The 1,147,078-nt window shown below is 51.1% G+C and overlaps 10 protein-coding genes and 2 long non-coding RNA genes across 20 annotated transcripts in view; 4 read left to right on the top strand and 8 right to left on the bottom strand.

The window, feature by feature from the left end:
- EGFR (epidermal growth factor receptor) overlaps window positions 1-72,675 on the top strand; it is a 133,335-nt gene extending 60,660 nt beyond the window's left edge. For both annotated transcript variants that reach the window (XM_080663943.1, XM_080663944.1), the window contains exons 2-28: window positions 21,950-22,101; window positions 23,454-23,637; window positions 25,617-25,751; window positions 27,715-27,783; window positions 29,448-29,566; window positions 31,507-31,648; window positions 33,896-34,012; window positions 34,941-35,067; window positions 35,556-35,629; window positions 35,848-35,938; window positions 38,415-38,614; window positions 39,608-39,740; window positions 42,554-42,644; window positions 44,078-44,235; window positions 46,750-46,788; window positions 49,203-49,344; window positions 50,391-50,513; window positions 51,137-51,235; window positions 57,995-58,180; window positions 62,413-62,568; window positions 63,302-63,377; window positions 65,575-65,721; window positions 67,119-67,216; window positions 68,380-68,547; window positions 68,919-68,966; window positions 69,594-69,696; window positions 70,995-72,675. In XM_080663943.1, the coding sequence (XP_080520069.1) occupies window positions 21,950-22,101; window positions 23,454-23,637; window positions 25,617-25,751; window positions 27,715-27,783; window positions 29,448-29,566; window positions 31,507-31,648; window positions 33,896-34,012; window positions 34,941-35,067; window positions 35,556-35,629; window positions 35,848-35,938; window positions 38,415-38,614; window positions 39,608-39,740; window positions 42,554-42,644; window positions 44,078-44,235; window positions 46,750-46,788; window positions 49,203-49,344; window positions 50,391-50,513; window positions 51,137-51,235; window positions 57,995-58,180; window positions 62,413-62,568; window positions 63,302-63,377; window positions 65,575-65,721; window positions 67,119-67,216; window positions 68,380-68,547; window positions 68,919-68,966; window positions 69,594-69,696; window positions 70,995-71,356 (3,539 nt within the window). In that variant the 3' untranslated portion in view covers window positions 71,357-72,675. The remainder of the gene's footprint in view (window positions 1-21,949; window positions 22,102-23,453; window positions 23,638-25,616; window positions 25,752-27,714; window positions 27,784-29,447; window positions 29,567-31,506; window positions 31,649-33,895; window positions 34,013-34,940; window positions 35,068-35,555; window positions 35,630-35,847; window positions 35,939-38,414; window positions 38,615-39,607; window positions 39,741-42,553; window positions 42,645-44,077; window positions 44,236-46,749; window positions 46,789-49,202; window positions 49,345-50,390; window positions 50,514-51,136; window positions 51,236-57,994; window positions 58,181-62,412; window positions 62,569-63,301; window positions 63,378-65,574; window positions 65,722-67,118; window positions 67,217-68,379; window positions 68,548-68,918; window positions 68,967-69,593; window positions 69,697-70,994) is intronic.
- Window positions 72,676-99,896: 27,221 nt separating this feature from the next.
- Window positions 99,897-115,281, top strand: LANCL2 (LanC like glutathione S-transferase 2). Its single transcript, XM_080666700.1, has 9 exons — window positions 99,897-100,686; window positions 104,120-104,237; window positions 104,694-104,901; window positions 105,708-105,855; window positions 108,118-108,264; window positions 109,207-109,389; window positions 110,099-110,275; window positions 111,376-111,448; window positions 113,813-115,281. The coding sequence occupies exons 1-9, from the start codon at window positions 100,042-100,044 to the stop codon at window positions 113,914-113,916; spliced, it is 1,803 nt and encodes a 600-aa protein (XP_080522826.1). The 5' UTR covers window positions 99,897-100,041; the 3' UTR covers window positions 113,917-115,281.
- A 3,899-nt stretch (window positions 115,282-119,180) lies between these two features.
- On the bottom strand, window positions 119,181-154,385 carry VOPP1 (VOPP1 WW domain binding protein). Of its 2 annotated transcripts, XM_080663942.1 has the most exons (6): window positions 154,231-154,377; window positions 128,441-128,499; window positions 124,831-124,908; window positions 123,669-123,805; window positions 121,445-121,533; window positions 121,150-121,360 (listed from the first exon to the last, which is right to left on the bottom strand). In XM_080663942.1, the coding sequence occupies exons 1-6, from the start codon at window positions 154,282-154,284 to the stop codon at window positions 121,343-121,345; spliced, it is 435 nt and encodes a 144-aa protein (XP_080520068.1). In that variant the 5' UTR covers window positions 154,285-154,377; the 3' UTR covers window positions 121,150-121,342. The 2 variants fall into 2 exon arrangements, with proteins under 2 accessions (XP_080520067.1, XP_080520068.1); XM_080663941.1 differs by having other exon boundaries at window positions 119,181-121,533; window positions 154,231-154,385.
- On the bottom strand, window positions 146,136-149,431 carry LOC308246060. The gene is made up of 3 exons (XR_013960364.1): window positions 148,606-149,431; window positions 148,247-148,371; window positions 146,136-146,558 (listed from the first exon to the last, which is right to left on the bottom strand). It is a non-coding gene; the product is annotated as an uncharacterized lncRNA (long non-coding RNA).
- Window positions 154,386-158,745: 4,360 nt separating the features above from the next.
- LSMEM1 (leucine rich single-pass membrane protein 1) lies at window positions 158,746-166,785 on the bottom strand. Of its 2 annotated transcripts, none has more exons than XM_080663938.1 (4): window positions 166,487-166,785; window positions 162,002-162,130; window positions 160,484-160,612; window positions 158,746-159,239 (listed from the first exon to the last, which is right to left on the bottom strand). In XM_080663938.1, the coding sequence occupies exons 1-4, from the start codon at window positions 166,572-166,574 to the stop codon at window positions 159,109-159,111; spliced, it is 477 nt and encodes a 158-aa protein (XP_080520064.1). In that variant the 5' UTR covers window positions 166,575-166,785; the 3' UTR covers window positions 158,746-159,108. The 2 variants fall into 2 exon arrangements, with proteins under 2 accessions (XP_080520064.1, XP_080520065.1); XM_080663939.1 differs by having other exon boundaries at window positions 158,753-159,234; window positions 166,487-166,717.
- Window positions 166,786-167,914: 1,129 nt separating this feature from the next.
- IFRD1 (interferon related developmental regulator 1) lies at window positions 167,915-186,465 on the bottom strand. Its single transcript, XM_080666422.1, has 12 exons — window positions 186,086-186,465; window positions 181,615-181,719; window positions 181,425-181,509; window positions 179,054-179,178; window positions 177,462-177,619; window positions 176,059-176,109; window positions 175,796-175,974; window positions 175,604-175,712; window positions 172,792-172,926; window positions 170,944-171,072; window positions 170,478-170,573; window positions 167,915-168,582 (listed from the first exon to the last, which is right to left on the bottom strand). The coding sequence occupies exons 1-12, from the start codon at window positions 186,177-186,179 to the stop codon at window positions 168,493-168,495; spliced, it is 1,356 nt and encodes a 451-aa protein (XP_080522548.1). The 5' UTR covers window positions 186,180-186,465; the 3' UTR covers window positions 167,915-168,492.
- LOC308247396 (uncharacterized protein) lies at window positions 186,223-186,378 on the bottom strand (the record flags this gene model as incomplete). The annotated part of the gene is made up of 1 exon (XM_080666423.1): window positions 186,223-186,378. One exon carries the CDS (start codon window positions 186,376-186,378, stop codon window positions 186,223-186,225), a length of 156 nt encoding a protein of 51 aa, XP_080522549.1.
- A 34,813-nt stretch (window positions 186,466-221,278) lies between the features above and the next one.
- ZNF277 (zinc finger protein 277) lies at window positions 221,279-266,443 on the bottom strand. Its single transcript, XM_080666130.1, has 12 exons — window positions 266,331-266,443; window positions 239,759-239,960; window positions 238,149-238,237; window positions 236,883-236,965; window positions 231,319-231,410; window positions 230,630-230,740; window positions 229,467-229,599; window positions 226,771-226,838; window positions 225,636-225,732; window positions 223,928-223,970; window positions 223,053-223,227; window positions 221,279-221,919 (listed from the first exon to the last, which is right to left on the bottom strand). Exons 1-12 carry the CDS (start codon window positions 266,419-266,421, stop codon window positions 221,736-221,738), a joined length of 1,368 nt encoding a protein of 455 aa, XP_080522256.1. The 5' UTR covers window positions 266,422-266,443; the 3' UTR covers window positions 221,279-221,735.
- A 294-nt stretch (window positions 266,444-266,737) lies between these two features.
- On the top strand, window positions 266,738-483,744 carry DOCK4 (dedicator of cytokinesis 4). 3 transcript variants are annotated; one of them, XM_080666769.1, is made up of 53 exons: window positions 266,738-267,024; window positions 371,304-371,387; window positions 373,971-374,011; window positions 376,395-376,450; window positions 380,939-381,035; window positions 383,365-383,513; window positions 385,058-385,142; window positions 390,563-390,714; window positions 395,048-395,129; window positions 396,441-396,501; window positions 397,309-397,441; window positions 398,896-398,984; window positions 409,679-409,804; window positions 413,337-413,461; window positions 414,188-414,350; window positions 417,019-417,125; window positions 418,394-418,550; window positions 419,939-420,036; window positions 420,142-420,225; window positions 420,621-420,721; window positions 420,808-420,889; window positions 422,355-422,525; window positions 423,082-423,274; window positions 426,481-426,608; window positions 428,852-428,986; window positions 429,934-430,032; window positions 432,916-433,010; window positions 433,852-433,927; window positions 435,982-436,082; window positions 436,509-436,567; window positions 441,985-442,133; window positions 443,742-443,827; window positions 448,542-448,568; window positions 448,713-448,808; window positions 449,536-449,596; window positions 453,012-453,105; window positions 455,571-455,719; window positions 456,298-456,384; window positions 458,056-458,160; window positions 459,019-459,160; window positions 460,089-460,255; window positions 461,256-461,342; window positions 466,911-467,087; window positions 469,490-469,573; window positions 470,327-470,446; window positions 471,011-471,132; window positions 471,683-471,803; window positions 472,901-472,982; window positions 473,139-473,248; window positions 474,033-474,105; window positions 475,799-475,912; window positions 478,444-478,505; window positions 481,204-483,744. In XM_080666769.1, exons 1-53 carry the CDS (start codon window positions 266,988-266,990, stop codon window positions 481,639-481,641), a joined length of 5,919 nt encoding a protein of 1,972 aa, XP_080522895.1. In that variant the 5' UTR covers window positions 266,738-266,987; the 3' UTR covers window positions 481,642-483,744. The 3 variants fall into 3 exon arrangements, with proteins under 3 accessions (XP_080522895.1, XP_080522896.1, XP_080522897.1); XM_080666770.1 differs by lacking the exon at window positions 448,542-448,568; XM_080666771.1 differs by lacking the exon at window positions 475,799-475,912.
- Window positions 483,745-514,568: 30,824 nt separating this feature from the next.
- On the bottom strand, window positions 514,569-519,430 carry LOC308246961. The gene is made up of 3 exons (XR_013960445.1): window positions 518,733-519,430; window positions 517,408-517,530; window positions 514,569-516,489 (listed from the first exon to the last, which is right to left on the bottom strand). It is a non-coding gene; the product is annotated as an uncharacterized lncRNA (long non-coding RNA).
- IMMP2L (inner mitochondrial membrane peptidase subunit 2) lies at window positions 518,749-1,034,411 on the top strand. Of its 3 annotated transcripts, XM_080665428.1 has the most exons (7): window positions 519,556-519,625; window positions 520,020-520,086; window positions 552,848-552,984; window positions 565,737-565,840; window positions 871,918-871,983; window positions 922,256-922,358; window positions 1,033,793-1,034,411. In XM_080665428.1, exons 3-7 carry the CDS (start codon window positions 552,850-552,852, stop codon window positions 1,033,910-1,033,912), a joined length of 528 nt encoding a protein of 175 aa, XP_080521554.1. In that variant the 5' UTR covers window positions 519,556-519,625; window positions 520,020-520,086; window positions 552,848-552,849; the 3' UTR covers window positions 1,033,913-1,034,411. The 3 variants fall into 3 exon arrangements, with proteins under 3 accessions (XP_080521555.1, XP_080521554.1, XP_080521556.1); XM_080665429.1 differs by lacking the exons at window positions 519,556-519,625; window positions 520,020-520,086 and adding an exon at window positions 518,749-519,116; XM_080665430.1 differs by lacking the exon at window positions 871,918-871,983 and having other exon boundaries at window positions 1,033,793-1,034,405.
- On the bottom strand, window positions 758,056-793,187 carry LRRN3 (leucine rich repeat neuronal 3). Of its 2 annotated transcripts, none has more exons than XM_080665427.1 (2): window positions 792,997-793,187; window positions 758,056-761,059 (listed from the first exon to the last, which is right to left on the bottom strand). In XM_080665427.1, the coding sequence occupies exon 2, from the start codon at window positions 760,717-760,719 to the stop codon at window positions 758,593-758,595; it is 2,127 nt and encodes a 708-aa protein (XP_080521553.1). In that variant the 5' UTR covers window positions 760,720-761,059; window positions 792,997-793,187; the 3' UTR covers window positions 758,056-758,592. The 2 variants fall into 2 exon arrangements, with proteins under 2 accessions (XP_080521553.1, XP_080521552.1); XM_080665426.1 differs by having other exon boundaries at window positions 792,679-793,181.
- Window positions 1,034,412-1,147,078: the final 112,667 nt, after the last annotated feature.

Below are 1,147,078 nucleotides of genomic sequence, written 5' to 3'. Positions count from 1 at the left end.
TTACTTTGAATTTATATTAGTTCACACAAACACTCCATCCATGCTTTTGTTCCAGCCCTCCGGTCCAGTTTAAGAACCCATGGTGGCCCTTGAGTCAAAAAGTTTGCCCACCCCTGTTCTAGGTCCTGAAATGTGTGTGAAGGCATCGGTCGCCTGTTTCATCTCAGCTGCTCTGATGCGTGTGCTCCCTGGAAACCTAATGGAGAAAATTAACAGCCCGGCCGGCGGGGCTCAGTGGTTGAGCGTCAACCTATGAACCAGGAGGCCGCGGTTCGATTCCCGGTCAGGGCACAGGCCCGGGTATCGGGCTCCATCCCCAGGAGGGGGCGTGCAGGAGGCGGGTGGCCCGGAGCCAGGGCTCAGAATGAGGGCTGGACTGTGGCTCTGCCCCTGGTCAAATGAGTAGCTTATCCCCGGACCTCGGTTTCTCCTTTTGTAAAGTGGGAAGGAGGCCAGGGTTGGGTGAAGACTAAATGGCACGCTGTCTGAAGACAGCAAGGCCCGGAGGTGTACGGGGTTCGGGCGTGGTTTGTTGTTTGTTTTCCTAGTTCGACACAAATCCACATTTTACGGAAGAGCTTGCCTCCTCCAGTGAAGTGTGGGGCCTGGGCGTGGCGCCTGGGCGTGGCCGTGGGCTGGACATAGAGCCTGGACATAGCTGTGGCTGTGGGCATGGCCGTGGGCCTGGGCGTGGCCGTGGGCACAGAGACCCAATGCAGTGTCTGCCTGCCCCCTGCCTGGGCGGCCAGCTCCATGCAGCCCAGGCCCGCCTCCCTCCCTCCCTCCTTCCCTCCCTCATCCCTCCATCCCTCCCTCCCTCCCTCCCTCCCTCCCTCCTTCCTTCCTCCTTCCTCCCTCCCTCCCTCCCTCCCTCCTTCCTGGGCGGCCAGCTCCATATGACCCAGACCCTCCTCCCTCCCTCCTTTCCTTCCTTCCTGACTTCCTTCCTCCCTCCCTTCTTCCTTCCTGACTTCCTCCCTCTCTCCTTCCTGGGCGGCCAGCTCCATGAGGCCCAGACCCTCTTCCCTCCCTCCCTTCTTCCCTCCCTCCTTCCCTCCCTCCTCCCTTTCTTCCCTCTCTCCTGCCTGGGCAGCCAGCTCCATGAGGCCCAGACCCTCCTCCCTCCCTCCCTCCCTCCCTCCTTCCCTCTCTCCTCTCTTCCTCCCTCCCTCCTCCCTTCCTTCCTTCCTTTCTTCCCTCCCTCCTTCCTGGGCGGCCAGCTCCATGAGGCCCAGACCTGCCTCGACCCTCAGCACTCAGCTCGGGCCCAGTGACGAGTGGACGAAGCGGGAACCCCCTCGCTCTCCTTGGGTTGCTGGCACACCCTCAGACACGCCCTGGACCAGAGGCCGCTGCCCGGGCTGCGTTTTATTAGTTTATTTTCCCCGGTCCCGGCGCCTTCGGGCCTAGAAGGCCTATTTACCCTGCTGGGAGGGAGCAGCGTGGCGGGGAGTGAGTCCAGCGGCATCGGGGGGCCTGCCAGGTGTGGTTGCCGGGAGATGAGCTAACTGTTTGCTGGGCTGTGAATCGCCTGTTTGTTGCAAGTTGGGGCTTTGCTGGACGGGTTGCGGGGCCGGGGGGAGTGATAACGAGTCTCTAGGGAGAGGTCATGTGTGTTGAAAGCGGGAAGATTCCATGAACGAGATCCAAGTGTTACAACACGGAGTGGGCGGTGTCCGCGGCGGGCGGGGCAAGCGTGGAGACAGACATTCTCCTCGCCGTCCTCTTGGCAAACCCTCCAACCCCAGCCTCCGAGCGCTGGGACGGACGCAGCCGGGAGGAGATTTGGGGATAGCCGTGTGAGAGCCGGGGGGCCTTGTCCAGCAGGGTCTGCAGCGAAGGCTGCTCCCTCCTGGTGCTCCTGCCCCGGGAGGAGGCGTCCCGGCGGAGGGGGTGCCAGCAGGGCCTGCCCTTCCCGGACCACGCAGGTCAGAGGGGCGCCACTCGACGGCTGCGCCATGGCCTCCTCCCTCCGCTCATGGCTTGGCCGTTTGGAAAACGTCTCGGGCATCTTCGCGTCTTGCTTGACGGGAAGAAGTAAGAAGTCCCCCCGGTTCTAGAGATTTCACTTGTCCTCATAACCCGCCTGCTGGAGCCGTGCCTTCTCCGACGGTCCTCGCCTCCCCGCCCCACCGCCAGCCCATCACTTCCGTTCTCCCCGTTCCGACAATTCCCACGAAAAACAGGACAGAGACACAGCGCTCTGCCCTGCGATGGCGGGTTGCCTTCCGTGTTAGATCGCCACGCTCTCCTGGAAAGCTTCCGTTCCCGGGCTCCATGGGAGATGCAGCTCCCCTCGGGGGAACGGGGGAACGGAGCGCATGGAGGCGGCGTGGTCGACCGCTTGCTGTCAGTGACTGAGTTCTCTGACAGGTGGAGGCGCTCCTGGGCGGACGGACAGGCGACCTTGGCTGGGGGCGGGCGCATCCGGCCAAGATGGGCCTGTGCCTGTGGCTCTTGGCTGTCCCACTCCCTGGAGTCGTGCTGGATGCTGCGCTGAAAAACGGTTGGGAGTACAGATCTCACGGCAGTGTCTACGCACAGGGAGAGTTAGTTTTAAGATTCAGTAGACACCTGTCTATTGGAAGTTTTACACCCCGTCTATTGGAAGTTTTACACCCCGTCTATTGGAAGTTTTACACCCCGTCTATTGGAAGTTTTACACCCCGTCTATTGGAAGTTTTACACCCCGTCTATTGGAAGTTTTACACCCCGTCTATTGGAAGTTTTGCACCCCGTCTATTGGAAGTTTTGCACCCCGTCTATTGGAAGTTTTGCACCCCGTCTATTGGAAGTTTTACACCCCGTCTATTGGAAGTTTTACACCCCGTCTATTGGAAGTTTTACACCCCGTCTATTGGAAGTTTTACACCCCGTCTATTGGAAGTTTTACACCCCGTCTATTGGAAGTTTTACACCCCGTCTATTGGAAGTTTTACACCCCGTCTATTGGAAGTTTTGCACCCCGTCTATTGGAAGTTTTACACCCCGTCTATTGGAAGTTTTACACCCCGTCTATTGGAAGTTTTACACCCCGTCTATTGGAAGTTTTACACCCCGTCTATTGGAAGTTTTACACCCCGTCTATTGGAAGTTTTACACCCCGTCTATTGGAAGTTTTACACCCCGTCTATTGGAAGTTTTACACCCCGTCTATTGGAAGTTTTACACCCCGTCTATTGGAAGTTTTACACCCCGTCTATTGGAAGTTTTACACCCCGTCTATTGGAAGTTTTACACCCCGTCTATTGGAAGTTTTACACCCCGTCTATTGGAAGTTTTACACCCCGTCTATTGGAAGTTGTTTCGTCTCAGTGCAGGCCATGAGAGTCCCTTTACTTCACACGAGAGGCCCCTTCCCACCCAAGAAACACTTCGAGGGTGGATCTGAGCCCGCGTTCCGGAGGGATGATACCAGGTTAGGTGTTCTGTGTGGAGCAAGCCTGCAACCCACAAAGGGGGCTCCTCCTTAGAGCTGCCCGTAAACCAGGAGGCTTCTCATCTAAACCCTCAAACACCCGCATGGCTCCCCATCTCCCCATCCCACCCCGTCCTTTCCTCTGGCTCTCAGCCTCCCTCCTGGCGGGCCCGGACCTCAGCCATCCCTGCCCTTGGATAACCTGAACTCTCACCTGTCTCCTCTCCCCCAGCCTGCATGCCACCGCCTCCCAGCACCGGCCCCTCCCCGCCCCTCACCGCCCCGCCCTACGGAGCCTCCTGCCCCAGCTGGCGGCAGTCCCAGCCCTCGGTGCGGCCCCTCCCTCGAATCGGTGCCCGGTGAGCAGCCATTCCAACTGGCACCTGGCATCGGTCCCGACTCGCTCAGCCAATGTACCCGCGTCCCCCTGCTGCCTGCACTCGTGTCGTCTCGCCGTCTGGCCCTTTCTACCCCTTTCTCCTCTCCAACTTCCTCACCGACCAGCTCGGATCAGATCCTTTAGGAGGCGTTTCGGGGGGGGGGGGTGTTTTAGGTGCCTCTCGTCTCTCTGGAATGAGCAGCGTGCGCCGTGGCCGTCGCTGCTTTTCAGCATGCCCTCCTGCCTCTGCCGCCACCTGCGTTCCCTCGGGACATGTCCGGAAGTGGTGACGGATGGGTGCGCGGTTGCCAGCCCGGAGCTCGCGGCAGCTCACCGGCGAGGCAGGGGTCTCGTTACGGTAATCCGCGAGCCGGGTAGTTTGGAACAGTGAGGCCAGGCTGCTCCGTGCTCAGCGGATCTCACACGACTAGGTCCCGAACCCCGTTGACCGGCTTCCTGTAGAAGATCCTGAAAGTGACCCCCTGGTTTCTCCATGCCACCAGGTTGTGTCTTAAATGTGTTACCGGGAAAAAATAGGGGTGACGTGTGGCTCTCGACGCTGACCGGTGGGACCTCGTAAGTTTCATGGAATGAGGGTGACGTGCTGGTGAACGCCAGGGGATGAAAGAGGCTTTCTTTGGCACGAAGGTATCCGCTGAAGCAACTAAAATGATCATGTTTACCGTTCACTTATAGTCATCAGCATAATCATTCCTTTACATACAATATACGTAAAGAACACGGGAAACACTGCATGTTTCTGCTCAGGATGAGCGTTGGGCCTTCACTTCCCCTTCGGTAGCGCGTCCGTGGAAATGCCCGTCGCACCCTGAAGGACCTCCCTGTCCGGTGCTGCAGAGTCTGCGTGTGACCCTGGCCACGCGGCGCCCCCGGGCTTCCTCTGGCCTCCACCCGGGCTGCGTTCCACGAGGCTTCGTCGGGGGAACTCCGGAGCTGCACGCCTCACCAGCACGCATGTCAGCGCAGGCCCGAGCTGCAGCCCCGGGGAAGGAGGCCCGCCGGGGAAGACACAGGCAGGAGCAGAACGAGAGGAAACATCACGAAAGGCAGGAGCAGCCGGCCTCTCCCAGCTCAAGCATGCGTGTGCACGTGTGTGTGCGTGTGTGGTTGTGCAAAGCCTCGTTCGGGAGCGAGAGCACGTGAAGAAATAGAGCTGGGAACGAGAACGCTGTAATTTAAGGGACAGGAAAGGCTTCTGCCGTGTAGATCAGTGACGGTTTTAAAAGTCCAGGCTTGTAGCTGTTCCCCCTGTGCCATTGGCAGTGTTCCTGCGCCATCCGGGCCACGTCCATCGCACCGAAAGCTTCGTTTCGACATGTTTTCTTGGTGTCGGTATGTTCCGGATGCCCGCGAGGCTTGATGTGGATGGAATCTTCAATGCGGAGGCTGTGCAGGGCACAGGTGTGGACCAGGAAGGCTCTGAAAGGTCACTTGGCTCTTGTTAAGTTTTCAGATTTTTCAAAATCGCACATTCAAGCTCTACAGTTACGGTGTTGTTTAAGATCTTTGGGTACAGCCCTGGCCTGTTTGGCTCAGTGGATAGAGCGTCGGCCTGCGGACTGAAAGGTCCCAGGTTCGATTCCGGTCAAGGGCATGTACCTTGGTTGCGGGCACATCCCCAGTGGTGGGGTGTGCAGGAGGCGGCTGATGGATGTTTCTCTCTCATCAATGTTTCTGGCTCACTCTCCCTCTCCCTTCCTCTCTGTAAAAAATCAATAAAAAATATATTTTTTTAAAAAAGAAGATCTTTGGGTACAACCTACAGTTGGAAACTGGAGGGGACCCTGTGTGGATGCCGTGGATCTTGGGGTTTTTATGAAATCTCCATCATCGTTATACACTGGTTTGGGCCGGAGATAACCAGCTCAAAGGATGGACCCCTTGTGAGCAGTGCAGTTGGTTGACTCATGCCCACATGGAGACATGGACTGTAAGCTTCATGAGGCAGGAATAGTGTGAGTCCCATCCGTGCCATGTCCCTGGACCCTGGACACCAAAATGACACCAGTAATGATGATGGTGATGATCATGGTGATGATGATGGAGATGGAGAAGGTGATGATGATCATGATGGTAGTGATGGTGATGGTGGTCATGATGATGGAGATGATGATGGTGGTGATGGTGATGATGGTGGTGATGATGAAGATGATCATGGTGATGATGATAGTGATGGAGATGATGATGGTGATGATGATGGTGATAATCATGATGGTGGTGATGGTGGTGATGATGGAGAAGATGATGATGATGATGGAGATGATGATGATCATGATGGTGGTGATGGTGATGATGGTCATGATGATGGAGATGATCATGGTGGTGATGGTGATGATGGAGATGATCATGGTGATGATGATAGTGATGGAGATGGTGATGGTGATGATGATAGTGATGGAGATGGTGATAATCATGATGGTGATGATGATGATCTACAGGTGGTGATGATGATGCTGATGGAGATGAGGATGATCATGGTGGTGGTGGTAATGATGATAGCAATAGCTTACATGATCCTGACACTCCTGTACAGATATTAACCATTGTAGTCCTTACAATGAGCCTTTGTGGGGTCCTTTTTAGCCTCATCTTACAGATGGGGACAGGGAGGCTCGGGAGGAGGGGCGCTTTGCCCAGGTGACACCGCCCGTACCAGTGAGGCCGGTGCAGAGGTGAGCCTCCGGAGCTGGAACCCTTGAGCTTACACAAGCAGCGCCCTGCTCCAGCGACCCACCTCCACCCGCCCCTGCGCACTTGGCCACCGCGCACCCTGGGAAGGTGCTCCACAAGAAGGACAGAGGGACATGTTCCCTGGGCTGGCTCCGATGAACCGCCAGCACGGAGCCACATGTGTGCAAATTGACAGAGGGCTGCATTCCAATGGGCCTCATCCCCAGGAGGTTCCCGGTCAGGTTGATTTTTGTAAACAGCTGAAGCAATAGGGCGACACGAATTAGAAAGCCTAGATTACCAGCGAGTCTACACCATAAAGCCTTTTGTCAGCATCGTTGTGTTTGTAAGTGGATGGGTGTGTCATGAATACAGCATTCATTATGTGAAAACTATTGTGGTATTTGGGGCTTAAAATTTACTTTTGAAATTGTCCTATGAAACAGCCACAAACATTCAGCCAAGCCCAAACACCCCCATTTAACCTCAAATCAATACTGAATGCTGAGTGAGAAGACTTGGGAAGGGAGGGCAAGTGTATTTCTAATGGTAACAACCACTCCCCAGTGAAAACTAATGTATTATCTAGTTCATCGGAGCTCCCTCAGTCCTTGGCTGGTACTTATAATACTTACTCCTCATTGTTCCTTAATCTTTGGGGTTTTGTGTTTGTTTGGAAAATTGAGCTAGCATTTGGGCGAATGGCCTGGTTCTGCTCCCCGGCTTTCGGACTATTTTCGAGCATAAAATTCCAATTCCAGGGGCTCTGTCACAAGGACCTGGGAAGGAGATGGTCCAGTCTGGCCTCCCTGCGCCCAGCAGCCATGGCGCTCTCTCCCTCCCTCTCTCTCTCTCTCTCTCTCTTCCACAAACGATGTCCATGTTTTAGTAATCCTTCACGTCGACGTGCTTTTTCCATGAAAGAAAGTGTTACCACATTTTCCGAAGGAGGAGACATCTCTAAACTTACTCCACTCGATCCTCCCCTCCCCTCCCCACCCCCTCGCCCTCGCCACCACCCACACAACATCTGTATTTCTTAAACTCAAAGCACTAGTTATTGTAAAAGTCAATTGAGCTTACAAAGACGTGCTTGTGTAGAAAACTTTCTCAGCTTCCGGTGGGCGGGGGGGGGGGGGGCGGCTGGTTTGAGGGGTCGTTCAACTGAGTATGAATCCGCTCACTGGGAGGCACCCCTCTGCTCCCACCCCACGCTTCTAAGACCTGGCCGCGGGCCAGAGTAAACAGCTTAAGGATGAGTTCAGTTAAGGCATTAAGCGCACATTACCGCGTTTTCACTCCTCTCCTTCCTGGCCTCCATAACCAGCTCATCAGCTTAAAAAGCCCGAAGACAAACAAGAAGAGTGCTTTAGATGACAGATTACCAGCCCATTGAAATATGCCCATGGCCCAGGGCCCCGGCCCCCCAGCCGTCGGAAGGCCTTTGGACAGCACCCGCGCAGCCCTGGCCTGCAGGGGCACGCAGGGCCCGGGCTGCCAGGAATGACTTTATCTCCCTCGACATGTTCGGTCAGATCGAGGGGCAGCGGCGGAGCCAGGGCAGGCTCAGGGGCAAAGGCAAACCGTTCCCCCCTCCGGAGCACGGCTGAGCCTGGGATTGGTCCTCAGGCGTGGGGTGGGGTCAGGAGCTCTCGTGGGGAGCGGTGTTCTAGACCCAGTGACGCAGCTCCAGCCCCATCACTTCACCCCTCGCCTGAACACCGGAGTCTCTAGACATCGAGATTGGCCTCGCGGTAGAGCATCTTGGGGAAGGCACTGGAGGTTCATGTAGCGGTACCTGTGTGTGTGTTTTTATCTTTATTGTTGAAAGTATTATATAGGTCCTCATTGACTTCTTCCAGCCCGCTCCCCTCCCCCAACCCCCAGGCCCTCACTACCCCATTGTCTGTGTCCATGGCTGATGCATATATGTAGACAAGTTCATCGGCTGATCTCTTCCCCACCACCCACCCTCCCCGCCTTCCCTCTGAGGTTCCGCAGTCTGTCCATGCGTCTGTGTCTCTGGGTCTAATTTTGATCATCAGTTCATGTGGTCCACGAGACTCACAGATGAGCGAGACCATGGGATCCTTGTCTTTCTCTGACTGGCTTATTTCACTCCACATAATGCTCTCCAGGTCCCTCCATGCTGTTGCAAATGGTAAGAGGTCTTTCTTTTTTATTGCCGCGTAGTATTCCATGGTGTAAATGTACCATGGTTTGACCCAGTCGTCCCACTTCTAGGAATATATCCTAAGAAATCAGAAACATCAACCAGAATATATGCACCCCTATGTTCATAGCAGCACAATCTACAATAGCTGAGATCTGGAAACAGCCTAGGTGCCCGTCAGCAGACGAGTGGATTAAAAAAACTACGGAGCACCTACACAATGGAGCATCTACACAACGGAGCACCTGTGTTTTGAAAGACACTTCTGACCACCCAAAGCAGCCCAGGCGGTTTCTGGGGATTAATTATCTCTAAGTGTCTCCAGCAGTAGGGGGTGTGGCGGCGGTGGGGGTGGGCCACGGAGCTTTTTGCTAAGTGATGAGGGAATCCACTCCCGGAGTCTTTGGCCTCGAATTGCTGTGATGATGGAGCCGGTCCCTGTCACTGTCGCACTTCAACATGAAGGCTATAACAGAAAGGTCGGCAAAGCAGAGAGACCCGGTCCTTTCGGAAGCAGGATAAACACGTAAGGAGAAAAGCGGGGGGTTGCCGTTTTTAAAGGAAGAGAGGAAGATAGGACACATGTTGTGCGAGTCACCGTGTGACTTATCTTTGCGTGTGCCCTTGGATAGTGAGTCAGAACCAAGCCAGGATGGTTGCGCTACATCGTCTCGTCCGTTCTCATGGGTCCATGGCTGGGAGGAGGCCTCGCGGTGTTTGAATCCCAGACACGTTCCGTCGGAAAATGGACTGCCAGCACCAGTTCTGCCTGTGCAGCCGTTCCGAACCAGCTCGATTCCGCGGGGTCAGTAGGGTGCCATAGAAACTGAAGCCCGAGCAAGGAAAAATACTTTCTCATCCAGCTGGGGAGGAATTTACCGGCAGCCCGACTATTAATAGACGCCGTGGGGATTCCATTTCCATTGCTCAACTGGTGTGTGAGTTATTAAACCTTGAAAAAAGAAAGTGGTGAGCCAAGGCCGCTGCAAACTTATACATGATGTTTATGCAAGGACTTCGCTGATACTTATTCATCTTTTATTGCTTGCCGACCGTCTCAGGGTCATAAACGAAAGGGACCTCAGAGGAAAACAAAATGTTTGCTGCTGTTCTCAGGATGACATCGTGTTTGCGAAAGAGACAGAAAGTGCTGTGAGACGACAGAACGCTTTTATCGCCCCAGCGGGAGCAAGGCGAACCCGGAGGGGCAGCTGCGGGCGAGGAAGCTGGGGAGAGGAGCTGCACAGGGTCTTCCTGGGGGGCATGGCTGGGAGGGGAGGAGGACAGCCCTGGGGTGACAGGGGCCTGCAGGGCTGTGAGGGGGAGGAGACGTGGGACGCCTCTGTGCTAAGCCAGAGGGACACAAGCCGTGGGCCGGCTTCAGATCAAGGCAAGGAAGGGTTCCGTGACGGAGCTGTCAACACAGCGTGGACCGTGCCAGACACTCTGAGCAAGATCAAAACCCTCAGCCACTCGAGACGAGCCGGCCTGGCAGCCATCTCCCGGGCGTGGGAAGCCAGGATGTGGTGGGACACGGGGGGAGCTGTGTGTTCCATCCTAACGGTACAGATGCCTAGCACGGAGGGACAGCACCCCGCACACAAGGCCCTACCGAACCGGGAATGGAACTCGGGACCCTGTGGTGCCTGGGACAGTGCTCCACCCACTGAGCCGCACCGGCCAGGGCTAGTCCCTGCTCTTTTCAGAAGTTTGCCAGGCCTGCTGGGCCGTCGAAAATGAGACTGTGGGCTCTGTTTCCTGGACGGAGACCTGTGGTGCTGAGAGGCCGCGCTGGCTGGCAGCACCGTCTCTTCTTTCTCCAGGCAGGGGACCCGCCTGATAGCAAGTGGCTGCCTGTGAGAACTGTTGCTTTTAGAGAGAGAGAGAGGCCCGATGCACGAAATTCGTGCAAGAGCCGGCCTTCCTTCCCCCGGCTGCCGGCACCGGCTTCCCTCTGGCACCCGGGACCCGGGCTTCCCTCGCAGCCCCGGCTTCGTCCTCCGGAAGGTTGTCGGGTCTCATTAGCATATTACTCTTTTATTATTATTACTAGAGGCCCGGTGCACGAAATTCGTGCATGGGAAGGGGGTCCCCTCAACTCAGCCTGCACTCTCTCCAATCTGGGACCCCCTCAGGACCCCTGGCTCCTAACTGCTCACCTGCCTGCCAGCCTGATCCCCCTAACTGCTCTCCCCTGCCAGCCTGATCCCCCTAAGTGCTCTCCCCTGCCAGCCTGATCCCCCTAACTGCTCTCCCCTGCCAGCCTGATCCCCCTAACTGCTCTCCCCTGCCAGCCTGATCCCCCTAAGTGCTCTCCCCTGACAGCCTGATCTAACCTCCTCTGCCTTGGCCCTGTCAACATGGCTTTGTCGGGAAGGACGTCCAAAAGGACATCTGGAAGGTCATCCGGAAGATGTTCAGTCTAATTAGCATATTACCCTTTTATTAGTATAGATCATTGATTTAAGAGGAAGGAACAGGGAGAGGGAGAGAGAGAGAGAAACATTGATGTGAGAGTGCAACATGGATCGGCTGCCTCCTGCACGCCCCACACTGGGCATCAAGCCTGCAACCCTTGCACGTACCGGGAATCGAACTGTGACCTCCTGGTTCGTAGGTCGACTCTCAGCCCCTGGGCCACGCCGGCCGGCCGGGGAGAGCTGTTGTTTCAGTGGCTGGCGCTCCCTGTGTGGGGCTCGTGTGCTCTGGAGACAGTGGTGTCTGAGTCTAAATGAAGTGTCCCGGGCGCAGGGCTTGGCTTGGGCGCCCCGCACCCCCCCCACCCCCCCGCCCCCGCCCCGGCGGCCGCTGGTGGTTTCCCGGTCCCTGCTTCCTGCTCGGTGAGCCCAGGAGGCGGTCGCTGGTTGCAGAGCTGACCCGGGAGAGAGGGTCGGGGTCCCGCCTCGCCCAGGCCAGGAGGACCGGGAGTGGCCGCTTCCTTTGCCCTGTGAAAGGCGGCTTGAGAAGGCGGTTAACTTAAGGAGGAACCAAAACGTTCATTTCAAAACGAGCATTCAACAAAAACACGTGGGGACACACAGCCCACAGATCGGGCTCCGCTGAGGAAACCACCGCGGGGGTCAGGGTCAAGGGGGCCTGCTCTGCCGGGGATGTTCCCAGGGTCAAGGGGGCCCGAGAGCAGCTTCTGCCGGGGACGCTCCCGAAAGGCCCCTGGTGGGTGCGGCTCCCCCTCCCGTGCCCAGCGGCTGCCCCGAGGACACGGCCCGCGCGCCTTCCCCGGAGCCCCGGGCCGTGCCCGTGACCGAGGCGGGCCAGGTGGCTGTGGCCGGCGCCAGCTGCCCTCCCGCAGGGCCCTCCGGCAGGGCCGCCCGCCAGGCCGCACACGGGGCGGGAGTGCAGGGCAGGGGGTGGCTCGGCGCCTGGGGGAGGGCAGCGGCTCCTCCCGCCGGGAACCCGCCAGGCTCAGCGCACACTGGAGTCACGTGGCACTTACTGGGGGTCGGCCACGTGCCAGCTGCCTTAACCAGAGTCTCCATCGCCCGGGTCCCCCCTAGGACCCGCGAGCCCCCGCGCCATGGACAGAGCAGGAAGAGACCCCCGTGGGGGAGACCGTGCAGTGATGGCGGTGGAGCCAAGTTCTCCTCCAGCGCCTGAGCCCAGGGCCCCTGGGCACCAGCAGGTGCCACTCAGCGTTTGAAGATTGTTCTAGAGCAGCCGTGGGCAAACTACGGCCCGTGGGCCGGATCCGGCCCGTTCGGCTGTTCCATCCGGCCCGCGGAGCCGAAAGAGCGGAGGGTTCTCTTGCTCTCCCCTCCGCTCCTTTACTTTGAATTTATATTAGTTCACACAAACACTCCATCCATGCTTTTGTTCCGGCCCTCCGGTCCAGTTTAAGAACCCATGGTGGCCCTCGAGTCAAAAAGTTTGCCCACCCCTGTTCGAGAGTCAGAAAAGCCGGGGTGCCCAGCAGTGTGCTCAGTGGTTAGAGCATGGGCCCTCGGACTGAAGGGTCGCGGGTTCGATTCCGGTCGAGGGCACGTACCTTGCGTGCAGGCTCCATCCCCAGCCCGGGTCGGGGCGCATGACGTCTCTCTCCCATCGACGTGTCTTTCTCCGTCTCTCCCCGTCCCTTCCACTCTCTCTCAAACTCAATGGGGAAAAACTCCTTGGGTGAGAAATAACAACAAAAAAAGGAGCAAGCACAAGGGTGCATTAGAGAGAGACTTTCTAAAAGATGGGTAAGCACAGAAGAAGACGCGTGAAGAACACGTCAGCCGTGTCGGGAGGGGGCGGAACCCGGGCCGCGTCTGCCGCAGAGGAGCCGGCAGCGAGCCCTCTTCCCGGCCCTGCAAGGCCTCGCCTCTTCGCACCCGACTCGTCCCCTCCCGCGTGCTCAGCGGGACGCGGGCTGGGGAAGGGGCTCCTGCGGGCACCTGCCACCAGGCCAGGAGGGGTCTCCTGTACCCCACATCAGGGCACAGCGGTGGCCCAGAGGAGGGGAGCGCAGACATGGAAGGCAGCTGCTCCGGGGGGGCTGCAGGAGCCGGTGCTAACCTCTCCCGGCCCGGCCCGGCCTTCCAGGCAGCGTGGCCTCACTCGGCGGGAGCTGCCGCCCGTCCGTTGCCAGGTAACCAGTGCTGGAGTCCCCATCCCAGGCGGCTGGGGCCGGTGGCTCCTGCTCTTTCTGACCCGTGTCCCTTGAGCACGGCTCCTGCGTGGCTGTGGGGCTTCTTCCTGGATAAAGTCATCTCCCAGGGGGCCAGTGCACCCCTTCCGGGCAGGGCTGCTTCCCTGGCCCCGGGCCCGTGCTGCGGTCCCACTGTCTCCGCGGATGAGCGAGTGGGCAGCAGCCCAGAAGCCCTCTGGTGGCCCCGGCGCAGGCCACAGCGCGGGCGGGACGCACCTGCCTCGTGGCCGGCCACACCCGACGCCTCCCCGGCCTGTGCTCCCAGCCCCACGAGGCGGCAGGCCGGCTGGAGAAGGACAGCTCGGGCCGTACGGCCGCAGCCACCACAGGCGTCTCATTCAGCCTGGTCCTCGGGGAGCGACGCGCATGAGCCCGAGGGAACAGGAGGCAGAGGAGTGAGGGGCGGGCCACGCCCGGGAGGGAGTCTCCAAGGTGCTGCCTCCTCACGTCCACGTCGCCTGCTGGGAACGACAGAGTGGGGGACGCATCTAGCGGGAGCTGAGCTGCCCCCCCCACACCCCGACACCGCGACCCACTGCCCTTGAGAAGCCGGGAGAAACAGCAGCGGCCGGCCCAGCGAGAGCGAGCCGAGGCGAAGGGGATGGGCGGGCACGTGGGCTCACTCCGCCACCCGCCCCGCTCATGCCACTCTGCTCGCCGCTCCCCCTGCACAGCGCCCTGGAGCCCGAGCTGAGGGGGGTCCGCGGGACGGCCGAGCCCCTTGCGCCAGGATTGGCACCTGGTGGTCCAGCAGGGTCTTTGCCACCAGCCCCGCTTTTCACTTTGCTGTTCCCCACTCTTTGCCAACCCCTCCCCACCCGTGCTGCCCCGTCTGTCAGGGCTCCTGGCGGCCCCTGGTGCCAGCCAGCCAGCGAGATGGGCCAACCCGCCCTCTCTCGAGGTGGGTCTGCTGGGGCCACCTCGTGCACATCGGGGGACAGGCAGGTTTCAGCCGTGGCCCCTGAAGGGAGAGCTTTGCACACGGGGCTCCGGGAATGGGGGGGCAGGTGCGATCCCTGACTGCACCCCGCCCTGCCCTGCGCTGGGGAGGATGGCGGGCCGGGGTGCTCGTCAGAGAAAGTAGCTCGGAGGCCGCAGAGCGGAAGCCCGGGCCTCGCAGGGAGCAGAGGCCAGCGTGGAAGGGAAGCGGTGCCGTTCCTCGCAGGCAGGAGTACACGCGTGTGCGGGGGCCCTGAGCGCGCGTGAGCAGCAGTCCCAGCGCGGGGATGGGGGAGACGGAGCCGGCCAGAGAGGAGGTGCTCCCTCGTGCCTCTGAAGGGGTAAGCCGGCACACTAGCCTCACGGTTGTCCAGCCCGGCCGGCGTGGCTCCGTGGTTGAGCGTCAGCCTATGACCCAGGAGCTCACGGTTGGATTCCCAGTCAGGGCACATGCCCTGGTTGTGGGCTCGATCCCCAGTGCGGGGCGTGAAGGAGGCAGCCGATCGGTGATTCTCTCTCATCGATATTTCTGTCTCTCTCTCTCTCTCCCTCTCCCTTACTCTCTCTGAAATCAATAAAAATATTTTTTAAAAGAAGAAACATAATGCACAGTCCCTCATGGGACTTGCCTTTCTTGGCACACAAACACCAGTCAACACCCAAGAGCGTGGACACAGGATGCCAAGGTGCCTTTCTCTGCTTGGCATATACTATATATATATATTTTTTTAAATCTTGAACTTGGCTTGGGACTATTTTTATACTTCTTTTATTGATTTCAGAGAAGAAGGGAGAGGGAGAGAGAGATAGAAACATCGATGATGAGAGAGAACCATGGATCGGCCGCCTCCTGCACGCCCCACACTGGGGATGGAGCCCACACCCCGGGCATGTGCCCTGACCGGGGATCCAACCGTGACCTCCTGGTTCATAGGTCGACGCTCAACCACGGAGCCACACCGGTCAGGCGTCTTGGGGTTCATTTAATGGCTCTGGAGAGAATCCTGGGGGTGGATATCTACAAGTGTTGGTGTTCTCTTCGTGACATCAACAATGAAAGAGATGTTATTTTAAAGTCTTCTGCTCGCTGACTCAATGAGGGTCCCTTAGTGGGCAGCGTGCTGGCCGAGCCACGGCGTGGCAGGTGCGGCCCCGTGGGCGGGTGCCCAGGGCGGGTGACCGAACGTTGAGGAGGACTTCTGAGTGTCCCCTGAGCATTTCCCGGTTGTCAGGCAGATTCAAAGTCAACTCTCTTCGGATGCCTACAAGCCGAGAGTTATTCATGCGTTAGGAACTCACGTGTGACCAGTCAGGGACTGTGGACAAAGTAGAAAGTTTGGGGAAATGAAGAAAAATCGCCACCACTCTACTGAGACTCTCCCCACATGCCCGAGCGTTTGGTTCCGCTCCCCGTGAAAATGTCGATGCTGCTTTGTACTTGCTTTTATTGTTTTCCTAATTATTATTGCATTGTGAGTCAGCCATCATTTCTCTGCTTCCCCATTATTGCACATCTCGTGTGGGTTTTACGGGCCGGTCTGGTCCTGTAATCACGCTTTATAACATTTCTCTGTGGGTAGATGTACTCCGTGTTTGCCAAAGTTTAAAAATACATTTATGGATGTGGAAGGCGTCGCTGGGCAATGCCGGTGTCTCCCAAGAGCCACCCACCCCATGCGACGCTTCGGAACCAGAACGCGTCACGGCACCAGCACTTGCCTTCGCACGCGGTCTGCGTGCGGCGCCGCACTGTTCGCCGGTCATTTCTCATTGTAAAAGCAAGTTCACAACGCCTCCTCTCGTGATCGTGAAAACTTGGAGGATCTCAACAGGTGTGCGTGTGTGTGGTGGCTTCTCCGGGTTTTGTTTTTTATTTATTTAAAAAAAATGTATTTTATTAACATACCCATCTTCTTCCCTTGTACACCACAGATTTCTGTAAATTGTATCCTCAGTTACTTGTTATTATAAAGTCATATCTGGTCACTCTAGAAAACTTGGGAAATGAAGAAAATGTGGAAGAAATAAGAAAAACGTGCCCTGACCGGTTTGGCTCAGCGGATAGAGCGTCGGCCTGCGGACGGAAGGGTCCCAGGTTCGATTCCGGTCAAGGGCATGTACCTTGGTTGTGGGCACATCCCCAGTAGGAGGTGTGCAGGAGGCAGCTGATCGATGTTTCTCTCTCATTGATGTTTCTAACTCTCTATCCCTTTCCCTTCCTCTTTGTAAAAATCAATAAAATATATTTTAAAAAAGAAAGAAAGAAAGACGTGGTTTCCACGCCTTCAGAATGAGGCGCTCCGTGGAAAACGGGCCGAGACAGCTCTGGAGGCCAAGGGAGAGATTTACGAGGGCTCAGCCGCCCGGGCAGCCGTTAATGTGGAGCCGAGAAAACAACCAATTAAAACAATTACACAGTTACTCAGGCACTTCCAAGCGTCTCAGGGGGTTGGGGGGAACTTGGAGGAACTGGTTTGAATGTTTTGCCCGGGCTTGTGGGCAAAGAAGGGTGCCGACCCTCTAATGACAGGGGAGGGACAGGCCCTGCCCCCCCACCCCCCCACACACACACACAGACACACACACACAGACACACACACACACACACACACACACAGACACACACACACACAGACACACACACACACACACAGAAAGGGGCATTTTGAGACTTCAGGGAGGCTGCTTGTTTAATTCTCAGTTAAGATAAAGTGTAGGGCTCAAGAAAAACATGGCAGGCTGTGGGCCAGCCCTAGGATAATAGGAACATCGATGATGAGAGAGAATCATGGATCGGCTAATAGTACGCAGATCTTTCCCACCAGCCCTTGCCTGAGCCTGTCACTCAGAGCCGAGCAGATGCCAGTCCCCTCCGTGGGGACTCCCAGACGCCCGGGTTCGGAGGCGCCTCGCCCACGGGGACAGCGTGGCGCCATCCCGCTAGCGCGGAGCCCGAAGCCCACAAGCTGTGGGGGCCGGGGGCCGCGGGAGGGGTGTGCTGGCTCACCAGGGTGATGGTGGTGTCCTCTCGTGTGGGAGGAGTGTGGGTTACACGTGCGTGCGCACATGTGCGTTTGTGGAAGCTCGCCGGGTGCCCCACGGCAGAGGGATTAGGTCACACTGTCCCCTGCGTGTTCCGTCAGCAGCAGAGGACACCGACATTGAACCAGAGCGGTGGCATGCGGGTGACGCGTACTGACACCTGCCCCTTCCTTTAAAATGCATCCAAAGTAAGACAGCCCCGGCCGGCGTGGTCAGTTGGTGAGCATCGACCTGTGAACCAGGAGGTCAGGGTTCGATTCCCCGTCCAGGCCCATGCCCGGGTTGTGGGCTCCATCCCCAGGGCGGGGCGTGCAGGAGGCAGCCGATCCGTGATTCTCTCTCATCATGGATGTTTCTATCTCTCTCTCCCCCTCCCTTTGTCTCTCTCTAAAATCAGTAAAAACTTTTTTTTTTTAAGTAAGATGAGTAGATACGTGACGAGGGGAACATAGCAACCTGCTAGTGGACGCATGTTCGCAGGACGGTCCTTCCAGCTTTTCTCTGCGGCTCCGAATCGTCACTGGATTTGAGGAAGGAAAGCCAAGTGCTGCCCTTGACTCGGTGGAATCTGCCCCCGGATTGGCAAGGGGTAAAGCCAGGCATGGCGCACACGGGGCTGAGCACACACTTGTAGTCGTCAAACACACAGCACTGAAGTCCCATTGAATCTCTCTTCGAATAAATTGCTTAAACACCTAATCCTAAATGCATATTTTAAGGACATTCTTAAAGTATAACCCGCCCCCCCCCCCCTCTCTCTCTCTCTTCCTTTATGAAGGTTCTACAAAGTAACTCTGCTTAACACTCCATGTTTGACTCAGCCTATCTGCAGATCCAGTCGCTCCCAATAAAACAGACAACACCTGGGCAGGCACACGTCCGTCCGACGCACCTGTGTCACATCCCGCACGTTTCCCAGTGGTCACCTCTGACGGAGGAAGCTCCACGCTTCCCTGCCGTTCGCCCCCCCCCCCGCCCCCCCGGCAGCCTGGCAGCAGGTGTTCCCTGGGTCGTACTGGAGGAAAGCACCTCCCGAGCTGCCGGCGGTAGCGCGAGGGCGCACCAGGAGGAAGTGGCGAACAAGAACATTCTCCTGGCCCTAGCCGGTTTGGCTCGGTGGATAGAGCGTCGGCCTGCGGACTGAAGGGTCCCAGGTTCGATTCCGGTCAAGGGCATGTACCTTGGTTGCGGGCACATCCCCAGTGGGAGGTGTGCAGGAGGCAGCTGATCGATGTTTCTCTCTCATTGATGTTTCCATCTCTCTATCCCTCTCCCTTCCTCTCTGTAAAAAATCAATAAAATATATTTAAAAAAAAAAAAAAAAAAGAACGTTCTCCTGGATGAATTAAAGGCGCTCACGCTCTGCGGTTTTGTCGTAAATCCGCCAGCCAGCCTGTGATTTTTATTTTTTTTATATATATTTACTGGCTCTTTGGCCTCACATTTAAATGATCCCATTGCTTTATTTTGTAACATGAGATATTTGGTGTAAAAGATGGACCAAGACTATACTTTGTTCCATCAAGAGACCCAGGCCGGGTCATTCTGGTCCTGCGAGGTTCGTGTGGGTGCCGCTGTGTCCTGTGGGCACGTGGGCGAGGTGGGGGCGCCGCTGGAGAAGCGGCCTGGCCATGATTGCTTTGGGCGGGGACTTCAGTCCACACCGGGGAACAGGGTTCCAGGTGGGCCTGCCTTAAACCGAGTCAAATAAACGTCGGCAGCCTTCTTCTCCCCCAGGACAGACATGTTGGACAGTTGGCTTCTTGGGTTCTTTGCTTTGGGGGGGGTGGGGGGACATTATCCTATATAATAAAGAGGTAATAATGCAAATTGACCATCACGCCCTCACACAAGATGGCTGGCAGGGGAGGGCAGTTGGGGGGAAACAGGCCAGCAGGGGAGGGCAGTTAGGGGCGACCAGGCTGATAGGGGAGCAGTTAGGTGTCGATCAGGCTGGCAGGCAGAAGTGGTTAGGGGCGATCAGACAGGCAGGCAGGTGAGCGGTTGGGAGCCAGCAGTCCCGGATTGTGAGAGGGATATCCGACTGCCGGTTTAGGCCCGATCAACAGGGATTGGGCCTAAACCGGCAGTCAGACATCCTCCGAGGGGTCCCAGATTGGAGAGGGTGCAGGCTGGGCTCAGGGGAACCCCCCTCCCAGTGCACAAATTTTGTGCACCAGGCCTCTAGTTAAAAAAATAAATCAATAATGGTCAACATTTTGCATGAAGCTTTTCTTTTATATATATATATATTTGGGTATTTGGGTCTCTTTCCCCCAATACATTTTCCAAAGCAGGATCCTCATGACGTGGGATTTAAGCACATGGTTCTTTCACACAAGCTGCCCAGTGGCTCCCAGCACGTCCATGGATTCACGTTCACATCAGCAATGAGCAGCGTTGCTGTTCTCTCCCAAACAGAGGGGCTTGTTTCTGACGATCAACGTGACTCACACGAAACCACGAAGCCGCGTGAGGGGGACGCATCGCGCAGACGCTCAGGTGCCCGCTGGTCGCTTTCCACACGCGCGAGTGGAGGAGGGAATGAAGGCCCGAGTGAGTGCCGTCTTCGGGGAACGGTCCGTTTCTAGAATGAAACCGGCTGAACTTCCGTGGCACGTGGTCCTTTTCTGCCGGTCACAGGGCCCGTCGATGTGACGGTAAACCCCTGTGGTTCCGAGCAGAGACGCTTACACGCGCATGTCCTTCCTCCTTGACGGTGGCCGCAGCCACGTGCCCCCCTCTGTGGCTGAGAAACCCCTGAGAGGTGCCCCCCCAAGTTCCCGCCGACGCCGCTCACCTGGCTGTCACGAGGGCACGACCAACAGCTGTGGCCCCCTAGCCCGCCGCCAGTCAGGTCGGCTGAAAGGTGGAGGGCCGGCCTGTCGCCAGGGAGCAGCGTCGGCCTCCCGGTGAGCCGGCGGGGAGCCCCCGTCGCCACCACAACCCTGCGCCTACGTCGCGGTGGCGCCCGCACGTAGGACCGGGCGTTGGGAAGCAGGTCGGGCGCTGTCCGCGTGCCTCGCAGCCAACCGTGCGCCAGGGTTCCAGCTCGAGGCCGAAAGCGAGCGGCCATGTCGGGCCCACCCAACGCTGTGGTTGGAAGCCAGTCGCTGGGGCTCCATCCGCGTTCCCGTGTGACTTCCCCTCTGCCGCGGAGTGTGGACGAGACACGGCGGGGAGCGGAGGGAAACCCCCACAGGATGAACCGGGGAGGGAGGGTGCTTGCCCGGCGCTGGCGTCTGAACTTGAGCCCTCTGCCCTGACCCTGAGGAGCAAGGGCAGGCGTCCGGTGATGCTGGGCGGGCGGTACCCGCGGGCAGCGGGCAGAGGCCTAGGAAGAGCAGCTCGGGTTTCGGAGGTGACCTCGAGGAAGTGCCGCCTGGGGACTGGCCTCGTCTGGGGACTGGCCTCGTCTCAGCCACCGGTTGCTGATGGGGGTGCCGCCTCTGCGGACCCGGGCGACCCCGGCTGGTCCTGGTCTCCCCTCCGAGGCCAGGGGCCCTGTGTCTTCGCTCTCAGAGGGGTTGTGGTTCAAAGCTCCCAGCTTCAAACGCGCGAACCCCTTCGTTCCGTTACGCTTGCCTGAACGTGTCCGTTAAAGAGCCGGGATTGTAAATAGGACGTCATTACCATCCTCTCTTTGCTTTGAAATGCAGACTGCTGAGTGGGTCTCCCCCTGATTGGAAATGTCTTCTCGTATGAAGTCACCTTCGCACACGGAGCTGAGGGCGCCCAGGCCGTGCCGGCCGGCCGGGGAGCGCACCGGTGCGGGCTGGGCTCCCGGGGAGCGGGCTAACAGCGGCGGTTGGTTTCTTCTTGGCTGTTTCTGATGTGTGTTTCCGTTTTGTTATTCACGAACTCGTTTCTCACCAGGGGTGGGCAAACTTTTTGACTCGAGGGCCACCATGGGTTCTTAAACTGGACCGGAGGGCCGGAACCAAAGCATGGATGGAGTGTTTGTGTGAACTGATATAAATTCAAAGTAAAGGAGCGGAGGGGAGAGCAAGAGAACCCTCCGCTCTTTCGGCTCCGCGGGCCGGATAGAACAGCCGAACGGGCCGGATCCGGCCCGCGGGCCGTAGTTTGCCCACGGCTGCATTAGACCGTGGGTTGAGTCTCCGCGGCATTCGCCTAGAAGACGGTCTTAAATCTCCCGCCTTGGGTTTCATGGACACGCTCGTCACGGACTCTCGCCGTGCCCCGCGGTGGCCGCACGCGTCGCCTGGCGTGCGTGGTGTTTGTAAATACCCTTTGGACACACAGGAGGCAGCGTGCTCTCTTTTGGCCAAGTTCACGATGCGGTTACTCAGTCGACGTTGTGATTACATCATTCGTGTGCGTTCTGATGTGCATTGTTTGACCTGCTGAGGTCCTTACCGACGGTCTCATCCAAAGGCTTTCCCAGAACCTTCCGTGTCCCCACGACTTGTGAACGCGTGTAAGCGCGTCCCTGCGCAGTAGGGGTGAGCTCTGCCTTCCGCGGACCTGCGCCTGGTAACGCTTACCCCTGTGCCGTCACGCCGGCCTCGGTCAGAATGAACACCCGAGTCGCCGGAGCACAGAGTCCGCTGGTGGTTGTGAATGCGGTGTTATTTCAGTCCCGCGCCTTCCTGGGCATTTCACGAGGTGCCTTTTATTTTTTTTTTTTTTCCCCAGTTTGCCAGGGCACCAGCAACAGGCTCACCCAGCTGGGCACGTTCGACGACCACTTCCTGAGCCTCCAGCGGATGCTCAACAACTGCCAGGTGGTCCTGGGGAACTTGGAGATCACCTACATGCAGAGGGGCTACGACCTGTCCTTCCTGAAGGTTGGTGCCAGGCGCTCGGGGCCTCGCGCACACGTAACAGGAGTAAAGAGAGGCAGGTGCAGGCCTGGGTGGAATTCTCCTGGGCGCGTGCTGGCTTCGGCCACGGCAGTTGCGGGTCCTAGAGAACATGAGGGGCGTGCCTCCTGAGGAGGCCCCTCTCCCAGCTGGTGCCAGGTCAGAGAAGGACGGCCCAGAGGAGCAGGCCGGCCGGCGCCCCGCGGTCAGCGTGGACACCGAGAGGTATCTTGTCGCTGTGGCTTCCGCCGTGGCACCCTGGTAACTGGCTCTTAATTTTAATTTTTTTTTATTTATTTTTTTTTTAGAAAAGTTTTTTTTTAAATATATATATTTTATTGATTTTTTACAGACGGGAAGGGAGAGGGATAGAGAGTTAGAAACATCAGCTGCCTCCTGCACACCCCCCACTAGGGATGTGCCCGCAACCAAGGTACATGCCCTTGACCGGAATCAAACCCGGGACCCTTGAGTCCGCAGGCCGATGCTCTATCCACTGAGCCAAACCAGTTAGGGCTGGCTCTTAATTTTTTTTTTAATATATTTTATTGATTTTTTTACAGAGAGGAAGGGAGAGGGATAGAGAGTTAGAAACATCGATGAGAGAGAAACATCGATGAGAGAGAAACATCGATCAGCTGCCTCCTGCACACCCCCCACTAGGGATGTGCCCGCAACCAAGGTACATGCCCTTGACCGGAATCGAACCTGGGACCCTTCAGTCCGCAGGCCGATGCTCTATCCACTGAGCCACACCGGGCAGGGCTGGCTCTTAATTTTTGAAAAGCCTTGCTTCGTAGCATCTGCCCATTGCCTGGGTGTACATACTCCCACCACGGTTGCTTTCCAGCCGCCAAGAGTTTAGCCGCCATTTCACAAGGGTCCCCCTATTTCTCAGTCGGCTCCCGAGAGCCAGCGGGAGCCAGCAGTTGAGCTTTGGATGTGATGGGCCTCCTTCTGGGTGTTGTTTTCTTCTTTCCACGAGAAAGCAGGCAGGATAGATGGAAGATAAATTAATAAATTAATAAATTAATAAAACCGTTCCCATCTTCACCTGAGCGTGTCGAAGGCCAAGGGAAGCCAGGCACCGTTTTGCTGAGCAATCAGGTTGCCCTTGACTGCCGCCAGCGGGCTCGGGGGGGGGGGGGGGCACGGCGTGGGAATGACTGCACCCCGTCACCTGCCACACCCTCCGCGTAGTCACCCACATGCTCTACGGCTGTCCCCACGCGTGTGCGTCGTTCAGAGAGGTGCCCTGCTTCCCTGGGCCCGTGTTGGCCCTCACGTACTTGAGCTCCTCGGAGGAGAAAGGCCAGCTTCACGCTTTGTCTCCTCAGACCATCCAGGAGGTGGCCGGCTACGTGCTCATCGCCCTCAACGTGGTGGAGAAGATCCCCCTGGAGAACCTGCAGATCATCCGGGGGAACGTGCTCTTCGAGAACACCCACGCCCTGTCCGTCCTGTCCAACTACGGCGGCAACAGGACCGGCCTGCAGGAGCTGCCCATGCGGAACCTGCAGGGTGAGAGGCGGCCCGCGGGCCCTGGGGCAGGAAGGGGACACAGCCCACCTAGCCCGTTCTTAATTTCATACAGGGAAGACTTTATCCGTCCAAACAAATGTGTGTGTTTAATCTTTGTTATTGAGAGTATTACAGATGTCTCCCCCGCCCCCATTGCCTCTCCCCACCTGGTCCTGCCCCACCCCAGACTTTTGCCACCCTATTGTCTGTGTCCATAGCTAAGGCCCATGTGCATATAATTTCTTTGGTTAATCTCTTCACACACACCTCCCCCCTTCCCTCTGAGATTCGTCAGGCTGTTCCATGCTTCCATGCCTCTGATTCTTTTATTCATCAGTTCACTTTGTTTATTAGATTTCTTGTTCGTTTATTTTGATTTTTAGATTCAGTTGTTGATAGATACGTATTTATTGCCATTTTATTGTTCAAATATTTATCTTCCTCCTTCTTCTTCTTCCTCTTCTTCTCTTTCTCTTCCTCCTCCTCCTCCTCCTCCTCCTCCTCCTCCTCCTCCTCCTCCTCCTTCTCCTTCTTCTTCTTTCTCCTCTTAAAGAATACCTTTCAGCATTTCATATAATACTGGTTTGGTGGTGATAAGCTCCTTTAGCTTTTTCTTGTCTGGGAAGCTCTTTATCTGACCTTCAATTCTAAATCATAGCTTTGCTGGGTAGAGTAATCTTGGTTGTAGATTCTTGCCATTTATCACTTTGAGTATTTCTTGCCACTCCCTTCTGGCCTGCATAGTTTCTGTTGAGAAATCAGCTGACAATTGTATGGGTGCTCCCTTGTAGGTAACTAACTGCTTTTCTCTTGTATCCCATGCCACTCATGGGCGAGATACAGCTGGTGGAGGTCACTGAAAAGGTGCTACACAGTGCCATGGGAAGGGGAGCTGTAAGCCAGGTTATCCCGTGCTCGCGGAAAAGCATCCGAGAGTTAGTGAGAAACGGTAAAGGCTCTGGGAGAAGGAGAGTGTGGCAGACTTTGTGCCTAGGGAGTGAATAAGCTGCCGGTCTTGTGACCTGGGCCTCAGGTGTAAGGGAATGCCTTAAAAATCAACGCCTAGTGCCTGGCTGGTGTGCACAGAGGTCAGAGCGTGGACCCACACACAGAGGGGTCACAGGTGTGATTCCCGGTCAAGGGAATGTACCTGGATTGTGGGTTCAATCCCCACCCCAGTCGGGATGTGTGCAGGAGGCAACCAATCAATGTGTCTCTCTCACATCAGTGTTTCTCTCTCTCTCTCTTTCTCTCTCCCCTCCCTCCCCTCTTCCACTCTCTCTAAAAATCAATGGAAAAAAAGTATCCTCGGAAGAGGATTAACAACAACAAAATCAGCGTGTATTTGAGACAGTTTTCTGGGTCACGTTGCCTAAGTCAAGCTGAGGAATGAAGGTGTTACAGGGGAAGATGAGTTTCTGTGGCTGGGTCACGCCCGAGGGTCCTCTGACAGGAAGCTGGAAGGTGATAGGCGATGGGAAGTTGATTTTTTTTAAACCTGAAGATAACAGTGATCGTGCCCTCACTCTGTGGCAGGGACATGAAATGTAGCCTTTACGGAACGACAGATCTAACCACTGAGCCACACGGACAGGGCCTCAACTCATTCTCCACCCGCTGCCATGGAATTCTGCGGGGAGTCTCCTTGGCTTGCTGGCGTCTGTCCAGCAGGATGCAGCGTGGAAAGAGCATCGGCTTGTGGACCAAACGGTCCCGGGTTCGATTCGGTCAAGGGCATGTACCTTGGTTGCAGGCTCCTCCCCAGCCCAGGCCCTGATCGGGGCACGTGCAGGAGGCAACCCCTCGATGTGTTTCTCTCACATCGGTGTTTCTCTCTGTCTTTCCTCTCCTCTCTCTTCCACTCTCCCTAAAAACCAGTGGAAAAATATCCTTGGATGAGGATTAAAAAAAAGAGAAAGAAATGTGTGCGCACTCCGCGCGCTCAGGTGCGTGTGGCTCAGCGGTCCTCTCTCCCGCAGAAATCCTGCAGGGCGCCGTGCGCTTCAACAACAACCCCGCCCTCTGCAACATGGAGACCATCCAGTGGCGCGACATCGTGGACAGCAGCTTCCTGAGCAACATGTCGCTGGACTTTCAGAGCCCGCACAGCACCTGTGAGTGTGCCGGGCGCGTGGGCCTCCGCCCTGGGCCGGGCAGGGCTGCGGGGCCGGGTGGGGACAGGGGAGGCCGGCTAAGGCGCAGCTCCCTTCGCCTTAAAGTGGCAGTTAGCCAAGGACGGGCCGTCGGGGAGGCTGCTCGGGCAGACGACACTGCAGGCGGGCGGTGAGCTCACCGGTCGGCAGTCTCCTCCGTCGCAGGAAGATGCCTTCAGCCCCGGCCGGTGTGGCTCAGTGGATAGAGCGCTGGCCTGCGGACTGAAGGGTCCTGGGTTCGATTCCGGTCAAGGGCACGTCCCTCGGTTGCAGGCTCCTCCCCAGCCCTGGTCCTTGCCAGGGCGCGTGCAGGAGGCAACCCATCGATGTGTCTCTCTCACATGGATGTCTCTCTCTGTCTTTCCCTCTCTCTCCCACTCGCTCTAAAAATCAAGGGGAAATATCCCCAGGTAAGGGTTAACAAAGAGAAAGAAAGAAAGATGCCTTTAAGTATTTTCAACATCAGTATTTTTCTTTCATAAACCTGCTGCGTGCTCCTCATAGAAACTTGAAAAATGAGGTAAAGTAGAGATAAAAGTGAAAATACCGTGAGAGTTCTACACCCACGATCACCCTTGACATTGATGTGTGTTCCTTTGGCTCTTTCTTTCCTCTGGTTCCCTCTCTCTCGGGCTCTCTGCCTCCGTCTGTCTGTCCGGGTCTCTCTGCCTCCATCTGTCTGTCCGGGTCTCTCTGCCTCAGTCTGTCTGTCCGGGTCTCTCTGCCTCCATCTGTCTGTCTGGGTCTCTCTGCCTCAGTCTGTCTGTCCGGGTCTCTCTGCCTCCGTCTGTCTGTCCGGGTCTCTCTGCCTCCATCTGTCTGTCTCTCTCGGGCTCTCTGCCTCCGTCTGTCTGTCTGGGTCTCGGCCTCCGTCTGTCTGACCGGGTCTCTTGGCCTCCGTCTGGCTGTCTCGGTCCCTCTCTCCTCCGTGTGCAGCCTGTGCGTTCAGGTGCAGCCTCGCCGTCTCTCCTGACTGTAAGCAGCACGTGCACCGCGTTCACGCCTCTGGGGGCGGCTGTGAAAACTCAGTCACAGGAGCGGGGTCCTGGGCCGGCGGTCACGTGGTGATCTGAGTTCTTCCAGAGACAAAGCTGCTGCTGACTGCGGGGGACATGGGCACCCTTGAGCCCTCGGCGGGGGCAGGGGCAGGGGGTGGGGGGGTTTGCAGGGACAGACGGCAGCAGGACCGACCTCCTATGACCAGAACCGGTGGGCAGCCTGCTCTCGCCCCAGCTGGAACGCGGGGTCCTCGGAGCCCTGGGTGCTGACCCACACCCGGCGCAGCTGACGGGAGCCGGCCTCTCGCTGGGGGTGTGCTTGGCCATCGCGGGTGAAAACCGCAGGCACTGACTGATCAGCTGGAAGGTTTCCAGCCTGTAGCGGGCAAGTGAGCAGCTGAGGGTGCAGATGTGAACAGAGCGATGCACCGTGGACACGTCGCCTGTGAGAGGACTCTGTGCGCCTCTCTGGCTAAGAGTCCGGAGCTTCTACTCACCAATCCAGCTCCCGGCAGCTGACCACCCGTCACTCACGGGGGCAGGGCGAGGCTGTAGCCAGCGCCTGCCGACCCCCACCCCCCACCCCGGTGGGGGGCCAGATGACCCTAACCTAGCGGGGAGCTGGGGCTTCTCCGGGCCTGAGCCGAGGGAAACGGGGCCCGGAGCTCACTGAGCCCAGGGTCTGGGGCCCGCGTGCGATGTCGGTGGCCACGGACGCCCCGTGCCCAAGGCTGGGGTGCGCATGGAGGCCGCGGCGGTCTTGTTTTCCTGTGAGTGGCCTGCGCACAGACCAGCCGCAGCGCATCGGGAGGCCGCTCCTCGCTGAGGTCAGGCCGCTGCTTTGCTCCGGCCCGGAAGGCGCCACCGCTCTCTTCTCACCGCTCCCCCGGCTGAAACGGCGTTTAACTCCCACGTTTGTGTCGCAGGCCGGACGTGCGACCCGAGCTGCCCCAACGGAAGCTGCTGGGCTGCGGGCAAGGAGAACTGCCAGCAACGTGAGTCCCGAGCGAGCGGAGGGTCGGCCCGTGTGCGGCCGCCGCCTCCCCGACGGGTGTGCAGGTCCCAGAGTCCCTGGTGCATTTTTAATAACGCCTCTGGCAGTGCTGATACGCTTTCATTGAGCTCAGAGAGGGAGGGAGAGGGAGAGGGAGAAACATCCGTGATGAGAGAGCATCACGGACCGGCTGCCTCCTGCACGCCCCGCACTGGACATCGAGCCCGCAACCCGGGCCTGTGCCCTGACCGGGAATCGAACCCTGACCTCCCGGTGCACGGGTTGGTATTCAACCCCTGAGCCCACCGGCCGGGCCTAAAAGTCACTCTTGGTCGAAAGGCCAGGCGGGAGCAGCCCCGGGAACGCCCGCGCTGCCAGCCTCCGGCGGGGAATCCGGTGCCGCCGGCTACTGTGGGCACGGGAGCCCGGCGGCCACGAGCCAAAGTCAGCCGCGGGCGCCAGTCATCCCCGGAGCCGTGCCCGTGGAGCTTCCTGGGCACCGGAGGTTGCTCGGCCCGCCCCCACCCCCCACCTCACCCCCCCCCCCCCGGCTCTGGGACCACCTGCCGAGAAGTCCAAGCGACGCTTTCAGGGGGGTTTCTGGGGGACCGAGTGTAGGAGCGCCGGCGGCCAGGGACTGGGGACCTTTCGCCTACCAGCTGGCCGTCCATCCATAACGGAGCATCTGACCGTCACGTGACTCTTACGTGTTCCAGCCACGGCTCCCTGGCTGTCCTTTGGGTCGTTTCTATGTGCTCTCCCACCGCCGGGAGCCCCGTCCTAACGGGCAGCTAATGGCTGGCTTAGCGGGTCTGGAGGACTGGGCTTTACCTGGTCAGTCCTCCTGGGTGAGTACAGCCCACAGGAGGCCCTGGCTGGAGTAGCTCAGTGGATAGAGCTTCAGTCCGTGCACTGAAGGGTCCTGGGTTCGATTCCAGTCAAGGGCACGTCGTACCTCCGTTGCAGGCTCGCTCCCAGCCGTGGTCAGGGGCGTGCAGAGGGCCACCAATCGCTGTGTCTCTCTCACATCGATGTTTCTCTGTCTCTCCACTCGCTCTAAAAGGCAGTGGGAAACTCTCCTGGGTGAGGAGTAACAGAAAATAGTAAGGGAGATCGGGGCGCGTCAGAACGGTCACGACTGGATTTAGTCTGGCAGGACGGGAGAGCCTGCGAGCTGGAACTAGGCCCCTCCCTGATCACACCCCCCCCCCCCGTGTGCCAGTGCTCCGGGGTCCCTGGGAGGCAACACCCCCACCTCACCACCATGTGCCAGTGCTCCGGGGTCGCTGGGAGGCGACCCCCCCCCCACCACACCCCCATGTTGGGAGTGCTCCGGGGGTCCCTGGGAGGCAACACCCCCAACTCACCCCCATGTGGGAGTGCTCCGGGGTCCCTGGGTGGTGACCCCCCCCACCTCACCCCCATGTGCGAGTGCTCCGGGGGGGGTCCCTGGCAGGCGACACCCCCACCTCACCCCCATGTGCGAGTGCTCCGGGGTCCCTGGGAGGCGACCCCCCCACCTCACCCCCATGTGCGAGTGCTCCGGGGGGGGGGGTCCCTGGGAGGCAACACCCCCACCTCACCCCCATGTGGGAGTGCTCCGGGGTCCCTGGGAGGCGACACCCCCCCCCCCCCCGGCTCACCATGGCCTGTGCTCCTTCTCAGTGACCAAGACCATCTGCGCCCAGCAGTGCTCCGGCCGCTGCCGGGGCAAGTCCCCGAGCGACTGCTGCCACAACCAGTGTGCCGCCGGCTGCACGGGGCCCCGCGAGAGTGACTGCCTGGTAAGTAAGACCCCCGCCCTCCCGCCCCCGGGGTCCTGCCGCGGCTGCCGGGCACGGCCCCCGCCCAGCCCCCCACCCAGCACCCGTGGGCGCGTCCGTGGCTGCGGAGTGCGGAGGACCGTCTGGGGTAGTGGGCGGGGTAGTGGGCAGGACGCCGCCCTTCCCAGGACCAGGGCCTCTGTCAGCGTCCTGCCTCCCGCTCCCTCGGGACCTTGGGCAGCTGCTGTGACCCCTGCGCTCCGGCTCCTCGTCGGACGGCGGTGGATGAAGAGCGCCTCTCTGCTAACTGGCCCACATGACCTAGAGCAGTGGTCGGCAAACTCATTAGCCAGCAGAGCCAAATATCAACAGGACAATGATGGAAATTCCTTTTGAGAGCCAAATTTGTTAAACTTAAACTTCTTCTAACGCCACTTCTTCAAAATAGACTCGCCCAGGCCGTGGTATTTTGTGGAAGAGCCACACTCAAGGGGCCAAAGAGCCGCATGTGGCTCGCGAGTCGCGGTTTGCCGACCACGGACCTAGAGCGTGCGGCGTGCGTGCTCGGCCCCGGGCGTGGACGGAGCACCGGATGCTGAACGCGTGTTATTTACCGCTGAGGGGAGTGAGCCGCAGACTCGGAGTGGCCTGAGGGCCCCCAGGGCTCTGCTCCTCCCCCCACGGCTCAGAGGTTGCCCGCACCCCCACGCAGGGGGTCTTGGGGTGCTCACGTCTGTCCCTGGGACTGCAGGAAGCTCTAGCGAAATCCGTGCTGCCCAGGGGGGTGAGGGGGCCCGTGCAGCTGCCCCCGATGGTGAGCACCTCAGAAGTCCTGAGACCCGGGGTGGCCGGTGTGAGCCCCGCAGTCGGCGACGGTGCGCGGGGCTTCGAGGCAGCGCCCTGTTTGGCCTGGTCCTTGCAGGCAGCACGCTTTCCAGGCGAGGGCCCCTGCCGCGGGCAGCACCCCCTGAACCGCACCCCCCAGTGCCCTCTGTGAAGGCAGCGGTGTGAATGGAGTGTGAGCAGAACACCCTCGTGGTTCCCGCCCTGTGTGCCAGCTCTTCGTCGTTCCGTCCATTGATGGAGAGAGAGATGTGTTTTCCTCTCGCCACAGTTCGTACAGGGTCCTAGTCGGGGCGTGTGCTGAAGAAAAGCCATGCTTCTAGAAAGGTCTTTCCGGCTGTGCCGCCAGCACGCGGCTGGATCGTCCTGCTCTAATCGAGCTCCTGGACAGAACTCGAGGCTTCTGCCAGAACCCAAATGGTCCCTGCTCAGCTCACCTGCGCAGGTCGGCAGAAATGAAAGGTTTCAAAGTGAGAGGCAACGAGAGAGAGAGAGAGAGAGAGAGAGAGAGAGAGAGAGAGAGGGAGAGAGAGATTTGGGAAGCACTGATTCAGGCAGGAGCCCAAACAGTGTCCCAGGAGAGCAGGCCATGGGTTTTACGAGAAGGAAAACAGCTACATCCGAGCAGGAGGGCTTCTATTGGCTAACATAGTGACACAAACTCGAAACAATGTTTCTAATTGTCACTTCTACTTCCTCATTGTCTCCGCTCACAGCGCTCTGAGAAACAATGTTGCTTTAGGTCAGCCGTGGGCAAACTACGGCCGGATCCGGCCCGTTCGGCTGTTCTATCCGGCCCGCAGAGCCGAAAGAGCGGAGGGTTCTCTTGCTCTCCCCTCCGCTCCTTTACTTTGAATTTATATTAGTTCACACAAACACTCCATCCATGCCTTTGTTCCGGCCCTCCGGTCCAGTTTAAGAACCCATGGTGGCCCTCGAGTCAAAAAGTTTGCCCACCCCTGCTTTAGGCCCAAAGGCTGTTGCGCCCATTTAACATTTCCGAGGTCCGGTCCGAGGTCCGGTCTGAGGTCCGAGGTTCAGGACAGCGAGGCGGCTGCTCCGGGAGGCAGCTCCGGCCCCATTTCACCCGATTCCCGTCTTCATTGCTCCCCGCGCAGGTCTGCCGCCGGTTCCGGGACGGCGCCACCTGCAAGGACACCTGCCCGCCGCTCATGCTGTACAACCCCACCACCTACCAGATGGACGTCAACCCGGACGGCAAATACAGCTTCGGCGCCACCTGCGTGAAGAAATGTCCCCGTGAGTCCTCGCCCGCGACGCCCTTTCCGTTCAGCATCAGTTTCCCCTGGGCCTCCTACGGGAACCCCGAGTCCCCAGCTCAGGCAGTCCCTGGTCGGGGTGTGCCTCATGGTCAGGCATGTGACCAGGGCCCATCCAAATGCAGGTGATGGGGTAGGTCGCTGCCGCGGGTGACGGGGTAGGTCGCTGCCGCAGGTGACGGGGTAGGTCACAGCCGCAGGTGACGGGGTAGGTCGCTGCCACAGGTGACGGGGTAGGTCACAGCTGCAGGTGACCCACAGGTGACGGGGTAGGTCGCTGCCGCAGGTGACGGGGTAGGTCACAGCCGCAGGTGACCCACAGGTGACGGGGTAGGTCACAGCCGCAGGTGACCCACAGGTGACGGGGTAGGTCGCTGCCACAGGTGACGGGGTAGGTCACAGCTGCAGGTGACGGGGTAGGTCACAGCCGCAGGTGACGGGGTAGGTCACAGCCGCAGGTGACGGGGTAGGTCACAGCCGCAGGTGACGGGGTAGGTCACAGCCACAGGTGACAGGGTAGGTCGCAGCCACAGGTGACAGGCAGCACCTGGAACAGGTCCAGGGTGGGCAGCGGTCTGGTGGCCTAAACCCGCAGCCACCGGGCCGTTTTGCTGTTCGGCCCCTGCGCCCAGGAGGTCGGTGTGCAATAGGCCCACGGCGGGGGGGGGGGGGGGGAGGGGGGGGGGAGGGTCAGAACCTGCCTATGCTCCGTGGGGAGAGCGGCGGCTGGGCCCTGGGGAGGACGGTGGTGTGTGTTTCGTTGCCATCGCTGGGTTTTGCTCATTTGCAAAGGCAGCGGCCGGTGGCTGCAGCGTCTCCGGGAGTGGTGACATCAGCCCCGGCCGCATAGAGAAAGCACAGGGCTGTCTAACGCGCTTAGGACAGGACAGGACCGACCTTGACTTCTCAGAGGGGAGGCGGTGAGGAGAAGGTCTAAAGCAGCGGCAGAGGGAGAGCGCTCTGCAGGGGGCGGCGGTGCAAGTGTTTACCTTCTGGGCAGAAGAAAACGACCCGGGGAGGGTGCTGGCCGTGGTCAGGGAACGGCGACGAGGAGGACGTGTTCGTCCCGATGGGACAGGCACGGTCCTGAGAGCGGGCTGACGAGGGGTGACAATCCAGAGGACGCACACGGAGCCCAGGATGCAGCAGACGCGCCCCAGGGAGATGGTCGATGCCAGGAAGCGTGGGAGTCTGCCTGGGGCCCGCAGGCGGAGGGTCCTGGAGAGAATTGATGTCTGTGTGGCTACGCACCCCATAAAGCAGTGAGGGCGGGGGGGGGGGAGGAGAGGACAGAGGTGCCTGGCCGGCTGCCCGAGGCCCCTCCAGGCACAGGGGCCGCCAGGCAGGCCACAGCCCGGAGGGCACCCGGCCTCGGGGCAGCGCATTGAAGGGAGAGGAGTCCTTGTTCAGGAACGCATATTTTTTTAAATATATTTTTCTTGATGTCAGAGAGGAAGGGAGAGGGAGAGAGGGACAGAAACATCCATGAGGAGAGAGAATCACGGATCGGCTGCCTCCTGCACGCCCCCTATTGGGGATGGAGCCCACAACCCGGGCATGGGCCCTGATGGGGAATCGAACCCTGACCTGATTCCTAGGTCCGCGCTCAACCTCTGAGCCACGCCAGCTGGGCTCACATAGTTTCAATAAAGATTCAAGCTTCGCCCTAAACGGTTTGGCTCAGTGGATAGAGCGTCAGCCTGCGGACTGAAGGGTCCCAGGTTCGATTCCGGCCAAGGGCATGTACCTTGGTTGAGGGCACATCCCCAGTGGGGGGTGTGCAGGAGGCAGCTGATCGATGTCTCTCTCTCATCGATGTTTCTAATTCTCTCTCCCTCTCCCTTCCTCTCTGTAAAAAATCAATAAAATATATTTAAAAAAAAAAAAAAAGATTCAAGCTTCGATCATAAGTCCTGGCGGTAAAACCTAAAAAAGGAAAGAAAAGAGCGGAAGAGTGCTCTGAGGCGGGCGGGGGAGGGGCGGGGGGGTGTTGCTCCCGCACGCCCGCTGCCTGGGATGAGGGTCTGTTTGCCATCCGGTCCCGGAAGCGATGGGAGCTCTTGAGCGCGATCCCTGTTCAAGCTGCAGCCTGCCCTTCTTTGTCCTTAAAATAAACAACACGAGAGGGTGACGGGCCCTTTCATCGGCCGCGATTCGAGAGGACAGGACCCCAGAGACACCTGGCGCCGCGTTCACACCTGCCTCTCCCCCCCCCCCACCCCCGCAGGGAACTACGTGGTGACCGACCACGGCTCCTGCGTGCGGGCCTGCAGCTCCGACAGCCGCGAGGTGGAGGAAGACGGCGTCCGCAAGTGCAAGAAGTGCGAAGGGCCGTGTCGCAAAGGTGGGCGCCCGCGTGGACGCCGTGTGGGGACACGGCGTCCCCGGTCCTGGGCTGGTGCTCCGGCCCCGCCAGGCTCCTGGCGGCCCTGGGAGAGATCCCAGTGCCTTTCTCCTCTCTCCCCGCTCAGCAGGCCCTTCCTTCCTTCATCCCGTGCCCTGTCCCTGGAGCACCCTCCAGGCCAGTCTGACCCTGCCGGCCCCCTCCTTGATCTTTTATTCTGTCCATGTCCACGCAACCCCCCCCCCCCGCCCCCGAAACAGTGCGATCATTGGGCCCTGCACACTAATGCACTGATCTTTTATTAGTTTTTAAATGGATTCCAGAGAGGAAGGGAGAGAGAGAGAGAAGCATCCTTGATGAGAGAGAATCATGGATCGGCTGCCTCCTGCACACCCCACACTGGGGATGGAGCCCGCAACCCGGGCCGGTGCCCTGACCGGGGATCGAACCGTGACCTCCTGGTTTCATAGGTGGATGCTCGACCACTGAGCCACACCGGCTGGACTGCATCTCACTTTTTGATTAAAAATGACATGTGCGTGTTTTCACTAAGACGGGAGACAAGGCCACGGCCGTGCAGGGTGGTAGGAAGGTGGGAGGTGTGGTCAGGGTACCAGTAGGAGCCCCACACAGGTTGGCACTGACGAAGGAGGGCGGGGACCCCCCTGCCGTTAGTCCCTGGTCCCCGTGGGAGACAACGAGGAGGGGACACCCTCCAGTGAGAACAGCGGCCGCGTGGCCTTCTCTGACCTCTGTCCCTGGGACCCGCCGCGGCTCCGGGGCCTCCACCCGTGTTTGTGGAGTGAATGAGCGATGGTCGGGCAGTGACAGCCTCACGGCTTCGTTCCCGCCTCGCCCCTCCACCTGGGCCCCCCGCCCTGCTCAGGTGCTCAGGCATGAACGGGGTTACGTGTCCCTCTCTCCACAGTGTGTAACGGGATAGGGATCGGGGAGTTTAAAGACACCCTGTCCATCAACGCCACCAACATCAGGCACTTCCGCAACTGCACCACCATCAGCGGGGACCTGCACATCCTGCCCGTGGCCTTCAAGGGGTGAGTTGGGGGCGGGGGGCCGCCTTCAAGGGGTGAGTCAGGGACGGGGGGCCACCTTCAAGGGGTGAGTCAGGGACGGGGGGCCGCCTTCAAGGGGTGAGTCCCGGGCGGGGGGTCTCTGAGGGGTGAGTCCCGAGGGGGTAGGGGGTATCGCCTCTGAGGAGTGATTGGGGGGGCCTTCAAGGGGTGAGTCGGGGGTGGGGGTCTGCCTTCAAGGGGTGAGTCCCGGGGAGGGGCTGCCTCTGAGGGGTGAGTCGGGGGGGTCCTCTGAGGGGTGAGTCCCAGGGGGGTGGGGGGTATGGCCTCTGAGGGGTGACTGGGAGGGGGCCTCTGAGGGGTGAGTCAGGGGTGCCTCTGAGGGGTGAGTACCAGGGGTGTGGGGGGTATTGCCTCTGAGGGGTGAGTCCCGGGGGGAGCCGCTGGCCGTAGCCCCACTCCCGCCACAGGCAGCAAGCAGCGAGGAGTGACCTTTGTCCACCTCGTTTCAGGGACTCCTTCACCCACACGCCGCCGCTGGACCCGAGGGAGCTGGACATCCTGAAAACCGTGAAGGAGATAACAGGTGGGGCCGCACCCAGAGGCAGCGGGGGGCGGGGGAGGCCGCGGGGACTGGGGAGAGGCAGGCGCGCCTAGGCGGGCACCGCACGTGGGTGCAGCTCTGGGAGGACGGGAGGAGGGATCGGATCCAGCGCCCCGTGTCCTGCTCACGCCGCGGCTGAGCGCCCTGTCCTAGCGTCTGGGCCAGGAAGGCATTCTGAGCGCGCCTGCCCCCGCCCGCAGGGTTCCTGCTGATCCAGGCCTGGCCGGAGAACAGGACGGACCTGCACGCCTTCGAGAACCTGGAGATCATCCGGGGCAGGACCAAGCAGCAGTGAGTGCCGAGCCCGCAGGCCCGTGTGTGTTTGAAATAAGATGCGCGAAAGCATTGCCCTGGCCGTGCCCTGCACCCAGTCTCCTGGGCTGGCATGGAGCGGACGCTGTGCTGGTGCTGGTGCGCCGGGCCGGGCAGCGGAAGGACACCTTATTCAGGGCTCGCCGGCTGCTGCACGAACGCTTTCTCTGTCTCCTGTGTGAGCCGGGCTTCAGCCTGCCTACGCTGTTCATCCTCGCTGAGTGATGATGTTTCCTTTGATTTTTTTTTAAAGAGAGTGGAAGGGAAGGGGAGAGAGAGAGAGAGAGAGAGAGAGAGAGAGAGAGAGAGAAACATGAATGTGAGAGAGACACATCAACTGGCTACCTCTCATGCGTCCCCACCTGGTCCAGCGGTGGGACTACAACCTAGGCATGCGCCTTTGACCGGGAATCGAACCCATGACCCTTCGGTGCATGGGCCCATGCTCTAAGCCAGCCGTGGGCAAACTACGGCCCGCGGGCCGGACCCGGCTGTTCTATCCGGTTCTCTTGCTCTCCCCTCTGCTCCTTTACTTTGAATTTATATCAGTTCACACAAACACTCCATCCATGCTTTTGTTCCGGCCCTCCGGTCCAGTTTAAGAACCCATGGTGGCCCTCGAGTCAAAAAGTTTGCCCACCCCTGCTCTAAGCAGTGGGCATGCCAGCCAGGGCCCACCTTGCATTTGGTTGCCATGTCTCCTTAGTCCCTGCACGGTGTCGGTCACAGTCCCCGTCTCTCCTTACCGGTCACGGCCTTGGCACGCTGGAGAGGGACGCGCAGGCTGTGTGTAGAGGGCTGGCGTGTTCTCGTGATGGGAGAGACACGGGATGTAGCGTGCAGCACAGGGAACCTAGTGTGTTGTGGGAACGGTGGGTGGTGCCAGGCGGGTGCTGCAAATACCGGGGAGCGCTGTCATACGGTATGTGATTATCTAACCGCGTGCTGGGCACCAACACAGAGTGACACTGAATGTCAGCCGTCATTGGACACAATGACAGTGCAGAACCTCAGACCCCCTGCAGGAGCCGGGTTCACCGGGGATGGGGGGGGCAGAGGAAGGGTTGCGAGTTCAGGCCATCGCGACAGGGATCGCAGACCTACCTCCTTCCTTCCTGTGGTTCCCCATCATCACAGACACCCCGAGCTCCTCCGTGCATCAGGGGTTCTGTGCTCTAGCCCCGCCCCCTCCCCAGGCCCGTCTCCGGCCTCCCTGCCTCCACCTCTCTGCCCCCGTAGCACCGTGTGGCCCTCGTCACCTGCCACGCGCCTGCTTGCCTCCTGCTTGTCCAGCTGGCCCTGGGCTTCCCGCCCTTTCGCCTGCGTCACTTCACCAGCCCCCGGCTGACTGTCTTCATCGCCCTGAAGGACCAGCGCAGTGCTGGGTGCAGCTGCTCCCAGGTCCGCCGATCGGGCACAACTCTCCGGGAAGCCCCCTCCTGCGCAGCCTTCCCCGGGCGGTTAGATCCCCATCACCAGACTCCCGGAGCTGGCTAAAAGCGATCGCTCCTGTGACTGCAGCCCCACTGGGGGGAAGGGGGCTTCCGGAGAGTAGGAAATACACACACAGCCTACACAGGATTAGCCACACGCCACCTCACATGTTTGTTCGGCGGCTGGAGGGCTGGAGGGCTGGATAGATGGATGGGGAAACGGACCTGTGCTTTTGAACCCTATTTGGATGTGTGAGAGGTTAGAGCAGGGGTGGGCAAACTTTCTGACTCGAGGGCCACCATGGGTTCTTAAACTGGACCGGAGGGCCGGAACAAAAGCATGGATGGAGTGTTTGTGTGAACTAATATAAATTCAAAGTAAAGGAGCGGAGGGGAGAGCAAGAGAACCCTCCGCTCTTTCGGCTCCGCGGGCCGGATAGGACAGCCGAACGGGCCGGATCCGGCCCGCGGGCCGTCGTTTGCCCACGGCTGGGCTAGAGCACCTCAGTGCCCAGGCATAATAAACAGGCAGTGAGTGGATAATGCATCGAGACCTTCCTTCAGCCCCTGGCTCGCCCCTGGGATTGAGGAGACTCAGCGACCGGGAAACCAGCTTTTTCCCGGAGGGCCTCACAAGGAAACACCTGCAGATTTTTTCTATTAGTATGTTTTTATTGATTTCAGGGAGGAAGGGAGAGGGAGAGGGAGAGAAACATCCATGATGAGAGAGAATCACGGGTTGGCTGCCTCCTGCACGCCCCCCACTGGGGCCGGAGCCCGCAACCCCGGCGTGCGCCCTTGGCCGGGAATTGAACCGTGACCTCCTGGTTCCTAGGGTGACGCTCAGCCACTGCGCCCCGCGGCCGGGCCACTTGCAGGTTTCAAGTTACAATACGCACCCGGCGCGTGGACCGGCGGTCACGGGACGCAGTGAACCGGAAGGGCCCGGGAGCCCCGAGCACCGCGCGGCGACGCCCTGCTCGGTGGCGTTTCACGGGGTCCGTTTCCTCTCTCCGCCGCAGTGGCCGCTTCTCCCTCGCCGTCGTGGGGCTGGACATCGCGTCCCTGGGGCTGCGCTCCCTCAAGGAGATCAGTGACGGGGACGTGATCGTCTCCAACAACCGCAACCTGTGCTACGCGGACACCATCAACTGGAGGAAGCTCTTCGGGACCACGAGCCAGAAAACCAAGATCCAGAGCAACAAGGACGGGAGAGAGTGCCGTGAGTGGCCGCTGGTCGGAGGGCGGGTCCGGGGCTCCGTGTTTTGACGTAGAACACCCCGCGGGCCGTTCCCAAAGGCGGGATTCCTTTCCTCCCCCGGGAGCAGCCGGCGAGAAGCAGGCCACGCGCTCCTCGTTGGGGCGTCCAGGTGGCGTTGCGCAGGGTCGCTGGGAGCGTTCTCCTTTCACAGGATGAGGGGGCCTCGAGGGTCGGGCTACCCCGTTGTTCGCAATCACAGCGGTACGTTTAGTGTTGATTCGATTGCATTTCAGCTGTAGGTCCCCCTGCTCATTTCCCTCTCTGATGGCTCTAGCTCACACACACGCACATACACTCACACACACGCACACACACGCACATGCACACACACATACACACACGCACATGCACACACACGCACATGCACACACACACACATGCACGCGCCCGTGTGCACGCCAGGGACTGGGCCTGTCACCGTGGCGTCCCTCCCTGGGTCAGGGCCAGCACGCCTGTGAAGCTGGGCAGGTGGCAGCCCGGTGCCCAGACCCGGCCGCTGGCGGAAGCAGACCTGCCCCCACATCCTGGCCCGGTCCTTCCAGGCTTCAAGACGGTCGCCCATTTCCTCCCATCTCTGTGCTCTGGCCCCCCCATCCACGCCATGGAGACCGCTGCCATCCCCACACTGTCACGCTCTGGCGAGATCGAAGTGAAATCCCCGTGTAGACGCCGGGCGCGGGGCCTCCCTAGCACAAGGGGAGCGACCACGGCACCTTGCCACCGTCCCTGCGCTGTGACATGAATCCGCAAAGCCCCACCCAGGCCCAGGGTGGCGCCCTGGGCACCCCGAAGGGACAAGGCACCTCGCAGTCGGCCTCCGGGGGCTGTTGTGGGTCACGGCTTCTTTCGGGGGCCCCCGGTGTGTCCGTCAGCGGAAGACCCCGGCACCGCCCTGGGCGCCGTCCCCGTCGTCCCTCGGTCACTCGCCCCCTGACTGGTGCCCTGTCTCCCCAGAGGCCCAAGGCCGCGTCTGCCACCCGCTGTGCTCGCCGGAGGGCTGCTGGGGCCCCGCGCCCAGGGACTGCGTGGCCTGCCGGAACGTCAGCCGCGAGCGGGAGTGCGTGGAGCGGTGCCACCTGCTGGAGGGGTGAGCGCTGCGACCCCGTGAGGGCGCCGTCCAGAGGCAGCGCCATTCCCGGTGAACCTGTCTCTCCGTTATTCCCTTCCTTTGTTTTGTTGTTTGTTCGTTAGCAACTGTCCATCACGGACGGAAATGCACAAACCCCTTTCCTGGCTTAATCCAGCCTAATAATTTATAGAGTCTCTTTTTCCGGACACACCTTACATTTGTCCAGGGGTCCTCAAACTTTTTAAACAGGGGGCCAGTTCCCTGTCCCTCAGACCGTTGCAGGGCTGGACTATAGTTAAAAAAAAACAAACTATGAACAAATTCCTATGCGCACTGTGGGCCTGGGACGCGTCGGCTGCTAAGCAGGACAGGCAGCGGCACCCGGCGGGCCGGATCCATGTCCTCGGCGGGCCGCATGTGGCCCGCGGGCCGTAGTTTGAGGACCCCTGGAGCTGCACAAAGTTCCCAAGACAGATGGCTCATTAGTGGTTCATCTGGCCGAGACCGTGGCCATGCATTCTGTCCCTCAGGGCACCGTTCCTGGTGTGTCAGACTGTGTGAACGCAAATGCCGTCCCCTGGTTAATGTTGGTGTGATGTTCGAGAAACACTGAGCGGTGCAGGTAGCTTTAAATAGATCCAGGGCCAAGGAATAGACAGCTGTTGAACGGTTGCTGAGTTTCCCTACCCTCAGTACAGTCACAGCCTGTCGGATCTATGGGAATCTTGACATTGATGCGAATCTCTGAATGAGAAAGTAAAATTGAAGAATAGAGCTCAGCAGGGGCCATTTTTTAAATACATATTTTATTGATTTCAGAGAGGAAGGGAAAGGGAGAGAGAGAGAAACATCAATGATGAGAGAGAATCACGGATCAGCTGCCTCCTGCACGCCCGCTACGGGGGATCGAGCCCACAACCCAGGCATGTGCCCTGACCAGGAATCAAACCATGACCTCCTGGTTCATAGGTCAACACTCAACTCCTGAACCATGCTGGCTGGGTGGCAGGGCAATTTTTTAAAAATTTAAAGAAAAAGGGAAATTTTGTAAGCGGGAAATCATCCCTCTTATTTCACTGCCGGGGCCACAGCGTGGATCCAGAAATATTCCGGAGCAGGATGACAAGGTCAAGGTCATTTCTGTAGGAGCCATTGGCTGACAGTCCCTCGCCTAACGGAGTGATCGGCATGCTAAGTAGTAGGAACTGTTGGCACACTCCTTAATGCCACAGGTAGACAGACCCTCGGCTAGTGTTTTCAGTTTTCACTCCTCTTTAAAAAGACAGGGTCATCGCCCTGGCTGGTGTGGCTCAGTGGGTCGGGCATCGTCCCTTGCACAGAAAGGTCGCCGGTTCAATATCCGGTCCGGGCACATGTCTGGGTTGTGGGCTTGATCCCCAGTCCAGGGTGTGCAGGAGGCAGCCGATTCATGTTTTGCTCTCACATCCATGTTTCTCTCTTCCTCTCTCTCTAAAAATCAATAAAAATATAAAATAAAAAGTTTTAATCCTCTCTTGAAGAGTATATTTTTTCCATTGATTTTTAGGGAGAGAGGAGGGGAAAGAAAGAGAGAAAAACACATCCATGTGACAGACACTTAGGTTGGTTGCCTCCCGCATGTACCCAACTGGGCCGGGAATCAGAGGGGATCGGACCTGCAACCCAGGTACATGCCCTTGACCGGGAATCGAACCTGTGAGCCTCTGGTATACAGGCTGACGCTCTAACCACTGAGCAACACCAGCCAGGGCTAAGATTAAAAAATTTTAAGGCAAAGTAATGAAAACAAGCACGTGGGGGTGCCAGGGCTTTCCTGTACAGCACCTGGGGGCTGTGGCAGCCCCGGGCAGAAGCCCAGAAACCAGCGAAGGTGGCACATCTGGTTTAAGAGATGCCAAGTGCCTAAAGGGGGACTCGCGGGACGCATTTTCGGGTGTAACCACTCCTGTTCACCGCCCAGTAAGGCCGTAGGGCGTCACCAGGCAGATGTCAGTCTTCTCAGCGTCCCCCTGGGGTCTTCTCAATGGGGTGTCACCAGGCAGATGTCAGTCTTCTCAGCGTCCCCCTGGGGTCTTCTCGATGGGGTGTCACCAGGCAGATGTCAGTCTTCTCAGCTTCCCCCTGGGGTCTTCTCAATGGGGTGTCACCAGGCAGATGTCAGTCTTCTCAGCGTCCCCCTGGGGTCTTCTCGATGGGGCGTCACCAGGCAGATGTCAGTCTTCTCAGCATCCCCCCTGGGGTCTTCTCGATGGGGTGTTACCAGGCAGATGTCAGTCTTCTCAGCGTCCCGCCTTGGGGTCTTCTTGATGGGGCCCCAGCCTCTTGCTCCGCGTTGATGGCGCATCTTTGAGGAGTGGTGACGATATTACCAGCAAAATCCTCCCCCTGCCCCCCAGCTTTAATCTTGCTGTTTGGGGCCTAACCATGGCCGGTGGGAAGGAGTCGTCCTCTGTCCCCCGTGGTGGCTCTGCGGCCGTTTCTCTCCGGCTCCCCTCACACGGGGAGTCCTCGGGGCTCCTTCTCTTTCGCTTGCTGACCCCCGCGCGCACGGCGCCTCCAGGAGAAGCTCGGCAGATGTGTGGGTGCTGAGTGAGGGTCACGGGGCTTCGGCGGAAGAAGGCAGAGGGGGCGGTCAGAGTCCGGTCATTACATTACAGGTCGCCCCAGCCCCCGGCCGTGTGGCTTTTACCTAGAATCGCTGTGCATTGCCGAGAGAGGTGGTCCGTGTCACCGGCTTTTCAGACAGCCCGGCTCACAGCTGCAGCCACCAGCGTCCTGCCGCGGGTCCCCAGGGAAGCGCTGACCACTGTCCTTCCCCCCCACCCCCGCAGCGAGCCCAGGGAGTTCGTGGAGAACGCCGAGTGCATCCAGTGCCACCCGGAGTGCCTGCCCCAGCCCATGAACGTGACCTGCACGGGACGCGTAAGGAGCTCGCTTCATGCCCTTCACCCACACGCCACAGGGGCACGCCTCGCAGGGGTCGCCCCCACCACGGCCCCCTGTCGCATGGCCGCTGAGGACAGCACCCAGCCCACGCCCCAGACGAGAGGCTGTGCGACCTCGGGCTGGGGCGGGGCTCCGATGGAGCTGAATCCTCACACCAGGCGGCCCCCTCTCCTGCCCGGGCCCTCACACCCAACCGTGTCCCCACAAAGCAGGAAGCCTGCGGGGCCCGGTTAGGGGGTCAGCCCATGTCCCCCCGCTTCTGACGTCGGTCATCATTGCTTTAGTTTTACTCAGACATCATCAAGTTCTTACGCAATATTAGTGTATCATTTTTGGAGAATTCTTTTTTTTTTAAATATATTGTATTGATTGTTTACAGAGGGGAAGGGAGAAGGATAGAGCGTTAGAAACATCGATGAGAGAGAAACATCCATCAGCTGCCTCCTGCACACCTCCCACTGGGGATGTGCCCGCAACCAAGGTACATGCCCTTGACCGGAATGGAACCCGGGACCCTTCAGGCCGCAGGCCGACGCTCTATCCACTGAGCCAAACCGGTTAGGGCTTTGGAGAATTCGTAAAGAAAGCCCTAGAAAACTATTTAAAATCCAGTTTGGTGGCTAATGGTGGTGTAAAGAATACCGGGGAGAACTCGGCAGCCCGGAGCGGGGTTTAGCCCGTGGCTCAGTTAACGGGGCAGCGGCACTGCCCTCAGCCCGCCGCCTCCTGCTCAGGACCGGCTGGATGTGGGTTCCCGTCCACTTGCTGGGCGGGTCTGGCGGCCGCGAGCCTCCCTGAACCACAAACACTACGTGTGGTAAGGTCTGCCCAACGGGTCCGGGGGGGTGGGGGGGGGGGGGCGGTGTATGTGAGGGCCCATCAGGGCTGTGCTGACAAGGAGAGGCGCCCGCAGAGTGTTCGTGACGTGTAACGGAGTAAATAGCAGGTCTCTCCTGTTGTCTATGTACATGTGTGTACGGTCAGAAAGGCTTTGTGCTCAGCTGTGAACAGGGCCCAGGGCGCAAGCCCAGCCACAGAGGAACTCGCCTCCCACTCTAACCATTTCTACACGCCTGGACTTTTTTTCTCTTTTTTTCTTTTTTAATATATTTTATTGATATTTTACAGAGAGGAAGGGAGAGGGATAGAGAGCTAGAAACATGGATGAGAGAGAAACATCCATCAGCTGCCTCCTGCACGCCCGCCACTGGGGATGTGCCCGCAACCAAGGTGCATGCCCTTGACCGGAATCGAACCCGGGACCCTTCCGTCTGCAGGCCGACGCTCTATCCACTGAGCCACACCGGTTTCGGCTGGACTTTTTTTCAAGACGCGTGTTTAGTAAAAGGCGACTTCCATTTGGCAAAGGAGAGAGCCCCCTCGGTGACCGCCCGCTCCCCCCGCTGCAGGGACCCGACAGCTGCGTGCAGTGTGCCCACTACATCGATGGCCCTCACTGCGTCAACACCTGCCCGGCCGGGGTCATGGGCGAGAACAACACGCTGGTCTGGAAGTTCGCGGATGCCAGTCACGTCTGCCGCCTGTGCCACCCCAACTGCACCTACGGGTGAGTGCCCCGCGGGCCCGGGGAAAGGAAACGCCCAGAACAAAAGGTTTCCTATCTTGCAAGTTCGCAGGTTGGAAACATCTTCAGAATTTCCAGGCGGCACTCCGAGAGGCTTGTAGTGGAGTCAGGGGTTCAGGGGGTCCCCAAGGGCAAGGCAGCAGCGAGAACAGGGTGTTGGGCGAGTCACGGTGGGCGGGACATGGTGGGCGGAGCGCGGTGGGAGGGGTGCGTGGACGGGGCTTGGTGGGAGGGGCGTGGTGGGCAGGGCACGTGGGTGGGGCGTGGTGGGCGGGTCTTGGTGGGAGGAGCGCAGTGGGAGGGTGCAGTGGGCGGGGCTTGGTGGGAGGGCGCGGTGGGCGGGTCTTGGTGGGAGGAGCGCAGTGGGAGGACGTGGTGGGCGGGGCTTGGTGGGCAGGGCACGTGTGTGGGGCGTGGTGGGCGGGTCTTGGTGGGAGGAGCGCAGTGGGAGGGTGCGGTGGGCGGGGGCTTGGTGGGAGGAGCACGGTGGGAGGGTGCAGTGGGCGGGGCTTGGTGGGAGGGCGCGGTGGGCGGGGCTTGGTGGGAGGAGCGCAGTGGGAGGACGTGGTGGGCGGGGCTTGATGGGAGGAGCGCGGTGGGTGGGGCTTGGCGGGAGGAGCGCGGTGGGTGAGGCGTGTGGGCGGGGCTTGGTAGGAGGAGCGCAGTGGGAGGGCGCGGTGGGTGGGGCTTGGTGGGAGGAGCGCAGTGGGAGGACGTGGTGGGTGGGGCTTGGTGGGAGGAGCACAGTGGGAGGACGTGGTGGGCGGGGCTTGGTGGGAGGAGCGCAGTGGGAGGGCGCGGTGGGCGGGGCTTGGTGGGAGGAGCACAGTGGGAGGGCGCTGTGGGCGGGGCTTGGTGGGAGGAGCACAGTGGGAGGGCGCTGTGGGCGGGGCTTGGGGGGAGGAGCACAGTGGGAGGGCGCTGTGGGCGGGGCTTGGTGGGAGGAGCGCAGTGGGAGGGCGCTGTGGGCGGGGCTTGGTGGGAGGAGCACAGTGGGAGGGCGCTGTGGGCGGGGCTTGGGGGGAGGAGCACAGTGGGAGGGCGCTGTGGGCGGGGCTTGGTGGGAGGAGCGCAGTGGGAGGGCTCGGTGGGCGGGGCTTGGTGGGAGGAGCGCAGTGGGAGGGCGTGGTGGGCGGGGCAGGGCATTTGTGGGGGCGTTCGGTCTCCAGTGGTCCATCCTGAAGGATCTGTGCTGGGATACCCGCAGCTCCTAACCAGACAGAGACGTGACTGTGGAATGAGCACATAGTCCTGCCAGGTCCCCAGAGACCAGAGCCCTCAGAGGAGACAGAAAATGTCTGTCGGCAGCGGGGAGTGTCACACAAGCGCCCCCAGACCTCTTCCCACACTTGAAATGTACTTCCTCTCTCCCCAGGCCGTCAAGTGTCCGTCCTTCCCATTTAATGGGAGTGTTTTGTTTTCCTATTGACATTTACATTGCTGCCCGTTGCCCAGCTGCTCGAGTCACATGAAGGCAAACGCTGGCTCTGCTTCATGTCACACTCAGTCGTGTGGCCCTGGATGAAGCCAGCTCCTGCTCCCCGCTTTCGGGGTCTGCAGTCCTCATCGCCACCCATTCCCCTGCCTCTGAGGCCCGTGTCCTCCCTCACCTGCTTCCCCCCCACTCCCCCTCTGATCAGCACCGCCCAGGACCTGCTCCTGTCCTGCCCTCTTGGTACCCTAGAGCCAGCGGTGAGACAGCTGTGCCTGCACCAAAATAATATGTGGAAACACTTCAATAACAAGACCGGAAACTCCCTACTTTGTTCAGCGCTAGAACGGTCCCTGTTGCAGAGTAGACACTCATAAATATTTGCTGAGTGAATAAACGCTAAGAAATAAACGATTAACCGCCGCCCCCAAACTGAGGTGCATCGTGGTTTTAACGCTTTGAGAGAAGCTTAACCCTTCTCCACTTGGAACTGTTAGACAGTGAACGCTCATTGTGCTGAGTCGGGGGGTCGGGGTGGGGGGGCACGGAGGGCAGAGGTTATGAGTCCCAGACACTCAGTCTCTGCCACTTAAGCTATCAGGACCTTGGGCATCTTACTTAACCCCCTTGTGCCACGGTTTCCTAAGAGATAAGAGAGAGGATTGTCTTATCCTATATAATAAAAGCCTAATATGCAAATCAACTGGACAGGGAATGACTGGTGGAATGACCGGTCGCTATGACATACACTGACCACCAGGGGGCAGACGCTCAATGAAGGAGCTGCCCCCAGCCCTTAGGCCCCAGGCCAGCCAAGGCAGGTGCCAGCGGGCGGGCGGGGCGGGGGGGGGGGGGGCAGACCCTGATCGCCCTGCTGGTCACCCCACAGATTGGCCCTGATGGCTGGCCAGGCCTAGGGACCCTATCCATGCATGACGAATTTCGTGCACTGGGCCTCTAGTGATTCAATAAAAAAGAGGCTGGCTTATGATTTCATAACAGCTCTTCAAGAAAACAGGCTAAAGAAGAGAACAATCAAATGCATGTCTCCTTTGTCCCTACAGCTGTACAGGGCCAGGCCTTGAAGGCTGCACAACCGACAGGTGAGTGTGACGGCATGTGTCTAATGACACAAGCGCCATATGGGCAAGGACAGTGCATGGCTGCGTGGCTGGCTCCCCTCTGCCTGGCCAGGTTCTTACCTCCGGGCCAGCACCTGCCGGTCCCCCTGCCATCTCCAAGGCTCTGGTGGGGTGCTTCCGGGAGGGGACGCAGGCTGTGCGTGCTCGAGGCCCAGCACTCCTTTCTCCGTCCTTCCTCTGGTTTCTGTGGTCACACCTGTGTGGCTGGCTCCTTCTCTTCTCCTAGCTTCTCCTCCTTCCTCCCGGACCCTGTCCCAGCGGGCCCTGCCGCAGACCCGTGTTTGAATGGCCTTTCTGCTCAGTGACAGCTCCACCGTGGTATTTCTCCCCTGATCTTTCTCAACGCGGCCTCCTCCGCCTTTCGGTTCTGGTCCATTTGCCGTCGCGGCTGCCACGCGGCCCTGGGACAGGCAGAGCTGGGCCTCCGGTTAGGACTCAGCAGGAAAGAGCGGGTCTGGAGGGGAATCGCGTTTATACACCAGACACCTGTTGAAACGTCGTGAGAGAGAAACATCCGTCGGCTGCCTCCTGCATGCCCCCTGCTGGGGAGCAAGCTGCAACCCGGGCATGTGCCCTGACTGGGGGTCAAACAGGTGACGTCCTGGTCAACGCTCAGCCAGCGGAGCTACCCCAGCCGGCCTAGGATCCCTCTCGGTGCCGCTGACTCCTCCCCCAGGATCAGCTGTGGTAACAGACCCTTCCTCCTCTCCAGATCCCTTCGGCCCTACCTCTCCCCGAGCCGGGCACAGCCAGCTCCTGCTGTTGCTCGTCCCCAGTCAGCACCTCCACAGGCTCCCTCACGCCCACCCGGCACCAGCCAGTCACCATTCCTGGTTACATTTACTCTTCTCAGTTTTTCCCATCCACTCGCCCTCATTATGGCTCGACGTGGAACACATCCTCTGTAACAGATTAGTTCCCGTGTGTCTCATGTTTCCTCCAAAACAGTAAAAACCCATGAACTCCCACGGCAGTGGCTGGCAGATGGTCTGGCGCAGGAGATGGCTCTTGTACTCCTAAGCAGAACCTGAGTAACGATCGCTTTCATGAAGTGCGTTTGACCCACTTACGAGAAATTCGTAAGGACCATGTCCCATTACTGTACGTCCAAAGGCTGCCACTGGTTAATCTTCGCCATTTGTTGACATTTCTACCTGGAAAGATGAAGTTTGCCGGAAGCTCAAATGGCCAAGAATTCAGGGGTGGGCAAACTTTTTGACTCGAGGGCCACCATGGGTTCTTAAACTGGACCGGAGGGCCGGAACAAAAGCATGGATGGAGTGTTTGTGTGAACTAATATAAATTCAAAGTAAAGGAGCGGAGGGGAGAGCAAGAGAACCGGATAGAACAGCCGGATCCGGCCCGCGGGCCGTAGTTTGCCCACGGCTGGCCTAGATACTTAAGAATAACAACTTTATATTCTAAATTCAGAATCTGCTGCTTCAGGCGGTTCTCTGCCCAGTGAGCTCGCGAGCCTGAGTTTTGAGTTTCGCTCTCTCTGACATCAGGCACAGCCTCGCCCGGGAGGTTTGAGGCTGCGAGGTGCCACCTCTGGGCTAGGTCAGGGTGGCCTCTGGGTGAGGCCCCATCAGTGCGCAGCCCCCTCCGAGCTCACACAGAGCACTTCCGCGGCTGTGGTCCCGTCGTGAAAGCCAAGGGCCCTTCGAGGGGTCTTGGCATCGCTGACAGGGCCCTCCCCCAGCCAGGCCAGCAGACGGCGCGGGGCTCACGGACGGGGAGGCGTGGCTTCCGACGCACAGAGATACTCCAGAGAGACGTGCAAATTCACATGGAAACCAGAACTGAGTGACTTTTTGAATTGATGTCTTTTCTTAATCGACAGATGAAAACAGAACCGTTGCTCGGCCCGGTGTGGCTCCGTTGGCTGGGTGTTGTGCTATGCACCAAAGGTTGCCGGTTCAATTCCCGGTCAGGTCACATGCCCAGGTTGTGGGCTCAGTGCCCAGTGGGGATCATGCAGGAGGCAGCTGATCAGTGTTCCTCTCTCTCTCTCTCTCTCTCTCTCTCTCTCTCTCTCTCTCTCTCTCTCTCTCCTTTCTCTCTTTCCTCCCTCTCTCTAAAAAAAAAGATAAAATAAAATAATTATATGCTAGTGTAACCACTATCTGGAGAGATCCAGTTAACACCTCCTGAATTTGAAAAACGCAACGCAGCCAGGTGGCGGGCGGGTGGGGACCGAGGTGCGGACGCAGCCCTGACCCTCAGCTGCTCCCGCGCCTTCAGCGGCTGCAGCCAGGGCCTCTCTGGGCGCGTTCAGTGACGTCAGCATCCAGCACAGGCAGGAGATAGGTGAAACGCAACGGCCGTGACATCTGGCCGCCACCTGACCTTCCCCTTGTCTGCGCCTCGTCCAGGCCCAAGATCCCGTCCATCGCCACGGGGATCGTGGGCGGCCTCTTCCTGCTGCTGATGGTGGCGCTCGGGGTGGGCCTGTTTCTGCGCAGGCGCCACATCGTCCGCAAGCGCACGCTGCGCCGGCTGCTGCAGGAGCGGGAGGTGAGTGCGCCCCTGCGCCGCCCGCCCCGGGGGGGGGGGGGGGGCCCCACACCCAGGAGGGAGGCAGGGCCCTTCTGCGCAGGCCCCTGAGACCGTGTCTGAGTATGTCCCTGCGTCGTTCCGCTTCCCTCCCTGTGATGGCAAAGCCGTTACCGTTAGTTACCCGCGGGGCGTCTGCCCGGGAGCACACGTGTTCCTAGGGTCAGCGCACGGCACAGTGACAGCTGCCGGGCCTGCTCCCGGGACAGGACCTGTGGCCCCGCCGGGCTGGCTCGGCGCAGAGAGCGTCGGCCTGAAGGGTCCCCAGTTCGATTCAGGTCAAGGGCACGCACCTCGGTTGCAGGCTGATTCCCGGCCCTGGTGGGCACGTGTGGGAAGCAACCAATATATCAACGTTTCTCTCTGCGTGTCTTCCTCCTCCCTCCCACTCTCTCTAAAAATCCATGGGAAAATACCCTTGGATGATACATTTTTTTATTTTTTTAAAAAAGAGGACGGTACGTGTGTACATGTGCAGGAGCGAGCCTCTGAGCGGTGCCTGCTGAGTCCTGGGGAGGCCCCGGGGGCGGGGAGACGGGACTGGAAGGTGCCCCGGTCCACGCCCGTCCCTCTCTGAGCTCTGCTTCCCACGGTGTGCTCCTGGCACTGCCATTCCCCAGGACGGTCCGCGCCCGGCACCTGTGCCCAGCAGAGTCGGAAGCCAGAGTCCCCGGGAGGAGTCCCCACGGCAGCCGGTAGCATCGTGGCACTTGGGTGTCAGGGGGCCCGGCAGGCGACCTAAATGACCCCCCGTACAAAGGTTCCTCACCCCCACTTCCCAGGTCAGCTGAAGGGCCTGGAACAGAACCGGACGGGACATTTGTGGAGCTGGACCCGTTCCGGTCAGGGACACCCGTGTCCTCCCGCGGTCCCTCAGAGCGGGTGGCCGGGGCCGTCCGAGCGCGCGGCAGGGTCTCTGTGCCGAGGCAGGACCTCGCCTGGGCCACGTGGGGCGGGGGGGCCGAGCCAGCATCCCCGCCACGTGTCACTGCCCCTTGTCTCCACAGCTGGTGGAGCCCCTGACCCCCAGCGGGGAGGCGCCCAACCAGGCCCTCCTGCGGATCTTAAAGGAGACCGAGTTCAAAAAGATCAAGGTGCTGGGCTCCGGCGCGTTCGGCACCGTGTACAAGGTGAGACGCCAGACACGGCGCAGACGCTCCGGGGGCTCGGCCTGGCAGCCCCTCGCCTTCCGGGGGAGCGAGGCCAGAGTTCTGGGCTGTCGTCTGCGTGTGTCACTTATTCTTTGTGTTGCTGAGGGTTTGGGGAATTCCAGCGTTTTCCCCATTTGTCGAGGGGAAATCTTTTATAATCACAGCGCCGAATAAGTGGTCCCGTGAGACAGGTCCATAGACACATTTTATAGACGATGGCACTGACCTTCGAGGGGTCTCCGGGGCAGCTTCCGGACCAAGCCCCGGCACAGCAGCCTCCCCTCCATCATTTTTCTCTGTCCCCTTTGCATGAAGCCTGCTCTCCGTTAGACCTGGACGGGGCGCCTTAGAGCTGGGGGAGCAACGGCGCACCCTGGCTTTGTCGTGGGCACGAACGTAGGGTGTTCATCCGGCGACTCAGAGCCGTGGACTGTGATCGCTAAAGAGCCGCTGAGACTTGGGGACTTGCCGCACCGGTGGCCTGGCCGTGCAGGGCTGAGCTCCTCGTCCCTGGCCCTTCCGGACGGCGTCGCTCCTGAAGTCCCCCGCGGCACGGTGTAAGGCCTGCCGGCTCACGCCTGCCCTCTCTCTCTCGGTCGCAGGGACTCTGGATCCCGGAGGGCGAGAAGGTGAAAATCCCCGTGGCCATCAAGGAATTGCGGGAAGCCACGTCTCCGAAGGCCAACAAGGAAATCCTCGACGTAAGTCGCTGCTCTGTCCTCTCGCTGCCCACGGGCCTGGCGGTCAGGGGCCGCCTTTCCCGGGGCGGGCAGCACGCGGGCGTGTTACACTTTTCTTCATCTCCACATTCGAAGGGTCGCTTTCCATGTCTTCTTCCTTCTGCCTGTCGTTGGCATGCGTCCCTCCCAGGCCTTCTCCTTCGGGGAAGACTCAGCTCTGCCATTCTCCTCTCCCTCCGGGAGTGGGACTCACTCTCGCGAGGTTTACAAATGGGCGCCCCTCGCAAACTCGGGGGAAGGGATGGTGCTCAGCACTGTATGATGAAGAAAGGGAGGCCCAGCCCTAACCGGTTTGGCTCAGTGGATAGAGCATCGGCCTGCGGACTGAAGGGTCCCGGGTTCGATTCCGGTCAAGGGCATGTACCTTGGTTGCGGGCACATCCCCAGTAGGAGGTGTGCAGGAGGCAGCTGATCGATGTTTCTCTCTCATCGATGTTTCTAGCTCTCTATCCCTCTTCCTTCCTCTCTGTAAAATATCAATAAAACATATTAAAAAAAAGAAAAAAAGAAAAGAAATGGAGGCCCAAAGAGACGTGCTCCGGTTCCCGGGGGCGGGGTAGGGATCCAGCCCACTGTCCCTCTGACTCTGAAATTCACAGTCACTTAGCTCCATCGAGTTCTCTTCTCTTGGAAATGACGTTTGAAAGCTGCCTAGAAAGTACAATACGAGGCGCTAGCGACTTTAGAAACGGCCGTCCGCCTTCTGTGCTTGCTCCCCAAATAGCTGCAGTGTTCCTCGGCATCTCTGGATTGTTCCTTTATGGGGGAGTCTTCGGAATGTTCCACGGGTTATGATGTTTTTGCTTTGGTGGACGTAAGAAACGTTCAGACTCTCCTCCCCCCTTCCCACTCCCCGCTCCCCCGAGAATTGTTATGCGTTTATTTGAGCCAAACTGACGACAGTTGCCGGGAAGCAGAATCTCAAAGGCTTGGGGAGATGCTCCGGAGAGTGGCAGTTTTGCAGCTTATTTTATAGACGGGAATCGAAGAGGGTGGCGTGACATCCACGCGTGGTGGGCGCAGGGGGCGGGGAAGGCACAGCGGGAAATCTCTGGGAGTGGAGCCAAGAGCGGATGAGGAGACACATACCTCTTGTCTCCTGTGGGTTCGGGGTAGTCCATAATTAATGTTTACAGCCCGTGGGGATGGTATTCGGGGAACCACATAGCCATGAGGGCCCCTCTGAGCTCGTGTTCCGGGGGGGACGGTGCCCTGGGAGGCCCGGGAAAAAGGGTCGCTCTCCATCGCCAGGGCGCGTTATCTTAGACGCAGAGACGAGGGACAGCCCCGCCGTAGCGGAAGGTTGGCCTCTGCCAGGGAAGCCACAGGCCTGGGCCGTGACTGCCGCCATGGCCTGCTCTCGTGGGGATTTTTATGATCAGAGCATCCAGTGTGGTTACTTTGGTCTCCGAGTCCATAGGGCCCGCCACGCCGGCCTCTTGGAGCTCGTCAGGTTCCAGTCGTGGGCAAACTACGGCCCGCGGGCCGGATCCGGCCCGTTTGGCTATTCTATCCGGCCCGCGGAGCCGAAAGAGCAGAGGGTTCTCTTGCTCTCCCCTCCGCTCCTTTACTTTGAATTTATATTAGTTCACACAAACACTCCATCCATGCTTTTGTTCCGGCCCTCCGGTCCAGTTTAAGAACCCATGGTGGCCCTCAAGTCAAAAAGTTTGCCCACCCCTGGGTTAGCCTGTGGCCCCCTTTCGACAACCCTTTCGATCCTGTTGAACTTTCTCCACCGTCTCTGACCCCTGACTAGCCAGTGGAGGCTGCAGGGGGCGTCCCGGGGTGGGTCCGGCCTCCTCAGTAGAGGTACAGGTGGCCCCCGCACAGCCCTCGGGCCCGGGGCTCACAGCCTGCCGTGCGTCGCTGGCACCTCTGCTCTTGTCCCGCGGCGGAGCTGTGCCCACGGCGGAGGAGAGGCTTAGCCGCGGGTTAGGGACGCAGTTTACGGGAAGGGAAAGCGACTCAAAATCTCTGGGATGTAGCTCGCCTTTCAGCCAAGAAAGGCAACGGTCGGACGGGACGTTCCCACTCGGGCCTCTGACCCACAGACTATGCGCACAGTAAGCCAAGCCAACAGGGACCCTTTAAAATGGGCTTGGATGCCGCGACCCCCCCCCCCCCGGGGCAGCCCCTCCATGTCAGTTCTCCAGGGGTCCCCTGCCTCCACTGGTTCAGGCGCCCCCTGAGCTAAGACGCCGCATCCGTAAGCGCCGTGACCGCCCCACGTTGAGGACACACCCATCAAAGACAATTACCTCTCGCCGTCACGGTTCACAGATCAGCGTGAAGTCCCATTAGCAGGGTGTCGGCTCCTGTTAGCGGGACCAGGAGGTGTGGAGGGGACGAGGCGTTCGTGACGGTTCCCCCCGCCACCCGGCGCCTCTGCTGCCGAGGAGACCTCCCCGCAGCACCCCCTTCACTCATCACCTACTCCTTCGGGTCCTCATGGTTCCACAAAACGCCGCTGAAGCGCGAATTTCAGCCGTATCTACCAGGCAGAGGGAGGGCGCTGGGAAGCCAGCAGCGATGCTTTGGGGAGGAGGCAGTGTTCACTGGAAAGGGCCCCCAGAGCCCCTAAAATTGGAGGAAATGTGCTTTTGGGGGACAGAGAAATAGAAGATAGCGCCCCCTGGGGCTGAGCACCTCCTTGCGAACGCTCGTGGGAGTGTGTACATCAAGCATGTCAAACTCGCGGCTGGCGGGCCGCATGCAGGGCACCAACTCTTCGTTTTGTTGTTTTTAATATATTTTCATTGATTTCAGAGAGGACGGGAGAGGGAAAGAGAGAAATAAACATCCATGATGAGAGAGAATCACTGATTGGCTGCCTCCTGCACGCCCCACAGTGGGCATGGAGCCCACGACCCGGGCATATGCCCTGACCGGGAATTGAACCCTGACCTCCTGGTTCCTAGGTCGGCGCTCCACCCCTGCGCCACGCCGGCCGGGCGAGGGCACCTACTCCTTACTCTTAGGGGGAGACAGGCTCTGCTGGAGGAGTTTGAGAGGGGTGGACTCTTTTCCCAGGGCTGAGCATGACACAGTTCTCCGATGGGAACGCAAGCAAGGAGGGAGGATCCAAAAAAATCATTTTGGCAACTGGGACAAAGTAGCAGACTTTCAAGGTCCCCAGGCCTCAGAGACACCCCGGCCACATGACTGGGACCCCTGTCCTGGGGAATCTGGGTGCGGGCTCTGCCTGCGGGGCCGGGCAGGGCAGGGCGGAAACGGGGTGGCTGTGGAATGCCAGGCGTGCTCGCCGTGGGCCACCCTGTGCCGCTGAGACTCCAGAACAGCAGAGAACAAAGCTCATTCGCATGAGCAGGACACGTGACCGACAGCATCCCCATTGTGCCTGGGGGGGCGGTGCGGAGGGCGGAAGGGGTGACCTGGTTCTGTTGCTCCATCCGATTGTAATGGAACCGGAACCTGGCGGGGCTCCAGGCTCTGTGTGGCCTGACACCCCCGCCCAGCTGCTCCCCGATCCTCTCTCGGTCCGGTCAGGTCCTCCTGGCCCCGCCCCCGAGGGCCGCTCCGGGGCTGCTGGGATTTTTCTCCTCAACATGAGGCCATGTGTCCAGATCCCCACCCCCCCCCCACGAGCCTGAGTGCGGGGCCGCCGGGGGCCGGCCTGCCTGCCTGCCTGCCTCCGTGTTGTGGTTGTACCGATTCCCAGACGCGGGGGAGAGAGTGATCTGTGCTTTGGCAGCCGCGGGCCTGTTCATTTTTCCGTGGACTTTCCAGCTTAAGTGGAGGGCGGGCCCGGGAAGGGGAATGCAAAGCAGATCTGCAGACGCGTGGTGTGGTGAGTGCGCCGCGTCCCGAGCTCTCCGGTGGCCTGCAGCCGGCCCGGGCCGGAGACCCGCCCGCCCGCCGTGGGCCACTCCCGCCCGGGGACGGTGGTCTCGGGTGGGCTGTTCGCCTCCCGGCGCCTCGATTCCCTTTTAGACAAAAATGGCCTGGGAAGGAAGGAGCTCAGACCCCGCAGCTCTGACTCCCTGTGGCTGGCCTTCCCAGAGGTGCGGGCTGTGGAACGGGCAGGGTCTGCACGTGCACCCGGCCTGCCGGGCAGGAGGTGCGGAAGGCCTCCCCGCGAGAGTCCTTGTGGTTCAGAGACGTCGGGGGTCGCTGCTGTGCTTTGCACCTGGGCTTCGTGTGATTTCGGTGCGGTGCAGCCCTGGCATTTCCGAGGCAGCTCTGTGCCTGCGTGTAGGGCCGGCTGCGCTGGAACGAAGGGAGGAAGAAAGATCCGGGCACGCCCGCCAAGTGCTGACCACACTGCTGAGTCAGCAGGAGCACATGGGGCGGGGGAGGGGGGCAGGGGAGCAATAAATAATCAGCGCTTGGCAGTGGGTCCAGTGCGGGGAGCTCTGGGCGTGTATCAGGAGCTTTGGTGTGTACAGGGAACTCTGGGCGTGTACAGGGAGCTCTGGGCGTGTACAGGGAGCTCTGGGCGTGTATAGGGAGCTCTGGGCGTGTATCGGGAGCTCTGGGCGTGTATCAGGAGCTCTGGGCGTGTACTGGGAGCTCTGGGCGTGTACAGGGAGCTCTGGGCGTGTGCAGGAGCTCTGGGCCTGTACAGGGAGCTCTGGGGTGTACAGGGAGCTCTGGGGTGTACAGGGAGCTCTGGGCGTGTACAGGGAGCTCTGGGCGTGTACAGGGAGCTCTGGGTGTGTACAGGGAACTCTGGGCGTGTACAGGGAGCTCTGGGCATGTATCAGGAGCTCTGGCGTGTACAGGGAGCTCTGGGTGTGTACAGGGAGCTCTGGGCGTGTATCAGGAGCTCTGGGTATAGGGAGCTCTGGGCATGTACTGGGAGCTCTGAGGTGTACCGGGGGCTCTGGGGTATCCTGGGGGCTCTGGCATGTACCAGAGCTGACCTGCAGCCCTTTCCTCAGAGAGCCTGGTGGGGAAGATTTTTCAGAATCACACAAATACCCAAGTGCCTATCACCACGAGTGCCTGAAGCTCTTGTTCCGACAGACAGACAGACAGCTGGGCCCGCCTCCCTGCATCTCTCACATAAAGTTCCCAGGCTGTGCCCAGCCCGTCCCCACCCCCCCGGGAAAAGTGGTGAGATGCCAGGAGAAGCGAACTCAGATTGGGGGTCTGGGGAGGCTCCCCTGAAGAGTAGTCAGCCGGGGGACAGGAGGTGGAGGGCCTGGCGGGGCGGGGGGGGGGCCTGAGGGAGGGCTGACAGAACAGGGCAGGGGGACCAGAGGGGCGTGGGAAGCGGGGCTGGAAGGTGAGGCCAGGGCAGGGGCAGGCCCCCCACCTCTGTCTCCTGTCTCCACCTCCCATGCCCAGCGGCCCAGGTGCCTTCACTTCTGCAGGGAGCGTCCGGCTGCCCCTCCTCCCCCAGGAACAGCAGAGATGGACAAAGGCGCCTCTAGCTTCCTCCCACAGGCCCTGTGGTCCCCAGTGAAGAGCCCGCCGCCCGCCCCCCCCGCCCCGCCTTTGTATGTTAGAGGAAAAGAAGAAGGATTTATGGGTGGAAATCAAGGGTTCCCTCCTGCTCACGCAGACAGAAGAGAGGGCCCCGTTGTGTGCCAGGTCGTAAATAAACAGCCCCCTCCGTCCAAGGAAGCAGCAGTTCACAGAGTCTCTGCTCCCGTCTGTGCCCCACAAAGGCCCCTGCCTGGCACCCGGCAGCCGAGGGGGCACGGCCGCCGGGTGCAGAGCGGGTGCAGAGCGGGTGCAGAGCAGCGGGTTTCCCATCCGAGACTCCGGCGAGGGCAGCGCAGACCACCCCGCTTACAATGAGCCCCGCGGCCTCGCTGTAGACTTCACGCCCGCCGAGCCTTTCATAGCCTCAGACGGGCCCCCTGGCTGGGTCTCTGGCTCCCCTTTGCAGAGGTGGCCCCGGGACCACAGCGGGGACTCAGGGCCCCCTCCCCAGCCACCTGCTGGCTCAGGTGAGCTCAGCTGGCCCTGCGGCCTCACACCTGGCCGGCCACCTGCAGCGAGGGCTCAGCATCCCTGGGCGAGTCCCTGTCTGGGGTGGGAACCCTGATGACATTTTATTATCTTTTAATTTTTTATCTTTATTGTTGAAAGTATTACACATGGCCCCCTTTTCCCCACTGACCTCTCCCGGCCACTCCCATCACCCCCCAGGCCCTCCCCGCTCCCCACTGTCTGTGTCCCGGGTTACGCCTCTTTGCGCACAGAAGTTCATCGGCTGATCTCTTCCCCCGCACCCACCCTGCCCGCCTTCCCTCTGAGGTTCCGCAGTCTGTCCATGCGTCTGTGTCTCTGGGTCTATTTTGATCATCAGTTCATGTGGTCCATGAGACTCACAGACGAGCGAGACCATGGGATCCTTGTCTTTCTCCGACTGGCTTATTTCGCTCCGCATAATGCTCTCCAGGTCCCTCCACCCGCTGACATCGTAGACTGCAGCCTCCTTAGCTTCGAGGCAGAGGTCTTTCATGAAGAGCTTGGCAGTGCCAGGCTGGGGACATCAGGTCTCTGCCAGCTGGGGCACCCTGCAAAAGGGGGGTCCCTACATGCCCCCAGGGGGGCGCCAGCCTCGCGATGCGCCTAGTCATTCACAGCCCGATCCATCAAAGACCCTGCAGGAATGTCCCCCTCACGGGCTAGCCCGTCCCCTCCACATCATGTCTGCTCTTTGACCTGGGGAGGGGTCTGCCTGCCTCCCCTCAGCCCCCGCCGGGGCACGTCTGACGCCCTCCCGGCCTCTCGTCCACGCAGGAAGCCTACGTGATGGCCAGCGTGGACAACCCCCACGTGTGCCGCCTGCTGGGCATCTGCCTGACCTCCACGGTCCAGCTCGTGACGCAGCTCATGCCCTTCGGCTGCCTCTTGGACTACGTGCGCGAGCACAAGGACAGCATCGGCTCCCAGTACCTGCTCAACTGGTGTGTGCAGATCGCCAAGGTCAGTCGGAGGGCACGTGCCCGGGACGGGGCGCGGGGCGGGCGGGCGGGCGGCCCACAGTCCCGCTACCCGTCGCTCCTCTCCTGGGACGCGCGGCCATGAGTGGGAGCCCCACGTTCTTTGGGTCTTTCGCCTCCAGTTGTGCCTGTCCACTGCACGCTGGGCATCAGGTCATCCGGCTACATTTTCTTAAATACATTTCTATTGATTTCAGAGAGGAAGGGACGGCGGGGCGGGTGGGGGGGGGAGAGATAGAAACATCGATGATGAGAGGGAGTCATTGCCCGGCTGCCTCCTGCACGCCCCCTACTGGGGATCCAGCCCGCAACCCAGGCATGTGCCCTGACCGGGGATGGAACCCGGGACCCTTCAGTCCGCGGCTGACGCGCTCCCCACTGAGCCACACCAGCAGAGCATCAGCCGCATTTAAATCCGCCGTCCTGCCTCCTGCGCTGTTTGGCTGTACTGGGTGTGGACGGCCGTTCACAAGCGGCTGTGAGCTGTCCGCCTGTGACACATTCGCTTTCCAATTCACAAGGGACGCTGTGTTCCAGGAGCCGGCGGGACCCGAGTCTGTCGGGGGGGTGTGGCGGGGGAAGGGAGACGCGGGGGAGGGGGAAGAAATGGTTCCCTCGGCCGAGAAGAGAGACATTTGCTCGGGGTTAGGGACTATTTATCTAAGGATTAAACCATTTTCTTTGTACAAATCTGAAGCGAAACTACCCAGAAACACTTCGTGGCTGACCAGAACCCAAACTCGCAGCCTTGGCGCAGCGGGATTTGCAGAGCTGTGAACGCCGGGCTGGCACCGGGGCTGAGCCGTCTTGGGAAACTGTCTAAATATTGTCGGGAAGGCGGTTTATTGTCCCGGCTAAACTGCCAAGACGGCAGATAAAATTGTATCGCCCAGGCGAAAGGAAAAGCAATCATTTCACAATCATAGGAATGGCGAGGGAGGGAGGGGGTGGGAAGGAGTGCAGAAGGGAGCCCCCCCCCCCCGCACCCCTTGCTGCAGGCGTGGAAATGGCTTCTGTTCTCCAGACCAAAGTCTCGGGCTCAGGACTTGCAGCCCTCACCGGCCCACCCGTCAGGAGGCGAGCGTTTCCTGAACGCCTGGCGCATCAGGCCACGGGTGGCTGTCACTGACAGGCAGTAACGTGGTGGCTTCGGAGAGCGTGCCCACGCTTTCTGGTTCTGTGAGCCAGGTGGTGAACCCCGAAATGTACTGCGTGGCACAGTCACCTCTACAGCCTTCTCATCCAAATGAGTCCCATCCCTGCAGCCCGCAGGGCATCGCTGCTGCCCCTCGCTGCCCCTGGGGGCCCATCTCCTACTGCAGAGTCCAGCCGGGGAGGAAGCCGTCCGGGCTGTGGTGAAACTAGCATTTTCCCAAGCCTTTCATGTTTTTAAATACATTTTTATGGATTTCAGAGAGGAAGGGAGAGGGAGAGATAGGAACATCCATGATGAGAGAGAATCACTGATCGGCTGCCTCCTGCACAACCCCCACTGGGAATCGAGCCCCCAACCCGGGCCTGCGCCCTGACAGGGAATCGGACCGTGACCTCCTGGTTCCTAGGTCCACACTCAATCACTGAGCCGTGGGGGCTGGGCTCCTAAGCCTTTTAGACAACAGAGCGTTCTCATCACCTAACCCAGACTAAGACCTCACAGCCTGGCCGGGTGGCTCAGTCGGTTAGAGTGTCACCCCGATGCACCGAGGCTGCGGGTTTGATCCCTGGTCGGGGCACAGACGAGAATCAACTGATGAGTGCATCAGTTAGTGAACAGCAAAGCGATGTTTCTCTCTCTTTGTCTCTCTCTGAAAATCAATTTTTTTTTAATTTATTTTATTGATTTTTTACAGAGAGGAAGGGAGAGGGATAGAGAGCCAGAAACATCAACGAGAGAGAAACATCGATCAGTTGCCTCCTGCACACCTCCCACCGGGGATGTGCCCGCAACCAAGGTACATGCCCTTGACCGGAATCGAACCTGGGACCCTTTGGTCCGCAGGCCGACGCTCCATCCACTGAGCCAAACCGGTACCGGCTGAAAATCAATTTTTAAAGAAAGAGCTCACAGGTTTGAGTTTTCAGACAAATGAGAGAAGCGTGGGTCGCCGGGAGCAGCCTGAGACTGCGTGAGGAGAGCGCTCGGGAGGGCGAGGGCCAGGGCGAGGGCCAGGGCCTCAGGAAGAGGCTTCGGTCCGGCCGCCATCCTCGGGCCACAGCTCCGTACGCAGCAGCCTGCTTAGCTCCGGCTGTGAGATAATACTGAATCAGGACCAGCTTCCAGAAAATAATTAAGTTCAAAGGATTCACTTTCCACGCGCGCTTCACTGTGGGGAAACTGAGGCCTGGGGTGTTGAACTTGCCAAGGCCTCCAGCGAGCAGGTAGCAAACCGGGGATTGGACGCCAGGCGGCCTCGCTCCCCGATCCACGCTCATCGCCCACAGGCCAGCGAGCAAGCGTCCCCGTCCCCACAGTCGATGTCAGTGCCACACGATCTTGCTCTGCTGGAGTCAGACACCCTACACCGTCCCACCTCCTCCAAGGGCCGGGTCAGCGGCGGGGAGGCCGCACTATCGGCCCCACTCCCCCAGGGGCATCTGCTAAGCCGTCCACGTCCTGCTTCCCACCACATCCGTGTCCACATGTCAGTGCGTGCCCGGATTTTCCACGTGGGGGGTATCTCACTCCGGGCCCCTCCCCAGGGCTGTGGGACGCGGCAGTCGTGGGAAAACAGCCTGTACATGTCCCCCCCGCAGCCACCCCGCCAGGAAAACCTTCCCCTCGCGGGCCCTGGCCCTGGGCCCCTCCTGTGTGAGGTCTCGGCCGGCCCCGCAGATTCCCTGGCACCTCCGTATTTCAGAATGCAGCCCAGCCGGCCCGCAGTCATTCACAAAAATAAGCATGCTGACGGCATGGAAGCGAGGCTGTCGAGGCAGGAAGTGAGTTCCCCAGAGGCCCCGCGGCCCTGCGATGCCTCTGCGGCGTCTCCGCGGAGTTCTGAGCGCTCGCCAGCAAGACGGTGGCTGGTTGAAACGTAACCCTGCTGGGCGCTGAGTGGCCGCCCCCGTGCCTCAGAGTGTGGGACCCAGACCGAGGGACAGCGTGTGATCGAAGTTCAAACGGGTCTAATCTCCCCGTCCCAGAATTATCTCGCATTCAGACTCCTCCGCTGATGAGCCGCGGGCTCCAGAACATGGGACCTGCCCTTCCCTCCCTTCCCCAGGCGGCTCCCGAGAACACAGCACAGCTCACCCCAGTTGCTCTGGCCCTTTAAAGGCCGCGGCGTGGGGCGGGGTGGAGCGGGGCGGCCGAGCTCAGTTCATTTACTGGGTTTGCACAGTGACAGGGACCAGGTGCTCCTCAGCTGTTTCTTACTCACTTACAACAGGGATTCTGACCACCACAGGGTTTCAGAGGCAGCGGGGCGGGGGGGGGGGGGGGGGCCACAGAGGTGGGGGGAGAGAAGAGCTTTTAGAAGCAAATTCAATAGCCACGTGACTTTCATGTAAAACACGTGAGACCCCTAACCGGTTTGGCTCAGTGGATAGAGTGTCGGCCTGCGGACTGAGGGGTCCCGGATTCGATTCCGGTCAAGGGCATGTACCTTGGTTGCGGGCACATCCCCAGTAGGGGGAGTGCGGGAGGCGGCTGATTGATGTTTCTCTCTCATCGATGTTTCTAACTATCCCTCTCCCTTCCTCTCTGTAAAAAATCAATAAAATATATTTTTAAAAAAAACACACACACGTGAGAGAGCCCTGGCTGGTGTGGCTCAGCTGGTTGGGCGTCATCCGGTGCACCAGGAGGTTTGGGGTTCAACTCCCAGTTAGGGCACATGCCTGCATTGTGGGCTTGGTCCCCAGCAGGGGGCGTGCAGGAGATGGCCCATCCATGTTGGACTCTCACATCCATGTTTCTCTCTCCTCCCTTCCTCTCTCTCAACAAATAACTAAATAAGCTATTCTTTTTAAAAATAAATAAAATGACAGAGAGGGGACAGATGGACAGATCTGCATTGGCCGTGAGTCTGGGAGGTGCCCGGCTCTGGGAGCACATCCTGCTGGCCAGCCACCACCCAGCAGCCAGGTCTGGGCCAGATGCCCAGCTCCTGCTCCGTGGCTGTCCTCCGCGTGGTCCACGTGGGAATGAGACGCCAGCCGGGGGCGGGGAGGAGTCACGGAACCCCCCACGTCACACTCCCCGCGTGCCTGTCTCAGGGCATGAACTACCTGGAGGAGCGGCGCCTGGTGCACCGGGACCTGGCCGCCAGGAACGTGCTGGTGAAGACGCCGCAGCACGTCAAGATCACGGACTTCGGGCTGGCCAAGCTGCTGGGCGCCGAGGAGAAGGAGTACCACGCGGAGGGCGGCAAGGTGAGGAGCTGGCTGGGGGCCCGCGGCGATGGCCCTCCGTCCACTGACTGACGGACGCGGGGGGCGTTCTCGGGCCGTGCCAGGGGACGTCACAGCGGCTGCCGCCGACACCTGCGTCTGGCTGGGGTCTTCTGCCCGTGTAAGCCGGGGTCTCGGGGGCAGGATTTGCTGGGGGAGTGAGCAAGGATGTTTCCGGTGGAGAATGGAAAGCAGTCACGTGAGGTCGGCTCCATCTCCGGGTCCGCCGAGGTCAGGCCCCGGCCCCTGCAGGAGAAAGCTCCTTCGGCCGGCAGCTGGGAAGGGTCACCGCTGGGTTGGTGGCACGCGGCTGTGAGAACATGTCAGAGTCCCGAGGTCTCTGTGATGCATGCTGGGCGCCCTCCTCTGACAGGTTGGGGGGCTCTCCCCAGCAGGGAGCCTTCAGAATGCTCTGGGTCAGCGGGACCCTCTTAGTTTCTCTCCGGCCTGCATGGCCCCAGCAAACCCCATAAGCATGGGGTGGATAGGACCACGGGGCCCAGACCCAGGCCCTGGCCTCCGAGAGCAGCCCTCTTCTCAGCTGATGGGAAACCTGCCCCTCCTTCTGGCAGAGCCCTGGGCCTGGGGGTGGGGTGGGATGGGGGGCTGGCCCCCCCACGCGTGTCCCCTGTCACCTGTCCCAGCGGCGTGACGGCCCGGCTTCAGCAGGGGGAAGCCAGGGGTTGTCTCATCGCCTTACCTCTGGTGTCCCCAGGTGCCCATCAAGTGGATGGCCTTGGAATCCATCTTACACCGGATTTACACCCACCAGAGCGACGTCTGGAGCTACGGTGAGTGGAGCCGGAATCCCGAGGCCGTTGGCAACCTTGTCCTGGGGCTGAGCCCCTCCGATGGCTCGCTGAGCCGCACTGAGTGCTCGCCATCCAGGCGGGGGCTGACAGCAGTCCCGCTGCTGCTGTCAGTGACGCTAAGAAAGCGTGACGCGGGCAGTGGAGTCCACACCCACACTGAATGCCACCGCTGCCAGGGAGCTTGTCCAGGGGGTGGGGGGGGGAGGGGGGGGAGAGAACTTGAACTTGGGAAATGCCTGCATCTGCAAAATCAGACTGAGCTCGACCTCTTGCGTGAATTTGAAGTGAACTGAAGGGAGGTCGCAAGTGAGGTTTTCCCGGGGCAGTTTCCGTAAAGAAAGGAGGTTTCATCCAGGGGCTGGGGCTGGGGAGGGAATGGTGGTGAGCGTGGTCTCTGGCGGGTGTGGTCCCGGGGGCGTGGTCTCGTGGGCGTGGCCTCAGGGGTGGTCCCGGGGGCGTGGTCCCGGGGGCGTGGTCCCAGGGGCGTGGTCTCAGGGGCGTGGTCCTAGGGGCTTGGTCCCAGGGAGCGTGGTCCCAGGGGGCGTGGCTCGGCAGAAATGCACGGTGAGGAGGTGTCTTTGGGAGGCGGTAAGAAGAGGGGGCTCGCTTTTGCTTCCAGGGTCATCAGGACCCCAGGCTTGCTGGCCCCCTGGCAGTCCCATCTCGCCTTCCACCTTCTGGCTGCTTTGCCTTTGCACCAAGGGCTGCCTGAGCAGAGTGTCCCTCAGGCATTTTCCCAGAGGGCTGTGCTGCGGCGCTCACCGCGGTGACCACCCCCCTCCCCTGCCACCCAGCCAGCTGCTGAAGGGCTGCACGCTGCTGGGGGGACTTGTGACTTGTCACCTGTCCTCACTGTGGGAGCCGCGGGCAGCTCACCGTGCAGGCGAGGACTGGCTCCCTCAGGGGTCCGAGTGTACCTAGAGCAGAGACTTGCAGGCATGGAGGTGAGAAGACCTTCAGGGCCCGGCCGGTGTGGCTCAGGGGCTGAGCATCATCCCAGGCACCAAGGGCTTGCTGGTTCGATCCCCAGTGTGGGGCTTGCAGGAGGCAGCTGATCCATGATTCTCTCTCCTCCCTGATGTTTCTATCCCTCTCCCTCTCTCTCTAAAAATCAATTTTTTAAAAAAAGTCAGATGCTTTTAAAGAAAGAAAGACCATCAGAGAACTGGGGCATGGTCTGAAAAAAACACCCATTTGAAAATTACCGCTTTGATTTTTTTTTTTTTTAAATCATGATTGATTTTGAAAGAACAAAGTATAGGGTTTTTATGTTTATCAAGGGAACACAGGGGACTTTGTTTCTAATTTTTCATATATATATATATATATATATATATATATATATATATATATATATATATATTCTTTTTATTGTTTAAAGTATTACATGTCTCCTTTTTCCCCGATTGGCCCCCCTGCCACTCACTCCCGCGCCCCAGGTCAAGCCCCACCACCCAGTGTCTGTGTCCATTGGTTACCAGGGGTCCTCAAACTTTATAAACAGGGGGCCAGTTCACTGTCCCTCAGACTGTTGGAGGGCCGGACTATAGTTAAAAAAAAAAAACTATGAACAAATTCCTATGCGCACTGCGGGCCCGGGACGCGTCAGCTGCTAAGCAGGACAGGCAGCGGCACCCAGTGAGCCGGATACATGTCCTCGGCGGGCCGCATGTGGCCCACGGGCCGTAGTTTGAGGACGCCTGGCTATGCTAATATGCATGCTTACAAGTCCTTTGGTTGATCTCTTACCCTCTAATTTTTCTTTTATTAAAACTCCCAGCGTGCAATCTTGTTGCAAGCCCGCGTGTCCTCCTCCAAGCTGCTCGGGGCGCGGTCTGCGCGGTCCCTCCTGCCCGAGAACAGGCTCACATTTACTCACTCACATGGCCGGGGTGTCTCAGCGGTTGTCACTGAAGTTTACCATTTATCGGCCGCTTGCTATTGGCCTGGCGTTGTCTGAACATTTCAGTTATGTTATTGGCCCCTCCTAACATCCTAGACAGACACTGTCATCACCCCACTTTACAGAGAGGTACACTGAGGCTCCCAGCGCGAGCCCATTGCCCAGGACAACGGACACACGGGTTTTTAAGCATAAGAAACCGTATCGATAGTGATGACCAAGGACAAGGCGTCGGGGTCACCGACTCATAAAGCGGCAACTTCTTCCTCGCAGGGGTCACCGTGTGGGAGTTGATGACCTTTGGGTCCAAGCCCTACGACGGGATCCCGGCCAGTGAGATCTCGACCATCCTGGAGAAAGGGGAGCGCCTCCCGCAGCCGCCCATATGCACCATCGACGTCTACATGATCATGGTCAAGTGTGAGTGACTGCCAGGGCCCCGCCCTCGCACAGCTGCTCCTGGGAAGGCGTTGCCGCCGTAGCCAAACAGCGGAGCCCTCGGCTCCCCAGAGAAATGCCGCCCCGGTCTTTGCAGCAGGCAGTCAAGTCCAGGGACACCCGTCCATCAGCCCCTCGGACATTCCTCCGGAAGCCGAGCCTGACTCACGGAGCCCTGGGGCCCGGCATCTGCCCGTGGCCGTGAGCAAATCAACAAAATCAAAGTCCCCCGTGAGCCACGACACCCACCCACGCCCCCTGTCCTGAGTGGCTCCAGGGACGGGCCCGCCCCGTTTGGGAGTGAGTGACCGGAGAGACTAGTCATGAGTAACCGCACAAGGCTGGTAGAATCGGTAGAATCAGCATGCCTGCCTTGACTCCGATCTTTCCAGTCGTGGATTTACGTGCGGTCTGACGGCAAGTAAACATCTGAGGCCGGCCCAGGGTGCGAGTGCCCCGGTTCACGCTGTTACGGCAGCAGAATCCCAAGCTCAGCGGGTCCCCAGGGCGACATGGCCGTGTGCTGAGCATTGACCCAGAAGGAAACGGGGGGCGGGGGGAGCAGCGTCGATGTAAACATTGATGCCTCTCTGAACTCTCAGCCGCGGGGTCATCTATTTTTAACGTCCTTGTCTGGGGGCCGAGGAAGCTGGGAGCTGAGGTCACCCGGCAGTCTGGCCTAAAAATAGCCTGACGCCCCGCTGGTAGGAAGTAAATGTGAGGTCCAGAGGCAGGAGGGCAGCCAGTCCCAGCTGCTCCTGCAGCTCGTCGATCAGGATCAGCCGGGGTCATGTAAGCAAGGCCACCAGCCTGGTAACAGGGGAACAGGGGTGTCCTCTGCTCCTGCCTCCGCCCCCCCCCCCCAGCCCACGAGCACATGAGGACACCAGGGCGGAGACTTCCCAGACCCCCAGGTTCTTAAAGAAAGTCCCCAAGTTCCCCTACACGGGCTCTGGTTTCCAGTTGGCAAGACTGCTGAGTGGCTGTAGACGAGGGGCACGTGGAGTGAGGACCTGGGGGCTTGGCCACGGGGCACCCACAGTCAGGGCAGCTCCCAGGGGTCCCCCCAGGGTCACGCCGCGGTGCTGGCCTTGGAGGAGCAGGCGGGCCCATCAGAGATGTCACGTTGCTCCGATTCATACATGTCTGTTATCGGGGACACAATATACATACGTGTCTGAGGACACAATACACACACGTGTCTGACTTTGACCACGTCAGCACCAGTTTGCCAAGACCGGGAGGTCCATCAAGGGAGTAGGTTTCTGCGGCACTTACTTGTCGGGAGGGCCTCCCCGTGAGCCTTCCCCTGAGCAATGCTGTCCTGGGTGTTATTGTTGGGGCTCTCCCTGAACCCCGTTCTCTCCTCCCTCCTCCAGGCTGGATGATAGATGCAGACAGTCGCCCCAAGTTCCGCGAGTTGATCAATGAATTCTCCAAAATGGCCCGAGACCCCCAGCGCTACCTCGTCATCCAGGTACCAGACCTCAGTTTCTATAACACGCATCCGTGTCCGAGGCTCCACCCTGTGCCAGCCCCGTCCCCCAGGCCGGCAAGCAGGCAAAACGGCCGACCTCTCGGGCACCCCCCGCCCCTGCTGGCAGGCTTCGATGGTGAATGGGGAACTGGGGGTGGATGGCAGCAGGGGGCGGGGCTGGCTGCCAGCAGCCAGGGAAGATGGCCCTGATCGCAGGCTAGGCCTAAGGACCGTATCCGCTCACAAATTTCATGCACGAATTTCGGGCCTTTAGTATTATTATAAACAGTCCCTCAGCCACTAGTAGCAGAGTACACACTCCATAAACGCTGCTGCTTCATGCCTTTCTTCTTCCCCCTAAGCGTTGGCATTTCATTCAGGGGGCTTTTAAGCATCAAGGAATTTTTAATGTTTTTTCAATATATTAAAGGCCCATTGCACGAAGATTCATGCAATAGGCCTTCCTTGCCCTGGCTGCCAGCACCGGTTTTCCTCCGGCACCTGGGACCCACTCAGGCCTTCGCTCTGGCCGCTGCCTCCCGTCTTCGCTCCAGCCGGAGCACCACTCCTGTAGCTCCCTCCACCCCCCACCTTCCCCCTCATAGCAGGCATCCCGCCCCGCCCAGCCGCTCCCCGCCTGCATGCGTGCTGCCCAGAGGCCCGGAGAGCTGGGGAGCGGGGCCGCCACCATCTTTGTCGGGTTAATTTGCATACTCACGCCTGATTGGCTGGTGTGTGTCATGAAGTGACAGTCAATTTGCATGTTTCTCTTTTCTTAGTGTAGATTTTTAGTGATTTCAGAGAGGAAGGGAGAGAGAGAGAGATAGGGACATCAATGATGAGAATCATTGATCGGCTGCCTCCTGCACACTCCACACTGGGGATCGAGCCCGAAACCTAGGCATGTGCCCTGACTGGGAATTGAACTGTGACCTGGTTCACAGGTCGATGCTCAACCACTGAGCCACCACTGATGTTTTAATTCCCGGCCTAGGGAGGGAGAAAGCCGCCACACGGAAGAGAACCAGGGTGATTGTACTGTGACTCACCTGGCAAGCACATCGCCTGCCAGCAATGGACTCCTAGACCCCGGGAGCCAAGAAAGGGATGCCCTCCCCCTGGGCCTTCCTCACGGCCTCCAATCCCTCCCCCCCTCCCCCCAGGGCGATGAGAGGATGAACTTGCCCAGCCCCACGGACTCCAACTTCTACCGCGCGCTGATGGACGAAGAGGACATGGAGGACGTGGTGGACGCGGACGAGTACCTGATCCCCCAGCAGGGCTTCTTCCACAGCCCTGCCACCTCCCGCACGCCCCTGCTCAGCTCCCTGGTAAGAGCCGCCACTCCTCGCACTCGCTCCCGGTTGGAGTGACTGGAGTTTTAGAGAAAAGGACGCCCATCTGGTGGAACTCACTGAGAGACAAAGAAGTGCATTTAACCAAGGGACACAGCCAAAGTCAGAAAGAATGCATTCAGCGTGTTAACGCTTTTTATGGCGTCGGGACCCCCGGATGGTAGTTTTTTCAGGTTCGCTGGGGAACAGAACTAAGTCGGAAGCAGGCCTAGTGTTCCTACAGCTCAGGGGTCAAGAGGAGAGGACGCGCCTTTAAATACCGCCGCGTCGTGAGGCGCTCCGGGTGCATTCGGGGAGGTGGGGGAGAACGTAGAAGCGTCCCATAAACTCCTCCAATTCTCTTCCAGAGTGCCACCAGCAACAACTCCGCCGTGACTTGCATCGATAGAAATGGGGTACGTATGGAGGCCTAGTGGACCGGAGCTCAGTGGCACCCTGGGCACTGCGCTATGAAACCTGGGAAATGCCCAGGTTAACCCCGAGATCCCTGGTCCTCCTGCCCATGGCTTCTCCCCGAGGCCCTTTACCCCAAAGCCCGCGTGAGCTGTCACTCCCAGACCAGCAGCCTCAGCATCACCGGGCAGCTGGTGACAGATGCAGAGCGGGGGCCCTGCCCGGACCGAGGAAATGGATCCCTCGGGGAGCACCCAGCCCCCTGGGGGTGCCAAGGCTCGGTGGCATGCAGCCTGGATCTGGACCCCATTTGCCAAAGGGGAAGCCACTAGCCACGTGTGACTGCTTACATGTAAATGTTCATTAAGACCAAATGCAGTTCAAGGCCCAGTTGCTCACACACATGGCTAGAGGCTGCGCATGGAGAAGCGCAGGTCAGAGGCCGTGGCTGCCCGTGCAGACGGCCCGCTGGGTGGACGGCCTGCTGGACGGCGGTGCCGGGCCTGCCGCCCGCCCGGGTCTGGGCCAGCAGCCTGGGGACCCCGGAGCGTGTTAGGAACGCAGACCCTCAGGCCGCCCAGACCGGAGAGTGCGAGCCCGCCTCCTTCCCCTCCCCCCCCCCCCCGCAGAGCTGCCCCCTCAAGGAGGACAGCTTCCTGCAGCGGTACAGCTCGGACCCCACCGGCGCCCTGACCGAGGACACCCTCAGCGACGACTTCCTGCCCGCGCCAGGTGAGTGGCCGTCCTGGGCACGCACGCTTGGCAGCCTCAGCCCCAGACCCCAGCCCCGGCCGGGGCTTCCTTCGGGCGGACCCAGGGGTGGACACGGGGGCAAATTGGCAGGCACAGCGGGGGGAGTGAGAGGAGGTGCACACAGCCAGCCCAGCGTGGCCCGCCGTCTCCCCGAGCCCGGGACGGGGGCAGGGGTGTCGCAGCTCAGTGTTTAGAATGAATCTGCAGGTGCTCCAGGCTGTGGAGCAAACAGCTCACACGTACGTGTGTGAGAGAGTGCGAGGGTGTGTGTGTGTGTGTGTGTGTGTGTGTGAGTATGTGTGAGTGTGAGTATGTGAGAGAGTGTATGTGTGTGTATGTGAGAATGTGTTTGTGTGTGTATGTGAGTGTGTGAGAGTTTGTAAGGGGATGTGTGTGTGTGAGAGCATTGCGTGTGTGGAAGTATGTAAGAGAGAGTGAGCATTGTGTGTGTGAGTGTGAGTGTGTGTGCATGTGTAAGAGTATGAGCATTGTGTGTGAGTGTGTGTGCACATATGTGCATGTGTAAGAGAGCAAGCATTGTGTGTGAGTGTGTATGTGTGTGTGCACATGTGTGCATGTGTAAGAGTGCGAGCAGTGTGTGTGCACATATGTGTATGTGTAAGAGAGCGAGCATTGTGTGTGTATGTAAGTGTGTGCACATATGTGCATGTGTAAGAGTGTGAGCATTGTGTGTGTGTATGAGTGTGTATGTATGTGAGTGTGTGTGTGAGCATTGTGTGTTTCAGTGTGTATGCATGTGTAAGAGTGTGAGCATTGTGTGTGTGTTTCAGTGTGTATGCATGTGTAAGAGTGTGAGCATTGTGTGTGTGAGTGAGTGTGTATGTATGTGAGTGTGTGTATGAGCATTGTGTGTGTGAAAGTGTGTAAGAGAGAGTGTGAGCATTGCATGTGTGTGCATGTGTGTGTGCGCGTGAGTGTGGGGGTGACAGGTTCAGTCCCCTCTTTCTCTCCTGGCTCCATGCTCGGCCTGTGAACATGTGCTTTTCTGATCTAAACTTTACCCCCAAACACCCCCTACCTGCCTGCACCCCCGAGGCAGGCTGTCCTTCGAGAGCTCTAGGGGGCGGGAGGCAGGGGTGCCCGTTTCTCTGGGGCACAGAACGGGCACAGCCTGTTTGAGCGGCAGGAAGACCGCCATCTCCAGCTCCCTCCCCGTCACCCACCCCCTGGGAATGCTCACAGGGTCAGAGGAAGCCAGGGAGGCCGCCCGCCCTCCCGCACGGGCTGCTGACGGCCTCTGCTTTCTTCCCGTCCAGAATACATGAACCAGTCGGTCCCCAAGAGGCCGGCGGGCTCGGTGCAGAACCCCGTCTACCACAACCAGCCCCTGAACCCCGCTCCCGGCCGGGACCCGCACTACCAGAACCCCCCCAGCAGCGCCGTGGGCAACCCCGAGTATCTCAACACCACCCGCCCCTCTGGCGTCCACGGGGCCCCCGACGGCCCTGCCCGCTGGGCGCAGAACGGCAGCCACCAAATCAGCCTGGACAACCCCGACTACCAGCAGGACTTTCTGCCCAAGGAGGCCAAGGCCAACGGCCTCTTCCCGGGGCCCGCGGCCCAGAACGCAGACTCCCTGCGGGTGGGCCTGCCGAGCAGCGAGTCCATCGGCGCGTGACCGAGGAGGTGGCCACAGCCGCAAGGCCAGCCTGCCGCCCCCGGGACCGGCCACGCAGCTCCCGGGCCTGCCAGCCACCAGCCGTGCCCACCACTCCTGCCCCCGCCCCGGACTGGTTCGGCCGGGTCCAAGGATCTTAGATCGTCCGATCGGCCCCCCCTTCGGCCAGGCAGCGCCCCTGCTCGGATGTGCGCTGGCAAGTTGCGGGGCGTCCCTCCGTCCTCACACCCTGAGGCCCCTCTAAAGGCACCCAGGAAAGGACGCTGTCCCGGGGCAGACGCGCGCCTGGCAACGAGGTCTCTTAGGGAAGAACAGAAAGCTGCGTCCGCATGAGGCGTGTGCTGCTCGGGGACCCGGGCGGCGTCCAGGGTCGGTACTGGTTCGGTTCCGAATGGGCTTCTCTGATGAGGGAGAGGCCTGGCCGTCCGTAGCTCGCGCTGCCCTGAGTAGATGGGGCCCACCTGGGGCCACGAGCAAGGCCAGCCGACAGCGGGCACGGACCATCGGCTCTGCCCCGGCTCTCCCCCGCCCCAGGGTCACACGCGCCCTCCCTGACCCCCGCAGCTGACGGTACACGGCACGGCGTCCCGGCGTGGCAGGTACGAGAGGATGAGCCACTCTGAACCCTTCCCGGGCAGCAAGAACCCGAGGCGGGTTCCTCCTCGGACTCGCTGTTCTGCGTGTCTCCGTGGTCCTCCCTCGCCATCCCGTGACCTGTGTCTTCCCGTGACAAGCCTTAAGACTTCCTTGTTTGTTTCCATTCCATTCCTGTTGGAACCCGACACGGTTTCCCCGTCAGCAAGGGAGACGGTGCAGCCAACAGGCCAGACTGGCTCCCAGTCGAGTCAGCAGCATTCAGACCAGAAGCCTTTAATTAAGAAGCAAACTGTTCCTTCCTTCCGACAAGTGCATATCCCCCAGATCCGAGGCGCAGAGGAAGTCCATCCGGCCTTGGGGGGTCGGGGGAGAGCGCAGATCCGGAGGCTGCGGAGAGGAAGCTGTGCTGGGGACTCGCTGAGTCTTCCCCCAAAAAAGATTCGCTTAGGCTACTCGTGGAAAACCCTTCCTTCTTCTTTCCCTTTAAACGTTTTCTACTCGAAGGGTACTTTGCTCTTCTCTTTGGGGAAGCCCCCCGCCCCCCGTGAATAGAGGACCCAGCACCCACTCACAGCTTCGCACTGCCGCTTCCCAGCTGGGAGTGATGATGGGGGGGAGAGGGTGGGGTTCAGGTGGCAAATATGAAGGCGTGAGTTTGAAGCTGACGGTAATGCCTTCCCAGCATCTGCAGGTGTAGGAGAAGAAAAAATGTCTTCCTTCTTAAAAAAATGTCTCTATCATCGGAGGGCCCAGCTAGGTGGGGCGCCGACTATGTTTCTAATCTGGGTGCCCCTACGCCCCCACCTGTTCGAGGTGGGCCTCCCCAGTGCGTTACACACTCGCAGCCACACCCACCGCCCACCGAGCCCCCGGAAGAAGCACCCCCCCCACCTCTCTGGCCCCGGGCTGTGCTCAGCCACACACACACACACACACACACACACACACACACACACGTGCAAAATTGTCCTTTCGCTTTTGAAAGATTTAGTGACTCTCAGGTGGATCAGGGCCCCACCGTTTTGTTACCAAAAAAATATGTTTCCATGGAAATATAAGCTCTGTTCAAGTTAGTGCCATCACGCTGGCAAATACCCCTGAGGCCTAGGCCAGCAAAAAGCCATAAAACAGAATCCCTGGTTTCAAGAAATTCACAGCAGAGCAAAGGAGATGTCCCACAGACACTCACCTTAGAGCAAGGGGGCAAACGCTAGGTGAGACGCGGCACTGGGGGAGGAGGGGGGGAGGCTGAAGGTGAGAGGGTCGGAGGCCCGAGGCACCAGGTGGAAGGTGTGCTCCGGGCAGAGGGATCCCCACCTGCACCTGCCAGCGGACCCGCTGAGCCAGGCCCACCCGCTGCCCCTTTAAGCCTGGGAGTCCCCGGCATCGCCCCGGGCTCCCCGCTGGGGAGGTGGCGTCCCCCCAGAAACTAGAGAGTGCTTGGGGACACGGCCGCACCCCATCGCTAAGCATCTGAGTGTGAAGCCACTGCCAGGAAGCCACCTTGGTGGCTCCTTCACCTCAGACGTGACTCGGGGTCTTCAGTCCCCACTGGAAGCCAGTCCCGTGCCAGGGTCGCGGTGACGGGCGGGAGCGGAGGCGGCCGTCACGTGCAGCCATGGGACCCCAGTGTCTGTGTAACGGAAATAGTTGACGCGGTAACGTAACCACCTCCTCGAGGTTTCCACTCTCCGGCGGGAAACCTAGTTGCCCGGTTCGCTTAAGGTTGTGTTTTTTGGGAAGTGATTCTCCCGTCTGTCCCCTCGCCTGGGGCTGTCAACCTAACCCGTCAGGAAGCCTGCCTCCCCCCACACCTGCCTCCCCCCAATACCTGCCTCCCCCACACGCCTGCCTCCCCCCAATGCCTGCCTCCCCCCGACACCTGCCTCCCCCCCCACGCCTGCCTCCCCTCAATGCCTGCCTCCCCCCGACACCTGCCTCCCCCACACGCCTGCCTCCCCCCAACTCCTGCCTCCCCCCACGCCTGCCTCCCCCACATGCCTGCCTCCCTCCACGCCTGCCTCCCCCCAATGCCTGCCTCCCCCCCACGCCTGCCTCCCCCCCACGCCTGCCTCCCCCCACGCCTGCCTCCCCCACACGCCTGCCTCCCCCACACGCCTGCCTCCCCCCAATGCCTGCCTCCCCCACACGCCTGCCTCCCCCTAATGCCTGCCTCCCCCACACGCCTGCCTCCCCCACACGCCTGCCTCCCCCCCAACGCCTGCGGGGTCGGCGGGGGGGCATACACCTCTGTACTCAGACACACACAGACAGGACTTTCCATGAACGTCTATTTTTGTAACTTTTTTGAGGAATATTAGCCTCTTATGTAGCACTGAACTTTGTAAGGCATATTTTCTAAAATACATTGTTAATGATGTCAGAGAAGAAGGGAGAGAGAGAGAGAGAAACATCCATGATGAGAGAGAATCATGGCTCGGCTGCCTCCTGCACACCCCTCACTGGGGACGGAGCACACGGCCTGGGCACGTGCCCCAACCAGACTGCCAGGCCTTTCAGACAACACGCGTTCTCACCGCCTAACCCAGACTGCGCCCGCAGAGCCCCGGCGGTGGCTCCGTGGGTGAGAGTGCCGGACCCTACACCGGGGTTTCGGCGTGATCCCGGGTCAGGGCACATAGGAGACCCAACCATGAATGCAAAAATACGCGGAACAACAAGTGGCTGTCTCCCCCCTGCGGGGTAGCATAGAGACAGCGGGCTCTCCCGGGGCCTGGACCCGCCGGCATGCGGGAGGGGCGTGCGGGAGGCAGCCGCCCCCGGCCAGCCGCCCCGGCCACCGCACCACCTTCACGTCTGGGGCGAGAGGAAACGGACTGACAGTTACCCGCAGAGGGCGGGCGGCAGGAAGCCCGCCTGAGCCGTTGGATGGCTTTCATCGAAACGAGAGGGTCGGTGCGTTCAGGAACACGTGCATCCTGTCCACAAACTGTATCTGGGACAAAAACAAGCGATGCGCGTGGCTTCTCGCTCCCCGGCGGCAGGCACAGGGCACCAGGCTGTCCTCTCTGAAGGCCTCCAAGCCCCCCACCCCCCCCCCCCGCCGCCCATCGCCTGGCGGGTACATTTACATGCATTTACTTTCTTTTTAATGGAAAACCTTTCCACCTAATTTGGCTACGAAATAATCTTGCAGTGTAATAGACTCTCCGACAAACGGGGCCCTCGGGTTAGAGGGGAAGACTGAGGAGCTGGCCAGAGCGGGAACTTCCTCGCGAAGCCAGCGGCAGCCTCCGCGCGGGCTCATCGCTTTGCACTCGCGAGTGTGGCGCGAGGAAAGCAGTCTTGTCCGAGGGAGGCGCCAGCCTCCGTGGCCACGGTGTACACGTGCGAGCAGGACGCGTGGGCTGCGTGTCGCGTGTTCAGCGGTTCGGTGTGCGCCACTCATTGTCCTCTGTGCATACGCACCTATGCGAACGGAATGATCTGTATTCTTGGCTAACCATGTGGCTACTTGTTATTGATCCTATCTGACCTCCTGTAGATGTTCTTTCCTGATGACTTTTTAAAGTTCATTAATAAACTTTATTTTTAGAGCACTGTCGGGTTGAAACGCTGCAAAATGGGGCAGAAAGTAGGAAGTTCCCGACCCACCCTCCCCCCTCCCACACAACCCTGATCCTCCCTCCCTATTGCCGCCCACACGCCAGCAGCCTAGTCGCAGCTGAATGCCTGGAGCAGGGGTCCTCAAACTACGGCCCGCGGGCCACAGGCGGCCCGCCGAGGACATGGATCCGGCCCGCCGGGGGCCGCTGCCTGTCCTGCTTAGCAGCCGACGCGTCCCGGGCCCACAGTGCGCATAGGGATTTGTTCATCGTTTTTTTTTTTTTAAACTATAGTCCGGCCCTCCAACGGTCTGAGGGACAGGGAACTGGCCCCCTGTTTAAAAAGTTTGAGGACCCCTGGCCTGGAGGTTCCGGGTGGCAGTGGGATCAGGACCCGCGTCCCTCAGCTGGGGGTCCCTCCGGGTGCCGTGCGGTGGGCGGTACACTCTGACGCACGTGCTTGGATTCTACGGTGATTTCACGCCATTCGCACCTCCTGAAAGCTCTCCTTCCCAGATTCCCTTCGAGTGCTCCGGCTCCAGCTCCACAGAGCCCCGAGGGATTCTGTGGCCACGGGTCTGCTTCCGGAGACCCCCCAAGCGAGCGGCGTGTCGTTGAGATCCCCCCGGATGCTGCTCAGGGTGACTAATGCCCGCGGCCCTGTGCGCAGGTGCACAGACTCGCTGCGGCCCTGTCACCACCTCCCCCCTCACTTCTGGACGGCTCCCCCTCCCCCACCCCCACCAGGACTCCTGTCGGGTGGGAACTCTTCCGTAGCGGGTCTCATTTCAGACACTTCCCTACTGACCCACCAAAGTGCCGAAGGAGCCCTGGCTGGTGTGGCTCAGTGGACAGAGCACCGGCCTGCAGACGGAAGGGTCCCAGGTTCGATTCCGGCCAAGGGCACACGCCCGGGTTGCGGGCTCGATCCCCGGGGCGGGGGGGCAGGGGTGTGCAGGAGCCAGCCGATCCATGATTCTCTCTCATCATTGATGTTTCTCTCTCTCTCTCTCTCTCCCTTCCTCTCTGACATCAATAAAACTATGTTTTAAAAAAGAAAGGTCCCTGCCGAAACCGGTTTGGCTCAGTGGATACAGCGTCGGCCTGCGGACTGAAGGGTCCCGGGTTCGATTCCGGTCAGGGGCATGTACCTTGGCTGCGGGCACATCCCCAGTGGGGGGTGTGCAGGAGGCAGCTGATCGATGTTTCTCTCTCATCGATGTTTCTGGCTTTCTATCCCTCTCCCTTCCTCTCTGTAAAAATATCAATAAAATATATTAAAAAAAAAAAAAAAAGAAAGGTCCCAACCTCAAGGCAAACACACCAGCCCCACTCCCCTCCCTCTGCCCCATCGCTCCAGCTGCAGCTCCGTGCGAGGGGCCGAGGCCGGAAGAAATGTTGCTTTGAGGCCAAATCTCGTCCAAGTAACTCTAACTGTGAGGAGAGAGATTCCCGAGAGCGGAGGGTCTGGGACGGAGACGGGGTTCCTCCTGCCTGGGCCTGGGTTCCCCCAGTGCCCGGCTCAGGCAGTTCTCCAGGTTTCGTGGGGTCCCGGTTCCTTCCCCAGGCCACGGGTCCTCCCTCCACACCCCGAAAACGACGTTTAAACACTTGGGTAGAAAAGCCAAACAATCCCATCTGAATGGCGCCCTGGTCTCAGAATCAGTAAACAAAATATGGCCAAGAGCCTGTGGGCGTGCATTTATCATTATAAAGGGGTGCCTTGCGGGCCCTCACCCTCTGCTCCCATCAGTCGTGTGGGGCGGCGGGGGAGCGGGGGGGGGGGGGGGGGTTGGGTACAGCCACATCCACACACTGGCCTCCTGCAGGTTCTGCCTTGAACCTCTCCCTGCCCGGGACTGAGCCAGAAATCCTAAAAACTGGGTCCGAAAGGAAACAGCAATATGCCCTGTCCCCCATCCCTGGGTGCTAAGCCTTCTGCTCCCGAGCAAGGAGCTTCCGGGGCCCCCACCCACCCCGCTGGTCTCTCACCCGAGTCCCTGGTACCACTTCCTTCGGAGACAAGGAAACACATGTAATTTGTCCGTATCTGCAGCTTTAGCACATCGTCAGCAGACCCTGGCCCGTGCCCGTGTCACGCCCAGCCAGCAGCTGGCTTTGGGATCCTTTCCTGTGCGGGGAGGACGCTCTCACAGCCCAGTGGGGAGCCGAGTGGTTGCCGCAGGGATCCCGGGACCTGCAGAGCCAAAAACAGTCCCTCTCTGGCCCTTCTCAGGACGTTGCTGACTCTGAAACAGCTGGTTAAAAGGTATTGAAACAGAATTCGCCAGGGTGGCCGATGTCAGTGCAGTCAGTCGCTCTCCTACGTACCACCGACGGGTAACTGGACGGTGTCGTGAAAAAAGAACCCCATTTAAAATAGCAACTGAGCCGGAACCGGTTTGGCTCAGTGGATAGAGCGTCGGCCTGCGGACTGAGGGGTCCCGGGTTCGATTCCGGTCAAGGGCATGTACCTTGGTTGCGGGCACATCCTCAGTGGGAGGTGTGCAGGAGGCAGCTGATCGATGTTTCTCTCTCATCGATGTTTCTAGCTCTCTATCCTTCTCCCTTCCTCTCTGTGAAATATCAATAAAATATATTTAAAAAAATAACAATAAAAAATAAAATAAAATAAAATAGCAACTGAGACAACACAGCAGCGAGGGACCCGCTTAAATGAAAAGAAAGACTAACACTTGGCAGAGGCGTCAGAGCAGACTTAAGAGATAAACAGGTAGCAAGCCTGGGCCTGGTAAAAATACCAGTTCCCCCTTAATTACGACGTGACGTCACGGCGACTCCAATGAGGCCGTCAACTCATTATGTGAGGAGGCGGGAGGCTTGGAACTTGGAACGCAGGAGGTGCACAGCAGAAGGAGAGAGCACTGGCAGCAGCCGCCTTCCGCTCGGATGACGTCAAGGACGTGAAGCGCTCGGTGAAACGGGATGTAGTGAGAGCTGCGCAGCACGCGGTGGCCTGGAGAGTCGCGCACGCGAGAGCGGGGAAGGTGGGAACAGACACGTGTGTGCGTGGACATGCAGCGAACGGTAATGATAGCGTTTCCGGGAAGTGGGGGAGGCGAGGCTCTTCGATACATGATTTGGAGAAAACGTCTACGCATTTGCCGATGGGTGAGAGCTCTATCTCACACCTCACCCCAGAACAAACCCCAGGTGCGCTAAAGATCTCACTTAAAAACCAAAATCATCCAAGTCTTGGGGGAAATGGATGTGAACTTTTTTGGATCGTAGGATGGGAAGGCTACGCTAATGATGACAAAATTCCAGAGGCTCAGAGGAGAAGATTGGCAATGTGGCCACCAAAATTATTTTGGGGGGATTATAAGAAAAAATAACTAAACAGGTGTGTTGTTTTTTTTAAGTCCAAATTCATGTTAGGAGATAAACTTTGAGATACATCAAGGGCTAATGTCCTAAAATATGAAGAATTCCATTGGATCCATAAAAGAAGTTAAATACCTTATAAGCGTGTAAGTGGACAAATCGTGGAAAACGCAAATGACTAATCACACTTATGAACCTATGTGTTCAACCTCACTCACAATGGAGAAAAGGCCAGTGAACCTGAATGAGAATCCCTTTCCGCCACACATTCGGGGGGAATAGGAAGAGTCATAGACTTTTTGGATGACAATCAAAATGTTAAACATGTGTACCCTCTGACATGGCAATTCCCCTGGGACACATCTACACCAATAAAAGAGAAATATGCAAATTGGCTGTACCTCTGTGATGTCCACCAGCCAATCGGGAGTGAATATGCAAATTAACCCAACAAAGATGGTGGGTTAATTTGCATATTCAGGCGTGGAGCAGCTGGGCGGGGCGGGACCCCTGCTATGAGGGGGAAGGTGGGGGGGTGGAGGGAGCTACAGGGGTGGCGTTCGGCCGGAGCGAAGACTGAAGGTGGCAGCCAGAATGAAGGCCTGGGTCCCGGGTGCCAGAGGAAAACCAGCACCGGCAGCCAGGGGAAGGAAGGCCTAGTGCATGAATCTTCCTGCAACAGGCCTCTAGTCATAATAATAAAGAGCTAATATGCTAATGGTCAGGACGCCGTAACGCGTAAAGACCAATCGCAGGAGGCTGCCTGCATGTGTGCGGCGAGGCATTGCTCTGGAGACAGGGCTGAAGCAGAGGAGGTGGGACCATCTCATGCCAGGGAGGGCGGGGGTGAGAGCCCATAGCACCCCCCTCACCAGGCCTTCGCCACCCACCGCTCGCACTCAGAGCACCCTGACATCCACCTGCCAGGAGAAGGAGCACAGCACAGCAGGCAGAAGGCTTCCATGCTCTCCTCCAGCGCCATGGCAGGGCGGAGCCACCACGTTGCTTTGGAGATGGGGCGGAAGCGGGGAGGTGCCCGGAGAAGGCAGGACCAGCCCAAGGCAACTCAAGGGTCTGAGGGCAGGGCTTGAAGCAGCCAGGGAAGGCCAGAGGGGTTGGGGGCTGGGCCAGGCGCTCTGGAGCTCTGCGTGGAGAGGTTCGGGTGTCAAGGCAGGGTGGCAGGTGGGTGGGCGGGGCTGCACAATTTCACGCGCTGGGCTCCTAGTCACCTAATAAAATATTGTCATTGACCGAACGTGTCTCCCCTTAAATGTATTTGTCAAAGCCCGAACCCCCATGTGATGGTGTTAGGAGGTGGGGCTTTGGAAGGAATTAGGGTTCCATGCACTCCTGAGCTGGGACCACGGGGGGTTAGAGTCCTTATAAGAAGAGGAAGAGACCAGAGCCCCCTCTCTCTCCACGGGGAGGACACAGGCAGAGGGCAGCCCCCTGCCAGCCGGACGAGAGCTCTCGCCAGGACCCGACCGAGCTGGGCCTGGGACTCGGACTCCCAGCGCCCACATCTGTGGGAAGTCAGTGTTGCTGGGTAAGCCACCCCCTCTGTGCCGCTTTGTCTTGGCAGCCTGCGCTGACTAAGCCGATATTCAAACAACCAGACAAATACCTAGGAGTGAGGATGTTCGCCAAAGCATTATTTGTAATACAGAAACAAAGTGGGAAACGTGTCATGTCCATGCAAAGGGAAATTATTTCTTTAAATATATTTTTAATTGATTTCAGAGAGAAAGGGAGATGGAGAGAGAGCTGGAAACATCAATGAGAGAGAATCATTGATCGGCTGCCTCCTGCACGCCCCGTACTGGGAATCAAGCCCGCAACCCGGGCATGTGCCCTGACCGGGAATCGAACTGTGACCTCCTGGTTCCTAGGTCAAAGCTCAACCACCGAGCCATGCCGGCCAGGCCAAAGGGAAATCATTAAATAAATGTTGGAGCATCATGCTATGGAACTCGACGCCGTTGTTAGAAAGGATGGGAGAAATCCACGAGCAATATTGCAGAGATATGTCCCCATCGTGTAGTTTTAAATAAAATCAAGCAAGTTGCTGAATAACACTTTTGTTTTAAAAAAAAAAAAAAAAAAAAAAGCCTTGCAGAAACCGGTTTGGCTCTGTGGCTAGAGCATCGGCCTGTGGACTGAAAGGTCCCAGGTTCGATTCTGGTCACGGGCACGTACCTTGGTTGCAGGCACATCCCCAGTAGGGAGTGTGCAGGAGGCAGCTGATCGATATTTCTCTCTCATCGATGTTTCTAACTCTCTATCCCTCTCCCTTCCTCTCTGTAAAATATCAATAAAATATATTTTTTTTAAAAAAGCCTACATGTGTATATACCCATGTGTACACACACATATACAGCCTGACAAGGCTCTGGAGCTGGTCACGTTAGCTCCTCACTGCTGGAGACCTGTGGTGAGCAGAGTGAGGTGATGAAGTGGTAGGGGGCAGTTTTGCCTCTTATTCGTTTCCTTTCACTGCCCATGCTGTGTGGGTGTTTAGAACGAGTCCGTATCCCTCTGGTAATGACATTGGAATCAATTTCACGGAAGTCAGTGCAAAGCGTTTCCCTCTGGCCCCCCAGCCAAGCATTTTGCCATGTCCTGTTTAGTTTTCTCTTGCTCCTTTGGGGAAAGTGCCGGTGGCAGGAGGTTGTGGTCAGGCCCCCTGGGTGGCGGGAGGATGTGGTGGGCAGGGAACGTTCTGGGCTGAGGGCACAGGTTCTTGGGTGACGGACACACGGGCCTAGGATAACAGAGCCCTCGGAGGGAGACCGTCGTAGTCAGCTTGGGCTGCCGTGAGAAAATACCGCCGACTGCGTGGCTAAGACAACAGACCCTTATTTCCCACAGTTCTGGGGGCGGCGAGCTCCAAGGTCCAGGTGCGACTGCCTCGGGGTCTCGGACACCCTCCTGCCGGATGCCGAGAGCACCTCCCGGCGCGTCTGCCTCACAGGACGGAGAGGTGTCTCTTCTTCTAAGGGCGCCGATCCCACCGCCGGGGCCCCACCCTCGTGGCCCCACCCTGCTCTAATCCCTCCCAAAGCCCCCATCTATCTCCAAACACCACGGCGCTGGGGGTAGGGCTTCGGTATCCGAGCGGAGGGCACAGGTATTCAGAAAGGCTGCTTTACTTTAAGATGCGGGAGTCAGGAACTCCACCGTGCAGTGAGCGCCAGCTAGGGCCTGGCATTCCTGTCTGGATCTTGGTTCTTCAGAGGAGGGATTGGTCCAAGGCTTGGCCGTTATAGATGAAAGTTTCAGCACACAGCAGTGCGAAGGGTATGTCTCAGCGGACCGGCCGCCGGCACCAGCCACAGGAAGGTTTGCCGTGTGTCTGTGAAAGTGAGTTGGAGCCGGAGGGGACTGGGAAGAGTTTCCGTAGACTCGCTTCAAGCAGCACATCCCAGAGCCAGTCTCAGCCCAGGTGCAGAGAGAACGCCTCCCGGGCTCGCCCCAGGGGTAGAGGGGGGATTGAGGGGCAACGGCCCTGCAGGATCCAGCCGTCTGGGCAGGTGTGGGCGCCGTCGGACGCTCTGGGGGTGTGGGGATGGGAAGCAGTGCCTGTCCTGGTCCCGCCTGGCTGCATGCAGCTCGAGGTCTGGCAGCGTCACCTCAGGGCCCCTCTCTCCTCCACCCTCAGCACGTCTAGTATTGATTTATTATCTAACAGAGCCCAGGCCTCCTGGCAAGCCCAGGGCAGGCACCGCACACATCGGTGCTCAGGAGGAGTTCGGTAAAGGACCTAGCACAGTCCCGGCCTTCACGGAACCGCCCTGGCCACTTCCTCTCAGTCCCTCACGGAGACAGAGCGGCAGGCTCAGGGGTGGGCAAACTTTTGGACTCAAGGGCCACAATGGGTTCTTAAACTGGACCGGAGGGCCGGAACAAAAGCATGGATGGTGTGTTTGTGTGAACTAATATAAATTCAAAGTAAAGGAGCGGAGGGGAGAGCAAGAGAACCCTCCGCTCTTTCGGCTCCGCGGGCCGGATAGAACAGCCGAACGGGCCGGATCCGGCCCGCGGGCCGTAGTTTGCCCACGGCTGGCAGGCTCCTGCTCAGCCACACGGCGTCTCAGGAGCCACAGGCCACGGGAGGGAGTGACACGGGAGGGGAACCCCAGCATGAGCTGTCCCGTCACTCCTCTCTCAGCCCCTGCATCAGGGGCCCCTCGTCCCTCCCCCACTCCGCCCCACAGCAGGGACTCCTGTCTCTCCCCCCCCATCCTTTAATCAGGGTGCGGTACTTGTATGTAATACCCATGTCATTAACATGTAATATCCATGTGGTATGTTTATGAGGACTCGTCCTTCCTTGTAGAAACTGAAAATGGTGCGGACGGTAAGGGGTGTTGTGGGCGGGGAGGGCGGTTACTCTTTATGCTTCTGTGGCTGCTCTCCGCTCAGCAGTGGGTCAGGAGCCCGCCCTCTGCCATGACGGAGAAACAGAGCTCATTCTGCTTAAATATCCTCCACGGGCGACCGCAGAGTCTCTGTGAAGCAGCTGTCTCCTGCTGACAGGCCCCTTGCAATGGCCATGATGTGGCATGTGCCCTGCTGGGTCCCCTTGCAAGGCGTGCTCTCTCTCTCTCTCTCTCTCTCTCTCTCTCTCTCTCTCTCTCTCTCTCCCCTTCCCTCTCCCCCTCTCTCCCTCTCTCTCTCTGCAACAGGAAATTGCTTTGTCAAATGGGAAGACATTTCAATGTAAATGGATACCGTCCAATTGCCAGAACAACATGCGGGACCCATTTCTTCGCATCCCTGCCAATTCTTCGCGCTATCAACTCGCAGAACTTGTGTTCATTCCATGGAGCTTCAGCGGCTGCTTATGTTTGCTTTGGCTTTCTTTGTTTGGGGTTTTGGCGTTTTCTGCATGAAGATGGGCATCTTTTTCGTTTTTGCATTCGCCTATAAAATATGCTTATTTTACAGAGAACACACGGAGCATGGGCAAATGCAAAATCGGACAGGAAGCGTGTTTATTTTCCGTGTTTTATCTCCCACGCCAATTTTGTTTGACCTTTTCTGCTGGGACCTCTGCCTCCTCTGTGTTGACTTACAGAAGTTCACTCTGTATCTGGGACGCTCTTTCCCAATCTCCTCATCATATACATTAGATACTGTAAATGCTACCATCGGGGAAACGTAATTCTAACAGTTTTTATATTAAATGCATTTTCCGTGGAATTTGCTCAGGCATCTTGGCTTAGAAGGCCCGTCCCCTGAGGATGCAGCAGTGTTTGCCGTGTTCTCGGCCTCGGGGGCACCTCACGCTCATCTTCTTGCGCTCAGAGCCTCTGTGCTGGCCCACACACCCTGCTGACGGGAGTGGCTTCTGTCCCAGCTGGCGCCCCATCGGCCCTTCCCCGCCTCATCCCCCCCGCCCCCCCCCCCCCCGGCCCGGGCCCGCAGCCCTCACTCCATCTGCTCACATCCGCCCCACGGCCTCCTCGCGCTCCCACGTCCCAGCTCTTACATCCCGAGGGGCCCCCAGCTCTCAGCTTGCCAGTCCTGCCTCAGCCACCCACGGAGCCTGAGACCGGGGACCAGCCCCGGGGCCCCACCGGAAGGAGCCCCGTGGGACTCCTGGACAATCTGGGAATCGCTTCTCCAGTGTTCCCTGGCAGAGTCGTGGGCAGGAGGGGAAGCGGGAGGGGCTGGCCAGCCTGGCAGCCTCTGTCCCGGCCTGGACAGCCTTCCAAGAGGGCTCGTGGGCACTGTTGGCTGTGGGGAGGTAGTCAGCCACCTCCACCCTGAAGAGCCAACCCCACGACCAAGCCCCTCTTCCTCCCAGGGCCAGAGAGAAGCTCCCTCCCACTCCGGAAGGGCTGTGGGTTCCAGAGCCTGGCAAGCTTTCTTCTTTCTTTATATTAATATTTTCACCAGAGGCCTCCAGCACAAAATCCGTGCACCGGTAGGGTCCCTAGGCCTGGCCGGAGATCAGGGCCGATCAGGGCCTTCCAGCTGCTGGCTCGGGCCTCCCTTCCCCAGCTCTGGCTGCCAGCCAGGGCCTTCCTTTGTTCCTTCGTTCTGCACCGCCCCCTGGTGGTCAGCGCACGTAATAGCAAGCGATCGAACTCCTGGTCTCCCAGTGGAACTTGCAAGGGGACACTTTGCATATTAGGCTTTTATATATAGACTAGAGGCCTGGGGCACGAAATTCGTGCATGGGGGGGTGTCCCTCAGCCCAGCCTGCACCCTCTCCAATCTGGGACCCCTCGAGGGATGTCCGACTGCCCGTTTAGACCTGATCCCAGTAGGATTGGGCCTGAATGGACAGTCGGACATCCCTCTCACAATCCAGGACTGCTGGCTACCAACTGCTCGCCTGCCTGCCTTCCTGATTGTCCCTAACCACTTCTGCCTGCCAGCCTGATCACCCCCTAACCACTCTCCTGCCAGCCTGATTGATGTCTAACTGCTCCCCTGCCAGCTTGTTCGCCTCTATCAGCCTTCCCCTGCAGCCCTGGTCACTCCTAACTGCTATCCCCTGCCAGCTTGGTACCCCCAACTTCCCTCCCCTGCAGGCCTGGTCACCCCCAACTGCCCTCCCCTGCAGGCCTGGGTCCCCCCCAACTGCCCTTCCCTGCTGGCCATCTTGTGGCAGCCATCATTGACCACATGGGGGCAGCCATCTTGTGAGTTGGAGTGACAGTCAATTTGCATATTACTCTTTTATTAGATAGGATAGATTGATTTCAGAGAGGAAGGGAGAGGGAGAGAGAAACATCCATGATGAGAGAGAATGATGGATCGGCTGCCTCCTGCACGCCCCACACTGGGGATGGAGCCCGCACCCCGGCCTGTGCCCTGACCAGGAACCTAAGCGTGATCTCCTGGTTCATAGGTCGATGCTCAACCCCTGAGCCATGCCAGCGGGGCTGCTTTGCCATTTTTGAAGGCACATCTTGAGGAAACAGACCCTTTAACACGCAAGCACAGCGTTCTGTCCACTCAGAGTAAATATTTCGTAGCCGCCCACATGCCCGGCCTGGTCCCTACCATCGGGAGAGCCACGAGCCGTGCGGGGACCCCCAAGGGTGCAGGGACTCCCACAGCACACGGAGAAGCACACGTTCAAAGAGGAGACGGCCCCTCGGATTCAGTTTGGGAAAAGGGATGTCGGGGCCCCTGGGATTCCGGTGGAAAGTGAGAGCCCAGGGGTGTCAGCAGCACGGTGAGACGCGGAGGAAACCCACAGCACAGCTGCCTCCCCGCCCTCCCCGCCTTCTCCCTGCTCTGCCAGGAAAGAGAGGGGGCTGGAGCGGAGGGAGGGGCAGGCACCCCAGGCCCAGCTGGCCTCGGGCACGGGCTGAGCTGCTTTTCTGAAGGCTGAGCGTCTCAGTGAGGACCAGGAGAGCCAGGGGCTCTGTCCGCAGAGATGGGGCCTCGCTGGAGTCCCGCCCAGGCCAGGCGCACGGTGCCCTCAGGAACGCAACGTCCCCCGCAATGCCCGCGGCCCGGCAGGTCTGTGACCCGGCAGCCGGCGAGTCTGAGCGCCAGGCCCGGGCGCAGACTGGCGCTGGAGGCCCCACAGCCGCACCCCACGTCTGCGGTGGAGACGTCGTTTCGCGAGGAGGAGAGATGGACTCTGGCAGGATTTTGCCACCCACGTGCCTCCCAGGTTTCACCTTTCCTGCCCTCTCCCAGCTGCCCGCCCTGCGCCTGCCTCAGGCCGCCCAGCGCACCTGTCCGTGGTCTCTGCGTCAGAAACACCTGCCTTGGGGAGGGGACCAAGGGCCTGGACACAAACGGGGTTGAACCCCGACTCACCCACGCGAGCTGGTGACCGGGGGCCATTCAGGGCGCAGGCGGGGCCTAGCTTTCCCCGCGTAAGAGGAGAAGATGGTGCCAGGGTGGTCCATGCAGAGGCCTCTGGCCACGAATCGAACAGGAGCTCCTGAGTCCGTCCCAATACCAGGCGAATACGTAAAGCAGAGGGGCTCTTCATGACGCCCCTAAGGAACACAGAACAAGACGGGCCTTCCCAGGGCAGATACTCCCCTGATGGTCAAGGCAGCGCGCTGGGGCCGCCGCCCCACTGGGGAGCCGGTACCCGCAGGGCTGAGCGCGCAGCGGGACCAGGGAGGCTGCTCCGGGCCTCCCTCCGGGGCCGACCCCGCCAGGCCTCAAGGGTTTGGGATGCGGCCGGGTGGGGGACTCGGTGGCTTTTGTTAGTTCTGTTTATTCTGCTGGGGGAGCCATTGGTATTTTCTTTGGTCCCAATTTCACACGAAAGCGGCTCAGACAAGCCCTGGCTGGTGTGTTTCAGGCGGTTGGAGCACCATCCTGGGCGCCAAAAGGTTGTGGGTTCAATCCCAGTTGGGGTGCAGGCAGGAGGCAACCAATGGGTGTTTCTCTCTCACGTCAATGTCTCTCTCTCTCTCTCTCTCTCTCTCTCTCTCTCTCTCTCTCTCTCTCCTTCCTCCCTCCCTTCCTCCCTCCCTTCCTTTCTCTGTAAAAATCAATGAAAACATACCCTTGGGTGAGGATTTTTTAAAAAGTGGCTCAGAGGAGCCATTCAGCTCCCACTCTGCTGCCCCCTCCCTGGAGTCACCCCCACTCTCCTCCGGGAAGGCTCGCTCTGGTTTGACGCACATCCAGCCTGTGACAGATGGATTATAAATTCCTTCCTTAGGGAGTGTGCCTGAGACTGCCAAGTTCACTGACTCCCTGGTCCCCTCCCAGAAAACACAGCGAACAATGAGGCAGAAAGTGGGCTCCTGACCCCACCTTCCTGGGTCAGCACAGGCCTCCCTGACTCCCTGTACTCCCCTCCACGGCTCCCCTCACGTCCCCGACGTGGCGTGGGGCCTATCACTCCTCAGGGGTCTTCTGTTTTACGTCCTCTGCTGACACACCTGTGCCCCCACCCAGGGACAGCCCAGCTGGCCGCCACCTGCCCCTCAAACAGTGCCACCCTCAACAATCTCCTCCAGCGTCCGTCATGACACACAATCTCTGATCTCTTCCGCCAGAGGCTGAGCTCCTTGTGCCTTAATGAGACACACAACCCCAAACCTAACTTCCTAGTAACTTAACTCTAGACTAAATCTAACCCTAACCCTAGCCCTAACCTAGCCTTAGCCCTAGCCCTAACCCTAAACATAACCGAGCCCTAACCTAACCCTAACCCTAACCCTAACCCTAACCCAACCCCTAACCTAGCCTTAGCCCTAGCCTTAACCCTAAACATAACCGAGCCCTAACCCTAGCCCTAACCCTAAACATAACCGAGCCCTAACCCTAGCCCTAACCCTAACCCTAACCCAACCCCTAACCCAGCCTTAGCCCTAGCCCTAACCCTAAACATAACCGAGCCCTAACCCTAACCCTAACCCAAACCTAACTTCCTAGTAACCTAACCCTAGACTAGATCTAACCCTAACCCAACCCCTAACCTAGCCTTAGCCCTAGCCCTAACCCTAACCCTAACCCTAGCCCTAACCATACCCCTAACTCTAACCCTAACCCTAATGCTAACCCTAGCCCTAGCCCTAACTTTAACCCTAACCCTAGCCCTAGCCCTAGCCCTAACCCTAACCCTAGCCCTAACCATACCCCTAACTTTAACCTTAACCCTAACCCTAACCCTAGCCCTAGCCCTAGCCCTAACCCTAACCCTAGCCCTAGCCCTAACTTTAACCCTAACCCTAGCCCTAGACCTAGCCCTAGGCCTAGCCCTAGCCCTAACCCTAGCCCAAGCACTAGTCCTAGCCCTAACACTAACACTAACACTAACACTAACACTAAACGTAGCCCTAGACCTAGACCTAACCCTAACACTAACCCTGACCCTATCCCTAACCCTAACCCTAGCCCTAGCCCTAGCCCTAGCCCTAACCCTAGCCCTAACCCTAGCCCTAGCCCTAACCCTAGCCCTAACCCTAGCCCTAGCCCTAACCCTAACCCTAACTCTAACCCTAGCCCTAACCCTAAACCTAACCCTAACCCTAGCCCTAGCCCTAACCCTAGCACTAACCCTAGCCCTCCCCCACAGCCTCACTGACCTCTTCCAGAGCCACACTCCCACCGACTGCTGCTTGTGTCCCTTTGTCCCCGGGCCCCTCATGTCACCGTACATGACACAACACGGATCGTGTGACAATGGAGAGAGAGACTGTCCCGTGAATGGAACCTCCGCGGGGAAAAGGTCAGGAAGAGCCAGAACACCAGGCTCCCTCGTACTGTTTACAGCGGAGGCGTGGCTCCATTCGGAGTTTGCTGAGACTTGCATCTCTGAATCTCAGAGAACCGGAAGAGGGAAATCGAGAAGAACCAGACCCTCTTCACTCTGGTTTTACCATCAAGTGATGACAGCGCCACCTCCTTTCGGAACCAGATCCAAGTTTAAGGGGAACAGAGGAGGACGGGCAAGCGTCCTCTCCCCGTCCCGCTAAGATGGCAAAAGCAGGAGGCCGCCCGCACCGTCCAAGATCCTGGCCAGGGCTCCCAGGTTATTCCAAATGGCTGAGGCTCGGGACGCGGGGCCAGCGGGTAGGCAGGCTCCCAACCCACACCCACCCCGAGGGGAGGAGCGCCTGCCTGGGCGAGGAGCCACGTCCGGGCTGCGTCTGAGGATGAGAAGATGGCAAAGCATTTCACGCTCTCGCTGTTGTGGTCCAAGTTGGACGGGGAGTGAGTAAAAGACCCAGCAACCAACCACCTTCTCTCAACAAACTCATTTCACCAGCTTCCTGAAAAGCAGGAGTATTTTTCTCCCCCTACAGCCCTGCCTTTGCGTGCCCCCCAATCTGTGTCTCCTTTGTGCCTCAAAAGCTCTGTGCAAAGGGAATCTGGGTTCAGATATTTTTTAAAATATATTTTTATTGATTTCAGAGAGGAAGGGAGAGAGAGAGAGAGAGAAACATCAATGATGAGAGAGAATCATGGATCCGCCGCCTCGATCACAGAGCCACGCCGGCCGGGCAGAAAGGTGCCTTTCGATGCTGTAACCCTCTGGTGTCATTTGCCTTCCTCTGGGCCCGGCTAAGAGTTGGTACGTCAATCATGCAGCCCCGGAGGGGGCCCCGTTCGTGGGTGATGGTGAGGGCCAGAGCGGTTCCCAGGGACAGGTGGGGCATAGCGGGTGAGAGCAGGGGCGGCAGGCCTAAGGGCCCTGGAGGCTGAGAGAGCTGCGACCCTGTCCCTGTCCCTGTCCCCAGCCCACCTGGGGTAGGACGGAGCCCTGCCCACGCCATCGCCCGCACCCCTGGGGGCAGCCCGGGGTGTCCCGCAGGGCTTTGTTCCCCAGAACCAGCTGTCTGTGCGTCTCACCTCCACTGATGAGCATGCGCATTTAGAAGGCACACGGCCCGGCCACAGTGGCTCAGTGGTTGAGCCTCGAGCTATGAACTCACCAGTTCGATTTCCGGTCAGGGCACATGCCCGGGTTGCAGGCTCAATCCCCAGTGTGCCGTGTGCAGAAGGCAGCCGTACAATGATTCTCTCTCATCACTGATGTTTCTCTCTCTCCCTCTCCCTTCCTCTCTGACATCAATGAAAATATATATGTAAAAATAATAATAAAACAAACTGTCTAGGGCATCACCCCTGATCTTCTGGAGGTCAGCATAGAGCCCACCCGCCAGGTGGGGACCAGATCCCCAGGCCAAGCTCAGCCGATTCCAGTCCTGCGCTCCCTCAAAACAGTCATAGCTTTCACCCTCTTCACCAGCACCCCTCATGCTGGACCATCTTTGAGCTCCTCTGCTGAGAGACTGAGCTCCTTCTACCTTAACCGTATCGCTAATCCTAACCCTACCCAGCCATAACCCTAACCATAACCCTAGTCTTAAACCCTAGCCCTAGCCCTGCCCGAACACTAACCCTAACCCTAACCCTAACCCTAACTCTAACCCTAATTATCCAGGTGATTCCAATGTGCACCTAAGGACCCAGACTCCAACCCTAACCCTGACCCTAACCCTGACCCTAGCCCTAGCCCAAACCCTAACCCTAACCCTAACCCTGACCCTAGCCCTAGCCCTAGCCCAAACCCTAACCCTAACCCTAACCCTGACCCTAGCCCTAGCCCAAACCCTAACCCTAACCCTAACCCTCCCCCACCCGCTCCAGCCGTCCCTGGCCCCGGTGTTTTCAATGTTTCCAAGGAACCTCCTCCTCACCTACCTCAAAACCAGCAAGGCAGGTATTTAACACACTTCCTAATCTAGTGCACCACCCCGATCTTCCGGAGTACAGCTTGGAGCCAACCCCCCAAATGGGGACCAGATCCTTCTGCCCAGGCTCAGCAGGTCCCAACCCTTCGCCTCCTCAAAACAGTTACAGCCTTCACCCACTTCACCAACAACCCCAATGCCAGGCCATGTCTGAAATCTTCTGCCGAGAGGCTCAGCTCCTTGTGTCTCAAACATACACTGAATGCTAACCATACCCTAGCCCTAACACTAGAAATAGCCCTCTGCCCAAACCTAGCACTAACCCTAGTCCTAACCCTAACCCTAACCCTAGAAATAACCCTAACAATAGCCCTAGCCCTAAACCTAAACCTAAACCTAACCCTAACGCTAGCCGTAACCCTAACACTAATCCTAACCATAGCCCTAACCCCAAACCTAGCCCTAAACCTGACCCTAACCTGAACCCGAACCTTAACCCTAACCCTAACCCTAACTCTAGCTCTAGCCCTAACCCTAGCCCTAGCCTTAACCCTAGCCCTAACACTAACCCTAACACTAACACTAACCCTAACCCTAGCCCTAGCCCTAACCCTAACCCTAACCCTAACCCTAGCCCTAGCCCTAGCCCTAACACTAACCCTAGCCCTAACCCTAGCCCTAACACTAACCCTAACCCTAACCCTAACCCTAGCCCTGGCCCTAACCCAAGCCCTAACCCTAACCCTAACCCTAGCCATAGCCCTAACACTAACCCTAACCCTAACCCTAGCCCTAACCCTAACCCTAACTCTAGCCCTAACACTAACCCTAACCCTAACCCTAACCCTAACCCTAGCCCTAACCCTAACCCTAGCCCTAGCCCTAACCCTAACCCTAACCCTAACCCTAGCCCTAACCCTAACCCTAACTCTAGCCCTAACCCTAACCCTAACCCTAACCCTAGCCCTGGCCCTAACCCAAGCCAAGGGAAGGAGGAAGACAAAGGCGCTGGCACTAAACCAGAACGCAGGAGAGGCCGACCTCAGAGGAAGCAAGCTCAAAGCAGGGGACACGATCAGGGATGAAGGGGCATCCAGTCCTCACGTGGATGCGCCCAACAACAGCAACACAGGCCTGCAAGGGAAGTGATGGGCCCACAGTCACAGCTGGAGCGATGGACACCTGTCTGTCAAGACCGGGCGGGTCAGGCGGGCGGCTGAGGACGGGGACTGGCTCACTGAGAAAAGGTGGTGGGAACACCTGAGGCAGAGGGACAGCGTGGGGACGGACAGGTGCAGAGCCTGGGACCGGAGCCGTGCTGAGGACGGCCACGCCGCTGCGTTGGCTCAAGTGCCTGCGAGGGCCGGGCCACTGGGAGGCCCAGCGGGAGGTCAGGGGGAGCCCTGCCCCCCGCTCAGCAGGAACTCGGGAGGGAAGCAGGGAGGATCCCCAGGCAGAGGGGGCAGCGGGGCCCAGGAGGAGGGCGGAGATGGAGTGAGCATCCGTTCCAGTGGTGAAACCAGGGCCAGGGAAGCACAGTGACCTTTGCAGGGTCACAGAGAGAAAACTCTGCCACCATACCTTTTTTAAACCAAAACAGTGGACTCTTTTAAGAATTACATTATCAGTCATTTTATTTATTTTCTTTGATAGGAGAAAAGAATGGAAGTGTTACAAGAGAAGGTTAAATTTTAAATAGGCCTCAGCTGGTGGGATTTTATGGTGGTTGTTTTTTTAATTATTATAAAAACATTGCATGTCGCCCTGGCCAGTGTGGCTCCGTGGATAGAGCGTCGGCCTGCAAACCAAAGGGTCCCGGGTTGGATTCCGGTCAAGGGCACGTACTTCAGTGGCAGGCTCCTCCCCGGCCCGGGCCCCTCAATGTTTCTCTCACGTCGATGTTCCTCTCTGTCTTTCCCTCTCTCTTCCACTCTCTCTAAAAGTCAATGAAAAAATACCCTTGGGTGAGGATTTTTTAAAAATTGCATTACATTAAAAAATAAAACGCTGCTTGTAGAAAAAAAAAAAACACAATGAAGGAAGCACACAGCTTCTCTTGTCACGTAGAGAACGTTTAGCATCACCCACCAGGGGCCCTGCTTCTCCTCTGGGGGCGCCTGCCCTGCTCAGCACTCCGCTTCCACTCTGCATCCAGATGGGTGTGGCGGCCGCTCAGGCATCCACATTCCAGGAGGAGGGGAGACAAAGGCAGGAAAGGCGTGTGCCGCCGGCTCACAGAACATTTCTCGGAAGCCGAGTCCACGCTCGCTTCCCTCCCGTGGGCCCGGCTCACCCATGGCCACGCCTCGCCGTGACGGGCGCTGGGGAGTGACGTGAGTCTGGATGGCCACGCGACCGGCTAACATCCAGAGCTTGTTTGTGGCAGAGAAACGGGAGACCGGGCCTTTCTACTGCCCACAGCCTTGGGTCAGGGAGTCAGGGACACAGAGGACGCGTGTGGGGTCAGCAAAGGGCTGGAGGTGAAGATGCAAGTGGGAGATGGTTCGACAACAGCGAAGACATGGGGTGAGGAGGTCTGGGGAGACACGACTCAGCCACAGAGGCCTGGACCACGGACTTGCAGGGGGCGTTAGGAGTCTGCTGACTCCAGGAAGGAATTCAGGGACGGAGGGAAAATACTGAGGAGCTTGCAATGAGGAGTTTGCAATGGAAGCCCTGTCCACGAATACCCACCTGCTCCTGCATGCGTCTCCACGCCTTGTGACCGCGGTGGAGCTGGGCCCGCGGGGGTGTGGGCACTGGGGTTACTGCATCCGTCACGTGGGAGGCGCAGCTGCTGGAGTGCCTGCGTGTGTGTGTGTGTGTGTGTGTGTGTGTGTGTGTGTGTTTCCTTGCAGCGGGTAACTGACAGGTCCAGGAAAGGTCCATTCCTTTGCGCTCGCCGGGAGAGATGGGTCTAGCCAGGGGTGGGCAAACTTTTTGACTCGAGGGCCACAATGGGTTCTTAAACTGGACCGGAGGGCCGGAACAAAAGCATGGATGGTGTGTTTGTGTGAACTAATATAAATTCAAAGTAAAGGAGCGGAGGGGAGAGCAAGAGAACCCTCCGCTCTTTCAGCTCCGCGGGCCGGATAGAAAGCCGAACGGGCCGGATCCGGCCCGCAGGCCGTAGTTTGCCCACGGCTGGTAGGCCAAGCCACATGAGGCATGAACACAGGCGTGAGGACTGTCTCCAGCCCTCAGCGCCCCGTGGGTGTCGGGGATTCACTCTGGTTGGGTGTGCAGTTGTCAGGCCAGAAGCCCTGCCCAGAGCCGCCTGCAGAGGGCGGTGTCGGTCCCCCTGGCCTCCCTCCCACGGGATGAAGGCAAGCACAATTCTGAGCCCTCCTCGGTGGCTGCCGTCCCTGGAAATCGGGGGTGGTCTCTGGTGGGCACCCACAGCTGCTGTCCACTTTTGTCGTTCACGGACCCTCCCCGGCCTCCTGCGGGAAGGAAGTGGGCCGCGAGCTTTACGACACTGACCAGGGAGCACAGCGTGGGCACGCGTGTTTGTTTGAAGTCGTGATGCTGGAGTGCGGGATTGTTCTGAACGCGGGAACACTGTAGGTGTGCGGGTTGTTTACTTAGATCCTAAAGCGTGGGACTGACTGCTGGTGAGGGCCACGGCCGAGCTGTCCTGCGGACCCACGTGGGTGAGTCCCCGATGGGCCCTGGGCCACAGCCAGGTGCCAGCTCTGCTTCCGCCACATCCCAGCTGTGTCCCAAGTCCCCGTTCCCCTTAGCCGGTGTGGTTCAGTGGATAGAGCGGGGGCCCAGGTTCAAATCCGGTCCAGGGACTCGGTTGCAGGCTGGATCTCCAGCCTCAGGTCGGGGCTAATCGGTGTGTCTCTCTCCCTTCCACTCTCTCTAAGAATCAATGGAAAGGGCCGAAACCGGTTTGACTCAGTGGATAGAGCATCAGCCTGCGGACTGGGGGGCCCCGGGTTCGATTCCGGTCAAGGGCATATACCTTGGTTGCAGGCACAGCCCCAGTGGGAGGTGTGCAGGAGGCAGCTGGTCGATGCTTCTCTCTCATCGATGTTTCTAGCTCTCTATCCCTCTCCCTTCCTCTCTGTAAAATATCAATAAAATATATATTTTTTTAAAAAAGAATCAATGGAAAGGTACCCTCAGGGGAAGATTAACAAAACATTTTTAAAATAAAAGAGGATGAGTCCGATGTTTGCCACCTGATTGTCTCTCGGTGCTACCCAGGCGTTTCTGTGCCTGGAAGGAACACAGGGACGGAGACGGTCGGACGTTCCCTGCGCTCACCCAGCACCGACTGCGGCCTAAACCCGCTCCCCAGTTGCCCACTGTCTCCGGTGCATCGACCTCATGAAGCCAGCGCCGTCGAGCACTCCCTGTCCGTCCTTGTATTCCGTGGACGCAAGATCCCATAATGTATTTATCAGATATGAATGCCAGCCGACCGATGCCTGGGCCCGACCCCAGCGGCCCTGAAAACGCCAACAGGTCGATGGTGCCCCCTGCTGGTGGGCTGTGGCATGTACAACAAAGGATCAGGCCTTGTCTCCCGGTAGGTAGGTAGGACTGGGAAATGGCAGAGTGGGGAGTGAGCCTCACTCAGACATGAAGGGGCTAAATGCCAGCCCCAGCTCTCCCGCCAAGTGACTTCCCGACATCCTACAGGTGATCCGTCCCCCTTCCCCCCGCCTCCGTGGTGCGTTCCAGAATGCATCTGAGCAGAGGGTCCGCAGTGCTTGCCAGGGGTCTGTTCCCGAGAGCGTGGAAATCAACCGCACGTTCTTGCCAAGGTTTGGGACCGGGACCCCATCACACCCAGCGCAGAAGCAATGAAACCCCGGCCCGCCTACTTCATCCCGGCGTTCGACTTCCTAGGAGACTGGGAGACGCTGGGACGAAGGAGACAGAGCAGCTGGGATTTCCGAGCGCGTGTGACAGCCGTGACAGTCTTTCCCGTGGCCTGAATCCTTGGAGGCAACAAGCTGCAGACAGTAGAGCAACCCCCACCCCCCCCACACACACACACACACACACGCGCCCCCCCCCCCCCCCCGCTGTGGCTGTCCACTGACACGCTCTTTAATTTTGTCACTGTAGGTGTATAGGTTGTGTATTATCTAAACTTTGGATTTTAATATATATTTGTATTGATTTCAGAGAGGAAGGGAGAGAAAGAAAGAAACATCAATGGTGAGAGAGAATCCTGGATCGGCTGCCTCCTGCACACCCCTCACTGGGGATCAAGCCCACAATCTCAGCATGTGCCCTGACTGGGGATTGAACCGTGACCTCCTGGTTCATAGGTCGATGCTCAACACCTGAGCCACGCTGGCCGGACTAGAGCATGAGACTCTTACTGCTGGTGAGGGCCACGGTCAAGCTGTTCTGTGGACACACCTGGGTTAGTCTCCAGTGGGCCCTGGGCCACAGCCAGGTGCCTGCTCTGCTTCCGCCACATCCCAGCTGTGTCCTGGTCCCCGTCTCCATGTTGCTAAAAAATAAGGGGTCTCAGAGCGGAAGGAAGAGGGAGAGAATCATTGATCTACTGCCTCCTGCACGGCCTCTACTGGGGATGGAGCCCACAAACCAGGCACGTACCCTGACGGAATAAAACAGTGACCTCCTGGTTCATATGTGGACGCTCAACTACAGCCAGTCCGGCTGGCCAGGCAGGAAGATGTGTTTCAACAGCCGCTGAGGAACCTGCCTTGGGTCAGAGTGAAAGACCGCAGGAGAATAATCGAAGGGAATATGGCTGGGTTTTTTTTTTTGTTTTTTGTTTTTTTAATTTATATACACACACACATTGAGTGGCCAGATTATTATGATCTCTGAATGCATAGTAATCTGGCCACTCAGAGTATACCCTATATAATAAAAGGCTAATATGCAAATTGTCCCCTTGACCAGTTCGACCAGCAGGCAGGCCGGCCAACCACCCATGTCCCCTCCCCCTGGCCAGGCTGGCCGGACCCCACCCATGCACGAATTCATGCACCAGGCCTCTAATATATATATATATATATATATATATATATATATATATATATATATATACACACACATACATACACACACACACACACACACACACATTTTAAAATAAAAGAGGATGAGTCCGATGTTTGCCACCTGATTGTCTCTCGGTGCTACCCAGGCGTTTCTGTGCCTGGAAGGAACACAGGGACGGAGACGGTCGGACGTTCCCTGCACTCACCCAGCGCCCATACACACACACACACACACACACACACTGAGTGGCCAGATTATTATGCGTTCAGAGATCATAATAATCTGGCCACTCAGTGTGTGTGTATATATATATGTATGATTTCAGACACACATACACACACACACACACACACACACTGAGTGGCCAGATTATTATGCGTTCAGAGATCATAATAATCTGGCCACTCAGTGTGTGTGTATATATATATGTATGATTTCAGAGAGGAAGGGAGGAGAGATAGAAACATCAATGATGAGAATCATTGATTGGCTGCCTCCTGCACGCCCTCTACTGGGGATTGAGCCTGCAACCCAGGCATGTGCCCTTGACCCGAATCGAACCCGGGACCCTTCAGTCCGCAGGCTGACGCTCTATCCACTGAGCCAAACTGGCCAGGGCAACGGCTGTTTTTGCCAGCAGGTTTCCACCACGGTTTTGTCTTCGTGTGACCTGTTGTATGACCCTGTGAACGTCCTTTCACCGCCGTGGCCTCCGTTTCTTCATCTGGGAAAGGAGGAAGCGGACAAGATGGGACAAGTCAGAGACTGCTTTCAATCCCAGCCCTGCAGTGACCTCCTGCGTGTGGGCACAGCCTGTGCCGCTCTGAATGGCCATCACCCTCAGAGCCACACAAACATTAGCAACCGCTCACGTTTGCTCAAACGAGAATAGGAATGTTAAAGTCCTTTAAAAATGGAAAAGTCATGTACAAATGATAAGTCAGCTTAATCTCATTCTCCAAGGCCCTTTCAGACGAAATTATTTCATTCATTTCCTCATTCACCCATCCATCCATCCATCCATCCACCCATCCATCCATGCATGCATGCATTCATGAAATATTTTAAATGCCTATGACGTGCCCGCACTACGTGAGGCCATGGTAAAGTAATAACCGATACAAACACAACCCTGCCCTCCTGGAGCTGTGGGCTCAGGGAGGAGAAACACAACTAAATAAACAGGCAGCTATTTCTGTGATCCTGTAACACAGCCTCTTCCACATTCTTCCTGCCCCGTCCAGAGTAACCGGATGCTGCCATCGCCACAGTGTGAACGCCCAGGGTCCCGTGATAACAGAGGGACACCAGTCATTTTTATTAATGTTTGCCAATTCTCTTGGGACAGTACACCCCTCAGGGTCTGCGCCCAGAATGGACATGTCCCTACCCTCGTAGGTCCCCCCACGGTGTGGGTCTCCTCCGCGGCCCCCAGGTTGGCCCACACTTTCTCACGGGTTGGGAGGGTCTCTCTTTATTAGAGAGAAACCGGCAGTGCTCAAACCCTAGCTCCGCTCCATCCCCTCCTCACACAAGGCCTGCTGGCCACAGAGGTCCCTTTGGCAGCACGTGGCCCACGACCTGTGACTGCCTTCACCTACTAACTCTGCCTTCAGACGTTCTTCCTCTTGACGTGTCAAGTTAATTGTTTATATGAGATCTTTCTTTTTTCTGAACGTGAGCATTTATCACTATGAACGTCCCTCTAAACACTCTCGTGTTGTCCCCCTTAAGTTGTGATGTTATCTTTCCATTTTCATTTGTCTCAACGTATGTTTTTTTTTTTAATATATTTTATTGATATTTTACAGAGAGGAAGGGAGAGGGATAGAGAGCTAGAAACATCGATGAGAGAGAAACACCAATCAGCTGCCTCCTGCACACCTCCCACTGGGGATGTGCCCGCAACCAAGGTACATGCCCTTGACCGGAATCGAACCCGGGACCCTTGAGTCCGCAGGCCAACGCTCTATCCGCTGAGCCAAACCGGTTTTGGCTCAATGTATGTTTTCTTATTAATCCTCAACCCAGGACATGTTTTTACGGACTGTAGAAAGAGGGAGATAAAAAGAAAAGAAAAAAAAAGAAAGAAAGAGGGAGAGGCAGGAGAGTGGGCGGGCCCTCAAGGGTGCCTCCTTAGCGGATCCCCAGTGGTACCAGCGGCTCCCTTTAGCTCTGGGGACACGGTGCTCCGTAACCCCTTTAAGATGATCCCCGCCGGGTCAGCCTCCTGCGCGGGGAGGCGATCAGACAGGCGGCGTGGGAGCCAGGCCTGCGCCCGCCTTCCTTCCCGGTGCTTGGACCCGGTTTCCGCCATGCTGTCCCTGTTTAGGTCACTGTACCCCTGGCTGGGCTCCAGAAAAGGACCCTCATCGTGGGTTCCTGTAACCCTTCCCTCTCTCACCCACTCACATGGGAGCCCCAGGGCAAGGAACTTCCTTCTCATCCGTTTTGTCATCGCCTGGTACCAATTGGCGCTCGATCGTTGTTTAAATGGGGAAGAAAAAAAAAAAGTGAAATATTTCCCTCAAGGAGGAGAAATCACTGCATCGATGTGGTTCCAAACAATGAAAGAAACGCGAACCAAGAGAAGCAACACCGACTGCGAAAGGGGCCGTCCTGCAGGCTGTGTCCTTGGTGACACGAACGTCGGAGGAATCCTTGGCGCCTCTTGAATATTTGGATTAAATATGCGTTCTCGTTCTGTCTCGTTAACAAAGACATACGTTTATTCAAAACAAAGGGACTGAAAATAAAACAGATCCAAAAAATAAAAAATAAAAGAAGCCGGTGGCTCCTCCCCCCCAACCCCCCTCCCAACGGTGAGGAATAGGAGGGGCCGCGCCGCTCCCCCCGAGACAACACTGTCCGCGCGGCGTTTGGGGCTGTTTTGCCATTTTCTTAGAGGATATTTTTCCTGAATCGGAACCAAGAGCTGCTCCGGCGCCGGCGGGCGCTCCGGGGGCCGAGGCGGCGGCCCCGCCCGGCGGGAGAAAATGCAGGGGGGTGACGGCGCGCCCGGGGGCCGCGGGCGCCTTGGATGACGGCGAACCCGCTCCAGGTTTCCCTGCGGGATCGTGCCCTCGCGGCCGCCCGCTTCTCTCGAGAATCGTGGGAAGGGCTCGGCCGCGGGAGGCGCTTCCAGCCGGGGGCTCGGCCGGGCGGGCGGCGAAGGGACCGGGCCGGCGGCCGTGACCGGGCTCGGAGCCGCCCAGCGCTCCCGCGGGGCTCCGCTGCCTCGGCAGCGTCCGGCCGGGCGGGCACCACGTGGGGCGCGCCAGCTGTGGCCAGATGTGCCGGCCCGCGGCCCCGCGCAGAGGCTCCCGCGCGCTCCCCCGCCGCGCCCGCCCCCGCGGCCCGCCGCCCTCCTAAAGGAAGCCCGGCCCCCGCGGGGTTCCCGAGCGAACGCCGCGCCGGAGGTTTGTCCCCGCGCGCGCACCGTCCCGCGCGGCCCCGGCGCTGGGCCCGGCGCGCGGCGATGGGCGAGACCATGTCCAAGAGGCTCAGGTTGCACCTGGGCGCCGAGGCGGAGATGGAGGAGCGCGCGTTCCCCAACCCCTTCCCGGACTACGAGGCCGCCGCCTCCGCGGACGCCGCTGCCTCCGCCGCGGCCGAGGACACGGACGATGCTTGCCCCGCGCCCGGCCCCGACGAGCTCGGCCTCCCGTTTCACGGCGACGGGAAGGTGAGTGGCGGCCGACGTGGGCCGGGCCTTGGGCCGCGCCGGGTGGGGGGAGCCCGGGCGGTGGTAGCGTCCACCCGCCCCGCCCACAGCCGCGCTGACGCCACCTGCCCCGCCCATCTGCGTGATGATGTCGTCAGCCCCGCCCACCTGCGCGCCGCGCGCTGGACCCGCCCTGCGTCCCGCCCTGGCCGGGCTCGGGGAGCGGGCGCCTGTGTCTGCTCGCCTTTCGCTCCTGCTCTGCTGGGCCCTTCCTGGCGACGCAGCGCCGGGCGGGGTGGGCACTGCCCGTTTGGGGCCACCTTCCCCCGGGGCGCCTCTGCCCCTCAGCCTTGGAGGTGCCCTGACGGAGGGTCTGCTCGGGCGCCAGTGGTGGCGGAGGCTCAGATTTGATGGCAGCCGACGCCCTGCACTCCGCCTCTGCACGAGCCAAACGCGCGCGCTGCGAACTGGGTCCTGGTTTTCCCCGGGCCGACAGCATCTTCTATTTGCACGTTCGATGTGTCACCTGGGATTCGCGTTTTTTATAGTAAAAAGTTTATATTGACCGCTGGCAAGCGTTAAACAAACCCCTTCGTTCATGCTTGCCACCCGTTGCTCTCCGCCGCCCGCCCGTAGTAAGGCTGCCGCTGCGATGGTGAAAGGGGCGTGAAGGGAGCCCCCCGACGCGGCGGAGCCTCCGTGGCAGCAGTGAAGAGGCTGGAGCAGCTGTTTCATTTCCTGCCCCACAGAACGAGATAAAGGCTGACTATGAAAATGACTTTTTCTTTTTCTTTTTACCCTTTGTATGTAGTGAAGGTGATTGTTACCCCAGCTACAGGGGTGGGCAGAAGTGGGTTTACAGTTGTGAGTTCACAAAACAATGTTTATTCTTGTACTGTTACTCATTATTGTGTTATATATGTTTCTGTGTGAACCACTGTAAACCTACTTTTGCTCACTCCTGCATATGCCAAAGCGATTTGTATAAAAGAAAGTTAAAGCACAGATAATGCACTCGGCTTGTATTTTCTCTCTGAGCAGTTAGACAGTGGAATTGTCAGGGTGGGGGCCGATGTCAGTGGGTGCCAGTGCTTGCAGAAGGAAAGGGGAGGTGGGAATTGTGTTCTTAGACATGAAGGAGGGGGGCGGATTGTGATGTTAAAAGGGGGAAAAGTCACAAGATAAAATGAAGATGGATTAAGTCCCACTATCTTCCATATAGATACTTTATGATTGGCTGATTACTACATTTTTATTGTTAAAACCAGAGGCCCAGGGCACGAAATTCATGCACGGGGGCAGGGGGGGCGGGGCGGGGGGGGCTCCCCTTAGCCCAGCCTGCACCCTCTCCAATCCGGGATCGGGCCTAAACCAGCCGTCGGACATCCCTTTCACAATCCGGGACCGCTGGCTCCTAACTGCTCACCTGCCTGACAGCCTGATCACCTCTAACTGCCTCTGCCTGTCAGCCTGGTCGCCCCCAACTGCCCCCCCTGCTGGCCTGGTTGCCCCCAACTGCCCCCTGCTGGCCTGGTCACCCCTCACTGCCCCCCCCTGCCAGCTTGGTTGCCCCAAACTGCCCTCCCCCCCCACCTACCTGGTCGCCCCTCGCAGCCTGCTGTTCAGTCGTTTGGTCATCCCTCACTCAAACTCCCCCGCCTTCCCCATCCTTGTCGCCCCACACAGCCTGCAATTCGGTCGTCTGTCTGGTTGTTTCGGTCGTGACAGTCCCTGGCTTTTTATATATTAGGATATTATGTTAAGACTGTTAATTAAGATAGATAATATCAAAGTATGCATTTGGTTTAAGAGACATGGAATCTCATGAAAACAAGGATATTATGGGTTGAATTGTGTCTCCCAAGAAGGTATGTCCAGGTCCTAGCCACGGACACCTCCAAATGGGCCCTAGGTCCATACTAGGAAATGCAATTAGTTAGGGTAGGCTCTTTGTATGGAGGGGAGAGAGGCCAGGTGCCCCGCCCCTTCTGAGGAAGTGTCCTCTCTTGGAAGGTAAAGAGCCTTTCTGTGAAAAGGTCAGTCCATTCGTACTCAGTTCTAGGGCCTTACCCCCCTTTAAGAGGTAAACTAGTAGGTGCCTCCATGGGTAAGTGACCCTCCCTGGAGTCCTCACACTATACTCTGGCCACTTGATTTCTGAGGTTTGCTTTGACTCCACACCCACACATTCCAGTAAAATCTGCCCTGAAAGCACCAAGTGTGCAGTCACATAAAATCATTTTCTCTTTTTCTTTTTCTTCCTTGGACTTTTTATTGACATGGTGCAATGAGTCCTTTTTCAATTGCATAAAAGCATTTTCTCTCGGGGTCCACAGAAGGACATTTCATTGTGATAACAAGGCAGTTTGTGAGGAAGACACAATTGTACATTTGTCTGTACCTGATAACAGACTACAAAACACATGAAACAAACAAAAAATAAAAATGTAGAATTAGAGGAAGAAATAGACAGTAGACAAGTCTACCATCAGGGATTGTAATACACCTCAGCATTGGCACGGCAACTAAATTTTTCAAAAATCATCAAAGACACACATCTGAACAACTGCATGTTTAAGCATGTTGCTAAATTTCCCTTGAGGAAGACTACCGGCAGTGGGTCAGAATACCTCCTTCCTTAGCTGTTGACAGTGTTGGTACGTAATACTTCTTAAATATTTTATTGTCATCTGATAGCCACACCACAATATTTGTACTTATTTGCACTGCATTGATTGCTAAGTGATTGACCATTTTTGCATATGCTTGTCACTTGATTTTTTTATGAGGTGCATTGATAATTTTAGGTATATTTCTGTATTCTAGTTTTCTTTTTATTTGTAAGTATTTCTCCCTCATCATTAATTTTCTTTTTGTTTATAAGTATTTCTCCCTTGTCATTAACTTTCTGACTTAAATTTATCGGCGTGACGTTGGTTAATAAAATTGTATAGGTTTCATGTGTATACTTCCATAACATGTCACGTGCTCACCAGCCCAAGGGACGTCTCCTTCCATCACCATTTATCCCCCCCTTACCCTCTTCTACCTGCCCCCATCCCCTTTGCCCCCTCTGGTCACCACCATACTGTTGTCTGTGTCTGCACGTTTTTGTCACTAACTTTTGAACCATCTTTCTTAATTTTCTTTAAGTTATAGAAGTTAAAATATCTGTGTGGTCAAATCCACCACTTTTCAATGGTTTTGTTCCTATGGTTCTGCACCTTATTTTCTGTAATCCTACTTAAGATTTACAGTCTGTGTAGGGCATTATCTCCTTCAACAACTTACCTTAAAAAACCAAGGTACACTCTCCAACCAATGAAGCAGTGAAGTGGGCCAGGCAATGTAATGTCTGTCTGTTAACGTTCTTACGACTTAAAGACTGTTAAAGTATTTATCACAACATTGCCCTGTTCTTGTGCCGTTTATATTGATGTCCTTTGGTTCTCAGATCATTCACAGTTTCACAAGGCGGATCCAGACCAAAATCAAAGATCTGCTACAGCAAATGGAAGAAGGGCTGAAGACGGCGGACCCACATGACTGCTCTGCTTATACTGGCTGGACAGGTGAGAATTGGTGGGGGGCGGGGGGGGGGCGCGACTACTGTGTTCTATTCCTAGATTACGATATGTAAGACTTGGGTTTCAAACGTCTTTCTCTCGTAAAATGGTGAAGTTCTATACCCTTTCAACGAAGTTTTGAACTGTCTTCTTAAAGGAGACGCTTTGGAATTTTATTTCTAAAAAATTTTGCCTGGAAGTTGGAAGCTTGATATGTCGTCTGCCACATGTTTATAACGTTATTTGCCCTCACATACGGCGTCTACAGAAATGTGTGATAAGAGCAGACTTGCCCCAGGGTCAGTATTTGTGCTGCCTTTTTTCTGCCCTGAGGTTTTTTTTCAAGTCTGTCCTGTTGCCCTTCAGAAATACAGGTTTTCTGTAGGTTTTCACGTAAATATGAAACAATGTCCTGAAGGTGAAAGGGCAAGGGATTCATGCTCTTCTTGGGGAATTTCCCAGGCATAGCCCTGCTATACCTGCAGTTGTACCGGGTGACGTGTGACCAGACCCACCTGCTGCGGTCCCTGGATTACGTCAAGAGGACCCTTCGGAATCTGAATGGCCGCAGGGTCACGTTCCTCTGCGGAGACGCTGGGCCGCTGGCCGTGGGAGCGGTGGTGTACCACAAACTCAGAAGCGATGGCGAGTCCCAGGAGTGCATCGCAAAGTGAGTGCTCAACACTGAAGTCTTTTCCCCAGACCCTCAGTGCAAGGCCCTGCTGTCAAAAGGTACCAAAGAGGGAGTCATTTCTCACCTCCTCGGCTGCACATCTCTCCGAGAGGTGAAGAGTTGGTGTGTGAATTCTGAGCAGAGTGTGGGATCGTGTGCTCCCTTCCTACCCAAGCTGTGCTGGCCTTAACTCGGGAGGGGTGGGGGTGGGGGGCACATGTTCCTTTGTGTTACTTCCATCATTTTTCTGCGTAATTTTTGGCGCCTTCAGTGCACGGAAAGGAGCTTGTACGCCTCAGACTTACCGCGGTCGTTGTTCTCGGGTTCCGCTGCCGTGGGACAGTCAGTCCACTTTTTGTGCCTCTGTTGGCCTCTGTTCTCTCCTGGCGAAGCAGAAGCCAGCGCTCACCACTGTGGCTGTGGTCCCGGCTGGGCTGCTCTGTTCCTGTCATTGATTGACAGACAACTCAGGCTAATTCCCAAGCGTTGGCTACATTTTACTGCCTTTTTCATTGAGAGTTGAAGTCACTTTCTTCTAATTCTGGATTTCAAAATTGAGTATCTTCTCTTACATGGCTTAGGGGAGACGCACGGTAGACATTTTGACCATAAAGATGTTTTGTTACTCATTGTGATATCTGAGAGAGAGAGTGAAATGGAAAAGGTTTTCTGTTTTTTGGTACTTTTTTTAAACCATTTAAATTGAAAATAACTAACAGGCGGTTCCTGAAGGAATGGTTAATTACAGTTTCGGGACGGTATCCTAGACCTTCTCTGGGAAAAGGCACTTTCTTGTTGGGTAGACTTTTGCAGCTCCAGAGATCCATTGTCTGCCAAGATTCGGACCTTCCCGACGAGCTGCTTTACGGCCGGGCAGGCTATCTGTATGCCCTCCTCTACCTGAACACGGAGATCGGGCCAGGCACCGTGTGTGAGTCGGCTGTCAGAGAGGTAGGGTCACCCACAACTGCAGGCGTCCTCTCACCCCTCCCATTCGGACCTGCACTCTGCCCCTAAGGACAGTAACTTCTAAAAGCACCTCATAACTAATGAGTAGCTCCTACCTGCGTCTTCTAGGAATTGTGGGTTTTCTTAATCTGTACTCCTCTTAGGCCTGTGTCCATTCGGCTGTTTTTACTAGAATCAAACAACCCCAGCTTCAGGAAGATAGCGTGTTTCCCTTTCAGGAGATGTCTGAACTGGTGGGCGGCCCTGGGAAGCTGGCAAGGGACCCTTCTATCTTGTTCTCCCACATCCTAGGGCCGTGCCCTTGTCTGCATGGCCAAAGCTAGGTGAGCACCTGTGCCCGGGGACAAGTGAGTAAGTGGAAGATGAGCAGCTTCCTTGTAAGGCCAAGAACAAGAAGCTGCTCTTCTCACTTCTGCTCACATCCCACATACAGAACTCAGCCAAGCGACTGTGTCAAGTTCTCTGGGGCTAAGAGGCCAGGAGGCCCCGCTAAAACTTGTAACACAGTTACCAAAAGCATGAAGGGAGTCAGGATATTAGGAGCCAGTCAGTGTCTGTACTGCAGCCTCATTACAGCTATTCAGATCTTCTTTTGATTTAACTAAAGTTCTGCATGCCGCAGCGGACCTCATGTCACTAGCCTTTCCCACACACAGCAGTTCCCGCAGCCTTTCCCACACACGGCCGGTTCCCGCAGCCTTTCCCACGCACGGCCGGTTCCCGCAGCCTTTCCCACGCACGGCCGGTTCCCGCAGCCTTTCCCACGCACGGCCGGTTCCCGCAGCCTTTCCCAGAGAGCCGGTTCCCGCAGCCTTTCCCACGCACGGCCGGTTCCCGCAGCCTTTCCCACGCACGGCCGGTTCCCGCAGCCTTTCCCACGCACGGCCGGTTCCCGCAGCCTTTCCCACGCACAGCGGTTCCCGCAGCCTTTCCCACGCACAGCGGTTCCCGCAGCCTTTCCCACGCACGGCCGGTTCCCGCAGCCTTTCCCACGCACAGCGGTTCCCGCAGCCTTTCCCACGCACAGCCGGTTCCCGCAACCTTTCCCACGCACGGCCGGTTCCCGCAGCCTTTCCCACGCACGGCCGGTTCCCGCAGCCTTTCCCACGCACGGCCGGTTCCCGCAGCCTTTCCCACGCACGGCCGGTTCCCGCAGCCTTTCCCACGCACGGCCGGTTCCCGCAGCCTTTCCCACGCACGGCCGGTTCCCGCAGCCTTTCCCACGCACGGCCGGTTCCCGCAGCCTTTCCCACGCACGGCCGGTTCCCGCAGCCTTTCCCACGCACGGCCGGTTCCCGCAGCCTTTCCCACGCACGGCCGGTTCCCGCAGCCTTTCCCACGCACGGCCGGTTCCCGCAGCCTTTCCCACGCAGGGCCGGTTCCCGCAGCCTTTCCCACGCAGGGCCGGTTCCCGCAGCCTTTCCCACGCAGGGCCGGTTCCCGCAGCCTTTCCCACGCACGGCCGGTTCCCGCAGCCTTTCCCACGCAGGGCCGGTTCCCGCAGCCTTTCCCACGCACGGCCGGTTCCCGCAGCCTTTCCCACGCACGGCCGGTTCCCGCAGCCTTTCCCACGCACGGCCGGTTCCCGCAGCCTTTCCCACGCACGGCCGGTTCCCGCAGCCTTTCCCACGCACGGCCGGTTCCCGCAGCCTTTCCCACGCAGGGCCGGTTCCCGCAGCCTTTCCCACGCAGGGCCGGTTCCCGCAGCCTTTCCCACGCAGGGCCGGTTCCCGCAGCCTTTCCCACGCACGGCCGGTTCCCGCAGCCTTTCCCACGCACGGCCGGTTCCCGCAGCCTTTCCCACGCACGGCCGGTTCCCGCAGCCTTTCCCACACACAGCGGTTCCCGCAGCCTTTCCCACACGCAGCCGGTTCCCGCAGCCTTTCCCATACACGGCCAGTTCCTGCAGCATTTTATGGGAGATCACCAGTCTTTTGGGGAAAACATTGCAGCTACAAAGCAACTAAGTAGTCTAGAATATTTTTATAGGAAGTTTTTCTAGACTCTAGTAAACTTTTTATGCATAAAAGTTTTGGTTTGGTGGTTTGACTTTTTCTTCTCTGAGGTTGTCTACTGATTTCTCTCTGCCTATATTTATTAATTTAATAAAGAACAGTGCTGGTTGCTGAGAGTGTAGAGATTTATAGAAGAAGATATCTATCTAAGGACATGCTGTTAGTGGTATTAGACTAAAACAGGATACATGTAAGTTTTTCAGACATAAACTGTGTCTTATCTCTGCAGGTCGTCACTGCTATTATTGAGTCGGGCAAGGCTCTGTCAAGGGAGGAGCGGAAGGCTGAGCGCTGCCCCCTGCTGTACCAGTGGCACAGGAAGCAGTACGTGGGGGCCGCCCACGGCATGGCCGGCATTTACTACATGCTGATGCAGGTGGGAGAACGCTCTGAGATACTGACAGCAGTGACCGGACATAAAGCAGTAGATCAGATAGGAAAACGGAGCTAAACGTGGCTCACAAACCATGCGGGCTGCAATAACGGCCCTTTGAATCCTGACACCTAAGCTCTGCTGCACACGCCCAAGCAGTGAGCTCGGGAGTAGGTCCGCAGGTAGTCTGCGCGGATCAGGTGCCCCCGCCCACACGCCTGTCGGGGTCCTGCTGCTGTGGGCGGAGTTACTCTCCCAATTGGGCAAAGCTCCCACAAGCCCTTGGGCCTTGTGACCACCGGCCCTGGGTGAGAAACGGGCCTGGTCACTTACCGTTCTCCGTGAGACGCTGCAGTTCACAGCGGAGGGAAAGCCTGGCCACCACAAACACCCTGAACTCTGAGGGTGTGGAAGACATTTTTCAACTTTAGTTTCTGTAAGATAAGTTATTTATGTATATTCCTCACTTGTGCGTGTTTCATAGAATAAGCATTTTAAGCTTTATCATTACCAATATACAGAAAGAGAAAAAATATTTAAGTGTGTGAATGTAAAAAAAAATAAATAAATACACCAGACTGAGACAGACTTCTCTCTCCCTCTCCCTTCCTCTCTGAAATCAGTAAAAATATATATATTAAAAAACAGACAGGCCAGCTATCTGTGTTAACTTTATGCGTTAACTTGATATTTACTCACGGTGCCGAGAGATGTGGTCAGACGTTTTCCTGAATGTTTCTGTGAGGTATTTTGGGTGAGGTTTATATTTAATGGGTGGAAGGTCTGTCCTAGACTTAATTAACCCAATAATCGAATTGATTCTAATTTTATGTGCTTCTCAGTATTCCAGGTAATTGATATTTTATTAGCCATAAGATAGAGGTTTCCTAAAAGAAAAGAAGAAACTTTAGAAAAAGTAGGTTAAATGTTTTATTTTGTTTAAAGCCATCAGCAAAAGTGGACCAGGAAACCTTGGCGGAGATGGTGAAGCCTAGCATTGATTATGTCCGCCACAAGCGCTTCCGCTCCGGGAATTACCCGTCGTCTCTAAGCAACGAAACGGACCGACTGGTCCACTGGTGTCACGGGGCCCCAGGGGTCATCCACATGCTGATGCAAGCGTACAAGGTCAGTGCCCCGTCCCCACCACCCGCTCCTCGGTGGGCCTCGGTCAGCATTTCATTCGGTAAAGTGTACTTTACGATGACCTGCAGGGTCCTGAGGGGGACGGGGACACAGGGACAGACTGAGACTGTAGGAGCTGCTGCAGGAGGAACTGTCTGCCCCAGGGCTGTCTGGGGTGCTGTCTGCCCCAGGGCCGTCAGGAGGAGGGGGTGCTGTCTGCCCCAGGGCTATCTGTGGTGCTGTCTGCCCCAGGGCTGTCTGGGGTACTGTCTGCCCCAGGGCCGTCAGGAGGAGGGGGTGCTGTCTGCCCCAGGGCCGTCGGGAGGAGGGGGTGCTGTCTGCCCCTGGGCCATCGGGAGGAGGGGGTGCTGTCTGCCCCAGGGCCATCGGGAGAAGGGGGTGCTGTCTGCCCCTGGGCCATCGGGAGGAGGGGGTGCTGTCTGCCCCAGGGCCGTCGGGAGGAGGGGGTGCTGTCTGCCCCAGGGCCGTCGGGAGGAGGGGGTGCTGTCTGCCCCAGGGCCGTCGGGAGGAGGGGGTGCTGTCTGCCCCAAGGCTGTCTGGGGTGCTGTCTGCCCCAGGGCCGTCGGGAGGAGGGGGTGCTGTCTGCCTCAGGGCCGTCAGGCTGCCGAGTGTCCTGTGGCTTCCTAACCGGGAAGGGCAGGGTCTCACTGACTCGCTGAGAACCTTCCTACCTGCCTGCTCTCCTGCCCAGGTGTTCAAGGAGGACAAGTACCTGAAGGACGCCCTGGAGTGCAGCGACGTGATCTGGCAGCGCGGCCTGCTGCGCAAAGGCTACGGGCTCTGCCACGGGACGGCCGGCAATGGCTACTCCTTCCTGTCCCTGTACCACCTCACCCAGGACAGGAAGTACCTGTACCGCGCTTGCAAGGTGAGGCCTCTGTGCGAACACTCTGGACACTCCAGGCGGAGTCCACGCGCAGCTCCCTCCGCCTTTCCTCCGGCTCCTGTTTCCCAGGCACAGCGGGCCCCCATCGCTGCGGGTCCTGGCCGCCGGCCGCCACGCCACCGGGAGTAAGACCCCACTCCTGTTCCCGGAGCCCGGCCTCCCCTGTCCCTCCTCTCCTCTCCCTCGCTGTCACACGCTGCACCTCCAGCCTCTGCCCCTCTCCACGCAGGAGCGTGTCTGTGTTCCCTTTGAGCGGCTCAGCTGGTTCCCATCAGGGGTGCCGCCACTCCCCCTCCCCCCCCCCCCCGCCCTTTCCCACCCCCTCTCCCTGCAATCCCCAGTCTCAGCCTGGGTGGCATCTCTACAGCAGATGCCCCGCTAAGAGGAGGTGGCCAGGGCCCAGCGCACAGCCCACCCCCGCCCTCTGCACAGCCCGCACCCCGCCCTCTGCATAGCCCGCCCCCGCCCTCTGCATAGCCCGCTCCCACCCTCTGCACAGCCCACCCCCCCACCCCCCGCCCTCTGCACAGCCCGCCCCCGCCCTCTGCACAGCCCGCCCCCTGCCCTCTGCACAGCCCGCCCCCGCCCTCAGCACAGCCCGCCCCCTGCCCTCTGCACAGCCCGCCCCCTGCCCTCTGCACAGCCCGCCCCCTGCCCTCTGCACAGCCCGCCCCGCCCTCAGCACAGCCCGCCCCCGCCCTCTGCACAGCCCGCCCCGCCCTCAGCACAGCCCGCCCCCGCCCTCTGCACAGCCCGCCCCCTGCCCTCTGCACAGCCCGCCCCCTGCCCTCTGCACAGCCCGCCCCCGCCCTCTGCACAGCCCGCCCCCCGCCCTCTGCACAGCCCGCCCCCTGCCCTCTGCACAGCCCGCCCCGCCCTCAGCACAGCCCGCCCCCGCCCTCTGCACAGCCCGCCCCCCGCCCTCTGCACAGCCCGCCCCCGCCCCACCCTCTGCACAGCCCGCCCGCCCTCTGCACTGGGTGCAGCCTCCTGGCCGTGGCTCGTGGGGAGGTCATTGAGTGTCTGCTTTGCTGCCACCTCAAGTGAACTCTCAGCCTTGACAAGCAATGTCTTCTTCTTAGTTTGCAGAGTGGTGTCTGGACTATGGTGCCCACGGGTGCCGCATCCCTGACAGACCCTATTCCCTCTTTGAAGGTGAGGGGGCCCAGGGGGTGGGAGCGGGAAGCGGGCCCCCATCTCTGCGGGACTGGCACCAACGCCTCTGATCCTGCTTCAGCGATGACCCCACAGCCATAAGTACTCACACAGGAGTTCTGGCTGAAGTTACATTAGTCTCCCTGCCGCCTGCTGTGTGCTCCTGTGAATGTCCTCCCAGTGTTTTGATCTCTTGTGAAATAAATGCACACAACATAGGGCACGTGCTGCTTGGTAACAAGGACATGCTACATTCTTCCTGTGCACCCTGTGCAGTGTTGTGTGTGTGCCATGCTCTGCACCCTGTGCAGTGCTGTGTGTGTGCTCTGCGTCCTGTGCAGTGTTGTGTGTGTGCTCTGCGTCCTGTGCAGTGTTGTGTGTGTGTGCTCTGCGTCCTGTGCAGCGTTGTGTGTGTGTGCTCTGCGTCCTGTGCAGCGTTGTGTGTGTGTGCTCTGCGTCCTGTGCAGTGTTGTGTGCCATGCTCTGCGTCCTGTGCAGTGTTGTGTGTGTGCTCTGCGTCCTGTGCAGTGTTGTGTGCCTGCTCTGCGTCCTGTGCAGTGTTGTGTGCCTGCTCTGCGTCCTGTGCAGTGTTGTGTGCGTGCCTGCTCTGCGTCCTGTGCAGCGTTGTGTGTGCTCTGCGTCCTGTGCAGTGTTGTGTGCGTGCCTGCTCTGCGTCCTGTGCAGTGTTGTGTGTGCTCTGCGTCCTGTGCAGTGTTGTGTGTGTGCTCTGCGCCCTGTGCAGTGTTGTGTGTGTGCTCTGCGTCCTGTGCAGTGTTGTGTGTGTGCTCTGCGTCCTGTGCAGTGTTGTGTGTGTGCTCTGCGCCCTGTGCAGCGTTGTGTGTGTGCTCTGCGTCCTGTGCAGCGTTGTGTGTGTGCTCTGCGCCCTGTGCAGTGTTGTGTGTGTGCTCTGCGTCCTGTGCAGCGTTGTGTGTGTGCTCTGCGTCCTGTGCAGCGTTGTGTGTGTGCTCTGCGCCCTGTGCAGCGTTGTGTGTGTGCTCTGCGTCCTGTGCAGTGTTGTGTGTGTGCTCTGCGTCCTGTGCAGTGTTGTGTGTGTGCTCTGCGCCCTGTGCAGTGTTGTGTGTGCCTGCTCTGCGTCCTGTGCAGTGTTGTGTGTGTGCTCTGCGTCCTGTGCAGTGTTGTGTGTGTGCTCTGCGTCCTGTGCAGTGTTGTGTGTGTGCTCTGCGCCCTGTGCAGTGTTGTGTGTGTGCTCTGCGTCCTGTGCAGTGTTGTGTGTGTGCTCTGCGTCCTGTGCAGTGTTGTGTGTGTGCTCTGCGTCCTGTGCAGTGTTGTGTGTGTGCCTGCTCTGCGTCCTGTGCAGTGTTGTGTGTGTGCTCTGCGCCCTGTGCAGTGTTGTGTGTGCCTGCTCTGCGTCCTGTGCAGTGTTGTGTGTGTGCTCTGCATCCTGTGCAGTGTTGTGTGTGTGCTCTGCGTCCTGTGCAGTGTTGTGTGTGTGCTCTGCGCCCTGTGCAGTGTTGTGTGTGTGCTCTGCGCCCTGTGCAGTGTTGTGTGTGTGCTCTGCGTCCTGTGCAGTGTTGTGTGTGCTCTGCACCCTGTGCAGTGTTGTGTGCGTGCCTGCTCTGCGTCCTGTGCAGTGTTGTGTGTGTGCTCTGCACCCTGTGCAGTGTTGTGTGTGTGCTCTGCACCCTGTGCAGTGTTGTGTGTGTGCTCTGCACCCTGTGCAGTGTTGTGTGTGTGCTCTGCGCCCTGTGCAGTGTTGTGTGTGTGCTCTGCGTCCTGTGCAGTGTTGTGTGCGTGCCATGCTCTGCGTCCTGTGCAGTGTTGTGTGTGTGCCATGCTCTGCGTCCTGTGCAGTGTTGTGTGCGTGCCACTGCTCTGCGTCCTGTGCAGTGTTGTGTGCGTGCCACTGCTCTGCGTCCTGTGCAGTGTTGTGTGCGTGCCATGCTCTGCGTCCTGTGCAGTGTTGTGTGTGCCATGCTCTGCCACAGGACCTTGTTAGCTACTTACATGTATCTAATCACTTCAGTTACATAAACAAATGTGACTAATCAACATTAGTATTTAAAAAGCATTAGTACCTAGAAATAGTGGTAGTTGGGAAAAGTTATGAGAATATTGAAGAAAGTTCTGAAAAACAAGAGCAATGACAGGAAGTGAAAAAACAATGGTAAGTCTGCCGCAGGCACAGTATGTGACCATAACCCGGGAAAGCAAAATAGTTCTACAGAGCACCCTAGTGCGTGTGTGTGTGTGTGTGTGCATGTGTGGGTGTGCAAGCATGTGTGGGTGTGCATGTGTGGGTGTGTGCTGTTTTGTGACTGTTGCCTCGGGTGGCTCCTGACAAGGAGGGGTCAAGGGGCTGTGTCCCTCCCAGTGCCCTTCGTAAAGGACCCCCTTGACTTGCAGGCATGGCTGGTGCGATCCACTTTCTCTCCGACGTCCTGGCACCTGAGACATCGCGGTTCCCGGCGTTTGAACTTAGCTCTTCGCAGCCGGATAAAAAGATGTGAAAAGACTCCTAAGAGCCCCATTCGGACCAAAAGCCCGAGACTGCTCGGTGCCTGATGGGGACCAGCTGTGAACCCGAGGGGGAGGCGGAGAGCAGACACGCCAGGCCTGTGTGCAGTGACCCGGACCTGGAGCCCGAGTGGCAGCTCCCGTCACACCCGTCACAGCCCCCCGCGGCCACGCCCGTTCTCACACCCAGTTCTCGCAGCGTTTGCATGTCTCTTGGTGTTTGTTGTTGGTAGGTTTCAGCTGTGCGAAGCAGAAAGCCCTCCGTGCCCTCGAGCGGGGCTGGCCCGCAGGACACACAGCAGCCCCTCCCTGTACATCACTTCACGGCGAGAGCCTCAGGCAGAGGCCGTGACACCCAGTGCTCACACCTGTGCCGCATCGCTGCACCTCGCGCAGGGCAGGAGGGACGGGCTCCAGGACCGAGAAGCTGAGCCGATAAGGTTGAGGGCTGAGCCTTCCCACTAGGCAGTGGTCGGCAAACTCATTAGTCAACAGAGCGGCAAACCGCGGCTCGCGAGCCTCAATTTGCCCAACCACTGCACTAGGGTTCAGTGCTCACCTCAGTGTTTTTTGTTGTCTTTTAATTTTCTTTAAATCCTCACCCGAGGATCTGTTTTACCGGCTGAGAGAGAGAGGAGAGGAGAGAGATTGCCTCCCATACGTGCCCTGATGGGGACTCGAACCCACAGCCTTTGGATGTACAGGGATGACGCTCCAACCACTGAGCCACCGGCCCGGCTTGCCCTGGTGGTTTGAGCAGCCGGTGCCTCTCGCTCCCTGGGCCGTCCCAGCAGAGTGGCCTCAGACACGGGCGGCAGTCCAGGTGAACCTTCGTGACAGCTGTGCGTCAGGGCCCCGGGCGCCGGCAGTCCTAGGCTCCCGTCCATCCGCGTTAAGTGTGTGGCTTTAAGTGCAGTGAGTAAAGTTCCAGAAGCGACCGGCAGGCAGGTCTCTGTCCCATGTCCCTGCGATTAAACTATGTCAAACTTGGTCCATTATCAAAGCATCCGCTCGGGATCCATGCGTTCTGTACCTTGTCCACTATCTGGGTGATGACAGGCTCACATTGATGACACGTGTTAAGCAGGAAAGTGCTGGTCTTCACGTGTCCAGCCCGCGAGGCCGTGGCCCGTGCTGTCGCGTGCCCGGGGAGGCCCAGGGGCTGCACAGGACTCGCCCCCAGGCCCAGGATAGGGCATCCCAGCCAGAGGGCGCGTCCTGGCCACGTGTCCCCAAACAATGAGGGTGACGCTTGGTCACCTGCGCATCCTCCAGGTGTGACAGCGCTTGTTGGTCTTGTTTCGGGCTGACACGTGAGGGACAGGGAAACTGCCAGCAGAATAAATGGGAGCTTACACTTACAGGTTTGCCCTCTCCTCCTCCCCGCTGGGTGCCCACAGGTGTGCGACCCAGTGACCACTCCCCAGCCGCTGTGGCTCAGGCCCCCCGGTGGAGGGGATGTGGCGTGGGCCAGGGTCAGGTACAGTGAGGGTCAGGCATAGGGTCAGGCTCAGGCACAGGCACATGTCCTTTTGGAGTGGGTTGCCTGTTGATGTCTTTGAAGCGCTCTGGGCAGTGAGGGTGCAGAACAGGGAAGGGGCCACAGGCAGCCCAGCAGCATTAGGGGCTGGGAGGAGAGGAAGCAGCCCCTGGGGCCGGGCTGTGCTCTCCTGGAAGCCATGAGTGGGGGGAGAGGGAGGGAAGAAGAGTGAAAGAGTGGTCGGCTCTTCGGAGAGGAAAGAGTTGGCCATGAAAACTAACAGTATGTTTGTGAATCCGTGGGCAGGACCCAAAGGGCAGTGTTTGAAACGTGACGTGGCACAGAAAGGGGGAGGGGGGGGAGCTGGTGCCCAGGCCCAGACCAGCCGGGCGCGGAGCTGGGAGCCCGCATTCCACGTCTCTGGCTCACAGATGGGCGCAGACGCTGGTGGGCGCAGAGAGGTGGTGGGCGCGGCGGAAGTCTGATTTCTTCGGTGTTCTCAGCGGGGCAGCATCTGCTGAGTGAAGGTGGAGGAGGAGGTGTGAGGACTGGGAACGGGAGGAGAAAGTGTGACTATCGCCAGGAGACGGGAGGGGGATGAATAGGCGGCTCTCAAATGCCAGCACACTCGGCAGTCACTGGAGGCTTGTGGAAACGCGGGTTTCTGGGCCGGGTGGGATCCAGTAGGTCTAGGTGGGGCCTGAGGGCGTCTCCTGCCAAGTCCAGGGTGGCGCTGGTGGTGCTCACCCGGGGACCCCACATGTCAGGAAAACTTGCCATGGGTCCCCTGGTTCCTCTGGTCACCCCAGGAAGGCTGGCCTGGACACGGGGTGCCCGGCATGATGGCGTCCAGGGCCCATGTGGTTGTGGACATAAGGAGACCGGTGGGTGGCTGTGGTGTTTCTCCAGCCATGCTCAGCTCGCTGGTTAGCTGGCTTTATCTGAGTTGGTTTGCCCTGTTTGCTGGCTTTAGTCTCTCACGTCAGAGGGTCTGCTCGTTCGCTCTGGGCTGACGAAGCCTCGCAGAGCTGTGGGGTGGGGACTGAAGCTCATTGGAGATTCTTGCCCACAGGGTTGACGTGGCTGGATCTTTTCACTGGGGAAACGCTGGGGCTGTTTCTGGAGCCCACCAGCACCTGCCCAGCCGATGCCCAGCCTCCTGCTGCAGGTGGTAGAGGGGAAGAGGGAAGCGAGCCAGGGGCCATCTTCACCAGAGGGCACTCTGACCTTCACTGTGACCTCATGTCCTCTGGGCAAAGACCAACACTCTTTCCAGAACAGAAGCTCTAGGAAGGGGCGGGCCCTGACACTAATGGGTGGCAGGAAAGGCCTCCACAGAGCTGACTGGCAGCTAAACAGCCATTGGCCAAACCTCCTCCCTGCCACCCAGAGCCCCTGGGTGCTGCCCACCCCACAGCTCAGGGCTCCGAATCTAAGCATTAAATCATGCACGTGAGCTTTACATTCCTGTTTTATACCACATTCAAGCAATTATGGTTCTCAGTGCTTCCATCTGCTACTTATTTCATGGGACACTATAATGTAAATGTTACTGCTCAGACACAATCAGTGAGCCCCAGCAATAACCGTCAGCGGCTAGCTGGACACAGCAGACACTGTGTTCCTCTGGAAATACACCCACCATCTCCGAAGTATTCCTTCCAAAGAAAAGGAGGATCTGAGTCCAATCACACTTCCCTATAGAACTACCAATGCACACGAAATGCAAACGCTGTGGAGATGCCATCTGCAAATTCCACACTGTGGGTACAGGCAAAAGCCGTGGCCGAAACCGGTTTGGCTCAGTGGATAGAGCATCGGCCTGCGGACTGAAGGGTCCCGGGTTCGATTCCGGTCAAGGGCATGTACCTTGGTTGCGGGCACATCCCCAGTGGGAGGTGTGCAAGAGGCAGCTGATCGATGTTTCTCTCTCATTGATGTTTCTAACTCTCTATCCCTCTCCCTTCCTCTCTGTAAAAAATCAATAAAATATATTTTAAAAAAAATAAAAAAAAAAAAACAAAAGGCAAAGGGGTACGGAGAGATGTGTACCCTCAGAACCAGCTCAGAACGGCCTGTCCTGCTCATGGCGATACTGAACTGCTTTTCAGAGACAACAGAACAAACCCATGTCATGCAGCCAAAGCAGGTGCGGAGGAGAGCACTCTGACCCCCAGCCGCTGCCGGAACCAAAGTCTCGCCCTCCCCTCCCCATATGCACGGAACCAAAGGACGGGGACACAAGCGGAACTTGAACACAGGAGCCGGAAGCGAGGGGTCCGCTGTCCAGGAGGATGTGGTGCTGACGCCCCTTCCCCCCTTCTCCCAAGTTAAATAATGCCGCCAACAGCTCAGGTCTCGGCACCTCCCCACACAGAGTGCCCGGTCCCAGCTGCCGGGCTTCCGCGGGAGACTCGGGAGCAGGCGCCTCCACCCCGCTGGTCCCCAAGGCACCTGGTAGGCCGCCGCCGGGCACCTGCCCGCGCCACCCCCGCCCCGCGTGCCCGCTGGGCCTCAGCGTGGAAACTGACAGCGCGTCTCCCCGCCGTCAGCCTTCTCCGCAGACCCAGCTTCCATCTGCTCAGATGGGTCTTCTTCGAGTTCAGAAACTTCTCGAAATTCGTCTTCGTACTTTCATGCCTTGAGAGCCACTATGGGCTTTTTTTTAAAAAAAATCTTCACCCAAGGATATGTTTTCCATTGATTTTGAGAGAGTGGAAGGGAGGGAGGGAGGGGGAGAGAGAGAAACATGGGATATGAGAGACACATCGATTGTTTGCATCCTGCACAACTCCGCCAGGGCCAGGGATTGAACTTGCAACCCAGGCACATGCCCTTGACCAGGAATCGAACCCGAGACCCTTCGTTGTGCAGGCTCTACCCACGGAGCCACACCAGCCAGGGCCACTACGCACTTTTTGAAGTTCAATGTGAGAGGCAGATAAAAGCGAGCCTCGGTTTCCCGTCTCGTCCTGACCCGGGCCTTGTGAGGGACCCTGCGTCCATGTGCAGGGGAGCTGGTGGCCCGGCGGCTGCCCAGCGAGGCGTGAGCCAGTTCGGACTCAGCCACTGCAAGCAGCTGGCCCCGTCCGGCCCATTTCCTGTGCTGTCTTCAGAGAGCGCAATATAAGATGCTTCTTTTTCCGTGATCTCCACGCGGACCCATCTAAGTGCAGCCACCTGTGGCACATACACCCGCCAACAGGTGTGTGTGATGTACAAGCAGAGCTACAGGGTGAAATCCAGGCTCACCTGCCTGTGGGAAGCAGGTCCCGGCCAGGAGACCTGGTGTCGGTGAGTTTACCTAATTGCTGCTCCTCCCTTCCCACCTGCTTCAGATCGTTTTTCCTTAGATTTTTAAAATGTGTTGGTGAGCCTGGCCAGAGTGGCTCAGTGGTTGAGTGTCAACCTATGAACCAGGTCACGGTTTGATTCCAGGTCAGGGCACAGGCCCGGGTGTTGGCCTCGATCCCCAGTGTGGGGCATGTAGGAGGCAGCTGATCCATGATTCTCTCTCATTTCTCTCTCTCCCCGCCTCTCCCCTTCCTCTCAGAAATCATTAAAAATATTTTTTAAATAAAACGTGTTGATGAACCAAAACTTCCTTATATTCTCTGATAGCGTCTAACGTCCAGTTCTCCCGAGATTGGCTGTGTTACCCACCCCACCCCACCCCCACCCCCACCTGCCCAGGGAACCACCCCCTGCAGGTGCCTCCTCAGCAGGTGCTTCGCCCTGCCCTCCTTCCGGCTCCCCAGCAAAACATCACAGCACACGTCCAAAGGCGTTTTTATTCTGCGAACATAGGAAACAGGACCCTATCAAAGAGAACAGAAGAGAACGGAGCCAAGTGCTGCAGGCACGTGCACAGTCTGCTCCGAGTTTCCTCCTCGCCGCGGGCTCTCCGGGGCTTCCCCCGCCAGGAGCACCGCACGCTCGACCCTCGGCCCCAGGGACTCCCACCCCCGGGGCCGAGTCCTCTGGAGCAGCTTCTCACCCAGGTTCTAGGGGCAACAAAATGCATCTTACACCAACGTGGGGTATAAAACTGCGGGCGCCGCTGGAACCGCCCGGGCTCTTACTATCCGAAGGGCACACAAGACTTGGCAGGGAACGCGGGGCCTCTTCGCCCGCACCTGGTCCAGGCCGGGCCGCTCGAGTGTTGCTTCCGTTATTTCAGAAAAACGCAAAGGGACCAACTGAAGTGAAAAATGCAAAACCAAGGCCCTGGAGGAAGAGGAGCTTTTAGACCCATGTTGTCGTTGGTTGTAAACAGCAAAGGTTGTGCTTTGTCAACTCGTTTCCCTCGAGGCCCCGGGTGTGCGGAGGGCCTGCAGTCGGGGACGCGTCCACAGGTCGCAGGAGGGCGACCAAAGACACGGGCACCAGTCTGCGCTCACGAACTGCTTCCCAGGGCGGTGGCTTGGCTCCGGGCGTCTCCCCCGGAATTCCCTGGCAGGCTCCCAGAGTCCCCGTCCTCCCAGGAAGGTCCCTCTGAGCAGTGGCGATGGCCCCACCCTGACTCCTGGCCTGGGGAACGGAAACCACCCAGCACCCCCTGCAGGGACATGTCCCGATGCTCCAGTCCAACGAGTAACCATTTCTCAAGAGGCTCCAAGTTCATTTCCAAAGTAGGCTCTCTCCACCCCCCCCACCCCACCCCGCCGAGGAACCACCACACACAGGGATCTACCTACGGTCTTGGCTACAGTCTTGGCTACGCTGCTTCGCCCTTCCTATGCACTAGCCAGCAGGGCTCCGTCTGGCTTTACATACACCAGCGGCATCACTAACAACGCAGAGGAACCGGACTCCCACTCACTGCCCACAACCCCAGGGGCGACCATCGACCATCTTGGGGGCTGTCCACAACCCTGGGGAGGGCTTCTGAGCAGGGTTTGCATCTCCGACCACATCTTCTTGATTCACATGGTGATTAGGTTGTCAGTGAACCGACTGGGGACTCCCTCAGCCCCGTCCTTTGCTGAGCCAGCTCCTCTTCAGAGCCAGCACAGCTGCTGGATCACACAGGCCACACAGCCCTGCCGCCCGCCCGCCCGCCGGGGCCCAGCCGCCGGCCACCCTGCGAGGGGCTGTGCTTTGAAAGTGTCCTTTATCAAACCCAGGGCAGAGCTTCCCGGGGAGGCCGCTGGTCACGATCAAAGAGCAGGGACCTGCTGACATCCCGCGGAGACACTTATGACAGTCAGACTTCAAAGGACAGGGCTCGACACGAACTTCCATAAATGCACTAAAAAGGGGGGAACAGGACTTCTCCCCAAGTCAGAACAGCTCCTAAATGCAACGTCCCGGTTCGAGGCACGGAGCGATGTCGCACGCACGCAGAGAGCGTCCCTCCGTGACCTGCAGGCCACTGCAGACACCCACCCAGGCCGCACTCCCAGCCCTGGCTGAGCAGAGGGGTGTCTCCCATCTCTGGGGAGCAATGGAGACAGACAGTGCGGGAGGCTCCTTGTCCACCAAGCGTCTCTCTAGCAGCTTCTTCGAGAGGAAAACGGATGGGACGAGAGGCCCCCAAAGCTGGCCGTGTGGGGCCTCCGTCCAGCGGCCGCCTGTGCACAGGGCTCCAGCTGGGGAGGGATCTCCCCGTGCTCTCCCCACACCCCGGCCCTCGCTGGCACCTCCTCCTCGTCCTGCCTGCGGCTGTGGGCGCGCCACCCTCGGGTGTCAGCCCTCGGGGACGGTCCACCCTCTGCCGAAGCACAGACGACATCAGAAACAGGACGCGGGCGGATTCAAATATTGGTCATCTATAGAAAACGTGAGGGGGCTGTGCTTGCTCCGAAGGTATCAAAGGGGGACGTGTCCCTGTGGCTCCTAAGACCGTCCGGGAAGCAAGTGCCGATGGGACGTGGGCGGCCTGCGACGTCTCCTCCATGTCCACAGCGCCGTCCAGGCCGGCTCCGAGCAGCACCCCGCTACTTGGCCTTCACCACCTGTTCGTACGGGGGTGGGGGCGTGTTGCAGTAGGAAGGGGGCGGGGGGTAGGGCACGCTCCCCTGGGGCGAGTTGGGTTGAACCTGGAAAGCCATCGCCATGGGGTTCACGGCAGGATTCATGCCGGGTCCTCCGGGGTCGGTGTAATAGGGCAGCCCCGGCGGCTGGGCTCCTGAAAGACAGAGAGCAGGTGTGAGCCCAGCAGACACCCCACTGCCCGTCGCCCCGAGCTCCACCAGCAGCCAGACCTCCGGGGCCAGCACGCCGGACTCAGCGGCCCGACAAGGGGACGGGCACCAGCTCCCTGGCCTCCTGGAGCTTCTAACCTGCGGGGTGCGGACGACCAGTGACACCCCCCCGGGTGGCCAAGGGTCAGGAGGATAGGAGCAGCACCGGGCCCAGGAGGCTGAGGGCTCGGACCTCGCCAACCGGAGCCTGGATGGTGAGCCAAGGCCGCTCTGCGGGGACCTGGGGAGCCTGTGCCGAGAACACCAGCAGCAGAGGCGCCGGCACTGCGGTCAGAAAACCGGGCGGCAGGGAAGTCACTGCCCAGCCAATGCGGCCAGAGCCCGTTTCCGGACTCCCGGCCAGAACCCCCTGTCCCCCGCCCCCTGCAGCTCCAGGGCCCCTCGAGAACCATCTGCTGAGACTCACGTCAGAAGTACGGCCGCCATGCCCACCGGCCGGGAACATGTGATCAGGGAAGGGATCACCTGGCACAGGCGAGCCCAGCTCAGACAGGGAGGCAGCCTCGGGGACGCCAGCGGGCGGCCGGGCACCTGGGCACCGATGCTGGTGGGCGGCTCTTGTCCAAGGAGCCCCCTCAGCCTGACCTGAGCTGCTGTTTTGGAGCTATGTTCAGACCTGCTTACTCTGGTCATGTGATACCATGGACAGAACACTGAATATACACAGAGAACCGAGGAACGAGCGGGAGCTTTGGGCTCGCTGGGCGAAGCTGACCCTGTGAGTGGACACAGGTCTGTTTGAGAGAGGCCTCCTTTACCCCCGGAGATACCGGGAGCCTCAGAGGCGTCGTCCCAGTGTGCCTACGGCAGAGGGTCTCCCTGTGCTATAGTGAACTGCATGGAGGTCCGTTCCTGCAAAGACGCCCACCGGTGTGCGAGGGGCCTCACGCCTGCATACGTCAGATCTGGGGCCTCCACAAGGGCTGCAGGGAGAATGGAGAACAGGAACGCGAGGCAGACGTGCCTCTGAAGGAGTGGCAGGAGGGCATCCCGCCAGCCGGGCCTCCTCTCTCACCGCACGTCTAACCGGCGGCACCTGCTTCCCTGGTGCGGCCGCCCGCCGCCTTGGGCCGTGACCAAGCCCTTCACCTGCCATGACCATGAGTTTCCCAAAAGCAGAGGTTATGTTGTAGTTACCTCCGGACCCCTTTATATCTTTAAGATTAAAAAGAGGCTACTGTGATAGTCCAGGAAAGGCAATGGAAGCCGCCTATAGGAGAGATGAAATGGGGAGTTGAGAATAAGAGTATTCAGGGAGCATAACCTCAAGGACCTGGGGGTACACTCAATGTGGAATGCATGGGATAGAGAAGAGGTCTAGAAATGACTGGCTTCTGGTCTTGATAGAGGTCTCACGGAGCAAGAGCAAGGTTACAGGTGGGGGGCGGGGCTACAGGAAGGCAGGGCTATAGAAGTAGGGAGGTTCTACAGGAGGGCGGGGCTATATGAGGAGGGCGGTTCTACAGAAGAAGGGCGGGGCTACAGGATGAGGGCGGGGCTATAGAAGTAGGGAGGTTCTACAGGAGGGCGGGGCTACAGGGGGAGGGCGGGGCTATAGAAGGGCAGTTCTACGGGAGGGGGGCAGGGCTATAGAAGGGTGGGGCTATAGGAGAAGGGCAGTTCTATTGGGGAGGGCGGGGCTACAGGAGAAGGGCAGAGCTACCGGAGAAGGGTGGGGCTACAGGAGAAGGGCGGGGCTACAGGAGGGGTGGGGCTACAGGAGGAGGGCGGGGCTATTGAAGGGCAGAGCTACAGGAGGAGGGCGGAGCTACATGGGGGTGGTTCAACAGAAGGGCAGAGCTACAGGAGGAGGGTGGGGCCGGGGAACGGTCCATGGTGGTTACAGCCACCCATGCAGTTGAGGAGAGGGTGGTAGGGAAGCCTGACGTTCGCAACAGGAAAAGAACCCAGGTATCCAAGGAGGATGAGGAGAACGCCAAGGGGGCCGGGGAGGGACTAGGGATGGTGAAGTGGGCCATGTCCCGGCAGCAAAGGGAAAGCAGAATATTTAAGAAGACGCCTAAACGGCGGGATGGGCGAGGACGGAGGGCCGGCTGACCTGGCGCCGGGTCCGGGGGCTGCCTGGAGTAGGACACGTTGAAGGCGGGCTCCTCGATCAGCGGCGGCGGGTACATGCGCCTCCGGATGAAGAAGCCGGCTCCGCAGCAGAAGAGGACGCCCATCATGAGGAGGAACCTGGGGAGCAGGGCGCCCAGCGGTGAGGGCGGGCCAGGGCTGCCCGGGCTCCCCACTCCGCGGGTCAGAGGCCGCGCTGCTCCGGAGCCCTGGCCTCAACTCCCTGGCTAAGGGTCTGTGCAGACACCGCCCTTCAGGCCCGTCCGCTGGCTGGAGAGCCTCCTCCCTCAGGAGCGCTGGGCACGAGCAGGGCCCAGCGTCGGTCCTGTAAGTCGGGATTCAGTGACACTATGTGAGGGGCAGACTGCGAGGCAGCAGGAAGTTCATCGCACGTTTGCAGACTCTCTGGTTCTTGGGGGGCTGAGCCCTGGCCAGTGTGGCTGCGCTGGCTGGGCCTTGTCCCCTGCACAGAGAAGTCGCCTGCTGGATCCCCAGTCAGGGCACAGCCCCGGGCTGTGAGCTCCATCCCCGGTAGGGGGTGTGCAGGAGGTGGCTGATGGATGTTTCTCTCTCTCACCAGTGTTTCTCTCTCTCTCTCTAAAAAATCAATTAGCCCTAACCAGTTTGGCTCAGTGGATAGAGCATCGACCTGTGGACTGAAAGGTCCCGGGTTCGATTCTGGTCAAGGGCATGTACCTTGGTTGCGGGCACATCCCCAGCAGGAGGTGTGCAGGAGGCAGCTGATCGATGTTTCTCTCTCATCGATGTTTCTAACTCTCTATATCCCTCTCCCTTCCTCTCTGTAAAAAATCAATAAAATATATATTTTTAAAAAAAATCTTTAAAAAATAAAAGGACAGTTGACCTCAGTGTTGTTTTGGAAACTGGCCAGGAGCTGCTGGAGGATTCCGAAGGAATCAGCCTTCTCCCCCGGCCGCCACCGCCTGGGAACCGGGAGGGGCTCCCGGCAACTCTGGGACAGAAATGCTACCGTGGGGCCAAGCGGACACGCCTGCCTGCTGGAGGCGGCCCCGAGCCAGTGACCCGGGGAAGGCGAGGGAAGGTGGGGTCGCTGTGGTCCCGGCAGCGCTGCTGTGGGCAGGGCCCGGGCAGGGGAGCAGCATGGACAGGCGGGCGTGACCTACCAGAAGTACCACAGCCGCTGGATGGAGAGCGCCCGCACGCAGCACCGGGACCCGCAGCAGTCCTCGTAGGGGCGGCATCTGCGGGCGAGGCACAGGGGTCAGGGCGGGCCCGTCAGAGACCCGGGCAGAGTTCAGGGCAGGGGACGGACAGCCGCCGCCGCAGGCCACCCACGGCCACGCTGACCGCTGTCCGTCCCCCGGCCCAAACGGAAGGTGCGAGACGGACACGGCCAACGTGATGCACAGCACCACGCGTCCCACAGGCCCCGTGGCCCAACCACGACGGCTCCTCCGGGGAAGCGCCACGGCCAAGGAGCGTGTGAGCCCTGCGGTCCCTCCGCGGGCTGGCCTTGACGCGCTGTGGGTCCCGCTCGGCCCGATCCCGACGGTTCCAGACGGGAGTGCAGCCCTCCCAGGGGCAGGGGCTTGAAGACAGAGCCCACAGGGCCAGACCAGCGAGGGGGCCTGTCCTGGTCTTGCCACTAACCGGGACTTCCGGCCAGGTACTCAACCTCTGGGAGCCCCCGTTTCCTGGGCAAAATGGGCAGGACAGGACTCAGTCACGGTCACGGTGCCCTTGTCCTTACAGACGTGCCACAGGCACTGTGCACGCCCTCGCCACCCCTCCCCACCCCAGCCCCCTTGTGGACACACTCAGGGCTGTTCCTCCCCCAGAGAGGAGCCGGGAAAGGCCCTCGCCAGGGACAGGACCCCCTCAGGCCCCGAGGCATCATCGCAGTCTCCTTCACTATTAGTCCCCTGCCCCCCCCCTTTCCACTCCCCCCCCCCCGCCCTTTCCACTCTGCACACCCCAAGCAGGAGAGCTGACCTCCCCGCACAGAGGGACCGCCCATCAGGCCCAGGGCCCACAGAAGCCAGGAGGGTGGGCCCACCAGCGCCTCCTCGTGGCCACAGGCGACCTGTGTCTCAGGCCCCGCACCTGGTCTGGCCCTCCAGCGCCCACAGGCGGTGGGGCAGCCAGTGGGGCAGTCAGTGCACCTGCGAACAGCACCTCCCCAGGCACGCGTTCATGATTCACAGCGGAGGACGCGCCCAGAGACGTCAGCAGGGTGCGGGAGCACCGATGAAGGAGAGGCACACCCCCGGGAGGCGCGGGGACAGGGCCTGGGAATGACCTGGTCAAGGCCAGCAGAGCAGGCAGCGGAGGAGTGGCCTCTGCCCACCCCGGGCACACACTGAGGGTGCGGGGTCGGGGGTGCAGAGGGTACGCCAGGCCGGAGCTCCTGCAGGGCCTGCCGCTCCGTCCTCGGCCCCCCGGCGCCCACACGCTCGCTGCCGGCCCCTCCAGCCGTGGCGTGGAAGTGACCGGTCTCCACGGTCCCCGGAGGGATCGATGCGTGACCTGCCGGGGAGCTCGCTAATTCTGCCGGGAGTCTTTAATCCATGTCCCTCTCCTTTCTCACGCGAGCAGACGCCGTCCTCGCACCCGTTTCCCACCTCCTCGCCGCGGCCAGGCGAAGCGAATGGGCTCCCGCGAGTCTCAGTCTCCGTGCCACTGACTTCGGAGGTGCCCCCCGCACCCCCTCTCTCCTTCAGCAGCACTGAGATCCGAAACAAAAACTACAAGTGTGCACACAGAACACCCAGCGGCCAGCACCCTGGACCCCGCTGCATCCACGCGCCCGAGAGGGGACCCCCTGGCGCATGAGCCCCAGCGAAGGGCTTGACCCCTCCGCCATCGGCATGTCACCTAGAAACAGGGTCCCGCACCTCCACCTGTTCTCTAGGCTCTAAATTATTCCCTGCGGCCGCCGGAGGGTGTCCAGGAAGCAGGATGGGACCTTGGAGATTATCCAGCACAGCCGACTGGGGCCCAGAGAGGTTAGGAGGTTTGCCCAAGACCACACAGCAGCAGAGCAGGACTGGAGAAGGTCTCTGACTGCCAGCCCCCAACACTTCCCAGCCCCCCAAATACATCCCAGCCCCCCAAATACATCCCAGCCCCCCAAATACATCCCAGCCCCTAAATACTTCCCAGCCCCCCAAATACATCCCAGCCCCTAAATACTTCCCAGCCCCCCAAATACATCCCAGACCCCAAACACTTCCCAGCCCCCCAAATACATCCCAGCCCCCCAAATACATCCCAGCCCCCAAACACTCCCCAGCCCCCAAACACTTCTCAGCTCCCCAAATACATCCCAGCCCCCAAACACTTCCCAGCCCCCCAAACACTTCCCAGACCCCAAACACTTCCCAGCCCCCAAACACTTCCCAGCCCCCAAATACTCCCCAGCCCCCCAAATACATCCCAGCCCCCCAAATACATCCCAGCCCCCAAACACTTCCCAGCCCCCCAAACACTTCCCAGCCCCTAAACACTCCCCAGCCCCCCAAATACATCCCAGCCCCCCAAATACATCCCAGCCCCCAAACACTTCCCAGCCCCCCAAATACATCCCAGCCCCTAAACACTTCCCAGCCCCCCAAATACATCCCAGCCCCCAAACACTTCCCAGCCCCCAACACTTCCCAGCCCCCCAAATACATCCCAGCCCCCCAAATACATCCCAGCCCCCAAACACTCCCCAGCCCCCAAACACTTCTCAGCTCCCCAAATACATCCCAGCCCCCAAACACTTCCCAGCCCCCCAAACACTTCCCAGACCCCAAACACTTCCCAGCCCCCAAACACTTCCCAGCCCCCAAATACTCCCCAGCCCCCCAAATACATCCCAGCCCCCCAAATACATCCCAGCCCCCAAACACTTCCCAGCCCCCCAAACACTTCCCAGCCCCTAAACACTCCCCAGCCCCCAAATACATCCCAGCCCCCCAAATACATCCCAGCCCCCAAACACTTCCCAGCCCCCCAAATACATCCCAGCCCCTAAACACTTCCCAGCCCCCCAAATACATCCCAGCCCCCAAACACTTCCCAGCCCCCAACACTTCCCAGCCCCCCAAATACATCCCAGCCCCCCAAATACATCCCAGCCCCCAAACACTTCCCAGCCCCCCAAATACATCCCAGCCCCCAAACACTTCCCAGCCCCCAAATACATGCCAGCCCCCAAACACTTCCCAGCCCCCAAATACATGCCAGCCCCCAAACACTTCCCAGCCCCCAAACACTTCCCAGCACCAGGGCCAGCTGCCAGTCCTGGGTTCCTTCCCGCCCTTCCTGGGGCCTGCATGTGTAGGGGTGCCTTCCGGGCCACCAGAGATGTGGAAGTCACCGGCTCCAGCCTTCCACCAGCTCCCAGTCCAGGGAGGGGAAAGCCGAGCGTTTATTTCACGGCAGGGAATCCGACAGTGGAACATGGTCCTGGGGCACCGAGAGTTCAAAAGCCCACTCCCCCTGTCCGCACACCCTCGGCCTAGGAGAATCCACATAAACCAGCCTCACGCTGGCCTTGCCCACACATCTTGCCCCTTTTGACCAACCACGTGGGAGGAACCACAGCGCCAGTACCTCACGCTGTCCTCCACGCGACTGGCCCGAGCGGCTGGTGTCCTCGGGGGTCACTGCGCCGGCATGAGGGCCGGCGTGAGGGCCTCCCAAGACAGGGCTTTCCCCGTCCCATAACCAGTCCCGTTAAGGAACCGTAACCACAGAATCAAGCCAGCAGGGTGGGCAGATACTCACATGTAATATGTTGGGTAGAGTCCTTCGAAATACCAGCAGTGCTTTTTGGCCTCAGTGCACTGCAAAGAGAAAAGAAAGCCGGTCACTGGGGGCACCCTGCCCAGGGTGGGGGGGACCTCACAGAGGACACAGGCGGGACAGAGGGCGGGGCTGCAGGTGGGGAGCAGGGCACCGGGGAGAGACGGTGACAGGGAGACGACCCACCCAGACCTTTCCTTTAAGTTTCTTAAAAGGGAAAAGAAACATGGGAGAACAAATATTTCCCAACTAGAGGCCCGGTGCACGAAGTTTGTGCATGAGGTGCAGGGCGGGGGGGGGGGGGGGGGGGGGGAGGTTCCCTCAGCCCAGCCTGCACCCTCTTCAATCCAGGACCCCTCGGGGGATGTCCCTCTCACAATCCTGGACCACTGGCTCCTAATTGCTCACCTGCCTGCCTGCCTGGTCACCCCTAACTGCCCCCCCCCCCCCCGCAGCCTGATCACCCCTCACTGCCTCTGCGTGCCAGCCTGATCACCCCTAACTGCACCCCCTACCAGCCTGGTCGCTCCTCACGGCCCCCCCGCTGGCCTGGTCGCCCCATGCAGCCTACTTGTTCAGTTGTTTGGTCGTCCCTCACTAACCCCCCTGCCAGCCTGGCCGTAGGCAGCCATCTTGTGAGGGCATGACGGTCAATTTGCATATTAGCTCTTTATAATATAGGATTATTGTTCTAACCTGTCATCTCTCTAAATGCACTGGTAACCCATTTATGAGAAAAGCAAAGACAATCATGTTAAACGCACGTGGCATTCAGATACCTAAAGAATGCTAGAAACAAATATTACCAAGATTTCCACCCCTCCCCCATTTCCATTTTTTAAAGACATTTCCCATAGTTTTCACCTTCCTAGATCTTTATATTTCAGCATATTCTAAAAGCCACCATCTAAATCACAGGACCCCCAGTGCGGACCCAGGCCGGCCGGACTCTAAGTCAGGATTCACTGCCCGCCCCCCTCGTTTCCAGGGTGAGAAAAGGGGGGGGGGGCAGAAAAGACCACAGGAGTCCCCTGTGCTTCCCCAAGAAGTCAGACTCCTGACAATTCAGAGGGGCGGGCAGAGCCGGTGGGAAGCCACCTGGCGGGTGACTCACAGGGACAGCGGCCAAGGGCACCCACTGCGCGTGAGGACGCTGAGCAGGACCGCTCCGACCTCTCCAAACGGCAGTTTTCTAAAATCATTCCCCTCGGCCATCTTTGTTTTAATGCACAACCTCCTACCGCCAGGATCTGTCCACTGACCCCTGGTGGCTATATAGAGCCTTCGAAATAATACAGGACAGCCTGGCCGGCGTGGCTCAGTGGTTGGGCGTCCACCTATGAACCAGGAGGTCCCGGTTCGATTCCCAGTCGGGGCACATGCCTGGGTTGCAGGCTCGATCCCCAGTAGGGGGTGTGCAGGAGGCAGCCGATCCATAATTCCCTCTCATCATTGATGTTTCTCTCTCTCTCTCCCTCTCCCTTCCTCCCTGAAATCAATAAAAAATATGTATTTTAAAAAATACAGGACAAGTCTACCCGCAGCAGGCAAGCGGGAAGGCACCTGATAACAAAGCTTTCCAAGAACAAGTCAGGGGCCAATCGTCTTGCCCAAGCACCCCTCCCCCAATCTCACCTCCCCGCTTCACCTCCCCCCCACTCCCCCGCTCCTGCCCCGGCCAGGCCTGCTCCCTCCTCGGTCTCTCCAGCAGGTGTGTAAGAGGCCATCCTGTCCCAGGCCGCCTGACAGTGACGGGATCAGAAACAGACCCCAAATCTAGAGCTGACACCTGGGGAGAGGGGGATGCGAATGCCGTGCCATGCTGGCTAACTATGAGAGCAGTGAGCAACACTGGGGTTTTGTGGGGTTTTTGGGGGTTTTTTTGTGTGTGTGTGCTTTAAGACCTGCAGGACCACACACAGGCAGCCCAACGTGCCCCCGGTTTATGAACGAAAAGTGAGTTTCATTTAGACGCCGTTCGTTCCTGTCCACTTCAAGAAACGAAGCTCAGGCAGCCCAAGAAATCCGTTTCATTTTGGCAAGGAAGAGCAATCTCAGGTCCCTGCCCCAATCACACCTCATTGCGCCAGTCTCCCGTGAGAAACCGGGTCTCCCGTGCTCTCCCACCGCCTTCTCAACCCCAAAACCAAGCTCGGCGCCTCCGGACACGGCCCCCTCGACGCCAGCCCCGGAGCCCGGGGACACCAGGCTCAATCTGAAAGCCCTTCCCATCGCGCCAGGACTCAGGCCCACAGACCCGGGTGGGGGCCCTGACGCCCAGGCCTGCCCGCCAGCCCGCAGCCGCCTCAGCGGGGTCTCCCTTTATAAAGTACCCAGTTCCCTCACCGGAAGCAGCCACTCCTCTGAGACACCCACCCAACTCCCGCATCACATCTCGTAAGGTAACAACAAAAAGAACACGAACATCTCGCCTCTGAGGATTTCTCTCTTGGTTTGTGAATATCAGCATTACCGTTTTATACATAAAAACCTGGGCCCGAATGGGCTTTTTTTTTTTGCTTTATTGGTTGAGGTATTACATATGTGTCCTTATTCCCACCCCCCATTGTCTCCCAACCCCCCCCCCCCACTCATGCCCTCACCGCCCTGTTGTCTGTGTCCATTGGTTAGGCCTATATGCATGCATACAAGTCCTTTGGTTGATCTCTCCCCCTGACCCCCACCCTCCCCTGCCTTCCCTCTGAGGTTTGACAATCTGATCGATGCTTCTCTGTCTCTGGATCTGTTTTTGTTCATCAGTTTCCGTTGTTCATTATATTCCACAAATGAGTGAGATCATGTGATATTTATCTTTCTCTGACTGGCTTATTTCACTTAGCATAATGCTCTCCAGGTCCATCCATGCTGTTGCAAATGGTAAGAACTCCTTCCTTTTTACAGCAGCGTAGTATTCCATTGTGTAGATGTACCACAGTTTTTTAATCCACTCATCTGCTGATGGGCATTTGGGCTGTTTCCAAATCTTAGCTATGGTGAATTGTGCTGCTATGAACATAGGGGTGCATATGTCCTTTCTGATTGGTGTTTCTAGCTTCTTGGGATATATTCCTAGAAGTGGGATCACTGGGTCAAATGGGAGTTCCATGTTTAGTTTTTTGAGGAAACTCCATACTGTTCTCCACAGTGGCTGCACCAGTCTGCATTCCCACCAGCAATGCACGAGGGTTCCTTTTTCTCCGCATCCTCGCCAGCACTTGTCGTTTGTTGATTTGTTGATGATAGCCATTCTAACAGGTGTGAGATGATACCGCATTGTCGTTTTGATTTGCATCTCTCGGATAATTAGTGACTTTGAGCAGGTTTTCATGTGTCTCTTGGCCTTCCTTCTGTCCTCCTTCAAAAAGTGTCTATTTAGGTCTTTTGCCCATTTTTTGATTGGATTGTTTATCTTCCTTTTGTTGAGTTGTATGAGTTCCCTGTAAATGTTGGAGATTAAACCCTTACCGGATATAACATTGGCAAATATGTTCTCCCATGCAGTGGGCTTTCTTGTTGTTTTGTTGATGGTTTCTTTTGCTGTGCAGAAGCTTTTTATTTTGATGGAGTCCCATTTGTTTATTTTCTCTTTAGTTTCCATTGCCCTAGGAGCAGTATCAGAGAAGAAATTGCTTTGGCATAGGTCTGAGATTTCTCTGCCTGTGGATTCCTCTAGTATTTTTATGGTTTCCCGTCTTATATTTAAGTCCTTTATCCATTTTGAGTTTATTTTTGTGTATGGTGTAAGTTGGTGGTCTAGTTTCATTTTTTTGCCTGTATCTGTCCAATTTCTCTAGCACCATTTATTGAAGAGACTGTCTTGACTCCATTGTATGTTCTTGCCTCCTTTGTCGAATATTAATTGAGCGTAGTGGTTTGGGTCGATTTCTGGGTTCTCTATTCTACCGAGTGGGCTCTTGCTCAGAATCCCCGTTTCTGCTGAGAGCGGGAAGGACCCGCAGTGAGAGGGAGCCACAGCTGTCTGATGACCAGGCGCCTCACTGACTGCAGACCACAGGCCCCGGGGCGCTGGAGGCGGAGACGAGGCGGAAAGACAAGATGCCTCGGTGGGCCCAGGACTCAGAAGAGAAACACATCTGAGAGCAGACCAAGGGCAGGACACGCTTTGATTTGGTGGCTGTGCCGGACCCTGCCCCCTCCGGGAGTTTTCTCAGGAGCGCTGACCATTCTCCAGCCCCAGGAACGGGCTAATGTTTGCAACATCACAGATCAGCCACCTGGTGATCGGACTTGGAGCTCCTGAAGGCCGACGGCAGACCCTCCCTCCCTTCCCTGTTGCACTCGTAGCTCGCAGCTGTCTTCTCCCTCGTGGGTACATAACCAGCTGGCAAGGGGCTCAGAGAAGATGTCTGTGGGTGACCGGCTGCTCTCCACGCTGCTGGCAGGACTGGAATAAACGCTCATAGAGGAGTCACCCCCGTCTCTGCTGAACTGGCCCAAGTGGTGACCGGCGGCCGGACCCCTGGGTCGTCCAGTTACGCTTCCTGGTAGCAAAACGGGCCGCCTGGCGCCGCTTCTCCGAGGCTGATCAGCCCTGGGAGCCCACGGAGCCCCTCGGCGGCCCCCACGTCCTCTGGCTACAGGAGGCGGGAGAGAGCCGGACGGAGGCATTGGGCCCCGACTGAACCGACTCCGGGGAGGGTCCCAGCGTGGATCCGCTCTGCTGGCCGCCCAGGCGGGTGCGTGTGGGGCCTCCCTCCCTGGCAGGTGCGTGTGGGGCCTCCCTCCCAGGCGGGTGCGTGTGGGGCCTCCCTCCCTGGCAGGTGCGTGTGGGGCCTCCCTCCCAGGCGGGTGCGTGTGGGGCCTCCCTCCCTGGCAGGTGCGTGTGGGGCCTCCCTCCCAGGCGGGTGCATGTGGGGCCTCCCTCCCGGGCAGGTGCGTGTGGGGCCTCCCGGGCGGGTGCGTGTGGTCTGTGGGGGGCGGTGTGTGTGGGGCCTCCCAGGCGTGTTGTCTGTGGGGGGCGGCCCGGTGCCACGCTAGGGAAACGCAGCACTGACTGTCACTGGAGCCCAGACGCGCCAGCACTCTCCACCGCTGCGGGGAGGGGAACGGGGCAGCAACTGGGAAACTGCGATGCACTTCTCTTCCGCCTCCCTTCTCCTTCCGCAAGGTTACCATCCTGGCATTGTTCCCGATAGCAGAATCCCGGGAACGGGCCAAGCCCACCCCTCAGGCTGGCGAGGTAAACCACGGCAGAGGGCGGACGGCCAGCGAGGAGGAGCTCTTAGACCCGATGAGGTGGACCAAGGCGCGGTGCTGGCCGGGGAAACACAGCCATGCCCCCGAAAGCGGAGGCGTCTGACACGCACGGCAGGCGACCTCGTCGCTGGCGAACGGCAGAGAGGCATGTGCACGCACCCGATGCTGCCGCCCATGCAAACCTGTTGGGCGTGTGACTGTGCTGAACGCGGTGGGCAGCTGTGACACATGTATCTGTGTGTCTACACACCTGAACACAGAACGGCACAGCACACGGCTCATAAAAGGGAACGAGTGTGCGCCTGGACAGGGCTCGCCTGAAGGGAGCCCGCAGGACGGGACGCCACTCCGGGGAGTCAGGGAGGGAGTGTGGGGAGTGTGAAGGCCCAGGGCATGACTGACACGGCGGTGGACTCGATATCACTGCACCCTAGGGCGGCACTAACCCTAGAAAACCGCCGGAGCGGGAACCAAGCTCAACAGGCGCAGCTAACACGAGATGCCTGCGGCTGCCACTGGGGTGACGGCTCCTGGTTCACAGCAATTTTTCCCATTTTTTTACTGATTTCAGAGAGGAAGGTGGGCGGCGGGGGGGGGGGGGGGGGGGAGAGAAACATCAATGATGAGAGAGAATCATTGATCGGCTGCCTCCTACACACCCCTGACTGGGGATCGAGCCCACAACCCAGGCATGTGCCCTGACCAAGAATCGAACCTGGGACCCTCTAGTTCATACATAGGTCAACACTCAACCACTGAGCCACACCGGCCGGACTACGGCAATTTTTTTAATAAGCAGAAAGAGTACACTCTAAAACATCAGTGAGAAGGATAGCACAGTAAGTACCTAAGCCAAAACAGGCACTCATGTCCATTATCCCGGGAGGTACTGCACATAATTGTATGTGATCTACTTTCACGCGCCCGGCAGGGCGGTACGAGTGGACACCAGCATCACCGCAGACATGTCATCTGTTGCGTTAGGATGTTACCATGGCTACGTCGCTAGGCAACAGAAGCTGTTCAGCTCCAGTGGAGTCTTAGGGGACCACTGTGGTACAAATGGAACGTCGCTGACCGGAGCATCGTGGCCACGCACGGCCGTGCGGGCAGGCCTCGGGGACAGCGCAGGGGCGGGTCCAGACCACAGTGAGAGCGCCTCCCGAGCACGCAGCGCCGTGAGCGTCTTTGTTTTGGGGTGCATATAAACGTCACGTTTGCACTGCCCTGTAGTCTCTTAAGTGTGCAACAGCATTACGTCTAAAAGATCGTGTGCACACCTTCATTTAAAAAGCGCTTTACTGCTCGGACATGCTCACCACCCGAGCCTGCAGCCCTCCTCGCCACACCGTGGGTGGCTGCGGGCGGGGGGGTGGCTGCAGGCGGGGGTGGCTGCAGGCGGGGGTGGTTGCAGGCGGGGGTGGCTGCGGGCGGGGGGGTGGCTGCGGGCGGGGGTGGCTGCGGGCGGGGGTGGCTGCAGGCGGGGGTGGCTGCAGGCGGGGGTGGCTGCAGGCGGGGGTGGCTGCAGGCGGGGGGGGGGGTGGCAGCAGGTGGGGGTGGTTGCAGGCGGGGGTGGCTGCAGGCGGGGGTGGCTGCAGGTGGGGGTGGCTGCAGGCGGGGGTGGCTGCAGGTGGGGGGTGGCAGCAGGTGGGGGTGGCTGCAGGTGGGGGTGGCAGCAGGTGGGGGTGGCAGCAGGTGGGGGTGGCTGCGGGCGGGGGTGGCTGCGGCCATTTCTTAAAATAAGGCAGCAGGGGCGTCTGCCGCGGCGATGGGTCCTCCCTGCGGCAGGCGATGGGGCCGGACAGCGTTCACCCACAGCAGCGCTTCTTCCAAAAGCGGAGTCCGTCCTCACAGACCTGCCGCTGCTTCATGGCCCGGCCGTGCGTGATGCTCTCGGTCCCCGTTGTCCTCACAGCATCTCCACGGGAGGGGAGCCACCTCCGGAACCCACGTTCTCTGCCGGCCCTGGAAACAACTCCTCCAAGCATGTCCAACGCGCAACCGGCGGGCCGCAGGCCTCGTTGGCCGGCAGCGTGACCATGAGATGCAGCCGCGCAGTCCCTTCTCCCGGCCCCACGTCTCATCCTGGTTCTCGTGCCGCTTCCACCACGTCTTGAACCCTCTGAACCCTGACCCCTCGAAGTCAGCCTGAGGGTTGGCGTCGTCTCTCCTAAACTCCTGCCAGTGTGCCTATTTTGACCTCCTCCCGTGACCACAGGGGTCTCTGGTGGCACCGAGATGGTGGGTCCTTTCCAGAAGGAGCCGGTGGACTTTGCTCGGACCCCTCGGAGGAACCACCCCCTCCAGACCCAGCGACTTCCAGGGCCCGTGCTCCTGGGATCCTCGGTCATCTGAGCGGACGCAAGGCCGCCACGCCCCCGAGGACACTGGTGCTAGACGTGTAATACCTTCCATTTAGTCTGTAGTTTTCCAAACTCTCCCCAGAAAGAGCAAACCCACCTCCAAAAACATGTTTAAAAACTGAATAAACGAAGGAAAACAATCCATTTCAGGGTCTTCTGTCCACCCCGAAAAAGAGCTCTGCCCACTCTGCCAAGACTTCCTCGTGGTTTCTGAAGAATCGCCCGCCTGCGGAGAAAGGCAGTGTGTGTGCCAGGAGCGGTCAGGTCGGTGCTCGCTGTCCCTCCCAGCACCCGCCATAACCGGGGCACTGTCCACCCTCAGCAGGGACCACAGCCCCTCCCTGGGCTCATAATTAACACTCCTTCCAGGGCTATCACGGCAGCAGTAGCACAGCCATCTATTTTTTAAATTATTTTTTAATCTTTATTGTTGATAAAGATTGGCCCCTTCTAGCCTGCCCCTGCCCCCCATCCCAGGCCTGCACCGCCCCCATTGCCATGCATCTATGCTTACAAGTTCTTTAGTTGATCACTTCCCACCCACCCCCGCCTTCCCTCGGAGATTCCGCATCTGTCCCACGCTCTGTGTCTCTGCATCTATTCTGATCATCCATTTGTTCCGTTCATCCGGTTCCACCTGTGCGTGAGACCCTGTGGCACTTGTCTCTCTGACTGGAACATCGCTATCTACTTCTTGGTCATAAAGAGTAGACACCTAGCCCTAGCCGGGTTGGCTCAGTGGATCGAGCATCAGCCTGCGGAATACAGGGTCCAAGGTTCGATTCCCGGTCAGGGCACAGGCCCAGGTGGCGGGCTCGATCCCCCGGGCGGGGGCACGTGCAGGAGGCAGCCGATCCATGATTCTCTCTCATCACGGATGTTTCTGTCTCTCCCTCCCTCTTCCTTCCTCTCTGAAATTAATAAATAATATATATAAACGAGTAGACACCGACAATTTATAAACCATGAACAAGGCAGAGCACGCAGGCTCGTGAGAAAACGTCGCTGCAGGAGCCATCCCCGGAGACAGGCTAATGCTAAACCCCGAGGGCTTGGGAGACCCAGCACTCGGGGACGAACGGGCCGTTCTTCAAAGGCAGGGCTGCGCATCACTGCAGCTAAGCCCTCCTAAATATAGTTCCCCGAATTTAGCACCTAAATAAGCCCCAAAGAACAAATCCTCGCTAATCCCCAGCAGTGATCCTCACACTGGTGTGAATTCTTCTGCATCCAGCCCTGCTCAATTCAGGAGGCCCCGATGCCACCGCTGGATAAAATGGACACCCTTCTTCTGTTCCCGGTTTAAGGGGTAACCGGTTGCACCAGTTATTATGGAGGGGCTGCGGTCCCATGCAGAGGCGTGGACGGCGCCCCAGTTATGGCGGGTGCTCGGGGGTGACAGGGAGCGCTGACCATGCCTGGGTTGTGGGTTCAATCCCCAGTAGGAGGCATGCAGGAGGCAGCGGATCCAGGATTCTCTCTCATCATCGATGTTTCTATCTCCCTCTCCCTTCCTCTCTGAAATCAATAAAAATATATATATTTTTTTAAATGTTGGGGGATGGAGAGTTCGGCACACTCCCACACAAATAAACGTAAGGCATTGCCTGTCGGGCATCTTGGTCCTCAGGAGGGTGGTCACGTTGCTTCCCCAGACACCTGTGTCAGAGCCTCCACGACGCTGGGAGAACGTGAGGTGTCTGTGGCTTCGGGACACTGGGGAGCTGAGAGCTAGGGTCTCAGGTTCCAAACACGATGGATTTTACCTAAATTCCACCCCTTCTCCTTTTGTTCACCGGGCGTGAGGTAGGGTCTCTACACGGATTGCCAGCTGCCAAAGCAATGCTGCCCTCGCAGCACGGGACCCTCCGGCAGCGGGCAGGCAGCCTGTCCTGAGCCAGTGAGGCCATTATCTGCCTCCAAATGGCCAGACGGCCCCGGAGGACCCGCCGATGGCTCTTTGTCGAAGGGGAGGCGCAGTGCCCGCCTGCCCGGTGCTGCTTCCTCCTCCATCAGCTGAGCCCGACACGCACGCCGAGACCCCAGCTGCGACCAGGTCCCCACTCCACACAGCCTCCCAACAACGGGAGGCGCTGGATGCTGGCCGGTGGGTGCTCGGACCAGGGACACAGGGAGCGGGCTTGTCGCCATCACAGCAAAAAGCGCACGGAGGGGTGACAGCTCATGACCGCAGAGTCCCTGGATTTCAAAGGACAGGAGGATCCCGCTTTCCATTCCGGCGCTGGAATTTTAATCGACGCCCTACGTGCCAATCATTTCCTCCTCGGGCTCAGGACCATTCTGATTCAGGAGCATGTCATCTTCAAGGAACCTGGATGGTTTTTTATCCTTTTACAAACAAGCGTCTGAGGCATCTCACAAGCATCATTTATCAAAGGGAAGAGAGCAGAGAAACTCTTAGAAAGACAGACATAAAAGACCCTCCAGTGCCTATAGTGGCAGCAAGTAACCATCAGAGATGAAGCGCCATCTACTAACATCTGGAAGGTTCTAGGAGGCGTGATTAGCTTCAGCCGCAGGTCCCGGGGAAATCCCGTGAACGCTCGTAATTCCTCTGGGTAAGGTCGCGTTGTCTGCTTGACCTGCCTGAGTTCTTAACACACGGAAGGTGCGGAGGCCGATTTCCTCCAAGTCCCTCATCCCAGAAGGTAAACTCCTCATCGCCAGGCCCTGAAAGTGAACCCCTAACCAAAATTCAAAGGCAACACGAGAGCAGCGTATTGACACGTTATAAGGTTAATGTCTGTAAAGAATACGGAGTGTGTACAACTTAATGAGAAAAAGAGAAAAATCCCAACAGGGAAAAAATAAAACCGATGGGAGAATTCTTCCAAGAAGAAACACAAAAGGTCAATAACCCTATTTCGGGAGATAAAACTCATCAGCAGTGAAATACATGGAAAGTGCAATGGTGTGGTTTTGTCTGTCAGAACCCCAGCACCCCCTGCCGGCCAGGGCACGAGAGGAGAGACGTCGCACGACGTGTGTGGAATACAAACGTAATGTCTCAGCACGATGGTGCTTCCATACGGTCAAAAGCCCTTAAAATGCACATCACCTACACAGGGTTGTTACACGTATCCCGGGAAAGGAAGAGTGACAATCGTGACGACACGCCACTAATGACCAAAATTTTCAAAGCCCGTGTTTGGTTAACAAATTCATAATACATCCAGAACACATAGGAGTAGGCGTGTCCTATCGGATGGTAAGGAAACGTGTAACAGTATGAGAACATTTTGCTCAGAAAAGTAAAGCCAATGAAAGAGTGTATCTAGGAGCATATACACTGAGTGGCCAGATTATGATGATCTTGAACGCATAATAATCTGGCCACTCCGTGTATATCTTTACCTAATAATAGACGAACATGCAAATTGTCCCCTCGACCAGGAGTTCGACCAGCAGGCAGACCGGCCAACTGCCCATGTCCCCTCCCCCTGGCCAGGCTGGCAGGACCCCACCCATGCACAAATTCATGCACCGGGCCTCTAATATATATATATATACACACACACTTAGTGGCCAGATTATTATGCGTTCAGAGATCATAATCATCTGGCCACTCAGTGTATTATCCCTCACAGGAGAAGATAACATGGAAAGACAGGTACCAAAATACTGGCGATCAATGGTCTTTTTGGTGATATTAGAGATTATCTGTTTTTCATTGTACATGTTGGTGACTGGCCTCCAACTTTTCTGTATGGAACTCGTAACATTTTGTTTTAAAATTTCCATTAATGCACTGGCCGGTTTGGCTCAGTGGATTGAGCGTCGGCCTGGGGACTCAGGGGTCCCGGGTTCAATTCCGGTCAAGGGCATGTACCTTGGTTGCGGGCACATCCCCAGTGGGGGGTGTGCAGGAGGCAGGTGGTTGATGTTTCTCTCTCATAAATGTTTCTATCTCTCTCTCCCTCTCCCTTCCTCTCTGGGGAAAATCAATAAAATATATTTTTTTAAAAATAAAAATAAAATAAAATAAAATTCCCATTAAATTTTACTTTTAAAAAAGCAGATCACTTATGGTCCAATAAAGAAATGGAGAGTGACTATAAAGAGATATTTAAATTAAGGAAATATCATTGGGTCACAAAAGTGAGCATCACCCAGTTAGGATGTAAGTAAAAAGTAACAGATGAGCCGAGTTTGTGAAAACTCATACACAAGGAAAGGTACAGTCAGCAAGTGAAACTGTATTTATAAGAAGTTGACCATCAAGGACAATGCTCGTTGTATGCAATCCTTTACAACACTTTATATGTATTTTATGTTAACAACGTAAAAATAAATGTCTATCACAGGAGGAAGAATGGGACAGCATGGCCTCTGTCACCCATGACCCCGATCTTCGGGATGTCCGCCAGCCCCTCACAGGCAGCCAGACGCGGGTTTATCTTGGGCGTTATTTCACGGCCCAGAGGAAACGAAAATGAGGCTGGAGCCCCATGAACGACCTCCCCCATCATCCCCCCAACAACCCTGTATGAGCTGCTAGGACTGTGTGCCTACAGCACCCCTCGGCGCTTGCACCCTCCTTACGGGGTCTCCAAGAACAACATACGTGACAAGGGGCCGTAGCCGTTCTGCCAAGAAGACTGTCGTCTGCCCAGAAGGCTGCCCTGTCCGTTAAATCACACCTCCAGGAGCTCAGAGCCCCCCACCACCCGGGGCACACCGCCACCCCAACCTCTCGCTCCCTCCGAAGAGACTTAGAAGCTGCTAAAAATACTCGGAGTGCAACGTTAGGGCACAGAGCAACTCGAAAGGAAGGCGGGGACATTTGCCCCAGAGCATCCTCCCTCACAGGCCCGCGGCTGGGATGTAATTAGCGCGGCTGGAGCAGCGGTGACAGATGGGAACAGCAGCGCCGGGTTCTGCTGGCGCCACATGAAGGCACTCAGCCCCGCCGTGGGCCCACGTCCAGCGCAGCGCTGGGCAGAGACCGAACCTCGGACAGGCTCCCTAAGGGCGGGACCCAGGACAGTGGTGGCCCCGCTGTCACGGTACAGAGAGGAGAGCCAGAGCCACCCGTGACAGAGGTCACCAGCTGGGCACCCGGCTATGATGCCATCACAGGAAGGGACTGAGCACGGAAAGCTCAGGCGTGCTCAACCCCGTCACTCAGGGCCCGCACAGGGGAGAACAGACTTGTCTTTCAAACACCACTCCTTTAGCCCGGCGGCGTGGCTCAGTGGGTGAGCACCGACCTGTGAACCAGGAAGTCACAGTTCGGTTCCCGGTCCGGGCACATGCCTGGGTTGTGTGCTCGGTCCCCAGCAGGGGGACGTGCAGGAGGCAGCCGATCAGTGAGGCTCTCTCATCACTGACGTTTCTCTCTCTGCCTACCACTCCTTTCCAGCTGGGCCACACTCTTTGCCAGCAGGTCCACACTTAACCAGCAGACTCAGGAGGCAATACCAGCGTCTCGCCTTCGGCCGACAGAAACGCCCAGAGAGATCGGTAAGGACAGCGGCTTCGGGAGCAAAACCAAAAGGCACAGAGGGACTCCCCACCTCAGGTTGCCCGCTAGCCTCCCTGCGGAGTGACATTTTAGAAGGAACGTGGGCAAAGCACACAAAATAGAGGACTGCGCCCCTTTCCCAGGCCGTTAGGAACCAATCACCTCCCGACGGCTGCCACCTCTCCCCACGTCAACGCTTCCAACCATGTCATCGGAAAGCCAACTCGCAGGCAGCCGCACTGCGGACGGACGGCCAGCCTCCAGAATGCTACCTGGACCTGTCATCTCGGACCTAGCGGGCCCCTCCCGCCCTGTCCAAGCCCAAGCAAACGTTTAGCCAGGGCCTTCCATACATTTGGGCCTTTTTGTAACTTCATGCTCAAGTTTCTTCCCAAGGTACAATCCAAAGCCTGGCGGAGCCACAGCCCAGCCGAGAGGCACGGTCCACGGTGACCGTCCCTGGTTGGATGGCAAACGGAACAATCCCTCCGTGCGAACTTGCGACAGAGCGTAAGGCAGACGCTGGCCAAGAGTTTCACGGGGCACTGTGTTCAGCAGGAAAGAGCTAGAAAATGAACTCTGATGAGCTAGAAAGCCGATGAATGCTCGTTCGTACCAAAGAACACGCTGTGATTCTGAAGGGGATGCAGTGGGTGTGTGCATGCCGATATAGGAACACCTCCAAGAAATATCGCTCACCAAATAAAGGAGAAGAAAGATGCAGAACAGTGTGTATAATGTGATCCCATCTGTGTCCTTTTAACGAAGTATCTGAGTATATAATTTTTTTTAAAAAAATTCAGAGGACTGCAAGAGAAACTTAGCAGTCACTCCTGCTGCAGAGAAAGTCCAAGATCGGGAGGCAGTGGGAGGCAGAGGCGCTCACACCTTTTAAAACCATATTCACGCCTTACTTTGTTCAGAAAATTAAAACCATCTAATCCATTATCCGTTATCAATGAAAACAGGCAGCGAGGCCAGCACAGATGAAATCCTCGGGTAACTTAAGAGTGCCGTGTCACTGGGTATTCGCCCCTTTGCAACAAAGCTTCAGACAACCGAGTTCCATTTCTCCCTAGCCCTCTCCCCCGCTCCCCGCCCCCGCCTGTCCTTAAAGCAAAACGAATGAGCTGTGAAATGGCCAAATGCAGGCCCAAAGGAAGAGAAACCAGGCTCTGAAAATTCACCACGGGACACTCAGAATCCCAGGAGCAAGAGCCCCAGGCCCTGCCTTGGCTGGAGTTCGTGTGCTTCCCTGACGGACAGACGGACGGACGGTGAGGTCTTGAGGACACAATCCTGGGTATTCCGCCTTCCGGCCATGCTCCTGGGACAACGATGGCCATAGTGGGCCTCGAGAAATGGTTGCTGCCCTGGCAGGTGTGGCTCAGCTGGTTGGAGCATCGTCCCGTACACCAAAAGGTGGAGGGTTCGATTCCTGGTCAGGGCACATACCAGGGTTACAGGTTCAATCCTGGGTCAGGGCCCATGCGGGAGGCAACTGACCCATGTTTCTCTCACATCGATGTCTCTCTCTCTCTTTCTCTCTCCCTCCCTCTCTCTCTCTCTCCTTCCTTCCCTCTAAGATCAATAAAAAAAGTAAAACTAAATAAATAAATAAAAAATAAATAAATAAATAAATGGTTGCTAAACCAACTATACAAACAACTACACAGAACAATGGGGTGTCACCTAAAGGTTGCTGTCATCAGTTCAACACCAACAGAAATCTCCAATTTGGGGTGCAAGGAGGGGAGAGACTTTATTCAGTGAAAACAGCTCAGCTGTGGAACAGCAAGGAGGCCCTGGCGTTACAGCTCGGATGTTACAGCTCATGCTACAGCCGATGTTGCAGCCCCAGCTCCAGCCCCAGCCCAGGAAATGCAGCCTTCCGTGGAAACTAAAAGTGCACTCCCCTGAGGCAGAGGGGAAGCTGGCTATATAGGAACATGTACCCGCCCCCATTTCCTGATTGGTCCATTCTTATGCAAATGAGGACCACACATTATGATTGGTCCAAATAGCACCATACTGCTTGGCCAGTATAAAGCTGCTCTGATTAGTCGGTAAATATGCAAATGAGGCTATAGCTGCACAGCTCTGATTGGACGGGGAAAGTCTCAGTCCTATTGGTGGAATTTCTATCCTAGAGGCTCTCTTATCACGGTTGACACAGAGGGCAGGAGGCTGGCAGCCCAGTCTGAAATGCAGCCAGTGTGAGGGACCTCTGCCAACAATTTACGTCCAATTGACCACAAGGAGTCCTTTTTGGTAGGTCTATTCTTCCTGCGGTCAACAAGGGGCAAATGTTTTACACACATAGCACCTAAAAGTGGACACACACACAGGCCCCAAGAACACTGATGAATGAACACCGAAACATCCCAACTTAGAAACAGATCGTAGTTCCAAAGTCTGTATCTAAACTGGTGATCTAGAGTTTAGGACCCTTTTCTCACAGAAATAATGGTACAAAGGCCGGCTAAATTTCCCAGCGAGGCAACCCATTTCCGTTTAGCTCACAAAATAAATGAATCCCAGTCTGTCCTTGAGCTGCACTGGCCCAGAGCTGTTTGCTGCAGCGTCTGCCCTGCGCCCCAGCCCCCCACCAAGCGGGAAAGGACCGACCGTGTGCCAGGGATCTGGCCTGGTTAGACCACGGGAGCCATCAATGTCTCGTTGGTCCTGTCGCCCTCACCCTCAAGGACTGACCTACCTGCCCCCTCCCAGTGTCCCGCCACCAACACAGAGCAGCACACAGCCAACGCGTGTGAGGCTTGGGCACAACCCACAACCACCGGGTGTCTGGGCCGGAGAATGTGTCCCCTCCTCTCGCCCTTATCATCTCAGACACTGCATAGCCCCATGCACCCCGGAGGCAAGCGCAGGCGCGCTCCCACGCTGGTGTGACAGAAAAGTAAACAGACAGGGCCGCAGCTGCTGTCCCAGCTCGGGGTCACCGGTGACACCCCGACAGAGCCCAGGGAACTGTGTCTGAGAGCCACCACTCCGATCCTGTCCCTCGGCTCCTGGGGGGCCTCCGCTGGCACCTGTTTGAGGGCACACGCCTTCCAAGCCCGCAGACCCATCCCTGGGGAAGGAGCGGGGGAAGGCTCCGATGTTTAAAAATCAGTTCACAGACGAATACGTCACCCTTCCCAGGGAGTTCACAGTTGCGAGCGACTGTGCAGAGAGAACACCTTAAGAGAAGGGGGGGCGGCGACAGGAACAGGAAGTATTTGAAAACGGAGGCAAGCATGAATTCCTTCCATATGGCATCCGGGACTGGGTCCGGGAACAGAAGACGTGGAGGAAAACCAGTGAAACACAAATGAGGCCTGACGTTTACTTCATGGGACTATGTCAACGCAGGTGTCTCTCTTAGCAGATGGAGAAGGCAACGGAGGGGGTGAAGGTGGTGTAGTGAGCAGCATGCAGGACCTCCGCGTTAGCTCCGCAACTTCCTATCCATCTAACGCGGTTCCCAAATTAAACCTGGTGCCCAGAGCAGATCCACAGCAGAAGCCGGAAGGAGGGCCCCGGCTCTGAAGTGCAGAGAGCGGCCCTGGGTGATGGGGAGGCTGCGGCGGAGCCGGGAGGGTGCAGGGAGGGTGCAGGCCAGAGCCGGGAGGGTGCAGGCCGCCTGAAGGCTGCCTCAGGCCCCTCCCAGCAGGCCTCGGGCCTGGGGCGAGGGCAGCCTCTGGTTTGCAGATGCAGGAACCAGCAAAGCAGAGATTGATTACTCCGCATGGGAGCGAGTGAGGGGACCCGCATTATGCAAACTGCCCGCTGTGCCCCGGCAAGTAGGCACTCCCCAGGGGGGCAGTGTCCAATCCGATTCCGAGCACGCCTCCCAGCACGACCCCAGGTCCCTGTTCCCGTCCAAGCCCACGTCTAAATGCGCAAGAAAGAGGATGGAAGGTCCACTCCTTTCTCCTAAGCAATGCTGAGGGCGGGGGGGGGGGGGGGGGGGGGGAAGGGGGGAGGGGGAGGGGCCAACTGAAACCCACTGGAGGGGAAAATGAAAGCCGGGCTGGCTGCGGCTGCCGGGTCAGCTGTGAAGATGTGCACAGCTCCAGGAAGCAGTAGGGGCTTCGATATTATTCTTGGCCCCCACGTGAGGCCCGCTGACCGCCAGGCCAGGCCCTGTCCCATTCCGACGCTGGGGAGGAAGACAGGTGACGCCTTTTGACTGGTAACTATGATGCCACCTAGACACGGAGGCTTGGCAGGACACTGTGGCTGATTTTATTGTGGAGACCCGTTCTCTGACATTTCAGTACAGGGATCTATCATTGCAACTTGTCCCTTTAGACCGGTACGTCTCGCCAGCTTCGTGAGAGTCACAGGATCAGGTCAACCCCAGAAGCAGCAGGTAAAGACCTTCCCAGAGACCTCTGCGCACACAGACAGAGGGGTGCCGATCCTTCAGGGGCTCACTGGAAACGGAGTCAGACACCACGGTCCTCTCCGACCGGCCGCCCAGGCCCGTGAGTGTTTTGGCTCACAGTACTGGTAGCTTTACCGTCGAGAAGGGAACATTACAGGAAAATCCAGACGTCCAGCTTTTTGTGAAGCATCTTCCGACCAGCACTCATTTCAGATGGTCAGTAAGAATATAAAAGCATTTATTTGAGCAAAAGGAGCTGCAGCCCCGGAGGCTCGGATTTAGGCAGCCACCCAACAGCACTGGGGGGGGGGGGGGGGGGAAGGGAAGAAACCACACCACACGGTAATTCTTTCATGCAAATGAAGGATCAGGCTAGGTCCACAGGGATTGGTTGGTTCCATATGCAAATGAAGGGGCAAAAACTACACCGAGGAAGTCAAGTCCCTGTAACAGCCGGTCCGGGATGTTCATGGCTCAACCTTGAGCAGAGCTGGCAGCAGCTTTCGCAACTCAGGAGCAGCCCTGAGCGCGGAATTGTGAGGCCACGCCCTTGTTTCTTTGTCCCTCCTTCCGGCGACTCCACCGTCGGAACGCATTAGCTTTCTTCTTCTCACTCTAAATCAAGCTGCGTTCTAACTCCGGCATCTGCAAGTGAGAGATCCCGTTGGCTTGAGGGTTCAGAGCGGCCTCCTGGGAAAGGCCGGATGTGACAGGAGAACAGAAAGACAGGGAGACAGGCCATTCCCAGAGGAGGGAACAGCATGGCCGGAAGCAAAGGGGGTGATGACAGACGGGGGGGTGGCGGGTGGGGGCTCTAGCTCAGAAACACAGCGCTGCGGGGTTTGGCTGCCAAGTTAAGCCAGCGTAAAGCATGCACGCCCCCTCCCCACCCACAGCCCCCCGCCCGGCTCTCCGTCCCAGCAGCTTTCTCCCCGACTTCTTTCCCATCGAACACCGCCCTCAGGCTGCCATTCCTGGTAGCAGGTCACGGGAACCCGATCGGCCACACTTGCAGGAGTCTAATCGCTTCTAAAGTCAGTGGGTGTGCTCATTTAGATGCAGGCGACGCCCTGGATGCCAGGAGAGGCGACCCGGGACCCGGCGTGCAGGTAGGCACCCCCCGCCCTCCCCCGTGCCCCTGCGTGGGGAGCAGTCAGCACGCGGCACACTCAGTGTCCAGTCCAGGGGTGGGCAAACTTTTTGACTCGAGGGCCACAACGGGTTCTTAAACTGGACCGGAGGGCCGGAACAAAAGCATGGATGGAGTGTTTGTGTGAACTAATATAAATTCAAAGTAAAGGAGCGGAGGGGAGAGCAAGAGAACCGGATAGAACAGCCGAATGGGCCTGATCCGGCCTGCGGGCCGTAGTTTGCCCACGGCCCATCCAGTCCGACTCCACGCGCTCCTCCCAGCACGTCCCCCAGGTCCGTGTTCCCGTCCAAGCCCTCGCTCAGTGTCCAGTCCGACTCCACGCGCTCCTCCCAGCACGTCCCCCAGGTCCGTGTTCCCGTCTAAGCCCTCGCTCAGTGTCCAATCCGACTCTCATGCACAAGAAAGAGGAGGGAAGGTCGACTCCTTGCTCCTCAGAAACGCTGAGGGGGGAGGGGTCACTCGGCAGAGGCAGGGGGGCTGGTTCCCCTTTTCCATAGTAGGGCGGCAAACGGGATTCCACGGAAGGGGAAAGTGAGAGCTGAGCAAATACAACATGGATGCTGAGTTGAACAAGGGCGGGGAGAGGGAGGGCAGCGTGGGGACCAGGGACGTGGGAGGAGGGGAAGGCGTGGGGCTGTGCCCCTGGGGGGCTTTGGCAGGCACCCGGGGGGCAGGCGTCCACAGAGGGACAAATGACTCCACAAATACAAGCGCCTTCTGGATCTAGAAGCGGTGGCGAGAGGAGGGATGGGCGGTGGCGAGAGGAGGGATGGGCGTCGGCTGATTTCAGAAGCTCTGCACCAAACGCCTGCCTCCCTGCCTCCCTGCCTCCCTGCCTCCCTGCCTCCCTGCCTCCCAGAAGGATGGGCTCGCCTTCAGAGGCTGTTCCCGGCTAGAATGGGTGGCCAATGTGTTCCCATTCCCATCTTCCACGTCTGTCCCTATCAGATGCAAATGGCACATAGTAGGGCCAGCAGCCACTGTTGATAGACATTTACTTACTATTGGACAAACCTGCACACTCCTAGGATCCTTTTGTTGTTTTTAATCCTCACCCAAGGGTATTTGTTTCCATTGATTTTTAGAGAGAGTGGAAGGGAGGGAGGAAGGAGGGTGAGAGAGAGAGAGACACATCGACTGGTTGCCTCCCACGTGGCCCGACCGAGGCCGGGGATCGAACCTGCAACCGAGGTCCATGCTCTTGACCGGGAATGGAACCCATGACCCCTTGGTCTGCGGGCTGAGGCTCTAACCACGTAGCAAACTGGCCAGGGCTCACGCAGGGTCTCTGAGAGCACGGATCTCCTGCCAGGCAAGCATGAGAGCCGCGGTGTTAGACGTGCACTCGGGGAAGCCAAGTGGCGTGACAAACAAGAAAACGCTGGAGCCCGCTGGAAACGCAGGTCTGTCTGGCTCCAAAGCTGCCCGTTTTCCTACCCCATCACATCACCTCCAAAACCCGGGGAGACCCAGGTCGGACCCCACCTCCCTCCTAAGGCAGAGCTGGACCGACGGCCCCTGAATAAGGCCTTCACTTACAGGAGAGGAGGCGGCCGGGAGCCGGGTCCTCCCCAGGGGCCTCCGGCCTGAGCCGGTGCTAACCCAGGCAGGCGATGGGGCGCCATGGCGACAAGACAGGCTCCCGAGGTGCAGCTGCTGACAGAGCTCTGCACACGCTCCAGGAAAGGCAGGCTCGGGGCCAGGCCTGGCCCCGTGGCAAAGTCAGGGTGCGGCTTCCCGTCTGGGATTCCATGTTGTCGCTGCCGTGAGAATGACAAAGGCTGGACGACATAATTACAGCTGTCAGTCTTCCTAAAATAAATTCAACTTGGAAGCACGCGGGGAGGCAACGGCACAGACACGCGAGCCGATTGTGTCTCGCGAGCTCCCTCCCGGTGTCTGTGCTCCACGCCGGAGGCTGTTAGACACGAGGGACATCTGGCATACCAGCTATTTGTGTATTTGGGATTCAAGAATTTTTTTTCCCCAAAAAGGAGGGGTTTAGGGGGCAGTTCAGTGCAGTCCCAAGTCCCCAAGCCAGGAGGTGGAATTGGATTAGAGCCATCCCAACCAACCAAGACACCCTCCAGGCACGAAACTTAACGACCGTCCAGGGTCCCCTGCGCCTCAAGCCCTCAGCAGGGCCATCCCAAACCTGAGATACAGGATTCTCTCTCTGCTCTGGCCCGAGGCTGCCGTTCTGTCGTCATGAGGGTCGAAGTACACAGCTGTGCGCCCCGCAATGCTCTCTCTGCCTATAGAATAAATCCCATCAAATTGGGAGGTAACAGACACAGAGCAGGGAGGGAACTGGCAGAGCGAGGGGGCTGGGAAGAGAAAGGGGTGACATTTTACTTTTTTATTTATCTTTTATTTTTTTAATATATTTTTATTGGTTTCAGAGAGGAAGGAAGAGGGAGAGAGAGATAGAAACATCCATGATGAGAGAGAATCATGGATCGGCTGCCTCCTGCACGTCCCCCACTGGGGATCGAGCCCACAACCCGGGCATGTGCCCTTGACCGGAATCGAACCTGGGACCTTTCAGTTCGCAGGCCAATGCTCTATCCACTGAGCCAAACCAGCTAGGGCAGGGGTGGCATTTTATATAGGGTGGTCAAGACAGGCTCACTGAGAGGGTCACATTTGAGTGAGAGAAAATAACCAGGAAAATTAGCAGCCACCATGGCGAGAGAAATCGTGGCCTCATCCATGAAAGTCTAGGGTCACTTAAGCCAGAAGAAAGCAGAGCCTGTTACAGATCCAAGTCTGGGCACAAGGCCTGGCCCTCCTGGCCCCCAGGAGCCAGGGTTCCCCCCCAACCCCCCCCTCCCCCGGCACAGCAGAGTCCCGCCCACCTGTTCATGCATCACTGTCACCTCTCCGGCAGGCACCCAGCCTTCGGGGAGCTTCCAGAGAAAAACTCCCTCCACTCTTCTTTTTCATTCAAATTGCATGTTGCTCAGATTCTAAAAACTCTACAGAGTGGGCGGGTTGAAGAGGATTATTTCAGAAAATTGGCACCCGGGGCGGCCACATTCCCTGGATCCCAGGGCATGAAAATCATTTGGCATGAGACAAAAATCCCACAAAAACTCTGAAACCTAACTGGGTTCTGATTTCAAACTCCTGGACGTGAGCATACACAGGACTTTATAAAAATACACACCAATCCTCTCACCTGCCCCAGCGTTAGAAGGTAACGTTCACTGTCCCACCGCGCGAAGAGCAGCCGCCCCTTTTTCCAGACCAAGAAGGGCTGTTCCTTGGCCAGAACAACTCTGAGACACATGGCCGCCTCGCTTACAGGGTCCTAGTTCCAAGAAGATACTGAGCCCGGGCCTTGACTGAAATAACCTGGTAGGGGACACCCCCAGGGAACCATCGGTGAACCCCAGCCCTGCGTGCACTGGGGGATTTTACACGAAATGGCAGAGCACCCGTTTCTGGGCTCACTTCAGTAAGGATGGAGCCCTTAGAACAAAAATGACTACGTGGCCCGGCTGGTGTGGCTCAGTGGTTGAGCACTGACCTATGAACCAGGAGGTCAGGGTTCGATTCCTGATCAGGGCACATGCCCAGGTGGTGGGTTCGATTCCCAGTTGGGGGCGTGTGGGAGGCAGCTGATCCATGATCCTCTCTCATCATTGATGTTTCTCTCTCCCTCCCTCTCCCTTCCTCTCTGAAATCAATAAAAACATATTTATATATACAAAAAAGGAAAGGTCGCCCTAACCAGTTTTGCTCAGTAGATAGAGCATCGGCCTGTGGACTGAAGGGTCCCGGGTTCGATTCCGGTCAAGGGCATGTACCTTGGTTGCAGGCACATCCCCAGTAGGGGGTGTGCAGGAGGCAGCTGATCGATGTTTCTCTCTCATCGATGTTTCTAACTCTCTATCCCTCTCCCTTCCTCTCTGTAAAAAATCAATAAAATGTATTTTTTTAAAAAAGGAAAGGTCACCTCGGATGGGTCCTGAGAAGCCGCCTGGGGAGGAGGGTGCGGTCAGGGCTGCTCCTTAAAGCCCTGTCTGGGCTTCTGGGTGAGCCCGCCAGCAGGGCGACAGCCCTGGAGAGGCCGGCGGGCACCCCGGCTCACGGCCCCACATCACTCCCCCCTCCCCCACCCCCGTGTCAGGAGTTGGATGCTAAATGGCACGGCTCCCTGAGGACCTGTGCCTGAGTCCTAAAGGCCCAGCTGCTGGTGCCTGTGTCTGATGGGATGACTACCTCCCAGGTCGCCATCAGCCTGGACACCCTGTGCATCAACTCTCCGCATGAACGTGCCTGCAGCCAGGAGGCCTCGGCCGGACGGGCAGGTGGGCCCCTCGGCCTGGGGGGGGGGGGGGGGGGCCCACCCCACAGGTACCAGTGGGGACCCTCTGGACTTCTTTAGCACCTCCCTCCCGCAGGAAGTAAAAATGGGGAGAAAAGGAAAGGCGGAGAGAATGAAGAAGTTGATATTGCCTTTTTTTTTTGCTTTTTTTTTTAAAAATATATTTTATTGATATTTTACAGAGAGGAAGGGAGAGGGACAGAGAGCTAGAAACATCGATGAGAGAGAAACATCGATCAGCTGCCTCCTGCACACCTCCCACCCGGGATGTGCCTGCAACCAAAGTACATGCCCTTGACCGGAATCGAACCCGGGACCCTTCAGTCCGCAGGCCGACGCTCTATCCACTGAGCCAAACCGGTTTCGGCAAGAAGTTGATATTGCTTTTGTTTTGTTTCTTTTTAGGGAGCAGGTATTTGTCAAGTGCTCAGAACAACGGCTGACGGAGAATAAGCACTCTACCAAGGTGCTTGCTAAGTAAAAACACGAATACGCAGCCTTTATGTCTAACGGGTACATGGGTTTCTACAAAGGGGTGAAGTGTGGGGGGAATCATGAGGGTGGGGAGAGGCCTTCTCCAAACAGGTGTTAGGTCCCCTCAATTGTGACCCTGAGCAGTACCAGGAAGGAGCAGGGGGCCAGGGGGCCAGCGTGGATCCACCACTGTCGCCAGGGCCCGACATTCCAGGTGGTTTATGATCAACTAGCAACCACAATGCAAGCAGCTGGAGCGAGCGGAACGACGACGAACATCCCGGGTGGCTGTGGGAGCTGTCAGAGACCTCCCCCAACTGTTCTGCCCTCAGACGCAGGAGAGCCCACCGCGTCCCCACACGGCGCACCTGGGGGCTCTGCGTGCGGGACTCGGGACTGCAACTCATCCAAAGCGTTCCGATAACAACATGTTGGAGACGTAACCCCGGGCGACCAACTGAAGAGGCAAACGTCTCAGATCTAGATCTCCGGTATAAGATTCCAGGTGATGAATTACAACGAAACGCCCCGAGTTCCTCGGACACCTCAGGATAATCATCGCGGGAAATGGGCCGCACCCCGCAGCCCGTGGAAAACACAGTCACCGTCAGCGCAGTGGCCACACGTCTACTTTTAAGACCCGTCAACCTCTCCGACGTGACCCGAGCTCTCCATGCAGACGAGAAATGCCTACGCCACACACAGGCATTTTGTTGTTAATCCTCACCCGAGAGTATTTTCCCATTGATTTTTAGTGAGAGTGGAAGGGATGGAGGAGGGAGGAGGGGTGGGGGAGAGGAGAGAGAAACATGGATCGATGTGAGAAAGTCACATTGATTGGTTGACTCCCACAGGTGCCCTGACTGCCCTGACCAGGGCCAGGAATGGAGCCTGCAACCCAGGTACTGGCCCTGGACAGGGAATTGAACCTGGGACCCTCCCGGGCCGGCCAGCACTCTAACCACTGAGCTACACCAGCCAGGGCCCAAACAGCTCTTTTGCCAAGAACCCCGAGGCGGTCTGGTCAGGGCTACAGGGAGGGCATCGCGCCACACACAGCGATGACCGGCAGACAGACGATGACCAGGACGCTGGGGTTTCGGCCAGCGCTGACCCTAAAGGGGCGGGAGGTCCCGATGCCTGTGTTTTTGGATAAACAGTGGCCTGGAGCCATTGCTCCGCTGTGGCCAGTGACTCACCCAGGGGAAGTTGTTCCTAAGGTTTTACAATGCTGAGCCCTGGGAAGGATGCCAGTGGGAGGGATGCCAGTGGGAGGCACCCACAAAGGCATGAAGGCGCCCGGCCAGCGGGCAGCGAGACCACCACCACCACGTCTGGGCCACGGCGAGCCTGGGTCTAAACCTTCCCCATCCACCTCCCTCCCAGGGAGCGTCCCTCCCCACGGCCGGTGACCCCGACTTCCTGGCATTCAGAACAGTGAGCCGCGGCCCCAGCACTCGGGGGGCGGAGGTCCCTCCCCAGGAACTGTGACCCCGACTTCCTGGCACTCAGAACAGTGAGCCGCGGTCCCAGCGCGCACGGCGGCCCTGGAGTCGCACAGCCTCTACGCGGCCAAGGCAGGCAGAGGCGCAGCCATCCCCTCGGCTTCATGAACTGACAGCAAATGTCCTTCCAAAGGGGGAAGTCGAGCAGAGTTGAAGGAGCCCCAACTCCCACTCCTCGCCCGGCTCGGGGGCTTAAGTCCCCGCTGCATCTAGGGGGTGACCCCACCGCAGAGGGCGCCGCCTGGGACAGCCGGGTCCCCGAGAAGGAGGCGGCCCCCAGGCGCTCCCCACTCCATCCTCCCCCAGGTTCCCTCCGGGCTGCCCCGCACCCCACCCCAGCCCCGGGGGACGTGGTCCGCGCACCTGGAACGCCGCGCGCCTCGGTACCCGCAGGAGCGCTCCCTCCGGCCGCCCCGCTACCTCCCCGGCTCCCGGGACTTCCTCAAAACTCTCCCGCGCCCACCCACCCCGCCTCTGCGCCTGCGCCGCTCCAGCCCCCCTCATTCTGCCCCCTCCCCCCGCCACCCCCGGGATCCGGGTGCCCTCGGGGGAGGAGACCCGGCAGTGCTGCGCGGCAAGGTCTCTCCCGAGTCCCGGGCGGCGCTAGAAGCGGGAGAAATAAGCCGTCCCCGGGGTTGGGCGGGGCTGGGTGGGGACAGAAGGGGGCGCCGCGGAGAGACCCCCGACCTCCGGGTCCCTACGCGTCCCAGCGCGGGACACACGCAGGACCCGGGGCGGCCGCGCGGCCGCTCCACCGCTCGCTCCTCGCAGCGGGTCCCCCGAGCGCCTCCGCGCCGGCCCCGCTCGCCCGGCCCCGCATTGTTCGCGCCCCGGCGGCGCGCCCGGCCCTACCTCCGCCAGCAGCGCCAGCAGCAGCGCCGCCGCGCTCGGGGGCAGGCGGCTCATGGCTCCGTCCTCTCCCAGCGACACGTCCCCGCGCTGGGCCACAGGCCGGCAGCAGGCAGGAGCCGGGACCGGGCCGCCCTCGCCGCGCTCCGCCCCGCGCCCCGCCCTCGGCCGGAACGCGCCCGGGCGCGCGCCCGCGGACACCTGGAGCCCCGCCCTGGGCGCTCCGCTGCGGAGCCGGGCCCCCAAGATGGGCAGGGGAGCTGCCAGGGGTCTCCTCTGTCGGGGGGCCGTCCTGTCCCCCCGAATAGACCCTGTCCTCCCCGAATAGACCCGGGGAGGCTTTTCAAAGGCGCCAAGTCTCCGCGGGGTGTGGCTCGCTCCGGAGGGAGGTGGCTGTCCCCGGAGCCATTACTCCTTCTCGCACCGGTGCCTCTGGTTCTTCCCTCTCCCCCTGATTCCTGCGAACCGAGGGGCCGTGCACCCTCCCCACACGTGACGGCAAGGACAACCCAAGGACGCAGGAGGCCGACTGCCAACAGCAGGCTCCCGGCGCCGCGCCTCTCACTTGTCAGCGCTCTTTAAGCCGCCCCTTCCCGCCCGGCCCGGCCCGGCCCGGCCCGGCCTTCTCCTCCTGGGCCCCACGTGGAAGTCCACCCCCACCCCCCGCGGCTGCGTGTGCGGGTCCTTCCCTCCGCTGAGCCGGCCCTCCGCCCCCCCCCCACCTCGCCCCCACCATATGGTTTTCACACCGTGGCTCGGTTCCCATCTCCTTCCTGCGGTTATTCAACAAGCATTTATGGAACTTGTCCCGGAGCCTGAGCGGGAGAGCCCGTGTGCAGGGAACGGAGAAGCTATGAGGCAGAGTGCCGAGTGCACACCCCGCGGGGTGGGGGGGACACAGGCGCACAGAGGGCACGGTCCTACCCATGACTATCTGTCTCGTGGAGACAGCTGTCACCTAAGGCCAGTCCCAAACACTTTCCAACCTTCAGTGCGAGAACTCACCTGCTGACCATGCAACAGGCACCCGGACTCGACCTGCTGGAACCAGAACTGCAGGTAAAGTGGAGAAGGTGCCCGAGGCCTGTCCTAGAAGCCCCCCCCGCCCCGCCCCCCAGTCTTTGGGCTCCAGTAACTGGGACTGTTTACAAATCGGGCATCTCACTACACTTTTCAGGGCAAAAGTTAACTTGCAGGAAACTAAGCCGCAAGCCTTGATGTCCAATAGAGATGCAGATGTTTTAGCCCCCCCCCCCGCCCCCCGCTGGAGAGGGGAATTGTCTCCTGTGGCAATGCAAATGACCTCAGCTGGGGACAGAACCTTAACCAGCTTTCTACCTAATTGATCAGTTTCATCCCAAGAGTTCCCTCCAGCCCCTCCCTTTCCACTGGCTGTGTGCAGGGCAGGATCTGCCTTCCCCTCTGAATGGACTAAAACACCAGTGTGACAGGTGTTCATAGGAAACAGGTGTAGTGACACGGGTGCTGTCCACCGGGAAGACCCATGGCTAGGTATTCCCGTCCCAAAAGGCTTATTGGGGCAAAAGGAAGGATTGCGCTCCGGTGTGTACAGGCCTGGGAGCCCGTGGGGGTGGTTGGCCCGGCCCAGAGCTTTCTCTTTTATCACACCAGCGATGGTGACAGTCCCAACCCGGGTTTCTTCTTCTGGAGCCAGGGGTCGGGCTGCTCTGGCCAGTGTTTCTACATCACCAGCTGGGGAGTTGTCCCCGGACCACGACGGAGGCTGGACGGCCGCCAGGTCCTTTGAGGCTGCATTCCCTGGGGAGGCCTTCACAAGGCAATTCCCTTTCGCTTCCAGAGCGTCCAGCTCAGAACGTCCTGGGATCGTAACAGTAGCAAAGGCAGCAGGTAAAAGTCCAACCGGTTTGGCTCAGTGGATAGAGCGTCAGCCTGCGGACTGAAGGGTCCCAGGTTCGATTCCGGTCAAGGGCACGTAACTTGGTTGCGGGCACATCCCCAGTAGGAGGTGTGCAAGAGGCAGCTGATCAATGTTTCTCTCTCATCGATGTTTCTAACTCTCTATCCCTCTCCCTTCCTCTCTGTAAAAAATCAATAAAAATATTTAAAAAAAAAAGTCCATACGGCGTTTAATAATTCCCGTCCTAGCAGCGTGGCTCAGTGGATAGAGTGTCGGCCTTCGGACTGAAGGGTCCCGGGTTCAGTTTCAGTCAAGGTCACATGCCCGGGTTTTGGGCTTGATCCCCAGAGGGGGGCGTGCAGGAGGCAGCCGATCCATGATTCTCACCATTGATGTTTCTCTCTCTCCCTCTCCCTTCCTCTCTGAAATCAATAAAAGTATATTAAAAGAAGAAGGAAGAGGAGGAAGAAGAGGAGGAGAAGGAGGAGGACGAGAAAGGCCTGGTTAGGTGCCCAACTTGGTGGCCGGGAGAGTAGGAGCTGGGAAGGGTCAGGGGCGGGAAGGCACCTCGGTGAGCGGACAGCAGAGGGCCGGACTGCCCGGGCAAGCACTCTGTCCCCATGGTCTTCACCGTCTTCTGGGTGACCTTCCAGCCTGGTAGCCACTTGCCCCAGAGGTAGCCCCAGCCGTCCTAGGTCTGAAGCAACCACGTCCTCTCCCTCCGGCATCACACACGGCATGTTAGCCCCTGCCGCTTGCCTCCTTCTGAATCGACCTCCTTCCCCTGAAAGCACCTGGGCACCAGGTGTCCCTCCCTTATCAGCGAGCAGCTCTCATGGCAAATGGGAGGCAGTGCAGGGTGCCTGGAAATGCCTCCCCCCTACTTCAATCACACACATAGCCGGGAACTGGCCCCTGAGGGTGCCCGGAGGAGCAAGTCGAACAGCGTATACCCCACAAGTAACCCCACCAAGGCCAGCTCGGGGGACTCCAGTGAAGCCGGAGGCTCCAGCCGAGCAGGGAAGTAATTGCGAACGGTTCCTGGAGATGCCCACCAGTCATGTGGAAAGAACCTGAGCTTCCTATTGGCTGGACTGAACGAAGGTTTAAAAACGGGTCCTAGATTGCCCCTCCCAGGGGCCTCATCTCTGTCCCGTTGCTGTTTCTTCTGAGCCTCTAAGAAAGCGAGTCTGAGCGCCCCTCAGTGACCGTACAGCAATTCAGAAGTGGATGCCAACTCATCAATAAATATTAAAGAAGTTTGCTGGGCTGGGGGCCGGGGGAGGTGCAGAACAGAATTCTCATGTAGTCTGTTTATGGCGATATTTGCAGTCATGTTAGGGTGTAGGAAATCTGTCGTTTCTAGCATTTGAGAAGCCATAGGGAAAGCACTAGCTGTCTTCCAATTGTCCGCCTGCTGCATTTGTTCCTGAGACAGTAAGTGGCCCGTGGCAGGAGGTCTCCTCATTCAGGAAGAGTATCCCGAGGGAATGAGCTGGTCACAGTCCATTTCTCTGAGGATTCACGCTTGAGTACTAAGTCATGCTTCAGAATTTACATGGGGCAGGAGAGAGCTTGTGTCGGTGTTAGAAAATGCAGGACTCACAGCTTCCTACAACCAGGTCAGAATTACACCTAGACACACAACAACCATCATTCAGAACCACCTGAATTCTAGCTGAATGGAAGGCCTACAACTGGGGGTTTAACTGGTAGGAGGGGCCGATACGCTGAAAGGGCTGGTCCCACGCCCACGTGTGGTGGATAAAAACCAGGAGGGAGCCCAGCCGGCGTGGCTCAGGGGTTGAGCATTGACCTATTGACCAGGAGGTCACGGTTTGATTCCCGGTCAGGACATATGCCCGGGTTGCAGGCTCGATGTCCAGTGTGGGGCGTGCAGGAGGCAGCCAATCAATGATTCTCTCTCATCATTGATGTTTCTCTCTCTCTCTCCCTCTCCCTTCCTCTCTGTAATCAGTAAAAATATAGTTTAAAAAAATCGGGGGGATATCTTGGCTGTGGAGGGGTCCACCCCCCAACCCCAGGACCCTGAGTCCAGGGTCCCAGCGCCAGGAAGAAAATTCCCCATACATTCTGGCTGTAAAAAACCAGCAAGGATGTGGCTGAGTGATATGGAGGCTGCTGGAGTCCCAGGTAGTTCCTCTTAAAGGGCCCAGGCACGGACTTACTGGGATTCACTCCCTCTGAGCTCCAGCACTGGGGCCGCCGCTGGACAGGCACCAGGGACATTCGGGGAGGAACTGAATGGATTAAGTGCTCCAATCAAAAGACATACAGTAGCTGAATAGATAACAAGGCCCTTCCCTGTGCTGTCTACAAGAGACTGACTTCGGAGCCAAAGACACTTACGGACTGAAAGGAAAGGGGCGGAGAGAGAGGTTTCATAAAAATGAAAACAAACTAAAAAGCCGGGGTAGCAATGCTCATACCAGACCAAACAGACATGAAAACAAAGTTTGCAGAAAGAGCTCCACAAACATTGGCTGCACACCCTGGGCTCTCTCTTTGGACCCCGCCCCACCAACCCACGTGGCTACCAGCCAATGCCAGGAGGCAACCCGCTCGCTCACCCGCCCATCCCCCCGTCATCGGTCATCAGGGGAAATAAGAGTCCAGGTTCCATCCGAGCAGAATCTCTTTTATTGAAAGGATGATCTGTCATCATCCGGTTCCCTGGGACAGGAATGCTGTCGCTCATTGGGGGCGGGGGGGGGGGGGGGCGTACAAAGACATGGGAGGCACCGGAACCTCCCTGGGGCCGTGACCTTGCTCTGGTGAGGAAGAGACTCCCTGGTGGTTGTCCTTCATGCCAGCCACCCCTCACCCCTTTAAAGCGGAGGGACGGGCCGTGAAATGAGTCCCTGTGGCTGCCAGTCCCACCCCTTGCCCTGCGGCGGTTCCCATCCCGGGGCAGGGCTGGCCCCCCGGATGGGCTCACTGCCCGGATGGCGGGCGGCCTGCAGGATCGCTGGGCTCGGCTTCTAGTTCTGTGCCGACTCCAGTTGGTTGAGTCGCTTGACGATCATGCTGTTGAGTTTCTTGAGCTCGTCTATGTCCTTCCCCTCAGCTGCCAGTCTTCTGGACACGTTGTCCATCTTGCTTCCCGTCTGGACTTCAAGATGGAAAACAGAGTTACATGGGAGTCGGGGCCCGTGTCGGCGCTCGGCTGAGCCCTGACAAGCCCTCTGGGCGGACGCCCTACTCAACCCAGAGGCCGGGAGAGGACAGCCGAGGACTGATGTTACCCACCAGGTGACTGATTTGTACAACTTCTTGGGGCCAGCCTGCGTGACCTTGGGGTCAGCCTGTGCGGCCTTGGGGCCAGCCTGGGTGACCTTGGGGCCAGCCTGCGCGACCTTGGGGCCAGCCTGTGTGACCTTGGGCCCAGCCTGTGCGACCTTGGGCCCAGCCTGTGCGACCGTGGGCATGGAGTGTGTCTGGAGCCACTCGGCCCGGGTTGGAAGCCCAGTGCTGCTGGGAGAACATGGGGAGCTGAGCTCCCTGGACCATGGTCCTTCATCAGTGAAGGTTCAGTGCCCGGCACCACCTCGAGGGCAGAGCAAGGACTTCAGTTACTGAATTCGGTGTCTGGACAGAGTCGTTGCCCGATAAGAAGAGACACTTCTTCGAGTCTTCTTTCTGCTTCTTCATACGACTTTGCCCCCAAGAGAAAACACTAGAAGCGACTAGAAAATAAACCCTCTTCATACAAGAGGCGCATAATAATGGCCCTAAAGCGTGTGGTCTCTGATGCCTTTGAGTCCCGCTCCGGCACTGGTTAGCTGTGTGGCCTCGGGCACATTCGTTCCTCTCCCTAAGCCCGAGTTTCCACACTGAGCACACAGACACCGCGTGCTTAGGCCGCTGCCGGGACGGAGTGAGCACCCAGCACGCAGCAGCATCTTAGGGGCTTTATACTCCATCCTGCCGCCTCTCATCCCACCAGAGAGGGAGCCCTCGGGCTGCCCCAGGCCGTAGGCACACCTAACCGTTCCCGGCTGGACCTCGTCACCACCCCAATGGGTGCGGCTGGGTGGGAGGGGAGCATCCGCTTATGTGGGGGCAACCTCTTGGAAGAGCCGGAAACTGCCTGTGACTCTTCCCTACAGACCTGAATTCGTGGACAAATCTCTGCGCTGGGTTAGAAACCCTAGGATGAACTGGAGCCAACTGCCCACCACCTGCCAGCTGGGCCTCCCGTGAGGAACCAGAGGCTATAGAAACGTTTGGCTTCCGTGTCTGTGAACCTCCGGCCCCCGGGGGCTCGCTCGGCGCCTTCGCCGAGCAAATGAAACCACCAGCTACGAAGGAAGTGCAAGGACGTGCGCGCCAGCAATGAAATCGGGGTGTACTTACTGATGAGGAAGGTCACCAGGGCCACCAGCACCAGGCTGACCATCAGCGCCAGGACCAGCCCCAGGAAGAGCAGGCGGGAGCTCCCATCGCCGGAGCGAGAGCCAGCCTCCGGGGTTTTCTCCTCCGGAGCTAACGCAAAACAGCACCCATCACAGAGGGGCCCCCCCCCACCGCCCCCCCACACACACACAGTCAGAGGCACTGGACATCCCACTATCGGGGCCCTAATCACGCTGCAGAGGTGTGACCGGACAATCAGGGGCCCCTGCTGCTGTCGCCACTTGAGCCAATTAAGCAGAGACAGGGGTGGCTTACTCCTGTCCAGGGGTCCTCAAACTTTTTAAACAGGGGGCCAGTTCACTGTCCCTCAGACCGTTGGAGGGCCGGACTATAGTTTAAAAAAATAACTATGAACAAATTCCTATGTGCACTGTGGGCCCGGGACTCGTGGGCTGCTAAGCAGGACAGGCAGCGGCACCCGGCGGGCCGGATCCATGTCCTCGGCGGGCCGCATGTGGCCCGCGGGCCATAGTTTGAGGACGCCTGCTCCCGTCCCTCCTCTGTCACCTCAACAGCTTTGCTTCCTAATCAAAGCAGCAGCACCGCCTTTTCCTGAGACTGGAGTGTGTCTGGAGCCCGGTGAAACAGGTGGAAACTCTGACTGCTTTAAGGTAGAGAGAGAAGCGAGATCTAGATTCTAGAAGGAGCTCCAGCAGATATAGGTTGGTGCGGTAAGAGTTTAGAGCACGTATGAGACCAATGCCACGCGGCAACCAGGCCCGGGCGGGGCAGTCAGCGTTCACGCAGGACAAGGTGAGGCCCCGCGCCACCTGCTGGGGCACCTACGATGCACAGGCACGAGACGCGTCCTCGGCGGTCAGCAGATGGCTTTGCTTTGCTTCCTCGCCCCGCCCTTTCGTTCTAGCCCTTTCATGGGGGCAATTTGTCATTTGTAAGGAGAAAACTGATGTTTTTGCCCAACAACGTTTTACTGTTTTTAAAAACTAGATGGGCCCTAACCGGTTTGGCTCAGTGCATAGAGCGTCGGCCTGCGGACTCAAGGGTCCCAGGTTCGATTCCGGTCAAGGGCATGTACCTTGGTTGCGGGCACATCCCCAGGAGGGAGTGTGCAGGAGGCAGCTGATCGATGTTTCTCTCTCATCCATGTTTCTAACTTTCTATCCCTCTCCCTTCCTCTCTGTAAAAAATCAATAAAATATATTAAAAAAAAAAAAAAACTAGATGGGCCTGTGGAACGTTTTCTCAGCAAGTCACCATGAAGTGAGAGGTGTCGGGAAAGGGGGCACCCCGGGGACCTGCCGGTGTCGCCTCCTGGCCCAGCAGGGGCTTCTCAGACAAGAGCTCTCACTCAGAAGCGCGAGGGTGGCCCCGTTGTGCATGCATCTCTGAAGCAAGCGTTCGAGGCCCTGCCGCCCTCCGCACCCCCAGCCCAGGCGAGCAGCTGCTGTTCTTAGGGGCCTCGGAGCTGGGAGCCCGCGGGCCGGAGTGCACACGTACGGAGCAGGTGCTGGGACCCCGCGGGGCAGAAGTTGAGTCTGTGTAGGTCGTTTATGGAGTCCACGACGTAAAGCTTCCTGTCCTCGGGGACGGGGACGGGGATGCCGTGGGGGGAGCGCTGCATGGTCCCTGGAAGAAAGCGCCGCGTCAGACGCCCGCTGGAGGTGGCCTAGCGCGGCCGGAGCGTGACAGCCCGCGGGCAGCAGACAACCCCCCGCCCCCCCACCCCCCACCCCACACACACACACAGTATTTCCGGCAGCTTGTCCGGGGAAAATGCCTCCTTTGGGGACAGCTTTGTACTGACCCTGCACTTGGCTCACCGGGAGGCGGGGAGGCTGGTGGGCAGCACCTCCTGTTCGCTGCCCATCTGCTCGCGCTCGCCGCCTCCTCCTCCTCCTCCTCCTCCCGTTTCCCCATCCTGCCTGTATTTCTCCTGCCCCCCCCTTTCACTTTGTAATTGAGGATAAAACATTTCCCTTTTATCACATTGTGCATCTTCTGGTGAGAGGACTCAAATCCTTTGTGTACGAAGATTATGTCGAAACATCGGGGAAGATCAAAGGCAGCTCATCCGAAGAGGAGATTATGAGTGTCGACCTTTCTAAGCGGACGACGTTTCCACACGGGCCGCCGTGTCTGTGTCCTCCCTCAGGACAGCCTCAGAGTCTCTACCTAAAATGTGTTCCTTTTTTTCCTTCTTATTGAATGCATTGGGGTGACACTGGCTAACAAAATGACACAGGTTTCAGGTGCTCAGTTCCACGGCACATCACCTGGGCACTGTCCCGTGTGTGCGCCACCCCGACTCAAGTCTCCCTCCCTCACCGTTTATCTCCCTGTACCAGCCGTGGGCAAACTACGGCCCGCGGACTGGATCCGGCTGTTCTATCCGGTTCTCTTGCTCTCCCCTCTGCTCCTTTACTTTGAATTTATATCAGTTCACACAAACACTCCATCCATGCTTTTGTTCCGGCCCTCCGGTCCAGTTTAAGAACCCATTGTGGCCCTCGAGTCAAAAAGTTTGCCCACCCCTGCGTACCTTCCTCCACCTCCCCTCTCCCCCGCCCCCGCAGTCACCACACTGTTGTCCATGTCCTGAGTTTTTCCTTTTCTTTTTTGTTCAATCCCTCCACCCGCCTACCCCCTTCCCACCCCCCTATCTGTCAGCCTGCTCTCTACCTACTGTCTCTTTTAGGCTTATTGGTTTATTTGTCCATTGGATTCCACCTCTAAGTGAGATCACGTGGTACTAGTCTCTCTCTGAGTGGCTTATTTCACCTGCACAATGCTCTCCAGGTCCCTCCGGGCCGTCGCAAAGGGTGAGGTTTCCTTCTTTTAACAGCTGAGAACTGCTTCACGGTGTAAATGTCCGACAGCTTTTTTTTTTTTTTTTTTTTTTAATATATTTTATTGATTTTTTACAGAGAGGAAGGGAGAGGGAGAGAGAGATAGAAACATCGATCAGCTGCCTCCTGCACACCCCCTACTGGGAATGTGCCCGCAACCAAGGTACATGCCCTTGACTGGAATCGAACCTGGGACCCTTGAGTCCGCAAGCCGACGCTCTATCCACTGAGCCAAACTGGTCAGGGCTGTCCGACAGCTTTTTTATCTACCGATGGGCCCTTGGGCTGCTGCCTCATCTTCGCGGGAGGTGGCTGTGGTCCCCGGGACAAACCTGAGACGCTGAGGCCCACAGAGAGGAGCCCTGCGGCCGTGGGAAGTGAGCCAGGACCTCTGAGGTGCCCTCCCCAGTTTCCTCGGACAGAGGCCACTGACATCCTAAGTCCCGTTCAGGCTGAGGTACACACCACAGGTGGTATTCCCGAATGACAGCATGACTTCAGGCGACACTGAAGGCCCGAATGGGTTCAAGGTCTACTTTAAGGTTCTCTCTGGCAGACAGAGGCCTTGTGGCCTTTGAATTCATTATGTGGAAAGAAGGCCCCCTGCTGGTGTGGCTCAGTGGTTGAGGTTGACCTATGAACCAGGAGGTCCCGGTTCAATTCCTTCCTGGTCAGGGTACATGCTCGAATTGCATGCTCGATTCCCAGTAAGGGGCGTGCAGGAGGCAACCCACCGATGAGTCTCATTGGTGTTTTTATCTCATTATTGGTGTTTTTATCTCTCTCTCCCTCTCCCTTCTTCTCTCTGAAATCAATAAAAACATATTTAAAATGCCCTAGCTGCTTTGGCTCAGTGGATAGAGGATTGGCCTGCGGACTGAAGGGTCCCGAGTTCGATTCCAGTCAAGGGCACATGCCCGGATTGTGGGCTCGATCCCCAGAAGGGGACCTGCAGGAGGCAGCCAATCAATGATTCTCTTTCATCATTGATGTTTCTATCTCTCCTTCCCTCTCCCTTCCTCTCTGAAATCAATAAAAAAATAAATAAATAAAAACATATTTAAAATATCTCTGCTCTTTAAAAAAGTGAAAGTAGCATCATATAGAACAAAGGGACCTCAGAGCCACCGATTATTACCCTTTTAAGGATGAAACCCAAGTCCTGACTGATGTCAGGGTCACAGGTTTCTAAACGAAGCTCTAGGAAAGTTTTAGACTTGATTGCCTCCTTATACTTCATTCTCCCAGAGGCTAGTGTTGGGTGAGGAGGAGAGTTTGTGTGAGTCACATCGACGATCATCCCTCCACACGCGGCTTCTATTTTAGGCGTGTGCCTGAGTGAGATTCATTTGCTTCGCTTTGGGATCTGACTTCATATCCTTGACCCCGAGCTCCCCCTCTACGAGGGATGTCATTACTGTGCTTAAATCTCAGACGGGCTTAATCGACGTTTGCAAAGCAGAGGACTAGCTAGAAAACGGTGACCACAAAAACCGCCTGAACACCAGAACAGCTCATAACGTCTCCACATTCCTGGCCTTGCTACAGACTCCAAGGGTGACTCAGTACCACTCCAAACCCCCCCCCCCCCGCCACGCGCCAGGACACGGCGCAGAGCGAGCCCTGGAGAGCTCTGAGGGGAAGGGCCGCGAGTAGAAAGACGCTGTCTCCTGGCATTTTTAAGTGAACGGCAGCGAGCGAAGGACAAGTCAAGAATCAGCAGAGAAAGCTGTGTTGGGTGTGCGTGTGGCCGCCAAGATCCTGCATGGGACTCAGCCCATACACAGACACGGGGTCACATGCCCTAACCCGGCCCCGCAGCTGTCCGACCCCGGCTCCTGCTAGCTTTGGCTCCTCCACTGGAGCGCATCTGGGAGCCACCGGAGGGCCGGGGAAGCCGGCTACTGAATTCCGCATCGCTCCAGCTGGGCCCTCCTCCCGAGTCCCGGGCAAACTTGTTCTTTAAATAAAGGCTGGCCCATAGCAGCCTCCGCTGCACAGAGCCCTCTCTAACCCCTCGAGCTGAATGACACCTGTCAGGGATTCCCTCCGGGTAGGGCAGTGGTCGGCAAACTCATTAGTCAACAGAGCCAAATACCAACAGGACAACGATTGACATTTCTTTGGAGAGCCAAATATTTTAAACTTAAACTTCTTCTAACGCCACTTCTTCAAAATAGACTCGCCCAGGCCGTGGTATTTTGTGGAAGAGCCACACTCAAGGGGCCAAAGAGCCGCATGTGGCTCGCGAGCCGCGGTTTGCCGACCACGGGTTTAGGTCATGCTAACAGCTGACAGTTAACCAGCTTTGGGCAAACTACGGCCCGCGGGCCGGATCCGGCTGTTCTATCCGGTTCTCTTGCTCTCCCCTCCGCTCCTTTACTTTGAATTTATATTAGTTCACACAAACACTCCATCCATGCTTTTGTTCCGGCCCTCCGGTCCAGTTTAAGAACCCATTGTGGCCCTCGAGTCCAAAAGTTTGCCCACCCCTGGTTAAGGCTGTCATGTAGGAAAGCTGTGACTACCCCCAAATGGAGATTGTGACAAAGCTAGCTGTGGACGAAAAATGGTTTTGCCGCTGTGTTTTCCCACGGGGCCTCGGCATCCCAGCCGCAGACCAGCCGGCTGGCACTGGCCCGGTGTGGGGATGGCTGTGGCCGGAGGCAGAGCCCACGGGAAGCTCACGGAGGGCGGCGCGCTGACTCCTCCTGGGAGGCCTTTTCGGAGTCTCTGCCTGGGCACCTTCAGTCTGTCCTTTCCCTCCAAAGCCGGAAGCACGGAGCACAGGCAGCCAGAGGCACCCCCAGGAGGAGGCACAACTCCCTCTCGGATGTCATCGCACGCCAATCCCTTACTACACACAGCGCTGACTGCTAGGGCCGGGAGAGGAAGCCCGAGCTACTCAGAGGCACGAGAAATCTTTCTAGAAACGCGAGTCCTCAGACACCGCCCCCCCCCCCGCTCCCCCCGCCCCTGCCCGGCCGCACACCGGGCAGGAGCTGCATTTGGTGGTGACCCCTGAGCAGTGGGGGGCTCCAGGCCGACTCCCTCCTGGTGTCCCAGGGTTAGTAACTGCCCCCGAAACCAGCCCGAGAGAGCGCAGCGCGGGGCGCCGGCACAGACAGGCTCTTACTGAGGTTGACGTCCTTATTTGGCCGCTGTGACCGCGGGGGCCGGCCCGTCTCCAGCAGGGCCGCCGGCGTGCTCCCCGAGACAAACATCCGAGCAGGAGCAGGCTCGCACAGGCCTCAGCCCAGCAGTGCGCGGGCAGGGCAAGGTCATGACATTGGAACTAGTGATGGCAGGACTGCGGGCGCTGCTGGGAGCTACCGCGCCGGCGAGGGGAGGGGTGTGTGGCCGCAGACCCACTAGGGCAGGCAGTGGAAGCACTTGTCTCACCACCGTCCTTTGCAAAGGCTGAGCTCTGAGCTCACACACACACACACACACATACACACACACACACACACTCTCACATGCGCGCACGCCAAGCAGCTGTGCCCCCTGCTGGACAGGGAAGGAGCCGCAGTGAGAGACCAGCAAGCCCACAGCCTACCTACCCCAGCAGGTGCCAGGTGCTGGGAGGTAACAGGATGCAGTCTTTATAGTCCGACCTCCCGTTGCTGGGAGCAGACAGACACGGGCGTCCCTGGAACACACATCAGGAACATTTGCGTCCCAAAATTTGTTGCATCTACATTCAGTTTGGAGCCCTCTCTACCTTCGGGGTAAAGGAATGGCGCTTTCTTTTTAAAAATATATTTTTATTGATTTCAGAGAGGAAGGAAGAGGGAGAGATAGAAACTTCAATGAGAATCATTGATGGGCTGCCTCTTGAATGCCCCCTACTGGGATCGAGCCTGCAACCTGGGCATGTGCCCTTGACTGGAATCAAACCTGGGACCCTTGTCCGAAGGCCGATCCTCTATCCACTGAGCCAAACCGGCTAGGGCGGAATGGCATTTTCTTAAGTGTCATCTATACCTGAGGATCAATGCAAAAGCACATTTTATGTGAAAAAGTTATGTCCAATTTCGTAACAAGTGAAAATGCTTAACTACTGTGTTGTTTTAAAAACAATCTCCAAGCTCCCTGCTCTGCCTCAAGCCCTCGTCCTTGGACACTGGCTGTCGGCTCACTCCCGAACCTGACCACCCCACCCCCGGAGGCATTACCCGTCGGAGACCAAGCAGTTCGCAGCCCTCGTGGGGCTCCACCAGGCCCCCGACTGGGCGAGCCTCATAGGCTGCGACTGGTCAGACTTCTGGAGAGCTCGAGTCCAAAGCAAGAGACTGCCTCGTCCTCGGCACCTGCGGACCTAAGTGCAGAGGCTGCCGTGCAAGGTCCCTCAGGCAGCGTCACGCTGAAGCCCAGCTCGGCACCGCTCACTCCTTCCGTGAAGCGAAGACCCACCCCAGGGCACACCCAGCCGGCCCTCAGCCAGGAGCCAAATCCCGCGTTTCCACCTGTTCTCACGTCCCTTCCCTCCCTCCCCAACCTCGTCATTTTGAACTCGGTACAAAGTCCATAGCAATGTTCCCTCTAACAGAAAAGAAGCATGTTTGGTGTGAAAAGACCTTTATTTGGGGATGAAGAGCGCGGTGCCTCACAGCAGGAGCAGTCAGTGTCCCGGCCGCAGGGGGGTCAGCACCTCCCGCAGTGCTGGCCCCACAGCTGGATCCCAGGGACAAGTTAAAATCATCAGCGTCCACTTAGAGTTAAAAACACAGCAGCTTTTCCAGAAAAATTAGCTGCCAAAATTGTCTCCAGAACTCATCTAAGATCTTAAATGCCTTGCAATAGCTGCATCATTAAATCAATGTGTCTGACGACCACAGTATGTAGATTTCATCTTGGCCAATAGTGTTCTTATGAAATACCCTATTTCTGCTCTCCTCATAAATAGACAAAATGACCAAACATTACAAACACCTTCTTCATGGTTTACTGATATTTACAGAGGAAAGTCAATAATCAGAACTCACACTTGCAATCTATACATTAAATTATAAGTAATCGAACCCCTGCTACAAAAGCTATCTATGTTGACCTGCGATAAAAACTGTCTACAGAGTTTAAATACACGAGAAATTACAAAGGAAGAAACTGGGATTAGGGAGTGGTCTTCCCGTGTGGAATCTAGAAGAACTCTCCCACATCTGCTCTCTTGTCGCGACACTTGCTCCGAGCTTTCGTTCGTGCTTTGAAGGCTGCAGAATTATATAAATGCTGGAATGGAGACAGGAAAACACGGTGTGACCCACAGGCTTAGAATGTCTTACAAAATGTTAAAAAATAAGAGAGAAATGAACTAATTTGACCCTATAAATATTTTAGGTTTATAAAACACACACATACAAAAAGAACAAGGGGAAATGAACACATATGACAGTGGCTATCTATATTAAGAACATTCCAGTGAAAAGAGTAAAAAAAGAAGAAAGTGCATCAACACTGAATCTGATCAAGGAAAAGTCGAATCATGAACTAATGTGGAAAAAATTCCCACGATGCTGTCAGTCACAAAACCTAGGACGAAGCTCCATTTTAATACCCAGAGGACTGACGAGTCCCTGACACCACGCAAGCCCCTGCTGTGGAGTGTGCAGCTCCGTGCTCCCCCCGGCTGGACGCCACTCCACATGGCAGAGTAACTGGCAATGGGGTCAGAGCCATGCCCGGCCCTGAGCTCCCACGGAAGGACCTGCTCCAGGAAATAATGCAAAAGGAAAAAGTATGTAAAAATGTTAGCGTTTACTAAAAACCCAACCACCAATGACGTGGTCAGAAAAAGGACCATTTAAAATTCTAAAAGAGTATAATTAAGCACATCACACCTATTAGGATGGCTTATTTATTTATATATTTTCATTGATTTCAGAGAAGAAGGGAGTGGGAGTAGAATAGCTTACTTAAGAGAGAGAGAGAGAGAGAGAGAGAGAGAGAGAGAGAGAGAGAGAGAGAGCGCACGAGCACGGCTGGTGTGGCTCAGTGGTTGAGCGTCAACCTATGAACCAGGTGGTCATGGACACACGTCTGGGTTGTAGGCTCGATCCCCAGTGTGGGGCGTGCTGGAGGCAGCCAGTCAATGATTAGCTCTCATCATGGATGTTTCTATCTCTCTCCCCCTCTCCCTACCTCTCTGAAATCAGTAAAAATATATTTAAAAAAAAGTATTAAAAAATGCCACCAAGGGTGACATTATTTAACAAAAAGAGAGAATCACAGTGCTGGTCGGAGCAGAGACAGGAGACCGACCTCCTATGTCGCAGTGAGAGGGGGCAGCTGCTGTAAAAAGGTGGGGCCGTTTCTTAGGAAGTTAAACACAGATTACCATATGGCCCAGCACTCCCACTCCTGAGCATACACCTGAAAGCACGAAGAACAGGGCTCTACCCAAGACCTACACCATGTCCACAGCAGCCCACGCGGGGCAAGTGGGAACAGCCCCATGTCCATCCGCTGCGGGAGGACACACACGTGCCCGCCCATGGGAACGGAGGGCTGAGGCATGGGCCCTGCCACCCCTGTGAGGAAGCTGAGCGAAGGGCTGCTGGTGAGGAGCCAGCAGGGTGCCCTGGAGTCCTCGAGAACTGGGGGGCTTGGGGAGGGGTGGGAGGGAGTGGGGGCGAAGGCTTCACGGTTCTCCTGAGGAGATGAAATGTTCTGGGACTGGGCAGGGTGTGGCTGGGCAACACTGGGAACACACCAGATGCCACTGCATTCCCACTTTCAAACAGTCCGCGACGTAACGGGAATTTACCCGGGAAAAGGAACAAGGGCACTCGGGAATTCTGAACTGTGAGCAGGAGGAACGGATGGCTAGTTCCCGGGCGCTTCAGCTCCCTCATCTGTGAAACGAACCTGGTGCTTGCTCAGCTATCTGGCCCAAAGAAGCACTGTGTGATATTTATTCTTAAATAAAACATCTCCCCAGAAAAGAAGAAAGCAAAATGAAGGAACGCCTATGCCGGGATAACAGGATATGGGCGAGAAGCCTGCGTTCAGCGTCCCGCTCCCAGAGCCTGGTCTGCGTCAGCGAGGACCGCCCAGGCCCCGCCAAACCCGTCACCTGCAGAACCGGTGGGGCGGCACCGAGGCCTTGAACAGAGAATAAAACCTACCCTTTCAAAACGGGAGATCTTCATCGTTTTAAGCGTTGCAGCATCGAGCATCACGGGGGGTCCCAGTTCAAACACGTGGCGAAGGAATTCATTCGACTTTGGTAAAAGAAAAGGGCGACAGGCTGGATCAGCGTCAGCTGTTCTGCTACAGAAAGTGGGCTCCGACGACAGCAGGTGAGGGGTAACTCCGAACGGGGTCACGACTGCCCTCTCTCTCGGGGACCCTGTTCCCCAGGCCTTGAACCTGGTGCTACGCCCACTGTTTCCACAAAGATCTCACTGCTCTCCTGGGGACAGACGGGGCCGCGGGGACACTTTCCCTGCCGTTGCATGCATGTCACCCTCTGTATCCTGCTCTGTGTCATGTATGTACATGCCGAGAGCATTCTGCACTCACGAGCCGCACAGCCGTTAGCAGCCACCTTCCAAGCTCCCCAAGTGCAGGGCCCGCAGCAGCGCCGCTCACCTGCAGGTGGTACTGCATGCCGGAGCCCAGGACCTCCTTGAACGTGTCGTACGTGTGCTTTTTGACCCAGCAGTCGATGTACATGCGCTCAGGACCAAACTTCACCGTTTCTGTGGGAAAATCCCGATCCTGGCCAACAGGAAAACCGAACTTGTAAGAGGAGATAAAAGGCTGAAGAGACCCCACACAAACGCAGTTCGTGACGCACACACGTCGAGATCCGTGAACGGGACGGTTGGACTGAGCCCGGCCCCTGGGACGTGTGCAGACTCAGCAGCACCCCCTTCTCGCCCCCCACCCCAGGGCAGATTTCTTAGGGTGACAGGCCTGAAGGCACAACTCAGTGTTGGTGAACTTTAACAGCAAAACCACATTGTTGTGAAAGTTTCTCAACCTCAACGCCACTCAACAAACGTGAAGAGAAGTCAAGTATCTGTACTGGCAGAAGCGAGGACATCTCGTTTGCAGAGTTACAGACATTGCGGAGTGTCCACCAGTCCCACATCTGGGGCCTGTGGCTCCTCTGTGGCCACGTACTCAAATCCAGGAGGAGTCCTGATGCTCGGAGGTACCACCGCCCGATGAGAACAAGCCGAGCCCCCAGCTGGGTGTCTGCTCAAGCGAGCCTGGTTTTAGGTTAGAAAACCCAGAGTACGTTTCAGTAGCCCGAACTTTAGACCCTAGAGTAGGGGCCATGTGGGCATTTAGCACACCGTTCACTTCACATAATTCACGCCATATAAACGTGTGCTGCTAGGACAGAGCTCCCGGATTTACGGAACCCCCAGTCCCGCCTGCGGTGGCGTCGGCAGGGCCAGACCCAATGGTTTCACGGGCCTTAGACGGCCCCCGGGCCGGACACCCCAGCCCCGTCCTCGAGGAGCTCCATGCCACTTGCAGCCGAGGTTTTCCTGTTAGAGCACAGGTCACAGGGAGGAACCCGCCCCACCTGGGCCCGAGCCCGTTTCAGCGCCCATTCTAAACCTCACAGGCAGGTCGGGCTGAATGACGCTTTGGTGATGCACTTATTAAAGAACCACCTGCATATCCAAGACATACTTTTACCTGCACGCACACACACACACCCCCGTCAGTGGACTGTGGTCCACAGTAAGACGGCCTTTACCCGTCAGCATCCCTTCCCCAGCCATTCCAGCCCCGACCTTTCCAGGCCCCAGGCCTGCAGGGCGGACCGCAGAGGCCAGGGGCCAGAGCGGGCTGGAGCACGGACAATGGCTTCAGGGGCTTGTTAAAATGCTGGATTTTGTTGTTTCAGCTTTTAGCACCTTCAAGCTACTGAGGGGCAGGGATACTTTACCATTCACACAAAAACACACGACACTAAGTATGTTTGTGCTAAGTACCATTGTTAAGTCATGGCCAAGCACACCAAAGTGAAATAATTTCAATCACTGTGAAAATTTTTAACTGCTTAAACTTAATAAAAGAATACCTTTACACATCAGAATTAAATTTTTCTTTGTTGAAAAAGTAGAAGTCTTGCCTGGCTGGTGGTGCTCAGTGGTTCAGCATCGACCTATGAACCAGGAGGTCACGGTTTGATTCCCGGTCACAGCGCATGCCCAGGTTGCGGGCTCGACCCCCAGTGGGGGGCGTGCAGAAGGCAGCCGATCCATGATTCTCTCTCATCATTGATGTTTCTATCTCTCTCTCCCCTCCTCTCTGAAATCAATAAAAATATATTTTTAAAAAGAAAGAAAAAATAGAAGTCTTCATTTCTGTTGTTGAAAATCCGCTCAGTATTGAAATGAGAGAATTATTTTGGTCACAGGCGAGGTTCAATGACCCACTGCCCTCTGGCCGGAACTCTGCCGGCGCCCGGCTCACCTCCACGGCCCGCAGCACGTCCCTGAACACCGACCGCTGCTTCCGCTTGTCCACTTTGGCCCGGTGCTTATTGCCGTCGGTCGCCAAGGCCCTGAGCATCTCGGTCAGAGACTCCATGTCCTCGTAAAGGAAGTCCTGCGGAAACACACCGGTTTAGTGTGACCGGTTCCTCCCCGCGTCCTCCAGAGCTGGCCAGGCCACGTGGCTGACGCCCAGCAGTGCTGCCCAAACGAACCTCGCGCTGCTTTGTTGACACGGGCACACAAACATTTTCATTCTCATGCAGGATTTAAGCCAGAGTCCTGGCCACAAGATGGCAGATCCCACTCAACAACTAGAATCCCCTCCCAAGCACATCCGGGTGCACCCGGAATGGCTGCTCCTGCTGCATCAGACGGTGCTGGGGCGCGGGGCCCAGCGGGGTCAGGCTCACGCGCATCGATGCACCCTCTGTCCTTTCTCGTCCCCACATTCCCAGGAGTCCACATGTCCGTTCCCAAGCTAAGCAGCCGAGGAGCCTTGTAAAGCACCTAATTTATGCCTCACTGGCATGTTTAAACAAGCACGAAGCAGCTACTCGTGTGCACCCCGGTGACCACACTCACCACGGGGGCTGCTCCTGCGCCGACCGGGCCTGGGACAGGGTCCGTGGCTGCCCTTCAGCAAGCCTCTTTATTCCGGGGGTTCGTTTATTGTCGATCCTGTCCCACGTGTGCCCCCCTCGCCTCCTCTGCCACCCGCGCGGTGTTTTCACCCCTAACTCTATTTTACAACCACGTTAAACACCAAGAGAGGAGCGGAAGTCATCGAAGACCAAAACGAGAGCGGACACTAGGGAAGACGCAGGCGCGCCCCCAGTTATGGCTGTGAGGGCCGGGTTAGCACTTTCTCACGCGCGGTGATAACCATTTAATGTATCCCGTGAAATAAGCAGCTCTTTGCTGGGCATTCTTCAAACGGTGTATATAACTGTTCAATCTCGAAAGTATAAATGTGGCTTCTTTTAATATCCGGAATGAAAAAGCATATTACACTGCTGGAAATGAGGTTGAAACTAAATAACAGATATTCTAACTTGCAAGCACATAAATATTTTCTTATTGTCGATATTTTACAGATTGAATATCATCAACTGTTCTAACAAATGGTTTCTTCAAATGTTCCAATTCAGCCTCCTACGTCTGAGTTAGCTGAAGACAACACCCATTAAGACTCGCATCTAGAAAAGCAATTACAAAGCGGATGAGGCAGTAAAGCAGATCAAAGTTATATTGATCTGTTTTAAATCCCAATAAATCCCACTCCATCCTAACAAGACGGGAGCAGTCCTGCTTGCAAGAGAAAGTACATTCAGGCACCGGCAGTTTCCTGCGTAGGTTACTGACCACTTGCTCTTTTTATAGTATTCCCAAAATAAAAAAAATGTATGAAAGATTTCAAATACATGTGAAGAATAAGCAGCAACGAAGAAAACTACGCATCCCTGTTTGTCCTCAGAACTAGGGACCCAGCGGTGGGTCTCAGCACTCGCACCCCGCCCCGCGGATGACAGTCTCTCGGCTCCCAGGCGGTCATCACTGCTGGGTCCCTGGTTCAGCCGCGTCCACAGAAGGCTCTGGGTGACTCAGCGCCACACGCTTGCGAAGAAGCCCCTCACGTAAATCAACACACTCTTCATCAGCTCCTGGGCAGTTCTCGGACGCCCTCTAACACCCCCACTCATCCTTTCGAAAGCTTATTTCCTCACCACAAGGAGCAAACAGAACCCGGGGTTCCATTTCATAAGCCAGCTCACTCTGTCCCGGACAGGAACCGGCCCGATGAAACCCTCGGGGCTCCCGCACGTTCACGAGGCCAGGGACCCAGGATGTGCACGAGGTTCAACAAACAAACTCAACGTGTGCGCCTGACATGCATTAGTGGTTCACCTCAAGAAGCATTTGGAGAGGAAAGAGGGGAGCCCGTCTAGGCAGGAGAGGAGCCAAGGCCGAAAACGGACGCGGTTGCTGGGCCTGTGGTGAGGGAGTGCTCACTCGCTGGGCAACATCAGCCTGATCACTAAACCCCAGTCGTTTCTCACGGAGAATCCTTAGCCACTGACAGCACACCTCCTCCTCCTCCCACCTGCGCTCCTTCGAAAAGAGGGGGGAGGGGGGCGGGAAAGGGCACTTCCCCGACATAAACTTCAAGTCTAAACGTTTTTAACACAGGCCAGACGGCGTGTGAAGGACGAGGGCCGCCCAGAGCAGTGCCGGTCTCAGTGGGTTACTCACTGTTAGTGATTTAACCGCCCAAGTTTCATTCTGGAAACAGAGTCTTTCTCCTTAAATTAAAGGCCTAGTAAGCAACCCAAGATTCACACCGCGGTCAGAAGCAGGGGGGCCAGCTGACCCATCAGCCCGAGATGAGGTGTCCAAGAGCACAGGACCCTGAGAGCAGAACCGGGACATTCCGGGACGGTGGGCATGTCAGACTCCAACCCCCCTGGCCCCCAGAGCCGACCGTGGTGGTGGCACCCACAAAACGATGGGGGGCGGGGAACCGCACAGACGCGTGCTCCCCACGCAGGAGGAGCACCTGAGCCTCTGGCAGCAGAGAGCACAGTTGGGTGTAAGGGACTCCATCCCGAGGCTGCCCTGCCCGCCCTCTGGTTTCTGGGGTGCAAGCATCACGTGGCCGCTGCCGAGACGCAGGCGATGGGCCACCAGGGCTCCCTCCGCCGGGCCCCGGCCCCACCCCACACTGCCCCGGGGGGGGGGGGGGGGGGGGGGACGGGGACGGGAACTCGGCCCCGAGCTTGCCCGGCACTCACGCTCTCCATGCCCCGGGCCAGTTCCAACAGCAGCGCCAAGGTCTCCCCGGCCGCTATCCTCATGTTCACGTCGTCCGAAGACAGGAGGCTCGGCAGTTTATGGAAATGCCTAGAAAACAGGCAGTCATCACACGGTGAACACAAACGAGGTCGCCGACAAACGCTCATCAAACCGAGGCCAAGGACACGTACGTCTCCAGCTTCTTCTTCAGCTCGCTGGCAGGACAGATGGTGAGCAGCAGGGCCCACGCCAGGAGCGCGCTGATGGGGAGCCCGCTGCTGGGGCCGCTGCCGAGGACCAGGGCGTCCTTCTCCTTGGGGCAGGCCTTGGAGAAGAGGCTCTCCAGGCACTCCAGGGCCGCGTACAGCTCCTAGCGCGACAACAGGAGCCAGTGAGCCTCTCAAAGGACACTCGGGAAGGGAGCCGCAGCCCCGGGCCCAGGCCCTCTACTCACAGTGATGTCGTCCGTGGCGACGAAACAGCAAACGCCAAAGCACGTGGCACACTGAAACAAATAAACATGCAGGCCTCAATGTCTGCCGTTTTGGATTAATCCTGCATCTTCCTGCTGTTACAATTCAATGTGAACATTTTCTCAACTGCACGCCTGCATCAGGCCCAACACAGTGTTGGCGAGGAGACGCAGGACCAAGGCTAAGGGAAGCGGCGGGCGTGGCTCAAGCTGCGCTACCGAGCTCTGACGTCGGAACGTCACTGCTTTCGTTCCCCTAGCGCCGTGGTCAGCAAACTGCGGCTCGCGAGCCACATGCGGCTCTTTGGCCCCTTGAGTGCGGCTCTTCCACAAAATACCACGGCCTGGGCGAGTCTATTTTGAAGAAGTGGTGTTAGAAGAAGTTTAAGTTTAAAAAATGTGGCTCTCCAAAGAAATTTCAATCGTTGTCCTGTGGATATTTGTCTCTGTTGACCAATGAGTTTGCCGACCACTGCCCTAATGGATCTTTGCAAACTTCAATACCAATCCAAGACACATGAGGGCTGGACATCTGGGATAAAGAAAACTACTTTCCCTATTAAAAACCTTTAATTAATTGTTTTTTAAAGCCACCTGTATGTTTTCTATAGCTGCCGTACACGTTTAGTGGCTTGAAACAACACAAGTTTATTCTCTTATAGTTCTGGAAGGCAGCAGTCTGAAGTTGGGTTTTCTACAATCAGGGTGTGGGCAGGGCTGCGCTCCTTCTGGAGGCGCCAGGGGAGGACTTGGCCAGGAGGCTTGTCTGGCTCCGAGAGTGGCCTGCATCCCTTTGTCATGGCCCCGGGCATCAGCACTTCCCTTCCATCAGCACCTGCACTCTCTCTATTAAAACCGTTAAAGCACTAAGTTTGCTATAGGTCTTTAAAATCATTTACATGCATTTGTTTGAATGTGGAGTTTACTATGAAAACTTCCAAAAAATAAATCAGCTTTCAAAAAAATAAGCAACCAGCAGCAGAAATCTCATAAAACAAAGTAATTGTCCTCAAACTTCTCCCCTAAAGAAACATTTCATTAACTCCGATTTTTCTTGTTTTGGAACACGTTGAAAGAGGTTGGGAACCCTGTAAATGCCTTTTGCTGGAGGAAAAGGGGGCTAAAGTGAGTACGCGAGGAGACCCCACGGCCAACGTGACTCAGAACACAGTGTTTCTACACAAGCGACCTGCCTGCCACGCGGGCCGCCTCCCGAGGGCAGGGCAGCCCCACAGGCGGTGCTGCAAGGACTGAGACTTCTTCCCTCTCCGCCGGCTGGCACTAGACTCCCTCCTGCTGTGCCAGGATCGGAGGCTGGCCTCCCAGGTCACGCTCACACGCCCAGGTGTCGCCCACACCAACACGTTCAAAGCCCTCAGACTCACTGTTTGCCGCGCCTGGATGCTGGCTGCTCCGTCGCAAATGATTTTCTTCAGGACGGGTCCCAGGGTCTTCAAAACCTCCTCGCTCTCGATCCCGGGGCCCAGCTGGACGCAAAGGACAGACGCCAGGGCTGCGGCTGCACGCTGCTCGTCGCTCTTCCCTGCGGGGAGCCAGGAGACAACTGTGACGAGGAACTTCCAGGGACCAATGTGTGAAGGCGGCAACTTCCAAACACACCCACCCGGGAGGGGACCCGCAACGTTCAGGTCATGCTCCATCACACGCGGGCTTTGACACGAGCTTCCCGGGAAACCCCGTGTGAAGCCAGAGCTCAACTGTGGACACTGACTGCTCGAACCCTAGGCCCACTGCTTAGCCACGCGATCGCCACCTAGTCCCCCTTCGGCAGGCGGCAGACCTTGCCTCTGTGACCTGCAGATGGATGCTGACCCGAGGGGGTGCTGTCACAGTTCAGAAAACAAGGACCCTCCAGCCGGGTGACCTTCCAAACCCGCCCTGCACTCCCAGGCGAGGGCACCAGCCCCGACTCCCTCCTCAAGCATGGCAGGTGCGCCCAGCCCACGGGGCAAAGGAAGCTTCCAGGGCCCACAGCGGGATGATAACTAAGCACTCTTTCAGACCACAGGAACACATTCACATAAAGGTGTAGGTTATCACCTGATACACTGAAAATGGGTAAAATGCGCAGGCTGGAATTGAACTGTTAAAGGTCATCGAGCTCAGCTACCTTATAGGAGACAGTTTCCATGGAAACACTTTTAACAAAGCCATTGGCTCCATACGACAGCTCTAACCAAGTTCCATGAGCTTGGACGGTCTCCGCCGGGCCTTCTCTATTCTGCACTGAGTGGGTTAGACTACGCGCGCCCGCCCACCCCGGCAGACCACGCTCCCCGAGGCGGTGAGAGGAAGGAATGGAGCGCATCTCCTCCAATTCAGAGGAGCATGCGTGTTCCCCCGGGGTTTGTGCTAGAAATACTTGGTTCATCAAGTCAGAATAATGGAAGGTAATTATCGTCATAACATTTTTACTTGGCAAAATGGGTAAGGTGGCAGCCCCAAATCTTGTCAATTTTGGGGGTTCCTAAAATTGACCAGTCTGGTAATGCCAGACTTACCCTTCAAGGTCTTTCTTTATTCTTAAAGGCCCCATGGTTATGACAATATGAATTCCAGAATCTCTATCACAAAGTCCTCGAGTTCAAATACCCCACGGGGTAACCTGGAAATGCCATCAGCCACAGGCACGGCTGTTTTAAAAAGCACCAGGGAAAACGAGCTAGAAAATTATGGTCCTTTTTCAAGTTTAGGAAAATAAAAAATGGCCTTTTCAATGCTAGCTTTAGTTAGCATCTGACCCAGCTCCCCAGCCTTTCTGCCACCCGTGACAACAGCCACCGCTGGTCTGACAACAGGACGCCGACCCCAGCGCCCGAGCTCCAGGCTGTTACCGCACAGACAACACGGAGCTTCTAGGGAGGCCGGCTTCCAGCGCGTTCCTGACAACGGGGCCTCAGGGCTGTGACGGGCGCGGCGGAGGGGGCCGGCCGGCGCTCCAGCACCAGGACAGTACCTTTCTTCAGGCAGCGCTCGATGCTGTCGGTCAGAGTCATCCTTCTTTCCAGGAGGAACTCGGAGAGCAGCTTGGAAGCCAGGGCGCTCCGCAGGCCCTCGAGGGCCGCCTGCCTGGTCTTGGCGCTGTCGGAAACAAGCGGCCCCTCGTCAGTGACTTCATACTGGGCTCGTCTCCCCTCCTCAGTGTTTTGTTTATAGATTTTTACAATCTAATTGTCATCAGCTCTAAACAGCCTAGCTAATAAGAGTAATATGCAAATTAACCATCACTCTGCAACACCCACCAGCCATGCCCACCAGCCAATCAGGAGTGAGTATGCAAATTAACACAACCAAGATGGCTACAGCCACGGAGTGAGCAGGAGGCTTGGGTTTCCCCGGCGATGGAGGAAGCCAAGCTTTCCGCACACCCTGGCCGGCCCAGGCCTCCACTCAAGGCTACAAAGTGTCAATTATAGAAGATACATAAATCCCAATAGAAATGGCTGCCGCCACGGAGCAAGCAGAAGGCTTGGCTCTGCTCCAGGCTACAAAGTTTCAATTGTAGAAGATAAATAAACCCCAGATCCCAGGGACTCCGCTTGGGTCGCTGGGGGGCGTGGCTGGCCTGCAAACCAACACAGGCCCCTCGCCCAGGCCGCCTCACGCCCCAAGGGAACCCCCACCCTGATCTGGGACACCCTTCAGGGCAAACCAGCTGGCCCCCACCCATGCACCAGGCCTCTATCCTATCTAATAAAAGAGTAATATTCAGATTGACTATCACTCCAACACACAAGATGGCTGCCCCCATGTGGACACAAGATGGACACCACAAGATGGCCAGCAGGGGAGGGCAGTTGGGAGGGACCAGGCCTGCAAGGGAGGGCAGTTGTGGGCGATCAAGCCTGCAGGGAAGGGCAGTTAGGGGTGACTAAGCCGGCAGAGGAGGGAAGTTGGGGGCAATTGGGCCTGCAGGGAAGGGCAGCTGGGGGGGGACCCAGGCCTGCAGGGGAGAGCAGTTGGGGGGAACCAGGCCTGCAGGGGAAGGCAGTTAGGGGAGACCAGGCCTGCAGAGGAGAGCAGTTAGGGGCAAACAGGCTGTCAGGGGAGTGGTTAGGGGGTGATCAGGCTGGCAGGCAGAAGCGGTTAGGGGCAATCAGGAAGGCAGGCAGGCGAACAGTTGGGAGCCAGCAGTCCTGGATTGTGAGAGGGATCCCAGATTGGAGAGGGTGCAGGCTGGGCTGAGGGACACCCCCCCCCCCCTCCCCGCAGTGGTTCTCAACCTTTCTAATGCCGAGACCCTTTAATACAGTTCTTCATGTTGTGGTGACCCCCAACCATAAAATTATTTTCGTTGCTACTTCATAACTGTAATTTTGCTACTGTTATGAATTGTAATGTAAATATGTGTGTTTTCCGATGGTCTTAGGCGACCCTGCTAGTGGGTCGCGACCCACAGGTTGAGAACCGCTGCTGTAGAGCCTAAGACCATCGGAAAACACAGATATTTACATTACGATTCATTAACAGTAGCAAAATTACAGTTATGAAGTAGCAACGAAAATAATTTTATGGTTGGGGGGTCACCACAACATAAGGAACTGTATTAAAGGGTCGTCGCATTAGAGAGGTTGAGAACCACTGGTCTACACTCACCTTATTACACAAAACATTTTAAGCTGCTCCATATCTCAGCATTTTTCTGTTTATAGTTTAAAACCACAACTTTATTTTATTCTCTTTTTTTTTATTAAGGTATTATATGTGTACATATCTTACCATTGCTCCCCCACCCCACTCCCATACATGCCCTCACCCCCCAATGTTTTGCATCCGTTAAAACCACAACTTTAAATGACCACATAGTATTTTATCATTTCAATGGGCAGGACATGCTCTCCTTATTCCATATTCCACAAATACCCTCTACATTTAAAGTAAACGCACATTTTTTTAACACTACAAAAGTCTAGAGTTCCTGTCTCATCCCCTGGGCTCTTCAATTCCATTGGTTTTAAGCGCGTTCTAGAGCTACTGGGAAGTAAGAAAACGACTAGCTTTGGTATTTTTCATGTCCCTAACCAACTGTGAACAGGAGGCTTACAGGAAGCCCAGCTGTCCTTTCTAGAACATTAACTCTTGATGCAACGCATCCATCCAGGCTGCAGTCAGACACAGTGACTAATCAGAGTCAATCTAAATCCTAAGGCACGTTTCTACCCACATCAAAAGTCCAAAGAAACAAGAATCATTTAGATATCCAAAGTAAACAAATCAAGCTTAAAAAACACACAGACCACATTGTTGTTAAGCCAGAGGCCTGCCCACGTGGCACAGCGAGGGTGCTGGCGGAACAGCCCACGGGGAGTGTCTCCAATATGCTCTACCTCTTATCCAGGGTCAGGTCAATAAACCCCTTCAGCTTGTACTCCAAGTCTTCTTGTGTCCCTTCCTCGTCCAGGACTTCTGGTCCTAAGGAACAGCAGGAACCAATCAGCCGCTGTCGGTTAAGTGGCAGGAGAATTCCTCCACCAGAAGCATCGTTTTAAAGTTGCAAATGGAATGTAAAAGGCATACCATCTTCAGCAAAACTGGAAGGATCGCTGTAACCACTGCAGTGGCTCATCGTTTCAATCGATGCATCCTCGTCACTGAACGGCTGAATATTTCGATGCTGGCCACCTGGGAAGTCAACAAAGGTGGAGGTAAGAGACTTTGCAGCCACTGATGCAAATATGTTACTTGGGAATCTTAGTAGTTACTTAAGAGGAATCCAGTCATAAAAACCCAAAACTTATTTAAGAAAACACGATTATGCTATAAAAGAACACACAAATATTTCTAAAATAAGTGAATTCACCTAATAGGTACTTCTGAGCATGAACAATTTACAATATCCATCAACCTCAGAAATACATCAGTCATCTGACCGGCAGCTCCAGATTACAGATGAAAAAACTACTTCTAACCACCACCTCAAATCAGGAAGACAATGGAAACAGATCCAGAAATAAACTATGATGTCACAGGTCATCACAAGACTAAGACAAACATATTTTCCAACAAGCATGACTTGGGAAACAGTAACTGGTGAATGGCGTTTTGGGATACACATGTCCTACGTGAAGGAATTTAAGGAGTTACAGGACGGTAGTTTTATAGATAACTGAACTGCGAGGGAAAAGAGGCTTAAAATGGAAGTTTTGGTATTTGATATAGCCTGTTAGATAAACTACCTGTAAAAGAAAGGTTCTAACATAAGCAACGGTTTAAAAATATCAGTGCTGTTACTAAAAAATAAAATCTTTTTTATTTTATTTTATTTATTTTTTTTTTTTATATATATTTTTATTGATTTTTTACAGAGAGGAAGAGAGAGGGATAGAAAGTTAGAAACATCGATGAGAGAGAGACATCCATCAGCTGCCTCCTGCACGTCCACTGCTGGGGATGTGCCCGCAACCCAGGTACATGCCCTTGACCGGAATCGAACCTGGGACCCTTCAGTCCGCAGGCCGACGCTCTATCCACTGAGCCAAACCGGTTAGGGCAAAATAAAATCTTTTTTAAACTAGAATCTGTCAACTTCATTAATCTAAGTAATAAATCCATATCCCTAGTCATTGTGATTTGTAGGAATTTCATATTAATAACAGGATTGCCCAGTCATGAATTACATTGAGCAATGAGTTCAGATAAGTCCCAAGTTCTGCCCCAAAGTGACCTTGAGTCACCTGATTATCTTCGGAGCCCGTGTCCTTATCAGTATAATAGAAGGCTGCCAACTATCACTAGGCCCCTATTTTTAAAAAACATGTGGCATTTACTACCCTAAGGTAAGTCTTAAAGAAATCCTCTGCATGTACGACACTTGTTGTTGGGTTGTTTATTTATAATGGCGTTTTTCTTTTTGTAAAAATCAAAACAGAGAACTTGGCAGATTATTCGATCAGCAGAGGAAGCAAGCAGCCTTCAAAGGTGCTTGCTACCCTAAAGGGAATAAACTGCCAATCAAAACAGTAAGTCATAAAAAATAAGCAATGAAGCCAAGCCCCCAAACCTTCTTAATCAGAGTGCTTAGGGCAAGAATAAACAAATAAACAAAGCCCTATGACATCACTCTCTATTTCTGGATCTTCATTTGTTTCCAGGATGTGAAGTCATGGCAACAGCTGAGTCATCTGCTTAACTTTTACTAACATTCATTCACCAATTTACAATTTTCATATTCAGCCTATTTCTTATCCATCAAGAAGACTATTCCCAAGCAGGATTTACTGAGCTCCTGTCTCTAAGTTTCCCGCGACTTAAAGGGAATAGAGATTAAAAAAAAAAAAAAAAAAATCAAGGAAAAGAACCCTGTATGAATGCCTAATACAAAGTCAGACTCATCCACCTTGTGATCCTAAGTGCCATTAATGAGGTGCAACTATAGAACAAGGGCCTTCCTTCTTAGAGAGCTGACTCACGAACAAGGTCTTGTTTGCACCTAAAAAACGCTCTCTTCAAAGTAAGTGCTATCACAAGCATGCACACCTGTACAATAGATCAATTTTATTACCTTCCTTCAGCCCTCCACTAACTTTATTTATTTATTTTTTTAATATATTTTTTTTTATTGATTTTTTACAGAGAGGAAGGGAGAGGGATAGAGAGTTAGAAACATCGATGAGAGAGAGAAACATCGATCAGCTGCCTCCTGCACACCTCCCACTGGGGATGTGCCCGCAACCAAGGTACATGCCCTTGACCGGAATCGAACCTGGGACCCTTCAGTCTGCAGGCCGACGCTCTATCGACTGAGCAAAACCGGTTTCGGCCCTCCACTAACTTTAGAAAATCCATTAAAGTTACAGAAGTTGGTTATCTTTTAAAAAAATGTATTTTTATTCATCTCAGGAAGGGAGAGGGAAATGATGAGAGAGAATCATTGATGGGCTGCCCAATGCACAGCCCTTATTCGGGATTGAGCCTGCAACCTGGGCGTGTGCCCTGACCGTGAATTGAACTGTGCTCTCCTGGTTCGTCGGCTGACGCTCACCCACCAAGCAACACTGGCCGGGCAGAAGCTGGTTATCTTGAGTGTCCACGGAAAGGTCTCCAACGAACCCCACTTCTTCTAATGCCATTTAAAAAGACCAATCCAGTAAGTGGTTTGTACGTTCAAGTGTCTGACAATTTTCCATCTCTTCTATTAACCATTACTTGTTCATTTAACTACTGAATAAGAAGTACATTAACATGAAACCAAATTAAATTTTTTTAAAAGTCAATCTCACCTCACAACCCACTCTCCAGAGGCCGTGTCAAGTTGCAGATACTCAAAGCAAGCGTAGTCTTATAAGCTAACCAGTCTTTCCCCACTTACACTTGCGAACTTTTAAGCACCCTTTCCACTGAAAGTAATCGAAAAGGCAGCAGCATTACACTGGCCATTCTATTAGGTGCCCGGAAGGAAGGCGGTCCAACAGGAAGTCCCAAACAGGAATACAGGTTTGGTTATGATTCAGGCCATTAGCAACACCACCACCGTATCCGAATGGCTTCAGCGTGCTGCTTCCCCATTATTGGTTCCATCAACAAAAGGCAAACTTAAAGGATAAAATTAAGGAGCTTCAAGACGGAAGGGAAATGTTTCCTTCAGAGGAAAAGCTGAACCACAAAAGGGTCAGGGGGACCCTCAGTTCACAGGGAGCAACCAGATGCCACAACAAACTCAGTGTGTATTTTACACTTTGGTGATCGAGAATGAACTTGAGGAGCACCAAGAGCATCCAAACCCAATAAAGAGCGCGAGAAAGCAAAGGGGGGAGGCTGCATTTCGAGCAATCCGTTCCTAGCGTCAACTATGAAATGCTCAGTACATGATCACAAGCGTTCGTGCCAGAAATCCTCTAGGAAAGCCTTCAAGAAGCCAGTTTCCAATCACCCCTAAAAAGGAAACTCACTGATGAAAAGGATCATTCTGAGGATCGGAGCGGCAACTCCGTTGACAAATACCTACTGACCACAAGCCTCTCCCATGTGACACCCTGAGGGTATTCCAATACTTAACTCCCAAGTCATAAAACCAGAACTAAACGAGATTGGCTTGCCCAATGCGCTTTGAGTTTAGTGTGGTGTCTAAGTAGGGGCTTTCTGCTTGACGTCCTTTTGTTCTAACTGTGTAACTGGAGAATCAAAAATTCAGTTCGGCAGCGACCCATCCTGGAAAAGCTTCAACTCTGCAGCGAGGACACACAAGAAACTAAACTTTTGGCCAAGTGCAACCTGAGCTCCCCGCCACCTCCCCTCTGGGCCCAGAGCAGACGGCCTCCAGGACAAAGGAGAGCGTGGTTTCGGCCCCGGGGACGGGGAGGTCGCCGCCCCTGGTCGCCGTGGAGCGCGGTGGGGGAGGGGGATTTCTGCAGGTGGCACTCAGGGGTCGGGGCAAACCTGGGCTGGGACAGTGACCCCCCCCCACCTCCACCCCCAGGCGCCCCCGCCTCCGCCTGGCCGGGTGGGCACGCGGGAGGCGCGAGAGGGGAGCGGGAGGGGAGGCCACATGGGCGCCTCTGCGTCACCCCGGCTCCAGCGCCCGAGGTCGGGCCGCGTGACCCAAGGGCCCGTCCAAACCCGGCAGACGTTTGGCATTCCCAGCAGCTCCACGTTGGCGCAGGCGGTCAAAGGCGACCAGTGACAGCAGGGGCGCACCCCCAGCTCTGCCCCACCCCGAGGAGGGGCGCGCTGGAGCAGGCACTGGCCTCTGAGGACACTTCCCCCCTGGCTCAGCGCCAAGTCACCCGGACCCCAACCCGCCCTCGGACCCATGGCCCCCTCCCCGCCCCCACCGCCAGAGCCCAAGAGTTCGGATCGCTCTCCAGCTCCAAATCGCGCGAGGTGCGGCCCCCGGGGCACGCTGGGAGCTGTAGTTCGCCAGCCCGGCCAGGCGCCACGCCGACGCCTATCTCGAGAAAAAAAAGAACTACGACTCCCAGCGTGCCCCCGGCGAAAAGACGCGCCAGCCCGGCCGGCAACCGGGACACCGGCGGCGGGGAGACCCCCTTACCTGCCGTCGTCGCCGTCGCTGCATCTGCCCCAGAGCCGCCGCCACCACCACTGCCGCCGCGGTGGGCAGTGTTCCGCTTCTTATTCTTCGGCATCGTGGGACGCCCGGTGCCGCCCAGACTCGGAGCTCAGCGAGGATCAGCCGATGGAGCTGCACTTTTTACTTGTGCGTCTGTGCGGCGGGCGGCTGAGCGGCGAGGCTTCGGCTAACAGAGGCGAGGAGCGGCGTGGGTGAGAGCGGGCGCTGGCGGCTGCAGAAATCCCGGTGAAGAGCTGTGATCGGAAACGATACATGTTTCTCTCTAGCGCGGGAGCTAAGGCGGGGCGGACGCGGCCACGACGCCTTAAGTAGCAAGACGGCCGCCTGTTGTCACCGCATGTGGGTGGGGCTAGAACTCTCGCTAGCCAATCCCCGTGCCTCTCCCCACTAGCGCGGCCGCTGGACGCGGACTACCAATCCCAGGCCGCCCGTGCCCCATCGGCGCCCCAGGAGCCAGTCTTGTTGCCGCATTGGACTCTGGGAAATGTAGTACGCCCGGGGGACGTCCTCTCCCGGCTCCTCCCAAAGGCCTTTCCTGCGCCTTTGCTCCCTCCTGGGGGGCCCCCGCCCCTGCTTCCGGGCCGGCGGGGAATGGACCTGCGGTGGCAAAGGGTGGTGAGCCACGGGACGGGTACGCGTGATGACGACAGCCAGCCGCCCACTGGGAACTACGCCATTGGCGGCCCTTCCTCCAACAGCTCGCGTTCTCCTCCGCTTTTACCTTTCCCCCAATTGCCCTCGGCGGCCGTGGCCCTGGGACAGCCGGGCGCCGCCTTGGCCACATTTCCGTGGTTGTAGCTGTTGAATATTAGCTTAGCGATCGCCAGTAAACTATAGCTGAACTCCGGTTCAGGGCCGTGTGCCTTTCATTTCCAAAGAAAGGCCAGCTTCACCAGGTTAGTCGTGCGGTTCATGTACTTCCCTTACTCTAGACTGGAAAGACCTGGCGGTTCAGGGATCACACGTTTCACCTGCCAGGTAGGAGGTCAGGCTCAGGGTTAGTTTCTGGGAACGTGACAGCTGGGAAAACAGACAGGAGCTATAAATACCACTAATCGCAGTGTTTTGTCCCCCCCACCCCCACCCCAAGGTGATGCTAGAGCTGCCTTCCTTGTGGCCTGTGTCGTGTACTTAGGACCTCCTGTTCCATTCATGTTCCTAGGCTTAGACAAGCCAAACTCGCTGACTCACCTCCGTGCCGGTGACGCGCCCCGCTCCACCTCTCTCCTGAGTTCCTTCTTCTCTTCCTGGCTGCCTGTAGCACATTTGCATCCGAAGGTCCCCATGCCCCTCAACCCTCTTCCTGCCTTCCCTCTGTGTGTTCACACTCCTGCTGTTCTCCCACGGGTGCAAATTCAGAATCTCACGTTCCTGTGGTTTCCTCCTCCGTCGGGCATCACCCTCCCTCCAGGAATAATAGAACTCTTTGAGTCCTAGCCTTCAACCACACGTGGCCTCAGTTCGTGCCTGGACAGTCAAGGGATCTCCCAGTTATGCCACCAACGTTTCATGGGTGATGAAGTTGCCAAACGTATTTATTCACACGCTTTACTAGTTGCTCAAGGAACTCCCCCCTCCCCTCCCCACTCCTCCGGCTCCCTTCACCAGTATATTGAATGCCGATCCTCTGAGCCTGGCCTGGCCTTCCTCTCCCGCCCCATCTTTCACTGCCTCCCCAGACACCGCCTGTTCTTCAGCCACCTGCACGCTCTCATTCCCAGTCCGCAGCTCTGCTCCCCTCCCGGAGCGATCACTCACATTGTCCCATGTTCTCCATGCCCTAACTCCCATCCTCACCCTGCAAAAGGCCATCCGTCTCTCAGGGTCTAGCTCCAATGCCGCCTCCTTCCTGAAGCCTCGGACCAGGACGGTCTCCTCCTCCTCAGGCCTCTCCAGTCTCCCTGGAGTGCCCTCCTGGCACTCGTGCATCCGCACCGGCCACGCCGCACCGCCTGTTCAAACCCTGACGCAGCACGTACACCGCACCGAGCGAGTCAACCAGATAAGGATGCAGGCCGGTGGGCAGGGCTCCCACTGTGTCCCTGGGGCCCTCCCTTCAGAGGGCTGGGGACCCGAGCCCGTGGCCTTGGCTAACATCGAGGGAGAAGGCCCCAGGCTGAAGGAGTACAGGACTATTTTATAACTCCAGGCTCTTTCTCATCTAGAAACCACGTAGGCAACAATGTTGCTACTCTCCGAGCCCTATGGTCCAGGTTCCCAGACTCGAAACTTGTGCTTTGCCTGCATTTGGTACGCAGTCCTTGTATCTGCATTCACTCATGGCCGCTTAGGGGCTTTCCTGGGGCAACGAGCCATGGCCACCTCATCAGGTTCACCCTGGTTTTACATATATTTGTCAACACAACTGTCATTTCATGAAATTGTCAACTCCCTGCGAAGAACCTTGATTTCATCCTCTCTATCCCTCAAAGCACATAAAAGGATTATCTTTGTCCTTATAGATACTATATGTGCAGTGAATGTTAAGAAATACTTACTGACTAGATTTTTCTGGGTCCTGAAAAGGAGCGACAAGATACAAATAGAGTGTTGCTTTCAGTGGGATGAACTCTGAGAGCTCCTTTCCCCAAACTCAGCTTAGCTGTAGATTATGTCTACAGTTTAACTACAGGTCGGTGCAAACACAAAGATTTAGCCATAGACCTCATAAGACAGTGATCCAAAACCAACATAGTGGTTTTGCAACATATTTGCAGAAATTTGAAGACTCCCAGCAACACTGACAGCGTCACCAAATACCTGGAAATACGAGGAGAAAAGGGGACAGGGCAAAGGGCTTTCTCCCACCCAGGCTTTGCCTGTTTCTTCAGAAAGAACACCCTCCCCAGGGACTTCAGTCTGCATCGAGTTGGCCTGACGTGTCACGGGTCATCGAGAAGGCAAGTGTTTGTGGTTGGGCTCACGGATGATCCGATCTGAGGTTCTGTGGATAAGCATGAAGGGGAGATCGTGGATATAAGGCAGGCAACGGGCTGCGTTCACCTTGTGGACTGAGACAAAAATCTCCCAAATAAGCCCTAACCGGTGTGGCTCAGTGGATAGAGCGTCGGCCTGCGGACTGAAGGGTCCCAGGTTCGATTCCAGTCAAGGGCATGTACCTGGGTTGCGAGCACATCCCCAGTAGGGAGCGTGCAGGAGGCAGCTGATCGATGTCTCTCTCTCATTGATGTTTCTAACTCTCTATCCCTCTCTCTTCCTCTCTGTAAAAAATCAATAAAGTATATTTTAAAAAAATCTCCCAAATAAGAATCACGTTGGTTACCAACCTGACATTACGTGATGCCTCTTACCTCCTAAGAAGGTGACCCCCCCCCCCCGCCTACAAAACACAGCTGAATCAGTCTAACGTCCCATCTAACAGACATTACCATCGTGACATCTTCAGATGTTGCAAGAATAACTGTCACGTTAACCTGAGTGCGGACACACGTGAGGTGAACGCTGACCTCTCATGGGATGTGCATATCGAGGACTTTGGTTCAAGAACAAGAAACACAAATAAGCCTCGCTGGCGTGGCTCAGTGGTTGAACATCGGCCTACGAACCAGAAGGTCACAGTTCGGTTCCTGGTCAGGGCACCAGCCTGGGTTGCTGGCTTGGTCCCAGCGTGGGGTGTGCAGGAGGCAGCCAATCAGTGATTCTTATCATTGATGTTTCTATCTCTCCCTCTCCCTTCCTCTCTGAAATCAATGAAAGTATATTAAACCCACAAGACGTGGTATTGGAACCTCTCTCGATGCAGCAACGTGGAAGGATCTCTCAGAGACTGCAGTCGCGGCTTCGTGGGGTTCTTTGCGTGGCAGTGAGAGTAACTATGCTTCGGGTTCTCAGTCTAAGACTCACCGCTCACCAGCTGACGACGCAGCCCCTCCCTCTGCCACATGGAACTCCTCGAAGGTCTCCAAGTTCACTGTGCCTGAGAGGCCGGGCCTGGCACAGGGTGGGCACTGCCTCCCGCTCCATCTCCTCTGCACCTCTTCGGGCCGCTGCACCGCAGGCTCAGTAGTTGCCTTCGCCAACTCCCAATACCAAGTTCAGTCCCCTTGGACTTTCTGCAGCTGCTCCGTCTGCCTGATACGATGTCTCCTGAGCTTCCCACACTGCCACTCAGATCTCAGCTTAGATGACACCGCCCCGCGGCCTCCCCCACGCCCCATTCTTAGGGAGCCCCCTCCCCACGCACCACCAGGCCTGTGTTCTCCCAGAGCTCACCGTGCTGCCGGGCTTTCTCTGGTTCCGTTACATCGGCTCTGCTGGGATGGGGAGAAGGGAGGCTTTGTTCTAGTCACTGCTTATCTTCAGAGCCGCAACGTGGTGGATGTGCAGTCAGTTTACTGAGTGAACAAGCGGGTAAGTAATTCAGTGTCCCTCCTCTACTGGTACCTCCTCCACAGCCCCCTCCTGTAAGTCACAGATCCTCGCCCCCTCCGATATAAATCTCTCTCTTCTGTGTTCCCGGAGCACCTTCCCGAGAGGAGCATCGACTATGTGCGTTGTCATTCTTGATTGAGACCCAAAGTGGGCAAAGTCCAGGGTCATCAGCTCGGAATCGGACACCAGGGCTTTACTTAGTGCAGCTTCGTGCAAACTGGAGAGAGCCAGGGCACCCACTAGGTGAGCCGTCTCAGGCCGCCCCCCCTCCCTCCCTCCAGCAGGGAGCAGCTCGTGCACCCGGCGATAGTGGCCCAGCTGGACAACAACTGTTCCATCCAACAAGGAGTGAGTTTCCTGTGCATCTGAGCCATGTTCTTAAAGGCAAAGAAACTGCTTATGGGGGAAGAATGAGACTTAATTACTGAAAGTCTCCTCTGTCACGGCGTTGTTCCAGGTTATTTTGTTTGTTTTTAACCGCTGTATTGAGGTATGCTATACCAAAAGCCTTACACGTTTAATGTACACGAGTTTGGAGATAAGTACACACCCATAACACCATCACCACAACAATGCCATGGACACATCCATCACCTGCAAGCTTCCTCTCCCCTCGTGTGTGTGTGCGTGTGCGTGTGTGTGTGTGTGTGTGTGTGCGTGCATTAAGAACACACTTCTAGGCTCCTTCCACACGTCTCATGTACTTCTTACGACACCCGTGAAGGAAAGACGAGCCAGACCACTCTGGGGATGAAGAAATGGGCTCCGAGTGGGTGTGCAACTTCCCTGCCTGAGGTCGGACTGTTGGCCAACAGTGAGTCCGAGGTTAGGGCCAGGCCCAGCGACACCAGGGTCCTGGCTGGCCTTGGCTCTTGGAACACGACTGCTTGTCCCCGGAGCCGTGGGTTACGTTTTCAGTGTCCCCTGCCCCCTGGCGCTGGTGCCTGGTGATGGACTGGCCGACTCGGACTCCTCTGCTGTCCCTACGGCTGCAGACGGACGAGCTCGTGCCTCTGTCAGCGGTCCCCAGGTGGCTACTGCGGACGCCCGTGGCCCTGGAATGGCAGTTCTCCTAAATGGGCTGCCAGCGGGTGAGCCGTGGTCCCTCACGATGCCCCAGACACGGAATGAAACGTCCCCACTCACATGATAAAAGGGCTCATTTGGTCCTAAGCATATAGGTCACGACTGTTGTTTCTTTGAAGGCTATTGACTGGGTGGCTTGATCCCCATGGATCTCAAATTATTTCCCTTTATGCATCGTTGAAACGACTTTGCCTTTGTCTTCTGTTCTGGTTCTGAGGATGCACACCCTTGCACACGATGCTTCGTAAGTGTAAGCTATCGTCATCATCGTCACCATTCCATTGCACTCGCGGGTTTAGATCTCCCTTTCCTGGGCTTTGGGTTCTTTGCGTCAAGTTCATCTTCGCAGCTCAGCACCTGCCACTGGCCTGAAACCAGTGGACATCCTGTGAACGCCTGTGGACTGGGTGACCACGTGACTGCCTCCTGGCTGCCCGAATAAACCCACACCCTGTGGCCTGGCTTCCCTCCCCGGCCTCCGAAATCCGGTTTTGACCCACCCGTTGGCTTCATCTGCTCCTAAGCAGGCCCAGCAAGATCAGGCGCAGCTCCCCACACGGGCCTCCCCTCCACCAGGAGTGTCTTCAGGCCTCTCCTCCCCGCTGGTCTCTTCCATTTCAGGTGCCTTTTCCTGGGCCACCTCCTGACCTTTTACAGGGGCCCCCCAGGCTAGACACAGGCAAACTCCCAACAGTGGTCTGTTGATGTGAGATTACACTACAGGATGGGGAGTACGGCTACGTTGGCAGATTTCACGGCCAGAGCTCGTCCCCTCCCCCACTCAGCACCCCGGGAACCCTTTCCCTGGGCTGCCGGGCGCTGACTCCAGGACGCAGCCCTCAGATGCTCCGCCTCATTCGGTTCAAACGCCGATGGCTCCCTCAGCACGGATCTGCTCTGAGGAATCTCAACAAGTATGTGTGGATCGCCTGTGCCAGGCAGGGACGGCCGCCCCCTCTGAATGGCTGCTGTGACTGTCCCTCCCGGACATTTCATTCATCCGCTGCCCTGGGCCCTGGGGCAAGCGCTGGCCCGGGCGGAGCACGCTCCGCATGTGCCCGGGACCCGCCCTGCGTTCCTGCCCTCGCTGTCACTCATGAGCCAGCTGTGTCCCTGTGAGCACACGCTCCACCTCCTTTCCAAAGCAGACGCCTAAGGAAACGCTCTGATTCCACAGCTGACACCTTCCGAGAGGAAAGCCCCGGTGAAGGGGGTGAGGAGGCATGTGCAGTGATGACACATGCACGGCTGCGTGTCCGTGGCGATGACTCCTCTGCGGCTTCAGGACGCGCTGGGCCGGCGAGGGAATATCTGTGACGTCACCTTTCATTTACGTGGGCAGATGGCGTCATGCCTGTGGCTGCCAGCAGGTCCCGCGGCATTTTCACGCGGGGACCCCCTCCCCCGCAGCCGGTTCCACCTGCTCACCGTGAAAACCCCAGTGCCTCCTCTGGGCAAACCCTCCGCTGGAATGGTTCTCAAAGATGACATCTGCCGGAAAGCCAACTCGGGGCAGGGCCGCGGCAGAGCGTGGGGCGTGGGCCAGCCCAGGCCACAGTCGGGGCTTTGGAGCCTCAGAATGAATGAGCCTGAGAAGGAGGGCGAAGAACTGCCAGGCGCCGCCGTGGTTTCTGTGTGACCTCAGGACGAGCCAGCCCGGGCCGGGCCCCGAGGCCGCCGGCGACAGCACCCCTCCGACACTGGCTCGGCCCCCAGCACCAGCTGTGTGTTCAGCAAACGTCACTGAGCACTGGGGCTGCGAGGGCCCGCCGTGGGCAATGTTTACCAACAAGGACACCCACGGAGGGAAGGGGAGACACGTTCCTCTCTCAGCACCCGAGGGCTCCTGGACGGAGCTTCCTGGTGAAGGAGGTTTAAAGACACCTTCACACGTGGCAGGACACGTGTCTGCTCTGCCTGTCTCCGCTTCCCATACTCCTTCGGGACTGTCACCTTCTGCTCCCCCCGGGCAGTTGGGGGGCAGCCTGTGATCTTGCTCACACGTCCACCCAGCCCAGAAACACAGGTGACAAGGCAGGACCGGGGCTTCTCACTGCCCGGACTCGCCCGCCCATGCCCACAAGGGGAGGGGGGCCCACGTGGACATGAGGACGGGTGTGGGCGGGCACATGGCCCAGGGCGGGGGCTCCCACCTCGCTGCACCCTGCTGGCTGGTGACCTCGCCTGAAGCACCCACACAGGGACCGTCCTGCTCTCCAGACGGGACCCCCCCACCCCAGCACTGATCACTGCTGGCCCCCAGGATTCCTAGGACAGCGTTTCCCGGGAGGCACCGTCTGCAAGGGCAGAGGAAGGCGGGCGGCCCTGTCTGTGGCCCAACGACACGCTGACACCACGAGGCCCATGTTAGCGCGTCCGAGAGACGCTGCCGGCTACTTGGAACAGATGCAGCAGCTGGCGCCAGCCCGGAGCCTGCCCAGTTCAGGCTGTTGGCCCAAGTTTTAAAAAAGAAATGGAAGCCGAAACCGGTGTGGCTCAGTGGATAGAGCGTCGGCCTGCGGACTGAAGGGTCCCGGGTTCGATTCCGGTCAAGGGCATGTACCTTGGTTGCGGGCACATCCCCAGTGGGAGGTGTGCAGGAGGCAGCTGATCGATGTTTCTCTCTCATCGATGTTTCTAGCTCTCTATCCCTCTCCCTTCCTCTCTGTAAAAAATCAATAAAATATATTAAAAAAAAAAAAAGAAAAGAAATGGAAGACCATTAATCCTGGGGTGAACTGACACCCCTTGTACCACATACAGTGAACCGGGGGCCAGGAGGACAGCCTGTGTGAGCAGCCGGCAGCCTTGCTGGCGGGGCTCGGGGTTGGCCTTAGTCCTGAAGAGGAAGTGCTGAGCCCCCCTGCCCTGGCCCCCCCAAACCCCCCCCCACCGCCGGGTGGGGACTGAAGGCCTCCCGGGCAGGCCTCCAGCAGAGCAGGCCCAGCGGGTGCACCCCGTCCACCCGGCTCCTGACACACCAGCAGCCGACCTCTCTGCCACCTACTCACGCCCTCATCCCTCGCCACTGACCCGACTGGCCATTTCCCCTCTCTGGGCACCCGCCCCGGCCTCGGCTCCCCCCTGCGAACCGGGGCATTGCCCGCTCCTCTTCTCAGCTAAGTGAGGGCGTGGAGGGAGCCAGGGAGAGGGCAGGACACGGGGCAGTGAAGCAGAGCAAACTCTCAGGTGTGTTTCTTCTCTAAACATCTTACTGATTGCAGAGAGGAAGGGAGAGGGCCTGCCGTCTGCTCGCTGTTCCAAGTCCTCCCGGTAGCAACAGCCCGTCAGGGGGCCTGCGGTCCCTGCTCTGCGTGCGGGACGAAGGCTCCCCCCGGCTTCCCCGCACGCACGGCTGTGTGCGTGACTCGGAGCGGGCAGCACGCTGTGGGCGAAGCCTCAGGAAACGCCTGTCACCAGCTTGGCTTCCTGGGCACCTGTCTTGGCAACAAGACCGGAGGTCGGGTGCACACACCCCTGCAGCCCGCCACCCCCCCCGCCGTGCCCTGTAACCCCGCTTCCTGTATCCCCGGTTGTGAAATGCCCGCGGTCAGAAACGCCTCCCCTGTCCCCCCCTCCTCTGCCACCCTGACCACAGCCCCTGCAGCGACAGCAGGTGGCCTGGCTGCAGGTCTGCCGGCAGCCACGCCCTCCACTTCCTTCCCTCTGGGCTCCAATCTCGGGTGGCTCCCTTCACCTCCGGGTGTTGCCAGCCCCCCCTTGCCCTGGCGGGGTGTCATCCGTGCCCCTCGCACACGCAACCCTCCCGCAGGGCCGCTGAGGAGGGGCCTCCCCGGAGAGCGGGCCCCTGAGAGCGGACACTCGGCCCCGTGGGGTCACGCAGGGCAGGGTGCCCTGGGACCGCCCCGTCCCCAGGCGGCTCCTCTTGGCCAGCTCTTGAAGGGACTTGCCACCTGCTCCCCAGGTGCTGACGTCCGGCGTCAGCGTTGTGATAAGAGCGCGTCCGCAGTTTTCCTTCTTATCCACGTCGGTTTGCGGGTTTTTTCAGGCTGGTCTGTCTTCACGTTCATTCTCCTGGTGGTGAACGGAATGAATGGACACAGCTTCCTCTGGTTAGTGTGACCCCATTGTGAGTTGTTGTGGAGAAACAGGCGGGGTCCGGGAGGAGAGCGGACCATTGTTTTCTGATGGTGAAAGTACTGAACCGTCCTTTTACAAGACGGACGCGTCCAGGAGCGTCTGAATCACCGAGACAAAAAGCCCCGTGATCTTGCCATCCCACGGCATGACAACCATCCAGGTTTTCATACGTTTCCTTCCAGCCTTTCCCCTGCGCTTTTCCGTGGGCCTAGAGGTGTTATTTCCACCGAGGGCACCTTCGGCAAAGACCTGCTACAGGTGTGCACGCCTCTGAGCGGGCATTCCCAGCAACTTGGAAAGATCGGTGCTGCCGACATGGTGGGAACGGGTCCCACGAAGGTGAGCTCGTAACTAGTCTGAGCAAAGGTTGAAACCCACGTGTCACTCCCAGGCCTGGCCAGGTGGCTCAGCCAAGCTTCATCCGGATACACCAAGACTCAGGGTTCTCGCCCTGGTCAGGGCACATGCAAGAATCAACCAGTGACGGCGTAAATGAGTGGAACACACTGATGTTCCTCTTTCCCTCTCTCCCCCGCCCTTTCTCTCTCCAAAATCAATAAATAAAAACTTTAGAAAAGTGGTTTCCAAGCTGAGGCCTGGTAGTGGGTTTTATGGAGAAGTGAAATGAGAGAGGAACGTCAGAGACTCCGTGCTGTTTTTTAAAAATATTTTTATTGATTTCAGAGAGGAAGGGAGAGGAGAGAAATAGAATCACCAACTATGAGAGAGAACCATGAATCGGCTGCCTCCTGCATGCCCCTCACTGGGGATGGAGCCGCAACCCAGGCATGTGCCCTGACCGGGAATCAAACCTGACCTCCTGGTTCATAGGTCAACGCTCAACCACTGAGCCACACCTGCTGGGACTGGTCGATGCTATTGTTAGTGAGTCAGGTCTGTCCAGTTTATTGCTAAATCCGACCTACTGAAATTTCATCTGTGCAAAGCCATCCTTAAAGAGTTACTCCTCCATGAATCCAAAATACCACTGCTTGCTATGTAAGAAACAGGGATAGAGGGGGAGGGAGGGAGAGAGAGGGAGGGAGAGAGAGAGCGCACTCTGAACAGACACAGCGCAGCGGGGCTGGAAGTGCACTGGGGGGAGGCGAACGGATGTCCCAGAGTCGGACAGATGAAGAGCAGACTTTCCCGGGAGCGCACGGTGCGGGGTGGACGGAGGAGGCCAGGGTCCCTCAGGGGCTGCCACTCATCTGGAACGTATGTTCCAACGGGAACATTGCGTTTACTTGCCCCTCCATCACATTGGCATGTTAGCTTTTACATTTGTAAGACATTAACCTTGTTCAGTCTCTCTAGAGGAGGGTCACCTGCGTCTATGTCCCCAGGCCCCGTTTTGCCCCGTTTAAGAAAAATAATAATTTGTATAACCCTTAACAGTTAAGAAAAATGTGCTAATTTTGTAGTGGTGGTTAATCCTCACGCGAGGATATTTTTCCTTTGATTTTTAGAGAGAGTGGAAGGGAGGGGGAGAGACAGAGAGAGAAACACATCGATTGGTTGCCACACGATTAGTTGCTTTGTGCTCTTGACTAGAATCAAACCCAGGACCCTTCAGTCCACGGGCCGAGGCTCTGTCCACTGAGCCAAACCGGCCAGAGCAAAATGTACTAATTTTTGACTTAACCTCCAAGGCTTTTAGTTTTTGGCAGAAATAAGCAAACATTCTCCTGGTTCCTACTTTCTTACACAAGCGATAGTCTTCCACGCGTATCTTTTGTCTGTCTCTCTACCCAACCTTTGGTTTAAGTCTTATTTTTAGCGAGTTCCTCTTTTCCTTTATTTTTTTTAAACAACTGCTCTGTGTTCTATTTTATATAAGTCCCCGTTGATGTATATTTGAATTGTTTATAGACTTTTGCTCTTACAAATAATACCACAATAAATACTGTGCAGTGTTCTGAATTTCAAGAGATTCTTACACGTGGAATTGCTAAGTCAACAGGTGCGTGAAAGGTTTCTTTATTAGTTAACTAGATCAGGCTGGGCTGGCCGGGGGGAGGGGCCTTGGGTGGTTGGCGGGCCGGCCCCGCTCCCTGGTCGAACTCCCGGTCGAACTCCTGGTCGAGGGGACAATTTGCATATTAGCCTTTTATTATATAGGATTCCAAAGTACGCCCCCTAGAGGCTGCCCGCTCTGCTCTCTCACACTTAGGGCGACACCTGCTGATCCATGGCCTCCCCAACAGAAGACATTCCCAATCAGATGGGTGAGCAATCAGACTTTAAACTACGTTCTAGTTCACGTCTCTCTTCGTAGAAGCAGTATTGAGTGCCTCCTCAGGTGTGTAAGGCCATTTTAAATTCTTCGAAATGTTTACTTCTTTGTTCACTCTTTGCTCGTTCACTTTCCTTATGTACTTTGGAATCAACTTTGCTGGCTCCCGAAAAGTAAAAAAGTAAACGGCCACTTCTCTTGTGATCGCGATAAACACGCCCATCACCTTGGGGAGGACGGGCCTCCCCAGGGCTGAACTGAGCGCCGAGGACACGCATGCCTCCCCGTGTGTCCGGTTCCCCGGGGGCTGCACGGGCTGGCCGCTCCTCTCTGCTTGTGTGTTTCTTTGTGTCATTGGGAGAAACCACAACAGGATGCAGCTGAACGGGGTGGAGAGAAGCCCTGGTCACGCTGACTGTTCTTCTTTTAATTTATCACCCCAAACCCAGCCATGCCTTCCTGCTGCGGGGCGGTCACGCCGCCTGGCCCCCCGGCCCCGGCCCCGGCCCCACCCTGCGGAGCGCCCCGTGCCCTCCCTCCTCCCAGTCAGACAGTTTCTCTGCCTTGTGTGGAAAATAACCAAAACCAAGGCCCAGAAGAGAACTCCCGCCATTTCCCCCAGGAGACATCATGCCCGCAGCCTCAATCCAAACCTCAGCCGCCCTCCCTCTGGGAAAAAGTACAAAGCAATAGAGAGACGGCCCGGCCGGCGTGGCTCAGTGGCGGAGCGTTGTTGACCTAGGAACCAGGAGCTCCGTTCCAGTCCCAGTCAGGGCACATGCCTGGGCTGCAGGCTCGATCCCCAGTGTCGTGGGGTGAGCGTGAGTGAACGACCCCTGGAGTCCAGACCAAATTAAAACGTAGGGAGCCTTTATTAGCCGGCCGGCGACTGCTCCGCCTTTCTCCACGCAGGGAGTCCAGAGAGCAGCCCCGACCCTTTGTGCGGGACCACTTTTAAGCACATTAACCACATCCCATTTTTGCAGAGCAAGTAACCCAAGACAAAACAGTTTTTCCTAAGCAACGTCAGGATCATGCCATTGACGACCATGTTATTCACAGGGTCGTCCTGTTCTTCAGAAAGCTGACCGTGTTCTATGAAAGAAGGCCTACGTGCTGGGAAGGGGCCGTGAGACCATATCTCAAGGCCTGGCCTGGTGTCAGCACTGACAACTCTATCTGGGGCATAGTCCACGGCCTCAGTAGTGCTCAAAAATTCCCACTCTCCAACACCCAGTAGGGGGCATGCAAGAGGCAGCCGGTCAATGATTCTCATTGATGTTTCTCTCTCTCTCTCTCTCTCTCTCTCTCTTTCTCCCTCTCCCTTCCTCCCTGAAATCAATAAAAATATATTTAAAAAATAATATAAACTCATTAATTATTAAAAAAAATTAAAGAGGGAGGGGGGAGAGAGAAGTTTGTACCTTTAAAACAACTCTAAGACAATCACACCCATCTCACTTGAGACGTAAAAGGGAGCATGGAAATCTGAGAGCGCAGTCAGTCCCGAGCCGACCCCAGACCTCGGGAACGAGGAGAGCACGCGGGGTCTCAGCAGCAGGGCCTGACGACATCTGCTGGGGTCACCACCAGCAGGAGCAGGGGACACAGGGATAAGAGGATGAGCTGGTCCACTCTCCTCCACGGTCCCCAGGAAGGGGCTGACCTTACCCAGGGCGTGTGCTCCATCGTGGCCACTGCAAGGGCACGGGCGGGGGCCTGGGAACACCAGGGTCCCAGCCAGACGAGGCCCCCTCATCTGCCGTGAAGGTCTAGAGGGGTGCAAAGGCTGGATTCCATGCCTGAGGCCTCCGCTGGACCCAGTCGATGGGGTTGGAGGCCTACAGAATGGACAAGGGAGAACAAGGCAAACACCAACCAGTTACCCACGCAGAAGGCATTTATCAAACCACCTTGCATGTAGCTGCTGACACTCTACTAAAGTACGCAGTGGAGACACGGTCAGACATACAGTGTGTGAGGAGGTGCTGGTAGTGGGTGCCGGGGGGGAAACATGAGAGATGCGTGAGACAGGACAGGTCCCAGGAGCCGGCATCACCAGGTCACGGAACATTGATGGGAAGCAGGTCTAGAGCTGGATGGTCACCTGGGGCAGAAAGATAGTGGGGAACGGTCTCCCACCTGCCTCACAACACCTCCACCTGAGACAGAGCGAGGTACCCCTGCTGGTCCCACAACACCTCCACCTGAGACAGAGCGAGGGCCCCTGCTGCTCCCACAGTCACCTCCACCTGAGACAGAGCGAGGTCCCCTGCTGGTCCCACAGTCCCCTCCACCTGAGACAGAGCGAGGTGCCCTGCTGGTCCCACAATCCCCTCCACCTGAGACAGAGCGAGGTCCCCTGCTGCTCCCACCATCCCCTCCACCTGAGACAGAGCGAGGTCCCCTGCTGCTCCCACCATCCCCTCCACCTGAGACAGAGCGAGGTCCCCTGCTGCTCCCACAGTCCCCTCCACCTGAGACAGAGTGAGGTCCCCTGCTGCTCCCACAGTCCCCTCCACCTGAGACAGAGCGAGGTCCCCTGCTGCTCCCACAGTCCCCTCCACCTGAGACAGAGCGAGGTCCCCTGCTGCTCCCACAGTCCCCTCCACCTGAGACAGAGCGAGGTCCCCTGCTGCTCCCACAATCCCCTCCACCTGAGACAGAGCGAGGTGCCCTGCTGCTCCCACAGTCCCCTCCACCTGAGACAGAGCGAGGTCCCCTGCTGCTCCCACAATCCCCTCCACCTGAGACAGAGCGAGGTGCCCTGCTGCTCCCACAGTCCCCTCCACCTGAGACAGAGCGAGGTGCCCTGCTGCTCCCACAGTCCCCTCCACCTGAGACAGAGCGAGGTCCCCTGCTGGTCCCACCGTCCCCTCCACCTGAGACAGAGCGAGGTGCCCTGCTGGTCCCACCATCCCCTCCACCTGAGACAGAGCGAGGTCCCCTGCTGCTCCCACCATCCCCTCCACCTGAGACAGAGCGAGGTCCCCTGCTGCTCCCACAGTCCCCTCCACCTGAGACAGAGCGAGGTCCCCTGCTGGTCCCACAACCACCTCCACCTGAGACAGAGGAGGTGCCCTGCTGCTCCCACCATCCCCTCCACCTGAGACAGAGCGAGGTCCCCTGCTGCTCCCACCATCCCCTCCACCTGAGACAGAGCGAGGTCCCCTGCTGGTCCCACCATCCCCTCCACCTGAGACAGAGCGAGGTCCCCTGCTGCTCCCACCATCCCCTCCACCTGAGACAGAGCGAGGTCCCCTGCTGGTCCCACAATCCCCTCCACCTGAGACAGAGCAAGGGCCCCTGCTGGTCCCACCATCCCCTCCACCTGAGGCTCAGGAACAAGAGAAAACAACCAAATTCAATTACTGATGTGCGATGGGAGCCCCACACACCAGAGAGAGTCAGAGACCCCGCACACACCAGCGGTTCAGAGACACAAGAGGAAGATGAGGTCCCTATGGCCTTCTGAGCTGAGGACGAGGTAAGACCCTCGGGGTGCAGAGGGGAGGAGGTCCCTCTCAGAACGATGACAGAGCAGACTGTTCAGTAACTGGGTGTTGGCCCTGCCCAGAGAGAGGCGATGACGAGGGATTTCCGGTGATCCCTCTTAGGGCAAAGCCCCTGATTTAAACCCTTTTTAAGGGAGAGGCAAAACTCTCAGGGGTCTGCAGAGTCCCGATGGCCTTCAGCTCGGAATCGTTTGTACGCCAAAGTGGCACGTCTTGGGGAGGCCTGTCCTGAACCCCTTTAATTGTTAAGGAGGCCTTTGCCGAATGGCCCTAAAAATGAGTAGAACAGAGGCTGTGCATGGGTGACCATAGGTAAGCATCTGAGTGACATGTTTCTTAGGAAGGTCTCACTTAGCCAGCAGAGGGCAAGAGAACGCAGAGACCGGTGGAGGTCTAGGGTCCCAGGAAAGCTTGAGCTAGGCCAGCGGTCAGCAAACTCATTTGTCAACAGAGCCAAGTATCAACAGTACGACGATTGACATTTCTTTGGAGAGCCAAATTTTTTAAACTTAAACTTCTTCTAACGCCACTTCTTCAAAATAGACTCGCCCAGGCCGTGGTATTTTGTGGAAGAGCCACACTCAAGGGGCCAAAGAGCCGCATGTGGCTCGGGAGCCGCGGTTTGCCGACCACGGATGCTAGGCGGTCTGCAGAATGAACACTGAGAGCAATGACAAGTGTGGCTCTTTTGACAGAATTAATTTAAAACGGCACGTCCAAGCAGAGACTGAGGACTGTCAATATCGCAACCAATTCCTGCTTTTCTATAAAAAGTCAGAATTTCTTCAAATGGTACATGCATTTCTTTACAGATCCCTAAATACTTGACAGAAAAATTTGAAATATGGGGAAATGTTGGGATCTTGTAACCTAACATTTTCAGAAACACTTTTATTTGAAGATCCCACAGAAATAAAGTCCCTGGAACTTTAATAAGCGCATAGAGCCGTGATTCATTGTACACGTCTCAGAAACAGGTTTCGTTGGAGAAGGTGACATTATTGGAAATAGAACATGCAATGCCCTTTGACAAATGGACTCACAAACATCAAAACGTTGTTTATTAGAAACCGACATGTCCTCGGTCTGCGGGTCAGTGAGCGCGGAGGTGGGGAGGCTGGGAGAAGGAGCTGTCTTTTCGCACCGGTAGAGGCAAGAGCAGGCTCAGATGCCAGCAAAACCCTGTGGCCCCTGGCCGCGGTCTGCTTCCTCCAGGGTCCTGCCTTCATCTCTCCCCTCCCCGCCCCCACCCCGCAGTTGCAGACGGTATACCGTATTTTTTCGTGTTTAAGATGCTATTTTTTTTTTCTAAAATCGTTAGACTGAAAATCGAGGGGCACCTTATATATGGAAGTCAGCCAAGGAGGGAGTCGGGGCAGGAAGCCTTGGCAAATAGGCTTCCTCCAATCACGAGCCTTATTGTTACTGACGTCAGCTGATGCCATGACTGGAGGTGGAAGTGAAGAGTGCGCAGATGCAACAGGGACCGGAATGTTCTGAGCCCATAAAGATGTCAACAAATAAAAAGATAAATATCAATAAGAGATTCTCTTATTCTGCAAAATTCAAATGGAATGCAATCAGCTATGCAAAAGAGCATGGAAATCGAGCTGCAGGGAGACCACGTGGACCTCCTCCCGCTGAGTGTGTGATCGGACAGTGGAGAAAACAGGAAGAACAACTCCTTAAGATGCCTATAAAGAAGAGAGCCCTAAGAGGAAAACCAGCAAAATGTTTAAAATATTGATTTCTTAATTTTGGGTTGGAAAAGTGGGGAGCATCCTATACATGGGGGCATCTTATACACGGGAAGATATGGTACTTACTGGTCAGATGAAGCGTTAAGCCCGCAGCCTCCGGTCTGGATAGAGAAACTGCAGGATAGACTGTGCTGCTGTTCACACCTTCACTGGGGGGCGGGGTGGAGGTGGCACAGATACAAAGCCCGCTGGGAGGGAGGTCTGGAGAGCAGGGTCTCCTGTGGCTTCGGCTCTTCTCAGGGAAGAAACCATTTCCCCAGCTGATGTGCTCTCATGGTCACTGGTTGGCACTGGATCACGTTTATTTCTCACAGTTCTGGAGACTGGGACGCTGCAGAACAAGGTGCCAGCGGAAATCCTCAACAAAACACTCGCAAACCAAATTCAACAGCAGAGTAAAAGGATCATTTTATTTTTTTAAAAAAATATATTTTATTGGTTTTTTACAGAGAGGAAGGGAGAGGGAGAGAGAGCTAGAAACATCGATGAGAGAAATATCCATCAGCTGCCTCCTGCACACTCCCCACTGGATATGTGCCCGCAACCAAGGTACATGCCCTTGACCGGAATCGAACCTGGGACCCTTGAGTCCACAGGCCGACGCTCTATCCACCGAGCCAGACTGGTTAGGGCAAAAGGATCATTTTAAACATCATTCACCAAGCGGGATGGATCCTTGGGATGCAAGGATGGTTCAACTGCACAGATCAATCAGTGTGCGGCACCGCGTTGACACCGTTCAGGGTACAAATCACAGGACCATCTCAATGCATGCAGAAAAGCGTTTCTGCTCTAAGGGCACTAATCCCCTTCATGAGGGCTGCACCCCTGACCTAAGTACCTCTCAAGGCCCCACATTAAATACCATCACCCTGGGCACTAGGGCTTCAACATATGGGTTGGAGGGTGGGGCAGGGCATACAGACGTTCAGCACCTGCCCAGGAGTTTTCATGTATTCTGTGTTCTGCTCCACTGCTTAGCTTATTGTGTTCCTCTAGCTCAGGGGTCCTCAAACTACGGCCCGCGGGCCACATGCGGTCCGCTGGGGTGCTGCTGCCTGTCCTGCTTAGCAGCCGACTCATCCTGGGCCCGCAGTGCGCATAGGAATTTGTTCATAGTTTTTTTTTTTAAACTATAGTCCGGCCCTCCAACAGTCTGAGGGACAGCGAACTGGCCCCCTGTTTAAAAAGTTTGAGGACCCCTGCAGCTCTTCTGTTGGGAGAAGTCTCTGTGTTGAATATGCAGCCAGATTATTCCCAGGGAGGTGACTGGAGACGTTTCCTTGGGGACATTTTCTTGGCAGACAAGCAAAACGCACCCTGTGTTTCCGCAGCGGCCCGACAGGGGGCAGCCCTGTGCCGCTCCCTCCTTCCTGGGGCCAGAACGGTCCCCTTGGTCAAAGGCATCTCTTCCTTCTGAAACACATCAGACAGTTCATTCTGGGCTTCTCTCTGCTCAAGAGTTTGGAGCCACAAGCTCAGACAAAGGGATTTTATTTATTTATTTTTAAAATATATTTTATTGATTTTTTACAGAGAGGAAGGGAGTGGGATAGAGAGTTAGAAACATCGATGAGAGAGAAACATCGGTCAGCTGCCTCCTGCACACCCCCTACTGGGGATGTGCCCGCAACCAAGGTACATGCCCTTGACCGGAATCGAACCTGGGACCCTCCAGTCCACGGAGCCACATCGGTTAGGGCAGACAAAGGGATTTTAACTACATGCTGACCTAATGCCATCACTGTTGTGCATACAGCACCTGTGTGTGTGTTTTCCCAACGACGACTCCACGTGTACAAGAGAGATTTGGCCCTGGGAGTGAAGTCCATTCTGCAACTCACCCAGACCTCTAGCCTGCAAGCAACTCCTTCGATTCCCTCCGAAGCCACCCGTCTGTGGCCTCCTACCTTTCCCGAGAGCACCCGAGCGAGGGGTCTGCGCGTTGGGCGACCTATTTTTAGCTGTAGGTGGTGATTTTTACCTCCTTGTGAAAAGCTTGGTGATGAATAAGGGTTCTTGTTTTCAGAAGGTGCTTATCTCACAAAGCCCAGCTGTTACGCCTCCCGTCAGACCAGGCGGAGCTGTGTCAGGAGGTCACCTTCGCTAACGCAAAGCTTTAAAAAGAACACCCAGAGCCGACAAGGACGCGCTGGGCTTTCAAGGTCATGGAACGAGATGAAGAGAATGGCTCTGGGCTAAGGCAGCGACAGGTCACCCCGAGGGCTCGGGGCAGGGCTCGGCACACCTTGGGAACCCCGAGCAGCCAGGGCTGCGGCAGTGCGACAGACCCGCTGCTGAGACGCCCCTGATGTCTACAAATAAGGGTCCTCTCCCCCCGGGGGGGTTGTTTCTCTCGGGTAAGACAGTCCCCGAAGGAGGGACTCAGGAGCGGCCAGAGGCAGCAGGCGTGAGGGCCTGGTCACTGAGCTCAGGATGTAAGCAGTGAGGCAAAGTGTATGAATGCATCAGAGATGGTGGGGTGCCCCCATCACCCCGCTTCCTCCTCAGTCCCACCGGCTCTTCCTGATTTCAACAGGAGCTCATATGCACCTCAGTCTTCACAAACCTGTCCCACACGCCCAGAGTCACAGAGAAGCGGACACCCCGCCCCCCTCGTGATCAGAGGGCAGGTCAACCTGGGGTCCCCCGCTGGCCGCTCAGGCACACACACCTGTGGCCCTTGGCGTGGTTTATGCTGGGATTGAGCACCGACCCGCCGTCCCCACCTCCCTTGGTCCTCCGGGGCCGCGTTGCCCACCACCAGGTCCCAGGCCCTTCAGCTGTCCTGTGTTAATCATCTGTCATGGTGATGAGTTTAAACGAACCCACTCAGCGCTCGCCTACCGAGCACATTTTTTAAAAAAAATTTTTAAAAAATATATTTTATTGTTTTTTTACAGAGAGGAAGGGAGAGGAATAGAGAGTTAGAAACATCGATGGGAGAGAAACACCGATCAGCTGCCTCCTGCACACTCCCTACTGGGGATGTGCCCGCAACCAAGGCACATGCCCTTGACTGGAATCGAACCCGGGACCTTTCAGTCCGCAGGCCGACGCTCTATCCACTGAGCCAAACCGGTTAGGGCCTACCGAGCACATTTTGCAAGGCAGCAGGAGAGCCAAAATGGACTCCATCGCAGAGGGGAGCGAACGCACCGGGAGAGAGAAGCCACCGTCATACACAGTGTTTACTGAGTGCGTGGTATGTGCCAGGCCCCGGGCTAGCACTTAAATACAATGTTCTTATTGATTTCAGAGAGAGAGGAAGGGGGAGGGAGACAGAGGTAGAAACATCAATGATAAGAGAGAATCTTCGATGGGCTGCCTTCTGGGGGTCAGCCTGCACCCCAGGCATGTGCCCTGACCGGGAGTCCAACCCTGATCCACGCCCGCAGGGCTCCCTGCCAGCATTTTATTCACAGGCTTCACCTCGCTCATCAGCCCAGTGAGATGAGAACATGGCCCCTGAGGCACAGAGGGGTGACGGGACTGCTCCAAAGCCAAGCAGCCAGGAAGGGCTGCCCCCTGGATGTGGCCGCCTGGCCTGCTCCATCTGCACGATACCATCCCCGTCCCACGCCCCCCACCAGGGCACTTTCAGGACGCAACCCATTTGCTCTCTGTGCAATTCTAACATTTCCCCTCACACCTGCAGCTCCATGGAGCCAGGTGGGTCCGATTTCATGAAAATCCTGAGGATGAGTTTAAGGTTTGCTGTTAATATTTCTGCACATACACTGACCTCTTTTTTTTTTTTTTTTTTTGAGAGAGAGGGAGAGGGAGAGGGAGAGGGAGAGGGAGAGGGAGAGGGAGAGGGAGAGGGAGAGGGAGAGGGAGAGGGAGAGGGAGAGGGAGAGGGAGAAACATCCATGTGAGAGTTTGGGCTGCCTCCTGCACGCCCCTACTGTCCGGGGAATTTGCCCTGACCGAGAATCGAACCAGCAACCTTTCTGTGCACAGGACAATGCCCAGCCAATGGAGCCACACCAGCCAGGGCCTGCGTGACATCTCACAGCGACAGCTGAAACTGTGTCTTAGGAGTGGGTCATGCCATTTTCCCCTGGAGGACCAATGAAGTCCAGATGTGGCCGTTACGGGTGGGACGTGGTTAAGTTCATTGTTCGATCCCCTCTGAGGATAACTACATGCTTTTCCTGCCGATGACACCCACACTTGATGGCTGGTATCAACACTGGCTACAGTGACACCAGTACTGGCCCCGGCTCCTGGCTCTGCCCCCTGAGGCCGCAGCCCTCCCTCTGGCCCGTGACCCAGTGTGGGCGGGGGCAGGGGGACTGGCACTGTTTCAAGTCAATTGGGACAAGTCACAGTGAAGAATCACATTTCCCAAACACCAAACGGGGCCCACAGACCAGGCCTGGAGGTCAGAGTGCTGCACCGGGCAGAGGCAAGGTCAAGGTCGGAAAGAAACGGGCCCTTGGCTGACCTTGCGTTGGTGGGGCCAAGGCCAGAGAAGACGGACAAGGATTATTTTTGCCTCAAATGTTCCCTTACCACGAAAAGGCACAATATTAGTTACAATGAGTGATGATCAACATTTGTTTATTGTGGTTTAAAAAAGTAACTTAAACTTCACCTTCTAGGCATGAAGTGTACAATGTGTTGACTGTAGGCACTGTTGTGCAACCATCTCTAGAACTTTCCATCTTGCAAAACGGAAACTCTACACCCATTTAACCGCCCACCCCACTCCCCCAGGCCCTGTCAACCACCATGGCACTTGGTGCCTTAGAGTCTAACCCAGCCGTGGGCAAACTACGGCCCGTGGGCCGGATCCGGCCCGTTTGGCTGTTCTATCCGGCCCGCGGAGCCGAAAGAGCGGAGGGTTCTCTTGCTCTCCCCTCCGCTCCTTCACCAGCAGCAGTGTTAACATGGCAACGTCGGGAAACACGGCCGCAGCTCCTTCTTCTGAGTGGGCAGATTTATATCCCCATTCAGTAGAAGGAACAACCTCTCCGTCTTCCAGAGGCTCCTTGGAATGCCCGCGGACGCGGCCCCCGACATCACCCTGGGAATGCGGAGACACGTTATCGTGGTGATGTAGGGAGACACGCCCCTGGAGAGCACAGGATCAGAGCATTAGCTAAAAAGGAGACCAACAACACTGTTCCCACTGAAGTGGATGTTTTCAAGACCAAAAACCTTTCAACCCAGTCTACGTTGCCATCTACATCTACGTCCCGGGCATCATTTGGAAGTTGCACTAAAGAAAATGTTTAATTTACTGTTTACACATTTTGTTCTTTTCTATTTGTTTTAGTTTTAAATTATTTTATTATATTTAAGTTTAATTTGAAAGGCTTTTGTACCTTTCCTTGGTCAGGCAATTTTATTTTGCCTTTGCCATCTTCAATAGAAGGTATGTTATTGTGCTATGATTCCTCCATTTTTTGAAGTTTCAAATTATAATAATTAGTGTTTACATTCTTCTTGTTAAAATGATTGAAATGAATAAAACTATTGAAATAAAAAAAAAAAGACCGTACCCTTTTATGTAACGATGTTTACTTTGAATTTATATTAGTTCACACAAACACTCCATCCATGCTTTTGTTCCGGCCCTCCGGTCCAGTTTAAGAACCCACTGTGGCCCTCGAGTCAGAAAGTGTGCCCACCCCTGCCCTAACCCCTCCGGGGCCCCATGGAAGTAGAATCGTCCAGGACCTGTCTGTGTGCCTGGCTTACGTCACGTACGTGAGGCCCCCAAGGTGCATCCACGTTGCAGCCTCTCCTGCATTCCGGCCCCTGAGAGGCGGCGTTCAGCAGGGACTTAATTGGCCTTCTCTTCGCTGAACATCTCTGCCACGCACACCCTCCCCCAGAGCGGTGTCCTTCCCACCGCGGGCAGGACACCCACCAGACCTTCAGGGCGCTCCATGCCCGCCTGCCCGCTGTTTAGAAGGACTTCGAGGGGAAGCTGTGGCTCCTCCCTGGGCCCTGAGGGTAGGTGTGTGATGTCAGGGCCCTGCTACACCAGAGCCGTGCCCTGGGGCCCAGGGACAAGGGTCCTCGTGTTCTTTCAGAAACATGTTTTCCGCCCGGCCGGCCGGCGTGGCGCAGTGGTTGAGCATTGACCTATGAACCAGGAGGTCACGGTTCAATTCCCAGTCAGGGCACATGCCCGGGTTGTGGGCTCGATCCCCAGTAGGGGGCGTGCAGGAGGCAGCCAATCAGTGATTCTTTCTCATCATTGGTGTTTCTTTCTCTCTCTCGCGCCCTTCCTCTCTGAAATTAATTAAAAATATATACTAAAAAAAAGGAAGAAACTTCTGTTTTCTGTGTTTGTGAAACGCAGGTGTCGGAAGCACAGAGCTCCGGACAGGACACCACCCTGCCGGGACCCGAGGTCGGTGCTGACACCGGGAAACGGCGCAGGAGGACTGACCAAGGGAGGCGGCCGCAGCAGCTCCTGCGCGAGGGGAGCACCTGGTGGCCACAGGCTGCCTGCGGCTCTGGCTGCACCTGCCCGCAGCTGGCCCAGCCAGGGAGAGCCAGGAGAACAGGCACCTGGCGGAAATGGTGGTTAAAGGAATACTTGCTGAATGGATGAGCCCAGGTCACCCCTAACTGCCCTCCCCTGCTGGCCCGGTCACCCCTAACTGACCTCCCTTGCCAGCCTGTTCACCCCCAACTGCCCTCCCCTGCTGGCCTGGTCACCCCTAACTGTCCTCCCCTGCAGGCCTGGTCGCCCCTAACTGCCCTCCCCTGATGTCTCGGTGAGTTTGAAGGCAGGTATTGGCCAAGTCAAGAAGAATTTTCAAGACAAATAACCAGCGAGGAGGCGCTGCTGAGAGAGAGAAAGAGAGCGCTGAGATCGGCGGAGGAAGCGCTGAGTATTTGGCCGGGTGGGACGCTCCGTGTGTGGACGGGAACTAGCTCAGACCAGGAAAGGAGCCCTGGCAATGAGAGGGCACAGTCCCTGGAGAGCTCACACCGCGCCGGGAATGGTTTGTGTGGCGTAGGCCCAAGGGGCACGGTTTTGCAGTACGAGAGGTACTGGGCCGAATCCTCAGAGGTGTGCATCCTGATAACGGGGCCAAGTTATCCCTCGACCGAGGGCAGCTCTGGACCTGCCCCGAGAAAGCTTAAAGGCACGAGTGGGAAAGGTCCAACCGATTCCCCGTGACTGACCATGTGCCAGAAGAGAACCCAATGCCAAAGGACGGCAACGAAATCAAACCTTCAAAAACATAACACTCACAATATCCAACATCTGCTCATAAATGACCATGAACGCAAAGAGTCAAGAACAATCGTTTATAACCTGGAGAAATGCTGATTAAATAACCCAGAACCAGAAGTGGTGGAATTAGCAGAGATGTTGAAATGGTTATTATAAACTAGAGGCCCGGTGCATGAAATTCATGCACAGGGGTGGGGGTTGTGTCCCTCAGCCCAGACTGCACCCTTTCCAATCTGGGACCCCTTGTGGGATCGGGCCTAAATGGGCAGTCAGACATCCCTCTCACAATCCAGGACTGCTGGCTCCCAACCGCTTGCCTGCCTGCCTTCCTGATTGCCCCTAACCACTTCTGCCTGCCAGCCTGATCACCCCCTAACCACTCCCCTGCCAACCTGATTGACGCTTAACTGCTCCCCTGCCGGCCTGGTCACCCCTAACTATCCTCCCCTGCAGGCCTGGTTGCCCCCAACTGCCCTCCCCTGCTGGCCCAGTCACCCCTAACTGCCCTCCCTTGCCAGCCTGTTCAACCCTAACTGCCCTCTCCTGCAGGCCTGGTCACCCCTAACTGCCCTCTCCTGATGGCCTGGTCTCCCCTAACTGCCCTCCACTGATGGCCTGGTCACCCCCAACTGCCCTCCCCTGCAGGCCTTGTCCCCCCCAAATGCCCTCCCCTGCAGGCCTGGTCCTCCCCAACTGCCCTCCCCTGCAGGCCTGGTTGCCTCTAACTGCCCTCCCCTGCTGGCCTGGTCACCCCTAACTGCCCTCCCCTGCTGGCCTGGTCACCTTTAACTGCCCTCCCCTGTTGTACAACCATCTCTAGAACTTTCCATCTTGCAAAACAGATGGCCTGGTTTGTCCCAACTGCCTTCCCCTGCAGGCCTGGTTGCCCACAACTGCCCTCCCCTGCCGGCCATCTTGTGGCGGCCATCTTGTATGTTGGAGTGACAGTCAATTTGCATATTACCTCTTTCTTATATAGGATAGGTTATATATTCAGGAAGAAGAAGGAGACATAGCCGTGATGAGTAGAGAGATGGAAGGTATCCAAAGACCACGATATACTCAACTCCTGGGACCCAGGAGCAGTGCGGTCGGAGGACAGAGCTGACGGGAAGCAAAGGGGCGTGCCCGCTGTCAACGCCTGTTACCTTGTCATCATGTTAGAGAATTTCTCGTTTGGGTTTTCGAAAGGGTCCCAGGGAGGTGGCTTTCACTGCCTATGCCACGTTCAAGTTAAACAACTCTCTACCCCGCCAATGGGTTGGGTTACAGGACGAGTCACCGCTTCTCGCGCTGAACAGAGCTGCCACCCCGCGGCACCCTTTGGCTAAGATCACACCTCCGGGCCTAATAGCCGAGGGCCCCTGGGGCCGAGTAATTACATCAGGCGAATGGCACGTAGGACCCCTGCTGGCTGAGGCATCACGTCTGGGTGGAGGTTCGAGGAAAAGCGGTGACTGAAATCACACGGCAGGGCGGCTGCACGCTCCGCGCTGCTTGTCACTCACAGCTTCACTTGTTTCTCGGCAAATCGCGCTGCTCGATGCCGTTTTCATTAGACGCCCCTGCCCCTGCTCCGCTCTTTGCCGTGTGTCTAGGACAGGGTTCGGCAAGGGGAGTTGGCCCAGGGATAATCACTGATGCCTTAACCCAGTGGTCGGCAAACTCATCAGTCAACAGAGCCAAATATCAACAGGACAACGACTGAAATTTCTTTGGAGAGCCACATTTTTTAAACTTAAACTATATAGGTAGGTATATTGTTATTAACTTAATTAGGGTACTCCTAAGCTGGCCTTTGCTAAAAACTCAAGGGGCCAAAGAGCCGCATGTGGCTCGCGAGCCACAGTTTGCCGACCACTGCCTTAACCCACAAAATGCCTGCGTGAGAGGTAACTCCATCACCACGAGGAAATCCCGCTCCCACCGCCTTCCCAACCTACCCGTGCGGGACTGGGAGGGCTTCCAGGCCACACTGCTGAGTAATTTCTTTGGGTGCTTCGCTCTGGCTAATGAGCCAAATTCTCTGGGCCAAGGACTGCCTTGCCTACCAACCCCATAGACACATTGACGGTGTTTGTTCGGGGAGAGGTGGCTGGGGGGTGGGCTGGGTGCTGCGGTGGCGTTTCCATCTCCCGCAGAACCGCGTTTCCATCTCCCGCAGAACCGCGCGGCCCATTCAGCACCGCGTGTGGGCCTCCTAGGGACGGAGGCACCGGGGGCTCCTCCTGTCCGGAAGCGGACATGCAGCCGGGGTCACGGGCGCAGCCACATCTGCCTAAAGCAGCGTGTGAACTGCTCCTGGGAACCAGACACGCGGGGTTTTAAGTCGCGGAAGGCAGGGCTCGCTGCCAGACGCCGGCGCTCACGGCGAGGCCGCGCGGAGCTGCAATGTGTGCCCACGAGCTCTTCGGACTCGATGTGGGGAGATGTGTGCCCGCTGATCGAGGGGACCCTCCCAAGCCGAGCTAAGCACCTGCTGGATCCTCGCTGCCAGGTGCCGACTGGGAACCGAACTGGCGGCCTCCTGGTGCATGGCCCACGCACAGCCACCGAGCCGCCGAGCCACCGAGCCACCGAGCCACCGAGCCACCGAGCCACCGAGCCGCCGAGCCATCGGCAGGCAGCGCTCCGCTTCCGACGGTGCTCCCCGCAGAGGGACTGAGCATTCGTGCCAACCTCTGTGGTGTGCAGGATGCGAGCGGGGAGGTGCTCCCCATCATGGCCTCAAGCACACCACCCTCTGCAGTGGTCGGCAAACTGCGGCTCGCGAGCCACATGCGGCTCTTTGGCCCCTTGAGTGTGGCTCTTCCACAAAATACCACGGCCTGGGCGAGTCTATTTTGAAGAAGTGGCGTTAGAAGAAGTTTAAGTCTAAAAAATTTGGCTCTCCAAAGAAATGTCAATCGTTGTGCCGTTGATATTTGGCTCTGTTGACAAAGGAGTTTGCCGACCACTGTATTAGGAGGCCCGGGGGCCCCTACGCACCAAGTCTGTGCTGACTTCCTGTGATGTTGTTTAATCGGAAGAAGCTCCATTATCACGGGAAGGAGGAGGGCTGTCTGCTAGTTGGGGGTGTCCTGAGGTTCCTCCGTCTTCAGCGGCGCGCCGTGCACACGGAGTCACGTACCTGGCACCACACCCAGACCTGCGGCCAGAGGAGCCCTGGCCCTGGAGCCACAGACGAGGGCCGTTCCCCTCCCATCGGTTTCTCCAGAAGCACCTGCTGCTGCTGTGGTTCAGAACCTTAAAAACCCCACCCTTCTGGCCGGCTGGGGAGGCTCAGTGGCTGAGGGTCGACCTAGGAACCTGGAGGTCAGGGTCCAATCCCAGGCAGGGCACCTGCCCGGGTTGTGGGCTCCATCCCCAGTGGGGGGCATGCAGGAGGCGGCCGATCGATGATTCTCTCTCCTCATGGATGTTTCTATCACTTCCTCTCCCTTCCTGAAATCAATAAAAACCTATTTTTAAAAACCCCCATCCCATTCAGTATTGACTACAGTTTCAATCAATGCTTTAGTAAAAGTACATAAAATTAGCACCACTGACAAGAACAACAACGCCAGGGACTGGGAGTGAAGGAGGCAGGCCTTCCAGCTGGTGCGTCATTGGACCACAAACAGCTTCCAAAGGCGCGGCCCAGATGTGGGGTGCGGGGCCGGTGGCTCCCGAGGAGGACACAGCGCCTCCCGCCCCTGCGCCAGGAGTCCGGGCTCCGGGCGGCACCCGGCAGGTGGAGGACCAGTCCGCGCGGCCCTTTGGGGGCCACATAGCGAGGAAGACTTAGCACTCATCCGGGAGAATACCCCCGACGCTCGCAAACTGACACACAGATCGGCCTCCACGTGCTGTTGATAAAGACAGTGCCGAAGCGTGTACCTCCTCAGTCTCTGCATCTTCTTCTTCTTTTTTTAAAGTTTTTATTTTTGTTTTTTTTTTAAATTTTATTTTATTGTTTAAAGTATTACATGTAGTAGTACATATATCTCCTTTTTTCCCCCATTGACCTTCCCCCAGCCTCCCCTACCCCGTCGCATGCCCTCATCCCACCCCCCTTCTTTTTTTAAATTTTATTTTATTGTTTAAAGTATTACACATAGTAGTACACATATGTCTCTTTTTTTCCCCATTGCCCTCCACCCCCCTCCCCCCCCTGGCACATGCCCTCACCCCCCTGTTGTCTGTGTCCACTGGTTATGCTTATATGCATGCATACAAGTCCTTTGGTTGATCTCTTACCTCTCCCCCCACCCCCCGTACATCTTCTTTGTTCTGGTCTACATTCTCCGAGTCTTCCACGGTTCCTTTATGTAATTTAAACAATTCGAAATAACGTTACTTCTCAAAACCTTCACATAGTTCGCCCTCCTCACTCTCCCAGTCCCGTCTCCTCCTCCCCGCTTCCCCCCCTCTCCCCTTCACCCCCTCCCCCTTCATCCTCTCCTATCTCCCCCTCCCCCTTCACCTCCCTTCACCCCCTCCCCTCCGCACCCCCCTTCCCCATTGCAGATCCCAGGTGCCCCCAGCCTGGGGCGGAGGTGGCGGACCGAGGGGCTGTTCCCCAGACAGACGTCACCAGAGTGGCTGTTTAACCATCCCGACTAGTCGAGGAGCTGGCTATACTTCTCCTGCATATTCAGAGACATTTCTGAGGTGGCCAGGGATGAAAGCAATGTTTTTCTTTTCTCCAGTTAGGCTGAGGAGACGCACTCTTAACCTGCTTGCAAAGGACAAGTGCCTCCTAGGAGCACACCAGGGCAACACCCCCGGCGGCCTCCAGGGGGCGCTGCGGGCCCCTCCTGCGACTGAGGAGAGAGCCCTCAAAGGCGGTCTCAGTAGAGGCTCCCCTGCACGAGCTGATCAGATAATAACCACCTTGTCGTCAGGGTTACCCGGGAGCCAGCCGACTTCCAGAAGCTGCTCACGACCCCCAGGGCTCTGCAGCCTTCCCGGCCCCACGAGAGCTGCACTAACGAGCTTTCACTGGTAAGGCCGGCCTTGTCCTCACGCAGGGAGCAGTGTGTGTGTGTGTGTGTGTGTGTGTGTGTGTGTGTGTGTGTGTGTGTATGTGCACACATACATTCCTATAGAACTTGCGGGATCGTTCAGATTAAACTGTGTAGGCAGACAGCCAGAATGCTTTCTTTGGCCCTAATTAATAATAATATTAACAGGAAATTTTAAAAGCGTTCATTATGTTGAATTGTAATTCGTTATATCCAAGTGTAAGAATATTACATGATATATAAGGTGTCTCCCAAAATGTATATACCCTGTAACAGCTGATAGATTCCATCACATTTTGACAATGAAATGTAGTTTAATACACACCATCTTTATAATGTGTACACATTTTTGGGGGGACACCTTGTATTTTATGCACTTCAATTAGCGGCTTTCATTATAATTTTGGTTATCATTTCTACAGTAACAAAGGAAAATATCACATGAAACTAGTATATTACACCCACAGGCATAATAATGTTAAGAAGCAATGGACCCCTGAGTGTGAATCCATAAAGGAAATGTACGTAGACCATTGTCGGAGGACACTCTAGAACAGCAGTGGGCAAACTACGGCCCGTGGGCCAGATCCGGCTGTTCTATCCGGTTCTCTTGCTCTCCCCTCTGCTCCTTTACTTTGAATTTATATTCGTTCACACAAACACTCCATCCATGCTTTTGTTCTGGCCCTCCGGTCCAGTTTAAGAACCCATTGTGGCCCTCGAGTCAAAAAGTTTGCCCACCCCTGCTCTAGAACAATTCACATCAGTATATGTGAGGGGACTCATGATACCAGGCAAACAAGTACCAGCAAACAAACCAACGCTCTCCTACTTGATGAAAATAACAACGTCATGTCAATTAGCAAAGACCTTTGCGGCAGAGAGGGAAGGAGGAGAATGGAGAGAACCAGAAGACAGAATTCCAGCGGGAGGTCCTGGGGTGCAGTGGCCTCCCACACGCCTCCCGTCCTGGCTGTGCCTCCCGCTCGTGGTTACATCCATGTACAGCCACCCATGTTGCTCTCTTCCCACTCATTTCCGTGAGTAACTGGAATGATTAAACCGTTTTCTCTTCGCTGTGGCACCCATGAGCACGGTTAGTAAATGTTGGCGACCCCCGCCTTGGGAGGCGGCCTGCCCGGGAAAAGGCCTGTCTGGACACACACCGCCCCAGGCTGTCCGGCGACAAGGGATCGGAGGTCTCCTCTGACCCGCGGTGACCTGTGTGCTGTCTATCAGAGAGAGGCCCTGGGTCAGTGCAGATGGAGAACAACTGGGGGATTTGATGGGCTCCAGCACATGTGTGCGCAGACTCTCTCTCTCTCTCTCTCTCTCACACACACACACACACACACACACACACACACACACACACGGACACACACACACACACGGACAACTCGGATTTCCCAGAAATCAGTGCGTGTTTCTTCTCTTAAATGGACAGAGACAGGGACAGGACCCTCCCCTGTGAGTCCCTGTAGTCATCCAGATGCAGGGGTAGGTTCACCTTGGAACGGCTGCCTCTTCTGAACCGAGAACAGGTCTCCTAATAACCACGCCCTGCACACGGGACGAGCCCTGTACACTGTGATGAGCCCTGCACACGGGGCGAGCCCTGCACACTGTGAGGAGCCCTGCACACGGGCTGAGCCCTGCACACTGTGAGGAGCCCTGCACACTGTGACGAGCCCTGCACACGGGGCGAGCCCTGCACACGGGGCGAGCCCTGCACACGGGGCGAGCTCTGCACACGGGGCGAGCCCTGCACACGGGGCGAGCTCTGCACACGGGGCGAGCCCTGCACATGGGATGACACATGGGCTGAGCCCTGCACACGGGGCGAGCCCTGAGCCCCTGGAGGGGCCAGGACAGCTGACAGGTCACCACCTGAGGGGCCGTCACCCCTGCCCAGCGCCTCACACCTCCCTGTAACTGCAGGGCCTGTTGAGCAGATGGGTGGGGAAGAGCGCCTGGGAGACCGCCCGCTGCTCTGCTTGGAAGACCCCCCACCCAGGGTAGGCGTCACCCTAGGAAAGCCCCCGACCTCGGGCCTGGGCGTAGGGAAGGGCTGGTGGCTCCGCACGTCTCCCCTTGACGCGCTGCCCCCACAGTGGGCTCCTCCCTTAAGGGCTCAGGTGCCGAGGGGCTCAGTTCTGAGGGCGGTTTGAACGAAGGCCTCGTACAATCAGGGAAAGGGAGCAAGCTGCTTCCGTGGGTGAGACTTGGGGCCCATCAGTGGGCGCTCCCAGTGTTGGCATTGGGGCTTGGTGTCAGCCTGGGGCTGGCTGTGGGCCCTGGAGGCTCAGCGTCCTCGTGCAGCTGGACCACACGCTCTTGGGATGTGGCCCCAGGTGGGCTTTCTCGTGGGACCCGGGCAAGAGGACAGTGAAGGACACACACCGTGTCTAACCCTGTGAACAGTGAAGACCACACACCGTGTGTCTAACCTTGTGAACAGTGAAGGCCCACACACCGTGTGTCTAACCCTGTGAACAGTGAAGGCCACACACCGTGTCTAACCCTGTGAACAGTGAAGGCCACACACCGTGTGTCTAACCCTGTGAACAGTGAAGGCCCACACCGTGTCTAACCCTGTGAACAGTGAAGGCCACACACCGTGTGTCTATCCCTGTGAACAGTGAAGGCCCACACACCGTGTCTAACCCTGTGAACAGTGAAGGCCACACACCGTGTCTAACCTTGTGAACAGTGAAGGCCCCACACCGTGTCTAACCCTGTGAACAGTGAAGGCCACACACCGTGTCTAAACTTGTGAACAGTGAAGGCCCCACACCGTGTCTAACCCTGTGAACAGTGAAGGCCACACACCGTGTCTAACCTTGTGAACAGTGAAGGCCACACACCGTGTCTAACCCTGTGAACAGTGAAGGCCCACACACCGTGTGTCTAACCCTGTGAACAGTGAAGGCCACACACCGTGTCTAACCCTGTGAACAGTGAAGGCCACACACCGTGTCTAACCCTGTGAACAGTGAAGGCCACACACCGTGTCTAACCCTGTGAACAGTGAAGGCCCACACCGTGTCTAACCCTGTGAACAGTGAAGGCCACACACCGTGTCTAACCTTGTGAACAGTGAAGGCCCCACACCGTGTCTAACCCTGTGAACAGTGAAGGCCACACACCGTGTCTAACCTTGTGAACAGTGAAGGCCACACACCGTGTCTAACCCTGTGAACAGTGAAGGCCCACACACCGTGTGTCTAACCCTGTGAACAGTGAAGGCCACACACCGTGTCTAACCCTGTGAACAGTGAAGGACACACACCGTGTCTAACCCTATGAACAGTGAAGGCCACACACCGTGTCTAACCCTGTGAACAGTGAAGGCCACACACCGTGTCTAACCTTGTGAACAGTGAAGGCCCACACACCGTGTCTAACCCTGTGAACAGTGAAGGCCACACACCGTGTCTAACCCTGTGAACAGTGAAGGCCACACACCATGTGTCTAACCTTGTGAACAGTGAAGGCCACACACCGTGTCTAACCCTGTGAACAATGAAGGCCACACACCGTGTGTCTAACCTTGTGAACAGTGAAGGCCACACCGTGTGTCTAACCCTGTGAACAGTGAAGGCCACACACCGTGTCTAACCTTGTGAACAGTGAAGGCCACACACCGTGTCTAACCTTGTGAACAGTGAAGGCCACACACCGTGTGTCTAACCCTGTGAACAGTGAAGGCCACACACCGTATCTAACCCTGTGAACAGTGAAGGCCCACACACCGTGTGTCTAACCGTGTGAACAGTGAAGGCCCACACACCGTGTCTAACCCTGTGAACAGTGAAGGCCCACACCGTGTCTAACCCTGTGAACAGTGAAGGCCACACACCGTGTCTAACCCTGTGAACAGTGAAGGCCCACACCGTGTCTAACCCTGTGAAGTCGTCAAGGAAGCTAACGCCGATAAATAACACAGGCTCACGTCTACCTTGACAAGTAAACTTTCTTTTTAAAAACATATTTTTATTGATTTCAGGGAAGGGAGAGGGAGACTGAAATATTAATGATGAGAGAGCATCATGGATCGGCCGCCTCCTGCATGCTGCACGCTGGGATCAAGCCTACAACCTGGGCATGTGCCCTGACAGGGAATCGAACCGTGACCTCCTAGTTTATAGGTCAACGCTCAACCTCTGAGCCACATGGGCCAGGCTAAACGTTCTTTTTTTAAAAAAATTATTTATTGCTTTTAGAGAGAGAGAGAGGAAGGGACGGAGAGAAGCATTATTTGTCGTTCACTTGCTGATGCATTCATTGGTTGACTCTTTCTGGGCAGTGAGGCAGGTGTGGGAGGGATTGCCTTGCGGAAGGTAAGACATCAATTTATTTTTGCTTCTGCTGTTGACCACAGCACATTCTTCTGATCTCCCAATGTTTTCCAAATGATGGCAATACCCAAACCTCAGTTGACGGTGATTAGATTTTCATTTACTGCCCACCCTGTATCCAAGACAACTGAGTGAGAATATCTTCACACATCCGTGTGTTGTAGTCTAATTTTCCAAGCCCCAGAGGACACAGCTCCCCTGGAATCTTAGATGCTGAATGAATGCTGTACGAACTCACGGAGTGTTTTTCAGTTTCAATTAGCGCTCTTACAGCGCCATTCAGTCTTGCAAATTGCTGTCAGTGGGGACTGAGCCGCTGAGCTCTCCAACATACCAGTCTGAGGCCTGAGCGTTCCACTGGGTGGTGCTGCAGCTGCCGGCACCCGCAGCTCCCGAGTCGGGGAGACTTCAGGGGCAGGGGCGGCGCCTCTGCTGACCAAGCACACCACGCTGGGATGTGCTCCCTTTGGAGGAAGTGGATGGTGTATGAGCCCGGCATATAAATCACCGACATTTGGAAATTGACACCAACATCACATTTACTACAGACCTTACCAAGTTTTGCCAGCTGTCCCTCTAATACCTTTTACACAAAAGAAAAACCTTTAAACAAAAGGTTTTTTATTGATTGTTAGAGAGGAAGGGATGGGGTAGAGAGCTAGAACCATGGATGAGCTGTCTCCTGCACGCCCCCTGCTGGAGATTGTGCCTGCAACTAGGGCATGTGCCCTGACTGGGAATTGGACTGGTGACCTCTTGGTTCATGGGTCAAAATTTAACCACTGAGCCACATCAACCGGTTGAAAACCCTTTTTACTTGGTCCAGGATCCAATGCCAGGTCACAGGTTGTGGTGCCTCTGTAGTCGGAAACAGTAGTTCAGTTTCTGCTTTTTCCTGGCCTGGACTTAGAAGAATGAAGGCCAATTATTTTCTAGACTGTACCTTAGCCTGGCGTGGACTGCCGTTCCATTCTGTTCGCATTACACGTTCTTGGGAGGAAGCCCCAGAAGTGATGCTTCATCCTCCTCACTGCATCTTATCAGGAGGCATCTAGCAGGTCTCCTAACTGACAACCCTGCGAAAGGCACTCGGAGCAGGGGCAGCGGAAATCATGGGCTTGTTGGCTCTGAGGTCATGATGGGGTCTGTTAGCGATGTGGACAGACTGCAGGAACGTGGGCTCATTGGGCTCATGTCCATTTCTAGGGAGTCTGCACCTCCAGGCAGAAGGCGTAAAGGTGACAGGTCGCTCTTGACTGTTCCAAAACAGCGCCCATCTGCGCGCCACCCGGCTTGGCCCGGTTCCTTGCCTCCGTGGCTCCCGTCGGGCCACCACCCCACCAGGTTGCCCAGCGCAGGCATGAAGCATGTGTGGTGAAAATTGACTTCCTGGACGAAGGGAGCGGGGTGGGGGTGGAATTGGGGGGAAGGTACTGAAGACACTGGCTGAAACCTGGTTTATAAATAATCTGAACATTTCATTTATTTTTAAAATATATTTTTATTGATTTCAGAGAGGAAGGGAGAGGGAGAGATAGAAACATCAATGATGAGAATCATTGACCGGCTGCCTCCTGCACGCCCCCTACTGGGGAGCAAGCCCGCAGGCCCGCAAGCCAGGCATGTGCCCTGACCGGGAATCGAACCGTGAACTCCTGGTTCACAGGTCGAGGGTCAACCACTGAGCCACACGGCTGGGCGAACATTTTGTTTCTTTGTGATGTGCATGTCCTATCACAGACAATTGGTCTAATGAAATGAGACCAGATGCTCTGGTTACATAATAAAACTTTAGAGTAAAAAATACAAAAAGTCCTCATTTTATTTTGAAAAAAGTAAAGTCATTTTTTCAGTTTACTTTGGCCAGGACGCGTCCCTGGCGGGGGGCTGGGGCTCCATGCACACTCCTGGCTCGGTCTGTCTCTGGACAGGCGACGGCTCGCTCCCTCAGCCCTCCCAGCCCCGTGGCAGCAGCCGGTTCAGGACGCTGCTCTGCCTCAGCGCCTGGAGCTGGGACGTGTCCTCACTGATGACGGTGACGCCCCTGCTCTGGCCCGGAGCCGACAGGTCGCCCTCGCTGTCGGACAGTGTGCACAGCAGGCTGTCGTTCTCATAGGTGGGGAAGTAGTACCTGCAACACCACAGACAGGTCTCACCGACTGTGCCTCACCGAGGACGGCGGCTCCAAGGGTTTCCTTCGCCACAATTTCAACAGCGCGGCCGTGAGGGAGACCCTTCTGAGTGACCTCAGGGTGACCTCTCCTGCCCTCTTGCGAGTGTCCTCGCTGCTTTTCTACATGAAGATAAGCTCACTGGGTCAGAGCACCCCCGCGCCGGGGCAGCTGGCTGGGCAGCGCCCCCACTCCGAGGCTGAAGCTGACATCCTTCCTCCCTCCTCAAAGGCCCCGCTCTCCCCGACCGACGGGTAGCAGCCTTCAAATACAGCTCCTCCCTCACACTCCATCCGCTAAGATCTGCTGAGAACAATGGCTTTCCCTGTTTGTTTCCTGCCTAACCATCACTGGTTCCTTCATTCTAGGTGATAATCTACAATAAAAGTGTGATATGCTAATTAGACCGGACAGCCGGACGACCTTCTGGACGAAGCCGGGGCTGCACGGGCCGAGCCCCTTGCACAAATTTTGTGCCTTGGCCTCTAGTCCGTATATATAAAAGCCAAAGTGACCACCCAGCCGTTAGCAATGACGCACAATGACCACCAGGGGGCAGGCGCTCAAAACGCAGGAGCTGCTGAGCTGCAGTGACTTGGCAGCTGTGGTTCTCTGGGTGTGATGCTCCCAGAACCAGAGGAGGGAGCCCGATTCCAGGGTGTGTTACCCGCGAACCGCCCTCTCACAATCCAGGACCCCTTGTGATGTCAGAGAGCCGGTTTCGGCCCGATCCCCGCAGGCGAGGCAGAGGGATCCCACCGGTGCACAAATCCGGGCACCGGGCCTCTAATAATAATAACAACAAATCTCTATGGACATTTCCGAGTCATGCTGTGTCCTTGTCTGGACACACCTTGTGGTCGGTTCTGGGGCACCTTAGAATGAGAATTACAGGAACAAGGCACCCGGTGGTCAAGCCACACACCTGGGATTTGTGGAAAAACCAAAGCCGTCTGTTTTAAAGAGGAAAACCTGTCCTAGAGCTTCCTGGCTAGGGTTCTGGGGGGACTTGATGGGACATTCCCTGGAAATAGAGGGACCCCACACAGCCAGAACCCCACAGCCTCTCAGGCCACCCAACCACGCTACTCACTCGGGCTGGTCCCAGGTCCTCCTGTCGGGGAGCAGGGCCGCGTGGTTGGCCTCCGCCAGGTGGGCCCCCAGGTCGGCCCTGGATGGGAACCTGGCCCAGCAGCCGTAGCACCGGCCCTGGTGAACCTGCCGTCGGATGAAGTTGACCAGCTTCACTTGCTCATAGAAATTCAGTCCTGAGGGAGAGAAGTGCAGAGTCACTATGCATGTTTATCTACTGTTAACACAGGCACGTCTGTAACACACGCACGTGTCTGTAACACACACAAGTGTCTACAACACATGCACGTCTATAACACACGCACACGTCTATAACACATGCATGTGTCTATAACAACGGCACATGTCTATAACACTGGCACGTGTCTATAACACACACACACACACACGTGTCTACAGAAGCACCAAAGCAGTCAGACCCAGAGGCAAGAGGGAGGCTGCTGTGTGCGAGGCGAGCTTTTCATGGTCTGGACCCATCAGCAAGCCCTACTTTGTGTTCAATGCCTGAATCTTTCTGTCACCATGACCCTAAGAACCAGGCACAGGGTGCTTCTATGATGGCGAGTCCAGCTGCACCCCAGCAGCATGAGGGGTCTTGTGTACGCCGCCCACGCCCTGTCCCGTTCGCCCGAGGCCCCGGGTCCCAGCAGGCCGGGGACCTCTGCTCGGCCTCTGGTGGACAGTGACCAGGAACCTGGATTCCGTCAGAAGTCGCCACATACGTGGACAAGGGGAGAGGACCACCTGAGGCCAAACCCCGCTGTGAACACGGAGTTCCGGCAGCGGTGGGGACTGTCTGCGGGGACGAGGTGGCCGTGGCCCTCCCGTCACAACCACGGGATGGCCAGTAGCGGCGCAGCACTGAGTCCGACTCACCGAGCTCTGCCTTTGTTTTGAGGAGGTCAAATCCGTGCGCCTCCTGGAAGAAGGGATGGGTAGAGCTGTGAGCAGGTAGGTACTCGATCTTCCAGCCGATTCACAGGAGCCCGACACTGAGACCCCGTCTCAGCTCATCGTCCCCGGCGTGATATCTTGACATCTAGCTACTCCCTGACTCCACACAAGCCCACCAATCAGGTGAACCCCATCACCTGCCTGTCCCTGCAATCTCCACAGTTCATGTGGGACGCAGTGTGCAAGGGGTCCCCCCCGGGGAAACGTGGCCTCCCGGCCCTTGTCGGGACGGGAGCTGTGGACAGGGGCTCTTGCTCCACGCAGAGGTGGTTTCGCACTCTGCTTTTCCGTTTATGCTGTTGCCGACAAGCCGCCAGCTTCCTGTTATGCACACCTTCCCGTAAGTCACACCTAAAGCATCTTCTGGTGCAGAGGCTCATTTTATTCTAGTGCCCATCCCTGTCTTGTCCATCTGGGTAAACGGTTGAACGTACAAGCGCACAGAGTAAAGAACACCTCACCCCTGATCATTCAGGGGCCCCCAGGCAGGACGCTGGGGCTCCGTGACAGTCGTCACTGAAAGGGACTGAGCCGAGGGTGGGGGCTCCGGTCAAGGAGGCAGCAGAGGGGACTCCCACACAGGGCGGGACACAGCTGCTTCCAGTTCTAATGTGTAGGACACTGAATTACATGTGCACAAGGGAACCAGTGCACACGGGACCAGGGCACACGGGGATCTGTGCACACGGGGACCAGTGCACACGGGGACCAATGCACACGGGGACCAGTGCACACGGGGATCTGTGCACACGGGGACCAGTGCACACGGGGACCAGTGCACACGGGGATCTGTGCACACGGGGACCAGTGCACACGGGGACCAGTGCACACGGGGACCAGTGCACACGGGGATCTGTGCACACGGGGACCAGTGCACACGGGGACCAATGCACACGGGGATCTGTGCACACGGGGACCAGTGCACACGGGGACCAGTGCACACGGGGACCAGTGCACACGGGGACCAGTGCACTCGGGGACCAGTGCACACGGGGACCAGTGCACACTACTGGCGGCCAGTGTGGAGAAGCGGCCCTCAGCTGCATCTGTGTGTGCCTGTGGCCTTCCTGGACCCCCCTGTCCTTACTGCTCTGAGTAGTCTCTGACCAGGGTGCAGTTGGGGGGGGGGAGGGGGGGCGGGCAGGCAGTGGAGTCGCCCCTGTGGGCATAGGTGGGCGGGGGCATGTCCGAATCACACAGCCAGGCAGTCAGCCCTCAGCCCCGAGTCCAGCTGCAGTGCTGTCCCGAGGCACGGCTGCCCCTCTCCCAGGGGTGTAGGAAGGGTCCTCTCCAACATGTCCTGGGTGGAAACAGGCTCAGAACTGCTCACTCCGAGCTTCTTTATAAAGAAGGGAACGCAGACACTGGGGATCTCTGCTCTTCTCTCCAAATCCTTTCCCCGAGGAGCTGCAAGACCACACCTGGGCCCCGTCCCCTCCCTGCCCCACCCTCCATGCGCCCAGGGCTGTGGGCACGAGGGCCATGGGCAGGAGGTGTGGCCTGCCTTCCGCTTCCCCGCATGCTCCGCTCCGGAGCGGAAGGTGCTCCAGGAACGAAGGGCGTAACCTGGCGAGGCCGTGGTGTGGCTGCCTCCCCGCGGAGCAGGACAGGATGAAATGAGCCGTCTCACCTCCATGTGGGCGCACAGTTGCTCCGTCGTTTCCGCTTGCTTTTCACAGAACAGACACACGGCGGAGACGGGGTGCTCCTCCCAGTCCGACCAGTCCCTGCGCCCAGCAGAGAAGGCAGACAGACCCCTTCATTAGGGCCCCGTGGTGTATCTCCCCCGCCCCCCGGAAGCCGCCTGTCTCTCCCGCTCCGCAGTTTTGGGGAGACTGTCTACACATCACGGCGCTGATGCAGCCTCCGACATGCAGAGCAGCCCCAGGAAGCCAGCATGAGAGCCGGAGCGGCTCGTCTTCTGGCACCTGCTCCTCCGAGCAGCGACTTCCTAGGGGCCAGCGCCACGGCCTCCGGGAGGCCCCGTTTAATGGTTTCACGGCGGAGGACCCGTGTGGGGTGTGCTCATAAACACACCGCTAGGTGCACGCGCCCTGCTGGGTGGGTTTCCACATGACAAATGGTGTGCTTTGAAAAAGCAAACTGCACCTCATACAGGAGACAGTAATCGTTTGAAGGGGGGCAGGGGGTAGGTTGGTAGATGGAGAACTCAAAAAGCATATAACCCCTCCCCCCCTTTTATTGCCATTTCCTCCTCTCCTTGCATTTAGTTTTGAGACACTGCCAACCTCTGGTCATTCCTGAACCAGGACATCAAGCTCAGCCCTGAGAGGGAGGGCCATGGGCTGAAGGGCACTGACGGGAGGAGGGGGGTGTTCAGGACCCTTCCAGGCTGAGGGCCCGCAGCTCAGACTTCCCCCTGGAAGCCACGCGTGTCCTCAGTGTCACCACTGGGCTGAGCAGGCGACCGTGAGCCAGTCACCTCCCAGCCCGGAGCTCACAGCCCACGCCCTGCCCACCCCTGGCCAGGAGCTGGCCAGGCTCTCGGACAGCACCTCTCCGAGGGACCCTGGCCTGGTGTGCGGCCTGCGCATTGGCTCAGCAGCACTCGGGGCACACCCGCTTGGCGGGGACAGCAGCAGCTGCAGTGCTTTAGGGGGAGTGCTGCTGAACCCGTTCTTGCCGCACCACGTGCAAGGCTGCCTGCTGAGAGGTCCCCTTCTCCTGTCGTCCCAGGTGGCGTTAGACCTAGAGAGCCGCCCACTCCCCAAACACCAGCCCACCAACAGTGTCCCGAGTCTCACTCTTCCTGGGGCTCCAGCAGCTCCCGGTCATCTTCCGACTGAACCTCTTCCCATGATTTCCCAAGTTCCTTTGCAGGAGAAACAGGGATTAGAGGGGGAGGGTAGGGGAGGAGGAGAGAGCCGGCAGACTTGGCAGCGAGCCCCATGCAGTGGTTCACACACACTGGGGGGGTCGCACCGGCTCTGACACAGGGAGGGTGTGTCTCCCCAGCGCTTTCCATGTCCTTTCTCTCTGGAGAAGCAGTAGGACCCTCTCAAAGTCTCCTCTCTTAGCCGTGAGTGAGTCAGTGTTTCTCAGCCATGGACGCACGTGAGACCCCCCCTGTGGTCGGTTTCCCAGGCAGGACGGCCCTTACCAGTCAGTATAAACCCCCCCGTCCTTCCCGTCACTATAATAAACCCCTTGTCCTTCCGTCACTATAATAAACCCCCCGTCATCCCCACCACTATAATAAACCCCCCTTCCTTCCCGTCACTATAATAAACCCACCCTCCCTTCTTCCCATCACTATAATAAACCCACCCTCCCTCCTTCCCACCACTATAATAAACCCACCCTCCCTCCTTCCTGTCACTATAATAAACCCCCCGTCCTTCCTGTCACTATAATAACCCCCCCGTCCTCCCCTCCACTATAATAAACCCTCCGTCCTCCCCGCCACTTTAATAAACCCCCCGTCATCCCCGCCACTATAATAAACCCCCCGTCCTTCCCGTCACTATAATAAACCCACCCTCCCTCCTTCCCGTCACTATAATAAACCCACCCTCCCTCCTTCCCATCACTATAAATAAACCAACCCTCCCTCCTTCCCACCACTATAATAAACCCACCCTTCTCCTTCCCGTCACTATAATAAACCCCCCGTCGTTCCCGTCACTATAATAAACCCTCCCTCCTTCCCGTCACTATAATAAACCCCTCGTCCTTCCGTCACTATAATAAACCCCTCGTCCTTCCTGTCACTATAATATACCCTCCGTCCTTCCCGTCACTATAATAAATCCCCCGTCCTTCCTGTCACAATAATAAACCCCTCATCCTCCGTCACTATAATAAACCCCCCGTCCTTCCCGTCACTATAATAAACCCCTCGTCCTTCCATCACTATAATAAACCCCCCGTCCTTCCCGTCACTATAATAAACCCTCTGTCCTTCACTATCAGTATAAACCCTCCCGAGGTGTTGTGCACATGGAGGACGAAATCCCGATCCTCGCCATGGCCTCCAGGCTCCACGTGGCCCACCTCTTGCTCAGGTGCTCCAACCAGATGGCTCTCTACTGTCCCAGCTCCTTCCGCCCCGGTTGCGTCACCTCCTAAAACACCGCCGTTCACCTGTACGTTCTCCTAGCTTCACGGCTCAGTCTGGTATAAACAACAGCCCTCTTCCAAGTCACTTTTTATTTCTCGAGAGCAGGGGTGGGGACTGCCCTAACCTTAACCCTAACCCTTCGCCACGAGCTGGTGGTAAAACATCGGTAGCAAATCACGGCTCCTCTCAGTCGATCTTCAAACACGCTAAGCCCGCTTCCAGGGGAATGTATTCCAACACGGGTTATGCAGAACACACAGAAATTCCACCCCAGAGCAGACATTGCAACATAGTTCAGGACATGCTCCTCTGTCCATAGACCTCAGGGGCCCGTCCGTGGGTTTGCGAGCAGGCGAGCTCTCAGGGTGGAAAATCCTCTCCCTTGTAACCCCGTGAGTCCGTCCTAAAAGCCACACATGTTAACAGTCCTCTTGCCCGTGAAATGGCTGAAATGACTTGGTTTCTCTAAAACTCCCATTACAAATAGGCCTTGGATTGTGTGGCTCAGTGGTTGAGCATCGACCTATGAACCAGGAGGTCAGGGTTTGATTCCCAGTCAGGGCACATGCCCAGGTTATGGGCTCCATCCCCAGTGCGGGGTGTGCAGGAGGCAGCCAGTCAATGATTCTCTCTCATCATTGATGCTTCTCTCTCTCTTTCTCCCTCTCCCTTCCTCTCTGAAATCAATAAAAACATATTTAAAAAGATAAAATTCCCATTAAAAATAAACTGGCACAAGAGAATAATAAAGATAATTTTGGGGGTGGGGTCAGGAAGGGGAGGGTTTTTTAATGGGGAAGGAGGGAAGAGTGAAGAGATTGTTTTGTTTTCTTTTTTTAAAAAATATTTTTATTGATTTCAGAGAGGAAGGGAGAGGGAGAGAGAGATAGAAACATCAATGATGAGAGAGAATCATTGATCGGCTGCCTTCTGCATGCCCCTGTACTGGGGATCGAGCCCGAAACCCAGGCATGTGCCCTTGGCCAGAATCGAACCTGGGACCCTTCAGTCCGCAGGCCGACATCCTACCCACTGAACCAAACCAGCTAGGGCTGTTTTGTTTTCAAGAATTATCTAGCACAGCCCCGCACGGCCAGAAGCCAACACATACTCCTGACTAGAGCACAGCGGCTCTGGCCTCAGGCAGCAGACACGTTATAAACGGGGGAGCGCGTGGACACCCAAGTGCTTCCCGGGCACTCACTTTTCCAGGCGAGATCAGTGGTTCTGTTGTGTTTTGCACACTCCCCTCCCCAAGCCAGCGGCCGCTCGGCGTGCCCGGGGACAGCTGGCCTCGGCCCTGCAGCGGGCAGTCTCGGACGCCCCGGCCGGCGGCCGTCTGTGGGAGCAGTGGCGCGGCAGGCGAGGAGGAGGACTCACCAAGTAGTTGATGACGTAGAACTGGTCGTACTCGCGGTTCCGGGGGTTGATCCTGCGGTGCTGCTTCTTCCGCATGTGGTCCTTGAGCAGGCCCTTGTCCCGGAAGGTCCTCTCGCAGTACAGGCACTGCAGGCTGCAGGCACAGGCGGTCAGGGGCCCCGCAGGCGGGCAGCCACTGGCTCACTACCCGGTCATGCGCGTTCATTCCAGGCCACGCAGCACCTTCCAACGGGACGCGCCCCCTCGCCGACCCCGTTCCACGTGCCTGGCTGGCAGGATGCGTATGTATTTCTGAGTTTGCTAAGCTGGCAGTTTAGTTAAAACCAGAACAAAGAGAGCTAACCCCCACATTACTTAGGTGGTTTACTAATTAACCTGCCCGGCTGCACACGCAAACGGAGGCCTGTCCTTCAAACGACGACCATGGTAACGCGTGGCTGCGCTCCCCAAGGGCAGCAGCGAGGCCCGGTCAGGTGCCCAGAAAAGGCGGGAGGATGCACAGCCTCTGTAGCTCAATGAAGCTGAGAACATACCACATGTGCAGTATGTTTACTGCCACGCTGATAGGATATAGTGAAAAGTATAGAAATCACACATCCACAGTCAGAACTGTGGCTCGGGAAACGCTCCGAGGAGGGCGCGCGGGAGCCGGAACGCAGCCCCAGGCGCCCCATTTCCTAGGCCGGACGCGAGCGTGCGCCCCACAGCTCACTGCCCACACCGGAGGTGGAATGCAGTGCTGGGGACAGGTGCCATCTTCCCTTAAAAACCACCAAAGACAACGTGGTCTGCACAGATCGAGACTGTCGCACCCAGCCGCGGTCCTCCGCCGGAAAAAAGGAAGAGTCCGTTTCTGTAGTTACTTCAGTTAGGTTTTAAGCCAGCCGTGGGCAAACTACGGCCCGCGGGCCGGATCGTTCGGCTGTTCTACACAGCCCGCGGAGCCGAAAGAGCGGAGGGTTCTCTTGCTCTCCCCTCCGCTCCTTTACTTTGAATTTATATTAGTTCACACAAACACTCCATCCATGCTTTTGTTCCGGCCCTCCGGTCCAGTTTAAGAACCTATTGTGGCCCTCGAGTCAAAAAGTTGGCCCACCCCTGTTTTAAGCTGTCACACGAGTCCAGGACTAAGGGCTGCAGGCTGTGCTGCACGAAGTACTTACTTGTCCAGCTTCCTCTGCAACGTGCACAGGAATTCACCGCAGTTCACGATGTTGTCCGGCAGCCCGATGTTGAAGGCATGCTCTCTGGCCATGTGGTTCAAAAGCACAGATCTAGGAAGAGAGCTGAGCAGTCTGTATTCTGTACAAATCACTCAGGAACAAGTCAGGTCAGCAAGAGCGCATGGATAATGAGCGACAACCTAACGGAAGTACATGCAGGTGTCACCGAAACACACCAGGCCACGGAGAAGCTCCCAGGTATGTGAGCACCGTCCGGTTCCCTCTGCAGGTGAACTGGGTTCTGCCCTTAAACTACCGACTAAACAGCTTTACTTTTCCAGTTCACCATGGGGACGGGAGAGACAGCTGCCCGAGACGCAAGTGACCAGCCGGGAGCTGGGGTCACCGAGATCTAGTGATTCTTTTTCCAAAGTAAGACCCAACGTGCTCACAGTCAGAGTTAACACGTTAACGGGGACAGTGTGTCTGCAGCCGTTTGCTCCCGGTCTTCCTGTCGGCCAGTTAAGAAAGGCATTTCCCTACTCTGCTCACAGCAACTCCAGTTCACCTCCAATGTCGGCATGCTTTCAAAATCACTGCTGGCAACAGGAAAGGGTGCTGAGGGAACCCGTGTTCTGATGAGTTTTCACATGAAACAGTCACGTTTAAAGACACGCATGATGGCAAACCTGTTTCCGAGGAATTCCTCATTGCAAAACATACAAATGCCATGGAAACTGTTGTCATTTCGCTCCCGCTGCTGCTGCTCCAGAATTCCTTTCTGCAGAGAGAAGCAGATGCCGGGTGAGACCTGGTAAGCACACCGTGAGTGAAGGCAGCACCGCCAGCCTGGAGGGAGGACACCGGGTGGAAGCACAGGCGCAGCGTGTAGAGATGCGGACAGCATTTTAAATTTCTCCATTCCACTTGCATTTAACTTCCAACTCCATGCCTGGCCCATGAGGCTCAGTGGTTGAGCGTTGACCTATGAACCAGGAGGTCACAGTTTGATTCCTGGTCAGGGCACATGCCTGGGATATGGGCTTGGTCCTCAGTAGGGGGCATGCAGGAGGCAGCTGATCCATGATTCTCTCTCATCATTGATATTTCTATCTCTCTCCCTCTCCCTTCCTCCCTGAAATCAATTAAAAAATATTAAAAAAAAGAATCAATAGAAATATATTTAAAATAAATTCCAACCCCCACTGGCAAATGCCTGCAGACACTCCACTGAAGGCTGTGCAGAAACTCGGAGTCCAGGGCGCCTCACTGTCCTTCCCAACCTCGCCCTTCTCCCTCTTCACTAGTCATCTCTGCTCCTCACCGTCTTTCAGACAAAAACGGGGTGGATCTTCGACCTGCTCCTTCCTGCGATCCGTTTACTTTGGAGTCAAGTTCTGTTCACTTGCACTACCGTTCCTGCTGCTTCTCTCCACCGTTCCCAGCGCTGTCACCGAGACCCTTCCCGACCAGTCGCTGTGGGGTTACCGTGAGCCGTCTCCAGGGTCTCCCAACCTCACCGTCTTTCCATTGGCCCATCCTCCCCTTGGCCGCTGGGAAGACTTTCCCTAAACATTGTTTACACGCATAATTACCTGGTTATTCTCTGACTCAGATAATGTGAAATACGCTTTGGTGCCACCTGAAGTCGGGTAATTGATGGACAGGGTTCACTTGTGCCTGGGTTATTAAATGTGGGATATAATTGTTACCCAGGCAACAGCAATCTTCTGCTCACCCCCACCCTCTCTCTGGAGCGGTCGCCTGCCTTCTCTGCAGAAAGGATATGAAAAGTCTTTGAAGTTATAAAAGTCTCTACACTGCTCTTGTATTACACTGGCATCTACTCTCCAGCGTCTCTCATTGCACGGGGCTCAAATAGGAGCTTCGTGAAGTTACTGCTGATCCCGTCAGTATTTATGGAGCAGCTTAAACACGAACGGGTCCAGCGGCTTATCCCGGCCCATGGGGCCTTTCTGGAAATGTTTCACCAAACATCCGAAACAGGAACCCACTGAAGAAAAGATATAGAAGCGACCGTAACAGAGATCGACTCCTGCTCTCTGGCTCCCAGCCATAACGGGAGACAGGACGTCACACTCCCCTGTGAAGTGCACAGGCTGCCTCAGAGAGCTGCTGTGGTTTCTGACATCGGGTAGCGAACAGCACAGGCCGGGACCCTTCAGAGACAAGAAAATACATCGCCAGTTCTCTGCTGGGTGTGTTTTCCAAATTGCAACACAGAGAAATTAAACCCAATCGAACTACAGCTGCCTCCCTGGGTAGAGAGAAAAGAGACAGGAGTTCAAGATACTCAAGTGAGCCCGGATGATGTTGCTCAGTGGTTAGCGTCGACCTATGAACCAGGAGGTCACGGTTCAATTCCCTGTCAGGGCACATGCCTGGCTGTGGGCTCGATCCCCGGTGGGGAGTGATTTGTAGTGAGAAGTGTCTGTTTGGTCTCTCTCTCCCCCCATCCCTTCCTCTCTGAAATCAATAAAAAAAATACACATTAAAAAAAAAAAGATATTCAAGTGAGTGGAATCCGTGGGACAAGGTACCAGAAAGGAGGGAGCTGCAGAGGAGCTCAAGGAGGCCACCGGATGCTTGGATGTTTGTGCAAATCCTGAGCTGGACGTGTGCAGGTCGGACTCGGGAGCCGGCAGAGCAGGCCCCAGGAGAGCCCAGAAGTCGCAGCCGTAGATGCCGGAGCTCCGACCTGCAGGACGGGACCTCGCGCCACTCAGGGCACACAGCGCACAGAAAACCCCCATTTTAGACCTGGAAGGCGAGGGCTTCAGGGTAGCAAGCCATGCCGGTGAACACACTAGACTTTATTCATGGACTTGTAGGAGGACGGAGAGTGCCTCAGATGTTATGTGTTTGAACTTCTCCAAGCAGCTGATGAACCAGATAAATTGTCATTGCAAAGCAGGCTAGGTAAAAGCCACCGCTGTAAGAACACAGGACCAGCCTGTGGAGTAGGCAGAGGGTCGTCATAACAGGCTGTGCGCTTGTCTAATGGGATTAAAATGGCACGCTGGGCAGCAGAGGGCCCGCACAACGTCCATCCTGACTCAGGCGCTGAGGCAGGGCAGCGCGGATGAAACTGCAGACAGCGCAGGTGGCTCTCGGCACCGGCGCAGGGGACGGACACGGGAGCACGAACAAGAATGTGCGTCAGGTGGGAAATGACAGAAACCAGCCAATTCAGGAAAAAGCAATGAGAACACGTCAATAAGTATTTGTACAGAGGAAAGCAGAAACGGATGTTTGGAACGACAGATCCCACGGGAACAGCTTGCTCTGCCACAGGGAGGGGAAGCCAAGGCTGACGTCTACAATCACAGTGTCAGCAATGCTCACTAGAGTCTGTCACGCGCTGCACGTGGGGCAAGCTCCCGGGCAGGTGCACACTCTACAAGGAAGAGCGCTTCATGTTTTGACTGGTCACCGGCGACAGTCCTGAGTTTCCGCAGGTACCGTGCAGGGGCCCTGGTGGCCGCTCAGCTGCGGGAGGTGGAGGCAGAGTCACGGCTCCGACATACATTAAGGAATGGGAACGCCTTGTTAGCTGGCCCACAGCTGCTAACTGGCTAGCCACTCCCCTCTTTCCCTCACTCTCCGCCACTGTAATGTAATTTAGGACACCAGGATTTTTCTCTTGTCAATATGCATCCTCCCTCCCTTTTCCACAGCTCCCCGCTCCCCCGGCCTGCTCCCTGGTGAGATGCGGTATTATCGTTAGCTGCGTGATCAACAACACTTGCTGAGCGCTTTCCACGGGGCAGAGGCTGACCTAAGTGTGATGCGTGCCTGGTCTCCATCTTCACAAGCGCTACAGGTCATTCATTCTACCAGTGTCTCCGACGCAGAGAGAAGCACACGTAGTGGACGCCCTTCGGCTTTAGACCGCCCGCTTTTGCAACACGCCCGCCTTGAACTTCTCGGGGCGATCATCTGGTTAGGCAGGAATTCGGGGCGATCATCTGGTTAGGCAGGAATTCGGGGCGGTCATCTGGTTAGACTACGTGCGAGCCGCCTGCAATTCTGTGCCTGTGGCTTCTTTAGGCTGCCATGAGGCTCACTTTCACCACATCGACCCACCTTGGGGCTGTGAGGCTGGTGAAAGGTGTGATGTGATTTGTAGTAAGAAGTGGCTGTTTGGTCTTGGCTCTGTCCTGGCACCCGGCTCCTGAGATCCCTGGCATTTCCTAAGGTCGAGGCTGCACGGTGTCTCCTGCTGCGCACGGAAGCGACTTTGGGGGCACCTAGGGACTGTGACATGGAGTCAACGTGATCTGAGGGTCGGAACTTTCAGGCCCAACCCCACCCTATCTCCCTGCAGGGAGAGCGGCTGGAGGCCGAGTTCAATCGCCCATGGCCCATGGTTTGGTCCCGCAGGCCTAAGCCTCCACCTGACCCACAGGACAGGGTCGGAGCTCCTGGGCTGATGGACCACAATGGGTCCACGTGCTGTCCTCCGGCTGGGACCCACAGGGACAGAGGCCCCTGCATGGGCCTTCCCCGACGCTCCTACCAGCTGAGCTCTGTCACTCTCTCCCATCTGTGCGACACACCCGTAACCAGCCAGCAAACAGGCTTCCTGGGCTCTGCGAGCCGCTCTGGCAGATTCCCTGAACCCAAGGAGCACCTCGGCTCTCCAGCCGGTGGGTCAGAGCCGGGGGGCCTGGGCTTGTGGTTGGCATCCGAAGTAGGGGCCGTCCTGTGGGGCTGAGCCCTTAACCTCATGCTCTTGGGAAGACAGTGTCCAAAGTGAGTTGAATGGAGGACACCTCATGATGTTGGGGAACCGATGGATGTGGGGAAAACCCCCACGCAGGAACTGGGGTCAGAATTTTTAATTGTCATTTACAATTAATGGATGCAGCTATGTCTAGGGACATGAGTCTATCTGCAGACGTTCAGTAAAGACTCTGGGTACTGAGTGACACCTGGGAAGCAGTGGGGTTGGCAGTAGGAGGGTCTGTACTGAGTGACACAGGGCGGAAGCAGTGGGGTTGGTAGTAGGAGGGTCAATAGGGTCAGGGTTGAGTGACACAGGGCGGAAGTAGTGGGGTTGGTAGTAGGAAGGTCTGTACTGAGTGACACAGGGCGGAAGCAGTGGGGTTTGAGTTCTTACAAAGAGATCCTGTGGGTACCCGGATTATGACCGCTTGGTCATTCTCAAGACCACTGTGGGCAAGAGTGAAAAAACTAACGGAAATTAAAAATTATGAATAAGTATAAGCAAACAAAATCCGTAAAAGATGACAGCAAATTGACCCCTGCTTTGCAGATGTGAGGACGTGAGAACAGGAAAAGAAGAGAAACTCAGGAGCCCTGCTACTTCATTGGGTTTGCTGCTACAGAAAAAGCATGTTTTTCTTGCCTATACATCAATATCCAACAACACCATCGTCCTTACGGGAGAATCATCATTTGGGACGGTCACAATATGTAACGCGCCTCAGGGGCTTTCTCAGATCACGTGATAGGTCGATGGGGTTCTTTTCCTCTGCGCCCTCTTGAGGGTTTAGCAGAAACAGTGAACCCCTAGGTCCCTCATAACACATCTGGCCGAGTCCCAAGGTCCCAGGGGCACTAAGAAGTGGCCCCTGAAGGAAGGACGGGTCCGTTCCAAGTAATAATCGAGCGCAACCACAAACAGCAATGAAAAGCCACACTCTTAAACAAAGTAACTTAGAAATGACTCTGCTGGACTTAAGAAAACTTAGCACCCGTATACACTGTTACCTTTTTTAAAGACGACAGCTGCTGAGGTATTAAAATTAGCTCTCCGCGGCTCCGGCTGGAAAGGAGAAAGGCCACTGTGGGCACCGAGCACAGGCCTCTGGCCAGGATAAAAGCGGGGCCGGGCAGAGTGCATTCCAGTGAGGGGGGAGCGTTCAATTCCACTCCGTGTCAGCCGCCGGCATTTTTCCACGACGGCCGACCCCCAGCATGTGTCAGGCGGTTAAATGACACCTAAATGTGGAAGCTTTGCTGCTATTTTAGAGGTACCCCAGGAAGCAAAGCAGAGCCCAAGGCCCCCCTGCGTGTTTAGCAGGGAAGGCTTTCATCTTCAGTCACGGCCCGCTCTGCTGGTCTAAGGTCTGGATGTATGTAGTGCCTCCTCTTTGGTGTACGTTTGAAAGTTTCCAGAGTAAAAGGAAAACCAGCAGCACCGGGAGAACAGCAGCACAGTGACGGGGGTGTTCCAGCCACTGTGCCTCCCTCGCACAGGCCTTACCAGTCTCTGCGCCTGCAGCTCCTCCCGCAGCACCCGGTCCTCCGGCAGCACGTCACACAGCAGGAAGTAGCTGTCCTGCTCTTCTGTGAGATGAGAGAAGGCAGTGAGACCACATCTCTCCCTTTCCCCAGGCCTTACTCCTTAAAATGTGCATGTCTATGTCCCTATCTTTATCCACATCTAATCTATACCCATATCCTTATCCTTATCCACATTTAATCTATATCCATATCCTTATCCTTATCCACATCTAATCTATACCCATATCCTTATCCTTATCCACATTTAATCTATACCCATATCCTTATCCACATCTAATCTATACCCATATTCTTATCCACATCTAATCTATATCCTTATCCACATCTAATCTATACCCATATCCTTATCCACATCTAATCTATATCCATATCCTTATCCACATCAAATCTATACCCATATCCTTATCCTTATCCACATCTAATCTATACCCATATCCTTATCCACATTTAATCTATATCCATATCCTTATCCACATCTAATCTATACCCATATCCTTATCCACATTTAATCTATATCCACATCCTTATCTAATCTATATCCATACGCATGTCCATTCCTATATCCTCCATATCAATATCCATACGCATACCTATATCCATATTTACTCTATATCTATTTCCATATCTCTATCCTTATTCATATCTAATTTATATTTATATCCTTATACACAGCCATATCTATATCTAATCTATATCCATTACCTCTATCCATATCTATAACTATATCCATATCCATACCCATATCTAATCTATATCTATATCCATAACCATATCATTACCTATATCCATATCTATGTCTATATCCATGTATATCTATATCTATACCTATATTTATATCTATATCTATACCTATACCTATACCTATACCTATATCTATATCCATACCTATATCTATATCCATACCTATATCTATATCTATATCTATATCTATATCTATATCTATATATTTCTATATCCATATATCTATACCTATACCTATACCTATACCTATACCTATATCTATATCTATATCTATATCTATATCTATATCTATATCTATGTGTGTGTCTATTAAGAGCTCTCCTCTGGAGTATTGGTCTCTTAGCTTTATTGAAGTTAGTCAACAATAAGACAGCAGTTGAATGTTGGCTCTCGGGGAAGCGAGAGAATTCTGATTTGAGGAAGTGGGACTCCCCCTTTGAATTCTGGGTCCCGGGACAAGGCGGCAGCCCCGACGCGCACTGACCCAGCGGAGCGGTGGAGTTGATTCGGATCACGCTGCAGAAGTCGGTGACGGGCTGCTCCCTGAACCTCCTCCTCCAGTACAGGACGTACCTTGGCAGGCAAAGCGAAAAGGTGGCGACGAGACCCAATATGGCCCTTTCTTTAGAGTGACAGAATTTTACATAACATTTAATTATCCCAAAGCCACAAAGCGAATGTTGACTGAACACTGCTAGACAATTTATAAATAGAAAGGCAGCAGAACATTGTAGAAGTATAAAATAAGTATTTAATAAAGTGAAATTGCTCTGTAAAGGCATGGAAATGATTAAACTTGACTATCCCCAAATTCAATAAACAGCCATATGGGAAAGTTAAAAATCAATTATTTTATGTGATAATGAAGTTTTTCTGAAATCACAATTTATATGAATTAAAAATGTACACATTTTCCAATCAATGGAAAGTTGGGTGTCTATCTTAACACATCCAAGTAACAGACGTCATGATAATAATGGGACGAGAAGTCAGCCAATGTCTCCATAACAAGAGAGAAAAGCTCCAAAAAAGTTCCGTATGTGTCTGATGTGTGACAAACTTGGCCTTTGGAAAGATGGTCAGGCTTTAAAAAATATTTCTTAAAAATATATTTACTGATTTCACAGAGGAAAGGACATGGAGAGAGAGATAGAAACATCAGTGACGACAAAGAATCATTGACCGGCTGCCTTCTGCATGACCCACACTGGGGATCGAGCCCGCAACCAGGGCATGTGCCCTGACCGGGAATCGAACCGTGACCTCCTGGTCAATAGGTCGACTCAACCATGGAGCCACGCCGGCGGGCAAGACGGTCAAGTTGTGCATTCTCCTGTCTAAGGAGCAGAGCGGGAAGCACACAGGCTGATATAAAAGCAGGGCACCACCTACACCTGCATGTCTGATGGAGAGGGGGAGAGGACGAGGGAGGCAGCCCGCTGCCCATCTTCCCGGGCGTCTAACAAGGCGAATACTGGCAGCTGCCGTCCCACTCCGGGACGGGACCAGGAGAATGCGGTCTCCTTTGGGGGAGACAGGAGATGGAATGTTGGTTCCAGAGTCGACAGTGTCAAGTGATGGCCGTCGGTGCTAGTTCCACACCAACAGGATGCCGCTGTGGGTACGGTGACAGGAGACTTTACTCAGGGCAAAGGGCTCTGCCGTGAGAGCTCCTCGGGCACCACCCTCTGTGCTTAAAGGGGGCCAAGGATCCCTGTTCCGAACACGGCCCTTTGGGGCCTTTGCAAGTCTCTCCTGGGCTCCTGGGAGGCCTGACTCAGCGAGCGCGCACCTGTGGCCCACACAGAAAGTAAGACCAGCCTGGTGGAGGCCCAGGCCAGCAGCCTGGGGAGGGGAGGGGAGGACTCTGCTGGGGCAGCGGGTCTCTTCCAGAACCCGCAGGACTGCAACAGCGTGCGACGCCCCCTACCCCCGCACCTCCACACTCAGGGGGACAGCGTGTGAAGGTCCCTGAAAGTCCAGGGGAAGCCTGAAGACTATAGATGCGCATGTTGCATAGGGGTGATTTACACAGAAGGGAGGCCTTCCTCCAGGAATATCAACTCAGCTCATTTATGAACGAAACCAACTCACCTTCGGAAGTCAGCAACCAGCCGGACGTCGGCTATGACGAGCTTGTGCTCGAGAATCATGTGCTTCAGAAGCGGGTCCTGCTGAGCGGTGGGGAAGTGTTCTTCACAGAAGATACAGGGCATGGAGGGCGTGTCTTCGGGGGCGCCGCTGTGCCCCGCGCCCTCGGGCAGGGACAGCGGCTCCAGGATGCAGTCCCGAACATCTGGGAGAGCGAGAAGAGAGAGGGGCTGAAACCAGCCTCCGTGGGATTTCCCTCCTGCGTGAAAGGCCCTGAGGTACTTGCACGTCTCCAGGAAGAAGCGCACAGGTCAGACCCGCGGCACCATTTCAAATGGCTCCGCCACCTGGAGGGAGGAGGCTGCCACACTGCTCACACTCCCCATTGGCTGCTTGCATGGGGAGCCCGCTTGGCAGGGCAGCTGTTTAACCTTGGACACTGGCCCATGGCAACAATCCTGGGGGCCCCTGGAGGGGTCTAAGGCCGGGCGCTGACCTGGGGCTGAGTCATCGCTGGATGGGAGGTGAGCGCACACTGAGGCCTCAGGGACGCCAGCCCGTCTTCCCAGCTGCTTCCGGCGCCCCTGCAGCCTCTCCTGTTGCTGACTATTTGTCACGTGCACAGAGGAGCTCTCACACTGGGTCGGCGCTCCAGGAGCTGAGTGGCCAGGTGGCAGTGTTCAGTGTTGACTGACATCTACCACTTGCTTACACCCAATTATGTATCGTAGTTCAAGTTCCTGTGAACAGAGGTGAGCGCTCAGTTCCTAGGCGTACCTGGGAACCCTTGTCCCCTCTGCGCTATCCCAGGGGTCGGCAAACTCATTAGTCAACAGAGCCAAATATCAATAGTACAATGATTGAAATTGCTTTTGAGAGCCAAATTTTTTCAACTTAAACTTCTTCTAACGCCACTTCTTCAAAATAGACTCATCCAGGCCGTGGTATTTTGTGGAAGAGCCACACTCAAGGGGCCAAAGAGCCGCATGTGGCTCGCGAGCCGCAGCTTGCCGACCACGGCGCTATCCCTTTCCCTACCACCACCTACAGCATCTGTCCCAGCCGCGGTGTGGACAGCTCTGAACTCAGGGCCCCGGCTACAATCAGCTGTGCTAGGGACCCACTGCAGGCCCCTGGGGTGCAGCTGGCACCTCTGCAGGCTCCTGGGTAGCTCGTCACCAGGCAATGGGGTCAGGCCTCTGGCATCCAAGGAAGGGCAGGGAGCCTTCCTCAGAATAACAGCTATTCGCCAGCTAATCTCTTTGGAATTAGGTTACTATTAATTCCACTGTTAAATGTGATTTCTTCCTTTCTCTTATTGCACCTTATTTCTAAAGGGCCCTGTAGCTGAATAACTCACTGACTCGGTCACTCAGGAACTGGACAGGGATGTATGTGAGGGGACGCTCATCCCCTCACCAAACCGGCCGAGGGGACTGAGCGCTGGTCCTTCCCGCTCAATAGCAACCACGTGACCCTCGTCACCGAGGCCAAAGTACCCACGCTTTGTGGCAGGTAAAGATATAGAGCGTGCGCAGGGCTGTGGGAGCAGGAGTGCCCTCGCCGAGCGGGACATGGCGGTGACTCACACATGTCCTCTACTACATCGCTCGCTCGCAGGATTCACATTTGCTAGGTCAGACTGTTTATCTCAGTTCCGTAACATAATTCAATACCAGAAAAGGTAGACAGCGTACACATGGAAACTGGGAGATTATTAAAAATATACAAGCACTTTAGAAGAAGTAGCAACAGGATTGGTGTGTTACTGGTTGTCTATTAAATTAGGCAATGAAATCAAGGAGTTCTGGACCCTACAGGTCCCAGTTGCAGGTTAACTTCTGTAAAACACAGGGTGGGAGAAGTAATATACTTATGAAACTCGATAATAGTATTTTACATCCACTGGAACATGACAACAGGCAGTACACTCTAGGTAAAGGTAACATGAGCAAACATTACCTGCCACTGAGGATCATACCGGTTTAATGGCGCTCCGGGTCACTACAATGGTGCTTCGGGTCATCACACTCCGATAACCTAATTAATTGATAACCATCCTAAAAATGGGAGTATCAAGACTGGCAGGGTGTTTTGGTTTTTGCTGTTTTATTTGGAAGATGTTGTAAACAAACTCTTAGTTTTCTTTCTTTCTTTTTTTTTTTACACCCTAAGAGCAGAGCTTAGTCCTGAAGAGCCAAGCCCATTCCAGAGGGCGGGGCCTAGTCCTGAAGAGCCAAGCCCATTCCAGAGGGCGGGGCCTAGCCCTGAAGAGCCAAGCCCATTCCAGAGGGGCGGGGCCTAGCCCTGAAGAGCCAAGGGGCGGGGCCTAGTCCTGAAGAGCCAAGCCCATTCCAGAGGGCGGGGCCTAGCCCTGAAGAGCCAAGCCCATTCCAGAGGGGCGGGGCCTAGCCCTGAAGAGCCAAGCCCATTCCAGAGGGGCGGGGCCTAGTCCTGAAGAGCCAAGGGGCGGGGCCTAGTCCTGAAGAGCCAAGCCCATTCCAGAGGGCGGGGCCTAGCCCTGAAGAGCTGAACCCTGTCCTTATGGGACCTAGTTTTCCATGTGGACATTTCTTTCCGCTCCTTCTTTATTTCCATCGTGTACCTTATTTGAGCTGAGTGCTTCCCCAAGCCTGGACAATGTTTTCGAGCCTGTCCCTTACGCTTTCGATCGGGCAGACATGTATCTTTCCGAGGCGATCTCCTTTGCTGTCTTGGTTTTATCCTGATACTTAAACTCCAGGAAGGTAACTTGATCTCTACATTCGTCAGAGTTTTCGCTCTTACACTCCAGAACGGCCTCTACTTCCTACGCCAGCCAGTTCTCTGACGGCTAAGAGCAGGTCCCCTCCCCAGGCATCTGGAAGAGGGGAAAGGCTGGCTCTAGGCCTCTTAACCACAATCCATCTCCAAAGCTCCGAGGAAGACTGTGAGACCCTCTTTATTTCCCCTGGGCTGAGAATTCATTTTGTAAATCACCGAGGCCCGGTACGGAGAGTGATTTACTGTATGTACTCTTGCAGGGAGTGGGGAATGGGGGTGGACGCAAACACAGGGGCGCCCCCCTCCAGCACACGCCGAGCCCACCCAGGAGGCTGCGCAGGGTGGGCCCCCATCGGCACTGGGGCTGCCGCTTCCCCCGGGAAAGAAGCAGGGCGGACACACACTCACCCCTCACACCGACCCCAGCGGTGCTCGGAAGCAAGGAGCTAATCAACACCAGCGAAGAGCCACGAAGCCTTTATGACAGCATTACCGAGAAAGCGGAGTACGGCCACGGCGCGAGGTCTGCCAGCGAGCGCCCGCCTGTAAGTTGCGGCGCCTGCGCAGGGTGGTGCGCACTGGCCCACGCCAGATAGAAAGACACCGAGAAAGACGGAAAACCATGTTGGATATTAACTGAAAAGAGCCTAAAGCACAGTGAACTGCACACAGTACTTCACACACCCACATACACGCACATGCACGCACGTTCCGGTACAAGACTTGAAAAAAATATACAAAAGAAAAACAAGAGATTATGAATAGATGTACTTATCCAAACTTTTCTTTAACACTGAATTTTTTTAAGTAAAAAGCACGTTATCGGACGAGTTCCTCAATATGATGGTAACAGGCAGAAAATTAAGAAGTAAAGCAAGCAGTTATATCTGGTCACCTTCTAAGTCTTGACATTTAAGATGCAAAATTTGATTAAACTTACCATTTTATAACTGAATGCCTACTATGCAGAAAATGTATGCTAGGAACTCTCCAAAAATACAAAGCTTAACATAAAACATCCTGAAGTAGTTGCTCATCTAGAGGAAAAGATAAGACAACAGTACAAATAATTATAATGCAAGCCAATTCGCAAAGTTGGTCATATAGATCAAGGGCTAAGAGATTGGGAGGAAAAGATAAGTCAGGAGAAATGAAGGAAAGTCTTCACAGGAGATGAACCTCAGTATAGGTAGGGTTAACATTTACCCCCAGTTAATGGACATTTAATTGATCAGAATAGCGACAGGAGGGCCAGGGGACCCAAAGAGCCTGACACACAGAGGACCTTTGGGCGGGAATGGAAGCAGGCGGGCTGGTGAATGCTCTTAGTTACTGAACTCCAGGGGCAGGTGGAAAGGGAGGAGAGGGAGGAAATTCTGACTCCCAAAGATCTGGCTGCTGCTGGCCTGCGTATGCTTTCCAATCGAGTGGTGCACAGAGGCCGGCGTGACCGCATCCACTGATTGATTTGACAGGCAATTACTTCAGAGTTAGCATTCGAGTCAATATTTGCATGAAATGGGCTGGCAGCTAGAAAATTGTAAATGACCTATCTGATATCCCCTATTACGTGTAATTAGTGTTTTGGATAGAATCATAAATTTCTAAGCTGTGGGACTGATATTTCTCTATTTCCAAAATGAAATAGCTATGTCATGTTTTTAGCTTAGTGTTTGATGTTTTACTCCATCAGTATGAGTAATTTTTAGTACAACCGTTTTGTTGATATTTTGTAAATAGTAAGCAGACTAAAAATAGAAATGACTTTGTGTGAAATGTAACCAAATTAATCTTTAGTGATACAATGTGTTTCTTTAATGTGAGTTTGCTAATACATATTTAATAAACTAAAGAATAATGTTAGTATAAATATAAGTTGTATTGGTTAATAGTACTTTTTCCAGCAAAACAATGATCTGATGCAATCAGGGCAAGCTTTTGTATTATTTAAAGAAATGAGGAGCAAATTTATCAAAATCCCTGACTATCCCAGGTAAGTTCTTCCTTACAGTCACTAGAGGCTTCAAGCACGGCTGCCCTTCCCCTGATGTAAGCACATGGAGACGCCGGGGAGGCATTGCTTCCCGTACGGAACGAACATGGCATTAAGAAGGACAGTCTCTTCAGCGAGTGGTGCTAGAAGAACTGAACACCTACATACAAAACCCCAAACTAGACCCGGACCGAGCATTTCTTACAGAAATGAACTCAAAACGTGGAAGCAACCAAGGCGCCCTTTAGCCGGTGATGGATAAACTGGTCCATCCACACAGTGGAATGCTGCGAGTGCTAAAAAGCCAGAAATACACGGAGGAGTCTTAACCGCATCCGACTAAACCAGCAAACTGGTGAGCCGCGGTTTGCCGCTCTGTTGACTGATGAGTTTGCCGACCACTGGACTAAACGAAAGAAGCCAATCTGAAAAGGCTACATACTGCCTGATCCCGACTGCCCGACCTTCTGAAAAGGGTGAAACCATGGCGACAATAGAAAGATCAGTGGTGGCCAGGGAGAGGGGAGACAGATGTTAGGGGGGAACACAGGAATTTCAGGGCAATGAAAACACTCTGTATATAATACTGATGGACATATGTCATCACATATTGTCCAAACCCACAGAATGCACACCACCAAGAGTGAACCCTAAGGTAAACGGGGGCCTCTGGTGATTATGGGGTGTCACCGTAGGTCCATCCTTGGTTCTGGTGAGTGCTGCTGGCCATGGGGGGACCATGCACTGTGGGGTATGGGGTGTATGGGACATCTTTTTATCTCCCTCTCAATTTCGTTGTAAACCGAAAACTGCTCTAAAAATAAAAATCTGAACAACGAAACAGCGGATGGGTAGAGGTCTGTACCCTGAGCCCGTAGTTAACTGGGATGGAAGTGTCTCCCTGGGACCAAAGTCCCGGGGGGCTCTATCCTGCAGGAGGCAGCACGAGTGCAGAGCTCGGGGATGCCGGGTGCTGGGCTGAGCCGGGACCGAGGTCCAGCGTGCACGCCAGCTCGCTGCTCTCGGGGCCGGGCTGCTGTGGCTACATAGCCTTTGAGTAGCTTCCTTGCCCTGTCTCCCCGCAGACCTGTTATTGCCCTGTGACTGCAGGATGCAGTTTCCGGGAGTGTAACGGTCATGAGAGCAGGAGCACATGTATGTAACGCAGTATTTTCAGGGCACGGACACTGGGGCAGGTGACGCAGCCCCGGGCTAAGTCTGATACAGCTCAGCGCTTGCGCTCACAGCCCTTCGTGAAGAGGTGGGACCAGGGAGCCAGCTGCCCCACTGGAAAGTGCTCCTGGGACAGTGTCGTGCAGCGCTCAGCCAGGGCCTCACTGTAGACACGAGCGCTGGGACCTGCAGACGTGGGTCTCCGCCTGCGGCCTGCCCGGTAAAGTTACGGCAGCCCCGGGCACAGGCTCATCAGGCCCACCGACCAGATCTCAGCTGTCTGCGCCCAGTTACAGCCTCAGCAACTGGGGCGCCGCCCTTCCTCGGGGCAGCTACAGTTTTATTCCCCCAAACGGTGAGAAAACAGCACTTGTTTCACCAAAACAGCTTTATAAACAGTTTAACCGGAATGGGTTCATTCCAAAAAGTCCAAATATAAAGTTGCCGTCCAGGGAGCTAAAAATACTCCCTGGAAAGAGACAGACAGTATCACCCAAAGCTCCCAGGCAGCCATTTGGGCACTGACTTGGGGAATGAAACCCTGCGATCGAAGAGACGCCGAGTCTGAAAAGGGAGGAAACGCTGGAGAGCCCCAGGTCTGACGAGGGAGCCCCTGAGCCATTAGACGCTCCCTGAGCAAGCCTCTTAGTATTTAATTATGGTCGGGGACTAGGAGTCCTGCTCTTTCTTGCCTACAGCAATATTATTTAAATACAGTATAGAAGCATTTATTATTTCTGCTTTCTAATTTTATTACTTTTTTATGGACACTGTGAATGGTTAAATCCCTATAAAGCTATGCAGTATTATTCATCAACTTTTACAACCCAAAGTATCCATTTTTAAAAATGAATCAAATTGAAAACATAATGATCTCTTAAATGCTAATCTGTGAAGGTTCTAAATGTTTTGTACTAATAAGACAAAATGTATTTTAACAAATATATAACCCTCTATATTGTTTACAAAACATTCTCAGAGAGCCCTAGCCTAGCCGGTTTGGCTGAGTGGTTAAAGCGTCGGCCTGCGGACTGAAGGGTCTTGGGTTTGATTCCGGTCAAGGGCACGTACCTCGGTTGCAGGCTCAATCCCCAGCCCCAGTTGGGGTGCATGTGAGAGGCAACCAATCGATGTGTCTCTCTCCCATCGATGTTTCTCTCTGTGTCTCTCTCCCTTCCACTCTCTTTAAAAATCAGTGGAAAAGTGTCCTCGGATGAGGATTAAAAAAACCCCCAACATGCTCAGAGATAACTGCATGGAACAAAATGTTTGTCATTAAATGACCTTATTGATATAATTAACATTTTAGCTTTTAATGTGTTAATACAGAAAATGGCCACATGCAGTATATTTTCCATAAATACACAAGTAATTACGGCAAATAAACAGTAATCTAAGAAACGGAAACTAAAGATGAAAATTCTTGGCCAGCAGCTTGGCCATTTTAACCACCACAAATCTGGGCAAGCGGTCTATAACATGGCGCAATAATAATCTTTATTTTATTTTAAAAACATTTTTATTGATTTCAGAGTGAAAGGGAGAGGGAGAGAGAAACAGAAACATCAATGATGACAGAGAATTACAGATGGGCTGCCTCTTGCACACCCCCACTGGGGATCAAGCCTGCAACCCGGGCCTGTGCCCTGACAGGGAATCAAACCGTGACCTCCTGGTTCCTAGGTCGACGCTCAACCACTGAGTCATGCCAGCCGGGCTCAATAATAATCTTTTAAAAAATTTATTGTGTTTTAAAATGTCAGTGATTGGAAGACAGAACATGAAGGGGGATAGACTCTACTGGGACAGGCGTGAGGCAGGAGCAGGGCAGATGCAGGAGATGGCGCCGTGGATGCGGGCGCCCCCGTGGATGGGGGTAAGTCCCACGATGGACACGGAAAGGCGTGGGTCAGGGAACAGCACATTCTACGGAGAGCAAGCACATCGCTGGCACTCATATGCCACAGACGTTGAAGATGAAAGTTTAAAATAGAAGAATAAATGCTTATAGAGGATGAGACTAAACTTTTAGTACAGTGCTTTAAAAGACTAAGAATTCTAAGATGTTTATTGCCTTCAAGTAAGTCAAAGGATGCTACATGAAAAGAAAAAAGCTGACTTTATTGGGAACAAAGAGAAGTTCAGGTCACCTTGCTTTAAAAAAGTTTTCTATTAAAAATATGCACGTGGAGGCAAGCAAATCACAAAGCGCTCTGCCTAGAGGCTTTGCTGAGCAAGAGGATTAAACAAAGGAGCGTGGGCTCTTTCAGGGGAGAAATGATTATACCGACAGTGGTGAAGACAGGCCATTGCAGAGGGACTGTGAAGGTTAGAGAAGATAGGGATGTGGGGCGAAAGGTTACAGGTGGTAATACTCGGACAGGGAGCCTGGAAATAAGTGAGGGAGAGGTTTTGTTGTTCTCTTCCTAGGAAATGAGGTTTTGTTGTTCTCTTCAACACGAGTGTTCTCACTCTCTTCTCCCAGGGAAAGGCTAGGTGTAAGGGCCAAGGGAAGTGATCGCCTTTCTTATCTGAAAGTCGAAGACGCAACCAGAAAGACACGTAGGCATCCAAAACACCCACCATCAGCTCTTCACGGGACTTAGCAAATTCCTTTCGCATCCTCTTTTTTTTTAAGCCAGAAAAGCAAATGGCTGTCTGTGAGGTCAAGCAGACTTTACAGCTGGTCTCTAGGTACGTCGCTGCGAGTGTGGAAGGAGAACGTCAAAGCTTCAGTCCAGCCCCAGGCGCCTGGTCAAAGCTGAAGACAGCAGGTACCTGGGGCAGAGGGAGCGGGCGGGAGGCCAGGCTTGCACGCAGAGCCCAGAAAGGGCCTTTAAAACCGTGAAGCTGCCCGGCGGCGTGGCTCAGCGGCTGAGGGTCGACCTAAGAACCAGGAGGCTATGGTTCGATTCCCAGTCAAAGGCACAGGCCAGGGTTGAGGTTCGATCCCCAGTAGGGGGCGTGTAGGAGGCGGCCGATGGATGATTCTCTCCCATCACTGATGTTCCTCTCTCTCTCTCCCTCTCCCTTCCTCTCTGAAATCAATAAAAATATATTAAAAAAAAAAAAAAAACCCCACACAAATCAACCTGGGCAGCTGCTTCCTGCCTGGAGCGGCGGTTGGGGTCTCCCCCAGAGGCCTGAGCAGAGCCAGGCGCGGAGAACCCGGAGGCGAGTTCCACTGAGAGGCGGCCTTAGGGGCCAGTGACCGAGCATCCCAGGCTCGAACCTCGCGGTCCTGTGATGGGACATGAAATGACATGGGCAATTCTACCAAGTCCGGAAGGAACTGTTAAGAGAAAAGCAGTGCCCTGTGTCTCGCGGAAGTCGGAACAGCGCCACCAGGCGGCCGGCCTGCCGCTTCCACCCTGCCCTCTGCCAGCCTCCTCTGCAGCTCTCTGGCCCTGCATTCAGGAGGCGCACGCATTCCTCACATTCGTAAATGTAACCCAAATGCAGTGAAGCAGGAACTAGTCTAACCCCTTCCCAGAAATAACTGCCCTCGGCAAGCAAGAGCCAGGTTTACTCAGGCCTCCTCCCGCTGTTAATTACACGATGGGAAAATAGACATGACCTCCATCTCACCATGAGCGTGATTAAGTGATTCTAGACATTAAGCAAAGTATGCGAAATGTGTTTTGAGAGATTTAGTGGCACGGGAAAATATTCAGGAAAAATTATGCAAAACCGTATTTATACTATGATCCCTATATTTAAAAAATATGTAACATATTTTGAAACAAAAAGAAGTACCAATCAAAGAAAAGAGCGGAGCGAGGCTGAGGGGGAAGGGGGGACTTGCCTTCCTCCTTTCCGAGTTTAGCCACTCCGGAAGCGGAGGCCCACTTCTCCGGCGGCCTGCCCAAGGCACGAGCACCTACCCATGTGGTCATTTATTTTAAAGACAGTTTTCCCTAATGTACCTGTGTTTTGTTTGGAATCGCTGTGTTGCTTAGATCATGTTACCTGTTGACTTGGAATCGGGACACTGTCTAGCACTGTTTTTTCCTCTTTTCTAGGAAGAACATGCTGGAGGCTGAAGTTAAATCAGGGAGACTCAGTCTGTCCGAGCTATAACTTCTGTGCTTGCACTCACACCGTTTACACTGTCTCTTGGTTTCTCTAACGAAGCCCCCAACATTACACTCTCTCCTAAAACTTTGCCCGCCCGTCCTCCCTCCTTCCCTCCCTCCCTCCCTTCCTTTTCTTTTAAATAACAGTCCCTTTGGACACTGCAAACAAAACCATGAAAAGAAAACTGACAGAAAAAACTCACCGGCTATGTCTCTGGAATTATAATTCTTTTTTTTTTTTTTTTTTTTTTTATAGAGACAAGGCAGTGGCACTTAGGAGGTACTTAGTGTTTTCATTTTTATTTTATTTTATTTTTTAAAAATATATTTTATTGATATTTTACAGAGAGGAAGGGAGAGGGATAGAGAGCTAGAAACATCGATGAGAGAGAAACATCGATCAGCTGCCTTCTGCACTCCCTACTGGGGATGTGCCCGCAACCAAGGTACATGCCCTTGACCGGAATCGAACCTGGGACCCTTCAGTCGCAGGCCGACGCTCTATCCACTGAGCCAAACCGGTTTCGGCAAGGAATTACAATTCTTAAAGTAACTTTTTTAGCAGTTCATTAATTTTTACAAAATGCACCTTAAAAAGAAAATCTTTGGAAAGCTTCTGCGGCTCACTTTCCTTCCTGCACATTTGAGGGTGATGCCCTCACCCCCGAGTTCACCCTGTGCCGGGGAGTCAGCGCAGCCTGCACGCAGGAAGCAGATCTGCTGCTCATGTTTGGAACACCGGAGCAAGAACACTGTGCCACTCAGCCTTCTGGAACACAGGACAGAGGAACAAATCTTGATTTAGCTTAGTGCCTGCACAGGTAAAAAATTCACTGTGTCTTATTTTATTGTGTTTGGGGATAACGAAACAGATGCAGAGCATCTGCTGGTTTGTTAGATGTCTTTCCAATGACCTAGCAGTTGAATAAGTGACTTCATTAGCAACCAGCCTGGCTATTATCTCTTTAACACGGCAGCTAACATCAGGAAGGGAGAACAGGAGAATGTCACAGAGCACAAGAACAATGTGGGGTGCCGCGGGCCCCCGGAAAATACTATTAGAAGTAAAGGTGCTAAGAACTTGGATTCCGATTCGTCAACATGCTCACGTGGAAAGTGGACATTTATGATGATGTGTTTTCCCCAAATACCAAAAGGCCCGTGGCAGCACGGAATAAGTATGTACATGAAAATGTTCACTGACCCACAGAAAAAATACTTCTTGTGCCAAAATACAACCCAGGAAAAAGATTTTTAGGAGTTTCTACATAAAGGCTGATGTTTCCCCATAGATAGCCAGGTATTTTAAAAACTTCCTATTTGAAGTTTTCCCAACTTGAGAAACAGACAAGTTGGCACTCATCTATTTCACAGTATAAACAGATCAGGAGATATGAACACCACACAGTAAAATGAGTTAGCAGAATCCATCACACTGGCTGTGACTATGTTGTCCCTGTGGGTCTCTCCTGTGCGTAAGCATCGCGTCACCTGGCTGTGAGGGTGCTGTCCTGTGGGTCTCCCTCCTGTGCGTGACATCACGTCACTTGGCTGTGAGGGTGCTGTCCTGGGTCTCCCTCCTGTGCGTGACATCACGTCACCTGGATATGAGGGTGCTGTCCTGTGGGTCTCCCTCCTGTGCGTGACATCACGTCACCTGGCTGTGAGGGTGCTGTCCTGTGGGTCTCCCTCCTGTGCGTGACATCACGTCACCTGGCTGTGAGGGTGCTGTCCTGTGGGTCTCCCTCCTGTGCATCACCGGGTGGCCTGGTAAGCACAGAGCACTGGGCGCCCCCCGAGCCGCGGATGCAGCAGGGCTGGGGTGTGGCCTGTGACCCTGTATCTCTAACAAGCTCCCAGGTGAGGCTGCTGCTGCTGGGGAGCCGCCTCCTGAGGACAAGGAGTCCACTGACACAGGGTGTGGTGTGTGGGGGAGGAGGGCTGCTGTATCATCTTCAAAAAAGTGCCTGCAAAGTAGACTCCATTTCTAGTGACTGTGTAGGAAGTGAAGTCTGATCCCGGGGAAAATGCCCCAATACCGATTTCTCCTAAGGCAGTGGTCGGCAAACTCATTAGTCAACAGAGGGGCAAACCGAGGCTCGCGAGCCGCAGTTTGCTGACCACTGTCCTAAGGGAATGAGATAATAAATGCAAGGGCGGTTCGTGGCTAGTTAACAGAGAGGCTCTGTGGGAGAGCCCAGGATGCGGGCTTCATTAGCATTATCCAGCGTTGCTATGGGGACCAACCCAAGAGGAGTCAGCGGTACAGAGAAAATGAGGAGAGGGGAACTGATGAATTAAAAAAACAAAACACCTGAACAGTTCTGAGAATAGAAACATTGCCTACTTCCTGGCATTTCTATGGGTTAAGGTAAATATTCTCCTTGAACAAAGAGCTGTGGCCGCACACAGCTCTCCATCTTCAGAAGGTGAACACTCCCGTTGCAATCCGGGGAGGGAGGAGAGGGGAGGGCAGCTCGGCCCTTACTGCACACAGTGGGCAGAGGACCGGGCGGGGCTGTGTGGGGGTGCAGCGTGGGGAGGCAGGCTCAGGCGGCAGGTGTGACAGGGCCCTGGGGACGGAGGGGGGGAGAGGGAGGAGCACAGGTGGTGGCTGCCTCTCAGTGTTTCACTAAGAAGCTGGGAAGAGCCAGAGAAGAAGGGATGACTGGAGAGCGAGCGCCAGTCCTCTCCCTCCTCCAGTCAGACCCAGCACCTCAGTTCCTGATCCAACCCGGTGCTCCTGCCCTGCTTTCCCACTCCTCAACCGGCTGCCCGCCTGCCCAGCTCACTGTACTGTCTCCCCCGCCTCACCTCCTCCCCGCACTCAGACGGCCCGTGTTTCTCTGTACTTCTCGTCTCCTCCCGCCCCTCCAGCTACTCAAATCCCACCCCACACACCCGCGGGGCCTCCCCCTGAGCTGCCCCTCCTGGCCGGATCGGATCGCAGTGGACTTCCCTGCCCTCGCTCACTTGTGAGCTAAATGCAGGGCTGTTTTTTACCTGTGATCCCGAAGCCCCGGGTCCCAAGCAGACCCTGGGGCGAAGGGACAGCCACACGATGGCTCCTTTGGCCTCGCCTTCATCTTCAACCGGGAGGCCTAGCTTCGATGGGTTTAGATATCGAGACTCAGTGTAAGATGATCTGGAAAACAGTCCCATCACTGGAAAGGAAGATGGAGAAGTGCTGCTCTGACCTACCAAGTCACCTGTCCCTCAATGCAATGGCCGTACTGGCCCTTCTGCTTCCGCGCACACATTTTGCTCCGTAAATGACACTGGAGGCTCCTTAGAATTAGCTCCTCGCTCTTCTCCCGTTCTCGGCTCAGCGCTCAGGAAAGGAGTGCTCTGCTGACTGGCATCTTTAATCCATTTCGCAAATGACCTGGGCGGTTCACGCTGAGGGGCTGGGGCTGAGGGGCTGAGGGGCTGGGGCTGGGGCTGAGGGGCTGAGGGGCTGAGGCTGAGGGGCTGGGGCTGAGGGGCTGGGGCTGAGGGGCTGAGGGGCTGGGGCTGAGGGGCTGAGGGGCTGAGGGGCTGAGGGGCTGGGGCTGAGGGGCTGGGGCTGAGGGGCTGAGGGGCTGGGGCTGAGGGGCTGGGGCTGAGGGGCTGAGGGGCTGGGGCTGAGGGGCTGAGGCTGAGGGGCTGAGGGGCTGGGGCTGAGGGGCTGAGGGGCTGGGGCTGAGGGGCTGGGGCTGAGGGGCTGGGGCTGAGGGGCTGAGGGGCTGAGGGGCTGGGGCTGAGGGGCTGGGGCTGAGGGGCTGAGGGGCTGGGGCTGAGGGGCTGGGGCTGAGGGGCTGAGGGGCTGGGGCTGAGGCTGATCAGGGCTGAGGGGCTGGGGCTGAGGGGCTGGGGCTGAGGCTGAGGGGCCGGGGCTGAGGCTGATCAGGGCTGAGGGGCTGAGGGGCTGGGGCTGAGGCTGATCAGGGCTGAGGGGCCGGGGCTGGGGCTGATCAGGGCTGAGGGGCTGAGGGGCTGAGGGGCTGGGGCTGAGGCTGATCAGGGCTGAGGGGCTGAGGGGCTGGGGCTGAGGCTGATCAGGGCTGAGGGGCCGGGGCTGGGGCTGATCAGGGCTGAGGGGCTGAGGGGCTGGGGCTGGGGCTGATCAGGGCTGAGGGGCTGAGGGGCTGGGGCTGAGGCTGATCAGGGCTGAGGGGCTGGGGCTGAGGGGCTGGGGCTGAGGCTGAGGGGCCGGGGCTGAGGCTGATCAGGGCTGAGGGGCTGAGGGGCCGGGGCTGAGGCTGATCAGGGCTGAGGGGCTGGACACAGTGCTCCTCCCGAGTCGTCCTCGCATTCCAGGAGGCGTCCGAACACGGGGTGCGGAGCGAGCGGACGGGTAGGGACGGGGCTTCGGGAGAGCAGCACAGCAGAGGGCAGGCTCTGGGGAACGGAGGCGTCTCCAATGCCCCTCCACACGGCACCTACCCCGGCAGAGCACCGTGAGCCTGGGCCGCAGAGCTCACGTCTCCATCTGCCCACGCCTGCTGGTGTCCATAACGCTGCACCTCGATGCACACACACCCGGACGGTGCACTTTGCTGAACCACACGCACCGCAAGGACCGCACCTGTGCTTTCCTGACCTCCTCTCTCGGGAAACGCACAGGGAGTGAACGGCTCGCAAGGTGGCCGCTCCCTTTGGATGGCAACGGCATTGAGAGGCAGAGTGAGCTACTGCCATTAGGGGAGGACAGGCAAGGGGGTGCCCTGTCAGTGGAGGGGAAGGCAGCTTGGACAGACTCTCCTGGAGGAGGGGCCCGGACCTCGACGTCTGTAGGAGGAGGCGACTCTGGAGGCTCTACGCCAGCCATTCGACACCCATTTCAGGCAGAATAAGCCTTGGTCCCTTGTTGTGCAAATATAATGAAGGGCTTTCTTCTAAAATCAAATAATTAGAATCTGAAGTGGGAAATGTGGCGGGCTTTCGCCGAGACGGCGTTCTTGTTGGCTAGAGTCGGCGGAGCCTGCATTTCTAACGCCTCCTGCCGCACCGGAAGCAAACCGTGACGCCGAGTCCGCGCCACACGGCGATGCCCAAGTCCTCGCCCCGACTCCCTTCAGTCGTGCGAACGCGCTTCTCCAGGGAAGGCGAGGGTCTCGGGTTTGGGTGCTCACGTGGCTGCTGTGAGCTGGCCAATGCCAGGGGTTGCATTGTGTCCCCCCGAAAGACACACTGTGGACCTGACCCCTAGGACCTCAGAATGGGGCCTGATTTGGAAACAGGGTCTTTACAGAGTGAATCAGGTTAACATGCGGTCAAGTGCGATCGCAATCCAGCGTGTCTGCTGTCTGTCCTTACCCACCGGGGACCGACATGCAGAAACACTGTGCTAGGGGACAGTGGAGGTCGGAATGTCTTTACCCCCAATCATGCCGACTCCTAACCCCTATCCCAATCCCAGGGCTCATTATTCGCTTATAAAATCATCTGTCCGTCTTTCATGTGTGACCCGATGGCACAGAGGCTTTGAAATGGCTTCAGTGAAGAGGGAGACAAAGACATTCTTGGTGGCAGGCCCTGGACACCGCTGCCTCTCGCCACGGGAGGAAGCAGCAGAATGCTGACGCGGACACTGCCCTTCCTTCCTCACGAGCTGGAAGCTACTGTCTGGTCTGTTTTCTGAAATAACAGACTGGATCCCCCACCCCACGCCGTTGCCTGTCTCAGGAACATACACTGGCTCTTAGGAAGGAGCACATAAGGTACATTGTACACTGACCAAATGAAAAATTCTTTGAATTAGAAAAGTTCTATGTTGTCTTGATCCCAATACACTATGTAAAATAGTACCTTACTGATGTTCACTTGTTTCAGAAATGAAAAATGTCACACATACTAAAGAAAATTTAAAAAAGAGTAAAAACATTCATAGACAATGAAGTAATCCTATCTAATAAAGAGGGAATATGCTAATTGACCATCACTCCGTCACAAAGATGGCTGCACCCACAGCTGAAGCTAAGTTCCCATAAGGAGCCTTAATGAGCAATCAGCAGGGACCTGAGGCTACGCCCTCCCCCACCCCCGTAGGGCTTGACAGGGGACCTCAGGCCATGCCCCCTGCCCAGCACTGGGCCAGGGGACCTGAGGCTGGGCCCCCCTGCCTGGCGGGACTTGACAGGGGACCTCAGGCCGTGCCCCCACCCAGCGGGCCTTGATGGGGCATCTCAAGGTGCACCCCCAGTGCTGTGTTGGGGGAACTCAGGCCGTGCCCCCTGCCAGTGGGGCTTGACGGGGGACCTGAGGCTAATCCCCCCTCCTGGTGCTGGGCGGGGGGACCCGAGGCTGCACCCCCCCGCCTGGCAGGGCTTGACGGGACCTCAGGCCATGCCCACCACCCAGCAGGGCTTGACAGGGAATCTCAGGCCGTGTCCCCCACCTGGTGGGGCTTGATGGGGGACCTCAAGGCATGCCCCCCTCCCCGGTCTGAGCTGAGGGACCTCAGGCCACGCCCCCCATCCTGGCACCGGGCCAGGGGGCCTGAGGCTACCCCCCTGCCTGGTGGGGCTTGACAAAGGTGGGACTGGCTGGGTCTGGATCTAGCCCAATTGGGGGGGGGGGGGGCTCAGGTCTGGGTCTCACGTGATTTTGAGGCACATGTGGGTTGGTGGGGACTTGACTCTGGGTCCCGTGGTGCGCCCCAGACTCTGACATGAGGAAGGTTTTCATATACATTTTACTAATTTTCTTTCATCTCTGACACTTCTATTACAGAGAAAGGGCAAATAGCAATATTAAATTATTTCCTCTAGTTAATCCCCTTTTAATGTGCATGGATTTCGTGCACCGGGCCACTAGTCTAATATAATAAACCATCAAAATGGAAGAAAGCACCCCCTCTGGGGTAATGGTGAGACAGGAAGGAACCAAAAAACATTCTGAAAAATTGCAGTTAGGAGCAGATGGCATTCATTGGAGACCTCAGAGTAAACCGAGCTAATCTGAAAAGAAAAAGGCAGCACATCATTAAAAAGACGTACTACACTAGAAAGGCAAAGAAAATGGGTGAAGCAGCACTTACAGTAGATACGTACACATGTCTTCAATAAGAGACAAATTATAGCAACATACCAGCATTTCCCCTTTCTGGTTTATCAGACTAAACTTCACCCCAATTAATACATCAACATTTTAAAATAGTTTATTGCGCGCGCGCACAGACCGTTTTAAAGACACACAATCATTCCTTCGAAAATGCTGCGGGGCGTGTCTGGACGTCCTTCAGGGGGATCTGCCGCACCTTTCTCCGCTCACTGGTCATGGGCACAGACTTCCCGTCCGGGCTCCTGTGAGTAACGCTGCGATGAACACAGGGCTGCGTGGATCTCTTTGAGTTAGTGTTTTATGTTCTTCAGGTACACGCCCCGAAGCGGAATCGCGGGGTCAGATGGTAGTTCCAGCCTTAATTTTTTGAGGAACCTCCAAGCCGTTTTCCACAGTGGCTGCACCCATTTACCATCCTCCCAGCAGTGCACAGGGGTTTCCTTTCTCCACATCCCCTCCAGCACTTGTTATTTCCTGCCTTTTTGATAATAATGATTCTAACAGTGAAACCACATTTACTGTGAGAATCCCAAAGAAATGGAGACCAGCCAGCTGCGAATACGGCTGCCTAGAATGGCTCACTAGAAGTTAGTAACAAAGTCCCATGAATCTCCTCTAAGCTGTTGGAATACACCGTCACGAAGAAGCTCGGCCACCCACAGCACTGTGGCTTCTGCCTGGGCCCACCACTTCAGCAGTAAACAGAGCCACAGAAACGACACTTCTGCCGCCGCCGCCACACACAGGCAATGAAGACCTACGGGAGCTGAGCGAAGAATGTGAATTGAACTTCCACAGCCTTAAATAATGCAGGAAACGGGTAGGGTTCCCTGATGAATAAGGAGCTCCGATCGAGGGCTCTGGAACCGCCGGGAGGGAGCGGTTCTTGGGGACACTGTCCCTGTCCATCGTTCAATTTCCAAACCTGAGTCAAGCCCACCATGGAAGGGACCCCAGAATAAAGAACAAAAGACACCGGTTGGAAGAGTAAAGCTGCTTGTGTTGTGCTAAGGTGGCAGGTTTTGTTGACACGAATACTGGCTGCAGCGTTACCTGGGACATCTGAAAGAGCTCTGGCTGCGGGAGGAACGGCCATGCTGCCTAGGCGATGTCACGCTCCCCGGCAGAGCAAACAGCTGCGCTCGTGGCTTCCACCGGGCGGGCGCTCTGCCGTGGCCGCGGGCCGCGAGGGCTTGCAGGGGTGGGCAAACTTTTTGACTCGAGGGCCACAATGGGTTCTTAAACTGGACCGGAGGGCCGGAACAAAAGCATGGATGGAGTGTTTGTGTGAACTAATATAAATTCAAAGTAAAGGAGCGGAAGGGAGAGCAAGAGAACCCTCCGCTCTTTCGGCTCCGCGGGCCGGATAGAACAGCCGAACGGGCCGAATCCGGCCCGCGGGCCGTAGTTTGCCCACGGCTGGCTTAAAGGCATCAGGGCAGCAGGAGGGCTGGAAGGTGAGGCAGCGGCTGTGTGACAGCCAGGGGTGAACGGTGTGTGGGATGGAGCTGCTGGGACCCTCTCTGCTCTTAACCGACATGGTGTTTTCCCTGGAGCACTCACACCCCGGGAAGTTTTAATACGGGGGATCTGAGGAAAAGGGAGTGCAGTCAAATATTTGGGAAACTGCAGTTTAATGTGTCTCTTGGACATTCACAAAAATGGACACACTAAAGTCCTGAGGCAAGGACGTTATGCAACTTTATGGAACTCGGTGTTGGCAAATTACTTGATCATGAAAACACCTTTGTGAAAATTGTGTTAAATAACCACAATTATAGCACTTTGCTGCCTGTAAGTCTCTGAGTCCTGTCCTTGGAAGCACCAAGGCCTACTGCATTTCTACTAGCCACCCCCCCCCCCCCCCCACACACACTTCATCAGGAGGCGAACAAAACCAGTGAGAACACGGGCTCCTATGAAAACGTCCCCAGGCCACCGCCTAAAGGCTTCCTTCTTTACTCCTCACCCGGCTGGAGCATGTGAATGCGCATGGTCAGAGGCACGCTGGGTTCCATGGGGTGACAGCACTGCGCTCCACTCACTGAAAGCAGCGGAACCACTGATGCCTGCGAACAGCATGTTAATGGGGAAGTGTTAACGGTGCCGAAGCTCATCTGTCTGTCAGTACACGCTGAGACGTTCCTTTCACCAGGAGAAAGATCCAGAACAGGCCCCTTCCTCTGAGCATCGAATTCCACGTCGCCTAGGGGTCATGAAGAGAATGGGTGTTATCGCTTTCTGCTGGAGGATTGTGTTACAGCCGCTGATTACTCAGAAGAATGGGCAGTCTCTTCCTTCTCTTTCCTTCTTCACATTTTATTAGCTTCCCATTTAACTTCCTGCTCTAATTCCCCCTTCACTGAGGTTATTCTTAAGCTGCGCATGTCTGACGGTCACATATGTCTTGCTCTCTCCTGTTGAACTACATGGCATGGATGGAGTGATGAGTAGATGACCGACATCTAGCACTCCATTTGCTTCAGGGTACACGGAACCCTTACTTCGCTCTGTCTTTGTCATGTTGATGGTCCCGCACACTTTCTACCTGTCACAGAGCTAAGTGCGCAGTTCTTCTAGCTCCCTGTTAGGCCACGTGACCCCTGCCGGCAAGGCCTACCTTGTTTTCCACTTTGTATTCTTCTGCATCTACAACACAGACGCTGCGCAGAGCAGCCAGTTAATGCAAATTTCTGCAAAACCCTAGCTGGTTTGGCTCAGTGGATAGAGTGTCGACCTGTGGACTGAAGGGTCCCGGGTTCGATTCCAGTCAAGGGCACATGCCTGGGATGTGGGCCCGATCCATGATTCTCTCATCATTGATGTTTCTCTCCCTTCCTCTCTGAAATCAATAAAAATATGTTAAAAAAAATTCTGCATGAGCTAAGTCTCAGTTCTATCAATAGCTTTACAGATTTGCACTGTCTGTTAAAAATCGGAAAGGCGAGGGAATAGGGTCAGATGGGATCCATCCTGATGATCTATCCATACTCCCTCCCTTGGATTAAGAGACCCTACAAGTCGTCCATTGCTGTGGTTCTCCACCAGTTTCCTAACTCTACATGCCTGATCAGTATCACCCACAGGTGCAACTAAGTCTTAAGAGCATACCCGGATGTTATTGTTTCCTCATGAACCTAGGATGGGCATGCTGTGGGCTCCCTGGTGTCAACCCACCTTCACCTTCCTCTGTTGATATTTGGAAAATGCAGCCAAAAGGATGTTAATGTAAGTGAATTCTCTCGCAGACAAACCAGGAAATCACAAGTGCAGGGAACTCCTCTCACATCAGTCAGCCAGAAGCAGGAGTGAGATTTACACCCAACAAAGACTGTCTCTGAGCCGCGGCCCTGGAAAGGGGCCCGTGCCCAGGAGGTCGGTCGGGTCGCACCGCTTCCTTCACGTGGGCGTGTGCTTACAAAGCTTCCAGAAGTGGGTCATGAACTGGCTGCTACTAATTCCAACGCGCTCCCAGACTCCCCTCCCCCGCCCGTGGACATCAGCTGCAGGGCTGCCGCAGACTGAGGCTACCCTACCATGGGTAACGATTAGGCCACAGTCTCGGCTATTAATGGCTTTGTTATGGTAATTGCGATGAGCCGATACAAAGTGTTTTCTTTTCCAATTGGCTTTACTGGTGAATAGCAGCTTGTTACATAACAGAAAATTGTGTTAAGTAACCACAATTACAATTCTGAGGGCTTTCTTTAAAAACACACACAAAAAAACCCCCAACACACCACAAATCTAAGTGTTCGGATAAAAACACTAAGGAACTTAGAGCCTCCAGCATCGCTTGGGAAGGGTTTAGGTTTCAGTTAAGGAAAACAGGAACCGGGATGGCGTGAGGGAAGCCCGGGGACAGAGCAGGCTTTTCCTTCCCTTTAAAAACAAACACACTTAAAAGCTGGCTGTGCTGGCCCCAGGCAATGCCTACGGAGGACAGGCTCCAGTGGACCCATTCCCCCACAGTGTGAATGGGGACAGGCAAGGTTCTCCCAGCAGCTCTGACCCCACCCCCGCCCTGACGGGTCCGGGGCAGGCCTCAGCACAGAGCAGGTGCACAGTCGCCACCGAACCAACCCTAGCGCCACCACAACTGGCACTGTCCCAGGAGACGCGACGCGTAAAAGTATTTCAGACGGGACCCGGCATCAACGACCGCTCAAGGAATGAGAGCTCCCCCAGCGTCATCGTAAAGGTAACACCTCCTTTCGAATGTCTCCCCCGAAGGGCCTACAGCGTCCTGGTCACTTTCACAGGAAAACTGAAGGACGCCCGGGAGGAGGCCCCTCAGAACCGCACACCAAACCCACCCGGACTGGGTTTCTACGACTTTCTCTTCATGACACCCTCTGGCTGTACCCCGCAAGGCCCCCCAACGTGGACGACCCCCAGAGCTTCCTGCTGACTCAGCCTGCGGTGCATGCCTGCATGTGGGGAGCCGGGCAGCACAGGGTCGGGGAGGGGTAAGGGGACAGAGACATGTAAAGAGGCTTTCCCGGCACATAGTTGCAATTCTAGCGCCGGGCGCTCGGCAGACACTCTGACAACCCAGATTCCCCGGATGCCCGCAGCCCACGCAGTTATCCCCACACATTCCTGAGCCTCCCCTAGGCCACTCCACCCTTGACATTGCTCCCCACGTGCAGAGTCGAGAGCAGGCGGTCTTGGAGTTCAACCAGGTTATCTTCACATCGAAGGCAGCTAGTACTTATCGGGGCCCCGCTTTATGACAGGGACCACGCCGGGCTTTCTGTCAGTCACTCTGCAAAGTAGGCATTACATCTACGTTTCCACACGTTAGCAGCACGTGCACTACACTCATGTGACACAGCTACTCAATGTCAGAGCTGACATTTACATCGTTTCTCCAGGATGAGGGGCTGCGTCCTCTGTCCACTGTCCTGTCAAACAAACACGCTTAAAAGAGCTGCATTGTAAGTTCGGTGAATAAACTTCAAACAGACCTGACCCCTGAGCTGCTCCAGTTGACTATGCGCAGCTCTGATAAGCACCAGTGGATACAAGTAACACAAAGCTTGCCCCCAGCAAGTGCACCATCTACGGGGTGGCCACGCTGCCAACCAAACCTAGTCTGAGGATGCCAGTGTGATCAGGGAGATCTGGGCCGGCAGGCAGGGCAGCTGGAGGTGGGGCTGGGAAAGAAAGTTAGACCTTAAATGCCACATGCAGAGCCTGGCCCTCATCCTACAGCAGGACAGCCACCTGAAGATGGGAAGTGGAGCCACGGATACATGTTCATTTCAGAGCGTGGATTACAGGAGGGGGACTCAGTCAGGGAGAGCACGAGGAGGGCTTTGCACGGGTCCAGCAAGGCCAGTTCTGGCCAAACGTTTATTAAACAGTTACGAAGGGGCTTTGGTCTGGTGAGCACAGTTCGGGGCGGGGACACAGCAATTCGGCCGTGATGGTGAAGGTTATAGAGAGAACAGTGGCTAAAGGGAGGACAGAAAGAACAGATTGAAAAGGTCCTTGCAGGCAGAGAAACAAGACAAGGTAACTGATCAGAGCAAGCCGGAGGGCGAGACAGGGATCAAGGAGCTTCCAGGGTTTCCAGCGAAGGCCTCAAGCTCTTTAGTGAAACAGGGAACACAGACCTAGGTGCTGACGCCACCTGCGACCCCATTCCTTCCAGACACCGCGGATGGGCCAGCGAGGTCCCGGAGGAGAGGCGCTAGCAGTCCAGCGGCATCACCAGGGCATCGCTGCTGGGTGAGCATCTGCAGGGGAAGGTCACTGTCAGAGCACTGCACCAGGGAGACACGGCATCCCAGCCAAGGTGTCCTGAACGAGCTGTCAATTAAGAAGCTATAGACGCCCTACCTTATTAATTAGATGCGCATTCTAATTAAAAACAGCAAAAATATCAATAACACATCCCACACGTGAGAAATGTTGAGCCTATTTACTGCCTTTCTTTTTTTAAAAAAATATGTTCTTATTGATCTTTGAGAGAGAGGAACTGAGAGGGACAGAGATAGAAACATCGATGGCAGAGAAATATCAATTGACTGCCTCCTGCACACCCCTCCTGGGAATTGAGCCCGCCACCCCAGCATGTGTCCTGACGGGGAATCGAACCAGTGACCTCTTGGTTCATGGGTCAATGCTCAACCACTGAGCCACCCCGGCCGGGTATTTACTACCTTCCTTAATTTGGGGGACAATATGAAATCTTGGCTGCTGTTCCAATGGATGGAGAGCAGTGTCATGCAAGATTGGAGACTTTCCAGCAGAGGGAGGAGCCTCGGGAAGTGGGACAACATGTGACATTTTCGGCATGTGTAACCTTTGCGGCGCACCACCAGGGACTCACAGTGGGAGAGCCCTTGCTGAGCTGCAAGGGGTTCTATAAAAAGACTCCCCAGGCCCCTCTGTGCCAGGGTATTGAACACGCAGATTGCCATTTTAATTAAAGCTAGAGGAAAACCTCTTTAAAGAGGCCATTTTCAAAAAAGCAATGATTTTATGGGGGAAAGATGTAGTTGAAAACCTAAGTGGTTGCTTAACAAAAAAAATATGAATATACCTTCAAAATCATTATTTCCACCTCAAATTTGTATCACTTTGCATGCTTTGAAGAGAATTGGATAACGTCTCAGAATGATACATAGGTTATAAACTTTTCCTTATAAGAACAACATAAAAATCAACCAGTAAGCTCTCCCACCGACTGCTACAAACTAGTGTGAACTGGGAGCAGTTCTGAGCCAGGGTGAGGAATTTTTTTTATGTTACAGATGCTGCTCAATACTTTTGTTGCAAACAAATTAGAGCCTAAAATTAAGATTTCTATCAGTTTCTCAGTTCTATCTACTAGTCCAGTGGTCGGCAAACTCATTAGTCAACAGAGCCAAATATCAACAGTACAACGATTGAAATGTCTTTGGAGAGCCAAATTTTTTAAACTTAAACTTCTTCTAACGCCACTTCTTCAAAATAGACTCGCCCAGGCCGTGGTATTTTGTGGAAGAGCCACACTCAAGGGGCCAAAGAGCTGCATGTGGCTCGAGAGCCGCAGTTTGCCGACCACGGTACTAGTCATTTAAACATTGGTCATGGATCGATGAGGATACGGGGGAAATCTCATGTATTCCTGGTGGGAAGACACACTGATACCTTTCAAGAGAAAGATCTGACATCTACCAAAATTTTTAACATGTGTAACCTTTGACCCAGTAATTCCTTAAGAAATAGTCCCCTAGTGGCCAAGGATATGTATATAAGGCTATATCATTACCTAAATACTAAAGCCCCACTATATAAATGCACATGAGAACCGGATGGGCTCAGGTATGGCACACCAACTCTCTATGGAGTACAGTGGGTGTAGTCCTTTACAAGAAGCACTGAAATAACTGCAGGGCCAGGTACTTCCATCCATGGGCAGTAACTGCACTCTATCCCTGCATCGCTCAGAAAAAAACTTAGGATTAAATGTCAGTTAAATCAGGAAGACAGTAACAAATAAAGAACAAAAACCCTCAATAGGAGTTGAGAACAAAATTTAAGCCCAAAGCAGTCCTATCTAATGAAATAGTGATATGCAAATTGACTGTACCTCCGCTATACCCACAAGCCACGCTCACCGCCAATCAGGAGCGAGTATGCAAATTAACCCAACCAAGATGGCTACAGCCACGGAGAGAGCAGGAGGCTTGGGTTTCCCCGGCAATGGAGGAAGCCAAGCTTTCCGCACACCCTGGCCTGCCTTGGCCTCTGCTTAAGGCTACAAAGTTTCAATTATAGAAGATAAATAAATCCCAACAAAAATGGCTGCAGCCATGGAGCAAGCAGGAGGCTTGGCTCCGCTCAAGGCTACAACGTTTCAATTATAGAAGATAAACAAATCCCAGATACCAGGGCCTCTGCTTGGGTCGCCAGGGGGGTGTGGCCGGCCTGCAAACCACCACAGGCCCCTCACCCAGGCTGCCCCATGCCCCAAGGGAGCCCCCACCCTGATCCGGGACACCCTTCAGGGCAAACCAGTGGGCCCCCACCCACGCACCAGGCCTCTATCCTATCTAATCCTCCTATCTAATAAAAGAATAATATGCAAATTGACAGTCACTCCAACACACAAGATGGCTGCCACAAGATGGCCAGCAGGAGAGGGCAGTTGGGAGGGACTAGGTCTGCAAGGGAGGGCAGTTGTGGGCGATCAAGACGGCAGGGGAGGGCAGTTGGGAGGGACCAGGCCTGCAAGGGAGGGCAGTTGTGGGCGATCAAGCCTGCAGGGGAGGACAGTTAGTGGTGACCAGGCCAGCAGAGGAGGGAAGTTGGGGGCTGCAGGGAAGGGCAGTTGGAGGGGATCCAGGCCTGCAGGGGAGAGCAGTTGGGGGGCACCAGGCCTGCAGGGGAGGGCAGTTAGGCATCAATCAGGCTGGCAGGGGAGTGGTTAGGGGGTGATCAGGCTGGCAGGCAGAAGTAGTGAGGGGCAATCAGGATGGCAGGCAGGTGAGCAGTTGGGAGCTAGCAGTCCTGGATTGTGAGAGGGATGTCTGACTGCCCGTTTAGTAGGATTGGGCCTAAACGGGCAGTCGGACATCCCTTGAGGGGTCCCAGATTGGAGAGGGTGCAGGCTGGGCTGAGGGACACACACACCCGTGCATGAATTTCGTGCACGGGGCCTCTAGTTTCATTATAAAAAGATTACTTGCTGTGCTAAATTACCTATTAGGGCCAAGAAGATAATGGATAAAGATCTCCCCAACACCTGAGGGTGGGGTGGGGGAGGGGGCCAAGCCGGGTGGTGAGGGAGGGCAGGGGATGGACCAAAGGTAAAAGGACAGGCGGGGCTGGGAACCCTAAAAACAACCCCCTGCAGCTTTCCAAGTTTAGGCATTGATCTCTGCGGCGGGTCAGACAACTTGAAAGTCAGGCAGAGCCACAGTAGCTGGGATCTTCAGAACCACCTTCCGGCGTGCGGGTGCCCTCTTCCTTTCTTCTTCCCCTAAGGACCCCGCTGGCTCCACCTCGAATCCTATCCACCGGGGCCGTCCACGAGCGACCCGGGAGGCGGGAGGCACACCTGTACGCTTCCGAGGCCGCTCCCGCCAGCAACTGGGCACATCTGTAGACTGGACAGCAGTGACTAGTCTGCAACTGGAAATGAGCCGGAACCGCAAATCTCCCGAGGCCACACCAAGCAAACCGAGGCGGGGCCCGGGAACCGGCGAAGAAAAGGAGCTGCCAATCCCAGAGGGATGACTGCCCGCGAGCGAACCGAGTGGACCCACGCCCGCTCGGCAGAACGCGAGCCGGGAGCTCCACACGCCCCCGGCTGCCGAGGAGGCCGTGCCACCCCTTCTCCATTCCCTCCCTACACAGCCCGCACCACCGGCCGCCCGGCACCCACGCGCACCGCTGGGCCCCGCCCTCGGTCTCCTCCCGCCCATGTGGCTTCAGAGCCGGCCGGCTCCCGGGGTCCGTCCGGCGGCCAGCGGCATCCTGGTCCACGAGAAAGGCGCAGATCCCCCGCGCCTCGGGGCACCGGACTCACCCTCGTTACTGACAGCCCCGGCTCCGCCGCGACCGCCGTCACCGTCTTCCCCGCCTCCGTGTGCAGCCCCCAGGGCTCTGGGAGCCGCCATTACGCCGCCGACAGGGAAAGGGAGGGCCGCGGGGCGGGGCGGGACGGACGGGAACCAATGCCAGAGCGACTGGAAACGCACTCCCCATCAACGTGACGTTTTCTCCACGCCCACGTCGTGCCGTCACTCTCTGGACCAATAGAACGTGGCGAGCGGAACCTAATCCCCGCCCCTAATAGTTCAGACCACGCCCCCTTCCGGAATGGAGCGGTCCCGAACTACAATTCCCAGTGTGCCCCGGGGCGCAGGGCAGGGAGGGCAGGAGCAGGCGCCGGCGGGCGGGGGTGCGCCCGAGAGTGCCCCGGCGTGTTCGCTTAGTTCAGTGAATCAGAACAATGACTGCGCCGCCGGGTCGCCGCGAGCGCGTCCGACTGTGAGCGGCCGCCGCCGGCATAGCGGCAGGCGGCGCAGCCTGGGCCGCGCGGTGTCAACGCCGGGCTCGGGAGCCTGCAGCGCGCCCCGGCGCCCGCAGCGTACTACTCCTCGGCGGCTGTGCATTGTGAGCCGGAGCCGGAGCGGGGCCGCGGGGAGGACGCAGCCCGAGCGCCCGGGAGCCCTGTCCAGCCATGTGGATACCTACGGAGCACGAGAAATACGGCGTGGGTGAGTCTCCGCGGGGCCAGCTTGCATTCCCGCGGGCCGAGCGGGTGCGCATTCGGCGTCCTTGCCCCCGCGCCCCTCGCGCTCTGCCGGCTGCAAGTGCCTCTCCCCGGCTTGCATCGCGCTGCGGGCTCGTGCTTTGGGGAGCCGGCCTCGGGGCGTGGAGTGCGCGCCGGGGTCTCGCCCCCTACCGCCCTGGGGGGCTCGGACTCCCGGGAGGGACGGGGGCAGCGCGGGCTCTGCCTGCGGAGTTTGAGAGGCGACGCGGCGTGAGTGTCAAGTTGGAGGAGAAGGGTGGACGGCGTTCCGCTGCTTCCTTCCCCTTCTTGCCCGCCGCGGCTGTGGGCCGTGACCGTCTCCCAGATTGGAGAGAGAGACGAGAACCGCGGCGCCCGCCGAGAGGACACCCCCGAACAGCGGGGAGGCGCGAACCTCCGCTCTGGCTGCGGTCCACGTCCCGGGAGCGCGGAAGGTGGCCCCGCGCTCTGGAGCCCGGTGACAGCCCGAGCCGGGCCGGAGCCTTCTCCTCCTGTCCCTCCTCCCTCCCCGTCCTCCCTCCCGACCCCGGGTTCAGGGGAATGTGTCCTAGGGGCGGGGGCGCGGGGACTGTCAACATCTGCGCGGCCCGCCCTCTGCTCTTCGGAGGGGAACGGGTGTTTGGGAGATGTTTTTACTTCTGGGCACCCTCCGGCGGGGCGAGCGCGGCGGGGGCGGCGACGGAGGGCGGGCGGCTGGGGAGCGATGCTGGGGTCCCGGCTCGGGAAAGCCTGGCTCTCGGGAGCCCGGGTCCCGCTGGCAGGACGGGGCTGACCCAGACCCCGGGCGTTCGCTGGGCCAGGAGCCGGGTAGCGCGCGCGGTTCCGTGCGAAGGTGAACAACAAAGGACATCAGTGCTGACGGATGAACGCCGGCGCTCCCTGCCTTTCCCTCCTCCCATGGCGGGCCCAGCACAGTTCCCGTTTTTGTTGCTAGATTTCAGCGGGGTCGCCCCTTGGCAGTTAACTCCCTGTAAGATTGTAACGACTCGCGAGCCAGGCTCTCGGAGGAGCCTGCGGCAGCCCAGGGCGATGAGACCGGCTGGGAAGGTCTCCGGGGAGAAAGCGTGATGATGGATTTTATGGATTTCACCCACAATGTTTATCGCTTCGAATGCCCCCTCCTGCCGAGGGCCGGGCACACGTTTTCTTTTAAATTGGGGACCGATCTAGTGATGTAGAAGATGTGGCGGGATGTGCATGGGTCCTAAATCCATTCGCCTGTCATTGAAACAAATTTGGGAAGCCTTTCCAGGGAGTTCTATTTTTCTCCAACTTGCCTAGGAATAGGGGGTTTTGGAGTCCTGGGAGAGGACCGTCGGATGGAGCACAGTCATTTCCGATGTTTCCGTGAGCTCCCATCTGGACGGTGGCGGTTAGCAAGACAATAGTTTTTCTGGGCCCCACCTCTGGGAAGGGGTGCCCGCTTCCCCTCTCTTCAAAGTGGAAGGAGGAGGTGCTGGCGGGTCTTTCCCCCTCCCCACCTTTTTGGGGGTAGATTAACCCTTGCCAGGAGAAGACAATGCCTTCGCTGAGCTGGGGAGGAACCCAGCGCCCCCCCCCCCCCCCCCCCCCCCCCCCCGTCACTGGCTTTGACATCCCCCCACCCAGCAGCCTGGAGTCCGTCCCAGATACTGTTTCCTTCCAAGAGTTAAATTAGACTCCTGACAGCGGCTGGGGTTGATGCTCCTCCTTTCCTGACGGGCCAGGTCCCAGCTGGGGAGCTGGTGTTGATTAGTTCTGCCCTGGCCTTGCTCTGCGAGCTGTGGGCAGAGGCTGGACACGCACCCTGGGACGTCCTGGACCGCAAACCGGATGTTATCAGTCAGGCGTCTGGGCTGCAGCGGGCGCCTGGCTCCCGGGTGGCTGTGATTTGGTCTTGGAGCAGGAGGTGGAGGCGGAGGCGGAGTGAGGCGAGAGGGGAGAGCAGAGAGGAGTCGGCGCTCGTTTACACAGCGTCATGCTTTCATCATTAATTTTTGTGCATTTGGCCTATGGAATGTTTAGCTGCTCTTTGGAAACCATCTGTTAGGAGTGTGTGTGTGTGGGGGGGGGGCGGCGAGAATTTTGCTAGGATGCTTCTGCGTGGACTATTTCTCACCGTTCAGTCCTATTTGTAGCTGCCTACACTGCAGGTGGTTCAGTTTTTGTTTTGTTTTGTTTTTGAAACCTCGGTCGGTGCCTATGCTTTTCTCATCTAGTTTTTATACACATGAAAGAAAAAATATTTTCTGGGCACCGATCTTTGGCTGATATCAGGTGTAGTAGTAGTAAGTCAGTTTCCTCATTCTTTGAAATAAACCAGTCTTTGTAACCTGGAATACCTGACCTTTCAATGCACGTTGTATATTTCTACAATGATACTTTTTATTTGCCATCCATTATGCATGAGATCATTATGTGATAATTATGTGTCTTTATAGATTTATGTTTCAATTTAAAGCAACATACTATCAACATGGATAAAATTACTTACATCCTATCAGGGATTAAAATTACTTTTTTTTTTTTTTTTTAAATCCTCACCCAAGGATATGTTCTTACTGATTTCAGAGGAGGAAGAGAGAGGGAGAGAGAAACACTGATGTGAGAGATCGTCTGGTTGCGTTTCATACACTCCCAACCGGGGATTGAACCTGCAACCTGGACATGTTCCCTGACAGGGGATTGGACCCGCCACCCTTCCATGCACCAACTGAGCCACCCTGGCCAGGGTGAAATCCCTTGTCAAACCTGATGTGTGGGCTCTGTCTTCTCATTTAACTGATGAATGGCCTTTAAACAACGTACATTTAGTTATAGACTAAGTGTTCCGATGCCAGGGAATTAGAAAGGTACAGGATGAAGCTGCAGTCCTGAGGGGTAGGGGACCTTATCTCATTAAAAACAAGGTAGCAGACACAATGATAGGTGTGCTGCGCTCAGCACTGCCAGGGGTGAGCCTGAGGGGGCGGTGAAGGATCCAAGAAGACAGACAAGAGAATAAAGCTGGGGCTAGGTGGGACACTGCTCTTGGATGGAGACACAGCGCCACAGCCTGCAAGCCGAGTCTTTATTTTATAGTCAGATCCCACGAGGCAAAGCAAGGGCGTGGTCAAGAGGTTTACAGCGTTCTCGCTCAATTCCATGCACCTGAACTCTATCAAGCTTTGTTTTGGCAGCACTGGCCGCACCTACCGCAGCCCATATCCCTCAGCCACGTGGGACCACAGGTTCAGACCATCAGGTCAAGCTTACAACCATAGCCTTTGGCTATCATTGTGCTGGGAGGGCTTGGCCCTCCACGCTGGGGCTTGCACATGGCTTTGCCACAAGAGGACTGTGCCTTCTCATTCGTCCGAGGCTTGCACCTGTCCAAACGCTGTAGCTGCTCTCCACAGATAGGCCTATTTTATCTGGGGAGATTGTGGTTGGTCCTGGCCCTCGTCTAGACAATACGGTCCGCTGTGTGACCTTAGGTAAGTCACTTACCCTTTCTGGGTCCTAGGCTCTGGGTCCAGTGATATCCAAGGTCCTTCCCAGTCCTGATTCGGTAGCTCTCTTCCAAACAAATATGTGTTTTCCTCAGAAAAACACCCCTGTTGTGTAGGTTGTTATGGGAACGACACTTTGCTGGGACACACCCCGCCTGCTTTTACCTAAGATCAGAGATAAGCAAAAGCTACCTGGCCAGATGCCAAAATCCAGGTGCCGGCTGCCAGTTCCTGCAGGCTGGTTCTCTCCCGTCGGAACCCCATGTGCAGTGACTAAAGCGCGTTCGCCTGCCTGCCCGCCCGCCCCCTCACAGATTTCTGCAGGATCACTGTCTGCCTCATGCATGCCCGCATCTGTCACCCCCCTCTCCCCGCCCAGAGCCGGGTGGGCATTCGTCCCAGAGACAGTGAAGGCCACCACAGACGCCTTCGTTCCTGCGTTCGCTCGCTCAGCGGGCGTTGGTGCGCTTTGCCAGGTGAGCCAGCGCGTCTGCGGAGCGCGGGCCAGGTGCTGTCCACCTGCGCCTGGGAGAGCGTAGCAGGCAGGGCGTGGGCTGGGCCGGTCCGTGCCAAACGCCAGGAGCCTTCCACCGACCACAACTCACAACCAGCTGACCTGAAGGGGACAGGTGTCATCTTAAAACGAGTATTTCCGTCCTGGTACCACCGAGTCCTCCGAACTATGCCCGTGCTCCCAGGGGAGACCTCTCTGCTTCCAGAGCCCCTCCTGGTCCGGGAGGAGGTGTTTCTGCGGGATCTGTAGACTGTCTTCCCCTTTGAGGGCCACGGTGGTGGCGGCGGCGGCGTGTGTGGGAGAGGGATGAGGGCGTGTATCCTTTTCCTAGCTGTGTGCCATCTGTGTCGGAGAACACGTGTCCCTCAGCAGTGATGTGCTGCTGGGAGGGGGCACAGGCTTAGGGACGAGGAGGAGGGTGTGTATTTCTGAGTGAAGTGCCCTCGGAGGGCTGTGTGGACCGGGTGGCCCCTGACAGGCGTGGCCAGGCCTCCTGTGGCCATGGCCTCTACACAGGTTCCCTCTCCTCGTCCTTCTCCATGATGGTTCTTTCACGAGGTCCCCACAGCAACCCAGAAATGCCACCTCTCCAGTCCAGTCTCTCCCCCCCCCCCCCCCCAGGCTGTATCGCAGGCACCACAAAGGGGTGGCAAACACCTCAGGAAGCCTGAATGTTCCCTGTGTCTTGCTCCCTCCAGGAGACCACAGCGCAGACTGTCCAGGCCACTAGCAGGGCGCTCTCGGCTGTGGGCATCGGTGGCAGGGAAACCTTCAACCCTAAGGAAACGCAGCGCAGATGCCGTTCTGTGCGATGCGCATACAGGGTTCCGTGGCTGAGAACACGCTGTGGCCTTGCACCCGAGTCTGCCCGCTGCGGTGGAGCGACCACGTCTGTTTACAAGACGAGGAACAGCTTCGCCGGGCCAAGCGGCTCCTCTGATCATGGCTTTGGATCGTGTCTGGCTGCCACTCGTAACAGGAAATACAGTTAATTTCCTGATCTGCCCACCGACACCTCCAGGCCCCCCTGGCCCCCCACAAGGGAAACAGTATCTGTTCGCCCTCCCTGTGATGCGCTGCTCGCTTTTCATGAAAAAGATGCTCATCGTGAGCTTTCCTGCGTGGCTCACTCATGGGTCCTGACCCTCAGTTGGCAAAGCTGTGCTCCGGGTCCCACGTTTGTGGCGCAGGAGCGACTGGAACTCAGACCCTCTGGGTTTCGAGTCCGATTCGATCACAGCAACCGTTTTTTCCCCCAACAGTCCGATGGCGGCGTTTGCTGTGAGTTAGAATTTAATAAACACCCTTTTCCCGCTTCGGTGGGGCCACAGCCCATCTTTTCGCGAACTGTTTCTAATGAAAGACGCAGCAGGTATGCAAGGCCGTCATATACGCTGTCGCCGTCCCCTGAAGGGCACATGGGCTTCCTCCTGGGATTTAAAAAAAAATATGTTTTTGCCGAAACCGGTTTGGCTCAGTGGATAGAGCGTCGGCCTGCGGACTGAAGGGTCCCGGGTTCGATTCCGGTCAAGGGCATGTACCTTGGTTGCGGGCACATCCCCAGTAGGAGGTGTGCAGGAGGCAGCTGATCGATGTTTCTCTCTCATCGATGTTTCTAGCTCTCTATCCCTCTCCCTTCCTCTCTGTAAAATATCAATAAAATATATTAAAAAAATATATATATTGTTATTGATCGCGGAGAGGGAGGGAGAGAGAAACATCAATGATGAGAGAGAATCAATGATTGGCCGTCTCCCTCACGCCCCTTACTGGGGATGGAGCCAGCAACCCGGGCATGTGCCCTGACCGGGAGTCGAACCTCCACCTCCTGGTTCGTAGGTGGACACTCAACTACTGAGCCACACCGGCCGGGCCTCCCGGGATCTTGTGACAAGGAGGGGGAGGCAGGCACCAAGGCTGTCTTCTGGTTTCCGGCTTGGACAACAGGGTACCTACAGGTGCTGTTTTCCAGAAGGGGCCCTTTTGTAGACGGCGCCGGTTTGTGGTGTGACGTAAGAGTTCCGTGTGGTCACCTGGACCTGGCCCTGCCAGTCAGACCCCCAGGTGGCTGTACCCAGGCAGACTCAGCCCGAGCAAGGTTCTGGATTGAAGAGCATCATTCGGTTTATGTGCAGTGACCGAAGTGATCAACCTAGATGAGATTTCATTAATTGTATTGACGTCGATGATGTGGCCTGCTCGTGCATCCTAAGATTTAAAGTGACAAGCCCTAAATGCCCAAAGAGCAGGCATTGAAGCACTTCTGTAGGATGGGGGGCGGGGGCTCTGCGGTAAGAAAGGTGAGCTCCCGTGGGGAGTGGGCAGTGAACCCCGTGGGGTGGTCTTCCCCGGCTTCGCGTGGAGGCAGCGCCTGGCGGAGGCACGCGTCATTTCTGTTTCTGTGCCGGTCCTCACAGGCAGATCGCTGAGGCCAGGGGGTGCAGGCCGGTGAGGTTTCCCGGGCAGGGTGTTGGGAAATGCACAGGTAATGGCTCAATACGCAGGGTGTATTTATTCCTCGAGCAGCTTATACCAGCAGACGTGTCCACACATCCGCAAGCGGGGGAATGTTCAGATACACAACGCCGTGTATTTGTACATACAGACATGGTGTGTGTGTGTGTGTGTGTGTGTGTGTGTGTGTAAAACATGCAGTAACTCTTAGGAGCCACGGGGCCAGTTGTAGAATTCTTAAAGCTATAGCCTGCACGCCTGAGAAACATGTGACTTGGGATAGGGGGTTTCCCCTTAAGCTGGCCTGAGGGATAGCCTCCTGACCTTCTACTGAAGCTTCAGTGCAGGCGCACACAGAGGCAGACGCCGATCCTGTTAGAAATTAAGTTGGGCCCGGCTGCCGGGGCTCAGGGGTTGAGCGTTGACCTATGAACCAGGAGGTCACAGTTCGATTCCCCGTCAGGGCACAGGCCCCGGTTGCAGGCTCGATCCCCCCAGTAGCGGGCGTGCAGGAGGCAGCCGATCAATGATTCTCATCATTGATGTTTCTCTCTCCCTCTCCCTCTCCCTTCCTCTCTGAAATCAATAACAGTATATTGTGGGGGTCCCTCCCTGCGGCATCGGGGTCCCTCCCGTGCCACACCGGCTCTGCGTTTCCGTTGAGAGGTGACACTGCCAGGGACAACTGGGACAGGAAGCTGGGCGGGTGGGTGGAGGGGAGTCCAGCAGGATGTCACTTGGTCTGTGAGACGTGTCCTGTTGTCTCCGCAAGCAGAGCGAGGTTGTGGCTGCCGCGCCGTGCAGCAGTGACGGAGCGCCGTGGCCGTGGTCGCGTTGCGAGCCGTCTCTTGGTGACAGGGAGGAAGTGGTGGGGCAGGAGGTGATCTCATCTCCATGGCCAGGAACCAGGGCGCAGAACTGGGAACTGGGCTGGCGGCCCTGCCCTTCCCCCAGCCCGGGAAGGGAGACCGGTAGGTGGGACGCGCCACGCCCTTCCCTTCTCCTGTCCAGCACCAGCCGGCGGGGCGGTGGCCCAGGCTGCAGCAGCCGGCGCCCAGGGCGGCCCGCAGGAGGAGGTGCCTGAGTCCGGGAGGCACCTGAGCTCTCCCTGATCCACTCACTTTCTCCTGCTGCAGGGCCGCCCTGGCCATGCGGCTCAGTGGGTAGAGCGCTGGCCTGCGGACTGAAGGTCCCGGGTTTGATTCTGGTCAAGGGCCGGTACCTCGGTTGCAGACTCCCAGCCCTGGCCGGGGGCATGCGGGAGGCACCCAGTCAATGTTTCTCTCTGTCTCTCCCTGTCCCTTCCACTCTCGCTAAAAAAATAAATGGAAAAATGTCCTTGGGTGAGGGTTAAAGAGAAGAAGGGTGGCTGTTTTGTCTGCCGGGGGTGGGGGCGGGGAGTTATGACATTCACATGGAGGCTTCGGGGCACCCCAGTATCACAAGTGTGATTGTTCTCCACCCCCACTTCTGTCCCCGGGGAGCGTGTCAGAGAGAGAGTTCAGATATGACCTTTGCAGATCTTCCTTGAATTTGACAGCCAGTCCTTCCCCGTGTTGGGAACTGGTTTTTTTAAACCAAGCCATTATCGTTTCGTTTTATGAGAGCACTCCTTGGGCCTCCACCTAGACATGCCTCCCCGAAACCTTTAAGCAGAAACGTGGAGGTCTGGTTCCGTGTCTTTCCCTCCCTGTTGTGGGTGATGTGCGGGGAGCGTGTTTGGGGACACGGACACACAGGCGTGTGAGGCAGCTAGCCACGGCCTGAGCTGGATCCCGGGGGAAGCATGGCTGGCCGTCCCGGGTGCGGAGGGAGCCTGTGGCCCGTCCCCTGGGGGGTCCCCGTTGCCGGGAGCGTCTGGAGTGTCCTGATTAGCAACGGGAATGACTGCATTTTTGCCAAGTTGCTCACGTTGCCTTAAGTCAGCGGTTCTCCGCCCGGGCCGCGGGGGTCTGTAAGGCGAGGCACACCTGCCACGAGGCCGGAACGGCCCTCTCCCCAGACGGTCAGCTAAGAAGGTGCTCCAGCCAGCGCGGCTCCGCCGCCGTGGGAGTGAATCCAAGTCATGCCTGTGTTCATGCCGGGTCGGATCGGCCATGAAGAATGGACTTGGGGTGTGCGGCAGGATGTAGGCATCTGTGTCATCGCATCACGTGGGCGCCGTCAGAGCAGCCACCGCGCGGGCCCTGCGCTGCTCCCTGCCTCCCGCTGCCCTCGCCCAGCACCGACCTGGGGCGGCGTGGGCGTGGAGGTCACGCGTGCAGCAGGTGGATGCACTTTGCTGGATGGCAACTGGGTCGGAGGCCTCACCGGGGTGAACTTTGGCTTAGAGGTTGAAGGCCACGCCCCGAAGGTAAAAATAATATTTAGGGGAATGCCCCCACCCCCCATGTTCTGTCCTTATCCTGAGAGCGGGTGGTCCATCGTCTCAGTGTGTCACATTGATGCTCTCCTCAGCGGGAAGTGTGACAGCACATCCAGGAAACACGCGTGTGAGGTGGTCACGTATCGGGTACATCAGCTGTGAGGGTATGAAGCACCGGGCCAGCGTGGTGGGCACGCAGAGAGGCGTGGGACTGGTCCCTGGGCGAACGAAGTGAGAAATGGCTCCTCGCTGTATCTCATTTAATTTACATTTTCCCCAGAGACGTGTTTGCATTTTGTTAAAACAGACAGGGCGAGGCAGCGCATGAACCCGTACAGAGAAATCGTGTGGCAGGTCAGGCCGAGGGTCCCCCAGGCTGTAGGGGACGATGAGGGCTGGGGATGGACCTTGCCGGAGGAGGGACCAGCCCCGAGGACGTGTTCCCATCCTGAACAACTGGAGCGCGTGCAGAAGAGAGAAGCTTCGTTCTGAAGTCTCTCCCCCCCCCCCCCCCCCCCGCAGAAGTGATCGCAGCTGCCCGTGCCCAGTGTGATCGGAGCGGACCTGCGCTTTAAACAGCCGCCCTTCCTCTTCCCCCGGCCGTTTCCACTCCGCCTCCCGCCCCGGACCGTGTGGCGGGTCTGATGATGGTGTGTCTCCCTGTGGCTTCCTCCTAAGCTTGGGCAGAGCGGGGAGGCGGGTTCTGCAGTGGCCTTCTTCAGGAGAGGTTTGGAGCGACAGGTGACAGCCATCGTGTATGTGTGAGTGACCGCATCACTTGGGACCTCACTCCACATCCGGGGGTCGCACTGGCAGACCGCGCTGCTCTCCTGTCCTCCCTGCTGTTCCGCAGAAACAGCTGGGCCCTGGCTGGTGTGGCTCAGTGGATGGAGCGTCGGCCTGCGGATGGAGGGTCCCGGTTTCAGTTCCGGTCAAGCACCTGCCCGGGTTGTGGGCTCCATCCCCAGGGAGGGCTGTGTAGGAGGCAGCCGATCTGTGATTCTCTCATCGTTGGTGTTTCTATCTCTCTATTCCTCTCCCTTCCTCTCTGAAATCAACAACAACAAAAAGTATTTTTAAAAAAAGAGAAACAGAACTGCGGATACATGTCTTTCTTTTGACAGCCGCGGCCTCTCCTGGATGCCTCTGTCTAACAAATGAGCACCTTCTTCCATGCCCCCTGAAACTGCCACCTCCAGAGCTCTCCTCGCGCTAAGGGGGCACTGACACTTCCTGTGCGTTTCACATTTTCAAAAAGGAAAACTATTCTGACATATTTGGTGAGCACCCAGGCCAAACCCTGCAGTTTTGGGGGTTTCTCAGGGAGCACAGTGGGGCAATGGTTATGTTACATTTCTGCCTCAGTAACAACCATAACTACATGTTAAATTGTTAACACAACCACAGCCCAAGTGCCCCTCGGTAGCTGCGTGGATAAAAAGCTGTGGTACATCCACACAATGGAGTACTATGCAGCTGTGAAAAAGAAGGGTCTCTCACCTTTGGGACAGCATGGAGGGACCTGGAGAGTGTCATGCTAAGGGAAATAAGCCGAACGGAGAAAGACAAATATCACATGTTCTCACTTATTTGTGGAATCTAATGAACAGAATGAATTGACCCAACAGGTAAGATCCAAAACAGGGAGGCATGGAACGGACTGACATACCTTGGTGTGGGGTTCAGCGGAGGAGAAGAAAGAAACCAAAGAACTTACATACCTATATGCATAGCCCATGGACATGGGCGACAGGGTAGTGAAGACCTGGGGCGGGCAGTTAGGGGCTGGGAGGAGGGGGTAAAGGAGGAGAAAATGGGAGATATCTGTAATACTATCAACAATAAAAAAATATTTTTAAAAATTGTTAACACAGCCATATTTAGTGACGATATAGATCAGGGGTGGGGAATGTCCGGCCTGCAGGCCACATAGGCCCTCGAAATCATTTGGTCTGGCCCTGGCCCAGATGGGGCGGGGAGAGGGGGCCGCGATCGGGGGAGGGGCCAGAGGTGGTTGGCCGGCTGGTCCCGCCCCCTGGTCGAACTCCCAGTTGAACTCCTGGTCGAGGGGACAATTTGCATATTAGCCTTTTATTATATAGGATGATGAATATCCAATGGCCCTTGGCAGAAAGAAGGCCCCGCCCCTGACCTGGCCGCTGCAGGCGTACCTTGCTTTAGAATAATAGTAAGCATTGATGAACCGTCACTGTCGGCAGTGAAACGGCAGGCGTCTGACCGGTGGGGTCAGGCCTGACCTCAGCTCAGCGACCTCCGTATTGAGTTCTGGCTAAGAAAGAACTCAGAGGCGAGACTCACACGGTAAGAGAACGTTTATTTAGAAAGTCACAGAGGTAGGAGAAGTGAGCCGCAGAAGAAATGGGCTCAGGAAACAAGTCACGGAGGAGAAAGAAGGGCCCTTGTCGCTCAGGACAGAGAGAGCTGGACTATGGGACAGTGATGACTGGGGATGAGTATCCCGGCCACCTGCACCCAACCTCGCTATTCCCGTGACCCAGGGAGATCTAGGTCACGAAAGGGTCACCTTACCCAAGATCCTGATGGGAGATGGCATGTAAGGCCGCTCACACCTGGATGACCAACATCTGTGCAAGGACCTCATTGCATAACAAACCCAAACAGCCCGGCCGGCGTGGCTCAGTGGTTGCGTATCGATCTATGCACCAGCAGGTCATGGTTCGATCCCCGGTCAGGGCACAGGCCCGGGTTGTGGGCTCGATCTCCAGTGCGGGGCGTGCAGGAGGCAGCCGATCCATGATTCCCTCTCCTCATGGAGGTTTCTCTCTCTCTCTCCCTCTTCCTTCCTCTCTGAAATCAGCAAAAATATATTTAAAAACATAAAACCCCAAACAACCCCGCCACCAGCCTGGTGTTTATCGGATGTGCAGCCTCGCCCGGAACGCGGGGCCCTCGGCACAGAGGTGCTCGCTCGGGAGACAGCTGCCGAAGCCCGTGGTTCCCACAGCATCACCGAGCGGGACTCGTGGTTAGGAGACTCTGGGGGTGGCTGGAAATGGCTGTAATTAAAATGCAGTAATTGGCAGGTTTGCATAAAATACAGGTTTTTCTGTTTTGATTCCAGAAAAGCCAAATAAGGGTGTGCGTGCATGCATGAGGTTTTCCCAGCGCATTCTTCGGTGTCAACAAATGAGCCACTGTCAGGGTTGTCGGGGTCTTAGCGATGGGAGGGTGCGAGAGGTCAGGCTCCTGGCGCTGCGGTGGGAGGAGGACAGAGCTCCCACCCCAGGGATGTCTCAGACGCAGCCCCGAATAGGACATGGTAGGGTCAAGTGAGAATCCGATGGTGGTGGCGGGTGCGGGTGGAATCCAGGGAGTCTGTGTCCCGACCTGAACTGTGATACACATGCTTTTTTTAAAAAATTCTTTATTGTTTAAGTAAACATAAGTCTCCTTTTCTCTCATTGACCTCTCCCAGCTGCTCCCACCTCCCGGCACATACCCTCACCCTCTACTGTTTGTGTCCATTGTGATACACAGTCTTTAGTTTCTTTTTAAAGAAACAAAAAATATATTTTATTGATTTTTTTAGAGAAAGAGGAAGGGAGAGGGATAGAAACATTGATGATGAGAGAGAATCATCATCAATCAGCTGCCTCCTGCACGCCCCCCACAGGGGATCGAGCCCACAGCCCAGGCAGGTGCCCTGACTGGGAATCGAACCCGTGGCCTCCTGGTTCCCGACTCGATGCTCAACCACTGAGCACCACCGGCCACTTTAGCTTCTGTAGTCTCCTCTCCCACCTGCCGTTTCCCACTAGACCAGGGGTGGGGAACCTTGTTTTCTGCCAAGGGCCGTTTGAATATTTATAATATCATTCTCAGGCCATGCAGAATTACCAGCTTTAACATTATCCTGCCGTATTTGCTCAAACATTTAATTAACTCACCCTAATGCCTTGGCAGGGCCCGACCAAATGATTTCATGGGCCTTACATGGCCCGCGGGCCGGACATTCCCCACCCCTGCTCTGGGCCATCACCCACTGGACCCAGAGAAAGGCCCGTCTCCCATACCTCTCTCGTCCCACTGGGTGCTCTTCAGACCCTGGGGGGGGGGGGGGCACTCCTGGGCTCCACACAAAGGGGTGATGGAGACAGTGGGGTTGGTGTTGATGAAAATGAATGGGTCCGATGACAGGATAACAGATACCTCCGCAAATCAGGTGGCATCCAGTTCTTCATTTCCCGCGGATTGAAAGAGGACTTAATTGAGTTGTCAGTTGATCATTAAAAATAATTCTGATGATCGATCACCCTGGGATTGTTTCTGAACTGTGTCCCAGGAGGCATTTAAACGACTGAGGGAAGTTATTACAGCAAATTTGAATTTCCATGTAGTTATTTGTGTGAACAAGTTTTCTCCGCCTTTAGATTAACGTGGGGGGAGGGGCAGCTAGGAATAGAATTGAAGCTGACTTTTGTCTCTTTTCAGCTCTATTCATCTGCGAATTTAATGGGAAAAGAGGCTCATCTGTCTCCTTAAGTAAAGTATTTCTAAAGCAGCTGATTTTCATAATCACTTATAAAATACGTAATATTCATGTTTTTATCAATTGTATACAGTTGGTAACTACTGTAGATCAATCCAGATTAAACACTAGTGAGACTTATGGCCACAGGAAACTTAAAAGGACACATTTAATATTTTTATGTTTGTAAATTTATAAAGGTCCTGGGATCATAAAATACCTTGTTTTTGTGTAAATTTTTACTCTTCTGTGACCATATTTACATATATGTAACATTTTTCTATAAGTTACCCACGTATATTTTTATACTTAATTTGCGGAGATGTGTGATAGAATGATGAATAAAACTTTCAAACAGAATAACATTTTACAGTAAGATGAAATTCGGCGGGGATTCTGGAATGACGTTCAGAGAGAACCAGCAGCAGCATTAAACTCGTGTTATGCAAGCGCTTTTCCGTCCGTCCGTGTTTACGGGAGTCCTGGTAGATCGCCAGAGCGCTGCTGTTTCAGCTCAGGTGGAGACATTTTCGAGCATCGAGTTACCGTTTGCTTTTCCAGTGTCATTACATGATACCTTGGAAATTAGATCCTGCTTAACTGTCCGAACTGCAGATGAAAGGGAGGAACATAGTTGCTATGATTTTTCCAGTGGACGTGCACGCAGAAACACTGGAAAATACTGAGATAAGCGACCAGGAACCAGCTCTCCTGCCCTCCCCCCCCCCCCCCCGCCCCCAATACAGTGTGGGCATGACAGAGAGCCCTCCAGCCAGAGGTTTTTGCAGCTCTGTGGGGTCACATGGCGGAGGGGCTGGGAGGCCCGTCTTCTCTCCGAAGGTGGTGATGACTTTTAATTAAAATAGTAATGACTCCTCTTACTGTGGAAGGGCTGCCTTCATTCCCTATAACCGCGGTTCTTTTCCATGGGAGCTGGTCTGGTGTGGTGATCAAGGGGAGGTTAGGGGTCCTTGGCTGGACAGAGGTGACCGTCGGCGAGCTTGTGCTCTTGTACGAGGCGGCTCCCGCCTGCCCTTCCCTGGTGGGATGCGGGCAGCTGACCCCGAGGTGAGCAGGGGGTCGGCGAGCTTCTGAGCCGTGAGAGCCACTGGGAGAGAAAAGAGGAAGCCGGAAAAGACCGGGTGTTTCCAGGTCTGTGCGTAGCCACGGGGAGTGCTCTCAGGTTGTACGCTGACGTCTGCCCGTGGGGGGGGGGGCGGGGGCCGAGGCCGATGGTGTGGCCCTGGCATGGTTCCCACCATCCCTGGGGGGCCAGGCGGAGCGGAGCAGAGAATGAGGAGGGGGCTGGTGCGGAGTAGGGGAGGGAGGGAGGGAGGGAGGGAGGCCAGGAGGAGGGAGAAGCATCCGAGTGCGGCCCCAGTGGAGAGCAGGGTCCCTGCACACGTGGACATCAGGCTGCGAGGTCGCCTTTCTCAGGAGCCTTTCCCCTTGGCGTCGCCAGGAAGATGCCTTGCTGGGGGTTAGCCGGGCCAGGGCCTGCCGGGGCACTTCCCAGCTTGCCCTCCGTGCACAGGCCTCGGGCGAGCGGGCTCCGAGGTGCGTCCGGCGTGTGCGCGGGCCTCTGGGAGCAGGTGATTCTGAAATGCCGCCCCACGAGTAAGTGTTTGGAACGGCAGCCGCCATCCGAGGCACCTTGGGACGTGGCTGCCTCGGAAGCAGCGTGTGGCCCGGAGCCCCTCGGGGGCTGCCCCTCATGTCCTCAGGAAACGGGTCCTCGGGAACAGCTACGGGGGCCGCTGCCCCAGCACCGCTGCCGCCCGCCCCGCTGGTCTCCAGACACGACGGAGAGCCGTCTGGTGCCCCAGGGGTCGTCCGAAGTGGCAGGCCCTGCTTCGGAGTTGCATCATTGGGCGGAAACCTGCACGAGTCATTGTGAGTTGGGGTGGAGGGGGTCGCTCCTCGCGCTGTTTCTTTTTCACACGATGCACAAGGGCCGGCAGGCTCGGGGCCCTGGGTCCCCCCCCCCCGCCCCCCCGCCCCCGGCCGGCCTGTGGGAGGAGGAGATGCCTGGAAACCTGCCCGTCGGGCGGCGGCGTGCCAGAGGCGGGCAGTGGATGCTGGGTAGTCCTCGCCTGGCCTCCGGGCCGTGGACACACAGGTGTGTTTGGTGTCGGTGACGTCATGCATGTCCACGGGGCCAGGCTGCCCTGAGGGGCTGGCAGGAGCCGGCTCTTGGGCTCCAATCTGAACCTGTGTCTTTGGGGGCCCAGCCCACCCCCGGGCCCCTCAGGGCAACCGGCTGTCATGGCTGCCTGTCCAGCTACAGGGCCGAGAACAAGATGGAAGACTTCATGTGGAAATGTGGAAATGCCACCCTCGCCGGTGTGGCTCAGTGGGTGGAGCGTCAGCCTGCAGACTGAAGGGTCCCCGGTTCGATTCCCGGTCAGGGCACATGTCCAGGTTGTGGGCTCGATCCCCAGGGTGGGGAGTGCAGGAGGCAATGGATCCACGATTCTCTCTCATCATTGATGTTTCTCTCTCCCTCTCCCTCTCCCTTCCTCTCTGAAATAAACATAATATATATATTAGAAAAAGGAATGTGGAAATGCCAAACATGTAAAGAAAAAGGATCAATATCTATCTATCACCCCCGCCTGGAAGTAACCCTGCTGCTGTTTTTTTTTTTTTTTTTTTTTTTTAATATATTTTATTGATTTTTTTACAGAGAGGAAAGGAGAGGGATAGAGAGAAACATCGATCAGCTGCCTCCTGCACACCTCCTACTGGGGATGTGCCCGCAACCAAGGTACATGCCCTTGACCGGAATCGAACCCGGGACCCTTGAGTCCGCAGGCCGACGCTCTATCCACTGAGCCAAACCGGTTAGGGCCCCTGCCGCTGTTCTTGAATATTCCCTTAGTGTCTCTTCCCTATTGCTCACACATTTGGTGTGCTTTCCTGATAACACACCGGCGGTCACTCACCACTCGGGGCGGGGTTAACGGCAGCTCCGCGTGGATGGGTTTGTGTCTCCTGCAGAAGGTGAACCGGGGAACGACCGATTGGGTGGTTGGCGGAGCTGGCTCTGGAGGCCGCCCGCCTGCGGTCCGCCTCTGTTTCTGTCGCTGCGGGGGGTCTGGGTTACTGGCCCTGAGCTGAGAACAGGCTCGCTTTCCATGCGGGAGAGAGGGTGGGATTTGCCCAGAACTCGTGGCGAGACAGCGAAGGGCCCCGCGAGGGAGGAGACTGCCGCTGGGCAGTGAGCCCGCGTCGAGGAGGGAAGGCCTCTGGCTTTGCTTTTTTGGAAACGTTCTTCTCGTTTTTGGGGGCATTTCCTCTGAACAAATGCATGCCAGTCTTTCAGATGGAAGGCATGTCCTCAAATTGCTGCGGGGAAATCCAAAACGCACAGCACGGGACCCACTGGTATTGTTGCTTTCCGCTTCCTCTGGGCAGTGTTACCGGCGGAGCCGTGTCCGCCTGACATTCCCATGTGGCAGCCCTAACCTCCAGCACTTTAGGGGCCACGACATGGAAATGGGGCCTGTAGGTGGCCCTGCTCCATCTCACTGGTGTCCTTAGAACAGTGGTCGGCCAACTGCGGCTCGCGAGCCACATGCGGCTCTTTGGCCCCTTGAGTGTGGCTCTTCCACAAAATACCACGGCCTGGGCGAGTCTATTTTGAAGAAGTGGCGTTAGAAGAAGTTTCAGTTTAAAAAATTTGGCTCTCTAAAGAAATTTCAATCGTTGTCCTGTTGATACCTGGCTCTGTTGACTGATGAGTGCTGACCACTGCCTTAGAAGAAGGGGCAGTTTGGACACCGACGCCAGTGGTGTGTGCACAGAGAGACAGCCCTGTGAGGACACCAGGCCTGCCGACACCTTGACCTTGGACGTCCAGGCTGCAGACCTGAGAGAAGACATGTCCGTGGTGTGAGCCCCTCCCTCTGTGGGATTCTGTGTGGCTGCCCCAGCACACGACTGCGGCAGCGGGAACATCACTGCCACATCTCGGGACGTATTTTCCCCCTATAATATGAAGAACGTGTCCATGTGAATGGGAACACATCGCCTTGGGGGCGGGGGCTGGTGGGAGAGGGGAGTCCCTGGGTGGCTGCAGGGTGTTTTTTTTTTGGCAGGGGGGGGGTGCTGGCTCTTGCCTTTGGGGGGTCGGCATTGTGAGCATCCCATCCCTATGTGCTGTAACTTACATCTGTTTAACAGGATCTGGCCGTCCACTGGTCAGATACACGTTAAAGACCCGGGAAGAAAGCCCTCCGTGTGAAAAGGGAACACGCGCTTGTTTACGGGGTTGTATTTAGGGAACCGCAGTGTGACCTGCCAGGGCTCCTTCTGCCTGTTACCTGCACACCGCTCTTCTCTCCAGCGGCTGGTGTGTCTGTGAAGCAGGCTGCAGCGTGTTCCTCGGTCATTTTTTAAAAAAAATATATTTCTTTATTGATTTCAGAGAGGAAGGGAGAGGGAGAGAGAGAGAGAAACATCAATGATGAAAGAGAATCATGGATTGGCTGCCTCCTGCACGCCCCCCACTGGGGATCGAGCCCACAACCTGGGCATGTGCCCTTGGCCGGAATCGAACCTGGGACCCTTCGGTCCGCAGACTGAGGCTCTATCCACTGAGCCAAGCCGGCTAGGGCCCTCAGTCATTTTTTTACGGGGCCTAGGTGAACTATTTCTCCACTTACTGGGAACATTCATGTCAGAAGTGAGCCGTTGCGCCTTGCCAGCGTGGTGCGAAAAGGCAGAAGCGGGACCCCGAGAGATCGGTGCTTGGCGGAGGTCACGCTGGGGAGAGTTTCTCTGACCCTTAGAATCGGCAGTGTTCGCCGTTTCTGGAGAGCACGGCGTGGCTGGGCAGTGGAAGTGGGTCCGATCTGTGTTCATGTAACTTTAGGGCCCGCTCCCCCTTTTTTTAATTGAACGGCTGTGGTTGCAGCGTAGAAGGTGAGTGGGTCATTGTGCTGCAGAAAACACCCTTTGAAAGCTCAAATCCTACGGCTGCTGGGCGTGCGACCTCGGAGCGGCAGCTGACCCTGCTTCTGTGCAGCTCGGCGTCTCGCGATTATTTCCGGGGGGCGGGGGGCTGTGAAGTTCCGGCTCTGCATTGCTCATGTTACCTAGGCGCCTGGTCAGCTTGTCTGGGTACCTCAGCTTCCCCCTTCAGCACCCTGATCGAAAATACCTTTAAAGAAAACTTTGGTCAAATGTGTTAACTCGTCTCCCTCTCGGACTTTTCTGGAGGCAGCTTGACCTCTGGGGCAGTCACCAAGGTCGTCGCTAGGGAAGCCCTTCTCGTCCCGCAGTGGAGGGGCGTCTCTGGCGCTCCCGAGGGAAACATCGCCTGCTCCCACAGCACACAGCCCTGGATCTGCGATGGCTGAACGCTTCCCGCCTTGCGTACTTTCCTCTCCCCCGCCTTGTTATCAGACCGTCACTCCTCATCTTCTTCGCTGGCTTTTGGAGCCGCTCCCCTCGCTGAACTCACTGTCTGCCTTGCTCCCGGGCAGGGAGCTCACAGTGACTGAACTTGCGAGCCAGCGGCCTGAGAAGCTGCTTCAGGAGAGGGTGTGAGTGGAGTCGTGGTTCCCAGCCGCTCGCTCACCTGCTCAGGTGACAACCTCTCCTGGGTGCCTGTTGCAGGTGAGCCCCACCCAGCGCTGGTGCCGATCAGCTCCCTGCCTTGGGGCGGCGGAAGCACAGGGGTCCTTTGTTCCCCTCCTCTGATCGGCGGTGACATTTTTGCAGTCGAGAAATCCGTTTTCACTTCCCTCAGCCCCGGTCTCCACTTTGCACGGAGGCCAGAAGTCTCAGCAGAGGCCCCCAGAGAGGCAAGGACGGTTCCCGGACGCATCATCGAGACTCATGTCCCTCAGCTGCGGCACAAGCTTTTTCAAAATGGTTTTCGCCTGGCTGGTGTGGCGCAGTGGTTGAGCGTCGACCTGTGAACCAGGAGGTCAGGGTTGGGTTCCTGGCCAGGGCACATGCCCGGGGTGGTGGGAAGGGGAGGCAGAGAATGCTCAGGGTGCCTGGTTTTGTTCCCTCAAGAGCAACTCTTAGTTGTGACCCTGGGACTGTCGTTCTAGCCCAGGGGTGGGCAAACTTTTTGACTCGAGGGCCACAATGGGTTCTTAACCTGGACCGGAGGGCCGGAACAAAAGCATGGATGGAGTGTTTGTGTGAACTAATATAAATTCAAAGTAAAGGAGCGGAGGGGAGAGCAAGAGAACCGGATAGAACAGCGGGATCCGGCCCGCGGGCCGTAGTTTGCCCACGGCTGCTCTAGGCCATTTGGCTGACGGGAAGTTTATCCACGAATGAATTCTTCTGTAGTTGAGAACTGTTGGACCTGTGTCTGATAGGAACCTTGAAAACTATAAACCATTTCACCCAATTTTTCTCTACTCCCCCCTCCCCCACAAATACTCAGGGGGCTTCATTAATGCACTGAGATTTTCAAACAGCTGTAATTATCCGAACCTACCATTCCGTGTGGCTCTGAGGACCTAAGAGAAGTTACTTTGCACATTTAATCTGTTTTCAGTGATGTTGTCATTGTAGGAATTTACCGCAGCCCAAGAAGCTACACTTCTTCTTTTTCACTCGAAGGGTTTTAGCTGCACTGCCAACACCCCAGAGATTGAGATTTGAATGTGAAGTCAAACCAGTCTTCATGGATTAGGTTTGAAATCTCCTGTGCCGGCACCTTCGGTAACAAGATGTGGCCGATGTCATTGTGAGCGTATCCCCAAGGGGTTGTGTGTGTGTGTGTGTGTGTGTGTGTGTGTGTGTTAATTTGTTTGTTTTCTTTGGTGGCATCGTTTCCCCAGCTAGATTATCTGACGCGTAGACCATGCCTTTTGGTGCCCCACGGCCCCGGCTCAGATGGTCTAGTGCAGTGGTCAGCAAACCTTGGCTCACGAGCCACAGGCGGCTCTTTGGCCCCTTGAGTGTGGCTCTTCCACAAAATACCATGGCCTGGGCGAGTCTATTTTGAAGAAGTGGCGTTAGAAGAAGTTTAAGTTTAAAAAATTTGGCTCTCCAAAGCAATTTCAGTCGTTGTACTGTGGATATTTGGCTCTGAGTTTGCCCACCCCTGGTCTAGTGGACAGCGTGTTGAAGTCAAGCTCCTCGCGTTCTTGGCCTCTTCCCCGTGTGACAGCGAGAGAGAGCGCGGCCTCGCGTGAGATTTTCATCCTGGAAAGAGAGGAAGGATGTGGCAGAAATGGCTGTTTCCCACCTTCCCTCGGGGAGGGACGCTAGTGGGTGTGACAGTGCTCAGGGAACCAGCGGGGGCAGCCACGTCAAGGCGGGGTGGAAGGCTGGGAACAGGATGAGGAATGTGAAGGCGGCCTCTCCACTGCTTCTCCTCCTGTCACTTAAAGAAACGCGCGCTGTGCCCTGACCGGTTTGGCTCCGTGGATAGAGCGTCGGCCTGCGGACTGAAGGGTCCCGGGTTCGATTCCGGTCGAGGGCATGTACCTTGGTTGCGGGCACATCCCCAGTAGGAGGTGTGCAGGAGGCAGCTGATCGATGTTTCTCTCTCATCGATGTTTCTAACACTCTATCCCTCTCCCTTCCTCTCTGTAAAAAATCAATAAAATATATTTAAAAAAAAAAAAAAAAAGAAACGCGTGCTGTGCAAATACCCAGCTGAGCGAAGGGAGCAGCCCTTCTCAGATGAGCTGTCCCGGGGAGGAGTCTGCTCTGTCGGGATGGAGTGGACCCTTTCCATCTGCAGCCGCGGAACGAGCCGCGAGGAGGCCCTGCTCACGAGACCGCGAGTGACACCGGTTCTGCTGCTGCTGGCGCTTACGGAGGTGACGACGTCTTTCCTCTTGGGCGGATAGTTCTGGGCCGCGTTGCCCCGGGCGCGGGCGGCCTGCTTTGTATTCTGGCTCTGCCTCCTCCGAGCTGGCTGGGCCTTCGCTTCCGCCTCTGCGTGAAGCAACAGTTGGACCCCCCGGGTGGCCGTGAATGGCGGTGACCTGCAGCACGTAATGCGCTTCGCACAGCGAGAGGCACCCGGAATGCTCCGGAAGGCTTTCAAAATCCATGGCAACTACCAAGCGTGAGGCAGGCTCTCTGGACCCTTCTGGAGGATGAGGATGAGGACGAGGACGAGGACGAGGACGAGGATGATGTTACTCCTCACCCAAAGGATATTTTTCTATCGTTCTTTGGAGAGAGTGGAAGGAGGAGGAGAGACAGAGAGAGAGGAACGTTGACGTGAGCGAGACACGTTGATTGGTTGCCTCCTGCACACGCCCTGACCAGGGCCAGGGATTAAGCCTGCATCCGGGATACATGCCCTTGACCAGAATCGAACCCGGGACCCCTCCGTCCGTGGGCTGACACTCGACCCAGTGAGACAGACGGCGGGGGCTCTCTGGGCTGTTCGGATGGACCAGGTGACGTGGCTACCGCCTGCTGAAATTCAGGGGGGCGCGTTGCTTCGGCTGCACACAGGGCGCGGCAAGTAGGGTTACAGTTGTTCCTTTGGAAAATGCCACAGGGTTGATGGTAATAATACAAGAATTAGCTCTGGGTTTGGCGAACTCACACCCGGAGGCCTCCTGCCTGCCCGCTGGTACAAAGGCATCCGTGCGCACGGGGTGTGGGTGCCTGGCCCGCGTGGATGAGCGGCGAGGCAGAGGAGGGAAGGGTGAGGTTGTTACTTGCTCTCCCCCCCGCTTCCTCTCTAAAACCAATACACGTGTCGTCAGAAGAGGTTCGCTTGTGCGTGGTATTTAGTGTGGCTTTTTTTTTTTAACTAAAAAAATAGAAAGAAGACATTAGAGAAGCATGTGGTTCATTTGGGGCAGGTTCCTTTCCGCTCAGGTGAACTTCAGTCGGGTGAGGGTGGGACGGTGTGGGAGGCCCGGTTCCGTTCATCGCCAGTGGCACCAACCGCGTGGGCAGCGCCGACCGTGTGCGCGGTGGTTCCCGGCGGGGCCGGCTCGGGACAGAGCGGGACCGGGAGGCTCCGTGGGATTTCTCAGGGCGCCGAGCTTGGTTTCACTCCAAGGCTATGTGGCGGAGGCTTTTGGTAAAAAGGAAAGGGGCCGCCTCCTTCCCAAGGTTTACACACAATTAATGAAGGGAAAGAAGGCTGGTGCGCTGGGGTCCGGTGCCTGCTTCTCAATGCACCACCGCGTCCAGGGCTGTGGCTGGTCCCGCCTGAGTCACATGCTGCCTCGGGACGGGGGCTGCGCTCCCCTGAGTGACAGCCCGGCCCGCCCGGCCAGCAGGGTGGAGGAGGGACAGGGACCTAGGGGGAGGGGGGCTGGCAGAGGGACAGACAGTGCTTGTTATTCAGGAAGCCACTCCTCCGGCCTCCCCTCTCTGGACGCCTCAGGAATGAGGCTTCATGCTATTCGGAGTTACTCCTTTCGAAACACGCAAAATAAAAACGGATGCATTTTTAAGAAGGTACTTACACTACCGTTTTTTAATCCAATTTTTACACTCCCATGAGAGTGGAAATGGAGCCTTTTTCACAGCTTTTCACCCCACAATAGTAATGCTGACCTCCAAATCCAAGACCACGGGAGTGGAACTCGGTCAGATGAGGAGTAGCTGTGTGAACTGGGAGTCGTGTTCCATTGGGATGCCAGGATGAAGGCCAGGGTGAAGGCTCAGGGTGAAGGCCCAGGGTGAAGGCCAGGATGAAGGCTCAGGGTGGAGGCCCAGGGTGGAGGCCCAGGGTGGAGGCCCAGGGTGAAGGCCCAGGGTGAAGGCCCAGGATGGAGGCTCAGGATGAAGGCCCAGGGTGGAGGCCCAGGGTGAAGGCCCAGGATGGAGGCCCAGGGTGGAGGCCCAGGGTGAAGGCCCAGGGTGAAGGCCCAGGATGGAGGCTCAGGATGAAGGCCCAGGGTGGAGGCCCAGGGTGAAGGCTCAGGATGAAGGCCCAGGGTGAAGGCCCAGGGTGGAGGCCCAGGGTGAAGGCCCAGGGTGAAGGCCCAGGATGGAGGCTCAGGATGAAGGCCCAGGGTGAAGGCTCAGGATGAAGGCCCAGGGTGAAGGCCCAGGGTGGAGGCCCAGGGTGGAGGCTCAGGGTGGAGGCCCAGTGTGAAGGCCCAGGGTGGAGGCCCAGGGTGGAGGCCCAGGGTGAAGGCCCAGGGTGAAGGCCCAGGGTGGAGGCCCAGGGTGAAGGCTCAGGGTGGAGGCTCAGGGTGGAGGCTCAGGGTGAAGGCCCAGGGTGGAGGCTCAGGGTGAAGGCCCAGGATGGAGGCCCAGGGTGAAGGCTCAGGGTGGAGGCCCAGGGTGGAGGCCCAGGGTGGAGGCATTTGCCACCCTTCACTGGCATCGCTGTGGGAAAAGGTGACTTTGGCATCTGGGTCCCCAGCTGGTTACGCACATACACCAAGGAGTGACATGTCGTCCACGAACCACCGACACCTCTTGGTGGTCTAAGAGACTTAGCTGCGGGGGTTGTCTCCCCGGGGCAGCTCTGCCTCCCTCCCAGCAGCTCCCCCAGCAACCAGCATGGACTGTCCCCCCAGAGCCGCACGGACTGCGTTCTGTCCCCTCGCGGCCTCGCTGCGGGAACTGAGCGCCGTTATCGGGAACCTTGTCTGTCACTCCCAGGCTGACACTGCCCATCAAGGCAGACCTCTGACTGCCCGCCCGGCTGGTTGGAATTCGGGGAGAGGCACTCCCACGGTTCCGGTGCCAGGCACCAGGTACCTCTCCTTTCCTCCCTGGGGCGCGCCTGCCGGGTCCTGGGCGCTGCGGCTGCCGCCGCTGTGGAGGAGGGGAGGGCAGGTCTCACTTGGGCGCTGCGACCAGCCGCCTGCCCTTCAGGGTTGTCAGCAGGTGCCACAGCCGCCGGCCACGGTGTTTCCTCAGCCTGTCTTCTACCCGCGTGGACATCGCTCCGCTTCCCACAGCCGCTGCTGGGCTGTGCCCGAGACCCCCGCTCCCCCAGGGGGCGCCCTCGCAGGAGGGACCACGAGAGGAAACTTGCCGCCCCTCTGCCTTTCGGCACATGTCTGCCTCGGGGCTGATCTGTAATGATTAAATCACATGACTCACTTTCGTGTTAATTCCCTTAGTTGTAACCGCCCCTCCCTGCAGATACTAGTTACAAGCCTGGATGGGGGTGGGGTGGGGACAGGAGCGTGGGTCCCAGCTGGCTGGTGACGAGGGCGGTGGGTGGTGAGCTGTGTGACCACCTGCTACGCCTCCTTCCCTTCCCGGGGGGGGGGGGGGGAAGCTGTGTGTGGCCCCCGCAGCGAGGCGGCAGGTTCCCGAGTAGAGGCCGCGGCCAGCGAGGAGCAGGTGGTTTGGGAGGGAGTGCAGGCGCTGAGTGTGCCCGTGCGGCTGTTCCAGCGGCAGGAGCAGCCCGTCTCCCCCTGTGGGGACCGTGCCGTCTGGCCGGACAGGCCGGGGGCCTGTGTGGGGAGACCCCCACCCCCAGGGCTGTGCCGCAGGCTCTCCGACGCCTCCCTGCAGCTCAGGGCTCCACGCTCATCGGAGGTCAAGGTGCTTATCAGGGAGCCTCCTTCGTGCTGGCCGTGTGCTGATGGGGACCCCACCCCGGCCTGGGATCGCCACGGGGGCCTCGGCTCATCTCACATCCTCTCTCCAGGGGAGACTATCAGTGGGTGACCCCCAGCCTGCAGGCCTCTGCTGGCTGCGTCCCTGGGGCTCCTGATGGTGCGGGAGCCCGAGTCGGGCTGTCCGTCTGTCCTCCGTCCTCTGCAGTGCGAACGCACGTGCTGCCCCGGGTCACTGCCCCACCAAGTCCCTCAGCAGGGGGTTTTCACGGGGGAGTTGATGATCTCATTTGAAGGCCACAGACCCCGAGAGAGGCACGCGGAGCCCCGTTTGCATGGGCCTGAGGCCGAGCCTGGCTCCCGGGGTTGTTGTTTGTGGGGTGTCTGCTCTGACCGGGCGGGTGCTGTGGTGGGCGCGTGGTGTGGCCCAGTCGTGTTGTGGGGAAGCTCAGTGAGGCCGGGAAGGGGAGCTGTGTGCAGCCATCGACACCCGGGACAGGGGATTCTGTGGACAGTGGAGGGTTGCTTAGAGAAGCGGGGGTGGGGTGGGGGGGGCAGCTGGAAAGGTGAGGGTGAGGGGATGGAGGACCTTGCGGAGGGGATGATGCGATGGAGAAGGTCCGTGGGGCCTGGCTCGGTGGTTGAGCACCGCCCTATGAACCAGGAGGTCACGGTTGGATTCCCAGTTGGGGCCTATGCTTGGGGTGTGCAGGAGGCAGCCGATCAGTGATGCTCATCATTGATGTTCCTCTCGCTCCCTCTCCCTTCCTCTCTGAAATCAATAAAGATATAGTGAAAAGAGAGAGAGAGAGAGAGAGAGAGAGAGAGAGAGAAGGTGCCTGGGAGCCCCGGGGTATGAGGAGGGGCTGAGGGGCTGTGCAGGGTCTACCTGGCAGGTCCGTGAGCAGGGGTGCTGGGCGTGGGGAGGTGGGGGCGGGGCGGGGTGGCAGGCGCAGAGGGCTGGGTAGGAATGCCCATGTGAGGAGGACAGAAAGAAAGACCAGCCCCAGGCAGGAAGTGGGGAATGGCGGTGTGTGTGTGTGTGTGTGTGTGTGTGTGTATGTGTGTGTGGGATGTGTGTGTGTGTAGTGTGGTGTGTGTGGTGTGTGTGTGGTGTGTGTGTGTGTGTGTGTGTGTGTGGTGTGTGTGTGTGTGTGTGTGGTGTGTGTGTGTGTGTAGTGTGGTGTGTGTGGTGTGTGTGTGTGTGTGGTGTGTGTGGTGTGTGTGTGGTGTGTGTGTGTGTGTGTGTGTGTGTAGTGTGTGTGTGTGTGTGTGTAGTGTGGTGTGTGTGGTGTGTGTGTGTGTGGTGTGTGTGTGTGTGTGTGTAGTGTGTGTGTGTGTGTGTGGTGTGTGGTGTGTGTGTGTGTGTGGTGTGTGTGTGGTTGTGTGTGTGTGTGTGTGGTGTGTGTGTGTGTGTGTAGTGTGTGTGTGTGTGTGTGTGTGGTGTGTGTGTGTGTGTGTGGTGTGTGTGGTGTGTGTGTGTAGTGTGTGTGTGTATGTGTGTGGTGTGTGTGTGTGTGTGGTGTGTGTGGTTGTGTGTGTGTGTGGTGTGTGTGTGTGTGGTGTGTGTGTGGTGTGTGTGATGTGTGTGGTTGTGTGTGTGATGTGTGTGTGGTGTGTGGTGACTCGGACCAAGCGGAGTCTTGGCTTAAGTGTCAGCCTTACCACGGGTTATAGTCGGTGGACGGCGGGCTCTTCCAAGTACTTAGGGAACAAATGGCCTAAAGCTCTGCCAGGAGCCGAGAACTGCCCCTTTGTCACCAACAGGAGAGGCCAATTAAAACCGTTTGGGCCATTTATGGCGGAAGAGCCCCTGAGGCTTTTATGGGACGTGACTGAGTTCATAGAAGTGACAGTTTCTCTGAAATGCCCGGTGCGGACCCCACGGGAGAGGGATTGCTTATTTAGGATAGCGGTTCCGCACGTAACGGAGGCCCGGCATTATTTCGGGGTGTGCCTGCACGCTGCAGGTCTGTCCACACCAAGGGGTAAAACCGGTCACCTGAAGGTCATTTCTGAACCTACGGAGACGTGAACCTCAGACCCAAGCAGTGCAGTCTCTTTCTTTCGGAGCCGCAGGCTTTCCCCGAAAAGCACAAACACCGAAGGAGGGTGGGCCGTGCCAAGCGGAGCAGCGCTGACCACGGCTGTGTCTGTATTCCGCCTGCATTTGCTCCCGGAAACATGGCCCGGGGCCCAGAAAAGCCGAGTGAGGAACCTGCTGGCCTCAGGCCCCGTTCTCCCTCGTTCTTCTCTCATCCATCCTCTCGCCAAATCTGTGGGTCCCACCGTTGGGGTCTCCCTCACATTTGCCCGCCCCTCCCACCCCAGTGCTGCTCACCCAGCTGTGGGCTCGTGTCCTCCTCCAGCACCTCCCATCACAAGCCGAGTGTCCCCCCCGCAGGCTGCCCGCTCCAGCCCCTCCTCCCCGCGGAAGCCCGGGGCTCGTCTTGGTGTCAGTGCTGGGACTCCCTGGCATCATGGTCACAGTCAGCTGGGATGCACCCACGTTCCCTGAAAGGCTCTCGGGTCTAGACCTCGTTTGCGTTTCCCCGTCCCCCGGTGGGCTCCTCAGCACGTCCCTGGCAGGTCAGCCTCAGCAGCAGGTGCCCCGGTTCCTAGCCTGACCCCGATCTTCTCCACCTTAGCCCTGATGTCCCGCGCCTGGACCCCGCCCCCCCGCCCCCCCCCCAGCCCAGCTTTCTGCTTTCTTCCTTGTCCGGTCACTTCTCACACTCGGTCACTGGAGCCAGGGGCCCCCAGCAGCCGGGCGGGGGCTCCGTTCTCTGAGCTGCTGTGGTGTTGTTCCTCCGAACAATGATTCCAGAAGTGACTTGACCACAGACTGCATACTGTTGCAATGTGGGGGATCCAAGAGAGCCCTCCAAGCAGATGGTATAGGTGTGCATCGCGAGAGGAGAGTGCTTCATGGTCCTTAAAAAGTCCATGCCTCTGGGGAGCAAGCCAGCCCGGGGCGGAGCCTCGTCTGCGGCTTTGGGGCAGGGAGAGGCTTTGGGGGGAGAGAGGCTTTGGGGGGAGAGAGGCTTTGGGGCGGGGAGAGGCTTTGGGGAGGGAGAGGCTTTGGGGCGGGGAGAGGCTTTGGGGCAGGGAGAGGCTTTGGGGAGGGAGAGGCTTTGGGGAGGGAGAGGCTTTGGGGCAGGGAGAGGCTTTGGGGAGGGAGAGGCTTTGGGGCAGGGAGAGGCTTTGGGGCGGGGAGAGGCTTTGGGGCGGGGAGAGGCTTTGGGGAGGGAGAGGCTTTGGGGCAGGGAGAGGCTTTGGGGAGGGAGAGGCCGTGTCCAGGGGCCACTGGGAGGAGGGTGAGGAGGGTGAGGAGAGCCTGCCTGGCTGCCAGGCTGCGGGGACCACAGCACGTTGAGTTGCTGTGGTTTGAGCTCTGTCCTCCCACAGTGTTGCGATCTGCTTTCAAAGGAAGGAAAACCAACATGACTGGGCTCAGCCACAGTGAATACTACCTCGAGAAACCCGTGTGCCCCCTCCCAGCATAAAGTCAGACCTAGTCATCATGGAAATCCAGGAAGATGGAAAAGTGTGTGTGTGTGTGTGTGGGGGGCGGGGGGATTATATGTTGCATTACCTCCTAATGAAAATAGCTGTCTCTTATTTTTTAAAAACCATTTTTTTGTGTGTAAATTTTTAATTAAAAAACATACTGTATATAATTTCACAACCTTATTTCTTTTCTGTGCTGTAAACGTTCCATCATAACCTTTTAGTACGTGTTTGAATGTCGGCATGACCTTCCTTTGAATGAACGCCTTGGCTTACTTACCCAATTCCACTGTTAGGGAATGTTCAGGCTACTGTGCATTTTCTTTCCTTGTAAATAAAACTACATCAGGCATCTAGTAGAGCGCGTGCGCGCGCGTGTGTTTAATGATCTTGATGGCCAGGTTATAGCATTAAGGATGTCAGTAATTTTTCATGAACTTTATTTTGCAATCAATCGAACATTTATTGAGCTCTAGCCACAGCTGGAGAATTCATCTTTTCCACAGGCAGATAGGGAGTCTCCAGATCTGTACTTGTGAAGACTGCATCCTGTAAGTAGCATTTAAACAATGTTACCTCCTATAAGTAGCATTTAAACAATGTTACCTCCTATAAGTAGCATTTAAACAATGTTACCTCCTATAAGTAACATCTAAACAATGTTACATCCTATAAGTAGCATCTAAACAACATTACATCCTATAAGTAACATCTAAACAATGTTACATCCTATAAGTAACATCGAAACAATGTTACATCCTATAAGTAACATCTAAACAACGTTACATCCTGTCAATAACATTTAAGCAATGCTACCTCCTTCAGGTAACATTTAACCAATGTTACATCTTATAAGTAACATTTAAGCAATGTTAGGTGGTTTGTGTGGTCTCTTATGGAAAGTCATGCTTTGTGAGCTAAGAGCAGAGCATGCTTTCTGGCTCATTAATAAAGTGCAGTTGTAATTAAACAAACATAGAAAATGAATACCATTTCTAATCCTCTGGTGCCGTGTGTGTGTGTGTGTGTGTGTGTGTGTGTGTGTGTGTGTGTTTACCATGCGTAAAGCCCAGATGTGATTTATTTTCTCCATCTCCGTCTAAGAAACTCAGATATGTAGATGGTATAGATTTGTATGTCACGATTGCCTGGTATGTCCCCAGGTCAGCTCGTTTGACCTGAGAGGGAGGCAGGGGACAGGAGAGAAAGAACCGAGGTTTTACCGGTTGTCTGTGTGCTAGATGCAGCGAGGGGCCCCTTCCTCCCGGCCGTCCTGAGAAGTTGGCATTGAGATCCCCATTACAGAGGTGAAGAATCGGAGGCTGGGAAAGCCAGCTTTCAAGGTGGGGCAGCTTATACGAGATCTGAGTCTGTCGGGTTCCAGAGGCCAGGCTCTCCCTGTCACATCCGGGTGCCTGGGGTGCGTACGCGGGAGCTGGGCTGTCCACAGGTGGCTCTTTTCATGAAAATTTAAGTCAATTTAAAGAAAATGGAAAATGTTGCTTCTCTGCCACACTGACCACCTTTTAAGTGCTCAGGAGTCGCGTGTTGCTAGGGGTTACCAGCTGGCCGAGTGCGGATGGAGAGCGGTGTCATTACCACGGAGTTCCACGGGCACCTCGGGTCTGGAGGCTGGCCCGAGGAAGTCCTGTGGGCTTAACAGAATCCCCACTAATGAGCGTGTTCGCAACCCTGACTTCAACTCGTGCTCGGCCGCCCGGGCACCCACCCACCTCTGTGAGCCGCCGAATCCAGGTCCACAGCCTGGCGCCTCCGGCTGCGGTGTCCCCAGAATGCTCATTGTTGCGGGCTGCCCCCAGGAACACTTTTTGTTTTGAATTGGCCAGACCAGGAGAAGAGTAGCAATTTCTCTTCCTTTTTGCGGAATTGCTGCTAAACTGTCCTCTTCCAGGTGTGAATTATTCTCTTACGCTTGCCTGGTGTTGACTCCACACAGGGTCTTCGTTCACTTGGGAGGGACACACTGAAATGAAGAGGAGTTAATGAGACTGAACTCCAGAGCGGGCTCAGTGCATTTGGAGCAAATTAAGTCAAAACCCTGTGTATTCTTCTTGGCGAGTTTTTATGATCTAGGGCAGTGGTCGGCAAACTCATTAGTCCACAGAGCCAAATATCAACAGGACAACGATTGAAATTTCTTTTGAGAGCCAAATTTTTTAAACTTAAACTTCTTCTAACGCCACTTCTTCAAAATAGACTTGCTCAGGCCGTGGTATTTTGTGGAAGAGCCACACTCAAGGGGCCAAAGAGCCGCATGTGGCTCGCGAGCTGCAGTTTGCCGACCACGGATCTAGGGAATAAACATTTTAAAGGACCTTTTTTATTTGGGGCGGGGGGAGACATAAAAGGAGTTTGAACCTGCTGTGTATTTCTTGTTTTTATGGCATTTAAAAGTTGGGTAAAAGCGGTCATTTTGAGCAGGGAGACAGGGTCCTATGGGAGAAAAAGCACTTTATTGCGGATCCCCCTGACGCCATGTAACCTGTGAACTTTCTCAGTGCCCTTGTCCAGTTCTTCCCCGTCCGCCGCAGTGACCCCCTCGGCCTTGCTGTGGAGTCTGTGGAGGCTCGAACGCAGTCGCAGATAGGCTAGCGCTTGTGAAATGGCCCGCTGGGCCGTCAGAGGCGTTGTTTCAGGTCCTCTTGACGGAACCTTTCAGAAGTGTAGCAGCAAGGTGTCATGTCAGGCCCACCTCTCCCACAGCACCTGCCTCTCCGCTGGCTGTCTCTGGCCTGCACCTGCAGTGGGTCAGCAGCGATGTGATTGGCAGGACGAGACAGCAGCGATGTGATTGGCAGGACGAGACAGCAGCGATGTGATTGGCAGGACGCAGGACGAGACAGCAGGGATGTGATTGGCAGGACGAGACAGCAGGGATGTGATTGGCAGGACGAGACAGCAGCAATGTGATTGGCAGGACGCAGGACGAGACAGCAGGGATGTGATTGGCAGGACGAGACAGCAGGGATGTGATTGGCAGGACAAGACAGCAGGGATGTGATTGGCAGGACGAGACAGCAGCGATGTGATTGGCAGGATGAGTCAGCAGTGGTTCTGATTGATTGACATGAAAACTGTTTGGGGAGGAGGAGTCATGCCATGAGCTGTCTCCTGCGTGGACCCTTCCCTCTGCCCCAAGGTTCCTGGGAGACGAGACCTTGAGCTCGTGGAGGAGTCAATACCAGCCTCCAGCTCGGCTCTCCTGGAGCCGGAACGGGTGTCCCTTCCCATCTCGTGGCACATAGACTAACGACTAAGATTCCACAGCACACCAAGAAATATATTTTTGCCGATCTGACCAAAAAATAGGTATAATTTTGATTCATTCACACCAGCCGGCTATCGTGTTGGCTGTTGTCTTTTTTTTATTGGACAGTCTCAGGGGAAAGAGGTCAGTGCCCTTGACCGCATGGCCAGGTGTTGGGCGTTTTGGACACCCCGTGGCACCGGGGGATGGCTGCAGTGGACAGTAGCTCTGTGTCCACTGCCTTCTTTGCTCACGAAAGGGAGAGCTATCTAATAGTCCCACTCGAGTAGCCCTGAGGGACATGGCGACAAATGGAGGGCGTCGCAGAATTCACGCCATCCGCGCCTCAGAAAGCAAGTGCACAGAGACAAGTCGCTCGGACGCTCGGCAGCATGGCGGGGTCGCCTCGCTGGGAAAACGTGGTTAGGACTGTAGTTCTCCATCCTACACTGCCTGCAGGCGCCGTGGCATGGCGAGGGTACTTACTCTTTTCCCCTATAGACACGATTGGCCGCGCGCGTCCCTGGATGATTCTGAGGGACGTGCGCCATCCCAGTCGCCCTGGTTTATGCGATCGTGGCCAGCTCTTCCACCGGAGGCGGGCGCCTCCGAAATCGTGCTGCGCTCGGTCCTCCCGAGCCCCTCGGATGACGCTCTTCCAGAACACCCGCTCGCTGACTCAGTCGTGGGGTTGGCAGGAACCGGAGGGCGATCACGTTGTTTTGCCAGGACAGTGTGTCCTTCACACACATCCCACATTCCGTATCGGAATCGGCAATTAATTTTCCAGTTGGGATGATGTTGTAAAGGATGGGCTGGCTCCCAGAATGGTCCAGCAGTCTCCATTAACCCTCATGTGGCTTAGCTGACGGACAGGCATGTCTGCAAGAGCTGAAGCTGCTCTCGAAGACGGCCTCAAAGCTGGATGTCATGCAGCTCGCGACTTGACGTCGGCGCGTCAGACCTCTGTTTATGTTTATAGTGCGCATCCCAAGGAAGTAGCCTGTCTGTTCATTTAAAGGGGCTTCTGACTCTGGCGTGCGCGCCTTCTCCCTTCGTGGAGCTGTAACCGCAGGTCTGCAACAAAGCGAGCTGTAGCAGCTGGAGAAGCTGCACCGAACGCTGTCTGCCGACGCGCCAGCGTTTTGCTAAAAAATTACCCCTGTGGGTTTTTAGACTCTTCTCTTTATTTTGATTAAATGCAATTGTAAAGTGGCCTCATTTCATTGATTTACGCTTTGTTATTGTTGCAAAGAGAATTCTGTAAAAACTCAGCCACTTGGTACATAGTTGTGGTAACAAAGGCCTACGTCCAAGAATTTAGTGTGCTGCCTCCTGCAAAGGTCAGGACAGTTACTGTAAAGTATCGCTGAAGCAGAGCAACTGTCACACAGTAACGACCGGAGCACGATACTTCCCATTCGCCTTCCAGGCTCCGCCGTCTCGGGGTTACTGTTGCCACTGACACCGGTAGCCTTTGTGATCGCAAATCTCGCCTGAAAATACGTTTCAATTCTTATTACATCGTGGAGTCTCCATTTATCCTCACGGGATCTTAGCTGACACGAATGATGTGCTCACATTGCACTCCTTCAGGCATATCCTTTAGCTCGCTGGGTGTAAACTGTAAATGTGTTCTTCTTTTGTTTTTAGACCTTTTATAAGAGCTTATTTGAGCCAATCGGATGTCCTAGGCGGGGGCGAGAGAGCTCACATGCTCCTGAGAATAACGGTTTTTCAGCTTGGTGTTTGCATGTGGGATTAAGAAGGGATGTCAGTGTATTCTTTTAAAAAATACATATGTCTATTGATTTCAGAGAGGAAGGGAGAGGGAGAGAGAGATAGAAACATCCATGGTGAGAGAGAATCATTGATCGGTTGCCCCCCTGCATGCCCCCACACTGGGGATGGAGCCTGCAACCAGGCCTGTGCCCTGACTGGGAATCCAACCGTGACCTCCTGGTTCCTAGGTCGACGCTCAACCACGGAGCCAGGCCGGCTGGGCTGTCAATGTACCCTTAAGAGGCAGCCGTTGGTACGTGTTGGGTGGTGGATGCGTCTGTGTTTTGTGACTTGGCGTCTGTGCCGGGGCTGGTAGGAATGCATGCACCCCATTTGTTCATTTGCAGTTGAATCGAAACAGAACCTCCTCAATGCCGCATGCGAAGAATCGCCTACACACGGCCCCCCTCCGTCTCTGCGACTTGCACCTCGTCACACCACCACGCGGGTCTCCGGGGGGCCTGCTGCGAGGCACGGGGGCCCCATTATCATCGCCATGACTGTCGCCCTTGATGGAAAGCTGTAGCGAATCAAGAACATCAAGTCTGTGTGTTAGGACTGAAGCCTCAGGGGCCAGCTGGGCTGACCCCGGTTGTTGCTTCTGTTAGAGGAGAGTTTGTGAACTGCGGGGCGCGCTGCGTGGAATGGCCTCATTGTCCGGGCCCCGGGCTGGTGACGGACGCAGTGAATGGAAGTTCTTTTTCCCGTCGTTTCTCTAACATGAGAGCTGAGCTTGTGCTTGTGGGAATAGAGTGCTTGGGAAACAGCATTCCTCATTCGCTCCTCTGCCCTTCAGTGGGGTTTATTTTATGTTTGTCGCTTTCCCCTCCGTCTCAGAGGTGCGGGGCGCCCGGGGGCGGCCGGTTAGCTGGAGTCGGTGTTGAACTGCACGGCGGGGGGTGCTCTGGGTCGGGGCGCGTGGTCCTTGGTCCACGCCTCGTGGCTGCTCCCGTCCAGCCTGCCCCCTCCACAGCCTGACGTGGGTTCCTTCCGGGCGGTCTCATCCGTGGAGTTGGTCGGGCCACAGGACCCTCAGGTGGCATCTCGGCCTTTACCCACAACCTCTCCTGCCGGCTGAACTTGCCCCTTTATTGAGAAAAGACACAGGCCTGCTGAGAATCCCCGTGCTCCGTGAGACAGGCCGTCAGAGGCCCCGATAGCAAAGCGTGTGGTGGCTGATGGGAGTGACCCCCTCCCGGCTGTGACCCCCTCCCACGGCTGTGACCCCCTCCCACGGCTGTGACCCCCTCGGGCTGCCTCGCCTCTCCCTCCTCCCGCAGGCCTGGGGGAGCCCAGCAAGACCAGCCGTGGGGCATCGGCGGGGGCGGCCAGTGACCAGCCAGCCAGCCCCGGTGCCTCAGTTTCCTCAGCTGTAAAATGGGACGTTGGCCACCAGCTCGGAGGCGGCCTTGAAAAGGAACCGAGCCGCCGAAACCGGTTTGGCTCAGTGGATAGAGCGTCGGCCTGCGGACTGAAAGGTCCCGGGTTCGATTCCGGTCAGGGGCATGTGCCTTGGTTGCGGGCACATCCCCAGTGGGGGGTGTGCAGGAGGCAGCTGATCGATGTTTCTCTCTCATCGATGTTTCTAGCTCTCTATCCCTCTCCCTTCCTCTCTGTGAAATATCAATAAAATATATTTAAAAAAAAAAAAAAAAGAAAAGAAAAAAAAAAAAGAAAAAAAAAAAAGAAAAGGAACCGAGCTGACGTGGGCCAGCACTCAGCACGATGCCGGGCACCGTCCACGCTGGTTAAGGACCGTGTGCGGAGGCTGACGACGCGGATGCGCGCTGGGCGGCGGGGCGGGCTTCTCCGCGTGGGGCTGCGTGCAGTGCAGCAGGTGTCGTGGGTCCCGCGAAGGTGCAGCACCGGGGTCGCACTGTGAATGTTCTCATCGCCATTTCCCTGCTCACATAGCTCCGGCCTCAGCCCCACGTTGCACGTGCCCATCGCCGCAGGCAGTCCGTCCCGTTTTGATTCCACTGTGAGCCTGGGCATTCTGCCTTTCTCCACACACGTCACTGTCTGAACACCGTCCGTGTCTCACAGTCCATGGCTGTCGTTACTGTCGTGTCTGCCCCCATAAAGCTTTCACTCCATTAACGTCGCCGTCTTTAGAAAGTCCATGTGGGCTTTGAATAGGGGACGCAGTGATTCATGGGCCCACACCAGCGTGCTTGCGTGCCTGAGTGTGAGAAGTGGAGGGTCCATGTCTGGGGGTTAAGAAGGCCCAGCAAGTGGACCCCGAGGCCAGAGCCTCCCCTGTGGCCACGAGCCTCGACCTACGGCCCCCGAGCCCCACGGCACCCCAGCACTGGGTCCACGCCCCCCCGGGGCCGGGAGCTGAGCCCCATTACCACGGAGTTGCATTTGTATTGATGTGAACTTAGGGGTCATTTCCTTAAGAAACCAGAACCGTTCAGGATCCGGGAAGGTGGCCAGCCGGGTTCTTACACAGGGCCCCTGAGACAACTCCAGAGTCTCCAAACGGGGACAAAGAAAATCCCCTGGGCACGCAGCTTGACCGACCCCGGCGTCCCCTTCCGTCATGAAGGTGGCAGCAGCGCAGTGCGTAGCGTGTGACATCTCAGAGTCCTACGGAAGGCGCCCTAGAACCTGCTATTCTGCGTTCATAGACGAGCACACACCACTGCATCATTAAAAAAATATATTTTATTGATTTTTTACAGAGAGGAAGGGAGAGGGATAGAGAGTTAGAAACATCGATGAGAGAGAAACATCGATCAGCTGCCTCCTGCACACCCCCCACTGGGGATGTGCCCGCAACCAAGGTACATGCCCTTGACCGGAATCGAACCCGGGACCCTTCAGTCCACAGGCCGACTCTCTATGCACTGAGCCAAACAGTTAGGGCCACTGTATCATTTTTTAAAGTATTTTGATAACAACGTTTCAAGTTGTGTTCCTTTGTCACCCTCTGGTTTTGTGGGTGTGGTTTTCTGCTTGTTCTGTTTTTGTCTCTTGATTTTAAAAACATGGTCCCCGGTTCTGGGCTGAAACGGGGCAGAGCCCCGTCGTCTGCTACTTGCCCATCTGGGTCCTGGTCCACAGCCGCCCTCCGCCTGCGTGCTGGTCAGCCCCGGGCCGACTGAGGTCTGGCATCCGTCCTGTCACTGGGTTCTGTTCTATATCTCTGACTCCGGCTGTTTCTCTGTATGGTCTTCATGTCTTTTTAAAAAAATATATATTTTTATTGATTTCAGAGAGAAAGGGAGAGGGAGAGAGATGGAAACACCAATGAGGAGAGAGAATCACTGATTGGCTGCCTCGTGCATGCCCCACACTGGGGATGGAGCCCTCAACCCAGGCATGTGCCCTGACCGGGAATCGAACTGTGACCTCCTGGTCCCTAGGTCGACGCTCAACCACTGAGCCATGCTGGCGGGCTGGTCTTCATGGCTTGAAGGAGGAGACAGACTCTCCAGCTTGTTGCCTCTCCCAGTCTGCACAGACTCCAGGGGGAGGCGTGGACTCCTGACACCACCTGGGAAGCCGGATGCTGGGAAACAAGACGCAGAGGGCAGAGAGCAGGGGCCTGGAGTGTGGAGGCAGGAGGGCGGCGGGCACCTCAGATAGCGGGCCCGGGCGAGGCGGGGGGTGGGGGGAGGCCCTGAAATGAGCCGGGGAATGGTCCGTCGGGAATAGGATGGAGATGGAGCGGTAATTACACCGCGACTCCCGCCTGCTCCTGACGGAGACTCTTTCACTTCAGGATCCGCGTTCCCCCCGGAGCCTCCCGTGTGGTTAGGACGGCCCTCCGGGTCTTTAATTACTGGAATCCGGCCTGCAGCGTCTGACGCGGGCTGTCGGGCGGCTCCCTCACTCCCAGGGGCCTCCCTCGTTTCAGGTCCTGCTGCTGCAAGACTGTTCCCACGTGGTCCTCCCAGGTTTTATACCGAAAAGGGCGGGAATAGGCAAGCTGGTGGCTTGTGGGAAATGTCTCCTTTGGAGGGTGTGGGGAGGCATTGAGCAAAGGATAAAAACTCTGAGAGTCGCCCTGACCGGTGTGGCTCAGTGGATAGAGCGTCGGCCTGCGGACTGAAGGGTCCCAGGTTCGATTTCGGTCAAGGGCATGTACCTTGGTTGCGGGCACATCCCCAGTGGCGGGTGTGCAGGAGGCAGCTGATCGATGTTTCTCTCTCATCGATGTTTCTAACTCTCTATCCCTCTCCCTTCCTCTCTGAAAAATAATCAATAAAATATACTTAAAAACAAAACAAAACAAAACTCTGAGAGTCATTGTAGGGAATAAAACAATAGTTTATTTTGGGAATTGTAGGACCCAGGTTTGCATCTCCTTGAATTCAAACCTCCAAAACACGTTGTACTTCCCAGCTGGGGAAAAGAGTTGCGGTGAAAATCTAGATTTACGTGGGGTTCAGTCTCCAAGAAACAGAACTCGCCGCTTTGCTGAGCAGGTGGCTAGTGTCAGCACGCATTCCGAGGGAGGACTCTGCACTGGGGACAGGACCACACACCTACCCATCGTTAGGCAGGAGCCACGCGTCTGCCACCGTTGTCATGCCTGGGCCTCGGGGAACAAAGCGGGGCCGGGTATTTGTGGCCCAGGGTCCTGCTCGGATGCATACACGTGACATCTTAGTCACGTGCCATTGGCAGGGCGATGCATGTCTAAAATGCTCTGGGGCTTCTTGAGAAAGACTTGCAGACACTTAAAAACCGTTTCTATTTGTGTTCCTGGTTTCCCTGTCACATCCTTGCTTTGGAGAAAAGGTTAAGCTTATCTAAATGACCCCAAATTTTTAACCACAAAGTAACAAGAAAGTGAGCTGGGAGGGAGGGATGCCCGAGGCTGGCTGAGTGTGGGCTGTTAGATGCTCTCTCTGTGCGAAGTTCCTCCAGGTACAGCGGGAGGACGGCGGAGGCTCTGAAGCCCCGCCTGTTACGTGGCGCTCCTGAAATCGGGGTGACTGGGCAGGAGGGGGGGTCGCTCTGCAGGGTTACTGCGGATAGCCTGGGGCATCCCTGCGGGGTGACTGAGGCCCCAGGACGGGTGCAGTCTAGGCTCGGGGCCTGAAACCGCCCCCGGCGAGCCTTAGAAAGGCTGATTTCACACGTCTCGCTGGTGCGGCCCCAAGCCGAGTCCCTCTGCAGTCACCGTGGGCTCCGGCACACCCTGCCCTGGGAGAAACGCTGCCGTGCTGCGATTTTATTGTGTTTATTTCTTATTTTTTATTAATCCTCACCCGAGGATATGTCCCCCTTGATGTTTAGAGAGAGTGGAAGAGAGAGGGAAAGACAGAGAGAAACATCGATGCGAGAGAGATACATGGATGGGTTGCCTCCTCCACGGGTCCCGACCAGGACCCGGGCTGGGGAGGAGCGTGCAACCCAGATACGCATCCTTGACTGGAGTCGAACCCGGGACCCCTTGGTCTGCAGGCCGACGCTCTGTCCACTGAGCCAAGCTGGCCAGGGCCCATGCTGCGATTTCAGATGTCGGAGCTTGGGGCTGGCTGCAGAGCTCTCGGGCGTGGGAGGTACACTTGATCCTGTTAGAACGTTACAGATGCCCGTCTGTTTCTCTCCTGTTCCATATCAGAAATAAACATGTGAGCGCAGGCAGTGTGGGAGACGTTAGATGGCTTTGAGGAACAGCGTCATAAACATAGTCGTACATGCTTGCTGTTGGCCCGCCCGCCCGCCCCCTTTGTGGTTTCTCTCCCAGGGAACTGAGTCCTGTGACTTTAGAGGCGACGTCGGATGAAAGGAAGCATTTCCATGCAAACCACGTTTCTGAACCGCCCCTTCCGTGCAGCCGTGCATGGCGGAGCAGAGCTCACTGGAGAGGGTGAGATGGGGGCCTGACGGACGTATGACGATCCCACCCAGGGACCCTGTCAGGGTTCTGCGTAGATTACGTTACTGAGTGAGGGCTGGGAGGTCCGTCTGGGTTGCTCATCCCCTGAGTAGCCAGCCTGGGCAGCTAACCCCGGAAGAGGCCCGTGTGGTCTGGGAGCAGTCACATGGTGTATTGCAAGCCCCACGCTCCATTCCCGCACTGCACACGCGTGCCCGTTGCGTTTTACGTGAGACACACCAGTCTTAGGTTGAGCGTGGGAGTGTTGGCGTGCATGGGTGCATGGTCTGTGTTGCTTAAAAGAGATCGAAGGGCCCTGGCCAGGTTGCTACGTGGTTAGAGCCGACCCATGAACCAGGAGGTCAGGGTTCGATTCCTGGTCAGGGCACATGCCCAGGTTGCAGGCTTGATCCCCAGTGTGGGATGTGCAGGAGGCAGCTGATCAATGATTCTCTCTCATCATTGATGTCTCTATTTCCCTCTCCCTCTCCCTCTCCCTCCCCCTCTCCCTCTCCCCCTCTTCCTCCCCCTCCCCTCCCCCTCCCCCTTCCTCTCTGAGATCAATGAAAATATATTACAAAAAAAATCTAACGGTGACACTGAGACCTGTGGAAAGGGATCTGGGATGGGGTCTGTCTTTCACACCTTCCGCCTTATCCATCTGCCAGTCCGACAGGCTCCTGGTGGTCGTGAGCTTGGCACGGGCAGGCACGGAGCACGGGGGCTCCAGAGCCGTGGCATTCCCGGGAGGGCGTGATTCCAAAATCCCTCGCTGGAAAGACCGTGGCTTGCAAAACCCCCCGAGTGTTTTCTCAGCTGCGCCAGAAACCTGGCGGGGGAGCATTCGATGATTAGTTTTGGCACCGGGGCTCCGAGCTGCCCCGTCTGTGGCCGCTGCCCTAGCTACTGGCTGCCCTGGCCGCCCGGCCAGACCGCGGTCCTTCCAGGCCTGAGTCAGGTTGCAGCTGCGAGCCGGGTGCCCCGTGCCAGCCGCACAGGCAAATGCCAGGAGGCCTGGCAGGCTTCAGCATGGCCTTTGCATCCTCGCGGAGCCATATGGTGCTGAAATGTCAGCCTGTTCCTGAGTGGGGGCCACGCCTGAGAGGGAAAACAGACCTCCCATCACAGGTCCCCTGCGACCCCTCATTCCCAGGCCCCGGCTTTCCCCCCCGGGGGCTTGAACCAGCATCTGTTGAGCTGCTTAGACTGTGGGAGGCGGCCAAAATAAACGGAAACAGAGGTTTTGTGCCGGCATGGATCCTGCCTCCGGGGTTTGTGTATCTCACATGTAATAAACTGCCAGTGGAAGAAGGTGACATGAGTGGCTGAGTCACAGTAGAATTTCACGGGAGGAGACTGTCTTGGAACCCGAAGAGGGTGAGGCGACAGTCCCCCCGGGGAGGCAGCAGCCTGAGCGATGGTTGCAGGGACCGTAGGAGAGACCACGCCTTCGCCGGTGTCCATCCAGCTCCTTCCTGCCGTGTCCTCGCCCGTGGTCTTGGCGAGGGATTGACGTCGCGCCTGGAGAGGCTGACACTCTGGGTCGGAAGAGAAAACACGCCAGGGGCTTGAGCAGATGACCCCAATCTGAATGTGCACAAGTGCTAAGGGACGGAGGCCAGCAGGACTGCGGGAGGCCAGCGGGAGCGAGAGGGGAGGGCTGATGGGGTTCAGATGGGGTCGGTCCTGGCAGGCTTCCCCAGGAGGTGGCTGGGCTTGGGCGCGGCCCATGTGGCTGCTCTCAGTCTCACTCTCCCGGCCTTCACACACACACACACACACTCACACACACACACACACACACACACACACACCCCGTTTGCTCATAGCACAGGGTACCCGACTGGTCGGAAAGAACAGGAGGAGAAAGCAGAAGAGAGGTTTGAACTCAGAAACAGTTTCTTCCCACTCAGATTTTGAGATGGGCCCTTACATGCATAGCATCAAGTCGATCAGGTTCAATTTGAACCTAGGAAGAAGACGGGCAGCCGTTTCGTATTTGGATAGAAAGGTGTTACAGCTACAGAGAATTATTGGCTCCAGTGGGTCTTTGCTGTCTTTTTATTTGTTTATTTTTATTTATTTATTTTTAAGATATCTTTTTATTGCTTTCAGAGAGGGAGGAAGAAGGGAGAGAGAGATAGAATCATCAATGATGGGAGAGAATCATTGATCAGTTGCCTCCTGCACCGCCCCCATTGGGGATGGAGCCTGCAACCCCAACATGTGCCCTGCCTGACCCGGAATTGGACCATGGCCTCGGTTCGTGGGTCGACGCTCAGCCACTGAGCCACGCCGGCCGGGCTGCCGTCTTTTTAATGCAGGCGACTCCTTCCTGCCTTGGTTTATAACGATTCAGAGATTTGCTCCGATTTCACTGAACCACACTTGACCATATGTCAGCTCAGCTATTTGCAGCGTTCCCGGCAGCTGTGTGCGCGTGGCCGCGCGGTGACATTTCCGGGATCGGGCCCACAGGAGCCAGCCCGCCCTGTGGCACTGACTGGGGGGGGGGGCCTCGTCTGCGCCTGGGGAGCAGCCCTGAGCTCCGCAGCCCTAAGGGCCGAGTGGCCTTGAGTCTCAAAAGGGGTTCCTTTCCTCCTTAAAATACTTTTCAACTTTAAAGTAATTTCAAAATCACAGAAACATTGCAGAAATCATGCAGAATTCTCTTACCTCTCTCCCTCACCCGCTTCCCCAGTGAACCCCTACCTGACCACAGGAAAATGGTCGCCCGGCGCACCCACCCCAGAGGGAGCCTGGTGCCCTCGCTGCCCGCCTTGGCCCGCCCCCCTCTGCCGGGCACACTCCTGCTCACCCCCAGGGCACAATGGACATTTGGCCTCTGAAGCAGCGTTCGCCAGCCGGTGGTTGGGCCCCTGGTGGTCTGTGAGGTCCGAAAGGTTTGGCGACGGCTGCTCTAAAGGAACCGTGCCTGCCCACAGCCACGCGTGCACACGTCTGCCGGGAGCGCCTGGACTCGCCGAGCTGAGAGGGTGCTGCATTACAGGGCTGCCTCTTCTGCTCCTGGAGTACGGGGTTTGTGCCACTCGGATGATATTTACAGCTTTTTGTCGTCGTTACTCCTCACCCGAGGACATTTTCCCATTGATTTTCAGAGAGAGTGGAAGGGAGCGGGAGAGACAGAGAGAGAAACAGCCATGTGAGAGAGACACACTGACGAGGTGCCTCCCGAATGCACCCTGACCGGGGCCGGGGAGGAGCCTGCACCCGAGGAACATGCCCTTGCCTGTAATCGAACCCGCGACCCCTCGATCTGCAGGCCAGCACTCTATCGACTGAGCCAAACCGGCGAGGGTGATATTTACAGCAGTGACCTTGAACTCCAGTGATCTAGGTGAGGCCCGTGTCCTGCCCTGTTGGTGAACTCTGAGGAGGGAGACATGTCCCGCCGGCCTCATCGTTCTCCAGCCGAGGGCCCGACACCTGGCGGGGGCTGCAGACTCGGGAACACGCCCGTGAGCCGTGGCCCCGCAGAGCAGACCTGCCTTCTCCATCGCTCTGTGTCCCCGTGTGCATGCCCATGTCTGTGGGCGTCGGGGGGCGCGTGGCGCGGTTTTAGGCGGAAGGTTTCCCCGCCGGCCCGGACTGCAGGATTGGAGGACACCCCAGAGGGAGACAGCCACCAGCAGAGAGTGGCTTTTTGTGTGTTACAGGCCGTCCCAGTTTCTACACCATTTAAATTAAAACCTGTATATTAGGCCTAAAAGGAAGCAAGCTTCCTTCTTTTTTTTCACCCCCCCTTTTTCCCCTCTCTCTGTTTTTATTTTTCACAGCTTGGAAATTTTGCAGCCTTTGGATTTAGGTTTACACCACACAGAGGCAAAAGCTTCCGAGAGGGTGTTGAATTAGCAGGAAATGGGCCCAGAGACTTCCGCCGTCGCCCTGTGGCGATGGTGTGTGACGAGGGAAAAGCCGATGAGTTCGTGGTGGCCGCCTTGTGCCCGGCTCTCTGCCGCTGGCTGGAGTTCCAGGTGGTTCTCTCGGGCAGGGGACCTGGACTTGGGAGGGCCGTGGAAGGGCGTGGCCGTGGTGGTTGGTGCTTCTCGTTTGCTGAACTCCCCGGCCTTTTCCGTTGACCTTCCAGATAATACTGTAACAGCAACACATTGCAGTTTTGCATCATTGTGTTTGGGACGCTTTGGAGTGGTTTAAATTTTTTTGGAAAGAGGGATAGTGAGAACCCTTGGAAAAGAGAGTTGGGGAAAGCTGTGTGTGTGTGAGATGGTGAATTTTATTCTAGATGCTCTGTAATGCAGTCTGCATGCAGCTTCATCCAGGCAGCAAGCTGTCAGTTGAGTGATGTAATACTGAATGCTTGGATCGATGGCTTTCTTTTGATTGAAGAAGGTCATCGAGGTAATAAGAACTTGCTTTAGGGAATAAAATTTAATAAGTAAAGTGGCCTGTAATTGGGTCTTGGAATAAATTTATTGTTCTTATGTAATTTTTCCATTCAGAAAGTATTTTTTTCTCTCAAGTACTTGCTACAATATGGTACTGTGCCAGGGACTATGGACAGATGGGTGGATGGAGGGATGGATGGGTGGGTATCTGATTGATTGATTTTAATGTCCTAGTTTTGACAAAAGCATAAAGAAGGTGAGGAAGGTAAAGCCTATTGCCCAGTAAAGAGCCATTGACTTCCATGGTGGTGTTCAAGGCCCGCCCATCTTTATCGATAAGCTGGAGTCGTATTACTTGAAAAGGAAAGGCGTCAGTATGAAGAGCTCCAACCAGAATACTTATATCTAAGTTAAAACAAATTATGTCTTGGTTAAGGCAGAATTGATTGACCGAGGATGTAAATCACACAGAAAGGACTTCATTGATTAAGTAAATAAAGCTTGTATTTTTATTTAAAATTCATTTGTGTATATGTGTTTTAAGGGTGAAATACGTTTTTCAGAAAGCAAGGGTGAATCCTGATGAGAAAAATTCCCGAAGTGGACATTCTCTCATCATGGAGCATTCCTGCCACTCCGGGGAAAGGCCTGGGCCTCCCTCAGTCATCAGCCAGGCATTTTCTCATTAAAAAGGCGGAGGGATTGGGAAGTGCTACTTGGCAGTTACAAAACAGCCCCGGGATGTAAAGCACAGCACAGGGAGTGTAGTAAGCAACACTCCAATAGCTACGTGTGGGCAGGTGGCACTGCAAGCATCGGGGGGATCACTCTGGACAGTAGATGAGTGTCTAACTGCCGGGGAGCTTGTTCCGGCATTAAGAAGGGCTCAGCAATCTGGAGAAAGGCTGTAACTGAAGTAAGAGTCCAGAGACGAAAGATAATTTTGAAAGGCATTGGGGATCAGAGGAGGTTGGCTAAAGAAACCAAGTTCTCCTTGTCTCAGGACCCCTTGCTTTTTATTAACACAATTTGTCCTAAGGCAAGGTGGAGATATACACTTCCAAGGGTAGGGTTTCCTCTACAGAGTCCATTGTCAGATTGGGGAATAGCCTATGGCTGTTCAGGTGTTTGGCCAACAGGAGACAATAGCATGTAGATTAAGATGCCCTGAGCTGTCGGGCAGCAAACAATCAATTTAATGCATCCTTTTCAGGTTTGGGGAAATGCCTTTAGTTATTCCAGCAGGCGATGACATATGTGACTCAGTCCTTGTTGAGTCCCCAAGTTCCATCAGCCTTTTGATGAAACTCTCGCAATTATGACATGCTGGAACTGGCTTCCGGCATCTATCCACCGTGCTGTACACCTGAAACCAACACAAAATGATACTCAAGGAAAGTGAAATTGAAAAGTAAGTAAACCACATAAGGTAACACACATGAGGTTTTGGAAACTGCCTTGCTATACTTACCTTCTAGAATCCGCTTCTCTGTGTTCCTGGCCTGAGATCTGCTGGCTGTTACAAGTCGTAAAAGCCATTGGAAACCAGGAGGAACAGCACTCCTGCACTTCGTTGGGTCAGTTCCCGCAGGTCCGGAGGTGAGCCCGCCACGCCCAACGCTGCATGCATCCTTTGTGTCCGCTGCGTCTTCGCTGGAGGGCCTGGATGGCTTTGGATGAGGGCTTCCCCTCCCCCTCAGGCACTCGGTCCCGCTGCAGGCCGTCGGGAGGGGAACGTTGTCCTGTGGTCCAGGCTCAGGCCATGCTATTGGACTTCTTTCGCGTGCGACTGAATCGCAAAGGGACTCCGCCTGAGTGGCGTTGGAATGATTCCGAAGCATTGTAAGAAGGGAAGAATGAAAAGCGATAGGAATAGTCTGAATAGAGCACTTACATTTTTCAAAATGTCAAGTTGACATCATTCATAGCAGGAGCTTTTCAGTTTACAAAACCAAATCCTGGCCTCCCCTGTGGTCCCAGTTTCCCCACACAACAGTGAACCGACAGCACGTGATACACGGTCGCATTTCCTCCTCCATCCTAATCCATGCCATTCCATTTAATAAGGAAATTGGTTTCACAAGCCCTGTGAGGCACCGTTAGTGAGCTCTGACTCACATGGAGGGAAACACAGCCCCGAGCTACCCCGTACCTGCCGGCGTGGGTGCTCTTCCAGAGAAGCGACCTTGGTCCCCTGTCTGCCTCCGTCCAAGCAGCCTTTTCATACCGTGTTCTTCTCTGTCTAGTCGGGGGAGGGGGGGGGAGGGCTGTACAACCGAAAGACCTAATTATAAGAGGAGACAGGAAAGCGTGGGTTATTTATTTGCGGAAGTTGAAGGAGGCTCGTGACAAACACATGGATGCAACGGCGAGACAAGTGCTGCCTCCATCAGCCCCGGGTTCTGTGCTGGTTCCCGTCGAGCTAGAGGCACCTGCTTGGACAAGCTTCTGCCTGTGAGAGGCTCCGTGGCGCCCACGGGGACACATGGCCACGTCCTCCTCACCCATCCCCTCTCCCCTCCAACCCCGAGGACGGAGATGGCCTGGGTCCCTAGGCGGGGCGATAGGTTGGGATGAAGACCGAGGCATCTCAGGGGAACGTCGAGGTTAGAGAAGTAGGTAATTCTGGGATGCTAGAGGCATGTGGTGATTTTAAGTCCTAAGGACCCTGAATTCCAAGTGTCTGGGTTCATCACGTGCACAGCTACCCATTGTCAGATGGAGCTCGGGAGGGAGACGTGAGCTCCTAGCGGGGTGAGGGCCGGTTCGTGCCCTCCCAGCTTCATGAATTGAGTGAGGTGAGTGGGTCTCAGCCAGGGGGTGCCCAGAGGGAAGTGTAGACCAGGAGTCATTTCCCCGAGGCCAGGGAGTGTCCCTCTCACCCTTCATAACCTTTCTCCACGCTGCCTCCTATCTGATGACCAAGGACATGGAATGTAGGTGGGAGCAATGCTGAGGGCTTTTCTCTTTCTTTGTAGTATTTATACAAATGCCCCTGCCCTAGCCGGCTTGGCTTAGTGGATAGAGCAGGGGTGGGCAAACTTCTTGACTTGAGGGCCACCATGGGTTCTTAAACTGGACCGGAGGGCCGGAACAAAAGCATGGATGGAGTGTTTGTGTGAACTCATATAAATTCAAAGTAAAGGAGCGGAGGGGAGAGCAAGAGAACCGGATAGAACAGCCGGATCCGGCCCGCGGGCCGTAGTTTGCCCACGGCTGGGATAGAGTGTTGGCCTGCAGACTGAAGGGTCCCAGGTTCGAATCTGGTCAAGGGCACGTACCTCAGTTGCAGGCTCCTCCTGGGCCTGGTCGGGGCGCGTGCATGCGGAAGGCAGCTAATCAAAGTGTCTCCCTCACATCCATGTTTCCCTCTCTGTCTCCCCCCTCCCTTCCACTCTCTCTAAAAATCAGTGGAGAAATATCCTCGGGTGAGGAGTAACCAAACAGCAGCAACAGAAGGCCGTGCTGTGTGCCCACACTGCTTGCTTAGCTTCCTCCTTAAGGCCCTTCAGGGAGGAAGGCCATCGGCTCGGGGCTGCCTTCAGGTACCACCTCCCCCGGGACAGCTGTTGATGCTAATTTTAGCGTGGCATCCTCGTGTGGCTGCCACAGGCTGGGATGACCACACGTCCTGCTTCCTCCTGGCTTCCTCCTGGTTCAGCTCCATTCTTTTGTTGTCATTCCCAGAAATCGTTGTGGGATGGTAGTCTGTCCTGCCTTTGAAACTGTGTGGCTCAGACCTCTTCAGGGGCAGAACAGCCACAGAGAAATGACCTCTGCACCGGAATGGGGGGCTAACTCCCATGGGTTAAGGGATGCTATCAAAGTGATGTGTCGTCAGGCCTGACCTCGGCTCAGCGACCTCCGTATTGAGTTCTGGCTAAGAAAGAACCCAGAGGCGAGACGCACACGGTAAGAGAAGGTTTATTTAGAAAGTCACAGAGGTAGGAGAAGTGAGCCGCAGAAGAAATGGGCGCAGGAAACAAGTCACGAGGAGAAAGAAGGGCCTGGGTTGCTTAGTGGAGATAGAGATAGAGATAGAGATAGAGATAGAGATAGAGATAGAGATAGAGATAGGTCAGGGGAGGGTGGGGAGAGGCAAGGGTTGCTCCATAGAGAGAGCCCATTGGTCCCCAGTCGCTCAGGGGGGATCCCAGGTGAATATTCACCAGCTTTCCAGGCCTGTCCTTTCAGGGTTGTGATTTCAGGGTCTTGGTCTGATTGATGGGTGGGCACCAGGGCAGGGGTCATTAGTCAGTGCAGCTGGTCCTGAATCGGCCATGGAGTTGCTGGTCTGGTTTTACTGCTTTTCTGGGCTTGGAGCTGAAACACAGCTGAGGCCTGGATGTTGTGATGAGGTGTTCCCTGGAAGGAGGTCTAACTTGCCTGACGAGTGACATGTCAGGAGGGAAGGTCAGGGAGGGTTCAGACCCCATGACCAGCGATGTGAAAGGTCAGGGTCTAACTCTAACCCCATGACTAGCAATGTGAAAGGTCAGGGGTCTTACCCGCAGGACCAGCGATGTGAAAGGTCAGGGGTCTTACCCGCAGGACCAGTGATGTGAAAGGTCAGGGTCTAACCCGCAGGACCAACGATGTGAAAGGTCAGGGTCTAACCCGCAGGACCAGCGATGCGCTAGGGGAGGAAAGGTCACCCTGGAAGCGAGGTCCTTGTTTTCCCAGTTGCTAGTGACCTTCCGCACCTGCCTCACCGTCCTTGCTCTGCTCCTGTCTGCGGACCACAGTGAGGCTCCTAAGCTGACCCCAGGACAGTCCAGTGCTTCTGATGCTGCGAGGGGACTGCCAGCCCTCCCCCTCCACCTCTGTTATCTGAGCCCTCAACGCAGAGGTGAAGAACTCCTTCTGAAATGAGATTTTAAAAAATATATATATATTTCTATTGATTTCAGAGAGGAAAAGAGAGGGAGAGAGAGATAGATATATCAGTGAAGAGAGAGAATCATCGACTGGCTGTCTCCTGCAGGCTCGATCCTGGGGATCGAGCCCACAACCGGACATGTGCCCTGACTGGGAATTGACCTCCTGGTTTATAGGTTGACGCTCAACCACCGAGCCACACTGGCCGGGCTGAAACGAGATTTGTAAAGCCTCCAGGCCCACATGGTGAGCAGGCCCTGTGTCAGGTGGCCTCTGCCTCCAGACCCGGACGTCCTGCCCGCAGGGCATCGCCTCCTTTCAGGGACAGAGTGTAACAGCACCTCCTCCTCTCCCCTGGACCCGTCAGTCATCTTGAATCCATGGGGTCCATGGTGCCCGGACTTAGCCCTTGTCCCCCTCCTCTTCTGGGGTCATCGGGCCTTGTCTTTCTCTCCCATGACATCGGGGTCGCATGATGGTTGGGTCTTGTCCTCATTAGCTGCGCTGGTGCCTGGCTCACTAGGAGCAGAGAACAGTGAGTCCATAAGTAACGTATCGGCCCCATTTCCACGGTGTCTGGCATTGCACCAGGCAGGCATGCATCCTGCCGGCCTTCCACGTGGCCAAACGTTTATTGAGTGGCATCGTGCTAGCGACGGGGAGTGTGAAGAGGGACAAGGCGCCGTCATCCCCTCACGAAGCCCGTGGATGATGAGATGTGAAAGTGGTTGCTTCCTTTCTTGTCTTCGAAAGCTGTGGGCAGTGCCATACCTCATGGAGGTGAGCGGCCCAGCCTGCGGCGTGTCCAGGCAGTTGGTTTCCCTGTGTCCGGTAGAACCTCTCGCCTCCCCTGCCCTCCTCTGCCGGGGCCCCACTGCTGCGCACACTGTAGTCGTCGAAGAGGGACTGGTCAGTGACGCTGGGAAACCATGCCCAGCGCTGAGGTCTCCCCCAGCGCACGGCATACATCTCAACTTTAGATGAGTTCAAAGAGCATTGGAGCCTGGAAAAGTCCATGAAGTATAACCCCCTTCGTTAGTTCTGATATGTGTTTATGGAGTAGGCCGTGCCATTTTCTTCCTCCCACGGGGGTTCCCACTACTACAGCCTGTGTATTTCCAAGCTCACGTGACATTGGGAGCGGTGGCTCTATGTCCTGTCTAAAACGCCGCAAGTCAAATGGATGTATTTTTGGTAACTTTTTCCTGATGTAACGACTTGACCTAAATAAAGACTGCACAGAGACTGTGAGCTAACTGCCCGTGTGGACTCAGCTTTGCCGCGTCACGGGCGTTTCCCGGCCTCCGTGGACAGAGCTGCTCCGTGTAAACCCAGGACCCCTGGGCCCTGGCGCAGGAGCCGCGGTCGGTTTGCTCACCGCTCAGCATTCTACTTCCCCCACGTTTGCTAATTGCAGTGTGACTCGAGATGACTTCGAGACTATACTATACACCTGCTTTGAGAAGTGAAGCTTGCATGAAGACAGAAATGCTTGGAGTGTGTTGCTGAGGTTCCTTTCATTTCTGTGTGGCGTGGGGTCGGTGACTTCGGTATCACTCATCATTGGTCTAGTTTTACTTCCCCAGAAGGATCTCCTTGCTTTGCTTGGTCAGCAAACAAAAGCACGGCGCATCCGTGTCTCATGATTTCTGGGAAATGGTTAGAAGTATGATACCTCGTTTACATTAACTAGCAAGCCATATGCATGTGAGGAAGAGAAAGTGTGAGGGTCTCTTGAAGGAAATGTAGAGTCTCCAGAGATTCCGGTCATCAGTGGGGCGTGGCAGGAGTGTGTCCAGGCCGCACCTGGAACTTGCGCTGCACACCTTCAGGACCCGGTGCTGCCTCTGTCCCACGGGCGTGTGATGCCTTCCCTGCAGCTCTGTAGCCCTGGGGTCCTCTCTCCCCCTCCCCCCCATGACTTCCTAGAATACTCGTTACTTCCAGTTCTGCCAGGTGACGTCCTACTCAACCTTCAAGCCCGGCTCCGATGTCACTTCTTGCAGGAGCCTTGCCTGGCCTTCCCAGGCATCAGTGCGGCCAAGTCTAGCTGTTCTCTGGGCCTGTCAGCTGGGTGAGGGCTCCCGGGCGACCTTGACACTGTGACGCTGGCTGTCCTACCCCCCAGGCCATGGCCCTGTGAATCCCGTGCGTCGCCATCCTCTCCCATTGCAAAGGCGTGAGGGAGGATTGGACTGTGAGGTTGGTGACGTGAGTCCTGGTCTCCGGTCAGCTGCTCGTCTGAGGAACTTTGGGGAGATGACCACCTCATAAAAGGAGGGATGTCGCCCACGCTGTTTGTAGTATCTACATAAGGATGAGCTAAAACACTGGTTGGGATCTCTTTATTTTTTATGTTTCCTCTGGAAATAGCTATAATTACAGACTCCAAGAAGGTGACTCGCGTGTGGAGAGTCCCATGACCCTTCCCCCAGCGCCCCCAGTGATGGCATTGTATGAGGCTGGAAGAGTTTCAGAGCACGAACCTGGGTGCTGCCCATTACTGTTCACAGGACGTGCCAGGTACGCGGGCTGCATCCATCCGGTCCCGCCCACAGAGACCTGCATCCATCTGGTCCCACCCACGGACCTCCATCCATCCAGTCCCACCCACAGAGACCTACATCCATCTGGTCCTGCCCACAGAGACCTACATCCATCTGGTCCCACCCACGGACCTGCATCCATCTGGTCCCACCCACGTACCTCCATCCATCCAGTCCCACCCACGGAGACCTGCATCCATCCGGTCCCGCCCACAGAGACCTGCATCCATCTGGTCCCACCCACGGACCTGCATCCATCTGGTCCCACCCACGTACCTCCATCCATCCAGTCCCACCCACGGAGACCTACATCCATCAGGTCCCGCCTACGGAGACCTGCATCCATCCGGTCCCACCCACGGAGATCTGCATCCATCTGGTCCCACCCACGGACCTGCATCCATCTGGTCCCACCCACGTACCTCCATCCATCCAGTCCCACTCACGGAGACCTGCATCCATCCGGTCCCGCCCACAGAGACCTGCATCCATCTGGTCCTACCCACGTACCTCCATCCATCCAGTCCTACCCACAGAGACCTGCATCCATCCGGTCCCGCCCACAGAGACCTACATCCATCTGGTCCCACCCACGGACCTGCATCCATCTGGTCCCGCCCACAGAGACCTGCATCCATCTGGTCCCACCCACGGACCTGCATCCATCTGGTCCCACCCACATACCTCCATCCATCCAGTCCCACCCATGGAGACCTACATCCATCAGGTCCCGCCCATGGAGACCTGCATCCATCCGGTCCTACCCATGGAGATCTGCATCCATCGGTTCTCCCATGGAGACCTACATCCATCCGGTCCCACCCAAGGAGACCTGCATCCATCCGGTCCCAACCACGGAGACCTGCATCCATCCGGTCCCACCCACGGAGACCTGCATCCATCCGGTCCCACCCATGGAGACCTGCATCCATAGGGTCCCACCCATGGAGACCTGCATCCATCCGGTCCCACCCACGGAGACCTGCATCCATCCGGTCCCACCCATGGAGACGCTCTTCTGCACTTTGCCTGGAGGTCAGTGGAAGCACTGCCCACACAAGACCACCTCGCGTTTCAGAAGCAGGACTGATGAACGTTGGCATTTCATGTAAATAGCTGGTTTGGATTTTGGAGAGGCAAGATAATTACTCCAAATGACACGATGGAGGCGGCGTTGGGTCACCCCGATGGGGGGAGAGCGTTCTCTAGAACGTGTGATTTCCCCCACACGCTGTAATTTAATTCATAAAGATGTTGTAGAAAGCGGTAGATAGCACAGGCGCCGAGAGGGAGCCAGTCACCCCTGCTCCGGGCACAGCTCTTACCGGGTGGCATCCAGTCTCGTCCATGATGCCAGACTCGGTGGCGCTCTGGAACTCGGGTAGCTGCTTGCCCAGGGGCCCCCGTGAGGTGTCCTAAGGATGGGGTGCTTTCATACAGGAAAACCACACTCGTGCCTGCTGACGAATGCCTCATCGGAGTCTGTGTTTCTTACCCGTTTTCAGTACACGGATAGGTACAGACGCAGCCTGTGTTGGGAAAGCTGAAGCAGGTGATAGCTAGGAAAGCGATGGGAAAGCATGAAATGACATCATCCATAAATGATGTTGCTTTCATGACTCTCAGCTGGTTCTTTGAATTTAAAACAAGGAAGAGGACCAGATATTTTTTTAAAAATATATTTTATTGATTTTTTACAGAGAGCAGGGGAGAAGGACAGAGAGAAACATCGATGAGAGAAACATCAATCAGCTGCCTCCTGCACACTCCCTACTGGTATGTGCCCGCAACCAAGGTACATGTCCTTGACCGGAATCGAACCTGGCACCCTTGAGTCCGCAGGCCGACACTCTATCCACTGAGCCAAACCGGTTAGGGCCAGATGTTATTTTTAAACGTAGTATTTAATGGGCACCTACTACGGGCCAGGCGCTGTGCTAGGCAGTTGATCATACATTATTGTAGTTCATCCTTAAAGTGGTCGTCTGAAGTGGTTGGTGATAGCATCCTCATTGCACAAATGAGAACATGAGGCGTCCCAGGTCACGGGGCCAGCAGTGGGCTAGACCGCGGCGCATGCGTTGCCTTCCTGTTCCCGGGCCATGCTCGCCCTCTGTTATTCGGGAAGAAGGAGAAGCGGAGCTGGGGTTTGGTCCTTGGCTGATCGCGGGGCCGTGCTGGGGCGTGTCCCTGAACGTGGCCGTGAGGTCATGGGTGGAAACTTCAGTCCATTCACTTCTCATTTAAACGTGGACGACCCAGTGTGTCCACGCTCACCCTTCCCCACTTCCTGGTGTGTCACACCGAAGAACGTGGTGTAGAGAATGGCGGCTCAGGACGCCACATGAACCGTCTTCTCCGATGGGGAAACTGGTGTGCTGTCGCCATGCTCGGCCCCTGCTGTAAGTGATTGGTTCAGGACAGAGCAGCAGGGGCGCCCTGACAGGAGGCAGCCCTTCCGGGGCCTTTCGGTAGATTCCTCAAGCTGGGTGTTTCTTCCTCGGGGCTTTATTTTATTTTATTTTTTAAAATATATTTTATTGATTTTTTACAGAGAGGAAGGGAGAGGGATAGAGAGTTAGAAACATCGATGAGAGAGAAACATCGATCAGCTGCCTCCTGCACACCTCCTACTGGGGATGTGCCCGCAACCAAGGTACATGCCCTTGACCGGAATCAAACCTGGGACCCTTCAGTCCGCAGGCCGATGCTCTATCCACCGAGCCAAACTGGTTAGGGCTCCTCAGGGGCCTGAGGACACATTCCTCAGTCTCCAGGCAGATTTTCCTTCCTTGTTCCAGCTGACTTAGGAGGAGGGAAATTAGTTGGTCTGCCTTGAATTCTAACAGGAGGGCGTGGTAAGAAGATAGCTTGAGACCAAACTGGAGCCAGGCCGGCGTGGCTCAGTGGTTGAGCGTCGACCCATGAACTAGGAGGTCATGGTTTGATTCCCAGGCAGGGCACATGCTCGGGTTGTGAGCTCGATCCTCAGTGGGGGGTTTGCAGGAGGCAGCCCACCAATAACTCTCTCTTATCATTGATGTTTCTATCTCTCTCTCCCTTTCCCTTCCTCTCTGAAATAATAATAATAATATATATATATATATATATATATTTAAAAAAGACTATACTGGAACCAGAATGTAAGATTTGCCGTGAATATTCCTCGGGGAGGTAGTGGAAAAGTCGTCATTTTTAAAAAAATATATTTTATTGATTTTTTTTTACAGAGAAGAAAGGGGAGGGATAGAGAGTTAGAAACATTGATGAGAGAGAAACATCTATCAGCTGCCTCTTGCACACTCCCTACTAGGGATGTGCCCACAACCAAGGTACATGCCCTTGACCGGAATCGAACCTGGGACCCTTTAGTTTGCAGGCCAACGCTCTATCCACTGAGCCAAACCGGTCAGGGCTGGAAAAGTTATTGAGTAGATAGTGAATACAGAGGGTAGAATCACTTGGAAAATTGTTTTCTCATCTACACAGGGGTAAAGGCTCCCTATCTCGATAGCTAAAATGCCAGGTGCCGTTCCCTGCCTGAACTACAGAGCTGACGGATAGGAAAAGGGATTAGCTATCTAGACCTTTATTTTGACTTTGAGTCAAAGGTTCCTTCATGGCACTTTTTACAAAGACAACCAGCCGTCTGCACGTGACTCTTGCGAGAGATGCTCCGTTCCTTATCCCTGCACGTCAAAGAGTTCCAGGTGGTCTTGCTGTCTGAGTCAGGAGGGGTGTGTGGGATCTGGACTCAGGGTGACTTCCGTTCACATCCCGGCTTTGTTAGTTCCCACATACGTGACGTTGGCCAGTCAGTGAATCTTACAGTCCGACTATGAGGATATGACATACAAAATACCTAGCAAAGTGCCGGGATTCAGTAAATGAGAGCTACTCATTCTCAAATGCACCCTTGGTAAGGTGACTGCCCGAACCCCGGCCTCAGAGGGGTGCAGCCAGGACCTGTACCCAGATCGTCTGACTTGAGGGCCCCCTTTCATCACCACCCTGCAGAGCTTCCTTCTGGAAGGACCGTGTTTCCGGAGCGCGTCTCAGACGCCGTTGCTTGCATTTGGCACACAGTGCCGTGGACACTGTTGCGGGCTCTCAGGCCAGCCTCCAGCCTCCGCGTGCCTGAGGGCCCGAGAGCCAGCAGCACCGGGTGTCTGTCGGTCCCTCTGAGAGCCGGGAGCAGGCTGCTTCCTCACTGAGGAAGGCCAGGGACTCCCCCTCCTGCTCCGGCCCCCTGCAGCTGGCCTGGTGGCGGGCAGGGCTGTGGTGGGGGTGGGGTGGAGGCGCTGCAGACCCCCTGGGACTCCTCCTTCATTTCATTCCCTCCCTGCCTCTGCCCTGCCCGCCTTTGGGCTTCACACGCCCTGCCCCCCTTTGCGCTTCCTGCCCTGTGTCCACGTCTTGTCTTAGAGCGGAGTCCCGTCTCCTCTCCCTGGGTCTTTGATGGAGTGACATCACTCGTTGGCTGGGGTCTCAGGGTGTCTCCACTGCCAAGACTTGCTGCTGACGGGACGTGGACGGAGTGACCCGCCTGGCTTCCTCCCGTCCCCTTTCTGGTCAGCGCACGGCCTCCTTAGGAAAAGAGGAAGATCTGTGCGAGCCGCTGTGGGCACCACGCGTTCCGATGTCTAGGGGGACACAGCTCCGTGTGGGGGAAGTGGAGATTCGCTGTGTTCTCTGGGTCCTCGGGCAGCAGCTGGGCTCGGTTGCCGTGGAGACAGCAGATGGGAAGCGGGGAGAGAGGCAGCAGCGGGGTGGGGGGCTGATGATTTCCCCAGCTTTCTTCCCTCCTGGCCTGTTTGACCAGGCAGGACTGTTTGATTCATGGAGGAGGCCGGGCCCTGGAGTGAGCTCCTAGGACTTAGAAAAGCGATGATCTAGCCTCTCAGCCTGCATTCCGGAGGGCAGGGCAGCAGGAGGGGAGTTTCAAGTGAGAGAAGGCTTAGCGGCCACCCCGCGGGCAGGGTGCGGGAGGAAGGCATTGTGGCCATCATTTCTATAGATAATGTAGAGCAGCTGATTACTTATTACCCTATTTTTGCATGAAGCGTGGATTTTATTTCGATGGTACATATGGTTACGTGGAGAGGCCAAATGTTTCTCCTAAAGGCTTCTGAAATCTCCCGTTCTTCCTCTCGTCATCAGCGCATGCCTCTTTCTCTTCGAATGGTTTTCATCTGAAGCAACCCAGGGGCGTCTTGTTAAGTGAGGCAATGAATTACTTAATAATCCCCATAAATTCTCTCACGTGGAGGAAGGAGAACATTGAATGCAGCGTAAGTAAGCTCCAGGGACCGTGAGAGAAACGAATCCTTCGATCTTGGAATTCTGTGGGAGACACCGGGGTGGCAGGCTCCGCGGTCGCGCTGTGCCTGTGAAGGAAGTCCTTCCCGGGGTTTCTGACAGTGCGGGAGGAGGGGGCCCTCCTGCTTGCGATGATGGGAGAACACTTGGTAAAGGGCGTTGAGCAGAGAGAGGGTGGACACGTGCAGTGGCGTGTCTGTTCGGATGGCCGGGATTGACCGGGACTGACCGGGGAAAGCAAGGGGCAGGTCCTCGGGCTCGGGCCTTCGCTTCCTGCGGGAAGTAAGAGCCCGCATCACTGCTGCAAGGAGGAAACGTCCGTGTCCCCGAGACTCGCCGGGCTGCACAGAATTGCACAATGAAAACCACAGCTCTTACGGGAAAAGCTGGGTTAGGGACCCAACACTCAAGAATGCCATTAGTACCTTAGCCGGTGTGGCTCAGTGGACGGAGCCTTGGCCTGTGAACTGAAGGTCCTGGGTTCGATTCCCGGTCACGGGCATGCAACAAGATTGCAGGCTCGATCCCCTGGTTGGGTGTGTGCAGGAGGCAACCAATCGATGTGTCTCTCTCACATCGATGTTTCTCTCTCTCCGTCTCTCCCCTCCCTTCCACGCTCTCTACAAATCCATGGGAAAAGATCCTCGCGGGGCCGGGCGGGGGGAGGGAGGGGGGGGGGTAAAAAAACAAAATAAAATAAAAATCATCAACGACGCATTAAACAAAAATATGGGAACCGAATGCAAATCATAGCTTGGTGTTACCCATGTTAAATGGTGAGGAAACACGTAAATAGGACAACACACGTGGCACCTTCCCTCGGCTTGTGAAGGTGGGTGGGCTATGGGGCTGTGGCAGGTGAGGTGCCTGCTGTGAAGAGGCGGGCACAGGGGTGAGGGAACCGGAGGGGGGGCGTCATCCGAGCCTGTGGCTCACATGTCCGTGTATCTGTTGATTGGCTCACACGTCATATGGATATATGTGTAGTATATTATATCTAGGTATATAAGCCACACGTATTGACATGTATCTCGTGTGTATAGAGTCCATAGACACAGCGGATTAGTGGTGATGGGGCGCTGAGGGTTTGGGGTGTGGGCCGGGACTGTTACGAGATGACGGGGACAGTGGTAGCAACGTTGTGAGTGTGCTGCGTGCTACTCAAGGGTGCGCTTACAAATGGGGCCTTGGTGAACTTTTTGTGGTGTGTATTTTGCTACACACACGCATGCGCGCATACACACACACACACACACACACACACACACGTTGAATTGTGTCCCAGTTGGAGCCCGGCGTGGCACTTTGGGAGAGCAGCAGGAGCTGTCTCAAAGGGCTGTGCAGCTCAGCTGGGGGACGAGGTCTACGGAACAGCAGCTCGATTCCGGGGCCGTAGTGAAACGCCACAGGGAAGGTGAGGACAGGGCTGCGGGAGTCCCAGGTGAGCACCTGTCCCTCCAGAGTAGTCCACGTAAGTGGAGTCCACGTAAGAGGAGTCCACGTGAGAGGAGTCCACGTAAGAGGAGTCCACGTGAGAGGAGTCCACGTAAGATGAGACCACGCAAGAGGTGTCCACTAAGAGGGACTCATTGGGTCTCGGCTGGGCATCGCATACACCCCTCTAAGGAAGACCTGCTTCCAGGCCTGACCTGTGGGCCCGATCCCCAGACGGGGGCGTGTAGGAGGCAGCCGGTCAGTGCCTTCTCTCTCCTCCTTGATGTTTCTCTCTCTGTCTCCTTCCTGGTGAGATTCACAGGATGGTGCGACTGCATCATAAGATGCGTCAGTGCCCGGGAGCTGGCATGACTAAGTGAAGCAATATTTCTCAGTAACGGTCCTCGGTCCTCGGGAGTGAGCGCCTTGTGGGCTGGGGCCGCTGGCCTCCTGGCTCCCACCTTCATTCAGGGAGCCGGGAGCTGGCCCACGGCCCGCCTCTGGCTCCTGCCCGGGATGGTCCCACAGGAAGCCTGAACCCACAGGGTGTGTCGCCTGCTGCATTAGAAAGCAGTGGCGTTCACTCTTTAAAGGGACAGGGACGCGCAGGCCGGGGGCGGTGGGGAGGGGAAAGGGAAGCGACCTTTTGGGGCCGGGTGCTGATGTGAAAATTTCTCACTCCTTGATACAGTCTTCTGGAAAGAAGCTAAACGTGCTGTTGAAACTTTTCCGTTTGGGGAAGACGTATGGAGTCCGACACAGAGAAATCGGTTTTCAAAGATTCTGCACCCCCTCGGGGACATTTTCAGGAAACGAAATGGAGACATTTTCAGTTTCGCCAACTCACCCACGTCCCTGGGCAAAAATAAGTAGTTCTACCCCTGTTTGAGCCTCAAGTTCCCAATCATCCTTTTCTCACTCAGTCACCCCCATCTCCTCTTCCCTGGCCTTGTTCATCACCCCTGGCGCCCACCGCCGGCCCCCTCTGGACCGTGACCTGCTGTCGGACGCTGGCCTGGGGGTCACCCCCCCCCCCCAGCCCTGCCCCGTTCTCCTGTGGTCCTGCTCCGGCCAGGCTTCCCCTGCTGCCTCCTGACACTGGTCCTTGTACGTGAGAACCGGGAGCCGAGAGGTCCTGTGGCTTTGAACCTGCTGGACCCCCAGCGCCCGCTTCGCTCAGGCCTTCCCCAGTGGTGACAGCTCTCACCAGAGGCTCTGACCTAATTGATTATTGTTGGGTTTTACTTGCAAGCTCACTTTTTTTTTTTTTAAATCCTCACCCAAGGAAATGTTTCCATTGAGTTAAAGAGAGTAGAAGAGAGGGAAAGGCAGAGAGAAATATCGATGTGAGAGCGACACATGGATTGGTTGCCTCCTGCACGCCCCTGACCAGGGCCCTGGGCTGGGGAGGAGCCTGCAACCAAGGTACCTACCTGCCCTTGACTGGGATCGAACTGGGACCCTTCGGTCCAGGGGCCGGCACTCTGACCACCTTCTCTTTCCAATTGCTGACCTGCCCCTGGCTCCCGAGGGTCCCCCCCCAAGGAAGGTGGTTTGCTGAGTGCAAGGTCAGTTCTCACGGGGACAGCCCCTTCCCCCGGAGGACGGCACCAGTGCGTGGCGTCGGGTACGGAACACGAGGCCCACGCTGGGGAAGAACTACATTTTCTTGCATAGGGCCGTGGGTGAGTTTGAGACACGGGACATGTCCCCTGAAAATGTCTGTTTTGTTCCTGAAGCATCCCCGAGGGGGTGCAGGAGCCAGTGAGATGCAGAGGCTGCTCGTGAAAGGGGAATGGAGTGGAGATGGGGGTGGGGGGTGGGGGTGGGGTGGAGATTGGAGATGGAGAAGAAAAATCTCCGGAGAGCTGTGCCTGCGGGGCTTGGTGGGATTCTGTGGGCTCGCCACCCCTGTACCCCGTCCCCCTGGGAAGCCTTTAGTCACATCTACCTAGCTCACTCACCGTTGACTCTGAAGGAATGTTCATATGTTATTGATTTTTTAGCGATAGAGAAAGAGAGGGAGAGAAACATCGATGTGAGAGTGGAACATCCATCGCTGCCTCCTGCACGCCCCCTACTGGGGATCTAGCCCCAAACCCGGGCATGTGCCCTGACCCTGGGCAGGCCTAACGTCGAGGTGAGGATTCAGGGCTAAAGACAGGTAAATATTTCCTGTCCTATTGCGTTGAGTGTCTTGACCATGTGTTAGTCATGAGTTTGAAGACTAAGGCTGGGACATGAAGGGCAGGTAGGCCTGTCCCCCCGGACTCAATCCATAGAGTGAGGAGTGTGAGTGCTTATGCGTATGTCCCTGTGGTCACATGTGTGGGCTGTGTATGTCCCTGCGGTCACCTGTGTGGGCTGTGTATGTCCCTGCGGTCACCTGTGTGGGCTCTGTGTGTCCCTGCGGTCACCTGTGTGGGCTGTGTATGTCCCTGCGGTCACCTGTGTGGGCTGTGTATGTCCCTGCGGTCACCTGTGTGGACTGCGTATGTCCCTGAGGTCACCTGTGTGGACTGCGTATGTCCCTGCGGTCACATGTGTGGATGTGTATGTCCTTGCGGTCACCTGTGTGGACTGCGTGTGTCCCTGCGGTCACCTGTGTGGATGTGTATGTCCCTGCGGTCACCTGTGTGGGCTGCGTATGTCCCTGCGGTCACCTGTATGGCCTGTGTATGTCCCTGCGGTCACCTGTGTGGACTGCGTCTGTCCCTGCGGTCACCTGTGTGGGATACTTATTTCCTTGGACTTTTCTTCTCATAGTAATTCGGTTCCACAAATGTTGACAATGTTTTAGGACAAGGTGTCTTAAATTTAAAACATTTTTGCCTTTATTGAAAAGTTACCTTTTAATTTAACATATTCCCTTTTAATGAGAGAAACCACACCCCGAATCAGGAGACGTGGAGGCTGGTGTGGGGTGCCCTTCGGCTGCTCTGGGCGCGTCCCAGTGGCTTTGCCAGTGGACACGGTGCTGCGTTCAGAGGCGGTTTTTCCTGCAGCTCAACAGGACAAGGTGCCATAAATAGAAGCGCGCCCTGATCCCTCACAGCATTTCTTCAGTAGCCAGCTTTCCCCCAGACCTCCTTAAAACCCGAGGACCTTCCCTTTCTGCTGCGACTCCATTTCCCTGAAAATCAATACCTTCTTATTTTTAGCTCGGCGTCCGGCCGTGTGCGCGCAGGTGGCCCGGAGTGGCCGTCACGAAAGGCAGGGGTGCTTATGAGAGGTGGGCTCGGCTCTTCATAGCATCTTCCTCAGAAGAGCCTCTTGCTTTTGCCCTGGGAGCTGGCCGTCTCTTTCCCCCCTCTCCCTTTCCCTTTTGGGGCCGCGAGGAATGGGCTTGGCCACGTCGGCTCCCCGGGGCGGCCTCCTGCACAGCCCTCCCTGGAGGGAGGGGAGCGGGCTCATCAGCACGGATCTCCCCACTGGGAAACGTCTGAGTTTTGTTTGTGCTTTTTTGGGGGGGAAGGGGGGGTATAGCAGGAAGAGGGTTGTTGGGAGCCACTGTGTACCCCCCAATCGCTTCCATTAAATAAAAGCTCTCCCCGCGGGTGGCAGGTATCACTTCCCTGGAGTGGCTGCGTTTGTCTGCTAGGACTGTTGTAACAGAATGTCACAGACGGAGGAGGCGGGGGGGGGGGGTATAAACTATAGAAATCTATTTCCTCACCGTTCTGCAGCCTGGATGCCCATGGTCAGGGCTGGGCGGGTTTAGTTCTCCCAGGCCTCTCTCTGAAGGCAGACTTCTCTTTGTCTCCTGACGTGGCCTTTTCTCTGGGGACACACCTCCTGGCGTCTCTTCCTCTTCGAAGGAGGACACCAGTCAGATTGCGTTAGCACCCTCCCTCGCCCCTCTCGCCCCCCCCACCCCCCCATAGGAGCTCATTTAACCTTAATTCCTTTCTTGAAGGCATCTCTCCAAATGCAGCCACATTCTAAGGTGCTGGCGGTAGGACTCCAACATACAAATGAAGTTTTGGAGGGACACACCGTTCCTCCCAAAACTGCTCTTTGTGCAGCTCCGCGTCCCTCTCTTCCTTTCCCTGAACAGACTGTGAAGTATCTGAAGGCAGAGCCTTGTACTCACGGGCTTATGGGGCCCTCGGGTAGTGCCGCCTACATAATAAGTAGTCAGTAAAGATCCGTGGAATTGAATTTTCAGTAAACCAGCTCTTCAACACGTCCGTGTGGCTATTCGGCTTTTATGGAAATGATCTATGGCCCAAACATGGCACTGAAACATTTCTTTATGGACTTGGCCAAATGCGGCCAAGTCATTTACGAGACAAAACACTGCCCAGGATACTGTGCTTCTCCCCTTCCTTTTCCTCGCGGCTTCAGCGATGCCCCCTGTTCTTTGCAGATCTTTCCTCTCCTTCTCGTAAGCTCAAGGTGAAGACTGATGGCCAGACAGAACCTCACGCAGTCACCCTGACCCCACGCGGGGACCTTCACTGCCGGGCCCACATCGCTGCTTTCGGGGACAAGCATTGAAGAACAAGGTTTGGCAGGCTCTCAGGAAGCGTGCTCCTCGGAGCCCCCGTGACTCCCTGGAGTCATCATTGGCGAGGTTAGGGCACTGGTGACTCCCACTCTGAACACTTAGGAGTTGGACAGTGTCTTTGGTGTGTGGACTCCGGAGGCTCCATCGGATGCCTGCCTGGATGTCACAGCGGAACCTCAGCTGCCCCCAAGAAACGCCTGTGCAGGCCGCCTCGGCAGCGCCCACTGTGCGCACATGGCTGAAAGGGCTGGTTGAACATCTCAGCATTGCTGAGGCCCTGCCTGCTGTCTGCTCCTCTGAGCTTCTTGGCGCCCAGAGGGTCCTCCTCACACTTTGGGATTCCGGTCTCTGGGGGCCGATGAGTGTCCCTGCAACCACTGGGCCAAATAGCGCTGATCAGTAACCTGCCTAAGAGACAGGGACCTGCGGTGTGCCTGGGGGATCTGGATCGGTTCCCACCTGGAGCCCAGGTGCCCTCACTCTCCAGGGAGCCTTCCTGGAGCTGGGAGGGGCCTTCCTTGGAGCTGAGAGGAGCCTTCCTTGGAGCTGGGCGGAGCCTTCCTTGGAGCTGGGCGGAGCCTTCCTTAGAGCTGGGCGGAGCCTTCCTTGGAGCTGGGCGGAGCCTTCCTTAGAGCTGGGCGGAGCCTTCCTTGGAGCTGGGCGGAGCCTTCCTTAGAGCTGGGTGGAGCCTTCCTTGGAGCTGGGTGGAGCCTTCCTTGGAGCTGGGCGGAGCCTTCCTTGGAGCTGGGCGGAGCTTTACCCAGAGTTGGGCGGAGCCTTCCTTAGCTGGGCGGAGCCTTCCTTGGAGTTGGGCGGAGCTTTACCCAGAGTTGGGTGGAGCCTTCCCCTAGCTGGGCGGAGCCTTTCCTGGAGCTGGGTGTGAGTGCGGAGCCCTGCTCCTGCTGAAGGTCACCTGTGTCTCAGTCCCTCCGGGCAGCGGTAACAAGCGCAGGGACTGAGTGGCGCATTAACAACAGACACTCGTTGCTGACCGTTGTGGAGGTTGGGAGCCCCAGGTCTAGAAGACACTGGTAAATAAGGAAAAGAGGACAGGATTCTGTCGTCTCCGACTTAACCGACACCTGTTTCAGATCGCCTTCCGGGGTGACGGGGCGGGAGTTTTTCTCCTGGGAAAAAGCAGAATAATGCTCTCCCTGTGGTCTCCAACATGTTTCTGATCCTGGCTCTTCCTGCTCTGTAATGATCCCAGCCGCGTTTTAAGCTCTGGGGGATAATCTGAAATGATGCTTGAACCCAGCCCATGTGGCTCAGTGGTTGAGCACCAACCTCCGAACCAGGAGGTCCCAGTTCAATTCCCCGTCAGGGCACATGCCTAGGTTGTGGGCTCGATACCCAGCAGGAGGTGTGGGGGAGGCAGCCGATTCATGATTCTCTCTCATCATTGATGTTCTATCTCTCTTCCTTTCTCTCTGAAATCAATAAAAACATTAAAAAAATGCTTTTGTCCCTTTCTCGAGTCATAATAGTTATTCTTGAATCCCCCGTCCCTCAAAGTGACTGCTCTCCCCCTTCCTGCTTATGAAAGATTTCTCACCATGTGGCCGTGGGTTAGTGGTCCATTGCCTTATATTCCCATCTATTTTGTGGTCTCTGGTCCCCACCAATTGTAAGTGTTTTGAGACTCCTGCCTGACACTTTTTATATCCTTTCTGCATTCCTCAGCCCTCCTTTCAGACAAAGGCGGTCACTTGGCGCTTCTCCTGGACACCGGCAGTTACTCTTGTGCATTCTAAATGGCACTGTCCAGTGGGAGGGGGAGGATTCCGACTGGGGACTAGTTCTCCGAGTTCGCTTGCAGCCAAGGTGCATTTTGAGTTGGGGTGCTTCCATTGCAGCCGCCAGGTCTCCCCCATGTGGGCTGCGATGATGTGCAAGGAGTGTGAAGGTCTGAGTTGGTGGTGGGGGGGGGTGTTTCTCTTCATCTGAGGAACCTACTCCAGTGATGTCTGCTGATGGAGAGAGCGGGCCGGTTAATGAGCACGCTATTGCCGGATGTTGGGCTCCATTTAATGCCGGTGGTCTTGATCCGGCATCTAGAAGGGTTCAGCAATCTGGAGAAGGGGCTGTGCGTAAATTAAATAAGAGTCTGGAGACGAAATATAATTTTGAAAGGCATTGGGGGTCAGAGGAGCTTGGCTGAAGAAACCAAGTCCTCCTTGTCTCAGGACCCCTTGCTTTTTATTAACACAATTTGTCCTAAGGCAAGGTGGAGATATACACTTCAAAGGCCAGGGTTACAGAGTCCATTGTGAGATTGGGGAATTGCCTTTGGCTGTTCAGGTGTTTGGCCAAGAGGAGGCAATAACATGTAGATTAAAATGCCCTGAGCTGTCTGGCAGCAAGCAATCATTCTTTTCAGGTTTGGGGAAATGCCTTTAGCCATTCCCAACAGGTGATAATATATGTGACTCAGCCCTTGTTGAGTCCCCAAGTTCCATCAACCTTTTGATGAAACTCTTGCAATTATGACATGCTGGAACTGGCTTCCGGCAGCCGTCCCTGAGCGTTGTATTCAAGTACTTCTGCAGTGATGGCTGCATGGCACGATTCATGTTCCGGAACATGCAGCGGCAGTAGCACAGCTGTGCAGAGGTGCCATTATGAGACTGAAGGAACATCGACCCACCTAAGCCCTGGTCTCCAAGGACTGTGGTTCTGAGAAAGCAGCTAGGCCGAGTTTCTCTGCAGAGCCTGTCCCCCAATGCTGGCCCTGGGGGGAGAAAGGTGGGGGTGGGAGTGTGGGGGTGCTCTCCCTGCAGGGTGGTGCCCGGGCTGGTGGGGTGGTCCCCGTGGAGATGGCCGGGGGTGTTGTTCCGAAGGGCCTGGGTCAGGTCTCAGAGGTGGGAGGATTGCTTAGGGCTGCTCATAGGGTAGGAACAGTCATTGGTGTATCATTAAAAAAACCCCATACAGCCCTGGCCGGTTTGGCTCAGTGGGTAGAGCGTCGGCCTGCAGACTGAAAGGTTCCAGGTTCGATTCCAGTCAAGGGCACATGCCCAGGTTGCAGGTTCGATCCCCAGTAGGGGGTGTGCAGGATGCAGCCGATCAATGATTCTCTCTCATCATTGATGTTTCTCTCTCTCTCCCCCCCTCTCTTTCCCTCTCCCTTCCTCTCTGAAATCAATAAAAATATATATTTTTTAAAAAACTCATACAGATAATTTTTCATCAGTCTCCCCTCCCCCAAGACTGACCCTTGGTTTTAGGGAGCATGACCCATTTCTGCTGCTCTGACTGCCCTGAGTACCCAGGCCTCCCGCCCAGGCCAGGGGATGGCGCTGTGGCCTTTCCCGGGGGGCTCCCGGGAGCTGGGGCCACTGCAAAGGGAGAAGATTGGTGGATTTGTGGTTCTATCTTCTTTGGACAAGTTTCCCTTCATTTTTCAGTGTCTTGGCACCTACACTCTTGTGGTATTTTCCGATGATATCTTGGGGAAAAGGGGTATAATTCATACATTTAAAACATGGCACTGTTTCATGGAACTTGAGTGGACTTAGTAGCTCTCTTATGTGAGTTTGTTGCGATGGGCACATTCAGACGTGAGCGCAAGTCAGCGCTGTGGGCACAGAGGGCGAGGCCTCTGTCAGCTCCCGTTCAGTAAGAACATTCTCTTTCCTTTAAAGGAAAGTTAAACTTGGCAGGTGTGTGGCAGAGTCGGACTCAGCTACTCCTCACAGCACACTCAAGGTCGGTACATCCCCCAGGCCCCACGGCTAGAACATAGCAGGGCTGGGATTTGAACCCCGGCATTCTGCTCGGGAGTCCTTCCTCTGACCCCCTAGGCTACGCCTGCCTTCAGGCCCACAGTGTCTCTCGCTTTCTCTTTCTTCCTCACCCACTGAGGACTTTCTCCTTCACCAGCTCACTTGTCTCACGATGTCGGGGACCTGCTGTTCATTAGGGGCTGTGGTCCATCGCTTCTATTTCCTGTCCTCAAACACCTGGGCCTGGCAGTGGGAGACAGGTACCTAATCAGCTCCAGAGTGAGGCCCGCTGCGTCAGGAGACTCACAGAGCCCGTGGGGAGGTGGGGCGGGGGAAGGCAGAGACCCCCCTCTGCTGGGGGGGAGGGGCCTCTGGATCTCAGAGCCTTAACATCTAAAGGAAGGGCGAAGACAGGGCTGGCAAAGGAGCTTAGGAAAAAGTGGTCAGCGGGCATAGGATGGAGGAGGTTCGAGAGGAAGGACGCTCTATTGGAGGGGAAAGGAAGAACGAGTGTTTTTGCCAGTGTGGGAAAGGCAAAAAAAAAAAAAGAAAAAAAAAGAAAAGGTTGTGGTTGGAAAGTGAGGTGTTGGAGTTAAAGAATAACCAAGGAGAGGGGTTCTGAGCGATGTCATCGTGTAAAAAAGTCATAACAACAATAAATATCAAGTCCAGCCGAGGGAACGGCTCCGGGGAGTTGGCCGTGGGTCACGGCTTTCTGTGATGAGCTGTTTTATTGGTGCCATTTGTCTTCGGACATAAAAGTACTCGATGCTAAGCAACCGTGTGTAAAAGCCGAGCTTCTCTCCTCTCTGGCACATGCTGCGCCCCTCTGGGGACCGGAGCGGTGGCGTAGGAGGGTCGCCGTCCTGACTCCAAAGGCAGTGGAGGGACAGATGATGGGTGCGTTTCTTCACGCGCATGAGAAGCAGCCAGCGGATCAGCAGGGCTGTGCACTGGGAGATGCGGCTGAATCTACGCCCGGGGCTGTCTGCCTGCCCTAAACGGCTCGTTAATTCTGGGCGGCTGACATGCTTCGGGGCGGGTGGGCGACCCCACGGAGTCTGGTCTTTAGAAGGGGTGCCCGAGTGGAAGTCTCCTCACCGTGTGCCCCCGGCCTGTCCTTCGTGGTCACAGCCAGACCCAGGTCCTAGGAGGCGCTTACAGGAGAGCAGTGGCTTTCCCAGGACACTCTTCCGGGCTGGCTTGTTCCCTTGGTGCTGGAGTCAGAATTTAAAGCTCAGAGTTTGCAATGGAAACCGTTCTTTAAGGGTAGACGTTGTCTTGTGTTTCCTTAGCCCTGATAGCATTTTGATGATATGTATGTATGTATGTATGTATGTATGTATCATCTATCTATCTATCTATCTATCTATCTATCTATCATCTATCTATCATCTATCTGTGTATCTATCATCTATCTTTCTATCATCTATCTATCATCTATCTGTGTATCTATCATCTATCTTTCTATCATCTATCTATATATCTGTGTATCTATCATCTATCTTTCTATCATCTATCTATCATCTACCTACCTATCTATCTATCTATCTATCTATCTATCATCTATCTATCTATCATCTATCTATCATCTATCTGTGTATCTATCATCTATCTTTCTATCATCTATCTGTCATCTATCTGTGTATCTATCATCTATCTTTCTATCATCTATCTATCTATCTATCTATCTATCTATCATCTATCTTTGTATCTATCATCTATCTTTCTATCATCTATCTATCATCTATCTTTCTATCTATCTATCTATCATCTATCTTTGTATCTATCATCTATCTTTCTATCATCTATCTATCTATCTATCTTCTATCTGTGTATCTATCTATTATCTATCTATGTATCTCATCTATTTATCTATCATCTATCTATGTATCTATGTATCTGTCTATTATCTATATCTATCTATCTATCCATCCATCTATCCATCATCTATCTATCTACCATCAATCATCTCTGGAGATTGCTTTCACTAATCACAGTGTCTGACCTGTTTGCCTCTGACAGACATTTGAATGTCAAACATGTGCTGGGCCTGGGGGATGGGAAGTGATGATGGAATGTTCTTGAATTCACTGAACTCTGAGTCCACGGAGGGAGCTAGCTGTGGGCAGATACTTCCACGGCGCTTAGATATGGGGAATCTTGGGTGTAGAGAGGGGTCCAGAGGAGAGGGGGCTATCTCTATCTTTTTCGTGGAAAGACTTTCCTGATGGGTGGGAGTGAGGGTGGGGCCCTGGGCTGAATCCCGAGGAAGCAGCAGCTCTTGGGGGAGGCTCCGAGGGGAAGCTGGCGTCTTCTCGGGCTGGGGAGCCACGTGGCCCGTCCACGTCCACTGGCCGCTGCTGGAGAGCGAATGGGCTTTCCGCGGCTGCTCTGTCTTCTTCCTGAGGGAACAGATGGCCTGGGTACACGGTATGAGCTCGGCATCCGAACCCCAGTGCATGCCACATCGGCTCTCAGGGGCGTGCCAGGGATCTCAAAAGCGCCATCGCCAACTGACTTGTCTTTGGGCAGAATGGTGTGCAGTTTTTCCTGGAGACATCTAGTTTTAACTGATTTACATCGTTCCTAATACCCGAATTATAACTACAGCGGCTGTGTGAAACGCTGCCTGCATACTCTAATACTCCTTTGGCACATTGGAAAGAGGTGAGAGCTGGCATATGTAGGTTGGAAACACAGCTCCGTTTCATTGCCAGGGTTTATTTTTGTTCACATATTTCATGGAGTCTAAAAATAAAGGTATCACTGTGAAATTAGAATCACAGAGAATGAAGAAGATCAGATACTAATTGTGAGTCCTTGTTTAGCAAATATTTATCACTGTTTGATTTGTGCAATGAATCCACGAAAATGAAACCTGTGCAGTGGTTTTTTAATTGATTTGAAACGTATGTTATCTTACCTGAAGTCACGTCAGTAGTAATATACTAACGGCCTCAAGTGCCAGCAAATACACTTACAGATGTGAGCGAGGGGGTCGTTCTGTTTTCTGATATGTCCATCTAGCTAGTTTCTAGTTAATGGCATCTGTTACTTTTATTTCTATTAATTCATTAATCAAAATCTATCTTTATTGTTGAAAGTATTACAGATGTCCCCTTTTTCCCCTGTGACCCCTCCACCCAACTCCCACCCCCCCTTGCACTCCCCGCCCCCCAGGCATCTATGACTTTTCTCTCCTTATATGCATATACTGTGGGCTTTGGGGTCAGCTTTATACTTGGTGGATGTGGAAGGCAAGTGTTCCTGATCTGGGGAAGGTCTGTGCACCTAACAGAAAAAAAGAATCTATTCACGAATTCGGTCAGTCACCCATCAGCTTCCACAGTGCCATGGCCGTGGCTCCGGGGTGAGCGGGACTGTGGCCTCCCCTGACCTCCGGAGCCGACACTGCAGTCCGGGGGCCGGCACCGACGGGGACGCGAGCATGTGATGCACAGCTGTCAATTGTGCTGCGGAGAACAATGCATGGCTTTGTCCCGCTAAGGAGGCTAAGGGGTCCCTAGGAGAGGCTGTACGGAGGCTGCTGTCTGCCGACGTGTCTGTAGACTGTTAGGCATTCAGTGTCTTCGAAACTGTAAATGATGGTAGGAAGTTGCAGGAATTTAAATCTCTCCTGCACTTCTTTTTAGGTGTGAAAGTGTTTCTTGGACTATGTAAAGTTTGGTGTGAATTAATTTGGATCTAGTATTTATCCTTCTTCAAATTGTGTGATCTACATCTATGTCATCTATATCTATCTCTATCTCTATATATCTATATCTATACCTATAGCATCTGCACTAATAAAAGAGAAATATGCAAATTGACTGTCACTTTGCAACAACCCATCGGCCAATCAGGAGTGAGTATGCAAATTAACCCAACAAAGATGGTGGTGGTCCCACCCCCCAGCTGCTCTGGGCCTCTGGGCAGCATGCATGCAGGTGTGGAGTGGCAGGGTGGGGCAGGACGCCTGCTATGAGGGGGAGGGCGGGGGGCGGAGGGAGCTACAGGAGTGGCACTCTGGCTGGAGTGAAGATGGAAGGCGGCGGCCAGAGCGAAGGCCTGGGTCCCGGGTGCCGGAGGAAAACCGGTGCCGGCAGCCAGGGGAAGGAAGGCCTTTTGCACGAATCTTTGTGTAACAGGCCTTTAGTCTATATCTATCTCTACCTCTTCACTGTTAAAGGAAGTTGTATATATAAACTTAAATTATAAACCAGGTGTAATTTAAATGATCAACTATATGTGGTTTATGATTTATGGGGTAAAAACATACCATTTCCTTCAGCAGTGAATGCTTTGCTTTGGAGAATTTGATTAGAGGAATAAGGATTATCTTTGCATTTTTAGTGCTCATGACCTTCAGTTGGGCACTCACTTACATGTAGGCTGTTTCTGCTAGTTGTGTAGGATGAAAACATTGGAGACATGGGGTGGGAGAGGGGTGATCCCACTTGGAGAGCCACACAGTCCGTTGAAAGAACAAAATTAAACTAGTACGTGATACATGAGGGGTAAAAGGATGACCTGGCCCTCGCTGGTTTGGCTCAGTGGATAGTGTCGGCCTGCGGACTGAAGAGTCCCGGGTTCGATTCTGGTCAAGGGTGCATGCCCGGTTGCGGGCTAGATCCCCAGTGTGGGGCTTGCAGGAGGCAGCCGATCAACAATTCTCTCTCAATATTGATGTTACTATCTCTCTCTCTCCCTCTCTGTTCTGCTCTGAAATCAATAAAAACATATTGTTAAAAAATGACCTAAAAATTACACACACACACACACACACACACACACGGACGTGCGCACGCACACACGGTTTATGTAGTGGTGGCACTTGCTTCAGAGCCACCTGCTCACACTCGTGCCCTTTCACGTCTACATGCGCCCACATCCATGGAGCTCGCTCATCCCACCTTCTCAAGGGAATTGGGTGACATGTTTTTGTTTCATGGTTTGTTTCTTAGAGTTTCTGGGCTTTATTCCGTCCCTCTCCACGTCAGTGAAGGGCACGCCTGCTTCAGAAATAATGAAGCCATTCGTGGATGGAGTTATCACCGCGGCAATTAGAAAGCAAACTTCCGTGAAATGTGTGTGAATTCTCTAGCCAGAGTCCTGGGGGACCAATTTTTTTTTTTTTAATCTCAAAATTTTACTAGAATCTTTAAGGCAAACTTAACGAAGCTAACTCCATATTCGATGGGTAGAGGGCGTTCTGTTCCTTAAAAACTGGGATCAAGCATCCCTGCCTTGGTGCGCTGGCCTTTGAGGGGACATGTCCCAGGAGTGAGGGGTTCCCTCTGGAAGGTGGGTTGCTTACACAGCATTTCTTGTGTAAAAGAAACAGTGCCCTTGCTGACCACCAGCTCCCCAGCAGGAGCGTCTGGACAGGGATCAGCCTCGCTTCTTGGAATTCTTGGTCCCCAGGAACCAGTCGGGGGAGGGGGGTGTCACCGGTAAACTCCAGAGTAGCACGCAGACTCACATGACTACTTTTCCCTCTCTTCATTTCATCTGCAATTTTAAGTCCCAGCCGTTGTTTGTGACGCGTGTGTCAGGAAGATGGTGTGTGGACCAGCTGACACGGGACCTTGAACAACGGAGTTGCCCAGAGAGAATCACGTGGAGTGTTGATGAGGACACAGGTGTGTGGGAGGAGGAGGAGGAGGAGGAGGAGGAGGAGGAGGAGAGGCTCTGCGAGAGAGCACCCGGGACAGACCACGTAATGTTCTTGGTGATCAAGCGACCCTTTCGAGACACAGTGTAAGCCCCGGCTGGTGCGGCGCAGGTGGTTGGGCGTTGTCCTGTGCACCAAAGGTTGCCGGTTCGATGCCTGGTCAGGGCATGTGCCCGGATTGGGGGCTCTATCCCTGGGGGGGTTGAGGGGGGGTGCCAGCCAATCAGTGTTTCTCTCTCCCCCCGTTTCTCTGTGAAAAAGCAAAAGAAAAGAAAAACAGTGGCCTCCTGCCTGTCTAGGAATGCGGCCGCGCCGTCCCCAGGTTGACGGCACTTTCCTTGCTGCCCCCTGAGAGTTATCTCCACCTGTGCCCAACGCTGCCCGTGTAACGCCCCGATGCGACAGACAGAGGGACAGTCTTAGTCCTTCCACTGGGGCTGGCTCGCAGGCACTTCGATTCTGGGTGGGTAGGGGTTTCATCTCTGTCCCCCCTCTGCCAGGTGCCACCGAGCAAGCATCTCTGCCCCCGGGGTGTGCGGGGTCATCACCGCGGCCCAGAGCCGCTGCTGGGCATGTCACTCCTGCCTCTTGGGAAGGAGGATGGAGCGGCTGCCAGGCCGGCCCAGCGCGCGGGCGTCTCCGGTCCGTGCGGCCTGCCGGGCGTGCTCAGGAGGCAGAGGAAGGGCCGACGGGTGCCCATCGCCGTCTCTCTGAGGCTGGGTCGTCTGTCGCCGCTCACCGCCGTGGCCTTTGCAGAGAGCCCCTCCGCTGAGTGCTTCCCTTGTGGCTTTGAAGACACGCAGTGCTCAGGGCCGAGTCCTCGTGCAGGTTCAAGGACAAGCGGGGCCCAGGCCCCCTGCTCGGGGGAGCGGCTGCCGCTGCCTGGCCCGCTCTGATCTTTGACATCAAAGCCTGCCCCTGCCGGGCCTGCGGGAGCTGTTCTGTGAGCTTTAATTGCATTTCAACGTCTTCCTCTGTTGGGAAGTGTAGGTAAAATGGCTCACAGGATTGCCGGGGGGATTGCGAAATGAAGTGTGAAAACCCTAAAACAGGCTTCATCCATGGTAGGCTCCCCGTAAACGGTCATGTATTTCTCCCAGCTGCCCGAGCGCACGTCACCCAGGGCAGCTGTGCCCGAGGTGGGTGGGGTGTCTGCAGGGTGCTGGGCAAGGGGAGGCCCTGCCACCCCGGCATCTTCATGACCCAGCGAGTCGCTGCGGGCCAGCCTTGGTGAGGTGTGGGTCGGGAGCAGAGCGGAGGGGCCTGGCTGGGCCCCACACGAGCCCCCGTAGTTCGCCCCTGAGTGTCCACCTGGTTGTTGGTGAGTCCGAGCTCACCTGGGAGGGATGCAGGGGGGCTGCGAGGGGCCCCAGGGGGGTGGGGGTGGTGGGGGAGGGACAGGCTGATGGCCCTCGGAAAGAGACAGCAAGCTCCGGGAGGGCTGGACAGGTTTGAGGCGTTGCTGTTCTTGAAGGCGCAGGGAAGGCTCTGGTGTCGGTGGCAGCCCGCTGTTGGTTTGAGATCTCAGGAGCGTGTGTGGGTGCCCGAGTCCCCGATGGAGGAGCGCCCTCTCCATGTGGGGAGACCGAGGGCGCCTGGGCCTCCCCGCTGCCCTTCCGGGGCGGTGGGGCTGTGGGTGGTTGGAGCTCACCTCTCGATCGATCGTAGATTCAGTAACCTAACCCCAGCCCTGGGGAGGTGTGCGGGGTGATCGCCCACTTCCAGGCCCACCTCCGGGCAGGCCTGCCCCGTGGAAGCTAAAAGCCAGGCGCACGGGGCCTTTCGCAGGTCCTGGCCGCCCCGCCGGAAAGCTGGAGAAGGAGCGAGCTGGGGGTGCCCTTCCTGCTGATCATGTTTTACTTATCCCAGCGTGCCCCGAATAGTCTCACTCAATGTGCACCCCCATAACGTGCGGCGCGGTATTCTGTGATTGTTTCAGACTCACATCTCCCACACCCGGGGCGTCTCTTACACCCACCAGCTCCCCGACATCACCGGAGGCTCTAAAACGCGCTGGCTTCGTCCTCGCAGCCCAAGCGGCAGAGTGCGGTGTTGCTCCCATTTCGCAGACAAGAGACCGAGGCACAGAGAGGGGAGCACAGCAGCTCCGATCAGGACACACTCAGGCAGGCCCGCCCCAGCCTGGTGCTCGTCCCCCAGGCGGTCCTGCCTCAGAGAACAGGACCCTTCCAGGCGGGCCCCCCCCTCCCCACCCCCGGCGACCCGGCCAGACCAGCGGACACGCTGTGATGAGAGGGTCAGGTGCAGACCAGACGGCGCCGCAGGGCCTCTGGGAGCCGGACCCTGCATCCTGCCCGCGGCCTGGTGGCGGGCGGCCGTCTGCGCCGTGGAACGAGGAACCGAGAGTCTGAGTTTCCTCTTTGTTTCCCCTCCTTTCGCACGGGGTTCAGCTGGCACTGTCGCCCACTGCGTTCCGGGCTTTTTCTCGGGGGCGATGGTGGCGCAGGAGGCGGTCCCCACCTTCTGAGTGCTTTGCTCTCTCTATCCTCTCGGGTGCCGGCCTCGGGGACGGAGACAGACCGGTTCTACCCGGGACCCCGTGTCATGGCTGCACACGTGGCCTGGAGCCCCGCCGGGACCCGGGAGGGGTGTGCTGACATGTTACCCGGCAGCCAGATTTGGGAAGTTGCATCGATACCACATCCTTATTTCCGAGCCCCTGGGAAGCGCACAGTGGCCCGAGCCTCCGCAGCCCGCGTCCCCCACAGGGCGCCTCCCCGGGGTTCGCCTGGGAAGGAGAATTAGGCCTCGGCGAGCATTTCATGAGTGAGATTTCAGGTTCCCTCAGTTCTGCTTTTGAACAAAGTTCCGTTTCGTTGGCTGTCCTGTTACAGAAAACGCCGCGTCCCCCACGCGTGGTGACTTAATAGGAACCTATAACTTTAAAAATAAAGAAGAAAAGAGAGGGCAGGCACCACCCAGAACATTCCTAACTATCCCACATCTGAAAGAGCATCAGCTCTGCTGGTTAGTTCACCTTGATTCCATTTCTGCCTTATTCTATGTGGACATTTGAACACACACGTGTACAAAGGTGGTGAATGGCTGCAAGCACCCCAAGAATTACTCACATGTTGCCTCTCTTATGTATCCCACACCGTGCCTCCCAACCCCACTGTTTTTCCCGTTTCTGGAGTCTCTTAAGGCAAATCCTAGATATTATGTCGTTTTACCGCAGATTCTCCAGTACAAATCCCTCATTGAGGAGGACAGTGTAGAAAAACGAATTGTCATTCCGTCACCACGCCTAACGTGAGGACAATGTTAGGAGCGGACAGAACAGCCCCTGTGTCCGGCCATCTCCTGGGTGTGTTGAGGGCTCTCCCTGCCTCCACCCCACCCCGGGGTCTAAGCAGAGCTCGGCTCCCACCGTGGTTACTGGTGCCATCCTCCCCGCTCCTGCTGCCCGGGCTTCCCCCTCGGACCCTTGATTTGTTGTCGGTCCCCACGAGCACAGGGTGGGCTTGGCCGACGGCTTCCCCGCGGTGCGTGCTGCCGTCCCACTTGCCCCTTGATGGCCTGTATTTTCTGTAAATCGGATATGAGGTCTAGAGCCGTGATTAGATTCAGGTTTGTTTGTTTATTTACTTCTTTTTTTTTAATGTTTTCATTGATTGCAGAGAGGAAGGGAGAGGGAGAGAGAGATAGAAACATCAATGAGGAGAGAGAATCGTTGACTGGCTGCCTCCTGCACGTCCCCTACTGGGGGGTGAGCCCAAAACCTGGGCACGTGACCTCCTGGTTCATAGGTCGACGCTCAACCACTGAGCCACGCCAGCCGGGCTGTTTATTCGTTTCTTGGCAAACACATCTCGCAGGAGGCACGGGCACTTTCGCCTTCCTTCCACGAGGGTGTGTTGTTGGCTGCCCCGTCGGGGGCTTCCGCGGGTGCTGTGAGCTGACCCCACCGTGCGGTCCCCAGCTGCCCCCCCGGGGGATGGACTTCGTCCCCATGGGTGATCACCGCCTGGATCCACCCTTTCTCTTCGGAGTTAGGAAAAGGTGACTTTCCTAACGCTGCCATTTCTCCGGCATTTCTTGGCGGATCCTTCCAGCACGAGGACTTCTGATGACCTTGCCGTGCAGTGGGCACGAAGACGAGGTGAACGCTTGGCTCTCTCCCGTGTTGAACATTTTGGGAGGAGAATGTGTGTCCCTGCAACCTGCAGAGCGTGGAGTGAGCTTGCTCCATGAGTATGATTACAAACCCGTTCGTTGCTGTACATTGGGCCTCTTTCCATCCATTTGCCGTCATTTTCCTCTTTGCTTCAATTGTCCTATCTCGGGCCACGGTGACCCCTGTGTCCTTGCGCCGTGACCCCGGCAGCCTTAGCGCGGGGTGGATGTTGACTCCCTCATCTTGTTCGCCGGGGTCTGACGGCTGTTTGAACTGGCTCTGGGGGCATCCCGGCCGCTGGAGGGCAAGTAAGCGTGGGGGTTGGAGAGGGCGCAGTGAGTGTTTCCCACGTTCCCCTGTTGGCTCTCCTCCTCGTGTGGAGAGAAGGTGAGACGGTGGCTTTGCTGTGAGATCCACGTGGCAGGTCCTGATGTTCCCACGGAGACCCAGGGCGTGTCTCCTGGTGTGGGATGGAGTGGAGGGTGGAGTGGAGGGTGTGAGGAAGGCACGGACCGCTTCCCCGCCCCCCAGTGGTCCCCGGACCATGCTCTTCCCCTTCTGTGTTTTCCCTGCTCTAGAGCGCACGTGGTCACCGTGCTCACCTCTGAGCGTGCGCGGGACTTACCTGCGGCGCTCACATGTCAGCACGGGGGCGCGCACGGGTCAGCACGGGGGCGCGCACGGGTCAGCACGGGGGCGCTCACGGGCAAGCACTTGGGCGCTCACGGGTCAGCAGAGGGACCCTCACTGGTCAGCACGGGGGCGCACACGGGTCAGCACGGGGCGCTTACGGGTCAGCATGGGGGCGCTCACGGGTCAGCAGAGGGACCCTCACTGGTCAGCACGGGGGCGCGCACTGGTCAGCACGGGGGCGCGCACGGGTCAGCACGGGGGCGCGCACGGGTCAGCACGGGGGGGGGGGCGCGCACGGGTCAGCACGGGGGGGGGGGGCGCGTACGGGTCAGCACGGGGCGCTCACGGGGACGCGCACGGGTCAGCACGGGGGCGCTCACCGGTCAGCACGGGGGCGCTCACGGGTCAGCACGGGGGCGCTCACGGGCAGCAGAGGGATGCTCATGGGTCAGCATGGGGACGTGCTCAGGGAGTGGTGGCATCAGCGAGGCAGGCGGTCATGTCCCTGGGGTTTGGCACGAAGTCCGAACCTGCTATTTTACTCTGTGCAGAGGTGACGGAGGGGTTTTCTAAGAAAACGAGAATTTGTCCCATTTTCACGCTCTGGCCTTGACCTGCCCGCCCTGGTTTACTCTGGGAAGCGGAGGAACATTGTCTCAGCGCCGGCGTCACATGCCTGCCTGCTTCCCCTTGCGGCTCGGCAGCGGGAGGCCCCGTGGAAGTGTGTGAACTCCGTCTGGCCTGGCCGTCCCGCCGAGCTCAGCAGCCTTTATTTAAAGAACGCGCCTGTTCTTCCCTAGACTCGCGATTCCCACGACGGCACGTCCCGCTAAGTAGCGGCATCGGGATGCTTTCCAGATAGATGACTTTGCCAGCCAGTCGCACGTCACACGCTTCCAGTGCTAAACGCTAGAATATTTTAGTGGCCTCTGATGGAAATGTGGCTAAACAAGGACTGCCTGACGCAGAGGCAGCTGAGGACGGCCTCGCCTGCTCTTTAGGACTGCATCAGCCAGTGCCGCTGCGGAACAAGCAGTCCCACCCGGAGTGGCAGCACATAGCTGCCCTTCCTTCTCATTGCCCAGGGTGCTGGTTGTCTGGGGGAGCTCGGGGCCGGCGGCAGGCTGAGGGGCTCAGGTCCTCACTGTGGGCCAAGCCTAGGTCTGTCCCACCGGTGTCCATGCTGGGCCCCACCTGACAGGGCAGACATCCAGGGGGAGCTTTGCTTGTGGAGGTGGAGCGATGCAAGAGGCCTAGCCGCCTGTCAGAGCACGTGCCACGTCTCCACGGGCATCCCATCCGGGTCCACTCTATCCTCCACGCGAGTCAGTTGCCGAGCCTGGCCTCGGCGAAGGAGGGGAGTGTGCCTCGTCCGCGAAGGCGGGGAGCGAACGTTCGGCACGCACCTAGTTTACCGTGAGAACCGGGTCGTTGGCAGGTTATCGGACAGCTTCATGCCTTTGCGGTCCTTGGCCCTTGAACAGCCCCGCCCATCCATGCCACCTGCCCCCTTGCTCCTCCTGTGCCTCCGAGGCTGTGAAGAGCGTGCGCAGGGGGGACACGCACATTCTCTCTGGGGACTGAGGGCTCCTCCGGGAGCCGGAGCCTGTTGGTGGGCATTTTGGACACTTGGCAGCCGTTTCCTTTCCTTTCCCTACACAGTCTGCGCCCCGAAGATTCCCGGGTGTTGCCTGAAATTTGACGTCTGGGAGTGAGGGGTTGGCTCCGTCAGTGAAGGTGCAGCTCGGGGGAGCAGGCCGGTTCGTTTTGTTGCAGGAAGTGGGTCATGCCCTCACTGGTCACTCTAGGTCAGTGGTCGGCAAACTCATTCGTCAACAGATCGGCAAACCGCGGCTCGCGAGCCGCAGTTTGCCGACCACTGCTCTAGGTGTTCGGTTCCTAATCTCGCATCTTCCACCAGCTCCCGGAACAACAGGCAGATGGCCCAGCCGCTGGGAGCTTGTCAGGGAGGCCAGCGCTGATGGTGGGGAAGGGAGCCCGAGGCCGTGTGGGGGCCTTCACGTGCCCGTAACTTACCTTCGTCTGCGCTGGAATCACGTTAACGTGGAACTCTCCTCCCTCCTCGCTCGTCAGCGCGCTGCCACGCTTCTTGGAAGCGGACGTTGCCTTGGTCAATCATAGCTTACTTAAAAGACCAGTGTGAGAACCCACGGAGGGGAAAGCACACGATGAGACGGGGACACTTGGGTGGGGGGTGTAATCGGTGCTGATTATAATCCTGCTGGTTTCCAAGGTGCTCACCACATCCACAAAGCAGACCCCAGACTGACAGTCTCCGTAACGAATGGCGGGTGACGAAGCGGCTTCTATCGGCACGGGTTCCGCAGTAAATTCCTTCTTCATTCCAGTGCCTTCGTGACTCGGTGACCGGGGCAGGGTGTCGCCGTGTTCACAAAGTTGCACGTTTTCAGATGCATGGGGAGCACTGCCAGTGCCCAGCGGTGCCAGTTAGCATTGGCCTCTCCCTCCTCCCTTCATGTTTCATCTCATTTAATTCTCTCAGTGCTCCGTGCTGGGTGCTCCGTGCTGGGAGCTCCGTGCTGGGAGCTCCGTGCTGGGTGCTCCGTGCTGGGTGCTCCGTGCTGGGAGCTCCGTGCTGGGTGCTCCGTGCTGGGTGCTCCGTGCTGGGTGCTCCGTGCTGGGAGCTCCGTGCTGAGTGCTCCGTGCTGGGAGCTCCGTGCTGGGTGCTCCGTGCTGGGTGCTCCGTGCTGGGAGCTCCATGCTGAGTGCTCCATGCTGGGTGCTCCGTGCTGGGAGCTCCGTGCTGGGTGCTCCGTGCTGGGTGCTCCGTGCTGGGAGCTCCGTGATGGGTGCTCCGTGCTGGGTGCTCCGTGCTGGGTGCTCCGTGCTGGGAGCTCCGTGATGGGTGCTCCGTGCTGGGTGCTCCGTGCTGGGTGCTCCGTGCTGGGAGCTCCGTGCTGGGTGGCTCTGTGATGGGTGCTCCGTGCTGGGAGCTCCGTGCTGGGTGCTCCGTGCTGGGAGCTCCGTGCTAGGAGCTCCGTGCTGGGTGGCTCCGTGCTGGGTGCTCCGTGCTGGGAGCTCCGTGCTGAGTGCTCCGTGCTGGGTGCTCCGTGCTGGGTGCTCCGTGCTGGGAGCTCCGTGCTGGGTGCTCCGTGCTGGGTGCTCCGTGCTCGGAGCTCCGTGCCGGGTGCTCCATGCCGGGAGCTCCGTGCCGGGTGCTCCGTGCCGGGTGCTCCGTGCCGGGAGCTCCGTGCCGGGAGCTCCGTGCCGGGTGCTCCGTGCCGGGTACTCCGAGCTGGGAGCTCCGTGCTGGGTGCTCCGTGCTGGGTGCTCCATTGCATTGTGTGCCACACAGGATCCTCATCCAGGGAGGCTCGGCCATCGCCCGCTGCCACACGGCTGGGCTGGTGCCCTCTCTGCCCTACAGCGTTCTCCTCAGGAGCACCATGCTGCAGCTCCTCTGTGGCCGCCTCCTTGCCGTTGACCTTGAACTCTGGGACCTCGGCTGGCGCTCCCTCTTGTCACCCTCCAGCCCCGAGTTCAGGGACGGCTTTCTTTTCGGCCCCGTAGAGAACACAGCCATCACGTGTGTGTTTCACTGAATAGACACGTGGGGTCGTCAGAGGCGTGAGGGCCCTGCTGGCAACTGGAGCTGCAAAGGCCTGTTTGTTTCATCGCTGCCCGCAGAACGTCCCAGGTGGTCGATGAGGGGCATGAAGCGAGGAAAGTGTGGAAATACGTCCAAGACCATCAGGGCCCGTGGCCCCGGGGCCCGGAGAGTCCCCTGAGGGCTGTCCTCCGTGTCCTGTACGTGCCTGGTCCGTCCTGCGGCCATGAGGAGCACCGTGGGCACGCGCCACCGCCCCTCCCCGCCCGCCGCCCGCCCCGCCGCCTCCCAGCCCCTGACTCACGACCGACGACCAGCGCCTCCTAAGGCCGTGGTGCAGTGCAGATACTTCACACGGCCCCTCCCCCAGACGGCCCTGAGAAGTGGCCCTCACGTGGAAGCCGAGCCACGTATGACAACGGCTTGGCCCCGTGGCTCCGTGACCCGTCCATGGGACGTGCGCTCCTCTGGGACTCGGCTTCCTCCTTCCTGTTTCGGTTCTTCTTTCTGGGTTTTCTCCGTCGGCCACACCCACCGCGTCTCCGCTTCTCCGTCCTGGTCGGACCCGTCTCCCCGATGGCGCCCTCCCGTCCACGGGACCCTCCAGCCGTGGGCCTGGTGGTCCCTGGCGTCCTGTCCGTTTCTCCTCTGTGGGGTATTTTCAGTCTCCACGGTTAGGAGTCTCACGTCTCCGTTGAGCAGCCGCCGGACAGCGGCGTCCACCTGCTCCTCCGGGCTGACCCCACGTCACGCTGTGGATGTTGATGACGACGTGAATGCAGGCGCGTGGGAGCCCCTGAGTGTCCAGTGGCCGGTGGGCGTGCGGAGCCCGAGGGAGGGGCAGTCGGTGGCTGTCTGACAGCGGTCACCTGGGGGGGGGGCGTCGCCAGGGAAGTGTTCCTGCCCAGGGGAGCCGAGCTGTCGGTGCGAGTGGAGACCGTGTACCGCCGCTGCCCGGCTTCCCATGGCCGCAGGGGGAGGTGTGTCCGAGTCGCCACGTGGACACAAGCTCTTCCCGAGCAATTGGAGCGGGCCGGGCCGGGCCGGGGCTGACTCAGGCGCGTGTCGCGGGGCGGGGGGGGGAGGATTCCTGGTGCTGCTGAGCGGAGACCTGTAACTTTTCCTCTTGACGTTCGAGAACATTCTCAATGAACAACATCCCCCCAAATTTAAAAAAAAAACCACAACATTTTGGTTCCTTTGAGTTTTGTTAACATTCACGCTTGGAGTCGAGTGGCTGTATTTAGCAAACAAGTACAGGACAGCGGTCAAACTCTCATTTCACGCGAACAGTAGCAACACGGTGCGGTAGAGGCGTGTCCTGTACGCTGTCTGGGAGGAAAGGGCACTGAAACGCACTGACTGTGTGTCTGAGACATGTATGTAGTGGGGCGTCCTGCTTTCAGCTGGAAAGTGCACTTCGAAGAAAGTTTGATGGCCACGGTGAGTGACAGGTCAGTGGAGAGTGTTTGTGGCTCTGTCAGTGTAAGGAACGGGCACAGACTCGATGGTTGAAGCCGCAGCCAGCTCTCCTGGTAGAAATTAATCTTAATTAGCTCGGGAAGCGCGGGCTGAAGCTGACCCTGCTGATGTCCCCGCAGCTGGACGAGAAGTGACAAGGAGCCCCAGCGATGAGAAAGCAGGATTCTTTCTCATCCTGCTTTTTTTGGGGTTAGGATTCAGTCAGCACTGTTTCCCCCGGGGCTCCTAATCCTGCCCCCTGGAGGCTGCAGAGCGCAGTGGCGGTGATGCTGTTAAGGGCGGCCTGTCCCCTCCCCTCCCCGTGCTGGCGAGGGCCGTCCGGTGCCGGGCACTGCTCTGTCCGTTGGCACTGAGGTACTCTTCGCCAGGGCCGGTGAGCCAGGTGCCTCTCGGGTTGGTTTGACCCATCGGGACACGGCCGCTCAGCGGAGTTAGGTCGCTCCGCCAGGGCCACCGCTCCGCTCCACCGTGGTGTTTCCCTCCTGGACTCTGCCAGCTCCACTCCCGTCGGCCAGGCCCCTGGGCCACGTCCTGTCTTCGCTGCGCTCTGGGCCAGCGTGGCCCGTTCATGCCCTTGGAGAGAGAGGCTGGGGCTTACAAGTCCACTCCCTCGTAGCATCCTGCCTACGGGCCCAGTGGGGCCTGTGGCGGCCTTTCTCCTGGAAGCTTCCGTTTCAGTCGGGGCCCAAGGACGCCACAGGGTTTTATCTTTATTTTAGTGGCTGACTCTGAACGTTCCGTCAGGCGAAAAGTGCAGGTTCTCCGTCCACACAAAATGCGGGCAAAAGCCGGGCCGGTGTGGCTCCGCGGTTGAGCCTCGACCTATGAACCAGGAGGTCGCTAGTTCGATAACCCCTCTGGGCACAGGCCCAGGTTGCGGGTTTGATCCCCAGGAGGGGGCGTGCAGGAGGCAGCAAATCAATGCTTCTCTCTCATCATTGATGTTTCTCTCTCCCTCGCCCTTCCTCTCTCTTTAAAAGATCAATTAAAAAAAAACCCACATCTTAAAAACAAAGAAGAAAACATAAAAAAAAAAAAAACCTTAAGAAATGCAAACAAACCAAGCCTCCCTCAGTGTGTGCACATGCAGGCTGTTTTTGTGGTGAGTGTGTAGGAAGTCACGTGTGTGTGTGTGTGTGTGTGTGTGTGTGTGTGTGATTTTGGGAAGTGTTTGCTGTCTTCCTGCCTGGTGTCTATTACATAATGCCTCGTGATAGGTCCTGATGGCGTGTCGGGACGGAGGCCCGGGCTCTGCGGGAGGCGCACCTGGAGAGCCCAGCCCTGCTGCCCGCGTCCTCGCCGGGAACATCTGTAGCCAGGGCCTCCTCCCCGTGGGCCGGCGTAGACAGGCAGTGCCGGGACAGCGTGTGGGTGTGCCGTTTGGCCATCCTGTCTTCGGGGAAGGAGGTGGGAGCGGGGTGACAGCGTTTTCCGCCCTTACCGCCCGCCCGGCAGCCTCTCCAGCCACCTCTCCCTGGTCACCCACAGCCCTCTGACCCGGCAGGCCATGCCCTGTTCCCGAGTCCCCGTGCCATTCATGCCCTGCTCCCAGCCCCAGTGTCTCCCCAAACACTGAGGCTGCTGCTCATCGGACTCTGCTCCTGGCATCCAGGGAGGAGAGTTAACATCAGGAAGACGTATTCACCCGGTGAATTGCCGACTCTCTGTCTCGTGTAAGCAAATCTGACAGCGTGGTGGCGGCGTAGGCTCGAGCTGGGGGCACAGCTCCTGAGAGAGACGGGGCAGAATGTGAGGAAAGGACACGTTTGTGTCCACGGAGAACTCAGATTTAATGAAGCCTCTTCTAACATCTCTTAAAAAACTGGAGGAGAACCCTAACCGGTTTGGCTCAGTGGATAGAGCGTCGGCCTGCGGACTCAAGGGTCCCGGGTTCGATTCTGGTCAAGGGCATGTACCTTGGTTGCGGGCACATCCCCAGTAGGGGGCGTGCAGGAGGCAGCTGATCGATGTTTCTCTCTCATCCATGTTTCTAACTCTCTATCCCTCTCCCTTCCTTTCTGTAAAAATCAATAAAATATATTAAAAAAAAAACTGGAGGAGAGATGAAATTATCGTCATGCACCCGAGAGCCCTAACATTCTAAGAACTGGATAAATGTTCGTGTTTACATTTGAGTTGATCTATCAGTAACACCACTTAGTACAGAGCCGTTTTCTGCACTTGTCCGCATGACCAGTGATGTGTGCTGCCTCTCTGCCCGAGTGTTGAAAAACGCAGTGGTCAGAATTTCACTCAGGCGGTTTTTACCTGTCATGACCCCGGCCGCAGAGGGCTCCGTGTTTGCTGTTCACCTCTTTCGGGGACGGCTTTGCCGTGATGTAGCTACCCTTCATACCTGAAGTTTGCTGATGGTAGTTTTTATTTCCCACATGTGTTAAAATAAAACACATAAACATGTGAGCCCGGTAGGTTGCGTTTCTTTCTAGCAGGACATTGAGTGGCCCGTGCTGGGAGGGAGGCGATGCAGCCCGAAGGTTGCTTCCATGCGAAGAAGGTCCTGCTTTGGGGTTTCGAACTCCTGGCGATGGCAGACGTTAGCCTGCTCCTGGGCTGTGGGCTGGGGTTCAGCTGCTCTTTCCCTGCCCCGTCCTTTCCCCCGTTCCGGCTTCCCAGCAAATAGAATCAGAGACGTCTGATAACCTGCTCACGTGCTCACCTGGGCGTGTGCGTTTGCGCTTCGCTTGGAGAGAAGGTCCTCCGAACGCCACCCCGTGTTGTATGCTGTTGGAGGCAATGCTTGCACCTGTCGGTGTCTCAGAAATGGCACGTTCAGGTGCCTCTGGAGTAAACGTAGTACTTCTTCCTGAAGAAAAGAATTCCTGTGCCATGTTTTGTTTTTATCTATGTTATATACAGACAAAGTCGTGCGCGTCTCAGATTAATTTCAACGGTAAATAAAAAAAGGGATTTTTAAAATATCTCATTTTGTTTCGTGAAACCCTGAACACACTTTATCTACAGGTTAGGGCTTATTTGTAACCATGAAGGGATAAGCAGCCAACGTCCCGATAAAAATGAGTGTTTGGGGAAATGTGGCGGAAGCAGCCACCTGGAGAACGGCCAAGGGTTGCAACACAGGCTCTGAAAATGCCGAGGGGCCTGCGTGCGGAACCCCATCGGTAATCGCAGGCGCCAGCTGCCTTTGATCGCCGGGTGATCTGTGGAACTCTGCCACGGGTCCGAAGCTTTCCTCATCTGTTTTTTTTTTGTTTTTTTTTTTTTTTTAAATAACCTACTTAATATGAAAACGAGTTCCAAAAATGTAAACTGTTTTTGCCAAATCCAGTTTTCTTTATTAACTCCGATGGTCCGGATCCTCAGTTAATGAAGAATCTGATTTCAGAGTATTTGAAAGACGGTCCATTCTCTCCCTCCGTCAGCTGCAGCGAGGACTTCCTGTGCGGCGACCAGGAGCCACGGGTGACGCTTGTCTCCAGGGGATGCGAGAGGAATCAAGCTCGCTGCTCACCGCAGGGTCCTGGGAACTGTTCCAGCAGGCCGCTCCCAGGTGGCAGTCAGCTCAGGCTCCTTTCCGCGAATGTCTGAAAATACCGTGGATGTTGGCACACCCGTCCGCACGTTGTATGAGTTTTTCCTCACGGAGACAGTGAGATATCTGGGAGAATTCTAGGAGAATATAGAAAAAGGATCCCCTGGGATCCTTGCCCTTAGCAGAGTAGCCTTATGATCTAGCTCAGTGGTCGGCAAACTCATTCGTCAACAGAGCCAAATAACAACAGTACAACGATTGAAATTTCTTTGGAGAGCCACACTTTTTTAACTGAAACTTCTTCTAACGCCACTTCTTCAAAATAGACTCGCCCAGGCCGTGGTATTTTGTGCAAGAGCCACACTCGAGGGGCCAAAGAGCCACATAGGGCTCGCGAGCCGCGGTTTGCCGACCACTGATCTAGCTTCAGAGAGAAGACAGAATAACAGATGATGCAAGGGCATACGTGATAATTGTATCAAAATTCTGAGTGCTCCAGGAGTTAAAGAAAACCAGGCTAAGAAATCAGTGGTCACTGCCGTTACTTCTCTTCGACTACAAGAGTTTATTCTGTTATACTACTTACTTCCTTTTTAAAATCCCATTTTATTGATGTCAGAGAGGAACGGAGAGAGAGATGGAAACGTCAATGAGGAGAGAGAATCATGGATCGGCTACCTCCTGCACACCCCCTACTGGGGATGGAGCCCACCACCTGGGCATGTGCCCTGACTGGGAATCGAACCGTGACCTCCTGGTTCCTGGGTCGATGCTCAACCACTGAGCCACACACTGGCCAGGCAGGCACTGATTGATAAAGGCTCACTGACTGACTCAGAGGGATATGCAGTGTCTTCCTCCTGTTACAGGGGTCCTAAAACTTTTTAAACGGGGCCAGTTCACTGTCCCTCAGACCGTGGAGGGCCGGACTATAGTTTTAAAAAAACAAAACTATGAACAAATTCCTATGCGCACTGCGGGCCCGGGACGCGTCGGCTGCTAAGCAGGACCAGCAGCGGCCCTCGGCGGGCCGGATCCATGTCCTCGGCGGGCCGCATGTGGCCCGCGGGCCGTAGTTTGAGGACGCCTGGTAGGAGCTGCTGGGTATAGGGATTGCGCCTTACTTATCTGCCATCCCCCAGTTTCTAAAACCTAAATCTCTGCATGACTCACGGGACAGGAAAACCTAATCTCACCTGCTGAGGTGATATTTACACACGTGGATGCAAAAATACTCACCCTGACTGGGCACGGAGCCACACTTTCCTGGGAAGCTTGCATGCTATTGCAACCAGGTGACTTTTCCAAAATAAAAATGCGGGATGCTCCCGGGCTCGGGTTTCAGATGCGGGACTGGGAGCCCAGGCCTAGAGTCCGCGGGTCTGGTGCCGGTGCTCAGCAAGGATTCCGGGAAGGGAAGGGGTTGCTGACGGGCCCCAGTTGTCATGCTGTTTGCCAGCTGGTGATCTGGTCACGGATCGACGAGCTCCTTCACAGGAGAACTTCTAAAGGGGGGCTACGTCTCTGCTCATTGTAGTTCCGGAGGATGTAGACAGATTCGGGCTGATTACGGCTTTGCCAGTGGAGCTGGAAGGTCCTGTGCTCGTGCCTTGGAGAGAGAAGACAAGGCTTACAGTTCCCAGGAGCTGTGGTGTTGGACGGAGCAGGTTAGGACTCGGGGACCCGTTTCCACGCCCGTTTCCAGTAAATGAGTTGAGCGAGGGGCAGGGGAAGTCCCCTGAGATTGCACACACGTGCAAAGAGGAGTGAGCTGGGGTTTTGTCAGCCCCATCTTTGCAGCTAAAAAGATGAGGGGAGGCTCTAAGCTCCTTGGGCGAGGTTCGAGGGTAACCTCCGGACGAGCTTTATTTCGGAGCATCACATCGTGTGGGGCACCTTCTTCTAAAGCTCGTCCATCCCTCTGTCAGTTTCCCACCCTGAGGGCAAGGCCCGGCTGGTCAGGAGGCAAACACTTGGCAGGCAGTTGTGACTGAAAATGCATCCAAAGGTTAGAAGATATTCAAGATGGCCTGGTCAGCTTAGCTCAGAGGTTGAGCATCGACCTAGGAACCAGGAGGTCCCAGTTTGATTCCTGGTCAGGTTGTGGGCTCGATCCCCGGTAGGGGACGTGCAGGAGGCAGCTAATTAATGATTCTCTCGCATCATTGGTGTTTCTCTCTCTCTCCCTCCCTCTCCCTTCCTCCCTGAAATCAGTAAAAATTTATATATATAAAAAGAAAATATTCAAGATGATTATCCTTGCATTCCTTCGAGAAGACGGAAGACACTCCGAGAACGGAGTGCTTTTTGAATTTGTACAATATTCCTGTTGACATGGAGCCATTCTTGACTTCATTCCAGGTAGAGAAGTGAGAGAACTGGAAAAAACAGATGTTGACATGTTTGGTTTCCGGTGGGAGAATGATGAGATTGATCCTTTCAGTCTGCAGGGTCCGTTGAATGCCAAGCTCTCCTTCATAAGGACACCGAAGACTTCTTTTTCTCTCTGTAATCATTGCTTCTTGATCCTCTGACACGGTGCATGCACTCCGCCAGGCAGGAGGGGCGGGCAGACGCAGGGCCGGCCGCTCCTGACCTCAGAGGCCTGGGCACTGCCAGGTGGGAGGGAGATAAAGCGGAAGGAGAACTGCGTCACAGAGGTTCAGAGGGGGTAGCAAGCACTGTGGGAGGGCGATGGTCATTGCTGGGGTCAGGCAGCAACGGAAGGGTCAGATGTTTGTGACGGAGGGGACCCCGTGGTGGGCTGTGGTAAGGTCCTGTTTTACCCAGCGCTTTTGTTTAAAAAACCCGGTGGCTGCAGAGAATACGTTGCTTTTTTCCCTTCTGCCATGGGGCCCTGTTGATGTGGTGGCAAGAGATCCTGAGCATGAACCTGCTCTGGCTCAGGAACGCACTTGAGGGTCCTGTGGGCACAAGGTCAGAGGTCAGCAGTGACTGCCCCTCAGAGGTGGGGGCCGCCTCCAGCAGGTGCAGGCCATCCAGGGCCATCCCCTCCTCCCTTCACAGCCAGATGTACCCTTACATCTGAAAATGTAAGAGTATGTTCAGCGTGCCAGCGCTTGGAAGAGCCCTTTCTTCGTGACTCCGAGGTCCGTGACGGCTGGCACGGCAGCCGACGGCGCTTGCTGGGTGTGCTGGGTAGGGCGCTTCCCGGGGGCGGGGCAGGGGTCCTGCCTGGACTGTTGAGGATTAGGGGTGGGGTGGCGGGGAGAGTGGGATGGTGTGCTTTTCTTACAGGAAAATCCTGCCGAAGAGACGCACATGCACCAGCTCACACGTGTGAGAGGAGCAAGGATGCTCTTACCGGCCTGAGCTTGGTGTCATGGCCCCTCTGCGGCGCCCAAGTCTGACCGTGGCTCCAAGCATGTCCTTCCCTTGAACTCCAAACCCCTGAACCTGATCCGAGGGGCAGGCTGTCAATAGCGCCCTGGGGTGCTGCCGTGGCCAGAGATGGTGCTATAATTAGTAGTTTACGGCCTGCCTGGGCCGCCCCAGAATGATGGCCTGTCAGAGGAATCGGCGCTTTTATTAGCTCGAGGCTTTGAACGGTGAAGAGACCGGAGTCTCCTTACATAGGAGACCTTTGAAAGAACAATAATTGAGACAAGTGATCCCTGGGGGGCGTTGAACTGACGCTCCAGCTCCTTCCCGTTTGGTGCGGTGGGAAGCGGCACAAGAAACGGGACGCGCGTGGGCGAGCTCTGTCCGTGGCATCTCCGCAGGCGGACTTATAGGTGGTGCAGATCATGCGGCTCCCACGGGCCTGTGCTTGTAACCCTGTCAGAGGAGAAGGTTCAGAGGACGCGGGAAGAGCTCAGGAATAGCGTGGGGAGCGTGACGCCAGCGCCAGGGACAGGCCGAGGGGGGCGAGTGGTGGGCGCAGGTGGGTAGCCCCAAGGCTTTCTTTCTTATTGTTGACACTATTACAGATGCCCCCCCACCCCGCCCCGCCTTTATCCACCTCCTGTGTAGTCATTGAGGGGCACTGGGATGGACTGTGGAAGCAGATGCTACACCGGTGTGTGGGAAATAGGTCTGAGCCCGCATAGGTCTGGGGCTTTGTCAGTGAAACAACGTGAGCGTGGAAAGGACGTCGGAGAAACCCCGCTCAGGAATACGTCCCAAAGGGGAAGGAATGTTGAAGGCAAGTTCATGAGCTATTGATGCAACGTTGCTTGTCTTTGTAGCACTTTCTTTAAGAGCAGCATTGGGTCTGGCCGGTGTGGCTCAGTGGCTGAGCGTCGGCCCATGAACGAGGAGGTCATGGTTCGATTCCCGGTCAGGGCACATGCCTGGGTTGCAGGCTCCATCCCCAATGTGGGGTGTGCAGGAGGCAGCTGATCCATGATTCTCATCATTGATGCTTCTATCTCTCTCTCCCTCTCCCTTCCTCTCTCTGAAATCATTAAAAACGTATTTATTTTTTAAAAAAGAAGAGTATTGAGATTTGGATGTGAAAAGGTAGCTTAAAATAGACAAAACTAGTTGTCTGTATATACACATATGTAAATACTTATAGATCTAAAATAGACCTGTACATATCTATCTAGTTAGATCTCTTTTAGGTTTTAAATAAAAATAAGTCTTTTGAGAAATAAACTGGAATAGTCTTAGGAAAATGTAAGAGTATTTTTTTTTTTGCCTTTAAAAAAAATGCCTGAATATTTTTATTAGCGAAATCCTATCATCTCATATAATAACATCCTCTCTTTGGAGCCAGCCTCAGATGTTCTTTCCTTCATGTTCTCAAGCTTTTATTGAAAAAATATTTGCAGCCAGGTGTAAATTAAAATTTTTTAATTTGTAGAAAATGCCATTCTTTTCTCTGATCTTTTCCTGACCTATTAAGAGTTTCTCTAAAACGGATTGCAATCACTCTTAGATATCTTATTTCTGAAATTGCCACCCGAAGGTGTCCTGCATACACAGTCTTTTCCTCACTCCTTCTTCCCTCTGTGGCCTCTTCTGCTCGATAGAGGAGGTCATTTAAAAGCATCTGTCAGTCACTGTCATTGGTAATTCTCCATCTAAAAAGTTTAACTATCTCTGGGGTTAGGGCGCCAGCCCAAGAACCAAAGGGTCCCAGGTTCGATCCCCGGTCAAGGGCACGTACCTCAGTTGCGGGTTCTACCCTTGGCCCTGGTCAGGGCCTGTGTGGGAGACAACCAATCAATGTGTCTCTCTCACATCAATGTTTTTCTCTCAGTCTCTCTCCCCCTGTTCCTCCCTTCCACTCTGTCTGGAAATCGATGGAAAAAATGTCCTCGGGTGAGAATTAAAAATAACAAGAATAAAAAAAAAAATAAAAAGTGTAGCCGAAACTGGTTTGGCTCAGTGGATAGAGCGTCGGCCTACGGACTGAAGGGTCCCGGGTTCGATTCCGGTCAAGGGCATGTACCTTGGTTGCGGGCACATCCCCAGTAGAGGGTGTGCAGGAGGCAGCTGATCGATGTTTCTCTCTCATCGATGTTTCTAGCTCTCTATCTCTCTCCCTTCCTCTCTTTAAAATATCAATAAAATATATTTAAAAAAAAATAAAAAGTGTAACGAATAGGTATGAGGAAACTTCACGGCCTTTCGTGAGGGTGCCGCTGGGTTTACCCTCCATCCTAGGACTCATCCTGCTGCCCAAACGTCCCGCCTGCTCTTCTGGGGGATTTTGACCTCCCACCCCGAAGCTCTGAGGAATTTCCAACTCACTCATGAAACCTTTTGTGACAACTCCCAGCCACGCTGATTCTGCTATTCTATCGCCCTCCTTCCCAAACCTTAGAAAAAGGACACCTTCTTTGTCCTTACTGCACTAATAATTCTCGGCGTGAGCATCGTGCTGTGGAATGCGGTAGTGCGTGTCTACCTGATACTCTGTTTTTCTCTTTAAAAACTGTGGACAGTGGCCTTATTTTCCTCTTAGGATTGTCTGCCTGCGAGGCCATGGCACAGAGTGTTGTCACAGTTCATGGATCCACCTGTCTAATTCCATCCTCAGAAACGGTTAATTTTGAAATCCGAAGGAAACAAAAGCAGCCCAGGTGTTGTCACATCGAGTTTGGATCCTGGGGGGCGTGGCATTCTCAGTGTGTCTTGACAACAGGAGATCTTGGGTTGACTCTGAAGACAGCGCAGAATCAGAAGTGGCAGTTTCCTCACCGTGAGAGTGGAAGCTGCAGAGGCCGCCTGCCCTGGAAGCCAGAGTTCTCCGTTTTCAATGAGTGCCCAGTGGATCCCACCACGTGGCTTCTGGTTAACACAGGACCGTCAACTACTTTTACAGCCATTCGTAGCAATGACTGCCTTCCCTCTCCTGCAGAAACAGATGTTGGATGGTATGAAAGACCAATCAGTCTTTCTAAAATATTTCTTTCTGGAATGTTACAGAACTTATGTGCATTCAATAGAATGCTAAACATGTTTCCGGGCAAATAAACACCAAGGATTTTTTTTGATTTATGTAGTTTGTTTAAAGCCAAGGAATAAAGCCAATGAGTTGTCACCAAGCCAACCTCATAGTTCACTCTTCTTTTGTCTCAGTGGGAGGCCTCCCTTCACACATTCAAACAAAATCAAGCCTGTCCAAAGATGAGCAGTATTTTACAAACTTTTAGGAGAGGCTTCCTTAAATTCTGGGGGGAAATGGCAGATTTGATATTTTACCTTTTTGGGTGATGGGCGTTTTGAATTCCTGTCAATACTCTCCACCTTCACTCTGAGGTCACCTCGTTTGACCCTTTGGGTCTTGCTCTTAAGGGATGTTAGGACTGAGCCGAGGTTAGTCCAGGGCTTCTTCTGACCCATGACTTCGGCAAAACCATTCTCTACCCAATACCTGCAAGTGATGAGGTTTTCCACTCCGGCTGTGGGAATGGGCTTGGTGCAGGTCCTGCACACTATTCCTTCCAACCCTTTAGGGTGGTTCTCTCCTAGACCCGTACTTTTATGATGAGCGTGCATTCTTCTCAGTCCTCGGGGGAATCTCCGACAGGCCTTTGCTGTTCTTTTTGCGTGTAGCTCTCTCCTCTCTGCTTCCTTGATCTCCAAAGACTCCCAACTCTCTTCTCAACTCCAGGAGGCATGAGCGCTCCTCGGGGCTCCATGCACTGGCCCCTCGCTCCAGGCCGTGAGCAGGGGCAAATGTAGGGCTCTCCCCTCCTGCGTATGCCACATATCCACTGTCTTGCAACCCTTGTTACATACACTGAGTGGCCAGATTATTATGTGTTCAGAGAGCATAATAATCTGGCCACTCAGTGTATATCCTATATAATAAAAGGCTAATATGCCAATTGTCCCCTCGACCAGGAGTTCGACCAGCAGGCAGGCCGGCCAACCGCCCATGTCCCTTCCCCCTGGCCAGGCTGGCCGGACCCCACCCATGCACGAATTCATGCACCGGGCCTCTAATGTATACACACACACACACACACACTCTCTCTGAGTGGCCAGATTATTATGCGTTCAGAGATCATAATAATCTGGCCACTCAGTGTACACTTGACTCAGTTTTTTGGTTGTTTCAGGCCAGTTCCTCCCATCTCATCTTGGTTGGAAGCAGGAGTATTAGGTGTCAATTTCCCCTGGAGGCTGTTTTTCTTCTTTTCCAATCTGGAGACTCTTTCCTCTTATCTTGGATTTTGCTTTTTTTCCTGACCTTTATCCTTTGTTACAAGATACAATTTCCCTAAACGTATTTTTATTTAACTGTCTGAATTTCCTTCACTGTTTCAAGGGGGCACCAATGAGATAGACCTTTGGTCATGACTTGATTCTTGACTTGGATTCTTGATAGAGACCAGCCCCAGACTTGGACAGAAGCTAAATGGGCCTCAAAGCGCCCCCCCCCCCCCCCAGTAGACGCTGTGGTTATATTCATTCCAAAGCTGGATGGATGCAGGCTGCTGGCACGGGTGTTGGTGATTATCGTCTTTTATGTCGTCTTGTGCAGATTTTAAGGTGTGATGGGCCAGGGCTGCTTTTTTTCCCCACCAGGATTAATCAAAGCTCCAGAATCTAGCAAATAGCAAGTTATATCCCGCAGAGAAACAAGCCCTAATGGTTTTCAGTTGACAAGCTGTTCTAGTTAAGCACAGTTGTTATTCCACGGACAGAACAGTGATTTCCTGTTAAGTGGTAGTTCGTTCCATATGCCATGAATATCAACTCAGAAACGATAGTCAACGGGAGCTTGCTTGCTTTCTCTTCCGTGGAAAAAAGGACTGTGATTTTCTTGACTTCATATTGTGAGGCATGAATTTTAATACGCTTTCTAAAAGTGTTTGGCAAATGGCCATTGACATAGAATCCCTCGTCTTTTCCATGGTCACCTTGGCAGGGACCGTGCTTCTGAGGGGTCTGCGGGCTTGGTCATCCAGGGTGCTCTCAGGAACCCAATGGCCTGCTTTCACTGGCTGGGCGGGCCCAGAGCGGTAACTTCGGAAAAGTCCCTAACCTGCCACAGAAAGGAGTTTGTGTGTGGCCGGGGCGATGCCCTGGTGTGTTTGGTGAAGATTACTGAGCCGTTGTCATCTCTGAGGGAGGCTCTCGCACTGGGGTCTGATGGATGCAAAGACGGGAATCCTGGTCCTCAGCCTGGAGCCCCTGGTGTCAGAGGATCATTGTAATAGCGCGAAGTGATGAGGACTCGCTGTTGGTTTGTTCTTGGTTTACTAAGTATTCACCGGCAACCTGCTCTGTGGCAGGTCCTGTTCCAGGCTGTGTTCATAGCCGCGAGCAGTTCGGAGGGAACGTGAGGTGTTGTTATTGTTCTAATTAACTCCTGGGGGGATCTTGAGAAAGTCTGCCTCGGCTCCAGTGCCAAAAGCACAGAGCCTGCTACATGCTGTTTAAGGTTCTTAGAAGAAAGCAAGGGGGGGAAATACAGGAAGCGCGGAGCTTTGATTACACATTTTGGGGAGCCCAGAATGAGCTTGGTAATGGGAGCATTCACATACGCCGGGTAAGCCATGCTCCAGCAGCTTTTTCCCTCATCCCTCGGCCCAGGGTGGTCTGTTGTATCAGACATTTGGATCTACTGATGCTTGTAATTGGCTGGCAGCAAACTCCGCTCTTTTTCATTATTTTGTTCTTTAAATTGCCGGCACTCTGGGAGAAAGGCTGATCTGCCTTCCCAGTCAACATTCCTGGGATTCTTCAACACCTCATTGCCTCCTCGCTCCTCTCATGGGTGCCTTTGTAATAGAGATCTTGATCCTGCCTACCGCATTTTAGCATTTTAGGCGGCTGATGCTTGGCGATCTCCACTGGACCCTCTCCTGGGTGTGTTTCCAGGGATCAATGCCTCGCTGTGTATGGGTCCAAACAAGCACGCCCCTGTTTAAGACCCTGCCTTTGTGGCTGAGAGTTGATTTGTGGCCGTTTCTCGAGGGAAGAAGAATTGGATGTGAAACGGGTCCGTTTCTCAGAGGGAATAATGAGATGGTTGATTAGGGTCTTTTTCAGTAGAAAGGAGATCTGATGACATAGTTTTGGTGAAGACACGTGAACGTCTGTCTCATTGGGGAGGAGATGGGGTCTGCCTGCCTCGCCTGTGTTCACAGAGCTACTGTTGCCCACGGACGATGGGCTGCTCGTACAGCGAGCCGTTGGACAGCGAAGATCGAACGTTGTATGGAATGTGCATTATCAACTCAATTACCTCCCCGCACCCCCGATTTTTCGCTCTAATTTGTGTCACGTGGCATTCACGGAATTTTCACTCGGCGCGTACTGGTTCTCTAGCTCTCTCTTCGCTGTCCCGGATGTGAGATTTACCAGTAGTGTTCGGTAACTTCTGGATTCTTTCTTATCGCCCATCGTCCAGTGTCATCGTTCACATCAACAGGATCCTCCCGTCCTAAGGCAAACGAGGCGTGAGTGTGGAGCGCAGTGTCTCTCCCTCCCGGTCATCGTTCCTGGACCACAGGACGTCTGTCCCCCTGATGGGGGACCGTGAACACGGTCGATAAAAATCCGCAGCGACTATGACTGTGTGTCACCTTGCCCCTCATGGCGTTAGGGGCTGGAGAATCTTCATGTGGCAGCCCTGCTCCCCAAGGAGCCCACAGGCCGGCCCTCGGAACCCACTGGGGCAGCTTGGTCTCCGGAAGCAGGCCAGGTAATGCCAAAGGGGCTCAAGGCAGTGTCTTCTCTTTGCCATCGAAGCCGCAGGGTAGGGTGGGAGGACCATGGAGACCACGGAGGCTGGTTCTGCATTTCCCTGGGGAGGAGAGGGAGCTTACACGGGGCACTGGCTGCCGGCGCGGAAGTGAGAGCAGAGGAACCAGGACTGCGGTCCATCGTCTGTGTTGGCCGGTGGGGCCGGGGGCCAGGGCGCAGAGGCCAGGGGGAAGCAGGGGGGGTTGCAGTTCTGAGGTGGGGAGCTTTCTTCTCGGATCTGTTGTTACGGAGAGGTGGTGGTCTAGCTATTGTTCCTTCTCCATTGAGTGGTGGATTGGTCAGGGACCCACTTTCATCTAAAACTGTCCACTGGCTGTCTCTACACACGGAGTTACACCATAGTTCGGTGCTTACAAGTCGCTCATGGAGGTGGTTTGCTGAAAAATGTGGACTCTGTGGGAATATTCTTCTCTCCCCCATTTTCTTCTCTCCCCCATTTCCTTGAGGTCAGAGGAAACACATGTTTGAACTCTTATGATTGTCTATTCTTACCATCTCTGATAGCTGCACCCCTGGGGCTCACCTCTCCCAAGGAGACCAGGAATAATCGGGCATCAGGACCTCCCTGTCACAGTAGATGGGTGTCGGAGACCCCGAGAGGACTTCTATCGGCGTGCGCATCAGTGTTTCCCCGTACACCCGGGGAAAATCACTCGTAAGATGTCTCAACTAATGGTTCCAACTTGGGGCTGCCCCGCAGCCTGAGCTGATGTAATGTGATTCGCTTACCAAAAAATAATCTTCAGTTAAAAATGTGAAAAAGGAGAAAAATGATCATTACTTCTAAATCTTCCACCCAGAGATCACCACTTTAGACATGGTAAATACTAGCTCTTAAAAGGCATGATTATGGAATCTAATACATGCAAATGTACATACGTAATGCACATACGTGTGATAATACACATATTTTTAAAAGGAGTAATATTGCGTGTTCTGTGTTGGAAGGTGCTCCTTTCACTAGGTGATATATATGTGTGTGTGTGTACTAATATATGTTTGATTTTAGAGAGAGGAAGGGAGAGGGAGAGAAACATCAATGATGAGAGAGGATCAGAGGATCATGGATCAGCTGCCTCCTGCACGCCCCCCACTGGGGATGAGACCACAACTCTGGCATGTGCCCTGCCCAGGAATGGAACTATGACCTCCTGGTTCATGGCTTGATGCTCACCCACGGAGCCACGCCGGCCGGGCCTCAGTGATAGATACTCCTTGGTCAGTTTCTCATGTGCAGCCCTTCTTAAGGCTGGCGTCCCTCTGTGCGGGCTCCATGGTTTCGTTGTTGGACACTGAAAGCAAAGGCTGCCTGTGCTCTGGTTTCCCCTGTTGGTGTCACTGGAACACGAAGACCTTTCTGTTTAGACACCTAAGCAGTGAGGAGATAAGATCTGGACCAGAACCTGAAACCTGACCTGGATCGCTTGGGAGCCTGCTGGGGACTTCCCCGTGATCACGGACTGCTGCTTCATGTGGATGGCCCTACATGTTCTCTGTGCGGCATTTTGATCTCACGTTACATTGGCTCAGCACACATACGTGGGGCATTTCTTTTCCCGGGTAGTGGCTTAAGAGCGCGCCCAAGTCGCTCGCGTTTTATTCATGAGGACGGCGGGATGGAGAAGGGAGGCACAGTACCCGCGCCTGGTAAATGGGGGGAGTCCAGTGCTTGCGTGGTGCCGGGCAGAGAGGAAGGGCCGTGTCCGTAGCGGGAACCGGTCTTCTTCCTCTTGGGCCGCTGTTACTTCACTCAAACTAAGTTTGAAACATGCGGAAGAAGGGCCCAGGGCAACGGGGTTTCTGATTTCTCAAGGAAAGCTGGAAATGACATTTATTTAGGGAAACCTCCTAACTCCTCAGTGCTGGCAGTGACTGCCATCGTTCTAACACAGCGCAGGGGAAGCGGGAGGCGTTTCGGGCCTGTCTCGCCCTCGGGCCTCCATCGCGGGGGGTGGGCCCAGGGGCCAGCCTCCAGCTCTGGGAATGAGCAAACCCTTCAGAAAGCGAAGGCGTGGCCTCCCACATCTGTCTCTCCGGGGTTAGTGAACAGAGAGGTATAATATATGAAAGCCGGGAGATTTCCAGGAGGCGATTACTTAAGGGAAGAAAAGGATGCACCACAGGGTGTAACGACGATGTAGGGGTTTCTAAGGCCCCAGGAGACGTGGGCAAAACCTTCCGTTTTCTGCAGCGCAGCCAGCGAGGCGAGTTCCAGCTCGTGGCAGGCAGGGTGGCGGGGCCTACACCTACACAATCAGCAGCTACTTCCGTAGCTCCCGGCCGGGGCCGTCATCCGCATTTACTTAGGGTTTGCAGTTTAAGGGAAGCCGCGGTTCAGTCTGATGCGTTATCAAATCACGTGGTTGGAGATGGCCTAGGACCGCGTTTCGTTTCTCTGCTGGAGTAGATATTTTTGTACACCCTCTTCCCAAATATTTCATAATCCTGATGCAGCGGAGGTTCGGTCAGAATAACAAAACAGCAACTTTTCCTCCAAAATGATGTACACGTCGCCACCCATCCCACGTCCCCCGCTGCCTGACGTTTTGAGCCGGCTGTGACCTACTTACGGGTCTCCTGAGGAGAGGGGAATTCCTGGTGAGTTTTGCAGGGCCCTCGGCGGTGGATCCGCCCTTGGACTTGTGATCCCCGCCTCGTTCCCGGGCGGATGACGGCCAGCCCCGGCCTGCAAGCCCGCCGCCTTCTTGTTTGGGTGAACAGGCTTTTTGTTGTGGTTCTCAGGAGCAATCGCATTTGATGATTTGGCTTCCGAACACGCTCTGCATGTATCTGCTGGCATGTTAGCCGGAGACCTTGTAATTCTGTGTTCACCTCACTTCAGTTCTTGTTTGTTAGCGTTTCCCTTCCACGGCTCCTTCCGAAGGCTTCATCGATTAGTTTGGAGGGAGGCCGGAAATTGCCCCGTAGGATGCGATTCATTTGAAGAGGCAGACAGGGTGAAGCCCACACCGCAAGGCTCTTCCAAAGGAAGTGAGGCCGGGGTCACAGCCCAGGGAGGGAGGGAGGGGCGTGGCCTGAGGGCAGAGGCTCTGCCTGACTGAAGGTCAGAAAGCAGAACACACGACAGAAAGTTACAGAAACCCGGCCGGGCTTCCTTTCTGAGAGTTTGTAAGAAGGTGTAGCAAATCTTTAACAAAATAAAGCGTGTCTGAGCTCTCGCGCCAGCCCGCTCCTCCGTCTTGCCCTGTGTTCTCCTTCGGAGCAGGTGCCTCCTTCAGAACGCGCTGCTCCACCCCCGATGCAAGGCCCACCCTGGACGGGCGTCCCTCCTGCCCTCTGCACGGCCAGCTTCCCCCTCTGTGCTGGCCAGTGGGACTCTGAAGTCAGCATGGGAATCACTGACCTGGCATGCTGGGAGCAATGTGGGTGTGTGTGTGTGTGTGTGTGTGTGTGTGTGTGTTACTGATTTCAGGGAGGAAGGGAGAGGGAGAGAGAGACATCAATGAGGAGAGAGAATCATTGATCGACTGCCTCCTGCACACCTCCTACTGGGGATCGAGCCTGTAACCCGGGCATGTGCTCTGATCAGGAATTGAACTGTGACCTCCTGGTTCATAGGTCGACGCTCACCCACCGAGCCACACTGGCCGGGAGGTAGCAACATTCTTGACGCCCATACGGTTCTTCCTGCAGATGCACCCGCGTTGCTGATCCCAAGAAAGTGAATTCCGAAGCCACGCGGACGCAGGAAGGTGCCAGTGCGGTGCCACACGCAGGCCTTTTTTGAGATATCACAGCTGTTGGATTGTCACGGATGTTGAGAAAAGCCTTGCATTGTGACCTAGCTTAGTTTCGGCCATATTTCTCACAAGCTGCTTATTCCTGGGGTGCATGAGGAGTTACCCTGGTACTCCCACGGCTTAAACGGGATCAGATTGGCTTATAACAGTCTCTCCTCCTGTCCACGCAAACAATCACACCGCCCTGTGGGTGCAATTACTGCCTTCATTAACCCCGCTGCCTGCTGCAACGAGTGGATTTCCATGAGCCACTGCTGCTGACTGCAGATTATCCAGACCAGAGGGACGCGTCCCGTCCTGCCCGGCGAGGGAGTGGCAGGGTTAGGGACCGTCCTCGTCCGCTGCCACTCGACTTTGCAAAAGATGTGTCCTGTGCTGACAGTGAAGGGTGGCAGCTGGTCCATTATCCGTCCCCATTTTCTTTCGTCCCTTGAGGCTGCCTCGGATCTTTATTTTCAGGAAACAGATTCCGATGCAGGACCTACCGATGACGTCAGCGGTTCAGTGCCCATGGCGGAGGGGTTCACAATGCTCGTCTCCCCGCGGGGGGCGCCTGGTGAAGGGGTGCCGGGCTGGAGCGGGTGTGCGTGCTTCACACAGAGCACCATCCATCGTGGAAACGCTGCTCACGGACAGTGGCCACTCGCCTCCCTCTGTGGGCACAGCGATGGGTCCCTGGCCCCGCGACGGGTCCCAGAACCCTCAGGCACGGTTTTCATCTGGTGCCACGGCTCGGGGACACACTCCAGGCAGCGGGAGGGAGCTCAGCATGTGCCGTGCATCGCACTGTGGGACCCGACCTGCGGGGTGAGCGATGCCCATTGCAGGTGGTCAGGTGGAAATGCCAGCCCAGCGCCCTTATTTTTAAACAAGAGCGAAGGGTGTCGTCCAGGCAGAGAGAGAAAGGGCCAGGGGACCCAGGAGACACTCGGTCTCTGTGCCGGGGGATGGAGGGCCGCGGGACTGGTGTGTAGACTGGTGTGTAGACCGTGGTGGGAAATGTTCGTGCGTGGAAGTCAAGTATTTCTCTGCCTCCTGGTTTTGTCATCTGAATCGGGGGTGGGGAGCCTCTTTCCTGCCAAGGCCATTGAGTATTTATGACATCATTCTCAGGCCATACAAAATGATCGCTTAAACCAGGCGTCCTCAAACTACGGCCCGCAGGCCACATGCGGCCCGCCGAAGACATTTATCCGGCCCGCCGGGGGCCGCTGCCTGTCCTGCTTAGCAGCCGATGCGTCCCGGGCCCGCAGTGCGCATAGGAATTTGTTCATAGTTTTTTTTTTAAACTATAGTCTGGCCCTCCCACGGTCTGAGGGACAGTGAACTGGCCCCCTGTTTACAAAGTTTGAGGACCCCTGGTTAAACATTAGCCTGCTCTGTTGGGTCAAACATTTGATGAACTCACCCCAAATGCCTTGGCAGGGCCAGACCGAATGATTTCGCGGGCCGGACGTTCCCCGCCCCTGGTCTAGATGCTCAGTTCTGGGTCCAGATAGTCTGGACGAGAGCCCTTCGAACGGCTTTGGCCATCCGCTTTTGCCTCTGTGCGCCCTCTGGTGTTGGTTTGTGCCCCACATGGTAGGACGTGGTGGCCGCCGTCTCCCCTCCTCGCGTGGCCTCCACCCGAGGTCTCGCTGGCGGTGTTGGCCCTTCGAGACTCTGCGTTCACCCAGGACGGACTCGGTCGTCAGCCCCACAGCCTCAGTGGAGCTGGCGGGAGTGTGGCCTGTTCTCAGCTGCCTCCACTGCCCAGGGACAGACCAACCTGGGGGGCAGGGGGTGGCGGGGAGCAGGGGTCAGGAATTCGGACCCAGCTTTCCTGGTTGCCGTTTCTACTGGACTTTGTTGCTGATGCAGGCCCTCTCAGAGTACCTGTGAACCAGGAGGTCACGGTTCGATTCCCGGTCAGGGCCCATGCCGGGGTTGGAGGCTCGGTCCCCAGTAGGGGGAGTGCGGGAGGCAGCCGATCCATGATTCTCTCTCATCCCTGATGTTTCTCTCTCTCTCTCTCTCTCTCTCTCTCTCTCTCTCTCTCTCTCTCTCTCCCTCTCCCTCTCCCTTCCTCTCTGAAATCGATGAAAACCTAAAAATAATTTTAAAAGTTATAGTTACTAATAAAGGAAGCAGCAGTCACATCTCCTTACGCTCACATTGGCCGTGGTGTGACTTGCAGGGAGGCTCGGCAGTTTCAGCTCCCCGCTCTGCTTCTGGTGAAGTGGGGTCATAGCAAACGCCCTCACTCCTTCCATTTACATGTTATCTGTGGAGGTTATCTTGGGGAGTTTGAGATTCTCTCCCCAAAATAAAGTTTTCTGTGCTGCCTGAACCCGCTCTCTTTCTAATCCGGTTACTCCCCTCTGGGTTGCCGGGAATGTGGGGAATGCCGGAGGCACCCGCTTTGTGAATAAGCCCCAAAGGCATTCACATTATCAGATGGAATTCCTGGACAGACTGAGTCACCGCCTGCCCGTGATGCTCAGAAAAATAAAAACAAGTGCAAAATCTCATTCACACCAAACAGTGGCAGGGGGTGGCTTGTCCCTAATTACCATCTTGTGAAACCAAGTGGCTGGTCTGGGCAGAGCTGCTGTCTGTTTCTGAAGGTATTTTGGAAAACGTATCTGATTTGTTTGGCAAGTTTCCTTGTGTAAGAGGGGAGAGGATAAATATTTACAAAGATTTGTAACCCTGGTCAAGCACAGCGATGTTTAATCTCGATTTAAAAAATGAGGTGTGTTGCCGGGGGCGGGGGGGTAGCTTTTAAACAGTGGAGCAATTTGCTGACGAAGAACCCAGATGTCCATGATGGTGGACAGCGCCTGGGAGCAGCATTCGCTGGGATCCACAGCAAGGGGGGAGCCCAGGAAGCCCCCGCTTCGTTCGTTCATGAAAGGGGAAGTGGGGGGACAGGGGGCGTGGTCCCCAAGGAACTTGGTGCCCTGGGAAAGCCCGCGGAAGGGTTTGGAAGTTTATCCATAACAGACCAGTGCTGAGTCGGCCATGCGCGCTTTCACCGGGGGCGCTGATGGGCTGTTGCAGTGGCATATGTGTTCTGCCTGAACTTGCCGGTAGCATCTCAAAGATACACGGGCAGCATTTCCCCCCGAAATATCTTTCACTTAGAAATGGTCCCTGAGGGGAAGCAGAAAGCCTTCGGAGAGAATTTATAAAGTGGGAGTTTTGGGGTAGATGAATTTCTTGCAAAGTGTGGGCCCCGTGACCCCAGGTTTACAAATACCCCAGGGCCAGTCACAATGCGATGATGGCCATAAGGCCCTGCTCCGTCTCCTGGTCTCCCGCTGTGCAGAGCCTGAGGCCTGGCTCCGCTCCTCCCCGGCCCCACAGCTCCTGTGGGTCAGAGAGCTACTGCGTCTGCCCGAAGGTTGGGGCGGGAGAGGGGTGGGAAGAGAGAGATGAGCCTCACGGGAACAGGGAAGGATGGAAGACTAGCGAGATGTACCCCTAATTAGGCAGTCTGTGCTGGGGGCACGGCGCAGGTGGGCCACCTGGTCCTGGCGGTTGAGGTGTGGGGGCCTCCGTGGCCTGCGTTTCCCCAGAGACCAGGGCAAGAAGCATGGTGTCTGGAAGGCGTTGGCCTGATCCCATCATCTGGCCACACCTGCCAGTGTCTCCCCACCTGCCCCTGGGCGTCCCCCCTGTACTGGGAGTCCCTCCCGTCCTTCACTTGCACGTGAAGTTACTCTTTCAGCCGCTTCATTGATTAAGTGGGCCCTTCGGTGGGAGCTTGAGGACCCAGCCATCGATTCTGAGTTACCGTCTTGATGAGATGTCTAAACTGTCACCCCCTTGTAAGAAGGGGCGTCTGAAAGTTACGGGGAGTAATCTGCGAAGTATGCTCAGGTCTGGCACGTCGGAACTAGGTCGTTCGTGATGACAGTCCCACCGTGCTGCTGTGAATCGGTGCTTGTCCCACGTGTCCTGACGTGGTTACTGTGTGGTTGTTTTCACCGTCGCGTGGGCTCTGGGTTATGGTTTCTGCCCATGATTTGGTTGCTGCGGTTAATTTTGTTTACAGATCACCAAGGGGCTTCACGCTCATCTAAAAGCCCGTCACCTGGGCACGTCGGTATCTTTGACAGACCCGAGGGGCCGCCACAACAGCCCACAGCAGGGCCGTCCTGTACTGGGGCTGTGGGGGTGTATCTGAGTCTCCCTGTCCGAGACAGAATGCTCACGTTCACTTCCAAAACGGTGGTCTTTTAAGAGCCAGGCACTGAAAGCATTTCCTGTCGTTTTCTTTTGATGTGAATGGAGGTGGATTTCAGCGCACGTGGTATATAGTAGCGGCCTCTTGTCTTTCCTATGTTGGGGTGCAGTTTTGTTATTCCTCCCACGTCGCCTCCTTTCTGAGGCAAGCATCGGTGTCCCTCGGAGAGTCATTGTGTGCATCTCACTAAAATTCCCTCGAGTCTCCTGGCCTGGACTGAGCTACGCACACCTTCTTTCTGCCTTTCCACCCAGCCCTGTCCCACCTGCAAAAGGTTTCAGAAACTAGTCATTCAGTAACCAGCAGGTGGCGCTAAGGGCTGCCCCTCACCCACCCATTCCCAATGCAGTGCCGGCCCAGGGGTGCGGGCCTGGGATGGTGCCGGCCCAGGGGTGCGGGCCTGGGATGGTGCCGGCCCAGGGGTGCGGGCCTGGGATGGTGCAGGCCCAGGGGTGCGGGCCTGGGATGGTGCCGGCCCAGGGGTGCGGGCCCGGGATGGTGTCGGCCCAGGTGTGTGGGCCTGGGCGTGGTGGTCGTGTTTAGTCCTAGGGGAGGGCTCCAGTCATTACCAACTAAAACGTCCCCATTGGTCACTCCACGGAGACTGTGGCAAAGTCCTGGGGACACAGTGAGCCAGTGGACACAGTGCCTGCTCTTGAGGAGCTCACAGCCCGAGGACAAGGCATCTCCTCCCATCACTATGTTTAATAACAAGTGAGACATGCATTCCTCACGTATCACGGAACCTCTCTTTATTGAGTCACCACGGCGGGGTAGGCACCTGGATGGGGAGGGAGCGTCGCGGTGAGCATGCGGGGCGCAGTCCTTTAGTAACTTCCACACCCTTGACATTCATCTTGATTCGACCGAGAAGTTGGCGAAGTGTATAAACTTAAAGATCAACTCTTCAGAAATACGTAACATTAAAACCAGACCTCTCTACACAGCGCACTTCCTGTCCACAGTCAGGTCTCCTGCTCAGTCACGTTTAGTGGAGGGCAGTGTAGCTCCCGACCCGCCTGTGACGATCTTCATCTCTGCATCCCGTTTCTTGCAGTGATTGCCAGTTTTCGAGGCACCGTCCCGTACGGCCTGTCGCTGGAGATTGGAGACACGGTTCAGATCCTGGAGAAGTGCGATGGTACGTGGGCCGCTGGGGCCGAGGTGGTGCCACCAGGCCCGCCCTCCACCGTTCATGAAGTTCGTATGCCTGTCCACCCCTCTGTTCATCGGGATTTTCCCAGGAGTCACTGTGAACCACTTCTGACACGACTTGTGTCTTGTATTCAGCATTTGGTGGATGAGAAATCATCATTTGGTTTTGTGTGTTTTTTAAAAATTTTATTGATTTTTTACAGAGAGGAAGGGAGAGGGATAGAGAGTTAGAAACATCGATGAGAGAGAAACATCGATCAGCTGCCTCCTGCACACCCTCTACTGGGGATGTGCCCGCAACCAAGGTACATACCCTTGGCCGGAATCAAACCTGGGACCTTTCAGTCCACAGGCAGACACTCTATCCACTGAGCCAAACTGGCCAGGGCATCGTTTGGTATTTTTAAGCTGATGTTATTTCTCCCTAGTATTATTTCCTTATAGTCACCGGATGCCCAAAGAGAAAGCAGCCGAGACTCCTGTGTTGGTCCCCATGGAACCCTCGAAGGCCTGCCTTAGACTCTCGAGGGACGGGTTGATTCCCCAGGACAGAAATCCTTCCCCCGTGGGGTGACCAGGGCCTCGGGGAGGGCGCCCCCAGGGGAACTCTGTCCTCAAGCTGCAAGCGTGTCCCCCCTCCAGCCCTCCAAATTTGGACTAAAGTTACTTGATGCATTTGAAACGCTAGTGGAATATATTACATGAAATTGTATGATGATGATTAACTGATGCAGCAGGTAACATTAAGTCAGGATACCTAGTACATTCTCCAGTCTTTCCTTTCCTGTTGTGCAAAGCAGCCTTCAACTTTAGTCCCTGAAAAGATCCCGGATGAAGGGACTAGTCTTTGTTAATAGAATGAACACATTTTAAAGTCCCATCAGTTTATCCCAAAATATTCATTTTCCTCCAAGCCTGTTGTCCTTATTAGGAATCTACAATATGATGATATTCTATCATCGGAGGGTTCATTACTGGTTAAATTGTGTTCCCCCAAACAGCTATCCCATTTAGTTGGAGCCTGGCATTAGGTGGGGGTGATGCGTGGACATTTACGCTACCGTAATCGACACCTTAAAAGTGGTCACGTTTTCTGAGTCATTGCCAGATGCGTTTTGTCTGTTTCCACTTTGCATGCAGGTCAATATAAAGTTTGACAAAAAGAACTTAGGAGGAGCAAATACATTTAAACACAAAGCTCAAGTATTTCTTTTTGAAAATTCCATTAATCACAAAAATTCCGTTCAGGAGAACATTTGTTGCATGGTAAAATAATTTTCTACCAGTAAACGAAGTGGTTTGTGTCCTTGAAACTATACGTTGAAACTACTGTATTGATGGGGCCTGTATATTAGCCATATAGATTAGCCATATATATAACCTTACTCGTTTTATAGAACGAAGGTATGTTCCCCTTTAAAGGGAACGATCAGCGTGTGGCAGGTTAGGTGGCAGGCCGTCTGCGGGATGGAAGTGATGGTGAGCTCGGGGGCTGGACACCAAGCTGGTGAAAGAGTGACGGGGCATCCTCTTCGTGGATGAGACCTGGCTTCACGCTTACTGTTTTTCCCAGTTCTTTTTGTGCTGGTGTCAGGGCACAGCATAGCGGTGAGACAGTGCTGTCCTTTATGGAAGTACTAGAGGCCCGGTGCATGAAATTCATGCACGGGGGTGTGTGTTCCTCAGCCCAGCCTGCATCCTCTCCAATCTGGGACCCCTCGAGGGATGTCCGACTGCCCGTTTAGACCTGATCCCAGTAGGATTGGGCCTAAATGGGCAGTCGGACATCCCTCTCACAATCCAGGACTGCTGGCTCCCAACTGCTCGCCTGCCTGCCTTCCTGATTGTCCCTAACCACTTCTGCCTGCCAGCCTGATCACCCCCTAACCACTCCCTTGCCAGCCTGATTGATGCCTAACTGCTCCCCTGCCAGCCTGATTGCCCCTAACTGCCCTCCCCTGCAGGCCTGGTCACCCCTAACTGCCCTCCCCTGCGGGCCTGGGTCCCCCCCAACCACCTCTCCCTGCAGGCCCGGTCACCCCCAACTTCCCTCCTCTGCCAGCCTGGTCACCCCTACCTGCCCTTCCCTGCAGGCTTGATCGCCCCCAACTGCCCTCCCTTGCAGGCCTGGTCCCTCCCAACTGCCCTCCCCTGCTGGCCATCTTTGACCACATGGGGGCAGCCATCTTGTGTGTTGGAGTGATGGTCAATTTGCATATTACTCTTTTATTAGGTAGGATTTCCAGCACCCCTGGCCCCATACACAGTGACGGCAGGATCACTGGCTGGACTCCTGGTGCTGGGCTCACCCATCTGGTGCTGTAAGATGGACCCACCCCAGACCGTGGCCTGAGGACGTGCCAGCTCGCTCCCTGCTGTGGGCTGAGCACTGCTCTCCGGTGGCCCAGTGTGGGCTGTGTTGCCGGGCAGAGAGAATTTGGAAATCTGTTCATTCTTGTGCAGATCCTTGATTCCCTGAGATAGCAAAGAACAGATTGACTTGTAATCATTGCTTTAAAAAAATATCCCAGTGGTTTATTTAAATGTGACTCTGATTATTTCTCCACAGGCTGGTACAGAGGATTTGCCTTAAAAAATCCAAATATCAAGGTAAAAAAAATTATTACTTCTAACCACAATTATGGGCTTTAAAAAACTAGTTATTTTATTTTATTTCATGATCCGGTGGAAATTGCAGTTGGGGCTCTGCGTTGAAATGCCGGACGGCAATGCAGATTTCCATAAATTGGAAATTCCTTTGAACTCGGATTAAACTGCGCTACTCGGGAGATAATCCCTTGTAACGCTGGCGGTGTGTCCCTCGAAGACCTTAATAAGCTCGTTAGATAGAAACAAAGTCTTTTTGAAGTGTGGATTTTGCAGAGGGCAAAATTAAAATTCAAGGGGGAAGCACCTATTCCAAAAGAAATATCAAGGCGAGTATTTATTGTTAAGTTTTCGGCGGTGTCATCTGTAGAGTGTTGGTTGGGGAGACTGCTTTATCCGGGCCTCAAAGTGCTCATCTCCCTGCCACTCCAGACGGGAGCTGAGACACATTTCTCTCTTTGCAGAAATCTCCAGGAATTGTAGTTGGAAGTGATGATTTTTGTTTCACCTTTCATTAGCGCAGTTATGATTTTTTAAACGTATTTTTATTGATTTTAGAGAGGAAGGGAGAGAGAGGGAGATAGAAGCATCAATGATGAGAGAGAATCATTGATCGGCTGCCTCCTGCCCGACCTCTGCTGGGAATGGAGCCTGCAACCCGGGCATGTGCCCTGACCGGGAATCAATCCATGACCTCCTGGTTCCTAGGTCGACGCTCAACCAGTGAGCCATACCGGCCGGTCTAGTTTATGATTTTGCCACTAATCCTTACCTATATCTACATTTTTCTTCTTTATTCTAATCTCCCCAGCTTTCACCCACACTTCCCCCATTCTCTAGTATTTTTTTTTATATCTCTTGTTCTTTTTGTTGTTGTTGAATTCTGCCTTTATTAGGATTATAGATAAGAAATTGTGTAATTTCTCCTTTGACAGTCTTTCTGCCTTTTAACCTTTTTCTGTATGATGCAACTTGGTTTAATCCCTTTATTTCATTTACTTGAGGCCATTCAAAAGGAGATCCTGAGGGGCCAAAGAGCATACAATTTTAATTTTTTAAGACTTAGCCTCATTGAAAATTATTTTTGGACATCTGCTACTCACATGCAAATGTAGCTTCCTTATTTAATTATCCGTTCAGAACTTGTGTGAGGAAAGAAATTTATTTGGCTCCTGTTATTTCTGTCATTCTTCTAGTCTGATTCTGACTTTTTCCTTATTCATTATAATTCCTCTGTTAATCTTCCTATACGAAGGCAAGTTTAAATTCTGAAGGAAAAAGAAGTATTTTTAAGCCTATTTACCTCTGTCCTACTGTTGTATGTATAGAATTTGCTTATTAAGTTTTATGGGATCCTTGGAGCCACAGTGGTGATAATGTATTCAAATGACATTTGCTTTCCTAAATATTTAATTGAATTTGTCATTTGATTATACATCAACAAAATCATTCCGAGGATATTGTCATTTAATGGACAATAAAATTGATGCTCACTTTTTCCATGTTGTTCCGTTCGGTTTCCCATTGAGAACAAAGGAACAATGGGCTGGCCCTGTCGTTCCTACAATGAAAGCTCTGGGCCGGCGGGGCTCCCGGTGGTTAATTTGGTGCCACCGCAGCGGCCGCCGGGTGATTAATTGCTGCTGTTTGCATCAGGGGTCTCCCGGAGCGCTGACTACCCACGTGGTCTCCCAGCTCAAGTCAGCGCTTCCGTGGATATTTTTAAATACACACACGCGTGTTTTGGAGAGAAGAAAAAGAACATCCCAAACAAACCACAACCCCAAAAGCAACTGTTTTTTCAACCCATGCCATAGTTTTATAACGTTCAATAGAACGTGCTTTCTAGGCAGGATTCCTAATATTTTTTAAAATTTCTGTCTCATCAGGTATTTTTTTTTTTTGAGTGAGCTTTAACTTTTTGGTTATGTTTGTTTCAGATAATCTTTTTTTTAAATTTTTTAAAAAATATTTTATTGATTTTTTACAGAGAGGAAGAGAGAGGGATAGAGAGTTAGAAACATCGATGAGAGAGAAACATCGATCAGCTGCCTCCTGCACGCCCCCTACTGGGGATGTGCTCGCAACCCAGGTACATGCCCTTGACCGGAATCGAACCTGGGACCCTTCAGTCCGCAGGCCGACGCTCTATCCACTGAGCCAAACCGGTTAGGGCTGTTTCAGAGAATCTTGACTTTGCACGCCGGTGAGGAGTAGAAGGGAGTGGGTCTGAGGAATGGATAGCTTCAGCCTCTCAAACGGGGTAGCGACGTGGTTTCCCCATTCCACGTTGCCCGGGGTGTAGGCTGGGCGTGACCATGTGACGGTGAAGCCACCCCTGCCTTACAGACGGCTCGCACCCTAACCTTGGTGTTTTCTCTTCCAGGGTATCTTTCCCTCCAGCTACGTTCACTTGAAAAACGCCTGTGTGAAGAACAAAGGGTAAGCCGTGAGCTCTGCTCGCAGTCGCAGGATTTTCACAGAACCATTGCTTATTCGGAGATCGGAAAGGCGCAGTCGTTGTGTTGACCAAAGGCTTAGGCCAGCCGTGGGCAAACTACGGCCCGCGGGCCGGATCCGGCTGTTCTATCCGGTTCTCTTGCTCTCCCCTCCGCTCCTTTACTTTGAATTTATATTAGTTCACACAAACACTCCATCCATGCTTTTGTTCCGGCCCTCCGGTCCAGTTTAAGAACCCATTGTGGCCCTCGAGTCAAAAAGTTTGCCCACCCCTGGCTTAGGCTTTGTGAACGACAAGACGGTGCCTGCCCGTGCCGTGTGATGAAGATGGATCGCCCTCGGCAGTGGGTGGAGAAAGTGAAGGAGCCCGTGTGTATGTGCGGGATAGGGTGGGCGCTCGGGCACAGTGGGGTCCTCGTGTCCACAGGTGACGGCAGCAGCAGGGCTGGGTCTTGCTTGTTTCCTGCTGTGCTGGGAAGCATGGTGGTCAGACCACCAGATGCTGAGTCATGTCTCAAACCCCAGGAATGTCCTAGGTTCACCACCGATTGCGAGCTGCTAAGTCTGTCTTTCTGATCAGAGATAATATCATATCCTCGGGTGCCCGCTTCACAAAGCCGTTATTATACTTCAGAGAACATGATTTCTGGGCTATTTCTTTTCAGTCGAGTTCATCGGCCACCTAGGATTTTTCATACATTTAAAATGTTTTTTCCAGTCCCTCTTCAGAAGGACCCTGATCCGTCAGATAAAATAGCACAGGATTCAACTGGAGGACTTGCTCACGGAAGCGGCTAACGCGAGCAGATCCACATAAGGGGCCGTGGATTTGGACCCAAACATTAGCTGTCAGTGTCACAAAGAATATGCATTGCATCATTGGGAATATTTTTTATTTTATGACAAAAGAAAGAATACAGGGTCAGCTATAAAAATTACATTTTCCCTCCTAAAGCAAAAAAACCCAGCCATTTTTTTGCATCATGAAAGCACAGTTGGGAGTGTAGTAAATGATACCCTCAAACTTGAGGTTTACCAAAGGAATTCCAAGGATGCTACTGAAATGGACGATTCTTCCACACTCTCTGAAGGTACGGTGTTCATTCTCAGTTCAGTGAAATGCCTTCTGCACCTGGCTGAGTGTATGAATACTTTCAGTGTCCCTATACAGATAAAACTTAAAGACTAGGAGATGCTTCTACTCTATGTCTTAGCTACTTGAAGCAAGATTGTTATTAGTAGTAGTAATAGTAGTAATCACTGCAGACAGTGGTTGAAAACTATCATTATTCTAGTGCTCATAGGTACCACTCCTCCTCCTCTTGTAATTAAGGTGTGCCCTTCAGAAATGCCGTGTAGCCACGATCCACTGGAATGAGTCCGCAGAGTAACTGGTCCTTCGGGAGTTCTCCCGCCTGGCGAGGTTGGGCGCTGCCCAGCATTCAAGGCAACCAGGGACCATCCAGCTTCCTCTCTCTTCTGCCCTGGCTGCCCCACATCGGGGCTGGGCCGTGTTCAAACCCCAAGGTCTCTACCTGGTCCCAGACAGCATCCACCATGGCAGACCTGTGCAGCCAGGCCTCTGTGTGACCTTTGCTGACTCCCTCAGTTGTCCAGAGCTAAGGGCAGGGCCCCCAGCCCCATCTCACACTCTGAACGAGGGATAGAAAGGAGAGATGCCAGCAAAGACAATGACTGGCCCCGTGGGAGTCCTTTCTCTCAAAGCAGATGAGGGTGGGACATGGTTTTCATTCCAATATGTGCCTTCTTTCACTCATTATTCTTATTTTGGGTCCTGGTTTGTCACTGTCTCATATATGGCCCTGTTCCCTGAGCCCCGAGGAAGGTGACATGTAGGTAAAGGGACTCAAAGTTGGGTTCCGTTTAAGACATGGTTGGTGGTGGGTTCTCCCCTTGACATAGGCAAGATGGGCATTATCCAGGACAACGTTGAGGCAGAACCAAAATTTATTTTCTAAAACACATGGTTGGAATTGAAACCCTAGATGCTGGGACTGGTGACAGGAGGCGAAAGTTGAGCCTGAACACATAGCTGAACCCGTCTCCCCAGGTGATTGCGATCCCAGAGGGGGACCTCCTGGGGTTTGATGTCACCTGCCCCATCTTCCGGGCCCAGCAGCCTAAGGGGCCACCAGCATGGACCAGCTGCAAAGTCACCTCAGAACAACCGAACAGAGTGCACCTCCAGGGGCAACTACTCACGCAGGCCACTCGGATGTTGATTTTGGTGTAATTGACAGGAAACAGCTGTTTTTCCTAAAATGGCAATTTTGTGCTTTTTGAAAATTTACATTTTGGTTGAACAAACCCAAATCAACGTCCTGCAGACTGAATTGCCTTTACGTTCTTTCCCGGGCCGCCTAAGGCTTGCAGGACGGACGGGGGTCCTTACGCAGAATCGGTTTGTGAGCAGCGAGGCCACTCTGGGTGCTTCGTTCCTGCAAGGCCAGGCCACTTGCGAAAGGTCAAGTAGGTTGTCGAGTTTCCCTGGAGATAGGCTGCTCCCTCCTTCACCTCCCACCCCGTCATTGTATCATCTCTCTCTCTCAGTGTCCAGCGTGTCCATCGCAGCAGCTACTTCAAGAGCAGAACGAACGCCCCACTTTGGAAAATGTCACATAGAGACTCGATGAAGGGTCTGTGCATGTCACAGTGCATGTGCTATGGTTGACTTTATTTCTAGTGGCAAATCCCAGCGTCACCTGTTCAGCCGTGGCTAACCCCTAGCAGGGGGGAAGTGTTCCCAGGACTAGTACTTCAGCAACAGCATGGCACGTGGAGGTGAGGCCGTGCTGGGGCAGGAGGCAAGGCAAGATTTCAGTTACCATACTCACTGCCAAGAGGACTTGACGGAAGACAGTTGTCCATGGGACACAAGCTCTAGAGCACAGCCTCACGCTAAGAAGCCACGGTCTCTTGCTCCTCCAGACCACATGGTTCTGTGTCTGATACGCTGCTACCTTCTATGGATGAGATGCTGATCTTGGGAAAAAGCTCAAGTGAAGAAAATAAGCCCCATTACACTGACTGGCCAGATTATGATGATCTCTGAACACATAATAATCTGGCCACTCAGTGTATAGCCTATATAATAAAAGGCTAATATACAAATTGTCCCCTCGACCAGGAGTTCGACCAGCAGGCAGGCCGGCCGGCCAACCGCCCATGTCCCCTCCCCCTGGCCAGGCTGGCCGGACCCCACCCATGCATGAATTCATGCACTGGGCACCTCCCTTCTCTCTCTCTCTCTCTCTCTCTCTCTCTCTCTCTCTCTCTATATATATATATATATATATATATATATATATATGTATGTATATGTATATATATGTGTGTGTGTGTATATATATATATATATATGTATATATGTGTGTGTGTATATATATATGTATATATGTATATATATGTATATATATGTGTGTGTGTATATATATATGTATATATGTATATATATGTATATATTATATATATAGTATACACACACACACACACACACACACACACACACACACACACACACTGAGTGGCCAGATTATTATGCGTTCAGAGATCATAATCATCTGGCCACTCAGTGTATATACTCTGAAGCGTTCTTTTGAGAAGCAGTAGTAATGGCCACTTAACCATTTTAACCTGCATAAAAATGGAAAGAATCTGATAAAGAAACTTGAGGCAAAAAAAGAAAAAAAAGGTTATGTGTGTAGAGGGAACACATTAAGTCTTCTGGTTCCCCCCCCTCCTCTTTCTTATGCATCTACCCAATGCGGGACCACGGTCCTCGCCTTCCTAGATCTTGGGCTGAATCCTTTCCAGGCACAGTTTCTGTTTCTTAGAGACGGAATAGGAAGACTGTACCGCCCCGATCACAGAGAGGGACATTCCACAGTGCACATTCAGCTGGGTCTAATGGCTTAAGCCCTTCAGAAGTTTTACAGTGAACCATAACCTTTCTAATAGTTAAAACTAGTCCCTGTCATGGCCCCGGGTACAATGACGAGTGGTAGTGACATCAGGTGAGAGTTGGGTCGGTACCTATAACACTGACAGGGTTTGGACTTCGCAGCCTCACGTCCTGGGCATCAGGTGTGCCTGTTTCTCCCTCAGGGCCCTGTGCTGGGGCTCGGGAAGCAAAGCCACCTCCTGGGCGCAGGTGGGTCTGGCAACCTCACGGTGCAGGTGAGGGGTGCGGTCCTGCGGTCCAGCTGTGGCCGGAGCAGAGCCCCCCACGCTCCTCCCACTCCTTCCGGAAGCGTGGCTGGCCGCTCAGGGAGGCAGCGCCGTAACCCACGAGGCCTTCCTCGCGCCAGTTCAGCGTTTGATCCTGGTCACCGTCGGCACAACCAGGAGCGCCGGGCGGCTTCCTGGCCCGGTTTGCCTTCGGTGTTCTCCCGAGGAAACGCTGTCCGTGACCTTGCCTGTGTGCCGTGTTTTTCTTTTCGAATGTCACAGGCAGTTTGAAATGGTCATCCCCACCGAGGACTCCGTTATCACAGAAATGACCTCGACGCTGCGAGACTGGGGCGCCCTCTGGAAGCAGCTGTATGTGGTAGGTCGCTCTCCCAGGTCCGGGATGGTTTGAAGAAACACCTGAGCAAGGGGACCTGGGCTGGCATCGGGCACCCGCTGTCAGTCCCTCCGGGCGTCAGGGGCCAGAGCGTAGGAACACATGTTCTTGGGATCCGGAGAAGCCAAGTGGAGGTGACCGACCCCAAGGGCTCTGTGCCGGGTCTCGGCAAAGGAAGCGCAGGTCTCCTTGGGGGGTGAAAAGAACGTGTTGGGCAGAATCTAAAATTCAGTGTTATTTTACTTAAAACAGCGTTGTGCAGGACACTAGCACGGGAAATGGAACTATTCGAACGGCTGAGATCAGTGCCTCCTAAATATTCAGCAGGAGACTCACAGAAATGACAGTGTAGATCAGGCGTCCTCAAACTACGGCCCGCGGGCCACATGCGGCCCGCCGAGGACATGTATCCGGCCCGCCGGGTGCCGCTGCCTGTCCTGCTTAGCAGCTGACGCGTCCCGGGCCCGCAGTGCGCATAGGAATTTGTTCATAGTTTGTTTTTTTTAAACTATAGTCCGGCCCTCCAACGGTCTGAGGGACAGTGAACTGGCCCCCTGTTTAAAAAGTTTGAGGACCCCTGGGCCGTAGATGGTCCCAGTTCATTGACCCAGCCCCGCTTGCTGCCTCTTCTGTGGGGAACTGAGTTGAATTTCCTTTCGGTTCGGCCCTCCCTAGCGACTTTTACCTGCCTTTGAGGTTTCGAGCGTCTGTTCTGGGGACAGACCCGATGGGCCTGAGCATCCGTGTGTTGTAGGCTCTAGGGGCCGCCTCCTCACGGCCTGGTCTGCGGAGCGATGGAGACGGCGTTCGTGCACAGTGTCCTGGCCCCTGGGCTGGGCGTCAGTGGTACTGGGAGCGAATACCAGTTGGCCCTGGAGACCCCAGACGTCTGGCCTTGAGGATGAGGCTGGCGTGGCTGGGTTCGACCTCTGGGGTGTCCTGTCCGGATGCGAATTCTTGGGCGAGTGCGTTGGTGGAAGGTCCCCAGGCGTGGGTGCAGGGGCTGCTGTCCCTGCTGTTTTCGAACAGTTCAAGGCGCCGAGCTTCTCTGCGGTACGGGGTTTGAGGAGGGCGGTTGTGTCTCCTAAACCAGCGGTCGCCAACCTTTCGGGCCTCCCGGACCACCGGTTGGCAACCGCTGTCCTAAATGGTCGGCAGCACGCAAGAGCTGCTCCCTAGGCGGGCCCGGAGCACCTAGGCACGTGGCGAGTGCTTCCGAGCCGCTGGCTGCTCCACGTGACACCAGCGAGGCCTCCGTGACGGCCTTGAACATGCCACCTCACAGGAGTCAGGGATACAAGCACGGAAAGCCTCGGGAGGGATTCGGGCAGGCCTTGGCGGGTGGGCGTGTGCTCCGGGTAGGTCTCATTCTCAGATCTCTCCAGGGACCGGCTGTCCAGGGCCCTGTGCTCAGGGCTGGGGGCTGAGCCTAAACCAGCCGTGGGCAAACTACAGCCCGCGGGCCGGATCCGGCTGTTCTATCCGGTTCTCTTGCTCTCCCCTCCGCTCCTTTACTTTGAATTTATATCAGTTCACACAAACACTCCATCCATGCTTTTGTTCCGGCCCTCCGGTCCAGTTTAAGAACCCATTGTGGCCCTCGAGTCAAAAAGTTTGCCCACCCCTGCCGGTCTGCTGCTCCAGAACTCGGGCTGTGTTCATCGCAGGCGAATAAAAACTTCCCCATCTCTAAACCAGTCCAGTTCTCACAATTAAAGGCTTGCTACATTACCTTCTTGTTTTTTACAAACATTTTATGTATTGATTAATTTGAGAGAGAGAGAGGACGAGAGGGAGAAAGGGAGAGAAGGGGTGGGGGGGGGGGAGAGAGACATCAGTCGGTTGCCTCCAGTATTGTTAACTGGGAATCGATCTTGCATCCTTTTGATCGATCTTGCATCCTTTTGATCGATCTTGCATCCTTTTGGTGCACGGGACGACACTCCGGGCCACCAGCCAGGGAACAGTGTCTGCTGCCTCTCTGATGTGGTGCCGGGGTGTTTCGATCGGATGGACAGAGCTGAAGAAGGGAGGATTTGAGGGGCAAGGGAGGCAGAGGAGGGGTGGCAGGCACGTGGGTCCCAGACGCTGCGCCTGTGCTGGGCAGTCTGGGCGGTGACGTCGGACTCCTGGGGAGGGCAGCAGTCTCATGACATGGGGGGACGCGGGCACGAGGGCAGAGTCTGTTAGGAAGAACCTGTCTCCGAAGAGGCGAGCACATAGGACGTGCCCCCTCCTCTGTGGTCCCCCCCCCCCCCCCCCCGGCGCAGCCTGGGGACCCGACGGAGGCTGCTGTTTGTGTGTTTCCCAGAGAAACGAGGGCGACCTGTTCCACCGGCTGTGGCACATCATGAACGAGGTGCTGGACCTGCGGCGGCAGGTGCTGGTGGGCCACCTGACGCACGACCGCATGAGGGACGTGAAGCGCCACATCACCGCCCGCCTCGACTGGGGCAACGAGTGAGTGCAGGCGGCGGGCGACACCGACCCGGGCACAGCGAGGCGTGGGGCCCCCCCTTCCCGGGAACACACTCTGTGGGGCTCTCCTGGTTGTCTCCCTTTGAGAGCTGAGTACAAACAGCCTCGATGGAGCCCAGAGCCGCATCCCCAGGGCTGGGCTGGCGTGGGCACGGGCGCTGTCGGCTCGCTGCACCCGTGTGGCCGATGGTGCCCGAGCTCCCAGGCACGACACGTGGCAGGCGCATCAGCTGTGGCTTCTGCCCCACGGTGGCCTCAGGCGTGGCGCGGGCACTTCCCGTGAGCAGGCAGCTCTCCGCGCCACGGGCGTTGGCGCCCTGCGACCCCTGGGGAGACGCTGAGGTCGCAGCTCCCGAGTGGCACGGGAAGCCGGCGGGAGGTTGTTAGTCGGCTCTTCCCTCCTGGGCCATCCCTTCCCTCTCCCCGGGGGCCTCCAAGAGGTTAAGGAGGTCAAAGCGCACCCACACCTGCTCCCAGAGCGCCCCGATGTCCCGCCTGTCCCGCAAAGGCCACGTGGGGCCTTGTACCCTTCCCCCCGTCCGCTCCCCCCCTGGGTTCCTAGGCAGGTTAGGGGCTGAGTTGATACAGCCTTGACCCCCCTCCCCCAGGCTTCTCGAATCCTATGTGCACCCCTCCACCTGTCCCTTCCTGTCGCCTTATTTCTTCTTGTTTTGAAAGCACTGCTCTGATGCTCTTCTGTGAGCCCCGAAACCTCAATGGGGGGGAGGCCAGCCTAAGGAAAGCCCTAGGAATTAGCCACTGAGAAACCTAAAACTCTCTGCCACTCCCTTTCCCAGAACAACATTGTGTCCGGCTCTATCTCCACCCAGTCCGACGTGGGCGGGCTCTGTGGTGAGTCTGTGGGTGCCCACGGCTCCTGCTGTAGAAAGCCAAGACCCCCGCCCACTCACCCCCGTAGCAGGATCCCCCCACTCAGAGTGCCAGCCCCTCTCCCCTAATTTGCCTGCCCATGTCACCTGTTTCCCAGCCCCTGGCCAGAGCCCAGCCTCGTTAGGTTGGCTGCCGCAGCCACGGTAACAAGTCATACAAAGTGGAAAATTATGGGGGAGAAAAGTATGGTGGCTGAAATGTCCCATTTCCAAGCGATGTAGTAACAAGTAATGATTTTAAGTATTACGCCAAGTGAAATAAGCCAGTCAGAGAAAGGTAAGTATCCCGTGATCTCACTCATGTGGAATCTAATGAACAAAATAAACGGATGAGCACAACAGATCCCGAGACAGAGAAGCGGGGAACAGACTGTCAAACCTCAGAGAGAAGAGGGGGTGGGGGTGGGAAGAGATGAACCCACGAACTTGTGTGCGTAGTTGCTTAACCCGTGGACCCTGGCAATAGGGTGGTGAGGGCCTGGGGTCGGGGGAGCAGGGGCTGGCTAGATGGGGTTCATGGGGGAAAAGGGACGAGTAATACTTTCAACAATAAAGACTTAAAAATAAACTAATTAAAAAAACACCTCTCTTCTCTAAAGGTGTCTTTTCTCCCCAACGTTTGCCTCTGCTTTCTAGGCAGCTGGGCCTGGACCTGGTGCCCAGGAAGGAGTACGCGATGGTGGACCCGGAGGACATCAGCATCACCGAGCTCTACCGCCTGGTGGGTGCCGGGAGCGTGGGCGCAGCTCGCTCCTGATCTTGTGGTTTCCATGGCACTCGCTGTACTTAATTTTGCAAGAACAGGATGTTCCCGGTTTAATCCGGAGCGAGGAAGGAGAAGGAGAGCTGAGGTGACCGTGCCCTGAGCACACAACTCGGACGCTCACCTGTCCCAGAACGACGGGGCGTCCCGCCTCGGCCCTCCGCCCCCGGGACCAGGGCGTAAACCCAGACGCGTTTCTGATGCAGGTCTCTGCGTTTTTGCCTAGTCTAGTGAGATGCTTGCAAGCCGTGCGTGCGCATCTGTTGTGTGTCAGGACACGGCTGTGTCCAATCCTTCCTCACCCACGCGGTGCGCACCCCCCACCCCCATCATGGCGACATACAGACGCCTGCCAGCGTCTCCTTGGTCCCCACTGCTGGTCTGACCCGAGCCCTCCCACCCCCAGTCCGTGCCTAAGTGCTGAGCCATGGGGAAGACCCAAACAACTAGACTTGACTTCCCCTCTGCCCTGTACCAGCTCTGTGATCTGGGACTTGGTGCTTCCTCCCTCAGAGCCTCCGTGTCTTCCTCTGTTCATTGGGTGTGATCCTTCTCACGTGTTTATCCTGGAAGTCACATGAGAAACGCACGTAGAAAGCCTTTCCTTGGCAGACGATGTTTGCAAAGTGCCTAAGCATTCGTCCGATCTCCCATCTGTCCCCTCACCTTTAGTTTATCCTTATTAGACGGGCACGGTGGCCAGAAGAATCGATACCTCACGTGCTAAAACGTACGATTCGGTTTGGCTATGTTTAATGACGTAAATAATAAAAGCTTGGCCACCATGGACATGTACTTCTCTCTCACCATACGCAAGTCCAGCGGCAAGATGTTCTGGGCTTGGTGGTGGTTTCCTGGTGTCAGAAGGGGACGCGGGCTGTTTTCCTTCTGCTGTGCCGTGCATGGCTCCATCGTCGAGAGTACTGCCCAGCACAACGTAGCTGCCAGAGCCCCCGCCATTGCAGCTGCCCCCGCAGCAGGGACGAGAACGGTCCAGCTGTTTCAGGGGCCTTCTTGGCAATTCCACACAACACCTGCACTTACAGCTCACTGGCCAGAACATAGTCACACCCTCGTATCTAGGCTGGGGTGTCAGATACTGTATTTGATAAACAACCACCAATGCCTGATGCAAATACACGTGATCTTCCCTGGTTTGGTCATGCGTGCCCGCGATTTTATCTCCGTTCCTTTCATTTATGGTCGCATGTGGGATGGATGGCCAATAGATTCATCGCTCAGCGTTCCGGTTTGTTAGTGGTGGCTGCTGAGGGTGTCGTGTTGATAAGATTCGGGGGTCTCCTCTCGGCTGTGATTGATGGGCATTGACTGTGATTGGTGGGTAAGAACCACCACTCATTAGCCACGACTGCCTTGGATGGTTTGGGGTTTTATTTTGTTTTTAGGATTTGATAGCTCAAATCCTGGTGCACAGTCTTCACTCGACAGATGAGGAACACGGGATGCTGTGGTTTTGCATGAACGTGTAACTTCTCCTTTGGAGCGGTTGCGTTTTTCTGTTTCTAAACCAGCCGTGGGCAAACTACGGCCCGCGGGCCGGATCCGGCCCGTTCGGCTGTTCTATCTGGCCCGCGGAGCCGAAAGAGCGGAGGGTTCTCTTGCTCTCCCCTCCGCTCCTTTACTTTGAATTTATATTAGTTCACACAAACACTCCATCCATGCTTTGGTTCCGGCCCTCCGGTCCAGTTGAAGAACCCATGGTGGCCCTCGAGTCAAAAAGTTTGCCCACCCCTGGTCTAAACCCCAGTGATTCCATGTTGTCCTCCTGAAGGCAGACCCGGGGGCCTGCCTGGACCCGCCTGGGCACCCACGTTGTCTGTGACCCTCGGTCGTCTTCTCTGGGTGGCATCAGAGTGACTGACAACATCGACTTCCAGGGAGAGCTGGCAGCCCCACCACCCACCCCTGTTGTCCCGGTGGCTTATTGTCCCCCGTGGACCAAGGACCGTGGCGTGGAGCTGAGCGCCCCACAGAGGATGTGGCCACCTCTCTTTCCTACAGCATCTTCTCTGTCGCGTTCAGACACGGGCGTTCGCATCTCCCGGGTCCACCCTGAAGCATTAAAACCTCTTGCTTTAGGCTTCGGGCAGCCCTGTGCGCGGGTCTTTCTCACCAGCTGTGCTCATCTGAGCGGGGGAAAAAAAGCGCTGACCCCCTGCTGTTCACATCTGTGCTCTCGGAAGGTTGGGTGCTGCCGAGGGCAGAGCCCAGCTTTCTGGGACTAAAGGGGATCGTCGCCACCGGCTTCTCTAGTGACGTGAGCCGGCGAGAGGTCTGTGTAGGAACCTTTCTTGGTTTTATCAGGTCACCTTCCCTGCTTGTTGTGTGATCCTTCGTGGGTAGACCAGTCATCTCAGACCGAGGCAACCCCCACCCCCATCACCACCAAGATATTCGGCAATGTCTGGAGACATTTTCAGTGTCACAAGTGGGGATGGGGTGGGCCGAGGTGGGGAGAGGGGCTTTGGGCATCTGGGGGGTGGAGGCCAGAGAGAGAGAGCTGCTGACAATCCCACAAAGCCCAGGGCAGCCCACAACGGAAATATCCAGCCCTCCTCTTCCCCTACCCCCCAAAAAAAACAACACCCCAGAAATATCCAGCCCTCTTCTCCCTCCCCCTCCACAAAAAACAACAACACCCCAGAAATATGCAGCCCAGACTCCATAGAGCTGAAGTGAGAAGGCCCAGTGGTGAGGATTCACCCCGTAAGGAATGCACTGTGCGCAGCTTAGACATTTGCACCCCCTCAGTCTTGGGGTGAATCTGTTTTCCTAACCAGCGGTCTCCTGAACGGTGAGCACGTTTGTGTAGGGTCCCTGGCGCTGGGGCCGTGAGTTATTTCCGGGATGGGTTCTGTCTGTCTGTTGTGACTCCCGAGTCGCAGCTCGTCAAGCGTGAGCATGCCTCCGGGTCTGTGATTGCTGCCGTGTTTTCACCGGGATATTTTTAGCAGTTCCCCAAAGTAGTGAGTTACCAGGAGGCAAACAAGTGATCATCACCTGTTTCAGTCCGAACCCTCCCACATCACAGGCACAGAGGGTGGAGCCGGGCGGGCTTGTTACTGGCGGGCATGCCGAGACCAGCGGTGCCAAGGTGCCGATCACGCAAAGATACCGCAGCGCCTTCCGTCAGCTGGGATTTGATCTCTGCACATGACCTCAATCAGGGACCCTCAGCTCGCTGCACATTCAAGTCCCCCGGGGAGCGTTTGAAAGACCGCTGTCTGCAGCCCCGTCCCCTAGAAATTCTCACTTAACTATTCTGGGTAGGACCTGGGCGTACAGGCGATTTTTAAAAAATGTATTTTATTGATTTTTTACAGAGAGGAAGGGAGAGGGACAGAGAGTTAGAAACATCAATGAGAGAGAGACAGCGATCAGCTGCCTCCTGCACACCTCCTACTGGGGATGTGCCCGCAACCAAGGTACATGCCCTTGACTGGAATCGAACCTGGGACTCTTCGGTCCACAGGCTGACGCTCCATCTACTGAGCCAAACCGGTCAGGCGGATTTTTGAGCTCCCGTGGCGGATGTGTGTGCCCCCAAGGCTGAGGAGCATGAATCTACATGTGGTCCCTCCCACCGAGGGTCAGGTGGTCTAGTTCTTCCCTCCCTCTCCACACAGGCAGGCTTGTCTTCGGCCTGTGACAGCTCCGGTGATGGTGCGCCCTGGTAGGTAGCTCCGTGCAGGCGAGGCTGTTTCTGCGCCGGCCCATCTTGGCACAGTGCAGACACCCACAGCTGTGTGTGGGGTGAATGGTCGGTCCCCCGTCTCCTCACTGCTGGTCCTGCCCCCGGGGGGAGCCTCGGCTGGCTGTCCTGAGGACAGAAAGGACAGGTGGACGCAGGCGCTGTCCCCCGCAGACACCTGGCTGGCTTTTGCGGGTCTGCTGCCAGGGCCCACAGGTTAGACAGCCTTGGGCAAACTACGGCCCGCGGGCCGGATCCGGCTGTTCTATCCGGTTCTCTTGCTCTCCCCTCCGCTCCTTTACTTTGAATTTATATTAGTTCACACAAACACTCCATCCATGCTTTTGTTCCGGCCCTCCGGTCCAGTTTAAGAACCCATGGTGGCCCTCGAGTCAAAAAGTTTGCCCAACCCTGGGTTAGAAACTCGTGCTCTGGTGATGGAGTATCACTCACCACATCCTGCCCCAGAACACTACCGTGATTTTGCAGGTCAGTCACCTTCCAAAGAACTTGGAATTGTGAGGGATGTGCCGTCGTCACTGTACTCGTTAGCTCCCATCTGAGAAATGGTCGGTCAGCGGTACGTTCGGCTGATTTTTAAGGACGACTCGTCATTCCTTCTCGCCCAGGCTGGTGGTCCGGAAGCAGTCGGATCCTTTGAACGGCGGGCTTGAGTCGGCTCAGTGCCTTGGTATTTTTTTAACATGAATGATGAAAAAAAACACACACAAAAAAACAAGATTCCTCCATGGCTTGCCAACTTGGTAGTTTCTTACTTTAGAAGTTGGAAGAAAGTTTGGAATTTAATATCCGACTAGATTCCAAATCCAGAGCCAAAAAATAAAATAAATTGCAGCCGGTCCCCGGCTTACAAAGTTCAACTTAGGATTTTTCGACTTGACGGGGCGCACGTGCAAAAGCAACACGCATTCGGGAGGCACCGTGCCCGGGTTGGAACGTTGACCTTTCCGGGACTGCCCGCGGGCGGGAGGGTTCTCTCTCGTGACGCTGGGCGGTGGCGGCCCCCGATCTCGAGGGTCAGCACCTCTTCTGCACAGGGTTCTGTGTTGTCCGTGTTTTTGGATTTTGTGTTTGTGTGTTCACGCCCCACCCTGCCCATCTGTGCTCCTGCTCTGGTGAGAAGTAGAGGAATGTGATTAGTCTTGAGATGAAACTCAAAATAATGGCCCAACTGTAGGCCCATGTATATGTATTCTGAGCAGTTTAAGGCAGGCCAGGCTCAGCTGTGATGTCCGGTAGGTTAGGTGTATTCAGTGCATTTTTTAAAAATACATTTTTATTGACTTCAGAGAGGAAGGGAGAGGGAGAGAGAGAAAAATCAATGATGAGAGAGAACCATGGATCAATTGCCTCCTGCACGCCCCACACTGGGGATCGAGCCTGCAACCCAGGCACGTGCCCTGACCGGGAATCAAACCCTGACCTCCTGGTTCCTAGGTCGATGCTCAACCCCTGAGCCACCCGGCCGGGCATCAATGCAGTTTTGATGTGGGCTATTTTCAGCTTAGGACCAGTGTGTCGGGAGGTGACCCCGTTGTGGGTTGGGGACACCTGCATCGCACAGGACAGCAGGTCGCCCCGCAGCTCACTGGGTTGTCGCTCCCACCATTCCCTGGCTGATCCCGTGTTTGTGGGTGTCCTTCAGATGGAGCATCGGCACCGGAAGAAGGACGCGCCGGCGCAGGCCAGCAGCCACCACCTCTTCGTGCAGCTGAAGAGCCTCATGTGCTCCAACCTGGGCGAGGAGCTCGAGGTCGTCTTCTCACTCTTCGACAGCAGGGAGAACCGCCCCATCAGGTAACTGCGTCCCGGTGCCCCCAGGGCCGGTCTCGGGCAGGCGTGGACCAGGTGACCCGGGTCCCGGGCGGGCGTGGACCAGGTGACCCAGGTCATGGGCGGGCGTGGACCAGATGATCCGAGTCACGGGTGGGCGTGGACCAGGTGACCCAGGTCATGGGCGGGCGTGGACCAGGTGACCCGGGTCCCGGGCAGGCGTGGACCAGGTGACCCGGGTCCCGGGCAGGTGTGGACCAGGTGATCCGGGTCATGGGCGGGCGTGGACCAGATGACCCGGGTCACGGGTGGGCATGGACCACAGATGGCCGGGTCCCGGGCGGGCGTGGACCAGGTGACGCGGGTCACGGGTGGGCATGGACCACAGATGGCCCAGGTCCCGGGCGGGTGTGGACCAGGTGACCTGGTACACGTTCTTCTCTCAGCCCCACTTTCTCATTGGTAGGACCCTGTGGTGTCTACGCTTCCTCCGTTTGGAGGTTCCCCTGAAAGTTAGACGGGGTGATGTATGGGAAAGTTCTAGCAAAATGCAAAGGGGCTGTAGGACTGTAATCACCATTCTTACATGAAATAGGACTGGATATCGGAGCTGTGTTAGTTACTTTGTGTGGATAATTCAGGGAAGATAGAAGAGATCCAAGTCTGCTTGCTTATCAAAGTCAGGACATGGTAGTTTTCCTATTTTCAGTGAATAATTACCCTATTCTCATCCACCTGGATCAAATGATACCAGGAAATGGTCAATGTTCCTGGAAACCTTCCCATTAACGTTCCGGAGCTGAGGCCTGATGCACAGTCTCCATGTGTTCTATGTGTACATGTACTTTTTTCTTCTTTCCCGTGCTTGGAGTCTCACCTGTTGGGGCTCTCTTGGGGCAAGCTTTCAATATTTAGTAGAAACTTAGAGTGGATGTGTTTGTGTGCCTTAGGCTTTCTATACATTTGTTTTTTAAAGTTGAGCATAACGCACACCATGGTTTACGTTAAATTTCTTCCAGTTTAAATTTAGAATATATATTGTATCCTACAAATCACACATAAGGACCCAACTGTACCATGCTTTTAAAAAACACATCAAAGTATGTAAATTCTGACAGTTTTCAGGAACACCAGGCCACATATATTGTTTTACACACACAGAGGGATCCTGGAATATTTCTTTTCTGGTTAAAAAAAAAAAAAGGTTTAGGACATATGCACGAAGTTTATTTCTCATGCATTGATAGCCGTAAACTCTTTGGTGAGTTAATGAGTGTTCAGCAGGAGCTGTTAGTAACGCGCTTTCTATTTCTTGACGGTAGAATGTGTCCCCGGAATGAGGTGGTGTTTGCAGGAGGGACAGGGTTTCTGAGGCGTGGACATAACGTTGGTAGCAGGTTCAGGATCTATCGTCTCCGCTGCGGGAGGAGATGGATCAGTGACTTAGAAAACCTCTCCCCCTTCACAAATCAACACTACACTGCAGAGACAAAGGTGGGAAAACACATCCTGGGACCCGGGACCTGAGATGGTGTAACCCTCACATACCTAGGACCTGGGACATGAGACGGTGTAGGATTCACATACCTGGGACCTGGGACATGAGACGGTGTAGGATTCACATACCTGGGACCCAGGACCTGAGACGGTGTAACCCTCACATACCCGGGACCCGGGACATGAGACGGTGTAGGACTCACATACCCGGGACCTGGCACCTGAGACGGTGTAACCCTCACATACCCGGGACCTGGGACATGAGACAGTGTAGGATTCACATACCCGGGACCCGGGACCTGAGACGGTGTAACCCTCACATACCTAGGACCTGGGACATGAGACGGTGTAGGACTCACATACCCGGGACCTGGGACATGAGACGGTGTAGGACTCACATACTGGGACCCGGGACCTGAGACAGTATAGGACTCACATACCCGGGACCTGGGACATGAGACGGTGTAGGATTCACATACTTGGACCCGGGACCTGAGACGGTGTAGGATTCACATACCTGGGACCCGGGACCTGAGACGGTGTAGGAATCACTTACCTGGGACCCAGGACCTGAGATGGTATAGGATTCACATACCTAGGACCTGGGACATGAGACGGTGTAGGACTCACATACTGGGACCCGGGACCTGAGATGGTGTAGGACTCACATACCCGGGACCCGGGACATGAGACAAACGGTGTAGGACTCACATACTGGGACCCAGGACATGAGACAGTATAGGACTCACATACCCGGGACCCGGGACATGAGACGGATAGTGTAGGACTCACATACTGGGACCCGGGACCTAAGATAGTATAGGACTCACATACCTGGGACCCGGGACATGAGATGGACTATGTAGGACTCACATACTGGGACCCGGGACCTGAGACAGTATAGGACTCACATACCCGGGACCCGGGACATGAGACGGATAGTGTAGGACTCACATACTGGGACCCGGGACCTGAGACAGTATAGGACTCACATACCCGGGACCCGGGACATGAGATGGACTATGTAGGACTCACATACTGGGACTCGGGACCTGAGACAGTATAGGACTCGCAGACCCGGGACCTGAGACAGTATAGGACTCGCAGACCCGGGACCTGAGACAGTATAGGGCTCGCAGACCCGGGACATGAGACAGTATAGGACTCGCAGACCCGGGACATGAGACAGTGTAGGACTCGCAGACCCAGAACCCGGGACCTGAGGCGGTGTGGGACTCGCATCCTCGGGATTCCGTCTAGACTGGAGGGCTGAGAACAGTGCAGAGCCCTGGGGCTGCTGTCTGGGTTTGCTGGAATGTTGATGCCATTTGCGGATATGAGCTAGTATTTTACATCAGCATGGAAGCTCAGGTGCTGGTGAAGCATGCCCTGTGGACCTTCGTGTGTCAGCCTGACTGCTGTTTGTCATTTTAGACTCACCTGTCAGAGGATGTTCTAAAATGTGGTTCCAGTGTTTCAGTGGGGATTAAGAGGAACATGCAACACACACACACACACACACACACACACGCACGCACGCACGCACGCACCACAGAGTAGAGCATTCTGTGTGATGAGGGGAGGGGAAAGGTCCCTTGTGCTTGGGGTAAAATGTAACCCCTCAGTATCTCTGAGTAAGTGCTGATGATGAGGAAGCAAAACCAAATACCTGTCTTAGGCCAGGAGCTCCGACGGGCTGAGTGCAGGCTCTTAAACAGGTTTGGAGTCTTCCTTGGTTTAGTAAAATAACCGATTTTCCAAGTCAGTTCTCCGGGTGTGTTTCATTGAAGAAACCCCCAGGAACCTAAAACCACGGGCTGCTTTGAAACCTGCTCACTCACAATGCCCACTCCTTTCACTCTTCCTGGGCAGCTACCCTGGACTCCGGGACAGGCTTGATGGGGTCCCGGGCAGATGAGCGGCTTCTCCCTTATCTCAGTGTTCTGGAAATATTTGCTCAGTATTTCCATAGAGCAGAGAAAGAATTCACCTTAGAGCATTCAAATGAAGGGGAGGGTTTTGTATGAATGTATGGGATCGACTTCCCTACTCAGCCACGCAGCAGCTCTGTGATTTAGCACAAGACTAGTCAATAGCCTCGGTTCTTCTATCTGTGAAATGGGTATAATGTACCAATTTTATAAAGGCATCGTGAGGATAAAATGACTTAGTCCATGTAAAGCCCTTAGCAGAGTGCCCATCAAACGGTCAGTTCCCACCAAAATAGTATTACCAAATTATATGATTTCTAAAGTGCGATTCACTCGCCCCAAGATGAATTTTTGCGCATTTCCTTTTAGCATAGCTTAACCTTGAAAGAATAATGCGTTTTCTTTCGTGGTGAAAGAGCGCCAGGCCTTTCCCTGAGCTGCAGGAAAGGACAGCGGGGAGACCCATTCACCGCCCACCCCGGCTGTGCCCGCCACGCCCAGCCTCCGCGCTGCAGGCAGCAGCCATCTGTCCTCTGGGTCTGAACCTCCTCCCGATGACAGCAGCTGGCATGGAAACCTATTCTCCCCTTTCAAAAGTTTATTAAAATTTTTATTGAAGGAATTGGGGTGGCACCGGTCAATAAAATCATATCAGATTCAAGTGCACGCTTCTGTAACATTACAAGGCAGTTTAGTTCGCACGTATGTTTACGTGCTCGGCTCTGCGGGTGCTGCTTCGCCCGTTTTGTCCGAAGTGAAGCCCGTGATGGTTGTCTCGGGGGCGCTTCCGTTTTCTAGAAAAGCTTCGATGTCCCACGAGTGATCTAAGGGGTGTGGAGCCCGACTGGGGATGAGGAGCACCTGGGGGGAAAGCGCCCCGTCCGAGCTCCTAAACAGCCCCAAGACGCTCAACTTGTTGTCTCTTGCAGCGAGCGGTTCTTCCTGAGGCTCAACAGGAACGGGCTGCCCAAGGCCCCCGACAAGCCAGAGCGGCACTGCTCTCTCTTCGTGGTGAGTGGGCCGCGTCCCCCCGTGGCGCTGCGTGTTAGGAGGGGCCGTGAGTCCCTGTGAGCGAATGCAGGGGGTTTGCTTAAACTTTGTGAATGACACGCAAAGGCCGGGAGTGCCCGGGACTCGGACACGGTCGCCCCTGCGTTCCTCGGGGGCACTGGAGCTGCTCACGCTCGCGCCGGGTGCCGGGGTGGTAGCTCGCCTGGTGTTTGCTAGGCAACGTGACTCGATATGAGAATGAGTGAGGGAGAGGTTGGCACGAGAGCGGGCTTTCCCTTTAACTATCACGGGACGTCAGTAAACCTTCAGTAAAGTCCACGAATTATTGATGTCAGAGAGGAAGGGAGAAGGAGAGAGAGAGAGAGAGAGAGAGAAACATCAATGCCGAGAGAGAATCATGGACCGGCTGCCTCCTGCACGCCCCCTACTGGGGATCGAGAGCCTGCAACCCGGGCCTGTGCCCTGACTGGGAATCGAACCGTGACCTCCTGGTTCTTAGGTCAACGCTCAACCACTGAGCCACACCAGCTGGGCCACTGTAATATTTTTAGAACAGGATTTGAACTGTATGCTTCTGCTACAAAAATGCCATTAAAAATATCTCTGTTGATTTTTGGGGTGGGGAATAAACACCTAACTTCATTTCGAAAGGTACTACACAAAGTTCAGTAAATCCTTAAAAGTCACCGGCCACAACGCTGTGAAACACAGCTCTCGTTTCTTTATGCTGCCCTCTAAAAACTGTAAAGCTGTGTGTTTGTGGGTGCTAGTAGTCTTGTGAGCTAGTGATTGTTGGTTCGTTTTTATTTCCATCTCCCTGCCCCGCCCCCATTGACAGCCATCAGCTTCTTCTCTGTCTCTGTGGGTCTGTTTCTGCTTCGTTTTGTCTATTAAAGACAAAACGTTTAGCTTCTGCATGCACGTGAGGCCATGCAGCGTGTGCTTGCCTCTGACTTGTTTCGCTCAGCGTCATACTCTCCAGGTCCAGCTGTGCTGCCGCTGGCGCGATTTCCCTCTTTTCTCGTGCTGACCCCTTCCCGCTGTGTTCGTGAGCCACGCCTCCCCCTGTGCCCATCTGCTCACCACACCGAGGCTGCTTGGTTCTTCCTGCTGACCCTGCAGGGAGCACAGGGGCGCACACATCTTCTTAAGTTAGCGTTTTTATTCTCTTCGAAAAATACCCCGAAGTGAAATTGCTGGTCGTGCGGCAGCTCCGTTCCGTCCGTTATGTGCGGGAGTGATGTGCTGGGCCCTTGCACGGCTGCCCCCTCACGGACGAGTCCCACAGTAACCGGGCTTTGTGTTTGGCAGGATCTGGGCAGCGGCGAGCTACGCAGGGACATCTACATCACGGTGCACATCATCCGCATCGGTAGGTGTGGCCCTGTCGATGGGAGCACGCGGGGAAGGCGTGCCGCGAGGCCTCTGTCCTTGTGACTTGCCCGCTGCCTGAATCAGAAAGGCGTCAGAGCCGGAGCTGTGCCCGAGAATCCCAGAACAGCGCGGGGGGGGGGGGGGGCTTGCTCCCTGGCCTCCCCATGCCGGCGCGGTCCGCTCACCCGGCACACTCTTCTCGCCACAAGTGCTCGCGGAGTTTGTTGTTTCTGTTTCACGGGGCTCCCTGGCCATATTTGACTCAACAATGTCGTGTTCATCTTTTTTTTTATCCTCACTTAAGGAGTGAGGATGTTTTTCCATTGTTCTTCTTAAAGAGCGTGGAAGGGAGGAGGGAAGAGGAGAGAGAGAGAGAGAGAGAGAGAGAGAGAGAGAGAGAGAGAGGCATGGATGTGAGAGAGAATCATGGGTCAGTTGCCTCCTGCCTGCGCCCCAGCTGGGGCCGGGGATCGAACCCACAACCCAGACACGTGTCCTGGAAGAGGCACTTCGCTGCCTGACGGACCCGGGCCTCCTGGGCGCCTTCGCGGGACCTTGGGGAGGAGGCGTCCAGGTGGGGGACCGGCTCGGTCCTCAGGTTTCCTCGATGGCCGGGGCGCCCAGAGTGAGCGGCGTGCTTGAGGTCACGGCTAGGTCATTGCGGAGGAGGGTCCCGGGCTGAAGTGGCATCTCCTGTCGCCCCAAACCCGTGTCCTTCCTGTGGCCAATGACATGATGATAGTGTGTGTGCCTCGTGCGGCTCGGATCCGTGACTTCCTGGCCATGTCTGCTTCCCGTGGGCCAGGTCGGATGGGGGCAGGAGAGAAGAAGAACGCCTGCAGCGTCCAGTACCGGCGCCCCTTTGGCTGTGCGGTCCTCAGCATCGCTGACCTGCTGACCGGGGAGACCAAGGACGACCTCATCCTGAAAGTGTACATGTAAGAGGCTGCCCACAGGGGCGGGCGGGGGCAGGCACAGGGCAGAGCCCGGGAACCAGGACCTACCGGGACCCACCTAAGGACCTCACTTTACCTTGATTACTTGTGTAAAGACCATCTATAATAATAATCTATAATAATAAAAGCGTAATATGCTAATTAGACCTGACAGCCGGATGTCCTTCCGGACGAAGCTGCGGCGGCGGGGGCTGAGGCAGAGGCGGTTAGGGGCAATCAGGCAGGCAGGCGAGCAGTTAGGGGCAATCAGGCAGGCAGGCAGAGTGGTTAGGGGTGATCAGGCAGGCAGGCAACTGGTTAGGGGCAATCAGGCAGGCAGGTGAGCAGTTAGGGGCAATCAGGCAGGCAGAGTGGTTAGGGGTGATCAGGCAGGCAGGCGAGTGGTTAGGGGCGATCAGGCAGGCAGGCAGGTGAGCGGTTAGGAGCCAGTGGTCCCAGATTGCAAGAGGGATGTCTGATCCCGGGCCTAAACCGGCAGTCGGACGTCCCCCGAGGGGTCCCACATTGCGAGAGGGTGTAGGCCGGGCTGAGGGACCCCCCCGCCCTGCCGCCCCGCTTGAATTTCGTGCACTGGGCCTCTAGTTTCCAAATAAGGTTGCATTCTGAGATAGTAGGGGTTAGGACTCTAACATTATCTTACACAGCAGTAAGGAAGTCCGTGGCTATTCCACATCCTAAATTGATTTTTAAAATGCACCTGGTTTTGGATCTCCCCACTGTGAGCACCTCCCCATGGGCTCTGACATTGAGAGCTGACACACAGCGGGGTGCTCAGAGCAGACCCTGGGGAAGGGGTACACAGTGGGGTGCTCAGAGCAGACCCTGGGGGAGGGGGTACACAGTGGGGTGCTCAGAGCAGACCCTGGGGGAGGGGGTACACAGTGGGGTGCTCAGAGCAGACCCTGGAGAAGGGGGTACACAGCAGGGTGCTCAGAGCAGACCCTGGGGGAGGGGTACACAACGGGGTGCTCAGAGCAGACCCTGGGGGAGGGGTACACAGCGGGGTGCTCAGAGCAGACCCTGGGGGAGGGGTACACAGCGGGGTGCTCAGAGCAGACCCTGGGGGAGGGGTACACAGCGGGGTGCTCAGAGCAGACCCTGGGGGAGGTGGCACGCATTCCTGAGACCAGGGTGGAGCGGAGAAATCTGGCAGCTGAGCTCCTGGGTGAGCAGGTGGCGTGTGCCCAGTGGTGTGACCGTGAGAATCTGTGAGCTCCTCACCCAGTCGCTTGGGCATGAGGCCGGTGGGCACTCACAGGGATCGGCGTTCCTGCTGGTCTTGGGGTGCCTGCGCTGACGGACGCCACCTGCAGGAGGTTGCGGGAGCTGCAGGCAGGCGGGAGGGAGAACACTGGGTGGTGAGGACAGAGCAGCGGAATGGGCGTCACTGCTGCCGCTCACGGCCCCCACGCTGACAGAGGCAATGAATGTCCCAGGTGCAACACGGAGAGCGAGTGGCACCAGATCCACGAGAACATCATCAAGAAGCTGAACGCGCGCTACAACCTGACCGGCTCCAACGCGGGTGAGTGTGGGGGCTGACCGGCTCCAACGCGGGTGAGTGTGGGGGGCTGACCCGCTCCAGGCGGGTGAGTGTGGGGGGCTGACCCGCTCCAGGCGGGTGAGTGTGGGGGGCTGACCCGCTCCAGGCGGGTGAGTGTGGGGGGCTGACCCGCTCCAGGCGGGTGAGTGTGGGGGGCTGACCCGCTCCAGGCGGGTGAGTGTGGGGGGCTGACCCGCTCCAGGCGGGTGAGTGTGGGAGGCTGACCCGCTCCAACGCGGGTGAGTGTGGGGGGCTGACCCGCTCCAGGCGGGTGAGTGTGGGGGGCTGACCCGCTCCAGGCGGGTGAGTGTGGGGGGCTGACCCGCTCCAGGCGGGTGAGTGTGGGGGGCTGACCCGCTCCAGGCGGGTGAGTGTGGGGGGCTGACCCGCTCCAGGCGGGTGAGTGTGGGGGCTGACCCGCTCCAGGCGGGTGAGTGTGGGGGGCTGACCCGCTCCAGGCGGGTGAGTGTGGGGGGCTGACCCGCTCCAGGCGGGTGAGTGTGGGGGGCTGACCCGCTCCAGGCGGGTGAGTGTGGGGGCTGACCCGCTCCAGGCGGGTGAGTGTGGGGGGCTGACCCGCTCCAGGCGGGTGAGTGTGGGGGGCTGACCCGCTCCAGGCGGGTGAGTGTGGGGGGCTGACCCGCTCCAGGCGGGTGAGTGTGGGGGGCTGACCCGCTCCAGGCGGGTGAGTGTGGGGAGCTGACCTGCTCCAGGCGGGTGAGTGTGGGGGCTGGCTCCAGGCGGGTGAGTGTGGGGGGCTGACTGTCTCCAGGCGGGTGAGTGTGGGGGGCTGGCTGGCTCCAGGCGGGTGAGTGTGGGGGGCTGGCCGGCTCCAGGCGGATGAGTGTGGGGGGCTGGCTGGCTCTCCCGAGACCCCTCATTTCAGGAGCTCTCATTATTTGTCTGCATCAGAAGGAAACGGTCTGCCTGTTTTCCTCTCTACCCGCTCCCTAACTTTAAAACTGCGCCGTCAGCGTTCTCCTCCGAGCGGGCGTCTGTGTTGTGACGGGGAGGCGTGCACTGGACTCTCTAAAAAGGGTTCCGTTCGGGCTTGAAGCGAACAGAGTGCCTGCGTTTGCTCAGTAACGCCCAGCCGTGGCCTCTGCGTTGTGACTGGTCCCTGAAACCAGATGGCAATGCACTGTCCCTGGCCCTGTGGGGGAGGCCGGGCGAACCGGGAGCTGTGGGAGGGCGGGAAAGCAGCTTCCCTGCTGGGGCTGCGGCGGCGTCCTCTACCCGGAACGCACGCGGCCCAGGGCGGACACGGCTTGGGAGAGCGATACCGGGGAACATGCATGTGGCCCAGGGCAGACATGGCTTGGGAGAACCATGTTGGCTGCCGTGCCATGTAGATAACATGTGCATCTCGTTCAGAGGGACCTGACACGTGGCACTGCCTGGTAAGCTACATCCCACGGGTCCACAGCCTTGTCCCAGTCACACATGTAGACTAGACCACATGGCCATGATGCGGCACAGGCAGCCATGCCCTGAAGCCTGCTCAGCAGACAGAAGCTCGGTGAATAATGTTAGTGCCCTACCTGCCTTCACACCCATGTTGAAGCAAAAAACCAACACACACACACACACAAACACACATACATATACAGACACACACATACATACACACAAACACAGAGACACACACAAACATACATATACACGTACACATACAAACATACACATACAAACACATACACACAAACGCATACAGATACACACACAAACACACACATGCACACACAAACACACACACATACAAACACACACATAAACACACATACACAAACACATACACATACACACACAAACACACACACATGCACACACAAACATACACACAAACACACACAAACACATACAAACACACACACACACACACACACACACACGCAGCAAAGCGGGAAGCCCACAGGAAACTATGCAGTCGTGTGCTTGCTTTGCCACGAAGGGCCCTCCCGGGAAGCCTGTCATCGGGCCGAAGGCGTTGTTGTGAAGACGGCACAGGGTATTTGTGTGGCGGTCCAGCTTGCCTGGCCATCAGAAGAGCCAGATTTCATTCAGATCCCCTTCCTCTCGCACCCGCGCCCGCCCTGCTGGGCTAGACAGACCCCCCCCCAGAAACAGCAACTGCAGCGGGAACTCGGGGTCAGTCCGGCCGGAGCCGTCCGCCCCCCGAGCTCCCCGCCCGGCCCGTGCTGGGCTGCGATGCGCGGTGAGGTCAGCTTCTCCTCCCTCTCCCAGGAGGTGGGGCGGGACCGTGGTTCGTGTGACTCACACAGGGTCTGGCATTGCCACAGAATCCACCAGAGGCGAGGTGTGCTGCGGGTCGCGGGCAGGCTGCCTGCAGGACCAGGCGGGGACGGACGCAGCGTGAAGTCATGCGTGTGCTTAGAGACTGGATGGCGGTAGCATGAACTCCAGGAAGGAAGGGGCAGAGTCTGTTTCCTGGGCGGTTCCTCCCGGTGCTGAGTCTTTTTAAAAAAAAAAATATGTTTATGGATGTCAGAGAGGAGGGGAGAGGGGGAGAGAGAAACACAGATGAGGAGAGAGAATCATGGATCAGCCGCCTCCTGCACGCCCCTTTCGGGGGATGGAGCCCCCAGCCCAGGCATGTGCCCCGACCGGGACTCGAACCGTGACCTCCTGGTTCCTAGGTGGACGCTCCACCCCGGAGCCAGGCCGGCTGGGCGGAGCTCAGTCTGTTTTACGGACCAGCCGCCGCTTGTTCTTGCCGGAATGCCGGGTGAGAGCAGCGGGCGAGCTTCCCGCAGCTTTATTCCCTGGAGGTCCCTTTTCTGCTTGGAGCCATCGCACTACGATGAAAACCCCGGATGGCATCTTGGAAAGAGGGACAGAAACCCTGGTCCTGGGGGGTCCTGGATCAAGGGTGCCCCCCTTTGTCAGAGCCCCGCCCCTGTCCCTTCTGAAAAAGACTAGACTAAGCCGTTGCTGCTTCCGCTGGCATTGCATCCGTCCTGTCCCCACGGGGGCTTGTCCTGTGTCCCCCGGATGCGCTCCCCTCCTGGACGACTCGCAGCGCCGGCCCTCAGCGAGGTGTGCGGGCGCCGCTGGGCCTCGTTACTGAAAGGGCGGCTCGCTAATGAGTTACTTAGAAAGAGTGGGGGCGCAGCGCTCACGGAACTGCAGTGGGAAACGGGGTGCCGAATGTTCAGGCCACCCCCGCGGGGGGATGTGTTGCCCTGCGCTGTTTTCTCCGTGGACGTGGAATTGTTGATTGAAAAGAAACGGAGCCGTCAGACGCTTTCAAGGGAATTGCGTACATTCAGCGAAGCAGGGCTTTCCGCTGCGCTTCCCCTGCTGTTGTTTGGTCATTGGTGCTAAAACAAGAAGGAGAGTAACTGGAAATGAGTTTTGGAAGAAAGTTCTACCACTCAATTTCCTTTAAGCTTCGCTGACGCCCTCCTCCCTCTCGGAGTTGTGATCCGGTGTGTTTCAGACGTAAAGGGACTCGCTGAGTTAACTGGTTTCTCCCTCTAAACCGGAGATTCAAGTTGCAAAGGTACATTACCCACCGTCTTCGTTGTGTTTAGAAACTGGGAGGTAATGGCTAGTGGCCCACTGAACTCTTAAAGACCAAAATAAAAATCATTGAGTTAGCATACCTCTTTGATCAGATTTAGTTGAGTAACTTCGAATTTCCTAAGCTCTGCTCTGCCCCGTGGGAAATCCAAAGTACTGCCTGGCCGGTGTGGCTCAGTGGTGGAGCGTCAACCTATGAACCAGGAGGTCACGGTTCGATTCCTGGTCAGGGCACATGCCTGGGTTGCAGACTTGATCCCCAGTAGGGGGCGTGCAGGAGGCAGCCGATCCCTGATTCTTTTTTTTCTTTTTAAATATTTACTGATTTTTTACAGAGAGGAAGGGAGAGGGATAGAGAGTTAGAAACATCGATGAGAGAGAAACATCCATCAGCTGCCTCCTGCACACTCCCTACTGGGGATGTACATGCCCTTGACCGGAATCGAACCTGGGACCATTGAGTCCTCAGGCCGACGCTCTATCCACTGAGCCAAACTGGTCAGGGCTGCCGATCCCCGATTCTCTCTCATCACGGATGTTTCTCTCTCTCTCTTCCTCTCTGAAATCAATACAAACACATTTTTTTAAAAACCCAGGAGTACTATGGAAAGAATTGGAAACTAAAAATACCTGCGACGCTGACCCTGGTTTAGGCTTCGTGAGCAGGTGGTGGCTGTGAGTGTCACCTGGGATGGGCGTGCGCCGGGAATTGTAGGAATGCGCAGTGCAGCCGAGCCAGGGTGATTTCCCAAGGCAGCTCCAGCCCTGTGACAGGAAATAAGTCGTGTCAGAATCACTGGCTCTGGTTCAGTGTGTCCTGAGAGAAACTTCGAAATCTTTCCCTCTCGTCTCCGTGGTTATGAAACCCTGCTTCCTGTACTTGGCACACGTCGCTCACAACGAGAAGAGGCCACGTGTGCGCGTTCGGTCAGTGTCTAGCCTTCCTGTGCATGAGTGAGAGGATGTGCGTGGAGGCCGTCCTGCCAGCAGCGGCCCCCCCGACCCCCGAGGGCAGAGGGAGGCGCCGTGTCAGAGCCCATGTGCCCGCAGGGGAGGGTGCCTTCACTCCTTGCCCGGAGCTGTGGTGTGTGGAGTCGGCCGAGCTGAGAGCAGGCTTTGGGGAGACGTGGACTGTTGTGTGTGTGTGGCGGGGGGGGGGGGGGGGGGGGGTTGAGCAACCTCGCCTCACATGCCAGTGTCGTCATTTGAGTCAATGTGACTGACCGGTGTGATTCTGCGTCCGTGGCGGGGTCTGGAACATCCATGCCTTTAGAAAGGGCTTTCTAACCGTCGGAAGTGGTGCTTGTTGGCGCCACCTATCGGCTAGACGTGTAGCGCGTGTCCTTTCGGCTCACCTTCGGGATTTTCTGATTATGAAACTATGCTCCTTTAAAGTCTTTGTGTTCAGTTAATTTGACTTGCAGAAATGTTGCAAGAATAGTGCAGAGAATTTCTAATTGCTCAAAGGCGAACATTTTACTATATTTGTTTTATCCTTCTATTTCTGTTTTTTTTGTGTGTGTGTGCCCTTATATATATACATGTCTGTATTCATCCTTTGCATATATATAAATATACAAGGGTTTTAAAATAGTTTTTGTGTATATATGCATATTCTCTCTATATAGCCATTTAATGTTACGGAATTGTTACAATCTTTAAGAGTTGTATATACACACACGTATGTACAAATCACACATACACGCATATCACACATACGTACACACATTCTCCGCCCTCAGGCGTCAGGCGTGACTCCTCTGTACTCTGCTCACCCCGTCATGTAAGGAACACACCGCTCCGGTGGCCGCAGGGCTGACCCCTCCTGTCTCTTCGTGAGCCCGGCTCACGCCTGCCCTCGGCTCTCGGCCCCGTGCTTCTGGCTGTGGCTCCGTGGAGCCCCTTCCCAGCGGTGCCGTCTCCCTCAGCAGCACCCCGACCAGACGTCCGGCTTCCTGACCAGAGACCCTGTCCTGACCTCCCTGTGGGAACCCCGCACCTCAGCCCGGCTCTCTGCTTCCTGCAGCCAGGATGTAGCCCCCAGCGTTCTCTCTGGCCAGGAGTTGGACCCAAATAACATATATGCTTCTAGTGTATTCGCTTTATTTTTTAATTTAAAAAAAGGTCTTTATTGATTTTTAGAGAGAGGAGAAGGGAGAGGGAGAGAGACATAGACGTGAAAAAGAAACATCAGTTGGCTGCCTCCTCTGTTAGGCCCCCCAGCCAGGGACCGAGCCTGCACCCCGGGCATGTGCCCTGACCGGGAATCGAACCGCGACCTTCTGGAGGCAGCACTCAACCACCGAGCCACGCCGGCCGGGCACGAATGACGACGGAAGCTTGATAAGAACAGAGGGAGTTGGTGGCCCTGGTGCCACAGTCTGCTTCCTCCTGCCCCTGCCCCCGCTCAGCATGATGGGAATTCTGCTCCGGGCTGGGGGTGGGGGGAGGGGGGTGGCCAAGAGATGGCGCTCTTCTCCCCTCCACTGTCAGTCAGGGACGCAGCGTCTCACCAGCAGGTGAAGCCCGCCAGCCGTTCTCATCGCTCAGCGCCGCGTGGCTGAATTCCTGGGCCGGGTGGCTCAGCGGCCGGGGCTCCCTCCTGCCACCGCCCCCCACCCCGGGCAGGGATGGGCCTGGGGGCAGCCGGGCGCCTCTGCAGCTGTGGACAGCACGTTCACGGGGCCACGGGGCCACGCTGCTGTGTCATGTGCTCTGTACGCGGCACGCCTAACCATAACACGTGGTCAGTGTGTTTATGAGCATTTTCCATTTTTTGCATATCTGTCGCTATTCCCAGCTCTGTGTAATTTGGTTCGTTGGTGGCAAAATGGCTGATCTAGTCGGAAATTAATTTCGCCAGCTACTTATAAATCATGCTGTGCTTGCCATTTTTTATGTGAAAGTGCAGAATCTCATGAATTTCAAAGGACGCCTCTTGCAGAGCGGGTTAGCCTCGCTTCCTGTGAAATGAGAGCCACCATCTATGGACCCCTGTGGTGTACAGCCCCCACGCCTTCCTTCCCCGTGCTGCCTCAGGAGCGGAGCTTCGCCACGAAAATCGCGCCGTTCGTTACACGCTCTGGATTAATTGATGATGGGGCCTTGAATTAAAATTAGAGATCAGACCCTGACAGTTGGGTCTTAAACATCCAGGCTGATTGTTAAAAAGCCCAGTTTAATGAGTGTTTCTTCTAATGAAGGGGACCGGTCCCCCCCTAGCAGTTTTATTTTGGGTACTTAGGTTAACGGCCAGAAAAAAGGGGATTGTAAAACCCGACGGACCTGTTTTGTGAAATTAAAATTTTCACCTAATTCTTCAGCTTATGTTGTTGGAAATCCCTGTTTATCAAAAAATCCTCCCTGAACTTTCAACTCTCCTCAGTCAGTAACATGTCCCCCTATTTTAACATCCCTGTTCCACACTGATCCATGCTGCCTGATAGTCCATGTGTATGTGCACTTTCCGTGATTTTTACTGAGTTTATTGGGGTGACATTGGCTAATACACTTCTACAGGACTCAGGTGTACAGTGCTGTAGACTTCTACAGGATTCAGGTGTACAGTGCTATAGACTTCTACAGGATTCAGGTGTACAGTGCTATAGACCTCTACAGGATTCAGGTGTACAGTGCTATAGACCTCTACAGGATTCAGGTGTACAGTGCTATAGACCTCTACAGGATTCAGGTGTACAGTGCTATAGACTTCTACAGGATTCAGGTGTACAGTGCTATAGACTTCTACAGGATTCAGGTGTACAGTGCTGTAGACTTCTACAGGATTCAGGTGTACAGTGCCATAGACCTCTACAGGATTCAGGTGTACAGTGCCGTAGACCTCCACAGGATTCCGGTGTACAGTGCCGTAGACCTCTACAGGATTCAGGTGTACAGTGCTATAGACCTCTACAGGATTCAGGTGTACAGTGCTATAGACTTCTACAGGATTCAGGTGTACAGTGCTATAGACTTCTACAGGATTCAGGTGTACAGTGCTGTAGACTTCTACAGGATTCAGGTGTACAGTGCTATAGACCTCTACAGGATTCAGGTGTACAGTGCCGTAGACCTCCACAGGATTCCGGTGTACAGTGCCGTAGACCTCTACAGGATTCAGGTGTACAGTGCTATAGACCTCTACAGGATTCAGGTGTACAGTGCTGTAGACTTCTACAGGATTCAGGTGTACAGTGCTATAGACCTCTACAGGATTCAGGTGTACAGTGCTATAGACCTCTACAGGATTCAGGTGTACAGTGCTGTAGACTTCTACAGGATTCAGGTGTACAGTGCTATAGACTTCTACAGGATCCAGGTGTACAGTGCTGTAGACCTCTACAGGATTCAGGTGTACAGTGCTATAGACTTCTACAGGATTCAGGTGTACAGTGCTGTAGACCTCTACAGGATTCAGGTGTACAGTGCTATAGACTTCTACAGGATTCAGGTGTACAGTGCTATAGACTTCTACAGGATTCAGGTGGACAGTGCTATAGACTTCTACAGGATTCAGGTGTACAGTGCTATAGACTTCTACAGGATCCAGGTGTACAATGCTATAGACTTCTACAGGATTCAGGTGTACAGTGCTATAGCACATCACCTGGACATGGCAGTGCGTGTTTTGTCTGCTTTAATGGAAACAGAGATGATGATTTGGGAAGAGCCAGGTATGTGTGGGCGAGCCCTCGGTCCGGCTGACCTTCCCAGCCCTTGACTCCCTGTGAGTTCTTTATTCCGGAGAAACTGGGTCACTTCAACTGGCAATACCTTCTCCTGTCCTCCACACGCCTGTCACTGGCTGGACAAATGAGATCACGGCACCTGGCGCTTTGATCGCCTCCTTTCTAAACCTTCGGGGTGAAGCTAACACACTTTACCATCGGATTTTAGGGCCACTCGGCTCCGTGGCTTTCCTCTTCCCTCCGGTGGTGTCTGCGTCTCTATGTCCTCCCGCGTGCCGGCTGGCTTCTCTGTGTCCCGCTGGCTCCCCGTGTCTGTCTCCCACATGGGTCTCTCTATCCCCTTCACCCTCACCTCTATGGCTCTGGCTGGCTAGAACATTGATGTGTTTCGCTGTTCATGCTTCCACGTCTGTCTTTCCCTAGAACCGTGGTCGGCAAACTGCGGCTCGCAAGCCACATGTGGCTTTTTGGCCCCTTGAGTGTGGCTCTTCCACAAAATACCACGGCCTGGGCGAGTCTATTTTGAAGAAGTGGCGTTAGAAGAAGTTTAAGTTTAAAAAATTTGGCTCTCAGAAGAAATTTCAATCGTTGTCCTGTTGATATTTGGCTCTGTTGCCTAATGAGTTTGCCGACCACTGCCCTAGAACATACGTTTTCTGTTTCCCATCTTTAATTTTCTTCAGCATTCACATGGGCTCTGAATGCGTTTCTTCTCTCACGGTCTTATCCTCTGTAAAGTATTCTGCTTACATTAACGAAAAAAAAAAATCACAGATGGTTAGTTACATGAATTTTGGCTCCAAGAGAGCAGAATGCGAACCCTGACCCTTTTCTTTCCTCCAGCCCCTGCCCCGAGTAGCATGATCTCTTCGTGGTTGTTTTTTCATTATCCGTTGGGTCTTCTCTCTCCTTGCTTTACAATGCCACATCACGCTCCCCGTGTTCCTGGTCAGAGCCTGTGCTGAGAAGTCCTGGGAGAGGGACCTTCAAGTGCAGAAACTCACAGGACCCCAGGCTGCGGCCCAGCCCACCGGCCCCTCTGCCTGGAAGCGATCTCAGAGCGCCAGGCCGTGGGCACGTCCTGTGGGAGGGGCTGTCACTGTGCGCGTGTCGGGCGCACACGGGTCTGCCTTCCACGGAGGCCAGCCCCGGGATGCTGGCGATGGGGACGGTGCGGGTGAGGAACCTGAAGGCAAAAGGGCAGGAGTGGAGGAGAGGAGAACACCAGTGATGATGGGGAGGTCATGGGAGCGTGTGTGTCAGGGAGAAACCGCTCCTGGGACGGAGGGATGGGAACACATGAGTGAGTCTTCGTTCCCCCGCCCCTGGGTTTCCACGGGAACCCCGCTGTCGCCGGCAGATCATCTGGACCACTTTCCTCCCATCACCCAGCCCCTGCAGCTTTCAGAGGACAGATGGACAGATGGGCTAGTCACCCAACTCAAATGGGACGGCGAGGGAGAGGAAGGTGCTACGTAAACATGGGACGCGGTTTAATTAAAGTTCCAAGTACCGCCAGAGTTCATTCAATTCCCACAGCAACTCGGACACAGTGGGCTTGTTAGGTCCATGCCCAGGAGGCCTGGGGATGTGGGCGTGGCCTCCTGTCCGCTCCCGCCCCTCCTGTCACCAGGCTCCTCTAGGTGGGATCTGGGCCCGGGAAAGGCGCCTCTCAGAGCCTCACGCTTTCCTGTAAAACAAATTTCCTGATGTCTGCACTACTCCATTGACAAGCACACAGACCATCCAGGAGCCGCTGCTTCTCTGAGTTGTCTAATCCTACAGTAGAAGGAGGGCGAGAGGGAGGGCCCCGTCCAATGTATGGAAAGCCGTCTTGCTTCTCCATTTCAGTGTGACCGCCGCCACTCTTACGTCTGTGTGTGTTGATGGCGTGGTGGTCCCCTAAGCCGTGATGGGGCGGGATGACTGACACGTGGAATGAGTGTTTCCTCCGGGCGCTGGGAAGAGAAGCCGGGGCGAGGAGCCAGACCTCCCTTCTCAGGGTCCTGCTTACGGGTTTTCCGTCGCTATGAACCTCCTTCCAATGGGAACCCTCAGGGATTCAGGCTGGAAAGTCTGCCCTAGAAATCATCCCTATGGATCCTGGTGATTTTGTCTAAATAGTGACCCTTAGTTTGAAATACTGGTACCTTGCCCGGCCGGTGTGTCTCAGTGGTTGAGCGTCATCGACCTATGAACCAGGAGGTCAGGGTTTGATTCCTGGTCAGGGCACATGCCCTGGTTTTAGCTTGATCCCCAGCAGGGGTGTGCAGGAGGCAGTCGATGGATGATTCTCATCATTGATGTTTCTCTCTCCCTCTTTCTCTCCGTTCCTCTCTGACATCAATAAAAACCAGTAAGTGAAACCTGGTGCCCTGCTTTGGGCTTGGGAAGCACGTGGGTGTCTGGCCTCGGCCTGTGACCCTGCGCCCCCGTCTGTTTCAGGCTTGGCCGTGTCCCTGCAGCTGCTGCACGGAGACCTCGAGCAGATCCGCAGGGAGTACCCGTCGGTGTTCTCTCACGGCGTGTCCATCACCAGGAAGCTGGGCTTCTCCAACATCATCATGCCGGGTACGTGGCTTGAGCTGCACCACGTGATGCGTGGACGGATTGTGTCTGTGTTTGACCCTTGAGACAGTTTTCCGATTTTGAAGCGTTCAGGTGGCGATGCTAAGGAGGCACAGCAAGCCTTCAGTGGCTCGTCAGCAGGTTCTGCGACTCCAGGCAGAAGGACGCATAATGAAGCCAGTCTTACCGCAGGCAAACTAATGGATAGAAACAGGAGTTCAGTTTCTGCGGCATCTCATCAGTCTTACAACGAAAGGACGTGACTCGGGGACCTGCTGTGTGTGATAAGAAGCGACCGTGTTTTAAAAGTACCTACACTTTGATTATGTGAGGACAGGTGGCTTGGGAGGCGTGGCCGCGTGTCATCATGACTGTGATCAGAGGGAACATGGAGGTCGTGTCCAGAAAATGTTCCCCTCGGGTGGGAAGTGTCAGTGAGGTTGCTGAGAGGAAGCCCGGTAGGTTTAGAGAAGTTATTGAGCAACATTTAGCCTTTCTTGGAGGATATTGTCACCAGACATGCATGTGTGTGTGTGTGTGTGTGTGTGTGTAGCCAAAACACACTCCAAAAAAGTGTTTCTCGGTGGAAGAGATGGGGAGAAGGGGGTTTGTGCTCTTTTTAGTGGGGTGGTCACATTGTAAGGTTTCAAAAATGTCAAATCGCTGTATTGTGCACCTGAAACTAATATAACCCATATGATATTGTATACCAGCTATACTTAAATTATTTTTAAAATGTGGGGGAAAAGGAGATTCACACTCTTTTTTTATAAAATACTAGAGGCCTAGTGCACGAAATTCATGCACTCGGGGTCGGGGGGTCTCTGAGCCCAGCCCGCACTCTCTCGCAGTCCAGGAGCTCTTGGGGATGTCTGACTGACGGCTTAGGCCCACTCCTAGCTCAGTCACAATCGGCCAGACCCCAGCAGCAAGCTAACGTGCTGATTGGAGCATCTGCTCCCTGGTGGTCAGTGCACGTCATAGCGAGAGGTTAGCATATCATTAGTATATGACACTTTGATTGGCTGAACGGACGACCGAATGACTGGACACTTAGCATATTAGGCTTTTATTATATAGGATATTTTTATTGATTTCAGAGAGGAAGGGAGAGAGATAGCAATATCAATGATGAGAGAGAATCGTTGATTGGCTGCTTCCTGCATGCCCCCTACTGGGGATCGAGCCTGCAACCCAGGAATGTGCCCTTGACCGGAATCGAACCCAGGACCCTTCAGTCCACAAGCCGATGCTCTGTCCAGCCAGGGCGAGATTCACACTCTTAAAGCAAATGCCAAGTGGTAGCATTTTCTCAGAGCTCCACAGCCCCTCCACCACCAAGAAAAAGGTGGAGAGAGCAGATGAAGAGGCTGCAGGTGCCCACGGGGTTTGTAGAAAGCAGGTTGTCTCAGTCACAGTTGAAACCACGTGTCACAGCGTGAGGGGCAGTTGCTCTGAGCGGCCCAGGCACAGCCGAGAGTCGCTGTGAGCAGGGCCCTGACCTGGAGCCGAGACCGACCACACTGTGTGCCGTGTGGCCTCCTGGTGGAAATCACCCCCTGAGGCCGGGAGAACAGCCGGAGTCTCTGACCTGGCGCTGCGCCGGGCCCAGTCCCACATCCCCTGCATGTGGTCAAAAAACGCTGTGTACAGAACAGGTAACCTGGTGGCGGGTAATTCCGCTCCTTTTTCCTTCTGTGCTATAAATACCTGGTATTTCCTCTTTAACAAAAAGGAAATATGTCATCCCACTGGGAGGCAACTGGATGGGCAGATCTGATATAAAAAACACATTTTACCAGAGGATGCAGCCAGCTGCGGGTCTCTGGGCAGGATCGGTGAGCGGTGGGAAAATGTGAAGCCACGTGACACTCTGTGGCCTGAGTCACTGCTCAGGCGCTTGGGTCCGGCTCTAAGGATGGACAGGAACTTTCTGTGGAGGCAGGCTCGCTCCCGTCCCTCCCCACACCGATTAACTGGCGAGGTTCCCGCTGTCCCGGGGTCTGGCCTCCCAAGTCTGCAGAGCCCACAATGGGAGGGATTGTTTCTTTGTGTATTAATTCCCACCCGAGGGTATTTTTCCATTGGTTTTTAGAGAGAGTGGAGGGGAGGGGGCGAGAGAGAAAGAGAGAGAAGCATCGATGTGAGAGAGACACATCGATTGGCTGCCTCCTGCATGCCCCCCCACTGGGGATCGAGCCCACAACCCAGACATATGCCCTTGACCAGAATCGAACCTGGGACCCTTCAGTCTGCAGGCCGACACTCTATCCACTCAGCCAAACCAGCTAGGGCAGTATTTATTTTTTTTATAGTGAAATTGGTCAAAGAAATAGCAGTAAAAATGGTGGGTGGGTGTAGTGATACATATACATGGTAATTAAATGAACTGGGTTGCAAAAATCTCGCAAACTTGTAAAATTTACGAAACTTGTAAAAACAATGGAGTTGATTAAAAGCAGAAGCCTTTCGAAGGATTCTAATGTAATTTTAAAAGAGCTGAATGAAACAGGTTGCTTTTCTTCTGGAATTCCAAGCTCACCGCCTCCCCAAGCTGGTTTGTGTGAGAGCACCGCACACCTGCGAGACAGCCCCCGTACCCACCACCCCATGGGCGCCTGTCTGTGCACTCCTTGTGAAGGGGGGCTGGATTTCAGCCCTCTTGAGGAAATACGGCCATTTGTGACAACATGGATGAATCTTGAGAGTATTATGCCAACTGAACTACGTCAGGTCTCACTTATATATAGGATCTAACACAAAAAGCAACAGACTAACTCCCAGACGCAACAGAATGGTGTTATCAGGGGGAAGGAGGGTGGAGAGGATGAGGGTAAAGGGGGCAAGTATACGGTGACAGCCCTAGCCAGGGGGATCAGTGGTTAGAGCGCAGGCCCACAGACGGAAGGGCCTTGGGTTTGACCCTGGTCCAGGGCACGTACCTGGGTTGCACGTTCAATCCCCAGTCCAGGTCAGAGCGTGTGTGGAAGGCAGTCCATCAATGAGTCTCTCTCACGTCGATGTTTCTCTCCCTTCCATTCTCTCTCAAACTCTATGAAAAAATATCCTCCGTGGAGGGTTAACCAGCAAACAAACAAACAAAATACATATGTGGTGACCGAAGGAGACTGGACTTCCGGTGATGGGCGATGAGCCCATGTTGCAGTGTACGGGTGTATTGTCACGTGTCAGACGGGCTTCTTGGAGCCGCCCTGCGGGGCTGTCCTTTCGTGGCCGCACCCCATCAATGACACGAGGGAAATACTGGGAAATGGGGACATCAGACAACGCCTTTCTCCTCAACCCCAGGGGCGCCTCCGGGACGCACAACCTCATTGTTGCGCATGTGACCTGCGGCGGCGGCCTGACGGGGCGTGGAGACTGGCAGGGAGGGTGGCCGCCTTTTCTAAGAGAAGGAATAGAATATGTGCGTGTGGAACCCCGCACTTCATGAACGGGAGCGTTCCTCCAGAGTCCTTCATGACCCTTCCGAGCAGGTGTGAAACGGCTTTCCTTTGCCACCCCCCCCCCCCAGGTGAGATGAGGAACGACTTGTACATCACGGTGGAGCGGGGCGAGTTTGAGAAAGGGGGCAAGAGCGTGGCCAGGAACGTGGAGGTGACCATGTTCATCGTGGAGAGCGGCGGCCAGACCCTGAAGGTGAGCCGGTGGTTTGGGGCGAGACGGTTCCGTGTCATCGCTTTGGGCTCGTCCGGAGCGAGATCGGTTAATTTCTGACTTGCGGTATTTTCAATCTTCCTTTCCTCCTCTGCCCCTGGGGGTTTTTTAAATCATTAAAATGCCGTTCAGAAAGGAACATGGAAAAGCCAAAAGGCGTTTACAGCTTAATTGTTTAATTAACCGTGCCTGCAATTTCCTCCTAGCCGTCATTCTGTAAGTACAGTATTTTAAAGCCATTTCATATTTTCCCCGTCATCTGTCATAGTTTTGGAGACAAATACTTTCCTTCGGCCATTGGTAAACACACAAAAAATCACACCTCTCATCCTAGGATTTTCATTTTGACCAAAGGAAGGCGTGGCGCCTGGGGTGTGAGTGGTGGGGAGATGGTCCTGGGTTCCTCTGTGGAAGGGTGTTCTGTGTGAGCCCAGGGCCCACTGAGCTGTCCTCGTTGGGGGGAGGGGGGCATGAGCTCTCTGCCGTGGACTCGACCTTCACAGTGGCCGTGCCGTTGCCCACCTCGCCCACGTCACCGAGATCCACCCGTGCACGGGGCCTGGGAGACCAGCCTCGGAGCCTCGGAGTGAAGCAAGCGCAGAGGAGCCCAGCCCCATGACCCGAGTGTGTGTGGGGAGCAGGCAGATCCCCGGCTGCTTTCACCACAGTCTCCATGGAGCTGCCTTTAACCACCCTGTTCTCCACCAGGACTTCATCTCCTTCGGCTCCGGGGAGCCGCCGGCCAGCGAGTACCACTCCTTCGTGCTGTACCACAACAACAGCCCGCGCTGGGCCGAGCTGCTGAAGCTCCCCATCCCCGTGGACAAGTTCAGGGGCGCGCACGTCCGCTTTGAGTTCCGGCACTGCTCCAGTGAGTCCCTGGCTCGGCTCGGTCGTGTCGGGGGTCGTGTGGAGGAGGGGGTGAGGGCACTCGGAGTGCAGTGTCTAAGGGCTGCCGTGGGGTAGATCCTCCCACTGTGGCCACTTCGAGCCGCCAACGGGATGTCACCGACTTGCCCTTGGGGGGCGGGGTGCTCCGTGGGCCTCGTGCTCCGTGGTCCTCGTCCTCCGTGGGCCCCGTGCTCCGTGGGCCCCATCCTCTGTGGGCCTCATCCTCCGTGGGCCCCGTGCTCCGTGGGCCCCATCCTCCGTGGGCTTTGTCCTCCGTGGGCCTCGTCCTCTATGGGCTTCGTGCCCCGTCATCCTCGATCTCCATGGGCCTCGTCCTCCGTGGGCCCCGTGCTCCGTGGGCCCCATCCTCCGTGTGCCTCATCCTCCGTGGGCCTCGTCCTCCGTGGGCCCCGTGCCCAGGGGCAGCTGGCTCCCATGTGCCACTAGCATGTGGGTGATTGCAGAGCCGCGAGGCTGGGCGGGGTTTCTAAGTAGTCAGTCTAGAGAGCAAAGGAGAGTCCGGGGATGATCCCACGGAGGGAGATCTTGGGAGAGGGAGGGGGAGCCACGGCTGAGCTTAGGAAGGAGGAGTAGCCGGTGAGGCGGAAGGAGAATCGGGCTGAGTGAACAGACCCTTTCAAGAGGGGATGAGCAGACGTGTCAGGTGCCAGTGATCAGCCGAGGCAAAGACGGGGAATCACCACCATTGCTGCTCGCTTTGTAAAGGATACTGACATTTGCCCAGTTTCACTCTGGAGTTGAAACGAATGGTTAAAAAGGAAAATCCTGTGTGGTCATTCCATTTCCAGGGCCGGCCGCGTGCTGGGGGCCGGAGCCAGGCAGGCAGGACGGCGGGTCTCTGTGAGGGGTCCTCTCGGGGGTTAAATGCAGAGCAGCTGTGAGGGAAGGACGCTTTCCTGAAGCCTCGTGTCTGACTGTCAAGGTCACTGTGTCTAATCCCCCCTCGGGGCTCCGCGCTGGGCTTTCCCATCCCGGTCAGGCTCCACGTGCAGCCTGTGTGGGGAGGAGTAGCCGCCAGGCCCTGGGACGCCTCCCTGCCCATCTGCAGGCAGGAGGAGGCCCTGGCGGGGTGGCTCCTTGGTTAGAGTACCGTGTCCATTCACCAACCTTGTGGGTTCGATTCCCAGTCAGGGCACGTACAAAAATCAGCTAATGAATGCATCCATAATGGAGTAACACATTGATGTTTCTCTCTCTCACTCCCTCTTCCTTCTCTCTCTAAAATCAATCAATAAGCCGAAACCAGTGTGGCTCAGTGGATAGAGCGTCAGCCTGCGGACTGAAGGGTCCCGGGTTCGATTCCGGTCAAGGGCATGTACCTTGGTTGCGGGCACATCCCCAGTAGGAGGTGTGCAGGAGGCAGCTGATCGATGTTTCTCTCTCATCGATGTTTCTAGCTCTCTGTCCCTCTCCCTTCCTCTCTGTAAAATATCATTAAAATATATTTTTAAAAAAATAAGATCAATCGATAAAAAACTAAAATAAATAAATGCAGAAGGGAGTGGAGTTGAACACACAGGCTCTCCGAAAGCCTTCTCCAGGGTTTGGAGGGAAGGTAGTGGCGGACACCAGGAGGTCTAGACCACGTGCCTCGCATCATGTGATCTCAGTCTCCTTATCCACACGCGTTGCTGATGATCCTTGGCACCTCAGCCCTTGTGATTCTCAGTTAGGCCCCTTAAAGCCCAGGGCCCTGCTCCCAGCTTCCAGACCCGCCGGCAGTGAGCCCTGCTGTTGTCCACCGCCTTCCCGCCGCTTCCAGAGCGGCTGACAGGTCCCCAGGAGGCGGCAACCCGAGCCTGTGCCCTGACTGGGAATCAAACTGTGACCTCCTCGCTCATAGGTGGATGCTCAACCACCGAGCCACGCTGGCCGGTCTAGAGACCCCTTCCCATGAGCAGCAGGTGAAACACTGCATTTCACATGCCTTAGCTCATGCGTGCAGTCACATGTGTTCTTTGAGAACCTCCTGTGGTCTTGGCATTCACTCTCGGAGACACCAAGCTTAGAATGAAACAGAACAGAGAAGAAACCTGCCCTCCATGGAGCCTACATCCCCAAGTGGGGGGTGGGATGTGATAAGAAAGGGGCGAGCCCTAACCGGTGTGGCTCAATGGATAGAGCGTCAGCCTGTGGACTGAAGGGTCCCAGGTTCGATTCCGGTCAAGGGCATGTACCTTGGTTGCGGGCACATACCCAGTAGAGGGTGTGCAGGAGGCAGCTGATCGATGTTTCTCTCTCATCGATGTTTCTAACTCTCTGTCCCTCTCTCTTCCTCTCTGTGAAAAAAATCAATAAAATATATTTTAAAAAATCCTTTAAATTAAAAAACAAAAAGAAAGGGGCGATACACAAATTAAAAAAGAATACCCGTCATTTCAGGTCATGAGCCCCATGCAGCAAGTTCGTCAAGGAGTGGAAATTGCTGCCGAAGGGGCAGGAATGGGGGTGGAGGGGCCGCTGCAGACAGAGCTCCATTGATGCAAAGGGCGCCGCTGAGTGCGGGCTACATACCTTGATGAGCGCCTTCTCCACCACCTGTGTCTCTGACCCTTGTGTCACATGACCCTGTGTCAGCAGGTGCTCACATGAGCCAGTAAGTCGTCGCCATCTCTGTTTCCCCACAGCGAAGGAGAAAGGCGAGAAGAAGCTGTTTGGGTTCTCTTTCATCCCCCTGATGCAGGAGGACGGCAGGACGCTCCCCGACGGCACGCACGAGCTCATCGTGCACAAGGTAACGCGAGCAGGGGCTGGCGGGACAGGCCCCGGGGTCCCCCAGGATGCCGGGGGTCCACCTGGAACCACCGATGGTTTAGGGTGTAACTGGGTTTTCCTGGGGTGACAACACCGTCTGTCAACTCCATGCAGTGTCGTTCCCATGTGCTTTACGATGAGCTAGCTCAGCCCCGCTGGTGTGGCGCAGTGGTTGCACCAAGAGGTCGCCGGTGTGATTCCCGGTCAGGACACATGCCCAGGTTTTGCAGGTTCGATCCCCAGTAGGGGGCATGCAGGAGGCAGCCGATCCATGGTTCTCTCTCTTAGATGTTTCTGTCTCTCTCTCCTTCTCCCTTCCTCTCTGAAATCAATAAAAACATGTAAAAAAAAAAAAAAAATCCCGGTGCTGCGTGCTGAGTTAAGAGCATGCCGAAAGCCTCCGAGACTCGGAAGCACAGGCTGTGAGACAGATGGTCAGCGCCTGTGGGAGGCGCCCGCCGTGGAGGGGGGTCGCCCTGGGCACGCCCGCGTTGGTGTGATGGCAGCCCGTCCCCGCGCCCAGGGCCCTCGTCCTCACGCAGGAGGAGGGTGGTGGGCTGCTCGGCGGGCATCCCGATGTCCATTGCCTCTGTCCCGTTCCCGCTGGGTTTGGCACGGAATGACGGCCCTTGCCTAAAGAGAGAGCTACACGAGGAACGTGGAACTGTGTGTTTTTAGACCTGCAGTTCTTCTTACATTTGTCAGCGGCGTTTTCTGGGAGGGAGAGAGTCCCCTCAGGCATGGGACTGTCAGATCCCCCCGAAATACCGCCTCCTCCAGTGGCCGTTCTCAAAGGACGGAGTTGTTTAAAAGCTGCCTCCGATGAGCTGTTGAAAGAACTTGAGCGTTTTTTTCCCAAAATTCGGTGCTGGTCACCCATCCGATGTCTGGAGCACCTGCAAGGCCCAGGCACAGCGCACGCTCCCTCTGTTCTGCTTCTCGTGACCCCCCCAGGGGCTTAGAGACGGGCAGGGAAGTCCCACGGGGTAAGGAACGTGGACAGCCCCTCGTGGGGGAAGTGACAGAGCTGGGGTTCAAGCCCAGTCGGTCCCGGCCCGAACCCGAGCCTCGTTCCTTTTACACCCCTCTGCTGCCTTTCACTCCAAAGCCAGACCCTCTTCGTGAATCTGTTTGGAGTGTTTCCCGGGTCATAAACACTAGACCCGGAAACTGTGCTCAGTAATTCTCAGGAGACCCCCCCCCCCCCCCCGCCCGCCCACACACACACTTTATTTCTGTTTTGAACAGTGTGAAGAAAACACGAACCTTCAGGACCCTACCCGCTACCTCAAGCTCCCCTTCTCCAAGGGCCTGCTCCTTGGGACCAGCAACCCCGCCACCAAGACCACAAAGGAGTCTTTCTGGATCACGTCGTTCCTGTGTTCCACGAAACTCACCCAGAACGGTAGTGTCCCGCTCTCGGGCGAAGGGCTGTGTAAGGGCGGGGGTTTGGTGAGCATCGTCGGCCACCAGCCTGCAATTCAGATGCTGGAGGAGAGCGCCAGCCCTCTGTGGGGGTGCCCAGTAAATCGGAGACCGTTCCGACCCAGGGTCTGTACAATGCATGTCACGCGAGGGCCTCAGAATGACCCAGTGTTGGGACCCACGTACACAGTTCTCCCAATCAACCCTCGAAATCCACCTGCTTAAAAAAAAAAGAGAGAATGAGCCTGAGCAGTGTGGCTCAGTGACTGAGCATTGACCTAGGAACCAGGAGGTCACGGTTCTGTTCCTGGTCAGGGCGCGTGCGTGGGGCAGCCCATCAGTGATTCTCTCTCATGTTTCTCTCTCTCCCTCTCCCTTCCTCTCTGAAATCAATAAAAATACATGTTGAAAACACGAGAGAGAATAAAACGAGAGAGAGAGAGAGAGAGAATACCGCCGCCTTCCTCCCTCTGGTTGTCTGGCTCCACAAGCACCCCAGCTGCAGCCGTGGAATAAAGCCGGTTTGCGGTTGATCCGGCGGCTGTGGCTTCGTGGTGTGGGCTCCTGTCCTGTGGTCGGGATGCTTAGGAAGTGATGATGAAGAAAGCAAGACGGTCCGCCGGGAAAACTGTCCTGAAAGCCGCGTCTGTGACGCGGGGAGTAAAGAAACACGCCTGGGTTCTTCCTCGTCGCCACGTAACGCGTGTGGCGCGCGCCCCGAAGCCCGCGTGAACGAGTCCCGCCTTGTGTTGAGGGGAGTCACTCGCGGGAAGGCCTCTCGCCTCGAAACGCCTGTGCCTGCACCGTGCTCAGAGCCGCCGGTCTCTCTCGGAGGCGCAGAGCGGCGTCGGTGGCCGGGAGGATGTCTCCTCGTGGGCATCGGGCGGAATGTGCCCTGTCTACACGGACCCTTAGCAGACGCCTCTGGGTTCCTCGGGCCAGTCTCTGTTTCTCTGCGCAGGCCCTGGGGAACGGGTCTCTCGGGCTCATCTTCGTTTCGGCTTCTCCCCTTCCGGAGTATTGCTGGAGGTGTATTTTTAAAAAATCAGCAGCATCCTTTATTTTGGGGAAACTCGGTGGAAGGCTGTTAGCCCCAGGTTAAGAGATGCCACGCTGTCGCAGACTTCATCAGTCAGTGGGCCGTGATGTTCCCTAAATAAGCCGCATGGGCAGAGCTGTGTTGACCATCAAGCATTTACCAAACCTGGAGCACTTTCGGGGGCCCGTCTCCCGCCCTGGAGGCTGTGGGTGCTGGGCTGAGCCTGGCCTGGCTGGCTGCCTGGGGTTCACAGCCCGGCGGGGCACGGACAGCCACAGCCCTCGGACGCAGGCTCTCGGGTGAGACACGAATTTCTGTTCTGTTCGAAGGCGACATGCTCGACCTTCTGAAGTGGAGAACCCACCCCGACAAGATCCCAGGCTGCCTCTCGAAGTTAAAAGAGATCGACGGCTCCGAGATCGTCAAGGTACGCGCGGTCCCCGTCCCTCTCGTGGCCCTCGGGATGGGGCAGGTCGGAGGGGAAGGGCCGCCCCCATTTGACGGGGGGATTTCCTTCTTCTCTCCCTCACAGTTTCTGCAAGACACCCTGGACACCTTGTTCGGGATTTTAGATGAAAATTCCCAAAAGTATGGGTCGAAAGTGTTTGATTCTCTGGTGAGTCTACGTTCACTTTCATGACATCTTAACAGTGTGGCCTGTCCCTCTCGACTCGCCTAAGGCCGTTTCGGAAATGGACACTGAACCAGGGGTCCTCAAACTTTTTAAACAGGGGGCCAGTTCACTGTCCCTCAGACCGTTGGAGGGCCGGACTATAGTTTAAAAAAAAACTATGAACCAATTCCTATGTGCACTGCGGGCCCGGGATGAGTCGGCTGCTAAGCAGGACAGGCAGCGTCACCAGGCGGGCCGGATACATGTCCTCGGCGGACCGCATGTGGCTCGCGGGCCGTAGTTTGAGGACGCCTGCTTAAGAGCGTGAGAATTCACTTAAAAATGACAAAACCACCTGGGCTTGCCGATGGTTTCCTAAAACTCAGTTTTCTTCTCAGGTCCACATCATAAATTTGCTGCAAGACAGCAAATTCCATCACTTCAAGCCGGTGATGGACACGTACATCGAGAGCCACTTCGCCGGGGCCCTGGCGTACAGGTGAGCCCCTGCTCCCGGCGGCGTTGGCACCACGTCGTGGGCGCTTTCCTAAGCAGACCCTCCCGCCCGTTTCTCCCGCCCTTTAGAGACCTCATCAAGGTGCTCAAGTGGTACGTGGACCGGATCACGGAGGCGGAGCGGCAGGAGCACATCCAGGAGGTGCTGAAGGTAACCTCAGATGAGGCCTCTCGGGGCGCTGAGCGTGGCGATGCCTAGGGGAACAGGCCCCTCCATGCAGACGGGTGGGGGGTGGCGTTCACTGCACCCCAAGGATCTGACTCGCACCACGGCTGCTGCAGAGCTGGGGACACTGAGAGGGACCTGCCAGGCTCGCCCACTGCACCCGCTTGGGATGAGCCCTTCCCCCCCCTCTGGGCGCCTGAACCCCTGGGGTGCGGGCTGGCAGGAGGAGGTAGTGCGAGGACCACGGGTGGGCGGTCAAGCTTGGCCATTCCCGGCACTTGATTTTGTCGTCACCTGAGAGCGATGCCCTTACATTTTCAGAGAGAACGGGTGGCTTAGCAGGGACCACGGAAGGGAAACTGAGGTTTGCCGGGTTTCCTCCTTTAACACTGTCCACCTCCCGGTGCTGCGTGCTCAGGTGCACGTGGAGATGCCGAGCCCTCACCTGCACACATGTCCAAGAGAATACAGCTTCCCAACGGGATGATCCGGGAACTACTCCTGACGCCGCTGTGGGTGCCGCCCGTGTGATGTCGGTGGAGGAGAGTAGACAAGTGGACACTTAATAAAACAAGCATTTTATTCATGATAAATGGATCACAGGGTCTGCTTGGAGGAAGATACTAAGTGGCGAGAGTACACACTAGCAAAGCAAGATTACTTTCGAAAACAGACGCTTTTTGTTAATTTAAAAATCTCTGAGGATTAAAGCATATTGTTTTTGCCTTTGGAGAATTGCATAGAATTTTTATATTTATGTATTTAAAAATTTTTTTAGTTGTTCAACGATAGTGGACGTGCAATATTATACTAGGGTCAGGTGTGGAGCATGGCGGGTAGACGTGTGTATCACTTACAAAGGGATGCCCCGATGAGTCTAGGACAGCCGTGGGCAAACTACGGCCCGCGGGCCGGATCCGGCTGTTCTATCCGGTTCTCTTGCTCTCCCCTCCACTCCTTTCCTTTGAATTTATATTAGTTCACACAAACACTCCATCCATGCTTTTGTTCCGGCCCTCCGGTCCAGTTTAAGAACCCACGGTGGCCCTCGGGTCAAAAAGTTTGCCCACCCCTGGTAGGACCACCCGACCCTGTATGACAACATTACGCAGTTGTGACCGTGCTAAGACGCTCCTCCCTCTGCTGTGCTTCACCTCCTGTGACTGTTCTGTAACTGCCAGCTTATACTTCTCCCCCCCTCACCTCTCCCCGGCCCCTGCTCCCTCCCCTCTGGCCGCCGCCCAGAGAAATGTTCAATGATCCAGACGTTCTCCCTCATTAGGCCTCGGAGCAGAGGAGCTCTCCCCCACATGTAAAGGCCGTTCAGAACCTCCCGGGCCCTTTGCGTGTAAGGCGGGGACCCGAAGCCACACTGCACCGGCTCCCTGTCCGTCCTTGTGTGTCCGTGCGTTGCGCTCCCTGAGGGTCACTGTGTCGCCGTGTGCTGCAGGCCCAGGAGTACATCTTCAAGTACATAGTGCAGTCGCGCCGGCTCTTCTCGCTGGCCACGGGCGGGCAGCACGAGGAGGAGTTCCGCTGCTGCATCCGCGAGCTGCTCCTGTCCGTGCGCTTCTTCCTGTCGCAGGAGAGCAGAGGGGCCGGGCCGCTGTCGCAGTCCCAGGTGCGTCTCTTTTCCTTCCGATACGTTTCCATGGCCCCGGCTGGCGTGGCTCCGTGGATAGGGCATCGGCCTGCAGACCCACGGGTGCCGGGTTCGGTTCTGGTCAAGGGCATGGACCTCGGTTGCGGGCTGCTCCTCGGTCGGGGTGCGTGCAGGAGGCAGCCAACCGATGTGTTTCTTTCACGTCGATGTGTCTCTCTGTCCTTCCCTTTCTCTTCCACTCGCTCTAAAAACCGATGGAAAAATACCCTTGGGTGAGGACTAACCAACCAAACAAATAAATATATTTTTATTGATGTCAGAGAGGAAACGAGAGGGGAAGGGAGAGAGAAACATCCATGATGAGAGGGAATCACGGATCGGCTGCCTCCTGCACGCCCCACACTGGGGATTGAGCCCGCATCCCGGGCCTGTGCCCTGACCGGGAATCGAACCCTGACCTCCTGGTTCATAGGTCGATGCTCAGCCACTGAGCCATGGCGGCCAGGCCTCCCTGATGTTTCACAGCTTGTTGCTGAGGGCATGTCGGGAGTTCACCTGCGTTTCTCTCTTGAAGGCCGTATTCCTGAGCTCCTTCCCCGCCGTGTACTCCGAGCTGCTGAAGCTCTTCGACGTCCGGGAAGTGGCCAACCTGGTGCAGGACACGCTGGGCAGCCTGCCCACCCTCCTGCACGTGGACGAGACGCTGCAGGCGGTGAAGCTGCAGTGCATCGGCCAGACCGTGGAGAGCCAGCTCTACACCAACCCAGGTGGGCGTCCCGCAGGGCAGAGCGCGCAGGGCAGCTCCCCACGCCCGCCTCGCCTCCGTGGCCGCAGGGCAGCGAAGCCATTCGGATGGGAGACTGCCAACCTCCTTCTCCACGGCCCTGGGCCTCGGGTGGCGGGGTAAACCTGCTGAGGAGCCAGGTACACGTGTATGGCTGCTCACCCCTGTTTCTAGAAGGAAGGGAAGCCCTGCTGGTGAGGGACTGGCCACCCGCTGGGTGTAGGGTGCGCTTCCTTGTCCTGCGAGGCCTGTGTCTGTGCAGGCGCGGCTGAAGGCACCCTCCCGCTGTGAGTGCTTGGTTTGCGCCCTCTGATTTGTATTAGGAAGAGAGCCACGTACGCCTTTTCCCGTGAGACACCTCACTGCCTGGCGGGGGACCCAGGGTAATGCTGCACCAACAGGCGGCCGGGGCCGCCCTCGCTTGTCTGTGGCCTTAAGGAGACAGCACTGCTGTGCGGCGTTGTGTTCGCGGAAGGCGGGCACTTCACTAATGCCCTTCACTGCTCACCTGACGGGATGACCTTCCGTCCTTCGCTTCGTGACAGTTTTGATCACGAGCCGATGCTGATCTTGCCTGGTGTCTCTGCATCCACCGTTAGTGTTCTGAATTGCACTGATTGAGGGTTCGGCCTTAGCTTCGCAGGATAGACTGTTTAATCACAGTGAGATAGGTATCAAACCGCGTGGATGTTGGTGACATTTTATGGGGATGTTTGCCTCGGTGTTGAGGAGAGGCAGCCATCCGTAGTTCTTTAAGTCTTGTGATGGCGTTGGCCGCTGTGGGCCTCGGCGATGCTTGCCTCCTTCCGTGAGTCTGTGGTGGTTCCTTTTACTGGGTTTTCTGGGGGGACTCACACAGACTTGTTACGGTTTCTTATATAAAATGCTTCATAGAATTCACGGAAGCCACATGGGCCTGGGATTTTCCTTGTAGGTTTCTAACCAGTTTAATTCCTTTGATCAGCATAGAGGTACTTATGTTATCCATTTTCTCATGAACGAGTCAAGTGGAATTATAATTTATGCAAATATACGACGTATGGGTGGTCATAAACCAAGAGTAATTCCTCTGAGTTGTTGCCCAAGGAGTTTACTCCCTGGATGAAGTGAAGGAGATGGGCCTGGAGCAGAGAATCAGATGCTGCTACATGGGGGACGGGGCTCCCCACGACAGATAGGCCTCCCCATTAGACAGAGACGCAGCAGCCATGGCCGGGCCTGGCCTGACAGGTCACGGATAGGTGTGGGCTTGTCGGCCCAGGAGGAGCCTGGCAGGTTACCCCACAGGGAGACTGACCCGCGAGAGAAGAGGGCTCTGCTTCTGAAGTGGGGGTTCCCCTTGGTGCCCTGCAGCAAAGCCTCGCCCGCCCACAAGCCGAGTGCTCGCTGGTGATGAGCAGTGACCGTGGAAGGTCACCAGGTTCTGTGAAAACAGAGGCCAAAGGGAAGGAACAGACAAACAAAAAAGAACTTGAAAGGAAAAGGTACTTCAGGGTGAAAATAAAACAAAACATCAAGAAAATAGTCTCTGATTTCCCAAGAGACACATCGTGCAGGCATGAAGCAAGGATGGGCGGTCCTGGAAGAGACCATCCCAAGAAGCTAACGTGAGCGGCCACATCAGGGAATGCAAGCGTCTGGTCTGAAAATTACTCTGAGTCTCCTGGTGGCAGCGACGGCCTAGAGCAGGTGGGCCCCTCGGAGCCCAGGGCCTGTGTCCCTGTCCAGCGTGCAGGCCCATGACGCTGGCCTGGGAAGGAATAAGGGACCCTTGGAGAGGAAATACATCGTAGCATAAACAGGAAAACTTAATAGAAGGCTTGGGGGGTAAAGTAAGGAAATAGCCCAGAAAATTGGACCAAAAAAATAAGATTAAAAAAAAAAAAAAAGTCAGACAAAGTAGAAGATAGTTTAAGAGATCCAAAAAGAGGGATCTCTTACCCTTTGAGACAGCATGGAGGGACCTGGAGAGCATTATGCTAAGCAAAGTAAGCCAGTCAGAGAAAGACAGGTATCACAGGATCTCACTCATATGTGGAATCTAATGAACAAAATAAACTGATGAACAAAACAGATCCCGAGACATAGAAGCATGGAACAGACTGAGGAATGTCAGAGGGAAGGGGGAGGAGGAGGGAAGAGATTCACCAGAGAACTCGTATGCATGTGTGCATAGCCCATGGACAGAGACCATAGTGTGGCAAAGGCCTGGGCGGGGGTGGAGGGTCAACGGGGAAAAAAGGACATCTGTAATACTTTCAACAATAAAGATAAATTTAAAAGAGATTCATGATGTGAATATAGGCAAAGTTCCAGACACAGGATAGAAAAAAATAAAAGGGAAGGAAATCATCATAGCCATAATTCCAGGCAGGTTTCCCGAGCTGAGGGATATGCGTTTATGCATTGAAGAGACCAAAAGACAAGGAATAATCATGAAATTTTGAATTGCCAGGATTCATTTCCCAAAAGCTTTCAAAAAGAGATCAACAAAACCAAAGCCAAACAGAACTCCAACCACGTACGGAGGTTGGACATCAGGATGGCAGCAAACCCCAAGTGTTCATTTCTCTCTGTGCCCTGAGTCTTTGGCGGGGCTGGGGAGCCGAGAGGCGAGGGAAATAAACCACACCGTGGCCGCCCTTCTAGGAGGCCAGTAGGTGATCCATCTCAGTGGAAAGGCCCGAGAAGCATGCCTTTTTGATATTTGGAGGTAAAACAAGCAATTTTTTTAAAACCCTATTTAAAAAAAAAATATATATATATATATATATATATATATTGATTTCAGAGAAGAAGAAAGAAGGAGAGCGAGATAGAAACATCAATGATGAGAGAGAATCATGGATCGGCTGCCTCCTGCACGCCCCCTATTGGGGATGGAACTCGCAACCTGGGCATGTGCCCTTGACTGGAATCGAACCCGGGACCCTTCAGTCTACAGGCTGATGCTCTGTCCACTGAGCCAGACCAGCTCAGGCTAAAAACCCTATTTCAATTAAAGTGAAAACCCTGTGGAGTGCAGGAATCGTGGGTTGGGAAAGGAGCAACGGGCTTTGAGCTTGCATGGTGTGGGACTGGTGCCTTCTTAGCTACCTGTGCTAACAATGCATCCGTCGTCCCGCTCCTGCTGCTGCTGACGGGGGAGGAAGGGGCTGTGCAGGGGACGCTGACGGCTCCTCCCCGCAGATTCCAGGTGCATCCTGCTGCCCGTGGTCCTGCATCACCTGCACATGCACCTGCGGCAGCAGAAGGACCTGGTCGCCTGCGCGCGCATCCTCAGCAACGTGTTCTGCCTCAGCAAGAAGAACAGCTCGGTGAGTACACACCCGTCCCGTCCCGTCCCGTCCCGTCCTGTCCCGCGGCTCCTGCACCTAAAGCCTTGACTGTCTTCAAAGAGCCCCGTGGAGCCAGCCCTGACGCCCTCCCTTCCGTCTCCAGCTGGGTCGCACTTCATGTTTTTCCTCTGAAGGAATGTTTTTTAACCTTGCGGGGTGGCTGTTACCCCAAATAACCTGGGTTTCCGAAGCTTGTATTTCAAGAAAGAGCCATGTCCCCAGGTAGGAAGATGAGACTCCACGCCTCCCATGTGTCTTTTTATTTCTTTCAATGTATTTTTATTGATTTCAGGGAGGAAGGGAGAGGGAGAGCGAGATAGTAACATCAGTGATGAGAGAGAAACATTGATCGGCTGCCTCCTGCACGCCTCCCACTGGGGATGGAGCCTGCAACCCGGGCCTGTGCCCTGACCGGGAATCGAGCCATGACCTCCTGGTTCATAGGTCAGCGCTCAACCACTGAGCCATGCAGGCCGGACTGTCTTTCATCTCGATATGAGGGAGGCTCTGTGGGAGGTGAAGGGCCGCGCGGAGGGAAGTCGGCGGGGGCCAGTCTGGGACGGCTGTGGGACGGTGACGCTTGGCCATGGCCTGTGGACACTGTGGGGCCGAGGAAGGCCCTGGAGCCTGGGGTATCGTGCCCCACAACTGTTCCCCGTCCTCCCAGAACCCTGACTTGCTGTCACTTAGGGGATTCTGTCAATTCCTGACTCCGTGCGATGCCTTTGCATTTGAAGTTCCGTGCAGATGGGGGGAAATCGCACGCTTGCTTGTCAGTGGGGACAGCTCGGGGCATTCACGCCGTGGCTCGGGGCCTGATGTGACAGCCACATGGGAGGGTCCTGCTCCAGCTCCACCTGCAGCTGCGATTAAGCATCCTGCTCGTCGGTCACGTGACGGCGAGGGTGCGCCCTCCGTGGCTCTGCCCCCCCCCCCCCCCCCCCCCCCGACAGCTCTGCTGGTCTCCCGCTCCCGGCCCTCCCTGGTGGCCGTCTGAAGGGTGGGCTGGCAGGTGATGGGGGGCTCCAGGGGAGGGGGCGAGGGAAGGCCCCACCCCGCGGGAGTGGAGTGGGCACCTGAGAGAAGCTGTGTCTAAAGGAGACCTGGCTGGGCGGGGCAACGGGTCCTGGGCAGCCTCCATCCCAGGCCCGCGGGTGACCTGGGACTAGGTCCCCGCAGTGACAGGGAAGGCGTTCGTTTTGCCTTAAAACGCCCTCTGCCCGGTTCAGGAGCCCGCCCTGCGGAGCCTGGTGAGCTGGCGCCCGCAGACTGCAGCTGCTGGGCAGGAGGGCCGCGAGCTCGCTCACGCAGGAGCCTGCGGGCAGCCGCCCTGGGCGGCGGCTTCACCGTTCTCCTGGGCGCCGCATCAGCGATGGCTCAGCCACAAGGCGCTCGGGGCGGGGTCTCTGCTCTGGGAGGAAACCGGGGTAGTTTCTCACACGTGTAAGAGAGATCATCACGGAAACCCCGCCCAGAGCGCTTTCAGGCTCCCTCTTTCCATGTGTCCTCTTGGCGAAGGCGATCTCCCGGGGGAGCACTTGGCGGAGCCTCGTCTCGGGCGGGTGGGCAAGTCCAGATTCACTCCCCACGGGCAGCGCGGAGGTCGGGTCGCCCAGGACCTGGAGGCGTGCGGAGGGTTAACTTGCTTCAGGAAGGCAGTGCCACCTCGGTCACTGGCCTGAGGTCGAGGCGGCAGCTGATGGGGTTTCCGAGTGCTTGTGCTCACATTAGCTGGTAGGGCTCTTGATAACAGTCACGTTCCTAGAGATCGTCATTCGCACTTCACATCGAGTTTGGGGAAATGGCCGTGCGATTCAGGCACTGAGAAAAGGGATGTGAGCACCATCTGAGATAAAAACATATGGTGGACTTTCAGAAGCCAGAGGACTTTTGTGGGGGGGGATTGGGTGCAGACAGGCAAGCTGACACGCTCAAGGTCACACGCTGTCAGCGGCCCAGCCGGGCTCTGAATCCGTCCTGTGCCCATCCCAGGGCCTCACCCCCTTTGTATGTGGGTCTCGGGCACAGCTCCTCGCTGCCTCCCGCCCTGTGTTCTGTAAGAGGAGGTCGCTCCCGTCGGTGACCAGGGGACATCCAGGGCCGGCAAAGCTCCGAGTTCTCCGACGCCTCCTTCTCTACTTGGAAACGCTCTTTCCCCTTTCCCGAGAGACGAGCGTGCCGTGGGCCAGAACGTCCTGAACACAGAGTTTTTCTCTCTCAAGGAGAAGTCCGTGCTGGAGGAAATCGACGTGATCGTGACCAGCCTGCTGGACATCCTGCTGAGGACCATCCTGGAGATCACCAGCCGCCCGCAGGCCTCCGGCTCCGCCACGCGGCTCCACTTCCAGGATGTCACCGTGAGTCCCCAGGCGAACGGCCGCGGGGCAGGGCATGTGCGGGTCACGGCCGCGGTCAGTCGTTGGGAGGCGGGTGCTGCGGGAATCTGGGCTCTGGCCTTGGGTGTGAGCATGAAAACTTTAGACAAGCGCCGCAGAGTGTGCTTAGCTGGCCCCCACGTGCAAAGGAAGCAGCGTTTGTAACTGGGAGGGTTCGGAGCCCCGGGATGGAGGGTGTGGACTGAGGGCCACGTGTGTTACTGTGGGAAAGCTGCCTCCCGTGCGCTTAGATATTGGAAAGGAAACCTGTTACAAGGTTGTTGTTTTTTCCAGCCGGAGAGAGCTTTTTAAAGTTCAAGGAACAGTTGGTGGAAGAACAAAATGTACCATCCTTCTTCTTTATTTTTAAAAAATATGTTTTTATTGATTTCAGAGAGGAGGGGAGAGGGAGAGAGAGATAGGAACATCAATGATGAGAGAGAATCATTGATCAGCTGCCTCCTGCACGCCCCCTGCTGGGGACCGAGCCCACAACACGGGCCTGTGCCCTGACTGGGAATTGAACGGTGACCTCCTGGTTCATAGGTCGATGCTCAACCACTGAGCCATGATGGCCGGGCCATCTTTCTTCTTTAAATAAGTACTATAGCACCTACCTCACAGCATTGATGGTGTAACGAATGAAGGCGTAGTAAATGTGCAGTTACTTCCCTAGTGAGAAGCTTTCACCCCAGTGGGGAATTCCACTCTGAATTTAGAAATTCATGTACAACAAGGACATGGTTCTCTGGGGAGAGATTTGGACTGTGACATTATGGTGAATTTAGAGTAAGAAGACTCCATAGGGGGAGTTTGAGTCATAGTGTTTTTTGTTGTTGTTTTTAAATGTTCTATTTTAGGGTAGTTTGAAGCAAGTCACTGATGTGTCTGTGTCCTTACTGAAGCGTTTTTTTGTGTGTTTTAATTAGGGGGAGTTTGTTGCTTGTCTCCTGTCCCTGTTACGACAAATGACAGACAGGCATTATCAACAGCTTCTTGATAGTTTCAGTACAAAGGAAGAACTAAGGGTAAGTGACATTTAAGAAGTTTTTTTAATGTCCCTTTTTACCTTCTCCCATTCTTCTTCAACATTGTTCGGACAGTCCCTTGACAATTGCTTTACTACTTTCCATTAAACTTTAAGCTGCTTTTTCTCAGCTTCGTCCACGCATCTGCTCATCCCTGTTGGCTCTGTAAGGCAAGCATGTCAAACTCGCGGCCGGCATGTGGCCCACCGTCTGTGACATGCTTGCTGTAGAGTTTCTATGCTCATGCAAAGTAATTAGCTCTTATCTTGGACAAGAACGTAGCATTTAAAACACCTGTCATCAACGTGCAACAGGCCAGAGACAGAGTAACAGAGCTAAGGAGACCAAAGCCGGTGGACTAACCCTAGTTCAGTGGCCCTGCAAATGTCACCCTCAGGGAAGATTAGGGCTCACTGAGATGTGTTAGCTGGTTCCATCCCTCTGAAACCCCCGTGAGAGATGCCGGCTGCCGTGTGCTGACGCGGGAGGCAGAGTTGTGGCTGATATTCTCGGTCAGCCTGTAGCCTTAGCAATATGCTGATATCTAGTCTTTGCCGAGATCTAGGGCACTTTGCTGCTTCCTTCATGGTGTTCGCTAAAAGCTTGGAAGTTATTGTCCTCAGTGGGAGAAAGGACCTGTCGTCCGTCCTTTTATTGCTTTTATTTCTCTCCATCCCTCCAATTTTCCTCTGGGGACCCAGACATGATCAACAGCTTCATAATGGGAAGGTTCTGAACTGCTGGGGGGGAGTCTAGGCCGGTGGGGAAGGTCACACTGACGGTACACGACTGGAAGCCTTCCCGGGGCCTTGGGGGAGACTTGTACATTTTAAAAACATGGATCATGCGTGAGGGTTGATTGACTCCGGTTGATTGGCATGTTCATGCTCAAGCCTGAACTCCCATGTTTTTCATGCTTACCTTCACTCTTGAGCTTAGGATGTAAGTGGATAAGAAGCGTTGGAGCTCTACACACAGAGGGCCACGTGTGTGGTTGAAAAGGAGGGTAATGCTGCAGGGATTAACTTTCATCAGATGTGGATGGTGGAGGAGCCATTCTTCACTTAGGATGTCTGGACATCATAGTTCAGTCTTTTAAATCCTCAGAGTTATGAAGGGCAGCAAAGTCCTGCCGTTTCTCCTCCGCGGCCTGCGCAGGCTGTGGGCACATGGTGTGAGGCACAGTGTCGCAGAGGTGCGTGGGCGCAGGGCCAGAGGCTGCCACTCGGCCTTGTTAATTCTTCCCTTCTCTGGGACACGGCGTTATTTTGGAAATGAACAAAAGCAAAAAGTAAGACGTGATTAGGGTTTTTTCCTTCCTTGCGTCGTCAGTAATGGTTTATTATACGCCTACCTTCTTCTGCGGACTGACACTCGGCCTCGTCCCTGGCATTTTATGTGGGAGGACAGCAGTGAGGGTCCTGTGCTCTGTGGATTATGACTTTCCATGCAGAACTGTGGGGCGGGCTTTAAGGTGTGAGATTATACATGTTCCGGAAGTTACGTAGGACATTGTAACCTTTCATTGTCTTTTATGTACTGGCTCAAAAACCATATCTGCCGGGCCGGTGTGGCTCAATGGTTGAGCATCAACCTATGAACCAGGAGGTCACGGTTCGATTCCCGGTCAGGGGACATGCCCAGGTTGTGCGCTTGATCCCCAGTGTGGGGCCTGCAGGAGGCAGCCGATCAATGATTCTCTCATCATTATTGATGTTTCTCTCTCTCTCCTTCTCTCTTCCTCTCTGAAATCAACAAAAATATATTTTTAAAAATCCTATCTGATTAAGCCTCACTCCACCTTTAAGCCTTGAGGACTCCATGTTACCTATAGGACAGAGCCCCTCTCTCTGCAGTTCCTCAGCCGCTTTCAAATCCCTCACCCCAGACAAACATCTTCTGTTCCTAATGAACTACATGCACAAGTTTTAATTCACCAGGATCTTCCTTTTGTTTTTTGTTAATCCTCACCTGAGGATATTTTTTAATTGAATTTTTAGAGAACGTAGAAGGGAAGAGGAGAGACATAAAGAGAGAAACATCGATGTGAGAGAGACATATCGATTAGTTGCCTCCCTCACGTGCCCCGACCAGGGCTGGAGATCAAGCTCACAATCGAGGTACGTGCCCTTGACCGGAATCAAACCTATTCTCAATGTATGGGTTGATGCCAAAGAAGCTGAAATAAATTCTTGTCTAAATATTTACGAGCTTGAGCAGAGCTGTCGGAGTATGTTACACACACACACGTACACACAGCATGTTTCTTAGTTTTTAAGAGTCTGTCTTTCTGTCTTCTGATGATTTGACTGACAATCATAATCTCATATTCAAGCAGCTTACATGTTTCACATAATGTGTTGTTGGGTTTGACATATAAAACTTTGGTGTTTGGGTTTGTTGTTGTTTTTACATTTTCGGCAACACCATACTGTTGCCTTCCATCCAATTGTTAGAGGTATTTTCCTAGCAACCCTTAAGGTTACAGCAAAAATTCTTTAAGGTTCAGTTAATGAATCTAAATCGAAGCTAGGCTGCACCCATCTCTGAGTCAGGCCAGCTACATTTCTTCACTTCATGCGGGGTGTCACCAGGTGCCATGTGCTGTGGCCTCCTGGGCCCCACCCTGACAAGGTGTGAAGAGGAGATATCTCCATATCTGACAACAGTGTGTTTCCAGATGACCTGTGGAAAAAAAACATCTCCAGAAATGCCATCGCCCTCTGCCATGACATCTCTGAGAAGGATGCCTGAACAGGCCATTGTAATTGAAAGAAAATTTTTACATAAGAGAGGAGTGTTTTTCCACTCTCCTAGCTGTGTGTGTGCGCGATTACAATAACCAATAACGCAGTAAGATGGTCTGTTTCCTCCTCACCCAAGGACTTCCTGCTGCAGATATTCACTGTGTTCCGAATATTGATACGGCCCGAGATGTTCCCCAAGGACTGGACTGTGATGCGCCTGGTGGCTAACAAGTAAGACCTTTTTTTTATTGTCTTTTTAGAGAGAGAGGCAGGGAGAGGGAGAGAGAGAAACATCAATGATGAGAATCATTGATCAGCTGCCTCCTGCATGCCCCACACTGGGGGTTGAGCCCGCAACCTAGATATGTGCCCCTATCAGGAATCAAACCAGTGACCTCCTGGTTCAAAGGTCAGTGCTCAACCACTGAGCCACACCGGCCAGGCTAGTACAGCCTTTGTATTGATGATACATGAAGCTCATCATCCAGGGTTAGAGCGGAGAACAACATGATGTTCTTAGTTTGATCGCAAGCTCAAAGCTGCCAAGTCCTGGGGTCCTTTTCTTCTGCCTTTGAATTACCTTCTCTCACTGCTTTTAAAAAAATCACTACTACTTCTTTTAAACAGGTGGTACGTTACCATGATTCAAAAGTCAAATAGGAGGCAGCCTATCAGTGATTCTCATTGATGCTTCTGTCCCTCTCTCTCCCTTCGTCTCTGAAATGAATAAAAATATATATTTTTTAAAAATCGAACAATAGAACAGATAGATGATGTCCTGAGAAACCCCACCCCCTCCTTGTTCATCCCTGCCCAGCCTGGGGAAACCACCTGTTACTTCCACGGTCCCTGCATCAGGGCCCCTAAATCCGAGCCTCGCAGGAGGCAGAATGTGGGCATTCTTCTGCACATGGCTCTTTGCTTCAAAATCCTGGCCATTCTCCCACAGTCGTACATGCAAAGCCCCTCATTCTTTTCCGTGTGTTTTTTCCCTCTTTTCCTTTTACAGCTGTACCGTATTCTTCTGCATTGGTGTGAAGTTCCTAACTTTCTCTGTTACTTTGATCTCTAGTGTGATCATCACAACGGTTCTCTACCTGTCAGATGCACTTCGTAAGAACTTCTTAAATGAAAACTTTGATTACAAGGTAAGTATTACTCGCACAACTATTCGACTTGGGGTAAAGGTTTCACCTGGTACTCAAGGAAATGGCCTCATGTATTTGTTTTCTCTTATAGGAAAGTAAATTTATTCTGGCTACTTCAAATTCACCTCGGGCCATCTATGTTTTAATTGTGAATAATAGTAGGAGAGTTTTCATTATATGTGTGAGCAAGTCATGGCTATAATGGTGCTTACCCACCAGGTGGAATCCCAGTGCCCTAAGAGGAGACAGTGCTATGTCATTCCCAGAATTTTTAAAAAATGTATTTTTTATTGACTTCAGAGAGGGAGAGAGAGAGGAAAAAAGCAATGACGATGAGAGAGAATCATCGATTAGCTGCCTCCTGCATGCCCCCCACTGGGGATTGAGCCCGAAACCCAGGCGTGTGCCCTGACCAGGAATCGAACTGTGACCTCCTGGTTCAGAGGTCGATGCTCAACCACTGAGTCACGTTGGCTGGGCTCGTTACCATAATTTTTAATTCTTTTCTTCTCTTTGTGATCCTCATGCATGACTAAGGGGACTTAGAACATAATGTTTTTAAGACATATTTTAAGATAGAGTTTATATGAAGAAAACACAAAGTAATCCCATTACTTCCTTTACTTTTTCGTCTTCCCATTTTTTAGAATAAATTAATGAGAAGGAAAAAAAATGATTAGTAAGGTTCTCTAAGGCATAACTCTGCATCTGTGATGTGCCTGGGTCTCTAATAAGAGTTCTTGACCTACTTTTTCAGGGGCAAACAGGAAATGGTGAAGAGGTGGGTGGGGCTGTACTGCCTCTCCCTCACGATGTCTATGTTTTGGGGCATCTTTATTTATTATTTTTTAAATGACATCTTTCAAATTAAACATTTAATAAAATGTCCTTATTGGTTAACTAGAAAATAAAAAACCCCCACAAATATAATAAGACCAATGGAATTTTAATGATTGCATATTTCTTTATATCAGACCTTATAAATTATATCAGACTTTATAATCAAAATTTCATAAAGCTCTACTTTTTAATATTTTGGTTGTTTCTAATATTTTGTTCCTATAAATTATTTTTATGTACATTCTTACAAAATACAACTTGGCCTATGTCCCCAATTATTTCTTTGAATAAATGTTTATAAGTGGAATTGCTGAGTTAAAGTTTGTAACACCCATTTGATTATCTATATACCAACAGTGGGAGAAACTTTTTTTTGACAGTTTGATAAGGAGTAAAATCTTTTTTTTCTCTAATTTGCATTTCTTAATAGTTACTTGTTATTGACCAGTTATTGACTAAAATTCTTATATTGTAAATTGTCATTCTGGACCTTTGTTCATTATTTTGCTGGGGTTCTATCATACTTTTTAATTGTGAGAACTCTTTATATATGAAAAATATTAATCCTTTTTAATATTTCTACTTCCTTTTTAATTTTACTTGGTATCCGTAGAGAAGTAGTTTTTTCCATTATATCTTATATCTTTTTGGTTAAGTTTATTGTCAGCAATTTTATTCTAATCTCTGTGATGCTGTTTTGGGGATAAGAAAACTTTGAATCAAAAGATTTGTCTGGGCAGGGAATTTTTATATGCTGTCTGAATTTAAAGCAATTAGCATTTCCAAAAAAGTGTATGCATTCTTTTGAGTTCTACATTGAAAGGAGTTCCAAAAAGGAATTCACACAGGAATAAAGTGATTCATCTCATACCTCTGCCTCCTTGGAGACACATAGTTATAAATGAAATATATTCCATTTAAATATACCAGAGAGCTCCTGACACCTGTAACACCACATGGAAGCAATAAAGTAAAAGCGAGTATTTAGTTTACTTCTTTCTTGTAGACCATTTAAAGCATATGTAAAAGTAGGGAGGGCAGCATAAGGAACTCAATGTACCCATAACCAGCTTCTACTGTTATCAACTCAGGACCATCGGATATCAGCCATACCCTCTCCACTTACCACTTTGGAGGCAAATCCACGTATCATCTCATTTCCCCTGTAAATATTTCTGACAACATACTACATAAATTTTTCATTCTTGTTTCAGATCTGGGATTCCTACTTTTACCTCGCGGTCATTTTTATAAACCAGCTGTGTCTGCAATTGGAGATGTTCACACCTTCCAAAAAGAAAAAGGTCTTAGAAAAGTAAGTACCAGTGTGTAATCAGATGGGAGCATGAGGCATACCAAGTGCGGTGCCTTTTAAAGGGTGTTTAGTTCGAACGATTCATAGATTAGATGTTCATGCCGGAAATTACAATGGAGAGGTGATGACCAAGAGGACAAGAAGCAGGCTTTTCTGGGAATTTCAATATCTTGAACTTATTTAAACTTCTTTATTTGTCCTCAGTCATTTAGGATTCAAAATTACTACCAAAGTGAACATTATGAGGCATATCTGTTTTATTAAAGATTTATATGAAGATTTGAATTAGAGACATCAAGACATACACATTGAAATCTTTCATTAAACACATACTGACTTTTAACTCAGACTGATAGTATCCTAGAGACACAAATCTGTCTTTGTTCCGGAGGCTCTGTATCAGGTCTGGTTTTTGTTCTGTTTCAGGTATGGGGACATGCGGGTGACAATGGGCTGTGAAATCTTCAGCATGTGGCAAAACCTGGGTAAGTGATGAAAAGAGAAGCCACGGGCTTTTCACAGCTCAGCACCGCACTTTTCACTGTCTGAGTGAAGAGGCAATTTGCCAAGGACAGGATTTGAAACCAAATGTCTAAATCAGTGAAGGTATCTATACAAAATAATGACATGTTGGCATTGGTTAGGGTTACAACTAATCCTTAAATTGGTGTCTGCCTGAAAAAGTCACCTCATCTTCCTGAGTTTCATTATTGTGGAGTGATAAATTTTATAATCCAGCTCACTCCAGTAATACATACAATTTTAGCAGTGTGTTAAGAACCTTTTGGAATTTGGAACTGTAACACCTCGAAATTTCTAGGACTCCGAATCCTACCAAATTTAGATTAAACTTCATGGAAATGGACTTGAGCATCACTACTCTTTAAAAAATTTGAAACCATTGACCTATATCATGAAAGAGTATAGTCAAAGGATGTAAAGGCATCTGCAGTTGCTAGGGAACCATTAGATCTAATTTTGTTAGCCAATCATAGCAGACAGAGCGCAGTATTCCAGCAAATTGATGGCACAGGTTTGGTTACAGAGGAAAGAACACCTGGAAAATAGGCTGTTCCAAAATCTCCTTGGCAGAGAGGGTTTCCATTACTTCCTGTTTAACTTGGTATGTTAGTTATGTTACCTACACACGTGTATCGTGTCCATTCACTGCCACTGCGTGGTTCCTCCTCGTGGTTTGTTAAAGGGATGAACCTATTGGAATTGAATGTGCGATGACCCGAAGGTATCCTTGCTCTGGCGTTCCTCCAAGCACAGCGTGGCGAAGGCAGGGTGTGTTTTCTGTTCGTGAAAACGGAAGCATCATCTTTGACTTCCATTCATGTCACAGAGTGATTTCTGACCGGGACACGTATAGTTAGTTCTCAAACATGCAGAGCCATGTGAGGAAGCCCCGTTGTATGGGTAATCGAGCTCCGTGCTCAGTGCTCTCGTGGCTATTTAGGCTCTTGTCCACGCCCCGGTGAGAAGGCCCGGGCAGGGTCGTTTGGGTACCAGAAGGTCAGAAACATGGCCGTTGTCCCTCGGGATAAATCGTAGCATCGCTGTGTATGGTTATTTCCATGGCAACCTTGGTCCACGCCAGGAGACCTGTGCATGGAGGCGCAGGAACCGCGCTTGCTCAGTTCAGCGGGCACCTTTATTCTCCCTACAGATGTCATTGCACGCGTCATCAGTGTTTCTCCTCTGCTGTCTTTCAAATATTGGTAACCCTCTGGGTTTTAGATTAAATGGCTTCTTTGGGAAGAAGAAATTGGAAAGTTGGTTAATTCTGTAAATGAGTCTAACATCCAGCTTATATTAACAATTCCCTGATGGTCTTTTTTTTTATTATTGATTTTTTACAGAGAGGAAGGAAGAGGGATAGAGAGTTAGAAACATCCATCAGCTGCCTCTTGCACACCCCCTACTGGGGATGTGCCCGCAACCAAGGTACATGCCCTTGACCGGGAATCAAACCCGGGACCCTTCAGTCCGCAGGCCGACGCTCTATTCACTGAGCCAAACCGGTTTTTGGCACCCTGATGGTCTTAAAACATCATTTACAGCCCGGCCAGAGCGGCTCCGTGGTTGGGCGCCCATGAACCAGGAGGTCACAGTTCATTCCCGGTCAGGGCACACACCCGGGTGGCGGGCTCCATCCCCAGGAGGGGGCGTGCAGGAGGCAGCCGATCCATGATTCTCTCTCCATTGCCCTTTCTCTCTCCCTCTCCCTCTCCCTCTCCCTTCCTCCCTGTAATCAATAAAAACGTATTAAAAAACAACACGCCATTTACAGCTGGTTTCGGGTAGGCTCTCTTTGGGTTGTGAGGGGAAGAAGCCCGCTGGGAACTCTGAGGGTGTAAAACCTGGGACGCCTCCTGGCCTGTAATGGGTGGGGTTCGTACCTAGGACAGCGCGGCTCCCAGCAGCTCTGAGAAACCAGCTCTGAAAAACCAGCTCTGGCTCCGCCCAGACCTGAGGCAACAGTGTCGCTGGGTGGGCATGGCGCCTGGGCTTCCAAGTTCTCCCGAGGACCCTCGCGCTGCCCCGCTTTAGGCAACACTGGCCCGTCCTTGTTTTCCCAGCCCAACGGCAGCCTAGCACAGCTCCAGGCCTCTGCGCGAAGGCTCCTCACGCTCGCCACGCTCCCCACGTTCCTCACGCTCCCCACGTTTCCTCACGCTCCCCACGCTTCCTCACGCTCCCCACGTTCCTCATGTTTCCTCACGTTCCTCACGCTCTCTCACGCTTCCTCATGCTCCCCATGTTTCCTCACGTTCCTCACGCTCCCCACACTTCCTCACGCTCCCCACGCTTCCTCACGCTCCCCACGTTCCTCATGTTTCCTCACGTTCCTCACGCTCTCTCACGCTTCCTCATGCTCCCCACGCTTCCTCACGCTCCCTCGCGCTTCCCACGTTCCTCATGTTTCCTCACGCTCCTCACTCTCCCTCTCGCTTCCTCACGCTCCTATGCTTCCTCACACTCCATCACGCTTCCTCACGCTCCTATGCTCCCTCACGCTCCACCGCCGGTCCCGCAGGACAGGGCTCAGGGGCCGAGGAGGCGATTGTGGCTGTGTCCGTGGCCGCTGCGTCGTTTCCCCGGAGTTGAGTCCTGGCTTCTGGCTTCGCGGAGCCTCCGGCGCTGCAGGTGACCTAGGCCCTGGCGCTCATTCCGCCGTGGCCTCGGGAAATGCCTGCTGCGCTGCCTTCCCTGGTCCCGGCCCAACACTGCTCTGTGGAGCGGCCCGCAGGCACCCCCTCCGCCTGCGCTGAGGGCCTGTGCCCCACCTGCGGCCTGCATCGCCCTGCCGCACGGGTGTTCCTCCTCCTTTTGGGTGGACTAACCTGCTTACTAAATACAAAGCGGCTCTTCCTTCCCTTGGCGAGCGCAGCGTCTCGTGGCCGCTGTGGAAACCCGTCCCGCCTCGCCCCGCTCCGGGTGCGCAAGTGGGAACGCATCGCGAGGCTCCCGACCAGGAGGCGGCTGACCCGGCGATCACGCCCGGGAGGAGCTGCTGGGTCCTGCAGGGTCCGTCCCACGCTGTGCTTTGGGGTGTCTGTGGTGGAGAGCGTGGCCAGGGAGGCCCGGACCCCATCCCCACGTCCCCACGTGTGATGCCAGCAAACCGGCCGCGGTCCTGCCTCCCGGGGCGGGGATGGAAAGGCGGGTGCGGCCGCCCCGGCACAGAAAATCCCGCCCCACAATGTGGCGGGTGCGCCGGGCTGGGCTGCGACGGAGGAACCGCTGTGAGAGCCGTTCTGAGAGGACCCCAGGGTGACAGAGCGCCCTGCCCTTCAAGAGCCTCCTGGTGCCTCGGGCCCCGCGTAAGGCGCCCCGATGGGGGGCATCGTTGGGGTGACAGGCGAGCCAGGGGCTGGGAACTGTTAATAGTGGCTGAAGCTACGTCCTGGGCAGGCGGCCTTGGTTTCACTGGTCTCTGTATGGTATGTGCGTGGAGATGTTTCAGAGGAAACAAAATTTGTAAAGAAAAGGAGGTCGTCACGTGTCTATCGACGGGAGAGACTTTTAAAGATAAAAAAACACACCAGCGGCTGGTGGTGACGAGAAGTGGTGGTGGTGGTGGTGGTGGTGGTGGTGGTGATGGTGGTGGTGGTGGTGGTGGTGGTGGTGGTGATGGTGGTGGTTGGGGAGGCGCCGCCAGGCTCAGGAAGGACCACGGACGGTCGCAGGCGCCACTGCACCGCCCGCCACCCACCCACCCAGCTGCGTGCGCAGACCCGCCGCGGGCAGGACACCCGTGTGGCTTTGCACTTTCTGCCTCTCCCGTGCCCGTCACCCCCACACACCCAAAGGCTGTGCACAGGTTTGGTGCCTTACACGCGGCCCGGGACCCTCCCGGGTCCTGGTCACACTGTCCGTCGTCCGTGCTTCCGTCCGGCGGCGGCGGCTGTGCCGGAGCATCAGCGGGGAGACCTTGGGGCCTAAGGGAAAATCGAAATGGTGGTCCAACAAGAACAAGAAAATGCAACAGTCGTGGAAAGACTACACTGCAACAGGAGTGAACTCGGCATGGTGTGTCAGCAGGGGCTCCAGGGCCTGCAATGAAGGATTCAGAGGAGCGAACGGCCGAGGTGGGGTGGACGGAGATAGTTTCACCTGCACGTGGGTGTTGAGTTCGGTCCATTACCCGAGTCGCCCAGGTGACAGCTCACGGAGCTGCTGCTTTTATAATGAGGAAACCGCACCATTTGTCCAGCGCTGACCTTCCGTGTCCTGGGACAGTGGTGGGCAAACTCATTGGTCAACAGAGCCCAATATCAACAGGACAACGATTGAAATTTCTTTGGAGAGCCCAATTTTTTAAACTTAAACTTCTTCTAATGCCACTTCTTCAAAATAGACTCGCCCAGGCCGTGGTATTTTGTGGAAGAGCCACACTCAAGGGGCCAAAGAGCCGCACGTGGCTCGTGAGCCGCAGTTTGCCGACCACGGTCCTGGGAGAAAGCATCATTTAAAAACCCGCAGAACAGGGCGGGGAGCTGAGCAGGAGTCCACCGTCTGCACGAAAGAGGGTTATTGGCCCTTCTCTTCCTTTCTTCCTTCTATCTTCTGTTACAAGGCTCGCATACACACAAAACCACACTGTTGGGAGTTACTTGCCGATTTTGGAGTCATATTACCTTCCCGTTAATTTCTTTTGTTGTTGTTGTTTTTTTTTTTTTTTTTTTGAACTAGAAGGCAACAGAGCTTGGGCCTCCACAAATCCAGGTGCAAATAGAGAGTTTAGATTTATATCGACTTTAGGAGGGTGTTTCAGAGGAAAGAGATGGGGAAGAGAGAATGTGGAAGAGGGAAAAACGATGGGTGAGATCAGAGATGGGCAGAGCCCAGTGGGTGTGTGGGAAGTCGCTGCTTTGGTGACTGGCAGTGCCATGGGAAGTTCTGCTGTCTCCCGGAGGTGGCCCCCCTTCTCCACACTGCGGATAACCTTCGGGATCTAGTGTTCTGTTCTGTCACATATGTTTTCAATGAAAGACGCACCTGTCCGTACGGTAATGTGCCTTACTTTTTCCGTTAATTCTATGGAATAACTTTAACCTGTGTCGTCCTCCCACCTCGTTTTTAATGGCAGCATAAACATTCCAATGTGTGTGAGTGTTCTGTAGTAAATATCACCAATTCCTGATGACTTCTATAACTTTTAATTGTACCTTATGCCTTTTTTATCTGAAAAAATGAATTCTCTAGCTTTTAATAAAAATGGAGAAATATTAACACATTGAAACTTACTGTTTACATATGTGCGTAGGGAAATATTTCCTTGCTTGGGGGGAGACAGTTATCATTGAGATGACTATACTTGCAATAGTTTTAAACAAATGTTCCAACATTAATTTTCTAAATATACCGAGATGCAAATATTTCATTGCTTTAGGGGAGCACAAGCTTCATTTCATCCCTGCCCTGATCGGGCCCTTCCTGGAGGTGACCTTGATACCACAGCCGGACCTGCGGAACGTCATGATTCCGATTTTCCATGACATGATGGACTGGGAGCAGAGGCGGAGTGGCAACTTCAAGCAGGTAGGCAGTGCCCTCGGCGTGGGGGAGACTTCCCGTTCACTTCTTGGAGCTGGGAAATGAACACCCAGTTAGCCATCGGCAGAGCAGATTCCAGCCTGGCCGGCCCTTCCCAGCCAGGTGGCCACGGACACTTTGCTGGCCCTACGTCTCCCTGAGCGTCCGGAAAGCCCAGAAAAACCATTTCATACCCTTCAGCTAAAAAAATTCTGTGATTTGCCAGGTTTGTGTTTAAGGACGGGCAGGGACTTCCTTCGCTCTCAGCTGGACACAGCGTGGGCGAATCAGAAGGTTAATGAATCTTAAAACCATTGCGCTCACAGCAGTCTGCGTGGTGTATTTGGGGAACAGCTTAGCTTTGAGCATCTGATGCACAGTGTGTGTTATCGCTCTTTGCTCAAAGCATCGGGAATTCATTTAAAGGGGAAAGCAGTGGAAATTCTTGCAGAGGCTCTTCGGGAGAGACGTAGGTTCTCAGAGGTCTGGTCTCGTTTTGCAAAGATGCAGGTTCTTATTCCAAAACCAGATTGCGTAAGAAACCAGCTGCTTCTGCCCTCAAGGTGCAGATACCGGGCCTACTTCCTGTTCACAAAGTCACTGTACTCACCTGTCCGCACTTACCTGTCCACACCTGTACGCACTCACCGATGGGGAGGACTTGTCCTCGCTTCATGCCTTTCTCAAATCCGACAAAAACCACCGTCAGTTCCACCAGCAAGCTGAGAGCCTCTGTAGAACCGCCCTGGCCCCAAAAGCATGGCCTCTCACCCGTATCAATATCGACATTTATTTTCAAGAAAGCAAGTAGGTGAATGAGAAGCTATTTAAAAATCATGTTGGGAGACCCACTCGTACGCCCTTTTGCCTTTATCCCGATTCATTGTGATTCAAAGGGACCATAGGGCTTAGACCTGCCACCCAGTCAGCACCTTCCAGCCCAGCTGTTTCGTCTCAGGCGGCCAGGGTTTCATCTTCTGTCTCCTGCTGGCTTGGGTGCACAGTCCCGCCTTCCCGGTGGCAGTCAAGCCTTGCAGGGTCTCCATGCTGGAGCATAGGAAGGTTTGGACCACACTTTTCAGGAAATATGTGTCCTCTCTCTCTCCCTCCCTCCCTCCTTAGTACTGACTTGGAGCATTTCTATAGGATCTGCCATCTGTCCGTGGACGGGCCAGCTTCTTGCTTTCAGCAAAGATTCGTGCAATCTCATACTGTTTTGAGAAAGAACATAGATAGAAAACACAGATTTAAATGAATGTTTCTATTATGTATAGTGATTTAAAGAGAGAGAGAGAAAAGAAACGGGCCTTGCCAGTGATTTTAGCTCCTAGAAAAGGGCTCCAGTGTTGAAGCTGGGCTGCAGTATTTGCGTTGGAATCGACAGGGAGAGGTTTTGGCAGCAGCCAGAGCAGCCCCCGGGGAGTCTAAGGCCCGGTGCTCCATCTAAATGAGCCCCTTAGGACTGTCCACTCTCAACCCAGCCGACCTTGTCCCTTCCACACAATCCGATGGGACCGTGACTTTTCCTCTTGGGTACATAACTTTGTTTCCGTTTGCCTAGAAATGCCCCTTGCCCAGGGGAGCAGAGAGAGAGCGCTATTGGGTGTATTGCAGGTGGAAGCCAAGCTCATCGACAAGTTGGATAGCCTGATGTCAGAAGGCAAAGGGGACGAAACCTACCGGGAGCTCTTCAACAGTATGTGAGTAACGGTTCACCTCCAGCTGGCCCTGCCCGGGGGTCACGTGTCACCTTAGGCAGCCGAGAGCCGCAGGCAGCGTGGGCAACACGGGCGTGCCGGGCGGGTGCGGTGGGAGAAACTCAGGGTCGTGGCCTGACTCTGGATAATGGGTTTTATTACATTGATTGAACATGTCATCTTATTTTAATCTCTAACTAGCGCAGGTCACGTGCTCCATCACATCCCGCTCTTTTCCTGCCTAATAACGTGAGAACCGGGGCTGGGGATAACGCGTTTAAATAGGGTTAAGCGTGGAGGAGCCCCCCGAAGGGGTGTGATGACGGTTGGGGCTCAGCGCTCCCCAAAGCCGCAGCCCCTGCTGCTCGGCTGCTGGGATATGCACCTTCACCTGTTCCCAGGCTCCATCCCCTTCTGCGTGCTGAGGGCTCCCTCAGCATTACCAGCTGCTTCCTAAATGTTCCCCATCACAATGGCACAGAAGCAAGTCCTTTCTCTGAAGTTCTCAACGGGAATTCCCACGGAGGATAGAGGGCTTTGAGGTTGTCCTCAATAGACTGAGCACAATCCTTGGGTGAAGGGCTTGGCCAGGTCCTCCACCGTGAGGTGGCCCGAGAGGACACCTAAGCGTGTTTAGGAATTTAACTCGGACACCAGTTTTCTCTCCAGCTTTCTACGGGTCTCAGTCCTTTTCGAACCTAGTGTACTCCTAAGTGTAGGTCTCCCCTAAAAGGAAGCGTTCATGCTTTAATACAGATGGCCAAATGTAAATCCTGTCATTCACGCCATGCTCCCGGGTTCAGAGCCCCGGATGTATGAATATACTAGTGGAGAGGAGACCTGGCCGCTGTGGCTCAGTGGGTAGAGCATCGGCCTGCAAACTGAAGCGTCCTGGGTTCGATTCCGGTCAAGGGCACGTAGCTTGGTTGCAGGCTTCTCTCCAGCCTGGGCCTTGGTCAGGGCTCATGCAGGAGGCAGCCAATCAATGTGTTTCTTTCACATGGATGTTTCTCTCTCTGTTTTTCTCTGTCTTCCCCTCTCCCACTCTGTCTAAAAATCAATGGAAAAATCCTTGGGTGAGGATTAACAACAACAACAAAAAAAACAAAAAAGGAAAATATAGAGGTTTGAAAAGTATCATTGGTGACTGATAGATTTCAACTTGCCTGATTCAGAACCATTCTCTGAGCTTTTAAAAAATTATGTTGAGAGGACAAGCAGAGAAAGGGTGTGCCGGTTCCTGGCGGTGGCCGTGGTGGTGGCGGTGGGGTGGCGGTGACAAAGCGTGCTCTTTGTCCTGGGTCCTGAACAGCACCGGTTCCCTCCGAAGCTGTCATTAAACTGGCATTGCAGTAATTCCTCCCCACGCCCGCCTCCACTCCCGGGCACCGAGTGTGGGCCTGCTGACAGCTGGGCTGGAGCGCAGAGCTGAGTGAAACCTCGTCCAACAGCACAAATTGCTTTTGAGCACGGTTCTCACGTCAGGGACGAGTCCTTGGTTCGAACAAAGCACTGAAACGAGGAAGCACTCAGTGTGATGAGTCCCTTGGGCTTTGTGATGAATTTTTATAAGAAATTCGCGAGAGTAATAAATATGCACATGGCTCTAAGGTGCCTCTTACTGACTTTAGCGAAGGCCTGGTACTGTGCATTTTGGGTTGCTTGTATATAAATGTGATTTTGAAATAGCAGATATGCCCTGGCTTAAAAAGGAAACCAATAATTAAAATATTAAGCATCGGTAATTAGGACTGTTACAAGTTCCTGCTTCATTCAATGGAGATTTTTATTCTTTTGTTGACTTTTAGCAAATTACTGGAAATGTTACCACAAATATTTTTCTTTCGTGCTTTTGTGATAAGCATATTGGGAATGAATAAAATCTAAAGTGATAACTACACATCATTACTACGTGGGCTCAGAAGAGAGAGTGAAAATGTAATTATATTTTGAGTAACAATAATATGCACTTTTTGGTCATAGAAATCACAGTGAATTGGTGTTATCACAGTGAGTCACTGCACACATGAAATAGGAACACATGTTGTCATGGGACGATCTCATCTGTTCTCTGTGATTCATGTCTAAAACTTCCTAAAATTGGTTCAGAAACCACTCGACAGCTGTGCCTCCGTGGTTGAGCATTGACCTATGAACCAGAAGGTCACTGGGTTTGATTCCCAGGTCAGGGCACATGTCAGGGGTGCAGGCTTGATCCCCAGTAGCGGGCAGGAGGCAGCCAATTAGTTGATGTTTTTCTCAGTGATGTTTCTCTCCCTCTCCCTTCCTCCCTCTGAAATCAATAAAAATATATTTTAAAAAAATTCAGAAACTGAAGGCAGGTCACTGCCTTCTGAAAAGGCAGCACTTGCTAAAGTAGAGTTAAAACGAGGCTTCCCATTTGTATGACACCTTCCCAGGAACCCGAGTCATCTTTCTCTAATCCCAGCAGAATCTTTATTTACCCGTACTGCACCTTCCTGAAATAAGCGAGAGTCAGGATTTATTACTCTTAACAATGCCGACATTGCGGGTCATGACAGCAGGGGATGCAGTAAGAGATCCTTATTGGCGATAACACACAAAATTGTAGTTTGCAGACAGGATTAGCTCTTACACACACTTCAGATGTGTGACCCTTTTCTGCGGGTGCAGACCAGGTGCAGGCACAGGTGTTTTAGGTACGAGTGATGGCCTCAGCATAGTCCTGTTCTGACACAGAGTGGGAGAGGGAGGGCCAGATCCTCCCCCAACATTCCTTCATAGGTCAAAGCCGCTGAGCACGGAGTCCTCCCGCAGGGCTGGGGGATTCTGCCGCCCCGTGCTGTGGAGTCCCATTGCCTGTCGGTTGGCAGTAAGATGTCACCTTGTGCTGTCCTTAGACGAGTCTCTGTGTACTCAGCACGGTGCACGGGCATGACTGTGGACCAGGCGAGAGATGCCTCCTCGTGCCCAGCCACGTGGCTCAGTGGTGGAGCATAGACCTCTCCCTTCCTCTCTGAAATCAATAGAAATATTTTTTTAAAAATCGCCCGCTCTTCCCCTGAGGCTCGTTTCAGGGAAAGTCGGAGGGGGAACTTGGACACCAAGACCCAGCCTGGCTGCCAAAGCCTGTAAGCTGGGTTCTAGACTCGGCCCCCACCTTTGGGTGCTGGGCTCATCGAGGAGGCGTGCTGCGCGGAGCGCTGCCTCTTCTCGCAGGAGGGGTGTGTAGCTCTGATGCTGCTGCACCGGGGGCTGTGCGAAGGGAGAGAAGTCTCCTGTATTTTTAGCTCCCTTACCTGAGCCCTTTGTCTCCCGGCCCCTGGAGTGTGTGAGGTGTGGGCTGGCACTGGAGAGGCTGCTGCTGCTGCACCCGCAGGGTGTGGGCAGGCGACGCCCATGTCGGCACTCGGCTCAGTTCCACTTTGGCATTGAAGCCTGAACTAGTGCTGTTCAGAGGTTGTTTTGTTTTTAAAAGAAAACACTTAAAAAATGTTTTTGTTGATTTCAGAGAGGAAGGGAGAGGGTGAGATAGATAGATGGGAGAGAATAATTGATTGGCTGCCTCCTATACCCCACACTGGGGATCAAGCTTGCAACCCGGGTATGTGCCCTGACCGGGAATCGAACCGTGACCTCCTGGTTCATAGGTTGACACTCAACCACTGAGCCATGCCAGCTGGGTAACGAAAACACATTTTAGTAAAACTAGGGGACCGTTCCTTGAGGGATCAGTCAGGGCAAGCTCCATCCTTTCATATCCAACCCCCCCCCCCCCCCCAATCACAATCCAGGAAACGGCTCAGAATAAACCTGAAAACCAAATGACCAGGGAGGTGTAGCAACAGATGAGGAGATAAGACAGGCTGGGCACTGGGAGGCCAATAGCTGGAAGTGGGGAGAAGGGATAGACCATAGCCACAGACACCCCCAAAATAGCTTTTTTCTTCACTGCTTCTTTTTCCACTAAGCACAAAAGACAGCAGGCTTAGGTGGTACTTGTAATAAGTGTTTTCTAGGTTATTTCTGAAACCAGGATGAAAGAGACACAGGATTTTAGACAGAAATGATGATCATTCCATCCAGGGGGGTAGGGGGCGTGTTCACAGGTCCTGCTCAAGGTCTGGCTTTTACCACAGGGACAGGTTTAGCCCTACAGGCTCTGCCAGTTGCTGTGACTGACTACGTTGTGTTTACGTGGTGCCTCTGCCCCCAGGTGCTTGAGGTTAGGGAAGAGGGCAGGAGGCAGTGGCCTGTACCTGTCACCTGCCCGCTGTAACCACCCCATAGAAAGTCCCTGTGATTCATGACGCGATGTATGAAACCGTTGGCTGCACGCACCAGACAGTACAATATGTATTGAGTGGGCAAATGCTAAGGGAAAGGGAAAAAAACGCCACACGTCGCTCCGTCTGTGCAAGGGTTTTCCTGGGGCATTGCACTGCGTAGCATTGCTCGGATGAGGATGCGCTCCACGGAGAGGTAGGGAACCAGTTCCCGGGGAACACAGCAAGGGCTTACCCGAAAGGACACTCGCAGGTGTGCTGTCTCTGCTTGCTACACTGTCCTGTGGCGTGGGGAGGTGCGAGCCTGCTCCCGGGAGAGAGAAGCTGGGAAAAGCGTGTGTGAGCTGCTCGGGGCTTGCCTGTGTGAAACTGACTCTGTGCATGGGTTCGTATTTCATGACTCGCATAATCTAAACATCCATTTGCTTTGTCAATGCTTCCGGGATTAGAATTCCACTCTTTGGTCCCTATCCTAGGTAAGACATTGTTTGCAAATTGTGCTCCTTGTAAGATGTTGCTGTGGTTGCTAAGGCATTTAAGGTGCTGATGAAAGTAAAATGGTCGTCATGGTGACCGATAAAAATAAATGTTGAAAATGCCTGGGGTCCTCTCTTTTCCAGTCTGCTGAAGAAAATCGAGCGGGAAACATGGAGGGAGAGTGGGGTCTCCTTGATCGCCACGGTGACTCGTCTGATGGAGAGGTTGTTGGATTACAGGTGAGTTGGGTGCCGTTTCCCAGGTGTGCCTCGCCCTGGTTAGGGACTCAAGAGTCGAGGGCAGTCCCCACACACCTGAGCTCACCCCCCCCCCACCCCCCCCAGATCTGATCCGCAGCAGCCTTGAACCTGATGCCTGAGGTAATGGCTGTGAACTTCTGGTCGTTCCTCTTTCTGTCTTGTTTTGGTCGGCAGTTCTTCCCAAGTCTCAGTGGATGGAGAGGGTTCTCAGAGGCCCCTTAGTAAAGGGATTTGGGTTTTGTCCGTTTTTATCTGGACTCGCCCGTTAGAGCCATCCATTTCAGGGTGAAGATGGAGTGTTGGAGAACTAGTCAACCATGCTGCTTTCATAGACCGCGTTTTATTTTTAATTTTTAAATGATCTAAACTGGTCAAGCAGTTTGCTCCACTTAAATGCATGGTGTTTTTGTTTTATTTCAAGTATGAACCTTCATTCTAATTGTTGAAGGCCAGGGTTACCGGCCCCTTCCCACCCCCATTAGAGGTGTATAATCCCACACCTTTGCCAGGCCCCCGAGGACCCGCCCACTGAGAGGGCGCGTGGCCCACCTGGAGGCTCAGGAGTCTGTCACCCCTCACCTGAGATCCTGCAGCCTGGGGCAGTTCCTGCAGGCCCCAGCCTTCTGCCTCTTATTTCCCTGAAAGATCAGTGTGTGTTTGCATCTGGGAAGGAAGCTCTGGGTGCTGACTGTTGCTCTGTTTTCAGGGACTGCATGAAAGTGGGAGAGGTGGATGGCAAAAAGATTGGCTGCACAGTGAGCCTTCTGGTTAGTAACCCACGCCCCTTCCTCCTCAGAGCCTGACATTGGTTGTTTTACAGAAATACTATGTTTTGTTGGTTTCAGACCACAGGGTGTTTTTATCCGATGTTTCTTAGAAGAGTTTAGAAGTGTATCTAAAAGAGACCTAGTGAGTCCCACCAGTGTGGCTCAGAGGTTGAGCATCCACCTATGAACCAGGAGGTCACGGTTGGATTCCTGGTCAGGGCACATGCCTGGGCTGGGGGCTCCATCTCCAGTGTGGAGCGTGCAGGAGGCAGCCGATCTATGATTCTCTCTCATCATTGATGTTTCTCTCTCTCTCGTTCTCTCTCTCTCTCTCTCTCTCTCTCTCTTTCCTCTCCCTTCCTCTCTGAAATCAATAAAAAAGATATTTAAAAAATAAAATAAAAGAGACCTAGTGAGCTTCAGGTTGAATTAAATCCCAGGAAATTACCCGCTCCCAGCATCGCAGACGCACCCACGGTGGCCCAGAGGCCTGGAGGCAGAGCCCGGAGATCCCAGTGGGAGCCATCTGTCCCCTGTGGCTGAACGGGCTCTGTCATCCTTTGTCGCCTCTAGAAACAAGAAGGGTCCCCATAGGACTTTGTACTTCTGTTTAGACAGTTTCTTTCCATCCGTAATAAATATTAGTGATCTCTCCTTTGGTGACCAAATGACTCTCTTCTGTTAAACACGCCAATTTTCACTTTCTACCTTATTTGCAAATTAAATGTACGATGCCACCATGGTTAAGGCTTGGGTTGTAAGTAGGATGGTCATATAGCTTACCATCCCAACAGGACATTTTTTTAAAAAAATTGATTTCAGAGAGGAAGGGAGAGGGGGAGAGAGAGGGAGAAACATCAATGATGAGAGAAAATCGTTGATCGGCTGCCTCCTGTACAACCCCTACTGGGGATCAAGCCCACAACCCAGGCATGTGCCCTGACCCAGGATTGAACCGTGACCTTCTGGTCCATAGGTTGATGCTCAACCACTGAGCCACACAGGCCAGGCAAGAATACTTCTTATTAAAGGAGCAAAATCTATGACGTGGCAGTGAATCGTTCTAGCTCATACTCCATCTGGAACCTTCTTGATGTTTTTCTGGCGGCAATATGGTTCTGTTCATCCGCTCACTCCCTCTCAGAGATGTTTCTCCACTCGGGGAAGATCAACTCCAGATTGTCTCAGGAGAGCTCTGGCTTCCTTCACGCTGCCAGAGTTAAACGGAGTGTTCGTCAGTACAAGTGCATAATCCTTGTCATGACTCATGCTGGGAAATGTAATTATTATTTTGTTCTTGGTGTCACCAGTTTCCCCAGACATATGTGAATATTCTCCTCTGCTGATGGGAGAGATCATTTTGTTTTTTTAAAAGAACTATTCATTTCCAGAGTGAGTCTTATTTTTGTTCTCAAAGAAAGCCGCTTCTTACCAGATAGCTATTAGAGCAAATCATCCTTTAATAACATAAAAACCTGCTGTGGGGATGTTAGACGTGTGTTGATGCTACAACACTGCTTGTTAATTAAAATGATTTGAGTTATAATGGGAGCTGTGAATGGCGTTATTTACTTACGTGTTTAAAGAATGCCAGGATTGCCCGACCAGCGTAGCTCAGTGGTTGAGTGTCGACCTATGAACCAGGAGATCACAGTTTATTCCCTGTGCTTGGGTTGCAGACTCGATCCCCAGTGTGGGACGTGCAGGAGGCAGCCGATCAGTGGTCCTCTCTCATCATTGATGATCTCCCTCTCCTTCTCCCTTCCTCTCTAAAATCAATAAAAATATATTTTTTTAAAAAGAATACCAAGATCTACATGAGAAGAAAAGGGAGAGGAAATGATATAAATTGGAAACCATTTTATTCAGTTACATGTCCGTGTCTCAAGGACAGCAGAGCCCTCATAGTGAAGAATGGACTCCTGGGAGGTGGTATTCAGAAAGGGCATGGACAGACGGTCCTCAGGCTTCAAGTTCAGTATTACGAGCCACATTAGCCAGTCCAGCCCATTGCCAAAGCCCTCTTTAGCTCCAAAAGAGTGGAGAATCCGTGGCCTTTCCCCCTTGGAAAAACCTGTCACTTCTTCAGCTCTTCAGATGTATCCCCATCGCCACACATTTTCCTTAGTCCTCATCCCAAGTGGCATCAGTCGAAACCAGGAGCCACGACGATAGGCGTCCCAGCGCTCTAGCCTCTTTGGAAAGAGCGTGTTGGAGTCTCACAGTGCCGCTTCTGCTGGAATGGGACTTCATGGGCTCTGTCACGTGAGTTCAGGGAGGAAGTGCCCTTGCTCAGGTGGTGAAGGACTGGAGGTGGATGCTGATAATGTACATTCATTCATTCATTCATTCATTCTTGGTTAATCTTCACAGGAGGATTTTTTTTTTCCATTGATTTTTAGAGAAAGTGGAAGGGAGGGTAGAGAGACAGAAACATCAATGTGAGAGAGACATCGATTGGCTGCCTCCTGCATGTGCCCTGACCAGGGCCGGGGATGGAGCCTACAACCGAGATACATGCCCTTGACTGGAATCGAACCCACGAGCCTTCAGTCCAAGGGCCGATGCTCTAACCCAGTGGTCGGCAAACTCATTAGTCAACAGAGCGGCAAACCGCGGCTCACGAGCCGCAGTTTGCTGACCACTGCCCTAACCAGCCAGGATGGTGATGTATTTTTAAATGCCAAGAGCATGGGCCCAGGTTACCTTCAAGTTGAGTTGCTGGTAACATTAAAATGTGTTAGGGAAGTTTAGGAAGACAAGCTACTTTTTATGTAAGTAAAATGTTTTCAATAAGCTTGTCTCCATAACAGCAATTTGAAACAAAATACCTTGTTATCAGCCAATTTATGTTTTGTACGTCAGCTGGAAACCTTTAAACTCCAGCTCAAGTGAGCCTCCCATAACTCCCTAACAGTGAAGAGCCTTTCTTTCCCACCTTCACACGATCTGCGGAAGGAAAAAGGCATTTGCGTTGTTTGGACTCAGCCTTACTGATGTGTCTTATTTTTCCTTAGAGTAAGCATGTGTTTGAAGCTTGAAACGCCTTTGAATATCACTCGTTAACTTGAATAAACAGGTTAATCTGTTACCTATTTCACTATCTTAGTTGAATAGGCTGACTGTCCATTGGCAGCAAAACTAACAACAAATTACAGAGTCACTAAGGATGTGTTCATCAGTGGTGACAGCCCCGCAGACATTCCCAGCGCATCCAGTTGCTAGATCCTGTTGGGCCCAGTTGGTGTTGAATAAAAGCATGCCCCTGGGCCTCCATGCTGCATATTGTTAAAGGCATTTATACGAATAGTTCGTTCTTTTGGTTAGATTTCGTGACACGTCAGCAGAGTAAAAGGCAGGTATTTGCCGGTCTGACTGTTGAGCAGCTCTCCACACTTGCACTTTCTGTTCCCAGAACTTTTATAAGACGGAACTGAACAAGGAAGAGATGTATATCCGCTACATCCACAAACTCTACGACCTGCATCTCAAGGCACAGAACTTCACAGGTAATTCTGTCTCGGGCTCCAGGTGGGGAGTGTGGACACGGGTGTGTGAGACACGATAAATCCTCTCCTTTTTAGAATTAGGGCTCAAGCATTTCTGCTTTAAAATTGAAATTTATTTCTTATGTACTTGATTGTCTTTTGTTCTCTGTGTCCCAACCTGCGTATCAGATAACCACCTATTCTTTAATAATGGAAATTTATTTTAAATTGGATTTATGTATGTATTTTTTTTGGTATTTAATTTTAATTTGTATGCTGGCTTTTTAACTGTATTTCTTGGCATCATTTTTTTCAAGGTTGTTTTGGGGGTTACAAAATGCATCCCTAACTTTTCATGGTCTACTCAGAGTTAGTATTTTATCACCTCAAGTTAAATGTGGAAAGTTTACAGCCATAGAGGTCCCTTTGTCTTCCCCACTTTAAGTGGTAGCCGTCATATGTATCCCATCTACATACAATGATGGCCCCACAGATGTGCTGAGAATTTTGGTTTCTTTGCTGATCATGTTGCCTGAGTGTTTAAATGGTCATTTTTAAGTAGCTGGTAGCCAGATTGTGAGAGAAATGCTCAACCTAGTTTCTGTATCTGTGGGGAAAAAACCTGGTCGTCTTGTTTTACTTAAAGTCCATAAAAAAAGAAGCAATGGAGGACAGTTCCTGCAGATATATAGCAGGTCTATTCTGGTTCTCCAAACAAAGTCTAAATCTAGCTGGGTATATTTTGGAGATGGAAAAAACTCTTTAATTTGTTTGCAGTTTTTATGTTCCCCAAAGTCATAAGAAATAAGTCCTTTTCCCTATAACATTTTCTTTTTTTTTTCTTTTTTCTTTCCCCTATAACATTGTATTCATCTCTCTTCTGTCTTCGTTTCTGTGAGTTCCTGGAGAGAGTGAAATGGATGGAGAACTTCTCTGTAGGGTTCTGCTGAAATGGCATAACCCTGGGCTGCCTTTTAAGACAGGGTCTTTGTTCTTAACTCATCTTCTCTTTCCTCCTGTGCTATTACTTCTTCTGTCTCATTGGTGTCCTCACACCACATGTCTCAAAATGATGGAGTGAAGATGGCCCATGCTCCAATTTGTTCAAAATTATAAACACTTTTTAAAAAGATTATCTATTAGAACTTTGGAGATGATTCATTCTTCCCTCTTCAATCATCTTCTAAAGATACAGAAAAATAAAGAGAATATATTCCAATAAAACATCTACTTCTTGCTGCCCAGCCAGTGTGGCTTGATGGTCAGGCATTGGCCTATGAACTAGGAAGTCACAGTTCAAGGTCAGGGCACATGCCAGGGTTGCGGGCTGAACCCTTAGTAGGGGGCATGCAGGAGGCAGCTGATCAATGAGTCCCTCTCATCATTGATGTTTCTATCTTTGTCTCTCCCTTCCTTTCTGAAATCAATAAAAAAGTATTTTTTAAAAAAACAAGCAAGCAAACAAAAATCTACAACTTGCTGATATGCTCAGAATCGTCCTCGGTGCTCTCCTGTGCTGTCCATGTCTTCAAGGTGTGTATGTCTCACAAACGAAACTGTCTCACAGCTGCTTTTACAAGCCTGTGTACCCAGACACCCATGATCATTGTCCTGGATCAAATTCTCATACGCACACACACTCCTCATCCAACTCTTGTGGGGGTTCTAATACCTCCTTTATTCCTCCATTTTTTTTCTGTTTCTTCTCTGCCCTCAGCTCCTCTCTGCACTCTGTCCTCCTGCATCCTGCCTGGACTCTGACGCACCCCCTAACACTATTTCCACACCTTTCAGCCTTTGGTCCTCCAGAAGAGTTGAGCTATCATTATTTGTTTCCTAAACATGCCTTTGGAAGATGCTTGTAGTCCCACCTCCAGGGATTCGCCAGTTAACTTCCTCCCACACAAAGCTGTGTCTCCCCTGTATCTTTGATTTCAGAGAGGAAGAAAGAGAGAGAAAGGAGAGAGAGAGAGAGAGGAGAGAGAGAATCGTTGATCAGCTACTTCCTACATGCTCCCCACTGGGGATGGAGCCCGCAACCCCAGCATATGTCCTGACTGGGAATTGAACTATGACCTCCTGGCTCATGGATCAATGCTCAACCACTGAGCCATGCTGGCCAGGCTCTCAACATTTCTATGACAGTGGCATATGGGCATTATAGACAAAAGAAAGGAGGGAAGGAAAGAGGGAGAGAGAAAGAAAGAGAATGTGGATATGAATGAATGAATGAATGAATGAATGAATGAATGAATGAATACAGGAACCAAACAATTACATGCAGCTCTCTGATGATTCCATCTTCGAGAAAGTCAGCATCCACTAACCTGCCGTTGTATACTTATATTCTGGGCACTTTTCTGGAATGTCCTGGAATTCAGAAAATAGTGTTGTCCCCTCTTTGTCACGAACTGGCCCCCCTTAAGGGGCGGCTGTGGGGCCCGTCTGCACGGCCCGTCTGGACTTAGCTCCCTGCTGCCTTGCAGAGGCCGCCTACACCCTCCTGCTGTACGACGAGCTGCTGGAGTGGTCGGACCGGCCGCTGCGCGAGTTCCTGAGCTACCCCATGCAGACCGAGTGGCAGCGCAAGGAGCACCTGCACCTGGCCATCATCCAGAACTTCGACAGGGGCAAGGTGAGGGGCCGGGCGACTGCGCTGGTGCCACTGTCCCTTCATCCCGGCTCATGATGCCACCTCCTCCTGGGGGGCATTGCCATTTCCAGCTTCCTAAAGACTTTTAATAACTTAAACGTTAGTTACGTGCTACCTCCACGCTTAAAGCCCCAGTGATCCTCCTAACGGCAGGAAAGACTTATAAAAAAATACCTTTTTATTGATGTCAGAGAGGAAGGGAGAGAGGGAGAGATAGAAACATCAGCGATGCTAGAGAATCATCCATCGGCTGCCTCCTGCACACCCCACACTGGGGATGGAGCCCTCAACTGGGGCATGTGCCCCGATCAGGAATCGAACCGTGACCTCCTGGTCATAGGTCGATGCTCAACCACTGAACCATGCCAGCCAGGCAGGAAAGACTTTTAATAATTTACATGCTAATTACATGCTGTCTTCGTGCTTAAAGCTGCAGTGATCCTGTTAACGGCAGGTCATAGGGATGAAGTGAGGCTTAGTGATGGAAGGCAGTCCCTGCCGACCTCGGGGTAGAAGTAAGCAAGCGTGGGCGGTCACTAACTGTGCCCATTGGCCCGCAGTGCTGGGAGAGCGGCATCGTCCTGTGCCGGAAGATCGCAGAGCAGTACGAGAGCTACTATGACTACCGGAACCTGAGCAAGATGCGGGTAAGGCAGGGCGCAGGCCGCGCCGTGAGCTTCCCCACCTGACATTGTCTCTGGCCCTCGACATGCCTCCAGGGAAGTGCTGAGGGCAGGCTTTCCTCGGGGCTGCCCAGCTCTCGTGCAGAGAAGCCACCCATTGCTCTGTGGTGCTCGGAGGAGGACACGAACAGTGAGCCCTGGACTAGGCCAGCGATCGTCAGCCTTCCTCATCTCAGGCACACGCTAAAACTCGGCGGCACACCAAAAAGTGTATTTTTGCCGATCTGACCAAAAAAAGATGTGCTTTTGATTGATGCACACCAGATGGCTACTGTTGTGTTGACTATTGTCATTTTCGCGTTGGACAGTCGGAGGGAGAAGAGGTCAGTGGCCCTGTAACCGAGGCAGGTGTTGCAGGTTTAACCATTCCTGCAGCACTTGGGTGGAAAATCGCTGATCTGGGCTAAACCCCACATCAAAACACACACTCTGAGCCGGGACTAATACTTTATTGAGGAAACCCCGCACTGTGGGAAGGGCTTCCCATGTGGACACAAGTCTGTGTAGCAATGTATCCTTCTTGGTCCCATAGTCCAGTGGTCGGCAAACTACGGCTTGTGAGCCACATGCAGCTCGCAAGCCGCGGTTTGCCGCTCTGTTGACTAATGAGTTTGCCGACCACAGGACTAGACTAAATGTTACCGTGTAGTTGGAAGCTGTGAGGATTAGGCAATTGTGGCATATTGTGTGCAAAGAGGTAAAGGGTAGTCTATGACAGTGGTCGGCAAACTCATTAGTCAACAGAGCCAAATATCAATAGTACGATTGAAATTTCTTTGGAGAGCCAAATTTTTTAAACTTAAACTTCTTCTAATGCCACTTCTTCAAAATAGACTCGACCAGGCCGTATTTTGTGGAAGAGCCACACTTAAGGGGCCAAAGAGCCACATGTGGCTCGCGAGCTGCAGTTTGCCGACCATGGCCCTGGGACAATCACAGGGTGAATGGGAAACTGTGAGCTTTATGTGGGTCATAGCTCACTGCTGGCAGTTGCACTCGAGAGCGCGCAGCCCGATGCTGCCTGTCACCTGCACTGTGGCCGCCTCTGCTTTGTGTGTGTTTTTGTTGTTTTTTATTTCAGAGAGGAAGGGAGAGGGGGAGAGATGTAGAAATTTCATTGATGAGAGAGAATCATCAATCAGCTGCCTCCTGCATGACCCACTCTGGGGATTGAGCCCACAACCCGGGCATGTGCCCTGGCCGAGAATCGAACCACGACCTCCTGGTTCAAGGGTTGGCACTCAACCACTGAGCCACGTGTCCTCTGCTTTGGTTGGTCAGTTTCTCCCCGCCCAACCTGAGCAAGTGTGCACCTCCCAGGTGTCCTGAGCTCTGTGTTTGAGGAGAAGCAGCCCAAGGCGAGTACACCGGGCAGGAGAATGCCCCGGAAAGGTCGCTTCTCGCGGCTCACACTCATTTGTATTTCATCAGAGGGAAACATGTCCCCGATGGGCTGTGCGCACGGGAACCATCTTCTCTGGCGCGATCATGTCCTGACACACTAGGCTTTTAGCAGGTCAGCGAGCAGCCCGAGGACGAAAGCGCGTGCTCCTGTGGCAGAGGAAACAGCCCGTGCTGGGAGGTGGAGGAGCTGGGAGATGGGAGAACTGACCGGCTGTCTCCTTGCTTCCCCAGATGATGGAGGCCTCTCTGTACGACAAGATTATGGACCAGCAGCGCCTGGAACCAGAGTTCTTCAGGGTTGGATTTTATGGGAAAAAATTCCCATTTTTCTTAAGAGTGAGTCGTGTACTATTTTGCTTTCGTACTTCTAATATATAAGGTGTCCCCCAAGATGTATATACACTTGGAATAATTATAAAGGCAGTGTTTATTAAAATACGTTTCATTTTTAAAATCGAATTATCAGCTGTTAAAGTGTGTCTGCATTTTGTGGGGGGACCCCCGGTAGATACCGTGACCCACAGAGCTGAGCTGTGACTGGCCCTGTACCCTTTGCAGACAAGTGAGCACATCAGGAAACTTCTGTTCACTTTTTACTTTGCAAACCCCATTCGCAGGCAGAATGCCTGGTTTTGAATACTTCCCCAAGGTATCAGCCGATCTTGTGGTTTTTGCGTCCCGAGCTTCCAAGTTTGTTGGATGGATGAGCCATCTTTGGTCGCTAGGGTTGTTTCCCTTGGGGACCGGTTCTCACTCTTCAGTTCAGCGGGCCATCCTCAGCATTGGCGTTAGAGAGAGTGCGGGCCTGTGCGGGTCCAGGTCCCATGCTGCAGACAGTGTTGCCATTTTGCCTTTTTCACCTGGCTCCCCAGTCTCCGGCCCCCGACAACTGTCTGTCTATTCTGTTCTCATCTGGGAATCGTTCTTGTGTTGTTTGTTAGTTGTTGTTTTTTAAAATATATTTTTATTGATTTCAGAGAGGAAGGGAAAGGGAGAGAGAGACATCAATAAGGGAGAGAATCACTGATTGGCTGCCTCCTGCACGCCCCACACTGGGGATCGAGCCTGCAGCCCAGGCATGTGCTTGATGGGGAATCAGACTGTGACCTCCAGGTTCCTAGGTCGATGCTCAACCACTGAGCCACGCCGCCTAGGCTGTCAGTTTATTTTGTTCGTGCTTTATTCTGCCTGCAGAACAAGGAGTTCGTGTGCAGAGGACATGACTACGAGCGGCTGGAGGCGTTCCAGCAGCGGATGCTGACTGAGTTCCCGCACGCCATTGCCATGCAGCACGCCAACCAGCCCGACGAGACCATCTTTCAGGCGGAGGCACAGTGTATCCACCGCGGACAGGGCCACTGCCCGATGAGAGCCACCGGGCGGGCGGGCAGGCGGCGGGCAGCGGGCGGCTGCAGCGCACTCCCCTGCCGGGCTGCACAGCACGGGACCCTGTTGGGTTGCCGTGTTCTTGGTCTCCCTCTTTCTCGGCATCTTATTTTAGCTCAGCTTCTTCTCAGCAGAATTGTTCTGTTTGTTATCATGGAGAAAAGAATCTCTTAGATTCTGTTTAACTCTTTTCCTTTTTAAAAAATATGTTTTTACTGATTTCAGAGAGAGGAAAGAGGGAGAGGGAGAGAGAAATATCAATGATGAAAGAGAGTCATCTGTTGGCTGCCTCCTGCACGCCCCCTCCTGGGGATGAAGCCACAACCCGGGCATGTGCCCTGACCACAAATAGACTGTGACCTCCTGGTTCATAGGTTGACAACCGCTGAGCCACACCAGCCACGCTAATTTTTTCCCTTTTAATTAAAACTTATCTCTGCTTTTAAAGCTCTTTTTAGTGAGTTCTTTTAGGGTAATTTTCCCCTGACATATCCTACGGAAATACTTCAGTTCATGAAAATAACAGCCTTATGTTCACTGGAACATATCATTAACCCCCTTTGCCCTTGACATTTTTATTCCCACTCACCCCCCTCTAAAAAAAAAAAAAAAAAATCAGTACATCCGTGGGCCCTAAAATTTTTAAACTGATACTTTTTCCAGAACCGCTGACCTAAAACTCATCCGAGACCTATTGTTTGGGAATGGGTGTTAGGAACTGAGTTCTGGGCACGTTCTTGGAGATGTCAGTTTACTTCCAGCCACAGGGGAGCGATAGCAGATAGTAACCCACCCCTTCTCCCCGCCACAGCTCAGCGGGAGCCAGGCCTGTGTGGCGCTTGCTGAGCGGGGTTTCCTCCTTGACGCTGTGCCCCCAGATCTGCAGATCTATGCCGTGACCCCCATCCCCGAGAGCCAGGAGGTGCTGCAGAGAGAGGGTGTCCCCGACAACATCAAAAGCTTCTACAAAGTGAACCACATCTGGAAGTTCCGCTACGACAGGCCGTTCCACAAAGGCCCCAAGGACAAGGAGAACGAGTTCAAGGTGCGCACAGGCTCCGGGGCTCCTCGGAGGAGCCTTTTCATTTCTTGCTGCTGTTGAATGCCTGGCGCTAGTTCAGGAATCTCGCAAAGTGCATTCTCCTCTTGGGAATGGACTTTGTTTCAATGAGAAAAATGAGCCATAGGCACAGAACCCTGGTTGGTAGCATCATCTCTTACCAAAGGCAGCCATGGTTTCATGTGGCCTGGGGTGCTGGTCCTGGCTGGAGGGGGCCAGGCTCTGAAATCCCATGTTCACGTGGGCGTGGACAACGTGGCACAGTGGGCGGGGCTGCGGAGCAGTCGGAGGTTCCGGTGGGTGGGCTCAGTGCTGGCTCGGCAGGTAATTAGAAGGCATCTTTGAGCAGGTCCCGTTGCTCTTGGATCTTAGCATCTTCATCTTCAAAATAGAAGAGTCCAGCTGCAAGATTCCTAACGCCTTTCCTCCGGGTGGTTGTGCAGCTGTGTGTTGGCGAGCTGGTACATGACCCCTGATAAAAGTGAATGGCAAACATTAACCACAGCTCAGTAGCCCGGAAGAGGGACAACGTGGGGGTTAACATGTCCCGTGTTCCACAGAGTCGCTGGGTGGAGAGGACATGGCTGTAACTTGAGGGTTAACATGTCCCGTGTTCCACAGAGTGTCTGGGTGGAGAGGACATGGTTGTAACTTGAGGGTTAACATGTCCCGTGTTCCACAGTCTCTGGGTGGAGAGGACATGGCTGTAACTTGAGGATTAACATGTCCCGTGTTCCACAGAGTCTCTGGGTGGAGAGGACATGGCTGTAACTTGAGGGTTAACATGTCCCGTGTTCCACAGAGTGTCTGGGTGGAGAGGACATGGCTGTAACTTGAGGGTTAACAGGTCCCGTGTTCCATAGAGTGTCTGGGTGGAGAGGACATGGCTGTAACTTGAGGGTTAACATGTCCCATGTTCCATAGAGTGTCTGGGTGGAGAGGACATGGCTGTAACTTGAGGGTTAACATGTCCCATGTTCCACAGAGTCTCTGGGTGGAGAGGACGTCGCTGTTCCTGGTACAGAGCTTGCCGGGCATCTCCCGCTGGTTCGAGGTGGACAAGCGCGAGGTGGTAAGGACCAGACTTGTTCGGGGCACTTTCTTCTCACTGCTGCTCACCTGGGACCCTGCCAGGATGAGGTGCTCCTGCCTTAGACTGGAAGTTTCCGGAAGCCCTCAGAGCAGTGAGTGGGTGTGGATGAGACTGTCCACTGTGACCAGGGCTCCAGGAGGGCATTCCTGTTGTCCTCGTCCAGGGAGCCAGAGAGGTCCTCAGCGGTCCCCAAGCCTCAGCACACACCAGCACCGGCCCCGCAGGTGGAGGAACTGGACTCCACTCTCCTAGTTACTGTAGCTGCACAGCCTTCGCGATCCGATCCCTGGGGGCTGGGCCAGGAAGGTCATCACAGTGTCTGACTCAGGCACCAGGGCCAGGCCATGAGCTACGCACTCTTATCCTTCCTCTCACCAGTTTGGAAAGCTTTTGCAGGAGGGCCTATAACAAGATGGCGAGGGTAGACTTGAACACAGGGTTTTCTGACTCCAAAGCCAGTGATGCCATCTCTTCGAGCCTCAGTCTCCTAGGCAGCAGGAGGCCCATGTGGCGGTACCTCAGTGTCGGCCGCACAGTGAGTCCATGTGGGTGGAGGCCGCAGTGGCAGGATGCTGGCATGGGAGTCTCCAGACATTCCCAGCAGCCCCAGAGGAGTGCCAGCCAGGGAGCTGTGGGGGTTATTAGAGCCTGGAACCCAGCACCCAAGAGCTCTCGGGGTATAAGTCATGCCCCCAGCTCCGGTCCCCAGGGTGGGACAGGGAGAGCCGTTGCTGATGGTGGCCACATCCTGTGAGACCCCGCCCTGCTGCCCTAGCTGCTCTGCAAGCCCACGGCACCTGGGTGTCAGCCACAGCCCTGCGATTCTAGCATCCTTCCCCCCCCATCCACATTGGGGCGCTGCCAGCCCTGCCTGCCCCCCTCCTCCAGTGATAGGAGATGGGCCGGTAGTGAGCACAGCCTTCCATCTCTTGCTTGTTTTGTGAACAAGCCCGCTCTGCTGGTGGGTAAGCAAGAGCAGCGCCTGCCCAAACAGTCTCCTGACAATGGCTTGTCCTACCTGAAGTCTCCGCGTTGACACCATCCACAGTTCATCACGTTCCGTTACGCAGGGATCGAATGGCATTTCGTTGTGCAGTGCCAGAGAATGCAGGCAGCTCCCTACAAACCCACAGCAGTTGTGGTCGTGAAGGGGGAGGCCAAGATCCCCAAGCGGGTGCTTACACAGTGCACCGGTGCTTTCCGTGGAAGAGGAGAGGCTGCCCGCATGGAGCTCCGCAAGTCTCCTTGTTGTGCTTCCTTCCCAAGGGCCTGGGCCCAGCCCACAGAAATGCTCCCAGCCGTCCACCGCCCTGATGACTCAGCAGGCCGCTCCTTTCTGCCCAGAGCGCTCAGTTCTGTGCATCTCACAGTAGTATTCACCCTGAATATATCACACACATGCATACACACATGCACCTGCACAGGCGCACATGCATGCATACATTAGCACATGTGCACACACACATACACGTGCGTGCACATACATGGACATGCACCCACATGCGTACACAAGCGCACATGCACACTCGCACATGCACACAAGTACATGCATGTGCACACGGGCATGCACACGCTCGTGTGTGTGCATGTACACCTCTGATGAAAAGGAGCATGCTTAGATGAGATGGAGAAGAGCATTACTAAACACAAGCCTTTCAAGCAGCCGCCCACGGTATTGGAACAGGCAGCCTTATAAGCTGTCCAACAGAACCAATCTCACGGGCCACTTTGTTCCCTGAACACAGCCCACTCCTGTCTGTCTCCTTCCCGCTGCCTGGCAGGTTCCCACCTTGCATTCACGTTCCTGGTTTCCTGCTTTCACTCCTGCTATAGATGGTCCTCAGGACCAGGCACACATAGTAGGCCCTCAATGCATACATGCCAAACTGAACTGAAACTCCTCATTACCTCTCCAAAATCTAAAAGATTCTGAAAACCAAAAGGTGTTTCCGAAAGTTGGGCTCCAAAATGATAACCCTGACCTGATGGCATGTAAGCCCAGTTATGCTCTTTATCTCACTTAGTGTGAGTATCCAAACCGGAAGGAACTTTTATGTGTTTATCTGAGTCAAACTGATGACAGTTGGCGGGAAGGAAAAGCTCAGTGGACTGAGGAAATGCTCCAGAGAATGCAGTTTTACCACTTACTTTGTACGTCAGGATAGAAGGGGAAGATGTAAGGAGGGTACACGATGCCCGGCCCGTGTGGCTCCATGGTTGTGCATTGACCCCTGAACCAGGAGGTCGCAGTTCGATTCCCATTTGGGGCACATGCCCAGCTGGGGGCATGTGGGAGAAAGCCGATCAATGAGTCTCTCTCATCATTGATGTTTCTATCTCTCTCTCCCTCTTCTCAAGTCAATAAAAATATATATTTTTTAAAAAGGAAGTTACATGAAATCCACTGGTGATAGATTAGAGAGGTAGGAGAAAGCAAAATGGGGAAACCTCTGAGATGAAATAAAAAGTAAAGGAATAGATACTTCTTTTACTTAGGTGGGTGCAGAATAGTTAACAGTCAACAATGAACTCAACAATGAGGGCATCTGTGGCTTTGGCTCTGTGGGGAGATCGTGCCCTGAAGGGTTTGGAAAAAGGGGTTACTCAGATATTCCAAGGTATGTTATCTTACCTTGGCTGCTTTTCTGGGTCTGGAGCTGAAATACAGGCCTAGATATTATCTCTAGGGAGGTGACCTGTTTCTGCTGTGAACTGCCTGGCCATTTGTTTAGCGATCAGTTTCCCTATACCAGTGGTTGGGGCTTAATGGCCTGTCTCACCACTACCCTCCCTTTTATGGTATCCATTCCCTTGCCTAGTGCATCCTGTATAAACCAGTCAATTTAGTTTTGCCTGGTTTTGAACTTTACATAACGGCATCGTACTGTATGTATCCCATTGGAACTTACTTCTGTGATTCGGTATTTTTATCTGTAGTGTTAGTCCATGTTATTACATATGACTGAAGTTAGTTTTTATTGCTGTGTACTATTCCATTGTATGATCATACCACACTATACTTGTGCATTTTATTGTCAAATGGACACATGAATTTGGGAGACAATTATGAGCATTTTGACATGTTTCCTTGTACACATGTCAGGATCATAAAATAAATATATCACTGACTTTAGTATGTAATGCCAGGCTGTTTTCCAAAGTGACCGAACCAATTAGAACTTCCAAGAGCAGGAACTGAGAGACTGTTGGTCACATTCTTACATCCACTTGCTGTCGTCAAGTTAATTTTGCTATTTTGGCTGTGGTGAGTAGTATATCACTGTAGTATTACTTTTTACTTCTTTGATCACAAATGAGAGTCCACACATTTTCATATGTTGACTGGCCATTTGGATTTTCCCGTTGTTAAGTGGTTGTTTCAGTCTTTGGCCCATTTTTATTGGGTGGTTTGCCTTTTTCTTAGTGGTTTGTAAGGGATTGAAATACTCTGGACCTGGGCTCTCTGCCAGCTAACCTGGTACAAGTTACCTACTTCTAGTGGGTCCGTCCTTCTCTGCAGAGTGCCTTCGGATGAATATACAGTGTTAATTGACATCGTCAGATGATTCTAGAGGTTTCGGTGTCGGTTTAGAATGACCTAAGCCAGTGGTCGGCAAACTCATTAGTCAACAGAACGGCAAACCGCGGCTCATGAGCCGCATGTGGCTTGCGAGCCACAGTTTGCCGACCACTGATCTAAGCGACCTTCAGAAACGCTGGTTTGTTTCCTTAACTGAAAGAACTGGTACATGAATTGTAAGCTGGAAGGACTTCACAGCTGAGAGCTTGGCCGACATTCCTTCAGAGACAGTGTCAGTCCTGCAGTGTGGGTGAACAGTGGTGAGCATAGCTGCCTTCAGAGACAGGGTCAGTCCTGCAGCGTGGGTGGATAGTGGTGAGCACAGCTGCCTTCAGAGACAGGGTCAGTCCTGCAGTGTGGGTGGATAGTGGTGAGCACAGCTGCCTTCAGAGACAGGGTCAGTCCTGCAGTGTGGGTGGATAGTGGTGAGCACAGCTGCCTTCAGAGACAGTGTCAGTCCTGCAGCGTGGGTGGATAGTGGTGAGCACAGCTGCCTTCAGAGACAGTGTCAGTCCTGCAGTGTGGGTGGATAGTGGTGAGCATAGCTGCCTTCAGAGACAGTGTCAGTCCTGCAGCGTGGGCGGATAGTGGTGAGCACAGCTGCCTTCAGAGACAGGGTCAGTCCTGCAGCGTGGGTGGATAGCGGTGAGCGTAGCTGCCTTCAGAGACAGTGTCAGTCCTGCAGCGTGGGCGGATAGTGGTGAGCGTAGCTGCCTTCAGAGACAGTGTCAGTCCTGCAGCGTGGGTGGATAGTGGTGAGCACAGCTGCCTTCAGAGACAGGGTCAGTCCTGCAGCGTGGGCGGATAGTGGTGAGCACAGCTGCCTTCAGACAGTGTCAGTCCTGCAGCGTGGGCGGATAGTGGTGAGCACAGCTGCCTTCAGAGACAGGGTCAGTCCTGCAGCGTGGGTGGATAGCGGTGAGCGTAGCTGCCTTCAGAGACAGGGTCAGTCCTGCAGCGTGGGTGGATAGTGGTGAGCACAGCTGCCTTCAGAGACAGTGTCAGTCCTGCAGTGTGGGTGGATAGTGGTGAGCACAGCTGCCTTCAGAGACAGTGTCAGTTGCAGCGTGGGTGGATAGAGGTGAGCATAGCTGCCTTCAGACAGGGTCAGTCCTGCAGCGTGGGTGGATAGTGGTGAGCACAGCTGCCTTCAGAGACAGGGTCAGTCCTGCAGCGTGGGTGGATAGTGGTGAGCACAGCTGCCTTCAGAGACAGGGTCAGTCCTGCAGCGTGGGCGGATAGTGGTGAGCACAGCTGCCTTCAGAGACAGTGTCAGTGACGATACTGTCACAGTACAGCCTGTTGGCACGCGCCTCATTTTCACGTTAGGCGTCACATGTTGCCTAGAAAGTTTATCTCGCTGTGGTTCTCTTTGGCTGTCCTTCAACACGCAGATCCGGGGCCTGTATGACTATCCTGTTTCCATTCCTCCCACTGTGTCCCACCTGTGCACCTTGTGGTGATGTGGCACGTGCAGGTGTGGTCCATGCGGGTCCATGACCCATCTTCCCGAGGGCTGGCAGCCCCTGCACTCGGCAGCGGCACGCGTGTCTCTGTGCCCCCATGGTGCTCTGCATTCAGAAGCATCTAGACAGGTGACAGTAATGTGCTCTGAACGTTTAGCCCTTCAGAAGGAAAAAAAGCCGCGGTTTAAAAGTCATCGCGTGACTTTTTTTTCTTTTAAAGATTACATTGATTGTTGCAGTGCTAATATATAATTACCGATTACCGATGATCCAAACCGAGTTTCACGCAATGATTATCATCACCATCGCTTTCTAGACTTTACTAACACAGCTGATTTATCTCACAGTCCTTATCTATTCCACTGGGTGCCCTGGGAGAGGTATGAATGGGAGAGGGTGGGGAAAGGGGTGGGGCCCTGCTCGTGGAACCCTGGGTAATGTCCTCTTGTCTCCCTGAGTGTCTCAGACTCCAGCACATGTCTGTGCTCATTGGCTCCTCAGGTGGAGATGACGCCCCTGGAGAACGCAATTGAGGTTTTGGAGAACAAGAACCAGCAGCTGAAGACTCTGATCAGCCAGTGTCAGACCCGGCAGATGCAGAACATCAACCCGCTGACCATGTGCCTGAACGGAGTTATCGATGCTGCCGTCAACGGCGGAGTCTCCCGGTATCAGGAGGTGAGAGTGTAAAAATGAATTAAAAAAAAAAGATGAGGGTGCCTTGCCGGCGTGGCTCAGTGGTTGAACCAGGAAGTCACAGTTCAATTCCTGGTTAGGGCACATGCCTGGGTTGCAGGCTTGATCCCCAGTGTGGGGCGTGCAGGAGGCAGCTGAACAATGATTCTCTTTCATCGTTGATGTTTCTCTCTCTCCCTCTCCTTTCCTCTCTGAACTCAATAAAAAAAAAAAAATCTAATATATAAAAGGCTAAGGGACCAATAGTACGTCCATCCAACTGGCTGACCAACCGGCCGGTACCTGTGACGCGCACTGGCAATTTAAAAATAAACGTTGACTTGCACATGCGCGATACATATAAAGCTCTCACTAGCACCAATTGCACGTGTGTTTCGCTCTGTCATTGTCGATCGTGAATTTGGTTGTTTTTGTTGACACTCTGAAGCTGAAAGAAGCAGCGTTGTTGACAGAATATGTCTGAAGACCATCTATTGGCACAACATACCTCTGAAATGTCTCCGTCTTGTGCCATCAGCCATAGTACAAACAAGTTTAAAGTACTGTAGTGTTTGGGGATGTTTCAGACAGTTGTCTCTTAAAACAAATATGAGATCAGAGGATTCTGCTTACAGTGACGGTTAGTAAAACTTGGAGATGGTAAACTTGAAAGCAGTTTTCATTTAGGAATGGGTATTATTGAAATCCCCCATGAAGTGATTTGTAATGGACCTATTATTGAAGCTACTTTTAGAACTAGTATATCTATAGATAATATTAAAAATATATCTAAATGTGTGATTCTTTGTCCAAAAAATGAGCATGTTCATCAAGTAAATGAAGAAATGTTGGATATACTCGATGGAGATTTCCACACGTATTTGAGTGATGATTCCATTGATACAACGGATGATACTGAAAAGGAAAAATTTCCCATCAAATTTCTTAATAGTATTACTACTTTGGGAATGCCATGTCATAAATTAAAATTGAAAGTAGGTGCAATCATCATGCTACTGAGAAATCTTAATAGTAAATGGGGTCTTTGTAATGGTACTAGATTTATTATCAAAAGATTGCAACCTAACATAATGGAAGCTGAAGTATTAACAGTATCTGCAGAAGGAGAGGTTGTTCTGATTCCAAGAATTAATTTGTCCCCCTCTGACACTGGCCTCCCATTTAAATTAATTCGAAGACAGTTTCCCGTGATGCCAGCATTTGCGATGACTATTAATAAATCACAAGGACAAACTCTAGACAGAGTAGGAATATTCCTACTTGAACCCGTTTTCAGACATGGTCAGTTATATGTTGCTTTCTCTCGGGTGCGAAGAGTGGGTGAAGTTGCAAATACTTCATCACAAGGGAAATTAGTCAAGCACTCTGAAAGTGTTTTCACTCTTAATGTGGTATCCAGAGAGATATTAGAATAAGTTCAATCAATTTATCAGTCATTGTTTTTATATCATGTTTTTGTTTTTATATGTCTTTGTTATATCATGTTGCTACTGTTTATTAATCAATTTATATATTATTTTCATATACATTTTACTGATTTTCTTTAATCTCTGACACTTCTTATAGAGAAAGGGCGAATAGCGATATTAAAATATTTCTTCTAATTCATTTCCTTTCAATGTGCTAGAACCTGTGCACCGGGCCACTAGTATATATATACTTTATTTTAAAAAAGAGGTGAGGGTTAGGAATTGCTGTTTGAAAAATTTCAGAGGTGATTTCTCAAGGTTTCAGGAATCTTTGTTCAAAATATGCACGCGTCAGCCTGCTAGCACGGGCTGCCATTGGCACGGAGGCTGTTGTTAGGCAGAGCAAACACATCGTTTGTGAGGCATCATCTCTCCATGTGTCCATGTGATATTTTGAGGATAAAAGTGTGTGTGTGTAAGTGTGTGCTTGGACGAATAAAAGTAGTGAGGGCATGTTTAACAGATGTCTACCTACGCAGGGAGGCTCATGGCATAGAGAAGTGTGATCTTGTCTAGGAGATGCCTAAGTCGACTGTGTACCTGCCCTCTTAGTTCTCAACAGAGAGGCACAACTGGAAGCGGAAGCCAGCACCTTGGTCACACTGAACCTTAAGGCAACTGATTTCAGAGTGTGATGCCATAAATCTTACTCATTTGGCTTTACTATTTGTTTGTTTTATCAAAAATACTTAACACAATCTCTGCTCTTCCTCGGAGGTCCGTTCCTTACATTTCCATTCTGACCAGCCGCCCTCACGAGGCATCCCTCCACCTGCTCCCCAAGCAGGGTGTACAGTGGTGTCCTGGCTCACAGCGGTGCTGTTCTTTACAGAGACCAGAGCGTTAGGAACAACAGCGTCTCTCCCTTCCTTTGTCACTCTCCCGAAGTACGATGACTGTTCCTTCTCTTCCTAGGCATTCTTTGTCAAGGAGTATATCTTAAGTCACCCTGAAGACGGAGAGAAAATTGCCCGGTTACGAGAGCTGATGCTTGAGCAGGTAAGGAAGCGGCATGGCTGGGCAGAGAAGGGGCGTGGCCAGGCAGGGCTGCAAGGGGCAGTGACAGCTGCTACTCTCCTCAAAGGAATGCATCACTACTGATAGCTGAACAAAGGAAACTTGAAGGTTTATGTTCCTCTCTTTGGGGGATCCTGGTGGCAGGAAGCCTTGGTTTCCATTAGGAGCGGTTCCTGGTTACGCTGTGAGTGAACAGGAAGAATCCTTATAACAAACACAAGCGGCATAGCAGCTAGCATAGAATTCCTGTGCACTTCCTACTTCCTCCTTGATGGATTTTGAAAATCTGGGGGGCAGTGGATGGGCACAGAAGAACCTGAGGGGGGAGAGAAGAGTAACGTGGGAAAGGGGGTGCCCCCAGAAAAGCGATCCCTCAGGGAACAGCGCCCTATCCTACTAACAGGGCAGCCCCGCCCCATCTGGGAAAGCGCAGGAGGGGCCAAAGGGACACGTAACTGCTTATAAGGTTATTACAGACCTGAGATACATGGGGTGGCAGGAACATCGAGTCTTTGGATTCAGAGACCACGGTCCGGATCCCCATTGTGTCTTCTACTCGCAGGATGGTTCTGAGCCTCTGTGCCCCTGCCTGCCCATGAAGGACTGCTCCTGTCCTGCTGGGTTGAGAGGAATTGGCGCGAATGCATGCAGACCGCGTGGGGACTGTGCTTGACCCCAGCAGGCACCCCTGGAGTTACTCTTCCATGCGGACTCTCTCTCTGTGTGTTTGTCCAGGCACAGATTCTGGAGTTTGGCTTGGCCGTGCATGAGAAGTTTGTACCTCAGGACATGCGACCCCTTCACAAGAAGCTGGTGGACCAGTTCTTCATGATGAAGTCGAGTCTAGGGATACAGGTAGGTACATAGTGTCCGCCCCAGCACTCTGACCTTTAGCTGTTTTCAGAGAGTCGAGGAGGTGGTCAACAGTGACATCTTGTGGTGCCTCTACCACACTGCACCATCTGACCGGGAGCCTCAGATACTAAAATTGCATTGCTGTCTTTTGGTCACGCTCAGCTTTTAGGAAAATGAAAAAGCGAGAGAAAGCTTAAGAAGCCTGGCTAGTGTGGCTCAGTGGTTGAGTGTCAACCTATGAGCCAGGAGGTCAGGGTTCAATTCCCAGTCAGGGCTCATGCTTGGGTTGTGAGCTCAGTCCCCCGTGTGGGATGTACAGGAGGCAGCTGATCAATGATTCTCTCTCATCATTGAAATTTCTCTCTCTCTTTCCTTCTCCCTTCCTCTCTGAAATCAATGAAAACATATTTTTTAAAAAAGAAAACTTAATACTGAAACCTACCATAATAGCCCTACGTAAAGATTTCAAGATACTCAGTACGCGTGTCTAATATTTTGAAATATCACATAGGTTATATTGCCCACACGGTTCCTCTTCTAAAGGGTTTTCTGCATTACTCTTAGGAGTTCTCTGCTTACATACAAGCCAGCCCAGTCCACTTTCCTAACGGAAGCCCTCGTGTGTGCCGGAACTCGGCGCCCGCCTCCATGAGCCCAGACGGTTCCCGGGTAATTCCCAGGCGCAGGTGAGTCATATTCTTTGTTCTCGTACCCTTTGGCACCCCCGCATGATGGTCTGGAATGGTCCGCTCCTTCTCGCACAGTTTGTCAAAGCCGCTACTTCTTAATGAAATCATTAACTTGTGAGGCAGCTGCAGGCATCTGCTACTGGTGAGCCATCCACAGCATGAGGAGTAAATACACACAAACATATGACTAGATTGAGGCAAACAGGGAACGCCAAATCAGGTGGATTTTTTTTTTAATGTCTTTATTGACTTTAGAGGGAGGAAGACATAGGAACATCAGTGATGAGAGAATCTTTGATCGGCTGCCTCCTGCATGCCCCGTACTGGGGACGAAGCCCGCCACCTGGGCACGTGCCCTGACCGGGTATCTAACCGGGGACTTCTTGGTTCATGGGTTGACGCTCAACCACTGAGCCACACTGGCCAGTCTAGGGTGGATATTTTTTCCCTTTGGTTTGACACCAAGCCAGCATGGGATAAAGCACAGTTCAAAGACTGAGTTAACGGCCATTTCTCCCCCCACCCCTCTCTCCCCGCCCCCCACCAGCCCGCTAAGTTACCCGGCCGTCAACCGGTACTCTTCATCGTCGCTGTCCTCACAGGCCTCCGCTGAAGTCAGCAACATCACGGGGCAGTCGGAGAGCTCCGACGAGGTCTTCAACATGCAGGTGCGGGACTCGCGTTCTGTCTGTTTCTGTCACGCGTGTCCGCCTCCATCCCCAGCCTGCCTCCTCTGGGCGGTGCTGCTGGGTAGAGCCTGGGAGCGAGACCGTGACTGGAGGGCAACCTGCAAGCACCGGCGTTGGTCTCTGGGGCCTGCAGAGCCGGGAGAGCCCGGCGCGGGCCGTCGCTCTGAGCCCCTCCGGTCCGGTCATCGCACAGCCGCCTCTCAGCATCTCTAAGTGGCCTTTCCCCTCTGAGGATACATTGTTTACGGGTCCATTATAAATCCCTTCCTTAGGTCTGTCCGAAAATCCTGCAATAAAGAGTTGTGTTTTTTTTTTTGCCAAAGAAAAAATAATAGTTTTTAGGATTTTAGAGTTAGTGTAGCTCTTGCAACAAAAAATGTTATTTAGACGCCACTAACGTGGCATTTATAACAACCCTCCAAGCTGGACTTTCCACTGTCCTTGCAAAAGAGGCCCCATTCATATTGCCGAATACGTCCTTTGAACACGTTTTTGGAGAAAGTGGGAAGATGCATTCTCTGCCTCGTAGAAGCACTCGCCTGCTTACGTGCCGGTGTCCTGCTTGTCAGTCAGGTGGCCTGCCAGTGGTCCCCAGTCACAGAGGTAGCTGGCCAGCACGAATGCCTGCCTTGGGCAGGCGTCCAAATCTCTAGTTCTTTTTCTTTTAATAAATACTCTTTAAAATTGATTTTTAGAGAAAGGGGAAGGGAGAGGGAGAGAGAATGAGAGAGCAAAACATCAGTGTGAGAGCAAAACCTTGATGCCTCCTGCACGCCCCCTGTCCCAGATCGAGCCACAACCCGGGCATGTGCCCTGACCGGGAATCGAACCAGCAGCCTTTTAGTGCACAGGATGACCCCCCCAACCAACTGAGCCACACCAGCCACGGTTCAAATGCTGGATTAATTCAGACAGGTCTTCGTATCAGTCTGAGTCAGTCAGATTTTTCTACATGTCTATATGGCCTTTTCTCTGTTGGTTAATTTGAAAAAAAACACGTCAGTGGTTTTGTTTTGAACATGTCCGTGTTGCGCAGCCTCTGAACAGCCTGTGATAACAGCTTCCCTGTGTTACAGCCAAGCCCGTCTACCTCAAGCCTCAGTTCCACCCACTCCGCCTCGCCCAATGTGACCAGTTCTGCGCCATCGAGTGCCAGAGGTCAGAACCGGGTGCGGTGGGCGGACGGGGCCCCGGGAGCCGCCCAGCGCCCGGGAGCCGTGGTTTCTGTGTCCCCGTCTGTGGCCGCAGCCGTGGCACTCAGCTCCCTGCTGCAGGCAGTGGCGCCCCTCCCTGACCGTCCCTCCCCTCTTCCAGCTTCTCCTCTGCTGTCCGACAAACACAAACATTCCCGCGAGAACGCCTGCCTGTCCCCCCGGGAGCGGCCGTGCAGCGCCATCTACCCCACACCCGTGGAGCCTTCGCAGGTAACCCTCTGGCCGAGACCCCAGAAGACAAGGAAGGGTCTGAAATGGCTCACACGTCCCTGAAGAAACGCGGTGGCTGCCAGAGGCAACCCGTGGGCTGCGTTAGATGGCGCGTCCCGCCCGTGGGGGCCAGGGAACCGGGGTCTGCGCCTGTCGGGAATTTCCCAGCCACTTTCTCAGGAGACAGTGGTGTTGCCTGAGCAGTAAAGCCGAGAGGGAAGCGAGAATGGTTTCCCCTCTCTGGTCGACTCTGCGTTTCTGTTTTTTCTTTTTTAAATATGTTTCTATTGAGTTCAGAGAGATGAAGGGAAAAGAAGAGGGAAAGAGAAAGAGACATTGACCTGTTGTTCCACTTAGTGATACATTCATTGGTTGATTCTTGTATGTGCCCTGACTGGGGATCGAACCCGCAACCTTGGCGTATCAGGAGGACGCTCTGCCCAACTGAGCACCTGGCCAGGGCAGCACTTGTGTCTATAAAGAGCACCACAACCCATCTGCTACTTACCATTTGTTTTTTCCTACACTTTACTGTGAGAGTTATCTACCATTTTTATTTAAAATCTAAGCTGAACTTTTGAAACACTGTCCTCTTTGTGAAAACCGAAGGCTCTTCCCCTTTCCCCCTTACATATAATTAGTTCTTGGTTCCTAGGGGCCTCCGAAATCGTACAAAATACTGTTTTGAACAAAAAGTTTTCGTAATGAGCTCATCCTCTCATTTTCTGGAAGTTCTCCCAAGTCAGCCTGTCGCGCCGTAACCACAGATCCTTGTCCCTTCCAGAGGCTGCTCTTTAATCACATCGGAGACGGAGCCTTGCCGCGCAGCGACCCGAACCTGTCCGCACCCGAGAAAGGTAGGCAGCACCAGCATCAGCCCTGGACTGTGTGCGGGCCTGTCTGTCCTCATTGCCTCGTCTGCGTGTCTGTGTGGAAGGCAGGTCTCGGGTCTAGAGGGTCGGGACTGAGGTGCCCTGTAGGGGGTGAACAAGGACGGGGGCTCCCGATGCGGTCTCTGAACGCTGTATTTCTGTCGGATTTAACAGCAGAGCCTGAGCAAGTTAGGGCTTCCTCTGGTAAGTGGCTTTTCAGTGAGGCCCCGAGGCCAGCCCTGCCTTCCTGAGACGGAGGTGCCCAGGAGGCCGCATGCTCCGCAAAGGAAGCACTCCTCCCGGACAAGTCCCTGCCCCCCACTGCCCTCGCCCAGCTCCTCTGCCAGCTCCTCTGCCAGCTCATGTCGTGTGTGGTGACTCGGATACTGTTTAAGAGGTGCAGTCCAGTGCATGACGGAGTGCCCCCTGCCTCCAGGTCACACGAAGGAAGCAAACACGTGCATTGCAGCGCGCAGCCCACTAGTATCAGTCTGTGCAGCGTAGTGGGGGACTTCCGGGGTGGGGGGCTGGGGGAGCAAGGCCCCCACTGGCTTCTCTCAGGGACAGCCTCACAGAGCCCAGCGGTCCCACCGGCCCAACATCAGGAGTCACTAATGAACTGTCCCCGTAAAGTGCGCTGGAGTCACCACCCTCATTAAGAACTGGGCTGTGTTGTCGTGGAGGACCCAACACAGAAATCCAGCTGTCCTCGGGAGACCCACACAGGTGAGGCCGCAGCCCCGGTTATTTTAAAACCAACGTGGCTTTCATCTTACGCGTCAGATACTGATCTGTGTCTGAAGAATTTAGGAAAACGGCCTTTTCCTCATCTGCTTCTGAAGAAAACACAGAAACAAACTGAAGAGGCACCGAGGAAAAGCATTTCAAGAGCGGTCATTGCCTCCCATTAAACGCACGCGGACCTTTGGTGGCAAAATGTTGACACCCTAGCCACGACCACCAGGGGGCAGTGTCTGCGCGGGGAGCAAGCTGCGGCACTCTCCCAGGCCTGCGGTAACCCTCAGCACAGCGCTGTTGGTAACGCTTTGCATCTAGCCTCCTTCCTGTCAGGGCGGCTCCACACTTCTGCATCTCACTGAAGCGGGCAGCAGGCAAACCAGAAGAGAGGAAGATGCCGGCCGCAGCCCAAGTTACGTTGTAGGACGTACCTCGTTAGTGCGCTGATCTCGGGAGCTGGGGCCCTTTTCTCAGAGTGGTCCAGTCCGCAGGGCGCTGCGGTAAGGCTGTCCCGCCCTGTCCCTTCCCCGTAATTCTGCCGACAAGAGTATTAGCTTGTCATTCGTCATCGCCTTCCCCCTTTCAAGTGCCACGTGCCCCTAAGTCCCTACGAAAGACTGAGCTTTGAAATAGTGGAGTGGTTGCATTCCTCGTCCGCTCTCTAGCATCTGAACAGGTTTGTAGTTCTCATTAAGGCTCTGCGCTACGTGCGAGGCCTGTGGTTCTGTGTGGCTGTGAGTGCAGTGAACAGACACAGTCTCCCCTAGGTAAACGTCAGCTCCCATGGCGAGGAGGCAGGCCAAGAAAGGGCCAGGCCTTAGCGTGCGTGTGTGTGCATGTGCGTTTAAACCCAGTTGGTTTCTTTCGTTCTGGGTAGCTGATTCTTCTGCGGTCTCGGGTCCGAAGGGCCGAGTGCTTCAGCTGTGTTGTTCCCTTCCAGCTGTGAATCCCACCCCCAGCAGCTGGAGCCTGGACAGTGGGAAGGAGGCCAGGAGCTTGGCGGGGAGCGGGAGGCTCCTCTCGCCCCCTGTCCCTCCACGGCCCGCACTGACGGGTGGGTATACGCCGCGTGTGCATAGTCGCTTCCATGCAATAATCACCATGCCGACCGCTCCCGCTGTGGGTCGGGCAGAGAAAAGCAGGGGGGTGGTGCTGGAGGGGGGAGCCTCAGCAGCTGCCTCGTTCGTGGGCGATGTCCCTCTCTTTGCTGAACTCCTGCTACGTTGCGTTCCTCGTGAGCTCTATGGCCAGACAAGCACGTTCTCCGCGCACTGCGGCTGGCCCTACCCTCCTAGCCACCTCCTCCTCAGCAGCCTCTGCTGACACGCTGCTTCCTTCCCTGTCGTGTGGAGCTGATGCCAGCGCTGCAGGTGGCCCCGAGACAGGCGCTTGGCTGACTCTAACTCTGATGGGCGGGTGGGGACAGCGACCCCCTGCCACGCTGTCTGCGGCCAGGAGAGGACCGGATTCGATCATTTCTCAAAGGCCTGGGTTAGATTTCAAGAACCCCTGACAGTGATGGTGGGGGAAGCTGCCTGCGAGTTGACAGCAGGGACAGGGCCCCTGTCCTCCTGTACAAGCCCTTTGCTCAGTGACCTCCACGGGGGTGGCGCTGAGCGGGGCTGACCGCTCTGCCAGCTCCCCTGCCTGGTGCTGGGCACAGTCTTCCCAACACTTAACGCATGTCGAGAGGCCTTTTGAAACTTTATAAATACACCCGGCCTCCTGGTGAGAGGAAATATGACACCACTGCCTCTGTGGACTCTTCTGGAGGATCCGTTTCATTTGCTGCATTTTAGCATCTTTTTTTGTTTACTAAGAAGAGGAAAGTGACTTTCTTTTTATGTATTTATTTACACTTTTTTTTTATTGATTTCAGAGAGGAAGGGAGAGGCGGAGAGAGAGAGAGAAACATCGATGAGAGAGAATCATTGACCAGCTGCCTCCTGCACACCCCCTACTGGGGATTGAGCCACAACCCAGGCATGTGCCCTGACGGGGAATTGAACCCTGACCTCCTGGTTCATAGGTCGATGCTCAACCCCTGGGCCACGCCGGCCGGGCAGCCTTTCTTTTTAAAATGACATGCTCTGCTGCCAGGTCTTCCTGTCATTGCCGCAGCCACCAGCGGGTTTGAAAGGCTGTGAGTGCTCTGAGCAGCGCGGGGACCACTGGGCTTAGCTGTGAAGTGCACCCGGGTGTCACTGCGGCCCCGCGGGTGAGGACGGCCACCAGCTGACGTGTTCTGCTGCTGAACTGGCTGTGTGGCTGCAGGGGGAACTTGGAAAGCATTTCAGCAGCTGTCAGTCAGGGCCGGTTCGGTTCCCAGGCCCGTTCAGACCTGTAGGAAGGTCCTGGCGGGGCTGGCTTAGGCTCCGTGCGAGGACCCCTTCCTGAGAAGCGGCTGTGAGCCTGGGCGGCAGGAGCACAGGAGGCTCCCTGAACTCCCAGCCGGGAGAGGCCCGAGCTCTGGCCGCCCACGGCCACGGTCCCGGGCGCAGCCTGGCTCCGTGCGGCCTGCACTTCTTCCACGGCCTCCCCGCGGGGCTGGGCTAGCACAGCAAGCGCTGGTGTGAGCATACGACAGCAGTAAGGTGTGATGACAGACCCTCCCTGACCCCGGGCCCAGCGCCCACGGGGGACTTACCTCTGCGGGTTAGCGTGGCCGGGCTGCCTCCCTGCTGCACAGATCCTCCCTGGTGTTCCTCTGTCCTCATCTGTGCTCACTGTGGGGAACGGGGGTGTCTGGACTGTCTGTCTGTCTCCGCTTCAGCCTTTCTGTGGTTTCCTGTGCGTTATCAGCCTCCCATGACAGCCGGGGGGACACGGGCAGCTCACAACAGCAGTAAACCCCAAACTCATGGACCCCGTGTTGGTGGAATTAGGAAAGAGGTTTGCACTCGCCGAGGGGCAGCGTCACGCAGACTCGGTGTGCGTGGCTCTGCTGGCGAGAACAGACTGACCCACAGCAGTGCACAGAGCAGTTCATCCATCCACGGGCAGGGTCCCCAAGTGGGGCTGGGCCAGCGGGCAGGAGGAAATCTAGGGCACCGCCCCCCTCCCCCACCCCCATCCTCCATCCCGGGGACCAAGGGGGACCGGAGTACAGGCATTAGGGGGCTCGTGGACGTGGCCAAGGGTTTCCTACGGTTCGCAGTGGGGGGCGGGGGTGCAGTTGGAGGCTGGGGTCTGTGTGCCCCTGGACCTAGTCAGTGTGTGCTGCCCAGCGACCTGGGCTTCCCAAGCCAGCAGCATCTGTGGAGACCCCTCCCGGCCCCCCACACCCACAAGCACCTCTGAAACGGGAAGCGGCTAAGAAGCAGCTGGGCTTTGGGGAAATGGAGGGGACGGTGGCCTGTCCAGGGCCCTGCCGCTGAGCTTACGCATCCCGCACGGATGTGGCTTTTCACTCCTCTCCCAGTCGGGACGCCGCCGACATGGGGCAGGTGTCGTTAGTCTCCAGCAACCCCACGCCCTGTCCAGGTCCTCCTGCCCAGGGCCACTTGTGTGGGTTTGCACACTCAGAGGGCACGCGTGGGGGTCCACCGCCCCATGTTTCTGAATTGAAACTCTCTCTCTTCACAGCTTCGCCTGCGAGGCACACGGCGCCGGTCTCCCCCTCACCTGCCGGGCGGTCTCCATTGAAGGTACGGGCTCTCCTTTAACTGAGCCTGGGCTGGGCCCCTGTTCCCTTTCCCCTGAGGAGCCCCCTGGTCTGTGAGCAGGGCTTTCGTCTGCAGGGGGCAGGGCAAGGATGGGGGGAGGGAGCAGCCCTGGGCTCTCCCTGGGGGCGCCGCCTCCACTGGGCAGCCGCATTCCCGTTATTAGCCTCGCTCACAAATGGCACCAGGGAGGGTGTGCGGCCTGGAGAGAGACGCCGAGTTAGGGAAGAAATACAGTCCCAGCGTCACCTCCTAGGACATGTTGGGCCCGCCCCGGGTTGAAGAGGCGTTAAAACCCACCGAACCTCGAATCAACATCAGGATCCAGGCGTCCGGAATAGGGTCCTGGGCCTTCTGCCTTCTCGTCAGCCTCGCCCACTCTGACGAGCCAAACCCAGTTTTCTCTTTTCCTGTTTCTTAAAAAAATACGTTTGTATTGATCTCAGAGAGGAAGAGAGAGAGAGAGAAACATAAATGACGAGAATCATCGATGGGCTGCCTCCTGCACGCCCCACGCTGGGGATCGAGCCCGCAACACGGGCCTGTGCCCTGACCGGGAATCGAACCCTGACCTCCTGGTTCATAGGCTGATGCTCACCCACTGAGCCACACTGGCCGGGCTCTCTTCCTATTTTCTGCCAAGACTTTCGAATGCATTCATGCAGAACCGGGCCGTGCAATGACCTTTTAAAGCGTTAAAGATCAACATTGGTCCGGGTCTGTAGGCAGGGCTGTTGAACATCCTGAGCAGACACAGTCCCTCGTGGAGGTCGAGGCAGCTGTCCAAGGGCAGGGCGTCAGGCTGAGGGCAAGGCTTGCCAGTCCGCGTGGGCGTGGTGCCCGGAGCTGCTGCCCCGAGGCAGCTGCAGTGGAAAGAACGAGTTCGCACCGGAGTGACGGGGACCCACACGCTCCCTGTCCCTTTCGAGGGGGAGATGTTTCCAGGTAACATCAAAGGAAAGCAGGTCCTGAGCTGTCCGATGCAGCAGCTGCTCACAGAAACCGAGAATCTGAAACACGAAACCAAGAAGAGGAAATCGCAGAGAAGCCTGATTTCGTTGACGTCGCCCCGTTTCCGACAGAGTGCCAATTCCTTGGTTTTGTCTCCGCGCCATAGCGCTTACCGAGAAAGTCCACGGCCTGTGTCTGCTCGGCAGCCGGAGGCTGTGGTCTCGGTGTGACGGGAGGGAAGCGACGTGGCTGTGGCATTTCCACAGCTTCCCACTCGCCACCCGCTCCCTCCCACGCGGTGCTACGGACCAGTACCTGCACCTTTCACTTGATTTTGCAGAGCAGTAATAAGACTGAGTCTTAGAGATTGGCTCTTAAAAGAACAGAGGGATGGAAATGTTGAAATAGCTGAGTGGATAGTGCTATGCAGCAGACCTGCATGGTCCTCACTGCCCACCTCCATGGCCACATGGTCACAGTGGGGTCTGAGGAGTGGCTGGACGCGTGTTGGGACTCCCGGGCTCCAGGAGAGGGCGCTCTGCCCTAAGCTCCTCGCCCTGTGATTAGCATGCAGGTGGTGCTTTAAAGGGAGGTGTTTTTCAGCAACTAAATGGAGTAACCCCGTTAAGACTGGCTGTGCTCTCCTGCCTGATTTTGGCCAAAACCATCAGTGCGCTGGGACCTCTCCATGGGCCCTGCTTCATTCCCGGCCCCGCTAAGTGAGAGGATTTGTGTCTCCCCGCATCATTCTGTTTTAAAAGGGAGACCAAGGTCAAGTCGGTCCAAGAGGACGTTTTTCAAAGTGTGTGTGTGTCCCAATGTTACCTCCTAGAACAGTGGTCGGCAAACTCATTAGTCAACAGAGTTTGACTCTGTTGACTAATTAGTGAGCCGCGGTTTGCCGACCACTGTCCTAGAACACTGTATTTATTGGCCATTCTGTGATGAACGCAAACAAAGGTCCACGGCCACACCTGTTTAGAAGACAGTGGGCTGGACGAATCCGTCCAGGTTCCTTTACTGGGGGACCTGCACCTGCTGATCTTCTCCCGAGGGCCCCAGGAGCGCTGCTGTGCAGCCTGCCCCAGGGACCCGCTCTCCACAGACCACCTTTTCCTCAGGACACCAGTTAGGGATGAGCACGTGCGGGTGCCAGGGGGCTAGCCAGCTGCCATGACGCAGAGAGGGAGTCGGGGAGGATCTTGTGGCCAGGTGGGGACTGTGGCAAAGGAAAGAATTTGCCCCTGTGGCAGGAAGCAGCCCCTGCTCAGCTTCAAGAAGTGAGACACTGAGCTATTGTTGCCAGAACTTCCAGTTCTTTATGAAATGCCAGAAATCTGGCTTACGCCACAGAATTTATTCTCCTGCTCTGGAAGTCACGGCCTTGCCCGGTGTGGGTGTGGCTTTTCCAGGCCCCCCTTTCCTGGCGTCTCCAAGGGGTCTTTGCTCTGTGTGCTTGGCTTTGGGGGTGGTCCAAGTTTCCTCCTCTTCTAAGGACAACGGTCAGATTAGATTTGGGCTCACCCTGGGCCTCCTTTTAAGGTAGCTAGCGCTGTAATGGCCTCGTCTCCAAAGACACCCCCTCTGAGGTGCTGGGGTCAGGGCTTCCATGCCCACATTCAGGGGGTGCGCATTGCAGCCATCACAGGGTGTGACCCCGCCCCTCCCAGGGTGTGAGGCTTCTGTGGGTCCCCCTCACTTCCCCTCTCTCTCCGCCCCGTCCTCCTCGCAGGGCCCCGGGCAGTCCTTCACGCCCTCCCCGGTGGAGTACCACTCATCGGGCCTGCTCTCCAACTCCCCGGTGCTGTCGGGCAGCTGCAGCAGCGGCATCTCCTCGCTCAGCCGGTGCAGCGCGTCGGAAATCTCTGGCTTCGAGAACCCGGTGAACGAGCCATCGGCGCCTGCGCCCGGGTCGGGGTCCGGCTACGGCACCCCTGAGGAGCCCCTGCGCAAGGACAGCAAGACGCCCCCGCCCTACAGCGTCTACGAGCGGACTGTGCGGCGCCCGGTCCCGCTACCTCACAGCCTGTCCATCCCCGTCACCCCCGAGCCGCCCGCGCTGCCCCCCAAGCCGCTGGCCGCGCGCCCCAGCGCCCTGGAGAACGGGACCCGGAGGACTGAGCCCGGCCCGCGGCCCCGGCCCCTGCCCAGGAAGGTCTCGCAGCTCTGAGTCCCTTCTCTGTGTCCCCTGCGATGAACCCGCTGCGTTTACAGGAGGTGAAGGAAGACGAGGAGACGGGAGTGTCGGCACTTTACTCGCTGGACCTGTCCTTCGGGAGAGGATTGACCTCGCTGGTTGTCCGGTTGCACAATACTAAACGTCATGGCCCCGGGGGGCAGCGGTGGCTGGAGCTCTGTCAGCCCTGCTCGTTGGAGGCAGTCAATAGTGATCAAGACTTTTGTACCTTTCTATGTTCCCCTTTTTACATGTTTCATGTTGGAGCCAATACAGTATTGTCGAGCAATACGACGCGTGGGAATGTTGCGTATTTCTTACCGAATACTTGATGCCCTGAGAAAGCTGGCCCAGGCGATGCGCATCCGGCCATGGGCCTCCCGGGCAAGCCTGTGGGAAGCGGAGAGAGGCCTGGCTCCTGGCTCCTGGCTCCTGGCGCCGGCAGGCCCCTGGGGCTGACAGGTGAAGCCGTTAGACAGCAGGCGTCAGGGGCGCTGCTGGGGCTGGGAATGGTTCCCTGTGGAGACACCTGCTCCTGGAGGTTGCTTGTGACATACAGTAGCTGGCTGCGTCCTTCAGGTTCGGCTTTGGGAACTGGCTGGCCGGTCATTAGTCCCCCTGCACCACAGTGTCCACTGGTCTTCCCTTCAAGGTGCCTTGCCTTTCAGAGCCAAGATGAGGCGAGGCGGGGGGCGCGGGTTGAGGAGCAGAGCCCAGGAGAAATGTTTACCCGAAGCCAAGCCTGGCTTCCTCACCCGATCGCTTCCGCCGCCAGATGGGTCATTGAGAAGCGCCGATGCCCATGTAGTAAGCAGGCCCGAATTAATGGGTCTCATTAAGGAGCATTCAGGAATCAATACAGGACAGTATTAAATCGATGGCGTAAATGAAGAAAAGCCCCTTCGAGAAAACATATTAGCATGACTGAATGGCAGGAGGACTTTCAGGAGGCAAGGGCATTCACTTTCAATCCTGCACAAAAGGGAAGATCCGCCCCCCGCCCCTCCCAGCAGAGCTGCCCCTGGGCCCTGCCGGGGGAGGGGAGACGGCTGGGGAGGGTTCCAGGGTCTGAGACCTAGCTGGGAGCACGGCCCCCTTGTCGGGACGAGCCAAGCACCTTGTGTGCAGTGCTGTATTTTGTGTCTGTGTTTTGTTTCTTTTCTGCCTGTTTATAACACTCACTTGACATAGAGATGAACTGTATTTTAAATTCATGCTGTTCACTATTTCCCTCTTTTGTTGGGAAGCTCATTTTAGTTTAACTGTGTTCGCTGTGGCTGGCTTACCTGGAAGGCAGTGACCACTTTTTTATATTCCCTTGATGAACCCATTCAGCAGGTGTATGCTGTTGAGGCTGATTATAGAGGTTTTCTATAATAAATGTTCAAGTATTTTTGTACATAACTGGTTAATTTTAATAAGAGATACCATTATGTGTAAGAAAAAAAACAGAAAAAAATAAAAGCAAACAGTTGTGGATGCAGTATGAGTGTTATAATTATGCCAAATATTTTATGTATGGAAAAAGAATATTTGTACATATGTGCTTTTAACAATAATTCTGCCATATTGACTTTCCAGTTTTTGAATGTCAGAAAAATTAATATATGTTAAAATATTTATGTTTAGTGAAGGTATTCATAATTGAGAAGAGGAACATATAAATTTTAGCTTTGTATCTTGCAAGTTTTGCAGTCGGAAATTTCTTGAACTAGCTTTTGCTTTTGATGATAACACTGTGTTTGTAATCATACTCTTAAAAATATATATATATATAGGAAGCTCTGTACTTCTGTTGCTTTAAAGAAGAAAACCCCTCCACTTAAGTAAGGTGACCTGCATAAGATAACAAAGCTTCTTTGATTTCCTTTTCCTCTGTAGTTTGACAGATTTGTTGACTAGTGCTTGGGCACAGTATAAATCAATGTTATTTGCTCTTGAAGCCATTAAAAAAAAAAATGCAATGAACAGTGGATCCTGTGGGTGTATGTCTGAAGCAGCTATATAGCAAACACTGCAAGAGATTATCTTAGCTCAGATGTTCCTACTGGTTGCTGCTGAATGGTGAATATTAAATAAAATTACCTGATTAATCTTGCTATTTCTGTCGTTCTTTCTGTCATCAGCATAGTGAAAATTTGCTCATAGCATGGTGAAAATTTCAGACTTCTTGGTTGGTAGATCCTGTCTTCTTGTGGTTTTGCCTTGGTTGATACGCTTCCTCTACCTACAACGCTTACTTATGCTGTAAGAACGAAGGGTGAGAAGGCAGCAGTGTACTAGTAGGTTAACGTCAGGTAAGAAGGGAAATTTACCAGGGGGCTGGCCACTCATGGGACTAATCAGAACCATCAAGTTTGTTTGCATTAGAAAACTTGGCACAAAACAGATTAACCGCCCAACGTGGGAAACATAGTGGAGAAACACTGCAAAACGCATCGACTACCCAGCGTCTGTTCATAAATCCCGGCTTTCAGTTTTGTGAGACGCTGCTGTGCTGTTAGGTTTATGGCATGTCCGGAACCCAGTGGCAAGCAAGCCATTGTCTACTCCGCTGCCCCATGAAATACCAAACCCCATTTGCAGGCCGTCAGTGTCCTCGATTGTTTCTCCACATCCACTAAGTGGTTTTACAGCATTTTGGGGTCACGTTCATTACAGCCGAGCTCATCTGCGTTTCGATTCTACAAGCGTAATCACACTGTGAATAGCCCTGCTTGCCATCGATTGCTCTCCAAACAACAGAGAGAGCAGCAGGTTGCACAGGCCGGCCTTCATGCCAGCCTTCCACAGCTTGTGGCTTGTACTAACACGAAGGCTTTGTGATTGATCGAGATCAACTCTGCCCTCGTTACATGAGAAGGCCATAAAAAAGATGTGGAAAATGGACAGAAGGCCATTTCCCTTACCTAACTATTATCATACTCCTTTAGTCCTTTTCTACACGATCGTATTGGGCAGTGCAAGCATGTCAAACTCGCCGCCCGCCAGCTGCATGTGCCCGCGAATATTTGTGCGGCCCAGCCAACATAACGGGATGTAAGAAACGTTTTAATAAAACTTCATAACTTAATTTTTACAATATCCTGTTATGCGTAATTATTAATAACAAACTACAATGTTCGCGAATGACTGATGACTATCATCGTGTTGCATTCATTTCCCTTACTCGCCTTATGCGCAGGCACACCATTTCTCTCCACTAATACCAGCAGCGACTATTTTAGCAGCCGATTGCCACATCGTTAGTCTTGTACTGACTTGTTTGGTATGCACAACAGGAAATATTTAGCTTTTGGAGAACAAGAAAAATAGGTTTATTTGCAGTGGGCTTAATAATTTGTGCTGTTATTCAGTGTCTGGTAAGTTAATGTTCAAGAAAAAATACTAACTTTTGTTTAAATGTTCTATTATTTTATGTTAACGATGACTCATTTATTTCAGCCCTTTGTATTCGGCATGTCTCTATCGAAATAAACTTACGTTTCTATGAAAATGGGAGCTTTTGTTTATTGGGCCCGTGTTAGCCTTTGAGTCTGACATGCTTTGTGGAGTGTTTCCACCTTGTTGAGTGCCGGATCCCTCAGGTATCAAACACGCTGTGGTAACAGAGCTGAGTTCAATGCCATCAGGAGAGGGCCCCTCAGCTCAGGTTCAGCAGCGCCGCTCAGGGCGGGAGGGCAGGACCAGATTTCATTGAAAAGTGGGGGTTTTGTTTAAGGTGGGTCTTGGAATGAGCAGGCCTTGAGCAAGCTGGGTAAGATCACGGGGTAGCTGTTCAGGTGGGTGGAAAGAGCAAGGCAGGGATTTTGAGTTCACAGGTTCAGAGCCTCAGGACGTAAACTGTTCATTGATGACTCCTCTCAGCGATTGGATGGGTCTGCTGAGAAGTTCCTGTCGTGGACATCGAGTGATTTGCCTGTCGAGATGCCTGGAAGAGGAAGGCCATGCAGACAAACACGGAGCAGTGGAGTCTGAAATCACGTGGCTGAAGTCATGGTGTGCCTGGGTGGTCTGCTCTCATATGTGTTCACTGTCACAGTAAGTATTTAACTTCCTATGATGACGTGTCAGCAGGAAGCCACATCTGTATTCCACAGGTTCGCCGTTCCCCTATTAGTGGGCGGTGTATTGCTTTCCGTTTCTCACGAGGACAAATCATAGCATGGTGACGGTTCTCACCCACAGCTTTTCCCAGGTTTTGGTGTATTTCCTCAGGATGGCCTCCGGACTGAAATGGCAAAGTGGAGGAATGAGGACTTTGGCAGTCCTCTGGCATATTTACCAAGTCCTTCCCCCAAGTGCTGTACCCACTTCAGTGCCACCCGCAGGGTTTTGGCAAGACCCAAAGACACACGGAGTCTGAGTGTTAAGGCACAAAAATATCAGCCAGGACCGAGCCGGGCATCTGCCGGCAAGAAGCTCTGTGCACCGGGCGTGTGGTGTCCGGGAAACGGACTCGGCCGGAGGCGTGGGCCCAGGGTTTACACGGGAACAACGCTGTTCCCCAGGGAGACAGACCAGGCAAAGGGAGCCGCTGAACTAAGATGCTCTGGCCATAGAGTCTCAGCTGGTCCCACAGGGAACTTGGGGGCAGAGGTCAGGGCACTGAGGGTGGGCAGCTCAGGGGCTAAGGGCAATCCCTGCGGGAGGGTGAGGAGGACTCACAGGGGAGCCTGGCAGGCCACCCTCCCAGCAGCTGGGGAAATGCACACCCCATTCCCTGAGGGGGCCCGTGTTGTGAATCACCGCCACCATCTCACCGTCCCCACGGCGGCCACACCCGCAGAGCAGAGCGAGCCCTCGGAGCCGCAGAATTCTTTGATAGGAAGCTAGTTGCTGACCGGACCAAAGGAAAGGGCCCTAGTTTTCCCCCTTCGGTTTGGAGCAAGAATGGAATTGTTTATTTTCTTTATTTTTATTATTTTTAAATATATTTTTTTTTATTGATTTCAGAGAGGAAGGAAGAGGGAGAGATAGAGACATCCATGATGAGAGAGAATCATGGATCGGCTGCCTCCTGCACACCCCACACCAGGGACTGAGCATGTGCCCAGTGAACAATCTGGGCATGTGCCCTGACCGGGAATTGAACTGTGACCTCCTGGTTCATAGGCTGATACTCAACCACTGAGCCACACGGGCCGGGCAAGAATGGAATTGTTTAGATTCCCATCCACTGGCTTTGGAAAACTGTTCTCTGGTCTTGGGGCTCTGAATAAGCGGAGCGGCACCCCACCGCCAGCTACTCTGCCGGACGGACTGTCAGTTCCAGGCAGGGCTGACTGGACAGGGTTTCCGATGTCACCTGAGTGAGTGACACGGTCCACACGGACAGAGACGTGACAGCAGATAGCGAGGTCAGCTCGTTAGCTCTATTTATCCAATTAAAGGCTTAGCACATATTGTCGGGAGAATCCGCTGTCAAGAAATCCACCTGGTCATAATGGATCATCGTTAATAAGTTTATTCCAGCCTCCGTGCATGGCCAAAAACTTAGGTAATGGCCACATCATCTCAATTTTTAATTTAGAAAATAATGCAAATTGCTTTCCTTTCCCAACTGGAAGGCAACAATGACAGAGGGCAGAGAGGTGGGGGCGGGGGGAGCCAGCAGGCTTGTCACGTGGTCCGGGGCCAGGGTCAGCTGCTCGGCGGGTCCTGAATCTGATGACCACACGCGGACGGATGGCGGGGGCAGCGCAATACTGATGAGAACAAATGGGTCTGGAGTTCCCATCTGCCCTTTGAAACCAGATTCAGTTTGGGGCCTTCTCTTGACCTTTCTGGACGCATCTTCTCTAGTAAAATATCAACGTGCGTGACCTGTGGAGTGGAATTGAGCCTCGACTTGCCCGGAGAGGAAGCTGGATCCCTGCTCTCTTCAGAGGCCTGAGGAAGAGGGATCACGCCTTCTCATTTGGAAGGAATCAGAAGAGCCGATGGGCTGTATTTCATCATGTTTTTAACGAAGAACGTGCACGCTTTGGAATAGCTTCTCTACCCTCTTGTGTGACCCATCCACGCGCCTCATGGAGCTTGCTAGTGCGATGGAGTGAAAACAGACACGTGTCTACTTGGCCTGCCAATGCTCCGGACTATATATTGTCCTCTTTTTTTTTTTTTTTTTTTTTTTAGCATTTTAGTCTTTTTTTAAAAATTGATATTTAGAAAGGGAGGAAGGGAGGGAGGGGGAGAGAGAGATGTGAGAAACATACAATGGTTGCCTCCCACACGTATCCCGACCAGGGTTCGAACCCAAAACCTGGGCATGTGCCCTGATGGAGAATCAAACCTTTGACCCCTCAGTGCCCAGGACGATGCTCAGCTAACTGAGCCGCACCAGCCAAAGCTATGTATTTTCCGATATAACAAATGTCCTGGTATTTTCAGTGCATATTACTATATTTTTAAGTTGTCCTATCTATTACAACGTGTGGTTTCTCTGGAGTCTGCCAACAGGATTTTGTCTTAGAAATTACTGAAGCAGCCGGGGCAAAAGAGAGAGACATTAATTTAAACTCGCAAGGGAGGTGCGCCTCTCCATCAATATATAGAGACCTTCCCGACATCGAGGAACGAAGAAGGAGGGCAAAGGACGATCGCTTACCGGCAATGAGCCCGGAGACCTGACCTGGTTGCTAAGGGAGGCAAAGCTTCCCTTTGAAGTCGAGAAGAGTTTCACTGACCTAAGAAGCACGGGGTTCAGTTCTCACAGAATATCACCGCCAACGACGTTAGCTTAAATGAGCTCTCAGGGAGCAGAGAGCGGCGGTGCCTGTAATTGGCTTTGCCCTATAATGATCACATCAACCCCGGCCTCAGAGCTCCGTGGATCCCATCTTCCCGGGAAGCGAATTTCTCGGCCTCTGTGCCCGGGTTAACCCCACAGGGCTGGTGTTGATATCCCCAGCGACAGTTTCTCAGAGAAGTGGTGGGTGATTGATCATAAGTAAGATACCCAAGTGTGTCTAATGCTTTCTGAAAAGGACTTCAAACATAACATAATCAATAATGGTTCCTGTTGCTTTTAAATTTTGTGTGTGTGTGTGTGTGTGTGTGTGTCATTTTGTGGGACCACATGTGAAATGTTCAGGTAAGTGGCTCAGCCGGCCTTACGTTACCACTAATCACTGCTTCATCGTAGGAACCGTGCACTGACCTCTCGGCCTTCTCTTTTTATTTATTTATTTTTATGTTATTATTTTTTTAAAATATATTTTATTGATTTTTCACAGAGAGGAAGGGAGAGGGACAGAGAGTTAGAAACATCGATGAGAGAGAAACATCGATCAGCTGCCTCCTGCACACTCCCTACCGGGTATGTGCCCGCAACCAAGGTACATGCCCTTGACCGGAATCGAACCTGGGACCCCTGAGTCTGCAGGCCGATGCTCTATCCACTGAGCCAAACCGGTTAGGGGTCGGCCTTCTCTTTTTAATTTCTTACAAGTGGAATGTTTTGGAGAGAAATGTTATAATTACAATAGATTTTGGACACTCTTGCTGAGCTTAAACAGCATAATCTTAAAAATCATAAAAATCATAATCCTGACTTACTGATGGTGATCTTGGGAGTTTGTGACATTATCCATTGGGCCTTGGCTAAACCACACGCTTGAGTTCTGTGAGCGTCAAGTCACGTGGCTACTACCTGAGCCTCCCGTGCACCTCCAGGCAGGATCCCTAGCCCAGGGCAGCTTGTCTGCCCTTTGTCCTTGTGGTCCATCGAACCTAACCTTCGTTTGGCCATTCCTCTGTGCTACGTGCTTTCATAAAACTTCCCGCCCCTCCGGTACTGGCTCTGTTCATTCACTGCCCTCTTTGCCTGAGAACTACCTTCTATGCAGAGAGACAAACTCTGAGACCACGTTTCTACCGCCCACCCCGGACCATCGGAGTGGGAGCGGCCACAGGATCCAAGCTCAGCCGGTGGAGGCTCTGCCGGGTGCTCAGCCTTTTGGACACGGCCCTGAGCTGGCATGTGGTCCTGGGAGCAGCACTGCAGGTGAGCAGCCGAGAGAGAAACAGGCAGCGGGTGTGCCGAGGCCCAGCACGAAGGCCACGCGGTCCCGGAGACCGAGCGAGGGAGAGACGAGGGCGGGGGTGGGCACGGGCTGAGTGGTGGCCGTCCCGGTCTGCATCCCGTCAGAGTGACCATCCTTTCGGCCTGAATTTCCTGCAGTAGCCGCTGTAACTGAAGCTACGTCCGCATGCTCCTACGCTGGTTTGACGTGGATTTCTGTAACCCACGGGCACGAGAGCCTGGCTGGCCAGGCAGGAGGTTGCACGGTTCCAGCTGCGGAGGCCGGACAGCCAGGGGCCAGGGTCCCATGTCACCCTCAGGGCCAGGGTCCCGTGTCACCCTCAGGGCCGGGGTCCCGTGTCACCCTCAGGGCCGGGGTACCGTGTCACCCTCAGGGCCGGGGTCCCGTGTCACCCTCAGGGCCGGGGTCCCGTGTCACCCTCAGGGCCGGGGTCCCGTGTCACCCTCAGGGCCGGGGTCCCGTGTCACCCTCAGGGCCGGGGTCCCGTGTCACCCTCAGGGCCGGGGTCCCGTGTCACCCTCAGGGCCGGGGTCCCGTGTCACCCTCAGGGCCGGGGTCCCGTGTCACCCTCAGGGCCGGGGTCCCGTGTCACCCTCAGGGCCGGGGTCCCGTGTCACCCTCAGGGCCGGGGTCCCGTGTCACCCTCAGGGCCGGGGTCCCGTGTCACCCTCAGGGTCAGGGTCCCGTGTCACGCTCACACACAGTTCTCCAAAGACGCTTTCAACCGCGTGTCCGCGTTCCGAGCCCCAGTGGATCCTCATCACGGAGCAGAGCGCGAGTGACGGGAGTCCCTGTTGAAACGTCAGACCTCACCGCGGAACGCTGTGTTCATTTACTTGATCGGTGTCGTCACGGAGCCAATGGGTCCGTGAGTTTCAGGTTTCCTGCCACTTCCCTAGCCGACGCCACCCGCGGCCACCGGCCACACCCCGGCCCTCCCGAGACACAGGGTCCCCTCAGTGGAGCTTGGGGCCGCGCAGAGCCCGTCCCTGGGGAGCACCAGCCCTGAGGTCTCCTCTCTTCTGCTCAGGGACAGCTCTTCACTGTGGAAGACGGCCCCGTCGGCTCGGGCCAGGCTCCGTTCCTTCCGCCACCCGGGCCTCACCAGGGCCTCCCCCCAACTGCCCAAGTTCCTCAGGGTCTCGCCTCCCGTCCCTCCAGCCCATCAGGCGTCCTGCTGCTGCCGGCCCGAGACCAGTCCACGGGCTGAGGTTTTATTAGGACCGCACCCGTCCCAGTGCCCGGCCACGTCCCAGGTCCCCGTGGCTGAAGGTCTCCGACCGAAGAGGCTCCAACCTCCGTGGCTCCAGCCTCTGCGACGTCCTTGTGCTCATGGATTCTCGGTGGATTCTCGGTGGATTCTCGGTGGATTCTCGGTGGATTCCCGGTGGATTCTCAGTGGATTCTCGGTGGATTCTCAGTGGATTCTCAGTGGATTCTCAGTGGATTCTCGGTGGATTCTCAGTGGATTCTCGGTGGATTCTCCGTGGATTCTCGGTGGATTCTCGGTGGATTCTCAGTGGATTCGGCCTGGGCCCGGCAGGGTGGGTTGTCTCTGTTCCACGATGTCTAGGGCCTCAGCCGAGGGGACCTGGATCGCTGGAGGCGACTCAGAGGACCGGAGGCCAGACCCTGTGGGGCCTCCTCCGCTCAGGACCGCCACCTCCGTGAGAACGGCCGGGAGGCTGGGCTCAGCGTCAGCCAGGAAGCTTAAGGGGTCCCTCCTGGGGGCCCCACTCCTTTCATGTGGCTTCGGGGTCCAAGTTCAAGTTTTTAGCAACAAGCTTCATGCTCTTTGATCCCCAGTGTCATGGATTACTACTGTCACTTGTGCTGAGCATTGTCGATGAAGCTTTTATTTATTTAATATATTTTTATTGATTTTTAGAGAAAAGGAGGAAGGGAGGGAAGAAGGGAGGGAGGGAAGGGGAGAGAAAGAGAGAAACATCAAGAAGAGAGAAAAATGGATTGGCTGCCTCCTGCACGCCCCTACTGGGGATCAAGCCCACAACCTGGGATGTGCCCTGACCAGGAATTGAAACGTGACCTCCTGGTTCAGGGGCCAACACTCAACCCCTGAGCCACGCTGGCCGGGCTGATGAAGCTTTTAAAACCTGCCCAGACTCAAGGGGCGGGGCACAGACTTCACTCTAAGGCCACGTTTTCAAAACGTTCAGGGTTCGTTTCTGTTGTTGTTACCACGTCTGCCGTGGTTCAGCAATGGAAGTCTTCTGAGGATTCTTTTCTTAACGAGCACAGGATCCTGCCAAGCCTCAACGTACCAGAGGCGCACCCAGCTGTGTCTGAGGGGGACGCGACGCTGTGACCTGGGCTTTCGAATGAACATCAAGTATCGCCACGCAGCTGGGGACGCAGGTCCGGCAACTCTCCGGAGCTGCTGAAATGGGATCTTGACTCAGCCTTAACCTCCATACAAATGACAGATAACGAGGGGAACGATTGTATTTAACCTTATGAAATGAGATCAATGCAATTAAAATGAATTTTCTCGGGAGGCAGCGTCCCTGACTGCATCTGCCTTTGGTTGGGCACTTGAGAAAAGCAAAACTCTCCGAGAAAATACCGGCATTTGGAGCAGATCCTTTTCATTTCCAGAACCAACATTTTTTTTTTTTTTTTTTTTATGAAGAATCGTATGCAAGTACCACACACAAAATATACAAGTTGTGAATGGCTCACAAAGGTGAAATAGTTCTGAGCGCTTCATCCTCTTCAATTACGTGTAAGACGTAATTTGTAGGAAAAGAATGTTTTCTTGCCCCACTCTAAAACACACGTTAACTATTTTATTTTTTTAAAGTATATTTTTATTGATTTCTGAGAGGAAGGGAGAGGGAGAGAGACACACACACACACACACACATCAATGATGAGAGAGAGTCATTGATCGGATGCTTCCTGCACGCGCCTTACTGGGGATCGAGCTCACAACCCAGGCATGTGCCCCCCTGACGGGGAATTGAACCGTGGCTTCCTGGTTCATAGGTCAACCACAGAGCCACGCTGTTTGGGTAACAATTTTAATTGTAACCTTACATGTTTGTGCTCTCGCTCCCTTCCTGCCAAACATATTCTATACTTAGATCCCCAAAATTTCCGGGGACAGGATGTGATCTTCCGGGTGTGGCTGTTAGAAAATACCGCCCCTCCGATATCAGCTAGAAGCCCATTTGCAAACTGGTACCTGGGGCCTACTTAAGTTTAAGAAGAAAGGGAAAAACGATTATTTTGGCGCTTTGAAAACCATGCATACATTTTTCAAATCCCTTTTCCTGAATTCCAGCCAATAAATCAAACAGTGAAATTCTTAAGGCAAACAACAGGAGTTGTTTTTGAACCCTGAAGTTGGTCTTCAGACTTTGAAAAATGTTATCTGAGAAACTGCACGTGGGTTATGTAGTCCTTTACTACCAAGCCTCTTCCCAGAGGCAAACCATTCGGGATTCACACAGACCCTGGCACAGCCTTACTGGGTAAACTGTGGAACGTGTTTTTAACAGATTTTAACATCTCACATCAGCTACAGTCTCCAGTGGCTGTTTGTCTATGAAGTCCCTGGATCCATTTCTTTCTTTCTTTTTTTAAAAAAGAAATATATGTTTATTGATTTTAGAGAGGAAGGGAGAGGAAGAGAGAGAGCGAGAGAAACATCAATGATGAGAGAGAATCATCAATCAGCTGCCTCTTGCACGGGAATGTGCCCTGACTGGGAATCGAACCGTGACTCCTGGTTCACAGGTTGAGGCTCAACCACTGAGCCACACTGGCTGGGCCTGGATCCACTTCTTTGACGTTGCGGCAGGAGGTAGATGATACCGGGCTGTGTAAGGAAGAGAAATCCGTGTCCCAGCACCTGCACCAAATTGGATTTCAGGTTTAAAACTCCAAGTTGCCCAAGAAGCGACATGAAACCCCAGAGACCCCCTGCTGCACAACAACAAAACGAGGAGAGAACGCAGACCCTGTGGCCGCCCCCTGGGACACGCCGAGCACATCACGCTTCCGGAAAAGGTGACACTGGGCACAGGACCCCCACTCTGCCGCTCCTCACGCCTGCGCTTGGGGGGCCTTCCTAACCGGTCACCCTTTCCTGCCCGTCCCCGGAGGGGCAGTGGTCCCACACTGAGCTCCGGGCTGCGTCGGCCTGTGGCTTGGCCTTGACATGGAGATGAAACCAGCGATCCCGGACTGAAACTCAGTCACGGGCGCCGCGGGTTGGCCGGAGGCGATGCCTGGAAGCGGGCCAGCACGTTCGCGGGACAGCTCCCACGGGCTGGGAGCCGCTTTGGACCCACGGACCAGCTCCGGCCTGGCCTTCCAGCCCATCGCTGCACAGGAATCGGGGTCTGCAAGCCGTGGCTCCGGGAATCAGATAGAATAATGGTTCCACTTAGTCCAGGATCTGGAAATGAGAATCGATGGGGAAGATTGCTATGGTAGCCTAAGGTGGGCTGGGGGAAGAAACCGCTCCGGGTTGCATGTTAATGAAATTCTGTTATCAGATAAACGACTTCAGCCCAGGTGTCCTGCTCCAGAAAACGACGGAAACTATAAAATGCAAGACATCACTGATGTCGCTCAAGTTTTGCAAGAAGTAATCAAACATCACGTGCGGTCCCCACGGGCGTCCCAGAGCTGCGTGGGGATGGCGAGGCCTCAGAGTCAGAGCAGTTACCATCTTGGTGGCTGGGAGGGTGTTTCCTGGTTGGATTTTGCAGAAAAGGAAGCATTCGGATGCCCTAGGCCAGTGGTCAGCAAACTACGGCTCGCGAGCCACATACGGCTGGCAAGCCGCGGTTTGCCGCTCTGTTGACGAATGAGTTTGCCGACCACTGACCTAGACTCTCGATTCCAATAATTACAGGCTGTTGTTGTTCCTTGTGATTAAGCCCCTATCCCAGTGGTCGGCAAACTCATTAGTCAACAGAGCTGCGGGAGCCGCATGTGGCTCGCAAGCCGCAGTTTGCCGACCACTGCCTAGGCTAGGGCTTCTGCAGGAGGCAGGTGTCAGGCAAACAGATTGTGATCTCCTTAACGAACGGTTCTCACATCGCTGGTTAAGTTTGTACTATTATTATGAATTGAAACAAAATTAAATTGAGCCATGAAACTGAATGATGCATCAGATGTACAGACCAACTGTTCTTAACACATTGCGGACGGATCACGAGAACTCTCGTGTTTTCATATTACACAGTGTTTTACAAAGTCTCATACTTTAAAAAGATACGAGCTTGTAAGACCATGTGATAAATAACTTCAAAATGCAATTTAATTTTAAGGCGTGCCTTTAACATGCACGTAAAACGTTTTTTGTGCTCGTTCAATAGAAATTATCTGGCCGCTGGGTAAAGCTAACGACAGAACCACTGGACCGCAATTTAAGATAACTGCCCTTGAGCCTTGGGCTCTTAAAGGGCCCATTGACTTCCCTCTGATGCAAAGTTCCAGTAAAGCCTGAGGCGTGTTTACCAGGTACCTCCTCCTGTCCCAGCAGCTGCTGCTGGCATGTCCCCCGGGCACCTTCTGCACAGTCATTCTAGGACGGTCCTTCACGTGTTCCGCAAACATTAAGCTTTGCAACGGCCCAGCCAGGGACAGGCCGGCCCTGCACCTGGGCCTGCTCCCGCGGAGGCGGCCGAGGGAATGACATCTGCTCCTGTCACTCAGAATCAGCACCTGGAGCTCAAGCGGGGCGGGTGTGTGTGTGTGTGGGGGGGGGAGGGGGGCGGTGCTGATTCTGCCAGAAGCACCAATGCACCGCCTCTGCTCGCTCTCACGGAGGAGGGCGACTTCCCGTCCAGGGACTGCACCTCATGCAGGCCGACAGAATGCACCTGTAGCTGCTGCCCTGACTTCTTATCCGTGCTTTGAAATCGGCTAATTCCGCGGGTCTTTCCTGTTCTGGTCCTCCGTGTGGCCTCAGCAGCCCAGCTTTAACCTCGTGGGAGCTGGCCACTGGCAAGCGAGAAGCCGCCCCACAGACGCAGCTGGAGAAGCAGGGGAGGCGGCGTGATGTGGTGGGGACTGAACCCCCACATTTACATGCTGAAATCCTACCCCCCCAGGTGATGGGAGGGTGGAACCTTCATGAATGGGATCATTGTTCTTTTTTTTTTTTTTTCTTTTAATATGATTTCAGAGAGGAAGAGAGAGGGAGAGAGAGAAACATCAATGATGAGAGAGAATCATGGATGGGCTGCCTCCTGCACGCCCCCTTCTGGGGATGGAGCCCACAACCCAGGCATGTGCTCCCCTTAGCCCACTCGGAAAGCCCTTCGTCTCAAACTGAGGAATCCCGTCTGAAGAAGCTAACGGGACGGCCGGTTCCATCCTCCCCGCCTGCAACACCAGCGGCGGGCCGGGTTCCGAAGGGTCCGCGGGGCCAAGGCCCCATGTCCCGCTTGGGTGGCCTGTCAGCCCCCTGAGGCCTGAGGCTGCCTCACTCCATATACAACAGGAGGCCTGGGTCAGGAGCTGGGCGCTGGGCCTCCCTGGACCCGCTCTCCCGCCCAGCCTTACCCCACAGGTGCAGGCCCCGCTGAACAGCTCCTGGACACTCCACCGGCCCTGCCAGCCATTAGGGTCACCTGGTATTGAGGCCATCAGCTCAGTGGGTTTTTAAAAGAATTTTATTGATTTTTTTTAGAGAGGGAGGAAGGGAGGGACAGAGGGAGAGAGGGGGAGGAAAGGGAGGGGGGAGGAAAGGGAGAGAGAGGGACAGGGGGAAAGAGAAGGGGGTGGAGAGAGGGGGAGGAGAGAGGGGGAAGAAGGGGGAGAGAAACATGGATCTGCTGCCTCCCGCAGGTGTCCCAAGTGGCGGTGAACCCACGCCCTGGCGTGTGCCCTGAATGGGAATCGAACCCGTGACCGTCTGGTGCAGAGGACAAAGCTCCAGCCACGGGGCCACCGGAAGGGGCGGTGACCAGTGTTTCCTGGGCTCCGCAGCTCGGGGGGGTGGGACCGGGCACGTGCTGGGGCCTGGAGGCGGCAGCCATGGAGCTGGGGTGGGTGGGGAGCTGGGGTGGGTGGGGAGGTGGGGAGCCGTGGTGCCGGGAGCCGGCTGGGTGGGGGTAACGCTTGGTCCCTCGCCCTGGACTCTGTCTCAAAGGCCGCCCTCCCTGTGCCCCCCCGCCCCCCCCCCCAGCGCCCAGCTCGCCCCTGCTCACAGGCTGAGGGGCACCCCGCAACCTGTGCCCCGAGGGCCTTCTCCCGGAAGACAAGGAGACAGGAGACAGAAACCATTGTGCTTTTGTGCTCACACCCACCTTCAGCGGCTGCCAGCGAGCGGACTGCCGGCTCCCGCTGTGGCCCGAGGTCCTGGGTGCGGCCCGGCTGCAGGGGTGAGGGGGTCTGCGGGGCTGTGCTTCCTTCTGGGGGCCCCCGCGTCCCGCCCCCCACCGCATCCAGCCCCCCCCCCCACCGCATCCAGGCCCCCCGCGTCCAGCCCCCCCTCCACATCCAGCACCCCCGCATCCAGCCCCCCCCCGCATCCAGCCCCCCCTCCGCGTTCACCCCCCCCCCGCGTCTAGCCCCCCGCCCCGTCCAGCCCCCCTCCCCCCGCTCCCCCCTCCCTTGTCCCGCCCCCCGGGGCCACTTCCGGCAGCTGCGCGCTGTTCTCTGCGGGACTCAGGTGAGGAAACTGGACCCACCTGGATGGCCGCCCCCCGCCCCCCTACACCCTGGGCTCCGGTCCTGAAGCAGGTCCCTGCTGCCGTGGGAGACACTGGGGTTCCGGGGAGCAGACGTGGGTCCGTGGGGTTGCTCTGCCTGACCCCGGCCTCCAGGCGGGGCGGCCCGGGCACCACGCGGGGTCAGGCTGGGCCGTGGGCCGGCATGTGCGCGGCTGGAAGCCACGGGACCTCAGGGGTCGCCGCCCCTTGGAGCCAGGGCTGGGCCAGGCGCCCCGTTTCCCAGGTGGGCACCGGGGCGGAGCAGGTGGAGGGCGGCTTCCGAGGGGAAAGGGGGGACGGAGTGGGGGGGGCGGGATGGACTCAGGAGCTGGTCCTGCACACGTGCCTTTGAGGTCCCGTTAGACAAGGACTGGGTGGGGTTCAGGGGCAGGTCTCAGCCAAGGGGGTCTGTTCGGGGATGGTCGGCCTTCGGTGGCTTCTGCAGGTCGGAGACTGGGTGGTCCCCGGAGGGTCCGCGGGGAAATGGGACGGGAGCTCAGGATGAAGTCTCGGGACACTGCAGGGCTTGGAGGTCGGAGGAGGCGTTGCATGACGCCGAGGAGACAAGGAGCAGCCGGGGGGCCGGGGGGGAAAAGCCCAGAGCAGCTGGGGTCTTGGGGGACCAGGAAGGCAGGGTTTCCAATAGGCGAGGGCGGGAGTTCCCCCGAGTCACCAGGTGCAGGTGCATTGGATGCTTGCCGAAGGGAGTTGGAGTGCAGTGGAGTCAACAAAAGCCTGACTCGAGGTGACTTAGACGAGAGGAGGCATAAAGCAAACCCTGGCTGGGTGGCTCGCTTGATTGGAGCGTCGACCGTGCACCAGAGGTGGCGGGATTGATTCCCGGGCAGGGCGCACACCCAGGTTTCGGGTTCAGTCCCTGGTGGAGGCGTGTAAGGGAGGCAACCCATTGATGTTTCTCTCTCACATTGATGTTTTTTCTCTCTCTTCCTCTCTCTTCAAAAATCAATAAAAAAATATCCTCGAGTAAGGATTTAAAATATATATATATTAGGCCCTAGCCCAGGGGTGGGCAAACTTTTTGGCTCGAGGGCCACAATGGGTTCTTAAACTGGACCGGAGGGCCGGAACAAAAGCATGGATGGAGTGTTTGTGTGAACTAATATAAATTCAAAGTAAAGGAGCGGAGGGGAGAGCAAGAGAACCGGATAGAACAGCCGGATCCGGCCCGCGGGCCGTAGTTTGCCCACGGCTGGCCATAGCCTCTGCACACAGAGGTGTCTGTGACGGAGGGCGCCGGTGAGCTTATTTGGGAAAGAGACAGACGGAACGGACGGCGAATGCCTGTGGGCGCAGGGACCGGGCTCTGTCCAGCCGCCCTGCTGATGGGAATTAGCAGTTACCGACGGGATGCGCGTCAGACTTCCCTTTCTCCCGCGGTTTGGGTAAGAGCTTACACGTAGCCGGCGTTCTCGATGTCACATGGGCTCCTTCCTCCTTCCTCCCCCTCTCCCCCCCCATGGACTGTCTAATCCCCAAAGGGCTTAAGGACACCCGCCTCAGAGTTGCTGTAAGACCCTGCGTGTTTTCCTTCTGATAACTTCCAAGGCCAATACCACAGGCATCTGTTGAGTGCCCACCATGGGCATGGAACGCATCTTCTAGACCAGTGGTCGGCAAACTCATTCGTCAACAGAGCCAAATATCAACAGTACAATGACAGAAATTTCTTTGGAGAGCCAAACTTTTTAAACTTAAACTTCTTCTAAAACCACTTCTTCAAAATAGACTCGCCCAGGCCGTGGTATTTTGTGGAAGAGCCACACTCAAGGGGCCAAAGAGCCGCATGTGGCTCGCGAGCCACAGTTTGCCGACCACGGTTCTAGACAGCCTTGGGCAAACTACGGCCCGCGGGCCGGATCCGGCTGTTCTATCCGGTTCTCTCGCTCTCCCCTCCGCTCCTTTACTTTGAATTTATATTAGTTCACACAAACACTCCATCCATGCTTTGGTTCCGGCCCTCCGGTCCAGTTTAAGAACCCATGGTGGCCCTCGAGTCAAAAAGTTTGCCCACCCCTGTATCCACGAAGTAAAAGAAGCAATAATTCCACGGCTCCCATCATCGCTGAAGGTAGATTTCTTATGACCATTAAGCGATTTTGAAACAACCTTGCAAAAGTCTTCCACTTGGTGGTTGAAATAGTCTCTGGGGATGCTGTGTGGATGGGCCAGGGGTGCTTGAAGGCGCAGTGGCAGTATTTTTGTTTCGTAAAGACCCCCTTTTCCTCTTGAATTTCTGTATTGAATCCAGGACTTTCCCTCCCAGTGCCGGTCCCACCGTGACAAGAGGGAAGCACAGGGAGAGACGAGGAAAAGCACCCACAGCACCCATATCCGACAGGCACGTTCCAGGGCTTGTTTCAGTTTGAGGAGGACATTGCGAGACGTGGCTTGGAGTCTACACTTGGCAAACCAGGCGGCCAGGCAGCGAGCGAGCACGATGCTGGTGGCTTGAAGCGCGGGCGGCCTGGCGAGTGTTAATCCAGGGCAGCGCCTCCAACGAGTCTGGAAATGAAACCCTGCCGAGTTTCACTACAGCGTGCCCCAGCCTCCGGTGTAGACCTGCCCACGGAGCCTTGGCCTCGAGATGATCCCGCTCCACCAGCCCGACTAACTCAAGGTCATTGACAGCTATTCCCATCTTGCCAAGGGTAAGGCGCTGCTCGGGGCTGGTGTTCTCAGCAAATGTATTAAATTTCCACTCACCCCATGGGTAACGCTGGCCCCAAGCAGCCCTTATGGATGGACACCCTTGATAAATGGTCTCAGGATGACAAGAAGTCCCTGATAGCCACCCTTCAATTGCAACTTTTCAGTCACTTGGCAGCGCTGTGATCCACGCGACGTATGACCGGCTCGTTGGAAAGCAATGCTGTGAAATGGTATCCGAAGGCTTCCTGCCGTCTGGGTACATACATCTACTCCCTCTCCAGGGCTGCTGTGCCACAGAAAGAAGTTAGCGCACGTGGCTGGCCTCCTCGTAAAGATGTGTTGGTGACTGCCCAGCGTGCCAACCAGTGGGTTGTGTGCGGCTTGCCCCTCATGGAGGTTTCTGCATTTCATCCCTAACACCACATTCTCAAAAGCACCAGGCACTGTTAGGTTCTTTCCTTAGACTCTATTCTCACTCCAGGAGGGACAGGAATGTGTCCTCAGTATCCAGGGAGTAGTGGAAAAATTCCCTTTGTGCATTCCCCAGTGCTGTATTGAAGCTCACTCCAAACAGATAATTCCAGCTCTGGCTGTGATAGTTCAGTGCAAAGACGTGTCATTATTCCCAGGCAAGCAGCTGGCGTGGATGGTGGGAAGGCCGAGAGAGGGGGTGTGCGCGCGTGCGTGGGGAGGATGGGACAGAAGAAAGGCAGAACCACACTTTTCCGAGGAAAGGTGAATTCTGGCCTACCCCTATGTCCTGTTTCCCTCCCTCAAACACACTCAGAGGATTTGCCTCCCAATTTTCTACATTGCCAACGCGTCATTCACACGGGTCCTTGCCTGGACGGACAGGATCCACGTGAGCGAATAGGGCCCTCTGAGGCCCGGGTGGGGCTGCAGGGCGGACGCAGCAGGGACCCCGGTGGTGTCGAGCCCTTGAAGTGTGGCTGGTCCAGATGGAGACGTGAGGCAGCACACACCCCGGCGGCCAGGTGCCGTGCGCACACTGGATTTCCAGTGTTAGAACGGGGCAAAAGGAATGTAAGCTATCTCATTACTAATTCTTAAACGAAGCAATATTAAACGGATCGTATGCTGGATATATTTGCTTAAATAAATAGGTTGCTACAGTTCCAAACACCACAGTGCCTGCTTCCGAGGCCTTGGCCAGCGACATAGTACAGAGTGAGTTACAGCTGCTTCTGTCTCGGGGATTATAGCCGCTTCGGGGTTTGTGCTTCCAGACACCCCTGCAGGCCAGTGTCCTCACTGGGAGCCTCCTGTGGGCCTGGCTGGGCCGAGAGGGATCTCCCCGTGCTGACCCCTGGGTGGAGACCCCGTGCCTGACCCCTGGGTGGAGACCCCGTGCTGACCCCTGGGTGGAGACCCCGTGCTGACCCCTGGGTGGAGACCCCGTGCTGACCCCTGGGTGGAGACCCCGTGCCTGACCCTGGGTGGAGACCCCGTGCTGACCCTTGGGTGGAGACCCCGTGCCTGACCCCTGGGTGGAGACCCCGTGCCTGACCCCTGGGTGGAGACCCCGTGCCTGACCCCTGGGTGGAGACCCCGTGCCTGACCCTGGGTGGAGACCCTGTACCTGACCCCTGGGTGGAAACCCTGTACCTGACCCCTGGGTGGAAACCCCGTACCTAACCCCTGGGTGGAGACCCCGTGCCTGACCCCTGGGTGGAGACCCCGTGCCTGACCCCTGGGTGGAGACCCCGTGCCTGACCCCTGGGTGGAGACCCCGTGCCTGACCCTGGGTGGAGACCCCGAACCTGACCCCTGGGTGGAGACCCCGTGCCTGACCCCTGGGTGGAGACCCCGTGCCTGACCCCTGGGTGGAGACCCCGTGCCTGACCCCTGGGTGGAGACCACGTGCCTGACCCCTGGGTGGAGACCCTGTACCTGACCCCTGGGTGGAGACCCTGTGCCTGACCCTGGGTGGAGACCCTGTGCCTGACCCCTGGGTGGAGACCCCGTGCCTGACCCCTGGGTGGAGACCCCGTGCCTGACCCTGGGTTTTGCTGCCTATTGGTTACCTCCGTCCAAGGCTTATGGGATGTCCTGGACATGTTGGCACCTTCCCCACGGCTTGCCTGTGGGTTATATTTTTGAGAAATGCAGGGACATACTTTTTACTCTTCCTAGTCTTTACAAACATACCCGGTCCCTCACTATTGTCCTGGTCCCCGTGCCCACTCGTGGCGGCGCACCCAGTCTGTGGCCACTGCTGTTCCAGCCTCGTGTCTGCACGGTTCTCATTCCTCTATGTCTCTCTTTTAATTCCTTCTCCAACTGATTTTAAAAAAAGTGTTATTAAACAGGAGGCAAGGCAATCTGAAGCAGAGCACAAACTATTGGAGTGGGAATGCAGTCGTCATAATTCTGGAACATCCCTGCAGCTCCACGATGAATTGGGAGGCAGTCAGGCATGTCAGCTGCTAACTTCCTCTCCGGCCAGGGCCTCGCTGCGGAGGTTATTCCAGAAGCCGAGGTCGGTGTCAGAGGTCAGCGCCGGGGCCAAGGGCCGTGAAGGGAAATGCAGCCACGTCGGACAGGCTGTTGTGTGGTCACATTTGAGGGCCTGTTCTGTCCTGGGTCAGTCTCCCCTGGATATTCCTTCTTAATGGGATGTGAGCAATTAAAACTGGCTCCACAAATCCCTTTTTAATCTGGAGAAGTAAGCAGGGATGAAGCACCCTGGCTGGGCTGCCGTTCAGGTGCAAGGAAAGGTGTACATAAAGAAAACAGATTAGCGGCTCGTTCACACCTCGTCGGCTACTTAACCACCTGTCACCAGCTAATTACACACCCTTAAAACGCACGTGCAAGAGAAACGGCTCAGAAACCAGTTCCTGGAGGGGAGGCTGGCGGAGAAGTACAACGCAGCTCTCTCGAACTATTTCGCCAGCCAGCCATGAAGGGGAAATGTGTTTTCTCGGGAATCATTGTCTTGAAAGTGCCGTCTGCTGGTCACCTAGTCTCTGTGGCCTCCACGCCAATAGTTGAATCTCGACCCATAAATACAGGGCGGGGCAAAGGTAGGTTTACCGTTGTGAGTACACAGAACAGAGTTTATTTTATTTTACTTTTAAAATACGTTTTTATTGATTTCAGAGACGAAGGGAGAGGGAGAGAGGGAGAAACATCCATGATGAGAGAGAATCATGGATTGGCTGCCTCCTGCATGCCCCCCACTGGGGATTGAGCCCGCCACCTGGGAATTGAGCTGTGCCCTGACCGGGAATTGAGCTGTGACCTCCTGGTTCATAGAGCAACACTCAACCACTGGGCCACACCGGCCAGGCGAGCTGTGCTATCTTGATTAGGATCAGGGTACTGGTCTGACGCTGGCGTTGACACCTGGGGTATTTTCATGGTTATTTGCCCCGTGTCCGCTCTGGGCGTAGCCCCTAGCTACTCCCCTTAAGCCAGGAGGGTCATGGCCCACCTCCCTGAGGTACGGTGGAAGGTACAGTGGACAGAGGAATTTCAGCACACCACGCCTGTGGCAATGTTATCTACTATTATCTCCATGGTATTTATGGATCGGGAACTGTGACATTGGCTTGTTTGCCTGATAAAATCTATTTCCTATAGCGTTTTAGTGGAACTTACGATCTAAAGTCTGAGAATGATAATCTGCTAGGTACCAACTAAAGACTCCACTTCAAATGAGCCGATTTTGAAATGAGAAGTGTAGCCATTTGAAATCAATTAACTCCACAAATACATTAAAGTACATTAATTCCATTTGAATTTTATTCATTCACAAGTGCTTATTAACATGATGTATATAGCATTAATTCATCATCATCCAGCAATTATTTAATGGGTGCCAGAGTCAAAAGACATTCAGTTATTTCCAATTTTAAAAATATACTTGTATACGCACACACATATGAACACATGCATATGTACACATACCAACCCACACACATAATATATTCAAAGTTGCCCAAAATCACTTAGGTAAAATTCTCATAGTTATTTGCCCAAAGACCTCTGTTCGTCGGGTGAAGACTCTGACTGGTTTGGGCAGGTGGCGTGGGTCTTGTTAAATCTTACCTGGATATTGTGCACAGCCACAGAGACTCTCAGAAAGCCTCGACTTCTCTCTGCCCGTGTAGACAAGTGCAGAATGCTGTTCTGTAACCGCCCCGTGCCCACTGGTAAGCTTCCATTGGTGCATTAGGAAGATGAGAGTTAATTTGTATGACACAGTCCATCGTGGAAGCGTGGGAAAGATAACTGTAGCGAGTTGAAAAGATTGGACTCTTTTATAGTTATGGCTTCATTATATTATTTTTGCATGTTTGGAAAATAATACAAATATATAAACCAAACAATGTTTAGTGGAGGACTTCCATAGTCTCGTTCTCCTGAGATAACCATATATGATTCTTAAACTAAAAATAATCATTCTAAATACTGTGTTCTGAAGCAACCCCTTATTGATGGAAAGTTAGGGTGTCTCCAAATTTCTACGCTAAAAGTACCAGAAATACACATCGTTGAACATATATCATCACATACCTGTGTGCGTCTTCCACTGACTAGATAACGACACGTAGAGTTGCTGGGTTAAAGAGCGCTGCATTTAAATTTTAATAAATAAAGGTAACTAGCCAGCCGACGTGGCTCAGTGGTTGAGTGCCGACCTATGAATCAGGAGGTCACGGTTCCATTCCCACAGGCAGAGGGTGTGCAGCAGGCAGCCAACTGATGATTCGCTCTCATTATGATGTTTCTGTCTCTCTCTCCCTCTCCCTTCCTCTCTCTGAAATAGAAATATATTTTTTAAAAATATTGGTAACTAGACCCCTAGGGAGTTTCTAATGACACACGCCCCCCGCGGCAGGGTGCTTCTATTTCTGACCCCCCTGCCCGCACCGGCAGGATCCCTCACGTCTCTGCACTCCCTTAGGTCAGGGGAGAGAGTTCTTCATTTTATTTGGGGATTTGAGACCATGACGCGTTGTGATTCATTCCCAGGTGCTTCGTCATGTAAACTGCCTTTTCCTTTGGTTACCGTTTGCCCCTCCCTTTCTCTCACCCGCGTGATCGGCTTCTGTCGCTGTGGGCAAGTCAGTCTCTTTGAGGCCTTTCCTGCACCCCAGCCACGGAAGATGCATCCCACACCTTGCATCCTGTTGGTCCCTCTTCCCCGGTTTCCTCTGTCCCAGGGTGAACGGTGCTGTTAAAAAATGCCTTTCCGAATCCAAAGAGGTGAAATCACAGATAGAAAAACCAACGCGTGCTGAAGGGTTTTCTTTCCTCGTTTCAGGAGGGAGCCGGGCGGGTGTTACACCTGTTCAGAGGGAGGCCCAAAGGCACAGATCTGTGTGGAGGAGAGGAACGGAACTGCAAATGCGGGCAGCGGGGAGCGTCCCCGAGGGAGGGAGCAAGCCATTGGCACTCTCTCCGACAAGACAAGGCGTCTGTCAATTTCTAAAGGTGTAAAATGTCTCCGAGACTGTGAAAGGCTAGCTAGACCCTAGTCACACAGGGTTTCCACTGAAACGCCACTTCCTACAGTCTCTCTCTTTTTTAAAAATATACTTACAGTCTCTCCCCTTTTGATCAAAAATACCTCAAAAGGTTATGTTGATTACAAAATAAGATTGGTGTTAGTGGGTGTGGCCTGGTGGTTTATGTGGGTGCAGCGAGAATACTACTCAACCACAGAGGCCTTCTTAAGTTTGCTCTGCTGCACGATTTTGTAAGGAATTTTATAAATCTTAATAAGGCAGTGGTCGGCAAACTGCGGCTCGCGAGCCACGTGCGGCTGGCGAGCCGCGGTTTGCCGCTCTGTTGACTAATGAGTTTGCCGACCACTGTTATAAGGGATGTTTAAAAGCCTGTTGGTCCCTGCTATTCGGAGGTTGGAGGTTTTGTAATTCTGTTTATTAATACTATTTGGAAGTCAGGTAATCCCTCCCACCGTGAGAAGCAAAGGCCTTTCTGAATTATAGTCACACCTACAGACGGAGAGAGAGGGAGAAGCCTTATAGCTCCCAGTCGAAAATGTGAGCCTCGGGTCAAGAGTAAACACAGAAATAGGAAACTCACAGCCTAGACATCACTTTCCCAGAGGGCGTGAGATTTTTAATCGACTTGGTCTCCAAAGAGACAAGCAGAATCGACTAGCATCCCAGCCTCGCTGCCATCCCTCACCCAGAAGAGACCTCTGCGAGCTGTTCATCCACACCCAGAGATCATGGAAGAATCGGGCCCGAAAACCAAATGCCCAGCCATTCCTGGGAGGTAAGGATCGGCCATAGACAACCCGAAACCAAAACACAGCACATAAAACTGGTGGAGGGGAAGCTTGACATTGGGAAAGCAGAGCGTGGGCCAGCTTCCAGCGCCATTTCGGGTTCACCTCTGGGAGCCCAGAAACGCCAGTTTGGGTGTGAACTGCCCTGGCTCTGGTGGGTGAGCCACTAGGGATCTGTCTCCGTGGAACCATTAAAACTGTCAAAAGACGCCGAAAACGGTTTGGCTCAGTGGATAGAGCGTCGGCCTGCGGACGGAAGGGTCCCGGGTTCGATTCTGGTCAAGGGCATGTACCTTGGTTGCGGGCACATCCCCAGTGGGAGGTGTGCAGGAGGCAGCTGATCGATGTCTCTCTCTCATCGATGTTTCCGACTCTCTATCCCTCTCCCTTCCTCTCTGTAAAATATCAATAAAATAATATTAAAAAAAATAAAACTGTCAAAAGATAATTTTCTGGTCCATCCAGTGTGGCTCAGTGGTTGAGCGTCAACCTATGAGCCTGGAGGTCACAGTTTGATCCCCGGTCAGGGCACATGCCCCTCATGCAGGCTTGACCCCTAGTAGGGGTTGTGCAGGAGGCATCAGATCAATGATTCTCTCTCATCATTGATGTTTCTATCTCTCTCACCCTCTCCCTTCTTCTCTGCAATCAACAAAAATATATTTTTTTTAAGAACCTCCTTTGACTAGCTTAAGGCCAGAGAACAGTGATGTTAAAAAAACACACACACACAACACAAAACAAAAAAACCAACAACACATGTATTTCAGTCCTTGATGGAAATTACCCAACATTTTGGGAAAAGTCAATTTGCATAATAGTAGGTGCTGGGCCTCCTGTGGTTAAACCCCTCTCCCCCCAGCTGCCTTTTTGGACCCGTTAATCAAGTTTCTGGCCTTCTCCAGACAGCAGCCGAATGGGCTCATCCTGCAGAAGCCCCTCGCTGAGCAGATTTCATTTGTGCCTTAATCCAATGTTTTCATGCAGCAGGTAAAATGCTGTTAGCTGGTGCAGCAGCGTGCCATCCTCATCAGGAGCTTCCCAACAGGATCCCTTCCTTTGATCTCAATCTGACCTCCTCGGTCACAACTTCTGGTTTCATTTTTTTTGACCCAGGATACCCTTTTCTGCCAGAGAAAAGGCATTTCTCATCACCATGAGAAATATCGATTGCTTGCCCGCGGGGTGCATTGCATTAGATGCGGTGCTGAGGGGTTTCATTTGCTTTCTTCCCTGATGGAGCAGAAAAATAACGAACAATCAAGGAAAGTACAAAGGAACACACAAACACACAGCACACCCACTTGGTGTCATTCCTTATATTTGGAGAAAATGAAGCACAGTATTCCAAAGTCTGCACCAGCCAATAACGTGGGTCTCAAAACCAGGGGATGGAGTAGGAGATGCCTAACGGCCTGTAAGACCATGAGGCCACCCTGGCCGGTGTGGCTCAGTGGTTGAGTGTCGACCTATGAACCAGGAGGTCACGGTTCAATTCCCGGTCAGGGCACATGCCCGGGTTGTGGACTCAATCCCCAGTGGGGTGCATGCAGGAGACAGCTGATCAATGATTCTCTCTCATCATTGATGTTTCTCTCTCTCTCTCCCTCTCCCTTCCTCTCTGAAATCAATAAAAATATATTCTATAATAATAAAAGCATAATATGCTAATTAGACCGGACATCCTTCAGGACGACCTTCCTGATGAAGCCGGGGCTGCAAGGGAAACCCGGGTCCAGGGTGCCAGAGGGAAGCTGGTGCCAGCAGCCAGGGGAAGGAAGGCCTACTCTTGCATGAATTTCGTGCACCGGGCCTCTAGTATAGATATAAAAAAGACTGTGAGGCCTGGCCTTCCCCCCTGTTTGGTTTCCTGCGTCACTCAGCGTGGCTTTCTCTCCCTCCTCCCCGCCACCCTCCCCTCCCCCCCCCCCCCCCCCCCCCGCCCACCGTGCCTTCCCGCCCCCTGGCCTCTGAGTGGCAAAGTGTGAGGGAGTTGTGCACACTATTTGACATCCTTCTTTTGGTGAAATTGAACTTCTTTTGATAAATGTCAGAAGGGGACACATTCTTCAGGAAAACGAGCGAAGCGGAGGACAGATTTGTCACTGCGCCGCACCAGGTACCGCCTCGGCTTCTGAGGACGCAGTGCGTCCCGGGCTCGTCTGTCCCCGGTGACCTGGAGGAAATGGGAAAGGGCCCCGTCCTTGCTGATCTCGGCACCGTGGGCTGTCGCAGGTGGCAGGTTAGACATGATGAAACGGTCACAGACTGTCTCTGTGGCTGGCCCCTCGGGGGACGTGTGCCGGAGTGCGGGCCGGAGGGAGCCACGGGAGAGAAAGGCTGCGTGTGAAAGAAGGCTGGTTCGAATTTTGGGTTGGAAACTCCGAGTGCCATAAAGATTCTGTTAGTTTCGATTTCACAAATCCTTTCCGTTCCCCAGTAGACGGATTGATTTTTGAAACAGCCGATGCTTCACCCTCGACTCTCCCTGTCTGTGGGTCACGGTAACCAGAGAGCGTGGACGTGACGTGGCACTTAAGGTTGCTCCAGCGTAGGGGGCGAGTGGTGCCTTTCCCTCACCTTCCTACGTTCTCTGTGGGGACCCCGGTAACAGAAGACAGAAAGAGCACAGGCCTGGGTTCAATGGAGGGCTAATGGGGTACGGAGCCTCCATCAGGAAATGAAGACTCATAGAAACGGTTAAAGCGGAGGGTTCCTATGCGAGCTTTGACGCGGAGTGGGAAGATGTGGACAGAGTGTGAGCTACGTGTAAAGTGTGTGTGCATGGGGCGGGGGGGGGGGGGGCACCGTGTGTAACTGCGAGGACATTAGAGACCATGTAGACAATGTGGGGATACAGTGCTGAAGGTGGTGACCTGCAGTCCAGGCCTAGCAATGGAGAAACGGAGGCTTTTTTTTACAATTATGGATGAAGACCAGTGCAGATCACATGGTCATTATCCAAAGGCAGAGAGAGACATGGGCCCAGACGGGATGCTGCTGGCACCCCTCTCTGTGCCCCGGATTTTATCCTTGGAGGTCAGGCTACCCCTCCTCCCGGCCGAGGGCGGGCACCCCGCACAGGAGGGCTCTAGGGGCTGGCCCAGGGACCCCCGGGAGGCCCCCCCCCCCCACGCGCACCTGCTCCGAATTCCTTCCGCTTGAAACATTGCCTATGCCAGCGGCCGATTTGGGGGGAGCTGATCCTGCACCTTGTCACCGCCGAGTAGCTCCGTCTTTTCCCAGGAATACGATATTACGGTTAGCTCTTCCAATGTCCAAACGGCCCGGAGAGCAGAATCGGGGCTGAGGAAGACGATGCGGACGCCGGATCTTACCGCGTGGTCCCGTTTTCAGCAGCGAATCCTAGAAACAGAAGGACGTCCTTCTTAGATCTGCCTGGAGGTCTGTGGTGGAAACCGACAGCAGGTCATAGCGGGCTACAGACATTCAAACTTAGCTTTCAAAGACGAGGACTAAATTAGCTCTTCCTAAGAGTCCTGGGTGCTGGGCGTGGAGTCCTGTCGGGGCCTGATGCAGGTCTCAGAAGGCTCGCTCTACAAAGGCCGTGGCCTGGGACGCATGACGCGTGCAGCTCTGTCCTCCTCTTGCTGCTCTGCAGATGACGCCCCGAGTCACAATCCAGGGGGCCCTTCAGGCCTCGCTTTCTGATGGCGGCCTGGGCACAGGACACAGGCCCGGGCGGGACGCTGCCAGGAGCGCAGGCTGCTCTGAGAACCAGCAATCAGCGCGGCCCAGGGCTCTGAGCCCCTGACTCGTCATGACTCTGTGAGTGTCGCTCCGTGCGACCCCTTGTCTGTAGACCGTCGAGGCGTTCAGGCTCGTGAGCGATGACTTTCCTGTTCCCGTTGCTGAGCGCTCTGCGAGTGACGCCCCTCCCAGTCCTCTGCGTTCGGGGTTTGGCTCGGAGGCTCAGGCCCCCCCCCCCCTTCGCCCCCCAGTCACAGGGCGAGCGTGCAGGAGAGCCAGCTTTACCCCAGGTGCTCCAGCTCCAGAGCCTGTGCCCCTGACCACTACTGTTATGGCCATGCGTCCAACAATAGTGGCATAAACCACCTAGAGTCTGAGTGTGGGGCCAGGTGATTGAGATACAAATAGGAATGAAAATGGTGCATCGCCCGCCGGCCGGTGTGGCTCAGTGGGTCTGGCCCCCGTCTATTGTGTGCCAGGCTCAGTTACTCCCGTGGCCCCTGTGCCCGCTGTTCGCGGCCAAGTTCCTTTCCTGGACACACTCGGTGCTTTCAGCCTCTGTCCTCAGTCTCTGTCCTCAGCCCGGGATGATTCGGGGGACCCTATTTACCCCCGAGAACCCAGCCCAAATGTACCCTCTGCCACGAAGCCCTCCGTAGGCCCCCGGGGGGGGGGGGGAACCCTAGCCCGAGCACAGCCTGCTGTTGCTCCTGTGCTTCAGGCAGCCGGGGCTCCAAGGCTCGACTTTCGGATAATTGGCGCCTCCCGCTGCGCACCCGCACATCTGAACCCTCTTTCCAGGCCGGACTGGGGTTGCCATCCTTCCCCGGTAGGCACGGCACACCGCATGACAGGCACGGCACACCGCATGGTAGGCACGGCACACCGCATGGTAGGCACGGCACACCGCATGATAGACACGGCACACCGCATGGTAGGCACGGCACACCGCATGATAGACACGGCACACCGCATGGTAGGCACGGCACACCGCATGTAGGCACGGCACGCCGCATGATAGACACGGCACACCGCATGGTAGGCACGGCACACCGCATGGTAGGCACGGCACGCCGCATGGTAGGCACGGCACGCCGCATGGTAGGCACGGCACACCGCATGATAGACACGGCACACCGCATGGTAGGCACGGCACACCGCATGGTAGGCACGGCACGCCGCATGGTAGGCACGGCACGCCGCATGGTAGGCACGGCACGCCGCATGGTAGGCACGGCACGCCGCATGGTAGGCACGGCACACCTCATGATGGGCACGGCACACCGCATGATAGGCACGGCACGCCGCATGATGGGCACGGCACACCGCATGGTAGGCACGGCACACCTCATGATGGGCACGGCACACCGCATGATAGGCACGGCACGCCGCATGATGGGCACGGCACACCGCATGAGGCGATGCCGCCTGACAGCTGGGAGGGAGGAGGGAAAGTGCCTTTCCCCCTCGTTCCTCTGGCTCTGGCCGGCCCGGGGGCTAACCTGCTGGAGGAACAGGGCTGTGCGTGGGTCCCATGGAGCAGGGCCTGAGGACAGACTGGGCAGTAAGGCTTCTATGTCACCCTGAGCTGAGGACAAAGGCGGGTGGTGAGCAGGGGGTGTCATTGGGGTGAGGGGGTTGGGGGTGGGGTGAGGGGGTTGGGGTGGGTGAGGGGGTTGGGGGTGGGTGAGGGGTGGGTGGGTGAGGGGGTTAGGGTGGGTGAGGGGGTTGGGGGTGGGTGAGGGGGCTGGGGGTGGGTGAGGGGGTTGGGGTGGGTGAGGGGGCTGGGGGTGGGTGAGGGGGTTGGGGTGGGTGAGGGGGTTGGGGGTGGGTGAGGGGTGGGTGGGTAAGGGGGTTAGGGTGGGTGAGGGGGTTGGGGGTGGGTGAGGGGGCTGGGGGTGGGTGAGGGGGCTGGGGGTGGGTGAGGGGGTTGGGGTGGGTGAGGGGGTTGGGGGTGGGTGAGGGGTGGGTGGGTGAGGGGGTTAGGGTGGGTGAGGGGGTTGGGGGTGGGTGAGGGGGCTGGGGGTGGGTGAGGGGGCTGGGGGTGGGTGAGGGGGTTGGGGGTGGGTGAGGGGGCTGGGGGTGGGTGAGGGGGTTGGGGTGGGTGAGGGGGTTGGGGGTGGGTGAGGGGGCTGGGGGTGGGTGAGGGGGCTGGGGGTGGGTGAGGGGGTTGGGGGTGGGTGAGGGGGTTGGGGTGGGTGAGGGGGTTGGGGGTGGATGAGGGGGTTGGGGTGGGTGAGGGGGTTGGGGGTGGGTGAGGGGGCCGGGGGTGGGTGAGGGGGTTGGGGTGGGTGAGGGGGCCGGGGGTGGGTGAGGGGGTTGGGGTGGATGAGGGGGTTCGGGTGGGTGAGGGGGTTGGGGGTGGGTGAGGGGGTTGGGGTGGGTGAGGGGGCTGGGGGTGGGTGAGGGGGTTGGGGTGGGTGAGGGGGCTGGGGGTGGGTGAGGGGGTTGGGGTGGGTGAGGGGGTTGGGGTGGGTGAGGGGGTTGGGGTGGATGAGGGGGTTGGGGTGGGTGAGGGGGCTGGGGGTGGATGAGGGGGTTGGGGTGGGTGAGGGGGCTGGGGGTGGGTGAGGGGGTTGGGGTGGGTGAGGGGGCTGGGGGTGGGTGAGGGGGTTGGGGTGGGTGAGGGGGCTGGGGGTGGGTGAGGGGGCTGGGGTGGGTGAGGGGGTTGGGGTGGGTGAGGGGGTTGGGGTGGGTGAGGGGGTTGGGGTGGGTGAGGGGGTTGGGGTGGGTGAGGGGGTTGGGGTGGGTGAGGAGAGGCTGTGGTTTAGGACTTCAAAGGGCAGGAAGGCGATTCGCATGAAGAGAAAGGAAATGTTCGCTGGGGCAGCTTTACCAACAGACACAGGGAGGGAGGACTGGGAGCACGTGGGCCGCCTCCGCCCTGGCTGTCGCCCTGGCTCACGTCACACATGGTTGTTGATGATGAGAGCTCCCTCCGGAGCAGGTCCTCTTTCCAAATTCTTTTAGGCAGCTGCTAGGCGGGAAGGTCAAAGGTTTCCCCCCACCCCAGCCTTTTATGTCTTAAAAATAACCAGTTTAAAATAATCCATTTCCCGAAGAGGCATATTTTGGGGTGGCAAACTCTGCCCCCTTCACAGCTGAGTGTCTGATCTGGGGCACTCCACCATCTCCACCCCTTTGTGATGCTCGTGCAATCATTTAAATGGCCTCATGCATCTCACAAACATGAACGTGAACGTGCTCACGAAAATGTACTGGAGACGGACATTAACATCATGGAGTGGGCTCGGATTTGCTGTGTCTTTCGCTTTCATCAGCCACTCCTCGCACTTAAACTGGGCCACCGTGTGTAACTGCGAGGAAATTAGAGACCGTGGAGACAATGCGGGAATACAGTGCTGAAGGCGGTGACCTGCAGTCCAGGCCCAGCCATGGAGAAATGAGGCTTTTTCTTTACAGTCATGGGTGAAGACCAGTGCAGATCACACTGTCATTATCCGAAGGCAGAGAGAAAATCACAGGATCCAACTCAGGAGGAATTCTCTTCCCAGGAGGAGAGTGAGGCATGGGTCCCTGTTCTTCTACATTCAAAATGTTTAGGTTACAAAACAGTCCCGGATGTAAGGTGCGGCACGGAATACAGTCGTTAACGAGGTGATGTGTGCGGGGTCATTACCGGGGGTCATAAACCTTACAAAGTCAAACCTCACTTTGTAAGGTTTAGAACTGTCTAACCACTATGCTGGGCACCTAAAACGAATATAAAACAATATGGAGTGTCAGCTATCACTGAAAATGAAATTTAAAGAATGTTTAGAAGTCACATACCACCAAGTCAGCATCAGTCTTCTGTAGGCTCTCCATTAGCAAGCCCTCCTTCCCAGAATGGAAATAACGTTTTTAGAGACTCAGTGACAAATACAGGCACTGGAGAGCTGTCGATGGAGGTAAGAAATTACTTTGTAGTCTCTACTGAATGTTTAATGTACATCTTAAATTTTAAAAGGAAGTGTTGGTGTAACTCTGTCCACATTCTGGGACCCTTAGGGGTAAAATAGACGTGGCTCCTGCACCGTAATTACAGGTCGCGTGACGCCAGTAGCTCTGCCGAAGCCCCGCCTGGCCGGTGCCTCCGCAGCTCACCTTCTAGGCCAGCTGTGGGCAAACTATGGCCCGCGGGCCGGATCCGGCCCGTTCGGCTGTTCTATCCGGCCCGGGAGCCGAAAGAGCGGAGGGTTCTCTTGCTCTCCCCTCCGCTCCTTTACTTTGAATTTCTATTAGTTCACACAAACACTCCATCCATGCTTTTGTTCCGGCCCTCCGGTCCAGTTTAAGAACCCATTGTGGCCCTCGAGTCAAAAAGTTTGCCCACCCCTGAGCTAGGCACAGAGCACAGAGATACTAACTGGGCGTCAAGAGAACAAAGACTTCCAGATCGAATGAGTTTAGGAAGTCAGTTTACTAAATCCTGTCTTGGAGGGTCAAGATGCACATTAGCATATTAAAGAAGTCCCACGGTTTTTTTAAAAAAAAAGTCCATTTAACTTTGTTTTGTGATTTATTTGTAAAGTGGAAGACTTTCTCCCCCAGCACACCCATTAACAACCCTTTCCCAACAAATCAAAACCTTGTAAAAAATTAAGCGGGTTTCCTTTCATCTCAATTCAGGAAGAACTAAACGACAGATTATTTCAGGGGAAGAAAGATGCCTTGCTTTGAGTTTTCTGCTGTGCCTCGCACACGGATGAGTATAAAAGCTCTTGATAAATGCTTATTAATTAATGAACTTAATGAGGGAAAAGGGGGGAGACAATTTGAAGAGCTTGGAGCTTTAAAAGCGCTTCCAAACCTACTTGACTTCCAACCAATGTGTTTTTATGACAATAATATATACGTAACATAAAATTTACCCTTTTCACCTTTTTTAGGGTCCAGTCCAGCAGCATTAACCACGCTCACATCGTTGTGCAATCATAAGCACTGACCAGCTCCATAACGTCTCCATCTTCCCACAAGTTCTGAACCATTTTCCCTTTTGCTCCTTCTCTACGTGGGTGTTTCTGTCCAGTATTGTAGGTTACATGTACCAGGGGTGGTTACATTTCTGATTTAATCCATACATTGCAAAAAGGGGAAACCTAAATTAAAAGTGAGTCAGAGGCGGAAATGGACACTACGTGGGAATAGTGCACACAAGGACCCGTGGCTCCAAGACATCTCTGTTGGGTGTGACGAGCTGTTCACCCATTTCTTTGGGTTAGCCTTCCACTTGTGAGCGTGTGAGAATGGGTGTGTGTGTGCATTTGCATTTGGACGTGGCGTAGCTGGACCTTCGTGTTAAAGATATTTTCGTGATGTAGAGGGAGAAGTGTTCTGATTGTACTTTGGGGGCTCTCTGCTGAGCCACTTTGTCCAGGAATTGCCCGTCTATCCGTGATGGTCACTCACCGGCAGCCATGTTTCCCTTGAGCAACTCAGCTAGAGCGGTGGTTGATGGGAACTAGGGGAATCCCTGTTTCGAAGGCACCAAAATCCTTCTCTGTCTCCCAAAACAGGAACTGGTCACTGTGGGAAGGCTATTCTCTTCCCACCATCACATTCCTGCCTTAGTCCACCACACAGATTCCTTCATCTCTTGGGAAGGTTACGGAGAAAATTCTGCCCCTCTTCCCGGCCTTCAGCCCTCATCCCCCTGGAAGCTGGTGGATGACAGAACTGGTGCGTTGGGGAAAAGGGTCATTGCACATGCTCTGTCTGGGCCCCCTTCTCTCTTCCTGTGTGTGTGCTTACCCCCTGGATGCCTTCCCACGGCCTTCTCCATGGTAAGCTCCCCGCCAGGCCTGCTCCCAGGATGCAGTTGCTTGATAATTTGCTCGTGACCGAATGAGCTCAATTCAAGGGAAAGTTGCAGGAAACTTCATTTTGGCCCCAAGTCCAAGTCACATCCTCCAACCCAGTTTTACTGCGGTTATTTATCCGTTGACTTAGGAATCAGAGGGGAAATGGTATCAATTGGCGCCATGAAGTGCAAAATGACTGAGGCAGCCAACCCTCTTGGGCTGGTTCTTGAATGACAGAGACGGGAAGTAGGGAACTGTGGAGTGACTATCCTCCACCTAGTATGTGGCCGGGAAGCACAGGAAATACAGCGGATAGAAAACAAAGCAGAGGATGAGACAAAATCGGAGTCAGGCGTGAGGAGGGTCCATGCACCCTGCTGGCCTGCCGATGGAGAGGGCCACTGAGAAAGGACGCAGGAGGCCTTTGAAGCCGAGTGGCCTCTGGTGTCAGGCCGCACAAGAAACAGGGACCACAGTCCTGCAACCACAGCAAATGCATTCTGCCATGAACAGGAGCGCGTCGGAAAGAGGAACCTGAGGGTGAGATGAGAGCAGCCAGTGGACGCCGGGATTGCAGTTTCATAAGACGCCGAGCAGAGAACCCAGCCAGTTCCTTCCAGACTGCTGACCTGCAGAGGTGTGAGATAACAAACATGTGAGATAGCAAACATGTGAGATAACAAACACGTGACATAACAAACATGTGAGATAACAAACGTGTGTTTTTACCCTCCCTCCCGCCCCCGCACACACACAGAAAACAAGAAAACAAAGCAGTTGTGTAGAGAGAAGCCGAGTCAAGCCGTAGAGAAGTTCTGTTGGCTACGGGCCCCTCCGGGAGGCCAGCCGCACCATACCGGCCCGAGGTTCCGTGAATACCACTCAGTGTTACACCGTCTTCCCTTTTTTTGCGTGGGCTAGCTCAAGTTATTTTTTTTTTAAATATATTTTATTGATTTTCCAGAGAGAGGAAGGGAGAGGGATAGAGAGCCAGAAACATCAATGAGAGAGAAACATTGATCAGCTGCCTCCTGCACACCTCCCACTGGGGATGTGCCCGCAACCAAGGTACATGCCCCTGACCGGAATCAAACCTGGGACCCTTGAGTCGGCAGGCCGACGCTCTATCCACTGAGCCAAACTGTCAGGGCTAGCTCAAGTTATTTTATAGTTTTCCAAGAATACTGACCAAGGCACTCTCTGAATGTCATTCTTCTTATCTATAGCTGGTAGTTTGAATACTTGCCCTACTTATTAATAGAATGAGGTAACAGAGATAGAAAAGAATCTAAGTTCTTAAGAGTGCCTTTGAGAATATCCCCAGTAAGTGGTTGTCCAGCCTTAGTCAACAACAGGGAATTGCTATTTCTTGAATTAATCTGTTCTCTTTTCAGAGTTCCTAGTTGCTAGAAAATGGCAAAGTTTTCTTCCCTGGAACGCCACCTCCTTTATCCTAATTCTGTCCTCTTGGGTCACTTAGAATAAATGCAGTCTCTCCTGTGCAGGACAGCCCTGGAGGTGTATGAAGACAGCTGTCAAGTTCTCACCTCAGCCTCTTCTTCTCGGGGCTAAATGTCATGCTTTCCCCGCATCACAGGGCCTAAGAATGACCGGGAAAGTTTGGGCATAGGAGTTAAAGAGAAATATTTTTTTTGATTAAGTCTTCATCACTGAAAAAGAAAAAAAGAGACTTCGTTAATAAGGCAATCAGCCAACACATTCACATTTTTAGGGTGTTTCCAAATCCCCATGTGCTGGGTTTATAGTTTAAAAAATGAATTAAACACCAATTTAAATTTTTTTGTTTTAATTTTAAGTATTTACATATACATCCCACACAAACAAAATCTCCTTAAGTCCTCCGTAATTTTTAGGACTAAAGAGAACCTGAGACCCAACAGTTGAAGGCCTCCGTGGTATCTTGCACGCTTTGCTTACTGGTTGTAAGCATGCATGGATAGGAACAGACTGGAATATAAATACATCCATAGACTTTGTCAGGTATGGTGCCTAATTAAAGTAACTTAACTTTGTGCCTGAGGAAAACACGGTTCACGTGCTTCCTGACGACAGTGGTGCCCAGTGGAGGGCTGCTCTGATATAAGGAGACAGCCCATATCTCAACTCCACACACAACGCCAAATATTCGGTTTAGAATTTAATGGATGGGTTTGAAGAAAATGGGGTGTTCTGAGGCTTTACCACAAAGACTTTTTTTAAAAAAAAAAAATATTTTATTGATTTTTTACAGAGAGGAAGGGAGAGGGATAGAGAGTTAGAAACATCGATGAGAGAGAAACATCGATCAGCTGCCTTCTGCACACCTCCTCCTGGGGATGTGCCCTCAGCTAAGGTACATGCCCTTGACCGGAGTCGAACCTGGGACCCTTGAGGTCCGCAGGCCGATGCTCTATCCACTGAGCCAAACCGGTCAGGGCACAAAGACTTCTTTTTAATAGACTGTTTTTAAGGCAGTTTTACGTATTCAGCAAGACTGAGCAGAAAGTAGAGTTCGCATGTGTCCCCTGACCCTACACTTGCACAGCCTCCCCCACCCTCAACATCCCTGCACCCAAGTGGTCCATTTGTTACAACTGTGAGCCTCACTGACTGATGAATGTCATCCGGTCTATCCATCCGTCCGCCCCCCTAGCCCTTGGCAAGCATAGATCGTCCTGTCTCCGTTGTTTGGCCTTTTCCGGAAGGTCAGATGGTTAGAATCGTGCAGTATACAACCTTTCCAGGTGACCTCCGCTTCTTTTTAAGTGCATTTGATGAACTGGAGTGAAAAAAAGTTGGGTCTGCATTAGCAACTCTTTCCTTATGTTCATTTACTGTCCAGGCTAATGAAACCCACCCGTGCCCGTCTTACTGCTTATCCTGACACCTTCCAGACGCTCAGCTACCCACGGCCAGGAGCTCCGCGTCTCGATTCGGGGTCCCAGTGCCGACCAAGCCCCGTCCAGGCAGGTCCTCTCCGCGGAGGCAGCTGCAGTGGAGCCCTCGAGGACGGGCCATGGAGAGCTCACCCTGCGCTCATCTTTTCAGCGACGAACGAGAAAAACTACGGACGTGGCACCTCCTCCCTTCGGGCTCGGTCCCCGGGACTCCGAGGGGGAGACTTATCAGCTCCTGTTAAGTCTGCGTCGGTTCCTGAACCTTTGGATGTACCGTTAACCGGGAGCCAACGCGCCGAGTGACCCGTCCACATCCAGAGGGACAGGAAGACATCAGGAGGAAGATGATCGGGGAAGAGGTTAAAAAGAGGGGAGCACTTTCTGTGGGTCTGGTAGTTCCGGGCTCCACCTGCCCTGCGGCGGGACCCCCCCCCCCCCCCCGCGGCGAAGAGTGTGTGCGGTCGGAGGACCAGGCTCAGGAATGCGGTTTAGTTTCTCCAGCCCAGCGCCGGCCGGCCCGGTGGCTGTGTGCGTGGACGGCGGGGGCGGGGCGGAGAGCTCAGCCACCGCCGCGTGCACAGAGCACCGGAGGGCCGGCGTCCCCCCCGAAACCGGGGCTCCGCAGCTTTCCGCTCCACGCCGCCCTCTGGGCCTTGAGAGCCGCGCCGCGTTTAGACTACCGGCGGGCGGGCAACGGCTTGCTGGACGACCCGTCGTGATCCGTCGCAAATCCCGGCCGGGTTTTGGCAGCCACCCGGCAGGGGCGGGGCCTCGCGCTGCCGCCGCGCGCCGGGGGGCGGGGGCGGGGCTTGCCGCCGGCGGAGGGCGGGGCCGCGCGGGCCTTCCCCTGGGCCGAGCTGCGCTGCGGGTGCGGAGGGCGGGCGGGCGCCGCCGGCGGGTGGGGGGCCTTGAAACGAGCGGGGGGTCTCGGCGCCGCCGCTTGGTTCCCAGAACCCCGGACCCTCCCCGGGAGGCGGCCGGGCCGGGCGGGGGGCGGAGGGCGGAGGGCTCGGGAGGGAGCGTGTGTGCGTGTGCGTGCGCATGCAGATCAGAGGCCGCCCCTGCCGCCTGCTCCCCCGGCGACTCGGGGCGACCCCGAGCCCCTAGGCCCGGGGAACCAAGGCGCCCCAAGTCCGGGCCGGGAGGGCGCGCTGTGGGGACGCGCTGCCCCGCCTGGAAGTGCGGGGCAGGTGTGGGAGTTCCTAAGGCTTGACCCTCAGGATTTTAAAACACGTGTCTGTCTCTGTCATGTTTACTTTTAGGGTTTTGGCCAAATTGGGCACAAAATAGCCACTTACCCCTTCTCACCGAGGAAGAGCGGGAGAAAGGGTAAGTAAGGAATGAGCAGGGCTGGAGGGAGCTAGGGCGCCCCGAGACAGCAGGGGCACAAGGTCTGACCCCCAGCCCCCTCCCCCGGGGACCTGGGGGCCCAAGTCCACGTGTTCACCAGACCAGGGGCCCACGTTCCAGGGTCGCACCCTGCCAGTGCCTGGAGGTTTGCCAGGGTCACAGTGCGGGGTGGCTGGCAGCTGGCCCTGACCCTTCACTCCTCCGGAGCGTGGGCCTCGCCCCTCTTGGGTTTGGTTATTACAGAGCCAGCGTTCCCCCTGGTGACTAACGGGGCCCTCTCCCAAGGATCTTTGCATATTAGAAGGGGACCCCTGTACCAACCCTGCAGACCCCAGAGCACAGCGTGAATAGCAGCGTGGCACGCGCTGAATTTCCTTGGGGATCTACTCCCCAGCTCCCCGCAGGGAGCAATGGCCAGGCTGGGCCTCCTTCGCCGGCTTGTGCTGTGAGACCCCCTCTCCAGCAGTCCCTCCTCTTCTGGAAAGTTGCCGAGGTGCACATGGAAGTCCTTGGGGGTTCGCTGTGATGTTCAGCGGGGTCCCTTTCCTCGGCCCTTTCCCGGGACTTTTCCATCACTCCCAGCACCTCACTGCCCACGCCTCTCCTTTGGTGACGTGGAACCCAGCCTCGCCCAGAGGGTGGGAGCAGCCCTGCACCCCTCGGTCCCAAATAAGCCAAGGGTTTGAGTTAACATTCGGTGAGCCACCAGCACGAATGGGAAACCCACACGGAGACACCCACACGGGAGACACCCACACGGGAGACACCCACACGGAGACACCCACACGGAGACACCCACACGGAGACACCCACACGGGAGATACCCACACGGGACATCAGGGACTGCCCTCCATGGGAATGGGAAACCCACACGGGAGACACCCACACGGGAGACACCCACACGGGAGACACCCACACGGGAGACACCCACACGGAGACACCCACACGGGAGACACCCACACGGGAGATACCCACACGGGAGATACCCACACGGACATCAGGGACTGCCCTCCGTGGGAATAGGAAACCCACACGGGAGACACCCACACGGGAGACACCCACACGGGAGACACCCACACGGGAGACACCCACACGGGAGATACCCACACGGGAGATACCCACACGGACATCAGGGACTGCCCTCCGTGGGAATGGGAAACCCACACGGAGACACCCACACGGGAGACACCCACACGGGAGACACCCACACGGGAGATACCCACACGGGAGATATCCACACGGGAGATACCCACACGGGAGATACCCACACGGGAAATATCCACACGGAGACACCCACACGGGAGATACCCACACGGGAGATATCCACACGGACATCAGGGACTGCCCTCCGTGGGAATGGGAAACCCACACGGAGACACCCACACGGGAGACACCCACACGGGAGACACCCACACGGGAGATACCCACACGGGAGACACCCACACGGGAGATACCCACACGGGAGACACCCACACGGGAGATACCCACACGGACATCAGGGACTGCCCTCTGTGGGAATGGGAAACTCACACGGAGACACCCACACGAGACACCCACACGGAGACACCCACACGGGAGACACCCACACGGACATCAGGGACTGCCCTCCGTGGGAATGGGAAACCCACACGGAGACACCCACACAGGAGACACCCACACGGGACATCAGGGACTGCCCTCCGTGGCATCCCCACAGGGGCCGCCTGGGCCTGCACCTGCCTTTGTATTTGTTTGAATCATGTGGCCGGTGACCACAGCATCGAATTCTGAAAACCCAGAAATAGTTGTTTAATTGACGATGGGTTCACTCAAGGATTCAACAGATTTTTTTATCTGTTGATGAGCGGGGATGATGGGATTCGGTCGGAGATGGCTCTTGGGTGGAGGCTTCGCCCGTTTTCCGGGGGTTTTCTGAACAGCTAGGTGTTAATGTACAAGCCGCCTGGTTCCGCTGGCCTTCTGGTGGGCGGGCTGTGCGGTGCCCTTTCCTGCCTTCCTGGGACTGTCCGTCATGAGCTCTCACGGCTCCTGGCCCTCGCGATGTCCTGGAGTGGGCAGTGTGGGCAGTTCCCCGTGCGTCCGTGGGTGGTACCCATATTATCATTACCACAGCGGACGGGGATGCGTTTTTGGCTTCTCCCTCACAGGGGACTCGAGGTGAGGCGGCATGGCGAGTGCAGGGCCGATGCACCTAGGGCAGTAAATACTGGCGTTCACTCCCGTGGGCTTCTGTACTTGGCCCTCATTGTTTCACCCAGGTGTTAAAGGTGTCTTTTTCTGGTCACAAAGGTTTAAAAAATGACAGAACCTTGCGAGGATATAAAAGGTAGAAAGCCAGTCTCCTCGGAACTCCCTCTCACAATGCCGCTGTCCGCAGTTTGGGCTGATTTCATCGTTATGTATTTCTATTTGGCAGAATTCTGAATTTCTGCCTGTTGTCTTCACATTTCTGGCTGTTTACCACCATTCCTGTTTCACCCTAAACCCTCCAGGAGAGGTAGCATGCCTTTTACAGACAGGCTTTTATTTTTATTTTTTATTAATCCTCCCCCGAGGATATTTGTTCCCATTGGTTTTTAGAGAAAGTGGAAGGGAGGAGGAGACACACACACACACACACACACACACACACACACACACAGAGAGAGAGAGAGAGAGAGAGAGAGAGAGAGAGAAACATTGATGTGAGAGAGGCACATCGATTGGTTGCCTCCCACATTCTCCCACCACCACCCAGGGGCCGGAATCGAGCCTGCAACCGAAGTCCGTGCCCTTGACCAGAACGGAACCCGAGACCCTGCAGTCCTTGGGCCAACGTTCCAACCACTGAGCCACCGGCTGGGGCTGCAGACAGTCTTTTAAGACGCAGGCTTGGTTCCCGGCTCTGGTTTTGTTAGCTCTGCCCTTTGGGCCTGTGAACACTTCTCTGCTCCTTAACTGCTCGTCTGTCAAAACAGCAGTGAGCACAGTTACAAGGAGTGTATACCACCAGCCACTGGCCCGTTCACTTCCCTCCCTGTGCCTCTCTCCGGTCACCCATCACATTCTTGGGACTTTTCTTGTGGTTGTGGAAAACGATCTAGTATTTCACTTTCCTGAAGGTGCTTACCCTCCTGGGTTTTGATCGCCTGTTACAGCTGATCTTAGAATTTCCCTGAAGAGGCCTGACCCCTGATGGGGCTCAAACTCCCCCACCACATGACTCTTTCCGCAGCCCTGCCCACACGCAGGAGTGCGAGGAGAGGGACAGCAAAGGTGGGGCCTGGGAGAGGAGGGGAAGGGCTTCTGTCCTGTGTTTAAGAAGCTCTGACTCGCCGAAACCGGTTTGGCTCAGTGGGTAGAGTGTCAGCCTGCGGACTGAAAGGTCCCAGGTTCGATTCCGGTCAAGGGCATGTACCTTGGTTGCAGGCACATCCCCAGTAGGGGGTGTGCAGGAGGCAGCTGATCGATGTTTCTCTCTCATCGATGTTTCTAACTCTCTATCCCTCTCCCTTCCTCTCTGTAAAAAATCAATAAAATATATTGAAAAAAAATTATAAAAAAAAAAAAGAAGCTCTGACGGTTCCCCCAGTGAGGAGACATCCCAGTGCCCTGAGCTGAGTCTGAGAGCCGGGATTTCCTTTCGATTTCAGGAAGGTCTGTGGCGAGTGAGCTGTATGTAAAAATGCTGGTGCATCGTGTCCGAGCTGTCATTTTGCCCGGCGGTGGGTTTAATGATACAGCTCAGCCGTGTAGTTAGTGTGTCTAATGCTGCTCTCCGAGCCAAGGACGGCAGGTCCGCAGACTGATGTCGCAGCAGGCCCCCGGTTTCGCGTGGCTGAGGAGTACATGCTGTCAGTAGATTACAGGCCTGTCAGCAGCGTGCATGGCGTGTGGCACCTGCATCGTAAGTTCCCGTCTGCAGGGCCGAGTATGGCGTTTTATTCAAACAACAATCCGCTGTGAGCGCGCCCACAGGCCAGCACGTCCCCCAGGGGTCTGCCAGCGCCGCTGTTCTCACAAGGCAGGATCTTTTCTATCTTTCGTGATTTTTTCTTTTTTTGCGTGGAAGAAAAATATTCTTAAAGAAAAGCCTCATTTAAGGATGCTTTGTGATCCACAAACTTACGTTTAAGGTCATTTTGGTTTGTAATGCTGATGGGGTAGTTACGTAGGCGTCAAATAAGAAATGGCCTTCAGCTTTCTAGGGCAGGCCCCACAGCTCCGCTCCCTCACTGCATGCGCACCGTGCCAGGGGCCCTGTGGACGCACCGACAGTTACAGCAGCTGCTGGAGAATCGTGCGTCCTGAGTTCCAGCCCGGAGTGGCCGGACCGCGTCCCCCTCCTTGGGCGATGTCAGGGCTGTCGCCGTACTCTGGAGGCTGTCTTCCCGGGTTCGGGGACAGGCTGTGTCATGGCCCAGCCGTGCCGTCTTGGACACGTATTCCTCCTCTGTAGAATGGGGTCACTCCTCGCGGTCACTGTCAGATTGAGTGCCTGTAAAGTAGCGTGCTGGTGGGTACAGCCTAAGTCCCCGGTAAAGACTCGTTGAATTTTCTTGCCTCTAGGGTTCTTGCTACCAGAACAAAGACTGCCCATCTCTCTTACATCCCAGACAACCCCCCTGGCCAGGACAGGTGGTGCCAACTAGGGGAATTCCCCGTGGACCCTGGTATTCGGTTGTGGGACTGGGAAGCGGAATGGGGAGCGATGGCAAAGGAGAGGAATGTGAGCTGAGGGGAAGGTGCCGGTCTCTTGCTCAGTCCACGGGCGGACGGAGGGCGATGAATCACTTCCCTCTTAGAAAGAACCCCTTTATCTCTGGCCTTTGGTCAGCTGCTCTGCCGCAGACTCTGACCTCCTTACTGCCTGCTCAGTGCAACGATCAGCTTTTTCTCTTATCACTGCGATGCCACCTGAACAACCCTGCGTTTCTTTTTCTTTCTTTTTGTGGGTGGGACCTGGTAGCAGACGTGTACTTCCTTAGGATCTGGATTCCCTCTACTCAGCGTCCAGCGGCCGTCTTTGTGCCCTTTCCTTGTCCTGTAGTTCATTCATTCCTCTTTAATTTTTTAAAAAACTATATTTTTATTGATTGCAGAGAAGAAGGGAGAGGGAGAGAGAGAATCCCCTCCTGGGGATGGAGCCCACAACCCGGACATGTGCCCTGACCAGGACTCGAACCGTGACCTCCTGGTTCATAGGTCGACACTCAGCCACTGAGCCACGCCGGCCAGGCTTCAATTTTTTTTTTTTTTTTACACTGTATGCTATGTGCATTGAACTAGATACGAAGATGAAAAATCACTGTCCTTGGTCAAGGAGTTTGGTAGGACAATAGACATCTCTACAGGCACTCGGCGTCTGCCGTGCGATTTGCCACGATGGAGAGACGTGCACAGGAAGGCTCGCAGGAGCTCTTGATCCCCATGGAGACGCCAGGGGAGGGCATGAGCAGTGGCTGGGTGTGTGCTGAGCCTGGGGGGCTGAGTAGGAGGGGCAGGCTGGCAAGGAGCTAACATCATGGGTCGTTGTATGGCTTTCTCAGAGCTGAGTATGTTCTGGGGACTGTGCAGGCCAGTTAGAGTGTGAAGGGCCACGTCAGGAGCCAGAGGAGAGGGACAGCTCAGTCAGGGCCCGCTTTCCCTCCCAGGCCGAGTGACCACTGGAGGATTGTGGGGACGGGCAAGGTCCCTGACAGTGCTGGGTGGATGGCGGGGGGCGGGGTGGGGGCGGGGTGGCAGGACCGTGGGCCAGACCCGAGGACAGTGTGTTCATCTGGGTGACCGGAGGTTGAGAGCTCAGACGAGGAGCGGGCAGTGGGCTGCTCAGCGTGAGGAGGTTTAGGAAAGATGTTTAGGACGAGGGAAGCTTGGTGGTCTTTGTGATTGAATGTGAAAGGGACGGGAGAGAGTTCGGACGGGAGAGTGGCTTCCAGGTTCCTGGTCAGCGAGAGGGAAGGAGAAGAGAGCCGGTCTGAGGGCAGACGGTGAGCGGTGAGCGCAGGTTCTGGCTAATGTGCCTGTGGGCACACTCTGGCGGGAGGGGCAGTCTAGGAGGAGAGGAGGGGCTGAGTGTGAGTGGCAGGGAACACTGCAGCTGGGGGACAAACCAGGAGGAGATGGAGATGCCGAAGGGCATGGCCGAGAGTCTGGGAGGACAGTCAGCTCAACCTTTCCGGCCAACGGCAGACTTTCAAGAAGGGGACCCAGTTAAAAATGCAGCCCCGGCTGCCGAAACCGGTTTGGCTCAGTGGATAGAGCGTCGGCCTGCGGACTGAGGGGTCCCGGGTTCGATTCCGGTCAAGGGCATGTACCTTGGTTGCGGGCACATCCCCAGTGGGGGGGTGTGCAGGAGGCAGCTGATCGATGTTTCTCTCTCACCGATGTTTCTAGCTCTCTACCCCTCTCCCTTCCTCTCTGTAAAATATCAATAAAATATATTTAAAAAAAATGCAGCCCCGGCTGGTTTGGCTCAGTGGGTAGAGTGGTGGCCTGTGGACGGAAGGGTCCCAGGTTCGGTTCCATTCAGGTGCACATGCCTGGGTTGTGGGCTCGGTCCCCAGTAGGGGGCGTGCAGGAGGCAGCCGATCAGTGATTCTTTCTCATCACTGATGTTTCTCTCTCTCTCCCTCTCCTTCTCCCTTCCTCTCGGAAATCAATAACAATATATATTTTTAAAAATGCAGTGCTCGGAATCGGGCGTGACGGGGTGGGGAGGGCCTGTCAGAAGTGGTGGCTGTGGGGGTGGTGGGGGCTCACGTACGGAGAGACCAGCAGCCTCTCTGTGGTGTAAACTTCCTGTGGGTTTACCACCACCGGCTTATCCCGCCTGGGTGACTGCGCACGTCAGAGCACTTACACCGACTCTCGGGCGATGTCCAGGGCCCGATGGCTTCCTAGGCGCCCCGTTCTCACGGCAGCAGGTGCGCGGCCTGTGGTCAGTGTGGCCAGAGCAGCCCCCCCCCCCCCCTCCGGAGCTCTGCTAGGTTTCCCGGCTCCTGGCAGGTTCTGGACTCAGTGCCCAGGAGGTGAGAGGACCCATTTTTCTCTCATGTAATAAATCGCCAAAAATGTCATCTTTGCCGTTTCACCCCCAAGTTGACTCTGAGGGCTGGGCCCTTGTAAAGGCCCTCGGACACACACGCTCTATATCTTTGTGTGGGAAAACGTTCGCAGCGTTTGCGGTCAGCCTTCGAAGAACCGTCTTGCTTGGAGCGGAGGACACGGTGCAGACACGTTACCCAGGCCGCGTTTGGGAACCGTGCCCAGCAAAGGCGTATTTTAAAGAAGGGAATGCTTGTAGCATCGTGTTTCGTATTTTAGGGGAATTTAGTTTCCTGAGATTTCCCTCTTGGGGATTCTTCCCTCCCCTCTGCTCTCCTGCGTGTCCCCCCCCCCGGGCGTCTCCCGTTAGGAGTTCTGCATCTCCCTGGCCTCGCTCCGGGTTCTCCGTCTGCTGTCTGTGCCCGGCCTCCTCCCGTCTTTGGACTCGGGCTGTAGAGGTCCTGGTGGAGGATGAGTGGGGTTCGAGGGGCAGAGCAGGCATCGCGAGGAGCCGTGAGTCTGGGAAGCCGCGCTGCCCGGCGCTTGGGGTTGAAGGCCAAGAGCGAGCTGCACGCACGGGGAATGGCGCACCTGTGAGGCTGTAAGCGGTAGGAAGAGGGGGGTCGCCACAGGTAATTTACCCTCATTTGTTAATAGACTTCATTGTTTAGAGCATTTTTAGGTTCACAGCAAAATGGAGTGGAAGGTAGAGATTTCCCAGATGCACCCCCTCTCCCGCCATGCACAGCCTCCCCCATTATCAGCATCACTCACCAGAGTGGCACGTTTGTTACAACCGATGAGCCGATACAGTTTGTTCCAGTCGTTTGCATCGGGGTTCACCCTTGGTGTACGTGTGTCCGTTCTGTGAGTTTGGGCAGTGTGCGATGACGTGTGTACATTCTGTGAGTTTGGGCAATGTGCGATGACGTGTGTACATTCTGTGAGTTTGGGCAATGTGCGATGATGTGTGTCCGTTCTGTGAGTTTGGGCAATGTGTGATGACGTGTGTCCGTTCTGTGAGTTTGGGCAGTGTACGATGACGTGTGTCCGTTCTGTGAGTTTGGGCAATGTGCGATGACGTGTGTCCGTTCTGTGAGTTTGGGCAGTGTGCGATGACGTGTGTCCATTCTGTGAGTTTGGGCAGTGTGCGATGACGTGTGTCCATTCTGTGAGTTTGGGCAATGTGCGATGACGTGTGTCCGTTCTGTGAGTTTGGGCAATGTGCGATGACGTGTGTCCATTCTGTGAGTTTGGGCAGTGTGCGATGACGTGTGTCCGTTCTGTGAGTTTGGGCAGTGTGCGATGACGTGTGTCTGTTCTGTGAGTTTGGGCAGTGTGCGATGACGTGTGTCTGTTCTGTGAGTTTGGGCAGTGTGCGATGACGTGTGTCCGTTCTGTGAGTTTGGGCAGTGTGCGATGACGTGTGTCCGTTCTGTGAGTTTGGGCAATGTGCGATGATGTGTGTCCATTCTGTGAGTTTGGGCAGTGTGCGATGACGTGTGTACGTTCTGTGAGTTTGGGCAGTGTGCGATGACGTGTGTCCGTTCTGTGAGTTTGGGCAATGTGCGATGACGTGTGTCCGTTCTGTGAGTCTGGGCAGTGTGCGATGACGTGTGTATGTTCTGTGAGTCTGGGCAGTGTGCGATGACGTGTGTCTGTTCTGTGAGTTTGGGCAGTGTGCGATGACGTGTGTCCGTTCTGTGAGTCTGGGCAGTGTGCGATGACGTGTGTATGTTCTGTGAGTCTGGGCAGTGTGCGATGACGTGTGTCTGTTCTGTGAGTTTGGGCAGTGTGCGATGACGTGTGTCCGTTCTGTGAGTTTGGGCAGTGTGCGATGACGTGTGTCCGTTCTGTGAGTTTGGGCAGTGTACGATGACATGTGTCCATCATTATAGAATCGTGTCACTGCCCTCACAGTCCCCTGTGCTCTGCCCATTCATCCCCACCCTCTCCGTCCCCCACCAGCCCCTGGCAACCTCTCACCCTTTTCCCGCCTCCATACTTCCGTATTTCCCAGGAGGTCATATAGTTAGAGTCATATAGTATGTAGCCTCTTCCCCTCATTTTCAGTTTTCCTGGTAGAGCAGGTTCTTTCCAAAGCGTTTTGATATTTTCCCAAGAGCTTATTTGTTCAATGAGAGTTTTATTAGTGTCAGATTCAAATACTAAAGACTTAGTTTTGTTTAAAAAAAGGACTGTAATTCTGCAAGGGCGTTCAGAGCCCTTCAGGAACTAATTGGCTTGTGTTTTTCACGGGCCTCACTGTCCCTCACGGTAGAGAAGAACTGTGGTCGGTAAACGTGGTGACGACAGCAGGTAGATGATGAGTAGTTTGGGGCATGTCTGGTGTATATGACCATGATGTTAACACTCCATACATTCCATTAAACCTTTATTTTAACAATTTAAAACATAGGCATTAAAGAGAAATTTCCAGACATTAAAGAGGTCATGTGAGTGAGAAGGAGTGGAATGGAGTCCTGAAGATTTTTAATTTAGCCCTAGCTCTGCAGTCAGCTGCGTGAACACGGACTTCAGGTCTCTGAACTCCATTCTCTCTTTTTTTTGTTAATCCTCATCTGAAGATATTCCATTGATTTTAAGAGCGAGTGGAAGAGAAAGGGAAAGACAGAGAAACATCGATGTGAGAGAGACACATCGATTGGTTGCTTCCTGCACGCACCCTGACCAGGGCCTTGGGGATCCAGCCTGAAACCGAGGTTTGTGCCCTTCACCTGAATCGAATCTGGGACCCTTCAGTCCATGGGCTGACGTTCTATCCACTGAGCCAAACTGGCTAGGGCTGAACTTCATTCTCTTTTTGGTAGAACGGAGGTATGTACTTCATAGGGTATATTTGAGGACAGCATGAGCTGTTTGTAAGAATCCTATGTTAGTTTAACCCATTGTAAAGAAATGTAAGGAATTATCTGGTTAATGAGTCATACTTGGTTACTGTCTTCAACTCTAACATTTTTAAAATTTAAATTTTTTTGTGTGTGTAGACAAGTAATTAAGGGAAGTAATGATTTGTGGTTAAGAAGGCAACATAGGAAGTCCTCTTACCACCGTTGGCAGGTTTCTGGAACTGAGTCAAACAATGTAAAACGAAACCAGTTTTATGAAAGGCTAGTTGATATACGGCATCTCACCAACGTCATAACGAAACAACATTGAACGGAACGTTATGCGAGGACCTGTTGTCCTGCTGAAAAGATTAGTTGGCTGTGCCTGTGTCTGAGAAATAAACGATCCTTTTTATCTGAGAACGTGTCATTGATTTAGCCCGCCCGCGTCTCCCTATGGAAGGTGTTCACCTGGAGGTTCTCTGCCTGTGGGGTTGGCTCCTGGTCCCATGTATTACCGCGTGGTCTCCTTGAGATTCCAGTCCTCCTTCCAGAGCATGGATGACAGGTCTGTACAGAGTCAGACGCACATGATGGCCTGTGCATGGGGAGCAAAGCCTCGATCCTACAGCTCTCCTGACGGCCTCTGGGGCGGCGGGGGTGGGAGGGGGTCACCAGGGCAGGGTAGGGTTAGAGTCAGCCGTGGGCAAACTACGGCCCGCGGGCCAGATGCGGCCCGTTCGGCTGTTCTATCCGGCCCGCGGAGCCGAAAGAGCGGAGGGTTCTCTTGCTCTCCCCTCCACTCCTTTACTTTGAATTTATATTAGTTCACACAAACACTCCATCCATGCTTTTGTTCCAGCCCTCCGGTCCAGTTTAAGAACCCATTGTGGCCCTCAGGTCAAAAAGTTTGCCCACCCCTGGGTAGAAGGATTCTGGGGGAAGAGAAAGAACCCTCTGGTTGAAACCCTGAGGCAGGTCATATATCAAATACCCTTCTAGTTTCAATCCCAATGCCCCTCCAGTGTAAAATACTAGAGGAACAGCCAGCGACATGCTGATGCACGCCAGTGGCAGAATGCTTTACATTTTTGAGCTTGAGACTTCTCAACAGTGCTCTGTTTGACATGTAAGTGTAACAGTCCTTTTTATTCAGTACAGTTGACACCTTTAGTCTGCTGCAATCTCGACTTCTTGTAGCTACTTTCTTCTGTTACCTTCAAAATACATGCTGTGGCCAAGGACAGAGAGATGGCCTATCCCGTGAGAATGGCCGTCCCACCACGAGCCCCTGAAGGAGCCACGGGGGGTCAAAGGGGAACTGTCACCCCGAACAAGAAACAGTCCGCACGCGTCCTGGAAGGTGTCACCTGACCTGGTCTTGAGGATGGCGAGAAACACCACCCGTTCCAGAGAAGCGCGCCGTAGAACTTAGCGAGTGTGTTTGTTTGGAACAACGTGTCTTCATAGCAACCGCACAAAGGTCAGCGGGCCAGCGTAGAGCACGGAGCGGGGCTCCCACTGCCCGCCTGCCCAGGCTCTCCGTGGGGACATCCACGAAGCTGACCTTTCAGGGGACCCTCCTGGACACTGAACCCCAGATCGTGAAAGGAGGATAAAAAAGCAGCGAGCCTTTGTTTTCCATGCGACGGGGACTGAAGTTGTGGGGTGAGTGGCACAGGTTCAGTCCGTTGGAGGCCGCGCTGCTCCGTCTTGGGTTTATGTTCATGAAAACAGCAGAGTCAGCTCTGATCTTCAGCACCAGCCGTCTCGCATTCCTCCTCGGGTTGTCTGGGCAGTTCAAGTTGGCCGGAGCCGATAGGCGCTCTAAGCCCTTAGGCAAAGTAGAGCGGCACCTGACCTATTCCCATCCATCTTCCTGCAGCGCTCTGTCCCCCAGCTGTTCCCCACAGGCCCGTCCGGGAAGCAGAAGTGTAGTGGTGTTCGAATCAGTTTCCAGTCTGGACCCTTCAGGGCTGGCTAAGCTCTGGATTGTAGTCAGTGACCTTTGTCCCATGCTTCAGGAACTAGCTCACGCCCTTGCTTAACGTGGCTGTGGCTTACAGTTGCCCTTAGGGTAAGGTAGAAACTTGCTGAAATTGGCCTGAAAGACCCCATTTCACTGGCCCTGTTCACCTCTCCAGCATTTTTCTCTTTTTTTACTCCAGGCTTAGCTCTCGCTACTCCAATCAGACTGACTTATAGACAGTGAGTTCTTACTTCCCTTGACCTTCGTTTCATTAAAAAACAAAACAACAAGAAAAACCAACCTGGGTCACATCTCCTCACTGTCTCGGGAAGCTGAAAGGCTTAGAGGCCATGGTTCATTCCAGGCTGAGTGCCTTGCTGGGACCTCCCGGAGCACAACATCCATTCGGTTTCCTTATTTGTCTACCTTTGGGCATCGCACTGGCCTCTTACTAAACAGCCGCTGAATCAGCGTGATTTTGAGTGGTCGGGAGAGAGCGGAGAGGTCACCTTGAACTGACCTCGGCAGAAAGGGAAGAACATTCCAAACATCAGGTGCAGTTGGAACGAAGATATAGGGGAGGCCCTTAATGTCCCCAAGTTCAGGACCAAGGAGACACCGGCTACAGTAAGGGGCTGTGGGACATATAAATGGAGGTTAGACTGTGAATGACCTAATATTAGACTTAGCGGTCTATAAATAGGGAGGGGAAGATGGATTTTTGACTGGGGACTCATGTGTTTTAAGAAGATTAATCTGTGTGTGTGTGTGTGTGTGTGTGTGTGTGTGTGTGTGTCTGGTGCACATTCCTGAACTCGGTGCAGGCATCTTTGTTCAGAATCAGAGAGGCTTGGGGCGTTTTCTCTTTTTCCTACTTGATGTTATCTCTCTTGTTTGGGGTGGGAAAGGTTAAAGTCAGCGGTGCACGGGCAGGCTGCACAGCCTCGTCAGACTACGAATAAGGAAAAACGGAATTTGTTTAAGGAAAAGGGGTTGGAGGTGGGGATGGCCAAAGGGAAGAGGAAGCCAGAGAAAAGGGGGCCTCGGAGACAGGTTCAGGGGGTTAGCCCGGGAGGAGCTGTTGCTGCCCATTGCTCCCCTGGTTGGGGTCTCATGGGGTCCCTTAGAGGTTGGGGGATACCTGCCTGCAGGGGAGTGGCAGGGGCGTGCTCCCTGGAGGGAGCGTGTGCACCGGGCCCTTTGTCCTGAGCATATTTCTCTCTCTCTTGCAGGTGGCAAGCTTAGGGGGGGTCTCAGGGAGCCTTACTAGAATATTCATCAGCGTTCAGGGGTGCTCTTTCAGGGTCGGGGTGTCCACAGATTGGTTGGTGCCGGGGCAGGGGGTCATCATCCAGTGCAGCTGGTTTTGGGGCAGCCAAGGTGTCACTTGTCTGGCTTTGCTCCTTTTTCTGGGCCTGGAGCTAAAATACAAGCGAGCCCTAGGTGATATCTTTAGGAAGGAAACGGTCAGGGATTCTAGATCACATGACCATCGACGTGAAGGATCAGGGGTCCAGACCACACGCCAGTGACATGCTGGGGGAGGAAAGGTCACCGGGGGGCGAGGTTCTGGTTTTCTCTGAGTTGCCCCTTGCTAGGCGGTGGCGGGCTTTCCGCCTGGGGAGTTTCTGTGCCCGCCCCCGCCTCCGCCCTGCTCATGTCTAACAGGGTGTCAGCCCCTCGGGCTCCTCTGGTCCCGTGTTTACCGCTTACCAAGCAGATGGTGCTCTTTTGCTCTTCGGGTTCCACGCACACTCCTTCCCCTTAAAAAGCCAGCGCCCCTTAGTGTGTGTGTGTGTGTGTGTGTGTGTGTGTGTGTGTGTGTGCCGTGCTCACCTCCCTCCCCCCCCCTCCCCCCGCCGCCACGTTCTCATCTGGCTTTGTTCTCCGTTACAACAGAGCCCAGTTCTACTCGCCTTCTTGCCACGGAGGCCATGTTTTTAAAGGTTTTCCCCCATCCGTGGAGCACAATATGTTTCCTACATGAAATCCTACGGACACAGTATTCCAGACGTCCCAGCTACGTCAGAGCACATCCAAGTGCACGGGCCTCCCTGATGGTCTCTGTGCCGGGCGAGCTGTCTCCTTCAGCGGCTGTGCTGGTCTTCCTGTTTGTCTGCGAGCTGTGAGTGAGCGTGCTGTGTCACTGTCGGCCTGGAAGGGCTGGGAGCCGAGTTCGGAGAGTGGAGAGGAGCAGCCGTGGGCAAACTACGGCCCGCGGGCCGGATCCGGCTGTTCTACCCGGTTCTCTTGCTCTCCCCTCCGCTCCTTTACTTTGAATTTATATTAGTTCACACAAACACTCCATCCATGCTTTTGTTCCGGCCCTCCGGTCCAGTTTAAGAACCCATGGTGGCCCTCGAGTCAAAAAGTTTGCCCACCCCTGGGGTAGGAGCCACCCCAGCCTGAGAGAGGACCCTGCTCCTCTGCCAGCATCACACGCTCAGCCTGTGGCCTCCCTCTCGCTCTTCCTGGGTCTCAGGTGTGGAAGGCGACAGGACGCGCAGGTGCACACCAGTTAGCAGAGGGGCTGGGATGGATTCTAAGCCACTTGTCTTGCTAATTTCTTTCCTCTGGCTGGGAGAGGTGCAGGAAGAAAAAAAAAAGGCCCAGGAAGTGTTTTCCGATCTGCGGCTATTGAAATACTAAGTCAAAGAAAAGAGAGAGGTAGCCTCCCAAGGATTGCTCCTTGATGATGGGATACCAGAAAATTGCAAGAGCGGTTTCTCCGAAGTGTGATTCTCTCTGGGGGAAAGTGTGCCACCTTCTTAGCGTGGATTTGCATATCTTTCACTTCTCACAAATGTCTGATTGGATCTGCAGATAGAAGTCTGCATTGGCTCTTCTCCAAGATTTAATTTTATGGAACTATCAGCGACCTGCTTATTCTCTTTGCTTCCAGGGCCTTGGACCGAGGAGTCTGGCTGGTGAGAAAGATGCTGTTGAGACCAGCCCCTGGGGGTTAATCAAGGTCGTCTGGTTGGCTCATGAGAGGGCTTACCTTGACCCTTGGCCCAGCACATATTTTTGTTCTCAAGCAGATGAGTACGGGCAAAGTGGGGGAGAACTCATCCTACCAGTAGGCCCTGTCAGTGGCAGAAGGTAGCTGGGGTGGGGTGAAGTTGGTCACACCAGCTTTGTATTTGAAAAGGATGGTTAAGAATGTTCAACAGGTAATGTCACCACCGCAGAAAAAGTGGTAGTTCAAAATCAATTGTGTTTTTTTTTGTTTGTTTTAAAATGTGGCTGATTTTTAAGGACTTTGTCCCGTTTTGCTTTTACATTTGCCGAACATATTACATAGGAAGATTATGCTTTAAACCCGTGGTCGGCAAACCGCGGCTCGCGAGCCACATGCGGCTCTTTGGCCCCTGGAGTGTGGCTCTTCCACAAAATACCACGGCCTGGGCGAGTCTATTTTGAAGAAGTGGCGTTAGAAGAAGTTTCAGTTTAAAAAATTTGGCTCTCCAAAGCAATTTCAATCGTTGTCCTGTTGCTATTTGGCTCTGTTGACGAATGAGTTTGCCGACCACTGCTTTAAACACTGTAAACATTGTTCTGGTATTAACTAGACAATTGTGGGAAATGTTACACTGTAAAGTTCACGTTGATGGTGTGGCATTTCCAAGTCACATGCTATACATACGGCTGAATTGGTTTAGCTCCCCTTGCAGTGTGTAAAGATGCGGCCAATACACGCGGAAGGGAAATGGCGAAGGGGCATGAAGCTTCGGGATGCAGGAGTCCCCCAGCGTTGGCTTGGCGGGGACATGTCCAAGTCTAGGAGGCCGGCCATTCAGAGTGCCCCAAGGACCACAGCGGGGGCGGGTTTTCAGTGTGTAAGTATAAAGACAACCCTGTCCTTTCCCACTAATTGATGCTGTGTATGGATTTGTGCCTCTCCTCCTGTTGTACCCATGGCCCATTGGCAAGTTGACTGGAAATGGATGGGGCTTGAGCATTCACCTTTCACGTAGTGGACTGAATTCATTGTGTATTCAGGACCCTTGTTGAGTTGCATCTGAGTGCTGCAGCCGCAGTTGGGAAATCGGTACCTCATCCTCTCTGAGTTCATGGGGAGTGGCTGCGAGGCAGTGGAGATTTTAGAGCTCAGTGCACAGGCCCTGGGGTCAGGTCACCTGGATTCAGCTCTGCTGCTGACCTTCTGTGTGACCTTCGGGAGATGACTCAAGTTCTCTGAGCATCAGTTCATATCTTTGAAAATGGGGTAAATCCCTGGCTGGTGTGGCTCAGTGGTGAACGTTGTCCCATGCACCAAGAGGTCGCTGGTTTGATTCCCAGTCCGGGCACATGCCGGGTTTCAGGCTTGATCTCCAGTAGGGGGCATGCAGGAGGCAGCCAATCAATGTTTCTCTGTCATCTTCATTTCTCTCTCTCTCTCTTCCTCTCTCTTCCTCTCCTTCTCCCTCTCCCTTCCATTCTCTCTAAAATCAATAAAAACATAAAAAACATATTACAAAATAAAATAAAATGGGATAAAAATAGGGATAATATAAGGGATTACTTGCGGCAATTAGCATAACAAAAACTATTATAGTATCAATATAGTGATTCAGTATTTAAAACAACTGCAAAATAATGAAATTCTTTACTAGACTGAAATTTTTATTTCATTTGTTTCACAATAAAATTGTTTTTTCTTCTTTCTTTTTTTAACCTTTATTGTTGAGATTATTACAGATGTCCCTCTTTTTTCCCCCCATTGCTCCCCTCCATCCGGTTCCCACCCTGCCCCAGGCCTTCACCACCCTATTGTCTGTGTCCATAGGTAACTCATATATGCATATAAGATCTTTGTTTAATCTCTTCTTGCACACCATCCCCCTCCCCTCTGAGAATTGTCAGTCTGTTCCATTTCTATGCCTGATTCTATATTATTTACCAGTTTATTCTGCTCATTAGATTTCTTATTAATTTATTTTGATTTTTAGATTCAATTGTTGATAGGTATGTATTTGTTGCTATTTTGTTGTTCATATTTTTGATCTTTTTCTTCTTCTTCCTCTTCTTAAAGAATACCTTTCAGCATTTCATATAATACTGGTTTGGTGGTGATGAACTCCTTTAGCTTTTTCTTGTCTGTGAAGCTCTTTATCTGACCTTCAATAATAAATGATAGCTTTGCTGGGTAGAGTAATCTTGGTTGTAGGTTCTTGCTATTCATCACTTTGAATATTTCTTGCCACTCCCGTCTGGCCTGCATAGTTTCTGTTGAGAAATCAGCTGACAATCGTATGGGTGCTCCCTTGTAGGTAATTAACTGTTTTTCTCTTGCTGTTTTTAATATTCTCTCTTTGTCTTTTGCTCTTGGCATTTTAATTATGATGTGTCTTGGTGTGGTCCTCTTTGGATTCCTTTTGTTTGGGGTTCTCTGCGCTTCCTGGACTTGTAAGTCTATTTCTTTCACCAGGTGGGGAAGTTTTCAGTCATTATTTCTTCAAATAGGTTTTCAGTATCTTGCTCTCTCTCTTCTTTGGCACCCCCATAATTCAGATGTTGGTACTCTTAAAGTTGTCCCAGAGGCTCCTTACACCATCTTCATATTTTTGGATTCTTTTTTCTTTTTGCTTTTCCGGTTGAGTGTTTTTTGCTTCTGCACATTTGAAATCGTTGATTTGATTTCTCAGAATCTTCTACTCTACGGTTGAATCCCTGTATATTATTCTTTACTTCAGTCAGTGTATGCTTAATTTCTGACTGGTTCTTTTCCATTTTTTTTTTTTTTTACATTCTCACTAAGATCCTTGAAGGTCTCACTAAGTCCCTTGGAGGTTTCTAGAAGATTCTTAAGTAACCTTATAACCATGGTTTTGAACTCTATATCCCGGTAGTTTGCTTTCTTCCATTTCTTTCATTTGTGACATGTTTCTTTGTCTCTGCATTTTGGCTGCTTCCCTCTGTTTGTTTCTATGTATTGGGTAGAGCTGCTATGTCTCTGTGAGTTGGTAGAGGGGCCTTGTGTAGTAGGTGGTCTATAGGGCCCAGTGGCTCAGCCTCCCCAGTCACCTGAGCTGGGAGCTCTAGGTTCACCCCTTTGTGGGCTGTGAGAACAGTCTTGCTGTAGATGAGATTTGATTGCTATTGGGGTCACTGGGAGGAATTGACCTCCTGGCCAATTGGCTGTGAGGACCAGCTGTGACTACAGTGGGAGAGCTGCTGTGCAGGAGACACTCCTATGGAGCAGGACTTGCTTCAGTGGGGCTTTGGTGCTCACTGAGTCTGCCCCTTGAGTGTGTGCTTATGGATGTGTAGAGTTGTAATCTGCTATGGTCTGACACTGACCACTGGGTACACTGGCTCTTGGGTCTCCAGGGAGGTGCAAAGTCAGCCACTGCCTGGGGCCACCCAGCAGGACCTACAGCGAGATCTGCAGATTCCTCCTCTTTGTATCGGGTTTGGAAGTGCCCAGATGAGGCCTAGCTGTGAAGCAAGGCAGGCTGGTGCCGGTGCTGGGTCTTGGGCCTTTTATTGGTAGGTTTGGGGCTCCCTGACCCAGCTGCAGCTTGTTTAACAGGTTTTTAGCCTGAGAAAGGACAGACCATTCATATGCAAAAGCCACTGCAGGCAGCTTGTGTGGGGTTGTAAATTGGATGAGGTGGGGTGTCAGGGAATCACCAGGGCAGAGCTAACAGAAATGGCTGCCAGTCAACCCTGTGACTGGGGAGCTCCCAGCATGGAACCAATGACCCCTGCGAGCACCTCCGTCTGGGAGAAAACTGCCCCGAGTTCCTGCCCTGATGCCAGACAATCCAGTTCCTCCTCGTATGTGTCTGTGTCCCCCAAAGCCTCGCCCTGGTGCTGGAGCTCAGAGGAAGCGGGACCTTGTAAGTTCAGTTTGTGGTGCCGGCCTTTTAAGAGGAGCAGCTGGGTCTCCAGCAGCCTGTGTGTCACTGAGCCCCAATCCGCACTGGTTTTCACAGCCCGTAGTTCTTACTGCCCGTAGGGACTTCTTTCCCAGCTCTGGGACCTGGGCTGGGGGCTGGTGTGGGGCTGGGACCCCTCGCTCCTCCAGGCGGCCTCCACAGAGGTGGTCTCCCTCCTGATTAAAAACGCAGCCCAGCCGGGTGCCGGCCCGGCCCGTTCTGCGCCTCCGCACCTCCCACTGGTCTCAGTGTGCTTCCTTCTTTACTTCTCTAGGTGTAGGACTTCCACTCAGCCAGCTTTCCGGCGGTTCTGCGTGACGGTTGTTCTGTATTTCAGTTGTCATTTTGACGTGGTTGTGGGAGGCGGCGAGTACAGGCCTTTACCTGCGCCGCCATCTGGGTTCCCTTCCCCGCGTTTTCTCTCTTTTCCCAATTCCGCTTCTTCCAGAGTTTATCGATTTGATAATTTGTGGAAGAGTACTTCTTCGACTGATTTGGGGAGTGGCCCATCAGTCTATCTTTATAAAAAAAAATGAAATAAAACTTCACTGTACTGTTAGTCAAAAAATTCCATGTGACTCAAATATTTGTACTGAAGTTATAATACCCCTGTTGTGGCAAAATCGAGGTGTGATTTTGGCCAAGGAGAAATGACGTGTTCAGCATTCCCTGCAGGATTCCGTCCCGCACGTCTCACGTCTAGACACTTGTTCGTGGTGGTTCTTTCTGCGGGACGTGCGGGAAGAGGCGAAGTTGCCGCCTTTCTCTTCACTGAGCTGGATAACAAACGACTCGGCCCGGGAAAGGTCTCTGGGAGACAGCATAGTCTTTTTGCAGGACAAAGCTGCATTAGGCTCTGAAAAACGTCATTATTCAGAGCTGATAGCTATTAATTTACGTGGCTTTGAAGTTCCGCATGGCTCATATATTTTTATCTGGCTCATGTATTCTCTAACATCTATCAAAACTGTTACCGGATTTTCTTTCTAAGCCATTTACTGTAACTGCCGCTGCGATGTTTTCTAATATCACTTGATGTTGAGGAGACAATAAAAGAAATACATTCCTTACAAAGTTGAAAAGACCAGGGGATTATTCTCGGGCCACCGAGCTGTTGATTAAATTGGAAAAAAAAAAAAAAAAAAGATACACACCTATTTGCTAACCAGTATGAAAATAATTTAGTTTCATGTGATATTCCTGGTGCTTATTGGCAGGCGGGGTGCTGATTGTGGATGCTGGAAGCAGGAGTGTAGTACAAGGTTTCCAAAGTGTGTGTGACCCTGTCCTATCCACCCAGCCCCTTGACGTTGTGTGTGTGTGTGTGTGTGTGTGTGTGTGTGTGTGTGAAGTGCGCACAGGTATGAAGTCAAGGTCAGCCTAGGACTGTAGCAGAGTTGTCGCCGGGAGGGAACTCGGTTTCCCGAGTAGGCTGACCTTGCAGCAGCGGGCAGAGATGGCTTGGAGCACAGGTGCAATGCTGATGATGGACGGTGAGTCCTGGGAGGAAGGGGCCATTTTCTGGATTTCTGATACAAAAGGTAAAGGCCTGAAGTTAGCTCCTAGAATCTTAGGTGGTTGGAGCTAAGGCCGTAGAGGTAGGGAGTCTACGCAAACAGAAGTTAGTTGCCTCGCCATGGGCAGAGCCAGGACTCGAATCCCAGTTTTCTGATTTCATACTGAGCTTGGGGAGAGGTGTGGCCTGGAGCAGGGGAGATGGTTCTTTGGGAGTGACACATGCTGGCTCTCGGAGGGCCTGCTCTGCTATTTAAAAAATATATATATTTCTTTGTTGATTTCAGAGAGGAAGGGAGAGGGAGAGATAGAAACATTGATGATGAGAGAGAATCATTGATTGGCTGCCTCCTGCACACCTTCTCCTGGGGATCGAACCCACAACCCGGTCATGTGCCCTTGGCCGGAATCGCACCTGGGACCCTTCAGTCTGCAGGCCGACGCTCTATCCACTGAGCCAGACTGGCTAGGGTTGGCCTGCTCTGCTCTTGACTGGCATTTAATGGAATGGAAGCTGACACCGTGAAACCAAACGCTCTCGCTGTCAGCACTGTACGTGGGGCAATGTAAGCTGCCTGTACTAGTAAACTTAAACCGCCAGTCAAAGCCTGTTTATTGGGTTAGCATCTGTGGATGCTTAGCGGCACCCAGGCCTGTAGGGGCTGTGGGGAGGAGGGAGGCTGGTTCTTCCTTCGGAGGCCACACTGGTTTGGGGGAGAAGATAAGGGACAACACGGGTACCAGAGGAGGGTGTGGCTGCTCCACGCCTGGGAGCTTGGAGCTGCCAGCGGGCACTGCGGGTCAGAGGGGAAGATTAGGCTGTTGACGCTCACCTCCGTAGAGCTCACGCATAATTACAGGGGAGCCCCGTTTCTCGAACGTCTCCCACCTCGAACAGTCCGCTTCTCAACCTGACAGCCCTTTCATGCTGACGCCCGTGGGGCCAGCCACACGTCTCTCAGGTGACAAAGGAGAGAATGCACGAATCTCAGTCCTCTACCACTGCTACCATCTCAGGAAATTGTGCCGTACATATTTCCATGTTTTTGTTTTTATTTTCTTGCTGCTTATAATTACCATTAAATTTCCATTTTTTTTTTACTGTACATTTCCTTTCCTTTTTGTTTTTAAAGTGTTTATAGATCCAACGGTACAATAGACATGCACTGTGTATAAGAAAGGTTAGAACAGGGAATCATTTGGGGGTCTGGGACGGATTAATTCAATTTACATGATTTCTAATGGGAAAAAGTGCTTCCGTTTTTGAACAGCCTTCCGAATGAATTAAGTTCGAGAAAGGAGGTTCCACATTACATGTTCAGCTCTAGACGAGTCAGGTTCACCTGACGTATGACTTTACGGAGCTGGCGTGGCCTGCGGGTGTCCACCGCCTTGCCGTAGGGGGCCCGTCTGCACTGCTGCTCTGCGGCCGGCTGCAGGTGTCTGCGGGTGCGGGGGGGGGGGGGGGGTCCCGTTTCTGCTCATCACTCCCCCGTGCGCCCCCAGCACAGCCATTCTCACTACTGGTCCCCGGTTTCAGCCACCTCACTCCCCCTTTGAGTCTTTATTGGCAAATAGCTGACGTTCCTAGTTTAATGGGGGTTTGGTGGGTTTTCCCGCCGATGGTGATTTTCACTAGGAGGTGATCCAAGTGAGATGGGATCTTCGTGCACGGTGCACGAACCAGCAGCAGCTGGCTGGCCTGGGGGGCTTTGCTGTGGCTCGGTTACACGTTCTGGGTGTTCTGGGTCATGAATCCTTAACGTGAAGATTGGTACATAAATAAAGCCGTTAAACATTGCAAGATAAATGCAGCTGCCCAGACATAAGCACGCTGCTCCAGGCCCAGGTGGGCCGCGTCTGCGCTCGGGTGGCACTGGTCAGGTCAGCTCCCGGAGGGCTGCAGCCCGGCGGCCGGGAGCTGCAGCTAAACAAGAACCGGCAGGGCATCGGGCCTCGGCTGTACAGCGTGGGCCTCCGTCCACAGGGGCTCCGTGAGGCCGTGGTTTCAGCCTTTTTCTTTACCAATTTCTTCTTGGTTTGACGGAGGGAACCCTTCCTCCAGGAGAATCTCCTTTGAAATGCGCCGATCGGAAACAGGAACAGAACAGATGACAGCCCCGTGGCGCTGATGGGAGCAGGGCCGGCTCCGAGCTCTGCCGGCTGGTGGCGGCTCCCTCTGGCCCCGAGCTGCTCGGGGCACCAGAGCCCAGATTGGAAAAACCACACGCCGCTGCTTCAAGGAAAAACAAGCGAAACGCTTCCTAAAAGCAAACTGTTACCCGAAAAAAAAGAGAGACATCTCAGTGCCTTGTGGTGGAGTGGGATGTGAAAACGCACCTGGTTCTTGTTCTCTCTCTGCGGCCTCAGGCGTGAGGCTGTGCTCTGATTTGCTGAGGAAAAGGGCTCCATCAACTGCTGTGCACACACAGTTTACAAGCCACTTTGTTCACAGTATCTGCACCTGCAAGTCCAAGCAGCGGGTGAGAGCCGGGGACGGCGGGGAGACGCAGGCACCGCGCGCAGGCACCGCGCACAGGCACCGCACACACGTGCACTCACGCGTACACTCACACGTGTGCTCACACGTGCACTCACACATACACTCACACGTGCACTCACACATACACTCACACGTGCGCTCACACGTGCGCTCACACGTGCGCTCACACACAGCACGGCCTGTTGCACGTGGCTGGGCCGGGCCTTCCCCTCCGTCCATGCCGCCACCACGTCCATCACGTTCCGAGTGTGACACGGCTACTTTACATGCACAGGAACCTTTGAGGTTAGCTCGCCAAAATTAAGCATCATTTTTAGTAGTAATTGGAAGGGATTTAGTCATTTCTTCAGTGAGACTGTGTCGAACATTGACTCCTTCGGGGCAAGTGAGCAGGCGCGGCTGACCTCACAGGAGAAGGCGCAGCGCCTGGAGGTGCGGGAGAGGGCAGGGGTGATGAGCGCTTCGCCGGGGGGGGGGGGGGGCGGAGGGTTGTGTGGGACCCCCAGGGGGCATCTCATTCAGACTCACCTGGTGGAGTGACAGCTCAGCAAACCTGGCGGATGGTAAGAATTGGCCAGCCCAGCTGGTGCGGCTCAGTGGTTGACGAACCAGGAGGTCACTGGTTCAATTCCTGGCCAGGGCACGTGCCCAGGTTTCAGGCTCCATCCCCAATGCGGGGCGTGCAGGAGGCAGCTCATCGATGGTTCTCATCAGTGATGTTTCTCTCTCCCTCTCCCTTCCTCTCTGACATCAGTAGAAATGTATTAAAAAAGAGTTGGCTAAGACAAGGACAGGTGGGAAGCATGATGGATGGAGTTGGAGGGGAGGGCATGAAGAAGGGCTTGGGGACCAGTGAGAGGAGGGCGGACTCTGGAAACCGCTCGGCTGGGTGGAGTCTCCGTGGCAACGCGGGGACCTCTTCAAGGAGCCGTGTGGCTAAATGTAAGGAGCCCCATAGTGGCACAGAAAGGGGAGTCGCTGAAGGTCAACCAGCCCCAGGAGGTCGCGCGTGGTGTTTTCCGGGAGAGGGCGCCCTGGCTGACCGGCAGCCTGTGGGTGATGGAGCCGTTCTCCAGAGCAGGAGGCAGGAGCGGGGAGCCTGCGAGTCTCTTTCCACCGTGACATCCGATGGCCTCCCTTCCGACCTCTACTTTCCTGATGGGCATGTTCCGGCCGCTTAGCCCGACCACAGGGAGAGCGACTCACAGGCCCAGTGCTCACTGCCCCCCTGCCAGGGGCTCAGGTGGGTCTTCCCGCTGCCAGGGTGCCCGGTGCCCAGGGCGTGCGCCCTGACCGGAGAGCAGTAAATAAATCCCCAGGAAGAGGCGCCGGCTCGGGCCTCTGTTTCTGGTTATCGTGTCTCTGCTCTCCCGGCGTCCTCGAGGCTCAGCTAATTTCAACATCAGATGTTTCCTAGCAAACCCACAGGGGTCCGACCTCTGACTGCCAGGACCCAGGATCATTAGCAGAACATTGTGTGTCTGAAATCGCTCAGGGGCACACACTTCGCGTTTTACGGCAGGATTCCCAAGTTCACTTCACAATGGGACATGCAGCTATAATCGCCAAGGAATGGGGGGGCTTTATTCCCTCCGCGCAGCGGGTCTGCTTGGGAAATGGCGCAGAAGGGCGGCCGAGTCATTGAAAACCAGTTTTGTACCTGCACTCCCGGGAGCTTCATTTCCAGCGTCTACCTGAGGATGACCCTAAAAGACACTTGTTTTAAAATAATACTTTGCATTTTATGAAACATCCGTCTGTAAGATACTTCTATGCTCTTACACTAGATTAAAATGATCACGGGCTTATTTACCCTTTGAGGCGAAACCCCCAGTTCTTTAATAAGGTCTCATTTCGGAAAGCAGTCCAGCCCAGCGGTGGTTTCAGTGGCCTCGGATCATGGCTGACGGTGACTCTTTAGGCCAGTGGTCGGCAAACTCCTTAGTCACCAGAGCCAAATATCAACAGCACAACGATTGAAATTTCTTTTGAGAGCCAAATTTTTTAAACTTAAACTTCTTCTAATGCCACTTCTTCAAAATAGACTCGCCCAGGCCGTGGTATTTTGTGGAAGAGCCACACTCAAGGGGCCAAAGAGCCGCATGTGGCTCGCGAGCCGCAGTTTGCCGACCACGGCTTTAGGTGATCAGATCCCCCGTGTTTAGCCAGGAGCGCCATCCGACAGGCCCCTCCCGTGTGCCCTCCTCCTTCCCCCGCCCTTCTTCACTCGGCGGCATCACCAGATGTCCCGGCCCCTCCTGGACCTCCTGTGCCCCGCCCAGAGTAAACCCTCTCTGAGGAGCCCTCACCTCGGGGATATCGCTGCGTCTAGGTTTCCAGAAGGTTCTTCCTTGAGCCCCTCTGTGTATTTGTATCTCCCTTTACACCTGGCCCCCAACCCACACCTCTCCACACTTGCTCAGGCCTACAGTGGATCTAAAATAAAACTGGTTCCCTCATTGCACTCCTCCCCCCAGCCCCCCGCCCCCTCCACCCCACCCCAGCCGATGAAGTGCTATGTTCAAAAGTTAGTGGGATTAACAGGGCGGAAGGAAGCTTGTGGAGGTGCTGGGTATGTTTATGGACCAGGTTGTGGTGACGGTTTCGTAGTGTACGCTGATCTCCAAACTCGTATACGTTAGTACAGCTTGCTTTTCGTATGTCCATTATACTGCAATAAAGTATGGGTTTTTTTTTTTTTTAAAGATGACAGGCGAATTGCCATGGTGGACAATGGAAGGTTAGCATAACTGCCCACTCCCAGCGCTCTTCTATGTGAAAGAAATAATAAACATCCTTTCTGATTGTGACACACACACACACACACACACACACACACACACACACACGCACGCACACGGAGCTGATGGGACGAGCCCTGCTCCGTCACCGCAGTGGATGCCTGTTTAATTCTCTGTCTTGTTTGGAGTGTGAGCGTCTAGCAGGCAGGCCATGTCTTTGCGTGGATGATACGTAATGAAAACGTGTGGATGCGTCAAGGATCATGAGATTGTTTGGTCCTGTGTCCCCATCTCCCATTAGAAACCGTTGCGGCACTAAATAAAGTTTAATGTTTCTTTTCCTTTTCCTTTTCGACTCATGGGGTGGTTCTCTCTGTCTTCGCATTTTACACAGACTGGCATTGGCGTTTCTGTTAATCCCTGGCTGCCTTGCTGGAAAACCTTCAGTCCTGCGAGGGCGTGGTCTAAACGTGACAGGGCTTATGGGGAAAGTAGGGTTCGGAACAGATGATTTGAAACCAGTGGAACTGACACCCAGCCTCGTGGTTTTAGGCGGCCCTCAATCCTGACTTTCCTCCTTCCAGTTGGGGGTCCACTGAAGTCATCCACTTCTAACAAAGACTAATTTCATCAGAGTTAAAAAATCTGATCCCAGGTGTTGACTTACCAATTTTACATTATTGTAATCAGAAAAATAGTGTGCATGTCTCCATCTGCACGAGCTTCCTCAGGTAACTTACTGAGGTGGTGGAAGTCTTGAAGCCACTAAATGAGACTTTCCCTTTAAGTCTGAGAAAACTTGTTCTTGATGGTATCAAAGCCTTTAGCCCAGCTGGTGTGGCTCAGTGGTTGAGTCTCAACCCATGAACCAGGAAGTCACGGTTTGATTCCCGGTCAGGGCACATGTCCAGGTTGTGGGCTCGATGCCCAGTGTGGGGCGTGTAGGAGGCAGCCGATCGATGATTCTCTCTCACCATTGATGTTTCTATCTCTCTCCCCCTCTCCCTTCCTCTCTGAAATCAATAAAAATAAATTTTAAAAAACAAAACAAAAAACCTTTATGTGCTGGCAAAAATAACATATGAGCCAGCACAACTGACATCGTTGTCCTGCCTATGAGCTAATTTAACATTTTATTTATTTATTAATTTATTATTTATATATTTATTTTAATCCTCACCTGAGGACATTTTTTCCACTGTTTTTTTTTAGAGAGAGTGGAAGGGAGGGAGGAGGGGGAGAGAGATGGAGAGAGGGAGGAACATCAGTGTGAGAGAGTGACACAGATTGGTTGACTCCAGCACACACCCCTGATCTGGGCTGGGGGTGGAACCTGCAACCAGAGGAATGTGCCCTTGGAATCGAACCCATGACCCTTCAGTCTACGTGCCAATGCTCTAACCCAGCCGTGGGCAAACTACGGCCTGCAGGCCGGATCCGGCCCGTTCGGCTGTTCTATCCGGCCCGCGGAGCTGAAAGAGAAGAGGGTTCTCTTGCTCTCCCCTCCGCTCCTTTACTTTGAATTTATATTAGTTCACACAAACACTCCATTCATGCTTTTGTTCCGGCCCTCCGGTCCAGTTTAAGAACCCATTGTGGCCCTCGAGTCAAAAAGTTTGCCCACCCCTGCTCTAACACCTGAGCAACCAAGCTTGGGCTGAGCTAATTTGCATTTAAGAAATATCTGTCGTAGCAGACAAAAACTGATGCTAATTTGCTTTAGGAGATGAAGATAATATAAACCCAGCACTGAGAATTTACATAATATGGAAAAGTATAGGACAGTGGTCGGCAAACCGCGGCTCACGAGCCACATGCGGCTCACGAGCCGCAGTTTGCCGCTCTGTTGACTAATGAGCTTGCCGACCACTGTCATAGACTACCCTTTACCTCTTTGCACACAATATGCCACAATTGCCTAATCCTCACAGCTTCCAACTACACGGTAACATTTAGTCTAGTCCAGTCAACAGAGCGGCAAACCGCGGCTCATGAGCCGCATGTGGGTAGCGAGCCGCGGTTTGCCGACCACTGGCTATAGGCTAAAGTAGAAATCCTTTGGCTGCCAGTAAATACAGCTGTCATCATTTTGGTTCATTTTCTCCCTCACCTGACTTCTTTCTATGATTAGCATCGAATGGTGACCTCCTGGTTCATAGGTCGACGCTCAACCCCTGAGCCATGCCGAGTGGGCTCCTTCTATATTTTAATTTTATATTTATCTTTGAATGACGTGGAAGTTATCTTTCTGTGATGATTCTCCCCCCCCCCCCTTTAAATTGTGGCTAGTTATTTCAAATCTTTTGTTATTCTGCCCCCTTCCATATTGATATCTTTATAAGTACCTTTGTGTCTGGATCTTCACTGGGTTTACTATTTTGTTAGCTGTTTCTGCAGCATTAGCTGCCCCCACACTCAGTGGTTTAAAGCATGCTCCCTCTCCGTGTCCACGTCAGACATTCAGGAGCAGCTCAGGTCACAGTCGGGCTCAGCATCTCTCTTGTGGTTGAACTTCAGACTTCAACCCAGGCCCAGCCCTCTGAAGGCTCAATCCAGGCGGGAGGCACGGCTGTGGGCCTCCCTCACCTGCTGGCCCCGCTGCTGCTGGCCATGGAGGGGCGGGGCGGGGCGGGGCGGGGCTCTGCCAGGGCCCCCTGTCCCCATGGCGGGTGCAGGCCTGCCTAGGAGTAGGTCCCAGAGAAAGCTCAGGGGAGACCACCCTCTTGCGGCCTCACACACTTTGCTTGCCCTTAAGAAGATGGGGACGGGGCTCCTCATTTGGAAGGGGTCCTGCAAGGGATATTTTTAAACCACACAGCTCCCTTTTGTTCCATTCATGTGCATGTCCGCTCTGCACAAATATCACAGCTTCTACACAGGAATATCACAGCTTCTACACAGGAATATCACAGCTTCTACACAGGAGTATCACAGCTTCTACACAGGAATGGCACAGCTTCTACACAGGAGTATCACAGCTTCTACACAGGAATGGCACAGCTTTTACATAGGAGTATCACAGCTTCTACACAGGAGTATCACAGCTTCTACACAGGAATGGCACAGCTTCTACACAGGAGTATCACAGCTTCTCCACAGGAATGGCACAGCTTCTACACAGGAGTATCACAGCTTCTACACAGGAATATCACAGCTTCTACACGGGAATATCACAGCTTCTACACATCGATTCACAGAGAGCCACGCCCAACTCGTGGAATGTCCCATCATGCTGTGCTCCACTGGATTGGACGGCGGCTGTTGGCTCTTACTGGTCAAATAGCTAAAAATAGCTACGCACAGCAATAGGAATAATCTGGGGGCATTCGAAGTGGCTTTATTTCCCCAGCCTCTGAGACTGCTTTGGAATTATGGTAGGGCTCACTGTGTTTCATTGCTGACGCCTGCTTACAGCATTAAACATTTTTCCCCTACTTCATACTTCCATGAGTAATTTTAAATGCTTGGATTGGCAGATACGTCGCCCCAAGTTGGTGAGATTTCTCAGGCATCTTAAACAGACTCTCCTAATGTCCCAGCAAGGAGGCAAGGTCAAAACGAGGCCTTCATGTGGGGGAGCACCCAAGTAACACTCAGCACCCCAGGGGTCCCCGGCCTTCTGTGCCCCAGGTCCAGAGTCCCATCTGCCCTAGCCCCCACCAGGAGCCTCTTCGGACTCCGACCTCTGCGCTGCCTTCTTTTTAAAAACACACTGTACGTGGCCAGCCTGGTGTCTGTTGCGTTTCAAGTGTGTGCGTGGGCACCTACAAGTTGAAGGGTCAGAGGCACACATTCCAGTCTCAGTTATCGTTACTTTCCCTTTCCACTGGGTGTGTCTTCTCCTCTGGCTTAAAACATGCTTTTGCTGATTTCAGAGAGAAAGAGAGAGGAGAGAGAGAGAGAGAGAGAGAGAGAGAGAGAGAGAGATCAATGATGAGAGAGAATCATTGATCGGCTGCCTCCTGCACGCCCCCTGCTGGGAATCGAGCCCACAACCCCGGGCATGTGTCCTGACTGGGAATGGAACCGGGTCCTCCTGGTTCATGGGTCACCGCTCAACCACTGAGCCACACTGGCCAGGCGATGGCTTGCATCTACTGGTGTGGCATTCCCTCACGGGACCGCGTCCCCAGGGTGGACCTAGTGGTGTGGCATTCCCCCACGGGACCGCATTCCCAGGGTGGACCTACTGGTGAGGCATTCCCCCACGGGACCGCGTTCCCAGGGTGGACCTACTGGTGTGGCATTCTCCCACGGGACCGCGTTCCCAGGGTGGACCTACTGGTGTGGCATTCTCCCACGGGACCGCGTTCCCAGGGTGGACCTATGGTGTGGCATTCCCCCACGGGACCGCGTTCCCAGGGTGGACCTATGGTGTGGCATTCTCCCACGGGACCGCGTTCCCAGGGTGGATCTACTGGTGTGGCATTCTTCTACGGGACCGCGTTCCCAGGGTGGACCTACTGGTGTGGCATTCTCCTATGGGAACACGTTCCCAGGGTGGACCTAGTGGTGTGGCATTCCCCCACGGGACCGCATTCCCAGGGTGTATCTACTGGTGAGGCATTCCCCCACGGGACCGCGTTCCCAGGGTGGACCTACTGGTGTGGCATTCTCCCACGGGACCGCGTTCCCAGGGTGGACCTATGGTGTGGCATTCCCCCACGGGACCGCGTTCCCAGGGTGGATCTACTGGTGTGGCATTCTTCTACGGGACCGTGTTCCCAGGGTGGACCTACTGGTGTGGCATTCTCCCAGGGGACCGCGTTCCCAGGGTGGACCTAGTGGTGTGGCATTCTCATACGGGACCGCGTTCCCAGGGTGGACCTACTGGTGTGGCATTCCCCCATGGGACCGCGTTCCCAGGGTGGATCTATGGTGTGGCATTCCCCCACGGGACCGTGTTCCCAGGGTGGATCTACTGGTGTGGCATTCCCCCACGGGACCGCGTTCCCAGGGTGGACCTACTGGTGTCCCAGCTATTAACGGAAGTCCGTGCGTGCAGGGCCCAGGGAGCCGCAGGGAGAGCAAGTCTGGTCTTTTCATTCTGTCACGTTGCTGCTTTGTTCCAAGAACCACAGGTGGACAGAAACCTGTTCTCCAATTTGTATCTGTCCTGTCCTTTTTTTGTTTTTTTGAGCCTAAATCCTCCAGTTGTCTGAGCCTCTTTGACCTGATCGTTAAACACGTTTGGGTTTACTATTTAAGCAAGCCCAGGCTCGCGTGGTCCAAGCCAGCTCGCTGACTGCCTGAAACAGGGACACAGCCCTCAGGTTCGCTGAAATGTGATCGGTCAGCGCTTTTCTCCCACGTGAAGGAAAGTGCTTACTGTGGGTGAGCAGGAACGTCAGGATGTCTGAGTTCAGATCGCAGGAAGCTGTCAGAAGCAGGCCGTGTCCGTCCTGGCCTGCGATGGCCACTTAACACGTCGGTGAAATAGACTGATCTCGGCACGCGTGGGGAAAACCTTCCTGGGGGGCTTGGTTCTGCTGAGAGCTGGGGAGAGAGTGTGCTGAGGGGGTGGGCTCGTTGCTGGGATGGGAAAGAGGCTGGCCTCACCCATAGCATCTCTATACCAGCGGGACTTCCTAGGGTGACCTCTCCTTCCTCTTTAAATGTCAGAAACCAACAGAAGTTCAGAGATGAAAATAGTCACCCTCTGCATCCGGACTTCCCAGCATCCAGACTTCACCGCTCTTAGCTGTTTGATAAGCCTGCTTTTCCCCAGTCTCTCTCTAAACTTGAATAACTATACAAGTGACATCAGCTGTGTATTGAAGGATTAAAACAGTAATACAAGTGATATTCTGTTTTACATACTTTTATATGTACCCTAGAGGCCCGGTGCACGAAAATTCATGCACTTGGGGGTGGGGGAATATCCCTCAGCCCGGCCTGTGCCCTCTCGCAGTCTGGGACCCCTCAGGGGATGTCCACCTGCTGGCTTAGGCCCACTCCCCAGGGATCAGACCTAAGCTGGCAGTCAGACATCCCTCTGGCAGCCTGGGAGCACTCAGGGGATGTCCGACTGATGGCTTAGACCCTTTCCCCACAGGGAGCAGGCCTAAGCCGCAGTCGGACATCCTTAGCACTGCCGAGGAGGCGGGACAGTCAGCCTGGCTTGTGGCTGAGTGGAACTTCCCCTGAGGGAGTGCACTGACCACCAGGGGGCAGCTCCCGCATTGAATGTCTGCCCCCTGGTGGTCGGTGCATGTCATAGCGACTAGTCGTTCCCACTTGTTCCGCTGTTAGGGTCAATTTGCATATTACCCTTTTATTATATAGGGTATACATTTATATAGAAAATATACGGTGGTACTTAGGAAGATTTTAAATGATGGAAAGTGGTTTGTCTCTCATTTAACGCTGCAGAGCAGCTACAGGACCTACACAGCGCTGGGGACTTGGGACCCCTTTATTCTATGGCTCTGCTGTATGTATTTTTTAAAAAATATATTTTTATTGATTTCAGACAGGAAGGGAGAGGGAGAGAGAGATAGAACCATCAATGATGAGAGAGAATCATTGATTGGCTGCCTCCTGCACACCCCCACTGGGGATCGAGCCTGCAACCTGGGCATGTACCCTGACCCGGAATCAAACCGTGACCTCCTGGTTCAAGGTCGATACTCAACCACGGAGCCATGCCGGCCGGGCTGCCATCTTTAACTTGAGGAGACCACTCCTGCTCCTATCGCCACTTTGTTATCACAGGCGTCATGAAATGAGCAACAGGAAAGGGAGGGCACGCTCCTTGTAGGGGTGCAATGTGGGAGTATGTCACTTCTGCTCAGACGCCATTCATCAAACCTAGTCACACGGTCACACATAGCTGCAAGGGAGGCTGGGCAGCCGCTGAAGTGTCTCATGGAAACTTCTCGTATGTGGAAGAGAACTGGTGAGAGTACGAGGAGCATCTCATCGGAATCCTCAGCCACAGAAAAGGGTTTGCTTCTGGAATGCTTCCCCCCCCGCCCCACTACCTATTGCTTTGCGAGGAAACATTTCCCACGGAAGTCATCAAGTGGACTTGAGCTGCTGAAGAGTTACCCAGAGTGAACGCATTCCCCTCTGGGATTGTCAGTCACGTGTACTCCAGTGGTTACAGGGACGTGTGTGAAATATATCGAGATGAGGTGGCTTCTCCTTAAACTCTTATTTTTCCTGGTGCTGTTTTTTGCGTCTTTCTTTTTCGCCGCTTTTGGTATTTGTGTGATACTTCGGTTCACACTTGTCTTTCTCTGTGTTGGCAGGTATGGCGCCGGCTCAAGGCTGGGCGAGGCGGTACCTCAAGGCCTTCTGTAAAGGCTTCTTCGTGGCGGTGCCGGTGGCAGTGACCTTCCTCGACCGGGTGGCCTGCGTGGCGCGAGTGGAGGGATCATCCATGCAGGTGACGGCGACTGCGCCTTCCTTCTCACGGCACACGCGTCCCTCTTTCTGCCATTTCTCTGTCACTTCTGTGCTGGGACCTGAAAGGCGTTAGAAAGACCTTGAAGTTTAACTTCCCTGACTTTTTATATCAGGTTTTCCAACGTCGGTCACAATCAGAGGAGAGGCGAAGAAAAATAATTACCGGATGGTTATCTGTGTCTATCTACCTATCTATATATCTTTTTAGGAATTGTAAATGGAGATTCTAAGTAAGTTTTTTTAAATCCTCCCCCCCCCCCGGATAGTTTATTGATTTGAGAAAGAGAGAGAGAGAGAGAGAGAGAGAGAGAGAGAGAGAGAGGGAGAGAGAGGGAGAGAGAGAGAGAAACATAGGTCGCTCCTAGGTATGTGCCATGACTGGGAATCAAACCCACAGCCTTCTGGTGCACGGGACAAGGACGCTCCATCCATCTGAGCCACCCGGCCAGGGCGTAAATGGAGTCTAAAGACATTCACTGAATGACGTCGTATTTTGTGGATCTGGCTTGGGATTTTAAGCCATTTTAGTTACTTATATCTGAATCCATACTTAAATGTCTTTTTAAGGCCAAATGATTCGTGCAGATGCAGGCTGGCTTGGGGTCAGAGGCAGTCACTCTGTTGAGCTGTATTACCCAGCAGGTAGAAGGTCCGAGTCCCGAGCCCTGGTCCCAGGTCGTCGAGTTCTCTAGGTGACGGCCACACTTCAGGTAGGCGCCTGGGCGTGGAGACTTCCGACAGTTACACGCCCGAGTCTCCGGGGATGACTTAGAGAAAACATTGCTGCTCTCGCGGGCTGTCTCGGACCGCGCTGTTGACGTGTGTGTGTGCAGGGAAGGAGACTTTGTGTTTGTAATGGGGTTTGTTTGCTTCCATGGCTGGATGCTGGCGTGGTTTACGTTCATGCACTATGCGAAGTAACTGTGCAAAACCAAAAAGCGAAGTGAGTATCAAAGTTCTAAGAGCTTACAGTTACGCAGAGAACGCCAGCTTCCTTTTTCTTTTCTCTCCGTGTTGGTTAAAACTAGTTGAGGGCAGAGATACCGGCTTCGAGCAGGTAGGAGTTCAAGCATTTTTACTGGGTTTGCTGTGCGCACACCCGCTCTCTGCCCGGGACTGGCAGCCCGTGCGGTCCCCAGCACGTGGGCTCTCGGGCTGTGTGACGGCCACGCCGCGCCCATCACCTGAGGGTGCGCAGCCCTCCTCCTGGGCAGGGGACTCAGCCCAGCCCTCGCCTCTCAGGTCCCCTCCACAGTGGGCTCCCAGCCCCACGCAAACCAGTCGGTTACTTTGAAAGGAAGACTATTGGGACTGAGCCATACTGGCTAGGGTTTCTTGAGATATATTCCTAGAAATGGGATCAGTGGGTCAAATGGGAGTTCCATATTTAATTTTTTGAGGAAACTTCACACTGTTCTCCACAGTGGCTGCACCCGTCTGCATTCCCACCAGCAGTGCACGAGGGTTCCTTTTTCTCCGCATCCTCGCCAGCACTTGTCGTTTGTTGATTTGTTGGTGGTAGCCATTGACAGGTGTGAGGTAATGCCTCATTGTTGTTTTGATTTGCATCTCTCGGATGATCGGTGGCTTTGAGCATGTTTTCATATGCCTCTGAGCCTTCTGTATGTCCTCTTTGGAGAAGTGTCTATTTAGGTCCTTTGCCCATTTTTTCAATTGGATTGTTTGTCTGCCTTTTGTTAAGTTGTGTGAGTTCCTTATATATTTTTGAGATTAACCCTTTATCAGATGTATCATTGACAGATATGTTCTCCTATACAGTAGGCTCCCTTAAAAAGATAGTAAAAATAAAAAAGAAAGTAAAAATATTGGCTCAGCCGGAATGGCTGAGTGGTTGGGCATTGACCTATGAACCAGGAGGTCACAGTTGGATTCCCGATCAGGGCACGTGCCCGGGTTGCGGGCTCGATTCCCAGTGTGGGGCGTGCAGGAGGCAGCCGATCAATGATTCTCATCATTGATGTTTCTATCTCTCCTTCTCCCTTCCGCTCTGAAATCAATAAAAACATATTAAGAAAGAAAGAATATTGTACTGCAGGGGACGGCACAGAGGGGAGGGCTTCCGGTGCACGGCTCTATTCCCACATGCTGCTGGCTGCATTTAGCAGAGTGGGTCTCACATGCCTGCCTCTCCGGCTCTGAGTCCCTGGCAGCCTCGCCTCAGGCCCCATCCTTAGGGAAGGCTAGACTTTCGTGGTGGAACTTTTGAGTTCGAATCTTCATAGGAGGTGAAAGCCGCCTTGTCCGCCAGCACCCAGGTCCGCTTTGGGTTCCGGGGTCCCTTGGATGCATCCTGGGTGTGCACCCTTTGGAGAAATCCGACAGGCACGTTCCCTAGTGATTCTCTCCGGTTCCTTCGCGGGGCCTGGCCACACCACGTCGCTAGCCCGAGGCGCACTTTCCCAGACACGAGGCCTGCTGGCCTTGGATCCGCTGTTCCAGAGGGTCCCATGGCATCGGAGTGTCCCCGTCTTCACGTGGTTAGCCCCTGTTTACCCACGGAACACCCATCGTCATGGCTGCTGGGAAGAGGACAATTACTGAATTCACTAAAACGTGTTAGGAATGGATCGTCTTATGAAGAAAGCCTTAAGTAGGGCCGTCCTTAAATGTCAGCCTGTTGATCAATCCTAAATCTGCTGCAGATACATTAGGACAGTGGTCGGCAAACCGCGGCTCGCGAGCCACTGTTTGCCGCTGTGTTGACTAATGAGTTTGCCGACCACTGCATTAGGATTTCTTACCGTATTCCTGGACCTCACTCCCAAGAATTCAAATTAGTGACCTTGCTGTTTGTTTGATATCTTATGTAGAATTGTCTTGGCTGTGGTTACAGATGAGCAGCTTGAATGGACTTGGACAGACGGGGGGACTTATCGGGAGGTTACTGTGTCCCTGGAGGGCGGCGGGAGGGAGGGGAGGGATGGTTACTGTGTCCCGGGAGGGCGGCGGGAGGGAGGGTTACTGTGTCCCAGGAGGACGGTGGGAGGGAGGGTTACTCTGTCCCGGGAGGATGGTGGAGCCCCCAGGGGGGCGGAGCCAGGGCCCGTGGGCTGCCCGGGCTGCCCGTGGCCCGTCCTCTCTGCTCCCACTGGCTGCTCTGTCTGCATCTTGGCTGCGCCCCTCAGACAGGCCCTCCCCACGCGGGCGGGCGCAGGGCTGCTGGCAGCTGCCAGGCCTCCAGGGGCTGGGCCGACTTTGCAGTTCATGGGCTTCCCCAGGTGCTCTCCTCCCAAATTTCCTTTGGCTCAAAAGTCTCCCCGGAGGCGTTTGCCCGTTAGGATGTCGACTGTTTTATGTCACTCCGCAGCCTGTCGTTCACAGAGGGTTCAAATAGATCATTTTGTGTTTAGAGCAACCGGCTGACGTGATGCCGAGACCGTGGGTGAGTGCTGACTGCAGTGCCCCGGGACTGCAGCCGCCCTCCGACCTCGGACGGGAGTCGCTGACCAACCAGCCGCCCCGCGAAGCGCAGCTGCTCCGCAGAGCCCAGAGCAATGCCCGGCCTTGCGTCGGGGTGTGGAGGGAGGGCGGCCTGCGTCTGTTCTGAGGCAGCGGGCACGCAGTAGAAGGGTATGTGGAGTTGTCTCTTGCATCCGCCACAGTGCTTTCCCGACGCAGCGGAGACCTTCAATTCCGATAGCTTCCATCTCGTCCTTCGGGGTCCCCGGGGCACCGTTTCTGTTGATACATGTTGGCATGGCTACAACAGGGCTGTTTTTTCCTTCCATGTGATGATGTAGCATCCAAGTCAATAACGAGGAGCTAACAGGTCGAACACCCAGGTCTCCTTTCCACAGCGTGATCCACAGACGTTGCACGAGTGACGCTGGCGATGGCAGGGCTGGGGAGTGTGGCCTCGCTGAGTTATGCACATCCGGAGAAACCATCCGGACGGCCTCCTAAAAGCCTTTTTTATTTGATGAACCACTTCCTTTCTGTTGCTACACATCTCACCAGGAACTTTATAAAAAATATAAATTTTTAGTGGATTTCAGAGAGGAAGGGAGAAGGAGAGAGAAATAGAAACGTCAGTGATGAGAGAGAATCATGGATCGGCTGCCTCCTGCACGCCCCCTACTGGGGGTTGAGCCCATAACCTGGGCATGTGCCCTGACCAAAATCTAACCTTGACCTCGTGGTTCAGAGGCCACGTGGGCCAGGCTCACCATGACCTTTTCTTCGGTCAGGAGGACACGTCAGAGAGAAGGGTGGTGTCCTCTGTGCAGTGGAGAAGGACTCCCGTGGACAGAACGCCCGGTTCGGTCTGATGAGGAAGTTAAGGCTTTGACAGTGTATCTATGCCCCCACGTAGCTTGTTCTTCAAACAGCAGTCTGTCTTGTTCTTACGTAGAAATGTTTATGGATATAACTTACACATGTCATGACCATACAGGATCTGTTTCTGGTCATGATTAACTTGAACAATTAATTTGAATAGCTATTCCACTGACCGTTTTATTAGCAAGCAAGCACCACACACATGTTTAACGGGATGGCTCCTCAGCCATCGCCCTGAGCCAGGAGGTTTGTAGGTTTTAGCCTTCCAGTCGAGCGATGTCCATTAAAGGGCTGCTTAGCTCCATTCAAGGGTTGGTTGGTCAGCGACTCCCGTCTGAGGACAGACCTTGCCCAAGAAGAAAGCAGACTTGGAATACGTTTGTCATCACGGGATCTAACAGTAAGATGCTTTTCCCCTTAAACAACCAACCAACAGACAAAAAACAAGTGCTTGCTTTTTACTCTAAAGCATTGTGTATTGATTGGAAAATCTAGAAAAATACACAAAATAAAAATAATCTTGGTCACCTGCCAGGATTAGTTATTTGAAAGATATTATAATATAGTTCGAATAAAAAGTATTGAATGATCCCTGTGTCCCAGATATCATAGAATAATACTCACTTCAGAGATAATAACTTACTGTCCCACAGCCGTGTGGTGAGGGTGCTGTTACTGAGCCGCGTCTCAGATGAAGAAGCGGAGCTGAAGCATGCAATTGTTGAGGACTCTACAGATTGAAGCCAAGGTTTTCGACGTCAAAGTTTGCGTTTTGAAACCATTATCAATTCTTCTCATCCTTTTCTGCACAATATTCTTCCCTCCTTTAGCCTCTCCCTTCTCCAAATTGGATCACAGCAATTTTTTTTATTGATCACATTTTAATTTATTTTGAGAAACATATCCACATATCCTTAAATATTTTCTGCAATGTGGTTTTCTCCCGAAAATGTGTTTTTAAATCTTTATTGTTGAAAGCATTACATATGTCCTCCTTTCCCCCCATTGACCCTCCTCTCCACCTGCCCCTGCCCAGGCCCTTCCCACCCTGCTGTCTGTGTCCATGGGTTATGCATATATGCATACAAGTTCTTGGGTTAATTTCTTCTCAGCCACCCACCCACTCCCGCCTTCCCTCTGAGGGTTGACAGTCCGTTCCATGCTTCTATGTCTCTGGGTCGATTTTGTTCATCAGTTTATTTTGTTCTTTAGAATGGCTTTTACTACCCATAGCTCACCTGGTTTAACCATGGCTAATTTAATCTGTTTCCTATTATTGCTATTTAGGTTGGCTCAACTATTTGCCTGTTAATAAATGTTATATGATGAACATCTTTGCACATATTTTTTTATTATTTCCTTAGGATAACTTTCTAAATAGGACATTTCCAGCTCTAAGGAGAGCCCATTTTAAAGGCTTTAGAGACATTTAGGCAAATTACCTTTTAAATAATTTATACGGATTTTTATTTGTACAACAATACGTGAGAGTGGCCGCAAAACTCCACAGTACACAGGACATGCAATTAAAGATTAGGAGGATGGGAAATCAGCAACTCACTGTACGTTCAATTTAAATTAATAGGGTAGAGGTCCATTGAAAATCTTTATTAACATAGCTTGAAAGGCTTGCTTTTCAAAGAAAAATTAAGGAATTTAGTATCTAAAAATACAACTTATTTTTCTGTGAATAAAATTTCACGCAGAAATGTCAAAAAGGAAGAAGGAAACCGTGAGTCTGTAACTAAGGTGATGAGATTAGAACAAAGTTTATTTTTTATTTTATTTTTTGAAGAGGGAACATGGGCCTTCTTGTGAATTCTTGTTAACATTGTTGAGTCTGATGATTGTACTGCGACTGTGTTGAAGTCATTATTTATTAAAAACACACAATAAAGTTGTAACAAATGGAGGTGTTAACACAGAGCTGAAGCCGTGAGGCACAGCAGCTGGGACATGCCGGGTGGGACCGGTTAGAGCTCGTGTTTGGCCTCAAGTTCTGCTTCCTCCTGTGTATTTCTAATTGTTGATAGCGTTACCGATGTCTCCCGTTACCCCTCTCATTCCCCTCTACCCAGCCTCTACCCACCCCCTCCCCCGGGTCTTCACCACCTGAATAAAGCTTATTTCTTAAGAAAAGCTCTTAACCCTCTGAAGAAAATGCGATTAGATCCCCATCTGGGTTTTCAAGGGTGAAGAATCCCGTTGGGAAGTGCAGTGCCCGCAGGAGCTGGAGTTCAGTGGATTTCCAAGGACGAAGGGACGAATGGTGAGAGCAGGAGTGCGCTTTTACAGCTTAGGGCTGCTTTGGCGAGGGGATCCTTGTTCTCTGCTGTCCTTCAAGCTGGACGTGTGAAGAGTCCGTATCTCTGTTCTGGCTCAGGCGGGACCTGCCCGGGTCTCCCCAGGTGGGCAGACGGAGGCTGCCAGGCTGTCTGGTCGGTGGGGGTGACCCGGCCAGGACAGAGCCTGGCGTGACTCTGGGAAGATGCGCTCCTAATGGGAACTTGACGATAAGGCCGGGTGCTCCGCGGGGAGCCCCTGGGAGCTGGAGCAGGTGTGAGGAGCCCATTATTCCACACTTATTCTTGAAGTGCCAGATGTACCTGGGACTTAATAAGCATCAATTTCCCACAATGCTCTGTGGTTTGCATTTCTCCTCCTAGCACTCCAGTGTAACGTGTGCGTGACTCTAGGTTTAAATCACCTCGCGAGGCTGAATGGTTTTTGAAATAGATGGGTGGTCATTGGAAGGGGTCAGGGGTGAAGGGGTCGGGGAAGGAGCACCGTTTACGGACAGGTGTGCTCCATTGCCAGCTTAGAGCTGCGTGCAGACGTGGGTGCGGCTACAGTCCGTCTGATCGTGCTCCCCGGGGAGGCACGTTCGAGGACTCCAGAGGCCATGCCAACAGCGGAGACCCAGACAGCAAGGGAGGGAGATGGTGTTTTAGAGCATTTTCTCTGAGAGCCTTCAAAAGCGTGGCAGCTGATAATGAGACTGTTTCTATAATCAGAGGGTACACTTTTCAAACTGTACTTTGTGCCTCCAGGGGCGAAGTTTGAAACAGATCGTACTGTTTTAGTTTCTCCTCTTACTCTGTAACTAGTAGCACCCCCCCCCCCACCCCCTAGACACCCCTTCCTGGCTCTTCGAAAGGAGGCTGAGGGCTACTCTCGGTTCCTCACGGCAGCCCTGGGCAACCAGCTCGCTGAAAAGCACACAATTTAAGTGAAACATCCTGGATTGTAGCTGGGCATGGCGGGGGTGCTCTTTACATGGGAGACACTTGGAAGAATGGCTCCCAGAGAAGTGAGGTTCAAACCAGCTCAAGCCAGTAGACTATGGGTAGCAAATTGTAGGCTGTGAACTTTAAATATATATATTGATTTCAGAGAGAGGAAGGGAAAGGGAGAGAGAGATAGAAACATCAACGATGAGAGAGAATCATTGATCGGCTGCCTCCTCCATGCCCCCTGCTGGGGATCCAGCCCGCAACCCGGGCATGTGCCCTTGACTGGAATTGAACCAGGGACCTTGCAGTCCGCAGGCCGATGTGCTATCCACTGAGCCAAACCGGCAAGGGTGGCTTTGAACTTTTTAATTAAAAAATGAATAAGAGAAAACATTAATATGAAATTTATAGAAAATCAAAACTAGTAGAATAGTATCACTTACTGATTGATGGCTGGGCTAAATCTTACAAGGTAAAACATCTATTATGTCTCTCGTTTAATTCTCTAGGGGAGTTTTATTTTTCTAAACCAAGACATAAATTCCCCCCAGACTGCCGAATGATTTCAACTTAGGCACAGCTGAGAGTCTACCCTCACAGTGATGTTTGTTCGTAGGAGGAATCGGAAGCCGTCAGCAAAGTCTGGGATTGGAGACAGCATGAAGCCAGCTTCTGTCTGCACTGTTTCCGAGGCAGGCTTCGTATCTACTTCTAGCTTTAGCATAACTTATTAATATCTGTTGAAATCTCCTGACTTTCTTAGAGTGAACAATATAATACTAGGTCAGAGCAAAGTATACAATCACCTCCTTTTTATATAACTTAAAATTTCCCCCCCAAAAGGAAGAAAACGAAAATAATTTCTTATCAACTGAAGATCAGAAGTTAGATTTTTAAAAATTTTATTTATTTATTTATTTATTAAAATATATTGTTACTGATTTCAGAGAGGAAGAGAGAGGGATACAGAGATAGAAACATCCATGTTGAGAGAGAATCCTTGATCAGCTGCCTCCTGCACGCCCCCTACTGGGGATGGAGCCCGCAACCCGGGCCTGTGCCCTGACCGGGAAGCGAACCCTGACCTCCTGGTTCCTTGGTTGATGCTCAACCCCTGCGCCGCGTGGCCGGGCCCTGCCTTGGGTTTCTACGCTGAGCGCTGCACGGCGGAAGCAGAGGAGCAGATTTCGAGGACGGAGTCACGGAGAGAAGAGGGCAGAGCGGCTGCCAGCCTGGCTTTGTTCTTCGGTGGTCACTCCCGTGACTTTGTCTTTGTCCAGTCACTCCTGGGAATCGCCTTGACCGCGAGCAGGAGCATTGAGCTCAGCCTTGCATTTTTTTTTTAAAATATATTTTATTGATATTTTTGCAGAGAGGAAGGGAGAGGGATAGAAAGCTAGAAACATCGATGAGAGAGAAACGTCGATCAGCTGCCTCCTCACACCCTCCACTGGGGATGTGCCCGCAGCCAAGGTACATGCCCTTGACCGGAATCGAACCCGGGACCCTTCAGTCCACAGGCCGACGCTCTATCCATTGAGCCAAACCGGTTTCGGCGTCAGCCTTGCATTTTGGAATACAGGTAGGAACTCCGAGATTCAGTCCTCTCTGAGCTGCGTGACTTCCACCCTTCATTCTGTGAGCGGTTGTAATTTCGATGTCGTCTCTGGGAATCCAGGAAGTAAAGCGTTGACAACCCAACAGGAAAGTAAGGCCTCTGCGGTTGCGTCGGTCCCCAGCGTTGATGCTTGTCGCTGTAGATTGCCTGTTTATCACGTCTTTGATTTGAGAAGATTGCTTGCTCTGTTTGAAGCACAAACTGGCATTCCCACATGGGGAAGCAAGATGTACAATTTCTAAGTAATAACACAGTTTACTCATTTTTCTAACACGGCACCATGCAAATGATGTCTTCTTAATTCTGCCTGTGAATTTTTCATTTTGCAGTTAGCACATTCTCTTCTCAAAAGCTGGCTTAGAAAACTCAGGAAATGAAGTGTTTTTTCTTTCTGAATTGTTTAATTGAAGTGCAAAGAACTGTTTATGGTGCTGTAGACTAGTTTTCCAATTCAAGAAAGCTTTCTTCGTGATACGTGTTAGTCGTATTCGCTTGTTCATATTCATAAGTGAACAGTAAAGGAGACATTCTGTTGTGACTCGTTTTGTTTCATCGTGGATAATAAGAGAGCCCTGCTCAGCTTCATTCCCAGTCCTTAAATGGCCCGACTTGATGCGAAACCAAAGATCTCTGACTAGACGTACCCTGGATGTGTTTTCATGGAAAGGGACAGACACGTTGTTTGCATAACGTACAGTGCTGACAGACCATCTTATTTAAGGTGCTTTTCAAGAATCTTTCCTCCTCCAAACTTTACAGTTTAGCAGGACTATTTCCCAGCCACTCTCCTGGGCACACAGAAATGGGTAAGACGTGATTTCTGCCCGCGGGAAGCAGCCCGTTGAGTGAAGGAGTCATGTGTAGGCGAATTCCCACGAGCAGGTTTTAGGGATTGTTGCTGACCTTGCTAGGGGGTACGGATGGGGGTGGGGTGGGTGGTTCAGTTCACCTTGTGGAGGACAGGAAGGGCAAGAGACAACGCTGTGGTTTCCTTTATAAAATCCAACATGTCTTCCAGGTGCTGACTGATGAGCCGTTGGGATAGGGGTGGTATTTGCAATTGAGAATATTGATGAGGTTTTCTAGGAAAAGAATTTAAAAGACAGAGATGAATGAACTGAAGGTAGAATTCCGGGGCAAGAAAGCAACCTTCATAGGACAGTGGTTGAAGAAGAGTCATCTAAAACGATGGTTTTAGCACTCCGGACTGCAACTTACTAGGTTGTGAAATCAACATAGTGGATGGGAAATCAATACAGTTGCTTATAGACAGAATTTAAAAAACGCACATTAGCAGAGAACAGGAAATATCGGTGTGTAGGCAGTAGAGGTCATTATTGTTTTGTGAAAGAAGTTATGAATAAAGAACAACCTTTTAGCTTTGTGACTGGTTGGCTAGGAAGTAAAAATAGTAACCAAGATTTTCAGCTGGCTGCCTGGGAAGATGGTAAATAGAATGTGAAAAAATAAGGAAGAAACCTTTTTTTTTTTTTTTTTTTGGTAGGAAATGGAAAATTTTATTTTTAAAATATATTTTCATTGATTTCAGAGAGACAGGGGGAGAAAGAGAGAGAGAGAGAGAGAGAGAGAGAGAGAGAGAGAGAGAGAGATCAAAGATGAGAGAGAATCATTGATTGGCATTGATTGGCTGCCTCCCACACGCCCCCTACTAGGGATTGCGCCTGCAACCCGGGGGGAATCGAGCTGTGACCTCCTGGTTTCTAGGTCGATGCTCAGCAACTGAGCCCCACTGGCCAGGCAGGCAGGAACATTTGACGTGACCGCACTGATGTCATGTCACATAGTCAAGTGACACGATTGGCCGGGGATTCAACGCTGAAGACGGAGATGCTTAGGCATCGTCGGCACGGGAGTCGCGGAAGCCGTGGGGATGCCCGAGCTTTCCCTGAGAGCTGGCAGGTGTGGACCCGGGACACCCGTGCGTCAGACACAAGGCGATGCGGATCCCCTCCCCACACCCAGCATTTCTAGTGGTGCCCCCGCTGCGCTGTAGAAACTCTGCCGCGGATCCCGGGAATCTGTAAGGACAGAGACGGCACTCCGCCCAGGGACTGGCCGTGGCCTGGCGCCCACTGTCTTCCTGGCGTCCATCCTGGTGCTCTGGTGTGTCATCCTCTCCCGCTGCCACCGTCGGCGAAGGGAGAGCCTCGGGTGAGGTTTGGCACCTTCCCCCCCACAGAAGGGGATGCGCCCCCTCCTGATGGCCAAGAGCCCTGAGGGGTCCCTGGTGGAGAGCTCACCTGGCGTGTCTGTGTCTTCTGCTCCTCCCCGTGTCCCCGTGTCCCCGTGGGCGTCTGTGGTCCATTCGAGACCATTCTTTTCCCAGGAGCAACGGTGCCGCTGCCGTTGTGGGCCTGTCAGGGGTGGGCAAACTTTTTGACTCGAGGGCCACAGTGGGTTCTTACACTGGACCGGAGGGCCGGAACCAAAGCATGGATGGAGTGTTGGTGTGAACTCATATAAATTCAAAGTAAACATCGTTACATAAAAGGGTACGGTCTTTTTTTTTTTATTTCAATAGTTTTATTCATTTCAAACATTTTAACAAGAAGAATGTAAACACTAATTATTATCATTTGAAACTTCAAAAAATGGAGGAATCATAGCACAATAACATACCTTCTATGGAAGATGGCAAAGGCAAAATAAAATTACCTAACAAAGGAAAGGTACAAAAGCCTTTCAAATTAAACTTAAATATAATAAAATAATTTAAAACTAAAACAAATAGAAAAGAACAAAATGTGTAAACAGTAAATTAAACATTTTCTTTAGTGCAACTTCCAAATGATGCCCGGGACGTAGATGTAGATGGCCATGTAGACTGGGTTGAAAGGTTTTTGGTCTTTAAAACATCACCTTCAGTGGGAACAGTGTTGTTGGTCTCCTTTTTAGCTAATGCTCTGATCCTGTGCTCTCCAGGGGCGTGTCTCCCTCCATCACCACGATAACGTGTCTCCGCATTCCCAGGGTGATGTCGGGGGACGCGTCCGCGGGCATTCCAAGGAGCCTCTGGAAGATGGAGAGGTTGTTCCTTCTACTCAGAAGAAGGAGCTGCGGCCGTGTTTCCCGACGTTGCCATGTTAACACTGCTGCTGGTGAAGGAGCGGAGGGGAGAGCAAGAGAACCCTCCGCTCTTTCGGCTCCGCGGGCCGGATAGAACAGCCCAACGGGCCGGATCCGGCCCGCGGGCCGTAGTTTGCCCACGGCTGGCCTAGCTCCTACCTGAATCTTCTCTCGGGGGTTGACCCGCTTCTTCCTCACGCCTCCCTGGCCTCCCGAAGGCTTCCCACGCCTCTTTCCTGGAGTTTGGGAGACATTTGAACTCCTACGTCCCCCCTTTCCAGTCGCTGTCGGGAAGGTGTTTTTCTCCTGGTTCCCCCGGGAAGAATCCCGACGAGCCTCCTGGAAACGCATCGTTCGCAGCCGTGTTAGAACAGCACTTTGTCGAAAGCAGCCGCGTTAGGGGTGTCTCACTGCACTGCACAGAGCTGAGACGTGCAGGAACCACGGAGATGGGGAAACTCAAATGACGGCTGTGTCTCTCTCCCTGTTTCTCAGCCCTCGTTGAACCCTGGAGGGAGCCAGTCGTCCGACGTGGTGCTTCTGAACCACTGGAAAGTGCGGAACCTGGAAGTCCGCCGCGGCGACATCGTGTCGTTGGTGTAAGTAGCCCAGAACATACCGTGTGTTCGTAAGGGACGGCTCCTTCCGCCGGGAATCGCCGCGGACACCACATCGTCAGCTCTTAGATCAGTAGGGGCATGTGACATGGGCTGCGTTTAAAAAGATCAATTTTGAAATGTAACCATGCCATATAAAAGCGTTTTCCTTTTACATTGAAAATGTACCCATTGGTGGACCTGCTTGGATTTGGTGAGATGCGTTTAACGAAGTGTTGGTTGGAAGTTATTATATCGAAGACTTAGAGTACCTATGCTTGGTACTAGTTGGAGTTATTTAAAGATTTTGCGTCTTGGAAGCAACCTCTGATGCTCCTGTTTCATTTATTTGTGTAGGGACAAGATCTTTCTAGAATAGGACCACTGTGGCGTGAAATTCAGTGGCACGTCTACGAGTAATTGAACTGGAAAAAGGGTTTCGGAGGCTGGCAGGCCGGAGGCTTTTGCTTGGGACCAAAAGGTGGCGCTGTTTCTCTGTGAAAGGAGGACAGCCGGCCAGGAGCATCACTCCAGTCCCGTGCGGGCAGGAAAGGAGTAAGCGTGTGCGGGAGCCGCACGGGGGTATCATCCCTGGCCCCGCACGTGCTGGGCTGGGCGGGTGAGAGCTGAGATTTTCCTGTCTGTTTGTTTTAAAAGTGAATTCTCACGGAGAAGAGACTGTGACAGAACCTGCCTTATTTCTTCCGGTTTCAGCCACTGGTAAACGTGGTGCAGTGTGACTCCCTGCGCTGTGGGTCGGTGCCCTGGGGTAGCAGTTAACGGAGCCGTTCTTGTCATTTATTTGAACAGCAGTCCGGCCCCACCGCTGGGTGCAGGCTGAGTCTCGGACTGGGGGGCCGATTCCCGGCGGGCGATGTTTAGAATTGTTCGGCGAAAGCAAAACGGGCATCGACGTGTCCACGCTCGCCTCCGGCTGGTGCCCTTGGAAACAGGGAGTCTTTGGCCAGGATTCACGGGAGAGAGTGCGCACGGGGCCTGGCGAGGGCCTCGTGGAATGAACACGTTCGTTCGAGGGGCGATCTGGATGGCAGGGACCCCCGGATGGGGACTAAAAGCCCCTGGTGTCCTCGAGCGCTTGCTGCAGCACGCACCTCCCCCGGAGCAGGCGGAGCCCCGCTTGCCCTTAGGGCACTGGTTGGCGCCCTCCCTGGCGCCCTTCGGCGGGGTTGGCCTGGCCCAGCGCAGGCCTCTCCTGCCTTTGGTTGGCCAAGGTCACACCTCGCTTAGCCGGTGGCGGAGAGGACGCCCGCCGAGTGCAAGAGGTCACACTGTCCGCAGACCGTTGTTTCTTCCATTAGAAACTTGCTGACTGGCTCTAAGCAAGTGGATGTGAACAGGTGATTGGGGGGCGGGGAAATGACTCCTTGAAGTTCAGGGTTGCAGGGCTCATAAAATGACCCTGGCTTATCACAGGCTGCGGAGGGGAAGAAAAAATGAGACGGCTCTTCTGTGCAAACAGTAAAGCGGCTGGTATTTATTATATAAATTAATTTCCAGAGCAGTACATTCCAAGTGATGTTGGCGTGATAAACGAGCTACTTTGGCTGAACTGTATTCTAATGAGTTAATTATGTGCTATATCTGTCTTGTACAAATAACAGATTTTCCTTCATAATGCTTGTTGCTAGCAGGAGCTACTTATGGAGAAGAATGCTTAGTGATGGGCGTTATATTATTTAACAACTAATAATTAAGTAGTGAGTGTTGCTTTCCACACTCTTTAGCACGATGTAATACTATGGAAGATACCGTTTAGCCCGGCCGGCGGGGCTCAGTGGTTGAGCGTCGACCTATGAACTGGGAGGTCACGGTTCGATCCCCGGTCAGGACACATGCCTAGGTTGCGGGCTTGATCCCCAGTGTGGGGCATGTGGGAGGCAGCTGATCGATGATTCTCTCTCATCATGGATGTTTCTCTCTCTCTCTCCCTTTCGCTTTCTCTCTGAGATCAATAAAAATGTATTTAAAAAAAGATACCGTTTAAAGTATCAAATTTTGTGAGCAAAAGTGCTTTCTAAACATGTCTTTATATGTTTACATATTTTAGGGACTGCTTCATTTGACAAGATTGACATTGGTTTGATTAGTGCTCATATATACATTTAATTCATGTGAAAAACGGTATTTGCTGTTTTTACAAAATACATCAGCCTGGTTTAACTTAGAGAGTTGTCAGTGCTGCATTAGCATATCCTGTCTAAGAAATGTGTGACCAATCCAGGCATGCACGCCTAAATATTGAATTTATGGCTAAATGTAAAATGTATGAAATACAAATTGATATCAAGAACACATTTCATTGGTATGTAAGTAATCTTTGGAAACAAGATATCACGACAATTTGTATTTTAAATTATCTTGGGACATCACTGTGTGTATTCGGAGTATGTGGAGCTACAGAATTCTTCCACAATATTCTACGTGCGATTCTCGAAAACCTTCCGGTCTGCAAGTTCATACTCGCAGTGGGAGGGCTCCTGAACTTTGTACCGAACGCCGGTGAAGGGACTAACGGCGTCACTAAAAATGCCGGCACCTTAAGGGCACAGGAACTCTCTCAGGGAAGCGCTGCGGTAAACGTGGGCTTCACCTAAACCACAGGGGGAGGCGGCTGATGGGAGGGGACGTAGGAGAGGGTGAGGCTCTCTGTGCAGGCGGCGCTGTACGCTCCGCTCAGCGCCCGTGTTACTTTGTGTACACACACCACACACACACACCACACACACCACACACACACCACACACACACACACACCACACACACCACACACACCACACACACCACACACACACACACCACACACACACACACATACACACACACACCACACACACACACCACACACACCACACACACCACACACACCACATACACACCACACACACACACACACCACACACACCACACACACCACACACACCACACACACACACACCACACACACACACACATACACACACACACCACACACACACACCACACACACCACACACACACCACACACACACACACACCACACACACCACACACACCACACACACCACACACACACACACCACACACACACACACATACACACACACACCACACACACCCCACACACCACACACACCACACACACCACACACACACCACACACACACACCACACACACACACCACACACACACCACACACCACACACACCACACACACACACACACACACACACACACACCACACACACACCACACACACACCACACACCACACACACCACACACACACCACACACCACACACACACCACACACACACCACACACGCCACACACACCACACACACACACACACACCACACACATACCACACACACACCACACACACACCACACACCACACACACCACACACACACCACACACCACACACACACCACACACACACCACACACGCCACACACACACCACACACACCACACACACACACCACACACACACCCACCACACATATATACACACACACACCACACATCACACACACACCCACCACACATATATACACACACACATACCACACATCACACACACACACCACACACACACACACACACACCACACACCACACACACACCACACACACACCACACACGCCACACACACACCACACACACCACACACACACACCACACACCACACACACACCACACACACACCACACACACACCACACACACACCACACACACACCACACACCACACACACCACACACACACCACACACACCACACACACACCACACACACCACACACACACCACACACACCACACACACACCACACACACCACACACACCACACACACACACCACACACACCCCCCCCCCACACACACACCACACACACACCATACACACACACCACACACACCACACACCACACACACCACACACACACCATACACCACACACACACACACACCACACACACCACACACACACACCATACACACACACACCATACACACACACACCACCATGTGTGTGTGTGTGTGTGTGTGTGTGGTGTGTGTGGTGTGTGTGTGTGTTTGGTGTGTGTGAGAGTATGTGAGTGTGTGTGGTGCATGTGTATGTGTGTGGTGTGTGTGTGTGTTTGGTGTGTGTGAGAGTGTGTGAGTGCGTGTGGTGCGTGTGTGTGTGTGTAATGGGAATGTAAGTACTGACCCTGGACCCAGTCAGGCCATGCAGGAGTTCAGTGTTGAGACTTCCTCCCGCTTCCAGGACCTGAACTAGGAAGCAGGGTGGAATCTGGCACCATTTGCACCAGAACGCGTGGGCAGTGTGGTACCGGGTGGGAGGGAACCTTACAAAAGGTTCGTTGACAACAGGGCAGGCACAACGAGGATCAGAGCATCCGTCAGAGTCTAAAAGCTCAACTCCTAGAGCGAATCAGGATCCATTCCCAGGAGTCAGGAAATGAAGATTTCCATTGCTGACTTATCTGAACCCTTTTAGACAAATGGCAAAGGATTTTGCTCCATCCTCCTGTAAAACATCTCCCTGGCCACTTTCAATTTCCCGGTTTTCACCAATTTCAACAGAAGACGAACTGAAAAAGCACACACATACTCATTTGATGCCTTTGACCACAAAAGCCCTGGTGTTCGTAGTCTCCACATCCATTCTACAATGTTGGCTACTCTCCTTTAAAAAGTGTTCAATCAGTTTGGACTGTAGCTTCAAAAGTAGGCAATGTATTTTTCTGGTATTCTGAGGGATTGGTGCTTACATCCAGCTCTTTAAATATTCCATCTTTAGTCCTAAAACTACTTGATGCAATTTTTTAAGTAAAAGAGACCGCAGAGATCAACAAGTCTATTTGGCAAATACCAAAACGGATCCACAGAGTAATTAACCCACCTGCCCAAGGTCGCTCCGCCGATTAGTGAGTGATGCGGCTGGAGGAGGTGGGGTTTCCCAGAGCCTTGGCCCGCACCCCGCACCCAGGACTGGGCGGGGAGAGGTTTTCAAATTGGTTTCATGTAAAAGAAAAGAATACATTTTAATTAATTAGTCAAGAAGTTAACTACAATCAGTGTTTTTCACATGTTGGAAAGGAAGTTTGTAAATGTTCATCTTATTATACCTCTCCAGGTAGTATTAGAACCTCTGGCATTTTTCAATCCCCGACAACGATGTTCTACTGCTTCTCTAACAAATGAACACAAACATAGTTGATGCCCAGCCAGCGTGGCTCTGTGGTTGAACCAGGAGGTCAGGGTTCGATTCCCGGTCAGGGCACAGGCCCAGGTGGTGGGCTTGATCCCCAGTAGGGGGCTTGTGGGAGGCAGCTGATCGGTGATTCTCTCTCATCATTGATGTTTCTCTCTCTCTCCCTCTCCCTTCCTCTCTGAAATCAATAAAAATAGATTAAAAAATAATAAAATGAAATAACACTCGTTGATTGGTTGATTGAACGTTCTCCGCCGTTCTCAGGACAGAAGCCGGCAGGTTCAGCGGCTCCCCCGGTTTAATGGCTTTAATAACTCTCCCCCTCAGTTCCTAGTTGCGGCGCCCAGGATGCCTTGGACGCCCCAGGCACGGAGACGCCGAGCCCCGGCCGTGGCCCCCAGGACACGCCAGACCTGCAGGCTCGCAGGCCAGCTCCCCCGGGCCCTCTGTGTCACGGCGGCACCTGCCCAGCATCGGTGCCCCCTGCGGCCGGGGACTTCAATGTCCCAGAGGAAGGAGGCTTTCCCCTCCAGGGAAGGACCATCACTCCTCGAACCAGCAGGCCCCGCGTGAGCTCCTCCTCCCGCCCCCTCTCTCCAGGCAGATATTCTGCCGCAGAGCAGGAGACCAGCCCTGACCGGTTTGGCTCAGTGGATAGAGCGTCGGCCTGCGGACTGAAGGGTCCCAGGTTCGATTCCGGTCAAGGGCATGTACCTTGGTTGCGGGCACATCCCCAGTGGGGGGTGTGCAGGAGGCAGCTGATCGATGTTTCTCTCTCATCGATGTTTCTAACTCTCTATCCCTCTCCCTTCCTTTCTGTAAAAATCAATAAAATATATTAAAAAAAAAAAAGAAAAAAAAAAGAGAAGAGACCAGCATCTAAGCCGAGTCCCAGGAAACAGGGCAGGGATGGCTCTGCAGGGCGTGGCCAGGAGCCACCGAGCCGCGCCTTGCCTCCCACGTCCAGTGGACGTGCTTCACAGGAAATCAGCACCAATGACAGGTTCACCGAATGCAAGAGCCCGGATGACGAAGTCCCCTCGTCCAGGGAGTGGAGGCAGGCAGGAGGTGGGAGGGGTGATGGCACAGGGGTGGGAGGGAGAGAGAGGATTCAGATCGTCCCGGCGGGCGCGGGGCTGGCAGATGCCCACAGAGCAGGAACACGTTGGTGTCAGGCAGGCCGCCTTCCCTGCACCCGGACGCGCGAGTCCTAGACTGCTCGCTCTGTCGGCTCGGGGCGGTCCCTTCTGCCCGTACCGCCCCTCCAAGAGCCTCCAGACCTCAAATTCTTTAGCGATGACATGCTAGGCCTCTTGACGGTTACAGAGAGAACCCGGCATCAAGGGCGGGAGGTGCCAGCTCTCCCGTGCCCCGTCAGCGGGCGGGCGTGTGGCTGCTCAGCGCCCCCACAGCGGGGTCCCAGGCCGGTCTCGTGGTTCCTCCGTAGCGGGACCCCTGTCCGGGAGTGTCAGTTCCTTGAGCAGCAAGCGTTAACAAGCAGCGCCTGGCCTCGGCTTCTTCTCCCCATATGCCTCCTGTGCTTGGAAACAGTGCGGAGAAGCGTCTCGGTGAAGGTGGGCAGCGTGGCTGGCCTTTGTGGGAAAGCGGTAGGTCCCCCAGGTAATACGAAGGGGGCCAGAAGGGAACGCCGCAGCCAGCAGGTCTTGTTGGGCGGAGAAAGAACGGCTTCAATTGTTACCTGTTTCTCAGTATTTGTACAGTTGGATGTATCCTGGCCTCTGGATTTTTCTAGCGTCTCTCCGCTGGACGAGGTGTTACTAATTCTCTATAATGCAACCTATTTCTTCACCCAGCCACATCCTTTTACCCTCCTAAGCGGGCAGTGGGCTCCCCGGACACAGCCTGGAGGGTGCTGGGAGGGAGGATAAATATGAACTGGAGGGTGTTACTTCTGGGAGACCTCGGAGAAACACTGAATGTGCCGAGGGTGGGATTTTGGCTTTTAGCTCACACGTGTTTGTTTGAAATCTAATTGCCTGATTTGCTAGAAAACCAGAGGTCATAAACAGCAATGAGTAAATTGTCGACAGGAACATTTTTTTGCATCAGTAAGGAGTTTTGCCCTTTTCTCAAAGAGAAAACAAGGCGATGGCCAACCATCACATTTAAAACGGTCATGAACCTTCCCATCTCCGAAATCTCAACAAGTCCGGACTCGAACTCTGGATCCAGCGTTTGTTTTCGGCGTAAGCCTCGGTCGCCACTGAAAATTTGTTCTCCAAAACCAGCTGCATTGAGCAGAAGTGTGTATGAGCAGCGTGACTCGCCGAAGTAGGAGGAGAAAAAGTCAAAATATTTAATTGCAACAAAATATTCCCTTTAAGATGAATAACATCTTCGTTAGAACTGTATATAGTTCTGGGGCACATACACCATTGGAAATTTTAGAACGAAAAGCTTTTGAAAGCTTACTCTGTACTGGGAGTGGTCCTTGATGCTTTATGTATATTACTTCTTTTAGTTTTCCCAGTAATTGTGAGGCAAGAACTGTTATTGTATTAGGAGGAAACGGAGGCACACAGAGGTGAGGTCAGGTGCCCAAGGTCACCCAGGAAATGCAGGAGGGAAGGAGGGAGGGAGGGTTCAGACCACAGCCTTCACCCCCCCCAGAGCAGGGTTCCCGACCACCTGGCTTCTCTGTCAATCAGCCAGGCAGTCAGCACGAGTCTATGATGCTCAACTCTGCCGCTCCTTCTCTTCTTCTTTTAAAAAGTACCTTTTTATGGATCTCAGAGAGGAAGGGCGAGAATCATGGGCCGGCTGCCTCCTGCACGCCCCCTACTGGGGATCGAGCCCACAACCCAGGCGAGCGCCCTGACCCGGAATTGAACCGCGACCTCCTGGCTCATAGAAGCTACACCCGCCCGGCTCTCCTGGGCCTGCTCTCACCTCATAGCAGCTAGGACATAGCTAGCAGCTCGTTTCTCAGTTGAACCTTGCTGGGGATCCAGAGGAGGCATTTCTGAGGTGTTGACTGCTAAGTGCACGTGTCCACACGTGAGTATAGGACCGTGGTCAGCAAATTGCAGCTCGCGAGCCACATGCGGCTCTTTGGCCCCTTGAGTGTGGCTCTTCCACAAAATACCACGGCCTGGGCGAGTCTATTTTGAAGAAGTGGTGTTAGAAGAAGTTTAAGTTTAAAAAATTTGGCTCTCAAAAGAAATGTCAATCGTCGTACTGTTGATATTTGGCTCTGTTGACGAATGAGTTTGCCGACCACTGGTACAGGACATTTACGTGTACCTCAGAGCCATTTCATTCAGTGACAACGGTCCCTTCTGGTTCATTACAGTTATTGTAGTTGACATGTGCTGGTAAGCCCAGTAAGCTCATTTTAAACATAAAGTTGTTTGTTTCTTTTTGACTTAAAGGCCTGTGGCTCCCAAAGATCAAGGAGGGTTTCTTTTCCCGGCTTCTTACCTTTTCCTAAAAAGGAGCGAACTCTCAAAAAAGGAGCTAACGCTCAAAAAAGGAGCGAACTCTCATGGTTTTCCTGTCCTTTACAGCCTCCTCTGGGCTCCACCACCTCTTCCCCTACAATTAAGCGAAAGCAGACCCACGCGTCTCGGAACGAAGGGCACGCGAGGGGCTGTCTGTCCGGCCGAAGGAGGGCCGGGTGGGAGCCTTTAGAAGCCGGACCGGGTGGGCAGCGCCTGGGGTGCGGGGGCTCCCGTGACCAGGAGCGCCGAGGAGGGGACTGATGGAAACCGGAATCTTGCCTGACAGCAGGGCCATCTAAAATGAGTGGTAAGGAAATAAAAATCCCAAGGATTTGACATGCTCTGCCAGCGGGGGTCCAGGAACCGGGAGAGCGGGCACACGGGCCCCGCTGGCCTCTTCGGCGCTCGGTGGCTTAGGGAGCAGGAGTCGCACAGCTGGCTGTGGTTCAGGTCCCTTGCATCCACGGGTTGGGCCGTCGGGGCCACATGGAAGGATCGAGGCTGGATGGGTTTAACGCGCAGGTCAAGGGAAACCGTTAGAGGAAAATGTGTGACGGCAGCAACGAGTGCTCTCGGCACACGTCCCGCGGCAGGCGTTGCGCTCAGCACTTCCATGAGGACAGGTAATGCAGTGTGCGGTGAAGGTCTGCAGTTTGACGTGTGTCTGCATGGCAGCCTATGCCTGTGTACCATCACGTGTGTGCCCATTGGTAGCGTGTGGAGGGCTCAGCTCACAGCCTGGCACGTGGAGGAGGCAGGAGTGGGTGTGAAGCAGGCATCCTCAAACTACGGCCCGCGGGCCACATGCGGCCCGCCGAGGACATGGATCCGGCCCGCCGGGTGCCGCTGCCTGTCCTGCTTAGCAGCCGACTCGTCCCGGGCCCGCAGTGCGCATAGGAATTTGTTCATAGTTTTTTTTTTTTTTTAAACTATAGTCGGGCCCTCCAACGGTCTGAGGGACAGGGAACTGGCCCCCTGTTTAAAAAGTTTGAGGAGCCCTGGACTGTGAAGCATGTCCCGCACGGCTTCTCCAGACGAGCGTGGGGAACTATTTTGAAACGTTAGAAGCAACGGCGTGTGATGTGATGGTCATGCTGTCCATCAAGTTGCTGAGTGACTGTGAGGTCAGTATGTCATGGTGGGGGACGTGATGTAACTGAGCTGGAAATGGACACGTGTACAAAGTCAATTGCTCAAAAATGGATGATTTTGAGAGTTGCTTTAGTTGATAATTTATTAAAAAATGATTAAAAAATGATACACTTAAAATGTTTATTGTTAAAATGAAAGCATATAAATAAAGATAAAGGTGTTTATAAAAAATCACTTGTAATATCAACCTCCCAAGAAGACACTATCTGTTTGTATTGGGACATACACTTCTAAGATGTCTTCCTGTGTTTTGTGTGCACGTGTGTGTATGAAATATGCAAAATGGAATTATGTCATATAAACATTTCTGTAGCCCACTTTTAAGAATTCAACAGTGGCCCCGGCTGGTGTGGCTCAGCGGATTCAGAGTGTGGGCCTGCGGACCGAAGGGTCCCAGGTTCAGTTCTGGTCAAGGGCTCATACCTCTGTTGCAGGTTCCCAGGCCCTGGTCATGGTGCGTGGTGCAGGAGGCAACCAATCCATGTGTCTCGCTCACCTCGATGTTTCTCTCTATCTCTCCTTCTCCCTTCCACTCTCCCTAAAAATCAGTGGAAAAATATCCTCAGGTGAGGATTAACAAAACAAAAGGAAAGAAAAGAAAAGAAAAGAAAAGAAAAAATGTCAACAGCGTAATGACAACTCCACCTGCTTCCATTTCAGTACACAGTCTGAGGCCATATTGTGCAGTCCCTGAAGGTGGCTAGCAATGCCGGCTTCCAATCTTTGCTGAACAGTATTATTATGCTGAGCATCGTTTTGCCTTGCAAACAGCAATCTGATCCCGCCCCTGTGGCAGAGCATTTTTTCCCCCAGTTGTTGCTCTGAGTGGAACATGTTTGCCTGCGGAACAACAGAGCGTCATAGGAGCAATTGCAGACGTCCAGAATAAAGCGAGAACTCAGGAACTCTCAACAGAAAGCATTTGCCGCAGGTTAGGAGATGCACCAAAGTCAATGTATACACAAAGGCTTCAAAGCGAAGGGGCTTGGGAAACAAAGCCTCCACCATAAACCCTAAAGCTATACGAGGGAGCAGACAGGATCACAGCTCTTTGGGGAAGCAATTTGGCAGTGTGCATCCAGAGCCCTAAGGAACTTTCATCTTTGTGAGAATGAATACGTGCATGCGTTTTTTTCTGCGATGCAGTCTGCTTTTTAGTTTTGTTTGAACATAGAGACATATACACTCTCTTTTCATCTGTAACTCCTCCCGTCTAACTCCCTACCCTGTATTACTCTGTCACAGATTCCAGGCACCTCATTGCCTTTTGATTTTGATTATGGTTTTTGATACAGAGTAGTTTAATTTTGAGCAATATATTCTAAGTAAAGAATCTTAAATACTGGAAAAATGTTATGCCTGACATGTTTCTTATAGAATTACTTGGAAAAATAAAATGAAAGCAACTGCTCAGCACTCGGGCAAAATATAAATCGTGAAATGTTCACCCGATGGGGTGCTCTGTGAGGGTAAGGCGTGTGCAGAGTTTAAGGTAACATGAGCAAAAGCTTATGTTGATACGTTAAGTAATACAAAATAATTGAAAAAGTGCCTAGAATCAAACACTACCTCTTCCCCCCTTTCCTCTGGTAACCACCATACTGACTCATGGAGGAAGGGATTGTTTTAGAGGAAATACAGCCGAGAGGCAAAGGAGAGGAGATTGGGGAAATAATTTTATTGGCCACTTCAGGTGGGTTTTCTTTATTTGTAACCACATAGAGCCGTCATCGGTTCCTCATTTGTTAAAACAGAAAGTATCTCATGGGTGTCATTGATGGTAATTATAATAACTATAAAAACGGATCAAAATTTTTTTGAAACAACTTTTAATTTGAAAGATTAAGTGGAAATAATTTACATTTTAATAGATATTTACTCATGCAAAGAAAATATACAAGGAAAATTGGCTCCTACAAAGCTTTATGCCAACCAAATAGTCAAAAACCCACATTTTATTTATCACTTATTGAAAAAATAACGTATATCTCGGAGATTGAAACAGTTAAGTGGCCTGAAAGCTGTAAAAAAAATATAAATATGGGAAGTTTAAGTCAGCTCTTTTAGACAAAAACACCTGGGTAGCCTGGCTCTATTTAGAAACTCACTGATGTCTATGCTGCTTCTTGAAGGGCTAAAGGAGGGCTGAGCATTTTCCATACGTCGCGGAGAATGTTAGAGGTTTGCTGTAAGGCACAAATTAGTGGCATCTGGAGACTTTACAATAACGTTGTGGGAAGAACTAGCAGGGGTCCTCAAACTTTTTAAACAGGGGGCCAGTTCACTGTCCCTCAGACCGTTGGAGGGCCGGACTACAGTTTAAAAAAAAAACTATGAACAAATTCCTATGTGCACTGTGGGCCCGGGACGAGTGGGCTGCTAAGCAGGACAGGCAGTGGCACCCGGCGGGCCGGATACATGTCCTCGGCGGGCCGCATGTGGCCCGCGGGCCGTAGTTTGAGGACGCCTGAACTAGGGCATCTGTCAGGAGAAAAGTGTAGTTTTGCCATCTACAAAAAACACGTGTGCTACAAGCTGGTCAAACAGAACCGCCCCCTGTACACCTGGCAGGTGCTGTGGCAGTTATGTCCGTGTGCTTCTCATTTAGCCGCAGCGCCTTCTTCATCAGGCCGTGCGGCGGGGATATAGTTAAATTTCTGTTTGTGCCTTTGGATCCCACTATAGTCTGGAACAGCTAGGTTTTTACAATTTCCTCTTTTTCTTTCAACACACACGCACACACACACACACATGGAATACTAAATATTAAGAAGTAAAATTTAGCAAGAGATCTGATGGGTGGGGTCGGTGAGGATGTAGAATTGCAGGTTTTTAAGGAGGAAAGACCTCGGCTCATCTACACTTGAGCTCACTTTTGCACATGCAGACCTTGAGGCCCAGGAGAACGGAGTGTTCTGGTCGCCCTGGAAGCTGGCTAGCTGTCAGTACTGTGCATTTACAGGGGTCGCTGCCTTCCCTAATTTTACAATATTAGTGCAAAAATGCAAGTGCAACCAGGTAGGCAATGACCACATTAATAATGATTAACTTATTGTGGCCGTGGTCGCAGTAACTGAGCAAGCCAGCTTTTGGGGACAAGTACCATTTGTCATGTGAGGGAAGAGAAAGGGAAGGCAAGCTCTGGGGCATGGGACATTAAGCCTGTGATTGCAAGAAATGTGTGGGACCCAGAGTCACGGGCCGGGGATTCAATTTTGACAATGCCACTTACGAACTGTGTGACTTTGGGCAAAGTCCTAAACACTTAAGTTTTGTCAGGCATGGAATGGGAACAATGGTGGTTGTACTTACTTCAAAGATTAATTATGACAATCAAGGCTGTTGGGAGAAAGTTCAAGGTCAAGTTCATCAACATGTGTTGACTCGTATTCTAGGCAGTCCTGCAGACCCCAGCGACAAAGAGAGCATTAACACTTGTTTATTGTATTGTGAAAGCCCCAAAATTGAGAAATAAAATGTAGAGGAAACCTGATTGGGATCAGGGGCGAGTGTTTAGAGCCGTGGTCGGCAAACTGCGGCTCGCGAGCCACATGCGGCTCTTTGGCCCCTTGAGTGTGGGTCTTCCACAAAATACCACGGCCTGGGCGAGTCTATTTTGAAGAAGTGGCGTTAGAAGAAGTTTAAATTTAAAAAATTTGGCTCTCCAAAGAAATTCCAATCGTACTGTTGATATTTGGCTCTGGTGACTCATGAGTTTGCTGACCACTGGTTTAGAGGATTAGGCTTTTAATTCGGACAAAGGTGGCCGAGTCTTCAGGACAGAGCCTTGTCTCCTGTGTCTTCAGGGAGAGAACATCTGGTTGGAGAAACCATCCTCGGAGCGAAAAGCCTGGATGATCTACGGGCCGAGATGGTTATTATACCGCCAGCAGTTTCACAAGCTGTGGAGGCTGCATTGGAAATGGACAAAGCCCGTCAGCGGTGCAGCCGGGAGGAGGGGGGCGATGATCTCCTTAGGAGGGAGGTGGGGACGGTTCTTTTTATTTATTGCTGTAAGCCAGCCCTCGTGCCTTCACATCTCCCTTGCTTTCTGTTAGAGACCAACCAGCCACTCAGAGAAAGACAAGTATCACAGGATCTCACTCACCCGTGGAACCTAATGAGCAAAATAAACCGATGAACAAAAGAGACCCAGAGACACGGAAGCATGGAACAGACTGAGGAACCTCAGAGGGAAGGCGGGGTGGGTGGGATGAGATCCACCCAGGAACTTGTGTGCAGAGACGCATACCCCGGGGACCCAGACCATAGGGTGGTGAAGGCCTGGGGCAGGGGCGGGGGTGGGATAGGATGGGTCAGTGGGGGAAAACGGGGACATCTGTAATACTTGCAACACTAAAGATAAAAAAATGCTCTTTCGGTCAACAAGAGATTGGATAACCGTGGTTTCATTGGGACCCCCCCTTTTATTTTCCCTCTGAAGGGTTATTTGGCTTCTCTGGGATCTTGGCTCTTGGTTTTGAGATCCATACGGTCCTCGCAGTCTCGATGGGTCATTCCAGCTGCAAAACCTCAGCAAATGATGGCCGCCTAGTGATAGGGCATCTGATTGTCAGCTATTTGCCACTTATTACATGTTTTGTTTTTCTGCATTTATAACTAGGGAACTTTATGGTTCATAAGGTGCACATTTCCCCTCCCACGTATTTGAAACTCAGGTGCGTTTTAAAATAGATGGCTTCTTAAGCTCTGCTGGCCAGGCACAGTAGGCGTTCATTCATTCAGGCTGCTTCCGAGCACTTACTAGGGGCCAGGCACTCTTCTAGGTCCTTGGGGTGGGTCAGTGGACACAGCCGTGCAGAGCTCTGCCCTTGTCAAGCCTACCTTCCTTCTACCAGGAAGGGACAGATAGATGCACAGTGAGTAAATGTGTGAATTACGGGGTAGTCTGTAAGTGCTCCAGAAGAGATGGGAGGGAGAGAGGGTGGCTGCTTGCTGTACTGACCAGAGTCATACCTTGGCTTTGAATGGAAGAGTGGTAGCCAACTGCTGTTCAGATTTCTTTCTCTTCCCTTAGAACTCCACCCCCCACCGAGGGATTAGTGGCAGAGAAAGAGGAGGTCAACAGTTGGGTATTTTTCGAGATTGCAATAAAATTTAATAATAAAAATCTGTGCTGTAATTTTATCCTTCTCTATTCGCCGATAGAAGATAATGTATGTTGTAGGGAAATGGGCAACAAATTATCTGAGTTCAAAACCAGGGATAATTTCGTGGAAATAACTCTTAGTTTTGGAGGATGTGGACAGCATCTGAGTGCCATGCTGCATAGGAATTTTATGACAATTTTATGAACCTCTGGTTTGTTGAGGGAATTCTAAGTTTTATCTTCTTTTCAGAAAACCAGTATAAAGAATGCTACTTTGGCAAAACTGTACATATCTTGACAGCTCGTTAAAATAAATAGCTCCTGGTTTTAAATTTCAAATATGCAAAATGCATCCTAAATTGCCTTACTAAAGCATGGGTGGGAGGCCCAGTGCAGGAAATCCGTGTACTCCGGGGGTGGGGGTGTCCCTCAGCCCAGCTTGCACCCTCTCGCAGTCAGGGAGCCCTTGGGGGGGGTTCTGACTGCCGGCTTAGCGCTGCCACGGAAGCGGGAGAGGCTCTGCCACCACCTGAGCCCGGCTCTGGCTGAGCGGCGCTCCCCCTGTGGGAGTGCACTGACCACCAGGAGGCAGCTCCTGCATTGAGTGTCTGCCCCCTGGTGGTTAGTGTGCTTCATAGTGATCGGTTGTTCCAATTTGCATATTAACCTTTTATTATATAGGATATATATACATATACACATACACATACATACATATATATATATATGCTAGAGGCCCGGTGCATGAAATTAGTGCGGAGGGGGGGGGTGTCCCTCAGCCCAGCCTGCACCCTCTCCAATCTGGGACCCTTCGAAGGATGTCCAACTGCCCGTTTATGGCCCAATCCTAGTAGGATCGGGCCTAAACGGGCAGTCGGACATCCCTCTCACAATCCAGCACTGCTGGCTCCCAACTGCTAGCCTGCCTGCCTTCCTGATTGCCCCTAACCTCTTCTGCCTGCCAGCCTGATCACCCCCTAACCACTCCCCTGCCAGCCTGATTGATGCCTGACTGCTCCCCTGCCAGCCTGTTTGCCCCTCCATCGCCAGGGACAACCCAAGCCTCCTGCTCACTCTAGCTCCATGGCTGCCGCCATCTTGGTTGGGTTAATTTGCATACTCGCTCTGATTGGCTGGTGGGCGTAGCGGAGTCATGGTCAATTTGCATGTTACTCTTTTACTAGTGTGTATATATATATATATATATATATATATATATTCATGGTAGATTATACAAAATTATTGGTGATAAGATCCGTACTATAAGACTCAGAATTAGACCATAAACCTGCATCTCGATTAATAGATAAATGTTGCTAAAAAGAGATATGTCTAAACTACCCCATGTGTCACTTAGTAGTGTGAGACCTTGGAGTGGTATCTCCCTTCCTCAGTCCCACAACTCTTTAGTGAATAGATCGGGGTGGGCAAACTTTTTGACTCGAGGGCCACAATGGGTTCTTAAACTGGACCGGAGGGCCGGAACAAAAGCATGGATGGAGTGTTTGTGTGAACTAATATAAATTCAAAGTAAAGGAGCGGAGGGGAGAGCAAGAGAACCGGATAGAACAGCCGGATCCGGCCCGCGGGCCGTAGTTTGCCCATGGCTGGACTAGATTGTTTGAAGTCTGCACAGAGAAATACCATTGGTTTTATGTTTCCTCTTATCTTCTGTTAAACCTCCCGGTTACTGAAGTGCTTACCGATTCCGTACGCTACTAGTGAGAGAAATGTAGGGCTTCTTATAGACGGAGCTGCATGCAGGCATTGTTAACATAGTCTGATGTGTCCATCACTGACTGTGCTTTATTGAATCCTTCATGTACTGGTCTGTTTGATAGACTTCCTTTTTAAAAACGATTTTTCTTGACTTTTAGAGAGAGGGGAAGGGAGAGGGAGCGGGAGAGAGAGAGAAAACATCAATGTGAGAGTGAAACAGCCATTGGGTTGCCTCCTGCACACCTCCTACTGGGGCAGGAGCCGGCAACCCAGGCATGTGCCGGGACTGGCTCAAACCAGCTACCTTCTGGTGCACGGGGTGACGCCCAGCCCGCTGATCCGTACCGGCCAGGCCTCGATTTTCTTCCTTTAACACCCAGTCAGTGTGCCTTGTCTCCTCTCTCCTTCCTTTCCTCCTTTGTTCCCTTATTCTTTCCCTCTCGTCAGTGACTCCTTTTTTCCAACCTCTAACCCAGGGGTGGGCAAACTTGTTGACTCGAGGGCCACAATGGGTTCTTAAACTGGACCGGAGGGCCGGAACAAAAGCATGGATGGAGTGTTTGTGTGAACTAATATAAATTCAAAGTAAAGGAGCGGAGGGGAGAGCAAGAGAACCCTCCGCTCTTTCGGCTCCGCGGGCCGGACAGAACAGCCGAACGGGCCGGATCCGGCCCGCGGGCCGTAGTTTGCCCACGGCTGCTCTACCCTCTCGGCCCTCCACAGAAAGAATCATCTAATTTGAGCTCTAAGCTGCACCTGCAGATGCTCACGGCGTCTCGGAGAGCGCGCTTGAATGCCCCCTCTCCACTGGTGCTTTACAGTTTGCATCCTGTCAGTCTGCACAGTCCTGCTTCGTTGTTATCTGCCAGGCCCTCCAATGGGTTTGCTCCTCGGAAGGCCCAAGCAGCTTAAACTAATGTATGTATATTAGTGTTTATCTATGTGTGTGCCATTTTTTTCCACCTTCCTCCCAGGGAAGTGGGGGAGTAATTGGTAGGAAGGAGGAGAGACGGTAGGGCAGTTTCTCAGCTGGGGGATAGCCCTCACTGGAGCAGCTGTGTGTGTGTGTGTGTGTGTGTGTGTGTGTGTGTGTGTGTGTTTGTTTTTTGTGTCCCACATTTCCTGTCTCAGGACAATGAGCGATGCCACAGGGTGAAGTGAAAAACCCTCTGTAATTTCAAAGCAGATGTGACACTGGGACGTCTCAGATGGTGGCGGGAGGCCTGGGTTCCGCTTTGACGTTGTTCTCCCCCCGGAGGCTTTCGTCTGCTCTCGTGTTAAGTGTCGTTTTGACCAGGTCCAGCCAGCTCAGTCTGGCTTCTCCATTCACAGGCCCCGCCGGCCGGCAGCAGTCAACCACAGGGGGAGACGGGATGTTAGGGCACCTATCCTCCTGTTATTTACCAAGGACCCTGGCCTGAGGTTTCAGGAGGCTGTGGTGTGGGGTGGGGTGATGTGCTTTAGAAGCTGCACCCAGCCCTGTCTGTTTCCACCGGCTCCAGGTCGTTGGCCGTTGGCCATCAGCGGAGCTGGCTGCACAGGAGGGCAAAGCCAGCCCGGGGCCTGCTCCCCGCACGGCCGCTCCTGGAGGCGAGCGATGCGCCAGGAGCCATCCTGCTCTGAGCGCTGGTTTCAGGGTGCTTCTGTCACTGCCGTGGCCTCGGTGAAGGTGTTCATGGGAGCAGCGGGTCATTACAGGGGCCACAGCCCGTCTTCAGAAGCCTGGAAACGCAGTCAACTGCAAGAGTTCTCGAATCTCCCTCTCTAAAGCTACTTCCAGTGATGGAAACCCGTTGGAAAGGCAAAAACCTGAACAAGCTTTTACCCATCTCTTCCTGGTGAGAAGTGCTCCAGGGTTGTGTGTGTGTCTGTGTGTGTCTGTGTGTGTGTCTGTGCCTGTGCCTGTGTGTGTGTGTGTCTCTGTGTGTGTCTGTGTGTGTGTGTGTCTGTGTGTGCCTGTGTGTGCCTGTGTGTGTCTCTGTGTGTGCCTGTGTGTGCCTGTGTGTGTCTGTGTGTGCCTGTGTGTGTGCCTGTGTGTGTCTCTGTGTGTGTGCCTGTGTGTGTGTGTCCGTGTGTGCCTGTGTGTGTGTCTGTGTGTGCCTGTGTGTGTGCCTGTGTGTGTCTGTGCCTGTGTGTGTGCCTGTGTGTGTGCCTGTGTGTGTCTGTGCCTGTGTGTGTGCCTGTGTGTGTACCTGTGTGTGTGTGTCTGTGTGTGTCTGTGTGTGTGTGCCTGTGTGTGTGTGCCTATGTGTGTCTGTGCCTGTGTGTGCCTGTGTGTGTGCCTGTGTGTGTGTCTGTGTGTGTGCCTGTGTGTGTGCCTGTGTGTGTCTGTGTGTGTCTGTGTGTGTGTGTGCCTGTGTGTGTGTGCCTGTGTGTGTCTGTGCCTGTGTGTGTGTGTGCCTGTGTGTGTGCCTGTGTGTGTGTTTGTGTGTGTGTTTGTGTGTGTCTGTGTGTGTGTCTGTGTGTGTCTGTGTGCCTGTGTGTGTGTCTGTGTGTGTCTGTGTGTGTCTATGTGTGTGTCTCTGTGTGTGTCTGTGTGTGCCTGTGTGTGCCTGTGTGTGCCTGTGTGTGCCTGTGTGTGTGTCTGTGTGTGTGTCTGTGTGTGTCTATGTGTGTGTCTCTGTGTGTGTCTGTGTGTGCCTGTGTGTGCCTGTGTGTGCCTGTGTGTGCCTGTGTGTGTGTCTGTGTGTGTGGGGAGGTGCCGATTTGTGGCGCACGGTCTGCTGGTGGCTCCCCAGAAGGGACCCTTCTCTGCGGTTTGCGCCTTCCTGTGATGAAAACCTCACCACATGCAGAGCCCGGCGCACGCATGCAGAGGGGTGGCAGCACCACAGTGCGCAGAGGGCCAGCATCTCTCTGACATGCGTGACGATGAGTCCTAGGTGCTGCCTCACGGCGGTGCAGGTGGGTCCTGTGGACCTCAGTGCTGCGCTCTTCGCCTGTGGAACCCCGACACACCCGTGTGGGCAACTCCGGGGGATGAGAGAGAAAACATGCCTTTTCCCAAGGAGCCCGCTTCCAGTGGGCCAGAGAGACAAAAAAAAAAAACAAATAAAATAGAACTATATCAGATAAAAATAAGTGAGATGTGATAATGGTTGCTTTAGACGAGGTGGTAGGAAGAAATAATAAAATAAAAAGACATGCTGCTTAAAAAATAAAACCTTTGATAAGTGGCACAATTAAAATTGCTTTTTTATGCATCTTTCCAGACTCTTAGTTTTATACGTTTATTGCTAAGGAAACCGAGTCTGACCCAGTTCTTTGTTCTACTCTGGATTTCTTTAAAGATCTATGTTGGCTGATTTTTCTAAAGAGAATAAGTGTAGTTTTGTGCAGTGACTTAATGTTAAATTCTTTTAGTTTAATTCAGTGACAAGATTCTAAGTACAATAGCTAGGATTTTAAATAATTGGAGTGACTTTATTTGGATTTTTACACAATGAGGATTTTTTTTTCAGTTTTCAGTGGCACATATATCTAAGCGTAAGAAGAAAAGATTTGGAAAATAGCTCAGATCTGTCTTTGTTAAAAATGCATCTTTATTTAGTTTAGCTTTGCTAGTTTCTTTATGAAATATCGTGATGAGCGATTTTGCTTTTGTGTTCTTATGTTGTTTGGTTAATTAAAACTGTTCTTTTTATAGGGAATCGATTCCTTCCAGCTTATTTTATATATATATATATATATATATATATATATATATATATATATATATTTAAATAAAGCAATTCCCTGTGGCCACTTGGGTTTTATGTCCATCATTTTGACTGGCTTCAACATAGAAGATCCAGTGGGTATGCCACAACTTCTGTAATCATTTTAATAATTTTTAGTTATTTCTGGAATTTTACTGTTATAAGTCATTTTGAGACAGACATGTGGCTTATAGCTTTTTCTCTGTATTTTTTAATCTTAATATAGACTGTCCAAATGTGAACTTCTAAGTACTAATTCCTTTGTTGCCCAAAGAGCATAAATATTTTCAAATAAAAATTAGGAAAATTTTTATTTTATTTTAAATATATTTTATTGATATATATATATATATATATTTTTTTTTTACAGAGAGGAAGGGAGAGGGAGAGTTAGAAACATCGATGAGAGAGAAACATCGGTCAGCTGCCTCCTGCACACCTCCTACTGGGGATGTGCCCGCAACCAAGGTACATGCCCTTGACCGGAATCGAACCTGGGACCTTTCAGTCTGCAGGCTGACACTCTATCCACTGAGCCAAACCTGTCAGGGCAGGAAAATTTTGATTTTATTTCAAATTATAATTAGACTAGAGGCCTGGTGCATGAAATTTGTGCAATGTGTGTGTGGGGTGTCCCTCAGCCCAGCCTGTGCCCTCTCGTAGTCCAGGACCCCTCAGGGGATGTCCGACCGCTGGCCTAGGCCTGATCCCCGCTGGCAATCCGGCATTTCTCTTGCAGTCTGGGACCCCTGGGGAGACACGCAGACCCCTCGGGGGATGTAGCAGTGCACCAAGCGGCAGGTGGCCAGGGAGGAGCCCACATTGGGGCCAGGCGCCGTGCCGCTTGCACTCATCGCGGCCCGCTGCGCCTGCTGCGTGGAGTTGGGAGAGGCTCCTGCCATGGCAGCTGTGCTTGCCAGCCGTGAGCCCGGCTTCTGGCTGAGCAGCACTCTCCCTGTGGGAGCACCCTGACCACCAGGGGACAGCTCCTGCGGTGAGTGTCTGCCCCCTGGTGGTCAGTGCGCATCATAGCGACTGGTCATCCTGCCCTTCGGTTGATTTGCATATTACCCTTTTATTATATAGGACATTCTGTGAAGGTTTTAACTGAAAAACAAAAGGACCAAAAATTACTTCTGAAAGAGAAACTATACCTCTATGATTTTCTCTAAAGGTTAGAACTAGAGTTTTTATAGAGTTTGGGCAAAGTCTGATGGGCAGCTCTTTAAAAAAATTGGAAGGACATATTTATCAAAACATAATTTTAAGACTTAACCGGTCTGATTTCTCTTCTCATCTTTTTTTGTCTTTATGATCCTCCGCCAGTTTACATCTTTAGCACAAAGGCAGATGGTTCTTCAGCTGACCTTCAGCTGCGGCCAGTCGTTTCTTTCTCTTAGGGCCTTCCATTCATTCTACCACCACGTTTGTATGGACCCCTCACCCTCTGATTTGTTTTACTACATTGAATGTACCTGCCCACGCGAAGATCAGACTTGAGAAATTATGGAAATGAAGGTTAAACAGATTGCAAAGAACCTTTGGGGTCTGCATTCGCGCTTTGCTTTGTCGGTCACCTATTATGGATGGATGTTAGTGTAGCATCGTCTTTGCTTAAAAGAGTCGATAGATGAACAAGACTCAGAAGTAAAATACTTTATTATGTCGGAGAAGCCCAAGATCCAGGGAGCCAGATGGCTTGCCTGTGAGGACACAATTTCCTTTTCTGTTGACCAGTGGGATCTTGAGAAGGTCCAAAGTGCATTGTTCAAGGATGTATGTTGTCCTACCAAGAGCTGCATTTCCTCTCTTTCTCTGGATTTTGTTATCTAACAAAAGCGCTAACAAATCCAGGCCACGGAGAGTGGAAATGTTGCATGTGGAACAGCTATTACCGACATGCAGATCTTTTGTCCTCAGGATACAAAAGGGCCCGGTATATTTCAATTTAATAGTGTCTGTCCTCTGTTTACTGGCTGGAGTAGAAGAGGCAATGATGAAAGTGTTCACGAGCAGCTAAAGCTTTTAGTCTGTGCACCAGCAACCAGGAAAACGCTTGGTCACATCTCCGAAAGGAAACATTATTATGTCTTAAATAAATAGCCTAAAATATTTATCCCAGTACTTTTCTGAGTGATTAATTTCACTTGACTTGCTTAATACGGATTTTGGCTTGCCTTTGGAATACTTGGTACATTAGGGAAGTTTTGGTACAAAGTACAAGAATTTTATCTATGACGATCTCTCCCACAGGCTCGCATCAGATACTCTCAGAATTGCAGATCTGTTAGAAACGCAGATTTTTAAAAATTGACTTTATAGAGAGAGGAAGGGAGAGAACCAGTGATTTATTGTTCCACTTATCTCCACATTCATTGGGTGATTCTTGCATGTGCCCTGAGATCAAACCCTCAACCTTGGCATAGCGGATGACACTCGATCCACCTATGCTACCTGGCCAGGGCCTAACCCAGACTTAAAAAAATTCCTGGACCAGCTGAAAGGCATGCTTGATGATATCTTTAGCTTTCCTTAAAATTTTGTAAGTTCAAGTGCTTTTTACAACAATTTTTTTCTCCCAGGAAAGAAGACTACCAATTTAGTGTGTATTTAGATAAAGCAGCAGTAGATTTCGGACACAAGTCATTTAGCTTATTCAGGAGGCCATATTGCAGAAATTGTGAAAATATCAAACGCACCTTCTCTACCTTGTTATTCATCTCCAATACCCTAATAATAATTTTCCAATTTCACTTTGTTTTATCAATGATAATGTTCGGAGCAGGGTCTCACGCGTGGCTTTGTTACTTAATCAACAGTGGCTGGGGAAGAGACGGTGACCCCTGTTTGCTGAGCGCGGCTGCAGCAGCTTCGGGAAGGCAACTGCATCGTGACCCGTCCTGCCCCGGACTCAGGTCCGCCAGGCAGTGTCCGAGCCAGGCCCGCCAGCTGACTTGCTTCGGGCCGGTGTCCTCCCCGTGTCCCGGGTGCCCTCCCCGCTGAGATTCTGATTCCTGGATTGCATGTCTCTCTGCGTGTGAGCTGACATGGCCAGGAGAGAAGCTTATGAAGTCGTTTGCCACCGTGATGGGTGCTGTGAGGCGCTCCGAGGGGCGCCCTCCGAGGGTGCCCGGGAAATCTCCCTTCTCGGACGCTCTGCTGCCTCTGAAGGCGGCGCTCAGCTGGGGCGTCTGTGCGCTCAGAAGCAGGCGGCTTCCTGGGGTCGGAGGGCAGTTACATGTGAATCTGTAAACCCGGGACGGCCTCTCCCGGGCTCCTGTGGGAGGACTGCGCGTGATGAGTGGGAAATCAGGGAGGCTGTGTTGATTTTTCTGGCGTTTAGCTGACTTTCTGGGCTCGGTGAGGTGCTGGGTTGCTACCACCCGCTGTTCTCAGCATGGGCACCATGCTCCACGCTGTCTGTGATGCGGGAGCTTCCCCGTCCACGGGTGGAAAGTCGGCTCATTCAGGCTGCCCACCCAGCTCCTTGCAGTTGGGCCTTCTGTGGATGGTAGGTGAGACACGGCCAATGGACTTTAAAGAGCAGGCTCTCTGGCCCACGTGGCTCAGGGGTTGAGCGTCTACCTCTGAACCAGGAGGTCACAGTTCGATTCCCGGTCAGGGCACAGGCCTGGGTTGTGGGCTGGATCCCCAGTGTCGGGTGTGCAGGAGGCAGCTGATCAATGATTCTCTCTCATCATGGACGTTTCTCTCTCTCCCTCCCTCTCTGAAATCAATAAAAATATATTTAAAAAAATGAAAAATAGGAGAATAAGCTGCTATTTCTGGAGATGAGAAGGAGGCGTGGCCCTGTGTGCGTGTGTGCACGTGAGCGTGTGTGTGCATGTGCGTGTGACGGTGTGCGTGTGTGTGTGTATGAGGGTGGGTGTGTGAGTGTGTGTGCCTGTGTGTACATACGTGTGCGCGCTCTGAGAGAGCGGGTCCCGGCTTCTGCAGGCTCCTCGAGGCACGTGGGAGCGCGGTGCTGCTCGGGCCGTGCCCCGCACAGGTGCTGCTGCTGCGGACGACAGGACTTCTGTGTCCCAGCTTCCGTCTTACCGAAAGTCTCCAGAACTGTGCCCACTTAGGCTTATAATTTCACTTAAAAAAAATGAAGTTAATGAAATTTCCCATCTCCTCCGGGTAGCTAAGAGCTCCGTGGTTAACGAGCGCCCGGGTCCGAGTCTGCCTTTATGTTTTCTTGAAATTCTCAGCCGGCCTCGCAGGGTTGAGGAGACTCCGAGCATTGTGCTGCCATTTGATTAACCTGTAAAGCCCTCTACAGCCTTCTCGCAGGCGTCCTCAAACTGCGGCCCGCGGGCCACATGCGGCCCGCCGAGGACATGGATCCGGCCCGCCGGGTGCCGCTGCCTGTCCTGCTTAGCAGCCAACGCGTCCCGGGCCCGCAGTGCGCCTAGGAATTTGTTCATAGTTTTTTTTTAAACTATAGTCCGGCCCTCCAGCGGTCTGAGGGACAGGGAACTGGCCCCCCGTTTAAAAAGTGTGAGGACCCCTGTCTCGGGTATGAAGCCTTTAGGAAGCTTGTAACCCCTCGTCAGAAACACGTGTTGGACTGGATTCCCCCCGACACACACACAGTCACGCGTGCGCCACCTCCACATGCCTCCCCCCGCCAGCGCTCCTGTGGGCTCATCGCCCCCCTGAGGTCACGGACAGCCCCCCCGCTTCCGAGCGTCTACTGCTGTTACATCAGGGGAAGGAGAAGAGGAAGATTCACATCTTATCAGATCCTGTTTTCAAATCACTGGCGAGTTATTTCCCTCTTCATGGCTTTTCTTGTAAAACCAGGATCCACGCTACCTCTGCCACCGGCGGGAAGGGGAGAGTGAGCCGTGGCACCCCCGAAGCGGCCCGCCGGGAGGGGCGCGTGTTGGTGGCTGCAGGACAGACGTGGGGCACTGACGCAGGTGGGGCTGGTGTCATTCAGCGGTGGCGTGGTTTGTCGTCGACGTTTCTGTGCTTGGAAAGGCTTCCTGGAAGCCTGGGGGTCTGCTCTGGGTTCAGAGTAAAGCACGCTGTCAACAACTAGGGTTTTCATGGGTAAAAGGAAGTAGGTGGGCAACTGGCCATTTCTTGATGAAGATACTCTATCCAGGTATTTTTATCAAAGCGTTTAGTGTAGATTTTGCTCCTTTTACCCAAAACGTTTCTCCTTCCTTTTAGAATCGATAGGTTTGGCTATTCTGCCATGTGAATCATTTTGCAGAGGGTTTCCAGGACTCTAGGGATTCACCTCAGTATTTTACCCATTCAATTATTTTGATGTCACATTGTTTTTCCCCTGGTCCTTATTACTTAAAAACACGGCCGCAACAGCTGTTTCTTTGGGCATTCTCAGTACTGCTTTTCCTACCGCTTTATGTCTTTCTCGTTTAGGGAAGAAACCAAGCACCCACTATTTATGTAGACAGGAAGGCGGACTCACTGATTTGCGGAATGAGGCCCTAATTGCCCCATCATTTTCTCTAAGATTGAATACAGGACCAGGGCACAATGAAGGAGATCGTGCTCTTAGAATATTGCAAAGAAAAAGCGCAACCCGGGGATTCAGATGTGTGCCGTCTGCCTGCGGGACGACACCAGCCGGGAGTGCGCGTGGTGATGTCACCAGCCGGGAGTGCGCGTGGTGACGTCACCAGCCGGGAGTGCGTGTGCTGACGTCACCAGGCAGGAGTGTGTGTGTGGTGACGTCACCAGCCGGGAGTGCGCGTGGTGATAGAGGAGGAACGTCAGTGCACCTGGCCTTCGGGGTTCAGCGAGTACAGCGAACATTCCAGCAAAACAGGACTCATACCTGCAACTTAAATTCACCGTGTTTCCCGGGGAGACATGTCAGCGTGCTGGACTTGCCAATGGACCTGGGCCGCAGGCCCCGTATTTGCAACCCGGGCTTGTGCCCTGACTGGGAACCTGCCCCTGATCTCCTGGTTCATAGGTCGACCCTCAACCACGGAGCCAGGCCAGCTGGGCCCTTTCTGTGGAGGATTTATTGCCCGGGATCACTTCATTGCATCACAAAGTTATTGCTTCAGAATCTCACTTCTTTGTATCGCCAAGTGATAGTGTAGTGTTGTGTTACATAACAGACAGTATTATGTGTCCTAATAAAGGAAATCAGGGTTTATATTCAACTGCTTTTTTCCTTAGAAATTTCTTTTCCCTGGAATCTCTGCATCGTCTTCATCTTCTGTTACAAGGCGGTGTTCCATCTTCGGAACTTCCCTAAAAGTGCCTTTGCTCCCTGACCTTTTCAGAGACCCTCAGAAGGAAACACGTCCTTCAGCCGAGGGGTCATTTGCAGGTCCTTGTAGAAAATGGCTTGAAGCAAATCATAAAGGGTCTCGAGTCTGAACCTGGGGCCCGACGCAGTCGCTGGGAATTTGTTAGAGGATTAGGGGAGGTGAAGGTCCAGGGGTAGGTCTGTTCTCAGCCACCAGCGGAGAAGTGCCGAAAGGGTTCTCGGGTCTTTGCCCGTGAACTCCGCGAAGAGTGCTGGGCTTGGGTGAGGAGCGAAGGAGGGAGTTTGGATCTGAAAAGGGAGCCGAGGGGAACCGATCATGGCGTGGGAGTGGTCCGTGATGCGAGGCATCTGAGAGGGAGGACTTGGCCACTGAAAGAAGATCCGATGAGTTCTGGCCCACGCTAACTCCCAGGTTAAACAGCAAGGCTGTGCAAATGCGTGCACATGTGCACGGGTAGATATTTTATCACCAGTGACTCTCTTTACTGAACACTAGCACTGGCGGCTTTTCATCTGTAAAGCATCTGCTTCAACCCGTACATTAAGCGTGTGAGTCAATTGTGATGTTGACATTTTGCAGGAAAGATGTCAAGAAGTAAGGCCACGTGCACTGGAATTTCCTTAAGATTTCTAGAGGGACAGGTACTCATTAAAGGACGTGGGGCCATCCACCTGCCCTGAAGAAGAAGTAAAGTATTTAACACATCTAAGGGTGCGTACAGCTTAGGCCGTCCTGTGAGGTCCGTGCCTTGCGCTTTTAGATGGAGCCGAGTCGCTGGAAAGAGACTTGTGTTTGCATTTGCTGCCTGGTCTGGGAACCCTCTCGAATCCCGGACTGTCCGCTCCTGGGATTTCAGGACTTCAGAGCATGTTCCACACAGTGAGTTCAGGGAAAACTTGTCATGGGGAAAAAATCCCCGTGAAGTAATCACGTCAGATGTGGACCCGCTTCCAGGGAATGCACGTCACGTGGGCTCAGGGGTAACTCCGAGGTACCCAGGTTACGCTGGGGACTGAAGTTTGCAGTATCTGAGATAGTAAAAGGGGGACCCAATGTGTGTGCATTTATTTTATTTTATGCATCTGTTTTTTCATACTTACCCGAGGATATTTTTCCCGTCGATTTTTCTAGAGAGAGTGGAAGGCAGTTGGGGGTGGGGGAGGAAAGGGAGAGTGGTGGTGTGAGAGAGAGAGAGGAGGGAGAGAGAAGCATCCACGTGAGAGAGACACACGTGTTGGTTGCCTCCCGAATGCACCCCAACTAGGGACAGGGAACGAACCCCCAACCCAGGGACATGCCCTTGACAGGAATCGAACCTCCGGTGTGTGGGCCGATGCTCTATCCGCTGAGAGTGCTGGCCAGGCCTCTGCATTTATTTTAGACGTTTTGATATGTTCAAGAAGCAACCACCACAAGAATGTAATGTACTTCTAGCTGTAGAGTTTCGTGTTTTATGGTTAATTATAAAATTTTCCACAGTCAGGGGTCCTCAAACTACAGCCCGCGGGCCACATGCGGCCCGCTGAGGACATTGATCCGGCCCGCCGGGTGCCGCTGCCTGTCCTGCTTAGCAGCCGACTCGTCCCGGGCCCGCAGTGCGCATAGGAATTTGTTCATAGTTTTTTTTTTTAAACTATAGTCCGGCCCTCCAACCGTCTGAGGGACAGTGAACTGGCCCCCTGTTTAAAAAGTTTGAGGACCCCTGGTCTAGAGTGAACCTTTTCCTCCATCTGGAGAAATTGAACGCCTTCTTCCTGGTCCAGAAAATGCCCTTCCACGCATGTTCCTGTCACACGTAACTCGGATCCCACTGTCTCACAGCGAAGGTGTCTTGCTTTAGAGCACTTAGAGGCGCCTGGTACACACACGGGATCTGTGGCACGAACAAGTTATACATTTAACGAATCTAACCAGATTTTTATTTCGTTTTAACTATTTGGATGATTGTTATAAATGCCTGAAATGATCAAGCAAGAGGGTAATTAAGATCATGGTTCAAAATCTTTGGGAATACTGGCCGATTCCTCTTCTTTTTTTTTTTTTACTGGGTGGATTTTAAAATGAAAAGGGTTATGAAGAAGTGACCTTTTAAAATGCAAACCATTTTACTACGGACATTTTCACACTGAGACGTTGCAAGAATTTTGCAATGAGTACCAGGATACCTCGCACCGGTATTTTAGCAAGCACCGTCCCTTCGCCTATCCGCCCATCGACTCCTCTGCTCACCCCTCAGCCTGTCTCATTCATTTAGGAAGCATGGCAAACTCACTTGTGGGCACTTCCCCCTAAGTACGTCAGCAAGCATATCATTAAGTTGTTTTCTCTCTTGAGGTACAATTTCAATTCACTGGACATGGGTAAGTCTTAGGGGACCCTTTGCTGAGTCTTGACATGCATGTGCCTGTTTAATCCAAGCCTCTATGCGATAGAGAACCTCACCATCGCCCAGAAAACTCCCTCCTGTCCTCCCAGCCCCCCTCTGCCCTCACACCCACAGGCAACCGTGTTTCTGATTGTTCCCCCTTCGCCAGAGTAGTTTTGCCAAAACATGGCATCCTTAAGGGATCAAACTATGCACATCTTAAGTGGGAAGCGTAGAAAGGTGAAGAAATCTGTGTGAAACGATCGTAAAGTGACGGCCGGGAAGCGGGGGAGGCCGCTGGTGAAGGACAGCTGAAGCCGCTCCCCTAGGTGACGCATGCCAGGGGCTCAGGGGCGCTGGGGGCACCCGCACTCCGCGTGCCACTCAGCCTCGTAGTTGCTCACAATGCAGCAGACTGCGACCTGCCAGGCACGCACAGAGCCCTCTGCCGGGCGGCCAGCTGCAGGGACACATTCCGTGACCCCCAAAGCACGGACCTCACAGAGGTGACGAAATGGAGATGTGGTGACTGCTTTCCAGGCCTGGCTTCTGGGATGGGATTGATCGCCGTTTGCCTTTTAGAATGCTCTGCCATGAAACGTCCGTGAAGACACAGTTTAAATGATTGTGCCACGAAGGGAACTACGGTGGAATGTGTAAAAGGACTTGGTGTCGAGAGTCTTGGTGTTTGAAATACAGTTTTTAATGCAGTGTCGTTACACATCACACATGGCGATCCCGACCTAAGAAACGCCAGGTGTTACTCGGGTATTGTGTGTATGTAGCTAATGCGTTTACATTCCGAACTTTAGGCGGCAGAGAAAGAAGAAGAAGAAGAAAACCTACAGGCTCGCCGAACTTGGTCTGGCCACAGCCTCAGTGCTCACCGCGGTCCTGGCCTCCAGCTCACTGTTCTCTCCTGGACAGCACAGCCCAACGCTGGGTGCTGGCGGGGCGTCGCTAGAAGCCACTTGCCCTCTTTCCCGTCTCCTCCTTCATGCTCTTCTCCCTCCAGCACGCTGAGACTCAGACACTCACTGCCCGCCTCTACGGAGCACGGCGTGCGATGCTGGCGACGCTGGTGAGCAGAAAGCACCTCTACAGCGAACCGGTCCTGCAGATGCTGCTTGGATTTGTAACCATTAACCAAGTGTTTATTTTAAAAATCTTTATTCTTGAAAGTATTATGTGTGTCCCCTCGCTTCCCCCCATGGGCCCCTTCTAGCCTGCACCTGCCCTCTGTCCCAGGCCTTCACCCGTGTTGTCTGTGTCCTTGGGTTACGCGTATATGCACGCAAGGTCTTTGTGTAACCCTTAACTTCTAACGAGTCAGAGCTCACCTTGTACAGACCCCCGCACCCCAGAATCCGTGAGCGGGTTTGGTGGCGGGCAGGGCGTGCTGGGGTGTGGGACAGAGCCCGGGAGGTGGGCCGAATGCTCCCACTGCAGGCTGCTGCGGAGACGCCGGCCTGGCTGCACCACCCTCCCCCTGCCCGCCCCAGAGTAGTCACAAGTATGCTCAGCTGGCTTTTGCCTTAGGACGGTTTTGCTTGTGCCTGGACTTGCACAGATCGCTCTTCGTTTGTGAGAAAGATGACTCGGCTCGGCCAGAGAAGCGTGGACCTGCTGACGCGGTCTCTCCACGTGGGTGGTGGTAGGGATGCGGCGCACAGAGCCCCCGGGAGAGCGCGTTTCTCTCCTCCATGTAGTACCTGTGACTGAATCGCCGACTTAAGGACTTAATTTTCATTATTTATAATGAGGTACTTGTCCATTTAGGGCGAATCTCAGAGAAAAGAAAACTCAGTGTCGTTACTTTAGAACAATTATACTGCAGTGCACTCTAAACATCAGAGCAATACAAATTCTGATCTGAAACGAGTGTCAGTGTGTCCTTGCAAGTATGGCTAGGACACAGAAAGGCCATTCATCTATATATCCCACATGTGTTGTGCGGGGGGCTCTGTGTCGAGAAGTCACAGAATATCTGTGCTGGGAAGAAAGGAATCTGTGCTTTGCAAAGAGGGTCTTCAGGGACTGTGAATTACAACTCCTGCCTCCTGCCCCTGCCTGGCCCACGGTGGGCACACGGAGGTGGTGGCATGAACTGTCTTGGAGCTGAAGGGCCTCCGGGGACCGCTCTGTGACATGGGGTGTCAGATTTATTTCCCTTTATGTCATCAGAGGAGTATGTAGATTCTGGAACAAGTTTGAATCCGGATTTGTTTAAATTTGTATTAATCTCTACCAAGTTTATGACTCGGAGGTTCAGATAGAGCATCTTATTAAATGAAAAAGCATCCATTCTCTTGAATGGAGACTGGTACCTAAATGAGCAATATTTACAAAGGATTTGGGGTTCCCCTGCCTGGAGGCAAACCCAGCCCAGCCAGGAACTAGGGGTGTGACCTCCAGGAAGTGACCTCATCTTCCTGCACCTCTGACTTGGGCATCGCAGTGGGCCACCCCCTGAGAGGACTGTCCACAGGTGCAGGTTGGGGAAGGCATGTGCAAGGCCTGGGCCGTAGTGAGAGGTGAGTAAATGCCCGCAAATGCACCTTTAAAAGGTTTATTGTGGTGAAATGCGCATAACGCGAAATGCATCCTTCTCCCCTTGTTTAAGGGCACGGTCAGGGGCATGAAGCACATCCTCACCACTGTCCGTTCTCAGAACTTTTCATCGCAGACTGAAAGCCCGTTCCCGCCAGGAGGTAACTCAGTGGCTCCCCCTCCCCCTCCCAACATGAATCCGTTCTGTTCATGCTCTCTAGGCATAGAAGAGCGTGTTTTTGTGTTTATTTATTTATTTTTTGGGGGGGTGAGGGCGGTAAGTTATCTCTTTACTTCCAGTCCTTTTAGTTAAGATGATGTTTGTTTGTTTTTAACTTGAGTAAGTCTATCCATCAGGGTCAGCCACTGGAATATTCCAAGTTTAAATGTAGTTCTTTAATTTTCTTTAACATGGCTTTTAATTTTTTTATTCAGTTGAAATGTGTTTGTTTTGGCTGCAGGACACTGCTTACGTGTTAGAGTAACAGTATTCTGCAGCCATAGGAGGCAGCAGCAGAGTCAGTGCGCCAGGCAGTTATATAAATGCAGCCGTTTAAAGCTTTAGTCGGTCATCTCTGTGAAACGCGGTTTCATCGGATTTCCACCTGTGGCTGTGGCTTTCCAGAAATGCGATTTACAATTTCCCTGATGTGATTTCAGGCTGAGGCTACCTTTGCAATATAATAAGGACAAATGAGGTTAGCTGAAGTGTGCCTTAATGAAGTGTAAAGGGGATGCAATGAAATGTGCCTTAAGGAATATGCGCATAAGTGGCATTTAGCTTTGGGCATTTTTTAAACGTTCCATAAGTGCATTTTTTAAATGTTTATACCGTAAGTGCATTTTTTCACAATACACAAAGGTGTTTAAAAATGTTGGTATCATTTAGAACGCTCTCTCCATGGAATCGGATGACGGAACCGTTGGTTTGCGTTTCATTTCCTTAAAGGGATTGGTATCGTCAGGCCCCCATCTATATTGGCTCAAAGAGCAGCCTCGGCGGTGTGACTGACCATCGCTGTCATCGTGTTCAGAGCTTCGCAGGCATTCCCAGCGCAGCTGCAGGCCTCAGGGCAGCCCCCTGACTGTGTGGAGATTGGGGAGCCTTCTTGTGCTGAAGGCTGGGGAGAGGTCCCGTGAGACCCACAGCTGGCTGCAGGGATGGCTTTCAAATGAACCCCTTCAGCCCTGGGTCCCGTAACCAGGATATAAATGGGTACTTGTGTGGGGTGAAGAATCAAACGCGTAGAGATGGTTCATTGGTAAACATACATGTTAACCAGGACGTAATTTCCTGGCGTCAAGGGAAGATGGAGGTTTTTGTTGGAGACCTGAAACCTAGATCCTGTTGCGGGGAACCCCCCTTAAGAAAAAACACAAATACAAATTTATGCGCAACGTTCGATCCTTATTGAGAATGAAAACAGAAATCACGACAGGTTACAGATCCCCCAAAAGATGGCCAGTGACATAATCACCACAAAACTTAGAAAAAGAGCATTCGGCACTGCGGTCACACTCTCTCCCACGGGGGTAGACGGGTAGCCCTTGATCAGTCTCTCTGACAACGCCTTTATCGTACGGTTTCCAGCGGAGACACCAGACCCATGAGTCCATCTCGCCTGCGGCCCAGCTCCTCAGCTTCCTTCCCACGATTGATGGGCGAGGGGCTCGCCACCCGCGTCTCCTCCCAGGCGTGCGGGGGTCGCCGCTGCAGGTTCACGCTCTGCAAACACCGGGTTCCTGAGACAGACGCCGTCTCCCACGGGAAATCCACCCACGTGGGGAGGGAGTGTGGGGTGCGTTTCCAACACTAAGTGCTATGGACTAGATCAGTGGTCGGCAAACCGTGGCTCGTGAGCCACATGCGGCTCTTAGGCCCCTTGAGTGTGGCTCTTCCACAAAATACCACGTACCTTAATTAAGTTAATAACAATGTACCTACCTATATAGTTTAAGTTTAAAAAATGTGGCTCTCAAAAGAAATGTCAATCGTTGTCCTGTTGCTATTTGGCTCTGTTGACTAATGAGTTTGCCGACCACTGGACTAGATTCCCGGCAGGGAAAGCTTCTGACTCGGCCAGGCATTGATTCGGAATGGAACTGCCGGCTTGCACTATGTCACACCTCACGGTGGTCAGGGTGTCCCACAGAATAGCGTCCAGCCGCGGACATTCAGACTTTGTGTCCCGCCACCGACCTCACCCCTCCAGTCTGGTCGCCACGGCACCCATGTCCCCAGGGACCGCCGGCGCTGCGCCTCCTTGGGGTGGCGGGAAAAGGTGGGATCCTAGGAGCCCGCTCACCCTCCTCTCTGCGGGCCCCCACGTGGCCCCCGGGGACCCGCACCATCTGACCTGAGAGGAGGGGTGGTGGAGGGGGCGTCACAGGGGAAAGGGAAAGGTTTTTATGGTTGAAACACCCGTCTTGGTGCCACTTTTATGGAGAGACATAATCGCGAGAACACACTAGACCCGTGGTCGGCAAACTCCTTAGTCAACAGAGCCAAATAGCAACAGGACAACGATTGAAATTTCTTTGGAGAGCCCAATTTTTTAAACTTAAACTTCTTCGAACGCCACTTCTTCAAAATAGACTCGCCCAGGCCGTGGTATTTTGTCGAAGAGCCACACTCAAGGGGCCAAAGAGCCGCATGTGGCTCGCGAGCCGCAGTTTGCCGACCACGGCACTAGGCCCCTCTCAGCTCCCTGAAGGGGCTTTTCGAGGGAGCCGCCGGAAGCGTCAGCTCCAAGAGGCAGGGCCATGGTCAACCCGCCTGTTCCTCCAGGTGCTCCGGTCGCAGGGCCACCATCTGCAGGGCCTGCGTGTGGCCGCCGTCCACAGGGCCGCCGTCCGCAGGGCCGCCGTCTGCAAGGCCGCCGTCTGCAGGGCTACTGTCTGCAGGGCCGCCGTCTGCAGGGCCGCCGTCTGCAGGGCCGCCGTCTGCAGGGCCGCCGTCTGCAGGGCCACCGTCTGCAAGGCCGCCGTCTGCAGGGCCACTGTCTGCAGGGCTGCCGTCTGCAGGGCCGCCGTCTGCAGGGCTGCCGTCTGCAGGGCCGCCGTCTGCAGGGCCTGCGTGTGGCCGCCGTCCACAGGGCCGCCGTCTGCAGGGCCGCCGTCTGCAGGGCCTGTGTGTGGCCGCCTTCTGCAGGGCCGCTGTCTGCAGGGCCTGCGTGTGGCCGCCGTCTGCAGGGCCGCCATCTGCAGGGCCTGTGTGTGGCCGCCGTCTGCAGGGCCTGTGTGTGGCCGCCAGGCAGCCCGGGGCTCCGGGAGACACGCCGTGTGGTTAGTGCCTCTGAGAACTGATCTTTAGTTTAATCAGTTTAATTACTTTAAATGTAAGTCGTCTACGACACAGACTCTAAAGGTAGCCTGATGAGGCACCATGAGGGCCTGGGAGGAAAAGCAAGTTTGCTAGCTATGAGACTGATTACCATACATTTAAAACGCGATTGCTTGATCGTAAGAGAAGAAACAACAGAAAAATCAAATCCCCCTGTTACCCACCTGTCACCCAAGGCCAAGCCATCGAAACCTTCGGCCTGAGACCTTCGGTATTCTCCCCGGTGTCCATGAGCACGCGGCCTTTGCCAGGGGCCGGCCTCCCGGGGGTCAGACTCTGTCCACCACGTGCGCGGGCTCTCGGTTTCTCGTCTGTTGCGCTCGGCGGGGCCTCGCTTTTTTATATCCTAGAGATTTTCACATAGAAAAGCATGAACACTGACTCCGCTTTTGAGAATTCTATCAAATCTCTATTCAGGAACGCAGGACTTAGGACGTATTTTATTTGCGGATTTTTAACATTTTGTTGTCGCTCTGCACTGTTTGGGGATCAGCACCTGAATGTTTGTTTGCTTGTTTTCCAATGGTCACTTTCAAAAATCCTGAGTAGCGCTTTGAGCTTTGAAAAGTTCCTTCTGAAGGATTTGTTCTTGTGTTTTATGCTTGTTTGTGCCTTTTTGAAAAAATAGGCCACGGCCGTGTCATATGTGCTATTTGTCATTTGGCTTTTCAGAATGTCAAACAGCAGTTATATGCAAAATAAAGCAATTTACATTTTTATGACGATGAAATTCAGTTCATTTTTCAGAATAAACAAAACCCCCAATGACTTCTTCTAGCGTAATTTGTTGACGCGGGTGGCTCGGCAGCTGGAAGGTACCAGGCGCCATTAGCTTTCCACGGCTCGGTGACAAATTACCACAAACTCGGTGGCTTCGAACATCAATGAATTATCTCGCCGTTTGTGTGGGTCAGACATGATGCTGCTGGGCTTGGCCTGGCGGGCTCTGTGCTCACCCCTCACGGGCCCGAGTTAGCTGCCCAGCCGGGCTGCAGTCTCCCGGCGTCTCTTCATGCTCCTGGGTTGCTGGCAATATCCAGTTTCTTGGGGCGACGTGATCGATGGCCCCATCTTTTTGCTAGCCGGTGTCTGATCTCATTCTCTGAGGCCCCTTTTGGGTTTTGCTGCGATGGCCCTGCACTAGGGCCGCCTCCTCCTCTCCTCCTCCTCCTCCTCCTCCTCCTCCTCCTCCTCCTCCTCCTCCTCCTCCTTCCCCTCCTCCTCCTCCTCCTCCTCCTCCTCTTCCTCCTCCTGCTTCTGCTTCTGCTTCTTCTTCTTTTTAAAAATATATTTGTATTGGTTTTAGAGGGGAATGAAGAGGGAGCGATAGAAACATCCATGATGAGAGAGAATCACGGATTGGCTGCCTCCCGCACGTCCCACACGGGGATGGAGCCTGCAACCCAGGCCTGTGTCCTGACCGGGAATCAAACCGTGACCTCCTGGTTCGTAGGTCGAGGCTCAACCCCTGAGCCACGCCGGCCGGGCGAGGGCCCCTTCCTCAAGGCCAGCAGGAGAACCTCTTTCGGGCTGTGCGGCTCTTCCTTCAGGAAGGGCCAGTCCCCCGGAAGGACTCACCTGATGCGCCCAAAGTCACCTCCCTCTGATGAGCTGTCTGCTGATTTGGACACTGACCCTGTAGGACCCCTTCCCGTGCAGGGAAGTCACTATCACGTTTACAGTCTCACCCGCACTCGGGGCGGGGGGTGGGGTGGGGCGGCGGGGGGCAGGCAGTGTGCACGCTGGGGGCCAGGGATCTTGGAGGTCGCCCTAGAATCCGGCTGCCACCTGGAAGTTACGGGAAACTTTGAAAATGCGTGTGTTTTGAAAATGAACGGACTGTATTTTTTCGGAGCAGTTTTAGGTTTACAAAATATTTGAAGAGAAAGTACAGAGAGCTCCCCGTATCCCCTCTCCCTCCACCCACAGTTTCCCTCATTACTCTCCCTTTGCATTAGTTAACATTGAAGAACCCCTGTTATTGGATACACTATGATGAGCTCAACTCCACAGCGTGCATTAAGGTTCAGTGCTTGTATTGTTCAGTTTCATGGGCTTTGACAAAAGATCGTGTATCCACCAAACAGAATAGATTCATCGCCCTGGAAACCGGTGCTGCCCCCTCCCCCTGGCCCCCCTCCTCTGGCCCTCGGGCGACTGCTGGTCTTCTGACTGCCTCTGAGGCTTGCTTTTGCACGATGCCCTGCGGTTGGGATTGTGCAGTGTGCAGCCAGTTCAGACCGGCTTCTTTCACTTAATAATATGCATTTAGGTCCCTCCAGGCCTTTCCAGGGCTGGACGGCTCATTCCTTCCCATGGCCGAGTAATATGCCATCGTGAAGATGATCACGCTGGGCAAGGAAGCTGCCCCCCCCCCCCCCCCGCCCGGGGCCTGTTGAGACCTGCTGGGAAACAGGCTTGGGAGGAGGCGGTGGCCTCTTTCTGTGGGGTGCTCGGCGCCCTCCTTTCCCGCCGGCCTCTTGGGAGCTGGCAGGAGTCCCGGGGAAGGTGCTTATGGGAGTGCTGCCTGGGTGTGTGCCCCAGGGCACCCCCTGCTACTGGCTGCCACGGAGCAGGAGGAGGGGCAAGCACAGCGGACCCAGAGAGGGAGGCCCTTCCTTGTAGCGCCCTCTGGGGGTGACACCTAATGTCGGGGCAGCTCGCAAAGAGGGAGAGAGAGGGTCCAGCTCCAGGGTCGCCGAGCAGGGCAATGAGGGATGGATTGGGAGCCGAGGGGCAAGACGGTGATGACTGGGCCACCTCCTGTTCCTCCTTTGCTGAGAGCTGTCGTCTGATTTTTAAGTCAGGAGTGAGTGCTGAGTACTGTCACTTGCTTTCCTGCAGCTATGACGACGGTCACGTGGCTTTGTTTCTCAATCCATCGATGTGGCGAATTACGCAGATCGGATTTTGAAGCGTGAACACGATCTTGCATTCCCGGACGAGCCGTTCCTGTCCCCCCAGTGTGCTATCCTTTCTTATCCAGTGTGGGTTTGCTTTGGCAACATTTTGGCCAAGATGTTTATGTCTAGACGCGTGGCGTGTCCTGTGTCATTTCTCTTCCTGTGATGGCTGGGTTGGGTGACTTCGTAAGATAAGCTGGGAAATAGTCTTCCTGCCTTCCTTCCTTTCTTTTCTGAACAAGCTGGTGTGGTATTCATCGCATTCCTTCTGGAATTTTGGATAGACGGTACCAGAGAAGCTGTCTGGTTTTCGACGGCTCTTCCTGAGAAAACGTGCGGGTAGAAATTCCGTTTCGGGGGTTGGTGAAGGGCTTTTGTTTTTTTGTGACAGTTTTGTGATTTGTCCGTTTACTCTAAGTTATCTAGGGTATTGGTATAGAATTGTTCATACTCTTCCCTTGTTATTGTTTTAATGCCCAAACATCTGTAGAGTATCTTCTCTTTTACTCCTGGTATTTATAATCTCTGTCTTTTCTACTTCCTTCATCATTTTAAGTAGAAGTTTATCATTTAAAAATATTTTCAAAAAGGCAGCTTTTTGTCTGTTTTCTATTTTTTTGATCATTTAGTCTTATTTTTTTTTTTATCATCTCCTGTTTTCTATGTACTTTGATTTCAATTTGCTTTGCTTTTTCTACTTTCTTAAGGTAGAAATTTTTTTTTTAAAATATATTTTTATTGATTCTTTACAGAGAGGAAGGGAGAAGGATAGAGAGTTAGAAACATCGATGAGAAAGAAACATCGATCAGCTGCCTCCTGCACACCTCCTACTGGGATGTGCCCGCAACCAAGGTACATGCCCTCGACTGGAATCGAACCCGGGACCTTTCAGTCCGCAGGCCGACGCTCTATCCACTGAGCCAAACCGGTCAGGGCTTGTTTTTTAATGATACAAATTTTCTCCTAAATCAGTGGTTCCAAAATCTGGTTGTAAGTTGAAATTAAGACTCTTAAAAAAAAAAATAGTATTGCCTGTGTCCCAACCTACACGCTGTGGTTTAGCAGTTTAAATTGATGGGTGGGGGCAGTGGGGTATTTAAAAACTCCCCAGGGGACTCTCAGATGTAGCATCTTTTGTGAGGCGCTGCTCTGAGAACTATTAGCTTCCCCCCCACAAATGCTGATACATTGTTTCAATGTTCATTCAAGAAGTTCTTCTATTTTCCAGAAGAGTTTCATATACTGGCCACTTTTTAGCTTTTGTTATCGTTTCCCATCGTCCAAACATTAGGCAGCCAGTCGCAGGCGTCCTCAAACTACGGCCCGCGGGCCACATGCGGCCCGCCGAGGACATGGATCTGGCCTGCCGGGTGCCACTGCCTGTCCTGCTTAGCAGCCGACGCGTCCCGGGCCCGCAGTGCACATAGGAATTTGTTCATAGTTTTTTTTTTAAACTATAGTCCGGCCCTCCCACGGTCTGAGGGACAGTGAACTGGCCCCCTGTTTAAAAAGTGTGAGGACCCCTGGGTCAAACCATCCTGGGAACAGGAGACAGGGTTTGTCTCTGATTCAAGGTCATCTTCCAGGTAACATGGTTAGAATTGACATGGGGGCTGGTTTTTCCACATGTTTTGGGTAAAGAAGACAATATGAAGAAAACTCTTGTCAAACAGTACTCGAGAGAAGTTTCCTGAGATTAAAGCATTCATTGTCCCAGTTACGTTCCCATCTGCAGCAGGCTGCCCCACAGGAAGCAGGGCGTGCGCGTGGAATAGGACTTCAGGCACAGTTCTTTGCCTGGGCGGCTTTACCATCTTGTAGGAAAGATCGTGAAAACTTAGCTTTATTGGAGGAAAATAGCCCTCTTAAATTTTGGCCTCTGTCAGCACATTGATAAGTGCGTTGGTTGTAAATCTACTCGACAGTATAATAAACTGAACTGAACTTTTCAAAGTGAAAAAAGAAAGATATTTTAAAATCGCCTTTGTGATTTCTTCTTTTCTCCACTGCTTATTTAGGATATATTGCTTGATTTTCAAATATTTTAGGGTGTCTGTCCTTTTTTTTTTTTTTTTTAATATATTTTATTGATTTTTTTACAGAGAGGAAGGGAGAGGGATAGAGAGCTAGAAACATCGATGAGAGAGAAACATCGATCAGCTGCCTCCTGCACACCTCCCACTGAGGATGTGCCCGCAACCAAGGCACATGCCCCCGACCGGAATCGAACCCGGGACCCTTCAGTCCACAGGCCGACGCTCTATCCACTGAGCCAAACCGGTTTCGGCCTTTTCTTTTTTTAATTGACTCTTTTTAAGGGAGGGAGAGAGACAGAGAGAAACATCAACGAGAGAGCAAAGTATCGGTTGGCTGCCTCCTATACGCCCCACCCCCTACCAGGGATCGAGCCCACAATCCGGGCATGTGCCCTGCCTGGGGATGGAACTGGCAACCTTTCAACGCACGGGACAGCACCCAACCGACTGAGCCACACTGGCGAGAGCGCCTTTTCTGGTTTAGAAATTAATTTCTAGTTTAGTTTCATTGTAATTAAAGAAACTGTTCTGAGTGGGGTTAGTACTTTAAAACTCATTGAGCCTTCTGTTTCAAGGGCTGACATGTGATGTCTCTTGGTTGATTTGTATATATTTCAGCCTTTTGGGGGAGGGTAATTTGTGTCCAGCTGGTTATTTTTGCTACTTTAATTCATTATAGTGAATGGTGTTGGTTTAAGCATGAGTATTGAATCTGGTTACGCTTAGAAGTAAGCTTTCTGTTTCTGTGTGTTTTTATTTTTAGGGATTTCAAAGAATGGCTTTCTGTAGAGACCAAAAGATGACATCAATGTTAAACTACCATAGTATCTTATAAAACATGACAGATTTTCACAGAGGTTAAGATATCCTTTAGGTCTCTGTTTTTCTTTTTTTTTTTGTGTGCAAGTTGGCGATTTCATTCATTTCATTGACAACACGTACCGATGGTTTTAAGAATGGACTGGGACTCAAATGGGCCCATGCTGTTGGAATGCTCCTGACCATAGTGCGTGTTGAAGTATGACAGTTACTCATGGTTGTATGTTACCCAGGGGGATGTTTCATGTGCCTGGATCTATAGATCTGCAGATTCCTAGCTGTGGGCTGATAATCCACACTGAACCGTACATTTATTATTGATGCATTGCTTCTAGGCAGACATTCCACTCTAAGAGAATTAAGGGCAGGGACTAGCTTTCTGTTACGGAATGGTTCCTTCAACATTAAATAGATGCCTCAAGTATACACACGACTAGCTTGGATAACCATCACAAGGAAATGCGGCTCAATTATTAGTTTGGAACCTAAACTAATTACCAAGTCTCCTAATGAAACTACCAGTGGGAACATTGAGGCAAAAAATATTTCTACATAAAAGCAATTTAGCTGACAGAAGCTTGTCAGCACTTAGAAACACCTATTCTGAGTTATAAGTGGCCCATATTTTAGCCCCATTTTTATTCTCGCTCTGCATCGATCTGTCATTAGATGAAGTGCTGACACGGACTTTCCGTCTCAGCCGCCAAGGTGCTGCAGGTGAGCGTGGTCTTCGCTCCGCTTCCTGTCCCCTCCACAGTCCGGGGATGGGGACTTTACCAGACTCTAAAACACACTGTTGTCCAACAGTGGGGTCTTGCTGATCAGTTATACGAGGTACCTTAGTTTATTTTTTAAAAATATTAACTATATACAAGGTGGTTCATTGACCAGCTCCTTTACCCAGAGCTGTCTCTAAATTTAAGAGGGTTTTATTGGAAGATACAGAAGCTATTGTTCCAAAGTTTTCCATTTTCATTGCTTTACTGCCGTGGGAAAGTTATACCAAAACTTTAATACGAAAAAGGTCAAACACACCGTCCCCTCATCTTGTCCCCCCGTTGTGCTTCTCAGCCATAGGAGCAGCGATATGCCTTCACGTTTGTGACACTGGCACTAGACAGTCTTTGTCATCGAGCCGGCGCGACAGCGTGTTTGTGTATGTTTATGCATGACGCCTGCGGAGGGAAGCTCTGTGTACAGAGCCCACAGTGATATTTTTGTAGCTCTGTGCGCACCCTGACTCAGTGGATTACATCATGGGATTCTCTGTGTTTGTTTACAGTAATTAAGTCTCACCAGCTACTCACCAAACTGTCTTAGAATGAACATACCTTTGTGACTGAGTTCAGTGACGAGTAGAGGTAATTATAAGTGTCGTGAGGCCATCTTAAACATGCTAGTTATGGTCAACTTGCCGTATTTACACACACAGTACCTTTTGTTTTTGCTGGAAGAGAGGTCAATGCTGTCATTGAGCATGTCCGGTAGGATGGTTTCTGAGGTAGTTCTTTCCTTAGCATATTGACTTCTAATTTCCCGGCCTCTCCATGGTCTCAGCTCGGAAATAAGGAGGAAATAGGTCCTCTTTTAGGGGATTAGGGTTGAAATTAAATGGATTAATTCATGTGAAACTCTTAGAACAGTTCTTGACCGCTGGCAAACGCAGTGGACAGTAGTTATCATCATCATTATATGTTAGATAATTCAAGAATCACTTAGCCAAGTGTCATTTTTGTCCCTTTCTGGATTATACCTTTATGAGTGGAGCATTTGCATCCTGTGGCGTTCACTCGTGCTAAGTGTAGACATAACCGGTAAGTCCTCTAGAGCAGGGGTCCTCAAACTTTTTAAACAGGGGGCCAGTTCACTGTCCCTCAGACCGTGGGAGGGCCGGACTATAGTTTAAAAAAAACAAAACTATGAACAAATTCCTGTGCGCACTGCGGGCCCGGGACGCGTCGGCTGCTAAGCAGGACAGGCAGCGGCACCCGGCGGGCCGGATCCATGTCCTCGTGGCCCGCGGGCCGTAGTTTGAGGACGCCTGGTAGAGCGTTCCCAGGCCCGAGACCTTGGCAGTGTCACCTCCCGCCAAGCAGCTGAAGAGTGAGCTGCGCAGGCACACGGACGCACTAAGCCAGGGAGCGGAATGTCACAGCCTCTTGGCGTCCTGGCTCGGAAAGACGCCTGAGGAGACACTGTCAGACGTCTCGGCTCAGCTTGTGTTTAATTTGTAGAATGGCAGTTCTAGCAAGCTGCACTGGGAATGATTTTCATCTTTCTGATACTGTCAGAAGCCACGGATGCAAGGTGAGGTAGGAATTCAGGAGCTGCTGTAGATACATGCTTCTCAGTTGCTCCTTGGAGTTGAGGTAACAGAAGTGATTCTGACATTTCGGCATTGCCTACTGACAGACATTGTGTATAAAGGACTCATGTTACTGTAGGTCACTGAATGAATTTAAGAAATACCAACTGACATCATTCCTTTAGGGGATTGTGGGAGGCGGTTTGATATTATTGTCTTTGTCAAATATGCAAGTTTAGAATGAATTTTATTTAGACGCAGGGACTTTATTTTTTATTTTCAAATTTTTAAAAAATATATATTTTTTTATTGATTTCAGAGTAAGGGAGAGGAAGAGAGAGAGACAGAAACATCAATGATGAGAGAGAATCATTGATTGCTGCCTCCTGCACACCCTATACTGGGGATTGAGCTGTGACCTCCTGGTTCATAGGTCGACACTCAACCACTGAGCCACATCCACCAGGCTTCCGGGACTTTAAAACGAAGTGATGTCCTCTTCAAATTGAAAATTCTTCAAATGGATCAGAAGTGGAGTTTATGGACTTTCTACCTTCCTCACTAAGTGCTTGCGTTTTCCATGAACTGTTGTAAGTAATTGGTGATTCCTAAATGGGGAGGAAAAAAAAGAGTTCCAAAAGGCATTAAAAACACGTCAGAGTTCTGCTCCAGAGTTTTCATTTTGGGGCGAGGCTGGTCCTAATTAGCATTCCTTATGTGCCTGGTAACACAGGCCTATCAGCCATTCATCCTTCCAGACCTGCGTAATACACGGTCCTTATTTTTTTAGATGCCACAATTCTTCCCGTTTTGTACTTACATTTCATCAGCTTGTGAACAATTAAATTACACCATCAGAGCAACAAAGACAACTGGGAATAAGCGTGGGGACAAAACAGCCATCTTTGGCGTGCGTCCAACTCAGCGTTGGGTGATTGACGGGACGGGAGCGTGGGCCCCTGGGTGTCAGACGGGCGACCCGCTGCTGCGTCTCTGACGCTCAGGGTCCGCCAGGCTCTCTGTTCGCACGTTTCTAGAGATCCTGTCGTCCTTCAAGAGTCTTTAGTTCACAGAGGAACCGTAAGCCGTATTTTTGATCATTAGTTCAAATGAATATCCTGGGAGATATTAGAGATGGAAACTGATATTACAGTGGATACTAGGCTTTCAAACTAACGGTGTAAGGCCCCTCCCGTCGGTAAGTAAGTTTTCCCTAGGATGGCTGAATGTATTTTGGTAGGAAAGGTGAGGGCCGGTGTTCTAAATGGATGATGAGATCTGGTTTACCTTTAGTTAGACGTCACTTCTCATGGTTCTGTGAGCATGCTTCTGTCTGCGTGTTCTTCGTTTTCAAATGTGACACTGAAAACGCGCAGAAGTTGAGATTGGCTCCCACTGCATCCCACACTCTCCTCTTGTTCTGTTCTGTGCTAAATCAGAAATTCACATTTGCCCGATTGTTATCCATCGCCATGGAATTGTTTGCTTATATTTCATTTCCACTGCAGGGCAGGCAGCAGGAGCTAATGGGCCGTGAGAGGGGGATTTGTTGTTTAAACAATGATTATCTTTTCGGTGTGGCTAACAGGACGAGGGGGAGGTGCAGTTCTCCTGCACCAGCACGAGAAGGTCCGTGGGTGAGGGTTAGAGGCAGAATTCACCCCAAGTTTACAGCTGTCTCAGGAGTCAGAATCAGACCTCACCAGCTCCCAAGACAATGCTATCAACCCCGCTCAGCATAGAAAGCTGTCTCACCACAGGAGGGCTTGCGCTGGGTTTCCATGGAGACACGGCCCGCCTCCCTCCCGCCCTCCCATGGAGGCAGCCTGGTGGTCAGCAAGGTCCCCAGGGCGGCAGGCCCAGAAGGGCTGGGGGCTCTCTGCAGCCGAGGCAGCTGCTGGCTGGGCCGGAGGCTGCTGGCCACGCGCCTCACGCCAGGGCCGTGAGAAGCCTGACCCTGGAGCAGGCTGTGGCCACAGGTCTCTGTCCACCAGGTCTCCTTCCTCCGCGAATAGCAGAGATCCCTGCCTTTTTGTCCTTATTCTAGTTAGATTCCCAGCATAGTTCCCTTTTAGTCAGCCAGGTGTTGCGTGAGAATTAACAGTTCACTTTTTTTTTAGCCATATTCATGATAAAAGCCCCTTTAACGTCTCATTTGAGTGGGCTTAGAATTATGAGGCCTATATATTCTCTAGCCACAGGAGACCTTTAAAAAAAAAATCATAGCAGGTGGAGGCCCTTCATAGAAAGTTAAGATTTCTCTTCATAGTATAGGAGCATTTATGACCAAACAGTTCTTTTAAAATAACTTTTTATTTTACAGCGATTCCCGTTATTAACATCGTATTGCAAGCGCCTTATTGTGGTTTTTGTTCTCTCTCTCCTCCCTGACCCTTTACTCCCACACGTTATTATTATTTTGAAGATTTTGGCGGAGGCGGGGAAGGGGGTTGACAATGAAAGGTGTGGACATGATGCCTTAGTACTTCTTTACTACGTTAGTATTTCCTGAAAATAAGGACGCTTTCCCACGTAACCTCCCTATAACCTTGCAGATAGGAAACGCTTCTTGATGACATATGACCGTCTAAGGCACAGACCATTCACAACCAGCCAGTGGCCCCCACCATGGTTCTGAGGGGCCCAGGCCCAGGCCCGCGCTCTCCTATCCTGCCTGTGTGGTCTTCAGCCTGGACCCGCTCCTGCTCCCGCCTCGTCGGCCACCATCCGGATGTTTCTGAAGGGTGCGGCCAAACTCGGCATCTCTGTCTGAGTGTACCCGACGCTTCCGCACCCCTCGGTTCCCACGGCGTGTTCTGAGCAGAATCACAAGGAGGTGGTGCTGTGTTCTCGTCCGTCATGGGGGGAGGATGGTCTGGCCTCAGCTCCTGCTCCCCTAGCCCAGCCTTCCGATTGCTGCGGACGCTGTTCTTCTTCGTGGAGAATGGCATCCGGAAGGAAGACCTGAGCGTCTTGGTGCTCATTGCTGTTGGGATAGCGTTGCTTTTAGGTTAAATCTGGGAAATAATAGGTTAGCTGCTAATTATTACGAGGGCCAAACTTTTTTTTTTTTTAATATATTTTATTGATTTTTTTTTACAGAGAGGAAGGGAGAGGGATAGAGAGCTAGAAACATCGATGAGAGAGAAACATCGATCAGCTGCCTCCTGCACACCCCCCACTGGGGATGTGCCCGCCACCAAGGTACATGCCCTTGACCGGAATCGAACCCGGGACCCTTCAGTCCGCAGGCCGACGCTCTATCCATTGAGCCAAACCGGTTTCGGCCGAGGGCCAAACTTTTTAACTCGAGGGCCACAATGGGTTCTTAAACTGGACCGGAGGGCCGGAACAAAAGCATGGATGGAGTGTTTGTGTGAACTAATATAAATTCAAAGTAAAGGAGCGGAGGGGAGAGCAAGAGAACCCTCCGCTCTTTCGGCTCCGCGGGCCAGATAGAACAGCCGAACGGGCCGGATCCGGCCCGCGGGCCGTAGTTTGCCCACGGCTGGGTTAGCATGTACATCCAGGGGCGGCAAAGGTAGGTCTGCAGTGCTGAGTGACATTCCTTGGAGTTAGGGAAGCTATTGTCATAATCACAACCTGCATGCCTTGCCCACACGAACGACTATAAGCCCCCTTGTGCCCCCCTCTGTACATACACCCCATATACACACATGTGTTCGTCTGTATCTGTGGACCGATCTGTCTAAAAAAACTCTGTAAAACATACATTCTACCGGCACCTCCAGTTCTAACCCCGAACAGCAGGATATATATATAGCCCTTCCCCAACATCAAGGAACCTGGCTGCCTTGTCCTCAGCCATTCCCTGTTTGCTCAGTCCCCGTGCGTGTCACCAGCCTCTCGGCCCTGTGGCCCCTCCCGGCGAGGCGCTCCTCTCTCCAGCCAGCCCCCTGGCGGATTTGCTCTTGGCCTTGCAGGCCAGGCCGGCCGGTTCCTCGGCCTCACGCGGAGGGCCCGGAGCCTCCCGGGTCCCTGGCTCCGTGGTTGCCTCCTCCGGGGATAAAGTGCTCTGGGGTTCACAGCGAGTCTGCAGAGCAGCTGGCCTTTGGGGTGGGGCCATCATAAAAGACAGCCCTGAGTTAAAAGGGCATTTCCAGTATTTTAGTGCCTTACAAACATCACCCCAAGGGGTGAGTGATGGGTGGTGGCGCCCAGCAAGGTTCCAGGAGGACGGGGATGCCCGGGAGGTGTGCTGGCCGCTCTGATACAAAGGTAGCTCCCGACGGGGACCCTCCGTCTAGCGAGGGCCGGCTCCCTTTGCTGTCCTTTGGGTTTCTGTCTTGGCAGCTCCATCAGCCACCGCTGTCCGCCCAGCCCATTTCTGTGGAGCGCCGTCGGTCGGTTTGCAATACGGAGACGCGTGCTTGAGCCCAGTGATCTTGTGCTTTTATTTTCAAGCCACAAAGTGTTGTTACTTTGCCCTGAAACCGGGGGGCAGTGGTTTAAAAGCTCCTTGGAAAGGCCCCGTGGCTCTGAGAGGTTATAACTGAGAATGGAGGCGCGGCGGAGGGAGGGAATGAGCCCGAGGTAAGAGGCTTCCCTGTGCCGTCGCCTCCGTGGCAGTCCTCGGCGTGCCCCGCGCTGCCATCCTCGGCGTGCCCCGCGCTGCCATCCTCGGCGTGCCCCGCGCTGCCATCCTCGGCGTGCCCCGCGCTGCCATCCTCCGCGTGCCCCGCGCTGCCTACCTCCGCGTGCCCCATGCTGCCATCCCCGGCGTGCCCCGCGCTGCCATCCTCCACGTGCCCCGCGCTGCCATCCTCCGCGTGCCCCGCGCTGCCATCCTCCGCGTGCCCCGCGCTGCCATCCTCCGCGTGCCCCGCGCTGCCATCCTCCGCGTGCCCCGCGCTGCCATCCTCCGCGTGCCCCGCGCTGCCATCCTCCGCGTGCCCCGCGCTGCCATCCTCCGCGTGCCCCGCGCTGCCATCCTCCGCGTGCCCCGCGCTGCCATCCCCGGCGAGCCCCGCGCTGCCATCCCCGGCGTGCCCCGCGCTGCCATCCTCTGCGTGCCCCGCGCTGCCATCCTCGGCGTGCCCTGTGCTGCCATGAGACAGCCTCGGCCCCGGGGGGATGCCGTCAGCGGAGCCATCGGCTCCCCAAACAGCCCTCAGACGAGGCGAGACCAGGAGCGGGCCCGGCTGGAGACCGCACTCGGCGTGTTTGAGCAGGACGCCGCCGGGCAGTGTTGCCTTTGTAAGGACAGTCCCTTTGACAGCAGCGGGTGCCCTGAGTCTGTGAATAAGGGCCTGTGATACAAAAACTAAACCAAGTTGAACCTGAATGGATGGCGAGACGGAAGCTGCAGGTGCCCTTGCTCAGAGCTCTGCCTTTGCCTCTTCTGTGAGTTGGGAATGAGTTTCCTTCTATTTTCTGTGACGTTGTTTTATATCTAATTTTTTTGGATGATAAAATATACTGACTCGTCAGCTAAAAGTTTAAGGCCATGCACATAGCTTTATTTTTTGTTGTTACTCACACCAACAACTGTATCATTATCTTTTTAAAGCTCTGTTGTTGGAAGTATTTCAGACTTCCTCTTTTTTCCCCACCGACTCCCCCTCGACCCCACCCCCTCCTCCCTCAGGGGCAAATAGGGGTGAAGGTAGATGGTGACTGTGTGTCTTTCGTGAGGTGCATATCCATGTTTTTGGGAGACCCCGTACGAGTCAAAAGGGGAAGTCACATCAAGACTGGAGACTGGGCAAGGGACAGGGCCGAGGGTCATGGGGACGAAGACGTCCTGGGCGTGGCGGTGGCTGCCTCGGGTTATTCAGAAAGGCTGCGGCACAGCTGTCAGCTGAGCGGCTTCTTCCCCCCCTTCCGGCACCGGTTTCCCGTCGGGTTGGAGGGGCTGATGACCTGAGCTCTGCACACGCTGCGGCTGAGTGGGATCGGGTGGCCGGGGCTCAGAGGACGGCCCACGTGTGGGACCAGATGCGGCCTTCCCCCTCCTCCTGGCCCGCGCTTCTCGTGGTGGCTCATTCCCTTGTCGGGACAGCCCAGGCCTCAGAGCAGAGGGAAGTGGCTTTTGTGGGGCAGACACCATGGCCCACCACCTGGGCATTTGCTTTTGTACCAGCAATCGCCAGACCAGGCCTTGTCCAGTTCCAGCGTAACACCCCTCTCTCTGGAATGGTCCTCGCTCCTGTCCATGGAAATGACCACTTGGCATCTTTCGGGGGCGTCTCCCTGTTTGGCTGGAGACCCACTTGGCACGGGACCGTGCTCCGGGCCCCGGTCAGGACTCTCTGAGCGACTTGCCTATGGTGCTCGGAAGAGCCTCAGCAGTGGGCTCCGAGGTTTAGGCTGCAGTGCCCAGCGGGGTACCAGCCCCTCGGCTCTCCCCTCCCCATTCAGGCCGCTGCTCAGGTGTCGTCTTCTTTGGCCGTTTTATTCAACCCCTGCCTGCCGCCCACCCTGCCTTGTGTCCCCGCACCAGCTCGTTTCCTAGGGCCTCAGACATCCAGTAAATACGATGCAAAATAGCCTCATTAGCCTTTAGATGAATATCATTTTAATGAACTCTGCATATTCATCAGTGAGAGACAAACACCCATCGGCTGCCTCCTGCACGCCCCCTGCTGGGCATGGAGGCCACACCCCGGGCGTGTGCCCCGACCGGGAATCAAACCGGTGACCTCTCGGTTCACTGGATGACGCTCCACCAACCCAGCCACACGAGCCCAGGGCACAATGTGATGTGTTTGACTTAGAAGCAACTCCAACACTTCGGAGAAACAGGTTCTGTTCCTTTTTGCAAGGTGAGCTGAGTTAAGCTCGTTCTCTGGGGTGAGCAGCTTCTGCCTGGCAGTTTGAAACATTTCTGAGGACACGATGCCGTCTCGGAGCGCGCCCGCGATAAGCCAGATGGCTCGTTTCTAGACCAGTTTTACTGCTAATTAAAGGGCTAATGTTTCTCTCACACACTCAAGAGCGTGAATATATTTATTGCCAAACTATTCAATAGCTGAACAAGCTAAATTGGTCCAGGAAGGCCTAATTGGGTGTTTTCCATGTTGCAGAACGCCGGTGCTTACATTGAAGAGAGCCTGGGGAATAGCCGTGTGTGGAGGTATTGATTATAGGTCTGCTGCTTTTTAATAGCCCTGTGTTCACTCAGGAAGTGAAATCATAAGCAGCAGCTAAATTTTAAATAAAAATGAAAAGTCCTCTCCCTCTTGCTCCGGTGACCAGTTTCGCGGTTACTCCGTTCCGAGGGCTGCTGTCAGTCTACGTGATGTGGACCTCATGACCAGGTGGCTCTTATTTTGACAGAGATCCTCATCTGGCCCGGGCCTGTTCAGCAGCCAATCAATATCTAATATGCTCTTTCAGATTCTTTGAAGAGATTAAGTGCAATCTCATTTCGAATGTAGAAGATGTTTCTTTATAAATGTTTCTTAACTCCCCTGGCAAGGCCTTAATATGACAACTAATAAATATGCCGCTGGATAAGTGGTAACAAAAGGACACATTCCTGGGAAGTGCTTTCAAATTACTTAGGTGCAATAATAAAGGATCATTTTTTCCTTGACCAATAGATTAGCAATGATTTAATTCTTTCATGCTAATTTATGTTGAGTAAACAAAGGAAATTTTTTTTTTAAAAAAATGTTATTTTTATTGATTTTGGAGAGAGAGGGAGAGAGAGAGAGAAACATCAATGATGAGAGAGAATTATGGATTGGCTGCCTCCTGCCCGCCCCTACTAGGGATGGAGCCCGCAACCCGGGCATGTGCCCTGACCTGGAATTGAACGTGACCTCCTGGCCCATAGGTTGGCGCTCAACCACTGAGCCACGCCGGCCAGGCCAGAAAAGTTTTTGACAGAGCAGCTTTTACTGCCTTCTCCTAATTCATCTTCACTGTTTGTTTAGAGAATCCATAATACTGAATTCTCTGGAGAGAACAGCGGCAGTGTAGATATGGATTTTGTTTTTTACCTAAACTTATGTGGATGTACGAGTCCTAAATTTTGTTATTCATGTGCGAAGAAATTTAACCAAACCACCATTCAGGAAATTGTTCATGAATGTCATTTCATCTAACAATTCCAGGCTTGAACTGACTTGCTGCTTTCCTTTCTTAATCTTCACGGGCATTCCTGTTTATCTGATGGCCAGTAGTTCGCGGTTCTGTGTTCAACAGTGTTGTTACTCAGAGACTGCGAATTTGTGCCATCGTGACATTTCCGGAACGTTCTGTCCTTGAAGGTGAAAGCCGTCTGGCTCCGTTGTTTTTGCTGTTGATGTTGTCATTCTTATGTGAGAAGGTGCCTGGCCTTTGCTGGCCCTCGAGGCACGGGTCCCCTCCGCGGCGCTCGCACGATGAGCCAGCTGTCACCTGGCTCCAGGAAACATCACCGTTTCATTCTACCCCACGGGCGGCAGGCCTGCCTGGCAATGGAACAGGTGATTTGTATGTAAGTACCTAGAACAGCTGTAAGCCTGGAAAATGGCTGTATAATTCCTATTCTCTCGTTAGGTGCGCGCCGGGCCCGGAAAATAAATTCCCCTTCGCCCTTCGCTCTCAGTGGGAAGCTGACCCTGAATGTGGTCTTTCTCTCCTCTCATCTGGATTTTTCCTGTGAGGTTCACGAGTAGCTTTCAGGGGTGTTTCCGTTCTCACTCTGGCCGTGTCTCACTGTGTACACATGTCACGTCTTGTTGAGTTACTCAACGGCTCGTCTTCCACTGTCTCAGCCTTCCAGTAAATACGACTCGAAACAGTCTCATTGGCCCTTCGATAAATATCATCTTAATTAGCCATGCACAAGTGTGGGAAGAGCTGTGTAACACTGTCTGTCGTAATTATAGTGTGTTTTCTGTGACTTTGCATCCTGTGGCGTCCTGTACCTGTTTCGGATGCAGATCACCGCACCATTAGGAGTCCGCCCTAACCTGTTCTTTGTGTCTGGAAGGAATTGATTTCATCTTTCTCAGAGCACTAAAGCAGTGGTCAGCAAACTCATTCGTCACCAGAGCCAAATATCAACAGTACAATGATTGAAGTTTCTCTTGAGAGCCCAATTTTTTAAACTTAAACTTCTTCTAACGCCACTTCTTCAAAATAGACTCGCCCAGGCCGTGGTATTTTGTGGAAGAGCCACACTCAAGGGGCCAAAGAGCCGCATGTGGCTCGTGAGCCGCAGTTTGCCGACCACTGCACTAACGGGATGGACACCGTGGCTCCTCCTGCACCAAGACATAACGAACTCGGGCTTACTAACTCTTCGCGCTGATTCAGAAAATTGATTTGTTGCTGGCAGGATTTTGGTAACTATAGATTTTTTTTCTCTCTTTTTAATTGTTGACACTATTACAGATGTCCCCCTTTTTCTGCCTGGGCCCACCTCCACCAGCCACCTCCCTCCCTCTGGCCCTCACCTCACTGTCGCCTGCGTCCATGGGCTATGCGCATATGTTCCCTGGCTAATCCCTTCACCCTCTTTCATCCAGTCCCCTTCTCCCGCTCCCCGCTGCCATCTGCCAGTCTGTTCCATGTATCCATCTGGCTCTATTTTGCTTTAATGCAATTGAATATTATAAAAACTCTCCAGTTTTTCAGCCGGCCATTACAATCATTGCTACGATTCCACAGAGGCTACTGGTGAGGGAAGGAGCTTTAGGGACAGAAAGACCTGACTTCAGAGCTCCGCTTTGCCAGTTAGAACTACCGGAGGTCCCGGGATGACTTCGTTTCGCTCAGCGTAGTTTCGTTATAAGGTTGATGAGAAAAAAGAAATTGATTCCCAGCCTAGGCCACTGCCTGGGGGAGTTGGCACGTTCTCACGTCTGTGGGTTTTCTCCAGGGATCGGTGTCTATAAGACGTGCACGTGAGGTGCAGTGGCGTGTCCCCACTGTCCCAGTCTGCGTGGGTGTGGGTGTGCGTGGCCCTGTGATGGAAGGGCGTCCTGTCCTTCGTGGGGTCCCTCCTGGCGTCCTGAGAAGCCGGGGTGGGCTCTGGCCACCCGCGACCCTGAACTGAATAAGCGATGGGGAAATACTTAACGTACTGTTTTTATTCACCTTTCTCAAAAGCACGCACAGCGTACATTGATTTCAGTGTCTACTATTGGAAGTGTCTGGGGTCTTTCTGTAGAAGTTTGGTGATGTTTTTGTGATCAGAACTTTACTCTTGTTTATATCAATCAGCCTATGTTGAAACGAGTTTCCTTATATGTCCTTGTCCTTAAAGTCACAGTTTCAAGAACCTCCCTCAAAGGATTGTCTTTTTTAAAAAAATATATTTTTTATTGATTTCAGAGAGGAAAGGAGAGGGAGAGAGAGATAGAAACATCAGTGATGAGAGAGAATCATTGATCGGCCTCCTCCTGCACACCCTCTACGGGGATCGAGCCCGCAACCTGGCCATATGCCCTTGACTGGAATCGAACCTGGGACCTTTCGGTCTGCAGGCTGACACTCTGTCTGCTGAGCCAAACCAGCTAGGGCTCAAAGGATTGTTTTGAGAAATAACTGAGGTAAACAAGGCTTAGTAAGTACCAAAAACGGTAGACTTTATTATTATAATAAAAGTCATAGACTTTTTGTCCTAAATATATTTAATTTTCTGAAAATTTTGTTTATCTACTTTTGCATTTGTGACAATTGCAAATTGTTGACTAACTGGATAAGTGAGCCAACCTGTGCACTTTTTGTAGACACCTTAAGGCCAATGTAATCAGCACATTGAATCACATTTAATAACATCGAGTTGAATTTGCATGGCTTCAAGGTATGAGATGATTGTCATGAAATTTTGCTTATTTTCTGACATAATTGTTCTACACTATCTGCCAAATTAAATTGTAAACAAAAATTAATGATAAATTATTTTTCGACTTCCCATATAAGGTATATAAAAAATTTTTTTTTCAACCATGAAATGGTTATTGTATGTTATAACCTGACATATTTTTGATGGATGCTCCCTACTCCCCTTGATTTTAAAAGAAAAATGGATAAATGAAACAACTATTTATGGAAGAAGGATAAAATTACTTATGGTGTAGTCATATCATATAGTATTATGCTATTAAGACATATTTGTATATGCAGATATATAACTGTATATGCATAGAAAGATGGGTTAGAATTTATAGCAGATTGCCAAGTTACTCCTAGAGAAAGGACTGGAGCAGTTTTGAGTGTATGCCAAGTAGAATTTTGTGATTGCAAGCAACCAAAACGGAGACATTACCAAAGCAAGAAAGGGAGGATTGATGGGATAGTGTGGGTACCCACAGAATTGAAAACACAGTTGAATAAGTTGGCCTCAGGAAGCCCAGAAGAAAAGCTAGCTGTCTCTGTGGCAGGGGTGGGGTTTGGGGACAAGGGTGGGGTATGTGACAGCCCTTCCAGACTGTTCACAAATGAAAGGGTGTGGGTACAGAGAGCCTCGCAGAGTTCTGCTACAGAGGGATGCTCTCCTTCTTATTAAGTACACTAGAGGCCCGGTGCATGAAATTCGTGCACGGGAGGGGTCCCTCAGCCTGGCCTGCACCCTCTCCAATCCGGGACCCCTCGGGGGATGTCCGACTGCCGGTTTAGGCCCAATCCCACCGGCATTCGGACATCCCTCTCACAATCCGGGACCACTGGCTCCTAACCGCTCACCTGCCGGCCTGCCTGCTTGCCCTGAACCACTCTGCCTGCCTGCCTGATCGCCCCTAACCTCCTCTGCCTTGGCCCCCACCACCTGGCTTTGTCTGGAAAGACATCCAGAAGACATCCGGTCTATCTAGTCTAATTAGCATATTACCCTTTTATTAGTATAGATATTTAAAAGTAGCTTTATTGAGATTTAACCCATAGTCACCCATCTGAAGTCTATAATTCTGTGGCTTGGTATATTCAGAGTTGTGCATTTATGAGCACAGTTTTAAAACTTTTTTATTACCCCAAAGAGAAACCCTTAGCCATCACTCACAACTGCCCCACCCCCCGCCGCCAGAGCCTGGTAACCACTATTCTGAATATGTCATATAAACGCATTTATACAATATGTGGTCCCGTGTGACTGGTTTTTCTTCGCTCAGCACAGAAGTTTTCCAGTTTTGTCACGGTGTGGCATGTATCAGCACTTCATTCCTTCCTGTGGCTGCATGATACCAGTGCTTGCACCTACCACATTTACCTGCTCCGCAGTTGATGGGCACGCACATCGCTTCCACCGCTGGCTACTGTGACTAACGCTGCTCTGAACATCCAGGCGCACGTTTTTGTTTGAGTGGCTGCCTTTAGTTCGCCTGCGTGGGTGGCTGGGAGTGAAACGGCTGGATCATCGGTAACCCTTAGATTTGAGCCTTTGAGGAAACGTGGCTGCGCCAGTGCGCACCCTCCCCAGCAGCGTCGGGAGGTGAGCGTCAGTCTCGCCACTCTCTGGTCGTCCCAGTGGGGCGAAGGTGGCATCTCACTGGGATCTTGATCTGCATTTCCCTGGTGGCTAATGATGTTGAGTGTGTTCTACCTGCTGATTGGACATATGTATATTGTAAAGTAGTAAGATGATGATGTTTTTATGTTCATAATTTGTGCTTGTAACTAAAACATGTCAGATTTGTCCATGTTTCCTTCCCATGATGCACCTTCATTCTTTCCTCCTCCTCCTCATTTCTCTGTGAGCCTCGCACTGCACCCATAGAAAATAGGGCTCGGAGAAGGTGAGTACTTTTCCCCAGGTCCCGGAGCTGGTCGGGGGTGTAGGATTCGAGCCTGGGCCGCTGTAAACCCAGAGCCTGGTTTCTTAAGCATGACACTCCCATGCACCCCTGTTCATGCATGTTCTCGAGTTTATTGCATCACGCTCGCTGCTGCTGCTGCTGCTGCTGGAGTGATTTTGTTTTGCCTGCCTCCATAAGCTCATGGAAAGTACATTTCTAAGGGACCTCAGAGTTCATCAAATGTCAGAGTACATTTCTAAGGGACCTCAGAGTTCATCAAATGTCACTGTTACCAAATGTAGAAAATCCATCCGCAGGTTTGCAAAGGCCTGTTGGTTAGCCAGGATCGCACGCGTTTTCCGTCTGCATCAGGATCAACCGGGCTGTTTGTTGAAATGGCAGGTTCCCAGGCTCCGCCCTCGATTTCATGAATGAGCCAGATGAGTACCAGGCCGGGAAACGGCACCTCACGCCAGTGGAATGCGAGACCTCCCTACCCCTCCTGACGATTATTTTGTTTGATGCTTTTCTTCTGTAGCTTTTATCATGAGATCCGTCTGTCTGTGCTCTCTGTAGCAGCCCTCAACAACCGACTTCCTAGGGTCTGTGGTCTCCATCCTGGGGTCTGTGGTCTCCATCCTGGGGTCTGTGGTCTCCATCCTGGGGTCTGTGGTCTCCATCCTGGGGTCTGTGGTCTCCATCCTGGGAGTCCTGCTGAGTTCACCCCTCGGCTAAGAATCCTTGCTCGGCACCGCCTGGGGAGGGGAGCCGGCACCAGCTCTGCAACGTGCCCTCTGCTGCGTGACCCCTGCTCGGAAGGAGGCAGACCTGGGAGAACTTTACCTGTGAGCTGGAACGGCCAGGCTTCTTGGTGAATGCCGACTTCATCTCTGCGTATCTGATGCAAAGGTCTCACCGTTTCTTTTCTCTGAAAACAGAAGTCTAGTTTCCGTCCGATGGCGTGTGAGAAGTTTATGAACAATATGACGGCTTCAGCTAACATCAGGTGCCGCCTCCTGCGCCGGCACCATGACCCACACCTGTTTTCTCCCTGGGTGGTCAGGCTGGAAGAGGGTCCTCTTAAAGGGCCAGATGCGTGCTCCGTCCCTATCAGCTTTTGATTTGTGATCAAAGCCGTTTTACTTGCGTCTTTACGTGTTGGGCCCTCAGGGCTGGGCTGTCCTCAGGTTCTTGCTCGGCGAGAGCCAGGGGGAGCGGAGGGAGGGGGGCGGGGGGGGGGGACTCTCTGGCCTCAGTTCTAGTGAGAGAGGCGGGAGCCTGAGGCCAGGCATGTGCGCCGGTGGCGGGGGAGGGTTCCGTCTAAGGCAGCCGTGGGCAAACTATGGCCCGCGGGCCGGATCCGGCTGTTCTATCCGGTTCTCTTGCTCTCCCCTCCGCTCCTTTACTTTGAATTTATGTTCGTTCACACAAACACTCCATCCATGCTTTTGTTCCGGCCCTCCGGTCCAGTTTAAGAACCCATTGTGGCCCTCGAGTCAAAAAGTTTGCCCACCCCTGTAAGGGCAGGGATGGCGGGGCCGGTCCTCTTGTAGAATGAAGTGCTGGCATTTTGTTTGTTAACGCTGGATTTTCCCCGAGAACCGCTCCTACCACTGAGTTCTCAGCTTCTGTGGGCCATCCTCCTGCGATGTCATCCCCCCTCCCCCCATTCATTGTCTTGCTGTCGTCAGCCTGGTCTAGGGACTTACCAGCTTCAGGATGATCAATACCAGAGAGGTTACAGAGGTCAGAGGTGAATCTGTTACGGGAGCGTTCACTTGATTCATGCAAATGTGTGGTCACCAGGTTACCAATTTGCATTTTTCAACGTTCATTTATGGGCTGCTGGGACCGTCACGGTCGCCGGAGCCTGTGAGCACATTTGGGAGACCTGGTGTGGGCTTGGGCAGAGGCCGGCTCTCCTCACGGGACCTGCAGGCCCTGAGGAGGGTGTGGTCTCTCAGGAGGGGGTCCTTGCTGAAGGCTGAAGCATGGGTGCAAGCCTCGAACCAGAGGGAGGGGTGCGCCATACTTTCCTTCATGATCAAAGAAGCAGGTGGGGTTCACACTGAACTACTCAGCAAAGGAGAGACAGACTCATAGTTTGGGGTGACATTTGGGGGTGCAGGGGGGTGGGTTTGGGTGGTGCTGGAGGGATCCAGCCGAAAAGAAAATGAAAGAGAGACCTCATGGACATGGACAACAGGGTACAGAGGGGATAAGTGGTGATGGAAAGGCTGGAAAAATAAAGCCTTTTTTAAACTTTGATTTGATTAAAAGTGTTTTTCTTTTTTAAAAAAATATGTTTTTATTGATTTTTAGAGAGAGGAAGGGAGTGGGGATAGAGAGCTAGAAAAGTCAATGAGAGAGAGGAACATCATTGATGGGCTGCCTCCTGCACGCCCCCTACTGGGATCAAGCCCGCAAGCAGGGCCTGTGCCACAGGGCGGGCAAACCAGTTGTTGCTTTTAGAGCACAAGCCATTCTTGTCTGGGGTGAGTCCCTTAACCTGAAAATGGGCTCATGCCAAGGGCTGATGTATTTCCCCAGGTTTCTGTTCATGCCTGGGGCAGGTCCTTCCTCCGCAGGGAAGTTCATTTGTACAAAATATGTGGAATGCAATCTTCGCTTGTTTTTCTCTGTTGCCGTTAGAGTTCCTCCCAGCCTCACGCTCCAGCCTGGGGGCCCTTCCTTCCGTTCCTAAACGCGCTGGGCAGTCTGCCTGCCGTGGGGGCTGAGAGCATTAGCAAAGCTCGTGAGGAGAATGGTCAGGAGCCACGTGGTATGATCTCTACCGCTGAGCAGGTTGCCGGGGCCGGGGCATTGCCTCTTGTGCTCCCCCTCCCTTGGAGGCCTGGAAGGCAGTTTCCTCTCCGTAGTGCGTTTCTCCATTTCAGTATTTGTACTGCTTGCCGCGTGCCCAGTGTAATTTACAAGCATCATCTCACCCAGTTCTCCAAACAACCCCAGCCCGTACTTCCTCACGCCACCCCCACCCCCCCCCCCCCGCCTCCCGATGGTAACTTCTTTGACCATCTCCCATTATTTTTCCTTTTCATAGCAAATGTGTTAGTTTTTCTTTCCCTGATTTACATTTTCAGTTAAATTTACAGAATGTTCACTCAACAACCACTCACTCGGCGGGAGGTGTGTGACCTCCCTCTTCCTCTAGAGCAGCCGTGGGCAAACTACGGCCCGCAGGCCGGATCCGGCTGTTCTGTCCGGTTCTCTTGCTCTCCCCTCCGCTCCTTTACTTTGAATTTATATTAGTTCACACAAACACCCCATCCATGCTTTTGTTCCGGCCCTCCGGTCCGGTTTAAGAACCCATTGTGGCCCTCGAGTCAAAAAGTTTGCCCACCCCTGCTCTAGAGTCTTTCTTCCCCCCCCCCCCATCATTTATGTCCCCTTTAAGTACTCTGGGGTAAGTCACTTAATCCTCTGGAATGAGAATGGGATAACAGGAAGCCCCTTTCCCCAACAACTGAGACCCGGATGAAATCAACACTTGTCACTCTGACCGGCTTTGCTGTTCAACCTGCACGTGTGGGTTTATGTGCGTTTGTGATCTCGTGACCTGGAAACAGGAGGTGAGCCCGGAGAGGCATTCTGGCTGCTCGTGGCGCTCCTTCCGTTTTGTTTCATTCGTGGAGGACCAGCGATTCCTGCCATCCTCGCTGTGCTCCCCGCCGCCCGGGAGTCTCTGGGGAAGGAGCCGCTTTTACAGCTTCAGCATTCTTCTCCGCTGCCCCTCGGCCCTGCTCTCACCGCTTTCCTCCTTAGGAAGCAGAACTCGCTTCGATTAAAAAAGGAAGAAGCTCCTCCGAAGGGATGCAGTATCAGTGACCATTTGAAAGCTCGTGGGCTGTCTGTTTACACCTTTACTTATTTTTAAATTAATAGACTGTATTTTTTAGAGCGATTTCTAGGTTTACAGGAAAACTGAGCAGGAGAACAGAGAATTCCCATATATCGTCCCCCCCGCCCCATACACAAAGTTTCTCCTATTATTATTATTTTTAATACTCACCCAAGGATATATTTTTTTCATGGTTTTTTAGAGACAGTGAAAGGGAGGGAGGGAGAGAGAAAGAGAGGGCGAGAAAGGGAAAGAGGCATTGATGTGAGAGAGACACACATTGATTGCACCCTGACCGGGGCTGGGAAGCGAACCTGCAACCCAGGTATGTGCCCTTGACTGGGAATCCAACCCTTCGGATTGTGGGTCGATGTTCTCCAGGGGTCCTCAAACTTTTTAAACAGGGGCCAGTTCACTGTCCCTCAGACAGTTGGAGGGCTGTACTATAGTTAAAAAAAAACAAAAAAAAAACTATGAACAAATTCCTATGTGCACTGCAGGCCCGGGACGCATCGGCTGCTAAGCAGGACAGGCAGCAGCACCTGGCGGGCCGGATCAATGTCCTCAGCGGGCCGCATGTGGGCCGCGGGCCATAGTTTGAGGACCCCTGCAACCACTTAGATGTGAAGATTTCACCGTTTGTTTTTTCTGAAAACAGAAGTCTAAAAAAAATCATAATCTTACTATTTTAAAATATACATATGTCCAATCAGCAGGTAGAACATACTCAACATCATTAGCCACCAGGGAAATGCAAATCAAAATCACAATGAGATGCCACCTTGGTCCCACTGGGATGATCAGAGAGTGGAGAGACTGATGCTCCAATCAGGGGTCCCAGATTGGAGAGGGTGCCGGCCGGGCCAAGGGCCCCCCCGTCCGTGCACGAATTTTGTGCACCGGGCCCTAAACGTCCTCTGTGCTCCGCCAGCTCATCCTCCACCTCTTAGATCCCTGGCAGCCTTTCCCCTGAGTCATCTGCATTTAGGGTTCCTCCATGTCTTCCATGGCTTCATCGCGCATGTCTTCTTAGTGCTGAATAACGTTCCACTGTCTGGGTGGACCGCAGTTTATTTATCCATCACCTGCTGAAGGGCATCTTCGTTGCTTCTAAGTTCTGGCGATTATGAATACCATCGGTATAAACATTTGCGTGCAAGTTTTCGTTGGGGACATATATTTTCAGCTCATTTAGGAAAACACAATGAATGTTTACACCTTTTTTTTTTTAACACTTCCAAAAGAATGACTATGAATTTTTTAGAGCTCTAAAATAAATGATAAAGATAGAAAACATGCTCATTAAAATGATTATAGGTGTTTGATTCTGAAAACTATGTTGTGAACAATGGAAACCATTTTGGTAATAATTTGAAAAGCAATTACTTTTTGAAAATTATTATTGGCTTGAAAATAAATGCATATTTTGGATGAAAAGCTATTATAGAAATTAAAAGAGGCCCACAGAGCTGTTTAGAGATGTCCCAGGGCTCACAGGCATAGTTTTTGTCAGTGTTTGTATTTTCTTCCCACGGAAAGGTTTTACTTATCTTTACTTTTAAAAAAATATATTTTACTGATTTTTTACACAGAGGAAGGGAGAGGGATAGAGAGTTAGAAACATCGATGAGAGAGAAACATCTATCAGCTGCCTCCTGCACACCCCCTACTGGGTATGTGCCCGCAACCAAGGTACATGCCCTTGACCGGAATCAAACCTGGGACCTTTCAGTCTGCAGGCCGACACTCTATCTACTAAGCCAAACCGGTCAGGGCTGGTTTTACTTACCTTTAAATAAGACTTGGTTATGTTCTAGCTCTCAGGGAACTGCGGTGGTTTCCAGGAGGAAGACAGGCTGGCTCTGAGGGCCTGGGCTGGTGTTGGAGAGCTCACAAGCACCATGTCAGGTGCTCATGGCGCACCGAGTCAGGGTGAATGGAGTGCCAAGTGTCTACACTTCGCCTCCGTTCCTCTGTGTGTGTGTGTCAGCGTTCATGGTGATTTCAGATTCCTCGGTGCGAACTCTTTTAACTACACGGTAAGCCTCACAGGGCAACATGCTGAACAAGGGGACAGCAAAGCCTTCTACAAGCTTTTCAGTAAATATTTGTGGTGTAATTTCCAGGAGATTGTGGCCTGTTCTGTTCACTAATACATCCCGTGTGCCCGAACAGTGCCCGGCACAGAGCAGGTCATCTGGAAGTGCTTGCTAAATGACGGCATCCGGCAGAGATGGGGGTTGTGTAAGCTGAGGTAAACCACAGACCTGCGCCAGAACCGGAGGGGCCACGGAAGAGCTGAAAGCCTGACTGTGGGTCCTGACAGGTTAGGAAGTTGAGGCCTAACATGACAACAGTGATTGGCAGGACCGGGGCACGATGCCAGGGTCCCAGCAGCTGGTCCCCGGTCACATGGACAATGGGGTTTCAACTCAGGCATGACTGGCTGTGACGTTCTAGATACGAGTTTTAGTATTCATATTTTTTAATCTATACTAATAAAAGGGTAATATGCTAATTAGATCGGGTTGACCAGACATCTTACAGACATCTGACTTCCTTCTGGACAAAGCCACAGTGGCGGGGGCCAAGGCAGAGGCGGTTAGGGGCGATCAGGCCAGCAGGGGAGTAAGCAGTTAGGGGCGAGATCAGGCCAGCATGGGGGAGCAAGCAGTTAGGGGTGAGATCAGGCCGGTGTCGGGGAGCAAGCAGTTAGCGGGCAATCAGGCCAGCAGGGGAGGGCAGTTAGGGGCAATCAGGCCAGCAGGGGAGAGCATTTGGGGGCGATCAGGCTGGCAGAGGAGCAGTTAGGCGGCGATTAGGCCTGTAGGGGAGTGGTTAGGGGGTGATCAGGCAGGCAAGCAAGTGAGTGGTTAGGAGCCAGTTGTCCCAGATTGTGAGAGGGATGTCTGACTGCCGTTTTAGGCCCGATCCCACAAGGGTCCCAGATTGGAGAGGGTGCAAGCTGGGCTGAGGGACACCCCCCTCCATGCATGAATTTTGTGCACTGGGCCTCTAGTGTTTTCATAATGTTTTAACATGTCGCCTCTTCTCTATAGCTTTTTCTCTGCCCCCAAACAGAAGTCATTGCTTTGTTGGTGGGTAGTCCAGGTTCCATCTCTTTTCCAGCATGTACCACATCATCTTGAGTTGGTTCCATGGCTCTGCCTGCCCTACAGCCAGGAACCAATTCTCACTCCTCTCTGCTACCCCAGAACTTTAGTAGAGTGACTGACATGACGGAGGGCACTTCCTACGTGGAGAGGGAGTGACGAACAGTGTGCACAAGCTCAGGTCTGAGGCAACAGAGCTTTCGAGAGGGACACCATCTCATGGCGTTTTATTTATTCATTTTCATAGCATTTTATTTATTCACTTTCATAGCATTTGCACACGGTGAGGGCTTGGTCCATGTACATGTTGAATCACTCTTCTTGGAGATCTGATTTCATGGTTACTAATCTCCTTGGTTTGAATCGCCTTTTGAAGATGGCTTTGCTTTTTCGTTTTGTTGTTATTAATCCTCACCCAAGGATATCGTTCCATTGGTTTTTTAGAGAGAGTGGAAGGGAGGGGGAGAGACAGAGAGAAACATCGATGTGAGAGAGACACATCGATTGGTTGCCTCCCGCACACACCCTGACCAGGGCCAGGGATCAAGCCTGCAACCTAGGTACGTGCCCTTGACCAGAATCAAACCCAGGACCCTTCAGTCCGCAGGCTGACACTCTATTCACTGAGGCAAACCAGCCAGGGCTGCTTTTTCGTTTTTAAAGAATTCAGAGTAGTCTTTTGTGACTGTCTTGGTTTCAATATTAAAACTCTTTCTGACCTCCTGACATGACCTCCTGACGGCTATTTAGATTCTTGCCAAGGGATGGGTAATGCCAGTTGGAAGAATGTTGGCTGATGTCCCCACTAGTAACTTCAGATCTCGTAGGAAAATTGACCCCTCATGTTGCTGTGGTCATATTCCGGAGTGAGTGCACCAATCCACTGTATGCAGTTTTAGCAAGTCATGTCTGCCGAACTCATCAATGAGTTTTAAAGAAACAATTTGTTCTCTTGGACTTGAAACTTGTATGTAAGGCTGGTATTTATGCCACATTCGAAAACATGAAGAAAAGCACATTTCAGGAAAATGTGATATCAGAAAAAGTAGAAATCTATTGAAGATGCATTGCTTTGCCTGCGGATCTTATAAATATAATGGCATTTACTGGATAGTAAATTTTAAACTTTTTCTTGGCGATAAATCTTCTGAGACAGGGATGTCACTTTCCGAGGGAAACGGTCTGAAGGGATTTGATTTCTGTTCATCTGTCATGCTAGAAACTACCATGCCATCTGATTTGTATGAACAACAATATTAAAGGAGAATGGGAAATACTAAATTCAACAATCATCCATGTGTTCATTTCTTGAAAGAAGGTGTATGTTACTGGTATCGTTATTAGGAAACGCCTCTCTACATGACATGATGTGTTAGGAGCGCAAGTGACCTCACGGTATGAGCCACCTCCTTAGAGGCGAGGGAGGAGGAAGATGGAACAGCGGCCTGAGCTGCCTTCAGGCCGAATGCAGCTGTGGGAGCCACACATCCACGCTTTAGTTTTCCACCTGCGTGATCTCCATGACATCAAACCAACGGAGAAGGGAAAGTCATGGAAGAAATGCTGAATACAAGGATACCAGGCTACCCCCTTATGTCTTTACTAGAGGCCCGATGCATGAAATTCATGCAAGGCCCTCGGCCCTCGCAGCCATGGTGGCCCTCGCAGCCCTGGTTTCGTCTGGAAGGTCGTCCGGAAGGACGTCTGGAAGGTCGTTCGGCTGTCCGGTCTAATTAGCATATTACGCTTTTATTATTGTAGATATTTCCTCCCATACAGCTGTCACCTGTGTTGCTGCTGTTGCTGGAAAGAAAACAGGCTCTGGCTGAAAAGCAAGAAGAGAATTTATGAGAGGTGTCTGGGATGGGGGGGATTTGGGGGCGGGGGATAAAGGGAGGGGGGATGGGAGGGGCCCTGCGATGGGAGGGCTCCTGTGATGGGAGGGGCCTGCCGAGTTGTGCTTGGAACAGAGAAGAACCGGTCAGATCCGCAGGTCGCTTGAACGTGGAGCAAACATTGCCAGGCCCTGCCGCTGACACGAGTCAAGTCTAACCACGTCTTCAGCTTGTGCATGGACTCCCGGGGCCTGTGTCTGATGGACTGGGCCTGGCTCCCGTGCTCTCCAGCCTGGAGCAGGGAGCGAGCAGGAGGTTTCTGGAAGCAGCCTGCAAGGGACGGCTCTGGTGTCCAGAGTCGGAGAGCGTGCCTTTGGCTGTATGCCTGCACCAGGGCCGCCGGTGGAGGGGGACATTCCCCGGGAGGGAGTCAGGGTGATGGAGGGCGGGGCTGGATGCCTGCAGGGTGACACATGGACACTTCATCCACCCTCAGTGGTCACACGGCCCTGGAGCCTCCGTGTATCACATGGAGCCCGCCTTTCCGGGACAGCACACTCAGCATTTTGAAGCGTGGGGTCCGCTGGTGTTGGGGAGTGAGGCCGCTGGCTCACCTGGGAGCACTCCCTGCCCCCCGGCCCAGGTGCTGTCCCGTCTCCCCAGTTGTTCCAGGTGAGCAGTCCCTGGGGAGGCAGCGGGAGACCTGGTGCAGTGTGTGCCTGCCTGACCTGCTCCCCTGGCTGCAGCAGCTGCTGATCATTCCCGCCGGCACCAGGTGTAGTGTGGTCGCTGCACCGTGAGGGCGCCCTCAGCGACTCTGCTTCTATCAGCTCCAGCCTCTGAGCCCCGCCCCCCCTTCCTTCTAGTGTATCGGTGTCCTGTTCCCCCATCACTGCTGGCTCTGAGCCCTGTGCTGTGCCTTCTCACCGCGCTGGCCTTCCTTCCTGGGGTAACGAGGTCCCAGGCTCATCTCACACCTCTGTGCCCAGCCTGGCATCGCCGTGTCTCCGGGGGGCCGTGATTCTTCCGGGCCAGGAGCGGCGAGGAAACCCGGCACGCTTGGGCGGGCTCGCCACTATTCTCACTGATGAGTTGTGGGTGCGGGCCCGTGGCTGAGTGCGTCCTCCCTCCCTCCTCCAGCAAACGGGTTATTTATTGAGTTTCTCTGACTCCCGGTAAGGGGCATCCTTCCCACCCCGTGACGCTTTCAGCCTCTCCGCCTTGTTTATGGTCCTGGCTGGGCTGTGGGAACAGCCGCCCTGAGTCTCCTGATGTGGGGCCTCCCGCAGCGGGCAGTGTGGACGGACATGGCCCGGTGTGGGATTAGTGATGACGCCGGTCACAGCAGGTGAAGTAGGGCACAGGGATGCGGGCTTGTGGAAAAGGATAACGCGAAAAGATTTTCAGTAAATGAAACATGCATGATACCAGGTTGTTTCAGAAGCCGCGCGAGTTCAAATGAGCCTTGACTGTTCTTCACCTACGGAAGCTACGAGACTGGGGAGTTGCAAAGGCTGCCCCGGGACGTGAACGTTATACTGAATTAAATACACAGGCTCAGAGCCGAACGGCTAGGACCTTCTCATTGAATGTTTACCTTACTTCTTTAGGCATTTCCTGATGGGTTAAAGCTCTAACCACTCGAATTTTTGCTATATTGGATGTTATTTTAATAAAAATAAATACTCACTATGTAGAAAATGCTTATAGTTGATACAAAATACTCCAGACGCATCCCTAATTTGATACCACTGAGCTAACATGACCTTGTAATTAGGATTTCATTAATATAAAGAAACTGTGGCTGAGCCTGGCTGGTATGGCGCCATGGTTGAGTGTCGACCTGTGAACCAGGAGGTCAACATTTGATTCCTGGTCAGGGTACATGCTGGGTTTGTGGGCTCGTTAACCCAGGGTGCGTGCAGGAGGCAGCTGATCAGTGATTGTCTCTCTCATCATGGATGTTTCTATCTCTCTCTCCCTCTCTCTTCCTCTCTGAAATCAATAAAAATATCTATATATATAAAAGGCTAATATGCTAAGTGTCCGACCAGGTAATGACATCACGTAGCAACGCCTGGCTTCCTCTCCCTAGCAACTAGCCTCCTTGCAGTTTCTTCAGCCCAGGAACACGACTTGATTTATACCTAGGTGGAAACATTTCACACTTTAACCAAATGTCTGTGAAGCGTTTTCCCGTGCCTCATCTCATTTGATCCTCACAGAAGTCCTGGAATAGGTAGATAGGAGACTCTCTGGAATCCTATTTTCTTTTCGTTAGCAAGAAAATAGAGATTTAGAAAGCTTAGAAACTTGACCCAACTGAAAAGAAGTAAGAAATGGTGGACCTTGAAATGACTTCAGGTTTTCTCACTGCGCAGAATATAGTCAAACACTGCTGCAATTAAATATTTTACCCTTTGTTCTCCCTGCGTGATCTACAGTAATAATCTGCTTTGTGTTGATATTTACTGCTGTGTTGCTGACAATTACCTGAAAAGGAATTTGAGGTGCTTCACTGGGCTGGAAAAAGTTTAGCTACATCAGAAAGCAGATCTAATTAAGCAAGTTTATTCTATAGCTATAAAAGGCTAAGTTGACTCGTGCATGTGCAATACATATAAAGCTCCCGCTGGCACCAACTGCACACGTGTTTTGATCTGTCATTGTCGATGATGAATTTGGTTGACACTTCAATTATAGAGAAAGGGCGAATAGCGATATTAAAATATTTCTTCTAATTAATATCCTTTCCATGTGTATGAATTCGTGCACCAGGCCACTAGTCCTCTATAATAAAAGGCTAATATGCAAATAGAGCAAACGGTGGAACAACTGAACAACTGGTCACTATGACGTGCGCTGACCACCAGGGGGCGTGTGTGGAACATGTCGGGTGTTGGCCACGTTGGGATGGTGGAGCAGGTGAGCAGGGGCACCAGACCAAGGCGGGGCAGGGGCACCGTTCGCTGTCATTGGGGTGAGCCTCTGGTGGTTACTGAAAATTCTTTGCTCCCATGCGCTGTGGTCCCGCCTGGTGCTTGCACCCAATGCCAGCACTGGCCCCGCTCACACCCATAGCCGGCGCCTGTCCAATCACTCCACGCTGTCAGCCGGTATGAGTGGGGCCTGCGCTGTCAGCATGTGGGAGTGATGGCGGCAGGAGCAGGGCTGCTGGCGGACGGTACCAGGGACCACAGTGGGAGGGGCCCGGTGGGGGCGTGGAAGATGGGCTGAGACCTGCCCCTGTGCCTACCACAGCCTCTTGGCCCACAGTTCCTTTCAAGTTCCACGAATTTGTGCACTGGGCCCCTAGTATATATATATAAAAAGAAACTATGTCCTTTCACCAAAGTTGTTCTGTATATGTACCTATACTCTGCCTATTTGCAGAAGAGGAATCGAGGTAGATATTAACAAACAAACAAACATGAGAACTATCAGAGGACATGGAAACAGCAGAAGTGTAAGAGCGCAGGAGAAGCAAGTATGCCAGATGTAAGAGCTGTTACAGTTTTCATGGTTAAGAATTAAATTTTATCTTGTTCAGTCTGATTCTGTATTCATCACCTGCTTTATGCCGTTAATTTTATTGTCTATTTAGGAAGACATTATTTGAATGTAAAATTATACGTTCTGTGGGGACACAAAGAAAATAAACATTGCCCCGCTGTGTGTGTGTGTGTGTATGAGTGTGTGTGAGTGTGTGTGTGAGTGTGTGTGAGTGTGTGTATGAGTGTGTGTATGTGTGTGTGTGTGAGTGTGTGTGTGTGTGTATGAGTGTGTGTGTGTGTGAGTGTGTGTGTGAGTGTGTGTGTGTGTGTGAGTGAGTGTGTGTGAGTGTGTGTGTGTGTGTGAATGTGTGTGTGTGTGTGTGTGAGTGTGTGTGTTTGTGTGTGTGTGATGAAAGCTGCCTGGAGGAGGAGATGCCCGAGGTGGCCCTTGAGGGACAAGTAAGAATGAGCAGGTGATAAAGAGGGCAAGGGATTCTGGGAAGGGGCAGCATGATGGGCAGCTGCCACATGGTGTGGGCGGAGCTAAAAGAATGATTGTGGCAGGGAATGAAGGTGGTTCGGAGGTGAGGGGGACAGAGGGGCCAGGCGGTCAGGCCCTCACATACTTGCATTTTGTTCTGAAGTTGGAGACTCCTTGAAGGGTTTTCAGGTAGAGCGCGTGGTCGGCTCTGTCACATAAACCCCCCTCTGGCGGCTGTGGCGAGGACAGGGCGAGGGGGAGGACCTGCAGGAGCCCAGGGCGAGGAGCTCGGTCCTTGCGGTCTTAGGCAGAAGCTGGCCGGGCTAGCACGGCGCACACAGAGGGAACACGAGGCTGCCCAGTCCGTGGGGTCAGGAAGGGGGAACGTTCTTTCTTCGAGAGACAAGTGTTTTCTTGGCATTAAATTTCCAAAAGTATTTCTCTCCTTCGTACGCCAGTGCTCGCCTGCTTGTGCGCATAGGCATCTCCTGGGGACTTTGTTAAATCAGGTTCTGACTCGGCAGGTTGGCATGGGGCCCCAGATCCTGCCTTTCTAACCGGGTCACAGCGGGTACTTACGTTGTTCTGCGGAGGACCCCGTGCGGCGTGGCAAGGATTTAGAGCATATTTACTGCTGTGATGAGTGTGCCAGCATCAATAGTTTTACAATAAATACAGGGATCTCATATGATTGCGTCCTGTGAACGGGTGCTGGTTGCTGTGTGTGTGTGTGTGTGAGAGTGTGTGTGTATGTGTGAGTGTGCGTGTGTGTGTGTATGAGTGTGTGTGTATGAGTGTGTTTGTGTGTGTGTATGAGTGTGTGAGTGTGTGTGAGTGTGTGTGTGAGTATGAGTGTTTGTTTGTGTGTGTGTGTGTGAGTGTGTGTGTGTGAGTGTGTGTGTGTGTGTGTGTGTATGAGTGTGTGTGTGTGTGTGCGCGCAGCCAGAGAGATGAGACTAGAGAGGAAAATAGAGTTTATGATACTAAGAGCTGTGAGAGGACTGAGTGTCCCTTCAACCTGAGGCCGTCGAACTGGTACAGGATTGCTGTGCAGAATACAGGATTGATTTTGAAGCAGTCAACTTGTAAGTCCTGTTTCCATACGCTTTCATAAAATTGGTGCACACGAGAAATCCCCTCTCAAGCAGGTATTTCTGTTCTTTTTTAATCCTCACCTGAGGATATTTTTTCCACTGATTTTTAGAGAAAGTGGTAGAGAGGGGTGGCGGTGGGGGGGAAGAGAGAGAGAGAGAGAGAGAGAGAGAGAGAGAGAGAGAGAGAGAGAGAGAGAGAGAGAGAGAGAGAGAGAGAAACATTAGCGTGAGAGAAACACATTGACTGGCTGCTTCCCATACTTGCCCCGATTGGGGAACAAACCGGCAACCGAGGCACCTGCCCTTGACGGGGAGTCGTACTGAGGACCCTTCAGTCCGAGGGCTCATGCTCTCACCACTGAGCCAACTGGCCAGGCTTTTCTTCTTCGTCTCTGCTTTCACAATCGCTCTCCTCTCACGATGCAAGAGGAAAGGCAGATAGGCCCCCACTCATTCTGGATCTCCTGGCGCCTTCCCCAGGCTGGGAAACAGGCCTGCATCAAGCAGAGGGTCATTCGGAGATAGCGGTATTGATTTTGAAACCATGAATGACCGGAATACTAGGCAACATGGCTTCCAATTCTTTGTTTTCAAGAAATGTGTAGGAAGGTGACATTGAGTCATCAGCTGTAACAAAACTCTTCACCTTCTCATCCACGTATTTAGGTAAACAGTTCCAGTCCTTTCCTGAAAAGGAGATGAGAATAGAATAATGGATGTGGAACCTTGTCTTGTAGTAGCAGTAAGTCATATCCAGAGGCCTTTGAAAAATTAAAAAAAAATACTGGCTTCAGCCATTTCATTAAGAAATACATTTCTAATATATATTTTTAGTTTGAATTGTACAGTCTTAGGAACCAAAATAATTTCAACCATCAGGTGTAAGGTTTGAAAATATTTTTAGTGTAGGGAAATATGATGGGGTAATCAAAAACGTTCAGAAATAAAAATATGTTACATTAAGGTAAAATCATAAATGAGTTCACACAAAAAACGTGAACCAGGTCAAATGTCTTACTCTTAAATAATGTTTGTTTAAAAATGGGTGATGGTGTCTGTCAGCTTGCTGTGAATTTACATTTCTTTGGTTCCCTGTAAAGAGGGAGGTAACAGTTTTTTCAGAATGAGAATGTTTACAACATATGGAAGTGATGTCCTTTGCAACCATTTAAACTTGCGATGAAAAATTTCAGATGTCAACTGAAAAAGTGTCATTGTAGAATTTTCGAAAATTCTCTTGGGATTTTGGGAGGGAAAGAAATCGAAGGCTCTAGCTTCGGAGTAACTCTCTCAGACCCCAGCCTTCCTCAATTAGACTTTTTGTAAAGTTTAGATGACAAGGGGAATCGAGACCATGCGCGGGGAACTTATTGTGCTGTTAGTATCAGAGAGTAAGTTTCTAGGCTGCGGTGCCTGACAGGCAGGCTATGATGTCATTGCTTTTCTGCCCTGAGATGAGTGTCCCAGCTGCACTCCTAGAGGACCAGGCCTTCGCTGAAAGTAGGGGTAACCCAGGCAATGCCACGGGGCTCTGGAGAACTCTGCGTTGGTGCAGGCAGGTGAACAAGCGTTTTGTGGAGACTCCATAAAACAAGACACATCTTTCAGGGCACACTTTGTGATGGCTTCAGCCATACCCACTTATGCTGCAGTGGCTACTATCTATATATATAAAAACCTAAGCGACTACTTGACTGGAACGACCCGTCAACCAGTTGCTATGACTCACACTGACCACCAGGGGGCATATGCTCAATGCAGGAGCTTCCCCCTGTGGTCAGTGCACCCCCACAGGGGGAGCGCTGCTCAGCCAGAAGCCGGGATCATGGCTGACGAGTGCAGCTGCGGTGGCGGGAGCCTCTCCCTCCTCTGTGGCAGTGCTACCGGCAGCCGCGGCGGCAGGTGCAGCGGGGCCAGGATGAGCGGCATCACGACGCCTGGCCCCAGCTCAGGCTCCTCCCCAGTCGCCTGCTGCTTTGGCACTGCTACATCCCCTGAGGGGTCCCGATTGCAAAAGGTGCAGGCCAGGCCGAGGGACACCACCCGTGCTCGAATCTGTGCACCGGGCCTCTAATAGCATACATAACCGAACAGTGAGTTGGCTTTGAAATACACCCCCAGATAAACTGAATTAGTTCATGTATATAATTATATAAAAATCACTCTGTGTTATCTTGGGTAATTAAATGTTGGAGAATGCTGGCCACATGCAATAATTTTAGTTTTGCTAGGCCAACAGTTGAGTTTGACATATGGGTGCGAGAATAATAGGGACCCACACAGCTAATCCGTTGTGAAACTGGTATTTAAACCCATGTGTCCAATACCAAGTTCTCTCTCCCCTGGCAGTTCGGAAGGCTGCCTGGCAATTTATACTTGTAGAAAGCTAGCTACATTTTAATTCGGTTCCTGGCTTGCTAAAGGAATCCTGGCAGTATTATAGGATTTTGCTAATTAGTTTGTAGTTTATTAAAACTCTTAAAAATTGAGGACCCCAGAGAGGTTTTGTTTATGAGGGTGAGTTTTATCAAAAGTTAGCCTATTAGAAATTAAAATTGGGGAAATTAAAACAACATATGTATTAATTCATTTAAGAATAAACCCATTATATATTAATATAAGTATTTTTTTTTTTTTTGCGTGTGAAAAAAGTATTTCCCAAACCGAAGTGTTTAGTAAGAAGGGTGGTGCGGTCTTGCGTTCTCATGTCTCTTTAACGTCTGGCTTCCTAGACACAGCTGCGCTCCCACCGCCTCCGCATTCCGCCTGCCGCCGTATTTGCTTTGGCTGAAGTGCCCGAAGATAGTCTGCCCTCACACAGACATGACCTTGGGACGGGGAGACCTTACAGAACCCCCGAGAGGTTCAGGGGATGAGAACCAGCCTCGTTCCGCCTCCCTGATTTGCATAGCGCGCAACGAAAGGCGGGTGCGGCTTTGTATCCGCCTTATTTTGCTGTCTGCACTGGATTTTAGCTTCATGTATTATGGAAGACCTTCTCCTTAACTTTTAGGAGTGTAATTACGTTTATGACAAAATTATAACCCTGACCTGGAAACATCTCCGTACCATGAAGGGGTATAGCAGAATGCCAGCCTCACTGGGGTGCAGATTGCGGGCCACTGTTTTCCTCATGCAGGAATCTCAGCAGAAAAGGAATGCAAACATGTTATTATTTGCTGAAGTGGTTGTAATGATACGGAAGAATTCTGAACCTCAGGAAAACATTTGTCCCCTAAATCTTTTAAAATAATCTAGCTATCTTTCATCTTATTCAGTTCTTTCCGGCCTCCGCGCCTCTTTCTCTTTCATTTGCACCCTCCCGTTCATCATGTAGAAAATGCTTGCTGCCTGTTTATCGGTGAGAGTAAGCACTCACTTGTGATCAGAGGGGAAAACGCACAATAGCTCGGCTACGGCAGCACTGTGGTTCTTGCTACGTCCAGTGAGGATGCTTCTGTTGCGAGAAGGAGCTGCTCCTCGCGAGAGGTGGCCACCGGGAAAGGACAGCGTGGGCCTCGTCGGGGCCTGGAGGATGAGGAGGCCCCTCATGAGCGTTGACCCAGGACCGTGTCCTCTCTGCCACCATTCACACCCGTGCCGTGGGTGCACGCCCCTGGCTTTTGGCGTTCATCAGAGTAGGGACTGGATGTTACGATCTGTGCTGTGGAAACATCAGATCCCTCTTGGCTGATGGTGCAAGTAAAAGCAGCAGAGGCACCCTGGCAGGCGTGGTTCAGTTCGTTCCACGTACCCAGAGGTCGCTGGTTTGATTCCAGGTCAGGGCACATGCCCCGGTTGCAGGTTCGATCCCCATCCATGGTAGGGGGTGTGCAGGAGGCAGCTGATGGATGATTCTCTCTCATCATTGATGTTTCTATATCTCTCTCCCTCTCCCTTCCTCTCTGAATCAATATTTTTATTGATTTTGAGACAGAGAAGAAGGGGGAGGGAGAGAGAGAAACATAGATTGACTGCCTCCTGCTTGGCCCCCCCTGGGGATTGAGCCCACAACCCAGGCATGTGCCTGGACCAGGAATTGAATCATGACCTCCTGGTTCATAGGTTGATGCTCAACCACTGAACCACACTTGCCAGGCAATCCTATCTAATAAAGAGGGAATATGCTAATTGACCATCACTCTGTCACAAAGATGGTTGCACCCACAGCTGAGGCCAAGTTCCCTTAAGGAGTCTTAACGAGCAATCAGCAGGGACCTGAGGCTATACCCTCCCTTGCCCCCATGGGGCTTGACAGGGGACCTCAGGCCTTGCCCCCTGCCCCAGCGCCAGGCTGGGGGACCTCAGGCCTTGACCAGGCCAGGGGACCTGAGGCCACGCCCCCCACCCGGCGGAGCTTGACAGGGGATCTCAGGCCTCCCTCCCCACCCAGCGGGGCTTGACGGGGGACCTCAAGGTGCGCTTCCTGTCCTGGGCTAGGGGACCTCAGGCCATGCCCCCCATCCTGGCGCTGGGCCAGGGGACCTAAGGGTATGCCCCCTGTCTGGTGGGGCTTGACAAGGGTGGGACTGGCCAGGTCTGGATCTAGCCCAATGCAGGGGGCCGGCCGGGTCTGGGTCTCACGCGATTTTGAGGTACATGTGGGTGGGTGGGGACTTGACTCTGGCGCCCCAGACTCTGACAGGAGGAAAGTTTTCATATACTTTTTACTAATTTTCTTTCATCTCTGACACTTCTCTTATAGAGAAAGGGCAAATAGCAATATTAAATTATTTCCTCTAATTAATGCCCGTTTAATGTGCACGAATTTCGTGCACCGGGCCACTAGTAAAAATATATTTTAAAAAAGGGCCCAGCCCAGCCTCCACCTCACTGTGTTAACTCTGACTCCATCTGCTTGGCAAGACCTTGTGCCAAAGTCTCGCTGTCAGGATGTGCAGGGAGCGACCGCTAGCTCGCCAGCTTAGCGTTCAAGCTTGCTCGCGAGGCCTGCCCTAAAGAATGCCGCTGGCACGGAGTCGGGGGGGCCCGATCGGTACACACAGAGAAAGGGCTGAAGTGCAATGAAGTCAGAGCTGACAGCGGTGGCCGCTGGGGAATTAAGTCACAGCACCTGCGCCTCGCCGTGGCTTCGTGATTTGCGTCCTTCTCCAGCTGAATCTTCATCCTTCCGAAGCGCATTCATTTTCTTCCAGTCCCAGCTCCTCCTGTGGCTCCCACAGGAGCAGGAGGCAGCAGCTGGGACTGGCGTGCCCCCAGGGCAGGCAGACCTGACCTCAGTGTGCAAGTGGAGCAGTTTCAGCCTCCCTTCATCCTCTGGGCGGGGGGCAGGTGGGGATGCGGGTGTCAGCAGTGAATTGGCCGAGTGAGCCCCCCCGGGGGACCGGGTGTGCGTGGGGAACATGTCAGGCTAGATCATTGCCACCCGGAGTAGATGCTTTTGGTGTCTAACGCGGAGCCTGGGCACGTGGGAACCCAAGGGTATTGTGTTCGGGAGGGAACCGAGATGGTCTCAGGCTTTGTGATTTCCCCGGGGGTCAGAATCGCTCACGTTTCTCTCGTTTGCCTGCTGCTGTGGAAGATGATTAGGTGGTTTGTAGGCGAACAGGAGCCTTCATTAATGCTTGGGGGTTGCCTGAGTCATTGGTGGAGCGAGTACCTTCCCTTTACCTTCGGGGGGTGCCCGGTCTTTGAGGGACAGGGCGTAGAGGGTGGGGGCGGTGCCTCTGAAGCTGTGGTGCAGGGGAGGCAAGGTCCCGGGTGGCCCAGGGAGGAGGCCCCGTCTGGACCTCCTGAGGTCCACCGGCAAGTCGTGCATTCCGGGAACGAGGACCCAGAGGGTGAGGTGAGAACAAGCCACGTGGTTTTGCCCTCGAATCTGCCAGGTGAGTGGGTGACAGCCAGGTGGAGCGGGCATCAGGAGGTGAGGCAGGGTGTCCCGAGGACCGGGTGGCCCGACAGGAGAAGCTCGGGGCAGCGAGGTGGTGGCTGGGGTGGTGATGTGGGAGTCACGCAGCAGCAGTTCCAACCCTGGCCAGCACCCTCCTTCACCTCCCGTTTCCTAGTTCACGGGAAGGTGAGGGCGTCCCAGATGGTGAAAGGTACAGACAGAGGGCCGCCAGCGCGTCACCTTCCATCCACTCCTTATGGGGGCTCATGTGCTGAAGGCTAAGGGAGAGCGTTTCCCCCAACACATCGCTCACCTCCTGAAAATCTGCTCGACGGAGTTAATGACATTCATTTGTTTCATAAAAATAAGTAGACATCATGTCCAGAGCTGGGGAACGTTACCAGTAATGTAAATTAAAAAATGAAGTGCAGCCGAAACCGGTTTGGCTCAATGGATAGAGCGTCGGCCTGCGGATTGAAGGGTCCCGGGTTCGATTCCGGTCAAGGGCATGTACCTTGGTTGCGGGCACATCCCCAGTAGGGGGTGTGCAGGAGGCAGCTGATCGATGTTTCTCTCTCATCGATGTTTCTAGCTCTCTAGCCCTCTCCCTTCCTCTCTGTAAAAAATCAATAAAATATATTTAAAAAAAAAATGAAGTGCAACCTTCGGATGAGACACGTTAATTTAGTTGACACCGTTCTGAGTTGTAAAAGCACGGACCAGCAGCGAGGGGAACGCGTGTGGGGTTTTTAATGGGGCCGTTAAACATGGTTGGGGGCTGTGGAAATGGGCATGTTTCTGACGGCCTTTATGCTCCCATTAATCCGCTATGGCTGACTTCCTCCCAGAGTCATTTGAGGATGGTTGGTGCTACTTTATAGTTGCTTACCAGGAAATGATGCCTCCTGCTGTGCGGCGAGGTTTTGTAAATGAATTGAAAGAAAACTGTTATTGTTGGGGAAAAATTCATTGTTTAAGCACCATGGAAAGTTGCTGCCTCCGAGGGATTGTTGCTGCATGGTACTTAAAAAAAAGATTTTAAATGGCCTTTGTAACTTGCCAGTTATCGAGTAGAAAAAAACACAGATGTGAGTATTTAGCAAAAAAACTTGAACTAGCAGGATGGGCCAGTGGGTCCACACCCCCCTGCAGGCTGGGGGTCAGTCGCAGGGCGAGTGTGAGTTTGCGGGTCAGATGGTGAGGCCCTGGCCCAGTCGGTAGTCACCTGGTTTTTACAACAGGCTTTAAAACGCCTACAAGCAAAGTGCCTGGAAAAGGTCAACTCTCTCTCCTTTTGTCTGAAACCAGGATTTTTAAGCCAGCTCATTTAGAAAGTTACCTAGTTTAATCGTAAGTAGTATTGCTTATATGCGAACTCTCCTGCGGAATTTCAATTCCACATTAAAAAGCGAACATCCTCCCCAGCCGGTGTGGCTCAGTGGTTGAGTGTCAGCCTAGGAACCAGGAGGTCACAGTTCCATTCCCCGTCAGGGCACATGTCTGAGTTGCAGGCTTGATCCCCGGTGTAGGGCGTGCAGGAGGCAGCCGATCAATGATGCTCTCTCATCGTTGATGTTTCTATCTCTCTCTCCGTCTCGCTTCCTCTCTGACATCAATAAAAAAACACACCATATTTTAAAAAACGCGAACATGCTGGACTCGATATCAAATAAGGCATTGTAAAATTTTATAGTTTTCTTCATATAAACTTTGCATATTTCTTGTTGGATTTATTCCTGCTTGTTCCATAGAATTTTATTGCGACCCCTCAAAGGGTTTCTTTTCCCAATAAAAGCTGCAGTCGGTTATTTCTGTGCATGGGAAGTGATGAATGCTGATCCTGATTCTGGCCACATTTCCGACTGCTCTTGTTCATCCTGCTGCCTTCGCAGGAGGTTGAATTGGTCTCTCTGGGGAGGCATGCGCAAGGCCTTTCCTTTCACCCTTCTTTCTCCTTCGTCCTTCGCATTAAACACACACCCCCTTCCTCTCTACTTCATGGAACCATCTGCTCTGCCACTAACGGAGTGTTTGCTCTAGGCTCCTCGTAGGGAATGAAAAGAGTGTTCCTTAGTTCTCAGGGGGCTTTTTTGGTTCCTTCCTTCCTTCCTTCCTTCCTTCCTTCCTTCCTTCCTTCCTTCCTCCCTTCCTTCCTTCCTCTCTTTCCCTCCCTTCCTTCCTTCTTTCCTCCCTCTTTCTCCCTTCTTTCCTTCCTTCCTTCCTTCCTTCCTCCCTTCTCTCCTTCCTTCCTTCCTTCCTCCCTTCTCTCCTTCCTTCCTTCCTTCCTTCCTTCCTTCCTTCCTTCCTTCCTTCCTCCCTTCTCTCCTTCCTTCCTTCCTTCCTCCCTCCTCCCTCTTTCTCCTCTCCTTCCTTCCCTCCTTCCTTCCTCCCTTCCTTCTTTCCTCCCTCTTTTCCCCCTCCCTCCCTCCCTCCCTCCCTCCCTCCCTCCCTCCCTCCCTCCCTCCCTTCCTTCCTTCCTTCCTTCCTTCCTTCCTTCCTCCCTCTCTTTCTGTTTCTTTCTTGCTTCCTTCCTTCCATTATTAAGTATTTATCTGAAAGTAGAGGTTATTAGATTTTAAGTCCCTTAGCCTTTGATATTAGGTATCGGTAGAGATAGCAATGGGCATGTTTTGGTATTTATCTGTTAAGAGGTATTTATCTGTTAAGAGGTATTTATCTGTTGCATAAGTGGATGTCTTTACATTTGCCCATCTTGGATTCCTGTGACAAATCCTATTTTGTCACGAGGGGATGTTTCTCATTATGCAATTGGTTGTAAAGGTTTTACTGGGAATTTTTGTGTTCATATTTATAAATGAGAACTTAGAGTTTTATCAGACATATTTATTTTTTTGTATCAGAGATAGTCTAGCCCCATATCTCCGTGGCTCATAAATATAAAGCTCTATTCTTAATTAACTTCACATCCTCCCTAAATAGTCCCTGTTCTCACCACTCCAACCACCCGTCCACCTGTGCCCTCTTACCCCTACATCCCGCCCGAGGACCCTGTGTGGGCAGCTGCATTTGACATTTCAGATGTTTTCAGGAGAAGAAGGGGACGGGGGAGGGGCATTGATGGAAATGTGTGGCCTAAATCATGTGCCCAGGATTCCAACATCCCGCTGATGGACTGCCTGTCTGCCTTTTACTCATGAGTCTTGGTGTTAGACATGTCGCCTAATGAGAAACAGAACGATATAAAATGCTGCTAAAACTGATGCAGACAAAGGAGCGACTCAGCCAAGTGCCACCTTGAAGCAGGTGAACACCGTTCCCCTGAGCAATGCCAGCCTGACAGATTCAGTTTTGTGTGAATAAATCAAACGGGCTACCTCGAGGTGCAGTGTGCACAGGGGGCCGCTGTCGGGAAACACACAGGCCGGAAGTCTGAGGTGCGGTTCTCTGGCTACAGGGTGCAGCATGGATGGGACTGAGATGGGCGTGTCTGCATTTGCTCTTTCAAAAACGTGGGCTAACGTTTAACACAGTGATGAAATAATTAGATAATGGTAAAGAACAGCGAGTGGGCGCCTCTCTCTCTGCATCCTCATCCTATATAATAAAAGGGTAATACGCAAATCGACCGGACGATGGAATGACTGGTCGCTATGACGCGCACTGACCACCAGGGGGCAGATGCTCAATGCAGGAGCTGCCCCCTGGTGGTCAGGGCGCTCCCACCGCTCAGCCACAGCCGGGCTCACGGCTGGTGAGCGCAGTGGCGGTGGTGGGAGCCTCTCCCGTCTCCACAGCAGTGCTGAGGATGGATGTCCAACTGCTACAGGGTGTAGGCCAGGCTGAGGGGATCCGCCCCCCCCTCCAGTGCACAGATGTGTGCACCGGGCCCCTAGTTTACTGTAGAAGTTCATTTAGCTGTTTTTATCTGTAATGCCCATTTGAAATTTACATCTGTCAGAAAGAATAGAGTTTTTATTACTTTTTGGCATCAGAATGGAAGCAGCACTGGTGACACAATTGTCTTGGTGATGAATTGCTCCCTTTGCTGGTTATCTTTTTGAATTGGGAGCTATCTACAGCGGGTGTAAGAGGAAGAGGCACACCCTCATGCATTTGACGTCAGGGGTCCATGCAGACATTCCCCCCAGAGCAGAGACATTGGGCAAAAACCACTGTAAGGAAGCCTTTTAGTTTTACATCAAAATCCATACAAGACTATGGTTGAAAAACTTAGGATTATGATTTCCTCATCAGTTCGTGTTGTGCTAGCATTTCTTACGACGTGATGGTTGGCCATCTACCCTAAGAACATTAAATGTCATGGTGGAAAATGCATAATCAATTTTCCCCTAACTCGTCCCCCCCCCCCCCCAGCCGTTATTGCTCAGGGACTGAGTGTGGCGTGGACTCAAATACAATTCAGCCTCGATCAGATGGAGTGGGGAGAGGGGAGGCTGCGGGAGCAGCCAGGGCGAACGGACTCCACAGTCATTTTAAGGAGCTTGGATGTGATCCTGGGGTAGAAGAGGAGCCATTTATGGTTTTCAGAAGGCGCCCGACTCGATGACCTTGTCATTTTCGGAAGGCCGCGGTGACGGCGGTGTGGAGAATGGATTGGAAGGAGGCATGACCCCTCCATAAATACTTATTTGTTGATCATCTACGAATGTCCAGCGGGTATAATAGGCAATTGCGAGGGTTTTCCACTCGGTTGGGTTTAACCGATGAAAGAATTTGAAATCTCCAGGGAGTGGCATAAACAGGGCCTTCGTGAGTGTCGTTGCCATTTTATTCTGCTATTGGAAGTTTTCGGCAATTTGATTTTAGTGTGTGCATAAACTGTTTTTTTAGCTTGCTCAGTTTTTTAAAAATATCTTTTATACTAGAAGGATGTTAAATTTAAAACCAGTATGTAACTGAGAGAGTTGTATGTCTTTTTCTATTTAAGGAGGATGTGTTTACTCATACAAAAAGTCTCACTCACATAGCAATAACGACAGTAAAATCAACATATTTAAAATGCTTGTAGACATAATCCTCGGGAACAAAACAACATAAAAATTTTATCTCTGTTATAATTATACTTGTGTGACTAGAATAGCATTTGAAGACCTGTAAGATAATAGAGAGAAATTCAAATGTCTATGATGGATATAAGATTGTATATGACCTCTGTTCTTTTTAGTGGTGTGTATATAGTAAACATTTAAGATATAAAACATTTTAATATATTTTCAAAATTTCTAATTGATAATTCCTCTCCTTAAAATGAAATCCTGGAAGGTTCTTATACCTCGAATCTAACCTCCCTCCAGACACAGGTCCTTTCTCCTCTACAGACCAGTATCAAGTGTCTATTTTAACACTGTCTTTTTAAGTATTTTGATTTTTTACAGTTATTTAAAAAATACTGGACTATTTTTCTGTTTTTTAAAAACCTGCCTTTTTGGGTCCCAGCGTTATTCTCTGTGGTTTTAAGCATATGCTTTAATATTTTACATGTTATCAAGACCAATTTCTGAAGATTTATGCCAGAGCGTTAACCTTGGGCAAGGGTTTACTTTGGAGCACGATGAAATAGTTATTAAAGTGGTTACCCCTCTGTGTGTGTGTGTGCGTGTGTGTGTGTGCGCGCGCAGATATGTTCAGGTCGAACTGAAAGTGTGATTTGTGGGATATGTGTGTGTGTGCATATTTTTTCCGACCACTGGTTGTGGTGTACGTTATGATTGATTGATGCATTCATTCTGTTTGCTGCAGCTTCCACTTCTCGTCACTAGAACATAAGTGGCAGCTGCCTCCCACAGTGTCCTATGCATAATAGGCTCACAATGAATATTTTTGTTAAATGAACAAAAATAATTTGAAACTTAAAACAATTGAGTGTCCAGGGTATGTATTTAAATTACCATCATTGTACGTTATGCTCAGTAACGATGATTGTTCTTGCCCCACGGATACTACAAAAATCCTCCTGGGTTTGAAATAAAAGGAACATTTTCAGATGTTTGTTCATTCCACATACCACTGTTCCCTTCTTTTATTTCATTGACTCGCGCTCTTGGTGATGTGTCACGTGTTACAGACCATGAACCATGTCTACTACCGGTAGTAGTCCACGTACAAAAATGACAGTCCCGTGACCAACATTGGTGTGAGCTCTCTTTGGCAGTTTGTCATCGCTCTGTAATGCCACGTTAGCACTTTGGGGTGGAAATGCAGGTCTCACCAGTATTTTAAAACGTAGGCCTCCTTATGTACTGTGGACTTTTAAATGCTAGTCAAGCCCCATTGCCTGAAGTGTAAGTGTTTGCAAAGCGTTTGGATGTGTTACAGAAGGGGAATTCCTCAGCTTTGGCCGTGCAGGCGTAGGTCTGGAGAGAAGGCGGAGCTGACGGAGACAGGGGCGTGAACATGTCACTGGTGTCCATGCCTTCGTCTCCTGCTCAGTTGCCGGGGCTGGCTTTCACGCAGCTGAGAGCCGTGGGATAGTTCACCCCACTCTCCGCTGGGTCTCGCCCGCACTATTTCTGTGACTTAGTAAACCCTTTACATCTCTGGGTCTTGGTGCTCCTGTCTGTTAAACGCGCGCGTGGAGCTAAGCTGGTCCTACTGGACCCACTTTCTGGGTGTATGTTCTCTGTATTAAAACATGAACGTAGGCGATTAGATGTGCATGGATACAGCATCGCCTCGGCGGCCTCTCTGGGTTTCTGGCTTCTTCCCTGGAGGCAGAGAGAACTGTTTTTGGGGGAGAGCTGCTCTCCCCCCCCCCCCTGCACCCCGCCCCGCAGAGCTTCCTGAGGGCGCTGAGAGCCAGGGCACAGGGTGTTCTGTGGAGTCACGGGCTGCGCTGGGCGTTCTGAGCATCATAATTGCTGATGAATGCTGTCCCGGGAGACTTCTCAAGATGACCCGTGCTGGCATGCAGTGACCTTTGAAACTGATATTTCTATGATGTAATTCGGTGGCTTCTGTTTCCTGGAGGTAATAGCATTAGATTGTACTGAGGTAGATAATGATTCTGTTAGCCATTTCCTTTGTGGTAAGTGTTTCCACAGTAATTTAGTTTGAAGGAAGAATCGTTTGTACAAATAAAATCCAGAGGAACTCACCTGCGTGTGCTGTTGATTAAGGGGAAAAAAAAGGTGGCCGTTGACTTCTGGAACAGTATCTCCGAGCCTCAGGGTGAATATCAGAATGATCGGATGTATTTGGGGAAAAGCTTGCTGCCAGCTACAGATCTCTCTCTCTCTCTCTCTCTCTCTCTCTCTCTCTCTCTCAATCTTGTAGCAAAGGGACAAGAAGGTGGAGTCAGACCTGCTGCCCCCTCTCGCATTAGTGAGTAAGAATGTTACGTGCCTGGATTTCCTTGTCTAGGAAACGAGAGTCAGCCTGCTTCATAAGACGTGTCTTCAGTCCCGAGGGCAGTGATGCCCAGAGCATCCGCTACAGTATCTGGTACGCAGTGGCGCTCAGCACATACCAGCAATGCTTCTTTTCCAGCAGGGGTGCTGGAAGGTTCTGAGGACTGCTGCGTTATCACAGACAACGGAAGTTAGGTTCCGTTAACTTTTCCTGGTAGGTGGATGTAAGATTTACTCTGATCATTAGCTTCAGGTTAGATGGATCACGTTAGATGCATTAACTTTTTGTTGTTGTTGTTAATCCTCATTCGAGGATATTTTTCCCCCCATTGATTTTTAGGGAGAGTGGAAGCGGGGGAGGGGAAGAGAGAGAGAGGAGAGAGAGAAAAACATCAATGTGAGCGAGACACATGCATTGGTTGCCTCCCACACGAGCCCCAACCTGGGTGGAGATCCAACCTGCAACCCAGGTACCGCGCCCTTGACCAGGAATCGAACCTGCAACCTTTCGGTGCTGGGGCCAACAGGCTAACCACTGAGCTAAGCCTGCCAGGGTGAAGCATGCACTCTTTCTACCAAAGGCATTGATTCCTCAGAGTCCCTGCTTGCTGTTAATGCCAGACGGCAGTCTGCTGTAGCTGGAATGCTGAGGATGGGTGGACAGGGGAAGTTTAGTTTTACCTTTAATCTAAAATATTTGCATTCCCAGCAAAACAAGAAGGTGCTAAGAAGCAAGGAGAGCATTTGCCTCCTTCCACGGTTTGCTCTTCATCTGGGATCTTAGTATTCCCTGTAGACTCTGCCCGTGGCATGCTCTCTGCTACCCTGCTCTTGACCGGGGACCCTTCTCTTGATGCAGCCCGGGCCCTGCCTCCCCCACGGGGGCTCTCTCTGTGCTTCTGCCCGTGGCAGCCTTTTTGTTTCCCTGTGCCCCTGGCGAACCGTAGAGACGCCGTCACTCTCACTCGGCAGGTTTTCAGCGAGTGGTGGTTGCTGCCATGGCTGCTTCGCTCCTGCTGGGGTTGTTGAAAGAGAGCGAACAGCTGCCCTATATGCTTGGCACTTGGTTTGGCCATTTCTCTGATCACCTTGGTAACAAAGAAACTCCTGACTTTGAGATCAGACTCGGTTCTTTCTGCTGAATGTTGATTATTCCCATCCATCTGTTCATTTATCCGCCCATCCCTCCTTCCATCATCCCTCCTTCCTTATCTCTCCTTCCATCATCCCTCCTTCCATCATCCCTCCTTCCATCATCCCTCCTTCCATCATCCCTCCTTCCTTATCCCTCCTTCCATCATCCATTCTTCCATCATCCCTCCTTCCATCATCCACCCTTCCATCATCCACCCTTCCATCATCCCTCCTTCCATCATCCCTCCTTCCTTATCCCTCCTTCCATCATCCCTCCTTCCATCATCCCTCCTTCCTTATCCCTCCTTCCATCATCCCTCCTTCCATCATCCCTCCTTCCATCATCCCTCCTTCCATCATCCCTCCTTCCTTATCCCTCCTTCCATCATCCCTCCTTCCATCATCCCTCCTTCCATCATTCCTCCTTCCATCATCCCTCCTTCCTTATCCCTCCTTCCATCATCCCTCCTTCCATCATCCCTCCTTCCATCATCCCTCCTTCCATCATCCCTCCTTCCATCATCCACCCTTCCATCATCCCTCCTTCCATCATCCCTCCTTCCTTCATCCCTCCTTCCATCATCCCTCCTTCCATCATCCCTCCTTCCATCATCCCTCCTTCCTTATCCCTCCTTCCATCATCCCTTCTTCCATCATCCATCCTTCCATCATCCCTCCTTCCATCATCCACCCTTCCATCATCCATCCTTCCATCATCCCTCCTTCCATCATCCCTCCTTCCATCATCCCTCCTTCCATCATCCCTCCTTCCATCATCCCTCCTTCCATCATCCCTCCTTCCTTATCCCTCCTTCCATCATCCATCCTTCCATCATCCACCCTTCCATCATCCACCCTTCCATCATCCATCCTTCCATCATCCCTCCTTCCATCATCCCTCCTTCCAAACAGTTTATTTAATGCCTTTAGTTAGTGCCAAGCATGTGCTGGAAACCAGGGGAAAAAGAAAAAACTCAATCAGTAGGGGGTGATTACACTAATTACGTTTTTGGCTATTCCCAAATATTTGTTTTCTGTCTTCAAATAACGTCAAAAGACTGGTAAGTCAATGTTACGTTACTAAGTTAAATGAACTATTTAGTAATTAGCTTTTACGATTCCTTGCTTTCTAAAAACACCCACCGCCATGACGTTTTCAATTCATTGCCAAATACTGATCCTTTTGTATTAGTTACGATTTTAACGCTAATGTCTTTTTACTGTATATTAAACTACACCTTGGAAACAGAAAATAAACCTTCCTCTCAAATGCACGTGGCGCACCACAAAAGCGAGAGCTTCCCCTCACCTGGGCGCTCCGTAGGGGTGCACGCAGGAAACCCCGCGCTGCACAAATTAATTTTCATTATTCCGCACCCCGTGAGCCGGGACTTTAATTCGTATATTTTTATTCTTTCTATCTCATTGATAGGAGTGTCGAAGGCCATAGATTTCCCTCGGATCAGGGCTTAAAAACCTTCGCTGTGTGGTGTTCGCATTATTATTTTTAAAAGCCATTTTGAGTTTTAGTTTGTACTTACCCTTTCACCCAGGAGTTGTTTGTAAAAGGTTTTTGAAATTTCCAGGTGAAATACAAGCCTTTTAGAAAGCGGCTTCAGTAATTCCTAGTTTTACTTCATTGTGATCGGATAGTGTTTCTAGTTGATAGAACTGACGGTTCTTTTCCTCGCGAGCTAATGTCTGAGCAGTTCCGTGGGGCTCCACGCGCATCGGAGAGGAGGGCTTATTTTCTGTTTCCGGGTGCAGTGGAATACACAGTGACATGCATGGTTATGCTCTGGGTTTGTGTTGAGGGCTCGAGCTTTTAATCTGTGTCATCGGGAGATGCTGGGTGTGGCTCTTTAATTCAGCGCGGAGCGTGCCGTTACAGTTTGCTTCTGTTTTGCCAGTTTTGTGGCTCAGGAGACGGCCTTTTCATCAGCTAAATGGTTCGGGCTCTCCCTTCCCTGGTTCTTTCTACAGTCCTCCTTCTGTTTGTTTGGGGGATTTCAGTGAGTTGGGGTGGCTATGACATTCCTACTGCAAGATCACCCCCCCCTGGCCTTGCAGGCAACGTGTGGTGGTGTTTCTTTCCCGGATGGCATGGCTTCAGGGCGCCACATGCCCCTCGAGTTGTTGTGCGGGATTCTACAGCCCCCCCACCCCCAGCCGCTTCCCCTCGGGGGACGTTCCGAGGGCACCTCTTGGTTTAACGCTCATCTCCCTCCAACGTGAGGCCTTTCTGAGGTTGCCTTGTCCTGTCCAGGTGCCCTTCAGGTCGCTCCCGGTTCTCAGTTCTCTTCCTGTTGACTTTTCAGAGCCACCTCCCAAGGACAGACGTGCTCCTTCTGGCAGCGGCTTCACATCCCGGCCCTGCCCGCCTCTCTGCCCGCTGTCTGCTCCCCTGGTCTGCCTCTGGAGTGTCTCCCACCGCTCCTGGTCTCCCGGGCCACCAGGGGACCTCGTGGTTATTCTTTTGCTTACAAGTCTCTGGAAGCTGAGCCGTTTCTGCCCTTTCGTTGCCTTGAGGTCCCGAGTTGGGGAAGTTTTATGTGTTCTGTGACTTCGCTTTTCCCAGGTTGTGGGTGACTTGGAGGTTTGCCACCGCTTTGGCGATCCAAATCTCTGTCCGTGGAGGCCACCCCACGTCCTGTAGCGACGTAAACGTCTCCTGATTGGGCTTATTGTGAACTTTGGATCTTGAAGCTGCCTGAGAGCTCTCCAAAATATGAGAAATGTTAAGTTATGAAATTCATACACCGTGGGCTTTATCAGACACATGGTCTCAACAGATAGAAAAAAGCTGGGTTGTGAGGCCTTGCTAATGTACGATTCAGTGGCCTTCTGGTTCTCTGTTATTAATGTTGAACGTCCCTGACGGATTTCTTTCTTTTTTTTTTTTTAATTGTTTGAAGTATTACAAATAGCAGTACATATGTCTCCTTTTTTTTTCCCCCATTGACCTCCCCCTGGCCTCCGCTTCCCCCGGTACATGCCTTTACCTGCCCGCCCCCTCCGTGTCTTGTATCCATTAGTTATGCTTATATGCACGCGTACAAGTCCTTCGGTTGATCTCTTACAGACCCCCCCAACCTCCCCTGCCTTCCCGCTGTAGTTTGACAGTCTGTTCAATGCTTCTTTGCCTCTGTATCTATTTTCCCCCCATTTCTTTCCTTTAAAAAATCTTGCCTCTGCAGACTAGAAATAAACATATAATAACAAAAAATGTTTGAGTCCCAATTTCAACGTCCAACAGTTCTGAGTCCCCGTTTCCATGTCAAACAGGTCCTTAAGTGTCCATGTCAGCAATGATATCTGGATGGTGGGCCCATGGTGGCAATGGTCCTTGATGGGTTTCTCGAGGCCAAGTAATGAAGGGGCACTGTCCCCTTTAAGGGGCTGCGTTACGGACTGGCGTCTTGGGGGGAAGATCACCTGATGCAGCTGTGTGTGCTTATTAAGTCCAAGGGCACGTCCAAGTTTCCTGTGCGATGCCACACGGGCAATTGCTGGAGCAATTACTCTGCTGGTTAGTGACAAGCAATTACCCACATCACCTCCCAGGCCATCCATCTTCCCTGCCCCTCCGCGTGGGAGCGCGCCGGCGGCGATGCCGGCCCATCCCGCGCAGTGGCCACACCTGGATTTACAGAGGAACCCGAAGCCTCGCCCCGTCGGGGCCGGTGGAAACCGAAAGCCGTGTTTCTCCCAGTGCCAACTTCCTGTCTTCTCCAAACTTCGTCCTGCTCTTGGGGCCGGTGGCGCCTGCGATCGTTGGGGTAGCAGTTGGGAGCCAGAAGGGGCTGTGGCTTTCTTCCCGGGGAAACGGCCAACCACGGAAACGCATTTCTGATTCTCTCCTGTGGGCTCCTGCTCGCCTCCACTGCCCGATTCCAGGGCAGCACGTCACAACTGCAGCCGGAGTGTTGGTTACTTGTCCTGAATTGTATCCGTTTGTGAAGCGTGTTTCGGGACCCCTCTGTCACCTGCGGCTGAGCTGAGAAGGACCGGCGGCCCTGACCGTTTCCAAGATAACGTCTAAGAGCTGGCGCGGAGTGCTCTGCGAGAGTGCTCGTGGTGCTCCTGCGGGAAGCCCGCTGGCCCTCAGGGCACGCCGGCTGCTGTGCTCCCTGCTCGGTGATGCCCGGGAGGCCGGAGGTCCTGCTGCAGGGGTCGGCTCCAGCTCGGCTCCCGGTGAAAAGGGAAAAGCAGGCGCGGTCCCTGGCTTCTCCATACTTATGTAGATGCTAGAGGCCCGGTGCATGAAATTCATGCACAGGTAGGGTCCCTCGGCCTGGCTGGCGATCAGGGCTGATCAGGTTCCCCGCCTCCCCACCTCCTCCTTCCCTCGCTGCCCACATGCCACCAGCGCATGGTTCCCCCCAGCTCCTCCTTCCCCCTCGCCACCCGCACCCCGCCGCCGGTCGCCCGCCATGTTCTGCGCCACCCCCTGGTGGTCAGCACACGTCATAGCGAGCAGTTGAACTCCCGAGGGGACATTTTGCATATTAGTCTTTTATATATATAGATTGAGGTCTCATATTTATTTCCGTATATTACACACCTACTGTATTCTCTGCCCCTCCCCAACCAGGTGACATTATGTCCGTCAAACCCCGCTAAAGTCAGGGTCTTTCTATACAAAGAAATCAGATGCGGCACATCCACGCCATGGGGTCATGTTTTCCTGCCTCTGTTTCTGACCTCAGGCACCGGGTGGCTCTCTCCTTCCGCCTCGGCATGCATCTTGGTGACAGGGAGGATCTGACGAGAGCATTGAAACGATCAGGTAGCGGAATAAGCCAGGCAGAGAAAGACAACGTGTCACACGATCTCACTCACACGTGGGACCTAAAGAACAAACTAAACTGATGAACAAAATAGATCCCGGGACACAGAACCTGGAACAGACTGAGGAGTCTCAGAGGGAAGGCGGGTGGGGGTGGGGAGAGATCCATCAAAGACCTTGTGTGCAGAGACGCATAACCCACGGGCACAGACCATAGTGCCCGGAGGGCTTGGGTGTAGGGTGGTGCAGAGTGGAGGGGTTCAAGGGGAAAAAGGGGACATCTGCAATGCTTTCAACAAGAAAGATTAAAAGAAATTGCTAAGATACCATAAGATTGCTTTCTAGCTCTTGACTGTGCTGTGAAAATAGTTAAAAATTGTTTTCTTTTATTTAGAAACTGCATTGGTGAGCTAGCTTTACCACATTTGCTTAGCTTTTGCTTATTGATAGACTGTCTATTTGCTCTGTGGCAGATGCCACGAGAGATTGGCTTTATCTCCTGGGTGTAAAGAGGTGGCCAGATAGGCAAGCAGCGTCGGCAGGACCTCGCGGTGCCGCGCAGAACACAGCGATGGGTGCAGCGAGGGGAGCGGCAGGGCGCGCCCGCGAAGTCACAGACGTCGCTTCTTCACTGCGCCCCGCACCGTGCGCTGCATCACCATCCATCCCAGGTTGGGCGGAAACGCAGGTGCGGCCGGTAAATGAGCCATTCTATTTCGGTGCCGTTTGCTCTTACACACGTTTAAGAATCAGCATCTCTAGAGGTACACTTTTCTGTACCCTAGTTCTGTTTTCTGACTTGGGTTTCGCAGATGTCCACTTCCATACAAGGTGTACCGAGGGTTAAAATCTACAAGCGCAAAGGTGTCAATGATCGTGTACCCCGTGTGCAGGTGCCCCTTGGTCTATAAGTAGCTATAGAAGGCTGTCGTTTATGTAACAGTCACTGAAATGACAGTGCCTTGGTCACGTCTCTAATTCTAGCTAAGTGATGCCGTGTATTTTTTAGAAAAAGTATCTATTCCGTACGAGAATGTTGAAACAAAATATGTAAAAATATTACCAATTTTTACTTATAATTTAAAGATAACAGATTTTTTAAAATGGTCCCTTTGTATATACTTTCGATCCTCATTGACAGGTGTTATTTTAAAAGTAAACATTAAAAAATTACTTATTTTTAGAATGAGAAGAATGGAGAGGGACTGAAGGGAGGGAGGGAGGAAGGGCGGGAGACACACACACACACACACACAGACACACAGACACACACACACACACACACACACACACACAGACATTGATTTATTGTCCCACTCATTTATGTGTTCATTGGTTGATTCTTGTATGTGTCCTGACAGGGAATCAGACCCACAACCTTGGCGTATTGGAATGACACTCCAACAGAGCTACTAGCCAGGGTTAAAATTTATATATTTGTTTAAAACTGCAAAATCACCTCACAGAATATATACAGATGCCTATGCATTATTTTGTGACTAAAATCTCCGATCTTGTTTCTGTGGATGAAAGCGTTGTTGGATATCATGCTAGTAAAAGAATATTCACCGAATACTGTCTTCTCTATGGAATAGCATTTGCAAAACTCACAAATTTGGAGAGCACAATTATGTCAGTGAATTGAAATTAACGACATGGCATCCCGCACAGGCACAATAATTTGCATGTTAATCTCAGCTCATGTTTTTATGGATGTGACAAACTTGTCCTTGTCATAGTTGATAAAAAGAAAAGATAGCCGAGTGTGAAGCAGCCAAACACGGAGCAGTGGTTCCTCTCGATCCCCGTGACGCATCCTTGGCCTGTCATTCATTGTTTGGCGTGTTGAGTTTCGGTTCATCTGCCTTTTGTTGCCTTTTTAAAAAATAAAAGTAAGTTAGTTCATAGTGAGCTATAGATAGTCGTTGATATTGAATATTTATTTTTAACCCTTGAAAATTATTTTTTCTTTTTTGAATTGAAATTTCTCATTTAGGAAAATCACATTGAAAGTGAAAATTAATTACATGTGACCTTAAGCGCATTTTGTTATTTGGATCCTGCTGCTGCTGCTGAGAAGAGTCAGTGGCTTGCTTTGAACGGGACATGCCTCACGTTGACTTAGGAGCCTTTTCTGAATTACGGTATGTTGGTGACGAATTGGTTTTGCCTCTTTTTCTAGGCATTTCCGCAGTGGCATTCTCTCTATTGCGGTCAGTTTTGCCAAATGAGACGTGTTATGTCATCCGTGTTTTCAAGTTTGCTTGCCCGCCCAGTAGACTTTCCTTTTGACTTAGTCTTTATTTCACCCGTCTCTCATTTGATGCTTATTTCTCACTTGTCATGTCCTATTATTATGCTTTCGGGCTTTCTGTTCACCTTCCTCCCCACTCCCCTTTAAAAAATTAGGTTGTCTGTTTTGTTGACTGTCTCCAAGAACCGGCTTATTTATTCATTTATTTATTTGTAATTCAGTTTATTGGGGAGACATTGGTTAATGAAATTACATAGGTTTTAAGGGTACAGTTCTGTGGTACGTCACCTGTATGTTGCATTGTGTGTTTGCCACCCAAAGTCAACTCTTCTGTCCTTATACACTGAGTGGCCAGATTGTTATGATGTCTGAATGCATAATAATCTGGCCACTCAGTATACACACACACACACACACACACACACACACACACACATACACACACACACACACACACACACACATATATATATATATTTTTTTTTTAGAGGCCCGGTGCATGAATTCATGCATGGGTGGGGTCCGGCCAGCCTGGCCAGGGGGAGGGGACATGGGCAGTTGGCCAGTCTGCCTGCTGGTCGAACTCCTGGTCGAGGGGACAATTTGCATATTAGCCTTTTATTCTATAGGATATACACTGAGTGGCCAGATTATTATGGGTTCAGAGATCATCACAATCGGGCCACTCCGTGTAGAGTACTAATTGCTCAGTAGGTATGTCCTGAAGTTACATGTTTGTGTTAGGGTGAATTACGCAGGCAGAACTACACGTGGGAAGTCGTTCTCTCTGCTCCTGCAGGGACTCCTCCATGGCTTCCTCTTGCAGGAAACATAACGGCTCCACCGTGAGGGACAGAGCTCCCGGCCGTGCTCCGGGTTCTGTCCTGCCTGGGATTTCCCAGAGGTACCGCGGGCTTCAGGGTCTGAGTCAGCACGACTTAAGCTATTTTAAGGTCAGTCAGGCCCTCACCGAGGCAAAGACGAAAGTAAAATCGTACACGTGTTTGCAGAGCCTTTGAAAGGCACACCGTCACTTTCTATACTAAAGCACCACCTGGCTTTGCACCTTTTTATTGCGATAAACCACCGTGCACACTGGGCCTCCTCCTTCCTGGGCTTGGCAGGGTGGGTCTGGTGAGAGGACACACACATGGAAACCACATTCGAGGACTTCTGACCTGAGAGGGTCAGGGCATACTTACAGAGCAGCTCCAGGCTGTGGGTTTAGGGCTACGATTCTAGTTCACAGCGTTTTTATCACTCTCAGGATGTGTTGGGAACACCTTAGAAGCTCAACGTCCAAGATAAATAATTCAAGGAAGTAAAGTTTGTTTTCCCAGTTGAGGATATTTGTATTTAATTAAGGACATTGAGTACATTTTCTCAAATCCGAGCTCTGAGCAGTGTGAGCTCCCAGGAGCACTTGGAATGGCTGGGAAATGTACTCTTATAATCACTGTCACTTGTATAATCAGCGCGGAGGATTCCATCACGTACAGGAGGCAGCGTTTTGATGGAAATGCTTTTCTTTCAGCGGAGTTGCCAGTCCGCTGACCCTGAGCCAGTTGGGTGTGGACACAGCCTCTCTGTGTGGATGGACAGGTGCGGGTTTGGTACCATGAGAGGCACACAAGGGCAAGTCGGGTCTAAAGCAGCGTGCCTCTCCATCCGTCAACTCCCCTGGACCACGAGGCGTATCCTGGAACTCCCGATGGGCTCTCAGCTGTTGTTATTGGTGGCACAGACCTAGAAAGCAGCTTAGCATAGCTCACCTCCATTTTTGGTGGCCATTTTGTCTTGAAGGAAGAGCAGATCTGCATAGCATCCCATCCCCACATTTCTTCATGCCTTGTCTCACCCAGCAAACATTTTACTGCAGGTCTCCTGTGTCAAATACATGTGCTAGGCACCAGGAAAGACATACGAAGAAGGTTGCTTCCACTTGAAGGGTTTCACAGTCAGGGGTGGAGGGAGGAAGAGAAAAAAGTAAGCAGCGCCATACGGTGTGGTGTGATAACTGTAACCGCATTGGAACACATGGAGGGTCACCTGGCCGACATGCTTCCTGGAGGATTACAACCGAATTTGGCTCTGAGAAATGAGGGAAGGAGGGACTTGGTGCTGACCAGAGATGGCCAATGGCGTTACTCCAAACAATTTGGCATCGTGGGGTCTGAAAAGTAAGAGATCAGGTTGAGGAGTGAACAGTCAGATCATAACGGACCTTGTAAGCTGTGGGGAGGAGTTGGAACTTGATCTGAGTGTGGTGGGGAGCCGCTTCGAGGTCTGAGGAAGATGACTCTGGTTGTATTTTGGATCATGAGTTTGCGGGTCATAGAACCAGAGGCAGAGAAACCAGTTGGGAACCAGATTAAATAAACCAGTTGGGTTAGAAAAGTGTAGGTAACTGCCAAGGCAGCCGGCTGGAGAGAAATGCACAGACTCAACGTCTAACAGGAACTTGGACTGATTGACGGCGGGATGAGAGGGAAGAGGCACGGATGACTCCCAAGCTTCCGATGTGAGTGCGGAGGTGGATGGACGGCGACGCCGTTGACTGAGCAAGGGGGCCACGTGGGAAGGCACTGCGGGGACTCTTCAGATTTGGGTAGAGAATTAGCGGCTGCCCTGGAATGACAGCCTGACCGGGTGTTCGATTTCCGGCGGGATGCAGGCCAGGTGCGACCTGCTGCCGTGGGAGCCGCGCAGGACTTGGGGCTGGGACCAGTGACTCCTCCCCTTTCTGAGTAGATCCCGGGAGGGAGGAGGATGTGATGATGAGGGTATTTGTTAAAAGATACCTTTATGCATAGAAATGAACAGTCCACAAGGGCGGGGGGAGAGTTTCCTTTAACAGCACTAGGGTTAAAAAGACAGAAGAGAAAAATAGAAGCAATTTTCAGGGAAAGCCACTGGTTTCACCTCCTTTAGAACGTTGCACCTGAAATAGTAACCTTCCTTATGCCCCACCAGGCCTGGGTTACTTCCTGTGAGTGCGCCCTGAAGGGCATTTCAGCAGTGAACTGGCCTCCCTTTAATCTGCTCCCTCAGATTTCACACGTTCTAGAAAACCTCAGGCTTTAAATGATCACACCGTCACCATCTCTTTCCTGAAATACTCCACGTCCCTGTGGAATATATTTTCCCCTGTTGGAACGGATTATGGGGTTGTTCTTGGGGACTGTTCTTTGGGACAATCCAATATGTAAACCTGACGTGTTATGAGAATTCTGCTGGTTCTTGGATCACATTCTCTCCTGACTGTCCTACCCGAGTCCGTTCCCACCACCTCACCCGGCACATGAGTCCTGCCGGGCTTTGCCGCGCCGTGAACATCTCACTGCTCCAGAGGGAACGTGTGGAGCACACCGAGGAGGCCTGCAATGTGTGTGTACCATGCAGCACGCTGCTGTGGAAGGGCAGTCGGTGTCTGTGAGAGTGGCTCTTAGAGTGCATGCGGACTTCAGTGATGGTCTTTGCCGTGAACCGCAGGGTCACGGTGGGGATTGCTGCCCGGTCCCCAGTGGCTGGGAGGGAGGAAAATGAGTCCTCTCAGCACTTTGCTGCATGTGACATCCATGATGTGCGTACGCGGAGTCCCGAAAGGGGAAGCTTGCCCTTAGCTGGCGGGGAGGGTTGTTCTCTCCTTTTGTTATGACAGTGTGGGAACTCAATCCTATCTAATAAAGAGGGAATATGCTAATTGACTGTCACACCCTTACAAAGATGGCGGCACCCACAGCCAATAAGGAAGGACTATGCTAATTGACTGTCACACTCTCACAAAATGGCACACACCCACAGCCAATAAGGAGGGAATATGCTAATTGACCACCAAGCCCTCAAAGATGGTGGTGCCCACAGCCACAAGATGGCAGTGCCCAGTCCCCTCAGCCCTGCTGGGGTGGCAGGTGTGCGGCACAGCTGGGCCCGCCCCCAGGCAGGTCCGGCCACTCTACACGCCTGCCTCTGGAGTCCCCCAGCCCCCTCAGCCCCCCAGCCACCCAGAGCTGGCATGAAACGCAGGTAAGCCTTGGATGTCAGCTGCCCAGCCACCCAGGGCCGGCCCAAGGTGCAGGCAAGCCTCGGATGTCAGCTGCCCAGCCGCCCAGGGCCACCCGAGGCTCAGGTAACCAGGGCCGGCTGAGGCTTGCGCTGCCAGCTGTGGCAGCAGCAGAGGTGTGATGGGGGCGCCACCTTCCCCTGATTGTTGGGTCGCCTCCTGCCCCTGAGGGCTCCCGGACTGTGAGAGGGGGCAGGCCTGGCTGAGGGACCCCCCTCCAGTGCATGAATTTTCATGCACTGGGCCTCTAGTTTAAGATAATGATAACAAAGATATAGCCCATGTAGGTTTCAAGTGTACAGTTCTATAATACATCATCTGTATACTGTACTGTGTGTTCACCACCCCAAGTCAAGTCTCCCTTCATCACCACTCATCACCCCCTTTACCGTCTCCTACCACCCCCCCCCACCCCCCTTCTGGAAACGGATTTCAGAGGCGAGAATCAGGATTGGTTATCTGAATGGACTGTGACAGCACAGTGGTCTCTCGCTGCCTGTGGAAAATGGCCCTGGCCACCGGGCAGCTCAGTTACCACTCGACCCGCCTTCCTACGGAAAATGCCGTCTTGATGAACGTGGAAGCTTTGGGAAATCAAGGGGAAGCTGTAATGGACTATTATGTGGAGAATAATGACTATTCAGGCTCTCAGGTGGGTTGGACGCTTTTGACTGCATAGGAGATTTGAGGGAGGAAGTGATGAGTTGAGGGCTGTGAAGTCCCAGCTCAAGAGTGGTTGGGGAGACTGAGCCCTGAGATGGCCCCTGGGTGTCCCGTCCTTTCTTGTGGCAGCGCTGATGGAGCTGAGAACGAGAGCCCAGCTCTGACCCTGAGAGAGGGGGAATCACAGCTTAAATGGAAGTCAGAGCCTCATAAGCTTGTTTACGTGAAAGGCAAGGATTGGTTGGGTTGACATGGGCTCCTGAGAATTGCAATGAATGCATGGATGGGAACTCTGATGCTTTGAAGAACTTCGAAGCTCGCTTTTCTCTGTGCCTCATGTGCACACCCCTGCCCCTGTGCTTTATCGTGGAACCAGCCCCGCTCCCATGTCTGAGGAGGTTAATTCCCTGCCCCCCAGCTCCAGGACCCTGGACTGGCCTCAGTCTTTCTGGGAGAAGATCTCTGGAGATGGAGTGTTGGAGTGGATGTAGCATCGTGACCCATGAATACTTCCCTCGCTGATGCATGTGCTGGTGAAAGGGGTGCTGATATTCTGGAAAATTCTGGGACTGTGTTCTGATGCCCTGGGAGGTGGTGTAAGGTGACGCTGCTAACATGGGCCCTCTGGTGTCAGTGGCTTCATGGGGACCTGGAGGCTCAGGGTCTAGGTGTAACTGCCAGGGGCAAGGTGGTTACTGTTAGGGGCAGAAGAGCTAGAGTGATGATCACAATTTTGTGATTGTCATCAGTGGTGGTGGTTAAACGATCATTAAGGCAGGAACCCGATTTCATTCGCCATCACGGAGCATCCTGGCCGGTCACTGAGTGTCTAGACGGAGCCCAATCACAAGCCCAGAGCCCGTCCGTGAAGAGGGAGAGCTGGGTCCCCTTGAGGGGAAGCCATCGCTATTGCTACAAATACTTAACAGTCTTCACGTTCTCCTGGTGGGATCTCAGTCGTTTACCCGGTGGAAAGGGAAGCTCTCAGCTCTCCTGGGTGCTCCTAGACGTGGCCCCGAGCTGATGTCAGTCACGTGGGAGATGCACACCACGACCGTTGTTCTTGGTGGAAATGAGACTCTGGTGATCAGAGGATGAAGGCCCCCCCCCCCCCCCCTCCCTCCCTAGCCTGAGGACATCTCACTGGCTGAGGCTCCACCTGGTGACTGGTGTCCCAGCTCCTAAAGGCTCACCTTGCAGAAGAATGTTTACGTGCCTCACGTCCTCGGTGGCCAAGGGGATGGCGCAGCGCGTGAGAACGGCGTCTCAGGAGCCGCCAGCAAGGACTTGAGGTCCAAAAGTGGGGCTTTTTTTTTTTTTTTATCACATTCTCATGTTACTCAATGCTTTGACTTGTGCAAAAGGAGAATGGGCCGTGGAGACGATGTATTATTGCAAATTTAATCAAGTTGCGATTCCCATTGCGACCACTTCCTGATGCGATCTTTTTTTCCAGAGCCCGTCCTCCCGGTCTCCGGCACTCAGTACCAGCTACTGATTTTGCAAACCCTCTGCCCACCCCCGCCCCACCCCCATAGCGATCAGCCAGGATGACTAGGGTATGTTGGCATTGGCCTGGGCAGAGAAAGCAGGGTACTCAGCTGTCAGCCTATGCAAGACCTGTCTACCGCAGTCCAGTACATGGCGAAGGTATTTTTTGAAATGGTAAGTAGGGATAAACATTTTACTTACTTATTTTTAAATATTTTTATTGATTTCAGAGAGGAAGGGAGAGGGAGAGAGAGAGAGAGAAATGTCAAGGATGAGGGATAATCATGGATCGGCTGCCTCCTGCATGTCCTACACTGGGGGATCGATCCTGCAACCCGGGCATGTGCCCTGACCGGGAATCAAAAACTGTGACCTTCTGGTTCATAGTTCAGTGCTCAACCACGGAGCAACACCGGCTGGGGAGGGATAAACATTTTTTTTAAAGCAAAGAACATTTCCTAGAACCAGTAATGGATGGTTGAAGAAGGTATGTGTTAGTGCTTAAAGCAATATTTATTTGATTGCATTCAGCTAGGATAATTGTTCTCCCAGAATTGAAAAATAAAGCAATACTAAACAAGATGCGAATGCAAAATACGGTAAGCTCCAGAATGTCTTGTCTCCCCACCCCTTCCTTCCCTTGACCCGCTGGAATAAAAAGTCAGCGGTACCTCAGAGTTTTCAGTGCCACGGACTCCTTTTGTAGTCTCGTGAGGTCTGGGGACCCGGTTATGCCATGATGTCAAGTGCCCAGAACTGATCGCCTAGGACCGTGGTCGGCAAACTGCGGCTCGCGAGCCACATGCATCATTTGGCCCCTTGAGTGTGGCTCTTCCACAAAATACCACGGCCTGGGCAAGTCTATTTTGAAGAAGTGGCGTTAGAAGAAGTTTAAGTTTAAAAAATGTGGCTCTCAAAAGAAATTTCAATCGTTGTACAGTTGATATTTGGCTCTGTGGACTAATGAGTTTGCCGACCACTGGCCTAGGATGATGAAGGAAGTCAGTGAAATGGAATCGTAGCAGTTGAAATATTTTAAAACGGTCAGTATAGCAACGTGTGTGTCGTCACCAATGAGTGCCGTGATTTTGGAGTTAGTGGTGAGCACAGCAACATTCCCGTCTCTGGTTTCCACCGGTCACAGGGGCGGTTAACACGGCTGTCACTCACTGTCTTCATCCCTTTTTCTGTGGATGTTGATATCATTATTTCTTTAGTGTGGACACTATTACAGATGTCGCCCATTTCCCCAACTCTTCGCCCACCTCCCCTCTCCTAATGAAGGGAAACTTAAACAGATGTTAGTGAAAATAAGCATGTGGTGTCCTTTCCACTGAAACACATGGGCCTCCCGCACTGAAATCTCTGCTGAACTCTTTGGTAGATGAGGAGTATGTGGACCCCACTTAAAGAACCCCTGCTCTAAATATAAATATATATATATATATATATATATATATATATATATATATATATATATCTATATCTATATCTATCTCACAATGGCCCTGAAGATGGGCATTTATTGTCTTTTAAATATATTTGCTTAGGGACATATCTTACTAGGTGTACTGGTTAATAATGGCGGATTTTGTAATCAAAGAAAACACGGTAATTTCAAGAGAAAAATCAAAAGCGCTTTATTCAAAGTAATGTCCATCGCTAGCTACACATTTCCCCATCTTTCAGGTAATTTGTGGATACCGTCCCAATAGAACTTTTCTTGTTTTGAGGCAAACCATTCAGAGACCCAATTTTCCACTTCTTCGTACGTTTTGAAGTGCTGCTCAGAAAGTACGTGTGCCATCGATCGGAACAAGTGGTAATCTGAAGGAACAAGGTCTGGTGAATATGATGGGTAGGTTAATACTTCCCAGGCAAGATCTTTTAATGTGTCTTTAACTGGTTTTGAAGTGTGTGATGGTGCATCATCATGAAGCAAAATTACTTTGCTGTGTCTTCTGGAACATTCTGGTTGTTGCACGATCAGTGTGGTTCAAATTGATTATTTATTGTGGGTAGCAATCAGTATTAACAGTTCCACCTGATTTTAGAAGCTCATAATACACCACACCTTCCTGATCCCACCAAATGCAGAGCATTGTCTTCCTTCTGAAGCGATTTGGCCTTGCAGTTGATGTTGATGGTTGACCTGGATCAACCAATGATTTTGTGTGTTTGGGATTCTCAAAATAAATCCACTTTTCTTTTTTTTTAATTTAATAAATCTTTATTCAGATTATTACAATTGTTCCTCTTTTTCCCCCCATAGCTCCCCTCCACCCGGTTCCCACCCCACCCTCAGCCCTTACCTCCCCCGCACTGTCCTCATCCATAGGTGTATGATTTTTGTCCAGTCTCTTTCCACACCCCCACACCCCTTCCCCCCCGAGAATTGTTAGTCCACTCCCTTTCTATGCCCCTGATTCTATTATATTCACCAGTTTATTCTGTTCATCAGATTTTTTTATTCACTTGATTTTTAGATTCACTTGTTGATAGATATGTATTTGTTATTCATAATTTTTATCTTTACCTTTTTTTTTCTTCTTCCTCTTCTTAAAGAATACCTTTCAGCATTTCATATAATACTGGTTTGGTGTTGATGAACTCCTTTAGCTTTTTCTTATCTGTGAAGCTCTTTATCTGCCCTTCATTTCTGAATGATAGCTTTGCTGGGTAGAGTAATCTTGGTTGTAGGTTCTTGCTATTCATCACTTTGAATATTTCTTAGCACTCCCATCTGGCCTGCATAGTTTCTGTTGAGAAATCAGCTGACAATTGTATGGGTGCTCCCTTGTAGGTAATTAACTGTTTTTGTCTTGCTGCTTTTAATATTCTCTCTCTGTCTTTTGCTCTTGGCAGTTTAATTATGATGTGCCTTGGTGTGGTCCTCTTTGGTTCCCTTTTGTTTGGGGTTCTATGCGCTTCCTGGACTTGTAAGTCTATTTCTTTCACCAGGTGGGGGAAGTTTTCGGTCATTATTTCTTCAAATAGGTTTTCAGTATCTTGCTCTCTCTTTTCTTCTGGCACCCCCATAATTCGGATGTTGGTATGTTTGAAGTTGTCCCAGAGGCTCCTTACACTATCTTCATATTTTTGGATTCTTTTTTCTTTTTGCTTTTCTGGTTGAGTGTTTTTTGCTTCTTTGTATTTCAAATCTTTGATTTGATTCTTGTGATCCTCTAGTCTGCTGTTAGATAATATTTTTTTATTTCAGTCAGTGTATGTTTAATTTCTAGTTGGTCCTTTTTCATATCTTTGAGGGTCTCGCTAAATTTATCAGCCTTTTCTAGAAAATTCTTGAAAAACCTTATAACCGTGGTTTTAAACTCTATATACAATCGTTTACTTTCCTCCATTTCTTTCATTTGTGATCTGTTTCTTTGTCTCTGTATTTTTGCGGCTTCCCTGAGTTGATAGAGTGGCTTTGTGTGCTAGGTGTCCTATAGGGCCCAGTGGCTCAGCCTCCCCAGTTACCTGAGGTGGACACTCTTGGTGCACCCCTTTGTGGGCTGTGTGCACAGTCTTCTTGTAGTTAAGCCTTGATTGTTGGTATCACTGGGAAAAATTGACCTCCAGGCCAATTGGCTGTGAGGATCAGCTGTGCCTACGCTGGGAGAACTTCTGTGCTGGAGACACCCTTATGAGACAAGACCTGCAAAAGCCTCTGTGCTCAGCTTGGATGGGGCATAGTCTCAGGGTGGAGCAGACAGCATTGGTTTTCCGTCAGCCCTGTCCTAATAGGCCCCTGTGTCTCAGTGTCCTATGGTAATCGCTGCAAGCACCTCTGAGAGAAAGCCGCCCTTGAGTTCCGCCTGCTGCCAGACAGTCCAGTTTCTCCCCGAATGAGTCTGGGTCCCCAGAGTCTCACCCAGAACTGGAGTTCAGTGCAGTTGGGAGCTTTTGTCTCCCTCCCGCTTGAGATAGCCAGCCGCGTACTCAGTTGCCCTCCCTCTCTGTGCGTGTGCCTCGGTACCTCTGCCTTCCGCAGTTGCTCTGAGTCTCAGTGTGCTTCTCTCTTTCCTGACAGTCCAGTTTCACCCCATATGATTCTGGGTCCCCAGAGTCTCACCCAGAACTGGAATTCAGCACAGTCGGGAGCTTTTATTTTCTTCCTACTTGAGAAAGCCAGCTGCGCACTCAGTTGCCAGTCCTCTCTGCGTGCACCTCTCAGTACTTATGCCTCCTGCAGCTCCTCTGAGTCTCAGTGTGCTTTTCTCTTTCCTTCTAGTTGTAGAATTTCAACTCAGCCAGCCTTCCTGTGGTTCTGGATGATGTCTGTTTTGTCTTTTAGTTAAAGTTTTGAAATTGTTGTGCGAGGCAGCAGTTTAGGTGTTTACCTATGCCGCCATCGTGGTTTCTACAATAAATCCACTTTTCATTGCCAGTCACAATTTGATGCAAAAAAGACTTTTTTTTGTGCCATTGAAGCAACATTTTATTGGTGACTTTTTGGTTTTCCATTTGTCTTTCGTTCAATTGATATGGCACACATTTTCCTTCCTTTAAGTCTTTCCCATTGCTTATAAATGATCAGAAATTGTTTGCTGAGCAATATTTCATCTTTCTGCAAGTTGTTTTTGAATTTGACAAGCATCTTCATCCAATAATGCTTGTAATTGTTGGTCTTCAAACTTTTTTCGGTTGACCTGGATGTTCTTTGACTTTCACATTGAAATAATCACTTTTAAAGTGTTTAAACCAGTGTTCACAAGTATCTTGAGATGGAGCATGTTCACCATAAGCTTCCCAAAGTATATGATAACTTTTTCTTCAAAATAAAGTTATGAATTAAAACTTCCTGCAAATGCTCTTTTTTTGGGCATGAAATTCAACATTTTTAAGTGTAAAAATATCTATGATGTTAGCACCTTCAGCAAATTTGACACATGAAGTTTTGAAGTGTGCTGTCAATACAACAAAATAGCATACGTATCAAATCGCATATATGTCAACCTATGTTAACTCCATCTATTGAAAAAAATCCGCATTATTAACCGGTGCACCTGGTACTACAGTGTTTAATTTATGGGGATAGAAAATCTTCTAACAAAATGGGAAGAGGAGACTGAGGGAGTCTTTGTGAATAAGTAGCAGTTCTTGGTCAGTGAGATACCGCATAGCAAACGACCTTTTCTAATAGACTACATGGCGCCTCGTGGATCTGTGGGTGTAAAATTATTTTGAACATCCACTCTGCTTTCTTTGATTTTGTTAACTGGTTCAAGCTCATTTACTGCATAACATTTAAAATTTTTGTTTATTTCTAGAAGATTGAGTTTCTGCAATAACCTTCACTAATTGCCTGCTGTAGAATTCTTACTAGAGTCTTTACAAATGTATTATTTGCTGTTCATCTGTCAGCTCGCTCAAATAAAACTGCAAGCAACGAAAGCAGTTGCATGGTGCCCACCCACTAGCAACAAAATCATTTCTGCAGTTTTTCTTTCCTGTCCACAATTTCAGCCCCAAATTATGACAATTTCACTGGCATTTGAAAAATGATTGTGCTTATTGGATTATTTGCAGGTGGGGGGGTTCTCTGCTTTCATCTACAAATCAGTGGTTAATTTACGCATTAGTTTATATTTAGCAAAATGAAACATAGCAAGCGCAGCTGAAAAATGAATCTTGTTTCAACCAGTGTCTTCACACGGCTGTTTAAATACCATATTGTACTTGTTTTCCCCCCTTGTTCCTTATTTAAGATGGCACATGGTACATGTGTAATCTTTGCTTATTTTAAGCTGGCAAACACCAGTGGTTCTCAGCAAATTGGAGGCAATTTGCAAAACTAAAGGATATTCTTACGAATTCAGGCCACAGTAAATGGTTATTGAAGACTCTCTTTTTCTCCCCAAAATTTCTCCTGAGACTTTTTTCATAAAACGTTGCATTTCAACATTTGTCACAGAGGTACCTTTCTTCATTCATTCCATATAAATTTCATTCCTTTATATAATGATACCATTTAAAGTAAGATTGTCCAAAAAAAAAAAAAAGTCAGCTGTTTTAAGATGGCAGGAGTGCACCCGTGTTATCAATTTTACACACTTTTTCTGCCTGGGAAAGATTGTGGCTCTTTATATATGGATGGAAATGCTGACTCGAAGCATAACATTGTGATGGAAAGTTCCAGTAATTTTCCATAACTGCATGTCCTTACGGCCTGCCTCCTCCTCTCTCCCCTCCACTCTGACACCACCAATAAGATTCACTGCCATTTGCGTTTGCCCTTGTATGAAGTGAGACTCCCTCATGCAGATTTTCATGAAATACACCGTCCTGTCTTCAGATGGCGTCATTTTGTCTCAGTACCTCTGTGGGTGGGACCCTGGGCTGTGTCTAGGTGTGGAGTTCCTTCCCCTGCAGTCGCTGATGTGAGCATGTGATGTGTAGACAGTGAGCACAGTTGGCGCTGGAAAGGGAAGGAACGGAGATGCGGGAACAGAGATAGAACTTAAAAGCCTCACTGAAGACCATCGGTGCCGTTGTGCAGCTTGGTAAACAACGGAACCTGCATCTCCAGTTCCTACAATGTAGTGTTGCCCCAAATGCTCAGTTGCAGTCTACATCTTTATTCTGGATTCTCTGTATAGTAGGCCTGATTTTGGTTGATTGTGCTGCTTTTTATTTGGCAGGATGATCCCGTTTTTGTCTTATTCCTAGACTTAAACCCAACAGCCAGAAGCGCTGCCAGGAACTGTGATAGCAGTGTGAGGTGTACTGCTCCGGGTTTTCCAAGGAAGCTAGAAACGTGGTGAGAACATACAGGAAGCGGTTACAAGGGAGAACGAGAATCCCGTCCAAGAATAAAGATGAGCTGTGTAAATCCTGGGTGTGATTAAACACACGGGAAAATTAGAGACTTGAAATCACTTTCTGAATGAATTAGCAAATATTGTATATGCAATTATGTTATACTATATTGCACTTTCATGTGAAAGTAAGGTTTGTATATTCCACATAGCATGTGTAATTTTGGCACAGGGGTATTACTCTGGGACTTCCTATATTTGACCTGCTGTGAAGACAGAACTGGAATGTCGCGAATATGAACATGTTTTGCATGAACTTCAGGACTAAGTGAGAAAAAATGGAACTAAAGCACAGGACTCACCGACTTGAGAGTAATGGTAAATCTATTAAAATAAGAATTTAAAAAAAAACAGTAACTTTTATGATAGGCTCTCAGCAAAATAAGCAAATGTTAAAAAAAAAACCAAACAGAACGAATGATGTTTGTTCTCTGGGTATTCACTTCACTTGCGCGGGGCGTGCTGCTGACTGCTGTTCTCCTCTGGCCGCTGCCGGTGACTTTCCGCTTCGGAGGCGGCTGCCCCGTGGGTGTGTGGGATCCTCTCCTGCAGGAACGCGAGGGCGCGTCTCCCGTGGACACGGACTTCCCATCACACGGCCGCAGCGGCAATGCCAGCGTTTCAGGGGAGCGTCTCTCCGGGGACAGTATCTTCAGCCTCCCACCAGCTTAGTGCACGGTCATAGTGCAGACAGCTCGGACCCCTAAGTCCTTTTAGGCAGCGGGTTGCCCAAAGGCCCTTCTTCGTTTGTGAATGATCCGTCTCTTCACTTCCTTCTAGTCCAGGGGTGGGCAAACTTTTTGACTCGAGGGCCACAGTGGGTTCTTAAACTGGACCGGAGGGCCGGAACAAAAGCATGGATGGAGTGTTTGTGTGAACTAATATAAATTCAAAGTAAAGGAGCGGAGGGGAGAGCAAGAGAACCGGATAGAACAGCCGGATCTGGCCCGCGGCCCGTAGTTTGCCCACGGCTGTAGGTGGTATATGGGGTCCATCTTCTCTCTGATGCAGTAAACTTTCCATTAATGTAGGAGATGAACTTCTGTGTGTGCTCTTTGCCTATACAGCTGAGTGTTAGTGTCCAAGAGAGGATTTTGCTCTTTTCAGACTAAAGGTCTTTTTTGGTGGTTGGAGGGTGGTTTTACTAGCTGTTCCCTCAGCTCCTTTCCTTCCATCACACCTTTTTCCTTCATTGCCCAGGAAATGATGAGGTGTCTCCAAAAAGCGTTTATGAAACGCCAGAAGCACCCCAGTAAAGGGGCTGAGATTGATTTTTTGTGTTTCCCTTTTAAAAGATGTTCGTAGAGATGGAGAATTCCATGTCTTTGGGAAGCTTCATATTCAAAACTATCTACTCAGTTCTGGGACATTGTCTTGTTTGCCATTATTATTTCTGACAAGTGGATCAGGGCTAGTTCCCGAAACAAAACAAAACGAAATGAAACAAGAGAATCGCCCATAAATGATTTCTTCCCCCAATTGAGGTAGATTCACAGAATGCAATGCAAGATACCCTAACCTTGCTTAGTTGTGGTCATAGACTTGGAATCCCAAGCCCTTTCCTGGGGATAAAGACAAGTATTGAGACATCCATAATGGAGACTGGCTGCTTCCAGACAGTGAGTGTATGTAAGTACATAGAAATTTTGCTTCATAAGGCTGAGCTTTCTAATTTATTCAGCCAAAGCTTCATTGCTTTGATTTTGAAGTGATTTTCTCTTGAAGGAAGGACTGAGAAACATATTCATACTTCAAGAGTTGCTAAAACTCACTAGTTGACATATTGATGAAATGATTTGTAAACAGGAAATGTTTAATTTTTCCAATTTGTATTGTCTCCTTAGAGCAGGCAAAAAAGGGACACTCTTAGTGTGGCAGGACAAGGCAGTCACAAGTGGAAACTCTACACTTAAAAATGCAATGGGTTTTAACCAGTGTCTCAGATACCCATGCAGTTCCAAATTTCCCAATGATATTTATAAAGGCCGTTTTTTGCTTTCTAAAATTGCAGTGGAGGAGACAAAGAAGGCAGGAGGATGAGCTGCCTTAGGGCTGGTGGAATACAGTTGAGTCTGAGAAGCAAATGTTGAGTGCCGTGTTGGGGTGTAGGTCGCTGGAGTTGGGTGTAAAGTTAGGAATGTTGTAGCCCTAGTCATCACCCTGCACATGAGTCACATTGAGAAAATTCTCCTTAAAATCTGTCCTGTGTCAAACCTCTTTCTGATAGAACAATAGTTTTCATGGGGACTGCAGCCGGAAGTAATCCAATACGGGTGCTGAGTACTAAAGACCTTGGCCCCCATCACGTTCCCCATCGGAGAGGCCGGACAGAAAAGGAGAGAAAGTTCTTTATTTCACTCCTTTCTCAGCGTGATGACTCAGCATGGCGACGGCCTGGGCCGGATTTCCTGCTCTGCCATTTGGTGAGGTGCCTAACCTCGGTGGGGATGTAACCAGTCTGTGCCTCCGTGTCCTCATGGACAAAGGGAGGGAGTGAGGGCACCCTCTCCGGTTACTGTCAGGACTGCATGAGCGTGTGTGTGTGTGTGTGTGTGTGTGTGTGTGTGTGTGGAGATTTCTTAAGAGAGTGCTCTATCGAGGTATTAATTGTGTGTGGTATTACTACAGTTGTGGTTATTCACGCTAGACTTCCTAGATTTATTTATTAGCAAACACTAATTAAGGCTCTGCTATGTGCCAAGCACCATTCTCAGTGCTGGGCTTACAATAATGAACAAGGCGGAGAAGGACCCTGTTCTTACGTAACGTGGGTCTGGGTTTGGGAAGTCAGCGGACAAAACTCAATAGTGAGTGAGGGATGGAAATACTGGGAGGGCTAGCTGCTCAGCAGCGAGGGGTGGTGGGTAGGTCGGGTTTTTCAGGGAGGTGCCATTTCAGTTGAGAGCTGGTGTGTGTGCGTGTGTGTGTGTGTGTGTGTGTGTGTGTGCGTGCGCTTTTAACAATACACTAGCCCAAGGGTGGGCAAACTTTTTGACTCGAGGGCCACAATGGGTTCTTAAACTGGACCGGAGGGCCGGAACAAAAGCATGGATGGAGTGTTTGTGTGAACTAATATAAATTCAAAGTAAAGGAGCGGAGGGGAGAGCAAGAGAACCGGATAGAACAGCCGGATCCGGCCCGCGGGCCGTAGTTTGCCCACGGCTGGTCTAGCCTGTTGCCTTGTCTTGGCCTTTGTTTCTCTTCCTCTTCCTTGTGTCTCACTGTCATCATTTCACACCTGTCATTTGTGATTCTGGTAATTTAGGAAGAAACACAGTCAAGTCTCTGGGTTGTTTCTTGAGTCAAGTGTGGTCTAGATGGTTTTGCCTCTTGACTGAACCTTTCTCCCTTTCTGATGTCCAGGGCACCGAGCCTGTGGGCTCAGGGCAGACTCCCGCTCTTGGTCAGCGTGAGCCCCTCTTTTCCTGGAGTTTAGTTGATCACTCTTGTCTCCCGTCAGCATTGCTCTCCCTCGATCATTTAATAGATATCCCTGCAATTTGCTCTCCACCAGCTGAGTCGGAATTACGTGTATTCTTGAAAAAGCATTATACTGTTTTCTTTTATTTATTGTTTTATAAACACTTACGTAGCCCTTTTCACTTCCCAGATACTGTTTTCAGCCTTTTCCAACATTAATTTATCCGCCCCTTACAACAGCCCTGTGAGGTGGGCGCTCTGCTGCCTGCTGTCACGCAGAGATCGAGTAACTTGACTGAGGACACATGACGCAGGCGTGGAGCCGGGACTTGAACCGGGCAGTGGGCTTCCGCGTCCCCACCCGGCACCCTCCACGAAGCCACCTCTCTGGCAATACCCAGAGATCGTGCTGTCAATCTCATTGGTCCTTCGCCTTCCTTCCTCGTTGCTATGTGCCTGTCAAATTCATCACCTCCATTCGCTCGTTGGCATTCTGTCCTGAGCATATACCACATCTCACAGACATCCACTTTATCAGCTCTAGCACGCATACAATAAATAAATAGTTTTACGTGGGTAGTTCACTGAGGTTGGACAAATGTACACATTCCTGTAACCAGCATCACACTCAACATACGGAACAGTTCTGTCATCCCAAGATGGTCCCTGTCTCCCTTCCCACCCTGTTCCCCCCTCGCGGCCTCCCCCCCCACCCCATGCACACACTGGAGGACCAGGATCTCCCTGTCACAGTGAGTTAGTTTTTCCCGCACGAGGCTTTTTATAAATGGAATCATGCATATGGACTCTTCCATTCTGGCTTCTTTTGATCAGCGTGTTTTTGCGATTCATTCATACTGCTGCTTGAATCATTAGGTCGCTGCTTTTTATGACAACGCAGCTGCTGTTCATTGACTGCGGCCACCATAATTTGTCCATCCATCCATCTGCTGGTAGGCATCTGGGTTGTTTCCCGTTTTCGCCAGGATGGATAGAGCTGGTATGAATATTTATGCACAAGTCTTTGTATGGACACGTTTTTATTTCTCTTGGGTAAACACCTAGGAATGGACTTCCTGGGTTTTATGATAACTACGTATTTATTATTATGAAAAACGGGCTACGTTACTTTATTTATGATTGTCCTTTCACGCTCTCACCGGTAATAAGTAGGAATCCGAGTCCCTCCACATGCTTGATGACTCTTGGTATTGCCAGTATTCCCTTTTTAGATTTTTACTTTGAAGTGGTTATAGAGTCTTCAGTTGCAAAATATTCACAGCGAGTTCCTTTGTTCTCTTCACCCAGTTCTCCCCCAGTGGTAACGTGTCGATAACTCGAGTGCAATGTCAGAGCCAGGAAGTCGACTCGGGTGCAGAGCGCAGCCTTTATCGGATGCCGCCAGCCCCCCACACACTGACTTCCGTGCACAGTGCGCTGGGGGGTGGGTCCCAGGTGGCGAGTCGTGGACCCAGCCCTGCCGTCGGGATGCGGAGCTGCCCGTCGCCACGGAGAGTCTTCACGTCGCCCTTGACTGTCACAGGCAGACCTCTTCTCCCCGCACCTTGTCTGCGGCCCCTGGGAAACCCTGGGAACAGCGAATCTGTTCTCCAACTCCGTCACTTCGAGAATATTATAGAAGCAGGCCCGTGGAGTGTATAACCGCTTGAAATGGGCTCTTTTTGAAAATGCAGCCGAATGCCCTGTGCATGCAACGGTGTGTTGGGTGTGTTGGCTGCCTGTCTCAGGACACCCCCCCTCCCCCAGCAACGCATGATTCATCCGTTTCTCCACGTCCTTGTCAGCATGCGGCGTGGCCACGGTGTTCTGTGGTAGCCACTCCGCTAGCTGTGTCATACATGTCGTTGTGGTTTTAGTGTGTTTCCTTCCTGGCTGGCAGTGCTCAGCATCTCCGTACATGCTTGCCGTCCGCTGAGGGGTGCGGATGGGACTCGGGAAGGTCTGGGCACATGTGGTATTGTCCGCGCTGATCTGAGCCTCTCCCATGGCGTGCGCTGGTATTCCACTGTGGTTTTCTTTCTTATGTTCCTGGTAAGTTCGGATGCTGAGCTTCTTTTCAAGGACATATCGGTCACTCTCACATCTTCTTTGTGAACTGGCTGCTCAGATTACTTTTTTGCCCACTTTAACGAGGTTGATTTGTCGTGCAGAGCGAGGAGTTACTCATTGTTGGATCCCAGTCCTTTGTCAGGTCTGTGTGTTGTCAATCATCCCTTCCATCGTGTGCCTGCCCTTTTCCATCTTTTTTTTTTTTTTTTTTTTTATGTGATTTCTTTCGAGGAGCAGATGTTTTCATTTCGGTGAATTTCAATGTGTCCATATTTTTCTTTTATCGCTAGTGCTTTAGTCCATCCTTTCGAACAAACCCTTGCCTACTTAGAGGTCATGAACATTGTCTCCCAGAAATTTCATAGCTGTAGGTCTTACCTTTAGGTCTGAGACCCACTTGGAGTTCATTTTTGTTCATGCGCCACATTGCATTGTCCAACCCTAGGGATGGTTACGTGGGGTTAATGGCAGGAATAACACTGATGCCACGTTGTCTGTCATACGTGACTCCGGGGGGGGGGGCGTGTGGAGAAGCACCTGTGGGTGTTCAGGCGCACATATGTGCATTTCCCTGAGTGTATGCCCACTGCAGAGCGTGGTGGAAGAGCTCCTGTTTCTTCATTTTGACTTCTCATGAATAATTACATAATAGGATATTTCCCCTTTTCCCTTGCTTCTAGCTCCTATTTTATATAATACCATTTTCAGAATATTCTCCGGGAGTCCTGGGACTCCTCTCCAGCTCACTCATCCTAACTCTTGTGGAGGGGCCACCAGTTCCCGTACCTGGTTCCACGTGCGTCACCTCTGCGTCCGTGGGCCGAGGGGCGGGCCGAGGGGCGGGCCGAGGACTGCAGCATCGACGTGGTCACCAGGCGTTATGGCGTGTATCTTGCCTCTCGGCCTCTCTTTCATCTCCTTTTTTGTTCTCCTATCTGTTCTTAGTTTTTCACGATGTTGAATCGGTGGCCTCCGGTAAGGGAGATACTAATACTCATAGGCAAGTGCCACGTCGGGTGAAGATAACTCCGGATAGAGTTATGGATGCTCATCAGGCGTCCTCAAACTACGGCCCGCGGGCCACATGCGGCCCGCCGAGGACATGTATCCGGCCCGCCGGGTGCCGCTGCCTGTCCTGCTTAGCAGCCGACTCGTCCCGGGCCCGCAGTGCGCATAGGAATTTGTTCATAGTTTGTTTTTAAACTATAGTCCGGCCCTCCCACGGTCTGAGGGACAGTGAACTGGCCCCCTGTTTAAAAAGTTTGAGGACCCCTGCCTATATTGTAGGTGAAAATCTGTAGGAGCAGGTGGTGACACGAACAACTTCACAGACCCTCACGTTGTCAGTATGCTGCCAACACCGCCCGATGCGGCCTGAAGCTTCATGTGCTGAGAGAAAAGCGGGTATTGAACAGACGTCCCAGGCCGTGAGGGCTGCCGTGTAAACCAGCGACATTTCCATAACGATTTCATGGGCTAAGCGTCCGGTGTCTTTCCCTGATGGAAAAACCCATTTGCTGCGGAACAGCATTTACCGGGGGGACGGGGACCCAGGCTGATCTTCCCTCTGAAATCCCGGCTGCGACAAGTTCCACGGGAAAGCGAAACGTCCCTGTTGTGAAGTTTTCTTGGCTAAGTTCTCTGAACAGTAATGCCGGCTGGGAATCGTATTCATAGAAACCGCCGCTCGCATTAACGTCGCGTGCATCTGCGTGCGTTATTCCACGTGTGGGCAGTTTCGTTTGGCTCGATCCTTGCCAGTGTCAGTGTCAACACTGGGAAAGGCGGAGGCATCCGTGTGAGCCCGCGACAAGGTCCTGCGGGTCTCCTCCCTGTGTTTGCACAAGGCGTGTGCCTTTTCCTTCTGTTTCTCTCCTAGCTTAGTGCCTCGGTTATGCCAATATCAGCAAAAAAGGAAAAAGATTAATGGCATAGATATAAGCCCCCAAAATGTATACCCACACTCTGAGAGGTTATAAAGGCAGTGTTTATTAAAATGCATTTCATTTTCAAAATGGAGCCATCAGCCGCTAACGTGTGTATGCATCCTTTTTAGACTATCTCTGTGTCAGTATCCCCCACCCATGCGGGGATCCAGGCCTCCGAGAAACAGCAGCAACAAGAAGGATTTCCTTTCAGCTTCGGCAGCCCCCGTCTGGGGGACCTGGGGGACTGTGAACAGCGCACAGCCCGGTGGGGTGCGTGCGGGTGACTCCCAGCGGGAGAGCGCGTGCAGGAGCCCGAATGACAGGCTGCCCCGCAGTGAGTTCTCCGCTTCGCCCGCAGCCTGGTCATGACTTTCTAATGTGGGCTTTGGAGAGAGTCCAGGGGAATCTACCAGAATGTATTACAGGGTGTGAGTGAGGTGCCCCGTGATGGACATCTAAAGAACCGGCCTGGAGGAGGGCAGGCGGAACCGGGGCTTAATTACCGCCTTGGAGCTCAGTGAGCTCGCAGCACGGAGGCCAAGGGGGTGCCCAGGAGAACTGACTTCCGACGGGTGCTCTCCAACACGGCTGTTTGGCTGGTTTTCACCGTGAAAGGGTATCTCAGGAGTGAGGACCCGCCCGCGGCTGTTCCTGCTTCCCTGCGAGGGGACAAGCAAGCCGGCGCTCACGGCACCCCGCAGTGTAGCGGTGCGGGGCCCTGTGCAACTCTCCCCGGAGGCTGGTGGGGGTCCCTCCAGGCAAGGCCCTTCTCTTTTTTAAAATAAGGTTCATTTGGGGTGCAGGCTGCCAGGGACTCTGGGAATGGCTTTGAGGCTGGAAGGAAGAGAACAGTTGCTTTGCCCTTTGTTCTCGGCTTAAAGATACACAGGCCTTTTTAAGGTCCCTCCTTTCTTAGCTCCATAACCTGGTCAAAACCAAGACCGGATGGCGGACACACGCCTGTTGTGGGTTTAAGCGAGTTCAGTTCGGCAGAGCCACGCAGGCGCTGCCTGAGGGGCTCAGAGTCAAGGCCCAGGGCGGCCCTGCGCTTCGGGGGATGGGAGAGGGGGGGCTGAGGTGCAGTGGGCGGCTCTGGCCACGGGTCACCTGGGAAGGACTCCCTGTTTTTCTCCCTCTGTCTTCCTCCCCCGCCCCCCCCCCCCCCGCCCCTGAAGCTGTCTGCTGATTGACTCGCTCTTTTGTGCCTCTCCATTGCTGCTTTTTATCTAGAAAACCCCAAACCTTTCCTCATGTAGGGTTTAGGGAGGGGGAGGGTGGTTTTAAGTAAAGTAACAGGCATGGAGCACAGATAACTAGCTCCTGTAAGATCTTTTTAAAAAGTTTCCATGGTATTCAATAAGACAACTACAGGTCCCACATGCCGGATGTCACAGGACACTCGGATCGCCCAGATTTCCCCAGGAAGAGCCCTTGTCTATGGAGGATGATGAGGTCGGCCCGGAAAGGACGTCCCTCCGGCTGCATCATGTCCGACCTCCTCCAGGCCTGGAGGGTGCGTGGCTTCTCCCGTGAGCTGGCCTCCGTTCCGCCACCACCTCGCAGTAAACACCCGCGTCCTGAACCTGAGCCACGCCGGCCGGCCGGGCATCCTCCAAGAATCTTGACTTGTCCTTCGAGCTTCCTGTGACCTCAGCCTTCCTTGCGACCCCTCCGACGCTCCCCGTCCAGGTCCTGACTTTGTTTGCCTGGCCACCACGGTAGCCGCCGCCTCGCTGCGCTGCCTGGACCAGCATCGTAGAAAAGGCGTCCTTTACACTTTTCCGGGGCCCCGGCTTTGACGCCGGACTCCCTCTGCCTCGTGCTTTGTCTGCTTTTGTTCTCAGGCTCTCACGTGTCGCCTGAGAAGATGAGGAAACCAAGATGATCGCGTCCAGGACAATTGGGGGCGTCATCACCTCCGCGGCTTCCCTGTCCTTCGCTGCCCCTTCTGTGGTCCCCGATCCCACGGGCATCGTTCCGGCGTCTGGGTCGTGAGCTGTGCTGAGGCTTTTTTTTTTAAAATATATTTTATTGATATTTTACAAAGAGGAAGGAAGAGGGATAGAGAGCTAGAAACATCGATGAGAGAGAAACATCGATCAGCTGCCTCCTGCACACCTCCCACTGGGGATGTGACCGCAACCAATGTACATGCCCTTGACGGGAATCGAACCCGGGACCCTTCAGTCCGCAGGCCGACGCTCTATCCACCGAGCCAAACCGGTTTTGGCTGTGCTGAGGCTTTATGCTTTCAGGATACATTGGCGGCGGGGCTTTCCAATCAGGGTACTTTTATTCCCCCACAATGCTTCTTCTAGAATAGTTACAATAAGCTCAATATATTCGGCGCCTCGCTGTGTCCCAGAGCTTCTTGCGTTCTCGAGACACACACGTCTCTTGCCTTCCTGTGGCACAAACGCTGCATCTCAGACCTAGAGTCTTCATTGGCCCTGTCCCTTGCGAAGCGTCGCTGCCCTGAGCATCGCTCCTAGAAGGAGGAGAAGAGGACATGAGGGCTTCTTTCCTGGTGGGTGAAAGGGCAAGGAAACGCAACTCAGTTATCATTTGCCCAATTAGACTGGATCGGCGAAGCGAGCTAAATTAAAAAATAAGAGAGATGCTCTGCAGTAAGGGCCACGTGGCTCTAGGAATGCTGCAGGTTTGCGCCGTACAAAGGTCACTGCTTTAGGAGACCCCGGCCTTGTCCCTCGCCAAAGCCAGTGACGGTGGTGGAGAGCGAGGAGCACAGGGCGTGTCACCCGACTTAAAAAAACGGGTCTTGGATACCGAAGAGAAAGTGGTCCTCTGCGTGGCCGCTGCGGGATAGAACGTGACGTGACACACCACGCTGGCCGTGGCTGCTTGTTCCCAGGAGAGTAGCGGGAAAAACTCTCAGCAGGAAGGGGAGAGAAGCAGTGGCATGTGGACCAGCCAGTCCGTGCGTGCTTTGCGACTCCATGGGGAACCATGTTTAGGATTTGAGGAGCGTTGTTACCTTGCCATGTTTATGTTTGCAAATGATTGCTCTGTCTGCGCTGTGGAAAACAGGCTGAAAGGGGCTCGGGTAGAAACGGAGCGTCTGGATAGGAGGCTGCTGCTGGGGTCCAAGCGAGAGATGCCGCGGGTATAGGTCAGGATGGTGGTGGAGACGAAGTCGGGTGGGTAAGTTGGGAAGGTGTGTAGGAATAGAACAGACGGTTTTGGCCTGAGAGAGAGGGAGAGTGAAAGGGACTGAGCTTTGTGCTTGAGCCACTTGCTAGCTGGCGGTGCCGTTTTCGCCTGAGAGAGGTCTAGGGTGGAGGTGCAGTGTAGGGTGGTGTTGGCACTCAGGACCCCCGAGACACCCAAATGGACAGTGGGTGCCTGGGTGTGATGTGGCGATGGAGGTTCGGGGTGATGGAAGGCATCTGTGTGGTGCTAGTACTGGGGACGGTTTTCAAAGTGTGGTCCCCAGACCAGCAGCGTCAGTAACACGCGGGGCCTTAGACACGCAGATTCTCAGCCCCTTCCCAGGCGCACTGCGTCACACCCTCCGCGCGGGCCCAGCCGTCCGCAGGAATGGCCTTCCCTGTGGTTCTGGTGCGGAAGGAAGCTGAGGGCCGCCGGACGCGGCAGTGGAAGGCAGAGGGAGGCGAACCAGAAGGCCTCAGGCTGACGTGTATTGGTCTTATTGGACTTCACAAGCAGTCTGACCTTGAGCGTGGTTATCCTGTGGTGAGCTATCCGCCAGCCAGGCGTGTCCATGGAGAATGTGACAGTCATAACAGGAGGTTGAGGTCCTGAAACTGTGCATTAAGAATGTTAAAATTGTTCATGTCAGGTAAGGGGTGAGGAGCTGCCTTTTCTTTTCCTTTAATGCATAGCATAAGTGAAATCCAATTGTCAGGTCCTTTCAGAGGGTGGACAGGAAACGCTCTGAGTAAGGTAATAAGGAAAGAAATACTCGCGTTTTCATTAGATGGAGTTCTTTGCAGGTCACACGTACGGTCTGTGAGTTATCGAAATGGTACAGGCATCACGGAGAAGTTACTTCCATTAAACGCTTCCCCTCGGAAGCGGCTTTCCGAAGGGTGGGTGCCATTTGGCGAGCCTCCGCAAGGGGCTTTTGACAGCAAATTTGCTCCCGTAATAGCATACGGTTTCTTCTCTGGTGATTCATGTTTTTTAAAAGAGAATGTTCCCCTTTATCGTGAACTCTGATGAATATAGGAGACCACTGGTGGCCTCCCTCGGCCTGAAAAGAATTCACCTTGTTAAATACAATGAAGGGGATGCATGTGGCCTCTTCGGGCCTGTCACTCGGCTCGAGGGTGATCCTGCGCCTGAAGGATGAGAAGCAGGTCCGGGGGCGAGGTCTCTCCCAGGCAGCCCTGGTGTGTGTGGATCGCAGTGACAGCCGGCACCGATACCGTCAAGGGGTGGGGTCTGTGCTGTCCAACATTCGCTCGACACGGTTTCTTTGCGTGAAGTAGTTTTTTTGTTTATTTGTTGGTTTTTGAGAAAAGGTAAGCTGGCTCCCTCTTGTCCCATTTAATGGGGAGCTACATGGCAGGCACTAGAAAAATAATTGGTGGCTTTCAGGGGGACATACATACAGAGGGGAAGAAGAGGGAGTGAGAGACAGAGGGGGAGGATGCGGAAGACAGGCTAGGAGTCGCTGGGGGAAGTACAATGGACGGACCCAGCGCCAAGGTGGCAGGTGGGTGAGCAGCAGGGGAGGGTGGACGCACCCCGAGAGGCGGTGCAGGGAGCCCCGGCGGGGGAGCTGCAGGAAGGTTTCTAAGTGACGGCGCCCGGCGGTTACATGCTTCGGGGGAAGTGTGTCTGTGCCGTGTGTCTGGATGCTAGACGTCTTGTTCCAGACGAGGCCTCGGTGGGGCTGAGCTGGATGGAGACTCACAGTTCCATTTTGATCAGGCGATTCCATACATGGTTACCTCGTCCTTCCTGATGTGAACATTGGTTATTGTTTATGAAGCTGTAATAACATATTTGCCCTTCCCATCCCATGCGCAGAAAGGAGATGCTGTATCCACTATATAACACTTACACGGAGCTGCAGCAGTCCCGGTCAGTAAATGTCTTTTTATTCTGAAACCGTAAGGCGAAGCAGGTGACACTGTCTCTGCAGAGAGAGGCCACCCCGTGTCTCAGACCGCACTTGCTCTTGTGTTTGGCACCTGGATTCTGCACACCTGTATGTGTTTCGAGGTGATATACATGGGAGTTAGCTTAAAAACCTGGCCATTGGTGTAGTCGTCCCCTAGGAATGTTTTTCCTGCACACATTGCATTTCTGAATGCTTATTTATGTGCTGCCATTTGAGCAGGAGGAGACCACATAATAATACAGAAACTTGAGAAAGATCGATATCCGTTGTGATAAGGAATTGAATCAGACAAAGGAAGGTGCCGCTTTTGATATGAAATTTCCAGGGAACCTCCCTCGTCCCCCACACGCTGCTGTTCCGTAACCAGATGGCAGTGGGGCTGTGAACTCGGACACCAGTCGGGCTGCAGACAGACCGGCCCTGTCCCGATGCTGGGGCTCGGAGCCCGGAACCCCCTCTCCCCCGGGATTCCGGTGTTGCTGCCTCCCCGGCACTGGGCCTTGTCCCACCTGCTTCAAAAACAGCAAAGAACCGGCAAGATTTGCGGATGCCTCCCAGGAACCGGGCCAGCGACCGTGTCCGGACAGAAATTGAGGTTTTGTTCCGGCCTCTGCCCTCGGGGTGGGGTCCATTCTCTGCATTTTGTTGTCCTGGCTGCATTTTCGAAGCCAGCACGTTTCCTTTCTTGCCTGCGTGTTTCTCCCTTGCTCCCTCCGCAAAGCTAACCTATTACTGGAAGCCTGCTCTGGGCAAGACCGTGACATAGGGGCATTTGTCGGAGAGCCTTAGGCGTCCGCCGCCGCCCTTTCCAGCTCTGCCTGCTCCCCAGCACCTGCCGGGGGCTGCGCCGTGTGTGATGGATTGCATCCGGATAGCCTGTATCTTCCAGGGGCCTCTGCTTTTTAAGAGACTCGCTGGGGTGGGGAGAGAACGTGTCACGCACAGGAATAAATCTCTAAGGAAAACATCATGGATGAGTGAGAAAATTGGGGGCCGAGACCTTCTAATGCTAAAGCGAGTGTGTAAGTGACTGCTTCCTCTCTGATTCTGTAAAGCTGTGTTATTATTAATCATTAGTGCCCATTAAAACCCCTTGGGTTGTTGTGCTTAAATATGATAGAACCCCGAGTATCGTTGGAAATGCTCCTGAGTGATATGAAGAATGAGCCGAGGCTGTCTTTACACAGTGGCTCATGAACTCGTGGGCATGAGGGAATGATCACTGTTTAGCATTTCAATTTGTGGTCTGTCTTGGAATCCTATTTTAATTAACCCAGTCCACACCTCGGGTGATAAGTAATATCATCTCGGGAAAATAGTATATAGAAAAAAACCACATGTAATCTAATCGGAAAGCTTGAGAAGGGAAAAAATACATTTCCCTTATTACGTCTGTTAAAGATTGGGTCGACGAGATAGTTCAAGGTCAAGAGGCTCTTGCTAAGAAGTTGACCCGTAAGTCAGTGAGAATTGCAAGAAGGACATCTGAGCTTCTGGGCTCTTAGGGTTCCAAGTGGCTGTGCATTCGGAGGCTGCGTTATCATCATAGGCCCTGACCTCGGAGACCAGCCACGAGCAGCTGGCGTGGTTCCCCGGCCCCCCTCCCCCCGCAGGAGCCCTGTGCCGGCCAATGGGATGCGAATGTCAAATAACAACAAGCTAGACCATGTTGAAATCATGGCCTTGAATGTATCTCAATAACTTCCCATTTCCAAAGGACACCTCACAGTTATTTTTATAACCAGACAAACGGCTTAAAGTCCCTCTCATTCAAAACCACGAGGCTTCTTTTCGGGGCCTGAGGAAATAGCCATGGTAGGGCCCTGCCTATTGTGATGGCGAGTTTGTAGAAAGAGGAAGAGTTATCAGCCCCACAACGGGGCGAGGCCTTAGCAAAGCTTATAGAGACATGGCGTGTTATCACTAGAGAAGTTCTGGGGGTTGGGAGGAAATTCCTTTGTAATTGGGGTCCTCAGACCACACTCACCATGAAAGCCGCCGGGCAGGGCACTGCATCAGGCGAGGGGGCCTTCGGGGAAGCGAGCTCTCTGGAACATTGGAAAGCAGGGCAGAGTGATGGACCAAGGACCTGGGCGGGGACTCTGCTTTCTCCTCTGGGCGAGGCTGTGACCTCGCTCACGCTGAGTTTGGTTCACGAACTGGGAAGTGGCTGTCTGTATATATCCCTGGAACAGGAGTGCTGTCTGTAGCAGTGAGGGATGCTTCTGGGTAAGTGGTCTGGGCCTCCTGTTCGCAAGGTCAGTGGTAGGCCAAGACCGTGGCGGCTCAGCACATCTGGCAGGGAGACCCAGCCCTCGGCCTGTTAAGTTGAGACTTAGCCTCGTCCTGCCGCAGGCCTACTGAAGTCAGTGAAGCCCCGGTGTTCCAGAGGCGGGAAATGCAGCTGGTGGGACAGAAAGGACTTGTGCACTGGCAGACGTCGCTGGTGCCCGAGCCCCGGGGGAACCAGGTCCCCTGACTCCACCCTGATGCTCCTTCTGACCCTCCGCCCCCTCGTGACTCAGAAAGGAGACCTCTGACCCCATGGTTCTCCATGGCTTTTGTTAATGACACCACTGGAGTTCAGTCATTTTTGCCTCCATCCATGTCTTCATTCATTCCGCTTGTATTTGGTAGGTACCTGCATAGAGGTACAGTGGGAACAAAACAGCTCCGAGTCCCTCCCTCCTGAGCCTTCACGTCGAGGAAGACAGACAGTAAACTAAACCAGTAAAGTCAGGGCCAAGTGTGTTTCAGTTGGAAGCGTGTTGATGGGGCTGGGTGTGTGGGAGTGGCTGCTGGATTGTACAGAGGACGGATCTTTTTCCTGGGCAAGTGGCGTTTATCCCAGTCATGTCTACAAAGTCTGTACTTCCCTCTCTGTTTCTCTGAATAGGAACAGAAAGCTGAGCCTCTTCTTACCCACAGATTCTCTCTCTCTCTCTCTCTCTCTCTCTCTCTCTCTCTCTCTCTCTCTCACATCTACCTTCTTCTCTCTCTCTCTCTCTCTGCCCTCCTCCTCTCCATTATTCTGCCTCCAGCCTAATTTTCAAGAAACCTTCCGAGACTCCTCCCTGACCACAGCCGCGCCACCCCTGCCCCCCAGCCAGCGCATACAAGTCCTTTGTGATGGTGTAACCACACCCCCTCTACCCCCAGCCTCCCTCCTGGCTGGGCAGGCCACTGGCTGGTGTCCCCTTCTCCATCGCGGCTCCTCCTCTCTTCTTTTCAGAAGGCTCTCCTGCCAGTCAGAACCCTGGCCCCCTTGCACAGTCAGCTCCAGCGAGGTCCCTCTCCATGTTTTCCTGCCCCCTGCCCCCCCCTCCCCAGTTCTCTCCTGAAGGTAGGGCGTGCTCTTTGGTCCTCTGTCTGCAGCAGCACCGCTCTCGGCACAGTGTCGCTGCTCCGCAGGCCTCCTCGAGTCAAACGGAATGGCATTTATGGCTTCCACTGGGAATCAAGATTTCCATCGGGGTTCAATATACTGCTCACGGAAGTGCAGCCAGGCGTGGGAGAAAAGCATTTAATAAAATCCATTTCCAACGGAAGAAGCTTTCGGTAACGCAGCCCAGTCTCCGATCGGGGGCAGCTGGGGAGAGAATGCACTCGCGTGGATTTATGTGGGCAGCTGGCTGGCGGCTGGGCCGTGTGGAAATGAATCTGCCTTAAATGGTGTTCTGCGCAAATGAGCAACCTTTTAGAAATGCTGTCCGTCTCCCCGGGTTAGCGCTAAATTGTCCCTCGGCTCCCAGAGCTCATCGCGTTAATCAGTGTTTCCAGAGACCGGGAAATAAACTTGCTTGAAACGGCTCACTCTTTCGCTTCTTGTCTGAAAGACTCAGGCGACTAAGGACGGACGTTGCTCTAAGAACCACGATGCACAGCTGTGGGCGCAGAGGCGCCCTCACCCACGGGTGCCAGGACCTGGGGCTGCTGCTCCTTAGGGAAGAGTCTGGGGAGGAAGAGGTGCTTCCACGCCCCGTGTCCTCGGCATTGGGGTGCAGGGCCGCCTCCTCGTTGGCTGCATGCATTTGTGTGCCTTTCCCCCTCATTTGGTTCCGGGGTTTTTCTGCGGAAAACGCCCACGTGGGCCATCTGAATCGGTAGCTCCTTGCGCGATGCTTCGCCTTGTTCCCTTTGGTCTGGATGGAGGGTTCTTCTCCCGTAGCAACCAGTGCCTGCCTGTGCCTGCCTGTGCCTGCCTGGGCCTGCCTGGGCCTGCCTGTGCCTGCTGTGCCTGTCAGTGCCAGAGCTTCACGCGCCACTCAGCCTCGTCCTCGGTGGATGTCGGATTCGGGAGACGGCAAGCTTCCTGCCTTCTCTTCACTTGGTATCGCCAAGACATCTGACAATTTGGTTCCCAGCAGGCCCTTAAAACATGTTGCATGATGGAAGCCCTAGCCAAAAAATAAAGGGTATTTCGATAGGTACTAGCTTTGAAAAAATAGTTTGGATGGTCACCCAAGACCCAGAGGAATCTCTCCTTAGAGGGCTCGCACAGCAGTCCGCGCAGAGTGTCCCTGTGGGGTCAGGTCCGGGGGGGAGGTCCCTGCTGGGGTCAGGTCCCGGGGGGGAGGTCCCTGCTGGGGTCAGGTCCCGGGGGGGAGGTCCCTGCTGGGGTCAGGTCCGGGGGGGAGGTCCCTTCTGGGGTCAGGTCCGGGGGGAGGTCCCTGCTGGGGTCAGGTCCGGGGGGGAGGTCCCTGCTGGGGTCAGGTCCCGGGGGGAGGTCCCTGCTGGGGTCAGGTCCGGGGGTGGGGAGGTCCCTGCTGGGGTCAGGTCCCGGGGGGAGGTCCCTGCTGGGGTCAGGTCCGGGGGGGGAGGTCCCTGCTGGGGTCAGGTCCGGGGGGCGGGGAGGTCCCCCCTGGGGTCAGGTCCGGGGGGAGGTCCCTGCTGGGGTCAGGTCCGGGGGGAGGTCCCTGCTGGGGTCAGGTCCGGGGGGAGGTCCCTGCTGGGGTCAGGTCCGGGGGGAGGTCCCTGCTGGGGTCAGGTCCGGGGGAGGTCCCTGCTGGGGTCAGGTCCGGGGGGAGGTCCCCACTGGGGTCAGGTCCCGGGGGGGAGGTCCCTGCTGGGGTCAGGTCCGGGGGGAGGTCCCCGCTGGGGTCAGGTCCCGGCAGCGGGGGGAAGCGGTGTGGGTGCCGCGGCTGTGAGCACCCGGGGAATATTATCCAGTGTTATTTCCTCAAAAGTGCTGAGCTCCAAGAAGGGAACTTTGAGGAGGAAGACTCGTTCATCCTTATCCCAGACTCAAAGGCTCTGGAGAAATTCATCATAATTAAATCCTTGTCATGTTATTAAATAGGCCAACTTTAAGAAGTTAATGGGAATTTTTTGACCCATGGTCTTGACACATTATACTGTGACTCAAGTGCTAACTAGAGAAGGACATGTTTTCCACTAAGATTCACAGCTCTTGGCTTCTGGAATTTTCCTCTTGATTCTAAATTTCTAAATTGATCATTTCTGACACCACTGTTCTTTAATTCCCATGTGTGTTTACACCGAAATCAAGATGAATAAGAATAATGATTTTGAGATTCTGGTTTATCCACTGATTTATTAATTTAGCCTGGCTTGTTTTTATTAAACTGATACCCAGGGGAAACCAGGTAGGTTTCTATATTGCCATGTTGTTGCATTTTTTAAAAAAATATAATTTACATTCCTGTAATTTGTAATGCCTGTTTCAGTTGCATAGTCCTTTAGGAAAGCAGTGCCCTCATCTTATATTTCACAGAGGATTCTCACACGTTTTTAAAAGTAATGCAGTCTATCATGATTAAAATGTCTTCGGAAGTACACGTACAGGTGTGGCGGCATATTGCTATGCAAAGGCCCTTACGCACAGGGACCATCACGGGGCCTTCGCGGTGCTGCCGCCACACATCAGCTCGTCTTTGCTCCCTCGGTTAACACAATCTGTTTAGGTCGAGTCCAGAAACGCCCCACCCCCTAGCATCCTCTGTTCCGTAGAGAGCTGGCCAGGGGCCAGCGGAGGTCAGTGTCCATATTGTCCAGTTCAGATTACAGTTTAGGCAGCGAAGGACGGTGTTTCCTCATCTGATCGTGACCCTAAAGGTAAGCATTGGGAAGTGGACTTTTGACATCCGCTCTTCTCCATCAAGGCAGAGCTCGAAGGAGACTCCTGTCACCGGTTCATCCCGGGGAAGGTACACAAACACGAGTGAGTGACACGGACGGTGCTGAGATTCACTGAGGTGCCTCCTACTGTCCCGTGGACAAGGTTTACATCTTACCTCTGACCTTTCTGTTTTCAACCAGTTCCCTTTTTTCTTCTCAAGCGTGTATACTTCTTTGTGACCAGCCCACATCCGAGGGATGATGTTCGTTGAATTTGAATTTATTCCTCCGAATATCTGCTTCAGGCAAACTTGGGGTAGAAGGAAGCAGATAGGAACAAGTCTTAGTTATCATTCTTTTATTGATGTTCCAGGGGTTTCTTCATCGGCCTCCAAGCAGGGTTGTGGGGTTTAGCAATCACACATCACTGTGCTAGCTAGGCAAACGTGGCTTGTTTAATTATTGAATCAAATGTTCTTTGGAAAAGAGGCGTTTTAAAGATGCAGAGGCCGTATATTTTTGTTCCAGCGTGATCATTCACTGTGTTGTTTAAGCAAATAAGCTGGTTTAAATAAGCCCATAATGAGTTTTTAATTTATAGAGAAATGAGTCAGCAGGGCAGGGAGAAGGTGCAAAGTCTGAGAAGAATTCGCCTCGTGCACTAATTGAAGAATCACTCGAGTAAAATCCCCACTGAACTAGCCTTTGTTGGGCGAAAGAATGCAATTATATGAAAAATTAATGCTTCCGTGTAATATAAAACCAACACCGCCCGGATCCTTACCGGCCAAATTAGGTTGCTGTAAACACTCACAAACTGGGTGGCTGCGAGGGAGGCGCTGGCTTATTGAAACGCGCAGCGCCGGTTAATGAGATGCAGTGGAAGCGGAAAAACGTTTAATTTAGTAACGGGTGACCTGGATCAGTCTGTCCTACAAAGCGACGCGACAGGCTTCGGGTTAATTTCTAGCTGAAACAAGTGACTGAAGAACCGCCCCGTGAATGTAGAAGCTGGACTGTGTCCTATTACTCGTCTGCAGCAGGAGAGACCGCTCCCAGTGGGGTTAGGAGCTCCCCCAAACCTTGGCACCCGAAGGAGATCCTGGTGCCTTTTTCCCTCCAGAGAAGCCGAGGACGCGTTGTGCAGCTTTCTGGGTGGGTTGGACGAAGGCCGTCGTCTCATCAGCACCTCAAAGGGAAAGCGTGTCTTGGTGTTTGTCTGGAGGATAAGGTTGTAAGTCTACTCTGCTTTGTCAGTGATGGGTCATTGAAGAGGATGACATAAAAACGATGGGCTCCTCTCGTATTTAGAAAGATCTCGGGTGTTGGCGGTTTACCCCGATGGTTCTTAGTAAAGTACCCGAAACTGCTGCTCGCCCTGTTTCCTGTCTTTGAGACAGTTCGGGTGTGGGGACACTTCTTCCTCGGGAGGCGAGGATTCACGGGGATGATAACGCATCGTGACGATTCAGGGCGGAGCGGTGAGCGATGCCAGAGCCAGCACGCATCCCGTTAGGGGGCCTGGAGCTCACGCTTCTCCTGTGATGTGGAGACACACCCTTTCACTCAATTTAAGAAACGCACTCGCTCTCGGCAGCGGGGTCTCTGTGAGCCCTGGACGCGCAGAGAGCGTCTGTGGTGGGAACGAGGTGCCAGTGTCTTCCGGAGCGAGGCCGCCTCTTTGCCCGCGTGGATGGAGCACAGTTACCACCTTCCCCGCCTTCCGAGGGCGTGTCCTTGATGTGTCGGATCCATTCGGAGTTGGTCTCAAACGGAGTTAGAAGAAGAGATTGTTCACTGTCCCGTGCAGTGCACCCCGATGTGTCCCGAGGGCTGCCCCGCAGCCTGGAGGTTAGGAGTGTCCCTGCGTCCCTTTCTCGGTCTCAATGCTGCAGTCATGAAAGTGGCATGTTTAGGTAATACTGAGTGGTAGATTCAAACCCTCTTTTTCCAGTTTATAAAGTGGATTGCAGTTCACACGTGCCTCAGTTTCAGGTGTGGCATCTTCAATCTGTTTGGTTTAAAGGGAAAACAAAGTTTGATACTTACATCTGTGACTGTAACTGGTAAATGCACGTTTTCAGATTCAAGAAACGTCGCCTGGTACTTTAATAGAAGGAAGAAGAGCAGAAGGTTTGGTCTATGAGCTTCCTAGGATATTTTCTAAATCAAGCGACTAAATCTTTTCTTTCAAATGAAAACAATTCTTCTTTTCCGAAGAAAGAACATGCTATAGATTTCAATGCGTTCATTTCATTTTGCATGGTTTATTGTTTCAAATGACAAGAACGTTACAGCTATTGAATATCTGAAAAACAGAAGAAAATCAAAAGCATTTGTTTCTAGAAACAGGCCTTGGTAACCGAGGCTTTGAATGATCAAATACAGTTACAGCTAGAGTGTGGGAGTGATTTTCTGGTGATTTTCTAAATTTGTAGCATATCTACATATATAAAAGGCTAATATGCAAAGTGTCCCCTCGGGAATTTAACCAGGAGACCAGGAGTTTGATCGCTCGCTATGACATGTGCTGACCTCCAGGGGGCAGCACGGAATGAAGGAAGGCCCTGGCCGGCAGCCGGAAGGCCCCTATTGGCCCTGAACGCCAGCCAGGCCTAGGGACGCTACCTGTGCATGAATTTCATGCACCGGGCCTCTAGTAGATAGATAATATTTTCTCCCCAAAATTTTAGTGTTTTGTCAAAGCGTGGGGAATAGTGACTAGAGGACAGTGCCTGTGCTCGGAGTGTTCTCTGACTTTAGCTAAAGCTGTTTGCAGCAGGCCTGGGGGGCGCTCACGCACATCAATGCATATTTGTGATTCTTTGGTGACAAACGTGGACCCCAGTTAGTTTTAGGATTTCTCTGAAACACGGACTTTGGACACGGCTGATGAAAGCTCTGCCGGGATTCCCCTCAGACCTCTGGTGCTGTGCTTCATGACCTTGGCCTTGCCTTTCTCCCACGGCCAATGAAATCCCAGCTGGCTTCCTCACCTCTGAGCCTGCACTTTCTGTGCCTGGAGTGCTCTCGCCCTTGTGCATCTGGCCCACACGCGGTCCCCTCCTCCCCACAGCCCGCCCTCCCTCACACCACTCTCCTGGGACCTGCCCACCCACCTGGCTGTGGCTCCCTGAGACTGGCAGGCTCCATCCTTCCCTGTGCCCTGCACCTGCTCTCTCCACCTGGGAGTATCTAGTGAGCAATTGCTAGGTTTTCTTGTGGTCATAATTCTCTCATGGCATTGAACTTTGGATAGCCTACATTTTGGGAAATGTTTGGGTTTAGCTGAGGGGTAGCAGGCTTCTCCCGTCGCCACGCTCATAAAGACTCTAGGTGAGGTCTTTATCACCTGAAATTTGATTGGATTACAATGAATCCTTTGTCTTCCATATCCTCTTTCTTACCGTATTTTCTCCTTACGATGAAACCGGAAACATCTGTAGGAATTAGGAGCAGCCTAGGCACTATTAGGAAAATCTGTGAAAGTTTTGTAGCTTTCATCCTATCCTTTTGCCTTTTAAAGAAAGCATTTTATATAGACACAAGCTAGGTCTTTGTTCTTTTAAATAATGTCATTGTCAATCTTGGAAACTAGCAACTTTTTAAATGTAGCTTCCGGCAAGACTTTAAGGTTTTAGAGTAATACTCAATAGGGAGCTCCATTTTCTGATGTTCAAGACTTGAAGCAAAAAGTCCATGCATCTGAAACAATACCCGACGACGTCTCTGAATCATTATCTGCATATTATGCCAGTCACTGATCTCACATAGACTCTGCATGGGCTCTCAAAAATAGAATTTTAATCCAAACGCTCAAAAAGCCCATTTAGGACTGGCTTCCAACATGATGCAACATTCGAACCACATGTTTATCATTCACCCGGGGCTGGTCTCTCCTTCCTCTCCTGCCTTCCGCCCCAGATCATCCCGGCCCTCTCCCCTTTCCCGGCGGCAATGCCCACTCACCCTTATCTTCTCCGATCACGTGACAACTACGTATTTCAAGCGTGCTGCCGGCAATATTTAGGGTCCTTGTTCACCTGTCATACTACCTGTGTGTCGGGAATCTGTGTGCAGGGCTGAGATTATGCTGCCCAATCGTGAACTGCCTTCCATTGGCATATGGCTCATAGCAGCCCCGCACACAAGCATTGATGAGCATTCACGTGTGCGCACTTGGACACACACATGCACATACATACACACACACACACGCACATACATTTTGATGTGACTTCTTTTGTTGGTTGACCTGCCTACCGTTCTTACCTGCACCACCAGGGGACTAAACCTTTGCTTCCTTTGAATTCCCTCCCAGCGGAAGGCGTGTGCATGTGGCTTTAGGACAGAGGAATGTTCCTGTCTGTGCTCTTGCATGACTGACTTTTAGAAGTGATGGTTGGTTCTGTGTGCATTTGTGGAGTGTGACCTAGGCTGTTGGTATCTAATGGGGATTGCACTGAATCTATAGATTGCTTTGGGTGCTATGGAATTCCCATTGCTAATCCTTCCCGTCCATGAACCCGATGTATTCTTCCGCCTCTTTGTATCTCCCTTGATCTATTTCCTCAGCGCCCTGTATTTTTCTGAGCGGCCTGTTACCTCCTTGGCTTAGTTTATTACAGGATACCTTTTTTTTCGGTGGTTGTTGCAATGGCGAATGGGATTGTGTTTTTAGATTCTCTTTCTGAGAGTTCATTATTGGTGTACAAACATGCCCTCGATTTCTGGCTGTTAAATTTGTAGCCTGTACTTTGCCGAATGCATTTATTAAACCTAGTGTACTTTCAGCAATAAAGGTAAAAGTTTAAAAAAGCGATGGTTGGTTAGAGTCTGAGAAATGCACCTTCTCTACTGTCAGAGCAGATTCTGTTTTGTCCTTTCTGTTCATGTCCCAGTTTTCACGGATGCGAGAATGTTCTGTGCGGAGGGAGTGTCCCCCAGATGGCTAGCTTTGTGTTCCTGGAGGCAGATGGTGAAGATTTAGCATCAGGAAGCGGGCTGTCTGGATGGAGGCTTCTCCGTCTCTCCATGTGGAAACGGGACTCGACTAGAGCAGAGAGCCCCCCTGTCACACAGGGCGGCGCCGCTGCCTGGAGGGCTGTCCGCTCCGTCGCCGAGGAAACCGCAAATTCCTGAAGGAATGGCCACTTGGACCAGTGGGTGCACCAGTGCGCTGTGCGCTCCTGTCCCCGCGCTTCCGTTCTGTCTCCGCTCTTAGTTCTGTTGGAAGTTTAGGTGCAATGGCAGCGAACACTTCAAGCCACATACATATTTCACAATTCAACACGTTAATAACTATCCTGCCTTCGGAATAACAGATATTCCAGGAACAGCTGAATGACTGGTGAACAAGGCGACATCACGCCACGCTTTGAAAACCGCTACTGTTTCTTCAGAAGACAGCCTCGCTTTTCTTGGGGTAAAGAAGAACAAGGCAGTTCTTTTAGGAGCAATCTGTTTCCCCTTTGGACATACAAATCCCAAGAAAAGTGCACGAAAATAAATTTGTTCAATGATGGGAAAAGGTCTCCTTTTTCTCTCCCAATAAAATGCAGCTTAGTGAATAAAACAAAGAAATCGTTATAAGAGGCCAGGTAGTAGTTGTGAAATAACCGAGTCCTTAGAAGAGTCCAAACTTCATTCGTTGAGGGATGTTTACAGATTGCTCTCTCTCTCTCATTTTAACACGTCCCTGCCCGCAGCCTCTCAGTCTGCCCCCTGGAGTCAGCGGAGGTGTTGGAGTGCCCAGGCCTCCGTGGGTTGAGTTGGGAGGGCAGTGGGTGATCCCCAGCGAGCCCGGGCTGGGCGATGCACAGAGCCTGCAGGGGAAGGCGTGGGGAGCCCCAGCCGGCTCATTTCGGGGAGAGGAACCGGGCACAGGTGCAGTGCAGTGGGGCGCGCCTTGCGCGGGGCTCCCGTTCAGGAGGCCGCTCTGTACCGGGGCACGTCCCGGTGCCCTGCCTGCTCTCCCTGCCCCTGGCCCAGCTGGTGGTGAAGGATGGACAGCAGCCAGGGCTGGCCCTTGGCTCTCTGCTCCACACTCATTCCCGGTGCAGCTGAACCAGGATGACCGCGGTTCCCCAGACCAACGGCTCAGGTTGGGAGCGCTGGCATAAAGAACCCTGGAGGCGCTGGGCTCTCCCCTGGCGGGCACCCTCCACTGTGGGCTGCACAGCCTCCCCAAGAGCACGATTCACTGCACACCTGTGGGGTCACCGGGCCCTGCCTGCTCTCCTGCTTCCCGTCTCCCTAAAGCGCATGCAGCAGGGTTCAGGGTAAAGGAAACCCAGATGCTATTGTCCAGTTATCCTTTTCATGTTGGCCCCGGGTAAGGGGGGCTCCGTGAGGCCCAGCGCTCCGTGAATAACGCCTCAGGATCTGGAAAGAAACCTATTTCGTGGTTCGGTTCAGGGCATTGTGCATGGTTGGGCCGGCTAACTCATATTTTCCGCGTATAATGTTAGGATGGGTTAAAATTTAACATGTTTGTGCCGGAGGCTTCGAGTCCCTCAGCAAAACCTGCAGGCGCGCCCTTCCATTGCTTTTACAGTGTTGTTGGTCCCATTACAATATGCTTATTTTGTCTCGAGTTATTTGGTCGCATACATCATCCGGAGGCAGAAACTCTGGCGTTTTCCTCCCTGGTGGAAAATACACACGTGAAGTGTTACTCTATCCTTACTTTAAAGACAGAAGTTCAGGCATGGCACACGCCTGGCTGGACCCTGCACACCTGACGGTGAACGCCATCACAAGTAGCTCTTCGCCTCTTCGATTCGTAAATGCACTGTATCAGCAAGTCATTTCACACACGTAGGCCAGGCTGGTGTGAATTTTATAAATATACACACACACACACACTGAGTGGCCACATTATTATGATCTCTGAACACATAATAATCTGGCCACTCAGTATATATATATATATATATATATATATGTGTGTGTATATATATATATGTGTGTGTGTGTGTGTGTGTGTGTGTGTGTGTGTATATATATATACACACACACACATATTAGAGGCCCAGTGCATGAATTGTGCATGGGTGGGGTCAGGCCAGCCTGGCCAGGGGGAGGGGACATGGGCGGTTGACTGGCCTGCCTGCTGGAGGGGACAATTTGCATATTAGCCCCTTTTATTATATAGGATATACACTGAGTGGAAAGATTATTATGCGTTCAGAGATCATAATAATCTGGCCATTCAGTGTGTGTGTGTGTGTGTGTGTGTGTGTGTGTGTGTATGTGTATATATATATATATATATATATATATATATATATTTTGCTAGACCATGGTATTTCACTGGAGGTAAATATGATGTCCATTTTCCCACATCAGACATCTAACACTTGGAACTGTAAATGACTTACCTCAAGTCACACAGCTGGTGGGCCGTAGAGCCAGAATCTGCATGGGTCTCTCTGGTGTTTCATCCTGCCGACGCCTCACTCTCTCGTGGAGGAGTAACGTTGATACAGAGCAAATCGGGTTTTCAATTTGATATGCGATAGAAAACAGCAGTGAATGTGTTTTTAAAGAGACTGCTTTTCTTTGTAAAGATCTGCTTGTAACTTAGATTTCCTGTTTATTGTCTTCCAATGAGGCACACCCATAGTGACTTGGCGTGTATTAACAGATGTCTGATATAGATACACTCCTTTAAAAATATCCTATATAATAAAAGGCTAATATGCAAATTGTCCCCTTGAGCGGGAGTTTGACCGGAAGTTTGACAGTTTGACCAGGGGGCAGGGCCAACTGGCCAACTGCCTGTGGCTTTTCCCCCCAGCCAGCCCAGCCTGATCAGTCCCAACTGGGGTGGGCCAGCCAGACCCGACCAGTGCATGAATTCATGCACTGGGCCTCTCATGTGTGTGTGTGTGTGTGTGTGTGTGTGTGTGTATATATATATATATTGATTGATTTTTTTTTTTTTTTGAGAGGGAGACAGGGAGAGAGAGAGAGAAACATCTATTGGCTGTCTCCTGCACACCCCCACCCCTTATTGAGGCTGGAGCCCGCAACCTGGGTAGGTGCCCTGACTGGGAATCGAACTGGCAACCTTTCAGTACACGGGATGATGCCCAACCAACTGAGCCACACTGGCCAGGGCTGGTTAGACATGCTCTTGTTGGTAGTATTTAGTATGCAGAGTTTTTAGGAAGTATGATGCAAACGTAAATTAAATATTTTCCTAATTCAGGCATAAAAACGTAAGATACTGTTGCCTTGAGGTGTTTCAAGGAAGACGCTCATAGCATCTCAGTGTTTGTAGCACCCACGTGGCCCGAGACGTGTGGTCTGAGTAGGTCTGACCTCTAACACGACGCTGATAAGCAGTTCCTTGTGGCAGAGACTGAGTGGCATTGCGTGAGGATAGCAGCGACTCGTTTGTTTCGACGTCGCACCATCACGCTTCAGAGAGAAATTAGCAAGGGTAATTGGACTGACTACCCACATAAATTAGGGCTGTAGCCCGGACCCACGAGTACTAGCGTTTCTCACAGGCCGGACAGAGATCCACATCTGTCCCCAGGATACGGACTGTCCCCGACATGACACGCGGGACTGTCACAGGTACAACACACTGTGCAGCTTTCCCCGGAATCACCGTCGGAGAAGAAGTCATTGCCCACAGCTGGTCCTCCTCCTTGTCCGCTGGCCCTGACCAAACCTCGCGCCCGGGGGTTGGAGGCGCAGACGACAGGTGTGGTCTGTCCCTCATCGCGACTGTGGTTCCCCTTTCGCAGCCGCTGTGCCGTGAGCACGTGTGACACCAGCAGGGACGCCGCTCCCCTCGTGTGCCAAGGGCCCTCCGAGCCGCGGTGAGGTCCTGGGTCTGAATGAAATCGCCAGCTTAAGTAAGTCAGGTTATTGGATTACTCCGGCCCGAAGAATAGATTTTAAAGCCATGATGAGTTTCAGGCGGCTTAAGTGCGGCTGGCAGGCAGCCATTCATCACGGCCGGGGCGACATTGATTTCCGCCGCGGAGAGATGGAACGGCGCAGGGCCTGGTGTCCTTAAGGAGACATTCTATGGTATCGACGGCCTTTGTTTTTTAAAGAGCCGCCACCCGAGCTCTGTTCGAATTGAATTTTGATTGTGCTAATGAGGAAATCTATTCACGGTCAGAGTCAAAACATTCATTATTGCGAATTACTTGAGCAACTATTTTTTGCCGCTCGTTCTTAAAGACACGAGTTGTTTCTCATTCTAGAGGAGACCTCTCTTTCTTTTAAGCAAAAATTACAGAATGCCACTTAATTACATTTAGTGGGAGCACTCAAGCCTCCTCATTGTGCGGGTTAAATGGACCATTGAAACAAAATCAGTTGATTTGGCTCTCTCTCTCTCTCTCTCTCTCTCTCTCTCTCTTTTTTTGTCCTACATTTTCTCTAGTGATTACAGCTCTCAGCGACTTGCCAAATTGATGGGACTTGGCAGGAGAAAAATAAGCAGTTGAAAATGCGGGCGATGAAGTTTTCTGGGCTTCACAGCATCCCTGCTGTGAACTGCTCCCGGGAGCGAGACTCGCTTACCTGTGGGCCTTGCTGTGTGCGCACGCGGGTGCTTTCGGGGGACGGAGCCCTAAGCGGGCTGCTGGACGCAGCAGATTTTTCACTCGTGACTCGTGCAATTCCCTTGGCATTTCACTGTCTAAAGCCATATCCCACTTCACCGTCACAGTCACTGTTATTACGGCAGACCCAGGTGCACTCGCTGTCACACTCACTCCTCCTTGACGCCGCCTGGCGGTCCCAGGTGTGGTCGTGACAGGGCTCTGTCCCTCAAGGCGACTGGAAATACCTCATTGCTTGGTTACTTTATTCTTTTCACCTGTTTCCACTCGCTGCGTGAGTAGGGCTGACTGTAATGAAAAAAGCCAAATCTGATGGACAGCATGCATGATCAGTTGTCTGACCCCCTGGCCTCAGCCACAGAGCAGCCCTGCCTGGGAAATTGGGGTCAGGCAGACCCTCATGTCCCCCACAGTGCGGTCCCCTGTCTTCTTACCACGCCAGCTGCAGGGGCCTGAGGGTCGCTTCACGCTGGTCCCCAGCCGGCTGGGGTTCTTCATCATCTTGCACACTCGGGGCCTCAGTGCCTGGTGTTAAGATCCACTTTATTCCCTTTCTGCACAGAATTTAAACTCCTCTTTCCTATCACTTCCCCAATTTCAGTATATGACTAGCTGCCTAATCCGGTGAACTGGTTCAAGAGGTTGTGTTTACTGATTAAAGGTAATAACTTGCACCTTAATTACTTCATTGTTCTAAACCCAAGGAACGAAGGACCCAATAGAATATTATTGTGAGTTGAACTTAAGGAATTAAACTATATAAATATTTCCTAACTCTTTCTTAATTTGCCTTTCTTAAGGACTCTGTTAGGCTAGATATATTATCTTTAAAAAGTGGCATTGTGACCATTTGGTCGTGCCGTGTGGTCTGATTGGCATGCCAGACTTCTCATTGGAATTCCACATTTGTTTTCTTTTAAGATGAAATCTGAAGTGTGGTTATAAAAAGGCTCTTTGACATTATAAACACTTTTATGAATATAGTTACTCTATCATCAAAACTATCATAAAAGGAAGAATAAAATTAGTTTGTCATCTTGTTGATCTTCCTAACTTTGTAAGCAATACGTTTACAATGGCTGCTTTAATAATACAAGTGATTGTCCAGCTGGCGTGGCTCAGTGGTCGAGTGTCAACCTATGAACCGGGAGGTCAGGATTCAATTCCTGGTCAGGGCACATGCCTGGTTGTGGGCTCGATCCCCAGTGTGGGGCGTGCAGGAGGCAGCCGATCAGTGATTGTGTCTCATCATGGATGTTTCTATCTCTCTCTGCCTCTCCCTTCTGCTCTGAAATCAATAAAATATTAAAAAAATAATAATAACACAAGCAGCCTATGCACCGTGGAGCCGCAGAGTGGAGCAGGTCTCTGATCCCTCAGGCTCGGAAAGTCTAACCATCCCCGTCCACCCTCAGAGGAGATCCATCTCACTCTACAGTTGTCATCTCTCACCTCTCACAGGATCTGCAAGTTAAAATATTACTCTGAGATAATACCGTTTCTCTAGTGGGTGAAGAATGGCTGTGCCCTGTCCAGGAATTTCTCGGGACGGAGACAAAGCCTGCCGCGAGCAGTTTGGCACATGCTTTCCCAGGGCCACGTGCTCACTGGTGCACATGTCTCCGGAGCGGCGCCTGCCTTTCCCACGCAGTTCACAATCCCCTTCTGTTCCAGTACATTCCAATGCCAACGCTCGGCATGCCGCAGCAATCCGAGTTTAGTCCCTAATCAACCCCAGAGCATGCAGTCCCCTTTGCATTACAGCACAAGGAAAATAGAAACCTCTGACTACACTATAACATTCTGTGCAGTTTTCCATGCGTTCTAAGTATTCAATAATGCTGCTGATGTATATTATGTATATGAGCATATAAACATAAAGCAGCTGTATCTTATATTACAGGATCTATCAGCTCTCTCTTCCCATGAAAATTATAATACTGTATTTTTCTATTCAGATTACAAATAACAAATCACACACACACACACACACCCCTTCTTCACCACCACTTACACGCAGGTATCATGTAGAATAATAACCCATTCAGTCTTCGTAACAGCCGTGGGGCATGGTTTGCAATCCGCATTTGAAAGATACAGAAATGGGCTCAGAGAAGTTAACCGACCTACCCAAGGTCACAGAGCAAGAGCCTAGGGCTCAGACCCCAGCCTTTCGGAGCCAACGGCTAGACGCCCTCTAAGAAAAGAGAAAGACAAAGAAGCATTAGATCAGAACTGATATAAACTGGTGCTATTTTCTCATAGAAATAAAATTACAATATGAGATGATAATCCTCATCACAGGTCCGAAGCTCATTGAATCTGGAAAAGTAGTGGCTTGCTTAATGAACGGTTTTATAGACTAGAACTCATATAGTCCTGGGACATCTAAAACACGGACCTAACATCATCTCTACGGGACACATTTTACCACAATAAAAATACGAAAAAAAGGGACAAAAAACAGGCATCTAGATTCAGTTTTCTGTAGGTTCCCATTCCGAGGCCCTCCCCAGCGACCACTGCCTTCTAACAGCGCCCCTGACTTATCTCCATGGAAACACAAAGGGGCAGGTACACAGACAGAGGGAAACTAAACGTGAGGACACAGAGTCCAGCAGGTATTGGCAGGGGGCCGGGGGGCCGGTATTCACCACCCAGGCAGTCTGCTGAGCAGCGCTCCGTCCCGGCAGCGCCAGGCAGGGAAAGCCTGAAGGTGGAGCCAGGTCCTCCTCGGGGAAGGGGTCCTATCTGGCAGAAGAAGGCCATGGGAACGAGCAATCATCAGGTCACGTAGGAAGTGCCCTCTCTGAGTCTGAAGGGCAGAAGGCTTTAGGGGCGATGCTGGGGGAATAGACAACAGCCTGGATTGCCCCGGAGGGACAGCGCCCGCCCCACATCTCGGCGGCCACACCAGCAGCGCGTGGCACGTGCAGCTCGCCCTGCGGACACGCCGGAGCTTCACCGAGGAACCCACCCTGAATGCTCCTTGCTTTGGTCGCTCTCGTTTTAGGGTTTCTGCACAATGTCCAAAAAAAAGCATTTAACAACTTTAAAGCTTTGACTCAAAAAACGGCAAATATCAAAGGTCCAAATGGACACAGTCAAGGCTTCTGTCCCAGCTATGAAAACGCGTCGATGGCTGCAGCCATGATTGCGGGAGGGGCTGCTTGCATCTTTATCTGGGGGGTGGACTGGGATGTGAGACGTGACTGCACACTGCCGAGACTGAATCCCCTCCCACAAACACATCACATACGGTACATACATATCATACATCAAGGCCTCGCACATCACGTGAGAGCCGCCCTCCAAAGGATGTGTACTGAACAGGCTGCCTCTGTGTTCCAAGGGCACGGTCACTGCCACTCTTAGATTCCTCTGGGGGGACCGTCGCCCCACCAGCTCCCCAGCTCCTCGGGAAAACAGTCCCGCTGAATGTCACCGGACACGAAAGGTCAAAGGGGTCACTTCTGCCAGCCAGACGATAACCCTCCCTCCTGCCACCTTGGCCTCTTTGCTTTGAGTCCATAAAGATTACTTTTATTCCATCAGCCTTTTGGTTCTCAAAACTAGTTTTTTATTCTCTGGTATTCCGAGAGGGACCGCTGGTAAATCCAGCCTTATCACAGCTCGTGGGCACGGCACCCATCACCCACCACGCTGCCTTCGACAGTGGTCTCACCCGGAGTCCAGGGCAACGTTTTTATATATCGCTTGTACCACTCAGCTTTAGTTTTAAAGTTTCACAGCAGGACATTCATTTAGACCATCTCCAACGTGTCAATATGTCATCAGGATTCCTTCAGGTGATGAATCACTCACGAAAAGTACAATTTTCATCGATGTGGTTTATTTGATAATTTTTAAATAGTCCAAGTAATGAGAATGGTGAAGGCAAGAAAGATTTCTCCCTATAACAGCTCATTATTGACTGGAATTCCGAAACCACAGTAAGTGTGTAATTAATAACCCCTTTACATTATTTTATTTTGTGACTGAACGACCACAATGATATTTAATTATGCCCCGACCCAGAGCATGACATTGCTACTGGCAGGATATGAGATGTTCGTTAGAGCTAAGAAGTCTAATTACAAAGGCCTTCTCCCAGGGGCTCACAGAGGGTGGAGAGGAGGGAGAAAATGATCTTCTTGGTATCAGAAGAGGGGCTTTAAAACAAAGAAAGCACATAGCACAAAGTCAGATGGGTGGGGCACAGTGTAGGCGGATCAGGTGGATGAGCACAGTGTAGGCGGATCAGGTGGATGAGCACAGTGTAGGCTGATCAGGTGGATGAGCACAGTGTGGGTGGATCAGGTGGATGAACACAGTGTAGGCTGATCAGGTGGATGAACACAGTGTAGGCGGATCAGGTGGATGAGCACAGTGTAGGCTGATCAGGTGGATGAGCACAGTGTAGGGGGATCAGGTGGATGAGCACAGTGTAGGCTGATCAGGTGGATGAACACAGTGTAGGCGGATCAGGTGGATGAACACAGTGTAGGGGGATCAGGCGGATGAACACAGTGTAGGGGGATCAGGTGGATGAACACAGTGTAGGCTGATCAGGTGGATGAACACAGTGTAGGGGGATCAGGTGGATGAACACAGTGTAGGCTGATCAGGTGGATGAACACAGTGTAGGGGGATCAGGTGGATGAACACAGTGTAGGGGGATCAGGTGGATGAACACAGTGTAGGGGGATCAGGTGGATGAGCACAGTGTAGGGGGATCAGGTGGATGAACACAGTGTAGGGGGATCAGGTGGATGAACACAGTGTAGGGGGATCAGGTGGATGAACACAGTGTAGGGGGATCAGGTGGATGAACACAGTGTAGGTGGATCAGGTAGATGAACAGAGTGTAGGGGGATCAGGTGGATGAACACAGTGTAGGGGGATCAGGTGGATGAACACAGTGTAGGTGGATCAGGTAGATGAACAGAGTGTAGGGGGATCAGGTGGATGAACACAGTGTAGGGGGATCAGGTGGATGAACACAGTGTAGGGGGATCAGGTGGATGAACACAGTGTAGGGGGATCAGGTGGATGAGCACAGTGTAGGGGGATCAGGTGGATGAACACAGTGTAGGGGGATCAGGTGGATGAACACAGTGTAGGGGGATCAGGTGGATGAACACAGTGTAGGGGGATCAGGTGGATGAACACAGTGTAGGGGGATCAGGTGGATGAACACAGTGTAGGGGGATCAGGTGGATGAACAGTGTAGGCGGATCAGGTGGATGAGCACAGTGTAGGCTGATCAGGTGGATGAACACAGTGTAGGCGGATCAGGTGGATGAACACAGTGTAGGGGGATCAGGTGAATGAACACAGTGTAGGGGGATCAGGTGGATGAACACAGTGTAGGGGGATCAGGTGGATGAACACAGTGTAGGGGGATCAGGTGGATGAACACAGTGTAGGCGGATCAGGTGGATGAGCACAGTGTAGGCTGATCAGGTGGATGAGCACAGTGTGGGTGGATCAGGTGGATGAACACAGTGTAGGCTGATCAGGTGGATGAACACAGTGTAGGCGGATCAGGCGGATGAACACAGTGTAGGGGGATCAGGCGGATGAACACAGTGTAGGGGGATCAGGTGGATGAGCACAGTGTAGGGGGATCAGGTCGATGAACACAGTGTAGGGGGATCAGGTGGATGAACACAGTGTAGGCTGATCAGGTGGATGAACACAGTGTAGGGGGATCAGGTGGATGAACACAGTGTAGGGGGATCAGGTGGATGAACACAGTGTAGGGGGATCAGGTGGATGAACAGTGTAGGCGGATCAGGTGGATGAGCACAGTGTAGGGGGATCAGGTGCATGAAGCACAGTGTAGGGGGATCAGGTGCATGAAGCACAGTGTAGGGGGATCAGGTGGATGAACACAGTGTAGGGGGATCAGGTGGATGAACACAGTGTAGGCGGATCAGGTGGATGAACACAGTGTAGGCGGATCAGGTGGATGAACACAGTGTAGGGGGATCAGGTGGATGAACACAGTGTAGGCGGATCAGGTGGATGGAATACAGTGTAGGGGGATCAGGTGGATGAACACAGTGTAGGCGGATCAGGTGGATGAACACAGTGTAGGGGGATCAGGTGGATGAACACAGTGTAGGGGGATCAGGTGGATGAACACAGTGTAGGGGGATCAGGTAGATGAACAGAGTGTAGGGGGATCAGGTGGATGAACACAGTGTAGGCGGATCAGGTGGATGAACACAGTGTAGGGGGATCAGGCGGATGAACACAGTGTAGGGGGATCAGGTGGATGAGCACAGTGTAGGGGGATCAGGTCGATGAACACAGTGTAGGGGGATCAGGTGGATGAACACAGTGTAGGCTGATCAGGTGGATGAACACAGTGTAGGGGGATCAGGTGGATGAACACAGTGTAGGGGGATCAGGTGGATGAACACAGTGTAGGCGGATCAGGTGGATGAACACAGTGTAGGCGGATCAGGTGGATGAACACAGTGTAGGGGGATCAGGTGGATGAACACAGTGTAGGCGGATCAGGTGGATGGAATACAGTGTAGGGGGATCAGGTGGATGAACACAGTGTAGGCGGATCAGGTGGATGAACACAGTGTGGGGGGATTAGGTGGATGAACACAGTGTAGGGGGATCAGGTAGATGAACACAGTGTAGGGGGATCAGGTGGATGAACAGTGTAGGCGGATCAGGTGCATGAACACAGTGTAGGCGGATCAGGTGGATGAACACAGAGTAGGGGGATCAGGTGGATGAACACAGTGTAGGCGGATCAGGTGGATGAACACAGTGTGGGGGGATCAGGTGGATGAACACAGTGTAGGCGGATCAGGTGGATGAACACAGTGTAGGCGGATCAGGTGGATGGAATACAGTGTAGGCGGATCAGGTGGATGAACACAGTGTAGGGGGATCAGGTGGATGAACACAGTGTAGGCGGATCAGGTGGATGAACACAGTGTAGGCAGATCAGGTGCATGAAGCACAGTGTAGGCAGATCAGGTGGATGGAATAGTGTAGGTGGTTTGGGGTAAGCAGGTGTGGGAGGCGGGGCCAGGAACACAGAGGAGGAAATGGGAAGGTTGGTCTGGTGCCACACTTGGGGCCTTGATATGAAATATTAATATAGTTACCTTTTTTTCCCCAATGGGGTTGGCAACTGAAGTGTCATGGTTGCTAATATGTTAGCATTAATCTATAATAATAAAAGCGTAATATGCAAATTGAGCAAACGACCAAATAGCACAGCCGTGGGCAAACTACGGCCCGCGGGCCGGATCCGGCCTGTTCGGCTGTTCTATCCGGCCCACGGAGCCGAAAGAGCGGAGGGTTCTCTTGCTCTCCCCTCCGTTCCTTTACTTTGAATTTATATTAGTTCACACAAACACTCCATCCATGCTTTTGTTCCGGCCCTCCGGTCCAGTTTAAGAACCCATTGTGGCCCTCGAGTCAAAAAGTTTGCCCACCCCTGGAATAGCAGAACAACCGTCTGGATGTCCCTCTGGACGACCACGCTATGACATGCACTGGCGCCAGGCCAGCCAAGGTGGTGCGATGAGATTAGTCGGGGGGCCCTGCCATTGCCCCATGATCGTCCTGCAGAGGGAAACCCAAGCCACCCTCTGTGGGGCGATCGATGGGGGAACTCCACGATCGATCGCCCTGCAGAGGGAGGCCCAAGCCAGCCAAGCAATTGCACCCCATGCCTGTCGCCCGCAGAGGGGGGCAACTGGTGGCGGGGGAGGGAGGGGCAGTGCCACACAGATGGCAAGCAGTGGCAGCAGAGTCAGGAAGGCCAGCTGCCAGCAGCCAGGGGAAGGAAAGCCCTGATAGGCCCTGATCGCTGGCCAGGCCTAGGGACCCTGCCCGAGAGGTCCTGGATAGCGAGGGGGCGCAGGCCCTCCTTCTCCCGTGCACCTGGCCTCTCGTGTGTAATAATTAGCCATGGGAACAGTAGATTTTTTAAAATCAGCTCTCTCAAACCAAGTACCCGTGTAATCTTCTAATTCTCCTTTGAAGCCATTTACGCAGGAATGCTTTGAACATTCCCCACTTTACTGCCAGGGGGGTGGCTCCCCTTCGTAGTTTAGAACTAATAGCGCTTACGGAAATAGAGCGAGGAGCACCTTAAAAGGCACCATTTATTTATTTCTTCAGAAATTCCAGAGTGATTTTCAGAGGGCAAGCAATCACTAATTACATTTAAATGCAAAATTAATATGTAGTTTCCGTTAATAGAAGTGGTACAAATAGTATTCATTTCCAGTTTATTCATATACCAATAGAACCAGAGGTATTTCTTAGCATCAATGCCAAACATTTAGCTATCTTCAGTTAGAGAGATTGCTTAGCTAGCTAAGTAGTTATCACCTTTATCAGGATGTGATGCCCTCCTATAAGACTATGAGGCCTCATCTCATCACCCTGGAAGGGCACATCAATTTTTAGAGGACATCGTGATAAATAATGCTTTAAAGGACATCATTGTATTAAATGAGCCTCTAAAGAGCATATCTATCCGATTACTCTAGCAACAACATGGAACAGTATTTGAACTGCAAAACGGCCATTCTTCACTTAGCGTTATAGTGTGCACAGGTGTAACGTCAAGAGCCCACCGAGAAATAGGTGCTGGGACGGGCAGGTGGACCCAAGGGGTTGGGTCAGGTGGAGAAAAACAAGCCAGGTGAGCTTTGTCTCTAGGCCCCTCACACCGGCCTGGAGGCCCCCCCGCTGCCCGCCAATGAGCCCTGTTCCACCCTGCATGTCGTTCAGCATTTAAAGAGAGTCTAGTACCATGTTAACATCTAAGAAAAAGAGGTCCAAGTTCAAGGCCTCAACAGTAGAAGAAAGTTAGGTACAGAAAGCACTAGATCACCCTATAAAAAAAATGTCATTAATGTTTCTATCTCTCTCTCCTTCTCCTTTCCTCTCTCTCTAAAAATCAATACAAACATATTTTTAAAAAAATATGTCAATCTCAGGGAAGCCTCAGAAGGAAACTTCAACAAAACATTACTTTTCTCCTTCTTTCAGAAACTTCTCTGTTCAAACTCTACTTCCGTTCTTCCTACTACACACCTGACCTTGGCGCTCACACACACGTGTTGGCGTCACCCTTTATTGCGTCTAGATTTTTCATCTATAAATGTGCTCAACAGCTTGTCAACCAGGCTTTCTTCTGAATCTTCCCTCTCAGCTGAAATTTTCTCCCATCCCATAATCATTTCCCATCTTGATGACTGTAATGTCTTTTTTATTGTCTTCTTGAAATTCCTCCTCCTTAAAGTCCTCTTTGGTCACCATATGTGGCTAAAATAACTCCTCCCCACCCCCCGACAGTCTTTCTTTTTCTCCAATGTGTCCTCTTTCTTGGAAAATTCCAATTCACCTCTGAGTCACTCCAGACAACTTTCCGTCACTCTGTTCTCCGCACTAGACTCATGGAGTCACACATGACCAATTTTGCCATCTTACATCCCTTCCATGAGGTCTGGAGCAGACATTCTCTGAGGTATTCTCATTTCAAGAGAATTGTTTTAAAATGTTGAGCAAGCTGGAGAACATGGAAGGATTAATATACTGTATTCTCTTTCTTCCCTGGGAAAAGAGAGCTTCAAAGTATAGCCCACATTTTAGATTTGCTTTGAAATATAATTTGGGGGCTATCACATCTAACAAATTAGAATTTGCAACTAAATGGTTTCTTAAGATATCTTTTGGGCAAAAGATGAGAAGTCAAATTCCACCAGATGAGGCACTAAGAAAAGACAAATATTAGAAAACTGACTATACCATCAAAAGAACATCGTTTCAGGCACCGAGTCTTTCAAGTTCAGAAGGCTCGGTGTTAGGATTTGTCTCCAGTCAGCCACATACGCATTCTGAACTACTTCAGTGTGGAAATCAAGCATCTTGTAGGGCAAGGGAAGAGAAGAAAGGACAATTTATCAAAGGCGGGCAGATGACGTGGTTCCCACAGATATTTGAATCAAAACCCCAAATGGTACATGTTAATGTTCCCTTTGTAAATTTCTTCTAAAAATGCAGAGGTACATGCATATCCAGGACTCCCTGTCTACCCCCCACCCGAACCCCACACCCCAGTGAAGTTATAATGCTCCTGGTTTCTCTACTCTGAGATCCACAGTGAATCATTATCATATATATATATATATATATATATATATATATATATATACACACACACACACACACACACACACACACACACACACACACACACTAGAGGCCCGGTACATGAAATTCATGCATGGGGGGGAGGGTCCCCTCAGCCCAGCTGCATCCTCTTCAATCCGGGACCCCTTGGGGGATGTCTGATTGTCAATTTAGGCCCGATCCCGGGGATCGGGCCTAAACTGGCAGTTGGACATCCCTCTCATAATCCTGGACCGCTGGCTCCTAACCACTCGCCTGCCTGCCTGCCTGCCTGGTTGCCCCTAACTGCCCCCCCACCCCCGCCGGCCTGGTTGCCTCACGCAGCCTGCTGTTGTTTGGTTGCCCCTCACTAACCCCCCTGCTGGCCTGGTTGCCCCATGCAGCCTGCTGTTCAGTCATTTGGTCGTCCCTCACTAACCCCCCTGACAGTCTGGTCGTAGGCAGCCATCTTGTGAGGGTGTGATGGTTAATTTGCATATTACCTCTTTATTATATAGGATGACATGATAGAAGGGAGAGGGAGAGAGATTGAAACATCAATGATGAGAGAATCATTGATCGGCTGCCTCCTGCATGCCCCCCATTGGGGATTGAGCCCACAATATGGGCATGTGCCCTGACTTGGAATCGGACCCAGGATCCTTTAGTCTGCAGGCCGATGCTCTATCCATTGAGCCAATCCAGCCAGGGCTGAGTCTTTATCTTAAAGCTACTTGTCCTGTTAGGATTGGGATGCGGCCAGCAGCCAGGCCAGAGAGAAGGAGAATCAGCTCTGGAAGCTTTCTGGGCTGAACAATAAAGACCTTTCCAGAGAGGCACCGGGAGTGCTAACCCCAGCATCGGGCTCGAAAGGGGTCACCAACCCTTTTCCTAGGACACGGTCAGGTGAGGAAGCTGGTGTCCCCTGGGACAGATCAAAGCCCTCCTGGCGCTAGGGCGGGACTCAACTTCTCAGGAAACATTGCACCTCCAGGCAGGCAGGTCAGTGCAGGAAGTTGGGGTGCTATTAGAACAGGAACCATGGGATGTGGATATGGAGTAGGCAGCTCCCCAGTGTCCACTGATCGGAAAGAAAGCTGTAACGAAATCCTCCTCCTCCCTTTGGTTTCCAAACCACAAGACGAGCTCTATGCGGATCAGAAGCAAACCCCAGTAATTGTAGGAACCCCTTCACTTCAAATCATGATGTGGAAGAATGATCACTCTGAGTGAAATTCTAACACAAGGCGGGAGAACTATTAGAGACGAAATAACTACCAGCCTTCCCTGCATAGCCTAGGAATCATCTTTGTGATATAACATTAAATCCCCACTTCTGGAATGTTCGGATCTCTGCATGCATTGGAGGTTTTCAGTAGCTCTCCGGGGGTGGGGCAAGAGGGCTCAGTATGTCAGAGGCAACAACCTTTTTCGTTTTCTTTCCTTGTCTTTTCCAAATAATGAGAATGCAGTCGCCTTTTTATACTTTAATGAGTGACCCGGTGCACATTGAAAGGAAATTAATTAGAAGGTGGCCCGGGGAGTGGGACTGGGCCAGATGGGCGGACATGCCCTGGAGCCAACCTCCCGTGGTCCCTTCCCGGCTGGCCGCCCCTGGGGCAGTGCCGCACCTCGAAGGGCATCTGCAGAGTGAGCGGGGTCCCTCCAGCAGGTGGGGTCTCTCAACCTGGCCTGTGGGGTTTGGGCCAAAACCGGCTCTCTGACATCCCCCGAGGGGTCCTGGAGTGCGAGGGCACTCTGCAAAGTTGCTGTTATACAGGGTGTGGAACGCAAACGCAAGTATGCAGTAAACCAGATTCGGGGCTGACAGTGCCCCAGCCACAACATAACCCACGGCCGAAGGTGGAATTGGGCTCCCTCCTCTCTGGTTTTGGGATGCGTCATCTGAGAACCGCCACTGCCAAGTCACTGCAGCTTGGCAGCTCCTGCGTCGAGCGTCTGCCCCCTGGTGGTCAGTGCATGTTATAGCAACGTGTGGTATGGTCAGACACTTAGCATATTAGCCTTTTATATATATAGATAAGCAATACAATTCAAAAGACTCTATGGTGAGCAGAAAACTTGAATCATAGACACAATAACAAGAATTCACCTCTTCATGCTTTGGCTACGGGAAACTCAGCCTCGCATGTATGGGCTGCTAACGGAATCCCAAAATATGAGCAAAGGTTCCAAACTGGGGCCCAAGTCTCTCTCCTGCTCTGAAGTGCTCAAAGTTAAAGAGAACTGCACCCATAAATCCCAGGCAGCATGCAGACAACGTTCCCCCACCCCCACAGTCTTGAAAGAAACTGCAGACATGTCCAAGGCTCAGACATTCAGCGAGACCTAAAAAGTGTTCAGGAGCCCAGCAGGCGTTGAGAAAGTGTCTACTGTTGGAACAGAACCAACTGACCTCGTTTCAAAGCTGCAAGGTTTGCATTCAATCAGCTATTAAAGGTTGTTTCTGATTCATTATTTCAGGCTGGCCAGTCGTAGGCCAGAGCGATGTGTGTCAGAGGCACTCAGCAATGTCCCTGGTGGCAGAAATGACCTTCCCATGAGCGGTTCTGAAATCTGGGCCCCCGGCTAAAGCCAGTTATTGCAGAAGAGCAATGAATCCTGGAAACCAGTGGCCTGGCTCCCCTCAGGCGAGATAATGCGTATTAAACCAGCCAGCCAGCCCAGGGCGGGCCTTCCAAGTTGAAATTACAAATACGCCCACAGCCTAGGATATCTACACGGTTTTAAAGGGCCATCCGTGCCGAGCCACTGGAATGAATGAAGGGGTCAAGGAAGCGGTGCAAATCCTTAAGGAAACACAGGCCTTAGGCTGGAGTGGGGAAGACCGCACCACCGAGTCACTACAGGAACCACTGGTGTGTTTTAATGATTCCGTGTAGATATGTAGCTGTTCACTCTCCCCAGTGATGTTTCCACAGACTTTTCTGTTACTGTACGTTAATGGCAGACTCCTGAGAGAATGGTAAAAGCCTTCTGGGACATTGAGCCCATCTCAACAAGGTCATGGCTGCTGTTGGTTTCAGGCAGTTTCTGAAGGTGGGATCCGAGGAGCCCTCACCATGTCCGACGCGTGGATCCCAGGCCGTTCCAGGACCTCACGGGCCAGAACTCGGGGAGTGAGGCCGGGGCCCTACACTGTCACAGAAAGTTCTAAGTCATTCTCCACTCGTTGGAGCTGTGGTTTTTCCCACTGCATAATTAAAAGAAAGAAAAAATAGAGCTAGCTCAACGCAAAAATTAGCCCTAGTGATGGTATGAAGTTATTCAAATGAAGTATCTATTCCTGCTTAGATATTTTTACGAAGCCCTCAGAGGATGCTTTCTCTTATGAAACAGCAAAATCATCTCATTTAATGTGGCTGCCTTTTTGCCTCGCTGACAATGATACTTTTGAAAAAATAAGGCGACGTAGGAAGATTTCTCCTGCACAGCCTGGAGACAATCTCTTTGAAAACAGCATGGCCTTGGGGCAGACTGGCCAGTGGGCACCCAGGACAGAGGGCGGGACAGGGACACCTGCCCGCAGGGACACTGACCCTGGCCCACGTGGAGGCGGCGTTTCCCTCGCGGCAGGAGGATGGGGAAACATCAGTTCCTGGCTGACTCCAGTCACAAAACGCAGCTGCTGACCGACCAGCCCTCAGCGTGAAACGCAATACAGAGAAGAACTTACCTTTAAAACGGAGGGCAAGAAGGATCTCACTTAAGCAAGAAAAATATTGCCTGTCTGAGAAAACACAGACACCCCAAAACAGCACTGCCGCCTGAAAACGAAAATGTGTGTGCAAGAAAACACATCAGCAACAGGACCAGAAGGCAGAGACGGGGTCTCCTCCACCTTCCTCACTGCCCAGCGCTGGTTCTCTGGAACCCGAGAGGGCTCCTCTGCATCTACAGCAACTGTAAAAAACTGCAAAAACAGGCAGAAAAACAGAAGAAGGACACAGACAAATATTTCCCAGCGGGAAGGCCACCAGGCGGCAGGCCCACAGATGCTCACTCAGCAGTAAGCCCAAGGCTGTTCAGTCACCCTCGGGGTCTACCGTATTTGGACGGATTCAAATGGACCATCCACCAATGCCAAGTGTTTGTGAGATGAGTTGAAAGGGAAACTTGCATCTAATATGCAACGGAGTGGAAAATAGCGATACCACTTTTTAAAAATATTTATTTTGATTGATTCCAGAGAGGAAGGGGCAGGGAGAGAGACAGAGAGAAACATCAATGAGAGAGAATCATCGATCAGCTGCCTCCTGCACACCCACTCCTGGGGACTGAACCTGCAACCCGGGCATGTGCCCTGACAGGGAATCGAACCGTGATCTCCTGGGCCATAGGTTGACGCTCAACCACTGAGTCACACCGACAGGGCTTCTTACTTTCTAAATAAGTTATTTGCACATGAGTCCTCATTTTAGCATTTGCCTCTGGAAATCCTGACACGAGACTGTGAGGAAAGAGCCCATCAATTGTTTGTTCAATGCTGCTCTTTAAGATTCCAGTGAACGGTGATCAGTTTGACCATCACAGCAACGAGAAGGTTAAGGTACAATTTCATTTTATATCAACATCAATATAGCTACATGGGAAGTGAAACAACAAAGAAATGTTAACTCTGCCACCAAAGAAATAAATTTTTGTTATGATCTTTGGTTTATTTTTCAGAAAGGGTATCGGCAGGTGTAATATTTTTGAGTCCACAACTTTCTTCTAGAAAGCTGGCTTAAGAAAACAAAAATAACATCGCAGCACTGTGATGGGATAGAAGGGGCAGAGCTAGAGAAAAACCCATGAGCAAGGGTCAGGATACTGATGGATGGAGAGGAAACGACTGGAAATGCCCTTAACCAACCAACCAACCAACCCAACCCAAACCTGGGCCTTGCTTATTGAGATGATGAGTCATCCTTTTCATGGGAACATTTGTTTCAAGAATTAGTTCATCTCCATAAAATGTCCCTTTCAGCACGAACCGTTTCCTTTTCCTGGCGTCTATCTGAACAGTCCTGGGTTTGGAGGTTCTAACGTTTACCTCTGGTTTTCTCGAGAGCAGATGGCAGTTTTGCAAAGGGACAGGTTACTCCCCCATGACCATCCGTGTTTGCGGGCTGGAAGGAGACACCTCTCAGGTATGCTATGCTTGCTCCCTCCACATGGGGGGCACCTGTGGATTCTTCATTTGTCTGCTTGCTTGCTTCTATCACCTACTTTCCAAAGTGGATTTTAGGAGGCCACCTGTGTATGAATCCACAGCCTCCCACACACTTCCATCTCCGTTTCTGCTCTACTCGTCAATCGGTATTGGGTCAGCTGGCTCATAGAGCGAAATCGCTTACTGTCCCTTGATCCCGTTCCTAAAGAGAAGTACTCCATTTCCCCAAACTCCCTCCTTGCTCAGATAATGTTTTCCTTTGATACTATTTTTTGGCAGCGTTCAGCCTGTCTCTGCGAGGAGTCAATTCTATGGATCCTCTCAACTGTCAATCATCAGAGCGCAGCCACACAGAACAAAGTGGAGGCAATTGAGTTGCTGGCGGGGCTGGCGAGTGAAGCTCGCTGTGAGTGAGACGCTCATCTTGGCCCCGTTGGGTGTATTTGGGGAAGTGGAATTTAAGCGCTAAGACTGAGAGGGAGAAAGGAAGGCGCTTCTCTCACACTGACTTCTCCGTGACAGGCAGCTCCGAGCGCATGACAAGCGCAGTTATGATTCTTGAAACTTGTCATCAGGGAATTGTTAGCAAGGTTAACATAGGGGCCAGCATGTCAGGGAATCGTTCCCTTTCCTAGAAAAATGTAGGTTACGCCTGGGCAGTGTGGCTCAGTGGTTGAGCGTTGACCCGTACAGTTCCATTCCCAGCACATGCCCCAGTGTGGGGCATGCAGGAGGCGGCCCATCGATGATTCTCTCTCATCATTGATGTTTCTCTCTCTCCCTCACCCTTCCTCTCTGAAATGAATAAAAACGTATTTTTAAATAAAGAGAAAAACTTAAGTTCCACTAATGGATTTAAATTGCATTGGCTTTTTCAGCCAATGATGGGGATCATGGAAGTTAATCACTTGATATGAAAGGAAATGGAAAACCTTCATTTGGCTTCTGGTTGTTTCTCGGTGACAAGTCTGCTTTCTCCTGGGAGGGATGAGCTTATCACGGCATAGGAGACGTTTTAGTAAAGGAGCTATCACTTGAAAGATGTGCTTTGAGATTAGGATCTAGTTTTCTCATGGACTGGAGAGTGTAATTCTAAAAAAAAATTGCATAAAGATTAAATTCCTGCCATTGGGGCAATTGCCTGTGGCTTTGACATGATAAATGCCGGCTGGGGACAACACATTGATTTTCATTATGTGGTTGTAGGATGCAGGAGGCCTGCTCTGCATATCCCTTTAACGAATTGTTTGCATTTAAAAGATGTCTTTGGACCCTTCAAGCATAGGTGTGTGATGCTAGAATTTCATATGAGTTTCTTAGGAGAACCGATGAGAATTGTTCCCAAATATCTCTACGAGCTAGGTGGGTGAGCATCAGGACCCCACGCTGGGACCTGAATTTGCCTCATGGAAGACCTAGCCTGGAAAGCCACAGGGAAGCGTTCTTTTGTTGTCTGCTTAGCACAGTGTTCCCCTTGAGGTCGCTGCTGAGCGCAGTGAACAAGAACTGCAAGGTGGACTGGTGCGAGGTGCTCAGCTTGCTTAGCAGTCCCGTGTGTGGGCTCCGCTGCTCGGAGTTAGCTGTTGTGAGTACAGATCTTGGCCTTGGCCCAGGGGTGGGCAAACTACGGCCCGCGGGCCGGATCCGGCTGTTCTATCCGGTTCTCTTGCTCTCCCCTCCGCTCCTTTACTTTGAATTTATATTAGTTCACACAAACACTCCATCCATGCTTTTGTTCCGGCCCTCCGGTCCAGTTTAAGAACCCATTGTGGCCCTCGAGTCAACAAGTTTGCCCACGGCTGCCCTAGCCGGTTGCTCAGTTGTCAGAGTGTCATCCCAATACACCAAGGTTGTGAGTTCAGTCTCCAATCAGGCACATGCAAGAAGCAACCAATGAAGGCATAAATAACTGAAGCTACAAATTGATCTCTCTCTCTTTCCTCCCCTCCCTTCCTTCCTGCCCCCTCCCTCCCTCCATCTCTCTCCCCCTCCCCCAGCCCCTCCTCTCTCTAAAACCAACCAAACCATAGATATCTACTTTCCTCATCCACAACGTGTTACAGCTGTTTATATGTCTGTCTCTTTTGTCCAGCGGAGAGCGAGCTTTCCATGGGCAGAGGGCACACCTCAGTCACTGCTGCAGGACCAGCTCCTCCGTTAGGACGCGGTATCTAGGCGGCTCGTCAGGTGGGAACGGAAACACAATTTCCTCTGTCCGCCTTTAGTTCCCCCGGAGTGGTCCGCCCGCCGCTGGGCTTGGATTAGCCCGTGACGGTGGAAAGGAAGCCAGCATGTCTGAAGGTCTTAGGGGATGTGCTGGATATAATAAAGAGGCTGATTAAATATCCACCCGATGAGTGAGAGGGTTATCCTCTCCACTGCACCAGTAAGTCAGTTTAAAAGGGTTTTTATTATACTTTACTCTGAAAAGGCAATATCGAGAATCCTTCTTTATTAGCACCTAAATAGGTGATAGACCCTGATATAACCATTAATTGGTTTTCAGAGGTTTGTATGATGGGAAGGCTGTAGAAGGAGTGAGACTAGAAAGGGACTCTAATCTTCTGTACTTCTCTCTGTAACTTTCTAGAGTCGAATCCCATCCATGTGGGTAAAAAATAACTCTATCCCTTTATTAAAACTTCAGTATCTTCATTTATATTTAGGATGGAGGCGACGACATAAAATTGAAACCTGAGAGTTGTGAAGGACGTAAAGCCATGTTTTAATAGAGAAACTAAATTGCTCCTTCAGAGAGCCTATAAAACCGGAAAGCATTCATTATAAATGCAATAAAAACTTATGAGTCCCGTTTTATTAAAACTACACCCCGTTTCCTGAAGGGGCCGGATCATTGAGAGGTAAACCAGTGACACTTTATGTCTCGCAACACATTTTATGGGAGATAAGATACCTACCGAAATGGGGCTGGTGGTTTTACAGGGTCCCCATTGGACAGCCGTTCATGATTGAAGATTAGAATTTTTATTTCAGCCGAGTGTGCATCTCCTGATAATAAAGCAGCCAGATGAGGTTAATGGCAATAGTAAATTACTCCGCTAAGTTCCTTCAAGAAACAGAACAATAGCGGAAGGCGCAGCGTACGCTTCTACTAATCGGTGTGTGACATCATCCTGCCGTCCTGTGAAGTTCTCACTCAGGGGCAGCTGTGCAGAGTCACTGAGGCCCAGTCACTCAGGTCCAGCTACAGAGCAACGTCGCCACCGACAGTGACTTCCCGAGATCGCCATCGGCCTTTCCCTCTTTCAGGGGCGGTAACATACTAAACGCCTGAAAATTACTCTCTTGGAGGCTCTGCTGCTTTTAGTGATGTTAACTTTTACGTATTCCATGTTCGATTCCATCGTACATACCCCGTGCACATTTTCCCATGTGACTGTCATCGGGTACATTTGCAAGCGTGTTCTTAAAGTGCAAAAGGAAAGATGGTGAAGAGTCAGCCGGGCTGGCCAGGTCCTCTTAGCTTTAGAACCAGAGCGCTTCCCGCAGAGCAGTGGTCGGCAAACCGCGGCTCGCGAGCCACACGCGGCTCTTTGGCCCCTTGAGTGTGGCTCTTCCACAAAATACCACGTTTTTAGCAAAGGCCAGCTTACGAGTACCCTAAATAAGTTAATAACAATGTACCTACCTATATAGTTTAAGTTTAAAAAATTTCGCTCTCAAAAGAAATGTCAGTCGTTGTACTATTGATATTTGGCTCTGTTGACTCATGCGTTTGCCGACCACTGCCCCAGAGGCCCTGCGTGTCTAAGTGAGAACAGGGAAGCGTCTGGGTCCATGTACATGGTCCGATTGATTGCTTCCGAAAATAAGGCGGGCTTGGGGTGCACGGAGCCCCAGTGCAAGTGGGCTTGTTCCTGTCCCTTTCCTGAAACCCACCCCACATGTCAAAAAGCCATTCCCCCAGCCGACGCCTCCCGGAGGTTTCCTGGAATTGGTGTTCACATATAACAAGTGTCTGTCTTCATTTTCAGCTGACCGCACGGTCCACTTGGGTGCGTTGAAGCCCCACGTATGTTTTTATCTTAGTTTACCTTTCAAAGATGTGTGGGGATCTCCCCATCAGCTGAGTGACTACACTGCCGGGAGCGCGGCCTTCCTGTAGGTGCCAGGGGCATGTGCAACTGATCGCTTGCGGGGTCCATGCGGATGTCCCCCCGGATTCCGCCGGCCGTGTGAGGGCGTCTGAGCATGACAGGGCATCTGCGTGAGTGCCAGGGGACCCGTGGGAGGCAGGGCAGCTCGCTCGTAGCAGGGGGACTGGGAGCAGGCCGGTTGGCCTCCCAGGCCAGGTCACTGTGGCCCGTCCGCCGGAGCGTGCACAGGCCTGAGAGCCAGGGAGCGGGTTTTATCTGCGCTGTGCAAGAGAGATGCCTGACGTGTGTTTTTAAGTCCAAAAAAAGCAAAGTGCAGAACACAAATAGTGTGGGTGCATTTATGTACAGAGAAAACTTTATGGCTACATAAATAACAAACTTCAATACACAGAGAGATGCGCAAAGATTTCCAAGCAGCCGTTAGCAATGGTTCCTTTTGGGGAAAGAAACTAGGAAAAAGGAGAAGGACTTGCATTTTCGTGTCCATTTTCTGTTTCTCCGTAGTACTGTGATTTTTTTTTTGGCCGCTTTCTCTGCCTCCCTCCCCGCCCCCCGCCCCAATAAACATGAATTACTTTGAAAACGGAAACGCTTTTTAGGCAAGTACCCATTTACTTAGACAACAAAGAACAGTAGACTATTCCCTTGGCATCCTCCATGACCTCTTCTGAATGAACACCCGTGGTCTTCTGATTTACAGTAATTGTAAGAAAGCTTGAGGGAAAACACCCCATGTTTCAGTTTAAAGCCTCTAGCTTGGTTTCGTGGTTTGATTCTGGAGTGAAGAGCGGAGCACGCTGTCTGCCTGGTGCTGTGGGGAAGTTACTGCCGTAGAGCATCCTGTTCTTCAGGTGAACAAGGTCACCTTGTAGTTCATCCTAAAACAGCCGTGGGCAAACTACGGCCCGCGGGCCGGATCCGGCCCGTTCGGCTGTTCTATCCGGCCCGCGGAGCCGAAAGAGTGGAGGGTTCTCTTGCTCTCCCCTCCGCTCCTTTATTTTGAATTTATATCAGTTCACACAAACACTCCATCCATGCTTTTGTTCCGGCCCTCCGGTCCAGCTTAAGGACCCACTGTGGCCCTCGAGTCAAAAAGTTTGCCCACCCCTGTCCTAAAAGAATACTTATCTTGACTATTTAGTTCTTGCCAGGCCAGAATGGAACTTGACTCAGAAAACGACATTTGATCACACCTTGTGGCTTTCTATTCATATCGCCAAAGGGATTGATGGGTTTGGAGAGACCTCGGGTAAGCTTTTCTGGGAGTGTGTTGGTTTCATTTTATTTCATACTTTTCTGATCGCTGCTAAGCGCTGAATCCGTAATGTTCTGGAAGGTACAGCGGTGTTGAGATCCCACACACTCGTGGAAACGTTCTTCTAGGTGGTTGACATGAAAATGAAGGCGACGAGATGCGTAGAGCACCCTGAAGAAGGGCTTGGCCCCCTATCACACTCCCAGTGAAAATACTGTATGTGTTGGTTTTTAAATATACAAATCCATTCAGGATAACACTCTTTTCTTCTTTTTCCCCATTATTTTAAATTTTATTGGGGTGACATTAGTCTACATGAACATACAGGTGACATGTGTGGATTGCTAATTTACAAAATTTTACATAGGACCATGTGCCCACCACCCAAAGTCAGATCTTCTCCTCTCACCTCCTCTTAGGACGGACCCCTCCCCCCCCCCGCCCGCCCCACCTCAGAATAACAATCTTAAACGACCTGAAAGTCGGGTGGCAGTTGGTAGAGTGAGTGATGCATTGACATTTCACACTGGATCTGCCTCTTGCTTCAGGGCGCACTGGCTTCTCCCACGGGCGGCTCTCGCCTTCCTCCAGTGGGTCACCCTCACGCTCGCAACCGGAGGCCTTTATGAGTTCGTCTTCAGAGCGACTGATCTCAAAGTATCCTGAGATCATGGAAACTGGCGTCACTCAAAACAGAATTGAGCGATGAAAAAAGTGTGTCTAGCGTTGTGTGCCACCTTCCATAGGTGTTGGGCGGTTTTAGGTTATGACTGGTTTTATTACTTTAAATTAAACTAAATGGTGTTAATCCAATAGATGTTGTAAGATCTTTGTAATTCTGTGTACGTATAAACGGAAGCCAACTGTCTATTACTGGATGCCCCTTTCATGCACTTGACCATGGAAGTTTTATGTGGTGCTGATTACATCTTTAACAACTAACATGTTAAATGCCATACCAAACACTGGTGGTTCTGTGTGATTATAAAACAGTGTGTTCTTTTTCAACAGTTCACTAAAGTGCGCCATTCAAAGCTTGTTATAGCTACAAAAATATAAATAATACATTTCTGTGTATGGAATGCCACCTCTGAAAATAATTTAAAATTTGTTTTGCTGCAAGTTTTTGATCATTTAAGTGTAATTATCAGCAAAATAACTTGGAAATTTGGCGTCTACACACGAAATACAGTCACAGAAGTTGATCCTGCCTGGAGGCTAGGCAGGTACAGTCTGTGTAAGGGATTTTGTGATTTGTAACATAAGGTGCGAATAATTCATAAGAGACATTCACAAAGGCAATGTTTGTGTTTCAGGTGTTACTTTTTTATTTAGAAACAAATACTGATTAACATTTTTCGGCTACATACGTGTTTTGGGGTGTGAAGAGATAAGCACCGTCGTGTGCAAACATTCATTGAGTTCTTGCGATGTACCAGGCCTTGTGCTGGGCATGAGGATAGTGATAAATGAGGGAAGATTCTTGCGTTGATGGAGCTCATACCTATGAAGAGGGAGGGAGTGCTAAAAGCAAACACTTACGATGTGACGTAGCGAATGTTGTAAAGGTAGGCGGTGGTCCAGAGGAGGGATTGCTGCTGCTGGGATCTCTGGAGCCCTTCCCCGAGGCTGTGCTCAGAACAGGAGACATACGAGTGAGCAAACGGGGTGATGGTTATCAGAGGTAGATGGAAATTAGGAAAGCAGGCTGCACGGAGACGGACAGCACTCAGTTCATTAAATGTTTAGTGCACAGCCACAAGGGCAGGTTCCAGCCATGAGGCCCTGGAGAGCTGCCAAGGTCTGGTGCCCACCCTAAAGGGGCTCCCCGTGGCGCAGGGACTGCCGGAGCCGGCCCCAGGTTGGAGGTCCAGAGGATGCTGTGGGCCCTTGTGCCAGCCGAGCAGGCCAGGTAGAACTGCTCAGTGCCAGAGAGAAAGAAAGACAGCCATGACTTCATAAGTCATTGGGCCTCTCGAGTATCGAGTTAAAAATGGACTGACATGAAAGAGAGAAACTTTAAGAAATCAGTATTTTATTTATTTATTTTTAAAAAATTAGTATTGCCGAAACCGGTTTGGCTCAGTGGATAGAGCGTCGGCCTGCGGACTGAAAGGTCCCGGGTTCGATTCTGGTCAAGGGCATGTACCTTGGTTGCGGGCACATCCTCAGTGGGAGGTGTGCAGGAGGCAGCTGATCGATGTTTCTCTCTCATCGATGTTTCTGGCTCTCTATCCCTCTCCCTTCCTCTCTGTGAAATATCAATAAAATATATTAAAAAAAATTAGTATTCTTATTGATTTCAGAGAGGAAGGGAGAGGGAGAGAGAGAGAGAAACGTCAATGATGAAAGAGAATCATTGATCGGCTGCCTCCTGCATGCCCCAAACTGGGGATCAAGCCCGAAACCCGGGCATGTGCCCTGACTGGGAATCGAACCGTGACCTCCTGGTTCATAGGTTGACGCTCAACCACTGAGCCATGCCGCCGGGCAAGAAACCAATAATTTTTGGAAACAGATATGTGACATAGTCTTGAACTAATGGGTAGGATACTGTGTGTCCAAAGTGAGTGTTGGGCAGTAGTAGGTACAATTAAATGATATTAAGAGGGGCTGTAATTGTGCCGTCTACAATCCCATTGGCTAACCCGCCTAGAGTCTCTTGTCTAGTTCGAGCGATCACAATGTACTAGGAGGTTTCCTGTCACTCTCGAGTCATTGCCCACTCAGAGGAGGAGGCCTGCTCCACTCTGTCCCAGCGCCCTCTGCTCAGGAGCTCGGCATTGGGGACTTGCTGTGCGCAGGACCGGGTGTGACACGCCTCTTCTCCTTCATCTCCCAGGATTACTCTCGAGACCGATAGACCCGGGTGAAATAAGGACTCTTTTCTCCTAATAAGGTGGGGAACGGCTGCCCAATGTCCTATTCTTTTTTTAGGAGCAGTTCTAGGGTTCCCAATGCAATCCTTCACCACGGTTTCCCCCTCTGAACACCACTGCCCTCACTTGCAGTTTCCCTCCGTCTTTACATGCGTCCACCCGTCCGTCTCTCCTCCCTCCTCCCCGAGCGGGAGGAAGGTGTTCAAACTCCCGCGGGGAGCAAACGTTCACGGTGCTCTCTCTGCCTCCGTCCCTCTCCCAACTTCCTTCCCCATTTTCATTTCTTCCCCTCAGCTCAGAAACAGGCTAAATTCTCCTCCTTAAAAAAAAAAAAAGGATAAAAACGAGGCGTTTCCTTCCCCCAATTTCCCCTAAAGCTTTCCTCTCCCATCTTTAAACAGTTGTTTTGACTCCGTATCTCCATTTATAGAGCATTTTCTGTGAATACGCCACCACTGAGATCTGCTTTCTGCCAGGTTCCCGTCCTCCTGACGCGGAGCTCCGGGTGCCTGGGCCTTGGCCTGCCGAGCTCAGCCCCGCGGCCGGGTCGCTGCCCGGGCGATGGGGTCCCCGTCCCTGCGAGCGGCTCCCTGGCCCATCGCCGCCTCGCCCGCTCCTAGCCTCTGCGCCTAGTTTTCAGCTGTTTCCGCTGCCTCCTCGCTGCTCTCAGTGGGGGCTGCTCACCTGCGTTCTGTGTGTGAGCCCCTCTTTTTATGCTTCGCACTCTCGGGCCGTCCGTCATGCACCTGCCTGGTGAAACCGCCCCCAGGACGCCCGCATCCAGAGCTGCAGGCCTGGCCCTGCGCTCCAGGTCCAGCGCCCCGCCTGGCGGGCGAGGGCTACACAGTATTTGCCTTCAGGGCACTCGCTCTTAAGGGTGCACCGAAGCCAGTCCCAGTCAAGGCCCTTGGTCTCCAAGGACAGGCATGCGGTGGCGTGCGTGTGTATGGTGTATGTGTGGTGTGTGTATATGTGTGTGTGAGTGTGCGTGTATGTGTGTGTATGTGTGTGAGTGTGTGTTTGTGTGCATATGTGTGTGTGTGTGTGTGTGTGTGTGTGTAAGCAGCCGCATTTTACCCAGTTGCAGATCTCAGCTGTCTTTCTGGAAGAATTCTGCTGGCAGACGTGCCTTCTGTCTGCAGTGATGGGACGGCCCAGGCTCCCGAGGCCGGGAAGAACAGCTCCCCTGTCTTCGCCTTGGTTTTCTTACCTGGAGTTCGGGGCAGGAACATTGCCAAGAATGTTTTAAAAATTCGGAGTGAAAAATAGCGCGCTGTAGATTGTATGAAGTCACTTCACTGCCTGAAGCTGAAAACGGGGGGCCAGGCCAGCCCTCGTGCCCCGGGGACCGCTCCTTCTCACCATCTCTGTCACGTCTGTCCATCCTCTGTGTTCTTCAAAGCCGCCTCTAAGCAGGAGTGGCATGACGGGTGTGTGTGGGACTCTTAATGTTCACGGGCATCCCGACCTGGTTAAGTGGGACGCCTGGTACCAGGACTTAACCAGTCAGCCTCAACCTTATATGTGACGTGACCAATAAGATGCACATCTACCATGTGACCTGTATATGCATGGTCCAGGCCAGGGCAATCACACTGGACCGCCATCGTTGTGTTGGCTGCGGTCATGTTTTCATTTGACAACCGAAGGGAAAAGAGGTCAGTGCCCCGACTCAATAGGCAGATGCCGTTTTAAAACTCCTCACGGCTCCCTGGGTGAAAGCGCCGCCATCGGCGTGGGGAGTGCGGCTTCTGGAGCCAGACTGTGAGAGGGAACCAAGGCCACGGAGCGTGTCACCTGCCCAAGGCCCCACATCGTGAGGGACAGATGTGCTGTGAGGACCGGGACCTTCCAGTTCCACTGAGTGGAGTGTGACTCCCGTGCCCAGTCTCACAGCCACGACTCCTATCTCTTCGTTCTGTGGGCGCATCAAAGAGTGACACATTCCCCCCGACCTGTGCTTTTGTTATGTATTTCACACACTTTGTGGGAAACAAAAATAACTTTCACTTTTGGCGAGCCGAGCCGTACATTTGATGATGAATGAAGGCGCTCTATAACCCAAACGTGGCAACATCGTAAGGCTGGATTTAATTTTAAACGGAGGCCTGAAGGACTAGTACAATCAGAGAAAACCTTGTTTTTTCCCTTCGATGTCATTGTTTACCTTGAACGTGAAAAATAGAGCAAGTGGTTAGAAAGCTTGGAGGAATAAAAATAATAACCATCACGCTACCCTGGACATAAAGGAAATGATAAAGCGAGCCCCTGCCAGGCCCGCGACCAGCGCTCCTAGCGTCGGCCAGACATTTAATTTAGTGGAAAAAATGGTGCAAGACGAGGCCCTGCAATGTACAGCCACAGACAGTCTGTGCATAGTTATTATTTGATACAGGGACAACTGGTCACTTTAATTTGCACTGGAAATCCAGCTACAATGACCTTATGAACACACACATCAGTGGCTCGCCGAGGTTTGTCTTGTGAACAAAACCGTTCATACTCACACAGATTTGTTACAACTGAGCCACAGGAGCAAAATTAGATGAGGAAGGGCACCCTTTTCTCTTAAGAGGTGGAGTGTGCCTTCTCGCCTAACCCAGCCCCTCCCTGCCCCGTCCTGGGGTGGCTTGGAGGTAAAGAAAGCACCTTCAGCCCTGGCCGGGCGGCTCAGTTGGGTGAGCACCGCCCCATGCACCCAGAGGTCACTGGTTCAATGCCAGCCAGGGTGTATACGGGAGGCGACCTGTCCATGTCTCTCGCTCTCCTTCTTCCTTCTCCTCTCTCTAAAAATCAAGTTAAAAACACACATCCTCTTCTTGGGTGAGGATTTAACACAAATCACCATTAGCGGAGCCGGCTGGAGACCGGAGGAGCCGCTCTGAGCCGTCCCTGCGTGAAACGTGCCGCCGGAGGCTCTCATGCTCAGCGCCCCGTGCCCCGGGCTCGAGGTCGGGCGAGCGGGGCGGGTGCATTTTGCGTTTGGATTACTTTCCGCACCGGGGTCATCAGGGAGGCGAGAGCCCCAGGAGGACCTGAGGACAGTTCCGAGGCCGGGAAGGAGCGGGGGACGCTGCGGGACTCGGCGCGGTGCGGTGGCCCATCATCACGGGGAGCTGACCCCTCCCTGGCAGCGCCTGCCGCGGGTCACGCTTTTCCTGAAGAAAGGGGGTCGGTGGAAGCAGGGACGGTACTCAGTAGTTAGGAGGCCAAGTTTCTGCTTTCGAGACAGATTCCGGGGCTCCTTTGCCCCCCGTTGCTTGTGTGTTTGAGCGAGGCCTCTGATTTCAAGGACTGGACTCCAGGGCCTGGGTCGGAGGGTGCCGAGGGACAGCGGGAGGTTCCTCTTGTTTTCCGAGTGGCCCCCTCAGCTCCGGGTCCCGAGAGACCACGGCCAGCACGCCCCTGTGTGCTCCCGATCACAGTTTCTCCCCATATCTCACACCAGTGTTGTCTTGGGGTAACTCTGGGGTAGGGTGGGTGGGGTACAGTTACTATGGTTTTCCGTGAGCTCACTGGATACTCCTCAGTTCAGATCCTATGGCTTACACACACCTGCACACACACACACACACCTGCACACACACACCTGCACACGCACACACACACACACACCTGCGCGTGCACACACACACACATGCACACACACACCTGCACACACACACACACCTGCACACACACACACACACCTGCACACACACACACTCCTGCATACACACACATGCACACACATGCACACACACATGCACACTGTGTTTAACGTTCTCTTAGACATCGTCCTTGGGGATGGTACGCCTGGAGCCTGTACATTTGCTCAGCTGGCGGTTGTCACTTTGAGGCCTCGGTCCTCAGGCCTCCTGGTGGTACTTGTCTCTCCGGGCATCCTCTCTTTCCAGGTGCTCCATGCAGCGCACCATCGGAGTCGCCGGAAGGGCCGGGCCTGTGAGGGGCGGGCGTGGCTGTCCCGCATCAGCCGTGCCCTGGACGGGCCCATCAGCACGCACAGCGTGGGGACATTGGCAGCGCCGCTCAGCTCCAAACCACCGCAAAGCCGGCGGGTTGTGCGTGTCTCCGAGCATCTCATTTTGGAGATCGGAAGGACGGGGACACAACTTCCTGGGGCAGGGGGGTGCCCCGTGTCACCGGCAGGGCCCGCCGTAGCTTCAGAGATTTCGCGAAGGGTGCCCTGGGGGGAGTGACGAGAGTCCAGGGGCGGTTTCCCTTCAGGGATGACGTTCGCGTGTAGCTGGGCAGTAAAACGACTTCAGAAGGAAGCAGCCAGCTTAGGAAGAGGCTTCTCGTTCTAGTACATTCCTGTTGATAGGCCAGCGAGAGGACGTCTGTATCCACAGTGTCCCTGTTGGAGTCGGAACTTCTCTCCAGGAATTGACTCACGATGCAGATTTTGTGCAGAGAGTACCACGCATAGCATTGCGTGGGGGTATAGGTGCAGTGGTTTTCTACGCACTCACTGAGTACCCCGAATTCAGGGTTTATGTCTCACACACACACAGGCATTTTCGCATCTCTGGGTAGTTTTGAATGTTGGTGTAGCCAGTGGGTGGCAGTGTCGGGGGGAGGGGTTGCTGGAGGGAACCCCAGAAGTGACACTGCTGTTGGGGTTCCATTCACTCAGCAACCTTCCCGCGGGGTATTTTTTTGCCAGCCCTGCAGCTGAGTGTGTGTGTGTGGGGGGGGGGGGAAAGGAGGGGGGGAGAGCTGCCTCTCTGATCCTCTCTGCTCCAGGTGCTCCAGTGGTCTGTCTCTGTAGCAGCAGCGAGGCCAGCAGCTCTGCAGCAGGAGAAGCCAAGGGCTGTGACACCTGTCACCCCAGTGATTGCCAGGTTGACGCTGCTGATCTGGCTGGCGAGCGGGTGTCCCCTGCCTCCCTCACCCCCCACCTGCGTCCCTCCCGAAGCTGTGTGCCGCGTGGAAGAGGAGAGGGCCTTCTCAGGTCAAGGTTACACGTAGGAGTCGCTGAGCTCCCCTGCTAGAACCCCCAAACACTCTCTCAAGGGGAGTGTTTTCTTAGTTTTTTAAAGGAATTTTATTTGTTTATTTATTTATAATATATTTTTATTGATTTCAGAGAGGAAAGGAGAGGGAGAGAGAGATAGAAACATCCATGATGAGAGAGAATCATTGATCGGCCGCCTCCTGCACGCCCACAACTGGGGATGGAGCCCACAACCCGGGCATGGTACACGTGACCAAAATCGAACCCAGGACCCTACAGACCGCAGGCCGGTGCTCTACCCACTGAGCCAAACCAGCTAGGGCTTGAGGGGAGTGTTTTCACTGCTCATAGAATGAACGGAGTATGTCCCTGTTTAACAGAACGTGGAGACATCGAATATCTTTCATTATCTCACTGACTTCAAATTGTCAATACCTATGTATTATGGACCACTAAGTGTAATTTATTCTACACAATATAATTTTTATAAATAGTAGTACCTTTGAGACTGTTATATGGAAATTACTGGTGCAAATGACTTTAAGGGAGGATTAGAGAACAAGGAAGAGAGTTTCTTATGAACTCGATTTGCTCTTTCCCCTCGATTCCTTTTTGATTCCTAAGGCAGAACCCTAATTTCCCTCAAGAAGACCCTGGAGTGCACTTGGCTTCCTCGTGGCTCCTCACACGCCCGGAACACGTAGTGAACCATAGCGTGGGACAAATGCAATTCATCGAATATAAAACATAGTAACTACCATTGACGGGCACTTTCTAGTTTCATAAATGAGCCACACACCTTATATTTTCCCTGTTGTTGTGACCCCCGTGCAAAGGACGCACTCTTGCTGCCATTTTATAAATTCAGAGGCCGCGACCGAGCGGAGGCCAGCACTCCCTCACGTTCTTCCAGCCACCCCTGCCTCCCACGTGGCCGACCTGGGCTTTGAAAAGCCCTTCTCCATCCACCTCCAGGGTCCGTGTTCTTCCCTTCGCTTCTGAAGCTCTGTCTTGTTTCAAGGTCAGTGTTTCCCAGGGATCTGTTGTTTCTGGGTTCAGGCCTTCTGCCCTTTCGAGGTCACAGGGCCAACGTGATCGACAAAGATGCCCGAGGGAAGGAAGGTCCCTTTTAGCGGCAACAACCAAATCCTTGTGAACGAGAGGCCACGCTGATGAGAAGGAAGGCGCAGCCTCGCCGTCCAGGCTCGCGCACCCAGCGGCCGGCTGTGAGCCCGAGGGTGCAGCGCTGCCTTGTCCCAGTCCAGCCTCGGATGCCTATGTGAGCTTTTTCTTTTTTTAAAAAAACCATGGATTTCACATTTCTTTTTTAAAAAATATATACATATTTTTTAAAAACACATGATTTCAGAGAGAGAAAGGGGGGTGGGAGTGAAGGACAGAAACATCTGTAAGAAAGAAACATTGAGCTGCCTCCTGCACGCCCCCGCCTCTTGCCCCCCAACTAGGGTTGGAGCCCATAACCCGGGCGTGTGCCCTGACGGGGAATGGAACTGTGACCTCCTGGTTCATGGGTCGATGCTCAACCACTGAGCCACGCCAGCCGGGCCATGTGGTCATTGACCTTCATAAGTCCCTGGACACTCAACAGTATCAGACCTGAAATGGTAAGAGCGGATCCCCATAAAATGCAGCGGAGGAAGCTGTAGCCTCAGATATAAACTCTTTTTGAAAAGACTTGTTTCCTCACTGAGCTTGCCAATTTCCATAATTACTCAGAGGCAATTAAGTACTTTAATGAGTTTGATCTTTATGGAATTTCCAGCATGTTTTTGTTTTGTAGTCAGAGCTAAATTTGAGTCTCTGACTCATATCCCTCCCGAAGGCTCACATTAGCCCCCGTCGGAATGGCTTGCCTCCCTTCCAGCGTGGAGCTGTTCTCTTGGCGTGATTTTAACAAACATTTTGTAAAAACTCCGTGTTTATACATTATCACTTATTCGAAATATCACATCGTCGGTCTGCAGGCAGCATGGGGTTAAGTAGAACAGAATGGCTTTCTTCATTTTTTGTGGTTTAGATGCAGCCACGAAATAAACATTTAAGATGCACTTTTAAAAACTTAATAGGTCGTAGCATTTAACAGAAATGGTACTGTACATTTATGTGTAAATAATTGTTAATATAGAAGTTTATGTGCCCTAACAAGGCACCAATCTTGGAAAAAACTGCCAGTCGGTGTCTGGAAGGTTTGGCATTCATGTCACCGTGCAGTGGAGGGTTGACGTGCTTAGGGAATCGCCAATGTCCACCTTTCAGTTTCTACTAGAGTCCCGGTGCACGAATTCGTGCACCAGTGGGGTCTCTCAGCTTGGCCTGCGGGATCAGGCCAGAACCAGCTCTCTGACATCCCCCAAGGGGTCCCAGATTGCGAGAGGGTACAGGCCAAGCTGAGGGACCCCACTGGTGCATGATCGGGGCCGGGAAGGGGTGCGGGAGGTTGGCCAGCTGGGGAGGGACCGCAGGAGGGCTCCAGGGCATGTCCGGCCCATCTCGCCCAGTCCCTATCAGCTGGACTCCAGCAGCAAGCTAACCTACCCATCGGAGCATCTTCCCCCTGGTGGTCAGTGCAGGTCAGAGTGACTGGTTGACTGTCTGCCCTCTGGTAGTCAGTGCATGTCATAGTGAGCAGTTGAGCAGCCTTAGCATATCATTAGCATATTATGCTTTGATTGGTTGAACAGACGACCTGACAACCAGACACTTCGCATATTAGGCTTTTATTATATAGGATAATCCCTGGGAGAATCTAAACCCTTGAGAATAAGCCTGAGCTCTCTTATTTTCCTCCTCATGTGCCTGCTTGTACGACCATTGGGCATATCTGTAGGGTCAGCCTTTATCTTTCTTATTTGCAAGGGATCTAATCTTAAAATCATGGCTGCCCTGATTCACACCACTCACCTCCACCCTCCGCCTCCGCCCGCTTCTCTCCCAGGAACATGATTTGCTTTTTATTTCCTTAGCCCCATTTTTCATCCCTGGGGATGCTTTATGCTTTCTTTTCTAGTTCCCATTTTTCACACTTATTAGCTTCCTTTTTTCTTGTTCAGTTGATAAATAAACTGATCCACTCTGTTATGAAGCCAAGACTCCTTTGACTGGAATGCATCCCTGAGGTTGGGGGGCTGGACTCCTTAAGGTTGGGGGGCTGGGCGGGGCAGGAGCCGGCTCCTCTGCCCCGATCCCTGCCGAGACTTTGGAGCAGCCACACCTTCCTCAGATCCCACAGGACCCCGGAGTGCTACTACCTGGGGCTGGTGGAACTGGGAACAAACAGAGGGTGCAGTGTCATTAGTGCCATTATTGCCCGGCAGAGGGGAATTCTTCCATCCCAGAATTCTGTTGGGCACGCTGAGCAGTTGAGTTGAAAGTGATGGGTAGTAAACAGGATTGGCTGTACTGAGGATGGGACTTGAAGGGAAAGAATAAGATTCTGCATTTAACATAGCAATTCCACACTCATTTCCTTTTCTGCCACTTATAGGAGGGAAGCTTAAAAATATCTTCTGGTTTGTTTTTCTGCTTATTTCTTTTATTGAATATGGAATGGCTGGGCCTATTGAAATGTGTATTCTTAAAGGTTCTTTAAAAATACATTTTTATCGATTTCAGAGAGGAAGGAAGACAGAGAGGGAGATAGAAAGATCAATGATGAGAGAAACATTGACCTGCTGCCTCCTGCACACCCCACACTGGGGATCAAGCCCACAACCCAGGCATGTGCACTGACCAGGAATCGAACCATGACCTCCTGGTTCCTAGGTTGATACTCAACCACTGATCCATGCGGGCCGGGCCATTCTTAAAGATTTTGAATCCAAATAATTTTATTCGTGACCTGTTCTATATGTAAGCAATGTTTGAGCATATCTAAAGCGACAGATGAGCTAGCTACAACTTTGATAGCTATTGGTTTTAGCTATAAGAAGTGATCAGAAATGTGTAAGGCACAGTAAGGAATCCTCGGTGTTCTTGCCTCTCAGGTTTGCTTTCAGCATGCCAGTGGAAGACCTGAGCCATGTTTTGTTATTGTTTGTGGCATACAAGCTAGATTGGGTCAAGCTGGCCATCTGTTCAGAGTTTTAGAAAACCTTTGCATTCCTCCCAGGAGCCACATTCAAAACTGTCAAGTTCAACAGCGAGTTTCAGGGCAACAGAGCCTTCCTTTGGGTTTGGACTCACTGCTGTGCTGTCCAGTAGAATCTGTGGATGTGGAGCCTTAGTCTGGGGGTGAAGCTGGGGGCCCCCACAGATGTGTGTGTTAGCTCCTCCCTATCTCCTTTTCAAACCATCACCATGCCAGCCTTTTGGGGTGTTTAAATACAGGATCCATGCATTGATCACATTTAGTCATTGATACTTATGATGTCTCAGGCAGTATTTAGATAATGATGAACAGACAGGCAAAATCCCCATGGAGCTTACATTCCTGTAGCATCTTACCTAATAATAGACAAACATGTAAATTGACCATACCTCTGCTATTCCCACAGCCAATCAGGAGTGAGTATGCAAATTAACCTGACAAAGATGGAGGGTTAATTTGCATACACAGGCGCAGAGCAGCCGGGAGGGATGCCTGCTATGAGGGGGAGGGCGGGGTGTGGAGGGAGCTACAGGAATGGTGCTCCGGTAGAGAGCCAAGACTTGCAGGCTCCTGAGCGGCCGGGAGCGAGGACTTGCAGGCTCCCCGGCGGCAGGGAGCGAAGCCAGGGGAAGGAAGACCTATTCTTGCACGAATCTTCGTGCAATGGGCCTCTAGTAAATAAATAAATAAGAAAACATCACAATAGTGAAAAGGGGGATGCTGGTAGAGAAATAGTCATTAGAAGCATGTTTCATAGAACGTATGCAGGGGAAATAATATTATCCATCCTTATTTTGGAAAACCCAGGAAGATACTGCTTTATTTATTATTCTCCAGCCGACCTCAGCCAGAGAAACTGGGCTCCGCGACCCTAAGCCAGTCTTATTATGTGGGTCTTAAACATATGTGCAAATTGTCTACTAACAATAAAAGTAATATGGTAATAAGGGCATTGGGTAATGCATACTCCTAATTATATTTAAATAGGTCTACATATAGTGATAATAATGCTAAAATAATACAGTCACAATGGCATAATAGATAGTGTGGAGCTAATGGGATACTATGTGGTGGTGGTAAAAGCTAAATATGCTTTTCTCTTTTCAAATAGCATCCGCCAAGCACCATAATATACGTTATTTTAACGTGCTGGATTTAACTTTACAACATAGCATTTTTCTATCCTGGAAATGGAGGAAGCTAATATACAATGTGTTAAACATTTTTCTTTAATTTATAAGTGAGGCACATATTCTGTATAAAGCAGCCAAAATGAAGAAAGAAAATTAGAGGCATTATCAATAGGTGTGCATAATTGAGTTGAAAATAATTAGTACATTTCATTTCAGCACAATTTCATAATGTGGTTCTGTGATTCACGGGAAAGAGTTTCTCGCGAGAGTGTAGATATCCCTTGCTCACTGGAAATGGTAAGTCGAAAGGAATCAGCATACTCACGCTGATGTCCCGCTCATGGTATTAGGTGACTCCTGATCTCATCTGATTGCCATTGTGACCCCACTTTCACAGTAAAAGGAAGTGAAGACCCAGGCAAATGCACGTGGGGGGATGGGGTGTGTGTGCATGATCTCTTCTGAATGAACATTGGATTTTTAAGTTTAAGTTTTAAAATTCAAAAGTAGGAATGTTTCTGATCCTATTGCTTGTTAAGGTAACATTTTTAATCTCTTAATGATGAGTGGTGGCTTCAAATGCAGGCTTTATTTTATTTATTTAACTATTTTACTTTATTTTATTTATTTTATTTTATTTATTTTATTTTATTTTATTTTATTTTATTTATTTTATTATTTTATTTTATTTTATTTTATTTTATTTTATTTTATTTTATTTTATTATTTTATTTTATTTTTATTTTATTTTTGTGTCAGAAGCCAGGCATACCAGTGTTACCTCAGCTCCCCCTGAGCCACCAGATGGGGATCGCCTGGCTCTGCTGGCTCCTCCCGGGTGGTGAGGAAAGGTCTCGGTTGGGACGGGCTAAGTCAGGATGGGGAAGGCGTTGGCTGCTTCAGTACAAATTGCCCTTGACCTTCTGCTGGTTCTCATACTGAGTGAGCCAGACATGGAGGCAAGCGATTTCTAGGGAGCTGGGAGACATGAAGGCAGTAGTTTGTTTTGAGTTTTACTTATTTCAGATACTTTTTAAAAATGCCTTTTTTCAGTCTAACAGAGCTGAGTCTTTGCTTTCATAAAATGTAAAGGCTCTTTATGGCACTAAGAAACCATTACGTGGCCACTGGATGCCTCGCTTTTCACCAGGGCTGTTATCTAGCCGTGATTTGTGGGCTTTTTATTTTTTATTGGAAAGTCTAGCCCACTTAGAGGAATTATTTCAATACTAAGCTTTCAATAGCATACCTTCCCTGCCTTTGTATTTCTCAGCAGCCATTTACTGCACATGCATTGATTTCACAATATCTTTCAGCTTCTTGCTCAGCAATTTGCATGTGTGCATCTGTGCCAAGAATGAATTGCATTTGTTGACAGTCACACGCTTTATGGGGCTATGTTGTCTTTTTCCCCCAATAATTGTTTTACTAGAGTCAATAGCAGGCTGGTTAATAGATTTTCATACGGTAATAGAATTTTCTGAGGCAGGGAGAATGTAATAGTGAAAGTTAAAAATAAGCGAATGATAGCCGACGGATTTAGGCTGTCTATTTCTTACAAGTTCCGTGAACTTGGAAACCAGCTCTGTGTTTCTGCAATGGGTGAGGTAGGAGCTTTAAAAAAAAAATAAAACATAAGATAAACCTATAGATGATGGCTCTAATTACAGCTGTGTGTGCCCATGGGGACATGCATTGGATCGGGAGTGAGAAGATAAGGTTTTTTTTTTTTTTAAATATATTTTATTGATTTTTTACAGAGAGGAAGGGAGAGGGATAGAGAGTTAGAAACATCAATGAGAGAGAAACATCGATCAGCTGCCTCCTGCACACTCTCCACTGGGGATGTGCCCGCAACCAAGGTACATGCCCTTGACCGGAATCGAACCCGGGACCTTTCAGTCCGCAGGCCGACGCTCTATCCACTGAGCCAAACCGGTTTTGGCAAGAGAAGATAAGGTTTTGTCACTCCCCCGCAGGAAGTCATTAAACCCCGGTCTGCCTCAGTGTTCCAGTCTGTGCTAGCCACCCGCCTGCCCCATTGGTAAGGATCAGTGAGGTTATGTGCCAGGACGGAGTCGGCAGGTTGTTAAGTAGTGAGACAGGATTCTTATAAGTGTATATGCTCACAGTCCGGTCACTGTAATGAGACTGAGGCCGGGATCCCGAGATTTTAAAACAATCTTCTCACATGATCACAGGAGTGTGTGTGTGTGTGTGTGTGTGTGTGTGTGTGTGTGTGTGCGCGCGCCTGTGTGTGTGGTTCCCTTTCTACGAGGCAGGTGGGGAGAAACGAAGGGCGAGGGCCACACACCTGGATGCCCAGGGAAGGCTCATATTTATGCGAAGCGTGGCTTTTAGGATTCACTTTAAGAGACGGTTAAGATGGTTACCTTCGTCTATTTAGCATCACCACAAGGTAGGTATTTTTAGAATCGTTTGAAGCTTTGGCGATGAGAAGGTCATACCAGAGAAAGGCTGATTATTCCTTGTGGTTCTCTTAGATGCTATAACAATCTTCTAAGCTCCTCGCTCCACGTCTGATCTGCAATTTCACGATAGCGATGCTCCGCGATTGATAAACCGTTGACTCTTCTCACTCCCATTTACTCTGTGGGTTACACTCCACTCCTGGCTTGTTCCCCTGGTGATACGAGGAACATGACAAGAGGCGCATTATACCTGCGGTTCCGCTGGGGCCTGGCAGACAGGCTTTGGTCCCTGCTCTCTGCCAGGGGACAGAGAGATTCCAGCTCACTACTGACCCACCGTGAGGAAAGGAGGGGTGCATAGCTCCCCAAAGCACCGTGACGGTTCTGAGCAGATCCCATGCTCCCTCGGCCTGCTGTGATTTCGGTCTCTTATGCAGACACAGACCTAGCCTTCTCAGCATCCCCAGGGAGTCGGCGGAGTGGCGCATCAGCTGAGTGTAACTGGATGGGTGAGAGGCCCGAATGGGGCCCGTGATCAGTGACTGGGCTACCTCAGCGTCCTCCTTGCCACAGTGATCGGTGACTGGGCTACCTCAGCGTTTGCTGCCGTTGAGCACTTGCCCTTGGTCCTCCTTTAATTGCTGTGGGAGAGCATTCATCTTCCGCGCCTTGCTTGCCACGTGCTTCTGTAGAGTTACCTGGTAGGTGTGTCCCCCGGACTGTGCAGGCGGTAGCTCAGATGCTCCCGTGACAGCCACGAGATGTGTGTACTGTCCGTCCGCAGGTGAGGCAACTGGGCCAAAGAGAAGTTCTGTAACTAGTCACCTCGGCAGGAAGGCCCGGAGCCCCACGCTACACTCGCCAGAACCCACGCTCTTAGTTCCTATGCGATGCTGCTCTTTCGTCATTTCATCAAACGGCGGGGTGAGTGCAGTGCTACTTCTCTTGGGAAATAGATGAGCTGTCTCCCGCGTCACCAGGGGGGAACGATGCCATGCACATGCCGGCCAGGGCGCGGAGGTGTCGCAGCAGAGGGATCATGCGGACGAGGGAAACGGTCGCACCTCTGCCGTTTTCCAGCTGAAATTTTGTGTGGGGTGTCGCTTGTGGGTCGGTGGCAATGGTGATCCTACTGTCCTTTGATTAAATAGCTGAAGAGTAAGGCAGGTTAGGGCGAATTGCGTGTTGATCCTACTAGATGCCGGGCGGACACTATCTCAATATAGGACCCAGATGGAAATTAATACAATGTCAGTGTCACCAAGCAGCTTAGGGCCTAGGGGTGAGCGATATGGCCTTTGGCAAGTTAATTTATGTGGGTATAAGACTCTTGGCCTATTAAATGAGGGGATTATTTTACTCACATTTTACTAGAGGTCCGGTGCATGAAATTCATACACTCGGGGCAGGAGGTGGGGGGAGTCCTTCAGCCTGGCCTGTGCCTTCTCACAGTCTGGGACCCGTTGGGGGATGTCCGTCAGTCATCCCTCTTGCAGTCCAGGGCTCTCGCAGCCTGGGACCTCTCACTCCTTACCACCTACCTGCAATGGAGGCAGGAGAGGCTCTCACCACCGCCACTGAGCTCACCAGCCATGAGCCTGGCTTCTGGCTGAGCGGCGCTCCCCCTCTGGGAGTGCACTGACCACCAGGGGGCAGCTCCTGCATCAAGCGTCTGCCCCCTGGTGGTCAGTGCACATCATAGCAACCAGTTGTTCCACCGTTCAGTCAATTTGCATATTAGGGTTTTATTACATAGGATAATGTACTATACTTATTGACTATGAGTTAACTATAACATGATTGAATAGGATATAAAAATTAAGTCAATGTAAACTAAAAAAGTAGAATATAAAAATTACCTTATGTAATCCTTATGCTTCTCAATTAGTTACAGAATCTTTTTAGTCTTGATTTTCCTCTTTGCATCAGATATTAATTTTTATGTGTTGTTGATTCTTAAAATGTTATTCGTGTAGGAAGTTGATTTGGAAACATTTTCCAAAATCGTTTTGTAAAAGATTAGTCAGGAAAATGCAATATTTGACAAATAAGCACGTACGTTGTCTAAAGAGATGCTGCGCTCTGAGACACCATCACCTCGCGAGTTCCATCTGAAGAAGACTGAGGTTATTAAAAGTCTCGCTGCTCCGGCTTCCCGGGGAATGCTCGCAGAGAACGCGCTCCTGCGGGCGACCCCCGTCTCCCGCGGCTTTTATGACCTGAGCTCCCAGTGATGCTTTGCTGGGATTCCTACTGGCTGCGTGTGCTTTCCTCTGCGTGTAGCATCTGGTGCGTAACGGGCCCCAGCAGGCACCTTCCCTCCTCGCCATACAGAAAGCAGGAGCTCCTTTATGCACATGGACGATCACGAAGGGGGTTCTTCCCACATTTCACCCCGCGTGCCCTGCCATTTGGTCGTTTGTTTTCAGGCTGATTCTAATGAATATGATGGCATGTTGCCTTTGAAAAATACTTTCCCTCTGTAACATGTACGATTCCACGTGGATGCAACATGGACAGAGAGGAGAGATGGCATCCTTGTAGATTAAGTTCGATATGGAATCCAGTATCCTATCTAATAAAAGGGCAATATGCAAATTAACCATCACTCCATCACAAAGATGGTGGCGCCCATAGCCACAAGATGGAGGCGCCCAGTCCTCTCAGCCCTGCCAGAGTCCTCCAGTCCTGGGTGGGTGTGGGGGGGGGCAGCTGTTGAGAGCGGGCAGCGTGAACGGCCTGGCAGAATGCTTGCTTCATCGCTGCGGTGACAAGGCAAGCATTTCACGTCCAGCCGCGGATGGGCCTCTGGCCAGGCCAGGGCGCGGATGGGCCTCTGGGCCTCAGAGAGCCTCTAGGCAGTGGGCCCAGAGTGGCCAGGCCCCACAGAGAGCTACTGGCACATGGATTCGTGCGCAGGGCTACTAGTCAGTAATAACCAGAGCTGCTAAGATTCCTCTCTCCTTTCTGCAAAGAAGTTGGAGTAGAGGGGACTCCGCTGGGGCACTCCTCATCTTATAAAATCTCCTTACATTTTATACCCCTGGGCACGTGATGTGTATGATTTCTTTGTCTGCAAAATATGGTCTCAACAACAGTTGTGTTCACCCCACCGAAGAAATTCTCCTGGGCGTGGATGGTGGGCGTGTGCTACTTTTGATTGACATTAGCCTTGGTGTCTGTTAAGGCAGAGAAATGACCCAGTGCCTCGGCCCTGGTTTCATTAAGCCTGCAATACTCCACTCACTCTTTCCTTCGAATCACTGATGTTTTGTTCCAAGTCCCACCCCTCGCCTTACTTTGTTACTTGGCCCTTAATCTTTTTCATTCTTGCGTTCATATTTTTTAAGTTATATTTCTATCTGCTTTTGGTAAAAGCTGCCTGATGGTTTTCGAAGCAGCAGGACTGTGATTGGATAGAAAACTTGTCCATGTTCCTCCCTGTCTAAGGAGCATCTTAAGACAGGTCCTCAGCCAATCGGGGCCTGCTCAGGACGCTGGTACGCTGCCTTCAGGATCGGAACCTTTCCCCAGGTTTTTTTTTTTTTTTTTAAATATATTTTATTGATATTTCGCAGAGAGGAAGGGAGAGGGATAGAAAGCTAGAAACATCGATGAGAGAGAAACATCGATCAGCTGCCTCCTGCACACCTCCCACTGGGGATGTGCCCGCAACCAAGGTACATGCCCTTGACCGGAATCGAACCCGGGACCTTTCAGTCCGCAGGCCAACGCTCTATCCACTGAGCCAAACCGGTTTCGGCTCCCCAGGTTTTTTATGGTGATGAACAGGAGGACTATCACCTTTAAACATCGGAAGCCAGCACAGTGTGTTCTCCATAAAGGTCAGACTGGCCGTGTTCCCTTCCGAGGCAGTGCAGCCGGGAGCCCTGGACGTGGAGGCGAGAGAGCCTGCAGTGACTTACACTCCCAGGTTGCGCCTTCACGGCTCTTGCTGCCTCTCCAGGTTTTAAAGACAAATATTTAAATACTTGCTCTGCTATTTATAACATGAGGAGACTCAAATATCACTTCCCTGGAGACCGGGGATTCCCAAGTCACTGCCTAACGCAGAAAGAAAGCCTCCGTCTGCACAGCCCGCCGGGGGAAGCAGCCCGCAGACACCGTGGCCGTGTGTGTTCCCGGTCATTTCTGGGGGGGACAATATTGAACATGCCTCCCAGGAAAAGGTAACACACGGTAATGTAAAATCAACGTGAGCCATGTGGTCTTGTGTGAGTGTGTGTGTGTGTGTGTGTGTGTGTGTGTTTTAAAGGCATACCTTTCTTTTCAGAAAAGGGTTGTCGAAGGGTTCATGTGAAAGGTTGCTTGCATTCATTTCTTTACACTTAGATACCTTCTGCATTTTTATACCAATTCCAGAGGCAAACATGGGCCCATGAGATATAGTCAAACACATACGGGAAACTTCTCTTGCTTTCTTGGCAACCGAAGCTCTTCAGAACAGCCTAATTATAGGACAAAATCCCTGTCCTTTCGTATCCTAGGATGGTGTATCACATCCCGGTTTTAAGAATCTTTCCAAGGACTAGGCCGCGGGCAAATGATACCTGGGCACAGCAGGGCCTCAGACCTTGGTGGGTCGCCATGCCAGCAGCAGGGCGGGTTCGGAGCGGTGTCATCGCTGGGGCTGTCTGCATTCCCTGCCTCTCTGTCTGCAGATAATTATAACTGACCTGTCACTCCCCGAGCTGTCGGCGTCTCTGAAAGTGACCCACAGGCCTCAGCTCTTACCTGTGTCCGGGAAACTCCCGTCTCACGGCTCCCCTTCTGGCCTCAGCCTTCCTGCCAGCCACAGGGCCCGGCCTTGATGCGCCTGCAGCTCCTGGGCCGTGGCCCCTGCCGTGGCCGCCTGGGACGCTGCAGAGCAAACGGCTCTGTTCTCGGTGGCCTTTCCCTCCTGGCCAGTCCACCGGTCAGCGTCCCATCCAAGTTCCGGCTCTGGAAGTTGCCTTGATTTCTCAGCTGAGTAGTTGAGTCTCCTGGGGGTCAAAAACTAACCCAGGTTAACAAAGAAAGAGGCCTTATTTCCTGCTTTAGGAAATGATTTGTAAAATGAGTTTTGTTTTGTTTTTATTTCCAACTGCTAATGCATACTATGTGACCACATTTAGAATTTCTAAAAGTGCATTTATGGGACCCAGAGGAGTGAGTATATCTAATGGTTAGCATACGCTTATTAAAGAAGATTAGAGTCTCAGTTTAATCTTGGTCATCATTTCATTGATAGGAATGCACTTAGGTGGATCTATAAAACATCTGGTGGAGAAAGGTTAGACCGTCTCTGATTTCAGATGAGGTTCGATCTTGTCCCTGGGCTGACGAGTGTGAAGTGGAAGCTTACATTCTCCTCTTTCTTCTTTAGTTTGAAAATTCTAGGAAACCGGAATAAACAATTCTGTCTGTTATCCATTACCCGATGGCATACGTGTGAGTGGATATTGGGGACGATGTGTACAGTATGGCTTCTTACCTATTTGGACACAGCATTGTAGCATGTGGGACAGCACCCGTGAATATGGCGGGGCCCTAAATGTCTGCAGGCAGTGCCGTGTGAAAAACCAGCATTTTGGATGGAAGTTAAATTTGCATTTTATAACGGTGTTTCATTCTAAAATTATACTCAGCAATTGTAACAGCACATAACTACCTCCAAGCTTAATCGCCCCTACTCCCTGTGTGAGGCGAATAGTGTTTAGTCTTAATGGACTAAATGGATTATGTTGCACAATTAAAAATCCCTCATGCATTGTGTGTGGGCTGTCTGTCATTGGTGTTGGGTTATTTTGTATGCAACGTTGTGTGGAGAGAGTGTGTGTATCTATCTACTGATCCATCATTAGACTACTTTAAAGAGTTGAAAATAATGGAATATGTTTTCTTTGATGTGAAAAAATACAGTAATATTATACACACACACACACACACACACACACACACACACACACACACACTGAGTGGCCAGATTATGATGATCTCTGAACGCATAATAATCTGGCCACTCAGCGTATATCCTATATAATAAAAGGCTAATATGCAAACTGTCCCCTCAACCAGGAGTTCGACCAGCAGGCAGGCTGGCCAACCGCCCATGTCCCCTCCCCCTGGCCAGGCTGGCCGGACCCCACCCATGCATGAATTCATGCACCGGGTGAATTCTAGGTATCACTCACACACACACACACACACACACACACACACACACACACACACTGAGTGGCCAGATTATTATGCATTCAGAGATCATCATAATCTGGCCACTCAGTGTAGATACTGTAGCCTGTATTGGCCCACCCGCACCATTTCTCTCCTCTCTGAAATTCGTCCAAAAGTCTGGTCTACCAACATCAGTGACAAAAACCGTGTTGTTTTTCCATGTTGAAGTGTGGGCTTTCTTGATTTTCGTGTTTTTTTTTTATCGTGTTTTAAAAATAAAATTCTCTTGGCTGATGTGATGCTTATAATTTTTCCTAAACAATATGTACGTGGTAGATCATCATGCATTTAATAGTCACCTCCCATGACTTAGGTTTCTTACGGGACCTTAAAGATCTGAGTGAGAAAGAAGTAGCTGGCCCAGTCAGTACAGGACAAGGCAGAAAGGATGAGGCAGTCGGGTCTTAGAAACTTCCATTAACGGTATTTCAGAGAAGCGTTCATTTCCTTTTTAATACTTTTCAAGCCGACTATTGAATATAATAGCGTGGCTCAACAGGGCAAATGGATTTCATTTTTAAAAGACGGAGAAACAAGATTAGGTAATGAATGCGTCATTGTGCTGAGAAATAAGTGCAGAGCCTTTGCTTTCCCACAAAAAGCGAGAGCAGGGATACACGCGGCCTCGTTAGCATGAGTCCGACCGGGAGAGTGATCTGATGGAACATGAAGACTGTCTGCAATGCAGTTCCCGGTTCAAAGCACGTGAATGCGTGTTGGGAAATGTGCTTTTGTTTCTGCTCCGTCTAACTAGATTTGATACAGTGGGGTGTGCAGTTGGGAGGAAAGGTACTCAAAAGGCAGTAATTCATGCTGAATGGATAGAAGCAGTCATTCAATGAAAAATTGATTTTTTAAAAAATACCTTTTTATTGATTTCAGAGAGGAAGGGAGAGGGAGAGGGAAAGAGAAACATTAATGAGAGAGAATCATCAACGGGCTGCCTCACGCACGCCCCCCACTCGGGGTCAAGCTCCCAAACTGGGCATGTTCCCTTGACCGGAATTGAATTTGGGACTCTTAGGTCCGCAGGCTGACGCTTAATCCACAAAGCCAAACCGGCCAGGGTAAAAAATGGATTTCTATAGTGTCCCAAACTTGGAAATTGGGGTGCTTATTGTGCAAGTATCAGAAAGGAAAATATATAGTTCTCCTTAAAAGTACAGGATATATGTTTGTTAAAAGATCAAGCATTTAAAAAATATTGTTATTGGTTTTTGGAGGGAGAGGGAGAGGGAGAGAGAAAGATAAACACCGACGGATAATGCTGCATCTCTCAGCTGCCTCCTGCACGTCCCCTACTGGGGACTGAGCCCACAACCTGGGAATCAGAGCAGCAACCCTTTGGTGCGTGGGACAACACCCTACCGACTGAGCCACACCAGCCAGGGCAAAACTTTAAGCATTTTTATTTGCATTTTCATATTCTCTTTCATGTTTCTAAGAAGAGTGTAGTGGAGAGAAATGACATGGCTCCAAGTTTACAATATCTCTTGGTAAAGCTGAGTCTGTACACAGACTGGCTAATTTCTGTCCTTAGCAAGAGAGGCCAGGCATACATTGCAAAGTAAGACATCTTTTAGCAGCTCAAGGAGTTACAAAGGCTCCTGGCCTGGTGGCTCAGTTAATTGCAGCATTGTCCCATGCACCGAAAGGTTGCTGGTTCAATTCCCGGTCAGCCTGTGTGGGAAGCAGCAGATAAACGTTTCTCTCTCTCCTTTTCTCTCTTATTCATTATGATTTCTTTGTTGAAGAAACCACGTCAGTTGTCCTGTCCAAAGTCTCTCCCATGTTGGGTGTTGCTGATTAAATCTCCGTAAGGCCAGAGATTTTCTGTGTGCTCCATAGTCCATGCAGGTGGGTGGTTAGATATTTCTAGACATTGTAAAGATCTCAAGGGAAAAGAATGAAAATATCAGCTGGATCATCGCAGGTGGGTCTCACAGAACTGAGGCCATCTCTCTGTCCATTACCAAGTCCAACAAATGCTGGCCGAGTCTTCCTCGCCAAGGTGCTGTGACTGGTGGCCCTGGTGTCTCACAGAGAATGACACTTGAGTCACTTGCAGGTCAGGCCGCCAGCGTGCTCAGGACTCCCCCGGGGAGTTTTCTCTCACATCTTGGCCCTGGCACAGGCTCAGGGCAGCTCCCAGGTGGGGAGCCGGTTTTCCTAAGGAGTAAATGCCATCCGTGCTCATGCGCCCCCAGGCCTCAGGCATGGCGTGCGGCTAATGAAATGCACAGCTGCTCCTGGGGAGGCCGTGCAGAAGAGCGGGTAACCCCGAGCCATCGGCCAGGAGACCCCGGGGAACACTGAGCTCAAGAGAGACTAGTAGAGTCATTGAAACAGATATGATGATTTTTCTGAGAAAGGAGGGGAACAAGGCTTGCATTTCTGCCATGAAATGAGTGTATACCTCCATCTGTCTGTGGACACACGCACATACTGATGTAGGTCCAATGTTTCCTTCAAGCGTGCAGGTGAATAGAGTGCTCGGTGGAGGAACGAGGCGCAGACACTATTCCAACCTTGCTCCTCCCAGCTCGATGGCAGAGCCAGTTACAGCCACGGCTGTCCCCGTCAGTGCCAAGGACTGAGCTGGAGGCATGGCCCAGGTGTGTCGCATCAAGATGTGTGCTTTGTTACATGATCTTAATGGTCACGGCAGGTAATGCAGTCTTTAAAAAAAATTATTATTTTTTTTAATCCTCACCTGAGGATATTTTTCCATTGATTGTAGAGAAAGTGGAAGAGAAAAGACAAAGAGAAACACCGAGGTGAGAGAAACACATCGATGGGTTGCCTCCTGCACATGCCCTGACCAGGGCGCGGGCTGGGGAGGAGCCTGCAACCGAGGTCCGTGCCCTTGACCGGAATCGAACCCAGGACGCTCTGGTTTGCAGGCTGACACTCTATCCACTGAGCCAAACTGGTGAGGGCGGTAATGTTCTCTGGATGCGAGGAAGTTCATTTGCCTGTGGTGGAAAGGGTCCAGGTGTGGAGGGAGCTGGCTATGGGGTCAGAGGAGGGCCCTGGATGGGTGACTACAGCACCCTAGGTTCTGGAGGCGACTGGGAAGTTAAGGGGCTACTTGAGGAGACAATGGAAGTCCTCATTTGGAAGTTCAGAGCAGACAGCATGTGTCTCTGGGGGATTCTATCAAGGCCTTTCTCACACTTCACTGTGACATTTCACCCCGGATAGAGATCACTGTAGTATTTTGTTTGGTTTTCATGTCATGGATGAGATTGCAAGTTTTCTGACGGTCGCCACATACTAAGGGCAGGTGTGGCAGAGTTAAACGCAGCAAAGTAGCACAGAACTCAAACAACAGTGAGAAGTGGAATAAGATTCTGACGTTATCTGGATTCCTGCTGAGCTGACGTGTGTTGCTCATGGAGCGTGAGACTCGCCGGGGGAGTTCGGGTGGTTTGGAGAGAAAAGTTGGTTAGTCGTTGGTGCCGGAACATCCTCCAAAGCGGGGGTCCTCAAACTTTTTAAACAGGGGGCCAGTTCACTGTCCCTCAGACCGTTGGAGAGCCGGACTATAGTTTAAAAAAAAAAACTATGAACAAATTCCTATGGGCACTGTGGGCCCGGGACGAGTCGGCTGCTAAGTAGGACAGGCAGCAGCACCCGGCGGGCCTGATAAATGCCCATGTGGCCCGTGGGCCGCAGTTTGAGGACCCCTGCTCCAAAGCAAAGGAGCCTTGAGCATACGGGGTCCCTGCTTCTTCACAGACGTGGTTGTAGGTGACACAGAAATCCATCTAACATGTTACCTTGCTCATTCTGGTGCAAGTTACTTAACCTCACCTGGAATTTGTTGATTTGAACATGGAGAGCTCGTTTTCGCTGTCACATTTCATGAAGAAAGTTTTGATTCTTTCATGTGCATCTTCCGCACCAGTGTCTCCTGGAGTCATTTCCTAGTGTCCCCGGCACATCATCTCTTCTGCGGAGCTCGCACAGGATGCCCTGAGGCAGGGGTGGGGACCCCTTTCTCTGCCAAGGGCCACTTGGCTATTTATAACATCCTTCGGAGGCCAACTTAAAACCAGGCACTCCGTTTGGTCAAGCATTTCATGAACTCATCCCTAATGCCGTGGCAGGGCCCGACCAAGTGGTTTCTCGGGCCTTAAACAGCCCGCGGGCCGGACGTTCCCCACCCCTGTTCTACGTGGAAATGACATCCCAAGCTCCAAGTACTGATTTACAAGACATTTTGGCTGCCGGGTAATTCATTGTACTTAGAAAAGATATACGTCTCTTAAACTTAAAAGAAAGAAAGAAAGAAAGAACGAAAGAAAGAAAGAAAGAAAGAAAGAAAGAAAGAAAGAAAGGTGCACAGTTCTCCATTGTCAGCATCTGTGTGGGGTGAGTTGTGTTCTGCTTTCTGCCATAACAACAAAGATGTCACAATCTACAAGTAAAACCGGAGCCATGCCTTTCACTGTCAACAAAAGCTTTGGGGCGGTGACAGTTGTTCATCTAACGGAGGGCACCGCCTTCTCCCGTTCGCAGGTGCAGGATACAGTTCCGTTTTCAGCCATGGAGGGGGAAGCACTTTATATTTTAAATCGCAAGCTAATGAGCGCTCTTTTCTCATTAACACACGCGACCTCTGTGGTTTTGCTCTCGCTGCCTGGCCCAGTTTCTCAGGATCTGTTAATGACATTGCAAACCTCTGTGTTATGTGAGTTATTTTCTAGCTGAATCCTTTCAGACTCACAATCGATGTTCATTACAGTGACCTGCCTGTCCTGTTCAGGAAAGGAAAGTACCAGAACGAACCCCCCTTGTTGTGCCTTTTCTGACTCCTTCCGCATGTGTGTGAAATGACGGCGTTTATGGGAGTCATGCAGACAGCTGGGCCACGCGTCTGATATTAGAGAAAATACACGAGCTTCTTAGTTCAAATAACAAGCTATTGACTGTTGAAGTGACAATTAGTAGAGCTGGGATGAGAAAGACAGATGAAAGATAGCTGGTAATTAAGCTTAGAGGGCTCTGTCCTATTTTGTGTTCTTAATTTATGGTAGATTAAATATTCGTGTATTGCTTTGCCTTCCTGGATACACAGATGGGTATGGAATTTGGATTTGACTCCAAACCTATAATGTCTGCAGTAAAAATCCTAGAAAATGACAGTAAATGTGTTTCTAACTCTGCATAATTAATTAATAGATTGAGTTCATGTTTAGCTTGCTCAGGACAGATTGGTATCATGGCCGCACCTCTCCCCCTGTTCTTATCATTTGGTGTGACTAGTGTGGTGTTTACACTGCACACACCCCGAGCATGTTTGAGGAAGCTCTCCTTTGCGCCAATCCAGGGAGCGGTCCTTTTGACCACTGACAAAATCACCCCCTGACTAGGCAAACGAATAAGCAGATTTTAAAAAGCCATAGAATTATGGAATATTAAAGTCAGAAAGCGCGAAGGAGGTCATCCAGTCCAATCCCTTTCTGCTACCAGAGGGAAAATTAAGACTCGGTGAGATGCAGGGATGTGTGACATGTATTTTGCCAGTTAGCTAGAAGCCAGCCTACACTTCAGTTTTCTTTATTTTATGTATTTGATCACCTTCCCTTCTCCCGTAACTCATGCCAATAAGAATGTATTTATTGTTTTAATTCAGGTAATAGAGAAAGCAGTGAAATTTACCCAATAGAATAGACGCAGTCTGTTTTGGATTGTAAGGAATTTGTCTCCACAAGTATGGATCGGAGTGTCTTTTATTCCCAAGCTTCTTGGGTCACACCTGAGTCTGTCAGTAAAGTGATTGGTGGGCCCCTGGATAGCATCAGGGTGCAGGCTGGTCCAGCTGGAATGACCAACCATGTGGTCAGAGTGCCGGCTGTTTGAGTCTGACCTCCGAGGTGGGTTGGCGGGTGGAGAGTGAATTCAATCCCGGGACCCAAATCCCATGGAAACTCTGGGCACTGGAGCTCCGTGGGGCCTCCTGGCTGGTGAGCACGCGCTTACGTGATGGGGAAAGGGAAGGGAGGCACTGTTTGCAATCCCTGGAGACCTCGCTGGCCACATGCGTCTCTTCATGTGGGTGGGTGGTTTGTACTTTTTATCCTACACCTGTCATGGCAAGTATAGCACTTGCCTGAGTTCTGTGAGTCATTCTAGAGAATGACAAACGGGATGGTGGTTATCAGAAGCCCCCTACTTGTCGCTATGTGGTCAGATGTGCAGGTGATTTGGTTGGTGCCTCCTCTTCTGACAGGCTTCCGAAGCGAGTGTGGTCTTGGGGGAGGGGTGCTGAGCTCTTAACTTGTGGGGTCTGTGCTAATGGCCAGTGGTCAGCATCAGAATTGAAATATTGCAAAATGCTAGCTGGGATTGGTGTCAGATTGAAGCATTGGAGCATACATGTGGAGCAGCTCCCTAGTACTCCATTCATTCATTCATTCATTCATTCATTATGATTTCAAATGTTGGTATTTTATTTTTAAAATTTATTTTTTGTTGTTTGTTTATTTTATTTCCATCACCGTTTATCCTCCTCATCCCTTCCCTCCCCACCTCCCCCCTCAATCACCACACTGTTGTCCCTGCCTGTGAGTTCCTTCTCTTTTTTGTTCAATCCCTCCAGCCCTGTGACCTTTTTATTGACAGCTGGTCTGGTACAGAGGAGCTGGTCAAGCGTGAATATTCTCCCTCTGACCATGATTGTTTGCAGAGTACTAACCTGCAATTCCTGCTCCTTCTCCTTCGGGCAGTGTTTTGCTTCCTCTAGCAAGGAACTTGTGCCCATAATCATGGACTGGAAATTTTAAGGTATGTGCCAAGGGTAGTTTCCCCTAGTTTCAATCCTGCTTATCACAAGGTTAAACAAAATTTTCTGAAGCCTTACTACTCAAAATGTAGTTCTTAGGCCAAAATGATGGTATCATCCGGGGGCTTGTTAGAAATGGAAGACTTCATCATAATCTCTGGTTTAACAAGCTCCCCAGATGACTCACACGCACATTGAAGTTTAAGAAACTTTAATCTCCATTTTAGAGATGATGAGGTAGATTTATATTAAACTAAAATCCACACCCTTTACTTGCGAGGGGGAGAAGATGAAAACTCTGGCTTATTTGTTGGGGTTATTTTTCTCAACAATCAGAACCCATTTATAATGGACAAATTCTTCCACACCTACTCATTGTGATGATACTCTGTGTTTTATGACTTTTGGCATTTGTTAACATCTGGTAATGTTTCAATAGTGCACACAGATATTAAGCATCAATCTCTAGCTCCTTGTTCAATATGGTTGATTGAACAAATGCGTTTATCTTCTCTCCTTGAAATGTCACTAAAATACCAATAAGGAACAAAAAGAAAACCTCATCCCACAGTGATAAAGAGAGCGGGGGAAGCATAATGCATTAACCCAGAGATGTTAGCACATCATTTTAGTGGTGCAGAGAATCTGGGCATGAATTGTTTTAGGAACACAGAAAAATTAGGAAAGTAAAAAAAGAAGAAGGCAGTGATAACCTGTAGGGAATACAATATTGTACAGGAAACAAAATGTAATGATTGTCATAGTATGCATGTGGTTCTGCTGTAATTAATCATAATACATTGAGTGGCCAGATTATTATGATCTCTGAACGCATAATAATCTGGCCACTCAGTGTATATCCTATATAATAAAAGGCTAATAGGCAAATTGTCCCCTCGACCAGGAGTTCGACCAGCAGGCAGGCCAGCCAACCACCCATGTTCCCTCCCTGTTGCCAGGCTGGCTGGACCCCACCCATGCACGAATTCATGCAACGGGCCTCATATACACACACACACACACACACACACACACACACACACTAGGGGCCCGGTGCACAAAATTTGTGCACTGGGGGTTGGGGGTACCTCAATTCAACCTGCCCCCTCTCACATACTGGGAGCCCTCAGGGGATGTCCCGCAGTCTGGCCTCCCTTTGTGGGAGGTGACCGGGCTGATCAGGGTAAGGCACCAGCCCCATCAACCCACTGCTGCAGCCACTGCTAGTCACTACAGCCACCAAGGTGTTTTCATCAACACAGACTCCAGTCCCTTCACCATGAAAAAAATGACAACTTTCTTTAGGCATTTTCAAGATGTGTCTTTCATAGGATATGACATTTTTTTCTTTCTTTTTTTTTTTTTATCCTCACCTGAGGATATGTTTCTGTTGATTTTTAGAGGGTGTGGAAGAGAGAGGGAGAGACAGAGAGAAACATCAGTGTGAGAGGGACACTTTGATTGGTTGCCTCCTGCATGAGCCCTGACCTGGGCCCCGGCCAGGGAGGAGCCTGCAACCTAGGTACATGCCCTTGATCAGAATTGAACCCAGACCCTGCAGTCGGCAGGCTGAGGCATTATCCACTGAGCCAAACCGGCTAGGGCAGGATATGACATTTCTTAGCCCTCCAGCAGCGGACCTTCACTTTTTTCTCCAGAAGTGTGGTGGAAAAACCCTAGATCACCTTTTTGGATTCTTATTACCCAAGTTACTAAGAATATTACCAGTGGCATACAGGAAGCTTAGCCAATGAGCAGTCAGAAAAGGTGTTTCCTCTGTAGTTCACACTAATCGTTGGCTGGGCCTCTGGCCGAAGCTTTAGGCCTGGGCAGGGGACCCCCAGCTCCCTCTGATCTCTGGCTCTGCTCCTGCCCCCTCGGCTCTGATCACAGGCTTGGCCTTGCCCAGGAGCCCCCAGCTCAGGCCCTTCCCAGGCTGCTGAGGGCCCATGTGGGGTTTACCTCAGAGTGACCTGGGTGCCAGGATGTTCCTGGGACCCAGGTGCTGGGCGCCTATGTATGCAAATTAACCGCCATCTTTGTTGGGTTAATTTGCATACTCACTCTGATTGGCTATGGGCGTAGCGGAGGTATGGTCAATTTACATGTTTGTCTATTATTAGGTAAGATAGATATATATACACATACACACACACACACACACACACACACACACACACACACACACACACACTGAGTGGCCAGATTATTATGCGTTCAGAGATCATAATAATCTGGCCACTCAGTGTAATGTCTATGTGAATGTTGATTGAACAAAAAGTTGTGGTAAAATTATATTTGAAGAACAATTGGGAGGAAAAAAGTGGAGGGGTGTGAATTCTCATTCTCCCTAGTGTTATTTCTAGTAAGTAAATCATATCTAAGACTGTAACATAAGTATTAGTAGTGTAGGTATGGAAAGTGGTGTTAACACCAGAAAAAAATATCTGAGTTACTGTTAGTTGTCTTTCTTTTGCTTTCTCCCAGCACTGACCAGGTCAGAATTTTGGGTGATGAGTGTAGAGATCATTAACAGTCAGAAGATCGGAGTGCTAGTCCTATCCTACCACTAACTAGTCTTGTATTTTTCAATTAAAGGCATGCTATTCCATGATTCTTACACCATTGCATCATCTAGGTATCTTCCTCTCGTGTAAGCATAGTAGACAAGAAGAGACTATCTCTAGCAGCTCTCTCAACAGTATTAATTTTTGCTCCACTTTGTCACTCAGGCATTGACCCAAGTGGCTTGAGAATTACCCTTTCAGGAGAATAGGCAATTTTTCTTCCCATGAAGCCAACCAGCCTTGATAACTTGGAGGACAGCATGGAGTTATCAAGAGGATGAGTGGGGAGCAGCAGTTCTTTTAGGCAGATGGACCTGTTTTCAGTTCTCACACCCCATGACATTTGTGAGCATTCAGGTATTTCCAGAATTGCCCAAAGCCGTCTGGTCAAAGTGCTTGGCCTGTTGACTTAATTAACCCCTGCCAAATTATATTTCTTTGCTTCTCTTCATTTGTGCTCCAGATCTGTATTAAGTTGTTGAACAGTAAATATAGGGTGCTCCGTGGAGTCTAGTACCTTTGAAAGGCACGTAGCTGTTGCTTCGGATTTCATGCAGATCAGAACCCTGCAGATTGAGTGTGCAAGCCAATCACATCCAGTCTGGACTCACCCGGGCTCAGGACCACACGATCCTGTCCAAAGGTCCCCATTAGCCAGGTCAGTGCCACTTCCTGTGCTGTGTGCCTTTGCCAGCCAGTCTTTTAAAGAGCAGTAGAGGGAGCAGGCGATAAGAGACATGAGCCAACGTTTAACGAGGGCAAATAAGCGGGCACTTCATGTGGACAGAAGGCTCTGTCCCTCTGTCCCTCTCTCTCTGCCCCAACTCCCATTGTTGTCTGTTTCTTTGTTCTTTCCTTGCCTTTTAGTCTCTTGTATCTACTTTTTGGGGGACTAACTTGCTCTGTGTCTCTCCTCTTTCTTTTTTGCTCTTCTCCCCCCCGCCACCCACCCCCTCCTGTTCATTGCGCTCAAGAAAATAACCTAAGTAGGATATTGAATTGGAATCATAACCTGGGTTCAGGACATGAGACCGCAGAAAGCACCAAAATGGCCATAGAAATGAAATTAGAGTTTCAGTTTATGAAGAAGTCGTGACGCCCACCGTATAAGGCAATCTTGTCCGAGAACAAATTCTCCCAGGCTTTCCTCTAGCTGGGAAACTGCGAAGTGAACCAAATTTCCGCAGGTGGAATACACCTTAATAAGTGTTCTCTTTTTTCTAGCTCAAAATAGGACTTTTAATTAGAAGAAAAGTGGTGTTTGTTTCTTCTGTTGTAGAAAATGGAGACTTATTGCTGTTTTTACACAGAGAACAGGCACTATTTTATGTCCTGTGTGTCAAGAGGAACAGCTTTCTCGATAGAGATGACTAACCTGTGCATCCGGCTCAGGTTAATTACCGTTATCTGGAGTTTTCACAGAACATGCCTGGAAGCTGCCTAATTGCTCCCTCATTCTTATCTCTTTTTCCTTCGCCAAGTTTTTCTGCCATAGATAACGCTCTAAGCTCGCGCAGGCAGGGCAGCTATCTGGCCCATCTTTGTGCTGGTGTACCGGGAAGCTCCTAACATTTTAATTTCTTGGTAAATACCATTCCACAAAGGAAGAGCAACCTGGCCCAGCCTCTGGCCATTGTTCTAGTTTATTAGAATCATTTAGGATTTTGGCCTCTGGGTAATGGCGCCATGGAGATTCCCAGAGCAGTAAAATTGTGTCCTAATTTAGTCTTTCATTAGCTCAGTTCCAAAAAATGTTCTGCACTGTCCAGTGCAAATAGGGCAAAGACAAAAACGCAATGCTTATGCCTTGTGTTGGTGAAACACTAGCCATCCAGTGGACAGCGTGTGCATTTGTTTGATCACTTATTCTCACAAAAGCCAAACAGAATTTAAAATGAAGGGATCGATGGAGATCATGTTTAAAAATCACGTTCACTAAAAAATATTTAGCAATCTGGTATTTTCTGCTGTCTTTGTGATATTTAAGGCATCATCATTTTTAAAACATACATTTTTATTGATCTCAGAGAGGAAGGGAAGAGGGAGAGGTAGAAACATCAATGGCGAAAGAATCATTGACCGGTTGCCTCCTGCACACCCCACACTGGGGATCGAGCCTGCAACCCATGCATGTGCCCTGATTGGAATTGAATCTTGATCTCCTGGTTCATAGGTTGATGCTCAAGCACTGAGCCATGCTGGCCGGGCTATCCTAAGTTTTAATATGTTAACATTTTTCCTTCCTAGCACAGGTGGTTCTCATTGGCCTTAAGGGGATTTTACAAGGAATTATACTATTGGAAGGTGCACACGTGCTAAGCTGACCACCTATTTTCTGGCCTTCTTCATTGGCAAAGCCACCAATTCTACTTTCCGGTTTGTAAGAACTGAGTGTGACTTCAAATGAATTAAAAACAGTGGAGTGTATGTCAGTAGAATGTTACCTCCAACCTTTTTTTTTTTCTTAAGCTGTGTCCCACTTTTCCCACTGGACTACACTAATTTATTGTAAGTAGTTTTGCAGGGTTTTATCTGTAAATTACACCTACTTGGAACAAACATTGTCATTGTTTATTTGTGGGTGGCTATTAGATTAACCAAAGAACTTGAATGGATGTTTGCATAACCCATAGACACAGACAATAGGGCAGTGAAGGCCTGGGGAGGGGGTGAGAATGGGGTGGGGGAGGTGATGGTGATGGTGGTGGTGGGGGCATCTGTAATATTTTCAACAATAAGGAAATGTTTGTGAAAAAATTTAAGATGGGTTGAGCTGTTATATAAGAAGCAATGAGTTATATGGAGTGGGCAAAGGCGGGTTTACATAATACAAATAAATAATACAACAATAAATAAATAATAATACCAGAATAAACTGTGTTTCGTGGACTCACAACTGCAGGCCTGCTTTTGCCCACCTGTGGTCCTGTGGGCCCCGGGGTTCCTGTAGGGCCCCGAGAGTCCGCGCCCCGCCAGTGGACAGGGCCAGCGCCTTTGGTTATTGTCTTCCTGACACGGTCGCCCTGGTTGAGCTGGTGCTGAGCAGACAAAAGCAGAGGAGAGCCTGTGGCCGGAGGCTCTTGTTTCCTCCGCTAGAACAAAGGCCTCGGGGTACTCCAAGCTCCTGGCAGCATCCACTTCCAGCAAATCTGTGGGAAAGAATAGACGGGCACCGTTTTGCACTACGTACCTTTCTGCAAAGGTGCAGGAATGCATCTGTTTTCCCCAGTGAGACTTTTAAAGTCTAATTCCTTAACTCAGTCATAGGAAAAGTCTCCCCCAAACTCCACACTGACTTCTGTCCTTCTCTGGTAAAGCTGTTGGAATGCTACTTGGTTTTAGGAAACCGAACTGCTTTTGACTTCGCTTTTCGCATTCAAAGCACTGAGGTGGTAATTTAATATCTTCACCCCTCAAATCAGATCATCTTTCTTGCTCTCATTTGCTCAGCTTCTTGGCTTATCAAGCTTGATTACATGTGCCTTTTCTTACGTTGAGAAATGCGGCCTGAAAGTGTGAAATGGAAAAATTGATCTTCCTAAGTATATGAAGCATTTTGGCAGTGTTTTGGGTAAGTCTTGTTTTGCATGATGGAAAATTGTAATTCTGGCTGATCATTTTTTTGTGTACCATGATTAGGAAATGGTGAAATGAATCATTGGCAATAAGTAAACACCGACTTAAAAACATCTTTACTTCAAACAAAAGGAAACATCTTTTCAAGGCATCTAAATGGCTCTTCCAGCATGATGCTTAGTATACACTTGCTATAGCATGCATCCTTCCTGGGAATTGATTTTAATTGTTTTGTTTGCGTCTTTGTCAAACCACTGTAAACGCTGCCAGAGAACAGAGGGGGAGGAACTGTAACGCCCTGCCTTCTGCAGACTGTGGCCTTGAGAAGCTGCATTGAGCCACTGTAACCTTGCTACGTTCCAACCTGACCAGAGCTGTCTTTCGCGTCCTAGATTTATTCCTTTCTCTCTGCTGGTAGAAGGTTGAGTTGTGTCCCCAGAAAGACATAGTCAGATTCTAACCCAAATCCTGTGAAGGTGGCCTCATTTTGAAATAGGGTCTTTACAGATGTAATCAAATTAAGATGAGGCCATATTGGCATTAGCCCAATGAATGGTGTCTTTGATTAGAAGAAGGGGAGGGAGATCTGGGCATGGAGACACAGCGGTGTGGGAGGAAGGCTATGCGGAACCTTCTAGCAGCCCTAGCAAACTACAGTAATCCCCTGTCCCTTTCTTTCAATGAAACTCCAGGACACATTTCCAGCTAAAAACCATGCGATCTACCCATGGACGTTCTGGCTTAGAAATTTATAGGGAGTTTATCTGAAAATCTGATTTTGTAATTTTAAGCAAGTTTTCTACCCTCCGAGAGGTGTTTAGTCATAGTACCTTTTAAGACTTTATTCTAAGGGTTGGTTATCTGGATTATGGCTACTAGAACTAGCTCTGCTTGTCATTTTATTCCTGTCTACAAATAGGGTTTTTATTTTTCTCCAGCTTCAGTGTATAATATAAACCACGCTGGTGGTCAGCTTAACTGCGCACCAAGTCCTCACTCTTCAAAGGAACACACAAGAGCAGCCACAGTTGTGTTGCAAGGAGCCTTTTCTTTCTTTTTCCAGAACTCCATGATACTGCTTGTAGTGTTCTGATTCTAGGCGTGACCTTTCTCTCCGGTACAATACTGATAAGACCCCACGCAAGGACCTAGTTAGCAATGCCTTAGTCAGGGTGAAATGGCATAATAGAAGTGGGGGTTGTAGAACTAAATGCGAATATCATTGTAGTTGTTCTGTTTAGATGTGTCCCCAAACGACCATTTGGGATATTCAATATAGTAAATATATCTATGACAACCATTTTCTTAAACAAACTCAGAAACAATCTTTTAATTATTTGTTATAATTTGTTTTGGGGAGTTAAAAAAAAAAAAAGAGGAGAAAGTGAGAGAGACTGGGTCAAATGTCATCGCAGTATAATCCCTCTTCATTATTTCCCACGTCCTCAAATGTCTACATTGGGATGAAGCCCGAGTTGCCACTTAATGGGGACATAAACAATGAGAATTGTTTTCCTGGTATTTGTAATGGCTGTGGGGACATGTTATTGGAATTTTCCCTATAGCAACATATACTTTTAACTCTTAGTTGTTTTTATTATTTGCTTTATGGTTTACTGACATATCACTTCTGATTTTTCATGTATAAGGCTAATCTATGGGATTTTAAGGATTTTCTTCATAGTTGTTAGAAGATCTTATAAGAATTGATAAAGTAAATGGATTCTCTTTGTAAAATATGTTAAGGTTTTGTCAATGCTAGATTACCTTCTTGAATTTAACTTGTATTTCTTGGGTGATCAATCTCTCTGTGTTTAAAGTAGGGGAAACATATAGTTACCCATGTTTCTCTGTCTAAAAATAGTTTATGGCAAGTAGACATGCTTCTTGATTTAAGCAGTGTGAGGATGGCATTTGGCTAGCTTCTATATATAGTGCAGAATAAATAATCCAATTTGAATTAAGTTCCTATATCAGCATGTTGTGATAAGTAAAACATTTTAGACCAAGAAAAAAAAAATCCATGATTTTCTGAGTTTTATGATTCGTTGAAAGTATGGATTGAACCTGGGACTCCACTAAGTAACATAGTTAAGACATATTTGTGAAAACAGTGATATACAAGCAGAATGTCATTCGGTAGAATATAAGCCCCATAATGGTGAAAAGTGTGACCGTCCTCGTCCTCTTTTTCCAGTGACTAACAGCCATACAGTAAATATTTCTTGAATGGAAACAAAAGATAGTTCAATGAGCAGGGTAAGGAATTATAATTGTAAGCTTATACTTAACACTTTTTATTTAAATAAAATAAAAATTTAAGAACTGAAATCAGTATCAAAAACTGATCTATGTTCCATAAATGCATTTCTTTTTTTTCTGTTCAAAATGATCTGCATGTGATTGGTAGCATATTATTTCTTGGCATTGCTGACAATAACACATTTCCCTTCATATTGTTTTAATGCATTTTTAGTCTTATTTTCAGAAAATATGAATTTTATTTTGTAGTGTAAAATAGAAAATACATAATTTCTTAAATTTTTTGTGAAAAAAAAAATGTTTTCTTCCAGACAAGATGAGGGGGTCATTTGGCATTCATGGGGGTATAACCTTTAGAGTTTTGTTATAGGTAAAGTTTGCTGGTACATCCATATGGTATCACTAAATTGTAAGTTCTATGCTTTGAGTACTTTAACCAGTTCTTAGCTGATTTTATGTGAGCTTTAGAGGGTAACATAGGAAGTATGAAATGCCATTCTTGTTATTGAAACAAATGTCTTTTCTCTCTTACTGGCAGTTTAGATTAAATTTCAATCTAGTAAATACATCATGTTCTGCTTTGAGCATCTGTATTTATTTGGCTGTAACAAAATACGTCATGCCAATGATCATTATTCGGTGTCTATTCAGTGCCCTTGTTTGTTACAATTTTTCTAGGAAGATGCAGCTTGTAATGGAATCTCAGCTTTAGGCCAAGTTTGTTATTGTTCTTTATGCAGATAGGTTTAAAGGATGCATATGGGATCCCTGAGAAACTTCTTGCTGACCTATGCAATCCCTGCATCCTAATAGGTCGTATTTCAGCTCCTATATGTTGACAAATAGCCTGGCTCTAAAAAGCCCTGTCCGTGGTGCTGAAACATCTCATGATGTATGAGCGTGTCTTGCTGATAAATTCTAATGTCAGCCACTGTGTGATACCGATACATCAGGTTGTACAATTTATGTTTGGGAAACACACGGAATGAGCAAGTCTCATATTTTCCTTGGGTTAAATTAACACAGTTTGTCCTTTCATTTTAAAGAGTTCACACCAATTACTTTCTACATAGTGAAAACCAGCTAGGGTTTAATTAGAAACCGTCAGTGCCACCACAAAGGCGAATGCCTAGTATTAACCAATGAATGGATGTGACTGCAGGACTGGAAATGTTTCCTCGACAGTGGCATGTTGACGCCACACAGGAAGCTACTGTAAGAAAAGTTAAACATTTGATTACGAACAGGCACAGCAGCAATTAACATGGAAACCTGGTGGCTTTGTAGAGACAAGTGATTTGCCTATAAAAAATATAGCTCATTATCTCAGGTGTTTTTCAATTGGTCCAGGATATTTCCTTTGTACACAAATACATTTATTTTTGCAGGACTATGGTTTTTTGTTTGGAAATATGACTAAAACCCTAAAAGATCTTGGCTGTTTTTTCCCCAAGTAAAATCCATGCGTTTTCTACGTAAGACTCTTAAATAATTAGTTATGTTCTTGGCACTTCGATTCAATGATTTTCAGTTTTTTTTAAGTTGTGTTTTTCTGGTGCTTAAATATAGTCATAGAGAACTGCACTTAATTTTTTTTTTTACCTCTAAATTTGTCTGAGAAGCTTGTTTCATTAAGAAAACTGTCCTCTTAAATTTCTGTTGAACTCTGGTATTATCTGATTCATGCCATTTTATTTTGGGTTGAAGCAAGTAAAAGAGAGAATTTCATAAAATTGAACCTATAAACTTCTATTAACTCCATAGATTTTAAAGGAAAAGTCTACAATATTAGTCTTGGAAAAGCCTAGTCTTCTAAAATTCTAAATTTCATTGTTATTCTGGGGGAAAAAACCATCTACTTTGATCGTAACAGACTTTAAGTCAGCACCTATAAGGTTTGTTGCTGTGCACGTGTCTAAACGTCCTTCTTTGGGGATTATGTAGAACATGTTGTTTCGTTGTGATGTTTGCAACACAGCAGAATGTTAGATTTTTTTTGCTTGTTATTGCAGTGAAGTGCATTAGGTACTCAGAATCACAGAGAGATTTGAAGATAACACATAGATTGTAAGTCCTGCCGAAATTTGGCAACGTTTTCTGCAAAGCAAGCATCTTAAAGTTGAGTTGCTAGTAATTATTAAAATAAGACCTTCAGATCCTCAGATATTGATTTATATGATGTGAAATTAATAATTAAACCCACTACAAAAGTTTCTTGTTAAGAAAAGAAAATCTTTCAGTTAATAGGGGATTTCTTTACGTCACTAGTTAACAGGTTGAATACAATGTTATGGTTGCCTTTCAATATTGATGAGGTGCCTCCTGAAATCCAGTTTTGTGCATTATAAAAACGTAGCACCAGAAGCCAGTAGGTGTGTCTTATTCTCAGCCCTTCCGATTTCATTATAGATAAAAACACTTTTCTAACATGTGGTCATTTCAATGATATCTGCTCAGATGACATTTCCCAGAAATTATTCTTTATTTAGAAACAAAAACAAGACAAAAGCAATTGATTTTAATCCAAAATGTATTTTTTTTTTCCTTATAAAAGAGGCCCACATATTCACGGTGTCTACTCTACAGAGTTTGTCCATTTCATTACACCACGTGTCAATTCAAGTGTATCTGGTCACGGCAAAAACTCGTGGCTAATAGGTGTGATACAACACAGTAGGAGGTATTGCTCAGTTCAGCTACTCTTATATACTTAAAAAAAATACAGAAACGTTTTTTTTTTGTTTTTTTTGTCCACTGTAGTCCAGACAGAAAAGTTACATGAAAGTTCTAGAAAATGGACTTCTTTTATTTGGTTGCCACGGTGCCCTCTGAAGCCAGTGGATTAAGATGCTGGACTTGTACATGTTCCCACTGGCCGGAGCAGCCTTGGTGAAGCTTGACCTTCCTCCCAGGAAGTCCTGTTCCTCTTGCCTTTTCCATTCCCAAGCAGGCCAGCAGCCTGGAGCTTCCCCCGCAGTAGGTCCGGTTGGTGGTTTTCAGGATATATTTGTCGGCACCCCGATGGCAGTTGCCTTCACTTCCAGTGCTGCCCTTTTCTCGTTGCCTGTTTCCCAGAGGTCGATGAGCGGCGGGTAGAGCTCACTGAACGCGAAGGTTGGCTTCTGCAAGTAGTTCCTCGCATGGCCGCGCCCAGCTTCTCCGATCACGTTTGGCGAGAGGCAGCTGAAGAGACACAGCACACCAACAACCCCCAGGAAGCCCGCGAGGCCGGCCACGAAGGCCGGGCTGTGACTCCTTCCGTCTGCTTCTCCGTCGGGGTCCAACCCTTTCGTGGTGACATTAACACACTGTTTCCTGGTTTTCTGGTCGATGGCGGGGCTGTCGATACAAATGGTATACTCGGTCGAGGGGTTCAGGCGAGTCAGGTTGTACACCCTGACGCTGGACGGCAGGCGAGCACTGTGGGCGGCACGGGACGTGTCTGTCTTGATGAAGGTTGTCCACGTCACGCTGGACCTGAGAATCTTGGAACTCGCTTTCCAAGACACCAGAACTGAATTGGCCTGGATGTCTTTGACTTGAATGTTCAAGGACCCATTGTTGTCCTGGGGGAACGAACCATCCACTTTGATCATGACGGACTTTAAGTCGGCGCCCACCAGATTCGTTGCCATGCACGTATATACACCCCCGTCTGCAGGGACGATGCCTCTTATGTCTAGGGTGCCCTCAGAGTGCACGTAGAACCTGTCCGTCAGAGTGCGAGGCACGAGCTTTTGACCGGAAGGTGTTATCCAGGAGATCTCGGGCTGCGGCTCGGCCGTGGCTCTGCAGTGTAAGGACACGCAGCTCCCGGCTTCTAGGTCCAGGTTGGAAGGGAAGCTCTCGGGCGCGATGAGGGGGAGGCAGATTTCCATCATCTCCCGGAAATGCACCTGCCGGACGTTCTGGCCTTGGAATTCGGGCGGGTCCACGCAGAAGAGCGACTCCGGCTCCATGAACCGGATGCTGGTCTTGTTCATGTTGATCCAGCGGATGACGCAGTCGCACCGGATGGGGTTGCTGTGGATGCTGATCTCTTTGAGGCTGGGTAGGGCCTCGACGGTGCCCTGGTACAGGGCGCTGAGGGCATTGCTGTTGAGCATGAGCGATTCCAGCCGGGGGAGCCTGAAGAACGCGTTGGGGTGGATGTACGACAGCCGGGGGTTGTTGGTCGCCTCTATCTTCCTTAAATCCGGCAAGTTATCCACGGCAAGGCCGTCGATGGAAATCAGCTCGGGCATGTTGTTCATCCCCAGCTCCTTCAGGTGGAGCATGTTGCTAAAGTCCCCCCTGCGTATCCTGTGGATGGGATTTTTGTTGAGATCCAAGAATTTGAGGTTTGCCACTTTCTGCAGAGCCGCACGGGGCACCTTCTGCAGCCTGTTGTCATAGAAAGAGATGCTCTCTAAGTTCTCAAGTCCAACCAAGGCGTCGTCGGGTATCTCCGTGAGGTTTATGCCTGCTATCACCAGGCTGCGGAGATTGATAAGCGGCTCAAAGTTCATGTCTTTGATTCTGATGATTGGATTCTCCCCAATCATCAGAATCTCCAGGTTGGGGAGAGCATCAAACCACTTCCTGTCGATCGTCTGCAATCTGTTTGAATTGAGATGCAGTCGGAGAAGATTGTGGAGGCCGATGAAGGCTCCCGGCGAGATGACAGACAGCGAGTTATGGTTGACGTAGAGCTCCTGGAGGTTGCTCAGCCCCGACAGACATCTCTCGGGCAGCTCCGTGAGCTTGTTTTCCTCTAGGTACACCGACAGGAGCCGGGGCATCTTCCTGACGCTAATGTTGTCGACCGAAGATAAATTGTTCTGCGATAAGTCCAGGCCAGTGAGGTTCACTGGAAAGTCTGTGGAGTGTTCGATGTCGGCGATGTTGTTCGTCTGCAGGAGCAGGACCTGCGTGTCGGCAGGCAGCCTGGCTGGGAAGTGGACGAGACCCACGTCGTTACAGTCCACGGTCCACGCGTCCATGTACGTGGATCGGGGCGTAAACCACGGCCTGACCTCACACGTGCACGACGGTGGGCAATCGGCTTTCTTCTCTCCGGCGTGCACGAGCGTCGTGATTGCCAGGCCAACCAGCACGTGCATCCCGAGCGGCATGTCCTTCATCTTAGCTTCCTCTGGCGGGTTCCCCGGTCTCTGCTGGTGGGTTCAGCGGGGGCTGACGGAGGAGGGGGCTGGCTCATGTGTCAAAGGAGGAGCGCCGTGGAGCTGCAGGGTCTTTCTCCCCGGGACGAGGTGCCGGTGCCACCGTCGCACGGCCCAGCAACGTCACACATGTTGGGGCAGAGGAAGCGGCAGGTGCCTCCCGGATAGGACGCGCAGGCACGTTCTGAAGAAGGAGCAGGAAGAGATGGTCTCAGGAAATGGAGCCATTCGTTTATTTCGGAGGGCAAGAGTCAAATCCCATTTCGGTTCGGTCCTTGCAGGAACAGCAGCGTGATGCTAACTGTAACAAAATGAAATAAAGAGGAGAAGAGGAAGAATTAGCACAAAGGAAAATAATGCCCGTAATTAATATCCATTAAGCAATTACGGTGATCTCATCTATGACGTTCTTCGAGTTGACAGTTAATTCAATATGTTTCGGTGACGTTAGCCTTGATAGGGATTGGCCCTGACACTGCACAGGCCGAGAAATGGAATCTTTAGAAGGCTGACGCTGCATTACGCATGGCAGACACGCTTCCGTAGTATTTCCGTATTTTACTTGCTTATACCTTGTAATTTTGTTTATTGTATTTGTCCTTCCTTCTCTTTGACCATTAGTGAATGGGAACAAAAGGAAATCTTTCGGTGGAGATGGTTTCCCCCCCTCTCTTACAGAGACAAAATTAAAAGGTTCTAGAGAAATGGTACTGTTTAGTTACAAGCAAATGCATTAGCCCGTGGCCCGCAGGTTCCAGGAGACGGCTGTACAAGGAGCCGGAAGTCCTAGCGGTCGGCAGGACTTCCCTTGTCATTCACCCCTCTCTCCAGCCTCCTTTGCATGAAGGGACTTGGAATTCTGCAGTATTTGGGAGCGATGAGTTCTAACTTGCCGTAGACATACCTGTAGATTTTCATTTTTAAGTGAAATTCAGATTAATGTTTGGCTGTTTCATCTTCCCCTGAAAATAACTTAGATTCCATTAGTCACTGACAGGGAGAAAAGTAACTTTATTACAGCAATAAAACAGGCCCTTAGATATTCCTTCTTTTAAATGGACACCGATGTCTTTATCACATAAAAATAAGCAATGCGAAACCAAGTGGCAGTTTGGATATGGGCTGCATTTCAAGGTAGCTCACTACTCTTACATGTGCACTCCATCAGGGGACTGCTACCAGGCCCTGCCTGCCAGGGAATGGCCGGCTGGGCGGGGCTGGGCGGGGCTGGACCAATCTTGTGGGCGGAGCTGTGTGACCAGCACTCAGGGTCTGAGGTATCAGACTGTGAATACCGTTCTTTCTTCCAACTGCCCAACAGTGATGTTCCTGATGCATCTTTGACCGACTCGCAGATAAGACAGGGGCTTCAGGGACAGAGACAAATATATTTGGAGATGTGGTCTCAATAGAGAGAGAGAGAGAGAGAGAGAGAGAGAGAGAGAGAGAGAGACTTGTTTCTTTAGTAAAAAAATAATTCCCTTGTTTTTCAAGATTTTAAAACATTTGCAATTCAAAATCACACCTAATTTTCCTCTTCTCCGTCATTTTAAGAGATGTGATTTTATCCTGAAGTTCAGAGAAGTACTAAGTTATTTTGAAATAGAAGTGTCTTTGCTTTTCCTTTTTCCTTCATCAGTTTGCTCATCTATAATTTCTTGAATGAACTTTCAGCTGTTACTCCTAATCTGTTATTTCAAATTTTATTTTTCAGTTATAGTTGACATTCAACACTGCTTTGTTTGTGTTTCAACCGTACAGCGTAGTGGTTGGACAGTCACACACTTTACAGAGTTACCCACCTGGCCCTGTCCATAGTTATTACAATATTAGAGACTATGTTCCTTCTTTGTACTTTACATCCTGCAACTATTCTGTAACTACCAATTAGTACATCTCGATAACTTTTTTTTTTTTGCCTCACCTGAGGATATGTTTTTCATTGATTCTAGAGAGAGAGGAATAGGGAGAGATGTATATATTCATCTTTCTCACATAATTTAGGCAATTTGATCTGTTTCATTTCCTAATTTCAATGTTTAGTCACTTTAACTTGCCTAAATGTACTACTTGTCCAGAATGTGTTACCTGTATACCGAAATCCAAAGGTTTAAGTTTGAGGATAATACAGGAATGAATTATAGAAAGACACATTTGTGGTTACCATCAGCACCCATTGGTTTAATGAGCTGTGCACTGGAGGGAGTGGCGAGGCTTTAGACTTTGAAGAAAGTCAGTCTAACAGTATAGCTGTAGTCTCTTCCTTCATTTGTTCAGCCAGCATTTAAGGAGCACCGTCTGAGTCCCAGCTATTGCGTTGATAACTGGAGGACAAAAGCTGACAGCCCAGCCAGCATGGCTCAGGGGTTGAGCATCGGCCTATGAACCAGGAGCTCACGGTTCGATTCCTGGTCACGGCATCGAACCCTAGGAGGGGACTTGCAGGAGGCAGCCAGCCGTTCAGTGATTCTCTTTCATCATTATGTTTCTATCTCTCCCTCCCTCTTCCTTTCTCTTTGAAATCGATTAAAAAAACAAGAAGCCAACTCGGACATGCGCTCTGCCCTTCGCTCGTGCTCCGTGTGCAGGGGGAACACGGGGAACCGCATGGTCACGGTTCTGTGTCGGGGCTGATGTGGGAGCACAGGGGCGACCCCTGAAGAAAATGAAAATAGAAGCCCGCGGCCTCTTTATTCCCAGCGTGGACAAAAGGCCCCGATGCAAAGGGCGGGACGTGTCTCCGCGAGTTCCCGTGAAGGGCTCAGCTGAGCGCAGAGCGGGCCTGACTTCTGCCAATGAAGGGGTTCCATAAACGCTCTTTGCCCAGAATCCTCGTCTGCGTCAAACAGCGCGTTAGAGATGCTAACAATGAAACACGTGTGTGTGTGTGTGTGTGTGTGTGTGTGTGTGTGTGTGTCGGGGGGTTTGTTAACAGCGCTGCTTTTTATTCTGAAATTATTCTCCTGAGTGCTTTCTGAAACGTGTGTCTGTCGAATTAGAAACTCTTTTCTGACCTCATTGCATCATCCACGTAGCCAGAGGCCAGAAACAAGCACACGCAAACGAGATGGATGCTGGAAGCTTTTGGAGATCAGGAGAGTTCTCTCGGCGGTGAGCAAATTCAAATTTCACTTCCCCAGACCGGCAGGAGAAAGGCCAGCGCTGGAGGCACCGCAGGGCGTGGGCGCTGTGCCGGTCCTGGCCGTAACATTGATTTCTCTCCAGTCTTTGGAGCTGATCACCATGCTCTCGCTGATGGACTGTTTGGCATGGTAGCTTGCAGGCTAACACGGCCTAATGTCTTCCGTGCTTTATGGGTTTGAAAGCCCTTTCTTATTCATCGTTTACTTTATATTGATATTGACCTGGTGAGTGGGAGTGGGAGGTGCTCTGGTCCCATGTTTTAGGTAAGAGTGCTGAGACCCAGGTGCTTGAGGTCACATGGCTTATGAAGGATGGTGTGGGATTGGAGCCGGGTTTTGTCTTCAGGGCTGTAGCTCTTTCCGGTCATACGCGTCGCACATGCATGTGGAGAAACGATGAAATAATTTTACTGCAAAATAGCGCAGTGATTTTCCTTCTCCGCAGGGCCGGCCTTTCCCTGGTCTTCAGCTTTTCCCGTTTAGAACGTTAGTTTTATCCGTCTACGCACAGTGGCTAGCGTGTCCCCCACTAACCAAACGCACGAGGGGCAAAACCACACCGCCCATACATCGCAGAGAGAGAGAGAGAGAGAGAGAGAGAGAGAGAGAGAGAGAGAGAGAGATGAAGGTCAAGAGCATACAAGTACCTGAATCTGCTGGTCAATGCTTTTGTTCCATTAAAAAAGATGTACTTGGAAATGCAAACGATGAATTTGCAGTTTGCTCTTGAATATAGCATCGGCGGCAGGGACGTCAGATTAGAGTTCTCAACCGTCAAGAGTCATCAGAAACGAGAGCCTGGCATATCTGCCCAAGGAGAGAGTGTGTTGGCACAGGGCCTCGGGGCCCCTGTGCCGGAAGCTTTCCTTCTTGCCCACCCCTCATCTGGGTGGTAATCATGTGTTTGTATTTCTCGTTTTCTCTTACTGGACGTAACATGATTACACATAGGTTATTAGATTATTACCTCAGTAGACATGCAGTTATTAGATCCTTAGTCCCTCACTCGAGGGCGAGATTTTTATTATTAGGGACTGTGTTCACCTCTCTTGTGATCTGATTATGTGAGTACATTTGCCTGGTTGATGAGCGCCTCGCCCACTCCCTCCAGTGCACAGCTCATTAAACCAATGTGTGCTGGATGGAAACCCACAAATGTGGCTTTCTGTAATTCGTGTTGAACGACAACATATGGAATAGTGATGAAGATGACTTTTCCTTCTTAAGTCATTAACAGTAAGAAGCACATATAAAAAGAGGGAAGAGAAGATGTGCCTCAGACTTTTACAGAATCTTTTTCTTATTGCCCGACGGTTAAAGCGTGGGAGTGTCACAGTGCCGCTGCACAGTGTCACCTGCCAGCCGACCTGGTTCACGTTACAGGCACCTTCCCAAGCCGAGCGGTCCCTCAGGGGCGGCCTCGCTCCCCACCGAGAGGGTGGCTTCTGTGTGGCCACCGAGGGGTTTGGGCAGAATAACAAGGACACTGGTGGCATTCATTTTAGAAGAACAGACTTCAATTTGTGTCTATAGACATCTATACAACACTGTTTAAACATAAAAATAACTAGATCATTAAAAATAAATTGACCAGCTTGCTCCCATTTTTACCTGTGGGGGATTTTAATGCCCTCAGCCCTCTCGCTTTTATTCTCTCTCTCCTCCAACTTCACCTCTCCCACAGTCCCCTCTTTGAAGACATTGGAAAATAATAATGAACTGCTTGAAAAATGTTTCGCAGCTTAGAAAACTTGAATTACATAATTATGGATATATTTATAGAGTTTCTCATACTCCATCCATTTGCTGTTTTTTCCTTCTTCTAAAATAAGAGTAGGGAAATTGTGCTTCAAAAAAGTCAGTATTTCAACCCGAGTTTTAAAGGTGCTAGAACTCTCGCTTGGGAGAGTGGTCTGGAGCTTAGCACAGGAACGCTCTGGAGCATAGGGGGCCTTCCATGAATATTATATTTGGATGGATGGTTGCATGGGCGGATGTAAAGTAGGTAACTTGTGGGTAAATATATATTGCTTTTCTTCCTTAAAAATACGGTAAACAAACCATACGCAAGTAAATGTTACCAACAGTGGATACCTCTTTAAACGATTCCCTGTTTTGAGGGTGAGTATTCATAAATGTGGTCATACTCTTAGGAGCTAGGACCCAACTCATAACTAACCCCTGTTCTTTTCAGTGGTTTCTTTTTTATGTAAAACTATTTTAGAAGGGGTGTGTGTGTGTGTGTGTGTGTTTTAACCTTCTTTAGTTTTAAAGGCAACAGAATCCTTCCTATATTAAAGCAAAATAAGTTATACTTGAGTATTATTCAAGTTCAGGAGATGATGTTAATGAAGTGCCTCCAGGAATGAAAGCTGACCTCTCAATGAAGTGTATTCTATAGAGGCTCTTACAGGGTTGGAGTGAGTGACCCACACAGGTTCAGAGCCAGCCCTTCTTGTCTCCTCGTTCGTCGCCCATTTATTCTTCCATCCAGCCTTTCAGAAGACATTTGCCTCAGGCCCACTGCATCCCTCACTGCGCTTCATTTCTAACCTCTTTAGTTCAGAAGATTTTTAAAAATTGAAAGATTAGAAATTGGCCCTTAATTGAGGCTTTTTTTGTGGGTGGATTCAGAAGACTTTTTTTTAATTAAAAAGCATTTTAAGATGTGTAATTTTCCTAATGCATGTGTCCTTTTGTGCTTTATGAGTATTTTTCACAGTATCTTTGATGTTTCTTATTGGCTGCCCCATGTAGATTTTGCCTGAGGGACAGTCAAAGACCAGAAATGTTTTCTCTGTTTTAAATAATAAGTATAGTACATGTAGAATTATAGTCTAGCCAGCAGCCCAGTCAGTTTAGGCCAGTGGTCGGCAAACTCCTTAGTCAACAGAGCCAAATATCAACAGTACAACGATTGAAATTTCTTTTGAGAGCCAAATTTTTTAAACTTAAACTTCTTCTAATGCCACTTCTTCAAAATAGACTCGCCCAGGCCGTGGTATTTTGTGGAAGAGCCACACTCAAGGGGCCAAAGAGCCGCATATGGCTCGTGAGCCGCAGTTTGCCGACCATGGGTTTAGGCCATTAAAAGAAAGTTATTTTAAGAATTCTCATATATATGTATAAAACATATACATATATATAATACGTATATACTAGAGGCCAGGTGCATGAAATTCGTGCACAGGTAGGTTCCCTAGGCCTGGCCTGTGATCAGGGCTGGTCTGTGGAGTGACCAGCAGGATGATCGGGGGGGGGGGGGGGGGCCCGCTGGCACCTGCCTTGGTTGGCCTGGGGCCTGTGGGCAGCTCCCACATTGAGTGTCTGTCCCCTTGTGGTCAGTGCGCGTCATAGCAACCGGTCGTTCCACAGGTTGTTCCACTGTTTGGTTGATTTGCATATTAGGCCTTTATTATATAGGATATATATATATATATATATATATATATATATATATATACACATACACACACACATATATATGTATGTATGTATATATGTATATATATAATATTTAATCCTCATGGGAGGATATATTTATTGATTTGAGAGAGAGAGAGAGAGACATTAATGTGAGAGAGAAACGTTGATCAATTGCCTCCCCTACGTGCTAGACTGGGAATCAAACCTGCAGCCTAGGTATGTGCCCTGACCGGGGATGGAACCCACCACCTTTTGGTGTATAGGATGGTGCTCCAACCACGTCACCTGACCAGGGCTTGTGAAATCTTTAATACTTGTGAACACTTGTTGTAACTTGTGATTTCTTTCATCTAAATACAGAAATTGTTTCTGGAGAAGTGGAAACTTAGGACTAAGGCTTTTTAGTTGAGAAAAACATCTTCCTTCTTCAGCTTCCTTTGTTTTTCATCGCTTACGAAACATTGATTGGACCCCTACTTTTTGGTAGACACTGTTGTAGACCCTGGAAAGGCAGCGGTGAATCTGATGAGCTGTCTACTCACCAGGCTCTCAGTTATGAAAGGAGTAAACAGCCAAGTCGGAGGCGCAGTCGAGCTGCCTTACAGTAAGAGAATGGCATGGCACCGCTCTGTGGAGGTGCACAGGAGGGAATCCTAGTCTGTCCAGAGGATTCTGTGTTCTTTTATGATGCATATAAAAGCCAACTGCAGTATGCCGGGAGAACACGTAGGCCAGAAGATGTAAAACCCACCGTGTCTCAGATGCCATTTTACAATGCCAAAGCTTAAGAACAAAGCATGGCTTCTTCCCTGGACCTCATTATGTGCATTATAAAGACCACGGAGTCTGAAGAAGAGAAACATTCAATACTTGACCTAAGTGAAAAAACTGGTGAAGATGGGAAGTTGCCATGGCTACATTAAAACCCAGTTGTTTTCTTCTTCTACAGCAAATTGCCAGCTAAGTTTGTTTGTATAAAGAGCTTACATCCTATTCTCCCATTATCTGGCCTCATGTTCCTGTATTGTAAGACTCAGTCTTTCTTCAATTCTAGTTGAAGGCCCCACATCCCAAAGGTATTGAGTTACACTAAATGATTCCTAGAAAAAGCTATTTTTACCCCCTTGGGAACTATCTATCTTCCAGTTTTTCTAAACGAATTAATTGTTTGAATTTGTATGTCAACTTTCAGGAAGTGGATGATGGTAACTCTATAGAATAGTTAAATGAATGCTGTCTCAATATGTTCATCAGTTAGTAGACATGCGATAAAGGGGGGACAATTTGCTTTTTGGTATTAGACATGGACCAGGTTTACCAGATGGTCTGTTACTGTGGACAGGATGCCTCACACGTCTATGCATCAGGTTAATGAACATTAAACTTTAAAATGTGGTTATATGATAACTAAGGCTTCTTTATATTCTGAATATGACACTACTCTGCAAACATGAAAGGTTTTTAAAAAGGTGTCAATAAAAGGCCTGTGGGTAAACGGACTTCCCCCATTTTAGCCTTTGTATTTATATTTAGTACTCCAATCCTATGTCATTAACACATTAAGATCTGTGAATTTTAGTCATTATGGGGCTTTTAAATGCTCTTGGATTAATTAACTGTGTTTTCCTATTTCATTTATGTGTATATCTGCACAGTAGTAAATGAAGAAGGGGGTTACTTTAGTCATCAAATGAAGGCAACTAACCGCTGGGGATGTGAATTGCCTAGAGTAGGTCCCTTGATGAAATAAATGAAGCAAAAATGAGTTGTCAGTAATTATTAATACTGGTACTTGAACAATATATCCATTATGACTTTTTTTTTTTTTTTTTTTTTTTTTGCTAAACTGAGAACTGTGGATTTTTGGTAATATTCAAGTTTGAACCACCCAAATAAATTTGGTGTAACAGAAAACCGGCATATTTTAGATGTCATAGAAATTATTAGCCGGAATGGGCATACAGATCCCAGGGTTCTCAACCTCATTTCAACCGTGAAACTGTTTGTTCAAATGCAGTCTTAACCGAGGTTCACAGCAAGTCAAACACAGGAAAGAAAATCTCTTCCGGTTAGTGCACCTGCCAACAGCATCTGATCGTGAAGGGGTTCCCTAGACCTCAGTCTCTGCTCCCATGGCCTCTTAGCAATGAGGTAATGGAGGCCCTCGGAGGTCACATGACTCACGCTAAGTGGTTCCCTGGTTCGTTCTGGAAGAGTGTTGAAAAGTTGGAGAAGCCCCAGGCATTCTTTCTAATGCAAATCTCTCAGCATCATCTCAGGCCCCAGGCTGCCAAGGTTGGGTCTACTTTTCTTGGCCTTGACTGAAATCAAATGACCTCTCTCCTTTCAAGGTGTGGAAGGATCATTACACATTAGCTGCCTAGGGGACGGGGCAGACAAGAAGAAATGCTCTGGAAGAGGATGGGTGTGGTAGGAGCCGCTAACAATACATCAACAGCAAGCATGTCCTATGCGCCCCTGGGCTCAGGCCCACATGAATTCTCCCAGGCAATCCTCACGCCAGCTCTTTCTGCAGACACTGTTATCACAGATGCAGCCCAAGAGGTTGGCTTGCCCGTTCACTGATCCTCAGATTCGCATCCCTTCGTCATACCTCGAAAGCCCAGACTTAACCCCTGTTAAATTAATTAAACAAGGAGACCCTTGCACTGAGGTTGCTCTGCTGTCAGAGGTGACCCCAAACCTAAGCTTGGGAAGGGCTCAAGGTGCCAAAAACGGAAACCGAAGGACAAATCATCCCAGCCAACTGGGCTTTACGCTAAAGCCGCCAACAATCCCCTTTCTTTGCTTCTACACTTCCTCTATGAAAGTCCCCCACAGCCCCTCACAGGGGGCCTCCTAACTGCTGGTTAGACACTGCCCTTTCAAATCAATTGTTGCTCCAATTAAACATTTAATATGTCTCAGTCTGTTGCCTACCACTGAGCTCTACTTCCTCTCACGTGTTGGTTAACATAGCATTGCTCGTCTTGGATCTTTCCAGAAATGAGTTAACCCCACGGGCCCGGGCAGCTGTTGTCTGTGGTCTCCTTCTCGGAGGGAGGCGTCTCACTCGGCCAGAGTCAGAGGGCAGCTGCACGGTGGGCATGGCAACGAAGCCTGTTTTCTCGGCCTGCATTTGCTGCGATTCCGATAAATCACGTCGCTCTCAGTCTTAGGTCCCCACAACACCAGGGGTTTGGATAAAATTTAAGTGTTGTTTCCAAACGGACTGTCAATGTTCTAGAAAACCCCGTAGTGATTTCTTACAGCATCACCATGGTAGAGAAGTCCGTTTATTAGAGCAAAGTTATGTTTGTTGTCATGCAGCATGGAGGCACCAACATGCGTGCATGTAACACGTGCCCGTGGATTTAATGGACACCGTCTTTGAGAACGATTGCCTTAGATTCTGACATTTTCAGATGCTCGCATCAGATAATTTGAGATCCTCAAACTGGCGAAAAGTCTCTCTTATCATGATGCCAGGAATACCACAGGTAAAAACCCAAAAAGAGGGAAGCTTCGATATTATTTTGTGTCCTTGTCATGTCCAAGGCCTGATATTTGAACACAGCGATCATTAGGGAAGAGTTTAACAGGTTGCTCTTTTCCACCCTCATGAAACTAAGCTCAGCTGGCTCCCTGAGATTAAAAGGCAGTTCTTGCAATGACTTCCTTTTTATATATGTCTATATTATTGATTTCAGAGAGGAAGGGAGAGAGAGAGATACAAGCATCAGTGATGAGAAAGAATCATTGATTGGCTGCCTCCTGCACGCCCCCTACTGGGGATCGAGCCCACAACCCAGGGAATGTGCCCTTGATCAGAATCGAACCCAGGACCCTTCAGTCCGCAGGCCGACGCTATATCCACTGAGCCAAACCAGCTGGGGCACAATGACTTTCTTTTAGAGAAAATGGAGTCACTTAAACAGCATAATTCTTTTTTCTCCTGACTCTTAAAATATGATTGGGCCAGATCTTGAGGGAGTCCTGGACTTTTGCTCATTTTCCCTCTGCCGTTTTCAGATTGGAGTCTGGTGCTACGTAGGGAGAGCCACGGGGCCACAATAAAACAGGATCAGGGCTGTTTCTTTAAAAGATCATTTCAAATGTGGCCCCCCAAGCCTCTGGCATGTGGAAGGCAGCTGGCCCTAGCGCGGCCACGTCCGGGAAGGGTCATGTGCAGCACGGAGATCCCTCTTTACGATGTTCTTAGAGCTTGCGGCATGGAATCCGGAGTCTCGGGAGTGTTCCCTGTTGGGCTGTGGTTCCTGTGTTCTCGCCAATTACCAGCTTGTTGTGGCGGCCATTTCTCCTTATGGAAAGAATTCTGATTTTTATTTATCTTTAATTACCGCATTTGCTCAGCGGAACGCTTCACGAATAGCATCATATGTGAGGACAGGTTTTGTACATGATCAGCAGAACAAACGCTCTTTCTAAGGCAGAACCCGTCTCTGTGCTCGCGTTCATTCCAGGAGAAGCGCTCCGTGTCCTGGGAACTCTGACTTACAGTGTAGCCCAGTGGTCGGCAAACCGCGGCTCGCGAGCCACATGCGGCTCTTTGGCCCCTTGAGTGTGGCTCTTCCACAAAATACCACAGCCTGGGCGAGTCTATTTGGAAGAAGTGGCATTAGAAGAAGTTTAAGTTTAAAAAATTTGGCTCTCCAAAGAAATTTCAATCGTTGTCCTGTTGATATTTGGCTCTGGTGACTAATGAGTTTGCCGACCACTGGGCTGTAGCCTACCGGGATTTCATCCAGCGTGGCCTGTGAGCCGGCGGGCTTTGATCACCTGATTTGCCTTTTTAGCTTCCTTTCTACCATTTCCTTGTTATGTAGCTTTTCTGTGGAGCCAAGAATAGGCATGTGTGTGTGTGTGGGGGGAGCACTCATTTATGCATTATTCTTAACAGTCTCATCTGGGATTGAAGGCTAATCATCTTACTTTCCAAACTGGGAAGCGTGATGATGGAACGCCGGCTCCGTGCTATGAACCGTAGGTCTCCCTCTGGGTGGGTGGTTACCCGCACACCCGCAGCGGGAGTTGCACAAGAATGCAGGGCAGATGCCCTGACCGGTTTGGCTCAGTGGATAGAGCGTCAGCCTGCGGACTGAAAGGTCCCAGGTTCGATTCCAGTCAAGGGCATGTACCTTGGTTGCGGGCACATCCCCAGTAGGAGGTGTGCAGGAGGCAGCTGATTGATGTTTCTCTCTCATCGATGTTTCTAACTCTATCCCTCTCCCTTCCTCTCTGTAAAAAATCAATAAAATATATTTAAAAAAAAAAAAGAATGCAGGGCAGGGGTATTAAGAGAAGACCTGATGCCTTTGGTGGCTTCACTTTTAGAAGGAGAGGTCCCTTCGGGCTCAATAATTACATAACTTTCGTAAGGTCCAAAGGTTCAATAAGGTCCAAATTGCTTCCATCTACTTCCCTGTGCAAATGTAGTATGACGTTACGGACAGAATTTACCCAGAGATTTCATGATACTTTCAGGGTTAATCATGTTTATTCACCTGCTTTACATGTGTGACAAACTATGGCATGTAGATAGGGGCACTACTTTTATTAGGATCCGAAGAAGTCTACAGATGTATAGAGAATTTGGGGATTTTTTTTTATTTGTATGTCAGGGGACAATTTATTTGTGTTTTATAGGAAAAATATTCTCTTGGCAAAATGTGTGCAGGTGTGTGTGTGTGTACTCAGATCCTTTCGTTCGGCTCAGAAAATTCTCCCTGTGATTGACTAAACTTATCTACTCAAGTTTCCTATTTTGTTCCAATTTTTATTCCTCTTTGTAGATGTTTTGGGTAATTGATTTGCTTATGCATCAATTTGTATTTTAAAATGTCACACAGGTGAAGACGAAGCGACTTCCTAAAACATGCTTTCCTCTTTCCCTTGGCACTTTCGATTTCTAGAAGCTCCTTCTTGTCAACCAGCTCCTGTTTATTGGGAGCTGGGGCTGTGGTCTGGTTTGCAAGCGACTCCATCCTTTTATCTTCATTCCCAGCTCCGTGGGGAGAGTTACTCTAGCAAATTCCCTGTTTCAGCGGCAGGAGAGACACTTGTCTGGTGTCTTGCAGTTCAACAGGTTGGACATGCACGTGTCACGTGGACCCTCGCTCAATTACCTTACGTTTCAGATGAAAGCACGTGGGGTAATTACCCGGCTAGTTCCAGCAATTTTAAATCATCTTCTCCTTCATTGGAAGACAGCCAAGAACCCTAAGCTAAGCCTTTGCAGCCTCCGATCTTGGTCCAGCTCCCCCGTGGAGTTAGAAAGGAGGTGATTCCAGGTAGGGTTCACCCAGGCACAGGGGTGCTGCAGTGTGCTGTCTGCTCTTGCCAGGTCTCCCTGAGGTCTTATACACGGGGGGCACCTGAGGCATATGTCCGGAAACCCCCAAACAGTTGGTTGTGTTAGCTGCCACAGTAAATGCTTTCATGCCAATCTCAGGAGGGGTGATTTTCGTAGGGGAGAGCTGCGGGAGAAGCACGGCAGCCAACGATTCCCATCATGATTCCCATCACATTTGTCCTCCGCGATGGACTCCGTGTGGAGAACAGAAAGCCACTCGTTTATCAAGAAGACGAGGAAGGCTGTGGACAGGCGTCCGGTGAAGTTGACAGGAAACCGAGAAGGTTTTAGCTCCAGCATTATTACAGAAGACGCAGACTTACATGTCAGAGAGCCTCCCTCTGTTAAGAACCAGCCTTCAGGGTCTCTGCGGTCGTTCCGTTTCTGTTCTGCACATAATAAAACGGCGATTTCCACGCTATTTTATAGAGCAGCATGAATATCAGTTTTATGTTTTTACTGAGGGTCATGAAAAGAAACCACATTTTGAAAGGAATCGAAATGAAATGAGCTCCTGTGGTCCAAGAATGAAAGATTCCATTGCAGGGACACATTTCGGGTGTGCCCGAGGGGAGGGCATGCCCGCCACCTGCCAGGGAGGGTGACGCTATTCTGTTACCATGACGGGGGTGTGGGGAGAACTATGGTTCAGGTTGGTCTGGGTGTTTAGCTGCTTATAAAGAGCACAGAGTTGTTTGCCCATTGTTATTTGGAAAGGGTGGCTTTCCCTCATGCTCTGTGAGTTCCCCTTATGCTCCTGACAGTCTGCCTGAAACAACATCCCCCGGGCTATGAGGAAGAGGTTTTGAGTAGAACAACAAAGCCTCCAGGCAAGCTTGCCAACACTTCCCTGAATTATGCATTCCAGACCTCTGACCCCGCTCTCGGCGACCTTTCTGTGAGGCTGTGCTACGGGGATCTTTGTTAGCTATGTAGGTACTCACTGCCCTCTTTATTGGTTGTTCTCAAAGGACCTCCTGGCCCAAGCCAGCGTCTTACTTCGTAAGTATACACGATGCTGAGTAGTCCTTTTGCACAATGAAATTACATCACTTCTTTTAAAAACGTAATTAAGACATTAAAGTTAATGGCTCATCACATAGATGGCAACGAACATATTAAGTTGTACTGAAATGATTTCAGACATTTGTTCTTTAATTTGGCTTTTGATTTTCCTACTTGGTGGCACCCGATTTGTAGATCATCTTGCTGGAAGTAGCACTTCCAGTCACTGTCCTGTCCTGCTTTCCTCATACAGCATTCAGGACCACCGGCAATGAGTTACTTACTCTTTGTGTATTGCTTCCCTCACTGCCCCCGCAGAAGAGCAGCTTTATTAAGGCAGTTTCATTTGTGTCCATCGCTGTGTCTCCAGTGCCTAGTCCTGGGCAGTGAACAAAATTCCAACTACATGTTTTTAATGATAAGTTCCCCAAATATCATGATAACATACTCACTGTACAAGACACTCGGGTGCGACCTTGGTTTTGCCAATGGGTGCTGAGGTCCTGACAACAGTTTATATGAGTGGAATATGAACGATAATATAAAACTGGCAAACTGAGAAGTGTGTGTGTGTGTGTGTGTGTGTGTGTGTGTGTGTGTGTGTGACAAAGGGACTAGAATGTGGAGATCGCCCATGTTCCCCAGTGACTGCTCAGTGGAACGGAAACTCTAACAGATGTGGAAAGGAAGTCTCTACGTGCTGGAGGGCTGGCACTGTAACACAGGGCCATTAGAATTTTTAAGAAGACACTCTACGTCATTAGAATTTTTAAGAAGACACTCTCCTTATTCTGAGTCCAAGAAGAAAAGAAGGAAGATATGGGGGGGTGGGGGTAGGAGGGAGGGAGAAAGATGGGAGGAACGGAAGGAGGGGACGGGAGGAAACTTTTCTAGAGAGAGAAACTCTAAGTACTGTCTATTCATGAGCATCTGCAAGTCATACTGCAGCTTAACTGTGTCTTCTCTGGTTTAATAGAAACTTTGATTGTTTCCTAGGATTCACACCCAGAGTGATTGTTTTTGCATTTCACTGTAGTAAGAAGTAGATTGAATAAATGCATAACGTATTAGAACTGCCATTAAGCAAATGATTCTATGTGGGCCCGTTGAATGAATGTTTTCATTTTCCTTCTGAGCAAAACACAGATTTCTCCAATTATTTTTAAATTGATTGTTCTCTACTGCTGCCCAAGGAAAAGGGGGGGGGGATCTATTTGAGGTTCATTCTGTTTCTTTAGTTTGATTCGAGGATGGAGCCGCAGCCGACGAATAGCGCATGCGGTCGGATGCTTTTCCCTCCAAAGTCTGCAGGGCCACCTCTGTGTGCATCCTGGGTACACAGAGTTTTCACACACTCAGACTTCAGTTCCTGTTACCTTGTTACTTACGTTGTAAATCCCCGGTATCTTTTAGCAGCCCTGCCTCACCAGTCCTTCCCCAGGTTGAGTCCCTGCCTCTAGGTAGTGTGCCCCTAACGCAGGCACGAGGCGGTGACAGCCAGGAAGGTTTGCAGGTGGCGGTGGGAAGACATGTCTGATGCATGTTTGCTAAGCGGGCTGTTTTTCTCAGAGAGCTTCGGAGCTTCCGGAGCACAGAGACTTCTGTTGTGTCAGGGCCCGATAATGGAGCTCTTTCGAGAAGAGGGGACCTCCCCATCAGACCAGCGTCTGGAGAGTTTAAGGAGCTGTCACACTGGCCGTCGAACAAGGAGGACAATGACTCGAGCTGACACGGTTCCGTTTTCAGGGCCTTAGATGTTCTACACATTGGCCTCCCTTCTTTTAGTCCCAGGCGGGAAGTAGGTCGGTAGGAGACGAACATTCCCCTCATTTTATTCAGCGTGGACGTGTGCATTTGCTGGCTCCATGGTGCACAGACGTTGGTAGCAAGATGCACTCCAGCGCCCTGCACAGCATCCTGGTGAGCAGCTCGTGTTGGGTGTTGCTGAGAGTTTAAGAACATGCTTCCAAGGAGATGCATGGTCCCTGTTTGTACCTGGCTCCTGTTTCCAGCCCAGGAAGATGAGCTGGCCCTTGCGGACGCTCTAAGGGTTGAGCTTTCCATTGACCTATGAACCAGGAGGTCACGGTTTGATTCCAGGTCAGGGCACATGGTTTGGGTTTCGGGCTCCATCCCCAGCAGGGATTGTGCGGGAGGCAGCCAATCAATGATTTTTTTCTCATCATTAATCTCTCTCTCTCTCTCTCCCTCTCCCTTCCTCTCTGAATCAATAAAAATATTTTTTTGAAAAAGAGTTGAGCTCTCCGTGAACTCCTGGGAGTATCCCTCATGGGTGGGACACATACACCGGTGTAGCGGAAGTGGCTGAAAGAGCTGTCGATGATAAAAGTGGGGGCGCCATAAAAGACAAGAGCCCTAACACACTCACGTGACTCAGGCAATTTGTATCCATCTCTTTTCTATTTCCATGGATTTTTCTATCCATTTGCATAAATTGGTAATATACATAATAAAAATGCAAATGAGAGAGCGAGAACCCATTTTTAAAGCTAAGAAAAAAATACCTACTGTCAGGAGATGTGTTATCTCGGGGCGGGGGGTGGGGGGGAGGAACAGTAAAGGAACGTGCTGTATGTGTGTGTCTTAGGAGGTACTTTGAGGGCGTTTTTCTGGCTTCCCCCAGCAAGCGAAACAGCACGTGGCCGTTGCCACAGCAACCCATTTTTGTGATTTGCAGAATCAGGGTGCAAACCAGATGTAAATTGTCAGGCGGTAAATTTCTGTTGTCCTAGGAGATGGTAACATACGCGGTTTCATTTGGCCAATTTGTGTACTTCTGAGGTATCGTGTTCTCCTCGGCCCCTTCCCGCAGGCTGGCCTGAACCAGGGCCGCAGTGTGTGACTGAAGCATCTGACTTTGCACCCGAGGTTCACGGGGAGAACCAGCTGTCGGGCTCAGAAGGTTGTTGCAAAAAGCAAGGTTCCTGGACGCCCGCTGTGCCATTTCTCAGCACGTGGACCCGGGGTGTCTTTGGTTCATCTCGGGGACGGGAACCAAATGAACTGTGAAAGGCACTTCCAGTACCTGTTTTCAGTCTACAGAGACGAGCACATTTCTGTCTCCATGGCTCCTTTGTTGTGGAAGGAGAAGGCGCTCTGTCCGGGAGCCTCGGACATCCAAGGTCATGCTTCTCCCTGCGTGCCACCAAGTGGGCCCACAGTGTGTACCCAACTGGCCTCTACACCTGCCGAACCTGCAAGTCCTCTTTCCTCCTGCATCTTCCTCCCGGGATGGAGACTCTCCGTCCTGTCCCCTCCGCCTGCTCCCCGCCCTCCCTGGGCCCCGAAGTCAGGACTTGCCCCGCTGAAGAGATCTGCCCCGGCTCCCGGGAGCGAGAGCCCGGTGTGGTGGGCAGGCTTCTGTTTTGTCACTCCTCACCCCAGGGGTGTTTCCCATTGACTTTTAGAGCGAGTGGAAGGGTGGGGGAGAGACAGAGAGACAGGAACACCGACGTGAGAGACGCATGGATTGGTTGCCCTCCCGCACACGCCCAGACCAAGGCTGGGGATCGAGCCTGCAACCGGGGTACATGCCCTCGACCGGAATCGAACCCGGGACGCTTCGGTCCCTAGGGCCAACCCACTCCGAACTGGCTGGGGCTGGAGTGCATACTTTTCATTGGACAAGTGGTACAGCTCACAGTTTCCTAGAGCACATCCAGGCCTCCTCCCGGCCCCGCGGCAAGTCCTCCTCATTCCTCTCCCTACTAAGCACCCTCCTTGCCCTCCATTTAAACGTATTTCTTTAGCATTTGCTTCAAAACTCTAAAAAAATCCAGAAAGTCTAGGGAAGGGGTGAGTGATGAGACGCTTCTGTCCCTTAGCGCTACTTGAAGCCACCGCTGGCCACCAGACGGAGGAGCTCCGCGGTGACGTCCCCTCCTCCCTCGTGAAGGGCTGTCAGCACCCACCCGGGGGGGCGATGGTGTCCGTTACCACGCGGACGGTACGGACACTCACAGTCCAGAAGCTCGGAGCACTAGCAACAGGTGTGAGGACGCTTCTAGAACAGAGGGCGGCGCGTGGCGGATCTAAAGCAGATGACCAAAGGCAGCGCCTCGCCGTCTAGGGAAACACTGCGTGGCGGCCGGCAGACCCACAGGTTTGTGGGAACGCAGGGCCCAGGGTGCGGGGCGGGGAGATAGAACCGCATGACTTCTGTCTCTTCTCTTTCTGGAGTTTTATCGTTTCCAATTGTGCAAAACGTGCTCAAGCTGTAAGAAATGGAGATGTGTATGTGCAGGAAGGAGGTGGGGGGTGGGGGTGGGGAGGTATCTCTCAACCATCAGAGACATTCTCTAGCAAATAGGGCTTTTAAAGAGGTTGCCTGATCGATCGTAGGCCCAAACCCAGGTCAGGGTGGCGTGTGCGATGCTCGGGGACCGAAATGAAAATGTAGTCTTCTCCCCAAACCCATGTTACAGGATGACCCCCTCCCCTGCCCCCACTCAGCCCCCACTTAACCCAGGGGTGGTTAAGGGACCAAGGCCAGCGCTTCCTCTCCTCCTGCTCTCTGGCGGGCTCTGTGTGGTGTTCGGAGAGGCAGCCTCGTGGTTGGGACCAGGCATGGACCTGGTTCTCTCTCCTCCTTCGCTATCGATTCCTCATCGATTACTAGGTGGGTGATGAGCATCCTCAGAGGGACACCAGCCGGGAGAATAAAGCAAGGCATTTCCAGCTCTTAATACCAAAAGGGAACGTTCTCAAGATTTCGCTGGGATTGTCGCAAGTGCCCGCTCATTGTCCATCGCTATCCAATTAGTAACAGTCGTGGCATGCTTACAACTTACTAGACTTTGTGGACCCTTAAACTTAGTTGGGAGGTGCAGACGCGAGAAGAGGAGACATGGCAGAGCAGAACGGAGCCACTCGCATGGTATTTCACTCTGATTTCCACAGGTGGTTGCAGAGTTTTACTGGACTGACAGCTTTTTTTCTGGTTATTTCTATGAAAATAACTTAAAACGCACTCTAGAATTTGTCTTCTCACTTTATGGCATGTCTTAGGAGAAGAAAACCAATTGGAAACCAGGTACAAGTTAGTGTGGTTAGACTTCACTGAAATATTTATGAACGGAACTATTCACAGCTGGCAAGTGTTTTTACAGAGAAGTCCAGAATTTTTGTGGGGTGTGGATGCAGGTGTGCATGCGTACTTGTGTTAAGTTGGCATTGGACGAGACAGAGTGATAGACATCCATTTGTTATCCATACACCTACAGGCATGCTAGGATCAGTCTTTGGCGATGATGGAATAGGGCGGTTGTCTTTTCTTGAGCTGTGGTGACATTTGGGGGAAACAAGGGCTTACCGAGATGGGTAAAATGTCATTGAAACATTCTGCATTAGTTCTCCCAAGAAGGATTTCTCAAAGGAGAGAAAAATGAGTGCCCTCCCTGTGCGGCATTATGATAAATGGGCTCTCTGTGGTCCTAAAGAAGATCATGTTAGAGTCAGCAATTCTGAATTTTTATTTTAGCATCTCAGGGCCTGAGTGCTTATTAGTCTATACTGTGCAATCTTCTGGGAAAAAACTTACCACAAGGTTTTAATAAAATAAGTATGCAGTGAGATTTACAATTTCAAAAGTTGTAATTATTTTGTGTTCGTTAGAAAGCTTCCTAGGTCCCCAGCAAAGAGGATTGGGGCAGAGTGGCCTGGAGCCTTTTAAATCAGGGTGGGATGTCCAAACGGGAGCATCAATTTCCAATGAGACAGCACAAGAACTGGATCATTCTGATCCTATTTTGGATAAATATGAAACTTGCTTCTGGTATGGTGGTCATTTTTTTCAAAATAAGATTTTATGGATTTCAGAGACAGAGGGAGAGAGAAACATCAATATGAGAGAAGCATTGATTGGCTGCCTCCTGCATGCACCTTGACCAGGGATAGAATCCATAACCAGGCATGTGCCCTGACCAGAAATGAAACCAGCAACCCTCCAGTGCACGGGACGACACCCAACTGACTTAGCCTCACTGGCCAGGGCAGTGGTCATTTTTTGATTTGTTTTTAATTCCATGCAATACTTGTCTCCCTCTATCTCTCTCTTTGTTTCTCTCTCTCTCTTTCATTTGTCTGATATAATAGTGAAACAAAACAACTCTTCAGCAACAGTTACTGTAGGGCACACCTTCAAAACCCCAGTTTCGAGAAATTCACATGCTTGGAGCCCAGCAGAAGCAAGGTGTTGCTGTCGACAACTTGGCAGGCCAAGGGCCATCTTAACAGCCGGGATGCTCTGCACGGGCCTCGGCCAGACCTCAGCAGCGAGGAGGCCCTACACACACGGTCCCGTCTTGCTGAAGCTCTCGCAGCGGCCAGTGTGCTGTGAAATAACCCCTGGGCAAGTATGGAGTCACCCGGTTTCTGGTTCCAATTACGCCTTGACGGAGGGAGGTCACTTTTGCGCGAGTGACTGGATGTCTGGAAACCTCTCCGTTTCACGATTCTGGTCTGCCTGCTCCGACTCCTCACTACAGTCCACGCACAAAGCCCATCAGCAGCCAGTACAGAAGTCACTCATTAGGTAGGCCAGTGGGAGTGGCCCCAGTGGAGTCCACAGGGAATGGGGGGTGAAATTTGGAAACGGGGGTTTGTGAGCACGTGTGGGGAAGGGGTTTTTGTTAGTTTCTGGTGGGCACTCCTCCTGAGGGTACCTCACCTGCTGCCCTGGAGACATCACCTAGGAGCCAGGAAACCACTGTGGATGGCGGGCCTCTGTAGACAGGGACAGGGACGGGGCCGCCCTGACCACAGCCTCACAAACAGCGGCTTCAGCATCCACGCGGATGTCTCAGCCAGATCCCTCCCTCACTCAGCCACCCCCAGGCCCCATCTTCCTTTGGGGCAGACACAACTCAGTACACTTACTGCACACAGTCAAGCAATTGTTCATCACAAATACACAATTTTTACTAAAGCCAAAACCGAATGGCTGATGACAGACAAGGAAGAAGGACTTGACTTTTTAACCACTAGGTCAGAAACTTTGTGCCAAAATTACCAGGGAGTCTTAGGTGTCAACCAAGCGAATGTGATGTAGATCATCACAGATATAGCTGAATAAACTTTTTTTTTAATGTTGAATATATGTATATACTAGTATATATGTGTATATATATAATTTAGACAATGGATACGTTTAGTAAAACTTTTGGGACATAGTGCATTCAAATATCTTGGTAGAACCCTAGGTGGTTTGGCTCAATGGATAGAGCATCAGCCTGCGGACTGAAGGGTCCCAGGTTTGATTCCGGCCAAGGGCACATGTCTGGGCTGTGGGCTCGATCCTCAGGAGGGGGCATACAGGAGGCAGCCAATCAATGATTCTCTCTCATCATTGATGTTTCTATCTTTCTCTCCCTCTCCCTTCCTCTCTAAAAAAAATAAAATAAATTAAAAAAAATCTTGGTAGAATAGCACCCGTTAAGATGATAAAATTAAGATAGACATGATAAATAGATATATATAGATAGATAGATACAGATAGATTTAGTTCTATTTGCTGGGTTATACATACATCACTCCTGTCAGTATTTCAAGTGTCTGTTCATTGATTATGGCAGTACCATGGTTACTGGTTAAATGACCATGATGTGGTATATGTAAATGGTGGATATATCTATGATATGGTCTATCTAACTGAATGGTGCATTGTTTTAGATTATCTTTCCTTTCGAACATTTATAGAAATCTCCATGACGTTCGGAGTAGGACATTGGTTTATAATTAAACATATTTACGTCTGAAGGGAAGCTGGGTGCCTAAGCACAGTTAGGGACTCGGCACCCCATTGCCTTCAGGGGGTGTGGCTAGGAGTGGGGGGAGGATGTAGCGGCCTGGGTGGGCTGGGGCAGATTTGAACTTGCAGGTGTATAAAATAGAGGAAGTATGAATGAGCTTCACATATTTCCCAAATACGGTGAGCGGCATTCAGGGGTGACGGATAGGGCTGAAACCTTTTTTGTACACGTTCAATACCATAAGATACTTATGGCAGAGAAACTTCTCTTACGTCACCCCTGATTTCTGTTCCCTCAGAGCCATAAGGATCTGAGATGTCCTAAGCCTGTCTGGAGTCCAACCACGACCGCTTTTCTACACACTGAACCTCTGAATCTGCACAGATGAATGGGAACGTTTAAGTAGCAGGTCTGCGACTCATCATGTTATAGTAGATTAACTGAGTCCTGTGAAGCGGCCACTGTATTATGCATGAACCACAATCGGGGTGCACCGTGTGGTCACCCTGCGGAGCCTGGTGCATTATGACGTAGCTTCGTGGTCTTGGCTGAGGAGCTTAGAACCGCAGAGGAGCCCGTTGTTGGCTGTTTCCGCCTAAGAAGTTAAATGCTCCCCGAAGGAGAGATGTGTTGTGCTAATTCTAAGAAACACGTGGTGTGGGGGGCGCAGTGGCGTGGTTTCAGCAGAATGGGCTTTGGAGTCAGACGTTCCGGGTTCAGGTCAGGATCTGCCCCAGCGGGCGTTGGGCAGATGCTCGCATTCCGTCTCCCTTCCCTCGGGGAGCTGCGATGTTAGGTGACGCGAGGTGTGTGAGAGCTTAACCGGGGCCCAGGCTGTGATGCATAACTGTTGGTCAGGCACTCCCCCTCCCCTCCCCCTCCCCCTCCCTCTCCCTCTCCCCCTCCCCCTCCTCCTCCTGGTAAGTGAATGTAGGAAGCAGCAGGAAAAAATCAATCTAAAAGTTTAACTTAAAATTATATGTATTCTTCTTTATTCCTTACATGTGTTGAGTTAGCACAGACACTTTAACCTTTAATCACCTTCAACTTGAACTTTACTTTTCAGTTGCCCAATGATTTACAACTTAAAAAACCACCACCACCTTCAATCTGAAAAGAGAATGTATATGGATACCCACGCTCTAACCCCACTCCCGGTGATTGGAAAGGTGCTCAGCAACATCTCGGCCTTTATCTTACATTCAGCGTTGGGCATGCGGGACAGTCCATGTGGAGGGCCTCCTGAGAGCTGTCTGAGGGGGTTGCCCGGGGAGGGACACTGAGGTCTGCACCCCGCTGGGGTGGGACCTTCTGCCGAAGCCTGAGTCCGCTTAGCACGGTCAGTGGGAGCAGGGATTGCAGCTCCATCATTGGAGGTTGCTGAGCCAGGAGCTTATTAATACTCAGCAGGGTTGATGGATTTTCTTGAAACTGAATGATCCTACGAGCAGTGACATACCCAGGCTCTCTGTAGCTTCCTTGTTTAAAGGAGCATGCACAAGGAAAGGAAGGGTCCCACAGGGGGAAGTGCACCCACGGGGGGACTGTAAGGCCTCAGGTAAGGAAACGAGGCTTACAAGCTGCCCCTTGCGTTCTTCCTTGTGCTGTTACTGCGCTGCGTAAGTACGTCATCTCTCTTCCCATGGAAACAACTAGAAAGGAAGAGCCACAGGGAGCCTACAAAGAGATGGTGTCCCGGGATGGGGATGAGCACAGGGCGTGGCACGAGTGAAGAGTGGGGTGGCTGCATTTTGATGGAGAACCTGGCTCCCGGAAGGCAGTGTGGACTGGCCAGGCAGGCAGCACCCAAAGAAGCAGTGCCACCCCTGTACAAAGGCTTCTTCTTTAGAGCCACCTGCCCCAGGTGCCTCCTCCTCCGCTGCCTGGGATTAGTTGAGACAGGTTGCTTTTCTTCTCTGAGCCCGCTTTGCCTCACGTGTCAAGGAGGGTTAAGAATATTCCGTACTTCATTTCCCCCCCTGAGGAGCCGATGGGAAAATGCACAGGGCGTGCTTAGCACACGGTTCGGCACAGAAAATGCTCGCGTGTATCGCGGGACCTGCTGATGTTATGTTCATTCCCTCGGCCGGTGAAGGGCGGTCTATGAGAGGTCATGTGATCTGAACCCTTAAGGTCTCTGCTAACAGTGGTGCATGGCATTCAACCTTTCATCCTTCATCCCTGTGACCCCTGGTCCAGCAGCAGGCATTGTGCACTTCATCCTTCATCCCTGTGACCCCTGGTCCAGCAGCAGGCACTGTGCATTTCATCCTTCATCCCTGTGACCCGTGGTCCAGCAGCAGGCACTGTGCATTTCATCCTTCATCCCTGTGACCCCATGACCCAGCAGCAGGCACTGTGCATTCCATCCTTCATCCCTGTGACCCGTGGTCCAGCAGCAGGCACTGCGCACTTCATCCTTCATCCCTGTGACCCCGTGACCCAGCAGCAGGCACTGTGCACTTCATCCTTCATCCCTGTGACCCCTGGTCCAGCAGCAGGCACTGTGCATTTCATCCTTCATCCCTGTGACCCCTGGTCCAGCAGCAGGCACTGTGCACTTCATCCTTCATCCCTGTGACCCCTGGTCCAGCAGCAGGCACTGTGCACTTCATCCTTCATCCCTGTGACCCCTGGTCCAGCAGCAGGCACTGTGCATTTCATCCTTCATCCCTGTGACCCGTGGTCCAGCAGCAGGCACTGTGCACTTCATCCTTCATCCCTGTGACCCCGTGACCCAGCAGCAGGCACTGTGCATTTCATCCTTCATCCCTGTGACCCGTGGTCCAGCAGCAGGCACTGTGCATTTCATCCTTCATCCCTGTGACCCCTGGCCCAGCAGCAGGCACTGTGCACTTCATCCTTCATCCCTGTGACCCCTGGCCCAGCAGCAGGCACTGTGCACTTCATCCTTCATCCCTGTGACCCCTGGCCCAGCAGCAGGCACTGTGCATTTCATCCTTCATCCCTGTGACCCCTGGCCCAGCAGCAGGCACTGTGCATTCCATCCTCATCCCTGTGACCTATGACCCAGCAGCAGGCACGGTGGCCCAGGTTAGAAGGTAAACGAAAGGCGAGGCTTTGATATCTACATGGGATTTGCTCGCTCAGAACCGGAAATGGCAGTTCGGCAAATGCCTCCCTGATTTTACACAGTCAGCCGAGCACCACCTCTGACACCTGAGCGGCTGTGGTGTCTGTGGAAAAGACGCCTGGCGGTAAGGCCCGGGTAGAGAAGCCGACAGACATTCCGAGTTTCCCAAGCGGATCGGCCTGGCCACTCACGCAAGGCAATGGCGTGCTGGGTGAAGACAGTCTGCGCTCACCTTACGCTCATTTGATGCGGTTTCCGTTCAGGACTTCGCAGGAAAAGAGCTTCCGGGTCCAGAAGTGCTCAGAACACACTCATTTTTCATACGGCGAGGGCCCTGGTGGTCTCTTCCCATCGGATTGTGCTCTCTCTTAAATGACCCAGCGTCGTGACCCAGCATCGTGACCCAGCTCGGTCCTGCACGTGTTCCCTTGTTGTCTTGCTCTCAGTGCCCTCGACCTGGGCGGGGTGAGGCCGATGGCCCGTGGCCTTGGGAGAAATCAGGATGTGGTCTGTCTAGGGCTGTGGTTCTCAACCTTCCTAATGCCGCGACCCTTTAACACAGCTCCTCATGCTGTGGTGACCCCTACCCATAGAATCATTTTCATTGCTACTTCATAACTGTAATTTTGCTACTTTTATGAATCGTCATGTCAATATCTGTGTTTTCCGATGGTCTTAGGCGACCCTGCTAGCGGTTCTCAACCTGTGGGTCGCGACCGCTGCTGTAGAGCCTAAGACCATCGGAAAACACAGATATTTACATGACGATTCATTAACAGTAGCAAAATGACAGTGATGAAGTAGCAACGAAAATAATTTTATGGGTGGGGCCCGCCACAACATGAAGAGCTGTATTAAAGGGTCGCGGCGTTAGGAAGGTTGAGAACCACTGCTCTAGAGGTACACGGAAATCACCCCGACAATCATTAAACTTTCTGTACCGACCCCTGTGGGCCCATGTGCCCTTTGTGGACTATGCGGAGTATTCGGTGTTTCTGCGGGACCGGTTTTTGATGAGAACAGAATGACATGTCGGGCCCAGAGGCCCTGTCAGCGAACAGTGAGGAGACCAGGGTGTCCGGGTGTCAGTACAGCGGTGAGGAGACTCCCCTGATGACATAAAGGCCCAGAGGAACGGTATCTCTGCAGATGCATGTCTGTTTCTAACATTTTTTGAGGTTTTCTTTCTTTTTTTCTTAGCAAAAGTAAACCGAATTAGCTGACCATGTCATCTAAACGCCTTGACCTATCCTATCGGCGTTCTGAGACAGAGAGAGCACGCAGCCCGGTTTACACCAGCGGGATGAATCTGCTAAAACGTTTGCCTTCTGTTTCTTTATAGGCATCGTATTAATTGTGTAATTAGTTAGAGAAAATTTCTCATAAGCACAAATCAGTCCTCTCTGCCACAATTAAAAAGAGGCCTCTTTAAGTATCTCCTGCAGTTCAGATGCCCACTGTGATTGATGTTGTTGCTAAGTGTGGTGGGTCCCGTGTCTTCCTGAATCAAGGCCATGGGTGGCCCTGGCCCCTGAGCAGGCCTGGTCCCTGGAGTTGCTGCTTTGTGAGGTCAGGAATCATCTCTCCTCCCCCTACTCCTCGGGGAATTAAATTCCAGGGTTTCAGGCCTCTGGCATATACAGAAAATGCTGCCTGTTGATGCTAAGCATGGGTATTGGGGGAGGGGGAGAGGGAGGGAGGGGAGGGAGTCCAGGCCTTTAAATGCAGACCTGGAACAAATGGTGGTGTCTACTCTTCTGCCTAAACAGAGTGGCTGGTATCTGTGAGGCCTCACCTGCTATGGGTCAAGCTTGAGTGACAGCCCGAAGAACATGTGTCCGAGAGATTCTCAATTAGTCCGACGACAACATACTCTGGAGAGACAAAGGACTCCCCCAGCAAGGGCTCTCAGGAAAATGTGGATGGATTTACTGGCGTTCTGAGGTCTTTGTATGGCATTTTGTCCCCGAGACAAACCAACCAGGAAGGAGATGCCGCAGAGAGGGCCTTTAGGTTGGGACTTCATTCATGGGCGTTGCTTCAGGCGACTCCGAGGACTTCGCTCAGCATCTCCCGGCCGCCTGGAGCGTGCCCCGGTAATTTCCTCACCCCACCTTCCCATCTTTTGGGAGACCTTTGCCAAGTATCTGTTTATCAGAGTACGAACGCTGTCAGACAAACATATGGGCGAGGAGGTGGGAGAACGCGCAGTCATTCTCTCCAGGAATAGAGGGGGGCTGTGTCTGTCATGTTTGGCGCGGGCACGTCACTTGCCGGGGGTTAAATTAAGAAGTGCAGATTTTTCTTGTGAAAGCCTGCCCACGTGGAGTGTGTATGGCACGAAGGAAGTGCTGGGAGTTCGGGAAAAAGGGACTGAATAGAGCCGGCAGTACCATGGTCAGTGCCCGGCCCGGTATGGGAGTCCGGGGACCTCATGCCCACACGGCAGCCCGCTAACCTCCCGGGCCTCCTTCTCCAGGCTCCAAACAAAGGTGACTGTCATCAGACCCCCTCACCAGGAGGTGGTGAGAAGCAAATGTCATTGTTGAAAAGTCTACGTGAACGACATGGTCCCACGCCCTGGCTGGGTGGCTAAGTGGTTAGAGCGCCACCCATGGATGGGAGGGTCAGGGGGTTCAATTCCTGGTCAAGGGCACGTACCTGGGTTGCAGGTTCCCAGTAGGAGCCCGTGTCGGAGCACGTGCAGGAGGCAACCAATCGATCTCTCTCTCTCACATTGATGTTTCTCTCTCGCTCTCTCCCTCCTCCCTCCCTTCCACTCTCTCTAGAAATCAATGGGAAAAAAAAATCCTCGGGTGAGGATAAATCACACACAGCTCCAAAGGAGCATTCACAATTACGCTGTTAATTTTTGTACCCTTCTTTCCTCCCCCCCCCAAGTTTTTGCGTCAGTTCATTACTATCATCTTAAGCAAAATGTGGGGAGCACATTTAGAAATGGAGAGACAGTTGCCAATGAGAAAAAACAGGGCTCAGAAATTAAGGAGGTGCCTATAAAGGCTGCCCCCCCCCCACGTTTGGAAGCGAAAAGGCAGGGTGGGGGGGGGCAGAGAGAGGGAGGGGGGGTGGTATCCCCAGGAGGTCCGCATTGAGGTGTGAGGGGGTCCTGAGGACGACCTTGCCTATGAAGAGGGCCCAGTGAGCGCCTTCAAACATCACAGGGGAACCCTCCCTCATCGACAAGGGTGTGGGGGTCATCAGAACCCCTGGGCAGACGTGCAGTGGATGGTCAGTAGCTGGATCTCTGTGGGTGAATGACAGCAGCATTCATTATTCCTAAGGTGTTTTAAGAACAGGACAAAGCCCTCATGTTTATGACTCATTACAGAACATGTCCAAAAGGTAAATTACGGGTGTGTGAGATTTTGGATGTTATATACTCAACAAATCATAATTGCCTCTATAGTTGAATGTCTGATTTTGCTTTTAGATACTTGATTATCTGGAAAGACATTTCCTATTTTATTTTATTTTATTTTATTTTGGTACATATCTATGAGCTTCCCCCATCTTTAAAACAAACAAACAAACAAACAAAAACTATCTGAAAAACTGAGTAGGCAGAGTTTTAGTGGCGTGCACTCCAGAGCGTCCTGCCCAGGCCTCCAAGATAAAGCTGTGTGGTTTGAGGCAAGGATGGTAAAGCCCCTGGGCCTCAGTTTCTTCACCTGTGGAATGGGCTATCGGACTGTCCACTCAAGGGTCCCCTTCAACACAAACATTCCATTATCCAATGAAAACACCTTCCGCTTCACCACTCCCTACGCGGAAGCTGTGTAATGTGCTTTCGTGAATTACAGCTTTAAAAATACAGCCCTCCTTCATCACGGCCTAAAGCTACACGGACATCACAGCACAGGGTTACATAAAAACTTGACAATTATGCAAATGGAGTGGATGGCTTGGAAGGTGCCATGATAGAGATGAGCCCGGTGCGCCCTTTGCTGACTCCCTATGGGAGGCCTCTACGCGGCGCCTGCTGAGACCTCCACCCTCCCACCGCGTTCAAGAGAACATGGTGATCTGCCTGGGACTTCTCCTGCCCTCTGGCACCACCTACTTGCTCTGTATTAGAATTTGATTTCGCTGTACATTGCGGCGAAGGGGTGACGGCGATCCTGCTCTACTTCCCGGAGGTCTCAGCAGACGTCACTTTATCAGAGGGAGGCGGGAGGGGCTCCCTGGCCCCCCCCTGGGGTGCTGCCTCGCCTCGCTGCAAGGCCAGCGTCGGAGCTTCACCTGTGACAGCGCGCACAGCTCCTCCAGTGCCCTGCCGCACCGACATCTGTTCCTTTTAGTCCCGAGAGACCCTGGAGGGCTGCACCGGTGGCTGCACCTCAGAACCAGGCCCCCCACCTCAGAACCAGGCCCGCCCAGCGCTCCCCCAGATTGGCTGGAGCTCTCTAGTTTCCGTGATTCTCTGGGGGCATCCTTCCCCGGCAGGAGGGAGGGACCCATTTCTCCCAGGCTGTTCGCGTCTGTGCATGATCTCCTTCACATTCCCCAGCACACACCTCATCTCTGACCGTCTTCGGGGCTGCCAATTCAGTAATAATGTTTAGCGTACAGAAGTGTTACTTTCTGACTCAGTAGTAAGCCTTTCTGATCAACTTAATTAGTTTGCAATAAATACCACAATGCCATATCACATAGGAATTTCACGGCAGAAAAAATTTAGGGTGAGGGTGAGGGAAAGTTAAACATCAAACTCATCTGTGGTTCGAGGAGGGGGAGGGGAAGCAGTAGGTGTAAAAAAGACCGAAGAAAGAATAAAATACAGTGCGTGAATCTTAGGTTGATCACCTTTCCCATACATCCCTAAATTGAAATTGCCGGCCCGGAAAGCTGATCACCCTGTCTGTTAAGCCATTAACAGCAACAGCCGAGACCAAAGAAAAAATCCCACCCGCTCAGCCCATCATCTTCTAACTCAGCATGCTGCCTGTGACAAGGGGCTGGCTCCCTGAAGAGATGGTCCTTTGGGCTTGTCTTGCTGAAAGCTATTATTTATGGGGAAGCCACGCGGCAGGGGGTGGACTAAGGTTAGGTCTTGTCTTCTGGGCATGCTCCCCTGTCCATCTCCTGGCCTGGGCGGGTGTCGATCAGATCCCCAGGCTCACGGGCACCACCAGGTGACAGCCCGGAGGGCCTGGACCCAGCGTGTTTCTCAGACCCAAGCGGACACACCATCACCCTCTGTAATCCACAGGCTGTGTGTGTGGCTTTACCTGGGTTAGGGAGCGAGTCTGCTGTCCCGGGGGTACAGGAGGAGAAGGGGGGGGGGGTCAACTGCCATTTCATAATGGGCCGGGCAGGGGTTCAGAGTGTGTGTGTTTGGGATGAAAAGTTCCCCCAAGAAGGTCCGAGACAGCCCCATCCGTGCTGCAGTGCCGCGTCTGCACCAGCCTGCCCGCCGCCGCCGGAGAGGGGCCTGTCTCCCTGAGCACTTGTGAGGGCCAGCAGCACAGCTGGTGACACGGCTCCCTCTGGGCCACAGGCAGTAAGTCCTCCTGTGCCTCCTGTGGACACGTGTGCGTGTGAGGCAGGGCGTGTGCGTGTGAGGCAGGGCGAGCCCACCCCGCATCTGTCACCCGAGAGAGGAACCCGCTCCTTAAACTTGCTCATTCCCGCGGGCACCCTGTCAGGCCTGCTGTACCGCCACCGAAAACAAAGGTCACCGGCATTAATTGGCTTCTTACATTGCATATTGTAAGTCTGCCGGTTTTTTTTTTTTTTTTGACACATTTACGGGAAAGTGGCAGGATCTAAGTGGCTGGTGATTATCTGTTGTTTTTTTGGGGCTCATCTCAGAAACCGGGGAGCCAGTGACAACTCTGAAAGCACAGTTGCAGGGGAAAAAAAAATCGCCTGCGGTTTGACAGAAGCCGACCTAATGAACTGGGGGTGAGCCGGCCAGAGGCGGGGCGGCCAGGGCTGCGTGTCTGCAGGGCCCGTAAGGGGGCGGTCAGCACCCGCCATTGGCCTCCTCTGTCTGAAAGCTGATTCCTTGTGCGAGCCTGGAAGTACCACTCGCCCCTCTGAGCCCCATGGACCAGCTACATGGATGCTCACAGTTTCCGGAGCGTCGGTCTGTCTCGTCTGCCTCTGAAGCTCACGAGGAGGAGCAGCGCCAGGCCCAGGACCAGGGTCCAGGTGGACACTCACTTCCACTCCTCACTTCCTCCCTTCTTGTTTTTCCCTGATCCCCCCCCTTCCCCCCGAGTCAGGGAGGCTCTGCTCCTGTGGCTAAGCCTGCCTTCCCTGGAGCCCGAGGCCCGGACACAAGGACACGTTGTTAAAAATGAGCCCGTGAGCGGCAACTCAGCCGCCCGGCGCAGCCCCAGCAGAGGGAGCCCGGCGGCTGGAGCTCCCGGGCCTCTGCGCTGGAACGGGCATCCAGCCGGCGGAGGAGAGGGCGGAACTCTGGCTCCGGGACCCTTTCCCGGCGCCGGTGCTTCCAGCCGCACCGGCAAGCCGCGTTGGCCCTGTCCCTTCCCCAGCGAGGGGCCTGCTGCAGGGGAGTCCTTTACCGGGATCCCCGAGAGGCAGCCTGGCAGGCGGGCGGGCAGGAACTGGTATGCTCGGTCCCCGCTCGGCTCCCTGGTGCCAGCCCTGGACTCAGAGCAGCGTCTGCATCCCCTGGCGAAAGCAGGGAAATGCCCCGTTTTTTTGGGGGGGGGGGGGGTGGGTGGCAAAGCACAGGCGGATGTGTGCTCTGCTCTTCATGGCAAAGAACGCGAAGAAGAGGGAAACACCCGGCCAGCTCCCCGCCCCCCCATCCCCCGTCCCCGTTCCCTTCTCTCTGCCTCCCTCTCCCCCAGCCCTGCCTTCCGCCCCCACTGGCATCCTGCGATGGGCGTTCAGCTAGGAAACGCCTGTAGGAGCAGCCCGCACCGGGCCAGGCGGGCGCGGAGCCCGCCCGAGGGCTTCTGCGTTTCCATGTCTTCCCAAAAGTCAAAGGGAAAGGGGGAAAGGCGCCTAGAATTCAGACCGGGAGAAAACAGCCCAGCGGAAGGGAGCGGCGGCGTCAGCCCCAGCAAAGCCCGCAAGCCAGCGGCGCGCGCCTCCTCGGAAGGCGTGTGAACTTACCCGGCCCCGCGGTCCCTGCCCGCGCAGCCCCTCCGCGGCCCCGCGTGTGCTCTCCGCGCCTCCGTCGCGGGAATCACATGGTTGTGTGTGGAGAGCTGCGTGTGTAACCGAGTGTCCACAGGCATGGGCTGGAGGGGTGCGCGCCTCCGTCTCCACGGTCCTCCGAGGGGGAGGGCGGCGGAGGCTGCGGCTCGGGTCCCTCCCGGCGCGGCAGCGCCCTCAGCGCGCAGGCTGGGGCTCGCCATCCAGGGCGGGCAGCGCCCGGGCGCCCGCGCGCCGGCCCCGCGTCCCCATGGCGGTTAGTGGCGCATCGCTCACCCCATCAGCTGTCACACTGCCTCGGCGCCGCCTGCTCCGCGGTCCTTAAGAGCCGAGCGCGCTCCGCTCGCGGGAGGAGCCAATCGCCCGGACGGCCGGGAGGTAGTGCTCGCAGCTGCGCACGTCTGGTTGGCTGGAGCGACCTGTCTGTCCTGCGCCTCCGCTGCTTAGGATACAAATAAATGAAACAGGTTTGCACATTTTCCCCAGGATCGTTCCCTCCCTCCCTGCCTCCTTGCCTCCCTGCCTCCCTCCCTGCCTGAGCACTCCCTCCCTCCCTCCTTTCCATCCTTCCTTCCTCCTCCCTTTTTTGAGGGGGAGGAATTTTTGTACAAGTTTCCCGATTTTTTAGCTTATCAGGCTTTCAGAGAAACTGTTTTCTCCCTGAAAATAGCAGGGCGCACTCCTTAGGAGAATTTCCCAAATGTTAAGAACACTGGGGCGGGGGTGGGGCGGGAGGGGGGGACGGGGGGGGGCCCTCAGAGCTCACCAGGGCCCATCAAGTAGGAAGGGCTGTCTGCAACCCTGAGAGTGGCATTTGCGTCTCTATAGGTCCTACTTAATTCAGCATATTGCTTGCTGTTCGGTAACATTTTTTTTTTTTTGAAGCAATGGCATTTCTTATCTGGATGGACCAGATTTTTAAAATAAAGCGTATATTCTTTGCTTCTCTCTATAATTCACAAACATTGGCATATGAAGGGGGTGTTTTGAAAAATATGTATTTCCAATTACATTCACTCACTTCTCCTTATGGGATGCAAGTCATCTGCCAGCCGCATACGCGTGGGTGCATGTGTTGGTGGTGGTATTGGTGGTGGTGGTGGTGTGTATGTGTGTGTGTGTGTGTATGTGTGTGTGTGTGTGTTTGGGCGTATGTTTTACTACTCTGGGGCAGTGTTTCAACTGTAACATATTAAATACTCAAGAAAGCATTTTTTCTTCATTCTTAGACCTATTGACTCTGATGTTTATTTTCCTGGAAAATATACAATGTACGCTACATAGCTGAAACATTTTTTGAGTTATCAGAAATTGGGAAAAGAAACACAGAAAAGCATAGCCGTGTATATTTCTGAAAGAACAACTGTGAGTAGATAGACAGCAATTTTTTAAAATGCATTTTTATAACCTCAATTAGTAATTAGTATAGTAGAGAAACATGTTATTGAGAAGAACGGAACATAGGATTAATTTATCAACAGGTCAAACATAGGCTAAATACAGGAGCCAGCCTTAGTTTTGAGAGACTGCCCTCTAGTGGAGGAAAAAGGAGTGACATGTTCATATTAGATTTTGATTTTGTAGGGGGTGGGGTAGAGTGTCATAATACCAGGAAATTTTTTTAAAAACATAGTTTTGTTTCTAACAACTACATATTCTTTGCTCTGTGGTTTTCTTTAAAAAGTTCCCAAATGCTTTGTATTTTCCTCATTAAAAAATGTGTTCAAACAGTTCCTAAACTTTGGAATAGAAATAAATTCAAGACAAAAGTAGTGTCTTGATTAATCTAATAATACTTATTCCAGGCTGTTAGTGTAAGCTTTTGTTGTTTACTTGACACTGTAGGTTTTACTCTGTAAATGTGAGGGGTCCGTGGTCGAATGCTGGCATGTGGTCATGGAGTGTCCACATATAGTTCAATGTCCTTGTGAGGATAGAAATCATCATCATCATCATCATTACTCCCCCCCCCACCACTTTTACTCTTTCCAGCTTCCACTTCTTGCATATTTCAAATCATTTCACCACTCGCAGGATTTTATTTCCACGTATGAAATAATTATATAGGAATTGTGATAATTATTTGAGAAAAGTTTTCGTTTCCTGCCATTGGGTCCTTCAGTAGTTCATGTTGGTTGATTGGTGTTGACTGTGTAATTGGCAAACCAGGAATCAAAGCAGTTATAATGCGCTCCCGTAATGAAGGTAAATGGTGATAATCAAACAGAGAGATGAGTAAACTACTTTCTTGGCTTATAAATGAAACCAACAATCATCCCTAATCTTTAAAATTTCAGTCTCTTTCAGAAATCAAAGAAAATGTCTAAGTTTTAACTGAGTGAGAGTTGAATATTTCAAATGCTCCCTTCTGCCATAGCGTAGGAAGTTGTTTTATCTAAACCTGAAGGGCTACCTTTTGGGCCTATGGGGATGCGATTGCTTTTCTTGAAATTGTCTTTGTGGTATAGACATATATATGGTAAATTCGAAGGACTTCATATTCATTTTTGTACGTTAAATATATCGCGGGCCGTTAGAAGTGAGGCTGCAGGGTGAGAGAGGAAATAGCCGGTTTTGGGTGAGAACTTTGTTCTTTGGTTATGGTTTCCTGGTTTTGCTATAAGAGCTTCTGTGACTTAGTTTCAGGTGATCGTCACCGATCCTTCAGGTCTGTCAGTTACTGGAAATATGAAAAGTGACTCTCCAAAAAGATATGTTAAAAGCTCTCTGGGTTACCACATCTTAACGAAGTACCAAATGAAGACATTACATTGTGACTGAGTGCGGATTTCAGGGCCTTTGAATTTGTACAGTTGCAAATGGTCATCAAACTAAAACCAGAGAATCTTAAAACCCTGGTGTCCCGAGTCCTAAAAGGTCAGGAGACCTAAGCGCACAGATGTTGGAGGGAGCAGGCACAAGAACCCACATCCTCCATGGCTCTCCCCACCGTATCACCCCCTCACCTCCCGGGTAGCTGATAGATCTGTGCTTTCTCTTCTGTTCTCCACCCCCCCTCCCCCTCTTTTTGGGTAGCTGATAGATCTCTGCTTTCTCTTCTGTTCTCCACTGCCCCCCCTCCACCTTTTCTTACTTTCTCGAGTGTTTTCCTTTAGCATCTACTGAAACTTGAGAGAAGATCACGCTTGGAAATGCACTGTAACACCTGGATGTCACCGTCAGCTGCCCTGTTGCCAGTGTCGGCAGGGTTTCCTGAATGAGTTCAGTTCTGATTACAGTGTATGAAATGTTAAATTCAATGATGTTAAAGCATAAGTGGATAGTCACGTCTTTAAACAATGTGGAAAGAGTTGTGCCTTCATTATCAGGTAAGAGAAGAAAGGGGTCCAGTAAGCATGGATGCGTCGATTCAAGGTTGAAGTTACTGATTTGTGAAGGCGGTTGTTACAGGGTGGAACCCTGGGCAGTGCGTGGTGTTGTTAGAGAAGCGGTCTGGGTGGCGGGTGGGAGTGTGGGTTCCATGGACAGACCGCCTGGGTTTGAATGCCTGCCTTACCATCCTGGCTCTGTGACCCTGAGCAAGAACTTAGCGTCTCTGGGACTCAGCCTCCACCCAGGATTGCTATGAGGATTAAAGCAGGGACTGTGCGCAAGCTTAGCCACGGGCCGGGAACGTAGGAAGCTGACGTCCCCAGCATTACCATCGCCGCTGTCACCATCGCCATCTCCTCGCCATCATGGGGCCAGCCTTCCCCGCTGTGGGGAAGGCCCTTCTGCCTCCTGCACCCAGCCCCTGCCTCTCGTCTGTCTGCCCATCCCCGTAAGTTCCGTTAGTTCAACAGCTCCTTCCCCCAAGGAATCGCCTCTGACCCTCTAACAAGATCTTATCTCTCCTTTGACCCCAAAGAGCATTCTTTATCTTTTCTACCACAAATCATTTCCAAGTGCATTATACTTATTTTTATAATTTGAATCATTTCCCGTTTTAGCTCATAAGATTCCCCTGGCGGGAATCGATTTCTTTTTTTAAAATATGTTTTTATTGATTTTAGAGAGAGAGGAAAGGCGAGGGAGAGAGAGATAGAAACATCAGTGATGAGAGAGAATTAGTGATCGGCTGCCTCCTGCACGCCCCCTACTGGGGGTCGAGGCCGCAACGCAGGCATGTGCCCTGACCGGGAATCGAACCGGTAACCTTTTGGTTCGCAGGTCAACACTCAACCACTGAGCCACACCAGCTGGGCTATTTCTTATCCGTCTTTAAGCTCCACAGCCCGTAACAGCATGGAGAAAACAACATTTGTTGGGTACTAACTGTGTATGTTTTACAAGTTATTTGCTCCTCACAACAGCTTTATAAGATAACTGTTTTGATCCCTACTTGACTGTGTAGAAACACTGGCTCAGAGAAGCTAGGTTACTTGCCCAGTGTCCTTCAAACTATTAAATAATGGGGCGAAACCTTGAACCCAGCTCTGTCTGCTTACAGCGTTATTTTTTTTTATTTTTTTATTTTTTTTTACAGCACAAAGCACTCAGTATTCATTTGTAACGTAAATGAAAGCTTGATTGATGACTGCGCCAGCCAATCCAGTGCAGTCAGCAAGAAGGGGTGCTAAACATGAGAGACCGTTTTAAAGGAGCCGATGGGATGCACGAGGCACTGGGCACTTGCTAGGGCTATGCTGGCTCATGTTAGCGGCAGAGCCTATACTGCGGCGGGTTTGACACGTGGAGCTCTGAGGAGGTGCCACGGCGGGGGAAGGTGCCCCGAGATGACTGTCCCTGGGCGGCACTCTGTGCCAAGTCTGTGGGTTTTTTCCCTTTTGCCTCTGCGTGGGCTCCTGGGGAAAGGTGGGCTGGTGAAGGGCACGGTGGTCTGTGTCTGAGCAAAGGACCCAGGCCGCGGCTGCTGAGCGAGGGAAAGCACCTTCCCTTGTCAGGAGAACCCGAGGCTTCTGCTCATCGGGCACCACCCAGCAGCTCAGGGGCCGTCTGACTCTTCAGGCATATCTCATGTCACTTGTGCTTGACTTCCTCCGGGCGGGGGAGCAGAGGTGGCTGTCACCGCTCTCGTCTCTTGTCTTTCCTGGACGGGGAGCAGGGAGGCCTGCGCTGAGGTTCTCAGCCTGGTCTTTGGTGACCGGCCGTTGAGCGAGTCCCTCCTTGGCGTGGGGAGGGGTGGTCAGCCGCTCACTGCACCCAGCGAGGGTGGCAGGGCAGACGGGCATTCTCGTGGTTATGACCTGCCCTGATGCCGCTGCGGAATCTTCAGCTTCCAGTCTTAAAATCACCTCCACTCCACCTTGGCGTGCTCCCCCATTCCGGTAGGGTGCTCAGATCTCTGGTCTCGGGACTATCTTGGGGAATGAGCTGACTAGGTGGATAGGTAGAAGGAATTCTGGGCACATGCTAGGTACTCAACGCAGATTTCGTTTTGAGGGTTACTGCCCCACTCATGATCACTCTGGGTACTTCTCCTGGGATCCAGCTGCTGTACCAGCGGGTTCTGGCTCAGGGAGCTGGGAGGGGGCAGAAGTTCTGAGGGGCACTGTGAAGGCTCAAACCACGCCCAATGCGCATGGAGACCTGTGCAGGCTTTGCTGGCTAGGACTCAGCATTGCCTGTCGGTGGCATTGATGGACCTGTTTTCTCTTGTAGGAGACCTCTTCCCTGTCGAGAGAGGCTGGGACTGGTGCTCTGTCCCTAGGCCCATAAGGCAGAGTAACTGACCGGAATGTGTGACTGCCTAAATGGATGAGTGAACTTGGACTAGAAGTTCGATGGGCAAAATCATAGCACATTTAAGGACAGCAGCACCGAGTCCTCCCATCTACAGCTGTGGGCCTGTGGCCTCCTGTCAGTGAGGACAAGGCGATGCTTTGGTCTCGTGTGAGACGTTAGCCCTAAGCCGTGGCTGGTGCCGCTCTTGTCCACACGCAGAGGCCTGTGCCAGGGGGGGCCCCGAGGAGGACCCCGTCCCGATTCCTGGGGAAAAGTGCTCGCAGCGCATGTCCCTGAGGGGGTGCACGTGCTGCTTGTCGCGAGTTGGTATTGTTATCTTTGCCGCTAAACTTGTTATAGCTGTTCTTCAGGAAAATACAAACGATCTTCCTGGAGCGAGAGCCACAAGATACCGTGGAATCGATCAGAATTTGAATATAGATCGCTAGGCAAATGCAGAAATCATGCATGCTGAAATGACAGATTCCTCGAATAATAACATGCGGCACATGTCGAGTGTTCAGTGCGGGCAGTGTGGCAAGCACGCCATGCACACAGGTTTGCAGTCCTGTGAGGCAGGTAGCAGGCCCCCCTTTTCTCAGAAGAGGAGACTGAGGTGCAGAGAGGTGGGTAACCGTGCAATCACAGAAGCAGGGCAGGCCCCAACGTCAACACCCTCGAAACCACATTTCCTTCCTTCGCATGTCCCCGAGGCCCCCCTTCTCCTCTTCATGCCTGCTCAGGAACACGACTTCCCGTCCCGTGTTGGCTGATCTGTACCCAGCTTCCCAGACACACCCCCAGGAGAGCACTGAGCAGTGATTCAGCTGCACCTCACTTTTTTTATATATATATTTTATTGATATTTTACAGAGAGAGGAAGGGAGAGAGGGATAGAGAGCTAGAAACATCGATGAGAGAGAAACATCGATCAGCTGCCTCCTGCACACCCCCCACTGGGGATGTGCCCGCAACCAAGGCACATGCCCTTGACCGGAATCGAACCCGGGACCCTTCAGTCCGCAGGCCGACGCTCTATCCACTGAGCCAAACCGGTTTTGGCTGCACCTCACTTTTCTCACTTCAAGTTCCTGGCCCATACTCCTGCCTTCCTGTTGGATGGTTTCAGCCTCGTGTGAGGTGTCCGTAAACTCTTATCCTCAAAGGCACGCCTTAGCTCAGCTCAGACGGTCTTTTTTCCCTTTCACGTGGGTTTATATCCGTTGCCTGTGTTGGCCTGCCTTTTGGAGTCAGCGGTGAAGATGAATGACACGTGCATGACCCTGTTAGAGACGTCTCTCCAGGGCTGCGTTGTCCCGAAAATAAAGAAGTAAATGTCTAACTAGATAACACACATAAAACTTCAGCATCGCTACGCATAAAGCTACTTTACTATTTTATTTTTTATATATTGGAGACTATAAAAAGCCAAAATGCACAGACTTTCCTAACAAAAGAATTTCAAAGCGGTATCCAAGACGATTGCTCCGTAGAAAACTGGGAAATCAAGGGTCTTCAGGCGGAGACAGAAAAGGAATAAGACGAGCTCAGGTGCAGAAGGCAGGGAATGCTGGCGAGTGCATTCCCACAAAAGCATACCGTGTCTCTTGTGAAACCCCTTCTTCCTTTCTGGTCCAGAGACGTGATGCAGAAATGAGTGAGTTAACCCTCACCATTCAGAGCACTTCCTGCATCCCTAACCTCTGTAAAGGGTACCTTTTAGCTCAATGATGCAATGCACCCTGGGGCTTTGGGGGTTCTCCCAGCGAGGGAGGGGTGGGTACTTCCCGCGAGCCGTGTGTGGGCTGCTGGGCGGGGTGCAGTGGGCTGGCTGGGCCACCCCAGGCGTTCCCAGTCCCTATTGCTAGGGAAACGGCTCATTTGTCTGCACACATCTGAATAGCTGTCTCATTGGAAGTCTGGTGCTCAAACCGAGGACTGCATCATGGAGCCGAGAAAGGAAGGAGGGCAAACAAGCTCGCAAATGCCAGGAAGCGCTCCCAGCGTGCCCGCAGCACCAGCATCCCGAGGCAGAAGGTGCATTTACTTCACCGCACCCCCAGCTGTTTTGGTGCCACCAGCGCACATTTCTCTGCCTGGCCTGCAGGGGAAGGAGGCAGAGTGGATGTTCTCCGGCCTGCTCCTGATGCCTGCGCTCGCTGGGCTCGGCGGGGTCTGCGGAGGGGAGCCATAGCCCGGGAGCGATGAGCTAGGATTCCTTGTTAATCTGGGCTCGCTCCCTGCTGCTTGGTGCCGGAATGGTACCGGCTGTCTCCGTGCGGGTGACAAGGCCATGTCCAGATGCAGACCGCAGACTCTGCAGCCTTCGAACTGCCACCTTGCCTTCAGAATGCTGCACCGCAGGCCGGAGCTCGGTGCCTTCAGGGAGCATCCAGTGTGGAAGCACTGCTTCCAGAACATTCCTTCCAGCTCCTGCCAGCCCACAGCAAAGAAAGGAGCTCCCGTCGACCTATGAACCCCTCAACCACTGAGCCATGAGGTCATGGTTCAATTCCTGGTCAGGGTTCAATTTCTGGTCAGGGCACATGCCTGGGTTGTGGGCTCCATCCCCAGGAGGGGGCGTGCAGGAGGCAGCTGACCCATGATTCTCTCATCATCGATGTTTCTCTCTCCCTCTCCCTTCCTCTGTCTCTAAAAAAATCAATAAAAACATTTTAAAAAAAATTTCCCTACAAAGAAACCAAAGGTTAATAATTAAAGTAAGTTGGTGTACAGACCATTACAAATAAATATTTATCTTCCTGAGTGACAAGTTCAAAACTGGTAACACAACCAAGGAAACACTTCCGGGAGGGAGCCCTCTATTTGAGCAAGAGACAGTTGGCAGAAGGTACCCCTCAGAGGAGGTGGTAGGATCCCACACATCTGAGACTACTAACTGGGGACCCAAAATAGCAGTAAAAGCGATGCCACAGGGAATCGACTTGCACAGGCAAGCAATCAGACCTGATAAGCAAGTGGGATTTCTCCTTTCTGTTTGCCACGTTTTTAACAGGAAGATGGCAATCAAGAGAGAATGCAGCTGAGAACAATCTCAGATCTGTACCAGCACACGGGCTTGAAACTGATCTCTCTCAGAAGCACAATTTAAAAAAAATGTAGGTTTTAATTCTTTTTTTTTTTTTTGGGTGGGGGGGATGAATCCAAACTTGTAGAACTATTGCAAACAGTGCAAATGAATTCCTAAATGCTCTCCACAATTAATTACATTTTTGTGTTCTCTCTCTTTTCCTTCTACCCTTCTAGCTTCTTCTGGCTGAAATAATAATGAAATTAACGTAAGAGATTAGCAGGATAAAATGACCAAATTTATTATGTATGTACAGATGGGGGTCCATGAGAATATGAAACCTGAAGACCTGAGAAGGTACCCCACAGTGAAGGCTTATATGCTGTCTTCAGCCGGGGCGGAGGGGGCTGTGGGACTTCAAAGGGGGTGGAAAAGCAAACGTCCTGTGAGTAATGGTTTGCTGGGCCATCTTCCACGATGGGAGAAGGAGAGGAGTTGGGCCAGAGTGGCCTTGCGAGGTCCCTCTCTGTCGGTCACTCCTGGTTCATGTCACACTGTGGCTGCCTGGGACGAGAGCTCCCCTCTGCAGCAGGTCCCCCACCTGCATCGTTTTAGGCAGTGAGGGGAACGTCAATGGTTTTTCCCGAGTCTTTCGTCTCTTAGAAACTACTAGCGTAAAATCACCAGTATCCCAGAGATGCATATGTTGGGGTGTTGATCTCTGCTCCTCCTCACATGTATGTAGGTGACTGTATATGTATGTATGTATGCATGTACACATATTATTAGCACTTTCATTGCTGTCGTTATTGTTGACCTACTGGAAAGTAAGTTGCAGCTATGAAGGCCCTAGAGCCTCCCTGCATCCTTTTCGAGTTGTTTTTCTTTGGCATCATCACAATATAATGATCACGTTCAGGATTTTTAACATCCATTCAGTGCTCTTGCCTAACATGCAGTCCATGTTTAAATGTCACCGGCGGTTCTGTAATATTGTCATAGCCATGGCTTTGTCCTGACTAATAACCCGGGGCCACATGTTGCCTTTGCTTGTCATGTGTCTCCTGACTCCCTTCGTCTTTCATGACACTGACGTTTCCTGCATTTTGTAGCCTGTCCCTTATTGGGGCCCCGGTAACGTTTCCTTACGATTGGATGGGGTTTTAGATTCTGAAAAGAACGCAGTGGAGGTACATTGTGTCAGGAGGCACGTGCTATCCGTTTGCTACAGGGGTAGCGACATCAGCCTCGCTCCCTCAGCAAAGGGGGTGTCTGCCAGGTTTCTTTACCGTAGCATTCACTATTATTCATTCACATATGTTGTGTAAATAATTCTATTTTCATCAACTTTTGTACAATAGTTTTAGCATCCAGAGATGATTCTAGCCCGAATCAAGTACTATTGTGATGTTGCAAAATGGATATTGGTAACGCCATCATTTCTTTCTTTTCTTTTTTTTTTAAAATATATTTTATTGATTTTTTACAGAGAGGAAGGGAGAGGGATAGAGAGCTAGAAACATCGATGAGAGAGAAACATCGATCAGCTGCCTCCTGCGCACCCCCTCCTGGGGATGTGCCCGCAACCAAGGTACATGCCCTTGACCGGAATCGAACCTGGGACCCTTGAGTCCGTAGGCCGACGCTCTATCCACTGAGCCAAACCGGTTTTGGCACTAGTTACTTTCTAGACAGATACCACTCTTACTTAACCCCAAAAATAAAATCTCTCTCTAGCCGTCATCCCATATGTAATTACTTCCCTGTTCTTCATCAACCGAATACGGCTCGCTACTTGCCAAGACCTTCTCAGGGATGCAGCTGGGGTGTGCTCCTTGAAGCTTGGGTGGGCTGTTTTGTAGCACATGGAGTTGCTGACATTCCTGTGAGGAATTATTATTCACATTAACATTATTCACATTATTATTCTTCACATTATTATGCAACATTATTCACAACCCTTCAGAATTTTGTGGCATTCAGTATTTCTTCCAACGGAACTTAAGGCTTTCTTTTCATTATTCAGAGATTCTTTGACTTGGGGTGGTGAACAATATACAGATGATAAAGTGTAGAATTGTACTCCCAAAACCTATGTAATTCTATTAACCAAACCAAGAAAACAAAAACATAAAAACAAAAAAAGCTTCTTTGGTTTTGACTCTTTGGCAGGTGTTTCTCTCACTGTGGCTTTATACCAAGTCCTATATTTTTGACAAACACGTGAACCACTTTTGCTAAAAACTGTCTTTCCACCTGTAAGTCCATGTTGTGAGGTTCTGGAGACTATGTCTTTATCGCCTCTGCTCGGTTACACATGACCTCTCTGTGGAGAAGGGCGGGTGGTGGGCATCCCAGGTGTGGAGCGTGGGCGTGGCTGGACCAGGACTGAAATGTGACTCGTTCCACGACATATTTGCAGGCAAAGGAGAACCTTTGGTCCTGGAAACTAGTTCAGAGCACATTCTGGATCAATAGAGCCTGAGATGGTGCGGCCATCTTTCCACCTTCCCTGTCGCTCCAGGAAGGAGACCAGTTCCAGATGGTTCCATCCCCCGTGGGTGTCTCGGCCCTCAGCGCTTCCTGGGTGGAGATCAGTGAAAAGCACAGCACCATGTCCCTGGGGGTCACTGCTGTGTAGGTCAACGTGTCTAGAATCCAAAGGCTGCGTGACATTGGTCAGTATAATCATCAGGGTCCATTACAGCTATTAACTTCCCAGTACCATTCAGACACATTGAAAAATATTCTACCTGCACACATGGGATGTTCTCGTTTTAAGAGATGCTAGATATTGTCCACGTTAACGTTCTAATTTTATAGATGAAAACCTCAGGTCCAGTGCTCTTTATAGTCTATCGTTAACAGATTAGCTCCTTATTATTCCTAATTACACCAAATGTTTGAGCTCAAAGGACAGGTGACAGTCATCTACCCAATAAACATCTCGTCCACTGTGGCCTGCCCGGTCAGACATTGCTAATCGATCAACGTGCTCTTTCCTACAGAGCACAAAGCCGCCTTCTTGCATGTGCCCAGCACTCATCACCAGGGAACGGGAGTTGGTGCAAAGGAAGGAATCTACTTGCCTTCCCAGATCTAGTTCAGTTTCCTCAATTCAAAGAAGAGGTGATCAAAGAAAAAGAATAGTGGGGTTATTTGCATAGAACGCAAAAGGCATCCCTTGCTGAGTGGCCCCCCTGACTCTTGGTAAGGGCATCCACTCTAAAGCCCATCCTCACGCCCAGCTCCTCCTCTTAGCTGAGCACCCGCCGGGGTGCTGAGGATAAAGCCACTCTCTCAAGGAATCCCTCTCTTCTTGTGACTGGCAGACAGATGGCTGATCAGTCCATTAATTCAGCGAACAAAAGAGCCAGAGGGAGTTGAGTTAGACTTCTGAGATGCATTTTCCAAAATTAGAATGACCTCCCAGCTTGTTCTGGGGAGTTTAAAACTCGGAGGATAGACAGGGTATCTTTCAACATTGCTATTCTCTAGATTACATTTTAGTTGGAAACGAAAGGGAATTTTTAATTGCTTTGGACAGCACTAAGTTTTCTCTCTCTATTGCCTAAAGTTGAAATATGTGCTATTTTTAACATAAAACCAACACTAAGTTTTGAAAAATAATAATTTATTGATGTTTTTCCTCAGACATATTTTTTTTTGTTTAACTACAGAATCTTTGCTAAATTTTAGAGCCTACACCTTGTGCCTTCTGTCCAATTTTTTACACTCTTCCCGAATTAGAAGCAGTGCTGTTTTCCAAAATATCCATAAAATGAAAAATTAAGGCTCATATTGATTTCATGAAAATCTGAAGATCAATCACTCTTTTTCTTAGGGCTTTTTGCATATTAATTTAAATCAGCTTGGAAGTGTGAAAAATTATTTCATACAGAATACATTTCTCTCTGCCAAAGTTTACTGTGAAATGTTCCTTTTCCACAATGAAGAATGCTGCCCGTTAGTCACAAACATACTTGCAAGATTATTAGCGATACATGAAATCAGAGGAGCCATCTGTGCTCCCACACACTTTCCTTCTTACCCTGTGCTCTCTCTGGTCTCTTTGAATGAGTGTATGTATGTGTATGCAGGTCAGTATGTAGACTGACATTGATCCACTGGTTTCTTCACCCCAATAGACTGACCTGAATAATGGGTACATGATTTTATGCATTTATTTATTTACTAGAGGCCCGGTGCATGAAAATTCATGCACTGAAGGGGGGTCCCTCAGCCTGGCCTGCCCCCTCTCACAGTCCGGGAGCCCTCAGGAACAGGAGGCGACCTGGAGATCAGGGGAAGGCGATGCCCCCATCACACCTCTGCTGCTGCCACTGCCGGCAGAGCAAGCCTCAGCTGGCCCTGGTTACCTGAGCCTCAGGTGGCCCTGGGCGGCTGGGCAGCCGCCATCTGAGGTTTGCCTGCACCTCGGGCCGGCCCTGGGTGGCTGGGGGGCTGAGCAGACTGGGCGCTTCCATTTTTGAGGGTGTGGCACTCAATTAACATATTCCCTCCTTATTGGCTGTGGGTGCCACCATCTTTGAGGGTGGGACAGTCATTTAGCATATTCCCTCATTGGTGGTGGGCACCGCCATCTTTGTGACAGCGTGAGGAGGGTCAATTAGCATATTCCCTCTTTATCAGATAGGATTGCTTCACACTTAAATGCTGTGGTGTCATATTGGTTTAATTCAGGGGTTACAGAGCAGTCGGGCAGTCTGAAGGGTGTTCTATCTTTCACCCCCACCCTCCAATCTCTTGCTGAAACCCCTCCGTTAGAGACCATGACCATGCAAGTCCCTGGTCATGCCAGTTTCTCTTGCCCTTTCTTCTTTACCTCCTTGGTCAATTTTTCTCCTGCCTGTAGCAATGGAAAGAACATATACTCTGCCACTAGACATGCCTGAGTTCAACCTCACTTTTACCCTCACTGTGTGGCTTTAACAAGTCACAGGCACCCTTCTGAGCCTCTCTCTTCTCATCTGCAGAATGACCCAGTGCTTTCCTGTCTGCAGGGCTCCTGACAGGGGCTTCTCAGAGTCCCCCTCCGGTTTGATAATTTGGTGGCCCGACTCACACAAGTGACTGAACACTGTTATGCTCACGGTTACAGTTTAGTGTAGGGAAAGGATATGGATTAAAAAGGACTAATGGAAGAGACACATAGGGCAGGGCCCAGCTCCAAATGTGAAGGTTCTCTCATCCTGTCCTGTGGGGTCGGGACACGTTCTTTTCCTGGCATCAGCGTGGGGCCATATCCATGTGGCATTGCCCACCAGGGAAGCTCACCTGAGCCTTGGCATTGAGTTTGTACTGGGACTCGATGAGCTAGGCAGGGTTGATGGATTGATTGACTGATTGATTGATTGCCTATGTGTTGATCTCAGTCCAGGTTGACTGAGACTTTGTGACCTGAAGTTTCCACTGTAAGTCACATGATGTTTTTCTGGCAGGGCCAGCCCCTACCCTAAATCATACAGTTAGACTATGCATCATAACCCAAAGCTCCCAGGCGGTCAAATACACGCCGAACATTTCAAGGGCATAGAGCAGCCGTGGGCAAACTACGGCCTGCAGGCCGGATCCGGCTGTTCTATCCCGTTCTCTTGCTCTCCCCTCCGCTCCTTTACTTTGAATTTATATTAGTTCACACAAACACTCCATCCATGCTTTTGTTCCGGCCCTCCGGTCCAGTTTAAGAACCCATTGTGGCCCTCGAGTCAAAAAGTTTGCCCACCCCTGGCATAGAGATTACTTCCCGGAAGCTGAGGGCAAAGGCCAGACCTCATTCCGGGCAAGGTTAGGTTCTTTGCTACACAGTGGAAAAGAATGGAGAGAAATCTGGTTGGGCAAAAGTTAGCTATTGGCCCATTTTCTTTAAGAATGACTTCAGAAACTAAAGGAAATAACCAATGTGGAAGGCACCTCCCTCCTGCGGTGCAGGGAGCCTTGTCTGTTTAAAAGGTTGTCTTCCTAAGCACGCTCTTCCATCTTTCTTTTACTCCAAAACCAGCATATGTTCCTGTGACTTCTCCTTTGTTTTTTTTAGTTAATAATGTTCATATTTTAAAATCTCATCATTTATTTATGTGTCCATTAAATAAGTATTTTTGAGAGCTCACTTTATCCCGCTATAGATATGGCTCCTGCCCTCGTGGAATTAATTTATGGCCTACTATGGGAGACACACAAAAATAAAACCACACACACACACAAGTGCGCACGAGCACACACATGTACACTTACATGTAAACAAAAAAAAGGACTAGCTCTAAGTTATACAATACTTTAAGGAGCGGAAAGGGTCTGCGTGAGACCCACTGCATGGGGTGGAGATAATATAAAAGGGAGATGCTAAGGCTGGTGAGGAGCCAGCTCTGGGGTGGTTTGTGGTGTTGAGAGATTAGTCCACGAGGAGGGGTAGTATTTCCTGAGGCAGGAAAGAGCTCAATGTGAAGAGTACGTGGCAGAATATTCATGAGGCCGGAGCACGTGGGAGTGAAGGGAGGTGAAGGGGAACACAGACTCTAACGCAAGGGTCACAGGAAATCACCAAAAGGCCTTCACGCACGTAACGGAAACCATCCCACTTACACTTTCAAACGTTGCATCGGCTGCGCTGTGGAGAGTCACGTGGTTTGTAGACTGCACCGGACCAGGAGCAAACTGGGACCCGAAAGGCGTCTTCCAAGTCTGATGGAGCGAGGATGGGAGGGCCTGGGAGTGGAGGTGGGATGTGAGGCACCTGTGGATCTGAGATGTATGGGGAGGTAGTTTTTTTTTTTGTGTGTGTGTAATATATTTGTATTCATTTCAGAGAGAAGGGAGAGGGAGAGATGGAAACATCAATGATGAGAGAGAATCATTGATCGGCTGCCTCCTGAACGTTCCCTACTGGGGATCGAGCCCACAACCCGGGCATGGGCCCTGACTGGAATCCAGCCGTGACCTCCTGGTTCATGAGTTGACGTTCAGCCACTGAGCCATACCACCTGGGGGAGGAGTGGGATTGTTGAGTATTATTTTACTTTATAGACTCATGTGATCAGATTTCCCTGAAAGGTCAGAAAATAATAAGGTCCACGAGAAAAAATGATGTGATTTCTTCTGTAAACGCTGCAGGAATGCAAAACCCAGGGCATTTTTAAACCCGAGCGCGGCCGCTGCCTGCAAACGCAGTTAAGATGAACGACTCGATTCTGTTGTCTTTCCGAGTTGTCGGCAACGGGCGTGGGCATAAAGGTCAGGTTCGTCTGGATTGCCAGTGAATATTTATTTTTTTAAAAATGTGCTTTTTTGGCGTCCTTGGCTTGATGGCATCGCCGTTTACAGAAATACATCAGCGCAGCCCCGGCCCATGGCACACGCAGCATTCTGGCCGCGGCAGGGACGGTAGCAGCGTTCCCGTGAGCTCACGGTCATGGTCATGAGTCGGGTTGGCTCCCCGCACAGGCCTGGGTTCCGGCAGGAGCGGCTCTTGCTTTCCCAGCTGAGCATTTGATCTTAAGTCACTTGCCTTCTGCTGCAGAGCGAACGGTGTGTTTACATGTGCGCGCCCCCTGAAAGGCCCCGCAGTCCCCTCGCCAGGGGCCGGCTGCACCTGCAGACCTGGGAGTCGCCCGCAGGAGCCCCGGGGGCCCCTCCGCCCAGACGAGCCAGAGGGCGGCTCCCATGGCTGGTGTCTGTGCAGACCGGTGAGCTCGGCTCCAGAGCTGTCACCCAGAGCAGCCCTGCGGGCTCCAGCTTCTATTCTAGACCCCGGGAGGGCAGAGGCCGGGAGGGCAGAGGCCGGGAGGGCAGACCCTGGGAGGGCAGAGGCCGGGAGGGCAGAGGCCGGGAGGGCAGACCCCGGGAGGGCAGAGGCCGGGAGGGCAGACCCCGGGAGGGCAGAGGCCGGGAGGGCAGACCCCGGGAGGGCAGAGGCCGGGAGGGCAGACCCCGGGAGGGCAGAGGCCGGGAGGGCAGACCCCGGGAGGGCAGAGGCCGGGAGGGCAGAGGCCGGGAGGGCAGACCCCGGGAGGGCAGAGGCCGGGAGGGCAGACCCCGGGAGGGCAGAGGCCGGGAGGGCAGACCCCGGGAGGGCAGAGGCCGGGAGGGCAGAGGCCGGGAGGAGGGCGCCTGCTCCAGCTGGCCGGCAGGGAGCGGGTCTGAGCCATGGACCGCCCGGCTCGAAGGCGCAGTCCCGGGACGGTCGGGTGGGCTGTGGCGGGAGAGATGCCTCAGGCCCCTGGGACATGCACAGAGGGCCCCGTCTCTTGGTCTTGTATGTGGACCCTCCACTCAAAGGCTTCAGGCAGCACCGTCCTTCCACCTCAGCGTGTGGCCCCATCTTCGTGGGAAACGCGAGATGCTGACTTCATTGCGGAGTTCCCTTTGCGAGGCTTTCATGTGGCTTTGAGCAGGGGTTTGGCCGGAGGGCTTACGTAGTTCCTGCGGGTCACTTGTGGAAGGTGGACTTGCGGGTTCCTCGGAAGGGCAGGGAAGGTGGCAGCGATGGGACAGCTGTCCGTGGGGGCGGCGTGAGGATGGATGCGGGGGCTCGCCAGGCTCCCGACTTGAGAGTGGCAGATGGCCCCGGGTCCTCCCATCCCTCCGCCCTGGGAGGCCTCGCTGCCGAGATACCGGGAACTTGATTTAAAAACACAGAGACCCAAGAGCGCCAGGCTCGCTGTTACCTGTGGCTCCATCGGCCAGGCGTCCTCCAACTACGGCCCGCGGGCCACATGCGGCCCGCCGAGGACATGGATCCGGCCTGCCGCGTGCCGCTGCCTGTCCTGCTTAGCAGCCGACGCGTCCCAGGCCCTCAGTGCGCATAGGAATTTGTTCATAGTTTTTTTTTAAACTGTAGTCCGGCCCTCCAACGGTCTGAGGGGCAGGGAACCGGCCCCCCCTGTTTAAAAAGTCTGAGGACCCCTGCTCCATCCCGAGTTCACGTTCAATGGGAACAGGCTCTGTTATCTGCACACGAAAAGCGCTTCTTCGTCTCAGCTTGTTTGTACAAGACCCGTGTGCCGTGTTATATCTGAGGCGTGAACATTTCCAGTGGCTGCCCAGGGCATGTCGGAAGTAAGGCTGACATCCCAGTATGGTTTGGTGGAGTCCCGGTGTCATTCTTTTAGATCCAGTTTATTCATCGTCTCTACTGAAACTCGTAACGGGAGACCACCTGAGGCGGCAGCTTCGGTGAGAAAGGCGGTGGCTCTCTCTCCCCCGCCCACCTTTCTCTGGCTTCATGGAGGAATCAAGGGAGACGATCGTGTGTTCAGGGCCATTCGAGGCGTTATAATCTTTACTTGACCTAAGTCTGCCTCTTGCAGAAATGGGAACGTCAGTTACCATGGGCCTCGATATTGTGAGGGTGAGAGATCGGCTAAAGAGCCTGCCAAGCAGTTTGAATGATATTTTACTCAGAATAAGTACGATGTGCACACACATGGTGCACACAGGTGCATGTGTGAGCGTATGTATCTGCTGTGTGCACGCTCCTGGATAAGAATGGCTTGCAATGGCCACGAGTTTTACATTAAGGAAGGACGTTTTAACAGTGATTGTTTGCTTGTTTTCTTTCACTGCTGAAGGTTCAGAGGTGCATTTCCTCTGGCTGGGAGCTCCGGGTCATACTGACTGAGCAGCTGGCTGCTGAGAGTTCTGACTGGAGGGTGAACCCAGTGTCCAGGACCCCAAGGTCACATTGATTAGATTTAAGGTCCTGGTGCCACTGACAGATGTCATTTCACTGACAAGCTTGACTTATTCGGGTCCACTTATGTGGATTCCCAGGAATGGTACATATTGTTAAACCCGCTTCAGAATAAACACCCACGGGGTATTCACCAAGGCATCCCTTTCATGCTGTTATTTCCCGAATTCTTTCATTTCTCTTCGGTGAGACAGGTTCCCGGGTTGGGTTGTAACGAGGGAGAATGAGAGTTAAGCAGAGGATTAGCTTAAAGCCGGCGTGGACCCACCCTTTTCTTCTCTGAGGATGAGCGGCTCCGAGCAGTGCAAGTCGCTCCACCTTCCGGGGATGGAAGAGGCAGGTGGCGAAGCAATGCCACCCCGGGTCAAGCACTGGGCTGTGGACCAGGTCGAGGCCCTGAGAAGTGCAGAGAAGGGGCGATGGGGCTCTTGGGAGCGTGCTGTTCAGTTAGCAATCGGCGAAGTGGTGAGTTAGCTGCTGTCGCTGTAATCGAAGATGCCCCACACTCCAGGAACTGAGAAAAGGCAAAACAACAGAATGATTACAAAATCTAAGACATAGATTAAAAAAAAAACACACAGCTGAGATCTCTGTATAGATGAGTCTTTAAATGTTTACATACTGCAACCATCACATAGAATTCTAAGTACAATATTAAAAATACGTTTGCACCAAGTGGATGGTGGGTTTAAAAAGCTTAGTGCACCGACCTGCTTTTCCTAGTGACTTACTGTTTCTTTTCCTTTCATTGCATCTCACCACTTCGCAGATTCTCCTCCGAGTAATGATTCCTATGCATCTAATTTCTCTTTGAAAATGATTTGTGTTTTTCCCTGAGTATTTTTATACTGACATTAGGCAGCCTTTCATTCAGAGAGACACTTTTCCGTAAGGGATTCAGAGCACTTTAGACGTGTTTTCTGATGAAAATAAGGGTAGACACGAGTCTTTCAAATCTAAGGTCTAATAGGGTTTTTCTTTGTCCTGAGTTCCATTTGCTGGACCTTTTTGCTCGGGAAAGTTCCCTGGAGGATTTCTCACGCCCTTCCCCCGGGAAATCTTCCGTGGTCTCAGAACAAAGTAACTTAGTGACTTAGAAAAACAAAGCCTGATTTTAGGAAAAATGCTGACAAAATAGAGTCACATGCTAGCCTCTGCTTTGTGTTCGGAGTGAGGACGCATAAAAATGCTTAAACCACTAAAAAACAAACAAAACAACGGTCCCCATCTTCCCTTTGTAGAATGCTGAGTATTTCTCTTCTGGTTCCCATTGTTTTCCAATAACTCTTAAGTCAGCGTTCGCATTTGTTAATTTCTTTTCCTGGAATCAGCTCACTCAGCTTTCGCCCAGGTTTTCCAGAGGAGAGGCCGGGTCACTCGGGCAACCTGAACGTGTGGCTATGCTTGCCCTTAACCGGTTCTGATGTCTTTTAGTGAGATCCCATGGCCACCACTGATGGGTGTTCTCAGGGCTGAAAAATCTAATATACTTTTGAAAGGCTATAGTTCATATTCGGCACAAATGTGGTTGGTTGAACCAAAAACATCTGTCTCCTAGACTTGCCTTGGTAGGTGGGAAGTAATGAGGCCCCACATGGAGTCATCTGGGAAACGGAGCTGAAGCTACTGAAATCCACAGGAGGAAGTTCACACGTGGGGTGAAGTCACTTTGAGAAGACTGAAAGTCTGCCAGGCACAGGGTGGAAACGGGTTTTCACCTTAAACCGGGCTATCTGACATTGACTTTCCCAAAGAGAGGAAGCGCCAAGAGGAAGGAGGTGAAGGAGGGTGGGATGGTATTTTCAGCACCCTTTGGTATCGTGTGGACACGTGACGTCACCTTGCTTGTTTTCAGTATTAGTCACAGCAGCCCTTTAATGAGGCCTTATTATCCCTGCTTTGGAGATGGGAGGACTGAGCAGGAGAGGTTAATTTAATTTATCCCCAAGTTTCACAAGGCAGAATAATAACTGGGAACATGGTGAATTTGGCTTCCAAACACGCAGGGGTCTTGCCTGCCTCCGCAGCGTCAGGTTCTGTGTGGGAAACGCCGCTGGGGAACTGGAAGCGGTTTGTGTGAATGAGCAATCCGGGGGTCCCCAGCAAGTGCATAGCGATCGTTTACGATCTGCTTCATTCCTAGAAGCGGAACGGTTGGAGCATAATCGGTTTTGCTTTCATAGCATGATTAGAATGAAATAGACCTCAGAATTGGAGAATTGCCCCTCTCTTGAAGGGGTTCAGATCAGGCCCCCCCTAAGATGTATCACGTTAGCCTGTGAATGACTTAGAGCAGAAGGCAATCGAGACCCCACGGGTTCAAGAGAAACTTTTACCGCTCCCTGAAAAAACTTAAGCTGGGGATGTTGCCTATAATAAGAGTGATCGATCACCAGGAACAACATTTTATGACCTCTCTGTGTGGCAGGGCAAACGTCTAATTACTGAACATCTGCTCTTCCTATCACCCTGCAAATTACCCTCCTTCCCTTTGAGGCCTGCTGGCTCTTCCCTTATTCCCTGGTTCAGGATGCCATATATCCCTCATCTTATCTTTCCACCTCTGCACCTCCCGTGTATGTGGCGTCTCTGACTCCCTCGTGTATGTGGGGTTCCCATATGTACATACATTTGGTTATTTTCTCTTGTTAGCCCATCTCATCTCGATGTATTTATTAGACCAGCCCAAAGTACCTGGAAGGGTAGAGTAAAATTTGTCCCTCCCCAACGCTATCAATCTTCCTCACACTTGGTCCAGAGGAAACTCAAAATTCAGACCTTTGCCCAAGGAGAGAAAAGGCATGTTTCTTAGATTTCCGGGGGGGATGCCAGACCACAGTGTCCATTGTGCTCCCAAAAGGCATGTTCCAGTGATGCTTTTAATTCCCACCTTTCCCTCCTGGAAAATGGTGGGAGTCACAGCACAGCATAGAGACCTAGTCTTCCTAATTTTTGCTTTTATCCCTTGACATCCTTGAATTGGATATTCAACTGCAAAACTGTTTTTTGTTTTGTTTTGTTTTTGTTTTCTTTTGTTTTTTTTTACTGCCTTTTTTGCAGTCCTGCAAAAGAGGGCTAGCATTTTCTTGTGCTTCGGAATTTATTTTGGAAGTACTTTATTTTGGAAACACTTGGAGAACTTTTGTTTTCAACCTTTTGGGGCTTCAGATGAACTGAGACAAAGAGACCCAATTGTATACCCTGTTGTTAGATGCTATTTTACAGAGAAAAAAAAAACCCCAAATAATACAGAATTTAGGTGGATCAAATGGAACGGATACTCCAAGGTAATGATCAACTTCTTACTAAGAGTGATGGGGTTATCAAAAATTTTACAGGAACTAAAAAGTCACTTTACTATGTACTGAAGTCATACTATTCCATAACACTTAAGACGTATTATAAAAATGAATGTTGTAAGTTTTAAACACAGCAGTTTCTTTATTGTTGTGATTTTAAAAGATGCCCTGGAGATATTTGACTATCAGATATAATGGTGTATATTTAAGTTGGTCTCTGCTAGTGGTAGGGAACGTGCCAGTGTAACAACTCCGGGTCCACGTTATAGGCATTTTTTCTTAGATTTCAAACTGATATACATGGTCTTTGGATATTTCTGAATCTCTTATGAGGACAGGGACCAACTTTGCGTCCCTTATGGTACTTCAGAATAGTGCTTTGCAGAAGACAAGATGCTCAGGAAATAGCGACTGTTCAAGTAAATGTGTATCTGGTCGCTTTTCCCTAATTCCTGCTGTTGAATACAAGTGGGCTTTGCATCGTCATTATGAAACACAAGTATATTATTCCTCAGAGATCCTGCTTTAATAATCACAGCATCCTGACCATGTAGACTGCATCGCTGTGTATGTTTTAAAACGTTATTTTGCTTATTGATTTCTTCAACAAATATACTGACAGTGGTGGTGGCGCAGATCTCCCAAAAGCACCTGTCAACAGTAAGGGCCAGTATGTTAGGTACCGTAACGAAGGCGCAACGTGTACGTCGGTGGGAAAACAGAGGGGAGGTGACCAGACTGGCTGATGATGGAGGTCAGGAACAACTCCACAGAGAAGCGATATGTAAATCAGTTCCAGAAGGATAAGAAGCGTCATTCCTAGCAGAGATAACAGCATGTGTCCAGCTCAGCAACAGCAAACAGTAATGTGTAACACATGGTCCTCTACCACTTCGTATCTGACAAGCCTGGTGACCTGGACCAGCTGCTTTAACCACTTTGAGCCCTAGTTTCCTTATCTTTAACACTAGAAGCCCGGTGCACGAAATTCGTGCATGGGGGTGTGTGTCTGTCAGCCCAGCCTGCACCCTGTCCAATCTGGGACCCCTCGAGGGATGTCTGACTGCCCTCTCACAATCCAGGACTGCTGGCTCCCAACTGCTCACCTGCCTGCCTTCCTGATTGCCCCTAACCACTTCTGCCTGCCAGCCTGATCACCCCCTAACCACTCCCCTGCCAGCCTGATTGATGCCTAACTGCTCCCCTGCCAGCCTGTTTTCCCCTAACTGCCCTCCCCTGCAGGCCTGGTCACCCCTAACTGCCCTCCCCTGCAGGCCTGGTCCCCTCCAACTGCTCTCCCCTGCAGGCCTGGTACCCCCCAACTGCCCTTCCCTGCAGGCCTGGTCGCCCCCAGCTTCCCTCCTCTGCTGGCCTAGTCACCCCTAACTGCCCTCCCCTGCAGGCTTGATCGCCCCCAACTACCCTCCCTTGCAGGCCTGGTCCCTCCCAACTGCCTTCCCCTGCTGGCCTGATTGCCCACAACTGCCCTCCCTTGCAGGCCTGGTCCCTCCCAACTGCCCTCCCCTGTTGGCCATCTTGTGGCAGCCATCTTATGTCCACATGTGGGCAGCCATCTTTGACCACATGGGGGCAGCCATCTTGTGTGTTGGAGTGATGGCCAATTTGCATATTACTCTTTTATTAGATAGGATAATATTTATCTCATATTAGAGAATTAGCTCAGGATTTATGAAAAGCACTGGACTCAATGCTAGTCCTCAGTGCTCAATACATGCAGGCAATGGATAAAGATTTCACCACCAGGCTTGGCAAGTGGTGAACATCCCGAAATGGAAATTATTATCCTTGCTGTCATTTCATCCTTTGTTCGTTTTCTCTGGTCTACATAGATTTAATTTTATCACTAAAATAAAATAGGACCCCGTAAGATTATTCTAATTCCTAATCCAAGTTTGGGGCATTGAGCAAGAAATGATTTGCAATAGGGTGCTGAGAGGCAGCAAGAACTGGAGTTGTTCAGTGACTCTGGAAAATTAAACTGTGATCCAACTTCCTGTTCACCTAAAAATCACATTATTCTGCTTTACCATGTAATCGAACACGTTCACAGGGTCCAGGGATAAGGCAGAAGTCTTTGCAGGCTGTTATTCTGCCTGCCACCCCGCTGTTTGCCAACCATCTAGTGCGTTTCATTTGCCTCCAGTGAGTCTCCCGGGTCCTGCTGTGTACCCTGGCTGCCTTTCCCCGCAGGGACCCGGAGGCCGGCTGACTGCGGCCTCAGCTCCCTGACAGCGGGCTTTCTGCGCCTGCAGCCGCCATGAACACCGCAGGGCCTGTTCCCATCAAGGCGGGCCGCTACCTATTTTTGGCAATGGTGGAAGGGTTAGGGGGGTTATGCTGAGATGTTGCTTTATTTTTTTTTAACGCAGTCATTTCTTTTTTTAAAAATATTTTTTATTGTTTAAAGTATTACATATAGTAGTACATATATCTCCTTTTTTTTCCCCATTGACCTTCCCCCAGCCTCCCCTACTCCCTGTCACATGCCCTCATCCCCGCCCCCCCCCCCCCCACAGTGTCTTGTGTCCATTGTTGTGCTTATATGCATGCATACAAGTCCTTTGGTTGATCTCTTTCCCCCCTCCCCAACACTCCCCAGCCTTCCCGCTGTAATTTGACAGTCTGCTCGGTGCTTTACTGCCTCTGTGTCTATCTTTTTGTTCATCAGGTTATATAAAGTTCTTTATTTTCCATAAATGAGTGAGATCATGTGGTGTTTTTCTTTCATTGCCTGGCTGATTTCACTTAACATAATGCTCTCCAGGTCCATCCATGCTGCTGCAAATGGTAAGAATTCCTTCTTTTTTATAGACTAGCTGCACAATTCACCATAACTAAGATTTGGAAACAGCCCAAATGCCCATCACAGCCATTTCTTTAACAGTTTCCTTTCTCATTGTGGCGGGCCGGCACAGGCCATGGCATACTCAGCCCCAGGGCGCCTTATGGGCCACGCCAGCTCTGCCAGATTCAGTGACCCTGAGACGGGGCGGCTAAGAGGCTTAGAAAAGACAGACAAGAGAATGAAAACTGGGTCTCGGTGGGACGCTGCTTCTCTGATGGAAAGACAGCGCCGACGCCCACAAGCTGAGTCTTTATTTTACAGCAGATGCCAGGAGGCAAAGTAAGGGCGTGATCAAGATGTTTACAACAGCCCTGACTGGTTTGGCTCAGTGGATAGAGCGTCGGCCTGTGGACTGAAAGGTCCCAGGTTCGATTCTGGTCAAGGGCATGTACCTTGGTTGCGGGCACATCCCCAGTGGGAGGTGTGCAGGAGGCAGCTGATCGATGTTTCCCTCTCATCGATGTTTCTAACTCTCTATCCCTCTCCCTTCCTCTCTGTAAAAAATCAATAAAATATATTTTTAAAAAAATGTTTACAACATTCTTGTGGGTTTCAATCCTACTCAACTACATGCACCTGATCAAGCTTTGTTTACTTGCAGCCTCTATCGCTCAGGCACGTGGGGCCACGTGTTCGGACCACAGGTTCAAGCTCACAACCACAGCTGTTGGCTATCATTGTGCTGGGAGGGCTACGCCCTCCAAGCTGGGACTTGGATGTGGCCACGAGAGGACTGTGCCCTCTCATCAGTCCAAGGCTTGAACCTGTCCAAACACTGTAGCCACGCCCTACATCTCATATTTATTTATTTTATTTTTTTGGTGCTGTGAGTTTCTCACAGAGACATGGCCTCAAAGCGTGAAACCAGTGTCATCTTGGCTGGAAATCTCCCCCAAATGCCTTCTAAGATGCATCCTGGTCAGTCCCCTCGCTCAGCTGGGAAGGAGTAACGCAGCTGTCTGGGGATTTGCGCTGGGGCAGGCTGGTTGCTAATGCACCTTTCCTGTGATCTGGCCGCCCATCGCGGCTGCTGTTCCTGCCTTGGCAACAAGCAGATTCTCAAGCTCATTGCTGCTCCTTTGAAATGTTGCCTCAGAAGAGCAGACGTTTATGGACAATATACAGCTCAGAAATTTTTCTAGCTACTCTTCAGATCTCATTGATTATGAAAGACCACAGAGAGCTGGAGGCCGAAACACATGCTTTGTTTGGCACTCGCCTCTCCTGGATCGTTGATTTCCCTGAATTCTGTGCTCTGATGTCCAAGTTGGCTTATATTTTAGTGTGTGGGGGGGAATCTGTTATTTATTGTGGAGAAATTCCTCTTGATCCAAGTATCCCCAGTTTTCATTGTGTTGAGCTTGGACTCTATTTTATGGGGCTGAGGGGCTCTCTCCTCATGAAACACACATTTCAGTTGGGGAGATAGACCTCAAATAGCCAAGGAAGTGAATGAGGTAATCTCACTCAGAACTGTTCTGAGGAAAATAAAACTGGATTATATGACCGTAAGAGAAAGGGAGAGGGGGAGGGAGAGAGAGAGAGAGACCTTTAAAATGATTGTCATTCATTATTTCACTTAACACACACATATAATTTAATTGTTGATGGTATAAAAAAGTATCAGATTTGATCAATGGTTGGGGGTTTCTCAAGCATTCTGTTTCGACGTTATCCACCCGAATTCATTATTGCTTTGTCACTCACGGAGGAATGTTAAATAGTTAAGAAGTACGGCATTCACAGATTGATGGGCAGTTGGTCTGGTGTGTGTATGAAGATGCCCAAAGTTACAACGTGTGCATGCTGTTAGATTCCAAGTCCCTATGGGTCAGGGCTGCGTTGGCTTAATTTTCTCCCTTCTCCGCATGCCTTACTGTGTGAGGTGAGATGGTAATGCTGCTCTCAGTGGTCATGGTGCGGAGATTTCCAACAGATCCGAAGCATCTAGGGAGCAGTGAGTAGGGCTGAGGAGGGCTCAAGGAACACAACTGCTTGACGTCCTATCTTTTTTTTTTTTTTTAAATATATTTTATTGATATTTCACAGAGAGGAAGGGAGAGGGATAGAGAGTTAGAAACATCGATGAGAGAGAAACATCGATCAGCTGCCTCCCGCACACTTCCCACTGGGGATGTGCCCGCAACCAAGGTACATGCCCTTGACCGGAATCGAACCCGGGACCTTTCAGTCCACAGGCCGACGCTCTATCCACTGAGCCAAACCGGTTTCGGCACGTCCTATCTTTTGATGGATACTGAAATGCAAGCACTAACCTGGTGATAGGCCTCAGCGTGTTGTAATTTTTATCACAGGTTCAGCACTTCTTGGATTATGAACTTCCTTATACACTCTCTCAAATCCCCTCCTGACAACGCAGCTAAATAATTAGTCATTCTCTTCTGGTTGAATGTAGAGCGATGATCTCCATTTAACATTCCTGTCCACCACTGTTCTTTTGTCTCCTGCCTTCTAATTAAAGGCATTGTCCCCTAGGCTGCGGTCTCGTCTGGTACGCAGGCACTAACACTTCGCTGTTGCACCTCCGCAGAGAAGTCATCAGGCCACAGGTGTGATTATTTCTGTTTTGGATTACAAAGACTGCTCTATCTAGGTCATACAACAATGCCGGCATTTTCCAGTACTGAAACACAACTTTGTCCTGTTCTCTTTGTTCTCTCCTTTTAAAAGTAGCTAATTTTAACCCGTAGTACTTACAAGGGAATGAGTTCCTACGTAAAGAAAAATCGCAAATTTAGCTATGATAGAGAATAGAAAATTCTGCAAGACTGAAGTGGCAGATGTCAAATTTGCATCTCCTTTGATGCTTATGGATTTTCCTACAGGCACTTTTGGGTACTTTATAAATAAACTGTTAAGATGTTAGTGTTGGGAGGAGGAGGACAGGCAAGAAGGGAGCACCCTTAAGTATCCATGAAATCCCAGGCGTCTTGGGGAGTTAATTCTAATTCCACATTTCTGTGCCATATTAAAGTTTTTACCAATTTCTTGCTGCTTTAAAAAAATCAACTTGTTGAATGTGTTTAGTTCACAAGAGACCTTTAAGAAAGGATCTTATAGAAGTATTTTTAAAAATATATATATGTATTCATTTCAGAGAGGAAGGGAGAGGGAGAGAGAGATAGAAACATCAGTGATGAAAGGGAATCATTGATCGGCTGCCTCCTGCACGCCCCACACTGGGGATGGAGAGCCCCAAACCTGGCCATGTGCCCTGACCAGGAATCGAACCGTGACCTCCTGGTTTATAGGTCGATGCTCAACCACTCAGCCATGCCAGCCAGACTAGGACTATTGGTTTTTTATTTCATAATTTGAAAGTTAAAGGAGGAAATGCTAGAATGCCCTTGGCCCTTCACCCAGGTTGGGACGTCAGCAGTGACTGTGAAGAATTACAGGAATGTGTGTGGAATGGGAGGTGGGGCAGCAGCCTGGTACATGTGTTTCTCAGGCAAGTAGGTCAATGGAAGGCCTTGTTCCCTTTTACTTGTTTTATTTATTCAAGAAATATGGACCGCACTTGGGTTACTAGTATATGTCAGGTCCTCTGCTAGGAGCTAGCAGGGGTCCTCAAACTTTTTAAACAGGGGGCCAGTTCACTGTCCCTCAGACCGTTGGAGGGCCGGACTATAGTTTTAAAAAAAAACTATGAACAAATTCCTATGCGCACTGCGGGCCCGGGACGAGTCGGCTGCTAAGCAGGACAGGCAGCGGCACCCGGCGGGCCGGATAAATGTCCTCGGTGGGCCGCATGTGGCTCGTGGGCCGTAGTTTGAGGACGCCTGTGCTAGAGTGTGGTGACGAGACAGGGTCTCCGCCCATTCAGAAGGCATGGCCATCTCCCTCTCCCGTGCCGTGTTTCCTGTCTCCGGAAGGCCATGGGATGGGAGAGACACATTGTCGTGGACTGGAGGCAGTGGTGGAAAGTTCAGATTTGTATGTGCCTTTAAAATCCCGAAATCCCAATTTAGATGTTAGCCATCTGCTAAGCAGGCAGACCACACCCTGTCCGTGGTCCTCATGGAGGCCCTAGGCGGGGAATTGAGCAGCTGCAGCTCCGACCTGGCCTGCCTCCCTCCCTGTGGCGCCCAGCAGGGAGTTCCTGCTTGAGCTCATTCCAATGCCTGGCCTTGGAGAGAGCCAGAGGGCTGGCCCTTACAGGAGCCGGACTGGTTAAATGTTGTGTGCGACGGCCGGTGAGTGATCAGGCCTGTGGCTTTACAAGAGCAGCAGGGAAAGTGCAAGGGGTAGTGTAAGGGTCCTAGAGTGTTTCTTAGTTTATTTAACAAATACTTTATTTAGCACTTATGTGCCAGGCCCCATTCTAAGCTCACTTCACCCTCGAGCAGCCCCTTGAGGTAGATTGTTATTCTTTGTATCTGTTTTAAGAGAAGGAAACTGACTTGTATGATGAGTGGACCTGGATTCAAAGTCAGGGTTCGGCTTCAGAGCCCGCCCTCTCCATGCTGCCTGCCATGGAGAGGGCATGGCCATCTCCCTCTTCTGTGCCATGTGTGAGGCCTCAGGTGCCTGCGCCCAGCGGGGGGCATGGATGTGAAGCTGAAGGTGGAAGCCTGGACCGGGAGCTGATCAGAATTCGGAGAGGCGGTGGTTGAGGCCGTGAGAATGGGTAGGGTCCCCTCAGCGAGTGGGAGTAGAACGAGGAAAGCATGGTCTCAGGCAGAGGGCCCGGGGCTGGCGACACTTAGTGGCTGATGAACCAAAGCTACCAGCCATGTGGAGCGGGCGTGGAAGGTTCCGGGGAAAGGGAGTCTTAGGAGCCGGGGAGACAGCGTTTCAGCCGAGGTGGCCTTTCCCAGGAGCCTGGGGGGACGGGGAGGCTGACGGGGAGGCCACGTGTGGTGTGGAGCAGCCGTCGCTGCCTGTGCCAGAGGTGGGTGCTCACGGAGAAGAAGGCAGAACACGCGGGCACACGGCACAGGTTACAGGAGCTCAAGTGCATGCTCAGACTTTTCACTTAAACACGCTTCTCACTCATTTTGGAAACCATTCAGTGGATGTCCAGGCCGCCTTTTTTTTTCTTTTTTTTTTTTTTTTTTTTTTTTTCTATAAGCTTATTCTTTTGACCACAACCCAGCTTAGTTTAGCCTTAGCGGATTTTCACCTGGCGGGCACTTTTCCATGAATCAGGGGACATCAAAAATGATGAGCCCCAGGAAAACAGTCATCTGCATTTCCTGGGCGGCGCAGGGCCATGGGAATTAGCCGCTGATCCCGAAGCAGCAGGCTTATCTCCTGGAAGATTTCTCGCCGCCGGGAGCCGGGATCACGATTCAGAGCGGCGGGTTGTACGATGACGATTGCCCCTCGTCCTCCGATCGCCCCTCACCTCGGGATTTCACTGTTTCCCTCAGAGCGATGTCTGAGCCACGTGGCAGCATCAGTCTCAGTGTGTGGTATGTTTGGATGTAACTAAAACTTCATTTACCGTACGAGACATTATTCCTCCAGCTAAAGTCTTCTCGGTCTTGTTTGCATGTTGCTCTTCCAGGGGTCCTCAAACCACGGCCCGTGGGCCACATGCGGCCCGCCGAGGACATGTATCCGGCCCGCCGGGTGCCGCCGCCTGTCCTGCTTAGCAGCCGACGCGTCCCGGGCCCGCAGTGCGCATAGGAATTTGTTCATAGTTTTTTTTTTTTACTATAGTCCGGCCCTCCAAAGGTCTGAGGGACAGTGAACTGGCCCCCTGTTTAAAAAGTTTGAGGACCCCTGCGTCTTAATGGAGACGTCCTGAAACGTGGGAGCACTCATGGGTTTTTAAGTAAGGGGAGCGTTTTAGAGGAGAGGGTATTTCACGATAGAGCCATGGTCGGCAAACTGCGGCTCGCGAGCCACATGCGGCTCTTTGGCCCCTTGAGTGTGGCTCTTCCACAAGATACCACGGCCTGGGCGAGTCTATTTTGAAGAAGTGGCATTAGAAGAAGTTTAAGTTTAAAAAATTGGGCTCTCCAAAGAAATTTCAATCGTTGTCCTGTTGGTATTTGGCTCTGTTGACGAATGAGTTTGCCGACCACTGGGACAGAGAATCAAATGTGAGACACATTTGGATAAACACTGCCTTTGGTGCAATCGTTTGCTGGAACACATTTCATGAATCTCGGGCAAGGAAATTCCCGAGGTGGGTTGTTTGCCTGGGTAAGAGGGAAACCTCAGGCCGTTTGAATGAAGTTTTCAAAGTCACTGTTGTCATCTCTCCTCACATCCTGACGATTCCCGACTTGGGAAAGACTGTCACTCACTCGGGTAACTCCGGTAACTATGGAAGGAATTTAGTTGAATGTCAAATTCCTGTCAAATAAACCACTTTAGGAAGTGGCCATCCAGGTGGTGGCCATGCCTCTCCCAGGCCAGCCCGGGTTGCAGAGCCGGGCCCACGTGCTGCTGGCTGGGATGGTCGACAGCAACACACACGAGGAGGTGGGCGATCATTCCTTAGCCGTCAGGTGTGCCCACCCTGTTGCCTCCAACCAGCAGGCGGCTTTAGCAGGTTGGAAAAGAAAATGGCCCTCATTCCCTCCCTCCTGCTCCCTCCCTCTCTCCCTTTTACCTTATTGCTAGTTACCGAGGAGGGGAGACTCACGGCAGTAACTAGACCAGCAATGCTGTGCGCTAACTCTTTTTCTATCGCTCTTCTGAATGCCTCTCCCCTAACTGATTGCTTATCTTTCAGTTCCGCCGCCCAGGAATTCTGAGTAATTATACTTAGGTTTTGTAAAAGTAAGAATCTTTGGATCCCCATTCTCTTCCTTTGCCTTTTAAGTTCTGTAAGTGTTTTTGGATGGACACAAGCTCTTCCCTTAATTTAGGATGCGGTCTTACACCAGCCACTGGTGATGAGGAAAATGCTTTCATTTCAAATCAGGATTCTTCATTGCGACATTTGCTAGCTGCGATATGGTCGATGCGTTAGCAACCTCATACCTGCCTATGGGAGAGAGTTTTCCAGAGATGGGTAGGTTTTTTTAGGCACGGATATCAGGTATGTGGCCACATCAAGACAATGTTTTTACTTCTTCATAAAATAGAGTGCAACCCAGGTGCATGACCTTGACTGGGAATCGAACCCATAAACCTTCCGTTGGCAGGCCAAAGCTCTAACCATTGAGAAACGCTGGCCGGGCATGAACATGGTATTCTTAAGAGGCATGCTCCCTTCTAGATACAGAAGGTTGAGGTCATCTCGGCCTCTCAAATAAGGCAGCACCTCATGACTTGGTGAAGGAAATCAGCTAACAGCACAACAGCCTACTGGTGACAAAATGCTAAATCGTTTTTACGTGTCACTCTGTGAACTATTTCCTTCTCAGTCTGAGTGAGCCTGTAGGGCTGCCAGTGAAGAGCCAGAGGTTTGTTCAGCGGCCCTGATTGCTTGTCATTGGCCTCGACATTCAGTTGCCTCGCGTATTTACTCTGTTGCAGCCCATTATATCACTTGAAAACATTAATAAAAGGAAATGTTTCCTTTTACTTGCAAACATGGTGATTTCTTACCACATTAGGGAGACGTTTATAATCTTAATGGATGCATTAGGAAAATGTTGTACCAATTTCTGAATATGTTAAGCCCCTTATTCATCTCTCCAAAACTATAGAAAGTCTAAAATTACCTGGTTTGTAAAATACCCTGAATAATAATAATACCCTTTTCTGTGGGTACAACACCCTGAAATATACCCTTTGGCGTGATAGACCTGGGCAGCTTTTTATCAAGCAGTGGTATTAATAAAAGATAAGTGTGACATCAATAACATTCCGGACTGCTTCCGGAAGTGCTGATGACTTCACGAATCCTTTATTTCCCCCCACTGGACAGTGTTTGGCTAATCATTTAATTTCCAGTGGGGCAGAGTGCGATGGAGGGGAAGGCAAAGGGGAATGAAGAGCCCCTTGGGGTGTCCTGGTGCTGATGCTCTAGTTCAGTGCCTGAGAGAAACTCTGAGGTGTCAGAAAGCCAGACGCCACTGTCCTGTAAACCCCGCTGAGAGCACTGAGGCATCTGTTGGCTCAGAATATTCAAGTCAGAGGGCCCTGGCAACCCTCAGGTGCAACACTCTTCCGGAAGTGGGTAAGCCAGGGCCACCAACGGGAAGGTGACTTACCTGGGCCCACCTGTAAGCCTACCTGCCTTTTGAACCGCTGGCACCAGGGTTTCATTCATGGTGTTTTCTCACTGTCTTTAGGGTCTGATTTGTGCATCATGAGGAAGTTTCTGGAAAATTGTTAATCTTGAGCTTAAAGGAAATCCTATATATTAAAAGCCTAATATGCTAAATGTCCGGTCGTCCATTCAACCAATCAAAGCATAATATGCTAATGATATGCTAAGGCCACTCAACCGCTCGCTATGACGTGCACTGACCACAGGGGACAGACAGTCGACCTGTTGACCAGTTGCTATGACGTGCACTGACCACCAGGGGGCAGAGGCTCTGACTGGTAGGTTAGATTGCTGCTGGAGTCCGGCCGATCGGGACTGAGCGAGACAGGCTCCCACAGTCCCTCCCTGGCCCCAATCGAGCACCAGTGGGGTTCCTTGTCCTGGCCTGCGCCCTCTCGCAATCCAGGACCCCTCGGGGGATGTAGGAGAGCCAGTTTCAGCCTGATCCTGCAGGCCAGGCTGAGGGACCCCCCCCCCCCCCCGGACTGGTGCACGAATTCATGCACTGGGCCTCTAGTAGCATTATAAGCAGCAGTGAACTAGATCTGGAGGTTTTCATTTTTCTTGTGTTAGCCTTAAGGTTTCTGTAGCTCTAAAATTTCATATTCTTGACTCACATTGGTACAAAAGAGGGAATCATGTGAGCAAATAATAGTGAAAAGTAGTAGTAACAATAATGACAAAAAGTTCTAGAACTTCCTATGTGCTAGGCTCTGCTTTAAGCCCTTTGCATCCATTAGCTCACCTAATCCTCACAATAACCTCGGAAATAAGAACTGTTATTCCCATTTAACAGGTGAGGAAACTGAGGTCTGGAGAGAGAACTTGCCCAATATCAAGCCTGAATGGTATAAGATAATACACATGTGGAATGACCCACCCAATCAGTGTCCGGTGACTCCATTTAGGAGAGGAAGTACTATGCTCAGGAGTAGAGACAGTTAAGAAGGGATTCTCAAAGAAAAAATAAAAAGGACAACCTGGTTATTCCTTATGTTACATGATGGTATCCACAATTTCTGTGGCTTGCACAACACTGATTAAAGGAGTATTCAATAAGTTGAGTGTCCAGCCATAGCTATGTCCATGCTTATTAAACATGATTGCTAGAATTTATATATGTCAGCATATATGTATACAGTTAGGCTGAGACAAGAAATATGGTTACACAATCACACGTGTGTTTGACTTTTCGCTTGTAGTCTGTCATACTGGTAGAAGCAGTCACTGTTCATCGCCAACTCTTTGGTTCAAGGACTCATTGTAACTCAGCAACCCCATCTCTAGTAGCCAACTACTGACTCATGTTGCTCCATATTTTCCCTTAGGGTTGTGTGTTATCTTCTATTTCTTTAGAAATTTTTATTTAGCTTTCCCACTTCAGTTGTTTATGTGGGAAGATGTGAACAGGATTAAATGATGACACCTTTTCATTCCCCTTCTGGTCGTTTCCTTTTAGGCACCTGCCAGGATTATTGGTCTAAGTGTGCAGCGGATGGAGAACGAGGTCCTCGTAGTAGTTCTAGTTAAACTACCCATTTTTAAATATATATTTTTGTTGATTTTTTTGAGAGAGAAAAAGAGAGACAGACAGACAGACAGACATGTGAGACAGAAACATCAATCTGCATGAACCCCAACTGGGGATTGAGCCTGCAGCCTGGAAATGTGCCCTGACCTGGAATTGAACCAGCGACCTGTGGGTGCATGCTCAACCAATGGAGTCACACCGGCCAGGGCTCCCTCCCCCTGATTTGTAGGCTGAAGAAGCTGATGCCCTTTTGATGCAGGACTTAAGTAAATCCTAAAGTCAAGTAGTGTAAGTTGTTCAACTTTGTCCTTTTCAAAAGTGGTTTGACGCCTCTAAGTCCTTCGTACATCTGTATAAATGTTAACATCCACTTGTCCGTTTCCGCGAGGATTTTCATTTCTGGCGTTCTGCATTCCGTATTTTGATCTGCATTTCCATCCGGTGTCCTTTTCCCTTCTCCTGGAGAATTTTTTTAAAACACTTCTTGTAGCCCAGGTCTGGAGATGGAAAGGAAGTCATAAGAAAAAACTAAGACGGCATCCTTCCTAAACACAGCTGTAAATAGTCTTCAACAAAATTTTAGCAAATCAAATCCATCCATGTATAAAAAAGATAATATATTATGGACTGAGTAGGTTTTACTCGGGAATGCAAAGGTGGTGTCAAACAATGTCATGTATCCCACCAAATGAATAGACCGAAAAAGAAGCAGCCTGTGACCATTCAGGACACTTACCGTTTTTGTCCACTTATTTTCTTCACGTTAGGTGATGGGGAAATTGTAGAAGGGGCTATTTTTTTTTTTTAAATTAATTGCCTCAACGGTCGAAGTTCCTTTCAGTGATCAGATACAGTAGGTTTCCTCCCACACTCCTTGCCTCCCCGTCACTGCCCTTTGGCTGTGGAGGTGGAACGATGCTGGCAGGCTGGGCTGTGGGGTTCTGATGGGGGTTCCTCACTGAGCCACAGAGTGACTGCCTTTCTGGCCTCTGTCCACGGGGCCCATGAAACAGGACCTGGGATCTTGCCTAAAGTCACTCGCATGTTGTCGGTAGTTTTTCAAAGCTGTTCTCTGACTAACAACAATTTCCTTAAAGATCAGAAATATCGGGGTCATGCAAGTTGTTCCAGAAATGTCTTTCGGGATTGCAGTGGCTAAAATTATAGCTAGTGTGGAAAGTGAGGAGTAACAAATTCAAATACCTTATTTTATAAACACAACAGTCTTTTTATTTTCTTCTAACACATTAGTCTCGACTTTATATCTGTGTTTGGATTCGTGGCAAAAGAGTCCCAAGGCGTTTGGCCATGACCAGCGGACTCCAGGTACCCATGGGGAAATGGGGGATTCCTTCTCTGCTGAGGCGGGGGGGGGGAGGGGGGGCTTCACTTACATCCTTTGGTTCTCAGGACCAAACACTGGCCAGAGCCCCGGCGACAGACCGACCGGCAGCTCCATCTCCTCAGCCTTATTGGTAGTTTGAACCAAATGTCACTTGACCTCTTCACAGTTCACCTCTAAAGAGGAGAGGGCACCTCCCAGGGGCCCCACCTGTCAGGATGGCATTGGAAGTGGGGAGACCAGGTCTGCTCCCAACTCAGCTGGCCCCGGGGAGCGGGGAGCAGGGAGCGGGGAGCACACGTCTTGTCCTGAGTGGCCCTGGGCGTGCCCTGCACTGCGCCCAGAAGTTGTTAAGGCTTAAACTTTTTGACTCGAGGGCCACCATGGGTTCTTAAACTGGACCGGAGGGCCGGAACAAAAGCATGGATGGAGTGTTTGTGTGAACTAATATAAATTCAAAGGAAAGGAGCGGAGGGGAGAGCAAGAGAACCCTCCGCTCTTTCGGCTCCGCGGGCCTGATAGAACAGCCAAACGAACGGGCCGGATCCAGCCTGCGGGCCGTAGTTTGCCCACGGCTGTGTTAAGCTCTGTTCCTGCACCAGGTTCTGCACGGGTTTTCGGAAACTGATCAATGTCCGTGAGTTGTAAACCCCTGGGAAGCTCGTGTAATGAGAGACATCCGAACCACTGTAACTACTCAGACGCATCCATTTACTATCTTTAAAATAACTCCATCTGAGTGGTTTCTTCAACAGCTTTGAAACTGTGATTTTTCAAAAAAAAAAAAAAAAAAAAAGAAGCTGTTTACTACAACTTACTACATGAAATACTTTAGAAATGTATTTAAGCATTGCCTTTGAATGCTAAAGAGTAGTCGTTACTCTCTATAAAGATTCAATAGTTTTAATTGATGCACTAAGTATCCTAGTTTCTCAGGCACCTCTCAGACGTTCTTAAGAGGAAGTTTCAGATTCCAGTGACATTTGAAGATTTTATTTTACAGCTTAGTTTTTACAGGACTGCTCAAGACTTTTTGTTTCCTGTTTCAAACCCAGTCATTTTAGATTGCAAGTTTATGTCAATGACCCTTTTTTAATACAAAGCCTTTTCCTTAGCAAACATTGTGATAATAAGGGAAAAGAGAGAGAGCGAGGAAAACCATGGAATAGTAACTACAGGCTTCGGATGTTAGCAGCATCCAGCACTTATTATAGAAACAAGCTCTCACATAATGAGGCCCGCCTTGAAATACAACAGAGTTTATTATTTTTTTCCAGACTCTCCTTTTGATGGTATATTTAGAAAGCGGTTTCACAGACAGTTGTCCCATATTCATTACAAATAATTACATAGCTTTTCCATTGCATGAAAATTTCATCACAGCCTTTTGCTATCATCTGTGTTTAGAAAGAAGATGAATATTAAGTATATTCTGCAATAATGGCAGACAGTGAATTCCTTGTGCTGGCTGCAAAATCTCATTTGTATGATTTGTAGAGGAAGGGGAAAGGGGAGAATGTGCTAGAGGACAAGGAAGAAGGCGCATGGCAGGCTAGGTATTTGTGGTTTATCACTGACCGCTCCTTCAGCATGAGTGGGTCTGATGGGGAAGCTCATGGCGGAGCTGCCAAGGTTGTGGCTACTGGACTTGACAGTGGAAATCCATGGTGCCGAGCTCTGGCTAAGGTTACAGAAAAGGCTCGTTTTCAATGCTGAACTTGGTGACTTATTTGCAAACATTAATAAAGACTAGTTTTACCCTTAAAGGTTGTTCAGATGTCGGTAAAAGGAATGAAATAGCAGAGGCTGGTTAACAGCTGTACTATTCTTCTTCTTTTTAAAATTTATGTCTGCTGTTTGTTTTTGAGGTTTTTAAAATTTTAAGCCTATGAATCTTTAAGTTATAAGAAATGAATTCTCTGCGATGCACATGACTTATTTGGCTCTATATATTCAAACCTAATAAATATCTGCTTCATTTTACTTTTGCCTTTTATTATTAAAAAAATAGAGGCCTGGTGACAAAAATTTGTGCACTCTGGGGGGTCCCTCAGCCCAGCCTGCACCATCTCACAATCCAGGACCCCTCGGGTAGGGTCCCTAGGCCTGGCCTGAGATCAGGGCCTATTGGGATTTTCCTTCCCCCGGCTGCAGGCAGCTGGCCCCACCCTCGCCGCTGCCACTGCTTGCCATCTGTGCAGCACTGCCCCGCTGCCCCTGCCACTGGTGGCCTCCCCTCTGCAGGGGACAGGCATGGGGTACAATGGCTTGGCTGGCCTGGGCCTCCCTCTTTCTTTGCTGGGGGGGGGGGGGGGTGGGGCCTGATTGCCCCTAACCACTGGCCTGCCTACCTGATCACCCCTAACTGCTGGTCTGCCTGCCTGATCACCCCTAACCACTTGCCTGCCTACCTGATCACCCCTAACTGCTTGTCTGCCTGCCTGATCATCCCTAACCACTTGCCTGCCTACCTGATCACCCCTAACTGCTTGTCTGCCTGCCTGATCACCCCTAACCACTTGCCTGCCTACCTGATCACCCCTGACTGCTGGTCTGCCTGCCTGATAATCCTTAACCACTTGCTTGGGGGCGGGGCCAGCCAGGCAAGGGGCCGTGGTGGTTCTGGTCTCTGGTCTCTGGTCATTCTGGTCGTTACGCTTATGGTGGCTGGCCTTTTATTATATGGGATAATTTCCCCCTAGTCTGCCTAAGTTGTCAGGCTTCTGTGATTAAAAATAATAATAATAATACAGCTTTAGTCTGTGAACTTAGATTTTTTTCCTCTTCTGAACTTTTGCCCCATGAAGTATGAAGTCAGGATGTTAATTGTTTGGGTCCTTCCTGTACATATATCAAAGTTTGTGTCTGCGAACTGTGCAAGCCACAGAGAAACAGTATTAGCCTCCCACACAGCCAGCCTGACTGTGGGTTAGCACTTGAAGATGGAACTTCCCATGGTGTCGTTTTAGCAAACGCTTCCATTGTGCCTGCGTTGCTGGTGAAAATGGGTTCTTGTCGTGTTGTGAGAAAGGAATTTCAAAGGGCACAGGCCTGGGAGGAGTTTAAGCCGAGTGGCAAGACTTACTGCTACTGTGGGTGGAGGACAATAACACGCCCTTGGGAGCCAGCTGGCTGTCATTCAAACTACCCAACCTGCCTCCGAGGTTGTCCCAGGCTTGTGCTGGGCCCTCCCCCCAACCAATCCCTTTCCTGGACCTTCAGGAGTCCGTGCCCTTATCCAATCTGATTCTTTCCCTAGACTGGGCTCCACCCCTTTATGGTTGCCATTTTGGCTCCTATTGCACATACCCCAAAGTTTTTTTTTTTTTTTTTTTTAATACATTGTTATTGATTTCAGAGAGGAAGGGAGAGGGAGTGATAGAAACATCAGTGATGAGAGAGAATCAGTGATGGGCTGCCTCCTTGCATACCCCCTACTGGGGACCAAGTCCGCAAACCGGGTATGTGCCCTGACCCAGAATCGAACCTGTGACCTCCTGGTTCATAGGTTGATGCTCAACCACTGAGCCACACGGGCCGGGGCCATGCTCCGGATTTTTGTGGCTGTCCTCCCCTCCCCCACTCGCCCCTTTCCACACACTGTTACTAGGAGAAGACATTCTATTCTAGCCTTTTCAGCTTGTGGCACTTTATCTGTGAAATTCAGTGAATGAAATATGTTTAGATATTTACACAGAGCAAAACAAATGATTCTGACATACTTTATAAGCTATACACACCACCCATATTATCTCAATGTGAGGGCAGCCAACAAAAGTAGCCTCCTTTTCTCTGTATGTCTGTGTAGACCCCCACGTGAGTTCAGAAAGCTCAGAGCTCAGCACAGCCTGGCCACCTACAGGGTCATCGTTTGCTGCCCCCAGCTTTGTTTCTACCGCCCATCAATCCCCGTTGTGAGCTGTGGCGGGCGTCCAAGTGCATTTTATACAAGAGACCAGCCATTGTCAACCGTTTTCATCGTTTGGCACACATAAACGAATCCTTAACATTCTGTGGCACACCCAAACATGTATGTTTGGCCGATCTGACACACACACAGAAGAAAGGTCTAATTTTGACTCACTCACACCGGACAGCCATTGTGCTGGCTGTTGTCATTTTTAAAATTTAGCAATCGAAGGGAAAAGAGGTCCGTGCCCCTGCCTAAACAGCCAGGCATTGCGTGTTTTAAAACCTCCTGCAGCACGTGGGTTGAAAATCGACCAGTACACGGAGAGGCTAATCTGTGGTGAGCGGGATGGAGACTAATGAAGCTGTGCGGCCTCCAGTGGGAGGGAGCATTGAGGGACGGGAAACCCCAACCAGCTTACACGGAAAGAGCAAAGCAAGTCACGCTAGAAGCGTGTGCCTCCCTTCCTGGCATCTGCCCTGAGGCGCTAGCAAGCTCATGAGCATCTCCGATGTAGACGGACAAAACCGAAGAGAAAACAAAAAACGTGTTACATATCCCAGACATCAGAGCACGGGCCTACATCACCGCTTAATCCTTCCTTTTTCTTTCAGCAGCAAGACTAAGGCATGCTACAAAGAACCTTGAAGGGCGGTGTGGGAATCAATATTGAAATATATTGAAACGGCGCTGCTTTCTGTGAGAAAAGGGGATTCTGTTTCTTTTATTTACTTGACTACATGCTTGTTGTAAACACCTTACAATTAAATTGAAATGCACCTAATCCGTGCTTTTCTGACCTACTTGGTTCACTGTCTTCAAGTACATCTGTGTTGGAATTTAGAGCTATTTATATGTAAATGCAAAGTCTTCCGTAATTGGCCCAGAGAGAGCCCCAGAGAAGCCCAGTAAACTAATCTCAGTCGTGAGCTTTCCCCTCCGTTATACATTCATAATGGCATCTGAGGGCCAGTGGCTGATCCGATGTCAACATCACTCTCCCGGCAGTGAGGGGACGGGCGGGGGGAGGGGGAAGCTTTGTTTTCAGCGGTGAATGGTAAGATTTCTCTGTGACACGCCATCCGAGACCGAGCCGCCAGGTGTTGTAGGAGCAGAAAGATATTAACTTCTAGCTGCTTGGGATAAGCATTCAGATCATTTGCGTCGGGTAGAATGAAAGTAAAATTGTTCAATTGTTCTGGCTGTGATAGGCTTTGTTTTATTGAATTTCATTTTTTTTTTTTTTAATGTGCTATTTGAGACTTTGGTACTAATGGCACCCAAACAGTTTGTCTGTTTTTGCCTCCTTTTTTTTTTGGAAAATATTAGCCAAAAGACCTATCTGGTTGGCAAGGACATTTAGTTCTGGGTTAAATACTCTGGGAATTTATATGCCTACTAGAGGCCAGTGCACAAAATTTATGCACAGGTAGGGTCCCTAGGCCTGGCTGGCGATCAGGGCCAATCTGTGGGGCAACTGGCAGGGTGATCGGGGGGTGGGGGGGGGAGAGAAGGGGGGCCCCCCGCTGGCACCCGCCTTGGCTGGCCTGGGGCCTGCAGACTGGGGACAGCGCCTGCATTGAGCATCTGCCCCCTAGTGGTCATGTGCGTCATAGCGACCGTTCGTTCTGCTGGTGGGTTGGTTTGCATATTAGGCTTTTATTATATAGGATTACAAATCATGGGATGTTTCGACTCTAAGAGGTCTAAGGAAGAGATACCCGAATCCCAAAATCTATTCTGGAGCAAGCAAGCAATGATAAAAAGTAAAAATTAATACTAAATTAGTTAAAATGAGATTTATTATTCATTTCACAGTCGAGCGATCTGTCCACGTTTATCTATCCGTTCATCCATTCCTTCGGTAAATATGCCCGCCTCGGCTGAAGCCCGAGGCTGGATGCTGGGGGTGGGATAGTAAGCTGGGGCCTCACATTGCCCTCAGGGAGCCTTAGATCTGCAAGCAGACTGCATTGTTGGATAAAAGCTACATTGCAAATTTAGCTATTTCCCACTTTCAGGAGCTGCACAGTTCTGAATACTTTCCTTCTCTATGTTAAGAGTTTAAGCACAACTTGTTTTCGATGGAAATCATTCTGCTCTGTGGCCCATAAGTAGATAGTGTTGGGAATAATCTTTATGTTTTCAGGATCGTAGTTTTGGCTGTTATACTGACTTATAATTTAATACTGAAATAATCTAGGTGACTGAATTATTACACTTGATTTTTATTTGTGTTTCTTTTCTCACCACCAGATGGTCGGGTATTATTGTCTTCTTGCCGGTTGGTCTGATTCTATGGCAGAACCTTCCTCCCTCACTCTCCTATCTTCCTGGTCTCTTGTGGGTATGGATACAGGCTCAGCAGGGTTATCAAAATCATTGCACTTATTTTTAAAAAGAACAGTCCCTTCATAAAGTAAGATGGCTTCTGCTGTGAATAATATGCATCTTCCTTGCTAAATTTATTGTCGCTGCCAACAGGTCTCCTTTGATTATATTCTTGGCCCTGTGGTTAACAGATGAAACATTATTTTAGCTCTAGTTTTAGCACTTCAGGAAATCAGATCAAAATGGAAGTACTAATAATTCAATACTAATCAGCATATTTTTTAGTGTTTGTGGCAGTACACCGTGACATCTGTAGATAACAAACAGTGTGTCATCAGGCCCTGCTCCCCACGTCGCGTCCTCCTGCCCAGAGCAGCACCATCGCAGGGTCTCCGAGCCCACGGAGCCGGTCACAATCCCTCTGCTGCATCACACATGAGCCTTCCGGTGTGGGCGTGATCGGTTGGTACACAGCTGCAGGGCCAGGGCGCCTGGTGTCTGCTTCATACTCAGAAATGAGTTGCATTTGCTTTGGGCATTTGCTGTCCCTCTCATTCAATTTCACAACATTTTCCCAGTTTCAACAAAAGCATTAAAAAGGAATGAAATTTATTTTTGATCAGGGTTCCAGGATGGTTTTTGTTAAGGCCACCTCAGGTCTGTTACAGGGGGTCGGGGAAAGTATCAGCCGATTTGGTGACTGATCGGATGAGCTGACATGAGTGGGTGACCCCTCTGCTTCTGTCTCCAGTCCTGGAGCGATAGGATCCACAGACCATCCTTGAGGAGAGCCGAGGTGTTTATGGAGGGCACATCAGTGTTCCTCTCCCTCCCCTTCTCTCCCCAACACTTCCAGGGACATTACACATTCCCATCAGCAGCAGCTAATCCCTACAATGCTTAAGGGAGTGCGGTGTCTTAGAACCTCTGGGTAGAGTGTAAAAGCCTGGCCCCTCCACTATCTCTGGGGAACCTATTCCTCTCCACACCCCAGGTTGAAAAACAGTTTACAGATTGATTCGTGACAATGAGCGTTCTATAAACCAGGAAGTCACGTTCGATTCCCAGTCAAGGCACATGCCTGGGCTGTGGGCTCGATCCCCAGTGGGGAGCATGCAGGAGGCAGCTGATCGATGATTCTCTCTCATCATTGATGTTTCTATCTCTCTCCCTCTCGTTTCCTGAAATAAATAAAAATATATATATATTTTTAAAGAAAAGGATGGCAACATGAACCACGCTTTAAGCATATGTGTTGTTCTTTGTTGGGTTGATGGGACACTCATTCTAAGGATGCCGTTCTGGTCCTGAAATTATGGGGCTTGAGAGGCGCATTTCTGCTCTGCCCAGCCTCTCTCCACCCCTTTCACCACAGCCTACACAGGAATTTGTAAAGCTCTGCCCACCAGCTTAGGTAGAATATGGGATCCAGAGAGTGGCTCTGTGTTCAGGCCGGGTTTGTTGGCTGGACCAGCAGTTTTAGTTCGTTTGGGTGGAGGGTAGCATAAAACCCAGCACAGGTTTAAGAAACGCTGTTGGTTGATTAGGGTGAGCAAACCATCCAATGGTGAAGAATATTGACTGTGTATACCCCGCTTGCTTTCAGGTGGAATTTTCTGAGCCTTATGAACAAACAAATATTTGCTAAATAAAAGAGGAAAAGCAGTGAGAAGAGGGAGAAGAGAAGGAAGGAAGATGGGTGAGGTCGTGGGAAGAGCTTCCTGTCCCCCGAGGAAGCGGCCGACCTCTCCCCTAAGTGTTTCTTCGGGGTTTCCTGGTGTAAATAACGGTGTGTAGCAGACTCACCATCTGCCGTGAGCAGCATCTCAACAGTGCGGTCCCTACTAAGTGATTTATTAGTGACTTTAATTCTGTGGAGTTATTAATTATGTCGTGGTTTCCGGCATAGCACCGGAGTGTTTTGGAGATTAAAGTTGGATGAGAAAAAACTTGATCTGTTTTAGTGAGTACAGATTGTCATATTTCTCAAAACGAGCAGGAATTTAAGAACTACCTCCTGACATATCGTTTTAGATTCCTTTGAAAAGAATTTGCATGATGTCAGTTACCATGTTAAAATTACTTCTTTAGCTTCTTCTAGTTACCTTTAGGAAATAGATGCTTCATAACATTGTTTTAAAATTGTTGTCACATGACTTTTCATACGTTGGAAATAGAAGAGGAATCTTGCCTTTTCTCTGCCCTAGCACATACTAGTATGTTTACATTTTTGTGCATGTCTGGAATATGTGGTAAGCTCTGAGAGTCTATGCCAAACACAAAGGTGAAATTTTCTCCCGAAAGTCCATGAAAGGTTGCATGTTCCAATATGATACAGAAATATAGACTCTTATTGATTTCAAAAGGTTGAACTGATTTTTTTTTTTTTTTTTAAAGAGCATTGCCTGCTCTATGCAAGATACTGTGCTAGGCCAGCTGAGAACTCAAGAGTATAAGCAACACGAAGGGTGGCTGTTGCAGTCTGTGTGCAGGGAGAGGCTCACAGTGTGATCCTCCGCGGACAATCTCTAGTTCAGTTGGCAGCAAACGATGGCAGAAGGTAGCTCCCTGGGTGCTGGAATCCGCGTCTGTTTTGTTCATCACTGAACCTCAGGGGTCTAGACGGGACCAGGGCCCTGGCAGGCCGGCGAGGAGGGAGTGTTGAATATGGGGAGAGACCGCACAGGTGACAGCTTCGCGCCTTCTGGATAAAGCATCGTTCCCGGGACCCCGGGACCGGGAAGGCTGCCTGGGAAGGTGGCATTCGGCTCCCACGGCGATGTGTGGCCGTGTCCCCCCGCAGGTGGTGCATGAATCAGGAACGCGGGGCAGGAAGGTCACTGAGTTTCCTTTCGGTGTGTGCCTTGCCTCCAGGGGTTATTCCCGGAATGATTCCAGGTCTCCCCCTCCCGCAGGGTCTCCCCCTCCCGCAGGGTCTCCCCCTCCCGCAGGGTCTCCCCCTCCCGCAGGGTCTCCCTCTCCCGCAGGGTCTCCCCCTCCCGCAGGGTCTGCTCCTCCTGCAGGGTCTCCTCCTCCTCCTCCCGCAGGGTCTCCCCCTCCCGCAGGGTCTCCCCCTCCCCCTCCCAGAGGGTCTCCCCCTCCCGCAGGGTCTCCCCCTCCCGCAGGGTCTCCCTCTCCCGCAGGGTCTCCCCCTCCCGCAGGGTCTCCCCCTCCTGCAGGGTCTCCCCCTCCCCCTCCCGCAGGGTCTCCCCCTCCCGCAGGGTCTCCCCCTCCCGCAGGGTCTCCCCCTCCCGCAGGGTCTCCCCCTCCCACAGGGTCTCCCCCTCCCGCCTTTCCTCAGGCCCCCCTTCAACTGCCTTTTCTTCCCAAGGTCATTTTCAAGGAGAGACTGAGGGCCCCACCCGGAGCGAGCAAGAGGAGACGAGACCCTTTTCTCCTTCAGTTTGACTCATTGGTTTTTTGAAAAGGAGGTGGGGGCTCCCTTGCTGCCTGCTAGCGCCCCCCCCCCCTTTCCCAGATGCCTCCCTGGGGCCAGCGGACCTGGATGGGCGGGCATGGGCTCAGGCCTGGCCGCGTGGCTGCCCTGCCAGGGCCTCTCTGATCCCTGACTTGGCTCTCCTCTGCGCCCTTGTCCTGCGGCCCAGCCTCCCCTCAGCACGGGATCGGGGCGGGGGGGTGTGGGGGGGATGGCCATGGGCTTGGGCGGAGGAAGGAGCCCGCAGCAAAGGCCACAAGAGGAGCTCGTGCCCACGGTGCCCGCCCTCTGCCCTGGCCCCCGCTCTGCGCTGCCAGGCCCTCCTGCCTGCTGTGCGGGTGTCTTTACCCTCACCCCCATTCTGCATGTTCAGCCAGTGTGCACACCTCACTGGGGTGCTCCGAACACAGGGGCTGGGGTCTCCGATCCCAGAGGCAGGGCCACCTGCGCAGTCTGCAGGCACCGGGCAGCCAGCCCGGGGTGGCACTGGCCCCGGGGAGTGCTCACCCCCGCTCTCTGAGCTGGGTCCCCGAGCAGGGCCTCTGGTCTGCAGGAGCCGCTGTGTTTGTGGGGAAGACTGTCCCGGGCATGTGAGGGCAGCCTGTGCAGGAGTTTTCAAACCTGTGCCGCTGAGAGACGGCTGTTCGGAAGGAGCTCTGACGCTTGTGAAAGAAATACGCTCTGTTCTTTGTTGTTGACTCTGTTATGGATGCCTCCCGTCGCTCCCGCCCCCTTTGTGCATGCTGTTTTATTGGTGAAGAAATCGTGGACTCTGAAGCCAAGCCACGCGATTTGAATTTTGGGGCCTCCATTGCAGGGGTCCTCAAACTTTTTAAACAGGGGGCCAGTTCACTGTCCCTCAGGCTATTGGAGGGCCGGACTATAGTTTAAAAAAAAAACTATGAAACAATTCCTATGCGCACTGCGGGCCCGGGACGAGTCGGTTGCTAAGCAGGACAGGCAGCGGCACCCGGTGGGCCGGATCAGTGTCCTCGGTGGGCCGCATGTGGCCCGCGGGCTGTGGTTTGAGGACACCTGCTCCCTTGACTGGCTGTGTGGAATCAGGCAAGTGGGCTCAGCCCTTGGAGCCTCAGTTTCCTTTAATGTGGAACGGGAGGACGGTGGTGCCCGTCTTTGGGGACTCCTCGTTTGAACAAGAGGAAGCGTTTCTTTGCTTTAGAAACCGCCCTGCGTTCCAGGGCCCTCCCGGCACACGCTGCCCGCCTTCAGTGGAGGACCGTGTTCTAGAACGCTCTGCGCATCGCCTGGGCGTTTGCAGCCGGAGCTGCTAACACTGTGTCCCGTTAACGCTGGGACCCCACGTGCTGCGTGGTGCTTGTCATGAACCCAGGCCCGCTCTGCAGCCAGGAAAATCGTCTTGCAGCCTTTCCGAATAATGTGCTTGTAGGAAACCATTAGATTTCCCTACTTATGCAAATGAGAGCTCAAAGAATAGTAGGATAAGGATGCTGCCTTAAAATGGAAGAACCGCAAAGCAAACGCAGGCAGTCGAAGGACAGCGGTAGCTTCGTGTGACTGATGTTCCACATTAGAGTCTAAACGCACGACAGATGCCCAAGTCTTCATTTTCCGAGGAGACTAACCGTCTGTCCAGAAGATATTGTTAGGTGGGTTGGTTGCTTTGGACAAACAAGTCTTTGTACGTCAGGATGACATGGTTTTGTAGAGCCAGGAGCCTCTGTCTGCCCACTGGGTGTCTTCTCTGACCTTGTTTCTGTAGGGCCTGTTCTGGTGGCCCCTGCCCTGTCTATCCACCCTCCAGGGGGCTGGTCTGAACCTGCCTGAGTCTGGGGGCAGCACCCACGGGGAGGGGATGAGTTGGGTCTCGGGTGGGGGGGGGGCGCGGGGGAGAGAACATGAGCACAGCGCTGAAGGTAAAGCCAGAGAACCCTCCACCTGTCCCTGTGACGGGTAAAGAAGGGATTGTACCCAACATAACGGGAGTTTAAAGGAAGGCCAATAAAAGGAAGAAGATCTAAGACAGTTTCTGAAACCAGGAGTGGGGGGGTGAAGCCTCCTGTGTGTTTTCTGTTTGTTTGATTTTTTGTTTTGCTCACTGATCTGTGCTCTTGGAGCTTATAGATACAAGATTGTGATACAACCAACCCTCTTTCCACTCACCCACGTAATACTTTCTGTTAAAAGGAAGAGGTGTCTTATTATCTGGACTTTTGAGGTTAGTGGAAAATCAGTACCAGCAGTAGAGTTAACAATAAGCAAGTCTGTTTAGAAAATGCAATTTGAAGTCCTATTGATTATAATTATAATGAAATGTCTATTGAGATGAAGTGATTGCCATCCTCTCAGTGAAATCTCGACTTTATTTTTCTGCTCAAAACGTCATCAAGGTGTAAACATAATATATCCTCAAATCGCTTCTATTATTGCAAGATGCTTACAAATCACTGAGCTTGAGTTTCCCATTTGAGGGGTAAAAGAAGACAAATAAGCATTCTTGTAAGGAATCTTCTTCATACTCCATTCTTACCTGAGTTTAACCTGGATGAATCATGAGGCTTTTAGTGCAAATTGAAGTTTTAATTTTAGATGTTGGGGTAAGATGTCAAAGCATCTTATTCAAGTTGACTGATTTGTAGGGTTGTGTTTGCAACATGTACTGAATCTCAGGCAAGGGAATTTCATATTTTGTCCTTGAAATTCTCTGGCATTTTCCACTGTTTTGAGTTATTAATGTTGCATTCGAGTTTGTTGCCTTAGAATTCCTAGGGAGTAGAAGGCAGTGGCTCAGAGGAAATAATTATTAAGGTATCTGAAAGCACTACTTCACAATGTTTCTTAGGGTTTGAAGGGGGTGCTGAATAGTGTGGGATTGCTTAACAATGTGTGACAGCCAAGAGGGGCTATGCCAGAGAGCACAAGGGTGTCATACAGTTCAACATTTTTAAATGTATCTGTAGAGTTGTACAACCATCACTGATATTTCACTCCAGAACATCTCATCACCACCACCCCCAAAGAAACCCTGTACCCAGTAGCTATCATTTTAATTTACCTCCAACCTCCTCGGCCCTGAGCAGCTAGTAACCTATTTTCTGTCTCTATAGCTTTGCCTGTTCTGGACACTCCACAGAAATAGAACCATACAGTATGTGGTTAACCATTTTAAGTGTAGAGGTTGATCAGTGTTAAGTATATTCACATCGTGTGAAACCATCTCCAGAACTTTTCGTCTTGCAAAACTGAAACTCCATGCCCATTCAATAGCAGCTCCCCTTTGCCCCTCCCCCAGCCTCTCTTGACCACTGCTCTACTTTGTGTCTATGAATTTTGACTGCTTCCGGCACCTGTTACAGTTGGAATCATACGCAGTTTGTCTCTCTGTGCCTGCCTTATTCCACTTAACATAATGTCCTCAAGGTTCATCCATGCTGTAGCTGTGACAGGATCTCCTTCCTTTTTGAGGCTAATAGTTCATTGTGCTAGTAAAGGGTCGGAAATTGTTTGCTGAGCAACGTTTCATCTTTTTGCAAGTTGTTTTTGAGTTTGACACGCATCTTCATCCAATAATGCTTGTCATTGTTGGTCTTCAATCTTTTGCGGTTGACCTGGACGTTCTTTGTCTTTCACATCGAAATCATCACTTTTAAAGCGTTTAAAACAGTGTTCACAAGTATCTTGAGATGGAACACGTTCACCATAAGCTTCCCGAAGTATTCAGCAGCACTTTTCTTCAAAATAAAGTAATGAATTAAAACTTCCCACATATGCTCTTTTTTGGGGCACGAAATTTGACATTTTTAAGTGTAAAAGTATCTATGATGTTAACACCTTCAGAAAATTTGACATATGAAGTTTTGAAGCTTGCTGTCAATACAACAAAATAGCATACATATCAAATCACATATATATCAACATGTATGTGTAACTCCATCTATTGAAAAAAATTCGCATTATTAACTGGTGCACCTGGTCTGTATGTACCACATTTTGGGTATCCACTCACCTGTCAGTGGTCATGTGGGTTGCCTTAGTGCCATGGTTGGCCAACTGTGGCTCCTGAGCCACATGCGGCTCTTTGGCCCCTTGAGTGTGGCTCTTCCACAAAATACCACGGCCTGGGCAAGTCTATTTTGAAGAAGCGGCGTTAGAAGAAGTTTAAGTTTAAAAAATTTGGCTCTCCAAAGAAATTTCAATAGTTGCACTGGTGATATTTGGCTCTATTGACTAATGAGTTTGCCGACCACTGCCTTAGTGAGTAGTACTGCTATGAACATGGGGGTAAATATCTATTCAAGACCCTGCTTTCAATGAATTTGGATATAGACCCAGAAGTGGGGTCACTGGATCATGTAGTAATTCTATTTTTTTATTTTTGAGGGGCCTCTGTACTGTTTTCATAGTAATTGCACCATCTTACAATCCCACCCATAGTGCATAGGGCCATCTTAGCAGGTGTGAGGTGGCAGCTCATCATGGCTCAGCTTTGCATTTCTCGGATGCTCAGTGATATTGAGCATCTTTTCACGTACTTGTTGGCCATTTGTATATAGTCATCGGTGAAATGTCCATTCAGGTCCTTTGCTCATTTTAAAATTTGATTATTGTTGTTGTTGAGTTGTGGGAATTCTCTTAAGATGCTAGATGTTAGCCAGTTATCAGATGCACGAGTTGCCGTTATTTTTCTAATTCCATAGGTGGCCTCTCTCTGTGGCCTGGGTGCTTGCTGCGCAGGTTCTGAAGTTGGATGTGATCCCGTGTGTCTGTTTTTGCTCTTGTTGCCCGTGCTTTTGGTGTCATAGCCTTTTACAAATGCCCACTGAGAGCCAACTTCTGATTAGAAGAACTAACAAAGGTCAACAATTCAAACAAAGATGAACCCAGGGGTCCTTTATATCTACACTTAAAATACCACTTACATTTATATCTGTGCGTGTGGCGACAGTTCTGAGAGGTAATTGCCAGCACCCTAATGAAGACTGGCCTATGTCTGACTCAGAAACATAGGAAGTGCGTCTGGTTTTCCTGGCGTCACCCCTCCCCCTCCTCGCAGACTGTTCAGGGAAGTAAACCTGATGGGTTGATTTACAAAGAAAAGAAGTAAGCAGGCTACGTTAGGTTTCATCTGTTGAGATGTAAGCTCACCTTGGCTAAAAGATGTGCCGATGGAGATTTAACTCTATAGTAATGCCCCAGTTACAGAGGCTAACGCTGCTACTTTCTACCGAAGTGAGTTTTCCCCACTTGCTGGCAGAGGGCGTGTATGAGTTGGGATGTGAGAGGGGTAGTTCGGAGGCATGAGTGCCCTACACCCAGAGCTGGTTCTTTCTTCTCCCTGTTTCTTGTTCTGTGCGAATGGCTTCCTGTTTACGCCTTTACTAAACCAGGAATGTGGACACCGCTCCTCAGTACCCTCTCCCTCACACCTGACCTTTCGTCAGCCACCCCGTTCCTTCAATTTCACCTCCAAACCCAAGGCCGCTCCCTTCACCCTGGCCGCGCTCCCTCGCCCACCGGTCTGACCCTGGTGCCCACCTGGCACAGCGCGCAGCCCGGTGGGCACGGAGGGGACAGTTTGCATGTCAGCCTTTTATTGTATAGGATGGGCGGTGCTGGGTTTAAGTGGGTTTCCACACTAGAGCTCCAGACGGCATGCTTCCGTGTGACTGCGTTTGTTCTCTGTGTGACTTGGGTCTCACTTCGCTTTACATTGGAGTCAAAACGAACAGCTCAGTGATTTCCAAGAGCTGTGTTCTGAAACGGTAGGAGAGGTACTACTGCTAATGAGCAACGCCATGTCGGGTTTCCTTTCTCCGCCCACAGGTGAGGGAGCGTAATGATGGGATGATTTTGACCGGGTGCATGTCTGCCAGCCATTCTGGGCCGGCCTACATACAATAACACGGGTGGGGCTCCCAGAGTGGCCACCAACCTGGAAAGCAGGAAACGGAAACACGGTGGGGACGGTCACATGACAGGACTATTGGGCCACGTTCCTGAATCTGGAAATAATGCATCCACACATCCCACGCCTCCTGATGACAGAAGTACCCGCCTGAGGGTGGGCTCCCAAGTCATCGGTGACTAGTCGCTGTACCATAGGCTGGATCTTATTGCCGCCCGGAACTGTGAATTAGATTGAGCTGCCCTGATTTAATAGCTTGGATTTGATAAGTGAGGGTATTTTTGTTTTTCTCTGCCCGTGTACCCTGAGATTTTCAAAATCCAACTTTATTTGTATTCCCGGATGCCCAGTTGTTTTATTAGTGGATTTGTTGCGAGGAGGTAAGGAAGCAAACCGCCCTGTAGCATAGACTGGGAGGAGAGCCGTGCCTGGGCACAGGGTCAGTGAGCGAGGGCCGGGAGCACGCGCTTCCCGCAGGACCAGGAATGCTCTGCCTCTCAGTCGGCTCTGGTCCGATGTCCTGGGCCAAGGTCTCGCTTTTGCTCTGGGGGGTCAGGGTTTGTTTCCCTGAAGATCTTCGAACACGCCTTTCTCCAGGAGGTGGGAGTGGAAGCAGAGACCGTAATAGCCACCACATTCACTAGCCATGATCTGATGTGGACTCAGTGGACAGCCCTGACCTGAGTAAGTGCTTTAGGAGAGCTATTTCAGCCTCATGGCAGCCCTGTGAGCTCGGGAAATCACTTCCTGTTCTACAGAAGCTTAGACAGCTTGCGCAGTCACCGAGGTAGAACGTGGTCACCCCGAGCCTGGAGACCTAGGCCGCCAGCCCCCGGGGCCCAGTCTCCTCGGAGCTGTCCTGGCTGCACGTCTCTCTCTGTCTCTTGGCCTCCCACTCAGAGAAACCCTGACGTCTGACAGCGATTCATCACTTCCTTTCTCAAACGTATCAGTATGTGCTCGTGAGAAAATACAAAGTGCTGTCTCTCCATTTCTGAAATATACATTTTCCTGACAATCTGTTTTAAGTAGAATTTCCAGTTATGAAATGAGAGGTGTGGTCAGTGAAGTCAGGGGAAAGAGAACCTGATTTGCAGACAATGACATCGAATTCTGCCAACATCTTTTCCTTATTCGACCAAACATGGTGTTTATTTTGTTATTTGTACTTACCCGTAACTCTGAGGTCTACAAAATGAAGAACACCGACATTTCAATTTCTGTTTGCATGGTACTTTGTAGTGTATAAAAGCAAATGATGTTGGTGTGCCTTCTGGCCTTATCTAAGCAATATTTTGATGATATTTTGGTCCAATAAGTGAGTGAATCTGTAAGCAGCATACTCTCTCGGGACGAATGTATCACACAGGTCTCTAGGCGAGAGAGGAGAGGACACGTGTTCGCCGCATCTCCAGTCGCAGCTAAGAAAAGTTAGGCTGAGCAAGTGATCAGAAATAGGCGATTTGGCGGCTCCCTGGCATTTCTCCTTGCTCCTCGTTTCTGAGCAGCCTCATCAGGCAGCACCTCCTGGGGTGCTGATGCCTTTGACTGGATGCCACCAGACTCGGCCCGCCCTCTGGCTCTGAGAAGAACTGTCCCTTTGGGCTAACTTGGGCCTATACCTTCAGGGGTCCTCACACTTTTTAAACAGGGGGCCAGTTCCCTGTCCCTCAGACCGTTGGAGGGCCGGACTATAGTTTAAAAAAAAACTATGAACAAATTCCTATGCGCACTGCGGGCCCAGGACGAGTCGGCTGCTAAGCAGGACAGGCAGCGGCACCCGGCGGGCCGGATAAATGTCCTCGGCGGGCCGGATAAATGTCCTCAGCGGGCCGCATGTGGCCTGCGGGCCGCAGTTTGAGGACGCCTGCATCTTCTACTCTGTGCTGCACTTATTAAACGTGCTTTCGGAATTCTGCTGGGACCTCACAGGGTCTCTTCCTTTGTATTCCCTGTACTTGACTCTTATGGTAGCAGGAAGTTTGATTAGTTTGGTCGAATAAAGGAGAAACCACTATAGCTACTCATGGTTTTGTGGATGTTTTATGTATCCGTGGGCTCTGACGTTCAATTTCAGTTTGCTCTATTCCACTCTAATTCTTTGACTCCCTGTCTCCATTGTACTGGCCTGTCTGAGGAGTTTGGGCGTGGTCCCTTCGGTAGCTGTTAGCTGTAGTTCTCTGCCCCTAACTGTTTACTTCTGTCCTACTAACATGAAAATAGATTACGTGCCTATTTTTCTCAGTGACTTTGTGGGAAAAGAGTCTCAGCCCATGGCCTGGCCAGCGTGGCTCAGTGGTTGAGAGTTGACCTATGAACCAGGTGGTCACGGTTCATTCCTAGTCAAGGCACATGCGGGGGTTGCTGGGTTCGATCCCCAGTAGCGGGTGTGCAGGAGGCAGCTGATCAATGATTCTCTCTCATCATGGATGTTTCTATCTCTCTCTCTTCCTCTCTGAAGTCAATTAAAAAACACACAAACTTTTAAAAAAATTAGTCTTAACACATTATAAATTGGGAATTACAGTTTTAACTTAGTCTGCCACTAATGCTCACTGTTAACTGTTCATATTTGAACTTAGACTGACACTCAATTAGCATATGTATCGTTTTAGTAATGAAGGATTCTGACAAATTATTAATTGTGAGATTCTAATAAATTTTTCTTTGAGTCATGTGAGATATAATTAACCACCTTCCGAAGTTCATAATAGTCGTTATTCAAATACTTAGTTATAATGAAAAGAGATCTCCTTTTTGATACAAAAGCAGCCGATTTTAACCTGCCCTTTCAAGTTATCTTTAATATCTCTAAAACCTGTCAAAGCATTATTTAAGGACATACTGTATTTATTGAATAGTTCTGTATTTTATCGCACTTTCATACTTGATTGAATACAATAATCTAAGGTATGAAAAGTATGTAAGTTGAAGTTATGCTTCAGTGGATTTTAATTATTTTGGGGCCCTCACAGAAGATTGGCTTAAAACGATGTTTGAAATAATTACACATTACCTTATTTCATTTTATAGGAACAAAATAATGTTTCGCACAATAACAGCCAACAGGTGTTTTGGCACCCGTGTCAGAGACTAAAAAATGGTGTTTTTGCAAAACCCCTGTGTCACTGGCGCCTTTGCACTCAGATTCTACAGCAGAGGTCCACTCGTGTTTTATTGATCCTGCTAGGTCCACGCATTACCACCAGCCCTGACATGGGTTCATGGACTGGCCAATGAACGTCATTGTCGACGCCAAGCGTCTGTGAGCCGTTCTTGTTCAGTGCACTTGCCGTGAGCTTCGGCCTTTTTAGCTCTTTTGTGATCTTTTTGAGCATTTGCGAAACAAGCAGGAGGGTGTCTAGATGTTGGTGGGAAGGTCCGTATTTTGAGCGTGTCACAGGGGTCACCCTTCTGTTTTTCAATGAGTACTTACTAACTGGTAGGTTGTAAATGGTTTGTAATCAAAGGTATTTTAAAAAGATAGCCGCGTTCAGCCAAATACATTATCACCTCATTGCCTTCGTGTTTTATCGTCTCCCAGTGACCCCTTGAAATGTGCACCTGTAAAGGCAAGAGCTGTTATCATGGCTGAGGTGAGACTAAATGTAAAAGATTACTTAGAGTCAGTCAACTGGGGATATTGCGCTTGCTTTCCATCCCTCATGCAATCTTTAAAAGGGATAAACCTTTAACCAAGGAGGGGAATTCTGGGCTGATAGTCAGCAAGGTTCCTAGCGGGGTATTGGTGGGAAGCAGCCACCAACGGGGATTCGTTGAGAGTCCCTCCAGCCTCCTCCGCGGTGTCTGTTGTCAGACAGTCTTTAGCCAGTGATCGGTTAAGGCCGTGGCACAGGAATGAAGCAGATCCTCCTGTGCAGACCTTGCAGACCCAAGTCAGTTAGGCTCCTCCTACTGAGTCAGATGCAAAGGTTCATTAACTCTGCCAGGGGGCCGGCTCCCTGCTCTTCTGCCTTGACCTGCGAGTTCCCAAGTTTAACCCTTTGCCTTGGAGTCCTTCCCCCCACGACTCCCTGCGCCATACAGATGTCCCTGTCGGAACTGCCTCTGGGGGAAAAGCCCTTCTTATCCCGCAGCAGGCATCAACAACTTCTTTCTCCCAACCCAACAATAGGAAGTGCGAGATCCGCTAAAAAAGAAGAGAGCTCATCCAGTTGACAATTCAGGGAACATGAGTATCTTATTTTTTATTCATCTGACGCATGCAGACAGATCTGAGAGCACATTGTATCCACAGAGGAAGACTTAGGGACCCTGTGATAAAGGAGGCATGAGAGCCCAGCCCAAGGGGCTCAGTGGGTTGAGTGTAGGCCCATGCACCAGGAGGTCACCGGTTCAATACCCCGTCAGGGCACATGCCTGGGCTGCAGGCTCAGTCTCCAATAGGGGTTGTGCAGGAGGCAGCTGGTCAATGATTCTCTCTCATTGATATTTCTATCTCTCATAAAAAACGGGGGGCATTAGAGAACTACAGAGCCCTCTTTGAGAATAAAAATATCATTGTCAAAATAAAATCAATCACATTAGAAATCACGGAGAAAATAGAGGAAGAAGACAGATAGACAAAAAGTGTCAAAAATAAACCTGTAAGGCATAGATGCCATGAAGGACAATATCAGAATCTCAAGAATGGTATGGAAAATAAAAAAATAAGGATTGAATGAGAAAGTAGAAGACCTGAAGAAGGAGCTGTGTCATTGGAGTGCTCCCATACAATAATCCACCCCAAGACACTGACTTTTTGGAACTCCAAGGGTAAGCGTGAGCTCATGAAAGGTCCAGGAGGAGGAAACGATGCCTCAGACAAGAACCCGGAGCAGATTCACATCTGACTTCTGGGGTGCAGACTGGATACCGGCAGGCGGTGCGCTGTTTTCAAGGGAAAAATCTCCTTTTCAGTTGGAAGTGGTGTTTGCCTTCTCTTCTGTAATGGGAGGCTGAAGACATTTTCAGATATTTAAGAACTCCGAACATTCCTCTTCATCCACCACGGAATCTTGGGGTGGATTAAAGGTGCTCTACGCTCTTTGCCGCCCTTCCCGCGGAGAGGTGCCATCCTTACCCTCGCCCCCGGAATCGCATGGGCTTCCTGCCTGCCTTGACCGTTCGGGCCCTGCCAAGTCACACTGTGCCAGCTGCCTTAGGAACGATCAGCTTCCACTTCCTGTCATTTGCAAAACTCTTTGTGGGATCCCTGACCCGTTAGGCGAGGGGTCCAGCTCCCCTGTGGCTGCCTTCGGGACGTGGCCCCACTTAGGCACTTCAGGTGACAGTCCCCGCTGAGCCGAGCATTCCCTTCAAAGGGATGTGAGCGATGCCATGTTGGAATTAACACAACTTTCATGAGAAACAATTTAAACACCTGAAATTTGAAAGAGCGGAGTATGTATCGCTGAGTTGGCGAGCTTGGCCACAGAGCTCCCCTCTCCCCTCTCTAGAGCACGCTCGAAAGTAGTGTTTTAGCCACAGGGGCCTGCATGTGAAGGACTTTGCAAGTTCTGAGAGTGTCACACACGCATCACGTTCTAATTCCCTGCTTCTGCGTACTCCCTGCCACTCATAATCGCTATGGAGACAAGCTGAGGCTTGGAGGAAATTTCAGCAAAACCACCTGTCTGGCGAAGATCCTGTGTCTAGAATATATGCTACTTAGCCGGACAAAGGGATGAACTAGCGAAGCATGCAGCAAATTGGATGGACCTTAAAGGGATTATGCTGAGTGGGAAAAAGAATAGGAAAAAGGAACATTCGGTTATGATCCCATTATATCGCATTTCTGAAACTGCTAAATTATAGAGATGGAGAACGGATTAGGGGTTGCCAGATTCATGGAGATGTGAGGGTGGGAGGGAGAGTGGTGGGTGGCTGTTAAAGGCTAGCATGAGCCCTAGCCGGCTTGGCTCAGTGGATAGAGCGTTGGCCTGTGGACTCAAGGGTCCCGGGTTTGATTCTGGTCAAGGGCATGGACCTTGGTTGCAGGCTCAATCCCTGACCCCAGTCAGAGTGTGTGTGGGAGGCAACTGATTGATTTGTCTGTCTCACATCCATATTTCTCTCTCTGTCTTTCCTGCCCTCCCTTCCACTCTCTCTGAAAATCATTGGAAAAATATCCTTGGGTGAGGATTAACAAAAAAATAAAATAGAAACAGAGGGTAGCATGAGGATTCCTTGTGATCAAGCTGTTCTGTATCTTAACTCTGGTGCCAGTCACATGAATGTACACATAAGGTCAAATGACATAGAACTCAATATACCCGCCAACACACACACACACACACACACACACACACACACACACACACACACTCACACACACACACGTGCATGCAGGCCTAGTGAAATCTCAATCAGGTCAGTGGATTCTGTGAGCGTGGTCCTGGGGCTGGGGCATGGTACTCTAGTTATGCAAGAGCTTTCCATTGGGGTCACGGAATGAAGGGCCCACAGCGATTCTCCGTGTTATTTATTTTTTTTAAAATATATTTTTTTATTGATTTTTTACAGAGAGGAAGAGAGAGGGATAGAAAGTTAGAAACATCAATGAGAAAGAGACATCGATCAGCTGCCTCCTGCACGCCCCCTACTGGGGATGTGCCCGCAACCCAGGTACATGCCCTTGACCGGAATCGAACCTGGGACCCTTCAGTCCGCAGGCCGACGCTCTATCCACTGAGCCAAACCGGTTAGGGCCTCCGTGTTATTTTTTACAGCTGCATGGGCATCTACAGGTATCTAAAGATTTACAAATGAGAGAGAGACCTGTGTGCTTTAGCCCACGCAGAAAAGGAGGCTCTTAAAGATGCCATTGTGGCAGGAGGGACAGGTGGCTGGCTCTCTCTTCCGGTCCCAGAGTCAGTGATCAGGAGGCGGGGCTGTTTCCCTGCAGTGGTGGTAAAGCTAACGTTTGTTGAGTACTTACTATGTGCATGTCACCCGCTACTTCTCACCCTTGATTGGACGATGGCTCATGCCGCCCTGTGTTGGCTGACACCTGTGCACACTCCGGCTGTATTATCCACTGAGTCCCCCTCACCATCTGTGCTCCAGCTGTTACTGCCCTCTTCTAGCTCCTAAAATGTGCTGCATCCTCACAGACCATCTCTTTGCCTAGAACCCCCTTTGCTGACCCCTGGTTAAGCCTTTTCATGATATTAGCTGTAATATCACCTCTTCAGGGAAGCCTTCCCTGATTTTCCAAATTAGATCAGGTGCCCTCTAACACCCTCCTACAGTATTTTGACGTCTAGCACGTGTCAGAGATGCAGTCGTATGCTTGTCTGTGTCGGTATTTGGTCTTAATTTTGAGATATAATAACCCGGCGTTTGGAGACGTTTTATAGATTGCCCACAGTCACACACCTGCTGCAGGGATGGAGTGGCGTCTGAGCCCAGGTCTGCCTGACACTGGAGCCCATGCTTTTACATTGCAGCATCTGAGGCATCCCGTATGTATTCTGTCTGGAAGGAATTCTTCCTTCAGGATTGTATGAGTGCTGCGAGAGGGTTTGTGGGAAATGACCTAGCCCAGTGGTGGGCAAACTCATTAGTCAACAGAGCCAAATATCAACAGGACAACGACTGAAATTTCTTTTGAGAGCCAAATTTTTTAAACTTATACTTCTTCTAATGCCACTTCTTCAAAATAGACTCGCCCAGGCCGTAGTATTTTGTGGAAGAGCCACACTCAAGGGGCCAAAGAGCTGCATGTGGCTCTCGAGCTGCAGTTTGCCGACCACGGACCTAACCTATAGTGTTTTATCTCTTTATGGTTATAATATTTCTGGTGGGTTATAAATAGGTAGGAAACACCCATACAGCTTGTGATTCATTTGGTGAAGGATACAAAGACCAGCAGAAACTAGGGGTGTGTACCATATTTCAGCCTGGCTTCCCTTTACCCAGGGTCCCTCGTGGGGTCACCGATTCTTAGACACTTGAACCAGAAAGAATTAAAATATAAAATCTATGCACCTAACATGTCCATGTCAAGGACTGTTTAAGGATATTGGAATCTCCTTGTCATTGGAGCAAACTCAACAAGAGCAGTGCACCTGCTTGTCTTGGACAAGAAATAGAGTATTCCACTCTGTTCCTGATCCTTTTTTTTTTTTGGCCTCTTGCTGAACAGCATCTGGGAAAAACAGTTTTCTCCCAACTGCTCTTTATCACACACACAGATATGACCAGTCATCTATTGTAATAAAAGCCTAATATGCTCATTAGACTGGACAGCCAAATGACCTTCTGGACATCCTTCCAGATGTCCTTCTGGACGAAGTCACAGCGGCGGGGGCCGAGGCAGAAGCGGTTAGGGGCAATCAGGCAGGCAAGCGACCAGTTAGGGGTGATCAGACAGGCAGGCAGAGTGGTTAGGGGCGATCAGACAGGCATACAGAGTGGTTAGGGGCGATCAGGCAGGCAGGCAGGCGAATGGTTAGGAGCCAGCGGTCCTGGATTGCAAGAGGGATGTCCGACTGCCAGTTTAGGCAGGGATCATGCCTAAACTGGCAGTTGGACATCCCCCGAGGGGTCTCAGATTGTGAGAAGGTGCAGGCAGGTCTGAGAGACACCCCCCCTCCCTGTGCACAAATTTTGTGCACCGGGTCTCTAGTTAGATAATGATAAAGATGGCTCCATGGGGTTCAGCCATTCACTCACGATTTTTCCTTATTGTGGAAATTATCACCCAATCTAGCACCTGTACGATCTGTTCTAATTCCTTCCCTGTGTCCCTCCATGTCTCCTCTTCAAGGGACCTCATGATGCTCAACTCCAGGCTGGTCTGCGCCGGCATTGCAGCGTCTGTTCCTGGACCTCATTTCCAAGGTCTAAGTCCTGGAGTGAGCCAGTGATTGATGTTCCTGCTGGTTTCACTTCTCTCGCTGTGCTTTCCCAAATACCCCCTTGCTTCCTAATAGAAATGGGGTGCTTGTCGCTCTCTAATTTCCTATCCACCGTGAATGCGCTGTGGCTGTGGGCCTTTTGCTGGGAAGATTTATTTTCTTATTAAAGCCACACTGAAAATATGTCCCTCCATGGTTTGCACCATGTTCTTTCTTTGTAATACCGATTAACCCTTTTTCCTGGCATTTCTCAGCAGTGTTACTCCTGAACTCCTGGTCCACAGTGTCTGTGAGCCATGCATGTCATCACTGCTCACAAGTGGGACAGGTGTTGGCGAGACTGTATCTATTTATGGGATAACCTGTTGTATTGGCTACTTGAACAGAAAAAGAAATTCCAAAGGCTCAAACGAGGCAAGGTAGAAAAGTATTTCCCTCATACAGACATCCAAGTTACAGGTGGCCTGGGAAAGGGGGTGGGCAGGGCTCTGCGCCAAGAGGTTGTTCAGGAACCAGACTCCTCGTTGGTCCCTAGCTCCTGGGATGCTTCTGGCATCGTTGTGGTTAAAGATGGAAAGTCAGGGAGGGGTGGGGAGGCCCACTTCTTCCTTTTAAAGGTGGCTGTAATAAAGGAGGGACTTTTACTTTTTGCAACAGCATGGATGGACCTAGAGATTATGATGCTAAGTGAAAGAAGCCAGTCAGAGAAGGACAAACACCTTATGATCTCACATATAGGTGGAATCTAATGAACAAATAGAGGTATGGACACATGGAACATCTGACAGCTGTCAGAGGGGAGAGGGGCAGGGACTGGATGAAGGAAGGTGAAGGCATTAGCTGAAGAACATAAATGCATAATCCTGGACACAGACGACAGTGAGGTGAGGGCCAGAGGGAAGGGGGGGTGGGTGGGTGGAGGTGGGCAAGGGGGAGAAAGGGGACATCTGTAATAGTGCCAACAATAAAAATCAAGTTAAAAAAATAAAAGCACAGGCTGGGAGCTCTACATGAGGCTTCTGCTCCTCCCCCGCTGTCCAAAATGTGGTCATGTGGTCACACTCCGCGGTAAGGGGGCTAGGAAGGTAGTTTAGCTGGGGACCAGCTGTTTCTATTGCTAAAAGGAGGTGTGAGAGAGGGCAGTTAGGGACAGCTTCCCTCATTTTGCTTTTAGGCTCCAGTGGGGGAAGAACCCCGCGGACAGGTTAAAGGTAGGCTGGTTCCTGTGACGTGTGCCAGTGAAGAGAGAGCACAGGAAACTGAACCGACTTGGCCCTGAGCAGAGATGGACAGGGTTCGTCAGTAGAAAGCTGGGCGTGTGATTTGTCTATAAAATTGATGACTTGATTAAAGGATAATAGTGACAATTTAAGGAATGAGTGACCCCTCAGGGCCATTCCCCAGCATAGAAGCGTGAGGCAGGCATTAGCGATGGAGGGGATGTGGGCAAAGAGAGACCTTTTCTTTTTATTCCAGAAAGGGCCAGCGAGAGCTTGCTCTGAGTGTGGGGCATGACAAGGGCAGAGCCAGGACAGACAGGAGAGCCACTGGGGAGGTGGACGGCCCTGGGGGCCAGGGGGCACAGCAGACAGGCAGGATGCTGGGTGTCCAGCATGCGCCTACAAGGAGAACGTCTCTGAGAGAAACAGGAAAGCCGGAGCGTTGTTGGTGGTGGTGGTTTCCTTTGCTTTTTTGTGGCTCGGGGCAGAGGGGGACAAGAGAGGAATGTGTACTTGTCTTTTGACTATTTTAGTCTGAGTTGTCTACTCAACGTCCAGGTGGCTGTGATCATGAGAATGTCAGACAGCTGGGTGGGGAGGGAGGAGACCTTTAGAACACGAAGGGAAAGATTTCAGATCCTGGCGTCACTTGTATAGATCTCATATTTGAAGGCATGACAAGGCCAAGAGAGAAAACAGTCAACTTTGGGGAGGAGTGTTCACTGGGGAAGAGCAAGAAGAACTACAAAAGGAACTAAAAGAAAAGCCATGGATCTTCGTTAACATTGATACGATTTCTGCGAAGGAGAGGAGCATCTGCCAGGGTGGAATTTCTAGAGGAAACAGGGGTGAGGGGATACGCCCAGGGGATTCCTCCTGGGGAAATCCTTGAATGTTTACAAGACTGGTTTTTGTAGAGGGATGGGCACAGAGGAGGGAGAGGCGGGTGCTGTGAGGATGGGTGATGTCTCCTTTCCTGCTCATTTCAGCCACTGAGATGGCCCGTCCCTGTCCACTGTGTGAGCTGCAAGGAACAGGCATAGGATGAAAGGGTAGAGGCAGGAAAGTCTTAGGGAAACCGGGTCTTTTCTCCCCAAGTTTTTGGATGTGATGCTGTAACACTACTTCTTTCTCAAGCGCTTGCATTGCTCTCCCTATGACTTTAAGATAAATAACCACTTTTGTTTTTATACAAGATCAGGTTGAGAGCTCGGTCAGTGTACGTAGGTTATTCTTCTCCGTATCATGTATCCCCTTTGATGCAGTGAATTCTCGTGAAATAAACGATCTTTTTCCCTCCTAAGTGATTAGGAGTTGGAGCTCAGCCATGTTATTTTAACTGCAGGGGCTGAGACGAGTGGCCTACAAGAACAACATGAATTTATTTGCCAAGAAGTTGGCAATTTGATTAAGCATTAAATATGGCGGTATTTCTGAATATATTCTTAATTAGAGTGATATAGATATTGGCTAAGGGTTTTGATCCATTTGGGTGAACTTTCCATGTGAACAAATGCTTGAGTGACCTGATTAAGCTCCTAATGAATCGGCTGTATATTATGAAGCTTTTGCCAAGACATTAAGAAACTCAGTGAAGTTAAAAAAAAAAAGATACATCTTTATTTGAATTTCAAATATGGTTTTAATTCTGTTTGGAAAATTAAACTAGATTGTGATTATAATTTATCTCACTTTTGAGGGCTGATCACATTATTGATGTATTCTCATTATACTTCTTTGTTTAATATTTATGGACTTCATATTTTATGCCTGGGATGCTTGACCTGGGTAGCCAATGAATAATCATTATGCATGTTCTTTAACTCGGCAATGATAGACATAGTTGGGTATTTAAGTTACTGAAACCACTGGAAATATTCATTTCAGCAGGCATGTTGCTAAAATCTGTGGCTACTGTAATGTCTAATGAATATATATTTACCTAATGTTTACCATGTCTAATACATGATGCCAGGGGACACAGGTAATGTAGAGGTGAAGACAGCCCTCCTTGCCCTCAGTAGACGTACAATCTCTTGGGGGAAGTAAAATAAATTCACAAATAATTGTATCATATAGTATACTTTATGTAATGAAAAATATACGAAGTATGATCAAAGTCTTATTTTTTAAAAATATATTTTTATTGATTTCAGAGAGGACGGGAGAGAGATAGAAACATCAATGATGAGAGAGAATCATTGATCAGCTGCCTCCTGCACGCCCCCTCCTGGGGATCAAGCCTGCAACTGAGTTGTGTGCTCTTGACTAGAATCGAACCTGGGACCCTTCAGTCCACAGGCCAAAGCTCTATCCACTGAGCCAAACCAGCGAAGGCTGATAAAAGTTTTTTTAAAAGCAGAGAGCTCAGCAACAGTGACTGTTTCATCAAAGAGAGGATGTGGAAGGAAAGGCTTGGCTGGTGGATGGGATGACGGGAAGGCAGTAGAGGGAAGAGCGAAGAGGAGGTCAGTGTGCCCCGAAGCTGGACCTGACGGGCCAGCCAGTGCAGCAGGCGAGCCCGCAGGGGACAGGGAGGGCGCTACTGCGAAAGGCATGTTCGCCAGCAGGTACGTGCAGACATCCCTGTCCGTAGGTGACAGGAAGCCGTTGTGCTGGTTACTGTTGGAGCCGTGTATTCCCTATGCAACCAGCAGATGCTGGGAGCTGAGTGCCCTTCAAAAACTGAACAAGGTTAGTCTTTCGGTCTATGTCTGGGGGACCCATCCCAGGAGGGTCAGGAGACCTGGGCTTCCACTCACAAAGGCTGACACGAGAAGTTGGAATGTGATCCTATAGTGACAGGGACACACGGACAAGATTAAAAAAACATGCTCATCAGAAAACTTCCAGCTTTGCTTCTGTTACCGGACCATGCCACCTTTTTTTTTTAAAAAAAATGTTTTTATTGATTTTTAGAGAGAAAAGAAGGGAAAGGGATAGAGAGATGGAGACATCAATAAGAGAGAAACATCAATTGGCTGCTTCCTGCACGCCCCCCACTGAGGATCGAGCCTGCAACCGGGCATGTGCCCACACCTGGAATGGAACCGTGACCTCTTGGTTCATGGGTTGACGCTCAACCACGGAGCCACACCACACCAGCCGGGCCATACCGCCTTTCGTCAGTTATAGAATGTTCAGTGTGATGAGGGCAAACCTGAATTATGTTGTGAATAGCACAAGGAGGTTGTATTGCGATTTTCAGTGTGGAATATGTTGACCTGTTTTACATAAATGTTTAGAACAGGCCGCACTCTGAGGAGTCAGGTGTCGGCCCTGCTCTGTTGTTAATATGCTGAGAAGCTCCTACAACGGAAGTGGCCTGGCCTCTCTCGACCCCTGAGAGGCTTTGTCGGGGCCTTAACATTTACATAAAGCTATGCGCGGAGCATTATCATTCATTAATCTCTTGTGGACTCTGCATGGACCATCCTAAATGATGTGGTTTGAAATACCAGTATTATGTAAACAGGTCATGGGATTTGTACTAATCCACTGTCACTCATGAAATTTACTTTTAATTATAACACATGCATTTTCATCTTTTTGCATGAAAAGTACAGCTTTTCTTTTCCGAGAGAGAGAAAAGAAAGAGCATAAAAATATGCTGTTAAAAGGGTGGCACGTCTGAATGGGCTCATTCTTGTTGAGAATGTGCCGTCATTCGGAGTGAATCACCCAGAACAGTTGGTCCGGTCTCATGGATCTAGCTTTCTGTGTGTCACATGACTGGAGACAGACAGCGTTTTCCAGAGGAAATGAAGTCCCTGGCTTATGTTTCTAGAAGCCGGTCTGGACAGCAGGGTGGCCAAGTGCAGAAAGGCCCGGCCTCAGGGAGGTTGGGTAGGTGTATGCGATAACCCAGCCTCAGGGTGATAAAGGCTTCGATAGGGGAAGCAGCAGAGAAAAGGAAGCTTTTTAAGGCAAACATCCAAGCCAGTCGGCCTGACCCCAGTGCCTCTGATCTTTCTACTGTCCAGTGGAGCTTGTTACCTGCCCATGTGCTAGAGGTAGATATAAAAGTGATGGACTCATCTTGAAAAGGGACATTTTTGATGCTGGTTTGATGTGTATTTTTCTTATTCTGCTATTGCCATTTGGGTTAAGTTTTTTTTTTTGCTATTTCAGAGGGATTTATAGCCCGGCCCGTGTGGCTCAGTGGTTGAATATCTACCTATGAACCAGGAGGTCACAGTTCGATTCCCAGTCCTGGGTCCTTAGGAGGATGGACGCTTAACATGCCTGGGTTACTGGCTCAATCCCAGTGTGGGGTGTGCAGGAAGCAGCCGATCAATGGTCTCTCTTATCATTGATGTTTCTATCTTCCTCTCCCTCTCCCTTCCTCTCTGAAATCAACAAAAATATATTTTTAAAAACACTACAAAAGAGAATATAAGGAAGGCCAAGAGACATATGAAAACGTGCTCAAAGTCACTAATTATCTGAGAGATGCAAATCAAAACGACAATGAGGTACCATCTTACACCTGTCAAAATGGCTATCATCAACAAATCAACAAACGACAAGTGCTGGCGAGGATGCGGAGAAAAAGGAACCCTCGTGCACTGTTGGTGGGAATGCAGACTGGTGCAGCCACTGTGGAGAACAGTATGGAGTTTCCTCAAAAAACAAAAAATGGAACTCCCATTTGACCAGTGATCCCACTTCTAGGAATATATCCCAAGAAACCAGAAACACCAATCAGAAAGGATATATGCACCCCTATGTTCATAGCAGCACAATTCACCATAGCTAAGATTTGGAAACAGCCTAAGTGCCCATCAGCAGATGAGTGGATTAAAAAACTGTGGTACATCTGCACAATGGAATACTACGCTGCTATAAAAAGGAAGGAAGGAACTACGATTTGCAACAGCATGGATGAAACTGGAGAGCATTATGCTAAGCGAAATAAGCCAGTCAGAGAGAGATAAATATCACATGATCTCACTCATATGTGGAATATAATGAACAACATAGACTGATGAACAAAAACGATCCAGAGACACAGGAGCATCGATCAGACCATCAAACCTCAGAGGGAAGGCAGGGGGACGGAGGGGGGAAAGGGGAGAGATCAACCGCAGGACTTGTATGCATGCATATAGGCCTAACCAATGGGCACAGACACCAGGGGGGTGAGGGCATGAGGGGGGTGGGAGGTAAAGGGGGGACAAGGACACATATGTAATACCTCAATCAGTAAAGAAAATAAAAAGAAAAAAACACTACAAAGTTTAAATACTGAACTCTTGGTGACGAACTAAACAACAGGGAGGAGTAGCACTTCCCCATTGTCCCCTTGGTGCTGCCTGGATGTGCCCAGACCTGGGTCCTTAGGAGGACAGACGCTCAACCAGTATCCACTCCTATCCTCGGTGGCTTGACAGGAGGACAGACACTCAACCAGTATCCACTCCTATCCTCGGTGGCTTGACAGCCTGCCTCTCTGCTGATGGGTCAGGGCTTTATCATAACCCTCCTTAAACACTTTGAATTTCGCCTCTGGTCCTTTATACAAATTGAGCAAAACAGGTAGAATCCAATAAATGTTAATTATGCCTGGAGGACTAAGCGAGATTGCAGTGGTCGCTATCCAAAGCCTTTCTTGTGTGACTTTGGGGGAGGTGATGCACCTCTAGATTCTGGTAATTAAATTCCTAAATGAAGATGGGAAAGGGAACAGTATGTGGAGGCAGCAATTTCTGAAATCAACTTTGAGGAGATTTTTAAGTTTACTGCAAAAGTCCTGTTTATTACCAATCTGCCCAATTCATAGCATTAAGACTCTATCAACCATACTGCTATGAGTTTTTTCCTTTTCTTAATCTCTCCACCCCTTTCCCCCAGCCCTGCAGCCCCTCTCTGCTCTGACAGCTGTCAGCCTGTTCTCTCTCTATGAGTCTGTTTCTATTTTGTTTGTCAGTTTATTTTGTCCATTGGATTCTACATCGGAGTGAAGTCAATGGTACTTGTTTTTCTCTGAGTGGCTCATTTCACTTAGCATAACCAATGTCACCCAGTCAATTCAATTAAAGAAGATTGTATCAACCATTCTTTCTAGAAAGGAGGTCAAAGATTTGTTGATATGTGTTTATCTTGACAATGAGGCTCTTAGGCTTCCTTGAAATCCAGAGTCAAGTAATTTGCTTCTTCAAGTTCCTCTCAGTATTTAGTTGTTGGTTTTTTTTTGTTTGTTTGTTTTGTTTCAGGTGGCATAACTACCAAAAACTTCTGTGATGGCAGAATTGGTCAATTTATTTATACTTTAAAATAAAACAAAATTATTCATGTGGAATTCATCAGATATTTTCACTTCAACGTGGATTTATTGACTGATAATTGCATGCTTCTAAACAGAATCAAAATTATGAATGTGTGATGTTTAATGATGATAAGAATAACTTTAAAGATATAGTCCTAAAAGGAGAGAGGAGGATGGTATGAGGTTATAGTTAATGACTTTTAATCTATGGATGTTTATTTTGGGGGATTATGGGATCATAGTTACTGGTTCTATTATATGACTTTTCAAATTAGGTGAGAAAAACTACCATTTCCACAAAAGACTTAAATTGCAAAAATCCTACATCCTGTCTTGCCAAATGCACATTAGTGTTCACAGAGCAGACCTGCCCAGTCACAGCAGCCCTTTTTCCATAGTTCGTGGACCCTGACGTGATAACTCCTTCATGGAGCCCACACATTTGCTTCAGTTTTGACCCTGGGGGACCCCCTCCAGGGATCAGAGAGTGGCTAGGTCTTCATGTCTATGCGGCCCCAGGATTGTCTACTGAGGCAGCTGACAGAGATGCAAATTGTGATGTTTGTGTCTCCCTCCCCCTTACATAAGCATGCATGCAGTCAGAACTCAGCTAAAAGGACTTGACTTTGAGTAACTCGCCATCCAGTGAGGGCTAGCATGTCAACCAGATAGGGAGTTCCACATCCGTGGCTTCTTCATGGGGATGTGTACCTGATTCCGTTTTGTTCCTTTGCTTCAGTGACGCACTGGGGTCTAGCTTTTGGAGGAAGTAGCTCAAATGGATCTGTGATATTTTCAAAATCGTGGCAAGTACGCAGGGAGAGCCACCGTGTTGCTTCAGGTTTTCTAGTAGAACCTGAAGTCAGATGCAGGTATTAACAAATGTGCACCGTGATCCATGACCAATGCTCACGGGGACCTTAAGAATGCCTTTGATTTTTAAAAAAAAACCCAAAAACTTTATTGTTGAAAGTATTACATATGTCTCCTCCCTCCCCCCATTTACCTCTTCTGGCCCACCCCCACCATCCTGCTCCAGGCCTTCACCACCCCATTGTCTGTGTCTGTGGGGTATGCATGTATGCATACAAGTTCTTGAAAAAAAAAATGTCTTTGGAAAAGATATTGTCATGTGTGTTTGACCTTAAGTGCCCTTCCATCTGTTCTTTAATTAATTCCTCTGTATTTACTTAGTTCCCCGTTTCTTTTTCCAAGAAACAAGAGAACAACGGGTAAGAGAAGGTGCTTTCACTCCAGACATTGAGCACAGTTGTCGCGACTCCCCTACGTGAGAGTGGCAGGTGCTTTTCTGCATGGTGCCTGTCTCCACCGAGCAGACACAAGGGAGGCGGCCAAAGCGGCAGAGGACCGGATGCGGGGCTAAAAGTTAGTGAAAAGGTAGTAAGACAACCCTTAGTGTTTACTGTAAACATTTTGTGGTGCCCCGGGAGATAGTTTTAATTGTCGATTTTGGCAGGCCCAGTCTTAACAGTAAGCCTAGCAAGATTTTCCCCAGGGGTGTATGAAGCATGACCAGTTGGTTTGATTTGCCAAATATAGACCTAACTGTAGGCAAGAATTGTTAATTACCCACATAATTTTAACAGTGTGACTGCTGCCAAACCCAATAATTCAATTCTCTCAAAGCCCTAATTTGGGTTAGTATCTCATTGACCACCAGTATTGATAGAATTAATGGGATAATCACAAATCTTTCACTTTTAATTTGTGTTAGTTTACCTGCAACTTCTCATTCTTTGAGGAGTTAAGAACTGGAGAAAAACTTGCTTTAACAAACTATTAAATTTTGCGGAAAGCAGATTAGAAAACATTGTATACTATTTCATTTGTTTAAAAAATAAGTATGAGTAGAGATTTTTAAAAAGAAAAAAAGGTAATTACAAAATGTTCCTAGAAGTTATTTCTGGATGATGGGAACAGGGGTGATTTTGAAAAAGAAAAAACACAAAACAGAACACAAATAGTAAGAAGCCCAAAGCACGAGGGAAGTCTTTGGAGACATGTGCAGTGATAGGCAGACAGCGTAGCCCATGCGCCGCGGAGAAATTAGCATATGCTCTGCGGATGGATATGGATATTCATATTGTGCCTATGTCTGTGCCTCTTATGAAGCTCAGACCAAATGGTTGACCCAACTCATGACCATCTCTAAGTGTAATGCCAAGTATTGACTTTCAAAATATCAATAATCGCGGGAGGAGATTTGACTTTGGATGGTAAACACACCATGGAATATACAGATGATGTATAATAGATTTGTACACTTGAAGCGTATATACTAATTCAATTTACCAATGTCACCCCAGTATATTTAATTTAAAAAATTATAAATAGCAGCAAACTTCCTTAAATTCCTCTATGGATCTTTTCATTAATTATTAATTTAAATTGCTATTAAGAATTATCATTTAAAAATTACATTTATATATTTCTAATTATTTTTTGCAAAGTCACACAAATGTTAAGAGAAAATGTCTTGGATTTAGCAAAATTTTGGCTTTTTCTTTTTTTAACAGAGGGCTTTGTGTTTTTGATATTTCTTAGATCTGTCAAGGAATTTTAACATCAAAGAGTCAGGAGTGTTCTGTGTGGACTTTATATCAAACAATAATCTATTCAAAGTGGGATTAACTAATTTTCTTCTTTCTCACATGAATATATTGAATATTTAGTGTTGACGATAACCTTATTTTAAACAGGGGGTGTTTCTGTTGACAATAGTGAGATTTGTTTATCTCATATAGACATTTACCGTGGATAAACAACTTTTTAGAAAGAATAAAAATAGTTCTAGGCTGCCACCATTAATTTCTCTTTGGTGTTACTTACACATTTTATATATTGGTTTTTAACCTGAAATCCCACTGCAAATAATAATGGCCATCATGAGAAATTATAATACAGTTTCTGAGTAATAGATGGAGAATCTGATACCCCCAGTGCTGGTCTCAGTTCTAACAATCCGATTTGTGCTTTGGGGAAAATATTCATTTGTCTACGGTATACCTTTATTATTGTAAAATATACCCAGTATTTCACTCTTTTAAAATATTTAAAATGCCCCGATTAAGTTAGTGTGAGCATTTTAAAATACTCGGAATATATGCCTAGAAAACGTGCTAATAAGTGGCATAGCTGTGATGCCAAGGAGAAAACGCTGAAGCAATGGATGTGAGACTGAGAAATGAACAGACGTCTCGTTGGTCAGCTCCCCAGGGGCTCATGCTGAGCTTCTCGAAGGCTTTGGATTTCTGGTTGTGCTTGTTTTCAAGGACATTCTCGTGGGAAGAACTGAGAAGTCATGAGTTTTTTCAGCATTTCAAGTGATGTTTTTTAAATTAGAGTCTAAGAAATTGTACCGAGCAATTGCGACCAGGCTGATACATCATTTTGGATATTCATGAAACAATGACTAATATCAGTCATGAAAAAGAGAAGTAAGGAGTGGAACTCAGACATGTGCAACAATGTGGGATAACCTTGAGGACATCACGCTAAGTGAAATAGGCTGGACACAGAAGGACTAGTAGCCTATGATTCTTCTTATATGAGCTACCTTGTTGCGACACATTGGTATGTTTCTCATGATCTAATGATCACTAAATACCCACTAGTTGTTTAAGCACCAGTGACTGAAACAGGACTGGGTGCAATGAGAAGGTTAAGACACTCACTGCTCTCACATGTATGTCTCCTTGTGGAGACAGGAATAGTCTATAAATAAACTTCCCACAGGAAGCAGATGGGAACTTCTAAAATGTCACGTGATATCAATGCTATAGGAATTCAAGAGAAGTAAGAAGAGTCACAATGCATTCCAGACTCTACCTTTTGGCTTTGTGGCTAGCTTTTCACAACCAGACCTTCACTGCTTCTACCGTACCTTCAAGTCCCATTTTCACTTTGACCTCAAAGTTATTTTCTTGTTCTGGTTTGGTGTTCTAGGTTTAAATACGACTCTGTGCAACCAGGCTTAATGAAACTAAAAGTAGGTAGGAAACACTGAAGCTCCATAGGAAAAGAAACCAATGCCCTATTCATTTACATACCTGCAATTTACACTGAAAGCTTTACTTTTTTGCATTTGGTAAGATTTCTAATGAAGCCAGCGTGTCACTGTAGCCGTGCTCACGTGCGTCTGCATCCTCAAGGGACCACTGGGCACCGAAGCTGCCACCGGAAATGAAGAGGCTCTCCTGGAAGGTGCCAAGGCACCGGGTCAATGCGCCGCTTCAGCTGACTCCAGCCTAAGGTCCTGGAAACTAGCTTTCTGGATCCAGATGGTTATTTAGGTGGCACTGAGAAACCCAGCATTCTCCAAAGCTAAGGTTAAGATGATAAAGTGGTTGAGCCTTTCAGCACTTGAAGGAAGGCGGAGGTGGAATGAAATAGCCATTCAAAACAGCAAATAATTAATTGAGTGTCTTTGTTAACAGGAGGTAGGTCAAGTACACATGGCCACAGCAATGATACAGTCTGCATTCCAAACAGCTGAGCCTTTGCCTTGGCAGTGATTAGAATGGATTGTTGGGAACTAATTAAAACGTGCTTTTAATTTAGAAGGGTACTGGTGTAGTTTGAAAGGTGCTTGAAGAGATTCAAGAGTGGTCATCCCCCTTACTTTCTGTTCTGTGCTCCGTGTCCTTGCCTTTCCTTTTGCAATAACTCTACAGTAGGATATTGATTATCTGATTAGATTAGCGTAGCTATGAGTAGATAGACTTTTGAGTATTAAAAGTTCATCAAAAGGAGGTGTGACTTTTCCAGAAATACTTGGATTAGCTACTTCTTGCTCACAGGACTCCTCTGAACATTGCAGTTAAATCTCTAAAGCCTGGAATTATAAGCACTTAGGGGGTTGTAATTGTAAAAGATGGGATGTTCAGGAAGTTTTCCTCCTTTGTCTAACACAAAACAGTAGTGGGAAATGACTGTGTTGAAAACAGAGGGCCAAAAGCAAAAAAAGGCACCTGTTCTCATTGAAAGATGGTATCTGAGAAGCACGAGTGTCCAGAAGATACGGAGGGTGGTACTGGAGGAAATTTTTGGACAGAAGAATTGGGAAAGACCAGGGATAGGTCTTGGATTGCGCTATGGAGAATTGGACAGGGGCGTCCGTGTGCCAGTGGCCAGCCTGGGGGAACGGGCATTGTGCTGGACCTGGCCAGGCAAGCAGATGGCTGTGGCAAGAAGTGATGACAGGTGGGAGGGACAGGGTCTGCCTCAGCAAGGCTCTGGAACTACAGGTTTTTAAAAATATATTTTTATTGATTTCAGAGAGGAAGGGAGAGAGAGATAGGAACATCAATAATGAGAGAGAATCATTGATCGGCTGCCTCCTACATGCACCCCACTAGGGATCGAGCCCACAACCTGGGCATGTGCCCGGACTGGGAATTGAACCATGTCCTCCTGGTTCAGAGGTCAACGCTCAACCACTGAGCCATGCCAGCCAGGCTGATCTACAGGTTTTAAATGAAGCCATATCAGAGGATGTTTGTGAGATGTATTTCAGTGTATATCTTTTCAAAGAAAGGCGTTTTATTTTAGGGAATTAGGCTTAGGTTCTTTAAAAATGCCACACTCAGTTGAATAATGTTGTATAACTCAACACATCTCTGGGCCTGGCTAATGCAAACGTCACGCCATGGCCCATAGAGCCGCCCTGAACTCCAGTGTGAAAGCGTATCTTACGCTGGAGATCTTCGGCATCACCGAGGGCTGTGCCCGTCTCTTGGCCACGCTGGGGTGCCGCAGGGAGATGAAACGGAGGTTTCTACCTTTCCCGTGAAGACCGGCAGCGGCAAGCATGTGGTTCTTAGACTCTGCAGTCACTGCCCTCAAAGCCTCCTCCTTTGTGCGTGTAGCCCCCGCACGTGAGGCCCCGGCCGCTTGTGCTCCGTGGTTCCACTCGCGTTGCTGTGCCCGTGGAGGTGTCTGCGGATTCTGCATGGTGATACCTCATTGCGCTGCGGCAGGGGGACCTCACGGAGACCCCTCCCCGGTGAGGTGTGGTGCGCACAAGGATGAGGGTTCGCTCTCCTGTTGGCTCCGTGATCTCTCCCTGCTGCTCTGGGCATGAGGAAAGCCCTTGGTCCCCTTTGAGCCTCGGTGGCTTCTGAGCCGGTGAAATGGACCACGCCTGGCCTCAGGGCTGTGGAGATTAGCATCCCTTGGGGTGCGTGCATAGTGAGAAGAGGGGTGCTCCCGAGCCAGGCGCCTTCTCACTCATCCCCGTCTTCCCACCAGCATCAGGGTGACTTCCCGTGAGGCGCCCACGTGGGCAGATGCCGTGTGCCTCCTTCAGTGGGTTCTGATGACTTGGAATGAAATGGTAAGGGTGAGGAGAAGTGTCTACCGTGTGTGTGTGTGTGTGTGTGTGTGTCCTAAAGAACGATGATAGGAAGGCGACGTGGCCGGGCACCCGGGATCCTCACCACACTAATATTTTATGGAAAAGACATACCTGACTATACCTTATAGCTACTGCTGACTGGCCAACCAGCTGCACACAGGCAGGACAGCCAGCCTCCTGAGAGAGGCTGGGATCTGGGGGAGGGGTTTCTCTGCGGTTCTCCATCCAGAACCCTGTGGCTGGGAATAGTTGGCCTCGGAATCTTCTTACGAAGAATAAGACTTTCCCCAGACAGCCTAACAGGGAAAGGACAGTCCCAGGGGTGTGAGGGACAGCGGCGTCACCAGCTTTCTCCACCTCTGGCTCTGTGGGGCCATCAGAACTCAAATTCAGCAACTGCGAGGGGCTGGTCTCCAGGCGGAGCCCCTGGTTCTGTGCTCCTGGTGAATCCATGGGCACCGCACTGTCTTCTGACTCACCGGCTGTGTTTCCCTCCAGGCTGGGCTCTGTCCCTCTGTGACTTGCTTTACCTGACTCCGGTAACTTCTGTCAGTCCCTGGGCACATTCCCCCCATCTCCCTTCTGCTGCCCCCCCGCCAAGTCCCCTTCTGACCTCATCGTTCCTTTTGGCTCCTCACCCATTTGTTTGGCCATTCTCAACTCGTCTCCTTTCACTAGAAGGCGTTCATCCAAACCCTTCCTATTGGCAAGCCCTTCTCGCTCACCAGACGTAGTGTTGTCCCCCGCGGTGATGCCATGTCCTCAGGAGGAAGGGCCTGCAGGGAGACCTGGAGATACACGGGTACCTTGAAGAACAGGAGTTAGACATGTCATTTCATCTTCGTGCTTTTAGTTGACAGTGTTGATCAACTATCATGGCAGCATGTACTGCAGTATGAACGGCAGAAGATGAAAAGCGTGGGAAAGGTTTCCGATGACTCAGCAGCTGCGCTATGGACGGGGCGCTCAGGCCGAGCGGGTGATACCCCACTCTCAGAGGGGAGCTGTGGCAGGTGGATTGCAGATCCCAGCCTCATGGTGGTTGTTTTCTTCTGAAGAGAACGTTCAAAGACTATTCGGTCTACTATTGGGGGCATCAAGTTGACATTTTCAAGGGAGCCAATTGTGTGTAGTTGTTGGGGCCTAAGAACTCTCCCGCAAAACACAGGTTCTGTGCTTTCCAGTCTAATCAGCTCAATGGGTTAGAGCAGAAGGAGCCGTATTGCACTTCTAACCTCCGTTGTCAATGTTCAGTGGAGATGGAGCACTTTAGAGACATTATGGTGGTTTCCATGTGGAATTTCACCTAGAGAGATCGGTGAGATCAAAGACATGACTATTGGGCCTGTCACAGGGTAAAAATGGCAACATTTCCATCAAGGTCGGGAGTGAAATTTAAGGAGAATACTGCCTGGCTGGTGTGGCTCCGTGGTTGAGAGTCGACCTATGAAACAGGAGGTCACAGTTCATTTCCAGGTCAGACACGTGCCTGGGTTTTGGGCTTGGTCCCCCATAGGGAGCGTGCAGGAGGCAGCTGGTCAATGATTCTCTCTCATTGTTGATGTTTCTATCTCTCTCCCTCTCCCTTCCTCTCTGAAATTAAAAAAATATATATATATTTTTAAAAGAAGAATATTAAGTATCAACAATCTTACACCTATGCTGGACTGTTCCCTCCCCACAACCACGCTCACTAGAGACAAATTCTGCCAAATCAAACGGAGTCCTGCCAGGCGGAGACCACCCCAGGCCTCTGTCCCAGCCTCTGAGAGCTCGCGCCTAATTAAATCATCAGCGGGAAACAGAACAATTAAAACCCAGGCTCTAGAAATAAATACTGTGAAACAATGCTCACCCCGGAAACACTAAAATGACAAATGGAAATGCAAATGTTGGTATTATGGGCCAGGCATACGCTATGTCCCTATAGTAAGGCGAAATCCTTCACTTGTTATTCTTCACGTCCTGGGAGATCTGCAAGTGGCCGGGACTTTCCCAATGTAAATCTGCAACAATTTCCATGTCACTTCTACAGATTTCAAAGTACCGCATCCAGCAAGTACCGCATCCAGCAGCCTAATGATGAAAATACAGATTTTTGAGCAGTAATGGGATTAATGTTAGTAATAGCTTCTTTTCATTTTGAATCATTTGATTAGATCCGAGTTTAATATTACATTAAAATTTATAGATATATCTAAGTAGTAATTCATAAGACTTTAATTAGATAGATAGCTCACTTTGCATATTCTATTTTGCTTCTTCGTGATCTTAAAATATAGATTAATTTAGAAATCTAAACTAGTTTTCAAGTATCTCAAAAACTTAAAGACTGTTGGCATAGAATATTGTTTTATGCCGATGAAGCTTGCTTTCTCTGTGGTTTCATGAACATCAATATCGCGCCAACATTCTGTGGGGGAACGTGGTCATTAGTTCAGGTCTCACCCCTCCCTGGGAGGTTTCTTCTCAGGTAATGTCACATGATACCAACAGTTGTCACTCACTAAGGGGCTTCCCAGGATTGAACCCAAATGCAGGCAGCTCCCTCTCAGCCCCCCCCCCCTTTTTGTTCTAGAACCTTCCTGATTTTTCCCAGTGCAACTGCACGTACATTCTCTCTAATGACAGAGGTGAAGTCGTGGTACACATCATATAATCTCTCTTGCATTTTTGATCTATATATTCGGTTGATTTTTCCACATCATTAACATTTTTTATAACATCATTTTTAATGACTTGGAAATAATATGTGGATGGACTATAATTTAGTTAACTATTTTAGCTGTTATTGTTGAATTATTTCATTTTTTTTAAAACAGATGACATCCAAGTAGGTGAAATTATGTATAAGCTCATAATCATTTCATTTGGATAAATTCCAAAAAGTGTAATTGTTATGTTAAAAAGAATATAAAATCTTGACATATTTACAGAAAGGCATTTAGGCACCACACACTTTATATTCATATTAGCCACATCCCTAAACCCTCAACAACAAACTGTATTATTATTATTATTTCTTTGTCAATATAATAGGAAAATGGTACTCCATTGTTTTAATATGAATTCTTTGGTGATCACTGAGGTTGAATGTCCTAGGTTTCTGGTTATCTATAGGACACATGGGAGGGGAGCTTTCTAAAAATAGCCCAGGTCAGAGGACATGAATTCTATTATCCTGGGCGTGCCCTCACTCTAGCTGTACATAAATGACATTAAATGTATAGGAATATGATGTGTAGTCAATTTAGTGAAGAGGATAGTTCAGTCCAACACTCTGATCAAATTTGCTTTTAAAGTAAAAAATAAATGTAGTGAAAAATTGTGAGACCAATCATCACAAGTCGATGCAAATGGTTGAGGCGACTTCATTTTCTCCGCAAGATATAACGTAAAACACTATTGACACTTCCTGTTTCCTTTGAGGAAGTATTACAGTTTGGGTATATTTAATCTTTTTAGTTTTTGTGCATTTACCTTTTTAAAAAAGTATTTAATTCAATTCAAATGACACTTGAACTAAAAATATTTTTAAAAATATGTTTTTATTGATTTTTTTTTGGAGACATGAAGAGAGAGGGACAGAGAGATAGAAACATTGATGAGCTGCCTCCTCCACACCCCACACTAGGGATCAAGCCTGAAACCCAGGCATGTGCCCTGACCAGGAATTGAACCACTGGCAACCTCTTAGTTCATGGGCAAATGCTCAACCACGGAGCCACACTGGCTGGGCTGAAAATACTTTTATCTATCCCTGATTTTCAAATGCATATTAAATGATAATTTAGATGAAACAGGTCCATTCAGTCAAGAGCTTTAAATCTTATCGGTAGGAAATGGGACGTATTAAGATTGAGTTACCCATTGCCAGATCCCGCCAACCTCTAGCAGATTAAAACAAACCTTATCTCACATATTAAATATATTTTTAAATAGATTTTTTATTGATTTCAGAGAGGAAGGGAGAGAGAGAGAGAGAGTTAGAAACATCAATGATGAGAGAGAATCATTGATTGGCTGCCTCCTGTATAACCCCTACTAGGGATCAAGCCTGTGACCCGGGCATGTGCCCGGACCAGGAATCAAACCCTGACCTCCTGGTTCATAGGTTGACACTCAACCACTGAGCCACGCCGGTGAGGCTCACACATTTTCTCAGGATCAGAAAGCCAGACCCAGCTGAGCGGGTGGGGTGCCTGGCTCAGGGTCTCTCATCAGGTGGCAGTGAGGACTTGACTGGGGCTGAGGGATGTACCGCCAAGTCCCTTCACGTGATGGTTAGCAGACCTCACTTATGCCCTTGGGAAGGGCTGCTGGGCACAGCTTCCCCCAGAATGAGAGAGACAGAGTGAAGGGGAGGGGAGAGAGTGAAGGAGGGAGGAAGAGAGGGTAGGGTATTCATTTCGATAAAGGCTGTTACTTCAAGTAATTATTTACCATAAGCTATTGGTCACAGCTTAAATAAATGATGTCTGTGTTAAGCATATCAGAACCTAGCCATTTCTTTGAACTGTCAGTAGCCTTGTTTTAGTACTCTGAATGACATAATCTTTAAGTGTTTAAGAGAATTTCCTAATTTCTTATTTTTCTTGAAAAATACCTCCCATCCTCTGTGTTTTCTTGAGGATTTAAATTAGACTCCTCTGTTAATTTTATTTTTTTTTAATTTTCATTTTTAAAAAAAATATATTTTATTGATTTTTTACAGAGGAAGGGAAAGGAATAGAGAGTTAGAAACATTGATGAGAGAGAAACATTGATCAGCTGCTTCCTGCACACTCCCTACTGGGTATGTGCCCGCAACCAAGGTACATGCCGTTGACCGGAATTGAACCTGGGACCCTTCAATCCGCAGGCTGACGCTCTATCCACTGAGCCAAACTGGTTAGGGCAAGACTCCTCTGTTAATTTTAAATGGAATGGAGAAATTTAAATACAGAAATGTCTGATCATATTTTTTTTTTATGAGTGAGTCCCCTTTTCTTCAGGAATCAAGCTTTCATAATGAAATGCTTTATCCCTCTTTTAATTCTGGTGAAATTTCAGCATGATTTCCCCTCCAGAGAATCACTTAGACAGTCACTCAGTCTCACTTGGGACCTACGTAGGATCAAGGTCATGGATTCATGATTCAGGATTCTGTAATGCCTTTAACGTAGGCTATACCGTGGTCGAATTTCTTTTTGTGTTCTTAAAACAACAGAGCCATAACTGATTGTATAACCTTATCTTGTTCTAGGTCCCCTAAAAACCCAGGACAGAAGATCATCAAGAGAGTGATTGCCCTTGAAGGAGATATTATAAAGTAAGTACTTAAAACTATTGGTCTGAGTTAAAGTTATAAATAGCTACATTTTTGTGGAGTGTGAAACCACATTACATGGGAAGTACATGTCAGAGAGGACCAAAGCTTTGGAGACATTCCAGATGAGGTGGCCCAGTCACCCATTTCGGGATGTAAGACAGACACAAACGTACTGGTCATATTACTATCCTTTAACTGGGAGGCATGGGAGAAATGCACAGCCATGAAACTAACATTAACCATGTTTTCTAAAATGATTACGAGATCATTGTTGTTAAGATATTAAAATCATCATGATTGTTTTAGATGATGATGTCAAGGTTCATTTTAGAAACATTTAAGAACATTTTATTATTTTAGAACAGCCTTGGGCAAACTACGGCCCGCGGGCCAGATCCGGCTGTTCTATCCGGTTCTCTTGCTCTCCCCTCCGCTCCTTTACTTTGAATTTATATTAGTTCACACAAACACTCCATCCATGCTTTTGTTCCAGCCCTCCGGTCCAGTTTAAGAACCCATTGTGGCCCTCGAGTCAAAAAGTTTGCCCACCCCTGTTTTAGAAGCAAATACAGAGACGAAGGGGGAGCTTTTGTTATAATGGAGATAGGGAGGACACGGGAAAAGATAGGAAACAAGTTCTGAATCACTCACAAAGTAGGAGCTTTAGAAAATAGCTCGCCATCAGGTGCGGTGACAGTGTGTAGTAAGGTCGTATTTCTCCTACATGCTGCTAAAAGCCCAACAACGTTTGAGAGTTCAACAAGGAAGTTGATGTGGTGTGACACATCGCGTTTGGTTCTTACTTTAAATAAAGTGTAGCCAGGTGTACACAATGTCACAATGTGGGCTTCCAAACGCTCAGGGAACCATATTCTCAAAGTGTTGTGATCCTGTCTTTTCAAAAAGCCGGGACCTAAAGCGTCTGTGTTGGTGACTGTACAAGTTAAGGACCCTCACTACAATGATCGTTGGTGGGTTTGGGAGCAGAGCCCAAATGTGTGTGCTTATCTATAGCACGAGCAGCAATAATCAATGCATCCAGATACATTCAACTTTAAAAATGTTAGCCAGAATAAAGATTGGAGAAGGACCAAAAAAACAAACAAACAACAAAAACAAAAACAAAAACAACAAAAGAAAGAAAGGAAGGAAGGAAGGAAGGAAGGAATGAAGGAAGGAAGGAGGGAAGGAAGGAAGGAAGGAAGGAAGGAAGGAAGGAAGGAAGAAAGAAAGAAAGAAAGAAAGAAAGAAAGAAAGAAAGAGAAAGAAAAAAAGAAAGAAAGAAAGGAAGGAAGGAAGAAAGGAAGGAAGGAAGGAAGGAAGGAAGGAAGGAAGGAAGGAAGGAAGGAAGGAAGGAAGGAGTCAGTGAAAGAGATATTTACACGGACGCATTACTTCCACCAAAATATTTTTCACAGTTATTTGCTTTGTTCTGATAAATCTGTGATGACTCATGTAGAGAAGCACTGTTTTAGGAAAGCCGACAAAGTCCCAACGTGCACCCTCAATGTGAGTGGCACACCATCGGCGTTTCGGGGCGTCGGTACCTGTGCCTGGGACGCCTGCATTTCTGCCTCACGGGTTTGCCAGCCGGTCAGACAGGAAGCCAGGCCCTGCCCCCTCTCACCTGGTGAAACCCACTCTGCGGGCACTGGCAATCTGGGCTCCCGGGGCCTTGGCGACCTTAGTGAAGACAGCGGATCGCCTTTGCAGGGGGACCCCGTAATATATCGCCCAAAAGAGGACACGTTTGAGAGCGGAGAGGGCTGATGGGAATAGTCCACAGACATGGGGCGGCCAGGTCAGCCTGCTGCGAAGGGTCACCCACCAGGGAAACGTGAGCCACGTTAGAAACCACTTCCCGTGGCCCTCCTGGTTCGGGAGAGCACAGGCATCGTCTGGCGGGAAGGGCCTCCCCTAAAAGGTGTGGACCTCGCCAGGGGCTCAGGCAGAGCATCACACAGCCCCTCTCCCCGGGGCCTGGCTAAGTGAGGGTCCTTCAAGTCTAGCGGCTATCTTATAAAATAGCCAACACCGTCATTTATTAAAAACCGCTTCCTTGTATTAGCAAAAAGCAATCCGTTGAATCACTAGAAATTAGACCTTTTAAAGCTGTTGGTTTTAAATGTGCTATTGAAGATACGGAAATCAATATTAGCCGATCACAGATACTTGGATCACGTTACGTTCTGGCAGATGATGAAGCTTTATGGGAAGAAAAACAGAACCAAATTGAGTTTCCCCGATATGACTAAGACAATGCTTGTTGAATAGCCTCTGTCACGGCTGCTGCAGTGGCTGCAAGTCCAGAGCTTGGGGTGTCTGTGGGGCCGTGTTTGGAGACCGTGACCGACAGAAGGCGTTTGGGCAGGGCAGGAGCTAGGAGTGTATGCGGCCCTAGAGGGAAGGCAGCATGCAAACGTGTGTCCGGGGCCTTGGAAAAGATTGGTGCAGAGAACGTTCTGGACCATGGACGCCGATGGGCGCCGGGCGGTGATGGCTCCGGAGGACCTGGGGATGGTCATGCGCTGGCCTTGGCTGGCAGGAACTTGGGCGGAGGTTGGCAGGAATCCCCAAGGCCCTTCAGCCTGGTTTTGTCTGAGCCCTGCATTTTTCCGAGGCGCGTTCCTGTTGAGTATTTAAGGCCTGGCCAGTGCTGTCATTTAGTAAGGGCTGGAGCAGTGACATAAAGCGCCCAGTCAGTCCCACAGTCATAGTTACACAAACGGAGAGGCTGTTGTGAAAAAGCATCCATTTCCCTGTGCTGTCAATCAGAGAAATGATTAATATTGTCTGAGCATCCTTAGCTTCTCCTTGCTAAAGAATGATCATTATTTCTTAATAAATAATTACAGATGGGTAGGGAACCCAAGCCTTTTTGGAAATACTTCTTTTATGTAGTCACAGGTGATAACTACTGCTATAGCAGTGAATAAAAATGGAATTGCTAATAAAAACGGTCCATCTTAGCAATAGGTATTTCTAACTAAACATCAGAGAGACGGTCACCCTAAATTTATAGGCAGAAATAAATGTTAATCTCGATTTTTTGAAGTCCAAATTATTCCTCTAAGAAATGGAGTGATGTGGGGAGGTTTCCAGAGGCTCTGCCCCCACAGGCAGTGTGCGCTATTACTCAGAGATACGGCCGGTGCTGGGGTCACCGGGCCATTTAGATGGAACTGCTCTTTCCAATAACGGTGACGCCTGTTAGTGTGGGTCCCCCTGCCCCCCAGCAGTGGTTTCTTTTGTTTCAGTTTCTGCCTTAGTCTACCTGCCTAACGAATGGGATTCCTCTTTCGATACACGGCTCGTCCATATTTATCCACTGGTGCACATCATTCACTTACTCATGCAGTGTGGTCGTCGAGGTCATGAGCACCGACCATGAATCCAGACTGCCCTGATGCGGATCCCAGCTTTGCCACGTGGAATGTCACTTTACCAAATTACTTCATCCCCTCAACCTAGTTTTCCCCACTTGGAAAATGGAAATTATAATAGCACGTTCTCCACAGAGTTTTCTTGAGAGTCCCATGAAGTAATGGGTATAATTTGGTTAGCATAGCCTAGCCTATAAGTATGTTTTCAGTAAATATCAGATATCATTGTTAGTCATCACCGTGATGTAATCATTATTTATGGAGTGTGTACGATGTACTAGGCCACTGTGCTGGATCCGGGATTATAGCGTGACAAGCTGTAGATAGCTCTTGTCTTTGAAGCTTACAGTCCGGTGGAGAAACAGGAAAGGTGACCAATTAATGGAACAGCACGGCCACGGTGGGTGAGCCAGCAGCGCCTGGGGCTCAGGTACAGGAGCATCTGGTCCACCTGAGGGGGCGCGGGGCTGGGGCGGAGAGAACTTCCAGGTTGACATTAGAGATGAGAAGAAAATCCACAGCCTCCCCTTAACCAGGACAGCGTGGCTCCGGGTGGACAGTCACACAGTCCCGGAGCATCTGACGTGAAAAGGGGAGGGCCCCAGGGTGCCACTGGGGGGCCCCTTCGAATAGATGTGTCATCTTAGGAGACAGAGAGGATTGAACCGTATTTACCGAATGGCAGTTTTTTCTTTGAACATTCCACAAAGAAAAAGATAACGCGTACGGGAGTTATATCTGTAAGGACTTATGTTTCCCAATGTGTGAGTTATGCAGGTATTGCTAACTGGTCTACTAGGCAGGTGTTTGAAAATATGGCACATCCAGGATTGCTTATGTAATACCGAAATGATAACAGTCCCAAATGATAACAGTACATGGAGGCACTGTCGGGTGGCGATGATACCTAGACAAAACCATCTCCAGGAAACGAAAGGCAGAGGCGTGAGAATGAGTGGTAAAACAATGTCCCGGTGTGATATGTTCATGTTAAACTCACTACATCTGCAAGGAAGTGTGAGAACCGTCATGTCCTCTCTAGGCAGTCCATGGGCCGAAACAACTGGGGCGCTCAGGTAGGAAACCCACTGGCTTAGTTTCATTAGGAAAAAACTCTGCAGGGGCGGGGTGTGTGTGTGTGTGTTGGTGGGGGGGTGGGGGACAGGGCTCTCTGGTCCACGCCTCCTTGCTTCTCTCCAAAAGGGGTCATTCTGCCCCCACCGGTGTGGCCCCATGGTTGAGCCTTGACCCCTGAACCAGGAGGTTAGGCTTTGATTCCTGGTCAGGGCACCTGCATGGGCTGCAGGCTCAATCTCCGGTAGGAGGCAGCAGATCGATGATTCTCTCTCATCATTGATGTTTCTCTCTCCCTCTCCCTCCCCCTCTGCCAAATCAATAGAAACATTTTTAAAGAATAATTAAATGAAAGGCAGTATTGTTTGTAACTTTGACGAAGCTCCTTTTCTGTCTTCCTGGCTGGCTTTGGGGCTAAACTCTTAAGTTGTGCGTGAGCCGCAGGTCCATTCCCAGCAGGAGCATCCGGTGTGGGGCGGGCTGGTGTCGTGGTATTTTTGGCTGCTGCCTTAATCACGTGTCTGAGTCACATGACTTACTGAAGTTGTGAACTGCAAGTAAAAGTATGAGAAATGCTACCTTTCGATGCTCCTTGGAACTCAATGTTGATTTTGATTTTTTCCCTCTGCTCACAGTCATGCACATCTGTCAAATATTTTGAGAAGACGTAAGTATAATTATCGCGGTAGGAAGCTGAAAAGGTTGTCTTAAAATACCGTTTTAACTAAACTCAAAAAGCATGTTAGGAAGATTCAAGAATCTTTCTAACCTGAATAATTACTAAATAATTAAGGAGCAGATAGCGCTTCTATTTCTGTTCGATTTCTGTTGACCTTGTTTAAACTTAAAATTGACCACAGTTTCTCTTTTAAAATGTTTGGAGTGAGAATTTCTTGCAGGGAGCAGGTGTGTTTAAAGCATTGATTTAATTAGCTGTGGATGCTTTTAGAGTTTTATAAAAATTTTTGGATGGCTTTTTTTAGATGGCTAAGGAAAAGGGCATGATAGAATGTTACCCTTGGAGCAAGATGATAAGAGGTTCCGTCTCTGCTCTGGTCTTCACACGCTGTGCGATCTTGGAAAGTTGTTGAGCACTCGGAGTTTCTTTTCTTTTCCAATTTCTCTATTTTCAGGGTTCTTTTAAAGACGAAATTAGAAAAAATAATATATGTACCAGCCCTTTGTAAACTTTAGCACACCATCAATGTCTAGTGTAGTGCTGACTAATTTACTACGTGAAATAATGGGTATACCGTGGTTAGCACAGAGCCAGCCAAGCTCTTAGCAGGATGCCTTGCCCGCTTTAGAGCAGGCGTCCTCAAACTACGGCCCGCGGGCCACATGCGGCCCGCCGAGGACATTTATCCGGCCCGCCGAGGACATTTATCCGGCCCGCCAGGTGCTGCTGCCTGTCCTGCTTAGCCGCCGACTCGTCCCGGGCCCGCAGTGCGCATAGGAATTTGTTCATAGTTTTTTTTTTAAACTGTAGTCCAACCCTCCAACGGTCTGAGGGACAGTGAACTGGCTCCCTGTTTAAAAAGTTTGAGGACCCCTGCTTTAGAGTATTGATTGTTTTGGTTCTCGTTGAAACAATTTGGTTATACCGCTCAGTTAAGACATAGGTCATATTTTATGAACCCTAAATTTGGAAGGAACACACTTTTTATTTAAAAATATTTTAATCTTTACCATTGAGAGTATTACAGATGTCTCCCATTTTCCCCCCATGGGCCCCTCTGCCCAGTTCCCGCCCCCTCCCCCCAGCCTTCACCACACTGTTGCCTGTGTCCAGGGGTTATGCATATATGCTCGGAAGGTCTTTGCTTATTCTCTCCTAAAACCTGCCATGCACCTGCTCCCATGTGGGCCCCTGTGCCTCTGGGGTCCTGACTGCTTCCTCCTGCACACTCACCCCCAGTGAGATGACCCTCGCCTGGTTCTCTCTGATGTCGGTCCCTTCCGCGGTCTGCGGCAGCTGATAATGCACAGCGTGGCTTTGCAGGTCTCGGTCCAAAGTGCTCGGGTCCGATGAGAGCAGCTGGTAAATGTGTGCTCCCACCCAACTTTATTCAGGAAACACAGGTCAGTGTTCATCCGAGATTTGGCTCATGGCCCACGGTTTGCCAGTCCTCGGTCTATATTATCTACTTTTTCTTCCCTTACCTTGTGAGTCGGTTGGAACTACAAAAATCACTTCTCCTCCTGGCCAGTGGTTTACAGGAAAGAGAAGACTTAGCCTCGGAGCCGAGGGCCCTCTGGTGATGTGTCGGCTGAAGCAGAGGGCAGTGGGGAGGGCAGTACCGAGCTGCTGCCCTACGTGAGATCTTGGCTGAGCAGCTAGAAGCCACGTGGGTGCGTGTGGACAGTGAAGACATTTGTCTGGAGCTGGACGGGGAAGAGCTATTACCCTCTGCGGCACGTGCTCACCCGGGAGCCCCCGCAGTGCCCATGAAGAGCGGAATAAATTCCATCGCCCGGCTGGTTTCTCCTTACTAAAGGAATGGCCCTGCCCTTGGGGACACTCAGAATGCCACCCCATGCTACTTGAGCTCCGCTGAGCAACCAGGCACCAGACCGCCAGTTATCTTGTGGCTGGATTTTTTTAGCTCCGTCGGCATGTGTTGGACCAGACCAGCAGTACAGAGAAGAAGGAGCTCATATCCTATAGGGGATGTATATTTTCCTAAAGTAATTTAGTTGTTCACTTCATTTTGTGATGGAAAGTATTCAAATGTAATCTAACCTATTCTGACAGATACCTATGTACATATTAGTATCTTAGGCACCCGCAGCAATCATTCCCACATTTAAAATGTTGATTTTGACACTGAAGTCTGTGTTTGCAGTTTTGCAACATTGGAAAATGTTTGTTGACAACAATACTCACTGTAAATTGTTCATTAAAAAAAACAACCTGTCATCCTAGTGTTTTCTCCCTGCACAATGAGCTTCCAAATGGTTGATGCTAGCAGAACTAATAAGATTCTGAGATTGATCATCCTTGTAGTTGTGATTCAAATGAGAATTTGAATGAAAATAATTAATATTTTTCATTAGTAAGGGCTGACAGTTATCTCCTTTCAAAGGAGGAAACTGTGTGATGGAAGTTGTGTATTTGGGGTGTGGAGGTTGTGTGTTTTGTGATGGAAGTTGTGTATTTGGGGTGTGGAGGTTGTGTGGTGTGATGGAGGTTGTGTATTGGGGTGTGGAGGTTGTGTTTTGTGACGGAAGTTGTGTGTTTGGGGTGTGGAGGTTGTGTTGTTGTGTGATGGAAGTTGTGTATTGGGGTGTGGAGGCTGTGTTTGTGGGATGGAGGTTGTGTATTGGGGTGTGGAGGCTGTGTTTGTGGGATGGAGGTTGTGTATTGGGGTGTGGAGGCTGTGTTTGTGGGATGGAGGTTGTGTATTGGGGTGTGGAGGCTGTGTTTGTGGGATGGAGGTTGTGTATTGGGGTGTGGAGGCTGTGTTTGTGGGATGGAGGTTGTGTATTGGGGTGTGGAGGCTGTGTTTGTGGGATGGAGGTTGTGTATTGGGGTGTGGAGGCTGTGTTTTGTGGGATGGAGGTTGTGTATTGGGGTGTGGAGGCTGTGTTTTGTGGGATGGAAGTTGTGTATTGGGGTGTGGAGGCTGTGTTTTGTGGGATGGAGGTTGTGTATTGGGGTGTGGAGGCTGTGTTTTGTGGGATGGAAGTTGTGTATTGGGGTGTGGAGGCTGTGTTTTGTGGGATGGAAGTTGTGTATTTGGGTGTGGAGGCTGTGTTTTGTGGGATGGAGGTTGTGTATTGGGGTGTGGAGGCTGTGTTTGTGGGATGGAGGTTGTGTATTGGGGTGTGGAGGCTGTGTTTTGTGGGATGGAAGTTGTGTATTGGGGTGTGGAGGCTGTGGTTTGTGGGATGGAGGTTGTGTATTGGGGTGTGGAGGCTGTGTTTTGTGTGATGGAAGTTGTGTATTGGGGTGTGGAGGCTGTGTTTTGTGGGATGGAAGTTGTGTATTGGGGTGTGGAGGCTGTGTTTGTGGGATGGAGGTTGTGTATTGGGGTGTGGAGGCTGTGTTTTGTGGGATGGAAGTTGTGTATTGGGGTGTGGAGGCTGTGTTTTGTGGGATGGAGGTTGTGTATTGGGGTGTGGAGGCTGTGTTTTGTGGGATGGAAGTTGTGTATTGGGGTGTGGAGGCTGTGTTTGTGGGATGGAGGTTGTGTATTGGGGTGTGGAGGCTGTGTTTTGTGGGATGGAAGTTGTGTATTGGGGTGTGGAGGCTGTGTTTTGTGGGATGGAGGTTGTGTATTGGGGTGTGGAGGCTGTGGTTTGTGGGATGGAGGTTGTGTATTTGGGTGTGGAGGCTGTGGTTTGTGGGATGGAAGTTGTGTATTTGGGTGTGGAGGCTGTGTTTTGTGGGATGGAGGTTGTGTATTGGGGTGTGGAGGCTGTGGTTTGTGGGATGGAAGTTGTGTATTGGGGTGTGATGAGTAGCAGCAGGTCATTAGCTTCAGGCTTCTGCAACTGGACACCTGGGAACCAAGGAGATGTCTCTGCTTATTACACAAATACATTCTGCCCCTGAGCTGCCAGACGAGGGCTGTGCTGTGCAGCGAGCAGGAGCGGCAGAGGTAAACAGGGGCCCTCAGGGCTGCCCCCTGGGTGCGTTGATGTTTCCCGGGAACACTTCTGGAGTCTGGATTTCAGTTTTATGTACATCAGAACGTAAATGACTGTTTAATCTTTTCCTATAACACGAAGAGGAGCAAGTAATACATAGTGGAATGGAGGTTCGGAGGAGAGAAAGCCAAGCTGAAAGATTTTCTATTTGAGATGGAAGGATGAAAGCGTTATAAGCAGTCAGTTTTACAAAAGCCTGGAATTGGATAATGGAAGAGGAAATGAATGAATGGATTCGGATTTAGCATCTGTATGGGAAAGCAAGGTGACCTTTAATGGATTTCTGGGGCTGTCTTTGGGGGATTATGTAAATCAAACCTGATTGTAAATCTAACCCAACTATCATTAAAATCAGGAAAATGCTTTCTGCGTGGTGGAAATTGGAATGACTCCTGATTTGGTAATGTTCCTGAGCTCTGAGAATCTCACAGGACTTTCCAGAACGAATGCTTTCTTTCAAAATTAAAACTTGCAACATCCTTAGCAATAAAGTGGAGGAAATCAAAGAAAATGTGATAATGAAACTTACAGGAAAGTTTTGCTTTCCACATTTCCAGCAACTATATGGAAATGCCACTGCACTGAGCCAGGAAGAACTCTTACAGACGTTACCCGGATGGCGCCGCACCCTCAGGAGCCCGCTGCCTCAGCCACGCAGAGCTGTGGGGTCCTGGCTGTGTGTGCCTGTCCCCCTGCCGCCGTCGCAGGAGGCTCCTGTCCCCTGTGCTTGTGAAAGGTAAAGAATTTTGTTTACTTTATCTTATCTGGGCAAATCCTGAACTTCTTAACTCCAGAGATTAAAAAGCAACAATGGAAAATGGAGCTTCAGGAAAAATAAAAAGCAAACCCTAACTGAAAGAGTAAAGTTTTTTTTCAGCTGTCCGTTTTATCTTAACTCTCCAAGGTCTTCCCCCTTCGCCAGTGATGGGAACAAGACCCTTAAACCTGTCCCAGGAAATAGCCCCGAGCTAAGAGCAGACAGAGCAAATAGTGCTCTGACAGATAAGAAAAGCAGGACATGAGATTACCGGATGGGACTGTTGACTGAAAACTTAGGCCCTGTCATTACACATGTTATTAACAAGCCCTGTTGGAATTTCCTGGCAGCTTTGTCCTCTCTTCCCCCTTCACATGTGTAACCCCCCGATGTATGGTTTTTGCCTATATATACTTGTAAGACTTTCTGCTCGGGGTTCGACTCCTCTGCTCCCGTGTGAGTTACGAGTTGAGCCCCAGCGCGCGCTGGAATAAAGCCTCTTGCTGTTTGCATCAAGTGACGCCTCCTGCGGATGATTGGGGTTGCCGTCGATCCGTGGGATAGAGTAAGGGTCTCCCTCTGGGGGTCTTACACTTGTGCTTTGCCTGGCGGACTCCCGCTCAGCGCTTCTGCTTCTGGAATGTACCTGGTGGGAGGAAAACCTGGGGACCGGCAGCATTGTGCACAGCAGCCAGACCAGACCCCTCTAAAGGTGCCTCGGGATAGTTAAGGACAGGTGGTGCATTCATAGAACCACACACTCACTCGGGAGCAACGCAGAGGAAAAGGTAGATGTGCCTGCACACACACACACACACACACACACACACACACACGCGCGCGCCCTGGTATAGGAGCGTGCTCTCAGGTCCTGGCCGCCCACCACCTGTCCCACCGTCATTTCTAGGACTTCTCTCCCACACTCTGCCATCTGAGCTGGTAGAAGTGCTGAGTAAGGAGTAAGGGGTGTCCTGTGCCCTTAGAGATGGAATGAGAGGGCTTGAGGGTCAGGAGTGTGAGGGAGATTTCCCACCATATTCCCTTTAATATTGTAGGGTTTTACACTCAGGAAAGAATAGCTGGCCTCCCCTTTGCTTTCCCCTCCCCCCCCCGTTATTCCCCCTCTTCTTCCTCCCCCTCCCCCAATTCTTTCCCCTCCCCTTCCTCTCTTTCTCCTCCTCCCCTCCTTCCCTTCCTCTTCCTCTTCCCCCCTCCTTCCCTTCCTCCACGTCCTCCCCCGTCCTCCTCCTCCTCCTCCTCCTCTTCTTCCTTTCTCTCTCTTCCACACACACACACACACACACACACACACACACACACACACACACAATATACACAGACGTATACATACACATGAACACAAATGTGCGTGTGTAAACCAAAGGTTCAAACCTCCTATGGCTGGGGTTAGCCAGCCATGGGCAAACTACGGCCCGCGGGGGCCGGATCCGGCTGTTCTATCCGGTTCTCTTGCTCTCCCCTCCGCTCCTTTACTTTGAATTTATATTAGTTCACACGAACACTCCATCCATGCTTTTGTTCCGGCCCTCCGGTCCAGTTTAAGAACCCATTGTGGCCCTCGAGTCAAAAAGTTTGCCCACCCCTGGAGCCCATTTGGACTCCTGCTGTCCTGTGCTCACTCTCTCCTGATAGTTCCCTCTCTGGTGGGGGGTTGGGGGGCAGCTTTTCAGGTTCACCTTCTTCCCTTGCCCCCTCCTGGCCGCACCCATGCACGCCCACAGACACATTGTTCCAGGTTTTCGGACTCCTCCATGTTTTCCTATATCTGCTGTCATCCGAGCCTGGCATGTGCTCCTTCATCCCCACCCATTCAGCACCGCCGAGTCCTTCCCCTGGGGGATCAGTCAGGGCGTCTTCTCGGCAACCCCAGTGCTTTCGTGACCCTCCAGGTGTCCAGCTGTGCAGAGCCCCTGGTGCAGGCCTCTCTGCGGTCCCCGGGCTCAAGGGCAGCGCTCCTTTCTGGAGCCCAGCATCAGGCACAGCCCCTCATGGGATCCAGTGCATTGCTCAGCGCGGGTCTGTCCAAGGTGATGACTGCAGAGAGCTCCGTGCAATATTTATAAAACTTCGTTCCGGAACACCACTCTGGGAAATGATGCTGTTTATTCTGGAGATAGTCCAACTCAGACCAATTGTATCAACCCGGACTCATCTTAAAAAATGCACACTCTCCAACCGGCTGAGTGTCGGTGTTGCACGTCGCTGAAGGTTCAGGAAAGCCAGGGGTGAGGAACACAAGCCTCAGCCATCTGTTTCCTTTGCTCTCTCGGCAGAAAAATGCTGCTGGGCTGTCCCTGCGCAGCAACGGGATGAGAATCGCCTGTTTATTGCGGAACAGTTGCAATGGCCCTGCCTCAGTCAGCCGGGCTCACTCCTTCTCTGATAACAAACTGCCCCCACACCTCCTGGAGGTGTGCTCCCCACTCCGCTGTGGGTGTGAGGGGTTACATGAGCCTCCACTCCATCCCTTCCCCCTCGGGCCTCGGGCTGACAGGGGAGTAATAGCCACAGGAGAGAAGGAGAGCAAGCCTGGTGGGACCATGGGTGGGTCTTAAAGCTTTGATTTGGAAGGAGCACATATATTCCCCCCTCACCTGGCGTTGGCCAAGACAAGGCAGATGGCCAAGACTGACAGCAATGGGCATGTGCAACCCTCCCTCAGGGATAGGAAGCACATATTTTCTACAAAAACACACTTTAGCAAAGTCTCTTCTAGAGCTCTTCCGGTGAAAATGAGTTGATTTTGGCTCTTGCATCGATGTGCATATTCGGCACACAAACAGAGCACAATGGTGGGGGAGAGGGGTTAACTTAGTGACTCTCTTTCCAGGAATTGATTATTGGAAGGGCCTAGAAATACACATGATACGTCCCTGCACAATGGTCAGGTCTGTTTGCTGGGGAGAAAGCTGTGGAGTCGGGATAGCACAAAATTAGCTGACGCCTGAACGGATTTTGTATTATTATTTTTAAAATCCTACATGTAAAAGTGTACTATGGGAGGATTCATTACATCTATTGCCCTTTAGTTCATCATCATTTCGGATATTTATGGTATCTATCTCTCTATCTAACTTATATACATAATAGAGGCCTGGTGCACAAATTTGTGCACAGGTAGGGTCTGTAGGCCTGGCCAGGGAGCAGGGCCAATCAGGGCTGAGTCAATTGGGGCCTGCAGGCTAGGGGAGAGGAACAGGGCACGGGAGGTTGGCCGCTGGCCCCGAGGAGGGAGGTGGCCCTCGGCCCCCCTGGGAAAGGGGCCGTGTCCACCACCACCCACCCCAGTTCCCTGTCCCAGCCCAGGGCCCGAAGGCCCCGGCAGGGTTGGGAGAGGAGGCGACAGTCACCGGGCGGGGCGCAAAAGGAACAGCTGCTGGCGTCCCGCCACTGTGCAGTTCCCCGCCTCCTCCCCTCTTCTTTCCCTTACCGCTGCACTGCAGGTGCAGCAGGCGGGCGGTTAGCTGTGGGAGCACACTGACCACCAGGGGGCAGCTCCTGTGTTGAGTGTCTGCCCCCCGGTGATCAGTGCGCGTCACAATGACTGGTTGACTGGTCGTTCCTAACGGTCCTAACGGTCGCTTAGGCTTTTTTATATATATAGATGTGTAATTATTTAATGGGTAGCTATTTCCATGGGTGATGATGAAGTGGGAACATTGAACAAAATAGCTGGTGTCCCTGATCACTCACCCGCCTTGGGAGATGGGTGTGTGCAGTAGCACCCAGAAGTCGTACAGAACCCACTCCATCCTGTGCTTCTATAGTGTTTTCTAGCCTCCTGCCTATTTATTTGATTTCCTGTTTCCTGTTTGTTCTTTTATGTGGCTGTCATTTTATTTTCAGAGAAAAGAAATCTGCCCGAGCCCCGTGTGGGTCTGAGGCTCCCGGCTTGGGGATTGCTTTCTTGTCTGCCAACGGAATACAAGCGGCGGACGCCCTGGGCTGTCAGTGTTCCTCTGCTGGTAGATTACTTCTCATCCATTGCCTTTTAACTGTATATTCAGAAGGATCATATTCTAAGAAAGGATTATGTATTTCAAGGGAGGAAAATCATGCTGGTATTTCTAAAGTGTACACAGCTGTTGAACTTTAATTAAACAGGTTTGTAGGAGAGGGGACTGGAGACTAAGCTCATAAAACCAGACAGATATATGCTTTGCAACTGAAGAAGAAAGCTAATTAAGCCGAACGTCGCAGCTTAATATTAATTTTTAAAACACTTCCAGTGTATTGGTTGTAAATCTTGACACTGCTACTGCATGGTTGTTGTTGTTGTTGTTGTTGTTGTTGTTGTTGTTTTACGGGTGATTCTGAAAGCTAAGACCAGTGTTTGAATGTAAAGGATTCCCAGTCAATTGGAAAATTGTAAGATCTTGCCACATTATGTTAATATGTATTGGGAGAAACTTAACTCTTGAAGGAAATGTAACTCAGGAATGAAGATAAATGGTGAATTTATACTTTGGAAATAGAATGTGTTATATAAGCCACAAACATCATCTAAAGCCACCCACTGTGGTGTTTTTTAATAACGTATTTGATTACCAGGCGATTGCGTACACAAAACCAGACTGTGAAACACTCTTCACATTCAGTTGTGGCATTTTTGAGCTGGTTCTGAAGTCTTTTAACCAAGTTAGGATTTTTAAAAAATTACTAAAGGAGAGCTATGCTATTTTAACAAAGATGCACTCATCATTATGTACTCATAATCCTGTGAAGGAGGAGGAATACAACCCCAATAAATTAGACTTTGTTGCCACACTGGGACCCCAAGCAACTTGCGTCCTATTATTGAATGCGCCCTTGATTTTCTTCGTGTTCCATGGTACACGGGCTCTGCGAGGGAAAGATTTAAAGATTTGGATCTTGCCTTCTCCGTGGGGAAGACCTGGAGGGAGAACTTTAAAAGCAGAAAGATGTTTAAATTAAGCCTGCTGGGCATGGATGCAGTCAATAGAATCAGATTGTGACTTACTGAAATGATTCACAAGTTTCAACCTCTGGTTCCTCATTCAGGAATCGGAATCCGCTTCCTTCTCCAAATAGAGCTGTAACCCATACATGAAGCGTTGACTCCCTGCTTTAATGCACTAACGTCATTGTAAAAAGTTCTCCCCGTTACTCAACCATAACTGGAAAGATCTCTTTTGCTTGTGTTAAGCCCAAGGGTCACAGCGCTGTTCGTTCAGGAGACCAGCAAAGAACCAGGAGCTCTGTGAGACCACCCGTAGTTTTCACAGTCACAGTAGCTGCACATAAATGGAGACTCAGAAGCAGATTATGCTGAACAACGAAGACTGTGTGGCCACGTTGTCTCATGAGGCTTCGGCTGATGGACTGTGCAGCCACGATATGTCATCCACAGAGTATCCCTGAGAATGGGCTGTGGCTCCCAGTAGGACACTGGGTAAGATGAAGTGTTTCCTGTACGCTGGAGATGAGGAATGCCCAAAGCTCTCTTCTGAGAGATGCATTCCACCGAAAAGGGGCCTTTACGTAGGTCCTGGTTTCCATGTTAAAGACACTAGGGTCACTGGCTAGACCAGGGGTGGGCAAACTTGTTGACTCGAGGGCCACAATGGGTTCTTAAACTGGACTGGAGGGCCGGAACAAAAGCATGGATGGAGTGTTTGTGTGAACTAATGTAAATTCAAAGTAAAGGAGCGGAGGGGAGACCAAGAGAACCGGATAGAACAGCCAGATCCGGCCCACGGGCCGTAGTTTGCCCACGGCTGGGCTAGGCAGAACTCGAGTCTCTGCGGTAGGGGTCTCCTCTGTCTTGCTGATGGATGGAGACCGTGATGACTGGTCCCCTGAGCACTCTATCAGGCCGCCGTCCTTCCTGCAGCCGCTGTCAGCAGGCAAGGTGCTCACGGTGCAGACACCACTCACACGCATATTCACCATCAAGACTTCCTAAGTGTCTTTGTTTTTGTCTCCGGAGCTGTCTGGTTTTCTGAATATAATGCCGTGGTTTTTCTTTCTCATGACACCCGAGGCATTTCCTGGGAGTCAAGTGGGTTAGTCCAGATGTTGGGCTCCCACAGGAAGCTGCTGAGTGGGCTGACACTTCTAATGATGCTTGTGGTCTTTGCTTCATTACGAATATAGTGTAGGGTAATATGCACGTGTATAACTTCAGGGATGGAGTTCGGTTCACGGGTGTCAGACATGGAGAAACTGAGACCCGAGGAGCTGGGGGAATTGCCCTGGTTTATTTATGTAGCTAGCTAATGAGCTCAACCTCTGCCCTCCACGCCCTTGCTCACGCTGCATCAAAGGATACTCATTGGAAATCTATCCCATTGTCCTTTGTTTCATTGGGTGGATGGGTGGTTGAATGAGATCTCTAAAGACCTTCTTTACTTCTGAGATTCTATAACTTTGAGATCTCTAAGAAATAGCCACCAATTAAGTATTAGTATATATGACATGTTATTTCTCTTTGTCCATGTTATTACATAAATATTTGTTATTTTTTTAATGTTGAAAATGGTTCCCCCACTGTGATATTTCTGAAATGAGAGCTCCCTTAAAGAGAGACTTGGGCCAGTGATGGACTTAGAATTTATACTCCTGTATGGCCCGCCTGGGTCCATGAGGTCAGGGTCGCGTTGGCCTTCCCTCAGAAACCAGCAGGGCGTTCTCCCCTGCTGTGTGTCTGCGGAGGTTCTCCTTGTTCTTCCCTGTGTGAGATCTCTGTGGCTGCATTTGGGCGCTGGGAGTCCCATAGCAGCTTTTCTACCCGCTGGCCAGGTCTTCCTGTTGTTGACGTAGTGAGTAGGGTGAGATGGCCACATTTTATTCCCGCTTAACCGCTGTGTTGTACCCTAACGCCTGCTGGCATGGCTGATGTTGTCTTCCCTTAAATGGGGACAGAGTAGAAGTCAGGTACCTTTTTCATGCTGAAGGTTCCAGAAGAGGTTTGCTGACTGCTTCATAGTGTTGGCAACATTGCATTCCAGGTGGCCCAGGAAACCCTGAGTTCCCAGAGCGCGCGGAGTCTCGGCGCGTTATTTTTTGACCCTCACACACTAGCTTTATGATTTTGGAACCACTTGACTTCTTCCTGCAGTTCTGCATGAGATCAGTGATGTTTAGAACCTGACCAAACCCAGAAGCTCTTGGGACACTGTTAAAAGCACAGAATCCTGGAAATGACCTCAGATCAACTGAAATGGAAACGCTGAGGAATGGAGCCCAGAACTGGACAATTTTAAAAGCTTACCTGGGACACTTTAAACAAACAAACAAACAAACAAACAAACCAAAAGGCTGTGTCCCAAGCAAGACCAACTGAATAAGCATTGATGGAGGTGCCCGCTCCCTATCCCACACTTCAAGCTCCCCAGGTGGCTCTCATCTGTGGACCAGGCTGAAACCACTGCTTTAGACTTTCTTCTTTCACTAGGATTCAGCAGTGTTTGCTTCAAGCTTTGCTCTTCAGGAGCAAATAAAAGAACCCCTGCCTATCGTTTGTATGTTTGTGAGTGAGGTGGTCTGGTGACCTCTGTGTCAGTTTCCGAAGGGGCTGTACTGGAAGCTTGACTTTAGTGGGGTGGGGAGACTTTCTGATAGATTCCAGGAAGCTGATTTGCATATAAAATGATCTAAAGTGCAGATCTCCATCCATTCTGTCTTACTCTGGGCTATCTCATCTCCTGGGAGAGCTGCATGTTACATTTTAGGATATTCTTCTCCTTAGGTGGCCATTAGAAAAAAAAAATCAATTTTCTTTTTAATCAAAACTCCATCGATGCTTACCTTGTCGAAATGTGCAAGCCATAATGGGCATACATATAGGAATTAGTTGTGGAGGGACTGTTTGGATTTCTTGTTGTGTCGTTTAAAGGAAAGTGTTTTTTGGGAAGGGTATTTTTAGAAAAGATACGTGTTATTATTTCCAAGTCAGCCCATCTCAGACAACGCCGTCACAGAGCTCATACCCCCTACCCTTTAACCGTATTGCTTTTATTATGGAACATCTGCCGACCCAACTACACTGGATTCCTTAGCCAGGATGTATTTAGGGGCCATTGTTTCATGCCCTCCCCTCTCAGCTAGCACCCAGCACAGTGTGGTAGATCGGTATGCCGTGAATGTTGAATTGGGCCTTGATAACCGGGACTGTATTTAAGGAGAGGAAATCCCGTTAGATTGTTTTGCCTCTGCCTGAAAGAGGATGGCATGAAAGCTGGGAGATGAGAAGTTAGGAAGCGCAGCGCTGACATGCACAAGGGGAGGAGGCAAACGGGAAGTGAGGTCTGGGAGGGAGGGCATGAGGGCAGAAAAGGGAGAGGGGGAGGGCCAGGGGTACCAAGGGGCTAAAAGAGGCGGCCATTCCATATGACTCCCCAATTGTTCAATAAGCCATTCCATATGACTCCCCAATTGTTCAATAAGCCTTTTAAATTCAAATGCTTGGTGTATGCGGATTTCTTGTGTCGATGTAAGAAACCTCCAAACCTGTAGAGAATTTTGTATTAGAATTTATTTGAGCCAAAATGCTGATGTTGCCAGGAAGCAAGATCTCAAATGAGTTGGAGATTGACAGTTTCTTTTCTTTTCTTTTCTTTTCTTTCTTTCTTTCTTTCTTTCTTTCTTTCTTTCTTTCTTCCTTTCTTTCCTTCTTTCTTTTTTCTTTTCTTTTTTTTTTGCATTTGAATCTAAGGAGGGAACTAGGGGTGATTACATGGAGGTGGGAGAAAGCAAGGTGGGGATTGGATTGCAGGATAATTAACAAGATTATGTGCTCTCTTGAGGGTGGTTCCACTTCCAAGGGGCCTGGAAAGAGGCATTTCAAAGGTGTGTTAACCTCGATGCATAGAAACAGTGGGTATGCAGTTGAGCCGTATGGTATTTCCATCTTGGAAGTCAAACAACGGTCAAACATGAGCAAAGGCATGACCTCTGGGTTATGTCAGCTGGAGCCCTCTAGTCTGTGACTCTGTTTGCCCACACACTGCAGACGGGGTAACCAAGAGCCCTGGGCACACTCCTCTTAGTAACATTCACCGCCTGGGCCTTCGTCACACCTGCCAGTCCTTACTGTCCTTGCCTTCTGTGCTTGTTTACTTCATTACTCAGGAACAGAAATGTGAAGAGGGGGAATCTATACTTTCTCCTTATTGAGAAAGAGCCTCTGGGGCCAGTGCTACCCCTATCAATAGTCCAGTTCCAAGGGCCTTACCTGGGGAGCGAGATGGGAAGAAAGGCTGGAAACCTCTCTTGAACCAACATTATACAGTCGGGACTTTTAGCATCAAAGATGAAAATTGTGGAGCGAGACAGGAGATTTTTACAAAATCTTCCAAGTCCTGTGCTAAAAGAGCACATATGTTTTATAAAAGCATCACGTAGCCCAGCCACGGTGGCTCAGTGGTTGAGCATCGACCTGTAAACCAGGAGGTCATGGCTCAATTTGTGGTCAGGGCACATGCCCGGGTTGTGGGCTCCATCCCCAGTGGGGGGCATGCAGGAGTCAGCCAGTCAATGATCCTCTCTCATCATTGATATTTCTATCTCTCTACCTCTCCCTCTCTGAAATTAATAAAAACACATTTTTTAAAAAAGCACTAAGTAACTTCTCTCTTCACAAGAAGGCTTAATGCAAACAATTCTCTCTTGTGTATACAAATAAATGCACTTGGGAGCAGAGGGGAGTAGGTGGGAGTGTCTTTAAAGCGGGTGGGAATTACTAAGTCACTCCTCATGGCTGTGCCCACACCTCCCCTTGGGTTATCTGCGGGGGGCACTTCTAGATATTTTATCTCTGTTCCACCTGGCGGGCCAGAGAACCCGTTGTTTGATCAATATCGCATTACCCCCCTCCAGTCTGCGGGCATCTGACTGCTCAGCTTCTTTCTGGTTCCCCGCAGGTGTATCTCCATCAGGGCCTTCCTCCACGCCCCTCTCCCTGTGCAGCACAGGATGAGAATGAAGGAGCAGCTCTTGTGAGTGTGTGGAGTCCTTACTGTACACGATAAAGTTAATATAGCTGTCGCTCCCACACCTTATATTTGTGATTATGTTCCAAGTAAGCACAGTAACAGCAATCTTAGAAACCCCATGGCAAAGCTGAAGCAAGAGTGCTTCCCTGATGTAGTATTCTGAAATAATGTTTCACAGGTTATTACTGAGGGTGTGGATAGTAATACATCATGCTAGAAAATTCTATTGCGTTCTCCAGGCAGGCAACATGAATTTTTTTACACTGTTCTTTCAATTATCTCTTTTGTCCTCACATTATAATCCTGAGGTTGGAGTCCCATGGGGAGGACCACAGTCTTAAAAGTGTGGGTTTAAGGAAAATGTAGGTGACCTATCCTCCCTTTTTTGCTAAGGCAAAAATATCAAATATTTTTTCAAATATCATTTGAGACTGTATAAGACTATTCAATCAACACACTCAGAAAGGAAATTCCTAAGCAGCATTTTCAGAAAGGGCTCAATTTAAGCACAAGACTATTCATGCCATGCATTCATTTATTCATTCATTCTGGAAATAGTTACTGAGCTTCACTATGTAACTGCTATTGCCCTAGGCCAGTGGTCGGCAAACCGCGGCTCGCGAGCCACATGCGGCTCTTTGGCCCCTTGAGTGTGGCTCTTCCACAAAATACCACGGCCTGGGCGAGTCTATTTTGAAGAAGTGGTGTTAGAAGAAGTTTAAGTTTAAAAAATTTGGCTCTCAAAAGAAATTTCAATCGTTGTACTCTTGATATTTGGCTCTGTTGACTAATGAGTTTGCTGACCACTGCCCTAGGCAATTTGGATAAACTGGTCAGAGTTCCTATTCTCATAAGTCTGTATGCAACTGTGGTGTAAGGAGGTGAGGCTTAGAAATCAGACATAAAGACAGATGGCACACAAGTAAATAAGTGCCATTGCTAGGTGCTAGGAAGAAAATAGAAGAAGGTGTGGGATATTTATCACCTGGGCTTGGTAGAGGAGTGTTTTAGGGTTTGGGCATCCAGGGAAGGTGGCCCAGACCTGATTAATGGAAAGGAGTAGACCTGTAACGATACAGGGACGATGAATTCCAGGTGGAGGGAAGGGCAAGACCTGAAGGTGCTCATGAGCTTCGAATGCACAAGGAAGGGAAAGAGGGGTCCTCTACAGCATATGAAGTGGGAGTAGTGGAAGAAGAGGCCAGAGGAGGAGGTAGGATTGGGGCACGTCAGGTCTGTGGGCCATGGCAGAGCTCTGATTGTATTTTGAGTGACAAAGGAAGCCACTAGAATGTTTGAAGCGAGCGAGTGGCGAGATCTTATTAATATGCTTACATGATCACGAGTCTGGTGACCATTTAACAGGAGGGGATGACAGGCAAAGCAGGAAGCTGCATAGTTCGGGTGGGGCATGACAACCCAGACAAGGGATGATGGCGACTTCCACCAGCGCGAGAGAGTAAGAAGGAATGATACCGTAGGACAGTGGTCGGCAAACCGCGGCTCACGAGCCACATGAGGAGGCTCTTTGGCCCCTTGAGTGTGGATCTTCCACAAAATACCATGGCCTGGGCGAGTCTTTTTAAATAAGTGGCATTAGAAGAAGTTTAAGTTTAAAAAATTGGGCTCTCAAAAGCAATTTCAATCGTTGTCCTGTTGATATTTGGCTCTGTTGACTAAGGAGTTTGCCGACCACTGCCCTAGGAGATGCATGGAGTCTGCCTGTTTAGAAGACTTGCTGAGAATTAGATATAAAGGCTGAGGGCAAGAGAGGACTTGAAAGTGGCTCCTTGGGCTCTGGTCTGAACAGCCATGTCTATGGTAGGTGTGGTTACCGGGAAGGGTGAACACCATGGAGGGGCAAGCAAGGTAGGTGGGAGAAGGATCCATGAGGGTGCGGTCTGAATAACTTGAACACTGAACTCAATCACAAAGGGCTACTCGTGTGCTGCCAGTGACATCCTTTTATAGGAGTTAACGACATCCTTGTATTTTTCCTATGGTTCAGGCCAGGGAAATCCCTAATGCTTTTTTGTCCCCATGGGAATAGTTGGAACATTCCTGTAAAACATAGAATGAACTAAAGTGTATGCACCTATGACCCAGGGCTCCCATCCTAGTCCTGATGCTCTACTTCCATCAACCGCTTGGAGATCTGAACCCTCCCTGAGCACAGCACCCCACCTCTCAGCCCCTACCCAGCCCTTCCCTGGACTGTTATTTCTCACTCCTGTCTCTTACTCCCCAGAACAATTTCATTTTACATGCATTCGATTTTAGATTTTAAGTGCCGTTTAAGGCCCTAAGGGGGTATTTTCAGATCACACGATTTATAATTGATTCAACCATTATATATTGATCATTTTTATGACTCTCATTGTGCTTGGCACTAAAGAAGAAATTTTAACTTGTATAAGCCTAGCTGTTGCTCTTCATGAAGATAGAATAGAATTGAAGATAGAAAACACAGTCATATTAAATCACTAAATAAAAATATTAGATAACTCAGCTTTGTGGAAACCATGTTTATCACTCAGCTTGATATGATTACTGACTTCATTATGGTTGTGGTGATGTGATAGTAATTCTGATCTTCTCTTATGAATTCGAACTTTACTAGTGATTCAAATTATTAGCGTGGTGACTAAGTGCACTGGGTTTTATGTCATAGTTTAAGCCAGGGGTGGGCAAACTTTTTGACTCGAGGGCCACAATGGGTTCTTAAACTGGACCGGAGGGCCGGAACAAAAGCATGGATGGAGTGTTTGTGTAAACTAATATAAATTCAAAGTAAAGGAGCGGAGGGGAGAGCAAGAGAACCGGATAGAACAGCTGGATCTGGCCCGCGGGCCGTAGTTTGCTCAAGGCTGGTTTAAGCCCTTACTGTGCCACTTGCTGTGACCATGGGCAAATTTCCTATCTTCCAAACCTCACTGGCCTCCTCTGTAAAATGGAAATAATAATATAACCTATTGATATGGTTTTGGGGACAAATATATGAAGAAAATTTGACACATGGTAAGAATTCAGTAGGAATTTGCTCGCCTTCTCCTCCTCCTGCTCTTCCTCCTCTTCCTCTCCTCCTCTCCTCCTTCCTATTATGGTTGTCATTTACTGGCAGGAGTATAGCATATAACGAGAGTGTCCGGGTACACGTCAGTCCTTGGAGCAGCTCACGTTGGGGGGTAAGGTGGTAACAAAAGGTCTACTGCTACCCAAAACCATGCGGCAGGGGAAGGGGGTGACCTTGGTGGGAAAAGGTGAAAGAGTCGGGACACAGGGCAGCAACCTGGTTGGTGATGGAGCTGTTCCAGAGGAAAGGAAGTGAAGGTTTCAGCACAAGAATGAAGCTGGGTCGAAGCACTTCAAAGCTATGAATTGACTAACGGGGTTTCTGGTTTACACTCTGGAGACCTAAGCATGAAGAAATGATTGAGAGCAGTGTGCTCATTAGCTGCAGATTAGACTACTTCTCCTGAGCTAAGACTGAGTCTACCACCGAGACGCTGACGCCTTTTTCTCTTGACAGACGAGTATGTAATCGCATTTATCTTCCCCATCTGCCACCTCCCTTTCTGGCCATTGTCTTACTATTGGGAACTAGGAGGAATTTGCCATCCAATCATTTTATGACATTCCTATCTGTAAATGGCGCCTTCCCTGTCACTTCCTGATGGTTGAGGAATCGGAAAGTAAGTGACTCATTCCTCATTTGTTAATGCAAAACCTTTTTGTTATTTAATCATTTTGAGACAGTCATGGGTAGTTATTTAGCTCCACAGGTTCTTACAAGTCATGCGCCTGCTTAGGCAGAATTTGCAGAGTAGCTGGTTGAATTATGCAGAGTTAGGTTCAAAAAGTCAATCTGGATGTACAGGTGTTGCGTGAACAATTCAGTGCAGGCTCAGTGAAGCATATTTTCTGCAAATAATACTGTGCACTTGTAGGAAACAGCCTCAATAGAAAGCGACGTCATGCTATATGATTAATGCTCAAGTGTTCTATAAACCGGGAAGCCATCTACTGATTGAGAATGGAGCATTACCCGTAGGTAATATCATGTGACCACAGGTGGACCCATCCATGGCAAAGGAGGAGTTCCTATTGATGCCATGATTAAAAGGGACCTTATTTTTGCAAATAATGGCATCACTACATGCTAGCCTGTAAATATCTTAGTGTTAATCCTGTACATGCCTCACAGGTTTCCATGTTTTGTTAATTTAGGTGATGAGAGCAATGTCAGTAGACTTTAAATCCTGTGAGCATGAAATGCCAACCATTGCAGAGATCCACAGAAGCATAAGACACATACGTAAGAGTTCCCAAGGTTATGTCCTTTTTTCGTATTGACTTCAGCATCCTATATAATAGAAGGCTAATATGCAAATTGACCAAACAGCGGAATGACTGGTTGCTATGACGCACACTGACCACCAGGGGACAGGCGCTCAACGCAGGAGCTGCCCCCTGGTGGTCAGTGCACTCCCAGAGGAGGAGCGCCGCTCAGCCAGAAGCCGGGCTCACAGCTGGCGAGCACAGGACCCTCTCCCGACTCTGCAGCAACGGTAAGGACCCCTTGGGGGATGTCCAACTGCTGGTTTAGGTCAGGCCCATTCCCGCAGGCCAGGCTGAGGGACCCCCACCCCTCCGGTGCACGGATGTCATGCACCGGGCCTCTAGTGAGCGAATAAAAGAGGAAAGTATTGCAGGAGATGGCATCTGCATGTGTAGAAGACTTGCTGAGAAATCCACAAAACCTGGAAGCCTGTGAGGCATGAACCGCTGCACTAAGCCATGGGACTCCGCCTATGGGACGGTAGAGACACTGAAGCATCATTTTTGTTTCTCTTTTTTCTGACTTGCCATTGACGGCCAGAGTAACTGTGCTTCTGGCCCATGTGAGGGGACTCTGCTGCCGTTTCTTTTACAATCATAGCGACAGAGCTGGGCTGGCGATCTCCATCAGGCGCCCACAAGTACAAACCGTAGTGTTGAAAGGGGCTGGAACTGCAGGCAGGTGGCGGGAGCCGCAGAAGTCTGTGGCTGGATGCCTATATGCTGTGGCCTGACTTGGGCACAGGACCAACCAGCGGGGCCAAGGGCACAGTTACCAGGTCTGTCGGCCCACAATGCACTGGGGTAGGGACAAGTAAGGGAAACAGAGGTGTATTCAAAGAAAGGGAGAGTCCAAGAACTTGCAGACGTTTTAAAATGACCACAGTCACTTCAAAGATTTACACTGTCCCCCGGACAGGTTTTCTTGGGGATAACCAGTGAATAAAATTTTGTTTATAAGTCTCATAAAAGGACACTGTGTGTGACAGAAAGGACGGTGGCTTAGCCAACACATGTACACAAAGCGCAATGATAACATTCACAGGGATGTTTACTATAGCATTTCTGTGTTCCAGCACCGAAGTGTATTTCAGGGCCCTAGCCAGTTTTGCTCAGTGGATAGAGCATCAGCCTGCGGACTGAAGGGTCCAGGGTTTGATTTCAGGTAAGGGCACACACCGGCTTGTGGCAGGCTCCCGGCCCTGGTCGGGATGCATGCGGGAGGCAACCAATCAGTGTATCTCTCTCACATCCATGTTTCTGTCTCTCTCTGTCTCTCCCTCTCCCTTCCACTCTCTCTAAAAAATAACTGGAAAAGTATCTTCAGGTGAGGATTAATAAAAAACAAAGAGTATTTCAGGGAAAAAGAAAACCAAAAAATTCTACAACTTGCTAAAGCTTTATTCCAAATATACAAGCCTCTTATGGATTAAAGAGAATCTGGGCAAAAATGTAAAGACTGTAGAAAAATTAATGGACTGTGTACACCCTTCAGCCAACCCTCCATGAATATTCTATTTCATGATAAAATATTTGTAAAAGACTTGAGCATCAAAGAGATCAGGTTCTATTCCTTGACAAGAAACAGGAATAAGACTGATGTTGCTGGTTTGGGGCAGGTCTTTAGGTTTTTAAACTAGTTTTGTGTTTAGCTCTTTTTTTTTTTTAAAGAAATATATTTTTATTGATTTCAGAGAGGACGAGAGAAAGAGAGAGATAGAAATATCAATGATGAGAGAGAATCATGGATCAGCTGCCTCTTGCACACCACATACTGGGGATCCAGCCTGCAACCCGGGCATGTGCCCTGACTGGAATGAACCATGACCTCCTGGTTCATAGGTAGACGCTCAACCACCGAGCCAGGCCAGGGCTCAGTGTTTAGTTCTTAGACAAAATAAATAGAGTTCCTCCCCATATAGTTACCAGCTTCAGAGAGAAATAAACACAGGGCATTGTTTATAGACCAGGGGTGGGCAAACTTGTTGACTCGAGGGCCACAATGGGTTCTTAAACTGGACCGGAGGGCCGGAATAAAAGCATGGATGGAGTGTTTGTGTGAACTAATATAAATTCAAAGTAAAGGAGCGGAGGGGAGAGCAAGAGAACCGGATAGGACAGCCGGATCTGGCCCGCGGGCCGTAGTTTGCCCAAGGCTGTTATAGACAGAGGATGAATGCCTATGAGCTTAAAACTGGTTGTTTTCGAGTTTCAGTGAGAGAGCCTTTTAGCGAGTGTCCATTTGCTACTGTTGAGCCCTCATCCTTGCACCTAGAATAATGAGAGCAATTGATTTTCATCATTAATATTTCTTTGCAGATGTTTAAATCTTATGTGACTTAAAAATGGAAAAGGAGTGTGAATGGAATGAGTGAGGTCAAGTGTGGGAGTTAATGAACCTCATTCTTATACTGCCTGTTCTTAAATCATGGTTTCCTAGGAGGGTAGTAATAGACCTCTGTTGATTACGTCATCCTATCTTTGCCTTCTTTGTATTGTCTTCGTTGATATTTCTCTGTCATGGACCTGGAACAGGATCATTCAATCTCTTACACACTTAGCAGTTCTTGTGCAGCAGGGCACTCTGTTCTCCTCTTGTGGTTAAGTAACATAGGACAGAGGCTGTGTGATGAATGAGTAAGAGATAATTGCATGGCGCACTTAATAGGAAGCCAGGTTCGCCAGCTTTTTCGTGTTCTTCCACTTAAGAAGGCACACGTAATGATTGTTACATTGTTTTTCCTGCTGCTACCTAAAAAAATAGGCAATTACAAAGAGCCGCGCAATGCCCGTCAAGGATTGTTCTGCCTCAGACAGGATGTCAGAGACCTCCATGGAAATGGAGTGCAGCATCTATTCAAAAGTGCGTGGCTGGGGAGGGCCGGAAGAGGGGACCCTTTGGGGAGGGGTGTATGTATGCTATGTTTTCATTTTCAGTGACAGATCCCCAGATACTCTGTGCCTAGAAAGAGAGACGTCATTGTGAGAAGTCATGCCCTTGAACTTAGAGTTAGCTCATTAAGACCAACTACTCAACCTACTACAAATAGCATGGTGTACCCCTCGGAGGGCCCTGTATAGAGAATAGTAGCTAGTCTCCCTTTGCCTTCCCTTTTTAGCCCTTTCCCCCCACATCTTGTGCCATGATTTGAATGTTTACCCAGCAATCCAAGCTTTCAAAGACCACCTCTCCCCGGCCACCTCCTAGCTTCTTTTCCTTCATTACCATGCATAGCCATGGATGGTTAGATGTCCATACAATTTTCCAGTTGTTCCTTTTGTTTTGTTTCTCTTACAGAAAATACACTTAACCTTTCCTTGAATGATGTGTCAGAAAGGGCAGAGTAGGGTCAGAGGCATGAACAACATTTCTCCAAAGTCGTTAGTCAGCTGCACACCAGTTCTGCTTGGAGTAATAATTGTAAGACTTACTAGTAGATGTGGTAAGAAGGGAAACATTCAGCAACAAGCCGTGGATTTTCTCCAACTGGAGAATCCTGTCCTTGAAGTGCTGTTGACTTACATTATCAGATTTTCCGCTGTTGAGAATAAGAGCAGCCAGTCCGGTCTCCCACAGTGACAGAAACCTAGGCTAAGTCCTGTGCCTGCAGCCCAGGGGACCACGTTGGGACCCTGTGCATCTGTGCAGGCCTCCCCTGGCACCGGCCGCCCACCCTCCTGGAGGTCTTTTCCCTGAGGATGACTATTGAGTGTAAGACATCAGGGGAGACATAAAAGTAAATCCTAGTCCCTGTTCACACTATTTTTTTTTATTTTTTTAAATTGTTTGAAGTATTACAAATAGTAGTTCATATGTCTCCTTTTTTTTTTTCCCCCATTGACCTCCCCCCGGCCTCCCCTTCCCCCCAGTACATGCCTTTACCTGCCCACCCCCCCCCAGTGTCTTGTATGCATTGGTTATGCTTATATGCATGCGTACAAGTCCTTCGGTTGATCTCTTACAGCCCCCCCCCGCTGTTCACACTATTGCACCTGCCTGCAGAACCACCAGCATTCTCACCAGAAACCTCTTCTCCATTCTGCAGAGTGGATGGGAGACAGACAGGGGAGGAAAAGCAGCAGCCCACCTCCCCCTTGGCCAACACCTGACTTCGTGCTGATAAAGGCTGGCCGTCCACTTAGTTCTAGCTAGAAGAGGGCAGTTTAAGTAGCCCTGTGAGCTGTTACTTTGCCACTCATTAGGCTCAATTAGGTCGCCGCGGCACTGAGGGACACGGCGAGATGAATGCTACCTTAAAGCCATTGAGGAGGGTCGGCTCCTGATTTCCCTGAACAGCCATGGAGGACTCGCTGGGCAGGAGTGAATCTGGGCCTCGGCTGTCAATCAGTAGAAACAAGGCTACGCCGGGAAGTAATCCGTGGTCCGCTGGGATAGCGCTCTCATTAACCAAGGCTCTGGGAAATCAGCTTCAGGCGCTCTCGAAGGGATGCTTAAGTACATACCCTCAAGTCACGGTGATAGGAAGTCATGTTCTAATTAAAAAACGAGATCTTGGAGTCACAGTTTAGCTAAATTAGCAATGTATTGACAACACATTCCAGTTATTAACCAATCGTGAGCTGTGACCTGATACTTATGGGAAAAGTTTATCTGATGGACTTTGCTTCCTGAAGAAGTAAATGCTTAAATAGAGTAGACTTAGTGAAGTATTTTCAAAAGTCCTATTATTAAAAGGCTAGAATCTCCCTGACAAGTAAAATCATAGTAAAGTTGGTTTTCAGGTAAAATCCATGATATCTAAGAGTTCACATTTTTTAAGTCCACTTTCCAGTATCTTTTTCTCATCAGAGTTTACCTCTGCTTGTTTCTTTTTTGGTGTAATACTGATGACACCTGATACACGCATTTTGTTTTCATCTAGGAAAGGTAATTTGCCGGGTAAGAGACTCTGTCAAATGCTTGATTTTAATTAATTCTCAAAACAGTGCTTTTCAGCAGGAAATTACTTTTCTGTATTTCTGGTCAAGAGAGAAGTTTGCTCTCATAGTACAAGAATTACTTATTCTTGAAAAAATCAAGAATCGTCCTTGTCATTGTTTATCACTACAAGTTGATGGGTGGCCCATAAATGACTCACCTTTTATGTGTTCTTTTCCTTATTTTATAGTCAAAGAACTGCTATTCCAAAGAGAGTATTGGCCCTAACCAGTTTGGCTCAGTGGATAGAGCGTCGGCCTGCGGACTCAAGGATCCCAGGTTCGATTCTGGTCAAGGGCATGTACCTTGGTTGCGGGCACATCCCTAGTAGGGAGTGTGCAGGAGGCAGCTGATCGATGTTTCTCTCTCATCAATGTTTCTAACTCTCTATCCCTCTCCCTTCCTCTCTGTAAAAAAATCAATAAAATATATTTAAAAAAACAAAACAAAAAAACAAAACAAAAGAGAGTATTGCTGGTGGGGCATGTTAGTGCCTGGGTCTAGCCAGGGGCATGGTCACCATAGCAACTGCCCCAGTCTGGCTTCTTCCCCGAGGAGATTTGGCTTTCGGTGAAACTCTGATTGTTGACTGTGGCATGCAGTGGGGCGAGTCAGAAACTTGATCACATTCCACCAGTTTTTAGCCTCTGTCTTGTTACACATAAAAGATCTAGACAATGAGAGAACCATGACATCCGGAATGTAGAGGGAAGCCATACTGTTTGTTGGTGCTACACTTCAGAGCAAGATGGCAGCCTCATATTCCACAGCGCCTGGCACATCCCAACAAGTCCCTAACTGGGGTGCCCCCCCGCACTCCAGGCAGGAAGCTAAATTTGTGTGATTTTCTTACTGCCTTAGTTTACAATAGTTATTTGTAGATTTTTTTTTCAAGGAATCATTGAATTTGATTTGGGGAGGGGTGTATGTATGCTAAACCTTTTTTGTAAGAGCTTTTGGTTTATTGTCTCCCCCAGAGTTCAAGTGAGAACAAGCCATGAGGTAGACACTTCCCTGAAGCGCTTGCCACTGGAGGGTGCCAGCACGTGGGCCCTCTCTGCTCCCCAGAATTAAATGTACATGGTCCCCGTAACATGTGATGTCTCGATGAGAACAGCCTTGGGTAGCACGGGCTCTATATATCCGCTGATTCTGCTCCTTCTAAGTTCCATCTGTGATTTATTTATTTTTTTAAATTGATTGGGGTGACATTGGTCAACGTGAACATATAGGTTTCAGGTGTGGGTTTCTAGGTTACCAGATCTGTCTATTGCACCATGTGCCCACCACCCAAAGTCAAATCTTCTCCATCTGGGAATTCTAAGATGGAAATCCTGGTACCTGGATCGTTTAGGTGAGGTCAGTATGCCTTCGCCACAGTTTTCTATCCCGGCCAGTGTCTGTCTCTTATGGCTCATCTTGGTGATAGGGCAAATCAGTCAGAAATTAATGACCAGCAATCCATCTGCGCTTTTGCACACTCTACCGAAAGTAGGGAAATAAAAGTTACGTTTGAAAGGAGGTTGTGCAAAAGTCAGCAGATGGACGGGGGTCATCCCGGGAAGGGCCTGAACTCATTTTGGCTTCATCAACACACCTTGTTCGTGGTCAGGTTGTTTAGTATGCACTGTGGCTGCCGCTGTTTGAAGGGTCTGAGGTGTGACCTGGATGTTATTGTTGTTCAGTCTAATCTGCTCAATTATCTCTTGGGGTTTGCATGTGTCTCTGGGAATGATGAAGCACTGCCTTCGGTTGGCATATTGAGTAGTTGTAACGATTTGATAAAATGCTAATTGATAATAATGACAAGCTGAGTCATTACATCGATAAACATTTATTTCATGGTTTTGTGAACCTTATTAGAGAGATTCTTTTTTAATGAAAAGAGGAGTGGCTTATTAAGGAAGAATCCTAGGAAGAGGATATGTAACAGTAAGAATCCCTCCTATCACACATCTTAGATGGGAGGATTATGGTGGAAGGCACAACAATTTCATAGTTTTATGCCTGAGAATAGCTATCAGAGGTCATAAACATTTCCCTCTCCTAATTCTAAGTCTACATGCAAAGCACTCAAGACAGAAAGCCTTCACTTTCCTAAATATCATGCAGAGAATACAAGTTTATAACTATTGGCGATAACTTCATCATCTGTGTTTTGAGATACTTAATTTATACTACATTCTCTTAGGCAACATTATCAAACTTTTCAGAACAACAACGAGAAGAAAAGGAGAGAAATGCGTGAGGGAGAGAGTCACACATAGAGCACTAGAATATTCTCTCGGCCTGTGGTCAGAGGTGGGACAGATGCTCATAAGCGCAGTGGGAGGGGTGAGTTAGGGTGTTGCAGGGAAGGGTGACCATTATTTAAATAGCAACAAAAAGGTCAGCCTCGCTCCACGAGCCACCTAATACCAGTACCTTCTTGCCATGTTTCCTTGCTTTCTAAGTCTGATATGATTTTATTTATATTCTCAAAGCTATTCCTTTTGCTCATAAATTTATATTTTTATTTATTTCTTGTTATTTCTTCATGATTTAAAAATGTTCTTTCACTAGACAACCGTTTTCTTCTGTCATTTATTTTTTTAAAATATGCGATCAGTTAACATGGTCCAGAAGTGCCTGACGATGCAGTAGGATGAATGATACCCCCACCTTGCACTCCCCTCCTTCTAGAGACATTTTTAAGTGCAGATGCAAGTAGAGGAGTATTGATTTACCTCTCCCTCTTCCCTTTTCTCTTGTATTGTTCGGTTGAGGAAAATGGACTGGAATCAGACTGACGTGGGTCTGAATTCTAGTTCTCTGTTTCTTCCTCTAGCTAATAATGTTACCTTCGTGGGGTCTTTGGAAGGTAAATGAGAAAACGACTATAAAGACTTGACTGCTGCCCAAGCATGGCAAGAGAGGCACCCTAGTCTGGTCGGTGTTGCTCGGTGGTTGAGCATTGACCCATGAACCAAGAGGTCACCAGTTTGATTCCGGGTTGGGTCATATGCCTGGGTTGTGGGCTTGATCCAGAAGCGTGCAGGAGGCAGCTGATCTGTTTCTCTTTCATCAATGTTTCTATCTCTCTATGCCACTCCCTTCCTCTCTCTCTAAAAATCAATAAAAACATTAAAAAAAAAAAAAAAAAAAGGAGAGGCACCCTCTGCTCTAAAAACTTCACTTCACCCACCAGTATCACCATAGTCACTGCAACGTCTTATAACTTGTGTGTGTGACCAAACCTTAGGACAGATGGACTGATTTCTAATTCGAATTTAATTGTTTTTTTTACAGTTGATTGACTTGTACCAACATATCCTTAAAGGCAGTAGAGCGCTAGAGACATTGTATATGATGTTAGCCTTTTAACAAACTTTTTTTTCCCTAGGTGACAGAACTTCAGACGTATTGGCCATGTTAAACCATTAACCTCAGGCTAAGAAATGCCTTACGAGTGTTTTTCATTCACTACGCGGCCTATATGTTAGGACTCCTTTAGGAGATGGTAGGACTTTCACTACTGAAGAGCTTCCAGTGTATTATTAAACTTTTACCCTTTTTTAAGTCCTATGCAGAGATGTGCTTTCTTCTCACACATCGTATTTTCATTGATGCAAATGAGCTTTGTGGCGTTTTGAGGAAGGTGACACGTAGCTAACCCACTGGGTATCGGGTATTTGCTAACCCACTGGGTATCGGGTTTGTTCTTGGCCCTTCGGTGCTCACTGAATCTCGTTGGCATATCTTAAGCTAAAGGACAGGGTATATGCGTAGCCTCTCACCTGCTGTCCAATACCCAGTGGTTATTCATCTAACAGGACCTTCCTGGCCAGAAGTGAGACATCTCCTCTTACTTCCTTCTTCTCTGACTGTGAGGAAGACTAGACATATCCTCACAACCTTAAGGCAGACGTCAGAATTTCTTTGACAACAGAGCATGAAGGACTACAGCTTTCCAACTGCACGGTGCTCACGGTTCTTTTTGACTCTTCCTCTCTTATAGGTCTTTACCATGAAATGTAAATGTCCAAAATGTCCTCTGCCACTGCCCACTCATTGTCTCTCTAGCCATGTCTGTCCTCCTGTCTGTGCAGCACACTAGGACACGTACTGACTGAATGGATGCAGGTAACAGGTTCTCATGGTGTGGCTTGGGAAGGACCGGCTTGGATGTCCGGGACGTGAGGGCTGTAGCAGAGGTGCCCACCTCAACCTTAGAGGGGTTGTGGCCTCGAGCATCAATCCAGGAGCAAATAGCAGCCTCTTCCCAGAAAGTCTTTGGCTTTTTACTCAACCTTTTTGTTTGTTTTCTCATTTCTACATGACACTGAAAAACCCCAACTACCAAATTGTATAAAATAAAGCTAAGAGTTTCACTTCGCAAAAAAGTGTCCCATTATCCCGTTCCCATGAGGTGAACAATCTGAACATGTGAATGTGTCTCCTTCTAGAATTTGTAATCCTCATAGACGTATAAACGCATGTACCTCTGTGTATTTCATTGTTGTTTTTAAAGCCAGATCCATCATGAACATCATACCTGAGGTCTCGCCCATTGTTGGTACAGTTGAACTCTGCATTATCACTTTCAGCCAATCTGTCCTTGTTGGACACGCCCGTTGCTCATCCTCCTGTGGCGGTTAGAGGCGATGTTGCTGAGACCACGCTCATGCTATGTCCTTGTGCAGTTTGCAGTCGCCTCTGCTGGGTAGACCTTCACATTTTCTGGGCCAAAACATTCACGCCTTTGGAGATGTAAGAGGTGCAGCCAAATTGCCTGTTTAAAGAAAGCAGGAGGGATGAATGACTCAGCCCTCTTTCCTTTACTATGTGCTTGCGAGTTTTTGCCTTTGGTTTGATTTTTTTTTATATATATTTGTTTCTTCCTTTGCATTTTAATGGGATACTGGAAAGGAGTATACTGGTCAAGGGGTCAAGGCTATACCTACGCTTTGGTAAGTGGATACCCAGCCAGTATGTTTAATATTGCCTGTACCACCAAACCTTCTTCTTCCAGGAACCCTCCTACCTCCAGGAGGAGAACGTTCTCGATGCATTTACTGCGATTTCAGTAGAGGAAATGGTTTTGATACATATTGACAGCTCCATCCCTTGCCTGAAATAAACACATGCACTTTCCGGTAACTCTTTAAGTAGAAATTGAAGGATGAGACAGGTGGAAGTAGATGGCAGTCAGCGTTGCCTCTTTCTTCCCTGATAAGTGCGGGCAGAACTAGAGAAAATGTTTTGTTTGTGTTGCCAGAGCAGAGAATAGGGATGCTGTTGTCAAGACGGGGAGGTGAAAGCATGGGTCCCGCCCAATGGTAGACATTGGACACCCCGCCTCCAGGGAAGTCTGCAAACTCCCTCTCAGCCCCTTGAAGTCCACGTGGTTTCTTAGGAGCCTTTAGCATTTGCACGTGTGGATCCCTTTGTTTGCACAGCTCCTGATGTACTGTTTGAACGGGGACAAGTGATTTATTCTTGATTCTTCTGTTTTCAAGTCCACAAAGATAGAATAATTTCCACATAATTGGAACCAGAGCGTGGCTGCTGAAGTGGAGTTTGCCGGGTGCTTAAGAAACCCTCGAGGGAGAGGCAGTGTTGGCATAAATTAATGCCTTTCGATTTGCATTTTGTAATGTGCTTTTAATTTTACTCTTAAAGCTGAGTTTGAATTGATGCATTTTTATAACTTCTGTCTTTTAGATTTCAACTCCTTAGCATACAAGATGGCTTAGGTAAACAGTGGTGAGAAAGCATGACATCCCTGTTTGTGTAATTTCCTTTTCAGTGGCGGTGTGTATATTCTAATTTTAATTGCTAATCACTCGTGGTCTCCAATAGTAAAAGGTATTAAAACATGTGGAATTGTAGATGTTTTATTTGAGGTGTGTCTTGAATAAGTGTTTGGGTCTCTTCCACTGCTGGATTCTGAAGAGTTACAATATCAACATACATCTTAAGTATCAACCCTTGCCCAATTCCAGGGAAGATTCTACGCAGAAATGCCTAAAACCTCAAAGCCTTTTACGTTTCAACAGAAGGAGCATCATGATTTTCCCACTCGACTCTGTTGTGCAGGGTTTTCTCAGTGGAGTGGACACGAAGTCAGTTATCCAGCAAGTTCATATTATAGGAAAGATGTTCAAAGAATTCTTCCCCAAGACTTCTCATGCCTGCACCTTCAAACAGCGCCTGCATGGGTTAGTGATCCAAAACGATACATAATTTGGAAGGGAGAGAGAAGTTTGATGGCTTCATAAGGAAGGGGCCAGGTTGCCCTGGACGCTGAGGTGGCTGGAGGCAGAGCTAGTGTTTGTAAAGATACAGCTTTTTCTCCTGTAATAGATGATTTTGTGGGTTTCCTAGACATAACTGCGTTGACATTCTTACTACTTTCCTGAGTTTACCAATAATCGAAAGGGCATGTACTACTGGAGTGTAGCTGTGTAGAAAAAGGCATCCAGTAGAAGGAGACTTGACTTGGGCTGGTGAATGCACAGGACACTCTACAGAGGCTGTGTTGTAGAATTGTGCACCTGGAACCTATGAAATTTTGTTAACCAATGTCACCCCAATAAATTCAATTATTTAAAAGAAGAAGGGTTTCTGTAGGATGGGGGGAAAGTGAAAAAAGAATAAAGCATCCACGGTAAAGGCCTCCCATTCCTTCTTCTCATCCATGAGCCACACCCGGGCAGGCAGCAAGCACTACCTTGTTCTAGCGCCTATGAGGGTCTTGATCTTGACCTGTCCTTGCCCACCCTGGGGATGCCTGAGCCCCGCACCTACTAAAATATGCACGTGTGAATCCCTTCGTTTGTACAGCTCCTGAGGTACTGTTTGAACAGTCAGGCTGAGCCCTACCCACTCCCACTCCCAACCCCTCTCTCTCACTGTTGTCCTGCTTCCTTCCAAAATGCAAATCTGACCGCTCTTCATTAAAACCTTTAAATGGCTCATAACAACAACAAATCAGTACAGAGGTTTTATTACATGCCAGGCCTGTTCAAAGGACTTTACATACATTAAGTCATGATTATGGCTTAGTAATAAAACTGACATTATTATTATAAAGTTGGCTTTATAATAATAAAGTTGACATTAATTGAGCCTTTTGACCAGACACTGTTCTAAGCACATATTTTACAATGTTAACTCATCCCCCAAATCACCCCATGAATAAGGAATTTTTATTTTCCTCTTGTGGGAACTGAATCACCACAGGTTAAATAAGTGCCTAGTCAAGGTCAAGTCTAGTAAGTGAGGCTGCAGCTTTCAAACCCAGGCACACTGGCTCCAGGCTCCCTGTTCTGAGACCCGCGCAGACCGCCCCTCCCCAGGAGCTCCTGGTGTCGGAGCCCAGCTCCGCGCTCATCCGGATCGGATCCCTGGTCCGATCTCAGGGTCCAGCAGCATGGCTCTCCTGTCGAACGCGGGTCCTTCTCCTTGGCTAGCTGGAGCCACTCACACGCTCCGTTCCTTCTGCAAACATCTGCCTGAGGCCTGGGACCTAGAACACCCCCTCACTCGAGGTGGCCCTCTGCTGATTCTGTGTACGTTTGTTCCCCGGCCAAACTGATGCCTGGAAAAATGAGTTGTGGTTATTCTCACCCACATTTGGGCCCGCCGTACCTCTTAGCGTACACCTCTGATTTAACTGAATATTTGACAGATCGGTGGGGCGTGAGTGAGAGAAACAGTCAACTGTTTTGAAACACGAACATGTAACGCGATTTCCCTTTTAAAGGGCTGTCACATGTGGTGAGGCAACTGTGAAAAGCTGGGGAAGAGCCGGAAAAGCCTAGAAGGAGTCTGTACTCCTGTTTTGTGGCGAATATCTTTACGTTTTCCCTCCAACGTAAAGAGGCTCACACTGGGGAGTGTGAACAGTGCAGTGTGAGTGTGGTGTAGGCAGGACTCTCAGAACTCCAATTCGTGGATTTAAACCCAGAGAGAATGGCTTCAGATCTCGGAAGAGCGGTGAATTAACGCTGCATTATGTTTTATCATACAAGCGATATGATTAAGAAGTGAATGGTGATCTTTTTGGTATAATTCCACGCCTTGCCAACTTAAAAAGGAATTAATGGTAATCTGGATTGTGTGGGATGACAGGATTTCTAATCTCTTGGAGATTTGGTACCGTCCAGCTCATCACGTCAACAACTAGCCAGACCCCAGTAGCAGGGTTCTTCTGATTTTAACCTATGAGGTGCTTCCTGGTCTCTCATTTTCTGCCTTTGAACTTGCTTTCCTTTTGCCTGAAATGCCTTTTCCTAATCTTCTTTGTACCAACTTCAATACATCTTCTAGTGTTAGATTTCACCCACTCTGCCATTTCCCCCAGACCTCCCAAGACTGTCCACATATTCCTCTCAATGTCTGTTAGAAACAACTGCACAGAGAAAAAAAAATTGGAATTAAAAGTTTAGAGGAAATGGTGAGTGTATCTACTCCTCCTTTCCCCGTTGTATTTGTTAGCATGAGGAAGATATTAGAGGACAGTTTTCTCAAGTGTAATTATAAGGGTAAGTCATAAACTTCTCTAATCCTAGTAGCCTGTCCAAAAGAAATCTCCAGGACAATCGCAAACTTGACCATGACCTGCAGACGATCATGATGCCTCAGCTAGAACCCACAGGACAAGGGGACCACACGGAATTTTGACGTGGGGATGATCAGCTCCAAAACACGTGGTTTTTGTTTTTTAGTTTTTCAGGGATTGTGGTCGAACCGACCATTTGTAGGAGAGGAAGTGGTTAGTCATACATAGGCCACCGCCAGGCAGGTCACTCAATACAAAACACAACCGAGACCGTAGGAAGCGAAGGAGGTGTCGGTGGACGTCCAGGTTTCCATGGTGAGCCTATTTCATCTAATCAAGGAGGTAATTTGTAATCCTGAGGAGAATGTAATTAGGAGCATTTATTTTCTAAGTGGGATGGTTTTTGATAAGAGTGAAACAGGAGTGCTTTTATTAGAGGGAGACAGACATCCAATCAGAAGGCACGGAGATTATGCTAATTGCGTGGTTCTGGTGCTGAAACGGGAACACGATGTTCTCCGGGACTCACGTTCACTGGCAAGTAGCCCTGTAACCAGGATGTGCCGGCGCTGAAAAGCCGAACCACTATAAGGCGTCGCTTCCCTGGGGGTGCTTCTGTAGCGAGCCCCCAAAACAGAGGGGTGCACTGAATACGATTAGGTCTCAGAAAGAAGCATCACCCCAAAGTGAAGTGGCCACATGGAGAGCAACTTTCTGTGCCCTGTACCTGAATCGCACCTCACCTGAATTTTCTCCTCCGTGAGACAAAAGCCGGGCTTGCCTTCCCTGGAACCAGAGAGAATTGCTCTCTACCTGCCGGAGGCTCAGGTCACTGATAGCAAATATTCAAAGACAATCATGAAATAACGTATCCTGGGAAGCTCTAAGTCAACTCTTTGCTTACAGCAAAGGGACCGGGCCTCCAGGCAGTCTGACCCCATACCCTCCTTCATGCTTTGTAGCCCAGAACAGTCTTCGGCAAGGACCCTGCCACCGTGGGGTCGTCCTGTGGAGAGGGGAGGGAAATCTGATTTATGACTTTGAAGCAGTCCACTCACCTGTCTCCATTAGGATGCTGTTATTCTAGACATTCTAATAGGGGTTTATGATGCTAGTTCCTGAACACTGAAGCGATTGGGCTTGAATTAGCACGATCCCTTGTTTGTTACGACATAAAACCTATTTTATTCAAGTCGACGTTTTATGAAAAGTAACCGATGGTTGCCAAATGTGCAGTCTAGCATGGTAACTCTTAAGAAAGCATATTCTCTCCTGTAATGCTGTTTGAAGGAAACCGTGAAAGACAAAATAAGGAATATTCGGTTGGAAAACTGATGGATGATTAATCTAATCCCCGCTGACGTTAAATAGGTGATTCTACTATTTTGCAATAGTGATCATGTAAAACGCAGGATTTCAGTGCACATTTAACAAATTCTAATTGGTTCTTGTGATGTAGTTCTATATAGAAATGTTATTGGTAGGTAATTAAAACTTAAAAAATGGCAATTAAAAATACAAAATGAAAAGTTATGTTCAAAAGAGACTGCATCATGCTACTCTTGGAAGATCAAAGAGTTTTATAGCCATTGTAGGTGATAATGAGTAGTTAATAGAGAAACAAATTCTCAAAAAAGAAAATCGCAGGCTTTCATAAAGAACAGAAGCAAATAGTCCGTTCATGTGCCTTGATGAAAGAGTTGTCTTTGTGTCCTAGAAGTTCTAAAAACATTAAATCATACAAAGGCAGATTTCCAGAACATTCTACCCAAAAGAGGATAACTAGTTTCATTCTGATGATCAGGCAGGATGGTGCCTTAAGTTCTGTCATTACAATGGATCCAGGGAAACACTGATTTTGCAGCGGGAGGGTGTCTTCCGAATCTTCATGAATTATGTCAGGAAGGACCCAACAGCCTGGGCCCATCAGCGCGCACCCCTACTCTTCCGACTTCCTCTCTTAATTTCAATCACAGATGGGGAGCAATGTCCTGCCAAGTTGAGAATATGTTTTGTTGTTCTCTTTATGTGATTTTATGTTCTTCTTCTTGTTGTTTGTGTGTGTGTTTTCTGTGTTTGTTTTTGCATTACCTTTGAAGGAGAGTGAATAGACCACCCCAAAATATTTCACCTGGGCATAAAGGGGCTGGAAAGACAGGAGAGGAAGTTCTCATGCGAAAGACATCCCCTCTGTTCTAGAAACAAAGTAATATTCTTGTCACCAAGAACACGAAGTTGAGACCAAGAATATTCTATACAAGCAGACCTTCTAACGTGATTTTTATCTTCCTTTAGCCTCCCCACATGATATTCAGTTACTAGTACTTCTCCATAATTGCTTCTGTTTGTTCGACCTACTATACAACATGCAGGTTCTACCTTGTCTTTGGGTCTTTATTTCTTTTCTTTTTTGGGGGGAGGGGTTGGGGAGGTCCTTCATTTTTGATGAGGGCTCCCATGTCACATAAAACTTATATAAATTTATATGCATTAAGTCCTCATTTATCATCGTGGATGGATTCTAAAACTTAAAGCAAGCTAATGGATGACAAAATCAATTTTGCCATGGGCTAATTGATATAAGCCAGTGTTAAGTTCCTAGGGCATCTCACTAATTTTTATAACAAAACAGTGTGAATTAAAAATTATTTAAGGACCTGCTGTACTTTTTTCTCTGGTTGATCTGTGTCATTTCTCAGGCCCAGATGGAAACCTTTCAAGGGTAAAGTGAAAGTTCGCCTCCCCCACACCTTTCTGGTCTGTGGAATGAATACTAGATTTTTTTGGGAGATCTGTCTGTGAAGATACTTCAGTAGCGTAACTTAAACAGAAATGATTGTTAATGGGCATCCTCCTGGAACCGACATTTAACAAATTCTTTGATCAGTACAGTTCCCTGAACCACCAAATGTAAACCAAGGAAACGGTACATAATTCTGCAACTCATTTTTTTTTTAAAAAAGGCAGTATTTTAAATAATAACAAAAGAATCTGGGAGCTTCATGTATAGATCAGGATTGAGGAAAGTCTTTTTAAGCAATACCAAAGACCAAAAGGAAATAAGGAGAGAAAAAATCAATAATAATGTCTTTAGAATAAAATAATGTAAATATATTTAATTTTTCTGTACAGTTATCATGACTGGATGGCTTCATTACAGAGTGACTCATAAAGTATGTCCCTTAATTAATGGTTACACGTCTCAAGGAACTGATGCATTAAGGAGAAAGACAGATTTTTTTCTGTAAGTGAAATGGGATTTGAATTCCACGCTACCTTCTTTACCTCTTCCCTGTTACCTGTTCTTCATAACTTGCCTCAACTCTTCATAATGCCTTTCCTGGCTCTTCCAGTCTAGATTAGTATCATCCTTGGAACACCTATGCAGTTAGCTAAGTGTGACACTTACTCATCATTTATTCCTCCACTCACCCGTTATTTCCTCGCAGATACCTCCAGCTTGTTAAATTCTGTCTACAGTAGTTTAGACTGCCACATACATTGTATAGACCACTGTGTTGCTTATGTTTTGAATCATGGTATAAACTATAATCTTGGTGGGAGGGACGGCATCTTATTCTTTCCTGTGCTCTCACCCACACCATTTATATTGTTTCATAGAATCGTCATTCAATAGTTGTTTATTTATATCAAGAAAGAATTACCAGCATTTCTACTGTCACAGAATTCGTCAGCTTCTCCTCATTCACTAACCATGACACACAAGATAAGGCAGCATAAACTGCCACCCACTGCTGGGATACTCAACAGACCAAGTACATGTTATACACATGCCTGCTCCCGCATGGATGGAACCCAATGGTTGCTACATGCCCTCTATCTCAAATTCTTGCTATCATTGCAGTGATTTTCATGGGCAGCCGAAGGTATTTTTAATATGTATATTTAACAGGATAAAACATTCTATACATTCAGGAATATTGTCACATTTAAATTTCTAATTGTATAATTGTATTTTAGGAAAAGAAATACACCGGGAATATGCATCACTAAAAAACAGAGCTGTACTAAGAGCATTCATATTAAATTTATAAAATTAATTCTGAACTTTATTGTGAATATGTATAAATCTAACATTTAATTTAAATGAGCTAAATAGATGTGCTCTGATCACCTAGCAACAGCCTGCAGTCTATTTAAAAAATGACATTTCATTTTTTTTCTAGTGAAAAGATGGTAAGACCTATTCTTTGGAAACTCAAGTAGTCCTGATCTATGGCGCAATGAAAGGAAATTATGGGATCTGGTTTCTATCTTCAGTGCCCTGCCTGTAGTTCACTAGGAGGCTTCACCTAAATGCTTTCGCCTCTATGTCTTCTGTGCAAAGAGGAATCGTATTCTTTTCAACTGTGATCCTGAGAAACAATTACTTATAGGTAGCTATGGGTGATTCAACTTCCTAGAAATTGTTACTGAATTTGTTTGGATTCACCATCTATTAATTGCATACATTTTTATCTTTAACTCAATACAAGCTACAAGGAAAGAAGTATTGAGTCTCCATACTTCAGCATTTAGTTACTAAGCAAACATACAGTTGGCAGAGTTGAGAGTCAGGAGAGAGAATGAATATATTGAGCATTTGGAGTTTTTACAATGCTGACTCTGACCATGGGTTTTATGGAACAAAATTTAGGTCACTTCCCTGCTTCAAATCCTTCTATAGGATAAAATAGCCATCGATTGTGTTTCATGATCAGGTCCTGTAAAACTTCGATCTCATTTCAGAGACCTGCTCTTATTTTGTCTGGTATTAATATAACTGTTATTTCCCTGTTTAGTTGTGTTATTGTCATTACCAAATTCTCTGTGTCCTTTTGTTTATGTATCTTTCTTATAAGCAGCATAAAGCTAGAATTTTCCCCCAATTGGAGAATTATTTTTTCTCTTATCTAGATTAGTCCATTTACTTTTATTATGATTACTGATATATTTCAATGTCATCTTATTTTGTACTTTCTATTGATCCTGCTTTAACCTTTTTATGTGTGTGTGTTTTTTTTTAATTCTTTTGTGTTAACTGAAAATTTTTTATTTTCTACTGGCTAGGATGTTATTGATTACATTTCTACTACTCTTAAAATGGTGTCAGTGCATACCGAACAAAGTAAAGATATTAAATATCTCCACTCTTCACTAGAAAAGTTAAAAAACCATAGAAAAAATATTTTCAATCACTTCCTTTCTTCCTATGTGTTATTGGTATAAGTACTCACATGGCAGGTACTAATCTCATCATGAGGGCCTCACCCTGAGGACCTAGTCTGTACCTCATTATCTCCCAAATCCTCATCCCTAAATACCATCATACTGGGGATCAGGCTCCAACATACATTTTCAGGAGACGTAACGTAGTCATAGTTCAAGGTAATTTAATTAAGAAAGTACCATTTTTTCAAAAACAAAAATTGTGCTGGAAAATTGGATAACCATGTTCAGGAATAAAGAAAAGGAAGGAAGGAAGGAAGGAAGGAAGGAAGGAAGGAAGGAAGGAAGGAAGGAAGGGAGAGAGGGAGGGAGGGAGGGAGGGAGGGAGGGAGAGAGAGAGAGAGAAAGAAAGAAAGAAAAGAAAGAAAGAAAGAAAAAAAGGAAGAAAGAAAGAAGGAAACTTGAACTTTCTTACCATATTAACAAAAGTTCTAAAACTATAAAAGTAGAAGAAAAAAAATAGGAGAAAATCTTTGTGACTTCTGATTAGGCAAGATTTTTTTATGGCATAAAAATGATGCCCCACCAAAGAAAAGAATTGGCTAGACTTCATCAAAATTAAAGTATTTGTTAGAAGAAAATATTTGCAAAGACATGTATTTGATAAGAGGTCTTTCTAGAGTATATAATAAAATCATACAGCTCAATAAGAAAACAAACCACCAAATTTAATATTAAAAAAACAACAACACTTTAGCAGGTAGTTCACCAAAGAAGAAAGCAAATTACAGAAATTTTATAAAACATTAGTCGTTAGGGAAATGTATGCCCCTGAAATGGCTAAGGTTGAAAAGAATATTCATTATCAAGTGTAGGTGAGACTCCTACATTGCCGGTACCATTGCTTCGGAAAACAGTTTGACAGTTTACGAGAAGGTTCAACATCCAGTTACTATATGACCCAGCCCTATCACATGCAGGTAGTCACCCGAGAGAAATGAAAATGTGTCCACGCAAATCCTTATACTCAAATGTACTTTATCGACAGTAGCCCCCAACTGGAAACAACCAAAGTGTCCATGAATTTTTAATTGAAAAATGTAATTGCAGGATATTGATACCATAGTACACTATTAAGAAAAAAACGGTAACAAATTGCTCATACAGGCAACAACCTTGATTGATCTCAGGCCTTAGACTAAGTTAAAGAAGCCGGTAATCCAAGAACGCCTCTGGAATGAGTCCGTCTATAGGGAAGGCTAGCAAAGGCAAAGCTGTAGCGACAGAGAGCAGCTCAGCCATGGTTACCTGGAGCCCAGGATGGAGGCGAGGACGGGTTTACCTGAAGAGAGGCACAAGGACACTTTTCTGATTATTCACCTGTTTTAGATCTTGATCTAATTAATGGTTAGGTGATTTTACAGATTTCCAAAACCCACTGAATTGTATACTTTAAATGGCTGGATTATACTGCATGTGAATTATACCTTAGCCAGGGAACTCTGCTTTGAATTTTCTTATTTCTTTGATGATAATCTGGGTGTGTTTTTCTCTGGCAGCGTCTCAAAGATTTTTTGTGGGGGAGGGAGTCCTTAGCATCCTGCACTTTCACTAGTGACCCCAGTGGTGGTTTCTGTTTATTTACTCCTGGTTCGCTTTTATTGCAGACTCTGTGAATTCTTGCTCTCCTCAATTCTGAAAAACCCTCTACCCCTATTGTCCTTGTTTCAAATATTGTCTCTTCCTTGTTTCCTTTTATTCCCTTCCTTTGGGACTCTGGTTCCACTTGTTACATCTTCTAGCACCGTTCGCCATGTCTCGTTAGCAGCTCATATATAGTTTCCATTTCCTCGTCTCTGTGCTAAGTACTAAGTACATTTTTAGACAGATATTCCAGTTCACTACTTCTTCCTTTAACTTACACTAATCTGGTCTAGATAGATATTCCAGTTCACTACTTCTTCCTTTAGCTTACACTAATCTGGTCTAGATAGATAATCCAGTTCACTACTTCTTCCTTTAGCTTACACTAATCTGGTCTAGATAGATATTCCAGTTCACTACTTCTTCCTTTAGCTTACACTAATCTGGTCTTTGTCCACCTATTTGGTTCTTTTTCAAATGTCTGTCCTTTAAAAACAGGATAGTGTTCCTTGCGCATCTTTTTAATTCTCTTTTAGTTGTAAAAATACTTGATTGTGTATAATTTACATTCTGTGTTGTACACATTCACTATTGAAGTTCTGGGGTCTGATCTGCTCTTTGCTGTCTGTCCTGACTCACTAATACTGGTTATGTGCTTGTGAGTTCTGTTCGTTTGAATCCTGAGTTCCTATTAGCTGGGACTTACTATAGAAAACCTGGAAACTGAGCGGGCGTGTTATTCCCAAAGAGTTATATTTTCTTCTCCCGGACTCCTGGGGGCCAATTCCAGTTAATTCCTAACTCTCCCAGGTCACATAGGTGTGAGCCTGAGCCCCGATCTCACCTAAAAGGAGGGTGGGGTTTTCAAGGGAGGTTTTTCCTGTTGCCGACACCAACCCTAGACAGACCAGTGCTCACTCGTTTTCCTTTGCTGATGGCAAATTCCTTTTTCTTGTTCAGTCTATCAGTGATGAGGAAAGAGATCTCCTCTTAACTTACGATCTTCCTGCGTCCTGAACCCTGGAGTGCACGTCTCTTCAGGACAATCAGAACCCAGGGGTCTAGGATGGGGAGCAGTGAACAACCTCAGGGCATCCTCTCCTTGGAACAATGAGAAAAATCAATGAAGTGGTTTGAATAATAGAGAAATGAAATATTCCAATAAATCATGATTTATTAATACTAATTACTTAAGTTAAGAATGTGTGTGTGTGTGTGTGTGCGTGCCTGGCTGGCGTGAGCATTGACCTATGAACCAGGAGGTCGCAGTTCAATTCCAGTCAGGGCACATGCCCGGGTTGCAGGCTCGAAGCCCAGTGGGGAGTGTGCAGGAGGCAGCAGATCAAAGATCCTCTCTCATTATTGACTAAAGGCCTGGTGCATGAAATTCGTACACTCGAGGGGTCCCTCAGCCTGGCCTGTGCCCTCTTGCAGTCCGGGAGCCGTCAGTCGGACATCCTTAGTGCTGCCACAGAGACCGGAGAGGCTCCCACCACCGCCGCTGCGCTCACCAGCCATGAGCCCGGCTTCCGTCTGAGCAGTGCTCCCCCTGTGGGAGCGCACTGACCACCAGGGGGCAGCTCCTGCATTGAGCGTCTGCCCCCTGGTGGTCAGTGCACAGCATAGCAACCAGTCATTCTGCCGTTTGGTTGATTTGCATATTAGCCTTTTATTCTATAGGCTGTTTCTATCTCTTTCTCACTCTCCCTCTCTGAAATCAATTGAAAAAATATATATATTTTTAAAAAGCGCACGCGCATGTGTGTGTGTGTGTGTGTGTACCTGCATATGTATGTATTTGGGAAATTCTTTGAATATGAATTTGTTCCTTTTGTTGTATCAAGGATTCCATAGATAATTTTGTATTCCACTGATGACACTCAAGGGAGTCAAAGACTTAAAGAACAACCATTGTTTTTCAAGGTCAGATCATATTTGGGGCAATCACTCTTCATTCCCTTTGTAAGACCTCGGTGACTTGTCTTGGTAACGCTGGTGCTAAAAATGCCTTTTTGTAGACAGGTAGTTAGAGTTGACAGGAACTCATTTTTACTGTCAAAACCAAAATTATTTGCAGGCCATAGATATACACAACCTGGAAGGCTGATGCCTCACTTAAGTGTTAAATCACCCGCAGAGATTATCTTGTCTTCCTTTTATGTGAATTCGGGAGCGCGCAGCTATTTAAAATTCCTCCTCTGGCGGAGTTCTATTAGGAGCGTTACATTTCCTTGGCCGTCCTAGAAGAAACCAGCCCAATATTTTATCATTAGATTTTGTAAAGCTACTTGGGGTTCTGTTTTGAAAAGTCAGATTGAAGCCCGGGGAACAGACTATGCATGCACTGTGTATACGGCACAGATCTCACCAGGTCGCACGGCTCACAGAGTCCTTTCATACGTGTCTGGTACGCGGGTAAACCACTGTCTGCTAGCATGGCAGCACGCAGACGTGGGAGCGGTTAGCAGGTGGAAACCTAAGCAGGTCGGTTGTGCGTCCTCCCTCTACTCTGCGTCTTTAAGCATGCCCACGCAGACAGTTGTAGAGGGTCCCAGAAGGGCTTACGAACAACAGGAAAACAGGATTCATTGTGCCTTTGGAAACAGTCACGGCGCAACCGTGGGGGAAGAAATCACGGAAGCAGAGCTCAGCTCGTCTCGGGAGGCTGATGCTGCTAGATGGTGGAGGCTGGAACACAGTCTGAATTATGAAATGAAAGAAGATAGTGGACCAAGGAAGACAATAGCAGCAGTGACTACCCGGATGGGCTCTCTCCATCCATCAGAGCGGTATGGAGTGCTTCAGAAGCAGTCCCGACGCTAAGAGAATCCATTCATCAAGGGCTTACCCCATGCCACTGTCTCCAGAAAGCAGCTTCTTCAGTTCGGTGCTGGGAGGTGCCCTGTCCTGCAAAGGAAGAATGTTACACTTAGCCTCTCACCGACTGGCCCAAGGTCACGCAAACTGGAAAGTACTAAGTCAGGTGGGAAAGCCCCAAAGCGGCAGACTGCAGAGACGATGCTCTAGAGCAGGGGTCGGCAAACGCATTCGTCGACAGAGCCAAATATCAACAGCACAACGATTGAAATTTCTTTGGAGAGCCACATTTTTTAAACTTAAACTTCTTCTAACGCCACTTCTTCAAAATAGACTCGCCCAGGCCGTGGTATTTTGTGGAAGAGCCACACTCAAGGGGCCAAAGAGCCGCATGTGGCTCGCGAGCCGCGGTTTGCCGACCACTGCTCTAGAGCAACCTCTGCGTTACATTCTCAACTAACTGCTACCCTTCATCTCAACCCGGTGAGTCAGGATCTGTCCTATCCGTCCCAGTGTGAAAACCGGCAAATTAAAGTCAAAACTAAGTACCTTGCACAGGATTACTTGTGAGTAACAGTATCAACGTTAGAGCTGGTTAATCTGTTTCTAGACTCTATGACATTTCCACTATATTATTCTGCCTCTGTCATGGTATTTTTCACTTATTCATTCATTTGTTCGTTTATTTCACAAGTGTCTGTTGAGCACCTTACCCCATGCATTGTTCTGGGCTCAGGGGTATACAAGAAAGCCAGAATTCCAAGGTTTACATTCTAGTGGGGAGAGATGGGCAATAAGCAAATAAACCAGCAAGTGAAGTGTTCGTGGATGCAATGAGGAAGCAGGAAGCCTTGTCGGGGGCCAGGAAAGGATGGGAAGCTGGCGCACTTAAACTTTCTAGGTAAGGCGGTGGATGCCAGGAGCTGCGTAACTGCCAGGGGCCATTTTATGATGCTGTCTCTTTCTATCGCAGGGATCTTGACTTCTTGGTCTCTGTGACCTTGGAACTGAATCTGAGTTTTGTATTGTTGTGTGTTGGTTTTTTTTTCCCCTGGTATATGTTTGACTTAAAACCTCCCATTTCAGTGCAGAAATGATTTTATGCCTATTTTATTTCATATTTTGCTTGCGTGATTATTCCAAGAGACAAAATGGGGAACTGTTTACTTTATGAGTACGTATCCAGTGTCGCTGTCTTCATGCGGTGGACACATGCTTGGACTTCAGGGAGGGTGTGCCTCGCCGACAATTAAGTGAAAGGAGGGTCTCTTCACTGTCATTCGTCCTTGATGTGGGATATTAGTTCCTAGAGGCAATCCGTGAGAAAGCAGGAGGGATGTCAGGAAGTAAGTGGCTGATTTCAGTTGAACACTTATATCCCAGAGTGTATGATGCTAAGATGAGTGCAACTTGTTTTTGCTTGACTTTGAAAGCTGAAACTCTCCTCCCCAGTAGTAATTAAAAATAGAAAGCACTCATTAGCTTACGGTTGGCTTGTAATGGCCACAACATCGCTTCCTCGCATGAATAATTTACTGATCGAAAGCAAAGTAGTTCAGCATTGAAGTTATCTGGAAAATTAAAAACCATTCTAAGTAATGAATAGTTTCAATTTCTGTAGCACCGATTGATGTTTCATTTTTCTTTCTTATGCATTCTTCTGCACGTATACAACTTGCTGACAAACATGGTCTGATAGGGACTCCACCTCCAAGAACCATGGGCAAAGCTGTTTCTGGTCTTAACTCTATAGATTCGGAGGCGACATTCATGCATTCAGTTATCCAACCAACATTTACTGAACAGCTTCTTTAGACAAGGCATTTCCCAAAGGCTTTGGGGAATAAAAATAAGAACAGCTAATGGTCTCTGCCCCTAGAGGATTTATTTATCTAATTGGGATAATACGTTATTCTAATTCTGTCCCTTTAATTGAACTGTTGATATTATAATTGACTTAGCCAATCTTGCGCGGTTGGGTATTTAGAAAGATATATATTTTCTCTAAAAGGCCTGTGTTATACACCCTCAGGATAAATACTTGTTTATATTTCTGATTATTTGTTTGGATCCCTACCAGGAAAATAACTAGGTCAGAGGACATGAATGTTTTAGCCTCATTAATACATTGGAAAAAGTTAGGCAACATAAGAAAAAATGGTTGCCACCTTCTCTGTTACCACAGACCCTGGACACCACCTATAGCTCTAAGTGTGTGTCCCTGGCCCCTGATTTGTAAACAGTCTTCAAAATGGTTAAACCTGTTCTCATTTTCAAGGGTAGTATATGAACTGAAATAGTGCTGACAAGAAATTGTCAACTGACATCAATAGTTTGTGTCTAACACGAGCTCACCGAGGTTTTTTCTTGCTTATATGTCCGGAATTTTAGAGGATTAAGAAGTCATGAAAAGTGCTGTTAGGTAGCTTGGGAAGTTTCTTTGACAAAAAAAAAAAAAAGATTACCACTGATCAATAGTTGACTATTGACTTAAAAGCAAAAGTTAGGGGAAAAAAGATTAGTATTTTGTTAGGGCTTATTGAATTTCATAAAAACATATTTAGGGTATTTATATTTAGGGTAAATTAAGTAGCAAAACATTTGGTGCTAGTGTATTTTTAAAAATATACGTTTTATTGATTTTTTTAGAGAGAGAAAGATCAATGTGAGAGAAAAACATCAGTTGGCTGCCTCTTCACACACCCCAACCGGGGGACTGAACCCACTACCTGGGCATGTGCCTTGACCTGGAAACGAACCAGTGACCCCTGGGTGCATGGAATGACACTCAACCAGCTGAGTCACACTGGGCAGGGCCACGTGTTAGTTAACATGGAAGTTTGGCGTAGCATCGAGGTTAACCCATAACGATCTGTGGTATCTTTGTAACAGCATTTTTGCCTTCCTAATTCGGTTTGCCTAGCTGTTTGCTCTCTTTTCCGTTCTAACCTCATGGGCTGTGCTGTTTCTTCCTAGAACCATGGGACACAAAAACCGCTATGTCAAGGTGCCTCGTGGTCACATCTGGGTTGAAGGCGATCATCATGGACACAGTTTCGACAGCAATTCTTTCGGGCCGGTAAGTCGCCTTGTTGCTGTCGTCATTGGATGTCAAAGGTCGGAGCAAAGGTGTGTCAGACTGTTCGCTCAAGAACTCCAGCCAAGACTGGTCATGAACCTCCCAGTGGAGCCGTTGGTGTTCAGTCATTTCCTTTTGAGTAGCCGAGACGGGTCATTGAAGCCATGGTGTGTGTGTGTGTGTGTGTGTGTGTGTGTGTGTGTGTGTGTGTGTGTGTTGCATAGAGGAGAACACAGACGCTTCCATGAAGCATGAAAAGATGCTTCTGATTGGCTGATCCCAGTGGGGAGGGTCTTTATTTCCCCCCAGAAATGCTTTGTAGCTTATGTTTTCAGTTAGTATTTAACTTGATAGAATGTGTAAAAGACCCGTAGGCACCCGTTTTCTACACCATTCCTTAAAAATGCAGGCATCATGGAAGTCACATTGGTAAGTAACATGCTGTCAGCATCAAATTATAGCAGAAATGCATAAATTAAAAAAATATTGCAGAAATGCAGATGTTCCTTATGCCATGATTATAGTACATAAAATATGTGACTAAATGGATATTATACACTGAGTGGCCAGATTATTATGATCTCTGAATGCATAATAATCTTACCACTCAATGTACTTCTCTTGAGTACCTCATTTATTTGATATCAAAGATACTATAAATCGTGCACCTGATCAGTTTTCCCCTTTGCACTGGCTGATAGAAAGCTCAGGGCAAATAGGTGGTTGCTCTTCAGCAAAAGTCTAGAATACTTTTGGTACCCATTTGAGATACAAATACTGAGTGGCCAGATTATTATGCGTTCAGAGATCATAACAATCTGGCCACTCAGTGTATATACTGTATATTTAATCAAACTATATATATATATATATTTCAATTTGAACATGTACAGAGATTCTCTACTTATAAACCACTACATAAGTCATTATGTAAGGCAAAGAACCTGTTAGTTACTGGGAATTGCACCTGATTTCTGGTTACCTATGTCTGCATAAAAACTTGGATTTTCACCCAGTAGGTTTTCCTAAAGTGAGTCGTATCTATACTTAATATTTATGTGTAAGTTAGTATTGAACACCTTCAGATAGGTTTGCAAGAGTGTGTCCCCAGAGTGTTGTCTAAACTGACCGTTGATGGTGTACTTGTGACAATCTATTTGCATATTGTGAGGGATCACATCGCAGTCACCTTGACTCACTTTTGGCTGTAAGTACAATCCCTTGGATGCACTTGGATCAGAACTATAGGTAAGTGGAATATCTTCCGGAGACGACTACTACGTCCTTCTCCTAGTGGCACAGACAATACAAACGTCTGAGATAGTTATTATTTCACAAATATAATTGACTCTTTGTATCTTATACCAAAGATGGGACAGGGAGATTGGAAACGTTGCAGGCCACCTGTGGTATAAAAGTGATTGCTGTGAACAAATCCAGTAACAACTTGAAAGTGAAAATAAATCACCTAAAAGCAGTTTTACTTCTCTCTCCTCAATAAGATTAAATCCAATTTCACGTATCCGTTTGGACCAAGTCTACACTAAAATGTCAGTCAACTTTAGTTCAGGTTCTAATTGGTTTTCATTTTCAGCGACTCTGCAATGGAGTGTTAAAAACCATTGTTTTGCTGTTGGTTGTGGGGTGTGTGACAAGAGTTAGAGATGGTTTTGTTTTTTGTTTATTAATAAGTTAGTCCATGCAATATTGTTTAGACAACATTACTCGTAGTGAGTTGTATTCCACGTGCCTTCTTGTTGGGAGAGAAAAGCATTGGGCTCAGCTGCCGGTAACCCTCAGAGTATCTGTCCATGGTGCTGCTTGCTCTTCCTGGGTGCTTTTTTGAGCCATTGAGCTATGAGTTTACCCAGGAGCGTGTATCAGGCGTGAAAATTTCCTGTCACTCACATCTTAGAAAAAAAGAAGGTGAGAACCATGTGTGAAGGACAATCTCATTGTTTATTACAATAAAAGCTACCGTATGCTTTTGACAACCATGTTGCTTGTAGCACTTTTCCATTTGGTTTATGTCGCGCTTCTAAAGGAAATCTTCTTGTTAATTACAACTTGAGCCAGTAATATGAGTCTGAGACACAAAATGACTTTGAAACTGAGTGATTGTTTCCTTGCGTCTTTAATGGATATGTATTTATGGAGTGTCTTTTGGTTTATGGGTTGGGTAAGCTATCAATTTTCATTCACTTAACTAGCTTTTTTTTTTTTTTCTTGGTCAAAATTAGATGAAGAAAGTTTTCGAGGATTAAAGAAAACATGTTACATATGTATTAACCTATTTGTGTTTGATGAGTTAGAAGTACATAATTTTACTTTAATCATGAGCTCTCATGTTCTGTGTTTCAACAGCATTTATGCCTAGGAAAAAAATAATTAACAATATTAATATTCATGCTCCCCAACAAGTTTTAAGAGGACAGGGGCGCGGGGGTGGGGGGGAAGTGAAGTAAAGCCCCACAATCCTGATTTAAAGCTAATCTGTGATGTTTGAGTACAGAGAATTCTTATTGCATTTTTGATTAAACCGATGCTTATCTGAATAATTTGTTAATTATATTAAAGTTCTTATATTTCTAAAAAATAAAAACTAAAGTTTTATAATTCTAAAAATCTAAAATAATCTTGAATTTTAAAGCACATACAGACTTGAGAATTATTCTGTTTTCCCAGTAGCTTTCGGTTTATGTTTTTTGGTTTATGGAGAGCACCATTGGAGGTTGTAGGTGGAAGGTCAGTAACTTTTCTAGGTGGCCCATCCTTTCCCGCCCTTGAGAGGAGGGAATGCCCTTTTCCTGGGTGTAAGCTGCCTCTCTCGAGGCAGCCAGGATGGCCTCCCGGGTGCTGATCTTGACTTTGTGGAGATTGATCGAAGGCTTCCCCCTTCATTTTCCTCCCGAGTAACTTCAGCAGTGCATCCACATACAGTGGGCATGCTTTGACACTTTGAATAGTCGCTGTCCTTTATCATGGAATCTACCCAGTGTATCTGACACTGTTGCCTCTGGCAGTCACCGTGGGGCTGACTTTCTCCATACGGAAGTAGACTTAGTTCTTGTCTAACGAAGAATGAGAAAAATAATGTCTCATTCTGTATGTTTTTTTCCTAGTGTGTTATTTCCCATTTATTTCTTAAGATTTGAATTTGCATTTCTGATTGGCTTATTGCCATGATGTGTAAGCCCTCAATGGGATTTAACAGTTTTACAAGTAAAAGATGTACAGCGGGATATGAGTTTAAAGGAGCAATATTGAGTTATAGGAATAGACAATATTGCAACAGAGTAAGTCCTGACTCCTCTCCTTCTAACTTGTTGGGATGCCATTACGGAGGGAAACGGGTAGGCACGCTTAGGATCACAGATGTTATGTTCCAATAAAACAGAGAGGCATGCCATTCTGGTTACGGACCTCACCAGTCACTCAATTAGCATGGGTTTACATGTGCTCATGTCAAAAAGGAAAAGTTTTCTCCTCACTGAATCCGTCTTACATATACAATTGATAAATGAGCACGTGTGTGTGTGTGTGTGTGTGTGTGTGTGTGTAACTGGATAGGAAATGTTTCCATTATGAGTATATCTTTATGGAATATCTTGGTTCTAAGCCTCTTAATATATATATATATATATATATATATATATATATATATATATATATATGTGTGTGTGTGTGTATATATATATATATATTCATCACACGGTGATAGAAAACGCCCTATCTTCCTTCTCATAATAGAAATTTACTATTATAATGGCTTGAGCTTAGATTCTTAGTGTGAAAAAATAGCTTTTGTAAGTTTTCTTTAAAATTGTAATTGTCTGGAAGTGTTTCCCAGGGCCTATTGCCACTTGCATTCACTGGATTATATATTAAAGACTAGAGGCCTGTTGCATGATATTCGTGCAAGAATAGGCCTTCCTTCCCCTGGCTTCACTCCCAGCCACCCGGAAGCCGGCAAGCCCCTGCTCCCGGCCTGCCCGGGAGCCGGCAAGTCCTCACTTCTCTCTGGAGCACCGCTCCTGTAGCTCCCTCCGCCACCCCCCACCCATAGCAGGTGTCCTGCCCCTCCCAGCTGCTCTGCACCTGCATATGCAAATTAACCCGCCATCTTTGTTGGGTTAATTTGCATACTCACTCTGATTGGCTGTGGGTGTAGCGGAGGTACGGTCAGTTTACATGTTTGTCTATTATTAGGTAAGATACCTGATGATTCTGATATGGAGGGTGATGGTTGCTTGGAATGTCGGATAAGCACTTCTTTTGGGAATTCCTTTGCTCTGTGAAGCAGATTAGGGTCTTTCTCTTCCCCATCACTGCTTCCTGTAGAGGACACGGAGACGTTTCCCACTGTAGCTATGCTGTTGTTCTTTGCCAGCATCCAGAGCAACTGCTTACAATAAATACTCACACATCTGCTCGCTTTCAATTGAAAGCACATAAAAAGCATATTTTCTGTTTGTGTGTGTACATGCATAGCTGTGGATTTTCAAATAGTTACTTTTAATTCTTTCCAGCGAGCTACCTCTGCTTCAATTAAAAAGGCGTGCCATAGTTCTTCCTCCCATTTATTATAAATACCCATTCCAGTACTTAACGTTTGAAATGTTTTCATAGGTATCAATTCCTTTTGGTAAAAACACAAATGGGACTCTCCACAGCCTCCATTTAGCTGGTGCATTTTCTGTCTTTGATGTTTTCCTGTCATTTTTATCTAGTTTTAAGTCACAAGCCACTAAGATATTTTCATCATTTGGGGTCTACTGATTTGTTGTAAGGAGTCTATGTTTTCACAGAAATTCTAGTTATTTAGTATCTAAAATAAATATTTCAACTTCACTGACCAAAGGACGTTAGGAAAAAAAAAAATTACAGCACAAAAAACTAATTTGCCTTAAATATTTCAAGGCAAAGATAATCTTTCCAAATGTGTGAAAGTACTTGATTCTTAGGTTCGTGATCACAGTGTCACCTTGTGAATGACTTGTGTTCCGGAAGCATGAAGCAGAGCCGAACCATTTGGGTGCAGAAGCTATGCCTGCCGTCCTGCCACCCTCTGAGCATGGGAACTGCAGGTCACACCAAGAAGGAGTTTTTCTGAGTTCCGAGTCCCCTGGGAAAGGCCTGGTCACTTACTCTATGGACACCTAGTTGTTAAAATAGTAGCCCCCCGGGATGTTTTCCTGAAGCAAATATGTCCAAGAGATGATAGTTTTAGACGACCTGGGTCTCAGAAAGGTTATTTATAATGAAATGAGCTGATGGCCTGGAAGTGAGGATCTATAAGAAAACATTGGAGTGAAGATTAAATTCCCGTAGCATTCCATGTGAACCGAGTGAGATTCAGAAAGCTTTTACTTCTTAAAACGACTAGTGAAAAAGTGATGGAGAGGGAAGTTTGATTTTTCTTTGTGTACAATACAAGCCTTTCATTTATGTCTTCAAGACTTCTTTTATTTTATTTATTGTTTTTCCACATTGATTGATTTTGGCCTGGATTCAGATGGTTGGGAGGGATAGGAGAGACAAGGACTGCGTTAACTAGAGAGAGGTTGCTGGGTTAGGTCGTACACGTGGGAAATGAACATTTCAGGAGCTTTGCTCTCTCATCATGCCTGTTTTAACTTTATTCCAACTTTATACATTTTAGGTTAAAAAAAAAAAGAAATTCAGTATGTGGTTAACAAAACAGTGTTCTTGGAGATGCAAGTAGTTGAAAGCAAGAGAAAGGAAAGGGAAGTTTTGATATTTTTGAAAATTAAGTTTTGAGGCCATAGGACAAAGGGAGGGGTTGGGCTGGAGTTTTGGGAGGTGTTGAAAAGATTCAGAGGTTCAAGTCGTGGACAATAAGGAGTGCTCTGAACCCCTGCTCGTCCCAATCCTCTCGTCACTACCCAGAGACGCCTGTGCCCAGGCAGAGCAAGTAAGAGGGTCAGTAGGCCCGAGACTGAAGTGTAACCCCTACCTGTGAGGAGGACAGATCCCCGGCCAGCTACAACCCAGCGTGCCTTCTCCGTGTAGGGCAGCCGTGGGCAAACTATGGCCCGCGGGCCGGATCCGGCTGTTCTATCCAGTTCTCTTGCTCTCCCCTCCGCTCCTTTACTTTGAATTTATATTAGTTCACACAAACACTCCATCCATGCTTTTGTTCTGGCCCTCGGTCCAGTTTAAGAACCCATGGTGGCCCTCGAGTCAAAAAGTTTGCCCACCCCTGGTGTAGGGGGACCGCAGAGCTCTTAGAGGCGTGGACATCGGGTACTAAAACCACCCGGAAGAACGCTGAAGTCCCCCGGAAGGGCTTGGTGAAGCAGAGTCTCTGAAATGGGTGAAGATAACAACTGTTGGGTCAAAGCTCCTGTCGTGTCCAGCCCTCTGGGGCCACCTGTGTTGAGTGGAGCGGCTTGTGCCTGGGCCGGTCAATGGGCGCCAGCTGCCTTGGCAACGCTTTGCCGGCACAGCACAGGGTGGTCCTGCGGACGCGGAGAATGAATTGACATTTCCTTCTATTTACCTTTGAAGTGTAGCATTTTCCTTGTGTAAATTCTCGCGAGCAGCTAGAGTAACTTTTATTTAAAATCAGCCCTTTTCAAATAAAGAGAAAGGTCATTAGAGTATGTTGACAGGATCCGAATAAAGTGTTCTAGTCACACTTCCTTTGAAAAATGATGCTCAGACTTAAATTGGTCTTATTTTCTTGAATTGGTCAGATTTTCTGCAGAACATGCTTGTGTTCATTCAGACATTTTTGTTAGGAACTAAAATAACCTATATTTCATATACAATGGATCAGGGGTCCTCAAACGTTTTAAACAGGGGGCCAGTTCACTGTCCCTCAGACCGTTGGAGGGCCGGACTATAGTTTAAAAAAAAAACTATAAACAGATTCCTATGCGCACTGCGGGCCCGGGACGCGTCGGCTGCTAAGCAGGACAGGCAGCAGCACCCGGCGGGCCGGATACATGTCCTCGGCGGGCTGCATGTGGCCCGCGGGCCGTAGTTTGAGGACGCCTGCATGGTAACAACAGTCCTAGGGATCTTAAAGTCATGCAACCTCACCGTGGTGTTTTCTGGGCGTTTCTCACGGTTCCCTTCAACAGTGCTGGAACCCTCGTGTATTTCAGGTAGGTCTAGTGCTCACTCGGCTCGTATGGACAGAGGCAGGCACTTCATACAAAGGCCGAAGCCAATGCCAGGAGAGCCATCCTCAGGAAGACACCTGTCTAATGCACACAGGTCATCCTCAGGAAGACACCTGTCTAATGCACACAGGTCATCCTCATGAAGATACCTGTAAATGCACACAGGTCATTCTCAGGAAGATACCTGTAAATGCACACAGGTCATTCTCAGGAAGATACCTGTCTAATGCACACAGGTCATTCTCAGGAAGATACCTGTAAATGCACACAGGTCATTCTCAGGAAGACACCTGTAAATGCACATAGGTCATTCTCAGGAAGATACCTGTCTAATGCACACAGGTCATTCTCAGGAAGATACCTGTAAATGCACACAGGTCATCCTCAGGAAGATACCTGTAAATGCACACAGGTCATTCTCAGGAAGATACCTGTCTAATGCACACAGGTCATTCTCAGGAAGATACCTGTAAATGCACACAGGTCATTCTCAGGAAGATACCTGTAAATGCACACAGGTCATTCTCAGGAAGATACCTGTCTAATGCACACAGGTCATTCTCAGGAAGGGCCCAGTCCGGAGCAATATTCAAAACCAAGACAAGCTCGGGCTGCGACAAGAAACACAGAGTCCCTGAGGGTTGTCCTCGCTTTCAGTTGGATTTGCTACTCTCCGTCAGGACGTCAACCATCACTACACAACCATCACTCTCAGGAAAGGGTGGGGATGAGAGTGCCAGGAGGAGTGGCAACGGAAACAATGACCATCCCCTCCCCCACCCCCAGATCAGAGACAGGCTCAGCTTCCGTTTCACCACATCAAATCTGGTCTGTGTCTTCATCATTCCGCTCGTGTAGAAGTCATTTTCCACATGGTTTCCTTTCCTTAGAGGAGACATGTCACAGCACTGTCGTTGTGCTTCATTGCGATGGCAGACGCCATTCCTTTGGGCTGTTTAATTACAGAAGTAAGCGTGTTCATTTCTCAGAAATGTATATTTACTGACAGTGGGTCAGGGGCCAAGATCTAGCCCAACATACGCAGTGTTATTAGCTTATAATTGATAAGATCTTAGAATTATTTTAGGAGTGGGATTGAAAAAGCCTTACTATTTGTAAGACATAATTGGTGACTACATAGGAAAATGAAATGGGCCGTACACGGGGTTGGAAAGAGGAGGGATATTGGCTATTGCTTTGCCTAGGCCAGTGGTCGGCAAACTCCTGAGTCAACGGAGCCAAATATCAACAGTACAACGACTAAAATTTTTTTTGAGAGCCAAATTTTTTTAAAAATATATTTTATTGATATTTTACAGAGAGGAAGGGAGAGGGATAGAGAGCTAGAAATATCGATGAGAGAGAAACTGCCTCCTGCACACCTTCCACTGGGGATGTGCCCCCAACCAAGGTACATGCCCTTGACCGGAATCGAACCCGGGACCCTTGAGTCCGCAGGCCGACGCTCTATCCACTGAGCCAAACCGGTTTCAGCGAGAGCCAAATTTTTTAAACTTAAACTTCTTCTAACGCCACTTCTTCAAAATAGACTCGCCCAGGCCGTGGCATTTTGTGGAAGAGCCACACTCAAGGGGCCAAAGAGCCGTGTGTGGTTTGCGAACTGCGGTTTGCTGACCACATGCCTAGACAATACCAGCAGGAGAGCCTGCCCCTGAATTTACTGGGATTCGAGGTTTGAGATTGAAGTGCCTCGTTTAAGAGGACGTCTACTTATAAAATATTTGCTGGGTAGTTGCTCCTCACTTTTCTTTTTTTAAATTTATTATTTTTTTTAAATTTCTTTATTAATTAAGGTATCACATATTTGTCCTCATCCCCCCATTCCCATCCCAAAGCCCTCCCCACGCATGCCCCCACCCCCCTGTTGTCCGTGACCACTGGTGAGGCTTATATGCATGCGCACAAGTCCTTTCCAAACTATGCAAGTGACTTTGGCTTTTGACTAAGCTTGGAGGAGATAACTGTCTTTGGAAAATTTTAATTTTCCTAAAGCTTATCAAGTAATCTTAACAATGGCTTTGCTTCTGTGTCCGCATCTTATTGTATTTGCCGAAATGACTTAAGGAGAATTTAAAGTCAGTTTGATTGTTAGTGACTTAGGCCATTGTTTCTCATGTAATGGAGTCATCTGAGGGGCCCGTAATGGATCAGACTGACCACAGTTGTAGATATGTTTACAAGTCAGACCCTCGTGGGTTTGTGGTCTATTGAAACTTGTCTAACTTGGTGATTCTAGCAAGTGGGAATGCAGTTCTTCATCCCAGGTGGAGTCACGTCCAGGGTGCGCTCTGTGGACGGCATCACAGACCTCACAGCGTCAGCTAGATCACAGGGATTCCTGTCGTTGTGGATAATTCTGCCCCAACCCCTCATCCTGTCACCAAGAACTTTTCTGAAAACAACTCTGATCTCCTCAGGCCACTTCCTCAAACAGCATCATCAGCCTGCAGCACTGATCATGTTAAATGAAGGAATGGTAGGACCCTTCCCTTTCTTATCAGGTACCAGCCTCGCCAGTATGGCTCAGTGGTTGAGCATTGACCTATGAACCAGGAGGTCACGGATCCATCCCCAGTTGGGGCACATGCCCAGGTTTCTGGTTTGATCCCCGGTAGGGGGCATGCAGGAGGCAGCCAATCAATGATTCTCTCTCATCATTGACACTTCTATCTCTCCCTCACCCTCTCTCTGAAATCAATGAAAACATAAAATGTGAGATATCTGTAATACTATCAACAATAAAAATACATTAAAGAATATTTTTTAAAAAAATCAGACACAAGACAAAGAGGGCCATTCTTCTACCACTTCCATTCAACTGAAAAGGCATTGCCAGTGCAGGTTAAGGCACCAAAGGGAAAGAAAAGATGGAGAGATTGAAAAGAGAGATTCCAGACTGGTTTTCTCTCTCTCAAGTATGTTATTTCTGCTCAGAAAACCCAAGACGACTCTGCAGAGATATGAAAGCAGTTCTGAGTGTACTAGTAGCGTAGGACTGTCGTATGCAATAATCAAGCATGTCTAGACATCATCAACAACTAGAAAATACACTTTTATAGAATTTGCCTTTCAAAATAGCACTAAGAAAATTCAGGGTAGTGATTACTTCTGGAAGTGAGGGGAACAAGTGTGATTGGGGAGGGGGGAGAGGGACACAGCGTCCTGGTACTCTCTTGTATCTTAAGCAGTGTGATGAGTGGACAGGCGTTCATTATATTATGCTTTATGCCTTTCATGCCTGGAATATAGTAGAATATTTTAAATAACTACATAAGCAGAAGTATTAAAAGTTGGCATCCGCAGCTACCCATTACTCACAGCAGGTCTTCTCCTAGTGTTTGTGGGGCCTGGGCACGGGTTCGACATAACACATGTCTAAGTATTTAATAGCTATCTCAGGTTAACAGACTGCCAGATGAAGTATGTTCCTTTCCCTTAATAGCATAACATACATTTATATGCTAAAACCAGCAAACATATCACATGACTGAGTTTAATTACCATCACCAAGTCCAGATATTCTGCTGGCAGGCCTGTGATGTTTGCGAGAGTAATCTAATAAAAGCAGATATAATTCATGAATTATTATATGCTTATTCATAAACATTTTCTGGCCTCCATTTCTGCAAAATCACTATGTTGTTATTATATTTCCATGTAATTTGCATTCGATTTACAATAATTATATAAAGGATTAAAATAATACTTAATTGCATTTGGAGCTTAGAAAAATCAGAATATGTGTTTATCAAAATATAAATGAGAACAGTCACAGGACATATATGCATGCCCCATGGAGCCAGACAACAGTGTGGTTATGGCCAGAGTGGTAAATGGGGGACATCTGTAGTAACGTCAACAATAAAAATATCCTTCATTAAAAAAAGGGAATGGGAATGAAAACAAATGTGAAAAATGACAAAGTAAATTTTTTTCAGAATTTTCTAACATTTTTGGTAAAATATCAAAAGTATCTTTTAAAATCTAAAAGCAAAATAAAATGACTACTAATGAACACAAAAGTGCTATCAAGATTATTTAAATAAAACAATTAAGTCCTTCAAGAATTAAATCTTGTTACACAGTTTATAAAAATTGTCTGCCTACAGGGTGAGTTCAGTTTCCACATGGTCGTTCGTGTAGGAGTCAGAATCGCGCCTCATTCATTTTGTCTCCTGACCTGTGAGCATGCGAGCTTCAGAGGCACCGAAAAGCCGTTTACAGGTTTGGGCAGGAGGGTAATAAGAAGAGGCACGGCAGCAGGACTGATCTGGGGAAATGATGAATGAAAGATGAGATTGCCAATAGTCTACCGCGGGAGAATGCAATTACCCGGTGGTAGTATTGGTTCAAATGGGAGATGATTAGTCCCTAGGCTAAGATGACAGCAATGAAAATATGAAGAAGTGGATTGATGGGAGGGCCCTTAGGGACCAGCCGTTGATTGCATGTGTGTTAGGTCTGGCTGCCTGGCACTAACTCCCAATATCTGCCAGAGAAGTCCCCCAGCCGAAATCCTGCCCTGCCTTCATGCTCCCCCCACTCAGTGACCAAACTTTAAAATGAAGCATGATGGCCCGGTGTGGCTCAGTGGATAGAGCATCAGCCTGCGGACTGAAGGGTCCCAGGTTCCATACCGGACAAGGGCATGTACCTTGGTTGCGGGCACATCCCCAGTAGGGGGCATGCAGGAGGCAGCTGACTGATGTTTCTCATCGTTTCTAACTCTGTATCCCTCTCCCTTCTTCTCTGTAAAAAATCAATAAAATATATTTAAAAATAAATTAATATAAAATGAAGCATGATGGTATTGAGGGTGACCATGATATATTAATGACATCCTGGTGATCATTTTTATGTGAAAGGGTGAAAGGTGGAGGTGCCACAGTGATGCTCGGCGTTTCTGTAGTTGGCAGAGTGCTTGCGGATCCTGAGCTGGCACCGTTTGCTCCCGGTTGGAAGTGTGCTGCCCCCTAAGGCTGCGGCCTGCTGAGCTGACCCTGGGAGGGGCGACGGCCTTGCTCATGGCTCATTAGAACTTCTGGCCAGAATTAGTCCATCGGATTTCTGTTGCCTCACACTTAGCATCCCTGACAGTTGATGTGCTCCCCAGCCAATCACAGGCCCCCTCTGCTCCTTGTCCGAAGTTCTCACCTGACTCAGAATAAAGGTGACTCCTAGAACGTAGAGGCCAATGAGGATTAAACTGGCTGATAGAAGAGCAGGCTTAACATTTGTCTTTTTCATTATTGCTGTTATTTAAAATTGTTATTTAGTAGGGAAGTCCATGTGATATATTTTTGAATGAAAATATTTGTTTAAAGAGAAAAGAAATGATGAGTTATACTGGTGGAGTGAGGTAGAATGTGCACACTAATTGCAGCTTCCATGACGAATGGCCCCTCTCAGTACAATTGCGGTATTCAAATTGCGGGATCGGATCAGTAGAAGGAAAGTGGAAATTATAAAGCTTCATCAAGTTGTGGAATATTGGGCTGAGTTTTTTGATCAAGAAACCCGATTTTAATAAAGATACCAATTATGAACCAGAATCTACTTTATACTGAAAAGCCCACGAGGCTGAAGTTTTACGGAGACCTCTGCTGATTTCATTTGGAGTTGAAGACCTTCAGCCAGACCGTGTTGAAGCTACTGACCCCTCCCTTGTTGCGATGCGTTTGCCTGTTTCCTGCCAGGGCTTGGCACTCCACCTGCCTCCTATTCGCTGGGAAGCGGCAGGCAATGAAACAGTGCTCTCCAATGAGCCACAATCACACGCAGGCTGTTCGGATAGATTAAGTTTCACTTCAAAAAAAAAATAAGATTATAAATGTCAAGTCACTATGGAATTATGTTGACTGTGCTCAAGGAAAATTCTAATCTTAAAATATTTGGTCCAAAGGCTTTTAAAATAAACTTAATTGTGTGTTTCTTCTGACATTAAGAAAACAAACAAAAACAAAGCCCCCTTCCTCCCCACCCCCCAAAAAAAACCCCAGCATAGGTGTTTGCACGGTCCTTTAAGCAAAGAAAATGTATACACTGAATAGAGGGTGGCAGTGCCATTAAATGAGGGAATTCTGTAAGTCTGAAGGCAGGGTCTCCCTGGGTGTTCGTTTCCAGATTTAGTGCCTTACCCTGCACTGTCTGAAAACTAATAGTAAAAGCGGGCAAGGTCATTGCAAAGGGCACTTCCCTTTTTTGCCCAGATGGACATTGTTAGTTAAATTGCTGTATCTTTTCAAATAATATTACTGTTGAGTCACAAAGGTATCTACATATATATATAAGCCTAAGCGACCGACCGACCGGTAGCTATGACACACAATGACCACCAGGGGGCAGACACTCAGCGCAGGAGCTGCTGGGCTGCGGTGACTTGGCAGCTGCGGTTCTCGGGTGACGTACCCAGAACCAGAGAGGAGGGAGCCTGATTCAGGGGTGTGTCACCCAAGAACCGCCCACTCACAATCCAGGGCCCCTCGGGGGATGTCAGAGGGCGGGTTTTCGGCAGACTAGGCCAAGGGGCCCCACTGGTGCACGAATCTGTGCACTGGGCCTCTAGTACTTTATAAGATCTTAAATAAACTTTCCAGAGTTAGTTCTTATTTGATTTTATGATAGTCACATAATACTTCTCTGTTTCTAATTTGGGGGGAATGAAAGTATCATGCTTTAGCTCAGTGGTCGGCAAACTGCGGTTTGCCGCTCTGTTGACTAATGAGTTTGCCGAACACTGCTGTAAGGCATTACCCTTACCCAGAAGTTTTGACTTCAGGTTAAAGACATTAGTACATTATTAAAATGTTTTTTACGTGTTTTTCCCTAAGGCAGTGGTCGGCAAACTCAGTCAACAGAACGGCAAACCGTGGCTCCCGAAGCCACATGTGGCTTGCGAGCCGCAGTTTGCCGACCACTGCTTTAGCTGAACGATTTTCCCCTCGAGGTAAAACTACTAGTTGATTGCAGGGAAGGCTCTGCTGCCGTGGGAGGTTTTATATAACAAATGATGAAACGTGAAATCATATCACATGCTTTCCCACCCTCTCGTTCCCTCTCACTGTTTCACTCCTAGTTCTTCTGGAGTTCATTATCCACAATACCTTTTATTCGTCTCACGAAAGGAAAGTTAGTATTTTTTTAAATATTATGTAAGGTATCCTTTCACGGAAAGTGTTTAAATAGGATGTGCCTGAGTATAATAGGGGCATTACCCTAATTGATACATCCTGGTCCCTTGCATTTAGGAAGATGGCCCTTTTTAGAAGGTTATTTTTCACACTCTCTGTTTTTAATTCCTGAAAGGCCATGGGGACTATTACCACCACCCTTTGATTAGCCTATCTGTTCAGATGGGCTTTCCTATCAGTCCAGTTTAAAAATAAACCAACCGAAAGCATCCTGAATCATGCAGAGCAGACTCATTTGCAGATGCAAAACATACTCTAGATTTTCTTCCTGCTGGATTCAGAGTAAACTGGGCCTAGAGTCAATTATAGTGTCTCCCCAGCTCAGCATGCATTCTGTACTCTTAGGCACAGCAGTAGCCCCTACGTGCAGCTCAGGAGTGTAGATCTCTCCTCTCAAATTCCTTTCCTCCCCACTCCTCTAAAGGAGGGAGTCTAACAAGAGAGGGAGAGGGAGAGAGAGGGAGAGGGAGAGGGAGAGGGAGAGGGAGAGGGAGAGGGAGAGGGAGAGGGAGAGGGAGAGGGAGAGGGAGAGGGAGAGGGAGAGGGAGAGGGAGAGGGAGAGGGAGAGGGAGAGGGAGAGGGAGAGGGAGAGGGAGAGGGAGAGGGAGAGGGAGAGGGAGAGGGAGAGGGAGAGGGAGAGGGAGAGGGAGAGGGAGAGGGAGAGGGAGAGGGAGAGGGAGAGGGAGAGGGAGAGGGAGAGGGAGAGGGAGAGGGAGAGGGAGATCTCTTGCAAATGTTACTTTCAACTTCTTATAAAGGTAGCAGAAATCTTTCTCCTCTACTCAGCATCACCACAGAAAGGAGTAATAATGGAACAGTAGAAATCAGCTGGCAGGAAGAGGCATTGTCTGTGTGGTGGTGGCTCCCCCAAAGTATCAAGTCCCCTCACTTGTCCCTGAAGGCAGTGGTGACTAGTGCTTGGAGAGTGCATTGAACCATGAGAGCTAAAGGAGTGTCTTCCAGCCCCAGCCTGAGCCAGCGCCCATCTCCCCCACCCCAAGGCCTTCTGAGCTGAGGGGACGTCCAAGGCCATGGCGTCACAGTGTGAGCCAGAGGAGAGGGGGATCTGACTCCTGGAGGAGAGGGGAATCTGACCCCCAGAGGAGAGGGGGATCTGACCCCCAGAGGAGAGGGGGATCTGACCCCCAGAGGAGAGGGGAATGTGACCCCCGGAGGAGAGGGGAATGTGACCCCCGGAGGAGAGGGGGATCTGACCCCCAGAGGAGAGGGGAATGTGACCCCCAGAGGAGAGGGGGATCTGACCCCCAGAGGAGAGGGGGATCTGACCCCCAGAGGAGAGGGGGATCTGACCCCCAGAGGAGAGGGGAATGTGACCCCCGGAGGAGAGGGGGATCTGACCCCCAGAGGAGAGGGGAATGTGACCCCCAGAGGAGAGGGGAATCTGACCCCCAGAGGAGAGGGGAATGTGACCCCCAGAGGAGAGGGGGATCTGACCCCCAGAGGAGAGGGGGATCTGACCCCCAGAGGAGAGGGAATGTGACCCCCAGAGGAGAGGGGGATCTGACCCCCAGAGGAGAGGGGGATCTGACCCCCAGAGGAGAGGGGAATGTGACCCCCAGAGGAGAGGGGGATCTGACCCCCAGAGGAGAGGGGGATCTGACCCCCAGAGGAGAGGGGAATCTGACCCCCAGAGGAGAGGGGAATGTGACCCCCAGAGGAGAGGGTAATCTGACCCCCAGAGGAGAGGGGAATGTGACCCCAGAGGAGAGGGGAATGTGACCCCCAGAGGAGAGGGGGATCTGACCCCCAGAGGAGAGGGGAATGTGACCCCCAGAGGAGAGGGGAATGTGACCCCCAGAGGAGAGGGGAATCTGACCCCCAGAGGAGAGGGGAATGTGACCCCAGAGGAGAGGGGGATCTGACCCCCAGAGGAGAGGGGGATCTGACCCCCAGAGGAGAGGGGAATCTGACCCCCAGAGGAGAGGGGAATGTGACCCCCAGAGGAGAGGGGGATCTGACCCCCAGAGGAGAGGGGAATGTGACCCCAGAGGAGAGGGGGATCTGACCCCCAGAGGAGAGGGGGATCTGACCCCCAGAGGAGAGGGGAATGTGACCCCCAGAGGAGAGGGGGATCTGACCCCCAGAGGAGAGGGGGATCTGACCCCCAGAGGAGAGGGGAATCTGACCCCCGCCTGTCAGTGCAGAGGGTCAGTTTGGCCAATGCTGAACCAGGGTGCACAAGACCTAGGGCACAGAGGACTGTGAAGGCCTGCTCGCGGCAGAGGCCCGTCCTGGTATTGTCCATCATCGTCAGTGGGGGGCGCTATGGTGGCCATAGCTTCCTGGGCTCCGCAATCAGCCCTGGTCTTGGGGTAACTTATCAGAAGCCAGAGCCCAGGGGACGGTGGGAGGCAGGAAGGCTCACTTCCCTCCACAGCTCGCATGGCCTGTTTCAGGAGCCGCCATCTCTGTGCGGGGAAGTCAACGGAAACTTTCACAGCGTGACTCACCCAGAAAACAGCGTTGAGTTGGGTGGTTTCCTGGGGAGGCCGTGCGGGGGGGAAAAGACTGATCTATTCCATTTTCAGAGGAGGCCTTGGGGTTTGATGTGGCCTGGAGATTCTGCTCTGTGCTGACAACCTATGCAAATTCAAGGGCGGCGCAATTTAAGTGACCAAGGGTGACTGGGGTGCTTCTCTGGGGAGGCTGGGGTTCGCCCTCAGCTTCTGGCAGGTGTGCTCCCCAGCTTCTGGCAGGTGTGCTCTGGGGAGCGGAGGGAGTGCTGAGAACTCCGCTGAGCAGCTCGCCCGGAGCTGGGGGTTCATAGCCTTTGCTTGGCTGTTCTGGTTAAGTAACTAATTGTAAGTCTTTTTTTAAAAAAATCTCGCGATGTCCCTGGAATTAGGAGGAATGCCGCGGCTATCCCATGCTGGTAAGTCTCAGATCCGAGTTCAGATGGATTGAATGTGCTCCGGATAGGGGGCTGTGGTTTAAAAAGTCTGCTATGGTCGATCTGTCCGTGGCATCGTGTCTCACGGTCGCTCTCTGAGATGGAAAGGTCCTCAAGCTCTGAATGTCCCAGGAGGTTGCTTGCTCTTCCTCCTCCTCCTCCTCCTCCTCGCCCGCCGGTCTTTGTTCCACCGCTTTCTCTTGCAGCTCCTGGGATGCCCGGGCTGTGAACACAGGACTCGCTCATTGGCGTGGGGTCTGTCAGGGTGACATTCGTGTTGCCAGCCCCACTGGGCTCTTCCAGGGACCCGCCTGAGTCCGCCTGCCAGCAGTACCCCAGGTGCTGGACCACTGCCCCCCAAAACCCCTGGAGAATCCTCTGCCCTTCGCCTCTGAGCCCACACACACCACCAGCTATCTTCTGGGGCCTCATTTGCATTTTCCCTTCCCCGCCAGACCTCTGGGTCAGCGTACCCCCAGCTCCATCGGGGCCTTCCTTTCTATTTAAAGTTCTCCCAGAGAAAACTGGTCCCCGTCTTCGCATGATGTTTCTGTGCCTTGGTGCTCAGGTCTTCTCTCCAGGTCCTGTCACACCCGATGTTCAACAGCAAATCTAAGATGACACTCTCTATTCCCTTCCTTCCACCCCCATTTAATTTTCTCAGATTCCCCCCATTTCAGTAGGTAGCGTGGCCATCTCTCTAGCTCTGCAAGCCAAAAAGTTAGGAGGCACCTTGGTGTCTCACCCCTCATCACCCCCATCTCTTCGGCGCAACATCAAGGCCTGTAAGCTCTGCCGCAGTCATACATTCCAAGCTTATCACCGCCTTCCACCCACGGCTGCCTCCCCAGTTCAAGTCCTCCTCAGATCACTCTGCCATAGCTGCCCAACTGGCCTGCAGGCCTTCCTTCCTAATCTTCTTAGATAGCAGCTGGGGTCCTCTTACCCTCAAACCAGTTCCCCTTCCTGCATGCAACACTTCAGGGGCTTTCTGTTGCGATTAGAATGTAAAACCTGCTGCCAAGAGTCTTCTCTGACTCACCAGGGCCTTCGGGGACCTCACACCGCGTGTCCCCCGCATGTTCCTCTTCTCTGAGCTTGCACCAGGCTGGGCTCCTTCCGTTCCCTGCGCAGGCCAAGGTCTTTTGTACTAGCCGGTTCCCACTCCTGGGATTCTCTTCTCTTGGGTTGTGTATATGGCTCCTTATTTTCCCTATTTCAGTGCATCTGGTCTAAAATGGAGCGAACACACACACACACACCCCTCTGCCATCGCTGTCATCACCATGTTAGTGTCTTCATAACTCTTATCAGGTTCTCATAATATTTCATGTACTTATTTACTTTCTTCTTGGTTTTAGCGCCTCCAGTAGAAATTATGTTCCATGAGATCAGAGACCTCGTCCTTTCCATTCAGTGCCCACTCCTACTGGGCACCTCGTGCACCTTTGTTAAATGGATGAGTGCATTTCTGTTCTGTGAATGAGTGAATGAGCTTTGGTCGAGGGAGCCGCCCGGTTCAGAAGTGAGAAGTTAGTGAAAGTACAAAAAGGGCATCTTTGGTGAGAAGAGACCCATGCCTGCTTCCAGTGGCCAGTGGAAATTGGAAGGCAGATCCAGGCATGGCACCCTTTCCTGGATGAGACTAGAGAGTGAGATGTTTTCCACCTTAAAAACACATGGAGATCAACCCGTCATCCCACTCCGGGGTCTGCACCCAAAGGGCATGAAGACAGGAAAGCAAGGAGGTGTCTGCAGGCCCGTATTCATTCAGTTTTATTGACAGCAGCCAAGATACACAAGCAGCCAAAGCGTCCAACAGTGGGTGACACAGATGTGGTACTTCTGTTCCAAGGATTATCACTCAGCCGCGAGGAAGGTGGTAATCCTGCCATTTGTGTCAACATGGATGCACCTCTTAGGATTTTACTTGTCAGTTTTATCTCAATAAAGCTGAATTTTTTTTAAATAGAAAAGATAATTGGGAAAAATAAAGCTCAACTAAATAGGTCTCTGCTCTAAAATAATTCATGCTCTAAACTAACAATAGAAGCTAATCAAAGACAGAAACCGATGACGATCAATCAAAGCAAAGGGGACAAGGAGGAAAGCTAAGGAAAGGGTGTCTTTCAGGCAGAGAACAAGACTTGGGTAATAGGTCAGTGCACCAGGCTGGCTGAAACCCAAAAGGGGGGCAGAGCAGAAATGGGGAGGTAGAGATTTGGGGGTACACCAAAAAAAAACCTTCTTTATCTGGACAGCTAGTGATAGAACTGTAAGATATTGATGCTATCAAGATATCCCTGGGGCCCAGCTGGTGTGCCTCAGTGGTGGAGTGTCAACCTATGAACCAAGAGGTCAAAGTTTGATTCCCGGTCAGGGCACATGCTCAGGTTGTGGGCTCCATCCCGAGTAGGGGGTGTTCAGGAGGCAACCGATCAATGATTCTCTCTCATCATTGATGTTTCTCTCTCTCTCCCTCTCTGAAATTAATAAAAAATATATTCAAGAAAATATATACTAGTATCACTGGGAAGTTAAGAAGGCAAAGTCCAATTTAATACAGGGTGACCTGAGATCCGGGGTAAATACAGGAAGATAGAAAAAAGGATGGGCCAGAGCTCGGGGCCCCACGGTCAGACTCTCCACAGACCCTAATTATCCAGGCCTGAAACCACAGAGCAATGTTTGTCAAAATTTAGTGCACATGAAAGTCACCTCGGTGCTGTTAAAACTAGAGGCTCCTGGCCTCCTAGAGGCCGGAGTAGCAGGACCTGTGTGAGTTTGGGGAAGCTGCGCTTCAGCAAGTATTCGCCAAGTCAAACCAATGCCCTCTCTCGCTCAAGGCCAGGCCGCGCCTTTGTAAACACAGGCTTGTCCTGTTATCTGCTCTCAGCATTTTAGCAGAGTTCGATAATGTGGTGAATGCTTGAATTTTTTAAACATTGTTGATTATGTAGATAAAGTGGAAATCCAGACACATTTCCTTCTAGGGATTACATGTTCTCATTTTTATTACAATGGTGCTTACCTTGCCTTTTCTACTTTTGGTGGCATTTTGAAAAATGTAATCAGTTTCAGATGATTTACGAATTATTTGATTTTACAGAATTAGACTTTAAATTAGGAAATTGGATGGGAGAAATGAGAGAGCATGTTATTTAAATATGTACTTTCTCTCATTAGACATTTTAAGGGCCCCACAGACATTTGCGTCTATTCACATCATGTTCCTGAACTCTGGGGGCAGAAATTCCAGTGTTTGTTACTTACTTAAGCAGCTCACTTGTGAGCAAGTGAAAACCGAAGAAACAATTTAAATTGTAAAAATGGTAAGTGTGCATTTCCTGGAGAGAAAATAGTCTTATCTTAGAAAAATCTGAGCTTCCTTTCCAATATATTTCTCTTTAACATTGAAGAGAATATTAAAATAATAGGAGTCTCCTTTACTATGTTTTTTGCCTTTCTGGAAATTTTGGTTCTGTTACGGAAGTTTGTCTTTGCATTCAGTTTGGGAACTGTTCAAATTGGGCTATTTTCCGGAACAAGAAATTGATTCGACTGTAGAAAGAGTAGTGGAGAGAGGCGGGCTGGCTCAGGAGAACTGTAGAGTAAGAAGCACCAAGCACAGTGCCTAGTGGGGTGCCCTGCGCGGGGCAGTGGTCTATGTAAAGCTGGTGGCTGCTGACTGTGTGAGAGGGCAGGGCCTGCCCTATGCCAGCTCCTACAATCTTCTATTGGAGATTTCCTGAGGGACATGTCTTCGTAATCTTTTTGTCTGTCCTCTTTGCCCAAAGCCCAAGGTTTAATGCTTGTCTCCTTTAGAGTCGCTTGGAATACAATATGCAATAATGGCATTGTGATTGGAACCCCCTAGCCCAGGGGTCCTCAAACTACGGCCCGCAGGCCACATGCGGCCCGCCGAGGACATGTATCCGGCCCGCCGGGTGCCGCTGCCTGTCCTGCTTAGCAGCCGACTCGTCCCGGGCCCACAGTGCGCATAGGAATTTGTTCATAGTTTTTTTTTAAACTATAGTCCGGCCCTCCAACGGTCTGAGGGACAGTGAACTGCCCCCCTGTCTAAAAAGTTTGAGGACCCCTGCTCCCCTGGGCCCAGATTTGATTATCAAAGTTGTGACTCCAATATGTACTGGGCTACTGGTAGACCGGGGGTGACTGACTTTGGTTCTTGTCTTCACACTAGCTCAGGGTGTCTTGATCCCACTTTGCTACCAGGGCTGTAATTACTGAGTCCGCAAATTTCATGCTTCTTTTGTTTCAAGCAAGACAAACGGGCTGGGGGAATAAGAAAAACGAAGAAGTTCTTCCCCAAAATAACATGCGCCAGGTGCTCCCTTCCCTCGGCTTCATTTCGTCTTGCTCATCCAACACCTCATGCTTGTCTGAATGTTAAAGTTGGCTGCACATGTTCTTTTTAACTCACGAGAACCTTCTACTCAACGTAAGAAGGACTGCAGACAGGACCGGTCCAGGTTGAGCCTGCGTCCCCTGGAAGGTCGGCTCCCTTTGGTTATGGCTCTGCGTGGTTGCTCCATCTGTGGATTGTTTTCCTCTGGACCCTGCAGGCCCGGGGAGCTCCTGGGGGACCGCCCTTGACTGAGCAGCGCATGTGAGCTGCAGGGAGATGTCACATCCGAAAGCTCAACCTGAGGGTAATGAGTCCAGGCATTTCAGAAGCCAGCCAGCCTCAGAGAGTGACACTCGAGTTGGTGATGCTTGTTTTTGAAACATGAGAGCTGGAGGTTCACCTACTGACGTAGAGAGCCTTCAAACAAAAGCCAAAGCCAGGAGGAACCTTGATCGGCGGTTGCTTTCGCATCAAGGGGAGGCACTGCCATCTGCCTGGTCCAAAGTGAGATCTAGGGATGAGGGTAGAGGGAAGATACTCAGAAACGCACCACAACAAAAATACAGGGTAAGATTTTTGGGGGGTGGTAATAATTGTGTTCTTATATCTCAACTGTCATCTCACCACGTACACATACATTGTTTTATTGCTCATACGTTTTACTGTAGAAACGTGTTGGCAGATACTCTCACTGCTATGGACTGGATTGTGTCTTCCCACAACCCCTGTGTTGAAGCCCTAGCCCCAGTGTGATTGTGTTTGCAGGGGGGGCCTTGAGAAGGTAATTAGGGTTGGAGGAGGTCAGGAGAGTGGAGCCCTCATGAATGGATTAGAGTCCTGATTAGAGAAAGAGACACCAGAGCGTATTCTCTCTCTCTCTCTCTCTCTCTCTCTCTCTCTCTCTCTCTCTCTCTCTCTCCATGTGATGACACAGTGGGAAGGCAGACCTCTGCAAGCCAGGAGAGCTCGCACCAGAACCCCACCGTGCTGACCCTGAGCTCCGCCTCCAGCCTCCAGATCTGTGAGGAAGGAAATACCGGTTGTTGAAGACACCCAGTCTGCTCTGGCCTCCTGAGCAGATTCATCTACTGACATAGCAATCATTAGTTGCCATACGAATGAGTCCCTGGTTGAGGAAGGTGTGAATACAAATATCTCATTTAAATAAAATCTCCTTTAACCAGTAGCATACATAGAAGTATAATCTTTTTGCTACATGCCAATTTGAGGTTCTTTTCATTCATTTGAGTTTCTTTGAACATCTTGTAAAATAAGAAAATACTGCCGTGGAATCTCCCCAAGACCAATCCACTCTTGTGAAATGCCCTGTAGTTGAGATTCCTTCCTTCAGGTTGAAGGCTTTGTGTGTGAGAAAGGCCTGGTAAAATGTAGATATCCCTCAAAAAACGAGATATTGAAATGTCGCTATTGTATTTCTCAGCACGGGCCCCTCTTTAAGACTGGCATGTTGCTGCTTTAGAAAGTTCCGGTTAAGCCTCTGAGAGGAGGAGATGAGAGCAGGGGCCTCTCACAGTGGGAGCTGGGACCTGGGGTCCCCAGAGGAAAGCCGTCTGGAAATAGGTTCTAACACACTGTCCGGGAAGGAGTGTCAGGGAATTGTGCCTGAGCAGCATCTGAGAGCTAGTGGCAAGGTTTATCAGCGCGTCCTTGAAAGGGCTGCCCCCCGTTACACCAGGCGATGTGCTTCCTCCCTGCTCCCCTGTGCAAGGAGTCTGGCTTCCGGGCTGCAGGCCCGCACTTGGGCCCCCAGGCCCCAGAGCTGCATCACCCAGCACCGAGGCTGACCTTGGGCAAGTCACTTAACTTCCCCTGCCTCCTTCCTCCCTGCATGCCACCCTCTGCGTGCCACCGCCAAGGCTCCATGGCGCTCTGGCCCACGTGGCTCCGGAGGGAGAGTCCGGGCCTTTGGTGAGCCTCCCTGTATTCCCCTGGGCTTGGGGAGAGCAGGCGTTCTTTCAGACTCCAGCCTCTTTGCTGCCTTTTCCTGCTGGTGTCCTCAGCCCCTCTGGCCTTCGCCCAGGCTGGGCTCCTCCCTCTCTGCTTGCCATGCTGGCTTCTGCTGCACACGCCTCAGGAAGGGAATCATCCCTGGAGTGCCTGTGACACTCCCGTTTCCCACGTAACCAGGCTCGGCCGGCTTTCTCCCTTCCCTGAGGTCACCCCTCACTAGCCGCCTTTGCTAGTGATGACATGCCAGCTGGCTTAGGGGACCCGGAGGGCACAGAGCTCCTGGAGTATGCCAGGAGGAGAGCACCCTGTCCCTTCACTGGGAGGCGCGAGCAGCCCTCCTTCTGTCTGTCTCTCCCTGTGACCTGAACGTCCTCACACTGCTACCCCCTGCCATCCTCTCCCATCTCTCACGCTCCTTACAGACATTTCTGAGGCCCTCACGTGGTGCTTCTCTCCATTTCCCTTTGTCCCTTAGGTTTCTTGCTGAAACTGGTTCTCCTCTTTCCTTCTCTTTATCCCAGTGAGAAATTATTCCACTACAGTAAAACAAAAAGCCTGAGATCTGAACCAAAACCACAAATCCGATATAATAAAGAGGTAATATGCATATTGACCATCACACCCTTGCACAAGATGGCTGCCCCCATGTGGTCACAAGATGGCCACTACGAGATGGCTGGCAGGGGAGGGCAGTTGTGGGTGATCAGGCCAGCAGGGGAGGGCAGTTAGGGGCAACCAGGCCTGCAGGGGAGGGAAGTTGGGGTGGACCAGGCCTATAGGGGAGGGCAGTTGGGGGCAACCAGGTTGGCAGGGGAGCAGTTAGGTGTCGATCAAGCTGACAGGGGAGTGGTTAGGGGGTGATCACGCTGGCAGGCAGAAGCGGTTAGGGGCAATCAGGCAGGCAGACAGGCAAGCAGTTGAGAGTCAGCAATCCCGGATTTTGAGAGGCCCGTTGGACATCCCCTGAGGGGTCCCAGATTGGAGAGGGTGTAGGCTGGGCTGAGGGACGCCCCCCTCTCCCAGTGCATGAATTTCATGCACCGGGCCTCTAGTATGTAGATATATGTGGATAAGGATGTGTGATTCAGTTTTGCTATTAAAAAGAAAACAATTTTTAAAACATGTCAATTATGTCCTTAAAACATTGTCCAAAAGTCATAGAAATCTCTGCTCCACAGAGGCCTGTAGGTGACTGTCTCAGAGTCACTTTTGTTGTCTGTCTCTCTGTCCCTTCAACCCACAGCTCCCAGCACTTAGATGCGCCTGGACCTGCCTAATGCCGAGGTGAATTTTGAAGCAATTCTTCTTTGCATTAATATTTAACTGATACTTCAGGGCACTGATGCTCACATACTCCTTGGAAAAGAATAATTGGAGGAATAAGTGCAGGAATCTTACTTTATTCACCCCATTGGAAGGGAACCAAAGTCAGGCTGAAGACTATAAATGGAAGGCTGCCTTCCCGGTGAACTTGCTTAATTATCAAAAAGTGAAACATTCAGAAGTGCCTATATCTGAGATGACTTTTCCTCCGGGTTCACCAGCACTGCCTCGCTCATTGTTTTTTGAAGGAGAGTGTCTTTTGTGATTAAGTCACTTGTCAGATTCTCATTGATATGCAGAGTCTCCTTTTCTGTCTCAAGAAGCTCCGCCATCTGTTACTAACATCCCTCCCCCAGGAAGTTCAAGAGCTCAGCATGTGTAAGGTAAAAACACACCGGCCATGGCCGAGCGCCAAACAATTGTTTGTAAATTAAGAAATAGAACTTGGAGTCGATGCTGACGCAATGCAGTTGACAAGAATGACATCGAGTGTAACACGGGGAGTCCGACAGGATGGGACAACACTGAAGGACAGGGAGTCTACGTATGTTTCTTTCTGAAAAAGAAAATTTCAGAAACGTCTGTTTTAAGTGTTAGTTGAAGAGGATGGTTACGACACAGTGTTTGTATTTTCACTCATTCTTGACACTTAAAGTAATAAGTAATGCAGGAAATAGTCGCAGCTTATTTTCAAATATATAAATTTCAGCTATTGAAATAGCGCACTTCTGTTAAGTGTGGATCAGAATAGTTAAATCACTGCATATCTCGATTGTGTTAGGTAAATAGCATGCTGAAAGGTAACTATATCTAGACTGAAATATTTCGATATTTAGACATTGAGATAATTTAGAAAATAGCCCTTGAATGGAACACAGCCCATTAGAAAGGATGGAGGTTAGCAGTGAAGTCAGAGAGAAAACAAGGGTGGAGAGACTTGGTGGAATGGGATTGATTGGCATAGTTCTTAGAATTCCAAAGTGAGAAATTATTTATCCCAGTGAGAAATTATTCCACTACAATAAAACAAAAAGCCTGAGATCTGAACCAAAACCACAAATCCTATATAATAAAGAGGTAATATGCATATTGACCATCACACCCTTGCACAAGATGGCCGCCCCCATGTGGTCACAAGATGGCCACTACAAGATGGCCTTGGGTGTGCAGTTCGGCATATATAGTAAGTAGATAATTTTTAATTGGGTTACTGGCCTCCAAGTAAAGCATGTTTATTTCATGCCAAGTTAGAATCTAATACATGGCCAGACACCAGTCATGAGTCCAAAGAGATTATTTGATGAAAAGATAGCTGAAGGGAAATTATGTCTAAAACAACCCAGGGTAAAAGTTATAAATAGCCCTTCATGCACCCTCCATATGTTGTAGGAGTTTTGAGAAAAACAACAGAAACATTCAAAAGGGAACATGAGAGATGCTGAACACACTTGTTAAAGAATTCTTCAAGGAGCTTTATAGTGATTATTAAATGATGGTTTGGTCAAAACTTCGCATTATGCATATATTTATTCTCTTAATAGCAGAAAACCTGTTTTCTCTTTACTTCTCTTAAAAATGTTTTTCATGCTTGTGTGTCCCTGTGTGTATTTTTCCCTGCACATACCAACTCTACTCCATTCATCCCAGGTTACATACCATCGTATTGAGCCCATTTCTACTGTCAAGTTTTAAAAAGTAGTTCTTGAACTTGGTATATTCTTTACTCTCATAAATGTAATATGGAACAATTAGAATCAATTTTAAAGCATGGAGATCTTTTCAATGTTTATTTTGTCCTGACTTTTCAATGTTTGTCTTAACATAACTCGTTACGGTATGTTGCGTCCTAAATAAGTATTATTTACGGTGTTTGCATTGTGTGTGGAAGAATGTGTTGTTTCAATTACCCCCTCTCCTCCCTTTAAGAGGCTCATGCCTCCTGCCTTTTTCTATGTGGGATGAGCATACTCCTGTGAGAAGGGTATATTTTCCCATCCCGTGGATATCAGGCTTGTCAATGGGACTTGCTTCAAACAAAAGAGTAAAAATGAAAGCGATGTATGTCATGACCATGAAGACACTTTGAAGGCCGTGGCATGGCTTCTCCATCGCTCTTCACCCTGTGCCAGGAGAACAGGTATGTCCCAGATGGGGGCTGTTCTTTCAGCCCTGGAAGAAGGCATGTGAGGCCGAGCTAGGCTGACCCACAGGGACCCAGGGCTGACATGGAAAATAAGCAAAATGTAAGGAAAGTGAGAAATAAACCTGTTACAAGCCCCTGAGATTTGGAGGTTGTTGTCAAGAACTGTGGAGAGTTGCCAGGCTGGTGTGGCTTAGTGGTTGAGCACTGAGCTAGGAACCAGGAGGTCACAGTTTGATTCCTGGTCAGGGCACATGCCCTGGTTGCAGGCTCCATCCCCAGTAGGGGGTGGGCAGGAGGCTTCCGAGCGATGATTCCTTCTCATCATTGATATCTCTCTCTCTTTCTCCTTCTTCCTTCCTCTCTGAAATCAATAAAAATATATTTTAAAAAAAGAACCGTGGAGGGTCTCAAAGTCCAACCTCCTTGCAAGCTAATGAATTAGCCAATGGTAGGGTCATGGCTGCCGCCTGAGGATTCGAGAGCCCTGGCCCAGAGGCAAAGGACAGTTTCTTACTCACAGCAAGACCAGCAGCTCAAGTGCCAGCATTGTGCTGGTTCCCTCAGCTGCCCTTCCTGCAGGATGCTGGGAAGAGCAGCAAGTGACAGCCACACACACAGGGCAGGGAGTTGCAGGAGAGGAACCCTGAGCTCACAGAACCTGAATCTTTTAAAAGGGGGGTACCTGTGCCAGCCCAGGTCTTCTGAGGGAGACATCACTCTTCTAAGGCTGCTTTGCTAAAGGGGAGATGTCATCTTCATCTTCCAAGGCCGATTGCTATGCAGCCATCCTTCACAGATATTCTAGAACAAATACAGCCTGTGCCTTGGCTCACGCGGTGCACAGTCATGCCCAAGGCCTGTGGGGAGTTGTCTTCCTACAGTTCTTAGTTCCACGTAACCAGCAAAAGCCACCAAATGCATCAGGGTCATGCCCTGTGTGGGAAGCTTACCTTCTACTGCTTCATATCTATAAATGCCTCTAATTGCTTTGAGTTACAAGGATAACAACAACTTACTGAGTGCTTGCTATATATGTGCACAGTGCAGTACTGGTAACTCATATGTAACTTCTATCTGCAAGGTAGCTATTATGATTTCTGTTTTACATATGAGAACACTAAGCTCCAGGGAGTTCATATAGTTTGTTCAAGGGGATACTATTATTCATCTGAAGAGCTGGGATTCAAACTCAGGTGTTTTGGACTCCAAAGTGTGTGTCCCTCAAGCCCACTCCCATCCACTCAGTAGCTGTTATTTTAAATCGGATAAATATACTCGCAAGCCTTTACGATGAAAATATCAGCGAAGGGTGAGCCAAGGAAAAGCTCCCATTGTAGCTGATAGCTATCTGTTCACCAGCAAATGCTCATTGGGTATGAGAGTTTAACTACCTGTGAATCTACGCCACTGGACTGTCACCCATCTCTGACATTCCATTTTGCCTGTGGGGCACTGTGGGGGCATTTTTGCTGGGTCACTCACCCTGGCCATCCAGAAACTCTGTCACAAAATAGGAGATAGGTGAGACTGGTATGTCTTTTTATGTCTCTTTCTAACTAATCACATTTTCCTCTTTAAGTCATCGCTTGCCTTTCTAAAGGGTTGCATATGCACCCCAGGTTCTGCAACCCACCTTTTCACATCTATCTTGTACTTTGTTAAGTTAAATGTGGTCTTGATTACCGATTGGACTCCTCAGGGGAGAGCATTGTTGATGATTAGGCAACATAACAAAAGCAGCTAAGGCGCGGGCATTTATCGTAACCCGATGGCATTTCAGGATCTGTTTTAAAACAAAATAAACCTTCAAGTGAGTGGAGGTGTATATTCTTTTGAGAGTTTGGAATATGAAGGGCCTGATTCTTATAAGCTAAATTGGCCTGGGCTGCTTTTGGGGGGATTTGTTGAAATTTTATATATATCAATCAAATGCTAAGCCAGGGGGTGGAGGGGGGGGGGTAGGTGGTGAATAAGATGGAAGTGGCATGGAGCTTCATGGAGCTTCCAGAAAACAAGAGAAATCATAAATAGTCATAGAGGTAAATATAAATGATGCCGATAATAAATACTGCAACATTCAGCCAAGAGAGCTCATGAAAGACGGAAACGAACCATTCTTCATAGGGAATGTAATCAGATTTCCTTTTTAAAAATTATTGTCCAAGGATTAAAGAGGATTGGATGCAGCAAATATGCTTCCGATAAATAATTTCCCCCCAAAGAAATATGTATTCTAGAACATCATCAATCTGAGTGAACATCAGCACAATTTAAATGAAACGGATAGCAGGGCACTGTTTCCAGTTCCTTAGGTTGTCACAGTCATGTGAACCTGGAATCCCGAAGGTGGAGAGACATGTTCTCTTGAATAGTATCAGGTCCACACATGTGTGTCGAGTGCTGAGGACACCCCCCAGCCCTCCCGGAGCTGCCACCCCGCCTGGGAGACAGGGACGATGGCCCAGGTAAATTATAAGAGCAGACAGAAGGTGAGACGCACAAAGTCAAAGTCAGTGGTTGCCAGTACTTTTTCCTTCTCGCCGGAGGCGTGGCGGGGGGGGGGGGGGGTGGGCGCGGGAGAAGGGGGGAGGAGGAAGCTAGGACTGTTTGCTCTCCCTTCACAGTTCCAAAGGCGGAAATCAAATCTAATTTTTTCTCTTCTCTCCTCTGCCTTTTCTTACAGCTTGAATGTTGCCTTTCTGCTTTCATGCATATTTCTTGTTTAATGCAAAAGAGCAGTGAGGCAGAGCAAACTATGACATTAGTCAATTTAGGAGAATATGTTCAAGATTGTCACCTCATGACAAAGTAGGCCATTGCCTTATTGTGCATTATCATTCAGCGCCTTTATAAAATGGAATTGTTGCTCTTTGCTGGAAAAGAGAATATCTAAAATAAATTAATGTGTTCAGAAAACAGAGTTCTTTATGGGCAGGCACCGGAATTGTGGGTAAGGTTCAGTTATTTTAAGAATCCAATGTAAAGTTTTTCCTTTTCTATTGACTCTAAAGAAATTTCTGTTACCTCCTAGAGATTGTGGGTGTGTAAAACTGCACATATATGTATGTCTGAACATGTAATACATACTAGTATTGTTTCCTGCCCTCATAATTTTCTCTAAGACACATGGTATACTGGAGATATAAACATTTCTACAGTTATACATTAATGTACATATTTATCACATAACATACATGTACCTTTTTATGTGATAAATATTTTAGAACTAAATTATGCTGGTCATGTAGACATAATTCATAACTGTTGTGGTATAATACTGTTAATTTGAATTAATAACCTTGTTTTCCTCCTCCTTTGAATCTGCTATAGGCATTTGGATATTACAAGAAATGCTATATTTTCATATTATATTAGTTTACTCTTGCCACTGTATTATTTTTTAAAATTAGAAATATGTTTACAATTGGTCAAACTCGTTAGAGTTACTTGAGAAATTTAAAAGATGATATTTCTGATTTCTTCTTTCTGGTGATGGTTAGTCGCGGGCTTTGAGAAATTTTGAATTGTATGTTCAGTGTGTCAAATTCAATCTCTTAATCATTAGTGTGAGAAAATGACCTTTCTAAAAGTTTGCCCGCGTTTTTGTATATAAAGCCTATCCTATTTTTTAAAAAATATATTTTATTGATATTTTACAGAGAGGAAGGGAGAGGGATAGAGGGCTAGAAACATCGATGAGAGAGAAACATCGATCAGCTGCCTCCTGCACACCTCCCACTGGGGATGTGCCCGCAACCAAGGTGCATGCCCTTGACCGGAATCGAACCCGGGACCCTTCAGTCCGTAGGCCGACGCTCTATCCACTGAGCCAAACCGGTTTCGGCCCTATCCTATTTTTTTAAACGATACTGCTCCTCAGTGAGAACCACCAAAAAGCATTTACCGGTAGAAACGTATTTGCTCTCCTCTGTGTGATAGAAACTAAATGAGCCAAGATGCTTTTGCTCACTTGTCTTTCTTCTCTCTCACAGTAGATCCTGTTCCCACCTGCAAGGGCTCAGCCTAAAACCACTCCTGAGTCCAGGCCTTCTTTTTCCTCTTGGCTTTGAGACAGAGACAGAAAAAACTCTTTAAATAATCCATCAACTTATTGTAATCAGAAAATATGTATTTCTGCAGAGTTGCTTGGATCCATTATACATACTTTTATCCCTTAATCGCATTTGACTAATTCCATGTAAGTGTGACTATTTGAGTTTTCCAAATTAAAAGTTCTGCTTTGATTGATTTTTTTTAACAAACAAGGAAATTTAGTTAACCTCTATTTTAATTTTCTTTTTTAAAAATTTATCTTTATCGTTTAAAGTATTACGTATGTCCCCCTTTCTCCCCCATTGAACCCTTCTAGCCTGTCCCTACCCCTAACCCCAGGCCTTCACCACGCTATTGTCTGTGTCCATGGGTTATGCATATTGTTTTAATTTTCTGAGTTCTTTTTCCCTAAATGGCTTTGAGGAATGCCAAGGAAGTAGGTGAGTTCACACACAGTGTATGTTTGGAAGAGAACACACCGGCTTTAGAAGTGAAGGCACCTGCTCTCACTCCATGTCTACACGGGAGCTGTCCGTGCAGCCCGGCACCCATGGAGGGAGAAGGCGCATTGCTCCATTTGTGTAGACAGCAACTCTGCCTCACCCAGGCACATGCACCTCAGAGCCAGGCTGCCCACAATCCTTCTATTGTCCTAACCACACAGGAGCGACAGGCGTGCTTTCGGAGAACGGGAAATGTTTTCTTTGGCCTCCAGCAAGGCCATTTTTCAATTCTGTGAGTCTGTCTGTCAACTGTGAGTTGGCCAATCAAAAATCTTACCTTCAACTTGGCATTCATTGCTTTGTAACCAATCTTAGGAAATCTGAGAACACACTGTATTTGCAAATGCCTCTCTAGAGGAGACAATATTTACTGTCCACTATTAGTTATTTGAATAGTCATAGCGTATTCAAATGACTGGCATATTTCAGGAATGTGGAGGAGAGTGGCAAATGCGATATTTATGTTAGGTGGCTTAATCCTTTTATCTTTCCCTTTTGCCCCAATCCAGTTCTTTTCCTTTGCCCATTCCACAAAGTGAAGCATAATGCTGCCAGCAGTGGGCCCTTGACGCTGATCTCTGCTTACTCAATTCAAAATAGACTAAATGGGGATGATAGCCATGGCAAGCATAAACAATGCGGCATGCTGGCTGCATGCTAGCTCACGAATGCCTAACATTAAGATTGCAGGCTAAGGATATAACCACCAGTTAAGTTCAAAGTAGCTAAGGTCAAATAAAACATTTATAATTCAGAATTCTATATAAGCGTGATTATGAAGGATGGTCTCTCGTCACGTGGACACTTTGCTCATTCCAAGTTTAGAACTGCAGAACTATACCACTGACAAAGGAGACGTTTTTAAGGTTTTATTAGCATGACCTTTACCCCTTAAAACATTTCTAATAGACTTTATTTTTGGAGCAGTTTTAGGTTTTCAGCAAAATTGAACAGAAAGTACAGAGATCTCCTATATGGCCCTTGGCCCCCCCCAGCCACACAGCCCTCCCCCCCCCCCCCCCCCCGTCAGCGGCGCCCACCCCAGGGTGAGCTTGTTACAATCGTTTACCTCAGGCTTCACTCTGGGTGCCGGACATTCCTTCTGTGGGTTTTGACAAACATATAGCAACGTGCATTCCCCGCTACCATGCAGAATATTCCCACTGTCCTCCCAAGCTGTGCTCTGTCTGTGCCTCTCTCACTGTCAGTGGTCCCTGGCCACCACAGACTCCTTTTCCAGAAGGTTCTATAACTGAAATCCTACAGTGGCAGCCTCTGAAGGTTGGCTCTTTCACTTGTAGTATCCATGCCTGTCCCTGGTTTCACAGGTCATTTCTTTTGAACGCTGAGTAACATTCCATTGTCTGGATGTACAGCAACTGATCCATTCACCCAGCGCAGAACATCTCAGTTTCTTCTGGGTTCGGGCAGTTGTAAAATGAAGCTGCTGTGGACATCCAGGTGTGGGATTTTGTGTGGACACGAGTTTTCAGCTCATTTCCGTAAATACCAAGGAATGTGGTTGTCAGATGGTATGGTAAGGACATGCTTAGTTTTATAAGAACCCACTAACTTATCTTTCAACGTGGCTGCGCCCTTTTCATTTCCACCAACAACGAACGTGAGTTCCTGTTGCTCCACAACCTCTCCAGTATCGGGTGGCGTCAGTGTTCTAGATCTCGGGCATTTCAATAGGTGTGTCTCCATTGTTGCTTGGATTTATAATTCCCTAATGACATATAATGTGGAACAGCTTTCCCTATGCTTATTTGCCATCTCTACACTGAGTGGCCAGATTATTATGCATTTGGAGATCATAATAATCTGGCCACTCACTGTATATCTTCATTGGAAAGTGTCCTTTGAGATTGTGTGCTCATTTATAAATCTGGTGGTTTGTTTTCTTACTGTTGATCTTTAAGAGTTCTTTCTCTATTTTGGATAACAGTCCTTTAAAATATATGTATTTTTCAGATATTTTCTCCCAATCTGTGGCTTATCTTCTTATTCTCTTAAAAGTGTCTTTAACAGAGCTCAAGTTTTAATTTTCTTTAAAAAATATATTTATTGATTTCAGAGAGAAAGGGAGAGGGAGAAGGAGAGATAGAAACATCAATGATGAGAGAGAATCATTAATTAGCTGCCTCCTGAATGCCCCCCAATGGGGATCGAACTTGTAACTGGGGCATGTGCCCTTACCAGGAATCAAACGCAGACCTCCTGGTTCATAGGTTGATGCTCAACCACTGAGCCACACCACTAGGGCTCAAATTTTAATTTTCATGAAGTGTAGCGTCTCAATGATTTCTTTCATGGACCACGGCCTTAGTGTTATATCTGCTGTACCCAAGGCCATGTAGATTTTTCCTGTTATTCTTTAAAACTTTTATAGTTTGTGTTTTAAATTTAGGACTTTAAGCCAAGTTCAGGTAATTTTTGGAAAGGGTAGGAAGTCTTTGTCTGGCTTCACTTTTTGACCTGTGGATGTCCAGTTGTCCCCCCACCATATATGGACGTATCAAATTTTTATCGGCAAAAGTTAGTGTGTGGACAAAACATTTTCATCTCATACTTTGCCTTGAAATATTTTCTAAGAGCTGTCTGAATTTCTAACATATTTGCGTTTAGGTTTTGTGGGCGGCAAAGATATCAGGCTGCCATAAAACTGATAAAAGACTCTGAAAGCTCTGCTTTTCTGCTAATCCTGCTCTTGCCGTCCCAAGACTTTAAAGAGACTTTGAAATCCTCAGAATTTTGATGAGCATGCTGTTTTATCATGAAATTGTCATGTCAGCCTAGAGAATTATAAAATCCACCTTTGAAATTAAAGAACCCAGTCAGCCAGTCATTTCCAGGGAAAGGGAAAAGAGACAACGCAGGAAGAGAATGGTGACCAGCCGTTTACCTGTGGTGGGCTAGCCATGCCCCCAGAGGGTGGATCTAATGACCTGGGAGAGATCTGACCAGAAAGCGGGAGGAAAGAACTGGAAAGTCCTGTCAGTTGGGAAGGGCCCCCAGCTGGTGGGCTCCAGCGAGTCCTACAGGTCCCAGGGGTTTCCCATCCACAGCTCTGAGCACTGGCCCGTGAATTTAGATTGGCAGTAGATTTCATACTGGTTAATGGTTAGTTTTAATTCTGCTATTTCAAGGAATTTTATTTATTTTAGAATGTTCCCCAAACTTCAGTCTGGAAATAGTAATCATCTCTTTTCTCTCTCTCTTGAGTTCTTAGGGACTAAGGATGCCTTAGGACTAATCTAGACCAACTACATTATGTCCAGGGAAGTGTATGAGGCAAACAGACGAAGCCATCCCCAATAGGGACCAATGAGTATTCTAAATCAAAGAGGATAACAATTATAAAGCTACTGTAGCTTTCATTTTGGACTTTTTCACACCTTGACTCGTTTCAGAGGAACTTTGGGAGTTTCGTTGTTGCAGTTACTTACAAAAAATGATTCATACAAATGCCATTGAAAAGAAAAAGAGATTGAAGAGAAGAGGGGGAACAACTGTGCTTAGTATAAGGCTTAATGGCATCCGTTTGGGTCTGAGCTTCCTGGCACCCCAGGAAAAAAAAAAACACAAAAAAAGAGGTGTTACGAATAACATAGGTTTTATAACTAGGAAGATGAGTTCATGTTATTGTTTAGAAAGAGCATTCACTTTGAGTGATGCACTCCTGCGCCCTTCTTAACATTTTTTATGACGAAGCAGACATGACATAGCTGTGACAGCGACCCAAATAAAAGATGACGTTTTAACATTGAAACACTTGCAGATCAAGCTAATATTTGGCCTGTGAAGGTGTAGGTTACCTCTGCAGAAGTTTAATGCAACCCAGAAATAGAAGACCTCAACTGCCCTGAGGACGGACTGGATTCTGAATCCCTTCGACTGGTGGTTTTTAAGTTGAGCATTGATAAGAATCAAATGGGGTCCTTGTGAAGAATACAGATTCCCTGGGCTCCGTTCCTGGACTGTCTCATTTAGTCAGTTTGAGATGAAATCCCAGCATTGGTCTTTGAACAGGTGCCTGATATTCTAAAGCCACGAGTCTAGCCTTTGAGAACCACTGTCTTGGGTTTCTCTCACATTTCTTTCATGTCAGTCCAGGGGTGGGCAAACTTTTTGACTCGAGGGCCACAATGGGTTCTTAAACTGGACCGGAGGGCCGGAACAAAAGCATGGAAGGAGTGTTTGTGTGAACTAATATAAATTCGAAGTAAAGGAGCGGAGGGGAGAGCAAGAGAACTGGATAGAACAGCCGGATCCAGCCCGCGGGCCGTAGTTTGCCCAAGGCTGTGTCAGTCAGATGCTTTATAGGAATTAAACCAATAGCTCGGTGTTGTACTATCCAAAGGCAGTGGACAGCAGGTGTCCTGTATGCTGACTTAGGGCAGATGGACAAGGAATCACACAGATGCTTGGACTTCCATTCGACTGTGGACATTACAGAGCCAGACCAGCATCCGAGGCCACATACAAGGCCGGCCGCCCACAGGTTTCTTCTGGTCACGGCTAGATTTTCCTCGGGAAGCAGTTTGGAGTTTGCTGCAGCACTGGGGTCACGGATGAATCCAAATGTCAAGTTAGAACAAGTCGGAGACGGTTTTCGTTTGGAAACCTTTGGAGAGAGTGTTACCCACCTCGCACAGAGCTGCCCCCAAAGCCTGGAGGATGACCCTGTGCGGGCCCAGACACATCTGCCCGGATGAGGGAGCTGCCTGGTGTTCCCCAGACCCTGAGCCCCTGGCCTGCCATGCGCTGCGATGTAATACAGGTCAGGGGGCGTCTGCCAGGGGCCCCGGTTTTGTCTCATGAAGGTTAATGATGCATCATCCTTCCAACCGCTGGTGGGCCCTGGAACCGTTGCCTCTTAAGCCCACTCTTGTGGAATGAACAGCGAGCCATGTCACTGAGGAGGCCTGAAACTCGGAGTTTGCGCTTCTCATTAATTAAAGGCTCCCGGTCCCAGCCTCTGTTGGTTAACTGGTAACATTCCAAAGTGTATCTTGACATAAGTGTTCATGAAACACGACTATTGTTTTCTGTTCCAGAAGGAAAGCTAAAGTGGGCGTTCTCTCTCTTCCAAATCTATTTCTCTTAAGTGGAAGATTGATTTGACATGTCAGGTCTTGCTAGCTGCTCAAGGCACTTGTGTAAGTTTTGATCTTTGATAAGAAAATAGCCTGATTTCCCCTGTTCATGAATTTGTATCGATAAAATAATGTCACTGCCACCATCCCTCACCAGGCTTATGGAAGGCTGCTCTTGAGTCTTGCCTTGATTTCTAGGTGGCACATTCTAGGTGACTGGTTTCCCTGCTAGAAATTTTGCCTGTTATTTTCTTTTCAACCTTTATGGTTGAAATTATTACAGATGTCCCCTTTCCCCCATTATCCCTTCTAGCCCTCACCTGCTCCCTGCCCCAGGCTTTCAATGCACTATTGTCTGTGTCCCGGATTTTGCATATATGCATACAAATTCTTTGGTTAATCTCTTCCCCCACATGTATGCTTAAACCAAATGCTTTTGACTGTTCTCATCTTGTGTGCCTTCTTAAACTGTGATGGAGCTGGCCGTAACAAATGTGTATAATTGTCTCTTTCTGGGACTCCTTGTTAACCTGAGTTTGGGAATAGAACACATGTATTCTTTAGAAAAATAAAACTCCTTTTTCTCTATATTCAAGAAGAAATATTTGCTGCATACTTGCTGTCCACCAGGCAGAGTCTAAGCACTGGACAGCCCTGGCCCCCAGAACCGGAGAGGCCGGCAGGGGCAGACCTGAGTGAGGAGCCAGTTTCTAGAGACCAAGGCGAACCATTGTGCTTCAAGGACGGGGCATGCAGTTTGAGGTCTGATCATTGGATGAAAACCACTTTTAGCGACCTTTACGTATTTTTCTTCAGAGTCTGTGTGAGTTGGTTATGTGTTTCAAGGTGATAATAATCTCAAAGTCTTAGCATGTTCACACTTCAGTTCATCTTTTGTTGTTATTTCATTTGGCTGGATTCGCTATTTGTCTTGGGACTCGGGCCTAGTCAAATGGCGCTCTATTCAGTAATCTTGTAAGTGTACATTTCAAGTTATAATATTATTAAGACGGAAGAAGAAAAATCACATTTGTATTATTTTGGCAGAATGAACCTCAATGTAGAATGCTTATAAAGACCAATGTTTTATATTAATAATAAAAAGACTACATAGCTCCCTCCTGTGGGTTTTGCAAAATTACTCAGAATAAGTGTGTGTTCACTGTTACTGTTCCGCAGGACTCTTTCCAGAGAGTTCAGTAAAGCACAGTGGGTTTAGGACTTAATATTTAATATTTAATATTAAATTTACTCTTTATGTTTCCCACTGATACTACACAATGGTCAATTTTTTTTTAAAAAAGGAAAATATATGTGCTCAGTGGAAAAGTAGGCAGTGTTATTTCTTTCCAAATTTATGGTAGTATTAAATGCTTGTCAAATATTAGAATGCATGTATTTATAATACATATGTACCTACCTGAGTAATACCAATTAGGTTTAAGTAGTTTGGACTCTTTAATTTATTGATGATTATAAGAAATATGTTCTTTTGTTTCCCTTTTGATTTAATATTCTTAGTAAACACTGAGTAGACACTTTTAAGCAAGAAAGCAGTTTTGCCTGTTGTGAAAGCAGCATTGATAATAGATTTTTGTGGTTATTGTTTACTGTGTAAAAGCTATTGTTTCCTTGGCTGATTCATATTAAAGTACATAGTCCAATGAACTACAGATTTGCCAGGTAACCTACATAAATGGTCATTATAAATGTCATTATTGTTTTGCTTTAAAACTCTCTTAAATTGAATTTTTGTGTCATGAAAAAAATTACAAAATTTATTATACCCACCATCTTCTCTTTAATAACTGTAATTTCAAATGATGTCTTCTTAGAGTTTTCTGAAACCTGTTTTCAACATGTGTCTCTAAAGAGATCAATAGGAACATGATAGTCAAGGTTAGGTTTCACAGTAATAATAGAACAGGCGCTGTCTTCACATGCAAGGAGTTGCTTTTTTCTCTCAAAGTCTCTACAGGTCCTGACATCTCACATACTAACCAAAGCTGTAGGAACGTGGGCTGACATTTCTACTTTAACAGAAACAGCTCGCACATTCTAAAAGCATCCCAGCGGTGTCCTGACCCCCTCACATCACCTTGTGTGCTCAATGCCTACTCTTTACCAAAAAAAAAAAAAAATTATGAAGATCTTTTTTTAAAAATTAATTTCACAGAGAGGAAGGGAGAGGGAGAGAGAGAGAAAGAAACATCAATGATGAGAATCATTGATCGGCTGTCTTCTGCACACCCCCTACTGGGGATCAAGCCAGAAACTCGGGTATGTACCCTGACTGGGAATCGAACCATGACCTCCTGGTTCATAGGTCAAGGTTCAATTGCTGAGCCATGCAGGCCAGGCAGAAATGTCTACTCTTGATAGAAGCTTAGGGGGAAGACAATATAAGGAAGAATAAAATCCCCTGAGCACGTATTCCAGAGACTAAGGGTATACACAGGATTTTATAAAGACAAAACTCATTTCTCTTCTAATAAAACAAATACATCTTTGTTTTTAAAAATATCAGCCAATACTGTGTAGAGTAGGTTTCTGTTGGGAGATAGTTCTCCATGAATAGTCCATGTTTCTAAGTGGCCCAGACCCTCTGAACAAAGGCAACAATAGAAGTTTCATAAGGAGACATTCCAGGGTGGTAAAGTTTGGAGACCTCCCCCACTCCCTGGAGATGGGCAGGGGAGTGAGGATCAAACCTCTGCCCTCTCCTCCCAGAAGGTTCGAGTAGATCCCGTTGGGATAGCGCTGTCTGGGCTCTCTGGCTGGCTCTCCCCTGCGGGGCGGTTGGCACATCACTGCAGCCCACATAAGAGCAGTTTCCTCGTTTAGGGGCGTCATCCCTGTGATGCACCCACTGACTGTGCAGATGTGCCGTCACCGGGGAGACCTGCGGGGACAGGCTGGGGACTCAGGTGAGATGGCGCTCTGGCTGCTGCTTTTGCTGAGAGCAATGACCTATCCTTGTCTCTGACCCAGAGGCCTTGTGTTTTCAGTTTGTCTGTCTGTCTCTGTGTGTCTGTCTGTCTATCTATCTATCTATCTATCTATCTATCTATACACTAGAGGCCCAGTGCACAAAATTCGTGTGTGGGTAGGGTCCCTAGGCTTGGCTGGCGATCAGGGCTGATCTGTGGGGTGACTGGCAGAGCAATTGGGGAGCCCCTGCTGGCACGGGCCTTGGCTGGCCTGGGGCCTGCGGGCTGGGGGCAGCTCCTGCATTGAGTGTCTGCCCCCTGGTGGTCAGTGCACGTCATAGCGACTGGTCGACCAGTCAACTGTCTGCCCCCCTGGTGGTCAGTACATGTCATAGCGAGCAGTTGAGCAGCCTTAGCATATCATTTGCATATTATGCTCTTATTAGTTGAAAGGATGACCAGATGACCGGACACTTAGCATATTAGGCTTTTATTATATAGGATTTGTATCAGATAATATTATGTATCTATACGTGTATCTATGTGTGTACATACATACACACTGTGTATATATGTGTCTGTATCAATAATCATAATATTATATATCTCTGTGTATCTGTGTGTACATATATACACTCTGTATATATGTGTACATACATGTATCAATATTATTCATAATATTACATATCTGTATGTGTATAAGGCACACATGTATACACACCATGTCAGTGTAAATCATTCACTTGCCCATGAGGTGAAATCCCTCTCACAGTTTCTGACAACAGTTTCCTCCCCAGATGAGAGCTAGGTTCACAGGCAGGTGTCTTGAGGGAGAGGCAGAGCCCGGGGCGGGGGTGGGGGGCGGACCCCTTTTCTCTCAGGGCCTCAGAAATGAAAACTAAGTTTTGATTTGCTCCTCTGTTTTGGATTTCTTCAAGATACTTCGCCAGGGGGCAGTTATTAAACATCTTTTTTTTTAAAATATATTTTATTGATTTTTTACAGAGAGGAAGGAAGAGGGATAGAGAGTTAGAAACATCGATGAGAGAGAAACATCGATCAGCTGCGTCCTGCACACCTCCCACTGGGGTTGTGCCCGCAACCAAGTTACGTGCCCTTGACCGGAATTGAACCCGGGACCCCTCAGTCCACAGGCCGACGCTCTATCCACTGAGCCAAACCGGTTTTGGCTAAACATCTTCTTACAACCTGCCCTGAGAGGGTAGGACTAAATGGGGCCTATTTGAAGTTCATGCTCACCATCTTCATTGTCTTTTTGCTGTTATTCCTCCTCATAAGGGCTGACTTAGACTCGCCAGCTCAGTGCTATGCAGAGGAATCCAATAATAACCATGCCCATTGTCTCAGATTTTTAAAAATCTGATTTGATGGAGCCAATTCAGTTTTCCTGAGTGCTGGTTTTAAATCTAATGAAAACTTGTGAAACCGCTCGCTTTCCACCCGGGCAGCCTGCCCTGCCCACCATCTTCGGGGGTGGAGCCTTCTCTGACGAGTGGCTGCCACTGTGGTTCTGCAGTTAGGTGTCTCTTCCATGAGGCTCTGTCGGCCTTGGTCTGAGGCAGACGGCTAACCAACCAGCCCCATCGGGGAGTGCCGAGGGAGATTTCTAGAAACACCTTCGTATGCAAGGTCACCTAGGAACCACCATCTGCTTGCAAGTGTCCACACACCGTTTTCTCTGCATAGGTTGTGGGCATTTTGGAAATGGGTCATTTCCCACCTCTTTCGTGTCTCTGCCCTCTCAGTACCCCCCTCCCATCCCCATCCGTCACTGTGACAGACACAGCAGCGCCACGTACTGAGCCGGGGCTGGGCTGCCCTTTGGCAGTGGGGTGAGGCAGCCCCAGGCCTTCCTGGAGGAACCGATCCCTTCCACTCGCAATCCGCCTCCCGTCCCGTGGCCCCTGCACCTGAACTTGACCTCCCTGTCCAAGTGAGGGCGGCAAGGCGCCCCATCTGCTCGGCAGGCCGAGCGCCCGAGAGGCCGGCACCCGCAGAGCAGAGCAGCTCACGGGGCTCAGTGAGCGGTTCACCATTTGCTCGTCCAGCCAAATCAACGCGAAATAAATGGTTAGGATAATCATTCTCTTCCTGTTCGCCCTGCTCGCCGGATTCAAGCGCCGAGGAAGAACAACAACAACGTCCCCCATCGCGGGCACATGGTGGGGGAGTCTGTCTGGCCTGACCGAGCCAGTGTGTTTGGCACCGTAACCCCCTGGGAGCCGAGATGGGCAGGGATAGCTGAGGTGTCTGCCCCATTCCCAGTGCCGGTCTTCATGCCTCGTGTTTACCGTGTGTCCGCATGGCGAACGGCACGCGAGGCTCCGCGTGTGCTTATGACGGAGATCTACAGGGCCGTGTTGTTTTAACTAGGACGGAATTAGGTTTGAACCCTTTCGGAAACCAGGCAACGGGCACAGAAGCGCGTCTGTCCACCTTGCATCTGCTCTTGGACAACTTGCTGATGGACTCGTTGCTTTTCGCAGTGAACGTCTGCAAAGGCTCAGCGTCTGCTTGTTTGCCAGCCCAGATGTTGTCCGGCTGGAGCTCCACAGCTCTTACCTGAAACTCACTCCCCCTGAAAGCCGCTTCCTAGGCGAGGCCTTCCAGCAATAGCATTTCATGCTTGCTAATCCCAGGGTACAGCGGTGGAAGTCAGGGGGAATCTGAGTTGAACTGCCGTGCAGATGACAAGTCTATTCGGATGCAGGAAAGCCAGGAAGCTGAAGCTGTGAAGCAGGCATGCAAACATCCATGTGGGAATATGTGTCTAAATTCTAAATAGACTCGATCAGTGGTCGGCAAACTCATTAGTCAACAGAGCCAAATATCAACAGTACAACGATTGAAATTTCTTTTGAGAGCCGAAAACCGACTTCTGCGCATGGGCCACGAAGTTTCAGTCGCACTGTAGGTGCGCGCCTGCACGTGGTATTTTGTGGAAGAGCCACACTCAAGGGGCCAAGGAGCCGCATGTGGCTCGCGAGCCGCAGTTTGCCGACCACTGGACTAGATGATACTGGATTAGCTTACTACTTGTCTAAAAAGAATTATCTAGCCTGGCCAGCGTGGCTCAGTGGTGAAGCATCAACCTATGAACCAGGAGGTCCCCAGTTCCATTCCCGGTCAGGGCACATGCCCAGGTTGCAGGCTCCATCCCCAGTGGGGGGCATGCAGGAGGCAGCCGATCAATGATTCTCTCTCATCATTGATGTTCCTGTCTCTCTCTCCTTCTCTCTTCCCCCCTGAAATCAATAAAAAAAGATTTTAAAAAGTAGGTACCTATAGTGAAGTGACCTGATTTGGTAATCTAGCAAACTTCTTCAGGCATCGATTCCCATTATTTTCGCAGTAAGTGTTGTCCTGAGAAGTATGCATTGTGCTCATGTTGATCCATCTGAATACACATGGGCAGGGCATTAAAATCTAAAGCTAACCGTCAATGTAAAAGAGCTACTGTTTCCAGCACATCTAATGGGCCCTGGAATTAAACAAACACCATTAAATAGGGGCCTTTCTGCTTGGAAGCTCCGTGCTTAGCACAGCCAAATTTATTATAATTAGTAATTACATTATCTATAATAATAAAAGCCTAATATGCAGATTTACAGAACGGCCAAACAGTGGAATGTCCGGGCGACATCCCGGATGAAGCAGGGAATGCAAAGGCCTACTCGTGCACGAATTTTGTGCATCGGGCCTCTAGTAATTTAATAATCAAGCTATTGCCCAAATGGAGTTCGTCCCAACCAAATTGCTAAGATGTATGAATCCGTGACCACTGCATACTTTTAAATATTCTATGAAAGTTTCAGCATGTGGGCTGGTATGCAGAAGTTTAACAAACAAACCCCTGGGGATGCATGAAGAAAAAAAATAATAAAACATCTATTTATTTTCATCAAATATTAACTCAAAATACTGATGGGCGGTAGAGCCCATACGTTGTTTATAAATACACCTACAGCTATGTGGCGTGCATGCACAAAGGTGTTTTTTAGGGACCTATGCTTAAAGGCACAGGTAACTACTGACGGAACCCGATTACTTAGGGGCTACAAACGAGTCTGTTAAAAACGTCAACTACTATTTCTACGTGATACAGTGTGTGCATCACGGCTTCTCCTGGGAGAACAGCAGTAGTTCGTTTTCCCAGGGGTGGATTAAGGAAAACCTAACTAGTCCAGCCTCAGAAGCAGTATGTTCCTATCCGGTCTGCTGGTCTGTCCCCAGGAGTCTTCCCCAACCTGTTCATGGGAATTCACGGGTGGAAATTGAGGACTCAGTCGCCAGGTTCCCAGGCGTTTTTATGCACAAACTGTGCTAGGATTCCTGCAGGAGGAAGCGCTTCCTTTGTCCTTCACCCTCACTCCGCCCAGTCGTCTCGAAGCTTCATCGAACTAAAAAGTGGTTGGTTCTCCCCACGTAGGTGGAGGTCCCTACGTGGTCTGCATCGCCCTGTCTTCCTCAGCTTGTTGCTAGTGCTTTTAAACAACAGAGGGCCACGGAGCTCATGGATGTTCCCTGTGCTGAACAAAACCCTGCAGAGCTAGGTAGGGAAGCGTGAGGAACTACACCTTCTCTCCTGCCGTCGCGTTCCTACATGGCCAGTGTAGCCCCGCCTAGCATTGCCTCTCTATGCTCGTATCAAGATAGATACACACAGACAGATGCGTGCATTCCCCAATATTTACCCCTCTCCTTCTCTCCTTCCCCTCTCCCTGTGCCCTCCACCCCACCTTCTTCCTCCCTCTCTACCTTTTCCATCCATCTCCTAAACTGGAATGATACCGTACGTATATTCTGCGTTGCTTCATTTCATACAGAGTATCTGATGAATTCCATCTAATTCATTCTTTTCAGTGGCTGTATACTATTCCGTAGCGTGGCTATACCCTATTTTATGCAAGCAGTCCTCTTCTGGTGAACATTCGGGCTGTTTCCGGTTTGGTGCTGCAGTAAACGACTTTGAACATACATCTTTATGTCTGGCTCCTTTAAATATGCATGGAAAAGTCCCCCAACTGGAGATTGCTGGTTCAAATGCTATTCACCTTAGAATCATAAGGTGCATTACCTCATGACTGTCCAGAGGAGTGCTGGCAGTAAGCGTGGCCACGAGCAGTGAGGGAGAGCTTCCCTCCCTTCCTCGGCATCCTTAGGAGTACTGGATGTTACCCATCTCTTCCACTGTTTCCAACCTGATGGGTAAAAACCATAAAACAGGAATTCATTCTACCCCATCAGCCACCTGACGCACAAGGACCGTAAACAGAAGGACTGGGGTCACAGAGGTCTTTAAAGGGATTTTTTTGTTATTTTTATTTTTATTGAACTTACTGGGGTGACATTGGTTGATAAAATTATATAGGTTTCATATCTACAAATCCCTAATATCATCTGTATATTGTATTGTGTGTTCACCACCCCAAGTCAAGCCTCCTTCCGTCCTCCTGTGGCCCCCTTGACCCTCTTCTGCCTCCCCGCACCCCCTTACACTCTGGTCATCACCTTGCTGTTGTCTGTGTCCATGAGTGGTTGGGCTGTGGTGTGTTGTGTGGTTTTTTGGGGCCCCAGCCCTCCTCCCCTCTAACAGCTGGCAGTCTTGTTTTCTGTATGTATGGGTCTGTTGATTCTTTAATGATTGACGGATGAGTGCTTCTGCATGTACCCCTTCTCCCCAATTACAACACTACTTGTAAATTCAGGTCTTAGCTTCAGAGGAATTCTGGGACACACCGGCTGGAACCTATGCATTGAGCAGGTGGACAGAACCATGGGACCACAGGGACCGATACTTACTCAACCTTATCGCTCCTTAGCGCTTCCAGAGGCACCCCATCCCGCCAGGCCAGGTCCTGTGTTTACAAAGAGCTTCTCCCACCCCAAGCTATTCAACACTGACTGAGATTTGTTACCCTATTAACTCACCACAGGATCCGTAATTCATTAATGTATGTCATTCATAGGTGCCCCCAGCTCTAAGTGAGAGGGGACAATTGGGTGTTGCCCCAGGGTCTGAATGTAATTACAATGTTCAATCCAGCATATGCCCCGATCTGCAAAGTCAATGACCCACCAGGCGACATAGCCCCCTAAGGTGACGCATCTGAAGAAAGATTTGCTAAATGAGAAGAACAAGAGAAAACAGACAAGGAGAACAACAAACAGGATTACTGAGAGATTTCTAATCTTCTGTTATTTGGCATTTATCAAATACAGATTTATACATGCAAAAACCGTACCTCTCATTTCTACCCACTTAAATTCACAAAGAAAGAAAAAAGATTCAGAGAACAAATACAGTTATGACGTTAAGCACAAAGCTATGTTTTGAGCAAAGGCAAGGATGCCAGTGAGGAGAAAGAGTTTGAAACGTGTAACCCAGTCGCCTGGCTGTCCTGGCCCGGCCACCCCTGGTGAGATTCTCGGGTGTGTGGTCATCTGGGTCCCAGGGCTCTGGGGGTGTGGGTGGAGCAGGTGGGTAAGCCAGGGGCATGGGCTGCGTGGCAGCTTTCTGAGAGCCTTTGACAATCTGAGATTTCTGAGGACAGAAGGCTCAGAGCCTAGGAAAGCCCTGCCCCGCCCGTGCTGGTAGGCGGACCCGCCCTCCAGTCTCCGGTGTCAAGGCCTGCATCCTGGGCCTGCAGTGATGGATGGCGTCCCACTGCCTCCCACCAGCCTCCTCCTTTCCCTCTTCCCTAAAAGGGCCCAGGCCATATCTTCCTGAGCCTTTTGCATCAAGACCTTCGTTTGAAATGACAAGTGCTGGCGAGGATGCAGAGAAAAAGGAACCCTCGTGCACTGCTGGTGGGAATGCAGACTGGTGCAGCCACTGTGGAGAACAGTGTGAAGTTTCCTCAAAAAACTTAACATGGAACTCCCATTTGACCCAGTGATCCCACTTCTAGGAATATATCCCAAGAAACTAGAAACACCAATCAGAAAGGATATATGCACCTCTATCATAGCAGCACAATTCACCGTAGCTAAGATTTGGAAACAGCCTAAGTGCCCATCAGCAGATGAGTGGATTAAAAAACTGTGGTACATCTACACAATGGAATACTACGCTGCGGTAAAAAAGAAGGAGTTCTTACCATTTGCAACAACATGGATGGAGATGGAGAGCATTATGCTAAGTGAAATAAGCCAGTCAGAGAAAGATGAATATCACATGATCTCACTCATTTATGGAATATAATGAACAACATAAACTGATGAACAAAAATAGATCCAGAGACAGAGAAACATCAATCAGATTGTCAAACCTCAGGGAAGGTAGGGGAGGGTGGGGGTAAGAGGGAGTGATCAACCAAAGGACTTGTATGCATGCATGTAAGGCTAACCAATGGACACAGACACCAGGGGGGTGGGGGCATGAATGGGAGGTGGGGGGTAATGGGGGAATAAGGACACATATGTAATACCTTAATCAATAAAGAAGTTAAATATATATATATAAAGACCTTTTGTTTCCTTTTGTTCTTTGGTGACGTAAGCAGGTTTCCTGCTCTGAGTGCCAGCCAGGATTTACACACCTGTTTGCACCCTCACTTCCTCCCGGGGGTGCTCGCATGGTGACATGAGGAGCCCAGGTGGCCCAGATGACAGGCCCCGTGCTGGGAGGAAGTGCCAGGGGAGCGCTCCCCGCCCCCAAGCCCGCCCCGCAGTGGCTCCTGGTGTTCATGGCTAGTCTTCCGCCCGAGGCTGACTGCTCCTGGGTCGGTGTGGCCTCCCGCAGGTCCCAGAAGGCCCCTGAGTCAGGAATCCAGGTCCCGCCTTGCTCCCTGAGGGAGGGTCTCTGAGGAGATGGCAGTGCTGACTGATCGTTGTTCCAGCGCTTCCTGTTCTGTTTTTATCGGTACCATTTCTCTTTGTAACGAAAGGCAACCCAACCCAATCCTGGTCAACTTTCTTTTTTGTTAATGTTTATTGTTGACAGTATTACATATGTTCCCCCCCGCCCCCCGCCCCGGCCATTGACCCCTGCTGGCCTCCATCACCCTATTGTCTGTGTCCATGGGTTATAATATCTGCATCCCAGTTCTTTGGTTGATCACTGCCCATCCACCCCTCTCCCCGCCTTCCCTCTGAGATTCCGCAGTCTGCTCCATGCTTCTGTATCTCTGAGTCTATTTTGTTCATCAGTTTATTTGGTGCATGAGATTCCTCAGATGAGTGAGGCCATGTGACACTTGTCTCGCTCTGCCTAGTCCACTTCCACACTCTGTGCTGTCGCAGGCTGTAATTGTCTCTCCTTCCGCCTGGCCGGCACTCAGAGAGATGTGTTGGGTATAGAATAAACCCGGAGCCACACAGCGGTAAACACAGGTGCCCTTCTTTGTTCTAAGAGGGAGCAGGGTGAGGCCGTTGAGGGGAAGAGGAAGCTTGCTTCTGCCCAGGGTTGGTGGTCTCTTCATCGTCATCAGCCTCTCTTTGGATCAGTTGCTAGAACACGGATGGCTACTTCCTTGCAGGGCGGATGTGGGCTCATCTGTGCGTGTATCATAGGAGAAGGAAACCTCCCCGCTGCCCCCCAGGTTCTGTGGCTGGGCCGGAGAACTACACAGACAGGACACGGGTTAAGAGAAAACATCACATTGTATGGAATACTTTCATGGGCACAGAAGAATCCTCATAAAGGAAAAAAAAAAAGATGGTAAAGAAATAGGATAGAGAGCTTCTATGCCTTTTAAACAAAGAATGATAAATCTGTGGAGAAGTGACAAGACCAAGGGGTTCGGGTGAGGGACAGTACTTTGTGGGACAGTGTCTAGGAGGTGTGTAGGGAAAGTGATGGGCAACAAGGGTTATTTTAGAAAGTTTGTTAGATGCATTCCTCGTGGGTTCCAGCCCAGCGCTAAGGATGTTCTTCTCTCTTGGTACAAGGAGGGCACCTGTTTCCTGGGGAATTTTATGGCCTGGCTTTAGGGAGAAAGGGGAGCTCAGAAAATCCTTCCACCTGTTGTCTTTGAAGCGGCGTCAGCTCCAAGTCATCAATTTGCCAAAGTGGCCTGTTTTGAGGTGGCTGTTCTGAACCCCTTCACCAGGTAATGAGTATGCAGGCTGAAGCCCCTCTTAATGTCTACCGACTAATACAGGGGGTAGGTCACGTCTAGTGCCATAAAGATAGGCCGCTGTGCTGGCTGAAAGGGCTGTCCTACATTGCTACAGAGGTAACCGTATCTGGTGTCTTTCTATAAAGCCCTTCCTTGAAGAACACAGATAAGATTGATTTATTATTTATAAAAATGATTTGAGAAGGCTTTAGAAATAAATTGCAGTGCCCAGCTGGTGTGGCTCAGTGGTTGAGGGTTGACCTATGAACCAGGAGGTCATGGCTGGATCCCCAGTGAGGGTCATGCAGGAGGCAGCCAATCAATGATTCTCTCTCATCACTGATCTCTCTCTCTCTCTCTCTTCCTCTCTAAAATCAATGAAAATATTTTAAAAAATAAATTGCAGTAAATAACTAGAACAATGAAATTATAAAGAGAAAAGTTAGAAGTGACTTCACATGGATTTATTGATATAGGTGCTGAACTTAATTCTGAAGTTATTGGCAGCTTCAGCAAAAAAAAAAAAAAAAAAAAAAAAAAAAAAAAAAAAAAGAAAAAGTTTCCTGTTACCTAGTTCTCATTGTTTAACTGAAGAGGGCTTTCAGATTCTTCTCAGGGACCCACCGGGCTCGAGCTGGTGTGTCAATGAGTGAACCAAAGATAGTGGTACAGCTTTTGTTTGTCTCATCCAAAGGAATTCAAAACAGAACCGAACGGAAATAGAATCTTTGTTGGCCAATGAAAGCAGAGCCGGGGATGGCCTTAGACACCAGCCAGCAGCTCCTGAGCTGGCACTGAAGTCCGGGAGAAACTGACCGCCTGGGCCTCTCTGTTCGGCATTCTGTAACATGAAAAACGGTAGATGACGTGCAAGTTATTTTATTTATAAAACACAGACGTGGTCACTGCTTTAACAGGTCTTTCTAATACTGAGTTTCTGAAAAGTCTGAAGATTTCATATTATCGTTTTATGAAGGGCCCAGGGACCAGACATGCCCCCACGTGGTGTAAGAGTCCCCGAGGTCAGGACACAGTTAAGGGTACTTCGGGGTATGATTAGAGAGCTTGTGAGAGCTCCCCTTTACCTTGTTTTGGGGCGAACATCTCCCATGATTGGGAGTTAGCAATGCACACCTCTCTGGGGCCCCTGAGAGACATGAGCAGTGCCCCCACGGTGTGTTGGTTAAGTCCTGTGTCTGTGGTGGGGTGTGGGGAGGACCCCAGCCATGGGCATTGTGGGTAGAGTTCTCAGAGGAAGACGGGCCAGGAAATGGAAGGGGCAGAGCAAAGTCTTCTAGACCAGTGGTCGGCAAACTCATTAGTCAACAGAGCGGCAAACTGTGGCTCGCGAGCCGCATGTGGCTCACGAGCCGCAGTTTGCCGACCACTGCCCTAAATCATTTGGCCAGGCCCTGCCAAGGCACTAGGGGTGAGTTAATGAAATGTTTGACCAAATATAGCAGGCTTGATCTGTAAGTTGATAATTTTGTGTGGCCCATGAATAATGTTATATATATCCCAGTGGCCCTGGGCAGGAAAAAGGTTCCCCACCCCTGACTTCAAAGGTAAGAATAAAAGGAACTCTGCCCTCCCCCATTCCCTTACTATTCAGTAGTTGTGGGCTCTCTGATCCCTCCGAAGAAGTCTCCCTTGCTGGTGGTACTTGCGGGGAGAAGAAAAACACACCAACCTTTTACCCTTCCGAGGGTCTTACCTTGTGACATGGCCAGCCGGGCGGGACTGGCAGCCACATGGTGTATAATCAGCCTGGGGGAGCCAGAGGGGGGTTCAGAGCACCGGGCTTGGGGGTCACAGTGTCCTGGCTGACCGGTGGCCACCAGACCCAGGAAAGCTGCAGAGAAGCTCAAAACCCGCCACAGCTGCCCCTGAGCCTGCAACCCAGCTACGTGCCCTCGACGAGAATCAAACCCAGGACCCCTTTAGTCCACGGGCTGATGCTCTAACCCAGGCGTCCTCAAACTATGGCCCGCGGGCCTCATGTGGCCCGCCGAGGACATTGATCCGGCCCGCCGGGTGCCGTTGCCTGTCCTGCTTAGCAGCTGACTCGTCCCGGGCCCACAGTGCGCGTAGGAATTTGTTCATAGTGTTTTTTTTTTTAAAACTATAGTCCAGCCCTCCAACGGTCTGAGGGACAGTGAACTGGCCCCCCGTTTAAAAAGTTTGAGGACCTCTGCTCTAACCACTGAGCACTACCAGCCAGGGCAGCTTGGAGTTTATTCAGCAAAACTGTGACTAGGCCGGGCTAGAGGGAGAGGGCGGACGCGGGCTGGTTTCCGAAGGACCACAGCTGGGAGCGCCGGGAGGGGCGTCTCCACCAACTGGGACCCGAGCCCAATCGGGGCTTCCATGTGGCCTCTGGCAGGTCTCAGGCCCTTTGTTTCCAAGCCCCGGTGCTTTAGACCCATCTGGCGGGAAGCAGCACTTGGAACTCTCACAAGCCATGCCCCCCACCCCAGCCCAGCCCCCGCCGCCGTGTCTGAGCACAGATGGGCTCCGCAGGCTCTTTCCCTGGAGAATTTTCGTACGTCCAGGCTGCAGGGGTCCTCAAACTGTTTAAACAGGGGCCAGTTCACTGTCCCTCAGACCGTTGGAGGGCCGGACTATAGTTTAAAAAAAAAAAACTATGAACAAATTCCTATGCGCACTGCGGGCCCGGGACGCGTCGGCTGCTAAGCAGGACAGGCAGCGGCACCCGGCGGGCTGGATAAATGTCCTCGGCGGGCCACATGTGGCCCGCGGGCTGTAGTTTGAGGACGCCTGGTCCAGGGCATCCTTCCTTCAGCGTGTGGTTCCTAGGCTGGCTATTGCTGTTCTTCTCATTCTATTCTCATATTTGTAGCGTCTCCATAAACAGTCCTCTTGGGTAAGACGTGGCGAGATGTACACTGTACTTTCAGGGACACAGGAAGTGTGTCTGGGAGACCAAGATCTGGTTCTCGCTGGGAGGTGGCCAGAAAACGAAAGGTGTCTCCCCGAGATCCTCATCCCACGCCATCCACTCAGACACCACCCAGGAGCTCCGAGGACGGGCCTTGCAGGCAGAGTGAAGGCAGCTCCCAGCTGGCCGTCCTGAGGGCCAGGGGCCGCAGTGTTCCAGGTGGGCCCGGTATCATCGCATGTCTTTACGACAGGAGGAGGAGGAGGAGGCGGAGGCTCAGAGGCGCCGAGAGGAGGACCCGCCCCTGTCACTGGCTCTAAACGATGGAGAAGGGCTGAGGAGCCACAGAAAACCTTCTAGAAGCTGAGCAGGGCCCCTGGCCCACCGCCAGCAAGGGGCCAGGCTGAGTCCTCCCGCTGCGTGGACCTGAACTTGGCTCCTAGCCTGAGTGAGCTCCCACGTGGACGGTCCCCAGGGCCTAGGCCACGGACCCTGGGTTGGGGCCCTGGGGAGCCCGGGGCAGGGAGCCAGCAGCCAGTCCCACCGTGTGGCCTGCGGAGCGTAAGGTAATAGATCTATGCTTCACGGGTGTGTTTGATCTGAGTTGTTATGTTTGTGTAACATGTTATGGCCGCGATGAACACATGTATGTGAGGCTCAGATGGCCTCGGAGGACCTCGGTGACCAGGGTGACTTGAGTTCAACTAACTAGTCAGGAAGAGAGATGGGCGAGGGGAAAAAGAGAGAATGAAAACTGAAGAGGAAAGAAGGCGCTGGCATTAAAAACAGGGGAAGCCCTAGCCAGTTTGGCTCAGTAAATAGGGCGGCCGCCTGCAGATGGAAGGGGCGCAGGTTCAATTCGGGTCAAGGGGACATTCCTGGTTGCGGGTTGGATCCCCGGCCCCAGTCAGGGTTCAGGGTGCGTGCAGGGGGCAACCAATTGATATGTCTCTCACATCCATATTTCTCTGTGTGTCTCTCCCCCTCCCTTCCACTCTCTCTAAAAAATCAATGGAAAAATATCCTTGGGTGAGGATTAACTTTAAAAAAAAAAAACCAGTGGAGGTGGTGGGGCCCACGTTCCTTGTAAGGAGATGACGGCCCCAGCAGCTTCCTGCAGGCCGCAGGGTGTTAGTTGCTTAAGTGGGATCCTAATTCTTAAATGTTTTAAAGGCTTTTCTGGGTACAAGATGGGCTTCCTAGTTGTAAACTGTGTTCTATCAAGTCCGTTATTTATATGTAATTACAGGGTCCTCACTGCAGAGCCATGCCCGCTGGCCTTTAGGAAAACATGAGGGGTCTTCTAGGGCAGTGGTCGGTAAACTGCAGCTCGCAAGCCACATGTGGCTCGCGAGCCGCGGTTTGCTGCTCTGTTGACTAATGAGTTTGCCGACCACTGGGATAGGGGCTTAATCACAAGGAACGACAACAGCCTGTAATTATTGGAATCAAGAGTCTAGGTCAGTGGTCGGCAAACTCATTAGTCAACAGAGCGGCAAACCGCAGCTTGCGAGCCGCATGTGGCTCGCGAGCCGCAGTTTGCCGACCACTGTTCTAGGGCCTTGGGATCCCAGGTCACCTTTGCTGTATAGGCTGATTCAGACGAGAACTCCCAGGTAGGGCTGACACAGCTGTGCTGCATTCAGTCTGGGCCGCAGCCTCAGCCTCGGGCCACAGCCTCAGCAGACCTTGAGCTCCTAGAAGGAGGGTCCACGGGAGGGGGGTGCACCTCACTCCCCGTGGCTGAAAAGTCAGGAGACTCTGGCACACTGTCAGCCCATGAGTCCCTCAACTTTCTCTACCCAAAGTGGAGTGTACCGATTCCTACAAAAGGACCCCACGAATGGTCCCCTTTTTCTCGTGCAAGGCAATCTGGGGTGTGCGTGGTACACAGGCTGGGTTATCCCATGAAAGATGGGAGATGAGGGGAGAGCACCCAGGGTTGTCCTCCAGGCAGGGAAAAGGAGCCCAGGGAGACGAGAGCCCTCTTCCCCGATACCCGCTCCGAGGTTCCTCTCGCTGCTTCTCAAATCGGTGTGGTTTCCTACGGAGGCTACAGTGGATGCCCCCGCACACCCACTCCTCCGAAGGAACATGCGTGGCGTCTGCCCTGAACAACCTTCAGGATCCTTCAAAGTGGAATTTAATTTTATATATATATATATATATATATATATATATATATACACACACACATATATATATATATATATATATTTTAAACCCTCAGAATTTTGAGGATTTCAGCTCTAAAACCAAATTTATTATGTTCAAAGTTGTGTCTGGATAAAAGGCAAGTGTAACATAAAACTGTTAATCCATTCATGCCGTTTAGTGACTTGAATTATTCACAGCTGCTTCTACGTTTTTCATAGGAATATGCTTTTATCTGTGAGGCTGGTCAAATTGAAAGGAATACCCTTTGCTTTCAGAATTCTTCCCAGTTGTTATTTTCACACGGCACCACCCCCGTCGCCTGGCGCACTTCGTGAGCTAACCCATAAAGCATTTACATTTGGTTGAGGCACTTCACAGAAACACTAGGTAAATCGAACACTAACTGCTAAAGCAAAATGCTAGGCAAGTCTTTCCAAACTTCAAGTGCTTGGAAGGTGTGACGCTGAAAAACCCCCTGCCCCGGCTCTCATTCCTCCTGGGATGGCAAGGAGATGATGTTCTACAAGATAGGGGGTGGTGTCTGTCTGTTTTCAGTGTTTGGTGTACCGTGTCCAGGCTAATTTGTGATTTTAGCTTTAGCCCCTCCCCTTTTTATGCTATGAACTCAAGAATCTCCTAGGTAGGGAAAAATCTTTCTGAATGTCTGCTTCCTTCTTTGGATGGATAATGTTTGTCTTTGCCAATCTCAAAGGGCCCCAGGAAGCTTCAAAAAAATACAATTCACAAAAATAATCTCTAAGTAGCTCTACACATATAAGCGATCGGTGATGCTGTTTCTTCAACATCGGTATCAGCTGTAGCTTTACAGACTTAAGGTACTACAGAGAGGCAGCAGGCAGAGAATTCATCCTTGATCAAAACCCAACACTCAGAAATGTAATTTAACCTGGAATATTTTATTTGGCTTCTACACTTTAATGCCAAGCATTTAGAAAAGCAACATTATGCCTACTAAGTGACTGAGTTTCGCTCTTCGCCCAGTTCTGGAGGCATACCTGGGTTGCTACGACTTCCCGGGACCTTGGAGGGGCCCGGCTGCTTTCCTCGGGACAGCCTCGTTAATGGTGTACTCGGAATTGAGCTTCGCCTTTGTAGACCTGCCCTCTCTTCCTTTGAGATATCCATTCCTGAGTATCACCTAAGGCAGTGGTCGGCAAACTCATTAGTCAACAGAGCGGCAAACCCCGGCTGCGGCTTGCGAGCTGCGGTTTGCCGACCACTGACCTAAGGTCACATTTATTTTTTCTCAGTCTCTCTGTTTATTCCATGATGGAATGAATTAGGAATGCCTGTGTGTGAGGGGGTGGGGGGCAGAGGTACTTTGCAGTAATTGCTTGGGTTGTAGGAAGGGCCATTATTGGTTATAAAATATGGATACTTGATTTGATACAAGGAACAGGTGCCAGAGTGGTGAGGCAGTGTGCCTAAGATCACCCAGCTGGTTATTAATCAGCGAGGTCGAGTTAAGCGCCAGTTCTCCTAATTAACCCCAAGCCCGGTGATCTTTCCTCTGCAGTGAAATGAGGACACAAAAGGAAGACGTCTTAGGGCGGGAGTCAGCCAACTGTGGGCTGTGGGCAGATGTGCCCCTGCCCGGTTTGTAAATAAAGTTTTATTGGAACACTGACGCACCAACACTATTGTCTGTGGCTGCTTTCACCACAAGGGCAGAGCTGAACAGTTCAGTCAGAGACTATCTGGCCTGCAGAATATAAAATATTCACTCCCTGGTCCTTTACAGAAAAAAAAAAAAAAAGAATTGCTGACCTCTCTCTGGCTTAGCATAAAGATAACTGAAAAGTCTGGTCGGGCACTTGGTGACAGGCTCTTTCTTTTAAACCTGTGTTCCTAATTGTCATTTAGAAGAAGCTGTTTGACTTTTTGCAACATTGTCCAGCTCTCTCTCCATTCAGTACAAGTCGATGCCCACAAATGTGATGATCTCCTTAAAGAAGGATCAATACATCTGTTCAGAAGGCATTTCCCATAATGTGGGGATTCGCGTTTCATATTCATCTTCATAATATGATCTCGAAGGCAATTGAGACATTTAATTCAAAGTCGTGGGCTTGTGTGCAGGGCACACAGCGGCTGGGCCGGGGCAGGTGAAGGGCTGGCCTGTGAACGCTGGGATCAGGTGGATTAGTCCTTCCAGGCTAACTAAGAAATAAGTAAGCACTTTGGCTCTAAGCCCCTTATCCCCTCCGCCTCCCTCCTTTGGGCAGAATTAATCACTTCTGTGCTCCCAAAATACTTAGTACAGCGAACTATGATAGCGTGTGTCACGCATTACAGGCAGTCGTTTACACGTTCGTCTCCCCAGTCAATTGGGAAATCCTTGAAAGTGAGGACAATACCTTATTCGCTTTGGCATCCCCGTCGTGGGCACAGCCCCTGGCTCATCGTAGTCGCGATCCAAGTACTTGATGAATGAATGTGTGTTCTCATCTCAGAGGGCAAAGCAAGGACCGTGTGGCATCTCAGTACAAGGAACTGGGTGCAGTCCAGCACCCATAGGAGGAGGTCCTCAGCCATGGGGCACGGTCCTCGGACCCCGACCTGGGCTTCCATGCCTGGGCTTGCCTCTCAGCTGTGCTGTTCCCGCTGGTCTTTGGGTAGGTTACTCAACCTCTGAGCCTCAGGTTCCTCATCTTTGAAATGGGCAGGATATAGACAACAGGTTTCTAACTATGGTCTTCAGACCCTTAAGGAATCCCTCCAAGACCCTCATGAGAAGTCTGTGAGGTCAAAACTATTTTTAGAAGAAGGCTAAGACATCACTGACACTTTCCATGGAGTTTTAGTGATTGTGCCAAAGCAGTGGTGGGAAAACTCCTGGTGCCTTAGCCCAGTGGTCGGCAAACTCATTCGTCAACAGAGCCAAATATCAACAGTACAACGATGGAAATTTCTTTGGAGAGCCACATTTTTTAAACTTAAACTTCTTCTAACGACACCTCTTCAAAATAGACTTGCCCAGGCCGTGGTATTTTGTGGAAGAGCCACACTCAAGGGGCCAAAGAGCCGCATGTGGCTCGCGAGCCGCAGTTTGCCAACCACTGCCTTAGCCCACAGCAAGGCACCATGACAATAGAGCAGGGATTGTTTTCTTTCCTGTGGTACCCAGGCAGAAAAAAAAAAAATACATGCCATGTTCCTTTAAGAATGATCTTGAGGATGAGGTCAAATCATTAATTTTATTAATTTCAACCTTTTGGTACAATGTCTTCCCCTACTTGGTGTGATGAAATGGGAGGTAGTATAAATCAGTTTTGTTACACTGTGGAGTACAGTTGTGACGTTGAGGAAAAATCCTTGTTATGGAGTTGCCAGCTGAACTAGCCACCATTTTACACGGAGCACAATTTTTACCTAAACAATCACTTACAAACTAGTTTTCCAGGCTTTGATATTTGGCAGATATTGTCTCAAAAACTAATGATGTGAATCTATCACTTCAAGGAAAACAATTAGTAGTAATTATTGCCGGTGATAGAATTAAGCTTTTAAGCAATATTTTGAATTTTTGAAAGCTTGCATCTTCCACCAGGAGCTTCAGAGCCGCTCAGTAGACTTTTCTGAAGAGATTGGTGGTGAGATAAGTGGGATTTTAAAATATTTTATAATGAAATAAGACAACATATGAAATATCTACATAACTTTGAATTGGTATAATGCAAATAACCAAGGCGTGGTGTTACAAAACCTTACATAGGTGAAGATCCATTCAAAGTATAATAAGGGTGGGCCTCAAGACTAATAGATTTTGATGTAAAAGAGCCGTTATGTTGGATGTAATGGATGCCTGAAACCATGGGTCGTACCAAGCCCTTTATATACTACTACTAGTGGCCCTGTGCACAAATCCATGCATGAGTAGCTTGCTGCTGCTTGCCTCAGCTGGCCACCCGCCCACCGCCGCTGGTAGCTCTCCGTTGCTGGTAGCTCGCTGCCCCGCCCTCCTGAAGCTCTCTGCCTGCTGCACGCCCTCCTGTAGCTCCCTCCATGCCCCCTCATAGCTTTTTGCCCTGCCTCCTCCTGTAGCTCTCCGCCCCCTGCTTGTAGCTCACTGCCCCACCCTCCTGCTGACCCGTGATCCGGTCATTACGCGGTCGGTGGTTATGCTCAGGGCGTAACGGATAATAAGCATATTCCTCTCTTATTATATAGGATTTTCCTAGACATTCACACCTATGATGAAGTTTAATGCATACATCAGGCACAGTGGGAGATTAACAACAATAGCTAATAACAAAATAGAACAATATCCTGTAGTGAAAGTTACATGTATGTCTCTCTCAAAAGATCTTGTATTATCCCCATCTTTTCACTTGAAAGAAGCACACAGCTTCTCTCTGGCATATTTGAGTTCCCAGAATCATTATTCATGTGCTTTGGGGCTATTTCAGGTAGAGTAAGAGTTACCTGAACACAAGCACTGCGATTGTGCGACAGTCAATCTGACCATTCAGATGGCTGCTCAGTGGCCAGTGGGTGGGGGCATTATACAGTGCAGAGACGATGGACAAACGGATGATTCACGTCCCAGACTGGGTGGCATGAGATCTCATCATGCTACTCAGAGCGGCATGTGATTTAAAGCTTATGAATCGTTTGTTTCTGGAATGTTCCATTTAATATTTTCAGTTCACAAGAAATGGGGTCTAAATAATAGAGGTGGTTAAGTAAGTACAGCCATATGGGGAAGGAGTATAAATTTTGCAGTGTGAATGAATCAAAATTACACCTAATTTTTTTTGTCAGGTTGGCAAAAAATATATTTCTTGGTGCACCACAGGATTTTAGTAATTGGTTTATGTGTGCATGAGATGAAAAAGTTGAAAATTGCTGGTTTAGGCCAAGAAATGAATGCCACAGTTTTCCTTCTTAAAATAAAGAACATTGCAGATTTTATTATATTTTTAAAATTCACCTTGTGATTGCCAGTCCTGCTTTTTGAAAAGTCAAAATATGATTGCAATATGTTTATACACAGATCGTATATGCAAATGTATTTCTATAAAACAGGGCTTAGGTCATTGTGTGAAAAATGGATGGATCTTTCTGGATCAACAGAATGTGATAACTTATCCGAACCATCTTACTGAGAGAAAAAAGCCAATTTGAATAATGTTGGGAGATAAAGCATACTAGCATTATTCTTTATGTCTCTTATTAATGAATTAGAATACACAAACTCAATAAAAAAATTACATTAAAAACTCATAAACATTGTTCAAATCTTCTTTCCCCATCAGTCATGTTCATGAAACCGACATTTCCATTTAAATGGCAGTTAATCACAATAGAACTTTATTTAGTGAGTCAAACAATATTTGGGCTCATTCATGTATTCACTACATATTTGTTGAGTGTTAGACGATATTCAGGGGTGGGCAAACTTTTTGACTCGAGGGCCACAATGGGTTCTTAAACTGGACCGGAGGGCCGGAACAAAAGCATGGCTGGAGTGTTTGTGTGAACTAATATAAATTCAAAGTAAAGGAGCGGAGGAGAGAGCAAGAGAACCGGATAGAACAGCCGGATCCGGCCTGTGGGCTGTAGTTTGCCCACGGCTGTGCTAGGTGCTGAGGCCTCGGTGTTGAATAAGATGTACTTCTTATGAGTTCAGTGGCCACCCTGGCTGGTGTGGCTCAGTTGGTTGGGTGTGGTCCTGTGCACCACAAGGTCACCAGTTCGATTTCTGGTCAAGGCACATGCCCAGGTTTGGGGCTTGATCCCCAGTAGGGGGCATGCAGGAGGGGGTGTGCCAGTGGCCAATGGAGCAGATAAAGTGTAAACAAATAGTTGAGAAAGGTCTCTAGTAAAATGGGGGAGCCTGGGGTTTTGGAGAACAACAAATTTTAAACCTGGCTTTTCTCACTTCTGAATTAGATGGCTGTCTCACCTTTCTATGCTTCAGGAACTTTATCTGTAAAATGGGGATGATATTTTTCATTTCATGGCTTTTTTTCATGGATTAAAGACAACATATTCAAAGCACAAAGCCTAAAATGAAATTCCACCCAGTGGAATATTTTTATTACCTTGAAACTACCCTACAAAAGGTACTATGATATGAGCATGGATGAGAGTGATTCATTTGGAGATGGGGAAGGTAAGGAAAAAGGTCTTAGAAGAGGACGTGTTTGGAATAATGGGGTGTTTCTAACAGGGAGAAGAATTGCAGGCATGGCGATTTCCGTGCACAGAACCATGGACTTGTGCGGAAGGATGAGGAACCCTGAGTGGTTTGGTGAGGCTGTAGCCTTGGGTGCAGAGGAGTTGACATGGAGATGGCGAGTTAATGGTCCTGCAGACAATTCAAGAGTTTTAGCAACAGCAATCGGAGTGAGATAAATAAGTCAGAGCTATATCTTGAAGCTAGACTTCATAGGATTGAGTGTGGATGTGGGATTGATGGAGGGAAAGGCAGAAGAGACTTCTAGATTTCTGGTATAGGTTAGTAATTATGGGCATCATTAATCAGAAGAAGGAATTTAGGATAAAAGGTGGGTTTGGGAGAAAATGATAAACTTTTATTTCATCCTCTTAAGTCTGATTTGTCAGGGCCTTAGACAGGAGAGAGCTCGGTGGGAGAACAGATTGGAGAGCACTGAACGTGTAGGCAGAACCAAAGCCAAGCGCCTGGGGTCTGACCTGGCTCTGAGCACTGGCCTTGGGATGGCGTGTTTCACCGCTTCTTGTTTTAGAAGGTACTGAGCAGAGCGTCACTTTGTCATCAGGAAGTTACATAAATGTCTGGGTCTTGGTTCTAAATTTTCTCATAAATGAAATCGAAATGAGAAACAGCTACTTGATAGCCTTCACAGGGTTGCTTTGAGAATCACGTTTTTAAAAATTTATTTTTCAATTACAATTTACACTCGGTAGCATCCTGGATTAGTTTCAGGCATGCAGCAAAGTGGCTGGGAAGTCGTGTACTTTACAGAGTGGTCCTCTGACCCCATAGTTACCTGGACGGTATTGACTTCTCTCCGTGCTGTAACCCACATCTCGGGGGCTATTCTGCAACTACCCATTTGTACTGCTCATCCCTTCACCTTTTCCACCCAGTCCTCTACCCCCCACCGAAATCCCTTTAAGATGCTGCATATGCAAGCAAAGAGTGCCAGCTACGGCAATTAGAGACAAATTAGAGTCATGTCAGCAGAAATGGAATGCTAAGAAACGTCACTGACGAGGGCTCTGCTGGGTGCCACTGTGGAGCCAGATCACTTACTGCAGAGCAGCGGCGTCGGGGGGGGGGGGGGCCTCTGAGCCGAGCTGCCTGCGTGTGACTATCAGCCGTTTATCTCGGGCCCCTGGGCAGGATATGGAGCCTCGTTTCTAAAATAGGCATCATCAGCCAGTTCACCACACAGGTTGTTGGGAAGATTAAGCGAGGGCATATAAAGAAAGCATCCAGGACAGCGCTGGCTCGTAATGAGGGCCTCAGTGTGTAATGGGTATTTTTACTGCCATCATCAGAGGCGGGAGCAGCGTAATCGCCGTCATCAAAATGCAGGGTTTAAGTGTGGTGGGGGATGCTGGAGATCATTGCAGCCGTTTCATGGGCGAGGAGCAGGGAGCCCAGAGTTGTTAAGAGACTCCAGTGCGCACACCTGGCGAAAAGCAAGACTGAGCCTCTGGCACCGATCGGCTTGGATACTGGTCACCACTCTGGGAAAGCCAGGCCTTGTGCCTGTGTGAGCAGGTGAAGCGAAAACAACAATTACAGTTGCCTAGAGGCCTGGTGCATGAAATTTGTGCATGCCGGGGGGGGGGGGGGGGCGGTCTTTCAGCCCGGCCTATGCCTTCTCACAATCCAGGACCCCAGGGGGATGTCTGTCTGTGGGGTTGGCCCCACCCCCTGATCGACGCTGCCGGTCACCTCCCTCTCAGGGGGCAGACGCTCAATGCAGGAGGCAGCCCTGGTGGTCTGCCCCTTGGTGGTCAGTGCACGTCATAGCGACTGGTTGTTCTGCCGGTCATTCCAACCAAATATGGTTGATTTGCATATTAGGGTTTTATTATATAGGATATTTAGTATGTCTTAATACACACAAGAGTGGGAAGTGTGTTTTATTAATGATTTGCCAACAGACAGAAGTTTTTCTGCATGTATGTTACTTCAGGGTGAGCGTGAACTATTATGGGTATGTGTGTATTAGATAACATATAAATAACATATTCATATTATACATATATGTTCAGATAACATTTAATAGCTACTCAGTAGTAGTTTTCACACTGCTCAATATTTAATGGGAAACAAAACACCTAGATACCAGAAGCTACTTCCTTGATGTAACTTCGATTTTATTCTATTTTCTGGTTTATTAGGTAAATTAGCCTCATACTTTAAGAGATTTTCTTGTTTTGTAAGTTTATAAACTTAAAATGCTGGGCCTCGGGCTACAGTCATTGATCTCTCGCGCATTTGCACACCGATGGCGTCACGGGGCAGCATTTCATGACACGTGAGTTTCATCGGAAATGTTTTTACCTGCAGAGCCCAGAGCATTTCATAAATATAGATGATGTTCATCAAAGACCGGGACAAATATATGGATTCTGTATTATACCCTGAAGATAAATAGCTTTGGATTCTTATTGGATTTGCGTCGTCTACTTTAGGAGTCAGGTCGAAATGATAAAAATGAGCACCAATTCTTGCCGTCTGCCCGTAGTAAGGGGTGCCAAATCAAACATGGTGAGCATTGCCAGAAACAGACACTAGCTGGATCCTCAGACCCTAAAAACAACAACAACAAACTAGGATAAAGAGTGGCAAAGGAAGCAAAACAAAACGAATATGTTCATATTAGTTAGGTGGTATACAGAAATGAAGAAAAAATAGACACGCGGTCTGGATTTAAGCACATTATGAAAATGAATAGCTGCAGTTTTGCTTGGAAGATACAGTTTATAATTATTGAATTGGGAGTTGGAGTCTCTTCTTCCTTTTAATTTACGTTACCATTCTTGCTCTTCTGAGTTCCTTTAGCTATAAAAGACATTTTTGCAGTGGGACATTTTTTAAACGTCTGAAAACTTGTTTAATCTCAATCCCTATTAATTACATGCAAATAAAAACAGCGAAAGAACACTTTATCCCTTAAAACCATATTCACAAATGTTTAAAACAGTGATGCTGAGAAGGCAGGGAAATAGGTGTTCTTGTACTCGGTTAGTGAAGTGGGACATTTTATTTAGTAAAACCATTAGGGCCCTCCTTACTGAAAACAGCAACAAAGAACCCCTCATCCTAGGAGGTGTCAGAAGTTCCCAGTGAATATCTAAGCGCCTCCCTCGCTGTTGTGGCTGCTTTTGTTCCTTGGTGACCTTGGTGCCTTGGGTTTGACCAAGGGCATGGAAAGTAAAATAAAAAGTTGCATTGGGGATCGAAGTTTTTAGCTAATCTAGGCTCACAAGCATAAATATAATTCATGTGCTGAATTAAGTATGGGAAATATTTTTTCTGCCCAGGAAGTTAGTTTCGATGAAAGCATTTTATCTGAGGAAGCAGCCCGCTCAAATGACTTTCCTTTGGGTTTAATTTTGTGTCCTTTTTATCTTAAGCTCATAAAAAGTGAAAAAATGTACTTCTGTAAAGACTTACTACATCTCACATTGGCCGAGGGCAGCGTCTATATGGAAATGAAGAAATATGGGGATATTCACTTGAAGCGTTTGATCTTTCCTCGCAGAATGAAAATCGTCAGCTTCCTTATCTTCAGTTACCTGCAGGGACACATCCTCCTCTCATTGCCCCCACCCCCAGCGCCACTTAGCTTCTAAAATGTTTTAACTCGATGTTTTTAAATAATCCCAAATCTACCAACAATTAAGAATTAGTACATTCAATACAGACCCCAAGTAATTCTGAAAAAAAGTTTTTCTGCTAAAATGACCCAATCAAAAAGGAAAAATAGTTTGACCTCACTGTTTGCTCAAAAATGAGAATCAGTTATTGAACAAAGTGCAAAAGTAAGATGGTTGAGAAAGTTAGGAAAACTCTTCAGGCCCCTCTTCTCATTCAATAGCTTTTGATTTGTATGACTTTCCTCAACGTGCTTAATCCTGAGAAGAGAGGAGAGTGTTAAATAAGGGAAACACGCTTTAGCACAGGGGTGAGCTCATTGTTCTTACTCGGTTTCCGGCTGTTTCACTTCGAGGGGGGCTTACTAACAAACCAGCCTGCATGAGAAAAAGGCGATGCCACTTGAAAATGCCCGCGATGCGAGGACACGTATGTTTTGACATAATAAAAATAAACTTGCCATTAGCCTGACTTGCCTTTTTCAGAAAGGAGGGATGGGTAAGGAAATATAGCTACCTATAAAACTGGGGGTAAGAAGGGAAGAAAAAACATAATGGAGCCACTATATTCTCATTCTTTTTGAACTGTGTCTTCTTAGTTGCTTGGAAGAAAAGGTCTCGTCTTTATGGAATACTATGACAGATTGATGTCACGATTTTGAAGTGAGTATTTCCTTTTCTTTAGGCTATTTCTTTCTCCTTCCCTTCCTTCTTTCTGTCCCTGGCTTCCTCTCCTCTTTTCCTTTCTCCAACGCATCACTTTGTAGGCACATTGAACACAATGCGGTTGGCTATGCCGAGCACAGGGCAGTGGGCCAGGAATAGTCTACAGAATAAAACAGATGTGGTCCCTGCCCCACGGAACCGAGACTCTAGTAATCAGAGGACTTGAGGCAAATCATTACCGTTAATTCCCTTTTCAATACGCACGAAGAAAGAAAGGGTGGGTATCGATTTTCAGTAATGACCCCGCCAGCAGTACAGTGTGTGTGTGTATAAGTATAATTCTTCGTGTGTGGGATATCGAGTAAGCAGGGTTGCTGATCTCGGGAGCTGATGCTTGAAGACAGGCTAGTCACTATGGTTCACACGGAAACGTTCTCTGCGCTGAACTGTTAGGTGGACATACGCCGTTTGGGGTTTTGAAAAGGTCCATATTTTACAGCTGGTGTCCATATTTTATACATGAGCCATGAGGAGCCGTGGGCCCCTGGGGCACGATCTTCACTTACTTCCTTGGGTACTGCCTTCATCCTCGGCAGCCCCCACCTCCTGTGAGTCAGGTGAGATCTGAACCTCAAACTCCCAATCTTGACACAGTCATGGGTCAGGTCCAAGGCTAACCTGACCTGGTGGTACTAGCACCAGCCTATGATCTTTGTCCTCCCGCTACATAAAAATACTGGTTTATTGAAAAAACCCAGAGAGCAGCTAACGCAGAACAAGTTAGTGAAGGAAAATCATCCCTAAGCACTAGCCATAATCTATTCTCAATTCTGTCCATAATCAGAAACTGAAAGTGCCATTTGGGAGCCTTTCCAAGTACTTATGAAACGGTGTGTGTGTGGGTTTATGTGCGTGACGGTGTTTGTTACTGCTGCCATCCCAGGGCCTAGAAGAGTGTGAAGCATCCATTCATGTAACCTGACTTGTTCTGAACGTTGTCATCTTCGTGTCATCTTCAAGGGACTTCATGTGCCATTATTACCTGCTAGGATATGAACAGGCCAACCCCATTCATTGGAAGGGGTGTGCTCTTTCCCTACCCACTAACCCGTCTTCTATTTAAAGCTGATCTTCCCGCCATCGTGGGAGAAACGCCGTGCGGTGGAGAGGGTCCCTGAACTTCGCTGTGCATTTTTATTAAAAAGGAAGACAGTGTGTTTGGTGGCCACGCCCAGGAGGAGGCAGGAAGGCTGACAGATGTGTCTGTGCTTTTCAAGTAACTCCTCTAGGGCGAGCTGATTTCCGCTTCCCCCATTCTGCGTGTGTGCACGGGAACCTAAACTTTGGATAACGGAGAGGATTATGCGTGCTGACACCCATAATTGAGGTTGTTAGGTGTGATTAGTATATTGTTACTGTGAGAACACCGCACAGAGCCACACTTAGGTACAATTTCAAACTCATTTCATTCAGCTCTCACGTCGCTGTTTTTCTTTTCAACTATCACATAAACACCCGAGATCTGGATGCTCGTCTCTGATAGATGCAACGGGCATTTAAGCTAACACTCAGCTGTTTGTCTGTTATGTTTTCCAACCTTTTGCAGTTGCCATTGGGTATTCGGTGGGCGGTGTAAAGAGAACCATCTGCCCCACAGCTGCAAAGCGACTGCCTTCGGTTCTGTTGGCAAAAGGCAGCCCAGTGCCCTGTCACACCCAACGGCTGCCCGGCACCATCCCCCCTGCCCCCCGCCGTGTGCTTTGTGCAGTGGGCCTGGCCCTAAGTCAGGCCACAGCTCGGAAGACGCAATTCGCCTCTGGAGCGGACCCAGCCATCTTCGCTGTAATCATGTTAATAATCCGTGCCTATTTCTATACCATCGTGTGGTATTGACCGACGAATGTGCTAATATTCACTTTACTAGTCATACTCATTGGGGTCTACCCTTCCGGACTGGGCAGTCCCTGAGGGCAAGGACACCCCTTGTGTTGTCCTTGAGCAGAAAACTGGCCCAGAACCGCGCACTGCACTGCAGCCCAGAACACAGCAATGTGCCCCTGGCACCCGTCCTTTCTCCACTTGCCTTCCTCTGCATCCTCCCACTCCATTCTCTGTACAAGGCCCTCGGGGATAGACTTTGTGCTTTGGGTTTCTTCTCGTGGTCCTCAGTGCTGTGCTGTGAAGGACACAGGTGTTCCATAAATACCTACTGAGTGAGGAAACCCTGCATCGTTAGTGGTTGTTATGGCCCATAACAAAGAACATGCTAATAATAGATATTCTGAATAGGAGACCATATCTTATGATTTTATTGTACATTTGTCAGTTGTTGGATGCTTATAGTATCCAAAGATAATAAGCTCTTCAAAGTCGAAATATTTTATAGTGCATTGATAAATAATATTACAAAATGATGCTGTAAGATATTAATTTGAAGTGAACCTATAGCCCAATGTAGAAAAAATATAATTTAAACAATGTGGTGTTATATCCTTCAAGCCACAGACACAAACAGTTTCTACATTTAAAAGGAATTTCTACTTTAATCATATGACCAAGTTAACCGCAAGTCTTCCTGAATTTTCATGAAAATTCAGAAGATAATTTTTTAGTAATGTAAGCTTCTCTTAATTTTAATTTGAAATCATCATACTTATACTTTCCATCTATGCTTGGCTAGACCAAGAGGTCTTACCTAGATTCAAAGATGGGCAAGATCATTGACCTGGAGTTATTTCAAATTTGCTTTTACTTTACTTCACCACTAGCACAGCAAAGAATCTACATTGTAAGGTGCAGGGGCATCGTGGACTTAATGGACACACCTGAGATTTGCTGATCGTGGCTGCCATATAGAATGAGACATCTCTGCCAAGTAAGAGGATCCTAAAGCGATGGGCTGGCTGCCCTTTATCCCACGCAGCCTGTGAGCACCCGTGGACAAGGCAGTGGTCCAGCTGGTCGACGAGCACGCCACCCAGCCCGTGTCTCTCTCCCAGGGTTTCAGGCCTTGACAGTCCGCTGTGCCAGCACTGGGCATTGTTCTCTACCAGTGCCTGTGTACAGGGCCTCGGTGTTTTCCATTCGTAGCCAGAATGGGACTGTTCTGGATGGGACTAGCCCATGGCTACTCCTTCACAGCTGCAGAGGGTTCACAATGGGAAGACTGAAGAGTGGAGTTGTTTTCACATTCCGCAATCCCCTTCCACTTCTAATTCTAGCTAGAAATTCAAGTTCATTTTGGAGCCTTCTCCTCACTCTGCGTCCTTGGCATTCTGCCCTTACCAACTGCCCCAAGAAGTCCCCCTTTCAAAGCTGGTTTTAATGTCCTCCAATCTAGACCTTTATTTCTTTAAGTCCATGCTGTGGGAAACACGTGGAAAGCGTCCAATGGACAAACACGGGGTGCTAGATTCTGAGCAAGCCTGTGCAAAGACCTCCACCTTGAACTGACTGCTACCCAGCTGCTGCCAGAAGCACCAAAGGGGGCAACTGGCGTTTGAGATGGGTGGTGGTCGCCACCGAGTCCTCTACGTTTTTTCCGGTTTATTTATGTTAAGGAAAAGGTCACCAGCTCGGCAGGTGTTGCTCCGTGGTTGAGCGTCGCCCCATGAACCAGGAGGTCAGTGTGTGACTCCTAGTGTGGGCCGTACAGGAGGCAGCCAGTCAATGATTCTCTGTCCTTATTGATGGTTCTATCTCTCTCTCCCTCTCCCTTCTTCCGCTTTCTGAAATCAATTAAAAAAAAAACAACATTTTTCAGTTGTTGGATGCTTATAGTATCCAAAGATAATAAGTATCCAAAGATAAAAATAGTGACAAAATGGAAATAATCATTCACTAAACAAATACATATATATTTTAAATAAGAAAAAAAAGGAAAAAAAAGGAAAAAAAAAAAGATCACCAGAAGGAAATGGTGGTGCCCAGATCACTCCTGTGGCTCCTCCCTGCCACAGAACGTCTCGGCTCCTCTCCTCGGCTTCCAGGCCCAGCTCCCCTGAGAGGTGGCGGGCAGGCGGCCAACGTCGTTGTCACCCGTCCAATCAAGGGGCATTAGAAGGTATTAGAGGGCTCACTGTGGTTACACAGATAAGTCACATCCTTTGATCAGCTTTATCAGTAATAGAGCTGACATTTTGATCTTCTTCTTTGTCTATCTCTCAGTTGGCTCCAGACTAGGAGACAAAAATAATTTTTCATTCTTGGCCACTAAAAACCTCAAAAATAGGTAGGATAGCTGAAACCGGTTTGGCTCAGTGGATAGAGCGTCGGCCTGCGGACTCAAGGGTCCCAGGTTCGATTCTGGTCAAGGGCATGTACCTTGGTTGCGGGCACATCCCCAGTGGGAGGTGTGCAGGAGGCAGCTGATCGATGTTTCTCTCTCATCGATGTTTCTGGCTCTCTATCCCTCTCCCTTCCTCTCTGTAAAAAATCAATAAAATATATTAAAAAAAATAGGTAGGACAAAGTCTAAAGGATGGATACAGATATAGATAGAGACATAGAGTTAGATCAATAGAAAGAGAGAAAGAGGTAGAGAGAGATGGGTATAGATATCTATATATATTAGAATAATTGTATACATGTGTATTCTGATATGTATATCAGGATAATTATCACTAAAGATAGCACAGTAAGAGCTTTCACTTCTCCTTCCGGAGGAGAGAGGAAGAAAGTTCACTCACAATATGTGAAGGAAACTGAGAGGGCAAAGGTGCTGAAAGAGCCGCTAACTTCCGGAGAAGAGCTGTTGGGAAGCTGCTTTGTCTGCCTGGGTAGCACCAAGCTGGTGCAGCCCGTTTGAAGAGCTGCCCCCTACGGAGCCATACATCTCCCCATGTTTCAATCGCTGACATTTCTCTTGAGCCCTGGTCAGCAGCTGCCCTACCAACTTGTTTTCTTTTGTGTGTATGTGGGGAGGAAGACATGTTAAGTCCTTAATTCTTAGCGTGAGTGGTTTCATTTGGGGGTTTTAGCGTGATGTTTCTTCCCGCGGTTCCTGTAAGTGTTCTGAAGATGGACGTTTCTGTGGGCAGGAGTCTGAGTCTGTGGCGTTTTCAGATGGCTTGCCACCAGATGCCAAGTCTGTCCATCTTCACGATGCCCAGTCAGGCCGTCTGTGCCCAGAGCTGTCAGGGCTATCTCTCTAAGACAGTGGCACACAAGGGGCTATTTAGATAAACATTGTGGGTGAATGACTGAATAGAAGAGTGCATAGTCCAAGATGGATCTTTGCGGTTTGGCTCAGAGCCTTTCTTTCCTTTTTCTTTATTTTATTTTATTTTATTTTATTTTATTTTATTTTATTTTTTTGTTTGGCTTAGAGCTTTGCAATATTGTTTTTCAAGCATAAGTGATTCAAACATGACTTGTACATCACCTTTTAATTAGGGCAACATTGGGGGGCTTCTGAGGAAAAAAGTGATACTTAAAGGGAAAATAATTTAGTGGGTCTCCTCTGCCGGGTGCTGTAGTCATCCTTAGCAACATGACGACTTCCTAAGTGGATCTACATTTGATAAACTCTCTCGATGACAGGTAGGTGTAAAACAAGTAGCCACACCCTCCCCGCCCTCTAAGGTTCTCACTGAACAGTTCAGTTGCTCACAGAGAGGACTAAAATCAAGAGACAAAAGCTATAAGGAATTAATGCAAGATTTGCATATGCTAATTCCCCTTACCTGTTAGGAAAGCGTACACGATAACACGCTGATACTTCCCTGGGGTGTACTGAACCGTTATGAATTAATGTCAGGGAAGCACTTTCCAAGCCTCAGATAAAGACGCGCTGGAAGTTCACAGCATCGTTATCATGCAGACTACCACAAACAAACACATCCACTCCACTGCCCTCTCTTCTAAGTCCCATCTTATTGATTCGTCATGTCAAATAATACTGTATTTTCTTTTTTTTTTTTTTAATATATTTTATTGATTTTTTTACAGAGAGGAAGGGAGAGGGATAGAGAGTTAGAAACATCAATGAGAGAGAGACATCGATCAGCTGCCTCCTGCACACCCCTTACTGGGGATGTGCCCGCAACCAAGGTACATGTCCTTGACTGGACTTGAACCTGGGACCCTTCAGTCCGCAGGCCGACGCTCTATCCACTGAGCCAAACCGGTTAGGGCAATACTGTATTTTCTTACACATCTTCCCCCCCCCCCAACCCCGCCGCCGACCCCCGCTTTAGAGTAAGAAAGCAATCTCACAGCAAGAGAAGAATGCTATCGAGGTGGGATATGATGCTATATATCCCAAGTTCCTTTTATTTGACGAGCACTCCAGATTCAATATCGACTTACAGGGCTGCGTTATTTTTCATGACAGTGTGTTCTTGGCTGTCCGTGTTAAGGAGAAAGGCCCGATTAAAAGGACGTGTGCGTGTTAATTCCCAGCGTGCCCTTTGGCAACTTCCTCGTTTCACTGGAGGTGGGAGCAGGTGGTGTCCTTGAGAATTAGATACATCACGTCCCAGTTGTCAGGAAAGCAGTGCTCGGTGCTCAAGTGTCCCCGCAGTGAGTCTCATGAGCTGCCCGCCGATTGGGGGACCTTTATTTCTGTTTGCATACGGCACCACAGGCACACGCAGGTGTCATCTGTGGGTTAGACTTGGTAAGTTTAGCTTTCATCTCTGAGAGGCCTGTGGTAGAACAGCGTGGAGGGGCCCGTGTGGGTGCCCATCCACCTTCTACAGCAGGCCCCCCCCACCCCCAAAACAGACTCTTCCCTTTTCTCCATTTTCCGGCGAAGTGATAGCAATGTCACCAAACTGGAGCCCAGCTTATGCCCTTCCTAGTTCCAGCATCTTCACTGTGAAAGGATAGAGCAGGTCCCATCTGAGCTCTCATATGTTTTCAGAGGCGTCACACTCTGCACATTATACTGCTTTGCTAGCGTTGAAATGTCTTCAAATATCAGAGGGCAACTGAAAAATCTATTGGATGTTTTTTACCGAAAGATAGATATATATACTATTTTTTTCAAGTAACCATGTATTATATTTGATCTAGTTCATTAGAGAAGTAACTAGGTATATTAGATTAAAATGAGTATTTTTATAAATGTGCTGTTTTAACCATGGAACTTCTGAGCAAATGTAAAAACTAATGTTAGTTAAAAACATATTTGTAGGTAATATACAAAAATACGACAACATTTATAGTAAATATTCTTTCTGTGAATTCATCATTTTGTTACCGACAAAAGGGATTCTATGGCAAGGCCCAGGCTGCCTTGTGGAGAGTGTGAAACACACCATAGCCTATCACGTTCAAGGAACCCGAAGTGTCTTGGAAAAACTAGACATAAACATGTAAAAAAGAGAGAGAAATATCAGTACAATTGGAAATTATGTGGAGCAAGTGTTACCCCAGGTCAGAGTGAAAAGGTTTATTGCAGTACAGTAGGTCCTCGGGTCACGTCGGAGATCCGTTCCTAGGGCGATGTAACGCGATTTCCACCGTAAGTCAGAACCCACCTATGTAAGCACCTACATCACTCACGTGGAGCACATACCCAGCAGTAATGAAGTGAAACAGTGAAAAAAATTAAAAGAAAGATAACAATTCCTGACCTTTACTTGTGGTAAATAAATAATAGAAAACATAAAGCACACATGTACATACGTCGAAATGACAGAACTTTTTTTTTATAAATAAATGGGAGATGGCGATGTAACCACGAAACGACATATGTCGAGTCTGACGTAACCCGAGGGCTGCCTGTGTTTTCTATTATTAAAGGCTTTTGCTTATGCTAAGGACAGAGTGACTACGGATGAGTTAAAAGAGCTTCACAATAGAATAAAGCCTGTGTGGTTTGCAGTGAGTACTTTGTGGTGATCAATATGCATGCCTGTGATTGGTGACCCCAGGTGAACCTCGAAAAGTCTACTCAAGGGGGGGTGGCAGACATAGTTGCTATGTCTAATTATGTGTCTAATAGTACAGGGGGAAGCTGTCTGGAGAATTTAATGCCTTACAGCCCCACATATATATTTGGTAGTAAATGACAAGGTTAAATAATGGTTCACATTAAAAAAGAATGTAGAGGGAGGTTACTCAAATTTTACCCAAAGAAAAACAAACAATTTTTTAAAATGTTGGGAAATTATGTGCTTTCCACTTAGGAATGTTTACAGACATTCTAAAGAATCAAGCAGCATTCGCTGAGCTCTTTCCTCTGGCCACAAAGAGAACAGTGTTTACTCCAGTATCTTCATAAGTAATGCAGCTCCTATCTCCATGCCAAAAGCAGGTTTTTATCCCTATGATTAGATTTTAGCAAGAAAATATGAAAAGTAGCAGTAGCACAAGCATACATACAAATATATATGTATATGTGTGTTATGTGTGTGTATATGTATATATGTATCCTATATAATAAAAGCCTAATATGCTAAGTGTCTTGTCATCCAGTCGTCCGTTCAACCTATCCAAGTGTAATATGCTAATGATATGCTAAGGCTGCTCACTGCCTGCACTGACCACCAAGGGCAGACACTCCGACTGGTAGTTTAGCTTGCTGTTGGTTTCCGGCTGATCGGGACTGAGCCAGACAGGCTGGACGTGCCCTGGAGCCCTCCTGTGGTCCCTCCCCGGCTGGACAACCTCCCACGTCCCTCCTGGCCCCGATTGTGCACCAGTGGGGTCCCTCAGCCTGGCCTGTGCCCTCTCACAATCCAGGGCCCCTCAGGGGATGTTGGAGAGCTGGTTTTGGCCCAATCTCGCAGGCCAGGTCGAGGGACCCCACTGGTGCACAAATGCGTGCACTGGGCATCTAATATATATATACACACACGATGTCCCAAAAAATGCGTGCACTGGGCATCTAATATATATATATACATATAAATATATATATATACACACACACACACATATATATACATACATATATATATATGTGTGTGTGTGTGTATATATATATATACATATATATATATATGTATGTATATATGTATGTATATATACACACGATGTCCCAAAAAATGTCTTCACACAATGTCTATAGATTCTACTACATTTTGAAAATGAAATGTATTTTAACAAACACTGCCCTTGAATTATCCAAATGTGTATACATTTTTCTGGGACACACTATAGATACGTAACTAGCTTTACACTTCGAGGGTACCACTGTGGGGGTAGGTAGAAAATAGATATATTCCAGTGCAGAAAGTTATGTAAAGTTTATTTGGGTTAGCAATGGACTCCGTTTGGTACATGGACAAGTGTTTTGTAGGGTTACTGTTTCTGATATGACCACTTTGTTTCTGGTATTAGGTCATTTATTCAGCAGGTATTTAAGTCCAAGTCATCACATAAAATCACAACCTCTGTCTTCACAGTGCTTACTAATAGAAGAAATGACATATATTCTGAGAAATTGTGTGTGTGTGTGTGTGTGTGTGTGTGTGTGTGAGAGAGAGAGAGAGAGAGAGAGAGAGAGAGAGAGGCCTCTTTGAGGGGCAAACACCTATGAAGAATAGGTTGGAGTTAACTAGGAAAAAGAAGAAATAGAATACAGTCCAGGCAGAAAGCCTCCCAAGACCTTGTGGAGGGAAGGAGCGAAATGAACATCGGAATCTAAGAGAAAGCGAGGGCACAGCAGGAGAGGCAGCGGGAGGGGGTGGTACTGGTTCAGGCTCTTGGTAGTGTTGTCTGCGTGAAATCAAAGACAAGCCTCACAGATCAGTTAAATTTCTATTAGCCTTGTTATAATGTTAAAAGACATGACATTTATTTTTATGTTTTGTGGGCCCAGTACTTCCAAACTATCATTCCAACATGTAATCAGTATTAAAAATCATTGACTTGAACCAACACACTGAAATTCAGTCATTGAATTATATTCTGGGTGGGGTCCCTTCAGAAGCTTTATTTTCTGTTCTTCCTGTATTCCTGTCCTTTGAACCTCCTTATTCTCGTAGTCCAAGGAGGCAGGGACTCCCACACTCCTGCAAATACGTACCACCTACCCGGCCCCCCTTTTTTTTTTTTAATCCAAGGCATTTAATCTGCTAAAATCTGTATGGAGCTGAAGATTTAGTGCAACTCTGAACCAAGCATTTCTAGAGGATCCGGTCAGTGCTGTCCTGGTAAAGCAGGTTCCCAGGGGATTCTACCTGCGTGCCTAGGGCAGGGGTGGGGAATGTCCGGCCCGAGGGCCCTATAAGGCTTGCGAAATCATTTGGTCTGGCCCTGCCAAGGCATTAGGGGTGAGTTAATGAAATGTTTGACCAAATATAGCAGGCTAATTTTTAAGTTGATAATTTTGTATGGCCCACAAATCTTACCTAATAAAAGAGAAACATGCAAATTAACCATCACTCCGCTATGCCCACAGCCAATCAGAGTGAGTATGCAAATTAACCCAACAAAGATGGAGGTTAATTTGCATATGCAGGCGTGGATCGGAGTGGAGTGAAGCCTGCTATGAGAGGAAGGGGGGTGGTGGAGGGAGCTACTGTAGTGGTGCTTCAGACAGAAGCGAGGAGGTGCCGGCTCCCGGGCTGCCTGGGAGCGGGGACTTGCTGGCTCCCGGGCGGCTGGGAGTGAAGCCAGGGGAAGGAAGGCCTATTCTTGCATGAATATCGTGCTACAGGCCTCTAGTAATATTATAAATATCCAAATGGCCCTGGGCAGAAAAAAGGTTCCCCACCCCTGGCCTAGAGCATAGTGAGCACCCATTGTTAGCTTGCCTTTTGTGTTTATACAGATGTAAACAAAACTTTCTTACACATTTTTTTCTTACTTGAAGGGACAGAATATGTGCAGATATGTCTTAGAATACTGTGTCAGATTGCCTTAAAGACCTTCCAACAGTGTAAAAAAATAAGCTTTCATAAGCTTTCAATTAAGTTTTAAGTAGTATAGTTCCTACAGGTGACTTTCCACTTGGTCCCCTTCCCCAGTAGGTTGCATGAACACATTTCAGCAAACAACATATTGTCAGGAAAGGCAGCTGCGGAACTGAAAAGGCGAAGGCAAAGCCTCCTGAAACTGTCAGAATCACATGGCGGGTTCCACTCTGACCCTGTTTGATTCCCCTTCACCCTCAGCTGTTAGTTCCAACGTAAAGTAGTCATGGGTGTGGTCTGCCTTTGAAACTACGATCTTCTTGAGGATTGGAAGTGTACCCTGTCTACCTTGGGCTTAAGATATGTTTTCAGTCATAAACTCTACGTCCATGGAAGTCTCAGACGCTCCTTTCTGTGTAGGTGGGGGTTGAAAGGCTGGAGATGGCTGAGGAGTCAGAGTGAGGCAAGGAGGAAGGTGGCTGAGACCTTAACTGCCCACGACTGGCTCATGCCCCGGCCTGGAGCCCGCAGGGCTGACCATGGCTAAGTCCTTCTTCGGATCTCCTCTCCTCCATCCACAACGAGGTTAGAAAGATACTGGGATAACAAGCCAATCTCTTCCCACTTCATATTCAAAGGATGAGGCTGTAAATTAATTGAATAAAGTGATTATTCTCCTTTATTAGAAAAGAGAATTTGATTTCTATTGCCTATTAATTTTTCAAAGAAGTTGAAGGTCTAGATAGCAGATCACCTTATATAATTATAATGAAACTTTATATGGGCTTTTTGTTATTAAAATAAGTATAATTAGGTAGGCTGACTTCCCATATAATTATCTCTTTAAAGTTTCATCTCAGGTGCAGGCTATTGTTAATATTTTATGTGGGTCTGTTTTATTTTGGATGAAGATTTTTGACAATGCATAACATATTGTCAGATAAATTCCATTTATATCTTGCCTAAGTTATATTCAAATATGGGAAACGAATATTCTAGTTCATTTTAGGAATATGTTCTGTGTATAGTTTTCTTTTTTTTTTTAAAATATATTTTATTGATATTTCACAGAGAGGAAGGGAGAAGGATAGAGAGTTAGAAACATCGATGGGAGAGAAACATCGATCAGCTGCCTCCTGCATACCCCCTACTGGGGATGTGCCCGCAACCAAGGTACATGCCCTTGACTGGAATCGAACCCGGGACCCCTCAGTCCGCAGGCCGACGCTCTATCCACTGAGCCAAACCAGTTAGGGCTCTGTGTATAGTTTTCTTAGAATAAATTATAAAATGTCTTTATCATAGAAATGATAGTATTGAGTTAATATTTGATATTATTGATAATTAATAATACCATCAGGGAAAATTAAAATTCAGTAATTTACTTGATGTCATTTTTGAATTTGAGAGTATAGGGAAAACAATGCATTTAATTCATTTTATTTTATTATTATTATTTTTTATTATTATTATTTTTCTATTTTTTTAATTGTTTGAAGTATTACAAATAGTAGTACATATGTCTCCTTTTTCCCCCCCCCCATTGACCTTCCCCCAGCCTCCCCTTCCCCCCAGTACATGCCTTTACCTCCCCCCCCAGTGTTTTTTATCCATTAGTTATGCTTATATGCATGCGTACAAGTCCTTTGGTTGATCTCTTACACCCCCCCGCCCAACCTCCTCTGCCTTCCCGCTGTAGTTGGACAGTCTGTTCAATGCTTCTTTGCCTCTGTATCTATTTTTTTCCCCATTTCGTTTTAAAATGATCTGAAAAACACTAATAATGTGCAGCGCTGCGATTTACATATGTGCAATGAAACACGTGCCACGGTGCTGAGAATTTTCTCTCGGCAGGGTGGATATGGATGTCCTGCAATGTTGGGGAACACAGGGGACATTTCTTCAGCTGCTAATTTAATAAGTGGACGATTCTCACTGCACAAGGTCAAGTGCACTGCCGCGGAGAAGGCACATACTTTTTGGTTTGGCCTGTATTCCTGTCAAGCCCGGCGTATGCAACGGAAAGCCTCTTCCGTGATCCATGAGCTCTTATAACATCACGACCAATAATCATCCGTACATTTTGCAAGGTTAGCAAAGGGGCACATGTATTTAAAGCCCTCCCTGGGATCATGTTGGTCTCCCAGTGAAAAGGCTGCGTTCACGGATAGTAAGCCCACGCTAGTGGCACCACTGTCTCCTGTAGCTTCCAAGCTGAGGGGACAGAGAATGCAAATCAGGAGAGAAGCAGGGACTCAGGGCCAGGGGGTGCTGTGACCCTGGGCTGTGAGGGATTGGGGGGGAGGGGGTGGTGAAGGCACTTTCTTCTCTAAATGAAGTTTATACACCTGAGTTTAGGTACAGAAAAGTCTCATTTGCATGCAGGTGAGATTTAAGGTAAGACTTCTAGATTTTTAATCAGCTGACACTGCCAGGAATCAGTTGACTCGTTAATTTCAAACCACCGTGGGAATGGAAGGTAGAGCTGGCAGCCTGGGGGAGGGGCAGCGGCAGGGGGTGAGACTGGGCTGGTAGGCAGGGTGTGAAATGAGGGAGGACTCCACCACAGGAGAATCCATAGGAGTCTGGATGTTCACCTCCGAATATACTCTTTTAAAAATGTTAGTTATTTTATTTTTAACTAGAGGCCCGGTGCACGAAATTCGTGCACGGGGAGGTGTATCCCTCAGCCCAGCGTGCACCCTCTCCAATCTGGGACCCCTCGAGGGATGTCCGACGGCCCGTTTAGGCCCGATCCCGGTAGGATCGGGCCTAAACGGGCCGTCGGACATCCCTCTCACAATCCAGGACTGCTGTCTCCCAACTGCTCACCTGCCTGCCTTCCTGATTGCCCCTAACTGCTTCTGCCTGCCAGCCTGATTGATGTCTAACTGCTCCCCTGCCAGCCTGTTTGCCCCTAACTGCCCTCCCCTGCAGGCCTGGTCACCCCTAACTGCCTTCCCCTGCAGGCCTGGTCACCCCTAACTGCCTTCCCCTGCAGGCCTGGTCACCCCTAACTGCCTTCCCCTGCAGGCCTGGGTCCCCCACAACTGCCCTTCCCTGCAGGCCCAGTCACCCCCAACTTCCCTCCTCTGCTGGCCTGGTCACCCCCAACTGCCCTCCCCTGCAGGCTTGATCACCCCCAATTGCCATCCCCTGCTGGCCATCTTTTGGTGGCCATCTTGTGTCCACATGGGGACAGCCATCTTTGACCACATGGGGGCAGCCATCTTGTGTGTTGGAGGGATGGTCAATTTGCATATTATTCTTTTATTAGATAGGATAGAGGCCTGGTGCACGGGTGGGGGCCAGCTGGTTTGCCCTGAAGGGTGTCCCGGATCAGGGTGGGGGTTCCCTTGGGGCATGAGGCAGCCTGAGCGAGGGGCCTGTGGTGGTTTGCAGGCCAGCCACACCCCCCGGCGACCCGAGCAGAGGCCCTGGTATCTGGGATTTATTTATCTTCTATAATTGAAACTTTGTAGCCTGGAGCGGAGCCAAGCCTCCTGCTTGCTCTGTGGCCGCAGGCATTTTTGTTGGGATTTATTTATCTTCTATAATTGAAACTTTGTAGCCTTAAGTGGAGGCCAAGGCAGGCCAGGGTGTGCGGAAAGCTTGGCTTCCTCCATCGCCGAGGGCAACTCAAGCCTCCTGCTCTCTCCAGCTCCGTGGCTGTCACCATTTTTGTTGGGATTTATTTATTTCCTTTAATTGAAACTTTGTAGCCTTGAGTGGAGGCCTGGGCCTGCCAGGGTGTGCGGAAAGCTTGGCTTCCTCCATTACTGGGGAAGCCCAAGCCTCCTGCTTGCTCTGTGGCTGCAGCCATCTTGGTTGGGTTAATTTGCATACTCACTCCTGATTGGCTGGTGGGTGTGGCTTGTGGGTGTAATGGAGTGATGGTTAATTTGCATATTGCTCTTTTATAAGATAGGATTGAATTTATGGGGGTGACATTGGTTCTCCTGATGCCTGCATGTCCTACCACACTTGCAGAGACGGAGACATGGGAAAGGTTTGTCTTAGGTACGACTTGTCTTTGCCAATGGCGAATTCTCAAGTCTCTTTGCAGCACCAGGGTAAACCACAGCAATGTGCTTTCGTAAACACGACCCCCGTTTCCGTCTCTTGCATAGAGAAATAATCCAGAGAGTTCGCTTCTAATTCAGTGACAGGACTTGCCCCGGGGCACTTCATTTCCTGAATGCCAATGTGGCTCAGCCTCGCTCTGAGTTGGAAGCACTCGGGGGACAGTGAAGTGGGGAACGGGGGGACCCCACCACTTCTTCAGGAGAGTCTCACCCAGGCAGGCAGGTACATGACAGTGTGAGCGATGATGTTAAAGGCAGTCCAGATGTAGAGAAACACGGCCTGATCTTAATTAGCACGAGAGGCTATGTTCCTGATAGTGCTCATGCTAAAAGCTTAGAAGATGGTTTGTCACTTATTGTTCTGCTTGGTCTAAGAAAGGAAACCTACCATTTTCTAAATGATGGACTGCAGTGAATCCCGTGTGACTGAAACACCCACACCAACATCGCTGTGCGCTTGGCAAGGCAGAGCCGGGTGGGAAGGAGGAGAGGAGACTGTGCCAGCTTCACTGAGACAAACACCTGGCTTTCAGCCACCAAAGGGAGGCAGAGATGGGGACGTGGAGATGGTTTTGTCACATACGTGTTCTCCAGGGAGAGATCTAAGAGGCAGGCTCTGGGAGCTTCTGTGGGTAAAAAAGCAAAACAGATTCAATACTGGGTGGGTGCTTTCACTTGTGTGAGTAAATACGGGTCTTAAAGAAAATACCGCTTTAAAAAATATATAGTATGGCACACGGGAGACGTCACACAATTCAAAACGGTGCCTTCAATTCAGGGAACAGGTACTTAGCATCTATGCTATATATTGAAGATGCCCTGGGGATTTAAAATGAAGATAATCTCTTAACTTCTGTTCTGAGTTAAGTGAATGAATTGATTCTTATTGCTGTGGCATCACTCCTATAAGAATTAACCTCTTTCAATGTAAAAATAACCTAAAACAGAGCAAAGCAAACTTTTTTCTCCACAATTCAGAAAGCTGTGTGACAGTGGCCCTCGAGTTTTAGTGTAGAAAAGTAATCGACTTGGACCAAAGATCCTTAGGAGAGCGCCAGAGGTGATGGATGCTCTCGCCAAGTGGAACGGATGGTTTCCTTAGACTGCTGCTCCTCACCTAGGACTCCTAGTTTGATATGTTTTTATTGATTTCTTTTTTAAGGAGAGGAAGGGAGAGGGAGAGAGAGAAACATTGAAGGGAGAAGCATCGATAGGCTGCCTCTTGCACGCCCCCTTCTGGGGACGGAGCATGCCACCCAGGCACGTGCCCTGGCTGGGAATTGAACCAGCTACCTCTTGGTGCATGGGACAACACCCAACTAAGTGGGCCACACGGGCCAGGGGATGGACAAGTTGCTAGGCCTGTCTGCGAACAGCCAGGTCAGGTGCTGGGATGTTATTGGCGGAGCTGTTTCTGTTGTGGCAGTTGTTTGCGTGTTTCTAGCTCAGGGGTGGGCAAACTTTTTGACTCGAGGGCCACAATGGGTTCTTAAACTGGACCGGAGGGCCGGAACAAAAGCATGGATGGAGTGTTTGTGTGAACTAATATAAATTCAAAGTAAACATCATTACATAAAAGGGTACGGTCTTTCGGCTCCGCGGGCCGGATAGAACAGCCGAACGGGCCAGATCTGGCCCGCGGGCCGTAGTTTGCCCACGGCTGTTCTAGCTCTTTGGAAGTGTCGTCCAGGGAAAATTGTTCTTGCAGCTGTCTGTTGCCAGATAGCATTTGGGCAGAGTTCCCAATTTACGGTAGTTCTTCCTTATCCTTGGTTTCCTTTCTGCAGTTTCGGTGACCCCCAGTCAACTGAGGTGTGAAAATATTAAAGAGAACATTCCAGAACTCCACAATTCATGAATTTTAAGTTGCGGGCCATTCTCACACTGCTCTGCTCCATCCAACCCAAGATGTGGATCTTTGCTTTGTCCAGTGTGTCCACGCAGTACATACAGTGCAGTAAGATATTCTGAGAGAGAGAGAGAGAGAGAGAGAGAGAGAGGCCACATTCACATAACTTTTATTGTAGCATATTGTTATTATTGTTCTCTGTCATTATTGGTTATTGTTGTTAATCTCCTACTTGCCTAATGTATAAGTTAGATTTTGTCGTAGGTGTGGATGTCTAGGGAAAACAGTATCATGGGGTTGGGTACTATGTGCAGTTTCAGGCACCCACCGGGGGTCTTGGAACGTATCCCCCAGGGATGGGGGGGGCCGTAAACCTGACATGTAATGATTGATCTTTTAATCGTATCCATAGGACCCTCTGTGTAAAGTGTCCATAATATCAGGTTGCGATGCTGGTGCCGAATGTGTTCAGATAAGAGGGATGCCGTGGATCATTTTTACTGTTTGCTGAAACACCTGCGTTTGCTGTGTGTCTCCGCCAATTAGGAGATAGATTTAGTGCTCTTTGCTTAAAGCAGTTGCAACATTACAGCCCCAGGCAGGTTATGAACATGTCGGCACAGAGGCCTCGCAGCAGTGACAGGTTCAACATCTCATTTGTTTATACCGTTGGGAATTCTTGATTTTCTCCCATATGCTGACTGAAGTAGGAATACCCCCTTTTCTCCTGCTTGATCGTCTCATGAAACCTTGCTCCGAAATGACAAGGACGTTTCTAAGTACCCCCGGGGTGCGCGGTGCTTACGGACAACTCCGGCAGCGAAGTTAGGACCGACTTGGTGCCGTCTCACCGCGGCCTAGAGGTGAACAGAGAGCGGCCTCGGTGAGCCTGGTCCATGCCGAGCCCAGTGGTAGAGCGGCATCTCTCCTTCCGGCAGAGGATGCGCTGGCCCCTCGCGTCACGTTCATGGACGGGCCCTCGGGCAAGTTGGCTGTGGCCATGCAGGGTGAGGCCATGGACGTGGGAGCTGTGGGGCCTGGCGGGCCTGGGGGTGGGGGTCAGAGAAGGGTGGTGGCCTGTCGGGGAATCTGTGCCTGGGGGCCCAGCAGCAGGAGCTGACCTCTGAGGACGTCAGAGTAGAGCCTTCAGGATGTGCCCAGACCAGGGTGCAGTGGGCTTCACCCCCCCCCACCCCCCCCACCCCCCCGCCGGGAGGCCTGGCCCCTGCAGCGCGAAGGATTCACCGTCTTAACTGGTGGACTCGGCCAAGTCTCAAGGCAGAAGGACAGCGGAGAGGCACGGGGGAGGGTCTGAGACACAGAGCAACTGCTTCAAATCCGGGGCAGCCTCCGCGCGGCCTTTAGTTGAGCCATATTGTGGTCTCACTTCTCTTCACTCCCAGCTCTCTCTCTTATTTTTCATACATCTCTAATTTTTTAAAATTAAATTGTCTCATTCCCCCCCCACACCTTGTCTGCTTGTTTGCTTTCCAATTATCCTTGCTAAATGGTGACCAGAAATAGCACAGATAATGATGTCCACGGACAGTTTATAAATCTCAATTGAGCCAATAATTTCAACCTTGTCTTCTATCAGATCTTTTTATGGAAGCTGCTCGAGATGATCAAAATTGATTAATGTGCCTTTCTCTCCCTCTCGTCACCTCTGCGCATTACCCAGCAGAGATATGAAAATGCCGTGGCTAAAAGACGGAAGTGGGGGGAGGAAAGGGAAGGCCTCCGTCATCTATCAATTGGACAGTCAATCCCGGAATAACTGGGAATGGGCTGCATGCTAACTTACAAGCTTCTAAGCAAATGGAGGGCGGGTTGGAGCAGGAGAGGGCTCTCCGTGCAGGAAGGCTTCCCCGTGATGCTGCGTGAAGGGAAAACGGCTCTAAAGCCCCGGCCGGTTTGGCTCAGTGGTTAGAGCGTCGGCCTGCAGACTGAAGGGTCCCAGGTTTGATTCCAGTCAAGGGCATGTACCTTGGTTGCGGGCATATCCCCAGTAGGGGGTGTGCAGGAGGCAGCTGATCGATGTTTCTCTCTCATCGATGTTTCTAAATCTCTATCCCTCTCCCTTCCTCTCTGTCAAAAATTAATAAAATATTTAAAAAAAGAAAGAAAGAAAATGGCGCTAAAGAGAATGTGGACGTTCATGAGCTTAAAGAGGCTGGGCACGAAATGCAACATGCAACCAGGAAAGAGCAATACAGTCCAGCAGGTTTCCGAAAACAGGGAAGGAAACCCTCAGGAAAAGAGCAGGAGAGAGTGGGAAATCCAGTTGCACTTTAGAAGTATGTGCTGAGAAAGTGAAAAAGCAGCCAGAGCTTGGACCCCAGGCACCAAGGCGCTTAGGAAACTGCTGTCAGCCCGAGAGGGCCGGGCGATGAGCAGGGTTTCAGGGGCGCCCTGCCCCGGCGTCGGCCTGCTGGTTTGTGTCTGGAGGGCGCTAGGTAAGCAGCCGGTGCGGGAGCCTCTTCCTGGTTCTGTGTGCTGGTGTGTCTGGTCAACCTTTCACCCTCTGCCATCCCAGGTGACCCGCTGCTGCGGGAGGTGAGGGTATATTTAGACAAGTGTCCCTGACTCATCAACAACAACATGGCTTTGTGAAAGAAATAAGCTGTAGGACAGACGAAAAGGCCAGTTGTGCGTCTTGCAAAATTAAATATTAGCACAAGAAAAACAGGAAATGCTGATAGCATCGTAATGACTCTCAAATTCATGGTCCCAGGTAGTCATTAACCAAGTCCTGCTAAAGGCCAAACCATCAGGACCTTCTTCCCCCCACCCCACCCCGCCTCAGCAGACAGGATCCACCGCCCGATGAAGCCTGAAAACTGCCAGAAGCCTTCCTTCAGGAACCCCTGGAACCCCAAGGCCACGCCCTCCCCTCTGAGAGCTTATCGCCCAACGTTCCCATGACCACCTCTCCTCATCCATCAGAATCTTGAATTAGTTATGACTCTGTCATCTTTAGAGGAGGTGGGAAAGCCAGATGATATCGCATGTTCTCTGCATCTGAGAGCCATCAGCACATAGATGGTAAAGGAGGCTGGTGTTAGGATGTTCTCTGTAACTGAGAGTCATAGCACATAGATGATAAAGGAGGCTGGTGTTAGCATGTTCTCTGTACCTGAGAGTCATCAGCACATAGATGATAAAGGAGGCCAGTGTTAGCATGTTCTCTGTAACTGAGAGTCATCAGCACATAGATGATAAAGGAGGCCAGTGTTAGCATGTTCTCTGTAACTGAGAGTCATCAGCACATAGATGATAAAGGAGGCCAGTGTTAGCATGTTCTCTGTAACTGAGAGTCATCAGCACATAGATGATAAAGGAGGCCAGTGTTAGCATGTTCTCTGTACCTGAGAGTCATCAGCACATAGATGGTAAAGGAGGCCAGTGTTAGCATGTTCTCTGTACCTGAGAGTCATAGCACATAGATGATAAAGGAGGCCAGTGTTAGCATGTTCTCTGTACCTGAGAGTCATAGCACATAGATGATAAAGGAGGCCAGTGTTAGCATGTTCTCTGTACCTGAGAGTCATAGCACATAGATGATAAAGGAGGCCAGTGTTAGCATGTTCTCTGTACCTGAGAGTCATCAGCACATAGATGGTAAAGGAGGCCAGTGTTAGCATGTTCTCTGTACCTGAGAGTCATAGCACATAGATGATAAAGGAGGCCAGTGTTAGCATGTTCTCTGTACCTGAGAGTCATAGCACATAGATGGTAAAGGAGGCCAGTGTTAGCATGTTCTCTGTACCTGAGAGTCATAGCACATAGATGATAAAGGAGGCCAGTGTTAGCATGTTCTCCATACCTGAGAGCCATCAGCACATAGATGATAAAGGAGGCCAGTGTTAGCATGTTCTCTGGATCTGAGAGTCTATTTATTGAAGAAATAGATTTAGAATACATGTAAATGCTCAGTTTTTATGAGAGAATACAGAGTTAAAAAGGGATTAAGAAATAAAAATGTGATTCCATTCCCACCCTATGAAATTCTATCCCCAAATAAGAAATGATAAACTTATTCTCTTTATTTTTATTTTTTTAATGTTATATAACATTTATATTGTTTCACTACTATTTGACACATTAATACCCCCTTAAGAGGTGGAGTCAAATGTAAGTTTATTAAGAACTAGGGGCCCGGTACACGAAATTCGTGCACTGGGGGTGAGGGGTCCCTCAGCCCAACCTGCCCCCTCTCACATACTGGGAGCCCTCAGGGGATGTCCTACTGACGGCTTAGGCATGCTCCCCACAGGGAGTGGGCCTAAGCCACAGTCTGGCCTCCCTTTGTGGGAGGTGACCGGGCTGATCAGGGGAAGGCACCAGCCCATCATCCCACTGCTGCAGCCACTGCCAGTCACCACAGCCACCAAGGTGTTTTCATCAACACGGACTCCAGTCCCTTCACCATGAAAAAATGACAACTTTCTTTAGGCATTTTCAAGATGTGTCTTTCATAGGATATGACATTTCTTTCTTTTTTTTTTTATTTTTATCCTCACCTGAGGATATGTTTCCGTTGATTTTTAGAGGGTGTGGAAGAGAGAGGGAGAGACAGAGAGAAACATCAGTGTGAGAGGGACACTTTGATTGGTTGCCTCCTGCATGAGCCCTGACCTAGGTTCCAGCCAGGGAGGAGCCTGCAACCTAGGTATATGCCCTTGATCAGAATTGAACCCAGACCCTGCGGTCGGCAGGCCAAGGTATTATCCACTGAGCCAAACCGCTAGGGCAGGATATGACATTTCTTAGCCCTCCAGCAGCGGACCTTCACTTTTTTCTCTAGAAGTGTGGTGGAAAAACCCTAGATCACCTTTTTGGATTCTTATACCCAAGTTACTAAGAATATTACCAGTGGCATACAGGAAGCTTAGCCAATGAGCAGTCAGAAAAGGTGTTTCCTCTGTAGTTCACACCAATCGCCAGCTGGGCCCTGCCCAGGCCTAAAGCCTCTGGCCAAAGCTTTAGGCCTGGGCAGGGGACCCCCAGCTCCCTCTGATCTCTGGCTCTGCCCCTGCCCCCCCTGATGGCAGGCTTGGTCCTGCCCAGGAGCCCCCTGGCTCAGGCCCTTCCCAGGCTGCTCAGGGCTCACGTGGGGCTTACCTCAGAGTGACCTGGGTGCCAGGATGTTCCCGGGACCCAGGCACTGGGCACCTATTTATGCAAATTAACCGTCATCTTTATTGGTTTAATTTGCATACTCACTCTGATTGGCTATGGGCGTAGCGGAGGTACGGTCAATTTACATGTTTGTCTATTATTAGGTAAGACTAGAAAGCAGTTGGAAATAGCCCACCTTTAGCTTGGGTTTCACCAATTAATTCATTTGAGTCATCTCTATCTTATTTGGAAATGTTTAATTTTTTCTATTTCTAGATAAGTCCAACATAGTCGCAATAAGTTCTAGTATTCAATAATATCATGAAAACTATTTCCAGATCTGAAAATCAAACATAGAAAGAGTAAAAATCTAAAAAAAAAAATGCTATAAGAAATGTTTTTGATTTTACTGCCTATGTTCTCTTCCAGGATTTTTATGGTTCCCGGTCTTTAAGTATTTCATGCATTTTGCATTTATTCTTGCATAAGGTGTAAGGAGGTGGTCTAGTTTTATTTTTATTTTCACATATATCTGTACAATTTTCCCAACACCATTTACTGAATGGCCTGTCTTTACTCCACTGTATGTTCTTGCCTCCTTTGTCTACTATTATTTAACCATAAAGGCATGGCTTTATTTCTGGGCTCTCTATTCTGCTCCATTGATCTATGTGCCTATTTTTATTCCAATACCATGCTGTTTTGATTACTATGACCTTGTATAGTTTTATATCAGGTAGTGTGATACCTCCAACTTTGTTCTTTCTCAAGATTGCTGAGGCTATTTGAGGTTTTTTTGGTGGCTCCATATAAAATTTTGGAATATTTGTTCTAGTTTTGGGAAATACACCATTGGTATCTTTATAGCAATTGCATTAAATCTATAGATTGCTTTGGGTAGTATGGACATTTTAATGTTAATTATTCCTATCAATGAACATGGTATATGCTCCAACTTATTTGTATCTTTTTCAACTTCTTTCTTCAGTGTCTTAGAATTTTCTGAGTACAGGTCTTTTACTGCTTGATTAAATTTATTCCTAGGTACCTTATTTTATTTTGTTGTAATTGTAAATGGAATTGTTTTCTTAGTTTCTCTTTCTGATAATTCATTATTAGTATATACACATTTTTGAAAGACTATTCTTTAAAGCAGTTTTAGTTTTACAACAAAGTTGAGATGAAGGCACAGAGATTTCCCATATACTCCCTACCCTCACACATGAATAGTCTCCCCCATTACCAACATCACTAACCAGAATAGTGTGTGTGTGTGTGTGTGTGTGTGTGTGTGTGTGTGTGTGTGTGTGGTGTATGTTTTTAAACCAGGGATGAACCTACATTGACACCATTGGCACCACAGCCACCCAAATTCCATATTTTAAATCAGGGTTCACTCTTTATACCGTACATGGTATGGGTTTGGACAAATGTGCAATGCATGTGTCCATCATTATAATATCCTACGAAGCATTTTCACTGCCCCAAGAATTCGCTGTTTTGCCTATGCACCTATGCCCTCTGCCCCCTGCCCCAGTAACCACTGAGCTTTTATTGTCTCCGTGGTTTTGCCTTTTCCAGGAGCTCATCCAGTTGGACTCGTGCAGTAGGTAGCCTTTCAGATGGGCTTCTCGCTCTTAGTCATAAGCATCCAAGGTATCTCCATGCCTTTCATGCCTTGATAGTTCATTTCTCCCTTCCAATTGAATACTATTCCACCGTCTGGATATACTGTACAGTACTTTTCACAGAGATCGCTATATAAACCCCACAGCCTAGCACACTGCCTACCATGGGGCTTTGCTTACAAGCTGTAGGCACCCCAGTGAATTGTGAGTGAGGGCATGAATGAGCCTATTTCCGTATGTGCTGGAAACTGTGGCTTAGAGGTAGAGAGTTCTTTGCTGCTCTGTTGAATAAGAAGTGCATTTTTCATCTCTGCAGGGAGCTAAAATAAAGGATTCATTTCAAACCTTGCAATCCCAGAACCAGCTCCTTAGCATTGTAAGCTTGGGCTGCCACGTGACTCGTTTCCCTTTTCCCTCCCAACTACCTCGTGGGGGTGGGATTTCTCCCTCAGGGTGTCACCCCAAGGAAGGAGGGGCCCCTGGGTGGGGTTTTCCCAGCCCCTCTCCTGCTTTTCTGGAGCTGGGATGACACTCGGAGAGTTCCAGCCCATGCTGATGTTTGAGACTCCGTTACCATGGAGCCATGCCCCAGCTCAAAGAGGGTCTCACCAGGCACAGTGTTCCAGGAAGAGGGAGTGATGAAAATGAAGCTTCAAAAAGCCCTGCTTAATAAATAGAGATGGGAAAATGTTTTCAAAATTAAATACAGGGTGGCGCACAGTACATTTTTACGGTTGCCCTTGCTCTGCAAACATTGCCTTTTATTTTAGTTTACTGTTGCTTTCTGTTTTGGGCAATTGTATTACTTCTAAAAGACCCTACTGTCCACTGGCTTCCGGGCTTATGTCCAAAATACAAGTGACAGTACCTCAATTCCGCAGATAAGATTTCCTTAGAGACTGCCGGGAGACTTCCCTAGTCCACCTCCACCAACATGGTCTGACCTGAGCCCTACCTGACAAAGCTACTTACAGGAAAAATAACAGGATCGGTGCTTGTGGAGGCCGAGAAGGATTTCAGAGAGTGAAGGATAAACACAGGATTCTGAAGCAAAGAGGATTTGGAGGATGAAGCCATGAAGGTGACCTTGGCTCCAGGGCAGGTCTGTAGTTGATGTTGAGGCCAGGGATGCGCTCATTACAGGAAGGTCTGTGTGGTACCCAAACCTGTACTCCAGTCAGTGAAGCTCCTGCCACAAAATGCACCTGCTTTTCCTGCATGGATTGAGCGAGCAGGATTTGTGGTTTTTACGGACCTACAATTACACTGATTTAGAGTTTACCTGTGCTGTATAGAGCGCAAGGATTTTGTATGTGCTATAGCACTTCAAAGCATAGTAATGCTGAGAAAAAGTAGTATGCTTACAAAAAATCTTTTTTTCTGATTAAAAATTATGTAGTTATTTTTTACAAATTTTAGGAGGAATAAAATTTAGAAATACATTAGAAGGCTAACGAAATGAGTCGCAATGAAATATTTTTAGATGCCTCACGTGGTTGCATGATTCTGTGGAAGGTAAAAAAGAAAGAATTGAAAGCATTCTCCATGCATAGGACCTGGGTCTGGACCAGGGGTGGGCAAACTTTTTGACTCGAGGGCCACAATGGGTTCTTAAACTGGACTGGAGGGCTGGAACAAAAGCATGGATGGAGTGTTTGTGTGAACTAATATAAATTGAAAGTAAAGGAGCGGAGGGGAGAGCAAGAGAACCCTCTTCTCTTTCGGCTCCGCGGGCCGGATAGAACAGCGGAACGGGCCGGATCTGGCCCGCGAGCCGTAGTTTGCCCACGGCTGGTCTGGACAGTGCGCTCGGGGGGCTGGGGTATGGACCCCGTGCTGGTCAGGAGGGCTGTGTTGTCAGTCCTCAGCTCTGGCACACACACAAAACGCTGGAGAGATGCTGCATAAACCTGGCAGTTGTCTTGATGACACCGGGTGAGTCATAGTGAGAGAAATTATCAGGTTGTGACTTACAGTCAACGTGGCTTCCAATCCACAGCTAGGTGTTTAAGGCTAGGGCTCCTCGTCTGTAAAATTGGATGTAGGATCCTACTTACCTCATAAGGTAGCTGTACTGATTACATTGGATTTGCCATGTTCACATCATGAGCTCCCAGCCTAGCGGTAGCATCGGATGAATAGGGATGCCTGTTTGTGTACAAATGTGAAATCGGCTTGATGGATGCATATGGCATCATGGATCTTCCTGTAGAATATGTTGAATTTTGAGGATAGTTAGGAAGGACTTTAGTATATTGTTTCTGATTTCACACAACCGGTACAGGTGGGCCTAATTCTACCTTCATAATAAATCATGGTCTAGGTCAGTGGTTGGCAAACTGCGGCTCGCGAGCCACGTGCGACTCTTTGGCCCCTTGAGTGTGGCTCTTCCACAGAATACCACGTGTGGGCGCACACGTACAATGCGATTGAAACTTCATGGCCCATGCGCAGAAGTCGGTTTTCGGCTCTCAAAAGAAATTTCAATCATTGTACTGTTGATATTTGGCTCTGTTGACTAAGGAGTTTGCCGACCACTGGTCTAGGTGACGCGCTCAGGAGTTTTCTGTCATGGCAATGATGTCACTCAGCAGTCGAAAGCTTTTTTCTCTATTTAACCAGCAGGGCTGCTGTGAGGTAGGTCAAGAGGAATCACTATGCTATTTGTTTGTTTTTACCACCTTCATTCTCAAAATGGACCAGCCCATTGTTCCTCAGGTGGAGGGCTAGCATTCCAGACAGGAATCCGCCAAGCAGGACCGTCTGGGGTACCATCGTGTAGAGGTGTTTGCAGGGGCCAGGAGGCTACAGTTTGGTGGGCTGAGCGCCGGACTGCCTTGGTCTCAACTGTCCAGGGAGAGAGCTGCTCTTACACAACCAACCCCTTGTCCCCGACCTGTTGGCAGATGGTCTCGGGTCACCAAGTGTCCTCACCCTGGTGGCCTGCCATGCTGGCTCTCCCTTTTCCTCCCCACCAGAAGGCCCGCTTCCGTCACTTAGAAATCTGCTCAGACTGTGGCCTGGCCCCTGGGACTTGGTGGGCCCTGGTTCGCTCTGGGCTCTGCGTGATGCTCCTGAGTGCCGACGGCAATGGTCACTGTGGTGGCCCCCACGTGTCATGAGGACTGAGTGTCTACTCAGAGCCAGTGCGGCAGCCGGCGCACCTCTGCGACTTCCCAGGCGTTGAAGTGCCAAGGAGATTTTCAGATAAACGTACCCAAAAGCCCACTTTTGTGGGGTGGTGGGAGGAAAAGACTGCGGCACGTTCTTCTCTCCCTTTCTCCGTGGTCCGGTGCTTCTCGGCACGCCTTTCCTCCCGGTGGGGTAGCTGCCCTCTGGGAGTCTGGGACAACACAATCGCTGTTTCAGAGGCTGGAAGCAGAGAGTGATGGCTGAGAGCTGACGTCCTCGGGGTTGGGGTGAGCCCTTGGCTGCCGACCGACCGGCAGTGTATTTACCTCCAGAGGCAGCTGCGAAGGGAAACACGGCCGCTTCCACGCCCTGCAGGGCTCTGCAGCATCTTCACGTTGCTGACTTCTTAGCGTTTCCCGACGACAAATGGGACACAGACCTTCTTTAATAGAAAAAGAGTTTCCGATTTAAACTTACTGCGGAGGGTGGTCCGATACTGGACGTAGATTCGGTCTCTGAGGCAGATGCAGACAAAGCGAACAGGAGGGGCTGATTGTTCTCGGGCCTGGACATGGGGAAGTGAGACTGGATTTTCAAGGTGGTACAAAGGCCAGTGAATCCTTAACCCGAGGCTGAGAAGCAGATAATAATTAGGGAAATGAAACAGTTTTCCTTTTTGATGACAAAGCACAGATGTCAGTACTTATTTCATATGAAAAGTGAAGGTGAACTGCTTGCTATTGTGGGGAGGAAGCTGCTTTTCCTTTTTCCTTAGAAAGTGCTGAAGCAGACTGCCTATTTGGAAAGCTTAACAGAGAACTGAAGACAGAGCCCTCGCAGCAGGGGGAAGAGAGGAGCGGGGCTGGGAACCAGGGAACCTAACGGGGGATCAGCGACTTTACACCAGGAGGTTCTGTGCTGCAAATTCACACGCCGTAAACTCAGTTCACTTATATGCTCTCTGCTTTACGAGTATTGGAGATGTTGTGGCTGCAAGAGGTCATTGCTGTCAATATTCCCCCAAGATAAAAGTTGGGCACGGGCGTTTGTGTACTTCCTTAAGGAAACTAGCAAATCCCTCCGTGTGTTACACCTGTGACCAAGGCAGGAACAGCTCAGAAGTCCATGCCTAAAATTAAGAAGCCTCGTCAAGAAAATGACTGTTTACCGAAGCAGTCCTTGAAAACTGGGTACTGCCCTGGCAGTGTTCTCAGTGGTTAGAGCGTCGGCTTGTGCACCAAGGGGTCGAGGGGTTGATTCCCAGTCAAGGGTACATATCTGGGTTGCAGGTTTGATCCCCGGCCGCAGTGGGGGCACGTGTGCAGGTTTGATCCCCGGCCCCAGTGGGGGCACGTGTGGGAGGTAACCAATCGATGGGTCTCTTTCACATCGCTGTTTCTTTCTTCCCCTCTCCTTCCCTCCCTTCCACTCTCTCTAAAAAAAATCAATGGAAAAAATATTCTCTGGTGAGGATTAACAACACACAAAAAACCCACACACAAACGAACAAACAAAAAAACCAAGGTTCTTTTTATAAAATATTCAGAATTAATCAGCACATGCACTGTAGCCTGCTCTTCTCATGGACACTTACAGAAACCTGCTAGTGTATCCATCTCACTCCAGGTCTTTCCTTGTCTGTCATGACATTTTATCTGATGAGCCTCCATTCTGAAATTTAGACACATCTAAATTCATTCGTTCAGCAAATATTACCCTCATGCCTATTCTGCGCCAGTCACCGAGGCCTCGGGGGAAGAAGATAAGGTGGATGAGACAGAAATGTCAACAGATCATTGCAAGGCAGGCTGAGCATAGCACAGGTAGGAACAGAGTGGATGGGGACCCAGAAGGAGACCTTCTCCCCTGGGGGACCCAGCAACGCCTGCCAGTGGTGGTGGTATTTGAGCTGCATCTCCAAGGATGGGCAGGGTGTATTTAGAATCTGCCATCAAGCTTAACATGCAAGATTCTTGTGGCAGTAATGGCAGCTAGAAGATTAAATATGTGCTGTTTATGTAAAAGATAAGACTTCTCAGAAACGAAACCCAATTACAGGGAGTGTTATGATACAACGCATAAGTATCTTTCATCTGGAGGAGAATTTGAGGAGCTACGAAATAGGAATAATGCGCCATGAAAAGACCTCCCCAGGGCTGTTGCTGGGTGGACATGGGTGTCTACAAGTGCCTCGCATTCTGTTCTCTATCTGAACTCCAGAGCAACGAGCGTCAGAGAGATCCGATGCCTGTGAAGACTCACGTAGTTGACTTATTCGTTTTCCAGGCACTACAATCGCCAGTAGGCACTAAATTCCATAATCAAAGGCAAACTAAGTCCTGGGAGAGTTGGATGCCATGTCAGAGCCCAATGATGAGATTAAAATGTGGCGCTTCTGCTGAAGAGTAGCATGTATCCACAGTTTTCTGAGACACACATTAAAAAGATAATATTCTTGTTGGAGGAATATATAGGGCAATAAGCAGTTCTGTGGGTGATTAAACCGTGAAGTGAAGCCGAGTCTCTCAATGACCAGCAAAAGGCTCTTATTGCAATATATGATGGTACCATGAAAATTTCCTTTTGCATATTAGTTTTTAGAACATATTATTTTATGAGCTTGAATATTATTAGCTTTCTACTAAGCAGTAAGCAGATGTTTACACTTAAAAAAAAATCCTAAGTAGAATTTCTCAAATTGAAAATCCAAGTTAATGTCACTAGACCCCCAAAATAACTTTTCACTTCTCTGTGGACTATTTCTGTGCCCATACAAAGGCAGAAAGAAGAGGAGACTGACATTTAATCCAGAATAGGTATGCCTTTGGGTGGAGGTAGCTGCTGAGTAAAGCTGGCAGATTTCAACAAAACTGTGACTCATAGATAGAAACTCTACATTTACCGGTTATTAAATCTGAACTTTCTGAACAAAGGCAATTGAGCTAACTCTGGTCATCTCCAAAGTAAGATGTTATTTATCTCAGAGTGGCACCAACATTTCCTCATTACATTAACTGGAATATGATTATTTAAAAAGTAGATATAGAAAAAGAACTGAAAAGCCATTACATTACCTTTCTACTTGGATACTATGAATTGAATGCCGGTATCTTTGACCCTTGGACCCCATTTCTAAGGACAGGCTTCAAGAGATCATTATTGGACGGGGATGTGTAAGCTTGGAGAGAAGGTTGGAAAGATGCTAAGTAGAAGAAGTTCCATGATATGGAAATATGTATGATGGTGGTTTCATCCTATGCAGCAGATTTGGTAAAAAAAACTCAGGACCAGTCTCCTGGGAAGCTTGGACGGCACCCCGAAACCTCTGTCACAGGAAGTCAAGATAGCTGGGCCTCCATTTTCCCCCCACATCCATGGGAAGGGACTCCAGATCTCCGTGTTTATGTTCCTTTCTCTTATAAAATAGGAAGGAAGGACATTTAGTGGAAAATATATAAAGAGAAATGCCACATATACATATACATATACATATACATATACATATACATATACATATACATATACATATACATATACACACACTAGATACATTAGAGGCCTGATGCACAAAATTTATGCAAGGGGCTCGGCCCTCGCAGCTATGGTGGCTTGCCTCGGCCCTCACAGCCCCAGCTTTGTCCAGAAGGTCGTCTGGAAAAACATCCAGAAGATGTCAGGTCTAATTAGCATACACACACACACACACACACACACACACACACACATATGCCTGGTACACGGATCTGTGCACTGGTGGGGTCCCTCGACCTGGCCTGCACCCTCTCACAATCTGGGACCCCTCAGGGAATGTCAGCCAGTTTCGGCCCTATCCCTGTAGGCCTGATCCAAACAGGAGGGAGCCCGATCCTATGCGTTAAGCGTCTGTCCCCTGGTGGTCAGTGCACGTCCTAGCAACTGGTCGAACTGTCATTCATCACTTAGGCATATATATTTATATTGAGTGGCCAGATTATTATGACCACCTGACCTTTGTAGGCAAATTAGCCATACACTGCATCGTATGGGATATGCAAGCCGAAGGCCTGTTCGAACACCTTTGCTGTCTGCAGTTACCAAGATAAAACGTCTCCAATTCGCACAGGAACACAAGGATTAGACAGTCGAGCACTGGAAAAAAGTCATGTGGTCCGATGAATCACGTTTCCAGTTGCATCATGCAGATGGCAGAGTGAGAATTTCGTGGAAACAGCATGAAAGCATGCACCCCACATGCATGAATACAACCCTTCAAGCTGGTGGGGGCAGTGTTATGGTTTGGGGCATGTTTTCCTGGAATGATTTGGGCCCTTTAATTCGTGGGGAACAATGTCTGAATAGCACAACATATCTAAGTATGGTTGCTGATCAAGTTCATCCGATCATGTTGATGGCGTATCCTAATGGAGATGGCTTCTTCCAACAAGACAATGCGCCATGCCATGGTGCTTGTATTGTGCAGGAGTGGTTTCAAGAACATGAGGGAGACTTTACCTTGCTTAGGTGGCCCCCACAATCACCAGATCTCAATCCAATTGAGCATTTGTGGGATGAAGTTAAAAGAGCCATCAGGCAGCTGGTTCCACAACCATCAAGTCTCACAGAACTGGACAGTGCTATTCATCAGGCATGGTGTCAGATTCCTCGCATCACCTTTCAGCATCTCGTGGAGTCAATGTCAAGAAGAATTGCTGCAGTATTGAAGGCAAAATGTGGCCCAACGAAGTACTGATGGGGTGGTCATAATAATCTGGCCACTCAGTATATATCCTATATAGTAAAAGGCTAATATGCAAATTGTCCCCTTGACCAGGAGTTCAACCAGCAGGCAGGCCAGCCAACCACCCATGTCCCCTCCCCCTGGCCAGGCTGGCCAGACCCCACCCATGCCCCATGCATGAATTCATGCACCGGGCCTCTGATAAACACACACACACACACACACACACACACACACACACACACACTGAGTGGCCAGATTATTATGTGTTCAGAGATCATAATTTTCTGGCCACTTAGCATGCATATATATATATATATATATATATATATATATATACACACACACACACACACACACACACACACATATACACACACACACACATCTATAACAATAAAAGCATAATATGCTAATTAGACCGGATGTCCTTCCAGATAACCTTCTGGACAAAGATGGGGCTGTGAGGGAAGCCCGGGTCCTGGGTGCCTGCTGGCGGCCAGAGGGAAGTCCGGGTCCCAGGTGCTAGAGGAGAGCTGGTGCCAGCGAAGGGAGGCCTAATCTTGCATGAATTTCATGCATCAGGCCTCTAGCATACTAATAAAAGGGTAATATGCTAATTAGATCGGGTCGACCAGACATCTTCTGGTCATCCTGCCTTCTTTCCGGACAAAGCCACAGTGGTGGGGGCCAAGACAGAGGTGGTTAGGGGCGATCAGGCTGGCAGGGGAGGGCAATTAGGGGTGATCAGGCTGGCAGGGGAGGGCAGTTACGGGTGATCAGGCTGGCAGGGGAGGGCAGTTACGGGTGATCAGGTTGGCAGGCAGGTGAGTGGTTAGGAGCCAGTGGTCCCGAATTGTGAGAGGGTGCAGGCCAGGCTGAGGAACCCCCCCTCTCCCATGCACAAATTTCATGCACCGGGCTTCTAGAATATATATATATATAATTTAAAATGTACTCTTTGCCTCTATTTGCAACATAATCCAAAAATATCCCAGTAGATATTCAGACTTTTCTCTAAGTCATCTGGTTTTCTTGTTGTTTTTCTCCGGGGCCCCAGTGCTCCAGGGAATCATTCTTTTAGAACTTGCCCTTGAACGGTCCCACGATGGAAGTGAAATAAACAGCACCGAGTTTTCCTCTAATGCAGTGGCCTGGCTTTGTATTGACAAAAGCATCTTCCACTTGATTCTTAAGTACTGCGTGCACTGATGTGTTCCTAAGGCCCAGGTCGGCACGGAGAATCTATACCTGCGCGCTCCCTTTGTAGATGTTTTTTGAGAAAATTCTTTAGGCCACAGGGATGTTTAGCAATATCACATCAGATGGGATTTGCCCTCGGAAAGTTAACCCAGGTGACCCTTGCAGTGTCTATCTATTGGGAAGTTTCCATCGGGGACTTATCTGTGCTATGGCAGCTTGGTCTTGGCAGCTTTTTGAAATAAAACCATTGCTTGATAGGAGTGCAGTCAGCTGTAAGCGCTCTGGTCTGAAGTTGAACTTGAGGCACTTGTTTAATATAACCGTTGAGCACACAGCTTACCTAATTTTGTTTGACGTTAACTTAGCACTGAACATTGTCTCTAAGTAATATAGCTATGACGGCTGTGTATTAGATTCCAGTGCATTATTTGATAATGCATGGTGACTACAGTGTGCATACTTACTACCTGAATTATAATTTAGATGTTTCCTGTCCCACGAAGGAAACCGACTACCGAATGTTCTCCAGACTCCCCTTCCTCCGACCCAGGGGCCTCGTGTCTCTCCGTTGCCTCGCACTGTGTACCTATAGATCTCTACTCAATGTTTGTTAACTTTGAGAATCTACCTACTTCTATTTTTCTGTCAAGAACACATTCAATGAGACAGATTTGCAGTGTCATGGAGTTGTGATTATGTAAATGGGACATGCATTGGTGCTGGGGATTTTGGAAAATACAGAAAACTATAAAGAACAGTAGACATCGTCACTAATGTAACTGCCTGCACAACACTACCATGTGGCTTCCTTTCAGCTTCTACCTACGTAACCTAGGTAGGAATGCGGTGCGTGTGTGTGGAAGACGGAGAAAGGTGTATGCGTGTACCAGTATGGATGTGAATTCCTAAGTTGATTATTTCTATCTCACATGGAAAACTACACTAAAAATTCAGAGCAAACAAATGGTTACCACTCAAAATCTGTTTTAGAGTTATAAATCTCAAAATATGTTTATGCCTTAAACGTGGAATTAAATCTTGACAGTCACAAAATCAGTTCAGATGTCATACGTGTTCTAAATAGTTTAAGGAGGTGTTGGTAAGAAGAATTACATAAAGAATAGAAAATTACTAGGAAAGATATTACTCAAAGACCTCAAAATCTTGTTGTTGTTGTTAATCCTCTCCCGAGGACATTTTTCCATTGATTTTTAGAGAGAATGGGATGAAGGAAAAGGGGAGGAAGATGGAGAGAGAGAGTGGGAAACATTCATGGGAGACACATCTATTGGTTGCCTCCTGCACGCACTCCAACCTGGGCCAGGGATTGAGCCTGCAACCCAGGTATGTGCCCTTGACTGTGAGTTAAACCTGAGACCCTTCCATTTGTGAGCTGGTGCTCTAACCACCAAGCCAAACTGGCCAGGGCAAAGGTCTCCAAATTTAACATAAATCCTTTAGTAAGTATTTATAATCCATATAAACTAAGTATAAGCTCTTTCTACTAAACATTTGCAAATGTTTCTGCTAAATATCTCATAAGCAGTATTTCCCTCTTAAAGCCCTTGTTTTTACTGTCCCATAATAGCTCTTCTTAGGGGTGAGAATCACTGGAGATTATGGCTGAGCGTTACGTAGTGTCTCTCTAATCACCTCTGTTTTGTCCTTCATTCATCTCCATGGCCATCACCAGAGGCTATAAAATAAGGGTTCTAATTAGTGTCTCTTAATATACTAATTGGGGATTTTCTTTCTTTTTTTTTTACAGAAAAAGTTTTATTAAACATATCACCAGACCTAGGGACTGTGTCCTTTTCTTCATCAGTCACTTTTGAGAACTGCTCCAATTGCTAATCAGCAAAATTTCATTAAGAGGGGAAAAATAATTAACCCCACAGACTGAGTCATTGCCAGTTACCTTTATTCCCTTTGGCCAGGGAACATGCTGATCTCACAGTGTAAACCCAACACCACCACGCACGTGGATTTGCATTTGCTTGTGAGCAGGCGTGCTGGTGGCAGGCGCCTCCCAGCTTAGGATCAAGGACTTGGGTCCTGGGTGGCACTCACCACCTGGAGCACATCCATTAGCTGGAGTGACTTCCGTGGTCTTCCTTGCCCGCAGGGGCTGTTCCCACACAGGCGTAGCTCACCCCTGTTGGCGACCCCGAGAGCCCGCCCATTATGCACTCCAACCTCCCGTCTGCGGCCCAGTGCTCCAGGCTGTGGTGCCTGGGCCATTTCATCATTTTTTATTGCTTATAGAGAAGTGTATTTTTGCTCAGCTGGCATGGCTCAGTGCTTGAGCATCAACCTATGAACCAAAAGGTCACAGTTCGATTCCCAGTCAGGGCACATGCCCGAGATGCAGGCTCATTCCCCAGTGTGGGGTGTGCAGGAGGCAGCCGACCCATGATTCTCTCTCATCATGGATGTGTCTATCTCTCTCTCCCTCTCCCCTCCTCTCTGAAGTCAATAACTATATATATATATGTTTTAAATGCATTGGGTGGGCAAACTTTTTGACTCGAGGGCCACCATGGGTTCTTAAACTGGACCGGAGGGCCGGAACAAAAGCATGGATGGAGTGTTTGTGTGAACTAATATAAATTCAAAGTAAAGGAGCGGAGGGGAGAGCAAGAGAACCGGATAGAACAGCCAGATCCGGCCCGCGGGCCGTAGTTTGCCCACGGCTGGTTAGGTAAATTCCAGCAAGTGCACGGCAGCAACAATCTGGGTACGAGGGACTCTCCCTTTTAAGGAAGAGCTGAGCAGCCGTTGCGGGCTCCCAGCTTGAGCGTTTCCCCGGCCCAGGTTGTGCCGATCCAGGTCTGCGCGGCCTGAGCAGGGAGCCGGTGCAGGAGAGCTTTGCTCTTCAGAACAGGCTTTGCCCACACACTTCTCTGCCCCACACACTTCTCTGCCCCACACTCCCCTATCCTCCGAGGACTCCTAACTAAACCACCCCAGCTGGGAGCCTGGGAAAACCTGGCTGTGTCAGGGTCTGTGCCCTTGTCGCGGAAGGCAGGCCCTGGCAGAGAGGGCTGCAGGCCTGCCCTGCCCGGAGCCATGCTGTTTGTGTGAGTTTGCCTTTTACACTCCTGACATTTACTCTGGAGACAGAAGTTGGGATGCCTTTTCTCGTTGATCACCATGTATAGCACCTGTCTGCAGAGGAACAGTGGGTCCCACGGCGTGGAGAAGAGGGGCTGCATGGTTTCCTGGTTTTCGTATCAAAGGGAAGACAGTCACGTGAGTTGCGGACATGGTTAGGCGTCAGTGAGGTCTGCGTGAATCCCCACGTGACCACGTACTACCTGTGTGACGTCCAGCTCCTTTCCTAACCTTCACGCACCTGGCTCCTCGGGGCTAAAACAGCAGGTGCCCCTCTTCCAGCGCGGCTCCTGAGAATCAGCCAGGTCGCCAGCGGAGGCTCCCTGCGCGCCTGGCACACAGTGGGTGCTGCGGGGCGCACAGTGGGTGCTGCGGGGCGCACAGTGGGTGCTGCGGAGCCGGAGCTGCGTACCTCGTTCCACTGTGGCTAATGCCGCTCCTGCTGCTGCGCCCACCGCTCATTCTACTTGTTCTTAGCGCCCCCCCCCTCACCCCACTGCTCAAACCCCCGCTGCTCCAGCCTCTCCCTCTTCTGCTTCCTCGTCTTAGTTCCCTTGCCCGTTTCCCAAGTGCCCCCAATTATTTTTATCCTGTCTTTATCCTGGAATGCTCGGTTCTCTCTCGCCTACTGAAATCCTCTTCATCTTTTACGTGCCAGCTCCAATGTGTCCATAAGTCTTCATCAGTGCACCCCGTTAAAACCAATGTGCCACGGCTGTGCTCCCACACCCCAGGCCACCCCTTTATTATGGCACTTTAATGTCTCCTTATCTCATGGTTGTAGATCTTCCTCTCTCTCTCTCTCTCTCTCTCTCTCTCTCTCTCTCTCTCTCTCCCTCTCCCTCCCTCCCTGTATTATAGGGTGTCTGAAATACCTTCTCACTTGTCCTTATCTGCTGCCCCACATACAGTCCTCACCAGTGAGCACAAGGCTTCCCCACGTGGTCACAACGCAGTCGATACTTGCCGGATTAAATCGCTGCCCACAGCGAGGATCTCCACTCTTTGCTGGCAGAGGGAAAGCCGGTGTTCAGAAGATACCTCAGGCAGCCCTGGAGCCTGGACCGTTCTCTACCGTCAGCTCACTCTCGGCGGTTGTGGGGCGGCGGGCCCTCTTCTGGTCTTCTGCTGGCGGCTCAGCCATAGACGGTGTATTGGTTGCTGGAGGGGCCAGAACCAAGTTCGCAGACGGGGCGGCCAGAACCACAGGCTGTGTCTGCTCCTGGTGCTGGAGTGGAGGTGCAGGTGCCGGCAGGGGGTTTCCGCTCCAGCTTCTCCTGGGGTGCAGGTGCCCTTCTCTTGTTCTTTCCCACATGGTGTCCCCCTGGCCGGCCTAATCGCCTCCTCTTACAGGGGCGCAGTCAGATTGGAGGAGGGCCCCCAAAGGGCGTCCCTTGAATGCAGTTGCCTTTCGAAAAACCCTCTGTCCTAATCCAGCCCCAGGCTGAGGTCCCGGGTTAGGACCTCAGCACAGGAATTTGGGGAGAACACATTTCCATTCATAACCGATGACACCTGGTTTTTAAGCAGAATTTGCATTTACCGGAAATCCTCATTTCCTGATATTGGCCACCGGAACAGCCTGAGACTCAGGGAGGTGAAACGTTTCCAAGCTTATCCTCACAGAGAGGGGGTGCCTGTCCCACTCAGCTTGTCTGCGGGGTGTCCATGTCAGAGTCTGTCTGATGCCCAAATCAGTGTATCTGACCAGCATCTTGCACTGTTGCTCAGCAATGTCACTGGACACAGGAAGGATGGAGGGCCATGCTCCCATTGGAGGGAAGCAGGAGAAATCTCCCTGCAGCTGATTTTGTGTAACAAACACTATTTTTTACATATTGTGTCTCAGTCTTGAGGGGGCCGGGCAGCTGAGAGCAAGACGGGGGGGGTTAGGCTCCCCAAAGCACCACTTGGTCCTACAGTTGTCACCAACCTAGAGCCACAGAGGAGAAATCTGTGTTTTTAGGAACCTGTGAGTGAGATTCACGTTGGAATTTCACCTATTCTGGAAAAACAGGGTGGCAGCAATCCAAAAATATTTCTTTGCGATTTTGAAGTAGCAGTCATAACCAGGAAGAGAATGCTCTTAAAAGATTTCATAGCCCTGGCCGGTTTGGCTCAGTGGATGGAGCATCAGCCTGTGGTCTGAAGGGTCCCAGGTTCAATTCCCAGTCAGGTCACCTGCCCAGGTTGCGAGCTCGATCCCCAGCGTGGGGCGTGCAGGAGGCAACCGGTCCATGATTCTCTCTCATCATCAATGTTTCTATCTCTCTCTCCCTCTCCCTTCCTCTCGGAAATCAATACAAATTTTAAAAAAAGATCTCATTAATATTCAGGGTAAATACTGAGTTTCCAGGAGTTGCAGGCAGCGACTACAAGTCGGCTCCGTAAGGAAGGAGTGGCCTGGCCCTGCCCATGCTCTGGCCGCAACCGCTATCCTATTCTCAGCCATGAGGAGTAAAGCAAAAACTAGATTACATCTTATTGTCCACAGTTTACATCGCTTTGGTGCATGTGAGTGAATCATCCCGTGGCCTTAAATGATTTTAAGATAATACGGACACAGCCGTGCTTACTTACACAATCGCAAGCAACGGTGACCGTGTCCCCTGTGGGGCCAGCTGCCCGCTGGCTACGTGTGTATGTGTCTGCTCTAGCTCATCCCTTCGGGTCCTTTTCATCTCGTCCTGTTACCGCCACCGCGAAGAAGGGCGGCGACTCACATAGATGTTTTGTTGGAAGAATTAGCAGACTCAGCTGGGGCTCTGCTCTCTCTCCTTCGCTGACTTTCTAGAATAAAACAGAACACATCTCTGTTGTGTCCTTTTTTTTTTTTTTTAATATATTTTATTGATTTTTTACAGAGAGGAAGGGAGAGGGATAGAGAGTTAGAAACATCGATGAGAGAGAAACATTGATCAGCTGCCTCCTGCACACCCCCTCCTGGGGATGTGTCCGCAACCAAAGTACATGCCCTTGACCGGAATCGAACCTGGGACCCTTCAGTCCGCAGGCTGACGCTCTACCACTGAGCCAAACCAGTTTCGGCTGTGTCCTTTTCTTAACGGCCACACCTTCATCCCAGTCTCAGGAGCCCTGAAAACTGTGGCCCTGTCTTGCTCTTGGCTCCTGACGCGGCCTCTCCGGTGAGTTTCCCGGTGAGTTTCCCGGGCACCGATGACCGTCCGCTCAGGCCCTGCACAGCCCGTTTCCCAGACACGATGAGGTTCCCAGCATTTGAGTTGGCGAGTAGCCGGTCATCTGAAATTGCGACTCTGAGAGTTCCAACCCGGAGATGTAAAATAACTCTGGAGTTCCCCAGCTGTCAGAGGCAAGAACGTATTGAATTGGTTTAAGCCAAAAAGACTTCATCTCCGATTTGATTTACTGGCTATTTTGGCCAGAAGTGCAGGAGCGCCCTGGGAGGGTGGGGATTGATTTACAGTGCATAGAAGAGCGCTGTGTTTCTGAGCCCGGAGCCCGCGATGGACGCTCATTGCTGTCATCTGGCCAAATTGGCGGCTCCTTCTCAAGGAAAGCTGTTTTCCACGACCACCACCAACCAAGGTCGTTTGACAATGCAGATGAGGGTCTGCTGCTTTCATCATTCCTTCAAAGATGTTCGAGCAGAAGAAAGCACCTTCCATTTTACTGACACACAAAAAGGTTATGCTTATGAACATCCCCGACTTAAAAGCACCCCCGTTAGTGTGTACAACTGCAGAGCAGAAAACTGTTAGGATGCATTTTGAGAAGCTGGATTTTTAAACAATATATATTTTTATTGATTTCAGATAGGAAGGGAGAGGGAAAGAGAGACAGAAACATCAATGATGAGAGAGAATCATTGATTGACTGCCTTCTACACACCCCTTACTGGGGATTGAGCCTGCAACCTGGGCATGTGCCCTTGACCGGAATTGAACCTGGGACCCTTCAGTCCCTAGGCCAACACAACACTCTATCCACTGAGCCAAAATGGGCTTTTTGGTTAGGGCAAAAGCTGGATTTTTTTTTTCCCCAGAGTACTGTGACTTCATTTGTAAAAACTTGACAGCTTTTATATGACCTATTTAAAAACAAAATTCCTGGTTCGTTGCCTGTGACACCTGGTTGTGTATTATGAGTCGATAAAATTATTGCCTTCAAAGAGCTCGTGCCGAAAGCATGTGCTCTGGATGTCACCTTCACGTGTGTGCATTCTGTGGCCTCATCCAGGGAGCGTCAGGTCTGAGTCAGAGGCACGCAGGCCAGTGTGCAACCAGCCCAGCCTCCTCCTTCCTTCCTTCCTCTCAGACCCAGTCCCGTGTGTGGGACTCAGAGCTGTCGCCTTCGTCTTGAACCTCTCAGCTTTGACTCGCTGAGCCTTGTCATAGTCATTTGGTTTCCTGGGCTTTGACCTCGCTGGTTCCTGAGGCAGACTTTCCCCCCATCTTCGTGTTCTCGGGCACAGGCAGTGAGTAGACTGGACGGGTGACAGGTGTATCTGGAAGGCCTGCCAAGCACTAGGCCACCCCTCCATGGAAGCCCCTGAGCTGACTGATGTCTCTGTGGGACCACATCCAGGTCAGGCAGACTTTTACTCTGGACCAGGGGTGGGCAAACTTTTTGACTTGAGGGCCACAATGGGTTCTTAAACTGGACTGGAGGGCTGGAACAAAAGCATGGATGGAGTGTTTGTGTGAACTAATATAAATTCAAAGTAAAGGAGCGGAGGGGAGAGCAAGAGAACCGGATAGAACAGCCGGATCCGGCCCGCGGGCCGTAGTTTGCCCAAGGCTGCTCTGGACCCTTTTCTTGCACTGGATGGAGGGGATTTAGGACCGTAATCTCTTAGCCTTGAGGCTCCCACACTCCCTCCCTCTCATCCCCCCAGGCCTACATACTCTTGAATGACTCCCACTCCTTCCTTTTAAATCTCAACTATGACCACCTCCTCCCTCCACGCAGTCTAACGTCCATCCATTCTCTCATACTTCCCTGCCAACCTCCAGCCTTGGGTTAAACTTGCCATTCACCTTGTTTCTAGACCAGGACCGCTGAATGCCACTGGAGAAAACCCAGCCCCTGAAGCAGAGTGGCACATCCAACATCTCCTCTTTGTTGGACAGTGGCAGCTCTTCCCAGCGATCCCTGTTAAATTCCCTGCCTGGGGCCAGGGTTTGCCCCAAATTTCTTCACAATTCCTACTTTAATCCTAACCCTGCTAAAAAAGGGGGCTTTGTTGCTAATTATGCTCAGTAGTTACTTTGCTACTTCGGCGGAGAAATTGGAGGAAGTGCCCTCAAACTTCCTACTCACACACCGAGAAGTGTTCCCATGTTTGCTCTCTTCTTACCTGTTCATAGAGGTAAGAGGTATAGAAATCACCATCTTTCACCAGGAACCTGGGAGTGCTCAGTCATGCTTCCCCCTCTGTGTTTATCTACTAATAATTCCTGCTCTTCTCAGCTGGTCTTTTTGAAAGAGAAATCCGTGTTCGATATCTTAGTCATTTGCTCCTCAGTGCATTCCCACTTGGGGTCTACCACCCACACTCTCCGCAGCTTGAACTGGATAAGGGCTTTTAATGACTTTGGAATCACCCAATCCAAGAGTCCCATCTAATACTGCCGTAACTGACATCCCCCTTGAAACGCTCTATGCATTTAGCTTTCAGAGCACGGCTCTCCTGGCTGTTCCATTCATTCACTTCCCAAACGTTTACCTACTGTGTCCCAGGCCGTGCCATAGGTGCTGTGGATACATACAGGGCCTGCCCTTTGAGAGCTTACGCTCTGCATATTTTGTATTTTAGATGGAGTCTTTCTTGTCTACTAAGATACCTCCTCATCTATCAAATGTTGGTTTTCTGTATTGCCGGCCAGTAGGATCCCCTCCTCTGCCTTCTTTTCCATTCCAAGTGGTCTCTTGGACAGACTAACCCAAATCTTCAACTTGTATTCCTCACGTTCTTATGACTCTTAAGTCTCTCTTCTTTCCAGATATCTGTTGCGACGGTTCATTCCCTATTTCTAAATACTTCTTATTCTTGGTTCCCAGTTTCAGGAACTAGCACATCATTATTTTTCTCAGTCTTAAGGCATTACCAGCCATTTACTTTCCATTCACCTGACACCCTATGAGAAGCCTTTTAACTCTCATTCCTTCAACCCAACCAACTGCTGAAAATAATGTTTGATAGGTGTTGGAGGTGTTTTAGCCAACTCTTGATTATATTTGGTGAGGGACCAGCAGCGATGGAGACATTTACAGTTTTTTTTTTTTTAAACTAGTTTCTACTGTGAATCCCTCGTGCTTCCTACTACTGAGGAGCAGAAAGTATGTGCCTGAGTTAATCTCCTTTAGTTCTCTATGGCTATTTCTTATGGGAATAGTAGCAATGAGCTGATAGTAGGTAAAAATGACTACTGACTTATCATTAGATTACAAAATAAGGTAACTTTTTTTCCCAAAAGGAAGACATTTGATCTGATCTACTAAGCAAATGCTTTACTGGAAAGTTTTCTCAGATTTGGCATCTGCTGTGGAATTGGGGTAAACAGTGGTAAGTAGCCAAGTGTGAAATGCAGGGCAGAGGAACAGTGTTAGACAAACTGGCTGAGGGAAGAATCTCAATAACCTTCCAAAGTGGTTAATTAACCTAAAGATGAGTCTCGCCAGTACTTAATTTTTTTCCCAAGAGACTTCCGAGTTTACTTTTCCTGATAGTCTTCCTTTCTTATCTTTTCCTTGAAAAAGGCAATTTGTTCTTAGTCTAGCGAAACCAAGTACAAAGAAATTAAGTGAATAGACATTGACATTTACAACAAAAAAACTGGACAAACTGGGTCAAAGTTCATAGTCTAATGACTATGGAACCTGAGTTCAGGTAGGGACAGTTTGAGGGAACACTGTTGCAGTGGTAACTCTCCGTGGTGCTGAAATCCCCACCTATCAGGCTGGTTAGGGTAGAGTCTCTAAGCAGTTAGGACAAGAGAACTATAAATATTACTGAGAATAGCTTACACTCACACATTGCATTGAAAAATTGCATTGTTTAATAGGTGTGATGCTATTGTAAGAAAAACTTGGAAATTGTAGGAAGGAGTGATATTTCTGAGGGTAATTATTCAACCTGAAGTATCTTAAGCTTGATTTTTCTTATTCAGGGATGTGAAGGTTGTTATTAACACATTAAATTGGTGATTTTCCCACTATACATATTTAGCTAATATAGTTAATTTGACTCTTTTCTTTATAAATTTTAAAACCAATTGAGAATATTAAGAATTTAGGGAGTTACTCTTAAAACCTTTCTAGGGAAAAACACATTTTTAGGGTTTAGGAGCAATTAGAAAACTATCCTTTTCTATATAACTTAGAATTATAATTATAATTTCTAATTCTGTTACAATTCAATACAATTTTCAATACATTACAAGTTTTATTTTGAAACCTTATCATTATATGAGCAGTAGTGTTCACCACACAAAGACTTATGTTTTATTTTCTCAATGCAATGTTGTTTTTTATAATATTTTGAACTTTTTTGCTCCCCATTGCTTCTTATAGCTCATACTTCCACTCAATCATTTCTACAAGGCAAACTGATTTTGTATATTGATCTATTTTAAAATATGAATGAGCTACACACTGAGGTTTTGAAACACATAAGTAAAAGGAATCATCTCTGGGGGATGGATGTGTGGGGAAGTAAAGCAGGAATTATGCTGGTAAACTGGACTGAATTCTGGACTTGCATGTTATTTTTAAATACAACACTACATGAAAAGGAGGAGGTGGAGGCATACTTAACTCATATGAAAAGGCAAGAATTACTTGATATCAAGACTAGACAAGGACATCACAAGGAAAGAAAAGTACAAGTCAGTATTCCTATAAAACATAGACACAAAAACCCTTATGAAAATATTAGCAAACTGAATCCAATCCTATTATAATATATAAAAAGCCAGGAGCCGTCACCAAAACAACCGGACATACGACTGAACAGCAGGCTGTGTGGGGTGACCAGGCCAGCAAGGGGATTAGTGAGGGACAACCAAATGACTGAACAGCAGGCTGCGTGGGGTGACCAGGCCAACGGGGGGGGGGGCAGTTAGGAGTGATCGGCTGGCAGGCAGAGGCAGTTAGGGGTGATCAGGCTGGCAGGGGGGCAGTTAGGGGTGATCAGGCTGGCAGGGGGGGCAGTTAGGGGCTATCAGTCAGGCAGGCAGGTGAGCAGTTAGGAGCCAGCAGTCCCTATTGTGAGAGGGATGTCCAACTGCCGGTTTAGGCCCGATCCCCTCTGAGGGGATCCTGGATTGGAGAAGGTGCAGGCTGGGCTGAGGGGACCCACTCCCATGCATGAATTTTGTGCACCAGGCCTCTAGTCTATATATATATATATGGCTAATATGCAAAGTGTCCCCTCAGGAGTTCGATTGGGAGTTCAATCGCTCGCTGTGATGTGTGCTGACCACCAGGGGGTGGCGCAGAATGAAGGAAGGCTCCGGCTGGCAGCTGGAAGGTCCCAATCAGCCCTGATTGCCAGCCAGGCCTAGGGACCTTACCCGTGCACGAATTTCATGCACCGGGCCTCTAGGAACATATATATATGTGTGTGTGTATATATGTATATATACACACATATATATATTAAAGGATAATATATCATCAATTGGGGATTATCCCAGGTATGCAATATAGTTAAACTTTCATAAATCAATGTAAATTTTTATATTAACATGATTGAGTGAAAACAAATGACTAATTTATCCAATATGCAGTAACCCAAAAAAATTAATAATGCAACCATAATATGACACAGCAATTCTACTTCCAGGTATACATCCATAGACATTAAAAAACATTCAAAAAACTATATGCACTCCTGTGATCACTGCAGCATTATTTACAATTATTAGTATGCAGAAACCAGTTGCATTTTTATATGCCGATAATGAACTATCAGAAAGATAAAATAGGAAAACAAACCAAGCCAAGGAAGCAACATCAGCAGACAAACAGATAGATAAAGAAGTGTACATGTATACAATGGTATATTACTCAGCCATAAGAAAGAATGAAACCTTGTCATTTGTAAAAACATGGACGGGCTTAGAGACTATAATGCTAAGTGAAATAAATCAGACGGAAAAAGATAAATACCATATGATTTCACTTATAGGTGGAAACTTCAAAAAATAAATGAAAAAATAGACTGATGGTTACCAGATGGAGGAAGGTTTGGGGGTGGGTGAAGGGGATTAAGAACTACAAATTGCCAGTTATAAAAACAGTGATAGGGCTGTAAAATACAGCACAGGAAATATAGGCAATAATATTGTAATAACCATGAATGGTGTCAGATGGCTACTAGACTTAACAGGGTGATCACTTTGTAAGTTATATACATATCTCGTCACTATGTTATAAATCTGAAACTAATATGTCAGCCGTAATTGAAAAAAATCCTACTGATTAATTACTAATTACAAAAGGTACCTGGGCTCCAGATCAAAATGACCTAAATGTAAACTGAAGCAAAATGATGATACAATCTGTGATCCTTGATTAAGAATTTAAAAACTAAAATATCCAGAGAAGACATTGGGACAATAGGAAAAATTTGAACAAGGGCTATATTAAGCAATATCACATCAGTATTAAATATCTTGCATGTGATACATGGTATTCATGGAGGGAAAAGCCTTACTTCTTAGGAGACACATGTTGAAAGATAAATTGACCACGAAGCCAACAACTTCCACTGGGCTGAGAAAAAAGTGTATGTGTACAAACACACATAGCACACAGCTCTGAGGAAGGGATGCAGCCACATGGGAGTAACTGGTGATTTTGGTGAAGAGAGCTATTTTCTGTACCACGTTTTCATGGTTCACATAGGTTTGATTTTCAACATGGCAAGTCGAAGAAAACTTTCTCTGTTGGTCCCACGGGCCTCTTGGTCCCCTTTGGGTTTATTCCGTCTGGATTCCAAGTTGTTGTGAAGCTTTCTTTAAAAAAGAAAAGGCGTTTCTGGTTATCATTTTGGAGGCTCTCCCCTGACATTCCGCTATTTCCAGTCTCTGGGCGATGTGATTTTTTGAATGAATATGCTAGTCAATAAAGTAACTTCAATGAAAGAAATGATGTTTGTTAATCTCCATGGAACTCAATTCATAGGAAAAAACATTTGAAAATAATATAGACGTGTCCTCTGCTTTATAACTGGTGCTCAATAAGTAAGTGCTGAAACATGAGTGTTTTATAAGCTTCTAAATATCATTAGAACAGCTGATGGCAGCAAAGATAGCTTGACAGGCCCTAATGCAGACCTATGGAAGGCCCTGCCCAGGCCCTTTAATCAGGTGTGCCACGCTCTCCTCCACACCACAGGTGTGTCCCTAGCGAGCCCTTTAAGGCACGCATGTCACTCACCAGCATGCCTCCTTTATCCGCCCCCGGGGAGTCTGACATGCTTGCTTTAAGGGCTCCTTCCTTCTCAGCTCTCAGCCTGAAGTCCTCTGAGAAAAGCTCCCTCCCCTTCCATTCTGGTCCATCTCTGCTGATGGGGGTTCTTTGCCATCTACCAGGATCTTTATACTTTTTTAAAAAAAAATTTTATTGGTTTCAGAGAGGAAGGGAGAGGGAGAGAGAGATGGAAACATCAATGGTGAGAGAGAATCATGGATGGGCTGCCTCCTGTACGCCCCCCAGTGGCAACCCGGGCATGTGCCCTGACTGGGAACCCAACCGTGACCTCCTGGTTCACTGGTCCACGCTCAACCACTGAGCTACACTGGCCGGGCTATACTTGATTCCTTTCCATCGCTTCCCCTCCCACCTGGCCGGCTTTCCTTCTGTTTGCCGCCTTTCCCGGGTCCCCACTGTGGTGTTGCTCAGTGTATTCCCAGGGGCATCCCACCTTGCCTCACATCTAACTTGCTGCTCGCCCAGTAGGTGGGGCAATGTTGTTGGCAAAATATATGTGTTCCCAGGTCTCTCTGAAAACCTGAGAACTCCGCAGCACATTCTGAGCAGGTCGCCCGGCTCTGTCCTTCGGGGTCTGTGCGCGCAGCTGCTGAGGGCGGGCCGGGCTGCAGGCTGGGGCGCACAGCGGGGCTGCAGGCTGGGGCGCACAGCGGGGCTGCAGGCTGGGGCGCACAGCGGGCCCTGCACCAGCGCCCACCCTGGGAGCTGGGTGGCTGTGGACCAGCTCTGGCGTCTCCCTGAACTTAGGCTCCCCATGTGCAGAGTGAAGCCCCATGAGCACCTGCTCCCAGCGGCGGCAGGAGCAGAGCCTGTTACATGTTGTCGGGCGCCCAGAAAGGGCCCTGGTAGCGCTTCCTGCGTCTGCTCATCCTCATCCTCGGTCCGTGGAGGAGCCGCGCGGGATCGAGGTCTGTTTTCCAGATGTGAACGGTGACCCTGACCAAATCATTTCTTCTTTCTGCTTCTCTGTGTCGCCCATGCAGGTTTCCCTGGGGCTTCTGCACGCTCACGCGACGCACATCCTGTGGCCCCCGGGGCGCTGGCAGAGGCTGCAGTCCGTGCTGCCCCCGGAGCGCCTGCCGGTGCAGAGCGAAGACCAGTGACCCGCTCTCCCGCCGCCTCGGCCACCAGCGCAGGAAGGGGGCCACCAACACGGGGACGCCCTGCGGGGCCCCTCTAGCGCGCCAAGATGATTAAAGAGAGTTTAAAAACATTAACCGGTATTAAGTGGCGCCTGATTTTGTGGTCAATTGTAATATCCTGTTGTTTTATGCCAAAAAAAATACGCCGACCTTTGGGAATATGGAAGTTGTATTCTCATTTGTCTGCTTGGGGGCGTATCTGAGATTTTGCCCCGCATCCGTATCCTGTTGATGGCTGGGTTTTGATTTCGGTGCTTGCTGCTGGAAGAATGTGCAAATGAACCTAAGTGACCGCAATGGCTTGAGTGACGTCACTTACTGATCAGCTGGAACAGAAGAAACCTATTCTCCACATACTGATAGGAATTACATCGTGATTGACAGCTTCTACCACGCAGGGACTGCCAGGTGGGACAGACTGCACTCTGTAATGTAAAAATAAAGCACTCGTTGCTCAGGTACTGCTTTGCTTGTCATTTAATCTGTACGTCCATGAAGGAGGACTGTCTTCTCTCCTGGGGAGGACCGATTCTATCAGTGCTTCCACACAATCAAACCTTTCTCATCGGCCCTTTTTACTTGAAAACTCCTGAGTGATCCCATTCCTGTTCACATGGGTGAGGAAACCCATTTATCAGTATTGGGTCACTATTTCGTAAAACGTTCTCAGTGAAATGGGAGAAAAAACAATCCCTCCAGATCCACCACGTCTGATTTTTTTTTACCCCGGTGATTTTCCAGTGTTCGTGTCTGTAAGGCTGACCACCAACTGCTGAGTGTTATAATATTAGCACAAGAGAGTCTGTAATTGTATAGATAGGGAGGCAAATGGCCAGCATGCAAGTCTGTATTTATGAAGCGTTTCTTCCTCTTCCCTCCCATGGATTGGGGGCTCGTGCCGATGGAAACGAAGCCTCTGACCCCATCTCCTCTGTATGCCTGGTCTCTTTTTCCTGTTTCATCAGCCATTTAATCCCAAACAAGGACCAGCCATCTTGCCAATGTGGATGCAAACTCATTAGCTTGCAGGAACAGAGGCTCAACAGCAAAAACATATACATGGTAAGGGCATATGTTGCTAATAACAATTCATTATCATCACAGTAGCTTGTTTACCAAACATCAGTGCGTACTTATGTATTAACATTGGTCAAAACTAAAAGTTTTAAAAGATAATACAGTAAACCCTCCTTTTGGACCTTGATTTCATGGTTTTTGGATTTAATGGACAAAATTTCAAGTCCGTATGTCATATGTTAATTCTAAAGTGGGATTTTAACCAAGATCTGCTTATAATTAAATCAACAGGCTATTTTTTTCATTATTAATTCACTGTTAGTTTAAATAAGTTTTAGGGAATAGGCCATAGGTTGGGGAAAACATGGTAGTAATTGCACTGACATAAATATTACACATCTACAACTATCGTCCACATATGTAAATCCAAGAGTCACTACTTGTAAACAGTGTTTGGGGAATGGTTAGCACGTGATCACAGGTGACTGGTGAATGCACGCATTTACTAGACCTTCCAGGATAGATTTAAAATTATAGCAATATATATAGAAAATCTTTCTGTGGGATTAAACTTCGTACATACTTAATTTTAATTACACAAATGTGTCTATGTAAGTAAACTAATTTTTTACCATACTCATTTACAGAGTAGAGCAAAGAATCCTAAAATTTGTATGAATCCACAAAAGACCCCAATTAGCCTAAAGCAATCTTCTGTAAGACGAACAAAGCCGGAGGTATTGTACTCCCTGATCTTAAACTACATCGTACATCTATCGTATTTAAAACAGTGTGCTAGTGACCTTCGGCACAGAGGTCAGTGAGACAGAACAGAGACCCCAGAAGTAATCCCACACTTAGTGGCCAGTTCGTTTACAACAATGGGGACAAGAACATACAATGGGGAAAGGACTGTCTCCAATAAACACTGCTGGAAATCGGGGCAGCCACAAGCAGAAGAATGGAACTGGACCGCTCTCTGACACCATACTCACAAATGAACTCAGAATGGATTAGAGACTTGAAGGTAAGACCAGAAACCATAAAACTCCTAGAAGGAAACGTATGAGGTAAGCTTTTTGACATTTTCTTGGTCATGATTTTTTGGATTCGATACCAAAAGCAAAGGCAATAAGAGCATGCATAAAAAAGTGTGACAACATCACACTGAAAGGGTTCTGCACTGCAGAGGAGCCATCAGTGAAATGGAAAGGCCACGGACTGATGGGAAAACACTTTCAAATCAGATATCGGATAAGGGTTTAATATCCGAAATGTATCAATGACTCATACAACTCAATACAAAAATAAGGAAGCAAGCCAGTCAATTATAAAAACAGGCAGAGAATCTGAGTAGATTTTCCCCCCAAAAAAACAATAATACCGATGGCCAACAGATACATGAAAAAGGCGCTCAACATCACTAATCATCAGTCATGCAAGTCAAGACCAGAGAGATCACTTCACACCTGTCAGAACGGCTGTTATAAAAAGGACAAGGAATAATAAGTGTTGTCGAGGATGTGGAAGAAAGGGAACATTCGTACACTGTTGGTGGGAATGTAAATTGGTTTAGCCTCTATGGAAACAGTACAGGGGCTCGCCACAAAATTAAAAATAGAACTACCATATGACCCAGTAATTCTACCTCTGGGTATTTATCTGAAGAAAATGAAAACACTAACTCAAAAAGATACATGCAGCTCCATGTCTGTTGCAGCATTATTTACCATAGCCAAGACATGGGTATAAACCATGTCCATTAAAAGATGGATGGATAAAGAAAATGTGATCTATAGATATGTATATTAGTCAGCCCATACAAGGAAATATTGCCATTTTCAACAACATGGATGGACCTTAAGGGAATTATGCAATGTGAAATAAGTCAGAAAGAGAAAGACAAATACTATATGATCTCACTAATTTATGGTATCTAACAAAAATGAGCTGAAAGATACAGAGAACAGATTGGTGACTGTGAGAGGCAGAGGCAGGGGTGGGGGTATGAAGGAAGTAAGTAAGTCATGGGGATGCTATGTACAGCACAGTGACTATAGTTAATACCATGTTGCATACTTGACATTTGCTTCAGAGAGCAGATGTTAAAAGGTCTCATGACAAGAAAAATTGTAACTGTTTATAGTGATGAACATTAATTAGACTGACTATGGTGATCATTCCACAATATATACAATTATGTTGTACACTTTAAACTACTATAATATGTCAATCATACATTAATTGTAAAAAAAAAATGCAGATACCATGTCTCCAATTGGGTCCGAATTCCTTGATACCCTGTGAATTCTCTCTTTTCTGCTAAATCCAAGCATAATTGAGTCAAGCCACAAACATCAAGAGTTGTCCTCCTCCACTACCAGTTTCCCCCTTAAATACATGAGAATAAACCTGCCTTAAAAATTTGTATCTTCAGAGTCAGAAATATCTTGAGAATCAGTCTTAACACCAACTTCTGAAAACAAAATCTTCACAAATGTCTTTATCTTGTCATAGTCGCTCTCTCCTTTATTAGTATGGGAGAGACTTCTACAAAAGGATTCTCCTTTTCCTAGCACTACCTCTAAGTTTTATTTTCCAGGTTCCTTGGCTGTTAGTTATGGCCATGTTTGAGTTCTTGCCAACTCGGGTTATGACTGAAAGTGATGAATGTGCCTGGCACATGAAACTTCTCCTGGGCACCTCCAGGTTCTTTTTAGGTCTTCCAGTGGGATGTGCATGATGATAAAGCCCTAAGGGGAGCATACGATGGAAAATGTATGGGTCCCTGAATGACCACCTGAAAAATAGCCAACACAACTTGAACATCCTCTCAGGACTAGCCAGTGACAGGAAACAAATGTCTATTGAGTAATGTCACTGACATGTTGAAGTCTGTTAGCACAGCCACGTCCACCCTAGTCACGTAAGTTAATCAACAGAGAGGTTTCTGAGGAGACGCATCCTAGTACAGCTCATAGGATGTCTTTGGGTCAGCTTGCTTTGGCCCAAGACTATTACGTCGGACTTTCAGTGGTTAAGGTCTCTGTTTGCCAAACTTGAAAACAAACCTTATAAGCTGATTTCAGTCTCAACAGCAACTGATTACTCAAAGTTTGAACTTCAGAGATGCACGATACCATGACAAACATTTTTATATACAATCAGAAAGACTACAGAATGGGGACTTTGACTTGGAAGGGTATCAAAGTCACCTGGGAAAAACAGGAGTGAGCAAAAGTAGGTGTACAGTTATTTGTATGGAAAAATACATGCGGGTTATGATCATTACAATAGTGTTATTGACTCTGTTTCATGTACTCACAACTGTACACGGAACTCAGGAGGAACAGAGTTCATGTCTAATAGTTTACATGATAACAGATTCAATGGAGTTTTCACATTAATTTGAGGTCATTGATATCTATGTTGGAGCGGTAGTAACTTTGCCATTGCCTTACAAGCCTTTAAACATGAGATTAGCAAGTCTTCAGTCCTATTAAGAGCCTTACAAGAGGGTGATATCCAATCCCCAGCAGCAAAAATCAAAATCCACCCACTAGAGAGCTGGAAGGACACACACAGAACCGAAGGACCCCAACAAGAGAGTTCACCCCAAACAGAGCGTCCGAGGGCTGACAGTGGGGGGTGCCAGTGACATTCACCAACACAGGTCTCTTATTTTAGTTTCTAGTCTTCTCACCAAATGTAGATCCTCTATTTTTGGTGCAACATTACTTCTCCAAGGTCAAAGAGGAGAATGGGTGCCCCAAACATACATATTTTCCCCTCAGATCATCCTAACTCCACTCCTTCTTTCTGGGAGAACAAAATTCAACTCCAATTTTCTCAGATTGTTGCAGCTAGTTTCTGCATTTTTTCTTTTTTAAATCCTCACCCAAGGGTATTTTTCCATGGATTTTTAGAGAGAGTGGAAGGGAGAGGGAGAGACAAAGAGAAACAACCATGTGAGAGAGACGCACCGATTGGTTGCCTCCTACATGCACCCCAATCAGGGCCGGGGGACCTGCAACTGAGGTACGTGCCCTTGACCGGAATCAAACCCAGGACCCTTCAGTCCGCAGGCCAATGCTCTATCCACTGAGCCAAACTGGCCAGGGCAGTTTCTGCATTCTTCATACAGAGTTTTACTCTCTGGAAAGATGTCATAGATCAGAATGCTGTCGAGATTCAAAACCACAGCACACCTTTATTCTCCCACTATATCTAATTCACCCTCCTAGAAGACTGATTCCTACTTTCTTCTCCCACAAGCATGTTATACCTTCTCTCAATGCTCACCCTCAACTAATGGTGCTGCTTCCAATTCAAACGAGAATATATAAGGAATAAGAAGACTTCACCTGTCTGCCACTATCATATGTAACAACCTATCTGCACTTGTATCCATATATTTAGCTTCCTGCCTGTCCTTATGCTTAAACCCATTAAAATGCACCTTTTCATTTCAGAAAATGGAATTCATGACTGAGAAGGTAAATGTAAACCTATATCCAGACTGGAGTACAAATTAATTGAAAAGAGTGTATATGTAGGAATTCTCTAATGTCCACTGTGTACTAGATCCAAGCCCTCTCGCCTAGTCATGGAAATGTCTCTAGCAATGAACCCTCTTCTCCTATATCATTAATTCCCTGTTCCTGCGTAGGCAATACAGGGACCAGCCATAGTTCCCAGTCCATGTTAATACTGGGACCAGACATATGTCCCAGTCCTGTGTTAATACTGGGACCAGACATACGTCCCAGTCCTGTGTTGATACTGGGACCAGGCATACGTCCCAATCCTGTGTTGATACCAGGACCAGGCATATGTCCCAGTCCTGTGTTAATACCGGGACCAGGCATACGTCCCAGTCCTGTGTTGATACTGTGACCAGGCATACGTCCCAGTCCTGGGTTAATACTGGGACCAGGCATACGTCCCCGTCCTGTGTTAATACCGGGACCAGGCATACATCCCAGTCCTGTGTTAATACCGGGACCAGGCATACATCCCAGCCCTGTGTTAATACCGGGACCAGGCATACGGCCCAGTCCTGTGTTAATACTGGGACCAAGCATACATCCCAGCCCTGTGTTAATACTGGGACCAGGCATACGTCCCAGTCCCGTGTTAATACTGGGACCAGACATACGTCCCAGTCCCGTGTTAATACTGGGACCAGGCATACGTCCCAGTCCCGTGTTAATACTGGGACCAGGCATACGTCCCAGTCCTGGGTTAATACTGGGACCAGGCGTATGTCCCAGTCCTGGGTTAATACTGGGACCAGGCGTACGTCCCAGTCCTATGTTAATACTGGGACCAGGCATACATCCCAGTCCTGGGTTAATACTGAGCAGCAGCAAAAGTAACCTCGCTACAATAACTGTTCCGGAAGTTAAGCCTGAACCAACCAGACAGCTGACTCAACATGAACGCCGAGACTCTCTCCTTGACTCGTCCACAATGCAAGCCCCCCCCCCCCCCCCACAGTTGGCTCCCCACCATTGGCCAGGAGCTGCTGAAAGGTACTGTTCCTTTCATCTCTCTACCATGAAGTTCTAGGTCATGATTCCAGTAACCAGCTGTGGGTTAGGCTCACGTATTCATACATTTAATACACATTTGTTGAGTGCCTACTATTTTTCAGTCCCTGCTTTTAAGGACTCACCGTCTAATGAGGAAGGTAAATGCCTAAGTAATGACAGTAACACACTTTGCTCTCTCTAACAGAAACACCTGGAATGCTATGCGAGCACAAAGGAGGAAGCAGCCAGCCTGCTGAAGATATCCCCAAAGCCGAGGGTAACACCGGAGCAGCTCAATTCCAAGCTTTCTTTATTTGCAGCCAGAGAGGAATAGAAAAGTGGGCTTAAATACACTTACCTGGTTGTATGCCCAGGTGAAATGATTTGAGTGTTAATGAGCAGTTCAGTAAAGATCCAACCTGTAGTTAAAGAGTGATAATTGTGTGGCGCAATATACAAGAAGCATCAAACAGTAGATGAAAAAAAGATTTGGGGGCAAGAACGTGTCTGCCCACACCGACCCCAGACCCCATAGGATCAATTTCAATACCATCGCCTCCCATTTACAGGCTCACTCTCACTCCTCTGCGGGCCCACAGTGCTTTACTCATTTCTCATAACTTTTTTTTTTTTTTAATTTTAGAGAGGAAGGGAGAGGGATAGAGAGATAAAAGCATCGATGAAGAGAAACATTGATTGACTGCCTCCTGCATGCCCCCTACTGGGGACTGAGCCAGCAACCCGGGCATGTGCCCTGACTGGGAATGGAACTCAAGATCTCTTGGTTCATGGGACAACACTCAATCCCTGAGCCACACCTGCTGGGCATGCCTCTTATTTGTAAGCCTGAAATAAACCACCCCTCACTAAGCTTTTTGAAGTTTCACGTCTCATTTTTGTATCTTTTAAAACGCTCACCCAGAGCCTTGCACATAGAAGTGCTCAATAAATATTGACAGAATGGATCACTAACACAGAAGATCAGACTGGAATTCGTAAGTAATGTTATTCACCAGGTTTCTGGTCCTTCTTTTTAGAGTTGAGAGAGTGACTGAAGAAGTTAACGACCCAGTGGAAAGGAGGCGGCCAGGAGGTGATGTGAGGAACCCAGGGTAACAGGGAGCTGGTGTAGCGATGCTGAAGATGCTGAAATGGTTGACTGTCACTAGGAGAAAGATCCCATTTCATTTCCCTGATTCCCTCGAAGCAACTCCAAGACCACGGAGATTTCTCCTGGGAGTCTCACTCTGTTTAGCAGGGGTGGGCAAACTTTTTGATTCGAGGGCCACAATGGGTTCTTAAACTGGACGGGAGGGCCGGAACAAAAGCATGGATGGAGTGTTTGTGTGAACTAATATAAATTCAAAGTAAAGGAGCGGAGGGGAGAGCAAGAGAACCGGATAGAACAGCCGGATCCGGCCCGCGGGCCGTAGTTTGCCCACTGCTGGTTTATGGTGTGTGTGTGTGTGTGTGTGTGTGTGCGCACAAGTATTGCAAGGAACTTCAGGGAGCCGGGCTTTTGTCACCAATCTCCAGGCACTGTGACATACAGAATATTAAAAGCCTCAAACTAGCCAAAATCCAGGGGAGAACAGACAGACTGAAGAGCTGAGGCAGGTAGTTAATCTTCTGGAAGGTACTGCAAGGGAAGACAGGTTTGTTCACCCAGCTGGCTGTCCCAAGTCTACTTTTGTATGATTTGTTACCTTACCCGGTGGGAAATCTAGGTCTTGACATTGAATCACAAGGCAGGGGATGCCTGGATCACTAAATAAATTTAGCCAAGGGGAGAGAAGGTGTAAAAGCTTTTCGTCAACCTTTACACCGGAACTAAAATCTAGGCCAAATTTGGCCCCAGGTATAAATGTTTCTAAGCACATTTATTACGGCTTGAGGAAAAGAGAAACCAATGAATTGGCAATGAGCCTTATTATTACAAAGCAATCTTCTTCAAAATCATCATTCGATAATGATTCTAGATGGATATCTCAGCCAGAAAATTGCACTTACTGCAGAAAATTATGTTCTATATATTACCCTAAAGATAACATCTCAATGGTCAAAATCATTAAGGGCTACCTTCACGAATAGCGTAGATTCTACTAAGTCCTCAAATTGGTGAAAGCCTCAGATTCGTTGTCTAATTTGTCTTTTTTGGCTTGACATAAGCAAACGTCGTCTTTTAGTAGAACTAATATTATGTCAGCTTGAAGGACAAGCATCAGTATTTTTGTCATCTTTGCTTTCCTTTCTGCAGAAAAAAAAAAATGTGCACAAGAAGTCTGTCATACAGCTGACACTGGTTTTCTTCTCCACGTCTGTTTCAACTCGGCCCACCATCTGTGACTGTGCCGCATGGGGGGTTGACCCCCAGCTCATAGGTAACTGATTAATCTAAGGCAGTCAGGATAATCTCATGGGCCCTGACAGAGTCTTTAGGAATGTAAATTGGAGTTTTCCTGTACACAAGCTTTGGTCGAGAAATGGAAATGAGACTCATCCCAGGACATTGAGACCCAAGGAGAGGTTTCCTGGGTTCTTCTAGAAAGGACGTTTTCTCACTGGTATGGGGGTTTACTGGATCAACTCTTCCTCTTCCTCTCAGCACCATGGTGTGTGGTGGTAAAGCCTTAGAATAATAGCTAATGCATAACCAAAGGACCACAGAGAAATGGAGCTGAAGCCATTGAATTTTTGCTGATTCTGAACCTTGTCTTTTTGACTTATTCCCATGAGTAAATAATTCTGATAATTGAAGCCTCCAGCTGTTTGATACATGCCAAATAGATGACTATTTAAAGTAACTTAAGTATGTGTTAGAGTTGCTTAATAATTTCTGCCCAAGACATAATAACCAAAACCAATGGATGAATCTTGATCACAAAGGAAAGGAGAAGAGATGAGAGGAGAGGAGAGAAAGGAAGGGTGAGAAAGGGAATGAGGAAGAGAGGGATGGATGAAAGTGCTATGTTGTATGTCGAGTGTATGCTTAACTTTTTAAAACACTGTGATCTTCCAGAGTGGCTGTGCATTCTCAGCAGCAGTTTATGAGACATACATACAGTTTTTTTGCATCCTTGTCAGCACTTAATACTGTCAGTATTTTTTATCTTAGCCATTCAGGTAGGAGTGTGGAGATAGTGATTTTAATTTTCATTCCTCGAAAGGCAAGCAATGTTGAACGTCTTTTCATGTGTTTGTCATCCATATAGCTTCTTTGGTAATGTGTCTGTTCAATTATTTGTTCTAACTGGATTGTTTGTTTTCTTAATATTGAGTTTTTAGAGCTTGCTATGTATTCTGTCTGACAACAATTTGCCTGATGTGTGTTTTGCAAATATTTTCTCCTAGTTGCTGTGGAAATTTTCATTCTCTTTTCTTTTCCTCTTCTTAATAGGATCTTTTGTAGAGCAATAGTTTTTTTTAAAAGACCAGACATACGTCCCAGTCCTGTGTTGATACTGGGACCAGGCATGCGTCCCAGTCCTGGGTTAATACTGGGACGCATGCCTGGTATTTTATTTTTTTAAATTTTATAGATCATGCCTTTAGTATCATGACTGAGAAATCTTTGCCCAATCCTAGGTCATGAATAATTATTTAGCATTTCCATTTCGTTTAGCCTACTTTCCCTTTTTGCCATTCCCCTCCTCCATGCCGGAGCCCTATATCAGACTACAGAGGAAGTTTATCAACCTGGGGCCACATACTTGCCATCATAAGGGTCCAATTCAGGGAGGTCTCCATATGGGTCCATTAGCTCCTTATATGTGCTTTGGTTCTTTCATTTGGTGACTTATCCAGACCCACTTCTGGGTCAGGGTTTCCTCCCCTCATTAGAAGACCAGGTGTGAGATAGGCCTGTCTGGGCACCATGGGTGAGCCTGAACTCCAGTGCCTCCTACACACACTTGCAAGCGTGGGGAAATAAGAGATGTGGTGCTCAGAGGGAAACCAATGTCCCACTGAGAATAGCTCAGAAGAAAATCTCCAAGTTTGAAAAGGAGAGCCACGGAAAGAAGCTAAAACAGAGACACCAGAAAGCAAAGGAAATATGAGAATGAGTACAAGCAGTGGGTTCTGAAAATGGAAACTGATGTGAGCTAATATATTTAGAAATAAAGGCAACACTAATAGCTAATTCTTACAATTACAGGCACCCTGTGACAGGCACTGTTTTAAATACTCTCCATCAGCAGTTCTCAAAGGATGGTCCAGGGGACCTGATGGACCCCCAAGACCCTTTAAGGCAGCCTTGGGCAAACTACGGCCCGCGGGCCGGATCCGTCCCGTTCGGCTGTTCTATCCGGCCCACGGAGCCGAAAGAGTGGAGGGTTCTCTTGCTCTCCCCTCCGCTCCTTTACTTTGAATTTATATTAGTTCACACAAACACTCCATCCATGCTTTTGTTCTGGCCCTCTGGTCCAGTTTAAGAACCCATTGTGGCCCTCGAGTCAAAAAGTTTGCCCACCCCTGCTTTAAGGGATCTGCAAGTTCCAGTCTATTTCCATAAGAACAGCAATACATTGATTGACGTTTTCACTCTTTGTTCTCTGTGAGAACAAATGGAGTTTTCCTGAGGCAACACAACATACGATATTGCAATAGGTTGAAAGCAGAAATATACCTGAGAATCCAAGTGTCTTCTATTAAGCCAGACAAAAGAATAGATTTGAAAAAAGGTAAAATGATTTTTTTTCTTGTTTTGGCACAGAGAGCGAGGCAGGTAGGGGGGTGGGCTGAATGGAGAGAGAAACCCAAAGGCTCCGAGGGGGAACCCTGTGTTGGGTTGAAGTTATTCCCTTTAGCGTAGATGAGGAGTTATAGTTAGGACCCAGGTGGAAGAGCTCTCTTCTTACTGAACGTAAGCCCCGGGGGTCCCCTGCCTCTGGTGTGATTTGCACTCTGTATTGCTGCATTCACTCCCTGTGAGGATGCTGCCAGGAAGGAAGAAGCAACCTGGGCAGCGTCCAGAGGGCATCGCGACACGGCTGGCTGGCCTCGCGGTTTGGGGCCTGATCAGCAACAAAGCCATGAAGTTCATGGTTACCAATGGGAACTAGACAAGAACGTTCTTGCCACAGATTCCCTAAGGCCCGTGAAAGGGAAGAGAAAGCCAGGCGATGTAGGCCTTAAGGAAGGAGCAAGGAAATAGACTCTTTTTAAAAAATATATATATATTTTATTGCCGAAACCGGTTTGGCTCAGTGGATAGAGCGTCAGCCTGCGGACTGAAGGGTCCCAGGTTCGATTCCGGTCAAGGGCATGTACCTTGGTTGCGGGCACATCCCCAGTGGGGGGTGTGCAGGAGGCAGCTGATAGATGTTTCTAGCTCTCTATCCCTCTTCCTTCCTCTCTGTAAAATATCAATAAAATACATTTAATATATATATATATTTTTTTTTTATTGATTTTTTACAGAGAGGAAGGGAGAGGGATAGAGAGTTAGAAACATCAATGAGAGAGACACATCCATCAGCTGCCTCCTGCACACCCCCTACTGGGGATGTGCCTGCAACCAAGATACATGCCCTTGACCGGGATCGAACCCGGGACCCTTGAGTCCGCAGGCCGACGCTCTAGCCACTGAGTCAAACCATCTAGGGCTAGACTCTTTTTTTTATATATATAAAAGTATTTAGCAAATAACTGTGAAGCATGAATTTCATGTGAAATTACTGTTCTTGATCCCAGTGGTGTGTTTCTCAAACGGGAACCCACCTGTAGGTTCTGGCATGAACAGCGCAGCAGAAAACAGCGCACTTTCGGAGTGACGGTTTTATCTGAAGGTGGTTTAAACTGTGTGTTGACATTTAAAATATTCATTGATATCATAACTATATTACAAAGCAGGACACAAAAGTCGCGTCCATTTTTAAGATGAACAGTTCTGTGGGGTCTTATCTGCCGTCGCTGTGGCAGGAACTGGAGAGCGTTCGGACCCGCTCAGCCCCCGTCTCCCTCTCCTTGGGCCAGAACTGGGGTGCTTCCTCCACTGTTCCTGCTCCTTCACTGGCCTGGTGTCTTGAAATGGAACTGCAGCCATTGAAATGTTAATGATACGGACACGATCAAGGGGACATATTTATTTTTAAATAGGAAAATATCAAAAATTTCTAATATTCTATTTGGGTATCTATAATTGGCTTATTAACTCGCAAAAGCCGGTTTCCGAAGAAAGAACCTGCCCTTGACCGCCTGCTTGCCCAACACGCCATTCATTTCACACTCGCACTCCCGGCCAATGGAAGGCTCCACTCCCCAGGGTCAAGCAGGGGCCACGCTGGGAAAGGGCCTGTCATCTTGAAGGCACTGCCTTGAGTCCTGCTGCTCACAGCGTGGTCTGAGCTCGGCATCACTGATACCATCAGGCACGTGGTTGGGAATGAGAAGTCCCAGGTCCCACCTCAGACCCAAGTCAGAATCATCATTTTAACACGTTTGAAGCGAGTGGGGCTAGAGGACGTGCTGTGACCCCCGTGCCAGGGGATGGCAGGCGCAAAACGTAAACGGGCATTTTACTGCCTCAGCCCCGAGCGACATCACTTCCCTCCCGCTGACTGGAGCCAGGCACGTGGGCTCTTCTCTCCAAGGAGGCTGGCGCACATGGCTGCGCACATGGGATAGCCGATGAGCATCAGTACCGCCACACAGCTTCAGCATCCTAAGTGGATATCAGATTTTTTGAATGATGATGGGCAAATAACGTCCAGAATCCTGAACGTGAAGGCTTCTCACTTTAACATATCAATTACCAAGTTGTCTCTTCCATTTTCGTTAATATGAATAAGTAATGTAACTGCTTCACACCAAATGATGCAGTAAATTTGATAAATCTGTGGGCTAGATACAGACGATCTAGGAAACATTCCAATGCCATATAGCTCCCTTTTGGTCATAAATATTGATGTTCAGGATCAAAACTGATGTAAATGTGACACAATATTTACAGACCCCAGTAAGTTCCCAGGCCGTTTATACACTTCACATTCTTTGGAAAAACTAGTAAAATCAATTACAGTCCTCAGGCATAACCTCAACATTGATGACCATTTTTATTCAAAGCCAATGTTATGGCTCAATTTTTTTCTTTTTTTGAGGTTAACAGAGTCCTTAAGTGTCACACATTGGCCAGCGCACAGTAGAGAGGTGAGCAGGTAAACTTTAAATAACCAAGGGCAAGGGCAGAGTCTAAGAAAGAAGGAAGGTCAATTATTCTAATGAGCATATAGGAATCTAAGGACCCTCATAACATGGAATGAAGGTCTGAGCAAAGACTGCAGACAGGGCTACTTTATTGGAATATAAAATCATAAGAATGGCTTGGGGGATATTTTTTTAAAGAGCTACCACAAAATACTAAATTCAATTCTCTCAACAATGTTTATTCTCATTTTTGAAATGAGAATATTTAAAGTCATTGCCTAATTTCTTTTTTTTTTTAATCTTTATTGTTGAGATTATTACAGATGTCTCCCTTGCCCCCCCGCCCCAGTAGTGACCTTCCACTCGGTTCCCACCCCACCCTAGGCCCTTGCCACCCTATTTTCTGTGTCCATAGGTACTGCATACATGCATATAAGATCTTTGTCTAATTTCTTCCCGCACCCCCCACACCTCCTTCCTCTGAGAATCATCAGTCTGTTCCATTTCCATGCCCCTGATTCTATTCCATTCACCAGCTTATTCTGTTCATCAGATTTTTTATTCATTTGATTTTTAGATGCACTTGTTGATAGATATGTATTTGTTGTTCATAATTTTTTATCTTTACTTTTTTTTCTTCTTCTCCCTCTTCTTAAAGAATACCCTTCAGCATTTCATATAATACTGGTTTGGTGGTGATGAACTCCTTTAGCTTTTTCTTGTCTGTGAAGCTCTTTATCTGACATTCAATTCTAAATGATAGCTTTGCTGGGTAGAGTAATCTTGGTTGTAGGTTCTTGCTATTCATCACTTTGAATATTTCTTGCCACTCCCTTCTGGCCTGCATAGTTTCTGCTGAGAAATCAGCTGACAGTCATATGGGTACTCCCTTGTAGGTAACTAGCTGTTTTCCTCTTGCTGCTTTTAAGATTCTCTCTTTGTCTTTTGCCCTTAGCATTTTAATTATGAAGTGTCTTGGTGTGGTCCTCTTTGGATTCCTCTTGTTTGGGATTCTCTGTGCTTCCTGGACTTGTAAGTCTATTTCTTTTACCAGGTGGGGGAAGTTTTCTGTCATTATTTCTTCAGATAGGTTTGCAATATCTTGCTCTCTCTCTTCTTCTGGCACCACCATAATGTGAATGTTGATACCCTTGAAGTTGTCCCAGAGGCTCCTTACCCTATCTTCATATTTTTGGATTCTTTTTTCTTTTTGCTCTTCTGGTTGAGTGTTTTTTGCTTCCTTGTATTTAAAATCATTGACTTGATTTGTGGGATCCTATAGTGTACTGCTGAATCCCTATATATTATTCTTTATTTCAGTCAGTGTATGCTTAATTTCTGACTGGTCCTTTTCCATTTTTTTTTTTTTTTTTTTTTTTTTTTTTTTGGCATTCTCACTAAGATCCTTGAAGGTCTCACTAAGTTCCTTGGAGGTTTCTAGCAGATTCTTGAGTAACCTTATAACTGTGTTTTTGAACTCTATATCCAGTAATTTGCTTTCTTCCATTTCTTTCATTTGTGACATGTTTCTTTGTCTCCACATTTTGGCTGCTTCCCTGTTTTTGTTTCTATGTATTGGGTAGCTGCTAAGTCTTCTTGAGCTGATTGAGTGGCCTTGTGTAGTAGGTGTCCTACAGGGCCCAGTAGCTCAGCCTTCCTAGTCACCTGAGGTGGACACTCTTGGTGCCCCCCTTTGTGGGCTGTGTGCACAGTCTTGTTGTAGTTGAGCCTTGATTGCTGGGAGGAATTGACGTCCAGGCCAATTGGCTGTGAGGACCAGCTGTGACTACAGTGGGAGAGCTGCTGTGATGGAGACACCTTTATGGGGCAGGACTTGCTTCAGTGGGGCTTTGGTGCTCACTGAGTCTGCCCCTTGAGTGTTTTGCTTATCGATGTGAAGAGTTGCAATCTGGTATTGTCTGACACTGACCACTGGGTACACTGGCTCTTGGATCTCCAAGGCGGTGCAAAGTCAGCCACTGCCTGGGGCCACCCAGCAGGAGCTATAGAGAGATCTGCAGATTTCTCCTCTTTGTATCGGGTTTGGAAGTGCCCAGAGGAGGCCCAGCTGTGAAGCAAGGCAGGCTGGTGCTGGTGACGGACTTGGGCTTCTTCTGATAGCTTTGGGGCTCCCTGAGCCAGCTGCAGCTTGTTTGAAAGATTTTAGGCTGAGAAAGGACAGGCCATTCATATGCAAAAAACATTGCACACAGCTTGGATGGGGATGTAAACTGGGTGGGACAGGGTCTCAGGGAATCTCCAGGGCGGAGCAAACAGAAATGGCTGCCAGTCAGCCCTGTACCAGGGAGGTCCCAGCACAGGAACAATGACCGCTGCGAGAACCTCCATCTGAAGAAAGCCGCCCTGCATTCCTGCCCCAATGCCAGACAGTCCAGTTCCTCCCTGTATGTGTCTGGGTCCCCCAGAGCCTCACCAGGCACTGAAGCTCAGAGCAAGCGGGACCTTGTAAGTTCAGTTCATGGTGCCGGCCTTTTAAGAGGACCAGCTGGGTCTCCAGCAGCCTGTGTGTCACTGAGCCCCAATCTGCACTGGTTTTCACAGCCCATAGTTCTTACTGCCCGTAGGGACTTCTTTCCCAGCTCTGGGGCCTGGGCTGGGGGCTGGTGTGGGGCTGGGACTCCTCGCTCCTCCAGGAGGCCTCCGCAGAGGCGGTCTCCCTCCTGATTAAAAACGCAGCCCAGCCGGGTGCCGACCAGGCCAGCCTGTTCTGCGCCTCCGCACCTCCCACCAGTCTCGATGCGCTTTTTTTCTTTACCTCTCTAGGTGTAGGACTTCCACTCAGCCAGCCTTCCCGTGGATCTGGATGATGGCTGCTCTGTGTTTTAGTTGTAACTTCGATGTGGTTGTGGGAGGCGGTGAGTACAGGCCTATACCTGCGCCGCCATCTTGGTTCCTCCCTAATTTCTCTTTGATTTTTTTCTCCTCCTTTGTACTTTTTTAAAATAAGGCGAGTTAATATCAATCATAGTAAGCATGTGAAATATTTAGATTCTTGAAAGATGAAATATTTATATCCTCATCTATAAACTAAGGATAAAAATATTTATCTCTTATGTAGAAAATGAGTGTAAAAATTTAGTGGCGTGTCTGACACCTGGTTAACCTTCAAGAAATGATGATGATTATTCTAGAAAATAACTTTTTGTTTATCTCATTCAACACCCCAAACACTGAAGGTGCCACTGCTGTGATATTTCTGACCGAGATTTGTCCAATCTCTGTGAGGGCGTTTCTAGTGACACGGAGCTCACTACTTTACAAGGTCAGCCAGTCCATTCATGGCCAAGTCTACATTTTTTTTAACACTTAAAATGTTTACAATATTATTTTCTTACACAGTATCCTTCTGTGGATCTGACTTTTTATTATTGACATATATTTGGCCTTCTTGATGCCTTCTGGAGTAATCTGATACAAAAATGCATCTTTTAATTTGCTGTCAAAAGTAATGGTGTCTAACCATTATGCTGTACATCTAAATTAATACAACATACTACTGAATGTAAACGGGGGTTGAAATATAAAAATTTTAAAAAAGTTATGAATCAGGAACATTCCTTGTGAAAGGTTAGTAGTTTTCAAAGTCCCTGTGTCCTGTATCGCAAAGTCGCCTTTTAACGTGCTTCTGGGCTTAGCCCACGTGGTTTGAACAAATGCCCACGCCACATTGCTGCACGGAGAAGCGGCTGTCGGTCACGTGCACAACAGTCCCAGGCCGCTCCTGAAGAAAGACAAAGGGTGCACTTCTGAGAACCGGCGGCCTCTGCTTCCACCCAGCTTCACAGAGGGCAGGCTTGTCTTGATCCATTTCACTTTCTGCAAAACGGAGGCCTGAAGGAACAGGGCGCGTAGGAAAACAGAACTGGGGTGCTCGTGGAATTCTGTGGCCCGAGCGCTGATGAGAACAGCAAGGACCCTAAGGAAGGGCCCCAGTACCGTCAAGTCTCCGCCAGCATCGCCATCAGAAAATCCTTGGTGATGTCACAGCTGTGCTCGCTGCTTCCACGGAGACTCTGGGAGGCATTTGCTTAGGATAGAGACTTCTCATCGGGAATCTTCGTTACTAAGTTAGCTTAATTCCGGGTGCAGTGTCCCCGCACCTGCCTCGTCTGTACTTCCTGAAACAGCTGGGCCAGGAGCAAGCAAACAGCCACTTCTCGGCTACAGGAAGGCGCCTCAGAGATTTCCTGCACGTTTTGTTTGTTTTCTCAGCTCTTCATGTGCTGCAAAGATGGACTTTTTAATTTTGAGCAGCTCATCCCAGCTTGCTTCGAAACACGAACAGGCTGGGCATAACTGTGCCTGAACCACTGTCAGCCGCACATTGTACTCCTGCCATTCCCTAAATCACCAATAACCCGTGGTTCCAACCACAGGCAGATGGCGGCCCGGTATGTCCAGCCCTGGGACTCTGATTTCTCCAGGTGCTGCTCATCTGTCCCCGGACGGAGACCCTCAAGGACAGGCAGCACATCCGTCCTGGGCCAGCGGCACTCGCTGCTCTAAAAACACAGAATGCACTTAAGAAGTCTGGGAGGTGAGCAGAGGCATTTAAACATTTTATCTGAAATTTACACACCACTTACTTCCCAAAACGACCTTAGGTGACTGCCAAAGAGGAAGGGCTGCGTGCCAGAGAGAGCTTCGTGCTCTTTTTGTTGTCATAACATATAAATCAGATGTAATTTCTATCTAGATTGTCCTGGCTCCGAATGGGTTGAGAGCTCGGTGATTAAAAACACAGATTCAGGACGCAAACCTGTCTTGGTGTGAGTCTCCGCATGTCCCTCAGCAGCTGGGTGCCAGTGAGCCGGTTACCTTTCCCGAGCCTCGGTGCCTTCCCCTTGGAGATGAGGCCGCTGTCCGGCAAGGTTCCGTGAGCGCCGGACCAGGTGACCTGTGTCACGCAGCCCAACAAATGACAACTCTAAATGTCTTCTCATTATTATTTTCTCTTCTGTCAGGAGTGGATCCCATTCAGTGCAATCATACATCCATGCAGTGTCTGCTGATACGCTAGGTGGCTTCAAAATTTTTAATTTACAGATGACTTTTTTGAAGATTCTATAGGTCCTGCTTTGTTTTTGAAATGCCAGCATAAGCCAGTCAGGAAAAGACAAGTACCACATCTCACTCATATGTCAACTTCAAGGAACACACTGACCTACCGAGCAAAATAGAGACAGACTCATAGGTAGAGAGCAGGTGGACAGTCCCAGTGTGTGTGTGTGTGTGTGTGTGTGCGCGCGCACGCTGCTGGTGGTGAAGGGATTGAGCAAACAAGAAAAAAGAGAGAACTCATGGACATGGACAACAGCGTAGTGATGGCAGGGGAGGGGGAGAGGGTGAAGGAGAAGAGGGCATCGAGGGGATAAATGGGGATGGGAAGAATAAAATTTTAAAAATTACAATTAAAAAAATAAGACCCCCCCCAAAAAAAAAACAAACAAACAAACACACACACACACAAAAAAACAAACCTAAATAAAAGTAAAATGCACCCGGGCCTCCTGCAGCCGTGCGGACGCTCACTGGAAACACATCACCCCGTGACACCAGGCCAGGAGAAGCGCATGCCAAGGACTTGGAGGGCGAGGAACGCACTTTGTTAGGCAATGAGAGCGCTGGGCCTGGTTCCCTCTCGGCCTCCCTCCCTCATTAGCCCGGGAGACACCGGGGTTGTAATGTCAGCGTTTTCTAATAGGAGATCAAAGAAGGAACCTCTTGCCGCGCGTTAATATTTTAACAGCCAGCTGGTAAACCTCGCTTCCTACGTGCGTGTGTGAGAAAAATAGAGGGAACACTGACACTGGGCAAACCTCTCCTTTCCACTTCTGGTGAGTTTCAAACGGAAGCTTTTAGTATGTTTGTGAGTCAGTAAAACACGTCCCAACCTGAAAAGAAAAGAAAAAAAGCCTCCCAAGGGCCTGGGCGGGGGTGCCTCTTCCAGTTGCTGTTCGCACTCAGGCTTGGCAAGGGCGCCCCAACGGGCAGCGAACATCACCTGGCGCTGGCTGGGAAGGCAGGACCGTGGGTCCCTCGACCTGCTGCCTCCGGGGCTGCACTGGGACAAGGCACCGGGCTGATCCCAACGCACTGAACTTTGGAGAAGCCCTGCCGGCCCTCTCCTTTGCTTGTGCTCTCTCCAAACAACCGACCCCACTGCCTACTAACTCCTTGGCAATGTTCTCAAAACGTCCACTGTCACCCAGGCATGGATTCCCCAAGGATGTCCGTTCTTCACAATCATAGCCAAGTGACAGGGTTGCTGGGAAACTAGGGGTGGGAAGGCCATCCAAGCGAGGCTCCTGGTACCCAGAGGCGCTAACTGGAAACACACGGGGCCTCCGGAGACGACTTGGCAGTGCGGCAGGCACCCGGCATGCCTGGAGGGCGCTTCAAGGGCATTAAAATCCACAAGCAGCAATGCAGTGGGACCTGGCTTACGGGGCCAGGGCGATGCAGATGCAGGTGGAGTTCGGGACGCAGGGGGTGAGCACCGGCTGGGATAGGAGAGCTGGGGGACGCAGGGACCCTGCTTTCCAAAGGAGTCCCAGCCTTTCCTCCCTCAAAAGTGGTGGCAGGCTGTCCCAGCGGTTCTGCCTCACAGTCCGACCCATTTCATAAGTTCAGTTCCACAGAAACAAAGAACAACGCTGGCTTTTTGTTAGTCATGTGAGATATGTTAAAACGTCAGAGAGAGAGAGACTAAGAAGAAATGAGAATAAGAGAAAGCGACTTCTAAAATCAGTATCTCATATATTATTGAACTCTAAACTATATAATAATGTCCAATAGCTTTGCGTTGTAATTACACATGATTTTAATATTTTAACTACCAAGTGAATTTCTAATCTCCTTTACCCCCAGCGCCAGTGCTGTGATTTTCCTCAGCACCAGGCTCTTCCCTGAAAGTTAGCTGAGCAGTTGTTAGCTCTTCCCATGACCCCAGCTCCCCACATCAGACAAATCACAGACTGTACTGACCACTGGGTCCCAGCAAGGGGAAGGTCTGGCCTTTTCCTGGCCAGTGTCCCTTAACTCGGATCAACAACGTAAAACTACTGATCAATCAACAGATGCTTAAAACAGAATGAGAGTACACAATCTAAAAACATAAAACCTAAAAAAAAATTACTGGATTTATTGGGGTGACATTGGTTAGTAAGATTATATAGGTTTCAAGTGTACAATTCTATAATGCAACATCTGTATATTACATTGTGCATTCATCATCCGAAGTCAAGTCTCCTTCCATCACCATTTATCCCTTTCCCCCTGGTAACTACCCTACTGTTGTCTGTCTGGGTCTATGAATTTTGTTTTGTTGCTCAATCCCTTCACCTTCTTCATCCAGCCAAAATTTGAAAGTCAACCAGGTGCCCATCAGTAGATGAGTGGATAAAAAGTTGTGGTCCTTTTAGTACTCTACTGTAAAAAAGAAGGAACTCTTACTTTTAGCCTGGATAGACCTACAGATTATGCTCAGTGGAATAAGCCAGTCAGAGAAAGACAAGTACCATATGACTTCATTTTTATGTGTAACCTGATGAGCAAAATAAACTAACCAATAAAATAGAAAACATAAAACTTGGATTCGGTGTAAACTTTCCATTATGTTCCAATTTAAAAATAAGCACACTAGTTTTCTCTTATACTGAATCTACCTAGGAGTCAAAGAATAGATAGAAATAGAAGAATTTTCCTTGATTTTTAAAGGCCTAAATATAAAAGAGGTGCCAAATAAGATAGAAATTTGGCCTTGGGACAATCACAGTTTGAGGGGCCCTGGCATATGCCCCACTGTTTGAAGACAAGGTAACAGTGGAAGTCTAGAAAGTAGCTAGTGCTTCCGGTTGAAAAGGGCGATAGGTATAAACCCAGATTATGCCCCAACCTTGCCATCTTCTCAAATTATGCCCACCTCTTCATGGCTGGGAAAATCATGTTGCTTTTGATCATTTCAATGAAAGAGAAGTTGGAAAGGGCATATATACTGTCAAAAACATTTATTAGTTAACCTGGTGTGAATTTTACTAAAGCAAAGATTGATAAATGCATACATGAAAGTTAGCTGAGCAGTTGTTAACTGCCTAGCAAAAAGAACATAGAGAAAAAGCTTTTACACAATAATTCATCACTGCAGAATTGGCTGTCGGTGAACACAATCATCTCAGCAGAACAATGCACTTATTAAAAAGTATAATTTGCTGTTTCATCATACTTTCCATCCACCTTGGGTTTGAAATGCTAATCATTCATGGGTTGCTGCTGTTGTTTGTAACGCCTTTAAAATTCATTACAAACTATGCCAAGATTGTAAACACCTGTGCCTTTCTGCATACATATGTATCGAAAATCAATATGGCTATGCTAAAGTATTTGAAAAAATATTACAACGATCTCAGCAGTTCTACCGATCCATTACTACTTTGATTTCCCTTTATGGCATTTTTTTATGGGTTTGCAATATGAGAAAAATATATGGTCCCAGTTTATTTATCCTTCTTCTTGGGAGAAAGATAGTTCATCAAGTCAATTCGGATTTCTTTTGGATACGTATCTTCCAAAGTGTAAAACAGTCTTTATCCAGATGTTAAAATGAGCAAATGAATATTTAACACAATTTGTCAGGTCCCTCCACAGGATCACTCCTACACAGTAATTCTCAGGCTTCAGAAAGAAAGAAAGAGAGAGAGAGAGAGAGAGAGAGAGAGAGAGAGAGAAAAGAGTTTCCTTGGAGACAACACTGAACACCAACCAACAATCCTAACCTCCGTTTGGTGTTTTCCAGAGGTTGTAGAAAGTAAGCACAAGAGAGTCTCTCCAGCCTTCCCTGTGGGAGCTGCACACCGGCTAGCTCTCAGACAACTCTGTGAATTCACAACAGCCAAACGAGGGCCTTCATTCACTGTGCATTCACTCCTTTGTGTTAATCTAAGGACTGCTGATTTTAAAAAATGTTGAAGAAGACAGAATGAAAACAGGTGAAAAGAGGTCCGTTTCTGTGGCTAAGAGCAGGAACCACGCCATTCTAAGGTGCCCTCCCCTTCCCAGAGGACACCGAGTTCTAATAGAGTGACGTGCCAGTCACACTCTAAATATTTGTTCTTGGTTTGAGAGAAGGGGACTAGGACATCGTATCAAATGACTTCATTTCTCATTCCAGTGATAGTCATTACCAACATGATTTTAGGTAAATTTCTCTCAGTTACTTTCCTCATCTGTAATGTAATGACAACTTTGCCTACATTGGGCAAATCCTGACATGTAGTTGGCCCTCACGAATGTGATTTTACTCTAAATTTAGGGAAAAGTAATGTCAATATATAATTCTATGGTTTCCAAGTAAACCTCACAGTCTACTGAGAGGCAGGTAGAGCAGTTATTTCTATTTGGGTTCGACAGGGATGACCCCGGATGTCAGAAACATAGTTCAAACAGTGTCTACAGGAAGCCTGGACTTGAACCCATTGTCCCAAGATGAACCCAGAATGCAGCCATGCCTCCGTTTCCTAGTTAATGGATGTACAATGCTGTTAACGGGGTTCTGTACATCATCCTTCATCTAAATGATTCACCTATTCTCTACTTCTGTCCACAGAAAAGATGTGGCGTGGTCACAGTTTCGGTGCAGAGCCACTTTGTCTAAGCCACACGGCCACAGAGACACTTTCAGTCTCTGAAGAGCAGGGTAAATATTCATATGTGATCTCAAGAGACCCCAGGCCATTAAAGTCATCCAAATAAAAATGCAAATGCTAACATATCCCTTCAGTAGTGTCTCCATGGCTGTGTGGAGTAGACAAAGTATTAATCCTCTCATCTCTAGAGTCAACCGGTGATTGAGCCTCATATTCAGTGTGCATTCCATGTGAGGAATCTGGGGGCAAGCAAGTTAAAGAGGTGTCTACATTCTCATCCTTGTGACCACAGCCAAGTCACTGGAGCTTATTCTGTCTCTGTGACTGTCTGATCGTGAGGGAAATCCTGCCACTCTGATTGGTCAGTCCAGACCGAGGCTAAACTTATTCTTAGCAACTGAAAACTCACCCTTTGTCTTCTGTGCTTTCCTGATGTCCACACTGTGTGTCTGTGTGTAACTATCTACACTCTCTAGAATGTTCTCTCTCTTGATGCTCTTGGTCAAATTACCCGAATGCTCACTCCAGCTTTACTGCTGAGTAATGAATGCCCACCTTAACAATGGCCTCTTGACCCAGGGTTATCCTATTTTTTACCCTGTCACCTTGAGCACACTTCTCTATACACAACTACAAGATCTGCTTCTTTGATGTTTGGTAGAATTTCCCCCAACTTTATTGGGGTTAATTGGCAAATAAAAACTGTACATACGTACCGTGTACAACATGAGGCTTTGATATCCCTCTACACTGCAACACGACTGCCACGATGAAGCTAATTAACACATTCATTGTCTGGCACAGGTATGTTTGTGTGCAGAGAACCCCTAAGATCCACTCCCAGCAATTCTAACTTTACAGCACAGTATTATTAACTGTAGTGACCATGCTGTACATTAGATCTGCAGAATATACACATATTATATCTGAGCTGTGTACACTTTTACCAAAGTCTCTGCTGGTTAATCACTATTATAAAAATAACTTTTATAAAGTCCACACTTACATAGACCAATAGAACAATGGCTGCTCTGTTAATAAAAACCGAGATGACTAAAATAGACATGACTCCGAGAATGGGCAATTCACCAGAGTGACTGTTTTATAAAATTAGGCAAATCAATCATTTCCCAGGGAAGGAATTTTCAGTAAATGAACCCTATCAGTGTTTAGCATCATGTAGCCACCATGGGCTAAATTACACAGCCTGTAATTTGGAGAGAATTATGCTGCCTATCTCTAGTTTACTGAACACAGAAAAGATAGCCCATGTATGTGGTTTTAAGAATGTTGTAAATGAGAATTCAGTTTTGAAGGAAACACCTAATATAAAAAGCCCTAACGTAGGATGGATGAACTGGATGCAGATGAGCTAAGGGAAAGAAAGGAGGGACAGAGGGAGAGAGAGAGAGAGAGAGGTGGGACATGAGGAAAGGAAGAAAAGAAGAAGGAAGGTAAGAAGGGAGGAAGGAAGGAAGGAAGGAAGGAAGGAAGGAAGGAAGGAAGGAAGGAAGGAAGGAAGGAAGGAAAGGAGGGAGGGAGGGAGGGAGGGAGGGAGGGAGGGAGGGAGGGAGGGAGGGAGGGAGGGAGGGAGGAAGGAAGGAAGGGAGGAAGGGAGGGAGGGAGGGAGGGAGGGAGGGAGGAAGGAAAGGAGGGAAAGAAGAGAGAGAGAGAGAGAGAGGAAAATGAGGGAAGGACAAAGAGAAAGGAGGGAAGAAAAGATGTTTAACCTTAAAAAGGAGCAGGAGAGATCAGTTGAAACATCCTATAAGAAGATGTGTGAAAGTAAAGACAATCTTTTAAAGTGATGTGGTTCAGTTAGCCAGGGCAATATGGTTGACGGCCAAAGATATATTCAGAGGCATCGTGGCCCATGAAGTCTGAGTGTAAATAGTTTTGCAGAAAAAAAGAATAGTGAGACGGTTCTCAAGTTTTGTGGCCAAAATGGAAGTACAAAAGGAACACAGAAAGAATGTCTCCAATGCGTTAAGTACTATTGATCCATTTGAAATAACGGGCCCGTCGATGAGTGAACTGCGCTCTATGTTGTTTGGACACTTTAGGGCGACACATTTTACTTCGCAATTATATTTTGATCTTGTGTTGACATTGGCTCAGACTCAAGTCATTCCTCTCCCTTCACTAGCAAGATGTGACTATCACTAAATACTGTACTTTTATAGATGGCAGATGATATGATTCAGCCCCGTCACATCTCTGTCAAAAGGACAGTGCCAGGGAAGCCCAGCAAATCAGAGCAGCGTAGAGAAGCTACAAGTCATTAAAGCACTTAGGCGAGAGGGAATGGATAACATTTTGAAGGTCACAGAGTCGAGGTCTTTAAATTATCTCTAAACGTGGAGGACTGAAAGATTTGAGAGCATACCATATGAGAAGATAAACAACTAGATAAAAGATCACAAAGGAAAACACAAGTGATAAAAGTTTTAAGGTTCCTTAAAACGTATTTACTTTTATGGATGTGCTGTCTGCCTTTCAACGTTTTAATGCACAATACTATTTCCATTAGTATTTCATTCATCTTCAAGATGACAAGGAGAAATTGCCTTTAGAATATACCCCCACCATGTACTCCTTTGAACATAACTAAAGTGTGTCTTAATGCCTCCTTTTGAACTAATTCATAATGTTTATAGGAAAAAAAATACTCTTGATTAATTTTTAAATGTGGCTTTAAATATATTTACGTTAAGGTTCAAATGCTTTGATAGAAAAGTACAATATTTAGTGATAGTCATATCCTGAAAATTTTCAATTATAACACATGCTGACCATAGCTAATGGTTGTACTAATAGTCTACAGAATTGTCAGATTTTTCATTACCTTGGAAAATTGGAGGTTTCTGAAAAGAGATAATACGTTTGCTCTCTCAGTAAAGTTCAGTCTGGCTGTATTCCTGGAAATCTCTCGTGTTTTGTACAGAATTTGAATCGGGTTGCTCCTGAAATTCTGTGATTGATATGAAGCTAACCAGTTTCAACCACTGGAACTGATCCATCACATACAGGGGTCCCAGCACGAACAATGTCAATTATCTCTCACAAAGTAACCGATCCAAGAAGGTGCGGTGAATTATCTTCTACACATTGCATGCAAAGCTCGCATCTGGCATTCCCAAAAGGTGCTTTTCGAAGTGTATGCCGTGTTCACGAGCAGGGAGAATTAGCATCGGTCAAATACCCACACTGCCCAGAGCAATCTATAGATTCAGTGCAGTGCCTGCCAAGACACCAAGGGTGCATTTCACGGAACTGGAACAAGTATTCCAAAAAGTGACATGGAACCACAGAAGACCTGGAGCAGCTACAGCAATGCTGGGGAAGAAGAACACAGTTGGAGGAATCCTGGTACCTGAAGTCAAACTATACTAAAGAGCCATAGGAATCAAAACAGCGTGTCACTGGCATAAAAACAGACATATAGAGCAACGGGACAGACTAGAGAGCCCAGAAATAAGCCCACACCTTCACGGTCCATTCCTATTGGATAAAGGAGGCAAGAACATACAGTGGGGTAAAGACAATCTGTTCGATAGATGTGTTGGGAAAATTGGGCAGAAACATGCAAAAAAAATGCAACTAGACCACTTTCCTACACCACACACAAAAATAAACTCAAAATGGATTAAAGGCTTAAACATTAGATTCTAAACCAGCTGTGGGCAAACTACGGCCCACGGGCCGGATCCGGCTGTTCCATCCAGTTCTCTTGCTCTCCCCTCCGCTCCTTTACTTTTAATTTATATTAGTTCACACAAACACTCCATCCATGCTTTTGTTCCGGCCCACTGGTCCAGTTTAAGAACCCACTGTGGCCCTCGAGTCAAAAAGTTTGCCCACCCTTGTAAACCATAAAACTTCTGAAAGAAAGCACAGGGAGTAAAATATTTTTTTCTCATAGCAATATCTTTTCTGATATGACTCTTTGAGCAAGGGAAACAAACAAATGGGCTATAACAAACCAAAAAGTTTTTGCACAGCAAAGGGAACCATCAACGAAATGAAAAGACAAGCCACTGAATGGGAGAACATAGTCACCAATAATACATCTGATAAGGTGTTAATATCCAAAGTTTATAAAGAACGTATGCAACTCAACATAAAGAAAACCCCAAAACACAAATGATCCAATTTAAAAAATGGGCGAAGGACCTGAATAGAGACTATAGCTAATAGATAAATGAAAAGATGCTCAATGTCCCTGTCAGAGATGAAAATTAAAACCATAATGGATATCACCTCACATCTGTCAGAATGGCTATCATCAATAAATCAACAAACAACAAGTGTTGGTGAGAAGGTGGAGAAAAGGGAACCCTTGTGCACTGCTGGTGGGAATGCAGACTCATGCAGCCACCGTGGAGAACAGTCTGGAATTCACTCAAAAAATTAACAATGGAACTTCTGTTTGACCCAGCGATTCCACTTCTGGAAATATATCCGAAGAAACCCAAAACACTGATTCGAAAGGTTATATGCACCCCTATGCAGTGTTATTTACAATAGCCAAGACTTGGAAGCAGTCCAGGTGCCCATCCGGAGATGAGTGGACAAAAAAGCTGTAGTTTTCAGGGAAGGCAAGAAAGTAGATAAATTGGTCATGTTTATCCCATGCAAATGAGCCACATATCAGTCCAAAAAGTCATGACATTGCTAAGTTACATGATGGACAAGGGGCTGGGGATGGAGGGAGGAGTCAGGCCTGGACGCTCATTGTCCAAGCCAAGTTTTATGCAACAGAGTACCTAACTGGCACCTCAAGGGAGCAACAGACCCAGGTGTATTAATCTTCCAGGCTGCAACTGATATTCTTTTTTTTTTTTTTAAATATCTTTTATTAATTTTTTACAGAGAGGAAGAGAGAGGGGAGGGATAGAGAGCTAGAAACATCGATGAGAGAGAAACATCGATCAGCTGCCTCCTGCACACCCCCTACTGGGGATGTGCCCGCAACCAAGGTACGTGCCCTTGACCGGAATCGAACCTGGGACCTTTCAGTCCGCAGGCCGACGCTCTATCCACTGAGCCAAACCGGTTTCGGCATTGATATTCTTAATAACGACGTCTAATGAATAATCAGGATGTTATGGCTTCCCAGTGACCACTTAAGAAATGAACATACAACCTCTTGACTCCATGCTGTAGGACCCAAAAGATGCCTCCACCACGTGCCCTCCTCACCCAGTGCCAGACGCCACCAGGAAGCAAAGGGTTACAGGATGCTCGCATTTGACCTTGGTATGTTGAACACTGCCAAGAGCAATATTCCCTTAAATTTTCTCCTTCTAATTAGTACAAGCTGTCTCTGGCTTTTTATCTCCCTACCTGTAAGTGGAAATATGAGTCAAAAAGGAGACAAATTGTTCTCGCTCCTTTCCTGGCTGCCACCAAGACGAATGACGCTCCCATGGGCTATGGGAACACTTCAGGCAGCTAAGAGCCCTGCATTACTCTCTCCTAGTGCCACATGCAATAAAGGAGTGAGGAATTCGCTGCACTGCACATCACTTAGATAATGAGCACCTACGGAACGTGAAGCGTCCTATTGTTCGCTCCTTCGTATATTTGGAAGGGGAGACGTGAACAGAGGAAAATAATACATGTGTGGGTATGTGTGGAGGAGGTGGTGAGAGCATGTGTGTGTGTGTGTGGGTATGTGTATCTTCTGTTAGGCAATTTGCAGGTGCAGAGAGCTGAAGATAATGTCAAAGTGACAAGAGGTGGTGACAATCTCAGAAAGTGTATTTATACTTAAATAAGCTTTACATATATTTTTAAATAACCACTGCTACTTGAGAAGACTCTGTAAGTGTCCTCCAGGGAGAGCCGGATTTCAGTTTGAGAACGATTTGAAGGAGATAGTGTGAGAAGAGCTTAAGCACGAAGGGTATTATGCACCTCATTCCTCATGGCTGACGCTGTATCCCAGCGGGTGAAGAAGAAGGGTCTGGGGGCTGAGGAGGGTGGGGGACGGAGGCTAATTACAGAATACTCCAGCCTGCCTGGGAAGGAGCGATGACATGACTTGGGTGTCTTGGGCTTCTGGTGTGACTGACAGAAATCCAGATTTAGGGCACTGCAGGGTCAATGCTGGCATTTCCTAAGGGGTGGCTGGGACTGCGGGGCTGTGGGGGAAGCGGGGAACTGTCTTGACAGGAGCACACAGGGCAGATGTGTGCGTCACTTCTTCATCTGCATCAACACATGTTGAGGTGAGAGGAGCGTCAGAAGCACCGGGTGGGCTGGGGGAGGGCCAGTCTCCCCAGGGCCTTGAACAGCCAGCACCTTCCAGTATTCCCGCCCCGTTAAGACCTCTGCCCCCAGGACAGATCTAACCAGGACCTGTACTGAGCAGCTGTTATTTTTCCTACCAAACACACTTCCACCAGGCCCGTAGCCCCGCCACTGTGCCTGCTGCCAGGGCGCTGTGTGAGGTGAACTCCTCTCCCGTGGATGGAGGGGAGAAGCACTGCCCCGGAGAGACACGGAGAGGAGAAGCAGGCTCTCGGCAGTGTCCAAGGCCTCAGATAAGGTAAATGGACCAGGGACTGTGTCGGAAGTTAAGCAAGTGACCAACGGCAGGACATGGCCTCACAGCCCGTGCCCCGGCTGCTGATGGCCCAGGGGCAGACGAGTTAGAGAGGAATGTCTAAATGTCTTGGAATCCCCTGGTCTAGATCGTTTAAAGAGGGCTCTTATCTCTTCTACCGGGTTACAGCAGAACCCCCTTATCCTCAGGGGGGATGGATCAAGACCCCCAGTGGGTGCCCGAAACTGAAGATAGCACGGAACCTGAATGTACTTGTTCTTCTTACCCACACTTCCCTGTTCACTTCACGGAAGCACTTGATGGCTCCTCATTGGCATATCTGAACTGCCAGCATCGCTGCTCTTGAGTTTTGATGCCATTATTAAGTAACTAGTGACCCGGTGCAAGAAATTCGTGCACATTAAAAGGGGATTAATTAGAGGAAATAATTTAATATTGCTATTTTCCCTTTCTCTATAATAGAAGTGTCAGAGATGAAAGAAAATTAGTAAAATGTATATGAAAATCTTCCTCCTGTCAGAGTCTGCGGCACACCATGGGACCCAGAGTCAAGTCCCCGCCCACCCACGTGCACCTCAAAATCGCACGAGACCCAGACCCAGCTGCCCCCCCCCATTGGGATAGATCCAGACCTGGCCATTCCCACCCTTGTCAAGCCCTGCTGGGCAGGGGGTGTAGCCTCAGGTCTCCTGGCCCGGCACCAGGATGAGGGGCATGGCCTGAGGTCCCCCAGCCCAGACTGGGGCAGGGGGTGTGCCTTGAAGTCCTCCATCAAGCCCCGTCAGGTGGGGGACATGGCCTGAGATCCCCTGTCAGGCCCCGCTGGGTGGGGGGCATGGCCTGAGGTCCCCCATCAAGACCCGCCAGGCAGGGGGGTGCGCAGCCTCAGGTCCCCTGGCCTGGCACTGGGGCGGGGGGTGTGGCCTGAGTTCCCCCAGCCTGACGCCAGGGTGGGGGGTGTGGCCTCAGGTCCCCTGTCAAGCCCTGCCGGGTGGGGGGTGCAGCCTGAGGTACCCTGTCAAGCCCCACGGGGGCGGGGGAGGGCATAGCCTCAGGTCCCTGCTGATTGCTTGTTAAGGCTCCTTATGGGAACTTGGCCTCAGCTGTGGGTGCAGCCATCTTTGTGACAGAGTGATGGTCAATTAGCATATTCCCTCTTTATTAGACGGGATAATGAGACCTGCAATCCCAGGGCAGTGGATCTGCTAACCTCCGTGCCTACCAAGTGACTAAGGGGCGGGGAGTGCACCCCACGTGGACACACTGGACAAAGGGGTGAGCGGGACAACAGAGCCCTCACCACACTGCTCAGAGCAACATGCAAGTCACAGCACAGGAATTATTCCTGGAATTTTTCACTTGCTATTTTCAGACTACGGTTGATTGCTGGAGACAGAAGCCACGGATAAGGATAAGCAGGGGCAACTGTGTTCAAACGGAAACGACAATCAATCAGGGTCACAGGTGGCTTTGATTCGGAAACATCGCCTGCTTTGGCAAAGCCAAGCCACGCCATGGCTGTCAAACCAATGCTCGATGGCCGACGGCGGCCTTGGAAAACATACGAACACCAGCGCCCATTTCTCCTTTCCCTGCGGCCAAGGCTTTCACTGGGCGGACTGACACTGCTTGACGTAACCGACTTCACAGGGCACACGATTCAACCACACACGTCACACCGCTTCTCTCATGGACGGCACAGGAAGCCCTGACCAGGATTAAGGAGATGAAGGATCATTTCCTATCCTTGCGATCTCCAGGCATTTAGAGGGTGCCCCCACCTCATTCCTAGGGTGCCTCCACCTCATTCCTAGGGTGCCCCCACCTCATTCCTAGGGTGCCCCCACCTCATTCCTAGGGTGCCTCTCACACCTCCACACTCCACAGCCTCACAGTCCTGGCCCCTCTGAGATCCTCATCAGGTCCTCCCACCATCACATGACATGTGTGCTCAGCGAGCCATCTCAGAAACCCCTTCCACGGCATCACGGATGTCGAGTTCCATACGATGTTAGTGTTTGGATTTCTTAACTCTCCAGTCGATAGTTTCAGTTCCCACACCCCAGTGCTGGAGGTGGTGCATTTTGCCTTCATGTACATTTACACATGGAGGTGAAAGTGCATCATCGCATGACTAAGCAGGTCCTCCGGCCGGGAGTGTACATGGCCTGCAGACAAGTGTCTTCAGCTCTCCAGGGCTGTGAATATTTGGAATAGCTGCTATTCTGGAAATGTCACTGTACCATCATCAAAAGCAGAAGGGGAAAACAGACTTGACTCTGGTAGGCTTAATCTATTACATTTTTAGCCATTTTCTGGGAAATAGTCTGCATTTGAAGCAAATTTCTATGGGATGGAGATTATTTTCCAGGTATCAAATCAGCTAAATGATTAGTTCCTTAATGCATCATTAAATTTAAAGGACTTTTTTGAATCCTCCCTCAAAATGTATCCATATTCATTCTATTCAAGTAAACCTGCCAAATTACTGGCATAAAACACATTGGTCTTTCATTGTCGGTGAAAGAATGATCATGAATCATTCTTCATTCTTAGGGATTTAGGGGAACTTAGTGTATAAATATTTTTAAATTATTTCCTAGAAGTTTCCTCGGCCTTCCAGCAATAATGAATTGCCCTTTTGGGTCAACCTCATTCCACCCATAGGCCCTAGATAACATAAAAAACCACAACCTACTTAATCCTCTCCTATCATAAAAAAACTCACCACCTTATGTCCAATACAACATGAGCATTTTCTTCTTAAACCACATCCATCTGTAGTAGCATGCCATATTTTCACAGGGAAACAAATATATTTAAATATGACTTATCTCCACCCTTCATTCGATTTCATTATCAAGCCAAAAAGTAGCAAAGCAGATGTTCAAACAAGCCATGAAGCAAAGAGGTTTGCAAATTGTTTTTCTTCTGTGTAGAATTCCAAATCCTTCCACAGGAATAGATAAAAATCTACACACCTACTAGTATCCTTTGACTAGATCCATATAGTTTAGTCATTTTCCCCCACAGTCGGCAGGGAGAAACTAAAGATCACTGGCTGGCAGGAGGAGGCCTGGGTCAATGTTCTGATATGTGCTCTATGAACTTGGGCAGCCCGAGTCTCAGTTTCCTTGTCTGTAAAATGGGATAATAACCACTTTCTCTGCGTACCATACAGCGTTGTTGTAAAAATCCATTTCTGTAGACCCTTTAAATACATAATTTACTGACAAACCTTTGTAAATTGTGAAGTTGAATATGAGTGGGAATTATTATTGTTGCTATAATTATTATGTGCATATGATACATGATGGAATCCAGAAGATAAGTTGTTATTAAGTACTTAGTTTTTCCATAACCTTTACTCTAATAGTTAAAGGGGTATTCATGCATGACCTTAGAGTGTATTATTTTAAAAAAAGAGAGAATGTAGCTCTACCCATACAATTTAATGCCACAATTCACTACCCTTCTCCCTTACTCCCGGTCCTTTCTCTCGCTCTTTCCTCCCTGCCCTTCCAGAGTTCAAGAGGTTTTGAAATTGGCAGCATGTGAGTAATATCTCATTTCATTCTCACTTGCAAAGAATGACAGACAACTCGAGTCCGAGAGGAGATGTGCGAGAACCTGCGGCCTTTTATTTATTGTCAGGACGGTAATTTTCTAAGCCTTTGAAACACTTACAACGACTTCTAATTAGCTGTCGCCAAGACGATGAGATGTGGGTGCCTGGGAGGCTTTGCTCTGCTTTCTAATGCTGTGCAGGGCGCTCACAGGTGCAGCTCACGGGAGAGGGGAGTGAGCGAATTCCCTTAGCGCAGTCGAGGCTGCCGTGGGCATCTGTGGGACTGGGTGTGAGGTGCCCAGAGCCCGAGCTGGGGGGACAGAGACCCTACCGTTTGCATTGGCGGAATCAGAAAGAGAACAGCAAGTCCTCGAATGAGCTGTTTCTTTCACCATCGTTTCACGGTGATGTTCATAGATGCATGAGAACTTAACTCCTGTTTATACCAATGAGCCTGCAGTAAAATCGGTTTTGTAAAAGACATCGTTTTGCTTACAGGTGCAGAATCCTCTATAATAAAACCCTAACATGCAAATTGACCGAACGGTGGAACAACCGGTTGCTATGACGCGCACTGACCACCAGGGGGCAGGGGGCAGACTGTCAACGCAGGAGCTGCTCCCTGGTGGTCAGTGTGCTCCCACAGGGGGAGCTCCGCTCAGCCAGAAGCCAAGTTCACGGCTGGTGAGTGCAGTGGAGGTGGCGGGAGCCTCTCCAGGATCCGCGGCAGCGCTAAGGACCCCTCGGGGGGATATCTGCCTGCTGGGGAGCGGGCCTAAGCTGGAGGGCGGACATCCTCCCAGGGGTCCCGGACTGTGAGAGGGTGCAGGCCGGGCTGAGGGGACTCCCCCTCCCCAGTGCACGAATGTTGTGCACCGGGCCTCTAGTCTATACATAACGCTATGTGAGGATGTACTGTCATAGATGTATTAGTTTCCCAGAGCCGCCATAACAAATTGCCACAGGCTTGGGTGTCTAAAACCATGTAAATGAATGCTCTCCTGGGAACCAGGCGTGAGAAATCGAGGTGTCAGGGGGTCACATTCCTGCTGGAGGCTCCGGGGGGGAGACTCGCCCGGCGACTCCCAGCTTCGGGCGGCTCCTGGGATCCTTGGCTTGCGATACAATCTCTGCCCCCACCTTCACACGACCCTCTTCTCTAGTCCCCCGTCTGTCCCCTTGGGTCCAAAGGGAAAGTCCTTTAGAAAGGCTTTTCACCCCCGGGTGTGTGAGATGCGGAGGCCGCATGCATGGAATGAGATGGGTGGGAGGAGGGAGAGGGGCCGGTGCCTGCGCCTTTACGTCCAGGAATAAGTTGTGCAAATAGCAACCGTGGCTGCGGTCCCACCTCTGGCTCCCCAAAGAACACACTCCATTGCATTTTACTTCCAACGCTGGACACATCTTTTTTTTTTTTTAATATATTTTATTGATTTTTCACAGAGAGGAAGGAAGAGGGATAGAGAGTTAGAAACATCGATCAGCTGCCTCCTGCACACACCCTACTGGGGATGTACCTGCAACCAAGGTACATGCCCTTGACTGGAATCGAACCTGGGGCCCTTCAGTCCGCAAGCCGATGCTCTATCCACTGAGCCAAACCAGCTAGGGCTGGACACATCTTTTTATTCTCTCTTGGTGCAAATCTAGTGAACCCATCCAGAAAAGGAAAAAAAAATCAGTATTTTGAAGAGAAGGAGAAATGTAAACAAGATATTACAGAGTATGATTAACGACACATTTCTTTATCGCATCGTTTGCTCTATAATTGTTTGCAGTAGAGCTAGCGTTACCAGCATTGAGAGACAGGTGACGTTTCAAAGCGGGTGAAGCATGCTCTGAAGGCACATAACTTGACTTGCAGAGAGGAGGGCGGGATTGTATCTGGCCGATTACAAACAGAAACAGTTGCTTCAAAGATGTCACCAGTAGTTCCATAGCTAGTACTGACATTCACACACACACACACACACACACACATACATGCACACGCACACACACAATCCCACCAATGGGTTGATGGACGAGGTGTGTCTGGTGACAAGCCCCGCCCCTCCCACGGAGATGTGCCGACACAGAGAGAGAAAAGACGCCAAGCAGCTTCCAGCATTTTCACTGGGCGGGGTGAGGGGGGGAGGTCGGGGGGGGGGGTTGCTCTCTTTTCAATCCTGTATGTGGTTATGGGTTACTCCTTTTTGAAACTGAGAAGCAGATCGGAGTGTTGCGGTTACAGAAGCCGTACATGCTTACAGAAGGGAAACATGCTAATTAATGATGTAGAAACATCGACAGTGAAAGCCCAGCCCTGACCCTGTCCCAGGGGGACGGCCTACATGCGCCACTTCTTTCCGTCCAGTCTGGGAGGGGTGTGCCGGCGCTGATTTTGAGGGGGAGGGAGAGGGCAGGGCTGTTTACTTGTTTTTCCTGTAAATGATCCTGTCCTGTGACCTCCCCCCAAACAGAGACTTGATTGAAAGTACCTGAAGGAATGGCAGAGATAAACTACAGGTCTACTAGGAATTCACCTGCATGTGACCCACTTCTGTCCCCTCCCCCCTGCACCCACACTTATGTGCCCTTGTCACTGTGCGCACAGCCCTTCATATGTGGTGTCTCCCACTAAGCTGTGCGTGTCCAAAAGGACACAGCCTCCTGGACAGGTCTCCCCACTCGCGGCAGAGAAGTCACCGAAATGGGGAAAGCCAGGTGGCCTCGGACAGGCCACATGCAGTGAGCATTCTGGAATGACAGCAATTCCCTCGTCCATACGCTGTGCACACGACGTTTCCAGCAACTGCAATTCCTTACACTCACGCGCATACTCTGCCCTCCTTTCCCTCCCTTGTTCACCAGGGTGTCATGAGAAACACTGCTGCCTGCGTCCTACACTTGCTAAGCTCGTGAGCCCACCCCGTAGAGGAAATGAGTTCAGGTTGGCATGGCTGCCAACCACAATGGAGTTCTCCACCGGAGAACCAAATACCCAGGGACCGGGACAGTGAGGGAGGGAGGGAAGAGGGGAGGGTGGCGGTGGGGTCACAGGGCACCTGGGAGAAGCCACTGGCTTTGCACCCGGAGGCCGCACAGGCTGAAACGGTTCATCCCTGGCACAAGCACAGCAGAGGCGGAGGGAACACGCTCAAGCACGTCCCACATCCTGGCGTGTCGCAGCACGGAGCCGCAGTCACAGGAGCAGGGACTGCCCAGGGAGTTCAAAGATAAATAATGGATGAAGACTATAAATAACGGGTGAACCTCCTAAGTGTACACATTCCCTTGGCAATTAGTAGGGTACGGCCGACAAGGGCGTGAAGTTTCAGTGCTCACCAAGATGGAGAAAGATGAGGCAAAATTAGGAAGAAAAAACTAGGGACGTGAGGAGCACGTCGTTTTAGGCTGATCCATCCAAATACAGAACCGGTTCTTTTGTGCGCAGGAGTTAGAAATGAAGGCCACAGACACACGCTAGCCAGGGGTGGGCAAACTTTTTGACTCGAGGGCCACAATGGGTTCTTAAACTGGACCGGAGGGCCGGAACAAAAGCATGGATGGAGTGTTTGTGTGAACTAATATAAATTCAAAGTAAAGGAGCGGAGGGGAGAGCAAGAGAACCCTCCACTCTTTCGGCTCTGTGGGCCAGATAGAATAGCTGAACGGGCCGGATCCGGCCCGCGGGTTGTAGTTTGCCCACGACTGCACTAGACTCTTTATAGTTAAATGTAGAGGGTTGTGATGGTTAATTTTTTGTGTCAACCTGGAGGGTGTGTTTAGGGGAGACGGACATTGTAAGCAGTGCACTTTGAGCAAAGCAGATTGCCCTTCTTTCTTATATCTATACTAGAGCAGCCGTCGCCAACCTTTAGGACCTCATGGACCACCAGTGGCTCGCGGAGGCCGGATGCACGAATTTGTGCCGGGGTGGGGTCCTTCGGCCTGGCTGGTGATTGGGGACGATCAGGTCGATTGGGGCCGGCTGGCCGGGGAGAGGGACTGCAGGAGGTTGGCTGTGGGAGCGCACTGACCACCAGGGGGCAGTTCCCGCATTGAGTGTCTGCCCCCTGGTGGTCAGTGCATCGTCATAGCAACTGGTCGACTGGTCGTTCAGTTGACTGGTCGTTCAGTTGACCGGTTGTAATGGTTGCTTAGGCTTTTATATATAGAGATGGATTGCAGAGAGGGAGGAAGAGGGAGAGAGAGACAGAAAAATCAATGATGAGAGAAAACCATGGGTCAGCTGCCTCCTGCATGCCCCACACTGGGGATTGAGCCCGCAACCAGGGCCTGTGCTCTGACCAGGAATGGAACCGTGACCTCCTAGTTCACAGGTCGATGCTGAACCACTAAGCCAGCTGGCCAGGCTCAATCCCCACTCTTTCGCTCCATGTGGTGTTGGTAAAATCACTCAGGCAGCTGTGCGTTGCTGTAGTGGCCATGTCGCCATTGCTCTGTGGTTCTTTACTGTATAACTCCATCACTGTTAGCTTATCTGTTCTACTGGACATTTAGATCATTTCCAGCTTTTTATTAGTTACCGTGACTCTACGAATATTCTTACTGAGGTCTCTCAGAGCACCTGTGCATGCATTGATGTTGGGCATGGACCTAAGAACGGAATTGCTGGGTCATAGGATCGACTGAGCTGAGTCCCCCAAAGTTTTTCCAAAGTTCTTGAGCAAATCTCCCTCCTGCTGGCACTTGAGGCAAGTTTTAAAAGCCTTCCTGGTGGCTATTCTCTTCTCCTCCAACTCCCGCTTCATCATTTCCAGGGAAGTCAGCAAACACTTCTTTATCCTGTCCGTGGCTTGGCACTAAACGGGCCTCCAACGACGAAGCCAGATGGAGACATTTTTTAACCAACTGCAGGCTTCTTGAAAGAGCAATGATGTGATAAACAGTAACTCATCCAGAAGGCAGGTAAAACTTCGACACCAGCCACTCAACTTGACTGATGGTGATACGAATTCACTAACAATCCCCAGTGGCCTTCTTCACTGTTAATATGAAATTCTGCCCCTCACGACCCATTCTCGGGGATCGTTTCATCTCTCTTTTATTAAAGATTCCTCTCTTTCCATTCCCAAAAGGCTTCTGTGCTTCTCACTTAGAGATGTGTGGCTGGAATTATTATTGTTGCTTGCGATTTTTAATTGACTGGTTGTTATATATCAACAGCACTTTCGCATTGCTGTATGCTTAAAAGGAAACTTTACTTATCATGGCACAAGGGTTATGACCTTCCCACAGCACAAGGCGGTGATGTCGCAGGCATGAGAGCGTCCGTCCGTTGAAAGCAGGACGCAGGCGCTGTGCTCGGCGCTTTATTTACACTCTCTGCATCAACTCTCACAAAACCCTTAGAATACAGACACCGTAAAAAGCACAAGTCCCTTTTCCTGTATGTCTTTTCTTCCTTTCTCACAAACCTCACTACAGAGCAAGCCACGTTAGGTGAGAGTCCAGGATAGCCCCCGGGGCCAACCCCAGGACGTCAGACACATCTGACTGCGAGGAAGCTCGTATGGGAGAGCGAGGACCTAGGAACCTAAAGACAATGTTCCCTAAGACACATTCATCTCAGCGCAGTCACTAGCAAGGTAACTCAAAGGAGAAATGTGGGCAGGGAAGCCAATACGTTCGCATCCAAAACCGAGAAAGCTGCAAAGGAGCCGAGCCCGAAGAGCGGGTTCTGTGAGGATGTTGGAGGGTAGAAGGCAGGTGGCCAGCTCTGGGTTGCCACTCTAGGCCAGGGGTCCTCAAACATTTTAAACAGGGGGCCAGTTCACTGTCCCTCAGACCGTGGGAGGGCCAGACTATAGTTTAAAAAAAAAAAAACAAGCTATGAACAAATTCCTATGCGCACTGCGGGCCCGGGACCAGTCGGCTGCTAAGCAGGACAGGCAGCGGCACCCGGCGGTGGGCCGGATAAATGTCCTCGGCGGGCCGCATGTGGCCCGCGGGCCGTAGTTTGAGGACCCCTGCGAGTCTAGTCCATTGCCGCCCGGATCACATGGTCCATTTGTCCGAAATGCATTCTCTGTCTGTGACGCTAGAAGCCAGATGGGTCTGCCAGCTGCAGCGACTCAGCTGGTGGGCAAGAGCGAGTTCCTGGGTGAGATGCCTGGAGGGAAGCTGCCGGCCACCGTTCTAGAACACTCACGTGAACTCAGGGCGCCTGTGCTCTCTGTGGGTCTAGCAAAGGAACAAGATTTACATCAACAGCCCGATGCATATGGCTCAGTGGTTAAGCATTGACCTATGCACCCAGAGGTTATGGTTCCCAGTCAGGGCACATGCACAAGTTGCAGGCTTGGTCCCCAGTAGGGGGCGTGCAGGAGGCGGCCAATCAGTGATTCCCTCTCATCATGGATGTTTCTCTCTCTCTCTCTCCCTTCCTCGCTGAAATCAACAAGATTTACATCAATAGGACCAGGGAGTTGGCGCAGAAGTAGGCCAGGGGCAGTTGTTATGATACGAGAGACAACACGGCTACAAGCTGAAACACGGGTTGAAGCCAGCCAGGACATCACTGCAGCGCTGCTATGAAGGCGTTAAACCCTCGCGGGTGGAATTTCACAACATCCCAGGGGATTCAGCGGCCTAATTCCCACAAGCCCTTTGAAAACAGACTCCTCGCTGAATAATTTGTAACAGGAAATGAATAACAAGCTCGTGGTCAGAGGCTCCACTCCATCGTGGCTGTCAGCCTCCTCCATCCGCTTCCCCAGCCGATGGGCATTGATTTATACGAAAACGCTTGGCACCGACTCCTTGCCGTGCCCCGGCCTCTGCCCCAAGGTCAGGAACCCCGACTTTCCCAGCCTCGGGGTCTTGCCCTGCGTGAGCCTGAAAATTTCTTTGAAGGAAGCTGTCATTGGATACATTAAAAATAACACACACAGACAAAAATGTTACACCCTTAAACCTGGGAATTTCTCATGCTGTTTGGGAAAAAACTAACAAAACACAACGCCAAACAACCGTCCTCAAGGACAGAACAATCCTGATCTCAGAGAGACTTCTCTTTTTCCAATGGCGTCCCAGAATTGATGAAACCTTCAAATACGGTGGGCTCAGCTCAAAGGCGCTTGCGAGCTACCTTTACATTACACGATTTAGAATGAACATGGGTTTTAGCGGAATCACCAATCTACGTCCCCTTTTATTTTTTAAAAATATTTTTATTGATTTCAGAGAGGAAGGGAGAGGGAGAGAGAGAGAGAAACATCAGTGATGAGAGAGAATCACTGATCAGCTGCCTCCTGCACACCCCCTACTGGGGATCGAGCCCGAAACCGGGCATGTGCTCTGACCGGGAATCGAACCGTGACCTCCCGGTTCCTGGGTTGATGCTTACCCACCGCGCCACACCGGCTGGACTATTTTCACTTCTTTATGGTCTCTCTCCTTCCCTAGGTAGATAAGCGGGGCTCAGGTTGATTTTGTTTAGGCTTTTCTATCCGGCACCAACCTACGTCGACACTAGGTAAATGCTGACTGAGTACATGAACGGTTTCCTCCCCGTCACTGCCCACCCCTGCCACCTGCCTCCTTCTCTCGCCACATCCCTTCACTGCTGAGCAGGTATTTGCTGCGCTAGGGAACGCGGGTGCATCTATGTGCGTCCCCTCATGTAAATAGCTGGCATGACATCTCTGCCCTTCCCTGTGTGCTGACAGGCGGAGCGGTGGGCAGCCTGTGCAGGCGTCACATGCAAGCGATGCTCAAGCCGTCCGCTGCGCTGCCGTCCCTCTTCTCCATCACGGAACTGTGGAGCGTCCCCTGGAGCAGTCACTGGACTGAGCACTCGGGCGGCGGGCTCCCAGGGGGCTCAGAGCGCCCTGCAGGCCGGCTGCTGACCAGCTCCTCGAAGCATCAGCGAGACAGACGTGTGTGCATCTCCTAGGTCTCCCTGAGCCTCGGAAAGGCAGCTGCATGCCGCCACGTCGCTCCTGCTGGCTCTGCAGCAGAGGGGGGGGGGGGGGGGGGCGGGGGGCTCACAGAGAAGCTGGACCACAGCTGCTGGGCAGGCCTGCCCAAGGGTCTGGTCAAGCCCGGCCACTCCCCATCGGTCCGCACTGCTGCTGGCTTGTTCTCAGCGCCGCACTCCGTCTCACTGAGGCCCTCTGACCTGGAGGCTGCCAATGGCTCTCCGGAGTGTGCTGGCTGCCCTGCCCGCCCAGCCTGCCGCTTTCAAGGGGCGGTCGTGTCTACGGGCTGGGAGCTTCCGTGGCCGCCACCCCAGGACCCTTAGCAAAGTGGCTCTCAGAATGAGGGGTGCGCATGGCCCCACTTTTACCATTTTGCTGCGTCTACGTGAACTGGCCTACGCAGTCCCATTACCAGACAGGACTGAGGCTGTGCCCCTGGGCCTTTATGGCCTGGAAATACAGCGGCGACTTGAGGACACAGGGCGCTCTTACAGAACGGGCACCGGGGGAAGGTATTGAGCAGCCACCTTAGCCAGCCTGCCCGTGGCGCCCACGGCCAAGCACTGGAGCGGGTGTGGCAACAACGCGCGCTGTGGGAATTAAAGGCGCCATCCACTATGGACCGAGCTCGGGGGGGAAGGCTTTAGGGAGCAGGTGAGGGGGTTCGGTCTACGGTAGGAAACAGCACAGGCCGATGGTGACGCGCGAGCTAGGAGCCGTCAGAGAGCCTGGACCCCACTGGGATGTGTCCATTCACTGACGTGGGGACTGGCTGGCATCCCACCTGGAGCGGGTGGCGCCTCAGAGGGCTGGACCGAGTACAGACCTCTGGGCTCCTGGCTGGCCGATGTCTGCCTGCAGCGCGTTGAGGCTTAGGGGCCTGGAGGAGCTGGGCACGTGGCCCAGAGCCCTCAGGCACGGACAGCCGTCTGCCCACAGGCTATGCCAGCCGTGGGCAAACTACGGCCCGCGGGCCGGATCCGGCCCGTTCGGCTGTTCTATCCGGCCCGCGGAGCCGAAAGAGCGGAGGGTTCTCTTGCTCTCCCCTCCGCTCCTTTACTTTGAATTTATATTCGTTCACACAAACACTCCATCCATGCTTTTGTTCCAGCTCTCCGGTCCAGTTTAAGAACCCATTGTGGCCCTCGAGTCAAAAAGTTTGCCCACCCCTGCCATAGAGCCTCTCATCCCCTCTCGCCCAGGATCCAGGGGATGGTAAAGAACAAAAAGATGCAGGCACTCAGTAGCCACCACGACAGTTGTACGGTCCTTCTTCTCGACACCACGGCAGCGCGTCATCTCGGGAGTCACAGTCGAGCGCGACGAGCCCACGTGCGTGCAGAGCCGCCTCTCCTTTCGGAGGGAGTGCCTGGCAGCCCTGGCCGTGCGGCTCAGTGGGCTGAGCATCATCTGTGCACCGAAAGGTTGCCGGTTCGATGCCCAGTCCGGGGCACATGCCCAGGCTGTAGGTTCAGTCCCCAGTCAGGGTGTGTACGTGAGGCAACTGACCCATGTTTCTCTCTCTCCCTCTCCCTTCCTCTCTCTCTAAAATCAATAAAAACATACTTTTTTTTAAAAAAAAAATAGAATGCCTTCCAACTCATGTGGGAAGGCCCAGAGCATAATGAACACTAATTAAAGAAGGTCTGTTACTCTTCTAAAACCCTTCATATCTGGAGGAAGCAGAAGAGGCAGGCCCCGTAGAAATGCCTTTCTCCTTCCTTCCGGCGTTAGTTATCCCTTGAGCAACATGACGGTGTAAAAGCATCCTCCAGGCACACTGCCATCTAGCAAGCATTGGGTAAGTGCCTATCACACACCAGCATTAGTTTCCAGACTCCAGCGAGGAGCAGTGAGGAAGACAAACATCTGAGTCCCCCCTGGCATGTCTATTCCAGCAGCAGAGAGAGATAACAAGCAAGAAAAATGAGGAAGCCTGCCTGGTGTGGCTCAGTGGTTGCGCGTTGACCCATGACCCAGGAGGTCATGGTTCAGTTCCCAGTCAGGGCTGGATCCCCAGTGTGGGGTATGCGGGAGGCAGCTGATTCTCTCTCATCATTGACATTTCTACTCTCTCTCCCTCTCCCTTCCTCTCTCTGAAATCAATAAAAAAGATATTTTTTAAAAAAGGAAAATGAGTAAAATAAGTGCCTTGCTAAATATTGACAAGCGTTGAGAGAAAGAAGAGAGCCAGGCACGCTGGGGTGGGAAAAGCCTTGAACTGTTAGTAGGATGTTCACGAAGAGTCCTGCGGAAATCCCGTTTGAGTCGGTAGCTGGAGGAAGCGAGCTGTGCAGGCGTCTGGGGAAGGAAGGCTCCAGACCGAGGACACAGCCAGTGCCAAGGCCCTGAGGCACCGCGTGAGCAGGAAGTCGAGGGAAGAAGAGCCGATGGGCATGGAGCACGGCAGGCAGTGGCCGGGCAGGGCCTGTGGTCGGATCACGTAGGGCTCTGGGGACCATGCTGAGGACTCTTCTGAGTGGGACGGGAAACCAGGACAGGCTCTTAAGCAGAGGGTCAGTTCATCCTTCTTCCCTTTTCACAGGGTGACCCAGGCTGACGCGCAGAAACCAGGCTCCATGAGGAGCGAGGTTAGGGGGACCGGTCAGAGGCTGCTGCAGTCATCCAGCCACGAGACGGGGGTTCTGTCCAAGAGTGTGGGTGGGACGGACTGGGGAGATGGGGTTGGAGACTGGAGCGATGCATATACGCTCCGTTAGTCAAACGTAACAGCAGGTCAAAGAAACTATCAGAAAACCCTTCCTCACACTCACGGGGTGCAGAGAGTATGTGGTGCCCTCTGCAAACACAGGTAGGAGAGATCCACGGAAATTCATATTCATTCCCGTACACGTGCTCCCTGCCCAGGTTGCGAGTTTATTCTTAGTCGTCCCATTACAAGAAACATCTCGAATCAAACAGATTTGACGACCTAACTGCTGAGTTCCTTAGGAAAAGTATATCCCATAGACACGGATTTTAGAGGACGTTTTCATGTGTAAGTGCAGTTCCTAAATGGACGCTCCCACGGGCACACTCAGGCCTCTGTGACATTTCTCACTGACGGCCAGGGTTTGCTGAGCACACTGTGAGGTGCTGGCTCTCCTCCACACGCCTGTTTCAGAGCATTAGTACTTCATCCTAAACAAATACCCTCTTCGCTTGCAGGCACCTCCTGCAGAAGGAGCTGCCTCACTGGGCCTGCACCTCCTCCCCAGGGCAGCCCATACCCAATGACTGGTCCACACGGGGCCCTGGTCTCGATCCGCAATTCTGAAGGGCCCCGCCAGCTCCCAGGCCACCCGTGGACGTGGCGGAGGCCTCGGCGGCCGCTGAGCCTCACCCCAACGTCTCCTTCGGCCCATCCAGCTCTCTGAGTCCCTCTCGGGTGTGGCTCCTGAGAGCACAAATGTGTTGTGCATAAACCTCTGCCTCACAGTCTAGTTAACAGGGACCCAACGAAGGAAGGACATCACAGCCTTGTTTGTACAACGTTGTTGAGTAAAACTGAATATCGAAGTCACAGATACAGACGCAGTGTCAACCACCAAAATACTGACAAGGACTCAACGGGAATGATTATTAACTACTGTGATGCTCAATTTTAATTCCTAGATAACCCCCAAACCGCTTACCATGTCCGGTCATCCTTAAAGAAAAGGCTTTTAAAATGAGCACCTAACTTTCAAGAGAAAATCCCTTGCCATTGTTCAAACTAATTCCCTGCTCTTCACGTTGTAGGAAACACGCGTGCAGAATTCTTCTAAAAAATCACTGTCATGTACATGACATAATTACCTGAGCGCACATGTATCTCGGAAGGAGAATGAGATAGTTGCATTTGAAATTGTTCTCTAAGTTCCTCAGCTGCTCAGCCATTACGGAAATTACATATCTACTAGAGGCCCGGTGCACGAAATTCACTGGATCGGGCCTAAACTGGCAGTTGGACATCCCTCTCGCAATCCGGGACCTCTGGCTCCTAACCGTTCACCTGCCTGCCTGCCCTAACCACTCTGCCTGCCTAACTTTCCTCCCCTGCTGGCCTGGTCACCCCTAACTGCCCTTTCCTGCCAGCCTGGTCGCCCCTATTAACTTTTTTTAAAAACTTATCCCCTTCACACACAATTGTATTTGACTTCCTTACTGGCTTCTCCCTCTCACACAATTTTTCTCTCTCCTTTATGTAACAGTTTTTCCTACTGACTCATCATTTATAAACTTTTCTTTCCTCCTTATTTCCTACTTCTGTTCCATCATCCTTCTTCCCATCTTTCTCCTACCCTCCCTCCCTCCCTCCCCACATTCCTTCTTTCCTTTATCTTTACACCTGTCCTCCCTCCCCTTTTCCTTCCTTCCCTCCTTAATTTTTTTCTTCACTTCCTCCCTCGGACCTGCTTTGCTCCCTCCCCCATTTCTTCCTTCTTCCCATTCTCCTTTTAAGCTCTACCGGCTCCCCTTCAAAACTTTTCTTCCCTCCCTCTTTCTCTGTCATCCTACCTTTCCCATACGTTCTTCTCTACTTACTTCCACTGTTTTAATATCTATCTACCTGCCTAATTATTCACTATCATTTATCTTTTTTCTTTTCTGACTCCTACTTTTAAAATCTGTCCCTAGTACACAACTATACTTGATTTTCATTATAGCTCTTACAGTTCACGCATACATCCTCTTTCCTTCTTTAACTCTGCTCTCTACTGACTCCTTTATAAAGTTCTTTCTTCCCTCCCTCCCTTCTTAAAGCTTCCGTTCAGGGCAGGGGGGGGGGGCAGTTATTAACCCCCAGCCAGGTGTTTGCCACCCCCCCTTCCCCGGCCTCCCCGCCACCATCCTGTTCCTATTCCCTGCCCGGGACGCCCAGCCCAGCGAGGGTGGCCGAGGCCCGCACAGCCTGGGCACTGCTGCTGCTGCTGCGAAGCAGGAGTGCCTCCTCCCAGAAAGCCTCGGACCCTCCACCACTCCGTCCTGGACCCGTGGGTGCCCCCCTGCCAATGGCCGACACCGGGGGCCACCGCCCTCCTCCTCGCAGGGTGCACCTATTTCCCTCCTCCCCCGCAGTCACCACCCCTTCCCGCGTGCAGCCCCGCGTTTCCTTCTTTTTTCCATTCCTGCGTCTTTTTCTTGTTCCCTTTCTGTATTTCTGTTTCTCCCCTCGGCCTGTCTGCATGCAGGCCTCCTTCCGCTCCCTCTCCTTTCTTATCCCCTCCTATCCTATCCTCTCCTACCCCAGGCCTTGCAGCTGCCTGAGCCGAGGGCGGGGACGCAGCCTGCTGATCCGGTCGTGACATGAGGCTGTAACGGATAATTTGCATATTTCTCTATTATTAGTATAGATTGTGTAATGAAAATATATAATGGATAATGAAGTTCGTATTCACAAGGTGTATCTATTCACAGGTGAATATGCTCAGACGTGCTCTCTGGATGGGGAATCTCTTGCAAAGTATTTTAAACACAAAGAAACGCTGCCTGCCCCTGGAGACCTCAGTGTGTCACCATTAGTTCATCTCCCTGGAAACAGAGAGCTTTATAACCATGCGTCTGGTAATAGCAGCGACCTGATAATATATGACACAGATAGAGCAATTGTAACTGCACCACAAAACACTGTGTGTATGCATCACTACATTCCAGTAACATCGAAAGACAGTGAGGGGCAACTATTCCTTTTCTGTTTTGTTTGCCGAACAGCATCTCCAGATCAGAGATTCTCTCTTTCTCTCCTTCTTGCTCCTATTTTAGTTTGGAAATGATTTCCGTTCTAATGTTTTTACAAAACAACAACAACAACAAAACCCAGGTGTACAGATTGTTCTTTGGGAAGCTGAGAAATTATTGCACGATCACAATAAATCACTACAATGAGACATAAATAAGCGGAGAATAATGATGTGGGAACAGCTCGTTGTTGCTACAAGATTTCACTTGTCCTCCCTGGAACTATGTCATTTTGTTTTATAATGCTAGGATTAGAAGTAATTTTTTAAATCACCTATTTCAAATGACTAATTTTTTCAGAAGAAAAAAAAGAATCAGGCGCAGTAAGTTACAGGTATTTATCTCAAGGTCACCCCGCTAGCTGCTGCAGAGTTTCCGCTAGAAACCAGGCCTCCCTTTCAAGGTGAGGCGCTCCGCACAGCACAGCACAGCACAGCACAGCACTGCACAGGTTTAACTCTGTTCTCTCCCAGCAAACCACCACGTGATGAACATACTGTAGGAAGTGTAACTGTGTGATTATGCGAAGACTCTAGAGAGGACTGCCGTCAGAACAGAAATGCTGAGACATGCCTGGGCAATCGTGGAGGGCTTCTCTGTGTCTTCAGTCCATCTGTGCTCACGTTGAGCACATGTGTCTCTTTCTGGCCCCATTTAGTGACCCCACCCAGGGCGACCCCCACCCCCCCATGCTTAGAACCAAGGGGGTGGTGTTATAGCTTGTCTGTCTGCTACCCATCAGTAAATTTACTAGTATACCCATATGAGAGGCAGCTCATCTGCCAGTTCACCCAGCAGTGAGGCAGGTTTCCTAGGATGATTCAGGGTACCTCCCAGAGCCATCCGCCTGGGCATGGACCTGAGTCTCAGGATGATACCGCCTGCGAGATCCTGAGCATATTACTTCCTTGGAGACTCAATGTACTTCTCTGTAAAGAGTCAACGATAATGGCACCTACTCATGCAGCTGAATTATTGTTTAAATTATCATTTTTCTCCAAGTCACAACTATAAAGAGTAGGACTTGCATTGATTGCCAAGACCAGAGCAAGCACTGTCCATTCCACTGCAGGTGCAAGACCGACCAAGATATGAGCTGTTCCTCCACATGAAGCTGCTAAGGAACTGCACGTAGAAGCAATAGCTACAAAGACCCGGAGTGAAAAATGCAATGCTGTCCAAGAGCACTACTTAGAAAATTATCTATATATATAAAAGCCCAAGTGGCCGTTATGACTGGTCAATCAAAGGACCGGTCAACCAGTCGCTATGACATGCTCTGATCACCAGGGAACAGACACTCAATGCAGAAGCTGCCCCCTGGTGGTCAGTGTGCTCCCACAGCCAACCTCCCACGGTCCCTCCCCACAGCTGGCCAGCCCCCATCGACTGGCCCCAATCGGGACTGGGCAAATCGGCCCCCATCGGCCCCAATCGCCAGCCAGACCGAGGGCCCCACCCGTGCACGAATTCATGCACCGGGCCTCTAGTCTTCCATAAAGCTGAGACAGTCAGACTGCTCCCACCCCCACATCTAAAAGGAGCTGATGGGCTTTGTGTGCAGCAGGAAGCCCAGAACCCATAATGCAGGGGAGGAGCTAATGTCATTGACCTGGGGTAGGACTGAGGCATCCACATCATTTAACAGCCCGCTAGGCCAGTGGTCGGCAAACTCATTCGTCAACAGAGCCAAATATCAACAGTACAACGATTGAAATTTCTTTTGAGAGCCAAATTTTTTAAACTTAACTTCTTCTAATGCCACTTCTTCAAAATAGACTCGCCCAGGCTGTGGTATTTTGTGGAAGAGCCACACTCAAGGGGCCAAAGAGCCACATGTGGCTCGCAAGCCATGGTTTGCCGACCACTGCTCTAGGTGACTCTGGAGGTCAGGGCCATGTCTCTAAGTGAATGGTTCTCAAAGTGTGGTCCCCACAACATCAGCATCACACCACTGAGAATTTACTAGAAATTCTAATTCTTTGACGCTAGGGTAAGAGTGCTCTGTGAGAAACTCTGGGTGTGGAGCCCAGCCATGGCCGTGTTGACGAGTTTTGGATGATTCTGATGCGTGTGAGTTGAGAACCACTGCTCTAGTGAAGTGAAGGGTCTAAGTTGGGGAACCCTGAGTGACCTGGGGTTTGGGGCCTGAGTCTAAGACGAGAGAAGAGTATGATTGAAGTCCAGACTTCTGTGATGGAAAAGAGGTAGGGGTACAGGGGGAAAGGATGACAAATGAACTCTGCTCAAGGGAAACAATGCTTTGGTAACACCAAGTATTGTTAGTCAAAGGCAGTTTTCCCATTTATAAGAAACTAGAGGCCCGGTGCACTCAGGGGGTGGGCGGGGGGGGGGGGGGGCGGCGGATCCTCAGCCCAGTCTGCACCGTCTCGCAGTCCGGGACCCCTTGGAGGATGTCCCACTGCGGTGGAGATGGGAGAGGCTCCCGCCACCGCCTCTACGCTCACCAGCCGTGAGCCCAACTTCTGGCTGAGCGGCGCTCCCCCTGTGGGAGTGCACTGACCACCAGGGGGCAGCTCCTGCGTTGAAAATCTGTCCCCTGGTGGTCAGTGCGCATCATAGTGACCGGTCGTTCTGCTGTTTGGTTGATTTGCATATTAGCCTTTTATTATATAGGATGAATGATTAAAAACAACAACAAAGAAGTGAATGATGCCAACACAATCAGCTATCTGACCGAATAAAGAGCCTTAACAACACACACGTATACATGTATATATTTAAAGCCTTAGACTCAATGAACCTATTTGACAAAAATTGTATATCTGAATAGCTTGTTGGAAACAACTGCTTAAAGAAGAAATTCAGATTTAGTCAAAGAAAAGCTATAGAATGTCCTTAATATCACCCATAAAAAGTGATTTAAAAAATGATAAACGGTCAAAGGATACAAATAGCTAAATCACAGGAGAAGAAATCAAAATGATTTCTATGAGATGATGTCCAATCCCTCAGGTAGCCAGGGAGATGCCAATTATAGCCATAGTACACTTATAAGGTTGCCCCAAATTAAAAATTGCAATGCTATTCAGTACTGAGAAGACACAGAAAAACTGACAATATCAAGTGTTGTTGAAGGGGGTGTACATTTTACAGAAAAAAAGCAAAAAGCATAAAAATTTTGGAAAAATCAACATATCTATTACAATAAAGTAAATAAAATATTTTATTATTAATATTCAAATGTTAACATTCAAATATCAAATGTTTGCATTAATATCTGATCTACTATTAATACATACATATATATATATATATATATATATATATATATATATATATATATATATTTTATATTATCCTAGGACCAGGAGAATCGTTAATGGTTGAATGAGAAAAGTATGTCATCTGATATCGGTTAAAAACAAAGGCAAAAGGAATAGTCCTTTGTATTTCTGTGTAAGTGGTGCATTGAGCAGAGTTAACTCACTTGAAGTCATCATCTCCTCTGGGACACACCTAGAAAGTCAATGTGAAATATAGTGAAACTACATTTAAAATATTGAACTTAAACTGAAAAGAGCTCCTTGAGAAACACCAGGGCACTCAGCGTGGAGAGCCGAGGCTGCGATACATGGTTTACAAGCTGCTACAGGCAAACACAGCCCTAACGCTGAGGGGGCTGTGGGAAGGGAGACCCTGTGCTGACAGTCAGATCACGCCCGGTGCTGATGATCAGTGCTCAGTGCTCGGGGCTTGGTACTTGGTGCTCGGGCAACATGGGGCCAAGAGACACAATTTGAAAGAGGGCCAGGCCATGGTGGTCCAGTGGTTGAGTGTCAACCTATGAACCAGGAGGTCACAGTTCAATTCCTGGTCAGGCACGTGCCTGGGTCGCAGGCTCGATTCCCAGGGTGTGGTGTGCAGGAGGCAGCCAATCAATGATTCTCTCTCATCATTGATGTTTCTATTTCACCTTCTCTCTTCCACTCTGAAATCAGTAAAAATAAAATATTAAAAAAAAAAACTTGACCTGGGACAAATTCCACCAGCGGACTAAGGATACGCTAAAAAGCTTATGACCCACGAGGGCCAAGGATTAAAAGAGAATCGAGCACAAGAAACTGGTATTCCGCACTAAAGTAATTCACCGAGACCAAAAGCCAAGGAAGGAATACTCACAGGTCAGCAATGTGCAACCATGAGGCCAGATGGAGGGCCCCTGGTAGGACTGACTTTGCGTCCAGACATCTTGCAAAGGAAAACAAAACCACAGAAATCCCCGAAGAGAAGCACACAATGTATAATCATGAAGTGAACTATGCAGGGTGGGGCAAAAGCAGGTTCACAGCTGTTTGTATGGAAAACAATAAGTAATAAACAATAACACAATCCTGAGCTGTTTCAGGTGCTCACAACTGTAAACCTGTTTTTGTCCCACTCTGTATGCAAAGAAGAATCAAAAACTCTGATTTCTATGCAGCTGATATCACTGCGCAAAACACAGAAGGCTGAAGCTGATGGAAGTACGTGAAGTGACTCAGTGACCCACCATCCAAGCAGAAATTGTAAGTTTCCTTTTAGAAACTGATGGATGGAACACTGTAACGCCAATTTGGCTGTAGAGCATTTGAACGACACACATTACCACACAGTAACTATTAGGTGTATTGCGAGTAGCACACTCAACTAATTTCCGATGCACAAGAAAATTTTCAAAAGCTGACCACTTGCCCTGACTGGTTTGGCTCAGTGGATAGAGCGTCGGCCTGCGGACTCAAGGGTCTCAGGCTCGATTCCGGTCAAGGGCATGTACCTTGGTTGCGAGGACATCCCCAGTAGGGGGTGTGCAAGAGGCAGCTGATTGATGTTTCTCTCTCATCGATGTTTATAACTCTCTATCCCTCTCCCTTCCTCTCTGTAAAATATCAATAAAATATATATATATATATATATAAAGAAGTTTAAAAAAAAAAAAGCTGACCACTCACTAGTCCAGAAAGGAAATCTCAACAAATCCCCCAAAACAACAACTGTACAGACCATATCCTATTATCACATGACAATTAAAGTAGAAATAGTCAATATCAGAGCAATTTAAAAATATGCATGTAACAAAATAGTACATAGGGAGTAATAAGTTATAATTAAAGCTATAGAAATTACTTATTTAGAATAAAATAATAATAAATATCAAAATAAACCCAAAAATATATAGAAACCCAGAAAATATAATAGAACTGGAACTAAATAGTTTGGAGAAATGTTAGATATTTAGTAAATGGCATTTGTAAATTGGTTTTCCATAAGGAAAAAAATTGATCTTTATCTAAAACTACTAGAGGCCTGGTGCACAAAATTTGTGCACGGGGTGCAGGGTGTGTCCCTCAGCCCAGCCTGCACCCTCTCGCAATCCAGGACTGCTGGCTCCTAACCACTCACCTGCCTGCCTGCCTGATCACCTCTAACTGCCTCTGCCTGCCTACCTGATTGCCTCTAACCATGCTGCCTGCCTGCTTGATGCCCCTAACTGCTTGCCTGCCTGACCACCCCTAACCCTTCTGCCTACCTGCCTCATTGCCCCTAACCACTTGCCTGCCTGCCTGATTGCCCCTAACCACTCTGTCTGCCTGCCTGATGCCCCTAACTGTTCTCCTGCCTGACCACCCCTAACCACTCTGCCTTCCTGCCTGATCGCTCCTAACTGCTTGCCACCCTGCCTAATCGCCCCTAACCACTCTGCCTGCCTGCCTGCCTGCCTGATTGCCCCTAACAGCCTCTGCCTCGCTGTGGCTTCATCCAGAAGGACATCCACAATAACATCCAGAAGGTCGTTTGGCTCTTTGATCTAATTAGCATATTATGCTTTTATTATTATAGATACTTTCACATGAGATCCAGATATTGTGAAGACCAAAATGAAAATAAACAAAAAAAAAACACAAAAAAAACACCCAAAGAATAAAAAGTTCTTGAAATTATCAGAAGAAATTGCAGAAGACTCTCTCTATGACCTTGACATAGTAAAGAATTTCTGCAACAGGACACAGCATAACCAGTTAAGGAAAAAGGCTGAAGTTGACAACACCCAAACTTAAAAATTCACCCTCCCCCCAACTCCAGAAACAAAGTTAGAAGGCATTTTAAAGACTGCAAGAACACTTGGCGATATCAGAATATCAATGAACTAGAATTCAATAAGAAAAGGTCAAATCAATGGGGAAAGTAGATGAAGCCACAATTCACAGAAGAGAAGACCAAGTAACCAATAAACTTATAAGATGCTACATGTCACTAGCAATGAGGGGAACGCAAACAAAACGATAAAGAAAGAGCACTGACTGCCAAAATAAAAATGTCTGCGTTCCCCAGTGCTGAGGCAGCTGCACCCACAGGAACGCTCCTGCTCTGTCGGGAGGAGTATCCAATGGACCAGGCCACACAGCCAACAGCTGGAGCTGAGGATGGAGGCTGGGGCTGTTGGAGAGGACCATTCATTACGGCTACCTGCATATCTCCAAAACTCATGCCCTTTCCCTTAACAAACGCCATGCCTTTCTTCCTGTGTCCCGTGAATCTAACCTAACACCACCCTCACCAGGGCTCAGTGAATATCACAGGTGCAGGTGAGGAGCTCGTCAAAGAGTGCCAGCTGAACCATCATTTTTTTAAAAATATATTTTTATTGATTTCAGAGAGGAAGGGAGAGGGAGAGAGAGCTAGAAACATCAGTGATGGGAGAGAATCATGGATTGGCTGCCTCCTCCTACATGCCTCTACTGGGGATCGAGCCTGCACCCAATCAATGATTCTCTCTCATTCCTGACCGGGAATAGAACCCAGGACCTCTTGGTCCATGCGATGACTCTCAGTCCACTGAGCCACCACAGGCGGGCTGAGCTATCATTCTGGTGCGGTGGCCCCCTTCTCAATTAAATTAGGGTCTCAGTGTCTCATCTATTTCTAGACATTTCAGTCACCAGCTCCGACAATGTACACACAACAAGGTCGCTCTGTCAAATGTAATAGAACAGAACAAATGATTGCCAATTTATTATGTAACTCCAAAGAGAATTTTCACACACGCAACTTCAATGCCACTTTACAAGGTCACACCATCGTTTGCTTTTCAGTTCAGAACTGGTTGGGTCGGTTACAAACTTTTCTTTTAAATACTCAACTTGGGCCATTAATCAATCAGTGAGAATTTGACTATCTACTATGTGAATGAGCAAATTTTTTGTTACTACATTAAAAATGCAAAGGAGATAAGAACTTATGATGTAACTAATAATGGAAAATGACCAACCACTCTCAAAGTGTGTTTTTGAATTTCACTCAGGAAAAAAAAAAAAAAATAGTCCAAGGAAATAGAGCAATCTGGGAAAACTAGATTGCTAATGGTGGCCAGCTAGCTCAGTTGGTTAAAGCATCATCCTGGTACACCAAGGTTGTGGGTTCAGTCCCAGGTCAGGGCACATTCAAGAAGCAACCAATGAATGCATAAATAAGTAGAAAAACGAAACATTGATAATGTTTCACTCTCTCTCTCTTCTCCCTACAATCATTTTTTTTTAAAAGCACAGTGCTAAATGAACATGTAATTCACTCTTTTCTTCTTCATTTGATATTGCATCTCTTTCTTTTAGTCACTCTTAAGCAATCATAGCAAATTCTGGGTCACTAAATGGAACAGCAGAGCTCTTGCTCCCAGCCCTATGGAACATAATTAGATGTTGGGGGAAAAAATTCTCGTATTATTTTTAGAAGATACAAAAATAGAAACGATTTCACCGGCACTAGCAGTTTTGCGTATTTGGCAGAAATGTGTCGAATTAACGTCCCCTTTTAATGGCCACAATCCCTTTCAGTTGGGTTCTTTTTTTTTTTTTTTAAATATATTTTATTGATTTTTACAGAGAGGAAGGGAGAGGGAGAGAGAGTTAGAAACATCGATGAGAGAGAAACATCGATCAGCTGCCTCCTGCACACCTCCCACTGGAGATGTGCCCGCAACCAAGGTACATGCCCTTGACCAGAATCGAACCTGGGACCTTTCAGTCCGCAGGCCGACGCTCTATCCACTGAGCCAAACCGATTTCGGCACAGCTGGATTCTTAAAAGAGTTTTGCTTTGGATTAAACAGTCCCTTTGTGAATCTAGATGAATCAGAAAGGAAATTGTTTTGGGTACAGCCCAGTACTGACCCCAGGGTGGGGAAGAGCCATGAGCAGACGCCCACCAGCTCCCTCCCTCTCCCTCTCCACACACACCTTTGAGGCAGCAGCGGGGACACATTCCTGCTGACCTCTGACCTGCAGGTCCAGGCTGCTGGCCGTCGTGCACAGCCAAAGGAGCAGTTTGAACCCCTTAGCGTTCAAGGAGAGACACCCACAAGAACTGGGCTCAGCAACGTCACAGCTCAGAAGCCCAGCTCCCAGCGCCACAGGAGGGGAGGCCCCTGGACCAGCGCCATCTCCCTGCCTCTCGGTCACTCAAAGTGCTTGTCCCATGTTCTCTCACCTCTGAGCACAAGCAAACCACAGTCCTGGCTGTGGAGGGTGTCCCTGGGCCCTGCACCCCCTCCCCAGCCTGAGCCAGGCAGGGTGACAGTGGCCTCTGCATATGCCTGATAAGGCACACTTTCACTCCCCCCGCTGATGGCCCTGAGGGGGGAGAATGCTGACAAAGCAAGCCGATGGCCAGAGGGGCCGCTCCCCCAGTGCTGAGTTTTTCAAAAGGAAGGCAGACAGAGGAGGTGGAGGGATGAGAATTGCCGTGAGGAAGAGAGGAGGAAAGTGTGGCCATGGCAACTGATTGGGGTACCAGGGAAGGAAGAAGGGCTTCTCATGAACCAGTGTATCTCTCTCTAACTAAGCGCAAGTGAGGGAGGTTAAAGTGTGTGGTCGCCCTGCCCGCATTGCTGGGAGAGCCTCGGTGCTCACATCCGCCCTGAGATGGTTGTGGACGAGAAGGGGCCACGCGCCCACCTGACTGGCTCAGGGGAGGCCTGGGTGGTGGCCTTGCAAACTCAGAGACCAAAGTAACCACCCAGGATGGCCTGAAATTAAAGCCTTTTAATTAAAAAGCAGCTATGGTGGGTAGTCACGTCCTCGGCCGGTATCTTCCCTGACAAAGGTCAGTCTTTACCTTCGCTGAGCCATTGTCTTTCTGCATCTATGATAACATATCGTGGGATGTCCAAGTCATTTCCCTTTTAAGAGGCCCCTCGGGGCACAGGCACTGCTCTGCCACAGATCCCCTCACTCTTACTGAGTTCATTGCTGACTGTTCACTGTCCTGCACCCCCCTGAGTAAGAGAAACGTGTGTCCATCATTTTACTTTTTATTCAATCCCAGAGGTTTCCCTGCTTTGCTCTCTCCTGCCTCCCTAATCTGTCACCGATGGAGTTCATGTGACCCACTTAGGTCTCCTCCTTTGCGGGTAAAGTATAAAACAAAGGGAAAACTCACCGTTCTCCGGAGCACTGTCTCCATACACTGAGATTCTACTTCCCGGCCATTCTTCACAGGTTTCGGTGTTCCTACGTGCACAATGGCATGTCGGCGCTGCGGTCACGACAATGACAGCTGCGCCCAGTCACAGTGTGGTTTCTGTGCCTCGGTCTTCACCTGCAATCTCCCAGTCCTTCTCACGCGCTGTTCCCAGGCCAGCATCCCCGTCCCCAGGAACTGGGGCTCAGAAGTAGTCAGCGACTCCCCCAACCAATGAGCAAGCCAGTGGCAGAGCGGGGCCCAGCCCAGTCACTGAGTGCCAGCCCTCCGTGCCAGCCTGGTCTGCCCCAGGCTCGCTGTCACCAGTGTGGCCAACACCATGCCACACTTGGTCCTCAGGCAAAGCTAGCTCAAAGCCCGCCACCTCCGAATGAGCATCCATGCCCCGCATGTTTGTGATGGCCCAACCCCTGGCCCTGAAGTGTGCCCTCCCCTCGGGGGACACTGCTCAGTGCCGCTGTCACTAAACCCCGCGTGCTGATGCACAGATGCCATTTAGAACACGGCCTTTTCGTCCTGTTACCCCTTTCCCATAGGGGCCCCCGAGCTTCCCTGTGATTCCTCACCCCGCACCAGGCCTCCGCAGGTGGAGGGAGCTGACTGCAGAAACAGAGCTCTCCCGCCAGGTTTCAGCAGGGACACTGAGATTACAGCCCCGGGCACAGTGCGCTCTGAGCGGGAAACCTGCTTCTCTCCCAGGTGCTCTCCTCAACAGAAGTGATAAACGAAAGCGAAAACAGAAAGGATTCTGTCAGCCCAGAGAGAGCGAGCCCATGCAATTCTTCACTCTGTGGAGAGCAGAGGGCGGTAACTGACAGGAAGTGCTTCTCAAAGTTCCAAGTCCAAGGCCACGCCTACTGTGGAAGGGGCACAGATTTACAATGAACTGTCAGTAGCAAATATTTTGAGCACCTGGTATGTGCAAGAGCCTGTGCTAGTTTCAGTGAGAAATATAACATCAAACGTGTCTCCCTTTAAATATTGGTTGTTTAGTTTGAATTCCCACAACTCACTAAACCGTATAAATAACTCCATACGAAGTGGCCAAAATACTTGAACAGATATTTCCCAGAAGACTATACAAATAGCCCGTGAGCTCCTGAAAAAGATACGGAACATCATAGATCACGATGGAACTGCAGTGAATACCGCCGCCAGGCATGAGCACACACCCTTACAGTGCATAGGCCTGCGAGGCGGCTGCAGACCTGGGCCGCCTGGAACGCTCACGTTCCCAGTGGGGATGTCAAATGGGAGAAGTGCTGTGGAGAGAGCAGGTCTGGAGTTTTTAATGAAATTAAACAGACATGCTATGATCCAGCAAATCCCACTCCTAGGTATTTTCCCAAGAGAAATGACAACCTATGCCCACCGATGGGATGTTCACGGCAGGGTACTCTAATAGCCTGGCAGTGGACACAGCCGGGGGTCCTTGCAAAGGAAGGTGGGTAAACAAACTGGAATGTTCACATCAAGAAATACCGTTCAGCAATAATGGAGGACAAAATACTGATAATGTAACATAAATAAATCTCAAAACACGCCGAGTGACAGCGTCCTTATACAACTGAGAATTTGTGTTCCCATGTGTAAGACGGTCTAGAACCACTGAACCAGTCCGTGGTGGGAACCAGTCAGATGTTGCCTCGGCGATGTGCCAGAGGGGGCGGATTGGAAAGAACATGGGAGGGCTTTCTGAGGGGGTGGCAGGTTGTGTATTTTGATAGGAGTTTGGGTTACCCAGCCGTGTCCCTTGTCAAATATCAGCAAGTATTCACTGGGGTGTTTTTTCATGCATGTAGATTTTATCTTAGTGAGACTATTAAAAATTATGAATTTGAGGTCAAAGATATTTATACTGAAGTACTTAACAGGAATTGATCTGAAATCTTCCATTTACTTGAACTGCACCAAGAAATAAGATGGACTGTGGATTAATGGATAGATACATGATAAAGTAAATTGACTAGAACAATGTTAAAGTAAGGGAGCCCACTTAACAGTGGCTATACATGTGATCGCTATAATATTCTTAACTTCACTGTATATCTGAAAATGTGCGTGACAGAATGTTGGGGAAAAACATGCTTCACTCTTTCTCTCTTGATCTACATAGATGATTAAAAAGAAAGGAATCAATTCACCAAGAGGACCTAGGAAACCTAAAAAAAATGCCACCAATAAAAGGGCTTCAAAATGCATGAAGTATAAACCAACAGAACTATAACGGGAGATAAAGAAATCCGTAATTGCAGTCAGACATTTTAATATCCTTCTCTCAACTGATAGTATAAACACATTAAAAAATCAGTCAAGTAAAATAAAACTTGAACAGTATTATCAACCGACTTGACCAAATGGATATTATGGAATTCTTCAGCACACAGTGGGAAATGCACATTCTTTTCATTTACACACAGAACATTTACATAAGAGGGACCATTCCAGAGCATGAGACCACATTTGTCAAAAAATATTTGGGCAGGAATGTTCATAGCAGCTTTATTTTTTTATTTTATTTTTTTATTTATTGTCTAAAGTTTTACATATGTCTCCTTTTTCCCCAATTGACACCCTTCCCCTGCAAAGCCATTCCCATCCCGGGCAAGCTCCCACCGCCCCAGTGTCTGTGTCCATTGGTGATGCTAATATGCATGCATACAAGTCCTTTGGTTGCTCTCTAACCCTGCCCCCCCATCCCCTACCATTGGTCTCTGGATCTATTCTTGTTCATCAAATTATGTTGATCATTATATCCCACATATGAGTGAGATCATGTGATATTTATCTTTCTCTGACTGGCTTATTTCGCTTAGCATAATGCTCTCCAGTTCCATCCATGCTGTTGCAAATGGTAAAAGTTCCTTCGTTTTTATAGTGGCATAGTATTCCATTGTGTAGATGTACACAGCTTTTTAATCCACTCATCTGCTGATGGGCACCTAGGCTGTTTCCAAATCTTAGCTATGGTGAATTGTGCTGCTATGAACATAGGGGTGCATATATCCTTTCTGATTTTTTTTCTGGTTTCTTGGGATATATTCCTAGAAGTGGGATCACTGGGTCAAATGGGAGTCCATTTTTAGTTTTTTGAGGAAACTCCATACTGTTCTCCACAGTGGCTGCACCAGTCTGCGTTCCCACCAGCAGTGCACGAGGGTTCCTTTTCCTCTGCATCCTCACCAGCTCTTGTCGTTTGTTGATTTGTTGATGACAGCCAGTCTGACAGGTGTGAGATGGTATGTTATTGTTGTTTTGATTTGCATCTCTCGGATGATTAGTTGCTTTGAGCATGTTTTCATATGTCTCTTGGCCTTCTGTATGTCCTCTTTTGAAAATTGTCTGTTTAGGTCTATTGCCCATTTTTTGATTGAATTGTTTATCTTCCTTTTGTTAAGTTATATGAGTTCTCTGTAAATTTTGGAGATTAAACCCTTATCGGTGATAACATGGACAAATATGTTCTCCCATGCTGTGGGCTTTCTTGTTGTTTTGTTGATGGTTTCTTTTGCTGTGCATAGCAGCTTTATTTATAATAGCAATAACCCTCATGTCCATCAATAGATCAATGCAAAAACAAGTTGTGGTATATTCATACAATAGAATATTATACAACATGGATGAATACAAAATAAGTAAACTGAGTGAAAAGCTAGATCAAAAAATGTACATGCTTGATCATTTCTAGAAAATGCAGATTAATCCACAGTGAAGAAGCAGAGTTGGAAGGGGCAGGAGGAGACTTGGGGTGCTGTTGTTTTGCCAACACCCAGCACAAGGTTCTATGGAGACAGAAAGCAGGGACAACCAGGGCCTGCAGGGGAGGAGGGCGTGCCCGTGCGAGCTGTGAGGTCACACCCTCGCTGTGTACAAGCAGGCTTGCATCTAGATGCCGTTTCTCTGGTCTTTCTTAGACCGGGGGCTGACCAGGCTCCCAAGGTCTCACAGCCACTTCCAGATGTCTCCCCTGTGCTCCCACGGGGCGGGAGGGGAGTGGGAGAATGGGGAGGGGCCCGTGTACCCAGTGACACACAGGATATCTATGAAAAATGTATCAAAGGGTACTTCTTAAAGATATGTGCTTTTTATTAGACCTAAGAGAGATGATAGATAGATGTTAGATAGATGGTAGATAGATGATAGGTAGGTAGGTAGGTAGGTAGATAGATAGATAGATAGATAGATGATAGATAGATAGATGATAGATGATAGATAGATGATAGATAGATGGATAGATAGATAGATGATAGATAGATAGATAGATAGATAGATAGATAGATGATAGATAGATGATAGGTAGATGATAGATAGATGATAGATAGATAGATAGATGATAGATAGATAGATGATAGATAGATGATAGATGGATAGATAGATAGATAGATAGATGATAGATAGATAGATGATAGATAGGTAGATGATAGGTAGATGATAGATGATAGATAGATAGATAGATAGATAGATAGATGATAGATAGATGATAGATAGGTAGATGATAGGTAGATGATAGATAGATGATAGATAGATAGATAGATAGATAGATGATAGATGATAGATAGATGATAGATAGATAGATGATAGATAGATAGATGATAGATAGATAGATAGATAGATAGATAGATAGATAGATATAGAGAGAAATGAAAGGGAGGAAGGGAGGAAGAGAAAGAGGGAGGGAGGGAGGGAGGGAGGGACAAAACCTAGTGCATCCCCAGAGCTCACCCCGGGCCTCATGGCAGAATGATCTGCCAAACCAGGGGGTGTCAGGACGTTTTTCTCAGCGGATGCGGGGTTGACCTGCAGGCCCGGTTTCCTCTGCTTTCTGGCTCCATACAACCTTGTGCTGGGCGTTGCCAAAACAATCGCACCCAACGCCTCCTCCTGCCCCTTCGCAGGTGAGGAAGCCGGTGACCGTCAGCAGGACCCAGTGCAGGAGCCAGAGCTCACCAACTGCTCCCGGATCTGGTGCAGAGTTCCCACCGACTGATCCGAGGACCCGGGACCAGGCCTGCTCAGCACTCCGCTGGGTTAACCTGCTTCTCAGAACAGTCCCGGTGGGAATGCTAGGCGAGTGGGAGGAACCCTCTGGAACGAACACATGGTCTCTCTCCGGCAAGTTTCTGGTGTGTCTGCGGGGACAGGCTAGGGCTGCTGGCACCCCGCGTTTGCTGGGAGAGGGCCTTGGTGCCCCCTGAAGCTCGGGGACCACACCTCCTGGAACAGGCCGGAGCCGCCCAGCCCACTGACTCTGCAGGATCCCAAATGAAGGTCTTAGACCAGGCATCCTCAAACTATGGCCCGCGGGCCACATGCGGCCCGCCGAGGACATTTATCTGGCCCGCCGGGTGCCACTGCCTGTCCTGCTTAGCAGCCGACTCGTCCCGGGCCCGCAGTGCGCATAGGAATTTGTTCATAGTTTTTTTTTTTTTAAAACTATAGTTTGGCCCTCCAACGGTCTGAGGGACAGTGAACTGGCCCCCTGTTTAAAAAGTTTGAGGACCCCTGCCATAGGCCCACCTGTTACCTGTGTCAGAGGAGTTTCTCTAAACAAGAAACTCGATAGCAACTGAGCTGTGTCTTGAGTTCAGACGCGATTAAAATGCACAAGAATGACAGCTGCCTGTCCGGGCAGGGGCGTACGTGTGCCGCTGAGTCACACTGAGCCATCGCGGGGTGTGAGTGTGTGTGGCAGCGATGGGCGGTATTAATCACCGCCTCCTGTCATCCTTTTTCTATTAAACATCCAGATGGCATCTTTGAACAAATAATTATCTGGCTAATTTTTTTTAAAACTATTGGATGAGCTGATCCCATTTTTCACTTCCACGTTCATACCGTTTTCTACACGCTCTTCAGAGGTCACAGCGGGGACCCAGGGGCCGGATGCTTCCCGAGTGTATGTGCCTCTGAACGGACAGGAGAGAAGGCTGCCGGAGGGACGCTCCATCGGGCTCATTCTCCAACAGCCAAGAGCAGAGGGAAGGTCAACATGTCTAATTGCTGACGATTTGACAATTTTCAGAAGCCTGCGCTTCTGGAAGCATTTATTCTTCGACCCAAAGGGCAGGAAGTGGCCGATTTTGAAGCAGCAGCTCCTGAAAGGTATTTTTTTTTTTAAAGCACCGTCCCCTCTTTCATGAAGCTGGGCCTAGAAGCCAGTTTTCTCTCCCCCACCGTCACGGGCTTGAGGCGGGAGGGGAATCAATGACCCGAGAGTCTTCAAAGAGCGGCAGCATCTGCTCTGATATGTGGAGCCCCCGAGCCAGGTGTGATCCCTGGGGTTCGGTCTCTCTGGCCCAGGTTCAGCCGCTTGGTAAACAGTGGGCTGGGAGGAAAGCCCCATCAGGCTGGCCCCAAAGCCCCGGTGCTGAATCCCACGCCAGTCAGTTCGATCCCAGGTCCTGCTTATGTTTTCACCGCGGTTTTTTGTGTTTTTTTTAAAAATATATTTTATTGATTTTTTACAGAGAGGAAGGAAGAGGGATAGAGAGCTAGAAACATCGATGAGAGAGAAACATCGATCAGCTGCCTCCTGCATACCCCCTACTGGGGATGTGCCCGCAACCAAGGTACATGCCCTTGACCGGAATCGAACCTGGGACCCTTCAGTCCACAGGCTGACGCTCTATCCACTGAGCCAAACCGGTCAGGGCTCACCGCGGTTTTATTCCTACAAGTCAACCAGCACACCAACGTCTCCCGGCAGCTCTTCCTTCCCGTTTTCAGACTGCACCTCTCTTTGGTCCTGCATGCCCTAAGCCAGTGGCCGGCAAACCGCGGCTCGAGAGCCACATGTGACCGACACCCACACGTCTTCTAATGCCACTTCTTCAAAATAGACTCGCCCAGGCCGAAAACCGACTTCTGCGCAGGGGCCACGAAGTTTCCATCGCACTGGACGTGCGCGCCCGCATGTGGTATTTGGTGGAAGAGCCACACTCAAGGGGCCAAAGAGCCGCATGTGGCTCGCGAGCCGCGGCTTGCCGACCACTGCTTTAAGCAAACGTCAATCAAAGTATTGAACCCGGGAAGTTCTGAAATGGATCCTCTCTGGACGTTGAGCCCCTCCCAGGCTGCAACCAGAGCCACTTGTCTCCCAGCCCCGAGGAGCGTGTCAGCACCGTAGGAGCTGCTCAGCGAATACCTGGCAAATTATAACTGAACTTAAAAACTGGTTCAATCCAGAATTCCCAAGCGGTGCCCCAGGGGACTCTAGGACGTCTTTGGAGCTCACTGGATGTCGGGACAAGACTCTAGGACGTCTTTGGAGCTCACTGGATGTCGGGACAAGACTCTAGGACGTCTTTGGAGCTCACTGGATGTCGGGACAAGACTCTAGGACGTCTTTGGAGCTCACTGGATGTCGGGACAAGACTCTAGGACGTCTTTGGAGCTCACTGGATGTCGGGACAAGGGCTGGGATTGTAGGGTGCTCACCATCAACATCACCGCGACCCCTGCTTCAGTGGGAGGGCCCCTCCTATCATGCTTTTTCTATTAAACATCCCCATGGCATCTTGGAACAAATAATTATTTGGCTAGACATGGTTTCAACTATTGGATGAGCCAATCCCATTTTTCACTTCCAAATTCATATCGTTGTCTACGTGCTCTTAAATGCCCACAGCTGGGACCCACGTGGTGGAATACATCCCACGGGTGGATGTGACGAGCCGCTGGGATAGCAGCGTCGGTGGGTGCGATGCCCTTCACGGTGCAAGTATTCCAGAATCTTCTGGGAGAAAACCGTGCAGTAACCTGACACTCAGCCTTGGAGAGTCTGAAGCAGCGCCTTCACCTGACTCAGCACTTCAAAACCACCCCAGCAAACGCTGAGAGAGACTCTGCCTTCCTCCTTGACCTCACACAGGCGTGCGCCAATGTTCCTCAGACGTCGCTAGGGACCTGCTTGGTGTCCGGTGTCACAGGAAGTCAGGAAATAACCCTGCGACCGGCGGGCAGGGGTTGTTAATAGGCCTCCGTGGCAGGACAGGAGAGCAAAGCAGGACAAAGTGTAAGGACCTGCCCGACACTCAGAACGAGAGGGTGAAAATGTGAATTATAACCAAAGCTTGACATATTCCAGTAGTCCATCAATTTTATATTCTAATCCATATATTAGCAAGGGGATTAGGGTCAATGGTATACTCTCCTTTTAAACTAGAAAAATTTAGCATGGAAAAGATATTTTATTATTGATGTCTTCTTACTGGTGTAAAATCTATAATCCACAATGATTAAAAAATATATTGTCTCATTTTATAGACATATATGTAAAGGCTAGTTTGATAATGGTTTCCCACCTGGTTTGGACGATCTAAGTATGATCACATGATTTAGTAATTATTTTGAAGACTGTTTTTAAAGAATGAATAGTCTTCATTTACTAGCATATTAAGCTTGGGAAGTTAGTTGGCAATTCTGGATCCAGGGCGATTTGACTGGTTTGTCTTTAATATGTGAATTTCAGTCGTGAAATGACTAGCTACAATGATAATGTTTCAGTCAGTTCTTTGGGGGAACTCCAAAGAAAGACAAATTAAAAATTCAGCCAAATTGTTTTGTTTCGTTGGCAATACGCCATTTTAACAGGAGATACACACACACACACACACACACACCCTTAGACAAAATAATCTTTTGAGCATATCCAAGTAATACCTGTCACTGAGTACTATTTTTCATAGTCAGATTTTTATCTGGATGTGAATTATGGCTATTGGGTTATGAAGTATGTTGCAGCTGATGCCAACCTAGATTTATTCACAGTTGCCTTAGACTGGAAAACGTACAGTTAAGCTATTATTGCACCAGCTCTTGAGCCATCCTGAATCTTGTGTCTGTCACGTAGGGCAGACCAACTTGAAAAGATAGACTATCTTGTATGATTTCTGATTATTTTTCCATTAAAAGGCAAGAACACAATCTCCAGTGTTTCTCTTGTGATATTTCATCATATCTAAAGCAGGGGAGACTGCCGGAAAAGAATGGGGGGCAAGAGGAGAGTCAACAGGCAGTGATGAAATATACACAATAGTTGTTTCTATGCAGAAAAGAGAGGCAGAAAGGAGAGAGAAACGTATCTTGATTTAATCTCGCTCTGCTATTCAGATGACATGTGTGGTGTCCAAACCAGGATGTGAAAAGGAGAGAGCTCACAGCACTGCTGATTCAAGAGACTCGGGCACTGCATCTCAGACTGTTTTCTTTCTAACTGATGCTCCAGAAGTGCGCATGGAGAAGCAGGATTCTCAACCATCTTCTCTGCTTGCTTTGAAGAAGCAAAAACATCTCCTTTACTCTTAGAGACTCAGATACACAATTTAGGAGGTTACTCCCCACCCCCTTGGTTGAAAGTCAGTCTTTCCTATGAATCCCCACCAAATCAAAAAGCTTTACTATCCGTGACTTCCCTTACGAAACCTATAGATGTGCATTCCTTTTCAACACACAATGCACATTCCTTTTTAACATGACAACGGTATAGTGTTGATCATGCTTTTTCGACCCGTACACCTGACTTTTCCCTGATAGAGATTCCAATGAGCATTAATGTAAAGGTGTGGGCAGGATCGTATTTGCTGTCGAACAAAGGCCTGACACACAGAGGGGGCATTTCTGGAAATGCCTCCTTCCCACATTACCTTTTAGTGCGTTAGCATTTTTGTAAATGGTGCAGTGTTTATTACTTATTGGTGCAGTGTACAGTACTTGGATCTTGATAAACTCATTATTTTGGGGGAAATAAAGTTTTAAGTAGCATCTGTGAATGACATCATTTCCCAAGTATCTCCTGGGCATCTGTAGTAACTGCTGCTGGGAGAAGCATGAGGAAAATTAACCTCTCATCCGAGATATTCCATGTTTAACTGATAATACTGCATAGTCCATTCCCTATTAATATGCTTGCAACATGCTAAAGAAATGCAGATGTCATGTTTTAGATTACAGATATAGATATACTAGAAGCATGAACTATGTAATTGAGACAACTGAATAGAATGACTGGAAAATAAAAAAAAAGTGGTATTGTTATGCTGGGAAAAGTTATAAAAGAGTCTATGAATTTTATACCAAAATATATAACACTCAATAGGTAAATGCAGGCATGTGTGAAAAGTAGTATTAACATAAAACCTTATTCCTCTCACGATGCTGACGGACAGAAAATAGATGCTTGTGTTCAACCGGAATCCACACGGACACGTCCAGTGTCCTCTGTGACCATTCTTGACTTTTCTGTGAGCAAGTCTCTAACCCACTCTGGACTCCAGTCATGTTATCAGGGGAGTGAAACTAGATGATATGTCCTTAGTGTTCATTTCTGGGTCAGACAGTATTCTGCAGTTCCATAAGGGCCCCCGAATTCGACCTCTTCGTATGCCAGGAATCTTGAAACTATGCGGAATGAAGTCATCTAAACAGTATTCACACTCCCTGAATCTGGCCCAGTTTAATCTGAAGTATTAACTCAAACTCTTATAGGTTCTCCTTTCATTTTGTAAACTAACTTAAGTCTATAGATATGATTAAAAATTCTTATTATTTTTTATTTTGGTCTGAGACTCGTGCCGTTTGCTAGTACTCCAACTTGAAATATGCTACAGGCATACATGGACTGGATAAATATTTCCTTGAGAGCTAGTTTGAAAACGTTGATTGTGCCACTGACCAGTTTTCTTTCTTTGTCAGTGAATTAGGGTCTGCCTTCTCTTATCTAAATATCTACGGAAATAAAATATAAATGGAGAGAAATGGTCCTGGTGAAATAATACAACAGTAGAACATAGTTTAGGAAATGTTTTTCTCTTATATAAGCAAACAGTGCAGAATGTCAGGACAGGAAATGATACTCACAAAACAACACACATATGGACGTCACCGTGAACTTATCCACGTGTTTTCTCTATTCTACACGTTCTACCCTGAGGGGCTCATGCCTGGCACATGGGCAAGCTCGGTGAATGTCTGCTGAGTAAGGAACGAGCTTTCTCTCTTATGGTGCAGGTTCGCCTGTCGAAGTAAGGACATGACGTCCCTCGGTCCGCTATGGCAAATCCAAAATTAGAACCTGGCCCAGCGCAGTTGTACTTTTCACATCACACAGATATTAGAAGTTTCATACTGGTTCCTTACATAATAGAGAAGAATTTAAATACCCGAGGATTCCTAGTTAGAGACTGATGACTTCAAAGCCATGAAGCCGAGTGGAAATGTAGCTGAGAATCCCTGGCGGTGCCTCTGGGAGCGGGGCGGGGTGGTCAGGGGCGAGATGAACGGAATGACCGAGCAGCTCTCGGGCAGTGCCACCTCTGCACTGCATGCTCTTGCAGATGCGGCCTGTGTGTTTCAGTCCAGAGTCCCAGGTTTTGGGAGGGGCTCTAACACCTAGTAGGATTCCAGAGTTCTGTGTGACCCGGGCAGTCTTTCTAGAACCTCAGAAATTGGAAAAGGCTCAGAAGTTAATCTTGCTTAACATCTCACCGAGCACATGAGTCCTCCCTGCAGAGCAGGGACGGGGCTGGAACTCCTGCTGGGAACGGCCTGTGCCCTCCACAGGCAGCCTGAGTAAGGAGAACTCAGGCTCTGAAAGGACTCGGTGGGAGAGACCAAGCAAAGCTCTCTCGTGGGCCAGGCCGTACCGGGTTCTCCTCGTGCCCACAGATGCTCCGTCAACACATTGGGGGGAAAGTCACTGCTTCCGAGAGGCATTGGTTTCCCGAGCTGCCATTACAAAGGACCACAAACGGAATGGCTTACGGGAACACAAATGCGTTCCCTCCCAGTTCCGAAGCCCAGAAATCCCAAAGCAAGGTGTCAGCAGGCCCGTGGCCTCTCTGAAGTTCCAGGGGAGACTCTGCCCTTGCCTCTTCCCAACTTCCGGTGGTTGCAGACAATCCTTGGCCTTGCAATTACATGCCATCCCAGTCTCTGCCTCCACCAACACGTGGCATTATCCCTGTCTGTCTCCATATTCAGGTTGCCCCTTTCTTGTAAAGATGCCAACCTGAGTGGATTTAGGGCTCACTCTAACCCAGCGTGAACTAATCTTAACGTGATTACATCAGCAAAGACCCTATTTCCAAATGTCTCATTCACAGGTACTCAGGAGATAGGGATTTGGAGAAGGACACTGTTCAATTCAGTAAAGTTGTTGTGACAAGAAAAAATATTGTGCAAATTGTAAAGTACAAGTTGTATCCATTTCTTAAATTTCCAATTGTTAGATTATTTTTGTTCTTATATATATCTATGAAAACAAATTATTCATTTGAGAAAGAATTACTTTTAGACATAGTAAAAAAAAACACACACAAACAATTAGAGGAGAAATGAGATCATTTCTATCCCAAAATAATAGTTACAAAAGAAAGCAAGAGTATTTGTATCTAGTATGACATTTCATTATATAAAAGTAACCATCTTTAAAAAATCTTTAGTCATGAGATATATTAAGGCAGGAATTACAGCACATCAGACATCAGATTTAATTTTCCATTAGCTTATGTTGATGATTAAATTAATTTGATATGAGGGTTATTGTGCCCTTGAGCCAAAACTTAACAGTCCACTTACAGTTTTTTAATTGAAACTTCTGAGGATTGAGGATTCTACCACTTTGTAACAGTAGAAATGGATTTAGTTCAATGACTATCCACATAACAAATATTTAAATGAAGAACGTATGGCATGAGTCATCTTTTATTATCCTTAATAAAAGGTTGGGTTATATAATGAAACTGTGGGGCGTTTCACTCATGTTTAAATTGTGAACAATGTAAGTATCAGCATTTAAATTAGCATTAACAGAACAACTGAGTTGGATGAAAGAGTTTCTTCATCGTAACCTGTACCAAATCAATCAATGTCACTGAATTGCTGCTCTTGGACTCCCAATAGCATATGATTTTCACTGAGTGATACTGTGTAAAATACACTTCAAATACTACAATCAGTGCTAGGAAATACATCTCAAATAATACCATCAGTCCTAGGAGATACACCTCAAATACTATGATCAGTCCTAGGAGATACACCTCAAATACTATGATCAGTCCTGGGAGATACACCTCAAATACTACCATCAGTCCTAGGAGATACACCTCAAATACTACCATCAGTCCTAGGAGATACACCTCAAATACTATGATCAGTCCTAGGAGATACACCTCAAATACCATGATCAGTCCTAGGAGATATACCTCAAATACTATGATCAGTCCTAGGAGATACACCTCAAATACTATGATCAGTCCTGGGAGATACACCTCAAATACTATGATCAGTCCAAGCAGATACACCTCAAATACTACCATCAGTCCTAGGAGATACACCTCAAATACTATGATTAGTCCTAGGAGATACACCTCAAATACTACCATCAGTCCTAGGAGATACACCTCAAATACTATGATTAGTCCTAGGAGATACACCTCAAATACTACCATCAGTCCTAGGAGATACACCTCAAATACTATGATCAGTCCTGGGAGATACACCTCAAATACTATGATCAGTCCTAGGAGATACACCTCAAATACTATGATCAGTCCTAGGAGATACACCTCAAATACTATGATCAGTCCTGGGAGATACACCTCAAATACTATGATCAGTCCTAGGAGAGAACAAAAATGGACTTTTTTGTAAAAGGCCTACATTTTCATCAAGAGCTATGATATTTATGTATTGAATATTTAAAGACACACTGGCCAATTTCTGATATAAATAGCCTATTGGAAAATGAGATCTTTTAAAATTATCTATAGGAGAGTGAGGAAGACATCTAAAAAATTTTAAATCTTTAAAAATGTTTATCCTCTAGGATAAAAAAATATACACACACACACACTCTCTTAGGGTTCTCAATCCCTTTCTAGAGTAGGATTGGTTGTAAGGCCTGTAAAAAGACACAAATATCAATAGATGCATATTGTATTACCTACATCATCATTGTCCCAGCCTCACGTTCTCATTGCTGTCACCTGAAGTGACTCCATTCACTTCCTAATTGTTCTCCGGGCCATAGTTTTGGCCTTCATTAACCACCTCCTCCAGGTTCTGGTGGAACCTTCCTATAATCTAGCTTTGCTCCTGCCACGCCTCTGAGGGACAACCTGTATGGACTGTCCCTGTGGTGACATCGTCATCCTCTCCTTCCAAGTCACCTGACATGTGACCCGGCCAGTGTCTCCAATTGTATTTCCCACCCCTGCCCCTCAACATCCTGCATCTGGGACAATCCAGCTTCCTCCTCATTGTCTGGAGCCAGTGGATACTGATCATTCTCTCTGCCTCTGCTCAGATTACTCTCCTCGAGCTGGCCTTTCCCACCCAAATCTTTTCAGACCTGCTCAAATGCCCTTTCCTTCTGCGGCTTCTCAGATTCACCTTCTTCCTCACAATTCACTCCCAATGACAAGACGTATCTGCTATAGTGTCTAGCGCATCCTGGTTTATCTTTAGCTTAATTGCTTCCTTTTCTCACTTCCTGATGGTATCTGTACACTCTGCGAGAGGGGGATCATGTTCCCATCAGGGGTGAATCATCCCCAGCAGCAAGCATAGCAACCTGTGTGGATTAACTCACATGCGCTTTCCATGTGAAGTTTTCTGAAAATTCCACGTGAGATTATCATCTCAGAGAGAAAACTAATTTAAGACGCCTTCACAGATTACCAGATGAGGATGGCAGAAATAAAAGGGGAGGAATGTGAAATTGCTACAGACTTATCAGTTCTCAGAAGACAGATGAAGGAAAATTACATATGGTGACTTCCTAACTGAATACTGTTGGATTTTCCTTAAAACCTACACATTCTGTCTTCACTGAATAATCACAACCCGTATTTCTTTATCTTCTTTATATCCAGGGTGTTCTTTGGCAGATGTTGGTATAATCCTAAAATACAAGAGGAGGTGAGATCTGGAGAGTTTTAGAATTTTTAAGTGTATTTGATGGATGGTGTCACAAACTGATTTTCAGGGGAGAGAGGGGGTTAAAATAAACCTGCTTTAGATAGCATCCCAAGAGGATGACATAAAATAAACACGCTCAACCAGTCTTCCTCCTGATGCTTATGCGTGAGGTTGAGAGAAGACTCTAAAATAAAGCCAGAGCTACTGAAATGCCTTTAAAGCGTGTGGGGGTGTTTGAAGATGGTCCCTATAAAACAGAAGTTGCATTTCTGCATTTCTTTTCACCGGGCCTTCATTCAAACACTTCTCGTTTTGTTGAGCTCTTTGCAGCAAAGTTTCCTGATGATAGAAAACACAACATCGAGTTCTGCCAGGGCATTTGCTTGGCACTGGAATGCTGGCTGAATGCCTCCCTTTGAGGAATTCACTCCGAGTGAGCATTGCTGAGCGTCTTACTGTGTATTTAGATAAAGCTTTTATTTCATGATTACTTAGTTCCTCTTCTTTATGAAACCCAGGTAGTACAAATCAGTTCTTTTGACTTGCATGTATTAATTACAGCAGGAGTCAAAGAAGGGTATAATGAAATCCTTCCTTCCATTGAAACGGAGGTCAAGAGTGGCATGCTACCACTTCACAGGGAGTTTAACCACATTTAAAGGAAGAGTCAGCTGTTTGGCAGGTATTAGGCTCCGGATAATATTTAAACTCTCCTAAACTTTGTTTTGTTTTGTTTTAAAGCTTACTAATAGAAAATAGAAAATGAAAAAGCTTTCTTAGATTTCAAACTATTAGATAGTATTTTAGTGTCTGCCATTGTTACTCACAAATGGTTGTTCATAAAAACACACTAATTGCTCTCCTGTGGACTCATACTACTCATTTGTTTTGAGAATTTAAAAAACTATATTTTTGTGCTTTGTCTTGGTATTTAGGACCCTTGGTTTCCCCCAGCAGACATTGATGTCTGCCTGTTTTCATTTCATATGTGCTTAACCACAGTGCGCGGAATTGTGAAATGCAATATTCTCTGTCACCTAGATTTCTCCCCCAGGACCCAAATATGAAAGAGCCTCTATGCTCTATGTTTATCAATATCTTAAATAGGAAGTATTTGATAAGATTTTCACATGTAATGAAGAGGGATAACACTCCATGTAGTTTCAAAAGAAAGACCCAAAATACCAAAATGGACTCCCCCCGTCCCCAAGTCTAACAAGCTAAAACTCAATTGGGTTAAACAGCCTTCATTTAAGTCTTTAAAAAACACTGCCCAAGTGCATAAGATGGGACACCAAATGAATAAAAACAATTCAGCGTCATTCTGAGGGCTGTGAGTTTAAATGAGGAAACAGATGCCTGAAGTCAAGAATGACTTGACTACAGTAACCCAATCATTAGTAGCTGCCCAGGACATCCGCAGGAGGTCTCCAGCTTCATGTTGGCGAGTTGCCACAATACCACCAATGGGACAAAGACTGGGGAGTTTTATTTTGACTCTAAGCTCAAAAATATGAAGGAACTACAGGAAACAGTGTTCTCCTGAGCCCAAACTGAACAATAATGCGCAGCACTGAATAACATTCTCCAGTGCTCACACTCCGAATGGGGGCTTGTAGAGTCACGGTACCAGTTTTTGACTCTGAACTCAATAACACACCGTAAGCTTAACACCCCTGCTTCCCTTCCCCAGGCCCTCCCCTTTTCCTTGGGCTTGCTCCCTGAAAGAAGCAATCTGCACATGCGTCCTGTCTGGGGTTTTCCTTGGAGAACCGCCCTGCGGAGACATGGCGAATCCGCCACAGGGGGGCACGGCGGGCTGCATTTCAGAATCTATTTTATAATAAAACTATTTTTTTAAAGAACGTTTCTCATCTCAGATGTTCCAAATGGTACACTCAGGGAAACTCGGAGCTGGGTGTGTTCTCTTTCAGCGTGGAATGAAATCAACTTCCCCATCTTGGCCCCCACAACACGAGGCGGGGGGGGGCGGGGGGGGGGGGGAGGGAGAGCAAAGATGGGACCTGCACAGTGGGGTCCCAACTCTTTTTATGCTCATGTCTCCTCCTTCCTCTTCTCACTCTTCTTGCTCTTCTTCAAACATGGCAAGCCTGTTCCTGCCTCTGAGCTTTCACCCTTGCTGTTCCCTCTGCCGGGAACAGATCCTTATCCAGATGGTGGCCTGACTCTTCATCTCACTTCATCCCGGTCTCCATCTACCTGTTGCCTCCGCAGGAATGCCTCCCACAGCACCTAAAACGTCACCTCCAGTGGTTTCTCCCGCACAGCTTTACTTTTCAAAGCCCGATCTCTATCTGAAAGCGCGTTTCACCTGCGTGCCTGCAGGCTGTCCCCCATGAGAACCTCAGCTCCCTCCGGCGGAGTGCGCTGCTCTATTCTCGGGGGTGGGCGAGTCTTGGGATGACTCTTGGCCATCCTCCCTCTTCTCACGCACTCCAGCCCAGCTATGGGACACGCTGCCCTGCAGGGCTGAGCGGGGCCTTGGTGTCCCACAAGCCCCCGCTGCTCTCGTCTTTCTGCCTCCTTTGCTTTCCCCTCACATTCACCTGGAGAAGGCCCAGGCCCTCCTCGGCGCTCAGTCAGCATCCTGCCCTCCGTGACACCTGGCCCTTGGCCCCCACGGGGGGTGCTCCGCCCTGGGAGTCCTTCGGCCTGGGCCCGCCTGCTCCCTGGTCTGGAACGTGTCACACTGCGCTGTAGGGACCAGATCACGTGCCTGCACCAAAGCTCAGAGCTCCCTGAAGGCAGAGACGCCACCCTTGATGGCCACTGTGTCTGTGGTCCCTAGGACAGGGTGTCTCCCAACCTCCTCACCCTGACACACGGGCCCCTGAGAGGCACATTGAGAAGCTGCTGTGTTTGTCTTTCTGCACCAGACTTCGAAGTTATGTCCCTGTGAATGCGGTCTGTCCCACGGCCTTGAAGGTGCAGTTGTCTAAATTTCTTTTCATTTCTATGTTCATGTTCTGAACCTAATTCCCTGTAAATAATACGGTACGTTATTCGACAGCCTGAACCACCTTTTCAACCTGTGTCACCTCTGGGGCTCATTTACAGCAGGGACCTCACCACCAACCCCAAGACGCTCAGAGCTTCCGGATCTGGGGCCCATCTATCTCACTCACTGTCCTCAGTGTAACCCTTGCTAAATGTGAGTCTGACCAGGTCACACACACTTAGTACTGGCTGTCTTACCTCCTTCCCTCACAGCCTTCGCCAGGGCGGTTCCTTTTCTGAAAGGCCCTCCCTCCCCCTGCCCCCTCTCAGGGCACACACCTACTCATCTTCCCACCTTAGGAAGCCCCGTGGCTGTTAGAGGCGTTTCCGGCACCATTCACCGCCTCTTTCACTTGGATCATATGATTGATTACTGTCTGTTCCTCCCCCAGAGAATGAGCTCTAAGAGCAAACAGACTATAGGCTTTGCTCAACTACGATGATGGGCACGTAGTAGGTGGTCAATAAATATTCTTAGAGTAGGTGAATGCATGCAGGCTCAAGAGTTTACAATATACAATAAAAGGGTTGCTAGGGAAAAACACTTTCCAGGGGTCTCCAGAGGGCTTGGTTCCTCCGTTCTCACAGAGTTAAAGAAGGAAACGTTCTGTGAAGCTGGTCCTTTTCAGAAGGCCAGCCTAGGCTGTAAGGCTAAGGGAGAAAACTTTATGCCCACAAACCCCCAGGGGTGAAGGGCCGGCCCAGGGAACCTGAAGAAGAGGCTGTCAGTGAAGTGTTTAAACCTTGTCTAAAAGGTCTTCCCATCCAGGTCTGCTTGTAGGAATTCTGCTTTACGTCCTTCATTGCCGATAACTCAGTTGTTTCTCAACTCCAAAGAACATGATTTTACTTTTTTGATCCAGGTGTTGAGTGAACTGAATAGAGAGATTAATTAAACTGAGATAGCCAAGGCCAAGTTTGCTCTCTGCTCAGTGTATCCCTTCCATCTTCAATCTTCTTAAACCACACACAATTAATTCCGGAGCCTGAGGGCATTTCCGTGGAAAGGATAATGGGGTGAGACTTTAACTTAATCTGAATTCTCCCTGCTTTACTGGGTTATGTTAACACCTCACTGATTAATCTTCCAATGATTAACGCTGTTTCTATTCACAGATATCAGATTGACTGATTCTAGTCTAGTTTGGGTCATTTAAAATCCTTAGTCACCACACAATTGATTAAGTTCACTGTATTACCGGTATCATCTAACTCTTAAAACTGCAGGAAGTTCCAGATTGGTCATTGCTTAATCCAATGGATATCATAGACATATATGAGAGAAAGAGACAGAGAGGGGAAAGGAAGGAAGGGAGGGAGAGAGAAAGGGAGGGAGGGAGGGAGAGAGGGAGGGAGGGAGGAAATTAAGGATAAGAAGATAGGAGAGAAAGAGGGGAATGGGAAGGAGGAAGACAGAAAAAGACAAAATGAAAATTCACCAAAATGTGAACAATAGCTAACTGTATAATAAAATTTTAGATTTCTTTAATCTTCATAATTTTTTCTGTAATTTCCAAAGTAGACTGTATGCATTTATAATCAAAAGACATCAACATTTTAAAGGTTAGAATATATACTCTATTGCCTTCAAATAAAGAAAATGATCTTCAGAAATTTCTCATAGTTTGGGGAGGTGGGTTGTAAAGAACTAGAGAGGAAGAAAGTATTACCACCCACCTCTTCGGCCACATGTTCTCTCTCTCCCTCCCCTCTCCCTCTCACACGCACTGGCTCGCTCGCTCGCTCACTCACTCACTCACTCAGCGATGCTGCTCTAGGCTCAATGCCTTGACCTCTACAAGCCTTGCTGTCCCGCCGTCAGGGACTGAAGCTCCAACCCTGTGTTCTCAGCTGCTGGTAACCTAGAGCTGAGACTTCATTCAAAACAAGCAAAGCGTTCTCTCCATGTCTGACTCCAAAGGGTACCTGGCAACCAGCGTGCTGTGAGGCCAGCATTGACTGTGAATGAAGAAAAGGATGAGAGAGGGAAGGCTAAGTGACTCATGCAACAGGCCTCCCCCCGTGCGTCTCCATCTCTGGAAGATGAAAGATACAACAACCAGGGACCAGAGGAGGCAGTGTGTAGAGGCAGCCTATACGGGGGGTTATACAGAGAAGCCTTCCGCTCTGCCTCTCCCTGGAGCCACAGACACTTTGGGGGATCCATGATAAAGAGAGAAACAACAGAAGTGAGCCTGAGAATGTTCTGCTGGACGAGGTTTGCAGGGCGCAGAGCGAAATGAAAACTCGGGGCTCCCTCTGCACAAAGGGAGAACCAAGGGCCACTGAAGGGGCTAAAGCCAACTTTCTCCCTCCCACCTCATCTTTCTCCTGACCCCTCAGGCTAGTTTTAAAGTTGCTACTGAAAGGCATTCTAAGTAAAGAAGCAATTGAATTGTTCATTATTTGCATGGGTCTTACCATTCCTGTTTACACTGTGCATGCCTGTTTTAAGTGCACATATGACTGCATTTATCTCAATGGTAGAATCCACAAAATTAGACAATTCACATTTGTAGCATGTATGTGCTTATCTCTGTGGTTCCTAGCAGAGCAGTAGGAATACTGTGCACACTAACTCAACCTTTTTATTTCATTACCTGATATGCACACAGCCCGCCAGCACTGCGCACCTGGAGCTCCCTGGTGGGTAAAGGGGCGAAAATGGAAGGATCTACACTCTCCCTGCTGCCCTTTCCTTCCAGGGCATCCTTTGGGCACGTGGTTGGCTAACACAGGGAAGTAACACGAGTAGAAAGGACATGGCATGATTCCTTGGTCATTGGACAGAAAACCACTCCTTCACCTCTCATGCAGGACACTTCTCACACTGGTGTCCCTATGCCAATAATTCTCCAATACCAGCTGATGTCAAGGAACGCAACTCAATTCTGATGCTATCAGAGAACATACAGGTTAGGGTTCAGTCTCACCAGACGGCCCCCCACCTCCACTTTAGATGCCAATGAAGAGCCCCAGATTGTCACCTGCACTTCTGGCTGGTTGGTTATAAACTGGCGTTCCCATGACCCCCTCTGGTTTTGATAATTTGCTAGAATGGCTCACAGAACTCATGGAAACACTTAATAATTACTGGTTTATTATTTTTTAAAAATATGATGAAGTATACAGATGAACGTTCAGATGAAAAGGATGCTTGGGATAAAGTCTTAAAGGGTCCCAAACAAAGGAATTCTGTCCCCGTGGATAGGTGAATGTGGAACTCTGTCCCCGTGGATAGGTGAATATGGAACTCTGTCCCAGTGGATAGGTGAATGTTTGCGCTCTCCAAACCCCACTCTCGGGACTTAGATGGCACCTGCAAACACAGGCCCCATGGACCATGAAGCCAGCCTTCAGCCGCTCTCCGCTCCTGGCTAACACAGGGAAGTAACACGAGTAGGAAGGACATGGCATGATTCCTTGGTCATTGGACAGGGGGACAGAGCTGGACCTTCCAAGCTTCTCATCACGGACGGGTCTTTCAGGTGACCAGCCCCTCCCCTGATGCTCTCTGGAAGCCCCCCAAGAGACACCCCTTAGGACAAAAGACACTCTTGTCACCCAGGAAACTGCAGGGACTTAGGAACTCTGTGTCAGGAACTGGGATCAAAGGCCAAGCATTAGAACAAAAGATGCTCCTTGGGTTCTTATCACGTAGGAAATTTCAAGGGTCTTAGGAGCTCTCTGCCAGGACCTGGGGGCAGAGACGAACGTGAATGTTTTCTGTGAGTTCCCAGCTGTCCGTACTTCTTACTGTTGTCCCCCTTTCAACTGGAAGCAAAGTTGGTTCAAATGGACAGCATGGCACCCCAGGCGGTCAGTTCACCCACTTTCTCAGCTGCAGATGTAGCATGCCTACCTGGTACCCACTTTTCGTCTTGCTGAACATCCAGGCTTGTGCCTGTGCTAGAATCCTGTGCTCATGAGGCATCGCCCACACTATATGCAAATTAGGTGGCCAGAGAGATGGGCATACATCACAGGGATGCTCCGTTTTCCCATCCAATTTCACTTACAAAATATAAGTTCAAAGATAAAATTAATAGATTTTCAAAATGACAACAGCAGCGCACTGTGTCACAGGCAGGCCCTCTGGTCGCAGGCGCTCTGTGGCTCTCCAGGTGGTTCAGCCGCAAAGCCACCCAAGGACTTTGCCGGGCACAGCAGCACATAACACCCACTTATCTAATGAACGAAATGAAGCATTGCCACGCCCAGGGGCAAAGACCAGGACGTTCACACACTGAGTTCTACACAAAAAGAGATGGGCACACACTCAGTGATAGAGAGCTAAGCACAATGACCTGATAGTCACGGGTGGTGTAGGACAGGGTTTCCCCAAATCCTGCTTGTCAGTTTATGGATGAAGCTGGTTGTGGAAGAGAGAGTGGGGAACAGGAAAGAGGGGAAGTTGGCTCACTGGTTATTGTAGACGTGGCCCCTGAGATTGGCTGGGACACTAATTGGAGGATCATTAAGTGAGAAGGCACAGTCTAACATCTATCAGAGGTCTGTTTTCTTTCTGGTTGACAAAACGAACAATTCCAGGAATCATGCTGAACACGGTAATCTGATAATTAAGGAAGGGCTCAGTGGAGCAAGGAAAGGAAACAGCAAAATTAAATTTAGAGAGAAGCTGATGAAGAGCTGGGCACCGGCGGACACAAAATCGTTCGTTGAAGATGTTCTTAAAGAGAAATCAGAAATGCTCTTCATGAATAAGTTTAGGGGCATAGAGATAGGGGGAGAGAGAGAGAGAGAGAGAGAGAGAGAGAGAGAGAGAGAGAGAGAGATAAGAGAGAGATAGAGATAGAGAATAGAGATAGAGATAGAGACAGAGACAGAGAGAGAGAGAGAGATAGAGAGAGATAGAGATAGAGATAGAGATAGAGATAGAGATAGAGATAGAGATAGAGATAGAGATAGAGATAGAGATAGAGCTTTTCTGTAAAATAATGCTAGGCCTCTCAAGGCAATGCAATTCTTAACCAAGCAGATTAATACCGCATCTACCTCCTGCTTGCTCCCGACTGGGGGAGGTCAGCCTTATAGCAGAATCAAACTGAGTGCAGTTTAGGTGAATTGTTTATGGACATTTGCGGCTGTCCACATATCATTATACCAGGGAAGCAAGAGTAACCAGAAGTCTTTTGCTGGACACTGACTTGGCATAATTTTCACCTCAATTTGCCTCGTTCCTAGTTCTCCAGCCCCTTCTAAACCTGAGGTCCTGACACAAGCCATCTCTACATCCTCCCTGCTACCAAGCTGTTCTCACCTGAGTGAGCTTCTGTCACCCATGGCTTACGTGGGAACAATCCCCACTGGCCAAGCGACGCCTGCCTGAGGGATAGATTGGGCACCACTGTCTTTTCATCACCATCAGCACCAGACTCCATCTCTGGATTCAGGGGATCCAGCTCCCAATCCATTCCTCAGATTGTGCCTTGAACCATCCAGCTCTCAGTTTTGAGAATAACCCCTGTACTTCCATCAGCCCTTCAATCCACTAACTAAGAAAGTTATCTCCATCTAATGCTGCTTTGTCCAATGACTGTGGGACCCAAGTTGTCAAGAAATCAACATATCTTTATTCTGAGTTCACCTGTTATAGTAAATGCATCTCAAGGTCACTCAAATGTGGCATCCCAGCATCTGGGATTGACCCCTGTTGCTGATGCAAATCCTAACCCTAGAGCTGGGGCACAAGGCTCTTCCCGCTCTGAGTGCTTGTGTGGGCAACTTCTGTTTCCTCAGATCCCTCTGCAACTTGGGAGGAGGAAAAAGAGTGTAAAAGTAAGAATTGAGAAACATCAAAAGGCTTTTTGATCTCAAAAACTGTCCTAATCCAGGTGCCAAAATATTTACAATATCATCATTATAATTCATCCCAATTCAACATAAATTTTTTGGCACCAGCTAAAAGAAGACACAGTGGGTGACTCTATGCCTACGAAGGTTAAGTAAGGTGGAGTCCCTGCCCTCCAGATGCTCACAGTCCAATTAGAAAGAAATAGCATGTTATACTATACTAGAGGCCCAATGCACGAAATTCGTGCACTCGGGATCAGGGGTCCCTCAGCCCGGCCTGTACCCTCTCGCAGTCCAGGACTTTTCGGGGGATGTCTGACTGACCACTCGGGGAGCAGGCCTAAGCTGGCAGTCAGACATCCTTAGTGCTGCAGCAGAGGCGGGAGAGGCTCCTGCCACCGCCGCTGGGCTTGCCAGCCATGAGCCCAGCTCCTGCCTCAAGTATCTGCCCCCTGGTGGTCAGTGCGCATCATAGCGACCGGTCACTCCACCGTTTGGCCATTTTGCATATTAGCCTTTTATTATATAGGATTATGATTATTTTTTATATGTGTACATGATAGAAACATTTCTGATGTGTTAGGAGGGTATGGATTGAAGATTGTTTGCTTTGGGTTAATCATTGCTCTCTTCCACACATTATTCAGATTATCCCAAGAGGTAATACATCAGTTATTAGACGTATCAGAACCCTGCCCTTCCCCAAGCTGTAAAGTGAAAGCAATAAGTGAGCTGGGGAGAAAATAGAGCAAGATAAGAGGTACGGGGAAGGCATTCATGCTTCTCCATGCATTCATTACAAACGAATCGCCAGCTCTGCGACAATTATTATGCAGGATGAGATGTCCTATCAGGCACAGTTACTGTCTTCAGAGGAACACATATTACCACCCACTCCTTGATGCTGAGAAATCAAGTTGGGACTTTTGTAACTTAGAGTTTAATAGTAGAATTTTTAATATGTCAGGACTTAATCCATATTCCATTCCACAACAAATCCTTTAATCCACTGAGCTGTCTGTATTTCTACTTATTCCTCTTGTAGTCACTCAGCTTTATTGCTACCGTAAAAATATTTCTACCATGGTTGGATTTTTTTAAAGGAAAAATTAGTTGTTTAAGCCTATATTTCACCGAATGAAGTCACATCTACCCACATCAGAAGGAATCACTTGAGTAGTGACAAAAATGCAGAAAATGCAATCCGATCTCAAGTTGAGGGCCAGAGATATGCATTTTAAAAAGGCGTACAGATTATTCTGATTAACGCTGAAGTCTGAAAACTACTATTGCATCGCATCCTTTCCTTTGCCTTTTACTCTTGCGGACTGAGCTCCCTCCCCTCACACCCCCCCATTTTAAGTAATATTCTGCCTCCTGGACTCATTTTCATTCAGAACATAATGATTAAGCAACCTCTGTAGATATGAGGATACCATGAACTCCATAATGTGGCTATGACCTCTGCCTTCCCTTCCCAAACCCTCCCCTTACTAACGCCAGCTGTGCTCGGCCGCCCCCTGCCTTCCACTCCCTTCTTTCTGTCAGGGACGTCTCCAGCTCACGTTTTAGCCCACGTTGTGGCTCATGCCTGGAGCGTTCTTCCCCGCCCTCTTTGCCTAGCTAGCTACTTTTCCCTCTTCGTAGCCTTTGTGAGCGCTGCTCCTGACCAATCAGTGTTAACTGGACCTCCTTCAACACTCGTGTATAGAGAAGGTCCTTGCTATCAAGGAACTTACCACAGTTTATCATTACACATTTGCACCTATTTTACTTGATGCGTATTTCTCCTGCTGCTCCAACCTGCATGCGTGAGGTCCGACCATATCTGTTTACTTCCTCAATGCCCACCATGTCCTAGCACAGTGCCTGCACAGATTGGAGACCTCATTAACGACTACCATCATGAACGAGCAAACAAGTGAACAGTAATTACCTTTATACACGTGAAGATAGGAGCAAGGACACGGCATACGTTAAATAACTTGTAAAATATGTAATGGATTAATATGTGATCAGCTACATGCGAGTCATAAAATGGTTTAAGAATTCAGAGGTCAGTGGACACTGAAGTGGTCAGGAAAAACCTAGCAAGTGAAGCAGGGCCCCAGCTGGGGCCTAGATAGTCATAAAAATGGGCAAAGAGGCGGAGGAAGGCGGGCCTCCAGACAAAGGTGCAGAGGCCAGAATCACAGAGTGTTCAAGTTACATTAGCCCAAGATTTATTCCGATTCAGCATATTCTGTTTATAGATAAAGGTGGTGCGGGTTTTAAGAAATTTTGATTGATTCTGCTGTCCCTGGAGGGAATGGTCTACAGAAAAAGCAATATTCTACATTTCTCAGTGATTTTATTGATCTCACCCCCAGTCCCCAGAAATAATAACTCCGTGGGATTCAAAGTATAAAGAGAAGTTCAAAGAGCATCCAATGTGAGCAGACAGCCCAGCGGACATGATGAAACTTGACAGCAGTGATGTAAACGTTGAAACAAACCACATTCAACTGGTCAGGGAATTAAATCGGATCACGAAGGAGCTGGTTCCTCGGACACAATCCAGGAATCTGAGGGTCAGTCTCCCCCAAACTTGCAGAACGCCAGAGTGGCCATCTCACCTTTTGTTTCTGCTCAGATCGCTTCCTCTTATAAAAGACAATTTCTGAGAAGCATTCTCACCTACATTCCTAGTCTACTAAACAGTCTGCACTTGGAGAGATGCAAACATAAAATGATGTTCTTTTTCTCTTCTCTCTTTATTGCCAGACATATTTTGAAGGCGCCTCCTTCAGATACAGCACTGACGTCACTTTCAGACGAAGCTTCTATCATAGCGAAGTGAGCAGTTTGGTTTTGCCCAGCCCCTGTAGACAACCAGGACTCTGGGAAAATGATCTGAAAGCACTGCTTTTAAATGGAACGCCGTGAGCTCCAAGAGAAAGGAAGCAAAGGAGGCGCCCTTCATCTTCCTGGCTTTTGGTCTGCAGGAACCTGTGTATTGCAGCCCAAGCTCTGAGGAGGAAGATTTGAGTCAAGATAGACAAGCCACAAGACCCTCACCTCGAGTGTGTGAAAATCAGGGCTAAAATCAGGGAGTTGGCAGGGCTGCCTTCCTTTATGGAGCTCCTGGGGGCGAAGCTATTTTCCTGCATCTAGAAACCAATCACATTCTCTCACTCCTCAGCATCTTCCAAGCCAACCACGTGTCTCTCGGCCGTTCTTTCCCAGTCACATTTCCCTCTGAGTCTGTCTCCCTCTTCCATTTATAAAGACCCTCGTGGTCCCATTGGGCCCACCATGAAAATTCAGGATAAGCTCCTCATCTCAAACTACCTACACTTCATCACATCTCCTGAGCCTGTAGAGTAGCACATTCACAGGTTCGAAGGATCGGCCTGTGGACGTCTCTGGGGCCATTATCCCGCCTACCACAATAAGGTACTCAGTACATGCCACTCATCTAGCCAGCTAGGGTTTCATCAAAACAGATGGAGAAGCAGACACTGATCCAGGCCACTTTTATATCAAACTAGAAGCCCAGTGCATGAAGTTTCATGTACTTGGGAGGGGGGGGGGGGGTCCCTCAGCCTGGCCTGTGCCCTCTTGCAGTCTGGGACCCCTCAGGGGATGTCTGAATGCCGGCTTAGGCCCACTCGGACATCCCTCTCGCCGTCCAGGACCCCTTGCTCCTTACTGCCTGCCTGCAGCAGAGGCGGGAGAGGCTCCCACCCCTGCCGCTGAGCTTGCCAGCCGTGAGCCCAGCTTCTGATTGAGCGGCGCTCCCACTGTGGGAGCACACAGACCACCAGGGGGCAGCTGCTGCGTTGATCGTCTGCTCCCTCGTGGTCAGTGCGTGTCATAGCGACCAGTTGTTCTGTTGTCCAGTCGATTTGCATATTAGGGTTTTGTTATGTAGGGTACAGCCACAGAAGATCATTCTACACCCACCCCCCTTTTTACATCTGCTTTAGGGCATCGGTTACTTCCAGTAAACATCTACACAGCCCAGACTTAATTTCAGTCCTACTTATTTATACCTACTGATATTTTGTAAATGTGTGGATTTGTGGGGTTTTTTTTAAAAGAAATGCATTGTGTCAAAAATGCAGATTGCACCATGAATACCGAGAAAGATGCTGCAAGGAATTACTAGAAATCTTTCCCTTGCTTATAAACCTCAATAAAGATTCTGATTTCGGAAATATTAATTCATTAATCCCACTCAGCTGGATTTAGAGAAAGAACAATCAGGAGCATTCCAAAGCTTCTCCTTTGTACTTTGATGGCAGTTTCCTTTGAATGTAGAGGAAGAGATGGATTCTTATGCTTTGTGCTTTTCCGATGAATGCCTGCTTTTTCTAAACACAGAAATTTATCCATGAGCTGCGGCAAAACCCCACATAGAAAAACTTTTATGAGTTCGTCAAACATTTTATATATATACATATATATGTGTGCGTGTATCTCTATATATAGATATATAAAATGTTTGATGATGAACACATATATATGAACTATTCAAAGATGGTCAGGTACTAGTAAATTAAAAAGTATAATTTGTTCTCTAACCTGATTATACAAATATATTCTTCTAATTAGAGTAGATTGATGAAATCCCAGTGTCCAGAATGACTACTCAGGAGAAAAATGGTATTCAATTAATGCAACCCACAACAGCTTCTGTAGCTCTCTGTGCTATTGATTATCTCTTTATGTGAAAAATTACTCATGAATAACTCATAAAAAAACAGCAGCATTCATAAATATGATAGCAGGACATATATAGTAAAAAATATTCAGCAATTTACTCAAAGGAAAGCTATTTTATTACCTCTATTTTCATAATAATTCTTGGTACTGGATGAAAACAAAACAGAAAAACACACTCTTCTTGCTCTTGACAAATGCTAATTTTTATGCTAAGATTCACAAAAAAACAGACAGATGAGAATTTGAAATTATCCATAATTAAATGATAATCTGTAATCACTCACCATTAAGCAAAACATATGTTAATTAGAGAGTCTAAACTAATTGCAGGCTGTCAAATGCATATGTGTCATAAAAATTTCTTATTTTCCTAATAGTCTATAATTATATATTTCACAATAGACTAATGGATTTTCAGGAGCCATCGCATGGAGCAGCACTCACTCTCGTTAGACAATAAGATAAATAATTTAGGAAGAACTGTTTTCTCTCTTTCTACTATCAAACATTAAAGCCAAATAAAACCCTGGTCCAGGAAACCATCCATTTATATTAATAATCTGAACAAAATAGAAAAATCAGAGCGTTTCTTTCTTGGACGGCTTTTTAACTTTTTAATAAGTGCGTAGTTTAAAGGATTAAATTTTGGCACAAAGTGCATTTTTATTGCAACCCATCCCATGGGCTTGGTTGGTGGAGGTAATAAATAAATAATAAATTCATCACTTTCAGTAGTTTTCTAAAATACTATGGGAACTGATTCTTGGCTACCTCTGTATTAATTCCTGAACAGAATTAACGCAGGTGAGAAGGGAATAACGTGGAATAATAAAAATAGCTCGGGTGCACTTGCAGATGTCTTTGGCGTGGGTTTCTCTAGCCTTACCTCAGATTCTGAACAACTTCACCCTCCACGGGCCATGGCTTCACTAACTCAGGCCCGCAGGCCCGGGAAGCAGAATTGACTACGACGAGCTCCATCTACAGAGGCGGTATCCAGGGTTGGCACAGAGGCCAGAGGTCTGCCAAAGACTCAGCAACCCATGCTATTTATAAAACCACAACCATGCAAATAATCGCGGGGGTCAGTGCCATCGTCATCTCTGCCCCGTAGCACCATACGAATAAGAATGAAAGGGATATCAGGCTGTAAACACATCATACATTTTTAGGATTTCATCTTTCGCCAAACCAGCAGAAGTCAGAGCCAGAATTCTTGTATCGACATTTATTTAGCATTTTCTAAATTCCAGACCCTGGGCAAGGCACTCTCACTTAGTTCATCTTATCACATATTATTGCGTGCAGGCTTTCCAGGGGAAAATGTAGGGGATTTTGCAAGTTAAAAATACCAACGTGTCCGTTTTACTAGGAAAACGTTCAAATAATTATGTAATTTTTTAAATTCCTTAATTATTCTAATAATTCCTCTCTGTCCTGCCCTTTATTTTACATATGGAAACACTATCGGTGACTTACCTTAAATTCTCTTACAATTACATTTTTCAGTTATAGTACTGCTTTTATTGTTTTTAATTGCTAACTATTAAAATTAACTTTTCTTTAAGAATAAAAACATCAGACGTAAGACTAAAACAATGAGTTCTAGGGTCCTCACACACTGGTTCTGAAGATTAAGTCTGTGAAAATACATCTGCATTTGTCTAATGTCGGGATGAGTAGGAAATATTCGGTGTTTCCTGACAGGGAAGGGGAGAAGAGAGCTGAGCGTTAAGGAAATAGGAATGGGAGTGATGCTCGATCCTCGGTCAGTCTCAGAGTTAGCGCACTTTTCAGGTAAAAAGGGAGGCGGGGTAACGGCTCTTTCATGAGGCCCGGACCATAAGCTGGGCTTCATAGGTAGTGGTCAAGGCAGAGGTCATTCTGGATATATTTGTATAGTTAATTGGGTGGTATTTATTGTCTTACTATTCCCTTGAGTCGTTTCTTAAATTATTCAATATCTGAAGTAAAAAGCATCTCTCTCAGCTTCTAGCATGAACCAACCCTTTCCCCAAATCATCCGGGAGCAAATGAATTGCCCTGAGTGTTCCTACCCCCGCAGAACAGTCGCTTTCAAGGAAGAGTCAGGTCCCGAAAACACAGGTGTGCAAGTCGCTCACAGTACCTTACTGGACTGGGAAATCATGTGGGATCCTTGTGGACAGACGGGTCTGAGCATTACAGTCAGGTGGTGAGCAAGGACTTCACGCTGCAGGGGCAGGATCAGCTGTCAGCAGGGCGCCCCCTGTAGGACAAGGGCACTCATTACAGCAGGATGATTCTAAGTCCACCAGGCCTTCCCAAGACTCCCTCTCTCCTTCATCACCTTCCCTTCACACAGAGATGGTTTTCTCTCCTTGCCCAGATGTGAGAAGCGACAGGAGGGTACAGCCTGTCAAAATGACAATGTACACTGATTCCTCTTATCTGGCTGTCTTTGGGAGGACAGCTTATCTCAAATTTACAAAAGAAGCAACTCCCTATCAGTGTTTCTCCTCCAATAAGTGACAATGGCAGGCCTGGTGGATAACTAATTGCCTGTTTCCAGAGCAACATTTAAAATGGAAATGCAAACCACCCGCCCACTGGAACGGGGCGGGAAAGGGCCTTTGCCTTTGAATAAATGAGACACCTGATTTAGAAGGGATAAAAGCCAAAACCTTCATTACTATTCTAAAAGGATGAACATGTACACACTTTAAAGTCATGGCTATAAAAAAGACCATTAAACCAAGTCCCTTCCATACAAATACGGTGTGAAGATGTACGAGGCGGTAACACCGCTAGCGCTGCCTTTTTCTGGCGTGGGAAACGCACACTCGGCCAGAAAGGGGCCATGTGACGAGAAAGAGCGCAAAGAGTGTGGCTCTTGGACCTGAACCAAAGGAGCTGCTGCCTGGATGCCATGAAGAACCACCATGTGGTCGGACCAGAAAACAGACACTAAGAGCCATTCTCTGTCCTTCCCTCTGGACAGGCATCACCTGTCACTATACCCCACGTGTTCCTTGCCTGTGCAATACGTGATAGACCGAGTTGTTTACAGACACAGGGCCCCACCCCCCCATCCCCAGAAAACGTCTTCCCAGGGCCTCCATGCCTTGCAGGGGTCCTCAAACTACGGCCCGCGGGCCACATGCGGCCCGCCGAGGACATGGATCTGGCCCGCCGGGTGCCGCTGCCTGTCCTGCTTAGCAGCCGACTCGTCCCGGGCCCGCAGTGCGCATAGGAATTTGTTCATAGTTTTTTTTTAAACTATAGTCCGGCCCTCCAATGGTCTGAGGGACAGTGAACTGGCCCCCTGTTTAAAAAGTTTGAGGACCCCTGCAGGGAAGCCTGGAGGAGTGCCTGGGAATGCTCAGTAGCTAGCTCTCCCCTGGGGAACACTGTTCCTCGCATGTTCTAAGTTCTCCTTGACAGGAGATTGCATGGGGTCACCTGCCTTCTTTTCTTGTCCCCAGAGTGTCACCCTGGATGGAGTGTGAACAAATCACAGGCCCGCTGTTCTAACTCCTTGGGTTTTGACAAGCAGAACAAGACGAGCAAACTTAAAGCCTGCCCCAGGTCTGAGTTCCAGCGGCAGCCCCTCCTGGCGGCCCGGCCTCAGTGATTCATCCGCATGGTGCTTCCGTCATCCATTTGTTTCACAAACATGTATGGAACACCTTCCATGTACCGCACCATCTTCTTCTTCTATGAGGCTGGGGTACATCAGCGACCAAAAAACGATTCCTGTCCTTGAAGCATCCATCTGACATAAAAACTGCTGTTTGAAATTTTAACCCTGCTGTTTGGCTTCTGTAAATGCTTGCTTGCTTAAATAATAAGGAAAATAAGACTACTCCCACTTCAGAGAGGCCATTAAACCTTCCCTGGATGAAATTATCAGTGCTGGCGCCAGGCCAGGCCTCTGGTTGAGGTCTCAAGGCCCCAACCCATAGGGGCTCTTTAAGAACTTGCAAAGGGGGCCGCAAACACCCCATATTTGGGAGACAAAGAAGGTACAAACATATAAATAGGGAAAGTTCCTCCATGTCGGGGCCAGAATTTGAGAGACATGTTCCTCTGGGCCCGCACGTAATACATGTAACTCCATCTCTCTGAGTGTTGCTTGGTTCTCCGGTTCTCTGTAACACCCTCAGGAAAGTTTTGGAGAACGCTCTCTCACCATCATAGCTTTTTTCTTTATCGGCTTTGAAAATTGTTTTGTCTTAAAAAAAAGAAATCTGTCTTAAAATGCAAGTATCCTAGATGGAAAGTAGAGTTGAACATGTGTGAGCCCAGAGTCTAATTATCATCACAGATTCAAGCCAAGCTCCACTGGCAACGAAAAGCACAGTAAGGAGACACGGGGCCGGCATTTGCGGGCTGGAGCCGTGTGCGGGAAGCTGGCTAAAGGCGAACAAGTGTCCATGTGTGGGTTGGCCACTTTCTGTGGTGTAAACACTCTCGCCGTGGCTGTGCTTAAGCTACCAACAGAAGCTCCATGGAGCTTGTCAGGTGGCTGAGATTTGGATGCCCAGCTGAGGAGCAGGCACACGTTGGCTTCAGCGGGGCTTGGGCCGTGGGCAGGATAAAGGGCAGCGCTCATAGTGGCCAGTAGCCAAGTCAGGACACGGCTCCCTAGGGATCCTCACAGAGCAGGCCTGGTCCTCGCCATAGTGCTGTGCTCTGCACATGGAGGAGGTTTCACATTTACAAATAAGAGCACCCAGCGTCATGACAAACCACACAGCGAACCTCAGCCCTCACAGAGCAACGATAACCAAGCTCCTAAAGCAGCTGTGTGCCACTGTAGAAGAATTACTGCCGGAGCCGGTTTGGCTCAGTGGATGGAGCGTCAGCCTGTGAACTGAAGGGTCCCAGGTTCGATTCTGGTCAAGGACATGTACCTTGGTTGCGGGCACATCCCCAGTGGGAGGCGTGCAGGAGGCGGCTGATCGATGTTTCTCTCTCATCGATGTTTCTAACTCTCTATCCCTCTCCCTTCCTCTCTGTAAAAAATCAATTAAAAAAAAAAGTTAAAAAAAAAAAAGAAAAGAATTACTCATCCCGTTTTAAGAAGGTGATAACCCGGATGTATTCAGCACCAGTGAGAGTGTGTCTGATATATTTTGACTAAGGTGGTTGTCAGACTATTCATACACAAATAGACACAAACATATAAACACATAAAAGTTATCATTTGGCATGTCCTATGTGCCAGGAACCATCATAAGAATGAACATAATTTTCATGAAAGCAAAGCATTTTGTCTTTTTTCACTGATGTTTCTCAACCGCCTAGGACAGTGGTCAGCAAACTGCGGCTCGCGAGCCACATGCGGCTCATGAGCCGCTGTTTGCCACTCTGTTGACTAATGAGTTTGCCGACCACTGACCTAGACTCTCAATTCCAATAATTACAGGCTGTTGTTGTTCCTTGTGATTAAGCCCCTATCCCAGTGGTCGGCAAACTCATTAGTCAACAGAGCCACAGTTTGCCGACCACTGGCCTAGGAGACTGTGTGGTCCATGGGAGATGCTCTATAAATATTTGTGATATATTCACACTTTACGTGTAATAAGTAAACTGAGGGACAGGGTTACATAACTGCAGGCAACAGCAGGGAAGGGGTGGGGCTGGAATTCACACACGGGCAGTCTTTTAAGGGGCTCTTTGCAAACTAAGAAATGGCAAGAGGAAGAGAAACAAGAGTGCATTTCCAGGAAATGAGATGGTGCACCAAAGGGTTGACAGACCTGGAACTAATATTTGGGAGAAACAAAAACTCCAGTTAGAATTGTTTTCACCTAGGAAAATGCTAATTTTTTGTGTGTGTTTTTCAGAGTATTGCTTCAAAACTTTTTCGGAATACAGATCCTCAATAAGGCAGGCTTTCCGTTCAACATCAGGGTACGTTTCTGGGAATTACAGCTGTCCCACGATGCAGTCAGCCAGGAAACAAGGGACCCCGTCTCTTCCCACTCTGCTCATGGAAAGTTCAAGCAGGAGACACAGAAGGGAGAGCACTCCGCAGGAAGTGGGAAGCAGACCAAGTATCCCACATGGCGCTGGGATTTTCCCGGGTCAAATATTCCCTGCTTTAAGTAGGAGCAGAAATGCAGCAAACACGTTTTAGAGCATCTTTACCATCTCATCCACCACCGAATCACAAGGGGCTTGTACATTTGAGAGCCGGTGTGTAAGCTGATATGTCTGCCTGGTTCAACGCATCCTATTTTTAAAATTAAAATAGAAGACAGAGAAAACTAGATACAGATGAGAAACCCAAGAGAACGATGTGTAAAATTAAACCCCCTCCACAAAGTCTCTAAAACATCACTTACTCCATGGCATCTAACACTTTAACCCAGCTAATTTTTCAGGAAGTGTATAAATTCATTACGAAATACTTTAATCAGTCACTTATTCATTATCTCTCTAAGGTATGGAAATTAGGGGAAGTTTTCTTGCAAAGATCAAGGAGTAATATCCCATGGTAGCAGGTCGATGCATACCTATGATTTCTCATTTCTCTGTGGATCCTTCAAGAAATGTAGTCAGTGCTAAATTATAACGTAGGGGCTATGCATGAAGTTACTGGAAACAACTCATTATCCTCTCCATCATTAGTCTGTGGAGCTTTGCCGGATGGTAAATAACAAAAGCATTATTTAGAGAAACCTGGAATACTGCGTGTAGTCAGACTTCACCCCGGCGGTTTGTTAGTGCTCTTTGGATGTACTTTTTGTACCATCAGGGCCAGGACATGTGTACCTTTATGCAAATTAGAAAAGGGTTCCCATCTGTCTCCCCCTCTCCTCTGCCTGGGCTCAGTACTCAGCCAACAGAGCTGGGCAGATCCTCATGCCTCCGCCAGGCCCCCTTCTGAGGACCTGCTCTGACAAGCATTGGTAGAAGCCTGTGTAGACTTTTAATCACAGGCCTGTTCTGATTTTGAAGCGTCTAGGATTGGAGAAGAACTTACATGCACAAATGCATTGCCCATGGACACAGACAATAGGCTGGTGAAGGCCTGGGGTGTGGGGGGAACTGAGTGGAGGGGGACAATGGGGCAAAAAAGGGGGGGGGACATCTGTAATACTCTCAAGAATAAAGATTAAAAAATAAGTAAGTCAATAAAAAATCCTCCTATTAAAGATTTTTTTTAAAAAAATATATTTTATTGATTTTTTACAGAGAGAAAGGGAGAGGGATAGAGAGTTAGAAACATCGATGAGAGAGAAACATCGATCAGCTGCCTCCTGCACACCCCGCACTGGGAATGTGCCCACAACCAAGGTACATGCCCTTGACCGGAATCGAACCTGGGACCCTTGAGTCCGCAGGCCGACGCTCTATCCACTGAGCCAAACCGGTTAGGGCTATTAAAGATTTTTTAAAGAAAAACAACCTAATCCAATTCATTAACTACCCAACACTTACTAACACCATTGCAAGGGGTCTTAATCCAGCATCTAGAGCAGGGGTGGGCAAACTTTTTGACTTGAGGGCCATAATGGGTTCTTAAACTGGACCGGAGGGCCGGAACAAAAGCATGGATGGAGTGTTTGTGTGAACTAATATAAATTCAAAGTAAAGGAGCGGAGGGGAGAACAAGAGAACCCTCCGCTCTTTCGGCTCCGCGGGCCGGATAGAACAGCCGAACGGGCTGGATCCGGCCCGCGGGCCGTAGTTTGCCCACGGCTGATCTAGAGGGTTCAGGAATCTGGAGAAGACACTGCGTGTAAATGATTAAAGAGTCCAGAGATGAAACATAATTTTGGAAGGCATTTTGGGGAGCCAGAGAAAACTTAGCTAAAGAAACCAAGTTCTCCTGAATCTCCTGACCCCTTGCTTTTTATTCACACAAATTGTCCTAAGGCAAGGTAAATATACACATCAAAGGCTTAAGGTTTAGTATACAGAGGCATTGTTGGTTTGGGAGAAACTGCCTACAGTTACTCAGGTGTTTGGCCAGCAGGAGGCAATAACATGTAGATTGAAACATGTAGACAGCCCTTAGCTGTCTGGCAGCAAGCAATCATTCATGCATCCTTTTCAGGTTTGGGGAAATGCCCTCAGCCATTCCAAATGATTCAGCCCTGCTGACATGCTGGTTTTAGCTCCCGGCAACCAACACCACCACCTCCAGCATCAACCACGTGGGAATGACCCAGAAGCAGTGAACCGCCAACCAGGTACGGCTCACGCCGCATTTTCAAACCCAGCACTTCTCACAATTGGTTGAAAGTCTAAAGCAGGCCACAGGCACACCACTCTTGCTCAGGATTCAGCCTACTGTTGCCTTTGTCTGCGTTGGCTTGCTCTACTGGCATCGGGGTGTTCCAAACTCCGCTGCCTTTACCGCTGATTTACGATTGCTCTTTCAAAACTCCGTTTTTGGTCTAGAGATCGTTTTGACCCCATTTGCCGACTTGAACTTTCCTTCCCACTCCTGAAAATTAAGCAAATATTTAATGTTCCAATTATTACTCATTCAGCATCTGCCATATGCTTGGCACTGGATTCGTTGTGAGGTGGTGGGAAGGGCGCCAGGTGTCTGATCATAGGGGTCAGACCAAACCTGGGTTCAGCAACCTTGGGAATTGGGTTCTGGCTAGGAAAGAATTCAGAGCAAGCCCCAAACTGCAAGAGAACATTTATTGGGTAAATGACAGAGGTAGGAAAGGTAATTCCTAGAAGAAATGGGCGTGGCAAACAAGTTTGAGAGGTAAAGGAGGGGCCCTTGGAGCTTGGGAGTGAGGAAGCTAATGGTAACATGGCAACGGTAACGTTCCTGGGGAGTGAGAGGGGGAAGGGAAAGGGAAATGGGAGCGAAGGGAAAGACAAGAACAAGCTTCCTGGAGGGAGAGAGTGCACTGGGTCCGCTGTCCTGAGGGCTTTAAGGGCGGAGGTTTTAGGGGAGGTCCCAGGGGAAGGTCTCCATAGAATAGTCAGCAGTTTTCCAGGTGTGTCCTTGCAGGGTTGTGGTCCCCACTGATTGATGGGCAGGCACCAGGGCAGGGGGTCACTATTCCATACAGCTGGACCCCACATCAGCCTTGGCTGGTTTTGTGGCTTATCTGGGCCTGGAGCTGAATACAACTGAGGCCTAGAGGTTACCTCTACGGAGGAAAGGTCAGGGGGTCCTAACCTCAAGACCAGCGGTATGTTAGGGGAGGGAAGGTCACCCTGGGGGCAAGTGATTGTCCATTGCTAGGCACCTGAAGCTTTCCAAGCTGCTGACCTACTGCACCTGACTTCTGTCCCTGGCTCTGCTCAAGTCTGTCTAACTGCCTACAGCAGATTAGTTGTCAGGAATACAAAAATGATTAGGAGACATTGTTTACCCTGTCCCTTACCCTTATCCTATATATAAACACATTAAAATATAGTCATGTAAATGCTACAGTGGAAGCAATCAATCATTCAGACAATGTAACTGAAGCTGAAAGAGAATTAGGTCACCTGCTGAAGTAACAGAACTGAATCCACAACCCAGGTCTCCTGACCCTAATCTATTGCTGTAATTATTATTTTAAGGTAATAATTTTAAGATAGTGCAGTTATCTTCATTTGATTAATTTGTTAATTAAGTGATTATTTTATCCACTCAGTATACTTATAAGCAGAAATATATAAGTTATTGTGGCAAGAAAACTGTATGACGTAGATCTAGACCAGCCTTGGGCAAACTACGGCCCGCGGGCCGGATCCGGCTGTTCTATCCGGTTCTCTTGCTCTCCCCTCCGCTCCTTTACTTTGAATTTATATTAGTTCACACAAACACTCCATCCATGCTTTTGTTCCGGCCCTCTGGTCCAGTTTAAGAACCCATTGTGGCCCTCGAGTCAAAAAGTTTGCCCACCCCTGATCTAGACTGTGAGCTCAAAATTTACAAATTGAAGAAGAGAGAGAAAGAATGAGAATGAGAGAGAGAAAGACTGAGAGAGAATATAATATGCTTTGACTTGTGTAAAGTGAATGGCTCAGATTACATTCCATATTTCTTACACCTCGGCCTACATTTTCTGACATTCTCAGCATACTATTTAAAAGGGTTTCTAATTGACAGACATGAAAGGTCATGTTGAACATCTAAATTTGCACATATATTACATTTCTTACTTTGACATCGTTAAAGTCTGTTCTTTTTATGTAACATGGAGATAAGGAACATTTTTGTACATTTTATAATTTTAAAAACAGTTCTATTTCAAAGTAATAAAATGGATTGAGATATTTCTCCAGAGTTTAGTTCTTACATAGAACACACTAGTTTGAACTTCTGTTTTAGCTAGTGGCCTTTATCTATTTGTCTGGTCAACCAAGCCAGAACTTGGAAGGTTAAGGTAGACCCTCCCTTCCTCCACATCTTCAGATCCCATCCATCAATCACTAAATTAAGTGGAACCTCCTTTTGAAACCACTTCCTCCCCTTCAATTACCACAGCATTTATGTGATTTGCACGTAGACTATGGCAATTGCCTCTAACATACCAGTATCTTTCTACCTCTGACCTTGTCCCATTCCATTTCCTCCACTATATTGCTCTAGGAGTGATTTTTTTAAAATATATTTTTCTTGATTTCAGAGAGGAAGGGAGAGAGAGAGAGAGAGAGATAGAAACATCAATGATGAGAGAGAATTATGGTTCGGCTGCCTCCTGCACACTCCACAATGGGGACTGAGTCCTCAACCCGGGCATGTGCCCTTGACTGAGATCAAACCCGGGAACCTTCAATCCATAGGCCGACGCTCTATCCACTGAGCCAAACCAGCTGGGGATAGGAGTGATTTTTATATAAACCAAGTCTCCAGGGCTTAAGGCTCTTTATGGGTTTCAGTTTCCCACAGAAGACAGTGAAACCTCTTGTATATGTTCCTCCTGACATTGCCTCTGCCTGCTTTTCCAACTTAATCTCTCCTTTGTCTCTCCGAAATCCTCATACCCAGCCATACAAATCCCCTTCAATTCCTTCTAAATGCTTCCTCTTTTGGAAGGTATGCCTTTTCACATCCTGCCCTTTTTTCTTAGAATAACCTTCACCTTGCTCACTCACAAAAAATCCATTGTTCCTCACTCTTACCTTGAATTATACCATTATCAAAGTATCCTTCAAATAAACACTGCTTTTTGTTGCCATATTTCCCCCCTCCTAGTCTACCAGATCTTGAATAGGACTTATTCATCTTTGCATTCCCATATACACTGAGTTACCAGATTATTATGATCTCTGAACGCATAATAATCTGGCCCCTCAGTATATATATATTAGAGGCCCAGTGCATAAATTCGTGCATGGGTGGGGTCCAGCCAGCCTGGCCAGGGGTGGGGACATGGGCAGTTGGCTGGCCTGCCTGCTGGTCAAACTCCTGGTCAAGGGAACAATTTGCATATTAGCCTTTTATTATATAGGATATACACTGAGTGGCCAGATTATTATGTCTTCAGAGATCATCATAATCTGGCCACTCAGTGTATTAGTATAATGTCTGACACAGAGCACTCAAAAAATGGTGGTTGAATTCAACACCCTACTGTGGAGTGTTTCTGAGGATGCCTAGACTTTTAAGAGTTTGGGTGGCTGAAAAGCCATGTCAGGGATGGGAAAGAAAGAGGCTGCTTGGGAGTTTGTTTCCATTCAAATCTGGGAAACGTTTCATAGAATCCTCTTCCTGTATGGTTTCAAGTGGGAGTTTGCCAAGGACGGGACCTCAGAAATTGCTTGGAAGGCACACAGACGCCTTTATTCTTGGGAGGCCCTGGGAATCGGACATGATGACTTCATCCACGGTGGTGCTTCTTCAGGGCTCTTCATGAGCTCCCACCTTTAAGGTCTCACATGCATAACTTCACGAACATCCGCACGATTTTTCGCTCCTGCCAGTGTTTCAGCATGAGATGATTAATGAGTGTTTCTCTGGTCCTCTAGCTCAGACAAACAAGCAACCTTGCAAGATGCTTTAATGTCTGTTATTTGCATGTCCAGAATGACAGTGGGAGAGGTTTTGAGTGGAACAGACTCCCAGAAAACAATAGGGATGGTGGGGTATTGACGTGACAGGAACCACGTGATATATTCAATTGCTGCTGGCGCTTAATTGCCAGGGTTAAGGTGGGCATGGATACCATAATGGGTAGCAGGGATGGAGTATTAGTCACATAGTTTGACTGGTAGAGATCTTTGTCTGTGGCTAAAGGATTATATCCCTATCACTACTATCAAGGTTACTTGATTTGTACAAGTGAAACCTTTGGGACCGGTGACTAGAGGCCTGACTTGCATGGCTACAGTAGAGGTGAGGTCCTTGCCCAATTCCTCAACTGGAGTGGTCGACAAACTTAGAGCACCACCTTAAAGGAAGAAGAGGCTTGACCCCCTGCCAAACATGTCTATTGTAAATTATCCATTTAGTCTTTTCCAAAAGACCTTGCAGCCATTTCCCAGGGTATTTGTGCTCCAGGGAAAGAAATAATCCAACACCTTAGGGATTACAAGACACTAGCTCTGAGCTACCAGACATTCTTGGGGACACAAAACAGCACAGTGATCCACTTTTCAAAAAAAATCGGGGTTGCTGATGAGAGCTGGTGATTAACGCAGATGCCTACTCTCCCTTCTACAATGGGTTCTGCAAGCCATCTTGTGGTCATGGTCCCCGTTCTAAAATGAAGGGTTGGAATAGCACATGGGTGTCCACTTAACAAGGTTGATCACGCGCTGTCAATGCCGAGTGCCTGACCTGCCAACAGTAGAGACAAACTGTGAGCCCCGAGTATAACAGTATTCCACAGGGTAACCAGACAGCTGTATGACAGCAGGTTAATTACACTTCTTTCATGAAAGGAGCAGCAATTCTTACTGAAATAGGTATTTAAGCTGGCTGAATTTCATTCCCTGCTCAAAAGATTTCTGCTGGTTAGAGATCTTAGTTTCCAGGGAAATAATGATTCCACAAAGAGATAAAAAGATGGTTCCATTAAACTAAAATCTGAGAATGCCACCTGGTCACTTTGAGTTCCTTGTGCATTGAATTAACACACAGAAGCGGTGACTCCAGTACATGACACAATGAATTGCTAAAACAAGAATTATGCCCTGTGTGGTAGGCAGGCTACTATGATCTCCAGCAATGATCCCCACCTTTTGATACTTATGCCCTTCTGCAATCTGCTGCTTTTGACTATGAGCTGAACTTAGTGACATGCTTGTAACCAGTAGAACATAGCTATAGATTTAGTTCCTCACAGGATGTGATGCTACTTCATGATCAGGTTATAAAATATTATCTCTTTTGTCTTGTTAGAACCTATTGTCTTACCAGCTCACATAGTTTGTGGAGGCAAGCTGCTGTTTGCTTTGCAAGGAACTTAGGAAAGCTCCTGGCCAAGAGCCAATAAGGAATTGAGGCCCACAATCCAACAGCCCAGCAAGAATGGAATCTTAACAATAACCACATGAGCTTAGAAATGGATCCTTCCCCAACAGGGCCTGGAGGTAACTACATTCCAGTCAACACTTTTATTACAGTACTAGAGGCCTGGTGCACAAAATTCATGCACTGGGGGGGGGGGGAGGGGGAATGGTGTCCCTCAGCCCAGCCTGCACCCTCTCTATAATCTGGGACCCCTCGGGGGATGTCAAACTGCCTGAATTTCATTCCATTTAGCCCCACGGGATTGGGCCTAAATCAGTAGTCAGACATCTTTGTCACAATCCGGGACTGCTGGCTCCTAACCTCTCGCCTGCCTGCCTGCCTGCCTGATTGCCCCCTAATCACTCCCCTGCCAGCCTGATTGATGCCTAACTGCTCCTCTGCCGAGCCGATTGCCCCCAACTGCCCTCCCCTGCTGGCCTGATCGCCCCCAACTGCCCTCCCCTGCTGGCCCAGTCGCCTCCAACTGCCCTGCCCAGGGGGCTCTGGGGTGCAGGTGAATGGGATTCCTGGCTGGCATGCCACTGACAGCAAGCTGAGCAACAGCTGATTCTGTGAGGAATGGGGCTCGTTTCTCCTTCCTGTCAGGGTTCAGGGTGCAGGGGAATAGAATTCCTGGTTGGCAGGCCTCTGACAGCAAGCTGACCAATGGTTGATTCTTGAGGAATGGGGCTTTCTCCTCCCTCCTGTTAGGGTCCAGTTTGAAGGCCAATCATGCCCCCAATTGCACGAGACCCAGAGTTCCGCCGCGCCCTGGCTGGCCAGGGCCCACAGCTCCCCCCCACCGCCACGCCAAGGGCAGCCAGGCCCACAGCTCCCACTCCCTCAGCTCCCTAGCCTGCTGTTTGGTCATCCATCGGTCATTTAGGTCGTGATGGCACCTGGCTTTTAGGACTAGAGGCCTGGTGCATGAAATTCGTGCACAGGGGTGTGTGTCCCTCAGCCTGGCCTGCACCCTCTCAAATCTGGGACCCCTCTGGGGATGTCCGACTATTGGTTTAGGCCCAATCTCACTGGTTCCTAACTGCTCGCCTGCCTGCCTGCCTGATTGCCCTACTGCTTCTGCCTGTCACCCTGATCACTCCCTAACTGCTCCCCTGCCAGCCTGATTGATGCCTAACTGCTCCCCTGCAGGCCTGATCGCCCCCAACTACCCTCCCCTGCTGGCCTGATCTCCCACAACTGCCCTCCCCTGCCGTGACCTGCCTCCTCTGCTGGGACCGGCCTCCTCCACGCTGCGCAGAGCCACGGGACCTGCAGGCCTCACCGCGCAGAGCGGCTGCTGGGCCCTGCCTATGCTGTGAGCATGGCCATCTTGTGGTGGCCATCTTGTGGTGGCCATCTTTGTGGCGGTCATCTTTGTGGAGGCCATCTTGTGACAATTTTGTGGCTTTATTAGTATAGATGGGGCTATTTTATTTTTATCCTTGGAATCTGAAATTTTACTTTGGTAAATTCCTCTAGTTGTACCTGGTGCTCATTAGCAGAGAATATTTTTTTGTAGGTATTCCCCTCCCTCCCTCCCTCTTTTCTTCTTATTGAACCTGCTATTGGTCAGACGGAAATGTCTTCCTTGTGTTTTATATTTCCCCTCACATTTTCTTGGAAATAGCTTGCTGGTAAGACACAGGCGTGACTTTGAGGGGTCAGGACCTCAGTGGGGGGAGTGATTGCAGACGTGGTGGAAGTGGGGCCTGAAGAAGGGACTGAACTGCTGCATCTCATGATAAATCTTTAATCGATGAAGAGCTGCTTCTCATGGATGAGCAAAGAAAGTGGTTTGAAAGAGGTAGAATCAACTCCTGGTAAAAATGCTCTAAAGATAGTCAACTTTCAGTGATATCACCTACCATCCCTATTTCAAAGGTCCGAAGCCCAGTTCCCTGACCTCTCGACTCACTCACTGGATGCAAAGAAGAATCCAGACAATAAGAGAGACTCTGGGACCTATTCCCAGTGCTCCTCCTGCGTCTATAAAAGCGCATACGGCTGGACAGATCAATTCATTCATGTCACGTAAGGTTAAAACAACTGAGAAGCACTAACAAGACCGTTTCTATTAGTTTCTTATTAACAGAATAAAGCGGCTGGAAGATGTACTGTTTTTTATATTCACATTCAACTGCTTGGCATTTACAGCACCTACATGAGGATTCATGTCACAATAGTCTGACCTCTAAGCATATAATGTAATGATGGTAAGTTGAGAGAGCAGAGCATGAGTGTAGCCCACGTTGGGGTAGGGCTAGATGCCTCCATGGATTAGTCGGAACTGTATTCCACTGAGATAAACTGATCGGTTCCCACCCCGGATTGCTGATTCCAATCGTATGATCACTATGGAATGCAATCAAGACATTGCAAGCTGCCCATGACGAGGAAAACCAGGCTGAGTATAGTAACGAAGCAACAGGAAATGCTGCTCCGATTGTGGAGCAGACGCGGAGCCCTGCTGAAGTCAGGCAGCTGGTCAGCAGTCCTTGTGTTTATATGACCTTTGATCTGCAGCCCCCGACATGCAGGGGGCAGGCACAGTGTGTCCCCAAACAGGAAAGAGCAAGGGCCCCCTTTTTCCGCATGCACTCCCCCTTGCCTGGGGGTTTTCTCCCTGTTCTTTAGTATTCGCCTCCAAGTCCCCAGCATCCGCCTTCACGGGCCGAGGGACTCAGCGGTCAGACATCTAGCTCCTGTCAACATGCTCTGAGGGCCACGGGAGCAGGCCGCAGCTCTTTATCCCTGGAACAAGAGCGGTTGGCAACTCTCGCTTCAGCACCCTGGGAGTCACAACCCACCAGCATACTCTCCTCAGGCTGAGAGAGTGCTCCCGCCATGGGTAAATAAAAAAAACAGAGCTGGAGAAAGGAGCCCCGGGGCGGGGGGGGGGGGGGGTGCGTGTGGGCAGGCACCATTAGCGTCAGCCACACCGTGATGGATTGCAAGGGTTATCCCCTACCCGCGAGAATGAACGCGGGCCACATCATTGGAGTTTCAAAGTCCTTTGTGGATGAGAATTCTAGTCGATAGTGTCATCCACTTCTGGGAACTAGAGAACTCTTTGCTATCATTAAAACCAGAAAGGGGGCCTACCGGAAACACTGCCTGGTCACCCCCTCAAGGGGCACGGGCGAGCAGAAACGTGAAGCCGAAATTTGGGGTAAATGTAAGGGAATTCTCTGAAATGCACACAAACCGACAACACTGCACGAGCCTCCGAGTGACTGCTTTATGGTGAAGAGTTGAGACTTCCATTTACCTTGCTAGCTGTCTTGGGCAATAGTTACGGGCATCTGCCTGGTAGGTTGCCACTCAACGACAATAGCATCATTATGCAATTCAACACCCTCATGGCACTACCAATGCCCTGGCTTACAGTGGGGCTCCATTCAATACCCTCATGGCAATACCAATGCCCTGGCTTACAGTGGGGCTCCATTCAATACCCTCATGGCAATACCAATGCCCTGGCTTACAGTGGGGCTCCATTCAATACCCTAACGGCACTACCAATGCCCTGGCTTACAGTGGGGCTCCATTCAATACCCTAACGGGAATACCAATGCCCTGGCTTACAGTGGGGCTCCATTCAATACCCTCATGGCAATACCAATGCCCTGGCTTACAGTGGGGCTCCATTCAATACCCTGACGGCACTACCAATGCCCTGGCTTACAGTGGGGCTCCATTCAATACCCTGACGGCACTACCAATGCCCTGGCTTACAGTGGGGCTCCATTCAATGCCCTGACGGCAATACCAATGCCCTGGCTTACAGTGGGGCTCCATTCAATACCCTAACGGGAATACCAATGCCCTGGCTTACAGTGGGGCTCCATTCAATACCCTGACGGCACTACCAATGCCCTGGCTTACAGTGGGGCTCCATTCAATACCCTCATGGCACTACCAATGCCCTGGCTTACAGTGGGGCTCCATTCAATACCCTCATGGCACTACCAATGCCCTGGCTTACAGTGGGGCTCCATTCAATACCCTCATGGCACTACCAATGCCCTGGCTTACAGTGGGGCTCCATTCAATACCCTCATGGCAATACCAATACCCTGGCTTACAGTGGGGCTCCATTCAATGCCCTGACGGCAATACCAATGCCCTGGCTTACAGTGGGGCTCCATTCAATACCCTGATGGCAATACCAATGCCCTGGCTTACAGTGGGGCTCCATTCAATACCCTCATGGCACTACCAATGCCCTGGCTTACAGTGGGGCTCCATTCAATACCCTCATGGCACTACCAATGCCCTGGCTTACAGCGGGGCTCCATTCAATACCCTAACGGGAATACCAATGCCCTGGCTTACAGTGGGGCTCCATTCAATACCCTGATGGCAATACCAATGCCCTGGCTTACAGTGGGGCTCCATTCAATACCCTGATGGCAATACCAATGCCCTGGCTTACAGTGGGGCTCCATTCAATACCCTCATGGCACTACCAATGCCCTGGCTTACAGTGGGGCTCACGGTGGCTGTTGCAGTTGACTGCACTGGCCCACTTTGAGGCTGGCTAACTATTTATATTCCTCTGGTTTTGCAACTCTCCTGGCAGGTGCGATGTGCATATAAATAAGTGGCCGTGTAAAGTATGAAATCTAAACGTTGTTGACACTTTTTCCAAATGTAAATTGTACTTTAAAAAATTGCTATTTAGAAATGAATTTATTGCTACAAAGAGGCCAACGATAAAATGTTTACATAAAGAGAGCAAAGGTTTAATTTAAACAGGACAGAGATTTATAGAATCCGCTTTAATATATAAGTAATGGAAGATGTACGAAGAAGCCATGTGGAAAGGTAAAAATGGCTACAAAAATATTTAACGGAAAATTTCTTCTAAAACTTAAACAGTTATCTACCCCAGCGGGTTCGGCTCAGGTGGTGTGAGTATTGTCCTGTGCACAGGAGGGTTGCGGATTTGGTTTCTGGCCAGGGCACATCCCCAGGTTGTGGGTTAGACCCCAGTTTGGGGAGTGCATACTGGAGGCAACAGATCAATGTTTCTCTCTCTCTCTCTCTCTCTCTCTCTCTCTCTCTCTCTCTCTCTCCCTCTCCCTCTCCCTCTCCCTCTCCCTCTCCCTCTCCCTCTCTTTTTCTCCCTTCCTCTGTCTAAAAAATAAAATATATATATATATATATATATCTTTGAGTGAGGATTTAAAAAAAATAACTTAAATAAATAAGCTTAAAAAAAACATAAACAGCTACCTAAAAATGAAGGGAAAAATAAATGAGATATGGCTAGCCACAAACATTTCACACAGCCTCATGGAACGCAGCTGTCCCGGGGAAGTGTGCATTCCCGCAGAGCTCTCTCTTAATCATTGCCAGGCATGGGATACACTCTGTGCTTGAACTTCATGGGTAATTTATTTCCTACGTCAACAATGTTAAAATAGTCTCTGAGTTTATTTAAATATGTGCTTCCAAGCAATAAACCATAAAAGAGTTTATAGACTCAAAAAGACCGCTTTGTTTTCGCTTCAAAATGAAATCTTGTTCCTTTAAAACAAATGAAAATCATGCAGTCAGCTTTTCCTTTCTTGGGAAGTGGAACGCACATCTGAACGTGCCGCGCACATGGCTCCCCGAACGCTCTCCTCTCCCTCACATCAAACGTCCGGTCCGGCCATTGAATTCTAAGTTCTGGCTTCACAATACATCCCAGGTCCAGCCGCTTCTCAGAACCATCGCAGGTCCAGTTTGGTCCCATCCACAGGCACGTCTCCCCCAGACCCCTGCCGGAGCCTCCCGACTGTTCTCCTTGGTGCCATCCGCAGCACTCTCCACTGGCCACAGAATGATTCCTTTTTTTAAAAAAGAATAAAACCCATCAGATCGAGCTACTGCTACATCCAGAACCTCTGGTGGCTTTCTACGTTTATAACAAAATCTAAACTCCTTTCATGGGCTACAGGACCCTCTAAGTCCTGCCCCGCCTCCCTTTCCAACCCGTCTCCACTACTTTCTCTGCAGTGTTCACCACTCAGGCTACACAGAGCTGCTTGCTGCTCCTCAGTCACACCAAGCATGTTCCTGCCACAGGGCCTTTGCACTTACTACCCCCTCTGCAGGAGGTCCTTCAAGAAAACGAGCTTGCCCAGCCGGTGTTGCTCAGGATTGAGCACCGACCTATGAGCCAGGAGATCACGGTTTGATTCCCGGTCGGAGCACATGCCTGGGTTGCTGGCTCCATCCCAGTAGCGGGGTGTGCAGGAGGCAGCTGATCCATGATTCTCTCTCATCACTGTTTTTTTTTTTCTCTCTCTCTCTCCCTCTCCCTTCCTCTCTGAAATCAGTAAAAATATAAAATAAAATAGCTTCATTGAGAATTACTTCACCTACCATATAATTCATCCATACAAACAATATGATAAATTTCATCTATATAAAGTTTACAATTAAGAAATGATAATTATGTGATGTGATAAAAGTTAGCCAAGGCTACAGTGCTAATCATAATGCAAATATGTAAATATATCAAATTAATGTGTTTGATATAATTGACATACTTATACAGCATATGTCAATTATACCTCAATGAAAAATTATACATTAATGAAGAAAATTTTAAACAATAAAAATATGTTTATGTGAATAATACATGGATTGAGAGAAAGAGGAGGAGAGAGAGGGAGAGACATATATAGGAGCCAATCAGCCAACATGCGCCAGGCACGGTGGGTCCTGTGTACATAGCGCTCTGCATGCCACGGGAGCTCACGGTCCACTGTGGGGGAAGGAAAGAATTTAGTAGCTGCCATTCATTCCTCTGTGGGGCATACAAATGAATGGCACAGTTTTGTTTTCAAGGACTGACAGCCCTCGTCTTTTACCTATCGCTCTTTAACTTCATCCAAAGTGAGCACAGATATGACTAAAAGCAATCTAAACATATAAAGGGAATGCATGGTGCTTTTGAATATTTACTTGTCAACCTATAAATAATCAAGAATTTGCTAAGAATGGGAATTTCTACAAATGATATTCTCTGAATGTGAGCAAAGCAAGTGAATAAAAGAATTAAAACGATAGTATAAGGAACTGTATGGACACAGAATGACATAAATGAATGAGGAATGAGCAGGCTGAGTTTACTCCTAGCAATTCATGCCAGTTCATTTTTATATCATTGGGATGAAGGATTTTTTTTAAATGGTTCAAAGACTAAAGGCAATGATAATTGAAGACTCCTCTTTGGGGGATGTGTTGTGATTGGGTGATGCCAGGGTGGTTTGAGTCCAGTAATTTGAGATGCTGATTAAGGAAACAGAATAGGGGGTAAACAATATGTTGATTAAATTTACTGTTAATGCTAAAGTAGGAAGTGTTAGCATCAGTAGAGACAGGCTATTACGACTGGTTGAGGGGGAGTGAGGAAGTTAGGGAAAAATAACAAAGAGACCATTATTCTGGTATTTGCTTGTGCCCTTTCAATCCAGAAAGATGCATATTGAAAATTTCAGAGCAACCATAAATAATATATGACAGGAACCCATGGAGAGGGGGTAACTGGGAGAAGCTCTGGGATCTAGATCACCTCAAACCCAACCCAGAGCTCCTCCTAATATCCTCCCCGACCCACCCCGCACCCACTGCCCTCAATGCCCTCAAATCGGGAGCACTCTCTGGAATGGGATGGAGTGGCCATGTTGTCTAAGCTACAGAACCCACTATCTCTCCCTAACTCACAGCTGGTCTTGGCACTCAACGGTAAACATGACAAATGTGCCGATCTTTAAAGGGCTAGGTGAAAATAAAACGAACAGCACACAAACGAGATTACTTCTCTCTGAAAGAAAAGTAAGGGAAAGCTCAGTTTAATGATTGATTAAGTATAAACAAAGGAACGAACATGCAATGTGAGAAAAGAAAAATTCCAAAAGTGAAATACTCTGGCACCAAAAGTAAAAGAATAAAGTCAAGTCAGAAATATATATATATATATATAGTGTGTTAATCCACCATTAGATTGTGCAATGAAGAAGTGATAGGACCAACCTCCTGAACCTATTCAAAATAATTGAATAAATATGGTGATTAATGCTTTGATTATACTAAAAAATATGTTTATGCTCTTGGAATTAAAGATGTAGTAAACCATCTATATATATAAAAATCCAGCGAATGGAATGATGGAATGATCAGAATGACCGAAATGACTGGTGGTTATGACACACACTGTGGCAGCCAACTGGACTGATCCAGGCCCTGATTGGCCCCCCACCCCTGGCTGGCCTGGCCCCCGATCAGCCCCCAACATCCTGATCAGGGGCGGGGCTAGCCAGCCAACCGTCTGTGGCCCCTCCCCAACACAGGCTCGGCCCAATGGGCCTCCATCAGGGCGGGCTGGCCAGACCCCAACCAAGAATTCATGCACCGGACCTCTAGTACTGTTAATATTCAATCAAGTTGTTCTTAAGCCAAGAATACTCTTCATAAAATATGTTCAATATTCAAGTCTTGAAAATTCCCCTAAAAATTAGCAATATAGGGCATTGCTTGGATTGGGAGAATGTGTTTCTATGGAATTAATATCCAGGAATAAAAAAAGTGACTTAAATTAATAGCTGAATAACCAGAATCATGGAATCTTCTTTTGCTTCATTACTATCATTAATCTGTCTTTGTAATGGATTGTAATGTTTCGGGTTCAACTGTTTCAGCCAGATCATTCTAAGGCAGCTATTTAAGACTGGGGATGGGTCATGTAATATAGTGGTGGGGAAATAAGCTTTCTCCTACTTTGGCATAGCTACCCTACCACCATCATTCTTCTATTCCAGATTGAAGGAAGAGGAAGGCAATACAGATGTCTGCCATTGAGGTAGATCATTTTATACTAATTTCGCAGAGGGGGGAATTTAACTGCAAAAGGTAAATGTCTTCTCCAAAGTTACACAAAGAATAGGATATCTTATCCGATTTCCAAGCCCATTCTCTTTCCGTGACATAACTATGATACCCCATCATGCTGGGATGGATGGAGAGAGTGGGCAAGGGTGAGAACTGGGAATGCTGTGATTTTCCTCAGTTGCGTTACCTAGAAACAGCATGAATAAAAGGAGCAAATGGCTCAGTGAGGAAGATCATGGGAATCCAAATCAAGCAAACAAAGTTAGAGCCTGCTCTGCCCCTCACTGGTCACACTGAATTGGCCAAGTTGCTGCGCATTCCCTCAGCTCTGCATCTCACCTGTAAGACCTGGCCATAACCCTTCTCTTCTCCCGTCGTTGAAAAGACTGAATCTAAAGCACCGATCACAGTGCCTAGTACTACTAACTGTTCACTGGTTGTGAACTATTTCTACTTGTATTTGGGTCAACTGTATTTAAATCAATATTGCTATGATTCTTAATAAATTCTGCACGTGGACAGAAAGTGCACTCCCTCTAAGCAGCCTCAGCAATGAGGTGAGACGTACTTGACATATTGATATGGGGAAAAATTAATCTTCTTTTTCAGAGTTTTCCTAAAATACATACAGGTCCTCTTAAAATAAACGTAAGGTTCAGCCGTACGCTTTGCTAAGTACAATCCACAGCCTCCAACGGGTTTGAATGTTCAACAGCAGCAGCCGAGCAGACCAGCGGCCCGTCACCAGGTGAACGATGAAGGCAGGAGGTCTTTAGCTCCTTGCTAACGAGGAGCCTCTGAGACCTCAGAGGCACACGGGTACACACCGCTCGTTTTCTTCTCCAGAGAAAGTTTACACCTGATCTTGAAATGCACTTTGAGCGCAGCATCCCCATCCTCACACTGTGCATCGATCACGAAAACCCCGCAAAGTGCAAGTGACACTAACCAGGTTTTATGAAAAAAATGTCCGGTTCCCTGACACCAAGGCAGAGGCGACATCTCAGAGATCCAAAACCTTTGATCCAAAGAGAACAGCACCTGGTCTGGCCTCTTATTTTGCCTTTGAACTTAATATTCTCCTTACATGTTACAAGAATATCATAAATATTTTGTCATTGCAGCATTAAAAAACAAGCAAACAAAAAAGGCGCTGGCCCTTTGATGTTTAGACCAAACGAGATTATAAGGAGCTCAGTCACCTAAAGGAAGCCATGAATCACTTCGGCCCATTGATTTATTATCAGTTGTGGGTGAGGCAGAGGGTGAGCGGTGCCTTCGGGTATAAAGTTGGTGGCTGGATATGCTAAATGGATCAATTTACAGCTGAAGTCAATTTAATGAGAAGACAGAACAGAACAGTGGTCGGCAAACTCATTAGTCAACAGAGCGGCAAACCGCGGCTCGCGAGCCGCGGTTTGCCGACCACTGGAATAGAAGATTTATGAAAGCATCAATTGAACATCCTCCTCTATGATTTCTAAAGAATGGATTTTCCAAAGATTTGAGGAAAGATTATCTCATGGTCTTAAAAATTCTTTATTTTCCATATAATTAAATTTACAGACTATTTTTTTAAATATATTTTATTGATATTTTTACAGAGAGGAAGGGAGAGGGATAGAAAGCTAGAAACATCGATGAGAGAGAAACATCGATCAGCTGCCTCCTGCACACCCCCTACTGGGGATGTGCCCGCAGCCAAGGTACATGCCCTTGACCGGAATCGAACCCGGGACCCTTCAGTCCACAGGCCCATGCTCTATCCACTGAGCCAAACCGGTTTCGGCGACTATTTTTTTTTAACCTAATGCAGAGATCTCATTGTTCCTTTTGGATATACTAAATAAGTCTAATAGATTTCCCCTAAGGATATCAAACATAGGTGAACATGTATGAATTACAATACTCTTTGACCGGTGATGGTCTTGCTTTTTTTTTTTTTTTTTTTTTTCGCACAGAGAGCATCTACCTTGCGTATATACATATAATTATGTGTACTCCTTTTGGAGGCTCAGTTCAACTAAGTATCAATTGGATTAGATCAAACGTTTAGGTCATTTCGCTAAATGCACCATATTTAACTAGGTACCCTGATGGACCAAGGCCCTGTGGATATAAGTTCTAATAAAACAGAATGATGTCTTGCTTTTCTGTGGAAATCCGCCATGTGACTAGAGATAGATGTTTCTCAAAATGTGATCTACGGACCACCTGCAATGGAACCACCTGGGAAGTGGCTGTAAAAACGCAGATCCTGGGGTCCATCACCAGATACAGTGAATCAACATGGGAGGTTAAGGGCATCCCCCAATCTGCATTTTAAACAAGCTGACCCGGTCCTTCATATACACAGTGAGGATAAAACCTCTGTGCAGACACTGTGCCCAGGGATCGGATGGTAGCTGCTATATCAAACTGTGAAGAGAGCCAAGTACAAGTGCAAACACGGCCTTTCCTGTTTACCTCCAAGATGGGAATGGTAGTAACAGTTCATGAACCTCCGCATGATTCAACCCTTGTATAACCTCGTAGAGGGTACTTAAACCTTCATCTCCTCGTATGTTAATATCTACATTACCAGGGTGTTCTCTCTCTGCCTTTACTTTACAGATCTCTTTAAGCCCAGGTGCTCTCATTATTTTTTATATTTTAAAAAAGAGAGAGCTGAAAGCTAATAAATATAAGTTATTTGTTTAAGGCTCTTCAACCAAAAAATTATGCACTCTGCCCAACTGTAGTACATGATTCAGACTCTCTGCCCTGGTTCCTTTTTACCAAATTTGCCATAATTCTTCTTTAAAAACTTCATCACTTCTGCTAGAATTTTCCTTTTAAATAGCAAAATGCTTGAAACAAACTGTAACTTGTTCCACAGTTGACTTTAGTCATATTGCAGAAGGGGGTTTGTGACATTAAAAATGAAAAGAAATGGTGTCCCTAAGTTTTGTATTAGTCCACTTAGCTCGGCAATGTCTGATCTTTCTCCCTGGACCACAGACTCCTAGAGGGGACATCCTCTCTCCTCCTCACACATGAACAGCTGCACTTTGCACAGAGACAGATTTCAATGCATAAAGTGAATAAATGGATTTTTATTTCGCATCTTTTTATATCTCCATGTCTGTTTACTCTGGGTAGATATGGATTATGGTGTTCTTTCTGTAGTTACTTTGAGCATTTGCTTATTTGTTCAAAGAGCTCATAGCCGTATAAATGGCAAAGGTTACAAGAAATTTAGTGGAAATGATTACTCCACAATTTATGTATTAAGCAGATAATAAGTATCCCCAGTTGTTCAAGAGGTTTTGAGAATAACTAAAGTATTTCAAGAAATACTGAGCTAAGTGTATAGTAATAATGAAAGCTACCACTCATGGGGTGCTCACTATGTAATAAGACCCATGAAATACACATTAAGGGCTCCGCTGTACTGAGTCCCACTTTGCTTTTGAGTCTCTGAGAGAATAAAGGAATTGTTTGAAGCCACAGAGTTGAGTCTATCTCATGCCTGCCTTCTGCGTAAATGTGGAGAGTCTTAGGAAGGTGTCCTGGGTACTTGGCTGGCCTAAGGCATTAAGTTAGAAGGAGCTTTGGGGGTGATCTAACCTATTCTCTGATTGCTATTTATAGATTACTTTTTCATAATCCTGACATAGAATCTCGGGCTCTGTTCGCCTTCTGATCATTTAACCGCGTCTCTCTGGAAGTAACACCCAGGACTCGTAGGTCCATTTGCAAGCTAGCGACCATGTAAACGGGCTCCAATGTGGTGGCCTTTGGCTGGAGGATCCTTCTAGAGCCAATGGACTTTCAACTCCACTCAGTCATGCCCTTTGCTTGGAAGCATGGTCAGCCTTCCAACTCTGGGGATCTTGTTGTGCTGACAAAGGTCATTCAATATAATGGTGCCTACCTTTTCTCCTCAAGAGAGACATGACCTAATGATGTCTTACATGACGCAGGTCCCAAGCTAAACATCAACCTTCAACGTGTGCATGAGAGGATGGAGGCATCATCTCAAAGTAAATTGGAGTCAGAGCCTGGAGCTCAATGAAGGCCTGTCCTACTATTCCTCGATCGTTTTTTAGGGGGGTTCATTTTTCTGGGGGTGGAAACTGACTGATCCTCTTACAGTGGCAGCATAGTGGCAACCCATGGAGTCAACCCATGCTAAGAACACTGAAAGGACTCTGGACCGGGAAATACTTTCATCAGTTAAATAGTTATGTGTCGTTGGAAAGAAATGCCCAAAAGAGGTCCACTGTTGAAGTCCTTGGTGACTCCACATCGAGGACATTATTTTACTCCATCCTGTAAGCTAGACACTTATATTATTAATCCAGGGTCATGAAAATATATGAAATAAAAAACCAATCTCTTTAGTCGTATCTGACTCAATCACATGAACGAAAGCCATTGAAGCTTAATTCATGCCCAAAGAAATCTGGAACTTTCTAACAACTATGCCTGCATGTACCTAGAGGTATCTCTCAGAGCTTTTGTGAAAGAATTTTCAAGAGGCTCATTTTTAAGATTGATTGATTGTTTTTGTTTATTGTTTTATGAACTCTTAACTCTTGTGGTATAAAATTCCCTGGTTGCTTTTTGGATGGTTATAAATCGATAGGAAATATAGAGAAAATAACTCAATGATCTCAGCTGGAATGGGGAAACTGTGCTGATGCCACCCCATACATGGTAGAAATGGATCCCCTGGAAAATTACAATAAAATAATCACTTTCATCTTTAATAAGTCAGAAGATATTTAAAAACTGTTAGGGTCTGAGGCTCTAGAAAGTTCATATATTATAGGCAGAGAGATCTACCTGACAGAAAAGTATATATTTTTAAAGAAAAAAATATGAAGATTTACTATCTTATTCAATGTCTTAATTATAACTGCATATTCATTTAAAAATATTTATTGAGAAAAAATGCTTATTGAGCACTTATTGAAGCTGCATACCAAGAACAGAAAGCAGATATTGACTAACTTGTCAATGTACCACACCTGCATGATCATCTGTCAATATACTATCAATAGATGCCAGTCTCAAATGATGTAGAAATCGGGGAAAGTCACAGAGACAGCTGGTGTTACTCACTTATTCAAGAATCCCTTAAAATTGCTTCCTCTGTTTCAGATGGTGTCCTAGAAGCTAGGAATGCAGTGTAAGAGACAGTCAGACTCATATATTCTCTCATATCCCGAGTCCCTGCCTTCAGGCTGTTTTCCGTGTATGCCATTCTGCAGGTACAGAGAATAAAGAAATATGAAACCCTGTAATGAGGGCTGCAAAAGAAGCATAGGAGGGACAAGCATCTAATCCAGGCAGGAAAAGCATCTAAACTACGAGGGCTTCAGGCAAAGCTTCCCGGAGGTGATGATGCATGAACTGCATCTGAAAAAAGAGTGAACGTTAGCTAAGCAGAGAATGTGGACAACAGAGAACAGCGCTTACACAAGGACCCAGGAGCGAGAATAACTGGCCCGTGTGGGTACCTGGTCGGTTTGGAAATAAATGGTGAGGCAACAGGAAGAGGGAGAAGAAGAAACGAAGGGTGAACTAGAGCTAATGACCTGTGTTAGGCAGACTGAGGAGTTGTTTTATCTTAAAGACAATGAGCGCTCATGAAAAGGGGAGGGTGGGCCTGTGCATGTTTACACTTTAGAAAGATCACTTTTGAGGTAGGATAGGAGAATGATTGGAGAGAGCCAAGGGTCACCAGGAAAACTA

The sequence above is a fragment of the Plecotus auritus genome (genome assembly GCF_963455305.1).
Source record: "Plecotus auritus genome assembly, chromosome: 4".
Classification (NCBI taxonomy): Eukaryota; Metazoa; Chordata; class Mammalia; order Chiroptera; family Vespertilionidae; genus Plecotus; species Plecotus auritus.
This window is presented reverse-complemented; position numbering and strand designations above follow the sequence as displayed.

What these genes read in the sequence shown, in the direction of transcription:
- DOCK4 (XM_080666769.1), top strand. Translation starts at nt 266,988, where the DNA reads ATGTGGATACCTACGGAGCACGAGAAATACGGCGTGG. An exon ending in GGAACCTGAGCAAGATGCGG is followed by an intron (nt 456,385 to 458,055) that starts GTAAGGCAGGGC and finishes TTGCTTCCCCAG; the next exon opens with ATGATGGAGGCCTCTCTGTA. An exon ending in AATTCCCATTTTTCTTAAGA is followed by an intron (nt 458,161 to 459,018) that starts GTGAGTCGTGTA and finishes TTCTGCCTGCAG; the next exon opens with AACAAGGAGTTCGTGTGCAG.
- ZNF277 (XM_080666130.1), bottom strand. Translation starts at nt 266,421, where the DNA reads ATGGCGGCTCCCAGAGCCCTGGGGGCTGCACACGGAGGCGGGGAAGAC. An exon ending in CGGGGCTGTCAGTAACGAGG is followed by an intron (nt 239,961 to 266,330) that starts GTGAGTCCGGTG and finishes TCGCTCTCCCAG; the next exon opens with ATGTTCGGGACTGCATCCTG. An exon ending in AACTGTGCGCCCACATGGAG is followed by an intron (nt 223,971 to 225,635) that starts GTGAGACGGCTC and finishes CCCTTCTTCCAG; the next exon opens with GAGGCGCACGGATTTGACCT.
- LSMEM1 (XM_080663938.1), bottom strand. Translation starts at nt 166,574, where the DNA reads ATGTTTGTCTCGGGGAGCACGCCGGCGGCCCTGCTGGAGACGGGCCGG. An exon ending in GGGGTCCCAGCACCTGCTCC is followed by an intron (nt 160,613 to 162,001) that starts GTACGTGTGCAC and finishes GTTTTGCGTTAG; the next exon opens with CTCCGGAGGAGAAAACCCCG. An exon ending in CCTGGTGACCTTCCTCATCA is followed by an intron (nt 159,240 to 160,483) that starts GTAAGTACACCC and finishes TCCATCTTGAAG; the next exon opens with TCCAGACGGGAAGCAAGATG.
- VOPP1 (XM_080663941.1), bottom strand. Translation starts at nt 154,284, where the DNA reads ATGAGCCGCCTGCCCCCGAGCGCGGCGGCGCTGCTGCTGGCGCTGCTG. An exon ending in TGCTGGCGCTGCTGGCGGAG is followed by an intron (nt 128,500 to 154,230) that starts GTAGGGCCGGGC and finishes TTCTCTTTGCAG; the next exon opens with TGCACTGAGGCCAAAAAGCA. An exon ending in CTCTACCCAACATATTACAT is followed by an intron (nt 124,909 to 128,440) that starts GTGAGTATCTGC and finishes CCTCGCCCGCAG; the next exon opens with ATGCCGCCCCTACGAGGACT.
- LANCL2 (XM_080666700.1), top strand. Translation starts at nt 100,042, where the DNA reads ATGACGGCGAACCCGCTCCAGGTTTCCCTGCGGGATCGTGCCCTCGCG. An exon ending in TGCTTATACTGGCTGGACAG is followed by an intron (nt 104,238 to 104,693) that starts GTGAGAATTGGT and finishes GGAATTTCCCAG; the next exon opens with GCATAGCCCTGCTATACCTG. An exon ending in TGCTGATGCAAGCGTACAAG is followed by an intron (nt 109,390 to 110,098) that starts GTCAGTGCCCCG and finishes TCTCCTGCCCAG; the next exon opens with GTGTTCAAGGAGGACAAGTA.
- LRRN3 (XM_080665427.1), bottom strand. Translation starts at nt 760,719, where the DNA reads ATGAAGGACATGCCGCTCGGGATGCACGTGCTGGTTGGCCTGGCAATC.
- IMMP2L (XM_080665429.1), top strand. Translation starts at nt 552,850, where the DNA reads ATGGCGCCGGCTCAAGGCTGGGCGAGGCGGTACCTCAAGGCCTTCTGT. An exon ending in GGCGACATCGTGTCGTTGGT is followed by an intron (nt 565,841 to 871,917) that starts GTAAGTAGCCCA and finishes ATCTTGTTCTAG; the next exon opens with GTCCCCTAAAAACCCAGGAC. An exon ending in CTTGAAGGAGATATTATAAA is followed by an intron (nt 871,984 to 922,255) that starts GTAAGTACTTAA and finishes GTTTCTTCCTAG; the next exon opens with AACCATGGGACACAAAAACC.
- IFRD1 (XM_080666422.1), bottom strand. Translation starts at nt 186,179, where the DNA reads ATGCCGAAGAATAAGAAGCGGAACACTGCCCACCGCGGCGGCAGTGGT. An exon ending in TGGCCCGGGGCATGGAGAGC is followed by an intron (nt 172,927 to 175,603) that starts GTGAGTGCCGGG and finishes GTGTTTCCGCAG; the next exon opens with GACTTCCTTTACGAGGACAT. An exon ending in ACGTGCTGCGGGCCGTGGAG is followed by an intron (nt 171,073 to 172,791) that starts GTGAGCCGGGCG and finishes CCTGTTGGCCAG; the next exon opens with GATCGGGATTTTCCCACAGA.